Genomic DNA, 1,153,433 nt, shown 5'->3' with positions numbered 1-1,153,433 from the left:
ACCATGATGGCCTGTCACGTTGTGTAGGTGTGGTAGACCAGATTGACTGAGACCATTTTCACAGGCCACTAGTGTTGGGTTCTAATCACAAAGACTGACTTGGTCATCAAAAGCCCTGTCTACACTTCATCCTGTCCTTAGTCACTTACAGGTCAGATTTCATTGAATACCATTTGTTTCCTGCAAAACAAGAAGAACAGATGTCTCCAGAAGTAGTTTCTAGGGCAAATCTTTAAAAGTGCATCACATGCTAGTTGGGGTCAAAATAGGCAGTTCCAGTTGGTAGCACAACCCCAGAACAAGAAGTAACTTTTTGCCAATAGGAGCAGAGACAATGAGCTTAAAAGATGGGAGTTAACTTGGGTATAGCAGATGCTGTCAGTAGCCCATTCATATCCCGTCGGCCCATCCAGAGGTCTTCAGGAAGTAGTTCCCACCCACATCAACAGCTTCCAACCTCAAGCACCTGTGTTTCTCAGCCCAAGGGCGTGCTCAGCCCAAGCTAGCACGGGCCAGAAATGTCGAAGAGTTTGTGTGGCCAGGAGCAAACCTCAACCAATGAGGGATAAATAGTTAACTTCCTCCCCCATCAGTAGGATGGTTCTGGGGCATGTTTTACAGATTTTCTTGGAGCATCCCAGAGCCACTGAGCCCCCGAGCCCACAGTGGTCATCAGTAGAGCCTTTATTGACCTTCTCTGTCTCCCTATCTCATTCATTCATCACATTTCCTAGGATCGTCTCCCAAATAAACCACTTGCACCCAAATCCTTGTCTCAGTTTTGGAGGCTGCTGCTTTGGAGCAACATAAACTAAGACACTGAATCTTCCTTTCCAAATCAGTTCAATCCTACATCTCAGTTTCTAAAGCTGCAATCTTCAAATCAACATGGCGTCATCCTCCCCATAACAGCCATCTAATATATTGTCAACGCTTTGAGTCTGCCATTTGGGGAAGCCACCAATTGTGCATGACAATGCTTTGTAACAGTGTGTAAACGCACAGACACACACAGAGAAGAAGTAAAATAATGTAGGACAACACTTCCCAAATATATTCCAAGGAATCGTAGCTTCCACAGACTTTTAATAAATTTTACTTGAAAAACCAGTTTAATGTCACATACATTTTGGAAATGCTGGGTTGCTTAAAGGGTAGAGGGGTGTATTGTACATACCATGACTCTGTTGTGCAAAGAAAAAAATGTACCTATTTTCTACAACTGACTTATCTTGCTCTTGAACATCTGCTCCCACCAATGGGAAAAATTAAACTTCCCAATTAAAAGTCCCTCAGTCTTATCAATTTTAAAAAGTCTCTTTGAGGTAAATATTTAGTTAACTGGAAGTTCAAACTCCCCATGAGAGTTTCTCTCCTCTCAAAGGGCCTCACATCTCCCAAATCCCAAGGTGGTTTACGGGCACTGGCATGGCTCAGCCTGTTTCCTACCAAGCTTGGAACTTTCCGCTGTGCCGTGAAATAGCAAAGGCTCAAACCTACTGTCTCCCTTTGAGGATATGTACATGATTTTGCATCGTTACCATCTTTCTTCATCACGAGGCACACTGGGGCAGAGGATATAAGGTATCCACGGGGAATCCTGGATCTGGTAGCAAAGACACTGATGCTGCAGTTTAAATCTGGTAATCATAGAATTTCTAAAGCAGAACTGAGGAGACAAAAGAAGGAAAAGATCCTCTGCTACCAATTCTAGTCACATCAATACCATTAAGAAAGAGGAGATTCTAAGAAAAGCCACACAAAAATCCCTGAGGGGAAGAGAAACAGTTTTATAGAGAAAGACAAAAAAGAATTACATATAACTCACTTTTACCAAAATTTACATCTAAAACTCTGAAAATTGCCTCTCTTTTAAACACTGCTGGAAGAAAAAATTAGCTATTATTTTTCTCTAATTGGGTACCTTAAACATTACGTAAAATGTTTGCTGTTTCTCTGATATTTTATATAACAAAAAGTTTATGGGCATCACTTTTGAAGCAATTACACAATGAAGATTGTATTTTAATGAATAAATAGGATTGGTTTCTATCAAACCAAAGTTGATATTCACAAAATCTTCCACGCAGAGTACCTTTACATTTCAAATCCCACAGAGTGACATTTAACCTTTTACAATCTGATGCACAATATCATGTCAGCCTATTTTTTCAAGGAGAACCTTTACCTGATGTAGGCATCAGGACATAGTAGGTTGGACCGCGGTCACCAACAGCTCTGAGACTTGAGCAGCCTGACCCACCAAAGGTACATTTCTTGCCCATATACGTGCTCAACATGAGTGAACTGGGGAGCTGGGCTGACCCCAGTCTGCCAGGGACCAGGCTGACACGGTTCCATCTCAACATGTGCCTCCAAGTTCTCCACAGCAGAGGGAGAGAACCATGACAACGTGTGACACACTTCTGCTCACATTTCACTGGTTCAAGCAAGTCAACTCTTAACTTCAAAGAGGGTGGGAGAATGTCATCTCCTAGGAAGAGAACTGGAGTTGCTTGTCACCAGCTCTATTGACAATCACATCTGTTTTTGTTTTTTTTAATCTCCTTTGGACCTCGGCACATATAACAATCCACACTATCTATCACCCTATTTGGGATCATATTATCCATCCAACAAATTTATATTATCAATTGAACAACAACAAAACATTTCATTCTTTTAGAACCATTGTATTAAAGCAAGATCTCCTTCTTTTTCTTAAAACCAACCTCCTTAATACATCTCATTTTGGCAGAGCTGGGGTATTGTATGTAAGTTTAGAGAAAACAGAAGTGGGTAGCCCTGCTGTGGCAGAGATGACTAGCTGTTCACCACAGACGGGTGACCCTCCCACCACCACCACAGGGTAGAGTTGTTGCTTAGTTGCACCCGCAGCTATATTTCTCAGACTCTGGTAATAGGTGTGGTTACCTGGCTGAGTTCTGGCCAAAGAAATGCAGACGGACGTGCCATTTACCACTTTCCAGGCCAGCCCATAAAAACCTCCTGCACCATCTACTGCCTGGTTTCCAAATGACCACATGACCTAGACCTGCCACCAATACCCTACCCTGCGGAGGATACATACAAACTTTTTTATAAAAAATATTTTTAGTTTTAAAGTTTACAAACATAAACTTTTATTATGATAAATAAACTTTAATAGTGATGGGGTAGTAGAATAAATTAACGAAACCTTCAAAAGCGTGCATTTTAAAAAATGTTTTGGTTGGCCTTGACGATGACAAGGTCACCTAAGGCAGTCTCTTAGTAATCTGCTCGTCTCACTCCATTCTCTTCTGTGTGCTCTCTGGATTACGGCGCTGCCTGATTAGCATAGAATTTTCCAGCAAGTGAGGGAAGGACTGCATTATTGAAGAGGTGGTTTGGAGAAGGCAACAGGGACAACTGCCAGTTTCTGGGTTTGTGAAAGCTTTTATTTACCCCTAACCACTCAACATAGAGACAAGATAGAATGACAATATCAGTGACTGCCTAAGGCTGATGGGCTATATTCTAAGCGTCTCATGAGAGCAATAATTCATAACGCATGAAGTCAGATATGTGATAGTACTTAAATTTAACCATGCTCATCAAAGTCCTATCATTTCTGATATGTTGTGACAAACATAACTCTACGGCTTTGCGAAACCTATTTCTTTTCCCCCTGAGCGCACAGAGAGGCTGTGTTGCCCAGCCACCCTTTGCATCACGTGAGTCACGGGACAGAGTTCTGGCCGATGGAATCTGGGCACAAAGTTGTGAGCCATTCACAGACCCAATGAAGGACTCCAAGCTCTAGCGGAGAGCAGAACCACTAGTTGGAAGGAGCTGGGTGCTGAATGAATGTAGGACATCGCCTCCTCGACCCAGCCAGCTGGGGACTATGATGTGAGAAAGAAAGAAAGCACTGAGATTTTGTTATAGTGATTAGCACAGGAGGCATACCTAACGAATACATGACGGCTGTGGCATTTGCCTCAGAGAACTATGCAAAGGGTTAAAACTGTGTAAAGTATCTCTCAATAAAGCTGTTAGCTTGAAAAAGAGAGTCCAGGGGGCCCTAGAGATGCACTCTAACCCCACCCCTACTCCCACCCCGACCCTGTCCCATTTGGCTCTTCCTGATCGTTGAGCAAGTCCTATAAAATGCTTCTTGCCTTGGTCTCGTCACGAATACCATGACTTGGCCGCAGCCAAGCCTCTCTTGGCCTCTTCTCCCTTTCCTGGCTGCTTAAGAAAATTTCACTCTTCTGAACTTGGACTGCCTATATGATTTCCTCTGCTAGAATGCTCCTTCCCCTCACCTCTGCCTGCCCAGTTCTGCTGATGTCCCTGCTACCCCCTACTAAGGTCTTCCTTCTGGAAGGCTCAGCTGGAAAAGACAGCATCCTGCTCTGAACCCCTGTAACCCTTTCTCAGCAGAGCTCTGAGGTTTTCTCTTATGTCCCCAGGGCATGATGATTATTGGTGGACATCTTCTCTGCCCTGCTAACTTGCAAGCGCCTTGCAGACAGGGACTCTGCGCGCCGGCACACAGAGATATTCAATAATAAACGCTAAAGGAATGCATGGCCAAATGGGAATGGATGTGGACGTCAGTGAATAATTCAATGGAATTCCACAACAGCAGCTTGGATCAGAGACCTCTTCCCTCCAAACGAATCCAAACGTGACCATGTTTCCTTTATGACATTCTGTCCAGCCCGATGGCACTCCAGCTAGATAAAGATGGTGCATCTGGACAGAGGTCACAGCTTCTAAGGGGCAGACACGATGGGCCAGTTCCGACCTCCACCTGAAACATCAGATTCACATGGAGAGAAGGAGTCTGCCAAGAACGTGGGGAAAAAAGAAGAAAAACATCCTCTTAATTAAGATAGTATGGTGGGAGCTGGCCCAGTGGCACAGCGGTTACATTCACACATTCTGCTCCGGTGGCCCAGGGTTCGCCATTTCGGATCCCGGGTGCGGACGTGGCACCGCTTGGCATGCCACGCTGTGGTAGGCGTCCCACACATAAACTAGAGGAAGATGGGCATGGATGTTAGCTCAGGGCCAGTCTGCCTCAGCAAAAAAGAGGAGGATGGGCAGCAGATGTTAGCTCAGGGATAATCTTCCTCAAAAAAAAAAATAAAGTATGGGAGGTAGCTTAAATTTATACATTTTTAAGTAAAAATAACTTTAGGTAAATACTATCTTTTGAATTTTTATGGATGTATAACGCACACACAGAAAAGTGACCATGAGTGTACAGCTTAATGAATGCTTACAAATCGGTCACCCCACCTCCTCGAGAAACGGAACCTTACCAGCAACCCCGAAGCCCCTCCCCGCTCAAGTCGGTAAATACTATTTTAAAAGAAAAGGAAGGAAAGAGAGAGGGGAGGGGTGCCCGGGCAACCATTTTCAAAGAAAATGCTAAATGCTGGGGCCGGCAGGAGCGTTGGGGGGGGGGGGGGGGGCTGTGAGGCACACTCCGGGGGCACTCGCGCCCTCGCTCAGCCACACCCATCAGCGCTTTTCCCGATCTGCAGAAAATTCGCGTGGCATGCAACAGACCCCCGAAACGGGTAATTGCAGAAAATGCGGACCGAGCTTTGGAGGCGAGGGGATTCCTCGTAGGTGCCGAGCGAGGAGGCCCGGCCCCGCCCTCCCGCCGGCGGCCGGCGGGGACCCGGCGCTGGACAGCAGGAGGCGGGCGAGGTCCCCGGCCGTCCATCACTGGAGGCGGCCGCGCAGGGCTGTGGCCTCGCTGCGTCCCGGCCGGGGAAGAGCCAGCGCCCCCGCCCCAGCCCGCACTCCTGCACCCTTTTTCTAAACCTGGAGAGGCAGGGCATCCTCTTGGCTTCCTTCCAGCGGGATGTTCCTCCTGCCAGACTCTCAGCCAAGAAGCTCGGCTTTGGAAGGAGCAATGTCCCCTACAAAGGCCTGAGAAGCAGCTTCGGTTATAAAGTCACCCCCGGGCCTCAGACCAGGCCTTTGAGAGCAGGCTCCGTGCAGGCTGGTCTGCTAAGTCGTCCTCTCTCCTAGGACCCTCTGCTCTGCCCTTAGGAAAAATCCCGTGAATGAAGGCGTCATCTTTGGTGTGGAAACTTGACGCCCTCCTGCAAACAAGCTTTGTGTCTGTCAGATCGTGGTATGTGTGCAAGAGGCATATAGAGACGGGTGGGTGATTAGATAGGTGGGTAGGTAGAAGATAAAAATACTTGACGGTCTGCTGATAATTCTGAAGGCGAGGTCCCAGAGATGGGTCTGGGTATCCATGATGTGGGAGGACTTCTCTTCACAAGGATGTGGGACAGGCAGTTTTTTGTCTTATATTTCAGTTAATATTAATAAGAGAACAACAAAGAGAAGTAATGAATTGGATCAGGCAGGGGGGATATAAAGGGGATATTTCCAAAGCCTTGTGGTTCCTTATAATGTCAGTCAAATGAGGTTCATTCTTAGTCTTAACTGACCATTGACACATCTTACTGTTTCTCATTTTCTAATCGGTTCTATCTTCTTGTTCCCGTAATTGTTGGATGTGAAATAAAAGTCACGCTATTTGATTGTATTTTCTTTTTTCCAACCAAAATGTGACATATGTCTGCTATAGGGAAAACATGGTGCTAGATGCATGGAGATTCACAGAAGGCAAAAAAAGAAGAAGGAAAAACATATTACTAAAACAGGATAATGATGAGGCCTAGGGCTCTTTTAACCTCAAACGTCCGGGGATAAAGAGGCCCAAACTAGTAAAGAATTCCTCTGCATGGAGGAGGTGTCCACATAGAAGAAGGGGACATTGGCCATTACTTCTCCCTTGGAACATTTACTACATTCGGTCACATGTTATTGGCTATATTAGGATTTGGGGAAGAACAGGGTATTTTTAATCTCAGACCACCAATAAAGCCTGAAGTATTTGCAAGTTTAGTCATAGAACAGACAACCTTTGCATAATTGGACTTAGCTGAGTAGTTTCTGCAGAGGCAAGGAGACTCAAGAGCCAGAGTCTAGCATTTGTGAAATAACTAGTGTGTGTGTATGTGGTGTCAGGTTGAGACCTGGCCCCCTGGGTGTGAATGAGCCAGGGCACAGAAGGACTCTGTTGAATGATCTGGGGAACAGAGCTGGCCAAGCTAATGGTCCCTCTGTGGTTGGCCCTAGCAACCTCAAACCCCCAGCCAGCCCACCCAACCCCACGAGCCCTCCCACACACTCTGGGTGAAGCATGGCTTGGCAAGCTCCTACAGTGTGGCTCCTTGGTCCCTCCCTCTGAATCAACCAAGAGGGCCAGCTCTGAGGCTCCTAAAGCTGCCAGCCTCCTAAGGGAGTGTTCCTACATAGGAATATACTTTGGGGAGCTGATAAGCCCCCTCTAAATATTTGGGAGGCAGTCTTCGAATTAAATGGTTTGCCTGCTGATGTCAATTATTATAGTGCTGTTTGTAGGAAACTAAGACCCCAGGGGCTTATGTGAAAGGAGATAGATCAGATGAAACGATCACTTATCTTGATGTCAAAGTAATTCAGAGGAACTCTCAATTATTTACCTCCAAGAAACCTGTGAGGACAGCGCCATCCTACTTGTTGTTCCCGGGGCTCAGCTGGAGTCCACGAGGTCCCAGGTTGGAGGATGAATTCTGATACAGAAGACCCTGGGATGGAGGAGAGGGGGCACACGGTGACGATCTGAGGGTGCCTGGGGGTTCTAGAAGGAATTGAGGTCACCTTGAGGATATAAAATTGCTCTAAAAATAATTTAGGATGGCTTTTTTCTGGATTCTCTACTCCCATGGGAATCAGGAGCCATCTCCCAGTGACTGTCTAATGATGTGACAGTGCTCAGTTCCCCAATTTTCCCATGATACCAAGAAACCTCCTTCTATTTTGTCTCCAGTCGATCATTGCTCACAGTAAGGCTCCATTCTCAACACTCACAGATACACACGCACACACACACACACACACACACACACTGTACTTTCAGTTTGAGCCAGTGATATTTTAGACCCTGAATGCTCTGAAAAGACAGAAATGTCTCACCAAACCAAGGAAGTGTGCTCCCAAACTTTGACTTTGAAAATGTTCTGCTCGACAACTCAGCCACTTAGCTCACTAGGTTCCTCTTCCCTCTCTCTCAGTTACAGTGTCGAAACAAGGGTCCATCTGAATTCCCACGAGGGAAAATTAATCGAATGGGCTTGCGACACTCATGGGTTTAATCTGGCTCTTAAAAAATCTTCCCACCACATTGTTTCTCTAATATGGTGGCCATTTTTTCTTCTACTTAGAACCAGCTAGAAAAATATTTCATGTGTTTATGTCTCTTGAATGCGTACTTTTTGTTTGGATCTATGTAATTTTAATCTGTTCCAGCCTCTCACAATTTTTAAAGAATTAGTTCCAAAAGTAAAAAATATATATGTGGTAAACATTGCTCATTCGTGTGCTTTGCTCTCTGTGCTATGACAGGAAATGCATTTCTGCCACTTTTAAAATGAGCAATCACACGTATAATCAACTTGGTTAAAACTTCCTTCCTGGTAACTGCAAGACTTCCTCTGCATCTGGATCTGAAGGGAGACGCAGAAAAGCGGAAGGGTTTAGAGGCACACTGGGTAGGTCTGAATTTGTTTTGTTTTCAAAAATTAAACAAATGATCCTTCAGCATCATCGCCTGCACTGCTTTATCAGGTATTACATCCTTCTATTTTTTTGCCCTTTGTTCGCTCTGACTCGGAATAGTGACACTTCCTTCTCGGCTAGAATATTTTTATCTGGAGCTGTTTGTCAGTTCTTGAGATGACACCACCGCCAAATGTCTGTTTCATTGTCTGGTCCGACCTGTATGTGTGGATATCCACGAGGTTCCGGCAGCGGCTTTGCAGGTGTATCAGTCCTTTCTTGTTTTGGTTTGGGAGGAAAAGGGAGGGCCTCTTGCCAGCCAGGCTTCATGTTCTTACAAGTGCATCCTTAGCGATTACTGTACGAAAGAGTGCTTCTAACGTCTTCTCGTAAAAGGAGAAAGCTTCGTAGCCTCAACCATGAAGGACAGCAGTGAGTATTCAGTCAGCCTGTCTTCTCCTGCATCTTGTATCTTGCACAATTGCTTAGTTTCATCGAGGCAGAACTTACTGCTATGTATTCGTATGTTGCCTAAATTTGGACCTTTTTATTTCAAGTTAGTGTCAATATTAATGTATCTTACGGTTCTCTTCTTTGTTAGTTATTCTATAACGTAGCAAAAGATGAAATGGTGTCTGTTTTAAGCTGCAAATGACAGTTCTTGGGGACAGTTGGTTTCATGTATTTACTAAGTATAACTACATAATATTTTAAGAGAGGGAAGATTGACTTTAAAAGCAGGTTTGAGCCAAGATTCGAACAGAAGTTTTGAGCTAAGGAAACTTGTCTTTCTTATCTTTTAATCAAACTCTCCTTTTTGGAATATATCAAATGCTCCTTTATTTCTTAAGGAAATAACTAGTTATGGGTTTCACTAGCATTAGTCATTTAAGAGAGTAAATGGTATTTTCTGAAACATTAAATTTTTGGACATTGATTCTTATTTAGAATACATCTTACAATGTAATGATACTAAATATTAAAATCAAAATACCTTATTCATATTTCAATTTTAATATTTTTAGCATTTCAGTCATTATTTGAAGAGTTTTCTACTGCAGAATGTCACATTTATACTTAAATGCTTTGTGCAGGGTAGGTACTTATTAAATATTTGCGGAAAAGAGTGGGCAAGTTTGATGAGAATAAATTTGTGAATTCTGGTTATAGAGGTGAAAATATTAGAGCAAAAAAGAAATTAAATCATCAGTTGAGATCCAAACATCAGGTCACTGGAGTCCACAAATCCTTCTTTCCAACCCGTGGCTTCTCCACTATGTAACACAGAGGCAGGTGGAAGGAATTGCTACAAATTAAAATTACCTAAATGTTCATATTAGGAGAGTATGGCCCCAGGTGACTGACTCTCTTCTGATACTGCCCTAATGTAGCAACGACAGCCAGGATGCTTACACATTTTATGATTCAAAATGTTAAATATCTGCAAACGTTCTTGACTGCAGTTTCACCACTGTGGTATCTTCGAGTTTTATCAATGAAGTGACTACCTCTCCTAACCAGAAAGAAAAAAATGAAAACAAAAACGAAAGACAGGAAATTGACTAGGGAGTAGATACCTGATCCAGACAGTTTGAAAATGGAGAATGTGAGGTGAGGTCGGGTAAGGTGTCTTGGTCCCAAGGAGAAGTGTGAGACTGAATAAAGAGGAAATAAGTCGAAGGCTTGTTTTCAAAGTGGGGTGTTTCAGCATCTCCCAGCGCACCTCGTAAACTAGGACTTGATCCTGTCATTGGATTGTTTCACTTGTATATGCATTTATGCTTAAGAACAACCGTTACCACTTCGAGCTATTATAGGATGTCACACACTGTCCTAGATGAGTGTTACATCTTTTTTTCAATTAAATGTCCAAACAAAACAATAGATTGATTAATGAACCCCCCATATACCCATCACCCATATTGAACAAGTTTATTACCCTATTTAATTCTCACCTCCACCCTCTGAGGTATTACTAACCCCATTTGACAGTTGGGAACCAGGCTCAGAGACTCACTAGGTCAAGTCACCCAGATAGCAGGTAGCGGGGCCAGGATTCGGGGGCCCGGACCCCAAAGCCCCTGTATCCTCGTGTGCACGTTCTTTTACACCTCCTTCCACCACCCCCTGAAAAATGTAAGGGGCAAGTGCCTTCCCTGTGACCAAGGCCTGTGTTTCTCCGCTCCCAGGTCGCGTAGGGCATGGAGATGGAAAACTATGAGCAGCCCGTGGTTCTGAGAGAGGACAACCGCCGCAGGCGCCGGAGGATGAAGCCGCGCAGCGCCGCGGCCAGCCTGTCCTCCATGGAGCTCATCCCCATCGAGTTCGTGCTGCCCACGAGCCAGCGCAACAGCAAGACCCCCGAAACGGCACTGCTGCACGTGGCTGGCCACGGCAACGTGGAGCAGATGAAGGCGCAGGTGTGGCTGCGCGCGCTGGAGACCAGCGGAGCAGCGGACTTCTACCACCGGCTGGGGCCGGACCACTTCCTCCTGCTCTACCAGAAGAAGGGGCAGTGGTACGAGATCTACGACAAGTACCAGGTGGTGCAGACCCTGGACTGCCTGCTCTACTGGAAGGTGCTGCACAGGAGCCCAGGCCAGATCCACGTGGTGCAACGGCGCGCGCCCTCGGAGGACACGGTGGCCTTCCAGCAGCAGCTCACAGCCCTGATTGGCTACGACGTCACCGATGTCAGCAACGTGCACGACGACGAGCTCGAGTTCACACGCCGCCGCCTGGTCACCCCGCGCATGGCCGAGGTGGCCGGCCGTGACCCCAAGCTCTACGCCATGCACCCCTGGGTGACGTCCAAGCCCCTGCCAGAGTACCTGTCGAAGAAGATTACCAACAACTGCATCTTCATTGTCATTCATCGCAGCACCACCAGCCAGACCATCAAGGTCTCGGCAGATGATACCCCAGGCACCATCCTCCAGAGCTTCTTCACCAAGATGGCCAAGAAGAAGTCTCTGATGGATATCCCGGAAAGCCAAAACGAACAGGACTTTGTGCTGCGCGTCTGTGGCCGGGATGAGTACCTGGTGGGTGAAACGCCCATCAAAAACTTTCAGTGGGTGAGGCAGTGCCTCAAGAATGGGGAGGAGATTCACCTGGTGCTTGACACTCCTCCGGACCCAGCCCTGGACCAGGTGAGGAAAGAAGAGTGGCCACTGGTGGATGACTGCACGGGAGTCACCGGCTACCATGAGCAGCTGACCATCCACGGGAAGGACCATGAAAGCGTGTTCACCGTGTCCCTGTGGGACTGTGACCGGAAGTTCAGGGTTAAAGTCAGAGGCATTGATATCCCGGTCCTGCCCCGGAACGCTGACCTCACGGTGTTTGTGGAGGCAAACATCCAGCATGGGCAGCAAGTCCTTTGCCAAAGGAGAACCAGCCCCAAACCCTTCACGGAGGAGGTGCTCTGGAACGTGTGGCTTGAATTCAGCATCAAAATCAAAGACTTACCCAAAGGGGCTCTTCTGAACCTCCAGATCTACTGTGGCAAAGCTCCAGCGCTGTCTGGCAAGGCCTCTGCAGACACTCCCAGTTCTGAGTCCAAAGGCAAAGTTCAGCTTCTCTATTATGTGAACCTGCTGCTGATAGACCACCGGTTCCTCCTGCGCCACGGGGAATACGTGCTCCACATGTGGCAGTTATCCGGGAAGGGCGAAGATCAAGGGAGCTTCAACGCTGACAAGCTCACCTCTGCAACCAACCCGGACAAGGAGAACTCCATGTCCATCTCCATTCTCCTGGACAATTACTGTCACCCAATAGCCTTGCCTAAGCATCGGTCCACCCCTGATCCCGAAGGGGACCGGGTTCGAGCCGAAATGCCCAACCAGCTTCGGAAACAACTGGAGGCAATCATAGCCACTGACCCACTTAACCCTCTCACAGCAGAAGACAAAGAATTGCTCTGGCATTTCAGATATGAAAGCCTTAAGCATCCAAAAGCATATCCTAAGCTATTTAGCTCAGTGAAATGGGGACAGCAAGAAATTGTGGCCAAAACTTATCAGTTGTTAGCCAAAAGGGAGGTATGGGATCAAAGTGCATTGGATGTTGGGCTAACGATGCAACTCCTGGACTGCAGCTTTCCAGATGAAAATGTAAGAGCCATTGCGGTCCAGAAACTGGAGAGCTTGGAGGACGATGACGTTCTGCACTACCTGCTGCAGCTGGTCCAGGTAGGGGATGCTGCTGTTGCCAATGGAGCAGTCTTCTCGAGGAATTTCTTTGCATGTGCACAGGCACCCCATTGGGTTGTAATCAAATACCCCTTGTCCAGAGCCTCATGATTAGTCATAGTAGGTCTGATGAAGCCACCTCAAAAAGTAGCCAACTGTTCCATTTCCTTTTTTATTGTCTTTGAGGGTCTGCCAACATCATTTTGAAGACATTGGTATTTTCACTTTTTAGGAGAACTGGCCCTATGGGAATACTTTGTTCTCATTTACTATATTAATGATAGATTCGACTTGTTGAATGCTCCCCTGTGCCAGGGGTCCAAGTGATTTACATACTCTTCTTGTATTATCACATTTACCTCTCCCAACAACTATGATGGAGCATTTTGTAGATAAGGAAACTGAGGCACAGAGAAGCTAAATAATGTGCCCAAGGTCACGTACTTTGAAAGACCGAAATTCGAACCCAGGAAGTCTGACTCCAAGCCCTGTTCTTTTCACTGCCTCCCAATATCCTGCATGAATCCTGTGTCAGGACAATGTGTCCTAGAGAGAAAAGGTCATACTCTCTGGTCGTGTCTATCACAATTCATAGAATAACGTCTCATATCTGGATGGGACCTTGAAAGCCCCTCTCTTTAGACAGGTCCAGTACTGTGTTTCCACTCCTGTTCTCATGCCTTCCCCTGGGGTCCACAGAACCTACGTCATGTGCCTAAGGGTTTCTTAGGAAGTTAAAGAAAGGAGGAACAGTTCTACTCACTATAGCCATTCTCAAATTATATTGTGCTGCTTGACAAGGAAGAGGAAGTCAAAGAATTGGAATAGAAATGCTATTTTAGAGTGCAGACGTGTTCATTCATTCATCCAACGACCTGGGCTGAGGGCTTCCCCTGTTCTGGAAGCTGGAGATAGAGCAGTGACCAAAACAGAGCCTGTCTCTGCCCTCATACAGCTTGTGGCGCGTGGAAGAGACCGACACTAAATGAGCGCTCATACGAGCAGATATTTAAAACAAATTGTGACAGACGCTTTGGTGCAAAACCACAGGGTATTATGAGAAAATAGTCAGGGGTCCTGGGGACACTTAATTTAGACCAAGGAAGCCAGGGACGGTTCTCAGTTGGTGATGTTTGACCCAAGATTGTTAGGATTCGCCAGGCTAAGTGTTAGACACTAAACTGTCTGCTCACTGTCTAAATATACAGGAAGCCCTTGGAGTTTTCTGCTGAGCCTTTTGGACAGACCCAACTTTAGCTCTGAATCTGCACCTTCCCATTAGGCAGATCCTTGAAACATTACATTTGTCCTTTATCTTCATCTATCACATATATCCAATATTTCTCTCTGCCCGCGAGTTCAGATCCTGGCATAACACTAATGAAGACTTTAGAATAATCAAAGTACATTCAGTTTTCTAGCTGTCCATAACAAAAAGAACATAAAACAAGTTTGGATGACATCTGTTCCAGGTCCCCAAGGCTACCATGAATTATGTTGTATTGTTATTTTCACAAGTAAACTTTGCAGAATTGGAAAATGAGTAGTGTTCTTGGAAATACTTAAATAAAAGAGGTCAATAAGTAATATGAACATTGAATTTGTGGTCATAAATTTGAAGAAGAGTAGTCATTTGTAAAACTCTTTGAGACATTTTCAGATACAGCCAAATGACTCATTCCTGATTAAAATGGTCTGCTAGGTGAGATCCGCATTATCTTTACAGAAGTGAAACATGAAGAAGGTCAGAAAGATTCACGTTCGGGTTAGAAACTCAAAACATTTCTGAAGTGAGTACCAGTGGCTAAATAGCCACATTCTCAGAATTGCAATCTTAGCCGCAGCTACAACGACACCTATTTGACCACGCCCATGGAAAGTATGGGGATAATCGAAATATTATCAAGTCGGGATAGATCATTTCCAAACTGGAAACCCACAGTAACAATTGGAAATCATACCGAAAAGCCCCCAGGCCCTAAAACATAAAGTGGGATGGGAATTTCTCCTGTTTCTTAGGAAAAAGGATGGACCGTATCTATTTACAAAGGAAATACTCTGAGATATTCAATTTTAAGCCTCTCATGATGCTTATACGTGACATCTACCCTATAATTTTATATCTGCATCTATAGTAATCAAACAATATTTGTTAGTCTTGCTGCTTTTAAAATTATGAACTATTGCAGACTTACAGAAAAGTACAGAAAAATGATATAACACATCTTCATGTACCCACTAGGATTTAATTATTTTCTACATTTTATTGGTTCTTTTTCTTCAGTCACAGAGCTGTCACCAAAGTCAATATCTCTATATTAGCCAAGTGAAGTGAGAACTGCTAAACACTGCTAAACCTGAGCAAGCATATAAGAGATTTTCAGACAGAAAGCTCTGCATACCCCACAGGGTGGCAGGGAGTAGTGGTCCCTCTGTGTGGACTGATCCGGGCCTGCTGTTTCTTTGCAGTAAGCAGCTGTGAGGCAGCTCAGTGACTTGCCAGTGAGATGCCACACACACATCTTGAGCAGAAGACAACTTATAGGATTTCAGGATCTTCATATATAACAAATATTTTTCTCCTTACGTGTACTATATCTCTGTGTCTATTTTCTTTCCAACAACCTCTCTTACCTTCCACTTTTATATATTCATTATAGCCATCTCCATCTTTTCCTTCTATCCTTCCAATAAATCAAGTAAGCCCTTAATGGGAGCAAAAGCCTCTCCTTTTTCACCTGTGAAGTTATCAAGTCACGTGACTATGAGTGGCGAGTTCCGGCTTGTAATCCCCGTCCTTAAGCAAGTGGTTCACTCTGGCCCAAAGTGTCCTCGCAAAGAAAGGATTGACCTTAAGTGACTGATAAGATTCTTGTCACCCTAGCCACAAAAACCCAGTAAGGCAGAGCACCCGTTTTTCTCCATTTCCTATTCCTGATTAACCAACCTAGAACGCAGTCCTACAAATGCCTGTGTGTTCTTATTGCAGGCTGTGAAGTTTGAACCATACCATGACAGTGCCCTTGTCAGATTTCTGCTGAAGCGTGGCTTAAGAGTAAGTGCTTCCATTTTGATAATAGCATGACATTTCAAAACTTATCCAGAATTGGCTCATAGATCCAGAGCATTAGTCATCATAAGTTCGACCTTCTTGTTCCCGCCCTCAGAACAAAAGAATTGGTCACTTCTTGTTTTGGTTCTTGCGAAGTGAGATAGCCCAGTCCAGGCACTACCAGCAGAGGTTCGCTGTGATCCTGGAGGCCTACCTGAGAGGCTGTGGTATGGCCATGCTGCACGACTTTACCCAGCAAGTCCAAGTCATCGAGGTGTTACAGAAAGTCACCATTGACATTAAATCGCTCTCAGCTGAAAAGTATGACGTCAGTTCTCAAGGTACAGTGGTGACCTTTTCCCGATCCTCTTTCCAAATGCCTTCATCTCCAAATGCCATCGTCTCTCTCATTCCTCTTTCTTCTGCAAGGCCTGCTGCACCTTCCTAAAGGCAGCCAAGAACAAATTTTTCAATCTTCTGTTTCCATGGAGCAAGCAAATTGAAAGTTCTCCCTTTGCAAGTTAGTATTTCTTAACTGTATATATATTCTAATGATGAATTTATGATACTCCATATTAATTTTTTTTTAATTTAAAGGGCGTTGTGCAGATGTAAGATGTATTTTTTAGGAACAATTGTGCACACACACAAAAAGATTAGTTCTTTCCAAATATTTACCTTTTTCTCCCCATCTTTCAGTATATGCATATAATTTTCAAATTTTCAGTGTTTTAAAGTAATGAATTATTGAGAAACTATTTTAAATTTTTAAGTATATATAGCCATATATACCTTCATATATAGATATATATATTCTATGTATATATACACATATATATCAGAAAAGTTTATATTACAATATATATATCTCATCTCCTCTCTGAAACCATTTCCAATATAGTCTTCCAGGAAATCCTGTCCGTGTCCTAGGAGAATCACACTTTCTCTGTATTCCCTTAGTTTTGGGTTCACACTGCATTAAATTATACTCATTAACACATCTTGCTGGTCTAGTAAACTGTCTGAGACTTGAGTATCTTTCATGTTTGTGTACCTAGACCCAGCACTATGGCTCGTAATGGACACTCACTAAGATACTTGGTCAATTTTTTTTTTTTAAAGATTGGCACCTGAGTTAACATCTGTTGCCAATCTTTTCTTCTTCTTCTTCTTCTTCTTCTTCTTCTCCCCAAAGCCCCCCAGTACATAGTTGTATATTCTAGTTGTAGGTCCCCCTGGTTGTGCTATGTGGGATGCTGCATCAGCAAGGCCTGATGAGTGGTGCCATGTCCGCACCCAGGATCTGAACCAGCTAACCCGGGTCACCAAAGCAGAGCCCATGATCTTAATCACTCGGCCACGGGGTTGGCCCTTCGGTCGATATTTTAAACTTCTGAGTATTTTAAATTTCCCTTTTTTCCCTTTGATTCTTTTCCAATGCACCAATAATGCTCTCTCCTAAAAATAATAATGGTGATAATAATCTTACTTTTATTTTTACTGTAAGAAAGGGAAACATTTGTACTGGCCTCCAGTCTATCTGTTATCCAGGGAGTAAGTTTTAATTTACATATTTTGCCTTTAGAATTTTGAGGCTGTGACATTGTCTCTGCACAACTTAACTTCCACTTTTGAAAAGAATTTACAGAATCCTAACCGAACTCCATTTAATGTGGTCTTCAAATGTCTGTTCCCCAAATCGGATGGCAGTTTAAAGTTTCACATATTGGAAAGAAAACTACAGTATCAATTCCTTAGCGTTATCCTTAAAACATCGCTCTCCACCTGATGGTCTTGGGCTCCCACATACATTCACGTCTCTGTCCCCGCTGAGTACGCGTACATGGTTCTATTGCTCACTGTAAGCCTCACTTCTCCTGCCACCTCGAATGATTAGTTCCTCAAACACAGAACCCCACCCCCTTTTCTCCTCCACACCAGACCTAATGTATAGAACATTTTGAATAGCTGTGGTCTCAGGAAATGTTCTAAATAATATTGATAGTTTCTTGAACTCACAATGACTCTTGTGTGCTTTTGACAATTACAGTTATATCACAACTTAAGCAAAAGCTTGAAAACCTGCAGAATTTGAATCTCCCTCAAAGCTTTAGAGTTCCCTATGATCCTGGGCTGAAAGCAGGAGCGCTGGTGGTGAGTATGAGCTCCATGTCTCCACGTGGTCTCTATGTCTTGAAAATGTCTCTGCATGCTTTACAGGGCTAGGAGATAAATGCTAATGTTTATGTCAAGACAGGGAAGCTGGAAAGTCCCTCGTTGGGCTCTGTCAAGCCCTTCTCTCACCACTAGGTAGTAAAAACCTCAACACTGAGCAGTCTCCCCTCCATTTTATTTTAAATCAGCTTTCTTGAGGAATCATTTACATACAATAAAATTTGTCCATTTTAAATGTACAGTTCAATGAGTTTTGACAAATCTATAGAACCCTATGACCACCACCACAATCAAGATATAGAACATTTCCATAGAAAGGTTATGGACAGAGTTCTTTCGCATCCCCCTCTGTTGCTAGTCCTTTCCTCCATCTGTCCCTGATCCTGGACAACAGCTCTGCTTTCTATCATGTAATTTTACCTTTTCTAGAATTTCATGAAGTAGAATCATACAGTATGGATTTTTTGTATCTGGATTCTTTTACTTAACATAATGCTTTTAAGATTCCTCCATGTTGCTGTGTGTAGCGGTAGTCTGCTCCTTTTTATGACGGAGTAGTATTCCCTTTATGGATACACTTCAATTTGTTTTCCATTTGCCTTTTGAATAGTATTGAACAGTGAGATAGTTGGGTCAGATGGTGTGTGTCTAATTTTGCAAGATAGGGCCAAATGGTTTTTCCCAAGTGACTGTACCATTTTCCATTTCCACCAGCAATGTATGTGAGTTCTAGTTATTCCACATGCTAACCAAACTTATCATCAGCCTTTTTAATTGTAGCCATTCAAATGGGTGTGAGGTGGTATCTCACTGTTGTTTTTATTTGCACGTCCCTAATTATGTTGAGCATCTTTTCAAGCACTTATTTTCAATCTTCTTTTGAGAAATTTCTATTCACATCTTCCATTCATTTTTAATGCGGGTTGTCTTATTTTTATTTATGAGTTATTTATGTATTCTGGACACAAATTCTTTAATGAGTATATATTTTATGAATATTTTCTCCCAGTCTGTGGCTTGCCTTTTCATTTTCTTATTAGTATATTTCAAAGAGCAGAAGGTTTTAATTTTGATTAAGTCCAGTTTATCACTTTTTCTTTTATGATTCATGCATTTTGTGTCTTAAGAAATAGTTGCTTAATCCAGTGATTCTTAACCAGAGGTGCACTCCTCCCCATACCCCATCCACCAAGGGACATTTGGTAATGTATGCAGAAGAGTTTGCTTGTTACAACTGGGAGAATGCTACCAGAATCTAGTGGGTAAGGCCAGGAATGCTGCAAAATATCCTACAATGCACAGGGTTGCCACCCCATAACAAAAAATTATCCAGACCAAAATGTCAGTAGTGCCAAAATTGAGAAATACTGCCTAATTCAATGTGACAAATATTTTTTTCTACAAGTTGTATAGTTTTAACTCTTACATTTTGTCTTTTTCCCATTTTGAGTTAATTTTTGTGTATGGTGTGAGGTAAAGATCAGGTTTCATTTTTTATCTGAATATCCAACTTTTTCAGCAGCATTTGTTGAAAAGACTATCCTTTTCCTGTTGAAATACCTTGGCACTTTTGTCAAATATCAACTGACCGTATATATGTGGGTCTACATCTAGATTCTCTAATCCACGCCATTGATCTAAATATCTATCCTTATATCAGGGGCCGGCCCAGTGGCGCAGCGGTTAAGTTCGCACGTTCCACTTCTTGGAAGCCCAGGGTTCGCCAGTTCGGATCCCGGGTGCAAACATGGCACCGCTTGGCAAGCCATGCTGTGGTAGAGGTCCCATGTATAAAGTAGAGCAAGATGGGCATGGATGTTAGCTCAGGGCCAGTCTTCCTCAGCAAAAAGAGGAGGACTGGCAGCAGATGTTAGCTCAGGGCTAATCTTCCTCAAAAAAATAAATAAATATCCTTATATCAATGCCACACACTCTTGTTTACATTCAAATAATAAACCACTTCACATATGCATCAGAATCTTACAAGAGTATACTTCCATTAACCTCCTCTCCTCTTTTATACTATTTTTGTCATGCTCTTAAATTCTACCTATGTTATAAACCCCATACATGCTTACTATTTTTGCTTTAAAAAGTTAAAAATATAGATTGGATAAAGAAGATATGGTATATATACACAATGGAATACTACTCAGCCATAAAAAAGACAAAATTCGCCCATTCACAGCAACCTCGAGGGTATTATGTTAAGCGAAATAAGCCAGTCAGAGAAAGACGAACTCTATATGACTCCACTCATAGGTGGAAGTTAGTATATTGACAAGGAGATCCGATCGGTGGTTACCAGGGAAAAAGGGGGGTGGGGGGAGGGCACAAAGGGGGAAGTGGTGTACCCACAACATGACTAACAAAAATGTACAACTGAAATCTCACAAGGTTGTAATCTATCATAACATTAATAAAAAAAAAAAGAAAAAAAAAGTTAAAAATATATTTAACAGATTAGACTTTTTTTTCTATTTATCCACACATTTGCCATTTTTGGTGCTCTTCATTGCTTTGCATAGGTCCGTATTTCCATCTGGCATCATTTTCCCTTCAGTCTTTAATATTTTTTATTGTGCAAGTCTTCTGGCAAGAAATTCTTTCAAATTTTGTTTGTCTGAAAAACTCTTTATTCCACTTTCATTTTTGAAAGATATTTCCCCTGGACAGAAGGGGAAGTTCGTCTCTTCGTGTTTAATTTTCTATACAATTAGAAGTAAACTGGCCCGACAGCAAAAGCACACACTATCCACTGGCCTTATCCACTTAGAGATTGGCAGGGATAATGACGAATTAATACAGCTTCAAATTGCGTTTGCTTTTAAAGACCACATCACATTTTTGATCCATGGTGAATTCACTTTTGGCTAAAACTCCTAAGATTTTTTTATTTTGAAGTGAGTGGTTGCTAAGCCACATTTCTTCCACCTTGAATCTATTTAGATGTATGGGGGTTTTTTTTGGAGGGAGACACATTGTACCTGAGTGCTAGATTTCCATTTATTGCCATTAAATTTCATCTTGTTAGATTTGGCCTATTGCATCTGATTCTGCAATAATAGTTTTTAGACACTGTGGTAGCAGTACAACTCTTTTTTTCAAATTAAATCTTAGAGGAAGCCCAAATATATAAAGAAATAACAGCAAGGTTGCTTTGTAATAAAGGGGACATGGGAGCATCAGACCCCTATGGGAGTGGGGCGTGCAGAGAATGGGATCTGCCAAACCTCTCAGGCACCTTCACAGACTCTTAGGGTTCCATGGAACACACTTTGAGAAACACTGGTTTAAGTGCTGTAAATTAATCTTGCTAGTGTTTTTAGACTTGATGAGAAGACTTTTTGTGTTTTCTTTACCCAAACCATTGAAAATAATTTTCCAACTAGAGGACTTTGTCCTGGTTGTTTATGGTGATGCTTTGCAAGAGGATGTGCGTCTCCACCATATGTGTTCATCTGTGGGTAGGAAACACGTGACTGTTTCCTTCCAGATTGAAAAATGCAAAGTGATGGCCTCCAAGAAGAAGCCCCTGTGGCTTGAGTTTAAACGTGCCGACCCTACAGCTCTCTCAAATGAAACCATTGGAATTATCTTTAAACATGGAGACGATCTGCGCCAAGACATGCTTATTTTACAGGTACGCTACTTTTAAGAAATTTGTTTTCAATTATCTGAAAAAAGAATTCTGTATTGGATCTAAAAAATGCCTTCTACTGACTCTATTCCCATTCTTCTATTTTGTATGATGAACAGTGAGTGACCGAAGTTTACATAATAGAGAGTTCTCACTGGGGGAATCTGGCTGTGGACCATTAGATTTGCAGTCTAGTGAGCATCACAGTTCTGTCCATTCCTGAGAAGATGCAAATCCAACATTCCCAAATAGCCAGACATACTTCCCTCACCTAACCTCTTTTTTATACACCCCATCCCTAGTATGGTAATATAGAATATAGACGTATTTACCTCCTAGCATCCATTTGACACTTATTCATAGACATAGCTACATGCCCACAGGTGCTCTCCTTAGATACTTCACCTTCGATACACATCCACATACACAAACTCAAGTGAATGATTTGATAGGAAAGAGAGAAAGATGAATAGGTAGGCGAGTGGAGAAATCATGCAGTTAAATAAAACAGTGAATGAATTCCTAGAGCACAAGGTGAATGGTGAAGGTAGCAATGTTAATCATTTTCATACTTTCTAACATTTCTGGCTTAACTTTAGCTTTGCAAATCCGTAGAGTGATATTCTCCATAATCTAGTCGTTCAACCTTGTAGAGGTAACATAATTTCTAATATTTAGTGTGATTTATTTAAAATAGGCAAACCACATTGATTTAAATGTAGCCTATTTAAAAACTGGTCATGTTTTCAATTCTCTCTCGGTTTCTGTTTTTACTTATTTCTAATATGGAAACAATAATACCCTTTGCTCTCTTTTCAAGAATGGCATATGTGTTGTCCTGGAAGTACTTTAAAAAAAGAAAAAGAAATCTTTCCAAACTTTTGAAAGTTTATTAAATTTTCAATAAATCTGTACAATCTTTTGACTTATTCGAAGATGGGCACTTCAAAAACACAGCACATCACTCTATTCGTCCTCTCATTTTGAGGGACAGTTTGCGCTTGCCCGCTATGTACTTTGTTTTGTCGTTCACATAACCAGAGTGGAACGTTGGGATAGATGAATCCTATCTAAAACCTACCCCGGAAGAAATCCGTTTATCCTCCTCCCCAACATCCCAGGGACCAAAATTAACAGGCTCCTAAGAAAAGGAAACTTTAAAGTACTAAGTTGATAAATGAAAGTACAACCATTACTGATAAATTTTATGTTTACTTGTATACTTTGTGTTACCAGATAAGATTGTTGTTTTTTTTAAAGGAGAAGAAAAACATATATTTATAATGGAAACGTTTTTGTGTTTTGATGCCCAGATTCTAAGGATCATGGAGTCTATCTGGGAGACTGAATCCTTGGATCTGTGCCTCCTGCCATATGGTTGCATTTCGACTGGGGACAAAATTGGTATGTGGTTACCTCGGGAGATGAATATACCACTCGGCTAGTTTTAAAGGGTCATAATCCCTTCAGTGTAGTCATTTAATAACTCAAAAGTTACAATCATCATGCATATGAAAAGGAAGAAGATGTTCCAAGGCTGGTGAATATGACTCTAAATTTAATGTGGATATGTTGAAAATCCGTGAAGGCATGATTCAAATCCTTGTGACTATTCATGGAAACGATTTTAGTAAGCACTTGTTCCCTGCTCTTGACTTCTCCACCTCTAAACTTTAACTCGTTTCGTTGCACAGGAAACTTCTCTCTCACAAATAACATTTAAAAATAGACAGAAAGATCTGTCACTTATTTTAATATCCCCGAATTATCAAAGCTATTACATACTCTACTCTTGGGAACTTTTACAGACATTGAACATTTCAGTTTCAGTCAAACCTTTTTATTTCAAGTTTCTGATTTCAGAGCTGTACAAAACCATTTACATTTGACCCTGTAATTTAAAAAAGGAAAAGCACAGGTTGCCGAGTGAGAAAGGAAGTTCTCAGCACAGAAATGCATTTACTTAGGACCTTTCAAAACCCACCCTTTCCTCTTCATTCAGGGATATTGAAAGGGTGTCCCCCACAACTTCCATATCCTCCTCCTTTTCTTTCTCTTCCTCCTAAGAAAACCAACAGCACGAACCCAGAAAATAGCCCTTTGGTTGAAAAAGCCCTCTGCCCTCCACTCAACAAAGACATAGCCATTCCTCCTCTGGATCAGGCACGAGGCCCCAGTGTACATCAAACTCTGTGCATCCTCCCGTAGGAATGATCGAGATTGTAAAAGATGCCACAACAATTGCCAAAATTCAGCAAAGCACAGTGGGCAACACGGGAGCATTTAAGGATGAAGTCCTGAGTCACTGGCTCAAAGAGAGATGCCCTCTTGAAGAAAAGGTGAGCTCCAGTTTTCCCCTACTCCGAAGGCTCCTGACAAGTTATCATTTATATAGCAATAGCAGTTTCACCTTTTCGAATGATCTACCAACATCATGCCTTCCGACGTGTTGGTGAAGTCCTTTATTCATCAGGTTGTGGGGACTTTGAGTACTTTCTGTGGTGACATAGCACTTCTGTATAAAACAGAGGCGCTCAGTTCCGAACACCATGAGCATTTGCTGCTGCTTTGATTATCAAGCGTGCTTTGCATAAAATTTGCTTCTGTGAAGTAATTCGTTAGCACTTTTTATGACCATCTATTTTTGTCGTTCGGCAGAAAAATTTACTTACCGTGTGTAAAGTCTTTCCTACCTAGGAAACACCACATCCCCTCTAAAGTAATTTAGAATTTGCCACTGCACTCTAACCTAAATGGTAAATTACAGATGCTGAAAATGTCGGTTCCACCGTTCCTCTGAAGAACACATGCTGAATCCTTCACAAGCTGACTGTTTAAAGTTCTGCTGCTCGGGATTAGCACTTCTCATTTGCATGATTAACAGCCTTTTGGGGAGGAAATATAATTAGTAGCGTTTATTAGTCTGTTATACATGTGGATTTGTGAACCCATGCATACTGTAAGTGGTCACAAACAAAACACACGTTCACCAAGGAAGGCAAAATTATTATGGGTTCTGAATGGTTGTTGGCCAAGTGATGCATGGAGAGGAAGTGAGCCCTTTGATTAAGTTACTGTTGCCCTTTGACTCTTGTTTCCTCCCCGTGCTATCGTGATTCATCGAATCCTCACCTAAAATATAGAATATATATAAGTAGTGATGAGAAAGTTGGCACTTAATAGGTCTAACATCAGTGAAATCAGGCGCAACTAACTTGCCCTCTGAAAATGGTTCCCAGAATAGTATCTTCTTGGAAGTCTTTTGCAATAAATTGACACTGCTCTTTGTAATTAGAACACAACTAATGTTCAGATGCGTTTTAATTAGTTTCAGGCAGCAGTGGAGAGATTTGTTTATTCCTGTGCTGGCTACTGTGTGGCAACCTTTGTTCTCGGAATAGGCGACAGGCACAATGACAATATTATGATCACAGAGACGGGTGAGTTTATTATTTGTAGAGTACCTTTTCTTGATTGTGGTAAAATATACATAACATAAAATTTATCATTTTAGCAAGTTTTAAGCGTATAGGTTAGTGGCAGTAAGTATATTCACTTGTTGTGCAACCATCACCACCATCCGCCTCCAGAACTTTTTCATCGTCCCCAGCTGAGACTCTGGACCCATTGGACACTGACTCTCCCTTCCCCTTGCCCCGCCCCCCCAGCACAGAGTAATTTTTAAGTGGAGTTCAACGTTGGAGCACATATCTAGAAGTCATTATCGTGTAGGGACATAGATGCTGTTATCACCCTAGAGTGGACCCAGGAGTAAGTAGCGGAAAAAGATGCAGGAAATGAGACTTAAGAAAGAAAAGTCAGGGGCTGGCCCGGTGGCTCAGCAGTTAAGTTCGCACATTCCACTTGGGCGTCCTGGGCTTCACTGGTTCAGATCCCAGGTGCGGGCCTACGCACTGTTTGTCAAGCCATGCTGTGGCAGGCATCCCACATATAAAGTAGAGGAAGATGGGCACAGATGTTAGCTCAGGGCCAGTCTTCCTCAGCAAAAAGAGGAGGATTGGCAGCAGATGTTAGCTCAGGGCTAATCTTCCTCAAAAAATAGAAAGAAAGAGAGAGAGAGGGAGGGAGGGAGGGAGGAAGGGAGAAAGGAAGGAAGGAAGGAAGGAAGAAAGAAAGACGGAAAAGTCAGAGAGTAGCTAGAAAGCTAGAATAGAATCATATCCCAGAAGTTAGTGAAGGTGGGCAAGATAGTGTCAGATGTGCAGAGAAGCAACAAAAGGAACTCACAGATATCCTTAAATCCAAAATGCTGTGCCTTTATAATCTACCCCTCCTTACTGGTTCAATGGCCACTCTGACAGTGGTCAGTGTTGGCCACCATGCCAGGAAATTGTTCTCTAAGAAGTTTGGACCAATTTAAGAGTAGAGTCTAGAAAAGCACCATATTGGGGTAAATCCCTTACTCTCTGTGAGAATCAAAAGGGATGACACATTTATGGACCATACATGTGATAAAGGGCTATTTGAATGAGAAGAGATGACGGTAACTGGTGGTGATGGTGACGGTAGTAGAAATTGACCCAAAGGAGCCTCAAAATGGTTTATTTCTGTCATGCTACTCAAAAGGACAAGGTGAATGCTTCTCCCTCAGGAAGGGGTGAAATGCAGTCTATCCTGAGTTACATAAAGGGAGAAGAGAGTCTTGAGCATAATGACGACCTATAAGCCAGAGAGTTTTGATTTATATTTCTAAGAATAATTCTGAGATGAGGATTTTTTAATGGCATCCAGCTGTCATTTAAAGAACACCGGAAGAATATCAAAAACACTCTTGGTTCAAAGAGTGCTTTGTGGCTACTACGACACACACCTGCTAAGACGAAAATATCACAGGCTGATAAAACAGTGTAAAAATAGCTCTCTTACCCAAGATAGCACATTTTCAGGCAACTTAAAAAAATATTTCAAGAAATAAACCAGAGTGTGGTTACAAGCGCTTATGCCAGTATAATGATGTCAGTCATTTTCTTCTCTTCAGGAAATCTATTTCATATTGACTTTGGGCACATTCTTGGGAATTACAAAAGTTTCCTGGGCATTAATAAAGAAAGAGTGCCGTTTGTGCTAACCCCAGACTTCCTGTTTGTGATGGGAACTTCTGGAAAGAAGACAAGCCTCCACTTCCAGAAATTTCAGGTAACTGGCCTCCCTCTTGACTGCCTACTGCCAACACCAAGCCGCTGGTGCCTGAAGCAGCCCTCACCTCTTTCTTGCTCCACTTTGAGGCTCCTATCGCCTCTGCCCACTCCCTTCTGGTGTGACCACCCCAACCTCCTCCCCATCTTCTCCGTTCCTTCCCCGAGTGCAATGATGCTTCTCAGTAATCCTCCCACCTGAAACCAAATAGCAAGTACAAGTATTCCGTAATTGGTGGGATGGCTAATATAGAACACCAGAAGGATGCTGGTACTGAAGAGAGGGCTGAGGGGAAGACTGCCTGGCAAGCAGCTCTTAGCTTTTGAATATTTATCTGTTCAAGACATCACCTGGAAGATCCAAGTTTTATGTGTATTTTTCTGGACTCTCAAATGATAGTGAGCTTCTCTTGACTTTTGCTACAAGCGTGGATTTATCAAGTTACCAACACAGGGAATTCTTGCTGCACCACTGTCTGCTTGTCTCATTTTTGTCAGGGATAGTCCCTTCTCTCATTTGGAATCTTGTCAGCTTGACTACAGGCTCCACAGAGAGCTCCAGCTTGTCCTGCTTACCTGTAAGCAAGCTCCGCCGTGGGCCGACCCCCCTCCCTGGGAGTGTTCACGTTCTCCCTTCTTTTTCATTCCTTCCTGGTCCACATCCACTTTGACTATCAAATTTCAAATACCCAAGGAGTAAAATTTACACACTTGCAAATTTAATACCTGGGAAGGAACATAACTCAGAAAAGTTGTAACTACTATCATATACCTATTTTATGGCCTTATGAACACAAAACAGCCCAACGGAGGCCAAGAGAGGTTCCTTTTGCTGTATGTTTGCCCTGGCTTCCCTTCAAGAGCCCCTCCCTCAGGCCTCTTCAACGTGGTTCAATTCATACTCAGCATTTTGGGAAGGAGTCTTTTTTCCTGAGTCTTTCCTAGACTCCCACGTTATCCATGCGAGACGACACGGGCCTTAAAGCTCAGTGGAACAGGAACTCGGGTGTGTGGTTTTGAAAGCTGCTGTTCCTCTTTGTTCTCCTGGCTATGAGATTTGGTGAGATTTGGTGATTACAGGACTTGGCCCCCCCCCCCCCCCCGCGGTTCCAGGAGTGTTGTCAGAGAAACTGAGATCTCTGTGGCCAGATGGTCTGAGGATTTTTTGTGTGTGTTTTTCTGTGTAAACTAACTGGGTTTCAGACTATTTCCAGGGATTTGACATATTTCAGTCCTGTTTTTCTTTAAAGTTAAGAATCTCATATTTTGACAACTTCCTGGAAGAGAAGAATGGTTCCACAAAAAAAAAAAAAAAAAAGAAAACCTGGAAGAATTTTACCATTTAAAGGGGGGGAAACGCTCCATTGTCCTCTCCTGGAGGTGGGGTTCTTGCGAGTAGCTTTGAACAAACACAGCGGCAGCAGTGCTGTTTACAGAGTCAGACAGATGCAGGAATTTGACCTCGCTAACAGTCTCTCTTCATTTCTGTGTGTATCTTCTCTTCCTTTTTGCCAGTGGTTTTCCCCAGAATGTCTGCCCATCTGTCCTGTTGCTGACAACATTCCCATAGACCCTCTAATGCCATGTCACCCTTAAAATCCTAGCCGTACTTCCTCTTTTGTCTTCTTTGTTAAGTTTCAAAATATTCCTTAATTAAAAGAGTTAGGGTATGGGGAGGCCCAGAAGAGGCCGCCTCCCCCTCCAGGCAGCTTCCACCCAAAGCAACAAATTTTCGCAGAGAGCTTTGCACGGTCTATCCTCCCAGTCTGGGAGCATTTCTCCATGTTTTGTGACCAAGGCTTGTTTCTTAAGTCTTTAAAACCTCTTTCACTAAAGCAATGTCTAGGCATTGTGCACCGCTAAGAACACACCTTTGTAAATTTTATTGTACTGGTACGGATATCTATCAGTGTTTTGGAGTATGGGGGTACTATTTAAGGGCCTGTGGATATATGCATTTTGAGCCTTAAATGCAGATGATCCAGCATGGCCTTGGGGCTGAAAGGATGGACTTTGGAGCAGACAAACGTGAGCTTGAATTCTGGCCCTGCACCTTAAGAGCTGTGCACATGATGTAAATCACTTGTCCTGGCAGAATCTCGGTTTCATCATCTGTAAAGTGGAAATACTAAGACCTACCTCATGTGGCTTTTTGAGGGATTATTTAAATGAAATATGTCAAATGCTGAGCCCAGGGCCTGGACCAGAGCAGAAACTCCACAGACGGGAGCCTCTCTTGTACATCCCAGCAGGTCCTCAACCTTTGAAAACTTTTCGTTGAGAAGCCCCCTCTGAAATGAGGTCTTAAGCAGAACTGCAGTGTACAAAACATGACAGGGCAGCAGTGTTCTGGTGAAAGAGCAGGTGGGGTCCCAGCTCTGCCCACCCCAAGGTGTGCCTCCCTCTCCTCACTCACCGCAGGAAAAGAGCGGAACACACACATAGACGCACACAATCATACACATGCAGAATTTCTAAAGTTTCCAGCTTGACAAACATGAGCAGCAAGGTTTTTCATCATTTGACTCATCATGTGACAATTTTTTTTTTTGCATACTCCTAAGCCTTCCAGAAGCTCTTCTGTTTCTTAGTTTTATGTTCCCTTTTTGAGATGAAGTCCTTCAAGCTCAGGGAACATATCTCTAAACTCTCGAAATAGCATCTCAGGATCTTGTATAATAAAGCTGCCATTTTTAGGTAACTGGGAAATGTTGTATATATTTACATTCTGAATTAAAGGTGTCCTCATTTCCAGTGAATCGTTAATTTTGAGTAGATAAGGTTAATTAATGCATGCAGCACATTTGAATAACCTGTTAGGAAGGGCGGAGAAAAGTTAACCCACTTTTTTGAAGGGTGAGGGAAGCCTTCTACGCAAAGACTTAAAAATATACCTAGCTAGTGGCCAGAGGATGGAAGTCAGGGGAACTGAAAGAGGAGGGCTCTGCTTTATGCCATATCTCTCTCCTTCCCATGTAAACAGTGTAGTCTAGGACCATATTCAGACATTATTTCTCAAATAGGGAGAGAGTTCAGGAATAAGCTGTAATCAGCCAAAAAGACAAAAAAACAAGGCCTATTATTTGACCCAGAAATATCTGTTAGCCTCTGGAGCAGCATGCTACACACAGGGCACTAAACAGATATGTTTCAATGATGACGGTTTTGATAAATAAATTCTCCTTAGAAAAATCTCTCCGTTACCGAAGAGATAAAAAAGAAAACGATGTTTTACCCACTGGAAATTTATTCTAGAACCACTTTGTTTCAAATTTCACTGAACAATTATAGAACATATACGACATACAAACACATTTATATCACTGGCAAATGAAATTTGGCTTCCTGTTTATTTTTAAATAAGAACATGGGATTTTTCCCCCTAATTTTAACAGTAGTAAATCCTTTAAAAACACGAAAGCCAGCAAAATATTGAAAATATCAGGAGGATATTAAAAAAAAAACATTATCTCACCTTCTAAAAATAGCACTGTCAACATTTTACTGTTTTTTCTTCATTATATTAAATATCTGGTCTTTTAGAAGGTTGTAAATTGATCAGAATTTGGTTAAAAACTGAAGTTAAGAAATAGAGTCAATGTTACTGCCTTACTCTAAACCATTCAGTGGTTCCTCATCTCACTTTGAAGAAAATCTCAATACCTAAGCTTGCCCTCCCAGGCCCTGGGCCGTGGAGCCCCTGGCCGCCAACCTGGCCCCCCTGGCACTCTCCCTGCATTCCCTCTCTCAGGTCACGGTGACCTTCCTCTGCATCTCCGCTGCCCTTCAGGTCTCGGCTTAAACGTCACTCCTCAGAGCCGTCCTCTAAATGAGGCCTCTCGTGTTATTCTTTGCCACAGCCCCTGCCTGTTGCTTTTACAGCATCTCGTTATTTGTACTAGTCTGCTCTCTGTCTCTCCCTTTCTAGAGTAAGCTCGTGCAGCCGGGCCACGTCTCGCCTGAATCCCTCACGTAGGGGCTGAGACATAGTAAGCACCCAGTTGGGGCTGGCTGAGGGAAGGAGCGAACGATGGAGGGGCAGTTCCTGCGTGCGGCAGGAGTGGGATGAGACGAGATGACCCCTCGGGTTTCTTCCTTCCCCATAATACAGGATGTTCTATCAGTTTATGAAGTAGTAACTCAGGCACAGATTGGCAGTTTCAAGGAGGCCAGTTTTCAAGGAGCACGAACAACTCGGCCTTGTATAAACAGGCATTTTGAAGATGTTCTTTGCACACAGTAGGCACTAAGTAAATGCATGTCAGGTAAAGCTGAAGCAATCAGGGGAGCCAGATGACGTCTTCACAAGCACCTCTGCGCAAGGCAGGCAGTTGCCTGAGCATGCTCAAAAGGCACTGCCCCTAGATGTCACTCTTCAGAAGTGTTTTACAGGAGACAAGTCTGCCCCCCGTCACTGTGTTATTTTAATCTGGGAGGCCAGTTTTCCCCAGCCCTGCCTGCTTTCCACTTCTGGCAGTGTTGTCCCCATGCCAGGGTGTACCCAGGCCCCTCGACCTCGGGCTCAGCCCCACGCCCAGTCTCTGTGCAGAGTCCTGACTCGGGTTTTTAGGAACCTTTATTCAAAGTCCATCTCTGCTGCCATCTAGTTCTCATCTCAACCCCAGGTTATATTAACTGCTTCTGCCTCAGTTCCTCCCCCAGCGCCCTGCTTGGTAACCTGCTTCTGGGACTGGGACCTGCTCCCTCCTGCCATTTGCCTCCTGGAGACTCAAGTACTGTCCCCAAACCGGGCCACAGGGACATGGGGACCACAGAGACCTTGCCATCTAACACTCTCCTGTAGACTGCGGCTGCCTCACTATTCCCGCTTCTCTGACTCCCCTTCCTGCGTGGCAACCCTTGCACCTGTCTACACCTAGAACTGTCTATACCTGTGACCTGCCAGGCTGGGCTTTCTCAGCCTCCCGCTCCATCCTACTGTAGTCCCCAGGCCCTGTTCTTCCATATCCAAGACAGCACTGTGCCTCCACACACCTGTTAAACCCACACTGCATTTCAGGCACTGGGCCCGACACAGAGAAGCCTCAAGTTCTGCTCTTGACAAGGCAAGACGTCTGTACAAATATGATCGTTCTCCAATCCATCCTGATTTTAAAGCAATGAATCTTGCCCAACATTGAACTTGGCTTCTGCACATTGGGCATTCATTTATCACGTATTTGCAGAGTATCCACAGTGTGCCAGACGCTGTGCTGGGCCCGGGTGACACAGTGCAGAGCCCCAGCCCCAGCGCTCAGCAGAAGATAGACACACACAGCTTCCTACCAAGGAGCTCAACCGTGGTTCGCAGAGGGAGCAAGTAATGCCGCCCTGGGGAACAGACAAGGGCTGTGGAGCGAAAGAAGTGCTTTTATCAGGGCCTTAAGGGCTGAGTTCAATTTCATTTCACCAGGCAGATATAGAGAAGGGAAAAAACATCCAGGCAGAAAGAATCACATGTGCAAGGGTATGAAGTTAGGGTTTAGTATCAATATATGGGAAGAAAAAGTGCAGTTGTCCAGTATGGATGGAACATAGGCAGACATGGGAGTGTGTAGCGTAATTTGAGTCCAGAAAGGAAATTTGAAACAGTGCCCAAGCTGGATTTGGGCGGTAGAGAGCAAAGCAAAGAAGTCATTTGGAGCTCAATCGATGAATCGCAAATTGCTGTATTAAAGGCCTATTTTAGGTCAACAGGGAGATGAGTTTACCTGTCAAATTGCCCATAATATGCTGAGATGATAAAAGAGTCCCTCCTGGGATTTACACCCTGGACTGCTAGCGAGGCCAAGCTCAGCCTCCTCCATCCAAGTCTGAAGACTCCCGTCCTTCACTCTCTCTCCATTGGAAGGGTCCAGCCTCTGCCATTTGTGGGAGTTTGATGTGTTGGTGTGATGTCTCCCCCAGATGCGGACTTGTGTGGGGTTATAGAATTGTTAGGACTCAATGGGCTTGCTAAATTTTTTCTCTTTTCTGGAAAAGAGATGAATACAAGGCTGGAAAGATGGTCTTGGGTTGTATTTGTGTGTTAATCCACCGGCATGCTGTGTGACTCAGTGCCTAAGATATCAGACCCCTTTACTTTTAAACAGTTAACAAGAATAACCTTCCGACTGGCATCATTCTCTCATATTTAGTTTCTTTTAGAGAACTGTTTTGTCTACCGTAAGAATATTATCGAGGACATTATTCACCATGTTACAAAGTGTACTCTTTATAAAGGTCTCTTGCGAAATTCCGATCTTAGTCTCTGGAAAAGCTGTGTTTCTCCTAAACAAATAGTTTTCTTAAATCTTCTGAGCACTGGATGAAGTACAGATTTGGTTTTCCTTTTGGCCACAGACACGTTTGAAGACCGCTCAGAGCAAGTCTTTAGGATTTGTGTAGTGTTTTCCCAAACCCATTGTGGATCATTTCCTTTGTTATTCTCTTTCTTTTTTCTACTCACTTCTAATTAACGTTATTTTGACTTTTGTGTGTCCAAATAAGCCACATTCAGTTCTTTTTGGAACAATGCTAGAAGATATATAAACCCATACCCCCACCCCTACAGACAGTCTGTTTAGAATATTTGACTCAAGTAGAACAGTTTAATTGTAACCATTAGGTTTCTAACGACCTTCTAGCTAAATATTTGAGAAGACAGCAGTACAGCCCTTCCGCTGGCAGACAGAACTAGTCTGCGAATCATTTTTAAGCAGTCCTTAAAGATAAGAATCCTAATTCAAACTCAACAAATGCACGGCCAAGTGTTGGACACACGCTTCATTCAGATTTACCAGAAGGTGCTTCTTCCTGAGTTATTAGGTCTGCTAATCAATGACCTTCTCTGTTTTCCAAAAATAACTTCTAAAGACATTGCCTAGCCAAATCCTTGATTTTTATAAAACACAAAATAAACTCCTCTGTCTTTGACTGAAATAATATTTTTCTCCACTGTCTCCTTCCTCTAGCAGACTGAGGCAACATTACTATTTAGGAAAAGTAGGCGGATGAGAAGATTTCTTGCCATTGATGAATATTTGTGAGTTTTTCTTCTTTCTCTCCTCTCAGCCCTCGATTCTTTAACTGGAATTTCTGTTTTATGGTCCTGAGATTACTTCCTCATTCTTGTGGATGTCTACAGTAATATTTCACTTCCACTTTGTTTCTAGATGAGAATGGGGGAGTTTAGTTTTAAGAAAACGTAGGCCTATTTCGTATGACCTTGGACAGTCTAAAGCAGCCACTGCCCATTGGTAGTTAAGAAATTAGTAGATTGTGCGTAGAAAGTAGTTTGTTTTCAGTTTAGTGAACTAATCAGTTGGGCCAGTTAACAAATCAGGTCAAAGTTTTGACCCTGAAATGGTAACAAATTCCTTTGTTCCCAAGAGTTATGGGAGTCAGAGCTTTGTAAAAGCAACCCTTTCCTTTGGTGCCGGGTGCCGTAATGGAGGCATTTGAATCAACTACGAAATTAAGAGCAGATGTCCTGTGTAGACCCAATCTATTTATTAGCTGCTAATGGGGAGTGTTCTAGCGAATGACCTTAACAATATTACAGGGTCCCCCCAAGTCACACTCATTAACGAACGAGTACATTAAACCAGGTCCCTGGACTCAGAGTCTTCCCTGACCCTGTCTTCTCCACTCAATAATACAAAGCCTTCAACAGGCAGTTGAGAAGGACAGAATGAGGATGTTTGCGGTCAATGCCAGGCAGCCCTGGCAGAAGGGAAAATTCTGTTGCTACAGCCAGTAACTTCTGTGTTCTGTGCTTCCCCCTGAGCTCCCCAAGCCACATCCTCATCGTCCCTCCCACAGCAGGCCTCCGGGCCACGACAGCATGGTCAGGTCGCTCTCACAGACCTATGGCTGAGTACAAAGGGCAGAAATGAAACTTCTGGGACTCCAGTGCGGGGAGCACGTGCTCAGCTGCGCCCCTCATAGCGAGAGAACCACCTGCAGATGTAGCCAGGCTGCCAGACGATTCCATCTGCCTGCCTCCCTCGGTGGGACAATGCCAGCACAGCCCTCCCTCAACACTGGTTGGCGTATGGCTTATCTCCTACTCCCACTCACCTCGCCATCTTGGCTATCTGAGAGACATTTTGGACAGGTAGTCTGATGGGAAGGTGACCTCCTCAGCGTTGATAAGTGTGTGTTCAATAATGCAACTTCTCTTCCTATTATTAATAAGAGCCAACCATTTACATAGCACAGAAACCTCACCACAACCACATGAAATGGGTATTGTTATTATTCTTCTTATTCTACAGATGAGGAAACTGAGGTCCGCCTTGTCAGTAATAAAGCCAGGACCTGACTCCAGGCAGCCAGGTGTGACTCTGTGCCATTAACCACTGCTCCACACTACCTTTAAGCAAAAGATAATTAAATCTGCACCAAGTCTCCAGATCCACACAGCCAGTTAGAATTTAGACACTGCATCTAACAAGTATGGGCCATGCAGTTAAATTTGGGGTTGAAATTTCTTTCTGGTAGTAGCAACCCTAGTGTGTGAAAACCAGAACTAACAGAGTCAATTCAAGCCAGCAGAAATCCCTTCTATCAGTGAGATGGCAGCAAGAGAAATAGGTCCGCTCTTCTCCTTTAACGTGTCTCTTTGCATGCCACAGCAGCGGATGAATCGGGGTGTTGCTGCCTAACCAGTGTTTACAGAGCACCTATAGATTGGTGTTATAACTTGGCCCCAGATTAATTTTCCTGCTCAAAAATTTTCTATTAAAGAGTTTGACCACACAGTGGGCTCAGACAGCCCGGGATTTGCCTAGAGCCCCCAGTGTACAGAAGGATAGGAAATAATTAAAAATCAGAATGTACTCTAATTCAAAGTCAACAGGCATCCCCATCTATGCCCTTGTGAAAATTGTGCGAGTTGGCAAATTAATGAGACGGGTGCCTGGGGTGAAGTCGGCCCTTAACCTGTGTAATTACCAAGCAATGAGCGACACTTCGGTGGGTCCTGTGGATAAGCAAAAGAAACTGATTTCCGGACGTAAGAGGAGTCATTAAGAATGCAGGAGCACTAATGCACTGGGACTGCTTCCAGGGGACAAGGGATGCCTGGGCCACAGCAGGAACAGCCCCAACAGTCTTTAGGGTCTGTCGAGTCTCCCACCTCGTGGCGAGTAAGCAGAGAGAGACGCAGAGTCGATTTACCGTCCAGGGAGAAAAAGAGGAGGACGAACATTTACTGAACTCTCGCTACGGGCTGGACTCTGTGCCAGGCATTTTGTATATATCGTCTCGCCTAAAAATTGCAAAGTGGTCCCTGGGGTTTTGCACGTGACCAGGGTGATGGGTGGGTACGCGGTCCAGCCTTGACATATAGAATGACACAGGCATGACGACTGTTATTACTACAGTTACTCTGCACACGCAAATGACACAGACAAGATAATCTAAAAGCAAAACGAAAAATCACTATTAATATTTTGGTCTGTAAACTTATATTCTTTTTTCTATATAAGTATTTTGTTTTCATTTACCAAAATGGGATTATACTACTTGTGTGCTTTTTAACTCACTTTCACATGCTTATTAAATATTCTTCTACAATATCATTCTAGTAGTCACAGAGCAGGCGATTGCAGGTGCTTTCGTAAATGCTTTTTATCCATCCCCAGTGGTTGGACATTTAGGTTGCTTTCAAGTTTCCACAATTTTCAACAATGTTCTAATGAACATTCTTGCAGACAAATCACTGCAAAATTATCCTTTTTTTTTTTTTAAGGTAAATTCCTAGCCTGGAAATTGCTGGGTAAAAGGATGTAGTCATTTTTAAAGTCAAGTTTATTGAGGAATAATTTCCATACAGCAGAATTCAGTCTTTATATGTGGACAGGTCTTTGAATTTTGACAAATGCATCAGTCATGTAACCACCACGATTAAGCTATAGAACACTTATAAGTATTTTAAAGCTTTTGATGCATGTTAGCAAATTGTCTGCCAGTAAAATTATACCTACTTCCATCTACCATCAGCCTATGGAATGTGAACATTCCTTAAAAAGATTTTTTTTAGAAAGGATTTTCCAATTTGGTAGGTGAATGTTTCCATCTCATTTTAAGTGACGTTTATTTGATTACTAATTAGGTTGCATATTTTTTCATGTGTTTCATATCTGTTTTTGTGTCTTATAGTAGGAATTTTCATCCATATCCTTGGCCTGTATTTCTAGCCCACTACTTCTCTCTTCCTCATTGATTTGTAAGAGCTAGAGGGCCGGGGGTTGAAGAAGTGACCTGTCATGCTGTAAATATGTTTTCTCTTGTTATTTGCCTCCTTTAATACTGTTTATGGCTTTTTTTCCCTCAAAAGTTTGAAGTTTCTGAGATCTCTCCATCTTTTCCTTACAGATTCTACCTTGGAAGTCATCTTCATAAAGTCCCTTCCTACTCCATGATATTTAAATATTTGCCCTTTTTATATTTAAATCCTTCATTCATCTGGAATTTATTTTGGTATTCACAAGGAGTAAACTTTATTTTTTGCCCCAAAATGATGAGCCAGTTGTACCAGCCCCATTTATCAAATAATAGATCTTTCTCCCCACTAATTTGAGAAGTTACCTTTACTACATATTATATTTATTATGTGCTTGGATATGTCTCTGAACTTTCCATTCTGTTCCATAAAACTCCTTATCTTTTTCTGGAAAAGAGTACATACTGTTTCACACAGTTGGGGTTTTTTTTTTTTTTTTTTTTTTTTTTCTGAAGATTAGTCCTGAGCTAACATCTGCTGCCAATCCTTCTCTTTTTGCTGAGGAAGGCTGGTCCTGAGCTACCATTCGTGCCCCTCTTCCTCTACTTTATATGTGGGACACCTACCACAGCATGGCTTGCCAAGTGGTGCCATGTCCACACCCGGGATCCGAACCAGTGAACCCCAGGCCGCCAAGAAGCGGAATGTGTGCACTTAACTGCTGCGCCACCAGGCCAGCCCCTCACACAGTTTTAAATGTTGTAGTTTTATAATATGTTTTAATATCTAGTCTGGCAAGTACTGTTTTTCATTACTAGACTTTTTCAAACTGTTCTCTCATGCCTTAATTACTCCAGATGAACTTAAAACCATATCTGAGTTTAAATATCCAGTAGGAAGTTTTATTGAAATTGCATTATATTTATAGATTAATCTGAGGAGAATTTCTATCTTTATCATAAGCAGTCTCATCACTGAGGATGTGCTCTGTTCCTCTGCACCTTCAAGTTTTCTTTACGTGCCTCAGTGAATGTTTAGTTTTTGAAAATGGCATTTGCATAGTTGTGTATATATTTATCCCAGGAATAATGGTTTTTTGGTTGCCATTATTCACAGCATCTGTCTTTCATTACACTTTCTAACTGGTGGCTCCTGTTTATAACATTCTATTTATTAATTTTAGAAAAAGCTAGTTTAATAAAAACTAGTTACAATAGTATTTCAGTTTTGTTCCCCTTCAGTGTTCCAAGAAGACAATTAAGTTATTTGTAAATACTAACAATTTTACCTTCCCTTTTCTGATTTTATACTTCATTTTTATCAGTACTCATTATTCAGAATGATTTTGACTGGTAATTTCAGATAACTCTTCACATCATTACATATTAAGTTACGTTACTTTTATAAAAGCCAACAGTGGATTTTAGTCCTTATTCTTAGTTTGTCATAGTGCCTTATGATGAACTACTCTTGCAATTTTGGAATAAACCCTATTTGGCTATGATGGATTATTCTTTTAACATTTTACTCAATGTTTTATTTGAAATATTTATATCTGCAATCATTAACTTCAGTTTTCTTTAACACGCTGTCTTTGTGAAGTTATGATATTGAGGTTGGGTTATTCTCGTGTTGTGAATTGGGAACCCAGTCTCTTTTTCCATGCTTTGGAACCATGCCTGTTGCTTAATAAGTGGATTAACTCACCTGTGTCACCTGCTCCAAAGATTGTGGAGGAGGGACCAGCCATGGCATTTGTTAAAGGCCTCTCTCTCGCTCAGTATTCAGAATTTGGATTAAAATCCCAAAGTTCATTCAACAATTTTGAAAGTCAGACAATGAAAAGCTAGCTCATCTCTTTTCTTAGACTAGGACAAATTGTAAAATAAAGATGAAAACTAAATCTCAAACGCCACATTCCCATCATTTCTTTGGATTCCATTAGCCCTTGGCAAACATGATTTACACTGACATAAAGTTTATTGATCCCAGTGTGGTGTTCAAAACCTGACTCATTCCTCTTCAGACACTCCAGAAATTTCCACCCTCAATTTCCTACGACTGAGATTGAAGTAAAAAGGTAGAGTAAGAAATAAGATGCGACTTAATGTATCAATGTTTTCCTTGCGCACACCCTGGATATGTGCAATTACACTAAAGTGCTTAAGAGGCTAGGAAAATAGCTTATGTTCTCATCCAGTTTTTCATCTGCAGCAAGATACCCACCTTGCTCATGATGTTTTCCTTTCACAGGTGGAGTAATGCCGTGTAAATTCCAGTACAGCCCAGTGGTCCTTAGCCTACCTCGTTACAGCAACCACAGTAATAGCATTTTCTTCTTTATCCAGGATGTCTGTGTGAAGGCTTATCTAGCCCTTCGGCATCACACAAACCTACTGATCATCCTCTTCTCCATGATGCTGATGACGGGGATGCCCCAGCTAACAAGCAAAGAAGACATTGAATATATTCGGGATGCCCTAACAGTGGGGAAAAATGAGGAGGATGCAAAGAAGTATTTTCTTGATCAGATTGAAGTTTGCAGAGACAAAGGATGGACTGTGCAGTTTAACTGGTTCCTACATCTTGTTCTTGGCATCAAACAAGGAGAGAAACATTCAGCCTAACCCTTTGAGCTAGAATTAAAAACAAGTCGGTGTTCTAAAGCTTTAAGTCAGTGTGGCAATCATTGACCTCGGATTTAAAATGTAAAAGGACCTTATGAGAGCTGGCACTTCCGCAATATAGCTCTTTTCCTAGCTGAACCCTTCACTGGAGAAAACTGTTGGCATGGCTGTTTCAGTGATGTTCAGTTCTAGCATATTTGCAGATGTGTTTTTTCTCGTTTGTCTCAGCGATGTTGGAGAATATTCCAAGTTTATTCCTTATCGTGCCTGATGTTTTGACTATCTTCTTATTGACTACTTCTGGAAATTCTATAGAATAATTGGTGAAGAATTATTGGTATAATAATCAATTTTCATTTGGGTTTGCTCTCAATTTTGGTTATCCTTGTGTTCCTCAAGCTCTTTACAGAAAAAGATGTAATCATTGTAGCTGATGTCTCGTTCCTGAAATGATGCTCCCAAACGCCCCCTCAATGACTGCCAGTGTTAGCGACGTGCTAAGAGCCAGAGAGCAGGTCAGTCTTTCCAGTGTCTTCTGTAATTAGGTTTTTTGCAGTATACAACTGAGACACACAAACACAACATGGAAAGTCTGAACCTGAGGGCCCTGGCCCTTCTCAGCTGGTCTGCTTCCAAGGTTGTAAATAGGAAACACAGAACCAAGACCATTTGTCTCTGCTCTGCTCACAGAGGGAATTATCAAGTACAATTATGATAACCTTCTCCAGCCTAGAAACTTCTGTAACTAAAGGGACTCAGTTTTCCCTCCGTATTTTCTTCTCTCCCTTTCTCCTTGCCTCCCTTCGCCCTCCATTGCCACCCTCTCAGACTCCTTATCCAGAGTTGTGAAATCTTCAAGAACACCTTTACCCTGGAACTCAAAAATTAGCTGAAAAGGAATTTCCCCTCTAGGGTTACTAGAACTTTAGGTACTTACTTGTAAAAATGTTTGGTGCGGTTTTTAAAAAGTATATTATTAAAGGAGACGTTCTAGAAAATATGGATTAGTTTCCAAATGCCTTAATTTTAAATTTTGGTCTGAGCAGCTTTTTCTTTCTTTTTTAATGGAAGAAGACACTTGATATCTAAAAAGTACTCCAAGTTAGGAAGAACACTACTTGCCTTATCCAGCTCTGAATTTAAAGGACTTTTAAACTTCAATGCATTCTTCAGATTTCCTAAAAATAACTGAAATGTCTGCTTCAAAAACTATTTTCATCTCTTAAATATTTTGCTATTTATTGGAAGTGTTGTTTAACCTTAGAGAAAGATGGTTAAATTATTTATAAAATATTTTTAAACTACCTATAGTTAATACTTTACATAGAAATAACTCTGTTAACAGCGTCTATGTTTAAGTATAATCAGATAGAAATATATATTTAATTTTCAAGTTTTCTAAGTAGATAGCTGTTTGACTTTGCTATAGCCCACAACTTTCTTTTTGTGGATGCGAAAGCTCAGACCGTGCCCTGAGCACCAACCTCAGGTTATAATTTACCTAGTTTGGGATGAGGCCCAGACAGCATTATTTTTCTAAGTCCTCTAGGTGATTCTAATATGCAGCCCAGGTTAGAAAGCCCTGCGTGGCCTTTGGAGGTGTAGGTAACACTGTTTTCTTGCCCACTGAGCCTTGCCCTGGCTCATAAGGTATCTAGAAAGAATTCCTCTTCCTTGACAGCTCCTGATTCTAAAATCACACTCTAGCCCCCTGTGCAGAGGTCCGTGCCCTGTAATGAAATGTTTATTCCTCTGTGTTAATGGAGGATAGACATTCTTCTGGCATTTTTGGACCAACTGCTCCCTACCATTCTTTTGAAAAAGAACAGGAAGAACGATGCTTTCTAATTCAGAAAAGGAAGATGTTTTCATTATTCTTATAAAGAATAGCCAAGCTCAGACCTTGCACAGATTTTGCTTTTTGTTGGAATTGCTGGAATAATCATCTTAGTGACAGAATTACAGAGGAATGTATTTATATTTAGCTTATTGGCACATGTGCAAACATATTTGCTCTTTCGATGAGCAAGTTCTTTCGTTATCATGATTATGTGTGTGTGTGTGTATATATATATCTCTCGCATTGGGCTTGATTCTTCCATATTCCAATGAAGGTGTAATTTTAACTCTATCGACTTGCAGTAAACAGAAATCATCCTTGTGTGCTTCCTTCCTGCATTGTTCCCAGTGAATCACATGACCCCCAACTTTTACATCTTTGAAAATGTTCTAGAACTAGGGTCATCTCGCTTGGGAGGAGATGCTGGAAACTACCCACAACTCTATCCTCAATGACAAATGAAAACAGAGATCACAAGTCAGATGATTCAGGTCAAAGCCCTTTGACGTGTCTCTGGGACTGGCGACAGGATTTGCAGAGCCGAGGGCAAAATGAGAACACGGGGCCTGTCGTTCAGAAATTATTAAGAAATTCAAGATGGCAACAAAAGAGCATTAAACCAAGCACCGGGCCCTTCTGGCATGGGTCACTGCACGGTCACCAGCTCGTGAGGCTGGCACTGTGTGCATCTGAATAATGGCTTTGGCGCTCAGTTTTACATTTGGACCATTTCTGTATGAGCGCAAAGTGCCCAGATCAAAATGTTGCCTTTGTTCAAATTGAAATACCTCATCTGAATGGCTGGACATTAGGACTTAAAACACAGGCTCATTGCTTTGGCACTGGAACCATGGCCACTAAAAGTAAAACAAAGCGGGTATTTTAGACCTGGTCCCATAAGACTGCATTTGACTGGCTTTGGTGATACTTTGAAAGTAAGAGGAAGTAGAGACATGGTAGATAAAATATATCAATTCCTAGAGAGAACTCCTGAATTTAAAAAAAATTAACTTTATTAAATCTATCTTTTACAAAAGATTAATTATTTTTTCAAAGTGGTTAGAAGTAGGAATGCACAGCTTAATTTGGAGGCTGTTAGTCCTATATAAATGGAAATTAATTATTTTTTGAAATAAGTCCAAGAAATAATTCAGAAAGTAAGTTTTTGGAGCAAATTCTGGCCTTTATTTGGTAAGCAAGGCTCTATTTGCCATGATTATGAAATAAATTGTCAATTATATTTTACCATATGAAGAAAAGATAAAATAAATTTTGATTGTCAAGGGTTCTGTTGTCTTATTTTCTGTTTAATCCAACCTAATGATTCTGGCAGATAAACTTTTTTCCATTCTGGGTGCTTGTCTGCATATTCTCGAAGACTCATTTTCAGGACATGCACTGGGGCAGCAGACCTCTTCAGAAAGTGGAGACAGTCCAGTTCTCCCACTTGCCTTTGTATTTGAATTATAAATTGTTACACATAAACTTAAATGAAAAGAAAGAATCCGGTATCTTGTGTTCTCTGTACACAACTTTTAAGGTCTAAAGGCTACCTAGTCCTAAAATTCAAATTCTTTCTTTTCAGAAACCTTCATTGAGTGCCCACTCCTACTAGACACTGTGCTAAGTACTGGGGATTAGAATCCGGAACAAGACAGACCCAGTCCCCACCCCTTAAAGAGTTTCTATTGGCTGGTGATAGCAGACACTTCATAATGGGGAATGTTGTGGGTTGAATTGTGTCCCCCCGAAAGACAAGTTGGAGTTCTAACCCCTGGTATCCATGAGTGTAATCTTATTCGGAAATAGGTTCTACAGATGCCATCAAGTTAAGATGAGGTTCTGATGGTGGGTCCCAATCCAATGTGACTGGTATACTTAATGGAAGAGAAGGCGTGTGACGGAGGTAGAGATGATGATGATGCATCTACACACCAAGGAACACCTGGGGCCACCAGAAGTTGGAGTAGGAAAGGAAGAATCTTCCCCTAGAAGCTTCCCCTAGAATCTTCCCCTAGAAGCATGGTGAACACCTTGATTTCAGACTTCTAGCCTCCAGAACTTTGAGAGAATAAATTTCTATTTTTTTAAGCCACTCGGTTTGTGACACTTTGTTCTGGAATCCCTAGGAAACTAAGTCTGTCAATAATCAAAAGTTTTGTGGGTTTTTTGGGAGTGCTGAGTGGACCACCGAGTTTATGTAAGTAAACCTATTTGATATATTCTGTTGTTACCAAAAAGATTTAATTGCGTGCAAACTATGTAACAAAGTGCTAATATTCTTAATATATAAAAAGCTCTAATAATTCAATAAATAAAAGATAAATACCTCATCAAGAAATATTGAATTCACCCAAAAAATACGTGTGGCCAATAAGCACATGACAGCAAACCCCAAATCACTATCGATTAAACAAATGCAAATGAAAATAACTTAAGTTCCTTTTCACCATCAGATTAGCAAAGACTGGTAATGCCCAAAGTTAGTGATAATTTGAGAGAAAGAGCATTCTATCACACTGTTGAAAGCAAAGCAAGTTGGTAAATTCAAGCATGGCATTTTGTCAAGTTTTATCAAAATTTACAAAGCATCTATTCTCTGACCCAGCAAATCTACATCCCAGAATTTATCCTGCAGAAATTATTGGACGAATTTGTAAAGACTTATGGACAAAAACAGTTACCAGCATTCTTTGTAATAACCAAAAATTGGAAACAGCCTAAAAGTCTCTCAATAGGGGACTGGTTAATTAAATCATGTCCACATAATGGACTGCAACCGAAGTCCTGGAAAAGATAAGGGAGATCAAAATGTACTGACAATCGTGCAGCTCCACGAGCTATTGAGGAGAACAAGGTGGTTACGGGACAGCATTACGTTACAGTTATACTCAAGGGAAAACGGAGGTTGGCACACGCATTAAAAAGCTGGGAGGAGATATTCGCATCAGACTGTTAATAGCGATTTTATTTACCTTGCATTTATCTTTTCTCCCTGGGTTTGGGGAACTTGACATTCTGTTATTTTAATTTCGTAACAAGGGGAAAAAAAATAAATCTTTTCATTTTGGAGAAAAAATGCAGTCTGCGTGATAATCGTATCCTTTAGCTTCCCTCAAGCCTCATTAAAAGCTCAGAAAATTTTGTTTGTCAAAGGGAAAATAATCATGTGAAGTCAATAATTATCAAGCACTGGCATCGATGCTGTTGTTGGAACTTCTTGGCATAAAAAGGCCTGTGTCACAGCTTCCCCCTTTACCCGACCCTGCCTGACTGTGATCTGTTACATGCGAAGGCTGGCCTGATCTATCCCCTAAAATGACAATGCTTTGGGAGAAGGGGGTCCCTTCTGGGGATGCAGCCTGTTCCATCAGTAAGGGATGCCTTGCCCGGCCCAGGCCTTCTCAGCTCTGCAAACCTCCGTGCGGCTGTGCTGAGCTCTCTAACTCACGGTGAAGGTCCCCCTTGGAGGTGCAAACTGCCTCCTTTCCACTTCTTATGCCTATCCGATTGTCTTCTAAGCATTCACTCATTAGATTGAATCTCCCTGTCTGCGGCTTTGGTAAGAATCTTCGCTCCTGGAGCTGGGCTCTGAGTCTGGGTTCATAACGCACTTCTCCACCTGCCTTGGAGGCTGGAACGGGGACAGGGACATACCAAGGAATGCAGACTCCATCGGCAGCACCTGGGCAGCACGTCTCTGGATCTCACAGCAGATGGACAGTCGTCTGAGAAGTTTTATACCCAGAGAATCAAACTCAGAATTCTTTTGATTCCACTTATGAGTTAAAATGGGTCCCCACTATCTACAGAGTTGCCCCCATCATTACACCCACCGTTTCCAGCCGTGTGCAAGGTTTGTGGCTGACGCGCACCTCCCATCCCTGGATGTGCCATACTGGTCCCTAGCACCTGCTACCCTGCACCTTTCCTTTGCATCATCACCAAGCACCTGTGCTACAAAACGACCAGCCTGTGACTACAGAGGGTTTCCATGGGGGCAATCCTGTGGACACAAACCACTGCCAACTCCCTGCTCTGTCCTGGGCTCTGCTCTCTCCAACCCGTGGTTCTGGAAACCAGAGATGACAATTCCTCATCTTGGAAGCAACTCCTTGCTTAGGCAATAATTGCACATAATGGTACAGCATATTTGGCAGGCTTGCAAAGGGTAAGTGGTTTGACTCCTTTAATCTACGGAGATTTAAAAGTCTGAGACTTGAGAGATCCTGGAGGAAATGCAGAGTAAGCGTATGTGGTTGTAGGTGCAACGTGGACCAGAAGCCAGTGACTTGGGCATAATTCGTTTTAGAGTCTGAGCTAGATGCTATAGGAGCAGTTTAGAGTAGGTGAGGCAGGAAAGAAAGTAAAGTGGCTTTGGCATTAGATTATCCCAAATTCAAGTATTAATTGTCACTTGAAAATGTTGTCCGATCTCTCTGAGCTCAGCTCTCTCCTCTGTAAACTGGAAAGGCAGTAGGACCTCATTTACAGAATTGCTGTGCAGAGTAAATGAAATAATGGAAGTGAAGCATTAAGGAGAATGTCTGGCCTGGAGTTACTGCTCAATAAATGAAAGCTATCATTCCTGTGTTCCTTTCCAAGGAAAGCTGAAGAAATCTCAAAAAATCAAAACAAAGTTCAATAGCATCATCCACCGAGTGTGACTTTTAGGAGTACTTTAAGTGATGGAGATCTTAATAACTTTCTAAGTATGGTGTCTTCCCAGTAGGACTTCAAAGGAGAAAGAATTTCCTTTCCATGTCAATATCAGACACCAAGGAAATCTTCTAACTAGCATCCTTCTCTGATGAGTTATTCTGATCAGTGCAAATTCATCCTTGGGTTCCAGGCCTCAGGAAAGTTAGAGGAACTAGAATCAATTGACAAAGCTACTCACTCCATTTACTTTTTTCCATCGGCATTATTAAAGATTAGTTTACATAAAGTAAAATTCATGAATTAAATGTATAATTTGATGAGTTTTGACAAATGTGTACACCCATGTATCTACCACCACAGTCAAGATATAGAGCAGTTCCATCACTTGAAAAGTTCTCTCCTGCGTCTTTGCAGTCAACTCCCTCCCACCTCTCCACTGAAATGCTCTCTGTCACTATAGATTTTTGTCTGTTCTAGAATTTCGTATAAATGGAATCAACAATATATGGTCTTTTGTGCCTGGCTCCTTGCACGTAGCATAATGCTTTCGAGCTTCATCTATGTCGTCTAAATAAAATATAATTTAGGAAGCCTCACTTTCTGGAAAGATTTGCTGCAGTTTACTCTAGAGCCAAATGCCCACTTTCACTGTTAATTGTCTGCCATCTATGACGATCAAGCCGATGGCTCCCGCTCCATCTTAGATTCCTGAGAGAGACTCATTATTGCTCTTACTTGTTGCTGTTTGTAGAAGAAAGGAGGTGATAAGCAGCCTTCATTTCAGAGGCTTCATTTCCTGTTTTTGAAACAGTGTAAGGATAGAGCGTAATATTCTCCACTATTGCCCAGGGGCAAACAGCTGGCAGTGCCAGCAGAGAGAAAAGCACAGGAACACCTGACGTCAGCGGAGAGCCCTGGAAAGGGGAGTTTCTGGAACAGCGTTCCTCAGACTTCAACGTGCACACAAATCACTAAGGATGCAGATTCCGATTCCATAGGTCTGGGAGGGGCCAGCGATCCCGGATTTCCGACAAGCTCTCAGGCGAGGCCAATGCGCTGGTCCTCACCCACACTGCGTAGCAAGGCTCCATAGGACATGGAGGTAGATTCTGTGGGTAGGGCAAGGTCACCCCAACAAGAAGGCTGAAAACGTGTCCCAGTCTGTGCTTGAGAAATACTGCTCAGAGACGTGAATTCTCATCAGTACATATACATACATCATCAATCATCTCTCTTTTTTCAAATGGTGTCTCAATTTTCTCATCGGTAAAATGGGAATTATACTGTCTATCTCCATGGCAGGTAGAACTCTAATACGATCCCCAGTGATCTCTGACTCCTGGTGTTCATGTCTTTGGGTGATTCCCTCCTCTTGAGTGTGAACTGAGTCTGGCAACTTGCTTCCAATAAACAAAATACAGCAAAGGTGATGCAATGTCACTTCCAAGACCAGGTTAGAAAAGCCTGTGACTTTCCTCTTACCAGCATTCTCCAGCTCTCTCTCTCTCTCAGCTGCTCCCCTTGAGGAAGCCACCTGCCACGTGGTGAGGTGCTCTGTGGAGAGATCTGTGGGGCAAGGAACCCAAAGAGGACTCCAGCCAACAGAGCGTGAGGAATCGAATTCTGCCAGCAACCGCATAAGTCAGTTGGGAAATGTATCTTTTCAGTCAAGCCTTGTGGGAGACCCAGAGCCAGAGCACCCAGCCAAGCCGTGCCCAGATTCCTGATCCACAGACACCGTGACGTAATAAGTGTGGCAGTTTTAGGCCACAAAGCTTTGAAGTGGCAATTGATAACCAAGACATTTCAGTCATTTTTGAAGATTTCAAAAGACAAAGGAATTAATGTACGTGAGTGAACGTAGCACAGTGCCTGGCACAGAGGAGCAGCTTGAATCTAAAAACAGCAAGAGTCACAAACATCACCAGGTTGTGTAAACAGCAGCTGCAGCCACTAACCTAAGAATAATCCGTGTGTGTAAAGTCTGCTAGTTTCAGCCTTGTCAGAGAAACTTCAGACCAAAAAGGATGACGTGTACATGGAATACAAAGACATAACCAGCGCCCACGGGTGTTTTACAGACATATGTGGACCATCCCAGGTGTCAAATATGTCTGGTTTTCATGGATCTTAGAGCTGTGTTCAAGGACCCCAGCAGACCCTCAAGCACTGATGATGATGACGACGAAGACAAGAGAAGGGGAGCTCCACTGAACCAGGTTTTGTAAATTGGCAATCCTACTTTTTCTCCTGTTTCTCTCCCCTGCTTTCTAGTTTATTCAAAGATGCAAGTTAACCGGCAACCGTCCAACCAAATGGAAACTGTAAGAAACATTTAAGGGAAGATAGTCCCACGCCCGGGGCTGCCGCTCGGAACAGGGATCACAGCCCTTCACTGAAACTAGGAGTTGAAACCGGCTCAGCACCACCGAAATCTATATGAAAACCACCATGAGAAATGTGAAAGCATTTCCAGGTGAGACCAAGCCCACTCTTCCCATAGACTGTGTGCCTGGCCCTCAGCCCTGCTCAGTGATCCCCAGAAACAGAAATAAGTAAAGCTCCACCTGGTGGAGGGAATAGGCACCTTCACACTTGACCATCTTGGAGGAAAACGCGTGATGGAGCGCGATCTACTGATGCCTGCTCCATCCTGGGCTCGGAGTCGGGGCAGCGACATAGAGCTGACCTCTTGACTAGAGAGACGAGACAGGTTGTGATGTGTTATAATAGAGGTATAAATAGTCAAAAAACTACAAAGGTAGCAAGAGTTAGTTCGGACTGAGGGACCGGGAGAGGGTTCCTAATGAAGGTAACATTTGAGTGTGGCCTTGAGGAACAAACAGGATCTCAGCATGTGGGTAGGAGTGTTCCAGGTGGAGTGAGGGTAGGAGTGGCATAGACAAAAGCAATAAGGTGTAAAAATGCAAGGTGAGTCAAGGAATACCAAGCGGAGCACCACAACGGCAGTGTAAGTATCGCAAAAGAGGAAGCAAAGGTTGAAAGGGGCCAGATTATAAAAGGCCTTGAAGCTGAGCAGAGGAGGTTGGACTATTCTGCATTTAACAGAAAGTCATGAATGCCTTTTAAGGACAATAGCGATATGGCCGTGCATTAATCAGTACACTTTAGGTTGCTAGTGACTGAAACCCAATTCAAATTGGCTTAAACAAAAAAGAACGTATTGGTTCAGGTAACTGGGAAGTAAAGAGGTGCATCTGGCTTCAGCCTCAGCTAGTGCCAAGGAGCAAATAATGTCATCTCTCAGCTCCACTTTCCCCTTCTTGACTTCTTTCTCAGGGGGGTTGTCTCCACACCGTAGCTAAGATGGTTATCGATAGCTGGAGACTTAAGCTCTCTGTGAGAAGGGACAGCTTCTTCCCCACTAGTTCCATCAGGAGTCAGCCGGCTGAATCGTATGGGACAACCTGGATCACGCATTGGAGATGTAATTATTGTGGCCAGGGGGATGCAGTGCTGGGCCCCGGAGACAGAGGGTGGGGTCAGCCTACCCAAACCCCATTCACCAGAGGGGGAAGGTCCTCAAAGGAAAATCCAAGCGGTATTTTCAAAAGAAAGAGAATAGGTTCCAAGCTGGCAAAATAATTAATTAACTGATTGATTTAATAACTGTCCATTACAAAATAGAAAAGGAATTCTAAAGGAAGTCTGTTGGAGAAAACAAAGGGAAGTGAGTCTCCCCAGAGGGAAGAAAACCTCTGCAGGAGACCAGGCAGGAGATCAGAAAGAAGCAGGGCAGAGACCCTGGGTGTGACAGGAACGAAGCAGCTGTTTGTGACCTTACACAGAGGATCCAGGGGTCAAGAGAGAAGAGAAGATTGAAGAGGCAAATTTGGGAATCCTCTGTGTAATGAATACGATTTAGTGACCACGTGGTGCAAAGTCAACGCTTAGATTTATCTTATATACCATGTTTCTACCCATGTTAAATAAGTTTAGGTGACCTTGGTATGTCCTGATGGTTTATTAGCTATCAGAACAAGCACAAACTAAGATAACTTAGTTTGAAGTTAGATAAATACCATACATGCAGATCTATTGGGAAAAAAAACCAGTTACTTATTCACATTATCCCTGGACTTGTATTTTTCTTCGCTTTAAAAATAAATGTCTTTAATTTCATCACAAGGGCCATAAAATCCTTAGCTATATATGTAGCATAAGTGCTTTATTATGTATATTCTAAATTTAGTGCAGAAGGGAGAACACAGATGAAGGAGTTCAGGCCATGCCACTCCAACATATGCCACTTTGGTGTATTGATTGTTTTGAGCTGAAAGCACTTGAGAAACAGCAAATACAGGAAGGGCTCTCTGATTTCCCCTTTTCTACCTGAAAACTTGTCTTAAAATTCCCAAGAAAGAGGTGCACTCCCTGGACCAAGAAGAGAACATCCTCATCGCCAGAGACTGGGAATCGCCACTGAAATGGATCTGTACAAACACCCAAACTACTAAATAACCCTCATCTTCCACTGGCTTCCTCCCCTACGTATCTCCTAATCACTTCCCCGCAATTTACTGCCGCTACCCCAAACCCCTTTGTCTTGACATTTCATCACAACTTTACCATTTCCCTGTCTGAAAGGTATACATGCTTTCTGCTTTGGTTGCTTCCTCGGGTACGAAAGCCCCCAGGGGCAGGTAAAAATTTAGTAAAACTTGTATGCTTTTCTCTTATTAATCTGTCCTATGTCAGTTTAATTCCTAGGCCCAGCTAGAGACCCTCATGGGGAAGAGGAGAATTTTTTCTCCGCTACACAGGGATCTAAACTCTCTTTTCATTAAGAAAGTGCTAGCGGCAGAATGGGTTGGGGAAAGAACACTGTGTTGGAGGTAGGAGTCCTGGCTCCACCCCAAAGAAAACCAGTCAGCCTCCCCGGGCTTTGTGATTCTTATCTGGTCAAAGGAGGGGTGGAGCTGGGGTCTGATAAGGTTCCTTCCTTCTCTAACCTTCTATGGTTCTGAACCCCAAAGTCCCCCAAACCTGGGAGGTTCCATCACAGGGAAAATTCTGAATCTCCTCAAATCTATTTCCCTGTCTGGTCAGCCCGCTCCATGTCAGTTCTATAAAAAGCTTCATTGGCGCTTCCACCAGAACCCGTCACATGATTATGGAGCAGCATTTCCATGCGGATCACCCAACCACATCCCATTTGAAGAGCGTGACTGGAGTCACACGCCCACCCCTCAAATGGCCAGTGCAGGAGGTCAGCATCCTTGTGGGACCACAAGGGGAACAACTGCCACAGCACTCATGCAGGTCAGAAATGACGAGACCAACAACCCGCACACCGGGACCGTGGAAAGAAACGTGGAAAAAGCTGATTCTAGCAAAGCTGGGTGTTTTATGAGGGACCTTCTGGTTGGAAATAACAGAAAACCACTCTAACTTAAGAACAAAATGGGATTTATTTGGAGGATATAAATCCGTCTCATAAAACCTTGGATCAAGAAGTACATCCAAGCTGCGCAGACAAGAAACAGAACTAAAAAGCATCAAGAATCCTGCCAATCTCTTTATCTTCTCTCCCCCACCACCTCACCTTTTGCTTGTGTGTGCTTAAGTCTCTCTTCTTCTATCCCTGCATATCAGCATCTTTGAATTCCAATTATACTGCATTGAAGGTTATTGGTGGGTTGGCTCAGCTCAGGTTGGTCCGCCTCAAGGCCAATCGGTTACGATCCAGGAGGCCGGGTCACGTGGTAAACACATCACGGCCAGCATCTACCCCTGCCACATGGGACACATGGGCAGGGTAACAGACCACGTTTCTGAAAGATTTGGGCCATGATGGAGATAGGTAGGTGTAGAAACATTTCAGCCAAGTTTTCTGTGATTTTCTTGCTCAAAGATTTCTTTGCATATTAAAAAATACACACAAAGACATTCTATGGTATTCATATTTTCTACATGGTCTAATGTACATAGGATCTAACTAGTAAGACACAACTTCTCAATCCAAACGTCACTCTCATTCATTAGGAGCCGTCACAAAAATGGGAGAAAAGTAATTCAGCCAACTGGAGTTGATCTTGCCTATCTTTCACCGCACAAATGAACCCAGGTCATTTAGCTCTCCCCAGCTGAGTGTGCAGCTGACAGTCAGTGAAGGAAGCATAAAAATGATTCCTGGCTATGTAGGTGTGTTTCATGCAAACACTCTTCCCCAGCAGCTCCTGACTTCAAATGAGAACTCCCAAGCACTAGCAGGCGTGCTTCGTGTTTAATATGTTTAAGAAAAAAAGAATAGAAGTTATATGGTTTCCCTGGAAACCTCTTCTAAGGAAACTCAGGCACTTTCTCAAGAAGCAGGTGCTGCAACCTGGGGATTCTTCTCTGCCCGGGGCATCCATTACAGGGTCCAGGCCAGGGCCCCTCAGCTGTAGCTCCAGGAGCTATGGTTGGCCTTATTTTGCTGAAGACTATCTAATATCAAGTCTCTCTTTACCAGCTGGTTTTATGAGAAAAATAAGCCCAGGCAGCTTTTGGCATCTTTTGAAGTTTTTGCAAGTTCTGGCTTGTGAAGGGGAAGAGGAGGAAGTCCTAGAGTGTACAGCAGCATGGGTGATGGGGATTCCTCAGGGAACGAGAGAGGGAGAGCTCGCTGGTTATTACGAGTTATTTCAGTCTGAGTTCTCAATGCAGTCATGTTCAGATCAGAATAAAAATGACCTGGAAAAGAGCTGTGCATATTAGTATCAGTTCCAGGACCTTTTTAAACAGCTGTGATCTTATAGAGTTGTTGGGTAAGGTTACCAAAAAAAGAACTGTCAGGTTTGCAGGATTTTAGAAAATTATTGGTACCTTGATTCCCGAAGTACCCTGGGAGCTAGGTTGAGAATGATCCTACCTGGGTTTCAGGGATATATTACAAACCACCAGCCTTATATAAGTAACTCCTTCGTCCACTGCAACATTTCACAGTTCTCTTCGTGTTTCCTCCCCATCTCATCTCCATAACAACTAGGGTTGTTATCCAGAAGAGATCAGCCTGTCTCTTTGACATTTGTCTCTAATTTAGGGATGCTTACATAGAAGATCTTATGTTATTTCTTCCTTGGGAGCTCTTGACATTTTAAGGAATCGGTTCAATATCTTGGTTTCAAGATCTTCCCTGATGTCCAACATCAACACAGCAGATGAAAATCCAGCAGATCACAAAGGGAAAGGAGGTATCATTCTAAGATACAGATGAGACTGCATGACTACAGGACGGGCGGGACAATTATAACAATAACTAGTCTTGTACAGCAAGAGACGGAAATATTAGCCAGAACAGTACTTACTCCAGACTCCCTTAGTAGGCAAGGCCTCCAATGTAAGTGTCCCCTTTTCCACTTGAAGTCATCCTCAACACTTAAGATGCCATGGGGTCAAGGCTGAAAGTACTCAGTCTATTTTCAAGATAATGTGCTTTCTCTTTGAATACAATTATCAAACATTTACGTGCCACATACTATGTGAAGTCTTTGGAATTCACAATTAATAACATGCAATTCCTTCAGAGCCAGAGTAATTAAGTCTCCTGCCTGTATTTTTTCCTGGCTCACTTTTAGGGAAAAATCATGTTCCCTTATTAATCTGGATAAAATATTATTTATAAAAAACTTTCTTGAATCAACATGGCTTCTAAGTTTTCTAAAACACAAAAGCTCAAGTTCTTCAAATGTTTATCACTGATAAGTGATTCTTATCCTTCCTGGCCTTTGCTTTTCTTAGAAGGAAAATGGAGCCAGCAATCCAAATTAACATAGGATTTGTGTAAACAAGAACTACCATCAATTCACCTGCAAAGTTCAATAAAGTCTTGTCACTTTTGTTAGGGGCCCTGCCCTCTAAATTCAATCCTCTGTTTCTGCAAATAACACGTGAAATATGCTGTTGATTGATAACTAAAAGCTGCACTCCCTTTTCCTCGAATTTCCTGGAGCTCTCTTAAAATTTTATATTTGTCTTAGTGCAATATGTAGGGCACATTTTGAATTCTTGGAATATCTTGTCTTCACCCAGTATGTCAAGTGACTTGAGAACATTTTGCAGCTACACAGATCTGGATGCAGAAATTGAGGAATAGAATGAAAGATTTCAGAATGCCTAATTTATTGGAATAAATAATCAACTAACTGATATTGTGACAACAAGGATCTAAATGTACTCAGATTTGAAAAAAAATAATCCACTCATAAACTTTCCTGAGACAGCCACAAAGTAGATACCATGGACACCTGTAGATCGAACACCCAGGAGTTCAACTATTAAAGGGCAACACCAAAGGTCCATGGTATGTATTACCTGATCATTTTTTGCAGGAAACCAACTCTGAACCCAAGCTTTGAGGCTCATGTGAGGAGCAGAGGCATTTGGCTCATGAGTGAGTCTTCTGATCTATCATATTCACATCTCTACAATTCTCTTGGGTGTACATCGAAAGCATACACAAGGGTGATGTCAGTGTCATTCGTTTATTGCTTTGCATGTTTAGTGGTTGTCTACCTTATGCTTTTGTAGTTGGAAAATTCATTTATTCACTAGTACACCAAAAATTAGTGTGTGTTAGTCATTAGAGATTCTGTAGTGAACAAACAAAGAGAAAATCCCTGTTCTCTTGGCGTGTTGGAGGTAGACAGTAAACAAATGAGATAATTACAGATTGTAGTAAGTGTGATTGAGGAAATAAACTAGGTGATATGTTACCAAATAAATGCAGGAGGACAACCATGCATAGATGGGTGTGGAAAGGCCTTCTGGGGAATTGACACCTGAGTCAAGACCTGAATGAAGAGAATTAGGGTGCCAGTAGTTTATTATTAGCTGTTGCTGGAGAAAATTAAGTACATACAAAAACAGATGATGCTATTCACCTATTCCAGGGGCACCTATGCATCAAAAGCCATCTACGGGATGATGGAAACAATATGTTTAAATGCCCTTGGATTATGCATCTGATTTTTCATGAGATATTTCAGTCCTTGGGATGAAACAAAACCACTGCTTGGGCAATAATGTGCTACGGCATTAGCACAATCTATTTAAAACAAACTGTATTTCTTCTAGCTGTTTCCTGTTACCAGCATGAGTGTTACCTTAGAGCAAAAGTAAATCAAATATACAAAATTCAATTGTATTTCTATACACTTGCAATGAACAAACAGAAAATAAAATTAGGGAGAAAATCCCACTTACAATAACATCCAAAAGAATAAAATGCTTATGAATAAAACAATATGAATATTAATATTAACAAAATATTATATAATATAAATATTATATAATATAAATATGAATATTAACAAAAGATGGGCAGGGCCGGCCTGGTGGCGCAGCAGTTAAGTTTGCACATTCTGCTTCTCAGTGGCCCGGGGTTCGCCGGTTCAGATCCCGGGTGCGGAAACGGCACCGCTTGGCAAAAGCCCTGCTGTGGCAGGCATCCCACATATAAAGTAGAGAAAGACGGGCACGGATGTTAGCTCAGGGCCAGGCTTCCTCAGCAAAAAGAGGAGGATTGGCAGCAGTTAGCTCAGGGCTAATCTTCCTCAAAAAAAAAAAGAACAAAAAGATGTGCAGAACTTATACTCTAAAAACTACAAAACATTGTTGAAAGAGATTAAAGAAGATCTAAATAAATGGAGAAGCACCCATGTTCATGGATCAGAAGACAATATTGTTAAAGTGGCAATACTCCCCAAATTGATCTACAGAATCAACACAAACTTCATCAAAATCTCAGTAGAAAAAAAAAAAATCTCAGTAGAAATTGACAAGCTGATCTTAATATGGAAATACAGTGAACCTAGAATAACTAAAACAATTTGAAAAAAGAAGAACAAGGTTGGTAGACTCACATTTCTCGATTTCAAAACTTACTATAAAGGTAGAGTACTCAAGACCATGTGGTACTGGCATAAGGATGGACGTACAGATCAATGGATTAGAATTAAGAGTCAAATTTGAAAATGGGCAAAGGATCTGAATAGACATTTCTCCATAGAAAATATTAAATAGTCAAAAGCACATGAAAAGATGCTCAACATCATAGTCATCGGGGAAATGTAAATCTAACCCACAACAAGATACCACTTCCTACCCACTAGGATGGCTATAATCAAAAGGCGAATGACGAGTGTTGGAGAGGACACAGACACCCATACACTCCTGGTGGGAATGAAAAATGGCACAGCTGCTTTGGAAAACAGTCTGGCAGTTTCTCAAAAGATTAAAGATTGAGTAGCTGTATGAGCCAGCTATTCCTCTCTTAGGTATATACCAAGAGAAATGAAAACATTTCTACATAAAAACTAGTGCAAAATGTTCATAGCAGTATTATTCATAATAGGCAAAAATTGGAAACAACCCAAGATTCACCAGTTGATGAATGGGTTAAAATGTGATATAGAATGAAATGTTATTCAGTAACAAAAAGAATAAAGTACTGATATATACTACAACATGGATGAACCTTGAAAACATTACGCTAAGTTTATGTGAAAGAAGCCAGTCACAAAAGACCACATATTGTATGATTTCATTTACATTAAATGTCCAATTTGACAAATCGATAAAGACAGAAAATAGGTTAGTGGTTACTAGGCCTGGGGTGGGGAGTGGTAGGGAGGAAATGGCGAGTGACTGTTAATGGTTATGGGGTTTCTTTTTCCTGGGGGAGTGGTGGTGAGGAAGATTGGCTCTGAGCTAACATCTGTTGCCAATCTTCCTCTTTTTTTTTGCTTGAGGAAGATTGTTGCTGAGCCAACATCTGTGCCAATCTTCCTCCATTTTGTATGTGGGATGCTGCCACAGCATAGCTTGATGAGCGGTGTGTAGGTCCACACCTGGGATCCTATTCCACGAACCCCAGGCCACCAAAGCAGAGCGCACAAATTTAACCACTGGCCCGGCCCCATGGGGTTTCTTTCTGAGGTGATAAAAAGTACTAAAACTGATTGTGAAGATGCTTACACAGCTCTGTGAATATTCTAAAATTGTACACTTTAAATGGGTGAATTGTATGCTGTGTGAATTATATCTTAATAAAACTTTCATATTAAAAAAAAAGCAAATCAGAGACAATACCAAAAAACATCAATGCTCGTATCCTTGAACCATGAGATCAGAAGAGGCAACAAGAATTTATTAAGTCCACTTATCTATCTTGCTTCCAGGTATGACCTCTGTGTAACACTAGATGAAAATCTCTTCTATTTGTAGGCCCTTAAGGAAAGGAACATCCATCAGGTACTTCAATAAAGCATTCCAGTTCTGACAACAACCCCATGAATTAACAGTCTTCCCTCAAACCAACCCCACGTTAGATTGGAGGCTAAGATTCATCTGCCTTGAGGAGAAAAGATTAATATAGCAACAACTGTGTTTTCTATTTTTCTGGATGTTTCTCTTTCTATTCTGGAACTAAGACTGTGGTACTAATATATTATGCCTCTGCTCTGCTGGTCTCATCACGGGCTTGGTTTTTCTTATTGCAAATACTGAGTAGAAATCTCACATTTAAGACAAGAGTGATGCTATACAAATGAGTTGCTTTCTCCCTGCTCTCATTTTTCCCTGTTGTTCTCTCTAGAACAAGTTTACCTGATCCTATCAATTTTATGGGATATTGTCTGATAAATGAGCTCATAGACAAAAGCAAAAGTATTACCCAATAGCAACAGCATCATTTAAAAAAATTATATGATATTGATTACTATTTTACAGTTTTGCCAAACCCAAAAGATCGTTTCCTTCTTTCCACAGGTGCTTCTAAGTGCCTTAATTTAAAGTTATTAACTTCTCTTTGCCTGATGCCCTAGGCACTTTAGTACCAGCACATTTCAAAACATAACGGTCTTCTGAGAGTCTGAAACTAGTGATGGAAGAATGAGGAAAAGGGCTGCAAAGAGGACTTTAAATGAAATTCCATTTTGGCACAATGATTATTGAATACCATGTGAAGCACTGTGAGGGTCAAGAAGATGACTTAGATACCACTCCCAAGGATCTCAGAGTCTAAGGAGGGAACACAGGGCACAAATAACTGCTACAAGACAGAGCATGACAAGTGTCCATCAGCATTGGTATCTAGTTGATGATTTCCCAAAACTTTCCTTGCATGTTTAATTCCCAATAGCTCCTAAGAATTTGAATAAAATCAAATATTAAGCAACCATCAAAACATGAGGTCTTCACTCACCATTATATATCATTTCCTCCAATTGGCTGTCCTAGGAAAAGCAACATCTAAGCCCCCACTCTCTAGCAATTCAATCTCTTTTCAGTGGGAGATTTGTATCCTCTAAAAGAAAGAACAGTGATAAGCCAGAAAAGCAGAGGAAGCTTCCCAAAGTAAGCCAGAGACTCTGGTGGGAAACGAATTATATTTTATCATCTTAAAAGATTCAGGTGTTTTCAGGTTCCCTCAACAGTTGGATTTTTCTTTAGACAGCTCACAAACACATGGGTAATGCTAACACCTTAAAATCAGCCACTGTTCTGCATAAATATTTGAGACATTCACAGACAAATGCTAAACTCCAGCTCCCTTTCTCCACCACAGAATTAATGGAATGTTCTCCTAGAGCAAACAGTGAGGTTTCTCACTGGCAGAGTTACAGAAAAGCATTTGCTTTTAGAAGATGATTATTCTTCTTATTTGGAAGAAGATGAAAGAGTCTTAATCCTCTGGCTGTGAATGTCGTCTATTTTCAGCATATGTCACATCCGTTATAGTTTCTCATTTTCCTCTAACGCTTCAACTACTTACCTTAAAATCAGACCCACTATTAAATCGGAAAGTTTAGTCTCTGATAGGCCAACCAGATAAAGCTCACTAGTAAGTCTGACTACCCAGCAGATCTAGTGAACCTGTTAAATATTTTTACTTGCACTGACATGGCAAAAATCCCCGATCTCAGATGAATTCACCTGCGTCTCTTACGGCAGTTTCATTCTGCCCCCCATAAGTTTTGCTGAAGTTCATTCGCTCATTCGTATTCAGAATCACAAAGTAGACATGGGGTTCTTTCTCAAGAACAGACATTAAAGGAAACAGAAAAAGCTCTGCCCACATGACATAAGTCAGAGGATGTACCAGATATATCAGCCATGGTGTCTGTCCCTCCACAGTCCGAGCTAGGGAGCTCTGCTTTTTGCAAGAGATTGTGACTATCCAACTAAAGCTAAAGATGAGCCAACCCATAGCTTGGCTAGTGACCTACCACATATCCTGGGGTGCAGAGTTGATGAGTCCTTGTCTTGGCAATTTAAACTAAGAAATGTTGAGAAGATAAGGGAATCTCACTCTCTCCCTTTCTCATGTCCATAATGGGAATGATAATAGAAGCATTTACAACATAGCAGCGGTTAAATTAATCAATAATATTAAAGCTTGTAGAACAAGATCTGGCACTTGATAAGCATGCAATGAATGTATTATCATCACCATCATCATTATTTTGAGTAGTTGTCTTCTATTCAAAAGCCTTCTAAGAAGAAAGAGAGAATCTGAATAGACCAATTGGAAGTAAAGAGACTGAAACAGTAATCAAAATCCTCCCAAAAAACAAAAGTTGAGGACCAGATGGCTTCTCTGGTGGATTCAATCAAACATTCAAAGAAGATTTAATACCTGTTCTTCTCAAACTCTTCCCCAAAACTGAAGAGGACAGGATACTTCCTAATGCATTTTACGAGGTCAACACCACCCTGATATCAAAACCAGACAAGGATAACACAAAAAAAGAAAATTATAGGCCAATATTGCTGATGAACATAGGTGCAAAAACACACAACAAAATATTAGCAAATCAAAGACAATACACCAAAAGGATCACACACCATAATTATTCCAGGGACTCAGGAATGGTTCAGCATCTGCAAATCCATCAGTGTGATACACTACATTAATAAAATGAAGACTAAAAATCACATGATCATCTCAACAGACTCAAGAAAGCATTTGATAGGATTCAACATCCACTTATGACAAAAATTCTCAATAAAAGGGGTCCACAAGGAAAGTACCTCAACATAATAAAGGCCATATATGACAAACCCACAGCCAATATCATACTGAATGGTGAAAAACTTAAAACTATTCCTCTAAAAACAGGAACAAGACAAGGATGCCCATTCTCACCACTCTTATTCAACATAGCATTGGAATTACTAGCCAGAGCAATTAAGAGAGAAAAATGAACGAAAGGGATCCAAATTGGAAAGGAAGAAGTAGGGGCCAGCCTAGTGGTGCAGCGGTTAAGTGCACATGTTCCGCTTCAGCGGCCTGGGGTTCTCCAGTTCAGATCCCGGGTGCAGACATGGCACCGCTTGGCAAGCCATGCTGTGGCATGCGTCCCACATATAAAGGAGAGGCAGATGGGCATGGATGTTAGCTCAGGGCTAATCTTTCTCAAAAAAAAAAAAAAAGAAGGAGGAAGAAATAAAACTGTCACTATTTTCAGATGATATGATTCTATATAAAGAAAACCCTAAAGAATCCACAAAAAACCTATTAGAAATAATTAATGAATACAGTAAAGTTACAGGGTCAAAATCAACAAACAAAAATTGATCTCATTTCTTTCTTTTCTAAAGATTGGCACCTGAACTAACATCTGTTGCCAATCTTCTTTTTTCCTTCCTCTTCTTCTCCCCAAAGCCCCCCAGGACATAGTTGCATATTCTAGTTGTACATCCTTCTGGCTCTGCTGTGTGGGAATGCGCCTCAGCATGGCTTAATGAGTGGTGCTGGGTCCACGACTAGGATCTGAACTGGAGAAACCCTGGGCCACTAAAGTGGAGTGCATGAACTTAACCACTCAGACACAGGGCCACCCCCTCAGTCACATTTCTATACACTAACAATGAACTAGTAGAAAGAGAAATCAAGAATACAATCTCATTTAAAATCACAACAAAAAGAATAAAATACTTGGGAATAAATTTAACCAAGGAGGTAAAAGACCTATACACTGAAAACTACAAGACATTATTGAAAGAAATTGAAGAAGACATAAGGAAATGAGAAGATATTTCGTGCTCATGAACTGGAAGAATAAACATAGTTAGAACATCCATATTACCTAAAGCAATCCACACAGTCATTGCAACCCCAGTCAGAATCCCAATGACATTTTTCACAGAAAGAGAACAAAGAATCCTAAAAGTTGTATGGAACAACAACAGACCTAGAACAGCCAAGGCAATCCTGACAGAAAAGAACAAAACTGGAGGCATCACAATCCCTGATTTCAAAATATACTACAAAGCTATAGTAATCAAAACAGCACGGTACCGGCACAAAAACAGACACACGGATCAACGGAACAGAATTGAGAGCACAAAAATAAACCCACACATCTACGAACAGCTAATTTTCAACAAGGAAGACAAGAACATACAATGGAGAAAGGAAAGTCTCCTCGATAAATCATGTTGGGAAAACTGGACAATCACAGGCAAAAGAATGAAAGTAGACCATTCTCTTACACCATACACAAAAATAGACTCAAAATGGATCAAAGACTTGAAGGTAAGACCTGAAACCATAAAACACCTAGAGGAAAACATAGGCAATATGCTCTTTTGACTTCAGTCTTAGTGGTATCTTTTTGAATATGTCCTCTCAGGCAAGGGAAATAAAAGAAAAAATTTTTAAAAATGAGACTACATCAAATTAAAAAGTTTCCGCACAGCAAAGGAAACCATTAAAAAAATGAAAAGACAACAATTGGAAGAAAGTATTTGCAAATCCTGTATCTGATAAGAGGTTAATATCAAAAATATATAAAGAACTCCTACATCTCAACAACAAAAAAACTAATGACTCAATCAAAGAATGGTCGGAGGATATGAACAGACATTTTTCCAAAGATACACAGATGGCCAACAGGTACTTGAAAAGATATTCAACATCACAATTATTAGGGAACTGCAAATCAAAATCACAATAAGATATCACCTCATGCCCATCAGAATAGCTATTTTTAAAAATTGCCATTCATTTATACACTGCATTCATTTATTTATTCATTCAATATATAGGTACTCTTCCAGGTGCTCAGAATATGGTAGAGAAGCAAACACACAAAATTTCTCCTCACGGGGCTCTTACATTCTAGTAAACACCAGGACATTGATTTGATTATTGTCTTTGAAAATAGCCAGTATTTGAGCCAGCCCTGATGGCCCAGCAGTTAAAGTTCAATGTGCTCTGCTTGGTGGCTCAGGTTCAGTTCTCAGGCATGGAAGCAGACCAATCATCTGTCAGTTGCCATGTTGTGGAGGTGACTCACATAGAAAAAAGCAGAAGAACCTACAACTACACACAACTACATACTGGGGCTTTGAGGGAGAAAAAGAAGGAAAAAAAAGGAGGAAGATTGGCAACAGATGTTAGCCTAGAGCAAATCTTCCCCTGCAAAAAAACAACAACAACAACAACAGTATTTTCACAGTCTAAATGCCCATTAATAAGGCATGGGTTAAGTAAATTTGGTACACTAGAATACTATACAGCTAATAATAAGACAAAAGGTAGATGTGTATATTGCCTCTACTGAAATGGAAAACATGCAAGATGTATTTTTAATGCAAAAAAGAAAACGACAGAAGAGAATGTTTAATAGGAATCCATCTACACATTTTAATAGTGATATAAATATTCATAATATGCCCTCATTTATGTATCATATGTGCATAATATACATATATATTAAAATACACAAATAGGGCATATTATGAATATATAGATAATAAATGAGTCACAGTATGCATAGACCTATAGGTAGTATGTGGTGGTGTGGTGTTTGTATACACTTTGAGAGTGTCTGCATGGTATACCCCAAACTGGTAACCTTTTGGGAGTAGGATGGGAAGGCAGGCAGTCAGGAAGGAAATCGAGGACCTTTATAATTTTAAAAACTCATAGAAATTAATGTTTTTAAAAAAAATTCTGCTATGGATCCCTGTGACCAAGAAATAAAGCCCCAACTCTCTGGGACACCAAAGGCTGCCACGATTTGTTTCTAATCTACCCCTCCCTTTCAGCCTCATCAGTGATCATCGGAGCTGCCTGTCCTTCCTCTGTGCTCCCCTCTCGCTCTTGGCGGTAATTTGCCTGGCAGCTCTCAGATCCGCTCCCTGCCCTTCGCCCTTTGCTCTGTATCACAGGAAAATACATTTCCCAAACTCCCTTACCCTTCCTCTTCTGGGTGGAGTTGGCCAGTGGGAGCCCTAGCAGGATACTGGAAGGCAAGAGTTGAAAAGAAGCCAGGGTATTTCTCCCTCTCTCTCTGCTTCAGGTCACCATCTCTATCACTGCATCCCCTCCTTGTTTCCAGCTCCCACGGATCATGCTCTTCTTTCGTGGACCTGGTTCCCAAAGGGCAGGTCTACTGTGATTCCTGCTTCAACAAGATGGCCCCAGATCTCAGCTCAGCTCCAGGAGCACCACTCATCCTCCCTCCAGCTGGAGGGGCGGTAACAGCTTCCTGTTGTTGTGAAACTCTGAGCTTCCTCACCACCTCTGTTTGACTTCTGAGCTCTTCCATCACCTGAGGAACCAATTCTCTACATTAAACTTCCTCTTTTTGAAAGACCTAAAGTGCAGTGTGTTTTCTGGCCAGACTGAGAATGATGCACTATTCTCTCTTCTCCCAGCAATAAAAAACTCTACTTTATTGCAATAAACACAGTAAGTACTTCGATACCTCTGGACTTTTGTTCAATTAGTCCCCTTAGCCTGGAATGTCATTCTTTCCCTTGTCTTTTAGTCAAAACCTTACTCATCTCCTGAGGCTCAGCTCAAAGCCTCTCTTCTCCAGGATTCCTCCTCTAATTCTCACACACATCCTGCCCCCAGTCAGCATTCCAACTAAATGTAGAAAGCAAACGGATTGCCCCAATGCACCTTGTGTCAAATATTGAATAAAGCACTCCAGGGACAGGTAACTTCTGAGGCCAATCAACTAACACTTTATTGGTCATTGGGTTATCTTTTTTTTTCTTCCTATTTTGAAAAGCTGAGAAGTAGTCACCTCCTCATAGAGCCTTCCTTGACCACGCTATATCAACACTTTCCCTTCTTTTCCCAACTCCCATCCCACCTCTATCTCTTTCCTAAATTCACTTAGTAAACTTTCACATCATACGTTGTAAAAGACAATAATCAAATCAACGTCCTGGTGTTTCCTAGGATGTTAGAGCCATGTGAGCAGGAATTTTCTGTTTAGTCCCCTACCATCTTCTGAGCACCTGGAATAATACAATCTATTGAATGAATCAATAAATGAATGATAGCGTACTTTGCTTTAGGTCATAGAAGGCAGGGAGAATGACAAAAATCATGGGTAGGAGGATACCAATTCTGTCTCTTTCTAGCCTCATCTTACTTTCTCTCCCTCTAGCTTACAAAGCTCTGGACTCACTGGCCTTTCTCAGATTCTTGGACCCACTAAGATCTTTCTGAACTCAAGCTCCTTTTCATCTTTAGATCCCAGATTAAATGTTCCCCATTTTTCCCTACCCTTGTTGGTTTCCTTCAAAATGTTTAGCAAAACTTGTAGTCATTTATTTGATTTCCATATTAGAATATTGGGTCCATAAGGGTTAGGGCCATGTGTCCCTAGCATGCATACCAGGTACATAATAGCTACTCATTTGAAAAAAATGGTTGCAAGAAAGCTGCTGAATGAACCAAGGATAAACTTTGTTTCACAATTTCGATCAAGATCTCTTGGGTTGTCCGCCATTTACTTCCTGGGGTCAAACCAGAAAATAGAAAATTCTGTAGTGGAAACACTGGGATGCTCCCACTTACACAGTTGTACTCAGACTAGAAAATTTCCTACCACCACTCTCTCCACACAAAGGAGACCGTATTCATCGAATGCCACCCCTTAGGAAGAGTTCCAGTGACAGCCAGGATTGCTCTATCCACCAATGCCTGAACACATGAAGATAACAAAGTATTCTCTGAAGATTCTTAGAAGACGCTCTTGGACAAAGACCCTCTTTCACACGGTGCACATTTTGCATCGATAATTGAAGATCTCCAGTCATTTCAAGTAATGAGGATTTTCATTTTATTTTGGGGATGTGGCATCAGCAGCAATTCATTGCCCTTTCTTCCACAAAGCTGAAGATTCACCTTCTGAGGGCATACACTCCACTATCAGGGATTAGGAGAAATGAGAAAAACACTGAATTCTTTCAAGCCTGAGCCCCATATTCTGAATCTTTTTTTCGTTCCCATGCTTAACTTGCCTTTTTAAATAAAACGGCAAGTTAAGAGTTCTACCTTTACTTACTCCGTCTATTATCAATACAAGCATGGGCCATGGAACAATGTATTTGCGTATACAGCAGTCCCCCCTTATCTGTGGGGGACACGTTCCAAGACCCCCAGCGGATGTCTGAAACCATGGATAGTACCAAACCCTGTATATACTATGTTTTTTCCTATACGTATGTATTTGAGGTGCAACAGCAAAGTTAGCACAAATTTCTTTTTCCTTCTTCATCATTTCACAGGTAAAAGATTTGTTCTTACTGTAGATCTTAGCAACTTCAGCATACGATTTTTTTTCTTCCCTTCTTAAGACAAGAACTTCTACCTTTTCACTTGAAGGGAGCAGTTTATGGCTCCTTTTTGGCATATCTGAATTGCCAGCATCACTACTCTTGCACTTTGGGGCAGTTATTAAGTAAAATAAGGGTGACTGGAACACAAGCACTGTGATACTGTGACAGTGGATCTGATAACCGAGGCAGCTACTAAGTGACTAACAGATGGGTAGCACAGATAGCATGGATGCGCTGGACAAAGGGAAGATTCACGTCCCGAGTGGGATGGAGCGGGATGGCACAGGATTTCATCACTCTACTCAGAAAGGTGCACAATTTAGAATTTATGAGTTGCTTATTTCTGGAATTTTCCATTTAATATTTTCAGACCAAGGTTGACTGTGAAACCACAGGAAGCGAAACCGTGGATAAGTGGGCACTACTGTACCTGACATGTATTCAGTGCTTAATAAATCTTTAACGAACAAAGTAACGTTACTTCCCAGTTGTGTTGTCTTTATGAAGAAAATTGACAAACAATGACATTTTCATGATTTCGTAAGTAATGTGTCCTTTTCTGGGTAAGTATAATTGCGGGTAAATTCCAAGTCCTTTGTTTTGTTTTATTTTTTTTAATGAGTTTGCTTTTGCATTTAGGAGCCTTTTAATACCCCTGTTGTCTTCAGTTGGGTGATAAGCGGCTCCACATTTCTGCTCCAGTTCAACGAAGGGTCTTTTTACAGGCAGTGCCAGCTGAAGTGTATAGTCCTGTGTGTCCAGCCCTAGCATGCGGACGCACTTGCAGAAACCAGCCCCCAGGGGTCAGAATCAACAAACCAGACACCGCTGAGGGGTTTCATCACTAACCCTCGGCTCCATTTCTCCGGAGAGTAACCTCCTATCTGTGGTGAGAGAATTCGGGTTTTCCCCAAAGGATTTTGACTTCTTTCCCCCTGATGATACAGGAGTAGGTTTGGATGACAAAGAGAAAAGACGATGTCAAAATCATTGTGACTAGGCTAATAAACCTTTCGTAATATCAAACAAGAATGTTCCTGACTTGACAATTTTGATAACTATTTTAAGTCTTTCTTAATTTTTTAGCAAGGAAGAATGTTCTTTGCTGATATGCCAACTTACAGCAAATAGGCCCTGTTCACACTGACAGAATTCTTCCTCCTTGTTATGAAACTACCATAAGTATCTTTTTAGAAAAAAAAGTTACATTATATATATTTTTATTAAAATTGATAAAAAGTCTTCAGAAAACCGTTTTCACAAAAGCACACTGTATCTGACCTCACTTATAGAGTGTGGCAAAGGGAAGCAGTTCAGAAGGGCTTAATGTTGAAAATGTGGTGTGAAAATTTAATGTTAACACTTGATACCTCTTGGTGGATATTCCTATTAGGAGGAGAGTTGCTTCTTTAGACTAGAGTGGAAAATTACTCCCCGGGGAGGAAACAAAAGTCCCAGAGTTTCCTGCATCCCAGTGGACTTCACTTTTGCCCCAAGGAAGGACCAAGACTAGCAAAGCCCTGAGGCACCAATGTTAACCCAACTTCTGTCTTCATTCCAGCAATCTCACTACCATCCTTGGACATTGTCAACTTGCCAACCCCTCTCATCATCTATACCCTTCCCCATCCTGCTCCTCAAATCCAATTTCCCACTGTTCTCCTTCTTCAGACTTCCCATCGGCTGTTGTTCTCCATTTGATGGTAAACAAACCGCTCTATTATTCTCAACCTATTCAAAGTTGTTCCCTGTCCTCTGAGTGCCCTACCTTCCCTGCGTGGAGGGAAACTCTGCTCTCCCGGAGGCCGCCACTTTCTGCAGCCATCTGGGATAGAAGCTGTTCTGTATTATCCAGCTCTGCTTGTGTGCAGAATTCACCCATTTCCGCTTCCAAATCGTTAATACTCCTTTAGTCCCTCATTGTCATTCTCGCCTCTGACCCCACTTTACGTTCATCTCAAACTCAGGCACCGGTGTCTTCACTTCCTTCCAGAGGACTTTAATTTCCATGTGAAAGACCATCCATAAACCACCTTAGTTTCACGGTAGCTTGACCTCTCAAGACCACACCTGGAGTTTAATTACTCCCTAGAATTTCTCCATCTCTGAAAACTCAGACCCCAATACCCAAGCCCTGATCACACTCTGTTCTTCAGGATCACCACAATGCAGCCACCCTTCAACCACACCGGCACCTCCACTTCGGAATCCCATCCACTCTCTCCAGCCTCTCAATCCCATTTGTGTTCCCTTCACTCTTTTTTCCACCCCAGACTCCATGCTCAATCACTTCACTCCCCTGCCTCTTGACCTATTCCTACTGTCTCCGATGCGTCATCTGTGGACTACTTACTGTGTCCCAGCCCTTCCCCACTCTATTTTCACATTACATGCTCTTCCTGAGTGACCTCATCTACTCCCACAGCTTTAATTGCTACTTATAAGCTGATGCTTCCCGAATCTCTATCTCCAGCCAGATCTTTCTCCTAAATTCAGGAGGAGTCTCATAACTGATTGGCTATTGGACATTTCCATAAGCACTTGCAAAGTCAATTTGCAAAGTCAAAACTGAGCTAACCATCCCTCCCCCACAGTTGGGGCAGGAAATGTGATCCTCCTCTTAATAGCTCTCAACTCGGTCAACGGGGCATTATTTATCCAGTCTTTCAAGTCTAAAAACCAAGTTGTTCTTGATTGCTCTCTCTTCCTTAACCACATGCATTCTTTCAGTCACAAAGTTCATTCAGTGGTACTTGTTCCCAAGTGTCGGTGGAATTCATCCAATTCCGTATGAACTCCATTCATTTCTTACTTGAATTCGGTTTCACTTAGGATTCTTCAGCTGCAAACAGAAAGTAAGCTCTGGCTAATTTGTTATAAGGAATATACACACACTCAAATATGTATCAGAAAGACACTGGGTGGTTTCCAAAAATGGAAGACAAGCTGACTAACTGGAACTTCAGGACGATAGGAACCAATGACTTACAAAGGTGGGAAATCTTCTACGGTGAACCATTAGCTAATGCAGCTCCGATCATCTTATGTCTCTGCGCGCCCCCTAACTAATCTCCCTGTCTTAACCCTCCCGCACCAACTTGACCATTCAGTCTACACACTGTGATCAATAAACTCTTTCTAAAACAGAAACCCAATCAAGTCTCTCTCATTCTTAAAATCCTTCAATGGCCAATCAGAACTTTCAGAACAAAACCCCTAAATCCTTAGCATTCATGAACTGGCTTCTTTTTTTCTTTTTTTTAAAGATTTTATTATTTCCTTTTTCTCCCCAAAGCCCCCCGGTACATAGTTGTATATTCTTCGTTGTGGGTTCTTTTAGTTGTGGCATGTGGGACGCCGCCTCAGCGTGGTCTGATGAGCAGTGCCATGTCCGCGCCCAGGATTCGAACCAATGAAACACTGGGCCGCCTGCAGCGGAGCGCGCGAACTTAACCACTCGGCCACGGGGCCAGCCCCATGAACTGGCTTCTATAGGCCCCATCCCCGGCCATTCCTCTCCCCTCTCTCTCCCTCACACCCTATTCCTGGGTCCTACTTAACTACATTCAGTTCCCTGCTTGTGCCAAACTCCCTCGGCTCTGGTGCCGGTATCAGTAACTGCGGTCCTGGCTGCAACAGAACTCACCTGAGATGGTTCAAAGGCAGAGACTTGAAGGAAAGAACCACTTTCAGAGGCCTGGGAAGGGTTAAGTGAATCGACAAGGGAAGATGGAGCGCCCACAGCCCAGCAATGGTGGGAAGCCATTACTACCCCAGGACCGGAGAGGGAATAGTGGCACCAGAGCCCAGGGAGAGCTGGAGCTACAGGGGAGGGTCATCGTCTGGAAGCGTGGTTGCTGCCAGGGGGCTGGAACGCCCACCTCCACCCCCGAGTGTCCCCATGCCACTTTGTGTAGTGCTAATTTTCACACGGATGCAGCAGCTTGCTCACTTGTCTGCTTCCACACCAGCCCACGTTTTCAGAGGACGAAGGCTTTCCTTGCCTCAGTATATCCAAAGCACACATAGCACAGTACCTGGCACACACAGAGTGCTCACTTAACAAACAAAGAACGGATCCGACTGGTTTCACATTTTTCAAAGTGGAATCTGAAGTCAATGGGTTTACAGGTAATATAAGAACAGTGAAGTGCAAATTTCAGGTAGAGTCTGGGAAAACGTTTATTGAGATAAGAAAGCAACCACTGTATTAGGCTCCTTCTGCCTCCAGGACTAGTCTCCCCCAAAGGTGTTATTGAATTAAAACAAAAATAACAGTTTGCTGAACCTGACTTTTCATGGAAACAATGAACAAAAACCCTACATTAACATACTGCAGAAGGTGAGGCATAGCATCTGTTTTCTCTGCTGCAAGAAACAAAGATCCTGGGGTATCAACAAGACTCTAAAAAATAGCAGAATAATTGGATGAAACAGAAAAAATCAAGCTCAACTGAGAGTGAACAGACCTCTCTTGGTCCATATGAGTGACATGTGGAAGTGACAGTGAGGTGTCCCATAAGAAAGAGAAATGAGTTGGCTCTGTGATAGTAAACATAATCAACACCTGATGGATGCGACTGGAGATCGAGAGAGTAGCTACCTCTCAGGCCTGCAAAATGTGACTGTAATACAATTCATTTGGAGCTCAGGTAAGCTGTGTCAGCAACCAGTGTCTGAGCACCTCTGGAGCACAGGCAAAGCTGAGCTTGTGAGCCCTCAGGTCTGAGGACCTGGAGTCCTTGGACCAAAGTGAATTCACCAGGATGCAAGGTATGTTAGAAGCCGGGCTCATCTCTTCTAGACACACCTGCTTTGGACTGAATTGTGTGCCACCAAAATCCCTATGTTGAAGTCCTAACCCCAGTGTGACTGTATCTGGAGATAGGGTCTTTAGGAGGTAAATAAGGTCATGGGGGGGGGCCCTAATCTGATAGAACTGTGGCCTTATAAGAGGAGGAAAAGAGAGAGAGAGAGCTCTCATGTGAGACACAGTGAGGGGACACAGAAAGAAGGCAGCTGTCTCCAAGCCAGGAAGCGAGCCCTCACCAAGAACCAGATCAGCTGGCACCTTGATCTTGGACTTCCAGCCTCCAGAACTGTGAGAAGTCGATTTCTGTTGTTCAAGCCACCCAATCTGTGGTATTTTGTTACGGTAGCCGAAGCAAACTGAGACGACACCCAATATCGACTTGGGCTCTATATTTGAAAGTTTGTATTCTATTCTGACACAAAGGATTTTCTTGTGCAAAATTCAGAATCGCAGTTTAAGGCCAAAACTTGAACTGAGATGACCCTCTGTTTTGTCCTCTGTAAAGTGGGGATGACAATTCCTGCTCTGCCAGCCTCATATCATTGCTGTCATGATCAAATGCATGAGAACACACTGTGCACCTGGAAGTGGCAGGAGATGTCACTCGATCAGCCCCTCCTACCCTTTTAGCCCAGAAGGGTGCTGCACATCATGAACGTTGGCTCCCAGCTCTCCTTTTTAACCAGAACAAACAGTTCTTACAATTCCTAGTTGGAATAATTAACTGGGGAAGCATTCAGAAACAGCAGGAAAACTTCAGGCAGCCTATGCAGGGGAAGTCTCCAGTCAGTCCAGGAGGGAAACTCAGGAAAACCAAGACAGGGAAAGGAAGAGTAGAACAAATGTGCCGCTTAAAGAAGAAAAAGAGCCAAGAAGCTAAGAGAAGTCTGGCTTCTTTGCCAAGGCAACAGTCTGTCCCACAAGCAAATACTCCTTCCCAGGGGAAGAGAGAGAGTTTTGCAAAGGATAGCACCTTCTCTGGCTGGAGGCTGTGGAGGGGAGGGGAGCTGTGTGTTTGACGTCTGAGAGAAGACAAATCAGTTGTATGGAGCATGGGCAAAAGTGAAAGGAACAATGAGAGGAGGAAGGCTAACAGTCTGAACTCGGATAAAGTAAATTACGTCAAACATGATTAAATATACACAATGCGTGGAGCAAAAGCAGGAGTTCCAGTTCACACAGCAGCCAAAACTCCAGACTCTCATCAGAGGAGCCAAGACACAGAAGGCTCCCATCGTGTGCTGACCCGGAGGGGCCGGATGAAGCGATGGGGCGTTGGGGGTCCCAGCAACACTGCAGACTGAGTCATGCCACCTCCAGAGCACCGGAGAGACAAAACCAAAAAGTGAGCAAGTCTGAAAGTAAAAGTCCACATGCACGTGTTCCACTCCCACTCTACGACTTACAAGTCCAGGCTCTCCCACAATTCACTTCACCTGTGCAGACCCCCAATCTTCTCCTCTATAGAATGGGATTGATCAAACTGGCTCGACGTGCCTCCCAGGGTTGTTGGGAGGATCAAGATTTATGGCAGAAACTATTTCATAAGTGGAAACGAATCACACACATAAGGGGTATTCGATGCAGGTGTTTCCGAGGATCCCAAATGCCCCGTGACTGAGGCACCTGCCTGGGGTTAGATCAGAGACCTTCTGGGGCCTCAGAGCTGGTTACTCTGAGGAGCATGTCTTCCTGTTGAGCCTGAGCTGTGCCACAGCTGTAGCTGTGGTGGTGGCAGGAGTGCCGCCCTGGTGCACTTTTCTCTCCTTCCTCATTTTTAGAGCCCTGCTGAGCAACAGCAAAATGCAAACCCTGCGCTTCCCTCCCACTTCCTGCTGCTCCAGTTCCTCGTCTCCTCACTTCTCCATTAATGGCATTGCTTGTGACAAACAGGCCTGCTGCAGAGTCTGCCACTCGCTCGACCGCCTCTACGTTTGAGTGCAAGAAAATGATGTTCCTTCCTCCTGCCAGCCCGGGGAAATGTGTTCGCCTTAGCCAGGGTGGGGCAGCGGGAGCAGTGGGGATTTTCCTGTGATGCTTTAGAGAAGCACCTTAGGCCCTTAGGAAATTTTGGGAGCCCTCTCGTGGCTCCCTCTGGGACACTGAAGCAGCTGGGTTGTTATGTGAGTCCCAGAGGAGGCATCATCCTGGTTTGCATTTCCTCTCCACTTACTCAAGCTGTGGCCCCTTGGCATCCCCCTGCCACCTGGTCCCACCTGGGGCGGGCTCCCTCCATCCCTGGCCTCCCACGGGCTCCAAGGCACTGACTGTCCCCCACTGGCTTCGCCTTGTCCCAGCCTTCTGCTCCCCCACCTTGAGAACCCAAATAGGAGCCCAGGGATCTGATTAATTCAGTCATGCAGGGTCCACTTTGTCTTCTTTCATTTTTTTCCTTTTTTGGGAAAAAAAGAATTCCCCTCTGTGCTCACCATCCAGTCTGGCAGTACCATATTTACAAGGATCTACTCATCCACAGGTTTGCCCTTGACTTCGTGGTCTTGAGCCCCAACCCCAGGGTCGGAGATGAGCTCCAATCAGCTGGTGAGATGCTTAAGCCCTGGAGAGGACAGGGGGATCGGGGGCCACTCTGTAATAATAGAACGAATCTTTTACTGAGCTTCACAATCTGCAATGCCCTTTCCTGACCACATTATCATATTGGAGCCAAACAACCATCACATGAGAGAGGGTGTTCAGATTACAAATATGGAACTCACAAAGGTCAAGAAACTTGCCTGTCGAACATCCAAGCCGGTTAGAGACGGTCCTGGAGCCTCAGCCCACTTCTTCGGACTACTTCCCCTCACCACAGTGCCTATCGAGAGTTTCTGCTGCCTCCCCACCTCCACCCGACACAAGTGCTAGGACTGAGGATTGCTCTGGGGAAGCAGACCCTGCCTGCCCCAGGAGTGGCTGCCCAAGGCCACAGAGCCAAACGAGCAGGGACAGGGACCGTGAGAGTGAGAACGAAGTCTCATGAATGCCCGTGATGAACGCCCGCTGGGTCAGAGATCCCCTCTGTGCCCGTGCTGGCTTTCCCCCAAATGCACAGAAGACTGCATCTTGCTGGCTGTCATATGCAGCTGACAGGAAGTGCCTTCGGAGGTAGTGAGGGGTGACTCCACTCAGTGCTCCTCCACTCCGTGCACATCAGAAGCACCGGGGGACCTTATCAGAAATACTGGTGGCCCGGATCCCACCCCAGAGCAAGTGAATCAGCAGCTCTGAGAGAGGGCCTAGGCATCTGCCTATTTTTAAATTTCCCCAGGTGATTCTGCTGCATGGGGATGATTTAGAACTATTGCTCCAGATGCTCAAAATGAGGGAGATGCAGACCTGGGTGGGTCACAGAATAGGGGTACCCTGAAATTGAACCAATGTCCCGTCACCCCTCCTTTTTTTCTTCACTTTCTCCCCCAACCATTCCCTTTTTCCTTGAATTTCTGGGTCCTTCTGGGGTCTCTGTAAATGTCATAAGCAAGGAGTGCTGGTTTGTTCAAAACTCTAAATTTCCACCAAATCCCACTGCTCAGCCTGGAGCCTCAGTGCCCAAGAAACATTCCCCGTCTTCAGTTGGGACTAGAGCTACACAGCCAGCAGATTTCCCAAGATGACTCTAAATATGTCCCTCCTATTCCAAAGGGTCACTCACTGATGGTGAGGAGTGGCAAGGAGGGGTGGTGACTGGCCAGCCCAAGAACTGTGGCAATAAGGTGAGGAATGGGCTGTCCTGGGACACCGGCTAAGCCTCAGCACTCTCCCCTGGAGACCGAGGGGACTCAGCGTGAGGTACAGTCATTATCTTAACTCTCAGGCATTTGTCTAACAAACTCTCTGAGCCAAGCTTCTCCCAGACACCCACTGTTTCCTGTCTCCCTAGGGCTAAAGCAAGTAGCCCCTTCATCCAGCACCATAGTCAGAAGCACCCCCAGAACCTAAGGCACAGCTTAATCCTAACTCCTACCACCCAGAGAGCCCCGTGCCCAGACCACATCACAGGAGCAAGGAGACTAGAGACGGTCTTCCTGAGTGGGTGGGAGCAAGGTCTTCAGGGCAGGAACGGAGAGTTCTCTATGTAATATATGCAATACAAAGGGAGAGGGTAGATGTTCTTATAAATGGTTTCAATTATCCTCACAACAATCTGTGAGATAATAATTATTTCTGCTTATTATCTCTGTTTTAATAGTTATTATCTCAGCTCAACAGAGGCCCAAGGAGGACACAGACCCAGGACCTAGGAGGCAACAAAAGCAGTAGCATTTGTATAGAGGCCTCAAGCTTAGGGGCAGGGGGTATTGACTGCTCATCAATGGCAGATCTGTGCAGAGAAATAGGTGCTGCAGAAATCCCCTGAGCCCTGAGTCTAACGAAATCCAATGGGGAATATTATTCAGCTCTAAAAAATAGAGTACTGAGTCATGCTGCAACATGGATGACCCTTGAAAACATTATGCTAAGTGAAGGAAGCTAGTCACAAAAGGGCACACACCGCACGATTCCATTCATATGAAATGTCTGGAATAAGCAAATCCATAGAGACAGAAAGTTGCTTCCTGGTTGCTAGGGCTAGGGCCAGGGGCAAACTCTGAGTGACTGCCATTGGGTGCAGGTTGCCTTTTAAGGTGATAAAAATGCCCTGGGGGGCCAGCCCAGTGGCACAGGAGTTACGTTCAGCACACTCCACTTCAGCGGCCAGGGTTCGTGAGTTCAGATCTGAGGCGTGGACCTACACCATTCATTAAGCCATGCTGTGGCGGTATCCCACATACAAGATAGAGACAATTGGCCAAGATGTTAGGTCAGGGCCACTCTTCCTCAAGGAAAAAGGGAAAGATTGGCAACTGGTATTAGCTCGGGGCCAATCTTCCTCACCAAAAAACACGAAGTTCTGGAATTAGATAGTGATGATGTTTGCACAACATTATGAATATACTAAAAACCACTGAATTGTACTCTTTTCATGCTATGTGAATTGCATCTCAAAAAGAAAAGAAATCCAAGAGTGAAGAGCTTCAAACTCTGAAAGCTGCCCAGGGTTCCCCAAGGCTCTTCAGTCTTAGCAAGCTCTCTCAACGAATAAGTGACAAAGGCAAAATGTAAGCCAAAATTTGTCTGGCCCTGAATATCCTGCTTTTCTTCCAGCCAGTGTCAAGTTCAGTCAGTCCCCTCACTCATCAGCGGTGCTTGTTAGCTCAGGCCCGTTCATCCCTCCTGACCCCTCACTCAGGTCCCCTGCATGGAGGAGTCAGGGTTGGGGTTAGGACAAGATAGCACCAGAAGAGCATACAGGCAACGTGGACCCAAAAGCTCTTCAGGAGGTTGGGGGAGCAGGGGGTGCTGCCATGGAGAGCTTGGGGGGTCCTGGGGCAGGACAAGTCTTTGCCTGGTCCAGTACCTGGCACAGTGTCCCACCATGCCTCCTGAGCCTCTCCCAGAAACGCTATGACACAGGGTCAGGCCTCTGAGGTGGCGACTGCCGGTGAGCACCAGCACAGTGGGCCTCCTCGCCTTGCGTAGCTCAGTCACCAGCAGAGGCCCAGGGGCCCCAACACTTGTCACGCCCGGGGGTCATGCTCCCACTTGGGGCCTCCGTCCTGGCTGTCCAGTCTGCTCGGGCCCCTCTTCCCCGGTCATCAGGATAGCTAGACCCTCACCTCCTTCAATCTCACCTCTGAAGGACGCCTACGCTGACTGTCCTCTTTAAATCACACACACACGCACTGCCCCACCTCCGCCTCCACACACCTCACTCCCCACTTAGCCTGCTCTGCCCACCTTGTCTTACTTTTTTTCCATAGCACTTAACGCCTTCTCGCCTAGGACAGCATTAACTCGGGTATTACTTTTGCTCTTTATTTTCTAATTCCCCCAGCTAGAACATAGCTCCACCAAGTGGAAATCTCTGTTTTGTTTGCTGCTGCAGCCTGAACACCCAGAAACAGTACCTGACATGTTGTGATGCTCCATAAACCCACGTGGAGGGACGGATGAATGAATGAATTTGCCTTTTGTTCTATGTGTCCCTAATCCACCAGACACCCTGGGACCCACCGCTATACACACTTCCCTGAGCCCTCTGGGATGTGTACTCTGAGCTCAGCATGAGGACGGTACTCTCAGCCTTTTTGACCTCCTCCTCTCCAGCCTGGCCCTTGGCAGAGAGCATGCCCTCACTCACAGTGCTCTTAGAAGAGGGAGTATTTTCTCAGCTGAAATGCACCCTCCTCAGCGGCTCCTCCTGCAGCTGAAGCAGCCCCCCACCGCTCTGTTCCGCTCTTCTCTTCTTTCAGCCCCTTCTTTTCTGTGAAGCACTTGTCACAACACGAAATTATTTTTTTGTCCTTTAACTGTTTATGGTGTTTCTCCCCCTAGAATACAAGCCCCATGAGGAGAGGAACCGTGTCTGTCTTCTTCACTACCACGTCACCAGCGCTTAGCACGCACGCCAGGCACTCAAAGAATGGCCGAGAAAGGGAGGAAGAAATGAAGAGGGGAGGGGATAGCAGGCGTCAAGGGGAGCCGAGTTTTACCTTGTTTATTCCAAACTCTTCTGCTTTGTTCAGCTGCACAGGAGAATGATTTCCATGATTCCATTGAGGCATAGAGTCCCCTCATTCTACAGCAGATAGTGAGCAGAGTTAGAGAAGAAGTGGGACTTCCGGACGTTGAAGTGGCAGGCACAAGATCTGCTAAGGAGGATCCGATAATCGAACCTGGCTGTGGAGGAACGGGGGTCCTGGTCGGCAGGAAACAGCAAGAGCTGGAGCCAAATACAAGCCCATTGGCACGCTGTCCCCTACTTGCCTGAGGAAGGCATTCACCGTGGCAGATTCCAGCCTCGATCCCATGGACACAGAAGGCAAGCAGAGAGCTGACGCTTCCAGTGCAAATGGTGATGGCATCATCTCCCTGATCGGCCACATAAATCCAAGCAGAGCCACGGAGTGACATCGGATGCGTTCGTCTTGCCTCCACATTCAGGATAGCGAAGGTGGTGGCCTCCACCAAAGGCTCATCATGGGTCGCCTTGTCTGAGTCTCTCCATCACCACGTGACGTAGCTCTCCTTCTCCCCATTTTGCAGGCAAGGGGCCTGTGGAGTTTGTGGGGAGCTGGATCAGGACTCAGGCAGCCTGGTTCCGCAGCCACGGGCTTAACCACCACATTTGACTGCATCGCTGCACTGCTACCTTCCCAGTAAATCGACTCCCTGAGGTCTGTGGGACAGGATAGCACCCCGCACTCCCGAGCTCCCATCTAAACTGCGACTCGTCTGCAACGCTGGGCTGCAGTTGCTGCTGCCAGGGAGCTTCTGGTTCACAAGCGTTAGTAGAGGGTTTTTCTTTAAAAAAAAAAAAAAACCGTCAGCAACAATTGCCTGTGTGTTACTTTATTTTTAATTTTCATTGCATTTGGAAACCAGTCCTTTGGTTCCCATTTTGTGAAAACAGAGTGTGAGCGACACAGCGGTCCTCTGGTCCTCTCTGTGCCTTGAGCTCCTCCTGAGCCACCTGCAGTGAGGAAAGAAGAGCCTGTGAGGACGAGGCCTTAGGAAAGAGTTCTCACATTGCGAACATCTATCCGGACGTCACTTACTTCTCCTGTCCCAAAATAGGACTTCGACTCGGCCCTACTTTGTTGTCCTTCAGAGAGAAGCTGCGTTTGAAGATGAGCATGAGTCCCGCCGCCCCCCCCCCCCCCCCCCCCCGCCCCGGCGCAGGCGCACGCGCACGCGCACGCGCTGAAGGCTTCTCTGAAACATGGCTGCGCGGCTGGGCCACGGGGCCTTCCTCCTGCGAAGTTTTCCTTAGGATGTTCGGAACTTCAGCTGGAACCACCGTGTGCGATTCCTGTCGACCTTAAATGCCGACTCTGCGGAAAGGTTTCCCGGACAGGCCAGCCTCTTTTCCACGGCCATCCCTGGGGACAGGTGCTTGCCGGGATTCTGTATCCGCTTAACAAACTGAATATGGTGAAAACAAGCACCTAGGGCAACCTAGAAACTGAAAGAAAAGGATGGGGAGAGACTATCTTACGCATCGAAAGCCTGAAGGCTAGAAGACTAGGATGAAGAAAGAGGTTGCTACGTGAAGACTTCTCCAAGGTGTGGGACCTCGCATCAGCGAGAACAGGGACTGCAAAGGACACCTTCTCCCTCCCTAAAGCTTGGAAGCCCACACTGACCATGATGGAAAGGCAGAACGTGATTACAACTTGATCTCTTTGCCTTGAACTTGGAAGTAACAGCTTGCCCTGCCTGTTCTCTGAAGCGGCTGGTGCTGCAGGGGAGGGAGGGGGTCCTCGTCTTCTACCTGCATGAGAACAGCAGGTATCGGGTACCCCGCTGCGGGAGCCCCACAACTGAGTTCCAATGAAGGAGCCCCCAAAGCAAACAGTCTAAAGCTCCGGACCTTCCTAAAACCACTTTGCCACCCGACTAAAGCCAGATGGCCTGAATGTATTCCAAGTCGTCTCCTTGTGCGGAAAATCCCTTAAGATTCAAATTTCAGAGTCCTGGGCCCGGACTCAGACCTACTAAATTAGCTTTTCGGGGGGTGGGCCCTGGACATTTGCATTTTGCAGATTTAGGGGATTCTGAGGCATCCTAGAGTTTAGGAAACGCTGGATTTGAGAACTAAAGACTTAAACTCTTTCTCAGAAAAATTTGGCCCGGTGCGATCATAAACGTCTTTAGACCAGTATTTTTCTCAAGCTCCCTTCTGCTACGATGTTAACTAGGCCCTGGGGAGGTGCAGGTTCATTACAGAACACAAGATCTGTTCACAGAAGGTGGCATCTCGTTCATCTAAATGCCTCTGTCTTGCTAATCCTGCTGTTGGCGGCTTAATAGTTTGCTCTGAACAAAAGGAGCAGAGACAGCAGGTGAATCTGATTTGTGCTTGCAGTTGCCATGGCAACGGCAGGCAGCCGAAATCGCTGGCTAGAAAGGACCCCCTCCCAGGCCATCCCTCCGTTCCATTGTGAAAGCTCCGGCTCTGCTCGCCTCAGACTGGAAATCTGGCCTCCTCGGGGCAGGGTTGATAAATGTGTATTCCCAAAAGAAGTAAATAGGAAATCGTGCTTTCCTACCGCTCTGTTTTCTTCTCTTACGTGTCTTCCAAAAGCATCTCAGCATAACCCAAACAGGATGGAAATTCTTCTCATCTCCTGGCATAAATCTCATCTTGCCTCCTGCTTGCTGGGGAATAGGAGGAGGTGAGTTTGGGGTTGAGATAGTTCATTTGCCTTCCTCTTTTCCCTTCTTCGTTAGTAAGCCTAATAATCAATGCATCTGCACCAGGATTTTAATTAAGTTGGAATTTTACAACATTGTTTATTTTATATTGAGTTTAGGAGAACTTTTAAAAGGATGAATATGAGGGGAACAATGCCACACTTGTGTTCTAGAAACATAGATGTTAATGTTGAGCATGCCATGCGCAGTAAGCACTGAATCTTACATTATGAATTGAGTGTTTTCTCTTTGCCTAAAAATGGTAAAATAGCAGCAGCTAGAAGCATATGTGTTTATCACATAAGAAACAAGTCTCAGTGGGCTGTGTCCTCACTACGGGAACTTTCCACATTCCAGAGTCAGGCCTCCCCGCGTCCAGGCTCAGAAACCCAAGTGCTCCCTCAGAACATTAGTCTCCTCTGGGGCAGACTCACATCCACCAAGCCCCAAAACTGAAGCCCAGATTGTTCATTTACAAGGAAAAGTACCTCTCACAGGAACAGGAACACATGCATTATAGAACCGGCCCTTTCTCCCCCAGTTGGTCAACCTACAGGGAAGCCAAACAGTATAGTGGCCAAAATCCCATTTTGTTCATTTACAATCAGAAAAAAAAAAGCATTATAAAAAATAGAGTACTAAAAGCCCTTGTACCAGATCCATTTCTGTAGGCAGAACTGTAGAGGAAGTCAGACAATAATCAGAGATGGCCCGGAGAGCAAGAAATCAGAACAAAGAGAATTCTGCAGATAAATCCAGGGCTTAATGGAATGAGGCTGGGACAGCCTGATGCTCCCACCAACGCGATGGGATTGGTCCAGCCAATGGGAGGGGATTATTTTCCCTCTCCCCAGGACAGTGCTTTGAAGGGCCTGCCAACTGTTCCTGGTGACTCAGTTTTCTATGCTTCCAAGCCCATCCCCATGCTCCTGATTTTCACTTCGTTACTGTAGCTCTGCCTACCATCAGTCAGGTTACTGTCTTGCGGGCCAGGGAGCCATTGTCTTTTATTTTTTTTATTTTTTATTTTTTTGAGGAAGATTAGCCCTGAGCTAACATCTGCCACCAATCTCCTCTTTTTTGCTGAGAAAGACTGGCCCTGAGCTAACATCTGTGCCCATCTTCCTCTACTTTATATGTGGGACACCTACCACAGCATGGCGTGCCAAGTGGTGCCATGTCCGCACCCGGGATCCAAACCGATGAACCCTGGGCCGCTAAAGCAGAACGTGCACACTTAATGGCTGAGCCACCAAGCCACCGGCCGGCCTGCCGTTGTCTTTTAAATGGCTTTGCATATTCCATCTTCCGTATTCTGTACCATGTTGCATTGATTTCATAGTTTAACTCTGTGCCAACTACCTTATTTCAGTGTCTCCAGAGCAACCTTTCTGAAGTTCCCAATAGGTGGGCAACGTGTCTGAGTACAATGTGACATTTCTTCTGCTTTGCAGTGACACCAGCTTATATTTGAGAAGACAGTAATAAATTCACAATCCGTCTCTTCCTCAGCATGGATTAGGTTCAGACTGTGAGCTGGGCTGAGCCACCTTCAAATGCCATTACAGGGGCATCACTGGGGCCTTTAGAAATGCCGCCCTCCTTACTGCACTGGTCCACCTCCCCTGCTTATCATTTGTCCATCACCTGTTACCTATTAGGTGAATGCTTGCGCCTTAAACTGAAAGGGCTGGGCCAGATGGGAGGGCTGGGCAGGGAAAAGCAGAGGCTGAATAAGGGACTGTAGATGGGGACATGGGTCCCCCGAGGCCAGTCTGTGGAGGCCCAGCAAAGAGGCCAGTTAGAGAATTTTTTATTTCAATTTGTCTTATCAAAATTTTTTATTTGTTGGACTGAACATCTATTGTATGAATGTACCTGATTTTGCATGTAATTTATTCATTTTCAGGTAAATTCTAGTAAGCAGAAGGAGAGGAGCAACAAACACTATATAATGCCTAGGGGCCATTTGCTCTTTTTTTTTTTTTTTTTTAATATATATATTTTTCCCTTTTTCTCCCCAAAGCCCCCTGGTATATAGTTGTATATTTTTAGCTGTGAGTCCTTCTAGTTGTAGCATGTGGGACACCACCTCAGCATGGCCTGATGAGCAGTGTCATGTCCGTACCAAGGAGCCAAACTGGGAAAGCCTGGGCTGCCGAAGCAGAGCACGCAAACTTAACCACTCGGCCACGGGTCCGGGCTCCCCATTTGCTCTTTTTAGGTTACTTGGGGGAAGGAGCTGGGACTCAAGTTCTTCTGAAACCTTTAGCCTGGAATGAAGCTACCACTCAGAAATAAAGGATTGGGGGCTAGCCCAGTGGTGTAGCAGTTTAAGTTTGCATGCTCTGCTTCGGCGGCCCAGGGCTCACAGGTTCAGATCCCAGGCACAGACCTACACATCGCTCATCAAGCCACGCTGGAGCAGTGTCCCCTATACAAAGTAGAGAAAGGCTGGCAATAGATGTTAGCAGGGTATTTGTGGGGCCCTGCAGCAAACTAAAGGCATTGAGAATTCCAACCTGGGCTTCTGCCATCTCCAGAAAATGGGGGATTCAACCTGAACGAGGAGAACAAACAAGTCTTAAGATTCTGCTGGAAGAGTCTAGGGTTGTTGAACATGACTCACTGATTGAGAGCTGTGCTGGTCCAGCCTGATCAGGAAGGACCCAACTCCAGGCACCTCTGTGGAGCTAGTCAGGACTACTCATCAGGTTCCAGGGTAACCCAGAGGAGGAATTAAGTAGAGGCAACTCAGATAAGCAGAAGAACAATTTACCAATTTTAGCCACAAAACACAAAGATCCTGGAGCCTTCAACTTTGCCATCTAGAAATGAGATGATGCTGGATAAGCTTCAGGATTCCTATAATGAATGTTAAAAAGAATTGAAGTGAAGAGATATTTTCTGAGCCACTATTAAACTTCTAGGTAGGAGGGGAGGAGAAAGTAAGGAAAAGTGGAGAGACTGGGAAATGTTTTATCATTTGGATGTACCAGAGTGTTATTTCTTTTTTCAAGCAGAACCATTGGAACTACCCAATTCTACATTGATTAATTGGGAAAAGTATATGTATAGTATATATATAAAATATGTTTTAATTTGAAGACAGAAAAAAGCTAGGCATATCCCATGAAACAACATCTAAGTAAAAGTGGAACGGGGTAAGAACTCCAGAATTTAAGTTGAATTGCTTATAAAATGTCTACTTGAACAGCCGTAAACTCACAACATGCAAGTAAATCCTTCTTTTAAGAAATCAATTATGCCGTTTAATCCATTCCAACATCCATACACTCTAGTTCTATAATATTTCCTATTGCAAGTAAATTCATATTAAAATCTAGAAATTGTTTTCAATCCCATTAGAAGGGTAAAAATAGTTTAAAGCTCACTAATTTAAAACAAAGCATCAACTGGAAAAATTCCAATGATATGTACTATATTTTCAAACTTGAACCATTTGTCCTGCCAGCTCCACATGAATTGGCAAAAGCTAAGATTTCTAAAGATGGTGTTCATGTGAAAAGCCCTTTTCATCAGTCTCTCCTTCTTACTAAGTAGGAAGAAAACCACCAATAAAAGAGACCAAGATAGGGCCGGCCCCATGGCCAAGTCGTTGGGTTTGCATGCTCTGCTCCTGTGGCCCAGGGTTTCGCAAGTTTGAATCCTGGGCGCGGACATGGCACCACTCATCAAGCCATGCTGAGGCAGCATCCCACATGCCACAACTAGAAGACCCACAACTGAAAATGCACAACTACGTACCAGGGGCCTTTAGGGAGAAAAAAGAAAAATAAAATCTTTAAAAAAAAAAAAAAGCGACCAAGATAAATAATCAAAAAAACAGAAATAATTCAGGAAACAAAGCAATTGTACTTAAAATCCTCAAAGAGATCAGCTATCCATAAACCAAGGTTAAGCTACCATCAACGAGGAATGATCAGAAAGCAGAAAGAGCCATTAGAAATTATTAGTTACTGATATAAAAAATGCAGAAGAATGGAAAAGTCAAGAAAATTTCTCAGACTTCAGAACCAAAAGGCAAAGAGAGAAAAATATGGATAAAAGTTGAGACAATTTTATGTTTTGTGTATTTTACCACCACAACAAAAAAAGTTGAGATAAGACTAATTCAGCAAATCTACCATTCAACAAATTAAATTTCAAGAGAGGACAGAGACCACGAAGAAGAAATTAGCAACGAAATAATGAAAATCTTTTAAAGCCAAGAGGTCACAAATCTTCAGTTGAAAGAGTCTATTAAATGACCAGGTCAAGAATTTAAAAACACCTATTCCTAAACACGTTACTGGGAAATGTCAGAACACCAAGCCTAGAGAGAACATCTTAGAATCTTCCAGAAAGTAAAACCAAGTCAGCCACAAACAGCAAGCCAGATGAGCATCTGATTTCTCATTAGTAGTAGTGGGTGCTGGAAGGCAGTGGAGCTACCCTTTCAAAGGTCTAAGGGAAAATAACTTCAACCTGTTGTGATAAGATTATATCCTGAAGTATTAATCTGTACGTTTCCTGAGTGTTTCTCTCCCTCTTGACTTACTCACTTGAACCCCTAAGGTCTTTTTTTCTTCCACTCAGTTCTGTTCAGATATGCATGAGTCATCCACTTTGGAAGCAGCAACAAAGACTATAAAATTAAAAGGAAAAAGCCTTTGGACAAAAGACCAGATGGAAAGATATATCTGCGTGCTTGCAGAGCTAGTTTTTCCACTCCAAAGATCAGATAAAATGTGGACTGGGGAAGGGAAGAGAAAGGCAGAGGGACAACTTCAGAGAAGAAAACTCTAAGTTTAGGAGAGGAATTGGTGGTATGGGGAAAGCTTCTCATCACACATATCAGTTGGTTGCCTGGGAACTAATTTGGTGCTGAGCTGTCCACGCTGGCTGCAGTCTCTAGGGAGGAAATCCAGCCTTCTGGTCTGACGGCTTGTTATCATCCACTGACTGTCCAGTTTGATGGGACGCTCATTAGTATGAGTGGACTATGCCCTGTCTGATGGTGTACACCTAAGACATGTTGTGGGATGTTAGTGGCATGAAGAGAAAGCATTTTCCTCTGGGCAAAACCAGTTGAAAACTGCCCTATTCCAGTTACACTCAAATGCTATACCCAGCCAAACTATCAGATGAATTGACAAAACTGAGATATTTGGAGACATTCGTAGCTTAGTTGTTACGCCACTTTTGGGAAGTTTCTTGCTCTATTTTAGCAAAACGAGGGAGGGAACCAAGAAATAGGAACAGATGGGATTCAGGGGAGAGTAGATGCAACACAAAAGAGCAGCGAAGGAAAGTCCTGGTATTCCCAGAATGACCACCACAGTGCAGGTCTGGAAAATAAGCAATTCTTATAGGAGCAGGAGGATGGAGTTCTCTGGAAGGGAGGGATGTCTTTGGGAGGGTGGTCTCTGTTAAAAAGGTGATCTTGACGGAAAAGATGGTGTATGGACTGAGTGCATCCCCCCAAAATTCATATGTTGAAACCCGATCCCCCAGTGTGTTGGTCTTAGGAGTTGGAGCCTTTGAGATGTAAAGGATTAGATGAGGTCATGAGAGTGGAGCCCTCATGGATGGAATCAGTGCCCTTATGAGTCACGAGAGAGCTTGCTTCCTCTCTCTCTGCTCCCCACCATGTGAGGATACAACAAGAAGTTGTAGTCTGCAACCCAGAAGAGGGCCGTCACAAGAATCCGACCATACTGGCACCCTGACCTTGGACTTCCAGGTGCCAGAAGTGTGAGAAATAGGTTTCTGTTGTTTAAGTTCCCAGTCTATGGTATGCTGTTATGGCAGCCTGAACTAAGACAGATGGTATGGTGCAATAGATGGCATGATAAAAAGGATCTGTCAAAGCCAATGCTTGAAAGAAAAAAGGGAGAAAGAGGCATTTAGAAATTTAAAAATAAAACCCTAAAAGAAAAAGATATCTAAATATATAGCAACCTCAAGTGCATAGTGGTTTTAAGAAATTTCTAAATTGTAGGAAAAGAACCCATTTGATTTTGAGGAGAGGAAATCTTCCCACTGATCCTGAGTTTATATCATTTGACCCAGTAAAGAAATGAAAGTATTTCAAGTGCGTAGCCTGGGCCAGGATTTACACACGCCTAATAACACAAAAGCTGCTTTTTTGGCTTGCAAGGAATACTTGACTATGGTAGCAGAAAAGGATACAAATTGGTAATCTAGATAATGTAAAAGGGTAGCTAACACAAGAAGGGTAATGGCGAAAGGAAAGCTAGAGGAAAGAATGGGGCACCATTATCTTTTTATAAAGCTGGGAATCAGTAGGTAATGCTGAAAGTTGATGACGAAAGAAACAGGTGCAAGTAAGTGATCTCCAGTCACAAAGGTAACCAATAGAAAAAGCTGGAAAAAAAAAATGAGATAGACATCCAGCATTGGAAGGAGTGGAGGAAAGTGTCAAATATGAGAATTAAAACAGAAATATATTTAAGTGTTGACTGTCTCAGTTCAGGCTGCTGTAATGGTATACATACACTGGCGTTCAGAGGTTTACACAGCAGAAATTATTTCTCGAGGTTCTGGAGGTTGGGAAATCCAAGATCAAGGCACAGGAAAGTTGAGTGTCTGGTGAGGGTACTCTTCCTGGTTTATAGAGGGCCATCTTCTTGTTGCATCCTCCTGGTGGAGAGAGGGACAAGGAGAGGGAGGGAGAGGGAGAGAAAGTTCTCTCGTGTTTTTTCTCATAAGGGCACTAATCCTGTCATAAGAGCTCCACCCTCATGACCTAATTACCCCCCAAGGGCCCACCTCCAAATACTGTCACACTGGGGCTTAGGGTTTCAATAGGTGAATTTGAGGGGCTGGGGGGGGGGCCAGATAAACATTCATTCCAGCTATGGAAAGTGGACCTGAGGCTGGAGAGAGGTGGGGAGACTATTGTTTTTTATTATAACCTCTTCTCTGCTCTTTGATTTGTGATTTTGAGCAGATACTTCTTTGATTAAAGAATTTTAGGTGCATTTTAGGAATCACGTCCTCTGTGAAGCCTTCTCTGACATCCCCTGACCAGTAGAGTTGGGCAGTGTCATTTATGCCCTAGTTGTACTTATATATCAGATGTTATGGCCTGAATTGTGTCCCCCACAAATGCCTAGGGGGAGCCCTAACCCCCCAAGTGACTATATTTGGAGCTAAGGCCTTGAAGAAGGTGATTAAGATTAAATGAAGTCTTAAGAGTGGAGCTCTGATTCAATAGAGCTGGTGTCCTTACAAGGAGAGAGAAAGACACCAGTGCTCTCTCTCTGCCGTGTGAGAACACAGCACGAGGTGGCTCTCCGAAAGCCAAGAAGAGAGCTCTCACCAGAACCGGACCGTGCTGGTACCCTGATCTCAACGTCCAGCCTCCAGAATTGTGAGAAAATTAATTTCGGCTGTTTAAGCCGCCCAGTCTATGGTATTTTGTTACGGCAGCCGGAGCTGACTAATCCCCCAGGGTCTACTGCTATGATTTGATACATCTATCTCCCCTTCTAGATTCCAGGCTCCTTGAGAGCAAAGACCCATATTAATATAACTATCGTATATTGAGGGCTTGCTATGTGTCAGTCACCGTACGAGGCACTCACACACTATCTCATTTAAACCTCACTACTTCTTAAGATCGGAACTATTATCCTCATTGTACAAAGAAGAGGAATTACATTGGTTTGTCTGCATTCATTCCAATCCACTTACACCTGGCTCCACCCCACCAGACTGCCTTCCTTGTAGTGTCTCCTGGCCTCCTGGTAGTTTTGAGAAGTTGTTTGCTAATTTCCTGAATAAATGTATTCCAATCTCGGCAAGAGAAAAGAACCCTATTTCTCTCTTTGCAACAATAGAATTCCTGAACTTGATTTTCTTGAACACTCCCACCTCCCACAATATAAAAATAATATAATATAAAATAAGTTTAAAAGCCCCTCCTCCGGACAGATCCATCTATATAATTTGCAGAGCTCAATGCAAAATGAAATTGCAGGGCCTCTTGTTCAAAAATTATCAAGAATTTCAAGGGCCTCCGGGTTGGTGAACACGTGGAGATTCGGGGAGCCTGGTGCCCCCTAGATCATGGAAGCTCCACGCTCCTTCCCACAAACCCTGCCCTATGCATTTCTTCTGTCTGGCTGTTCCTCAGTTAAATACTTTTATAATAAACTGGTAAACATTTGCCTATTTTGGACAGCCACCTTGCTTTATTCATGGAACGACCCAGCCCAGCAATCCCTCTGTAGTAATATGTTGAGATCGTCCTCATTCCTTTTGCAGACTCAGAGTCCTCTATGTGTGGCTTATTCCAACAGTCCCTGCTGACGGACATTTGCCCTGCTTCCAGTCTTCTGCTGTTACAATAGAGTCACAAAGAATTAAAACAGAGAGAGAATTTCAAGACGGCAACAGCAGAGCATTAAATGAAGCGCCAAAGCCCTTCTATGCACAGGGCCTGTGCGATGGTACAGGTCGCGTGCTCGTGAAGCCAGCCGCACTCCCCGTTTTCCCCACCTTTCTTTTGTGATCACTTTTAAGTCCCAGTTTCTAGCCGTCCCACGTGAAATTGTTATTCCCACAATAGCACAGGTTCCGGTGGAGTGAGAGTAATTACGGACAGGAGTGCCTCACATACCCATTTCTCCTTTGTTTTTCTGTTCCCTGGAAATGATTCATTTACCCATGAAGGGCCAGCACTTGAGAAAGAGAATTCTCAACAGACACGCAGAGCTGCATCATTCAACAACAAAAAGTATTCATGGAATGTGATAAACTAGCAAAAGGGGCTGAATGCCTATGATCCAAATTTTACTCCGGAAAGGGAAAATACATAAAACTCCACATAAATATACCACAAAATGAGAAGATATATTAATCATAGGAAATTAAAACACTTCACCCATTGCCTTACTATCTAATTAATCTTTGAATACATTCAAGAGTTAGCATCAACATTGCCAACCCTAGCAGAATTATTCTATGTGGAATGTTCCATTGTCAGTGAGTGCTTCTGGAGTTTTAATTCAAGAGTTGCAAATTCAGTGCCTCTACGAGCAAGACAGGAGGGAGGTCTGCCAGCTGGGGACTCCGGCACCTGGAGAAAATAGCCAGGTCTCTACTGCTGCTGTTTCCTTAGTCCAGCTGGTTCTCTCACCTCCTAGGAATGTGCACTGATATGGTCAGAGCTTCTGAATTTTCAAGCAAAGCCAGAATGAGTATACCCAAAATTGTAAATTTTAGCAAATAAATTTTAATAATTTTTTTAAGAATCTGTTCTGGTCAAATAAGAGTTGTCTGGAGGCTGGAAATGGTCATGGACCTTTAGTTTAAGCCCTCCATGAAAAAAGATTCATTTTTCTCATTCAGAGTTCCAAGAAAGCTAAGTTTGGAACTAGAGTGCCATATTCAAATTCATCACTCACAAGAACGCTTGGGTGGCTGGGATGTTTGAATTAGGCAGAACAAAGTTTCTAAGGCAGTGGTTTGCAAATCTACCACTCCAGGGGACATTTGGCAATGTCTGGAGATATTTTGGGTTGTCACAAGGGAAGGAGGGTGGGGATGCTACTGACATCTAGTGGGTAGAGGCTGGGGATGCTGCTAAACATCCTACAATGCAGGGACCAGCCCCCACAACCAACATTCGCGCAACCACAATGGCAATAGCGCTGAGGTTGAGCAATCTGTTCTAAGGCAATGATTTACCCTCAAAACGTGGTTCTCAGGCCAAAGCTTAAAATGCAAATCCTTGAGCCCCAACCCAGACTACTCAGTCCCATGCTCTGTAACACCCCGATATGTGCATTTTAGAAATCTTCTCATGATTTTAATGCATGCTAAAATTTGAGAGCCATCGAACTGAAATACCAGAATCTAAAGAACTCATTTATATCTAGAGACCTACCATTGTGTGTTTAGCAAGGATGCGTGTTCAATGGTAGCAGAGAAAACTTTGACTTTTAAGCTTCAAAATACCCACAGCCAAAGCAGTAGTGTCAGAATAATCCGCCCACAGTCACAGCCTGTTCCAAAAAGATAGGGGAGTTATAGAGAAGAAAAACTGTCATTACATCTTTACCCTCCAAGTACAGAAGGTAATTTCTCAAACTGCTGGAGGTATTTTTAAAAGTTTATCAACAAGAAAAGCAAAACGGCTATAAAAATTACAATTTTAAAGGCAGTCTATATTCCCCAAGCATTGCAAATTCAAGCATTTGAAATTAGGATACATGAAATTAAAGAGAATATAGTATAGATAGCCTTACTACCGTCTTCAATATGCATCGCAGCAATCAGAAACTAGTTTAAGCTTTATAAAGCAACTATCTTGTAAGTTTGTTTTGTCATTTTCCATTAACAGTAAAAAATACATTTTAAGAGAAACAATGCCTGGAGCCCTCCCTCTCTTCTGGAGTGTATGACAAGCTTCCTTGCTCGAGAAAGGCTAATGGATATTCTTCCCATCTCCACTGTCCAGTTCAGTTCCCACTGGAATGAGCTGCTGTTATTCACAGAAGTGTGTCCCACCCATGGAAGGTCGGGTATGTGTAGAGGCCATCGTCCCCAGTGGACATAAATGGAAAACTCAGCCCAGAAGCATAAGCCCCGATAAGGGGATATTTGTCCCGGGGCTGACGCAATGAGAATTTCAAGGCTGTAAACTCAGACAGAAAGTCTGAGAGATGCAGCTTCCTGGGTAGTCAAGTCATTGCCTCAGATACTAGCGTAAGTTTTGTTCTGACTTGGAGCATAAAAGGCATTGTTGCAGCCAGCAAGATCACAGAATTCTTGAAAGGTCTCTATAAGATAAAGGAGGCAATGGGGAGCCTTTCCATGCTCTGGCAAACTCCTTTTCACTGCTTTTGGAGAAAACCAAAGTAAAATTAGTCAGACCTAAGCCAAGTTGTCATTACTGCCTATCCTCAAACCCAGGTGAACTTCTGTGGTCCGGCCCAACTCAGAGCAGGGAAGGAGGCTGAGAGACACTACTTGACCTGGGAATAGAGGTAAGGGGGCACCCTCTACAAGCAGCACCATTACTTCCGGGCCACAGAGGAAGTAGAGCCATCAACGTCCTTGGGACAGAAAAGGCAACCCTCTGGGCCCTTCTCTCCCCTCCCAGCACCACCCTTCACAACATCTCAGTAACCACAAAGGGCCACCCAGCCCCTTATCCATCCTTAAGATGCATATCCCCTTCCAATGCCTGTCCTTCAAATCACTCAAGGCTCTCTGCGTCCTTCCTCAAAAGGGAAGATATTCAGGGCTCATTCTGCTGAGTTCTTTCAAGTTGAGAAGATTGATATGGTAAAACTCACTAATGTGTAAAAACAGTAAGTGTTACCACTATAGGGCTTCAGAGTATATCACCCCAAAATATACCATTTTGGCATATTGATTATTTCGAATTAAAGGCACTTGAGAAACAGCCAGTGCAAAAAGAACACTGACCCTCTTTTGTCCCTCTGAAAGCAGGAGGACGTGAAGATCCCCTCCCTGTACCGGGAGCTACTTCATCAGAGACAAGGAATTTAGGGCCAAGACAGCTGTATAAACAAACCTTGTTACATCTTCACCATTTTACTACCCCTTTGTCTTGTCAATTCTTCACAAATTTATTGTCTTCTTGTCTGAAAGATATCAAAGCTTCCTGTTTTGGTCACTTCTTTGAGTCTTATATCTTTGTGGGGCTTAAGTACATGCATACATAATTAAATTTGTCTTTCTTCTGGTAATCTGTCTTTTATTACCAGGAGTTCTCAGCCTAGAGCCTAGAAGTGTAGATGGAAAATTATTTTTCCTCCCCGATATCTCCTTCCAGAAAGTATTTACATTTTAGAAGATGTTACAAAGGTAACACTTAATCCAAAATAATTGATCTGTAAAGATGAATTTTCAAGGACCAAATCTCCCAGATGGAAGAGATCTTATACCCCTCAAGTCACCTTGGGTAGTCAGAATGTGAGCCATGGAGAGAGGGAGGGGCAGGAGTCTAGAGAGACCTGTAAAGACAGGTCAGCTAGTCAGTAAACAGTTCTCCATCTTTCAAATCCATCAAGAAATGGAGATGCCCTTTCCCAAACTCATGTCCAAAACCAGAAAAGTTGGATGGCATTCTACCTGGAGCCTGCGGTTCAAATTTCTTTGTCTTCAAAAACAACAAAGGCAAATTCCCAAAGAGGGTGCACCCAAACTCAGCCATTTTCCACTACCTTTGCAGGGAATGGGGAGAAATAAGAAAGACTGGATCTCACTCGGCCTCTTTCTGAATCAGCTTGCTCATCTATAAAGCTGAACTGCTCCTACGCAGACATCACAAATATCAGTGGTCTCATTAACTAATTGTACCTCTACTAATAATGAGGCTGGTTTTAAGGCAGACTGTTACATAAGGAAGAGTTTTTTTGTTATAATAAATATTAAGTTACAGACCTGAGAATGTGACAAAGTCTTTTCAACACCAAAAAGAGAACGGACTTCAATGGAAAAGAGTTGCAGTTCAAAGTGAAAACGTGGTTGAGAATTGAGCCTCTGTCCTGCTCGAAGTGCCATTGCCTGTCCTTCAAGTTGTGTGAGACAGAGAAAGGAACTATCTTAGAAGGAAAGACTGATGTAGCATTTAGGTCCCAGTTCTGTTACTACTTGTCATTCGCTGGAAGGTGAGCTACACGTGGGCAGGGAGTTTTTGTCTGTTCCATTAACTGCTATCTACCCAGCACCTAGAACGATGGGTGGCATATATTAGGCACTTGGTAAATATTTACCAAATGAACAAATAAATTATTGTAGTCTGGAAGGAGTCAAACAGCCCTTAAGGAATATTTCTTCATTGATTCTTCCCTTCCTTGCCTCACAGTCTTGCTCTTCTAGTCACAGAGCATGAGTACATGACAAGAAGCTGATGAAGTGATGCTGACGATGCACAGGAGGAAGGTAGCAAGGCTGGGAGGTGCCAATGGGGAACTCAGGTGGCAGGGAGACCGGTCAGAAGGTGAAGGTAGCGGGAGCTAACTGTGAGTGTAGACATGCAGACATGGAGGAGGAAAGGAGAGTTCCAAGGCCAACAGCAGCAGCAGCTAACCAGGCGGAGTTGGTTTGAGCAGAAATACTGGTTAAGCAGCTCAGTTTCCTTCTAACTTCGCCCAAGGGGCTAATGAGGATGAGCTAGCAGCTGCAAACAGAACCACTGAAGGAGAAGGATAGCAGAGGGAAGTTGAGGAACTAGGACAGACTGGTCAAAAAAGGAATAGAGCTGATAATGGACCAGCCATTTTGCCTTCCATAAAAAAGAAGAGCAGGAAAGAGACAGAGAGCACAAAAAACAGAAGAGCATCTTATCCCCAAATCAGACATCCTGGATTTTCCATGATGGTCTTGGTTTGTGTCATTTTATTGTTTTCACTGAAGGTATCTTAGCCTGGGTTCTCTCAAAAACAGAGCCTTTGGAACTTGTGAGTAAGTGGTTTATTTGGGAATGTGATTCTGGGAGCAATAGGCAGGACAGGGGAGGGAGACAGGGAAGGAGGAAGAAACATAAGGACATGGAACGGAGCCAGCCAGTGCTGAGGGCAATGGATGCTCCATCCTGCCAGGACCTTCTGAAGCGCTGATGAAAAGCACCTCCGAACTGTCTAGTGAGAGGATAACACGGGAACTATTGTTCACTCCCAAACACTTCTGGGCGATGCGTGGACAAGTGCAGGGTGTTTCCCACAGGCATCCTTTGCCTCACCATCAGCGAAGGCCCAGGGCTGGAGGTGCAAGGGTCACCGCACAGGCCCGAGCACACTTCATGAAGCCCACCAAAGCCACAGGAAGCTGGTCAACACAGCGGGGGCTGGAGAGGCAGGTGGAGCTGCAAGATTTGGATGTGGGGCACAGTGTACACCTGGCTCCTCTCCTGTTTGCTGGTGCCCCACCTCTAAGAAGTCCAATCCATCAGAGTCCCGGTCAAGGCGGTGGCTAGTTGCAATCTTTGCAAGAACTTAACACAGACAGACTAGAGGGACAAGCTGCAGCTAGTCCTCAGGCCATTATTAACATTTAAGACTTCCCGCCTTTACCATGTAGATAGGTTGGTGGTTCTCAAATTTTGCATGTTAGAGACATCCAAGCAGCTTTCAAAACTCCTGATGCCTGGGCTGTAACACAGACACTAAATCAGTGTAATCGCCTATTTGGAAAATTAACATCGATAATATCTAATTTGCAGACCTTGCTCAAACTTCACCAACTGCCCCCTACTGTCCTTTTCTTGGCCAGGATCCAACCCATCGTCAAGCGCATTTAGTTGTCCTGTCTCCTTCGTCTCCTCCAATCTGTAACAGTTGCTCAGACTTTCCTTATCATGACCTTGACACTTTTGAAGAGGACTGGTCAGTTATTTTACAGAATGTCCCTCAGTTTGGGTTTGTCTGATGATTTCTCCCGATTAGATTGAGTTTACACATTTTTGGCAAGAACCCCTCAGAAGGACTCTTGTACACTTCTCAGTGCATCATATCATAGTTACATGATGTTGATGTGTGTTACTAGTGGTGATATCAATCTTGATCACTTGGCTAAGGTCGTGTCCTCTAGGTTTCTCTAGTGGGAAGTTGTTTGTAATTTTCCCCTTTGTAATGGATGTATGTCTTGCAGGGAGATTCTTTGAGACTATGCAAATATCCTGTTTCTCCTTATACTTTGCCCCCTAATTTTAGCATCCATCAATGGTTCTTACCTACAACACTTATTACTATGATATTTGCCTAATGTCGATTTTCTATATTCTTCATTCCTTCTACATTTATCAACTGAAGTTGTAATCTAAGTAAGAGCTCTGTGTCTTGCCTTTAAGTAACTATAAAAGTTTAACAGCCATAGATAAAGGGGCTGATTTGAGGCTTGAACTAGAAGAATAAGTGAGAAATAGAACTGCTGGTATAAGGAGAATGAAATTAAATACTGGCCAGTAGTTTTCATTTAGGGGCTGATCATTCCACTTGACGTAGAGAGCAGCCAGAGATGAGGGATCAATGAACCACCAGAGTGAAATGCAGAGTCAGGAAGTGTTTCGGGTATGAAACATAAAGCAGTGTCTTCTACAGTGAAAAAAATGAAAGAAAATAAAAGGAGGTTGGCAGGGTGCAGGAAAGTTGGTATGTGATATCTGTGTCAAAAAGGAACACACTTATGTAAACGTCCCAAGATCAAGGTCAGAAGAGAAGACATAAGGGTAGCAGCTGCAAGGACACAGAAGAAAAGCAAAAGAGGAAAAACTGAGCTTGACGCATCTGCTCAAAGGAAAACAGAGACGTTGTCTGAGATGATTAAAAAAAAAAAGGAGGGGTGGGCAGGGAGAAGAGACTTAGCAAGAAATGAGGAAATGAGGATTTTAGGTCACAGTTGGTGAACCCAGCAAAGGAAACTAGGCAAATGACCTCAAGGTGACAAACTCCAGAACGAAGAAAAGATGAGAGCGGGAGCCACAGTCCATATTCAAACCATGAGCCTCCTCACTCAGGGGTGTGGAAAGAAGAGGTCAAAGGAAGGAGGGACTATGAAAAGGACAAGTTCAGTAAAGCGCGTCTCAGCCATGAGTCTTTTATTTACAACAACAACAACTCAACTCAAAGAACTTAAGCGAAAAAAGAGACTCTTTGGCTTCCATAGCTGGGAAGGTCAGGGTAAGAGCTGGAAGGGGGTTGCCAGCCCCCAAAACTCAAAGTTACAGGCCTTTATCTCTCCTCTCCTTCCCACCCCACCCAACTCTCTCTCCGTTCTTCTTCCTTCGGCGTGTTGGTCTTATTGCTTCCATCTCAGATAGGCTTCCTCTGGCCAGACAAGGAGGATGGCGGCCTGTGTCTCAAAGCTTCCATTTCCTCCGTTTAGCAGCCCTCGCAGAAAGATGGACTATTTTGTAGGAGCGTCTGCCTGTCACTGCCAAAGAATTCTGATTGGCCCTCCCTGGATGCTATGTCCACACTTTAAACCACCTTTTGAATCAGTCACTGCTGCTAGAGGGATGAAGTGCTCTGTGATTGGCCAGGCCTGGGTTAAATGCCCACCCAGTGCCCTGGAATCAGGGAGAGACCAGGATGAACAGAACCCCCTAGAATGAAAGTTTCCCAGAGTCAAGCGATGTATCCTCACCAGGACAAGGGAGGGCAGGCTTGCTGGGACCACCAAGAGATGCTTATTATTGAAGACTCCCACAAAGAACTTCTGGAAATAATAATAGTCATTTTTATTATAATAATATCTAATGTTCTTTGAGCGCTTACTATGTGACACTGTCCTAAGCCGTTTACATGCGTTAAAACATTTAAAGCTCATAACATGCCCAGACACTATTATTATCACCATTACAGAGAGGAAGAAACAGACACAGGTAGGTTAAGTCACTCATCCAGGGGCCCACAGAAAAGAGCAGTAGAGTAACTCTTCCCTCTGGGTGGTGAATGAGAGCCTGTGCTTCACCACCAACGTGGATCTGAGTGAGGTAGGCATGGGAGAAATAAAAATAAAGTCAAATAGGAAAAAGAGGATAGAGTTGGAAGGAAACCACAAAGGAGGATTGGTTAAATCCCCACCGAGAGGGTATAAGCCGTCAGAGCCTGTGATATCACAGCATTTACAGGCGCCTAGATGGCTAAAAGTACTGTTTGGAGATGTCTGAAGGTAAGGACTAGAAAAGAAAGAAGAGCATAGAAGACCAAACCATTGTGTCCATGGGGATCTCAGATGATGCTATTGATTTTTTTCTTTTTTTTTTCTTTTTTTTTTTTTTGGAAACTAACTTTGTGGGGGTTTTTTGCTGGGAAAGATTCCCCCAAGCTAACATCTGTTGCCAATCTTCCTCTCTTTTTTTTCCTCTCCAAAGCCCCAGTCCATAGTTGTATATTCTAGTTATAAGTCCTTCTAGTTCTTCAATGTGACCCACCACTACAGCATGGCGACTGACAGAGTTGTGGTGTGGTTCCGCATCCGGGAATTGAACCCTGGCTGCTGAAGTGGAGCACACCGCACTTTAACGACTAGACCATCAGGGTTGGCTCTCCAATTTTTTTTTATTGTAGTAAAATACACATAACACAAGATTTACCATCTTAACCATTTTTAAGTGTACAGTTCGGTGGTATTAAGTACATTTACATCGTTGTGCAACCATCACCACTGTCTGTCTCCAGAACTCTTTTTATCTTGGAAAACTACAATTCGGACCCATTAAACAATAACTCCTCATTCCTCTTCTCTCCCCAGGCCCTAGCAACCACCATTCTACTTTATCTCTCTATGAATTTAACTACTCTAGATACCACATATAAGTGGAATTAGACAGTCTTTGTCTTTTTATGACTGGCTTATTTCACTTAGCATAATGTTCTCAAGGTTCATCCATGTTGTACCATGTGTCAGAATTTCCTTCCTTTTTAAGACTGAATAATGTTCCATTGTACATATATGCCAATTTTAACTTATCCATTCATTCACCGATGGCCAAGGCTGTTGATTTGTTGTTGTTTTTCAGTTGTAGAATAGGGAAGAATTTAGAACACGTCAATATACTAGGAATAGCAATTAAGGGGCCTTTAGCCACCATTTTCTGAAAAATATACTCCTTGGCCTTCCTCACCTTAAATTAATTGCAGTAGACCAAGAGTAGAAGGAAAGCCCCACGTTCATTGCGGTGTTATTTACAATAGCCAAGACATGGAAACAGCATGTGTCCATTGATGGATGAATGGATAAAGAAAATGTGAGATATATGTTTATATATACATATACATATATACTAAACGAAGTATTATTCAGCTATGAAAATTAATGGAATCTTGCCATTTGCGACAACATGAATGGACCTTGAGGGCATTATGCTAAGTGAAATAAGTCGGACAGAGAAAGACAAATATTGTGTGATCTCACTTATACGTGGAATCTAAAACAAAAGAACAAGCTCAGGCAGTGGGTAGGGAGTGGGCAAAATGGGTGAAGGGAATCGAAAGGTACAAACTTCCTGTTATAAAATGAATAAGTCGTGGGGATGTAATGTACAGTTAATAATACTTGTTGCATATCTGAAAGTTGCTAAGAGGATAAATCTTTAAAGTTCTTATCATAAGAAAAAAATTCTGTAGCCATGTACTGTGATGGCTGTTATCTAGACTTACCATGGTGATCATTTCACAGTGTCTACAAATATCAAATCATTACATTGTACGCCTGAAATTAATATAATGTTGTATGTCAATTATACCTCAATTTTTTAAAAAGTGAAGGCACAAAGTACTAAGTCAATAAATATTGGTTACTATTAATACTACAATTATTATTGGAAAGGTTCCTTCGTTGTTAATATCAGTCCGGGAATGTGTATTTTTTATTAGAGCTTTTCAATAAATTCACATAATGTAAAAAAAAAAAAAAAAAAAAGAATGGAAGGAAACAAAAACATTAATACGAAAGCAGAGCTCCCATGACACACAGTGGTTGCTTGGGTGACGTGTGTATCTCTATAATAAACCTGAAAGCATGAGAAAAGAGAATGCCTATAAAAAGCTTTGGAGACATTTACGGTAGTGCAGACGGGCCCAGCATTATTCTCTCCTAGGAAATCAGAGGCTTGAAGACTGCTTCAGAAAGGGCAGTCCAGAAGAGTCAGCCCAGGAGGCTGTCAGCCAGGCAGCAGAGGCCCTGGGAGGTTCTGACCCAGCTGTCACTCTCTGGACGCTGCCCTCTGCCCTTGCCACCAGTGGCTTAGAACCCCATAACTCTTTGCCCCCAGTAGCATGTTGCAAGATAGTTCAGACATACGCTTGCCCTCCCTAGCTCCACGCTATTTCCACAGCTTTGAACTTGCACCCAGTTTGCCCTTGTATTTGTCATTGGTGAATTTCTCTTGGTATTTTCTCCATCGCCTCTAGCCCCGAGGCCTCTCTGACCTCCACTGCATTTCCTACAAAGACCCAGAGGAGCGTTTGGATAGGCTCACTACATTCTGCAAGCAGACAACTCTAGCTGTACCAATCTGCCCTGGGAAAGACCTAACCTTGGTTCAGTCCTGTCTTTTACCCTCTGCCATTTCTAACTAGAGACAGTAAGGCTGAGACTGAGCCTGAGCTGTGCCTTTTCTCAAGCTATTTTGTTACAAATGAGCAACTGTCCCATTTTAAGACATCTGGAGGCATTTCTCACATTCTAAAGTAACTGCGTTCAGAAACAATCAAAGAAAATTCTCTTCCATTCTCATCTAATCTCATATCTAAAGTTTCAACCTGCTGTTTGTTGAAGCAGAGATGGCTCTTCAGTATCGGTTGTCCTCCAGTATCTTTTCTATTCTTTGCGTGCCCATCGTTCCTCCATTTTCTATCCTGCTGCGTGCACTGTGGATGTGGATGTGATGGTGTCCCATAACTGACCATGTGGGTAAGGGCAATATCCTAAGTATCACAGAACAGTAAGATGGAAGAAACCTGGATCCTTGAATGACCTCGTGGGGAAAAACCTCCGTACCCTCCCTGGAACCATCCACTTCTTGACTGTTACATGAGAGAGAAATACATGTCTACCTCGTTGAAATCACCGTTACTTTGGGTCTCTGATACAAGCAGCAGAACCTTTATGATACTAAATACTCTTGTTTTCCATCCCCGAATCTTTCCTTAAGGCCAAATCACACTCATTCTTTTGACTCTTTGAAAATAAATCTCTATTTTTCCCTGTCCTTGTGACTTTCCTGTAAACCTTCTCCAGGTACCGTCTATTCTTCATTTTGGGTGACCCTAGACCACTGAAAGTTACAAATTACGGTAAAAGGATTAGCTTCCAAACTATGTACTCTATCCCTTTTTTCGTGTCTCCCTCCCTTTCTTCTTTCTTTCCTTCCTTCCTCCCCTTTCCTTTCCTCCCTCCTTTCTTCCCTCCCTCCCTCTTTCTCTCCTTTCTTCTTTCCTTCCTTCTTGCAAATTTGCAACAAATAGTCGCAACCTCCCTGCCTGTGTATCAGGCACTGGGTAGGACACTGTGAGAGGATACTAAGGTGCCAATGTGTATCAGACAGAGTTCTTAGTTGCCAGCAACAGAAACCTACTCTGGTTCATTTAAGAGGAAAAGATTAGTAAAAAATATCGAGTATCACAGTCACCAAGGCATATGACTGGACGACCAGGGTTATGGTTATGCAGCCAGGAAAATAACCCTAAATCACACTGCAAAACTGCTCTGGAGAGGCCACCTGTTGACCAGCACTGAATGTTGGACACCTGTAGTGCCAATGCCACTGGCCCTCACACTTGGAACTGTCACCAGTGTCACCACCGGTACTGCCCCACTGCCAGACGTCTTCCTCACCATCCCTCCTCTGTGTCTTTAGATCCCAATTTAAGGTCTGGGGCAGGCACATCTGGCTGTAGTGCTTACATCACATGATCAAGACATTGCAGCAAGGGAAACTGAAAAGGCAAGTATCTCAAATTTCAACTTGTCCAGAGTTAGCAGGCTGTACGTCATGAGTAAAGCACAAAAGGAAGACTTTCCCCAACAGGGGAAGGAGATTCAGAAGCTGGGCCACTCGAACTAATACAAATGTCTATCCTGGAAAAACCTAGTCTGGTCTCCCCATGTGTATTGGACTGTCAAAGTTGAATGCATCAAGAAGCTTGAGTCTTTCAGTTCTGCACCTTCTGGGGAGGCAAAACTGAAAATGGAGATGTCAATCTCTCCACTTGCAGAAGAATATAAAGAGTACTAGAAAAAATTACTCTTTCTCTTCCTACTTCTGGACTAATAGAGATGATCCTCAGTGTGCCAGATGTGTTGGACACGCATAGGGAATTTGGAGAAGCCCTTTCCTATGTTTGGGGGAATTCTCCATTATGTGGGTCTTAGTAGAAGATCCTGATCCTTGATTTCATCATCCCTGGAAGTGTGGGCTCAAGGGTACGACCCAGTCTTGGCCAATTAGATGCTCCTGTCCAAGATTTTAAATCTAGGAGGAGTGACACAAAGAAGTTGGAATGATCAAGAATTCACCTGTGCCCGATGGAGCCCACAGGTGCACCCAGAGTTTAGCAGGAACAGAAGACGTGTCTCTCTCATGTGTCCTTTGGCATGATTTGGGCTCTGATTCTGACCTGGGGTTTGAGCTTTGCTTTCCTGGAGATGCTGTGACTTACCCCAAGGCCCTTTCAATAAATTGCTTTTTTGCTTAAATCAGTCGGAATTTCTCTTGTTTACAACTGAGAATGCTAACCCACACACCCAGGTGAGAGCTACCACTGTGTTTAACTGTCTATGTTGTTTCCTTTACAACTGTTTCACTTTAGTAACATATTCACATACAAACCACTAAAAACTACTAGATTATTTTCCAGCTTTGACTGTCGTATCCATATGGTTTTTCTTCACCTTCGTACTACTTAAAGACTAAAGCTAGAAGGAACTCTGAGGACGTCTGCTGCACTTCCTTCACTGGGGGAAGCTGAGACTCAAAGAGGTTCTTTCTCACTTCAGTGGATGAGTCTCCTTTCTACGGATGGTCTCTGATAACTTCTCCAACGAAATCAAAACCATTCCAAGTTAAGGGCCTCTCTCTTCCCATGCTGAAAATTTGTTTTAGAAATATAATGAGCTAATTCTCTGTTCTGTTACATAAACCACCGAAGGAAATAAGGGTCCAGAACCAATCCTAGGAAAACATCACCAGTTTTGTTTGCCGTTCAGCCCAAGTTGGGCATCTGTTTATCAAATGTTGTCAAAACCACATTTTCAGAATTTGTTAATGAGCCTGTTGATGGGAAGGATGGAATAAAAAGACTTAAGGAGGCAGCTGGTAAGGGAGAAGGAGGTGGCTCCCACACTTCCTTAAGCTGATGATGAAAATATAAAAAAACAGTCTTATGACCCAGCATTCCTTACAGCCCCTCCCCCACGCTCCGCTGTCACTAACGCACATGAATGGAGAATGCCCCTCTGATTCCACACTCATGCCCAGATGGCGTGTTTACCTTTCATTGCTTCTTTCCCCCTGGCCATTACCTGTGAACAAGATTTCATTTATATGAAAATGACTGCTGGGAGAGATTCCATGCTAGATGGACTGGGGATTTGTGGGGAATTTGGAAGAGCCCTTCCTATGCTTGGGGAATTCCCCATCATGTAGATCTTAGTGGAAGAGCCTGATTCTTGATTTCACCATCCCTGGAGGTGTGGGCCCGGATGTGTGACCCAGTCTTGGCCAATGAAATGTCCTGCTGAGACTTTCAATCAGGAATGAGTGAAGCAGAGAAGCTGGAATGGTGAGGAAGCATGAGAGGGGGACAGTATCAAGTTCCCTCAGGGCAGCCCTATTTATATGTATAAAAAACAAGCGTGGCTTTTGGCTTTGCCTCATCTTGTCTCTAGTTCCTTGGCAAATATGCTAGTCACCCTGAAATATTTTAAAGTAAATGAACACATTGAGTTTTCCGATCTTTCCTGAGCTGCATTCAGATACCTCTTCTCTACAGTGCCATTACAGTTCTTTGGTGATTTCCTGCTTCCTTAAATTCCATATCATAAAAAAGTTGATACTCATACCCCCAAATATATGTATCTCTCCTATGTTATTCAGGATAGGCTCAACTGTAAGAAACAGAAAAACTCTAAATTACAGTGGCTTAGACCAAGATATAAATTAATTTCTCTCTCAATCAAAGGAGACCAGAGGCAGCTGCCTAAGGCCAGTATAGTGACTCCGTGATCATCAAGACTCAGGCTCCTTCTGTATTACTACTCTGCTAGTTTAGCACGTTCCCTCATGTTTCAAAATGTTTACATGAGCACCAACAATCACATCTGCATGGCATCCAGAGAGAGAAAGAACTCTCTCTTCAAGGACATTGTCTGAAAGTTACACACAGTACTCCTTCTTACATTTCTTACATTGGACATCTTCTTACATTGGACAAAACATGGTCAAACCTAACTGCAAGGTAGACTGGGGAGTTTGGTGCTTTAATGGTGTGTGTTGCTATTCCAAATAAATTTTGGAGGAGGGAGAAAATGAATGTTGGGTAGGCAACCAGCAGCTCTTCTGCAACTCACTACTGTTTTATTTTTCTGATAGATTCTATATTACTTTCTAGTAGTAGATTCAAGTCAAGTCCAGTGGAATAAAGAATATATAGTAATTAAGAGCCCAATCATTGGAATCAGACTGGGCTAGTTTCTAACTCACTAGGTTTGTGACTTTGATCAAAATACTTAATTTCTCTGAGGTTTCATCTTCTCATCAGTAAAATGGAGACAGTGACACCTACTTCATAGTGTTACTGAACAGATTAAATGAGGTTTTATATATATGGCAGATTAAAGATGACCACAGTCTCTTTGGTATTGCTCCCATTGAGAGATGAGCTCTATGTCCCTTCCCGCTTGAATCTAGGTGAGCTCTATGACTACTTGAACCAGTAGACTATGGCAGAAGTGATGCTGTGACCCCCACTCAACATTGCCTGATGCTGGAGTTAACCTAGTCACCCTTGGTTGAGTGACCTTCTGAGGGTGAGTGCAACGCTAGCTTGAATTATTTTCCCTTTCTCATAATTTCATAGACTAGATTAAGTTAGAAAACTATCCATAGTTATACTCTCAACTTCCACTTCTATCTCTTGGAACACTTGTTCTTAGAAGCCAGGTCCTGTCTAAGAAGTATGACATGCTGCGAAAAGCCAAAGCCAGTGGAGCTTGGGTCCAAGGAGCACTGAGGCACCAAACGTGTGAACAAGATGCTGTCTTGGAAGTGTATCTCCCAGCCCTGGCTGCCCTATGGATGCCATGTAGAGCCTAGACAAATTGCCCAGCAAAGACCTTCCCAAATTCTTGACCCACAAAATCAGGAGGAAAGTGAAAGCATTGTTTTAAGATACCGAGTTTTGGGGGTACTTTGTTACACAGCAATAGATAACCAGAACAACGGACATAAGCATGAGGTAAGCACTCGGCTGTGGTGCTGACCCTGATTCAGGTTTAGCAGTAAGCACTCAGTGACCCTTTGGTAGTTCTCCAGCGTGATGATGCTCCATGCGAAAAATATTGTACATTAACAAAGAAACACATATCTTACTCTACCATGGTTTTGTATTTTCGTTATTTTGATAACGGTATTTCAATTTAGTTGGTTTCCTTTGTAATACCGTGTATTTTATTTTACACAACTGAAAACCTTGTGCTGAGTTAAAGTCCATAAAACTTTATTAAACTTCCAAAGGAATCCATGACAAAAAGAAATAAGGAAAAAGACAAGAAATTGAGAATCCGTGTTGGGGGATGGCAGAACACCAGATGAAAGATATCTGGGTCCCTGAATAATTGCCTGAAGCAGAGTCCCTTCCCTACCCCCTGCCACAGCCTTACAGTGGACTCTGATAGGAACTTAAAAACCTTTTATTGTGTTCGTCACTGAGATTTCAGAGTTACATTATTTAGCTTTCTCTTCCTGGTATAGTATCTAATTATAGAAGAATACATTTACACCCATCAAAGAAAGCCTACCAGAAGCAAAGACTATGATAAGGACAGAAAAGTTTAGCCGGGCTAATGTGAAAAGACAAGAGGGACTCTGAAGACCGTCTCATGGATGACCTCAGCCTGGGGCTTTGCCGCTTTGGGGTCCCTCCTGGCCCAGGCTCCACCACCTCCCCAGTGCAGACTCTGGGGCTCCTGATTTCTTCCTTGAAGCTGACCTTTTGCCTCCAGATTCTCCGAGGGCCAGCTATTGCTTAGTGTTGATCCCCTGCTGCCTTCCGTCACTGGCCTCTGCCTCTCCTTGGCTCAGGTTGGTCTCCTTGGCTTCACCCTGTGCCCCATTCTTGGCCTCGGCCTTAGGTCTCCTGGCCTGGCTCCCACCCAGCACCCAGAGCGTCCCCTGTCCAACATCGTCTGATGCTAGAGTTAACCCAGTCGCCTTGGTTGAGTGACGTTCTAAGGTTGAGTCCAACACTAGTTTGAATTATTTTTCCTTTCCCATAATTTCTTTGAGCGGATTAAGTTAGAAGAATATCCGTATTTATACTCTTAGCTGTTCGCGTTATCTATCATATAAGAAAAGGAAAAAACCCATTTATCGAGCACCTTACTGTGTGTCAGCCAATGTGTTAAACACTTTTGCATTTCATTTAATCATTGCCAAAACGCCCCTTGGAGGGAAGTATTGTAGCTGCACATTTCCAGACGGAAAAAAAAAAAAAAAGTGAAGTTCTGGTGCACACTTTGAAAAATAAATAAGTTATTGCCTAAGGTCACACAGCTAGGAAGAAGTGGAACTGGGAATCTGAACCAGCTTTATCTTACCCCAAAGGCCATTCCTTTTTCACTCCACAGTGTTGACTCTGACCATCCCATTCTGGGATATGATTATTCAAATAGGCCTATAGAGTTCTAGGTGAGTTGGGGGAAATGGAAAGTGTGAATGTACAGGATCTGTTTTGGGAATCAGAATATTTCTTTCTTTCTTTCTTTCTTTCTTTCTTTTTTGCTGAAGAAGACTGGCCCTGAGCTAATATCCATGCCCATCTTCCTCTACTTTATATGTGGGACCCCTACCACAGCACGGTGTGCAAGTGGTGCCATGTCCGCACCTGGGATCTGAACCAGTGAACCCTGGGCAGCTGAAGCGGAACGTGTACACTTGACTGCTGCACCACTGGGAGGCCCAGAATATTTCATATTTCTCTTGACAACTTAAATCATGGAACAGACACATGCCCATTATTTGCCAATGACATTAAGGTGATTAGTTGAGCAACAGTCAGAAATAATCATGGTAAATTTTAATAAGGGCTAAATTACAAAAGAAAAAGCACAAATGTGCAGTAGAGGGCTAATTCTGCGTAAGCTTACTTAAAAATAGTCTCAGGTTCATAGTGACTCACCAGAACAACCCTAACGATACATTTTGATGTTGGTGATAATGTTGCAACTTGTGTTATTATTTTCTAAAGTATGACTCCAGGAGTTATTAGCAAAAGTATGGCGTGGAGAAATCGTGATGTAATCTTTCTACTCTGTTCAACCTTGGTGAGGACTTCACTGGGTTATATGGCCATTTTGGAGCCAAGCATTGCTAGTGATATATGAAGATTGTGGCCGTGTCCCAGAGGCAAAGCAATAGAAATGATTAGCTTGGAGTCAAGAGCCTTATGAACAAAGCCCAGGGACCAGGTTCATCGAGAAGCAGAAGAGATCAGTGATTAGGAATTTCGGTCACTAGAGCAGTAGTTTTCAAAGTGTGCGCCAGAGCCACAAGCATCAGGTGCAGTGGAGATGCAGGTAAGAGATGCAGATCTTGGGAAAATCCCAAACCTACCAAACCAAATTTCTGTTGGAGGAGGAGGAAGCCCCCCAAGGATTATGAACACTGAAGTTAAGAATCTTTCAGTATTTCTCAACTTTAGCAACACCTTGGAATCACCGGGAGACCCACCCCAGAGATTCTGATCAATGGGTCTGGGATGACCCCAGGTCATCAGACTTTTAAAAGCTCCCCAGGTGATGCTAATGTGCAGCCAAGGCTGAGAACCTTTGCTCTGGGCTAAGATAAAATGATTGCCAGCAAGAAAGTATATGACTTGCATTGAATAGTTGAGAAGTGTGCTTATTAAGTTTGGGAAACACTTTAATAAGCATAACAGATCAGTGATTCCGATGAAATTCCTTGACAGTCATTGTGGATCACCTTTCCAACATAAATGTAGTTTATTTTTTATAACAGTGATTTTTCTGTTCCGGTAATCGGGACCTGAGACTCAAAGTCATTGTGAACAGAAGTTATTATTTTCTCCCGATTCTGGAGACTGCACTCTCCCTTTTTCTGTTTTTTCTCACAAGGTGGCTGTGAAGGATGACAAATAAAAATATGATAGAGTGCTTTCAACCAATGGTGCGTGTCAGAGAATGACTGGACCCCCTCGGTCCTCACTGTGGTCTTCCTCTTCTCTGTGGTCATGCATCGTCTTCGACTCCAGGTACTAAATCCGGTCGTTAGAGCTGACGACGATGAATGCAAGTTTATTTGCAGACACATTTGATTAGGCCCCAGAGAACAGATACCTTCCCAGGTGGGGAAATGTCCTGGTAGTCATCGGGTCCAGCAGGCAACACTTCCAGAGCAGAGTAGGGGCGATTACTGCTGCTGCTATTAGTCATTTGTGCCTGAGATTAAATTTGAGTCCATTACTGGGGATGTTTGCGTTCTGGACCTTATCTGACTGTGTAATGACATCAATTGGCCCTGAAGGTATTTGACTGAATTTCCAGTAAAGGTTCTTCCCTTACGCTCTTGAAATTGTATTTTAGGTAATTGTCTTCTTTCCCTATAGATGCATAATTTTGTTATTTTTTAATTGTGGTAAAATAACAACATAAAATGTAGCTTCTGAACCATTTTTAGGTGTACAGTTCAATAGTGTTAAGTACATTCACATTGTGCAATCTCCAGAATTCTCTTCATCTTGCAGACCTGAAACTCAGCCTATTAAAAAGCAACTTCCCATCTCCACTAACTCCAGCTGCACGTTATCTTTTAAACAGGAGAGTTACCAGTTTAATCTACTCTTTATTCTTTTATTTTTAAAGACTTTTTTATTCGTTTTTCTCCCCAAAGCCCCCCAGTACATAGTTGTATATTTTCAGTTGTGGGTCCTTCTAGTTGTGGCATGTGGGACGCCACCTCAGCATGGCTTCATGAGCAGTGCCGTGTCCACGCCCAGGATCTGAACCAGAGATACCCTGGGCTGCCGCAGCGGAGCATGTGAGCTTAACTACTCGGCCACAGGGCCGACACCTAATCTACTCTTTAAAGTTTCCTAAAGTCCACCGGGCTATGAAGTTTCGCCTGGTGGTAGCCACATTTGCCAGCCCAATCTTATTAAATCAAAATGTCCTTTGTCCTTCATGGGTCCACATATCACGGGACTAAGACACCATATACTCCAAAAGCAAGGACATTCTGGTTCTTCTTTAGGTAAAATATCTATCCATTTAAAAAAAAGAATAAAACTGGACTACTATAAGCTGAATTTCCCTTGAGTGAAAATTTTAAATTTTGATAATACCACAGCTGGAGACATAGTAACCTCAAATGTTGGTGGGAAAGAAAACTGATTCAAGAAATTGGATAATCTCTATCAAAATTAAAAATGTAGACATCTTTTCACCAGCTATTCAACTGCCAAGTCTTTATAGATACATTCACAAGAATTAAAAACAACTTAAATGTTTATCAATGGGGACTGGTTAAATACTTAACCATTATATAGCATATAGTACATATAGCATAGTATGTATATAGTATATATAGCATATATATAGTATACTATATATACTATATGCTGTATATACTATATGCTGTATGTACTATATGCTGTATGTACTATATGCTGTATGTACTATATGCTGTATGTACTATATGCTGTATGTACTATATGCTGTATATACTATATGCTGTATGTACTATATGCTGTATGTACTATATGCTGTATGTACTATATGCTGTATATACTATATGCTGTATATACTATATGCTATATATACTATATGCTGTATATACTATATGCTGTATATACTATATGCTGTATATACTATATGCTATATATACTATATGCTGTATAGTATATAGTATATATATACCAATATATAGTACACTATATAGCAAACTATTATATGACTGTTAAAAATAATGTAAGAGCTCTGTGCTGATATGGGAAGATCTGCAAATATATTTAATATTTAACTAAATATTTTTTATTTTTCAAGGTATAAAAATTCAGGGTATAATGGAATGACATAACCCTTTTGTGAAAAAAAACTTAATTATATACATACACCCATACACACACATATATAGACACACACACATACATATATCTGTTGGTGCCTGGGGATATAGTCCCTTTTCTGGAAGCATAAACAAGCAATTGTTAACAATTGCTTCTTTGGAGAAATAGGTTGGCGTCTAGGGAGGGGTGAGGAAGGGGAAATACACATTTATTTTTCATTTACACTTCTCAGTAATACTTGCATTTTTAAAAACATGCTTTTATTACTTTTAAACTTTTTAAAATATCGACAGAGGGGCCGGCCCCGTGGCCGAGTGGTTAAGTTCGCGCGCTCCGCTGCAGGCGGCCCAGTGTTTCTTTGGTTCGAATCCTGGGCGCGGACATAGCACTGCTCATCAAACCACGCTGAGGCAGCGTCCCACATGCCACAACTAGAAGGACCCACAACGAAGAATATACAACTATGTACCGGGGGGCTTTGGGGAGAAAAAGGAAAAAAATAAAATCTTTAAAAAAAATAATAATAAAAAAATAAATAAATAAAATATCAACAGAGTTATCTAGTCAATGGGATTATGAGCCATTTAAATTTTACTCTTTTTCATTTTCTCTATATAAAGTACATTAAAAATATCTCTGTCCGTTTGGAAGGCAAAACAAAACATGACATTTTATTTCATGCCTTAGATATTTGGGCAAATAATTACTTTCATGAATAGTTTAAGTCATATAATCTTCCACAGTTTACATCTCTACAATTGAAAAACCAAACCAAACCAAATCAACCAAACAACAACAAAAATCTCCACTTTATTTTCTTTTTAGACAAGAGAATAAATGACAGTTACAAAAAATCCCCTCGATTTTCTCCTTGGTGCTCTGAAAACAGTCTTTGCGGAAGCTTTATAATTTTATTATTTTTTTTAAGCTTTAGTGCAGGATTCCTCATCTCTATAGATTCGGCTTAGACAGTTTCACTCATTCTGTTGCGATTCTGCTGTTCTCCTGGATAGAACGTAACGTCTGTGGATCCCTGGCTCTGCATACTTTCAGGTGCTGTCCTGCAATGATTGCCTCTTTTTCTTCTTCCAGTCCTGGGAGGTAAGCTTTGCTGCAAGTGAAAATACTCTGCTTTTCTCCATCAAAGAGACATCATCTTAACATCCAGACTCTGACACTGCGTGCAGTAGGACAAGAGGTCTCCCCACCTCTGGAAACAAGCTCAAGATTTCCGTTTATATCACGCACCAAAAGTTGGGTAAGAAACTGCTTTGTTGATTCTGTTGTGAAAGGACATGTGATATTAATTTTCTGGTTATTATAACTAACATAATGTTTATCTCCGTGCAAGAATAAATACACTGAGCAGCTGTACAAATCAAAGCTGTGACATAAGTCAACAAAAAAACCACACTGTTGTAACATATCCGTTCTTTACGACTTTTTTTGAAGACGTTTCTCTTTAAAATAGATCACTTTGAAAGACGATAGACAGGGGCTGGTCTGGTAGCGCAGTGGTTAAGTTCACACGTTTTGCTTCTCGGCAGCCCAGGGTTCTCCGGTTCGGATCCCAGGTGCAGACATGGCACCACTTGGCAAGCCATGCTGTGTTAGGCGTCCCACATATTCAGGAGAGGAAGATGGGCACAGATGTGAGCTCACGGCCAGTCTTCCTCAGCAAAAAGAAGAGGATTGGCAGCAGATGTTAGCTCAGGGCTAATCTTCCTCAAAAAAGAGACAATAAACAAAACCCAGACTCACTTTTAGTTACCAGAATGTTAGAATTACTAAAAAGCATGGTATTGTATATCTATATATATTATATAATTGCAAATGCTGTTCCTGACTGAACTCTCCCCTACTACGTCCCAGCATAAAAATGCAGAATGTTCTTATTTAGAATTGAGTAATATTCATTGGAAAATAAATTTCTGGAAAATGTACAAACTATGTGTGGTTCCCATAGAATTAAACAAAAATAGTTCTTGGTCAAAATAACAATAAAAATCCCATGGGACCGGCTAATAAAAGATGGCTGGCACAATTTGAATTCCATTACAAGGGCTGAAGTAGAGCTTGAAAAAGTGATAACAGAGTAGAATCATTTATCATTCTTTGTAACTTTGGCAGCCGTCTTGGAACTATCCTGGTGACTGTCACTTCGAATGAGAATTCAGGCCACTGACCAGAAGGGAAAAAACAAAGTTTGCCTCTTCTGTACTTTGGGATTTCAACAAACCAACGGTGGCGGTCCAGACACCACAGATGTTAGGCATTGTGCTGATCACAGAAGAATCATACCTTAGATAGAACTGCTTATTTAATTTGGGCTAATATTTCTAAAATGTCATCCCATTGATCAGAGGTTTTTCTTGCTATCAGACTCTAAAATGAGAATAACGTGAGCAAAATATATTGTTCTTTAAGTTTTTTCACATAAGGATAAAAATTATCATCAGTTTTTTTTCTTTTTCTTTTTTTTTTTTGAGGAAGATTAGCCCTGAGCTAACATCTGCTTCTAATCCTCCTCTTTTTGCTGAGGAAGACTGGCCCTGAGCTAACATCCATGCCCACCTTCCTCTACTTTATATGTGGGATGACTGCCACAGCATGGCGTGCCAAGTGGTGTCATGTCCGCACCCAGGATCCGAACCAGCGAACCCTGGGCCGCCGAAGTAGAACATGCGAACTTCACCGCTGTGCCACCGGGCCGGCCCTCAGATTTTTTCTTCTTTTTTTGCTGAAGAAGATTCGCCCTGAGCTAACATCTGTGCCAGTCTTCCTCTATTTTGGATGTGGGTCGCGGCCACAGCAATGTGGTCAACTAGTCGTGTAGGTCCATGCCCGGGAACCGAACCCAGACTGCCGAAGCAGAGTGTGCTGAACTTAACCACTAGGCCACAGGGCAGGCCACTCAGGTCAGATTTTCAGTTCACTTTGTATACTGTAAATACAGCATAGTCCCAACCTCCTTCCACCATCAGGTAACTTTTACTGTTTTCAATAAAAGCAATTGATTTACAGCCATGTCTAAATGGTTACACAATTTGTATATCTTTGTAAGAATTTCCATATAATAAACACAGTAATTAGGAAAAAAAATCCTATATTCAGAATATGTGTTTTAGAAAATATAGTAAAGATTCCAACTTGCCTATTTGTTCTCTGGGAGGAGTCTCCTAAGAGACATAGAAGGAAATGGTTCCAGTAAGCAAAGCATGAAATGCAAACCATTTGTGTGTCAATAAGTGTTAGTTGGCTGGTTTGCCATTGGAAGTGGCTGGATGCAGTTATTCCCCACTCCTAAATCCTTTCTAAAGGAGAGAAGAAAGCCCTGCTGGCTGCCATTGCTGGGTCAGCTGACTAGGTCCACGCACCATGTTCCAGCAGACTGCAGAGAAGTCCTCCCCATGGGCCTCACACCTGCTGGGGCACAGGGCTCCTGTCTTCCCACCTCAATGGTCTTTGAATGACCAAGGAGGCATCAGAGTCACGACCAGAGCCAGGGACATTGTCTCTCTAAAAGACTCAAAATTGTTAGGGCATCACTATACTATGTTTTTAGAACGGCACTGTTACTAAGATGCCTGGTGGCAGAGTATAGAGAACGTGGATTTTTATATTAGACAGACCCAAACCAATATCTTGGTTCTGCCTTTTTCCAGACATGTCATCTTGCACAAGTCATTTTATCTGTCTAAGCTCAGTTTCTGCACCTATAAAATAAGGAAAATAATTGTTTCATAGCATTTTGGAGGGGAGTAAATGTGAAAACATTTTTTAGTGTGTCTTGAATATAAAAGACTCTTTAACAATTGTAGCTATTATAATCATTGTTGTGTTACTGTTGGTACAACTTCCTTCTCTAATTGTCATACTTAGAATTTAGATTCCCCCCTTGCAAATCCAATACTTTTATTCTTAAGTCTCTCATGGTCCTAAAATTTCAGTTAAATAACTCTGTCTTTCACTAGGTTGGAAAGGCCTTGAAGGCAGAGGTCTGGTCAACTTCATTTTGACTCCCTCCTCCTAGCCTGGCATTCACCATACGAGTTGTTTTCTTTGTGCTGAACACAGCTGAATACATCAGAGCCTAAGAAAGCTTATTTGAACCTTTCCCATCTGAAATTACTAAAAATATGCCAGTATTTCAAAAAGGCTCAATTCACCTCCAAAAATGCTTATGAAATGTATTTCAACACATGTAACCAAAACCAAGGCATAATTGCAATATCCCAACGCAGAGCAACCCCTTTCTGTCGCCTGCTGCTTTTCATCAGGAAACAGCTCATTGCATCTCAGTGTTCTCATTTGAAGTTTTCTTATGAAATATGAGATGCACAGATACCATCGGCCTTATTGTACAGGTGAAAGCAAGACAAATAAGATTAGTAAATACCTTACGGAAAGTCTGTTATTTAATTAACAGTGACATCGGCACCCAGCTGTCATCTATAACTCTCCCCCTTTGAAACAGAGCCTTTATATCTCAAGATTAAGCACTGGTGTACATTTGGGCCATCACTAGAGAAAAGAATAAATAGCTGCCACTATTATCGTTACTGTCAATATAATTTCCTTCCCCAGTTGGAATTGATTATTTCTTTCTTTCCGTTGCAAAATCATTTTGTTTATATGTCTCTCGTGGCACTTACTGTAGGCCATATTCCCCCCAAAATAATGTGACTTTTAATCTTTCAACCTGAAGTACCCAAAGTGTCCTTTACAGTGTAGGCTGATATCGTTAGAAAGATTAGGTGTCTTTGGTTGGTAGATTTTTTCAGAGAAATAGAGAAAGAGTCGTTCAGATTGTTCCATGGTTTTGGGGTGGGGAGGGCTCCCTCTGACATTAGTCCACAAGCTTAACAAGGACGCAGAGGAAGACAAAAGTCCACCACATACGAGGACGGAATAGCACCATGAAGAGAGTCTTGTCCTTTCTGGATAAAGGGAAGGAGGGCAGTTTCCTGATTAATGTTGCTTCAGTATTTCTTACTGTAATCTGTTGAACTGTGTAATAAAAATTTCCCCTGCCGCCCCCAATTCCTTCCTCCTGGGCCAGCCGATGCTCTACATTCTACAAGCAGCGTCTCATCCCTTACTTCCCAGTGAGAGGTACCCCTGAGAAGGAAAGCACGGCAAACCTGGTGTGTTGCTTTCTCTTTCTGCCTCTCCGGAGGAAGGAGTTGATTAATGCTTTCTTGAGAGCGGTGTGTTAGAAACAAGAGCTTCGGGTGAGGAGAAGACAGAGGAGGCGATAATCACTAGCCAGCTTCTCTTGTGCCTTGGGGAGTAGCTAGGTCCCTCCGTCCTGGGAACGTCCTCCCCATTAACAGGACAGTAAAGAATCCTAGAACTAGCCCCTCCAGGAGTCCATGTGTTAACTAGACTTGGAGACGAAGCCGTCTTCCGCACGTCCTCCATGACTGCGTTGTCTTTTGCCCGAGATTCTGGTACAATGACTCTCATCCTAGGGGCTTTGGAATGATATTCCTACAAGATATTCTAAATTCCTAGCATGGTCATTATGTCTAAAATGGGAGTACAAGTCTTTTTTGCTAGAAACACTGGAGGACAGATACCAGTTCATGTTCCATAACACTGTCCGTCTGTTCTTAAGGAACTGTTTGCTGATAAATTCTTCGGGGCTGCTATTTCCTCTCTTGCTGCAAGATCAAGGGTTTCAAGGCTGGCTTACTTCCTCCTGTCTTTATCAGGGCAGCCACAGCAGTGGCTGCAATGGGGGTAGTTCTGATAGCCCTCCCTATCTCTGCTCCTCTTCCCCTAATTCCCAACTTGCATGTGGTCACCTTTTTCCTCTCAGAGACACCTCTCGGAACACGACAGCTCAGGCTGTTACTTTGCTGTAATACAAAACTACACTTTAAGCATTGCAATAATTGCATAGCATTTGAAGTCACCACTCGAATATGTGGGAAAGGTCACAAAAATGAAGGTGATACTTGCTTTAAAAAAAATCCCAGGGCGGGGGGGCGGACCGTTGGCACAGTGGTTAAGTGCACACATTCCACTTTGGCGCCTGGGGTTCACCGGTTCGGATGCTGGGTGTGGACATGGCACCGCTTGGCAAGCCATGCAGTGGCAGGCGTCCCACATATAAAGTAGAAGAAGATGGGCACAGATGTTAGCGCAGGGCCAGTCTTCCTTGGCAAAAAGAGGAGGATTGGTGACAGATGTTAACTCAGGGCTAATCTTCCAAAAAAAAAAAAATCCCAGGGCCAGCCTGGTGATGTAGTGGTTAAGTTCACACACTCCACTTTGGCAGCCCGGGTTCACTGTTCAGATCCTGGGCATGGACCTACACACCACTCCTCAAGTCATACTGGTGGCTTCTCACACACAATATAGCAGAAGATTGGCACAGATGTTAGCTCAAGGACAATATTCCTCAAGCAAAAAGAGAAAGATTAGTAGTGGATGTTAGCTCAAGGCCAATCTTCCTTACCAAAAAAAAAAAAGGGGGGGGAACCCCTGTATGGTGACTATTGTTAACAACATTATATTGTATACTTGAAAGTTGGATGACTATAGTCAGCACTGCTGTATATTTGAAGGTTGCTAAGAGTAGGTCTTAAGAGTTCTCATCACAAGACAAAAAGTTTTTTTTTGTAACTAAATGAGGAAATGGATGTTAACTAAACTTACCTTGGTAACCATTTCACAATATAATCATCCCTTGGTGTCCGCACGGGATGGGTTCCAGGACCTCCACAAATGCTCAAGCCTCTTCTATAAAATGGCGTAGCATTTGCATATAACCTACGCACATCCTCTCGTATACTTTAAATCGTCTCTAGGTTACTTGTAATATCTGATACAATGTAAATACTATGCAGATAGTCGCATTGTATTGTTTAGGGAATAGTGACAAGAAAAAAGTCTCTACTTGTTCAGTACAGATGCAACTAACGTAGGCCTTTGGATCCACCATTGGTTGAATCCGCAGATGCAGAACTGGCAGATACAGAACCGCGGATATAGAGGGCCAACTGTATATGTATGTCAAGTCATGATGCCCTACACCTTAAATTTATATAGTGCTGTCAATTACATCTCATCAAAACTGGAGGGAAAAAAGGGAACTATGTAGGGTGATGGATGCGTCGTTAACTAACCTTATTGTAGTAATCATTTCACAATACCTGCATATATTATGTGGTATACTTTAAACTTATATGATGCTATGTCAATTATATCTTAATAAAGCTGAAAAAATCTCTGGCAATGTATAAATTGTCTGGAGTAAAATAATAATAATCCAGTTTATGCTTGAATAATGGGCTATGTGAGATGCTCTGGATGTAATCTTTGGCTAACATGTTTTTCTCATTTTGCCCAATACTTGTATATAGACTAAGTTGGCATGGTTCACAGGATAGCTGGAGCCTGTTGTCTTGAGCTCAGCCATGAACCTAGAATGGACTTCCATTTCCATGGAACCAAAGAATAATGTGAATGCTATGTAGCCTAATAGCTTCATATTGCCACAGGAATATTCCTGCTGCTCCTTCTGTCAAGTTCCTCCTCCCTGACTCCTGTTGAGCTCTCTCCCTTAGTCATCCAGATCATTCTACCTTGGCTCTCTAGAAATAGTCATTTTAGTTTATGACCTAGCTACCTCTGGAAATTCTAAGTGCTCTATAGACATTTTATTATTCAACCTGCCACACCTTTAATAGACCCACGGGAAACGTAATTCCATTACTGCAGCAAAGAAAATTAGGTGTGTGTAGTCTAAAATATTTGTGCAAAGCAAGCTGCTAAAGCTGCTGAGACACAGAATCAAAGCCTAATCCATAAAATAGCATTGCCTCATTTCTTTAGAACCCAAGTTTTTTTGGTGTGCTGTCGTCGTGAGAGTATGGATTAATGCTACTTAGTAAATGTAAAAAAGTACTTTAACCTTTCCGATAAAATTCAGCAAGCGTGAGATTGTCACAATTAGAATCAGTTGTCTTTTCCAAATTTAGGTGACCTTTTTTAAGTGGAGCAATTGAAGCCTAATTAAACACAATGAAGCTAAGGTTTCAATCAAGAATCAATTTCTAAATTCAAAAATTATTTCAGTGCCACAGCTCTGCTTACTTTTAACTGAAAATAACAAACAGGATTTTTTTAAAAGTTGGATGTGCACACTGAAGTACTTGATATATTCTCATAAAGAGCATATCAGTGATTTTATTAGCTCTTTTAGATGTCAAACAGGTATAAAAGACTTGAAAAATAAAGTCACTGATAATGAAGACTACAAGCAATCTTGCGTGTCAGAACAAGTCAGCAGATTATACAGGGAGATAAAAATGGTCAGTACCAGGCTGTGCCTTTCATATTTGACAAAGGGACGGATGCGGGATCAACAGCTGGCTTTTTTGCCAATATCAACTTAACTTCAGGACTCCACAGGAGGATTAGCACAACAAGATCTGGGAAGGAGTCAGCATATTCTCCTCCCTGACCCAATGGAAGGAAACGCAGACTCTCCTCAGGCCTGGTTCGTCCCTATTCACCGCAAGCCTTCACACTAAGGCCGGTTTAGGCACTTAAAACAATAATAACAACCCCTACACTTAGATGGCACTTAAAGTGTTTCCAAAATACTTTAATGTCCTTTCCCATTTTTTCTCACTCAGCCCATTATCTCCATTTACCAAATGCAGACACAACTCAGGTTCTCTGAAATCCAGGCTGCAAACACTCTTCAACACCATGAGATGCTATGTTGAGAATCTGGGGCGGATCCGAGAAAAACATCTGTGTCCTACGCCATGCCTGGCCCTCAAAGGCTGAGAGCAGAGCCACTACATGACACAAGAGTCACCGGTGTGAGGTTCTTACTGGGGGGTGGACAATTGACGGTCCCTCTGGGTGGGGATTAAGGATAGAACCTTCTGTGCCATCCTGCCCTCCGAGTCCCTCTGCCACAGGCTGAGTCACTGTGTCAGCTTGAGCAGAACGGGCACTGTTATGAAATAGGTCCCGTGCAGCATCCGAACATCCTAGCTTCACAGAGTGCACGCAATCAAGCCCATTGAAGGATATGTATATAACAACATGTTGGATCAGTTGCAGTCCAGAGAACCCATCATGAGGTCTACCATGAAAAACTTGACATTCTGACTCTAAAATGTCCCATAGGAATTACTTTCGCCCCGACCTAAATTGAGTTGAAACGAGACACATTCAACATCTTCCAAGAAACAAAACGTGAGTTCATTCTACACATCAAAGAACAGCAAGATAGCCAGGCAGTGGGTTTCAGAGAAATCAATCTCAATTTTGAAGCTAAGCCAGAATTCCCATCTCACCCTCCTAAAAAAAAATGATTTTTACCAAAACCACATGAGAAACTTTTAAATATTCTAAAGAAGATTTCTAGTTTGGGGTAGCAGTGGTTAAGTCTGAAACCTAAATAGCTATTGGAAAGAACAACTTGCTTTAGTAACCACATCACTTTGAATAGCATCATGTGTCCCAAATGCCCCATAGGAAGTGTTTGCCTATTTTATGTACCAGTGTAGAATTCTGCCTGTCACCATAGCGCTTTTCATGTTATAACTTCAGAACATTTTGAAATACTATTATTACCTCCGTATTTTTACAGAAAAAGGAAACTGAAGCATAAAAAGCCTGTCCAGCAATGAGAGTCAATTTAGGGCAGCAGGTCTCAAAGTGTGAGCAGAGGATCACTGTGAGTCCCGGAGCCCCCTCAGAGGGTCTGCCAGGTCCTTCCTTTCCAGACCACATATCTGTGCGCGATGCTGGATTTTCTTCCCAGGCTTCGGCCAAAACAACACGTGGCAACAGTGCCAATGCAGAAGCAGACTGGAGAATCCAGCGGCCTTTTGTTAGACCAGACGTTAAAGAGACTTGCAAAATGTAAAACAATGCCGTTCTTCTTGCTGAATTCATCTTTGTTTCCCAAAATATAGTTATCTGTCATAAAATACGTTATTTATGTTAATATGTTTAGGTTTCTTATTGTCACTTTAAAATGAAATGCTAAATACTTTTTAAATTCCTCACTTTTAATTTCTAATAGGATAAATAGCAATAGATGTAACTCACAGAAACAAAAGCTTCTTTGGGGTCCTCCATAAGCTTTTAAAGGAATCTTGATACTAAAAAGTTGGAGATCTGCGGGGTGAGGGAATAAAACCCCCATTAAAATAGAAAGTCAGATCACATTATCAAAAGAGAATTATAGGAATGGATTTGAAATTAAAATTAAGAGATCAATGTTGTAGCTAAAAGGAAGAAAGAATTCAGAAGAAAAAAAACATATTTTCAGGAAGATTAAGAAAGAAATAGGGGCTGGCCCCTTGGTGTAGTGGTTAAGTGCGCACATTCCACTTCGGTGGCCTGGGGTTTGCCAGTTCAGATCCTGGGCACAGACATGGCACCGCTTGGCAAGCCATGCTGTGGTAGGTGTCCCACATATAAAGTAGAGGAAGATGGGCATGGATGTTAGCTCAGAGCCAGGCTTCCTCAGCAAAAAGGGGAGGATTGGCAGCAGATGTTAGCTCAGGGCTAATCTTCCTCAAAAAAAAAAGAAAGAAAGAATGTTTTGCATAAAAGATCCATAGGCAAGGACCAAAGAATATGGGAAAACAAAATTCGGGCAAGGGCCCTCTCCTTTGAGACTTTGATGGGAATTTGTTTTTGAAAGGGAATTTGAATGTATTTGTACTAGCAGACTGATAGCAAGATTACTAGAAAGAAGAAAGGAGTGTCATTAGCAGTGGAAGTACTATGAACGGATCGAAATATTTATAGGTCTAAAATCTGTCAGCTAAATTGACGTGAGATCTCAGGTTGGTACACAAATTGATTTTAATTAAAAGACAAATCAGGAGACAACCTAAGTGCTCAATAATTGTGAACGGTTAAAGAGATACATCCTTATGACGGCATTCAGACAATTATGTTCTGGAAGAATATTTAATGACTTGGAAAAATGTTCACAAATCAAAAAGCAGGTTACAAAACAGCATTTGGAGAAATACAAGTGTAGAGAAAAGATAGGAAGTCTATAACTGAAATGTTAATATTGGTTGTCTCCAATTGATGATAATATGGCTGATTATTATTACGTTTTTCATATTTTCTTGTATATTTAAGAATTCTCAAAGTAATAATGACAACAATAATAGTATTACAACAAATTTGCTTAGTAGAGCTGCCTAATATTCTTGTTTTTCTTCAGATGGTCCCAAGATGGAGCCATCTCTACCCCGACAAGACACACCCATTGACTCCTCCCTGGTTTTAATAAATAGCCCCAGGAAGTCAGTCTCTTCCTTCCGCTTACAAGGGCCATGGGAGCGCTCTGGACTGCTTTTGAATTCAGCAGCTTCGGCGAGTGCTAATTGTTTTTATTCTGTGAATTTAGAATTGGGTAGTTTGGAGCAGCATGACGAAGGCAAATTCATGCAAAGGTACATCCGCAGGATTTCCTGTAAGAATCTCTTATTACAGTGGCAGTTAGGAGTTTTTACAAGTACTTATCATAAATAATTTATTGCCTTCAGTGGCACGCTTGATACCTTATGTGACTGTTACTATGGGAACTTCAGTGTCCATCTACTGTTTAATTCTATTCCCAGAAGCTGAAATGAAAGTCGGCATTATCTTAACGTTACAGATGTGAGAATTTAGGCATTCAAAAGCCAGCAGCTGGCCCAGATCCAACAATACATCAGAAGAAGAGCTGCAACTAGTCTGGTGACGCCCAAGCCACGACACTTGTGGCTGGAGCTGGAATCCTCTTCCAATGTGTGCACTGCGAGCTTGGCTTGGCGTGGGCTCCTTTATACCAGGGTGACACAGGACAGCCTGTCACAAGCTCAGGGTGGGTGCTGGTAGTCTTGTGACCCAGAGCAGTTTACAGGAGGCGGAAGAAGATACAACTCCAAGCCTTGGAATTACCCTTAGGGGTGAAAGTCAACAAACCACAGGCACTGAGTAAGTGCGCACTAGCCCGTGACCTTACTTTGCCCAACTAGAAACCCAGGCGAGCAGGAAGGGGAAGAAGCGCACGTGTGCATGACACAGGGAGAGAGAGTGCTAAGCAACATGTGGACAAGTCAACGGAGGGCTGTTTCATTTTAAATAAACGGCCCAGGGAAGAAATGCAGAGCATATTTAGATGGAAAGACTAAGAGATTTTTAAGTGGTACTTGTCAAACGGCAGGCGTGACAGCCTTCTCGCCCTCTGCCTTCCCCATTGTCATAGAGGAACCGTGACACCTGGTCACCTTCTAATCCTCCATTTTTGGTGCAGGGAAAAAACAAAAAAAAATCCTAGAAAAGCTAGATAGAGAAGGTCCACATTTTATGTAGAGGTTATAGTCTAGAAAAACAAAGTTATAGTCAAATGACTTATAAAAGTGAATTATTTTCTTACAAAACGTATATAAAAAGTCTACCCTCCCACTAGCCACCACTTTTTATCCTTTAATACTGTTTAACAATCGTAGTAAATAATACTTAACAATGTTTTACATCAGTAACAAATTATTCATAAAAAGGACCCTAATATTTACACTATGAAACTGTTTACTCTGGTCTTGATGAAAGAATGAAAAGTCTCTCTAGACCAGGGGTCAGCAAATATTTTCTGTAAAGGGCCAGAGGATAAATATTTTAGGCTTTGCAGGCCACACAGGATCGCTTTAAATACAGAAAAATCATTCTTAGCTCAGCTGTACAAAAACCTAACTTATTCTCCCCACCCTAAGCCATTGCAGCAAGCGTAGGGGCCGGAAAGGGCAGGAGGGCAGAGTGGACGAACCATCCACGACCACCTTTGTCCCCTCCACAGACTTGGTCCACCCTCTTTGCATCGTATCTCCAGCCCCCAGAACAGGGCCTAGTGTACATTCTGCCTGAATGGAGACTTGTTGGTTCCGTAAATGATGGGTAGGTGCAGACAGCTGGTGGAAAGCTGCAATTTGTTGAAAGTGTCTTCCTCTCTTCCTCCTTCGTGGACAAAATTTAAAAAGAATGTGGTGTTGATTCTTTGCTACTATGAATCTCAGTGTAGAGAATCCACAGTAACAGGCCTTTGCTCTCTCCTGGCCAACAACAGGCTGATCAACAATGAAATGATTAAACATTACAACTTATGGCACAATACGTTCTACATGTATGAGCATCTGGAAAACAGTATTTATGGGAGTTAACATGTCTCAGAGACCTCTTTTATGTGCCACTTATCTTCGATAGAGGAACACAGATATTTCCTGGTGGAGTAGGAGGAAACGGTTTCTGAGCCAACTTTTCATTAATGTGTTTAACACATTATTTAATTTAATCCACATATATCATTACAAGGTAGAGAATATTACATTTTGGGGGTAGAAAACTGAGGCTCAGGGAGGTTGAATAATTTGCTCAGGTTCCAAAAGTTAGCAAGCAGCAAACCCGGATTTACATCCGAGCCTGTCTATTCCCAAACTTCAGGGTCTTTTTCGACACCTGACGAAGGTAGAGGCTGTGCGTCCAGCTCTCTCAACCATTTGCCTTGCGACCTTTGAGATGATCCCTTCGCCTCATTTATTAAACACAAATATAAACAGCTACTCACCTCTCAGGAAGTTGAAAGAATTCATGAATGTTACAAAATACAGCACGTAGCGCCACCTCGCACTCGATAAATATTTGCTGAACTGGAATTCTGTTGAACATCTGAATTGGCTGACACCCATGAGAAAGGTGAAACGAGCACGTGGAGGAAATGTCTGATTTATCGTCCCTGAGAGGGAGAAGGAAAAAAAGGATGAAATGGAATTAAATGATTGCGTAGTTGGGGGTGTAACTTCAGCCCAAGTAGACTGCAAAGCTGGATCTAGAGAATAGAAGTTGGGTTTCTAGGGGAATTAACACAGATGTTGTGTCAATGATTTTCAAAGGAATTTTGTTTTTGCTTTCGTTAACAACACGGCCCTTCTTCAGAAACCTAATTTTGAAGCCCAGTATAGAAAACAAATACAGAGCTATTCTTAGCCCTGCTTTCTGGTTTCCATGGTGTTCCCTAAGGAACTTTCATGGAACCCCTCAGGCCAGCTCAGCGCATGGTTTAAAACTTCCTGCTCTCGGATGTGCCTCCTTCCTCCACACCCAATCAAACACAGTATTTACACTTAATGAAGAGTAGGTGCTCTCTTTCTCCTATAACAGTATAGAGATCTACTCCCTAGAGCGTTTTGCTGTTGATGGCTGTCATGTTCACAGGTTGAGGTGACTTTGAGCATGGTTTGACTCAGGCTTCAAACTATGGGGTAAGGAATATGTAGCTCTTCATTTTTTGATACTGCATTCTCAAGCAGGCCCTTTCTACTTGTGACAGAGATGGCCACCAGCAGTTTCACCCTTATATCATCCTTACCACCTACAGTCTCAGAACAGAGTGACTCTTGCTTAATAGCACAAGTCCCCTTGAAGGATTTGATTGACTCACCATCAATCGTGTACTCATCCTGCTCTAATTACTATGGCTGGAGTAAGTCAGAATTATGATTGGCCAGGCTTGGTTCATGAGCCCACCCCAGAGCCGGGGGAAGGGTCAGTTACACCAGAACACATGGATGGAGAAGGATGGGTGTGAAGGGTGATGCCCCAAAGTGACACTGAGTCCAGAAAAACATACGTCCACTCTACTGATCAGAGATATGATCATGATGGTAAGCAAGTCCGAGACAGGGAGACCTGGAGACCAGGTTGACTGAAGTGATGCTGTAAGAAAAAGGTAGAAGTGAATTCAGGAGCAAAAAAGGAAAGAGAAAAAAATGAAAGAAGTGTCCGTTTAGTGAGAAGAAAAAGACTTATTCAATCCCTGAAGGAAAGGCGAATAGATTGTGAAGCCGTCCAAAGGACAATCTGTCATCAGGATAAGATGAAAAGTAGTCAACAAGTGCCTGCATGAGGATTTTGTGTGGGAACTCAGATTATAAAGTCACTGGGGAAGACTTCAAGAGACATTTTTGCAGTAATTCAGTTGCCAGGGGTGAAAGAGCAAGACTTAAGCCTTAACAGTAGAGCAATTTCTTATTTATTTTGGACACGATATTTAGAGAGAAAGATTTAGAGCTGTTGGCTGGACACAAATAGCACTAAGCCAACCAAAGATAAAGACCACTTCCATGGCCGTGTAGCATAGCAGTTAGATGCTCAAGATCTAGAATCAGGCAGATCTAGGTTTCAATACTGATTCCTCCACTCATTGGTGATGTGACTGTGACAAGTTACTTCTTCTCCCTGGACCACAGCTTCCTCATCTGGAAAATGGGGATGACAATAGTTTCTAGCTCATGGGCTTCTGTGATTTGGAATTAACAGAGACAATATTTGCTAAGGATTTTGTACAGTGCCCAGCATATAATAAGTATACATAAATGTTAGTGTTTATAGTATTTAGACACAAAATGGTTGACAGCTACAACATAGATAATTGTATAAATGATGGTGTCAAAACATGTAACCTAAATTCACTGAGTGAAAAACTGCATTGCCCCAGAGAAAAGAGTTGGAAATACAGATAAGGGAGAGTAGACCATCACAAGAAGTAACCAGAATCCCTGAATTTTTTACTTGAAATAGAGATAAGTCATTGTAGTCTATTTTTTCATTCATTCATTCAAGAACTTTTCATTAAGAGGCATTAAGTGTCAGGCACTGTGTGCAAGGAGCTAGGGATATGAGGAAGAAGCTAAAACGCCTAGCCGTAACAAACTCACAGCCTAGGCGAGGAGAGAGAAGAGTATGGTGGTATCAGAATGGCGTTCGTTCAGAGTGGGTGACGGGAGTAGAGCGCTGGGCAGCAGCCAACTCTGCGGGGACATTCTGTCGCTCCCGAGGGCACTGGAATATGATGTGCTTCACACCTGTGGGTTGGAGGTACAGAGAATAGGAGTTCGGTAACATGTAATCTTAGAAACAAAACTGGCAAATGGTAATAATTGTGGTAGGGATTCTTTCTATTATTCTCCCCACTTTCAGGTATCTTTGAAAATTTGCGGTATAAAACTTTTTTTAAATGGCACATGAAAGCTAACTTCTCAGAGCCAGAGAAGAGCAGTGAGGCGAGGAAGCACCTGGCAGCGGCCATAACCAGGAAGTCACAGACTCTTGGACAAAAGAGGAGAATCGTGCCTTACCCACTATGGCTGGAGGAGTAAATAGAAGAGAGTGAGAGGTAGGGCTTGAGAAAGACCACTTAAGGCAGTGGTAACGAAGGGAAAAAGAAAAGAAATGCAAAGACAAATGGGAGCGAAAAAGGGAAAACTCATAAAACCCAGAAATTCTGAACCACTCATTTACCAGGAAAAAAAAAAAAAAAAAAGGAGGGAAGGAAAGAGAAAAGAAAATATGATCAAAGCAGGTCTAGATGAAAGCATTATGGTGAACCGAAAGAGGTTAAGGCACAAGTGAAAAATTGTTGTCAGAGATGAAAAGGGATTAGCATTCAGCTCCAAATTAGAAATAGTGAAAGAGGAAACAGAAGGATGCTCCACAAGGAAACCAAGTACAGAGAGGGAGAAGGGGTTCCAATAAGCTATGCAGTAGGGTGTTGATTTAAGGTGCTGCAGTTTAAAGAATATTTTCAGAGTGAGGTTGAGTCACTCTTGGGAAGATCCCCATACACACCTTGACAAGTGCATTTGTTCATTCATTCATTCATTCATTCATTTCAACAAATAGTTATTTAAAAATCTGGCAATAAACCAGAAAACAAGATTGACATGTCCATCACAGAGCTTAGAGCCTAGCAACGGAGACAAACAACTAAACAAGCAATTGTAATAAACTGGGATCGGAGCTAAGACAGGTTGGTGAACATGGTGGGTCCTCACAAGGCTCCCTTCATTTCCACACAGGGTGTTCCCCCCAACCCAGGGGCCGGCTCTTGGGCCTTGTAGGTGCAGAAACCTCATCTGCTCCCATGTCCACGTTCATCTCTTAGGGATGGATGTAACTTTGCCAAGCTCACAAAGACATAACCACCAGAAGGCCAATTTATTGATTTATAGTAAGACAAATCATTATGAAAGATTTGGATATTTGTATTCTCTGACGAGCACATTGTTTCATGATAGACAAATCTAAGTGGGAGTCGGATGACTATCGAAGGATTGCTCAAAGAGAATGGATCACAGCAAAGGAGGGTGAGCCGGAGGATCTTAATGCCCAATGTCACCAACCAGTGATAGCGCAGTGCATTCATCTGGACTCTACCATGATTATCTGCCTCACAGAAGATATCGGTGTTCACGGGTCAGGGCACCATCCCTCTGGCCACTGCTAGAGGAGCTGTCACATTCTATCTTTCTCAATATCACTTTTTGAGATTCCCCTACTTCTATTTACACACTCATTCTCCAGACACAGTACCATATAATTAACTAAACACAATTTTTCTTAGATATAATCGCAATTCAGTCTTGCCCCTCTAAGGTGAAACACAGATTATATCTGGGCACTCACATTCTTTTGAGTCCTGTCTATGTAGGTCTGATTTTATGTATAATGTTTTAATTATTCCCATTATCATGTTCAGGGTGTAATTTTAACCTCACGTTGGGGGTGTGCTACCTATTTTCCATGTATTACATCAACTCTCTAGCCAGCTAACGTTGGGTTTGGCCAATGAATGAGATGTCAGAGTTGAAAGGGAAGGAAGAAAATGAGGTTGGGATGTTTAATCCCCCGGCTCTCTCCTGATGGTGTCACTGCAAATCAGTACAACAAAGATCACAGCTCTTTTTGAGAGGGTCCTCTCTGCTTCTAAGCTATGGCAATAGCTCTCCACCTTTTCCCCTTTGGCCTCAGGGTGGTAACAGTCCCCTGGTGTTGCTAGTCCTAATGTAGTGCACTGTCTCTTGTTGGCGTCCCCAAATCCTGTCCACACCATTGTAACAATCTCTTTATTAAATTCTCCTCAATTATCTACTTTGGACATGCCATCTCTTTCCTGTTGGGACCTTGATACAGGTTGGGTGCTGACTTTGAACTCATATGCCAGTAATGAGAGGTAAAGGCAGATAAGGCTGGAACACAAATATGTAGCCAACTAGTTAGATAGTGATAGAGACCCAAAGAGCTAGAAACTTAATCTTTGAGGCTGTAGAAGAACAAATGTTAGGTATTACTGTCTCAAAAAATAAATAAATGAAGCAAAATAGAATTTTGAACTTCAAAGGAAACTTAAAGAGTGTCAAGTTTCTTTTTTTTTTTATTTAATTTTTATTGAGTTGATGATAGGTTACAATCTTGTGAAATTTCAGTTGTACATTATTGTTTGTCAGTCGTGTTGCAGGTGCACCCCTTTACCCTTTGTGCCCACCCCCACCCCACCTTTCCCCCAGTAGCCACTAATCTGTTCTCTTTGTCTACGTTTTTAAATTCCTCATATGAGTGGAGTCATACAGAGATTGTCCTTCTTTAACTGCTTATTTCACTTAATATAATTCCCTCAAGGTCCATCCATGTTGTTGCAAATGGGACAATTTTTTTCTTTTTTATGGCTGAGTAGTATTCCATTGTATGTATATACCACATCTTCTTTATCCAATCATCAGTTGATGGGCACTTAGGTTGCTTCCACATCTTGGCTATTGTTAATAATGCTGCAATGAACATTGAGGTGCATGGGACTTTTGGAATTGCTGACTTCAAGCTCTTTGGTTAGATACCCAGTACTGGGATTGCTGGATTGTACGGTAGTTCTATTTTTAATTTTTTGAGGAATCTCCATAGGAGTGTCAAGTTTCTTAATGTGTAAAATTGAGGTCAGTAAGGATAAGTGGCTCACCCAAGATCACAAAGCTCCTTAACTACAGAATTGAGAGTAAATTTGGCTTTCTGATCCCTAGTCCTCTGCTACTCTATTTCCCCTGAGAATTTTAGTTTTGTTCCTAGAAGAGAGCAACATGGATGTCTTACAGTTTTCTTTCGTCAAACAAGAACTCCAAAAAAGGGAGGGAGAAGGAGGTAGGTATGGGGATTTTTAAATATTCCCACAGTTTCTTTGATAATTCTCCCTTCAAGAAGTAGAGCTAGATTCCTCTCCTTTTGAGGGTGGGCTGGATTTATTGACTTCTTTTTTTTCCTTTTGCTGGAGAAGACTCACCCTGAGCTAACATCTGTTGCCAATCTTCCTGTTTTTTTGTTTGAGGAAAATTAGGCCTGGGCTTACATCTGTGCCAGTCTTCCTCTATTTTGTATGTGAGTCACCACCACAGCATGACTGACGAGTAGCATAAGTTCGTGCCTGGGATCTGAACCCATGAACCCAGGCTGCCAAAGTGGAGCGCGCGCCAAATTTGACCATGATGCCACAGGGCCAGGCTGTACTGACTTACTTTTAACAAACAGAATATGGGTGGAAGAGATGGTGTATCACTTCCAAGACTAGGTCATAAAAGAAACGTGACTTCCTCGCTCTCGCTTTTGACACTTGCTCTGGAGGAAGTCAGTTGCCATGTTGCATGGACATGCTATGGTGAGGAATTAAGACCCACTGCCAATAGCCTTTTGAGTGCACCATCTTAGAAGCAGATTCACCAGCCCCAGTCCAGCCTCCAGATGCTCGCAGCCCTAGATAACAGCTCCACTTCAATTCGGAGCCAGAACCACCCCTCTAAGCTTCCCCTGAATTCCTAACTGACAGAAACTGTGAGACAATAAACATTTGTTGTTTTAAACTGCTAAGTTTGAGGGTAATTTGTTACATAGCAATACTTAATTAATATAGCAGGGAAAAGGAAGGAAGGCAGAAAAAGAGAAAGAAGGGAGAAAGAGTGGTCAGAAAAAATTGCTGCTCATAAAACATTCTTGAACACCACAGCCAAAAATTCTTGAGAGAATAACTAAACAGCACAGAAGCCTGATGAGTTGGGGGGGGGGTGCCAAATCAACATATTTAGGTAACACAGAATATCATAGTTTCTGTAAGAATACAAGAAAACAACATTTTAGAATTTAAAAACTTGCAAAGTGCCACTCTGGTCAGAGCATGGTTTGTACGGGTCTAATATTCTATTTATGATTGTGAAACAAAATTTTGTGGGAGAATATGATTATTCTTTATAGCACTGATCTGATCTGTGAAACCAAGAGAATATGCCCACCATTCCTAATTATACTCAAACATATATATATAATATAAATACATAAATGTATATAGAGAGAGACTTTTAAAAAAAATAATGGAATTCTCTATCATCTTTTTCTTTTTTTTTCCTAAAACTACCTCCAAGCTCCAAGAGTTGATGCATCCATCTAAAATTCTTGTGACAGTCTTTGCAGGAAGATCTGGGAGCCTAGAGGCTAAAGGAAACTGTGCTAGTTCCGTGTTAACATTTGGGGAGGGGATGGCTATCAGAGACTAGTGAGCCTCCATAAAATAACCAGTTATAGTCCTTACCCATCTCAACAAAAGACTTAATCTCAACGAAGATCAGTTGTTCATCTGTCAATTCATTCTATGGTTTGGGCCTTCATGAAAGACACATGCCCTTCTTGCTAAGTATAAATGCCCCGCTTTGAGTCTCTGTTTTTGTGACTCTATTATATTTAATACAGGATTGGGGGGGAGGACCCTCTGAACTTTCCGTTAAAAGGCCCCTAATTGCCGATTCTGATGTTTGGTGAATGTTGCTCATTCTAAATGTGGATCATTTCTTTGGTAATCTTTGATTGCTTTTCCATTCAGTTTTCACTTTCTCAGACTCAACAGTGGACAAATATCAAAGGAGGAAAGCAAAACTAAAGAAGTATGAGCATCATAAAAAGTAAATTTGAATTTTTTGGAGCAGTGTAGTATGAGAGATTATAATTTGCCCCCAAACGAGCAAGGACGTGCGATAAGAGAGCAGCTGCGCTTCGTCCTTGCAATCAGAAGAGTCGGTGACTCAAACGACTGAGCTAGCGTAGGTGAGACTGGTGAGCAGTGTCAGATCACCAGACGGAGAGGGCAGGGAGAAGGCAGACAGGCCCGGGAAGGGAATCCGGGCGGGACACCCCGGAGGCAGCGCAAAGAGTGGGATCAGTCCAGGAGCAGAAGAAATCACTGAAGGAAAGAAGAAATGAGAAAGTAAGTTTATGAAAGGCGGCAGAGGGCACAGAGTCAAGTGAGTTTTACTGAAAGACCTGCTAACATAGACGAGTCTGATAAAGGAGAAAATGGTCCTTGGTTCCAAAGATCGCTGGACAAAAAGCTAGCTCGCTAAGTAAGAAAGTAAACAAAGTAAGTAAATAAATAAATACCAGTGGGGGAAAAAAAACCATGAAAACAGTAGGAGAGTTTACTTCATGTTGTTCTTTTCCCCAGAGAAAAGAGAAGTCTGCAATCATTTGTGCATGACACCAAGGCTCCTGGAGAGTGATGAATGCCCATGGAGTCCAGCTCTGAAAGGAGAGCGTCTGACGATTACGCAGGTGTTAGCGGATGAAATAGGACTCCTTCTAATGGTCGGGGATTGCACTGTTTATTTTCCTAATGGGAGGCAGGCCTTGAAGTGGCAGAGGCGAATGTCTGCGAGTTAGAAAGCATGATAAAGTTCAGGAGGAAAAAGAGAGTTCCTGGAATAGACGGGCTTACTATTGCATTTGCAAATGATTCTCCTACTGTTAAAATCAACCTTTGACAGATATATTCGGTTTGACACTGGAGAAAAGGGAAATAACAAAATCCATGACACCAGTGCTTTTGACTATCTCATTTAAGGAAGCTAACAAAAGAATGGCAGTAATTGAAGGTGCTTCCACGTTTTTGGATGCAGAGTAAAATTTTTTCATAATTGCATTGCAAAGACAAGTTGTAGCAAGCGACAGAATAATACCTCAGGCCTAAAATTACGCTACAAAGAAAAGATGACAGACTAGACTTGCCACTATCTTAAAATCAGGAACAGAATGACCAAAGAGAGCTTAAATAGTGCCTTTGTCTTAGGAGACAGACTCCAATACAATGAGGCATAAGTCTTTTAAAAATAGAGTCAGCATATGGGTTGCCTTCTAACTGTGTAAAATATATAAAAATGCTAGGAAAATGTGATTAGAATTCCAATACATTATGGATAAAGCTTGAGATAAGGCAGGAGTATTCATGCAACCCTCTGCAATATGCATAATAATAGAAACTCTGAAAATATACTGACTGGTAAAATGCTAATGAAACATTAATAAGCAAAAATTTCTGTGCATAATCAGTGAAAGTAGAGGGTTATTAAAGATTGGAAATCTATTGTTTAGGGGAAAGTGGAGCTATATAAATAAAGTGGACAGAATTAGAAACAGTAGAGGCAGTCTGTTTTGTGTATCAAAGAATCAAGAGCAAATATATAAAGTATGATATCAAATTTGTTTAAAAAACTAACAGCTATTCTCTTTGGATATTGGGAATATGGGAAATTCTAGTTTTTTCTTTATCTTTTCTTGTTTTTCAAATAATCTCATGTATTATTATTTAAAATATTATTTTAAAAAATTGTGTTGCAGATTTTAGACCACTACACTATGTAAATAAGGGAAAGAGTGTACGTAAGTTGTAGCCTACGAAAATAATATTATTATAAGCATGACAAGAACAATGGATTCTGTTTTCATTTTGGTGACAAATGCGTAAGCCTAGATACAGTGTTAGCAACTATAGAGTGATTGAGACAGAAGACATGAAAAAATAGAAAAAGAATGAGAAAGGAAAAATAAATTTTCATTAGAACCTTAAGAATACGATTTTATAAAAGGTGAAAGGATGCAAAATAAAAATTGGAATTTAGTAGAAAAAACTGAGACCCAGAAAGGCAAAGTAACCCAGAGCTAGTTAGAGAGAGTTTGGGATTTGAACCCAGGACTTCGGCATTCAGTGCTCCTTTTGTCTGGTTTTATGTGGTGTATGCTATATGTGAGCATCACAGTCATCCTCTCACGACTTCCAAAAAAGAGAAGGAACGTTCACCAGGGCCAGGCCATGACGTGATGAGGGCATATTGTAAAGGGATGTGATCAACTTTTCTAAAACTGAACAGGATTATATAACAGGGAACTAAAAGAAAGAGGTAAGTGACTTCCAGATTGAATGGAGAAAATGGGGGTCCTGGGGTGGACGCAAAGGGTGTCAATGAACTTGAGCACAACTTAGAAGGCATGAGTAAAAGAGATTAACCGACTGAGACGACCTTGAATCAAGGGAGGAAATGGGTAGAATCTGATCGCTCTCTATAGAAAATCGACAAAATCAGTGAAATTTTAGGTGTTTAGGGTCTAAGTTTGTAGAAAGACGGATAGACTCAGAAATAATTTTTTGTGGAAAGCCTAATAGCAAAGTTTTCTGGAATTCATGAATGAAGAACAGAGGGTTAATAGACTTCTTCTGTTCAGGGAACTATTACTTAAAGTAGGATGTAGAAAAAGGGCAGATCAATCAGGAAATGTGTGATAGAGAATGCTGAATACAAGAACACAGAAATAAGTTGGGGTTTTAAGGAATTATTTGAATAAAATAGTTCATCCATGCTTTAGGAAGAAAATTCTCTCTAATGAGTAGAAATAAAAATGCGCAGGGTCCAGCCCCATGGCCTAGTGGTTAAGTTTGGCCTGCTCTGCTTTGGTGGCCTGGGTTCAGTACCCAGGCACAGACCTACACCCCTCCTTGGTAGCCATGCTGTGGCAGCATCCCACATACAAAACAAAGGAAGATTGGCACAGATGTTAGCTCAGGGCAAATCTTCCTTAGCAAATAAAATAAAATAAAAAAGAATTTTAAAAAATGCACAACAAAAGAAAATGTATAAAGAGTGGGTTGGGGATATTAAATTTGGGTTTCTGTTATATTGACAATTGATAAGTCTGAACTACAGAAATGAATAGAATTTCATTGAAGAAACTCAACAATATATAAATAATGAAAAGAGAAAAGATTGGCTTTTGATAAATATTACAATTGTGAGTGTTTCAAGTTTCCTCTTTTTATATCACCCAGAGAATTTGTTTTTAATTAAAAATGTTTATGAAGTTTTGTGAATAAAGCATTGGCAGCTTAGAAGTTAAAACAAAGAAAAGATTGTCAAGTATATTTTTCGTGACTAATGCTGACCTGTCTGTCTCACTTCCCACTGGAATTAGAGGCTGCTGCAATTATACAATAAAGCCAGCTGGGGAGGACCAGACAGGGGCCATGCACATGGTGGGGAAATGTGTTTTAAGGGAAGTAGTCCTATGGAAAATGGCTACGTTTTGCCAAATGCTGTCTTGGTGGCTTTGGGTCTGAGCCAAGGATCTGCATAATGGTATCAGCTGCTCTTGCTCTGGCAGTCCTGCCACTGTCATTCTCTGGCTCTATTTAATAGCAAACGATGGTGTGTCTATACCCAATACCAGCAGTGAACAAAGAGAATGCATTTCCACTACCTGCAAATTAATTCGGTCTCCAAGTTGATGCTCTCTCAGACCATCCTATATTTCTTCATAATTATGTAATTTGTTTTCTATTTACGTGTTTAATGTCAATCTCCCCAACCAGAATATAAGGACAGGAACATTTACCTCTATCCTAATTTTCCCTTTGTGTAACAGTGACTCCTAGCTTGGTGCCTCGCACAGAAAAGGTACTATCAACAATGTTGACTTCCTGGGTGAATTCTTTCTTAGAGAACCGCTACAGCTATTAAAAGAAAGGCTTCTTCACCCATGTCAAATGGGTAGCTTTCTGTATTTTTCAATCCTGGAAAATGGTTGCATTTCAAATAGTTTTCAAGGCTTATTCTTATTCATTTTGCTTAGTGCAACTCTCAGCATTAATATTTTTGATTCATTGGGATATGCTCCAAAAAGAGGAAATCGAATCTAAATATATAAATTGGCCCAGGAAGTTGCATCCTGGACATATTATTATTCTTATTGATGATAAACTCGGTTCCCAATAGCTTCCCACCCTCCCTGGATCATTTCCTGCCAAAAAAGGCAAGCTTCACAGAGCTCTTAGTTCTTTAAGTGGCAGGTTCTATTTAAACACATAGATAAGCCTTGTCAGCCTGCGCTGCTATGAAGCATGAACTACTACTGTCAAGTAGCACTGCCGTGAACACAACACTTTCACTAGCTTTCCGTGTTCCTTTAATCCTTCCCCATTATCTGGATACTTGTGGGCTTAGGGCCTGGTTTAAAAGAAATTTCAATTAAAAAAAATCAAGAACTAAGCAACAGCTAGAAATGTCATCATAACATTAACGTTATCATACAAGCGAGCATACACAAGCAGTAAATATATTTGATATCCTAATCATTGCATGATCTTTCTTGATATAGAAACTGAGAAGTCACGGGGAATACTTTATGCTCAAATCTTGGCTCAATACTCACATTTTGTAGCGTTTATGTGATTTTTAGCTTGTGTCCAGATTTGTAAGACAACAGGCTTATTCTATTAGGATCCACGGTGAATAACGCATTTCCTGAGAACACAAAATCTTTTATAGTCTTGAAGCACCAAACAGTGCCTGGAAGAAATGATTTAACCTTAAGCACCCTCACTGAGTTATTATGATCCGTTTCAGATGTTGTCTTAATTATCCCATAACAGGGTAATGTCTTAGAAAAAGATGAGGTCGCTAAGCTTCTCTACAAATATATCTTTCCAATTGATGCAGTTTATATATATCTTGCTGATTCTGTTTTTGCTACTAGATAGTTGGAAAACCTTGGGAGTGTAATTTTTGATCTCCATCTGGCCTCGTTTTTCTCATTTACAAAATGGAGTTGAATAAGATCAATGGTTTAAGATATTTGGCAACAAAACTCTTTCTTCAAATAAAATATTTTATCAAAGCCTGAGGTAGAATAGAAAGGAATAGAATATGGCTCCAATTAGCATAGCTTGAACATCACTAATCTAAATACTACCTTATGTTGACTTGACTATGAAATACTATCATTCCTGTTAATAGAGTCTTGGTTTCGTATCAACAAATGTTCACCAAATGCCTGCAGGTGTTAGGCCCTGCAAGGATTCTGCTGTACCCTATACAAGCCAGGCTATGACCTGTTTCTTTCAGCAGATTATTTTCCAAAGGGAGACCACATAATTCCACCAATAAAATGAAAAGTTGTAATACAAGTACAAAAGGATGCACAATATAGGGAGTGATTACTTCCTGCCAGGGGATCAAAGAAGTCTTCATGAGGGGGTGGCATTTGACCAGGAGGTAGGATTTTTGACTTGGGAAGATGTGTGAGGTTTCCAAGTGGGGCAAATACAGTAAGTGAAGGTACGGGGGCAGGAGATTGAAAAACACATTAAGACAAGGGCAAGTGTTCCAATTTGGTTATGGTATAAATGGCATGATGAGGACTTTGAGCTAAAGCTGGGAAATTAGATTGGAACCAGATTATCAAAGTCCTTGAATTTCATGATAATGAGGCTTGCCTTTATTCTACAGGAATCAGAAATTCATGGGAGGTTTTTTAGCAGAAATGTACCTAGAAATGATTTCTCAAAGTAATGTGTAACTAGAAATGGGAAAGCTGGAGACAGGAGGGTTAAGTAGAAGACAATAGTCTGGCAATAAGTCATGAAGACCCAGGCTTGGACAGTGTTATGGACTGAAATCTGTCACCTCAAAATTTATATGTTGAAGCCCTAACACCCAGTGGGACTGTATTTGGAGAAGGAGTTTTTAGGAGGTTAAGGCGAAATGAGGTCACAACGGTGGGGTCCTAATCCAGTAGAATGGTGGTCTTCCACAATGACGGAGAGCAAGATCTCTCTCTTTCTCCAAGTGCACAGACTGAAGAAAGGCCGTCTGAGGACTCAGTGAGAAGGAGGCTGTCTACAAGCCAGGAAGAGAGCTCTCACCAGAACCTGACCTTGCTGGCATCTTGATCTCAGACTTCCAGCCTCCAGAACTGTGAGAGAAGCGACTTTAGTTGTTTAAGCCACCCAGCCCGTGGTATTTTCTTATGGCAGCCCAAGCATGGTAAGACAGGCAGTGACATTAGGAACGGCAGGGAGAAGACAAATGTCAGCAAGACACTGTGGAAATAGAATCAATGGGATTTGATGACTAATCCACTCGGGGACGTGAGGGGCAAAGTCAACGGTGGCTCTGAGACTAAGCCAGTGACTAGAAGGTTTTATGATGCTCTACAAATGTAGAGAACAGAGGGGGAAGAACAATTCTGAGGGGACAGAGCTTGATTTTTGTTTCTGACAAGTTTGGTGATTGAATTTGACATGTTGGCAACATAGTCCTGCAAAGCCTTCCAGTAGGTAAGTGGAATTGTGGGTTTGGTGGTTAAGAGAGGTGACTGAGCTGAAAATCGAATTCATTTTGGAGTCATCCGCAGAGGGATAACACCAAGGACTGCTCATGGATGAAAAAATAAAATTCAAGTACAAAATGATCTAAATGATCCTGAGTCAACCAAAAATGATACCTATCTCTATGTTTGCTATGTAGGCCTGGCTTATGTGTTTTTAAAAATTCTAGAACTTGTGCAGTAAAAGAGAGTTGGAAAACACAGAAGATCTACCCTGAAAATGGCAGATAAAACGTAATTTAAATACCCCGTGTCCCCTTCTGCTTTGGTACACGTGTAATTTGTTTCTGTTGGCAAGAAAAAGGCCAAACAGAATTTACTAGACCATACAGTTCAACAAACAAAAGATACTGTGACCTTGAAGCAGGGTAAAAGGTAAACTGTTCTTCAAATAAAGGACACATTAGCTCTAAGAGGACTGAAAGCAAAAATGGGACATTCTAACCCATAGGGACGCTGATTAGCAAGAGAATTCTACACCTGGGAATCCTGGTTCTTGAACTTCACAAGTGACAATGGAGTAACTAAATTGGAGAGAGAAAATAAGGAGCAAAAAAAGGGAATAACTGAAGTAGAACAAGATATTACGAAGCAAAGGACAGTTTCATAAACATTCAACTAAGTGGGACAATAAATAGGATATTTAGAGAATGAATATCTTGCCTGTAAAAAGTGGCTACCTGTCTTAAGAGGAACTGATTTCTAAAATTCATAGAACTTGAAGATGCAGCCTTGGGATTTCCCACTAGATGTTTAGCCCACTAAATAGGGACTGGAGAAATTTTCAGCTGTATGGTCCCCTGAACCCAGAAATCAAGGAAAGAGTTGTGTGAAATGTGGGGTCCAGGTAACTTATCACCTGCTACAGAAATGCATACTTTTTAGTTTAACAAAGTAATATGTGTATATCATTCCCATATCCCAGAAGAAATTCAATTATTTAAGCTATTTCTTTTGCTATATAATGACATATTTCTAAATAATACATATGTTACTATTTCTTGATTCTCCAATTTAGACATTTCTATTGACTTCCTTTTATGGAATATCAGGATTTAGGGCTCTTATTCCATGCTCCAATAGCACACACACACACACACACACACACACACACACACACCCTTCCCTTGCTCTTTTTCTGCCCATTATAGTCACACCACACTTTTGGGTTGTATCAGCACTCATTGTTTCCACTGTTACGATACATAAGTATTTCTCATGGCTAAGCTGTATAGTGCTCTTTGATTTTATTTCCTTTTTGTTCAGTCTTCTGTTTTCCCTGGAGTGGATCATGCTGTTTTCTTCAATTGTCTAGTTTTCTCTGAAACTATCGTTTATTCATTTCCCAAACTCTCTGCCGGAGGTGTGGTTTTTCTCAATATAATCAAACACGTTAGATAATTTACCAGTGCCTTTCTTTTTCCTTGGGGACTTCCTTCTGTATGTCTTTGATTTCTTGCTCCAATTGGACCTGGGTGATGTCTCGACTTGCTGAGCAGCTGCCCTCCCAGGCCTTCTTCACCACCGTCTGAGAATTCTCTTAGCCTTTCTTCTGCATGCATTTCTTTCCCCGCTGCAACTTCTTTCTTTCTTTTCCCCCTCCTTCCTTTTTTTCATACAATAAATATTGAGTGCCCATTATGTTCGAGGCGTGGTTCTAGGTGCTGTGGATAGAGCAGAACTAGCAATAAAGAGTTCAGTGTTGGATACGGTGAGTTTGAGGTACGTACTGGACGTCTCAAGACAGCTGGATGCAGAAGTATTGACTTCAGACAGAGTTTAGGACTGGAGACATACGTTTGAGAATCACTCACACAGCAATGGTTTTAAAGCCACTGGACTTGATGACATCACCTAGGGAGTGAGTGTGGAGAAAGAAGATATCTGGAGTGCCTCAAGATGAGAGGTCAGGAGGATAAGACATACCCAGTAAAGAAGACTGAGAAGATGTGGCCAGGGAGGGAGGAGGAGAACCAAGGAAAAGTGGAGTCCTGAAAACTGAGTGAAGAAAGCGTTGCATGTGGGCTTCCTCAACGTGGCTGCTCACTTCATCAAGCCAGCGAGGAGGCTCTGTCCCCTCAGGGAGGCTCCAGTCCCTCTTTAAAGGGCTTTCAGTGGATTAAGTCAAGCCATGGACAAACTCCTTTCTGATGAACTCAAAATCAACTGCTTTGGGACCTTAATTCATCTGCAAAATCCCTTCACCTCTGCCATATTTTATCAGCTAGAAGGAAGGAACACAACTCACACTCAGAAGAGGAGATTCTATGGGGCTTGAAAAGCAGGGGGCAAGAGTCAGGGGTTCCCTAGAGTCTGTTTGCTACCAAGTGGTTCAGATAAAAGGGAAACATTGATGACAGGAAGAGGTGGCCATTGCAAAGCAATTTCCTTGAGTAGGTGAGAGGGACCAGGATGGAGAGCAGGTAGACAGAGCATGCACGTCCGGATTAACAGTCAGAAGGTAGAGTATGTGACCACGGGTGCAGGTAGGCTGGGTGATGAGGTGGCGGGAGCATATGTCAGTTCTCTTCTTACTGGATCCTATCTATTCCTATTTCTCCATTTACTTCCTTGTTTTGATAAAACTTACTTGGCTTCTTGAGAAAGGGTAATGGGAGTTTGTACTATCTAAGACATGTCAACATCTTTGAAAACATCGTTATTCTACCTTTATTTTGCAAGATATAGAATCCTGGTTTGGAAATAATTTTCCCTCAGCATTTTGAAGATATCGTTCCATTGTCTTCTAGCTTTCAGTGCCGCTGCTGAGGAGTCTGGTGATGTTCCGAGTTTTTACACTCTTCTGTTTATGTTAGTGTTCTGAAATTTCAGTCTTAGAGGCTTGGTGCAGGCGTTTTTATTCATTGTCCCATGGCCCTGTTCATGGGCCCCTCCAATGTAGAAATTTGTATCCTTCAATTCTGGGAAAAATTCCTGTATGATTTCTTTAACAATTTTCTCCATTTCTCATTGTTTTCTTTCTTGAACTCCTATTATTTGGGTCTTGAGCTTCCTGGATCAATCCTCTAATTTTCTTCTTTTTCTCTGCCATTTTTTAGATTGTTTTTCTTCTATTATTTTTCCTGATAAATTTCCTCAACTTTATCTTGAATGCTTTTATAGAGTCTATTTTTACTATCATAGTTTTAATTTCTAGGAGTTCTTTCTTATTCCTTTAACATATGGAATAGTGGTAGAGCCAGACTGCCTGAGGTCTCATCCCAGTACCTTTGGGAGCTGTGTGATGTTGGATAAGTTACTTAACCTCTCTGTACCTCAGTTTATTTATCTGAGGTAATAATATACAAATCTCTTAGGGTTCTTGTGAACATTAAATGAGTTAAAAGATATAACATGCTTAGAACAGTATCTGATAAATGTAAACAATTATTATTATTGTATATCTGAGTGTTTTTTGAATTTTTCTTCTGTTCACTGCAGTCTTTACTTCTCTGAGTTAAGTTTTTTAGTTCATTGATTTTGGTCCCAGTCTTTCATACTAAAAGCTTTTCTTGGAAATCTGATAATTCCTTCCTGAATTCACATTTATGAGGTGTCTGGGGGTGGCGGTGATTATTGACCAGCGAACATCAAAATGGGGTGAAAAGACAGAGAGCTGGGTTTTTCGCTGGGGGATTTTCTAATGGCAGCATCTGTGGGTCTTTTCTCTTGGGCTGGTCAGTTCCCTAAAGAGAAGATCTGATTTCCTGCCTGGGAGGGTATAAATCTGGTTCTCAGAATTTGGGGAGTCCAGTGGGTGAAGGAGGCCACTGACAAGCAGTTCACCAAATTCGAATCAGTCCCCTTCTTTCCAGGACAGTTCCTTCACCCCACAATCAGCTATGCAAACCTCAACAGAAAGTCAACTCCTTCATCTCTGCTGGGAAGGAAGGAGAGCACTTGCTGGCCTCTGTAGGACAGAGGAGGGGCCAGTATCATCAGCTCCCTATACAAATATTTCATTAATCCTCACTCCTATTCCCATCCAGAGGCTTCCAGTGTCTTCAGATTCTGTGCTTCTGCACTCTGGGACACACGTGATCCCGCTTCTCACTGGCTTCCTCTCACTGACCCCTCACCCAAGCTTAGATTCCAGCATTCTCTAGTTTGCCAAGTTAGTTCCAAAATTCTAGTAGACAACTCTCATCTGCTCTTCTTTTCTCCTGTTCTTTTTTTTTTTTTAACTAACAAATTTTTAAAAATTTTAATTGTGGTAAAATACTCATAACAAAGTTTGCCATCATAACCATTTCTAAGTCTATAGTTCAGAGGTGTTAAGTATATTCACATGGTTGTGCAACCAAAGCCAGAATGTTTTCAGCTTGCAAAACTGAAACTCCTTACGCCCTTAACAACTCCTCATTTCCCCTCCCCTCAGCTCCTGGCAACCACCATTCTACTTTCTGTTTCTATGAATTTTGATTACTCTAGACACCTCATGTAAGTGGAATGATACAGAATTTGTCTGTGACTGGCTTATTTCATGTAGCATAATGTCCTCCAGGTTCACCTGTGAATTTCCTGTGTCAGAATTTCCTTCCTTTTCAAGACTGAAAAATTAAAATTTTCATTATTTAAAAAATTTTTATTATGGTTCTTTTGTTCTTTTGTCCTTATGAGTTTATAGTTGCTGTTTTTTTTTTTAAAGAATTAGTAGACATACTTTAAAGATTTGATTTTATTATTTTTTTCTTTTCCTCCCCAAAGCCCCCTGGTACATAGTTGCATATTTTAGTTGTGAGTCCTTCTAGTTGTGGCATGTGGGATGCCGTCTCAGCATGGCTTGATGAGCGTTGCCACATCCTCACCCAGGATCTGAACCGGCGAAACCCTGGGCCGCTGAAGCGGAGCTAGTGAACTTAACCACTCGGCCACGGGGCCAGCCCCCTGTAGTTTTGTTTTATTTCCCCCATTCCTTTAGCCATTATTTTAACACAGTTTCAGGAAGCAGAAATAAACTTGTGAGTCCAACCTAGTCCTTAATAGGAAACTCATATTCTATTTATGAATTGTAGCATTTAAGGACATATTCTCTGTTGCTTTTGACAATCTCTTTAACTTTGCAAGACCCCTTAAGGAGAACAGAATAATAAAGTTGCGTTTAGTCCTCATTTAGCCAAAGAAAAACTTATGCTTTGAAGTTAAGCAAAAAAGTTCCTTTAAGCACTTGTTTTTTCACTATGAGTAGAAACTCTTCCCGGGAGAAGCCAGTGTAGTGGATCTCAAAATTTGGTCTCCAGACCCGCAGCATCAGCATCACCTGGGAGTGTGACAGAAATGCACATACTCAGGCCCCACCTTATACCTACTGAATCTGAAACTCCGGGTTGGGGCCAGCAACTGTGTTTTCACAAGCCCTGCAAGTGCTTCTGATGCTTGCTAGAGTTTGAGAACCTTTGGTCTTCTAGATGCAACCCTTTGCAAAGCCGCATCTAGAGATCAAACATTTCGTTTGGTCTTTGTCCAAATGTTTACAAGATTTTCAGGCTATGAGGTGACCATCTTTTCGCAGACAACTTGTGAGGTGCCTATGCCACCTACAGTGCCCATGTTTGGGACTTTTCTCTCTCCTAGAGAGGTGGGCCTTGTCATGTACTTATACTACCTGACCATTTCCGTATCCTGCACTCCACTGGACACATTGACTGAACCAGGAGAGAACCTCGCACTCAGGGTCAGCTAATCCATTGGATGGTCAAGACCAACTACCGGATCCTCTCTCCTGAGAATGTGAACTGGAGACACGAAAACCGTAGTCAGTCCAGAACTGCTAAAGGTAGAGAAAACTGAGACTGACGGCCACCATGGCCCTGTGCAAGCACAGACCCTGTGTCTTTTCCAAAAAAGTAGCCCCTGCCTACTTTTTTTTCCTTGAGTGAATGTATATTTCTGGCACCAAACAGACTTGATCAGAATGCATCTTAACTATTGATAAGAAATGCTGTAGGATTGATTGGTCATAGTATTATCCATTGTAAACCTTGCCCAAATTATTGGCTTGTCCATGCTGTTGTCCTGTTTTGGAACTGCATATAAACCAATTGATGTCTCTGTCCAATATCTGTTTAATTTCCCACGTGTGAAAACAAATTCAGTAGCACTCTTATTGCATTCCAATGCTGAACTCTCAGAGTTCTTTTGCAATTATTTCTCGTTCTCTGAGAAACTAGTGCAAATTGCTTTGTAAATCAACAGTGAAAGAATCAATATCAGTGATGTTCTTTTAAAGAATGCAAAGATAAATAGTCCCCATAAGCCACTGTCGTGCCCTCCAAGGTTCAAAAGGAAATATTCTGAAAATGAAAGCAAAGGAAATCATACCATATTACCAAAATGGTTATGTGGTAGTGAATAAAAGCCAGAATGTGATTTGAGAAGTGAACGTTTGTTCTGAGAACAATATTAACATAACAGGACTATCAGGATCAAGCTTTACTTTTTCAGGTCATGATTATGGACTTAAGAATTTATACAAACAAAAATTGCAATAGGACTGTTGTTTGCAAAGATGTTTTCAATCCAATATGTCTTCTTTTAATATTATACTATTGTAGAATAACCCAGCATGGGCGAGACCATAAAGGGCATCTAATCCAATTATGCATTTCATGCCTGACTCACTCCTATACCCCTAAAGAAATGACAGCCACATGACCCTGGCATTGTGGTGGATGACAGAGCCATCTACCCTGCTTCATATAGTGAATCTACAAAAAGGAAGAAATACATGCTGAAACACAAAATGTAGGATGCTACTTTGAAATACGGGTTTTGCGAATGTTTGGAAAAGCGGTGCTTTTTTCTTCTGTTTTTCCTGGGAGGAAGGGTGTTAAGCATTGTGGCAGACATTGATTACTGTCCCCAGGATTGGTTCTCTCTAATCTCCAAATGTTTGGGTGGCACACGACTGCTCAAAATAAAGCTTACGTTCTCAAACTTTCCTTATAGCCATGTGTCTCAGTTATTGCTGCTGTGTAACAAATCACCCCCAAACTTAGAGGCTTAAAACCACCTTTTTATTCTGCTCACAGATTCTGTGGGTCAGGATTTTGAATAGGACATCACAGGACTGGCTGCTTCTGTCATGCTTGTGTGACTTTGATCGAAGCAGTCACAAGCCTGTCCAGATTCAAGAGGAGGGGAATTAAGACTCCAACTCTTGACGGAGGAGTGGCAAGGTCACACAGAGAAGAGGACATGGGACAGGAGATATTTTTGCAGTTACCTCTGGAAAATGCAATCTGCCACACCATATTTGTGGCCATTCTAAGTTCTGGTCAAGCGAATATAAGAGGAATTGGTGTGTTTAACTTTCTGGAAGTATCTTTAGAGAGGGGGTGTGTGTCACGGGGAAGTTCCCTTCTCTTTTCCAGTTTCCTCTGGGCTGAAACATGGATGAGTTGACCAGAGGTGGAGCGGCAATTTTGGACCACAAACTGAGGATTCCAGAGCTCTGAGCTGGAAGGAGCCTGGGAGACTGCTGACCACGGAAGCCCCATGCCAGCCCTGACCTGCTTCCATTTACATTACAGAGACACAAGCTGCTCTCTTGTTGGAGCAACTGTATTCTGCATTTTCTGCCACATGCAAACAATGCTAATCTTAATAAAAACATCATCATAGATGAAGACAGATGACGCAAATTCATCTTAAATTACTGGATCTATACAGACAATAATGCCTATATGATTTATATAATGCTTATATAGTTAAGAGTTTGACTAATACTTGGGCCATACAGCGAGGATCAGAGCATTTTATAAAAGCTTACTTCTTAAAATGCTTGGCACTTACAATTGGAAGTACTTTACTATATATTATCATGAGATTGATAAGAAACGAAAATAAAGAAAACATTTCCTCACGGAGTGAATATAAATTGGATTACAAACAAAGGGTTTATATCGAGATGAATTTTTCTTAAAGAGACTAGTTCGTTATATCTCCATTTCTAGTCTTTGAATTTCCTGACTCCTGTATTTACTCTTTTTTGTGGGTAGAAAGATAAAGCAGAGTAAATGAGCTTGCTCTTGAAATATTTACCATTTGACAGGGTGGTCGTTGTAGAAAATGAAGTATGCATTTTTAAATAGTTTAATTGACAAAAAGACAATTTTCTAATTCAAAATTTTGCAGAATAGGCCTCATTTCAAAGTCAAGGATTTCTACTTCAAAAGCACACATCTCTAATTCTATTTCTCTTTATAGTGAAGTATTCCTATTTTTGGAGTTATAATCAAAATCACTCAGAGTAAGGCAAAGTTTTAAAATAAACAATGAGAGCCTAACCAGGAAAGGTTTTCGTGCTTTAGGACCATCTGTCCTGACTATATTTTATTCAAATTGCTGCACTGCCCTGTTTGAAGGGCATCGACTAACTTGAACAAGCGCCCCACAATAAACGGTGCATTCCTCTCAACAAATAGTAGTAAATGCACAGAGCGGACAACGAAATAGCATCAATAAGGCAATACATCATAAGCAGGTTGGATGGAGAGAGGCGGGAGAAAATGTGGCGAAAGAAACTGAAAGGCATCGCAAAGATGGGGTCTTATTTCTTTGTCCAAAAGAAAATCGGTTCCATGACACGACTTTAAACAGAAGACATCACCAACACTTATTCAGGCAACTGGATGCTCGGAGGAAAAGAACACGCCGCGACCGACGCGGAGGCTCAAGCTGCAGGGCAGACCGCGCGGCCCCAGCTCCGCGTGGGCGTCCCGCGGGCGGCCACAGGTGGCAACCCGGCCAGCGGCCCGCCGGCTCCGCGGCGCGCGGACAGGGGGACGGCGAGGCCCGCCGGAAGCGGGGACCCCACGCTCCGGCCGCAAGCCCGCCGGCGCCTTCAGTGCGAGGGGCGGGAGCGCGGCGGCCGCCGGCGCTGGTTGCCATGGTTTCCGGGGTCACGTGGGCGCGCCGCGGCGGGCGGGGGCGGGGGCGGGGCGGCCGGGCGGGGGAGAGTCGCGGCGGCGGCGGGCGCGGGAGGAGCCGGAGATGCTGCCAGGCCTCCCGGGGCCGCGCTCGCTCAGCCGCCGCCGCCGCTCGGAGCAGCCGCGCGCCGGGCCAGCGGGGCCAGCGGGGCCGCGGGGCCCAGAGCGCCGCGCTCGTAGCCGGTAGCGCCGTCCGCGCTCGCCCGGGGGCCGCGGCGCCCGAGGCCGGTCCGGGGAGGGGGCGAGGCGGCGCCCGCGCGGCCGCCGGCCCGGAGGCAGGATGAGCATCGAGATCCCGGCGGGACTGACGGAGCTGCTGCAGGGCTTCACGGTGGAGGTGCTGAGGCACCAGCCGGCGGACCTGCTGGAGTTCGCGCTGCAGCACTTCACGCGCCTGCAGCAGGAGAGCGAGCGCAAAGGCGCCGCGCGCTGCGGCCAGGAGGCCAGGACCTGGGGGGACGCGGGCGCCGCCGCCGGGGGCGGCACCCCCAGCAAGGGGGTCAACTTCGCCGAGGAGCCCCTGCACGCCGAGTCGGAGAACGGCGAGGAGGAGGAGGAGGAGGAGGCCGCGGACGCAGGGGCGTTCCCCGGTGAGGACCCGAGCCCGCGCACGCCCCCGCTCCCCCTGCAGGTCCCCCCTCTTGGCTCTGGAATCCTGCAGCTCTGCTCTCCCACCTCTCCCCGCCTTCCCCACCTCCCCTACCGTCCCCTCTCGCCTACCGCCTCAGCATCCATTTCTGGCTCTCCCACTCGCCCACCTTCCTCCTCTGCTCTCTTGTCGTGCCCTCCTCCTCGTCCCCTCCCCTGGAGGTGGGGAGCCGAAGGGGTAGGTTCTCGTCCAGGACTCGGTGGCAGAGGACGACCGGTTTGGGTGGGCATCTGAGAGACAACTTTCACTGTGGTTGGAGGTATTTCGCTTGACGGACACCGTTGTGCATAACGGAAACTGGCCCATTTGGCATCTTTTCAGTCCATGTATTTGTTAATGGAGTGTCCAAAGAGAAAAGGCGAGGGGTGTTCAATTAGATTGGCTTTGCTGTTATTAGGACGGCCAGTTCACTAACAGCATGAAATTGGGCTCACTGGGGCAGAGCAAAATTTATGCTAATAGCTTTGACATTCTTGGAAACAGACTAATCTGTTATTTTCCAATTTACCAATACCGCCTTTGTTATTTTTGGACTCACAACAAAGGATCTTAGTTAGCCTGCAACCCTTGGGGTCTTTGGAATGAGGAAACGGGCTAATGGTTTGCCTTTTATTTAAAACAAATATTGAATGATTTGGTGCCTTTTTTGGTTTTTTATAAAGCGTGTGAAAAACACTGTAGGAAGTTCTGAAAGCTTGTTGGTTGTCTTTAGAATGAAAAACCAGTGAGTAATTGTAAGGACTGTGCCAGACACTGAAGCTCGAAAGAATGAATGGGAAAGAAAAAGGAATTTTCTCAAATAGCTGCTCGTGGCAAGTCCCACCCCTTCTGCTTACAACCCTCTTTCCCTAACACACACAGGCACACACACACATTTACAGCCTCCGGTATTTACACAACATGCCCAAATCCCATCTTTATGGCCTCCTAAGCTAAAATACCATGGTGTGCAAATGTGCGAGTGTTTTCTCTTTGTGGTGGAAGGGAAACGTGCATTCAGCATTGCACCAGGCTTTATTTATTTACACTGCTTGTGGCTTGTGTGTCCACAGTGCATTTCATATATTGAAGACGTTTTAAAGTGTCGTTCGCTTGTGTGTGTTGCTGGGAAGGTGTTTCTTTTCTTTGCAAAATTGTTGAAATGTGTTGTAAAATTAATGTATTTTTAGCTTGTCCAAAACAGTCTCAGAAGCCCTGGAAATTTAGTGCTCCATGAAGATAAAAGGGAAGACGGTTACTTTAAAATTTTTAATTTTGTTCTTTTTAGTGTTTCCAGGCATAGGATAGTCATAGTCTTAATTGTTCTTTTTGCACAAGAATTTAATCAAATGTCTTTCTCACTAGAAACAAGAAAAAGCTAAAAATACATATTTTAAATAGAGGGGAAGGGGAAGCCAATAACGGATGACACAGAAAGGGCAAAGGCGGCTAATACTTCTTTTATGTTCCTGACACACGCATGCACACACACAAAGGGAAAAAAGGACTAGTTGCCGTATTGGAGGAAACCAGGAATTTAGGGATGTGGTAAAGAACTTATGGATGTTGGATACAGTACATTGTTAAAACTAAAATATTTTGTTCGTGTGGTGCTTTTGAAGTACTTTGTGTTGATGATTCCATTTTCTCCTTACAACAATGTAAACTGTACACAGATTTTATTTCCATTTTGCAATGAAGAAATCAGCCATTAACTGCTCAACAGCAGGAATCATTTGATAGGGTTTTATAATCTCCAGGGCACCTTTATTGTAAAAATTTCCCAGTGTGAGTTTTGATAAATGCTTATTAACCAATTGCACTCTTTATTCCCCAGCCCTCCCCTCAAGGACTTTAAAACTTTTTTGACTGCAGCCAAATACAATTTGACTGTTATCCGACACACACATACGTATATAGGTATAACAGAAACTTCGACAATGGTACTTTTGTACCAATTGGTGCAGTAGAAGATAGATATCTACTGGAATATTTTCTATTCTAATCAGTTCTCTCTCTCTCTCTCTTTTTTTTTTTTTTGAGTAAACTGTGTTGAGACCTGCAGTTTAAAAACAATTCTAGGCTACAAGGGGTTGGCAGACTTTTTTGTGAAGAGCAGACAGTAAATGTTTTACACTTGGTGAGCAACGTATGGTCTCCGTCACATGTTCGTTTTTTTAACAACGCTTTAAACACATATTCCCTCTGGAGATTGGGGTTGTACAGAACTGGCCACAGACCAAGGCCATAGTTTGCCAACGCCTGGTCAGAGGGGGAAAAAAGTCAAAATAGAGCTATTGGGGGGAAAAATCCAGGAATGAACCTATCTGTTTAATATCTACATCCAAAAAAAGTACCAAAATATCAGAAACACCAGATACTGGATAATTCTCCTGGCATAGTATGGAGTAAGTACTAGAAGACGAGTGTTAATTGTGACACAGTACAAGACCAGCTGGTTCAATAATTCTTAAGTTTTAGTATGCATCTCAAGGAAATTTGATTCAGAAGTGAGTATTACCTGGTACCATTCTTGGAGAGTTTTTTTGAATAGGTTGGGCTGGGACATGGGATCTGTCTTTTTTTTTTTTTGCAGACATTCCAGGTCATTCTGATATCCATAGTTCTCTGAACACAATTTGAGAAACATTGATCAACAGATAGTGATGATAATAAACTCTCTTATTAACGCTTGAAAAAATAGCTGCCGTTTATTGACCTTCTGTGTGTGCTAGATGCTATCTCAATGCTCTGATTCATTGTCCCAGCTTTATGAGAAAGATGAGACTGTCACTTGCCCGATGTTTCACAGCTGGTATGCTGCAAAACCAGCATTGGAACACACTCTGTGCTCCTAACTCCCAGGTTTTATCTCCAGAAGAGAGTGGGGCTAGCATGGCTTGAGCATCCCTTTTATGTCAAGTTCTACTTGAGACCCTTAATGTGTTGAATCTTTAAATTGACTTGAGAAATTAACTTGTCCAAGGTCATATAGGAGAGTCAGTAGCAGAGCCTGGTTTCTTACATCTGTCTGACCCATAACCATCGGGGAGTTCTTTCTAAATGAAATGCATACTACGTGCTGCCTTTCAGGTCAGGTTTTCCTGGTTATTTTCCCAGGAATGGTGGTGAATTTGCGTTGACTGCTTCCTACCTATTCTCATGAATCCCTTTAGGACAAGTGATGGTATTTATGAGAGGTTGGGCAAAAAGGCAAGTTTTTAACCATGAAACTGGTGCCCCTTGATTCACATAGGGATCAGGCATATGATGTTGACCTCATAGTGTGGTTGTTGAGTCATGTAAGCGAGCCAGGGTCTGGTAGGTTGGCCGTCGGTGGCACTAGACCAAATGATCAGATGTGTGATGGCGGTCTTTACTTTCCTACCTTTCCAAAGGATGCCTTCCTCTGCTGATACCTTTCCTATTCCTCTTCTGTTCTTTCCTAATTTTATGACTTCCAATTTTTACTTTCAGTTTGCTATGAATTCTGGGTAAAAGGGCAACCTTTAGGTGTTAGAATGGTAGTGGCATATGGTGATCCCCCCTTCGGGGAAGTCTTGAGGTCCTGAAAGAAGCTATAATGGAGACTGCGCCTCCGTCTTCCTCATCTGTAGAAAGTGAATGAAACTTGACATCTCACTTCGGAGAGGGTAGTGTCCCCAGGTTAGGAATTTGTTAGAAGGGTTTACAGTAGGCCCAAAAGTTGGATCCATGCCAATCTGAAGTGGCGTCTCTGGTAATTAGTGGTTTTATACAGGCATCATTGTGAGATCTCTTGTTGCTCAATAATTTCTTCAGTGAAAATTCTGAAATAATAAAATGAAGTAAATAAAATTCCACATTACCCTGATAAATTGACCGATGGTCAGAAATAAGATAAATTACGTACAGGTACATGAAGAGCAATCAACCTGGAAGAAAAATAAACTGATATAAAATATGGGAGGACTAATTTTCTATATTGTGGGAGAAAAAGATACGAGTTCAGAGTGGATCCACAAGTCAAAAATATAGAACCATTCCTTATAAAGCAAGCATGTTGAAAGTATATAAATAGAAATTTACCATGTAAAAACTATGACTTAATCCTCTTAACTCTGACCTGTGTCAAATCTTTGTTGGAGGACCTTATCCACCTTGGACTTTTTACAATTTAAAGGGAATATGGAGAATTTACCAGAGATCCTTAAAATCATGCAAATTGTCGGAAAGTTGGAACTCGTGGTGGTGGTGGTGGTGGGAGCTTAAGAGAACAAAGTTATTTATCATGAGAAGAAATGGTTGAAGGAGAGTTGAGAAAAATATTCACGTGTCTGGCAAAGTTTTCTTAGAGGATTCTGAGCAAATATTCTCCATCTCTGTGAGATACAGTATTAGAGGAATTACATTTCGTTGTAAATGGAAGAATAAAAGCTGGAAATTCATCCCTCTGAAGTGGTTTATGTGCTCTTCCTAAAATGAGACGGCAGAGCAGTAAGGGCAATAGATGGATTGACTTCCCGAGAATCTGCTATGAAAATGTTCCTAACTGTGCGCATACTGGGAGTAAGAAAACACACTGACCTGTTGAGTTCATGACCTGAGTGATAGCAGGAAATTGTAGAGTAATCATAGCTTTAAAGAATTGCCGGTTTATCAGGCTCGCTTGTGTGTGCCCTTATTTAAGAACTTCTGTCGTGGCTGCTAGCAATTATTATGAGACAGAGCAGCCAGTTGTTACCTCTTGGCTCCCACGGCACGTAGCTGGCAACGTTCGACTAAGGAAATTTATTTTAGTGGTTGTAGTATCTTATGCAACTGACTCAGAGTTAAAATATCTTTTTAATATATCATTAACCTCTTAAATGCATTTAATTGGTTTGGAAAATCTTCATGAAAGTCAGTTTTTTTGGATTAACTTAAATTAGACAACATTTATCTTCTTTTATGTATGAAGCTCTGTGCTAGGCACGTTGATGTGTTATGCTAATAGCACCTGCCTTGTAAGATTGATCTGAGGATAAATGGGTCGATGTTTATAAGGCCCCAGGGCAGTGCACACAGCAAGCAGTGACTGCATGTGAAACAAATGAGCTTATTAACGTGAAATCTTACAGAAGTATAAACTTTTCTTGCAGAATCGCGATTTCATTGTGTTTTGTGGAAATGAAGCTAGTGTTTGCATTTTTTAGAGAGATGAAGTAGGAAATGAGCTTACGTGGCAGTTCTATTTAGGATTTAATGTGAAGTTATGTTGCACAGCAATAAAACCCACATCCTTTCAACTCATAATTTGTAGCTAAGAGCTCCAGGATTTTGTAATTAATGACACTTTATGGTCTTTGGCTATTTGAAATTTACATGGCAGTTTTAAATCCTCCTGAAATGTATTATATTATTCATGACAATGGCTAAAATATTGAAGCCATTGTTTTTGTTAGGAGCATAAAACAATATTAGAGAAGATTTTTAAAATATTTCCTTTATAGATGGTAATTGAGATTTTCAAAGTGGAACAGTTAAGAACATTATTCATTTCAATGGTAATATTAAGTGGATTGCTTTAGGTGTTGAAATTGGGAAATCAAAGGACTTGAAATAGTGTCCTTTCTCATACTCTGACCCATCTGTTACTTTAGGCTTTGTTTGGGAAGAGGGAGGGAGAGGGAGGGACAGAGAGACAGATGGGACAGAGATGGAGGGAAGGGGGGAGAGAGGAGTAAAATCACTTGGGACTGTGAAGGGTTCTTTGAGTAACTTATACTTTGTCTGAAGAGAGGGCATAGAATGAAAACACCTAAACAAAAATCGAAGTGGTGAATGTTTTCATTTTTCTGCCTCTCTTAAAAATCAAACTGTTGAGCCATTATTTAACGTGAGACAGTTATAAGGTTTCCGTTTGAGGTTGCACATAAAGTGAGGTACCCTGTCTGGGTGGGATGGAGTAAATATTTAACGGTTATTTGTTGTTGCAAATCTCATTCCACAGATCCCGCTAAATTTCCAGCTGTCAAGGTTTTGTTCATAGCTGTGTCGAAAAACAAACGTGTTTCTTTTTCCACTGTAAATAGTACGAAGAGACTTTTGAATTTTTCGGAGAGGAGTTTATTTGTGACCCATTAGGAGAGTCGTTTAGTGAGAGTGGTGGCAATGAAGAAAGCCTACGGTACAGGTTGGGCTTGATGAAATATTTTCAGGTGAGGGATTCAGTGAAGGAGATGGAGCGACCGAACACACAGTCTGTCCTCGTAGTGTCTGGAGTTACATCATACTGGAAAGGGGTGACACCGGGGATGGCCTATCAGAAGGAATGTGTGAGGTTGGAAGGTGGGATGCTCTGCTCATTTGCTCACTCATTCACTCGATGCAAAAATATTTATTGAGAGCCAACGCTTACCTTTTGTTTTTTTTTTAAAGAAAAAAGAAATGATTATTCTCTTAAGTTTACTATCTCTAGACTTCTTAAAAACAACCTTTTGTCAGAGACTGCCTCATTGATAGTATGTGTAATCTATTTCATTTAACAGATGGAGCAGCTCAGAGCCAGAGAATTTCCTTACCCATATTTAGTTGATTTTGGTCTTCTTGTTCATAGAACTATCCCTTACATTTTGTGTGCTATTTATATTAACTTACGTATTATGAGTTCTTTCCGTCTTCCATCAAGGTGATGGATAAGGTTTAAAAGGCTAGGCTAAAGAGGAGTACTTTTGCCTTAAGAATTACCAATTTCTTTTGCTCTTTGATTTTTTTCATTGCAATGAAATCTCATGTTAGGCTTTATTTTTGTACTTGAGAATTGCTTAAGAAGAGACAATGGAGAAGAAAAAAGATGGCAGTGATTTTTCTGAGCTGGATGAGTTATCGTCGCGTTCTTGGTCCTTCCCGCCTTATCCATACCATTTAGTTGCATTTTGGATCATCACAAAACCCCATATAAAAACCTCACTATGATGCTGATCATTATCTTTATTTTATGGGAGCGAGTTTTATGTTTCGGAAATTCAAAATGACTCAGACTGTTCCATCATGTAATTATTTTGTGGAAAGAATTTGAGCTAAAATTTTCAGGTCATGGCTTACATGAAAACAAAACAATCTAAAAAAAATCAGAAATATAAACACAGTTGGTGTAACATTTATAAATGTTTCAGCAATAGGCCCTGCCATGTGTAGCTTAATATGTTTGGAAACTAAAAGAAAAAAAATCATCCCAGTTGCTGCTGTTTAAAAATGTTTCTGTGTTTTAAAAAAAGACAAAAGGTCAAAATATAAACACATGTTCCACATAAAAGTGAAGCCAAGAAGCTAGAATGTGTACAGTTATTCCGGTATCCGTTTGGCTGGGGACTGACATGGTTTAATTTACATTAGCTGTTCCAAGACAGACTAGTTCATGGGAGTGATATTGAGGGGATTTTTTTTGCACAAAAAAGAAGGAAAAAAGCCTCCATTTGTTTAAATACATTTCAGTTAGACCCAGAAAGCATCTTTAAAAGTTATGCAAAATTAAAACATGACTCGGCTGTTTCATTTCAGTTACTATAGAAAGCTAGTATTTTTTAAAGGATATTCTTTCTATTTTATAATAATTGTTAGCGTTTTTGGCTGCTGAAGTGCTAGACGCTGAACAAGGCCGTTTATACGTTTGTTATTTAGCTCTTCCCCAAAGTAAGTGGTGCAGCCAGGATTTGATCCTGGCCGGATGAGTTCAGAGCCCATCTCCTTTAACCGTGGTACATACACTTCATTTTCAGTAACTCTTACAGCAGTAACAGAGTTAAAAAGAACCACATAGCAAAAAATAAGCTATCTATTTTTCCCTCTAAAAATATGCAGTCTAGCCCACCATTGATCTGTCCCTTTTATGAATTGTTTTCTCTGTCTATTCCACCCAAATTAGTACTTCATATACTTTAGAAACTCAATGAGATGTTTATTTTTAGAAATGAGCAGCTCATATACTGAGCCGTTTAATTCTCAAAACATTTTTTTTTTTAAAGATTTTATTTTTTCCTTTTTCTCCCCAAAGCCCCCCAGTACATAGTCGTATATTCTTAGTTGTGCGTCCTTCTAGTTGTGGCATGTGGGACGCCGCCTCAGCGTGGTTTGATGAGCAGTGCCATGTCCGCGCCCAGGATTCGAACCAACGAAACACTGGGCCGCCTGCAGCGGAGCGCACGAACCTAACCACTAGGCCACGGGGCCAGCCCCTCTCAAAACATTTTTGATTATGTACCCTTATTAGCAAAATATATTTAAGTATGCACTCAAGAGATATATATTCGTATATCTCTTTATAAATTTTATTCACATACCAGCATATTAATTTTACAATGTAACATAATTTCACAATATAAATTTTGAAAGGAAGACGTAAAAATTGTAAACAGTTCTCTTTTTTTCTTATACCCGCAAAGGATTGCCTTATACTCTGCCTTGGGGTGCGTGAACCCATTTTGGAGGCCACAGTTGTAAACAATACAACCTAACTTGATACTCTATTAATATGTGAGGTAGCTATGATCAACTTTGATTTTCTGCTTTAAACTCCTAGATTATAAAGGACCTGCAGATCCTAGTTTGTGTGTCTTTTTTAATAGACATTCATTAGGTAAGTTAATTGTTTGACTCAGTAGAATTTTGGGAGAATAAAGAAGAAAATTCTATCGCATAAAAACGAAATAAAATCGTATTACCTGAAAGGAAAGATCCAGGCTTTTCTTTGAAACCTGTGTTCTGTCTGCATGTGGACCTGCAACCTAGATGGTAGAGTGGCACTAATGTTCTTGGTGCCAATTTTGGGGATGTGACAGAAAAAATCTTATAAGTGTTTAGTTATGCATCACTGAATCATGGAGATGCCAGTCAGAATTAGAAAAAAATCCTGCGTTTAAACAAAATGCAGTTTCATAGAGTGTCTCAGGAAGAACATCTCTAGAGACGACAGTTGGTTAGGAGGCATACTGCACTGTCTCCTTTAAGTAACTTTTGAAAAAATGCTGATCATATACTCGTCTTACCTATTAAATAAGTTTTAAGTTAAAAAAGATGTGAAAGAAAGGCAATTTCTTTGGTAACATCCATTCAGGAGTAAATAAAACACATCTATAGAGGCATCGAACATGGTTCTAAATTGATGGAACCAAATACTCTTGCACAAATACTCTCTTGGTCCTCTGAGTGCCCAGACCTCTTTCCTTAACATTCTGCCGAATCCCTCTCTTTCTCCAAAGGTTAGCTTCCATTTCACCCCACCAAAAATCTCTGCAAGATTCTCTGGTTGGCCTGAATGGTATCAGTGTGGCAGGATGAGTATGCCCACCATCGGAGAAGCTTTGCAGGTGTCCAGTGTCTCGCCACAGACAGCCAGGAAGATGCTCTCTCCCTCTAAGGCTTTCTGGCATGTGCTGCACGTTGCCCACAGTGGGGCCTCAAATATATTTAAGTTAACCTCAGTTAAATACTAAATGTCTATAAATGTATTTTTCTGAAGTGATTGAAACCTTCTTAGGCATGTAAATATTTAAAATAGTCACCTAATAATCCTTTACATTAACACATTTTAAAATGTTTTCATGAAACATAAAAGCTTCAGCCCATCTTTGGTTTCATAGGTTTAGACTTCATTATATTAAAAATGAGGCTGTATTATATTTTGGCCTGATATTTGATCACCCTGCAAAATGCAAAGAACACAAGCACGCAGGCTTGTCTTGCGGTAAGGATTCCACATTCTAATCCAGGAGACGTCTGCTTGTTTGAACCCCGTGCTAAATCCGAAACTCGCCCTGAACTGTTTCGTCCTTTTTTCTGTCTCTGCCTCTCCTCATCTTTCCTGCCACCTTGAATGTAGGCTGCCTTCCTCCCTTTGTCACCTGATCCTGCCTACCCCTCACCCCCCGAGGCTCGTTTGCCCTTGGGGGCCTCTGGTTTTTCCTCCAGCTCCTGCACAGACCTCCCTTCTCCTTAAGATCCACCCGCTTACCAGCCACCTCTCCCTGTGTGCTTTTCAGGCATCTCCAAATAGTTTTGTCCCCAACTGAATGTGTTCCCTTCTGCTTCAGTTGTCATTCTTTCCTGTACTCTCGTGTCATTCTTTTTTTTCCTCCGCTAATTTGATAAACATGGTGAGTAGAGCCCCTTTCCTCCGACTCATGCTTAAACCTGGTAGTAGATGGAAAACAAACAAACATAGCTTTTAGTTGCCGGAAATTTAAGAGTAGTGACATCAAAAATCAGAAACGGTAGAAACTTTTTAAAAACTATGACTTCACTTTGGCATGGCCTCTAGGTTCGAGTCCTGGCTCTGCCATTTATAACTTTGGGAACCTTGAGCAAGTTGCGTTTCCATCTGTGCCTCAGTTTCCTCGTCTATGAAATGGGAATAATGATAGTACCTACCTCAGAGAGTTGTAACAATTAAATAAGTTAACAGGGTCAGGCATTAGATATGGGTTTGTTAACAAAGAAAATAAAGGAAGGGGAAGTCAGGGAGAAAGAAAAGAGAGCAAGTTTTAGAAGTCAGAACACAACAGTTTTTAAAAATGAAGTTTGATTCAAGATCGAAGAAACCAGAGATGGATTTCAAAGCAGTTTAGGAATAGTACTTTTTAAAAGAAGTTATAAATGGAAAATATAACAGTTAAGTCTTTAGATCTTTGAGCTAAGTCTTTCAAACTTTATGAAACCCATGTTCCTTTATATCTCAAGTCCTCCTTTAATTCCATTTGAAATGCAAGGTAAATAGTTTGACTTCTTTTAAAAAAGTCAAAAAAAGCAATGAGATAAAGCTTTGCTGTGTTTTCACACCATCCCTTCCCTTGAGAATCAGTGTTTAACTGGTAGAACAAATGTGTGTGTGCAGAATCTCCAAGTTTATGGTTTTATTTAAGTTTTAACAAGTCATTTTAACACAACTTAGGAGAGAGTAGGTAGAAGTATTGAAAATACTCACTTCATTTAAATGAGGCAGATGCTTGTAAGTAAAAACACGAATATGTGCCCGAAGTATAAATTAATTGGAAAAAATTAATTACGTTAAATTGACAGCTTGTTGCCGTTTTCTCATGTCATAATATTTATGAAAGTAAGTTCACGGTGGGATGAATTTGTACCTAAGTTTTACATTAGAATGTGGTTTTATTCCAAAAACCCATAATTCTGTACTTGTTCCACTACAAATTTCTATCTTAATATATTTTTAGAAGGAAAAGAAAGACAATCCTTTTGGATCTTTGTGGTTTTACAAGGAGGCGTTCACAGGTCTTTGATTTCTTGACTGTCATTAGCGACAGTTTACCAGCTAACGAGTATTAGGACTTTTCATTCATAATAGTTCTTTAAAATAGTTTCCGTATAATTCCTTAACAAGAATCCCAGAAGTATTTTAGTGTTTGAATATTAACAAAAATTCATTCGTAAAAAGGATATTTTGTGAAAAATATTTTAGGATTTAGCATGAAAAAGGTGCAAAATTTTGGTTAATGCAGGATGAATGAGCTCTAGAGTTCTAATGTACAGGATGGTGACGATAATTCCAAATACTGTGTTGTATGCTTGGGATTTGCTGAGGATGGATCTTAAATCTGGACACACACACACCATGGTAACTGTGTAGAAGTGATGGGTAAGTTATTTAGCTTCCTTATGGTGATCTTTGCACAATGTATACATATATTAAAACATCAAGTTGTACATCTTAAATATATACAATTTGTATATGTCAAAATAAAGTTAAAAAAATACAATGTGACCTAATCTGGTTGGGCTCACAGTGTCAGAGCATATACCGAGAGATTTTTATCTGCCAAAACCAAGTACAGCAGAACATTTTTTCTCTTTTTTATTGTAAGATATTTTTAATATACAGAAAGGAACAGAGACTAAATAAGGAACGCTCACAGAAGCCATCTCCTAGCTTGAACAAATTTTAACATTTTAACACTTGAGATTTTTCCTTTAACAAAATGTCATGTGCAGTAGGAGTCCCCTTGTGTACCCGTCACTTCCTCCTCCATAGACAACCACCACGATGGTGAATTTGGTGTCTATGTTCTCTGTGCATGTTTTTGTACCGTTACTGCGTAGGCATTTATCCATATAGCATATTTTCAAAGTTTGTATAAATTGTGCCACTTAAAAGTTTCGTTTATGTAAATTATCATCTTTCAAGTTGTGTTTGAGAAGTGTTTGAGATGATGTTACCACTGCTTCGTGTAGCTCTAGTTCAGTTATTTTAAACTGCTGTGTAGTATACCCTTGTATAAATAGACACTTTATCCATCCTTTGATAAATATTTTGGTTGTTTACAATTTGTTGTTATTACAGTGCTGTAGCGAACATTGTGTGTGTGTGTGTGTATTATGCAAATGTACTAGAGTTTTTAAGGTGGTTTTCAAAGTGTGGCTTGGACCCCTGGAGGACCATTCCCCTCCCACTCCTAGACCTTTTCAGGGAGTCTGTGGGGTGAAAACTATAATAATGATAATTTCTTTGTCTTTTTCCCCCTCTCATCCTTCATAAGTCTGTAGTGGAGTTAGAGGGTATATGATATGTGATATTTTAACAGATCTGAAAGCAGAAGCAGATGTGAGAACCTAATTGTCTTCTGTTAGACCACATTTGCAAAAATGTGAAACACAGTCATTCTTTTATTAAGTTTTGGAAAATTTAGTTATTTTCCATAAAAGTTTTGTTTATGATAACATGTAATTGTTTTGTTGTGGGTAGTTTTAAGTGAAATAATATTTTTAAAGTGTGTCGATTTTAATTTCTGGTACAGTAAATATCAATAGATATAACCCATATAAACAAATACTTTTTAAGAGTGTGAAGAGGTTTTGAGACCAAAGAGTTTGAGGACTGCTGCTCTAGGGTATGGACCCCAGCGTGGAAAGGCTAGGGTGGGGCATACACAGCTTTGACTGCACCTCATACTGCCGTATTTGCTCTGCACGGTTGTTACGCAACTTCACAGTCTCTGCCACAGGACAAGAGTTCCTGGGTCTCCACGTTCAAGCTAATGTTGGATGTTGTCAGATTTTAACACATTTTGCCAATAGGATGGATGTTAGTTATGGAATCTCATTGTGAATTGAATTTGCTTTTCCCTGATTACTAGTGATGCTGAGCATCATTTTATGTTCATTGACCGTATTTGTAGTGTATCTTCTGTGAAAAATTTTTTTCTTATTCCCTGCCATTTTTCCTATCTGGCTGATTTTTTTTTTTTTTTTGTTACCGGTTTGTAGGAGGTTTTCTTTTCTTTTCTTTCTGTCTTTTTCTCTTTTTTTGTGTTCCAGTTACTAATCTTTGTTGATAATATACAATGCAAAAATCTTTTCCTAGTCCGGGGCTCATCTTTTCATTTTGTTTGTGGTAACTTTGGTTGAACAGAATCTTTTTTTTTTTTTTTTTAAAGATTGGCACCTGGGCTGTTGCCAATCTTTTTCTTTATTTGCTTTTTCTCCTCAAATTCCCCCAGTAAATAGTTGGATTTTTTTTCAGTTGTGGGTCGTTCTAGTTGTGGCATGTGGGACACCGCCTCAGCATGCCTGATGAGCGGTGCCATGTCTGTGCCCAGGATCCGAACCAGCAAAACCCTGGGCTGCCGAAGGGGAGCGCACAATCTTAACCACTCAGCCATGGGGCTGGCCCCAAGAACATCTTAATTTTATTGTAGCCTAACATTAATTCTTTCCTTTACACTTATGCTTTCTGTACCTTTTTAAAAGAATCCCTCTCTACTCCAAATTAAAAGTATAACTTCTTCATTTTCTTGTAAAAATTAAAACAAAGTTTTAATCTATCTATAATTCATTTTTGTGTATGTTATGAGATGAGAATCTCATTTCAGTTTTTAAAAATATGTATTATTTATTGACATTTTTCCCCACTCGTCTTTAGATGTCCATTTTTCCATATATATGTAAATGTACTTAAAGTCTCTCTTCTCTTCTGTTGGTTTGTCCTTTCATCAGTACCTCTTTCTCTTAATTAGTATGACTTTATATGGTCTGGTATATGGTAAGGTAAAGTAACTCTCACCTTGTTTTTCTTTAGAATTGTTTAACTATTCATAGGATTTTATTATTCCATAGAACTTTTAGGATAAGCTTCAGTTTTGTGAAAAACTTTTTTGGGTGTTTTATTGGAATTGTATTGGATTTATAAACAAATTTGGAGAGAACAGACATTTTAATGAGATTGAGTCTGCCTATCCGTGAACATGGTATATCGCCATTTATTCAGCCTTTTTTTCATATTCTTCAATAATGTTTTAAAATTTTCTCCATAAAAGATTGTCCTATCTTTTCTTAGTTTTATTTCTAAGTAACTTATTTTTGATATTATAACTGGGGGTTGTTTTTTCTATTACATATTCTAATTTGTCATTCCTGAGAATATATAAGAGGAACTGTTAAAACTCAATAATAAAAGCCCCTAATCAAACTGTGCAAAGGGCTTGAACAGTTCAATAAAGAAGACATAAGAAGGGCTGATAAGCGCATGGGATGGTGCTCAGTATTTTTAGTTATCACAGAAATGAAAATCGAGACCACAATGAGATGCCATTAAGCACATGCAAGAATGGCTAAAATAAGAAGACATATCTTACGTTGGCAGAGATGTGGAGCACCTGGAACTCTTGTGTATTGACTTTGAGAGTAGAAAATGGTATAAACACTTAGGAAAAGGGGGGTTTTATAAAGTGTTAGACGTTCAGCCACCTATGACCTATGACCCAGTAATCCCACTGTGGGCATTTACTCAAGAGAAATAAATGCTTATGTTCACAAGAAGACTTGTATGCAAATATTTATAGAAGCTTTATTCACAGAAGCTCAAACTGGGACCAACTCAAACGTCCATCAACAAGAGCTTGGATAAACAAATTGTGTATTCATACAATGGACTACTACTCAGCAATAAAAAAGAACAAACTGTTGATCCTCTCAACAGCAAGAATGAATTTTACATTATGTGAAATTCAAAGACAGGCAAACTAAACTGTAGTGGTAGAAATTCTAACACTAGTTTCCTGTGGGATAGTGGGAATTGACTGTATGGGGGCTCATGGAACCTTTCCAGGGTGTTGGGAATGTTTTATATTTTGATTGGAGTGTTTACATAGGTGTATACGTTTGTCAAAACTCGTTGAATTGTGCATTTCATTGTGTGTCAGTTTTACCTTGATTAAAAAAATTGGAAACATAAATGGTCTTGAAATCCCATTTTCCACATTTTAATTGCAAAATGCCATTGCTTTCCGCACTGATTATCTTGTGAAATTTTTCTTTATTTTGGTGGAGACTACCGTCTGGGTTACATTTTTATAATTATGGGGCATAAGTGGGATTGCTTTCTGCTACTTTTACACAAAGCCAAAAGCTAGTCAGGCTCTACCGTTTTTAAGTGTATTTTATGTTTTCAGCCAAAACCGTATTCTAATTTATAGGTTTCACAAATTTAATACTTGTATAAATATCACTTACATTTGCCCAAATAATCTTTAGGTGTGAGGGTGCATGCCATGATAGTAATTTATCATTAGCACTCTTCATCTGGCATTTGTTGCACCTGTTGTATATTATATCCAGCAGTGTTCTAGGCTCTGGGGATACAGTCGTGAAGCAGACAGACAATGAAGGACCCTGTCCTCATGGGGTTTACAGTCTCACGTGGGAAGAAACACAGTAAATATCATACACTAGCACAAAAATAGCTCTGATCACGCTGAGGAAAATGAAGGGAGATGACGTGACTGAGAGGACCGGGAGGGGGCTCTTTGGAGCCGGGTGTTCGGAGAAAGCCTTCCTGAGGAGGGAACGTTTGAGCTGAGACTGGAATAGCAGGAACACCTTCATTCGCTTGGTGAGGATGTGGGGGAGGATTTGAATAGAGGATTTTATAACTGTGCTGTCGTGATTAGGCCGACCTTAATCACATCCCCTGGTGGTTCTCTCAAGTCTGTCTTCGTTTCAAAGCCTTTATGTTTTTCTCAATTACCCTTTTCTGGGTCTGTTTTGTTGTGACTTTATGGCTGTGTGACAGCTTGAACTCTTGCAGCTTTTGGTTTTCCTGGTGTTCTTAGTCGCCTAGTCTGGATTGTTCGCTCTCACAAACAGAACGTTAGTCTCTGTACGTCTGCCCTTTGCTCATATTTGACCACATAGGTTTAGCACATGCAGAAGCAGAGTTTGAATCTCTCTGGTTTTGTCAGTGACCTTTCCTATATCCTGCTGCTTTTCTGAGCACACGTTTTAAAACTGTAACAGTATTTTGGGGCCGTTCTCTCAGCACTGTTCCTCCATCAACTCTGTGTGGTTTTGTAACTTAGCTACCTTAGGACTCTTCTAGCTGAAACTGTATTTTTTTTTTTCTGTTCTTAAGAGGGCATTTTTGGTAAAGTTCTCATGAATTAAAAAGTGGAGAATCAAGTTTATTCATAAGCTAAAGTAGGGTAGAGTGGTTTTTTCTTAGTATAATAGTTATAAATTTTATTACCTGAGTATTTTAAAGTGTCTGTTATATTTCGAGGAGTTTGGTTTATGAATAGAAAGAACGAAAATGTGCATCTTTTTAGTGGTTCTTAAAGCTGGCACTTCGTAAAAGCAGCAATGTCTGTATGTCGTCTCACTCTGTCCCACCGGCAGCTGTGCTCTGTGCATCTGGGTGGGTTGGATCCCGATCTCATGCTGTGTGATCAACAAGGAAGGAGAAAGTTGGTCCCCCAGATGCCTGCCTCTCCGGCAGTTCCTATCACGTCTGGTCAGAGGTTCTCTGAGGTCCGTGGCTCGTAATCTGTGTCTCCTTAGGACCAGGACTGGGAAGCTCTGAGCAGCCCCCTCCGCCTGTGGTTCTGGCCTGGTACCCGAGAGGCCGAATCCCAGCGGATCCTCAGGTGCCGTGTATCCAGAAAGAAACTCAGAGGCTCAGGACAGTGGCAGCTCTCTGAGTTCTTATCAAAGTGGTCAAGCTCACTGTCCTCTAACAAAAATATAGAGTTAATAAGTGATCCTTTCCAGGGTCAGGAATTAAAACATGTATCAAAAAGTTTGAAAATTGTCTTTGTTAGGTTAATGAGCAAAATAGTTCAGGTTTTGTTGTTGTTTACTTTGCTTTTTTGCTGTTGATCTTTTTGAAATGTTAATTCTTCATTGGTTCAAGGGTGAGCCTTACTTCACTTTTAATTTTTGGAGCATGGGGTTAGGGGAAATTGATCTATTCTGAGTTAAGTGTTTATCTGTCAAAAATAATTAGCTAACATGGTTTCCATTTACATAATTTCTGGAATCTTTTATTTAGACACTTAACAGATTCAGGAGTGTTTTTTGCTAGAAAAGGCGATTTTTTTTTTTTTTTGAGGAAGATCAGCCCTGAGCTAACATCTGCTGCCAATCCTCCTCTTTTTGCTAAGGAAGGCTGGCCCTGAGCTAACATCTGTGCCCATCTTCCTCTACTTGGTATGTGGGACGCCTACCACAGCATGGCTCAACAAGCGGTGTCATGTCCGCACACGGGATCCGAACCGGCAAAACCCTGGCCCCTGAAGTGAAACGTGCGCCCTTAACCACTGCGCCACCGGTCCGGCTCCAGAAAAGGCGATTAATAGGAGGTTAGGGATGCTGATCGTTCCATTGACTAGGAGATTATTGTGTACCTCTCACTTCAGGGTATATGAACTCTTTCTGCAAAACGTCAGTTCAACTAGTGTGGCCTCGGATAGGGTGGCTTTTTATGTGCGTGCGTGTGTGTGTTTAATGACCGTACATCACAGCTCAGGAATCTTATTTCTTTAACGTAGAACTTCTCTCCCAGCGTTGTGCTCAGAGATGCGAACTATATGCACCACTGTCAACCTGTCTCTGCTTTTCGAAGACCCGACTCCTTGGTTCATGCTTTCAACTGGCTGCTTTTGTTTTTATAGAATTTCGTAAGTTCTTTAGTCTCGTACGGAATTTCTCTTTTACCTACATTTTTTGGTAGGTAGGTCCTTGTGTGGTGTAAGCCCTTGCAGTCCTTGTAGTTGAACTTACAACCAGACCTGGACAGGCTCTGCAGGGGCAGGGACTCTGTGACATTTCCAGCATCCACATCCGCATTCATTAAAGCAGTAAAGTCAGTGGGACAAGGAGGCTTGCCTGATGCTCCGCCAAGTTTGTTGATCCAAGCACAGGTGTTTGCTCAGTGCCTCTTGTCTGCCAGGTGCTGCTTTGGCTTTGGGCACAAAGAGGTGAGAAGATAAGCAGGTCCTGCTTGCCCCAGAGAGGGACTCCAGTCACAGGTGTGGGAATAGAGGCTCATTCAGTTTACCTCAAGTAATGGAGGACTTTTCTTGTCAGGATGCTCCAGCATTAAGGAAGACTTGAGTTAGTTACACTTCTGGGTCTCTAGCTGCAGAGGAATTAAGACCAGTCTAGTGGAATATGGTTTGAGAACCGAGGAGGTCTCTGGTTGGACAATTGTGAAGGCGTCTGTAGGGACACAGGGCTCTCAGTATTCCACTGGAATGGTGCTTGGGAGAAATATAAATATTTCTGTATTTTTCCTTAAGGATTCACTAAGATCTTTAGGTTATAGCTCTTAAAAATGTTAGGAGTTTAGTATATTCTTAAATCATATTTGTTTGTTTCTCCAGGCAAATAATACATTTCCTATTTTTTTCCTTCTGTATTCTCCTAGTCTCTAGTATTGAGGGGGGTATGTATATAAATACACTGACAACATCCATAGAACAGGAAAAGCTAAGGGTGGAAACCAAGAGTGAGAAAACTTATCACCATGTAAAACATCATCTGTTAACTTTTTTTGTGACTTTGTACTGCTGTTTACTTCATATTTTTAAAAAATAGTAGTATTAAAATTGATAATATTAGCTCATAATAAATAAATATCAATCTCTTACCTTCAGTTAGGAGCTTATAGTTTACAGGTACTTCCAAAGTTGTTTCTTTGTTTTCCTTCCTAAAACCCCCCTGACAGAAGGAGGCCAGGTCTTACTTTTCATATTTCCTAAGTTGAGCATTTAAGTCAGAGTTGGCAACTCAGCCAAGGTTTCGCGGAAGGCGCTGGGGCTAGGGGAGCCCAGGCCTCGTGCCTGCAGCCGGGTGCCCCGGCCGGACCCCGGCCCCTGTCCCAGAGGTAGGGAAGGCAGACAGTGGCCTTCCCCGCCGTCCTGCTCCCCTCCCTGACCGAGGTTCCTGAGACAGAACACCAGGCGTGCGCTGCCCAGATGGACGTCACCTTAGTTCCAGCAGCGCTGCCACCTGAATCTCAACCCTATCTGAGTAGCTAGACTAGGAAATCTAGAAAAATTGTGAAGGGTGCTGTTAGCTTGCCCAAAGTTGGTGCAGGAAACTCTGTATTTCGTCCCTGCACGTGGGTATGGGGGGTTATGGATATAAGGGGCTGGATTTTTGGTAAGAGGTGTCAAAACCCAGTGTTTCCTAGACTACCACGTGCCACTCGCCTGGTGCAGCCGTCTTCTTAACTGCCCCGTCCCCTGCCCCGTTCTCTGTGGGGAAATGGAAATCAGTCATATAGCCTGTCTACCTGCAGTTTAAAAATTGATAGAACGTCTAGCAAAAATATAAAGGAGAAATAAAGGAAAGTAGTTTATAGCAAGTAAACTGTATTTCGGTAGGTCTGTGCTTCGGTGTGTACGCGAGAAGACGTGATGTAGATTCTCCCACTTACGGGTAGAATCACTAAGAATACGAAGGCTGCGAATGTGCTCTGATCGTGTGTGTGGTCCCGGCAATTCAGAGCCCCCAGTGGTGTTGCAGCATGAACAGGACTTTTTTAAATGGACATCTATTAGTAAAATTCCGAACAAACAAAATACAAAAAAATCCCACAAAATTGCTCTGATTTATGTTGCAGGAAATTCGACGCATATTAAAACTGCATAAAATAATTGTGTTTAGATATAGACTGTGTTAGGATCTAGCCTCAGGTGGTTATAAACTGACTTTTTTGCCGACATGTGTGTGCAGCAGAAGTGCGTGGAAGTGGTGCAGGACAAAAGTCATGGGATTCAGGACAGTTCTTTGTCATCCGGGGCTGTCCTGCACGTTGTCTGCCAGATGCCAAGGATGCCCTCTGAATTACTATAGCAATTGAAAACACTGAAGGCCACGGAAACCTAAGGGACCCCAAGAGAACAAGACCCCCCAGCATTCCACCCCAGAAGCTTGGGATGCTGTGACTTCATTGTCGCGAGAGGAGAGGCTGGAGGGGTGGAGGGGGTCGGGGGTGGGGAGGATGTTTGCTCTGTGGCAGCCCCAAGGCTGGATAGTTTCTCCCTTCATCTTGCCTTCGTCGGCTGCCGGCACTGTCTCTTCCTCGTTCCTGTGTTTGGAGTCTCTTGCACCCTCCCCATCCCTGTCCTTGTAGCCTGCTGGGAGGCCTTCCTCAGACTGGGTTCTGAAGCACTTGTGAAAAAGCCATTTGAAATTGTCCAAGGGGCCACCCCGCGGCTGAGTGGCTAGGTTTGTGTTCTCCACTCTGGCGGTATTGGGATCCTAGGTGTGAACCTACACACTGTCATCAAGCCATGCTGTGGTGGCATCCCACATAAGGAACCAGAATGACCTACAACTAGGATATACAATTATGTACTGGGGTGTTGGGGAGAAAAAAAACAAAAAGAGGAAGACTGGCAATGGATGTTAGCTCAGGGCCAATCTTCTTCACCGAAAAGTATACTTAAAAAAAAAAAAGTGTCCAGGACCCGATCCAAGATGGCGCCGTGAGTAGTCCTCTTTGTCTCTCCCCCTTCGAGTCTACAATTATTTGGACACTCATTGTTTAACAAAGGATATCCAGATAGCATCTCAGGACGTCTGAGAGACCCATGCGACTATGCATCTGAAGGCGGACGGACTTCCCTCCGGGAGGAGGTGGAGATAGGTGAAAACTCTCCGACCCCGACCAAACAGCCTAGTACCTGCAAGCGGCTTTCTTCCAACGGATGCCCCCAGAAGATCAACACACACCTAGGGCAGGAGCGAGCACACACCAGAGGAGCGACGGTGGAAACAGGTGACCAGAACCCTACCTAAAACCCCCGCAATTACTCCTAAACGCAGAGGGAAACTCTAGAGTTACACACCTGAGCCCGCGGGGAGAGTCTCGCCCCGCCATTGGCGGGGAGATCCCGCCTGGTGTCCACGGCGCCTGGAGGGTCCCAGAGAGAATCACAGAGGGTACGGCGGCCCCCCGGCTGCCACTGCCTGCACGGTGGGGCAAGGGATTGCCGGAGATCTCGGAGGGGACTGGGGCTGGGGGGAGCTCCAGAGGCCGGCTCCGCAGTCCGGAGGGGAAGCTCCAGAGTTCCGCCCAGGCAGCAGACAAAACTCTCTGTCTGCCATTAGCGGAGGGGCCACTCCCAGAATTCACAACTCCGGGAAAGTCCCAGAGACAATCCCAGAGGACGCGGTGACCCCCAGCTGCCCTTGCCCACCCCATGGGGCAAGGGATTGCCGGAGATCTCGGAGAGGACTGGGGCTGGGTGGAGCTCCAGAGGCCAGCTCCGGGCCCCGGGGGGGAAACTCCAGAGTTCCACCCGGGCAGCAGACAAAACTCTCTGTCTGCCATTAGCAGAGGGGCCACGCCCAGCATCCACAACACCGGGAGGGTCCTGGAGAGGAGAATATCAGGCAGGGCAGCAGCTGACCAGCTACCACTGAAATCAGGATCTCCGGCTATCCCCCAGACAGGGCAGAGGGCTCCCTGAGTTCCTGGGGAACAGGACTGGGGCTGGGTGGAGTTCCAGCGACCCAGCTCCATAGCCTAGGGGGAAACCCTACAGGCTCACAGCAGCCTCAGCGAAAGCCTCTGCACAGCACTAGTAGAGAACACCCATCCGGCAGCCACAAGGCTGCAAGACCCTGGGACAAAAGTAGCATAGCTAGGTGAGCTAGCCACAGACTGTAGAAGATGCCAATAGCTCTGCTGCGACCCATAGTGGACAAGTGAGATTTTGTGGGTGCCGACAGTGACGGAGCGGCAAATATAAGTGATCCTACTCCTGGCCGCTGGAAAAGCCCATAACACCATTGCAGACCCCAAGGAGGGAGCACGTCTAGTGGGCTGCAGCAGTAGGCACCAGCAGCCTGAAGCCGCCCCCCCCCCCCCCCCCCCCGTGACGGCCCCCATGGCAGAAGAGGGAATCCAAAGGACCACTGTGACTACGAGGAGGGGCCCAGGCCCAGTTAGCAACTGCGGATAGGGTTCCTGGTTGGTGCAGTATAAACAGCTGCTCCCCCATCACACCAGCAGAAACAAGTGGAAGGAGCAACTAAACTCTATCTCTATGCGGAGGCACAAATCTACAACATCAAGCAATATGAAAAAATACATTAAATCTCCAGAACAGAAGGAAAATAACATACACAGAAAACAATCCCAAAGAAAATGAAATATATAACCTAAATGACGATGACTTCAAAACCATCATTAAAATACTCAATGAGTTAAGAGAGAATTTAGTTAGACAACTCAACGAGTTCAGGAGCTATGTCACCAAAGAGTTTGATACGATAAAGAAGAACCAAACAGAAATACTGGAAATGAAGAACACAATAGAGGAGATTAAGAAAAATCTAGATGCACTGAACAGTAGGGCTGATAATATGGAGGAAAGAATTAGCAATTTGGAAGATGGGAATATAGAAATGCTGCAGGCAGAGGAGGAGAGAGAAGTAAGACTAAAAAGAAATGAAGAAACTCTCTGAGAATTATCAGACACAATTAGGAGATGCAACGTAAGGATTATAGGTATACCAGAGGGAGAAGAGAAGGCGAAAGGGGCAGAAAGCCTATTAAAAGAAATAATGGCTGAGAACTTCCCTAATCTGGTGAGAGAGATGGATCTTCAGCTGACAGAAGCCAATAGATCTCCAAACTTTATCAATGCAAGAAGACCAACCCCACGGCATATAGTAGTGAAGCTAGCAAAAGTCAATGACAAGGAGAAAATACTAAGGACAGCCAGACAAAAGAAACTAACCTACAAAGGAACCCCCATCAGGCTATCAGCAGATTTCTCACCAGAAACTTTACAGGCTAGAAGAGAGTGGAATGATATATTCAAAAATCTGAAGGACAAAAACCTACAGCCGAGAATTCTCTACCCAGCGAAAATATCCTTCAAATACAATGGAGAAATAAAAACTTTCCCAGATAAACAAAAATTAATGGAGTTCATTGCCACAAAACCTCCTCTTCAGGAAATCCTCAGGAAAACCCTCATTCCTGAAAAATCCAAAAAAGGAAAGGGGCTACAAAACCAAGAGCAGAGGAGATAAGTAGAAGGACAACAACAGAGAGTAGCAGCTCTTCATCAGAACAGATTAAACCATGGGACGAGAAACAAAGGAAATTGAAGAAAACCAGAAAACAAGACATAACATGGTAGTGGCAGACCCCCACATCTCAATAATCACTCTAAATGTAAATGGATTGAACTCCCCAATCAAAAGACACAGAGTGGCAGGATGGATCAAAGAACAAGACCCAACAATATGCTGCCTCCAGGAAACACACCTCAGCCCCAAAGACAAACACAGACTCAGAGTGAAGGGATGGAGAACAATACTCCAAGCTAATAATGAACAAAAGAAAGCAGGTGTCGCTATACTAATATCAGACAAGGTAGACTTCAAAGCAAAACAGATAAAGAAAGACAAAGAGGGACAGTTTATAATGATAAAAGGGACTCTCCACCAAGAAGACATAACACTTCTAAATACATACGCACCCAACACAGGAGCACCAAAATTTGTAAAGCAACTCTTAATAGAACTAAAAGAAGACATCAACAACAATACAATAATAGTAGGGGACCTCAACACACCATTAACACCAATGGACAGAACATCCAGGCAGAAAATCAACAAGGAAATAATAGAATTAAATGAAAAACTAGACCACATGGACTTAATAGATATATATAGGACACTTCATCCAAAAACAGCAGGTTACACATTCTTCTCAAGTGCACATGGAACATTCTCAAGGATTGACCATATTTTGGGAAACAAAGCAAACATCAGTAAATACAAGAGAGTTGAAATAATATCAAGCATCTTTTCTGATCATAATGCTATGAAACTAGAAATCAACTGCAAGAAAAAAGTAGAGAAAGGTGCAAAAATGTGGAGACTAAACAACACGCTTCTGAACAAACAATGGATCATTGAAGAAATTAAAGAAGAAATCAAATATTATCTGGAGACAAATGAAAATGAGAACACGACATACCAAATCATTTGGGATGCAGCAAAAGCAGTCCTAAGAGGGAAATTCATCGCAATACAGGCTCACCTCACTAAACAAGAAAAAGCTCACATAAGCAACCTCAAATGACACCTAACAGAACTGGAAAAAGAAGAACAAACAAAGCCCAGAGTCAGTAGAAGGAGGGAAATAATAAAAATAAGAGCAGAAGTAAACGATATTGAAACAAAAAAGACAGTAGAAAGGATCAATGAAACAAAGAGTTGGTTCTTCGAAAAAATTAAAAAAATCGACAAACCTTTTCCAGACTCACCAAGAAAAGAAGAGAGAAATCTCAAATAAATAAAATTAGGAATGGGAGAGGAGAAATCACAACAGATACCAATGAAATACAAGGGATCATAAGAGAATACTATGAAAAACTATATGCCAACAAATTGAACAACCCGGAAGAAATGGACAACTTCCTAGACTCCTACAACCTCCCCAAAGTGAATCAGGAAGAAATGGAGAATCTGAATAGGCCAATCACAAGTAAGGAAATAGAAACAGTAATCAAAAACCTCCCCAAAAATAAGAGTCCAGGACCAGACGGCTTCTCTGGAGAATTCTACCAAACATTCAAAGAAGACTTAATACCTATCCTTCTCAAACTATTCCAGAAAATTGAGGAAGATGGAGTACTCCCTAACACATTCTATGAAGCCAACATCACTCTGATCCCCAAACCTGACAAGGACAACACAAAGAAGGAGAACTACAGGCCGATATCACTGATGAACATAGATGCAAAATCCTCAACAAAATTCTGGCAAACCGAATACAGCAATACATCAAAAAGATTATACACCATGATCAAGTGGGATTTATACCAGGGACACAGGGATGGTTCAACATCTGCAAGTCAATCAACGTGATACACTACATCAACAAAATGAAAAACAAAAACCACATGATCATCTCAATAGATGCAGAGAAAGCATTCGACAAGATCCAACACCCATTTGTGATAAAAACCCTCAATAAAATGGGTATAGAAGGAAAGTACCTCAACGTAATAAAGGCCATATATGACAGACCCACAGCCAACATCATACTCAATGGACAAAAACTGAAAGCCATCCCTCTGAGGACAGGAACAAGACAAGGGTGCCCACTTTCACCACTCCTATTCAACATAGTACTGGAGGTGTTGGCCAGAGCAATTCGGCAGGAAAAAGAAATAAAAGGAGTCCAAGTAGGTAATGAAGAAGTAAAACTCTCGCTGTTTGCAGACGGCATTATCTTATATATAGAAAACCACAAAGAATCCATAGAAAAACTATTAGAAATAATCAGCAACTACAGCAAAGTAGCAGGGTATAAAATCAACATACATGAATCAGTAGCATTTCTATACACTAACAATGAACTAACAGAAAAAGAACTCAAGAACTCAATCCCATTCACAATCGCAACGAAAAGAATAAAATACCTTGGAATAAACTTAACCAAGGAAGTGAAGGATCTATACAATGAAAACTACAAGACTTTCTTGAAAGAAATTGATGACGACATAAAGAGATGGAAAGACATTCCATGCACATGGATTGGAAGAATAAAGATAGTTAAAATGTCCATACTACCTAAAGCAATCTACAGATTCAATGCTATCCCAATCAGAATCCCAAGAACATTCTTCACAGACATTGAACAAAGAATCCTAAAATTCATATGGGGCAACAAAAGACCGCGAATTGCTAAAGCAATCCTGAGCAAGAAAAACAAAGCCGGCGGAATCACAATCCCCGATTTCAAAACATACTACACAAAGCTACAGTGATCAAAACAGCATGGTACTGGTACAAAAACAGGTGCACAGATCAATGGGACAGAATTGAAAGCCCAGAGATAAAACCACACATCTATGGACAGCTAATCTTCGACAAAGGAGCAGAGGGCCTACAATGGAGAAAAGAAAGTCTCTTCAACAAATGGTGCTGGGAAAACTGAACAGCCACATGCAAAAGATTGAAAATTGACCATTCTTTTTCACCACACACCAAAATAAACTCAAAATGGATCAAAGACCTAAAGATTAGGCCTGAAACAATAAGTCTTCTAGAAGAGAATATAGGCAGTACACTCTTTGACATCAGTTTCAAAAGAATCTTTTCGGACACTATAACTCCTCAGTTGAGGGAAACAGTAGAAAGAATAAACAAATGGGACTTCATCAGACTAAAGAGCTTCTTCAAGGCAAGGGAAAACAGGATTGAAACAAAAAAACAGCCCACTAATTGGGAAAAAATATTTACAAGCCACTTATCTGACAAAGGGTTAATCTCCATAATATACAAAGAACTCACACTGCTTAACAACAAAAAAACAAACAACCCGATCAAAAAATGGGCAGAGGACATGACCAGACATTTCTCAAAAGAAGATATAAATATGTCCAATAGACACATGAAAAGATGTTCATCATCGCTAATCATCAGGGAAATGCAAATCAAAACTACACTAAGATATCACCTTACACCCGTTAGATTGGCAAAAACATCCAAAACCAAGAGCGACAAATGTTGGAGAGGTTGTGGAGAAAAAGGAACCCTCATACACTGTTGGTGGGAATGCAAACTGGTACAGCCACTATGGAAAACAGTATGGAGATTTCTCAAAAAGGTAAAAATAGAAATACCCTATGACCCAGCCAACCCATTACTGGGTATCTGTCCTAAGAACCTGAAATCAGAAATCCCAAGAGTCCCTTGCACCCCTGTGTTCATCGCAGCATTATTTACAATAGCCAAGATGTGGAACCAGCCTACATGCCCGGAAACTGATGATTGGATAAAGAAGATGTGGTATATATACACAATGGAATACTACTCAGCCATAAAAAAAGACAAAATTGGCCCATTCGCAGCAACGTGGATGGACCTCGAGGGTATTATGTTAAGCGAAATAAGCCAGTCAGAGAAAGACGAACTCTATATAACTCCACTCATAGGTGGAAGTTAATATATTGACAAGGAGATCTGATCGGTGGTTACCAGGGAAAAGGGGGGGTGGGGAGAGGGCACAAAGGGGGAAGTGGTGTACCCACAACATGACTAACAATAATGTACAACTGAAATCTCACAAGGTTGTAATCTATCATAACATTAATAAAAAAAAAAAAAAAACGTGTCCAAGAACTCTCATGTAAGTTTTCTTTTCTTTTATGTGGTAAATATACATAACATACAATTTACCCAAGAAAAGGTTTTTATATAAGCAGTTTGTGACTTTGCAAACACATGGCTAAATTATTTTGGTACATAAATAATGAAAATTTTCTCTCTCGATCAATTTGGAGGATATAATTTTGCTATAAACTATAGTATTTGAATAATTGGGTTTGTGAATTATTTCACAATTAATCTTGAATAGTGATGAAAATCAATGTGGAAGGAAATATTTACCTATTATTGTGTAATTTCAGGAGTCTGTTTTTGCTTTCTGTTCTCTATGAAGCAGCATTTTGGTGTTAGATGCACGTAGGTTCAAATTCTCCAGCTCTGCCACAGGGTGGCTGTGTGGTCTAAAGCAGGTTAATCAGTGTCTCTGAGCCTTTCTGTAAAACGTCCTCATCAGTAACGTGGCGACGCTGATATTTAATAAAGCACTGTTCAAGAGTTAAGGTAGAACACCTGACACAGTTTTCTTCTAGTACTTGTTCCTGTGTGTCCATATTTTTCATGCAGTATGACCATGGTGCTGATAAAACTTGTTTTCCTTTTTTACTTGACCTATTTCCATAGTGTAAACAATTTTTATAATTACTATCTTTAAAGTATTGAAGTATTAAAAAGTGTTATAGTAGACCTATGACATTCTGCCACTAAAATATATTGTGTGGTGCATGATGCCCTTTCTGTGGATAATATGAACCATAAACTTAACCTGCTTCTCTTAAGAAATAAAGTTTTTAAAAACCTCACTTCTTGAGGTAACTGTAAGCAAAACCAAGAAGAAACAGCAGAGCCGAGTTGAGAGTGGGGAGTGGGCCCTCAGGCTTCCCAGCTGAGGGATGCACTCCACACGCCAGCCTCAAAATGCAGCCTCACTGTGCAGTGGCCCCCCCTTATCCTCGGGGCACGTGTTCCAAACCCCCAGGGGATGCCTGAAACCATGGATAGTACCGAACCCTATATATACACACTGTGTTTTTTCCTATACATGCATACCTATGGTAAAGTTTAATTTGTGAATTAGGCAGAGTAAGAGATGAGCAGCAATAACTTCTCTCTGGCATATCTGAATTGCCAGCATCACTACTCTTGTGCTTTGGGGCCATTTTTAAGTAAAGTAAGGGTCACTTGAACACAAGCACTGCAGATGCCACGATAGTCGATCTGATAACTAAGACGGCTACTAAGTGACTAACGGGTGGAGAGCCTGTACAGTGTGGATCCGCTAGGTAAAGGGGTGAAGCACGTCTTGGGCGGATGGAGTGGGACCGAGCAAGATTTCATCACACCTTTCAGAGAGATGCACAATTTAAAACTTAAGAATTGTTTTTTTCTGGAATTTTCCATTTAATATTTCACACCACAATTGACTGCAGGTAACTGAAACCATAGGAAATCCTCAGATAAGGGGGGCCTGCTGTATGGCTTTGCATGTCATGGATCTTTGGTTGCACAAAAATTGTCAGAACTACACATATTAAATCTGAGAATATCAAGGATGTACCATCCTTCAGCTAATAATGATTTCAGTGTATGTGAGCATTTTGTTTCCTAATTTTTTCATAAGAGTGATGCTGCTGAATAGATGCAGACGTGTTGTTTTTTTCCTTCTCTAGTAGTATTTCTTTAGGATAAATCTATAAATGTAGAATTACTTTATTAAAGGACACAGACCTTTTATGGCACTTGATGTAATTGCCAAATTGTTTCCACAGATACTGTAGAGATTTACTTTGTCCCTAGTCATGTAGTCTCAGCTGTCTAAAACTCGGGAATTTTATTTAAAATGCTTTGGAAGGCCTAATTTAACAGGTGAAATAATAATTTTAATTTATATTTCTTTGGTTGCTAGTGAATTTAAACATTTAATTTTCATATATTTGTGGTATTTCCTCTTGAATTATTTATTCATTCATATTTTTCTCCTATTTAACTTAAGGGATCACTTAACAATTTAGGTTCTTTTAAGGGCTTTGGATAATTTAGATTTTTTTATCTAATCATATTCTTCTTTTTTCTTTTAGCTCCGGTAATAAACCGATTCACGAGGCGTGCCTCAGGTAAGTCTGACTATATTATGAATTTTGCTTACTAATGGTGACATTTTTTAAATGATAGTCATATTGGACAAGACAGTATGAAGAGAATAATTGCTTTAGAGGAGTAGTTTATTTGTTAGTCATTTTCCCAGAAAATACAGCCATCTGATATGGTCAAGAACTTGGGAGTATCCTCTGGGTGGCTGAACTTAGAGTCACACTGTGTGCACTCAGGCTGGTGTACGTTTTTTAAACGGAGACGCTCACCCCAATTTGTTTATTCCTGCTCCTGATAAAATGTTATCTGCATGGTTATTTGGTGTACAGCCACAATTTAGAAGCCGTGTTTTCAAGATGAGTAAAGGACATCCTAGAAACAGTGATGGATGACGGTTTTTAATAAGGTACAGGAAAACTCTTAAAATACAGTTACAAGAACATATCGTCATGGGGCCATTTAGAATAGCAGCAAATTGGTTTACATTTATTAATGCCCCTGAGGCCATTGCTGTCTTAAAGCTAATGCATATTCACCGTGATAGACCCTAGCCATTAACAAGTGCTTCCATTAGATTCCTTATACTGTGTACCACCTACATTGGCAGGGATGTACAGGCCAGAAGTGAGGGCATTTCTGTCCAAAATGGTTTAAGTAAAATGAGTTTGGGCATTGAAAAGGATACACTGTTATTTGGAAAATTCTCCTCTGTGGAATTCCTTCTTCTCTGAAGACAGAGGGCAAATGGAGTGTTACTATGTTTGGTGTGAAAAAATTACTCTTTCTTTTAAATATAACTAGAATTTTTTTGTTGAAAAGCACAAGAAAAACATTTCAAACAGATCATCTTTGACATTTATATAATAGAAATGAGTGATTTATTTAGTAAAATTACCTTATTTCCATGTGTGCCAGCTTGTTGTTGAGTGTTTGAACTCTGAGTTTTATTTTTGATTTGTCAGCGGTTACTAGTGGAGTGGCCTGTTACTATGTAGTGACCAGGTCAATGAGGAAAAAGACAGGGATTAGGAAAATGTGCTGTATTGGCATGGTATCTGCTTTACTCTCTTGAGCTTTTTGTAATCTCAAGGCATGTTTATTTTAGATGGTGAAAACAGAGAGTAGAGTGTGATGCCTTTTGTGTAATGAGGGATTATGTCCATGTCAGTAAGCCATCAGACTTTGTCCCAAAGTAGAGCGGTCAGGCGTGATCATCTTCTGGTGTCGTCTATAGTCTTTTATTAGCAGCGGTGGAAACAAGAGAGGAGCAATAAGACAGAATCAGTAGTGTGATGTCTCGTCTTCGTGATGCAAAGTTCTTTCCATAAAAACATAGTCAAGAGTCTTAGAATAAATTATCTCCTTTTCTGCCTGAACTGTGTGACATGAGACGTTTATTTCTGGGCGAGTTCCTTTAGTATTGTTGTACAATATACTTATCATCAATTGACGGGTCAGCGGCTACCATATCTAGGTTAGTTTTGAAACACCATTATTTTAGTCCCCCCGCCACCGCTAAGTCTGTGTCCAGTGAATGTCAGCACACTTGGCTGGAAATGTAGACAAGATGGAACTCCATACACATTAAAGTCAAATGTGGCATTTATTCCTAGAACGACAGGCATTAGGAAATGTCAGTGGAAACAAGAGGAAACAGTTTGAAAGAAAAATAAGGGGTTGGCCCTGTGGTCGAGTGGTTAAGCTCTCTTGCTCCGCTGCAGGCAGCCCAGTGTTTCGTTAGTTCGAATCCTGGGCGCGGACATGGCACTGCTCATCAAATCACTCTGAGGCAGCGTCCCACATGCCACAACTAGAAGGACCCACAACGAAGAATATACAACTATGTGCCGGGGGGCTTTGGGGAGAAAAAAGAAAAAAAATAAAATCTTTAAAAAAAAAAAGAAAGAAAGAAAAATGAATAAGGTGATACCAAGTTTAGGAGTTGTATTATATATATAGCAATAAGCCTTAAAAGAGTAAAAATTGTTACCCTAAAAATATAACATGCTGGAAACCATTATGGCTATATAATAAAACATGACATATATATATAATATAACATTCTGAATGTTATACATTTGTTTATAACATTGTTTATAACATTATAAATTTTGACATTGATTAATTATCAGAAGGCAAAGAGAAGTAACTTATGGAGTACCCCTAATCAGGCACTGGGCTAAGCATTTTATTTAAATTTTCGGTTTCTCAGGCAAGGGAAATAAAATTATATTTACTACCTTAGATAAAAAGAATAGTGGTATATGAAAAACAAGGAATGGGACCTGTTTGATCATCTACATGTCAATAACTTATTTTGACTTTATGGTTTTTTATGTAAGTTTGTCTAAAACTTTCCTGGCAAAGAAGAATGTAGAAACAGTCTTAAGATATCTTGAGGAGGAAATTCTACAGTTCTCTTTGTTAATTTAATGTAGTGGCTAAAAATAATTTAATTCAGTAGTGGAGGTACACATCAGTTTCTTTTTTTTTTTTTTTTGAGGAAGATTAGCCCTGAGCTAACATCTACTGCCAATCCTTCTCTTTTTGCTGAGAAAGACTGGCCCTGAGCTAACATCCATGCCCATCTTCCTTTACTTTATATGTGGGACGCCTACCACAGCATGGCTTGCTAAGCAGTGCCATATCTGCACCAGGGATCCGAACCAGTGCACCCCAGCCTCCAAAGTGGAACGTGCGCACTTAACTGCTGCGCCACCGGGCCGATCCCCACATCAGTTTCTTTTAAAGAAGCACTTCCTGAAAATAAAAAATAAATGTCTACTTAAGATATAGAAATTCATATATGATAATTAAAAACATTTCTTAGGATATCTTTTTACGATGGAGTTGTTTTCAGAAATAAACTGTAAAACTTTAACGTAAGACCTGTAATTTAGGGGAAGAAAATTTCAACTGGAAATCTAGATGGTATGAGTTTTTTTCTTATTTATCTTTTTTTAATAGTAGTTACAACACTAAATGCTGTATGTATATATTACAACAATAAATATACTCTATGTTGTGCTAAATATTTAGTCACTGTTGACTGAAAGAAAATAAAAAAATAATATGTTATAATACGTTTCTGATCTTCTGAGTTTCCTAAATCTTTGAGGTTTTGTCTTTTGATTTTCATGCTGCATCTATCAAAAATCAGCATTTCAACCTGAATAATTCAGACCAAACATTTCTCCCTTTTATGCCTTTTTCTTTTGTTATGGTTCCTGAGGATGAGAGGAATGTTTATATTAAGAAAGTGTTTGACAAATACATTATTTAGGATCATTTTTACACTTTCCTCATGTTTTCAGGGCCCGCCTACAAACCTGTCAGTTTTTATTTCTCTAAGTAAAAGAAATGTTTCACTCAGTATTTTCAAACAGAATTCTTAGAATCTTAAGAGTTTATAGAGGTTTCAGGGTTTCATAAGCTGGTTTTCCATGTGGTACAGGAATGAAAGGCGTATAGTAGAGTATGATTAATGGAAATCCACGTAGATGGGTGTTGGAGAATAGGGCCTTGCCTTATGGGTTAGATGGGATAAGTTCTACAAAACATGATTGAAGCTGTCAGATGTCTTCTGAAATCTAGATAAAATGTATCTTGGTATCTTCCTGACAGCACCCTGTAACCTTATTTTTATTATTTATTCATTTAGTTTGTTTTTAATTGAGATATAATTCACATACAACACTGTATATGTTTAAGATACACGATGTGTTGATTTGATACATTTATATATTGCAACATGATTACCCATAACCTTAGTTTTAAACAGCACCCCCATCATCCTATTTTTAAACAAAAGAAAAAGAAATACTGCTTTTGTTCTTTTTTAACCCATTTCTACTCTTAGTAATTACTCCTCATCAGTACGTCTTTTTAAATATGTGGAAGTGATACACATAATCTATTTTAGAATTTTGATGGAATTAGCATTGAAAGTCTGGGGTTTAATTTTTCTTAAGGTTATTATGGGCTTTCTGTTTTGGAAGATTATTCTTTTTGGTGGAATATTGGAAATATACCATTTATTGTTGTAATTATTAAAAATTAGTGGTAGGGGCCGGCCCCGTGGCTGAGTGGTTAAGTTCCCACCCTCCGCTTCTGCGGCCGGGGGTTTCGCTGGTTTGGATCCTGGGCGCGGACATGGCACTGCTCATCAGGCCACGCTGAGGTGGCATCCCACATGCCACAACTAGAAGGACCCACAATTAAAAATATACAACTATGTACTGGGTGGATTTGGGGAGAAAAAGCATGAAAAAAAAAAGAACTAGTGATAGTAGTCGATGTAGTAACTCAGTAAATCTTTGAAGAGTAAAACTTTGAGCAATCGCCGATCCTGTTGGTTCCTTGTTCATCTAGTACATTATATGTGAAAGACCCTAGGGTGTGGAGTGTACAGACTTAAGTTCAGACCGCCTATTTATTGTGTGAATTTGCATGTAAGTTATTTACCTTACTGAGTTTTACTTTCTTATTTTCGTTTTCTTTCAGTGTGGGGTCATAACAGCTAGTCACGCTTGTTGTGATGGTTAAGTGAGAGAGTTTTTATAGAGCAGAGTGTCTGGGCTCTCAAAGATGTTGGTGGTCAGCCCTCTTCTCCTGAACATAGTTTAAAACAGAACAATAAAATCCTCAGCTCTGTACTGTAGCCCGCCATAAAAAACCTTAGAGAGTCATAACTATTTGATATTCATCTTTATATGCGGACATCTCTTTACTTTTTGTAAATTACAGTTTTTGAAAAGATTATAATGGTTTTCCTCTGTGGTTTTGTCTCTGAATTAAAACAAAAACAGGCATGTCCCATGAATCTTGAGACAATGCCTTGCAGCATGAGGTCATCCCTCTGAATTGTTTTTAACCTGAGATTTTATTTTGAAAAAAGTCAAACTAGTAGAAAAGTTTGAAGAATAGTTCAATGAACACCTTTACCTAGATGTCCCAATTGTTAGTATTTGCCACATTTGTATGCTCTTTTCCTTTCTTCCTGGTACACGCACATACATACACTTTTATTTTTTGTCCTGAACGTTTTAGGAATCCTGGACACTTCATCTGTAAGAACAAGGACGTTCTACATAACGTAACGCTCTAGGAATTTAACCTTGATAATGACGCTGTTAGCTAGTTTACATTCTAGAGTCCAGTATGCTCAGTTGTCTCGCTACGCCCCACTCCCTCTCTCTCTTTGTTTTTTTAATTCGAGCTCATTCAAGGATTTTGTATTGCGTTTACTTGTCATCATTCTGTTTTTCTTGCCTTTCATAAATCGACTTCCTGAAATTTTTGAAATCTGCTCTTTTAGAGTTCTGAAGGCTATCCCAGCAATGACGCAGCCCCTGGATCGCCTGTCAGGAGTCCTTAGATTGCAGGGGCATGTCCACTGCCTGGTCACTGTGCCCCAGTGATGTCTGGGAATCTCTGTACTGTTTTCATGGACTGCTGTTGAGCATTGCTTGCCCTAATAGATAGTTATTTTTTATAATAGAAGTGAAAATTGAACTCCAAATTATAAATTTGCGAATTTTCTTTTCTCATGTAGCTCATCAGCCACTCTAATTTTTAGCCATAACATGAGCCTTGAATTTTATAGTATAGTTTTAACAGAGCTAAAATTTTACAATTTTCTAGCATTTGGAATAGCGTAGAGGTGAAATTAAGTCTTTAAATCTCACACACACACTGTCTCAAAGGACATGTTAAAAACTCAGTGAAATCACCCCAAACAGAAAATGATTAGTTCCCAAGAAAGTAGTGAAATAGCAGAAGTTCAGATCTTGTCCTGAATCCGATTCAGGGAACATATGCTTCCTTGATTCAGGGAACATATGCTTCCTTTTGTTTTGTTTTGAAAATATTTTGTAGCCTTGGTGTTCATTGTTTTTTACATTAAACTTATTTGATGAGAACTTTTAACCCCTGAATTATTTTTTTTCCTGAGGTCATTCTCATATTGTCAAATGAATTTGCTGGCGTGAATCTGTTTACGTTTATATTTTGTTTTTGAAATGAGCTTCGTTTTGGAAGCTGGCTTCAGGCTTGGTAATCTCCGACTAGATAATGCACACCAGGGGAATACTGCTTTAATTAATTGTTATAAACTGAGTCATTCAGCAAACATTTCCTGAGTCCCTACTGTGTGCCAGGGATGCAAGAAGAGTGAGATGTGGCCCTTAGCAAGTTCCTAGTCTGGCAGGGAAGCTGGCTGGGACTCGGCGTGGTACATACCGTCGTATCCACAAAGAGGAAGGGATAGAACTTAGGTTCTTTGAGAGTGTGGCTCAGAGAAAGGCTGCCATGTGAGCTGGTCTTTAAGGCTTGTAACATGGCTTTCAACAGGAGAGTAGGGGGAGTATTGTGCTTGATCACTAACAGCTAGCTATTTTTATCATAAAGTCTCTTTTCTTAGTCTGCTGCTCTGCACTTGGCCCCCGCCGTCGAGCAGCTGTGGCATGGAGGAAGCGGATGCCTTGGCCACGGCCAGCAGGGGCTTATGGCCCGGAGTTGTTTCTGCCTGTAACTCACCGTTGCCCCAGAGTGTGCCTGTCTCCTACCAGGGCAGCAGTGTAGGCTCTGCATTCAGAGAGACCTCGGTCGGAGTGCCAGCTCTGCTCCTCACATAGCCACTTATTAAAAGTATGTGTGGATGTGCCTTAGTCACTTTTCTAAAACTCCGTTTCTCCAGGTATAAAATGGGGATAAAACCTATCTCACGAGATTATTGTATTGGTTAATCCATGAAAAACAGTTGAGGGCACAATCTTCCGGTCCGCTGAACTTCCTGCCTGTACGTATGGCCCCATTTAGGGACAACTCTACCACCTTGTACAGCCAGAAGTAGTTACAGAAAACTGACCATCGTCCATATCCCCAAAAGGTTTCGGGGCCAAATGTGTTGGGGTGGGGTGGTGGTGGGGTTTATGATGAGGATCAAGCCTGCCCCTGCCCCAGGGAGAAGCCCAAGCCGTCCAGGAAACATAGGATGTCCTGACTTAATCCGATCTGATTCTTATCTGAAGTTATAGGACCACCCAATAACCAGACCCCGCCTGCACTGAGACCATTTTAACGATTTTTTTTCGGTGATCTTTCCTTTGTCTTTTTGTCTTGTAAAGAAATAACTCCCATACCTATGCCTTATAAATTTAGCTCTAACCCTCAACACATTGCAGCCCTTCACTGCCCATGGGTCCTGTCCCCATGCTATTCTCCGAATAAAGGAGCACTGCTACCAGACCGAAAGTCCGAGAAATCTTTCTTTTGACTCTCGGCTCGCCGAGCCTGCATCACTTCGAGTCTCATCAACTTTGAACTTCAGGGTCCACTACGTGCTGATTGAATGGCCTCGAGCAGGTTGCTTAACCTTCTGAGCCTCGATTTCATCATCTGAAAATGAGGCTAATGCTAGTACTTACCTAATGGAATGGTGGTGAGTATTAAGTAGGTAACATGTGGGCAGTCCCTAATGTGGAACCTCGTACAGAGTAACTGTGGCTCTCAATATTTTAGAGCAGGGTTTCTCAACCTTGGCACTGTTGACACTTTGGGACAGATAAATTCTTTTCTTTAAGAGACCGTTCTGAGCGTTGTAGGATGGTTAGCAGTATCTTCGCCTCTATTCACTCAATGCTAAGAGCACTCCACACCCTCTCCCCCTGAGGCATGACAATCAAAAATGTCTACAGGTATTGCCAGATGTCCCCTGGGGAGCAAAATTGCCCCCGGTTGAGAATCACTGCTTTAGAGTCAAGAGGGCAGGTTTTTGTATGCCTCTCAGGAAAGAGTGGTAGATGATTTTCTGTCAATCTATAGGGCAGAATCCACACACATGATTTTGCTATGAGTAATGACATTTTTCTTATTTAAATAAAAAACCAACCTTCTTTCCAAAAAAAAATGAGAAACACTTGACATAGTATTCTCTCTATTTTGGTTTCACAGTCTCAGCCTGTTGTCCAGGTGTGTCTCCTGGACAGGCAGGGGCTTCCAGGAGCCTGGACTGGATGTAGAGATGGGTCAGAAGTAGCTGGTGGACTGCAAAGCTTGACATGGAGAATTCACTAGAAAGATGACACCCAGGGTGAGGCTGAAACCGAGAGTCAGACAGTCCAACCGAGGCACCAGGGTGAAACGAGAGTGCAAGCACTGGGCAAGGGGAGTGAGAGAGATGGTGGAGGGTGGACCTAGGGAGGTTCTCAGAGATGCCAAAGTACAGGCCCTGGGGCTCTTTGTCCAGGCTTCTCCCAATAGAACCAAGTGAACAGAGCGAGTGCTGCTGCCATCTCATCCCCAGCCTTATCGCTCTCCTCCTTCATATTCCAGCAGTACTAATTTACTGACATTTCTTACGCATTCTGTGTGCTTGCATGCCTTAGCATGCTGTGAGACAGAGAGCCCAGTGGAATCTATGGGAAGTGTTGAGTCTCTGGTTCTTTCTTGTTAGGCCCAAGAATGAGAATTTGATTATCTCTTTAACTTAATTGCATTTTCTCCAGAGCTCTCTATGAGCCCTCCAGGGAAGGGAAAAAGGAAGGCAGTAGTAAAAATGTGACCAACAGTTCAGGGCCGGGCGGGGTGTCTCCTGCTCCTGCAGTGTCCTCAGACTCTTTGCGTCAGCAGATGCTGAGGGACTTGGAAGATGGCCTGGGCAGCCTGTGTGGCCCACTGACCCGCTCCTGTGTCCTGGTTGCTGTACGGACGTGAGCAGATAGGATGGATGTTTGAACTTACCACGACCATTCTCTAGTGATCAGAGTTTAGGTTGCTACTCCACAAACTCTGTGAAGGACCGGCCCCCCACCACCATCCATTGCAGACCTTTGTAAAATATCATAAGATTGTCATGGCAAGATGGAAATTTATCAAATTGCTGTAATGGTTCCTAAACACGCCCACTCTGTACTTAACCTCATTGTGGACCGCTGTGGTTTGAGGGACGTGACATTACTATGGTCTGTATGAGGTATGAAAGTTCTCATAAAAAGCTTTTATGTGAGAAAATTACCCAATTATCTAAAAGAACTGACTGTTAAAAACAAAACCAAAAACCGTATTTGGTTTTGCTACTTTGGCGTCTTGTAAGAACAGACTCTAGGGGAGGACGGTGGTATATGGCAGCCCCAGGTCCGTGATCCTCATATTGTTATTCCATCGCCTGGCGTGTGCCTGTTCCTGTGTGGGGCGCTCCGCAGGCTTCGCTTGTCTGGCCTTGCTGCAGCTCACCCCCCAACCGTGTTCCCTGCCCCTCAGCATCGAGCCTTCCTTTCTGGGTGCCATCTGTGTATAGAGCATGTACTCTTGCTGCTGGTACTCCTGCACATCCTTCGATGCTGTGTGTGGTTGTTCGCGTGTCTTTTTCCTTCTACTAAACTGAGCATCATAATTAACGAACTGAGAGAAAAGGGCGTTTCTGGATGAAGTCGAAGAAAAAATAGAATGTGAAGTATGGAAGTGGGCGTACTAGAAGGATGAGAGGATTTGGCCGGATGTGTATAATGGGGTTTAAGATTCCTGAAGTAAGGCCCGGCTCGTATGTAGTTACGGGCTGAGACTGCTCAAGTGGATGTTGGATGAAGTTTTACTGGAGTCAAGGAAGTGAAAAAAATTTGAGGATGGGCTTGGACATTCATTGAACTCTTCTGTGATGATGGCCAAACTGGAGTGGAAGGAAAACTGAGGAGAGCAGCCTGAATGCCATGAATCTCAGGCGAGCACTGGCGTTTGCGTGGGAGCACCAGGTAGTGGTCCGGATGCCAGTGTGGGGAGCTGTGAGAGCCCCTCACTGTCTTTTGGATCGCACTGTGTGCAGGCAGTGGGACCTTCTGAGAGAAGTGGTGTTCTTGGAGAAGAACCAGGTTTCAGCTAAGGCAGAGAGGTGTCAGAAATGTTTCCTAAAAGCACTTGAGAGTGTGGGGAAAGCGTTGGAAAGGAGTGTAGAAGTGGATGGGAGGAATCCACAGGTCAGCAATTCAAATGAGCGAATATTTATTGAGCGGTTACCATGGCCAGGCTCTGGGCTAGCCACTGGTGCAGCAGCAGTAAACACACCGGCCCTCCGCATACTCACAATGGAATGGGGAGGCTTCAAGGAGTGTGGAGATGACCCTGGGGAAAAGGCGGTTGTCCGGAGGGTTTTGTATCTTGTGGATGACCAAAGATGACGGCACAGTTGGGTCACGGGTCTTTAGGTGCTGGTTTGTTCACTCTGAATGCTTGGTTAAGTAAACTTTCCTTTCCATGAGGTTCCCAATGAGAGCACTTGAACCTTCTGATATTTACCGCAGTTCTGGAAGGCAGTATGGTGTCAAAGTGAAGGGCTTGGATTTGAAGCCATTCTTTCATTTATTTTTCAAATATTCACTGAAGGCCTACAATGTGTTTGGTGCTGGCCTGGGCCTGAGACAGACAGATGTGGTTTAGGATCTTAGTTGCATCGTTCATTAGCTGTATGACCTTGGGTAATCTAAACTATCTTCTGTAAAACCGGGTTATTGTAATTCATGGAGAGAATGCAGGCAAAGCTTTTTTTTTTTTTAATAGCACAGTGCCTGAGACATCTAGTGCTAAATAAACTGTTATATATCACTAGGCTCAATTTGTCGAATTTTAAGCTAATAAAAATGCCATATTAGTATCTCTGTTATTTTCTCTTATAACTTACCCCACTTAATTTTAATTGACCAAATTACATAATGCAGCTCCCCCACCCCACCCTGCCCCGAGCTTAATCAGATTGAACCAGCTGCTGCTTGGAGCTGATTACTGGAGAATGTTCCTGTTGCTGGGTTCTGAGTTTCTGAGAGCCCAGCAGTGTCTTTTAAACTAGCTAATCATTTGATCGTGTTTTCTGGTATTTTAAAAATTAATGGTACAACTAAAAACCAAATTTTGTATCCCAATCTTCTCTTTTTTTTTTTACCACTAACAAGCAGGGCTCGCCTCCACCAGCATTACCGCCTTTTTTTCCTGTGGTCTTGAGTTACTAAAACCAGAGAACATTGATTTTTTTGTTGTTCTTTTACATAAGACAATATAATCACACTGTTAAAAAATTAAAATATAGATTAATGGTGTATTGTTTTCAGAATGGTAGAGAAGAGGCGCCTTTCCTTTGATATTGTTAGACCTATTTCAAGGAATCATGAGTGTTAACATCTTTATCGACCTCCATCAGAAAAGGTGGAACTGACCCTCTCCTTGGATATTTAAAAAAAGAATTGCAAATTATAGCTCCCATGTAAAAACAGATGTAGACAGTTTCATATGCTCATTGCATAACATAGAGTAATAGGGTACCAGATGCAAAGTGTTCCAGAAAATGTGCACGGCTCTTATGCTGTGAGGTCATTTTCAGAGCTGTGTTTCAGCAGGTTGCTGAGTGGTGATCTGCAGTAGAAACTGAAAACTTAAACTTCCCTTATCGACTCTTGTGGCTTTCTAAAAATAAACTGCTACTTTCAAGTTACCTTTTCATATGGTATTTTCACTTTATTCTGGTTCCGTGGCCCTATTAGAATGTTGCTTTGCTTCAGCGCATTTATAGGAAGGAGACGATTTAGTTTAAGTACATTTCTTAGGTTTGAGAGCTGTTCTTGAAATTAGAATAATGAAAAGACTGGTAATCCAGAATCATATTTTATTGATTAAAAAATAAATATTCATGTTGTATCACATAGGCAATTAAATTAGAAGTTAAAAGAAATTCAAATTTTTCTTTAGTTAAATTATCCTTTTAGAAGGAATTCTTGACGCTCAACTCTATAGGTTGATGGGACCGATGAACAGGGTTGGAGAGTTGTAGCTACAGGAGAGTCACATGGTATGTGGTATCCTGGGGAGAGATTCTGAGGCAGAGACCATAATGTATTTCCAAGGCAGCCTGCGTGTCCTGTTAAAAGATAAACTGAGGCATAATAAACATTTTAAGAGTTTAAGCGAAAATATGTTCCAGTCGGGCAGCATCTAATCTAGCAAATAGAAAGGAGCTCCAAGGAGCTGTGCTAAATGAAGGACTTTTATAGGCAGAGGGAGCAGGAACAAGGAAATGATACTAGGCAAAAAGGCAAGTTGGTTATTGCAAGGTTCCTTTCCTCTAGGGAATGGCGGGGGTCCATCACGCAGATTACCTAACTAAGGCTGATCACGCGAATCCCGCTTGACTGGTTTAAGATTCCATTTCTGGGAGAGCCAAAACTGTAAGTCAGACTCGGTTTGGGGCTTAGCAGAAATGACTTCATTTTGGGCCTGTTGGCTTGTTTTTAACAGTCCCAAGTGTTTTTCATGAACTTCTAATTCCCAAAGCTTTTTTTCCCTTGCTTTTATCTAAGAATAAATTCCTCTAACAAGGGACGTAGCTCAAAAGTTTGAATAAGGATCAGTTATTCTGGTTATCAGCCTTAGTGGTCTAATTTGTGAAAGTAGATGATGATGATAATACTAAGATGTACACAGAGCCAGGTACTGTTTATCAACTTTACTTTCCCTGTGATAACCCACGAGAATCACTGCTACCATCTTATCCTCTCCATTTTACAGGTGTGCAAACTGAGGCACAAAGAGTTTAACATGCCTAAGGTCATGTTCTTTATATTTTTTAGTATTATTAAATTTATTCTTGAAAGTGGACCCAAACTAGTTTTTAACTGGTTTATTAAATGGGAGTTATGGGCTAGTAGATATAAAAATCTTGGATACTTCATACCCAAATCATGCAGTTCTTTGTGAGGATTCTGCAGGAAATAAATCAAACAACTTCTAGCTGTTTTTCCAGGTTATAATTTTCATCCTGAATTCTGAAATCATGTTAAATATTTTATACACTAAATTCTAACAAAGTAGAGAAAAAGCAAAGGTTTAGAGTAATTTCTAGTACCAGGATTGTTTTTCTACATGTACTCTTATAGATGAAGCATTTATTGTTTAATAACACCAAGGGTATTCTTTATATTTTAATTAATTCATCGTTTGAATTTTCTATGCCCCAAATTACAAAATAGTTTACATTATTATGCTTTTAGCCATCAGTTTAAGTGATTCAGATTGGGTTTTTTTTTCTTCTTTAAGTATCAGAAAAGGTTTATTAGAAAATTCTCGCCCTGAGCTGATGTAGCATATGATACGGTTCTTCCATTCATTAAACACCGACTGGAGGAAACACGCTTGTTTCCAAAGTAGGTCCTTGTACAAAATGTATAAAAAGCAGTTTCTGATGTGGTTTTTGCTCTCCCTCCTCCTTGACATCTTGATTCAGATTAATTTTGATCTAAATTTAAGTATTATCCCCTTCCTTTTTCAAAAACTAGAAATCTGAAAATACTGGATTGCCACCCAGATTAATGGATAAGTACCTGAAATATTGTAAACCATCCTGTTTGCTTATACATGGAATTAACTACATTTCTAGAAATGATTTGCTTGCAGTTTAGTCAGGTTTATTATTCCTCTTTGTTTCTCTCTGGATAGGGAAAAGAAAACCTCCTTAATATTGGGAAAATCAATTTAATTTCTATTTCAGTGACTGCCCAGTATATCTTTTCCAGCTGTCTGTCAATCAGATGGAAGATTAATGATGCAGGCGTCCCTAAGGAAGATGCTGAGAACTGAAGAAGTCCTGTTTGCTTGTTTGCAGAATTGCACTATTAGACACTCTACTCCTTTGCAGTTATGGATCCTATAAAAAATACAAAGATCTGGTTACGTCTGTTTGTATAAGCTAGAAACCAGTGAGATCATCCCGCTGAGTGACTTAAAAGCTTGTGTGAGATGCTCCACCCTGATTTGGAAGGAGAGGGTGAGATACGAAAGGACCAGGGGAGGAGGCATGGGTGGAGGGAGGGGCGAGAGGTGATAGTCGGCTAGTTTTCTCCATTTCAATTTGAAATCATTTCCAGCTCTCCCATACCTTGAGCAACAATAAGTCAGAATCTTTTTTTCTTTTTTTGACCTTTTTAATGATGTGATGTTTCCTACTGTATATTAAGATCAACTATTAAAATTTTTCTAAAATGGAATCTTTGTGAATCAGTATCCATGTTTTTTATAGTTGTGATCAGTGTGTACATATACCTGTTATGTCATTTAAACATTTTTTATTATAAAATTGATACATGCTGGGGCCAGCCTGGTGGCACAGCGGTTAAGTGTGCACATTCTGCTTTCGGTGGCCTGGGGTTTGCCGGTTCGGATCCTGGGTGTGGACATGGCACCGCTTGGCAAAAGCCATGCTGTGGTAGGCGTCCCACATATAAAAGTAGAGGAAGATGGTCACGGATATTAGCTCAGGGCCGGTCTTCCTCAGCAAAAAGAGGAGGATTGCAGCAGATGTTAGCTCAGGGCTAATCTTCCTCAAAAAAAGAAAATTGATACATGCTCATGGTAAGAAGGTCAAATAGTACAAAAGGGTATAAAATGAAAACTAAAGGCGCTTGTGCCTGCCATTGTTCCCAATCCTAGGCCTGGAGATAACCACAGTTAACGCTTTCTTAAGTTCTTTCCTGGACATTTTAATGCATGTACATATTTAGCTGGAATTAAAATTATATCCAGCTTTGCACATTGCCTTTTCACTCAACAGTTTATCCTGTACTGCTTTTCATGTCCTTACATCTAGAGGAACCTTATTCTTACTTTAATGACTGAATAATATTCCACTATATGGATGTGTTAGTTTATATAACAAGGGTGTTTAAATTTCAGGTACGTGTATCTTTGCATAATTGTGCAAATACATCTATAGGATATATTTCTAGCAGTGGAATTGCTTAGTCAAACGTATGAGTAAAATTTGTATAGGTATCGTCGAATTGCCCTTTAGAATGGTATACTAATTTGTATATTCATCTTATGTTTAACATGGTGTAAAACACTCAGTAAATGTTTAGCAATTTGATAGGTCAACTATGTTTTGCATTTTTTATTTATAAGTCAGGCTAAGCATATTTTCATTATTGTTGACCATTTGTATTTATTTTTTCTTTGAACTACCTTTTCAACTTTTTTCCCCCTTACTGATTTGTTAAGTGAGCTCTGAGGTCAGATGGCTTTGGGTTCAAATTTAGGCTTTGCTACTCATTAGTTGTTTGACCTTGAGAGGGTTATTTAGTCTCTCTGAATTTCAATTCATTATCTGTAAAATGTGGTGGTAAGGGTACCTAACTCGGGGGTACTGTTAATTTATTAATGAGATAATCAATGTAAAGTACTTAACACATTTTGTAAACTATAGCAAGAATATAATATGTTTGCTAGTAGCATTACTAATACTACTGAGATTTTTTAAAAATTAAGAATAGAATTTGTCAAATGCCTTCATAGCATCCATATGATCATTTGGTTTTTCTCTGTTAGCATAATATATGGTAAGTTGTATTAATAGATTTTCTAATATTGAACTACCCTTCTATTCCTAGAATGAACTGTGTTTGGTCATTACATTAATTGTTAATCATGTTCTTAAAATTTCACTAACATATACCAACTCTTTAGTATAAATCAAAACATGTTTTTTGACACAGAATCAAGCTCTGAATTTTAGGTATATTTCAGAGAACATTGTTGAATATGCTTTCCTGTTTTAGGTGAATAATTAGGGATCAGAGCTAGGAATTGTCCATTTAGAAACTGTTGGTTGAAACACCTACTGACCCCAACAAGAGACATTTATCATGATTCAGATGTACTAGTCAGTATATGTAGCAAGCAGCCGTTGTTCCATCCAGCTATGGAGCTAGAAATGGTGTAGGGAAATGGCATTTTGTTTCTGCTTCATACTTTCAAGTCTATTGAGATTATATGTATTTCATGGCTTTTAAAATAATAATCACAGTGTAGTTTTATAAAACTGCAATGAAACTTTTTCATGCATAGGGAAGTGTTATCTGTTCTAATTTGTGCCTTTTAAGGACGTTTGCAGCTCTCAAATAGTATGTTTATATTGTTTCAATGACACAAATCCTATTACTTAAGATTAATTTTACATTTGGACTCTAACAGAGAAATGAAATAAATATATAAGGAGCATTTGTGCAAACCACTTCTCATGGTTTTCCTTCTGAAAACCATTTTCATTCATCAAATAATGATTTCTTTCTTAATTCTTCTTTTCCAACTTCAGAAATATTAAGGGCATTAGAAATGTGATATGCCTGGGGTAAATATATTTTATAATGAAAAAGTAAGAATTTGGGTTCCATGCTATGGGTCCATTCTGTATACAAACTTGTATATAATTAGAACCTGGAATTCCAATGACAAACACTTTGAATAATCATAGTCGCTACCATTTATTGAGGGCTTACCATAAGCTAGCAACTGTTCTGAGTGCTTTACGTGTGTTAATTCGTTTTATTCTTAAAACAGCTCTATCCAACAGGTACCGTTGTTGTTCTAATACCACAGGTAGAGAAACTGATACACAGAGGTTAAGTCCTTGCCCACGGTAACAGTGACAAGTGGCAGAGACAAGATTCAAAGTCAGGCATTCTGTCTGCAAACACTGCACTCTTTTAGATACTTCACTCTGTTGACAAGATGGAACTACCGTCATTCAATAAATGTTTATTGAGTGTCTACAGTGTGCTGGAAATTGTTAGTTGTTGTAGATGTGGGGCAGTGCCATGGGGAGCAAGACACAAGCTCCCTGCTATCATGAAGCGTACATTCTGTGGAACAGAGGAAAGACACGGACTTCTTAGTTTATGAAGGTTCTCACAGGTGTGGCGGGTTGTGTTTTAGAAAGGTTTTTTATGGTAATGATGACTGTTGATCACCTTTTCTCTGTTTGCCTGCTTGGTTCATGAATTCCCTCTCTTGGCTATCGATGGAATGCTTTGCTTTCCTGTAGACCCCGGAGCCTGGGTGGTGGAGGGGGACGTTCCTGTGCTTTAGCATCTGAAGACCTGGGTAGAATCCCAGCGCTCCGCTGTGGACTAGCTGTGTGTGAGCCCTGAGCTTTAGTGTCTTCATTACAAACCAGGCATTGGATGCCCTACCCCCTGGGGTGGTGGTTAGGATTAAGGGAGCGCAGGTCCCTAGCACGGGGCTTGACGTAGAAGGGGCTGATTAACTATTAGTTTCCTCCCTTCTCCACATTTTCCAGTCTTAGTAATTTTCAGTGAAAGCTTTAAATGCAGGTGGAGGGACTAAATTTCGTTCCCTGTAAATGACGTTTAACTTTTTTCTTACCAGAATGCCATATTTGTTCACAGTTTTTTTTAAATCATTTACGCAAATATTGAGGAAAGTTGATGTTTGCAGGATAACTGAGAATTAATATTCATAAAAATGTCGTCTTGAAGGAGTTAAGTACAAAAAATGCGTCATAACACTTTCCTCAAAATTTCTCCATATAACATTGGTATATTACATTACTGTGCTAGAATTTACTTCTGTATTCTGTACCATAAAAATAATATATTTTATTTTCAAATTACTTTAAAAATGATATTGCTTCTTATTTGCTTATACTTAGTAGAACCACGTTCGTTTCATTAGAAACATCTGTTTCTGGCATTCAGTAACTCAGTGTAATGTGATAATCAGATTTTATTGTACTGTAGTGAGCTCCTGATAGAAACCGTATCTGTTGATTAAATTATTGCTGTGTATGCTTCCTAACCTTGGCCTTTGTCTCTGGTCTGTCGCTGGATTAATGCTGACTTTCACTGTTGCTTTTCCTTACTTTCTGTTTCTTTTGCTGCCATACCAATTACTGCACACACACAGTGCTGTGACAAGGCCAGGTGATCTCTCTTGATTTAGTCTTCCTCTTGTTTTCTAACTCATCTGGCACATCTCTGTCAAAATATCCTACATGTCATACACGATAAAGTCTATACATTTTAAATTGACGTTCAACTCAAGGCTCTCAAGAACCTACACTCATTCATTTGTAACCCTATTTTCTGTTACCCCTAACACAGACCTTCTCGTCCACCCATACTGGGTGCCTGCAGTATTCTAAACATTCTTTGATTTAAAACACATCGTGTAATCCTCCCATTAACTTTTTGAGTAAGATACTGTTGTTATTGCCATTTAGGGACAAGGAAACGGAGGCACAGAGAAGTTAAATAAGGAGTCCAGAGTCCCTCGGCTTGTCTGGAGTGCAGTTGGAGTTCGAACCCAGCAAGTTTCCCTCTAGGTGTGCGCTCTTCAGCACAGACTTTCTTAGGGGCTAAAGCCTTACCCAGGTGTCATCCTGAGTGAGAATCTGTGCTGTAACTCAGTTCTTCAGTGGGTGACGCATGACATTTATTTACATGTTGGTGGGGGGGCGAATGCCTCTCCAAGGAGGTGACATTTCAGCGGCGAGATCGAGGGAGAGCACGGTGGCGGAGCTTGGTGGGGGAGGACTCCAGGGGAATTGTGCGTGCAAAGGCCTGGAGCTTCCTCATTCACAGGCAAGTGCGAATGTTTGTCTATTCCACTTCATCCTGCTGTCTTTTGATAGCGTAAGCCAAATACATCAGTTGTTTTCCAAGATGCGCTCCTCATCTGATTCCTGGACAGCTGGCATTTCTTTAGTCACAGCAACTCCATGAGGCAGGTCTTAATAGCCACATTTTACAGATGAGAAAAGTGGAGATTCATAATGCTTTAGTAATGCCCAGAGGTCACACAATTAATAAGTGGTATGAAAGACTGACCGAGCTGGGATTTGCCTCAGTCTGTCTGAATTCTGTGCTCTTTCCCCACACTGTAAATCGGTCACTCTCTATATAATCACAGATGATAATTGATACTCCTGCCTTAACTGATGCATTAATCTTCCTAACCACGTTGTAAGCTAGTAGAGTGCAGGGACCCTATTTAGTACTTGTATTGTCATAAACACGAAGCACAGCTTTACAAATAAATAGTCAATAAATGAGTTGTTTCCATGTGTTCGTTTTGCTGAAGCTAGAGGCCTTTTGCATATGGTAAACAAAATTTTAATAATTAAAAAATGAGTTGTTTGCAGGGTGCGTATATCGTCTTCGTAAAAACAGTAAAGCTGTTTAAAAAAATACCAGCTAGTGGTTCTGAAACCCATGGAACGTAAAAAACTAAATTGAAGACCTAAGGCCAACCTTATTTGTTTTGCAAGGCAGCAAAATTTGGTGGCAGAGAATAATTTCGATTTTGCAGACTATCTTTATCATTTATATTGTCTGACTAATAACACAGATAAATAATCATGGGTGCTCCTGTCAGAACCACACGAGGCCCCCGAGTTATCTGTCACCCACTTTTGTTGTTATAATTCCATCGAATAGTCACTAGAGTTTGAACTTTTTATTTTGCAAATACCACTTCCTTATCAATGACTGCTCAATGGTTTTATTCTTAGTTCTGTTTGGTAATTGATTGGACTTTTATTATCTTGTTATACTTGTCCTGATCTTATTGAACCAGTGTTCCCCTTAATTTCTGATGTCTCCTTGGTTGTGAGAGACTGAAATGCACATGGAATTCAATCAAGTGAAGTGGAAAGTTTATTGGAAGAGTAGTGGGGCCTCACAAAACCACCACTCCACAGGGAGGGCAGGAGTGCAGCTGGGCCTCAGGAACAACTGGAACCTGGGTTTTGAACGCTGTTAGGAATCTCTCCATCTCTTGCCTCTGGTTCTCTCTCTTGCTGTAGACTGCTTCTCCATATGGGGGGGATATGACCGCCAGAGCTCACGCTTTACAGAAGTAGCCACCAGAAAGAGACTGCCCTGACGTTCCCTGTGATTCAAGCCCTCAGAAATCCCAGGAGCAGCCTCTAATTAATTAGCCCAGCCATCCTGGGTTGATTTGGAAGTTGTCTCATTTTCCCATCGGGGTCTGCTGTGACACAAGGCTCAGAAACCATGACCTCACCTGGGACTAATTTTAGCTGATCCCAATTTGGATTATTAGAATCATGTCTGCTAGCTGATTATTAGGTTAGACTGGCTGCCCTGAAGAAGCTCTCCATCTTTCTTTGTCGAAGGCAGCTTCTCTGTTGTCCCTCTGAGCTTTCTTTCCAGCCTAAGGGGACATCTGCTGTGTACCAGCACATTTGCAAATCCAAGACAGTTGACAAGCCGTGAGCTCTGTGTGAGAGGAAGTCACTTGCTTCACCACCTGCCTGCAGGACTGCAGGTGACCCGCTTGCGTGTGTCTTTTTCTGTTAAGAAACATTACCGTTTTATGATAACATAATACTTTACACACAGAATGACAACAGATAACAATGCCAGACAAATGTCGCTTCTCTTCAAAAGAATGGGGCTATTATCTTGCATATCAATTCATCTAGCTTCTAAAGGAAAAAGCCCCAAAGAAGAAATAATGCTTTATATTTATATGACGAATTTTTCAGAGATAAAGTGGGAGCCTAAAGGTCACTGTAATTTTCTTCTTACAAAACTGTTTTTTGATGTTATTTTCTTCAGAACATTAAGAGCAGCCAACAACCTGGTTCCCTCACATTATGCAAAATTATTGCATTTTTAAATCAGATTGGGTATTTTTTTCTCCTAGACTTGGAAAGGTTTTTAATTTGTGAGAGGACAGCTTTTTTTGTGCTAAAATGTTTGTTTTTGGAATGTTTATACTCTGCTAACTCTAGAAGAAATGGATTTATATCTGGTTGGTTGTGCTGTCACTTCGTTTAAATTTAAAAGCTTTTATCATTAACTCACTATTTGCAAGACAGTCTTCAATGCATACTGTGAGATTGCTGAAGATGAGTAAGATGTGGCTTGTACCGAAGTCCCTGGAAGAGCTGACGGGGTACCATGACTGTCCTACCGGATACTGGTAGGACCCGTTCTGTGGAGTCCGTGAGCACAAAGGAACGGGTGGACCTTCCCCTGAGTGAGTGAGTGCCCGCAGTGCGTGAGGGGAGCTGTGAATCTACCTTTCCTGCTGGCTTGCTCGGTTCCTGCATGCCTCTCAGAGTATGAGCATTTCTAGGGGTTTAAAGGTATCCATTTTCCACACAACTATGGCTTCTAAATGTAAGCCTGCAATGACTTCTGGTGCTCAACAGAAGAAGCAGCAATCAGTGTTAATGCTGGAGGGGAAACTCATTGTTAGGGACTTATTATGGGACCATATGACCATCTTCAGCAGTGGCTTCCTATGGGATTTTCAAGGATAATATTGACTATTGGAGATTTTTGCCTCATATATTGTATTTAGAATTTAGCCCCCACATAATGTGATTCCACGGAAATAATGACACAAATAAGGTGCATTCCGTGTTTCTACTTGGAAGGGAACATTTAATCCTAACTTATATGCTTGGGGAAAGTATCAGGGAGGCTGTGGCATTTGTGCAGAGCTTGAGAAAAAGTTGAATTTTGATATGTGGGAATGGGGAGTGGGAGAGAGAAATTTCCAGTTGAGCAAACCATGTAAAATAATACTGTGTTGAGGTAATAGTGAATAGTTTAAGAAGGTTGGAAACTTATGGGCTTTATTACATTATAGTAGGAGGAAAGTCTCAAAAAACAAGTTTGAATCAGATCCTGGGGGACCCTTGGGCATCTTAAGAGTTTGAGCTTTAGTCTGTATATTGTGGGAGGTATTAAAAATTTTGGGTCAGAGATGTATCATGCCCAGGAATGGTCAGGATGGAATCCTGGTGTTCCAAAATTGGTCCATATTATCCTCCCCCTCTCTTTCACCCTGATCATTACCCAGGAGCAAACTGAGAAGAGGTGGTTGCTTTCTGGGGCTAGCCACGTGTAACGATCAGACTGTGTTATTTCTGTATGTGAACTCAGAGCAATTGAGTTAGACTATCAGCCCATTGTGCTGTTATTGACATATGCTATAAACCCTGCAGTTTAGTGTTATAATTATTGCTTTATGCAGTCTTGTCTTTTAAAGTAAAAATTAAGAGGAAAAAAAGCATGTGTTTATACAGTCTTTTATATTTACTCACATATTTACTTTTTCCACTGCTCTTCATTTCTTCCTGCAGATTTGAGTTAGCTTCTGGTGTCATTTCCTTTCAGCCTGAAGAGCTTCCTTTAGTATTTCCCGTAGGACACATCTGCCAGCAGAAAGTATTCTTGGTCTTTGTTTATCTGAGAATGAATTCATTTCACCTTCATTTTTAAGGGATAGTTGTGCTGGATATAGAATTCTTGTAAGACAGTTTTTTTCTTTCAGCAATTTGAATGTGCCATCACTGCCTTCTGATCTCCATTATTTCTCGTGAGAAGTTAATAATTGATTGCTTTATTGTTCCCTTGTATCTGATAAATCTTTTGTTGTTGTTGTTTTGAAGATTTTTGTTTTTGACTTCTAATGGTTTGACTAAAATGTGCCTAGGTATGGATTTCTTTGTGTTTATTCTAGGCTGAGGTTCGTTGAGCTTCCTGCATCTGTAAATTATTGTTTTTCATAAAATTTGGAAATTCTTTGGCCATTATTTCTTCCCATTTTTTTTCTGCCCTTTTCTCTCTTTCTTAACTTTTTGTGGAACTGCCATTATGTGTATGTTAGTATGCTTGATGTTGTCTCCAAGATCTCTGATGCTCTCTTCATTTTTTATTCATTCTTTTTTCTCTCTGGTCTTTAGGTTGAATAATTTCTACGGATCTATCTTCAGGTTCCTTGATTCTTTTTTTCTGGTAGTTCAAACTTGGTGAACCCATTTAGTGAATTTTTCAACACATTTATTGTGCTTTTCTACTCCAGAATTTCATTTGGTTGTTTTTCGTAATTTCTGCCTCTTTATTGAGATTCTCTGTTTGTTGAATCATTGTCTTCATACTTTAATTCTTTAAACATGGCTTTCTCTAGTTCCAAAGCTTCAGGGTTTGCGTTAAAGTCTTTGTCTGCCAAGTCCAACAGCTGGGCCCACTCAGAGACAATATCTATTGACTGCTTTTTTCCTGAGTGTGGCTCACACTCTCCGGTTTCTTTGCATGCCTTACAAGTTTGCTGAGAAGTGGCATTTTAGATTATATTTTGTAGCAATTGCAAATTCTGATTTTCTCCATCTCATGGTTGTTGTTGCTTGGTTTTGTTTAGTAACTTTCCTGGGTTAAATCTATGAACTCTGTCTCCACCATGATGTGTGACTGTTAATGTCAATGCTTTTTAAAATTTTTTAATTAAAAAAAATTTTAACCCTAGTTTCCCAGGGTTAGTCCACGTGTCTGCATGGCTTAGTGGTCAGTCAGTGATTGGTTAGAGGTTATATTCAAATGCCATGAGTTGATGGATGTGTGTGAGTTGGGGAGCATGTTCAAATTTCAGGTAGCCTTTTCCTCCTTCTGCAACCACCAGTCTGTTCCCTGTACCTATCAGCTCATTTTTGCTTTTTTTAAGATTTTTAAGATTTGAGATCATGCTGTATTTCCCTTTCTCTGTCTGACATTTCAATTAGCATAATGGCCTCAAGGTCCATGTATGTTGTTGCAAATGGCAAGATTTCCTTCTTTTTATGACTGAATAATATTTCATTGTATACAAGTACCATATTTTCTTTATTCATTCATCCATTGACGACGCTTAAGTTGCTTCTGTGCATTGGCTGTCATAAATAATGCTGCAGTGATACAGAGGTGCAGGTATCTTTTTAAGACAATGATTTCATTTTCTGCAGGTAAGTACCTAGAAGTGCAGTTGCTGGATTATATGGTAATTCTATTTGGAATCTTTTTGAGGAAGCTTTGTACTGTTTTCCGTAGTGGCTGCACTAATTTACCAACAGTGTGTAAGTGTTCCCTCTTCTTTGCATCCTTGCCGATGCTTGTTATCTCTGATGTTTTTGATAGTAGCTGTTCTATCAGGTGTGAGGTGAGATCTCATTGTGGTTTTGATTTGAATTTCCATGGTGATTGGTGAGGTCGAGCACCTTGTCATGTACCTATTGGCCATCTTTGTCTTCTTTGGAAAAATGTCTGTTCAGCTCTGCTGCCCATTTTTTAATTGAATTGTTTGGGGTTTCTTCTATTGAATTTTTTCAGGTAGTTTTAAAGTGTGTCCCGACTTCTAACTGCTGTCTTTGTCTTCTCTGCATGAGCTACAGCCTCATGGACAGCCAGGGCTATGCGGATGGCTTGGGCCCTGGCCAGTTTCTCTTGCCTGCCTGCACAGCCTCCCAGTGGGCCATGGATGTTTGGAGAGCTTATGAAGCCCTGCTGTGGCTGTCTCATTTTTTAAATTTCTGGTTACTCCATTGGGCTGCTGTTGCCACAGCCAGGACCACAGCCTCAGGCTGAGTGAGCTGCTTTCCTCCCTGTTTGTCTGCCACCATAATCGCCATGACCAGCTATGTTGCTGAGCATGGTTTTTCTTGTGCTCTGCTCTTAATTGAGTTAGCCTCCTCCAGCAGCAAAGCTGTAGAACCACCCTGCTGACTGTACTGGGGCTCGGGGCTTGGGGATAGCAGTCCCAGGCAGGAATGCCATGGACTCCCTGGGAAATAATGGAAAAAATATGTATTGGTCTCTGTCCCCACTTCCTGGCACAGAGCTCCTGAAACCTTTGTAATTTTCTAAGTTGTAAGTGCACTAGGAGCATCTTTTGTTCCAATTTTGGTCTTTGACCTTCGTTCCTGACCCAGAGCTCCTGAACCCTTTGAAGTTTCCTGGGTGATAGGAATGTCTTTTGTTCTAATGAGGAGACTTGGTGGGCTCCAGCGTAGCTTCAGGATGGGGCTGGTCACCAGAAAGACCACGCCATGGCTAGAAGCTTGATCTTTCAGGTCCACCCACCATCCTCTGGAAAGGGGAAAGGGGCTGGAGATTGGGTTAATGATCAATCATGCCTACATGATGAAGCCTCCATAAACATCCCAAAAGTACAGGGTTCAGTGAGCACATCTGTGTGCTGCAGTGGTGGCCTACCCCAACTCCACAGAGACAGAAGCTCCAGCGCTCGGGGCCCTCCCAGCCCTTGTCCTGTGTGTCTCTTCATCTGGGTGTTCATCTGTGTCATATCTTTTATATATAATAAACTGATAAACGTGTTTCCCTGAGTTCTGTGAACTGTTCTAACAAATGGTCAAATCCAAGGCGGGTGTTGTGGGAACCGCCATTGTATGGCTGCGTCAGACAAAAGTTGTGGATAACCTGGGTACCTGCTACTTGCGATGGGCGTCTGAAGTGGAGGGCAGTCTTGTGGGACTGAACCCTTAACTTGTGGGATCTGACAGTAACTCCAGGTGGATAGCGTCAGAACTGAACTGAATTGCAGGATACCCAGCTGTAGAAGAATTGGTCAATGTGGGAATAAACTCACACCGTGGTATCAGTGTTGTGACTGTGGTGATGATGTGAGTAAAGGACAAACACAAGAGTGCCTTTCCGATACACTCTCACTGTTCTAACTTGAGGTTCGGTAGTTTTTCATGAATAAACGCTTCTCAATTTCTTGTATGCCTTTGATTGGTTTTCAGAGTCCTGAAATGTTTTTTGTTTTGTTTTGTGTATGAAAATTTTGTCTTGTTTTATCATTGCTTTTGGAGTGAGGATTTGCCATACTCCTCACTCTGCTGTACCGTATCTCTGAAGGCACTTTTTAAGTATTCAGGGTGTAAAGGGAGCCATGTTATTATAAGATTGAGGTAGACATTAAGTCTAATATCAAATATAATGCTCTGAAATCCTCATTAGACCATTTCAGCAAAGCACAAATGTAATTTCTACTGCAGTACTGTCCTCTCGTACAAGTGGATCCGCTTCCTGTCTGCTACTTAATAGTTGTGGAGAATATCGTTGAGGAATTAGGGATTAGTGGCAAACACATCCATGGGCTTCAAAATATTAGTGGTTATCAAAATAGATTCTTCCCAGAGTTATTCTTCAGGCTCTTTTTACTGTATCTATTTATCTTGCTCTTGGTGATTTGTAAGTTTTTATACTTTCTCTTCAGAGCATTTACTTGGACTGGAGCATTTGGAAAATACCCAGAAACTGAGTTCTTTGATTACATGTACTTGCCCTTTCTGGAATCTTGCACGTTGTTACTGTTCTATTATTGTGCTGAGGAAGGAACATTAGTGGCTCTGGGGAACCGCTGGTCCATGTGAGAGGCGGCGAGGGCTCCTATGGTGTTTCCTCCGTTCTCTGAATCCCACAGGCTGCTCGCAGTGGATGAGCAGTGGTGTTAGGTACGGTGTTTGAGCCTGTCCTATTCTGGATTCATCCTCCCAGAAATTTCCATGTTGACGTAATTCTTTTCATAAACCTACTGGATGCTTTGTCCTCTTAATTGTGCCATACTCCTGATAAGTGAGTGAATTATTAAAAGAGGCGGCGGCTGCTTTACAGACTGAGTGCATGCGTGTAGAGCGTGCGGTGGAAAGAAAATGGATTGGGGATCATCCACATACTTCATAACTAAATTCTTAAATACTTCGGAACCCAAGTCTGGCATAAAAATTTACTTAGCCTATGTCTATGGGTTCTGACATAGTTAGGACTTTGTTTTTCCTTGAGAGGTATTTTTGAAGAAAAATTCACACTTTTTTTGGAAACAGATTACAGAATGTTTTGGTTTCTGTAGCTTTAATAATAGGAAAATAGCAAAAGATGAGCAAATTCTCATTTGCTTGAAGCTCTGTTGCTGCTCATTTATGTAGCTCAGTGGTGCTGGTCCAGTCGCGTCCTGAGCATGATGGTTTCTGTGTGAGGTGTGAATGAGTCTTGATTATACAGTCACTTAAAGAGGAGTGATATACAGGTGCAGGAAAATCGTTTTTAGAAACAAAAACGTGGAAAGGCATTGGTAAATTATGCAGGCTTATTCTAATACCTCTCTTGTTAAAGGCAGCAAAAATAATGGTTTCGTAACGAATCCGGGCAGTTCAGTGAAATGTTTAATATCTCTAAAATGCTTACGAGACAGTAGAATGTTTTATAGTGGAAGGAACAGGAAGAAGTTTATAGACGTTTTTTAGGATTAGTAATTATATGTCTGGGATGATTTGGGAACCTACCTGAATAAAGATTTAAAACAGAGTTTTAAAGAGAACCAGAAGGTGCTTTATGAAGGGCTGATTCTTAAAGCCCCATAGGGGAGGCAAAACAAACTAGATTAAGTGGAAACTGTGTTTCTCGCATTTCACCAAGACAGGCTTGTAAAGTAAAATATCTTGGCTGAAATCTCTATAGTGAAAATCTGCTGACATGAGCACAGCTGATTTAGGATTTAAATATTCACCTAAGTACTATTTTTCTTTTTTAGGAAGATTAGCCCTGAGCTAAATGCTGGCCATCCTCCTCTTCTTGCTGAGGAAGACTGGCCATGAGCTAGCATCTGTGCCCATCTTCCTCTACTTTATATGTGGGACGCCTACCACAGCATGGCTTGCCAAGCGGTGCCATGTCCGCACCCGGGATCCGAACCAGCGAACCCTAGGCCGCCAAAGTGGAACGTGTGCTCTTAACTGCTGCACCACTGGGCTGGCGCCAATCACCTAAGTGCTGTTTAATGAAGCCTGCCAACATTTCTGCAAGATGGGTGCAGGATATATTTATATTGCTCTTTTTGTAACTGAAATATAGTAACATGGTGGATTATAATAACTTTTAATGTTTTGATACAGGAAATATTAAATAACTAGATATTCAATTAATATTTAAAGGCAGTTTTAGGGAAATTGTAGTGATTCTGTTCAGAGTTTATAAGCCTTACTCTGTGGATTTTTAAGTCAAGAACTTTTTTCTCTATTTTTAAGTAAACTGTGAGGTTGGTTTTCACGCTCCCTCTGTTCCCCTCCTCAGCTCCTAACAGAGAGAGGGGAGAGGAGACCTTGGGTTTAGGGCCGCCAGATGGTTCCTTGGTTCTTAGGAGTCTTCACAATATTCTGGTTTTCTCTCCTCTGAGCACATGATGAGATTAGGCTTCCCTGTCTCCTGAAGTTAGGAGCGGCCATGTCACTTGTCCTGAGATATGTGATCTGTCGTCTTGGCAGAAGTGACACACGTTACTTCTAGGCAGAAGCTTTCGGAGTGTAGGGGAGGAAGATTTCTCCTGTACCCTCTTTGGGTCTGTGGCTGGGCCCGAGAATTACACTGACAAGATTAACAGGAGGAAAGCAGACAGATCTTATTGAGTTTTTACATGGACATGGGAGCCTTCACAAGAAAACGAAGAGCCCAAGAAGTGACCAGAGCAGGAAGCTTTTATACCTTCTAGACAAAGGAACAATAAATTTGTGAAGAACTGACAAGACAGAGGGATTTGGGCTCTGGGTAGTAAATGGAGAAGAAGTAACACGGTTTGTTTATGCAGGCTTCTCGGTTCTAAACCCCCTGTCTCTGGGGATGAGGGTGCCCTCTTCCTCCTGGGATAAGGAGGGTGCCTTTCACAGGGGAGACTTACCTCCTGCTTTTAGGGAAGAAGGGTGAGGGTCAGAGTGACCTTCCTGCCTCTGCTATTTTCTCAAACTCCTTCCCCTTATTATAGTCAATATGCCAAGGTGCTGTGTTTTGGGGTGCTGTGTCTTGAACCCCATCAGGAGCCAGTGAGCAGTTAGCTACTGCCTTGGGGACTGGTGACATTCCAAATGGTGGCAGCTCTGTCAGCCTGCAGCCCTCACTGAGACCACATGGAGCAGAGTACCCACTGTCCTGGGGTGGACATGCACTGTGAGCAAGAAGTAAACTTATGTTGTTTGAAGTCACCAAGATTTGGGACTGCTTGTTACTCTAGTATAAACCAGCCAGCACTGACAGGTGCGGTTTCCATAGGTCTAAGGATCAAAAGAAGAGAATACTTTTCTCACCAACTGAAATAACTGCTTATTTCTTCAACCATTTCTGTTAGCATTTACCATGTGCCAGTTACTGCTCCAGCTAGAAATACAGCAGTGAATCAATCTAGATCCTCAGTAATCTTCCTGTTCTTCATTAACTGTTGAGGGAGCCTCTTTTCCTGCCAGGTCTTCCTCCATCTCTCAGCCGCTAGTCACCACGTTCTCTTTTGTGCTCCTGCAGTGCTGTGTGCACACCTTCATCATGGCACTAATACTAGCATGATCCTTCTGTTTCTGTCTTGCTTTCTAGGCTGTGAGCTCCTAGAGAACAAATGGTTTATACACAGTATATAGACAAAACAAGTTATACGCTATTTATAACATATAGTGATAACATATATGCTTTGCATCATTCTTTTGCTCTTTGCATCATCTCCCACATTTCAGAAACTAGTTTTTTTAATGAATGAATAAGACTTGCTGTGGCTCCTTTTGCTTGAATGTGATTTGGGATCAAAATGTGAACTTCCGTATTTTGGACATGATGTCCAAATGCCTTTGCTCTGTGAATTAAAATTTAAGATGAATGTGTCACAGCAGATATATAGCAAATTACCTGGGCAGAAACGTGAAGGAATGGGGGAGGGAAGTCTACTGACTTGTTCTTGTGCCTCTTCCCTTTCCTTAGCCATAACTAGTACATCCATGTACCAGTGTTTCTCAATCTTATTGCCTTTTCCTCACGTCTTTTTTTTTTAAGTTTTTATTTTTGCTTTTTCTCCCCAGAGCCCCCGAGTACATAGTTGTATATTTTAGTTGTGGGTCCTTCTAGTTGTGGCATGTGAGACGCCGCCTCAGCATGGCCTGATGAGCAGTGCCATGTCTGCACCCAGGATCCGAACCGGCGAAACCCTGGGCCCCCAAAGCGGAGCGCACGAACTTAACCACTCGGCCACTGGGCCGGCCCCTCCCTCACGTTTTTTTAGACCTTTTCTCTCTGATTGCCCCCAGTGATTTTTTTATTGCTGTATATCTGTTTATTTACTGTATGTATATCTGTGCTTTATATGAAAAAAAAAGGTAAGTGTTTTTGCCCCCTCCGCCAACTAATTTTCTTGTTTGAGCCTGCATGCCTTAAACTAGTATTTGTAAAAGGTAATTTTTTTTCCCTTTGTAGGAGGGCATTTCCACTTCAATAAGCTAAGTTTAATCATACTGAATCAGAACTCTGTTGTATAGTACACCTGTGCTTTTTATACTAGCTTTATTTTAAGCTGATTATCATTTAAATAAGTATGCTAAAATCTTAGTGTATTGTGAACCTTGGAAAAGTAAATTTTATATGTTTTATAGAAGTCAGTATTTTTCTAGGTTGAAGGCCTCTAAACCATGCAGCCTTTCTGTACAGGCCACATTTGCTTTTTATTCCTTCAGCAAATGCTTATTGAGGGGGTACTGTGTGCAAGGCTCTGTGCCGGCGCGGAGGCCCAGTGGCTCCTGGAGTTCAGTCTGGTTCCTTTATTCTTTGTTAGCTTTGTTAAAGCCAACATGGGTTATGTAAACTTGTCCAGTGTAGGGTTGTTTTGACTGTACTGATTTTTATACATTGTCAACAAAGTCTAGAGGGCCTTTGGTGAAAAACCCTGGGAGTTGATGTAACCCCTTTGTGAACATGATAAGAAAGGTACTTGGTCTTTGTCCAAGGTGTCTGGCACAGAGCTGCTAAAACCTTGGGATTTCATGAGGGATAAGAGTTTCTTTGATGTGCTGATGAGGTGAGTCTTGGCTGAGGGGCTTCAGGATGGGGGCCTGGTGGCAGAAACACCGAACCTTGGTTAGAAGCTTTGGAGCTTTCAGCCCCTACCCCCGACCTTAGGGAAGGGGAAAGGAGCTGGAGATCGAGTTAATCACTAGTGGCCAGTAATTTAATGAGTTGTTGTGCCTAGGTAATGAAACCTACATAGAAGTCCCTAAATGACAGAGTTCAGAGAGCGTCTAGGTTGGTGAACACATCAAGGTGTTGGGAGGGTGGCGCAAACAGAGAGGGAACGGCAGCTATATGCCCCTGCCCCCATATCTTGCCTGTGTATCTCTTCCATTTGGCTGTTTCTGAGTTATATCCTTTATAATAAGCCGGTAATAGTAAGGAAAGCAGTTTCTTGGGTTCTGAGTCATTCTAGTGAATTATTTTACCTGAGGAGGAGGTCACGGGAACCTCCAATTTATAGCTGGTTCATCAGAAATATGGGTAACCTGGGAGTTGCGATTGGCATCTGAGGTGGGGGCAGTCTTGTGGGACGGAGTCCTTTAACTTGTGGGATCTGATGACACCTCCAGTATTAGAAATGAATTGATGGACACCCAGTTGGTGTCAGAGAGTTGGAGAGGTGGTGCTGGAAAAGACAACACGTATTTGGTATTAGGAGGTAAAAAAAAATGCCTCACCCCTTGTCTATCACATTATATATATATATATATATATACACACACACACATAAAAAATATATAATAATGTCTATATATATTGTATATAATATATATGGAGAGAAGATTGAGGCCAAGCCCCAGAAGGTGCAGTCAGTATAGTTGTCACGTTATGGCTTTGTCCCTCACTACTGGGTAATTGCCAAACAAAGAATGGAATATACAGTTTCAAGCTTCGTTTCAGATTGCCCAGAAGGGATAGGGCAAATGCATTTGAAAAGAAATATGAGGTAACTCAAATTATCTGGAGGCTTTGGGTTGAGGGTCCATCCAGGCATAGAGCCTTCCATCCATTCATTCACTTAGAGCCTTCCATCCATTCATTTGTTTAGAGCCTTCCATCCCTTCATTCATTTAGAGCCTTCCATCCCTTCATTCATTTAGAGCCTTCCATCCATTCATTTGTTTAGAGCCTTCCATCCCTTCATTCATTTAGAGCCTTCCATCCCTTCATTCATTTAGAGCCTTCCATCCATTCATTTGTTTAGAGCCTTCCATCCATTCATTGATTTAGAGCCTTTCGTCCATTCATTTTTTAGAACCTTCCTTCCATTCGTTTAGAGCCTTCCATTTATTCATTCATTTAGAGCCTTCTATCCATCCACTCATTGTACAGATATTTAGTGAGCTCCTAATCTCTGTGCCAGGCCCCTTGGTAAACAAGACAAAAGGTCCTCATTTTCACTCATCCTCTCTGTCCTCATTTCTTGGACAAACAGTGTAGGACATTTTAACAAAAAAGAACAGCTTTTTGTTCATTCCTTCATTCTACTCATGTTTGTTTGAGAGTCTATAATAGTCTGTAGACTATTGGGAGATATTTTAAAGAGACTTCTTCTCTGCCCTTGAGGACCTTGCCGGCTTGTTTGTTCATCAGTCATTCATTCATTCAAAAAAATGTGTCTTGAGCCAGGCAGTGTGCCAGGTCAGTGCTAGGAAAATATAGAAATGAACAAGAGTGCACAGTCAGTCCCTGAAGGGCTGCAAGTCCCAGCCTGGAGGGGCGAGCACATAGTAACATCTTTGGTAAAGTGTGGTGAGTGATCCTAATGAGCTCTGTCCCCAGGATTGGGACAGTGCAAAGGGAGCGCTCCAGTGTGGTTTCCTAAATTGGCTCTATGTAGGTGCGAGGTCAACATGTGACTCTTGGTCTGACATTTTAGTTGGGGCTGGAGAGAAAGGATGGCTTGGAAAGGGGGATGTGGAGGGCGTTTCAATCGAGGAAAGAGCATAAGGGAAGAGAAGGAGGTGTAAGGCGCCGTGGCAGTGCACAAAACTGCAGATGCTGCATTTTGATTTAGGTATAGAAGGGGGTAGTAGGTGAATTTTAATAGAGTGAAACAATTGCATGTAAATGCCAAGAGGTAAACCTTGTGATACTGGCACAATCAATGTTTTAATAAAATGGATAGCCCAGAAACAAACGAACAAACGTGATAAAGTAGGTATCGCAAATCAGAAGGGTGTTAACTAATAAATACTGGGATAATTGATGAGATATTTAGAAATATAATCGTTTACTCCTCCAGATGAGTTTTAGTCCAAGTTTAGGGTCTTGAAATTTAGAAATTAGAAGATTAAGATTTCCCTCTGTGAATTAAAATTTAAGATCAACGTTAATGGGTCAGAGGATATATCTAACAAGTTACCTTAAAGAACCAAATATCTTACTTACTGTGTCACCTCCTTGAATGGACTGATCCCAGAGCATGGCTGGCTTCCTGAGCCCACACTCATAAGGACCTCGAGTTTGGTTTACTCTTCTGCTGTTGCCCTCTTGAAATACTTAATTTTTTAATCTGGGGTCTGTGTTTTCATTTTGCACTGAGCCCTGCAAGTGATGTAGCCGTCTTGCCTGTGAGGTTGGTCATCCGCAGAAACAGAAAGTTACAGAGCTGATCTTTAGAAGGTGGTGGACTCATGCCTCTTGGAGAGTTGCAGCCAACACAATTAAGTGTCAGGGCCACATTAGCAGGACCGTCTGTATTGTGTATGCGAATGCCTGGGGCTGTCTCTCGATGCCCTTAAACATTCAGTTTATTTGACAGTCTCTCTTCCTCCCACTTCCTTCTCACCAAGCAACCTTTTAATTGTGCGTTGGCTTCTTCTGTGGTCTTCCTGCAGGGAGAGAGCTGGCTGGTCATGCTGACTCCAGACTTCATTCAGGAAGTTGGTTACTCACTTGGCATTCTGCTGCCATCTGGGAGGAACATCAGCGAGGCTCTTTAAGGGAAGCCTGCCCCTGAGAGACAGGTCCCCTTCTGTTAGATTTCTGAGACAGAAGGCTGAAGGCCAGGTGTTGTGCTGGTGAGTTCACCAAAGCAGTCGAGTGCAGAACAGTGTTAAGAAGGAGGGCTTTGGAGTCAGCCAGACCATCCTGTGTAGCCTTGGCCAAGATCCATAAGCTCTCTATGCCCTCGCCTCTCGTCTCTCAAGTGGTGGTACGTCACCTCTCTAGGGTTGTTGTGAGACTGAATGAGAACATATGCACGAGGTCAGGGATTCTCAGCCTCGGCACTGTTGACCTGTGGGGCCCGGTAGTTCTTTGTTGTGGGGACGGAGAGCTGTCCTGTGTGCTGCAGGAGGGTTAGCAGCATCTCTGGCCTCCCCCAGTAGCTGGTAGCTTCCTCCTAAGCCCCACAGTTGTGACAATCAAAATGTCTCCAGACATGGCCAGATGTGCTCTGTGGGGCAGAATTGGCCCTAGGTAAGAATCACTGGTCTAGGTCTGTGGAGCAATGTCTGGGGAAAGGAAAGCTAATGTCAGGTTTTATAATAATAATGGTAACGCTGGTACCAGTGGTGCTAATATTGATGCCATCCTCAGGCCCCTGGAAAGACATCTGTCAGCCTGTCCTCTGTTCTTTAACTTTCTACATCTGTGTCAGAATAAAGTCCATATTGATGTGGATTAAGGCTGCCCCAGGTAGAGAAGCCCAAGGTGACCTGGCCTACATGCCAAACTATATGACCTGGTGGATTTTTATGGTATGAATTAGGGCTGCCCCAGGGAGCGAAGCCCAGGGCATCCTCACCTACATGCCGATCTATATGGCCAGATTCGTATCTAAATTTATATGACCGCACAATAACCAGACCCCATCTGCACTGAAATCATTTAATGACTTTTTACATCATCTTTTCTTTTTCCAGTAAAAGTAAGTCACGTACCCGTGCCTTATAAATTTACCCCTAACCCTCAACTCAGGGCAGCAGCAGGAGCTCTGACTGCCCGTGGGTCCTGTCCCCACGCTGTTCTGTACTATTCTCTAAATAAAAGAGCACCACTGCCAGACCTTGAGAGTCCAAGAAATCTTTCTTTCAACTCTTCGGCTCGCTGTCCCCGCATCACATATGGGTTAAAGGGTAAATGTAAAAAGATCTACCTTTAAAAAACTAAAAGAAAGAGAAGTAACAGATCTTTAGATTTGGAAATAAAGGAGGGGTTTCCAACCTCAAAAGCAGTGGTACTTTTCTTACGTTTAATGTTGGGATCAAGTCATATTGGGGATCTCACTACATATCATGATTGGGATGATTTCACTACATTAAAAATAAACGAACATGCATAATCTGTAAAAACTTTGTAATTACAGTTAAAAAGCAAACTGGATAAAACAATTGGGAGAAATAGGACAAAGTAGTGTTAAGAAACTGATGTAAGTCAAGAGGAAAACCAAATATATACGTAAATTCCCCTACATAAGGATGAAGGAGGAAATGTAGTGAGCTTATAAACATTTGAAAATTGTTCAAATTCAATAGCAATTAGGAAGTTTTTAATCTTTTTTGTATAAGTTGGCAAAGATTTTAGGCAATAGCATCTCATTCCGTTGTACAGTTTCAAGGAGTCATTTTCCGTGTCCTTTTTAGGACAGTGGGTTGGGTACAGCCGCCCTGCAGAGAAACTTGGTGACAAGTATACCTTAAAAATTGTTATACCATGTAGCCCCAAAATAACATTTGGAAATAATTCCTACAGCATAATTTGAAACGTAGACAAATATTTATGCATGAAGATGTTTATTGCAAGGTTATTTTAATAGAATCCAGCTAAATGTCTAGCATTAGAAGAGTGGTTAATTATAGCTTATGATAAATAATAAGCAGCCCTTAAAACAATATTTACAAAATGTTTCTAATGGCATGCAAAATTCTTACTGCGTTAAATGAAAAAAGCACGTTTTAAAATTGCATATGCAATATAAAATATAAGGTCAACACTGAATAAACACTGGAACGGAATATGCAAAATATTAATAGTATTTGCTCCTGAAAGATTGAATTATGGATAATTTGTAAGTTACTCATAACTGTATGATTAAATTGATCATTTCATGGCAGATCTAGACTTTTTTGTGGTGTCTATCCTTTTTTTAATTGATGTCATAATAGATTATATCATTGTGAAATTTCAGTTATACATTATTATTTGTCAGTCACCATGTATATGTGCCCCTTTACCCCTTATGCCCACTCCTCTGTCCCTTTCCCCTCTGGTAACCACTAATCAGTTCTCTTTGTCCATGTGTTAGTTTATCTTCCACATATCAGTGAAATCATACAGTGCTTGTTCTCTGTCTGGCTGATTTCATTTAACATAATACCCTCAAGGTCCATCCATGTTGTCGCAAATGGGACAATTTGGTCGATTTTATGGCCAAGTAGTATTCCATTGTATATATATACTATATCTTCCTTATCCATTCATTAGTTGATGGGCACTTGGGTTGCTTCCACTTTTGAATAATGCTGCAGTGAACATAGAGGTGCATAAGTCTCTTTGAATAGTTGGTTTCAAGTTCTTTGGACAAATACTCAGTAGTGGGATACCTGGGTCTTATGGTATTTCTACTTTTAATTTTTTGAGAAATCTTGATACTATTTTCCATAGTGGCTGTACCAGTTTGCATTCCAACCAGCAGTGTATGAGAGTTCCCTTTTCTCCACATCTTCTCCAACATTTGTTGTTTTTTGTCTTGATAATTAATAGCCATTCTGACAAGCGTGAGGTTGTATCTCATTGTAGTTTTGATTTTCATTCCCCTGATGATTAGTGATGTTGAACATGTTTTCATGTGCCTATTGCCCATCTGTATATCATTTTTGGAAAAATGTCTGTTCATATCCTCTGCTCATTTTTTGATTGGGTTGTTTGTTTTTATGTTGTTGAGTTGTATGAGTTCTTTGTATATTTTGAAGATTAACCCCTTGTCAGATATATGATTTGCAAATATTTTCTCCCAGTTGGTGGGTTGTCTTTTTGTTTTGTTCATGGTTTCCTTTGCCTTGCAGAAGCTCGTTAGTCTGATGACATCTCATTTGTCTATTTTGTATTTTGTTTCCCTTGCCCAAGTAGGCATGGTATTCGAAAAGATCCTTCTAAGACCAACGTCAAAGAGTGTACTGCCTGTTTTCTTCTAGGAGTTTTATGGTTTCAGGTCTTACGTTCAAGTCTTTGATCCATTTTGGGTTAATTTTTGTGAATGGCGAAAGATAATGATCTACTTTCATTCTTTTGCATGTGGCTGTCCATTTTATCCAACACGATTTATTGAAGAAACGTTCCTTTCTCCATTGTATGTTCTTAGCTTCTTTGTCAAAAATCAGCTGTCCATATATGTGCAGTTTTACTTCTAGGCTTTCAGTTCTGTTCCATTGATCTGTGTGTCTCTTTTTGTACCAGTACTGTGCTGTTTTGATTACTATAGTGTTGTAGTATATTTTGAAGTCAGGGATTGTGATGCCTCCAGCTTTGTTCTTTTTCTCAGGATTGCTTTAGCTATTCAGGGTCTTTTATTGCCCCATATGAGTTTTAGGATTCTTTGTTCTATTTCTGTGAAAGAATGTCCTTGGAATTCTGATTGGGATTGCATTGAATCTGTAGATTGCTTTAGGTAGTATGGACATTTTAACTATATTTTATTCAAATCCATGTACATGGTATATCGTTCCATTTCTTTATGTCATCATCAGTTTCTTTCAATAATCTCTTATAGTTTTCATTGTATAAGTCTTATACCTCCTTGGTTAAATTTATTCCTAGATATTTTATTAATTTTGTTGCAGTTGTAAATGGGATTGTATTCTTGAGTTCTCTTTCTGTTAGTTTGTTACTAGTATAAAGAAAAGCAACTGATTTTTGTAAGTTGATTTTGTACCCTGCAACTTTGCTGTAGCTGTTGATTATTTCTAATAGTTTTCCTATGGATTCTTTGGAGTTTTCTATATGTAAAATCGTGTCGTGTGCAAACAGTGAGTGTTTCACTTCTTCCTTGCCATTTTGGATATCTTTTATTTCTTTTTCTTGCCTAATTGCTCTGGCCAAAACCTCTAATAGTATGTTGATTAAGTGTGGCAAGAGTCGGCACCCTTGTCTTCTTGATCCTGTTTTCAGAGGGATGGCTTTCAGTTTTTCCCTCTTGAGTGTGTTGTTGGCTGGGTTTGTGTATATGGCCTTTATTATGTTGAGATACTTTTCTTCTATACCTATTGTATTGAGAATTTTTATCATAAATGTATGTTGGATTTTGTCACATGCTTTCTCTCTGTCTCTTGAGATAATCATGTGGTTTTTATTCCTCATTTTGTTAATGTGGTGTATCTCATTGATTGATTTGTGGATGTTGAACCACTCCTGCATCCCTGGTATAAATATCCTTTGATCATGGTGTATGGTCCTTTTAATGCATTGCTGTATTCAGTTTGCCAAAATTTTGTTGAGGATTTTTTCATCTATGTTGATCTGCCATATTGGCCTGTGATTTTCCTTCTTTGTGTTGTCCTTGTCTGGCTTTGGGATCAGGGTGATGTTGGCCTCATAAAATGTGTTAGGAAGTGTTCCATTTCCTTCAATTTTTCTGTAATAGTTTGAGAAGGATAGGTATTAAATCTTCTTTGAATGTTTGGTAGAATTCTCTGGAGCAGCCGTCTGGGCCTGGACTTTTATTTTTGGGGAGGTTTTTGATTACTGTTTCTATCTCTTTACTTGTGATTTGTCTGTTCAGATTCTCCATTTCTTCTTGATTCAGTTTTTGGAGTTTGTGTGAATCTAAGAATCTGTCCACTACTAGATTGTCCAATTTGTTGACATATAGTTTTTCACAGTATTCTCTTATAATCCTTTGTATTTTTGTGGTATCTATTGTAATTTCTCCTCTTTCATTCTAGTTTTATTTATTTGAGCCTTCTCTCTTTTTTTCCTAGTCAGTCTGGCTAGTGGTTTGTCAATTTTATTTATCTTTTCAAAGAACCAGCTCTTAGTTTCATTGATCCTTTTTGTTTTTTTGGTTTCAGTTTCATTTCTTTCTGCTCTAATTTTTATTATTTCCCTCCTTCTGCTGACTTTGGGCTTTGTTTGTTCTTTTTCTAGTTCTTTTAGGTGGGGTTTAAGATTGCTTATTTGATATTTTTCAGTTCTGTTCCATTATTAAGTTGGGCCTGTCTTGCTATGAATTTCCCTCTTAGGACTGCTTTTGCTGCATCCCATATGAGTTGGTATGGTGCATTTTCATGTTCATTTGCCTCCCAATATTTTTTTATTTCTCCTTTAACTTCTTCAGTGATTCATTCGTTGTTCAGTAGCATGCTGTTTAGTTTCCACGTATTTGTCACTTTCCCAGCTTTTTTCTTGTAGTTGATTTCTAGTTTCATAGCATTATGGTTGGAAAAGATGCTTGATAGGATTTCTATCTTCTTAAATTTATTGAGGCTTGCCTTGTTTCCCAACATATGATCTATCTTTGAGAATGTTCCGTGTGCACTTGAGAAGAATGTGTATTCTGCTGTTTTTGGATAGAATGTTCTATATATATCTATTAAGTCCATCTGGTATAGTTTTTCATTTAATTCCACTATTTCCTTGTTGACTTTCTGTCTGGATGATCTATCCATTGATGTAAGTGGAGTGTTAAGGTCCCCTGCTATTATTGTGTTGTTGTTAATATCTCCTTTTAGGTCTGATAATAGTTGCTTTATGTACTTTGATGCTCCTGTGTTAGGTGCATATATATTTATGTGTTGTGTCTTCTTGGTGGAGTGCCCCTTTTATCATTATATGCTGCCCCTCTTTGTCTCTAGTTGGCTTTTTTATCTTGAAGTCTACTTTGTCTGATATATGTATGGTAACACCTGCTTTCTCTTGTTTGCCATTAGCTTGGAGTATCGTCTTCTATCCCTTTTCTCTGAACCTATGTTTGTCCTTAGAGCTGAGATGTGTTTCCTGGAGGCAGCATATTGTTAGGTCTTGTTTTTTAATCCATCCAGCCACTCTGTGTCTTTGGTTGGCGAATTCAATCCATTTACATTTAGAGTGATCACTGATATATGAGGGCTTAATGTTGCCATTTTAGCACTTGTTTTCCCATTGTTCTGTATTACCCTTGTTTCTTGTCCCGTGTATTTCTAGGACTGCCAATTCAATTTGGTGGCTCTCTGTGATGGTTTTCTCAGTTTTCTCTTTATTTATCATTTGTGTCTCTCTTCTGATTTTTTGTTTAGTGATTACTGTGAGGTTTGTATAAAAGATCTTGTAGATGAGATAGTCCATTTTCTGATAGCCTCTTATTTCCTTAGTCTAAGCCATTTCCATCCCATTCCTCTTCCCCTTCTAAGTTATTGTTGTGACAACTTATTCCATTTTGTGTTGTAAGTTTGTGGTTAAAATGAAGTAATTTTAGTTATTCTTGATGTTTTCCTTCCCTTTATCTTTAATGTTATAATTGTTTGCAAACCTGTTCTCATAGAAAGCTGCAGTTTTCTGATTTTGTCTTTTTATCTCCTTGTCAAGGCTCTGTAGACTGTTTCTTTTTCTTTTCAGGTATAAGGGCCTTCCTGAACATTTCTTGTAGGGGAGGGTCTTCTGGCAATATACTCCCTCAGCTTTTGTTTATCTGGAAAAATTTTTATTTCTCCATCATAGCTGAAGGATGTTTTCACTGGATAGAGTCTTCTTGGCTGCAAGCTTTTGTCTTTCAGGATTTTGCATATATCATTCCAATCTCTCCTAACCTGCAAGGTTTCTTCTGAGAAATCCGTTAAAAACCTGATAGGGGTTCCTTGGTAGGTTATTTTCTTCTGCCTTGTTGCCCTTAATGTTTTTTTCTTTGTCACTGACTTTCATCAGCTTTACTAAAATATACCTCGGAAGAAGGTCTTTTTACATGGATGTACTTTGGAATTCTTTTTTTTTTATTTTTTAAAGATTTTATTTTTCCTTCCAAAGCCCCCCGGTACATAGTTGTGTATTTTTAGTTGTGGGTCCTTCTAGTTGTGGCATGTGGGACGCTGCCTCAGTGTGGCCTGATGAGCGGTGCCATGTCCGCGCCCAGGATTCAAACTAGTGAAATCCTGGGCCACAGCAGTGGAGCGTGCGAACTTAACCACTCGGCCACGGGGCCAGCCCCTACTCTGGAGTTCTGTTAGCTTCTTTTACTTGTAATTCCAGCTCCTTCCCCAGGTTTGGGAAATTCTCAGCTATTATTTCTTTGAACAAGCTCTCTGCTCCTTTCTCCATCTCTCCTCCCTATGCAATACTTATATTCTTTATGTTGCATTTCCTGAGTTAGATATTTCTCAGAGAATTTCTTCATTTCTCTTTAGTCTTAGTTCTCTCTCCTCCATCTGAAGCATTTCTATATTTCTGTCCTCTAAATTGGTAATTCTGTCATCCATAATATCAGCTCTGTTAGTTAAGGACTTCAGATTTTTCTTTATCTCATTCTTTGTGTTTTTCATCTCCAACATTTCTGATTGGTTTTACTTTATAGTTTCAATCTCTAGGTAAAGAGTTCCCTCTGTTCATTAATTTTATTCCTGCTTTCGTTGAACCGTCTTTCTGAGTTTTCTTGTAACTCGTTGAGTTTTTTTATGATAGCTGTTTTGAATTCTCTGTCATTCAGATTGTAAATTTCTGTGCCTTCAGGATTGATTTCTGGGTATTTGTCTTCTTCCTTCTGGTGTGGAGTATTAATATACCTCTTCATACTGTTTGATGGGGTGGATTTGTGCCTTCATACAGGGGTAGTATCTGATCACAGATTCCACCTACCACCCCTGGGTTGGGGGTAGAAGCTGTGTATTCTGAGTCCACTGCTATCTCTGGCAGGTGTGCCTGTCCGAGCCTAGGCCACTCCTTGGCCACAGCGGCACTATGGGCTCTCCCATTGGATGGGAAAGTGATCACGTGGGGTCTCAGGGCTGCCATCACTTGTTCCTGCAGTCGCACCAAGATGTGCTCCCACCCTTGGGGCCGCAGCAGTGCTATGAGTGCTCCCACCAGGAGAGTAGTCCCACGTGTGCACTGGGCTGCTTGGGAGCAGGAGAGTGCTCACCTATCTCCACCACCTCCCCAGGGGTGATCCATCCACCTTCAGCTGTATTGCGGCACATGTCTCTCAGGCTTCCTGTTGTGCTGTGTGGGTGTCCTCCATTGACTCATGAATGGTAGTTGTAGTTGTAGTTCGAAGGGGGAGAGAGAAAGGGATCAGCTCATTCCACCATGTTGCTGATGTCACTCTGGGTGTCTTTTCTTTTCGGTAACTTTTAGATTTTATGCATTTCGCTAGCTTGGAAATGAGGGTGAAAGAATTCAAGCTCTGTTTCTTTGAATAAGAGAAAGGAAAAAGCAGTTGTCAGCGTCTTGAAATGCAGCTTTATATAGTAATAAATTTCTCATAAGTTGCAGTAGGAGACCAGTTTTTTGGAGGTAGACTGCTTGCTCTGGGTGAGGTGAATTAATGTTTTCTTTTTTACACCATGTTAATCTTTTTGTTGATAATTTTTAAGGGTATTTATTGTAGCATGTTTCTTGATGAAAAAGTCTTTAAAATGTTTTTTAAAACATTTTATATATATATATATTTTTTTATTTTTATAGTGTGTGCAGAAGCTTATAATCCTGATGAGGAAGAAGATGATGCGGACTCCAGGGTATGTAATTAACTGAATAAATTCATTTAAAATTGATACTCCTGTATTGTATAAGGAAAATAATAATAGAAAAGATGTTAACAGGCATCTAAGTTAACAGGAGGCATAATGGAATTATTCTGACTATTTCTTTCCCTGGTCTTATCTCTGATAACCTACTTCTACTTCAAGTCCCATAGAATTACTTTTATCCAAAGGTTCTCTCTCTTTGGATAAAAGGAAAGATGAACATTAAAAGTTCAGTGTGGTTGTGGTTTTATTTCTCTTGCAAAACACAGCCTAGTGATGAAAAATGTTTTTAACTATCTTCCTCACAGTGGTAATGTTGTTTTTCTTAGTTTTCCTAATAAGGAAAAATACTTGGAAAAAAGCCTTTAGCTCCTACGAATTTTTAACAATAGAGGCTTACTGTGAAACAAAAAAAAGTGACAGTAAAATTATAGGTAGAGTGTCAGTCGGGCAGTTATTATTATTTTTTTAATCTATGAGTCTGGTAGTTTTTGCTGAGGAACTGATTTCTTGGGAGTCCTAATATTTTTGTAAGAATTTGTCCATTTTGGTTCGAAGCAGTTGTTAAGCTGTGTGCTTTAGCTCTGTTCTATTATTTATTTAGTAAAAAGTAAACTAAATAAGGGATTACTGTGCCTGGAAACGGAAAGTTATAATTTACCCTTTTCTTTTGAGTACATACTTTGCAAAAGTTCCCCTTTTCTATTTGCCTTAAAAAATATAAACAAAATTCTATTTCTGTAGCTCTGAAAAATAGTTCAATAAGATTGAGTTTTAATATGGAAAAGCAGATACTGTGTCCCTAAGTCCTTACATCATTGAGCTCTTTGAAACATATGTCAAATCCAGTGGCAGAAAGATCAGGAATCCTACATGGTACAGGAGATCTTGAAGGAAATCCCATTTTGCTCTGTCCCCATGGGGATTCTCAGCACCAGGGTTGTTGAGCTCATTTCTCACTACCACAACGTAAATTATTTTGATAAAGTCCACAAACCCCAGCCTGAAAACTAGTTGCCTTAGGATTAAGATATCTTTGCTCAGGTGTAACGTGCTGTTACCACTCGGTGTAGTCTGAAAACTGGACCTCCCCCATTGCATGCTTGACTTAAGTATCTAGCAGAAACAATAATGGGTGACTGAAGATTACTTGCCTTCTTTAGACTTGTTTATAAATATATGTGATAAAACTCAGTAGTTAAGTTTGATGACTGGTTTAAACTAGTAAAAATCTGAATTAAATAACATTTGAAAATACAGTTTGAAAACAATATATAGGATCTCATAGACTCGAAAACCGTTAGCTACCATTTGGTCCAGGAGATAGGTAAAGTCATTTGGCTAGATCACGCCAATTAATTTCTAACAGTTTTGCTGGGGAGGCTAGAACTAGTTAAGATTTCATTTGGCTGCATAGAAGAACCTAATCACATTGAGATAAAAATGAAAAAGAAAATATTGGGGAAAATTATTGGAAATCTTATAGAATTCCAGAAAAAGTTAAAACAACCCGAGCTGTAGGTAAGAACCAGCCCACCTCTGGGGTGCTTCCACAGCAAGGGTGCAGGACTTAGACCATTGTCACTGAAAGGGCTATCTTTCAAATTGACAGATAACAGTTACTCTTAGCGTTCTTCTCTTAGTTCAAAATCCCAGAATTCACACTTCGCCAAGAATAGCAAAAGCAGGAGAGAGAGAGGAGGAAAAAGCTGGGCTTTGGTTTGAGGGGTTCATGCAAAGTTAATGGTCGGGGAGCAAGACTTAAACTGATGGCAAAAGGAAAGCCAGCTTCAAGATGATGTTAAAAATGATTAAAGATGACAATTTAGGTGATACAAACTAACTTGAACATTTCATGAGTCGGGCAGTCTCTGTTCCCAGGAGTGCAGAGAACTGTGAACTGGCATGGAAGGCAGGAAGCTTTCATAGGATAAAGAAAAGGAATGAAGATTGCTGGGAAGACAGCAGCATAGGAGGACTCTGAACTCACCTCCTCCCATGGACACAACAAATTTACAACTACCTGTGGAACAGTTACCTCTGAGAGATCACTAGAAACTGGATGAAAAGAAACCCCACAATATGGGTCAACACTGACTGAGGCGGAAGAGGCAGAAATACCTTTCCTGAAGAAAAAACCACATTCTAGCTGTGGCACTTCATGGCCGGGAGCAATGCTAAGGTGTGAAGCCTTTCCTGGAGGAGTGGGGCATCTGAGCGGGACAGCTCTGCCGCAATAAGCAGCTGTTGAACTCAGCACACCCAAGACAAGTGTTACGATATGTGGCTTTGCTGGCTATTAAAACCAATAGGCAATACCCCTAGAAAAGCTATCGAACATAAGAGAAAAAAAAGCCTGCTCTTAAAGGGCCCATGGGCAAATTCACCTGCTCTAGAAATCAACACAAAATCACCAGAAAGAAAGGTGCATGGTCCTTTGGTAAATGAGACTCTCTTGATAAGCTCTGAGTGCATCTCACAGAGGCAGGAGGCGGCTGAGACCACCACCCCCAGGGACTGAGACACTGGCAGCGGCCATTATTGTGACCTAGTACAGACATGCTGACACAGACGCTGGCAGACGCCATTTGATTTCTTCCCCTGGCCTGTTAGCACAGTGGTTTGCCCCAGCCACTAGAGCACCAATTTAATCCAGCTCAACCAGGGCAGGCAGCCTGCCCTAGGGTCTGGCCCTGCCCACCAGCAAGCCCTCTGGGAACTTGTAGGCAGGGTGTGTGGGACCTTGGCAGTAGGGCAAGTGGGTCCTCCTTGGTGGGGTGTGTGCATGAGATGGGACTGCACTGTCAGGGTGTGCAGGCCTTGGGCACTGCGGCTTGTCAGCTGCAGCTGACTTGTGCTGTGGGCCTTCTCAAACAGCTGCATGAAGGATCTGCCCCACCTTCCAACGCCTGAAACGATTGTGTGCAGCTATGCCTGTGGCCAGCCCCACCCAGCTGTGTTCCTGAGAGAGCTGACAACAGCCTCACAGGCCAGAGGCCTACCGCAGTTGTGAGGCCCTGAGCCTAGCAACCAGCCACATTAGGGGCCTGACTCACTTAACAGACAAACTGCCCAGGTGTGTGCTATTAGACCTTGCCACCAGCTGTGCTGGAGCTTCCCCTGCCCAACAAAGTGACTAAAGTGACTGCAGCAGCTGCAGGCAGCTGAGCCTTACAAATAGCCAGCTAGGGGGACAGCCTGGCCTCTGTGGGCACCTGCAGCAAGAGCAACCCTCCTGCCACAACAGAAGGGCCCAGGTAGCCCACACAGGGGACACTCCTGGAACATTTGGAACTGGTGACGAGAGGGAGGCACATTGCTGGGTCTCATAAGCCATCTCTTACATGAGGCCACATCTCAAAGATAGGGAGACATAGCCGATCTACCTAATACAAAGATAGAAGCACAGAGAAATAGGCAAAAGGAGGAGACAGGAATATGTTCCAAATAAGGGAACAGGACAATCCTCAGAAAAAGAACTAAACAAAACAAAGATAAACAAGCTACCTGATAAAGAGTATAAACTAATAGTCATAAGGATGCTCACTGATATTGGGAGAAGATTAGATGGACACAGTGGAACTTCAACAAAGAATTGGGAAATATAAAAAAGAACCATTCAGAACTGAATAATACAATAATGGAAATGAAAAATTCACTGGAGGGGATCAACAGCAAAATAGATGACACAGAACAGATCAGCAAGCTGGATGAAAGAGTAGAGGAATTACCCAAACTTAACAGAAAAAAGAATTAAAAAGAATAAGGACAGTCTAAGGGACCTCTGGGTTAACATCAAGTACACTAACATCCGTGGTATAGGTGTCCCAGAAGGAGAAGAGAGAGACAAAAGACCAGAGAATCTATTTGAAGAAATAACAGCTGAAAACTTTCCTAACCTATGGAAGGAAACAGATATCCAGGTACAGGAAGCACAGAGAACCACAAATAAGATGAACCCAAAGAGGCACACACCAAGACACATTATAACTAAAATGTCAAGAATTAAAGATTAAGAGAGAATCCTAAAGACTGCAAGAGAAAGGCAACAAGTTACATATAAAGGAAACCCCATAAGGCTATCAGCTGACTTTTCAGGAGAAACCTTGCAGGCTAGAAGGGAGTGGCATGATATATTTAAAGTGCTGAAAGGGAAAAACCTACAGCTAAGACTACTCTACCTGGCAAGGTTATCACTCAGAATGGAAGGAGAGATGAACAGTTTCCCAGACAAGCAAAAACTAAAGGAGTTTATCATCAACAAACTGACCTTACAAGAAGTATAAAAGGACTCATTTAAATGGAAAATAAAAGACCATAAATAGGAATAAGAAAACTATCAAAAAAATAAGAAATAAAGTAAAATGACTGGTAAAGGCAAATATACAATAAAGGTAGCAGATCAACCACCTGTGAAGCTAACATGAAGATCAAAAGACAAAAGTACCAAAACTGTCTATTTCCGTCATCAGAGGTTAAGGGATACAGACACACAAAAAGGAGGTTAAACATGATGTCAAAACATAAAATGTGGGGTCAGGGGAGTAAAAGAGTAGGGCTTTTTAGTAAGAGGTCAAATTTAAGAGACCGTCAACTTAATATATGACTGCTGTTTACACAGTGTTTGTATGAATGTCGTGGTAGTCACAAACCAGATAATAAATACACAAAACGTAAGAAAAAGGAACCCAAACGTAATACTTTAGTAAAGCCATCAAATCACAGGGGAAGAGAGCAGGAGAAGAAAGGAACAGAGAACTACTAAAACACTTAGACAAAAATAACAAAATGGCAGTAAGTACATACTTATCAAAAGCTACTTTAAATGTCAGTGGACTAAATGCTCCAGTCAAAAGATACAGGGCTGCTGAACGGATAAAAAAAACAAGACCCATATATATGCTGCCAAGAGGAGAGACACTTCAGACCTAAAGACACTCACAAAGTGAAAGTGAAGGGATGGAAAAGGATATTCCATGCAAATGACAAAGAAAAGAAAGCAGGATTGGTAATACTTATATCAGACAAAATAGACTTTAAAACAAAAACTGTAACAAGAGAAAAAGAAGGACACTACATAATGATAAAGGGAGCAATCCAACAAGAGGATATAACACTTGTAAATATCTATGCACCGAATATAGGAACACCTAAATATATAAAGCAGTTATTAAGAGACATAAAAGAGAAATAAAAAGTAACACAATAATAGTAGGGGACTTTATGACACCCCACTTACGTCAATGGATAGGTCATCCAAACAGAAGATCAATAAGGAAACATTGGCCTTAAACAGCATAATAGACCAGATGGACTTAATAGATATATTCAGAACATTCCATCCAAAAACCACAGAATACACATTCATTTCGAATGCACATAGAACATTCTCCAGGATAGATCACATATTAGGCCACAAAACAAGTCTCAATAAATTTAAGAAGATTGAAATAATACCAAGCATCTTTTCTGACTATTGGGTCAATGAAGAAATCGAAGGAGAAATCAAAAAATACCTGGAGACAAATGGAAATGAAAATATGACATGCCGAAATTTATGGGATACAGAAAAAGCAGTACTAAGAGGGAAGTTTATAGCAATTCAGGCCTATCTCAAGAAACAAGAGAAATCTGAAATAGTCTAACAGTACACCTAAAGGAACTAGAAAAAGAAGAACAAACAAAGCCCAAAATCAGTAGAAGGAATGAAATGAAAAATCAGAGTGGAAATAAATGAAATAGAAACTGAAAAAAGAAAAAGAAAAAAATCAATGAAACTAAGAGCTGGTTCTTTGAAAAGATAAACAAAATTGACAAACTTTTAGCTAGACTCACCAAGAAAAAGACAAGACTCAAATAAATTAAGTCATAAACAAAAGAGGAGAAATTGCAACGGACACCTCAGAAATACAAGGGATTATAAGAGAGTACTACAAAAAGCTATACACCAAGAAATTGGATAAGCTAGAAGAAACGGATAAATTCTTAGAATCATACAACCTTCTAAAACTGGATCCAAAAGAAATAGAGAATGTGAATAGACCAATTGCCAGTAAGGAGATCAAAACACTAACCAAAAACATCCCAACAAACAAGAGTCCAGAACCAGATGGCTTCCCTGGTGAATTCTACCAAACAGTCAAAGAAGATTTAAAACCTATCCTTCTCAAATGATTTCAAAAATTTGAAGAGGAAGGGAAGCTTCCTAACTCATTCTACAAGGCCAACATTTTATACCCTGATAGCAAAACCAGACAAGGACAACACACACAAAAATTACAGGCCAGTATCACCAATGAACATAGACACAGAAATCCTCAACAAAATACTAGCAAATCGAATACAACAGTACGTTAGAAAGATCATACAGGGGCTGGCCCTGTGGCCTAGTGGTAAAGTTTGGTGCACTCCACTTCGATGGCACAGGTTCATTGGTTTGGATCCTGGGTGCGGACCTATACCACTCATCAGTCATGCCATGGTGGCAACCTACCTACAAAAAATAGAGGAAGATTGGCACAGATGTTAGCTCAGGGCTAATCCTCAAGTGAAAAAAGAGGAAGCTTGGCAATGGATGTTAGCTCAGGGTGAATCTTCCTCAGGAAAAAAAAAAAGATCATCCACCATAATCAAGTGGGGTTTAATCCAAGGATGCAGGGATGGTTCAACATTTGCAAATAAATCAACATGCTACACCACATTAACAAAATGAAGAATAAAAATCACATGATCATCTCAAAAGATGCGGAGAAAGCATTTGACAAGATACAACCTCTGTTTATGATAAAGACTGAATAAAATGGGTAGAAAAGGAACATACCTCAACACAGTAAAGCCCATATGTGACAGACCCACAGCCAGCCAATATCATACTCAACAGAGTAAAACTGAAAGCTCTCCCTTTAAGATCAGGAACCAAACAAGCATGCCCACTTTTGCCACTCTTATTTAAAATAGCATTAGAAGTCCTAGCCAGAGCAATCAGGCAAGAAAAAGAAATAAAACGGATCCAAATTGCAAAGGAAGAAGTGAAACTGTCACTGTTTGCAGATGACAGGATTGTATATATAGAAAACGCTGAAGAATCCACCAAAAAACTATTAGAAATAATAAATAAGCACAATAAAGTTTCAGGATACAAAATCAACATACAAAAACCAGTTGCGTTTCTATACACTAACAACAAAGTAGCAGAAAGAGAAATTAAGAATACAGTCCCATTTACAATTGCAACAAGAAGAATAAAATATCTAGGAATAAATCTAACCAAAGAGGTGAAACTCTGTACACTGAAAACTATAAAACATTGTTGAAAGAAATTGAAGAAGACACTAAGAAATGGAAAGATATTGCATGCTGTTGGATTGGGAGAATTAACATAGTTAAAATGTCCATGCTTCCTAGAGCAATCTACAGATTCAATGCAATCCCTATTAAAGTTCTGATGACATTTTTCACAGAAATAGAACAAAGAATCCTAAAACTTATATGGAACAACAACAGACCCCAAATAGCCAGAGGAATCCTGAGAAAAAAGAACAAAGCAGGAGTTATCACACTCCCCAATTTCAAAATATACTACAAAGCTATAGTAATCAAAACAGCATAGTACTGGCACATAAATAGACACATGGATCAGTGGAACAGAACTGAGAGCCCAGAAATAAACCCACACATCTATGGACAGCTAATTTTCAACATGCAATCATCTAACAAGAACATACAATGGAGGAAAGGAAAGTCTCTTCAATAAATCGTGTTAGGAAAACTGGACAGTTACAGGCAAAAGAATGAAAGTAGACCATTATCTTACACCATACACAAAAATTAACTCAAAGTGGATTAAAGACTTGAATGTAAGACCTGAAACCATAAAACTTCTGGAAGAAAACATAGGCAGTACGCTCTTTGACATTGGTCCTAGCAGCTTCCTTTTGAATACCGTGTCTCACCAGGCAAGGGAAACAAAATAAAAAATAAACAAATGGGACTACATCCAACTAAAAAGCTTCTGCACAGCAAAGGAAACCATCAGCAAAACGAAAAGACAACCTAACAATTGGCAGAAAATATTTGCAAATCATATATCTGATAAGGGGTTAATATCCAAAATATATAAAAAACTCATACATCACAACAACAGAAAAACTAACAACCCAATTAAAAAATGGGCAAAAGATCTGAACAGATATTTTTCCAAAGAAGATATACAGATGGCCAACAGGCACATGAAAAGATGTTTGACATCACTAACTATTAGGGAAATGCAAATCAAAACTACAATGAGATAATAACCTCACGCCTGTCAGAATGGCTACAATTAACAAGACAAGAAATAACAAGTGTTAGAGAGGATGTGGAGAAAAGGGAACTCATACACTGCTGGTGGGAATGTAAACTAGTGCAGCCACTATGGAAAACAGTATGGAGATTCCTCAAAAAATTAAGAATAGAACAACCGTATAATCCAGCTATTCCACTGCTGGCTATTTATCCAAAGATCACAAAAACAAATGCATAAAGAAACATGAACCCCTGTGTTCATTGTAGCATTATTCACAATAGCCAAGACTTGGAAACAACCTAGGTGCCCATCAAGAGATGAATGGATAAAGAAGATGTGGTATATATACACAATGGAATACTACTTAGCTATAAAAAAAAAGATGAAATCTTGCCATTTGCGGGAACATGGATGGACCTTGAAGGTATTATGCTAAGAGAAATAAGTCAGACAGAGAAAGTCAAGTACGGTATGATCTCACTCATAAGTAGAAGATAGAAACAACAACCCTAAACAAACACTTAGATACAGAAATTAGAATGGTGGTTACCAGAGGGGAAGGAGGGAGGGAGGAGGGTGAAAGGGGTGTTTAGGCCCGTGTGTAGAGTGAGGGATGGTAATTAGTCTTTGGATGGTGAACATGATGTAGTCTACACAGAAATCAAAATATAATGATGTACACCTGAAATGTATATAATGTTATAAACCAGTGTTACCTCAATAAATAATTTTTTTAAAAGAATAAGGAACAAGGAAGAGAAATAGAAAATAACTAAGGAACAAGGGAATAAGTGTAGAGCCCAGAGCTGGCTTGGCATTTGGGGACTGGCTGGCTGGATAGACTGCGTTTGTGGTCAGGAGGAGCATTTCTAGGGACACAAAAGTTAACCTAAGTTTCAGTTTGCTGACGTGGCACCCTGGGCTGGACCGGCTCCATCTTGGGCCTAGAAGGTCATTTCAACAATGGTGACATGGTATCCCCAACTTTTTCTCTCTGAGGATAGAGCTTCTCAGTGGACAGACATTCATGATTGCTTCAGTGTGAAGTTCTAGATGGATTTTATTTACTGAGAAATATCTTCTGTTTTATTGTGTTAGCCTTCCTTATTTGAAGTAGTGAAAAGTAAATTTTGGTTGGCATGATTTAGTTAATACCCAAATTTTAGAAGTTTCTTGTATCGCGGTGGGTTAGTAGGTATCAGGCTCCATTTTTTCTGTGTCTATATGTCATCTTAGAATCTAGTTTGAGATGAGTATTGATTAGATAGTAAGCAGAAGTTTGCATATAGCTTACTTGTGTAGGAAAAAATGCAGTGATTTCCTCTCTCACTGGCTATTAGTCTTTTGTGTAGTATGTAAATAATACATACAGGAATAGTACACAGGTACTATAAATTTCCTCTTTTCTTCTTGAGCCTATGATTTTCATCAATTTTTAGCCACCTGAGATGGGTTTGAAATGCTGATTTTAATTTCCCATTATGAGTTTCGGTATATTCATGGCCACAGAACTCACCACTGCCCGATTCCGGTTGCTCTGATGGAGGGGCCAACTGACTGAAGAGGTGAGGCACCTGCTTGTCACCTCCTGGTCACTCTTTGAGTGAACATTATAACAGGAAAGGGTGGCATATAGGTCTCCAGGAGACCGACCGATGCCTCCTGCTTTTAGGACTATGTCTGGCCTCTCGAACTCATTTTATATTACAAACTATCAGTGTTCACAAAAGAAGGGGCCTTTTGGTCCAGGTCAGTTGAGCCTTCTGCTGGTCAAAGGGGACTCTGGGGAGCTCGCAGGCCTCACTTAGAGGGCATTCTATCGGTCTTCACTCTCCTGTAATGAAAATTTAGTTGAGTATATAGTACCCTGGTTTTGTTTGAGCCCATTCTAAAATGAATGCACCAGACCATTGCATTTGTTTTCCTAAAGTGATACTGTCTTGGGTGGCAGTGCGTGGTCGCTTGCTCCCTTTGGAAAATCACCCCTGCGGGGGTCGTTACATACGTGGTACACAAAAATATATTTAACCTCTAGTGCCAGATGCGTGTAAGAATTTACCCGCTTCTAGAGACTTTATCAAGTTTCAGAGGAAACGGCTACATCCTGAAAGAGTATTATTAAACTCAGTGTTAGAGAGTATCCAGCAACATTAGGGAATATTAGAAGAATGTTCAATGGAATAGAGGCAGTCACTAGATTTCCAGTGCAGCTGCTGTGACCTGTTGTCCTTTTATGTGTTCCCACCAGCTGGGAGCTTGACAGTCTTCAGTGATCAGCCGTCACAGACCTTTGCAAAATGAGCTTGCTAATCTGGGGAGAAACACTCGCGAAAACATTGAGGTGCTGTATTGATGAGCAGGCATCACCTCCCTGAGATCAGTTCTATTTCTCTCCTCGACTTGCTGGGCTGGTAGTTAATCTAGGCACCTAAAGTGAAAACCTCAGCAATAACAGTTCTTCCTTCTAACATCCTGCTGGAAATTTTATCCCTTGTGAGTAAGGTGACTACGTTAATTGTCTGTCTGTTTATTTTTTAATTTGTTGTCCTTTTAGATTATACACCCCAAAACCGATGATCAAAGAAATCGATTACAAGAGGCTTGCAAAGACATCCTGCTGTTTAAGAACCTGGATCCGGTAAGATAAATCTCAATAACAGAAATGAGTTTTTTCGGTGTCAGCGTGAGGAAGGTGCAGTCTTGGCTTTTCACCTCATTCCAAGCTAACGTCACTCAGGTGACGTGAAGGCCTCATTGTGGATGGCTGCACATGCGGTAGGTTGTGTCCTAGGAGAGGAATACTGAGTTTGGGAGGTCCGCTGCTGTTAGGCAAGGAGTCACCAGGCCTGCTGTTTGTCTGGGGGAAGGCATCATCTCATCCTTCAAGGCTGCTTCTGCAAACCTAGCCCTGAGAGATGGCGCGGGCCAGGAGAGCTCTGCATCTCGCGTTCTCTGTACATCCAGCAGGAAGATGCAGGGGCGCTCAGGGCCTGTGGTGTCACTGCCTGTCTCGGCAGCCAGTAATAGCAATTATATTTTAATGTATAACTTTTATATATATTTTTTAAAGTAACCTTTTACTTGGCTTTAAAGATGGGGAGATGTTTTTGTTCTTTGTAAGGATTTTGAAATTTCTCTTTGGTTTGGGGTGTATTTCTAGAATGCCCTCTTTCAGGTATGAGTGAGCATGCTGTCCAGATTTTGCCCTGCCTTCTAACCTAAATGTTCTGTTTCCTTCACTGCAAATTATGCTTATTCATTGCAATATAGTCAGTTGGAAAAGAACCCCGACTGCCACGTTCCACGTGTGAAAACCAAACCAACTTTTGTAACTTACCTCAACTTTTTTTTGGTCAAACTCAACCTCTTATAGTTTTCAGATTGATGCCTTAGGGAAGAAAGCGTAAACTAAGACGCACTCTTTTTAAGATGTCTTGTTAAAAAGGCCATTTTTATAAAGAGGAACGCAGTGCATCCATGCTGCGTCTTCTACCCTGGGTCGTATTGCACCCTGACATATTACAAAAAGCTCCTTTGTTTCTAATACCGTTTATGTTTACATCATGTCCTCCAGGAACGTGGATTACATTTTATGAGTTTGGATAACTTGTTTTAGGACCACACATTATAAGTTTATCTCTCCATCTCTGAAGCCAGATTACAGTCTCCGACAGGCCCAAACTGACCATACCAAAGATCCATCACTCGCCTTATATGCCCGTTTTCTGGAGGGCGGGAACTTTGTCTTTGACATCATCATGTCACTCTTCAGTTAGCATTTGCCACTCTAGGCTCTCGAAAAGAAAACATGGGACAAAGACAAGAATGCTTTGAGTTCTTTTTTTTTCTTTAAGATTGGCACCTGAGCTCACATTTGTTGCCAGTCTTTTTTTTTTTCCTTCTCCCTAAAGCCCCTCAGTACGTAGTTGTATTTGCTAGTTATAGGTACTTATTGTTGTGGCATGTGGGATGCCGCCTCAGCATGGCCTGATGAGCGGTGCCATGTCCACACTCAAGATCCAAACCAGCGAAACCCTGAGCTGCTGAAGCTGGAGTACGTAAACTTAACCATTTGGCCACGGGGCCGGCCCCTTGGTATTATCTAGGTGTACATTTTTAATAATAAATTACATTTTGGGATATGTTATTTACTTGTGAGCAAATGATGGTATTTAAGTGATCTCAAACTCAAGCCTTGCTAAAAGTTAGACAGACCCTTCAAACACTCTCATAGCATGAATTAAGCCTGTTCAGAGTGGCCCTTCCAAGTTGATTCACTCAGTTCATTCAACCCCCATTTGCCAGTACCATCACTGTACCAGGAATGGTGGCCGATGTGGCCTGCGTATCACGTGTTCTCTAAGGCAGAGCCTCTGGTCCGCTTTGATCCATGTCCTCCAGAGTTATCACTGAGTTTGCAAAACTAGGAGCTCTAAAGAATGGGGTTGCTGCTTGTTCTCTCTAATAATGGAAGAATAAGAAATGGAGTTAAGATAGAAAATTTGGCCATTTCGTTTAGGAATGGGAAAATTTCCTTGTAGTATTACGTAGTGGAATAAGTGACTGAAGGGATCTGTAAAGTTTTGATGGGCTTCCAGATAATCCCAAGTCTCATTTATCTAGGATGATAATGATTCTGTGAAAATAAAGGACACTAAACTGTGTGATCTCTCATGATCACCCACCTCTGGGAGTCCAAAGTATTATTAGTGTAAAGATAAACTTTACATGCGTGTGTGTATGTAGAAGATGATACTTTTACCTTTGGAATTAAACTAATTTAGTATTTAACTCTTTTGCTGCCAATGCGCACAAAAGACAGCTATAAGCTTAATCCTTAGTATAACCGTTAGGAGTAGGCTTCAAACAAGGAGATTCTCTATTTGCTGGCCGCAAACATACTTTGAGTAGCGAGGACAAGAGCCAAACGTGAAAATGCTGCAGTTGAGTATTTTGGTACCACCATGTGTTATTTTGTTTGCATACCTCCCTATTCAGTGGAACCAGCAGTGACTAACAGTGATAGTCTGGTGTCCACGTACCAAGTGATGAACAGGCATGAATGAGATTAATTGCTACCAGTTATACTTTCCCAAGATGCTGCCTGTTCAGTGGATTTCCTTTGTCATTTCAACATGAGCTCTTTTAAAGCCTTGTGAAAATTTTGCTTGCATTTAAAATTATTTTTAAAAACTTTTGCTGGTATATTCTGGCGAAGAGCATCTTTAAAGTGATTATTTTTATTAACGGGAATTTTTTTTTATTTTTTTACTGCTCTGTTGAAGATCTTCCATGTATCTATGTATGTATGTATATTTTTGGTATCGAGTGTTCTTTATGTTTCTAGCATTTTATTTATTTTATATTGAGGTAACTGGTTTATAACATTATATAAATTTCAGATGTACCTCATTATATTTCGATTTCTGTGTAGGCTACATCATGTTCACCACCCAAAGACTAATTCAATATATATATTTTAAAATGCAGTTCATGAAATTACCAAGTTCACGAATTATCATTATTGAATGTTTTATAGGAAGGAAGCAAACATATTTACATAGTTGTTTCCAGAAGATCTGTTTTTGGATTTGAGCTCACACCATCTTGACATATTTCCCTACTCAAATCCTTCTAGGGATGATGTGGGGTATAGATGAGTAAAGCTTTATTCTTCTCAACAAGTTACCACCTAATATAAAACATTTATGCCCAAACATGGCAGAGTGAAGATTTTAGGTTAAGCTCATATTTTAAGCAGCTTTCTAGTTTTTTATGATATACATTGTTTACGATAACCCAAATGCATTTAAATTGAATTTCATATTCAACTTACATAATCTGCTTATCATACAGCAGCTCCTTTCAGTTCAATTCCTTGACTGTCCACTGTGTTCCAAGGCCTGTGTAAAGTGTTGGAGGTGACAAAATACTCAGACATGGTTCTTGTCCTCTTGGAGCTTAGAATTTTTAATCTTTTTTTTTTGAGGAAGATTAGCCCTGGGCTAACATCCTCTGCCAATCCTCCTCCTTTTCCTGAGGAAGACTGGCCCTGAGCTCACATCTCCCTCTACTTCATATGTGGGACACCTACCACAGCATGGCTTGATAAGCGGTGCGTAGGTCGGCGCCCAGGATCCGAACCGGCAAACCCTGGGCCATTGAGGCGGAGCACGTGAAGTTAACTGCTGTGCCACCAGGCCAGCCCCTCTTGGAACCTATAATTTGATGAGAGAGTCAAATACACGTTCACAGCAATTTGGTAAAACATGATAAATGCTGTAATATGGTCAGGGCACCGTGAGAGGATGAGGGTCTCTGAGGCTCACCTGAGGATTCAGGAAGCTGGAGAGCCCACCTGAGCTGAGCCTCAGAAAATGAGTAGGAAATTGCCAGTTGAAGAAAAGTACAGAGAGTGTTATCACCAAATCCTGAAGCGGAGGACATCCAGATATGCGTGCTGTGTCGTGAAGGCCCATTCTTAAGTGCCACACTGTGATGTTGGACACATGCTGTAGGCCGTGGGCAGGTCTGGTGGAAGCATTTTAAGCAGAGAATGGAACAGTCAGATGTGTTTGAGGTCACTGTGGTGGCAGTGTGGAGGGTAGGGTTAAAGGCGGGAGAGAGACAGGGCAAGGACAATGAGATGGGGCTCAGTGAGGAAGCCGTGTCATGATCCAGGGAAAAGCAATGGGCCTAACTAGGGAAGAGGGGAAAAGGATGGTATCAAATCTTCAGGATGAGAAATTGATACCTGGTAATTAAATGAATTGGGGCCTGACTGAAGGAGTCTAGGATGACTCCCAGTGTCCAGCTGGAATGACTGTGAAGGTGGTACGTTTTCCTGAATGGGAAAACTTGAAGGAGGAAGGGGAGGAACCAGTTACTAACTTGCCACAAGAATGATCTTGGCTTCGTACCTACTGTCTCATTTGAATTTCCTGAAGTCATTATTTAGCTTGGAAATCTTTTACCTCCCAGGCCTCAGAACCTTTTTCCTTGGAGTACTGTATATTCATACGTTGAGCACAGCATTTATAATTATTAATCTCTTTGAAGATATTCTTTTCATGAATATTTTAATGCTCGACTCAGTAGGCCATTTTTCTTCTGAAATATTTCTAATTTGAGGCAAACTGAAATAATTTTCCTATGCTATATGATACGCTCTTTCATTAATGGAGAGTAAATTGTTATTTTTTAAGTGAGTCAGAGTCCTTTTACTGAGCTCAGTCTCGAATTTTCATTCTATAGGAGAATAAGATGTGGATTTCCTACACTCGCCGTCAGTCATCATGATAAGCCTTTGCATGTTAAATATTTCCTAAGTTCTTTTTGCTTTGTGCATAATTATAGGGAAATTACGTTTTGATTGACTAGAACAGACACACGTCACTTACAGAAGTTCTAGAAGAAATACTTGTTCTGCATTTTCTCAGGAATTACTTTTTCATATATCTGTATATGAATGCTTAAGCTTTAAGATGTTTTAAAATGCAGCTAATTCTAAGATAAGGAGAAATTGTACTATAGCAATGTATTTTGTCTTTTTTTCCATGTGACATTTAGAGTCAGAGCTAATCAATAAAGCTGATATTACCCACTCCGTCTGCCCTGAAAGAGTTGAAATATAAATAGTAAGCAAAACAAATATTAGTAAACCATGTAATCAACCTTCAGAATTTTGATGGTGGACCATATGCTGCCTGGGTTGATGAGTTCATTTGGGTAAAATGGTCCCCGTGGGGCCAATTAGCGCCACATCGAGAAAGCACGGTTTTCCTGACACATTGGCATCGTCTTTGGCCCTAGCTGCTGTTCCACAGACAGGTGCCAGAGCTCACACAGGGACCCACGGAGGAGAGGAAAACCACTTCATGCAAACCCATCACCCTCAGTTCTCCAAAGGTTTTTCTTGGCACACGTAAAGATGAGATTTTATGTTCTCTGTTTAAAATGAAAAGTTTGTTTTTTTAATTAAAACTTTTAATTACTCAGTATACATATACAATTGACAAAAATGCACAAAGAACAGATGAGTAGTCAGTGAAAGGAAATCTTCCTTCCACCTCTGTCTCCCAGCAGCTCAGTTTTTCAGGAGCCAGGTTCTTTTCGCATTGCCATGTGTATTTTTCCAGGGTTATGCTATGCATATATAAGTATATTCTTTTTAAAATTTTGGTGGCAGCAAAGTCTACAGTGTTCTGCCCTGCCCTCTTTTTACTTAACAATATATCAGTATTTATAGAGATTTCATATTCTTTTTAAAAATTATTTTCATCAGTATTAATTTATTTATGAAAGTGTAAAATGGTACTATTTATGTATTACAAAGCTAACTCGTGAAAACACATTAACATTTTGTTGTCATCCAATATGTTAAAATTGTATATATAACAGGGAGGGGCCCAAATAGTCAAAATAATATTGAAAAAGAAGACGAAGTTAAAGGACTCACACTTCCAATTTCAAAACTGTTACTACAAAGCTACAGTAATCAAAACAGTGAGTTCCTGGCATAGGGATAGACGTAGAGAACAGTGGAATAGAATTGAGTGTCTAGAAACAGACCTACATGTCTGTGGCCAGCTGGTTTTCGACAAGGTGCCAAGACTGTTCCATGGGGAAAAAATAGTCCCTTTAGCAAATGGTGCTAGGATAGCTGGACATCCACACACAAAAGAACAAAGCTGGACTCCTCCTTCACACTATATACAAAAATTAACCGAGACTGGAACAAAGACCTAAGTGTGAGAGCTAAACTATAAAACTCTTAGAAGAAAACGCCGAGGTAAGTCTTCCTGTCCTCAGATTTAGCAATAGATTCTTAGACAGACGCCAAAAATGGGAGCAAGAAAAAAAAGAGATACATTGGACTTCATAAAAAATTTTGTGCATCAAAGGACATTATCAAGGAAAGTAAAAAGACGGCCTACAGAATGGGGGAAAATATTTGCAAATCATATATATGATAAGGTTCTAGTATCCAGAATATATAAAGAAGCCTTACAACTCAGCAACAGAGAGGCAACCTAATTTAAAAACGAGCAAGTAGACATTTCTCCGAAAAAGATATACAGATGACCAACGAGCACATGAAAAGATTCTCAACATGATTAATCATTAGGGAAATGCAAATCAAACCACAGTGAAATACCACTTAACTCCCACTAGGATGAGTATAATAAAAATAAATAAGTGTTGGTGAGGATGTGGAGAAATCAGAAGCCTAGTACGTTGCTGGTGGGAAAGTAAAATGGTTCAGGCACTGTGGAAAACAGTTTAGCAGTTCCTCAAAAAGTTAGACAGAGAAATACTATATGACCTAGCATTCCATTCCCAGGTATAGACCCAAAAGAATTGAAAAGAGGTTTTCAAACAAATACTTGTGTGTGAATGTTCATAGCCCCACTATTCACAATAGCCACAAGGTGGAAACAACCCAAGTGTCCATCGATGGAAGAATGGATCCACAAACTATGGTATATCCAAACAATGGATTATTATTCATCCATAACGGAAAAGGAGTATGATATATGCCGTCACAGGGATGAGCCTTGAAAACATTATGCTGAGTGACATAAGCCAGACCCAAAAGAGCACATATTGTATGATTCCATTATATGAAATACGCAGAATTTGTAAACCCACAGAGACAGAACACAGATTGGTGGCCGCCAGGAGCTGGCGGGAGGGGAGAATGGCAAGTGACTGCTTAGTGCGCACAGGGTTTCCTTTTGGAAAGTGATGAAAACGTTTTGGAACTCGATGGAGGTGGTGGTTGTGCAACTTGGTGGCCACTGAATTGTTCTAACTTTAAAATGATTAATTTTATGTTATGTGAATTTTCACCTCATAAAAAAAAATTTGTATAATCCACCTGAGCATTTTGATTTCTATTAGTTTTAATATTTAAAGGCTAAAATACACTTTAAGGATGCAGTTAAATCACCTGTGTACAGAATCAGTCACTGAAGCGTCTCCATAAAATCCTGGGCTCCAAAAAACACACCTGAGAAGCACTGAGCTCTTCTGACAGCGTGTGGAAGATGGAAAGCCTGGAACACCTCCCTTGAGTGACAGCTCTCACTCTTAACGTCTTTACGTTCTGCCAAAATCTCCATGAAACTTCCCCCCAGCTGCCCCAGTTCTGGCCTCTAGAATCACTGCATCGTCACCCAAATGCCCCCACTTTCCTGAACTGTTCCCCCTGTGGCTGCTTTTCACCCGTCCTTGCTACCTTCTTTGAGTGTTCTCTTGCTCGTCAGTGACTCCATTGGAAGATAAAAGTCTCGAAGTCCCCACATTCTTTTTTTAGAGCTGCATAGCTTTCTCATGTGTGGGTAGACCGAACTCATTTATGCAGTGCCCTGTGGATAAACATTAGTCTACTTCCAATCTTTTGCTCTTATGATGCTGCAACGAAAAATGCCAGGGCACGTGTCATTTCATAAATATCTGTGGGATAACTTCCTAGAAAAGAAACAGTGGGTGGAGGGTTTGCATGTTTGAAATTTTACTAGATATTGAGAGCTTGCCCTCTGGAGAGTTTGCTCCGTCTCACCTTCCCGTCAGCCGTCTGTGAGAATGCTCTTTGCCACACCATCTCCAACGTGGTGGCTTGGTCTGACATTTTTATCATGTTGATTTGGACAGGTCAAAAATGGTATATCATTTCCATTTTAATTTGCGTTTCTCTTTATTTTGAGAGAAGTTGAACATCCCCACCCCTTTTCTGGAAGCTTTGCAGATTTCTTCTTTATCTTTGGTGTTCTAAAACCACATTGTCATGTTACTGTCGTTTGGTCATTGAATGTGCTGAACTCTTTCAGTCTGAGAACTTATGTACTTTGGTTCTGGAAAATTCATCCCGTATTTCTTTGATTAGTTTTTCCCTTTTGTTTTCTCTCTTACCACTTTCTCTGTAACTCCTATCTTTTCATCTCTTTCTTGGCTTTCTTTGAGGTTTTTGGTTTTAATTTATCTTCCTGCCCCTTTACTTTTTAAGAAACTTTGTAATGGTGGGTGCATGTCATTATACATTTATCAGAACCCATAGAGTGTACAGCACCAAGAGCGAACCCTAATGTGACCTGTGGAATTTGAGTGACTGTGGTGTGTCAGTGTAGGGTCATCAGCTGTAGCAAATGTGCCCTCTGCTGGGGTCGTTGATAGTTGGGGAGAGCTGCCAGGGTGGATGGGAAGGGCAGGGGGCTACATGAGAACTCTCTATACTTTTTGCTCCATTTTGCTGTGAATCTAAAACTGCTCTAAAAGATAAAATATTTAGAAGCAAGAAAAAAAACGGGTAGTCATATTTTTAATTTCCAGCTTACTCATTTTTCTCTGATTTGCTCTTTTCCTAAATGTCCTATTTTTTGTGTCATGCATCTTGAATATCCCTGGGTGTACAAAGTAGAGCCTTCTAAGAGCTCTCTACTGCCCCTGAATTCTGTATCTCGTCTGTGCTATTTTGCGGTGTATCTTAGTCTTGTAGGCTACCGGAGAGGCCACACAAAGCTGACTTAGAGTGGCGGATAAGGAGGGCAGGTCTGTCAACCAATGTACTCTTTAGGTTGAGTGCCAGGGAGCAGCTGTGACGTGGGGGAACCCCTAAATCCAAGCAAGTGAAGGCCCTTGTTCCAGGACACCAGTGTTCACAGTAACTGTTCAAGTTCTCTCTCATTTGTTCAGTTTCTGCCAAGAACCTGACTCTGATCTCTTGTGTGGGAAGAGTTGGGTCAATACTTGCCTGATAGGCGTTCTGTTATCCGGATGGAGTCATTCGGAAGGAGGGTATCAGCTGAAGTATAGGACTCTGAATCAGTCCACTCATTTTCAGCCTCTCCATCCCATCCTGACCCAACCGTGTTTCCCAGTCTGCAGCCTGGTGGTGCTCTGACAGGCGGTTGGCCCCCCACACTGCAGCTCCGTCTGCCCAACTCTGGGCTGTGCTGTCTGTCTGCCTGCCCCCATGTAACTTACTTTTGCTCTAGGAATCTCTCCTCCGTCAATTTCCCTTCCCATACTCTATATGGTTGTGGATTCATACCTTCATATTCCCTATGAAATGTTAATGGGGGCTCACAAAGAAGAGAGTCAGTGTGGCCTGTTCATGCTTTTGATCCAGAATATCTTGTTTCTTCAACCTGTGTTTTCCACTTGCATCTTTTCCCCCCTCTAGTCTATCTTCAGCTCCTTAATTTACTTATGATAATCATTGATTTGGGCCCCAGGCGGTTAGTGTTGTACCCTTTTTACACCCATAGAGAGTGGTTTGATCAAGTGCTCAGAACTAATAAGTGGTCAAGCAAATAACCCTCTTGAGTCCTCTGACTTTTCTGTGACTCTGCGCTGTGCTATTTCTCCATATCCATCTGTTCCATCTGTCCAAGTTCTTTGAATCGTTCCTGTATTTGCTCTGAGAGAAGATTTCTTTCACCGCCTAGTTTATTCTCAGCTGAAGTTTATCCTTCAGCCTTGTCAGCCACACTTTAGCAGAATAAAAATTTTATATAGTTTAAAGTAGTTGTTGAATAATAGGTTGGATATTTCTGGCTTCAGTTCTGATAAATCTGCCCTGGGGAGGTAAATGGTTGCTTGTTGAGGAGAACCTTAGTGACAAACAGTGATGGAATATTTGCCACAGTCGTTCTTGGTTTTGCTTTTGTTGTGTTTCTGTTTTGTTCTGTTTGGGTTTTGGTGCTAAACCAAAAAGGATTGGAGCCAGGATTTGAATTCTCTCAGTATTTAGGTAATCTCTGTAAATTCTAGTGATGACTAATATAGGGAAGTTTTCAAAACAGGTATCTTTAAAAGACATTTGCAATAGTTCTTTACTGACCTGGTCATTTTAGTTGCTAAAATTACATTTCACGAGGTATATGGCAGTTTGGTGGTTAATTTTTCATATTAAAGTGGTGATGGTTGGAAACATTCTGAAATATAGTAAATTATAATTACTTTCATTCAGATACTGAATATGCGAGTAAATATGTAATCACCTTGTTTGTATGGAGTAAGGAAGACTGTCCTGGGGACTTTTTTGACGAGACTTAATGGCAATGATATTTCCATGTCTTTGAGCTTGTTGATAGACATACAGAACTTATTATGGTCACGTAAGGAAACACGTTCTAGACAAGCATAAAGATTCTGTCTTTTCTCTCTTTTTTTTAACAGGAGCAGATGTCTCAAGTCTTAGATGCCATGTTTGAAAAATTGGTCAAAGAAGGGGAACATGTCATTGATCAAGGTGATGATGGTGACAACTTTTACGTAATCGATAGGTACGTTTTGCATAATTTTCACTACTGAAATTTAATGCACCTTTTGTGTAAAATCTCAGTGGTTATTGTGACAACTCACAGATTAATATATGAAAGTTGCTCTTGCCTCTTCCTCTTATTACTGTGTAACAGGCGCGGTAACCCTGCCGCGAATACCTGCAGTGAAGCCGTGCTAGACCATGAAAGCAGGCCTAGTGTGCAGAGGATTGGCAGCAGATGTTAGCTCAGGGCTAATCTTGCCCCCCAAAAAAAAACCAAAAAAAAGACACAGTGCGCTTTACGCAGTAACTAGACAGGAGACCTAAAATGTGGTAGGGGAGCAGTGTACACTGCGTCTTGATTTCTGCCCTTTTGTAAAGCGATGGTGAAGTGTTTATGGGAGAGCCGGTACCCCCAGCCCCTCCCGTTACGTGTGGAACACAGATCATCTTCCAGCCGGATTTATCACATTACGTTTGCCTCTCTGGGTAGAGTTGTGTTCAACTCAGAGGCCCTGCAGAAAATCACTCCTCGTCTGTCTGCCTGGGCCTTTTTTCTTGCCCTGGGCCCTGCGGGTGGTGTATCGCGTACATCAGTAGTGCATGCTCTCCGAATCAGGGGTTTCCACGGATGCCTCACTCCGTCCTCCCTAATGCCTTGGTGCCCCCTGGAGCTGTTGCCGAGGCATGGCCCAGGGCTGGGGTGGACTCTGTGATTTTAGACTAGAACAGAACTAGTTATCCATATGTGAATTGAAATCATGATTTTGTTATGAAACAGCTCAGAAGTTCTCTCAGCTGTTTAACTGTATTTAATTGTAGGGGTGTATGAGAACCCCAAATACAATACAGGATTAATTGTCCGTAGTAGTTATTTTGGCTACAAAAACCGCCTTACGTTTGTATATAGACCATTCCCTTTTCAGTCAGATCCTGATCACCCACTTGACAGATGAAGACTCTCGCTCAGGCACACAGAAGGGACAGGAGTGGGGTACGGTCACCCAGAGGATCAGTGTGGAGCCAACTCAACAGCCAGGTCTCTTGGCCCCCTCTGGGCTCTCCCGTGGCTCTGCGCTTCTGAGGCCTCACGTTATCAGGGGAGACGTCTGTAGGAAAGAGCGGCACATGGGATTTCAGCTGGACTGGTAGCCCATCTGACATCTCATCAGCACGTTTGTTGTATTTTTTGTCCTATTCAAAGTAGAAATGTAGGAAACAGTTTTAGTGCAGCATTGTAGATAGTGTAAATAGAGGAATTAATCTCTACTTGAAAAATAGTCATGCAACAAATCTTAGAAGGTATCCTTGAAACAGCCATTCTATCCATGAGTTATATTAAAAACCAATTATTCTCTTCCTTAGTCATTAATATCTTTGGTCTATTATCTTATTTTTTGTTTCTGTTGTATCTTTGTCATTCATAGTCCTTTTCTAATCTTAAAACAACTCCCTTTTTTGTCTTTGTTAGAATCTAGGCAACAGAATAAAGCCAAATGATTTCTCCTGTCTGCCCTCACAGGTGCTTCAGCAAGCCTTAACCCCATATTCTCTGATGAAATACAATATATGGAAAGACAGTCCTCCACAAGGAGGCTGTGGTCCACGTAAATACAGAATCCGCATGATACGTAGTGCAGTGACGTGAGACTGAGTCTTATTTGCCTAAAAAACAAACCCCCATTGAAAGACAAGCACAGAAAACCTATGAAAAGACCAGGATCAGATATTTAGTCTGAATTCCTACCACTTTTTACTTTAGACTGAGGTTAATCTAAAGTAAAGGGCCAGTTGATGTAAAGGGCCGGAGAGTGTGGTCTTGGTCGCAACTGCTCGACTCTGCTGCTGGGGTGCACACCAGCTGCAGAGGGTGCAGAAAGAAGCCCGTGTGTTTGTGTTCCGATAAAACTTTCTCTACAAAAGCAGGCGGCCAGTCTGTGGGCCGCAGTGTCATGGCCCCTCCTTTAGGTGGTAAGAGACCCTCGTAAGTACTGCAGAGTAGTGGCTGACCAACTTGTTAGAGCTGTGTTCTTTAAAAAAAATGGTTATTTTTTTCTGATCACAAAAGTAATGCGTGCTCATTTTAGAAACAGAAAACTCTTTAATCACACAGTGACTGTCCCTGGAATCCTTCCCTTTCTTACACTCAGAGGTAACCGCAGGTGGCAGTTTGATTGACATTCCTTCAGGTGGTCGTCTGTGCGTTTGCTGTTTGGTTACAATCTTAGTTACGTTTTTATCATTTATTATCTTGAGTTGTTATCGTTTAGTCTCATTTTCCCAGCAGGCACGTGTGTGTCTGTCCCCTAGTTTAGAGATGCTTGTCAGGCACAGATGGGGTCTCCGGCACCTATCGATGCCCTTTTATTACTTATTGTCATCAGAGGGGAAAGGGAGGCTGGAAACGAGATTGTATTGCACAGGCAAAATAATGTTTTACTGTAATGAGATTTTGCGTGAATTTCTTTTGTCTCTTGTTTTTCGTGTGTCCAACAGGGGGACGTTTGATATTTACGTAAAATGCGATGGTGTTGGAAGGTGCGTCGGTAACTACGACAATCGTGGGAGCTTCGGCGAACTGGCCTTAATGTACAACACGCCCAGAGCGGCTACAATCACTGCCACGTCCCCTGGTGCTCTGTGGGGTTTGGTGAGTGAAGTATTTGTTGGACCTGAATGTTATTTGTCAAAAGAGCTGTGACAAAAGCCAGGTAGATAGAGGGTATTTCAGTTCTCACAGGCAGATTGATGTGGGATCCCTGGTCGTCAGGGAAGTTATTAAGTCGCTGCTGGATGCTGAACTGTTGGGCACTGAGACTGCGTTGGGTTCAGCCTTTGTGTTCTTTTCCTCAGTCGAGTCAGGATCCTAGGTCCTACTGGCCCTGGGAAAGACACGCAGATCCAAAGTGCTCCTCTGTTACTCCCTCTTAAAAAAACAGCCAGCCACACAAAACAAACACACCTTCAGTGTTATTTTCTCAGATAGCTTTCTGAGGTGAGAATCATGATCTGTGGTTCCCAAAGTGTTGCCCCTTGACCACCAGCATCTGTATTACCTGAGAACTTGCTAGAAATGCAGATTCTGGAGCCCCACTCACTGATCTGAGCCCGCTCAATCGGAAACTCTGGAGAAGGGGCCTGGCGACGTGTATCGGAGCGAGCCCGGCTCGTGATTGGGATGCACGCAAGGGTGTGAGCGACCACGGTGGACGGCGGACGGGTCCTCTCGTGTGGTGGACAGGGAATGGGAGCAGCTTTGCCGTGGAAGCAGCCACGTGGAGAACAAGCACTCCAGGCCCCTGCTGGTCACCTGGCCGCGCATTGGAATTATGTGGGGTGTTTCAAGAAAAATCCTCCTGCCTAGGACAGATTGAAGCAGAATCTCTCGGGGCGGGACCTGGGCTTTTAAAATAAATTTCTTACTGTGGTCTTTCTACAAGACTGAAAGTCTCGGAGGTGACACCAGGATGCAGCGGCAGGCACTGGCACAGCTGGCCCTCTAAAGAGTGTTGAAGGTGGCACGCTGCTCAGACTCTGCCGTGCTTGCGGGTCACCGTGACGAGGCAGCGGGTCCAGGGTGAGGCCCGTGAGCCAGCATTTCTCATAAGCTCCCGGGAGAGCCCGGCGCTGTGGGTGCTCAGAACACGCCTTCAGCACGGATTTAGTGGAATGTTTACGATATTTGTATTTTCTTGTCAAATTGTGGAAGACAGCCGCCTATGGTTTTGTCATGCATTTTCCAGGTTGTTTCTCTCAAATCCTTTTGTGGAAGCAGGAGAGGTTGAGATCCTTTGAAGCATGTTCAAAGTCTCATTGCCGAGGACTGCAGTGTTACAGAAGTTACACATTCTTCAGTCCTGACTCGGGATCTGATGAAGTGGATTCAGCTGGGAAAATATCTGTTCATCAGAGAAACGAGATATACTGTACATTACCTCTTGTTAGAGCCAGGCAGTGACTGTTTACTTATTAAAAATGGGACGAGTTACTTTTTAACTTGTAGAAGGAAAACTGGAATTGCTTCAGGTGGAAGAGACCTCCTCATCTGAAGTGTTTTAAGGACTAGCAGAGATTTGAACACCCAAAGCCAGCAAAGGAAAAACTCCAAACCAGAGCAGACTTGGGCCGTAGAAGTGTGTGCCTGTCCTCAGAGTGGCAGGGGAACCTGAGGTCTGCTGTGACCTGTTCCATTAAGGAAGCTATCATTTGAAAATTCAAACACCTCCCAGTGGGGTTGCCAGCCAGGGTCAGACTGTCACGTGGAAGGAAGCCACCTCCTTGCACGTCCTCGGTACAAGATCACATATTTTGCAGGCGGGCCCCTTTAGAATACTGATAGTTTTCAGCCCTGGGAGAAACCTTATTGAGGTATCAAGTCCCAGCATTTCCCCGTGTGCTCAATACTTAAGCTCTCAAGGAGGATTAAGCATTTTCAGAGATCTGTACTAATCTATACATGTTATTAAACTTTATAATAAAGTGGGCAGTTTGTGAGGATCACCTTGGGGTATGTGCATAAGTCAATGGCTTTTTAAAAAACTTTTTAAAACACTTAGAATTAACAATCAGTTAATACTTCAAATCTGCTTTTTAAGACCAACTCACCTAACTAGCCCCTTTTCAGAGAAAGTCGACTGGAAAAGATATTTTTCTTTCAAGGCCAACAGATTGGAGCTCTGCCATATATGTGCTGGTGTAAAGATAAGGAAATCCCAAGAGAAGAGTCCATTGTAGTGTAGCCTGACTTTGTAAATGCCGCTCGGCCGCTGGGAGCCTCAGAGGATTAACTCATCTGCACAGCCGTGCTGATGGTTCAGAGAGGCGATTACTGCAAGGACCAGGATGAAGACATTGGAAATGGGGCTTTCTGGACTTTATTTGTATGTCACAGTGGGTGTGAAGAGCTGGGCCATTAATAGGAAATTCTTCCTGAGACGTATAGCTCATTGTAGTTAATTTCTTTTTTCCTTCTCATTTTATTTTATTTTGTCCTGTGCTCCCGGTATCTCTCTCTCTCCCTCCTCCTCTCCCCCCCGTTGTTAATTTCTAAATCACTAAACTATTTCTAGTTTTCTCTGTTTTGCAATAAACTCTGTCCGTAAAATGGTGTTGCAGCTGGTTCTCAAATCTGATTATGTATCAGGATCACTTGGGGAGCTTTTATGAAATAGAGATTATTGAGCCCTGCATACAGAGATTTGGAGTTATTAAAGTCTGGGATCTCAGAAACCTTGGGTTTTGTTTTTTTTTTTTAACACTATAGCTGATTCTGATGCAGAGGCAGGCTTGGAAATTATTTCAATATTTTTATTAATTGTGAAATTTTCTCTTCTAAAAAAAAAATTAAGAATACAAGTCCAAATTACCACCCTTATAAACTGTAGTAAACTAAATTAGAGAACAGGATGTTTAATTTGCTAGAGACTTGCATCCACACTGGCATTTTTCTTAGTTGTAGCAGTTCATTTAAATTCAGCCTTAATATATTGGCACAGTAATTTATTAATTAAATAACATCTTTTATTTTATATTAAAATTATATAATTGTTAATGTTATTAACAATTTTATTTTGTGTTAAATTATTTTTATTTTATATTAAAATTATATAATTGTTTATCAATGTATGCCAAACTAACATAATTCTGAGGGCTTTTAATTTAGAACTAAAAGTTTTTGCAGGAATTTTTTGAAAATAAAATTTATAGGAAAACCATTTTTTGAGCTATCTTTAAAGATTGCCCTGGTTTCTTAATTAAGTTCCTCATCTTTGAGATTAAGTAGTATAAACATAGGAACATTTTAAAACTATGAGCATGATAAACACTGGAATTAAACCCTACTCAAGAAAGTTGTAATTTCTCTGTGCCTTCACATTTTTAAAAAAGAAAACTAACATAATATGGGTGTGGCAAAGAAGCTGGAGTAAATAATTTTTCAAGATCTCTTACATTATAATTGTTTTATGACTAAAAAACATTTTCGAATAGTGTTTTTCATGTACTTTTTACTGCAGTCCACTTTAAGAAACACACAGAGACATCATAACCACTGCATGTGTGTGTGTGTCTTTGTGTGTAACTGAAGTAAATATTGAGCAAGACAACACTTTGCTCCAATGGATACACTCTGAGATTTTCTGTTCTACTTTATTTCTTATAAAAATGCTGTCATGTCCCACCAAGTTGATTGCGTAACACTCTAGGGCTGTCACGCACAGTAGAAGAATTCAGTGCTAGCCCAGACTCATGGAAACAGATTGGCGTGGTGGTTGGCTGGGGGTGGGGAAAGGGCACGATGTCAAAGGGCACAAACTTCCAGTTATAAGATGAATAAATTCTGGGGATCTAAATATATACCAAAAGTTGCTAAGAGGCTAGATCTTAAATGTTCTCACCATAAAAAAGAAATAGTAATTATGTGACAGGATACAACTATTAAATAACCCTACTGGGGTAATCATTTTGCAAATATGTGTGTCAAATCAACATGTTATACACTTTAAACTTAGACACTATTATAGGTCACTTCTCTCTCAAAAAAGCTGGGAAAAAAAAGAACTATACGCCAGTATCCATTTTTTTTAAATGGTTCAAGAGCGCCACCTTGTGGGTATAGCTAAATTATATGTTTGTCAGATTTCCTTCTGAATTAAAGTGAACTGATGCTTCCTTTAAAAAAGTGAAGATAACATTTTATATGATTTTATGTTTTATGCTTGAAGAAACAAAAATCTGAAAGGAGTTGCATTAAAAGTATAATAATATTAATCTTTTATTTCTAAATCTTTCATTATTGTTTGTTCCATTTAGGGAATAAAATGAAACTCTCTCTTCAGACTTTTTTCCCCCATAAAAATCTACCTTTTAACTGTCCTTGTATTTGATATCCTGATTTTAGGACAGAGTAACCTTCAGGAGAATAATTGTGAAAAATAACGCCAAAAAGAGAAAAATGTATGAAAGCTTCATTGAGTCGCTGCCGTTCCTTAAATCTTTGGAGGTCAGTCTCTGTTTATGCTTTCATTTTGCTTTGCTTTAGAAGCGTCTGTTTTGTTAGGAATATTTAGTTGTATGGAAAAGCTTCTTGGTGTAAAAATCTATCCATATTTTCATTTGAAAGGATTAAATTGTGGCGTTTGTATAACTCAGTATTTGTTTTACTACCTGTCATTATACCAGAATCTGTAGCACATTTATATGTGGTCTTTTAAAAGCAGACTTAGAACAATCATGTAGATACAGGTGGTAGCCACACCAGTTAGACCTTTACAGGAGAGGTTATCTAAATAGAAAATGTCCTCACCAGCCTCTCCTTTTCACTCATCTTTGCTCTTTATTCCTCTTCTCCTTTCCTCTTAAAATTGGCCTTCCCTTTTTTTCAGGCTACACATATTCACTTGGGGAACTTGTCAGGTCCCCTAGCCTTAAACACCTACCGTCTCTGTGCTGATGGGTCCGAAAATTGCCATAACCAGGCCAGGCCCCTCCCTTGAATGCCAGACTCATTTATCCGCCTGCGTATTTAACATCGCCTCTCGGATGTCTAACAGACATCTCGAATCTACCCCTCCCCTTCTTCCCCTCCTTAGTGGATGGCAGTGCCTTCCTTCTACCACCATGGCCGGAAACCTGGGGGTCAGTTCTGACTCATCTGCTGAAATCTCTCTTTGTTGGATTGTCAGTTTATGCCTGGTAGAAACTTTGGCCACATTACAGATGCATATTAGGCAGCTCATCTTCTCTAACAGCATATCTCTTTAAATAAAAATAGATCAGGGCTTGTAAATCCAAATGCCTTCTGAGCTAGGCAAGTAACATAAAGAAGGAACCAAGCCAGGAAGGGACTTGAGTAAACTGGAGAACATGTGCTCCATGTAAAAAACCAGCTGCTGTGCCACCATAGTGTGTCGTTGCCGTGTGGAAATAGGGCCTGTGTGTTGCTCAGTTTCCTGATTTTTTTAAGAGAAGCTGGAAATTCGAATTTTTGTGAGAAATTTGTTTATTTTACAATGCTGGTAATTAATATAAGACACACACTGCTCAGTTTATTTGGCCTAGAGGCTACCAATTTTTAACCTCTGAAATACACAAGATTACTCCATTAGTCTGTTTCTGTTTAATATTGTCTTTTTTTCTTTGTAGGTTTCTGAACGCCTGAAAGTGGTGGATGTGATCGGCACCAAAGTCTACAGCGATGGAGAGCAAATCATTGCTCAGGTATAATGCTTTTTACGTAATTCAGTTTCGGGTTATATTCCAAAAAGTTCTTATACATTGTAAATCTTGACCAGGTGTTCTTATGTGTCTGTAATTAGTCTGTAGTGATGGATTAAATGAATATTACATCCATCAAATGACCTATTACAAATGGTTTAATTTACAGCCATTGAGCTATTTGAATATTTTTATTTACATCATTAGCTCCTGATGAATATGTATTAAATCATCAAATGGCTTTCTGCATAATTTTACATTTGGACATGACATGAAATTCACATATATGTAAAGAAGAAGATGTCATTTATAAGAGGAAAAAAGAGCGAGTGTCCATGAGATTCGTGAGGACTCGCAGGGTGCGGTGGAAGATACTGGAGAGTTCTGTGTCATCACTTCATGATGAGGCTCCTCCCTGATAAATTAACCGAGGAGGGAACACACTGCTCACAGACCATCCTGGCCTGCAGGCATCAGTGGGGCTAAGGGGCTGTTCAACCTTTATTCCTTTGCTAAGATCCCAGTTGGAACCAGTAGTGTCACATACCTTGCTTAGAGTAGGGCTGCCAAGAAGTAGGATTTATGAAGATAGTTGAAGTTCACAGGTAAAGCATGCAGATGATAGCACCTGATTTCCTAGGTACAATTTTTGAAGAACAGATTTGCAATAGATTCTGTAATTTTTGTACCATGACATTAAACTGGATTGTGCTCTTTCTCTAAAATATCCTCTCTTCTTTTGATCTCTGTAGAACAAGATTCAAATTGTGTGAGACTGAGGAAAGAGTAATTGTTTTAGAAGGCAAAGAAACAAGTAAATCAGTCTCCACACGCACACACACGCACATGCACAGATTAGAGCAGTCGGGGATTGCGAAGTGGAGTCAAATTAGAGAACAGAGCTGAGGTTCTGCCAAATAAATTGATAAATGACAAAGTATAGAGCACTCTTGGAATGATTTCTTTTAGCCTTTTCTTTTGAAATAATTATAGATTCACAGGAAGTTGCAAAAACAGTACCGAGAGGTCCCAGGCACCCTTCCCCCCCGTTTCTCCCCGTGCATCTGGCACCACTGTAACATCACATCAAGACTAGGACACTGACACCGACACAGTCCACAGACTCCATCCAGGTTTCACATGCGCTTAGAACATGTTTTGAAAACAAACAAAACGACACAGTAGTCGATAGACCTATTATGATTCAAAACATTTGAAAATTTAACATGAAGCTCTTATGAAAACCTCATATAAAGATAAAGGAAAGAAGATATGTATATTATACTTAGGGTTTATCAAAGATATTTTGAGGTATTAGTTGTCTTTTAAGCATTTATAAACATACATGTCAGCACTATATTATATAAACCTAGGCTCCACATTTATTTTTGTCATGTAATCTGATACTGTATTTCTTGAGTTGTCCTAAAGAGTTGTGAAATACCTAGGTTTCTCCAGAACCACTTTGAGAGGCTCAGAAAAGCCAGTATTTGTTTTCTTTCGTATTATACTCTTTAATTCAGAAGGCATCGTTGGAAATGAAGACAGCATTCATTCAAAAACAAAGCCAAGAAAAAAAAACGGGTCTGTAGTTAGAATGGCAGCACTTTTCTTTGGGAAGTCGTTCAGGGCCTTGCGGTGGAGTGTCAGGAAACTGGCATCTTGGAGTTGGGTCCCTAGCTAAGGGCAGTGAAAGCCTCAGGCCCACATCTCCTGTTTCCCAGTAACTCTGGGTGCTTTCTGCTCTTTGGGAGTCAATAGGCTCCCTCAGGTCCCCAGGCCAATGTATTAGGATGACACAGGGTGGACAGGATCGGCAGACGTGTGCCTGCTGACTGCGGAGACGCTGCTGGGAAATGGTGCTGCTATCCAGGCTGAAGTTGGGGTCAAATTCTCACCCCCCTGTTACTTGCCATATTTTCTTGGCTAGTTTTAGCAGAGATGCTATAGTAGAGAGTATTTTATTTCAAATAATTTTACAAGTGAAATCGTTACTATATAATTGTCGATCGTAACCTCTCATTTTAGAAAGGTAGTTTGTTCCTCGAGGCCTCACTTTTCAGGCAAATCGTGTGAACACTGGGGTCGGATTGATTTCAGGGGTTTGATGGGGAACAGGAGTGCCGTCAGCTGCATCTGCATTTTCACCCTCTGTTTTTGTTTTATTCTCACAGGGAGATTTGGCTGATTCTTTTTTCATCGTAGAATCTGGAGAAGTGAAAATCACTATGAAAAGGAAGGTAAGCGTTTGTTAAGTCTAAAAGTCCACATAAAATTAGAAAGGAACATAACAGATTTTCCTTTTGAAGTTTAGACTAAGGTTAGCTTTCATTTTTCATACGCTGGGTAAGAGTTAATGCTTTTATCTACCTTGCCAGGGTAAATCAGAAGCAGAAGAGAACGGCGCAGTCGAAATCGCTCGGTGTTCCCGGGGACAGTACTTCGGAGAGCTGGCCCTGGTGACTAACAAACCTCGAGCCGCTTCCGCTCACGCCATTGGGACCGTCAAATGTTTAGGTAGGACTCATAGCGGTGGGCGTGCTGCTCCTGGTTGAAATTACGTCTGCACTTCATATATTCACGTTGTATGCGTTATTTTATTGGGTTCACACGTCTTATGGTCCCCACAACATATAACAAGGTTAGGATTCATGGCATTATAAAATCAATTTGCGGAAGCCATTTTTTTTCTTTAACAATCTTTGCGTACATACATATCGTGTTCTTTTTTTTTTATAGGCATGAAATAGCATCTTATTTTAGGAGTTAAAATGAGAATTCCAAGTACCAGGTTTATATCTAATCTTTCAAAACAACATGCACTGTGTTCCTCAAAAAAGAAGGCTCAGACGACATTTTTATAAAGTACGCTAAGCTGTGCAGGGAGAGTCGGAATGTCTGTGGGAGTACTCACTCCTCCTGGTCCTCGGAAGCAAAGGTTCAGGTCTGTCAGAGCACAGGGAAATTTTCTTTGTGGTTCCACTGTTTATTACTCTCTTATACTACATAGCAGCCTGACAGAAATGCCATCTTCGGCTGGAAGACCTCTCTCTATATATGAGACTTTATATACGAGAAATAGCTTCCTTAATAATGAGAAACGTAATTCAGGAGGTGTGAATATTGATGACATTTTCTTTAAGAAAATTGATTCAAGGGGCTAGCCTTGTGGTGTGGTGGTTGGGTTTGTGTGCTCCACTTTGGCGGCCTGGGGTTTGCCAGTTTGGATCCCGGGCGCGGACCTAGGACCACTCATCAAGCCATGCTGTGGTGGCATCCCACATACAAAACAGAGGAAGATTGGCATAGATGTTAGCTCAGCTGCAATCTTCCTCACCAAAAAAAAAAAGAAAGAAAGAAAATTGAGGGGCTGGCACAGTGGTTAAGTTTGCACACTCTGCTTCAGCGGCCTGGAGTTAGCCAGTTTGGATCCCAGGCGCGGACCTATGCACTGTTCATCAAGCCATGCTGTGGCAGGCGTCCCACATATAAAGTAGAGGAAGATGGGCACAGAGGTTAGCTCAGGGCCAATCTTCCTCAGCAAAAAAGAGGAGGATTGGTGGCAGATGTTAGCTCAGGGCTAATCTTCCAAAAAAAAAAAAAATTGATTCAACAGTAATTAGCCACTCTGTGCTCCTCATCCACAGTTCAGTAGAATAAACTTAGCTTCAGTGTTCTTAAGATTTGCAAGTATCCTCAGAATCAACTTCTTACAGAAGTCACTTTTTAAAAGGTTTTAAGTAAGTATAATATTAATCAAGTGTTATGCTTGGATGAAAGAGAACACAATTAGAAACTGACAGGTAATTTCCCGAGTGGAGATAGTAGACAGTAAGAGTGAAGGTAGTGTGAGGGAAGTCCTGTTAATTTCTTGCTAGAATAAATTATTCTATTCACATTAAAGGAAATTTGAGAAATACAGAAAAGGCAGGAAAAACCAGGAGTCACCTGTACCACCACCAGCCAGTGACTTCCACATCCTAGTGTAATGTCTTCTTGTCTTTTTTTATTTGCATGAGTTTCCTGTTTTTAATTTTGTAAACTGCTTTTTCCATTCATTATAGCAGAGGCATTTTCATTCATTTTATTACATCAAATTGTAATATTCTGTTAGTTATCTATGCACATTATACATGATTAATCATTCCCACTGGTAAATATTTTGAAGGTTCTGGCTTCATTTTGGGGGTGAGCAGCTTCCTGGTGTGTGTGGGTCTAGACTACTTTTCCATATATAGGATTTTTCCTTAGAAATGGTCTCAGAAGCTGGTTTTCTCTTTCTGGCTTTTGATATATATTGGCAGATCACTTTTATTTGTACCAGTTTGCATGCTACCAGCAGTGCAAGAATGTCCACGCACTCAATTCTTGTAAACATTGCCTTTTTACCTTTGTGAATTTGAAAGCCAAAACCCCCGGTATTTTAATATGTATTTCTTTGGTAGAGAGTGTGAACATATCTTCCATGTGTATATTATAAATTTACTTTAAAAAATGCATGAGACAGGCAAGCAAAGTGACATATGGCACAAACTCATGGAAATGGACAGAACATAATCTGGGTTGCCATTTTGAGTTGACTAGACAATAGTATAAAAGAATAAAAATGTAACAGGTCCCACTGGGTCTTCACAACATGGCCTTGTAAACCCCGACGAGGGAAAACAGGGTAGAAAACACTGTCTTGCCTTAAGGAGTTTCTGTTACTAAGGTGGTGACATCAAAACTGATGTAATTTTTTAAACTCCAAGGCCTTGCCATGACAGTCGCTCCTTCTCTTCCCAGCGCGGATGGGGAACCTCCCGCCAGCCTCGTGGTGCACATCGTGTTGCCGAGGGCGCCCGGCTGCTTCCTTTGTGAAGTGGAACATTTTCCCTTTTATGCCTTTCTCTTGTGTGTTATAATATTGATCTAAAAACACTGTTGTGTTGTGGACATACATGCAGAATGGGTATCAGAGACGACTTAGAAATTCTGCAGATTTACAGAGACGGTGATTGATTTGTCTTTATTCTCCCCTTTGCTCAGCCATGGATGTGCAGGCGTTTGAAAGGCTTTTGGGACCTTGCATGGAAATTATGAAGAGGAACATTGCCACCTATGAAGAACAGTTGGTGGCCCTGTTTGGAACCAACATGGATATCGTGGAACCCACTGCATGAGGCAAAAGTGTGGAGCAAGAAGGCCTGTAGTGACCAAGCAGGCAGTAGTGGTTAGCCCACTGACAATGTGTTTGTGTAGATGCCAAGCATTTTCTGTGACTCCAGGTTTTTCCTTTTTCTACATTGACAATGTATCTGTAAACAGAGTAGTGATTTAATAGTCAATAGGCTTTAACATCACTTTCTAAAGAGTAGATCATAAAAATACCGACAAACTGATAAAAGGACTTTCTACTCCACAGAATTATGATTTGACTGAAAAAGTTTATTCAAATGATTGTAATATATGGAAAGTATCAGTGTTTAAGAAGATAATTCAAGGGTGTTCTCATAGGTGGTGTGTGTTCATTTTGACTTTCTCAGACTGCTGTGTTAGTGATATGCCCACGTAAGAGGGATCCTGGCAGTGAATCATGCTGTACAGCATGGCCTCATATTCTTTTTACAACTCACTATAGCTAGTAAGTACAGTTTTAATCATTTTTGTTTTAAAGTTCTTCTGGCTTGATAAGTTATGTGCTGGCCTTGGCCTATTGGTGAAATGGTATAAAACATCATATGCAATTTAAAGACCTTTTATATTTTTGCAATAAAGTACATTTTGACTTCTTTGGCATATGTCAGTAACCTACATATTCCAGTGGTTTTAAGGACAGGCAATTTAGTCATTATGATAATAGGGAAGGAGAAATCTTTTTTAGATGAGAGATCATTAACACATTTTCCTTGTAAAGAATATTTCTCTGCTTCCTTTTTTCATTTTGCAATTCTCTGTTTTCTGTATCTTTAAAAATTAGTTCGACATGTAATGTCACAAAGTTTTTTTAAAAAGCTATTTAAACTTATCTGTCTTCTAAAAGCCCGAGATCTTACATATACTGAAAAAGAAAAAAAAAAACCCTCCTATGCCAAAACTGTTTTGGGGTCCTTGTCACCATGCCCACAGGATGTTTCTTTGTCCTTCGCTAGGCAGACACAGTACAATCCTTTGCAGACACCTGCTCCCGTGGTTTCCCTGAAGGCCGTAGAGAGAAGTTTTTATCAGCAAAACCATATGTAGAGATAAAAGGGGTTTCCGTCCATTCCAGGTGTCCCCATTAGGCCTTGCCATTTGCTTTCATGTAGATTCATAGGTAAAAGGGCAGAAGGAACTCAGACTGAATAGATTTTCATTGCTAACTGCTCTGCTCATTATTCTGCTCCATAAGGTGAATTTAATTTTATTCAGCCAAAGCAATATACTCTTATGTGATTTCTAGGCCTCCAATGACCCCAGTGTCCAGAGAGATTAATTGTAACCAGTTCATTTTTAAATGCGCAATTTCATTTTGGGAAACATGTTTCAGAGAAATAAATATACATGGGTAAAATTATTCTGTGGCTAGGGTGGTCTTGTTCGAGAATGTTTATGGTCTTACTTGTAGAATGAAAACGTGGTTAAAATATGTTAATCAGATAATGTATATATAAGAAGTTAAAGTATGTAAAGTATAACTTCAGCCACATTTTAGAACACTGTTTAACAATTTTGCAAACTTTCTGGTAGGAAGAGAGCTTACTACGTGAGGATGACTTCTTTTCTATTTCAGATTTTATTTTAAAAGCCGTGTCTGTTAAACAAGAAAAAACACATCGAACCCCAAATTCCTGGTTCGTCATTCTGAATTCTTAACTTGATTCACTTTTTCCAGTTACGTATTTTGTTGCATAAACTGATTGTTAACTCTTCATGGAATAGCAAACGAATTCCTCTCAAATAAAGAACTCTGACCAAGGTTGTACATGCCAGTTACAGTATTTTCAGTATTGTTGGTTATATTTAAATTTTCCTTATAATAAAGCACACTTTTATAATAAAATATGTTGTTTTTAATGAAGTTTTTTTTTTTTTTGGCTTGTTTCTTTACTATGACTTGCGTAGTGCATCCTGCATTATGTGAAAGCATGATAGTGCTGTGGCCTATGTGGCAGCGATCCCCTTGGGCATAATACAGCAAGAAGTATTCTGTATGGCAATAGGTTTTCTAAAATTTTAACTATTAATCATATGTGATATAAATAACTGTGGTATATTGCAGACTAATTTGGCCATTTGGGATAACTAAATAAATCTGGGAATTTAGGGAATTTCTGTGTTAAAGTAACTAATTAAAATATCTCTAGTTTGACTCGTGGATGTCATTATTTAATCACTAACCAAGAATCCTTACCAGGTGGAAATTCTCTGTTGAACTTTCATTCAAGGATGCATTGTAGGTGGTAAGAATTCTTCTTGGAGAACTTTTTTTATATATAATAGTTTATAACATTGTGAAATTTCAGTTGTACATTGTTACTTGTCCATCACCATACATATGTGCCCCTTTACCCCTTATGCCCACCCTCCAACTCCCTTCCCCTCTGGTAACCACTGATCTGTTCTCTTTATCCGTGTGTTTATCATCCACGTATGAGTGAAATCATATGATGTTTGTCTTTGTCTGGCTTATCTCGCTTAACATAATACCCTCAAGGTCCATCCATGTTGTTGCAAATGGGACAATTTGGTCTTTTTTATGCTGAGTAGTATTCCATTGTGTATATATATACCACATCTTCTTTATCCAGTCATCAGTCGATGGGCACTTGGGTTGCGTCCACATCTTGGCTATTGTGAACAATGCTGCAATGAACATAGGGGTGTGTCAGTCTCTTTATATTGTTGATTTCAAGTTCTTTGGATAAATACCCAGTAGGGGATTGCTGGGTCATTGGGTATTTCTATTTTTAATTTTTTGAGAAATCGCCATACTGTTTTCCATAGTGTTTGCACCAGTTTGTATTCCCACCAGCGTGTATTAGGTTCCTTTTCTCCACCTCCTCTCGAACATTTGTTATTTTTTCTCTTGATGATTATAGCCATTCTTTTTTTTTTTTAAGATTTTTTTTTTTCCTTTTTCTCCCAAAGCCCCCCAGTACATAGTTGTGTATTTTTTAGTTGTGGGTCCTTCTAGTTGTGGCATGTGGGATGCCGCCTCAGCATGGCTTGATGAGCAGTGCCATGTCTGCTCCTAGGATTGGAACTGGTGAAACCCTGGGCCACTGAAGTGGAGTACGTGAACTTAACCACTCGTCCACGGGGCTGGCCCCAATTATAGCCATTCTAATGGGTATAAGGTGATATCTCAATGTAGTCTTGATGTTCATTTCCCTGATGATTAGTGATGTTGAACATCTTTTCATGTGCCTATTGGCCATCTGTATATCTTTGGAAAAATGTCTGTTCATATCCTCCGCCCATTTTTTGATTGGATTGTTTTGTTGTTGTTGTATGAGTTCTTTATATATTTTGGAGATCAACCACTTGTTGGATATATGATTTGCAAATATTTTCTCCCCGTTGGTGGGTTGTCTTTTTGTGTTCCTGCTTTCCTTTGTCTTGCAGAAGCTCTTTATTCTGATGAAGTCCCATTTGTTTATTCTTTTTGTGAGGAAGATTGGCCCTGAGCTAATATCTGATGCTAATCTTCCTCTGTTTTATGTGGGATGCCACCACAGCATGACTTGAAGAGGGGTGCTAGGGCTGCACCTCGGGATCCAAACCTGCAAACCCCAGGCTGCCGAAGTGGAGCACGTGAACTTAACCAGTACACCACCGGACCAGCCCCATTTGTTTATTTTTTTCTTTTGTTTCCTTTGCCTGAGTAGACATGGTATTTGAAAAGATCCTTCTAAGACTGATGTCAAGAGTGTACTGCTGGGGCCAGCCTGGTGGCGCAGCAGTTAAGTTCGCATGTTCCACTTCAGCAGTGCAGGGTTCACTGGTTTGGATCTCAGGTGTAGACCTATGCACCACTTATCAAGCCATGCTGTGGCAGGCATCCCACATATAGAGTAGAGGAAGATGGGCACAGATGTTAGCTCAGGGCCAGTCTTCCTCAGCAAAAAAATAGGATTGGTGGCAGATGTTAGCTCAGGGCTAATCTTCCTCAAAAAAAAAAAAAAAGTGTACTGCCTATATTTTCTTCTAGGAGTTTTATGGTTTCATGTCTTACCTTCAAGTAATTTTTGTGTATGGCAAAAGATAATGGTCTCCTTTCATTCTTTTGCACATGGCCATCCAGTTTTCCCAACACCATTTATTGAAGAGACTTTCCTTTCTCCATTGTATTTTCTTGGTGCCTTTGTTGAAGATTAGCTGTCCAGAGATGTGTGGTTTTATTTCTGGGCTTTCAATTCTGTTCTATCGATCTGTGTCTCTTTTTGTACCCAACCATGCTGTTTTGATTACTATGGCTTTGTAGTATATTTTGAAGTCGGGGATTGTGATGCCTCCAGCTTTGTTCTTTTTTCTCAGGATTGCTTTAGCTATTTGGGGTCTTTTGTTGCCCCATATGAATTTTAGAATTCTTTGTTCTATTTCTGTGAAGAATGTCATTGGGATTCTGACTGGGATTGCATTGAATCTGTAGATTGCTTTAGGTAGTATGGACATTTTAACTTTCTTCCAATCCATGTGCATGGAATCTCTTTCCATTTCTTTATGTCATCGATTTCTTTCAGTAATGTCTTACAATTTTGATTGTATAGGTCTTTCACCTCCTTGGTTAAATTTATTCCTAGATTTCTTTTTTAATTTTTGTAGCGATTGTAAATGGGATTGTATTCTTGAGTTCTCAGAGAACATTCTTTTAACACAAAGATGCTTCCCCTTATTTGTTTTAAATAAATATCAAGTGTGTGTCTAGGTGTGTGTGTGTGTTTCCTACATGTCAATATGAACTAGGGCTTGGTGCAAATATTTTAACATATACACTATGTGTGACACAGCTGGGTGACTGTATTTGGCTTACTGTTAATAAACTCTTGCTGGCAGACTATTTAAAATGCTAAGGAAAGCTGCAAGTGAAACAGGGCGTGAAGCAAAGGCCTCTGATTTTATTGAAATATGTAAGATTAAGTGCTAGTCCTTTTCCTTTCTAAAGCATCTTTAAAATACTGATATAATATTCTCTAATTTTCTCAAGAAAATGTCATGTTTATAACAAGGATTAGATGACCTTAGGCATTCTTAAAGAAACTTATACGCTGTAAGCCTAGAGCGGTAAGTAATGCATCTGCATAAGCCAAGGCTTTGTTAAGGAACTGAAGAAGGCATTCTAATATCCAATTATGTTAATACCTAAGGGAGAAGCAGAATTATTAATACATCAGGGAGAAATAGAATTATAAGGAATGTTGAGTGACTGAAACTATATAGTTGTTAGTCTTCACAGGTATTTTTTAAAAACACCTTGAAAGTATTATGGAAATAGAAGCAGTAAAGCACACCAGCTATTTTCCGAGGACTTGTTTGCCCAACAATAACTATGAGAACTTAAGTCAATTCACCTGTATAACCCAGGAGAATCAGGAACTTGAAATTCACCTACTTTGTGAGTCCATGGCAGAACTCATGGGCCACTGAAAGCTCTTGGTTCCTTGGGCAATTCTTGGCCTCATATATTTTCCTAATAATGATGTTATTGAGCCCACTGTATAGAGATATTTGCATAAAGTTTCCAAAGGAGACATTAAGATTTTTTTGAGAGGAGAACTTTATTTGACCAACAGATCTGAGTCATTCTGTCCCTTTTGATGCTCAGTTTGTAAATCTAACATTGCCTAGGAAATCCTGAAGAAGCTGTAACATTGATACGTGGGAAGATGTGATGATGTGTGATGTGGAAGTAAATGTCTATACCAGAAAAATGAAATGCCCCCTTTGAGGTGGCTCTCCCACATTTTGATTTAACCACAGCCTGACCCTTGCCATTTTCCCAAATATAAAAAATACTACTGCAGAATGTGCAGACAGGAAATGTTTTGTTAGTACCAATTATAACGGAGTTGCTATAGTAAGGAAAGGCGTTTTGTACTCTCAACTGGAAAACCAGAAGAAGGCCCTTATTTCCAGGTGCAAGGGGAAGTTGCAGTGCCACCTGGAAATGGACTCTGAGGTGACAAGAGCAGCCTTGGCCCTTGACTGCAACAACCCGGAAGTGAAACCCTAAATGTTTTCTTTTTTTTTTTTTTAAAAGATTGGCACCTGAGCTAACAACTGTGGCCAATCTTTTTTTTTCTTTTTTTTTTTTTAAAGATTGGCACCTGAGCTAAATGTTTTCTATTTAACAGGAAAAAAGTTAACAAAGTGGAACCCTTGAATGAGTTTATGAGCAATAAATATGACCAGTCAAAATGTTGGATAAAGTTCTGATTGCTGATTTTCCATCTTTGTCCTAATTGGAAATGTCCGTGTATCCTGCTGAGGAACAGGAGAATAAATGTGTATTCCTAGCATTCCACTGCCTCTTTTAGACCAAAGACTGACAGTTAATACAAGTGTACTTCCCTTTACAAAATAACTATATTCTTGAAATGTACACAAATGACATTTTTTTTAAGCCAAATCATATTTTATTTTAGGAGAGATGCTTGCTATAAAGACATCTTTAGCAAATCTTTTTCTCCTAATTGTTCCTTAAAGCTGAACTTAAATATCCTCAACATTTTTATTACTATAGCACATTATGACATGCTGTTTAGCTTGAAGAATTGAAGTATATTAATTAGACACATGGTGTTTGCCTTTGTGTGACTGACACTGTGAGGAAGACGCAGAATAGTCCCTATTATATAATGTAGCTAGAAGATGAGACCTGTTCTCAAATGCTAGTGATGAAGATATAGAGCAAGAAAGCACATGGGAGCTATTCGAGAGTCAGTGTTCAAAAGAGCATATGACGTACGGCCTAACACATAATCCACTACATGTTAACATGAAAACTCATGCTGCTTGTTTTCCCCTATGTTTTCACTCATTTTTTCTGCAGGCATCTATTCATTGCCCAGACAAAACGTTGCGTAAGAGATGGTGACTGAGAGAGGAGGAGGAGCTGATGTAAACACTGGGGGAGGCGAATGTAAGCAGAAATATCAAGCGTGGCCCAGTGTGGTAAGACTACGCACATACTGTTCTTATGGTTTTAATTGCATTGTAGCAGACTTAATTGTCTCTAAAATGAGGTGCATTTGACTGGAAACTGAAAGAAAATACACAGAGAAGGGCCTGGGATACCAAACAGACATGAGCAGAAAAAAGTGTGGGAAATTGTGGTCCACGGTTCAGATAACAGGAATTATCCAGTCTAGAAAATTTCCAATGAAAGACATGAGAAGAGTCATTTGAGCAAATGAAAATCCTCATATTGCTGCTGCTTGTTTTTCCAAATTGGAAGTAGGATTAAGTAGAATTATTTGTTGCCCTCTCTAAATACTCACATTTTCATTTATACCAAATGGGACAACTTACAACAGCTTTTTGAGGGCAATTGAAACCACATAGGTAGTCCCCTCTATGTCCTGAGGATAGCCAAGTTTATTTCTCTAGACTTGGATCTTCTAAACTCCAAACACGTTCAGCTGCTAACAGGAACCCTGTACATCAATTTCTTGCCTACACAGCCAGTTCATCATCTAAAGTTGAACCCATCCTTTCCCCTCTCCCCGTCTCCAAATCTGTTCTTGCCAGCATTTCCTATCTCAGTCAATAGCATCAACAAAACACAATCACCCAAGCCAGAAACCTTACCCAAGCTAGAAACCCAACAATCATTCTTGATTTCTCTTTTCTCCCTTGACTCTTCCTCCTGCTGGTGATAATGTTGACCCACATACTGACCACCGAAGAAGGGTCTTGCTTTATGGTCATCAGAACCAAATTTAAACTTTTAGTTGCATCAGTAATTACAAGCACAAGAAACACATAATACATCTTTGGCTCCTAGGCATTTCATTACGATTTGAGTTTACCTGAGTACTTTCAACTAATTATATAACTTTATAATAACTCATTTTAAAATATGGTAAGATATATGGAAGGATATCTGTGAGAGTTTAAATAGTCTACCAAGAAAGATGCTATCTGAAAAGTGTGGGCACTTACTGTTTTAGACCACACATGTGCTCCATTTCCTAATTTTAGTACTTGATTTGAGTGATTTCATTTGCTTACCTTTTGACAATTTGAAAAGCGACATTCTCAGTATTCAAGCAGTGCCGTGTGCTTGAACTTTTTTCTTAGTCCAGCAGTGTAGTCACTGGTAGGCCAAATGTGGTGGAATCAAGGGAAATACACTGTTTAATTTCACCCCTAAATAGGATTTACCTTTTTATTCTTACTATCTTTAAAAAATTAGAACTTGATATTTCATTATGATAACAGAAGTAACTTTACAACTGTTGAAAAGACATCTTGATTTTAGATAACTTCCTGACACATTTTGGCATAGTTTATGTGTATAATTATGTGGGTGTATATATATTGTACCTGTGCTAACCAAGAGTGTTATTTAAAGACACTGATTTTTTAATGTTAATTTTATCGTGGAGACATCTGAAGAACAGATAAAAGTTCTTTAATTATATCTGTTTCAGTGGAAGAGTAGAATTTATATATGTAAAGATTTCCAAGGAGATCTTACTAGTTTGGTGCTTTAATCTTTGTTCTGGCTTATGAGTTGGCTGATTTTGTCAGTCACCTAAATAATAATAAGGATGTTCCTGTTAAATATACATCAGGTACTAATGTCATCAATTTCCCAGGGAAGTCAGAAGACGGAACTAATTGTCTACTGAAAGGGGTAGAGAATTCTAACACAGATACTTAATCAGTTGTGACTGAACTATCAGAATTTTACCTTTATATTCAATGACTTGGGCAAAGATGAAAGTATGTGAAAATATTTTATATCTTTGTATCTTTATCAGTCCAGCACAGTGGGCAACAAATAGTAGGAACTAAATATTTTTGAATGAATGAGTGAACAGAAAAAACTTCACAGTGCTACTAAAAGATAAATTCTTACTTCTAAGAATGCACAATATCTTGATCTGAAGTGGAAATTATTCTTCCCATCACAGTGTCCACGAAGAAAAATATCTGCACTAAGCCTTTAGTAAAAACTTTCAAATAGAAAAACTTTTCAAATAAAGTAAGGTTTAACCGAAAGCAGAACTCCTGGTTTATGCAATGAAGAGGGAAAGGAGGGGTTCATGCTCTTGAGAGCTCATTCTTTTGAAAGGAAAGCTTTTTAGTTTCCTGGAGGGAGTTAGTTATAAATATCTCAGATTTTAATTTTAAATGAGTAAGTAAATTCCACGGATTTTTCTTATGAAGAACTTACACATTGGAGTTTATAGTGTCAATTTTGGGGCACAATGAACCTCCACTGAAAAAATAGAGGAGGAGGAAATGAGGAAATAAGGATCTACAGGATAGCAGGGACACAGTCAAGTTCTTTTTTGGATCACAATCTCTGAAAGATGATCGGTTCAAATCTTGTACTTTTTCCTCAGGGAAAAACGTAGGCATTTTCTTGGCCCTCTGAATTATCTTAAGAAAAAAAACCTGTTTGATTACTATTCGTGAATACAGAAAGTACATCTTTGATCACAGAGAGGACTATCTTACAAATAATTTCACTTCAAGGATTCAAACAGGGAATCACTAAAAGAACTGAAAACTTATTTCAACATAGGGTTATTTGGGATTTCTTCATTTCTTATGTTACTTTTAGGTAGATTTAAAAATTCAAGAAATGTAGGGAGTTTAAGAATAATTAGCTATGATTTCGCGTTCTTTTCAAAAGTTTGACTTTACGGATTTCTTACTAATGTAAGTTCTCCTCTTAAACACTAAGCATACATCTAGTAACCTAAAGATATAAAACCTACAGCATAAATGATTAAACACCAAAGGTTCAAAGGAAAAAAGCTTAATCATGTCTGTGTAACGTGAACGGTAAAACCATCAATTACAAAATAGGTGGACTGTGCTGGGCAGCCATGTTTAAAGTGAAGACAACTATAAAGCCAGAGAAGCCAGCCTCTGGTGAGTCAGAGCATTAGTAAGTTAAGGAGGAACTCCCAGTAGAAACAAATTGGAAAGACATTCTTCTCTTTCATCAGTGGCCAGCTGTCAGGAGGGGGAAAATGGCTAACAAAAACTCACCAGAGAAATTTAGACAATGATTCCCAAATTAAGTCAATTTAAGTCACAAATTATACCCCTCTGGATTACCTTAAGCCCCGAGCAAGCCGGTCAATATAGAGAACACCAGTTTGACTTGCTTCAATTTCAAAGTCAATAGTAATCGCCCACTCCGCTTCCAGCTTTGTAAATTCTCTAGACCCTGAGCTTCTCTCTCGCTGTTCATTCCCAAGCCTCTCAGTGCCTGGCACATAGCCGGCATTCAACAAATCTTGGGTGAACTGAACAGAGCTGGCAAAGAAAACCTCTCAAGTGTCTGTCCCGGGGGGGTGGCGAGGCAAGGCTCAGGAAAAAGGAATTCTAGTTCTTCCCGCTGGAGCCCAGCACCACCTTTATTATCCCCATCATGCCTGCGACCGTGATTTGTGGGTGACTGGGTCCCTCGCGAGGCTGCTGTGCTTCCGCTTGTGCAGTCATCTCCTTCCCCTCGCACTAAAACAATACCTTGGCCTCCAGCCAAACTCGAGCAGCCAGCGATGCTGCCTGTTTATGGCCCGGAATGGGTGCTGCTCTGAGACGTTGGGCCTGTTCTGAGCGCTAGCACAGGCCCAAAGGAAGGGAAGAGGCCAAAGCTTTAAAACACTCCCTTCCTCCGCCCCCTCCCTTTTGTCCTAGACACCAAAACAAACGAGCTGATACACGTGTCCCTATGACTCTTGTTTACTATCAAGACTGCGCTTTCCACGCACCTCTGGGATATGTAGTCCAACCGGTTCCTCCGGCCTGCAGTTTCCCAGAGAAGAGGAGGAAGGTTGAGACTACGAACCCATAATCCATTTCGTGGGCGAAGTTTGGCTTGGGTCCCCGGAGTCTCGGCAGCAATCCAATCCGAAGCGCTCGCTGTAGTGATTGACACGCCGTCTTCTCCAGTAAACACAACACAAAAGTCAATACAAGCCCGCCCCCCGAGACGGACCACGGTATCACCCAATGGGGAAGGGGAAGGCCCGAGTGGCAGTCCCGCAGCCCAATGAGGGAGCGAAAGAGCTGGGAGGAGGCTCAACCCTCGGGGGGTTGAGGGGAGGGGGAAGACGGAGCTTGAAAGACTTGGTAATGGCGACGGGTTTGGTAAGTAGGAAAGTTTCGGTTGAGGAGTGAGAGAGGCGGCGGGAGCAGGAACGCGCGCCAGGGAGGCCGGCGTCAGTCGGAGAGGGGGTCTGCGAGCCGCCGGCGGGGTTGTCGCGGCCAGGGCGGCCCGCGCCGGAGCTGCCCGCACTCGGCGGCGGGTTTGTTGTCCTCCCGTTCGGGAAGGGGTGGGGGTGGGGCGGGAGGGGCAGGATCCCGCGGGGCCCCGGCGGCCGGGCGAGCCCGCGGCCGCGCTCAGCGTCCTCGGCGGGCGGCCCTCACGGCGGGGGCAGCCAGCCGTCCGGGCGGCGAGCCCTCGGGCGCGGCGGTGCCGGGCTGCGGCGGCGGCGCGGCCCGAGGGGGTCCCGGGGGCGGGGGCTGGGAGGAGCCGGCGCGGCGGCGAGCGGGCCGGGCCGCGCGGTGGGTGGCCGGGCCGGGTGCGGAGACGGGGCGGGCCGGGCCGGGCCGGGCGGGGAAGGGGCCGCCGCGGCGCCGGGGCTGCCCAGGAAAGTTTGACTTCAGCTCCCCGCGTGTGGGCTGGGGGCCGGGCGGGCGGCCGGCGGGGCCGGGGGAGCCCGGCGAGGCGCCGCCCCCTGCGGGGCCGTGAGGGGCTCGGGCCGGGCCGGGCGGCTCGCTGAGCCCCTGGGCCCCGGGGCTCATTGTTACGCAGTTCGAATGAATGGGCTCTGACGCGCCTGCGCGCTGGGGCTGAGCCGAGGGGAAAAACAAGCCTGGAGTCCAGGCGGCGGTCACATGATGGGGGGAGGGGAGGGCAGCGCGATGAATGGCGAAAGAGGGTGGGGGATGGCCCTGGCGAGCGCCGGGCGGCGCTGCCGCGGGGTGACCCGCAGTCGGGGCTTGGCAGGCGATCCCAGGCCCCGCCTTCCAGCCTGCGCTCCTGCCCCGGGCCGAGAAGAGCAAAACAAAAAAGAATCCCGGCGAAGTCGATAGCCAGGGCCCGGTGTGGGTAGCTTCTGGAAACGCTGCCTGGGGGATTTCCCTCGCTGGCTGGAGTTCATTCCTCAGTGTGTTCAGCAAGAATCCTTTTTCCGAGGAGCGCCGGCCGCGGGGCTCCGCGCGAGTCCTTAGCTCAGGGGGCCGCTGATGCTGAGACGGGAGGAGGGCACGCGGGAGCTGTGTACACTGGGAGGGGTTGGCGTGCCACCAACTATTCCGACGGGGTGCTTTAGATTCTTTCCCTCGAACCAGCAGTCGCAGATGACGCCTAACAGTGGTTTTGAAATTAAAGTTACCTTTTGAGAGTTGGAATAATTTTAACGTTTGTGAATACTTGTCTGTTGTTTAACTGTTGATCATCTCCGTTTGTAAAGTATTCCGAGTGTCTTCCGTCTTTGTGGGGTTTTTTTTTTTCAATTTTATGCTTTAGCTCTCTGACAAGAGTGTTAGGGTCATCTGTTCAGTTTCTTTGATTAAACTGCTCAGTTCTTGCTGGGTAGGCAATACTCGACAAAGTTTTAAGGAAATTCGAATTCTATTCAAAAGAATTAAATCCACTCCGTAACTTTTTGATCTACTTTTGAGGAAGCCATTTAACCGCTTTACAGCGCAATACTGCTCTTTATTCTAACTTGACTCGTAGATTATTTATAGAATGAAAATTTGATTTCACTTTCTAGTTTCCGTGTTTAGTTTCATAAGCCCAATTACCTTTTCTTTCTGTTTGGACAGCCCTTCCCCTTCGTTCAGTTTGCACACTTCTAGCACGTCCGTTAGTTAAAAAGTTCCATTGTCCCAGGATTTCCCTGCACACCAATCGCCCCCGTTTTCCACGCTTCACACTGCCTCCCTCTCAGACTTCAAACACGGTACTGGTGCTCTAAGAGTTGTCTCCTCCACTGTATTTTAATTTCTTTGAACCCTTTCCTCACTATCCTTATGCTCAAGGGTGAAGGCAAATGGTCTGGGCTTGAGGACGGAATAAACTGCTAGACCCTAAGGTCCTTGACGGAGAATTGGTTTTTCTGTTTGAAATGAAAATGTCAGTACTTTTTTTCTGTCGTAAATGATAAGAAGTAACTACCGTGTTAGTGAGACGATGCTAGGTGTTCTGCATGTATTATCTCTTAAGTGTGAAAGTGACTATTAGAATGGGAAGATCAACAGATTAATCTTTTTTAAGCTGACAGATACCTTGTATGTCACAAAATTTACGAAAAATGATCTTATTGTTCATTAACACATGAGTAATCACATTCCTTCATATTTTGATCTGCCTTTATTTTGATGCTTCATATAATTTATACTATAGTCTTCTCGAGAGAGAATAGAAGAATAGTTTTCTAATGGAGTTGATTGAATTTTTAAAGACTAGCGATAGAAGCCTTTAAAGCCTAGAAAAGCTTTTTTCACAAGTTGTTATAGGTAAGGTGAAATGTTTTGGATTACAGTCAACTTTAAGAAAACAAGTTTCTTTCACATATGAATTTCTAGATGATTTCAAGTTTTTTAGATACAGTGACTTTGTCTTGAATACTATTTGAGTTGTCGATACTCTCTTCAACAGGCTTGTGGACGGCTTGTACTGGTGTATTTGGGTTTTCTGTTGTCTTCATCAGTATCAGCTTTCCATGTCAAGTGAGCACAAAATTGATAAGAACTTGTGTAGCTGTGATTAATAAGAGCTTGTGCGGGCAGCGCTGGCACTGCCAGCAAAGGCGGAGTCTAGTGTGGGCAGCAGTGACTGATGAGATAGAAGAGTGCTCTGGAGCCAGGTAAGGATATGGGATGCAGCATCTTTTACACCTCTCGTAGTTACCATGGGTAGACAGATGCGCGTCCCATTTACGAAAGAGAAACCTTGGGGTAGAGGGTAAGTGTTGAGAGCCGTAGAGGTGGTGAGGGATGGTCCAGAGTTGAGTATTTCACTGAGAGACCACCACCCACCGTTGAGGGTTGCTTTTTGTTTGTTTGTTTTCTTAACACTGTGGCAATCTGGAGTGGCAGAAACATTTCTTTGAAATCTTTTGTTTGAAGTTTCAGTGAAACTGTTCTAGAAGAACTGCCTTAGGGGCCCCCAGCTGCTTTTGGTGTAGAAAGTTGGATTTAATATAGTTTGTTATGGGGGCTCATTTTAGCTTGGAATTATATAATGCGTTTTAAATACCTCAGTTCCTCCTGTTACAGATATAAATTAATTGCAAATTATCTTCTCTTCACCCCCTCCTCCCAAACAGTTTGAGCTTCGTATAGAAGTCGTTCAGGATTCGGGGAGGGTGGATGGGAGATCTTTTCCTTGATGTCTTGAATAGGCTCTTGAAAATAGGAGTCTAACCCATGTTGGTCTATACCTTTTCTCTTTTTTCTCAGTTCTTTTCAAAAAGAAAATGGTCCCATTCAGTCTTTGGAGTCCTCTTGTCCTCATCCATAGTACTACTTTGTTCACAGAGCTGTTTTGAGATTCATGTGGAAGTAGATGAAGTATGTGGAAATGCTCTGCACATGGTAGGTAGGCATTTAGTAAAACCTGATTTCCTTCTTTTTCGTTCACTGAGAATTAGCCATGTCTAGTCCCCTCTTCCTCTCCGTTTGTCTCTCCAAGATTTTGTGGATATTTACTTCTGAAAGTTGCAAAACAAAAGCCATAGGGCCTTCCCATGCCCACCCAATAAAAGTTTGTGATATTGAACGTGACGTTTCAAAGCACAGCTGCTGGAGCGTTTTACTCTTCTCTTTTGAGAATCACTGATCTAGTGAAGAGTTGACATGTGCAGAGTTACTACAACACACGGCAAATTCTGTCGAATCCTCTTCGACCAAAGCAGCGCACAAACGCATGAATGAACAATAGGGTTACCTCTACCAGGAGATGTTTGAAAGAGCAGCTTGTTGTCAAAGCGAATGTCTGACTGGTGTAATGTCGGGGCTGGGGGGGCATTTTTGAGTATGCTCTTCTGGTGTTCCTTTACTCTGTCAGGCCATGCTTCCCCCGGATATTTGGACAGAGAAAAATGAGAGTCAGAAAACTTACATTTGTATATAGATTTGAATTTTGTTTTCCTGTATTTATTTAATTCTCACAATAGCCTTGTGTGATAAGTAGAGGTACGTGAAGTTGAGGTTAATGGCCTGCCCCAGGTTTCATGGCGAGCACGAGTGAAACGCAAGTCTGTGGCCCTGAAGTCTAGGCTGCCGTTCACTGTACAGTAGGTTTACAGAAGCAAAACCTCCATCATCTCAAGACCAAACTTTGGATGGCCTTGAGCAGTGAGAGGGGCCAACACACAGAACTCAAATTTAACAAGTATTTATTTAGTCCCTTTTGTTATTTGTAGGTAGCTCTGTTTTGAAATTGAAATGTTTTTTTCCAACTTCACTTGAGGAGTATTGTGATGGGATGTTGGTAGATAACGAAGACACAGTGCTGAAGAAATGATAGAAGTTGCCAGGAGATGTTAGTGTCCTGTAAATGGTGAATGGTGGACACTGCAGGACGTGCTGATGGGGAGAGAGAATCGAGGTGGGGAGACTGAGAAAACCCCAGAGCTCTGCAGAGGGAGGGGGAAGAGCGGCCCAGCTGCAGCCCTGTCTCTGTGTGTTCCGAGAGCCCCTCGGGTTCATACGCTTGGGGATAGCTCTGAGGAGATAGATCTGCAGAGTGCCGCCTCTGAATTTCCTAAAGATGTAAAAAATGAGAAAACTTTCAAGTTTAAGATTGCCGCTGGGGCTGACTTGCACGGATCACATCTGTATGTGAAGCAGAGTCGAGTAGATGTTCATGTCGCTCCCCAGCAGATTTGCTCTAACTATATACTAAGACTGTGATTAATCGGACTGTAATAGATCATGCTAAACTAGAAAAGTGTTAGTTTCTTTTGGATTTCTCCAGCATCTTTAGCTAGATAAACTGTTACTTGCCTAAAGTAATTGCGTGAGTGATACCTCACTTACTGAGATGTGCTGGATAACTTGTCATCATATTTCCCAGGGAAATACGGGAAATTGCTGAAGCTGAATGGCTGGCTGGTTTCCTATTGTTACTATTTTCGGTAACTGTTCGGTTTAGGACATTAAGTGCCCAGAGTACGTTACACTTTTGCGCTATGTCAGTCTAAGGATAAGAAAGTTTTTTAAGTCATCTTACATTTCGTTCACTCGCTCTGTTTTGGTTCATCCTCACAGCTACTCTGGGCGGAAAGTAGAATGGAACCATTAGCCTCAGTTTACAGATGAAGGGAGTGAGTGAGTGAGAAGCTAGTCACTTAGGTCATATTCAGTGATCAAGCTGGAATCAAAACCCTTGTTTCCTTCCACCTAACCCAGTGCCCTTTTCCCTACTCCGTATTACATCTTACAGTTGGGATTGAGTAAGGCTCTACAGCAATGCCCAGGATATGGGTCATCTTTGAGGGGTGCATGCAGAAGGTATCCAAAATAGAATGTTGGCAAGAAAGTGAGGCAATAGGCAGTTTGGCTCTCTGTGATAAGAATCTTAAGATGTTTAATTGCCATCCACCTACTGATCTGTCTCTAGGATTCTAAAGAAATAATCAGATGTAAACAAATACTTTTAAAAAAATAAAAGCTAACTTCAGTGTTATTTAGAAGAGTGAAAAAACTAGGAACAGTGTGCTCAACAGTAGGAGGGAAGTGTAAATTTTGGTACATCTTTATAATGTATGTTATTTAACTTTAAAATAGATCTTTGAGAAAATTAATGATATAGGAAAATGCTTATGAACTTAGGTTAAGGAGAAAGATAATATATATAATATGAAGTGTGAAGAAAAGTATATGATTGTAGATATCTACATGAAAAAGAGATTGGATTGTAAGGTAATACACCAAAATCTAAATCTGGTTGGTGGGATTAGAAGTAATCATTATATCCCTTTTTTTTAAAAATGCTTTTTTTCACTCTTTTCCACAGTGATTGTGTATTTTATAGCCAGGAAAACATATTTCATAACAAAAAGATCATGAAAAAGCCTTTGTAGAACAAAATTTGTCCCTGTTGCCAGTATTTGCTGGTGATTACATCATGGCTTAGAAAGCTCTGGTATAGATTTTAAGCAAGAAACATCTTTTCACTGCATTTGTGTGTGTGTGTGTGTTTGTGTGTGAGGAAGATTGGCCCTGAGCTAACATCTGTTGCCAATCTTCCTCTTTTTGCTTGAGGAAGATTGTTGCTGAGCTAACATCTGTGCCTTTCTTCCTCTATTTTCTGTGTGGGATGCCGCCACGGCATGGCTTGATGAGCAGTGCATAGGTCCACGCCCAGGATCCGAACCCAAGAACCCCGGGGCACTGAAATGGAGTGTGCTCACTTAACCATTACACCACTGGCTCAGCCCCACGCTGTATTTTGTGATCAGCCTGGGCTGGGGTACTTGACTTTTAACATTAATATGTTGTATTGTTTTATTTTGAGGAAAAACTATCTGTTATGTTAGTGAGAATTTTTTGTGTATTTCATATTAGCTCATTAGAATTTTTTTTTAAAAGAGATTTGGAGTGGAGCCTGAGAAATCAGGAAATCTTCCTGCTGTTGTCACCCATTAAATAACCAATTTGATCATTATCCAAAGGCTGGAGCATAAGGGTATAACCACATTTTACTTTCATAACAGAGTTTGGTTGGTGGACTTTACTGAGAAACTATTTGGGTGTATTAACCTATGTGATTTTCTTCCTTGTGATAACTTTGTAGGCTTGAAATGAAGGTGGAGTTACTATTTGTTTAGCTAAATTTCCCATGATTATTCATTTTTCTAGGAATAATAGCTTATTCAGAAGAATAGGTATCTTTTTATTATAGCTAGGTCCCAAATTCTCATTAAGAAAACATAAAATTTTTATTTTCATGAGAAGTATAATATGTGACTATTCTAAGAAACTCTCTCTTAAATATTCTTTAGAGAATGTAATTTTAGGTGTGTTAATCCTGGTCACTTTCAGAAGATGGGAAAACAAAATACAATCATGTGCCACATGACAAGGTTTCGGTCCTTGTTACGATGGTGTTCTGTAAGATCAGTACCGTGTAGCCTAGGTGTATAGTAGACTATGCTGTCTGGGTTTGTGTAAGTCTGCTCTGTGACGTTCACACAATGATGAAATTGCCTAATGACGCATTTCTCAAAATGTTTCCCTGTCGTTGCGTGACACGTGACTGTAATGAACATACTTTGTAAATAGAGAAATTAAAATAATTCTTCAAAAAATGAAAAGAATAGAGTATTCCTTTAGTCTTCTTAAGTTTAAGGAAAGTTTGTTAATTTACTTTTTCTTTTAATTTACTTTTATGAAACTTGAATGAAGTTGTTTTTTGTTTGTTTTTGTTGGGTTTTTCTTTTGTTGGGAAGGATTCGCCCTGAGCTAACGTCTGTTGCCATTCTTGCTCTCGTTTTTTCCCTCACCAGAGCCCCAGTGCATAGTTGTCTGTTATAGTTGTAGGTCCTTCTGGTTCTGCTGTGTGAGCTGCCCCCGCAGTGTGGCTGCTGACAGGCAGGTGGTGTGGTTCTGCGCCTGGGAGCTGAACCTGGGCCGCCGAAGTGGCGTGTGCCGAGCTTTAACTACTAGGCCTTCAGGCCTGCATCTTGTTAATTTACTTTTAAATTTGAAGATACAAGTTTAAAAGAAAAGTTTCCTTGGCCTCAATATTTGGGTCTGAAAGGAGAGTTAGTAGGTTAAAGAAGGAAAAGTGTATATAACTGTGCTGTTATTCTTTTAAAGAAAAGACGTGTATAACTTCAAGATGATAATCCTTTGGGATTTGGGTTTCATTTACAGCTGACTACGTGGCTGTAGGCCAGACTATCAGGGAGTCATCCTGGTGAGGGTTTGAGGGGGATACAAACAGCAGTGTGTGGTTAAGTTAAAGCTACAACATTGTGATGTCTCTGATTGACTTTATACTTATATAATCTCCAGATCACATGACTTACGTTATTTTTATTTTCAGTCGGAGCACCATAACATGGTGTGGGAAGTGAAGACAAATCAGATGCCTAATGCAGTACAGAAACTCCTGCTGGTAATGGACAAGAGAGCTTCAGGAATGAATGACTCATTGGAGTTGCTGCAGTGTAATGAAAATTTGCCATCTTCACCTGGGTACAACTCCTGTGACGAGCACATGGAGCTTGGTAAACAAGATTAAAAGTATTTTAGGAATCTCACTGAGATTCAGATTAATTTTCATGTTTAGTCAGCTTTTCCACCTACCTTGAACTGCTAAAAAGTATGTGACGTTTTTGTTCACTAGGGGTTTTCAGTGTTCTCTTGTTAGTGCTTGTAAAATATTACTTAAACCCAATCTAACTTTGGGCTATTTATGTTTATCATAGAGACTCATCTATAAATTATCAAGCTAAACTGCCTTGGGGGTAAAGTTTGGGCTATTAAACACCGTAGGAAAACCCTGCTGTGTGGCTTTTCAGAAGAGGTTACTTTGAAACATCCCAGTGAGCTCAGTAAATGATGTTTGGCCGTTCTTCATGGCTGGTTTCTTGGTATGATGGGGAGATTACAGTGGACCCTTGAAACTTGAGGATCTGACGTTTGTGGTTATCAGTACTGCTGAGCTACTCCAAGCCGTGTGACCTGTAGAAACATGTAGGTTGTTGAGGTTCAGTTTTGAATTGTATTACTTTGAGGCCAGTGTTAAAGAATACACACCTAATGAGTGACCTTGGCTTGCTGCCCAGCTTTTCAGCTTGGCTTTGTCCACATTTAATGTGTGGTTTTCCTTAATGTTCACAAGAACCCTGAGAAGATGTCATTATCCTCATTTTACAAATGATGAAATGGAGGAGATTATATGCTGGAGTGCTCTCTGGGAATTCGGAGATCCTGAAGGTCTGGGGACATAACCTGTTTGAATGCCAGGAGGTTACGGGGTCCTGATATTCCTTGAGCAAGGAGCACCATTTTAATCAGGTAGTTGATTCTCCACCATCACATTTTCAGGAGGAAATCGGGAACTTAGGGCCCAGGGGGTCAAAAACTTGCATGACCCCTCATTACTTCAGATTAAAAGCAGTTAATTTCCTGAACTTGAAAAATAGAACTGAACCCTTTACAGTAAAGAAGAATGTTGGCAGTGAGGGAAGGGATATGGCTACAGCAGCATGAGAGTTCCCGGTGAGGTGAGCCTGAGTTGGTGGGATATTTTGGCTGCTCCGTGAAAGGGAGATATCTTGTAGTCGGTTTGATGAATGGGTCTCCTGAATCAGTGCTTGTAAGTAAGACGTTTCGGTTCTGGCAGCTCTTATGGGATCTTTGTCTGAATAGGAGTTGTGTATGTACTTACATACTGAAGGTGTGTTTCATAGAGAGGTTTTTTAAGGCCTGCAAGATGCTTTTGCTCCCCTCCTTTCCTTTTTTAATTCGGTTTTTAGAATGCAGTCTTCCTCATAGTGTTCGTAGCCTTGGTGTGTGGAGCGGTACCTGGGTGCTATTTGTAGTTTTCTCTTTCGGGGAGCTGAGAGTCTGTCAGGAACTACCTTTCAGGAACACACTTTTAGGAAAAAATACCAGTAAATATTACTGAGTTCAGAATTTCTCAGTAAAAAAATAATTTAGCATAGACAAAGTTGAATAAGTAGTACCTAAACATTTATATGATCTATAGTCTCATCTTTGAAAATTGTTGTTTTCATAATTGCAGTACAGGTTAATAAAGTATGTGAACAGTAAATACATATATGCACGCATAAAATGCCTTTTTCCTCATTAACATGTTACTGTAAAAATGTCTGAGTGGTATATGGATTATTCCCAGGTGAGCTATAAAAAACGGGGGGGAAGATCACAGATCTGGTTTTCCAGTCTGAACAGTGGTGGTGATTACATGGTTTGGGTAATGAAGTCATCAGTACATTTATATCTGTTAGGTTTACTTTCCATCAGACTCTGTTGACCCTTAAAGTTATAAGGTGTCATTTTTTTTAAATTGAAGCTTGTTTTATTCAGGAAAACATTTTGACTTTAACCTTTTCCTCTCACGAAATTAATTAGCTAAATTTGAGGACGTCTCTTCCGACTGTAATTATAACACCATTCCCCGCATTAATTTCCTCTTGATGATTTTGAGTGTGCTTGTTTGCAGATGACCTTCCTGAGCTTCAGGCTGTTCAGAGCGATCCTACCCCATCTGCCATCTACCAGCTCAGTTCAGATGTTTCACATCAAGAATATCCAAGGCCATCTTGGAACCAGAATACCTCAGACATATCAGAAAATACCTACCGTGAAAATGAGGTGGATTGGCTAACGGAATTAGCAAATATCGCCACCAGTCCACAGAGCCCACTGATGCAATGCTCGTTTTACAACAGGTAGGAACACTGCTTATATTTTTATTGAAAACTTCTATCATTACAAAAAGCTATGAATTATTTTTTTTCAGTTTAAAAAGTAATGATGCTATTAACCATCTAATGAATGGTTTTCTTACATTAGAATTTAAGTAATTAGAATTAAGCTTCTTGTCTTATAATGATCAAAGAGGTATTTCACCGAATATCATGATTTCATACTTTTAGAATTAGATAAAAGTGTTATGAGAACAGAAGAGTCAGAAAATGTTTGTAATTATTTTAAACTCATTGAAAAATAAGTCAGGGGTTGGCCCTGTGGCTGAGTGGTTAAGTTCGTGCGCTCTGCTTCAGTGGCCCAGGGTTTCGCCAGTTCGGATCCTGGGCGCGGACACGGCACTGCTGGTCAGGCCATGCTGAGGCGGCGTCCCACATGCCACAACCAGAAGGACCTACAACTAGAATATACAACTATGTACTGGGGGCTTTGGGGAGGAGAAGAAGGACGGAAAAAAAAAAGATTGGCAACAGTTGTTCACTCAGGTGCCAGTCTTAAAAAATAAAAAATAAATCAGACCAGGAAATACTTTTATTATATATTTTTGCTTATAGAAATGAAAAGTGTATTTGTCTAAAAAACCGTAATTATAATAAACTTTACGTTTTAAACTTTTATCAACCTTGAGTTTGGTTCCTTTTGGTCTAGGTTTGTTTCCTTCTACTATGTATGTGGCCTTATTTATCTGTTTGCTAATAATAAAATTTCTGATATTAAAATCTTGAACTTATAAAAGTGGACTCCCATTGGTAAAAGCCGCTGTTTTATCTACTCAGACCAGAGTTTAAGAAAATGAGTTTTGTGCTATGAAATTATGAAAGCTTCCAGCTAATATTCCTAGAGACATCTAAGTGGATAATATTTTATTAATTACGCCTGAAATTATAAAATTATCTGTGCAGAAAGACATGGGTGAATGAGAGTTTGTAGGGGAGAGCAGTGCGCATATTTGCGCTCGTGTGGGTGGTAAAGCACACCCCACGCTAGGCGAGGCAGGCATGACTGGGTTTGGGTAGCGCTGCTAAGAGCATACTTCTTTGCTAAAGAATACGCTTCTTAGGTGTGAAGCCCTGGTTTTCTTGCAACTCATTGTTATGTGTTTTCTTCTCTTTAGCAGGATATTGGTCTTGATTTGAGCAAATTCAGTTAACTTTGGTTTAATTCCATGAAAATTTCCACAGGAAAGAAAACTTGTCTGTCAGAATAGTAATTCCTTTATAATCCCAGTTTTCATTATAACCTTACTAGTCAAAAAGCTAAAAATTCTTTTACAATTTAAAAAAACAAACCCTGATTTTACTGTAGGACTTGCTTTTTCCCCCCTTTTCTAGTTTGTAGATAATACTGGTTATTTTTCATAGCATACTCATGAGGACTAATAGTTCATGGGAAGTTGAGTAAACCCCTCAGAAGAAAGTCAATATAAATAAAAACATGAGTAAAGGCGTATCTCCCAAAAGATGTGAATTCGTCCTCTGCTGCCCTTTCTGTGCTTCCCGTCCTCCTAGGGAGCAGAGCAGGAGTCTTGCTCTGCGGTCTTGGCTGCCTTCTCCCGCTGTCAGTGGCTGTGCAGGCCGCTCCTCGTAGCGGTGCCCTCTGTTAGCTGTTGAGCTGTGGATGTCTGAGTCCTAACTGTGTGGTTCCAGGGGGTTGAGGACAGGTAACATTGATTATCCCTGCAGAGATAGAGGGCTGGAGAGACCAATGGTAATAGTGTTTTAGACACATTCAGCATGTTGATTTTTACAGAACATTTCGGTCATATGCATTTTAGAACATTGTATTGTTACTTCTCTTGTAAATGGTTAGAAGAACTGATAAACTCTTTTTCTTTTATTAGTCATGAAAGCAGGGATGAACTAAAGGAGTTTTAACAGTTTGGCCATTCTCTAATATTTCATAAAGATCTAAATGTATAATACAAGGAAGAAATTGGCAAAGATGAAACATTCAGTATTGGTATTTTGAAATCTAAAATTGATTGGAGAGTATACTAAGATGCATGGAAATTTGAGGGGTTTTTATTTAAGTGATATGAACATAAAAGCAAAGTAGATCCTCATTTAGAAGTAATGTCTGCAAAAGTATAATGAAAAATGTTAATGAGGATAAAATAAAAATTGAGGGGCTAATTTCTCAGGGAATAAGGGAAAAATTGGAAAGTATGATGTCCCTCTCCTTTTTTAGAAGAGGGTTAGTACAGACATGCTCAAGTTTTTTTCTGTTAAGGATCAGATCCCTATTTGACATGGCAGAGAATTGACCTGATTGGGTCCTTCAGACAGATTTGCCCCTAGACCCTGCCGTCCTGGCTGCTGCTGTCCGCATCCCGAGTCCGTGCACGTTCCCGGTCGTCCTTTTGGGCTTGCGGCCTCTGCTGCCCCCCCTCTGCATGGCTGATCCGTTTGCGCAGGGAGGCTCTCCGTGCGCTCATGGGAGCGCCGTGTTCTCTGAAGGAGCATGCCTGGGAAAGAGACTTGGGAGAGGAAAGGGGAGAAGGGATGACTTTTTTTAAGGTGATCCTAGGGGGAATCTGGCCTTATGTGTAGATGCTTTTCAACAAGTTTGTATGAGAAAACAAAAAATAGTGTCCGCTTAAAAGAAGTTGCAAATAGGCTGCTTTCTGCTATAATAAGTTGCAGCATTTTAGCTTAAGGTCGTTTGTTGTATCTGCCCAGTGATGGGGTGGTTGGTGGATGGAGTTCAGTCAGTCACGTTAAGCTTAGATGCCCTATTCATATTGAGAGTTTCTGACGACATCAAAGTGGAAGAGAGAACTGGACAAGGAGCCCTGCCCGGGGGTCTCGTCCTTCATGAGTGAAAATATGCGCATTTATATGTACTTAGTGATATGAAAATGAGTGAATAAATAAGTGAAATGGTAATTTGGAATTTAAAATACGTTGTCAAAGCTGGAAAAGATGATGTTTAAAGTGTGTGAAGAGGGCTTGGGTAAAAGTTGAGTTAAGGAATTAGCGTACTATAAATGAAGTCTCGCTGTCTTTATGCTAGTTTCCCATAGGTGTCTTACATGTAATAACACTAGCATTATGAATTTGAAGTTCTTTTCATCAGAAGGAAAGATATACTTTAAGGACCTGTGCTGTATGGTGAAAACTGCTGCTTTATTTCAGATCATCTCCTGTACACATCATAGCTACTAGCAAAAGTTTACATTCCTATGCGCGCCCTCCACCAGTGTCCTCTTCCAAGAGCGAGCCAGCCTTCCCGCATCACCATTGGAAGGAGGAAACACCAGTGAGACATGAAAGGGTGAGTTTATTCATGAGATTAAACTTTTACTGAGTTTGCACAACCGTTGAAATATGTTAACTTTCCCTAAGAAATTCTTTCGAAGCACATACAGATGGGAAATAGTAAGTCTCGCTATTCAGCCGCTGGTCTGGTTTAGATTTCATATCCACATCCATTAACTGTTAGGAAAGTTCGTTACTAGCAGGAACATGCATTTAAATAAAACTTCCCAGAACTTTGGTTTTTGAAGGTCTATTTTTTCCTAAGTTTAGAATTATTAAGTTATCCATGAATAAGAAGAGAGCCTGAAGCATTGAGATAAAGACAGATGTTAATGAAATATGTTAAAAAAATAAAAACAAAAAAGTGGTAATATTTTTCTCCATAGGCAAACAGTGAGTCAGAATCTGGCATTTTCTGCATGTCCTCCCTCTCAGATGATGATGATTTGGGATGGTGCAATTCCTGGCCTTCAACTGCTTGGCACTGTTTTTTGAAAGGTAAGAGAAATACTTGAATTTTCTACAGCCTCCTCATGTGGCGCCCTAGGCACATATCTAATACTTGTTTTTACTTCACCTTTAGGCACACGACTGTGCTTTCATAAGGGAAGCAATAAGGAGTGGCAGGATGTCGAAGATTTTGCTAGAACCGAAGGCTGTGATAATGAGGACGATCTCCAAATGGGCACTCACAAGGTTGATTTAAAATTTTTAAAACTTTTCGAAATCTTTCAAAAGGTATCCTAAGGTTTACTATTGGTCTACAGGAGTGCCCTCCATTTACTTTTGTACTTAAATGGCATCTTACGTTTTAGGTAGAGGTTTTGTGACCACTCGTTCCTTAGCTTCGTGGAGAGGAGCAGTGGCTGAGCTTTTACCTTTATAACTGCTTTCTTAGATGGGGAAAAGAGTGTATTTCTTAGCACTTTTTATATGGTTTATGTTGGGAAAAACTAAACTGGCATTAAAAATAAAATGAATAAATAAGCAAACCAAAGCCTTCTCTTAGGGAATGTACAAAGTGGTTAAGTCCCCTATGGATAATTGAGAGTTGATTATTTTAAGTTACTTTTTAAATGACTCTGTTTCAAAACACTGGCATTTGCTAAGGCGATAAGCAAAGCAGCAGTGGGCAGCAGTAGGATAAATAGCGGTGGCGCCTTATTCTTTGGCATCTTCAATTTCTCCGTTTCCGCTGTGGGCAGAGAACTTGGGCATGTCGAGTGTGCTTGTCTAGAATTCCTCTTTGGGTCCTGCTGTCCCTACTATTGAGTCGCTTGAAAAAAAATAGTCCTGACTTGGCTGCCTTCAGCCCCTCCTGCTGTTGCTCGTCAGTACAGTAAAGTTGGCGGCAGTCTGCCTGTGGCCTCTGCCACTCTTCTAAAATTGTCTTGAAGGTTACCAGCTTTATTCTCATTTCTAGGGAGATTGCTGCTTGTTCTGTTTGACATCTCTGCAGCATGTGACACAGTGGGCTGTCTTCTCTTGATTTGTGCGCGTGGCAGTGCCTTGATTCTTTCTGCTGTCTCTGTCTTTTTGACTGGTGGCTTGTCCTCCCACGATGTTGAAGGTGCGATGAGGCCCCCCACCCCAGCCCCTCTCTGCTGGGAAGGCGGCAGCTCCCTAGTGGCCTGCTGTGAAAGCTCTCAGGTCTTGGAGTCGGAAACCTGGGCTCTCTGTCCAGCTCTTCCAGCACCCTTTTGTGTGACTGACCTCGGGCAGATTGCTAACCCCTCTAGGCGCTGGCTTCCTGATCTGTGAAATGTGGTTACTTTTAAGGTCTTAATAGCTCTAAGAATTAGAAAATTCTGTAATTCAGTTATTTACAAATACATGTCTGTAGCCTTTGCCTGCATGTTTCCAACTGCATGTTAGCTGTCTGTACATGAGTGTGCCAGTTCTTCAAAGTCAGCCTATTAGTATAACAGAACTGGACTCACCTTTTTCTTCCCGTTCCTGGCCTACCTTCTCCCTGTTCTTTTAAAGGTTATTGTCCTCCTTGATTGCCAGATCCACAGCCATGAAGCTGACTATTCCTCTCCTCCCTCCACATTCACTCGGTCACTTGTGTTCCTTCAGGACTTTTCACAGTCATCCTCCTCTCTCATTCATTCTGTGTTCACGCGCTGGTGTAATCGTGATCTGGTACTGTAGCTAGCTGTGGGCGTGTCTCTCTCCTTTGTTTTTCTGTGAATTTAAGAGTAGGGATCATGTGTTGTTAATGCTTGTGTTTTCAGAGCCTAGTACTTGGCATGTACTAAGTGCTCCAAGAAAACATTAGTTGAATTTAAGTTCAGCCTGGTTCTACCGCCACTGCTCTGCTCAAGTCAAGACACTAATGGGTTTCTCTCCTTACATCTTCAAACAAATCGAATACTAGATGTACCTTTTATTCTGCTGTCTTTATCATCTTAAAATTGATGATCATATTAATAAAAATACTTTCATTGACTTCCCAGTACCCTCTCAAAGGAGAGTTTAAGCACTTTGCCTGTCTTTAAGATCCCTTTACTTACGAACTGGCCCCTCCTTTCAGTCTTATTTGCCCCAGCTCTGGAATGCACCTTGCGTTTTTAGCAGATACTCAGCACTCGGCAAAGAAATGGTTCATTACAGCTGTTGCTGGTGTGAGGCATGTCCCTCTGCCTTCCTAAATTTCATTCTTCTTTTAAAGCCCAGCTCAAATGGGAGTGAGAAGCCCTCCCTAATCTGTCTTTCGAAGTTCTAGCTTCCTGTATTAAACTCCACTAGCGTTATTTGTCCTTGAGTTCAAGTGCTTATTCCAGTCTGCTTCGTACTGTAGTGATTTGTTCATGTGTCTTTCTTCACGCTCAGACTGAAAGCTCTTAAAGACAGGGCTCCTGTCTTGTTTATTTTACCTTTTCCACAAATTCTTCCACACAATAGGAGCTTCACAATGTGTTGAACTGAATGTTGCCAATTAATTCACTCTGCATGTATTTTCAGGGCTATGGTTCTGATGGTCTAAAGTTGTTATCACATGAAGAAAGTGTCTCATTTGGCGAGTCTGTACTGAAGTTGACTTTTGATCCTGGTACAGTAGAAGATGGTTTACTTACTGTAGAGTGTAAACTGGACCACCCTTTCTATGTTAAAAATAAAGGTAGGGCTTCAATTTGAATTTGTAGTAACTTTTTAAAGAAAGCTTCTTAAATCTATAATTATGTCTTGTGGCATAATTCTTTGATGATTAAGAAAAAAAAATGAAGGAAAAACTTCTTTCCAACTAAACAAAACTACCGTAGGAAGTGCCTTATCCTAATGCCTAGTGAGGCCTCAGTGTCTTCGCAGGAGTCAGGTGCAGCTCTGCTTGCTGGGCCTGAGCTTTTAGACTCGGGTAGTATCTGTAATAAGCTCTCTGTCAGCTTGATACAGTTTGGGGAGGGGAGTATTCTGGTAATGGCATTTTGATTTAGGGTTACCAAATGTTCCACATACCTGAATCACTTTTCAGAGCCTTACGACGAGAATACCATGTTAAACATTCAGAGACTATTTCATAGTCTCAGTCATCATCATTTATCACTTACGAGCTTATGGATTGATGGAACTGCTGCTTGATAGAATAGAATCTGTATGTTAATAAAATGCTGAATTAAACTAGTTTTGGAGGGCTTTTGCATTCCTTACAGAAAATACTTGGACTTGCTGTGTGGCAAAGATATATGCCTTGTGTTAAAAATCTCTTGGGACTTACTTTAGGCACTGACTTTTTATTCTTCAGAGTCAATTCCCATGCTTGAGGTAACTGTCGTTTGATTTCCCTTTAGGTTGGTCGTCGTTTTATCCCAGCTTGACTGTGGTACAGCATGGCATTCCATGTTGTGAAATTCACGTTGGTGATGTATGTCTACCTCCCGGACACCCCGATGCCATTAATTTTGATGATTCAGGTGTTTTTGATACATTTAAAAGGTAATAGTGGATTGATTGATTCTTTTTTTTCTTTTTTCTCTTAAAGTTTACCCGTAATCTCCCTAAAGATTGCTAAGTCAAATATTTAGGAGGTTAAACCTTTCAAGATTTGAGAATTATAAAAGGACTACTTAGAGGAAGTATATATATGACTAAATGAAAGAACATTAAATAAGTAATAGTTCGAGGGGAGTTTTCCGTGGAGTAGTCATCTAGGAAAAGTGGGTTCCTAAAACGTTTAGGATTCGATTAGGAAAAATGCTGCACGTTGTATGACCGAGAATTAAATAGCTCAGCTCTGAGGGTTGTATTAAAAAATCTGCTGTATCTGGCCAGTTATTTTTAGCCAGTCCATAAGTCTCTTAATAGTGTTTTCTGTATCTTTTTTCCCCTTTAGTTAACTGTATCTTGTTTAATAATCATTTTGACCAAGTACATTAGTTGCATGGATTAACAAATGGTAAAAATGGCAAAAACTTGACATTTTGAAAGATTTCAAAGAGGGAAGTGAGTTTTCCTGAGATCACCTTGCTAGTAAGTCGTAGAATGGGACAACAGCCCTTAGGTGTCCTGACACTCAAGAAGGTTGACCCACTTTCTCAGCTTGTAGGGAACTTCTCTGTTTTAGCACTAAAGAGTCCCCCATCCCTGGAAAGCCCTCAGTCCTGGGCACACGGGACAGTTGATGACCCTCCTCCTGGAAGGCAGCCAGAGAAAGTCTGTGTGTAAATACCTGGGATTTTAAGACTCTTGAAGATAATTTGCAAATCCATAGACATTAAGTAGAGAATTCTCAAGAGTTCCTGCTGGCCTGTAGATTTTATTTAATTTTAACATAATAAAATATAAGGTTAATGTATTTTTATTTCAAAAAGATAAGTGAGACTGTTACTTAAAAAAGCAGCTAGCCCTGGGCCTGGCATGGGCTGCATGCTGCACAGACATCTGCGGGATTGGCGTCTCAGTGCCGGGGGCTTACATCCCTCGTGTAGACTTCTTTTTGAAATATTGTAGAAAAACGAGACAGTTTTAAGGTCTGATACTCTAAGTGTTCTTGGGATGCACATCAGTGACACCTTTCATGTTTTCGTGAGAGTGTAAACTGTTTGAAAAAAAGAATCGGAAGATAATTTGCCTTTATCTTACAATGCTGAGTATCAGCATTCCATCCTTCTGTGTGTCTACCCTAGAGAAGTAAGTTCTTAGAGACGCGCACTAGGAGATGTGTAAATAAGTTCATCGCCATGTTGCTCCTGATAGCAAATGTGGGAACGGTATCAGTCCTCAGTAACTGGAGAGGGAATACAGAAACTGTGATACAGTCATGCAATGGAATTCTTTCTATCAGTGGAAAATGAATGAATCTCAGCCATACATCTTACAACATGGACCAATTTTAGAAATAATCTTAAGTAAAAATTAATTTGAGAAATACACAGTATGATGCCATTGTTTTATGGAATCAGATGTTCTTTGGAAATATATGTAATGAAATTGTAAGTTTTATTACTTACATATGATAGAAGTTATACAGTTATGCCGGGGGTTCCCCAGGCCACCCCCAGCTTTGGTGATTTACTAGGAGGACTACAGCATTCAGCATATAGTCATACTCACGGCTGTGATTTCTTTAGTGAAGGGATACGAAGCAAAATCAGGAAGAGGAGCGCGCGGGGTGAAGTCTGGGGGAAGCGGGCCTTCCAGGAGCCCTCTCCCTGCTCCCTGCTCATTCCCTCAGCAGTGAGCTGTGACAATACAGCCGGGTCACTGCCTCCCAGGGAAGCTTGTGAGACACTCAGCACCAAGGGCTTGTCCCCTGGGCTGCCCTGCCTGGCATGTCCCCACATTCCAGACTTGCAGAAGGAAAGCAGGTGTAAACCGTGTGGTTTGGAGACACAGTTGAGGCACGGTGAGCCACTCTTAGCACTTGTGGGAAGGGTGGAAACCCTCCCCAAGTCCAAGTCCCAGGTGCTAGTCAAGGGCCAGCCTTGTAAGTGAACCCTTGAAAGGACAGCAGTCAGGCCTGCTATGTTAATTCTCTTCTGCACAACAGCACATTGTACATTATGTGTCAATGTAAATGACATACTAACGTAATTAATGCTGCTATAGTATTTATATGTTGTATTTATGAATAATCTATTAGTTTTATATTAAAATTATTGAAAAAGTAAGGGAATGATAAACTATTCAGGAGAATGGTTATCTTGGGGGGTAGCAAATATGGAACTTGAGTGACATCAGAAATATTCGATTTCTTAATTTAGGTTGTGGGTTCATTCATATTTCTTTGACTGCTTTATAAAGTAAGTACATATATTATATATATATATATATATATTTTTTTTTTTTTTTTTTTTGGTGAGGAAGATTGGCCCTGAGCTAACATCCATTGCCACTCTTCCTCTTTTTGCTTGAGGAAAATTGTCACTGAGCTAACATCCGTGCGAGTCGTCTTCTATTTTCTGCGTGGTACACTGCCACAGCATGGCTTGATGAGTGGGTCCACACCCAGGATCCAAACCCGCAAACCCTGGGCCACTGAAGCAGAGTTCACGAACTTAACCACTGGGCCAGCCCCAGATTTTTTACGTATCAAGTTTTGCATAGTGCAAAACTGCTTTTTTAAGCCAAAAGAAACATTTGGTTACCTAATTCCTGTTTTGCCAAGATGGCAAGTTTTCATCACTTGCTGCCACTGAACAGCAGCCAGTCTCAGGATGACCTTGGGCACTGGTCTCATTGCACTGTGGAGGCACAGCAACACGCCTCTGTTCCCCTCCTCATCAAGGAGCGGAAACAGGCGGCCTCGTCCGGGAGGAGCCTTGAAAAAGTTGGGAAGCGTGAAGCTGACGAAGCTTTCTTCGTGGGCTGGCTGGCGGCATGGTGGGCTGCGGGAAGTGCCGCCTGGCTTACAGAGGGCAAGAGGGGAAAGGAGGCAGGAGGGAAGCCCGGGACGAGTGCGCAGGCAGCGCTTCGGGATCGTGCCATCCAGGGAGGACGTCTGAGCAGACTGGAGCCTGGTGAGGACCAGAAGTCCGCGGTCGGTTCCGGGCTCCTCAGCACGGTTTGCGGCTCTGCTGTAGACGGGAAGCTCCCCAGGGAGCGCGTGGTCTGAAGCAGCCCATTCGAGGCCGTGGGAGGGGAGGCCAGTCTTCTAGGCGTCAGGCAGGTTTGAGACGGTCACTTCTGGCTGTGAAATGGACGTTTCTGTTCAAGTCATGTCATCTTATTGAGTGCCTGTCAGGACCTGGGCACCGTCCATGTCACCTTTCATCTTCACTACCCTGTTAGATCACAGCTTCATTCTAGAGGGAGAACTAAAGCTCAGAGAGGCTGAGGAAGGTGCCCAAAGCATGGCTGTAGGGTCAGAACTGGGAGTCAAGGCTCCATCTTACGAAGATGCTCGCTGCAGTGCTCTTGCTGACCATCTAGGCTCCTGCTGCGCTAAGACGAGATTACAGCCTGACTGCGTGTGTCGCCCGTGCAGCCTCTGCCCCGAGCGCTCTGTGTCTTGTTCTTTCAGCCGTGCGGCTTGCACAGCATGTGCTGTCCTCGTCTCAGAGATAGGTAAACCTGAGGCTGCATGGGTCATTTGACCCGCCCAAGGTCATATTACTAGGAGGTGGCAGAGGTAGGATGTGAATCCAATTAAGGTTTTACATTATTATGTTCTCCAGAGTTACTTATGTGACCCTGCCAGTCAGTCAGCCAACATTTGAGAGCCTGGCATATGCTGGGCTGTGGGGATCTAGTCACTCGGGACGTGGGCCTGCCCCTGTGCGTCCAGTCCAGGGTAGGGACCGCGTTAGTCAGCATCACGGTGTGGTACGGCTGATGGGCAGCAGGGGGTAGCCTGGCAGGGGCGGGAGCCCTGGCGTCGCACTGCCTGGCTTCACACCCTGGCTCTGCGCTAGATGGACTGGAGGCAGGAGCAGGTTAACTAACTTTTCTACGGCTCTTAAAAGAAATCTGTGAAACGAGGGTAATATCAAAGGGAGGATTGAGTGAATTAGTCTTTGTGACATTGGGTCAGAGACACTCCACCTTGTGGAGTTTTCTTTAGCAGTCCGAGCCTGCAAGTGGGGGCATTCTGCGCATGCGCTCGAGCCCCTCGAGCCCGCGGAGGGCGGGGAGGCGAGCGCACAGGCCGCGCTTCCGTTTGCCCCGTGGGCGCTTCTGGCGCTGTGCGCATGTCTGAGTCCTGAGTGCTGACTGATGCTTCAAGACACTCTAAGTTGTATCCACAATGGAAACAGATGATGGTTATGTTTGTACCACTAGATGGTGGAGTTTCCAAATTTCAGTAATTAGTTTAACCTCTTTTCACGTGTTTTGGTATTTCAGATTGTAATTAAATATTTTCCTGCAGTAGAGATTAATAATTTTCAGGTTCATTTATAATGCTTAAGTTTGTTGTTTTTCTAAATTATATATGGGATGGGCTTAAGATAGCAAGAATTGTTTCTCTGACATGGTACTGATTGCTAAGCATTCATTAGCTGATTTTGGAGTCATACTTTAAGTACATTTATTTCACGTAAAACCTTTAAAAAAAATAGGCGGCGCGTGGTTGACAGCTGGCCCAGGTGGTTTCTAGCTAGCGTGTGGCCTCACTCCTGGCGCTCTGCGTCTGTCTGCAGAGCAGCCCTCGTCTCCTGCCGCTTTGCTGTCCAGCAGCTTCTGCTCCGATAGCTGACAGCAATCTGTTTGGATGTGTTACTGGCATTGCTGTTTCAGGGAGAGGATTAGGAGCTGGGTTTAGAATAAAAGGTTTTCTGCTAAGATGAAAAGTATAAGCAGTAGGGATTAACACAGTTGGACCTAAAGAGGATTTTTTGACAGGTGTATGTTTAGGCTGTTGTCTGATGGCCTCTAATTTTCAGCTAATCTGATTGTCATTTGTTCCCCTTGAGTTTAGCTGCTGGTGGTGTGGGGCACCACAGGGCTTTGGAGGGGGGCGGGCAAGCTGGACCTGACCTGGTAGCTGTGCGGCGTTGGGTGAACACCACTTCATCTTTCTTAGCCTGTTTCTTCACATACAGACAGGGCGCTGAGACTTTCTAAGCGGGCTTGCTGAGGAAATGCGGTAATGTGGGTAGCGTATATCCGTGCCCCTGCGAACTGCACGCAGCCAAGGGAAGACCCTCCCCATCAGTGCGGGTTTTCCCTTTTCAGTGACCACGGATGGCCTTAGGGGAGACTGATGTGTATACGCCTCTCTGTACTTAGACAAACGACCCAGATTACCATGTATTTTAAGTTCCTTTAGCTGCATTTAGCCACTTTGGACTGCCCTTACCCAACATTTTGTCTTCCGTAGTAGTCCTTAGGCCTGGTATAGGCCTCCCAATCCATTTTAATTTTCTAGTTTTAGGCTTCTATAGGCCATGAAATCAGATTACCAAATTTGTCAAAAAGTGAGTCTAAAGTAGGAATAAGTGGGTTGTGTGGGATCTGGAGGAGGTACTTGCTATGAATAAAGTACATGGATTATAACAAATTTCTTTGTGGGGGGGGGGCTTGAAGTCGTCTTTTTAACTTTTGTATTCTCTGTGGATTTTTTAAACAAATAATTATAGTCAATGCATACGTAAGCTTTCATCTTATAAGCAACTGTCAGTGGTGAAGTTAAAGTAGTCTTGGTAACATTATATTTGGGAAAATACATTGAAATTGCCAATCAGACGTTAAGAGTTTTTAAAAAATTGTTTTTACAGGGGCCAGCCCCATGACATAGTGGTTAAATTCAGCGTGCTCCGCTTTGGCAGACCGGGTTTGTGGGTACAGATTCTGGGTGCAGACCTACACCAGTTGTCAGCCATGCTATGGTGGTGTCCCACATGTAAAGTGGAGGAGGATTTGCACAGATGTTAGCTCAGGGCTAATCTTCCTCAGCAAAAAACAACAAAAAAAAGTTTTTACAAATCAGATAACTGAATTAAAACCACGTTAATAAATGTCTTTCTCTCTTTGTTTTAGCTATGACTTCACGCCTATGGATTCTTCCGCAGTCTATGTGCTAAGTAGTATGGCCCGTCAGCGCCGTGCGTCTTTGACTTGTGGAGGACCTGGAGGTCAAGACTTTGCAAGATCTGGATTCAGTAAAAACTGTGGCTCACCTGGGTCCTCACAGCTCTCTTCCAGTTCTCTGTACGCTAAAGCTGTCAAAAACCACAGCTCAGGGACTGTGAGCGCCACTTCTCCTAACAAATGCAAAAGACCAATGAATGCCTTCATGCTTTTTGCCAAAAAATACAGAGTCGAATACACTCAGATGTATCCAGGGAAAGATAACAGGTAAGGACAGTGATGTTCCTGATGAGAAGCATTAACACCTCGTGCAGTTCCCGGGAACAGGGGTAGTTGAGTAAACTTACTCGGTAGCTGTTATTATTGCATTCTTTCTGTTTTCTTAGGTTGGCTGTAGAGTTTAGGTGGCATTTTTAGGAGCGTATATAACTGTTCTGTAATACCTACGCAGGTAATTAGCGTACCAGTGTGAGGGTCTGCCTTCTAAAATCATGCTCCATGTCACTTGCCTATTAGAGGACACGGTTCTGACAACTGACCGTTGCGTCTTTATAGAACAGACTAGCGCCTCCTTGTGTGGGATGTGAAGAGGTGCTTACTGTACTGCTGAGTGCCCTGTGGAACGGCAGGCGGCGGCGGCGTGTGGGCACTGCCACAGCTGTCCAAAGACTCGACTGCGAGGTGGCCGGGTAGAGCCAGGGGGAAGCGAAGTCTGCTCCTGCCCCCGGTGCTCGGCCCTCGCCGCCCACCCGAGTGCTCTGCCTAGCCAAGTGAGCTTCCACTATTCCTAGTTCCCTGATCAGCAAAACTCCTGTTTCCTTTACCCTCAGAATCATGAGAAAAGTCAAATGATTATACACGTAAAATAATGAGGTTTTGAACTCAGGTTTGAATGTCTCATGAGCTTAATTTATATATATAGTGTGTGTGGATCTATATTTTTGATAGAACTGACATACAACATTAGTTTCAGGTGTACAACATAATGGTTCGATATTTATATATATTGCAAAATGATCACCACAATAAGTTTAGTTAACATCTGTCACCATACCTAGTTACAAATTATTTCTCTCGTCGTAAGAACTTTTAAGATTTATTCTTGTAGTGACTTTCAAGTGTGGTACACAACCTTAGTAAATATAGTCCCCCTGCTGTACATGCATCCCAGGACTGACTGATTTGTAACTGGAGGTTTACCTCTTGACCATTGTCACCCATTTCGCTCAGCCCCGCCTTTGGTAACCACCAGGCTGTTCTCACGAGCTTCATTTTTAAGTATTTGCATTTTAAAAAGGGAAGTTTCTTAGACCAAATGCATCTCTGATTTGGGAACTGATACGTAATGTGAATATTTCTTACTGATTTGTTTAACTGGTAAATGTGTCAACCATTACATGGTACCTTTAACCCAGAGACTATAAAAACGGGTTTTTATTTTAATAAAGGAAGATGCGATACAATGTTTAACTGCATCGACTTAGTGAATAAAAAAATATATTTCCAACATGTTTAATTTCTTTTTAAGCGGTAGAGCTTCTGTGGCTGCTGCTCTCCTGAAGCTCAGGTGCCCGTCTTTCGCCTCCATATCAGTCGTTGTAGATCATTCGTGTGCACTTCCTGCCATCATTCCAGGACCTTCTGTTTTGTATGAGCCATGAAATGAACAGTCAAATCTCTTCATAAAAGGAAAATGGTTTATGTCCCCATGTCCTAGATGACACCATGCAGTAGGTTTGGGAGCAGATTACATAAGAAACATAAACAGAAAATAGCTTCACATTTCTCTCGTGATGTATCTTAGCAGCTTGGCTTCTTTCCCTTTGGGTTCATGCAATTTGCCCATAAGTACAAATATTGCCCAAGGTTTATTTCATGTCATCTAAGGAGATAAACAGTAATGTGCATAGTTAATGCCATCACATTTTCACTTTAGTTGCATGAATGAAAAAATGACTTTTATTCTAACAATTTGATGGGTTATGGGCACAAACAGAAAGTAAGAGTAGCTTTTAATCCACGGTGAGTACTTCATGCTGCTGGCATGGAACACCGTTCGCCTTAATACCTTAAACACCTTTGAGAAACTGACGGACCTGGATAGATAGAAACCATTTCTGTGAAATATTTAACTTTTCTTGTTAAACCTGAGCTTTGTAGAACATCCAGTTTTTAGCCATTTTAGATGTCCTCTGACAATTGGAAACACTGGCACTATTCCGGGAGGGTTAACTGCAATGATGATGATGAAGGGACAGTGTGACCTGGGATTTTGCTGGAAATGACTGTAGCCTTGACCTCGTCCCTTCTCTAGGTTAGACAGGAGTTGTTTTTCCTTTACCTTTATATTTCTTTTTCAAATAGCAGCACATGCCATGAGTTTTAGGAAAAATTCTTGCCTTCAGTAGTGTGTAACTATTTATTTTACAGAGCCATAAGTGTGATCCTTGGTGACAGGTGGAAGAAAATGAAGAATGAAGAGAGAAGGATGTATACGTTAGAAGCAAAGGCTTTGGCTGAAGAACAAAAACGTTTAAATCCTGACTGTTGGAAAAGGAAAAGAACCAATTCAGTATGTTTGAACAAGTAGTTGCTTAAAATGATCTTGACTTGCCCTCGAAATTGTACTGGCATGCTGGAATGACGATTCTAGCCTTTAAAAGGTTGTGTTGATGCTGTTTCTCAGCCTTGTTAGACTTCAAAATCTAATTTTTCCACACCATGCTAGAAGGCAGCCAGCTTTTCTTTTCATTGTTAAGTGCCATCTACTCTTTTAGCACGGAAAGTAGAAGTAGAAATCTCAGGCGTGCTTAATGTTTGTCCGGAAATGTTGAGGTAGAAAAATAATTTTGGAACATAGTATTTCTAGTTGAGCTGAAAGATGATCATCATAGTAGAACATTTTTCTCATTTTGGGGGGTGTGCCTCAGCGGCCTTTCGTTTCTTAATTGGTGAAGGGCCGAGGAGGATGGAGGTGTGGGCGTGTGGTACCCAGCCTTCGTGGGGACTTGTGACATCTGTGCCGAATCTCTAGATTAGAAACCTCAGGAATGAGAAGTGGGCAGGCCCAGGAGGACTGGTAAACAGGTTGGCAGCATCATCATGCTCGCGGACAGAATTGATCCTAGGAACTTTTCTGTCACTAGAGGAGCATCTTTTCAGTTAAGCATTTTTAGATAAATTACAAGCAATCTTGACACGATAGAATGAGCTCAACTTGAAATATAATTTAAAACTGAAAGGAAGATGCCAGTATTTTGCAGGGGGGGCTAGCCGAGGACGTCTGAAATCATTCATTCTGTGCATGTGCGCCGTTTTCTTCAGGGCAGCATGCACTTCACATCCGTTTAAACTTTTCAAGAATTTCTTGTCGAGAAAGTCGGTAGGCAGATTCCAGTATGAGAGGGTGGTTGAACTGGCCGCTTGTTCTTTGCTGCCTTAGAGTTCCACGTGGTAGGACTTTACCTCCGTCCCCTTTCCCCTCTGCTTCTCCTAGCGCATCTCTCTTTTCTCATCATTTTCATAAATTTTCTGGATGCTTGAGCCATCAGATATTAGCAAACTTTTTAAAATCACCACCTTTGGGAAAGCAGTCTTTCTTTAATAGTAAGTTTCTAAGCATTATCCACCTTAGCTTTCAGATGTAGAATTACTGTGGATTGACTTGTAAACATTCACTGAGTTTTATTTTATCTCCACAGGGCTCACAACAACATTAAACCAGGCTGTTCACGTTCTTAAGTCTGTATTTGCGTAAGCGTTGACTGTTGATGGAAGGACTTAAGAAGATCAAGGTCCCCCATTTGACCTGAATTCGTGTGACCATAAGATACTGATAGCAGTGAGTCTTGAAATGATTTCATAATGAGTGAGGATTTGCTTTCTCCATTAGAGCATTAAGCTAAAACTATCAACATTGTAAACCAAATTGCCTTATTTTTCTTCCAAACTTCATATATGTCTATCAGGTAATATAGGCTTGAAAATTGATATCCTGTGGTGCTAAAGTACAGTAGAAAGAGGAGAAGTGTATACATGTTCTATTTTAAATTGTACAAAAGGGGAATTGAAGAATATGTACCTGCTGTTTATACATTGCCTCCTTACTGCTTATTAATCTGTATTGTACACATAATGGGAGGAAGCGGAAGCTGGGAGTTGGCCTTTCCTTGACCGACCACCACATAGCTCAGCATCTGTGCCAAACACGGGAGCTCCTAGTGTGGCCAGTGCCAAGAGGCTGCCAGAACATGTGGCAGGTGGATGGCGTCCGCGTTCCAGCGCAACGGCCACCTGCTGCATTGGCGCCGTTATGCCGCGTGTGTGCACCAGGTGGCAGCACCCACCCACGCTTCCCAGGGGCGACCCAGCCCAGGCCGAGGGACAGTTAGTTAATAGCATTGGGATATAGTCACTGTAATGGTGCTGTTAACAGTTGACACCATTGTATTTTTTAACTTTGTGTTCTGTATATCCTCAGCCACCTATCTTAACTATCTTATGTGTCATCGTATCTTTCTGGTGGGGGCAGACTTTGCACTTGTGACAGTGCAACACTTGCACTTTACTTTCCTCCAGCTGTCTAAAAGTAGAGCAAACACATTGGCAATGCAGCTGCTTTTGCTCTGAGCTACAATCATGGCTTGTCCTGTAATTTACCGAGCGGTGTTTCTGGTTAGGGATCACAGCTGTAAAACTGATTTCAGTTCATTATACTTTTCAGGATGTTGCCCCTCAAGTTTGCACACTATATTCTTGTATATTATTTCAAATAAAATGGACAAAATTGTTTCTCTCTCTGCCTTCCGCTGACTGATCGTGACTGCACTTTGTACGTGAGTGAGTCATCAGAATAACAGGTTCAGGGGATGGGAGATACATTAGGGAGATGCTGACGGGATTTTAAACGTTAAGAACAAAAAATAACAGGGCAAGAAAAAAACAAGGACCTAGATTATCTACTGTTCATAAGACTCTTTGTAGAGTAAAAGCTGCTTTGACTTCGCACCTCTGCTACAAAATCAAACCGCCCTCAACGTCTGCTTTTAATAAAATGACGACGCACAAAGTGTACAGACGGCCTTGCTCTATCTTTATTAAAGAGAGGATGTGACATGTTTAAACAACACGTAACCTTATGTCTCAGCTTCAGGGTGTTCCACTAGTTCCCAAACTTGGCTGCATATTGGAAACACTTGGGGAGGTGTGTAAAAAAATACTAATGCTTGGCTCCTCCCTCAGATACGCTGATACTGGGTGCAACTAGGGCATCAAGATTTTCTGCAGCTTCCACCAGTGGCTCAAACGTGCAGCCAGATTTGGAAACCACTGGCCACCCGCTCATCCAGAGGGGAGGACTGGTTGGGAGAAGGAGGTACTCAGATAACCTGATCATATCCCTTCGGAACCAGTGGGGCTTTGTGTGTGTACCTAGAGGGCAACTCTGATACGTGAAGGGAAAGAAATCTGAGCTAGCCTCGTAGAAAAGCCTGAAAAGAGCTGGAGGTCTTTCTGGAAAAAGCAGGTCCTTGGAGTTTGATGGTGGTGGTGATGAATCTGTTTTGACATTTTATGCTGTTTAGGGCTAAAGAGGGAAAGAGATCGAGATCAAGAGGAAATTGAGAAAAGTCATTTACATTCTTAACCGGGTGGAAAGTAGCTGTCTTAAGTACATGTCAGTGTCACTGCCAACCTTGGATAGCTTAGCACAACGTGGAAGTTAAGAAATACTTCCCATGACTACTGAAGAGCAGACATAGCTTTTTGAAGCAGTTGAACCATTATGGGATAAACTGGTGCAAATTCTTTGCCTTCTCTACTTCTCACTGATTGAACATAAGCTTCCAGGGCTCCCCTGAAAACCAAAAGGAAACAATGTCAAAAAAATTAAAAGCTTAGAGGGTGCCAGTATATAAAAGAAACAAGCCCACTTCTGGAACGGCCACGCCCACTCCCGCAAGCTGAGTGGCCGACAGCCTCCCGGCCTTGGTGGGGAGTGACCGTGGTTAAGGTGCAGAGCCCCAGACGCTCTCAGTCTGCGCTGTGCCTGAGGTGCGATCACAGCGGCAGAGGCTCTCTGGCCTCCCTTTGTGCCACGCCCCGTCAGAGACACTCCTGCACAGCCGCATGCAGCCCGCGTGTGCGCAGGCCACGAGGGGAGCCCTGCACCGCGGACGGCGCGCTCCGGCGGGCCCCGCCTTTGCCACACACCGCAATATGGGAAGGGGCGTTACAGTCCTGTTACCTGACGGAATATGAACCACAAGGAGAATAAATTGCTCTTGGCTCGAAGTTTTGGCAGATTACATGCTAAGGGGGCACACTGAATTTAGTCAAGGGTATGTGGTACCAGCCGGTTATTTATGATTATCATGTTCTTGTGCAACAGATCAGGGCAGGGGGTCAGCAAACTACTCCCATGGCCACATGCACCCTTATACGCTGGTTCCTTTCTCTTCTGTCTGGCGGCTTTCACACTGCAGCGCAGAGCTGAACGGTCAAGGCAGAGGCCACCTGGCCTGCAAAAAAGCCTAAATATTTACTATCTGGCCCTTTATGGAAAAGGCCTTCCAATCCCTCAACCAGATGATCTGTTTAAATGTCAGATCATGTTTAAGTGGAGTTAAAAACAATGGTTAAAAGATTATTTTTCCATTCTTGGTCTATTTAAGTCCCAAGTATAACAGTCAAATTTTTGTCATCATCATATTGTTTAAAGTTTCACACTGAGGTTAGAGCATTTCTGTGAAGATGTAAGTTAACACCGTTACTCAGCTCACACATTCAATCTCAAGTCTCATCTACTATGTAACTCTGAACTGGTTTCTTTGCTCCCAAACGTGAGAATATGAATTCTCGGTCAGGTTGCTTCATTATTTCACTTCGCTGTGGGGAACACGCCCGCCCCGAGTCTGGCCAGCTCCTGGCTCATTCCAGCGTCCTCCCCCCACCATTTGCCTTCCTCGTTTCAGCTACTGTACATGATGGAATCTCCAATCTCTTATTTCCGGCCTGGCCTCCCTCCTGGTCTGTCTCCACCTGTGTTCTGGACGTCTTTATCTGAGTTCTTCCACATATCCCTCAAACTCAGCTGTCAGAAACTTAGGGCAGTCCAGACCCACAGACTGTACACCACCAAGAGGGAACCCTAATGTAAACTACGGATTTCGGGTGATGGCGTGTCGGTGTGGGTTCATCGATTGTAACAAGTGCACCACTCGGTGGGGGGGATGTTGCTAATGGGGGAGGCTGTGCATCTCTGGGGGCAGAGGGTGTACGGGAAATCTCTGTACCTTTTCAAATTTACTGTCAACCTAGCCCTGCTCTGAAAAATAAAGTCTATCAAAAAAGAAACCTGGGGGAAAAGTCTCCCCTAGGGTAGTGATCTCCCTCCCTCCCCGGTTTCAGCAAAGGGTGCCGTCACCTCCCCGAGGTCGCTGTCTGAAGCTCTCCTCCAGGCCCGTGCCGGGTCGGTATCCAGCACTGTTCGATTCCCTTAGGTGTTTCCGCGTCTAGTCCCCTCCCCTTGCTGCAGTCTGAATCCTGCCACTTTGTGCCCTAAGTGCTGCTGCAGCCTGGAGGTGGCAGGCGGCCTTGGGCCTGTTTCAGCCCCGACTACAGCGAGAGACAGCTGCCTGAAGTTCCTCACTTGCCATGCCCCAGTCCCATAGGACAGTGTGCAAACGCGACCCCACCGAACACCAGCTTCACCATCAACCTCCCCCAACCCTGTCTGTGCCGCTGCTGGGCTCCAGACGTCTGCTGTGGCCTAGGAAGACCCTCCAAGCATTAGTTCCCATTGTTTGTGTTACCAACACGCACACGGTGTCTTCACCCCGCTTGTGACTCAGCCTGACCTCAAAGCCCACCCAGGGAGAGGTTGGGGGTTTGTGAGAAGAGCACTCCGAAGTAAAGATGTCTCTGCCTCACAAGGGCTGGCCGCAACAGGGCCTGATTCTCTTCGAGCGCACTGAACATCTCTTCGTTATCAAGGCCCATTCTCTTTGGCCTTTCTCATCATCGTCCCTGTCCCTGGAATGTCCTTCACTCAGGACCAGGCTCCAAGGCCCTCTTGCTGCTAAAGCCTTTCCTGTAAACTCCAGACCGCGTGAAAGACCTACCACCGCCCTGGGTGACACAAATCTGTGGCGAGGCCCCCGGCCTTCGGCATCGATGGCTGTGGCTGAGCAGGAGCCCAGCATCGGGTGGGGGGTGTGGCCTGAAGGCCGGCTCGAAGCTCCCTGCAGGGCTGGGTTACTGGGAAGCAGCGTGCGGAGGGCCGAGCGGGCCCCCGTTTACGAGGCACGCCTACAGGTCAGGCTCTGCCCCTGCCTAGCTGAGCGAGCCAGGCCACATTTTGAGCCTCATCTGCAAGATGGGAAGACAGACTGAGTCATGAGAACTCCAAGAGGGTGAAGCTCCTGGCTCTCCCAGGGGCAGAGAGGCGGTGACACAGCCCGTACACGCTGCTGCCCCCTCCACACCTGTGGGGGCTCAGACTCTCCAGTAGCTGAGCAAGCTGTTCACGCTTCTCCGCGGCACTGTCACACGATAGTGCAAGCAGCTGTTCACTCTAAGTCTCCCTCTTAAGATGTAACTTAACTTTGAGGGTCAAGGCTGTTTTGTTCATTTCTGAAGCCCCAGGACCTACTGCTTGACAAATACATGGTGAATGAATTAAAAAAAATAAATTAGAAATACACGAAGATAGAACTGCAATAAACAATAAAGATACAAGTGCGGAAGAAAGTAAATAAAGGAGAAAGGTGATGGTAGAGATCCTCAAAGGCAGCACAGGCGTGCGAAGTGGAGTTTAATGCTCTGAGAGGATAACGTTCTGTGAGGCGCCTGAGCGCATGTCAGAGCTGGGCCTCAGTGAAGCGCTTCCTCTACGAGGACACTTGCTTCTTTGAGGAATGCTTTCCAAGTTGCCATGGCATCCTGAGCAATCACCCTGCTCCCAAAATGTGCTCCCTGCAGGTTCACACGCAGGACAGAAATCCCCAAGAGCCCAAGTGTCTGCGACAGTCATGTATATCTATATCAGTCTGAGAGATCAGTGCCCTGAAATTCAGAGAAACTGTCATCGTTCTGTAGGGAATGGATTCGATCCATTTTATCTAATAAACGGAGACAAATCAACTTAGCAGCTTCATCTGCATTCCAAAAGGCTGACATCCCACAAACTAGACAACATGTAGAGAAAGTGCAGAAGCGAGCTTGGTTAGGTTTTTGGTCTTCATCAGAAGCACCGTCAGAACGATGAGGAGAAACAGATTAAAGCTGCCCTCCCACGCAAGAGCAGAGCAAACTTCTCAAGCAATTATCAAATTACTTCATTTGCTCGAACAAAACATCAGTGTTCCTGGAAGTAAGGCCACACGTTATGTAAGAGTTAGTCTCAATCCAGTGTAGCCAACATAAGCAGATTATTAAAGTTAGCCTTACTGAAAAAGAAATTAGAACAGGAGCTGTGCAATTAGTAGAGGAATGGGGCTTCTGGCCACACGGCAGCACTGCTCAACGTGACACCAAGTAGCCGAGTAGAGGTTTTAATGGAACACAAGACTGACTTCAGGCAGGCAGTAAAAGTCAAACCTAATGACTTAAAGGTCCAGCACGTGCCTCCACAGGCAGGAAAGGCCCGGCCTGCCCGCGGCTCCACCCTCCCTCTTGGTCCCATCTCGGGCACCCGGTTCTCAGAACTGGTGGTATCTAGTGCCACAGAGACACCAGGAGGAGAGCACAAACGTCACCCTCCGCCAGCGGGGATCCTCTGGTTCTGCAGACATACAGAGGAGTTGAGGGAGCAGTTCCCAGCCTGTGGGCCCTGGACCACGGCGGGAGGGCAAGGAGGCAAGAAGGCACCCAACCTCGAGAAGTGTCTGCTAACTGGAGAGAGAAAAAGTACCGAGAGGCAGATAGAGTCTGTAAACATTTGTGGCATCATAAAGGTGTTCTCCAGTCACAGAGACGAAGGAGAAGCAGCAGGAAGAGCTGGCGCTCCACTGCAAGTCCCAAGAGTGAGTGGGTTTGAGGCCACTCCCACCACTGCCGCAGAGCTTGCGAGAGCTCTGCAGCACAAACTCAGTCTGCATCTTTACTGAGGACAGTCCCACAGGGCTCCCCGCGCTGCCGCCTCCGTCCCTGAGGGCACACGCCTGTCTGAGCGGCTGCCCGTGGGGGCCGAGTAGGTACAACTGCCCCGACTCACACCACTTGGCCCCATGAGTCCGTGATTACTCTGATTTTAAAATTCACTTGACAAGTACCCATTCGAGCTCTAGAGAAACATCTGGTGTCAAGAGGAAACCAAAAGGAGGGCAGAGGAGAGTTCGTTAGCTGCCCTTTCTTCAGCAGCAGGAGTTACACTTTGCCAGATGCGCCCTCCTCTGTGACGACTTCACACGGTGCCAGAGGCACAGAGGAGTACACGACGAGGTTTGCCCCCAGAGCGAAAACACATTTACTGACATTTAAAGAGCAGTCCTCGGCCTGGGTTTATCCGCAGGGGAAAGGAATTCACCCAGTGGTGCTTCCGGACACAGGGACAAAGTTGTTTTGCAATAACAGATCAGAAAGAACACTGTCCAGGAGCAAGCTCTCTCCTCGCCAACAGCCTGGGCCGGGCCAGGAGCACGGGGTCTCAGACTCCCCCAGGGAGGGCACGACCGGCTGCTCAGGGCACGAAGGCTCTGACAGCAGGCATGTGTGGAGTGACGGGTGGGCCTTACTGAAAAGGCACGACCGTCTTTCTGAGCATGATTTTCAGCTGCTAAATCTAGACTCAGCAACAGCACTGCTGATGACACCACTCAGGAGACATTTTTAAAGAGAAGCAAAAGAAACAGATTTGTGATGTGCCCACATCAGGCCAACTGTGTGGATGAACACATTCCAACTCGTTCAGAAGACGAAACTGAACCCCGTTCAATGAACTGAATCCTGAATCCTCGTCTGTTACCCCTGAGAGAGTCTCTGGGACTCAGGAAAAAGTCCACCAAGACTGCACACCCCTGACTCAGCCCCAGGCCCAGCCCCCACCCCACACCCGGAGCCTCGTCTGAGGGCGGTTTTCAGCGGTCACATGGACTGGCAGCCTTTCCCATTTCTTGGTCAGATGCTCAGAGCTGAGAAGAGTGACAGATAAGGAGCAGAGCAGACTCCCGGGCTAATCCACTCTTTACCCACACAGGCCCCCGTGCAGAGGGCCAGTGGCTCACCGAGGCTCTGAAGTGTGCCCGAAGCTGCTGGGCTGATGTTTCTCGGTGCCCTCTTGTCGCTCCCTCCCTGGTGGTCTCTCAGCTATAACTAGGGCAGGCATCTCGGCCTCGGCTGTGCAGGGAACCGCTGGGGCAGCGTGAAGAAATCCTGATGCCAGGCCCCAGCCCCAGCGATGCTGAGGTAGTCGGGGCGGGGGGTGGGGTGGGGCTGGACCCCAGGGTTTTTCCAAGCTCTGTAAATTATTCCCATGTGCAAACACGGCTCAGAATCACCTCACCACATGAGCCCCGCTCTGGCTTTGCAGAACCCAAGTTACCACCTGTACTCAGGCTGGAGCAAAGGCTGGTGTAGTGCCATGGTCCCCTGGCCAACAGCACGAGGATGCCCTGGGAGAGCTGGGATCAGCTTCAAGAGCTATTTAAGAGGGACAACTGACTGGATGTGGGAACGAGGGTGACAGAGGAGCTGAACGATAATGAAAGGTTTTCTAGCTTGGCTGGACAGCTGACAGTGACACACCCACCAAGACAGGGAGTCTAGGAGAAGGAGCAGGTTTGAGAGGAAGGGTGATTTATTTTAAAGATTTTGGGGCTGAGATGTCTGTGGGGCCGTGAGTGGTGACCTATGAGAGCAAGTGTGCTGGCCTGAGGCCCCGGGCAATCAAGCTGAGCCACAGCCCTGGGAGCCATCAGGATAGAGAGGTCACGAGAGTCATGCGTCTGGATGGGCTCACCTGGGGACCAAGGTACAGACAGCGTGAAGGAAAAGGAGCCCAGAACGAGCTGTGGGAAATGATGGCATTTAAGGAATGGCTAGAAGACGACAACGCAGCAAAGGAGGCTGAGGAAAACAAAGGCCAGAGAGGACAAAGCAGAAACTGATGACAGGGTTCACAGGAGCTCCGAGAAGGCAAGGCCGTGTCCTCAGGGCCCAGCACATGGTCAGCCTCAATAACAATGTGTTGAATCAGTCAGTCGACAAGGAGTTTCAAGAAGGAGGTGGTGGTCAACTCTAGCTAAGACTGCAGAGCGACAAGCAGGAACAGAAACATCTGAGTTTGGTGGCTAAGAGGCCTCTGGAGATTTTGGTGAGAGCAATTTCAGAGAAAAACACTGATGGGAGAGAGATGCTTAATAAGCCGTATGTGACAGTCAAAGCTTCCCACCCTGGGCCTGTCTGGGGTGTAAGGGGGTGTGTGCGTGTGCACCTGTGCGTATGTGCATAAACGCACTAGTGGGGCACTGCTGGAGGGCACACGGCATCTGCATGGCTGCAACCATCTACATGGTTGTCCTTGTTTTCTACTAACAGCTGCATCACGTTTGGGGATGTTTAAAAGTTTACTCACATCTGTGCTCCACCAGTTCATTAGCTGCAACTAATGAGAATGAAGCAGAAAACGGGGAGCTACGGCAAGAAGTCCTTTCATAGCAGTGCGCAGTTCCTAGGGCTCGATCAGGCATGGAGAGCACAGAAGGGGAGGGGGAGACTGCGAAGTGAAGGACGTGAAGAGCAAAAAGTGCCGTGCCAAGACTTCCCACTGTCGGCAGCTCCAGCACGCACGCGCGTGCCCGGGCAGTGAGGTGGCCTCCCACGAGGAGTGCCACCACGTGCACACGCCCACCCAGGACTGCTCCTTCCTCCTCCCCTGCATCCCCCACCCTCCCTGGGCTTCCAGAACAGAGAGGTGCCCTGGGAACACATGGCTTTACCTGATGAGGAGGAGCCGGTCCTTTTCAGACGGATGGTCATCCAGCCACTGGGAGAAACGTGCATGGGACCACTCTGCCCTCTGCAGGGTCAGACACAATGAGAGGAGAGAGTACACACAGTCTCCAAGGAATGGCAGCAAGTGCTGGCTCAAAAAGGACTCTCAGGGATTCCCCAGGGGACATCACCCCCAAGACCTGCCTGAGGGAAGGCGAGGTGGCCTTGGTTCACCCTCCTGACCCCCCAGCGACCTTTTGGACTTGCTGATCGAAGGCGGGTCAGCAAAAACCTTCACGAATGTTGATTACTTGTGTCGCTATTATTTAAAGGGCTAATTTGGGACTCATCAGGTGACTTTTACACCGCTGAGAAAGCAGGGGCACTACTTTCCTTCCTTAATCATTAGCAGCCAAGACAGAAACCCACGACTAAAGAAGGCAAGAGAAAGCCATTCCTGGCCCCCAGTCAGCGAGTGGGGCCTCGTCTTCACAGATAACAGGGAGGAGACCCAAGAGGGCTCTGCCTTCACTTTATTACCTGGAAGGGGGACTTCAGCTCAGCGGGCGCTCTCGTGAACAGAAACTGAATGACGGTGCTGAAGGGAATCACGTCCCCCAGGGCTGGACTGCTGGCCACGTGCTCACTGGTCTGGAAGAGCAGTGGTCTACAGGAGGAAAAAGCAGAAGTTACCTCCTGTTGTTCAACACTGCAGGAGGGGATCTGGTAGAAGAATCACAATGGCATCTTGGTAGAGTACGGTTGCGCAGCAGTCTAACAGCACAACGCAGAAGCATGAACGATAGTGTTCTCCCTAGACTGGCTGATTCTTAAGTACTTCTTGCCCCTTCCCCGGGCCGGCCCAGACGCACGCGCGCACACACTCACTCTCTCCCCGCCCGCCCCGCCCCCTCCATCCCTTCAGCTCCTTCCCTGACCCGCAGCTCACTGCCCTCTGGGTCTGACTTGACTTCAAGGTGACTGACTCGCATCCCCTCCCAGAGCCCATCTGCTGAACAGGCTGAAGTGCAAGCACACAGTAAAGCCTTCAAGTAGTTGTAACTAATACATTCTGATCTTGGTCGAAACTCTCAGCTCTCATTTTAAGTAAACTCCTTCTTTGGGCTATAATCTAATGTGGGTAAATTCAAACATTTTCCACACAACTTTTCAGAGGGCAATTATGTTCTTGTAAACAGATACAAAATTATGACTTTGCTGAACATTCCACCAAAGATCTGTGCCGGCTTCCTGCTGACACCACACACCTGGTGTCACTGTCCACCCTTCCACAGGAGCATGCAGGCACACCTACCCGACTAGCAGTCACCCGTCACCCTGTCAAAAGGTGGCAAGAACAACTTGAAACGTTTATTGACCCCTCCTTGGCTTTGGGCTCTGATGGACAAGAGCTGATCGCGGGCCAGGCTGCAGAGGCTGAATCTCAAGAGGTCAGAGGGCAGGCATCTCCTGACAGCACAGCGATGACGGAGGTGTGTCACACAGCCTGTCTCCTGGGCTCTTGCTCCGCCTCATCTTAACTGCTCCCCCAGGGAGGAAGGCCTTCGCAACCAGAGAGACCAGCTGCTTCCTCACACCGCGCATAAGGTGTGATGTCAAGAGTCAGGAGCGCTCCCAACAGACAGCTGGATCTCAGTGAGTCCAGAGTACTGCTAGAAAGAACGTGTTCATATTTAACTATCCTAGAAGTAAAATCTATCTCTGGTAGAGATCTTTCTAATTCCAGTGTTTTATCAAGTAACATCATTCTGCAATTTATATTCTGTAGTTGCTGTGGAAACATTTCAGTTCATTTGTGTTGCCTATCACCAGACATCCGTAAACCTCCAAAGCAGGCACACCGTGACGAAGGCCTTCCCATGGCCGCGCTGGGAAGGTGGTCCATTGGCCTTGAGAACCTTCAAGGCCAGTCACCTGACAGTGTTCCACGCTGCAGAGCTGGAGGCAGAGTCAAGCACCTAGGCAGGAAACAACCCGCTGCTGAGGGAATCTGGGTCTTGTCTGTAGGCCTCCCTGTAAGGCCATCTGTGTGTGGGGACAGCTCTGTCTCCTTCTAGGTGAAAGCTCCTGCTGTAACAACAGCAGCAGCAACTGCTACCACATACGCACTTACTGTGTGTCAGGCATTGTTTAAGAGCTTTGCATATGTGAACTCATTTATTCCTGAAAAACAACCCTATGAGGGAGGTCCTAGTACAGCCCCATTTTACAGATAGGTCAACCGAGGGCTAGAGAGATCAAGTAAAAGCTAGAAAAGGACAGGGCAAGAATTCACACCCAGGCGGCCTGGCTCTTCATTTCGCCATGCAGCCTCTTTTAGGACATCAACTGCAGCAACTTCTCATCCTGTTCTTAGAACAGATGGACTTACTCTCAGTGAGAATCAAAGAGGCCTGGAGAAAGTATGATTCCAACTGTCAACAGCTCCTCTAGAAAGCCCGTCTGAGAAACTGTTCACAGGATACCATTTGAAGGCCACATAATTATTACCTCTTCGGGTATCCCAAATTCTCTGAGTCAAGGTGGACTGCCAGTCACCCACACACTTGAACCATATCTTCACAGTCTCCCTTGGAGCTACTTTCACCTGCATGGCCTTAGGTCCCTGAGGATGGCAAGTGGCGCTGTCTTCAAGGCCTCGCGAAGCTGACTGGGTTGGGATGGGCATGAGGCTGCACCCAGCTCCACTTCCCAGAGACTGGAGACCTCTCGTCCCAGCAGGGGGAGCTGTAACATCTCACAACCCAAGGTCCCTGAGAGCCGAGCACCTGGCATTCCCAGATAGCTCCCTGGAACCGCAAATCCAGCCTGAGGCCGAGCAGTCTGCTTGCTGTGCGCTGATGAGCCTGCTTCCATGTTTAAGCTGCCGCGGGGGAAGGGGCAGTGGGACAGGGACCCTCTACTGGGCCCCAGGCGCCACCGCAGGCCTAGCATGCCAGAAAGGCCACATGAGGGATGTGGGGGGACGGCAGTTCATGCCTTCACGTCTCTCCCTGCTGTCCCCAGTCCTGGGAGGTTTTCCCCTTCCCCAGCAAAGCCCACTCTTTGCCCAGGCCATGTGACACAGTAGGATTCATCCTGAACGTTCACGACACGCGGAGACCTAGGGGGTGAGTCCTGTATGACAGTCCTCGACTTACTGAAGAGCAGCTGGATGGAATCCTTTCTGCCTCTGCTACAGGCAGGTGACCACGGATTTTGGTCCCCTACCTCTCAGTGCTGTCTGCAGGAAGTCCCATGTGCAAGTGCTCCAGAAGGAAGAACTAAGACACACTGCACTTTCTCTTAGGAATTGATGTATTTCCTTCCTTCTGCAAATGAGAATTACACAGCTGATTCAGTTTCTCTTGGTTTTCCTTCCACAGATTCTTAACGCAAACTGCAACCGATCCAGGGCAGAAAGGGAAGGGCAGGGAGGAGGAGGGGCGGGGAGAGAGGAAGGGTCTGTGCCGTGCCGTGGCTAGCAGCCCGGCCCACACTAAGGCTGCTGGCCGAGAGGCCTGCGGAAGCCAGGCCTGCTAAGAACCAGCTCACTTTACAGTGGGGTCTTCTGGTCAATCCCCTGTCTCTTTGGAGCTCTGAGTCACAGCACTTATTTTTCTGCCAAGACCTCATCTTCCCCTCTAGCCACCGAGAGGGCCGCCGAAAGAACCGTGGAGAGCAACAGCGGACTGAGCCCACGTTATGCATCACTGACGGAATCACCCGTCACATGGAATGCAGACATTTATCTCTGGGGCTCGTTTGAAGAGTCTGAAAGAACACAGCAGGAGAACTCCCTTCTCCTTGATTCCAGGGGGAATCTGAAACACCGGCAAGTGAAAAACTAAATCACCACCTGAGGTGACAGAAGGAACAAAAGGAAATTAATTAAGGTGTTATAAAACGCAGTTACCCTAAATATCATTCTTGGAGAAAAATACTTTAAATACGCAGCACTTCCAAGGTAAACTTTACAGCTAGCAGGTGGTCGTAACCAATCAAGTATTAGGTCCCCTTAGAAAACTCTGTATTTCCAGTGGGGGGTCTCCACATCAAGTGACTCGTGGCTGTACCACTGTCGGCCTTCTTTAGGCCGATTACCAAGAGAAGGCAGGCTAAAGTCCTGCTGTCCTTTGTCCATACCCAACAGCAGTGTGGCCCAGGCCATCTGCCACCCCCCCACTCCAAGCCTCCTTCTGCTGAGGGGCCTGGGAAGGCAGCAAGACCACTGAGGACGTACACTGAGATCTGGAGCCAGCAGAGAAATGAGGTGGTGGAACAGGACAGGTGGAGGGCCTTCTAAGGGAAGTGGGGGAGGCCTCTCGGAGAGTCTCAGAGAGGCCTGGATATCGTGGCAGGCGGGGCCATGTGCGTCCCAGGAGAGGACGAAGCAGGAGGTGAGGACTGGGGTGAGTCAGGGCTCAAAGCAGAGAGGTTAGAGGACATCCAGGCTCCTTAGAGTATAGACTGTCAATCCTGCAGATTGGGTCAGGAAAGAGGCAGGGGTTCAGGCAGACGTTCTCTAGAATAAAAGTGCACATTTGCCTGAGCGTTCCCGAGGCGTCTCCTGAAGCCCATATGCAGTAGGACCCAGTGAGAGCATCATCTCACAGCAGGAGGTCGCCTCCAAAGCGGAGAGGTGAGATTCCCTTTAAAACCTGCTGTTTTCACATATGCATTCAGATGCTGTGCTAGGACCAACCAGCGTGCAAACACTCAGGCCTTCTGAAGCAGGAGGTGAGTGCAGCTCACCTGAAACGTGCCTGAAACGCAGCCCTGCAACTCTCACCCAGCCTTGGACGCACAGCCCTGCATCTTGCCCTCTCTCAGCCTCGCCCGCTGCACGCAGGTCACACTGGACTCGCAAGGGTTGTTGTGAGGGCAAAATGAGAAATATCAGTAAAGCCGCTTGTCCACAAGCTTAGCAGAGAGAAGTGACCAGACACTGCCGGAATGAGAACAACAGTAAACTAAACCTTCATCCCTCCCGCTCACCAGGGTGCTCCTGGCCCTGCCAGAGCAGGCAGACGCCCAACCAGACCCGGCCTGGCCTGGCTGCCTCCAGGCTCGAGCGTGCAATCGGACACTGGAATGAAGAATCCAGAAACCTTAGGAAAGGGTTGTTTCAGGGGATGGGTTAAGGGCCCCAGCTTCACAAGCGGAAAGAAAGGACAGGACACATGTGGGGGTCTTTGTGCTAAAAGTGCTCACCATGGCAGCAGCAGAGACGGCAGCCAGAAATACTGAGCAGCAGGTGAGCACCGGCACAAATCCTGGACACAGACCCCCACCCCCCACTCCCACCGAAAACAGCTGACCGAACACCATACCCACATCACTGATGGTTTCCTTCTCCCTTGCCCCTCGTGCTCACTGCTTCATCCTAACAGACCCTGTCTCCTGACAGCTTTCATTAAACCCAGGGAAGCCTCCAGCAGAGCAGGCTGTGGACACGATTCAGGGACAAAGCCGCTCCCTCCAGAGCAAAGGTGTTGGACCTGGAAGGCAGGGTCCATGTCCCCAAGCTGGTGAAGGACATGTGGTCCATTTTCCGTCCTTTGCCTCACAAAGATCTGCATTGAGAATGTCAAAGGTCAGAGCTTTTGGGCCCCTGGCCAGGTGGAGCAAGGTGACCACCCCCAACACCATCTAGGGGACAATGCCATGCTGCAGAGGGATGGACAAGGATGGGGCCTGGCAGCTCTGACACGTGTCTCGTGTAGAAATACAAATCGGCCTGGGGCAAATCCCGAATGTCAGCAGCTTTCTGAGGCTGCATCCTGTCCTGGGTAAGAAAGGATGCCTGCTGCCGGGGAAACTCACGTAGACAGTAAAATGCAAATGCATTAAGAAGCCTACGGCTTCACGAACTAGTCCACTGATATTCCTGTCCACAAGACAGGGCCTGGCAGCAGGAGGCTGCGTGGGGGGAAGGAGCGCCTGCTAAGGCCCGTGTGTCTGTGTGTGTGCAGCGGCGGGGGGCGGGGGGGGGGGGTCGGTGCCGCCCCTGGGTCTGGACTGGGAGCTCTCCGGCTGGCACTGGCACTTGCCCTTGCGAAGGGGCCCTTACACTGGGCCCGCTGCCCTCTCCCGCAGCCACTGCCTCCACTTCAGCCTGAGGCCCGACCTGCTGGGTTTCGGTGGTTTGCCTGCCTGTTTTTCTTGCCCCCTCCCTTACTGTGTAATGTTTCAGTATATTTTCTGTTATTTTTTAGCTCCTTTGTTATTTTTAAATGGGGAAAACACTGCAAGAGGGATTTTAAAGTATTTATTGACCTTTCTAACTACAAAGGTAAAACAACCAAGGCAGAAAATTTGAAAAGTATAGAAAACCTCTAAAGAAAAATCACTAGTGACAATCCTACTATCCAAAGATAACATTTTGATGTTTATCCCTCTTGGCTTTTCCTCTCTCCACACACACATAATATTATTTAAAAAACAGTAGGGATCATATCACATATACTGTTTAGCAGCCTGTTTTTTCATTTCATGGTGTGTTAGGAAGTATTTTTTCACATTCTTGGATATTAACTAACAACATAAATTGCTAATGGCTGCACGTATTTGATCCCGTGACTGTGGCATATTTTACTCAGCCACTCTCCTACTGACCACCATTCATCTGGCTCTGGTGTGATTCAGAACCCTTGGCGACGAGACTCCTGAACGAGAGCCATGCTCAATTATGTACTCGGCCCCTGATGAGGCCTCTTCCTGCCGCAGCCCACAGCACAGAGGGAAGATGAACAAGCATGGGTCCTCCACTGCGACTGCTCAGGACTGATTCTGGAGAAGAGACACATCTCTTCTGAGTTTCGGCAGGGAGAGAAATAGAGGGCCCAGAACTGGACTAGGGAAACAAAGACCACTCTGCACTCATCTCCTGCTCTCGGAGGGGACTCTAGGGTCCTCCACGCAGGCAGCCTTCCTAAGTCACTTCTCTTCATGTGACAACTGCAGGCAAGCTGGCAGGGCGAGGAGCTGTCCCCCAGCAATGTCGATAGGCAGAGATGGTGGCAATGACATCTCTCTTCTCAAAAGATGGGACCTAAAACATTCTTTGCAGACTAGGGCCAGATTTGGACCCCAGAATATACTATGCTTTCATTTTATTTCCTGATCCAGTTAGTCCTAAAATTTCTATCAAATGGTTGTCCAAGTCTCATCAAACAACTGAGAGAGTGTGAGGATCGATTCAACAGATCTCCACAGACGTGATGTAACTGTAGGAATATATCGGTATGTATAAAACCCTGTTCGAATTTCTCACCGCATTCATGCCACAGAGAATGCTCCATAGGCTAGATAGAATTATCCTTATTACACAGGTGCCACGGCCTTGGGAGCTAAGGAGTCATCTGCAGGAGGAAGCTCAGGGGAACCAGAGTCCCAGGAGAAAAGGGCATAAATTTTTATATACGTAGAAAGGAACAAACTCTGCCTGTCACTAGAGCAGCTGAAGTTCAAGAGTGAAGGGCCTGAGAGAAAGGCGAGAGACCGGAGGATGCAAAACACTGGTGGGTCATGGGACCAAGTTAGCGGGTTAGAATAATTGAACGAAGAAGTGTCAGGGAGCATCACATGAAGTGAGTAATCGCCGTTCCTGGGCCCTCACGCAGGTGTGGGTGTGCACGTATATAGGTCTAAGTGTGTCTGCATGCAAGTGTGTGCCGGATTGCAATAGAAAATCTCTCTACTGCGAGTCATGGCCAAAGTTTGAAACCCTAGATTGTGCACTGCAACATGAGAGAAGCTACATATAAAAAATATAGGGTTTTAAGTTATAAATTGATCAATCATTAAGTTTTTACTCCAGAAATAGGCACTAGAAGGTGTCACCACTCAAACTTTAAATACTTCTTTAGGGATTTCTTTCTTATGTGAGAATTGGGAGGGTTGACAGAAAATTCTCATCTTAAATGACTTCAAATAGAATTGGTCTTATGTGAAACCCTCAGAACTTGTATCTCATACAGTGACACAAGTTTAAAAGCACTTGGATAACAGCTATCTTGCTCCACAAACAGGAAGATAAGCACTATCTTAATACCTACACATGCAGTGAACAGCTCAACATGAGAGCCAGGACTACCAAAAAGAAGAGTCTAAGCCTTATACCGCAGACCCCAAGTCACAGCTCTCCATGCCTTTATATGCAATGCAGCTAGCTGGGTGAGGTCTTCCAGCACGCTAATGGTTCTCTCACTCAGGGCAGCATTTTCTCACCCAACTACGATTGCTGTGTTACCATCTTACTCAAAGTAAGTGACTTTAAAGGAGTTTTATCAAGTTATTTTTATGGTACAGAGAGATGACTGGTGGACTGGTAATCTCAGGACCTCTAAATCTTTCAACTTGACCATGTGTGTTAGTGCCAAACACTAAGGCTTCAAAAAAATATTTAAATACTTTTTAAAAGGTTGAGCTTATCCAAAAAACGTATCTGAAAATACTTGTGATCCCACTTTAAGTTTTTTGGAAACTCAACTTTGTATAGATGGGCATTTAAGAAAAATAATTCAGGCTCTGTGTTGACATTTAAAAACATCTTTGCAGGGGCTGGCCTGGTGGTGCAGCAGTTAATTCACAAGTTACCCTTTGGCAGCCCAGGGTTTGCCGCTTCGGATCCCAGGTGCAGACCTACGTACTGCTTGTCAAGCCATGCTGTGGCAGGCGTCCCACATATAAAGTAGAGGGAGATGGGCATGGATGTTAGCTCAGGGCCAACGTTCTTCAGCAAAAAGAGGAGGATTGGTGGTGGATGATAGCTCAGGGCTAATCTTCCTCAAAAAAACGTTAAAAATTAAAAAAAGAAAAATCTTTGCCAAGGACAAATAGGCAAGGTAAAGCATAGGGCTCTCTTTGGAATCAACAACTGGGGTTCTTCTATTTCAAGTGTTATTACACCTAAATTTTCTAATACTGAAAGCTTGGACGACATAAGAAAGCAAAGCGATCATTTAAAGGACATACTGCTTATTGATTACCCTAGGCTCCACTGCTGAGTCGGCTTTTAGAAAGCCACATGCCTGCACTCTCTTACCTCACCTACAAAGAAACTTTCAAAGACCATCATGCTCTTGGCTATTAGGGCTAGTTTATATCACGGCTTCCCGTCGGGTGTCCTGTGGTCACAAAATGGTTATAAGTATTGTGTTGATCCCCTCAGCCCTTGGGGCTGCTTATCTTTTTGAGTGTATACATTTTCTGTGTGCCATTTTGTGGAAAAGTTTGGGAAGTTCTGGTTTATTGAATAAACAGCCATATAAACAATATCGTCTTAGCTTGTAAAATCTGCTATAAAAGACACCAGTCATTAAGCTATTCAGTGGTTCCTTAAAATCTGAATTGGTAAAAGGCCTATCTAAGCATTCAGCACTTAAAAGGATTGTCCCATTAAATGGTGTATTCTCAGATCATGAGTTTGAATTAACTCAGTGTTTTCTTTTTGAACTGGTTTCTAGGAAGCTCAATCCTAAATTCTGTGCTCAACTGCATTAGCCATCTCTAGCCCAAATTATCTACTACATTTACAGTCATTCCCTGCATTTCATCACTAAACTCAGTTCTTTTAATATCTATTCAATAGTTTTGCTAGAAATGTAACCTATGACCTTTTTAGGAGTGGACTGAAAATGACAAATGAACAAATGAAAATTTCAGATAAAGATATCTATATAATTATGAATTTCCTGGTATTACGACCCAATATATTTTTCTAAGAATGGAGAGCAACAAAAATCCCCCTAAAAAGAACATAATAAAGTTTTCCAGCTCCATCTTGTGAAGTGTAACTCAAAAGTTACACACACACACACACACACACACTTACTCGTCCTTACGTATAATTCTATATGGGTTTCTGATTTGAAGAATAATTTTTAAGATAAACCACAAAAAAGTGCCAATGGTTGAATACTGGCAGCTTCACACAGTTCAACACGGACAGGAGGAAAGGATTTATCTGCTAGTAGGATATGGACACAGAACACTGATAACAGAAGTGTGTCTCACCTGAATGACCTCAGCATTCGATAGGACTTTCCTAAATCAGATACTCTTCTGCAGAATGGACCCACAGCCAACTCCATCTGAAATATTAAAAGACACTCCAGAGTTTTTGATGTCAGAATCCTAAGGTAAACTGGGGACATATGTGGATCACACAAAGTTGTAGCTTGTAGTAAACTTAATTTTATCTGGACTGTGAGGCAAGTTTTGAAAGTTAATTAAATTTATTAAAAGGCAACAACTTAGATAACTTTTGCATTTATATACTAAAGGGGCATAAGATGAGAGAATTCCTTCAATAAGATAGAAAAACATTTTTTGTTATTTAAGAGGAGGAAGCTTAGATCTTTTCTTCATTGAAAAATCAGAAAAAGGAAGGTTTTTAAGACTGACTCTGTGCCTATACTTTAAGTAGGTATCACAAGCCTCTTTTTTGTTTTTTGCTGAGGAAGATTAGCCCTGAGCTAACACCTGTACCAATCTTCCTCTATTGTGTATGTGGGTCACCGCCACAGCATGGCTGACGAGTAGTGTAGGTCTGCGTCCAGGATCCAAACCTGTGACCCTGGGCTACCGAAGTGGAGTGTGTCGAACTCAACCACTATGCTATGAGGCTGGCCCCCACAAGCCCTTTTATATTAAATATAAATGATGACAGCTTTTACCCAACTGGCCCAAGTGATTAAAAGCACTGACTCTGCAGGTGGTATATCTGTGTTAGAATCCCAAATCTACAGTGACTAGTTGTGTGGTCCTGGACTTGATCTCCAGGTTCCCAGGTTCCTCATCTGTCAAATGGAGATAATAATACCTACTTCATAGAATGATGCAGATAAAATAGATAATTTCACAAAGCACCATGTGCATGGCATATAATAAGTGCTCATTAAATGTTGGCAACTATTATCAGTATTTTTAAACTTCTCCCCCTTTTAAATAATTAGTAAATTAATTTGCTTCCTGACTCAAGAATTTACCAACTATTGGTTTTACTTCTCTTTATTTTCCTCCTTTGACTGGAATTTTTTTTTTTTTTTTTTTTTTTTTTTTGGAGGAAGTGGCCCTGAGCTAACATCTGCGCCAATCTTCCTCTATTTTATATGGGACACTGCCAAGGCATGGCTTGACGAGCGGTGCCAGGTCCGCCCCTGGGATCTGAACCTGGGAACCCCAGGCCACTGAAATGGAGTGCATGAAATTAACCACTGGGCCGGGCCCAGACTGGAAATTTTTTTTTGTCACTAATCAGAGTTTTAGACTATCTGTTCTTTATCTACCAAGTGCAAATGTAAACTTTTTGAATATGTGGCACTCAGATGATAAACCATTTCTCCAGTCTTGCTATGACCAAGACCCTGGTAAAGAACAGCTTAGAAAATGGCTAAGGCTGCTCCCTGGTAATGCAGCATCTTTCTTCAAGAAAAACACCTGAAAGGAAAGTGGGGCTTCTGTCCTGCTGGCCATTCTTCTGAAAAACTGCTCAGCTCTCTTGTCACTGGAAGACCGTGGAGATCTAAACGATCACTCATCTGAGACAGATTTCTGACCCTATTAGCTGCCACACACCAAGCTGGACATGGGCATGAGAAGATGAACTAGACGGGCTTGCCCTCAAGGAGCCCTCTCGAATTTAGTGAGGAAGGGGTATATAGTTACTTAAGCAATGTAATTATTATTCCACAAAATCAAACAGATATATACACATAATGAGTACAAAGCAGGATGACAAGTGCGTTATCAAAGGCGCAAACTGCATGTCGGGAGAGCTGAGGGCAGCTTCCCGGAGGTGGTCTTGAGGATGGCTAGTGGCCAGGTGACTCTCTCTCTTAACATATAGAAGATGCAGAGCATACCTTGTAGTCCTAAAGGGAAACCTCACATGGTTGGAAAACTCTCTAAAATACAGAAGAATAAGTAAATGAAGAGGAAAATCTAAGGAAAAAAAGGCAGAATCCTTGCCAACAATGCAAAACAGAGCAGCTTTGAGCCTGTGTTCTCAACTCAAGACAGCGGGTGACAGCCTGTTCCTTGGAACCTGTTTACTTTATTCAGTCGATGGGACTTCCTGGTTTCCTTCAGAATGGAATTTACTTTACACTGAGCACAAAGTAAAAATGTGATTATTGGGGCCAGCCTGGTCGCATGGTGGTTGGGTTCATGTGCTCTGCTTTGGCGGCCGGGGGTTTGTGGGTTCAGATCCTGGGCGTGGACCTACACACCACTCATCAAGCCATGCTGTGGCGGCATCCCACATGCAAAGTGGAGAAAGACTGGCACAGATGTTAGCTCAGGGCCAATCTTCCTCCCTCACCAAAAAAAAAAAAAAGTGTTTATCATGTGTCCCTGATTTGGTAATTCCAATCATATAACTAACTGTGTGTGTGTGTGTATGTATATATATGATGGTTTCTTAAACACCAAAATTATGTGAACTATTTTTCATGAAATGTTTTTGTCAATTTTTTTTCAATTACCCTAGTGGGCTTCACCATCTTACAAGATTAAACCAACCGACCTTTGCCTCAGCACTTAAGCAGGATTGAATGTTAAAACAAATCACTGGCTGGGAACAAAATTACACTAGAGAGAATATGATCTCGGATGGCTCTGTAATCTATGAGGATGCAGGAGATGTCTATGCGATAGGACAATTTCAAAACTGTTAAATGTTTAAAATAAATTTCTCATCCGTAAAGGACCTCTAGGCTATTGAAAACTATTTTCTTCTGCCAGAATTCCATTAAACAATAAAGGCCACGTTTCCAAAGGGCAGGAGTGTTCCTTTTAGAGGAGGTGACTCTGCAATTAGCTGTGGACACAAAAATGGCAAGTGCAGCCGCCCCTCCAGCTCTCCTGTGTGGAGGGAAGCAGCGGTCAGCTGCAGGCATGCGAGCTAATTACAGGGCTGCTCCGTCCCCACACAGACATTTGGTCAACCACAGGGCATCTCTGGACACTCCTAGGGCACTCCTGCCCTGACACCATTTGGCAGAAAAGGCACTAGGAATCAGAATCTTGATTATTTTGCTTTCTTTTCTAAATCAAGATTTTCAGACAAAAAGCAAAATAGATTTAAATGTGTATTTAAAGGGCACCAGGAGACATATAAATAGAAACTGGCAGGAGTACCACTGAATAAATAATTTAATGCCAACCTCCAAAGCCATCCTCTCCCTCGGGAGAACTGCAGGGCAGAGGGGACCGTGTGCTCTGAGGGCAGCGTGGACAAGTCCGCAGAGACTGAACCAGCAGAGCCCAGCGGCCTCGGACAAGCTTAGTGCTTTAGAACTGCCGTGTGAGCAGTGTGGACAGAGACATGTGGTCACGGCAGGGAATTAATTACCTGTGGGAAACCACCTCATGCCCATGACCTGATTCCTAAGGGGGCGCCATGTTGGGTACTTCCCTCGCCACGAACCCTCCAGATGGCATCCTGCAACTGCTTTCTCTTTTCCTGGGCAACGGGGCCAGTGCGGAGAAGTTAGGATTCCCACAGAAATCTTTACAATATATCATTATCTGTCTTTGCAACTGGACTTCATGCCAAATAATCAGCATTCTCAAACCGACTCTATTGGTCTCTCCCTGAGCTCTTTCTCTTTCTGTAATTTATGCCAGAAGAGCCAGCACTCTTATCACAAGAACTCTTCAAACCCAGAGAGGATCTGTGTGTTCTTCATTCCGAAGCCTCAAAGGCTTTGTTTAATTTTGAATACAAATTGATAGAACTTTCAATAATGAGGCAGTCAAAAGGCTTTCTAGTCCCCGCTTGACGCCTGTCATGAATACAAATGTCAGGGTAATGTATCTAAGTGTTTTGACTCACCCCAGAAATACACTTCCAGCCAAGTATGACCCTGAAAGCTGAGGTCCAACATCACATAATTGCAGTTGTGGCAAGAAACTACATCAAATGAAACAAAAAACCCAAATTCGCTTTAATTTTTTAAAATACGGGGGGAATGACAGAACAGCTGGATAATATTTGTCAAAGCTACTGTCACAAATATGATTAACTAGAATAGTGCTTCCACCTGTCTTTCCTGTGCTCACAACACACGGGACCCACAGGACCGGGGAACCATCTGCAAGGTGAGTGGCAGGATGTTCTGAAACTGGGACACAGTGTCCGAGAGTGAACAAAGGACTCGGCACCACACAGACTGCAGGAACCGGTGTCAGCGCAGGGCTGGAAAACACACTCCCAACACTGAGTCAACGCTGTATTTAAGAAATGGAAACAGAGGATGCCATGGAGTGTAAGTCAGCAATAGTGACTGAGTTTCATTTCTCTTAAGGGGAGGGACCTAGGTGGGGAAAAGGTTTGGTGTATTGGGCAACAGGACTCAAGCAAGAAGGCACGCTCAGTAAAATGCCGCACAACACAGCTTTAGGCAGGCTCAAGAGCGAGCCTCCCCGGGTGTCCTGCATTTGGGGCAGGCGCTAGCCACGGCCGGCCAGGGCTAAGGACGATGCTTTCCATCTTTCAGGATGCATAAGGGAGCATATCATTACAACAGAAAACAAGACCAGAAAGCCTTTTTCCTGCAGCACTCTCACTTTAGCCATCTCCTGCTCACTGCCACTCTAATTGGACTTGAAGTGCTGCCCCCAGGAAAGTGACTCAAGAACCAGCTGGAGCAGAATGCAAATAAACGGGTGGGGGAGGGAGCCCAGAGAGAGAGAGGCCTGGAGAAGAAGAGCAAAATGGAGGAGGAAAGGGGAGAGAAGAACAGACAGCCATTTGGTATACGTGTAGCTCACAATGTTTTTAACAAGTAAGACCAGGTCTCGGTACATCACTGTTTTCATTTCAATAAGCAGCCTGTAACCTCAGGAAGGGACAAGTAAGACACTGTTTGTCTATAAATCTCTTTACCCTGAAGTTAACCTGTAACAACAAAGCCACAGGTACAGGTGCCTGAGAAGGAAGTTGACAAAAATGGGAAAGCTAAAAGGAGCACATTAATGGTAACAATTAATTTCTATTTTCATGCTGAGGCTACTAAAGGCTTTTTACTATAGTCTGTTGGTCTCAAGCATATAATTTGGGGATGAAAATGACTAATTCTAGACCAATTAATATGCAAAGAGCCTGGCTCTTGAAATATGAGGCTGTGGACCCGTCCTCTTCTGTAACTCTATAGGTACTGCCCCCTGCCACAAGCAGTCGCCACATCTTTTCCCTGGGGTGGGAACACTCCACCCAGACTGGCTGCCAGACACACACAGGAATAAATGGGGATATTAAAATTTGTCTTCATAGGCAGGGAGGATCTGGCACATCACTATGAATAATTCATGTGAATAACTATTTAGACTAGTAAAGCTAACAGATTTGAAAGGCTTAAAAAACGAGTTCCCCTTTGACATGATAGTAAACATGAATTATCTGTTTCTGAATCTTTTAATGAAAGTCTACGTTTAAGTTGTTTCTTCTTTGATACTATTGAAAGGCTTCTTAAAAATCTCTCTAAAGGACAAAGAAAAAAACCTTTCTATAAGAGCAGATTACAGTTCTGCTATTTTAATGTCATTCTACCTCAGCCACATCAGATAAGCTCGGAAATATTTCAAGGCTGGCCACACACAAGGAAAGGACTCTATTTAATAGAGGGAGACAAATAATCAGACTCTGTATCTACCTGGTCCTCTGTGCATCTCAGTGAATCAGAACACAGTCCTGGAATGCTGAGCTGGCCTCTAGAGGATTATGGACGTGTGAGAGTTCTTTCTCTTTATACAACAACACAAAGTCCCTTTATACTGTTTGAAGGATAAATTTACTGCTTACATTATTTTCCAGCAAGGTTAATCAATGGTTCTTATCAACACTGACCTGGTGGGATAGCAAAATAGTGAGAAAGCCTCATATTATATAAATATGGGAAATGCTGCTTTACTGTAGAATGAGCTACTCTACCTTAATCTTGAAATATCAAAGATAAGTGATGATTCTTTTGTTAACACAAAGAAAAAAATATCTGGTATGAAAGTATCTTTAAATTCCTTCCTTTGTTATCAATTAGGTTTAAATGAACTTATTTTTCTTCATGCTTCAACTCTTTAAAGACACTGAAGAATACAGACTTAGTCTTTTATTTCATAGATAATATTGAGGCTGAAACATCTTCCTCTTTGTAGCTATGCATCAATTTACCTGTGCAAAATCAGCAGCAAGTCGCATTTTCCCACTTTCACCAAGAGGTCTTATGAGACTGGCATTGCGGATAAAAAGTTCGATTGCTCTTTGGGCAATAGCTTCAGTATTGTCAAAGACAAAATCCAAGCACTCGAAGTGTTTAAAGTAGTCACTCATAACTCTGGCAATGAAACCTTGCAGCTCCTTCATGTACAGAGAACAAGGAACATCAGGCTTTCCTGAGGTGGTCAATGACCTGCAAAAGAAAGAAACAGCCAATGCACTAAAAGACACTATTTCTCTGCCCTCTGCCTGCTCCTTCAATTCTAAGCAACTTTTTCCCTTAATGGTAGAAAAGGCATCGTTTATTTTTGCTAAGAGTTAAAGGGCATAACAAACAATGTTTCAATTATATTCTAAAGACTGTTATAAGACGCTAGGAAGATTACTGAAGGCATCTTAGAATTCATTTATCAAAAGATTATTAAGAATGAAACAGCCAAAGGATGAGCCGTACAAATGCCCTATGCATTCTGACCTCTCACGGTCTCTCCCAGCCTTACAACTCTCTCCATCCACTCACATGTCCTGCCTGGTTAGTGAATAAGTCAATAATGGACCCTGAAATAGCATTTTACACTTGGTAATGGCAGAAAATGCTGCCTTCTCCAAACAAATTTTTGGCAAAGATGTCTCTGCTCTTGTGCTATTTAATCTGATCCGTGCAAGAGCAGAATTCTGACTGTGGAAATGGTTATGTAACAACACACATGGCGAGCAATTTTTTCCTCCCAGATGATGAGGTTTGGAAAGGCTTTAATTTGGATCAACAGATGATGCCAGCTGATGCTCCATGAAATACTATTTATAATTTTTGAATGTTTATAATTGCTCTTTAAGGAATATATTAAAAGAACGTGAAATATTTATAGGAAAGAAGAGTTATACCAAAATTAGAAATCACCTGATATTAATTAGCTAGCCAATGCGATCATCAGCTACATAATTTCAAAAAATAAGTTAAACGTTTCCATGTTCTGGGAATGACGCAGAGAAATTGGTGATGGTCTGGAGCAGCACAACAGACATGGTTCAAACGCCTAAAGCAAGAGAATGAGGTGAACTTACTTATTTTCAAATACTGCCATAGTTATTGTAAGTAGGATGCTAACCAAAGGTGTTCCATTTCCAGAAGCAGATAGAAATAGAGAAAGTAGGCTCCTGTTCCAGCAGGGAGAGAGTTTGCTGGGTGTGAGAAGGCTGTCCTAACTGGGAAGGCTGTTGAGGGGGCACGGTGGACACCTGCAGTCTGCAGGATCACGGTGTGGTGCGCTGCTTGCTGCAGTCTGCAGGCATAGCCAAAGTGACGCGACCTCCATGAGGGGTTTGGTTTTGCCAGAGTCAGACCATTGCATGATCTATCTTTATTTAGGTTTCATCAATCCAAAAGGCTAGGTTGCAAAAAAAAAAAAGGGACCAATCTCTTTCATATTATGCTTTATCAAAAGCACTGTTACCATCTTGAAACTACTCTGGAGGATTGTTTCAGGAATGTTAATCTGGTCAGCTGAGATGATTTCCTTGAGGATTAGAAAATAACACAGTAAAACAAATTCCATAAGCAAGTGTTGGTATAAGTAAAATAAAATGATTAGACCAAAACTTTGAAATATGTATTATCAATTCTCCGTGTGGATTAGAAGCTTGATTTAAATTTACTAGAATACAAAACTTGCTTGGCAACTGCTAAAGCTCAGTTTTCCAAATTATGCTAAAGCTTTTACTAAGAAGTTCTCAACTGATACAGTGTGGTAGTAAATTGTGCAGAAATTTAAGGGTCTTTGTAATGAGGGCCTGAACACACAAGGTGAAGACAGAAAGACTGAACAAATGCACACTTGAGAAGCGGGAGATGTTCCTCTTGCCGTTGCCAACTTTTTGGTGTGCGTGCCTACTCTCCCCTCGTCAGAGGTGCCCATCTATCACTTCGAGGATCTAGGGTCCTCCTACTTTCACTGTCTTCTCTCTCTCATTCAGAGCTGTAATTGGACATGAGTCATTTTACATTAAATAAAAGAATTTCAATCGATGTACTATGTCAGTCAAACATTTACATTTTAAGCTTCATCTAATTTGGAAAAAAACACACTGGTGCTATTAAATACATTTTAAATACCAGGAATCATGTTGAGGAATATTTTTTCAATAGCGGAGGATTCTGCAACCACACTACATGTAAGCCTGGCCTAGAAGGTAAGCCTGCTTTGCTCTTTTTACCCAGAACAGGTGGAGAGCACTCAGAAAGCAGGGGTTCACTATTATGAGTTCATGTATGACCCTGGGTTTTTTAAATTTTTTTTGTTTGTTTTTTTATTATAAAAGTGATTCCTACTTCCTGCACAGTCTAATCCAACTTCACCTTATATTTCACATAAGCCGTATGTACATGAAATGGCATGACAGAGTTACCAATAACGAGGTTCTAGAACGTGAGAAAAGCACCGTCAGGGGAGCAGTGCAACACTGTTCCACACGCCTGTCCTGCCACGTCAGTCGAATCTCAAATGACTGCTGTATGGAGAGTGCTGAAATGGAGCCATCAAAGGCCACTTGGGGAAAAAAACTAAGGACATTAGACAGCTCAAAAAAATGCTTCATACTCATGGCAGAGAGTATTAAATGACTGATCTGGCTCACCAGTATTTAACCAAACTAGTAATGACATACCTATTTGGGAAACTAACTTTTAATGTCTAACGTGTCATCTGTAGGCACGAGTCCTGGCTCACCAACACAATTACTGAAGTGAGTATCTGACCATTCCTATATAATAAGCCTTCAAAAATTACCTCATTTTTGCTTCTTTTTCAGAGGCATTGATGATTGGTCTAACTGGGACATTTCAGATCACTTTTGAACAAAATTCATTTCCTCCCAAATACTGGTAACCAGCAGTTTTATATTCCTATCGCCAAATATTATAGCATTTTATGTAGAATTCACATTACCCTTATGTGCTTCACACCATTATTAAAAATAGAGATTGACCCTTTTACCCTCCAAAAGATACCTTATAAATGAAAAGATAAATGATTTGAAAAATTGAAGGACAGTATATAAATGACACAATTTTTCTACAAACAGCTAGACTAGTGGCCGAAAATTTAATAAAGTAGATATTCTCTTAAATAACACAAACATAAAGAGAAACAGGGCAGTTCAAAAACAGTAACTAACTATGAACTAGGAATATAAAACATATATCTACATATTAATATTTGAATGTTTAGCTCTAGAGTGTGGTTAAGTTTAAAAAAAATTATACTAAGCATGTGCAAATAACTATTCCAAATTCTTCATAGATAGTTTTCTAATATACTGAGTCAAAACCATTTTACCCTATTTAAAAAGATTTCAGTAACCACTGGGTTAGGAATTATGCTTCTTACTCTCAAGATGCATATGATGTGGATATGCAGTACGCGTGCATATGAAACAGCTATGGAATAAGACTAAAGTGTTTCTGGCTAGGTGTGACATGACCAGATGAGATTGCCACAGAGCTCTGAGAATGGAAAATCATTCTTGGAGGGGCTTGGCTTGAGCAGGAGCTTGCCCTCTGAGCCAGAGCGGGATGTGGACTGGCACAGTGGCACAGGCAGGACACTGTACACAGGAATATCATGCCTACGCCAGAGGCTCGAGTGCAGCGTATTTGGGAGAAGTAAGGAAAAGGCTAAGATTGGAAAGGGAAGATGGTACAAACTACCAAAAGCCCCGCAGTGCCCAGCTGCAGCCCAAAGACATCCGTGATTCTACGTTTCAACGACAGGAGAGAGAGATGAAAACAAGAAGTGCAGCATTTCAATCCGCTGATGGTGCTCACAACGGATAAAGCAGGATCAGGTGGGAGGCCGACCGGTCACAAGAGGAACAAGGAGGCTTAGGGGATAAGGACGGAGGTGGGAATGAAAAACAAATGCATTAAAGGCTAGTGAAAATTCTGACCCAGAGAAATCTTCTTGATGCATGGTGATGATTATGGCCTCTATAGCATCTCCCACCGAAGTCAGCAAGGGCTGCACAGCATTTCCCATAAGAACGTGGATGGTCTGAAAAGAAGAGAAAAGGAAGGAGACACAAAATTAAAGACAACCAACGCAAAGAAAGCTGAGATGTGAGAAGGATTTGACTAAAAGTTTTCATACCATGTCAAATTCAGATTGTACAGTTTAACCATAATAACTCAACACCAAGTCTGCTCCTCTAACTGCCATCAGCAACAATTTTTAAAGCTTAAAATATGTGGAACAAGGCACTTAATGATTTCAACTCCCCCACTCCTCTCAGATTTTCAAAAAGTTTAATGGTTAAATGAGCTCCTGGAGAAAGGAGAAGAGAGTAGTGCCACTTAGGAAGTAAAAATCAAATAATACATTTTTTAAAGTTTCTGAAAGGAGTGAGGCAAGACCAAAAGTAATTCTTCAAAACTGGAATGACATCATATGCTTTTAACCAGAGTGAACTGATAAATATACTGGTGATGGTTCCAGAGCAGAACTGTCAGGCATTTCATGAATTAGGTTTCTATTTTGAGTTCCAGAGCAGTGAGTCTCAACTAGGGGCAATTTTGCTCCCCAGAAGGCATCTGCAATGTTTGGAGACATTTTTGATTGTCACAACTGGGGTGGGCAAGGGGTTTGCTACTAGCATCTAGCGAACAGAGGACAGAGATGCTGCTAAACATCCTGCAATGCACAGGACAGTCCCCACAACAAAGAACTCCCAGCCTAAGATGTCAACAGTGCTAAGGCTGAAAAACTCTTCTACAGCGAGGTGTAATCATCGGTTAGGTTATGTAAGACCCTAGGCCTCAGTCACAGGATTTTAGTGTGAAAATATTGACTGGGCCTCAGTCAACACTCAAAGTCTAAAATTTAAGTATATCATATGTTTCAATGATGATTATTTATAATGAAGATGATGGCTATGGCTCATACAAATGATTGAAATCAAAGAGAAAAGGTTAAGTAGGACCCTTATTGTAACCAGAGGACCAGGAACAGAAATTGCCACCCCAAAATATACCTCTTTGGCATAAGAATTATTTTAGGCTGACTATTTTTTAGAAATAGCAGACACAGGAAAAGCTCTGAAAACCTAGTAGAAGTTACCCATTTATAAGGGAAATTTACAATTATAAGAGAAATCAGCATTTCTAAGGGTGCCTTCCTCTCCGTGCCAGGAGAAGATGACTCAGTGTCTAGAAATTCCTATCAAGAGAGAAGGCAATGACTCAAACCTACATAACAGCCTTACCCTTGTTCACTGTGCTGACCTCATGTTAACAACAGAATGTTAAAGCTACTTTTCAGGAGTGGGAGCCGGCCAGGAGCATGTGCAGAAGAGAAAATTCTGATCCGCCAATCGAAACTCATCCTGCCAGTGCTTCTGCATACCAGCCTGCCTGCCCTGATCCCTTAAACCTCACCCCATGCCCTGGATTGGGAGACAGAGTTGAGGGCCTTCCTTCGGTCTCCTTACCAATTGACTGCATACCAGCGTACCACAGTACAGCTTCTGTGTGCTTTGGGTGGACAGAGGCCCTGCTGGGTAACATTATTCATTAAATTCCTAAATGCCATCTCTAGCCCTTGATCTCAGGTGAAAATAAACACACTGCCTACAGGATTGAGAGCGTGGGCATGTGTCTGCATGTATACACAAAGTCTGCCCTCAGGGAGCTCACAGTCTTGTGACAATAGATAACGAGTTCCCCTGAGATAAGTGCTCTACAGAGTGCTATGGGATCATGGGAAAGGCCTCCAACTTACACTGAGGGGATGCGAAAAACAAAAAGTGTTGCTTGAACATGGAAACAATCCAAGTGCCCATCAACCGATGATTGGATAAAGAAGATGTGGTACATATTTACAATGGAATACTACTCAGCTGAAAAAAGACAAATTCATCCCATTTGCAATAACATGGAAGGACCTGGAGGGAATTATGCTAAGCAAAATAAGCCAGACTGAGAAAGACAAACAGCAGATGGTTTCACTCATATGTGGAATATGAACATACACATGGACAAAGAAAACAGTTCAGTGGTTACCAGGGGAAGAGGTTGGGGGGTGGGCACATGGGGTGAAGGGGAGCACGTATGTGGTCACAGGCAAGAAATCACGTACAACTGAAATCTCACATCGATGTAAACTATTATGAACTCAATTAAAAACAAAAAAGTGTTGCCTGAACTAAATTTCAAAGGACAGGTGAGAAGCAAGTGAGGAGGGTGGGGCTGGGAGAGCCGGTGTTAAAGGCTCAGGGGCCTGGGAAAGCTGACGTATTTGGGGAACTGCAAGGCACTCAATACAGACAGAGCGTGAGGCGCCTGCCTATGCAGACGAGAGAGGCAGCAGATACACTCCGCATATGCTGCTAAGGAGCTGGGGCTCTATCCTGAAGGGACTGTGAAACCAACGATGGGTTTTAAGCAATGAAAAAAACGTGGCTAAAAGATTTGAACTGGGGAAAATCCTGTTAGGTAGTAGACTGGATTAGACTAAAGGCAGGAGGGCACAGCAGCAGCACAGCTGCAAAATGGTGAGTGCCTGACTCAAATCAGAGCAGGGACAGAAATGAGAAGATGAGACACCTTTAAAGGAGAACAGCAGGACTTGGAAATCTGATTTGAGAAACATGGAGTGGAAAGACTGAAGGGACACTTAGATTTGGTGCTATTATTAACTGTGTAAATGCGAAGCAGGGGACAGAGAGAGAAAATGAAGAGGTCAGTTTTGGACATGAGTTTGAAGGGCCTATGAGAAATCCACATGGGCTATTCAGTAGGTACTGAGATCTTCACATTTGTCGTTCCTGGCACATTTTGACCAGATTTGGCAGTCTTGGCTTTTAAGAGGGGCGATGAAGCCGAAAGAGTGAATGAGATCCCAGAGGAAGGTCTGTAGAGTAAGGCCAAGTGCCATTTTAAGGCCGTGAAGAAGAAGAGGAGCCCTTGAAGGACTGAGACAGGTAAGAGCGTTTATCTAGCACACGTCATGTGCTGGGTGCTGTGTTATGTGCTTCATGTAGAATGCCACTTAAAACTCAATTATTCCTTCCTCTAATAATTAGTAAAATCTCTGACTTGTTGATGGGGAATCTAGAGTAATTTATAGATGGGGAAACTAAAGTCGAGTTTGGGAGACTGTCCAAAGTCAAAAGTGAACAAGGGGAAGCGCTGGGATTTTCTAGGTGTATCTGACTTTGAGGAGCTTTGGGTTATACTTTGCCATTGGACAGAGAAGTAGTAAGAGACCTTAGAGCATGGTGGAAATAAACAGATGAGAAAGGTTTTAAGAAGAAAGGGGAGGTTTTCTTATCTGGTACGAAGGAATGAGTGTCTAACTACAGATCCTCCAACAAATAATTATGGGAAAAAATACCAAAAACAAAACAAACAAAAAAAGTACTGGAAGATTCTGGAGATGAAACAAAGCAGGTAGTTTTAGGGGGTGTGAAAATCTAGAGCAAGCAACCAGAAGAGAGTTGTCCATTTTTTTTTTTTTAAAGATTTTATTTTTCCTTTTTCTCCCAAAGTCCCCTGGTACATAGTTGTGTATTTTTAGTTGTGGGTCCTTCCAGTTGTGGCACATGGGATGCCACCCCAGCATGGTCCGATGAGCAGCGCCATGTCCGTGCTCAGGATTCTAACTGGCGAAACCCTGGGCTGCCGAAGCAGAGCACGTGAACTTAACCACTTGGCCACATGGCTGGCCCCAGAGTTGTCCATTTTTGTGACTTTGCTCTAAGAGCAACTACAGTCACGGTAGTGGCAAGGCTGAGAGGCTAAAATTCTGAGAGGAAAACAAAACAAAACCTGCAGCTTTTCAGTCCAAAGGAACAAGGAAAAGGAGCGCTGGTTCAACCAGGGCTATGGGACAGTGAGAGGGGAACCTCAGAAAGGAGAGAGCCAGAGAAGAATGCCTAATTCCATATTTACACCCAGCAGTAGTCTTCAGCTGACTCATCAACCAGCAGGTGCAGAGCAAACTAAAGGTGGCTTGCAGCTAAGGTTTAAAGAGCTGAACTGAGATCTGAGCTAGGGCAAAGTGCAGGTATGACAGTGTACAATTTGAGCCTAATCAAGCTAACTGTCTTCTAAAGAAAAATCACCAACACTCTCAGCAGCAATATAAAGAAGTACTGAGTCTACACAACATAACATTCGCAATGTCCAGGACATATTAAAAACTACTACTGTGGGGGATCAGAACTGGCCACCCCAAAGCGTGTCTCTTTGGCTTGACCATTTTTAAGAACAAAAGACTGTGAGGGAAACTTTGACCTTCCCCGTAACTGCCTAAAAGAATTTGAGATAGAAAGCCTGTTCCAGGAAGGAGCTATTACCATAAGCTAGCTACAGTACAATGTAAAATGGGTATGATAGACAGAAAGGCACCAGCAAGCCCATTTTTATCAAAGTTCTGTCTCTCCAGTCACACTGTCTATAGGTGGCCCAGCAAACACTTGTTTATCAAACATTTGCATTTCCATCTCCATGTAAATTGGCTTCTTCCTGTTTGAGGAACCAAACCACTACCGCCAGGGTCCTCCTTTGATGATATTTAAGGTGGTGGCTTTGGCCAGTTTGCTGAGTTATTCAGTTTTCCTGGGTTTCTCCCATGTATATATGTTATTAAACTTTGTTTTGTTTTCTCCTGTTACTCTGTCTCGTGTCAATTTAATTCTTAGGCCAGCCAGAAGGACCTAAAGGGTAGAGGAATTGTCTTCCTCCCCTACACTACATACACAAAAAGCTGGGAAATGTTATCAGCTCTCAAGGGAAAAGATAATCAACAGCTGCCAACGCTGAGATGATCCAGACCCTACCATTATTAGAAAACCACCACAGTGAGGTAAAATAAAAAAAATGCTCACAATAAAAAAATAATAGGACATCTCAGCAGAGTGATTGAAAATGGGAAAGAAAACTACATGCAAATTTTAAACTAAAACTATTGCATTACATGCATGTAGATATACTTCTACAATGTTCCCATATTTTACATGACATGGCACAATATTAACCCTGAGAAGACGACTGTGGGAAGTTAAGGATGCGCATGGCAATCCACAGATGAACGACGAAAACAACAAAGAAGTACACACAAAAATCTAAGTAAATTAAAATGCAATTCAAAAAAAATTTCAAATAATCCAAAACAAGGTAGAAAAGGAAGAAAAGAGGAAATCAAAATAAATGAATAAAACAGAAAGGACAAACAAAAAAGAAATAATAAAACTATACACCTAAATAAAACCTTATTAATAATAATATTATGTTAATGGATTAAACACTCCAATTAAAATGCAGAGATTATCATAACAGACAAAAAGGCAAGAATAAAACTGGAAAAAACATAAACATGTGAAGGCTAAACAACATGCTACTAAACAACCTATGGGTCAATGAAGAAATTAAAGAGGAAATCAAAAAATATCTTGAAAGAAATAAAAATGGAAATGACATGTACCAAAACCTATGGGATGCAACAAAAGCAGTTCCAAGAGGGAAGTTCACAGCAATAAAGGCCTCCTTCAAGAAACACCTCAAATAAACAACCTGGACTTACACCTCAAGGAACTAGAAAGAGAAGGACACACAAAGCCCAAAGTTAGTAGAAGGAAGGAAATAATAAAGATCAGAGTGAGAATAAATGAAATAAAGACTGAAAAAACAAGAGAAAAGATCAATGAAACTAGGAGCTGGTTCTTTGAAAACATAAACAAAATTGATAAACCTTTAGTCAGACTCACCAAAAAAAAAGATAAATGGCCCAAATAAACAAAATCAGAAATGAAAGAGGAGATGTTGCAACTGACAGAAATACAAAGGATCAGAAGAAATTACTACAAATGATTATATGCCAACAAATTGGACAACTTAGAAGAAATGGATAAATTCGTAGAAACATACAATCTTCTAAGACTGAATCAGGAAAAAATAGAAAATCTGAACAGATGACTTACTAGTAATGAAATTGAATAAGTAATCCAAAAGCTCACAATAAACACAAGTTCAGAACCAGACGGCTTCACAAGTGAACTCTACCAAACATTTAAAGAAGGGTTAATGTCCACCCTTCTCAACTATTCCAAAAAATTGAAGGGAAAGAATGATCGCAAACTTATTCCACGAGGCCAACATCACCCTGATACCAAAACCAGACAAAGACACTATCAAGAAGAAAAAAAAAAAATTCCAGGCCAATATCCCTGATGAACATAGATGCAAAAATCTTCAACAAAATATTAGCAAACTGAATTCAAGAATACATTAAAAGGATCATCCACCATGATCAAGTGGGATTTGTCCCAGGGATGCAAAGATGGTTCAACAGCTGCAAATCAAGCAGCATGATACCCCACATTAACAAAACGCAGGATAAAAATCAAAGGACCATCTCAACAGACGCAGAAAAAGAATTTGACAAAATTCAACATCCATTTATGATAAAAACTCCCAACAAAGTGGGTATAAAGGGAACATATCTCAACATAGTACAGGGCATATATGACAAGCTCACAGCTAACATCATACTCAACAGTGAAAAGCTGAAAGGATTTCCTCTAAGATCAGGAACAAGGATGCCCACTCTCGCCACTTTTATTCCACATAGTACTGAAAGTCCTAGACACAGCATACAAGAAAAAGAAAGAAAAAGCATCCAAATTGGAAAAGAAAAACTGTCATTATTTGCAGATGACATGATACTATACATAGAAAACTCTAAAGACTCCACAAAAAAACTATTAGAAATAATGAATTCAGTAAAGTTGCAGGATATGAAATTAATATACAGAAAATATGTTGTGTTTCTATATACCAATAAAAAAAAATCAGAAAGAGAAATTAAGAAACTGGCCCCATTTAAAATTGCCTCAAAAAAACCCCTAAAACCTAGGAATAAATTTAACCAAGCAGGTGAAAGACCTGTACTATGAAAACTGTAAGACTGATGAAAGAAATGGAAGATGACACAAATAAATGAAAAGATATACTGTGCTTATGGATTGGAGAATTAATATCGTTAAATTAGCCACACTACCCAAAGCAATCTACAGATTCAATGCAATCACTATCAAAATACCAATGGCATTTTTCACAGAACTAGAACAAATAATCCTAAAATTTGTATGGAAATATAAGAGAACACAAATAGCTAAAGCAATCTTGAGAAAGAAAAACAAAGCTGGAGGCATCATGCGCCCTGATTTAAAACTATAGCACAAAGCTATAATAATCAAAACAGAATGATACTGGCACAAAAACAGACACATAAACCAATGGAACTGAACAGAGAGACCAAAAATAAGCCCACACTTACATGGTCAATTAATCCATGACAAAGAAGGCAAGAATATACAATGGGGAAAAGACAGTCTCTTTAATAAATGTTGGGAAAACTGAACAGCTACATGCAAAAGAATGAAACTGGACCACTTTCTTACACGATATACAAAAATAAACTCAAAATGGATTAAAGACTTAAATGTAAGACCTGAAACCACAAAACTCCTAGAAGAAAACACAGGCAGTAAACTCTTTGACATCGATGTTAGCAATATACTTTTGGTTATGTCTCCTCATGCAAGGACAACAAAAGCAAAAATAAACAAATGGGACTACATCAAACTAAAAAGCTTTCACACAGTAAAGGAAACCAACCACAAAATGAAAAGGCAATTTACTGAATGAGAGAAAATATTTGCTAATCATATACCTGATAAGAGGTTAATATCCAAAATATATAAAGAACTCATACCATTCAACAACAAAAAAATAAACAATCCCATTACAAAATGGGCAGGGGACCTGAATAGACATTTTTCCAAAGAAGACATACAGATGGCCAAGAGACACATGAAAAGATGTTAAACATCACTAATCATCAGGGAAATGCAAATCAAAACTACAATGTGATATTGCCTCACACCTGTTAGAATGGCTATTATCAAAAAGATAAGAAATAACAAGTGTTCATGAGGATGTGGAGAAAAGGGAACCCTTGTACACTGTTGGTGGGAGCGTAAACTAGCACAGCCACTATGGAAAACAGTATGAAAGTTCCTCAAAAAATTAAAAACAGAACTACCATATGATCCAGCAATTCCACTTCTGGGTATTTATCCAAAGAAAATAAAACACTAATTTGAAAAGATATATGCACCCCTTTGTTCATTGCAGCATTATTTACAATAGCCAAGATGTGGAAGCAACCAAAGTGCCCATCAACAGATGAAAGGATAAAGAAGATGTGATACACACACACACACACACACACACACACACACACACACACACACACTGGAATATTACTCAGCCCTAAAAAAGGAATGAAATCTTGCCATTTGTGACATGAATGGACATTGAGGGTATTATGTTAAGTGAAATAAGTCAGAGAAAGACAAATACTGTATGATTTCACTTATATGTGGAACCTAAAAAACAAAACAAAACAGAAAGAAACTCATAGATACAAAGAAAGAACTGGTGGTCACCAGAGGGGAGGGGAGGGGGATGGGTGAAATAGGTGAAGGAGATTAGAGGCACAAACTTCCAGTTATAAAGTAAATGAGTCACAGGGATGTAGTGTACAGCATAGGGAATATAGCCAGTAATTCAGAATAACCTTGTATGGTGACAGATAGTCACTAGCCTTGTTGTGGTGATCATTTTGTAACATAAAGAAATAGTGAATCGCTATGTCATATACCTGAAACTAATATAATATTGTATGTCGATTATACTTGAATTAAAAAAAAAGAAGGGGGTGACCTAGTGGCATAGTGGTTAAGTTCGCGCAGTCTGCTTTGGCAGCCCAAAGGGGTTCACCAGTTCAGATCCCGGACGGGGACCTACACACTGCTCGTCAAACCATGCAGTGGCGGTGTCCCACATACAAAATAGAGGAAGATTGGCACAGATCTTAGCTCAGGGACAATTTTCCTCAAGCAAAAAGAGGAAGACTGGCAACACACGTTACCTCAGGGCCAATCTTCCTCACCAAAAAAAAAAAAGAGAGAGAGAGAGATTATTTCATTTTATTAACAAAATAAAGGAATAAAGTCATATGATCATTTCAATAGATGCAAAAAAAGCTATTTCATAAAACACCACCATTTATAATAAAAAAAAGTCACAGTAAAGTAGGAATAGATGGAACTTGTTTAATCTAATACAGGTTATCTAATAAAAACCTATAGCTCACATCATGCTTAAAATAGTAAAATATTGAGTGCTTTACCCCAGGTCAGGAACAAGTCAACAACGTCCATTCTCACCAGTTCTATTCAACGCTATATAAGAGGGCCTAACCAGTGAAACAAGGCATGAAAAAATAGGCATAAAGATGTGAAAGGAAGAAATAAAACTGTCTCTATTTGTATTTGATGTGATGGTTTACACAGAAAACTTTATAGCTGGGTGGGGTTTCCCATTTACAGAAAATAAGAAACAGGAAGAGAAGAGAGCATCTTGGGGAATGCCTACATTTAAAGGATGGGTCGAGGATTAACAACTCCCAGAGGAAACAGAGACAGGAGGCCAGATTAGTTTTCATAAGCTCTTTAAAAGCAGGGAAGTGCATCATACATGTTTTAAAATGTACCTAAAATAGCTAAGATTGCAAAAATACTGAAGCCTCAGCAATCTGGAATATTCCCTTATATAGAACATGAAACCCACACAATAAGAGAGAAATGAATACTTATCGTATATAAATTTAGCAATACAATCACTGTCTACACAAGAAAATCTCAGTAAAAAAAGGATCAGAATTACTGGGCCAAGGTGTTTAAGTGCTACTTATACCTGAAGTAGTTATACGGAAATGACTCTAAATGTACACTAATTAATGTTAACTATGCCATCCACAACATACTAGATGATGCTTATAATATGAGATAAGGAACCTCAACCCTGAAATAACATTTGATTTTGGATAAAATCTCAATGAAGTAGAGAAGAAAAGACTATCATGTGTCTTTACCTATAATTTTTAATAAGAAAAAAGTATGTTTAATATCTTCTCTATCAAATAATAAAAGCACATAAGTGTTTGGTTCTTGGGTTGCAGTCATTCAAGCATCAAAACATTCTATCCCTAATTCAAAGTGATGTAGTAAGTTTCCTACAATTTTATGAAATTCAAGGTTCTCTTTTTTTTATTTAAGTCGGAGGGGTTTTTATAAGATTTAACTAAAAAGCAAGGTCAAAACTGTTTCACTGAATTGTGTTAACATAAGCAATTAAGTCTCGAACTGGCAGGGCCACTGCAGGAGGGCCTTGAGGGAGTCTTCTCTTAGCCGGTTCTCAAAGGCAGCACCGGCGATGCCTCCGCGGGCGGTGGCACCCACTCTCACGAGACCCCGCTGCCGGCCAGCAAACCCCAGCCTCAGGGCAGTTCTCCCCGCGCTGCCTCGAGCCCCAGCCCACACTGACTCATACGCGGAGTAACCTTCGTTGTATGTTATAAATACAGATTCAGAGTCCACCCACTTCTGAATTAGTCTCCAAGGAATTTCTATTTTTAACTTGTCCAGGAGATTTTTTCTTTTTTAAAGATTTTATTTTTTCCTTTTTCTCCCCAAAGCCCCCCAGTACATAGTTGTATATTCTTCGTTGTGGGTCCTTGTAGTTGTGGTATGTGGGACGCTGCCTCAGCATGGTCTGATGACCAGTGCCATGTCTGCGCCCAGGATTCGAACCAACGAAACACTGGGCCTCCTGCAGCGGAGCACGTGAACTTAACCACTCGGCCACGGGGCCAGCCCCTGTCAAGCAGATTTTTATCATGAGGCAAAGGGTAGCCAGTTTGTCTAAACCTACAGAATGGACTTTCTCAAACTATAAGTTGTGATCCTTAGGGGTTAAAAAAATCAATTTAATGGATCACTATGAGACTGTTTCTAAAAAGTAACAGATGAGTATAGAAAATATCAGAGTAGACTAAAAAAAAATTGGAAAAGGGGGCCAGCCCTGTGGCTGAGTGGTTAAAGTTCCTCGCACTCCACTTTGGTGGCCCGGGTTCGCAGGTTCGGATCCTAGATGTGGACCTACTCCGCTCGTCAGACACACTGTGGAGGCGTCCCACCGTCTTCCCACAGAGAGGAAGACTGGCACAGATGTTAGCTCGGGGACACGCTTCCTCAAACAAAAAAAGAGGAGGATTTGCAACGGATGTTAGCTCAGGGCAAATCTTCCTCACCAAAATAAACAAACAAACAAACAAAAATAAGGAAAAACATTATTTTGTGACATCTTTGTTTCAATTATAGAAATGTGTATAGTGTATATCCTATAGATATATATACAATTATATATGTGTGTATATACTTATAAATGCTTTTGTGTATAGGGTCACAAAGTAAAACGTATTTCTTATCTTGGGTAGTGATCAAAAAATGTCTGACAGCTACCGCTAGAAGATAAGGAAAAAACTCAGAACTACAGAAAAGGAGGCTACATGCGTTTCCTGCCTGGAAGCAAGAATGTTAAGACCTTTTGGGTGGTCATATTAGCTGGATTTTGTGGTATTTTTATGATCATCAATAAATTGGACAACTCTTACTAAAAACAATTATTGTATTATGGCAGCTTTAACATTTCATCATCATGAGATGAGCACAGTGGGGAAAAGGATGCAGAGAAAACGCCCAGGTGCCCTCTGACTACACTGGGAAAACAGACCGTCTCCTCTCGCCCTCTTTCATGAATTCAGCGCCCTTAAGTTCTGGGGCCTGTGAACCCCCTCCATGTCACTTATGGACAGCATGTGATCTCAGAAGTTCCCTTCTCCTCTGGGATTTGCGACATCATTCTCTTCCAATTTTCTTTCTCACTCTGTGATTGTTCTGTCTTTGTATCCTCTTTACTCTCTGAATCTAAATATTTCATCTCTCTCTAACTCTACCCAAGTTATCTAAATCTAGTCTAATAGCTGACATTTATTACCTTTGTGTAGGTATATCGTACCATTTTATAGATGCAGAAACTAAGGCAAGAAAACCTTATTAACTTGTCTGAGGTCATACAGCTAGTGAAACAGCTGAGATGGGATTCCTATACAGGCAGTTTGGCTCCAGAGTCTTTCTGTATGGTTTTAGTTACTTGCTTAGTAAGCACTAAATAAATATTTAGTAAATGAATGATGGTGGCAAGGTGTAGCAGACATGACTCTTTTGAGTCAGTGAGGGCTGGGTTTACCAGTTACATGACTTTGAGCAAGCTATTATGTTTAAGTTATATAAAATATAGATAATAATATATAACTTGAACAGTGCTGTCATATTTCAATATACAGCTGTACCGCATAATGACATTTTGGTCAACAATGGACTACATATACGATGGTGGTCCCATAAGATTAGCACCATACAGACTACATGTGCAGTAGGTTGTACCATCTAGGTTTCTGTAAGTACACTCTATGATGTTCACACAACAAAATCACCAAACGACACATTTCTCAGAACGTATACCTGTTGTTAAGCGACGCATGATTGTATTGCACATGACTGGCAAGCAGCAGATGCTAAAGAATCGGTATCTATTACTATTATAAGAATAAATGATTTGCTTGTTTTTTTAAAAGTTACCTATTGTCAACTTACATGGCTTTCAATCTCATACCACATTATTTTTTATTAAACTTCCTGAACATTAGAAAGGAGGTATATTTATGTTAGTATATAAAAAAATGGGAACTTGCTCTGCTTTCAGACCTTACAGATACACATCAGAGTTTCTCAACCTAGGCATTACTGACCTTTTGGGCGCAATAATTCTTTGTTGTGGAGGGCTGTCCTATGCATTGCAGGATGTTTGTCTAAAAGCATTCCTGGCACTGGATGCCAAGAGCACCTCACCCCCAATCATGACAATCAAAAATGTCTCCAGATATTGTTCAATAACCCCTCTAGGACAAAATCACCCTGGTGGAGAACCAGCGCTTTACTGGGATCACACTGGGCCCTACTGCCCTAAGATGAATACTGTGAGACTCTGGCTTCTTTTGCTTATGATACAATTATCATAAGTAGAACACAATCTGTATACACCAAAAGGCTATATTTTTAAACTCTAGAAAATATAAATAGACATGTGTCCTCTCTCTTTAGGATAATTATCAAAATGCTACTTTTGGTATACATAGAGGATTTTGAAATTTTTTTTTTTTAAGATTGGCACTTGAGCTAACATCTGTCGCCAATCTTCTTTTTTCTCTTCCTTCTTCTTCTCCCCAAAGCCCCCCAGTCCACAGCTGTATATACATCCTTCTGGCTGTGCTATGTGGGACGCCGCCTCAGCATGGCCTGATGAGGGGTGCCATGTGCTCACCCAGGATCCGAACCGGCGAAACTCTGGGCCGCCGAAGGGGAGCGCGTGAACTTAACCATTCGGCCACGGGGCCACTCTCTGAATTATTTTCAAAATGTGACATCTTCCCTCATCCAAAAAATTCTAAAATCCACTTTGATCTATAGAGTTAAAGAGTAAATTAAATTCTTTTACCTTTAGGGCTGAAGTTATCGTTTGCTCAGCTGCTGGAGGAAATGCGCTCTGGCTGGAAACCACCTAGAACAAGGTTTTGGTGCAGTTATAGTTTTGCTTAAGTTATTTATTTTTATAAATATGAATTTTGACCATAGCACAATAAAACTGTTTCCACAAGTCACATATAAAATAGTTATTATTACTGAGATATTACTAAGAGTAATATCTCAGAAATATCTCAGATATTACTGAGAATAATATCTCAGAAATGTTTTAAAAATTCATTTGTATTTATTAGTTAAGGCAGGGTGAAAATTCTTCCCTGTATAAAACAAATATATACTTCAAATAATGCAAACATTAAGGATTCTAAGAGCTAGGTTTCCTTTATTCAGTTTGGATAGGTTTTAGTTATAAAGTTTTAACTTGAAAAGGTCAGTCTAAAGCCATATTTACTTATTTCTTTAAGAAAATTCACTTTCTCTAGGCTGACTGCAATTTTCAATGTCTTTAAAATACACGTCAAACACCTCCCTTTTTACAAATCAATACAAACATTATGAAAATTTTGAAAGTATCAATAAAGACATTTAACTCAGCCTAAATACATACAATCTTTCATTGCTTGTGGTGCCTTAGAGTAATAATTATAGGAAATGGAAAATATATCATTTACTCTATTTACTTTTGTTTGTTATTTACTTTTTTGAGATTTGCCCATTAATAACCCTTTAAAATACATTTTGTCTAGGATGTGAAATACACATTTTTGGAAACCCCTAACTATAAAAGGACTATTAAAAATTTTAAGCAAATGAATAATAGTCACCTATAAATATTCTGAAATACAATCTAGCATATTAAAGCTCATATTAGAGGGCAGTTTTCAAGAACATCATCTAACCTGAACTTCCTTCAGGTCTTTTAAACATTTATCTTCCTACTTACTAAACGCTTCGAAAAGAGTTCATAGAGAGTAAACACAAGCTACTCAAAAGTCAAAGATGGGGTTGAAAGCATTGCTTTCCTAGTAATTATGAATATAGTTCATCTTAGGCATAATACATGAAGGCAGTCATTTATTAAAAATGCATTAGAACAAAGCAAAAAGAGTATATATATTTCCTACTTGCAAGTAGTCATCAGTAATTACATCATAAAAATTCACTGTTTTTAACGCAGCTCCTCTCCCTCTTTTTTGTGCTAAAGCAAAAAGGACAGAATCTTTCTGACGCATTGGAGGGCTTAAGAGTTCTTATTCTGTCATTAGCTTTGCTATAGTTTACTACTACCCACAGGATATCAAATTATGCTTTTTAATAGGTATGAAACACATATGATTTATCCTTAAATCATTTCTTCAATAAATTATACCAACCAAACTTGAGGATCTATGGTTCACATGTTTTAAATCAAATGTACAGACAAAACATCACACAAATAATAAAAGCCAGGATCAAAGACTGTTTAAAAAGAGTTTAATTCATCAGCTTATTTTAGTCATCACATTTTCATTGTATACTTTTGCAAAAAGTTAAATAATAATTCATAAGTTGTCCAAATTTGAGGCAAAAAGAAAGAACAACTTGAAATTAAGTCAAAAGAACTTAATCACAATAAAGATAAAGGTTACCTTTGTTACGGATTGGTGCAACTTATACAGTGAATTCACCACCGCCACATTTCTCCTCTGCCCTTCGGTAAGAGGCCCAATCACCTGACTTGCATCTCCTTGCGTGCAGAGCTGTAAGAATTCAACACAAGCAGAAATGACCAGAATGACAGTTCCTATTTAACTGGGGGAAGGTCTGCCCCCCGACAAAGAGAACATGAACTAGAAGCATTCAGGTCCAGCTTTGGACTCCAGCACAGCCGGGAAGCCCTGCAGAGCTAACACCACGGAAGCGAGGCCCACGCGGTCCCGCACAGGAAGCACATCCTCCATCAATACTGCACGGCTGATGGACCTCAGAGCCACGTGTCACCCAAAAGCCCAGTGGGTGCTGTCATTGTGAAACACCAGCAGAGGACTCCCAGGGAACACCTTCTGGCAACTGTCAAGAGTCTTTTTTCTATTCACAAACTCAGGATAAGGCATCAAAAAAAGAGAAAGAAGGAAGGAAGAGAAGGAGAGAGGAAGGAATAAAAATAAACCTATATGCTATGTACATTTGACAGCCACAGCCATCATAATACTCCAATGAAATAAGTGGAGAAAAGAGGATCTACTCTTATTTTTTACAGATTAAAAAAATTTAAAAAGGAAGTTGCCTAGGGGCTGGCCCCGTGGCCGAGTGGTTAAGTTCGCGCGCTCCGCTGCAGGCGGCCCAGTGTTTCGTTGGTTCGCGTCCTGGGCGCGGACGTGGCACTGCTCATCGGACCACGCTGGGGCAGCGTCCCACATGCCACAACTAGAAGAACCCACAACGAAGAATGCACAACTATGTACCGGGGGGCTTTGGGGAGAAAAAGGAAAAAAAAAAAAAAGGAAGTTGCCTAAGATTATAGGGATGACCAATAGGAGTGGCATTAAGAACTTTCTACTCCTGACTTTCAATTTACCTCTAAAAGCATGAGTTTTAGGGAAAACGATATGGAATGTTTTACTGAGTTAATCTAAAACTATCATAGGTCAATTTAAGAAAACAAATCCACGTATAAAGCATTCTCATATTGAGCAGATTTCAATCCAATCCTCTATAGCAATTATTATTTAAAGATAAAATAAACTTGATCAAAACAAACAAACCAAGATCCAAATAACGTGATGGATGTGGTTGTAGATCTGAAACATGAAAAACTAGCCTTTTAGGAGAGGCGAAACTAAGAGCATCATCTCCTTGTTATAGTGAGCCAAATAAAGTATGAGAGAAAGAAATACTATTTTTCCATCTACTTTCCTTTGATAAACACACATACACACACATATATTTTCAAAATTAAACTCAATTCCCACTTTATCAATTCCTACTTGTGGTAATAAAATGCAATTTAAAAAACAGTAAAAATTGCAGTGAAAATAAAGGGAATAATCCTTTGCTAAAGTTACAACCCATGATGATGGCTATTAAGTCAACATAAGGCTTTTTATCAGGGTAAATAATTCCAACTTATCTTGCTTTTCCTCGTGCACACAGTCACCAACTTGCAGTCAAGTTGTGTTCTAAAATCGTCATTTGTAAGTCGGTGGTCTGACAAAAGCCTATTTCTCCTTTGGACGCTATGTTAAGAATTAATGGTTAGACTCTCAGGAGAGCCCACAAAATCCACCTGAGTCGCCAATGTGGTGAAGCAGTAACAGAAGCTCTGAGCTCCTGTGAGAAAGCAGACGACGGGCTCTGTGCTGCGGTGAGGGGGGAAAGTCTCCTGAACAAGCCACTCTGGCGATTAAAGTGGCAATGGTCAGTGGCATCAGTGGTTATGGAAGATCCAGGGTCAGATGCTTAAGACATATCCGTCCATAAGGGGCATTTAAAAGTTATGAGTTCTAGCTGTACAATTTTTTAAAAATCCAATCTATCTTACTTTTCTTGAGATTCTCTCCAAACAATTTTGAAGAATTAACAACGAAATGGGATATCTCATTTCCACTTATTTCATGTATTCCATATTTAATGAAGAGACAGGTCTACTGCTAGAAAAGGGTGGAGATCATTTTGTTACTGAGGACTGATCATATTTTTAGGGTTTAAAAGTATATAAAGGTCCATTCCACAGCCATTAGGATGCTATAACCAAAAACACAGGTAACAAATGTTGGCCAGAATGTGGAGAAACTGGAAACCTCATACACTGCTGGCAGGAATGTAAAATGGAGCAGTCTCTCCAGAAAGCATTCTGGCCATTCCTCAAAGGTAAACACAGAGTGCCATATACCCACAAATTCGACTCTTAGTTGTACACACAAGAGAAACAAAAACATATGTTCACACACAAACTTGTACACAAATGTTCCTGGCAGCATTACTCCATTGCACAATAGCCGAAAAAAGGTAAACAACCCAAATGTCAACCAACGGATAAATGGATAAATAAAATGTAGTATATCCATACAACGGAACATTACTGAGCAAAAAGAAGGCCTGAAGTTCTGATAACGTGCTACGACATGGATGAACCTTGAAAACTTTCTCCGTAAAAGAAGCCAGTCACAAAAAGCCACATATCAAATGACTGCATTTATATGAAATATCCAGAATAAACAAACTCAAAGAGAAAGAAAAGTAGATTAGTGATTTGGGGCAGGTGGAAGAGGAGCAAATGGGGAGTGACTCCTAATGGTTAGGAGGTTTCTTCTTGGGGTGATGGAATGTTCTAAATTTGATTGTGAATATACTAAAAAACATTGAATTGTATACTTTGAGCTTTTAAAAAAAGCTGTTTTTAAAAAGTATAGAAAGAAGAATCCCCAGACTTTAAGAGCTGTCTGGTGAATGCCCTCAGAGCCTCGTGAAAACTAAGGTTAAGATAAGATGGCTAAGTTAAACAGACCTACAAAGCTCTATGAAGAAAATACTAGAGGCAGAGCAGCAAAGCATTGAGAATATTAAAAAACTAAAAATGAAACATCACTTGTGCCAAAAACACAGAACAAAATTTAAATATCAAAATGAAAACATAACACTAGAAGATTGGAAACGGAGGATAATCTGCTCTTTATCCTGCTTTTACAGCACAGAATATAATCGGTTAAGTGCATCCTGTGTCTCTCTCCAGCACCACTCCTGTCACAATAATTTTTTTCTAAATCATACATACACTATGGCCCTTTACCCCTAAATATTTCAGTGTGTACTTCCTAAGAATAGGGACAGTCTCTTAAAAAACCTCAGTTCAGTTATCAACTTCATAAATTTACATTGATACAATACTTTTATCTGGAATCTGCCATATCTCCAAGGAGTTCTGGGTCCTTCTAGTGGGGAGTGGTATTACAGACTAAGATCTGGGTACCAGGTGTACTCATTGCTACTCACTCCTGCAGTAACTCTTGATTAACTCAACAGACGTACAGATAGTCCTTCCAACACCCAGGACTCTCAGTTCCTTGTCCTCTTCTCCTTCAGGTTAGAACTACACAGTGAACACTCACACACTGAGAACGTAGATTTCACAATTAACATTCTGCAATTTGCTTTATATCACATATCTATCCATCCTTCAACTTATTTTACATTTTTGATTCATTTCAAAATAATTTGCAGACATCAGTATACTTCAGTTAAACACGCATATGTACTTCACCTAAACACTTAAGCATGCATATAATTAACTAGAATTCAATATTTACTTAATTTTCTTTTTAATGTAAAATTTAGGTAAGATGAAATGCAGACATTAAGTGTACAATTCAATGAGCTTTGACAAATGGCTTTTCTTGTGCAGCGCTGACCACGTCACTTCACAAGCTTCCCTCATTCCACTTCCCAGTCAACCCCCTCTTCTGGTTCACTTAGCCGTGGCTCTCAGCCGGGCTATACTCAGAGACAGTATGGAAAGATATTTTTAAAGAGTTTCAAAGACAATGTTTCACAGCTCATTCAGTCTTTTGCCAGCCCCTGCTGCCACTGTGTTGTTCTTCCTGAAAAAAAATTTTAATTTTTGCTCATACATACTGTTTTCAAAAACATTAAAAATAGAGCATAATTTATTTTTTCTAACATTTTATTATGAACACTTGAAAGACTTGTACATTGAACACCATATACTGACCACCTAGATTTTACTTATGTTATCCAACCCTCTATCCATTTTCTATTTTTGATGCATCCGAAAATAAAATGCAGACATCAGTATACTTGTTACTATTGACTTCACCCCTTGATTAGTTTTGCCTATATCTTTCTATTAAGTTTTTTGTGTATGTGCATGTAAAACTTCTTTCACTCAGCATAAGGTTTTTGGTTTTCACCCATGTTTGTTCCTTTATATTGCTACGTGGTATTCCATTGTATGAAGTTATCAGAGTTGGTTTTATCCATTCTCCTGTTGTTCCAAGAACATCAGTAATAAAATGAACACTAGAGTTGTCTCTACCACTTGGTAGCTGAGTAACATATGGCTTCAATTTCTTCATCTGTAACATGCAACTAATAATACAGTTCATACTAAAGTATCCTTTGTAGACTGTAAAATGCCTTAGCAATGTAAGGTATTACCATTTTTATCTCTAGATAACTCTATGTCTTGATCTTATTTTCTTCTCACTTATCCCTTTGCTTGGGCTTCTGTCCTACAACCCACTCCTCCAAGCTCTAGCCCAGCTCAGTACTGGCTAGGGATGAAAGCACAGATGAGGACTGAGGAAACAGGACCAAAAGCCAGTGCAGCTGCCTGGAGTTAGAGTGCATTCTGGCTCCTTCTGGGTTGTGGTAACAAAGGGTCTTGCACAAAGTAGGCGCTTTCTAATGACTTGAGAATCTTCCCCACCTTGAGCCACGTTAACTTTCATTGTTTCAAGTTATTCCCTTCATTTGAATTCCTTAAAATTGACTTTTCACTAATTCATGTACATGTTCAGCAAGGCATCTTAAAATAGAAGATGCTCACTGGGTATCTGTTGAAAGACTGAAGGGCCAGAGTAATGGTTTCTCATTGTTGGTTTTTCAAAGTCCACCTTACTTGAGATGAATAAGATTGTATGGAGGTGCAAAAACACAGCCTTGGCTGTAAAGCATTAGGAACTGAGGGACTGGAAAGGTGGGAGCGGTAAGCGACTCAACATCCTAAACTATGAGAAATGTACATCTGGGGAATCATGTTACACTATTTAATACAATCTGGAAATATGTCAGAAACCAAAAGAGCTGTATTTGAGTTTTAAAAATCTCTTGCAAACACGGAAAGAGAGGAAATCCATAGGCTAAAGGAATCCTTAATAATAACTAAATGGGGGCTGGCCCCATGGTCGAGTGGTTAAGTTTGTGTGTTCTGCTTTTGTGGCCCAGGGTTTCGCCAGTTCGGATCCTGGGTGCAGACATGGCACCACTCGTCAGGCCACGATGAGGCAGCGTCCCACAAGCCACAACTAGAAGGACCCACAACTAAAAATACACAACTATGTGCTGGGGGGATTTCGGGAGAAAAGAAAAAAAGAAGAATAACTAAAATGGTTCCTATGTGCAAATGATAAGACATTATTTCTTTTTACATTTAACTATCTGAAGAAAATATTTTTCAGAAATTCTAATTCTGTACATCTGCTCACTAGGAACATTATGTGAACTCAATGTGTGAGAAATAACTGAGACTGAATCCTTGAAACAACGATAAGCTGTAGAGTTAACACGAAGCATGTTTTTATATAATTAACTTGCAAATGAAATGACAAAGATCTCCCTAACATCATAGCTGAGGGCTAGAAGTAAAAGAACTAAAACTGACAATTCAAGAGGAGAGTTGGATGACAGCTTTAAATTTCTACTTAGAAAATCTACTGAAAATTACTTTGGGGGAATTATAAATTTGGTGACTCAGAAGAATGTCTAAAAAGAACAAGAAAATACTTTATGGATTAGTTATGAATTAGAGAATGTCAAGTTACTTTTCAGGTACTACAGAAATACCATTAGTACTCCATTTACCTATAATTTCCATTACTGCTAAGGAAACATCAAGACTATAGGATAACTCCTTTTTATGTAGACTTGTTCATAATAAATCTAAGTATTTCTTCAAGCATACATACCACAAATGAGAAAAAAGCATGCATTAGAATTTCATAGGTTTAGAGCAGAACAATGTGAAATTATACTCATCTACAATGCTTCCCTGAATGAAAACAAATCAAAACATTTTTATACTCAAATCAGATATTTTTAACAAAAACTTTGAAATAAGTTCTGATGAATCTTTAGTTATATCTATAGTTAGTTATTTTTCTGAAAGGGGTGAGCCTGTTTGCATTACACTTACCACATTAATTAAAATTTTTTCTGCTGAGGAAGACTCGCCCTGAGCTAACATCCGTGCCAATCTTCCTCTGTTTGGTATGTGGGTCACTGCCATAGCATGGCCACCAAAGAGTGGTGTAGGTCCATGCCTGGGAACCAAACTGGGCCACTGAAGCAGAGTGCGCCAAACTTGACCACTAGGCCATGGGGCCAGCCCTCCAAATTAATTTTTAATGTGAAATTTATATTAAGACAAAATCTTTTGATCTAATATATGCTTTCTATTCAATTTGGGGTTCACAGTGAAAAGAAAAAAGTACACACAAAATGTAAAGTATTATTTCTAGTGAAAAGTATAAAGGGCAAATATCTGGCTCTCCAATTGTCATTCCTCACTCCCACGCATACAGAAGACAGCAGTAATGCACTGGGGCCCTGTTATGGCCTCGCAACACAGCACTCCAGGCCGTGACTAGAAATCTCTTAGACCTGACCTGAGGGGTGAACTCTTAACAGATCAGCGATCACTGCTCTACATCTTAGCGGTTTTTCTAGACATATGGTCCAAGGCCTCTAAGCGTATTCCATGGTTTAACTAAATGTTTTCTAGGTCAAGAGATGCTAATGAGCAATATATTCCAACAGCTGCAAAAGTGCTTTATCCTTACATATTCCACTTATTAGAAATATAGCCTATGAAGATAATAAATTAAAGTTATATGTACAAAGATAGTGTTATCTATAAAACAGAAAAATTGGAAAACCCTGGTATATTAGCAGTACACACGATGGAACAAATAACAACAGAAGATGCTCATGTTGTAGTGTCAACTGTAAGAAAAAAAGCATATCTGTCTATGCCGCAGTTTGCTCTTACAAAAAGACTGGAAAGAAAGAAAGCAAAAATGTTAAGAGATAGTATGAAGCATTACATAATGAGGAATGTTACCAAAACATTAGTAAAGGGCACTGTGGAATTCCACAAAGTATCTAAAAGGTTCACTTGTAGAATACACTTAGAAATTGTTATAGAAAATAATTTCATCCATTACAAAAACGAGAGATGTGCAATCTCCATCCTTGAAAGATAATATGAGAAAATAAATCGCTTTGGTTACTGTTTACTTGTCCAAAAGAAGGTTTTTGGGAAAGATAATCTCTTTTGATCTACTAATCTGTGACACAGATGAAAATAATGATTTTTATTGACACTTACTTATCAAATGTTTTCACTCTAGATTACTTGGTTCAGGTTAAGGAACACAAAAATAGAATTATGATTAAATATCACTTAGCTTATTATACTATGCTAATTATCCTATAAAACTCATTATATAAATATATACACAAACTCACAGTTAAATTATCAAACATCCGTAACACTAAATACAGTGTGTACTACATTAGAACTTGTATGGTATTTGGAATCCAGATGCAAGGCACGTTTCTGTAACGGACAGCAAAGGACAAACCTGTAGATTTATGCAGGAATCCTTCACTTCCCTGGCTGTAAACTTAACTAAACTTCCCTGACAAATGAAACTAATTTTCTTAGGTGTTAAAACTATCAGAAAGTATTTTCAAGAAGATCTTTCTACAGTACATCACACTTTTCTGTTTTCATAAATAAGGTACACATGTACCTTAAGACGGCAAAGTCTACTTAACCACCATCAGTGTTCACAAGTGTCACAGTGGGTGGTGTTCTTGTGCCACTACACCTTTTTGTTTTACAAACGACTCTGTTACAACTTAGTGGGGTATACGTGCCTGCTTGCCCCTTTCACTCATTAAACAGCCTTAGGTTGCCACAGGTTTTGAAATTTTATATTTCCTTTTTCTTTAAACTTTGATGATTTCATGAACTCTTTTCTTATTCCTAAGGTGTCTCATTCCTAAGTTTCCTCTCTTTGGTCTTCTCTTCTCTCCCCTCATCTTGGTCTAACTTGCTCTAAAGTGGAAAATAAGCAGACTATGCACATGAAAGCTGGGAGGCTTTCCTAGGAATTAAGTGTAGACTCTAGTGCAGGGACATTGTGACATCTACTCTAGCAGTTAGAGGATGTTTTTATTTCCTTCCTGGTTCTTATTTATATTTCAGAATTTGTCAAATATTTGACTACTTAATTAACAACAAAAAAAGAGGTGTTACTACTTATCTCTTTACCTAAAAATAAGGATAGGTACATTCTACAATCATGTAGAAGAGATTCAGTGGTGATATTACATCTTGACATCAGACTAAACCTTCGCACAAATCTCTTATCAAAGAGACAATCGCTTGAGACAGGTTCCCTTTTGGACGGTCAACATAGAACCAAAAAAGCTGGAAACCAAATCAAATCCTGTTGGGGCCGGCCCAGTGTCGCAGCAGTTAAGTGCGCACATTCCGCTTGGGCAGCCCGGGGTTCGCGGGTTTGGATCCCGGGTGCAGACACGGCACCACTTGGAGAGCCACGCTGTGGCAGGCGTCCCACCTGGAAAGTAGAGGGGGATGGGCACGGATGTCAGCTCAGGGCCAGTCTCCCTCAGGAAAAAGAGGAGGATTGGCAACAGATGTTAGCTAAGGGCTAATCTTCCTCACAAAAAAATCTTGTCTATATACGAGAGATGAGTAATCACCATTTTTGTAATTCAAAGCTGTGTTGCTCAGACACCCTGCATTCCTGTTACAAAGCCCTTTATCAAGCCACCCCTCTCTAACCCCCTGCAGATGTTCTCCCATGCTCTGGGCCTTTCAGTCAAAAATCGCCACCTGGCACACGGGATTTGGGAACTACAGGGGCTGGGGAAGGCAAAATTAGCTAAGAATGGTTCCTTTGGAGCTTTTACTTTATTTTTCTTTAAAGGGCCTTATGCTTTTGAACAACAGATGGAATTTCCACCTACCCATGACCAATCACTGACTCCTAAACATTGGCCTTGTTAATTAATTGAATCACACGTTTGTGTATTTTTAATTTTTTGAAGAGAGAACTGTTCACTGTCAGGTATGCTGAGCTTTCCCTATTTTCCAATAATGAATACTATGACTAATTCATCAATTGACAGGAAAATTCTTCATAGATCCACAAAGTATAGAGAATAAGGCCTCTTTGATTTGGGTAATTTGGGTTTGGTACAGACTGAATTTTAAACCACAGAATTTACAAAAGAAATGGGAGTTTGTTATCCACAGGGATACAGAAAAACTAAAATACCGGCTTCCTACTATTAAGGCCTAAGTTAACCAATAAAATTTAAAAGAATAATTAGTCTTCATATATTTATATATAGACTAGTACTTTCACAGTTTTTGAGAGATACAAATTCTGATGTAATTAAACCTATAATCTTGTATGCATTATGAATTTTCATAGCAAAGAAGTTCTTTATATATAACCCAAAGATAAATTTCAATTTAACGAGTCTTAATAATAAAAAAAATTTATATTATTGAACTCCAAGCTAATGAGGCTCTCTCTGTATATTAATCTTAATAGTAGTGTTCATAATGTCAAGACTTGAAAAAAAAAGTTAATTATCTGACTGAGAGCAACAATTATCTAAATAATTAGAAATTTATTTTGGGGCTGGCCTGGTGGCCTAGTGGTTAAGGTCTGTGTGATCTGCTGCAGCAGCCTGGGTTCAGTTCCTGGGCGTGGACCTACACCACTCGTTGGCGGCCATGCTGTGGCGGCAACTCACATACAAAATAAGAGGAAGATTGGCACAGATGTTAGCCCAGGGCAAATCTTCCTCAGGTAAAAAGAGGAAGACTGGCAACAGATGTTAGCTCAGTGTGAATCTTCCTCAGCAAAAAAAAAGAGAGAAATTTATTTTGCAAAATCTGGCCATAATGTCATTCCATGTTTGTCTGCCACAAATGACTATAATTGTCTGAGAAGTCTTACGGAAGTAATTCTAAAGAGGAGCATTCTACTGTGGCCTGATTAGTTCTCCTAACCTTCACAATCTCCCATTTTCATAGTGGGTTTGTCAATTCCTCTCTGAAATTCTATCCATTTTGTTTTATTAGTCTGAGGCTGTGTTGTAAGGTGTATCATAATCCTTACACCTTCCTAATAAATTGTTCCTTTTCTCATTTTGTGACATCCTTCCCCAATCTCTAATAATGATTTTTGCCTTAGAGTCTATTCCATCTGATGTTAATACAGTTACATGAGCTTTCATATCTAATTAGTATTAGCCTGAAATATTTTTCTCCATTCCTTTACTTTCATCCTTTATATGTCCTAATGTTTTAGATATATCACACACAGCTAAATTTAGTTGTTGAGCCCATCCAAACTGAGACATGTCAGTGGCCAGTTTAATCTATTTACATTTATTTTGATTAATGATGTATTTGGGAACCATCTTACTGTGAACTTTTTATGTGATTTTCTTTTTCTTTTTCTTCTGTTTACTTGTCAGCCTTTTGCTGAACCGGTATTTTTCTCTTTTACCCTTTTTTTCCATCAATTCATTCAGAAGTTATACATACTATTTTTATTCTTTCACTGATCATAATTAAAGTGTTAAAATTTATACCCAACTTTAGTCAAAGTACCTATGGCTTTACATTCCTCCTGAACCATACAGGCATTTTAAAATGCTTTAAAATTCATGATCTGTTCCTCATTTTAAACTTTAATGGGGACTTGTATTTTAGTTGCCATTAAATGGCTTCCCCTCATTCAGGAGGCCAAAGCCCTTACCATATCTTGCAAGGGCTGGTGTGACCTAGACTTAAGGTGGTAGAGTTTCAAGGATATTAGACAGGGTCACAGGAATTCTAGGAGCGCGAGAGCATGTGGTCTCTAGTCTCTCAGTGCCAGGAATCCAGGCATACGAGCAAGGTTGAAGAAGCTGAGTCTTCAGAACTAGAGGCTCTGGAGTTGAAGTTGACATTGCATGGTGGTGGAACTGAAGTCCAGACACAATCTGCTTCAACAGCTACGAGACTTCCATGGGCTCTTAAGCCACTTGTACCTGCCTCCACAGGCCCACCTGGTGTGACCAGTCCCTCTGGGTGCTAATTAAATTATTTCTTCTGTTAAAAACTTGCATATGGAAGAAATGGAAACAGAACTAACTGAAAGGTATAAATTGAAAATCAAAAGTTTTCTCTTCAGGGGCCAGCCTTGTGACTGAGTGGTCAAAGTTCCATGTGCTCCGCTTTGGTAGCTCGGGTTTGTGAGTTTGGATCCCGTGTGCAGCCCTACTCCATTCATCAGCCATGCTGTGGAGGCATCCTACATACAAAGTAGAGGAAGAATGGCACAGATGCTGACTCAGGGCTAATCTTCCTCACAAAAAAAAAAAAACAAAACCAAATGTTCTCTCTTCACATCCTGAGTCCCATTCTCCATGGAATCATACACTAACAGTTTCTTGTTGTGACTTTCCAGAGAAAAAAAAGAAAAGCACAAAACAGTATTTATTTATATATCTATTTTACTTACAGATGCGACTACTAAATATACTATTTTCATAGTCTTTTTCTAGCCTAATAATAGATCTCAGAGACTTTTCCAAATCAGCACACAGAAATCTTTACAAGACTATAAAGTATTTCCCTCACTAATTTGTAACAAGCTCCCAAACCATCAATATTTTCCTGAAGCATTTTCTATGGAAGCTTGAGAGAGAAAGGAAAAGGATACGAATTCCCCAGAGCTCAATAATCCTTGTCATTACTGCCAATCTTTGAAGGCTATTATTGTGCCAGATTATATGGTAGTTCTAGTTTTAATTTTTTGAGGAATCTCAAAAAATGCACATTTCTTATTTTCACTTTTGTTAATTTGATCCATGTGTGAGCACTGTCTTTGCTGAGAGCCCTATTTAGTTGGGAAATCAGATTTCTAACTGTAATTCACTTCTAGGTATTTATCTGAAGGAAATGAAAGCACTGTCTTGAAAAGACATCTGCACCCCATGTTCACAGCAGCATTATTCACAACAGCCAGGACATGGGAACAAGCTAAGTGTCCATGGACAAATGAATGGAAAAATGAAATGTGGTATAAATACACAATGGAATATTATTCAGCCATAAAAAAGGAGGAAAAGTTCATGAGCCCTCTTTTTTTGTTATTGTCATGCTCCCAATTAGGCTTTGTGATAGACGGCATAATCGGTCCCAAACCTTCATCCTTTTCTGCATCCACATCCTTTGCTATTTAATATTGCACTGTGGAGGGGTTGTTTTGGTGAGCCAGACTTATGGAGATACTTCCTGTCTTGTGCCTCTGCCTTCACCCTGAGATCAAGCCCAGAATAGCCTGCTGCAGGATTAGAGAGACGCAGAACAGAGTATTAACTATGGAATGCCAGCCTCGATCTGCAGCCAGCCTGCTGTGAGCAAAGCCAGCCAAGATCAGCAATCACCTAGCTGCCCCCCATCTGCCTTGAGAAGCATGAGCAATAAATGCTTATCGTACACCACTCAGGTTGTGGTTGTCTGTTATGCATCAGTCTTGTGGCAACAGATAACTAATATAGACTTTGACAGACTTTAACTGATGACTTTGAATTTTTGACTTTCTCCTGAAATATTTCCTAATGACAAACAATAACCATTGTTTGACATTTCTCTCTATGTTCACTACGGCCTACTGAATCTTAGATACACATCATGATCTCCTACAGACCTGCCACAGGCCCTAGAAAAATCAAGCTCTTACAAGTCTGGGAAGCAAGTCATAAAACTATCTTAAAGGAAAGAAGGAGTGATCCTAAAATAGTCCAACATAAGAATAGAGGTAAGAGAGTGGAAGGCTGTCTAAAGAATTAAGAGGGTGTGTAACCCAGCAGGATCAGTGTATTTGTGCTACGGCTAAAGTGCATTTGGTCCAGGAGAATCTACTGATATGTTCATCTGTTTGCACAAAATATAGAAACTCTTCTAAGTGACTTCATATTTTTATTATCTTTAATTCACGTGAATGTTAATAATATAGGTTACTACCATATGATATTATATGGAGGAGGATCCAGGTAGATGACATTTAAATCTGCATTAAATAATTCTTTTAAAACTAAAAATGTTGCACTGATATGTTTCTATATCACCATTTAAATATCACACGTGTAGGTTTTCTTCTACTAAAGGAATGTCAAGTCTCCAAATTACTCATGAAATTATACAAAGAATAAAGAGCATATTTACAAAGCTTTACAAAAAACCCTGCCATCTAGAACTATTGACCTCATATACAGCGACTGACCTGCACTGAAGTTGAAACCTCCCCTTAAATGTCATTCCTATTATTGTTTCAAATGGTCTGCAACCTAATTAAATGCCAATCTACTTTCTCACAGTTTATAACACTTGACATTTACTTACTAAGATTCTAGATGCCATTCCCTGAAACCATCAGATGATAGTTATTGTTGGAAAGAGCCCTAACAATTTACCTTTTAAAAGAATACTTATTAGTATATTTGCTTATAATTTTGATATGGCAATTTATAAGTCATAAATTATAAAAGTACCACAATAATTCCCTTATATACTAATATTTTAATTTCCTTTTAACATACAGAGGACAAGGAAAACACTGATTCCAACCTGCCAGAGCAAGGTCTAGTGATGTTTTCTTCTAAAGGTCACATTTCAGAAATACAGAAACAAATCACCAATACACCACCATTAAATAATCAATTTGTTCAGTTCAATCGTAAAATATCACGATATCTACATCTATAGGTGTGTGTATTTTGAACATAAAATTTTACTTAGCAAATTAATTACAACTTCACGATTGTTGCCAAGACAAATGAATAAGAATTTTTAAGTGAAGAGAGTCTAAAATACACTGATCTCATTTTCACAAGAGAGCATCCAGAAGGCTGATATTCACATGACACATACTAAATTAAACACTTAGTAGAAGAAGGAAATCCTATTGCTTATAACTCACACGTGAGAACTCAAGGCTAAATCCCTGTTATTTCTAAATTAAACTACTAAACCATCTAAATATCTGCTGTCATCTGAATGTTTGTCCCCCCACCCCCGCATCCCCCCAACCGTACATTGAAACCTAAGCCCAAGGTGAAGGTATCAGGAGGCGGAGCCTCTGGGAGGTGATGAGGTCACGCGGGCAGAGCCCTCATGAATGGGACTCCTGCCTTTATAGAGAAAGTCTCTTTGCCCTTTCCAACCTGTGAGGTTACAGGGAAAAGATAGCCATCTATGAACCAGGAAGGCGGCTCTCACCAGACACCGACTCTGCTGGTGCCTTGATCTAGGCCTTCCCAGCCTCCAGAACTGTGATTAAAACATTGCTACTGTTTATAAGCCACCTAGTTCACGGCATTTTGTTACAGCAGCCCAAATCGACTAGGGCAGTACCCATTAGGAACACACAAGTTAAAGAAACTATGATACATAAATAAAATATATTATGCATGTAGAAAAATAGTAGATGTAGATCTTTATGTCACTGTAAAGTGAATAAGTAAATCACAAATCAATATGTACAGCATAATCCCACTTTTCTTAAATAAAAAAGAAAGATGCATTTGTGTCAAGATACAAGAGTTTCAAAGCTTGGTCTAGAGTTAAATCTGAGTTTGAATGCTAGCCTCAACACTTGCTAGCCAGCATTCTATTTTTAGCAGTCTATACTGGGCATGCTACTAATCTTTCTCAGCCTCAATTTCCACATTTTGTAGTGGTGGATATTGATACTTCCATTTCATATGATTGTTGTAAAATAAATGAGAAAATACACGTAAATGGCTTAGCACAGTCCAAGCCACAATAATGCTTAATAACGGCAGTTATTTTTATGGCCCCATCCTAACCTTAAAAAATGAATTTCCTGGTATCACTTAAGAGGAAGAAAAAAAGATTTAATGATTTGTCCCACAGAGCTTTAGGTTTGTAAGACACATAACTGGTGATTAATAACAGAAAAGGCTTCAATAAAATAATACCTATGTAATGATAAAATAATTTCAGATTATTATAAACACATATAGGTACTATATATAATTTATGTATGTTATAATCTACTATACACTAGAACACTAAAATAATGAGGTTAAAAAGAAATAATATAGTTTTCAAAGGCATGTGGAAGAATATATCCAAATATACATAGTGAGTTTAGATGACCAGAAAGATGGCCCACAGAAAGGATCAACTTGAATTTCAAGTCAACATTTCCATTTAGAAATATTTCCAAAAAGAATAGACATTCTACTAAAAAATCTGTTTCAAGTCTTTCTCCCACTAAAGACTTAATATTTGGCTATTTTCCTCTGAATGTTTTCAGTGAAATAATTCTTTTTTTTTTTTTAGGAAGATTAGCCCTGAGCCAACTACTGCCAATCCTCCTCTTTTTGCTGAGGAAGACTCGCCCTGAGCTAACATCTATGCCCATCTTCTTCTACTTTATATGTGGGACGCCTACCACAGCATGGCGTGCCAAGCGGTGCCATGTCTGCACCCGGGGTCCAAACCAGCAAACCCAGCAGCCGAGAAGCAGAAGGTGCGAACTTAACTGCTGCACCACCAGGCGGGCTCAGTGAAATAATTCTAAAAGAACAGGAATATGGCAACATCAAAGAACAAAACATGTCAAATTTAAAACTACAGAGGAGTGACAGAAATAGCGTTAACAGCCAAAAAATGAGATGAACACTAAAATGTTACTTAAGTCATTAATCAAAAATATATTTTAAAAATAAAGCATATAATGTTCTTTGTAATCTTATTTAATGCTTAGGCTTTCTTTACACACTAAAATGAAAGTTGAAAAGTAAAATTACTTTATTTTTTTTTAAGATTTTATTTTTCCTTTTTCTCTCAAAGCCCCCCGGTGCATAGTTGTGTACTTTTAGTTGTGGGTCCTTCTAGTTGTGGCATGTGGGATGCCACCTCAGCGTGGCTTGACGAGCAGTGCCATGTCTGTGGCCAGGACTCGAACTGGCGAAACTCCAGGCCCCTGAAGCAGAGCACGTGAACCTAACCACTCAGCCACGGGACCAGGCCCCAAGTAAAATTACTTTTGAAAAAAAATTCACTTAAAAAATTTTTAAAGTCAATGACTTTCTGTTAACCTTTAGCATTGTAGGTTTGGTGGGCCTGAGTAATTTAGGGTCGCAGACTATTTGACCAACAGAATCAATTAAATCAAATCTCTGCTGATACATTTTAATCTTGTCAAATTCTTTTGCCATTATTGCCTTAACTGAAGTCACAAGTTACCATCATCACTGCCCCTCCCCCTGCACAAAAGCAAAATACTTTCTAGATATACCCTGGCTCTTCCCTATCATGTTCTCAGGTGGGACCATCTCATAAGGGTTTTTTTCCCTGACATTTTCAGTAATTACACTAAACTCAATTGGATATAATACCGAATTTCATCAATCACAATAAACAATGTTTTTTAAAGCAACAAACATTACAATAAAGCTTCTATAAAAAAATGTTTGAGAGAAAAATTAGTCATTTAATTACCTACAAAGAGATTCCATAGTCTCCATAGGGCTAGTTTTCAATAAAGAAAGTTTAAAAAAGATGCTTCTAAATTATCTGTCAAGGCTACAAGAACAACTGAATGGAAAATAGCACCATATTAATACACAAACAAAATTCAGCCATCCACTGGAACTCGAAGTAAGAAGCCTCACGATATGACTGTTACCACCAAGGATCATTTTTTCAAATATCTTCAATTTTTTACCAATCCTAAAACTTATTCCAGAACCGAGTGGGACTACTAAGATACAGGTAAAACCAGAGTACTTCATTTTACAATGTTTCAAGTGGGAGCAGTGAGAGGCTAAACTGAAAACATGGTTGGCTACCCTATAAAGACGGTAGAGATATCAGATTTTGGCACATTCTCTAAAATTAGTCCATCAATGACAATTAAAAATATACTAAAGCCTTATTCTTCGGATTTCAGTTAGCATACATAAAATACTAGTTAAATACATGTGCTTAACTTTAAAACATTAATGTACAGAATTAAGATGATGATTGAGTTATTTAGCTATTATTTTATTTTTTGCTGGGAAAGATTCTCCATGGGCTAACATCTGTTGCCAATCATCTTCTCATTTTTTTCCCTGCCCAAAGCCCCAGTACACAGCTGTGTATGTTCTAGTCCTGAGTTCTTCTATGTGAGCCACCACCACAGCATGGCTACTGACAGACCAGCAGTGTGGTTCCGTGCCCAGGAACCAAACCCAGGCCACCGAAGTAAAATGTGTCAAACTTTAACCACGAGGCCATCAGGGCTGGCTCCGTAGCTATTATTTTAAATACATGCAAACAGCTGTTTAAATAGAATAATTTTAGGGTTGAATATTCATGCTCCAGGGTTAGAACTTTTAGAAAGTAAATCAACATTTTTCTATTCCAATTTTAAGGACTTCACTTCCTCCAATCATTCTTCTAATGGTTCAAGTCGATTTCACACTAGCTAACAGCGGGTGAATGATATTTGGAACAAGCAGTCACATGAGAGGGGAAATTTGATTAATCTGAAATAATTATATTTAAAAATATATACAATTAGCCCATAAAGTGGCACATGTATTTTATTAAAACCCTTATAAAACCTGCCTGCATTCTGAAAGTATGACAATGGTAGGAGGGCTATTTTTTTTTTTTTTTGAGAAAGATTAGCCCTGAGCTAACATCTGCCGCCAATCCTCCTCCTTTTGCTGAGGAAGACTGGCCATGAGTTAACACCTGTGCCCATCTCCCCCTATTTTATGTGGGATGCCTGCCACAGCATGGCTTGACAAGCGGTGCCATGTCTGCACCTGGGATCTGAACTGGCGAACCCAGGCCACTGAAGTGGAACGTGCACACTTAACTGCTGCGCCACTGGGCTGGCCCCAGCAGGGCTATTTTTAATGTAACGTTTTTCCTGATTTAAAGTCTTCAGAAAATTTCAAAACTTCACTGAAGTAAAAATGCCAGTAAAGTAATATTCAGTCAATTCAATATTTAGAGTTGGTCAAGTATTGCATAACTGGTAACATTTGCAGAAGGGATCACCACTTACCAGCTGCTCGGATTTTACACCATATAACTGGATGGTCTTTGCCACATTCTTTGACACAGCTAATGTGAGGTTGGCATCAACAGCAGCTACATTTAGTTCACTGGAGAAAACAAAAACGCACTTTAATTATTAGCAACACAGTCATCAACAAAGTAAAGAGCAACATACCAACCTAAACCCAATAAGCAATGAGGTGATTCGTTTCATAGATTTCACAGACTTCCAAGAACCAGTTGCATTGTTTCATTTTCCCTCCTAAATTCAGCATTAGAAAAAAGTGCTTTGAGATGACTTGGTTAATGACCAGTTTCTCATGAATAAAAGCACATCATGTGTGGGTTCAGGCTGTGATTAAGAGAGTGAATTGTGTACAGATTTTTAAAGTAGCACTCTTGTTAATACTGATAAGTGCAATTAGAGAGACTGCATTTCACAGACATCTGCAAGGAAATGACAGCTCTTGAATGGAATGATGACCTTGCAAGGACATAGGCTAAAAATACAAATTATACACGGTACAGAAAGATAGTTTCTGTAGAAATTATTCATACATGTTATTTTGTACAGAGTAGCTTTTTAAATATGTCAAAAGCACAATCAGGATTTTTGAAATTTTAAAAATTTGGATTCTTAAAGCAATTCTTTATCATGCTTATTTTTACTTTAACATTGGATTGAGACATTTGAACTGACTGCCCAAAAAAAAAAACGTGTTTATAAAGACCATGGAAAGAATACTAGGAGTTAAAAATTGCATGAAAACCCACTTAAAGGTAGAAAGCAAGAAAAGTAATTATTGTCTCTGAAGTAGCAGAATAAATCTTACCAGATTCTTTATAAAAAAGTGAAGAACTTTGAAACAACACTAGTACATACTATGTGTGACAAAATGCCTTTTCATATAATGAGAGAATTTTATTAATGTTCACTTTTAAATTCTATTAAACACTGGTATAAGTATGCTTCTTCAAGCTCCACATTATATTTGATTTGTCAAGCTGCACAGAGGAACGGGAGAGATGCCTCTTTAACATTTCCACAAACAGGTCAAAGAGAGCCAGTCGAATCCAGGACTACCACACTAAACAGATAATGGAGACATTAGGGCAAAAAAACCTAGAGTCAGGACTTTGGAAAGTCAAGATAATTGTGGAGAGATTTAAGATCAAGACACTGGGTAATTTAGACACTGTATAGGAATGTTTGCAGCTGGAGAGACACTTATGTATATGACACCTGTGGCTTTTTAGTCTTACTCTCACATGGCTCAGAATCACTATCTTCAAATTTTAGTCTAGAAGAATCTAGACAGTTCTATACCTTGGTTCTATATTGCCTAACTACTATTTTTACTCCCCACAATGTTCATCTACAAATGTGCAGACCTACTGTTATGACAACTTGTGAGCTATGACAGGAACAGAGATAGTCTCAACTTCAAATTAATCTGGGTAACTGCAAACGTCTAAAGGCAGCAGTGTAATTACGTTGTCGGCAAGCATTCAGGTAGCACCTCTGCCAGATATCTGCCCTTTTGAGAGTTTTAAAAGCTGTCACATCCACTTAGTTAGAAAGCTTGAAATAGCAAACACAAGTAGGTAAGTCAGGATTATAATCCTGGTAAGCCATGAAGTACTTTCTGGATTTAAGATAAAAAACATTAACCTCTATGCTATAGCTTCTCAATTTGTAAAAGTCTTTTTGTACTTACTTTTCTGTGTAAAACTAGAAATTTACTGTGGTATAAAGAATGAGGTTTACTTTGCATCCTTGACAAGATACAGAGTAATTACAACAGACTAATTTTAGACTCTATTTAAATGGTTTTATTAATTGGAATCTCAAGCACTTACTATATGTGCACTCATTCACTGCAAAACTCTTGATCTAACTGCAAGGCTAATTACTTGAATAATTTGAGATCAATTAAACGTACTGCAATCACACACCACTAACAAATGTGGCTGGCATCTTATGGCACACCATTAATAAATAAAAAATACGGACCTTGCGATGGTTTTAATGATACCTTCAAGTTCATCCGCAGAAGGAGGATTACGACCACCAGGGGGAAAAACCAAGTTGATAGGGTCGAAGAGTCGAGATAAGGATTTTGACAGATAGGCAGCCTCATAGGGTTGCAGTGAGTCTTTCAGAGCCTTTTCTGGACTATGGGAACAAAATTTATGAAAAATGAACTTAAATTATACAAAATAAATGCTATTGTATTAGGCCGTAAATACTTAAAAACAGATCTCGTGTATAAAAGGTAACTCTATGAAGAAAGACAAAGAAACAGATTTGTTTAGAAATGTGTAAATATTTCATAACTAAACATTTATTAAGGACAAAACACTTAAATTTATACATAAGTCCTAGATATAAATGTAATACAATATGCACCAGTACCTACTGTAGTAGGCCTGTCACTTGAAATTAAAAGAGTAACACTGTTAAACATTATTAATTCTAACGGAGCCATGCTTTACTTAGTAAACCCTGTCTTTAGAGAGTACCCAAGCACACATGACACAGGCAGGTCTGCGGAGACCTGCTCCCCTAGCTCAACCTTCCACCTGCAGCTGCCATCGCCCACAGCTCACTAGCTGAGAGTGAAGTGTGCAGGACAAGGGTTTTGTTAGCCATCTCATGCCAAAACTGTTACTAACAAGAATGAGCACAAAATAAGAAGTATTTGTGAAAGTCCTACAATCACAGAAATACTCCTAAGTGGAGTTCTAAGCTAATCTGTTTTACAATATTTTTCATAAACTAAAACTTAGCCTACTAAACACTTCTTTCCCCCTTAGTCTTCCCGTATCTTCACGTATTTGTGTTTTAATTTAGCAGTCCAACTACTGGGTCTGACATTTGTCCTTTGACAATTACTACAAATGTCTATAACCATTATTTTCGTGTGTTTTCTTGCTGCTATAATTAACTCCATATCTTGTTTTTTCAATGCAGCTGAAATTTTTTTTTAAAGATTGGCACCTGAGATAACAACTGTTGCCAATCTTTTTTCTCCGCTCCTCCTTCCTCTCCCCCAAACCCCCCAGTACATAGTTGTATATTCCAGTTGTAGGTCCCTCTGGTTGTGCTGTATGGGATGCTGCCTCAGCATGGCCTGACAAGTGGTGCCACGTCCGGGCCCAGGATCCGAACCAGTGAAACCCCAGGCCACCGAAGCAGAACACGAGAACTTAACCACAGGGCCACAGGGCCGGCCCCATAATTAACTCCCTATCTTCTCACATCACCTGTGTTTAAGATCCTTCTACCAGACCTTCCATTGTGTTTTTTCAAAAAATCTCCCTTTGTCCTAAATGTTAACCTTGAAAACATCTGACCTGCTCCTTTCTGAATACGAAATCTGGCTCTCTCTTTGTCCCATCCCTTCTAGTCAAGCGATAAGACCTAGAGGGCAGAATGCGCTTGGCTCCTACATCACAATTCCACAGTTATCTCTCACCACTTTCTCATTCAGTAAGTATTACACTCACACATATTTCCTGAGAATACTATGTGCCAGGCCCTTGTTACGTGCTGGGAAGATACAGATTAAAAGTGCTGCACAGTCTAGAGAAGCAAGGTGCAGAAAAAGTGCTAACCATAATAACCTCTGTAATAGAGGAAGATAGAAAGACCACAATGAACAGGGAAGAAGTGGCGTCTCAGTCTGTCTGAGGCAGTCTGCTACTGAAGTAAACACCATCCATTTAAACGTCTTCTCCATTTTTGCTCCTGTCATTTACTGACCTTAAGAAGCCTCTTCCCTCTTCCACAGAAATTTCTGCACTGAATTATAAGTACTAACATTCTTCCTGTTCTCCACATCTGCTGTAGGGATCCTTGGTGACTACAATGTCAAAACAGGTGACTTTTCTAACACCTGTCCTGTAGACAAGTCTCCCTTTACTCTAGCTTCACTATGAGCTATGTCAGCCACCATCATTTTGAACTGCTCCACGTCTAAGATCTGCAAGCTTGAAGACAACTTTCCACGCCCCCGCTGTCTTCCATCTCCTTTCCTCCCACAAGTACTATTGAGTCTCTACAGTTTGCCAGGTGCCTCCTAGGTGTGGGGAACGCAGCAGCGAAGTCTGCTAAAAAAATCCCCTGTCCTCTTAAAGTATATACACTAACAAGAGAGATACACACAAAAAGAAACATTTTAACATGAGTTAAATACGAAATACAATGGAGACTGACAGATAAGTTTTAAGAAAAAATTGAAGGAAACCAGAAAGAATATGCTTAGGTCTTTCTCTCTTTCTTTCATCCAATTTTAGACAGGATGAGGCAAGGGAAGCCTTAACGAAGAGACCTGAGGGGAAAGAGGGGGCATGTTACACAGATTTCCAGGGTAAGAGCTTTCTACGGGAGAGAACAGCCAGTGCAAGGCCCAAGAAGGCCCAGACCTGGCTGTGTCTGCCAAAAAGACAGAGAAGCAGAGCACTTCAGTGACAGGAGTGCAGCACAAGATGAAATCAAAGGGAAAACAGATGGAACCAATCATTCCAGGCTTTGTATATCAATAAAGGTGCTGGATTTTACGCAGCAGCAGTTGCTCTTTGACCTCACTCAAGTCAACACCTTTCCTACTCCCACCCTCTGGCAGCCCACCAAGTCTTCTGTCCTTCTTCATCCTCAGCCAACCACTGCAAGGTGGTCCTCATTAGCATCCTGATCTTTCTCACTCACCTTCCTTTCAAAGCTCTTACTAAGAAAATCTTATCTAGATGGTCTCTGTATTTGCTGCCAAGCTTCCCAAGTATTGCAAAGAGAAAGTAAACCGTATCTATTAAACATCTACACAAACCCCTTAATTTCAAGAGAACTGAAGCCCAAGCTATTAACCTGGAATTCTACTTTGGCAGCCCTTCACTTTCTATAGGTGACCATTTGCCTCTGTGTTACACTAAGACCAAAACCACTGGCAATGACCTTCACCAACTTGGCATTTCTCCAGCTTTTTTTTTCTTTGTAACTTCATCTGTTGTCTGTGATTTTCCTGTTATCTCAAAGAAAGAAGTAGCTTTATTTCTCTTTCCATATTAAACTTTTCAGAAGAATTGAATCTACTTCCTCCTTTTCCATTCTCCCTGTAAAAATTGCTTTATGGGGGGCAGCCCAGTGGCATAGTACGTAAGTTTGCGTGCTCCGCTTTGGCCACCCAGAGTTCACAGGTTTGGATCCCCGGTGTGGATCTAGCACCGCCTGTCAAGCCATGCTGTGGAGGCATCCCACGCACGTACAAAATAGAGGAAGACTGGCACAGATATTAGCCCAGCGACAGTCTTCCTCAAGCAAAAAGAGGAAGATTGGCAACAGATGTCAGCTCAGGGTCAATCTTCCTCACATACACACAAATTGCTTTATTTACATAAAGCAATAATTCACATATATAATTCACATGCAATTCAACCATTTAAAGTATGTAATTCAAAGGCTTTTGGTATATTCACAGATATGTGCAACTATCAATATGCTCAATTTTAGGATGTTTTTATCACCTCACAAACACACCTCATACCCTTCAGATATAATCCCTTTACCCCTCACCCCAGGCTTGCACTAAGCAACCACTAATCTACTTTCTAGCTCTATAGATTTTGATACTGTAGCCTTTCATATGAACAGGATTATACAGTGCATGGTTTTGTCACTGGCTTCTCTCACTTAGCATAATGTTTTCAAGGTTCAGTCACGTTGTAGCATGTATCACTACCTCACTTGTTTTGATGCCTGAATAGTATTCCATTGTATGGATATACCACATTCTGTTTAGCCATTTGTCTGCTGACGGACACCTGGGGTGTTTCTATCTTTTGGTTATTATGAATAATGTTGCTATAAACATTTGTGTACAAATTCATGTGTGAAGATATTTTTAAAAATTTGCTTAACATGTTTTTTTCATTGTGATAAAGTATACAGAACAAAGTTTACCATTTTAGCCATTTTTAAGTGTACAGTTCAGTGGCATTGGATACATTTATACTTGGTTTGGCAACCATCACTACCATCCATCTCCAGAACTTTTTCATCATCCAATAATGAAACTATACCCATTAAACAATAACTCCTCATTCCCCCTCCCCGCTAAACATGTTTTGATTTCTCTTAGATATATACCTAGGAGTAGGACATATGCTAACTCTGTGTTTAATTGTTTGAGAGACTACCAAACTGTTTTTCAAAGCCCTGTGCTATTTTAGATTTCCAACAACAATGCATGAGGGTTCTAACTTCTCCACATCCTTGTCAACACTTGTTATTATCTATATTTTTTATTATAGGCATCTTAGTGGGTGTGAAGTGGTAACTCATTGTGGTTTTGATTGATTTGCATTTCCCTAATGTTAAAAATATTTTTGTGTGCTCATGGGCCATCTGCCTATGTTCTTTGGAGATATTTCTATTCAGATCCTTTGCACATTTTTTAATTTGGTAATTTGTCTTTTGTTGTTGAATTGGAAGAGTTTTTCAAAATATATTTTACATACAAGTCCACTGCCTGATATATAAATTGCAAATATTTTCTCCCATTCTTGATTGTGTCCTTTCAAGCACAAAAATTTTTAGTTTTGAGATAGTCCAATATAATATCTTTTTTTGTTGTTGTTGCTCATGCTTTTGGTGTCATAGCTAAGAATTCTTTGCCAAATCCTAAGTCATGACAATTTGCCCCTATATTTTCTTCTAACAGTTTTAGTTTTTAGAACTTAAATTTAGTTTTTTGATTCATTTTCAGTTAAGTTTTAAATATGTTGTAAGGGTCCAACTGCATCCTTTTGCATGTGGTTATCCAGTTGTCTTAGCACCATTTGTCAAAATAACTATTCTGTCCCCATCGAACAATTTGGACAAGCTTTTTGAGTGTCAGCTGACGATGGATCTATGGATTTTTCCCTGAAATCTCAATTCTATTCCACTGATCAATGTCTATCTTGGTACCCGTACCATAACATCTTGATTACCATTGCTTCGTACTAAGTTTTGAAATCGTAAAATGTGACTCCTACTTCATCCTCTTTCAGGATTGATTTGGTTATTCTGGGTACCTTGTAATTCCATATGAATTTTAGAATCAGCTTGTTAATTTCTACAAAGAAGTCAGCTGAGGTTCTGACAATGACTGAGTTGAGTTTGTAGATCAGTTCCGCAAGTATTGCTGCCTTAACCATGTTAAGTCTCGTGATTCACGAACACGGGATGTTTTTCCATGTATTTAAATCTTTAATTTCTTTCAACAATATTTTGTAGTTTTCAGAGTGTAAGTTTTATTCTCCTTTAATTGAATTTGTTCCTAAGTATTTTATCTTTGTGGTATTATTGCTATACGTATTATGTCTATTAACATTACAAATCTAACAATAAATTGTGATAATTATTACTCTACCATCTGTCATCATTTCCTTAGCACATTACAGCTTTGCTCCTGCCTACCTCCTTTATGCTGTTATTGGCAAATGTATGTATATATTTTACATTTCTATATATACTATATATACATTCTATATATATTCTATATATATATTACATTTCTATATGTTATAGGCCCAACAATACATTGTATACATACTTTATACAATTGCAGTTTAAATCAGTTAAGAGAAGAAAGAAAAAAATATGCATTTATAAGGTCTTGTATAACTTCATAATTACCTTTACTGATGCTCTCTGTTTGTGTGGTTTTGAATTACCGAGCTGGAGTGACCTGCTTTCAGCCTGAAGAACTCCCTTTAGTATTTCTTGTAAATTAGGTCTGCTAGCAACAAATTCCCTCAGTTTTTGTTTATCTAGCAAAGTCTGCATTTCTCTCCATTACGAACAAGAGCTTTATTGGATACGGGATTGTTGGTTCACAGTTTCTTCCTCTGAGCCCCTACCCTCTCACCTCCTTTGCTTCTGCTGAGAGGTCATTGTAAGTCTTATGGGGGCTCCCTTGAGTGATGAGCAGTTTTTCCCTTGCTGCTTTCAGCATTTTCTCCTTGTCTTTGATTTTCTGCGTTTTTGCTGTGATGTGTCTGTTTGTGTTCTTTCCCAGTTAATGCTACTTGGAGTTTGTTGAGCTTCCCGGATGTGTAGCTTGTTATTCAATAAATTTGGGGAGTTTTCAGGTATTAACTCTGAATATTTTTTGCTTTCCTTTCTCTCTCTCCTCTTCTTGTAGTACTCCCATTACGTCAATGTTGGTGTGTTTACCCATGTCTCACATTTCTCTGAGGCTCTGTTCATTTTTCTTCATTCTTTTTCCTCTCCATTCTTTGGCCTGCATAGTCCCTATCAATCTAGATTCTGGTTGACTAATTCTTTTTTCTGCGTGTTCAAATCTACTATTGAGCCCCTCTAGCGATTTTTTAAATTTCAGTTATTGTACTGTTCAACTCCAGCATTTCCATTTGATTCTTCTTTATAATTTCCATCTTTTTATTGATATTCTCTATTTGATGTGACATTGCTGTCACACACTCCTATACTTCTTCAATCATGATTTCTTTTAGTTCTGTGAATACATTTATAACAGCTACTTTCAAGTCTTCTCTGTTAAATCCCACATTTGGTCACTCTCACAGACAGTGCTGCTTCCTTTCTTCCCCTGTGGATGAGTCATGCTTTCATGTTTCTCTGTATGCCTCATAATGTTTGTTGGAAACTGACCTTTTCAGATAATACAGATGGCAACACTGGGTACTGGTCCTCCTTACCTCAGGGGCTTACTATTGTTATTTGCTTGTTTATTTTTTTGGTGACTGGCTGGATTATTTTAGTGAAGTCTATTCCAGTGCCACGGCGCTAGGCCTCTGATGTTGCATATCAGAGAGGCACAGCTTTGGGTATGCCCACAGTCACCCAGGGAGGACAGTGGTACTGACAGGGTTCTCTTTCCTTGACCACACCCAGCTGCTGAAGTCTACTCACTGCCAGCAGACTGCTCTATTGTTTTCAAGAATACTTGGGGCATAAATTCCTTTACAAACAAATCCAATCTAACGATAGCTCCTTTGATAGAACAGTTTCTGAAGTCATGTTTGATATTTGTTCTGACCCCCAAGGACTCCTTGCAGTTGTCTTATTCCCCGGATCTATCCTAAGAGCTAGTTGGCCTATAGTCTAGTCTGTATGTTCCTTAGATCCATGAATATCCTCCCCTTTGCCTCTCACCACAGTCTGCACTGCTTTGTTTTGTATTTTCCTGAGGAAGATTGGCTCTGAGCTAACATCTGTTGCCAATCCTCCTCTTTTTGCTGATGAAGATTCACCCTGAGCTAACATTTGTGCCAATCTTCCTCTATTTTTTTTTTTCTTATATGTGGCTCACTACCACAGCATGGCTGACGAGTGGTTGCAGGTCCATGCCCAGGATCCAAAGCAGAGCGTGCTGAACCCAGTGCTGAAGCCAACCACTAGGCCACAGGGCCAGCCCCTCCGCTGTTACTGAGAGTGTCCTCAGCTTTTATCTCCAGGCTCTGTTGCGAATGAAGTCAGTTACTTTGGGAAGAGATTAGGAGTTAATTGTTTTACTGTCTGCTTCTCCCCCAGACAAGATCTTTATGCCAGAGCTCTGGAGCTGGGGTGGAGAAAAGGGCAAGCTTCTCCCTGAGGAAGACCCCACTCTAGGAACATGGTGGAGGCGGGCAGCAGCCTGAAGTCCTCTTTGGTTGCCTTCCTGGTGTGGAACCACCATTTCAAAAGCTGGGGGAAAGGTTTATTGGGGCACCAGTATATTCGTGGAGCCACAATAAGGTAGAAACTCCACCCCCTGAGTGGCAGTTGGGCACCTCAAGGGAGCAACCACCTCTTCATCTCACTGGCCTTAAACTTAGCCTCAGTGACAGGCAGCTGAGGGCAGGATGAGAGATGCTGAGTGTCTGCCCCTCCCTGGAAGAAAGCCCTCCAGCTGGGAGTTGGGCAAGATGGATCCTGGTGTTCTTGGCTGCTGCAGTCTGGAATGGAGTTTAGGCCTTGCCGAGGTGGGAGGAGGGAAGGAGGAAACAGTCTTGGTTGAAGTATCACAGACTGTTATGGAACTCTTTCTTATGGAATTTTCACAGATTTTCTTGAGTAGATGATTTTTCATTTGCTGTTTGCTTTTATGACCATTTCCAGAGGCTTGAAATTGTTGAGTTTTAATAGTTTTCACCAGTTTCACTGGGGAGTGAGTCAGTGGAGTGGGAAGTGCTGTCATTCCAGAAGTCAATCTCCTCCCATTCTGTCTTTAATCAATTCTAACACAGTCATGCATCACTTAACAAGGGGATAAACTGTGAGCAATGTGTCACCAGGTGATTTCATTGTTGTGCGAACATCATAGTGTGTACTTACACAAACCTTCATGGTATAGTTTACTACATACCTAGGCTATATGATACTCATCTTATGGGATGACTGTCATCATATATACGCAGTCCATCAGTGACCGAAACTTTGTTGTGCAACGTATGACTCTTATGCTTTTGTAGCTACCATTCTACATCTATGCCTCCAACAACCTTATTTTGCTATACAAGAGGTCAATTCTCAGTCCTAATCTTCAACTTTTCAGTAGCATGTGACACATTAACTATTCCTATTCCAACTTAATGAACTCATTCTTTGGAGTTCTACACTATTTTGAGTTTTCCTCTTATCTCACCATTTTTTTTCTGTTTTACTCTTCTTTGCAGGCTGCCACTCCTCTACCCAATCTATATATTTTGGAATGCCTATCTCAGGCCAAGAGTCTCTTTTCTCTTCATCTACATCTTCCCTACAGAATCTCCTCCAACTCCCTAATTTTAAAAAATCTATATGCTGATGACTCCCAAACATGTATTTCTAGCCCTGATTCACATTCAACTACCTTTTCAGCAATTCTATTTGCATCTTCAATTCAATAGTTTCAAAAGAAAAACCTTAATTTAACTAGAGTTAGCAGTCTTCCCCCAACTTGTTCAAGCATATCCTTGATTCTTCTTTTCTTCTCAAATTTCACCTACCAGCAATTCTACTGGCTTGCCTTCTAAACTGAATCTTGAATCAATCCGACCGATTCTTACCATCTCCTCTGCTCCTCCTTGTTCAAGTCATTACCATCTCTTGTCTGGATAAACAAAATAGCTTCCATTTCCTATTTCCCCTTCTCTGTGGTGACCCTCCCTTAGTTGTTCACAAAGAAGCCAGAGTGCTAATTTTAACAGGTTATCAGTTCATATCAGTCCTCTGTTTAAAAGCAATGATTTCCACTGTATTTGAATAAACTCCTATAAAGCTCTACATGATTACATTTCCCTTCCTCTCTGACCCAATTTTATACTCCCCCCCTTCCTCATTTGCTGTGTTCCAGCTTTCTATTCCTCAAATCTCATCTTAATTTTCTCAAGGACTCTAAATTTGCTTTTCTCTCTGCCTGCAAAAATCTTACTCCAAATCTTCCATAGTTGATTTCTTCACATTATTTAGACCTCAGGTCAAATGCTACCTTCTCATAGAGGTCTTCCTTGACCACCCTTTATAAGGCACTCTATCCCATTATCTTGCTTTATTTTCTTCATAGCAATTACCACTATTGAAAATTCAGCACAAATAACGAACGATGAAAAATGCTAACCTGGTTACTCGTGCCTTGATTCTTTTCTGGTTCTCCTAGGGCCTTATTCCATTCATTACCTCTTTTCTCTCTTGCATCTCCTATCTCTTTCTCTCTCCACTGGCTACTTCTATCTATAAATACTTTCAACTCCCCTTCTATCACTAAAAACAAACAAAAAAACTTTTCCTTGGCTCAGCTAACATGGCCAAATTTATCTTTTCTTCTCTGCCTTACTTCTCAAAAGAACATTTAAAACACATTGCATTTGTTTCCTTATTACCCTCATGAGTTTCTGGCTTCTTAGAATATGGGTCACCCTCTGAATTGGGAGAATTCCGTCTCCAAAGAGTAACGATGAAGCCATATTGGTTAAAACAGTGATTTTTTTCCACTCTGATTTTTTTCCTTCCATTGAATTTACTCCTTTTCCCCCTCCACAAGTAACATATACTCATTTTAAATAAAAGAAGAAAACACAAAATAAGAATTCTACCTCCTAGAAATAAACCACTATTACCATTTGCTGAGGATATTTCCAGAACTTTTTTTAGCAGATGCATACGAATTTTAAAAAGTAAGCCAGAATGATAGTATATATGCTATTTTACATACTTTTTAAAAAACTTTATATTATTAGATCTTTGTAGATAACAGATATTGGTTCAGTCCTCTTCCATTAGTCCTTATCTAATCTCCATTTTTAGCATAAAAGAGTTATGAAGAGAACAAGATAGTCTCATTCTATTCCAGCCTACTCTCATGCTACTTCTTTTGCTAGTCAAAACTTCTACATTCTATTTTACTAGTCAGAACTTCTTACTACAGTGGATACAATTCAACTATAAGTACTTAGAAAAAAATTTGAAAGAGAAACAAATATTTAAATAGCACTCATGAATCTATCCAACATTTTCCTTACAAGGTAGGTGATAAGAATCTGCTACTACTTGAGTCAGGTGTACAAGCCAATCAATTGATTTTGTGTTCAAACAGAAATTTGAAAATAATACTCTTTTTCAATTCAGGAGGAAAAGCTGTGTGCTTTAAACTTACGGAGATGGTATATTGTTTTCCGATGTGGTTTCTAAATATGGCTGCATATACTATACTTATCTAAGAGATTTTCAGGTTAATTTTGACTATACTTAGTTTTTTCCTACCAGACTGAGAACCCATGCCAGCTTAAGACTTATTTCTGCTATACTTCCTGAACATACCAGTTCCTTTTAAATCACATTTATGCCAGTAGTCCATCAAAAATGATGCTGTCTGATTTTATTATAGGTATATTATAATATCAGTTAAGAGATGATGACCACATATGCTCAACTCCTAGCTTCTACTCACCCTATTTAGTGTTATACTTTAAAATGGCTTTGAGTTGGGAACCAGGCTGCTCAACTAAGGATTAAATTTGACTTCAGTTAAAAGTGTTGCAAAGTCTTTTAAAGAATACAAATAAATAATAATCATTACAAATATTTAGAAAATTAGCATATTCCTAATTTCTAATTTATACTAAAAGACAAAATCCTTAACATGCCAACAAACAGGTTTGATTAAACAAACATACTCATAATCCGGCTTTTTTGTTATGAATATGTCTTGTGTATCATCTTCCATGTGTTGGAGGTCAACATAGAGGTCTGTAGTTCCACTTGCATTAAACTTTCCTTGAATATTCTGGCTGTATTGCTGAAGACGCTTCCATAAGTCATTATAAAGACGCAATAATTTAGGGTATTCTCCTTCAAATGCCTGTTTCAAAAACATGGAAGCTGCCAAGCGAAACAAAAACATGGATTAGGTAAATGATAAAATAATAAAATGCAGCAAATAAAAGTTTCTTTTGTATATGAAGATGATGCTACAAATAGCTTATACTAAAGGACAAACCGAAGATGTGTTCTAATGTCTTTTAAAATAATGCTATTTATAATAATGCAGTAATTTTCCACCCAGACTATTCACTGCTTTTGATATATTAACCATATATTTTGAAACTTAACCTATAAAAAATACACAAATTGACAATTATAGTTGCAGATTTCAAGTCTTCCTCTCAGTAACTAATAAAACAAGTACACAGAAAAATCACTAAGCACAGTGAAAACCTAAACAACATCCAAAATTTACTTAATTGATGTAAAATTTACTTAATTTACACAATACTTCATCCAAAACAGCAAAGTACACATTATTTTCAAGTGCCAAGATTGACAATATTTGATGTCATAAAACACTCTGAATAAATTTAAAAGGTTTCTGGTCATACAAAGTACGTTTTTGAACCAAAATAGTTTTAGAATAAAAATTAGTAACAAAGATATCTTAAAAAATCCCCAAATATCTGGAACTAAAAAACATGCTTCTAACATAACTGATGTTGGTCATAAAACAAACCAAAAGGGAATTTAGAAAGTATTTTGAACTGAATGACAATTAAAAGACAACATACAAAAATTTCTGGGATGCCAGTAAAGGAGTACTATACATAAACACCTATATTTGAAAAGAAGAAAGGTCTCAAATCAGTGACCTCATCTTCCATCTTAAGAACAAAGAAAAAGAAGAGCAAATAAAATCCAACATAAACAGAGGAAAGAAAATGATAAAGATCCGTACAGATATCGATAAAACAGGAAAACAACAAAAACACTGAAACCAAAAAGCTCTTAGAGAAAATGAGTAAAACTGACAAACCTCTAGTCAGATGGATTAGGAAAAAAGAAAGAGAAGAAACAAATTAGCCACATTAGGAATGAGAGAGTTGACCTCACTACATATTCTGCAGATATTAGGAGGATAATAAAGGAATTCTGAACAACCTTATGCCAATAAACTTGAAAACTTCCATAAAATGCACAAATTCCTTGAAAGACACAAAGTACCAAAGCTCACTCAAGAAGAAACAGATACACTGAATAGCCTTATATCTATTGAATTTTTTAGTTAAAAGCTTTCCCACAAAGAAAAACCACAGGCCCAGATAAATTCAGCAGTGGATTCGATCAAACAATTTAAGGAAGAAATAATACCAATTCTCAAATCTTGTTATGAGATCAACATTACCCTGATAACAAAACCAAAAACCTAACAGGAAAACAAACAAACAGAACAATATCCTTCATGAATATAAATGAAAAATTATAAAGAACATTTCAGCAAATCTAGTCCAATGATATGTAAAAAGAATAATATATCAGGACCAAGGGAGTTTATCCCAGGAATTCATGCTTGATTTAACATTTTAAAATCAATGTGATTCATCATATTAACAAACTAAAAAGAAGCATGTGATCATATCAATAGATGCAGAAAAAGCATTTTAAAAAATCTAAAATTCATTCCTAATAAAAACTCCCATCTACTAGGAACAGAAGGCCTGATAAAAGGTATCTACAAAAAACCCACAGCTAATATTCGACAAGGGAGCCAAGAGCCTACAGTGGAGAAAGGAGAGTCTCTTCAATAAATAGTGTTGGGAAACCTGGACAGCCACATGCAAAAGAATGAAAGTAGACCATTATTTTACACCGTGTACAAAAATCAACTCAAAATGGATTAAAGACTTGAATGTAAGACCCGAAACCATGAAACTTCTAGAAGAAAACATAGGCAGTACATTCTTTGACATCAGTCTTAGCAGCATATTTTCAAGTACCATGTCTGACTGGGCAAGGGAAACAAAAGAAAAAATGAAGAAATGGGACTACATCAAACTAAAAAGCTTCTGCACAGCAAAGGAAACCATCAACAAAATGAAAAAACAACCTAACAATTGGGAGAAGATATTTGCAAACCCTGTATCAGATAAGGGGTTAATATCCAAAATATACAAAGAACTTGCACATCTCAACGACAAAAAAAACAACAACCCAATTAAAAAATGGGCAAAAGATTTGAACAGAGATTTCTCCAAAGAAGATATATGGATGGCCAACAGGCACATGAAAAGATGTTCAACATCATTAGCTATCAGGGAAATGCAAATCAAAACGATAATGAGATATCACCTCACTCTGGTCAGAATGGCTATAATTAAGAAGACAGGAAACAAGTGTTGGAGAGGATGTGAACAGAAGGGAATCCTCATACACTGCTGGTGGGAGTGCAAACTGCTACAGCCACTATGGAAAGCAGTATGGAGTATCCTCAGAAAATTAGCAATAGATCTACCATATGATCCAGCTAACCCGCTGCTGGGTATTTATCCAAAGAACTTGAAAACACAAATGCATAAAGATACATGCACCCCTATGTTTATTGCAGTATTATTCACAATAGCCAAGACTTGGAAGCAACCTAGGTGTCCATTAAGGGACGAATGGATAAAGAAGATGTGGTACATATACATAATGGAATACTAGTCAGCAATGAGAAATGATGAAATCCGGCCATTTGTGACAACATGGATGGACCTTGAAGGTATTATGCTAAGTGAAATAAGTCAGGGGAGAAAGTCAAATATCGTATGATCTCAGTTATAAGTAGAAGATTAAAACAACGATAAACACATAGCAACAGAGATTGGATTGGTGGTTACCATAGGGGAAGGGGGAGGGGAGAAGGCAAAAGGGGGTGTTGGGCACACGTGTGTGGTGATGGATTATAATTAGTTTTTGGGTGGTGAACATGACATAATCTACACAGAATTTGAAATATATTACAATGTACATCTGAAAGCTATATAATGTTATAATCCAATGTTACTGCAATAAAAAATAAAAATTAAAAAAATAATAAATTAAAAAAACAAACACCCACAGCTAATGTGAAACTTGACAAGACTTAATGCTTTTGCCTAAAAACCAGAAAGAAGACAATGATGTCTGTTGTCACCACTTCTATTTAACATTATCCTAGAGGAGCCAGTCAGTATAACAAGATGAAATACAAGCAAGAAGACATTTAACTTGCAAAAGCACAAGTGATACCGCTGTTTTATTCAGAGAACATGATCTATGTAGAAAATCTGTTGGAATCTACAAAAAAAGCTACTAGAATTAATAAATGAATTTAACAAGGTTGCAGGATATAAGATCAATGTGTAAAACTCAATCATATACCTATATACTAGCAATGAACAACCAGAAACTGAAATTTAAAAGACAAAGCAATTTGCAATAACATTAAAAATATGAGATAATTAGATATATCTGTGAAAATATGTGAAAGATCTGCACACTGAAAACTGCAACAACAGTGCTGAGATAAATTAAAGAAGACATTAAATAAATGGAGACAATACATTCATACTTCAGAAGACTCAATACAGTTAAGATGCAAATTCTCCCCAAAGTAATCTATATATTAAAATCCTAATTAATATCAATGCACTCTTTTTTTGGTAGAAAATTATTTCAAAATTCTTACGAAAATGCAAAGGACCTAGAAAAACAAAAATAACTTCAAAAAAGAGCAAAGCTGAAGAACTAACGCTACCTGATTTCAAGATTTATAAAACTACAGTATGAAAATATTGGTATTAGTGTAAAGACAGATACACAGAATAGAGAGTCCAAAAACAGACCCACACTTATATAGAAAAACAAATTCTGATCACGGCGCAAAGGCAATTTAGTAGACATAGGGCACATTTCAACAAAGGATACTGCAACAACTGGATATGTATATGCCACAAAAGAAACTTTAATTCATACTTTGCACTTTATACAAAAATTAACTCAAAAAAGACTATAGACCCAAATATAAAACCTGAAACTACAAATCTTCTAGAAGAAAACATGACAGAAAAATCTTTCTGTCCTTGGGTTAGGCATAATATGAATCCAAAAGCATAATTCATAAAAGAATAAATTAATAAATTGGACATTGTCTAAAGTGCTCTTCAAAAGACACTGTTTAAAAGAACGAAAGGACAAGCCCCAGAGTGGTAAAATAAATCACCCATATATCTGATACAGAATTTGTATAAAGAATGTATAAAGAACTGTCAAATCTCAATAATGAGAAAACAACTTACTTTTCAAAATAGGAGCTTCATCAAAGAAGGGATATGAATGGCAAATAAGCACATGAAAAACTACTCAATATCTTTAGTCATTATCAAAATACAAATTTAAACCACAATGATATATGACTATTTACCTGTTAGAATGGCTAAAACCAAAAAATCAAATGTTGGTGAGGATAGGGGAACCAGAACTCTAGTATACAGTTGGTGAAAAGGAAAAATCGTACAATCATTTTGCAAAAGATTCTAGTATTTTAAAATGTTAAACGTATACCTACCACATGATCAAATCATTCCTTTTCTAGATATTTATCCAATAAAAATAAAAGTATACGTCCATATAAAAACTTGCATATGAACATTCAAAGCAACTTTATTTCTAATTGCCAAAAATGGAAACCACCCAAATGTCCATCAACAGGTGACTGCATAAACAAACTGTGGCATACTGCACAATGGAAGACTATCCAGCAATAAGAATATACCACTATACGGATGACTCTAAATATAACCATGTGGCATGAAAGACAAATAATACGTAATACACGCCGTGTCATTCAATTTGTACAAAGTTGTTGGAAATGTGAACTAACACATAGTGACAAAGAGCACATGAGCGCTTGCCTGGGAAGGGAGAGAGGAGACGGTGGGGAGAGGAATACAAAGGTGTACAAGTAAACTTCTGTGAGTCACATGTATGTTCACTCATCTTTACTGCTGTAATGGTTTCATGGGGGTACATATATGTCAAAATTTACCCAGCTATACAATTCAATAAATTCAGTTTATTATATGCCAATTATATCCTAGTAACGCTGTCTAAAAAACAGTTATCTCAGAGAGGACTTCTTTGAAATCCCTCCTCCCCTGAGGAAGAAGCAATCTACCACGACCCTGAGTGTCCTTTATATATTCTTGCAGGGTATGCCAATAATATAAAGCCTGGTTGCTCTTCATCTGGCCATTTATCAGGTTTGTATTTGCAGCAAGCGACCTTGAGAGATGAGGTAACTTCTCCCTGCACGCAAACAGCAGGCTTGCGTATTGCTCACTACGGAAGTGGGACCCCGCTAAGCCTGGGGTTCTTACCTGTGGGGCGGACTCACTGCACACACCACCACACGCGCCATACCGCGTCTCCCACGAGACTCGCAGACAAGGGGTACCAACAGACAAATATGCCGATACACATGCTGTTAGCTGTCCCGTGAGTCACAAGTCCTTTTGCTCTGACCCAGGAGTCTCACGTCTTCCTACAATATTCAGAAAGCTTTGGCAGGCTAGCCTTTTTAAGTAGGGTAAATCCTCAGGTCCTTCACAGTTCTTGAACTCCTCCAATCTGAATCATATTCCCATGGATATTCTCTCCTAACAATCTGTTCTTTGCCTTCTTTGCATTTGCCACAATTTCTAATTATACTTGTTTAAAGTATGTTTCCCCTACTTGGCTGTAAACTCTACAAGGACAAGGACAATGCATTTTCTTCAAATCATATTTGGTACTTAGCACAGCGCCAGGAATACTAGAAATTAAGTAAATATTTCTTAATGATAGAATAATTAAGTTTTGTTTTTTAATGGACATATGCTCACTTTCATAGGAATCTTATCCATATAGAACAAATCATGTTGAGGGTTTCAGATAGCCAAACTTTGACTATATCATCTCAGTAAATGTGATTAATTGTAAGTTACTTAAATCAAATATACTTAAAGTTTACGAATAAGTATGCTTAAATCTTGAAGTTAAATTCTACTTTATATGTAGTTATAAAGTATATAATATACTGGTTTTGTATGTCTTGCAAAATATTTTCTACTTCTTAACAGTATTAGATATCAAATGCTACATAATAAATTGCCACAAATATATAAAGAGTTCATATTAACTACCCATAAACTTGATTACACTCAATTATTTAGTTGATAAATATTTGTAGAACACATACAGACATCTTAATAATTTAATAAATCATTTATAGATTGAAAATGACAGGCTACTAATTCCCAGCTGTTTGGTAATTTATTATTCAGATTATCCCCTTGCGCAAGCTACTGTTCTTTCTTATTAACCACTAGTGATTCCAACATAGACACAAACATGGAGATGAAATTCATATTAACCAATTTAATTACTATTAACATTTTATAATTTAGAAAACAATTTTATGTACATTTTATTACCAAGTAATATCTCTGGGGAAAAAATCTCTGATTAAGAATGTCTGTCCTTGATTTTACTCCCTTATCTCTGTCTTCTTCAATTCATTGTAATAAGAACCTCTGTAGCTTCAAAAATGTGTAGGCTTAGACATATCCCAAACCTTGAGCTAATTCATGTACAGATCAAAGGACAGAAATAGTCTTTGTGCCCCTTTTCTCTCTTTCCATCTTCATTCCAGTACCTTGCTTTACTTTCTTCATAACAATGAACACTATAAGAAATTATTTATTAGTTTGACTGTCCATCTTTCTCCCTTAGAATGCAAGTTTAATGAGAGCAGGGATATGATTGGAATTGTCTCTGTACTTACTTTACCTGGAATAACACCAGGCACTGAATTATTGAATGAACAAATGAACTGAAAAGAGAATGAAGAGGGGTCGTCTAGGTTTGGAATTAAATAACCTCGCCAGATTCTAAAAGCCTAGTCTTAATTGCCTCACTGCTCCCAGATTCCCCTGTCCGAGGCTTCAGAGGACACTCCTAATATTTGCTTCATCCCAGAGCTGCAGCACCCATAGCTCTTGCCTTAGTCTTGAGAAGTTGCTAAATCTCAGCCTGTATGTATGCTTCTGCTCCTGCATCTCTCTGTGGAAAGACTAAACACTTCATCTCCAGGCCTCTCACAGAGGTCCAGGTCAAGAACGGGCAGCGCACCTTAAAACTCCCACCAACCTTCAGACCACCAAATACTGGGAAGTGCAAAATCTACCCGCAAGGATTTAATTATTCATCTATTCAATAAATATTTGCTGACCCTTTACTATATGACAAGTACTGCTGTAAATGTTGCATATGCTCTAGTGAACAAAACTGGGAAAGCTCCCACCCAGAAGGAGCCTATACTCTAGTGAAGAAGGGCAACAAACAAGTTAGTATGTAACATAATATCAGGCAGTGTTAAGAGCTTTGAAGAAAAATAAAGCAAAGTTAGAGAACAGGTGGTGATAGGGAGTGATATTTTATGTACTGCAGACAGGGAGGGCCTGAGTGAAGCACGGATATGACCCACCTGGACATCTGGGGAAAGAGTGATTCACGTGGAAGAGCGAGCAAATGCAAAGGACTTGAGGTAGATTATGCCAGCAGAGGTTGCTGCTCTATTTTAACAGCTTGCCACCCTCTTTAACACTTTGGCCTGAGAAAGTCGGCCTCCATAGGTAGGTTGGGTCCCTCCTTTGAAAGTACACTGCTACCCATTTCTAGTTCATTCCTTTCCTAGCTGACTCAGTTCCCAATACACTGTCAGGCCTCGCACCTAAATCACCTAGCACTATGAAAGGAAAAGAGGCCAGTAATACACTGGTTTTGTACGTCTTGGAAAATATCTTGTTTGATAATTGTATTAGATGTCTACTGCAATATAATAAATTGCCACAAATGTAACTGCTTATTTTAAAAGTACACATGTATTATCTCATAGTTTCTGTGGGTCAGGCATACTGGGTGCTCTGTGTCAGGGTCTCTCACAAGGCTGTAATGAAGATGTCAACCATGACTGGAGTCTCATCTTAAGGCACGCCAGAGGAAAGGTCGGGTTCTAAGCTCATGTGGTTGTGGCCAGGGTGCAGTTCCCTGTGGCTTTGACTGAGGGACTCAGTCCGTAGCTTCCTGTTGGCTGGAGGTCAATCAGTTCCTCAGCAAGGGGACCTCACCAACATGCCTTCTTATTTCATAAAAGCTTGCAAGCCAAGAAGGCATTAGAGAGAGCCTGCTAACAAGATGGAAGTTACACTCTTATGTGACCTAATCACAGAAAGGACATCCCCTTTGCATGTCTTATAGGTTAGAAGCAAGTTTTACCTGTACTGAAGGGGAACAGATTACACAAGGATGTAAATAACAGGAGACGGCTCATTGGGGGCCATCGTACAATCTGCCTGCCACAATAAAATAAATCATACTTCATTTACATCAACACAAATGATATAAAAGTCAAACATTGAAGGCCATACAGCAGTCTTGCAAACACCTACTTTTCAAACACTGATATATCGTGGACTATATAACTCCTTCCTAATACAAAACAAACTCAGTTTTTATAAAAATATATTGTTTAAAGTATTATTATTATTACTATTATTATTTTTGGTGAGGAAGATTGGCCCTCAGCTAAGATCTGCTGTCAATCTTCTTCTTTTTGCTGAGGAAGACTGTCTCCAAGCTAAAATCTGTGCCAATCTTCCTCTATTTTTTGTATGTGGGATGCCACCACAGCATGGCTGGATGAGCGGTGTGTAGGTTTGTGCCCGGGATCTAAACCCATGAACCCTGGGCTGCCACAGTGGAACACATGAACTTAACCACTACACCCCTAGCTGGCCCATTAACATAATATTAAAAGTTATAATATGTATAATTGTTTAAAGTATTATTGGAAAAAAAATAACCCAAATACACTACAGAAATAATTCAGAAGTAAAATAAAGTACCAGAATAGAATACAGGGAAGTCAATTTCCCCAGGCTAATGAGTTTTCTCATAACTCTTTTTACTGTAGCCACTGAAGTGGGCAAGTACTTTTCCTTCTAAGTTCCAGCAACCTATGGCCCCAAACATATATTAAAAGTAAATAAATGTTTATATGAACTAAAATTAATTGTAAATACATTTTCTTGAGGATTGACAAGCCTTTTAATTTTTTAAACTATAATTTAATAAAGTTAAAATCAGAATGGAAAACAGACTTTTTTAAAACTCAGATAAATCCCATTTAAAATGAACAGATATTGGAGTGCCATCAGCATTACGGCAGCATTAGCTCTCCCCTTAGACTCTCTCCCATGAGATACAATGAAAAGGACATTCATAAAACAGCAGAGGACATTCACACAACACAATAGATGTCTGAGAGCCATACATCGAAAGGTGGAGGTGCTGGACTCTCCAGGAGGGGGCGGAAGGAGGTAAGGGGATATCCTCTCCCTGCCCCAACTTCAGCGACCTAGGGCGTGGGACCGCATGCGGCCCTACAGGAGATGGGGGAGGGAGAAGTCCTCTGCAGAAAGAACTTCACTCTCCGAGTCTCCTCAGAGCCCACAGGAAAGCTTCACAGAGAGGAGGCAAACCAATCGCGGGGACGTCTTCAGCAAGCTGAGCAGCCCAAGAGGCAGATAGTGAGGGCAAAGCAGGACTGCCCCCAAGGATCACACATGAAAGAAAGTACTCCTCCCCTACCTGGTGCACTGGCTCTGCTGATGGGCTAGAGCAAGGGACCCCCACCAGAGCACCGGTGCATTCAATGTGTAAAGCAGGAGTGGTGAGCGGGCAAACGGAGACAGGCCCTGTCAGCACAGCTACCAAAGGTCAGGCACAGCTGCCAGGGATCACAGTGGACTGAGAATACACAGCTCCTGCCCCCCGCCCTCACCAGTGGCAGTAATTGGAATCTGTGATCAGATACTTCCACTATACGAAGGGATAAAACCATCCCATCAAATAGTATGAGGAGGTATGTGAACACTCCAAACCAGATGGAAAATTATAAGCATCCACAAATCATTCCTAAAGGCACAGAAATTGACAATCTAAATGACAGAGAATTCAAAATAGTTATCATAAAAAAACTCAACAAGTGGGGCTGGCCCCGTGGCCGAGTGGTGAAGTTCGCGCGCTCCGCTGCAGGCGGCCCAGTGTTTCGTTGGTTCGAATCCTGGGCGCGGACATGGCACTGCTCATCAAGCCACGCTGAGGCAGCGTCCCACATGCCACAACTAGAAGGACCCACAACGAAGAATATACAACTATGTACCGGGGGGCTTTGGGGAGAAAAAGGAAAAATAAAATCTTTAAAAAAAAAAAAAACTCAACAAGTTACAAGAAAACTCAGAAAGTTCAACGAAATCAGGAATAAAATTAATAAACAGAGGGAATTATTCACAAAAGAGATTGAAACTATAAAGAAAAACCAATCAGAAATGTTGGAGATAGGGCCGGCCTGGTGGCACAGCGGTTAAGCTCGCACGTTCCGCTTCTTGGTGGCCCAGGGCTTGATGGTTTGGATCCTGGATGTAGACATGGCACCACTTGGCAAAAGGCGTACTATGGTAGGCATCCCACGTATAAAGTAGAGGAAGAAGGGCATGGATGTTAGCTCAGGGCCAGTCTTCCTCAGCAAAAAAAAAAGAGAGAGAGAGAGAGAGAGGAGGATTGTCAGTAGTTAGCTCAGGGCTAACCTTCCTCAAAAAAAAAAAAAAAACCCAACAAATGTTGGAAATGAAAAATACCATGAATGAGATAAAGAAAAATCTGGGGTCCTTGAATAACAGAGCTTGAATATTCTGGAGGACAGAGTTAACAATTTAGAGGAAATATAGAAATGATTCAGATGGAGGGGGAAAGAGAACTAAGACTAAAAAGAAATGAAGAAATTCTCTGAGAACTATCCAACTCAATTCGGAAATGCAACATAAGGATTATGGGTATTCCAGAGGGAGAAGAGAGGGAGAAAGGAGCAGAGAGCTTCTTCAAAGAAATAATAGCTGAGAACTGCTCAAACCTGTGGAAGAAGCTGGAATAACAAGTAAAAGAAGCTAACACGACTTCTAAGTGCATCAATGTAAAAGGATCTTCTTGAAGGCATATATTAGTAAATCTGGCAAAAGTCAAGGACAAAGAAAAAATATTAAGGGCAGCAAGGTAGAAGAAAATAACCTACAAAGGAACCCCTATCAGGGTTTCAGTGGATTTCTCAGCAGAAACCTTACAGGCTAGGAGAGAGTGGAATGAATATTCAAAATTCTGAAAGACAAAAACTTTCAGCCAAGAATACTCTATCCAGCAAAAATATCCTTCAGATATCATGGAGAAATAAAGTTTGCCAAATACCCCAAAGGTGAGGGAATTTCATCACCACAAGACCCCCCCACAAGAAATGATCAAGAGGGCCCTCATACCAGAAAAAAAAAGGGGGGTTACAAAGCCTTGAGAGAGGAGATAAATAGGCAGACGAAATCAGAAAATTTCAGCTATCAGAACAGGTTGGCAAACAATTATGACATTAAAGATAAAGGGAAGGAAAACATCAAAAATAAATATAATCATTGCATTTTAACCACAAACTCATAACACAAAACAGAATAAGCTGTGATAGCAATAAATCAGATGGGAAAGAGGAAAGGGATGGAACATGCTTAGATTAAGGAAATAAGAGGCTTTCAAAAAATAGACTCTCTCATCTATGAGACCTTTTACACAAACCTCGCAGTAACCAGTGAACAAAAAAGCAGAATAGAGACACAAATGATAAATAAAGAGACAACTGAGAAAACCATCATAGAGAGCCACCAAACTGAATTGGCAGTCCAAAATACATGGAATGAGAAAAAAGGAAACAGAGAACAACCAGAAAACAAGTGATAAACTGGCATCATTAAGCCCTCATATGTCAATCATCACTCTAAATGTAAATGGATTGAATTCTCCAACCAAAAGACACAGAGTGGCTGCATGGATTACAAAACAAGAGCCAACAATATGCTGCCTCCAGGAAATACATCTCAGCTCTAAAGACAAAAACAAGCTCAGAGTCAAGGGATGGAAGACGATATTCCAAGCTAATGGCAAACAAAAGAACACAGGTGTTGCCATACTTATATCAGACAAAGTAGATTTCAAGATATAAAAGACAATGAGACACAAAGAGGGGCAGTACATAGTGATAAAAGGGACACTCCACCAGGAGGACATAACACTGATAAATCTACATGCACCTAACAAAGGAGCACCAAAGTACATAAAGCAACTATTAACAGACCTAAAAGGAGACATTAACAGCAACACAATAATAGTGGAGGACCTTAACACCCCACTTACATCAATGGACAGATGATCCAGACAGAAAGTCAACAAGGAAATAGTGGAATTAATGAAAAACTAGACCAGATAGACTTAATAGTATATTAGAACACTCCATCCAAACACGGCAGAAGACACATTTTTCTCAAGTAGACATGTAACATTCTCAGAGACAGACTATTTGTTGGGAAGCAAGGCGAGCCTCAATACATTTAAGAAGACTAAAATCATACCAAGCATCTTTTCTCACTATAATGCTATGAAATTAGAAATCAACCAGAAGAAAAAAGCTGGGAAAGTGACAAATATGGGGAGATAAATGACATGCTACTGAATAAGCAATGGATCACTGAAGAAATCAAAGGAGAAATCAAGGAATATCTGGAGACAAATGAAAATGAAAATACACCATACCAACTCATATAGGAGGCAGCAAAAGCAGTCCTAAGAAGGAAATTCATAGAAATACAGGTTCATCCTAACAAGCAAGAAAAATCTCAAATAAGCAATCTTAAACTACACCGAAAAGAAATAGAAAAAGAAGAACAAACAAAGCCTAAAGTCAGCAGAAGGAGGGAAATAATGCATTAGAGCAGAAATATATGAAATTGAAACAAAAAAAAAGTAGAAAGGGTCAATGAAACTAAGAGCTGGTTCTTTGAGAAGATAAACAAAATGGACAAACTCTTAGCCAGATTCATTAAGACAAAAAGAGAAGCCACCAATAAATAAAATTAGAGATGAAAGAGGAGAAATTACAATGGCTACCACAGAAATACAAAGGATTATAAGAAAATACTATGAAAAACTATATGCCAACAATTTGGACAACACAGAAGAAACAGATAAATTCTTAGGCTCATACAACCCGCCCAAACGAAAGGAATCAAAAAGAAATAGAGAATCTGAATAGATCAATCACAAGAAAAGAGATTGAAACAGTAATCAAAAACCTCCCAAAAAATAAAAGTCCAGGATCAGATGGCTTCTCTGGAGAATTCTACCAAACAATCACAAAAGATTTAATACTGCTCCTTCTCAAACTATTTCAAACAAATGAAGATGGAACACTTCCTAACATTTTTTAGGAGGCCAACATCACCCTGATCCCAAAGCCAGACAAGGACAACACAAACAAGGAAAATCACAGGTCAACATTGCAGATGAACATAGATGCAGAAATCCTCAACAGAGTATTGGCAAACCAAATACAGCAATACATGAAAAGGAACATATACCATGATCAAGTGGGATTTATACCAGGGACGCAGGGATGCTTCAACATTCGCAAATCAATCAACGTGATACACCACATTAAAAAAATGAGGAATAAAAACCACATGATCAACAGATGCAGAGAAAGCATTTGACAAAATCCAACATCCTTTTATGATAAAAATTCTCAATAAAATAGGTATAGAAGGAAAGTACCTGAGCATAATAAAAGCCATATCCGACAAACCCACAGCCAACATCATACTCAATGGGGAAAACTGAAAGCCATACTGCTGAGAACAGGAACAAGACAAGAGTGCCCACTGTTATTCAATATAATACTGGAGGTTCTGGCCAGACCAACTGGCAAGAAAAAGAAATAAAAGGTATCCAAATTGGCAATGAAGAAGTGAAACTCTCACTGTTTGCAGACAACATGATTTTATATATAGAAAACCCTAAAGAATCCATTGGAAAGCTACAAGAAATAATCAACAACTACAGCAAAGTTGCAGGGTACAAAACCAACTTACAAAAATCAGTTGCATTGCTATATTTTAATAAGGAACGAACAGAAAGAGAACTCAAGAAAACAATCCCATTTATAATCAACAACAAAAAGAATAAAATACGTAGGAATAAATTTAATCAAGGAGGTGAAAGACCTATACAATGAAAACTCTAAGACATTCTTGAAACAAATCAATGATGACATAAAGAAATGGAAAGCTATTCCATGCATATGGATTGGAAGAATAAACACAGTTAAAATGCCTAAAGCAATATTTGGATTCAACGCAATCCCAATCAGAATCCCAAGGACATTCTTCATGGAAACAGAACAAAGAATCCTAAAACTCATACGGGGCAACAAAAGACCTGGAATAGCTAAAGCAATCCCGAGAAAAAGAACACAGCTGGAGGCATCACAATCCCCGACTTCAAAATATACTACAACACTATAGTAATCAAAACAGCTCACTACTGGTACAAAAACAGATACACAGATCAATGGAATAGAATTCAAAGCCCAGAAATAAAACTACCCATTTACGGACAGCTAATCTTTGAGAAAGGAAAATCTCTTCAATACACGGTGTTGGAAAAACTGGACAGTCACATGCAAAAGAATTAAAGTAGACCATTATCTTATGCCATACACAAAAATTAACTCAAAATGGATGAAAGACTTGAAGGTAAGATGTGAAACCATAAAACTCGAAGAAAATATAGGCAGAACACTCTTTGACATAGGTCTTCAAAGAATCTTTTCGAATACCGTGTCTACTTGGGCAAGGGAAACAAAAGAAAAAACAAACAAGTGGGACTTCATGAGACTAAAGAGCTTCTGCGAGGCAAAGGAAACCAGGAACAAAATGAGAAGTCAACCCACCAAGTGGGAGAAAACATTTGCAAGTCATATATCCGACAAGTGGTTAATCTCCAAAATATATAAAGAACTCACATAACTCAACAACAAAAAAACAAACAACCCGATCAAAAAATGGGCAGAGGATATGAACAGACATTTCTCCAAAGAAGATACACAGATGGCCAAGAGACACATGAAAAGATGTTCAACGTCACTAATTATTAGGGAAATGCAAATCAAAACTACATTGAGATATCACCTTACACTCGTTAGAATAGCTATAATCACCAAGATAAAAAATAATAAATGTTGGAGAGGATGTAGAGAAAAGGGAACCCTCATACAGTGCTGGTAGGAATGCAAACTGGTGCAGCCACTATGGAAAACAGTATGGAGAGTTCTCAAAAAATTAGAAATACCATATGACCCAACTATCCCACTACTGAGTATTTATCCAAAAAACTTGAAGTCAACAATTCAAAGACATTTATGCACCCCTATGTTCACTCCAGCATTATTCACAATAGCCATTAAGTGGAAGCAACCCAAGTGCCTATCAACTGATGAATGGATAAAGAAGATGTGGTATATAGATATACAGTAGAATACTACTTAGCCATAAAAAGAAGATAAAATTGTCCCATTTGCAACAACACAGATGGACCTTGTGGGTATTGTGTTAAGTGAAATAAGCCAGACAGAGAAAGACAAATACCATATGATTTCACTATACGTGGAAGATAAACAAACACATGGAGAAAGAGAACAGACTGGTGGTTACTAGAGGGGAAGAGGGTTGTGGGGTGGGCATAAGGGGTAAGGGGGCACATATATATATTGACAGACAAACAATAATGTACAACTGAAATTTCACAATGTTATAAACTATTACGACCTCAATAAAAAACAGAAAAAATAAATAAAATGAACAGATATGAAAATGCAAGTTTTGAATGGGAAATCTGATCAAAGCCTAAAATATTCAGTTTTAAATGGAGAATCTGACTAAAACAAAAATCTTAAGATTATCCTCTTGCACAAACTATATAAATATAATTATGATGGAATAACTTTCTGGAAATATCTGGCTATGATGCCTAGGGAGTTTCTTAGTTGTTTTGTTTTTTTTCACAATAGCAGCAACAGAAAGATGCAGAATCCAATATCAGCTGGGTAAGCATTCTATACCACAATCTTCGCTGTTAGCAGGAATATAAAGCATGCACATGTTCCTCCAGTTCCCTAATTAGCTACCCCTGAATCCACTGATATAAAGATGACCACCTTCCCTATCTCAGAGAAAAAAAGAAAGGTTGCCAGAAAAGAATCCCTTCAACTTCGTACCCTCTATTCCCCTATAAATGTTTCTAGTCTCCAGCTTTCTTCACAGGAACAAGCGTCCATTCTTCAACTTCTGCACTTGATCCCCTCCCATCTCATCTCTTCTCAAGACTATTACTCTCTCTTCTATTTTTAGCTTCTCATCAATAAAACAATGCTTGAACATGCTCTCATAGTATAAAAAACCAACAACAGAAATAACATGACAACATGCTCCCCCTTGACCCTACAACTGCTTACTTGTAGACCCTGCTGTGTCACTCTTCATAATGATGGTCTACACACATTTCCTTGCCTCTTCCAGACTGCAACCAGACTTCCAACTGCTACAACGCCACCAATACTATTCTTGTAAAAGTTATAGTATCATTCTGACCGCCAAGAACAGTGGGTACTTTTCTGATCACCACTCACTTCCTCTCTCTTGATTACTCTCTCCTTTGAGAAACTCTCCATGATCCCATTCTCTCCTGGGTTTTCTACTTTTCTGATCTGTTTTTCTTATTCTTCTTTGCTGACTCCTTTCCCGACTGCTGTCCTCTGCCTTAAATATTTTCCCTGACATTGAAAAAAATGTTACAGATTTCAAACATCTAAAAAGTGCTTTAGCACTTATCAACTCAATCTTGTTTATGTCCCTAGCCAACTCTTCTCCACTATTACCAGTTATTCTAGAGCAAATCACAAACATCATATCATTTCACCCACAAATATGTCAGCATGTATTTCTAATACTAAAGACTGTTAAAAAAAATAACCACAGTTCTCTTATTACATTTTGCAAAATTAACAAGCTGTGAACACATTTTTCTGATTGACTTGTGATTTTTCAATGGTTTCTTTATTTAGGACCCATAAATAATCCATATATTACAATTAGTTGATATATCATCAAGCCTTATCTATAGTTCCTCTCTATCTTTTTATTCCTTTTAATTCCTGTTTAAGTAACTGGGTCATTTATCCTGTAGAGTTTCCCATAGTCTAAATTTTGCTGATTGCACCTCTGGTCCCTGTATTTCCTGTAAATGATCAGTTGGGTCTAAAACAGTACATTTCAACCTTGGCTGCACATTGAAACAACTTGGGGAGCTTTAAAAAATCCTGATGTTTGGGTCTGACCCTCAGAGACTTTAATGTAACTGCAGCCTAGGCTTTGGGATTTTTAAACATTCTCCATGTGATTCTACTGTGTAACCAAGTTGAAAACCACTACAATAGTTAAGAGGTTTGATCACATTCCAGGTTTTATCATTTCTGACAAGACTACTGCATATGTAGTGTCTGAATTCGTGTACTGTTTGCCTTCTTTATGATATTAGCAGTCACTAACAATCATTGCCTAGATCCGCTAAGAGCTTTCAAAATTAAGATATTTTAACATTCTTTGGGCACTTATTACAGGTGATAGTTTTATAACTAGAAACTTCCAGCATCAATTATTTGGTTTCTTTGAGATACCATTTGTATAGGAAAGGCAGGGGAAATATTTGATTTTTCCCTTTATTTACCAGTTTTCAAAGCAAAGAGTAGGTTCTGTAGTATCATCAAGGATAACTGATACGAGTTTCTTTCTTTGTATCATTATGAACTCATAGATTTAGACGTATTTGATGAGTTTCAATTTCTTGTGATTGTTGTCCTTATTGATGCTAAATTTATTCCATGTTTGGTATCTATCTATTCACATTGCTTTTCAAATTCCAAATTCAAAATAACACAATAGTCTGAGAATAACAATACTACTACTACCATCAATAACTTGACTATTGAAAAGAGTTCATGAGTGTTTTGGGAAGTTCTTGTGCTTTAAGTATATCCCAGTATGGCTACAAAAACAAATCACTGTGTTTAAAAGTAAAATAGTTAAATGATGAAGGTAAAAACGCAAATGAAAGGGCTCCTCTCTGTGTGGTTACGTCACCAATTGGACACATATTTGCACTAAGATTTTCCATTTTACTTTTGACTTTTAGTAATTTCTTCTTTCATTTTAAGTTTGTTCTATAACTATATAAAATATTTATATGACTTCAAAGTTAAATCTACACAACAAAGTATATTCAAAGAAGTCTAGTTTTTATCCCTGGTCTCTCCAATGTATTCTTCATAGACTCCACTCCCCCACTATTGGTAACCATTTTTCTGGATTTTATGGTTTATCCAACCGTTTCTTAAAAACGTAAGCAAAAATGTATATTTATTTACACTACTCCCTTTCTTAGGTAAACAATAGCACACAGTACACATATTTCTCCACTTTTTTTTTTTAACCTAATATATCTTGGAGATTGCTTTGTGGTAGTATATAAAGACATTCCTCAATCCTTTTTTTTTCTTTCTCATTCCTTTTTATAGCTGCTTGGCATTCTATTCTATGGATGCACCATAACTTGTTTAACTAATCCCCTAGTGATGAACATTTGGGCCGTTTCCAGTTTTTTCTATTCCAAATAATGATGCAATGAATAGCCTTGTGAATATGTCTTTTCATATTTTTGCTAGTGCATCTATGGAATAGATCCTTAGAAGTGGAAATGCTGAGTAAAAAAAGTAAATGTGTATATAATTGTAATTTTCTTAGACACTCACAACTCCCCTCCATAAGGTTTACATGATAATTAACAATGTGTGAGAGTGACTGTTTCCTCGCAGACTTAGTAACAGCATGTGTTATCAAACTTTTTTGATTTTTTGCTAATTTGATAGATGCGAAATGGTGTCTCTGTGTGCTTTTATTTTGCATTTCTCTACTTATTGGTGACACTGAGCATCTTTTCCAAATACTTAAGGAGATACCTCCATTTTCTTTCTTTAAAGTTGCTGGCCTTTTTCTTCTCATTTTAGTAGCTTTTTATATATTAGGGATACTAAACTCCTTTTCTTTGATGTAAGTTATAAATGCTTTTCTAGTTTGTCATTTGTCTTTTCATTCTCCTTAAGGTTTTTTTTGCCATGTAAAAATTTTAATATAATCAAATTATCAATCTTTTCATCGTTGCTTCTAGACGTTAAATCAGAGTTATCCCTATTTCTAGCTCAGTCACTTGTGTTTTCTTCTAGCATTTGAATGGTCTGATATTTCATACTTAATTCTCTGATCCATTTGGAATTTATCCTGCTATGGGAGGTAAACTGGGGATTTTTTTCTCTGAACTTTTTTCTCTCACTCCACTCTTTCCCTCTGAGCACTTTATCCATTTCCGTAACCACTAGATCACAGTTATCCACTCAACAAGTCTTCATGGAGCATTTAGTTAAATCCCTAGTCTCACGTTGCCTTCTTCTTTACCTCAGTGAAAACTGCTTGCTATTTTATAACTGACAATATACGATGTTCACCACAAAGAATCGAATAAATAAAGGTATAAGGAAACAAGTAAAAATTACTTGATATCCTATTACGGTATGAAAATTGTCCTAACACTTTTGCACTATCCTTTCATGCCTTGTTTATCATATATACATATTGCTGGTTTTTTTCCTAAAAGTACTTCATATTAGAGTCTCATTTACCTTCTAAGTGCTTACTGTTTTTTTAATGAAAAGTATTTTATGGTTTGTTTTCTACTCAGATTTCCTAACTTTTAAAGCCTTTAAATATTAATGTGACACTTTAAGGCTCCATTTCAATAGAATGCCTACTATGTATTGAGCACATGCTATGTGACAGGAACATAATATGGAACAGAGGGAGACAGAGAAGCTTTTTCTAGAGCCTAGTGGAAGATACTATAGACAAGAAAGGAGGTGAGCCATTATAATGCAGTGGGATAAGTACTAAAATTGGGGACATATAAGAGTTTTGTGGGAGCAGATAAAGGATTCATACCACATACACATGTGTATATGGGGAGGCAGGTGTCAAGGCACGAGTGTGAGTTATCCAGAGGGAGGGGAGGATACACACATGTTTCAGGTATTTGTGAATACTGAGAAGAAAGAGGGTGATTCATTCAAGAACTAAAGCTCAAGCACAGAGAGAAAAAATCAGAAAAGAAAAAAAATGAGTCCTGGAGAAACAGGACAGGACTAGAAAAGTCACGTTTGGAAGCTATCCTGAGAGTAGTGGAAGGAGAGTGGAGGCAGACCAGTGTTCACACTGTAACAATTAAAGAAGCCATATATGTTTTAAAAGTTCAAGCTTGGCCTATGTAGAGATCCTCGGCTGGAGAAAAGACAATCTAGCAAAGCTTTTAGTGGTTCATGAGACTGGAGAGAACATTTTGAAAATCCGAAACCAGGTGTCCCCAGAGGATTGACGTAGTTATGGAGTTGCAAGAGAAGCTTGGGAACCAGGTCTAATGTTTCAAAGAACAGAGGTAACCTATCCTTCATATTTGTGGAAATGTATCTCAGGAAACAAAGACTAGCTGGGGGGAGAGAACATGCCACACACATAGGCAAGTCTTCCTTCCCATGAGGACATTCACCAGATTCTGAGGTTTCATGATGCATGAGGCTAAAGTGCTTCTCTGGAAACCTCTGACGGCAGAGCTAGATCAACCTCAATATTTCAGGGCTGAGGAGACAAAGAACCTTCAACTTCTCAGTTGGGAGAAGCATGCCCAAGAAAAGGGGAGAATAGAGACAGACTGATCTTGTTAAAACTGCAACTACCCCAGTCCTAAAGTGCACTGAAATGATCAGCCTACACATGTACAACTGGAGTGCCAAAGGGAGAGAAAAGAATCCAACAAAATACTTCAGAATAAGGGAAAAAAATCCCATGAATCAATACGACAGACAGTTCTATAGAAAATGAACAGACGCTTTGTAAAAGAGTATATCCAAATGGCCAATAAACGTGTGGAAAAATGAATAATAACATTCATCACAAAGGAAATGAAAATTAACAGCACAATGTGATTCAACTAAACATCCACTAGAATAGCTAAAACAAAAAACACTGAAAATACCATGTGTTGACAAAGATGTGGAAAAACTGCAACTCTCACATACTGCCAATGGGAGTTTAAACTAGTACAACATTGGAAAACTCTTTGGCAGTATCTACTAAAGCTGAACATATGCATACTCTATCACCCACTCTATTAGCTTACTCCAGCTGCTGCAACAAATTACCACAAACTTGATAGCTTAAAACAACATGAATGCATTATCTTACAGTTCTGGAGGTCAGAAGTACTAATTTGGTCTCACTAAGCCAAAATCAAGGTGTCAGCAGAGCTGTGTTCCTTCCGAAGGTTCTAGGGGAGTTTTTCCTTGACTTTTCCACCAGCCTAGATTCCTTGGCTTGCGGTCCCCTTCCAGCAATTGTATCACTCTGACCTCTATTTCAATGATCACATCTCCTCCTCTGACTCTCCTGCCTCCCTCTTATCCTTCTAAGCATCTTTGTGACCATACTGGGCCTACCCCAATGATCCAGGATGATTGCTCCACCTCAAGATCCTTAAATCACATCTGCAAAATCTTGTTTGCCACGTAAAGTAACACACGCAAATCTCTGGGAGGGTTATTATTCTGTCTACCACATCTACCTATTTTCCCATTCCCAGGTTTATTCCCAATAAAAAGGACAGAATGGTCATAATAGCATGATTTAAAATAGCTCAAAATTGGAAACCACCCAAACGGCCACCAACAATATGGTGGATAAATATATCATGGTATATTCACAGAATGGAATACTTTATAACATTGAGAATGACCTACAAAAGCAAGCAACAAAATGGAGGACTCTTAGAAACATGTTGAACGAAAGATGTCAGAAAACACAAGAGTACAAACTGGATGATTTTATCTGTATAAAATAATAATAATTTTTAAAAAATCTATGCCATTAGAAATTAGTGGTTCCTCTCATAAGGAGAAGAGCAGGCAGAAACCAGCAGGGGCCTGATAGGAGCCTCCAGGTAATATTCTGCTTCTTAATTCTGATGTTGGTCTTGGTCTTGGTTATTTAGCTGCACTGAGATCTGAAAAATTCATTTAGGTTTTTAATTATGATACTCATACTTTTTCTTTATGAGTATTGTACTTTAATGATTTTTTAAAGAGTAATGGGAAGTCAATGACAGATTTCTTAATCTTATTTTATTTATATTTCTTTTTTCCAGTTTTAATGAGATATAATTGACTTAAAACATGTATTAGTCCAAGGTGTACAACGCAACGGTTTGATACATGTATATTAATGAAAGATTTTTATCTGAGAATTACACGATCAAATTTGTTGTGCCAAAGGAAGTCTCCAAAAACTTACTTGATGGCTGGACTTACTTTCCTCTGGGTTATATAAACCTTTGGTACTTTCTTAAAAGACTCCTCTCAAGATTTTGAAAGCAGTTACTCTTTTTTTCAGCAGGCTACAAGTTTTCTTCTTTATGTGTTATAAGGCACTTAGGATGGTCCCTTATAAGCTAATTAGAACAACGTAGTAAAGAATGCTTCAACTGCAGGAATCAAAATTCTAAAAGGTATTCTAAATGGGGCTGTGAGATCTATCTCCTAAGTATATCTATTTAAGTACATTAACTTTTAAGAAATGTATCACAATAAGATCTCACTTAACTTGCACACCATTCTAACATTTTAAAAAAATCTACATTAAAGAAAGTACTCATAATTTTATAGCTTGTTTATCCCCCTATATCTCAGGAAGATTAGATTCCTGACTTATTGTATATTTTACAGGGTAAAGATAATGAGTTTTAGCATAATTTTAAGTCTTAAAGTTCTAAATCTTAAAACATGTATATCTCCTCAGCGTTCCTCTTATTCACACTTGATTTTTCAAAGCACTACAGATAAATGTAGCTCTCTTAACTACATGAGTATGAACGATCTCCTTCAGTTGTTTAAGAATTTTGAGAGAGCAGTATTGCACAAAGGTTTTTAAACATTTTTAAAAAGATTTACTTGCTAGAATATTTCAAAAAATGTTTTTGTTAAATTGTTAAGCTTTTATAAAAGGGCACTGGCATCTTTTCTTCCCTGATTCCTTCTTCTTTTCCTTCTTTCTTTCCAGTCAACAAGCGCTTATTGAAGCCCTACTGTGTGCCAGGTACTCTTTCAGCCATTGAGGACACTGCCGTGTTCAAATAGTATTCCAGGCCTTATGGGGATTATATTCCAGTGGGTGCGGAGGACGGGGGTCCAGACATGATAAACAAACAGGTAATACAGTATATTAGAAAGTGATAAAAGCTATGGGGAAAAATTAAGCAAAGTAAGGGGGATGAGACATTTCAGGAAAATGATCAGATTACAAAGAATTACGTTTTCACTTCAAAGAGTTCAAAATGTTTATTTTGCTTGTTTCTTTTGAGACTTAAAGAAATTATATGTATCATAACCCAACAAATTGGTGAACAAATATTATCATCTGGAAACTACAATAGAAAAATAACAGACATAAACCTTAGACGTCATCTTGGAAATAACAATCGCCCATAGATAATTAAAGCAGCAGATTTCCTATAGAAGCTATTTTGAATCTTCATGGTGAGAAGTTCAGGCCCCTTTCCATGTGAAAAAAGTAAATTCATTGTTTGTCAAACCCCTGGATTATATCTTGTTATATCTAATAAAACTTCTTTTTACTACGCATGAACATTTATAATCAGAAAGAACATGTTCCTAGCTAGGAAAATTTCCCTTTAGATATTTTCTGCCAAAATATTACTTGACAATCTGTTACACTGTGTATAATATTCCACTCTGCAGATGGCCGCACTTCCTTAACGCTGCCTGTCTATAATTTTAAGAAGTACTACAGTACACTTCAGGGACTGTATGTGCTACATAAATGGAAGGTACTTTACAAACGACTTACTCTGGAGTTCTCCCAAAGGAAGTTATTAAAGTAATAATTCCATCAGAAGTAACAGACTACTCTGAATGTGAAATATTAATGGGATTTTCTGCCTAAAAGTATTGTATTTCCTCTCAGTAGCGTCTATCACTATACAAGCCAGGTAGGCCCCATAAGATAAGAACTGAAAAACATCCACTGGATTTGGTAATTAGGAGGTAGGTCATTGCTTACTTTAACGAGAACAATTGCAATAGAATGGTGGAAGACAGCCAGAATACATCTATTGAGAAATCAACAGCATGAAAATGAAGACCAAAAAAAGCCAATTGCTCCTTGAGAAGTTTGGATAAGAGGAGGAGGAGGGATTAAATAGCAACTAAAGAAGAACACTAGTTTTGTTTTAGTTTTTATTAGATTAGAGCAACTTGAATAGGTTTATATCTGAGGGGAAGAAATCAGAAGAAAAAAAGAAATGCAAAACAGAATAAAGAGAAGTATGCATGCTGTTGCTGAGGGGAAGGGGTAAATGAACCAGGCAGGGAGGCACGCAACGGCTGGCTGTGAGGAGGAACCTATCTGACCCTCTGAGGTGCACAGGGAGAAATTAAGGCTTTTCTTGGGAGGCAAGGTCCAGGATATCAAAAGAATTTCTAATGACATTAATTGTCCTGATGACCCAGGAGATAAAGCTGATTATTGAGAATGAAGAATGGGAAAAAGGAGGGCACGTGGAGAGAGCCTAGGGTTTGTAATGGTTAAGGGAAATAAAGCAGATGACCAAAGACAAGTAAATGACAGGACCATCAGACACACGCACGCCATATAATATTTTGAAATGTACTTTTAATCACTGTTCTTTTAATCTAGATGAGGGACTTTTGTTTCTGGTCAAAACAGAGAAACAGGGACCAGAATTACCCTCCTATTTGAAACAGTAAGACAGACTAACAAACAAAAAACAGACACAATAATGTAATAATGGTTTTTAAAACACTTAACATCATGCAATAAAACACAGTGATCCTTGAGAGACAGGAAACAGATGAGGTGAGCCTTACGATTGCCCCAGCTTATTTCCTAGCAGGGGTTTGAGGCTATGGCATAGGAAAGGGGAAGAGACCCCTCCTCCCTCTACTGCCCTGAGACCAAGAAGAGGGAAGGAACTAGAGTTCACAGGACAGAACACCAGAGAGGAGGGCGCTGCACAAAGAGAGAACTGCAGAGATCTGCAAATGATTCGTCTTGAGTACTCAGTAAAACACTAATCAGCATAAGTGGGTGAGGAAACTTCCAGAGCCTGGGGAAAAAAACACACAAAAGGATTAGAGAGAACATACCTGTTACTCACACAAGACTGGGAAGAGTGCCTCTTCCCAACAGCCAGGCTGGAAAACCTCCTAATTCAGAGAGTATTTGGTAGAGCACTAAGAAGAGTCTAGCCTCAGAAGTGGGAAATAATTTGCCCCAGACACTGCTCAGGTTTTGCCAAAAATCTTAAAAACAAGACTCAAACGGCCAAATTGTTTCTAAGTAATTCGACAGTATCCAAGAATAAGAATATTTACAGGAAGATAAAAGTATCTAGTACCAAATAAAATAAAATTCATGTCTGATATGCAATCAAAAATTATTAGACATGCAGAAAAGTAGGAAAAGTATACCCATGATGAGAAGAAAATTCAATTAGACCCAGAATTGACAGAGCTGATCGAATTAGCAGACAGGACATTTTCACTCCAGTCCCACTCCCTAGAGCTACATACTCTCTTCACATTTGTGTGATTTGTAAGGATGAAGTTTACCTTTTACAATTTCTACTAAAATGTGCTAAATCAACCAAGAATAAACAATACTGGAAGGTGTAATGGTTAAAAGTTTGAAATTTTTCAAGTATGCTAAAGGCTACTTTTGGTACATTTTGGTCATACTGAGAGAAGAGCCAATGAGAAAAGTTAAATATTAAAGAAGACTTCATGCTGAGAATTGTTTTCATGAAAACCCATCACACTCACACATGGAGTAAGAAACTACTGAAATGCTATATTTATGTAACATTACATATGAATCTTTGAAAAACTACCTCCTAAAACAATGTATGAATTTTAAATTTCAAGCAAACACATCAGACTCTAAAAATGCTCATTTAGCTGGAAAGCTGATAATAATTATTGAATCAAAGGCATAGATATACAGATGTTTATTTCACTATTCTTTTAACTTTTCCATATGTTTGGAAGAATAGTAAGGAATGATTATGGCATACAGCTAAAATACTGTTTATAGAGAAATTTGTAGCATAAACATTTAAATGAAAAAAGGAAGGTTTAAATCAATAATCTAAAACGAAACAATAAACAAGAAAATGAGCAAACCAAACCCAAAGCAAAGAGAAGAAAGTAATAAACATAAGAGCAGAAATCAAGGAAATAGAAAATGGAGAAAATCAATCAAACTAAATGTTGGTTTCTGAGAAGATGGAATTAATAAACCTCTAGTTATAATTATTGGAAAAAAGAGAAGAAACAACCTAATGATACCAGGAATGAGATATGAAACATCACATCAGATTCTATATACCACATTTAAAGGTCATAAGGAAGAATTATGAACAACTTTATGCCAACAAATCAGAAAACCTCAATGAACCAGAAAAGTTCTTTGCAAGACAAACTATCAAAGCTCACTCGAGAAGAAATAAATGGAATAATCCTTTATCTATGGAAGAAAGTGAATCTGTAGTTAAAACCTTCCCATAAAGAAAATTCCAGGCCCAGATGATTTCCTTGGTGAATTCTACCAAACATTTAAGGAAGAAATAATACCAATTCTACACAAACTGCTTGAGAAAATTGAAGAGGAGGGAATACTTCCCAACTTATTCTCTGAGGTTAGCATTACCCTGATACCAAAATTGGAAAAAGACACTAGAAGAAAAGAAAACTAAAGATCAATGTCTTGTAAACATAGAATTTAAAAACCTTATATTTATTAGCAATTTCAATCCAACGACGTATAAAGAGGATAATTTATCATGACCACGTGGGATTATCCAAGAATGCAAGGTTAGGTCAACATTTGAAAAATCAATCAATGTAATTCATCATATTAACAAAGTAAAATAACTAAAACCATCTTATTATATAATTGGATGCAGAACAGCATTGGAAAAAAATCAACAAGAGTTCAAAATAAAAACTCTCAAAAAATTAGAAATAGAAGGGAACTTCCTCAATCTGATTAAGGGCATTACTGAAAAACCTGCAGTTAAGATCATATTAAGGGGGCTGGCCCTGTGGCTGAGTGGCTAACAGTTCCTCATCCTCTGCTTCGGTGGCCCAGGGTGCATGGGTTCAGATCCTGGGTGCAGACCTACTCCACTCATCAGCTGTGCTGTGGAGGCAACCCACATACAAAGTAGGGGAAGCTTGGCACAGATGTTAGCTCAGGGCTGATCTTCCTCAAGCAAAAGAAAAAAAAAAAAGGAAGATTGGCAATGGATGTTAGCTCAGGGCGAATCTTCCTCACGTAAGAAAAAAAAATATCCTATTAAGGTTGACTGTATATTTTCTCTCTAAGCTGTAAATAAGGTCAAAACTACTTCAATTCTACACTGTATTGGAGGTGTTAATCAGTATAACAAGGCAAGAAAAAAAGAATGAAAGGAAATCAGATTAGAAAAGAAGTAAAACTATATTTGTAGACCATATGATCATCAACATAGAAAATTAAAAAAAAAAAACAAAATCTGTAAAAACCACCAGAATAACTAAGGTTAGCAAAGTCAAGGATATCAGGTCAGTACATAGAAATCAAGCGTATTTTTATATTCTAACAGTGAACAATAGTAAAGGAAAATTTAAGAAACAATACCATTTACAACAGCATCAAAATATAGGAAATAGTAATAAACTTAAGATCAGATTTGCTAGATCTGCACACTAAAAACCATACAGCGTTGAGAAGAGAAAATGTAAAAAACCTGGATCAACAAGAAGATGTATCACACTCACAGATCAGAACATGCAATATTACGAAGGGAATTCATCGCAGACTGATCCATAGATTCAATGCAATCCTAATCAAAAGACATTTTTACAGAAACAACAACCTAAGGCTGATAATATAAATGGAAATGCAAAGGCTCTAGAATAACCAAATTAATTTGATAAAGAAGAAAAAATAGGAGGATTTACACTTTAGTGATTAAAACTGTATGGTATTTATATAAATATAGACATGCAAAAACAAAGGAACAAAAAGAATCCAGAAATAGTCTTACACACATATAACCACATGATTTTCAACAAAAGCGCCAGGGTAGTCAACAGGTTGAAAATAATATTTTAGATCCTTATGCAAAGAAATGAACCTTGGCCCTTATCTCACACCATAAATAAAAATTAACTCCAAATGAACCTACTCTGGAGTAAAATACAGGAGAAAATACTTCTGGCCTTGGCTTAGACAAAGATTTCTTAGGTCAAAAGACCCCACAAATTAGAAAAGAAAAATTAATAAATTGGACTTGATCAAACTTAAAAAATTTTGTCATATGGAAGATACTGTTAAGAAAACGAAAATGCAAACCACAAACACGGGGAATATATTTTCAAAACCTACAACCGAGAATGAACTTTGAATGCAGAATATATAAACATCTCTTAGACTCATTTATAAGAGGAAATCAATAAACTAAAAAACGCAATCTAAAACTAAAAAGCCAATAATTTAAACACATAACCAAAGAAGACATACAGATGGTAAATAAGCACGTGAAAATATGGTCATCATTAGTTTTTAGACTAGTGGATGTCAAAACCACAATGAAAATCCAATACACATTCACAAGAATGGCTAAAATTAAAACGACTGACCATACCATGGATTGAAAGAATGTAGAGCAACTGAAATTATCATATGTTGTCGATGGGAATGCAAAGTGGTACATCCAGCTTGGAAAACAGCTTAACAGTCATTTACAAAGTTAAACATATCAAATGATCAGGAAATTCCACTCTTACATATTTCCCCGAAAGAACAAAGACACATGTCTACAAAAGACTTGTATGTAAATAACTGTAGTAGCTTACTTATAATAATTCAAAACTGTAACAACCCAGTTGTCCCTCCAACTGGGGAACAGATAAACAAATTGCTGTATATATCTATACCATGGAATACTAATCAGCAATAAAAAAGAAATGGACTACTGATATATGCAACACGGATGAATCTTAATTATGCTGATATAAAAGAACGCATACTGCATGATTCTAGTTTTCTGGAAACCCAGGAAAAGGTAACTCACACTGACAGAAAGCTGATTATTAGCTGCCAGGAGCCAAGAGGTAGGAGTAGAAGTGTAACTAGAAAAGGTACGTGAGGGAAATCTGGAGGGTGATGGAAATGTTCTATGTCTTAATTGTGATGGTGGTTATAAGGATATAAACAATTATCAAGGAGCCGGCCCTGTGGCTGAGTGGTTAAGTCCACGCCCTCCACTTCTGCGGCCAGGGTTCGGATCCTGGGCGTGGACAAGGTACCACTCATTAGGCCATGTTGAGGCGGCATCCCATACGCCACAACTAGAAGGACCCACAACTAAAATGTGCAACTATGTACTAGGGGGATTTGGGGAGAAAAAAGCAGGAAAAAAAAAAGATTGACAGTTGTTAGCTCAGGTGCCAATCTTTAAAAGAAAAAAAAATTATCAAAAGTCATAGATTTTTCTGCTTAAAACTGGTGAATTTTACTGTATATCAATTATATCTCAAAAAAGCTGACCAAAACAGATACCTGATGCAGGGAAATGCACAGTACTCTCTGAGTAGTGTGATTTGTAGAAGTAAACAGAGTGAATCAGTCCTAAATAAGCCCTCTGCTGAAGTTCTGTCTGGGCACCCATGAGTGAACACCTCCTCTGCGGTCACTGCCTTGCTGCATACTCCTTCAGACACAAAAGTGGGGAGGCAGGAAGTATGGTTTATTCAACCCGAGGTTGCCAGTGACTAAATAAGGTTTACATATACTTGGTACTTTCAGTCAACATTTGTGAATAAATGCTTAACTACACACAAACTCTTAAAGCCCTGTAAGAAGCCAGGGTACGTTCAACGGCCTTCCATTCAGTGGTTAGACGATAACACTCATAAGATAGTCACTAGTTTGTATATTTCATTGTTTAGAACTACCCTGTGACATTATTTCACAAGAAAAACAAATTTAAAAAACGTTTTGTGGATCATATTTGGATAAGCAAATTTTAATTCATGATGCAGGTATTTGATCTGTTCGTTCATCAAATCTTCATTTTTCTTTTTCCCCGCTTTCTCTCTCCAAACCCTGCCCCATACCTAGTTGTATATGTTAGCTGCAGGTCCTTCTAGTTGTGGCATGTGGGACGCTGCCTCAACGGGGCTTGACGAGCAGTGCCACATCCGTGCCCAGGATCCGAACCAGCGAAACTCCAGGCCAACAAAGCGGAGCACATGAACTTAACCACTCGGCCAAGGGGCTGGCCCCAAAACTTCACTTTTAACACAACGAAAAAGCTATAAAGCTTCTGCATTTTAGTATCTTTTAGTTAGGATTTAAAATAATTCTAGAAGCATTAACTAAATTCTTCATCAATTGCTTTACACCTTTTACACAGGAAAAAATCAGATAGTTCCTCTATATTTGAATTATGGAGAGTTAACTTATTCTTCTGGAGAATTTTATCCCATATACTAATTATAAAAAAATGCAAAAAAATTAACTTATTGCTTATAAAATTGAATATATAGCTAACATAAAAACGACAATTAGGAGTTTTAAAAAGATGTTTTATAAATCAACACAGCAAAACTTCTTGACATTAAATGTTAAAGTAAGTGAAAAACTTTGAAATGAATTTGCAAAATAAACAGTACACTTACAATCTGTTGCCATACGAAATTGAGAAGAAAGTGCTTGAGTAACTGAATTCCAAAACGTGTATAAAATCTCAGGTTGTCCATCCTGCGACCCAAAAAAAGAGATGCGTTCATTAATTTTTGAAAATTATAATGGATAAGATGTAACGTTGAAAATTTACTAAAAATGTATTTAAATGAAAATTTCCAAGGCCTCTATCAAACAAGGGAATTACTGGAATTATTAAGTAACTAAGTATAAATATACAGACGACTCAAATTATGTCTCATGTTCAAGTAATCAGTCATCTTCCTTCTCTGCTACTTACTAGCTCCGTGAGCTTGGGCAAGCTGCTTAACCACTCTGTGCCTCCTTCCCATCTATAAAATGGAGATAACGGTAGCTACAGTGCAGGATTATTATGAGGATTTTAAAACTTTATAAAGGTAAAATCTTGATGAGATGCAGGGAGACTGGCGCCCAGAGAGAGCATGGAAGCTCTGCGCCCCTTCCCGTATATCTTGCCCTAAATACCTCTTCATCTGGCTATTCCTCTGTATCTTATAATATCCTTTAATAAACTAGCAAAAGTAAAAAAATTAAAAAAAAAAAAGTCTTGAGACAGTTCCTGACATATAATAAACCCTCAGTGAATGTTAGTTACTATTAATACAATAATTGTCATCATCATCATCCTTTGTTATACAGAAGGTAATTTGTGTCACCCTAACAAAATGATGGACAAAGTATGCTTATTAGACCAAGAATGCTCAGCAAAATATAGTTCACGAATTACAAAAAAGAACTGCCTGAAGTACAGTGGACACAGTTCTTAAAAAAAAAGTCACAGAGCTGCCTGCCGGGTGGCGTAGTGGTGAAGTTCGTGCACTCTGCTTTGGCATCCGGGATTTGCAGGTTCCAATCCCAGCCACAGACCTGCACACCGCTCATCAAGCCACGCTGTGGCGGTGTTCCACAGACAAAGCAGAAGAAGACTGGCAACAGATGTTAGCTCAGGGCTTATCCTCCTTACACACATACAAAACAATCACAGGAATTACTTACTACTACTCAGCATGATACTTTCATTCAACTTTGAATACACGTTTTAGAAATTAATTACTAAAAGGAAAAGATAAATACTGGTTCGAGTATCATTTGTTAAAACATGACAAAGAACTTTAATACTGTTGAAAGAGAATCACACTTGTAGAAGTTTTACCAAGTACCTTTAGGGAACTTCTACATGGGTAGTGTACAGTATCAAATTACCAATATTCTATCTTTGAAGTACAAAAATACCTATTTCATATGGTTTACCCTAATAACATAAAATGTCTAATGTTCAAATGATTATTGTCATAAAAAGAAAAATTAAGAAATTCGTTAATTCTGTTTTAGTGTTACACTTGTAACAAATGAAATTCTAATTTCAAATTCTAATTCTTTGTGTGTGTGTGTGTGTGTGTGTGTGTGAGGAGGATTGGCCCTTAGCTAATATCTGTTGCCAATCTTCCGCTTTTTGCTTGAGGAAGATTGTTGCTAAGCTAACATCTGTGCCAATGTTCCACTATTTATGAGGGATGCCACCACAGCATGGCTTGATGAGCGGTGTTAGGTCCATGCCTGGGATCTGAACCCACGAACCTTGGGCCGCCGAACCAGAGTGCACAAACTTAACCACTATGCCACTGGGCTGGCCCCTCATTACTAATTCTAAATTTAAAAAATGGCCAGCAAAAAGATACTGATTTCTCACGTTTACACCTATGCACACTTCTATTTTCATTGTAATTTGTTTCTTTGTTTAATAAGTCTTTGGTTTTGAATTCAACTGGGTATTGCATATAATAAAAATAATGGTGGGGGCCAGCACCATGGTGTAGTGGTTAAGTTTGGCATGCTCCCCTTCAGTGACGCCAGTTCACAGGTTCAGATCCTGGGCATGGACCTACATTACTCATCAGCCATACTGTGGTGATGACCTACATATAAAGTGGAGGAAGACTGGCACAGATGTTAGCTCAGGGCTAATCTTCCTCAAGCAAAAAAAAAGGAGGACTGGCAACAGACACTAGCTCAGGGCTCATCTTCCTCAGGAAAAGTAAAAAAAGTAATAATGATAATTGTTAATTTTTTATGCAATGGTCAGAAAATAGATTCAGACTCCCAAGATGTTATGCAATATGTGTATTGTATATTATGCACCTTAGTTTAAAGTAGATATTTTTCATCATATTAAAGAAGTATTGTAATATACCACCTTAACAGAATGAAGGACAAAAACCACATGATCATCTCAACTGACACACAAAAAGCATCTGACAAAATCTAACACCTTTTTCATGATAAAACCACTCAATAAGCTACGAACAGAAGGAAATCATCTCAACATAATAAAGGCCATATAGGAAAAGCCCACAGCTAATATCAGAACGGTGAAAAACTGAAAGCCTTCCCTCTGAGAAACATTTGATGACTATAAATATACTTTTACATACATAGACTTAAAAAAGAAAACTTGAGTCAATCTTGCTTAAGAATACAAATACAAAATTCTCAGACATGAAAGCAAATTTATTATTTAAAAAATTTCTTTTTAAGATTGGCATGTGAGCTAACATCTGTTGCCAATCTTCTCCTCCTCCTCCTCCTTCCCAAAGCAACCCAGTACACTGTTGTATATTCTAGTTGTAGGTCCTTCGGGTTGTGCTATGTGGGATGCTGCCTCAGCACGGCTTGATGAGCGGTGCTAGCTCTGCGCCCAGGATCTGAACCAGTGAAACCCTGGGCCACCGAAGCAGAGGGCACAAACTTAACCACTCAGCCACGGGGCTGGCCCCAAAAGCAAATTTATTTTAACAGTATATTAAAATAATTATTTGGATAAGGAGTTAATATCCAAAATATACAAAGAACTCAAACATCTCAACAAAAAAAAAACCCAACAACCCAATTAAAAAATGGGCAAAGATCTGATCAGATATTTCTCCAAAGAAGATATACGGATGGCCAACAGGCACATGAAAAGAGGCTCAACATCATTAGCTATTAGGAAAATGCAAATCAAAACTATAATGAGATATCACCCCACACCAGTCACAATGGCTACAATTAACAAGACAGGAAACAACAAGTGCTGGAGAGGATGTAGAGAGAAGGCAACCCTTGTTCATTGCTGGTGGGAGTGCAAACTGGTGCAGCCACTATGGAAAGCAGTATGGAGTTTACTCAGAAAATTAAGAATAGATCTACCATATGATCCAGCTAACCCACTGCTGGGTATTTATCCAAAGAACTTGAAAACACAAGTACATAAAGATACATGCACCCCTATGTTTATTGCAGCATTATTGACAATAGCCAAGACTTGGAAGCAACCAAGGGACGAATGGATAAAGAAGATGTGGTATTTATACACGATGGAATACTGCCTAGCCATAAGAAATGATGAAATCCGGCCATTTGTGACAACATGGATGGACCTTGAAGGTATTATGCTAAGTGAAATAAGTCAGAGGGAGAAAGTCAAATACCGTATGATCTCACTCATAAGTAGAAGATTAAAACAATGACAAACAGAGCAACAGAGACTGGATTGGTGGTTACCATAGGGGAAGGGGGAGCGGGTACAGCAAAATGGGGGATTAGGCTCACATGTGTGGTGCTGGATCGTAATTAGCTTTTGGGTGGTGAACATGATGTAATCTACACAGAAATCAAAATATATTACATCTGAAAGCTATATAGTGTTATAATCCAATGTTACCGCAATAAAAAAATAAAAATTAAAAAAATAACGTGACATTAAAAAAACCCAATGAATATAATAAAAATGTTTGATTTAAAAATAAAACAATTATTTGAATATATGTAAACAAGTAGGATTTATGTCAGCAATGTAAGTATCATTTAATATTAGGAAATCTATTAATATAATAGCTCAATGTTTCCAATAAGAAATTTACAGGATCATTTAATACTCTTTAATATAATAAATACTTAATACCCAGTCCTCAAATTTTTTAAATGCAAAGAAAATGATGCATAAAATGATTCTTTTCTTCTTTTAAATTGTGAGAAAAACCAAAATTTACTATCTTAACCAGTTTTAAGTGTACAGTAGTGTTAACTGTATGCAACTTGTTGCAAAATTGACACTCTATACCTATTGAACAACTCTCCTTTTTCTCCTCTCCCCAGACCCCTGGCAACCACCTATCTACTTTCTGTTTCTAAGAGTGACTACCATAGATACTTCATATAAGTAGAATCACACAATATTTGTCTTTTTGTGTTTGGCTTATTTCATTTAACATAATATCCCCAAGTTTCATCTATGTTGTAGCATATGATAGGATTTCCCTCTTTTGTAAGGCTGAATAATATTCCATTGTGTATATCCTCCATATTTTCTTTATTCATTCATCTGTTAATGGACACTAGAACTGCTTCTACATCTTGGCTACTATTAATAATGCTGCAACGAACACTGGTGGGCAAATATCTCTTCAAGATCTTGTTTTCAATTCTTTTGGTTATATATCTCCAGAAGTAAGATTTCTGGATCATATGGTAATTCTATTTTTAATTTTTTGAGGAACCTCCATACTATTTTTCATAGCAGCTGCCCCATTTTACATTCCCGTTAACAGTGTAGAAGGGTTCCAATTTGCCACATCCTCACCAACACTTGTTGTTTTCTGGGGGTTTTTGATAGTAGTCATCCTAATGAGGGCAGGGTGATATCTCATTATGATTTATTTTTGCTGAGGAAGATTAGCCCTGAGGTAACATCTGCTGCCAATCTTCCATTAGCCCTGAGCTAACATTTCTGCCAATCTTCCTCCACTTTATATGTGAGTTGCTGCTACAGCATGGCTGACTAGCAGTGTAGGCCCACGCCTGGGATCCGAACCCATGGACCAGGGCTGCCAAAGCTAAGTGCACCAAACTCAACCACTACACCACAGGGCCAGTCCCAATATCTCATTATGATTTTAATTTGCATTTACTGATGATTAGTGATGCTGATCATCTTTTCATATGCTTGTTGGCCATTTGTATGTCTTCACTGGAGAAATGTCTATTCAATTCCTTTAGACATCTTTTAATCAAGTTTTTGTTGCTGTTCTTGTTGAGTTGTAGGAGTTCTTTACATATTCTGGACATCAATCCCTTATCTATACATGGCTTGCAAGTATCTTCTCCCATTCTGTAGGTTGCCTTTTCACTTTGTTGACTGTGTACTTTATCAAACGTAAGTTTTGAAGTTTCATGTAGTCCCATTTGTCTATTTTTGCTCTTGCTGTCTGTGATTTTGGTGTCATATCCATGAAATCACTGCCAAATCCAATGTCATTTTCTTCTAGGAATTCTATGATTTTTAGGTCTTACATTCAGGGCTTTAATTCATTTTGAATTAGTTTTTGTATATGGTGTAAAGGTCCAATTTCTCCCTTCTACATATGGATATACAGTTTTCCCAGCACCATTTGTTGAAGAGAAAGTTTGTGTGGCTCTCTTTATTCTTTATATCATTATTTGCATGTTTTATCTGAAATTAACAGTCACTATTGCTTTAACTTGAGAAATGTCTGTCAATCCATGTATTTTCATTCTTTCTATCCGTTTGCTTTTTTAACATGACTCATAACACGTATTTTAATTTTATTTTTAAACACAATTTTTTCTTTTAATAGGAAATTAGAAACCAAATATGTTTACCTGATAGGTTGTTCTTGCTTTTATTACCTCATTTTATGCTTTCTTTGTGTTTCCTTGTTTTCTGTGTTTGGTCTGTGGATTATTTTTGTCTGCTTTTATCTTCTCTACAGGCTTTCTCTTGTATTTCTTTTGGATGTGTCATTATCTATTCCAACAATTAACCATAAATTCCTTTGAGGCAAATCATCTTTGTAACTCCACAGAATTAATGAAATAGATTTCCAGAAATAATAGGAATTCTTTAAGACTTTCTAGAGTTGCCAAAAAAAAACAAGAAAATTCTAAGCTCTAGACATGCCCTTTTGATAGAAAACATGGGGTTTCCAGATAATCTGGCTACTTCTTCCCTCTTAGTGACAAGTCACTCAAAACTTCAAAGTCATCAAGTATGTACTTTTAAGTTAGAGAAGAACCCAGAAAAAGTGTCCATACTCTAGAATATGTGTGAACCTTGGCTGAGAAATTAACACTTCCCAAATGTCCGTTATGTGCCAGGGACTGCCGGGTGTTCCATCATTTCCACCTCACAACCACCACTAGAGTGTAAGCTGCTCGACAGCAGAGGCCCCATTTTGTGTTTTTACCACTGTGATTTCAGCATCAAGAATGTGACCAGGATGTAAAAGCACACAATACACATTTATTAAAAGAATGAATGGAACAACCTTACAAGGGGACCTTCTTGGTCTCTTTCTAGAGAGAAAACAGAAGCTCAAAGAGATAAGGCGACTTGCTCAGAATTATACAGAAAGTAGCAGAACTGGGATTTGATCTAAGGTCTGATTGATTGATAAAGTATTATTCCCCCTTAACCTGACTTACAAAGCCTTTTATGTCCTGATTGCTCAGCCTATTTCTCTTGTCACACAACACTGAGGTCAAAGATCCAACCACATTCAAAATCTTTCTGGTTCTTGCAAGTTGTTTCGTAGTCTCTCTCAGTTACTGGCCTTTCAAACCTAGTCCTTCTTCAAACTTCAGTTTAGGTGTCTCTTCTCTCAATTCCCCAGGTTCAGTGCCCTGTGTTATATAATTCTATAGCACCCCATAGTCCCCATCATAACGATTTATTTTCCTATTTATTTAAATAAAGGAATGGAGTCCTGTTTAAGAAGAGGAACTCTGGAGTCAGAATAATAAGGTTCAAATCTAGACTCTTCCACTTACTACTAGCTGTGTGACTTTAGATAAGTTACTTAACTTCCCTATACCTCAGTATCCTCATCTGTAAAATGGAAACCCATTTCCTACATTTATGACAAAGACCTCATGAGTTAACTCTTTGGAGTGCTTAAAATAGTGCCTGGCATAGCAAGCACTATATAAATACTTGTCAACATCACTAACACCATTTGTAATTTATAATCAAAATTACTAGTATGTCTCACTGTATTTCCAGTGAATGCCACATAGTAGTACCTAATATTGTTATGATAGCTAATTTTATGGGTCAACTTGACTGGCCACCAGGTACTCCAGATATTTGATGAAACATAATTTTAGTATGTCTGTGAGCGTGTTTCTGGATGAGATTAATATTTACATAGGTAGACTGAGTAAAGCAGATTGCCCTTGCTAACGTGTGTGGGCCTCATCCAATCAATTGAAGGCCTGAATAGATCAAAAAGGCTAAGAGAGAATTCCTTCTGCCTGTCTTCAAGCTGGGGTATCAGTTTTCTCCTGCTTTATGACTCAAATTGAAACAGTGGCTTTTCCTGAATCTTGAGCCTGCAGGCCTTTGGACTGGGACCACACCATCCACAATTCCAGGTCTCAGGCCTCTGGATTTAGACTGGGATCACACCATCAGCTCTCCTCAGCCTCCAGCTTGCTGACTGTGGATGTCGGAACTTATCAGCCTCCATAATGGCATGAGCCAATCCTTACAACAAATCTCTTTCTCTCTCTGTATGTCATCTCATTGGTTCTGTTTCTCTGGAGAACCCTGACTAATATAACTGTTGAAAAAATGAAAGAATGAATGAATGCATCAGTCATTCCAAGGACTTGTCACATTAAGAGCTAGAGTTAGTTACCAAAGATGCATAATGAGGACACAGAGTTGTTGGAATGAGAAAAGACGTGAAAATTGCTTAGGAAAGATAAAAGGAGATGAACTAGATTCAGAGAGACGTGAAAAGTGTAGGAAATAATAATAAAAAAGTAGATTTGGGGGTAGGATAGTATATTAAAACAAAAATTTTACATATATATAATATATATGTATATTTTTTCTATATGTATACACACATATATAACACGTATTACATATATTCTATAAAAATATAAAGAGAGAAAATGTTAATTTTAATTGTCAAAGGATTATCAAAAATTTATTGTCAAACCATAAAATATGACATAAAAATAACTTCCTGAATAAAACATGAAATTTGAAGATATATAAAAGAATCATTTCACTTACTCTTTCAAATAAAATTAGCCTGTTACATAAGTGCTCCTAAGTATGGTGAAATAAAATTAATTCAACTAGATTTTAATAATACAACTAGATTTCAACTGGAAGGATATTTGACATGACTCTATTTACAATCTACACTCAATACCGTCCTACTTTCTGTTTTAGTCTGTTTAGGCTGCTATAACAAAATTAACAGAAATGGGGTGGCTTGTAAACAACCAAATTTATTTTTCACAGCTCTAGAGGCTGAGAAGTCCAAGATCAACGCACTGGCAGATTTGGTGTCTGGTGACGACCCACTTCCTCACAGATGGCCATCTTCTCACTGTAGCCTCACATGGTAGAAGGGAGGACCTAGCTCTCTGGGGTCTCTTCTATAAGGACACTAATCCCATTCATGAGGGCTCCACCTTCATGACCTGATCACCTCCCAAAGGCCCCACCTCCTAATACCATCATCTTTCGGGGTTAGGATTTCTATGACTCCTAGGGGGATACAAACAGCCAGACCATAGCGCTTTCATTAAGTTCAATGCAATCACATTATCAGATCAATTCTGGGAAATGATTGCAATTTAAAACAATTTCTTGGCCTTGTTTCTTAGTCATAAATAGAAAAAGCATTGTAATTCTCACTTTAAAAAAGATGAAATTTGGACTTTTGGCTGAGACCAATAAGTGGAAAATAAAACAAAAATCATATATTTTATGCATATAAATAGAATAAAAATAAAATATACAGAAATACTAAAACATTTATGTGTGGATGAATGTTTTATTTAGAATTATAGCTTGGTCTTTGACTGTTTTTGTCATTGAATTTGATGTAATTAAATATATATAGAGAAATGTAGGCAGATAACACTTAGAATAAATTTCAAAGCAGATATTATTTAGTTTCTCTATCTTTATATCATGGAACTGACCATGGATTTGCTTGTTCAAATATATTTGACAGCTTCTTATGGCACACAGTATAAGGCCCAAACCTTCAAGCTAACATTCTTGTGTTAGGCGTGGTAAAAGGGTATGGGTTTTGAAATAAGATAATCCTGACTTAAATCCAAGTCGGCCACATTCTGGGTCTGTAACCTTGGGCAGCTACTTCATCTTTCTGACCTTGATAGCTATATAAACAATAGGGGTAATAACAATTCATAGGATTTACTCTGTTATGAAGAGTGGGGATATCTTGGGCTAGATCTTAAAGGGAGATTGAAATTCATCATACAGATGGGAAGAAGGGATGAGCAGAGAGCATTCCAGACAGAGAGATGGACAGTGCACAAAGGTGTGAAACACCATTTTCTATCCTTTGAATGCACAGTAAGCACTCAGGAAAGAGGGAAGAGGTGAGAGTGAAAATGAAGACATGCATCAGATCAAGTAGTGTCTTAACTCATCATATAGATATCAGTGAAACATTTACAGATTTTAATGAGAGAATACCATGATTAAGCTTGTGTTTAGGTAAATCACTCTGATAATAATGTGAAAGATGAATAGTGCGTGAGGTGGGGGGGAGCCTGTGGGCAACAGGATCAGTTATGAATTTACTAAAATAGTCTAGGTGAAAAGAACTTTACTGTGGCCATAGCAATAGAATAGCAAGAACAGGCTGTAGGAAAATTAATAAGACGATGAGCAAGTAAATAGATTGATGAAGCACTAGGACGAGACATATTTGTGTAGGACTAGGAGGGTGGAGCCTGACCAAGCAAAATGGAATGTTGGGAGTAGCAGGTGGACAGAGAAAGATTAGCTCATTTAGACTTACGCTTCTAGAACCTGTGGGCAACCAAGTGAAGATGATCTAAGCCAGTGAATATAAATCTCTCGCTGAAGAACAAGAGCTAAGCTGCAGAGAGAGATTTAAGTATTATCAGCATTTGGAAGCGGCAGAGACTGTTAGCACGTGTGAGCTTTTCTACGGATTGCATGTGGCATGAGAAGAAAAGAATGTTGAGGACAGGACCCAGGGGGACAACATGGAAATAACTCAGAGTGGAGAGAGAGGAGTGGGTAGAGATAGTCAAAAAAAAAAAAAAAAATGGGTCACAAGTTTGTAGCTGCTAAAGCTGGATAACGGGTACGTAAGGACACACTGTCTATACTTTGGTTTCATACTTTGGTATATGTTTGAAATTTTATAAATAAAATATTTTAAAAGGAGAGGTAGGTAGAGGAGGAGGAATCAGTGGAGGATTCTGAAGAGCTGTAGTGTCTGTGAAGGAGGAAAGCATTAAGAAGAAGTTACTACCTCGGAAAAGTGAAGTAAAGAGGTCTAAGAAGTGAGCAGAAGGATTTGGTAGTTGGGTCCCTAGAATGTCTTTAGCAAGAACTGTTTCAGTAGAGTGGAAACTTGATTTCAGAGGTTTGGGGCAAAACCGAAACAAGGAAGTAGAGACAGAGAGTAGTTTAGTGAAATCTGGGCAAGAAGGGAAGAAATACTTAGAGAAAGATGCAGGACCAAGGGTTTTGTTTTGATTTTGGTTTTAGATGGTAGACCCGTGAGAGGAAGTAGGCGGGAAAGGTTGATATTGGAGAAAGCAGAGAAATCCTAGGAGAGGGTAAGATGTAAAATGAAAAACAAGAGTAGAGGGGTAAGTCTGACAAAGAGGAGATACAACTTACCTCTATCTTTGAGACAAAAGGGGGAGGTGAGGCTCTGTTCAAACAGAGTTTATAAGTCAGTGTGCTTAATGAGAGGAGGTCAGAGGGAAGCAGGGGAGCTAAATCAAGATCCAAAGAGAAGAGGAAACAAAAGATTTAGCAGCAAGTCTGTGCCAGAGATCTCTGCGGAGAAATCCCGGTGTGAAGAAGAAAGCCTGCAGACTTTATCAAAGAAACCAAACAGAAACTAATTTTAAATCAGCTCTTAATCATCTTCTGGAGTCAAAGCAGAAGGATCCTGGCAAAGCAAGAAAAAGGCAAAGAAAAATTCTCTTTACTGGAAGATAGCCTTCAAGGAGAAAATTTTGCTGTGTCTGATTACAAAAGAAGGAAGCTTTCGAAATTCAGCAGAGACTTCAAGATGAATGCCACAGAGAAAATGAGAAAGCCTATACAACCAAAGAATTTCAGTTAAAATCAGAATGTTGGCTTTTACATGTATATTGTTCAAGGAGAAAAGAACAATATTTATGGTACAATCTACTTTTTGTTTTAAAAAATGGGAGCTTAGACTAGGGTGGTATGGAAGGTAGTGAAAAGTAATTAGATTTCAGATACCTTTTGAAGGTAAAATAGATATGACTCATTAAAATGTATGCCGTTAAACAGAAAAACTATAAACAAAATATTAACAGAGGTTACCTCTGAGTCATAGGATTAAATACAATGCTTCCTTTACTCTTTTTAATTTTTTGGAGGAGTAATATAGATAATTTAACAATTCTCAACGGAAGAATAAATTCTTGATGTAAAAAATTCAATACTGAAATACATATGGTAAAAATTTAAAGTTACTCTTCAAACTCAAATGCCTTAACCCACACTCTCCCCTCGAGGATCACTGTTAAACTACAGTGTTACAGTGTTTCAAAACCCTTTCCATATAGTTCACTGTACCATTTCTCAACCCACCTTTTAATTATCACCCCTCCAAAGAGAAAATAAATTAATAACTAATTACATATATATAGTACTTATTATACTCATATAATTATATAATGTAACTGTACTTAAAGTTTAAATTTAAATTTAACTTAGTTTCTCCCTAACAAAAGAAATTAAATACTAAGGAATAAGATTTTGTACAGTAGGGTTGAGCTCTGGAGGCCATGAACCATTGTAATATCTAAAATTTGGGGGGGCCTACCCTCTCCCTTCCAAAAAGCAGAACTATTTCTCCCTCTTGAGGTCAATATTGGCCTTGTTGAGAATGCATGAGGTACTGGTATTTTACATACAATATCAGTCAAATCAGATTTGGTATGAGCCCTACTCTCCTTAAAACCGTTCCTTTGGCTTCCCTCTCCCTATTCTCTGGTTTCATCCTTCTCTTGGGATACTCTTCATTGCCTCCTCTTTTACAGTGTTTCCTAAACTCACTGAAAGTAAAATATTTTTTAATACACACTCTAATATATGTTTACTTATTTGTTTAAATTCTATACACAAATATTATTATATTAATAAAAAATGTATAATATAAAATACCCAAGAACAGTTTAAAGGATAAGACTTTTTAAATGTATAGGTAGAAATTATAACTATCTTTTTCCATGTCAAAATGTATATACCATTTTAAGAAAACAGAGTTCTACATGATTTTTATAAGTTACATTTTCTTGGGACTTTGTCTAGGTACATTTCTTTTCTCTCTATAGCCAATCTCAGCCATTACCATAGCTTCGATTGCCATCTATGAGCTGATGTTGCCCAAATTTATGTCTCTAACCTAAGCATCTCTTCTGAACTCCAGATCCACAAATTAAATTGCCTACCTGACATCTTCACTTGAATGTCACATGAGCACCTGAATACAGAGTTCAGCATCTTTATTCTTAAACATACTTCTCAGTTTATGCTCTCAAATGAAGACATTACTATCTCCCAGAACCCTTGTCAAACCGGAGCCCAGTGTCATCCTTGATACCTTCTTCTAGATCTCACCACTTCTGTCACTAAGATCTGTCAATTGTATCTCCTGAATAATTTTCAAATCAGTTCACTTCTCACCGTTTTCACTGCCATCACTGTAAAGCACTGTTAACGGCTGAGTTGTCCCTGTCACAAAATTCATGTGTTGAAGTCCGAACCCCTCATACCTGAGAATGTGACCACATTTGGACACAGGGTCTTTACAGAAGTAATTAAATTAAAAGGGGGTCATTAGGGTGGACCCTAATCCAATGTGATTGGTATCCTTATAAGAAGAGGTGATCTGAACACAGACACATGCAGAAGGAAGATGATGCAAAGACACAGGGAGAAGACAGCTATGGACATTTGGATACAAGTCTCTGTATAAATATATTCTTGGATTAACACCTAGGGGCATATTGCTAAGTCATACAGTATGTGTAGGTTTTACTTTTTAAGAAAGTGTCCAACTATTTTCCAATGACTGTACAATTTTACATTTCCCATCAGCAGTATATTAGAGTCCAGTTGCTCCATATGCTCATCAACACCAATACTTGATACAGTCAGGTCTTTCAAGCTTTAGAAATGTGCTCATTTGACATCCATCTGTAAAATGTCTATTCAAATCTTTGGTATTTTTCAAACTGGATTTTTTGTTTTCTTATTGAGTTCTGAGAGTTCTTTAGACCTAACTCCTCTATTAGATATGTGATTTGCGCATATTTTCTCCTACTCTATGCCTTGTATTGTATTCTCTTAACGGAGTATTTTGCAGAACAGAAATTCTTAATTGAGAGTAACTCCAAAACATTAATTTTTTTCTTTGATGGATAGAGTTTCTGTTGTTGCATCTACCAAGTTTTTGCCTACCCCAAGGTCACAAAGTTTTATTGTTTTCTTCTGTAAGTTTTAGAATTTTACGTTTTACATTTGGATATACAAATGTTCCAGCACTAGTATTTGTTAAAAAGCCTATTTTGTCACCACTGAATTGCCTTTGAAACTCTTTTTGAAAGGCAGTTTCCCATATATGTAGGCGTGTATTTTTGGGTTCTCCATTCTGCATCAATGATCTATGTCTAACTTTACCCAACTCCACACTTTCTTCAATACTGCAGTTTTATAATAAGTCTTGCAATCAAGTATTGTTAGCCCTCCAATTTTGCTTTTCTTTTTCAAAGTTGTGTTGGGTATCCCAGGTCCTTTGTATTTCTATTTGAATATTAGGATCAGCTTGTCAATTCCTCCAGAACACTCATTGGGATTAGATGAATTTGGGAAGAATGGACATCTTAACAATAGTGCATCTATCATCTCATAAATAAGGTATCTCTCTCCATTTATTTAGATCTTCTTTAATTTTTCTAAGCACTATTTATAGTTTTCAATATACAGATGTTCATTTTTTGATAGATTCATTCTTAAGTACTTCATATTCTTTGATGTTACTGTATATAGGATTATTAAATTTCAATTCTTGATTGTACATTGCTAATATACAGAAGTACAACTGATTTTTGTATATTGAGCTTGTATTCTATAATCTTGCAAAAAAAAATCACTTATCAGTTCTGGTAGCTTTTTTGTAGACTCCATTGAATCTTTTACATAGATTATCACATCATCTGTGCATGAAAACCATTTTACTTTTTCCTTTCCAAACTGGAAGTCTTTTATTTCTTTTTCTTGCTCATTGCACTAGCTAGGAGAATGATAAATAGAAACAGTGAGAGCAGAAAGATTTCCCTGTCTTCTCCCTAATGTGGGGGAAAAAACCATTCAGTCTTCACCATTATATGACTGTCCCTGTTCCTTGTTCCTAAATGCCCTTGACCAGGTTGAGAAAGCTCACTTCTATTCCTAGTTTGCTGAGAGTTCTTATCAGGAATGGATGTTGGATTCTGTCAAATGCTTTTCCTGTAAGTATTGAGATGATCAAATGGTTTTTCATTTTTAGTTTGCTGGCTTTGCTTTTCCAATTAGCCTTATACTAAAACCTCACTCAATTTTTAATTGAATTATTTTAACCTCTCATATTTTCCATACCCTTGTCTTTATGCTGCATTTTCGATAATTTCATCAATTCTATCTACCAGGCTGCTAATTCACTCTTTGGCTTTATGCAATATCTATTTAACCTATCTGATTTTTTTATATCAATGATTTTATTTTTAATTTCCAAATGTTCTATTTGGTTCTGTTTTAGCTCTATCTGGTCATTTTTTAACAGTCATTTGTTTCTCACTTTTTATTCCATCTTTACTTTTAAAATATATCATACATAGGTATTTTAGATTCTTTATCAGATTATTCTAACATCTGAAATCTATACTGTCCTGTAGAAGTTCTTCAGGAATCTAAAATCTGTTTTGCATTGTCTTTATCTTTCATGCTGACTCTCAATCATAGCTTCTAGTTTATTTATAGGATTGGTGACTTTTTACTGTGAGCTCATATTTGGCTGACCTTAATATGTGGAGAATTCTGATGGCTAAAACTAGAAATGCTTTCCTCCACAGAGGATCTGCGTTTGTTTCTTGGGGGAGAGAGGTACTGTTTCCAAAGGAGGACCATGTTAGCCACCATCACAAGTCTCAGCTCAACGCGACTGTCAGGGTTATTCCTCCATTTTGCTAGAGCCCCAGAGCCTGGTGGACTGATCCCATGATGACATGAACATTTGACCCTGGGGCACCTCCAGCTTTTGCAATGTCTTATAGCTCACAAATCTCCACTACAATTTCAACAATTTTATATGCTTATGTACATGCATATGTATATGTGTATATGTATGTGCCCCTGAGAGATTCTCTTACTTTTGGCAGGCCCAGCACTACATTAAAAATTATGCTTTTCTGGGCCTGCCCCAGTGACCTAGTGGTTAAGTTCAGCACACTCCACTTCAGCAGCCTGGGTTTGGTTCCCAGGTATGGACCTACACTGTTGTTAGTGGCCATGCTGTGCTGGCGGCTCACATACTGAAAAACAGAGGAAGACTGGCACACATGTTAGCTCAGGGCAAATCTTCCTCAGCAAACAAACAAACAAAAACTGTGCTTTTCTAAATTTGTCTAGAATCTGTTTGTACTGTAGTGACACGGCCCTTAAGAATTTCTAGTCTCTATACTAGTAAACCAGAAATTTTCTAGCCCTTATAAATAAGAATATTTATTGATATTATCTAACTTGGAAATTTAACTGGTTTATTGCTACTTGATTTTTTTAATCAAATTGAGATGCCACAGAAAAACAAGTTATTTTCCTCATAATATTAAAAATATTTCATATTTGAGTATCGTAAAATTCTTCTGAGTCTTTAATGCTATTATCAAGTCATTTGATACATCTGAAAGTGCAAAAGAAAACATTCTTTGTCACAGTTAAAATTCTCATTGGTGCTATAGCTGCTCAAAATGCTGAACGCATTCCAAATTTAGCCTAATACATCCTACACACATGCTTACAAGATTCTGTTCGATGATGAAAACTGCTGGCTTAGGAGATGAAAGTATCATACCTATACTCCCACATACAGCTAAACTGGCTTCATTCTGCAGATGAGAATCTACAACCTGTTTTCCACTGTGTGGATCCTAAATAATTTGTCAATAATTTGCTATACTCACTTTCAAATAAAGTGTTATATATAGTATTGATGATTATATAGCAATACTAGAACTCTTAACTGGTTTTAAAAGATACCAAAATAGAACTTTCAATGTCTAATAAACAGTCTAAAATTCTAATTTAAAATTAATGACTTTCTTTTTTTTTTGAGGAAGATTAGCCCTGAGCTAACTAACATCTGCCACCAATCCTACTCTTTTTGCTGAGGAAGACTGGCCCTGAGCTAACGTCTGTGCCCATCTTCCTCTACTTTGTATGCAGGATGCCTACAACAGCATGGCGTGCCAAGCAGTGCCATATCCACACCTGGGATCCGAATCGGCGAACTCTGGGCTGCCAAAGTGGAACGTGTGCACTTAACTGCTGCGCCACTGGGCTGGTCCCTAAAATTAATGATTTATTCATTCAAGTAAACTATAGAAAATACAGTATCAAAAGGGAAAACGTATATTCCACGTTTAAATGCCCTAAATAATTAATATGATTGATAGGTGTGATTGTCTCTTTTCAAATTATAGTACGAACTGAAAATAAGAGGCTAATTTTATAAGTTAGCCAAGACATCTATTAAATTAAGCAGAGGCACAGTTAACTTAATTAAGGAAAGCTTTCAAAAGGCTCTACATTTAAACTATATTCCTAAGATTTGTTATACCCGATATAATTGGTCCCATTTTATTTTATACTTAACCCATTTATGCCCTCCTTACACTTTGAGGTATTCTTTATAACATGATGGAAATTTACTGCAAAATCTTCTGAACGAACAAAGCATTAGTGAAACTATCATTCTGTGGGATTTTTTTCTCCTCTTGAACGTCCCTAAGATTAAACTCTGAATACTAATACGTACAGTTCTCCCTAACATTTGGAATCAAATGTTTTAGAAACACCAAGAAAGATTTGGAAAAACTAAAAAAAAAACCTAGAAGTACATAAATCCTTTTTTTTTGCCTAATAAAAGCATATAAATGATTTAACAATTCTCACAAGAGCTCACAGAACAGAACTAAGGAAAATCATTCTCATTGTTTTTATGGCTATAAAATTACCAAATGTGAAACCATAAACCCATGATTCTTCAGTAAAGTGAGACATACAATCATGATTCACAGTAAACCCTTGATACTGTCTTATTCAAGGAAGCATGATTTCTTAAATTATATCAAATTTCTGATATTCTGTATGAATTAATGTACATGCACATCATGTTATTAGAACTGTTAAACAAAACTGATTTTCTCAAATGGCAAGGTTCCTTATTCCTAGCACATGGTAAGTTTATGACCTCTAAATTAAAGTTTCAAGGTTTAAAAAAAAGATTAAAATAATAATTATGATAGACAATTATTGAGCCATTATCTCATTGTCCCTCAGCATACTTCAATTCTACAGGTAGTATTACCATCCCCATTGGCTGTTTGACATTCTGCAAGATTACAGTACCTACGCCAGGCTGCACTATCAAAGGAGGAAAGCTTAGCTCTGTCTGATACCAAGGCCAAAGGCCCCAGCTCTTAATCCCTGTATAATCCTGCCTTCGACACCACTTGAATCGGTGTTCAGAAGGGAGACTGTTAAGATTTGTCTTTTGAAATGCTAAAAAACTGCTTTTAATCTCATAAAAATTATTTTAGACTATTTTAAGCAAATGAGTTGACTATAACAGATAATGAGTGTGGCAAGGAAGTTTATTCTCCTATGGATAAAATCTTAGAACCTTAACTAATGAAGATTTTTTTCCATAAATACAATTTTTAAAAAATCTACAGGGAAATACAAATGAAAACGAGATATCACTACACACCTATTAGAATAGCCAAAATCCAAAACATGGACAATATCAAATGTTGGTGCAATGTTAAGCAACAGGAACTCGTTTCTTTGCTACTAGGAATGCAAAATGATACAGTCACAGGGAAAGACAGTTTGGCAGTTTTTTACAAAGCTAAACATAGTTTAAAGGACTTGAAAATTTATGTCCATACAAAAACCTGCATACAAATATTTATAGCAGCTTTATTCAGAACTGCCAAAAAATGGAAGCAACAAGATGTCCTTCGATAGGTGAATGGATAAACAAACAAGGTATAGCCATACAATGGAATATTACTCAATGATAAAAAGAAATGAGCTACCAAGCCACAAAAACGCATGAAAGAATCCTAAGTGCATATTACTAAGTGAAAGAAACCAGTCTGAAAAGGCTACCTACTGTATGATTCCAATTATATGACATTCTGAAAAAGGCAAAACTTTAAAGACAGCAAAAGGGTCAGTGGTTGCCAGGGGTTTGGGAGAGAATTGGGAAAAGGATGAACAGGTAGAGCATAGGATATTTTTAGGGAAGTGAAACTGCTGAAATTATTTCGTATGATATGACAATGGTGGATACATGACATTATGCATTTGCATAATGCATTGTGCATCTTGCACTGATGTGGTGAATCTGTTACAAGTGATGAACCACTATTGATACATTATTATTAACTAAAGCCTACAGTTTACATTAGGGTTAGCTCATTGTGTTGTACAGTTCCATGGGTTCTGCATAATACAACACAGACGTTATGATAACATAAGCAACAGATGTACTTTCAGCTCATTTTTTTGGTAAATCTAACGCTGCTGTAAAAAATAAAGACCATTAATTTCTTAAAAATCTATAGGTACTGAACTAAACAAGGATAATAACCACAAAAATTATTTAACAAAGGAAAATGGAAAATAAATTTTTTTTTGGTAGGAATGAAACAAGTTGGCAAGAAGAAATCAAATATGTAAATTCCATTACAGTTTATAGTTAAATATAGAAGCATTAGAATCCAACAGTTTAAAAACAAAGAAACCAGGGAAATGGATACTGAATTTTCCCATTGACATGACATTAATAGTATAACTTTTTTTTTTTTAAGTCATTTGAGTTTCTTTATTAGGAGACAGCCTTCAAATCCTTTGCCTATTTTGCTTTTAGGTTTTCTTTGTACTGATTGGTAAGTGTTCTTTATGATGAACATATCAGCATTTTGTTTACTAAAAGAGTTGCAAATTTTTTTCCCAGCTCAACATTAAAATTTTTTTTTTCACTGAAGTCACACTGGTTTATAACATTATGTTAATTTCACACCTACATCATATTTCAACTCCTGTATAGACTACATTGAGTTCACCACCAAAGTCTAGTTGCCATCCGTCACCATACACGTGCCCACTTTACCCCTTTTTCACCTTCCTCCCACCCATGTCCCCTCTGGTAATCACCATCTATTCTCCATATCTATGTGTTTGTTTATCTTCCACATATGAGTGAAGTCACACAGTAATGGTCTTTCTCCACCTGACTTATTTTGCTTAGCATGATCCCCTCAAGGTCCGTATTGTCCCAAATGGCAAGGTTTCATCTTTTTTTATGGCTAAGTAGTATTTCATTGTGTATGTATACCACATCATCTTTATCCATTCATCCATTGATGGGTACCTTAAGGTCCAAGTCTTGGCTATTGTGAATAATGCTGCAATGCACATAGGGGTGCATATATCTTTTCGAATTAGTGTTTTCATGTTCTTTAGATAAATACCCAGAAGTGGAATAGCTGGATCATATGGTAGTTCTATTTTTAATTTTTTGAGGATTCTCCATACTGTTTTCCATATTGGCTGTACTAATTTACATTCCCACCAGTGGTATATAAGGGTTCCTATTTCTCCACATCCTCCCCAACACTTGTCATTTCTTTGTCTTTTTAATAATTCCATTCTGACAGGTATGAGGTGATACCTCATTGTAGTTTTTGCTTTATAGTGCCCTAATAATTAGTGATGGTGAACATCTTTTCATGTGCTTTTGGGCCATCTGTAAATCTTTGGAAAAATGTCTGATCATATGCTCTGCCCATTTTTTGATTGAGTTGTCCATTTTTTTGTTATTGAGTTGTATGAATTCTTTATATATTTTGGATATTAACCCCTTATCAGATATATAATTGGCAAATATCTTCTCCCAATTGGCAGTTTGACGTTTCATTTTGCTCATGGTTTCTTTTGCTGTGCAGAAGCTTTTTAGTTTGATACAGTCCCATTTGTTTATTTTTTCTTTTGTTTCCTTTGCCTGAGGAGACAGGGTATTCAAAAAGAGATTGCTAAGACCAAAGTCAAAGAGTGTACTGCCTATTTTTTCTTCTGGAGGTTTTATGGTTTCAGGTCTTACATTCAAGTCTTTAATCCATTTTGCATTAATTTTTGTGTATGGTATAAGATAATGGTCTACTTTCATTCCTTTGCCTGTTGCTGTCCAGTTTTCCCACCACCATTTATTGAAGAGACTTTTCTTTCTCCATAGTATGTTCTTGGCTCCTCTGTCAAAAATTAGCTGTCCATAGATGTGTGGGTTTAGTTCTGGGCTCTCAGTTCTGTTCCATTGATCTCTGTGTCTGTTTTTCTGCCAGTACCATGCTGTTTTGATTACTGTAGCTTTATAGTAAATTTTGAATTCAGGGAGTATTGATACCTCCAGTTTTGTTCTTTTTTCTCAGGATCTTTTTGGTTATTTGAGGTCTTTTCTTGTTCCATGTAGATTTTAGGAGTCTTTGTTCTACTCCCATGAAAAATGTTCTTGGGATTCTGATTGGGATTGCATTGGATCTGTAGATTGCTTTACGTAATATGGACATTTTACCTATGTTAATTCCTTCAATCCATGAGCACAGAATATCTTTCCATTTCTTTATGGCTTTGGTTTTTTTCAACAATGTCTTATGGTTTTCAGTTTATAGGTCTTTCATCTCCTTGGTTAAATTTATTCCTAGGTATTTTATTCTTTTAGTTGAGACTGTAAATGGGATTGTATTCTTGATTTCTCTTTCTGCTAGTTCATTGTTAGTGTACAAAAACAATTGATTTTTGTATGTTGACCCTGTACCCTGAAACTTTACTGTACCTGTTAACTACCTGTTAACTGCTTCTAATAGTTTTTTGGTGGATTTCCTAGTATTTTCTATACATGGAATCATGTTATCCACAAATAGTGACAGTTTTACTTCTTCCTTTCCAATTTGGATACCTTTTATTTCTTTTTCTTGCTTAATTGCTTTGGCTAGGACTTCCAATACTATGTCATATAAGAGTGGCAAGAGTGGCTGGCCCCGTGGCATAGTGGTTAAGTTCGCAGGCTCCCATTTGGTGGCCTGGGGTTTGCCGGTTCAGCTCGTGGGCGTGGACCTACACACCACTCAGCAAGTCATGCTGCGGTGGTGACCCACAGAGAAGAGTCAGAAGGACCTACAACTAGGATATACAACTGTGCACTGGGGCTTTGGGGAAAAAAAAAAAGAGCGAAATTGGCAACAGATGTTAGCTCAGGGTCAATCTTCCTCAGCAAAAAAAGCCAAAAAAACAGAGTGACTAGAGTGGCCATCCTTGTCTTGTTACTGTTCTCAGTTTTTTCCATTGAGTATGATGTTGGTTGTGGGTTTGTCATATACGGCCTTTATTATGTTGAGGTACTTTCCTTCTATACCCATTTTATTGAGAGTTTTTATCATACATCAATGTTGAATATTGTCAAATGATTTCTCTGCATCTATTGAGATGATCATAATAGTGTACCTTTGTTTATATCCCATATTATAAACCAAAGACAAACTATCTACTAATGTAGCTTTCAGTGAATTTCAAAATATGGACTAGTGCTTATAAAAATTTAATACATGAATTTTTAAAAAATTTTTTCTAGTTAGATTCCTATTTTAAAAAGACATTTACTAGAAATTATCTCCCTAGGGAAAAAAAGCATTAATTTCTAATTATGGAAATTAATTGTAGAAAGATATTTCTAGAGAAACTATAGAAAGAAAATGGCATAATTCTAATATTGTTTCTTCTTGAATTATTTACACTGTTTTAATTTTTAAAAATCATATTCACAAGTTTAAAAGACTAAACCACTAAATTAGAAAGAACTTTCAATATCAGAATATATCCTTCTCAGTAATCTAGAAGCTGCACAACTAGTAGTGTAAGAACATTCCGTTTATAATCTTTTCCTCAAAAAGAGATTACAAAATTATTTAGAGAGCTTGGTCCAGATATTGCTCTTCAATGACCCAAGATACCATATATATATTATCATCTACTTAAGTTTAAAATTTTCTGAACATTTTTAAGGGTCATTATTTAGGGCCTCAAATCATTCTGAAAATCCGACACTTTTTACAAAGATTCTATTAGCATTGATAATTATTTTACCTAGATAATGTTCTTACATAGCAGTTATATAATTCACAAAAATATTTGTTTTTACCTTTACATAAAGACCATTTAAAGAAATTACTGTAAATATAGTAAAATTTAAGTGCTATCTTTGTACTATATGACAGATATATTGAGTATTTTTACTTTTCTCTTTTCCTGGAGTTCCCAAGTATGTAGGGTCAAAAGTTCTTTTGGACTTTTCATAAAAGACTGACCTTTCCTGAATATAGATGAGTATACTGAATTCTAAAAGGGATTAAATTTTTTTCATAAATATTAGCCAAAAAAATCAACTAAACTGGAAATTTACATTAAAATTCATATATAGGTGGCAGGCCCGGTGGTGCAGTCGTTAGGTGTGTGCGTTCCGCTTCAGCGGCCCGGGGTTCACCAGTTCGGATCCCGGGTGCAGACCCGGCACCGCCTGGCAGAACATGCTGTGGTAGGCGTCCCACATATAAAGTAGAGGAAGATGGGCACGGATGTTAGCTCAGGGCCAGTCTTCCTCAGAAAAAAGGGGAGGATTGGGGGGCTGGCCCCGTGGCCGAGTGGTTAAGTTCGCGCGCTCCGCTGCAGGCGGCCCAGTGTTTTGTTGGTTTGAATCCTGGGCGCTGACATGGCACTGCTCATCAAACCACGCTGAGGCAGTGTCCCACATGCCACAACTAGAAGGACTCACAACGAAGAATATACAACTATGTACTGGGGGGCTTTGGGGAGAAAAAGGAAAAAAAAATAAAATCTTTCAAGAAAAAAAAAGAGGAGGATTGGCAGCAGATGTTAGCTCAGGGTTAATCTTTCTCAAAACAAAACAAAAAATTTATATATAAATGTAAATGTGTGCGTGTGCATTGTGTATGACTATATTCTTAAATAGCTTAATAAGAATGTTTAAAAAAGCAATCTTTATTGGTTTTAATTAAATGAGAAACTTTGTAACTAAATGAAGAGTGAATAAAATAAAAGTATATATCCCTATTCCTAATAATTCTTTTTATTTATAATAATTCACAAGCATTTAAAACCTAGCCCACAAAAGTCGCCAGTGTTCTTTTACTGTAATAATTGGTTGTTGCCAAGAATTGATACGTGAGTTTTTCTGTAGAAACTTTGCCCCAATGCAATAATATCATAAACACAAGCCTCTTTAATGATGCTATCCCTTTTTTACTTTTAATCTTTTCTTAGACTCCCTCAAATATAATGATTTCATTATAATTGTTCTTATGTTGTTAGAATATTAATTAAAATATTAAAAAGATAAAAACAGACAAAGGTTTAGAGAGTAAAAGCTTGAAATCAAGTCACTCCATATAAAGACCGAATTAATTAATTTGGATAGAAAGACGACCAAAATCAGAAGTGAATGATAACATAACACCACGTGTACAGTTGCTCACGTGTAAAAATGGCCTTCTGATATTAATGATCCCATCTACTAGTAAATGCAAAAATTAGTGTATGCAAACTGACAAAAGCATCTTATTGTTTCTTTCCCACAGTCAAAGCCAAATGTGAAGCAGGGAAATCTAAGTAGGTGCGTACTAATTAATGCAAGTGTACGTGCAGGTGTGAGACTGCTGCAGCTAGGAAGGCCTGCTTGCAAGGCTGGTCTCGCTGGCAGCTGGGACTTGGATTTTGAGAGAGTCCCTGTGATTCTCTAACTGGTAAGAGTGCTCATTGTATCTAAGCTGTTTGTACAAATATCGTGCTTTATGCTGAACACTTGCTTTTCTTTGGGGAGTCTTGAATTTTGGTACATGCTAGGCAGTAACTGAGCCCTGACTAAAACTGTGGACTCCTGGGCTCAAGCCGAGCTTTCCTGGAAGATGACCTTTCACGCACGCTGTCACAACTCAACGGCGGAGGAATTAAGGGTATTCTGTCTGACTCCAGTGGGAGAGGACTCTTGAAAGCTTGCATCCGGCTTCCTCTGGACTTCACCCTGCGCACCTTTTCCTTTTGCTGATTTTACTTCATACTCTTTCACTCTAATAAATCATAGCCAAGAGCACGACAACATATTGAGTGTGGTGAATCACCAGACCTGGGGGTGGTTTGGAGGTCCCCAATATAACATATAAAATATTTCAAGTTTTGAACTACAAAAGAAACTTTACCATGATGCAGGAAACTTAGAGAATTTTTTTCTTTGGAGCAGTAGGTGTTAAGGTTTAATGATAAATAGAGTTAGTTGTTCTACTAGTCATTATCAAAAACCCACCAAAATGAATGAATAAGATGTAGGGTCAGGGATTTCTATGCATGGAAGGAATTCTTACGGCCCATGAGGCCAGCAGACTGGTGGATGACAAAAGGGAGATTTCAGAATATGGACAATGAATTACAGCAACGTGCTTTACAGGAGAAATTAACAACTGAATGGATCCTACCTTCTTCAGTGAAGACTTTATAAGACATTACAATAACCACTAAGTAAATCTCTTATTTACCAAAAAGTTTCATCTTATTCTTTAGCGGAACTTTGAAAAACATTTACAATAAATCATTTATATGACAGAAAATCAGAAATAACTATACACATTTCAGAAATTAGTCTATAAATAGCATTACTGTTAGCATCTACTCAATAAACAAAAGTGCTTATACACATATTGCAAAGAACATTTGTAGTTGTCAAGAAATACACTCCCTATAGCTATCTGACACTTAGGCTTGCTGTAAGACAGGAGCAAAAACAATGCAGCTCATATCTTGCCGCGTTCTTCAATACAGAGATAAAAATATTTTCATTTAAACATACCTTAACTATTTCTTCAATGAAACAAATGTGAGAAACCGGATCTCTCTTCTTGGCTAATATTTTCTGCAGATGTTGTACCTAATAAAGGGGAGGAGAGAGAGAATGTATATACTTGGGTATTTTGAAAAGAAACAAGTGTAAAGCACAGGCACTGGAAAGTGCAAGGGAAGAGAAAGGGCATTTTGCCAAAAGTTTTACATATATTATAATCAGCTAATGTAGTGATTTGAAATGCTCAGAGATTTTAAGAAAGCTGCCCAAGGTCACGCAACTTGGAATAACCAGGAGTTAATCCATAATAAATGTTCTTTTCACTCTCTAAAATATTTACCTGTCCACAAACAGTACAAATATGATCCACAAGTTTCTCCATATTGGTCCAGAGGGAAGCACGAAAAGCTGCAGTGTTTCCTGGGGTTGGCATGGTAGAGCGTCCAGGTCCCCCTGTTTATGAGTGACAGAGAAATATTAAAAATAAAACTTTCTAAATAGACTGTATGTTATTATGAAAAGCATACATGGGCTAAAAAATGAGAAGTTCCTTCTTTAGGAAATAATTTCTTATGAGTGATATAAAAAAGAATCTTAACTGTTTGTGTTTAAGAAAGGGAAATAAGATCATACACACACACACACACACACACACACAAAGGATAATACAGAAAACAGAAAATAATAAACCTGGTTTCCTGACAGGGGAGTGGGAGGAGACCGCACCAGGTAAGAGGAACACAGAGGGCAGCAGAGTCTGTGAGCCGCACAAACGCTCCACACATTTCAAAATGAACTTATATTTTAAAAGAACGAAAAAAAGCAAACTCTAAATACAAACAAATATAGAAACAAATAAAACTAAACGTACCTCAAATTGATAATACAAACCCACAGGGGAACACAATTAATTCAAGTAATTTTCAATTACAAAACCCCAAGTTCAGTAAGATATATTTTAGGGTCAAAAAGAATTGTAAAGAAATGTTGTATTTTACTTAACAGATCTGTTGTTGGATGTAGTAATCCTGAAACTAGTTTAGGTGTATTTTAGAATAGAACAAATGAACGTTCTCACTGTAAACAGAATAAAGACACAAATATGCAATGAAGATTAGAGGTATTTCCCACCTCTGTCCACTAAAAGGACAAGGAGACAATGACTCCTCAATATAAATGAGCTTACTCAGCACCCAAATTTTTATTTCAATACATCATTCCCCAATAAAAGAAACCAGGGCTTATCGGAGAGAAGGGTGATTCCACATCTGGAGGAGTGAAAATAGAAGGTGAGCCTGGTACGCACCGCACCAGAGAGCAAAGAAGTGTTCAAAGACAAATGGAGACTTGTCAAAGGACACAGGAACTTGACTGGAGCGAGCTTCCACACAACCAATTTGGGAACATTTGGCCATCCAAAATAATACTGATGATAATAGAATGTCAAACATTGATTTGAAAAATGACTCACGAGTTCACGGTGAAAACTCAAATGTTTAAAAAGGATGGGAACTGCTGTTTACAGAAATGTGTCAGTTAATAAATACAGAAGGAACAATAGAATTAGAAAAAAATTACTATTTTGCAACTACTAGTTAATATAATTGAGGGAAAGATTATCATTGCACACTAAAACACTGGGTGAAACGTTATGGGGAACAGGATACTCACATGGTCTCAAAGTGCTACAAATTACTTCCTAATTACAAACGGTACGTTGACAAGGAGCAATCTGGCATACATAATAAAGTGATTTCATCTAACATCAGTGACAATGAGACAGATGACATAATTTTGGTGCTTCCTGATATGATGTAATGGAAAATACACAACATCACCTTACTGGTTTGTTTACCCTGAACATAATCATGAAGAAACAATCAGATAAATCCAGACAATCTCAGACTGTGGGACTCTCCAAACATGTTAATGCCATAAAGGACAAAAAAGGCAGTGGGGTTGCTTTTGATTAAAGGAGAGTAAACAGACAAGACAACCAACAGACAAGCATTATCCCTGACTGGTTCCAGATAGGGAAAACAGCTACAAAGAATATTTTGGGGAACAACTAAAAGATGACATAGATTACATGTTCAATAATATTAATTATCAATGTTAAATTTCTTGAGATTGATGTCTAAGAATGTTATTATATGTAATAGACACACAGCTATTTGTACAGGTTTGAAATGTTTCAATGTAAGAAAAAGGAATTTTAATCTCAAATTGAAAAGTATGCATTTCAATCCAAACAAAGTTAAAAGCTAGGCAGTACAAGAGCCCATCATGGATTAGATAATCTATCCTGCTTTTAAAGCAGGCAAGAATCAAGAAAACCAGAGACTGTGTTTATAAGCTGCTTCACTCTAGTTTTTCAACAATTCAAAGTTTAGAAAAGAATTACATGTACCTTTAGTAAAGAGATGCTATTATTTTTTACTCTTACAATAGTGGAAATCAATATTTCCACTAGGAGAGAGATATTGCCTTTAAAAATATGACTAATACCTGTTTGAAATCTAGGTCTAATTAATTTTTAAAATTATTTGCAATGCTGTGCAAAGAATATTAAGGAAAAGCGTACAGGGAACAGAGATATAATACTCAACAATCTGCAATGTCTCCTATGTCCTATAAAGAATGAACTCAAAACAGTGAGGCAAAGGTATGCAGTGCCTTCACAAAAATTAGAAAATAGTAACCAAATCCCTGGAATACATATAGCTTAGTTTTATTATAACAAATTATGGGATGCATCAACCCATTCATCTCAAAGTAAATACAAGAAGAAATACAAGAAGGTATTATTTTCTGCTATATTTACTTTGGAGAATCTGAAGCACAGAAAAATGAGATCCCATCATTGGTTCAAGTGGTTCTAGAGGCTTCATTTTTCTTACTTATAGCTTAGTACTTAAAGATTTTTATGCTCATAAGCTAAATACATCTTGTTGAAGCATGCAAACACGATAGGAATAATCACAGAACAGCTGTCTAAAGGAAGTGGTGGAGAATAATTAAGACAGAAAAACTGATGCCATTATCAGTCAGCTTTAGGAGATCCAAGAAACAAAATAAATAGTGTCATAAACTAAGTTTTATTAAAGTAATAGAAAAAAACTAAGAGTTCCTCAAAGAAACAACACTTAAGAGTGATTTCCAGTTAGTGGTGATGGACTAAAATCATTTTTCTATTCTCACCCCTTAAAAAGCAATGAAAATAAGAATGAACAAAAAGTAGAGAAAAAATCAACCTTAAAGAAACAAGGAATCAGCCAAAACTTCAAACTTGAGATTATAAAGCATGTATGCTAAATGCTCCAGATAATCAAAATGAACAATGAACCAAAAAGCTGACATCTTAGACCAGTAGGCAGGAACAAATTGCTCTTATAGTCAGTTGTAAGGATTTAGACAGGCTACCCAATGATTCTTTGCTTAGGGCTAAGATGGACAGACAAGAATGGGCCAGGGAAGAAGCTAGAAAAATGTTAAATGTTGCAGGATGGCAAAGAAAGAAAAGTGGAAGGAGAAACCATAATAAAATGATATTTACACTGTATAAGAATTAGCCCTCTGGCATGCAGAGACTCTTAGAGCTGAGGTGAGATGAAAGAGGAAAGAAAAGCAGAGAACGTGAGGTTTCCACACAGAAACTGCTTAAATGGGTCTCGCACTGAGCTCTAGAATGGTCCTAAATTTGAGGAAAGACATGTTCCCAAGGTAGAAGGATATAACAAATTGGTGAACGGTATTCAAGACAACACGCTTAAATCAAAGTTACAGACTGTCCCAGGTCTCCCTCTATGACCATTCCCACACTATTCTTCCACCAACAGCCAGTGCCTTCCAAAGATGAATAATAATCAGAAACAACGCAATGTCGGACCTAACACAGATATGGGGCGGGGGCAGGGGGGACAGGGCGGTGGGAAGGAAAGGATCATAAGCAAAAACCAATGGTAAATAGGGGCTGGCCTAGTGGTGTAGTGGTTAAATTCATGCACTATGCATTGGCGGCCCAGGGTGCGCAGGTTCGAATCATGAGCATGGACCTACATAATGTTCATCCAGCTGTGCTGTGGTGGTGTCCCACATACAAAGTAGAGGAGGACTGGCACAGATGTTAGCTCAGGGACCATGACCATCTTCCTAAAGCAAAAAGAGGAAGACTGGCAACAGATGTTAGCTCAGGGCCAATCTTCCTCACAAAACAATACAAAAAAAAAAAAAGACAATAAACATAGGTTATCAAAGCAATTAATTCCCAAAAGAAACAACAGGAAGGGTTTCTTAGTTTTCACTGTCTCAAACTAATTACAGGAAACATTCTCAGTGTAAACATGTAACAGAAATTAAACCACATCAGAAGTAAAACATTACAGTGATTAAGGGTGAAAATACAATCGGACATGGGAAATAGGCAAGAGGAAATCATACAAAAAGAAATAAAGTACAAAGATATAAAATATAATTATGGAGAAGATACCAGAAATGCAAAACAAAGGCTATGTGATATATGCATAATTAAAATTCCTGAAAAGAACAAATGCAAAAATATTCAAATGTATGACTGAAGTAAATTTTTCTATAAAAGGGAACATATTCTAGCTTAGGGAAAAAAATTGATACACAGCATTCAATCCCAAAATATATCTTAAATTAAAAAAAGAACCATTTGGGCATTGTTAAAAAACAAAATTCAACTGAGTACATTTTAATGATCTTCTTTGGCTTTATTCAAGGACTCACGGATTGGGCAATATCTAATCTATCAGATGGAAAGAAGCCCTAAGGAGCTGTACAAATGAAAGATTTTTACAGGCAGAAGGGAGTAGGAACAAGACAGTTATACTAGACAAACAAGCAGACTGGTTATGGCAAGGTCACTTTCCTTTGGAGGCTGGCAGAAGTCTATCAGCCAGATTACCTAACTAGTACTGATTAGACAATTTCAGATTGACTGGCTTAAGTTTCCATTTCTGGGAGAGCCGAAACTATAATTAAGTCTTGGTTTGGTGACGTGGGGCTTAGCATAAGTGCCTCCATCTTGTACCAGTTATCTTGTTTTTACCATCAAAGAATAAACAAGTGAGTTAATGGGGGGGGTGGGGTGGTAAAAATCTGATCAGCAACTTCCATTTCTGGTTCCCTATCTAACGAGCCTGGAAGCTGCCACTCTGTCCTAGCAACAAATAAAAAGCTGAAGAGACTGAAAGATCAACAACTCTTCTTAGACTCATAAGAGAGAGGAGGACGTATGGCAAACTACTGCCTGGAAGATTAGAAAGCGTGACAGGTGAATGCAGGGAGTGGCCACTTACGAGAGCTGAGCCTCACTAGCAGAAATTATCGCAGGAGCCAGTGTCAGGAAAGGAAAACCTGAACTATAACTGATAAGTTGCCAGAAGCTCAGTGTGGACAACTCTGAGGTTAAAAACTCCAGGGAACCCAGTCATAGGGGAGCCCCACAATATTAGGAGATTTACCTCTAGGAGCCTGATGAGGTACCCCCAGAAAATAGCAAAGACAAATCCCCTCATGCTTCCAGCAGGAGGAGGGGAGGAAAAACCATTTTGAAATATAGCAGAGTACTGTGTTCTTAACAAGGCCTGCCCGCAGGAGAAACTAGTTAACCAGAGCTGGCTGGGCTGTGGTCAGAGTCTAACTAACCTGGGGAAGGGAAATTCTCTACTCTAGCCCACTCTTAGTCACCCTCTCCCACACAAGGGAGGAGAAAAAAATCTAAAACACTTGTGGAGTTCACAGTACAAAGGCAAAGGCTCACCAGAAGCCTGAGACCGAAAAAAAGCACTATAGAACGCTTCCCTCCTTCCCACATATCACCACCACAGCTCCTTATACCGACAAAAACTTGCAATGCATACCAAAAGGCAAAATACACAATTTAAAGGGACAGAGCAAGCACAGAACCAGACACGGCAGGGATGCTGAAATTATCAGACTGGGAATTTAAAACAATTAAGATAAAATGCTAAGACCTCTAACGGATAAAGTAGACAGCACGCAAGAAAAGATGGGCAATGTAAGCAGACAGATGAAAATCATAAGAAAGAACCCACAAGAAATGCTAGAAATAAAAAACAATGTAACAGAAATGAAGAATGCCTTTGATGGGCTTATTAGTAGACTAAACATGGGTGTGGAAAGAATTTCTGAGCTAGAAGATATATCAATACAATTCTCAAAAACTGTACCAAAAAAAGAACAAATGCAGAAAAAAACAGAATAGAATATCCAAGGACTGTGGGACGACTATAAAAGGTGCAACATATGTGTAATGGGAATACCAGAAAGACAAGAGAAAAAATATCTGAAACAATAACAACGGAGAATTTCCCCAAATTAATGTCAGACACCAAACCACAGATCCATGAAGCTCAGAGAACACCAAGCTGGATAAACGCCAAAAGAACTACACTTAGGCATATCATTTTCAAATTACAGAAAATCAAAGATAAAGAAAAAATCCTGAAAGCAGCAAGAGGAAAAAAAATCTTATCTATAGAGGAACAGAAATAAGAATTACATCCAATTTCTTCCAAAACAGATGGGTCCACTGGTGTATTCTACCAAACATCTAAGGAAGAAATTATATCAATACTCTACCATCTCTTTCAGAGGCTAGAAGCAGAGGGAATACTTCCTAACTCATTCTTTGAAGCCAGCTTACCCTAACACCAAAATCAGGGAAAGATATTGCAACAAAAGAAAACTACAGATCAATCTCTCTCATGAACATAGATGCAAAAATCCTCAACAAAATATTAGCAAATACAACAATGTAGAAAAAGAATTTTATACCACCACCAAGTGGGATTTATCCTAGGTATGCAAGACTGATTCAACATTTGAAAATCAGTTAATGTAATCCATCAACAGACTAAAAAGAAAAATCACATGATCATCTTAATAGATGCAGAAAAAGCATCTACAAAATCCAACACACATTCATGATAAAAACCCTCAGGAAACTAAGAATAAATGGAACTTTCTCAACTTGATAAGGACTATCTACAAAAAAACCGCAATTAACCTCATACTTACTGGTGAGACGCATTCCCACTAACATCAAGTACAAGGCAAGAATGTTCCCTCTCACCACTCCTTTTCAACACTGTACTGGAAGTCTCTGCTAACGCAGTAAGGCAAAAAAGAAAAAGGAAAAGATATACCTTGAAAAGGAAGACATAACACTGTCTTTGCAGAGGATATGATTATTGATGTACAAAATCAGAAAAAAATCACAAAAAAACTCGTGGAACTAATAAGCGATTAAAACAAGGTTGCAGAATACAAGGTTGATACACAAAAGCCAACTGCTTTCCTATATACCAACAATGAACAAGTGGAATTTGAAATTGAAAACAATATTGTTTACATTAGCCAAAAAAATGAAATAGGCACAAATCTAGCAAAATATGTATAAGTTCTATAAGAGGAAAACTACAAAACTATGATGAACAAAATCAAAGAAGAATTAAATAAATGGAGATATTCCACGTTCATGGATAGGAATACCCAATATTGTCAACATGTCAGTTCTTTCCAACTTGATCTACAGATTCAATGCAATCTGAATCAAAATCCCAGCAAGTTATTTTCAGGATGTCAACAAGGTAATTCTAAAATTTATCTGGGGAGACAAAAGACCCAGAAGAACCAAGATCAGACTGAAGAATAACAAAGTTGGAAGACTGACTACCCAAATTCAAGACGTACAATTAAGCTGCAGGAATCAAGACAGTGTGCTATTGGCAAATGAATACACAGATCCATGGAATAAAATAAAGAGCCAAGAAATACACCCACATAAATACAGTCAAATGATCTCTGACAAGGTAGCAAAGGCAATAAAATGTGGCAAAGATAGTCTTGTCAACAAATGATGTTAGAACAACTGGACATCTAGACAAAATGAATCTAGATACAGACCTTACACCCTTCACCAAGATTAACTCAAATAGATCATAGACCAAAATGTAAAATGCAAAACTATAAAACTCCTAGAAGACAACAGAGGAGACAACCTAGATGACCCTAAGCATGGCACTGACTTTTTAGATATAATACCAAAATCATGATCCATGAAAGTAGGAACTGATAAGCTGAACTTCGTTAAATTAAAAACTTCTGCTCTGGAAAGGACAGTATAAAGAGAACTGGAAGACAAGCCACTGACTGGGAGAAAATAATTGCAAAAGACACATCTGAAAGGACAGTTATCCAAAATATACAAAAACTCTTAAAACTCAACAATAAGAAAACAGACAACCCAATTAAAAACCAGGCCAGGGGCCAGCCTGGTGGTGCGGTGGTTAAGTTTGCACATTCTGCTTTGGCTGCCCGGGGTTTGCAGGTTTGGATCCAGAGTGTGGATCTACACACTGCTTATCAAGCCACGCTGTGGCAGGCGCCCCACATATAAAATAGAGGAAGATGGGCACAGATGTTAGCTCAAGGCCAACCTTCTTCAGCAAAAAGAGGAGGATTGGCGGCAGACGTTAGCTCAGGGCTAATCTTCCTCAAAAAAAAAAAAGAAAACCAGGCCAAAGACAACAGACACCTCCCTCACCAAAGAAGATATGCAGATGGTAAACAAGCATATGAAAAGATGTTCCACATCCTACATCATCAGGAAAATGTAAATTAAAACAACAGTGAGGTACTACAACATGCCTATTAGCATGGCCAAAGTCTGGAACACTGAGAACACCAAATGCTCGTGAGGATGTGGAGCAACAGGAGCTCTCATACATTGCTAGTGGGAATGCACAATGGCACAGCCACTTTGGGAGACAGTTTGGCAGTTTCTTACAAAACCAAACATACTCTTATACAATACCCCATGCTCCTTGGTATTTACCCAAAGGAGTTGAAAATTTATGTCCACATAAAACCCTCCATGCAGATGTTTATAGTAGCTTTGTTCATAATTGCCTAAACTTGAAAGCAACCAAGATGTCCTTCAGTAGGTGGATGAATAAATAAACTGTGATACACCCATATAATGAAATACTATTCAGCAGTACAAAAAAAAAAAAAAAAAAGGGCTATCAAGCCATGAAAACGAAAACACATGAAGGAAGCTTAAATGCATATTAAAAAGAAGCCAATCTGAAAAGGCTACAAATGGTATGATTCCAACTATATGGCATCTGGAAAAGGCAAAACTATGGAGACGATAAAAAGATCAGAGGTTGCCAGGAGTAGGAAGGGAGGAGATAAACAGGCAGAGAACAGAGGCTTTTTAAAAGGGCAGTGAAAGCATTCCATATGATATTATAATGATAGATATATGTCATTATACTTGTGTCCCAACCCATAGAAGGGACAACATCAAGAGAGAACCCTAGGGTAAACTACAGACTTTGGGTAATTATGACGTGTCAATGTTATTTCATCTTTGCTAACAAATCTATCACTCTGGTGGGGGATGTTGACAATGAGGAGGTTATGCATTTGTGGGGTGGGGGGTGATATGGGAAATCTCTGTATCTTCCCCTTAATTTTGCTGTGATCCTAAAACTGCTCTAAAAAAATAAAATTTAAAAAAGGATTAAAAAAATGAATAAATAAATTGACTGAAGTTCCTTGTATATCCCTCCCTTCCTGGTCTCATTTTCCCTGCTGTCTTCTCAGAGCTAATGCTATTCCAAATTTGATGATTATTATTACAACGCATATTTGATACTTGTATTACATATGTACATATGCAAAACAATATATAACATAATCTGTCATGTTCTTAGGCTTTAAATATGGTATCATACTGTATGTTATCTTTCCACAACTTAATTCTCATGTAATGTTTTTGAGAATTATCTATATTGGTAAATTTATTAATTTAAATACTGTGCAGGAGTCTACTTAATAAATAAATGAGTTTATTGAATTTACCATTGCAGGAAAGGTCATTTTCACTTTTTCATTATAAACAGCAGTGTAATAAAAATTCTTATACCTGTGTGCCTGAGTTTTCTACGGTATATTCTTACGAGAGAAATGCTAAGATCATAAGGTACACACATTTCAACCTTAGAGAGCAATTTGATAAAACTGAGTGAAGTGTTTGAATCATTTTATTCTCCTAAAATCAGTGTACAAGAGTTTCTGCTCTCATCCAACACTTAGGTCTGTCTCAGATTTTGCCAATCTCATGATTGAAAAGTAGAACCTTCTTTAATTTGTATTTCCCTGATAACTAGTTCATCTTCTAAAAAGTGGCTGAACATCTTTTCACATGTTTATTGGATGTGTTCTTCTGTTAACTGACTTCATATTCTTTATCTACTTTTTTCAACTGAGTTGTCTATCTTTCTCTTACTGAATTATAAACTTCTTAATACATCATAGGTAACATTTTTTCCCTTAAAATTGTATTACCATTATATATTTTAAATTTTTTGAAACAACCTTAAATGTATAGAAAATTTGAAAGTATAGCAAAAGAAAATTTCCCTGAGTCATTTGTAAACAAGTTACTGACATGATGCCCCATCATCCGTGAAACTTTAATGTGTATTTCCAACAAGGACATTCTACCACATGATCTCAGCATAACCAACCAAATCAGGAAATCAACATTAATACTGCCAACGTAACATTTTAAAAAGTAAAAATAATAGTGATTATTCTCTTAAACAATAAAGAATTGATGCTTAAGTTTTCCACATTAAATCACAGTATCTACTCCTCAACAGATGATAGTAAAGCTTTAAAACTCTTTATTCTTTCAACAAAAGGGTGTACACTAGGATTGACAGCATGTGAATAACTGCTTTCATTTTTCTCCTATTCTTGACAACATAAGAGGGAATGAGATTAAACTGCTTCTGGAAATTTAAACATTAGATCAAACTTTCTGAGAATAATTGCTGGGAAAAGCTGAGTGTGAAATCTCCTTTGACAATTTCTTTTCAAAGCTCTCCTTCTGGGGGAGTCTTAATACAGACCTAGTCAGAAGCTAGGGCTAACCTTTAAAAATCCCTTTAAGATCTAAGATTCTTTTATCCCTTTTTATCTTGTGCAACTTATTAATGAGTGACACATATTCTGTGTTATTTAAGGTTATGTTTATATAGCAAATATAAAAATAATAATCAGTGCCTGCAAATATTTTTTACTGTTAACCATGTATCATGACTCTGTCATTAAGTCTATGTGCGTTATTTCATTTATTCCTTAGGGCAACTCTACGATGATCAGAATACCTTCTTCAATAGAAAAAAGGGAAGAGAAAAACAGGAGACGGTAAGTTTAGACGGTACTTTGGAGAATTTTTCTGTGGTCTCAAGGAATAAAATGGTGTAGCAGAACTGAAGGAAAAAGTGAGGTCAAGTTAGACTGAACTGTCTTTCTGCAGAAGAAAGATACAATAGCACAATTGTATGTGACGCAAAAGAGACTTGAAGGAAAAACTGACTGTGCGGCAGAGGGGGCATCTGCTAAAGCAACGCCCTGGAGTGACGGCATCTAACACAAAAGGAGGGTAGCTGGTCCTGCTAGGAGCAAGTACAGTTCATCCATAATAACAGGAGAGAAGAAAGAATATAGGATAAAAATGCAGAGATGGGGTTGCTTAGATAAGTGAGACGTACACATAACGTGTAGTCATTCTTGTCCGTGACGTGTCTTTTATATGTGAATGTCGTCATCAGTGCGTCTGGGCCGGAAAAGACTTGAGGACTGCTAATGTAGGGCTCGGCCTCTCTCAGACCTTTCTTTAGTCGTTTTCTTTAGATTTTGCTATAGTCGTAATGTTCCCAAAGGTTTTATCAGTTTCCATCTCCAGAGTTAGCCTTTGTTGCTCCTGAATACCAGAATTATCCTAAGGAAAAGCCCAGAAAACTAAGGTCCAGATTGCATTCTTTAAAAAATATTTTCTGTCTCAGTAAGAAGTACATGTGAGGATAAAGATTTTAGGAAGAAAAATATGTTTCTTTTTTTTCTTGCATCTGTTTCCTCTGAACTAAATGAAGCCACGGTTTACAGATTTTTATCTAGAACTTCTGAATATACCATTTGGCCAGTTCAACTCACTGATTAGACAAAAAAGTTATAAATAAATTCTGAAACATAATTTCTTCTCTCATTTTCTGTCTACTAAAAAAATGAGTCATTAGATTGCTTTGATACTTGAGCATTTCACATACTATTCAAAGGACTTCTCAGTTATAAATAAATAAAGCCGCTAAATATAAATCACATCCATACCTCTCACAGCTGACTGGGAAGGCTGAGTCAAAACTTTGATGTCTAATGCACTGTTGATATTCTCTTCTAAAGCAGCACAGTATCCATCCACAACACTGGTAATGGTATCCTTCAAAGTTCCAAGATTATGGAAAACCTGAAGAGCTGTCCCAACTTGGGTTGGATTCTTTAAAAACGTGAGGGTGGGGTAGGGTGGGAATAGATAGAAAGAGGAAAACAAACAAAATCAATAGAAATCCACAACTTTAAATGGTACTTGAGCAGTTACTACCTATCATATTTTTGAACCATTACAAACAAGAACAAACACGATGCATTCAAAACATATTTTTAGTCATGATTTATTTCATAAAAGGCAAAATTAAATACTACGTATATTACCTCCCCCCTTTCCCTTTTGCTCCTCCTTTAAAGGATAATAACAAGATGAGAAGTCTGTTATATTATTAGAGTTTATTTAAAATTTACCACCAATCCCTATAAAGACAGCCATGCTGGAACTAACAATGATTCTACATTTGTTTAGAGAATAAATGAATTCTGCAGAATTAACTGAGGGCTAAATCATGCAACTATTTCCTATTCATTATATTTCTTCCATTCATCCATCCATTCATTCATTCAAACTACAAATATCTATACATTGCATTACTATGTGTCTGTCTTGGATCTAGGTGCTGGAAATACAGTAGTAAACAAAACCAATTAAGTCCCTGCCCTCATGAAGCTTGTATTTACTGAGAAAGGTACAAAAATATAACAAAACATCAGGTAGTGATAAACGCTAGAAAAAAATGAAGCAAGGAATAAGAATAGAGAATGATGGGGATAATTAGAGAGAAGAGTCAGAGCACGCATCTCTGAGGTAATTTTTAAACAGAGACCTGCATATAATGAGGGATGGAGTCTAAGGAGGATATGGGGAAACAGAGATGTGAGCAGAGGTATCAAGAGAAGTGCCGAGGTAGAATCACGCTCACTAGCTACCAAAACAGCAAGGAGGCCATGATGGTGGCTGGGGCAGAGAGGGGGAGGTGACAGGTAGGTAGTAAAAACACTATCTGTGAGAAGATTAAGTCCATAGTAATATAAATAGGTTGCTGGATTTGTCACTAAGTAAACGACTGAATTATCACACCAGAATCCAGTACACCAACATGTGTCTCCAGGCCAAAATAGCTGAAATTCCTTTCATTTATGATTCAGTGTCTGTTACTAGAGACACATAGCTAAAGAGTTAAACTATTTCATTAAATTAATTTTCTTAAACTGTTAGGTTTATAAACAAGACAAAAGGTCACTTCTGAAATCTACTGGTGTTGGTAATAGCATAACTTGCAGATAGACATACATGCACACAGAGACAAAGTAGAATCAGCTTAAAAGACAGGAAGACAACAACACAAAAAAGAGTTGAAGAACAAATAATAGGAATGACTCAAGGCAGAAAAGAGGCAGCATGTAGAAATTATGATCAAGAATATTCATGGGGCTGGCCCAGTGGCACAGCGGTTAAATTCATGCACTCTGCTTCATCGACCTGGGGTTTGCCAGTTTGGATCCCAGATGACAAGCCATGCTGTGCTAGGCATCCCATATAAAAAGTAGAGGAGGAAGGGCAAGGATGATAGCTCAGGGCCAGTCTTCCTCAACAAAAAGAGGAGGATTGGCAGCAGATGTTAGCTCCATGCTAATCTTCCTCAAAAAAAAAAAAAAGAATATTGTTGAAGATAATTTTTTTGAAATGGAAAGTAAAGATAGTAAATGAGGAACTTGTAGTCCTAATGTAATCGCCAGTAATATTTCTCAGTAAAGATTCCACAACACCTTTAAAAAAAAAAGAAAAGAAAATAGCAAGAAACATGGCTGGTGAGTAACAATACAATTCTAGATTTTTTTTAATTTAAAAAAGAAGTTAATGAAAATTGTTTCAAATTAAAATGTTTTAATGAAAAAAGCTGAATTTAATGTGGTCATAATAGAATTTAATTCTAGTATATACTGTCAATTCTCTATCAGTGTACTAACAAAGACAACGGGAGAAAAACTATTTCATATAAAATTATTAACTGAAAACATAGGGCGTAGCACTTTGCTTTGGTTCTTGTTAGTTCCATTTTTTCCTTTCTCCCCAAAGTGATGATAATTTTTTAATTTTTTTAATAGAGATCAAGAATCAAAATTAGGCAGCTGCAAAGAAATTTCCCCTATCATTATTCAGGTGTCTATATAATCCAACAAAGCATTACCTAAGTAGCCTCAAAGAATATTTTGCCTTATAAAACCAGAATATATCCAGTTATGCATTGCTTAACAACGGGGATACATTCTGAGAAATGCATCGTTAGGTGCTTCTGCCATTGTGCAAACATCTTAGAGTGCATTGACACAAACCTAGATGGTACAGCCTACTACACACCTAGGCTCTATGGTACTAATCTTATGGGACCACCATTGCATACATGGTCTGTCATCGACTGAAACATCATGACAGTACTATAAAATTATATTTATATTTACTGACTTTACCATCCTCAAAGGATCTGAAAAGTATAGCTTCTCAACATACTGTAGGGTTTCAGTGCTATCAGTTGAATGTACATTGTAAGATATGTGTGCGTTAATTGAAAAACATTTAAAGTCACATTTCACCTGAAAGATCTGGCAAAAATGGACCAGTCTTCATAATTTCCCATTCCAAAAATTATTAACTTCCAAAAGCTTTTCAGAACAGAAACATATATAGCTCATTATTAAAGAAACATCTAATATAGCAATATTTATAATAATTATAATTTATAACATAACTCTAGATGTAACTTTAAGCTTGCAAATTAACATGACTTTTTTCAATTAATGCCAGTTATTCACATTCATGGCTTAATATAAACATATTATTTGTGAGTTGGGAAACTACAAAATAATGATTATTTGGAATAAAATTTTTTAATATACATACAGAAGAGTTGCAAATTATGTAAACACACTTTTATGAATTACTGCAAAGTGAACATACCTATATAACTATCACCTAGAACGTAAAACCAAACGTTATCAGCACCTCTGAATCTTGTGTGGCTTCCCTTACTGCATCTCTCCAAAAATTATTACTATGACAACTTCCAATACTATAACTTCTAACACTATTGATTAGTTTTGCCTGTTTTTGAATTTGATATATAATGGGGCCATAAAGTATTATATTGTGTCTGGCTCCTTTTAGTCAAAATCTTATTTGTAAACTTAATCCATGTTGTTGCATGTAGTAGTAGCTGATTGGTTTTCACTGCTGTGAAGTGTTCCAGTGTAGAAATTTACCTCAGTTTATCTATCCATCCTACTGCTGATGCACATTTGAGTTATTTCCGCTTCTCAGGTATTTTAAATAATGCTGCCACCAATATTCTAGTGCACAGCTTTCAGTGAGCATATATGCATATGCATTTCTCCCAGGTAAGAGCAGAAATGCCAGATCATAGGTGTTTGTATGCTTAGTGTTTGTAGATACTGCCAATTTTCCAAAGTCACTGTACCAACTTACACCCCCACCGGTAATATATGAGAGTTGTGGGTGCTCCACAACCTTGCTAAAATTTAGGATGCTCAGTCTCTTTAATTTTATCTATTTTTTTGAGTGAGCACTGTGGTTTTAATTTACAGTTCCGTGATGACTAAGAAGTTATCCCTTCCTACACGGTAATTACCCATTTGGACAGCTTCTTTTGTGAAGTGCATATTCATCTCTTTTGCCCGTTCTTCTCACTGGTTGCTTTCGTCTTTCACATATTTGTAGTTCTTTACATATTTTGGATATAATCACTTTGATGACTATATGTATTGCAAATATGTCCTCACTCAAGTCTCTTACGGAAGAAAAGTTCCTAATTTAAATGTTGTACGTTTTATCACCCTTACTCTCTATGGTTAGCACTTTCAGTATCCTGTTTAAAAAATGTACCCATCCCACAGTCATGAAGATGTCTTTCATTCATGAAGTTACCCTCCAGAAACTCTACTGGTTGACCTTCCACATTCACATATACAATCCACCTGGAATTAGTTTCTGTACATGTGAGATAGGAGCTAAAACTAGTATTTTGCTACATGAATGTCCAATTGACTCAGCACAATTTATTTGAAAAACAAGTAAGTAAATGAAAATCTTTTCCCTCTTGCTCTCAAGGGCTACCTTTGTAATAAATTAAGTTTCCATTTCTGTGTGTTTGTTTCCAGAGCTTGATTCTGTACTATTTATCTATCCTTACACCAATTTACCTGTATAAATTATTAGAGCCTTAGAACTAATTTTGATAGTCCCCCACCTCTGTTCTTCAATTTGGTTTAGGCTATCCTTGGTTCATGATACTTCCGTAGAAATTTTAGAATGGGCTTGACAATTTTCATTAAAACAAAAAAAGCCTCTGGAATTTTGAGACTGCATTAAATCTATAGATAAAATTGGAAAGAATGGGAATCTTTACAATATTGAACTCTCCAATCCATAAATATGGTATTTCTCTTCATTTAATCTAACCAAATCTTTTTTTAATTTCTCTTAATAATGTTATAGTTTCTGTGAGGAAGTCTTACATATCTTTAATTTGAATTAATACTACACATTTTATGTTTTTTGATATTGTAAATGGTAATTCAAATTTTTTGCTGTTTGTTGCTGGTATATTACAAACACAACTGAGGGGTCAGCCTGGTGGTGTAGTGGTTAAGGTCACGCACTTTGCTTTAGCAGCCTGGGGTTCATGGGTTCAGATCCTGGGTACAGACCTACATACTGCTCGTCAAGCCATGCTGTAGCAGGTGTCCCACAGATAAAATAGAGGAAGGTTGGCAGAGATGTTAGCTCAGGGCCAATTTTCCTCACCAAATAAAATAAAATAAATTGATTTTTATATATTGATTTACTAAACTTTCAAAACTCAGTTATTAAGTCTAATAGTTTGTAGATTATTTTGAATTTTCCATATATACAATCATGTTGCCTCTGAATAACTTTTATGTCTTCCTTTCCAATCCTTCTACATTTTACTGCTGCTTCATATTATCCTGGTTAGGATCCTCAGTATGTTGCTGAATGAAAGTGATGAGTGGCATTCTTGTGTCATTCCTAATCTCAGGTAGACAGCCTTAAAATATTTCATCACTGAGCCTTCTGAAGATACCCTTTATCAGATTAAGAAAGTTCTATTCTTGGTCTTCTAAGAGTATTTTTAATCATAGATTGATACTGAATTTTATTAAATGCTTTTTCTGCGCAAATTGAAATGATCATTTTTTTCCCTTACTAAAGAAATTACATTGGGCTTCTAGACTAAAGCCATCTTGGTCACGATGAATTACTTTTTTTTAGATATCCCTGACTCATATTTGCTAACACTTTAAGTATTTTTGCATCTATTTTCAAGAGAGACAGCTAATATCCTTCCTCATAATGTCCTTGTTTTGATATCAAGTTTATACTGGCCTCATAAAATAATCAGGTAAGGGTTCCCTCTTTCTCAATTCTTGGATGCAGTTTACATAACATTGGTTTATTTATTCAATGTTTGGATAAATTCACCAATGAAGCTATCTGTCTTTGGTGTTTTCTTTGAAGGAAGCTATTTAACAAGAAATTCAATTTTTTCAATAGAACTATTCAGATTTTCTAATTTTCCTAGTGTTATTTTTGGCAAATTGTTTTTCTAGAAATTTCTCAATTTCATCTAAATTTTCAAATCTATTGGGATAAATTTATACCTAATGTTACCTTACTAACTTTTTAGTTTCTGTTGGATCTGTAATTAGGTCACCTTTCTCATTTTTAATACTGGTAATGTGTGCTTTTTTAAAAAGTTTTTTTTCCCTACCCTCATCAGTCTTTTTCAGTGTTTTTCAATTTAATGTATTAATCTTGTCAAATAGCCAACTTTTGGCTTTGGTGATTGTAATACAAGCTTTTATTATTACCATTTCACAGACTTTGGAGTCAGGCCTAGATCAGAATCCAGGCACAAGCACTTAACAGGCAAAATCTTAGCAAATTACTTAAGCTCTCTGAGACTAGTTTCCTCACCTGCACAATGGTGAAACACCAGCACCAACCTCACAGGTAAGTGAAGTCATCCTTATGACTGACCTAGCACCTAAGAGAGGAGGAGGCGCTGGATAAACATTAGATGCCTTTGCCTTGACCTGCTGGCATCACGGTTAATGTGGAAATGATGTGGCCTTCTAAAATTAGATAGTTTTGCTATAGATAAGCTGTGTGACTTTGGGCAAACTATTTTACCACTCACCAAATTTTGTTTTATTTATATAACTAATGTTTGTTTCCTCATCAGATTTGAAGATCTCTGAGGGAAAGTTCCAAGTTTGTTTTGTTCACTGCTGTAACTTACAGCTTGTAGCACAGGTGCTAGACAGAGAGATGTTCAAGAACTACCAGGTGAATAACTGAACAAGTAAGTAAATGTTTATGATTTGCTTTTCTAATATATTCTTTGTGTCTCTGTTGAAAAGACTACTGAGATAACACACTTAAAATATACGGTGCTCAGAGCTCCACTGTGGCAGCCCGGGCTTCACTGGTTCAGATCCTGGGTGCGGACCTACACACCGCTTGTCAAGCCATGCTGTGGCAGCATCCCACAAATAAAGTAGAGGAAGATGGGCACAGATGTTAGCTCAGGGCTAATCTTCCTCAAAAAAAAAAAAAAAAAACATGCTCAGCAAATGAGTAACAGAAAATATTGGTTCAGATCATTTATTAATATTCCAAAATTTAAAAGAATGTTAAGAATAGTCTTTGTTCTGGTTCCCAAGGAATTCTTATCATTCCTTCTTTACTTATAACTGAAATAAGTAAAGTTACCCAATAAATACTATTTGAGTAACCCTGAGGAACCCAGCTCTATCCTCTGTACCTCAATATCCATAAACTGTAAAATGATGAGGACAGGTAAAAGAAGGGATTCCTAAAGCTGGTTGAAAATCTTTTTTATAAAAATGTAGCCAACAAGACCCCAATGACAAAAGTTCTGATTCGGTTGGATCAGTCGGACTGAGGACAGGTTTCTGCGTTTTTCAAAGCTCTTCAGATACTTCTGATATAGTTAGCCTGGCAGCCATCTGAGAACCAGCATCTTGGAACCACTGAACTAGAAGACTTTGCCAGACTTTGAAAGATAAGAACCATTTATTCATGTGGAGATAGCAGTTTTTGGTAAAAAAAGAAAACACATACACATAACACACAAAGAAATAACAGGAAAACTAGAGTATGCTTAAGGAATGGTGTACAGACTCTATTGCCTGGAATGTTGTGTACATGAAAAAAAATTAATAAAAGATAATGTTGAGCAGGCAAATAAGGGTCTAGTCACTAACAATCCTGAATGGCATCCTGTGAGATTTTTACTCTATTTGGTTGGTAAAAGAAAAATCATTGATGTTTTCTACATATCATAATCAAAGTTATCTGAGGAAATAAAATAATTAAATCAGCTTTGGCAACAGCTGAAAACCTAGCTTGAACCAGGGAGTTGCAAGGAGAATGTAAAGAACAAGACAGATACGAGAGGTTTGGAAACACTGAAAAGAAACGGGGCGCTGACTGACCGCAATGACAAGAGGGAGGAAGAGTCCACTCCATCTCTGCAGTTTCAAGTTTGGGGGACTGCGAAGATGAGAAGCGAACAAGCAAAATCCAAAGGAGACCATGTGGGGGAGTGGGTGGGAGAGAGGTGGAGACGTGAGGATGCAAGGCTGCTGTGAATGAAGTACTTAGCTGCTAATCATGCTGAGTCCAAGGTGCCAACTCGGCATTCTGGATTGGAAGGGAGAACACTTCTTAAATGAACAATCACAGGAACCTAGCCTGGGTAGCAAGCTAAACTGAAGTAATAAACAATGAAAATAGGGGTGTCAGAAACTACAAACCACAAAGGGGGGAAATAAAGAATGGAACTAGTGAGAGGGACAGAATAGAAATGCGATGATACAATACTCCAGTCAGCTGAAATTGGAACAGAGAAAAACTGGAAATGAAATAATTTTGTCTAGCTATGATTCACGTGAAGAATATCTCCTAAAGATACTGAATACTAGTGTCCTTTCCCCACCATTCTCTCTCACCACAGACAAATACTGGATGTTTTGACCACTAGCTTTTTCTGAGCTCTTATTAATAATAAATTTCAGGCTTTTAGTTCCCTCACCTATAAAATGAGGGTCTCGACTAGAGGAACTCTAGTACCCTTTCCAATACTAAAACATAGTGAGTTTACTATCATTCAATGTATATCTTCCACTACCCAGCCCTGGTGGTCTAGTGGTTAAGATTCAGCACTCTCACCACACCACAGCCTGGATTCATTTCCCGGTCAGGGAACCGCACCACCCATCTGTTGGTTGTCATAATGTGACACTTGTGTGTTGCTGTGATGCTGAAAGCTATGCCACTGTATTTCACATACCAGCAGGGTCATCCATGGTGATCAGGTTTCAGCAAAGCTTCTAGGCTAACACAGAGTAGGAAGAAGTACCTGGCTACCCCTTTCTGAAAAAACTAGCTATGAAAACCCCTGTGGATACAAGGGGAGCATTGTCTGATATAGTGCCGGAAGCTGAGAGAATAGTGTAGGAAGACCAGGGCCGACAGGAGTTAGAATTGACTCAAGGGCACTAACAACAAAAAAAATATTATCCACTATGTACTGACACTGTGCAAAGTACTGGGGATAAAAAAAAAAAAGAAGCAAAGACTGTACTGTCTGACCTTTCAATATTTATGGTCTGATGAGAGATAAAGACAAGTAGAGCAGCAATTAGATATGATAAATGAGAGGAAAAAAGGGAGAATTTAATGAAACACACTGGAAGAGAGATTAACTTAGAACTGGGAAGGGAAAAGGGTTGGAAAAGTCAAGAAATGCTCCCCAAAGAAAGGAGTCTCAGCTAAGACCTGAAATGAAGTTGTCATGGGAAGGTGTGAGGAGTAGAGGTAAGGAGGTGTGGGAGATTTACAGAAGGAGTGGAAAGCAAAAGGAAAACTGCTCCAGGCAGAGGACAGCATATACAAAAGCCTGTGAATGAGAGTCCACGAATATGAAACCTGATGGACAGGAGATCTACGCAAGTACCTGTTAGGAATCCAGGTGCCAGTATGAGTGGCTCTCAAACTGTTAGCATGCGGAAAAGAATTACCTGGGGGAACTTGTTAACTGAAAAGGGGGCATATGGAAGGCTTAGGAGATGCTGGTAAGGTTTTAGTTTTTGTAATCTCAATGCTGGTTATACGTGTTTGTTCAATTTGGGAAAAATTCATTGAGCCGCACTCTTATGATACATATGCACTTTTCTGTTATTAGATTTTAATTAAAAAGTCTAAGGTAAATAGAAAATGAAAGAGATAACAGATTATGACAAAAAATGTAAATCAGAAAAGGTCTCTGCATAAATACTTAAAACACCATTCAAAAATGCTTTATAGTTTATTTGGGTGCAAAGATATTAGATCAAATAAAACAATATACGGGGACCAGCCCTGTGGCCAAGTGGTTAAGTTCACGCGCTCCGCTTTGGCGGCCAGGGGTTTCACCGGTTTGGATCCTGGGCGCAGACATGGCACCCCTCATCAGGCCATGCTGAGGTGGCATCCCACACAGCACAACCAGAGGCACTCATAACTAGATTGTTCAACTATGTACTGGGGGGCTTTGGAGAGAAGAAGAAAGGAAAGCAAAAAGATTGGCAACAGATGGTAGCTCAGGTGTCAATTTCAAAATAAATAAATAAAGCAAAATATGAATCTTTAAATTATTAAATAGACGTGAATCTTATGTAATTTTTTCCCAAAACAACATAAGCAAGTTTTATGTGTGTGTATACATACAATTACAATTACCTATCATTGTTTTTAAAAATAATCGACTCCTAAGATATTGCCTAATGTGAAACATGTATTTTGGTTTTGAATGTTGTTAGGGACTGAATGTCCGTGTTCTCCCAAATTCAGCTGAACCCCCAGCCCCCACTGTGATGGTATTTGAAGACAGGGCTTTCGGAGCTAATTAGGGTAGATGATGTCATAAGGGTGGGACCCTGGTCTGATGGCATCAGTGCCCTTATTAGAACAGACACCAGAGACCTTGCATGCTCTTCTCTCTCTGTCATGTGAGGCCACAGCAAGAAGGTGGCTATCTGCAAGTCAGGAAAAGAGCCCTCGCCAGAAACTGAACACTGCCTGACCTCGATCTTGAACTTCCCAGCCTCCAGAACTGTGAGAAAATAAATTCCTGTTATTTAAGCCACTCAGCCTATGGCATTTTGTTGTGGCAGCCGAGCTACCAAAAGTTTAAAAATGCTTTACAAATGGATTAAATTCTGGAGGGTTCAGTGGGTCAAATATTCATGTCCACCAGAAACCTCAGAATGTGACTTATTCGGAGCCAGGGTCTTTGTAGATGTAATTAGTTGAGATGAGGTCATACTGGATTATGGTGGGCTCTAAATCCAATGACTGATGCCCTTACAAGAGAACACACACAGAGACACACAGTGAAAAAGGCCATGAGGGGCCAGCCCGGTGGCACAGCAGTTAAGTGTGCACATTCTGCTTTGGCGGCACGGGGTTCGCCGGTTCCAATCCCGGGTGCGGACATGGCACTGCTTGGCACACCATGCTGTGGTAGGCATCCCACATATAAAGTAGAGGAAGATGGGCACGATGTTTGCTCAGGGCCAATCTTCCTCAGCAAAAAGAGGAGAATTGGCAGTAGTTAGCTCAGGGCTAATCTTCCTCAAAAGAAAAAAAAAAATGCCATGAGACCACAGAGGCAGAGACTGGAGTGCAAGAGTTACAAACCAGGGGACTTGAAGGACTGACTGGAGGCCCCAGAAGCTAGGAAGACGCAAGGAAGGATTCTTCCCTGGAGCCTTCAGAGTGAGCCTGCACCTTGATTTGGATTTCTAACCACCAGAACTGTGAGAGAATAAATTTCTCTTGTTTTAAGTTTGTAGTAATTTGTGATAGCAGCCCCAGATAATCAACACAGAAGGTTAAGGGCAACAGAAAAAATGCATATGCTTGCAACCCAAACGTCCATCAAATAGATCAAGAAAACATGGTATACATACAACACAATATTGCTCAGCCTTAAAAATGAAGGAAATCCTGTCACATGCTCCAATATGATGAAACTCGAGGATATTATGCTAAGTGAAATAAGCTGGTCACACACAAAAATACTATACGACTCCATTTATATGAAGGCAGTATTATTTATATATTATTTATACGAAGACAGTACCTAGAGTAGTCAAATTCAAAGAGACAGAAAGCAGACGGGCAGTTGCCAGAGGCTGGGGGTGAGGGCAGAGAGGAACAAGAGCTGTTGTTTAAGGGGTACAGAGTCTCAGTTCTGCAAGATGAAAAGAGTTTTGGAGATTGGATGCACGATAACGTGAACGTACAAAACTGCTCAACTGTACTGAAAAACGGCTATGACGGCAAATCTTATGTTGTGTATTTTATCCCAATTTAAAGAATATATTTTTTCGATTTCATCTTCAGATATCCTAATTTGATAGGTTTAGGAATGAGGCCAAGGAATCTGTAATTTTTATTGTGTAAACAGAATTTCTTTGCTGCAGTCAGCTAGTAAGCCCCTATTAGGAACCAGGCATTATTTTAGGGGCTTCACACACCTGAGGTCTAATTCTCACCAACAAAGTGCTCAAGGTAGTTGTTACCATTCCCTACAGAAAGACAAGGAAACTGAGGAATAGGGAAGTTAGCAGACGACTTCCAAGGTCCAAGACAACACAGAATAAATGGCAGAACAGGGATTCAAACTTTAATGCGTCCAATTTTAAAGTTCACGCTCTTTTCAAACAACAATGGTTATTTGCAAATAACCCTTAATACCGATTAAAGTCAAGTCTGGTTTTTGTTAAGCAGTAAAATAAAGCATAAAAGGCAGTAAGGAGAATGATCAATGAATGCTATCTTTTTACTCTGCTAAGTAAGGACATTTTTAAAAACCCAGTATCTACCATAATTATTTCATAAAAGAAAGGTTATTTAAATCCAAGAAAAATACGGGGAAAATCATCAGAATCAGAGACACTCTTTACACAGGATGAAATGTTGTGTATGAAAAGGTCAGTGCTTTGCTCCTATTTTTACTTTTCCTGGGAACTGATAAAACCTCAGCATGAGTGCTACCAACCTGCAGGTCACTGTTGGGACACCGGTACTTATGTTATCTTCTGTACAAATAAACAGGTTGGCCAATCCTGCCAAGAGGCACCTGCACACATTATCCTCAAGTTTCAAGTCTCCCTGAAAAGTGCCCATGAAAAAACTCCCTTTTTTCCAGTCCCTGGGTCACTGTGTCCTCTGAGAAGCTTTATGGTTCTAATTCAGCAGCAAACAGTTAACTTCTCGCCTCACTCATCTGGCTCCCCACTCTCTGAGGCAAATCACAACTTTTGCATAGTTTATACCAGTAAAGTCATAAATTGTCCTTAACAGGATCCTCTTTCTCACCTCACAGGCAGTCCTGACAAATACGATGTGAAAACTTCAATTCACTGCTCCTTTTGGAACTGTCTGCTTAGTGTGCCTATGTTCTTAACGCTCCAGGATCAGCTCTAGGACTTCTGTTTCTTTCCTTACACCACCTACCCAACCCCTCTCTTTACAAAACCAGACCCTACTGGCTCTCTGTGCCCTTGGTTGGTCTGTATTGATTGCAATGTCCCACCCTGATCTGTGGAAACAGTATACTACACAGAGATGCTTTCTCCTCTAGATAGGAATATTTGAAACGGTTCTCACATGCACTAATTTTATTTTGTCATCACAACATAGGTAGAGCAAGCATTACAATGCTCATTCTACAGTTAAGGAAACTAAGGTACCAAGAGGGCAGGCCCACAGCTGCTTAGTGGCAGGCAAGTTTCAGGTGTCGGGACCTTCCCTCCCTCTTCTATACTCTGCAACAGGTCATGCTAACACCACTTGACTTTGGAAGTTCTCCAGATACACCAATTTTGTAGGTGAGAAATATTCTCTGGCAAGTGTGAGAGATCTCAAAGAGACAGACTAAACACATTTGAAAATTACCATGCCAGAAAGAGATGATCTTCTACTGAAAAGGTAGCAATGTCTTCTAGACAATGTCTTCTCTCTAAATGATATTCTCAATTTTCTAAGAATAAGTTTTCTTATTGTCACTGTGACCTTCAACAAATCACTTAACCTTATATGAAATTTCCCAACTGCCTAAATTGTAACACAAAATGAGATGAAAGAACGCACAATAGAATAGAAAGGATAATTTCATAAGTAGATTATGATAGACTTCTACCTCTCTTCAAAAGGATTTCAGAAGATGACACAACCACTTTCTTTATTAAACTAAAATTATTTCTCCTGCTTTGGAAACAAATAAATATGACGTAATTTTTTTTCTTTCTTTTTCGACATCTCGGTAGCATTACATGGAAGGAAAATAAAATCCCACGAGAATACAGTCAGAAAAGAAGCATAGTTGTTTAAGATCCTTAAAAAGCTTGCCAAAACAGGAACACTGTAACCAAAGCAACAGCTGCCACTGAGCTAATGGCACAGAGACATAGAGAGACTGTTGTAAAGATTGCTCCATGAAACAGCAAGCACTATTCTAGCATTGACTAAGCTATAGGCTAACATGGAATGACCTTTGTGAACATAAATACAGTACTAAATCAAAAGTTTGATGGGATTTTAAAAGCTTCATATAATTGGAATTAGAAATGGAAAGAGCGACAGAATCTGATTTAATTGGAAACCAAAAACACAAAAACGACATAAATGTATAAAGACCCGGATTTCAGTGTGCACGACAGCCTTATATACTAGAAGTCTGAAAGGATCAGATATCCCTGTAGCACAACGACGAACAATCACATATTACTTTTTCCCCAAATGAAGTAATTCTTTAGCAGTTAGATCCTTTTTCTCTAGGTTTCATATATCTGAGAAGAGCAATGAGCTGAGGGAAGGAAAAGGACAAACACAGAACATGAATTTTGCTGATGCTATTCTGCACTGTAATCCAGGTACCACTCCACAAAGCCACTCAGGTCACAAAGCTGCAGGTTCTGTGATAAAGTCTTAATTGATTCCAACTAACTTTAACTAGAAAGACAAGCAGGATGAAGAAATTTTACTTCCAAAACAATTTATCAGTGAGGAGGTTTCAGGACTACAATATTTCCTCAAAGTTTGATTAGTAAGTCATTTCATATTCAATTAAAATCAAACAAAAAATAAGGAGCCCCAGAATCACATTAAAAAGGGGGGGAAGGTAGAGAGGGAGAGGGAGAAATGATCAATGTGTCCCCAACTTGGCTTCCCCAAAGACACAGAGGTTACACTGAGATAGACGCAAAGCCAGTTCACACACAGCGTCAAAGAACAGGTCTCTCACCATACAGACAATCCTCACTGCGGGAGAAAACCAAGGCTTGTTGTTTTATTTATGGTGTAGAAAGGATACAGATCTAAGAATCTTTACTGCAAAGCAGATAATTCTTTAAACCGCTCCCTCAGTAGACTATGTATTGAATAAAATTAGGCTGATTTTCAGGTAAATTTAAGATAATAAAAAGCACAGCACCTTAATCAGCACAATAATTGAAGAATTATAAAATCCAAATATTTTATTTATAAAGAGTAGTAGTAACAAACTCATAACACCTCACACATAACAAGTATGTATTAGGCCAAAATATTTAAGGCAATTTACAAATCCTTGTGCATATGACCTAACATGATACACACTTGACACTTTTTCTGGAGCTACAACATGCCTAAAATATTAAAAATTTAATGGAGCTCCATGGGAGATTACATGTACTAAAGGAAGAGAGAATCACATTAAATAACGTAATTTAAAAGCAAGAATTATATTAGCTACCTCGGTTGTGATTCAGAGCTTACCAGTGGCTTCTCTGATTGAGTAACATGCAGCCCATTAATGCTTGATATGTGCTTCTTGGAAAACTTAATAAGATTATTTCAGAACCTGCTAACAATCAACAGTCAACAGTGCATAACCCAAATGAAATTAAGAAGCTAAGAAGGACATTTAATAGCACAATATGATCTTATCAACCAGAAATCAACTTTATTCTAGCCCTTTTCAAAGAGAAGCAGAAAAAAAGAAGAATTATAGAATGACAAAGAAAAAAATGAAAGAAAAAAGAAAAAGGAAGAGAGAAAGAATGAAAGTAAACATGGATTGGAAGAGCAAGGTTCTGTAGAAAAAGAAGTGATAATACAGAGAGAGCCTAAGAAAATGGAGAGTAAAATAAAGGGACAATCTAACTTCCAGATTTCTTTACCAAAAAATCTGAGGACCACAGTCTATATGAATTCACAGTTTGGCATTAAATAAAAGTTTTTAAATGATGTTAACACTTAGAATAAAATTCTCATAATAGTGGATAATAGCAGATAATATTTCAAGGACACTAAAAAATGTATTCAATAACAAAATGAATTTTATAGGACAATGAAAGTAATCATGAGACATTAACGAGGCAAGCCCCCAAATCTTACTGTTCTAATATACACTTTTAAGTTAAATGTAAATATTGTTTAAATAAATAAATATGCTTATTGTTAAATATACTTATTGTTAAATAACATGATACCAAAAATTTTATGCAAGACATTACTAGTTCTTCCCTCAAATTCATTCCCTCCTTCTTGCTTACTAGTAAAAACCTAATTTTCTCTGGAGGCGGCAGTGTGCACCGCCCCAGGCAATGGCTCATAAGTAGTCTAAGCCCATATTGACAATTCTGTTCCTCTTTGCCAGATACTTGCTTTCACAGTCCTCCTGACAGCTGGGGTGACCATACGACCCAGATCTGGCCATTGACACATAGGAACAGGTCTGCAGGGGCAATTTTGGAAAGGATTTTATAACACTGCCTTTTGGCTTCAGCATTTGGCTGCCCCGTTACCACACCTTGAACATGGACACAATGCCTCAGGGTATGACAGTTATGTTGTAACCATGATGTGATAAGCAAGAGGACACTAAGGATAACAGAATGGAAAGACCTGAATCCTCGATGAACAGGTGAAACAGTGTTAGCACCACCCACAAGCAGACAAATTCCTATTTAAGACACTGTTAGTCTACCTTGTTATTATAGCTCTAGCAGTCTCATCCAGCACCAAATTGTTTGAAACACAATACATAAAAATATGCGAGTGCATAACAATATTTAAAAAACACTGAATGAAAAACAAAAGAGAACAAAACAAGCCTCATTTGCTACCATTGGAGGTCACTATTATATCAACTCACTACTCTGTAAATTTTAATCAAAGTACAAAAATCTAATATTTATCCATCATTTTTAAAAGGAACTGCTGTTCAGGGTAACCAAGTATCCTTAGCTGATGAGTGAAAGTTCTTCTTTACAAAAGAATCACAGCTAATAAACACAGGAGTAACAAAAATAGAAAACCACTCTTTTGCAATCTCTGATGAAAAAAATAAAAAAGATTTAGGAAAAATCATCAATAGATGTTAAAACCACAAGATGCCAAAATATCCACAAATTCACAATGAAGTAATTCAATAGAGAAAAATATAATCTTTTTCAACTAAAGGAGCTCAAACAATATCTGAATATCTCTAGGGAAAAAAATGAACCTTACACTGTACATAAAAATTAAAAGATAAAATTATAAACTTCTCATAGAAAACACAGGAACAGATCTTTGCAACTTTAGGGTAGGCAAAAATTTCTTATATAACATGCAAAGAAAAACATAGATAAACAGGCCTTTATCAAAACTAAAAAATTTTGCACTTCAAAAAGATGACATCAAGGAGGATAAAAGAAAGTATTATTCTTTTTTTTTTTTTTTTAAAGATTTTATTTTTTCCTTTTTCTCCCCAAAGCCCCCCGGTACATAGTTGTGTATTCTTCGTTGTGGGTTCCTCTAGTTGTGGCATGTGGGACGCTGCCTCAGCGTGGTCTGACGAGCAGTGCCATGTCCGCGCCCAGGATTCGAACCGACGAAACACTGGGCCGCCTGCAGCGGAGCGCGCAAACTTAACCACTCGGCCACGGGGCCAGCCCCAGAAAGTATTATTCTTAATAGCCAAAAACTGCAACCAATCTAATGTCCATCAAACTATCAATATATCAACAAAGTGAGTATATCCACAGAACGGAATAGTACTCAGCAGTAAAAAGGAATGCCTACACAAGCAACAACATAGATGAACATAAGTAAAACACTGTGCTAAGTGAAAGAAGACAGATATGTAAGATTACCTGCTGTATGGTTCCCTCTATATGAAATTTTTAGAAAAAGGCCAATCTATAGAGACAGAAAGCAGATCAGTGATTGCCTGGGTTTGGAGGTGGAAGTTGGGACTGACTGCAAACAGGCATTTGTGGTGATAATAGTTTTCTAAAAAAACTGGGTTGTGAGATGGCTGTACAACTGTATAAATTTACTAAAACTCAACAAAGTGTACACTTAAATATTTTGGTACATAAATTATAACAATGTTAAAAGAAAAAAGGCTAGTCATAGAATGAGAAGAAATATTTACAAGACATATACCACAAAAGACTTGTATCCAGAATACATTAAGAACTCTTACAAATCAGTAAGAGGAACACAATAGACTCTTTATTTATTTATTTATATTTGAGGAAGATTAGCCCTGAGCTAACATCTGCTGCCAATCCTCCTCTTTTTGCTGAGGAAGACAGGCCCTGAGCTAACATCCGTGCCCATCTTCCTCTACTTTATATGCGGGATGCCTGCCACAGCATGGTGTGCCAAGCGGTGCCATGTCCACACCTGGGGTCCAAACCAGCAAACCCCGGGCCACTGAGAAGCAGAATGTGCGCACCTAACCGCTGTGCCACCAGGCCGGCCCCTAGATTCTTTAAATGTTGGGCAAAGACCCTTCACTCTTAGGCATTTGAAAAGTTGTCACATCAGCAATGAAAAAAAAGGTAAATTAAAACTACAGCGAGAATTTACTACACCTCTTTAAATGGCTAAATTTAATTACACTGCCAACATCAAACTTTGTTGAGGATCTGGAGAAACCATAACTGTAATCTACTGATGTGGGGATATAAAATGATAGAACCACTTTGGAAAACTGGTAGTCATTCTTTGCAACAACTCAACCATTCTTTTGCGTTAGGTATTTACTCAGGAGAAATGAAAAGATATGCTGACACAAAGACTTGTACTTGGCTGCTCGTGGCAGCTTTCCTTACAAGAGCCCGAAAATGGAAATAACCTAAACTCTCATCAGCAAAGTGAATACATAAATGTACTTCAATAAAATGGAACACTAATTAGCAACAAAAAAGGACCAAACTACCAACGCATACAACACTTATCACTCTCAAAATATTGTGTTAAATGAATAGAGCCAGACACAAGAAAGAACACTGTGTATGACTCCAATTATAAAAACTGTGGAAAATGCAAATTAATCTATAGTGACGCAAAGTGGTTGCTTGGGTCTTCATTTATTTCTGAATTAAAAAATAAAAATTTTAGTATTTACTACTATAATAAAAAGCCAGCATAAGATTGTTTAAATTAAGTAAAAACACATAAAGAAGAGTTATCCAAATACAAAAGTTCTGAATTTTTGAGAAACAGAAAATAATTACATATAGATTGAAGAATGATTACCAAGATTTAACCAAAGAGCAGTGATCGAATTCTGTATGAAATACCATGAAAATTTAGTCAGTTATTGAAAAAACTATTCACAGGACCGAATGAAAATGAAATGCCATTCAGTGAACTGGAAAACTATAGACAGCAGTAATGCCAAAAGCCCCTAAGGCTGAAAACAGAAAGTTAATCAGATATGAATCTACACTGCAAGGTACTAATAAAATAACACAGCAACCAATGTTACTGTGTGTTGTTCACGACAAGGGAATGTATCAAAGAATAAGAAAATACCATGACTGGATACTGTAGAAACTAGTCTAACAGCACTACTTTACATTTGGTATAAAACAAAAACAGAGAGAAAAACCATATGATAGTTGAAATATGGCAAAAGAGGAAAGGGTGGTGGGTGGGAGGGTGGGTGGAAGGCAGAGAAATATTGAAGCACCCACCATAAAGAAAATACAATTATTTAAGGCAGGGATCAGCATACTTTTTCTTTAAAGGGCAAGAGAGTAAATATTTTGGGCTTTGCAGGCCACATATGGTCTCTGTTGTATGTTCTTCTTTGGTTTTTTTCCAATCACTTAAAAATGTAAAAACAACACTTAGCACCTGGGCCACAGAAAAACAGTCCAGAGACTGTAGTTTGCCAACCCTTTATTTAGAGTGTTCAATATGAGCTCAAATTAATTTCCATTCAAATTTAAGGATAAAATAGTAAGCACAAGCTAAACAAGTGAGACTAAGCTCTAGAAAAAACATTTAGATGATCAGTTTAAGATATCTTTTTAAATTATAAGACACCATGCCAGTACAAATTAATATTACTATTATTAATAACATACAATAATAATTAAAGAGAAACTGTAGACAAGTAACTTTTAAAATTATTATTTATACATGTCATAAAGCTTATCTAATTGAACGTAAATGTAAACACACCAGGTCTCTACCAAATCTAAGGAAACCTGACAGTCACAGGTGCAAACAGACAAATATTTGGGGGGAAATGCCAAATTATCCATTGAGGCTGGTAAGATAAAGGAATTACATGAAACCTTGAGATCTGTGTAACTTGAAGAGCTCTTACTATAATCATCCTTTCAAATTGATTTTTTATAATTGAGCTATAATTGACATACGTTATATTTGGTTCAGGTGTACAACATAACGGCTCGATGATCACCACTATAAGTCTAGTTAACACCCATCACCACACAGTTACAGAATTTTTTTCTGTGATGAAAACTTTGAAGATCTACTCTCCCAGTGACTTTCAAATACGCAGTATTATTAACTGCAGTCACCAGGCTGTACATTACATTCCCATGACTGGTTTACTTGTAACTGAAAGTTTTGTATCTTTTGACCTCCTTCGCCCATTTCACCAACCCCCTCAGACTGTTCATTGTGTATCAAGAAAAATGCTTTGCACTAGTATTGAAAATTATCGAAACTATATTTAGTAAATGGCGAAAACAACACTGGGAGCAAATTTACAACAGGAGTTTCTGTACAATCGATGAGATCTGTTCTAGAATTCATGAGGCCAGCCAGAGAAATTTCTAGCAGCTAAAGACAGGAAAGTTAGACCTCTTAAGCAGATATTTAGCTTGACAACTCAACCAACAATGAGTCTACTATTGGTGTTTGTTGGGCCCATTAAAGAAAAAGAGATCACAAAAGAACTGTTGCATGCTTAATGATCACATTTAACTACAAAAGTAATCAATGTGCTCAACTTTGCCAGAAAGTTCATTTTCAAGCTGAAGAAAATGCTTAACCTTCCACAGATCTTCAATACAATGCATTTGAATTGGTACCCTCTCTATGCTATAAACAATTAAGAATTTTTTTTTTTTGGAAGATTAGCCCTGAGCTAACTACTGCCAATCCTCCTCTTTTTGCTGAGGAAGACTGGCCCTGAGCTAACATCCGTGCCCATCTTCCTCTACTTTATACGTGGGACGCCTACCACAGCATGGCTTTTGCCAAGCGGTGCCATGTCTGTACCCGCAACCTGAACCGGCGAACCCTGGGCCGCTGAGAAGTGGAATGTGCGAACTTAACCACTGAGCCACTGGGCCGGTCCCACAAGTGAGAATTTTTAACTACAAAATTAAAAAGGGTTCATAGTATCATAATCACTTACTGTACATGCTATGCAGACATTTACCTATTGAACTTCAATTCTACATTGTCATCTTAGAGACTCTGTCGAGGTCATGCTGTCATGTACTTTCGGCTGATTGGTAAGTACCAGGATCCTGGGCTTGACCAAGGGGGTTTTCTGCCTTAGAGAAAGGCAGTTTGTGTATGTTTACTTCCTAGCATGGCAACAATTACAGGGGAGATTAGAGCCGGTTACTGAGCTCTGAAAGAACTGAGTACACAGACCCTCTTCCTGATGACTTTTTTCGTTGGTTTGTTTGTTTTGAGGAAGATTGGCTCTGAGTTAATATCTGTTGCCAATCTTCTTCTCCCCCCCGCCCCAAAGCCCCATCACATAGTTGTCTATCCTAGTTGTAAGTCATTCTAGTTCTTCTGTGTGGGATGCAACCACAGCATGGCTTGAGGAGCAGTGTGTACGTCCAGGCCCAGGATCTGAACTGGAGAACCCTGGGCCACCGAAGCAGAGCACAGGAACCTAACCATTCGGCCAGGAGGCTGGGCCCTTCCTGGTGACTTTTAAAGACAAGTAAGCACATCATCTTCCTCCATCCTGGAACCTCCAGGATGCACTTGTTTACTGGAAAAGCTTCTAATTCACAAGTTAAAGCCATTTTCTAATTAAAATGTCATCATTTCACTGTGGAGGCCTGGTATCTATGGTGATGCAGGAACTCATCCAGATCAAAATCTCTGTCACCTATTTTTGAAAGCTAGTTAGAGCTTGAGGTAATGGAGTCTGTTGCAATCCTGAAAATACCTAAAGTTCTCTCTTTCTTTGTCTGGCTTCTGTTAGTGAAAGATTCTGAGGATCAGTAGAAAAGAGAGAGAGAGAAAGAAATAGGAGTAAAGGAGAAGTGCAGATGGTCGCCATATCTAGCCCCAGTTTGTGACAAAGACTGCCAGATGAACTGAAGAATCTTTTTTCTAATGTGGTGATACGCTATGCTGCACCCGAAGATATACTCTAAAGTCATCAATCCTCCTAAACTTTCTGTAAAGAAAGTAGTACTGACGTCACTATGAAATAATACAGCTTTTGAAAGGTCAGAAGTTTAACATATATATATATTTTTTTTTCTTTAAAGATTGTCACCTGGGCTAACAACTTGTTGCCAATCTTTTTTTTTTCTTTCCCTGCTTTATCTCCCCAACCCCCCCCATACATAGTTGTATATCTTAGTTGTGGGTCCTTCCAGTTGTGGGATGTGGGACGCCGCCTTAACGTGGCCTGACGAGCGGTGCTATGTCCGTGCCCAGGATCCAAACCCTGGGCCGCCGCAGCGGAGCACGCGAACTTAACCACTTGGCCACAGAGCCAGCCCCAACATACATATATTTTTATGTAGGAAGAAACAAGAGTCCCTCAGTGTCTAAGTAGTCATTTAGTAGTCTTTGAAAACAGAAACTCTGTCATACTGTAGTAGAGACTCTGTAATGCCACAAAGCTATTTAAAACTTACAAATGAATACAGCACATTTGAGCAATTAACTAGGAAAAAGAACAGTAATGATGAAAGAGAAGTTACCTGCATTTACTAAAACAATTTTGGTTTTGGGGAAAAAATGCTAAACAAGAAATTGCACTAATTTTCTTTTACTAAAGGTTTACAATTAACTCATATTGAAAATGATGCCCATCAACTACACGCTCAATAAAAGAAGATCACTGACATTTCTGAGAAACCAAATTAGTGTCAGAAGTTGATTATGGTGATGACATGAACTTATTCAAAGGTTCCTTGTTTAATGAACTTCTCTATTCAGGTTATGAGCTCAAAAACTACTTAAGTATGCATATTTCATGAATGCAACAGTACTTCAAGATTAAAATGCTGTAATTCTTTTAGTCTATATTTATAATAAATATTAATAACGTATTAACTATTGCAATGATTTCTGATAAATGGGAGAATATAATCTGACAATAAAATAGATATAAGCTGTAGCATCTGTTTTAATAGGAAGTAAAAAGAGTATTCTGGGCATAAAAAGAACACGAAAGCCCTAAAGAAGGAAGGAAAATGGGCGTGTGAAAAACTAAAGGAAAGCTTGTGAGGCTGAAAAGCAGAGAACACAGGAGAGTGGCATAAAATATGCATGTTTAAATGCTGATTAGAAGGGAAAGAATAAAAGAGAGAGGATGAAGATAGAAATGACAGCTGCAAATACCAACAAGATAAGGTTCCTAATAAAATGGGATCCAGAGCACAGGTGGTGCTAGAGGTGCCTCTGTGAATAAAAATTAAGGGCATGTGCTCAGAGTAAAATGGGCTATGGGGCGAGACAGGGAGGTTGATGGAAAGTGTAGAAAATCTAAAATAGTAAATTCAGAGAACAGAAAAAAGAAGTTGGCTAGAGAAACATAAAAATTCTGAGGAATGAGTTTTAAATTAGTCATCACATGGAGGATTCCCAAAGAAATTTTTATGCCTTAAAAATTCCTTTTTCAAAATAAATTGTTTCACAAATTGTCAAATAATTTAAAATGTAATTATTTAACAAAACCAGAATAAACTGGTCTTATTAAAGAAAGGAGGGAAGCAGGGACTCCAGACCATGACTCTGCCACTGCTGGCTGTGTAATCTTCAGCTAATTTCCTAACCTTTCCAGGCCTTTGTTTCCCTAACTATCAAAAGTGGGTAATTATATCTTCCTCACATATTTGTCATTGCAATTGAGATAACAAATGTAAAGTGACTAACACAAATGCTGGCAAAGAATACACAGTCAACAAAGGTCAATTTCATTCTTAATTCCCAAACTGCCTACTGACACAGCCGGATGACACCTGTCTCGTTGCTTTCTAAGGGGAGAAGGAAGGAGGCTCCAAAACACAAGCTCTTTCCAGGAAGACAGCCTGCTTCCCAACAAGGATTATCTCAGTGCCAGCATTACTGATAAGGGTTTGATCTTCTCAGCTCTGCAAGCAAAGCCAGAATACCTGACTTCACGAAAACAATCCAGAGGACCCAGGTCTAAGGGAGATGGAAATACATGACTAAATTCTGAAATAAATGATATTATAAACACGAATATCAATTTACACGTGAGAAATATTTTAAAAATTGTGAAATGAACCAGAATGTTAATATGGGCAATCCGTACAATTTCTCCCTTCAGGAAAATCATGTAGGAAGCCAAATTATACTCAGAAGGTATAAAACATACAGAATCTAAACAAGACAAATTAATTGGATAATATTAATAGCTAATGTCAACAAACTATGATAATTTAATCCACACAGCCTTACAAAGAGACACTACTCCCATCCACAAAGCAGAATCTACCCTCCTCTGAACTACGCTGAGACATACAACAAAATTATAGCTCTCTGGTTCCTGTTTTTCAAAGATCCATGCAGATCATTCTACATCTAACCACGTAGACACACATTTTTACATTTTTTTCTTCTTATCTTTCTAACTTAATCTCATTGATTAGACACAGGTCATTGGCTAAACAACAATAGTTATCTACTTTAATAATCTTTGATTAACTTTACACAGTCTGAATATATAAGAACTCTATCAATATTTTTGAAATATTTCCTAAAAGTTTATCAGTCCTACTTTAATTTTAATGATTTAAAAACTGAAGCAAAGTCAAATGACAACTATTAAAATGTACACAAACAACATATCTAAAACAAAGTTTACTTAGAAACAACTGCCATAGAAAATACTTTCCCACTTTAAATAAATGAGAATACAATAGAAAATAAGACTTCACAAGTAACCATTCCTTTGTAACATGTTAAAATCACCCATCTCTATTAAAAAATAGTATTTCAGTTCTATAAACTTTGGTACTGTTTCCTTTCTACCACTTTTGGTTTCATTCTCATGACTCCAAAATATAGTAAAACATTAAAAATTGCATAAATTAAAGATATATGCATGCATGTACATACATACATACACAGCAATAAACACTTTACAAGTAAAAATTTTTAAATAGTATATATACACAAAGTTTTAAATCTGATAGAGTGATAATATGGGCATTAGATAAATATAAAAGGCTTGTGATATTGCACTTTCTGACATGTTAATTGCTAACTTTCTTGCAACTAAATGAGCTGGGCTGATATCAACTTTTTATACAAATATTCATCTTAATTCAAAGTTGACTTAAAATTCCTTAAATATTTCTTTGAGAAGAAGATATCTTCTCTTATTTGATAGACAAGTATTTTATTTTTTAACAGTATAAGTGTTTTATCTTCATAGTGAGACCTAGAGTGAAAACAGAATAGGGAGCAAATGAAACTAATCTCCAGTGTTGGAAGTTAGGATAATAGTTGCCTTTGGGAAAGAAGGAGCAAGTAGAGGCTGTGAGAGAGAATGAACAGACTCCAGGAGTGCCGGCAGTGTCCTATTTCTTGACCTGAGTTTTGATCTCACAGATGTGTGTACATTGTGGTATTTCATTCTATATGTATGTCTATGGATTTGCTCAGTTTTCATTACGTATATAATAATCAACTTTAAAAGTTTATTTAAAAGGGTAACTGACATTCCATTATATTTTTTAAATTATAACAAGATTCAGAAGTCAAATAAGTAACTTTCTGATTTAGAGACTACTTAAAAAGCTGAATATTTATAAAATTATTCTTAATACAAATGCACAAAATGAAATTCCTGGCTTAACGGCTACGAGTTAAAAAATGGATATTAATGATTGTATTTGGGTCCAATACAAAGGGAGAAAATATCTGGGTGTAATACAAACGTAGGAGAACTGAGATTGACATCTAATTTGTTGATTCTGCTACATCAATATGTTTCAGTTTCTTCTAATTCAGAAAATTAAGTATCATAAAATGATAACTTAGGAGAAAATCTCAAGTAAAATTTTTTTTTTTAAATTATGGCACAGTGATTACTAAGCGTGCAAGGTTCTGAGGTTAGAGTGGTTAACATTTAGAATCAAATTATACCATTTACTAGCTGTGTGATCTTCCACAAATTATTTAAGCTCTCAGTTTTCCCATCTGTAAAATGGAAATAACAATAATACCAACTTTATCGGGTTGTTGAAAGGCTCAAATGAGTAACAGTGCCTTATACAAAGTAAGCATACTCACCAGGTATTAACTATCTATCTACACATACACATTATATAAAACTGTATTTCATATTACACAAACACATTATACATTAGGAATCTTAGAATCTAGTCTTAGTAGAATTAAATAAATATATATTAAGTAAAATTTCCCTGTATTTACTTTATGTCCTACTCTCCAATTCAAATTGTAGACATAGTTCCTCAGTGATAAAATGAGGACACACATTACTTTTTCAACCTCAAAGTCAAATGTTCATCTGTATTATGACATATTTTTCATATTAAAAAATGACATTATTTTTATTACCTGAGTCTCCACACCCTGCTCCAGTAGGCGCTTAGCTTGATTTTCCACTTCAAGTCGAGCTCTTGCAATAAAAAGTAGATCATTTTCTATTACTTCTATTCCAGAGAGATCTATTCCTTGAGAAAGATAATCTGTTTAAAACAAATACACATTTAAATATTTCAATACTGAATAAATATCAAGGTATCAAATCATCATGTCTAATTTCTTCAAAATACTATAAATTTGCTGTTGAACACTATTACCTTTCAAAATCTGTATTTTAAAAAATACAGCTATCCAAACATTTTCCACTTAGTAGATAACTTTACTCTGGTGCAAAATGTTTCACATAAGAGAGAGTTGGTAAAGCAAGAACAGAAATTATGATTATTGCAAATTCAAAGTAGTGTCAACAGATTACATAAAAAGTAGTATCAAATTTATTTTAATGTAAATAAATATCCTGATAACCTCAGAAATTTCTCAAGTTGCAAGACAGTTTTAAAATTTATTCTGTAATAAAACATTTTAAACAAATGTCCACCATTTGGAAAGATTAATAAATTATGAAAACACCTTAGCATGCTGCCAGTTTACATGATCATACAGACCTAACAGTTACTTACATTGAAGGATTTTCATAATATTACTGAATGAAAAAAGTTACACAGATGAATTAATTTTATTTATATAACTATAAATATATAATTATATATATAGTTTATAATTCTGCAAACTCTATTTATGGAGTTATATATATTCTATTTACAGAATTATATACACAGAGCAAGAAATGTGAAAAGATATCTACCAAGATGTTAATGAAGCTGGGTACCTGAGGGGTACTGTAGATATTAAACCACTGCTATTTCCTGTTTAATTTGAGGGGTGACTCAGGAGTCTCAAGGAGTTGTGAGCTTGTTTTGCAGAAGAAAGAGAATGTCTGGGGAGATGGCGATGACCAATTACCAGATGGCTGGCCCTCAGCAACCACTGAAGCCCAGAAGTCAGACTGCCCAGGGGCTTATCGGGAGTGACCCCTTTCTCTCCCCGGAGCTCCTCCTGCCAAGCCCCTTAGCTCCATAAAACCCCTCTGAGTTCTGTTCTTGGGAAGGTGGATTTGAACAAACCCAGGCTCTCACCTACTCATTTTGGCCAATTTGAATAAAACTTTCTCCATCTCCAAGCACTGATGTCTCAGTGTTTGGCTTACTTGCATCGGGCACAGGAACTTGAGATTAAGAGGTTTGGTATCATTAACAACAGTTGTCTCTGCATATTTAGAATTTGAGAAATCTATTTTTTTTTTAATTCTTTGGCTTAATCTTAGACATATATAAAGTAACCATAATGCTACAAATAAAGGTCAAGTTTTCATTAAGCAGCTTACACACAGTTCTAAATCTCCTATTTTCCATTTTAACAAGACAAATTACTTCTAAAAGACAAAATTGATTTAGATAGACGACTTTGTTTTCCAGTTACTCAACAGAATATGAAATGTGCTTTTCCACTATATGCTCTTAATTAGAACCACTTTTTTAACTGTAAGTCTTATTAAAATATATGCCTAGTACTCACTATTACCATATTTTACATAGGCTGGATCACAGTGTACTACCCAGGTGAAACTGCATTAAAGCATCCAGCACAATGCTAACCAACTACTTAGCAGCACTCAAATATGTGCTGACTGAACACCTTATAGTTAGTTGTACACAAGAGGACAAAAAGGAAATGATGTAAAGAGCAGCTGAATAGTGGTTATTGATAACTGTACTTCAACAATGAGCTATTTCTAAAAATGTGTATATCTAAAGGGACTTTAGCTTACCACAGTGGAAAGAGTATTGAAAATGCCTTTAAATCATTTGGGCTTAGACTCTGCCTCATAATTTACTCACTGGGTGGTCACAGTCAAGTGATATAGCCTCAATTTTTTCATGTGTAAAATGCCAACAATTTCTAATTCACGGCCTACATAACTCAAGACTATCATCAGCATCCAAATAAATTAATGAATACCAAAGTAATCCATACATCAATCTATTATGTAAACGTAGGGTGGATTATAATCTACAGGAAATTTTTTTAAATCTGATTTTTTAATTTTAAATTTTATTGTTTAGAGAATTTTGAGAAAATTATATTTGACCCGAGTTGTGGTAATGATCAAGGAGGAAATGCTATGTGCACCCTAAAAAAACTGACTAGACAATATAGAATCAAACTACAGACAGACAGTAGAAAATAAATATTCTTTTCAAGCTCATTATCAACTTTTCTCTCTTTTTTTCTATTATCTAAGGAAGAAAAATATCACAATTAAATAAAAGAAAGGAAAAGGCATGATAAGCAAGAGATCTTGCTGGGTTCTAACTCGACCTCTGCCATACGTGTTTCTGACTATCAGTCTCGCAACCTTTGGTATCAGTTACTTTATTGGAAAAATGAAGAGCTAGACTTACATAAACCCTGATGTTCCTTCCACTTACAGATTTCTAGAGGTAAGCAAACCTAACAGTTGTTTTATTCTTATGAATGCTGATCTCTGGAGACTATTCAAGTCATTCATTCAATCCATTTACTGAGTATCAATCATTTATAAGTCACAAACACACAGAAATTAATCAGACATAAATTCTGACCGCAAATGGAAAAGTCTAAGACAGGCAGAAAAAGCACAAAGTTGTAACCATTGAGAGATACAGATAAAGTGTATTATGGCAGGTACTGTGGGGACGAAGAGAAAAAGTAAATATAGTTTCTGTCCTTACAGAGTATACAATCTAGTAGGGAAGACAAAAATATAAATGATTAACCCCAATACTTTTTTAAGGTAAACAACAGCTCTCATCACATTATCTAACCACCTCCCCATCCCCCACTTATCCACACCATATTTACAATCACTCACTTTAAGAAATAACCAGATTGGAGGCGGAGCAAAATGGCAGGGTGAGCTGACCCGGGACTGTCTCCCCTCCAAAGTACAACAAAGGACTGAAAAAAACCCCTGAATTTCAGCTAATGAACCTAACGCCAGGACTCAGAGACCTACAATATCAAAAGACAGAGGACAGAGCCCCTGCTGCCCACCTCGGAGGAGCTGGAACCAGGTAGGAGAGAACATCACTCCATCCCCTAGAAACCAGGATCGCCGCGCGGGTACGGGAAGGAGTGGGGGAGGGGCCGCATGACCAGGGGATTGTCTAGGACTCCCACCGCCAGTACAGTGGAAACCCGCTGACAGGGGAAAGCTTCCGTGCACAGGTACCCCATAAACCCAGGGCCCTGGGAGGCCAGAGAACAGAAGTGATCGAATCCAGATTGGTGCGCGAGAGAAACTGCCCCCGCCCCAGCAAAGCGCACTGGGTGCCGCCATCTTGCCAGAAGGCAGAGAGCTCAGAACGCATGGCACTCGACCCCAATCTAGTGGCAAGAGGCTGCAACTGCAACCAAATTCTACCACCATGTGAAAAAACCGCTCCTCTACCATCCAGCAATTTATAAAAGCCACAGACCAGAAGGAAAACAATAAAAACACAGAATTAAGTCCTGAGGACTTGGAAATAGGTAAACTAAGTGATAATGACTTCAGAGCAGCTATAACCAAAAAACTCAATGAGGTAGAGAGAAAGATAGAGAAACAAGCCGAGTTCTGGAGTTACTTCACAAAAGAGATTGAAATTATAAAGAAGAATCAAACAGAATTACTAGAGATGAAAAACACAATGGACCAGATAAAACACAATATGGATTCCCTGAATGCCCAGGTAGACTCCATAGAAGAGCAAATTAGCATAATTGAAGATAGACAGGCTGAATGGCTCCAGACAGAGGAAGAAAGAGAACTAAGGATTAAAAGGAATGAGCAAAGTATTAGAGAGAGAGCAGATTCAATGAGGAGAAAGAATTTTAAGGATCACAGGAATTTCCGAGAACGTGGAAAAGGAAAATGGAGCAGAAAGTGTGCTTAATGAAATTATAGAAAAGAACTTCCCAAATCTAGGGATTGAGGGAGAAATGTGTGTAGAGGAAGCTTTCAGATCTCCTAGATTTGTCAATGTAAGAAGACCTACTGCAAGACATATAGTAGTACAAATGGCAAAAATGAATGACAAAGAAAGAATACTCAGGGCAGCAAGACAAAAGAGAATAACCTACAAAGGAGCTTCTATCAGACTTTCAGCGGATTTCTCTGCAGAAACCTTACAAGCTAGGAGAGAATGGAGTGACATATTCAAAGCTTTAAAAGATAAAAATCTTCAGCCAAGAATACTCTATCCAGCAAGAATATCCTTCAGATATGAGGGAGAAATTAAATCTTTTCCAGACAAACAAAAGTTAAGATAATTTGTAACCAAAAGTCCTCCACTACAAGAAATCCTCAAGAAGGCTCTCATATCTGAAAAAAGAAAAAAGGGAGAAAGGGGTCACAAACCACAGAGAAGGGAGACAGATAGATAGAACCAGAATAGGATAGCAAATATTCAACTACAGCATTAGGATAAAGGTAAGGAAACTACCAAAGCAAAGACGATCTTATCACTCTAACTACAAACTCATAACTCAAGTTGGAACAAGAAGTGAAAATAATAATTTAGGAAGGGAAGAGCAAAGGGACTAAATTAGTCTAGGCCAAGTAAGTAAGAGACCACCAGAGAATAGACTATATTATATACGAGATTCTAAATACAAACTTCAGGGTAGACACTAAACTAAACAACAGAACAGAGCCACAAAACATAAATAAGCAAAAATCTAAGAAACCCAGCATAAGAAATTGCAGTATCAAATGGGTAGGATAAAGCAAACAGGAAGAGAAAAGCAGGGAAGCCAGATAATGAGCAACAGATTGACAGCTTTAAGTCCACATGCATCAATAATCACTCTCAATGTAAACGGATTGAACTCTCCAATAAAAAGACACAGAGTGGCAAAATGGATTAAAGAACAAGATCCAACAATTTGTTGCCTCCAGGAAACACACCTCAGCCCCAAGGACAAACACAGGCTCAGACTGAAGGGGTGGAGGACAATACTTCAAGCTAATAGCAAGGAAAAAAAAGCAGAAATGAAAGAGGAGAAATAACAACAGATGCTGCAGAAATACAACGGATTATAAGGGAATACTCCGAAAAATTCTATGCTAACAGAATGGATAACCTAGAGGAAATGGATAAATTCTTGGACTCCTACAATCTCCCAAAGCTCACTCAAGAAAAAGCAGACAATTTGAACACACCAATCACAAGGAAAGAGATTGAAACAACAATCAAAAACATCCCGGGAATAAAACCCCAGGACCAGATGGCTTTCCTGGGGAATTCTACCAAACTTTCAGAGAGGACTTAATACCTATCCTTTACAAGCTATTCCAAAAAATTAGGGAGGATGGAACACTTCCTAACACATTCTACTAGGCCAACATCACGCTGATACCAAAGCCTGACAAGGACACCAGGAAAAAAGAGAACTACAGGCCAATATCACTGATGAACATAGATGCAAAAATTCTAAACAAAATTTTGGCCACCGGAATTCAGCAATTCATCAAAAGGATCATACATCATGATCAAGTGGGATTCATACCAGGTACACAGGTATGGTTCAACATCCGCAAATCAATCAACGTGATACACCACATCAACAAACTGAGGAATAAAAACCACATGATCATCTCAATAGATGCAGAGAAAGCATTTGACAAGATCCAACAGCCATTTATGATAAAAACTCTGAACAAAATGGGCATAGAAGGGAACTACCTCAACATAATAAAGCCCATATATGACAAACCCACAGCCAACATCATACTCGATGGGCAAAAACTGAGTGCCATCCCCCTGAAAACAGGAATGAGACAAGGATGCCCTCTATCACCACTCTTATTTAACATAGTACTGGAGGTCCTGGCCAGAGCAATCAGGCAAGAAAAAGGAATAAAAGGAATCCAAATAGGGAGGGAAGAAGTGAAACTTTCCCTGTTTGCAGACGACATGATCTTATATATATAAAACCCCAAAGAATCCATTGGAAAACTCTTAGAAGTAATCAACAACTACAGCAAAGTTGCAGGGTATAAAATCAATTTGCATAAATCAGTAGCATTTCTATATTCTAATAACGAACTAACAGAAAAAGAACTCAAGAACACAATACCATTCACAATCGCAACAAAAAGAATAAAATACCTCGGGGTGAATTTAACTAAGGAAGTGAAGGACCCATATAATGAAAATTACAAGGCCTTTCTGAGAGAATTGGATGACAACATAAGGAGATGGAAAGACATTCCATGTACATGGATTGGAAGAATAAACATAGTTAAAATGTCCGTTCTACCTACAGCAATCTACAGATTCAACGCTATCCCAATCAGAATCCCAATGACATTCTTTACAGAATTAGAATAAAGAATCCTAAAATTTATATGGGGCAACAAAAGACCCCAAATTGCTAAAGCAATCCTGAGAAAAAAGAAAAAAACGGGAGGCATCACAATCCCTGACTTCAAAACTTACTACAAAGCTACAGTAATCAAAACAGCATGGCACTGGTACAAAAACAGGTGCACAGATCAATGGAACAGAATTGAAAGCCCAGAAATAAAACCACCCATCTATGGACAGCTTATCTTTGACAAAGGAGCTGAGGGCACACAATGGAGAAAAGAAAGTCTTTTCAACAAATGGTGCAGGGAAAACCGGAAAGCCATATGTAAAAGAATGAAAATTGACCATTATTTTTCACCATTCACCAAAATAAACTCAAAATGGATTAAAGACCTAAAGGTGAGACCTGAAACCATAAGGCTTCTAGAAGAAAATGTAGGCAGTACACTCTTTGACATCAGTATTAAAAGGACCTTTTTGGACACCATGTCTTCTCAGAGAAGGGAAACAATAGAAAGAATAAACAAATGGGACTTCACCAGACTAAAGAGCTTCTCAGAGGCAAATGAAAACAGGATTCAAACAAAAAAACAACCCACTAACTGGGAAAAAATATTTGCAAGTCATATATCTGACAAAGGCTAAATATCCATAATATATAAAGAACTCTCACAACTCAACAACAAAAAATCAAACAACCCGATCAAAAAATGGGCTGGAGACATGAACAGACATTTCTCCAAAGAAGATACAGGCACATGAAAAGATGCTCATCATCACTGATCATTAGGGAAATGCAAATCAAAACTACACTAAGATAGCACCTTACACCCATTAGAATGACAAAAATATCTAAATCTAATGGTAGCAAATGTTGGAGAGGTTGTGAAGAGAATGGAACTCTCATACACTGCTGGTGGGAATGCAAACTAGTGCAGCCACTATGGAAAACAGTATGGAGATTCCTCAAAAAATTAAAAATAGAACTACCATACAATCCAGCCATTCCACTACTAGGTATCTATCCAAAGAGCTTGAAGTCAGCAATTCCAAAAGTCCTATGCACCCCAATGTTCATTGCAGCATTATTTACAATAGCCAAGACATGGAAGCAACCTAAGTACCCATCAACAGATGAATGAATAAAGAAGTTGTGCTATATATACACAATGGAATACTACTCAGCTGCAAAACAGAACAAAACCATCCCATTTGCAACAACATGGATAGACCTTGAGGGAATTATGTTAAGTGAAATAAGCCAGTTAGAGAAGGATAATCTCTGTATGACTCCACTCATATGAGGAATTTAAAAATGTGGACGAAGAGAACAGATTAGTGGCTACCAGGGGAAAGGTGGGGCGGGGGGGTGGGCACTAAGGGTGAAATGGTGCACCTGCAACACGAATGACAAACATTAATGTACAACTGAAATTTCACAAGATTGTAACCTATCATTAACTCAATTAAAAAAAAAAAAGAAATAACCAAAAGACATGCTAGATTTGGAGTACAAAGAGTTCTATCAACTAGGAGGGAGAAAGAGCCATATTATTTCCCTTAGTGATTATTCCACAAATTTGCTTTTCCAGAAGAGAGATAAATGTAGAAACAAGGTGGTGGTGGGAGGGAAACTTAGCAACTCTCCCCCACCACCGAGCACCCCAGGAGAAAAGAAGGATTACACTAAATTCTGCCCTCCTGTTTATCTGTTGTATACAATCCTTATCAGTGTTCCAAGTCTTTCTACATCTGCTCTTTGTGAAACATATCTGGGAACCGGAGCTAAGGACAGAAAGATGACAATGATTACAATAACAACTATAATTTTTGAAGACCTGGCATTAGACACAAAATGTGTATTTATTCTTTTAATGAATGCATCCATTATTTGTAATACATCTTCTAAATAATCTTGCTAGAAATATTATTAACAAATTATGAACAAATTCACCTGGCTAGTAACCAGCAAAACAGAATTTAAATCCAGGTCTTTCTGTCCTCCACCTTTTCACTAGATCATCCCAGGCCCAAAAGCCTCAGAAAGTTTTATATTCAAAGGGAAGATAGCATTCTTCCTGCAGTCTTCCGACTTGCTCAGTGAAGGGTAAAGATGGAAAAATCACACCAGACTAAACCATTCAGGGAATTAAATTCAGCCAGGTTAGAACAATGACAGCATTAAATAACTAGTATTCTGAGTTTAATTAAAAAAAAATAAGTAAAAATTTTAAAAAAATAATAAAATGTGCTAAAATGCCAAATTTTGAAATATACCAGCATTACTCATACTTTAACAATTAAACCTTAATAAATGTAGGATACATAGCCAGAATTATCTTTCTAGCCACTTAATACTAATATCTGTTGAATCCTTTCATGCACCAAAAACATGGATGAGGAAACTAAACTGATCTATTTGGATTTAACATATTTATTATCTTCTTGGATATGAGAAAACAATGACTAGTAATCTTAGTGGAAAAGAAATGATACTGCTCATCTCTTCATTTACTTAAGCTGAGCAAAGTTTAATAGATTAGAGGAAAAGGAATTCAACCAAGAGATCTGACACAGGTATCAAGAGGATGGGTAACAGAACATAAAAAATTTTTTGTCAAATGTACTCAACTCTTTGAAATTTAAGATACTAAAATATGAATTCTGATTCCCCCATTATCATTGTCCTGGTCTCAATTTACTCAAGTTTAGAATAAACTTCATATGCTTTGCCCCCAAGCAGTCAGTCACTTGATCCCAGTGACAGGTTCTTATATTATTTCCTGGGATTGTCCATTTCATTTTTATTTCTTCAGTCTTCAAACTAAACCAATACCTCAACGGCATAAAAGTTACTTACTACTAAAATACATGTCAGGGCCAGGCCGGTGGCGCAGTGGTTAAGTGCGCACATTTCGCTTCGGCAGCTCAGGGTTCACTGGTTTGGATCCCAGGTGCAGACATGGCACCGCCTGGCACGCCATGCTAGGTAGGCGTCCCACATATAAAGTAGAGGAAGATTGGCATGGATGTTAGCTCAGGGCCAGCCTTCCTCAGCAAAAAGAGGCAGATTGGCAGCAGTTAGCTCAGGGCTAATCCTCCTCAAAAAAATAAAAAATAAAAAGTAAAATACTTGTCAGTCATTTTAATAGACTTCCAATGTTCTAACCAATGCTACACAAGGCTACCAGAATAAATGTGCTCACAATGTTCTTCTCCCATTTATGGAATCTATGGTTTCCTGTTGACCAACATTACCACCTTCTATTTTGCAACACAAATCCTCCTTATGATTCCAAAATCCTCACTGCCTCTTCCTTTACTAGCATCCTCCTTTGTTAAAAGAAAACAAGAAGAGTAATTATAGTTTGCTAAATGATTCAGCTATGCATTTACTTTTCATATAATGTTAGCACTAAATTATTTATTTGGGGAAAAAGAGATGAGGGAAGAGTACACGTACAAAGTTAGGATGGTGCTGGAAGTTGGAAGAAATGAAGGAGGCTAAATTTTCATGCTTCATAGTGAGAAGCTAAAGAAGTTAAAAATTGAAAAGTGGAAATACAGGCAGTTTATTTAGAGATATGGAGGTAAATACCAAAACAATCAGAAAAATATTGAAAATGGTTGCCTCTGGGGAAAGTAAATGGCTAGAGAAGTGGACAGGGGATTGCTATTTTTTAAAAACGAACCTTGTACAACTATTTGAGTATGTTTTGCAGCCACAACTTTCATAACAAATAAAACTAAATTAAATAAAAATAAATGGGAAGTCAAGAAAAATAATATAAAAATTAAAATAAGACAACCAGCCAAATAGAAAAAAAAATTCATATCCTCTAAATCAATGATTCCATTTATGGGAATAAGTAATCTTTAAAAAGAAGAGTGAATACATTTGGACAGGAAGATATTTACCAGAATGTTAATTGCAAGAGTAAATACATACATATGGATACGTGTGTGTATATATATGTAACATGTCTATATACGTGTGTGTGTGTGTGTGTGTGTGTGTGTGTGTGTATATAAATAGGAACATTGGCAATTACTAAAAATTACTTTGGAAATCAATTTGGGGTAATATAGAATAAATGAGATTCTACATGATCAAAATATGCCATTCTTTAGGCACATAACCCAGAGAATTTCTTAGACATGTACATCAAAAAACATGTACAGGAATGTTCATAATAGCATTAAGAACAAAACAAAGCTGAAAACAACTGAAATGACCACCAACTGAAGAACACATAAATAAAATGTAATATAGTCTTTCAAAATACTATGATAGAGGAGTAAAAATAAACAATGATAGGTTTACATATCAATATTGATGTCTCTCATTAACATAATATTGAAGAAGAAGAACAAGTTTTCACAGAATACACACAGCAAGAAGAGATTTATATTAAATTTAACACAAGATTAAATGATATATTATTTGGGGACACATACAATATTAACAATATTTTGAAAAGTTAGGAGAGATAGGAGATACAACATGCTAATAATATTCTAATTCTTAAACTTGGTGGGTAGTATTTGTACCTTACATGTTAAAAATGTGTTTTCACATTTTTTTTTTTTAAAGATTTTATTTTTTCCTTTTTGTCCCCAAAGCCCCCCAGTACATAGTTGTATATTCTTTGCTGTGGGTCCTTCTAGTTGTGGCATGTGGGACGCTGCCTCAGCGTGGTTTGATGAGCAGTGTCATGTCTGCGCCCAGGATTCGAACCAACGAAACACTAGGCCGCCTGCAGCGGAGCGCGCGAACTTAACCGCTCGGCCACGGGGCCAGCCCGTTTTCACCTTTTTATATTTTCCATTAAATATTAAATAAGTATGAACCAATGGTACAGATTATAGTGTTCTAAACAAGGACATTACAACAGTTATAACTGTGTTCCATATGTTCAAAAAAAAGACTGAATATGTTAGTAAAGACATGGATAATAAAAAGACAAATTGAACATCTAGAGATAAAAAGTACAGTCTGGGGCCAGCCCTGGCAGCCTAGTGGTTAGGTTCGGCATGCTCTGTTTCAGCAGCCCCGGTTCGGTTCCAGAGCGTAGACCCACACCACTCATCTGTCAGCAGCCACGCTGTGGCTGCGGCTCACATACAAAAAGAGGAAGATTGGCAACAGATGTTAGCTCAGTGTGAATCTTCCTCAGCAAAAAGAGAAAGATGGGCAACAGATGATAGCTCAGGGAGAAGCTTCCTCAGCTTTAAAAAAAAAAAAAAAGGACAAAGTCCGCATGGGATTAGTGGCAGATAAGACAGAGGAAAAACAGAATATATTGTCTCATGAAGAAGACTTTAATGTTAGGATTATTAACTGGTAACTGGATAAAGGATTTCTTTTCAATTTAAAAATATCATGCTCATTAAAGAATTTTTAGAAATCAGAAAAATATTTCAAAAGGGGGGAAATTATACAACAAAATCCACAATATAGAGGCCACAACTGCCACATGGATCATTGGAATAAACATGGGTATGTCTGAGAAATTTATGAATCTTCAAATTCTCAAGGAGCACCAAAATAGCATATATCTTCCTCTTGGATGTTTACGTGAGAAAGAGCAGAAAGAGCAAAAACTGGCATACAGGGACTGGGCAACTAGCTATAAACACACACCAACGAAAGGGACTCCCTCCTACACACCACCTTTGAAAGAGCACAATTCAGATATGTGCCTGAAATTTCAACCTTCAGATGTTCCTAAAATACCTAAAGTCGTGGTGGTGCTTAAAAGTAAAGGCCTACTATATTCCTTTAAAATCTGATCCTCCTTTTTAATCTTGCTTTGTCCTTATTTTCGTCTGTAATTATGCTTATTTACAAGGTCTTCTTTATTAACTTAATGTTATAAGCATTCACCTATTCTATTATACTCCTTTATAAATATCGATTTTTGATATCTGCCCAATATTTCATCAAATAAATAAACCAAAAATTATTTAACCATCTGCCTAAGATAAAGTAATTATTTATCATAAATAACTCCTTTATCTTTACATATAAAGATTTTAAATATCTAGAATTATTTCCTTGGGAAATAATGAAAGACAGAATTACAGGATCAAAGTAAAACTTATAAGTTTATTGGTACAAATTATCAAACTACTTTTAAAAATGGCTATATCACTTCATACATTTTTTTCCAGTAATCTATGAGACTTACTCAACCATTGATAACACTGGATATTATCACTGTTTTGAATATTTTATATGCTGCTAGAAGAAATAAGTTCTTATTGGTAGTCTAATACAAATTTTTAAATGATGAGGCTGAATAACTATTTTTTACTCACTGTATTTCTTCTGAGAATCTCTACATAATTTTTACTCTCTTTTTCTTACATCACTTTGTATTAATTATATAATAATATTCACTGTTTGCCTATCATATTTGCTTTGAATATTTTCCCAGTCTGTTGACTTTCCGATTTTTAGTTCTTTATCTACATATTACTTCTTGAGGCAATTTTCAGAATACAACTGTATAATTATATCATCTAAAAAGCTCCATATTTGATTCTTCTACACACCTTTCATTATTTAGAAACTTCAAACTAAAGCCTGTCTTCTACAAAAGCAAATATCAAAATGTAAGGCTGTGATTTATAAAAGGTTATCTGGCAGACTGATGAATAAAATATGGGGGGAAAAAACCCTGCCCTTTTAGAACTCATTCAACAAAAATTTTATCTTCAAATCAAAATAAATCACAGTGTAAGATCGGCGCTTATCATAACAACTACATTTTAACTTGTTCTGGAACATCAATCTTCTTTGCCACCATGTCATATGTTGTATGAAGAACACAGTTATTAGAGAATACTGAGCTAAATAACGACCTTAAAGTCAGACAAAAAGAAGAAGAACCATAACAACATGGATGCTACTGCGTTATAATACTGATAGAATTAATTTATCCAATCAACAATGAGATCTGCACTCCACTTACTGAAGGTACCAAAAGAATAATAATAATGATATCCCAGAAGCCTTGTTATTTGTAATAAACGGTTAAGTCTAAGATGGTCCACTAAGGTTTTTAAAATTGTTTTTAAAATTTAAAGACATACTTCTCTGTCTCATCTCTCTCTGCTCATTTAAAAAAGAAATTATTTCCCTAAAGAAACTTTAGAAAACAGAGAAAGAGTTAAAGTAAAAAACTCCAACAAAACTCCAACAATGATAAATACATAAACATTTTGATTTTCATTTCCTTATGCTAAGTGTAAAAAGTGTTTTATTTTTATATTTGACATATTTTAATCATATTTAAGTAGATATCTTGAATCTAATGATAAAACATGCCTATAGGGGGCCTGGTCCCATGGCCGAGTGATTCAGTTCATGCACTCTGCATCAGCAGCCCAGGGTTTCACCAGTTGGAATCCTGGGAGCAGACCTACACCGCTCATCAGGCCATGCTGAGGCGGCATCCCATATAGCACAACTGGAAGGACCTACAACTAGAATATACAACTACGTACTGGGGGGCTTCGGGGAGAGGAAAAAGAAGAAAAAAAAAGACTGGCAACTGATGTTAGCACAGGTGCCAATCTTTAAAAGAAAAAAAAAATGCCTACAGGAAGAAATATTTTAAAGAAAAATGTTTATGTACAATTGCAGAGTAATTTCAATAGTTTCTAATATAGATAAACACATAATGAAATTATAAAGCAAAATTTTAAAAAAGTAATGTAGTATTTGCACAAAAGTAGAAAGGATGGCATACGGAATAGAGAATAAAATAGCATGGGTTTAAAATGTATAAGATTTTAATATATGATAACCAAAACATTACTAAACAAACAGAAAAAATTATTAGTAAAAGTTTCCCTCAATATATAAAATCAATCATAGAAAAGAATTTATTAAACAAAATAAAATACCAACTACAGGGAAAATAATTTCTTAACCAAATGAATTGAAAGAGAAATTTCACAACCATTAATATATACAATTCCTAATATTTTTCTAGTGAAAAAATAAAAGAAAAAGAAAAAGAGAATGGAGAAAAAATTTGAAGAAAATGTAACACATAAAAGTACTACCATTAAAAATATATAAAGAATTCACAGTTCTCAATGGTAAATAATCAAAAGATATTAAAAAACAAGTTTATACAGGAGGAAATTCAAGATTAAGTCAATGTTTGAAAATCTATTAAACCTTTCTAATAATGTTTGACATTTATCTTTATGTAAAAGTAAATAATACTTGATCATTGGAACACATAAAATCAATAAAATGTTTTAATTAAAGTCAATTCTACTCCAGTTTTAAACAAAACAGGTACTTTTTTCAAAGGCAGAGTATGGTAAAAAGAATGGTGAACTAGGAATGAGAAAACCTGAACTTCATTTTACTCAATTCTATGACCTGAGAAAAATCACTTAACCTTTCTGAGATTCTAGAAGAAAAGATTTAAAAACCTGTGATACAAATCTCACAGGGTTGTGTGGATGAAATGAGAAAACATGCATGAAAAATGTTTTGCAAACCACCAAGAACTCCACGAAGGAGGCGATTTTTTCATAAATGAGGTATTAGTTGCTCACCTCTTTCTTTTTTATTTTTGATGGAGGGAGGGAAGGAGAAAGACCATGAAAAACAGATAATCTTAAGGAGTTCAGTATTACAAAAGGAACATAAGGTTAAAATTTGTACTTTTCTAACCAATCCTTAACTGGTATTACTGCTTAAACTAGGCACAGAACAGCCTCAGGATTAAGTAAACTCCTCTGGGTGAATCTTTATATTTCAAGTCCAAAGCACTTCCAAGGGCATGTTGATCTTTCTTGTTCTTCAAAGCTTCATGGAAATTTAGCATCAAAAGCCTTACTTTTTTTCCAGGCTCTCACTGTAGGGTGGGGAAAAACCTTACTATTAAAAAAAGGGATTAGTTTTCCTTTCCCAAGTCTTACTCTATGTCTGTTTCAGCTAGCACAAAAAATTGCCCAAGGCCAAAAGAAAAGACAGTGTATTTTCTATCTTTCCTCTGGGCACAGTTTTTTCCCCTCTAACTTTCTAACCATGGTGTTCTTGATATGATATTATAAGCCTAAAAACATGGATTTATACAAAATCTCCTTTTTTGCCCTCCAGGAAAATATTTCAGGTGCTTTATTTAGTGCCTAACAGCCAATCAGTATGCAGCCTGAAGTAAGAGTCAACATCCCTCCCTCAATAAATTGGGATAAGCACTAGATAAAATCAGCGATGAAAAGAAAAAATGAACAGCAGCATAAACCAAGGGGATCTAATTGACATCTGCAAAGCTCTCCACCCAACAAAAAGAGAATAGATATTCTGTTCAACCACACGTGGAACACTAACCAAGCACGCCCTGGGTCACAAAACAAACATTTTAAATTTAAAAGAACTGAAATCATACAAAGCATGATCTTTGCTCTTGATCATAATGGTATCAAACTAAGAATAGATACTAGAAAAATAGCTGTAAATTTTCCAAATATTTGGAAATTAAACAACACATTTCTAAACAATCAATGGATCACAAAGGATCTCAGAGAAATTTTTTTTTTAATATTGAACTGAATGAAAATGAAAATACAACATCAAAATCTTTGGGATTCGGGGCTGGCCCAGTGGCCGAGTGGTTGGGTTCGCGCGCTCCGCTGCAGGCGGCCTGGTGTTTCGTTGGTTCGAGTCCTGGGCACGGACATGGCACTGCTCATCAAGCCACATTGGGGCAGCGTCCCACATACCACAACTAGAAGGACCCACAACGAAGATTATACAACTATGTACAGAGGGGCTTTGGGGAGAAAAAGGAAAAAAATAAAATCTTAAACAAAAAAATCTTTGGGATTCAATCAAGGCAACAGTTAGAGGGAATTTAATAATACTAAATGTGTTTTTAAAAATGTGTAATTAGGAAAAAAGAAAGGTCTCAAACAAATAATGCAAGCTACTGCCCCAAGAAACCAGAAAAAAAGCAAAATAAAACCAAAACAAGCAGAAGAAGGGAATTAACAAAGAAAAAGAAATTTTAAAAATTGAAAACAAAAATAACAGAGAATCAATCAACCAAAAGTTGATTCTTTGGAAGCATCAATAAAATTAATAAAAGCCTAGCAAGATGAACAGCAATAACAACAACAAAAAAAAAGCAGAAAAGCCAAATTGCCAATACAGGAGCAAAAAAGAAGACATCACTCTAGACCAGACTTCCCAGCATCAAAAAGACAGTGAAGTATTATGAATAGCTCTACGGCTTGGAAGTAACTACTAGAACTCATACAAGATGATCTGAATAGATCTATAACTATTAAAAAAACTGAATTTGTAATTCAAAACATTCTGAATTAGAAATCTGAGATTTCTATAATTATATATCTATATATATTATATTTCTATAATTATAAATCTATAAGATGGTTTCACTGTCATTGAAAAAAGAAATAATCCAGGAGTGACATCAGCACCATGGCAGAAAAGTTGTTCCCTTTGTCTCTCTCCACTAAATGACAAGCAGTAGGACATCCACAGACCAACAAAGGACTCTGCAAAGCACACCAGGACATCCGCAAGATCCGTACAACTACACATCTGAAGGTGGGTGGACTGAACCTCCTGGAGGCAGTGGAACAGGGAAACAGCAGGGGTGGCTCCCGAGACCAGAGGTTCCAGAAACTGCGGCAGCTCCCAAGATCAGAGGATCCAGAAACAGTGGGCACACCTGTGACCAGAGGCCCCAGGAATCCAGGCAGCACACACTCCCAGAGGAGCCAAGAAATACTCAGGCCAGTGACCAGAGGCTCTGGGAACCGCAATGATACTTGTGACCCAGCCCTCTCCCTCTTCCCCAACACCACTAATACTGGCCCTTTCAGCAGTGGGGGCTGCATCCAAGACACCAATACCCCTGGCAGAGACAAGGGGCCCGTGATCTGAGGCTCCAAACAGCACACTGGTGCCAGAGACCAAAGGGTACAAAAGCCACAGCAGCACTCATGGGTCAATCTCCACCTCCCCAGCCCCCCAACTCTACCGCCCCTGCCAGTAGTGGCAGGCACCACCCAAGATCTGAGGTTTCAGGAAATGCAGCAGTGCCCACGACCCAGTTCCCTCTCCTTCCCCCAGTGGCAGTGCCTCTGCCTCTGACACTAACCCTTCCAGAAGCAGGGGTTGCATCCAAGACCCTAATACTCCCAGCAGGAGCAGCAGTACCCATGACCTGAGGTTCCAGAAAGCATGCTGGTGCCAGAGACCAGAGGCTGCTAGAGCTGCAGCAACACTTGCAGCTGAGCCCATACCGTTCCCCTAGAGGTAGAAAAGGGAGCCCAGAACCTGAGATTTCAGGAGCCACTGCAGTGCCTGCAACCCGGGTCCTGGCAGTGGCACCCCCAACACCAGCCCTGCCAGTAGTGGGTGCTGTAGACAAGACCCAGCAGTAGCAGTGGTGCCTGTGACCTGAGGTTCCAGAAACTGTGCAGGTGGTGGAGACCAGAGGCTTCAGGAGCCTGGTGGTGCTCATGACCCAGGTGCACCTCCCTTGTGGCAGTGGTGGTGTCACCCATGACCTCAGCACACCTAGCAGCAAAGGCAACACCCATGAACCTAGCATCCCCAGCAGGGGCACTGCCAGCACCCCCAGATAACCCAGGATCAGCAGCACAGGCAGTGCATGCGGCAGTAGCGCCTGAGCCTGCAGAGAGCCAGGTACAGCGACAGCGAAGCCCACAACCCCAGTTTCCCCAAGCAAGAAAGGCACCTGCAGCTTACGCCCACCCCCATAGCAGCAGCACCTACAGGCCCAACAAACTCGGATGTGGTGGAGCTGCCCATGATCCGGGCTCCTGACCCACTTTCACCTTCCCCCCATTGCAGTGGAAGAACACACAACCTAGGCACCCTGGAAGTAATAGAGGGGCTTGCAGCCCAGTGACCCTAATGGCAATACTCATGACTGCAGCAATCTTGCAAGCAGCAAGGCACTAGCAACCTCAGAGTCACAAGCGGCACAAGGAGGGCACTGACAATGTCTCTTGCAGAGGCAGTGGAAGCTGGAAAGCACAGGCTCTCAAATAAAACCAGAAGCAGCTCAGCATCAAAGTAAACAAAGCCTAACCCAATAAGAAAGGTGGTTACTACCACAAATGCACTGACAGAAGAACAACTCATCAAGCACCATGAAGAACCACAGTAACAAAGTATCACAAAAACAAAATGACAACTCTGCAGAAACCAAACTTGAAGTCACAGAAGATTACAATCTAAATAAGAGAGAACTCAAAATAACTGTCAATAAGTTAAAGCAAAACTCAAAAAGACAGTTCAATGAGCTCAGGAATAACTATCACCAAAGATATTGAAACTCTGTTAAAAAACAAACAAAATTCTGGGACTGAAGAATACAATAAATGAGGTGAAGAAAAAGTAGGAAGCATTGGAAATAAAGCAGACTACATGGAAGAGAGAATTAGCAAGCTTGAAAAAAGAAATTGAGAAATTATTCAGGGCTGGAAGAGGAGAGAGAACTAAGAGTTTTTTCCAACGGAGAAATTCTACAAGAAATATGCAGTTCAATTAGGAAAAGCAACATAAGGATAATGGGTATCCCAGGAGGAGGAGATAAGGAGAAAGGAGCAGAGAGCTTATTTAAAGAAATAATAGTTGTGAACTTCCCAAAACTGGGAAAGAAACTGGATATACAAGTACAGTAAGCTAAAAGAACACCTAATTTTCTCAATGCAAAAAGACATTCTCCAAGGCACATATTAAAACTGTCAAATGTCAATGACAAAGAAAGAATATTAAGATCAGCCAGAGAGAAGAAAATAATAACTTACAAAGGAAAGCCATTAGGTTATTGGCAAATTTCTAAGCAGAAACTCAATAGGCCAGGAGAGAGTGGAATGATATAATCAAAATACTGAATCATAAAAACTGTCAGCCAAGAATACTCTATACAGCAAAGTTATCCTTCAGACATGAAGGAGAAATAAATGCCTTCCCAGACAATCAAAAGCTGAGGGAACTCATTGCCACTAAACTGTCTTACAAGAAATGTTCAAAGGAGCCCTTCCACGTGAAACAAAAAGGCAAAGGTATACAAAGGTGATCAATAGAATCAGACAACTGCAACTCTATATCAAAACAGGTTAGTAAACACTTAATGAAAGCATAAAGGCTAAAAGGAAAGACAGCATCAAAAACTACTTCAATTTGGTAACAAACTCACAATACAAAAAGGGATAATTTGTGACAAAATCATAGAAGAGGATGTATTAAGCCCTCGTGCTGATAATCACCCTCCAAACGTAAATGGGTTGAATTCACCTATCAAAAAAAAGAGAGTGGCTGGATAGATTAAAAAACAAGACCCAATAATATGCTGCTTCCAAGAGACCCATTTCAGCTCTAAAGACAAACATAGGCTAAGAGTGAAGAGATGGAAGATGCTACTCCAAGCAAATGGCAACCAAAAGAAAGCTGGTATAGCAGCCATTCTTAAATCACACAAATTAGACTTCAAGCCAAAACGAATAAAATAGAATAGAATAAGAAGAGACAAAGATGGACATTATATAATGATAAAGGGGACTATCCACTAAGACAACATAACATTTATTAATATATATGCACCTAACATAGGAGCACCAAAGTATATAAAGCAGCTAAAGGGAGAAAGTGACAGCAAGACAATAATAGTAGGGGACTTTAATTCCCCACTAACATTTATGGATAGATCATCCAGACAGAGAGTCAATAGGGAAACACTGGCCTTAAGAAACACTAGACCTGATGGACACAATAAATATATATGAAATATTCCATTCAAAAGGAGCAGAAAACACTTTCTTCTCAACTAGACAAGGAATATTATCAAAGATAGACCATACATTGAGGAAAAAAACAAGTCTCAATAAACTTAGGAAGACAAATTGTATCAAGCATCTTTTCCATCCACAATGGTATGAAACTAGAAATCAACCACAAGAAGAAAGCTGAAAAAGTCACAAATACGTGGATACTAAACAAGCTACTGAACAATATTGGGTCAATGAAGAAATGAAAGGACAAATCAAAAAATACCTGGCAATTGGGGCTGGCCCCGTGGCCGAGTGGTTAAGTTCGTGCGCTCCGCTGCAGGCGGCCCAGTGTTTCGTTGGTTCGAATCCTGGGCGCGGACATGGCACTGCTCATCAGACCACACTGAGGCAGCGTCCCACATGCCACAACTAGAAGAACCCACAACGAAGAATATACAGCTGTGTACCAGGGGGCTTTGGGGAGAAAAAGGAAATAATAAAATCTTTAAAAAAATAAAATACCTGGCAATAAATGAAAATGAAAACACAACATACCAAAACCTATGGTATGCAGCAAAAACAGTACTAACAGAGAAATAAATAGCAAATAGACTGACCTCAAGAAACAAGAAAAATCTCAAAGAATCTAACATTACACCAAAAAGAACCAGAAAAATAAGAACAAACAAGACTCAAAGTCAGCAGAAGGAAGGAAGGAAAGAATAAAAATCAGAATGGAAATAAACAAAATAGGGACTAAAAAGACAATAGAAAAGATAATGAGACTAAGAGCTGGTTCTTTGAAAATATAAACAAAATTGACAAGCCCTTAGTTAGACTCACTAGGGAAAAAAAAAAGAGAGAGAAGGCTCAAATAAACAAAATCAGAAATAAAAGGGAGAAACTACAATGGATACCATAGAAATACAAAAGATTATAAGAGAATACTATGAAAAGCTATATGGCAACAAATTAGATAACCTAAAAGAAATGGATAAATTCTTAGAACAATACAACCTCCCAAAACTGAATCAAGAAAAAATACACAATCTGAATAGACCGATCACTAGTAAGGAGATCAAAATAGTAACCCAAAACCTCCCAAAAAACAAGAGTCCAGGACCAGAAGGCTTCTCTGGTGAATTCTATCAAAGATTCTAAGAATATTTAATATCTATCCTTGTCAAACTCTTCCAAAAAATTCAGGAGGATGGAAGACTTCCTAACTCATTTTATGAGGCCAATGTTACTCTGATACCAAAATGAGATGAGGACAACACAAATAATGAAAATAACAGGTCAATATCACTAAAGAACATAAAGGCAAAAGTCCTCAACAAAATATCACCAAATGGAATACAATGATACATTAAAAGGATAATACACCATGATCAAGTGAGATTTATTCCAGGGACGTGAGGATGGTCCAACATCTTCAAATCAATCAATGTGACACGCTACATTAACAAAATGAAGAATAAAAATCACATGATCATCTCAATAAATGCAGAGAAAGCATCTGACAAGATTCAACATCTATTTGTGACACAAACTCTCAACAAAATGGGTATGAAGGAAAGCACCTCAACATAATAAAGGCTATTTATGACAAACCCACAGCCAATATTATCATAATCAATAGTGAAAAACTGAAAGCTATTCCTGTAAGAACAGGAACAAGACAAGGATGCCCGCTCTTGCTGCTCTTACTCAACACAGTATTGGAAGTCCTAGGCAGAGCAATTACGCAAGAAAAAGAAGTAAAAGAGATCTAAATTAGAAAGTAAGAAGTAAAACTGTCACTATTTGTGGATAACATGATTCCATATATAGAAAACCCTAAAGAATCTAGGAAAAAACTATTAGAAATAATATTAACGAGTTTACTGTATTAACAAATACAGTACAGTTGCAGGGTACAAAATCAACATACAAAAGTCAGCTGCATTTCTCCCCACTAATAACAAATAGCAGAAGGAGAAATCAAGAATACAGTCCCATTTACAATCGCAAGTAAAAAAATAAAATACCCAGGAATAGGGGCCAGCCCCATGACCAAGTGGTTAAGTTCACACACTCCACTTTGGCAGCCTGGGGTTCACCAGTTTAGATCCTGGGTACAGACCTACACACCACTCGTCAAGCCAAGCTGTGGCAGCAACCCACATAGAAGAACCAGAATGACTTACAATTAGGATATACAACTATGTACTAGGGCTTTGGGGAGGGAAAAAAAAAGAGGAAGGTTGGCAATAGATGTTAGCTCAGGGCCAATCTTCCTCACCAAAAAGCATTAAAAAAAATACCTAGGAACAAATTTGACCAAGAAGGTGAAAGACCCATAACACTGAAAACTATAAGACATTGTTGAAAAAATTGAAGACATGAAGAAATGGAAAGATATTCTGTGCTCATGCATTAGAAGAATCAACACAGTTAAAATGTCCATATTGCCTAAAACAATCTACAGATTCAATACAATCCCTATCAGAATCCCAATGACATTTTTCAAGAAAATAGAACAAAGAATTCTAAAATTTATAGGGAACAACAAAGATCCTGAATAGTCAAAGCAATCCTGAGAAAAAAGAACAAAGCTGTAGGTATCACACTCCTTGATTTCAAAATATACTACAAAACTATAGTAATTAAAGCAGCTTGGTATTGGCATAAAAACACTCAGATCAATGGAACAGAACTGGGAGCTCAGAAATAAACCCACATATCTGTGGACAGCTAATTTTTGACAGAAGAGCCACGAATATACAATGGAGAAATGAAAGTTTCTTCAAAAAACAGTGTCGGGAAAACTGGACAGCCACAGGCAAAAGAATGAAAGTAGACCATTATCTTACACCCTACGCAAAAATTAACTTAAAATGGATTAAAGACTTGAATGTAAGACCTGAAACTATAAAACTCCTAGAAGAAAATATAGGCAGTATGTTCTTTGACATTGGTCTTAGCAGCATCTTTTTGAACACAATGTCTAATTGGGCAAGGGAAACAAAAGAAAAACTAAACAAATGGGACTGTGTCAGATTAAAGAGCTTCTGCACAGCAAAGAAGACCAGGAACAAAATGAAAAGTCAACCCACCAAGTGGGAGAAAATATTTCCAAATCATAAATCTGACAAGGGGTTAATCTCCAAAATATATAAAGAACTTACACAACTCAACAACAAAAAAACAAACAACCTGATCAAAAAATGGGCAGAGGAACTGAACAGACACTTTTCCAAAGAAGATATACTGATGGCCAATAACCACGTGAAAAGATGTTCAATATCACTAATTATTAGGGAAATGTAAATCAAAACTACAATGATATACCTGTCAGAACGGCTATAATCCACAAGACAAAAAATAACAAATGTTGGAAGGGATGTGGAGAAAACGGAACCCTCATCCACTGCTGGTGGCAATGCAAACTGGTGCAGCCACTATGGAAAACAGTATGGAGATTCCTCAAAAAATTAAAAATAGAAATACCCTATGATCTAGGTATCCTACTACTGGGTATTTATCCAAAGAACATGAAATCAACAATACAAAGAGACTTATAAACCCCTATGTTCAGTGCAGCATTATTCACAATAGCTGAGATGTGGAAGCAACCCAAGTGCCCATCAATGGATGAACAGATAAGGAAGATGTGGTATAGATACACACACACACACACACACACACACACACACACACAATGGAACACTACTTAGCCATGAAAACAACATAATCTTGCCATTTACAACAACATAGACGGACCCTGATGGTATTATGCCAAGGGAAAAAAGTCAGAGACAGACAAACACCATATGATTTCACTAATATGTGGAAGATAAACAAACACACACATAGATAAGAAGAACAGATTGTTGGTTACCAGAGAGGAAGGGCACAGGGGGAGCATGAAATAGGTAAAGGGGTATATGTGTATGGTGACAGATGGCAACTAGACTTTTGGTGGTGAACACGATGCAGTCTATATAGAAGTTGAAATACAATGATACATCTGAAATTTACATAATATTATAGACCAATGTGATCTCAATTAAAAACAAAGTAAAAAGAACTAATCCAATTCTACAAAATGGAAGAAGGAATACCTCCCAAAACCGGACAAAAAAAGAACACTACAAACATTATCCCTCAAGAGGATAAACACCAAAATCCTCACAAAATATTAGCAAAAACCAAAGACATAAAAACAAATAAAACTACAAAACCATCTCCCTGAAAAACATAGACACAAAAATCCTCAACAAAATATTAGCAAATAGAATCTAGCAATATATAATCAGAATAGTACATCATGATTAAGAGAACTTTCTTCTTAGAATACAAGGAAGATAAACTTGATAAGTTAAAGATGTTTACTATAAAACCTAAAGTAACAAATAAAGATAACACAAACAGTTTACAGCAAATAAGCCAACAAATAAGATAAAATATAATCACAAAAAATACTCCAAGGGGTCAGCCCGGTGGCCTAGTGGTTAAGTTCGTGCGCTCTGCTTGGGCGGCCTGGGGTTCACGGGTTTGGATCCTAGGCCTAGAGCTACACACCACATTCATCAAGCCATGCTGTGGCAGGCATCCCACATAAAACAAGAGAGAAAGACTGGCACAGATGTTAGCTCAGGGACAATCTTTCTCTCCCCCAAAAAAGTAAATTTCAAAGCTAACAGTCATAGTAAGGAGCTGAGAGTATCATTTAATGATAATAAAAGGATCAAATCATTAAGAGCACATAATCCTAAACATTTATGTACCTTCAAAGTACATGGTGAAGAAATCGATAGAACTGCAAGGAGAACTGGTCAAATTGGAAAACACAGTGAGAGATTACAACACTTCTCTCTCAAGAGTTGACAGAACAAGAAGATAGATAATTAGTGAAGAACTTGAAGACCTGAACAAGACTATCAGCCAACTTGACCCAACTGATATTTATAGAACACCCCACACAACATCAGAACACACATTCTTTTCAAGTGTACAAGCATTATTTACCAAGTAAGACAATACTCTGGTCCTCAATTAAGTTTCAATAAATTTAAAGGATTCAGTTCATTCAAAGTATGTTTTCTGAATAGAATGGAATAGTTAGAAGTCAATAACAAAGATTCCTAGAAAATCCAAAATACTCAAATAAAAATACCTTCTTTAAAAAAAAAATCATCAAAGAGGAAATCACAAAAGAAATGAGAAAGCATTTTAAACTAAATGAAAATGAAAACACAATATAGCAAAGTTGGCAAAATACAGCCAAAGCAATACTTAAATGGAAATTTATAGCAGTAAAGACCTATATTAGAAAGGAGGAAAATTTCATATAGATAAACTGTTTCCACCTTAATAAACTAAAAAAAAGGAAGAAAAAACAAAACCCAAAACAAGCAGAATAAAGGAAATAATAAAGAACAAAGTAGAAATCTAAAATTCTAGACAATATCAATAAAACCAAAAGCTACTTCTTTTAGAAAATAAGTAAGGTCGAAAACCTCTAGCTAAACTGAAGAAGAGAAAAGAAAAGAACACAGACAAATTACCAATACCAGGACTGGGAGAGATGACATCACCAAAGAAACTGCAGACATTAAAAGGTTAAAAAAGGAGTATTACGAGTAACTTTACACCACAAAGAACACAGATGACTCTCAACTAATCACGCTATGTGAAAGAAGCTAGCCAAAAAAAGAATACATATTGTATGATTCTATTTATAAAATTTCAGAAAACGCATGCCAGAATGGAGGCCAGTGGTTCCCTGGGGATGAGGGGATTGGGGAGAGGGTGGGAGGAAGGCCTTACGTGGACACTTCTGGAAGTGACAGGTATGTTTGTTATCCTGATTGTGTTGATGGTTTCTCAGATATAAATCTGTCAAAATTGATCAAATTGTACACTTTAAACATGTGCAGGTAATTGCGTATGAATTATACCTCAATAAAGCTGTTTAAGGAAATGAAGTAAAACTGCAACAGAGACACATCAAACACAACTACAGGGCTCAGTCAGCAAAAGAAACCATCTTCCCTCTTCATCTTCTTAGGAAAGACATCGAGGGATCTGCACAACTTTGATGTTCTCTTTCAAACAGCCGTTTAAATGCCTCCTAGGTGCTAGGTACCGTCTATACATAGACAACAGACACCAACCCTACCTCCAAAACGTTTACATCACAGCTTTGAGGACAAACTAGAAAATAGAACTATAATCCAGGGAGTCCCTCTAACCAAAAGTCTAACAATGAATTTATACATTAAAAGGTTTTGTTCCCAGAAAGCGAAAGCAATTACAGAATTCCTGATCATGGGTGCTAAGGGGACCGCTTCTCCCAGGTCCTGTTGCTCACAAAGCTTAAATGTCTAGTGGACACCGACTCTGCACTATATTAATAGGTGTTATGATATGATAAACAAATTTAGGAAATGCTGGGTTAAACAGAAAATAAAGCCGGTTTCCTTACTGTAGTGCTCCTCAGAACTACTAATATGCATTAGAAACATTCAAAAAAGGAATATAACATTTAATATCTCCCAAATCTATTTATCCTTTGTTTTTTTTTCCCCCTCAAATTGCAGAAGATCTAGTAAGACCAGCACTCATCGAACACTTAGGAAAACACAGGAATTACATCTAAACTGGTTTAGATGCAAGATTAAAAGAAACAAAATCCATATAAATCCACTGATAGAAGTCCTTTGTTTACCCCTTTAAAAATCTGGTCAATAAAGGACCTCATTTACATAGTTTAAAGCATCAAGGAGCAATAACATAAAAGATGAGAAAGACATATCCATGCATCTTACTCTTGTATGATTTTATAGTTAGTGCTCTCTAGGGGATTCTGACTCCCAGTGACCCTGTCAACAGCAGAGCGGAACTCTGCCCGGTCTTTTTGCGTTATCCTCTCCTCTCACCTTCCAGTGCTATATCAGATGATGCTCCACTGCTGTTCATAGGGTTTTCACGGCCAATTTTTTGGGAAGTGCGTGGCCAGGTCTTTCTTCCTAGTCTGTCTTAGTCATGGAAGCTCCACTGAAACCTGTCCACCATGGGTGACCCTGCTGGCATCTGAAATACCGGTGGCAGAGCTTTCACCACCACAGAACAGAGCCACCACAGAATGACAACCGACAGACGAATGGTGTGGTTCCCTGACCGGGAAACGAACCTAGGCAACGGTGGTGAGAGGGCTGAATTCTAACCATCAGACCATCAGGGCTGGCTCTTGTGTGAATAGTATCTATTAAATAATCGTCTATGACCATAGAATCTCTCCCTCCCTCTCTCTCTATATATATCATATCTATGAGACATAACAACTCCTAGCCATACTAATTTTTATTCCATATCTGAATTTTACTTAAAAAAACATAAGAAACATCATATGGCTGTAGGAAAATCATATACTCACACTAATGAAGAGTCCTTAATGTGAAGAAACAAGATGAAGGTATTAACAGTGATTACCAAGGTTTACAGAATTAAAGTTAACTCTAACAATATTTACTCTCTAATCTATATTAGAGATGGAGCACAGTGGCGCAAAAAGGTTAGAAGAACTACATAGAGTCATAATATAGCCAGTTATCAGAATAACGATAATTAACATGCATATAGTGCTTACTGTGTGTTATAGGTTGAATTGTAAACCTCCCCCCCCCCATTCATATGTTGAAGTCCTAAACCCTAGTACATGTGACCTTATTTGGAAATAGAGTAATTTCGGATGTAATTATTTAAAATGAGACCCCTAATCCAATACAACCGATGCCTCATAAAAAGGGGAAATTTGGACACAGTCACCCACACAGGGAGAACGACACATGACGATGAAGGGAGATGTTGGGATGATGCTTCTGCCAGCCAAGGAATGCCAAGGACTGCCAGCAAACCACCACACACCAGGTAGAAGCACATGACAGCCTCTCCCTCACGGCCCTGAGAAGGAACCAACCCTACTGACACCTTGGTCTTGGACTTCTCGCCTCCAGAACAGTGAGGAAGTAAATTTGTGCTGTGTAAGCCACCTAGTTTGCGGTACTTTGTTACAGCAGCCCCAGCAAACTAATACACTATGTTTCCAGAAACTGTTATAAGAACCTGTATATTACTCATTTAATACAACTACCCTTTAGTTGGGCACTTTCTCCTATTCCACTTTACACAACAAAACTGGGGCACAGAGTAGTTAATTATCTCACCCAAGTTCACAATTATTAAGTTGTAAAGGCAGGGTATGGAAAGTGACACAAATGGTGGTGCTGGCAGAACAGTCCTATAGTGTGGTAGAATATTTCAACTGCCCAGCTGTTCAATGTCAAAGTTTTATTCTCTGGCCCACTAAAGCTTTGTTCTCTTCATACACTCCCTAAAAATCTAATTATTCCTTTCTGCTTAAACTAGCTAGAGTAGACTCAGTTGGCCTTAACTAAAAACCCTGACTGACAGACAAGGAGATTTCCAGGTAGGAACTGGAGTGCTGGGGAAAGCTGACATATTCACAAACCCGACAGTGGTCACAGGCCCAGAAAAATATTCAAGTGATCTCTAACTACTACTTGTTATATAGCTTTTGAGCTTTGCCCTGAGGTAGTGAGGGGCCTACCTGACACACCTGGTCACAAAAATTAATTCCTCTGATCTTAAAGTAGTTTCATCTATTGTGACCATAAACACTTTAAGACCTCTCTCCACAAGCAAGGCTACATATACACAGACCATGCTGGAGTCCAACTGCTGGGTAGAGGCTGGAGAGACAAGGAGAATAATGGAGGAGTCCAAACTACCAGGGACCTCAAGAGGGGAGACTAGAGATCAGTTGAAGCTTGGCTTTTCTCATACATCAAAGTTTACTATGGCCCAAGCTTGATAATCCCTTCTCTTTCTTATCTTTCATTGCTCTTAAATAAATTCACTTTATGTTAACTCCCTGTAAAAACACTGCACTGATAAATTATTTCACTTGATATTTAAATATATTTTAAAACAAAACGTACTCTTTTATTATGGATTTAATTGCATCCTACAAAAAGATATGTTAAAGTCGTTAACCCCTAGTGCCTGTAAATGTGACCTTATTTTGGAAATAGGTTCTTTGCAGATGGAATAAAGTCAAGGTGAGGTCATATTGGATTAGGGTGGCCCAAATGACTGACGACTTACAAAATGAGGGAAATTTGGATACAGACACACAGAAAGCAGAATCCACTTAAAGACATAGAGACCCACAGAGAAGAAGGCCATTTGAAGACAGAGGCAGAGATTGGAATGACACATCTGTAAACAACGGAACATCAAGGATTTCCAGCAGCTGCCAAAAGCTAGAAGCAGCAAGTAAGGGTCTTCCCCTGGAGCCTTCAGAGACAGCACGACCCTGCCCATACGCTGATTTCAGACTTCCAGCCTCCAGAACGGTGAGAGAATAAGTTCCTGTTGTTTGAAAGCACTCAGTTTGTGGTAATTTGTTAGAGTACCCCTAGGAAACTAATGCATCTTCTCTTCAATATATTCACTTTTTCCATCTTCAATCAAGCTCCAATTTAGGCCTGAAGCTACAGACCAAATGAGCTAATTGTGAATTGAAGTCAATGAAGGTTCTCCATGCAGAGCAGCTGCAGAATGAGGCGTTTAATCTTCTATACAACATTCACTGGCCCATTACCAGCAAGTTCCCGCATCCTCTTAGCTTAAGAGCTCTTGAGCTACTGAATACAATTTTCACAATGAATGAATTATGCTTATAAAGAGGACTTAGGAAAGTGGAACAAAAAAAATTTGGGCTTAAAGCACAGGAATCAGATATTTTTCTAAATAAAATGGAGATCATGATGTTAATTCCACCATTAGCATTTCTTGTCTGTCTGCTCTATATTACAAGAAAATATCTAAGAATTATGCATGACAACCCAATTGTACAATGAGGGATACTAAGTACCAGAATATTTGTAAAAGTACTATTCAAAATTTTCCCTAAAATATATTGGCTATATAGAGAGAAATATAAATATAGATTTTATTATACAGAATCTTTATGAAACAACCATATTTTAGAAAAACTTTCAAAGGGATTAAATAAACTGTGATCTTGGTAGAGCTTTGCTAAGTATAATATGAATGTGATAGGTTCTAATGAATGGAATATTTCTAATTGCAAAAGTCCTAAATTAGCCCTTCAATAGTTTCAGGAAATTCTGAAGATTTTAGATGATATATTAAACCCTGATCATACCATATATACTATGTATACATGTTGTTACTCATTACAAAAGGTGAAGAAAATTCAAAAACCAAAATATTCTAATGTTTCCTCTACTTTAAGAATGAGTATAATTATGGTACACTTTTCAGATGATTTTATAAATAATCTTAGTGGGGTTTTTTTAGTTTATTGAGATATATTTCACATATATATTCATAGAGCGATACAACCAATCGTTTCTTTATGGTCTCCAATACATATGTATTAAACTGGGTTTTTCTCCTGTTAATCTGGTCTTGTGTCAATTTTACTATTAGTCCAGCCACAAGAACACAAGAAGGGAAGAAAGGGGATTTTGCCTACCCAACAGATGTCTACATGTTGCTGTGATGCTGAAAGCTGTGCCACCAGTATTTCAAATACCAGTAGGGTCACCCATGGTGGACAGGTTTCAGGGAGCTTCCAGGCTATGACAGACTAGAAAGCAGGCCCTAGTCACCCACTTTAAAAAAAAAAAATTGGCCATAGGGCTGGCCTGGTGGTACAGCGGTTAAGTGCACACATTCTGCTTTGGCAGACCGAGGTTCGCCAGTTCGGATCCCAGGTGCGGACATGGCACCACGTGGCAAAGCCATGCTGTGGTAGGCATCCCACATATAAAGTAGAGGAAGATGGGCACGGATGTTAGCTCAGGGCTAATCTTCCTTAAAAAAAAAAAAAAAAAAAAACTGGCCATGAAAACCCTATGACTAGCAGCAAAGCATTGTCTGATACAGCGCCGGAAAGAGAGAGGATGGTGTAAGAAAGACCAGGCAGAGTTCTGCTCTGCTGTACAGAGGGTCGCTAGGAGTCAGAATCAACTCGATGGTACTAACTACAACAATATTCCATGTATGCATGTTTCTTTATCCACTCATCAGTTGATAGACATTTAGATCGTTTTCAATTTTGAGCTATTATGAATAATGCTGCTATGAATATTCAAGTATAAGTTTTTGTGTGGATTTATGTTTTCATTCCTCTTAGGTACTAAGAGTGGAATTGATGGGGTATATGGTAAGTCTATGTTTAGCATTTTGAGGAACTGGCAAACTATCTCCCAAAGTGGCTGCACTATTTACATTCCCATCACCAGGATATGACACTTCCTATTTCTCTACGTCCTCATCAACACTTATTATTGTGTTTTTTTTATTTTAGCCATTCTAGTGGACATGATGTGGTATTTCATTGTGGTTTTGATTTACAGTTCCCTAATGGCTAATGATGTTGAGTATCTTTTCATGTGCTTATCGGCCCTGTGTATCTTCTTTTGAAAAACGTCTATTCAAGTCCTTTGTCTATTTTTGAGTTGGGTTGTCTTTTTTTATTTTGAGTTGTAAGAGTTCTTTGTACATTCTGCATACAAGTACCTTGTCAAATATCATCTCTCATTCTATGGGTTGTCTTTTCACTTTCTTGATAGTGTCTTATCTTTTTACCTTCTTGATTGTGTCCTCTGATGGGCAGAAGTTTTTAATTTTGATAAAGTACAATTTATCTTTTTTCTTTTGTCATTTATCCTCTTGGCGTCACATCGAAGAAATCAAGGTCATAAAAACTTACTCCTATGTTTTCTTCTAGGAGTTTTTGGTTTTAGCTCTTATATTTAGGTATATGGTACATTTTTAGTTCCTTTTTCGCACAGTGTAAAAAAGAGGTGCAGATTCATTAGTTTGCATGTGGACAGCCACTTGTCCCAGCACCACTTGTTGAAAAGACTATTCATTCCCCATCAAATAGTCTACAGACCTTTGTAAAAAGTCAATTCACTATAAATGTGATTATTTCAAGATTCTAAATTCTACTCCAATGACCTATATGTCTATCTTTATGCCAGTACCACACTATCTCAATTACTGTAACCCTGGAGTACACTTTGAAATCAGAAAATTCATGCCCCCCCCAACTTTGTTCCTTTTGAAGTTTATTTTAACTATTCTTTTTCAAGCTTGTTTTAGCTATTCTGGGTTGCTTGCCTTCAATATGAATTTTAGGATCATCTGTCAATTTCTACAAAAACACCAGTTGGGATTTTGATAGGGATTGCACTGAATCTGTAGATTAATCTGGAAGTTTCGCCATCAATGGTGGCCCAAGGGTATCCATATCCTAATCTCCACAATTTGTAAATATGCCACCTTACAGGGTGATAGAGACTGTGCAAACGTGATAAATTAAGGATCCTGAGATGGGGATATTATCCGGGATTATCTGAATGGGCCCAATGTAATCAAAGTGTCCTTATAAGAGAGAGGCAGAGGGAGATCTGGCTACCCAGAAGGCGGCAATGTGGGCATGGAAGGAAGGGGAGGAAAGGGTGATGGGATGCATGGCCATGAGCCAAGGAAAGGAGAGCTTCCAGCAACTGGAAAAGGCAAGGAAATGGATCCCCTGTTAGCCTGCAGTAGGAACCAGCCTTGCTAACACTTTGATTTTAGTTCCATAACACTCATTTTAGACTTCTAACCTCCAGAATTTTAAGAGAATAAATTTTCATTAAGCCACTAAATTTGTGGTAATCTGTTACAGCAGCCATAGTAAACCACACACCTACTACATCCTAATCGTTTTTGCACATAATAATAGAGTTCGGTATACACGTAGCGAAAACTAACAAAAATGAAAGAAATAGAAAAATCCATAGCTAGAGTTAGATATTTCTATATCCTTTTCCCAATAATTGATAGACCAGGCAGATAGATTATCAGTAAGGATATCTATGGAGAGAAAATATACAAACATGGCCATATTTTTACAACTTTTAAATCTAGGTCATGTGTAAAAGGGTATTCACTTTACTAATTTTTCTCTAGCTTGAAAATTTCAAAATAGTAAGATGGAAAAAATTCACTGAGGTACAGAGAATAAATGAAAGATAGTCTATTTCTACTTTGGGCATCATCAAATTTAATGATCTTACCATCAAAGTATTGTGATTTACTAGAAAAGTCCCACCATTTGCCACACTGATTTTTAAACAAGTTAGCCTCCAAACATAGAACCTAAAGATCTATTATTTTGGACAGCAGTTTTGTGGGTTTTCTTTAACATTTTATTATAAAAACGTCATAGAAGAAAGAATGGTATAATGAGCCTCCTGTAACCTATTACTGAGTTTCAACAACTCTCATCATTATACCAATCTTATTTTGTCTATACTCCCCTACTCCAATGTTTGTTTGATTTGCTCAAGCATTTTTTTTCCCCCCACTGAGGAAGATCTGCCCTGAGCTAACATCTGTGCTAATCTTCCTCTATTTTTTTGTATGTGGGTCACCACCATAGCATGGTCGACAAGTGGTATAGGTCCTGGGATCTGAACCCACAAACCCAGGGGGCCGAAGCAGAGTGCACCAAACTTAACCACTAGGCCACGGGGCTGGCTCCGGCTCAAGCATTTTAAAGCAAGTTTCAGAAAGCAAGTTACTTCCCCCATATATACTTCAGCATAAGCATTAAATCTTATGTACAAAAAGAATCATTAAGGAGAATTATCAAGTGAAAAGACCAAACATGCTGTAAAAATAGCCCCTTTTTAGTTAACTGAAGTTGAGAAATTGAGCACAAGATCAGACAAAGCACTGCTAGGATAAAATAAAGCTCAAGACGATAAAACATGCCAGGCTAGAAAACATTTTGGCAACTCAAAAGTTACTGATATGATTCACACGCACACACACACACACACAAGGAGTTAACAAGATGGAACCATCTATTCTGCTGAAAGTATAATCTTAGGATACAGATGAGAATATAACATGAGTACAGCCCAGATGATCCAAAGATGATATACAAATGGCCAACAAGCATATGAAAAGATGTTCATTATTAATCATTAGAAAAAATGCAAACCACAACTACAATGCGATATCACCTCACACCCATTAGGACGGCCACTATCAAAAAGAGGAAAAGAAAAAGTGTTGGCGAGGATGTGGAGGAATTGGAACCCTTGTGCGCTGTTGGTGGGAATATAAAATAGTGCTGCTGCAATGGAAAACAGTATGGGGGCTCCACAAAAAAATTAAAAATAGAATTACCATATGATCCAGCAATCCTATTTCTGGATATATATCCAAAAGAATTGAAAAGATGATCTTGAAAGGATATTTGCAAACCCATGTTCACTGCAGCACTATTCACAATAGCCAAGAGATAGAATGTACTCAAATTTCCATTAAGGGACGAATGCATAAAGAAACTGTGGTATATACATAGGATATTATTCAGTCTTAAAAAAAGAAGGAAATCCTGTCACATGCTACAATACAGATGTAGCTTGAGACTTATGATAAGTGAAATAAGCCAGTCACAAAAAGACAAATATTGTACGATTCCACTTAGGAGGTAGTTAAAGTAGTCAGATTCACAGAAACAGAAAGCAGAATGGCGGTTGCAAGGAGCTGGGGGGCAGAGGGAAATGAGGAGTGGGTGTAGAATTTTAGTTTTACACAACACTTTAAACATAGTTAACACTATTAAACTATACACTTAAAAATGGATAGATGGTAAATTTTATGTGGTTTTTAGCACAACTTTAAAAAAATAGAAAGTAAGTGTTGAAATAAGACATGGAAAAACTGGAACCCTTGTGCACTGCCGGTGGGAATATAAAATGGGCAGCCTCTGTGGAAACAGTATGGCAGTTCCTCAAAAGATTCAACATAGAATTACCATACGATTCACCAATTCTACTTCCGGTATATAGCCAAAAGATTCGAGAGCAGGAACTTGAACAGATATTTGTGCACTCATGTTCCTAGCAGCATTGTTCACAATATTTGAAATGGTGGAAGCCACCCAGTGTCCATCGAGAGATGAATGGATAAAGAAAATGTGGTATATACATACAATGGAATATTATTCAGCGTTAAAAAGGAAATTCTGACACATGCTACAATGTGGATGAACCTTGAAGACATCATACTAAGTGAAATAAGCCAGTCCGCCGTACCTGGCGTAGTCAAATTCACAGAGACAGAAAGTAGAACAGTGGTTGCTAGCGACCAGGGGACAGGGAAAATGGATGGTTAGTGTTGAATAAGTACAGAGTTTCAGGTTGGGAGACGAAAAAGTTCTGGGGACAGATGGTGGTGATGGTTGCAGAACCTTGTGAATTCACTTAATGCCACAGAACTACACTCTCAAACATAGTTAAAACGGCAAATTTTGTTATGTATATCTTACCACAAAAAAAATTTCTATTTTAAACATAGTATTAAACTTTTACTGATCAAGTTTTTAAAATATTGCATATTTTTGCTTGCAACTGGCAGAAAGAAAACTAAATCTGACTTAAGCAAAGGGGAAAAAGGAATTCATTGGCTCACATAATGAAAAACTCAAAGCAACAGAAAATTAAAGCAGAGTTGAATCACGGGGGCTCAGCAAATATCATCAAGCCTCAGTAAGTTTACTATTTAATAATTAAAGCAAATAATAGGATGTGTTTATAATGCAAATATTACCCAAAACTATCTTTTAAAAAAATTGAATGTTTGTTTATAGTAATACCTGAATTAATTAAGAGAAGACATGCCAATGACACAATTTACGGTCAAACAGCACGTATCGCCCAAAAACTAGACTGCAAGTCAGGAATCAGAAATTTAATCTCAACTTTACCATTTATAGGCCATGAAACTTTGGACAAGGAACTTTCTGAGTCTCAGTTTGCTCATTTATTAAATTGGGATCACCTCTCTGGATTAGTATGCGTTTCAAACAAGATATTTGTGAAATCTTGAAAACACAAATGTTTTATAGAAATGCAAGGTACTGTAATCAGAAATTTTATTAGATAGAGATACGAAGCGAAAGGATATATTGCCCCATGAGTTCCTTTCTACTGTGCTTCACGAAGTCCCTTCTCCTCCGCCCACTCTGCTCCCAGAAGGGGAACATGCAGCCTCAGCACACTCTGCTCGCTATGGATCTACTGTGTTAGGACACTGCGTACAGTCCCTGGGCTCACTTATTTGAAAACAGTTAGCTGAAACCTGAGGTTTGGGCATCTTAAATAAAGGACTATTATAACTTTTACTCTTGCTCACATGATATTTTCTGCCTAGAGATCGAAAATGATGGTGCCTGGAACAGAAGTAAATATATCTTTCCTTTCACTGGACAGTTATTACTGAATAGCCACCATGTGACAGGCGCTCCTCTAGACACTCAGTTTAAGGTTCCACTGTTGAGACAGAACTATAAGATTTTAATATGATTTTTATATGCACATTTTATTTACTTTTATTATTTATTATGTATTAATATATTATTACATTAAGAGCCACATTTTAGCATGCATCCCAATACGCTTTTTTTAACCTATAACGGAACTAGACATTCCTTAAAGAAACTGCAATTCCTGCTTTCCCGTAACAGTAATACACTCAGTATTTGTTCATTGCAGTCACCGCAAGTCGGCAAACCAGTATCTACTTTCCCTTCTTCATTACTAACCGAACGTCAATTTTGTTCAAGGCAGTAAGTTACCCAGCTAAATAATTTATCTCCTTTGTCAGCTAAATGTGGTCATAGGACACATTCACATGCCAGAGGTGGCCAATTAGATAGATGTGCCAGTCTGTCAAGGATTTCTGGGAAAATTTTACTTTCTCAGATAGACAACACTTCTTCCTTCGTGGACTTCTTTTTCCTCCCTGGAACCTGGATGTGATACTTGGAGGTGCAGTAATCTTATTGAGGCCTTAAGGATGTAAATAAGAATAATGGAATAGAAAAAGAGAAGCAACTTAGTTTCTTGACATCATCCTTATTTCCCTGACACCACTTCTGAACTATTATATAAGGGAGATGCATCAGTTACTTTTAAGCTACAGTACGGCACAGTTTATGTTATTCACAGCCAAAGTGTTGATACATGGTACTTATAAATAAGTAATTACAAACTACGATTTAAGTGCTTTAAAAGAAAAGACCACGAGAGGGAATGTAATTTAGATTAGACAGTCACAAACAGACTGTACTGAAGAAAATAAATTCATACCTTTTTGTTCCAACTAAAACCTGGCTCTCCTCCTGTTTGTTTTATAGATGTTCATAATCAGATTCAGGACGTCCTCTACTATTTCTTGTTACTCTAAGCTTTTATTCTAAAAAGAGGCTGATGTATTGAATACCATTTTTCCATTTGCTGAGATGTTTTTGTCATTTAAACTGTTAATGTAATTTAACTGATTAATGCTAAATTAAATTCACAGTCCTCAAATAAACTCACTTTCTTGTGAGATGCTGTGTCCTTTTTGAACATTGCTAGATGCCTCACTATTCCCCCTCTCACTTCAAAAGCCATGGTTTCCAAGATTTCTACCCAAAAATAGAGTTTTCTGGGTTCTCAAGTTGAAATATCCCTAAGTAGGTCATCCAATACAGGCAGAAAGTTGTTCCTTCCTTTATCCAACAAGGTTTCCAGAAAGTGGAGGCTTCTAGAGAAATGCCATTCTGAACTCAAGCATTAGTAAAATCACCATGGTGGGCACAGAGTGGAAATTATCAGGCATGGGAGCTGGGATGAGGGTATAGTGAGAATGGGTTGTACTTTACCAGGATCTGAAAAACTGGGCAAAAGAGGAAGTTCTGCCCCAAAATGATATTTAAAAATGAGATAGGCTGGAAATAAAGGAGGAGAGGGAAAGAGGAGGGTGAAGAGGAGCAGAAAAAAAGGAGGGGGAGGAAGAGAGCAGGAGGCTAAATCTGCTAAGGTAAACTGCAAAGGGGAGAGGCTATGGACAAGGGGACAAGAGAAGAAGGAAAGAGGCCTAAGCTTTTGCTGGGAAAAAACTCAGTTTCTAGGGTCATTACCATCCACACACTGTTGACCCCAAATTTATATTCTCAGCCTCAACCTCCTGCAGAATTCCCTGACTCCTATATCATCTCCTCTTGGGTGGCTACAGGCAGCTCAAATTTAGTATGTCCAAAATGAATTGTTATTTCCCCCATAAACCTGCTCGTCCCTCAGTACTCTATCAGTAAATAGTACCATATACATGTATTTACTTCTTGAACTGCCCCAGAAAACATTCTCGTAATCTCCCTGAGAGCAGAAATTTGTATCCCTAGTGCTTGGGGCAATATCTAGGACATAGGAGAACTTCACTAATACTTGCTTGAATGAATTAGTTACCAGAAGATTCTGGTTAAGTCTTAATTCTGAACTCTTCCACAGAAGTCAGTGAAAGAATTAAAACTTCTAGCAACTACAAGATAGTCTAGTTTTAGTTTTTCCCCTCGGTAAAAGAAGCAAAGAGGAATATGTATATGCATATGCTCAGTACAGAGCAGAGAGGAAAACAGGGTAGAAAAGAAGGAAAAAAACAGTAGTTTCCCTGGTTAATTAGACACATAATCACCCACACAAAAAATCAGCAAAATATATTTGTGGCCATTATCATGATAGATGAACCTAGAACTACTTTACCAAGATTACAGTCTTATAACACACAATTAGAGAGGAGAATCACCACGCAAACACTTCACTCAAAGCACACTCTGATGAGCAAAAGAGAAAACCCAGGGCTAAAACTCACAGGGCTTTACCATCAAGGGAGAAAAAAGATTTACCCACAGGGAACTGAACAGTGCCAAAATGCTACCTCATTTTCTTCTATCTTCCCAAGATTTAGAGCAACCATATATTTCACGAGTTTTCCTGGTCTGTCCTATTAACCTTCAACTGACCAACTGAATGGATCTTAGGGAGTGTTTAGCGGCTAACAAAGAGAATATTACCAGTCAATGCACTTATTTTCCAACACCAAACTGCTTTCCTCCAAGTTCTAAGTGATGGCTTATAAGAAATTCAACATGTCCCCTTCTTTTTAGTCCCATCCCTCACCCTATTTTCAAGAGCCTATAATGCTTCTAATGCCAAGCCTTTGCAGAATTCCATGGGGTGACATGCTTCTTCTTGGCTTCTCCCTTTGCAGATATTCCTGTTTCCACTTCCTACACTTTAATAAATCAATTACCCCTCATCTCTCTGCTTTCCATGTTCCAAAATTCTATTAATTACTCTCATCTACTGTATCTCTTCTTGCATTCTCTGTCCTTATGGGTTTATACCTTTTTTAGTCCTTTACCATCATTTTAGTGAATTTTAAAGAGGAAGTAGAAATAAAAGCGTGCATTCAATCCACTATATTTAATCAGTAATCCAGAGCTTACATTTTGGTCAAACTAGAATACTAACTATTCCCCTCAATCGTAAATGCTCGCACCCTCCCAATTTTCAAACATCCCAATAAAATCCTCTCTTTAGTGCTAACTGCACATAACATCTTTTCTACTCTCCCAAACTGTAAATAATTTATTTTCTGAATTTTCACAGCATATTACTTGCATTTCTTCTGGCATTTACTTAGACCATATGTGCTAAATTTTAATGACTAATGCTAAAAAATCTCCCCCACTGCCCAAAGTTATTCACTTCACTAAACACTTTAAATTCCATCAATCAGGGATTTATTTAGTAAAATAAGTGAACTTTTAAAATACAAAATACTCCTCAAAATGAAAAGCCTACTGTTATGTGTTAGTTTAATAAGACTCTTTCCTTCTTTACCAAACTATGACCCATGACCTGAGTAAATGTGATATCTGATAGGTAAGAAAGGAAATCTTGCACATTTCAAGGACTAGGCATCTGGCCTCTGAAAAAGGAGCAAGCAGGATATGGATAGAAGTGCTATGAATAATCTGCAGGTGTTCAAAAAACAAAACTTCTAATACTGTATACACATGCACTCGAGGTGAACATCAGGCTAAAAGCATGTCAACAATGTTCTCTCCCTATTCTCACACAGACGCTTCAGGCTGCATGTTACCTTCTAGAATTATAGTCTTGCCTGTCATTTAACCCAATTTCACCTAAAAAAACCAAAAGGCAATAAGGAAAGAGAAAGTTACGGCATGCAATCTGTCACTGAGAGAGAGAATGAAGAGTTACAGCCCACTTGGGTAGAGGCAGACACGATAATATTCTGTAGCAGAGGCGCCTCAGGGAATGCGAGCACAGCGAGATTTCCAACGCTGGAAGAGCACCAGGAGGAGGGAACAGGATCCAAGCAGAGGGTTTGGAGGCTACTACAATAAAGGAGCTCACCTTGCACCATACCTCTCCACTTCCTTAATTCACGCTTCCTCGTCTCTTTCCAAGTTTGAGAGGCGTCTACAATATCCTTAAAAGACGCAGTATCAAGAGTTTGCTTTTGCTGCAGATCCATGAAATGGAATAACTTAGATTTCTCAAATTGTACTACGTTTAACTTAAAAAAAAAAATCTCAGAAAAGACAACCCACAGAGTAGGAGAAAATACTTGTAGAAATAACAAATGTCCTTCAGATGATGAATAGATAAATAAAATTTGGTACATTCATCATCTCTGCTGCAGCCACACTGACATTATATATTTCACAGATTCTTTACCATCTTCTAGCTGTGAAATATAAACATGATCTCTAATAAAGGAGCAGGAAGCAGGGGGAACACTGAATTGATACATCTACAGGAGTCTGCAGATTCTGTACAAATTAAATATTTCAGTTTGGTTACCTTAACAAAAATGAATTAGAGGTCTGCTTCAAATAGTTCTAACGAGGGCTGGCCCCAGGGCCTAGTGGTTGGGTTTGATGCACTCCACTTCGGTGGCCCAGTTTCAGTGCCCAGGTGCAGACCTACACCACTTGGCAGCAGCCATACTGTGGTGACAACCTACACACAAAATAAAGGAATACTGGCACAGATGTTAGCTCAGGGCCAATCTTCCTCAGAAAAAAAAAAAGAAAAGAAAAGAAAGAGAGAGAGAGAGAGAGTCCTAACAGACTGACTGCTTTAAGACATGGATCTACACAGGACCAACTCCATCTCTGTAAATATTTATAGAAAAGTAGGCAACTCATTTATCTCTCCTGGTTCTTAATCTTCGAAATGAGGATGATGAATTAACTGATCTCTCTTGTCCCTTCCAGTTCTGAAGTCTGTAAATTCTACACCATCCTCTAGTCTAGCCAACGCTACCACAATCCTCCAATTCTCAGTAAACTGGATGGCCACATGCAAGAGCAGTAAATTAATCATAAAATTTATATTTAAAACAGAGTCTAAATTATTCAGATTTATTTTTAATAGAGTTTAAATTATTCAAGTCCATCTTATCACCACTTTTAGCAATAATAATTAAAAGTAAAAAGACAGCCATGTAAAGTAGAACAGGTCAATCAGTTCAGAATTTTAAAGCTATAATTGCAAAGATTAAATCACTTAGATACCCACATTTTTACCACACTGTTTTCTCCACTCACTCTAACTCTACTTTTCAAAATTATACCTATTCTTACACTTCTACCATATTTCATGAAACTTGCTCAGATTCTTCAAACCAGATGGTCTCTGTTGAACCTTCATAGCACATTATTAATACCTCTTTTAGAATACTAACCATATTAAAGTTATTTTTATACTCCTCTTAGATTCACTCACCCAAATATTCAAATACCATATTGTAAATTCTCACAGAACAAGGACTATGCTTCCCCGTAATACCGGAAGAGCAACTTTCACATAGGAAACGCAAAACTGAACCAAATTGAATAAAACAACTCTTCTGGGCAACCGAAAATATAGCTTAGAAAAGTAACAATCACAAAAAGTACTTCTTTTCAGCTTGTGACATTCATACCCTAAAAATTACTTATAAGTCTTACACTAATAAGTAGAAATATAGCTAATAAATATTTATGGATTAAAAAAAATACCTGGTAGCTCTGTAATTATTAAATTTTGTGTTTGAAACCATATATAGTATATTTCCAAAAACTGAAACAATAGCATGATTCCTCAAGATTCAGTTTTACATACTAACCATAAAATACTTAAGATTATTAACTTTTACACTTATGGTGAGTTCACACAAACTGAATGCCACTCTCCAGTACACAGCAACTGCTGTTTACAAATGGGTCATGGCTAATTCTGTGCTGCACTTAGATGTTCAAAGATGAACTGAATTGCCTTAATAAATCAGAGATTGGCCAGCAAGTAATTATACCTTCACTTATTCCATTATTTTACAAATTGTTTTAGTTCATTCTTTAGTGCAAATAGAAGCTTCTAGGTATCACAATATAAGAAGTAAATCAACAATATTACTTATGAGGAATAAAAAGAATGGCATACAGCTGAAAAGCATTAAATATTTGAATAGTGGTCATGTTACCACATCAACCATTGACTCATTCATCCATTTCACAAATATTTACTGAGTGATTACAAGCTGGGCATCATGCTACACGACATATCAACGAACAAGAGACATACCTGTGGGAAGAAGTCCTCAAGTTGTCAAGAACACATAAACCTAGAGCCACTGTGTACAGCTGTACAGACTGCCCACTGTGCAACTTTATAAGTGACATTCATATAAACTACAATGAGAACTGTGCCCCTCGAAGTTGTGGCACCACTCAGCAACACTTCCAGGAACATTTCCCACAATCCATGTAATTGTAGAAGGAGAAGTCATTTGATCATATGACCAAAGTTGATTGGTTCAAGAATTGTCATCTAAGCCAAGATAAACCAGTCATAGTCTTCTATCTTCAACCATTCCTTGAATTTCCTAAAAAATATCTCAGGATCCTAGGGGCCAGCCCAGTGGCATAGTGGTTAAGTTCACATGCTCCACTTCAGCAGCCCAGGGTTCATGGGTTCAGATCACGGGCACAGACCTACAAACTCCTCATCAAGCCATGCTGTGGTGGCGTCTCATTACAAAACAGAGGAAGATTTGCACAGATGTTAGCTCAGCAACAGTCTTTCTCAAGCAAAAAGAGGAGGACTGGCAACAGAGGTTAGCTTGGGGCAAATCTTCCTCACCACCCCCCCCAAAAAAAAGAACAAAAAAACAAACAACTCAGGATCCTTAATCTTAAAAGAACACATTCCAAAACAGTAAAAGCCAATAAGACCTTTAAGAAATACCTTGTTTGATTAAACTAGCGTAAGTGGATTTCCAGTACAGACATAAAATTAATCTCAACTAACTTCAATTTTGAATGAATAACCTCAGTTTTAGAAAGGCTAAATAACTTGAATAAAATTACACTGCAGACCTGGGACTATATATGCCCAATGAGGTAATCTAGAACTGGTAGTCTGCCATCTCAGGCACATACATACTGGCCTAATACTGGAGGTAGCCACTGCCTCCTGATAATCATGCTCTTTTGCAGTGTAATTTACTATCACACCAAGGCTGGTCTGTGGGAAAATGGAATATGGCAGACATGATAATATGTCACATCTGAGATTTGATTTTCAAAGACCTGTGGCTTCTATCCTGTATACTCAGCTGCTGTCATATTCTCTCTCTCTCACTCAATACTCACTTCTCTCTCTTCTCTTTCACCACTTACTCTGGGAGAAGCCAGCTGCCATGTCATAAGCACCCTGTGAAGAGGCCCTCATGAGTCTACCAACAACCACATGAGCGAGCCTGAAAGAATCCTCCAGGCCCAGTCCAGCCTCCAGATGACCACCGCTCCTGGAGAGCTTCTCTGCAATCTCGTGAGAGACCCTAAGCCAGAATCACCCCAGCTGAGCTGCTTCTATACTCCTGACTCTTTGCATTACTTTGCTATTGCTGCCACAAAACTACAAAATTAATGGCTTTCAACAATACAATTTCTATCTCACCGTTTTGTAGCTCAGAAGTCCAGTGCGCTCAGCTGGTGCTCTCTGCTCTGGGAGTCACGAGCCTGAAATCGAGGCATCTGCTACCTGTATTACTCGACTGGAGGCTCAGGGGAAGAATCTGCTTGCAGAGTCATTCAGGTTTTTTGGCAGAATTTAGTTCCAAGCAGTTGTGGGACTGAGCTCTCTGTTTCTTGCTGGCTGTCAGCTTCTAGAGGCTGCCCACATTCCTTGGCTCATAGCCCCAACCTCCATCTCACACTTTGAATCTCTCTGAACCCCCTTCTGCCTCGTCTCTCTGACTCATCTATTCTGACTTGAGCTGGGAAAAGGTTCTCCACTGTTAAGGGCTCATGTATTAGACGGAGCCTACCCAGATAATCTAGGATAATCTCCCACCTCAAAATCATAATCTTAATCATATACAAAGTCTCTTTTGCTATGGAATGTAACATGTTTACAGGTTTTGGGAAATACAACATGAACATCTTAATGTGGCTATTATTCTGTCTACCAGACCCTCATAAGTAGTGCCCTTTAATAAATGTTTGTTGCTTTAACCTTGTAACTTTTGGGCATAATTTATTATACAACAGCCTATAACCAATACACATACCAAGAGAACAAGTGCCCTGAAATTATTAGCCAGTATATATGGTTATATAGAAGGTGTTCAATATATCACATATTCATACACAAACATGCACACCTGTCAGGCATTACACTAAACATTTTTTCATATATTATGTCATTAAATTCTGTCAATAACTATATATTATTATCTATAAAATGAAACTCCTAATAACTGGTAGTTTAGATCAAATCTCAGTTACTTCAAATCCAAGCTATATTTATGACACCAATTTCTCTTTTATAATCTAAAGTTTCAAGTTATAGAATTTCAAAATTAAATTTTTATTCTAATTATAAAGTCTTCAAAAATAATTTTCCACAAGTTTATTTTATTCTTACTGACACTCCTCCTCCCCAAAACATGAAACGCTCTATAACTGCACTTGACAACTGAAATTACTTCTCCATTTAAAGAGCCATATGGAAACTGTGCTTACACCAATGTTCAGTTGATCTCAGTGCCTGTGCCTGCTGAGGTCACCAACATTTTTTTTTTTTTTTTTTGGCTAAATCCTAAGGCCATTTTTCAATCTTATCTTATTTGAAGACTCCACAACATCTAATAATATTGAGTCTCTAGCCTTAAACCATTATCTTTTCTTACCTTCCATTCTAGCACACCCTGCCACCTCTCTAGTTATTGCCTCTCAGTTGTCTCTGTGGTCTTTCCCTCCTATGTCCATCCCTCACATTAATTATACTTTCTCAGGGCTCAGTTCTATCTCCACTCCCTTCGGGGGATCCAACTCCATACCTCTTCATATACAATTACCTTCATAGGTGGCAACTCTCACATCTGTACCTTCTGCCCCTTTTCTCCTCCTGGACTTCAAATCTACAGATAGAGTTCCCTACTAGATACCTACACTTGGGTGTCCAACAAGCCCCTCAAATTCAACATGTGCCAACATACACTTACAGTCATCCCTCACAAAAGCATTCCTCCTAACAGCCGTATCTCAGGGAGCAGCCTACTGCTCTCGCCAAATCTCACTGTTTCTGTAGCTCCTTAAAATGGATCCTACTACTTTGTTCCATCCTCAATACTCCAACAATTCTTACCACCATCAACTCTTGCCTAACATACTAGGTTTCCCTTCTCTAATTATGCTCCCAACTTTCCAATCCATTTGACTTTGCCAACTGAGTGATCTTTCTAAAATGCAAGTCTGATCACATTACTCTCTTACTTAAAGGCCTTTGCTGGTGTTATCATTGCCCTCCTATAAAAGTTCAAATTCTCTAACATGGCTTGCAGGACCATTTACTACCTGGCCCTATCTCTCAACACTTCCCTGTCCTCTTCCCTTGTCTTCTCTACTTCTAACTTCTTCTGGGAAAGGCTGTCTCTTTTGTCTGGTACATGTTCACCAATCTGGACCAGCACCGATCCCCCTGATTGTTCATATCTCAGCTTATCTACTTCCTCTGCAAAGCTATTCCTGATCATCTCCCTCCAGATTAGTATACCTCTTATGATTTCACTGCATCTCATACTTGACCCTTAGTACTGCACCTACTCTATACCATAGTGGTGTATTTATTTGTCTGTCTCTCTCACTAAACTACAAACTCATTATTTATCAATGTTACCCTATCACCTTACATACTATTGGACACAGAATGTACTGAATAAATATTTGTTAAATGACTAACCGAGTGATCATACTTTCCTGTGGTGATTTTGATATTATTTAAAATAACCTCCTGAACAATAGTCACATCTCCAAAACATAAAAGCGAGTAAGAATTATACCTCAAAGTGTAAGAGTCAAATCTCCCATATTAATATATTACATTCAAAAGATATAAATGATAGGAACTTCAAGAATTCCACAGTTTTTAAATATGACCCTTAAGAGAGCTACTGTATCTGGTATCATTAATGAAAAATCTGAAAAATATAGAGAACTACACAGGATGAGACTGGGAATGGGCAGGGCTAGGCTCATATATTAGCTAAATGACTCTCTGAACATCAGCAACAGCAATATGTGTTTCATAATCTTGTCTCAGCAAAGAAACAAATCACTAGGAATCAAGGAATCTTCCAAGGTAAGTGAAAAGCCAATGTTAAATCATCTAATGTTTTCAGAGAGCAATCTTCCCAGGTAACATAAGTCATTGTGATAACACTTTTACTGGTCTCCATTCTAAAGCTAGTGAAAGAACTGTATTTTTAACTTATCTGAAATATCTTCATTACATCACATGTTCAAAAAAAGCATAATAGAATGGCACAAATTTTGATTCTACTTGTAAGAGTTCATCCGTGATTCAACAGATTTAAATATTTGACACAGCTGTGATGATACCAATAAAGTTTCTTTATTCTAGGCTCAAATACTCTCAAATTCAAGTGTAGAGTTAAGTATGCATTTAAAAATACTAAATTACTATATTATGAATCTTTCCAGGTCATTCAGAATACTTTCTTCAATTTTAAATAATTTTGAGTTATATTTACATATCGAAAACATCCAATTCAAAACTAATTTTAGAAATTTACCCAAATAGATAAAACACTTATTAAAGATGCCATTGCGCAGCCGTCAAAGGAGGGAGGGACAGGAAAATTCAAGAGTAAAAAGCCATTAAAAACTACACAAAAAAGAGAAAAGCAAACAATTAAAATTCAAGACACAAAGCATTACCAAGTTGTAGTATATATGACTACAAGAGCATAATTAAAGAATAATTGCACCTAACAAAATAGATAGTCTTAACACAGAGTGTAAATAACTGCTCTATGATGCAGCCACTTAAGAGAACAACCTAAGATAAATACAGTCCTTGAAAGCTTAAAGTGATTTCAAATGTGAATTTAACGCAGAAAATGACACGAAATCTGAAAAGCAAAATCTACAGCTGGAAGTCTAGTACTGTGTGTTTTACCTCTGGGAGTTGCCGGCTGCACCATGATTCTATTCTTACATTACAAATCTGTTGTGTGGGGAGCGGGGGAGGAATAACTGTGTTACAGAAAAAAAAGAATAGAACAAATTGTTGTAAGAACATGTAGTTTTTTTAATGTGCCTTTATTCTTTACAAGTAACTTTATTCTTTAAAGTTTATTTTTTATATAAATGGACCCATCTATATTTAAAACACCGAATGCCCTTCGTGTTTCTTAGTATGAGAATGATCCAGAAGAAATCACTGCTACTTGACTCACATTATTGTTTTTTCAAAACCCATAATATAAGAAAATTGAGGATGGGATTCTTTTGTTTTTTTCCTTCCCCATCACAAACCAAAACCCCAACGCCATCAAGGAGAGGGGAGACGAGAGACCGCCTGGCACAGCAGCTGTGTTGAAGCTCAGAAAGGACACGTGCTGGCAGAGTTGTGAGGTGATGCCTGCAGCACAATGTGCCTAGATCTAGTCTGATTCCCCAAATTTTTTTAAATAATTCTGTACTTGATGTTTTGCCTTTTAGAGAACTGTATCCCTTCCCACCATAGAACATTTTTGCTTGAGATGTTCTAATTCATTAGTCTCATTATGTTGTCACCAGGGGGGAAAAAGCTGTTAATTTATGAAATGAAGACAAACACGGTCAAGATTAACTCAGAAATGAGGATGTATCATAAAAACACCTTATATCTACTTTATTACAGTTTAAAAACAATTTTTCCATTTGCAATTTAAACTCAACTAAAAGTACTTAAGATAAATTGTTCTGGTGGTATGGGTTTTTCCCTTAAAATCAACATTTTGAGATGTCATGAATACAAAATTTAAGAGTGGGACAGATAATAAATATGTACATGTTGATAGAGTACAGTTGGAAGAGTGAGGGAAGATAATACGTATGACAGAAATATGGAACAAGGTGTAAATGAACTTGGAAGAGGACAAAAGCAGGAATCCGCATAGCATGGGAGGTTAGGCTTAAATGAAAGGATACGTATACATCTTCACTTGGCACAGAATGAAAGTTGGATAAATGACTGAAGATCTGGACAGGCTGTTAGAAGGGATACATAAAAAGCAAGAAGTTGTCAATGTTCAAGAATCTATTTTTTCTATGAAGTAAGAAATAAGGTCTTCTGGTAAAAATGAGAGAAAGGGGAAGGTTCCTTGAACCAAGTTTGGTGGTTTAGGTCAAGGATGATCAAACTAAGTCCCTTGGGCCAAAATTCATGAGCAGACTGGTCTCCTCATTTTTAAAGAGTCAGAAAAGAAAACAAAGAATATGCACTACAGACAGTGTGTGGCCCACGAAGCCTAAAATATTTACTATCTGGCCCTTTCAGAAAAAGTTTGCCCATCTCTGGTCTATATAATAACACCTGTAAAAGGGGAAAATGACTAGATTAGATGACATAAATTTGCAAAGGCATCAATCTATATAGCTGTATGATCTTTTCTCCAGTAGTATCTTTTTCTCAAACAGGGAAAAATAATAGAAGCACTTTTGAAAGAAAATTGTCCAGGGCAGATAGTTTAAATGCAAAGACTGAATTACATGATACAAAATACTATCAGAACTTATTAGACTCTAAGATAAGAAATAAGTCATAAAAAAGTAAAACAGTCCCAGATTTTAATAACATTAAGACAGCAGTAAAAGGACTGCCACAAGATAGTTCATAATTAATTGGTGGAAAAATTTCACGATAACTAGTTTTTAAAACAAATTTGAAAATTCCACTTCTATCCTAACAAAGTGATTGGTACTGGACCTACCCTAGGAACTAGAAAACTGGACAAAATTTATGAAACTACTATTTTCAGATACTGGACAACAGGAAGTACAAGACTGGTCCCTGGTAAACAAATGAAGGGAGCTTTATGATTATCCAAGCTTTGTGCCTAGATACACTTTCCCCTACAAAGTCAGGGAGAATCCCAGCAGAGCGCAATGGTCTAGATGAGTAGAAGGACATATTTGAGTTATTAAGGAAGGCTGAGGCAGCTGGAAGCTGAAGCAAGTCAAAATAACAGAAAAAAGTGGGCTGAGAAAGTTTCAGAAATTTCTAGATAGACCTTCTTGAGTCTTCAAAGGAATATTAAGTTGTAAATGCACATCAAAGAGGCCAGGCAAAAAACTACCAGAAAGCCTGCAAACTGATCAACTCATAGGGCTCACAGGGAGAATACTGCATGATATTCCAGCTTGAAAAGGCAAAATGAAGAGATATCATCAAACACAGGAGCATTCTGTATAGATTTGTGAAGAATTACACCTTAATGGTAGGGATAAACCAGTCTTCCAGTAAAGGTTCCTTTAAAGCTGCCTGAATATAGCTGAAAAAACAAACCTCAAAAGGATCAAGTTGATCCACAAGTAACCTGACTGCCTGACAAAGCGCAACATTCATTAAAGGAATACAACAAAATCCTTTAACAGCGTTCAAACACAATGGCCCGTATCCAAGCAAAAATTACTAGAAATACAAATGTGCAAAATGATGATGGAATTAAGAGACAAAGATCTTAAAATACCTCTTATAACTATATCCATAGATTTAAAGAAAAACATGAGTACAATGAAGAGAAACTGAAACCATAAAAATTGATCAATTGATCAAAGTGGTTAAGTCTGGCATGCTCCACTTCGGCGGCCTGAGTTTGTGGGTTCAGATGTCAGGTGCAGATGTACAGCACTGGTCAAGCCATGCTATGGAGGTGACCCACACAAAATAGAGGAAGATTAGCACAGATGCTAGCTCAGGGCTAATCTTTCTCAAGCAAAAAGAAAGTGGAAGATTGGCAACAGACGTGAGCTCAGAGCGAATCTTCCTCACACACACACAAAAACAATTGATGAAATAAAACTTCTAGAGCTGAAAAACACGGTATTTTAACCGAAAAATTCACTGGAAGGGCTCAACACATCAGACACTACAAAAGAAAAGATCGATGAACCTGAAACCAGAGCAAACTATTCAAACCAAAGTTACAAAAAACAAACGAAGAGAGTCTCAATGATATGAACGACAATGCCAAGAGTATAAAATACATGCTATCATAGTCTCAGAAGAGGAGGAAAGATGTGAGACAGAAAAAATATTTAAGTGAATCCCAAGCAAGAAAGAAAGGTAAACACAAAGAAACCACACCAAAACACATCATAATGAAACTACGGAAACAATGAAAGAAAACCTTAAAAGAGGCCAGAGGAAAAAAAGACACATTACATAGAAAGGAATAAAGATAAGAATGATCAAAGATGTCTTGTCAGACACTATGCATGCCAGAAAAAGAACAAAATATTTTTTAAATGATAAAAGAAAAAAAAATCAATACAGTTCTCTATAGCAAGTGAAAATAAGTGAAAAATAGAGAGACAAGGAACATATTTTTGACAAAAGCAGAAAGAATTTGTTGCCAGCAAGCTTGTACTACAAAAAAAGTCACAGTAAGTTCTTCAGATTGAAGGAAAATAGTGCCAGAATGTCTGATGTCCAAAAAGAAATGAAGTGTCAGAAATTATAAATATATGCATAAATATAAAACATTTTTATCTTTAAAACTTATTTAAAAGACCAGTGGCTGTTTAAAACTAAAACAGTAATGCTGCATTATAAAGTTTATAACATAAGGAGAAGTAAACTTTTTGGGGAAAAAACAGCATAAAAGATGAATGAAGGCCAAAGGAAGTGATATTACAGTAAAGTCTTAACATTATATATGATGTGATCTACTACTTGTAAGTAGACCATGATAAGTTAAACACATATATCATATACCTAAAACAACGACTAAAATAAGAAAATTAAAAGATACACCTAGTAAGTCAATAGATTATTAAATTTTATTTATTCATTACTAAAAATAGTTTGAAATAGCAAAAATGGGACAATAAAAATTTACCCAAAAGAAGGCAAAAAAGGAAGAAAAAATGAACAAAGAACAGATGGAACAAACAAAACAAATGCCAAGTGGAAGACTTAAGCCTAACCATATAAAAAAATATACTAAATGTAAATGCGCTGCACTCCAATTAAAAGACAAAAATCACAATGGAAAAAAAGGAAAAACAAACTATTACTATTTACAGAAAACAGACCTTAAAAATAAAGACACAGAAGAGTTAAAAGTACAAGATTGAGAAAATATATATGATATAAACCATATTAAAACAAACCCGGAGTAGCTATATTGATATCAGACAAAGCACACATCAGAGCAAGGAGTATTATTAGGGATAAAGACATATTTCATGACACTCTTAAATGTACATGCACCCAATAAAAACACATGATGCAAAAACTGGAAGAAGTGAAAAGGGAAATAGACAAATCCAGAATTACAACTGAGAACTTCACAACTTCTCTTTCAGAAAAAAGTTACCTTCAGCAAAAAACTAATGGAACAACTAAACAGAGGAACAGTAAGGTGAGAGAAAATTTGAACAATACTATCAACTAGCTTGACCTACGTGACATTTATAGAACAGTATACCTAACAATAGGAGAGAAACACATTATTTTCAAGAGTACACGGAACATTCACCAAGATAGACCATATTCCGGCCTATTAAACAAGCCTAAACAAATGTTTAAAAACTGAAATTGTACAAAGTATATTCTCTGACTATAATGAAACTAAATTTGAAATCAATAACAGAAAAATTTGAAAAAAATTGCCAAATATTTGGAAATTGAAAAACATACTTATAAATAACCCATGTGTTGGCAAATAAATATAAGGGAAATTAAAGAACATACTGAACTGAGTGATATAAAATAAAGCAATCAAATTTATGGGATGTAGGTAAAGCCATACTAAGCACATATCGGGGGAAAAAAGATTAAAATCTATTAAAGAAACTTTCACCCAAGTAGTAGAAGAAAGGAATACTAATGGTAAGAGCATAAATCAACATAACAGAAAAAGACAAATAAGAACACTGCTCATGAAGAACGATGAAACCAAAAGCTGGTTATTTGAAAAGATTAGTAAATCTGATAAACTTCTAGGCAAACTGACCAAGAAAAAAAGAAGACACAAATTTCCAAAATCAGTAATGAAAGAGAAGATACCAATACCTACCTTACCGATAATAAAATATAACAAGGAAATGTTAAAAACGAATTGATGCCAATAAATTTGGTAATTTCAGTCATATAACCAAATTATTTGAGAGATATGTATCACCAAAACAGATGCAGGAAAAATAGAAAATCTGAATCTACTGTCTATTAAATTATTTGAATTTATAATTAAAACCTTTAAACAACCTAACACCTCCTGGCTCAAATGTCTCCTCTATTGAATTCTATCAAACATTTAAGGAAGGACTAGTATGGATTTTACACAAACTTTTTTAAACTAAAGGAAGATAAAACATTTTCAACTTACTTTATGAATCTAACATTATCCTGATCCCAAATCCCGACAAAAACATAATAAAAGAAAATGACAGACCAATATCCCTCACAAACATATAAGCAAAAGACTTTACCAAAATAATTGCAAATAAAATCAGGCAATATCTAAAAGGGCAATCCACCATGAACAAGTGGGGTCATGAAATTAATCTATTATCATGGTAAATAGCTGCCAGGAGAGCTGAGGTTACAGGGCCACCAACCAACCCAAACTCTAAGGAAAGACCAGTGTCTTGAAGGACATGGAGGACTTGAGTACCATGGGAAGACAGTACTCAGCAAGAACAATTCCGCTAAACTGTTAATGAATCGCTAAAGGCTGAGTGTGTGCTAGCAAGAAAACACACAACCCATGGAGGCCACACACACAAAGGGAAGGCACACCCATTCACAGGCTCTTCTTCACAGACCTCATCAGGCGCGCACAAAAAATGACACGGTGCACACGCACAGAGACTGGGTGCACACTGAGGGGCCTCAGAAAGTATCGCTCACGGTGCAGGCTTCGGAGAGGAGAAGAGCAGCCACTGACAGAAAGGCGTGAAGTCCAGCCTGAACCCCTTCTATCTCTAATGGGGGGAGGGGGAGCTCAAACCACTGAGGGAAGTGCAAGGACCCTATCACTCCAGAGCTCGGGGAAGGAAACAGCAAAAAGCTCTGTACCCTGAGGGAGGAAAAGGAATTCGTCCTCCCGCGGGAGTAGGGGAGGGACATGGGGAAGTCCTCTTTCCTGAAAGCCCGGACACAGCGGCTGCCCAGTCTATTATGGTGGTTAGGTTGCTGTAGCCAATACAATAATGGATCCAGGCAGAAAAGGCAGCAATATGGGAAGTACAGGCTTGACCACCCAAACTCTCTGACTGGCAGCTACAATGTTTCCATAGTTTGCAGCCCCAAAGAGAGATGTTTTTAATCTATCTTCCAAGTGGCACACCTGAAGGCTAGTCTATTGGCAATGGCCCAAGGGTCAGTAAAAATATAACAACATTAACCAAGGGGAGTACTGGTCAGAGCTATGGGAATGGAGTGGAGTGGTCACATGCACTGTTTCCTACAGCTGGCACTGATGTTCAACAGCTTTTTCTTTGGCTGCACCATCAGTGAACCAGGTCCAGGGATTTACAGGAACTTCTGTGACTCGAGGGCCCCACTAAGCCAATGGCTTGCTTAGGTGGTGTAGTGAGAGGCAAGGTCTTCCCCAAAAGGGGTTGCTTCTACCTCTTCATGCAAAACCAAGATGACACAAAGGCCAGGCTGGCTGCACCCCTGGACAAACCATTTTCATTTGATCAATGAAGCCTTTCCTTGTTAGCCATCGAGTCTGACTTTAACCTACCCCAAAATGGTGATATTGGGCCAGAGAGTCCCAAGGCATCTATGGGTCAGGTGTTTCATTTTAACAAGACCTTAGCAGCAGGCCTTTTCAAAAGAGGTGCACTTGGTAGCTAGGTCAGGCAGGTGGCACTGCTGTACTAAGAAATGGCCTGAGCACTTTAAGAGCCACGAAGCCTTTAACTACAGCTTTGGTTTTCTGTTCTTTCCTTCTGGGATGATACATCATGCTAGATCAGCCAGGGAGGGGACATGCGGCAGCCCATGAATGGAAGAATCTCCTGTGAACTTAGAAGCATTCACAGTATAAGCACGTAAAAAACGTCAATACCAATTATACATTTGCCAGAGGAAGTCAGAAAAGTACACTGAATAGCCCAGAGGCTCCACCCACACTTTAGCTTTTCTTGAATCTGAGTATTTTCCTCCCTGCAGGAACACAGACCAAGAAATTGAACACACACACTAAAGGGACTATAGCCAGAGCTGCCAGGAGACTACAGGATTCTCTGACCAGGGGCACGGGGCATACAGGGCAGTTGTGGAGGCCAGCCTGCTCAGGAGGGCTGCGGTGGTGGGAGGCTTTTCTGCTGCTTGGCTCCTTAGCCCAGGGTCTTGGGGGGGTGGGGGGGGGGCCGCTTCCTCCTCCGTACCTCTGAGCTCCTGCAAGTGCCTGGGCCGATGACGGGCTCTTAATTTGCCTTTGTGCACGCTGCTAGAGCTCCACCCTGCCGTCCTCAGTGCCTTCAGCCTCCCTTGCTGCACTGAGCTGTATATCTAACAGAACTGTAAAGTCTGAATTCCTCCCCCTCCTTGTGGTTCCCATCCACACTTGGCTTTTATCTTAAGCAGCTGAGGTTAGAGCAGAGGGGAAGAGAGGAGTTAGAGGGCACAGAGGGAAAGAGTAGCTCTGCACCGATAAGCAAGACTTTGCATTTATATTCAATTTCAAGTGTCTGCCTACTTGGACTCAACAAATGAACTTAGAATGTATTCAGTCTACCCAAAGCTCTGCATCCTACACAAAGCTTCTGTGAAGTCCATCCAGGAGTCGAAATATAATGATGTATACCTGAAATTTATATAATGTTATAAACCAATGTTACCTCAATAAAAACAAAACAAAACAAAAAGCTCTGTATCCTCGTTGCCGACACCTTTTATTTCAGCTCTGGAGAGCCTTTGATTCAGCAGCTACAGCCATACTGCCTTTTGCCTCGGGCCCAGATGCTTGCTGCCTCATTGATGTAATAACATTCTTTCCTCCTCCAGCCTAGAGAGTGAGCAACAAGCAAAGCACCATTCGCACAGCTTCATTTAATTCTACCTCTCACTGCTCAGCCTCTAAAAACTAATTAACAGGTAAGTCATTCGGGGATCTTCTAACCCATCACTTAAACAAGAGCATTTGCTACTGGAGCTCATATCCCCTAAACTGGCCCATAAGGGCCATTTTCTTCTCTCTTGCATGAAGCCATGTTTCTGTCAACACCACGTCCTTTGCCAAAATTGTCAAAAACTGTGCAAGGTCTAGGATTTTACCCTACTTGTAAGCTACGAAGCTAGGCTGTTTCTGTTACGGATGCTGGCAGAAGTCACAGGATGCCTGAGTCAGAGGCAAAGGACTTTATTACTCTTGACAGAGCAAGCAGTATGAGGATCGTGTCAGTGACAGTTCGCCCTCCCCTCCGAGTCGCCCTGGCAGAGGGGCCTGGGGGACACTCTGTATATAGTGGTTTGCGTCAAGGCCAAGGAACACTGAGCTCGGAAAATTTACTATTTTCATAGCAAGCAGAAGCAAGTCTGCTCTTTGTCTGGGGAGTTATTATTGCATCCCTCAAGGTTGCTACCTTCAAACATCACCCAGAGAAAGGGACTGGGTAAAGAGCAGTCCGGTGTTTACCTCCCTGGCATACCCAGCAATACCCAGCATGCCCAAGGACATTCAGGATGCTCAGGTCCTGTGGCAGCTTGCTTCTCACAACGCACTCCTGACAATCTAATACCAGAGGTCCTAGGCAGGACAAGAAGGCAAGAGAAGAAGTAAAAATCACACATACTTCAAGAAGTAACCTGTCTCCATTTGCAGACAACACTAATCGTCTATATAGAAAATACCATGGAATTCACAAAAAAATTCACAGGACTAATATATGAGTTTAGTAAAGCTGTAGGACTTGAGGTCAATACACAAAAAACAATTGTATTTCTATACGTGAAAAATAAACAATTGGAATTCTGTTTTAAAAAATTACATGCTACATCAATAGCACTAAAACAATGACATAATGAAATAATGAGGCACAAATCTAACAAAACACGTGCAAGATCTACAAGTCAAATATTACAAAACACTGATAAGTCAAAGACCTAAAAATAAGAGAGACACCATGTCCATAAATTGGAAGACTCAATATTGTTAAGATGTCAAATTCTCCCCAAATTGATCCATAAATCCTCTGCAAGATCGATAAAAGCACAGCGGGACTTTGTGTGGACAGTACTATCCCTAAATGGGGACCAGAAGGTAGCAGTGACTGGAGATAGACTGCTTTATTTTACTAGCACAAAGTCATCAGTGAGTACAGCCTTTAACTATTATTAACAAACTCTTAAAATGCATCCATTTTCCCAAATGGATGCTCCAAGTAGTACCATGGAAATTACTGAGTCTATAGTGGAACTCTCCCATTCTCTGGCTCTACACACAAAGAATGGCAGCCTTCTTACAAAACCATCATGTGTCTAACTAGTTTCAGTAATACACTACTAGTTCATAGACAGCCATTCAGCTACATCTCCCACCAGAAGACACAATTCATGACAGCACAGAAGAGAGGATTTACCACAGCTTTGTTAAATATACAACCTAGTTCTTCAATTGACTTGATTTGAGGACACAGAAATCAATTTTATTCTGTGTAATAACCTACAATAGGAGAATTATGAAAAGAAAATGAAGCAACAGGAAAAAAGAGAAACGATTGTGAAAAAAAGTACAAATACGACATAATTCTTTGATAGAAATATTAGAGGAAAATATTAACCAAATCCATAATCTTTAAGGATACAAAGAGGGAAATAAAGCAGTCAAAACAGCCAAAACATTGGGCGGCAGGGATGGTAATAATTTGGACAAGGCCCCAAAGACAACATGCCAACAGTAGGACAACAAACATTAAAAGTAGTAATAGTCACAGGGTCCAAAATCTGGGTTTGGATGAGAAAACGGAAAGAAATATTATATATATTATATATACATATATATATATAATGTAATATATATGACGCTGCCAAATGACTTCCAAATACATAGTGTGAAAAATAAAAGTAAAAAATTTTAAACGCCCAACTTAGGTGAGGCAGAGGATGAGGAAGAATGCTTTGAGGAGTTTTTCTGCTAATAGTATATAATTCTGATGTATGTACTTTATCCAATTATAACCAAGTTCCAATTATTTGCTTATACAGATAATGAATCACCAATGTTGTTGACTCTGTACTACCTTAGCTACTCCCCCAAGTGATGGAAGTTTCAGCAGATGGTCCATCTCTATTTTTCTGGTAAAACATTTGTTGTGAAAGAAATATAAAGTTGAGAAGCCAAATGAAATTTCTGAATTGGCTTTAAAACGAAATATCCTTTCTTCCTCTGGCTCCAGTATCAGAAAGAGTTGAGAGGTAGCTATGTTAAGTATTCATTAAAGAAGCACCCTTGAAGCAACACAATTTAAAAGGTGATTTTTCAGCAATTAGAAACTGCTTTTGCAGATCTACTTTGCAAACAGTTTCAAAGCACTTTCAGTCGTGGTTAACTCCAATATTTAACAAAGTTGAATTTTTTTTACCTACAAACTCACAATCATCAGAAATGTAGCATCAGAACTAGACATAAACAGGAGAAGAAGATCTGATATGAGCAGCACAATGTAAATGTGAACAGTACTCTCTCACTTAAGAAAGCAGATGCACAAAATTAAAAATCAAAGCTCCCATATCAGAAATTTTAGGAATTAAAATTCCTATGCAATCAAAACATTTGTAACTAAAAAGAAAAACCCACAACTTGTGAAAAAAGATTTTGATAAAGATATTTGCGGGTTAGATCCATATCTGTTGCTTAGTTATCATTAGAAAAGTTAAACTGCTTTCCTAGGTTATTGACTAATTAATCTACAAAATTACTTTATAACATACAAAATTTGGTTTTAAATCACCAATTGTAGCATTTTTCAAAATTAGTATCCTATGTGAATACAAAATGTACTAAATGCTCAAGTGTGAAAATCTGTTACTATGGAAATAAGAATCTTGGTGAATTCTGGAATATGTAATTTGATATTTTTTTTGCATGAAAATAATATAATCTGTTTCTCAATCCAGTGGTTTAGATATTTTCACCTTTGTGAAAAACAAAGGAAGTTAGGATTATTCTGCTAAGAAATCAGAGAACCTTGTAATCACTAAACCAATCTGTGGTTTTTAAAAAGAAAACTATATTAAGCATTGTATGCAATAAAAAATAATTGTTGTTTGCAATATTTTACGTATCCTTAACCACAAGTCATTTGCACAGGGAATAAAGAGGAAGGTCCAGACCTGAGCGTTTTGCTGTCATTATTTCTTACAGACATCCCAGCATTGGTTTTTTCAAAATAATCTGAAAATAACTTGGAAATACTGTTTCACAGAGAGTTAAACAAAGCACAGAAACATACTTCACAAAAAGAATTAAAGCTATAATGTGACCCAGAGTATGCTTGACTTGCCAAAAGTCCTATAACTAATAAATACTAACTGAACCCAAATCATTCAATTCTAAGTCCCAAGTACCTTTAGAATTTTCCAAAGAGAGAGGGGCCAACCACAGGTAGAGGCGGGTTGCAGAGCTCTAACCCTGGCTCTGCTACTAACTTTCCTGGACTTTTTCAAGTCATTAAACTTCTCTGTGCCTTCGTTTCCTCTACTTCATGGGGATATTTTGAAGAGAAATATAAGCAAACAGTTGAACTCTGGCAGAAAAGCACTGTATGTACTTCACTATGTCAATAATTTCTTGTTCCCACCACAAGTTTCAATTGACACTAATATCTTTTCTCTGGTTTTAGTTTTAAGCTTAAAATAACACTCTGTGTGTGTGTGTATGTGTGTGTGCGCCAGTGCTATCTTTCAACATGGCTGGCATTCTAACAAGATCCTCTGCTCAAACTTTTAAAATGCATGAAAAGTATCATAACATTATAATTCTTAGCATCACCAAAGCCTCGCAACCCAAAGCTGTGCAGAACATTTTAGAAATTCACAACAAAATTTTCCACCACATTACTCTCAACTTGAAAAAACTCAATTCAAAACTCATATACTACTCAGCTGGCCCCCCATGAAGTTTAACACTACCAGCAGAAAATTATAAAAATTATAAAAGAATAGTTCCAATTACAAATTATAAACTTAGCATACATTTTAAAAAATGAAGATCACCAATATTCCTAAAATAATGGAAATATGTAATGATCAATATGCTAGTAATTCAGGCATTTGCAATGTCTTCTATTTTGTCAACAGATATAGAATCCAGCCACTTTATATACTGAAGTCTAAAAAATTCTCAATATTGAGAATACAAAAGTATTTATAGGTAAGTTAACAGAAATTTCATTTTAAAGTAATACTTTAAGTTAAATACTTATACCATTGTTTTCATTCTTTCAACAGCATATCTAAACATTATTTAGCTTTATAACTTATGAAGACATGTAACTAACTTCCTTTTTCCTTTACCAATATATTTACCCAATAACATGAGCACATAGCTACATATAATACCTAGGGAAGGCACTTCATTAAAAATGCCCAAGTTAAAAACAGAAATAGCCAGTTTAAATAAAATATTATGGCAAATGGTCAGTATATACCTACTGAATACAAAGGTTACCAAAGGTGAAGACTGAGTAGTAATCTTGTAATGCATATGATTAAATCTTTACACACTGAGACTATGCTAATAGCAATGGAATTTTAAAAAAAATATTTTAGGGTATAACCACCTTACATCAATCTGATTAATATTTTGAATGAATGAATACTGCACTTTTAACAGTGTTTAACACCTTGAGTTGTTCACGACAATTTGGAATACACAGAGAAGATGACTTGAATACAAACAAACTAGTTGAAATTCAATGTGGTTCACAGTAAAGATGCAGTGGCTTTCTATTTGTAGAACAAAGACTCTCAATCAAAAACATATATACAACTAAAATATTCTCAAGTGCAATTATCCAGGCTTTAAAAAGAATATATACTTTTTACTATGTAATTTTTTCTTGCTCCCCCTCCACCTCCCTGCATTTTTTAATGTTTGGCATAAGTGAACAACAAACCAGAATAGAAAACACATTTTTAAAAGACTAATGTACTCCTATTCTATTTAAGAGCAACATACAACCGCTTATAAATATAGCCTTTTTAAAAAGCACCCTTATATAAAACAGTGAGGGGAAAAATCCCTGCTATACATATGAAGCACAGTTTAAGCCCAATACAACTGACCAATCAAAATTAGTGAATGCACTGCATCTCTCTGCAGTGGAGAGAAGCCACAAGGTAGGCTGTCATTCTGCAAAAGCTGCCCAGAACAGACTTTCCTCTGAAAAGCAGTGCCGTTCCTTTTTCGAAAGACTGAATCTAAACGTTGTCTCTGGAGACAAGAAGCCTTCAGTATGTTAAATTACTTTCATTACGTATTTTCAAATTCTTATTGATTGCCCAGTAGGAAGAGTGAGAGACTGCAGCAGGCTCTAAGCAGCACTCCAGGTTCCATACATTAGCAGGACTGCTGAAACAATGGCACAGTACAGACACATATTTTCATTAAGGTCTTTTCCGAAGAGATGTTTATGACCCTCTTCCCCCGGTCCTCTACTAACAAGTGAACAAAATGAATCAATCAAAACTGGAAACGCTTCAACTACATCAAGAATTTATCAAATCTTTAGCGGAGGTAAGATGTGTTCCTTATTATAGTATACAGATGCTTTTGAACCTGTATAGTGGGGTAAAATTACTTTGAAAAATTTCAGCCTAAATTTTAAGAGTTTATTTGCTTAATTCTACCTATTGCTAAACATGTGTTTTTTTTTAGATCTATTTCTTTTAAGTCATGATATACTTTAAATGTAATTTTTTAGGCTGTGATGTTAAATACAAAGAATATTCTTTGTGGCTTCACTATGAAGACATCAGCTTTTAAGTCACTTTGGACATACTAAATATTCTTAATGTCATCAGCACAGTTTTTCTCAAATGTTGAAAAAATGCTTATATTTCTTAAAAGAACCAGGTTTATAATTTAGCTATTATTTATTACTCAATTTTAGGTTAAGTTTATTACCGTGCATGTTCATTGAAAATTACTTAATTTGCAGTTACATTTTGCATTACCCTCTACATTTCAAGTACATGAACATCTATGGAAATTCACATCTTATCATGGAATCTGTTTTAATCAGCTGAAATTCAAACCATGTGCTAACAAGCAAGCTACAATATTTTACAGCAGGAAATATTGCTAAATTTATTTAAAGAGGGCATGACAGTATGTTTAGTGTATGCTAATTGCTCATAATCTCTGAAAATACAGGCTAGCTTCTAAAATGAGAGCAGAAATTAGTTTTAAAAAACGCAGCTTTTCTTTCAGGATTCTATTTGTAATGTTAACTCTTATTAAATAACATAATATTTATAATTTTTGTTGGGAAAGAGAATATTTTATTTAAAGAAACCCTTAAATTTATACATAAGCTGTGGTTCTAATAGTACAGTTTGCTTGCTGTGCATGGTGTTAAAATAAACAAAAGTAACTTTCGATTAATTGGAAATTATTAGGAACCCTATTCTTAACCATTTTTTTCTTTTTCACAAGGGCCCACAGCAGCTAATTCAGTATTTACAACTGACAATGTGAAGAATGCATCTGAGCAAGCATCTCCCCAGCCGTCTGAACCACAAACTGCAGGATATTCTTGTAACACATGATTTTAAGACACTAAGGAGTTAAAACCAGAGAATACAGTCTACATTACCACTGGGATATAACACATCAACAGTAATCATCCTAAGAGATGCTATATAAAATAGCCACAAAAAGAAGAACAATATAACTGTAAAAGCCTGAATACAAAATGGTGAGCATTTCTAACGGGGGAGTTGATACTTTAACACACCAGAATCGTGGAGCTACTGATTCTTGAAGAAACAATGAAACAAGGACTGCCAAAAGGGGAATGCCAAACATATCAGCAAGCTAAATGAAGCTTTAGCAAGTATTTTGTGCACTAAATAATCAGATATTCATACCAATTGATATTACTAAAGGATTTTTCCATCTGAGTATTATGACCAATTATGTATCCTGTTCTAATGAAAACAAACCAGATTAAACAGCAGATGGTTTTTATCAAAAGAACGTGAACCGGACTTACAATATAAAGCAAGTTATGTGATCAAGAAATCATTTCAAAATAATGAGGACTGCTATAGAAACAGACTTACATTTGTAACAAAAGGATGTCTAAACACATTTTAGAAGCTAGAAACCTTATGTTGCCTTTTTGCTTTCACATGTTCTGGAAAATAAAGAGACACCATCATATATTCCCTCAAAGGGAAACGATTCCTATCATTTGCGGAAGTTTCTCTCGGTTGTGACTTTTTAAGGCAAAACAAACACAAATACTTTGTACTGGTCTTTAGAAATCCATCAGCCAACTAAATCTCACAATTCATGCAGTTGAAGTATTGGAGAGAAATTGAAAGAATTCCTACAGGACATGAAATAAAACACAGCTACTTCACTGTTGTCAGGTAAAAATTCATGTCAAAATTTGTCAATGACATCATGTATCAGTTTGTGAAAAACTAGAGTAAGCCAAAAGGCCCATAAGGCACAGCAAACAGGTAGGTCAGAAGATGCATGCCCCCCCCCCCCCACACTGCTTAACACTTATGAAAGAAAAGGATCCAGCTCTAGAGGAGAGGCATTTTTCTTAATTATCGTCTCACTTGACATTTCTGCTTTATTTAATTATAAACCTAACCGATGTGATAAAGACCTGAGGTTTTATCTGTCAGTTCAGCAAATCTGGCACATTTAAAATTTTGCATTTTTATAGGATTTCAATCTTAGATAAGACCTTCACTTACTCGAGTATATGCCTGTAGTAATATTTTATGCCAAGTTCAAAAGACATTAATGTTATCATTTGTGTTTCTGAACTATTACCCTTAAAATAATATGCATAAATAAAATTGTATTCTAAAACTTGTCAAAGATTACATCAAGTGATAGGTTAACATGAACTCTGAAAATTACTAGCTTTTATAATTTATGTTTGATTATGACTTTGCAGTCAAAATGCTGTACTTGAAATGTGAAATATAGTTGGTTGTATGATTTTTTTATTTTAACTGAATATACTGATTACTGACATTTTAGCCCAGAAAATCAGACATTATTTTTATAAATTACTCTAAGCCTCTCTATATTAAAATATAGATTTGCATGAATTAGTAAGAGTTTTTTTTTTAAATTTTCCTCAGATTTATATACACTGGGTGATTTATACAAAAGGTTTCACAAGGAATGTGTAACTTTAAGATTCCTCAGAAAATGGGCTTCAGATACTCCTTTTCCCTAAAATTTCATTTTTTACAAAAAATTGTTTAATCAAATAAAACAAACTGATATATTATTTCAAATCACTTCAAAAATGGCTATTTCTTAATGACACTAAATTTCAATTTTCTCCTTCCATAAGCTATGAGAGGGTGTGGGCACAAAATAAATCATTCATAGGAGTGATCAGTGCTCTTTTACCAAGCCATTACTTTAACATAATGCCTTTTTCTTCTAGTTTTTATAACATAAGTTTGCTCATTTTAAAGTTCACTGAGCATTTTCACTGCAAAATATGAAATATTTATCATTTGTCTACTTCTGTGGGAAATAACTCCAAATATCCCCAAGCACACTGTTGACTTCTAAATATGAATTTGATCAAGAACATGGACAAAATGATTTAAAACAAACTAATGCTCTCTGCTATTTATCATTTTAAATGATCCCCTGTCCTGTTCATTTGAAATCTCAGGGGAATAATTACACCTACACTAACTATGCTAGAACAAATTAAAATAGCATTTATTTCCCACCTACTCACAACAATTTAAAATGAAATCTTAAAACATTGGCCTAAAATTAGTTTTGCATGGTAGTTTTACTATACAAAAAATATACTGTATCTCAAAAAATAAGCTTGAAAAAGCCAGATGAAGAAAGCCTTTTTAGTATATTAAATAATTCTGAACTATATAGGAGTAATCCCTGTATAGTTATGTCTTCAATGGGAGAACCTAATTTCCTCTGGCATCAAAACAATGCAAGCTTGATGTTTTCTAATTCTACATTTTCCATTAATAGTTCACAAACTTAAAAATTAACTAAGTACACAACTAAAAGATTTTTGCAAAGAACACATGTTTTATACGTCATTTAAATTGCCAAATATCAAATAGTTTATTCTATTTCACTTTCTAGGGAAAAAACCAACTGCTCCAAAAGAATGTGTTTTTCTCCCATTCTGGAAATCAACATGCAGTCTGAATCTAACATTACAGTGCGAGATGACATTGATGACATCAACACCAATATGTACCAACCACTATCATATCCATTAAGCTTTCAAGTGTCTCTCACCGGATTTCTCATGTTAGAAATTGTGTTGGGACTTGGCAGCAACCTCACCGTATTGGTACTTTACTGCATGAAATCCAACTTAATCAACTCCGTCAGTAACATTATTACAATGAATCTTCACGTCCTTGATGTAATAATTTGTGTGGGATGCATTCCTCTAACTATAGTTATCCTTCTGCTTTCACTGGAGAGTAACACTGCTCTCATCTGCTGTTTCCATGAGGCCTGTGTATCTTTTGCAAGTGTCTCAACAGCAATCAACGTCTTTGCTATCACTTTGGACAGATATGACATCTCTGTAAAACCTGCAAACCGAATTCTGACAATGGGCAGAGCTGTAATGTTAATGATATCCATTTGGATTTTTTCATTTTTCTCTTTCCTCATTCCCTTTATTGAGGTAAATTTCTTCAGTCTTCAAAGTGGTAATACATGGGAGAACAAGACACTTTTGTGTGTCAGTACAAATGAATACTACACTGAACTGGGAATGTATTATCATCTGCTAGTACAGATCCCAATATTCTTTTTCACTGTCATAGTAATGTTAATCACATACTCCAAAATACTTCAGGCTCTTAATATTCGAATAGGCACAAGATTTTCAACAGGGCAGAAGAAGAAAGCAAGAAAGAAAAAGACAATTTCTCTAACCACGCAACATGAGACTACAGACATGTCACAAAGCAGTGGTGGGAGAAACGTAGTCTTTGGCGTAAGAACTTCAGTCTCTGTAATAATTGCCCTCCGGCGAGCTGTGAAACGACACCGTGAACGACGAGAAAGGCAAAAAAGAGTCTTCAGAATGTCTTTATTGATTATTTCTACATTTCTTCTCTGCTGGACACCAATTTCTGTTTTAAATACCACCATTTTATGTTTAGGCCCAAGTGACCTCTTAGTAAAATTAAGGTTGTGTTTTCTAGTCATGGGTTATGGGACAACTATATTTCACCCTCTATTATATGCATTCACTAGACAAAAATTTCAAAAGGTCTTGAAAAGTAAAATGAAAAAACGAGTTGTTTCCATAGTGGAAGCTGATCCAATGCCTAATAATGCTGTAATACACAACTCTTGGATAGATCCTAAAAGAAACAGAAAAATTACCTTTGAAGATAGTGAAATAAGAGAAAAATGTTTAGTACCTCAGGTTGTCACAGACTAGGAAAAGGTCTAAGTTTCACCCAAACCCACCTTCAAAAGTTTTAAATTTAAATTGTAAAAAATAAAATTACTGCCAAATATGAGAAAAAACATTTTAAGTATTGGTTATGTTGTAAATCTTCAATGTAAATGTCAAGATTAGATTAGGTCATATATATTCAATTTCTTCATTACTTAATGTATTTGTTGCATGGCAGTTTGTTAAAGTTAATATCATATGCATATTTTGTCAATATTATGTCCATCAGAAGATATTCATGTAAGTCATATTTTCTAAAGAATAAATACATAGCCTTAAAACAGTGCATAACTTTAAAATGTAACTGACACAGTTATTCTTGCTTTTGATTTTTTTATAAAGTGTATTGTTTCTAAGCCACAAACTATGGATATATTTATATGACGACAACTGGAATAGCATTTTGACAGGAACCAAAATTATGGGCTCCAAACAATCAAAACAGTCTAGGACTTTCTGTACCACTATATTACGTTTTCTAGCATAGTCTAATTGCTATAATATTTGATGCATCAGAAATAATGAACTATGTATGAATCTTTATCCTTTTTGAATGTAGAAAATTGTAGGATTTATCAGGATTTTAAAATTCAGGAACCAGAAGAACAAACAACTCTGTATATGCACACCAAGATAAGGCAACTTTGAAATTCTAGTTTATTATGAAAAAGAGATTGATTTTCTAAGATCAAGAGCACTTTGCCTATAATATGCAAATGAACTGACAATAAAAGGAGGGAAGAGAACTAAAGCACCAGCCTCTTTCTTCCCTCCTCACTTTGCTTGAGTCTAAACCAAATGCTCTGGGTTAACACTGTAAACTGGTACAAACCAGTGCATTAAAATAAACTGACTTGCTAACTTTATTTAAGCTGGACTTTTTGTATAACAGAAGTTAACTATTAAAATCTGAATACAAGGAAGAAAATAAAGACTTTACATCACTGTAGAAAAGCTTAACAAAGCCAACTATTTCTAGCCAAACACGTATCTAAAATGCACAGCAACTTTAGGGAAATACAGTTTGCACAATGCTCCTGCACTATCATAATAGCTTCCAAATGTTTCAAAACATAGTTCTACTTCCACTCTGAAAATCATTAAAATGGCAATAAATCTTATCAATTACTTTACACCACTTAATTTAACTTTAAGCATTTTGTATCCAATCCTCAATTCATGTTGAAAAACTATGAAATTACTAATCCTAACTATAGATATCACGTTTGAGAATCTCATACCAAGTATTTTCCTATTGTTACAATCTAGTAATCTATCAATGAGTGCTAATTATCACTGATTCAGAAAAATAGCAATAAGTTATTTAAAGTAGGCAAATACTATCTTATAATTGGTTAGCTGGACAATTTTTTTCTTTTTTTTAAGACTATATTCACTAAATCAAGTAGCAACTCCTTTTTAAGTAAAAAAAATTTTTATAAATATAACACTTTTACATAAATAAATGAGATTCATCCAATCTAGTTTATCGAATACACTAATCCTTGGGGAAAGGAGCACCACGCAATAGCTTGAATTCACTGAGGTTACATGGCAAATTTAATACTGGTTTATTTCTGATAACAATATTAACATAAGATCAAATCTTGGCAAAGGCACAGTTTCCTTCTGCCTTACTTTCCACTCTTTTATGGAATTAAAGGAATGCTTCAATCTGACAAAATGTGCCATAAGCAAGTAAGACATTCTTCAAAATCCTGAAGAGAAATTAAGACTTCATAAAGATAATAAAAAATTTTTCATTCAATAAATATATTTGGCACAAAATATCTCCTAACATATTCATTAAATTTTTTTTAAAAACTAATTTTTACTTGAACTCCTGAGCATGAATTAAAATTTTAATATTTAGTTTTATAACCTAATAAAAATTAGACTATTTTTAGTTTTCATATTAAGAGAAAACCTTTTGTGTTTTAAATATTTTTAATCTTCAAGTTTATAAAGCATGCCAAAGAACTCAGTTAAAAAAGTTTTCTAATATATTTGCCTAAACTGTTTTCATGTCCTCTTCTTCTCTGTAATAAGAAATCTAGCAAAATAAGAAATAAAAGGCAAGTATTATAATGTTGCCCTCTAAACTGTTATTATTTCTACAGTTGACACTGGAACAGACAATTAAACATTTTTGCCTACCTGTAATGATCTTTCATACAAAAATGCACCCACTGATTTGCAACAAAGAAAATTCCTAGAGAACTTCTAACAGCTTTTTAACAAGTTAAATAGTATATAATATGTAAACCAGAATAATATTTATGTTAAAAGTTCAGCTTTTAAAAACAAGTCACAAATGTTTGCAATTACTGACTTCAGCTTAAACGAGAGAATGAGAAGCTCAGACAAGTTTTCTTTATTAAGTGCTTGTTCTACGAAAAGGTAAAATATTTTTTTTCCTCATGATGACCCCCACCATAACATGTAAATTTTTCACTTTATTTCAAATAATTTTACAAAAAAAGGATTAATGCCAATTTTTCACATTAGAATGAAAATTTTATATGCAAAGGTACTAGAGACAGTAAACTCAATATGAAATCCTTCTTAAAATTTTATTTTTCTACCCATATGCCACAAATCACAGATGTAGCTATCAATTTCTACAGAGTTAACTGGGTTAAATCTTCAAAACTATAGAAATAAAAACTATTATTTTAAAAACTAACCAAAGATGAACTCAGCAAGTTACGGAACTGTTATTTTACCTTTTGTTTTGTTTGCTAATTTAAGGAAGTTATGATTCTACCAACTAGTACGCAACAGATGACATGTTCAACCTACCATGAAAATTACATTATTTACAATTACCCTTTCAAAAAAATTCACTCATAATTCTGTACTTCTCACTTATAGCAAGTCAATTTTCAAGTATGTGTCTATTTTTTATCCCCCAAATAAAATTATAGCAGAATCTCAGTTCTCTGGACATTAAAAATCCAACTCCTCATTTAACTGAGATTAGACTTAAAGGTGAAAACCTAAAAGTATAAGGAAACGGGTGCTTAGTAGGGCTTCATTCAACATAGTACTTTCAAGACTACTTTCCAAATTTAAAGAAACTTTTGACTTTACATTAATTAAGCTTTGGCATTCAATTAACATTTGAATTCTTACAATGTAGAAAGCATTATGGCAGATACTCATATGGCAGATACTCATGGGGAACAGTCATTACCCTCAGAGCTTGAAATCTGGAATCAAGGTATTAAAAAGTATGGCAATATCTATTAAGAAAAAGGCAGAATGTGGTAAACGCTATAAAAAAAGTAAAAAGTTCTTAATAGACTTAAGAAGAAAGGAATTATGTTGTATTTAAGAACAATATAAACAAAAGCATTGCTGAGGAAAGCTACTGAAGCATATTCTGGAAAGTAAATTGTAGTCTTTAGAAGAAAAGGAATACAGTAGTGAGAAGCTGATCCGGTAAGTAAAAAACTGGGGCCAAAAGACAGAAGGCCATAAATGCCAGCAGAGAAATCTGAGCAGGGATAATACAAGGAGAAACGAGCTACAAAAAAAAAATAATAATAATAAAACAGCAATATGTAGAAAGAGTTGACTGGGTAAGGCACAGAAAACGGGAAGCTGAGAAACCAAACTGTTGATTGGGTAAGACACAGAATATGGGAAGCTGTTGCCATCACTTTGATAGGTAATAAAAGGCTTGGCAAAAAATGTTGGCAGTAGGTCTGCAAAGGAGCATAGAGACATAACAGGCAATGTGAAGGCAGAATCAATAGGGTGAGTCCACTGACCAGAAAGACAACCGGGGTAAGAGACTGAAGAACTAAAAATGAGGATTACCCTCAAGGATGGAAGAACTTTTTAATTATGCTTTGTATAAAGCACGTGGATACCAATTGCAAAAACAAAAAGAATTCCTGGCAAAGCAGAAAATTCAATTAAGTAAAATACATAACATGATTCAAGAATGTTCTAGTTATTAAAAATAATTCAAAATGAAACTTTCAAATTGATGTTTTAAATTATCTACTTTATATTTTGCATACAGGTTTATTCAGTTGTCCACTGAACATATATTTTCTTCTTCAGTAAATTTTTTACTTACAAAAAATTATAAACACTTAATGGAAAAATGCCAAGGTATATAAAGTAAAAAATATAAATATCATCCTTTGCTTTTTTTTTCCTAATAAGTCATTATGAATATCCATCCAAATCATTATATACATATCTCCTTCATTCTTTAATGGCTGCATAAAAATAGTTTTTAAAAATTAAAAAACATACAGAAGTATTTCTAAAAAATAATATCGATAAAATAACAAATACTTAAACCTTTTTCTATTATAAGTAAATAGCTTCAGGCTACATTTCAAGATCACTGAAAAAGGTAAGAAAGGTAACGGCAAATTTTGAAAAAGTTACTTTTCTAAATGGAGGGAAGCAGCAAGGGGAAAACCACAAGATAATGTATTTCTTTCCTTCTTTTCCACTAAATAATACGAGAAATAAAAAAACTAAAGGAAACTTTAGGCACCTATTTTCTTCACAGTTCAGATGGACATTTGTATGTACTCCTGAATATAAGCCTCCCATGGGACAGCAGTGAACTCGAAGAAGTGAAACATGAGATGACTAATAATAAATGTTAGGGAAAAAAGATTTCAGATCATATTATAAAAGAGAAAAATAAGGAGGTAATTAAACGTAGGGAGGGCAGGAAAAAGATCTAAAATAATCAGAGATGCTCAGCTCTTAGAGGAATACAAAGAGAACACAGAATTGTGGGTTAGAGTTCACAGAAGGAAACTAAAGACTTTTTCTAAAAAAGCATTCAAAACAATGAAAGGAATTTTTCTGAAAAGGAACCCAAGTTTGGTAGACTGGACAGATTAATAATATAATAACATATATTGCATCATAAGAAATAGAATAAATATTAGAATATTACAATTCACCAAAGTTTGGAACAGAATGGTATAGAGATGTAAAAATAAATGAGAAATTCGGCTTATTACTAATACGAAAGCTATTACTCTTTTAAAGAATATTCATTTTTGCAGGAGAAGAAGAGATCAGCAAACCTCTTCTTGCTCATGATAAAATAGCATGTGAAATAACCCTAAGTATCTCTCCCCTCCATTCACACATTGTTTATAGACCTCAATAAACTGTATCCATGGCTTTCAAGCATGACAGCTTTGTACTTCCACCAGCAAGTGGTAAAAACTGCTGTCATTCCTGTCACTGCCACCAATATCAACTCTCTACCACTATCAAACCCTGAAGCATCAAGTAAGATAAAGGAGGAGAGCTGAGCCTGTTTGGAAATGAGGTCACTTTCCTCACTCTGCTTCCATGAAAGCGATATGTCATATATTTCTGAGAGGCATTAAGCAAGGCAGCCTACCAAAGCACATCCAAAAATTTTTCAGATTGAAGAGAAAAAGGAGCAAGAAAGGAGAGTAAGGTTATGGGAAATCACTTTGCAATCAGACAGCTATAGATATGCAATACTAATAACAGATGCAAAATGAACAAATTTTAATTTAACATAAAATTTTGTAACTGTTAATGCTAACAAATGAGAGTTCTGGCCATATTACATGTAGACTGTAGGAATGAAAAATATATGGGTTTGGCATATATATCATATATATCACACATGTACATGATGATCATATATGCACATGTGTATACACATACATATATCAGCCATTCACATTACTCATAATCACATATGTCACATAATGGATACTGGATACACTGTATGTTGATTGGATAGAGAAGACAGATATACATTTCACTGTAATATTGTTAATGCCTTAGGACAGGATGAAATGTAAAACATCAAATTTATAGTCTACACTTTAACAGTTTTCTTCCCAATTCTTAAAAAACTGCAGCCTTTCTTTTGCTACTGAATTTTTTCCAACTACCGCTTCTACCACTTGCTAGCAACCTGTAGCTACCTAACTTTATAAAACTGTCTTTAATCCACACAACACAATAATAGCCTGTAATACTAATGTAAGCTTTGATAAAGCTTCCCCAAAAAAGTGTCTGATACATACAAACTGATAAGTAAACATGAAATTGAAAATGAACAATTTTTAAACTTCTGACTCTACTGTATCTTGTCTAGGAGAGTGTTTCTCAAAATGAACCCCATCTAAATCAGAATCCTCTAGGGTGCTTGCTTGAAATGCCAATTTCTGGGCCCCACTTTAGACTTAATGAATCGGAATCTCTGTGGTTGAAGCTCTGAATAATATGTTTTAATAAGTACTCTCAGATGATTTGCGTCCTAAAGCTTAAGAACCATTCCTGTCTATACTGGAAGACATAAGACACTTTGATACCTAGGTAACAGACATTTAAGTAACTAATAAATGAACACATAGAAGCGCCTCTGAATTCAATTCAGGCCATACTGCCTTCTTAAAAAAAATATTTTTAACCATTCTTCATTTTAGCTAATAAAATTTTAGATAGACTGGATTATATACAATACAATCCAGCAGGACATCTGATTCATAAGGACTAAAATTTTTTTTTTTTTAAAGATTTTATTTTTTTCTTTTTTCTCCCCAAAGCCCCCCGGTACATAGTTGTATATTCTTCGCTGAGGGTCCTTCTAGTTGTGGCATGTGGGGCACTGCCTCAGCGTGGTTTGATGAGCAGTGCCATGTCCGCGCCCAGGATTCGAACCAACGAAACACTGGGCCGCCTGCAGTGGAGCACGCGAACTTAACCACTCGGCCACGGGGCCAGCCCCGAGGACTAAAATTTTATTTTTTTAAAAGAAATCATATGGGCAAGAGTTTCCTCTAAAAATCATACACACTTAGAAGATAAAATAATCCCAAATATGAAACACGACACCATAAAGTGTTTACTTTTACTTCACTCGACCAAAATACTGAGTTAATTCTAAAATCGCACTACTGTTTCTCATAATGTTATCTTAATCTGACCAGAAAGCAAGTACTACACTAGCACATTTTTGCTCATTTCAATACAAAATTTCTATTAAAACATAATACTGTACATAAAAGATAAGAATTAGTTCTAAAATAAATTTGCAATACTAAAAATTTATATTTTGTGTATCTTTTGAACAGATATCACTCACGTCAGGTGGATGGTTTGAGTCAAACATTTTTCCTCTGTTACCGTAATTTCCTTTGCTTGTGCCATCACCACAATTTAGGAAATATTCAGGTATTCCTCAATACATTATGACAATTCTTTTTTTTTTCCCCTAAAGATTGACACCTGAGCTAACAACTGTTGCCAATCCTTTTTTTTTTTTCCGCTGCTTTTTCTCCCCAAATACTCCAGTACATAGTTGTATATTTGCAGTGTGGGTCCTTCTAGTTGTGGCACCTGGGATGCTGCCTCAGCATGGCCTAATGAGCGGTGTCATGTCCATACTCAGGATCTGAACCGGTGAAACCCTGGGCCACCAAAGCAGAGTGCACAAACTTAACCACTCAGCCACAGGGCCGGCCCCCATTATGACAATTCTAATTTCCCATTTTGTTTTATAAGAGTATAAGTAACACTCAATAAGTACTTCAAAGGGTATTGTGGAAACACTACCCTGGGAACATATCTTAATGCTTTTACTAAGAATTCTTTCCAACAACACTGATATTATCTTCCGTTATAACTCTTGGTTTTTTAGCATTTTCACTGATTGAGTCATACAACCAACCCATAACAGGCTAGTATTATTGAAAATGGGCTGATAATGAATACAACTTAAATATATAAAGACAACAGTTGAGGTGATTGGATATGGCCACCTTACAGAAAAACATGTGCCAAATAACATATTCCAATAAACAATCACTTTGGTATAGGATTTCCTGGAGTCCCGTAAGCTCCCTGAAATTGAGTGCAAAATTTTAAGGGTAAAATTTCATAGCCAAGATCAGCTCTCTGCCTCCAACTCCAATTAAAATTCTTTGTAATACAACCTTCCTTCTTTGCCTTTAAAAGACCCTTCTACTCCTTAACAGGACACTATTTGGATTTCTACCTGAATCTGTGCTCCCTGAATTATAATTCTCTGATCTCAAACATTTTCCCTCTCAAATTGGTTTCTGGTTTTGTAGGTTAACATATCAGGTGTCAGAAGTGGGATCTGAAGCACTCTCACTTTTGAGGACTGGCCTCCCCTGGAAATGGGTTCAGTACCGCTAATGAGCCCCCTTATGTGCTCACCTTTTCCACGGCCCACCAGATCCTCCAACCGTTAGTCCTCTCAGGTTCTGACCTCCTTCCCTTTTGGTTGGGGTCATTGCCTTTCTCTGAGATTTTTGGGGCAACAGCCCAATCTGGAGCCAATCAACCAAGTGAAAATTGTTTCCAAGTCAACTCATAGCTATTGCCATCTGGAAAAGCTCCCCTGTCTGGGCACCTTAGGCAGGTCACAGCTATTGCCTCTGGAAGGCTCTCTCCGTTTGAATCAGCCCACAGCAGCTCATGGCTGTTGCCATACATGAGGGTTTATTCCCTATCTAGTGAGTACTCAAATTCTGTCTTTTGTGTTGTTTCTCCAAATAGTTGTAGCCAGTGGGTCAGAAGGACAAGTAACAACCTGAGGCTTGCAACCAGTGTCTCTTTGTCTCTTTGACTCTTAGTCTGGTTGTTACTTAAGATATGAATCTCATCTACTAAAAGTCCCCAAGAAGTTCCTTCCTTGGGAACTCCAGCTGGGTTTACATTTAAGAACTACAGTCCTTTCTCTTGTAAACGTTTATCCCCATGGACCAATAATACAAAATATGATTTAAAATTACAATGGCCACTTTGGGGCTCCTTTGAGCTTACAAAATCTACCTTACTGTGCACTAGACTTGAGAACCGCAAGCCAGACAAAGTGAATGTAATATTTAATTTCTAAAGAATCAAGTGTGCTACCTTCTGGCACACGTGCTTAAAAATTATGATCCTGGAAGGTGTAAATATTTACAAAGAACTTCAGAATGTTAAATAAGCTTGTTTCATGTCCTGTAAGCTTGGCTTGGTAACCATCAGTTTCAAGGACCCAAAATACAGTCAAACAGAAATGTGGATTGACACCTATTTGCAATCAGACATTGCTAGGCAGAAATAAGGGTTGAACCCCATTTGCTGCTAGGGTCCTACCAAACTGCTGCCAGCCCTCAGGGAAACTACATTGACCATTAGAAGGAATGTTCCAATTAGATAAAAATCATTTAAAAGTGCACTTAAAAGCAAAAGGATTCAAAATTCCAAAATAGCCTTATTGAAAAGGCTTATTAAACTTATTGAAAGTGTTGCTGCAAAAAGCTAAGAAAAAATTAAAATGTAAGAGGTACCTAAAAGAAAAGACTATACAAAAGTTTGTTAAGTTAATGGCTTTACAAACACTTCCATATCTACCTTCAGGAGGGCCCTGTATGGACCCCTCCCAGAGATAACAAGGTTCTGAGAGATTTTGTGGTAAATTGCTACATTATTCTCTTAAACAGTCAAGGGGAAACTAAAATTAAAAACTAATGGAGTTGTTTAAACCAATGGATCACTGAAGAAATTAAAGGAGAGATCAAAAAATACCAGGAGACAAATGAAAATGAAAATACACCATACCAACTCATATGGGATGAAGCAAAAGTGGTGCTAAGAGGGAAATTCATGGCAATACAGGCCCATCTTAAAAAACAAGAAAAATCTCAAATAAGCAATCTTAAACTAGAACAGAACTAAAAACAGAAGAACAAACAAAGCCCAAAGTCAGCAGAAGGAGGGAAATAAAAATTAGAGCAGAAATAAATGAAATTGAAATCAAAACACAGTAAGACCTGGTTCTTTAGGAAGATAAACAAAATTGACAAACCTTTAGCCAGACTCACTAAGAAAAGAAGACAGAAGACACAAATAAATAAAATTAGAAATGAAAGAGGAGAAATTACAATGGATACCACAGAAATACAAACAATTATAAGAGAATATTATGAAAAACTATATGGCAACAAACTGGACAATCTAGAAGAAATGGATAAATTCTTAGACTCATACAATCTCCAAAAACTGAAGACTAAAAAGGAAAATTGATATTTCACTGACAAACACAGATGCAAAAATGCTCAAAAAAATATTGACAAACTGAATATAGCAACACATTAAAAGGACCATACACCATGATCAAGAGGGATTTATACCAGGGATGCAGGGATGGTTTAACATCCGCAAATCAATCAATGTGATACACCACATGAATAAAATGAGGAATAAAAATGACATGATCATTTAAATAGATGCAGAGAAAGCATTTGACAAGATCCAACATACATTTATGATAAAAACTCTCAATAAAATGGATATAGAAGGAAAGCACCTCAACATAATAAAGGCCATATATGACAAATCCACAGCCAACATCACGCTCAAGAGAGAAAACTGAAAGCCATCCCTCTGAAAACAGGAACAAGACAAGGGTGCTCACTATCACCACTCTTGTTAAACACAGTACTAGAGGTCTTGGCCAGAGTAATAAGCAAGAAAAACAAACAAAAGGAATCCAAGTTGGCAATGAAGAAGTGGAACTCCCATTGTTTGCAGACAACATAATTTTATATATAGAAAACCCTAAAGAATCCATCAGAAAACTATTAGAAATAATCAATAACTACAGCAAAGTTGCAGCATACAAAACCAACTTACAAGACTCAGCTGCATTTCTATACTCTAATAAGGACCAACAGAAAGAGAACTCAAGAATACAATCCCATTTACAATCACAACAAAATGAATAAAATACCTAGGAATAAATTTGACCAAGAGGTGAAAGACCTATATAATGAAGACTGTAAGATATTATTGAAAGAAATTGATGATGACATAAGGAAATGGAAAAATATTCCATGTGCATGGATTGGAAGAATAAATAAAGTTAAAATGTCCATACTACCTAAAGCAATCTACAGAGTCAATGCAATCCCAATCAGAATTCCAATGACCTTCTTCATGGAAATAGAACAAAGAATCCTAAAATTCATATGGGGCAACAAAAAACCCTGAATAGCTAGAACAATCCTGAGAAAAAAGAACAAAGCTAGAGGCATCACAATCCCTGACTTCAAAAATATACTACAACACTATGGTAATCAAAACAGCAAGGGGGCAGGACCCATGGCCAAGTGCTTAAGCTTGCACACTCCACTTCGAGGCCCAGGGTTTCAACAGTTTGGATCCTGGACACAGACACAGCAGCATTCATCAGGTCATGCTGAGGCGGCGTCCACATAGCACAACCAGAAGGACCTACAACTAGAATCTACAACTATGTACTGTGGGGATTTGGCAAGAAGAAAAAGAACAAAAAGGAAGATTGGCAACAGATGTTAGCTCAGTGCCAATCTTTAAAAAAAAAAAAACTGCATGGTACTGGTACAAGAACAGACACACAGATCAGTGGAACAGAAGTGAAAGCCCAGAAATAAAACTACACATCTACGGACAGTTAATCTTTGACAGAAGAGCTAAGAACATACAACAGAGAAAGGAAAGTCTCTTTGATAAATGGTGTTGGGAATACTGGACAGCCACATGAAAAAGAATGAAAGGAGACCATTATCTTAGGTCATACACAAAAATTAAGACAAAATGGATTAAAGACTTGAAGGTAAGATATGAAACCATAAAATTCCTAGAAGAAAATATAGGCAGTATACTCTTTGACATCAGTCTTAGAAGGATCTTTTCAAATACCATGTCTACTCAGGTAAAGGAAACAAAATGAAAAGTTAACAAACGAGACTACATCAGACTAAAAAGCTTCTGAAAAGCAAAGGAAACCATATACAAAACCAAAAGAGAATCCACCAACTAGGAGAAAATATTTGCAAATTATTTATCTGACAAGGGGTTGATCTCCAAAATATATAAAGAACTCACACAATTCAACAACAAAAAACAACCCAATCAAAAAATGGGCAGAGAATATGAACAGACATTTCTCCAAAGAAGATATACAGATGGCCAACAGGCACATGAAACGATGTTCAACATCACTATTCAACAGGGAAATGCAGATCAAAACTACAGTGAGATATCACCTTACACAGGTCAGAATGGCTATAATTACCACGACAAAAAGCAACAAATGTTGGACAGGATGTGGAGAAAAGGGAACCCTGATACACAGCTCGTGGGAATGCAAACTGGTGCATAGGTGCTTAAGGAAAACAGTATGGAGATTTCTTAAAAAATTAAAAATAGAAATACCATACAATCCAGCTATCCCACTACTGAGTATTTATCCAAAGAACTTGAAGCCAACAAGTCAAAGAAACTTATGCACCCCTATGTTCATTGCAGCATTATTCACTATAGCCAAGACATAGGGAGCAACCCAAGTGTCCATCAACTGATGAATGGATAAAGAAGATGTGATATATAGAGATATACAGTGGAATACTACTCAGCCATAATAAAAGGACAAAATCGTCCTATTTGCAACAACATGGATGGACCTTGAGGGTGTTATGTTAAGCAAAATAAGCCAGACAGAGAAACACAAACACTATGTGATTTCACTTATATGTGGAAGATAAACACATGGACAAAGAGAACAGATAAATGGTTACCAGAAGTGAAAGGGGTTGGGAGGTGAGCAAAGGGGTAAAGGAGCACATATATATATATGGTGACTGACAAATAATAATGTACAACTGAAATTTCACAATGTTATAAACCATTATGACTGCAATAAAAAATAAATAAATAAAAATTAATGAGTTGTTTAACACTGCCAGAAATCATTAAAATATTCATCCCAGTTGAAACCTGACAGGATATTTGAAAGGATTTAGTAAGTTGTGATCAGAAATTTAGCCAAATTGGAAGCTGATATTCGAAGCCTAGTAGGAATTTATTTTAAGCTTTTCCACTAAGCTAAAATAAAACTATGTACTCAGAGGGAAAGAAACAAATTAGGGATAAAGTAATTGAATGGGTATATCAGTCCTTGATAAGCAACTAACTTCACCTGTTAATCTCAAAAAGCTTGTAACCTCTCCAGGAACTGTTATGTAGACCATCACTGATTCCTAAGACTGAATGGAAAAAAAGAGGAAAAGATGCTTTTGAAGATGCAGACTGCTAGGGAAGAACTCTTGCCCAAAAAACTGTACAGAAAATTTTAAAAAGGATCTCCATTTGCATCTGTCTGTGTGTTCAAGTGTGTGTCTAAAAATGTTTGTTATACATATGTGATATTTTTCTACCTCCGAATGGTATTATCAGCATTAGTTTATGAGAGCTCTATTTAACTGCCTTAAAAACAAATAAGCACTATATAAATTGAGTATACTTTTAAAAATAGAAACTAATCCAAATGAATTTCAGGATCACATGATCTAGGAGAATATTCAATATTAAAGCTAATTTAAGTTTGTTGTCTTTAGAGTTATCAGCATTAAAAATAAATCTTTTGTTACACCTACATTTACTAAAACTCAAAAAATTCATTTTATCTCTGTTACAAAAGTTGGCAGCAAAAATTCTGACGGCTGACTTTGTATAATGTCTCATGCAGTTTTTGTAGGTAATTTAAACATAACTATTGGGAACAAGTAAACTAAACAGATGTAAGTAAGATAAAAAGCTTTTAGGTGGAGGCCAGTCCCGTGGCCTAGTGGGTTAAGTTCGGTGCACTCTGCTTTGGGGGCCTGAGTTTGCAGGTTCAGACCCTGGGCGTGTACCTACAGCACTCATCAGCCATGCTGTGGCAGCAACCCACATGTAAAATAGAGGAAGACTGGCACAGATGTAAGCTCAGGGCTAATTTCCTTAAGCAAAAAAAAGAGGAAGATTGACAACAGATGTTAGCTCAGGGCTAATCTTCCTCAGCAAAAAAATAAAAAGTTTTTAGGTGAACTCTTTAACAATAATTATCTGTTATCGTGTATGTATTTAAAAAATAAGTTCAAAATCTTCTGTAACTTGAACCCTTATAGTTTTGCTAAATTAAGTACAATGATAGAAATTTATTGAATATCTAGATCATTTCCAAATAATATAAAATATTAGATGTTAATTACTAGACATAGATTTATCTACTTTTAGCTTCTTATTACAGAAGAACTAAGAGATGTTTGGGTCTACTAGTAAACATGCCTTGTGCCACATTAAAAAATGTATGCTAGAAAAAAAGAAAGAAAAAAAAAAACGGGGGCCGGCTCCGTGGCCAAGTGGTTAAGTTTGCGTGCTCCGCTGCGGCGGCTCAGGGTTCGGATCCTGAGCGCGGACATGGCACCGCTCATCAGGCCACGTTGAGGCAGCGTCCCACATCCCACAACTAGAAGGACATGCAACTGAGATACACAACTGTGTACGGGGCGGGGGGGGGGGGGGGCGGGGGAGGGGGGGTTGGGGAGATAAAGCAAAAAAAAAAAAAAAAGATTGGCAACAGTTGTTAGCCCAGGTGCCAATCTTTAAAAAAGAAAAAAGTATGTTATGAGAAAATGTATATTTTCAGTAAAAGAACGTATAAAAAATGGATATATTTTTGTTAAGAAACTAAATTTGTCCTAAAGTAAAACTGGTGATGGGAAAGAAGAAAGGACAAATTCTCAAAGTAAAAAACAAGATTATAGAAGGTTTGGGGAAGAAGAATCCGGAGAAGAGTTTTGTGCATGGTCAAGTTGGCTACGATTGAAATGAATTTAACTAAGTAAATGAGTTTTAATATCAAAAGTAAGCTGTTGCAAAATTAGAATTTGGTTCTCTCTCTCATAAAAGGACATTTTTCTTGGATTGTTGGTCTGCTGTTGATAAGAGATTGTAAAAGGATTTTTTTTCAGAGTGATCTGCCTAGAAAATAGGGATTCTATGTTTTGTCAAAATAATTTCCTATGTTCAAAAAGCTGAGGCTATTAAGATAGCCAAGGATCCCCCTGCCAACTATTTAGCTTTCTGTGTTTGCCTGAAAGTCACAGTGACCTACAACTCTCATGATCCTATTTGACCAAGTGTTTTAAAACCTTTTGAGATTTTTGACAAACTTCTTAAAATTCAAATCCTAAAGAAAGCCCTTTTTGGTCCTAAAGTATATTTGATCATTTCCAGAGGGCCCTTTGGACTTCTCAAAGCATTTGTTTTCTCCTCCTATAAAAAGGGGAATACTAACCTAATTAGCTGTATTTGGTTTGTTAAATTGCATGGGAAACATGGTCAAATAAATGGTAAACCTTCTTAGGTTATATTGTGTGGGAAAATGTTATTAATACGTGTCCTAAAAATTACATAAAATTCTTAAAATTCTGTTATGTCTTGATATAATGTTATCAATCATAATTCTGGTCACTATCTTAAAATATGTCACAGAAATAACCAAATTACTTTGTTAATTGCATCGTAATCAAATCTTTAAACATGCTATTTTAAGTCTTTTGTCACTTAGAGTTACTGTTTTACTATGATGCTTTTGCAAATATACTTCATCTTCAGAGAGACTCATGAAAAGAACTCTGACACTCTAGAATACAGTTTCTGATAAACCTTCAGATCATAAAACTGAACTGGCTGAGAAATTTCCAGAAGTCTAACGGAGAAACTGATGGCTTCATAAAGCACCTCTGTGAATTGTCTTTGAGGTTTTGTTATATACCCGTAGAGTGGACTCCTCTGCTCTAAGGTACCGCCTTTGGTCTCACCAACTGTTCACAGAACCCTCTTTGGAAAACAAACTCACTCTGTATGAGACAGTCACCACCAGATCAATGTCTATTGGTATACAACCTTCTGCTGATCCCTTGATGTCTTATGCTAGTATGACCGCCTACTTTAAGTCTCTAATGACTTATACTCAAGCCTATCAGCAACAGGTTAAAGAAGCTTTCGAAGATCCCAATTTAAAGGATCCTGCTGGTCACAGTCTAGAGCCTGGTGACTGAGTATTCTGGAAGCAACATCAGAGGAAGACAGACCTCAAGCCCCATTGGGAAGGACCTTACCAAATGCTCCCAACTACTGACACAGCTGCAGACCTAGAAGGCATTTAACCTTGAAGATACATCTCACAGCTAAGGAAGGCTCCACCTAACATCTGGTCCTGTACAAACACTGGAGGCCTCCAAAGCAAATTAACTAGGAAGAATAGTAACCAACATCTGAGGCAGCCAGCTTTTCCCAGATGGCTAGACAAGGCCTAAATACCTTTTACTAGCTACTGCTTCTTACCTTATTTTTTCCCTCTCTTTCTTGGAAAGACAATACTTGTATCTGCAACTCCCAATCTATTACAAACGGGGAAAATCTTTCTGACTGGGGGGTTTGTCATCAGAAGCCTTATTCTGTACATAAATCTAGAGATCCTTTAGTAGCTTTAATTGCCAATCTCTCTGCCATTCCTCCCTAATTCCTTGTGCTATGTGTCTAGAACTCCTTGCCTAACCAATGAAATCCCTGGTTTAGTCAATTTTATTACAACAACTCCATGATTTGTGCTGCCTTAGAGTATATTTTCACTTGTACTTAGCAGAAAGACCTATGGGGAAAACACTGTTTAAATCTCTATGGAACTAGAGGTCACTATGCAATTGGATTATTGGTTGTATCTATTTTGTAACGTGATCAGTCAGAAACTCAGCATTGGGCATCACTTTTCAACCTACTTCACAGACTAAAATATGAAACTAATTGCAATCATAGTCAAGAGTGTTCAATGCCTGCTGGCATCAATACTGGAGAAGCTACCAGATTTGGAAAAATATTTTTCCCTTGGGTAGGCACTGCCATGAATGAATACATGGCAAGAAATTTATCTAAAACCCTAGGGAATATTGCTGAATCTGCCACTAAAGCAATAGCTGCCCAAGAAAAGTCTTCAGATTCAATCACGAGTTGTATTAGATAATAGAATTGCTCTTGATTACCTCTAGCTGAACAAGGTGGGGTTTGTTCTGTGATAAACATCTCTTGTTGTACTTGGGTAAACACCTCTTGCACAGTAAAAACTGAACTAGACAAAATCTGAGCACAGGCCCAATGGTGAACTGCTGTGCACACTGACAGCCCATGATTCTTTGATCTTTTTAGCTGGCTACCCTCAGGAATGGCCTCCCAGTTCAGATCTATTCCCCAATATTGGACTTAACATTTTGTTTACTATAGGAATTCTTGATGCTGTAAAACTTTGTCTCCTCTGCATGGCTTGATGTTATAAAAACGCCACTCAGATAATGGTTGCTCTATGAGCCTTCACCTGAGAAATTTTCAGGAACTACAGACAATGTTTGCCCTTAAAGGAACTTGACAGTCAGGTTTTCTCTGCTCTGGCACTCTTCTTGCTCAGTTGCGGCCTAAGGCTCCTAAGGAAACCACTTTCCCTCCTACATGGGACATGATATACCAGGAATGAGCCTTCCTGGAGATCAGGGAGCAATGTTGCTTTGATGGCTGCTCGGCAATGCTTTCCAATAGCTGATCAGTAATGCTTTCAATGGTTGATCAATGATGCTTTCAAAGACAGAGCTCAATCACAAGGGGAAAATGTAAAAATTGACTCTAGTGGAGCCATTTTTAAATTGAGTTGGAGCTGCCTTTCCAGAGAAACTGCTTTGCTTTCTTGAACCTTGAACTGGGCCAAACTTCGGACTGAGATAAAACGGCAATTGTTTTACCAGCAATTGTTTGAGAAGTCAGCAGGAGAATGGACATCCTGATCACAAAGAACAAGGATTGTGGACTTTCTGAAGAAGAATCAATAGTCAATTGATGTTTAGCCAAGACCAGCTCTCTGCCTCCAACTCTAATTAAAATTTTTTGTAATAAAACCTCCTTTCTCTGCCTTTAAAAGCCCGACTTTTACTTTCCAGCGGGACACTTTGGATTTCTACCTGAATCTGCGCTCTCTCAATTGCAATTCTTTCATCTCAAATAAACATTTTGCCTCTTAAACTAGTTTCTGTTTTTGTAGGCTGACACTTGCCTTATTCTAAGGAGAATATAAGACTTTAAAAAGTCTTTTAAAATCATACGCTGTTAGATACAATTAAAGTAAATGATGAAATAAGTAGGAAAACCAGAGAAAAAAGGATAAAAAGAATGAAAAAAACTTAAAATTAACCCTGGTATGAAATGAAAATGAAAAATGCTTATTAAGTCCTGCATTCTTGCGAGAAGTGAGTCAAAAATTGTTTCCTACGTTTTCTATTAGTTCAGAGAACAAGAGAAAAGGGGTTGATTACATGACTCAGCATTGATTAAAAAAAGAAAATCCTCTAGTTCTTCAGAAGAAGTATAAACTATACTTTTTTTTTTTTGAGGAAGATTAGCCCTGAGCTAGCATCTGCTGCCAATCCTCTTTTTGCTAAGGAAGGCTGGTCCTGAGCTAACACCCGTGCCCATCTTCCTCCACTTTATATGTGGGACGCTTACCACAGCATAGCTTGCTAAGCAGTGCCATGTCCACACCCAGGATCCGAACCAGCGAACCCTGGGCCGTCGAAGCAGAATGTGTGAATTTAACAGCTGCACCACCGGGCTGGCCCCCAAACTATTCTTAATACTGAGACCAGAGAGCATTGTCTTTCACAGATCTTCTCAGAAAGTATACAGTGTGTGAATGATATTTTCTACAACTTAAAAGACAACCAGTCTCATATGGTTGTTTCTTATGTCCCTCAACATACAAAAATAACCACAAAAACTTTACAGAAAAGGCCACAAGAAGTCTAATAAAGCTGATGATTATAATTTTCTTCAACATACAATAATGGCATCAAACAAAAGTGAAATTCAGTAAAAAGAACTATATGGGAATGAATAATATAATGTTGTCCAGGTATAAAATCCTCCATAATTCTGGTTTAACCTAAGGATGGATTCTAGAATATTAAAGCAGTGGATCTCAACCATCTCATATACATCTAAGGGGTCAATCAGACTGGGCGGTACTTCCAAATGAAAAGAAGACAAGTGTTCTTAAAAAGTTTTTTTAAAAGGCCCTGGGTAATTCTGATGTTCTTATTCCTCTTCTCCTCCCAACCCTCAATATTCAAGATCAACTAATCAAGAGAAACAGATGGACTGACTAGCCTTCAGAAAAATCTTCCCTAAGTATTCTCTCACAACAAACTTCTGGAAAAAATAATCAGCAGAGAAATAGTTAAGTGCAAAACCATAAACTGGAACAGCCACCTCAGCTGAGGGAAAGACGAACACCCAGAGAACTCCACCCCTGCAGAGAGGTGGCTGGTAGCAAATTCTGAAATGACAAGTTAAAGCACTGAATTTTCATCAACTAATTTCAAGATAAACCTACTTTGCTTGAAATTTCTGATCCTCTCTAAAACATGTTTTGCCTACCAATGATTCAAAGATCTAATTAGAACAGATACAATAAGAGCTAAAAGAAAAGAACTGTGCTTTCAATTCCATGATAACAGACACTATATACATATTTTATCACTGTTTTTAAATACAAGAAATAAGATATGAGAAGCTTTTACTTTTAAATATAGTTTTCTTCTATCACTACCAATAATAATATAAATAACAAATATGCTTACTGGTTTTACAACCCAACTAACTTCTCAAAACTACATAAATGTTTCTAAAAACTTAATGAATAACACGAGTGACAGCATCTACTAGGCAGATTCACAAAACGCCTAGACTTAAATTGTCAGGCAGCAATAACCATAAAATCCTAGTTACTACCCATAAACAAGCTTGTTGTCTTGTAAGCATTTTTAAAAAAATCGTAAAAGCTCTTTTAAAGGGCCCATTACAATAGCCCTTGGCCCTCACTTGCCCAAATATGAACATTTCATAAAAGGCTTGGGTTGTATGAACTTACAAAAGCAGTGGCAATAAGACAAATATGTCTACATGAATGTCACAAGGCAAAACATAACTTCAATAAAAGTACAAACAGAGAGCAATGAGGCTCAAAGGGAAAGGAGCGTGTCTACCTGGAAAAGTTGCAGAAAGGAAATGGCAATTGAAACGCACTCTGACTGAGGGATGAGACTGGCTGAGGGCATCTGGGCAATAACAGCACATCAGGCAGACACACAAGCACGAGCAATTGCACAGAAGCAAGAAAACGACGTCTCCAGATCAAGGAACAATTAAATTTGTCTGGTGCACAGACTAAGATATGGAAGCAGAGAGACATAAAGCTGGAAAATAGGTTATACTCACATTTGGTCAGGTAATAAAACTTTTTAATTTAAACCCAAAACCCAGGGAAAGTCTAGACTTGACAGTATGTGAGGCATCTAAAATATACACACTTACACTTTCTTTTTCTATCATTATAGGTTAGGCCTCAATACCTACACCACTGTGTTAGTCCCTGACCTGGTCTCTCTACCTCAAACTCTTACAATTTTCATTTTCCACTTCCTAAAGTATGATTACGCTCATTTTTATCTCCTGATCACAGATCTCCCATTAGATACCCTTCATTGAGACTTAAAATACAACATAATATTTAGTAGAAAGTAACTCAAATCCAAATAGTAGTAGTAGTAACATCTCAATATTTTTCAGATGCAGAATTAGAGATATCCCACAACTTACACAAAGACATAGTCTTGAAAAAAAGGTCAGTGGAAAATGCATATGTCCAATTCTATTTTCCTATTAAAAACTATTTAAAAAGGGAAACGTGAAAAACTGCTGTAAACAGTAAGTAAAAATTAACTAAAAATGTAACAAAAAAACCCTTAACCCCAAGAACAAAAAAAGGAAAATAAGAATAAACAACTGATAATAGATAGCCCACAAAAGACTCAAGCAAATAAAATAATCTATTATGAAATACTGGGCTATTTCAAACATGTGGTGAAATGATGGATTATTCATTAAATGGTATAGGGGAAATAACAAAATATTGGAAAAATAAAGTTAAATGCTTATCTATTCCCAAGGTCCAGGAGGCACAGTTCACATAATATTTGATGTGACAGTGAATGGTGTACTGCCAGGAGTTGTGAGATGTGGTGGTTATGTGCGTAAGTTATACCAAAATAGACTGCAGGTGGACAAAAATAAAAACATAAAAATATTAGAGCAGTATGGAGTGAATATTTTTGTCATATTCTAGTGAGGAAACAAAATAATTCATTAAGTAAAAGATTAACAAGTGTAACTACAAACCTTTAGAAATTATACATAAAAAGTCAAAGAATAAGATAAAACGAACTGGGAAACCCACTTACAGCCTACATAGTAAAGCAAATGTGCCTCTATTATGTAAAGAATACTGACAAACCAACACAGCAATAGGAAAATGCACCAAGAACAAAAACAGCTAACTCACCAACGAAAACAAACGACAAACACAAAACTGCTCAGCCACAATCAGCAGAAACAAGTGCAAATTAGAATAAGTTTGAAAAACAAATTAATATACCATTTTTCACATATGTGATTGGGAAATAATTTTTTAAATGCTAAAGTCTACTAATTACAACAAAGTTGTAGGTATGCTCTTTCACATTAGTACTGGAAGTAAATTTCATTTTGAAATGTTAAGCAAAATTTTAAACATAACCTTTAATCAAGAAATTCCATTGTTCCTAAGGAAACAATTGAATAAATGTGCAAAAATATATGTTTAAGAACGGTCATCAAAGAATAATTACACTAGTAAAAAAATGTAAATGAGGGGCTGGCCCGGTGGCATAGGGGTTAAGTTCACATGATCCACTTTGGCAGCCCAGGGTTCACAGGTTTAGATCCGGGGCACAGACCTACACACTGCTCATCAAGCCATGCTGTGGCAGTGTCCCACATGCAAAATAGAGGAAGACTGGCACAGACGGTAGCTCAGCAACAATGTTCCTCACCAACAAAATAAATAAATAAATAAATGATCAACATTATTGGAAAGTTTTCATCTGAATATTATCCAGCCATTATAGCAATAAAGATTTATGCTTACTAACCTGGAAGGATGTCTATAATGTAAAGTTAAGTACAGAATAATACAAATAATAGATATAGTAACAGGCAAACAGTTAGGAGGTTAGTTTCCCAAAATAAATCCCTAGGTGATACCTACCAACATTTTTTAGTTTTCAGCAATTAATATATCCCTGAATTTTCTAGTTTTCATAATGAACATATATTATTAGTACAATTTTACAAATTAAAAAACATCATTTTATTAAACCATTGATGGTACTATGACAGTACTATTTGATTTTTAAAATAACACAGAATTGAGCTGATTATTCTGAAAAAATAAAAATAAAAAGATAGGGCATATGGTAGGCCTTATCAAAATTCCTTCCTCAGCTAGATTTAGGACTTTAATAATAGTCACCAACCATAAGTGTAACAACACATTATTAAAGGAAACTTATACAAGTAAAACTGAGCCTTTGAAAGTCAAATTAATTGGTCACTTGGATATAACATTTAAAATAGACATTTTCCTCACAAATGTACTATCTAGATTGAGACTAATTTGTCAATATCCAGGCCTTGTTGTTTCTCTTTAGTTTTATCTTTTATTTACGAGCATACTTTATAAAATACTCATTCATCTGCCATATTTTACAGAGATTAAAAAAGATGAAAACATATCATAAATACCTAATTTTTTGGTTTATTTTAAACAAGAGTAATATATATCATTTTTCTAATTTCTGTCCCCTGCATTCAAACCCATATATTTCCCCAAAGTTAAAATGTTAAATATATGAAACATACCATTTTTCATTTAAAAAATCCCAGGCAACTCCATAACACAGTATATTAATTATGATTTCTCCAGCCTTTAGTATGTTCCTTGAATAAGTTTTCCTCTATTATCTTGTATTTTTACTATCAAAAGGCTATCAAAACTATGGGGTGAAAATTCATTAACCTGTACACTTACAGTTTGTGCACATTATTTTATACTTCAATAAAATGTTAAAAATAGAACTACAAAGACTATTTAAATGATAGCTGGCTAACGTCCTTAAATGTTTTCTAGAATATATTTAAATAACCAGAAGCAAAATACAAACCCTTGACTAAGACGTATTTTTATTTTCTTGGACTACTCAAAAGGAACACATTTAAATCCCAAATCAATCCCAACACAAAAATGCAGGCAACATCAGCAGAGGAGAAGAGGCACCATTACATTGATTGTTTTTAAGTTGTGTAGTACAGGTCACTCAAGTTCCAATGACAAATAATATTGTTATAGTCCCTACTCGAAATTTACAAAAGTCCCAATTCACAATACTTTTGTCCAATAGTAATTTGGTTCTCATTGGCACCTCCACCAGAGGACAAGTGGAGACAATCAATAATAAGCACAAGTAGAGGTCCTCTTGTTTTTAGCTGTGTGATCCTGAGAATGTTACTTAATGTCATCCAGATTGTTTCCCCAACTGTAAAATGGGAATATCTACCTCAAGGGCTGGTGTGAAGCTTCAATGAGATAAAATATATACAAAGGTTAGTATAGTACTTGCCACAAGCAACCAAGGGCAGCTTTTATCATTTTTCTGATATTTTATTGTTAAAAAAAGAACATATTTTCAATTCAATTCTTTGATGTAGTTACAAAAACGGAATCACTATGGATTACTCTAGTTCCTCAAAAAGGCACAACTCTTTGTCTCACTAGGGATTTGAGACTTGATTTTCACTAAATGTTTTATATTCTACTCCAGTGTCCATCTTTAACTTGAAACTCTTTATAGTAATACTCCAATATTTTGTTGCCAGAAATAATGCATGAGAAATGCACATCTCATGGCATTTTTGCACATACAAAAGTAGAACACACAACCACAATGATGATGTATATACCCAACATGACCTTCAAAATAACATACAAATTCACTCTTTAGTTCTATTTCTAAAGAAAAAAGGATTGGAGGAAAGCAATATTTGGGGGACCTACCATATGCCAAGCAAGGTTGAAGGCAATCTGTAAACTTCACTTCATTAAACCTACCCAGCAGTCTTTTGAAACATGAGAGAGAAGTTTGATTGTTGTTAGTGTCCTGGAGTTGATCCCAGCTCCTGTTGACCCTGTATATAGCACAGTAGAGCCCTGCCCAGTCTTTTCTCTTCATTCTCTCACCTTCCAGTGCTGTATCAGACAATACTCTGCTGCTATTCAGAGGGTTTTCATGGCCAATTTCTTCAGAAGTGGGTGGCCAGGTCCTTCTTCCTAGTCTGTCTAGTCTGGAAGCCCCACTGAAACCTGTCCAGCATGGGTGACCCTGCTGGTATTTGAAATACCAGTGCCACAGCTTTCAGCATCACAGTAGCATACAGCTGCCACAGTACGACAACTGACAGACAGGTGGTGTGGTCCCCTGACCAGGAAACGAACCCCAGCCACAGTGGTGAGAGCACCGCATCTTAACCACTAGATGACCAGAGAGAGAAGTTACCTTGTGGAAATTCACACAGTTATTAGCAAGAGGGAAGAAAATGGGATTTAAATCAAGGTCTAGATGGTTTCAAAGCATATGTCTCAATTACAAATTACAGAGCAGGAATAATTATGTTATTTTCTGATATAATTTCATGATTTTTGAAGTCCCTAAAGTGTTAGTAAAGTGAATATTACTTGGATGAAAGAAAAGACGCTGTGGCGGCAACCCACATATAAAGTGGAGGAAGACTGGCAAAGACGTTGGCTCAAGGCTAATCTTCCTCAGGAAGCAAAGAAACAAACAAACAACCAGCCTCCATGTTCCCATTCAACAAGATCTATTTAGAAGTCATTTACCCTAAGGTAGAAGTCTTTCCAACTACTCTTTTTCAGTTTTTATTGTCATTGCTACAGTCTAAGTCACTCTAAAATAGCAATTTTATTACTTAGTTTCAGTTGGAAAGTCTCTACACCAGTTAGGTGGCTATTCTTAGGTATCCCCAAACCTTATAAGAAAAAACAACAAACAAAATACTTTCTCTCTATCTTCCACCCGTCCGTCCAGTAATCACCACAGCTCAGTATTTATGGAGAAGACCGAGCAGAGGTTACTTCTCTTCTTTACCTTCCAAAGAGGAGATGGTCATCTTGGGTAGTCTTCTATCCCCAAAGAGTAAATGATCAGTCTGGAAGATCTAGGTGACCACACAGCACATCCCAATAAAACAGCATTTTATCTCACTAACACTATTTTAGACTGTTGATACATATTTTAACCATTGCTGCTCTCCACTCTGTCCCAAAATGTAATTCTTCCTCAAGTCTCTTCCCAAGTGAAGGTGTGGATCCTGGAGCTGCCTTATCAGTGAGCCACTACATCTCCCAAGAAATCATTGATTTCCATTTTCAAACTTCTTTTAGCAACATAACTTTTTCTTTTTCAAACAAATTATTTTATAAAACCCAAACTTATAAATAAGATAAAAGCAGATTACTCTAAATGAAGTAAAATTCAGGGACCAGAGTTAAGTAACTCAACATTCCCTTCATCCAAATAACTAGTTCTCAGAACACAGTTTGAAACAAACATGATTTTAAACTACTAACCTTAATAAGAAATTCTATGGGAAATATCCTGTTCCCTGTACTGATTCTAATTAAATATTATTTCTGTTAGAAATTAAGTAACTACGACTCACAACCAGACTCCACCACGTTTCTAACCAGATCTGGAACAATATCCTACAAGTGTCCCAAAGGCCAAGGACTTCATTAATCTGCATAACTCTAAAACAGTCTTAGAGACAAGGACATAGCAGGATTTTAAAACATATCTATCAGCGTAGAATTGAACATGTAAATCCTGTTAGAATAAAAAGCAGTTTTAACTCCCAAATTATTTACCTGTAGAAATCTTTAACATAGCCTGAGGATATTATGTTTCTTAAGAGCAACAGGTAAAAAAAAACGTATCATTAGCCACCATATCAGAAGAGTATGCAGGATATTTTATAAGCAGTATCCCATTACAGTTGTTTACTTTAAAAACATCAGTTAACATTTCACATCTGTGTATAAACAAGGTATCTGTTTCCCATCAATAAAAAGCCATATAACTCTGGCACTTTCTTCACCCATGAGGAGAGGCAGGACACATTAAAACACTGAGGCTTGTGTGTGTATATATTTTACTTTGTTTTGACTCCGATGTCTTCTTAGGGCAGAACTTTAAAGATTAGTCATTCTCTTCCTTCCAAAATGAATATTCCTCCTTCTAGGTAGCTGATATGGTTAGAAGCCATATGTATTACTTCCTCATCTGCTACCATAAAAAATTAGCACATAACTGGGGAGAGGTGCCCAGTTCCTGCCAGGCACTTCAGACCCACAATCACCTAGAGTGCAGTGCAGTTCGGGGGAGATGGGGGCCAGGTAAGGGAGGCGCACAGCTGGGGAGAGGCACCCCCTCCCACTCAGTGCTCTAGTCCCACACTCTAGCCCCACATTCGCTGAGAAAGCAGGACAGTGAGAGAGGGGTCGGCTGGAGGAGGTGCACAGCTGGGGAGAGGTGTCCCGTTTCCAGCCAGCACTCCAGCCTCACACTCCAGCCCCATGATCACTGGGACAATGGCACAGAGAGAGAAGTGGTGGCTGGTGGAGCCCCATGAGCACCCAGAGCACCACACAGAGAGAGAGAGGCAGTGGTTGGGGGAGGCACACAGGTGTAAGAAAGTGCCCCTTTCCCTGCCCAGCACTCCAGTCCTGCAATCGCCCAGAGCTGCACACAGAGAGAGAAGCAGAGACTGGGGGAAGCACAGGTGGAGTAGAGCACCCTTCCCCATGCCCAGTGCTCTAGCTCTGCCATCAGTCAGAGCACTGCACAGAGACAAAAGCAGTCAGTGGCCAGAGTTGGGAAACCCCAGACTATGCTGGGCCCAGAATACACAGAAACCGAACCTCACACAGTGGAGGCATGTGGCAGTGGTGACCAGATAATACCATGTGGAGGCAAAAATCCACACCATCAAGCAGTATGAGAAAGTATATTAAATCTCCAGACCAGAAGGAAAATGACAAGTTCCAAGAAACCAACCCTAAAGACATAGAAATACATAACCTAAATGACAAAGAATTCAAAATAGCTATCATAAAAAAAACTCAACCAGTTACAAGAAAAGATAGAAAGATAAATTAATGAGTTCAGGAGCTTCTTCACAAAAGAGATTGAAACTTTAATGAAGAACCAAATGAAATTCTTGGAGAAGAAAAACACAATGGATGGATGAAATTTTAAAAAGTCTGGACACCCTAAACAACAAAATTGACAATATGGAAGACTGAATTAGCAATTTAGGAGACAATACTATAGAAATGCTTCAGAGGGAGGAGAAGAGAGAACTAAGACTAAAAAGAAATGAAGAGGCTCTCAGAGAAATATCTGACTCAATTAGGAAATGCATCATAAGCATTATAGGTATTCAAGAGGAGGAAGAGAAAGAGAATGGAGCAGAAAGTTTGTTCAAAGAAATAATAATGGAAAATTTCCCAAACCTTGGGAAGGAGATGGAAATCCACATGAAAGAGGCTACCAGAACTCCAAACTACGTTAATGTAAAAAGACCTACTGCAAGGCATATAGTAGTAAAGCTGGTAAAAGTCAATGACAAAGAAAAAATATTATGGACAGCAAGGCAGAAGACAACAACTTACAATGGAACTCCTATCAGGCTTTCAGCAGATTTCTCAGCAGAAACCTTACAGGCTAGGAGAGAGGGGAATGATATATGCAAAATCCTGAAAGACAAAAACTTTCAGCCAAGAATACTCTATCCAGCAAAAATCTCCTTCAGATATGATGGAGACATAAAACCTTTCCCAGATAAACAAAAGCTAAGGGAGTTTATTGCCACAAGAACCCCCACAAGAAATCCTCAAGAAGGCCCTCAGACCTAAAAGGGGGGAAAAAAAAGAACAAGAAAAGGGCTAAAAAGCCCTGAGCAAAGAAATGAATAGATAGGCAATAATCAGAAAATGGCAGCTCTCTATCATATCACATTGGTAAACACTTAACTCTGACATCATGGATAAAGAAAAGGAAAACAACAAAATAAAAATTATTTCATCACCTTAACCACAAACTCACAAAACAAGATGGAACAAGATGTGACAAAAACAACTTAGAAGGGGAAGAGGAAAGGGATGGAATCAGTATAGTCTAAGGAAATAAGAGGCAATCACAAAATGGACTATCTCATCTATGAGGCTTCTTATACAAACCTAACAGTAACCAATAAACAAATAATTAGGACAGAGACATAGATGATAAACGAGGAGAAACTGAAGAAAACCAACAGAGAAAAGTACCTCATCAAATCGGTAGTCTGAAATACATGGGACAAGAAACAAAGGATATGCAGAAGAACCAGAAAACGTGCAATAAGATGGCAGTACTAAGCCCTCAAATATCAATAATAACTCTAAATGTAAATGGACTGAATTCTCAAATCAAAAGACAGAGAGTGGCAGGATGGATTAAAAAACAAGAGCCAATAATATGCTGCCTCCAGGAAACACATCTCATCTTTAAAGACAAAGATAGGCTCAGAGTGAAGGGATGGAAGACAATACCCCAAGCTAATGGCAAATAAAAGAAAGCAGGCATTGCCATACTTACATCAGACAAAGCAGACTTCAAGATAAAACAGGTAAAGAGCAGGATAGAGGGGCAGTACATAACGATAAATGGGACTCTCCACCAAAAAGACATAACACTTATAAACATATATGTACCCAACAGAGGAGCATCAAAGTACATAAAGAAACTATTAACAAACCTAAAGGAGATATTGCCAACAACACAATAATAGTAGAGGACCTCAACACTCCACTTACTTCAATGGACAGATCATCCAGACAAAAAGTCAACAAAGAGATAGTGGAATTAAATGAAAAACTAGAGAAGATGAACTTAACAGATACATATAGAGTACTCATTCCAAAAACAGCAGAGTATACATTCTTCTCAAGCACGCATGGAACATTCTTAAGGATAGACCATACATCAGGAAACAAGGCAAACTTCAATAAATTTAAGAATATTGAAATCATATCTACTATCTTCTCTGAGCATAATGCTAGGAAACTAGAAATCAACTACAATAAAAAAGCAAGGGAAGGGATAAAAACTTGGAGACCAAACAACATGCTGAACAACCAATGGGTCATCAGAGAAACAAAAGGAGAAATCAAAAAGTACGTGGAGACAAATGAGAATGAAAACACACCATACCAACTCATATGGGATGCAGCAAAAGCAGTCCTAAGAGGGCAATTTATAGCAATACAGGCCCATGTTAACAAACAAGAAAAAGCTCAAGTAAACAATCTTAAACTACACCTACAGAATTAGAAAAGTAAGAATAAATAAAGCCTAAACTCAGCAGGAGGAGGAAAATAATAAAAATTAGCACAGAAATAAATGAAATTGAACCAAAAAAGACCGTAGAAAGGATCAATGAAGGAGCTGGTTCTTTGAGAAGATAAACAAAATTGACAAACCCTTAGCTAGACTCACTAAGAAAAAAAGAGAGAAGGCTCAAATAAATAAAATCAGTAGCGTTTCTATACTCTAATAATGAACTAACAGACCACGAACTCAAGAATACAATCACAACAAAAAGGATAAATTTAATTAAGGAGGGGAAAGACCTATATAAAGAAAACTATAAGACATTACTGAAAGAAATCGATAACGACATAAAGAAATGGAAAGAGATTCCATGCACATGGATTGGAAGAACAAACATAGTTAAAATGTCCATGATACCTAAAGCAATTTACAGATTCAACACAATCCCAATCAGAATCCCAATGACATTCTTCACAGAAATAGAACAAAGAACCTTAAAATTTATATGGGTCAACAAAAGACCCCGAATTGCCAAAGCAATTCTGAGAAACAAGAACAATGCTGGTGGCATCAAAATTCCTGACTTCAAAATATATTACAAAGCTATAGTAATCAAAACAGCATGGTACTGGTAGAAGAACAGACATACTCAATAATGGAACAGAATTCAAAGCCCAGAAATAAAACCACATATCTATGGAGAGCTGATCTTCGACAAAGGAGCCAAGAACATGCAATGTAGAAAGGAAAGCCTCTTCAATGAATGTTGTTGGGAAAACTGGACAGCCACATGCAAAAGAATGAAAGTAGACCATTATCTTTCCCCATGCACAAAAATAGACTCAAAATGGACCAAAGACTTGAAGGTAAGAACTGAAACCATAAAACTTCTGGAAGAGAATATAGGCAGTACACTCTGACATCAGACTTACAAGGATCTTTTTGAATACCATATCTACTCAGACAAGGGAAACAAAAGGAAAAATAAACAAGTGGGACTTCATGAGACTAAAGAGCTTCTGCAAAGCAAAGGAAACCAAGATCAAAATGAAAAAACAACCCACCAACTGGGAGAAAATATTTGCAAATCATATATTCAAAAATCATATATTAATCTCCACAATATATAAAGAACTCACAAAAATGAACTACAAAAAAACAAACATCCCAATCAAAAAGTGGGGAGAAGATAGGAAGAGACATTTTTCCAAAGAAGATATACAGATGGCCAATAGGCACATGAAAAGATGCTCAACATCACTAATCATCAGGGAAATGCAAATCAAAACTGCACTTAGAAATCATCTTATGCCCGTTAGACTGGCTATAATCACCAAGACAAAAAACAACAAATTTTGGAGAGGGTGTGGAGAAAAGGGAACCCTCATCCACTGTTGGTGGAAATGCAAACTGGTGCAGCCACTGTGGAAAACAGTGGAGATTTCTCAAAAAAGTTAAAAATAGAAACACCATATGACCCAGCTATCTCACTACTGGATATTTACCCAAAGAACTTGAAATCAACAATTCAAAGAGACTTATGCACCCCTATGTTCATTGCAGCATTATTCACAATAGCTAAGACGTGGAAGCAATGCAAGTGCGAACTGATTGATGATTAGATAAAGAAGATGTAGTATATATATATACATACATATATATATATATATACACACACACAATGGAATACTACTCAGCCATAAAAAACGACGAAATTGTCCCATTCACACCCACATGGATGGACCTTGAGAGCATCACATTAAACGAAATAAGCCAGACAGAGAAAGACAAACACCATATGATTTCATTCATATGTTGACTATAAACAAACTTACAGACAAAGAGAACAAATTAATGGTTACCAGGGGAAGGCAGGTGGAGGGTGGGCACAAGTAGTGAAGGGGCATACTTATATGGTATATGACAAATAATAATGTACAACTGAAATTTCACTATGTTATAAGGTATTATGACCACAATTTTAAAAAACTTAGCACAAACTTAAGAGGCTTGAAAACTACAAATTTATTATCTTAGAATTCTGGAGATTAGAAATCCAAAATGAGTCCCAATGAGCTAAAATCAAGGTTTTGGTATGGCTGCATTTCCTTCTAGTTCTGGGGGAGACTCCATTTCCTTGCTCATTCAACTCGCTGGCAGAATTTAGTTCCTTGAGGTTATAGGATTGAAGCTCCCGTTTCCTTGCCGGCTGTCAGCTAAGAAGAGTTCCCAGCTTCTAGAGGCCATCTGCATGCTTGGTTCATGGCCCTTTCCTTCACCTGCAAAGCCATCAATGGCAGGTTAAGTGCTTTCACGCTTCAAATCTCTCCTGCTCCTTCTTCAGCATCGTTGCATCTCTGTGACTCACTCTTCTGCCTTCCTCTTCCACTTTTAAGAACTCATGTATTTAGAATGGACTCATCTGGATAATCCAGAATACTCTCCCATCTCAAGATTCATAATCTTAACCACATTTGTAAAGTCCCTTTTGCCATGGACAGTAACATATTCATAGGTTCCAGGGACTAGGATGAGAACATCTTGGGGTAAAGGGGGCATTATTGTGCCTATGACACCATACTGTTGAGCTATACTGACTTGAAGTCAGGAACAAAACAGCACGTCACTATTCTTTGGCTAAACTAGAAACGTGGTTAGGATCAAACATAGAGTTCAAAATGCTGTGCAATCTTCATTAAATACTATCACTATTAGAGAATCTATCAATTTAAATAGACATCACTAAATCCTTACTTCTTTTTAAATGGAAGAACATTTAAATATCTGCACAAAATTTACTCAAGGCTGAGTAAACTAAATTTCTCACTGTAAAACAGTACTGGTTTATACCATTCGGCTCTTGTCTCTCTCTTCACTTCTTTGACATCCCACAAATCTTTATCTGAAATAAATCTTCCCACAAAGTTAAAGACACACTGGAAGACACAGAGACTTAGAGGAGATCTTCTGGAAAGCACAACACTTTTATATCACAGAAACAAAACCAAAGTTGTTAAAATGGTAATAAGACCCATGAGTGTAAGACACAACATCCAGAATCTTAGACTCCCCATAATAAATATATCTGAAGACTAAAGAAAGGATGTTGCTGCTTTAAACTAGCTGCGACAAAGAAAAAGAATAACTTTTATGGATAGAGTTCTTCTGTTGCTCTTCTAAGTAAAGATTTGCCTTAGAAAAACAGATTGTTCAATGGCTAGAAAAAAGACCCCCTGATACTGACCTCAGACTTTAAGTAAAAATTTCCACAAAACATGTCATCTTTTCAAAACAAAGTAATAACATTTAATAAAAGGAGACTCCAAAAGGCAAAGTAACGATAAAATGACTTGGCAATTTTATTCTTCTAAGTTTGTATGTTACTTAGACTCTATGAAACATTCTTGCATCCATTCATTGTTCAGGAATACAGAGATTCTATATACATAAAATTTAAGGCTGCATTTGACATTACCTCTAAGTGTATTTAAAAACTAAAACTGATGCATGAACTCTCAGCCTACACAGACTTTTATTAAAGTGACTTATATTTACAACGCTCATTCAATTTTACTGACTTGGAGTACATGTGAGCAACAGACAAATACAAATTAAATTAGTCTACCTTCCACTAATGGCAGAGTAAATTGCTCAGGCGTGGTTTCCTGCAGACCATTTCCAAATCTAGATAAGTCATTTTTAAAAACACTATTTGAAGGCACTGGAAAGTGACTAAAGACAGAAACATACCAAAGGAAGGGTTACCTTTGAAATATAGAAACAGCCATCGGCAAGAATTGCAAGTTTGGGCTTCTTTTGCCTGAGGGGACTCACCACCATCACTCCCCCCAATACCCCCATTCCAACGCCCACAGCTCTTACTGCAGAAAAATGGAGGATTCCAGGCTGGAGATGCGAGAGAACAGGAATCAGGGCAGATAGAGTAGCTGTAAATTTAGGGGAAGAAATCCTAAAAGCAGCAGAGCTGCAGTAGGAGCAAGACCCAAATCCCTGGCTTAGCATTTCACCACCTCTACTAACATAGCACTGGAAGTTCTAGCCTGGGAAACTAAGTAAGAAAAAGAAATAAAGGCATTCAAATCGGAAAGAAAGAAGTGAAAATGTCTTTGTTCACAGATGACAAGATCTTACATGTAGAAAACCCTAAAGAAGATATCCACATGCCAAAGCATAAGCTAGATCCTACCTTACACCACATATAAAAGTTAACTCAAAATGGATCAAAGATCTAAACTGAAGAACTAAAACCACAAAACTCTTACAAACACAGGGGGAAATCTTCATGTCCTACATTGGGCAATGGTTTCTTAAATATTACACCAAAAGCACAGGGAACAAAAGAAAAAATAGATAAGTTGAACTTCATAAAAATAAAAACTCTGCATCAAGAGGCCAGCCCCAGGGCCAAGTAGTTAAGTTCATGCACTCTGCTTCCGAAGCCCCGGCTTTTACTGGTTCGGATCCTGGGCACGGACATGGCATGGCTCATCTAGCCATGTTGAGGCAGCATCCCACATGCAGAAGCAGAAGGACCTACAACTAGAAGATACAACTATGTACTGGGGGGCTTTGGGGAGAAGAAGAGAAAAGGAAAGAAAGAAGATTGGCAACAGATGTTAGCTCAGGGTAAATCTTTAAAACAAAACAAAACTATGCTAAAAAAAAATTCTGCATCAAAGTAAACTACTAAGAGAGCGGAAAGACAATCCACAGAATGGGAGAAAATATTTGTTAATCATATACCTCAAAAAAGACTAGCATCCAGAATATATCTAGAACTCAACAACCACAGAAAACAAACAACCCAACTTTAAAAATGGGGCAAAGGACTTGAAAGACATTTCTCCAAATAAGATATCCAAATGGCCAATAAGTATAAGAAAACATGTTCAGCATCATTAGTCTTTAGGGAAATGCAAATCGAAACCTAATTCACACTCAGTAGGGTGACTATTATGAAAAGAAAAAAAATAGGAAAATAACAGGTTTTGATGAGGATGTGGAGAAACTGGAACCCTAGTGCATTGTTGGTGGGATTTAAAATGGGTAGCTACTGTGGAATGTAGTTGGCAGATTCTCAAAATGTTAAACACAGAATTGGCATATGATCCAGAAATTCAGCCATAAAAGTGGAATGAAATTCGGATCCATGCTACAACACAGACCTTGAAAACATTATGGTAAGTGAAATAAGCCAAACACAAAAGGACAAATACTGTGGAATAAAATAGTATTATATGAAGTATCTTCTATGAAGTATAAGTATCTTATATGAAGTATCTAGAAGAGGCAAACTTATAGAGCCAGAAAATAGAACAGAGGTTACCAGGCAGTGGGGAAAGGCAAAGTGGGGAGTTACTGCTTGATGTGTACAGAGGTTCTGTTTGGGATATGATGAAAAAGTTCTGGAAATAGTGTTGAAGGCGACACAACATTGTGAATGTACTTAACGACACTGAATTGTACACTTAAAAATGGTTTTAAAAACGGACCAAAAGAAAGGCAGGAAAAAAAAGACAGGAACAATAAAAACAAGATGATAAAAATAGAATACAATAGCAAAATGGCAAACTTAATTCAACCATATCAATAATTAGTAAATATAAATGAACTAAACACTCTAAACAAAAGGAGACTGAAATTATATGAGCAAAAAAGCAAGACAACAATATTCTGTCTACAGAGAAATAGACTTTAAATGCAAATTCAAAAATAGTTACAGGAATCTAAATACAAAGATATGTGACATAAATGGAATAGAATACAGTCCAAAAATACACCTATACATATACGGTCAATTGATTTTCTACAGAAGTCACAAGATAATTCAGTGGAGACAAGAAGGTCTTTTCAACAAATGGTACTGGGTCAGCGGATATTTTTATGGAAAAAAATAAGCTTTAATCTTTCCCTCACATTATTAAATTATCTTGACATGGATCATAGACCTTAACATAAAAATTAAAACTTCATAAAACTGCCAGAAGAAAATATGAGAGAAACTCTCTGCAGCCATAAGATAGGAAAAGATTGTCTTGGATAGGGCTCCAAAAGCACAAACTATAAAACAAACCCCCACCCAAAAAAGGGATACATTTGGCTTTATCAAAATTAAAAATTTTACTCAAATAACACCATTAGGGATATTAAAAGGCAAATCATATACTAGAAGAATACATTCACAAAATATATATATCTGACAAGAGACTTGTATCCAGAACATACAAAGACCGCTTACAACTCTATAAGACAGAAAGATATCCAATTTCAAACAAGGGCAAAAGATCTGGACAGACATTTCACAAAATAAGATAAATGAAATGGGAAATAGACACATTAAAAACAGGCTCAACACCATTAGTAATCCTGTTTATGCAAATTAAAATCACAAAGCGATACCACTATACATCTATTAGACTAAATCAAAATGACTCACAATGCCAAGCACTGAAGAATATAAAGTAAATGAGACTCTCACGCATTGCTGGTGGGAATGTAAAATGGTACAACCACTTCGCGAAATAGAGTAACAAATCTTAAAAAGTAATCATAACACTTACCAGATGACTCAGAAATTTCACTCCTAGGTATTTCCCTAAGAGCACTGAAAATAAATGTACATAGCAACTTTATTCACAACAGTTAAAAGATGAAAACAACCCTAACAAGCATCAAACATAAACATGCTGTAGCATATGCCTCCAGTGGAATACTATTCACCAAATGAGTGTACAGTCGTCCCTCAGTATCCTGTGCAGGATTGGTTCCAGGGTTCCCTGCAGATACCAAAATCCATGGATGCTCAAGTCCCTTATATAAAATGGCATCACATCTGCATATAACTAACGCACATGGTCTTTAAATCATCTCTAGATTACTTATAACACCTAATACAATGTAAATGCTGTGTGAAATAGTTGCTATACTGTATTGTTTAGGGAATAATGACAGAAAAAAAGTCTGTACGTGTTCAGTACAGACACAAGCATCATAGGCATTCTGATTTGTGATTGACTGAATCTGTATGCAGAGCCACGGATACAGAGGCCTGACTGTATACTGTATGATTCCATGTATATGAAATTGAAGACAGGCAAAATGAAATCTGTGGTACCCAAAAGTTTGTGTTGGACATGGGAGGAATGACTCAAATAGGCACAAGAGACCTTTTGGGGGTGATGGAAATGTTCTATATCTTGACTGTGGTGGTGATTATACCAGTGTATACACAAGTCAAATCCCATCATAGTGTATACTTAAAATGGGTGCATTTTATTGTATCTAAATTATACCTGAATAAAGCTGATGTTTTATAAATAAATTTAAATCACTCTGTTTCTTTATGTTTCCCAAATAAGGAATACCTACTCCACTCTCAATCTAAGTCTAGTGCCCAAGTTCTTGTTTCAGTTCCTCCATTCAAATCCATCATTAGTCCAGCTCCATTTAGGAAGTAAGGGACAACACTTAAAGTACAATAGAAACGTACTTCTAAAAAAAGAAGAAGAGGAAGGAAAGGGTAGAGAAGATCAAAGAGAAGTCAAGGAAAGATGGAAAGAAGAAGGTGGGGGTATGAAGACAGAGATGAGAGAAGAAGAAAAGAAAGATGAAAGAAGGGCGATAACTTGATAAGATTGTATTTGTGGACATACTTTATAAATTATAAAGACTATATCAACATAAAGTATTACCATTAACATATCTAGAAAAGTAAGGGGGAAAAAATGTGTGAAATAAAAAAAGTGAGAGAACTGAATGAAATGGTAAAGAGACCTCTAGTCTGTATATTTGGTGCAAATAGTTAAGTAGTATACCCCAACTTCGAAGTTTAGAAATAGGGACAGCATCTAGCCTCTATCACTAGTTCCTCCTTTTCATCTACACTTATTTGCAAAGAAAACCTTTCCAAAAAGTCTGGAACTTCCTCAAGTCTCCTTAGCCCAGATGAGGTCATGTCCATATCCAAACAATTACAGAAAACAATGGAACTATCACAACCAATCATGATTTAAGTCCTGGAGCAGCGGCCCCTTCCCTGAGGCCAAGGTTACTAGGAAGAGGAAAACTCAACAAATCTTGGATTCTGCCAGAAAGGAATTATGAGGAGAAAGGAACTTGGAAGTCAATAATAATGTATGTTACACTGACCGAGTGTAAATCCAGACGCTCTGGAAACCAAATTAAAATAAGAGTGGGCATCCTTTTTTGAAAAATAAAGCTCCTATCCAATCGTTCTTTCCTGGAACATATGAAGGAAGTCCGCAGGAATAGTTGCTGACAAATTCAGCACTTTTCTCAAGAAGTAGCTATGGATAAACTTGAAAAGTGAACAATTGGATCTCTAGAGACACAGACATTAGTGTAGACATGGAGATTTTTCAAAGCAGATATTACCAATCCCTGTAACTGCTATAGAGAAATCTTTGTACATCTCTGTACTATCTCATTCTGAGTATCATGCTTTTTTGATGGACCCGCCAGAATAAATTAGTCATAGTATATAGCCCTAGGTAACTAACTTGGCGATTTTGAGTTATACAGTATAAACTGACTGGATTTTAGAGAATGGTTGCCAGATATAACAATTTCAGAACTTTTTTTCCGAAGCGGAATTATTTTCGTTTTAATATAATTAATATGAAATAATATAGATCATCACCAAGGCCACTGAATATATTCCTAGTTGTGATAATAAAGCTATCATCAGCATTATCTTCCATTTGGATATGGTAGAAAAAACATTTCTGATCCATTGAAACAGATTTCGAGTCTCCAATAAAGAAATTAAACCAAATGAATAAAACTGCATCCTATTTTACCAACGATGTCTCTCAGAAGATCATGCCTGCCTACCTGCCCTGTTGTTTACATGGTATTAAAATGTACAATTCTATAAGTACATCTATAATTATAAGCTTACATTGAACCCTTTTAACTTAGCCTATAGCTAATTTCAATTTACCAAACCAAAGACTGATAAAAACTGTTTCATATACTCCTTGGTGTTTTTCATACATAAAGTAAGGAAGTACAATGGCAATGAAAAGTAGAACAGCCTACCGAATCTTCCCATACAATATCAGACCTAGAGACCCGAAGCTGCAACTCACTAAGAAGTAGGCTGACACCATTTTTAAGGAACAGTCAATAAAATAACCAATAAAAAAGAATCGTCAATAAACTAGATAAGCCTGGATTTCTGAGGCATTGTTTGTATCCATTTAAGATACATTTTAATTTTTAAAACTTAACCTTATTAATGATATATATACTGGAATGGAAAAGAGGTTGCGAACTATTGGCTTAAGAGTCCAAGTGGAAAAGAAAATCCCATAGAACCAAGAAATCAAACAATTTGATACCCTACTAGTTGAAGAACCTTACATTAAATAAATTGCTCTCAAACACTGATAAATGTTCCAGCAGGGGGTGACAAATAATAAGGTAAAATACAGAGCTTCCATAAACATTAACTGACCATAGAATAAATCACATACCTAGAAATGCTACTGTAACTTTGAAACATATGCAAAACAATATACTAAAGTTTATAAAAAGTAAGCTGCTTGTTTTTGTCTGGAAGTTATGCTGGTTTTTTGACACTGTGTGATTAAAGATAAAATCAATAAAATGGGATCATATATACTGTATGGTTATCATGTGTTAAATATAAATTTTAGTAACATTAAATTCAACTAATTTAAAAAATGAGTGAAAAGGGTCAAAAGGTAAAAAGAAAAATAATTTTTTAAAAACAGAATAAAACGGGGAGAAAAAAGGTTGTTTGCATGTAATTTTAATATGCTTATCTCTACAAGAGGCAAACCCACGCCTAAGCATAAGCCCATGGTTCTGAACATTTGGATTTGAGAACAGCATCACCCCCACCTGGTGACAGCTGAATGCAGTCATGTATCTAAGTAATTTAGAGACCATCTGAATCAAACATACTTATTGAGAATACTTATCATTGTATGTGATACACTATAGGTTTAAAAATGCACACTGAATTTCCCATTTTGAAGTTCTCACAAAAAACCTATGCATATCTTAAGTGCATTTCAGAAGTCACCTCAGACCTAATTTAACACTGGAAACAGTTGGCATACGAATATGGCATATTTACAAATTTTCCTATCAATAAACAATTTAATAAGCTTGACACAATAAAACTTCCTAAAATTTTCACCAACTACATCATCTTGTAGACATCTCAAAAAACTTTCATTAGTTCAGTAATTATTGGTCACCTATTAAGTGGCAAAGATTATATAAATCATACTTTCTCTCACCTGTGCATAAAAAGGAATGTTTGCCTATTAAGTACTGTTTTATCAGATTTATCATATCAGAGAAAATATAGTTACAATAAAAACATTAGTGGATGAAACAAACTTATACTATCCCTTCCTTCTACAATAAATATTTCATAAACTTCTATGATAAATTTGATATTAAGAATATTTTCTCATGATACATGGTATTAATATCTTGTAGCTTAGCAACAACATTACAAAACTCAGAAAACAGATCACAAGCAATAAAAAATAATGGAGGAAATATTTTCTATCATATCCAACTTCTTAATTATAATTTACTGCTTGATTATACTTTTTTAAAAAACAATCTTTAAAATAACTCAATAAAGCTTCGAAACAGAATGGTAAGTCACTAACAAAAGTCAATCCACAATCACAACATAAAATACATTCGCCTTATAAACACAGTATATCTTAAATGTGATTTTTTTCTCCTTTTTTTAAAAAAAGGACACTGGGAGACCTACCCATGGTAGCAATGCCTTTTGTGAAGCAATTAAATGCTGTTGCGGAGTTAAAGGACAGGAGCAGAGCATTAGTGGTTAAGAGCTCAGGCACTGCAATCACATTTTCACAGATACATCACGTATGTGACATCAGGACCCACTAGAATATAAGCTCTATAAAGCGCAGGGGAGTTTCTTTTGTTCAGTGATATATCTTCAATAACTAGAATGGTACATGGCACACACAGCAGTCATTCAATAAATACTGGTTGAATGAATGAATGCATTTACCTAAGTCTTATGGTAAGAGAATGACCGAAACTTTCTCATTATTACTTCATGGAAAACGCAAATGAGCCAAAATAAGAAAACTGAGAGGAGAATAGACTGGTTTCTCCCATGGATGATATTTTTATTTACTATTGTTATTATTATTATCATCATCACCGTCAGTTTTATGCTTAGTTTTAGATAAGAACATACATTATACTTCTCGAACACAAAAACTGCATCTTATTCACTCATTTATACCAGGTTCTTAACAAGCTACAGGGCTTATGTATATTGAAACCTAACTGTTTAATAAATAAATTGAATGAATTATAAATTATGATTTTCATAAACAGACTAGAGAGCATCCATGAATGTATGGTCTCCTTACTTTTTTATGGAAAATTTCTCTTCCTTCAATACCTATTTGTAGAATAAGTTAAAAATAGCCAAAATGTTTTAAACTACCTAGAAATAAAGTTATCATGAGATACAATATATAGGATGTACATGTATTATTTTTAAAAACTAAAAAACTCTGAAAATATAAAAGTAGACGAAATAATGAAGAGATACATTTCTGTTTAGAAAGCATCAATACTATAAAAATATACAGTTAATCATATCAACCTATAAATCTGAAGTATCTAAATACTAACAAGTTTTAGCAAGTGGGATTAGTAGAAAATCATTCTCCAGTTCAAGAAACTAAGTGCATGACAGAAATATAGGGAACACTCAAAATTCCAGTCCACATCTGGAATGCAACTGGACTTGGCGCTGAGATATTTTAATTGGTAGCAGAAACCTAATCAATTTTATTGTGTCCTAATTGGAGAAAATTGTGTAAACTAAATAGAGATAGTCAATTATATGAAGCATAAAAGAAAAAATAAAACTTTAACAATCAAGAGATTGGCAGCAACCAAACAGAGGGTTCCCCATGACCCAAAACTTTTATTGAGCACTCCAGATAAAACAGGCATATTATTATTATTATTATTATTTTTGCTGAGCAAGATTCGCCCTGAGCTAACATGCACTGCCAATCCTCCTCTTTTTGCATGTGAGCCACTGCAACAGCATGGCCCCTGACAGACAAGTGGTATAGGTCCAGGCCTAGGAACTGAACCCAGGCCAGAGAAGTGGAGCACGTCTAACTTAAGCACTAGGCCACCAGGGCTTGCCCAAAACAGCACATTATTAATGTGAAGATGTGATAAGCACTGGGCTAATCACAGTTCGTGCCAAACATCTGAATCATATAACCAGCTTCCATTGATCTAATTAAATTTTGTCAAACAGGTTTCTGATTACAAATCTGTTTTTCCATTTAATCTGTCCACACAGAAAATTATATGCTTTCAGTCCAAAGAACAGCACATACATCATTGCAAATTAATGAATTAGTGCTCTGGATTAAGAAACTAGTATCTTGTGAATTTGGTAAATGTGAAGCGAAAGATGAAACAGTAATGTGGATTTGCCAAATCGAGAAAATTTCAGGAAGATGAGCTGTAATAGTTTGTGAGAGATCCCATCACCCCTACCCACGTATGAATCCTACAGTCCGTTTCTCCCCAAAACAGCGGCAAGAATCCCTATCAAAGGGAGGAGAAGGAGGAATCATAAACCCTCACTGCCTCAAGTGAAGACTAACAAAAAGCCGGGCTGCTACAGGAACCCCCGACAGATCATCCCATTTTCACGCTTGTTGCTCGTTTCTGGTTTATTGTTAATTCTTATTACGTTCTTATTCTTGTAAGTCAAATTAATGCCTTCTTTAGAACAAGTCAGGCAATAAAAATATCCATAAACAACTTTTAATTCACTTCTCCCTGTTGGAAAAATAAAGTTTCTAGGCCAGAAAAGGTGAGAAACAGAGCCTGGATTATGATAAATTCACCAAGGTAAATATTGCCTCTTGACAGTCATGATTCTCCAAAACATCTGATATATTTTAAGATAATTAAGAGATTCGTGATTTTTAAAAAAATTCTTTCAAAGGCAAGAGTCATTCCTAATATAAATAAGGAGAAATAAAATGGAAGGAACTGAAATGAAATCACAGGCAGAGAGGAACTTGATTCAAACTGAGCTTCTCAAAAAGTCCAAGGAAACTAGTATACAAGAAAAGAACCATCTAGCTAAATTCTAAATAGTACAGATTTACACCTTCCATGTTGCCTCTCCACATTTGAATATTCTAATCCAATAGTATCCAGCAGAATTTTACCATTTGATGACACTGAAGCAAGGAGTACACTGGAGTCCTCACCAATGACTGTTGATGGGTGGGTCAAATTGTCTATAGTATGAGTAGAATACCTGATAATGTTCCAAAGAAATCAGAACGTGTGAATGTCGGCTGTGGAAATATAGCACTTTCCAGTTTCACCACCACAGTTTCAGTTCAACATGGAAAAAGCACGAATGCATTCCATGGAATAAGCAAATCTGTTATTCAACCTGATCCAGACATAGTGATATTATGAGAACCTTCTCAATGTTTCTAATCTTGTTAAGTGCTTTTAGACATTAATTTAATTTTAAAACAGCTGCCTTCCTCATGTTCCCAATGACAGTTTACTGAGCTTCTCAAAAAAAGCTGAAAAATATCAGACATGAATTATGTAAGGATCCTGCTTAGAGGGGCTAACAATTTTAAAAGGTAGTCGGCAAGAGTATCAAAAAAATATTTTTGAGTATATTATCTTACTAATACTCAAAAAATGTTATCAATGTGTAGTCAGGCCCATCTAAATTTTCATGTAATCCCAAGACTCTTCTTGAAGAAAAGCCATAAATCAATGTGATACAATTTAATCCTGAAATCTATACTATGTACTTTTATGTTTTAATTATTACACAATAATAATCTACATGACAGATTATAATAAATCTGCACTTTCATAAAATAACTCCGTTATTCTCTGTCAATAAGACACTAGTATGATTTTAATTTTTATTTCCCTAATATCTAATCACGTTGAGCATCTTATATGGATATTTGCCATCCATGTATCTTCTTTAGTGAAGTGTCTGTTCAAATCTTCTGCCTGTTGTTTAATTTGGCTGTTTGTGTTCTTACCAAGGATTGGGGAGTTTTTAATATATTCTGGACACAAATCCTTCATCAAATATATATTTTGCAAATATTTTCTCCCTGTCTATGGCTTGTCTTTTCATTCTTCTAACAGTATCACTCAAAGAACAGAAGCTTTAAATTTTGATGAAGTCCAATTTATCAATTTTCTTTTTTTGTGAATTGTACTTTGTGTGATATATCTAAGAAATCATTTTCTAATTCAAAGTCACAAAAATGTTCTCTGATGTTTCCTTCTAGAGGTTCTACAGTTTTAAGTTTTCCATTTAGGACTACGATCCATTTCCAGTTAATTTTTTTATATGAAGTGAGGTATGGATACAAGTCCACTGTTTTGCATATGGATATCCAATTGTTCCAGCACCATCTGTTGAAAAGACTATCTTTTCCCCACTAAATGTGTCAAAAATCAGCTGTTCGTATGTGTGGTTCTCTTTCTGGGCTCTCTGTTATGTTCCATTGATCTATTTAGCTATCGTTTTGTCTTGATTACTGTCAATCTTTGTAATAAGCCTTCAAATCAGGTAAGGTTAAGCCTCCAACTTTGTTTTCTTTTCCAAGTTTCAGCTGTTCTAGATCCTTTGCATTTCCATATGAATTTTAAAATGCTTGTCAATTCCTAAATAAAAAGCCTGCTGGGTTTCAGATTATAATTGTGTTGAATCTAAATAGACCAATTTAGGGAGAATGAGCATATTAATCAACAACATTAAATCTTCCAATTCACAGACAAGGTTTATTTATTTAATTAGGTCTTCTTTTCTTTTTAGGATTTTATTTTTCCTTTTTTCTCCCCAAAGCCCCCTGGTATATAGTTATGTATTTTTAGTTGTGTGCCCCTCTAGTTGCGGCATGTGGGACGCTGCCTCGGCATGGCCTGATGAGCAGTGCCATGTTCACGCCCAGGATCCGAACCAGTGAAACCCCTGGGACGCCAAAGTGGAGTGCATGAACTTAACCAATTGGCCAGGGGGCCGGCCCCAAATTAGGTCTTCTTTAATTGTTCTCAACAACATCTTCTAGTTTTCAGAGTTCAGGTTTTGTGTGTTCTTTGTCAAATTCAACCCTAAGTGTTTCATATTTTTGATGCTATTTATAAGCGGTATTTTTGAATTTCAATTTCCAATTGCTTGTTAATAGTACAGTATATGTAAACAAAACCAATTTTTGTATATTGATCTGGTATTCTGAAATCTTGCTAAACTCTTTTATTAGTTGTAGTAACTTTTTTGTAAACTCAAAACAAGATACCACTATACACCTATTAGAATGGCTAAAATTAAGAAGACTGACTATAACAAGTGCTGACAAGGATGTGGAGGAAGTGGAATTTCCATACACTATTGGTAGGAAGGTAAAATGCTACAACTACTTTAAAAACACCTTGGAAATGTCTTTAAAAGTTAAATACACATCTACCACATGATCTAGCCATTCCACTCCTATGTATTTATCCAAGAGAAATGATAGCAAATGTCCATACAAAGACTTGTACATGAATGCTCGCTGCAGCTTGATTTGTAATAGCCAAAAAGTAGGCACACTCAAATATTTATAACACGTGAACGGATAAAGCAACTGCAGGATATCCATACAATGGAGTACTACTCAGAAATAGAAAGGAATGAGTTACTGATACACACAATAACATGGATGAATCTCAAAATAATTAAGCCGATTGAAAAAACCCAAATAAAAACACATAAACCGTTTGATTCCATTTATATAAAAATTTTTACAGTGCCAACTAATTTACAGTTACAGAAAGCAGACACATAAATGCCTGAAGTTGGATTACCAAGGTGCACGAGGAAACTTTTGGAGGTGACAGTTGTGTTCACTATCTGAATATTGGTGATGATTTCAAGTCAAAACTTACCAAATTATACATTTTAAACATGTGCAGTTTATTGTATGTCACTTAAACCTCAATTTAAAAAAAAAAAGGTACCAGTATTAGATAACTGTCACTAGGTACCAGAATACACTTTTTAAACTGATGTATAATTAACATACCATAAAATTCAACCTTTTAAAGTGCACAATTCAGTGGCTTTTTTGTATATTGACAAGGCTGTGAAACAATCACCACTATTTAATTCCAGAACATTTTAATCACCCCAAATAGAAATCTGTACCCATCAGCAGTCACTCCACACTCCCCCAAGCCCCTCAGAATATTATTAATTTTTAGATGACATGTATTACATCCAGTCACTGCAATGCAAGCCTCCAGACTTTTCCATCCTGAGAGACTGGTTTTTTGTTTGTTTGTTTGTTGTTTTGGGGGTTTTTTCCTCCCCAAACCCTGTCCCGTCCCCCACCCTACCCCCACCACCCCCTGCCGCCACATACATAGTTGTATATTTTAGTTGTGGCTAGAGAGATTGGTTTTAAAGTTAATTTCACACTGCTGCTCTTCATCATTGTATTTTTTCTAATGAGAACCAGAACCATACTGATACAGACACTGATCATTTCAGAGATGTTCCAATCATACAAATATCATTTAGTGTACACGTGTAATTGTAACAGTGATTACCAAATTATAACTTTTATTGAAATATTAATTCCAAATGTAGACACTTTATCTTCCTCTTGACTTCTTATTATGAATGCCAGGACTGGCCAAGACTGAACCACAGTGGTGAATGATGAAGATGATACCTTTGCAAATTTTGAATAGCCCATAATCTGCAAAGCTTTAAATACTGAAATTAAAACAATCCATTTTGAGATAATTCCACTATGAACTGTACTTTCTCAACAAGCTCTAATCATTTAATATTTATAAAACTTTGGGTAAAGTCAATGCCTCATTGGAAGGATAATGGGTTTATACTCTGCATTGTACCAACTCAGAACATTATGATTGATATTGTGCCTGTTTTTCAAAAAAAGTCATCATCATTAGCATTACAGCATCTGTTGCTTCTAGGAGAGATGATAATCATACTCAAAATCTAGCAATTTTTTATTATGGAAGAATGGTCAGTGATGACAAATATATGTAATAAACCTTGGAATAATTTGTGTCTGTTTTTAATGATTCTATTATCCTATGAATTATGTTTGAAGCACAGAAACTAAATGTGACAAAGCAAAAAATAACACCTGATACTAGGATTTTTACACTCCTACATTTAGCACGTACTGTGGAAAAAAACACTCAAGTATTACTTACTGTTTAAACATTAACTTTTTATAGAATATATTTCAAGTATGCTAAATTTCAAGTTAGATATATTCCCAATGCTGTGCCTAAGCAATGTATTTCAGCATTATAAACTGAAATGTTGGTGAAGCGTGATTTGTGAAAGATATTTCATTTCCTTAGTAAAAAATATGGAAAAAGCATTACAGCATGACTATGTAGTTGAAATATCAAAGACAGGAAGATTCAAAGAGAACATATAATGCACATCTTTCTGATATTATTTTGGCATAACTACTTTCAAAGCACACCACCAAGAGTAAGTGGACTCTTGATATTTGAGACGGATATAATCAAAGACCTTCTGAACCTACAAAGGTACAAATACCACTAAACACATCCACGTCAGAAAAATTACTGGGTACCAAATGAAAAGAAGAAAACCACAAAGCCTCATTAAAATGCAGGTGTTGGGTAGTTCTATGCACACTCAGTAGCTATTCAAAATTTTGCCTGAAAAATTATGAACTGCTTCATTGTGACCTGCCAGCTTGTTATACTGAAACCTCAAATGTTAAACCCTTGAATGTTAAGAGCCTGCTCTAAATGTTTGAGAAAAGAATGAACGAATGAAGAAGTTATTCAATAAATGTCCTAGGCACAATGGCAACGTGGGATTTGTCACCTAAAAACAGCATTTCTCCTGGATATTTCTCTGAGAAATGAAAACTTAAGTTCACATAAAAGCCTAGACACAAATGTTTATAGTAGCTCTATTCATAATCACCAAAAGCCAGAAACATTACAAATTTCATTCAACCAGTGAATCAACAAACAAACTGTGGTACAACCATACAATGGTACTCCAACAAATACAAAGTAACAAACTACGGTATTAACAAAAACTTGGATAAATCTCAAATGTTTTATGTTGATTACAAGAAGCAGCCTCAAGGTTACATATTTCATGAGCCCATTTATGCAACATCCTCCAAAAGACAAAACTACAGTGATGGAGAACCCATCAGAGGTTGCCAGCAGTAGGGGTAGGGGAGTGGGGGTGTCTATAAACGGATAGCATGAGGGAATTTGGGGGATAACAGAACTATTCTGTATCATGATTGTGCTGGCAGTTACATGACTATACATGCGTTAAAATTCACAGGCCTGTATAGGAAAAAAAGGCCACCTTTCCTATATGGTAATTTTAAAATAAACAGCATTTCTAAGAAATCAACTAATTTTACTCACCCATTTTGAAAAATTTGACAATGTTGTGTACAACCAACTATTACATAAATTTGCTCAATAACATTTACTAACGGTGATAACAAAAGTCAACAAATCAAGTGACTCAAAAATCATTAAAATTCTACTAAATTTTTAATCAAAAAAGAACTTACCAAGTTCATTCAGACTCTGAGCAGCTTTTGTTATCTCTCTACTCCCCCCTTGCAGTTGTCCTTGGAGTCTCTTACTGAGATATAAGATGCGAATTATTCTCCGAAGCAAATCACAGGCAACCTGTGCAAATATCCCAAGGTTAAATAAGTATAATCAATCCATTAAGTCTTATTACTATTAGTACATGAATCTGTACATTCTTTCCAGATGCTAAAGATTCATTCATGTTGTTTTTGTTTTCCACCAATCAGAAACCTAAATAATCACAAGTACTAAAAAGCATTGTTTTACACTAAACTCCAGTTTATGCCATGTGGAGAGAATCTGGGATCGAGCTGCTATGAAACCCAGGGACTCTTCTCAGTTCTAGACCAGGTTTCTTCTCTAAGCCAGTGCTTTTCAGTCTTGACTGCATATTAAATTCAAGTGGGTAGGTTCAAAAAGTTCCAATGCCCAGGCCATAGTCCTGACCAATTAAATAAGAGACTCTAGGAGTGGGAACTAAGCATCTGTAGTTTCGTAATATCCTCAGGTGATGCCAATGTGCAGCCAAGGTTGACGACCACTGTGCTAGGGCTGCTTAACTTCCTCCTACTGCCTCCTGTTTCCAATCCTGGTTTCTCTTTTCTAGGGCCCTAGGGGAATTGACTTAAGCCTTCTCCCAATTTCACCAGACTTTAAAGAATAAGCATGCTCTACTTGAATTTTCCTAACGGTTTTTTTTATCACTAATAAAAATTATAAAAGAGAAAGTTATTAAAACAAAAAAGCTATCATACATATGTCTCCTCCTATTTCATTCCTTTTTCATTACCAGATCTAATACTGGGTCTTTATCTATCCAAAAGACTCAGACACGAAATAAAGACTTATGTATTTCAGACACTTTATTACAGAAGCTGGGTCCAGGGCAATTGCTTGGGGGAGAATGAGGAGGAGGGAGATCGATGGAATGACAGGCATGTAGTGACCTTCAGTTTCAGTGGTGATATTAAAGAAAGACAGTTATGCAGCTGCATTACCACCATCTTTGAATGGCCCTGAAGCTGGCTGAGAAGGAAGAACATCTCCTGTCTAAGGAGGAAAAATACCAACTGGTGGCAATAAGAATTAAAGTATTGGAAAGACAGGTAAGTCCCTAAGGCTCCAGCTATACGCATTTTTTTCTGAGTGAAACACACACCAGAGCCACACTCATGCACCCACAAGCCACAAAATACACACACACAATATACACACTCACACCAACGTAAATGTACAAACATAACAATGTTTTTACAAACGTATGTAAGTCAAAGGGAACCAAGTATTAAACACGTTTATCTGACTGCTCTTCTAAGTAACTTATAGTCTAAAATACTTAAAACAATAGGCACCGGCTCTGTGGCCTAGTGGTTAAGTTCGCACGCTCCGCTGCGGCGGCCCAGGGTTCGGATCCTGGGTGCGGACATGGCACCGCTCGTCAGGCCACATTGAGGCGGCGTCCCACATCCCACAACTAGAAGGACCTGCAACTAAGATGTACAACTGTGTACAGGGGGGGTTTGGGGAGATAAAGCAGGAAAAAAAAAAAAAGATTGGCAACAGTTGTTAGCCCAGGTGCCAATCTTTAAAAGAAAAAAAAATACTTAAAACAATAAAAGAATGCCAAATAAGAATTTCCCCTTGAAATTGGAAGATTTGGGCACTTTTACCTTTCAATTTAATTTTATTTATTTTCTGATTAGTTAATATAAGCACATGATTTAAAATTCAAAAGACAAAACAGATAAAAGTCATCTTCATATCTCTATGTCCCAACTATGCACTTAAGCAAAAACAAGCACTATTACCAGTTTCTTGCTTGTCAGATATTGCATTTTTAGATGAACCATTTGGAATGTAGAATCTCTAGCAATCATTGGATTCTAAATACATCATGAGGAGAAAAACCAGATTTTACTTCAGTCTAGAATTGTCCTTCGAGAATTCCCCACTGAATCCAAGGAAGGGTATGCCCTCAAACAAAATCTTTGAGCTTATTTCTAATGCTTTTATTTTAACCATACTTAATCTGTCACCATGTCTTATTGACTATTCTTCTGGTGCATAACACAACGGTTATTCTATCTCTATTCCTCCAAACATCACCCTAATCCAAATCTCTATCACCTTCACCTTAACATTCTGCTCTCCTGGCTAGCTTTCCAGTCTCTTACTGAAAGCCATCCTGCCAGATTTATCTTCTTAGAAACATAGTTTTCAGCATTCTAGGCCCCTTTTTAATAAACTTCAGATTATGTAGAATCTTCTCAGAATGGCATTTAATGAAATCCTCAGTTAACAAGTCTTAGATAATCTCTAAGGCATCAACTCTCACCATTTCCTAATATAGTTGCTTGCAATCAATTTCCTTTCCTTCCTTATTTTCTAGACTTTTACTATCAAATATAATACAAACATTATTCAGCGCTACAAAAAAAGCTATCAAGCCATGAAAAGACATAGAGAAACCTTAAGTGCAGATCACTTAGTGAAAGAAGCCAATGTGAAAAGGCTACATACTCTATGATTCCAACTATTTAACATTCTGGAAAAGGCAAACCTGTGGAGGCAGTAAAACGATCAATGGTTGCCAGGAGTTGGGGGATGAATAGGCGGAGCACAGAGGATTTTTAGGGCACTGAAAATACTCTGTATGCTACCAAAACGATGGATATGTTATTATACATTTGTCCAAATCTACAGCATGTACACCAAGAGCGAATCCTAATGTCAACTATGGCCTCTGAGTGATAATGATGTGTCTTTGTGGGTTCATCAGCTGTAACAAACATCCCACTCTGCTGGGCATGTTGATTAGGAGGAGGCTATGTATGTGTGGGAGCAGGGGATATATGAGAAACCTATGTATCTTCCTCTCAATTTTGCTGTGAATCTAAAACTGCTCTAAAAAAATCAAGTCTTTAAAAATAGATAGATGGCATTACAAACACGGAAAACCACATACAGAAATCATAGCTAAATGAACTCAGAACCACCACACAGCCCAGGAGACAGAGCCACGTCAGTCACTGCAGATGCACTCTACGTACTCCCTCCCAGGCACAACAGCCTGCATGCGTCCCCTGCCACCCTCCCACCCAACCAAGGGAAACCACTATGCCGGCTTTTGTGGTAATCACTTCCTTACTTTTATTTATGGTTTTATTACTGAATTGTATATATCTAAATGCTATAGTTTAATTTTGCCCTTTTTAAATCTATATAGGTTCCATCACCATCTCTTCTCTTCTTTGCAATCTGTTGAATATATTAGATCATCTGTACTACACGGTTTCCCACAGACTGGGCTTTGTTGACTGCATTCCCACAGTGTAGTTTAACATGTTCTTCTGTCTTCCATATTTCCTGTACATTAGCAGTTGGATGTAGGCAGCTTCATCAGATTCAGGTTTAATATTTTTGGCAAGATTATTCTCTACATGGTGGTATATTTGTAACACACGTATGATTTTCTCTTTTTGTCTTGTTAGCAGCCACTGACACTCAATGTCAAAATCCATTAAAACATCGTGATTACAAAATGGTGATACTTCAATTCTATCATTTTGCCTTTATTTGCTAGCACATAAAATTTCTCTATAAAAAGAAACTTTACCTCATCTACTATTTATTTACCCAGTGGTACTGCTCATTCAGAAGAATGAGAATAAATACTTGATTCTTTCCCTTGGTTTATCAGTTTTCAAAATGAAGGCCTGCTTTCCTAATAGCCACCAAAGATGAACAATTAGTGAGTTTTGTTCTGGTTTTGCTATTGTTATGAACACACATTTAAACATAATTAAGGATGCCAATCCGTTGTAGCTCTTATCCTTGCAGATGCTCACACTGTCCCATTTTCGGCCAGTGGGAGCTTCTGAGGGTGATCAACTCTACTGATTTGCCTGAGATTGAGGGTTCCTGAGACAGAGGGGTCTTTCAGTGCTAAAACTGGGATAGTTGGTCATCCCAGAGCCTCTTCAAGTTGGCTCCTGAATCTTTTATCATGACTCTAGTTAGCAGTTGTTGATAGCTTCCTTGGTATATGGTATAAAAATATTCCAAGATTATTTTACATATTTCATGCTCCAGACCTGGAATCAAAGATTTATCAAAGGCACCCTGGTTTCTTTTAGAAGCCAACAGCATTTCAACACCACATTCTGGGAACTGGGTTTGCTCATTTCTGGGACTTTTCAGTAGACATAGCTAGGAAATGTCAGAATTAAAATATCACATAAATATTCATTTGCTTTATTCCACAATACACATAAAACATTCTCAGATTAACATTATACATATACATATGTACAAAAATATATACATATATAATATACACACCATTTTAAGATAAAATTAAAATATCTCATGAGTTCATACTGATGCTTCCAATTAAAAATCAGGAGCACACGGTGTTTACTTAATTTCTAACTTACATCTGTATACTATTTCTTCCACACAGAGACTCCTGGCTCTCAGACATAAGAGATAACAGAATTAGAATAATTTAAAATAATTTATTTGCTTTGCTGCTCAATACACAGAAGACATCTGAATACAAAACCAACACCACAAAAATACGATTGCTGTAGATAGTTTAAAAGACTTGTTTTGCATACGCTCTCCCCACATTTTTTACGGTTGAATTTTATTTCTTTGTCAAAACATACAGCCATTACATACTATATTCTCATTTAGATCCCTCATCTAATCCTAAGTTTATGGCTCATCTCTAGTCTTTACTTTGATGTTTCTCTAGTCATTTGGTTGTCTCAAGTACACGGCCGATCAGACTGCCACATATGGTACTCTCTTTACTTGAAAATCAGTTTGGCTGGTGTATCAATTATCTATTGCTGTACAAGAACCCAGCCCAAAACTTAGTGGTTTAAAATGATTTGCTATTTCTCACAATTCTGTGGGTCAGGAATTTTGGCAAGGTTCAACTGCTCCACGTGGTATCACCTGGGATTACTGACTCTGCTGGGCTTACGTAACAATGGGGCTGGTCTGGACAGCACAAGAAGGCTTCGCTCACGTGTCTGCTGCCTCAGCGCTTCTCTCCCTGTCACGTCCACGTGGCTAGCCTGGGCCTCCTCACAGCACGGTAGTCTCAGGGTGACTGGACTTCTTACACAGACAGAGGCTTTCCCTTGAAGGCTGGCCCCACAACTAGCCCGGCATCACGTCCACCAGCAGGGCTTCTGTGGTTTTGCTACCCAATTGCTCTGTAGTTTTTACAGTGTTCGAGGACACTGGCATTTTAAGCTGCTGTTATCCCTCCTCTTCCTTCCTTCCTGGTACATGCACTTCTTAGATGGAGAATTATAAAGCCAATAAAAATACATCACCATTCCATACAACAATGTAGATAAAATTATTTCATATCCTAGCAACTGAAAACTAAAAAGGAACTTACAAAAGTATACAATGAAAACTCTATACATAAAAAACAGAGACGTATTAAAAAAGAGAAAAGGCTTTATGGATGATTTCCTCCTTCTTTATTCCATTATTTTCTCAAACCTTCTGACTTCTATAACTACAAAGTTAAAAAAAATTTTAAAACCTTGCTTTGAGAAACTAATATATATGCATGTCTTTAAAAATTAAAATGTAAAACAATTAAAAAGTTTAAAAAATAAGTCAAAAAGATAAAAAATTTGTATGTTAGGTATGTGAATTATATCTCAATAAAGCTGTTATATTTTTTAAAACCTCTCTGATTAAAAGTATTAAAAACTTGTAAGATTTGAAAGTTAAAAAACTCACTTTCTTATATAATTTTGAAGTTAAAAAATTTTAAGTATTCTATGTAAGAGATAATAAGCTCTTCAAAATTTCTTTCTGAAAAACTCTGAGGCAGTTCATAAGCAAACAATGTTACTAAAATGAGCTAAGATAGAGATGATTCTTGCGGTGATAATTAAATTCAACTCATGCTTTCATGTATACAGATGAAGTCAGAAGATTCTACTTGGAGAAAGAAAAGGCTTTCTGAAAAGGGAGTGAAACGGGGATAAAAAGCAAAAAGAATTAAGCGTAAAAGTACTTTCTTCTAAGTGAGGGTACAATCAAAGGGATTTTCGTTCAACGCAAAAACAACTTTGTAGCTCTTTCTTTCTTGCTTTCTTATACCACATGCATTTAAATGAATTAGGGGCTCAAAGAATGAAGAGATTAAACAGGAACATTAAAACTTCCTCAATGTTTAAAATGGAAATGGCTAGACAAAGTGAACAGGATAAAAATGGTTAAAATATAAATAAGCTGCCAAAGAGCACTTAGACTTCAAAACGGTTTGAAAGGCAACGAAGCTCTAAGGTGAACTTCCTTCCTAAGATAAGACTACATAGGAATCGATCCAGGAAAAATTAACCACTGGAAATACAGATACCAAAATGTACCCGGGCATATTTCTTTTACTTTCCTCTCCCTTCCCCTCTTTCTTCCTTTTACTTGGCCAAAGTTACTCAACTTAGCTGTCCCTATACCGTAATATTTTTTACAATAAGAGTGTAGAAAATTAGGGCTAATATTTAATAACAATAATAAAAATAAAAGGTGTTTTATCTTAAACACAAACAATCCCAACTTCCCATGTTTGTGTGAGCATAAAAAATAAAAATATTCATAAAAGACACTATCACAGCTTCACAGAATCATAGCATTCTAGAGCTGGAAGAGAAAAGATCCAGCCTAAACTTTCATATAAAAAAATGTTACACCACAACAAAAATGGTAACTATGTGAGGTGAAGGATGTGTTAACTAACCTTACTGTGGTAACCATTTCACAATATATACACGTATCAAATCATCACGTTATACTCCTTAAACTTACACAATGTTATATGCCAATTATATCTCAATAAAGCTGGAAAAAAAAGATACTAAAGCCTGTCCATTATCATGCAGTTAGAGGGACGAAGAACAGCAGTCAGGCCTCACAGCCCAGACCAGTGCTCTTCATCCACACTTTATGAACTTGGATTGTTTTTTTAATTTTTTTACCCACATCAAGTTTCTGAAAAACAGGAACTATATTTTCTCTTTTACATGTTACACAGAATCAAAACCAAAAAATACTAAATTTAGAGAAAGCAATCCTGTTTCACAGACTTAATGCTGCTGCATACTGGCCACCTGAACTTCAGCAACTAGCTTTCAGATCCTCAGTTTCTCACTCATAAAATGATGAGATACATAATTTCTAAAAACAGTTATTATAAAAACTGAATGATTTAGAATAGTTGAAATTTTTCATGTATTATACAGTCCTGCATAAATATGAATTTGTTTTTATCACTAATACCTAGGGAGGTGGCAAATATAAATAAGATTCTTAAAACTCACTGTCAAAAGATCATATTGAAGAAAGGGGAAAAAAGGAAATGCATGATTCTGACATATTTAAGAGCTGGAGTTGAAAGCAAAAAAGTGAACTAAAATTAAATTTTTATTTTAACAAATTAAATTTTAATTCATTGCCTAAAATTAAACAATAACCTATAATAAAAACAACTTTGTATAATGCACATGAAGACTAACAGTCCTGGATAGTCCCACTAATAAAAACATTCCTATGTCTCCATATATAAAAATATTTTAAAGTTTACTAAACTCAAAGATAACTTCCATCTATGTCCAAAATACCAGAATATTTTATAAAATTTCATTTTTTTAGGGGCAAGTTTGTAAACACGTAAGCATAATCACCTTCCTTAGTTAACAATACCATCCTTGCATTAGTGTATTCTTTCACAAGAAAAAGAATTCCAGTAAACTTAATGTCATGATTTTGAGTAAGCAAAATGTGAGTTATCCTAAAAAGCAATATTTAAATCCCAACTTAACTAAGGGGAATACTGCTTTACTGTATATTTTAACATAAAAGTAAAGCATTAGTTCCCTGGAGAGCACTTTCACGATGCTCTGAGCACTTTAAGCACCTCCACTCCTTCCTTGGGAAAGGCGCTGGGGCAGGTCTTTCCAGGTTCACCATATTTCAGGTCATATGACCTTGTGACCCTGTGACCTTAGCCATAACTGATTAGATCAAGGAAACAAAGCTAGCTCCAAGGAAGACATAAAAAGCATGTCACCACCAGCGGCCTACAACAGTGGCCTACAACATCATCTTGCACAAGAATCACCCAAAATTGTTACTGACAGTCCCTGGTCTCTTTGGAGAAGTGGGTGTGCAGGAAAGGGCAGAAGTTGAGGTGGCAATAAGCAGAAGCCTTGAGACAAAAGAAGCAAGAGCAAGAAGAAACAATGAGCAAGTGAAAAGAATGAGGGTTAAGCCACAGTGGCAACAAGAAAAAGTAGCAGAGAGAGATGCAAAGATTAGGACTAAGTTATAGGAAAGGATGATTGTTAAGGTGCTGTTGCAGGCAGAGCAATGTTCCACTGTTCCACGATACTTCTTTGGCTGTTAAGAAAGGTCTCTGTTCATCCTCACCACCCCACATAGTCTTAAGTGGCTATCCTTGAAAAAACCTGAAAGTACCTCTTCTCCATCTGAAAAAAACTAAGACATCCAAACTCTTCTCACATGCTATATTTCTCAAATTGTTATGGCATACATGTACAAGTACAGTAAAAAAAATTTTTAGTACCATGTATGTTTTGTTTAGTCACCATATGCTACAAATTTAGAAAAAAATATTACAACTGGGGCACAGATCAGGGAACTAATCATTTTATTCATTTCCTAAACATTCAATAAGTTTAAGTGATGGGTACAGAACACTATGCAAAGGCTACAGACTCAAATATTACTTTATTATTATCATAGCCCACAAGGAGCTCAGTCTCATAGGAGAGTATGAAGAAGGGAAAAGCTATGTAGAAAGTACTATAATGGAAGAATGTATGGGATATTAAAGGAACCAAAAAATGAAAAAGAAATACTCTGCTTTGCCAGAAGGAAGGGCAGGAGAGGACTTCACAAAAGAGTTGACACATCAGCTAGAATCCTCTGAGTGACAAGAATATTCTGAGTTAGAGAAGAAAGAAAATATGCATGGGAATGAATGTGAGAATTTCTAGTACATGCAGAAATAGTAAATAGTTCAATGTGATTAATGCCCAGAATAAATTCTTTTAGAATGATAGACATAAAGTTGATAATGGTGAGCAGAGGTCACATCATGAAGGGGCTTATATGCCATATTAAGGACTTGAGACTTCATTCTATCTCTTGTTAAGGAACTACTGAGTAACTTTATCAGAGTATAAATAATCTGATGTTTGTTCCCTAAATAAGATTAGACATGTGAATTTCCTAGTTTAAATAATGGTAGACTAGGTTGTTAGCTTACCATTGAAAACAACTAAAAAGCTGTATAAAATGTAAAAATATCTCAAAAGCATCACAGAAATGATAGTACAAACAGGACTACCAAGCCAAAGTGCAACAAAAGAGAACCCAGAGAGAAAGGCAGCAAATCCACTTGTAATTCAAGAACACTTGCTAACCCTGGAAAACAAGAACCTACACTTTGATAGATTCTGAAGCAAAGTGGAGGAGAAGAGTTAAAAGGTGAGTAAATTTAATTTAATGTTCTTGGACTGGTAGTGATTTCTGATGTCACAGAGAAGCAAAACAAATCCTCTCTGAAGGACTCAAATATCCTAAAAAAGAATTTTTTGAATAAAATGTCCAGCACACAGCACAAGATAACCAGGCACCTAAGGAAATAGGACTCCAGTAATAGAACCAGCAAACACCACAAAGAGAAACATGCCCATGAAGATTACACCTATGTACCTACCAGAGTCAGGCAATACAACACCTCAGAGAATATATTCAAAGAAATAAAAATCAGGGAACAAGAAATAGGACAGGTTATATAGCATTTTAGGAAGTAGAACTTCTAAAAATAAAACACACAATAACCAAAATTTAGCAAGATAATAATAAACAGACTAGTTTAACCTTAGGCTATAAGCAACTGAAGAAAGAATTAAGGAAATGGAAAACCAATCAGAAAAAAACTCCAAAGAACAGCATGGAAAGACAAAAACATGTAAAATAAGGAAAAGAGGATAAATGCCTTAGATGGTAAGGAGACACAGTTGAGTATACACTTCATCAGAATCTAAAGACAAAGAAGAGAGAGAATGATGCATATTTGAAGAAATAATGGCTTAGAAATGATGAAAGAGATAAACTCACAGATGGAAGAAAAAAAACAAATTGCACGTGAGATGAATAAAAAGAAACCACATTCTGAAACTGAAGGGAATCAAAAAGAAGAGACAATCCTAAAAGAAGGCAGAGGAAAACTACTGATTACCTTCAAAAGACCAGATCAAAATGACACCTTCTCAACAACTAAATTGGAACCCAGAACACAATGGAGTAACATCTTCCAAGTACAGAAAGTAATAAAGAGTAAAAGAAGGAAGGAAGGAAGGAAGGAAGGCATGTGTCTAGAACATTCCACTGTATTCAGAAAACAAAGATACTTTCAAGAATGGAGAGGCTCATTGAAAAAACAAAGGAGCCAGTTTGAAAGGAATCCAACTGATCAAATTCTGATAGTTTGAGCATCAATAGCAGTATAGTAATTAAAGTTAATTGGAAGAAGCTGAATCTGTGAAACACCATGAGCTCAACTAATACTCAAAAGAAAAAAGATTAATCTGAAGTACACAAAAGATAGTTATAAGAAGATAAGCAGGATAATTTTTCACTGATTTAGTAAGTGTTAATACAGATATAATATTTCTGAGAGGAATAAGAAATATTTCATTTCTTCTTCTGAGTTCATATTGGTTTATCAAACATAAAGAAAAAAGCTTAAGCATAGAAAAATGAACAAAAATTATGTTGAACCAAATAATTACAGAAAAAGTAGTAGCACCTCAAAACAGAAAGGCCTGATTGATTCACTGGTTATACATAACAATTGGAAAAACTGGGAGTCCAGTGCCAATCAGCACTACTCTCTAATGGTCTCATATAATAACCAAGAGAGAGAGGAGTCCACTGGTAGTCATACACAATATACAACTAAAGAGAGTCCAATCAGGGCAGGCCCGGTGGCATGGTGGTTAGTTCATGAGCTCCACTTTGGTGGCCCAGGGTTCATGGGTTTGGATCCCAGGTGCAGACCTACACACGACTCATTAACCATGCTGTGGTGGCATCCCACATACAAAATAGAGGAAGACTGGCAAAGATGTTGGCTCAGTGACTATCTTCCTCAAGCAAAAGGAGGGAGATTGGCAATAGGTGTTAGCTCAGGACCAATCTTCCTCACCAAAAAAAAGAGAGATTCCAACACTGCATTCAAAACTGATTAGTTAGATGAATGTTCCAAAGAAAACAGATCTTCTTCAGTGTACAGGAGTTAGCAACTAGCAGGCCAAAACCAACCTACCATCTACTTTTGTAAACAAAAATGTATTGAGACAAGGCCAAATACTACAACATAGTTGAATAGCTGCAACAGAGATATATAGCCCACAAAGCCTAAAATATTTACTGTACACAGCCCCTTACAAAAAAAGTTTGCCAGTACTGGCAGTAAGTCATACTATGTCTACTCACAATAGGAAGAGAACATTTAATTTTTAAAAGCCCTTATAATTTCCTCTATAGAGTCAATTTTCAAAACTCAATTGTATTTCTTTAAAATAGCAATAAACAGAAAAACAGAATTTAAAAATGAAAACATTTAGTGTAGTAACAAAACAAAATATTTAAAGACAAATTTAACAAAACTGAAAACAAAATATTGCTGAAATTAAAGACCTTCTAAATAAATGTAGATCTACCACAATCATGAACTGGAAGATTCAATATTGTTAAGATGTCAATTCTCCCCAAACTGACCTACAGATGCAATACATTTCCAGTCAAAATCCTAACTAGCCTTTTAGTAGAAATTGGCAAGCTGATTCTAAAATTTATATGGAACTGCAAAGTAAAATAGTATCCTTTTTCAAGACCATTTGGCTAAAAGAAGACTTACTACAAACCTGCGGTAATCAAGACAGGGTACTACTAATATAACAGCAGGAAACTAGATCAATTGAAGAGAGTGGAGTCCAGAAACAGACCAACACATAAACAGTCAATTAAATTTTCTGAAGGCAAAAAAATTCAATGGGGAAAGAAAAGTTTTTTCAAGAAATGATGCTAGCAATCCATAAAAGAAACTCTGATAATTTGGACTGCATCAAAAATTTTAAAATTTGTGTGTTGCAAAAGAAACCGTTTAAAAATGAAAAGTCAGAGGTGAGGATCCAAGACAGCAGCATAGGAAGACCCTGAACTCACCTCCTCACACCAACATACCAAATATACCCCTATGTATAGAGCAATTCCTTCTGAAGAAGAACTGAGGGCTGATTTAATAGCTTCTGCACAAGAAATGACATACAGACCACAAAGAGACAAGTAGAAGAAATGGAGACACAGTACCCACAGGAACCCCACTGATAATGCAGGGACCGACAGCAGGGAGGAACATCACTGAGGAGCTGCATGCAGGCCTGCCTGCCCTGGAACCCAGCAAAATACAGCAGTTTAAAGGGCAACTAGACCATACAGAAAGGAAACCCCTTTACTAACCCTAGAGCATCTGCCAAACAGGCAGGGAACTGCTGGAACTCTCTCCAAGGTGGGAGGCACCAGCAAGAACCATTTTTTGTGTTTCCCCTCCACTCTGATAGTGTGGGTGGGAGCACAGTCCAGACTGTCTAGCCAACCTGCTAAGTCCACCCCAGCACACCCCAGACCCGTCCAACACCACTCCAGCCATCCCCCTAAGGCAGCCCTGATACGGGGTGCTCCAGAATCCCCTATCTGTGCCCACTCCAGCCATCCCACCAAGGAGGCCTGGTGCAGCGCACCCCAGGATCCCCCAAGCTGTGCACACTCCAGCTCCAGCTGTCCTGCCAGATTGGCCCCTGCATGGAACACCCCAGAATCCTCCCACCTGTGTGCATTCCAGCTGTAGTCATCCCACCAACGCAGCCGGGAAGCAGCATGTCCTGGGACTTCCTGGGACTACAGATGCTCCAGTTCCAGCAGGCCTGGTAAAGTCACCCAGCACACAGTCTACACAGGGGATGTTCCTAGACAAGCCCACTCCTTGAAGACAAGGAGAGGTAACTGTTTCACCAAATTCATAGAAACAAACACAGAAAGTCTAACAAAATGAAGAGACAAAGGAATATGCTCCAAACGAAAAAACATGATAAAACCCCAGAAAAAAATCCTAATAAAATGGAGATAAGTAAATGAACTGATAAAGAGTTCAAAGTAATGGTCATAAAGATGCTCACCAAACTCAGGAGAAGAACAGAGGAACCCAGTGAGAACATCAACAAAGAGTTAGAAAATATAAGAAAGAATCAACCAGAGCTGAAGAATACAATAACTGAAATTAAAAATACACTAGAGGGAATCACAGTAGATTAGATGACAGAGAAGAACAGATCAGTGATCTGGAAGATTGGATTATTCTAGTGACACTAAACAAAAATTAGTGGAAATCACCCAACTAGAATAGAAAAAAGAACTTTAAAAAATGAGCATGGTTTAAGGGACCTCTGGGACAACAAACATACTAACATTCACATTATAGGTATCCAAGAAAAAGAAAGAGAAGAAAGGGCCAGAAAAGCTACTTGAAGAAATAACAGCTAAAAACTTCCCTAATTTGGGGAAGAAAACAGACAACCAGGTGCAGGAAGCACAGAGAGTCCCAAACAAGACGAATCCAAAGAGATCCACACCAAGACATATTATAATTAAAGTGGCAAAAGTTAAAGATAAAGAGGCAATCTTAAACACAGCAAGAGAAGAACAAGTCACAGGCAAGGAAACCCCCATAAGACTATTAGCTTATTTTTCAGCACAAACTTTGCAGTCCAGAAGGGAGTGGCATGATATATTCAGAATGCTGAAAGGAAAAAACTTACAACCTGGAATACTCTACCCAGCAAAGATATAATTCAGAATTGAAGGAGAGATAAAGAGTTTCCCAGACAAACAAAACCTAAAGGAGTTGACCACAACTAAAATGGTCTTACAAGACATATTAAAGGGGCTTCAATAAGCAGAAAAGGCCATAACTAGAAATTAAAAAACATAGTCATGGCACCCCATAACAATGTTTCAGTCAATGACAGACCACATATGCAATGGCAGTCCCATAAATTCAGTACCATATAGCCTAGATGTATAGTAGACTACATCATCTAGGTTTGTGTAAGTACATTCTATGACATTCACACAATGAAGAAATTGCCTCATGACACATTTCTAAGAACGTATTCCTGTTGATATGCGACACAAAACTGTATATGAAAGACAAAATCTCATTTGTAAAGGCAAATATTTAGTAAGGGCAATGGATCAGCCTATTACACAGCTAGTATGAAGATTAAAAGACAAAAGTAGTAAAATCAACTATGACTACAATTAGTACTTAAGGGACACACGAAAGAAAACATGTAAAATATGATGTAAAAAACATAAAACATGGGGGGGAGTAAAAATGTAGTGCTTTTAGAATGAGTTTAAACTTAAGTGACTATCACCTTAATATAGACTGCTAGACATACACAGTTCAATAAATATGAACCTCATGATAACCACAATCCAAATACCTACACTAGATATGGTATTGAACCCGAAGTGAGTTTGCTCACCTGTCACACAGGAAGTCAATCTCTGAAACGAGGTGTAGTGAAAGAACGTAGGAACTTTTTTGCAAAGCACTGAGCAAGGGGAACAGGCAGCTAACACTGTAATCCTGAATACCCTGAAAAGCCACAAGCAAGGATTTTTATTTGGGGTTTTAGGTAAGGGGGGGGCCACGTGGCCTTGGGGGCTGAAGTTCTAAGAGTCCTCTGCACATGTGTGACTGTCTGTTCTATGTGCTGCACATGGTAGATTTTCAGTCTTTGATGTCTAAAGATTATAATCAGTCACTTTAGCTTCTCAATGTTCCTACAACATGTTTGGTCAAGCAGGGGCTGGTCAACAAGTTCCTCTCTTATCAGAGGCTCTCCTGCTGTTATGCAAAGCAAGCTCAAAAACTTTGGTTATTTTGTTTCCCACATTAACCTTCTGGGTACAAGGCACAGTTTCACTCTAATCCAGGGAAATTTTAACTCCTTCATCCTCAGTTTCAGATACAGAAAAAATAAAAAGAAAGTAACACAAACATAACACTAAAGAAAACCATCAAACCACATGGAAAGAGATCAAGAGAAGAAGAAAGGAAGAGAAGAACTAAAAAAAAAACAGAAAACAACAAAATGGCAATAAGTACATACCTATCAATAATTACTTTAAATGTAAATGGACTAAATGCTCCAATCAAAAGATATAAGGTGGCTGAATGGATAAAAAAATACGACCCATATATATGCTGCCTACAAAAGACTCACTTCAGAACTAAAGACGCATACAGAATCAAAGTAAAGAGATGGAAAAAGACATTCCATGCAAATGGAAATGAAAAGAAAGCTGTGGTAACAATACTCATTATCAGACCAAACAGACTTTAAAACAAAGACTCTAACAAAAGACAAAGAATGACATTGCATGATAATAAAGGAGTCAATCCAAAAAGAGAATAAAACATTTGTAAATATTTACGTACCCAAATATATAAAGCAACTATTTACTGACCTAAAGGGAGAAACAGGGAGCAATAAAATAATATTAGGGGACTTTAATACCCCACATACATCAATGGGTCAATCATCTAAACAGAAAATCACTAAGAACATATCAACCTTAAGTGACACCTTATACAAGACAGACTTAACAGATACATATAGAGCATTGCATCCAAAAACTGAAGAATGCTTTTTGAGTGCACACAGAACATTCTGCAGGATAGATCACGTTAAGCCATGAAACAAGTCTCAAAAAATTTATGAAGATGGAAATCGTATCAAGCATCTTTTCCAACCACAATGATATGAAACTAGAAATCAATTACAAAAAGAACATTGGAAAAAGCACAAACATGTGGAGTCTATACAACATGCCACTAAACAACCAATGGGTCAATGAAGAAATCAAAGAGAAAATCAAAAAATACCTTGAGACAAATGAAAATGGAAATACAACTTTCCAAAACCCATGGGATATAGCAAAAGCTCTAAGAGGGAAGTTCATAGCAATAAATGCCTACCTCAAGAAGTAAGAATAATCTTAAATAAAAAATCTAACTTTACACCTAAAGGACTCAGAAAAAGAAGAAAACAGCTCAGAGTTAGCAGAAAAACGGAAATCATTTTTTTTCCTTCTTCTTCTCCCAAAAACCGCCAGTACACAGTTGTATATTCTAGTTGTAGGTTCTTCTAGTTCTATTATGTCAGACGCTGCCTCACCATGGCCTGATGAGTGGTGCTAGGTCCACACCCAGGATCCAAACTAGTGAATCCCTGGGCCCCTGAAGTGGAGCATGCAAACTTAACCACTTGACCACAGGACCAGCCCCAAAGCTGATTCTTTAAAAAGATAAACAAAATCGGGGCTTGCCTCATGGCATAGCGGTTAAGTTCATGTGCTCTGCTTCAGCAGCCTGGGGTTCACAGGTTCAGGTCCTGGGTGTGGACCTGCACACCACTCACTGGGCCATGATGTGGTGGCATCCCACATACGAGATGGAGGAGGACTGGCACAGATGTTGGCTCAGTGACAATCTTCCTCAAGAAAAAGAGGAACACTGGCAACAGATGTTGACTCAGGGCCAATCTTCCTCACTCACCCCAGAAAAAAGAAAAAGATAAACAAAATCGGTAAACCTTTAGCCAGACTAATCAAGAAAAAAAGAGAAAGGACCCAAATAAATAAAATGAGAACTGAAACTGGAAATGTTACAACTGACACCACAGAAATACAAAGGATCGTAAGAGACTACTACAAACAATTATATACCAATAAACAGGACAAACTAGAAGAAATGGATAAATTCCTAGAAATACATATCCTTCCAAGACTGAATCATGAAGAAATAGAAAATCTTAATAGATCGATTACAAGTAATGAAATTGAATCAGTAATTTAAAAATTTCCAAAAAACTAAAGTCCAGGACCAGAGAGCTTCCCAGGTGAATTAAATGAAACATTTAAAGAAAAGTTAATACTTTTCCCTTTCAATTTATTCCAAAAAGTTGAAAAGGAAGGAACACTTCCAAACTCTGTTTATGAGGCCATCATTATCCTGATACCAAAACCAGACAAAGACACCACAAGAACAGAAAATTACAGTCTAATATCTCTGATGAACACTGATGCAAAAATCCTCAAAAAAACACCAGGAAACCAAATTCAACAATACATTAAAAAGATCACACACAATGATCAAGTGGGATTTATTCCAGGGACACAGGGATGGTTCGACAACCACAAAATCGATCAATGTGATGGAACACTAACAGAATGAAGAATAAAAATCACATGATCACCTAAATAGATGCAGAAAAAACACTTGACAAAATTCAACATCGATTTATGATAAAAATTCTTGTCAAAGTGGGTACGGAAGAAACGTACTTCAACAAAATAAAAGCCATATATGACAAACACACAGCTAACAGATTCAACAATGAAATGCTGAAAGCTTTTCCTCTAAGATCAAGAACAAGACAAGGATACCCACTCTCACCACTGTTATTCAACATAGTACTGTAAATCCAGGCCACAGCAACTAGGCAAGAAAAAGAAATAAAGGGCATCCAAATCGGAAAGGAAAAAGTAAAACTGCCACTACTTGCAGATGACAAGACAGTATATATAGAAAACCCTAAAGACTCATCTAGAAACTGGTAGAATAAATGAATTCAGTAAAGTTGCAGGATACAAAATTAATATACAAAAATCAGTTGCGTTTCTATAAACTAATAAGCCGTCAGAAAGAGGAAATTTTAAAACAATCCCATTTGCAATGGCATCAAAAGAATAAACTACTTAGGAATAAATTTAACCAGGGAGCTGAAAGACCTGTACTCTGAAAAATATGAAACTGATAAAAGAAATTGAAGTGACACAAATAAATAGATACACCATCTCACGCACTGGAAGAATATTGCTAAATTGTCCATACTACCCAAAGCAATCCACAAATTCAAAGCAATCTGCATCAAAATACCAATGGCACTTTTACAACAAAGAATCCTAAAATCTGTATGGAATCACAAAACACCCCAAATAGCCACAGCAACCTTGAGGAGGAACAAAGCTGGAGGCATCACATTCCCTGATTGCAGACTATACTACAAAGCTAGGTAATCAAAACAGCATGGGACTGGCAGAAAGCAGACACAGAGGTCAAAGAATAGAGCCCAGAAATGAACTCACACTTATGTGGTCAATTAATCTGTGACAATGGAGGCAAAAATATATAATGGGAAAAAGACAGTATCTTCAATAAATGGTGTTAGGAAAACTGGACAGCTACATGCAAAAGAATAAAACTGGACCACTATCTTACACCACACACAAAAATACACAAAATGGATTAAAACTTGAAGGTAAGATCTGAAACCATAAAACTCCCACAAGAAAATACAGGCAGTCAGATCTTTGACATCAGTTTTAGCAATATTTTGGGAGCCAGTCTCCTCTGGCAAGGGCAAAAGAAGCAAAAATAAACAAATAGGATTACATCAAACTAAAAAGCTAATAACAAAAATATATAAAGAACTTACACAACTTAATGTCAAAAAAATAAAACAACTAGATTAAAAACTGGGCAGAGGACTTGAATAGGCATTTTTCCAAAGAAAACATATGATGGCCAACAAACGCATGAAAAGATGCTCAACATCACTAATCTTAGGGAAATACAAATCAAAACCACAATGAGGGGCCGGCCCAGTGGCCCAGTGGTTAAGTTTGCATGCTCTGCTTTTTGGCTGCCCGGTTTGCCAGTTTGGATCCTGGGTGCGGACACAGCACCGCTTGGCAAAAGCCATGCTGTGGTAGGCATCCCACATATAAAGCAGAAGATGGGCATGGATGTTAGCTCAGGAAAAAGCAAAAGAGGAGGATTGGGAGTAGTTAGCTCAGGGCTAATCTTCCTCAAAAAAAAGAAAAACCACAATGAAACAGCACCTCACACCTGTTAAAATGGTTATTATTAAAAAGACCAAAAGCAAGAGTTGGTGAGGATGTGGAGAAAAGGGAACCCTCACACACTGTTGGTGGGAATGTAAATTGATGAGCCACTATGGAAAACAGTACAGAGGTCCCTCAAAAAAATCTTAAGAGTTGTCCACCAGCCACTCACTCCCAAGCGGCACTTTCAGTCGTGACCAAGTGAGCCAGGCACTCAGGTCGCAATGGGGTCTCAATGCCCTTGGCTGAGTTGGCCAGAACCCCACACAACCTGGCCCCAAGGAGGTGGAGCAATTCCTGGTGCCCAGGCAAAAAGCACAGAGCTCTCCTCTACCAAGTGCTGTCACCCCTTCCCTATCTCACCCGGTGCCCCCACCCACAGTCCTCACTGATTCCTGGGAGACCCGCCACATCAAGTCGCCTCTCTCAAACTTCTCCTGGTGCCACACAGCAGCCAAGGGGACTGAAAGCTGACACAGACCTAAAGACTGGCCCACACGCTTAGGATGTACTGGGGGTTCATTTTGAACCTAGGGGTTGGATTGAAGTTGCTTCAGAGGCGATAAATACCCTAAGGATTTATTTTGCTTCTTTGTAACTTGCTGCAGGGAAAGTGTTCCTCTCCTGCCTTCCATGCTCACTCTGGCACCTGAAATGACTATGAATTTAGGGAAATGGAAACGTGGCAGTTTCAAGCCTAGACCCAAGACCACCTCAGACATGCAAACATGCCAGATTTAAAGGTGATCAGTCGTGTGAGTGACGTCATCATCATGGCAGAGTGAGCTATTTCCTTAGTCTCTTCCCCCTAAGCTACAACCAAATGGACATTCACTAACCAACAGAAGGTTCCCTACAAAGAACAACAGAACATCTGAGAGATCCACACAGCCATACATGTGAAGGTGGGGGTACTGGACCCCTGAGAAGCAGTGGAAGGTGAGCTGATCCCCTCCCTCCCCAGCAGCAGGACACCAGGTCGTGGGTCCTCATGCAGCAGTTGGTGCATGACTGTAAGAGGAGGCAGGGGAGCAGGCAGGCCTGCACATGGACACTTTCTCTTTCAGAGTTGCAGCCCAGCCCACAGGAACACTCCACACGAAGTGGTGAGTTTCAGCCACTATGTGGGTGCCCTCTCCAAGTGCAGCAATGAGGTGAACCACCCGTGAGCACAGAGCAGACCATGTGCACAAAAGAAAGTGCCCCTGCGCTACCCTCCTGCCTAGTGCACCAGCTTGTCCAGTTTCCAGCCAAGGCAGCAGTTCCACACCAGAGTGCCTATGTGTGTGTGCATACCTGCCAAGCAGCTGTAGCCAATGGGCAAATGCAGACAACCCTACTGACACAACTTCCAGCAGACAGGGCAGGATCAGAAAACACAGCTCCTGCCCCAAAACCAGAGGTGGCAGATGGAATCTGCAACCTGATACTACCACTATGCACTGGCAAAGGACCACTTCATCAAACACTTAAAGAAGTACATTAACACTGCAGAGCATAAGGAAAATGACAAGTCTCCAGAAATCAATCCTGAAGTCACAGAAATTTACAATATAAATGACAGAGAATTCAAACTAGTTGTCATAAAGAAACTCAACAACTTAGAAGAAAACTCAGAAAGACAGGTCAATGGACTCAGGAATAAAATTAATGAGCAGAATGAATTCTTCACAAAAGAGATTGAAACTCCAACAAAAAAAAAAAAAACCCAAACAGAAATTCCAGAGATGAAGAACACAATGAATGAAATTTAAAAAAAAAAAATCTAAAAATCTTTAAAAACAGAGCTGGTATTATGGAGGACAGAATTAGTAATTTAGAGGACAGAAATATAAAAATGCTTCAGGTGGAGGAGAGCTAAGACTAAAATGAAATGAAGAAAGTCTTTGAGAAATATGCAACTCAATAAGGAAATGCAACATAAGGATTACAGGTATTCCAGAGGGAACAGAGAGGGAGAAAGGAGCAGAGAACTTGTTCAATGAAATATTAGCTCCCCAAACCTGGGGAAGGGATTGGACTTACAAACTAATTACTACCTCCTAATTACATCAATGCAAAAAGACCTTCTCCCAGGAACACAGTAGTAAAACTGGCAAAAGTCAACAACAAAGAAAAAAACATTAAGGGCAGCAAGGAAGAAGAGAATATCTATAAAGGAATCCCTATCAGGCTTTCAGCAGATTTCTCAGCAGAAACCTTACAGGCTAGGAGAGATTGGAATGATATATTCAAAATACTGAAAGACAAAAACCTCCAGCCAAGAATACTCTATCCAGTGAAACTATCTGTCAGATACGATGGAAAAATAAAAACTTTCCCAGATAAACAAAAGCTGAGGGAGTTCATCACCACCAGACCTCCCTTACGAGAAAGGATCAAGGATGCCCTGATACCTGAAACAAAAAGGCAAAGGTTTACAATGCTTTGAGGAAGGAGATAAATAGAAAAAAATCAGATAAGTGCAGCTCTCTGTCAGAATAGGTTACTAAACACTTAATTATAACGAAAGATACAGGGAAGGAAAGCATCAAAAACAACAATAAACACTTCATTTTAATCAGAAACTCACAACACAAAAGAGAATAATTTGTGACAACAATAACTTAGGGAAGAGAAAAAGGATGGAAGCTGCCTAGGCTACTGGAGATGATAGGCTATCAGACAAAGGACTATCTCAGCTACGAGATCTTTTATACAAATCTCATGGTAAGCACTAAACAAAAAATCAGAGCAGAGACACTAACCATAAATAAAGAGAAAAGCATCACAGAAAACCACCAAACTGAAATGGCAGTCAGAAATACAAGGGAAGAGAAACAAGGGAAATATTGAACAACTGGAAAAGAAGAGATAAAATCCTTCATATATCAATAATCGTTCTAAATGATAATGGATTGAATTCTCCAATCAAAAGACACAGAGTGGCTGCATGGATTAAAAAACAAGACCAAGCAATGCGCTGCCTCCAGGAAACACATCCCAGCTCTAAAGACAAACACAGGCACAGAGTGAAGGGATGGAAGACAATATTCCAAGCAAATGGAAAGTAAAAGAAAGCAAGTGTTGCTAAACTCACATCACACAAAGCAGACTTCAAGATAAAAAAGACAATGAGAGGCAAAGAGGGCCAGTAGATAATGATAAAAGGGACATTCCACCAAGAGGACATAACACTTATGAATATACGCACACCTAACACAGGAGCAACAAAGTATATAACGCAACTATTAACAGACCTAAAGGGACAAACTGACAGTAACACAATAATAGTAGGAGACCTCAACACCCCACTTACATCAATGAATAGATCATCCAGACAGAAAGTCAACAAGAAAATAGTGGACTTAAAGGAAAACCTAGATCAGATGGACTTGATACATATAGAACATTCCACCCAAAACCAGCAGAGTACACAGTCTTCTCAGGTGCACACAGAACATTCTCAAATATGACCATATATTGGGAAACAAGGCAAGCCTCAATGAATTTAAGAAGACTGAAATCATATCAAGCAGCTTTCCAACCATAATGCTATGAAACTAAAAGCAGCTACAAGAAAAAGACTGGGGAAGTCACAAATGTATGGAGACTAAACAACATGCTACTGAAAAACCACTGGATCAATGAAGAAATCATAGGAGAAAGCAAAAAGTACCTGTAGACAAATTAAAATGAAAATACATCATACCAACTCTTATGGGATGCAGCAAAAGTGTTCTGAGAGGGAAATTCATAACAATATAGCCCACCTCAACAAACAAGAAAAATCTCAAATAAGGAATCTTAAACTATACCTAACGGAACTAGAAAAAAACAACCAACAAAGGCCAATGTCAGGAGAAGGAGGGAAATAATTATGAAAACTAGAGCAGAAATAAATGAAATAGAGACTAAAAAAACTGCACAAAAGGATCAATGAAAGTAAGCCCTGGTTCTTTCAGATAGTAAACAAAATTGACAAACTCTTAGCCAGACTCACTAAGAAAAAGAGAGAAGGCTGAAATAAATAAAATTTAAAATGAAAGAGGAGAAATTACAACGGATACCACAGAAGTACAGAGGATTATAAGAGAATACTATGAAAAACTTTATGTCAAGAATTTGGATAATGTAGAAGAAATGGATAAATTCTTAGAATAATACAACCTCTCAAAACTAAATCAAGAAGAAATAGAGATTCTGAATAGACCAATCACAAGTAAAGAGATTGAAACAGTAATCAAAAACATCCTAAAAAACAAAAGGCCAGGATCAGATGGCTTCTCTGGAGAATTATACCAAACATTCAAAGAAGATTTAGTACCTATCCTTCTCAAACTCTTCCAAAAAATTGAAGAAGACAGAACACTTCCTAACTCATTCTATGAGGTCAACATTAGCATGATACCATAACCAGATAAAGACAACAGAAAGAAGGAAAATTACAGGCCAATATCACTGATGAACACAGATGCAAAAATCCTCAACAAAATATTGGCAAATTGAATACAGCAATACATTACAAATATCATAGACCCATGATCAAGTGGGATTTACACCAGGGACACAGGGATGGTTCAACATTGCAAATCAATCATGTGATACACCACATTAACAAAATGAGGAACAAAAATCATATGATTACCTCAATAGATGCAGAGAAAGCATTTGACAAGATCCAAAATCCATTGATGATAAAAACTCTCAATAAAATGGATAGAGAAGGAAAGTACCTCAACATAATAAAGGCCATATAAGACAAACCCACAGCCAACATCATACTCAACAGTGAGAAACTGAAAGCCATCCCTCTGAGAGCAGGAACAAGACAAGGGTGCCCACTCTCACCACTCCTATTTAACACAATCCTGGAGGTTTGACCAGAGGAATTAAGCAAGAAAAAGAAAGAAAAGATACCCAAATTGGAAAGGAAGAAGTGAAACTCTCATTGATTATAGACAACATGATCTTATATACAGAAAACCCTAAAGAATGCACCAGAAAACTATTAGAAATAATCAACAACTTCAGCAAAGTTGCAGGTACAAAATCAACTTAAAAAATCAGTTGTATTTCTGTACACTAATATTGAACTAATAGAAAGAGAACTCAAAAATACAATCTCATTTATAATTACAACAAAAACAATAAAATATCTAGGAATAAATTTAACCCAGGAGGTGAAACACCTATACACTGAAAACTATAAGACACTATTAAAAGAAATTGAAGATTACATAAAGAAATGGAAGGATATTCCATGCACATGGATTGGAAGAATAAACATACTTAAAATGTCCATAATACCTAAAGCAATCTACAGATTCAATGCAACCCCAATCAGAATTCCAATGACATTTTTCACAGAAATAGAACAAAGAATCCTAAAATTCACACGGGGCAACAAAAGACCCCAAATAGGTAAAGCAATCCTGAGAAAAAAGGACAAAGCTGGAGGCATCACAATCCCTGATTCCAAAGTATACTACAAAGCCATAGTAATCAAAACAGCATGGCACCAGCAGAAAAACAGACACACAGATCAGCAGAAAAGAACTGAAAGCCCAGAAATAAAATCACACATTTATGGACAGCAATTCTTCGACAAAGGAGCCAAGAACACACAATGAAGAAAGGAAAGTCTCTTCAATAAATGGTGTTGGGAAAACTGGATGGCCATGTGTAAAAGAATGAAAGTAGACCATTATCTTCTGCCATACACAAAAATTAACTCAAAATGGTTTAAAGACTTGAATGTAAGACCTGAAACCATAAAATACCTAGAAGTAAACACAGGCAGTACACTCTTTGACATTGGTCTTAGTAGAATCTTTTTGAATACCATGTCTACTCAGGCACAGGAAACAAAAGAAAAAATAAATAAATGGGACTACATGAGACTAAAGAGCTTCTGCAAGGCAAAGGAAATGATGAACAAAACAAAAAGACAACCCACCAAGTGGGAGAAAATATTTGCAAATCATGTATCAGATAAAGTACCTGTATCACAATATACAAAAAAACTCCTACAACTCAACAGTAAGATAACCCAGTTTTAAAACAGCTATAAGATAGGAACAGACTGAATAGATTAAAGGTGTACTAATGACTAATAAGCACATGAAAAGATGCTCAATATCATTTGTCATTTAAGAAATGTAAACTAAAGCCATAACAAGATATACCACTGCACAACTACTAGAATGGCCATACTCAAAAAAAGAATAACAAGTGTTGACGAGGATGTGTAGACACTGGAACCCTCAAACATTGTTCGTGGGAATGTAAAATGGTATAGACACTTTGGAAAAAAATATGCTAGTTCCTTAAAAAACTAAAACTTACTATAGCACTCAGCAAATCCATTTTTAGAAATCCACCTAAGAGAAACGAAACCATGGGTCCACACAAACACATGTAAGCAAATTTTCATAGCATCATTATTTATAAAAGCCAATATCTGGAAACTATCCAAATGTCCATCAATTGGTGAATGGATGAACAAAATGTGGTACATCCATAAAACAGAACACTATTCAACAATAAAAAAAAGAACAAATTACTGATGACATTCTACAACATGGACGAACCTCAAAGGCATTATGCAAAATGAAAGAAGTCAGACACAAAAGACTCTATCTTGTATGATTCCACTTATATGAAATCACCAGAAAAGGCAAGTCCAGAGAGACAGAAAGCAAATTAGCATTTGCCTAGAGGGGGAACAGGGATTGACGGCTAGAATGGACTGAATGTTAAAATTCCTATGTTGAAATCCTAACCCCCAATGTGATGGTATTAGGAGGTGAGGCCTTTGGGAGGTAATGAGGCCATGAGAGCGAAGCCCTCATGAATGGGATCAGTGCCCTTATAAAAGGGACCCCAGAGAGCTCTCTCTCCCTGTTCGCCATGTGAGGAAACAAGAAAATGACTATCTGCAACACAGAAGAGGGCCCTCACCAGAACGCAACCATGCTGGCACCCTGATTCAGACTTCCAGTGTCCAGAAATGTCAGAAATCAATTTTTGCAGTTCATAAGCCACCCAGTCTATGGTATTGTTACAGCAGCCCAAACGGAACAAGACACTGGCAAACAGACATAAAGGATCTTTTTGCAGTGATAGAAATATTCTAAAACTGGCACACTATAAATTAGCAAAGACTTTAAAACATTTATTTCAGTAGTGCTCCATATGTTCAAAAAGGCAGATAAATAGAAAGTACAAAAAAGACCCAAATCAAACTTCTAAAAATGAAAACAAAAATGTCTGAAATGAAAAATACACTGAATGAGATCTGGGGCAGATTAGACGAAGAAATGACTACTGAACTTGAAGACAAAGCAATAGAAAGTATCCAAAATAAAATACATGGGGAAAGAAGACTGTGGGGTAAAAAGCGAACAGAGCATCCAGTGATCTGTGGGATACAGTGAAGACGCCTAGTCTATTTGTAATTACAGTCCCCAAAGGAGAGGTAACTGTAGTCCTCAAAGGATTGGAAAAGGGAGGGACATAAAAAAATATTTGGAGCAATAGTGGCCACAAATTTTCCATTTATGATGAAAATTTTAAACCCACAGATCCAAGCAGCTCAGTGAACCACAGGCAAAAATAAACACACAGACACACACAGAAACTATGCCAAGGTACATCATAATCTAACTGCTCAAAACTCAGTGATAAAGTGAAAACCTTAAAAACAGAGTGAGGGAAAAAAGCCATCATGTGCAGAGAAACAAAGATAACGGTAACAGATATCTCACAGGACACAATGCAAAGAAGACAGTCAAGCAGTATATTTAAGGTACTAAAAGACAAATGATTCAATCTAGAATTCTACGTCCAGTAAAAGTATCTTTCAAAATCAAGGATGAAACAAAGACATTTTTAGACACATAAAAGCTGCAAGAATTCATCAATAGCAGATCCACACTACAAGAAAAATGGATCTAATCAAAGGAAAGAAGAGCATGGTAACTGCATAGATAAATATCTAAGATTTTCTTTTTAAATCTCTTTAAAAATGACTGTTTAAACAAAGACAATAACAATATATTGTGAGCTTTCGAACATACATAAAAGTAAAATGTATGATAGTACAAAAGCTAGGAGGGAAGAAATGAAAGTCTACTACTGTAAGGTTCTTATACTATGTGTGAAGTGGTATAGTACCCCTGGAAGGTACACTGAGAAGTTAAAACGTATCCTACACCTCCTACAGCAACCAGTAAAATAAAAAAAACAAGAGTTATAGCTAATAAGCCAAAAAAGGAAGTAAAAAGAATCATAAATATACTCAATTAACTCAAAAGGAAGGCAGAAAAAGGGGAAAAAAGGAACAAAGAACAAATAGGACAAATAGAAAACAGATAAGATGATAGACTGAAACCTATATCAATAATATCACATTAAGTATCAATAATCACATTAAATGTAAATAGTCCAAGCATCCCAATCAAAAGCAGATTTTGATTAAAAAAGCGAGACCCAACTATATGCTGCCTGCAAGAAATGCACTTTAAATATAAGACAGAAATAGGTTAAAAGTAAAATGATGGAAAACTTTCAATGTCTCTGTCTATAAACAATCTCTTAGGATCACTATCAGGAATAAATAAGATAATACAGGTAAAGCACTGAGCATACAGTAAACATTCTGTAGAGTTTACCACTATTACTGCCTTTATTACAACACATTATAATCCTCTTTCTGTCTCCCCTACTCTCCTATCAGCTCCTTGAGAGAAAACTCCAGTCATAAGGTAGCCTCCAGCACCAGAGCCTCAGGCCAGTGTCCACAGTAGGGTAAGGTTGGTGATGTGAAATGAACTGGAGGAAGGCACCATGATTATCTGTGATTCCCAAAGGTCTGGCACACAGCAGACATTAGATATTATAAACCTGGTTATTCAAGGTGAGGACAGGGGGCATGGATAAAACAGTATGACTGCAGAAAAACCAGTAAGAAATAAGGAAACCAAGGGGGAAAGGAGAGAGTGTTGACAGAAAAATGGTAAATGAGATCACCAAGGGAGAAGGGAAATGTGTTGCTAATAAAAGACACAAGGAAACAAAATGACAGGGCAGTATCAGGCCCTCAGATTACATTAATAAAACATAAAAACGAAAGGAGCGGAATCCGAGAGAATTTACCTTGTCTTTGTAAAATGGAGTGCCAAGTTACTAGATTTCCCAAGAAAATCCAACGGGAGGAAAAAGCTGTATGTCTAAAATTATTTACAGCAGTAGTACCTACAATTGCAAAAAGTCTGAAACAATCTACATATTTAACTATAGGTAAATAGTTCTTGAATAATCATGGAAACTATGTGGAAAATAAAACAAAAAGTATTCTATGTATCTTGCTCATAAAAGTAGAAAATCACTAAATTTTAGTCAAATACTGAATTTCATCAATAATGCACATGTCCTTGCTATTCGAACAAGTTATAGGTTTGGCTTTTTACATTTGATCATAGCATAACCGTAAGAATTCAATAAATGTCAGGTTTCTTTCTATTATTAAAAGAAATAATTTTGAATTGTAAGAAGTTAGTAAATGATCATACACTGCAATAATAAGTGAAAATAACTCACTTCAATAGTAGTTTATATTTGTATTTTTTTAACTAGATATCTTATTTTAGAGCTCTTTAGTATTTTCCCCTTTTCTCTCAAATTCTTTTACTTCCTCAGAATTTATGTCTTGAAATTTGTCCACTTTTAAAAATAAAATGAATAACAAAAGTATAAAAAAATGAAAAGTGAGATCCTACCTGAAGTCTTGCCAGCTGTGCGGTACGGGCTACTATTTTATTGTACGGCTCAACAATTTTTGCTTTCATCCTAAGAGGAAAAATAAAGAGAGGAGTGATAATAAAATCATCTCCAAAATCTCAACGGATAAAAATCTCTCCATTCCACTGATTTACAAAATGAACAACAGTACCTATCAAGAGCCCCCTGTAAAGCCCCGATTCTCGTCTGCATCAGCTGAAGAACACCTAGGGAAACACAACAGCTTACGTTACTTTACAAATTTATAAGAACTTAAATCGGGTAAAAAATTAAAAGAAAAAATATATATGCACATATATAGAGGAAAATTTCCATTTTTTCTGCCACCATCATAATCTAAGCAACCAATATCTTTTACCTGCACAATTGTAAAAGCCTCTAGTCTCCCCCTCCAACCCTTTCTCCACTAAAGAAGTCTGACGAGGAACGAGGAGGGACTGCTTAATGGGTACAGGGCTCCTGTTTGGGGCGAAGGAAAAGTTCTGGAACCAGATAGTGATGCTCGCACAACACTGTAAATGTAATTAATGCCACTGGATGACAGAGATTTCATATCAATGTGTATTCTATTACAATTATTTAAAAAAAAGAAGCCTGAGTGCAAACTGCAAAGTGCAAATTGTGTCATAACATTCCTGTACCCAAACCCTTCCAGTCTCCTTCACTCCTATGTTAAAACTACATTAAAGTCCACAGCTTGGTCTACAAGGCCCTGCCCGACCTGGAAATGGTGTACTCCCTGCCTGGCATACTCTTTCCAACCCCAACCCCACCCCAGGCTCCTACTGAATTAACTCCCACTATTTGCTCAAGCCTTGGCTTAACAGAAACAGTCACTAACAGATTCCCCCAACTAATTTAGATTCTTGTTATTTTCTTCTACAGCATACATTTCCTTCTTGGTACTAATTACAGTAGGAAATTATATATCCATTTGTATATCTGTTTAATGTTTTACTCTCTCACTACACTATAAATTCCTAGAGGTTAGTGATAATCTTTTTTTTTTTAAAGACTGGCACCTGAGCTAACATCTGTTGTTGATACTTTTTTTTTTCTTCTTCTCCTCAAAGGTCCCCAGTAGATAGTTGTATATTCTTGCCGTAGGTCCTTCTAGTTGTGCTATGTGAGATGCCACCTCAGCATGGTTTGACAAGCAGTGCCGTGTCTGGGCCCATGAGTGGAACCGGTAAACCCCGGGCCGCCAAAGCAAGTGCACAAACTTAATCACCTGGCCACAGGGACAGGATCTTTTTCATTCACTACTGTATGACCAGAGCCTAACTCAGACTACTTCCTATGGCAAGTAGTCAACAAAAATTTATTCAATTAATTAATCATATGCTAGATAAGTAATAAACGTGGACAGCAAGTATATTATTGCCTTCACTCTCTGTTTAAACAACATGATAAAGAACTTTTCAAAAAAATGTAAAAATGTTTTCAGGAAAACAGATCTTCAATTTTACTACTTTATGCCTAAAAATAGGCTTCCCAATATTACAGATTTAATTATTTAAAATTCCACTCTTCAAAACTCAGTTTCTATATTCAATTGGCATAGTTACAGTTTTGAAACATAGTATTCTAAATAAATTGAACTACAGAATGTTGTCATATATGAGTATTGGAACTTCTACACGTTCCTGTCAGCATACAAATATGCTTTCCTATGGCTCATTCCAACAGAATCCTCCCTGGACCCGAGGACGCCCATTTTTCTGCTGCTTTTACAGTTCATTGACCGTGAGCCCACAAGAATAAACTGCCCTGACTTGTTATCATCACTTCCTCACATTTTATTGTCTCCACAACCCGATCTCAACAGGCTTTCAAACATACTCCACCCAAACAGATCTTATCAAGGTCACCAGAAATCTCCAACATGCCAAATTCTATTACCAGTTTTGTCTCTATCTTGTTCGAAATCTCAGAAATTCATAACATAGTTAAACCACTCCCTCCCTAAAACATTTTTTCTCTAGGCTTGCAGTCATCACACGCCTGGGTTTCCTCCCCTCTCATTAGTTGCTCCTACTCCTCCTTCGTTAGATCTCTCCATGCTGGAGTACGCCGAGACTGATGCTCAGCCATGTTCTCTGCTCCATCTACAATTCCTCTTAATACTTAAAATATTGGATCTGAATGAAATCCCTATCTGTTCATTAAAACACTGATTTTATACACACACATATATCCACTTACACACACATATGTGCATACATCCATATAGATTTTCTTTACATCTGCCTATCCATGTACACACATACACACACACACAGATCTCCAGCCCTGACCCTTCTTATAGCAAATGTAAGATACTTTCTGCCCCATCAAAATCATAATCCTCTCCAGTCTAACGCATGTCAGTTACTCATACCATCATCTATCCAATTGTTCAGACTAAAATCTTAGGAATCACTCTTGGTGACTTTTTTCCCTCAGTCCTTTCATTTCCCATCAACAAATGCTATCAGCTCTGCCCCCACTTTATCCCACCCACTTCTCTCTCCCTTTACATCCACCACTCTGCTCCAAGGCACCATAACTTCTACTATTCTAATAGCTTCCAAATTGGTACCCGATTCTATTCTTGCCTTCTTATAGAGACAGCCAACGGAAACCTTTTTAGAGCATTAATCTTATGACATAATGCCCCTAATTAAAAAACCCTCCAATGGTTGACCACTCGATTTAGAATGAAAACCAAAATTCCTTTCCAAGAACCTCATCTATAACTCTCGCCCTCATTCACTAAACTCTAGTCATACTAGCCTTCTTTCCGCCCTTCAAACATGCCAAGCCAATTCCTGCCTTCCCATTTATTGGTCCCTCGGCTTACAACACTCTTCTCCGCAGTTCTTCATGTGGGGGCTCTTCCTCATCATTCAGCTCTCAAGTCAAATGTCAGCTTCCTAAAGCCCTCCTCTGACCATCCTAGCTTGTAAGGGACCCCCCGCTCCTCTCCCCATTTTCTCTGTAGGACTTACAAATATATGAAGTTTCCTATTTGTGCTCTTTTTTTTTGTCTACTTCCCCATCTAGAATGAAAGTTCCATAAGAACAGTAACTTTGTCTATTGTTCACAGGTGCCTAACAAGTTCTCAATTACCATTTGACTGAATGAAGAAATGAATGAATAAATAAAATAGGCTTAATTAAACATACCTCCAAATCCCATAAGGACAAAGACGGTGTGTATTGTTACAGCTGCCTGGAACCCAGCAAATTCTCAATATTTAAATGAATAAATGAACCAGAAATGAATAGGGGACAACTTTTAATAAAACAGACTTAATAAATATACCTCCAAACTACTCATATGGCAAAAATTTTAAATATATAGGGGAAAAAAGCAGATGAACTAGAAGTTGGGATATTTATTCTCAAATATATACCACACTTACTTTTCAGCATCTCAAAATAACATTCTAATAGTGCTTCGAAATACATCTCATGCTCAAATGAATATCAACCAATTCATACTTTGACTTTTTATGTTAAAATAATCTGGAGAAGATTCTTAGATTATCATAGGAATTCAGAGAAGCCAGCCTTTGTACTCTATGCAGCTATCCAATGGATAACTATTCTAATAATCAGTCTAATAGTATATTTTAAATGTTGTAATCATTGAAAAGCATTCTGGGGAAAACAAACACATTACAGAACTAAATGCATATAAGAAAACCACAATGAGAAGTATTTGTGTTGTGATGATTCTTGTACACCTATATATACTGAGAATCAATGTACTGCCACGCCACCCTTAGGGATTTTTACAAAAGAAAACAACATTTATCATTTGTTTAAAAAAATTACCACTAAAACAGAATATTATTTACATTCTTCCAGAACACATAAAAATACTATGAGATGAAAAAACTTAATTACCAAGAGTAAGTTAGAGAGTACTTAAAGTCTCTTAATTTTCCCAAGAACATAGTCTGAAATCTATCCTAAATATTCAAATACCAAAATATTATTTCTGAAAATACTAAGTCCTTCCTCAGGATGTCTTATAAACTGTGTACATGCTGAGAATAACACCTTTGAGCACATAAGAAATACCGGGGGAAGCATTAAAGAATATTGCATCAAAGAAGGCAAAATCTTGGCTCCTTAAGAATTTGATCAACATAGGGGAAAATCACATAGCTTTCTTTTGATATGCACTGATTAATAATAATAGTAATCACAACACAAGTGATAATGTAAAATACGATATAAACATTCCATATTTATGCGATGCAGTTCATTTTAATCAAGGGAGAAAAAAATTCATAGAAGATTTAGCCAAACAAAAATTAAGAGGATTCATTAAAAATAAAAACCCAGTGTATTTTTATTCTACTGTACTTTCATTGAAAAGAATTCCAAAGAAAGTCAAACACAGGAAAAGAATTCCAGCCTACTCCCAGGACCACCCACTTGGGCATTGCTGATGTTTTGTTTGAATTAACAGTTACAGAAGCACAAAATAGACGCCAGGAATTGTTCTAAGTATTTTGCTAACTCATTTAACCCTTGGAACAACACCATGTTAGTACATATTAATACTCCTCGTTTATAGATAGAAAGGAGGCACAAAAAGGTTAAGTAACTTGTCCAAAGTCACATATGTAGTGAGTGGCAAAACAAAATTTGAACCCAGATAGTTTAGCTCAGCAAAGTTTCATTAAGGCTTTGTCGTAACATAGTCACACATTTATTTACATATTATCCGGCTGCTTTCATTCTGCAACAGACAAGTTTAGTAAATTGCAACGGAGACGGTATGGCCTGCAAAGTCTAAAATATTTACTATCTGCCCTTAACATAGAAAGTTTGCCACTCCCTGGTCTAGCTCTCCATAACCTGTAGTAGCTAATGATATACCTTCCAAAGACTCAATCCCAGTTGCTTGCGCCAGTAAATCCTCATGTCTTGCAACGACCTGAAAATCAAGAAGGAATAATCAGCATTTGCTCTAAGCATTAGGTATTGTTCTCTATAACCACAATGTAGAATTGAAGGTCTCTCTCCATATAGAAAGGAGGCAAATACTAACACAAAAGAAAGAAATACAAGTTACAAAGGTGTGTTTGAGATGAGTTATTAACAGGAACACAAACATGCTTATAGTTCGACCTCAAGCCGAAGAAGACACAGCCCTCTCACCAGCCTCCTGCTTTCCTAATGGGACGTGCAGGTGGAATTGTGCCAAAACTGAAAAACAAAAAACAGCTAACTCTTCCCATGCTATTAGATGTTTTCTCTTGAAAGAATGTTTTCAAACATCAGGTTTTCTTAGTTCTTGAACTTAATTCAGCAATTTTAGTTTTATTAAAAATAAGTAAATAGGGGCCGGCCCCATGGCCGACTGGTTAAGCTCACACGCTCCACTTCAGTGGCCCAGGGTTTCGCTGGTTCACATCCTGGCCGTGGACATGGCACCGCTCATCAAGCCATGCTGAGGCAGTGTCCCACATGCCACAACTATAAGGACCCACAACTAAAAGTATACAACTATGTACCGGGGAGCTTTGGGGAGAAAAAGGAAAAAAATAAAAATAAAAAATAAGTAAATAAGGGGCTGGCCCAGTGGCATAGTGGTTAAGGTTGTACGCTCCGCTTCAGTGGCCAGGAGTTTGCAGGTTCAGATCCCAGGTGCAGACCTACACACCACTCACCAAGCTATGTTGTGGCAGCATCGCACATACAAAATGGAGGAAGACTGGCACAGATGTTAGTCTAGCAACAATCTTCCTCAAGCAAAAAGAGGAAGATTGGCCATAGGTGTTAGCTCACAGCCGATCTCCTTCACACACACACAAAAAAAATTACAGAATTGTAGAAAAGGAAGGAACCTTCGAAATTTTCTACCACAATCTCCTCTTCCCCTTTATTCACTCCAACTCATTTGATTGATTTTTTTTTTAAAGCAAGACTCAAAGACATTAAGGGATATGAAAGGTAACAAGACAGCTGAGATTAGGACGCATCTCCCAATTCCCCATATTGCATTCTATCGCCACAAATTTGTCAACTTTCTGAAATTTCAGCAAATGTTAAACTTTGTGCTCATAAAGTGTTAACTGCCAATGTGAACATCCCAGTTTTTCTTATTCACACTGTTGTACTTCCAAAATTCCATTTTCTATTATCTTTATCAAAGACATCCTATTTCTTGCCCACCTATATTCATTACACATCAGTAAGATGGTGAAAACAACATATGAATAAAAGGTTTTGGAGAGATAGGTATATTAGTTTTTCCACTAACAAAAAGTAATTTATAGAAAACTTTTCAAAAATGTACTTTGAGCCAGTCATGTGGCCACGTGGTCAAAGTTCCACACAGTCTGCTTCAGCAGCCTGGGGTTCACAGGTTTGGATCCTGGGTGCAGACCTACTCCACTCATCAGCCACACTGTGGAGGCATCCCACATACGGTAGGGGAAGACTGGCACAGATGTTAGCTCAGGGCTAATCTTCCTCAAGTAAAAAAAAAAAAGAGGATTGGTAACAGACATTAGCATAGGGTGAACCTTCCTCACTAAAAAAAAAAGTACTTTGAAAAATAAGCCACACGGGTAAGTTATACATCTGTTCATGTAAATATGCATTTAGGTTAAATAGTAAAAGGATTATAAAAGTGATAAATTATCACTTTAGGCTGAATAATGTGTACGATCCAGAAGATTGGAATTACCTGTAGGTGTAGTTCTTTATCCAACTGACTGATTCCTTGGGCAAGTTTTGCTAGTTGTTCAGCAATTACAGCTTGATGAATAGACTGGGAAGTATAAGTCTTTACATCAAAGTCTTCGTTTAAAAAAGCACTATAACACTCTGGGGAAAAAATTGAGAGAACTCTTTAAGTGTTAATTACATTGCAGTAAACCACAGATACTAAACAACAGAACAATTACAATCATAGCTAACATATCTGAGGTCTTTCTACACACCAGGACCTCTCATGCATGCTCTCTGCTACAAAGGAGAAGGCAGAGAAGGAGGCAGCAGCAGAAGAGGGTGGTGACGTTCACTGAGTGCCTACTATGTGCCAGGCACTGATCTAAGCACTTAACACTGATTAACGCATTCAATCCTCACATGACCCTGCTGGAACTATCACATTTCCCATTTCAAAGACAAAGAGACAGGCAGAGACACAGCACGCAACTTCTCCCTACCTCACTGTCTGCGATTTAAACCCAGGCCGTCTAGCTGCAGAGCCCACACACCGAACCAGCATGCTACAGTGCTAGAAGCTAACGTTTATCATGAGGCAAAAGGAAATCACCCAGTAAAAGACTAAAAAGGAACTACTAACCATAGCCTTTAATGCAAGAAAACAAGGTCACTGACAATGACAACAGGAAAATTGACTATCTTTGATATTTATGGTCTCCGATATCTCTAGATCAATGCACAAACACTGTTATAACCAAGTGAATATGTTTTTGTTTTTTTTTTTATTTTTTCCTTTTTCTCCCCAAAGCCCCCCAGTACATAGTTGTGCATTCTTCGTTGTGGGTTCTTCTAGTTGTGGTATGTGGGACGCTGCCTCAGCGTGGTCTGACGAGCAGTGCCATGTCCGCGCCCAGGATTCGAACCAACGAAACACTGGGCCGCCTGCAGTGGAGCGCGCGAACTTAACCACTCGGCCACGGGGCCAGCCCCGTGAATATGTTTTTTTTAAATAGAAATAGGCAAATACAAACATATAAGTAGTATTAAAATTTAGGATTTATGGGTGAAATAAGAAAATGGAAAGAGAAACTGTGTTCAAAATAGTCCCTCAATAGACAGGAAAAAGAAGTGATGCTGAATGTTAAGAATCTTTCTCTAAAGAAATTCACAAATTAGTGAGTGAAAGAAAAATGGAGAGAATTACAAGTTAAAAATAGATACGTAGAAGTGAACTAAACATAGCTGTAAACCGCCATCTCCTAGCCATATGGTAGACACAGGTAAGACTGCCCCGACAGACATTACGAAACTAACAAGCAGGGTTGAGCACTTACGAGAAAACTTCAATTGTCCATAAACACTATAATGTATGCTCCATGAGGGCAAGGTCTTTTTTTTACTTTATTTACTACCACATTCCTAGAGCCTGAACAATGCCTGCCACATGTCAGATGCTCAATACTGGTTGAATGAATTAATTAATCTATATATCAGCTGGAAATATCATTCTGTTAAAAGCAAAGACTCATTCTTGACTCCTCTCAAAGCAGAGTGGAGTGAAAGAAGGAAACTGCTCCTTTGGCCTTAATTCTGAGAACCACATTTCCTTCCAGTTTGCCAAGAAGTTCTCAGAATTAAGGATCCTGCCAGGCAGACAAGTGGAGAAGGCCACTCCAAGAATGGGAAGGTTTAGAGGCAGCAAATGTCATGGCATATTTTGAAAAATAAGAGGAATACAGACCTCAGGATGTCTAGATCACAGAGTCTGTGTGTTGAGCAGAAAGGGGAAAGAATGACAGGAGTTGAGGTTCGAAAGGAAGGTTGCGGGGCAGTCTGAAAAGAGGCTGGTAAGACATCCAAAATGTTCAGACTATACCTCACTTAAGGTTTTAAAGCCGAGAAAGAGCACTGTCCACTTTAGGTTTGGAACAGTTTCTGGCAACCGTATGGAGGATGACTGAAAAGGGATTAGTCACACAGTGGTGTGCTGGAGCTGCCTCGTACTGGCTCCTGAGAGCCAACTGTAAAGTACTCAGGAATCGTGTGAGCCAGTCGACATCACATGTAGGTATCTTAAAATTGACCATGGTGAGAGTATTTATACCATGGAAATTGGCGTACACTACAAAATCAGGGCTTGTCCTATTTTCCTAGAAAGCTGGTTTACTAGCACACCCATGGAACTGAGCTGCAGAGGCCAGTAAGGTGCTATGTTAAAGCCCAAGTGACACCATAAAGGCCTAAGACACTAAGAATGTCAAGGAAGTGACAAATTTGACAACTATCTAGACATTATAATGTGCAGGACTTAGAGACAAGCTGAAAATGGGTGATTAGATGGAACAAGAAGTAGAGGATGATTCTCAAGTTTCTTGATTGAGTAACTGACATAGGGCATTCAGCTTTGCATTAAGCTAGACCACTAGCCATCTTTGTATGAAGATGAACATGAACAAATCCCGCCTCCATGGAACTCATAATCAACATGGGGAACAAACACACATCTAACTACACACATACAATAACAGTAAAAGAGACTACCAGAGGAAAATGTTGGGGTAGAGGGGTCAAAAAAAAAAGAAAAATTCCTTCCATTTTTTTCCTATGTAGAACTGGTGCTATTTGTTCATATGCAGGCTTTTAAATGTAGAACCAGTAGTGCTTGTTCACTATCAAGATAGAAATGCCCAGTAGGCAGCAGTTCTATAGCTAAGAAGAGAGGTGAGGACCACATATGTATGTACTTGCGGGTATAGATAGTAATTTAATTTTGAAACCATGAAAAAAAGACCAGATGATTTAGGAAGAAATTTTAGAAGGCAAAAAAGGAGGGAAATGGGGAAGATAGAGTTCAGAAGCCAGGAAAACACCAAAAGTTTGGGGAGTAGACAGAAAAAGTGAAAGCAATCAAAGAGACTAAGGAGTGCTCGGAGAGAAAGAAAAACAAGAGAGAATGGCAAAAACCAAAAGAAGGGAGTTCAAAGAAAGTCAGCGGTCAGTAGTGTCAAAGAGCTTACAAAGATCAAACACAATAAAGGGTGAACACCGGCCACAGGATTTGGCATCTGAGGACTGACTGTCCTTAAAGAGAAAAGTCATAGGATGCTTCCCTTTCATAGTTTTTGCATTCCTATAGGAAGCACATCAGAAACTCCTCACAAATTTTCAAACAATGCATCTGCTCACCAACCCTATCAATCTTATCCTCTATCACTAGCAGATGCCTGACAGTGAATCGCTGTTCCTGATGGAAATGTTTAATTGCTTAGGAATGTTGTGAACCACTGACTTAGGAAAAAACTGAAGAAGACAAGCATCTAAAGGAAACTGGAGAAGGACACTTAAGGAATTCTTCAAAAAGGCAGGGAACTCACAAGCCACATGAGGAAAGTATTTCAAGAAAGAAGCCAACCCCTTTTACAAGTAAGATAAGAACCAAAAAAGTGTCCTTTTGATTTATCCACAAGGAAGTCATTGGACACCCTGGGAAAGCAATTTCAGTGGCACAGAATGAGGGTGACTGAGTCCTTGATGAGACAAGAAGAAAATTCAGAGCACAAGAGGAGGGACCGTCCTTAGGAAGCAGCAGAGACTCCACTTGCATCGTAAATGAAAATGCAAGGGGGAAAAAAAGGGATGATTGTAGGTTTAGGTTTATAGTTAGGTTTAGGTTAGGTTTATAGGTTTGATGGCAAGAAATGGAGCATCTGATGGATTCTCTTTTTTTTAGGGAAGTAGAAAGTCATTTGTTGAGCTTGAAAGGAGAGGCTTAAAAGAATAAAGAAGATTTAAATAATCACTGTGGAAGATGGGAAAGAGAGCTAACTAGGAAAATCCAAATGGCAGAATTGAGGACTATTTACTCTCCAAAAACTGATTACAATTCCTGGAAAGCATCCTACTGCAATATATACCTATGTCTGGCACGTGTTGTTTCTTCCACTTCTTCACCTGGGGAAGTTCTATTTACACTTCAAAACCAACTTCATCTAGAAAGCCTTTCCTGACACTCCCTTAACCACTCCCAGTTATCATCCTCCTCTGTATTAATGTTTTACTTTGTATACTATTCTACTGCTACCCTTACAACACCATATTACAGTGCCTACTTTATTGCTCTACAAGACTATTTCCCCTACTGAACCGGTGAGCTACTCCAGGGTGTGAATTGCACATACATCAGGAGCTCAAAACTTGGTTAAATTGAGATACAAAGATGCATTAGCAGAGATCCTAACCTGGAGAATCTAATACCATCTAGTTCAGAAAACAACATAATAACTAAGTTCTGACAAAAGTATATAAACTACCAGGAGAAGGCAAGTAACTGAGGGTAATAATAAAACATACAATAGTTAGAGAAAACAATAATCTCGAACTTTATTTCATTCATTTACAACCAACTTTGGTCTTCAAATTATGTGCACAAGCTTCTCACTGTGATGTTCAATTTTAAAAACACTTATTCTGCACCTACTGTACGCAAAGGTAATATTATTAACACTGTGGGATCTAAAAAATGGTTTTACAATGCAGTAGAAAAGATTAAGTATACAAATTATTTTAATACAACTTAGAACGTGATGACCATTAGAGAATAAAATTAAGAACAGACAAGAAGGGTCTTAGGAATTTGAACTTTATTCTGAAGGATACGGTATCTGGGGCATGTTAACTGGATTAATAATACAATTTAATGTGCTTCTCAAATGCTCTCTGTTTAACCCATCTTCTTACTTCTAGCAATTTCTCTCCAAAACTATCAATAAACCTGACAATACACACGGTTTATCCCAGCTGCAACGAATGCTCTGAACCCTCCCCCATGTATGGTTGTGGGCAAAAACAAACAAATGAACCTGCAAGTGGGGCCACCTGTGTAGTTCAAGAATCTGTTAACAGAGGGGATATTTCCAACTCTACCTAAAAATGAGGCCCTCTCTCAGTAAGCGTCTGCGCTCTCACACTTTTCATGGTATCGACTGCTTCACCCTTTCGTCAGGAACCACGGCAGCAGACAGAGGCTGCCAACGTGGGGCACCGGGTGCGGGGCCCAGGACAGCAGGGAAGCCGCAGGCGCGCGGAGGGTAGAGTGGAAATGCGCAGCAACCAGAAAACAGGTGTCCCCAGGACACCCGGACGGGAAGGGGGCAACAAGTCCCTGGAACCAGGTTGGCGAAGCCAGCACCCAGACGCCGGGGGGCCGGGCGGAGGGGAGTGGTCACGTCGAGACTGGAAAACTTTCTGCAAAGCGACGGGTTGAGTCCCCCACCCGGGCCGACGTGCGGAGCAGGACAGCCCCCCAGGCCCCCGACCCGGCCAGACCCTGACTCCTTACCGTCCTGCAGGAGCTCCCGGACGGTCGCTGCAGCCGCTCCAGAGCCCAGAGCCCCACGGCCAGCCACAGCAACGCCGCCGTCGCCACCTTCCATGTTGGCAGGTGCCGGGGTGATGGCGTCAGCAGCGGGCCCGCCCCGCCCGGCTGATGACGCAGAATTTGGGCGCCGCCCGCTCCGCCCAGGTCGCGGCTCCCGGCCGGCCTGGTGCATCGGCTCGGCTGCGGCGGCTGCGCTGACTCTGGCCGCGAGTTGAGTGGGTCCCGGGGCGGGCGGGCGCCGAGGGCCCAGCGCAGCGGGGAAGCCTTGGCCGCGGGGCCGGCGCTTCCCTCCGTCTCCCGCCGCCCCCTTGGGACTGGTGCCCTTACCCGGGCGGAAGAGAAGGTGGGCTCCGGAACGTGGCCGCCGCGCTTCTCTCTAAAGCAAGTATTTAACCCAAGAATTGGGACTTCTCGGTGGACGCAGGAGAGGAGAGCCGAGGTTACCGGGCTCTTGGCTTGTCCTCCACAAGCACAGCGGGTGGGAGTTAGTAGCTAGCCAGCTTTATCTGTCACACGTCTTGGTTCGCAGTCCTGGGGTAAAGCAAGCGGGAAAAGGGTGGGGAGGCCAGTTTGCCAGGGATGAGTAATAGGGAGAGCCGAGAGTCGATGAAGAAGACTGAACCAGGAAAAGACAAGTGGGACTCCGTTTCTGCCCTCTTTCCCTTGAGACCGCGACCTCATGCCTCTTCTACCTCTTCTCAGTTTCAGCCACGTGCTATGAGCGACGCCAGGCCTTGTATTACAAACTGATGGATGTTCCATATCACAAATTAACAGTATTGAAGCTGTAAAGTCGTCGAGTTAGTTCGCGTTATTTCTCCGCTGATCCATCTGCATTATTCACCTCAATTTCTCCCAAGATAAATACTGATAAATGAACAGGTCAGCCACACGTGTGCAAGAAGGCTAAGCATTTCTTCGGAAAAAAAAGAAAGAAACTGTAATATATCTTTTCCTTTGTGTACAACAGGTATGTACACAGGGAACCAATTTTCGCAATTCTAGATCTACATGGGTCTCTTGATTTCTGCTAACAGTATTTCAAGACGGTACTATAGTAGTACTTACCCTGTGCCAGATGCTCTTCTAAGTACTTTATAGATCTAAACGCATTAAAAACTCATAACAACTGAAGTGAGCAAGTCTCATGGTACACTGCATTGTGCTTTCTCCTTCATATAATTTGTTTGATCTCAGTCATGGTGTGAATAGGATTGATTGTTCTGAATGGAGGTCACACAAATTGCCAAGTGCAGTGTGCTCAGCCTCACATTAGGTTTCGTGATCCATAATACACAAAATTTGTTCTTAATTTTTTAATGTTAATGATGAATAAGCATTATCTTTGGATTATGGGTTGTTTTTCTTTGCTTGGCTTTTACACTGGAAGGTTTTAGAAGAGTTGCTCATTCAATGCAGAGCTTTGAGCCTGTACTGTACATACCAGCGTGAGTTTACAAACGTTAAGACTCGATCCCTCTCTTTTCCCAAAGGAGCTAATAGGTAAGGCAGAAACCCATTTAAACAAACAATTGTACCAGGTGCTTTGGAGTGAGTGGATTTATTCCCAAGCTTGGTTGCAAGTTGAAATCACCTGGAAAGCTTTCAAAACCACTGATGGCCTGCATCCCAAGCCCGGAGATTCACATTTAATTGATCTGGGATATGGTTTGGGCATCTTGATTCTTTAAAACTCCCCAGATCATTGTAATGTCCAACCAAGGTTGAGAACTACTGATTTATTCATTTAGCAAATATGCATTGAGGGAGGCCTCCTTTGTGCCATGTACTGAGACTACAAGAATGAATAAGAATGAAATTATTCTTGCTAACGTCACTAATGAGCTAGTTGCCATTGGACACTTTTTAGTCTTGACTTTTCTGTGATGTTTAAGATGCGTGTCCCCTCCCTCCTCTGTGACAACACTTTCCCCTTTCTTGGTTTTTGACTATGACTTTTCAGGTTTATTCCTCCCAGCTCTGGAGTTCCTCTCTCTGTCTCCTTTGCATTCTTTTTTTTTTCTCTTTTCATTTAAATGTTGGTACTTCTAAGGATTTCTTGTGAGATATGGCATCCTTAAGTACTTTGTGTTTTTAGTTTCAACTTATTACCTAAAAGTTCAAGACTCAATCTACATCTCTAGTTTTTTTCTTGAGTACTGTATCTATATAACCAGTTATGAGGCCTCACCACCTGGAAATCCCATGAGCACCTCAGGTTTGGTGTGCCCAAATGTAAACTCATGTTTCCCTGCCAAAACCTATTCCTCCTTCTGGTTCTGTATCCTTGGTTGGAATGCCATCCAGTCTCTAAAGCCAAAAGTGTACACATCATCTTGGAATTCTCTCTTATTATATAACATGCACTGTCATCAAGTGTTTTATACCTCCTAAATATCTTGCCAGCTTATTTGTATTTCTAAGAAGCTCTTAAGTGTGTTCTCTTTCCTCTGTCCTCATTCCTAGAGTCCCAGATTAGGTACTCAGTATGCATGGCCTGGACTACTACAATGGCTTCCTTACTCGTATTTTGCTAACAGCCCAACCCCCCCCCCCAGTGAAATCTTTCTAAATCGGAAATCTGATCATGTCATTTCCCTGCTCAAATATTTCAATTACAACTAATATACAAGGAGAGACAGCCTGTACAAAAATATCTGGTACACCCATGGAAGTATGTCATATGCACATGTTGAGCGCATACGTAAAAATCACCCATAGAGGAGGAAAAATGGCTGAGGACCAAGGCCCTATAGTATAAAATCTAAAGAATTTTAACCTAACGTGTAAGGCTCATAACTGTCGAGGCCCTCTCCCTCTCTAGTCTAGTTACAGTTCAAGCACTGAATGGTTCACTGAAAACAGCAAGCATTTTTATGTTGCTAAGGCTTTATATGTGTTGTGCTCTGTAACCAGGCACTCCTCCATCTCCCATGTAGTGTCTGCTCAAGCTTTTCCTCCACTGTTGATGACTTCCCTCACTTCTCTAGACAGTTATTTTCACAATGCTTAAATTGTGTGTGTGTGTGTATGAGAGCTATTATTATATAAATGTATGTAACTCCCTAATACATTTTTGAGGACACAGGAAGTGTACTTTCTTCTGTATTCCCACCTGCAGCAAGAACTTAATATTTGTTATATGAATAAAAACACATCCTTGCCCTCAAAAACTCAAGAAGAGACAGACGTGTTATACTCTATAAAAGTAATTGCAAATGCATATGATAACAGAGGAGTGTCTAGGGTGTAGTGGGTAAATAAGGTCAGCTGGGATTCAGAGAAGATTGTCAGAGTCATCAAGATGGGGGATTATGAGTACAGAAACTGGGGCAATGAAGATGTGCCCAAGACTTAAAGGTACCACTGGGTTGACACAGTTGAGGGAGATGGAGAAGTGGAGGACAAGCCCCAGGTGTCTGACTTGAGTTAGTAGGGATGGATGGTGATGGCATAACCAGGATATAAAATGCAAGAGAAAATAAACAAATTTGATTCATGAAAAGAAAGCTACTTTTCTGTTGCTTTATACTTTACCTGTGTCCTTCTAATCATGAATTTTCACTAAAAAAGATAAGCTTGTAACTTTGTCTAGATTTTATTAAGTCAGACTGATTGAACAGTGATCAGTAAAACTAGTTTCTCTTATTCTAGCTGTGTAGTCTACCTAAGGAAGTTGAAATTAGTGGTTTCTATTTAGGTTATATCAGTACTTTCAGGATTAGCCAGGTAAATTGCATGTTGAGCAATTAGGCCTTTCAAAAGTTGGCCCATATCTGTTTTTAAGTTACTAAGGCCAAAAACTGGAATATGGAAAGCAGCCAATGCTATTAAATTATAGGATGTTAAGTAGAGCAACTGTAAAATACTTATAAACTACCTAATTTAATCACTTGTACCTCTGGGTATAAAAGTGATTTACTATGCAATTGTGTAATTACAGCTGATTTTCGCTACATAATACTGTATTTAAATTTCTAAAAATAATTAAAGATAAAACATATCTTCTGATTCAAATACAAAGAAGAGGATTTGAGAATAAGAATGAACATTAAACATACCAGTATATGGTTTGAAACGCTAACTACTTAAAGTGGTTCTATGAATGCCATTTAACATTCCTGGATAAAAGAAGATATTTCAAACTACCAGACATACACAGTATTATATATGAAGTGATTCAAATCAAATTTCTTGGCTTGTCAATGCCAAACAAAGTAACATGGAAAAATTAAAAAGTAACACGAAAAATCGTAACATGGTATTCTAGAAGAAAAACTTGTCATTTTCCACGTTTCCACATGAGCAGTTATTAATTTGAGCAGAAAATGTTACTATAGTGAGTTAATACAGAACTTGAAACTGGTAGCGTTTGACTTGAACAAGCATATTTTGTACAGTGTGCTAAAAACTATCAGTTGACTTATAAATAGAGGCAGAATTCTGTAGTTTCCTATTCGATACTGTGAAAAGAAGCTGAAAAGACTCCTGAGCCCGTAAGTCTGATGAAAAAAATCTGTTCTTGGCAATTGAAATTGTTACAACGATGGGAATTCATCTAACGAAAGTAACTTTTCTCCATGCAAACTGATTGTCTTTTTCAGATTTGAAACAAATCTGTATTCATGAAGAGTGATTGCATACAAACCACAACATGTCAAGAAAGAAAAAAAGATCCCATAGAAATGTTTCATTCTGGGCAGCTGGTAAAAGTCTGTGCCCCCATGGTTCGATATTCAAAGTAAGTATTGTCAGTTGGTTAATGAGCTAGGATATGATTTCCTTTTCATGCGCCGACTTTTTTAAAGACAGACCACCCCCCCCACACACACACACATGGGATCTTTAGACCCCTACCTTTGGGATCGTGATCTAGGCTTGAGTCCTGGTGCTACCACTTGCCTGGTATGTGGGGCCCTGGTAAACAATTAACTTTTTCCAAACTTCACTCTGTATCTATAAAAATGGTAGCATTTATAACTCCCACCTATAAAGATAATAGTGGATATTAAGTACATATATTATATAAATATACATGTAAATATATATGAACATTTATGCACACGTTTTTCTGTGGACGTAAGTCTTCGTTTGTCTGGGGCAGATCCCCAGGACTGCACTTGCTGAGTCATGGAGTTGTGTGTTTCGTTTTTTAAGAAACTGCCAAGTTTTCCAGAGTGACTACCATTTTATGCTCCCGCCAACAGCTTAGGAGGAATCTAGTTTTTCCTCATCCTCACCAACTTTTGATAATACCACTGCCTTTTATTTTAGCCATTCTGGTAGGCGTGCAGTGATATCTCATTGTGATTTTACTTTCTGTTTCCTTTATGGCTAGTGATGTTGAACACCTTTTCATGTTTCATTTGTCATCTGTATATTGTTGAAGAAATGTTTCTTCATGTCTTTTTGCCCATATTCTAATTGGATTGTTTGCTCTTTTACTATTGAGGGTTTTTTTTAAATTTTTAATTGTGGTAAAATACATGCAACATAAAATTTACCATTTGAAACATTTTTAAGTGTACAGTTCAATAGTATAAGTACATTCACATTGTTGTACCTACAGTCCCTAAAACTCTTTCCATCTTACAAAACTGAAACTCTATACCCGTTGAACAATAACTTTGCCTTCCTCAGCCCCTGGCAACCATCATTCTATGGTTTTTTGCTCTATGAATTTGACAACTCTAGTTACCTGATTATAAGTGGAATCATACAGTATTTGTCTTTTTTTTTTTTAAAGATTGGCATCTGAGCTAACATCTGTTGCCAATCTTTTTGTTTCTTCTTCTTCTCCCCAAAGCCCCCCAGTACATAGTTGTATAATCTAGCTGTAGGTCCTTCTGGTTGTGCTATGAGGGATGCCGCCCCAGCATGGCTTGATGAACGGTGCTAGATCCACGCCTAGGATCTGAACCGGCAAAACCCTGGGCTGCCAAAGTGGAGCATGCAAACTTAACCACTCGGCCATGGGGCCGGCTCCCAGTATTTGTCTTTTTGAGACTGACTTATTTCACTGTGCATATCCTCAAGGTTCATCCATGTTGTGGCAGTTCTATTTTTAAATTTTTGAGGAATCACCGTGCTGTTTTCCACAGCAGCTGCACCATTTTATGTTCCCACCAGCAGTGCACAAGGGTTCCAGGTTCCCCCATTCTCATCAGCACTTGTTATTTTCTGGGGAGTGTGGGGCAGATGTTTTTTATAGCCCTCCTAATAGGTGTGAAGTGGTATCTCATTGTGGGTTGGATTTGTATTTGCCTAGTGATGTTGAGCACTTCTTCATGTGCTTGTTGGCCATTTGTGTATCTTCTTTGGCAAAATGTCTATTCAAGTCTTTTGCCCATTTTTGAATGAGGTTGTTGTTTTTTGTTGTTGAGTTTCTGTTCACTATTGAATTTTGAAAGTTCTCCGTATATTCGAGATACGACTCTTTTGTTAGATATGTGGTTTGCAGACATTTTCTCCCAGTGTGTAGCTTGTCTTTTCATCCTCTTAAAAAGGTCTTTTGCAGAGCAAAATTTTTTATGTAATGATGAAGTCCATTTTATCAATTTTTCCTCTTATAAATTGTGCTTTTGTTGTAGAGTAGAAGAAGTCTTTATGTAGCTCTAGATCCTAAAGATTTTCTCCTATGTTTTTTTCTAAGTCTTATAGTTTTATGTTTTACGTTTAAGTCCATGATCAGTTTTGAGTTAATTTTTGTGTAAGTGTGAGAATTAGGTTGAGGTTCAATTTTTGGCTATGGATGTCTACTCCAGCACCATTTGCTGAAGAGGCTGTCTTTCTACTATTGAATTGCTTTTGTATCTTTATCAAAAATCAGTTGGACATGTTTGTGTGGTTCTTTTTTGGATTTTCTCTTCTGTTCCATTGATCTATGTGTCTATCCCTCCACCAGTACCACAGTCTTGATTACTATGGCTATATAATAAGTCTTGAAATTAGGTAGATGGGTTTTTCTTTTTCAGAATTGTTTTAGCTATTCTAATTCCTTTGCCTTTCCAAATAAACTTTAGAATGATCTTTTCTATATCTACAAAAAATCCTGCTGGAATTTCCATAAGAATTAAAATATGTGTATCAATTTGGGGAGAATTGAATTTCTCCCAATTCATGAACACAGTACATCTCTCTGTTTATTTAGATCTTTGATTTCTTTCATCAATGTTGTATAGTTTTCAGCATACAAATTCTGTGCATGTTTTCTAAGATTTAACACCCCATTATTTTTATACTTTGAATTTCAGTGTCCATGTGTTCATTGCTGGTATACAGAAATAAAATTGGTTTTTGTATGTTGATCTTGTATCTTGAGAGCATGCTAAATTCACTTATTGGTTCTAGGAGGTTCTTTTTGTAAATTCCTTGGGATTGTCTATGTAGACAACCAAGTCATCTGCAAACAGGGACAACTTTACTCCTTCCTTTCCTTTATATGCCTTTTATTTCTTTTTCATGCCTTGTTGCACTGCCTCGAGGTTCCAGCACTATGTTGAATAAGAGTGATGAAAGCAGATATCTTTGCCTGGTTCTGATCTTGTTCTTTCTTTCACCTTTAAGTATAAGTTAGCTGTAGAATTTTTTGTGGCTGCTGTGCCAGCCCCAAGAGGTTTTTTGTTTTGTTTTGTTTTGTTTTTTTATCATGAATGAGTATTGTTTTGTCAAAAGCTTTTTCTGCTTCAATTGATATAATCATGTGATTTTTCTTCTTTAGCCTGTTAATATGGTAGATTACATTGATTCTGAATATTGAACCTTCAGTTTTAACTAGCTTTTTCTGACACCACCACAGCAGGGGAAAGATGAGAAGGCACCCCTTCATTATCATCAGGTGGAGGTAGAAGTCCAGGTTCCCCACTTGGTCTCCTTTGACACTCTGGGGACAGGGGGCTCCTCATTACTTCTGAGCAGGAGTGAGAGTTCCAGCTCCCCTGGAGGGGGTGGTCTGGTGACTGCTGGGTGATGATGAAAGTCTTGGCTCTTCTCTTAACATCCTCTGACGTTACTCCACCTGGGAGGGAGAAGGGCACCTCACTACTGCTGGGTAGGTGTGGAAGTCCAGGCTCCCTGTGTCGTCTCCACTGACAGCACTGAGTGAGACCTTGTTACTGGCCAGCAGGAATTAAAGTCCCAGCTTCCTACCTGGCCTCTTCTGACCTCGCCATGGAGGGGTGCTGGAGAACCTTGTTACAGTCTTGGGAAGGTAGACGACGAGGCTCCCCTCTTAACCTTTGTTTGTGGAGAGGGGGCCACAGTGTTTTCTCTGGTGTTTGGCTGTAGCAGAGCCACTATTACCTAAAGTTTTCTCTCTTGCTGGGCTGCCCCTTTCCTGGTCCTTTGGTTAGAGAGTGCAGACTTTTGGGGGGCTGTTTTTGTCTGCACCCATTAGTATTTCCAGGTTGCCAGCTTCTTCAACTGCAAGTCTGGAATATTTGAGGTAAAAAAAAACCCAGGATACTCAACATTGTCATTCCTCAGGTCCTGAGGTCACTAGCCTGTCTGCTGTCTTCTCTCCACCTTTCAGAGTTTTCTTATGTTTGTTTTCTATGTAATATCCAGGGTTTTTAGTTGTGCTAAGCAGGGCGAACAGGGAAAAGTACATCTACTCCATCTTCCCGGAGGTAAAACTTTGCTCTAATAAATGTTTCATGATTAACTAAATTAAACTTGAAAGTACGCATGATTATGGTGTTTTCTAGATGCCTAATTAAAGTTTTATATGTCCACAGGCTGGCTTTTAGAACACTGGTAAGAAAATACAGTTGTGATCTGTGCTATACACCAATGATAGTTGCTGCTGATTTTGTCAGATCCATAAAAGCCAGAGACAGTGAATTTACCACAAACCAAGGTATGTGAAACCCAGAGTTTACTTTGTAAAACTTTAAAAAAAAGAGAAAACACTCAGCTATCTTGTCTAATCAGAGTCAACACAATTCAGAGATTTTATTTTAAAATCTTTTAGGTTTTATAAGTTTTTTTTTAATTTGTTTTTACTCAGGGCCTTATAAACCATGGATGATAGATCCAGGTGTAAGGTCAGCCTTCCTTAGGGCCCTTTCCTCTCACCTGGACTCTAGATTAGACTCCTGTCTCACTGCCTCCAGTCTTGTCCCATTCCAAACTATCTTCCAGTCAGCCCAAAGTGACCTTCCTAAAATGTAAGTTTGATCACATCTGTTCCCCCAAAAATCCTTCTTGCACCTCTCATTACCTAAAGCAATGGTTCTCGAAGTGTAATTCCCCAAACCAGGATCATCATCCGGAAATGTGTTAGAAATGGAAATTCTCAGACTCCACCCCTGACCCACTGCATCAGGAGCTCTGGGTATCTGGTCCAGCAATCTATTTTAAAAAGCCCTCCAGGTGATTCTGAGCTTGCTAAAGGTTGAGAACCACCAGCCCAAAGAGTAAAATTCCGGCACCTATGGATAATATACAAGGTTCTTCATGATCTAGACTCTGAATACCTCATCTGCAGCTTTATCTTCCATCAGTTTCTCTCCACAGCCCACTGATTTTATTCTTCAAAAGTAGTAAGTTATTTTGAGTCCCTGAAGATGCCCTGTCCTCTCATACTTCTCTGCCTAGAATATCCTTCTCAGCCATTCCTGTCTCCCAGATCTCTCTCTCTGGCACATGACAGGTCGTGCTTCTTAATCCAGCTCTCAGAGTTTGTGGCCAGGGAACTCTGCTGATCACCCTCCACCCACGTCTTCCTCAGCACAGCTTTTTGTTGTACTTCATGCTTGTCGCTATTGCCATCAAGTTGATTCCAACTCCCAGTGACCCTGTGTACAGCACAACAGAACCCTGCCTGGTGTTTTTGCTCCATCCTCTCACCTTCCAGCGCTATATCAGACATACTCTGCTGCTATTCTTAGGGTTTTCAAGGCCAGTTTTTTTGGAAGTGGGTGGCCAGGTCCTTCTTCCTTGTCTGTCTTAGTCTGGAAGCTCTACTGAAGCTTACATCTTCAAGAAAAAGCAAATTCTCCTATCCCATGATAATCCTGGAAAACAGTGGATTGTCGTAGAAATTCTGAATCACTGGAACTTGGGTGATACCCAGAAATCTGCATTTTGGTACCCAGTGACTCTCATAGAGGTAGCACTCAAAAAAAACTTTAGAAAAATGAAACTGCATCTATCCAGAGTTCATAACACTAATCCAAAGATGAGAAAAACATGTCCTCTGAACCTAGGAAAGCTCTGATACATTTGGCTATAAACTTTTATATGTAAGAAAAGAGCACAAATGTACTGAAAGACAAACCAAAAAGCAGGAAAAATATTTACAGTGTTTTTTATATTTATGATCGATGACTGAGCTAATTTGTTTTATTAAAAAAATAATAAAGGAACAACTAAAAGAAAAATTGCACATAGAAAAATGTGCGAAGAATATAGAGAGAGAGCCCACAAATAAAAATGTACGGGGCTGGCCCCGTGGCCGAGTGGTTAAGTTTGCGCGCTCAGCTGCAGGCAGCCCAGTGTTTCGTTGGTTCGAATCCTGGGCGCGGACATGGCACTGCTCATCAGACCACGCTGAGGCAGCGTCCCACATGCCACAACTAGAAGGACCCACAACGAAATATACAACTATGTACCGGGGGGCTTTGGGGAGAAAAATAAAATCTTAAAAAAAAACAAATGTACACTGTTGGATATACAATGTGAGATAAATCATGAGGAAACAAGAATTTTCATCCATATTGGTGTGTATCTATATTGGTAACATCTTCTGAAAGAAAATTTTACAATATCGATCAAAATGTTAAACGCCTATCCAACAGTTATGCTCCTAGGAATGTACTCTATGGATATACTCACAAAAGCGTGTATATAATAGTATCGTCGTCATAGCATTATTTCCAAGAGCCACAAATGAAAACCAATCTAGAAGGACACTGTATGTTCCATTCATACAGTGAAATATGCCACTAAAAAGAAGAAAATGGATCCGAGTACAGTTCCCAGATACATCATGGGGGAAAAGAGTGGTAGGCATAGCAATGTATATAGAATGTTCACATTTGTTTAAATTTTACAGGTATACATAAAATTGTTCTAGAATAAACTAATTCTCACTTTTGGGAAAGAGGTCTGTCAAGAGTGTTGTACTCTTCATTTTATTAAATTTTACACTGTTTGGATTTGTACTAAATGTAAATTGCTTTTAGTCTAAAATATTTAAAATTATTTTAATGCTATCTTGTTGGAACAGATGCTTCTTGGGCTAAAAATAGTTATTGTTATTTTATCCTATACACATGTTAGAGTTTGCTATCTGGTGTGTATGCGTGTGCATGTTTCTGTGAATTTTAATGTGGAGCTATTCGTTTCATCAGGTGATTGCCCATTGATTGTTCAGTTTGCTGCTAATGATGCAAGACTTTTATCTGATGCTGCTCGTATAGTCTGTCCTTATGCGAATGGAATAGACATTAACTGTGGTTGTCCTCAGAGGTAAAGCTCAAAGAAGTTGGAAGAATTTTCAAAAAGATTAGGAAAAACCTATGTGAACATGGTAAACTATCTTTCTAGTTTTCCAAGAATTAAAAAGTAAGGAAAATAGAGTTAAAGCACTTGGGCTTTGAATAAAAAGCATGAAAAAATAAGGAAAGATTATTTAGGAAGATACCTGCAGAGGTATTTTCAGATGGCTAAAACAGCGTAGATGCTCTGGACAAGTGTCTGTCTCACCTCACCGCTGGAATTTTTTTTATGCATGGATCTGCCTTGAACCTTATCCAGAAGTAGTTTGTAGCAGTCCCTAAAATGTATTTTTACTGCCGTATCAGACATACTTGCTCTGGAAACTGTGATTCTGTGATTTGGGAGATCACCACTTGTTTTCTCCTAATTAATTTTCTGTATAAGAATACCTTTTTATAATTACCTTTTCTTTTCATACCACAGTTGTTTGGCTGAGTCTAAGTAACTGGCAGTTGATAGGATGTCCTCAATTTGACAATACCCCTCCTTCCTGGCACTATACTGGATTATCTGTCAATAATTCAAAATGTGTCCAAAGAATAAAATCAAGGTTTTAAGTACAGCATAAGCCAAATCAGATTAGACATATTTGATACTCATTAGGAGACTTAAATAAGCTGTTTAGTGGTGTTGGAATGCTGTAAGCCAAAAATATCTTTCTACTATTAAGACTAATAAAACCTCTTGTTATGGACAATAAACATCAAATTTGGAATTTAAAAAATCTGAAGTAATTGCAATTAATTACAAATACTTAAATCTGTTTTGGTTGAATGAATTTTAATTTAATTTTCTCACTTGCCAATGAAAACTATTTCCCATAAGTGTTTTTTGATCTGGGAACATGTTTTCCTAATCTCATATTGATCCACTTAGAAATGCTGGATCTATGAATTGTAAAAATCTGATTTCACTCCCCATTGCTAGATAGAGAAATGGATAGATGCACTTCCAGTGCTTTTAGAATTGTATCTTGTCTCCCATCTATTTGCAATTTACTTGTTGTTGTATTTGCTTTATAAAGGTGGGCAATGGCAGAAGGTTATGGAGCTTGCTTAATAAACAAGCCAGAGCTTGTTCGAGATATGGTGAAACAAGTAAGAAATCAAGTGGAAAATCCCAGATTTTCCGTCTCTATTAAGATAAGGTAAAGACAATATTTTAATGTATTGATAATATAGTCCATTACTTAGGAAATAAAAGAATATTCCTTTTGTCTGGGAGTGTGGGGGGTGGGGTCTGTCCTTAATAAATTGGTAGCTGGTCTATGGAAATGTTGAAACAAGACATGTAGTAAATGAATATATACCATAATTTTTATTTATAATTCAGAACAACTTCCTCTTTAAATTTTTTAATGGAAATTAAAACATGCCTTTATTATTAAAAACTTTCCCCCGAAAGAAACCCTCAACTTTTCCATGTACTATTTAATTAATGCTAAGAAACATTCCTGGTACCAAGAGTAGAAAATAAGAATGATATTTGCACTAAAATTTCACAATGAAAAGAAAATAAACCAGGAATTGGTTTTTTGGTGACAGGTTAAAAACATATTTCAAGATAAAGTATTATATTCTCCCACTTGTGGATTGGGGCATGCACAGCAAATATTAGAATAGCATCTTTCAATCCATCTGTTTCAGTATTTGCTGACCTTTTCAGTTATCAAAGCCAAAAAAAGAGGAGCACTAGGTAAGATAAAACTATTATTGCCAATAGTGAAATAACTAAATGTGAAGGCTTACCTGGGAACTGATCCCCGAACAGAACCTCATTGATAGTCACATGTAATGGTAATATGGTACAGCAAAGCTAAGTAATATATTAGATAAATATTATTTTATTTAGTTTTTTAATTTTAGCATGAAGATTTATGTGCTGTGAAAAGATAGATATAATTTTGAAATTGTAGGATCCATGATGACCTTACAAGAACTGTAGATTTTTGTCGAAAGGCCGAAGCAACCGGAGTTTCCTGGATCACAGTCCATGGAAGAACTGTTGAAGAAAGACATCAGCCAGTTCACTATGAGGCCATTAAAATAATTAAGGACAATGTGTCTATACCTGTAATTGCTAATGGAGACATCAGAAGCTTAAAAGAAGCAGAAAATGTGTGGCATATTACTGGGACAGATGGTAAGAAATAAGTAGTTGAGGTTTTTGTCTTTTAATTAGCAAAAAAAAAAAAAGTGGGAGTGGGAGAGTAATGTTAATGTGATTTTCATTATTCTTTAAAACAGAGCCATATTTTCCTATTATACTGACTTAAGCTAAGCAATTTATTTAAATGATGTTAAGTCTTCTACTTAAAACAATATATTATTTTAATTGGGGTAAGCTAATTTAGTTACTTTTCTGCCACCATAATATCCAGTGAGTGACCAGTTAAGAACCTTCCAGGGACCGGCCCCGGGTGCCTACTGGTTAACTTTGGCCTGCTCTGCTTCAGCGGCCCCAGTTCAGTTCCCTGGCATGGACCTACACCACTGTCTGTTAGCAGCCCTGCTGTGGTGGCAGCTCATGTGCAAAAAGAGGAAGATTGGCAGTGGATGTTAGCCCAGAGCGAATCTTCCTCAGCAAAAAAAAAAAAAGAATCTTCCAGATAGCCTATTAGTAAAATAAAATACCTAGAACAGAAATGAGAGTTAGTGAACACAAGACTGGTCACAGGAACCAAAAGAACCCCAGACGGCTATGCAGTTTCATTCACCCCTTAAATTATTGGCATACCAAGCCCTGTGATACCTATTGCTAGACGGGAGAATGCAGATAAAGTTAAGTGTAAGCAAACCCAATTTATGACAATCTGGAATTACCCTAAAAAAACTCTAGGGGCCGGCCGGGTGGCACAGCAGTTAAGTGCGCACGTTCCGCTTCTCGGCGGCCCAGGGTTCACCGGTTTGGATCCCGGGTGCGGACATGGCACCACTTGGCAAGCCGTGCTGTGGTAGGCATCCCACATAGAAAGTAGAGGAAGATGGGCACAGATGTTGGCTCAGGGCCAGTCTTCCTCAGCAAAAAGAGGAGGATTGGCAGTAGTTAGCTGAGAGCTAATATTCCTCAAAAAAAATAAAAAAAACTCTAAAGACTAATTGTTTAATGTAGAAGTCTTAAAAAAGTAAATTAAGGAAGAATTCCTCTAAGTACATTGAAACTTTCTTGGTTTCCAAAAGTATCAAAATAGTTCTATACTTGAATTAAGTACACTAATATAAGGGTCTTGTGAAACCTTTTAATACTACTTTATTTTTAATATTCTCAGTTTGTTTCATTGAGTTTGACCTCATAACCATGAGTTCTTAATGTGTGGACGGGTGTGATGTGCTTTCATTTGTAGGTGTGATGGTTGCAAGAGGACTCTTAGCAAACCCAGCCATGTTTGCAGGATATGAGGAGACCCCGCTGAAATGCGTCTCGGACTGGGTTGACATTGCTCTTGAACTTGGAACTCCTTATATATGTTTCCATCAGCATTTAATGTACATGATGGAAAAGATAACTTCAAGGCAGGAAAAGAGAGTATTTAACGCTTTGTCAAGCACATCAGCAGTCTTAGATTACCTTAGAGACCATTATGGGATTTGACGGGACTTCCTAAATTATTTTAATAGATACTTCATTTTATATCTACAATGAAACCACCCAAGGTCACATCTTGGTTTTTACTTTAAATCAGTGGCTCTCAAACATTAGTATAAAAACAGTGCTCTGAGAGCATTTTTACAAGTCACTCCTAGACCCCATCCTCAGAGATTCTGATTCAGTAAATCTCTAGGATGGACCCAAAATTTATAGTTTTAAAGAAGACCCCAGGTGGTTCAAACATCCTGGGCATCCTAGGTCCAAACATTGACAAACATTGTTCTGAATCCTATTATGAATTTTTAAAAAGTGAGAAATTTTTTCCTAAAGGAATCATGTTTTTAACATTTTTAAATAAATAAAACTTTTTAATACTAAACATAAGACTCATGGTATCTATAATATGAAGTACGTTTTTAATGAAAAAATAAGTGCAGAGAAGTGACAGAACAAATGCCAACATCTATATAAAATGAAAAGGAACAAGAAATTCTGTATAGAATTGCATTCAGGCTTAGATTAAAAGTTCAAGTTAGAGGGGCCAGCCTTGTGGTGTAGTGGTTAAGTTCATGCACTCCACTTCAGCAGCAGAGTTCCAGGGTTCAGATCCCAGGGGCGGACCTACAGCACTCATAAGCCATGCTGTGGTGGCAGCTCACAAAGTAGAGGAGGATTGGCACAGATAATTAGCTCAGGGCTAATCTTCCTCAGGCACAAAAAAAGGAAGATTGTCAGCAGATGTTAGCTTAGGGTGAATCTTCCTCAGCAAAAAAAAAATTCCAATTAGAAAATCAAACTGATACTTCCTAACTCATGAATTACACACCTCAAGGTATTTATTTCAAATTGTATGTAACTGAATTTAATTAGGTGTGATGTTTTGCTATAATTTAAAACAGATTCCATGAAACTCTTTAAATGACATTAAATTTGTTACCTTTCAAGCCTTCTAGACCTTAGAAGATTGAGACCTTGATGTATATACCTGTACCTAAAATGATAAAATTAACTTCATCCCCCTACATCTTAAATATAAAAAATTTGGTAGCTAATTTGGAGATGATTATATATTTGAAATACTATTCCCTGGACAGTAGTAACCAGGTTTTCTTTTTAATTTAAAAACCTAATTTTCATGCCCTGTTTTTAATGATGTTATTTTTATGCCTCCCAGCAGTTGACAATAATTTTAACTTTAAAGTTCCATGGTTTGGGAATGTTACTAATAGAATTTTGTTATTTGTGAATGTGCCACTGTAAGAATTATCTTAGGTTAAAATAAAACAGTTCTTAATTAAGATATTGGTATATTACCAACATGAAAACTGCTATCAGGTGACTATCTAAAACTGCTTAATTCAAGAGTTTGGGAATATTAAATGAATCAGTTTTAACATAAGCACTGTGTTGCTGTATTTTTTTCTCAGGCACATTCTGTGCTTTCATTTTTCAAGTAAGGTATTTTTCACGATAACTGGCTTTCTCATTTGATATGAGTAGTATGTAGGAAATAGGGAGCTATAGTCAGAACTTACTCATTTTTGTGTTTGTAAGTTAAATTTACAAGTTATGTTTATAAATTAGGAAGTGAATTATAGTGGCTTTGTCAGCACAGCAGCATAATTAGAGTAAGGTGCACAGCCTTTCAAAGGAACCAGCGTGAAGGGCAAGCAGTCCTAAACGTGTTTCATTTTTTAAAAAAAAACCCTTCCTTATGGTTAATTTATGTTGTCTTTTTTCTTTCTCTCTTTTACATGGGATCAAGTGTGATAAGAAAAAAGCACTGACTTAAATGTGTTTTTATATTCTATAATTACATTTTTATTTTAATCATTTGTTTAATGTTCCCAAAATAATTGTCTCCAGCAGGATACTTTTATTTCCATTCCTGATATCTTGTCAATATTGAAAAAAACTTCAATAACTTGAGTGTATTCACGCAATTTGAAACAGTGGAAAATAGTAATCGAAAGAATATACTCACACCCACATTGTTTTCCTTTCCTATCAGTCCCCAGGCATCACCCTAAAGTTTACTGCCTCCTCCTGACACCGGCCCTAATGTCACTTCCACCCTAAATTAAACCCAGAAAATACGGAGTTAAAACCAAAGCGCTCAGTCCCTGCTCACTCCCTGGGTTCGTGGCTCCACAATCCACTATCCACTGTGGAGACAGCTGGCCAGGGACATCCACCTGGATTCCTTACCACCTCGTCCCCGCAAGCAGCGTCCCAAGGCCCAACGCAGGCTGGGGGGAAAGCTGCGACCAGCAAGGCCACTGACCCCACCACCACCACCATCTGCAAGCAGCCACATTCCTCCCAAACGTTTAAAGTCCCTGGCCTCCCATCTTTGGGGGAGACCAGAGGAAAGGAGACAAATTTGAGGGCTGTCTCCGGACTGATGTCATCCGAAATAAAAACCCTTCCTTGCCAGGAGCCTGGCGCTCCAGCTTTCGGTGGCCCCTCCCGTGTGGCGGGTAGGGAACCGAGGCTTGCAGGCGCTAACACTCCCGGCCCAGGGACAGCAGCAGAAAATCACGCAGAAAGGGGATGTTTTGACGCTACACATTCTCCTGCGTTCTCAGAAGGACAAAATGCTGCCCGGCCGTCCAACCCTGGCCCTGCTGTCTAACTAGCACTCAATTCCGGCCGGTGAAACCGTTTGTGCCAAAACCGAGAGACGCAGCGGGAAGAGCGCGTAGAGCGCGTTGCAGCACCGCCCGCCCATCCTGCATCCCGGGTCTGGCCCCCACCGGCGCCCTCCCTTCTCCCCGGCCACGCCCCCGCCCCGGCCTCAGGCTGTTAGGCATGCGCAGTCGCCCGGCCCCGTGGGGCCCCGCCCACCGCCGTCCCCCTGCGGTTCCGCGCCTCTCGCGCCCGCGCAGCCCTGCTCCGGGGGTGTGGGCGGGGCCGCAGCCGCCGGAGGGCGCTGCCCGCTCCGCCTACTCCCGTCTCCGCGAGTTGTGACGCGGGGGCGCCGGGCCGGAGCAGCGCGTGGAGCCGCGAGCCGCGGCCGGGTAAGGCCCCTGGGGTCGCGGCCGGGGGCGCGCGGCCCTCCGCCGTTGGGGCTCGGGGCTCCGGAGCGGCGTTCGCGGGGCGGGGCCCTGAGGCGCGGGCGTTGGGGAGGGCGACGTTAGGCGGCGGTCGCCGGAGCTGGCCGGCCCGCTCGCCCTGGGTGCCGCAGGCCGCCGCGGAGGAGGCTCCGGGCGCCGGCCCCGGCCCTGCCCGCACTGCCGGCCGCCGCGGGTTGAGGTGGGGCGCCCCGGCCCGCGCCGCCCGGGGTGTGCGACAGGCGACGGCGGACTCAAGCAGGCTTTCTCTGTTTAGGTGCGAAGAGCGACATGACGCTCCAGTGGGTGGCAGTTGCAACCTTTCTGTACGCTGAAATAGGACTCATTCTCATCTTCTGTCTGCCTTTCATTCCTCCCCAGAGGTAGGAAACCTCCAGCGCGTTACCGTGGTAAATAGAGGCCTGGCTCCTGTCCGCTGCTTGGTGTGATAAGGAAAAAGTTCCTTAAGATTCAGAAGTTCTGAGTGCTGATGCGTAAACGGGGCTCTTTAAAAATAAACTCACCATTGCACAAATTAGGTGGTATATAATGACGGTATTAAAAGGTATAAGACTTTTTATGATATGTACAAATGAGTTAACTCTTTTCCCCTCTCTTCTAAAAGCAGAAGGGCCTGGTCCCTTCCGTTCTGTTGATTACAGATATAATAAAGCGATGGTTATACTTTTAACACCTGTCTTGTCCATCAGGTTGTACTCTTGTTTTATTGCCCTGGGCTGGAACAGTGAACTAAATAGAGATGAATGACAGATTATGTTTCCAGCACAGCATGGGCGCTGAAATGTTTCACTGCGGCAGGGGAATGACAGTTGTGAAACTTAAGCCAATAAGTGATTCTTAGTTTTGGCCTTATGTAACCAAGAAGTAGTTTCCTTAATGCTTCATAGCAATTTTACTACTCCCCCCTCCCCTATATATTAGAGGTGCTGAATATGAAAAGCGTCAGAACCATACATCAGCATTAGTTCCTTGGTAAATCACCTTCGGAGGTCTTTAAGTACTGAGAATTTTAATTGAAGCACTGGGTCACTTTACCTTTGTAATAATGCCCTTATTAGGAATGCAGTTTTAGATCCAAAAACTTGATAGTATGAATGGTGAAATACACGTGTAATGAAAATGTTGTAAGACGTTTGCTCAGGCTCATGGCGAAAGCTTTCGTTAAGTGAGATGGCAGAGATAACCCACTGAAGTTTAGGAACGTCCCAGGACTGGAAGAGACGTAGGAAAGTTTTTCCCTTGGCTCAGGATCCAGCTAGTCTTGCACAACCCTTCACTTGCTTCTTATTTACCTAGATTTCTTCCCGCTTCTGTCCTTTTCTATCAGCTGTACCATCACTTTTTTCTTCCTTACTAAAGAAAAACATTGAATCATACTGTAGGAAGGAGCCTTAGAGATGATTTCATCCAGACTGCTCATTCTGTAGATCTTATACTGAGACCCAAAGAGGAAAAGTGGCCTGACTAGCTGGTCTATGGCAGATTCCAGACAAGATTCTGGCTTTTAGTGTAGCCCTCTTTCTGCTCTCTCACCTTCCTCCTCATCCTGTTAATTTTGTTTCAAATCCTCAGTAACACCTGATTTGCTTTTTTGGTAATACTTGCAACAATAACATCCTATATTCAAGAGAAAGATATTATTTATAAACATTGGATTTATAAATAAGGCTTCAGAATTTGCAAAAAAAAGTTTTTTCCTCTGTTGATCTTTGCTGCATCAAAATGATCCATTATGGATTTTTTTCTTCCGGCCAAATGTAATTTTTTTCCTTTCCTGATCGAGTAGCTGTTTGATAGATGTGTGTATATGTACACACATTGTATAAATGTACCCTCATGTACAAATATGCATAAGAAAATATATATATACACGCAAATTACAGTATGTCATTACTCTGTGGATCCATGTCCTTTTATCGTTTATATGCATATCCCCATAATCTTCAAAAAGAAGGTTTCAGTCTTCATTTAATTTGTCTCTCTATTCTTTTCTCACATAACCCACTTGTTGAAGACACATGCTCTGGGTCAGCATGCCTGGGTTTATATTCTACCTCTACATGTTACTGTGTGACCTTGGGCAAGTTATTTACCATCTCTGGCCAGTTTCCCCACCAGTAAAATGGAAGTTAATACTAATATCTACCTCATATGGAGGTTGTGGTGATTAAATGAGCTAAAACATGTTAAAGTGCTTAGAACTGTGGTTTAGTCAGGACTCAATATATATTAGCTGTTATTAGCTCTTGCTTGAATTGCATCTTCTTATAAACTGCTAGTTGCTAGGGGTCTCTTTTGTGTTCCCTTTCATACTGGCCCTTGATGATATGTGAATTCACATTTGGGCCTAGATCAAGGTATTGCCGCTCTGTTCTCTTTCTACAAATATAAAAGTTTTGTAATGTAAAATTTGAAGACCGTCCTTGGGATTGGAAGCACAGAGGCAGGAGGAACTGCTTCATCTATGTCAATCTCCCGCTCCCCGCCAACTTCAAGTTGTGACTTGAAGTTATTTTCAAAACTTATTAGTCAATACTCAGTCATAATCGTAAAATAAAACTTAAGTTGTAAGCGCTTGATGTGTGTTTAAATGTTTATTACCTTTGTATGTCTCCTTTAGACTCAGTTAATGTGTTATTCAGTTAAAATGTCTGTGTTCAAAGTTTGTTACCTTTCCAATTGTGTGATGGATTACTTTGTCACTCTTTACCGTTTATAATTCCTGCTTTCTTACCTCTGTGTCTTTGCTTATACTACTCAATCCATCTAGACTATTTATTTCCTCTTTTCATTTCCTCAGTGTCCAAATCTTGATATGGGTGGTAATTACATGTGTATATATATATGTAAAAATTCCTCAAGTTATTTCTTTAAGATTTTTGTACTTTACTGTATACATGTAATACCTCAATGCTTTTTTTAATTCCCTCCTGGTGAAGGTAGAGAAACTCTTTTACTTGGAGTAGATGTTAAAAGTGTACTGTATGAAAATAAATAGTGCAGAATTTGGACCCCCTACTCTTGAAATTTTGCTGATGGTTAGACCAATAGGTCTTTGGTTCTGAGTTATTACTCCGATTAGAGAAAAGATATAAAGTGATAGCTTCTTTCAGCAGTATGACATTTTACTGTAAGATTTCCTTTTTAAGGTTTTGATCATGTATATTTAAAAGTTATTTTCACTTCAGAATATTTAAGCCACCAGTCAGAAGATAAACAAGTGTCAGTTTATTATTAAATTTGAAAAGGTTGTTCTTTATTTCATGAGACATTCTTATGTGACATAAAAAATTAAATTTCTGTAATTCTTTTCATTTACTACAGTTACCAAAATGTTACTTCAGTATTTATAAAGTATTTCAAAACCTTCTTTTGATTTTTTTTACCTAATTTAATTGTATCACTTTACAGATGGCAGAAGATTTTTTCATTTAATGTGTGGGGTAAAATTGCAACTTTCTGGAACAAGGCTTTCCTTACTATTATAGTCCTATTAATTGTTCTGTTTCTAGGTAAGTACTAGATTCCTCCTTTGAATAAATGTAACTCTAGTTTTCTTTTTAATTAACAAATTCATTAGTTTTTGATTAACTTGATGTTGCTATTGGTTCCACAGTTGACTTTATATAGTATATTGTCAGTATATAGAGTAGATAGTGATATATTGATACACGGTTGATGCATATTACTATTCTGTATGCACAAGCATAAAATTCAGCTGAGTGCAGTGAGTGTTAACCTCTTTTAAGTTGCTTTAAGATTTAAATGCAGCAATGCATAGCCCGCTTTTCAGAGGTACCAGTTGTACGATCCTTTGTTACTGGGGTGTCCTTGGCACCCAGAGATCTTAGCTGTTAGGGGGACAAATAGAGGAATAGAATCGTTAGGCCCTCAAAGGAAGTCCCATATAGAGAGTGTGAATCTTGTTTGGATCCTGGCTAAAAAATTACAACACAGACATTGGGGCAAAAATTTGAATATGGAGTGGTTGTTAGGTAATACTAGGGAATTTTTGTTAACTTTAGTGATGATAACAGCATTGTTATTATAGAGCAGAGGCCAGCAGCCTACAGCCTGATGGCCAAATGCTTATTTTTGTAAATAAAGTTTTATCGGAACATAACTACACCCATTTGTTTACATATTGTCTATGTCTGTTTCCATGGACAACTATAGAGTAGAGTAGTTAGGACAGAGACCATATGGCCTGAAACATTTACTGTTTGCCCCTTTCAGAAAAAGTTTACCAACACCTGTTATATAGTAATATGTCTTAGGAGATGCATGCTGAAATATTTAGTAATAAAATGTCATGATGTTTTCAACTTACTTTCTAATGGTTAAGAAAAAAAGACAGATAAAGCAAATATGGCAAACTGTTAACAATTGTTAAATTTAGGTGGTGGAAATATAGGTGTTCATTGTACTAGTTTTTTAGCATGTTTGAACTTTTCACGATAGCAGGTATCTTTGAAATTAGAAGAAGAATTTCCTGTCAAACCAGAAATTCCGTGAGTCTTAATAATTACATTTTTTTTAGAAGAAATCACTGAGCTCAGAGTGATTAAGTGATTTGTTTAAGATCATCCAGCTATTTCTTGGCATTTCAGGTTTTGATAGACATTACAGAGGATGTCTTCCCTCAGAGCTGTGTTGTGGGTTAAGTAGGTTTTACAGGGGCCATCTTGGAACCATCACCACCATGTACACCACTGTTTTGTGAGAAAATGTTTCCAACTTTCCACACCACAAGCCTCTGATGTGGAATCCTCTTTGTAAAACTGGGAACAGCTGGTGTGAGAGGGTATAAGTGGGTAAATGTATCATGAGGTGAATAGGTTTGTGCCTCATCTAAAAATGTATTTGCCTCATGGTATGTTATTGTTAGTGTTATCAATTGAATCTCCAGCCGTATAAGAAATAACACTAAACAAGTAAAGAACAATAAGGAAAACAGGTCCCAACTCTGCCAGCAGCTAATTAAGTGACCTCTGGAATGGCACTTCCTCTCTCTGAGTTTGGTTTATCCTTTTGCAAAATAGAGAAGGAAGTAATTTTTGCTGCTCCTACTAACTCTAGAAGAGTGTTGTAATCTTCTAACTCTAAAATTATCACAAGAATTTTTACTGAAACTGCCACATACCCACAGAAGGAAAGAGAACTGTAGTCAAGCTTTTTTTGGTGACCAAGAAAGGGGAATTTATAATAGAATATGTTGTTTCAGAGCAACCTAAGGAAACCCATTTCGAGGGAGGGACTAGTCCTAGGAACAGAAGGGTCCTTTTCATGTCCCTTTCTTATCTTGCATTTCTCCCCGGGTGTACTTCATTCTTCCATACCTCTTTGAACTCTGGTGCTCTATTCCCAAGGCAGAAAATGGACACCACACAGCTGCCAAGTGTTATCACTCCAGCCATATGCAAGGATTAATTAGCCATTTCTGAATTCCAATTCCAATTCTAAGGAAAAAAATCAGACCAGCCAACACCAGGTGTGGTAAGCTGCGACCAGGGATTGGGGTCACAAAGCGGAATGATGACTGCTGGCAGGAGCCTACATCTGTGGGCGAAGTGGGTAATAAATTACCAGAGAAGAGGGACACGAGGGATGGTTACTGCAGGAGCTTTAACCATGGATGCTAAAGGCAGGGAGATGGGAACTTACCCTCTAAGCCTCAGTGTTTCCGTCTCAGTCTCAGGAGAGAGTACTAACACCTACTTCCCTGAGGTGTTTGAAGACTTAAATGCAGTCATGTATGTAAAGCACATGGGCTAGTGTTCTTGTCCACTAGGATGACAGTGGTATAGGTAATGCAAAACTGTGCATGTTTTGTGGGTGGAAATAGGCAGAAAGGATGTAGGAAAGCTAGAAATGCATTTAGTACCAGCAGAAATGCATCCCAGGAATTTGAAAGTTTCCGCAAGTGATCTAAAAAAAGACGCTCTCCCCATGGTTTATAGAAAACCAACTATACGTCACACCCTCTCCTTGTTGTTGCCCCAATTCCTCTTTCAGACATGGTCTGCTTGGTATTATACAGACAATTCGTCCCACAGGTGGGTTTGTGTAATCATTTATGTTTATAAACCTCTTTGATGTTATTGGTTAATCTTCAGTGTTTCTACATAATGGACTCAGGAGTAATTGCCAAGGAAGCTGAATCACAAGCGTAACCCTTCATAGTACTATTTAGTTTCTCTGGCTTGCTCAAAATAACTCATAAATACTATTTTGTTTCTTTTTTTCAGTTGTTTTTAGTGGTTGGCATACTCTTACTATATTATTAAGAATCTGAGAAATGACAAAGGAGAAATAGCTATTAAAACCAAGGAAATTTTTCTGTGTGTGAGGAAGATTGGCCCTGAGCTAACATCTGTTGCCAATCAATCTTCCTCTTTTTGCTCGAGGAAGATTGTCCCTGAGCTAACGTCTGTGCGAATCGTCCTCTGTTTTATGTGGGACACCACCACAGAATGGTAGGTCTGCGCCCAGGATCCGAACCTAGGAACCCCGGGCCACTGAAGCAGAGCACGCAACTTAGCCACTATGCCACCAGGCCAGGCCCAAAACCAAGGAAATTTTTTAAAAATAATTTAAGAGACTACTTTATATACCTCTATGCAAATAAATTTGAAAACCTAGATAAAATGAGTAATTTTGTAGAGAAATGTAATTTACCCAAATAAACCCCAAGAGATATAAAAACCTTAAACAGTTTCCATAGAAGAAATATAGAAAGTTATCAACAATCTTCCCCTCCTTCAGAAAAGCATAAAACCAGAAAATTTTGCAAGAAATTCTCCCACTTTCAAAGAAACAGGTATTACCAATGTTACCTAAACTGTTTCAAAATTTAAAGAAAGAAAACTTCAAATTTTATGAAACTAGAAAGAAGCGAACTCTAGAATTGGAAATAAACCAGAACAAATAAATCAATTATTATATGAGATTGGTAACATGCAACGCAGAGGAAGGAATTGCTGCAAGTAAGTCTTAAACGTAGGACTCCAACTCAACCTCCTTGGTGAGATATTTTCTATGAACAATGGGGATTGCGAAGAAATCTGAAACTTCACTTAGTTGCATTGTTAATCATTTTAAAACTATTTTCTGTATATTACTACAGCAAATGAATAAGTATGTTAATGGTATTAGAAACTAAGATTTTCAGTAATAGAAATGGCATACAAATATAAAGTCAAAAAATTAAGCAGCTTTTTTTTGGAATGATGGAGATGTCTTGGGACTAGATAGAGGTGATGGTTGTACAACATTGTGAATATACTAAATGCTACTGAATTGTTCGCTTTAAAATGGTTAATTTTATGTTATGTGAATTTTACTTGAATAAATTTTTTACAATAATAATTTTTTGAAAGACACAGGAGTTCTGGTCTTGGTAATGGCAAAATAGCTTGTATTAGATTAGCCCTCCTGTGATAACAGTTACGAACTCTGGACAAAATATGAAAAAGTATTTGAAGGCCTGGGATTTGAAGGATGGTGATAAAATGGAACCATCGTACACTGTTTGTGGGAATGGAAAGTGGTACAGGTGCTTTGGAAAAGTTTGGCAGTTCCTCAGAAAGTTAAACATAGTTGCCATAAGACCTGCAATTCCACACTTAGGTATATACAAAGAGAAATGAAAACATATGTCAGGGCAAAGAGTTGCACATGGGTGTTCATAGCAGCATTATTCATAATAGCCAAAGAGTACAAACAATCCAGATATCCATCAACTGATGAATGGATAAACCTAATGTGCTATTTCTGTACAATGAAGTATTTGGCCATAAAAAATAGTGAAGTACTGATAGATGCTACACGATAAATGAGCATTGAAAACCCTATGCTAAGTGAAGGAAGCCAGACGCAAAAGACCACATAGTATGTGATTCCACTTGTATAAAATGTCCAGAACAGGCAAATCCATGGAGACAGAAAGTAGATTGGTAGTTGCCAGGAGGTGGGGAAGGGAGGGATGGGTGTGGGGTTTCTTTTCGAGTAATGAAAATATTCCAGTATTAGGCCAGTGGAGGTAGAAGCAAGTTAGACTGCTGCTTTAGTGTAGCCATCAGCATTCTCAGGAAAGAGTTATTGCCATACAGGAAAGAGATTCCAGTTAGAAAATGAGCTCATTTTAACTACTATTTGACTTGATTTTGTTTTTTTAATGACTGCTTTATTGAGATATAATTTACATACCATAAAATTTATTCCTTTGAAGTTTATAATTCAGCGGCTTTCAGTATATTCACAAAGCGACTTTGGCAATACAATGATGATAAGTCCTAGATGAACAGTAGAAAACAAAAATGCTGTTACACTCAGTTTGCCACTAGCATCCATTTACAGAGCATCTGTTTTGAGCCTGGTACCCTCCCAGGTATTGGAGAGGAAAAGACAGAGACAGCCCCTGCCTAAAGGTCATTATTGAAAAGTTGGGTCAGTTATTCTAAAACTGCTTCCCATTTCAATAATAATTTTACATTCTTAAAAGCCAAAAGTAATGTTTTCTCATTTTCTCTAATAGATGCTGTGAGAGAAGTAAGGAAATATGCCTCTACTCCTGCCATTGAAAAAAACTCAGCCAGCAGACCTAGTGCCTATGAACACATACACATGAAACTTTTTAGGTCTCAAAGAAATCTTTACATTTCTGGCTTTTCATTATTTTTTTGGCTGTAAGTAAAAAAAAAATACAATTTAAAAACATGATTTATGTTTCTCTTTCTCATTTTTACTACTCATACTGTAGGGCTTTTTTCTGTACTGTACAGTATACTAACATCTTCATAAAAGAACTCATATACCCAAATAACAAACAATGGTTATGGCTTGTAGGTTTGATAGGTCCTTAAGGTCCTGCGTGATCTGGCACCTGTTCTCTCTGGAGCCTTGTCTCATGCTGTTCTCTGACATGTAAACCACATTCCACCACACTGACCTTCACTGTTCCTTCATTCGTTCTTGCAACAAATACTTACTAGTTCCTGTTGCATACCTAGTTTCCTCCAGGATCTTCACACCTGCTTTTCTTTCTGCCAGAACACTCTTCCCCTGACTAACTTCTACTCATCCTTCAGCCCTTTCCTCAGGGCAGCCTTCTGTGACCATCTCTCCCCCAAAGTAGGTAGGTCTCCTGTCATACCCTGCCATAGAATGTGTACATACTTTTCTTTCAAGCATCTCTCATGGTTGTAATTAAATACCGTTTGCTCTTGGCTCCCCAACTAGAACCTGATCTCCTTAAGAGCAGGGACTTGTCTCATTTCCTGCTGTGTCCCCAGCGCCCAGCACAGTGTTTAACGCTTAGCAGTTCCTGAGGAAATGTCTGGCAGATGAATAGTTGAAAACAATGGCAGTTACCCATAAACACATGTGAATGGCCAACCTCACACAGTGCTCTTTAAATAGCACACTTTGAACTGGACCAAAAAAAGACTGCTCTTACTGGCCCTGCCACACTGTCTGAAATTCTGTTTCTGCTCCTCCTGGCTGAGGACTTCTACAAAGAAAATAATTAAATTAGGAAGTACCACTGAACCTGTATTCCAAATGCTAGTCTTCCACCGGAGATTCCCAAGGAATGAGGCACAGGCTTGTTTTGTCTGAAAGACTTGGATTTTTTAACAAAAGCACATGTCCTCCTTAAACATCACCTCCCTCCACCACACCCACACCTAAAGCAGAGTCATTTGACGATAGCTGTTGTAAAGTCACAGTTCCTGATGATTGGTCTACTTATGCATTGCTCTGAAATTTTTTTTTTTTTCTTAGAGTGTTGAGACGTCTGGTTACCCTTATTACTCAGCTGGCAAAAGAATTGTCAAACAAAGGAGTGCTTAAAAGTCAAGCAGAAAATACTAACGAGGCTGCCAGAAAATTCATGCAAGAGAATGAAAAACTAAAACGGGTATTTCAATTTTCTTTTTAAAAATTTGTGTAAATGTTGTTGGTGTTCCCAAGGGTTGGTATAGCAGTATTGTTCTAGAGAATGATTGTTTCAAATGTATTTTGTTTTTTAGATTTGTTTTCTCTCACAGTTTCCCTCCATAGTAGATTAGTGCCATTGGACCTATTTCCTGTGATTCAAGGAGAAAACAGTATTCTGGGAATATGAATTTTAACTCCTTCATTACTGTTAATTTTACTTGATAAGCTAAAGCAAGTCTTTATGAATCTCTCTGTTTCCATTTCCTTTTCTGTTAGATTATTTTTTTATGCCTGGATTTTGGCTTTTCTTTTAAATGATGGCTCTGTGAGAAGCAAAGGAAAGTAGTTGATGCTGGATTTATGACTGCATGTAATATTTAGAGTCTTTCATGTGGTGAGGCTGCTGCTAGTCCTCCGTGGGGAACACTATGCTGTGCTTAGCTGCCGGTCACGGAGAACGTGACTCCGGTGCTGATGTATTCCCCGCTAAAGAAAAAGAAGAACAAATGAAAGTGAAAGATACAGAATTACTTTGGGTATTTTGTTTTCCTTAAGTTTGAAATTCAGGAGTCAGATCTCATAGCTTGCGTGTTTTCAGCGCATATTAAACCCTATAAGTTTTGCGAATTCTGCTTCTTGGAAAAAAGAATCACTGGAACCATTCAGAAGTAAGACAAATTTTCTTGAAGAAAGCATTCCTAAAATAATGGAGTAAGATTATTTTCCTATTATAAATTAAAGAAATACAGTCAATTATATATTACGTAAGTTATATTTATATAAAAAGTATTGTGAGGCTGAGTAAGAATTAAAATCCTTATCCAAGTCTTAAAGCCCCGCCTGTTCTAGAAAGAACTATAAGCACCACTTTTCATCAATTCTAAATGAGTTAGCTATTACAGAGTACAATATAAAATTTTGTAAAACCTATTTAGTAAGGCAAAACTAACTGTAAAAAATTGTTTGATGCTGCAGTATCATGGTCACCTATTCAAAACCCATGTTACACTTCTTATGATGGCTCCCTTATTTGTACTACAACAAAAAGGTAAAGAAGGACCTTTTTTCGTAGAAACAGAATTCAGAAGTATTTCTTTGGGTAGATTTTAACCAGCATCTTTTGAGGAAACTTTTAGTGAATAGGCACCAGTTTATTTTTTTTTACTTAGTTTTGTTCTGTTTTGAGAAGGCGTTGATCCATAGACATTTTGTAGATTTTTCTTTGTAGTAAATATAAGGCTTGAAAATCAAGCTGTTGGTATTTCTATATTCAAAAGCAAGAAATAAATCATTTTTGCTTTTTCGGGATATTTCAGCAGCACAATCAGCCTCATTTTGTACCCTGATATTATTTGCTTCATTTTCCATCCTTTGATCTCATTTCACAATGGTAAAAACAAAAGCAAAACCCTCAAAGCATTGATTAATGAATGAGAGCTTTACACTTTACACTTTTCACTTTAAACTTTTCACTTTTGGGCTACACCCAAAAGTATGTAGCCTTATATTTGTAGACTTATCGTGTACCTATCTTGATTTAAAATTATGCTCGTTATCACAGCTAACGTCATGCCCAATGGTGAAAAACTGAAAGCTATCCTTGTAATAACTAGGACAAGAGAAGGATGCCCACTCTTGCCACTCTTATTCAACATAGTGTTGGAAGGCCTCCCAGAGCAGTTAGGCAAGAAAAAGAAATTAAAAGGATCCAAATTGGAAAGAAAGAAGTAAAACTGTCACTGTTTGCAGATGACATAATTTTATATTTCGAAAATCCTAAAGAATCCACCAAACAACTATTAGAAATAATTGACAAATACAGTAGAGTTGCAGGGTACAAAATCATCATACAACAATCTTTTGCATTTCTGTATACTATCAAAGAACCAGCAGAAAGAGAAATCAAGAATACAATTCCATTTACAATCACAACAAAAAAGAATAAAATACCTAAGAATAAATTTAACCAAGGAGGTAAAAGACCCATACACTGAAAACTAAAAACCATTCTTGAAAGAAATTGAAGAGGACATAAAGAAATGGAAAGATTTTCTGTGCTCCTGGATTAGAAGAATTAACATAGTTAAAATGTCCATCTTACCCAAAGAATTTACAGATTCAGTGCAATCTCAATCAGAATCCCAGTGATGTTTTTCACAGAAATAGAACAAAGAATTCTAAAATTTATATGGAACAATAAAAGACCCTAAATGGCCAAAGCAATCCTGAGAAAAAAGAACAAAGCTGGAGATATCATACTCCCTGATTTCAAAATATACTACAAAGTTACGGTAATCAAAGTAGCATGGTGCTGGCACAAAAACAGATACACAGATCAATGGAACAGAATAGAGAGCCCAGAAATAAACCCACACATCTATGGACAGCTAATTTTGGACAAAGGAGCCAAGAACATACAATGGAGAAAGGAAAATTCCTTCAATAAATGGTGTTGAGAAAACTGGACAGTCACAGGCAAAAGAATGAAAGTAGACCATTATCTTAGACCATACACAAAAATTAACTCAAAATAGATTAAAGACTTGAATGTAAGACCTGAAACCATAAAACTCCTAGAGGAAAACATAGGCAGTACACTCTTTGACATCGGTCTCAGCAGTATCTTTTTGAATATGTCTTCTCGGCCAAGGGAAACAAAATAAAAAAAATAAACAAGTGGGACTACATCAAACTAAAAAGCTTCTGCATAGCAAAGGAAAGCATCAACAAAAGGAAGAAACAACCTACCAATTGGGAGAAGATAGTTGCAAATCATATATCTGATAGGTGTTAATATCCAAAATATATAAAGAACTCGTACAACTCAACAACAACAAAAAAAACAACCTTATCAAAAAATGGGCAGATGATCTGAACAGACATTTTTCCAAAGAAGGTATACAGGTGGCCAACAGGCACATGAAAAGATGTTCAGCATCACTAATTATTAGGGAAATGCAAATCAGAACTACAATAAGGTATCACCCCATCCATACTGGTCAGAATGGCTATTACTAAAAAGACAAGAAATATAATAAGTGTTGGAGAGGATGTTGAGGAAAAGTAATTCTCGTACACTGCTGGTAGAATGTAAATTGGTGCAGTCACTATGGAAATGAGTGTGAAGATTCTTCAGAAAATTAAAAATAGAAATACCATATGATCCAACTATTCCACTTGTGGTTATTTGTCCAAAGAACACAAAAACACTAATTTGAAAAGATGTATGTACTCCTATGTTCATTGTAGCATTATTCACAACGGCCAAGACTTGGAAACAACCTAAGTGCCCATCAATGGATAAATGGATAAAGAAGATGTGGTATACATATGTATAAGTATATATACATATGCAAAAATGTATACATACATATACATATGTGTGTATAATATATTACATGTACATATATACATGTATATAATATATGTATATACATATGTTTACACATTGGAATACTACTCAGCCATAAAAAAAGACAAAATGTTGCCTTTTGTGACAACATGGATGGAACTTGAGGGTATTATGCTAAGTGAAATAAGTCAAACAGAGAAAGACAATTACCATATGACTTCACTCATATGTCGAAGATAAACAAACAAACAAAAAGAGATGGAGAACATATTGGTGGTTACCAGAGAGGAAGGAGGTGGGAGGAGGGCGAAAGGGGAAATGGAACACACATGTATGGTGACGGATGGCAACTAGACCTTGGTGGGAACACAATGTAGTCTATACAGGAGTTGAAATATAGTGATGTGCGCCTGATGTTTACATAATGTTATAAACCAATGTGAACCTTAAATAAATAAATGAAAGTATGCCCACCATGTTAGAGTAATGAGTTATAGCTATTAATAGAATATTGCTCTTTTCCTCTTATTCTTTAGTTGTTTTCCTCTTACTTTTCAGCTCTACGAAAATGGAAAGCATTTTCATTAAGTTTTGGTACTATTTTTCGGACATACACCATAATTAATGTACTTAAATTAGTCCTGTCCTTCAAAATAACACCTTCCTCAAAACATTTTTGGAACTTTGCTTTTGGAATTGTTTTCAGAACCAGTTACCCTTGCAAGGAAACATTTCATGAATACTGGTTCTTCAATCCCCCACAATTTCTCCATTTTTTGTTTTCCTCCCCTTTTCTTCCATGCTGTCCTGATTCCCTGCTTCCTGCGTATCTGTGACCCATTCGGTGGCCTTAGATCCTCAGAGGGTACCCAGAGATGCTGGGCTAAAGCCACTACAAAGTGGGCAGAAGTCTGTGAGCTGGACTTGAGTATTGTCAGTGCCCAGAGTGTACTAGTTGACCAATACAGGCCATCGGTCAGAGTGTCAGATGACTTCTGTTTCAAGATACTTCAGGTAGGTTTTGAAGTACTAACTAAGGAAGAATAAAACTGCTAAAATGCCTCTTCATTCTCTATCAGAGACACATTATTTAATGGAAAGTGCATTACCCTGAGATCTGAGAGACTTGGGTGCTAGTCCCAGCTCTGCCAATAGTTAGCACTGTGACCTGGGGCAAGTCACCTCCTATGCTCTGAGCCTCAAGGTTATAAATAATAGCTAACCCTGTGCCAGGTGTTGCTGCATACGCTTCACAGTAAAGTATTAACTCTTAATTCTCACAATAAACCCATGAGGTTGGTACTGTTATTATCTGCGTTTTATGGACGAGGAAATGGAAGCACAGAAATGTTAAGCGACTTGTACAAAATTATTAAGCTAAGAAGTGACAGCACTAAGATTGAAATTCAAGCAGTCTGACTCTAGAATCCAGTCTTAACCACGTTGTTTTGTGCCCTTCGCTCCTAAGCTAGTCTGTAAAATGGCTTGCAGGTGGTACCTAAGCCCCCTTTCTGTTCTGATATTCAGTTAATGAAATGAAATAATTATGACAGACCAATTAACTTTTAATTTGACTACTTTAAAATAACAACAGTGGTGGAGCTTTACTTCTGACTAGTTTTTTTTAAGCCACTTACCCGGGTGGGGTAAGGTGGGTGGGACAGTGAACATGTGCATCATTGTAGCAGGGGGCTGTTGAACTTCAGATTCCAGGGCTCTTGGTCTTTCTCCAGCGTCAAGTTACATACAATAAGTTTGGACGAGTTTACAGGTGCAGTAATGAAAGCTTATTTACAAGACCGACGCAAATCCACCTTTTCCAAGTCAATGGCATCATAATTCAAGCAGTCAGTGTAAACATTCCTGCAACTCAGTGGTTCTCTTCCGATTTGGGTAATCACTGGAAACTGTGAATTCAGTGAAGTAACAGCTGGGGTTGTTTTGAACTTGGAGTGGACAACAAATTGATAGAGATTCGAAGAAATTGTTTTCTTGTTTCTGCTCTTTAAAAAACTTTGTTTTTTAATTTTGAAGCTCTGAGACTCCTTTAGTTTTAGTATGTACTTCAGTCCTCTATCTCCTAAAACAATTTCTTAGGATTATATAATATATTCATTAGTACTTTAATTCCTCCTCCTGAGCTGCCTAAGCTCTGTTGTAACACAATGGTACTGTATTTGATTTTGTGCTACGGTTTTTATGCTCCTGTCTCATGCTTTCCACTAGATCGAAGTTACCTAAGAGCAGAGACCATGTTTCTCTTGCATTTTTACCCCCTTTAGCACCCAGCATTATAAAATATTTGCATGTAGTCAATGCTCAGTAAAACTCTGACTTTTGTTTGTTGAATATACCAAATTACATTAGAAAAGGAGTCACCCTGCAGTAGAAATTCATTTCTATGTCAGTCTGTTTCAAATTGTCCTGAGTTCCCTTTTTACCTGACTTTGGAAGCTGTCATTATCAACTTGCTTCTACTTGACTTAGTCAAATACCAGTGTGTACATATTTTACTTTTCAAACATTAATCCAACTTGCTTTTCTTGGTAACTTAAATTCCTTAAAATTTCTTCAAGAAAAGTTAGCTTCTTAATCTATGAACAGTGATAGTTTCTATCCAGACATACAGATTGTGAAATTTTTACTCTATGCTATTTTTGCTTTAGTCAAGTATTTTACTATTCAGGTTTTAATTTTTCTTGCCTAGAAAAGATAAGCTACAAACATAAACATTTTAAAATCCGGAATAGATTTTAAAATATGAAGAGCACTGTAAAAGATTAACTGAATAAAAGTAATTTGGAGACTATTCAATGAAAATTAGGTAGAATTTTGCAAGCATAGAGATGACCCTGTCGTTTTCCCTTCCCCGTCTTCACCCTGACAGTGTTATCTTCTTCTCTTACAAATTCATCTGTATAAAAAGAGTCTAAGTACACAGCTCTGCAACTGGAACATAATGGTTTTCAGTTGATACCATCCTTAGAACTGTTTCTTTCCTTAGGTTTATATCACACACTTAATCAAGGAAAAGACCTTCGCTTATTTACCTAAATACTTTTGAAAATATAATGTTAATCATAGTAGCAGAAACTCTTATTTTCATTTCAGAGATTTCAACCGTAAAATAAAAAATCTTTGTTGTGTGGTTTGCCAATTATCAAGTTTTTGTTAGCAAAAGTACATTGTAGAAAATTATAAAATACTGAAAAAGGCAAAGAATAAAATAAAGATGAATAATTTTAAGTATATTATCCAGCCCATTTCCGAAGAATCTCTGGCTAATGCAATCTAAGCTTGCTTCTTTCTGTAACTCTCTTTTCCGATAGGTCTTGAAAAGGTATGGCAAGGAAGAGGAACACATTTTGGAAGCAGAAAATAAAAAACTACTAGAAGACCAGGAAAAACTGAAAACTGAACTGAAGAAGACTTCAGATGGTAACTGTGTGCGCGTGCAGAAGAGACAGAGCGTGATAGTTTATGCCATGACGCTTCACTGGTGTTCCTAAAACAAAGCTAATGGCTGAATGTGCTTGTGGCTAAAATACCAAGAGTGACCTATTTATAAATTCCTGCTCAAATATGAAGATAAAACATTGTTTCAGCAAAAGGAAACATGCTCTGTTATACAGAAAAACATGTAGGTGTTTCAGATCTGTGTTGTAAATACAGATGTTCCTGCCTTAGCAAAAGAGCTGTGTTCCTGAAAAGTTGCTGGTAAACATGTTTTTGGAAAATGAATCATATTTTTCCATCATAGTACATTGCTTTTTTGAAAGAAGTAATCGCAGGAGGACAGTTTTGGTTACAAGCAAATATGTTGCATATGTCAAGCCCTAATATTTCCCACTTGTCAGATATAAGGAAACCTTTGTTCCTTGAAAGAGATGGCTGGGAATGCAGTAAGCGGCAATCCGGGATGTCAGCTGAGAGTGTAAATGGCTCACTCCAAAACACACTGTAATGAGGACTGTGGTAGGGCATCCTAACTCTGTTTCCCTGAAGGCAGCTATTTCTTCTACATTTTTTGTTTTTTGAAAAATAGTTCTGATAGTATTTTCTTCTTAAGCAAAGAACAAATTATTATTGCCTGTAGCCACGTAGCACAGAAGAGTAGATACTCCAAGTCCAGTGTCATCCCAGGAAACTGAGTCCAAGTCAGATACTCATTGATGTTGTCCAGCCCTGGAGAACCTCTCAGCCAGTCAGACTTAAGAAAATGAGCAGTGCTTACAACTCCAGTTTCAAATCTCTTCCACTACTCTATGTTAGAGGTAAATAGGAGAATGTTCCATAACTGAATCAAGGACCTACTATGCCATTTGTAAGTTTAGGTTTTTTTAAATAGACCTTGGTATACTGAAGTTCTCTGTGCTGTAATTTGCTAGTATTGATTATCTATTTACATTGTTTGGATAGAGTTTACTTCATCAAGACGTATTTGAATTTGAGATGGAAAGCCTGAAGATGAAAGCTAATTCTGTAAAAGTAAAAAGGCAAAAATCCATAGGATATTTCATGTGATATAAAGTTTTTTAGTCACTTTCCTGCTTCTTATTTAAAGTGAAAAAAAGAAAATCATCTAGAGGCAGTAAGTTAAAGCATGTTACTGCTGTAGATAAGATGGTATTTTATGTGGTTGGTATCATATAGCCCAAAATTCAAAATCTTGTCATAGTTGGTCCTGTTGGCTCTTCAGCAATTCCAGAAGACTTGGAACGTGATCAAGTTATAACATTTGTATGAAAATAAATTTAGTAACCACCTACCCTCTACATTAGACATTTTAGGAGAGAAACTGTTCTTTTTTTACCCAAAACAAAATATTGCTGCTAATCCTTCTGAAGAATGCAAGGGACTATTTTCAAAATATCTTTAATTAGCAAAAAAAAGTTGTTTGAAAATCTTGTTTTGTTTTTTCCTATCTGCCAAGGATCCGTTTTCTTATCTTGAAAGCAGGGTGGTACAAAAATAACAGAAAAACAAGAATAGGTTGTATGGTACGCCCCATCTCTCTTTGCCCTGAGCGGCTTAGTTTCTTCTTTGTTTGCCTTTCAAAAATTCCAACTCAACGATGTTTTGAACTTTAACTTCAGAAACATCTGAAATGTAACTCTAACTCAATATTATTTTAGAGTAATAATAAAGAAACAATCTTTCTTCAACAGACAATTCAGATATTTGGAGAACATGAACTCTGATAATATGGGCATTGTGTTTATAATCTGATAACAAGAGATGCTAGCTTCTGTGTTTGAAGTGTAGACTGCAGAGCTGCTTTCAAAGTGAATCGGTGTTGCCCTAAAAGCAGATTTTACCTGTTTGAGTTGGTTCTGTTTGGTTCCTGCAAGGCGTGTAGTATTTTATGAACACATTTTATTTACCCAAAGTTACTGTTTTAGATAACATTATCAATGACCTTGAGAAGATTGACATTCCATTTCTAAAGGAGATATATCCTTGGCTATTTCTCTTGCCCTATCTCAGTCAAATTCATTAAGGCAAGAACTAAGAAATTCCGTAAGTTAATAGTACAAGATTTGGATGAATTCAGCAGGACAATCCTTTGTACATAGTACCATTCAAAAATATCCACTGATTTCTAAAAATGGACAGTGTTAAGGCTGACAGTGCTTAATAATTGTTTCAGAAAGTTCTTTTATATTTGAAAATTGAGTAGAAAAACAATGTGGTTTATTTTTTAATAGAGGTGAAATAGAGTCTTTTCCATGTGAATTATCTTACCCTGGGTGTTTCTTTAATCTAACTGAAACATTTTCTCCAAAGTATATTAGTGGAAATAGAGCATAAATACAAATGTTTATTTAAGCTAGTTAGCCCCAAATTGGAAAAGTGACATTCTGAAGGCAGGTTTTAAGAACATTCTATCCGGAGTGCCAGGCTCTCCATCCATTTTTAACTACCAGCTTGGATTTTACCAGAGTTAGTAAATTTCCTGTGCTTCAGTGCAGTAAGGTGACCCTGGTGATCCAAAGGATTGTGCATGTCCCAGAGCACCTAATGTACGCCCAGCACTAGCTTAGTCAGGTGTGAGGACCTGATCTGTCATTTGAATGACCTGTTTAACAATACTAACTCTGATATCCCAGTGTGTGGAATAATTGGGAAAGGGCCCTGCCGTGAAAAATGAGAACTTAAGCTCTGAAGAATTTACAAAGCTCACAAGCTCTCATAATAAAAATAGACCTTGTATGTGGTAGAAAACCTTCTGATGTCCAAGGAGATTGGCTTCCAAGGACTCTTCCAGGATAGCTACTTGTATTTATTCTTAGAAATAAATACCTTCTCAATGTTTATTCTTATAGCAAGAAGAAGTATGTACCATTCAGTCATTGCATGCATCCAGACAGTGGTAAAAGTAGATATGATTTTAAAAGTGATTGAGTTGCATGTAGAAATGTCTCCTCTTCATTCATGTAGGAGCAGGGATATTCCGTAACATGCCACATTAAAAGAGTTTTCAGGGCTCCCAATCTTGTAGTAAAGGTTGAGTAGTAGTATATTTCTCTTGCATAAAGGGAAAGGAAAAAGAAGAAAGGACAAGAAAGTGATTGAGGCAAATTCCTTGACCCTCCCTTTATTCTTTCTTCCTTCCTTCCTTTTTCTCTCTTTCATCAACAGTTTTTTAAAGAACTTTTCAAATAATTTATTCATTGCCAGATCATTTAACATGGAGCATAATTAAAACTGTCCTTAACAAGCATACCTATCAAGGATAAAGCAAATTTTACATGTTACCTAAACAAAGTGTGTACATACAGAACAGAAACTGAGTGTAAAGACCCATTCTGTGGGCCTCTGTTATGGGCTCCATATAACAGAGACCGTAGATTTGGACCTGGAAATAGAACTTTCTAGTACTATTTAACCTTCTAGTTGATAATTCAACTCTCTTCTTGGGTAAATGCTGCCGTATCACTGTGACTTACCTTGAAAAGAACTAACATTTCCTTTTACAGACCATCTTCACTGCCCTTGAAGATGTTAGAGTAAAAAAAAATGTCATCATCCTCTGATGCCAGTAATAAGCAAGTCAACTAACATAGGGACCAGGGAGTGAAAATGTTTGAAGTGCTTTTCAAGAGAAATTGAAGGTCAAAACAGGAGAAAAAATAACATGGGAATTACTATTTTATATACCAGTAACCCTAAACTCCTGCCTCTTGAGTTTTAAATAAGAATAAAATATACACTTTTTGTACAAATTTAAAACCGTGGGGTTTCCAGTTCTTTACAGAGGAACTATTTGAGCCATCTCCCTGTCTAAAAATCAGTTCTCAAAGTCCAACCTAAGCATGTTTTACAGCTGTAAGTTCTTGTGGGCATGAACTCAACTATCTTTAACTTGCAGTTATAGCAAAGCCAACATCTTATTTTAAAATTGTTAATGCTTTTAAAAATTTAGTAGTTCTGGTCATATTGTATTTTTTGCTTTATTTCTTCTTAGTGAGTTTTTATGATTTGAAAAAGAAAAAACATGTTTTTCCCTCCTCTGTTTACATATCTGGAAGTTTTCACTTCTTTGACAGCTCCTTCTCTTCTTTCCTTAACTGAAGGAAAGTCCATATTAAAAAAGAATAGTATAGTTTATTTGATGGATGTGGCAATAGACTTTATGTAATTAATAGTATTTTAATTATTTAAAGCAAATAAAATATGTGACCCATCCTTTTAGTAAGGTTTTAGCTCTTAGGTCTTTTTTCTAAATAAAGAATGTATTACCATTTATTAGTTTATGTAATCTTCACAGGCTATTGTTGATTGTTATTGTCAAACCAGAAAAAGGGGCTTCCTTGCTGTGGGGCTGCTTTCCTGGTCCTAATCTGTAATGGTGGTGTTTTATCCTGTTTGGTTCCCTCTTTTGTTCCCAGTTAGTTGTGATGTTTCCTTTCCTGTGAGCTTCTTATCTCTTCCCATGACCTGTATGTGTAAAATAAACTGTGTCATTCAGTGACCACGAGGAATAGCTATAGGGAAGATAGTAACTTACGACAGAAATTCAAGAACACCTTATGATATCATTGACAATACCAGCAAGCATGACTGATGCTACCCTGAGGAAAGCTTTTATAATCTCTACAGAGGGGCATTAAAGCAAGAGAAAACAGCCTCTTTCCCGAAGAGCTTCTAGTCCAGATGGGTGAATCCAACATATATGTGTAGAGTGACTGCAATTCATTTCCTCCTCTTCTGAGACCTGAGTTAGTCTACCAACAAACAGGGAGTGCAGGGTGCAAAATGGATACTGAATAAAGGAATACACCAGATGATAAACATGTAATCAAGCACAGTTCTCTAAATATGGTGATGGACATACAGAGTGGCAGAAAATGAGTGAAATGACGTTACTGGTGTGGGAAGAGCAAGGCATATAGCAGACTGCTCTATCAGAAGTTGATGAGGATGTGACACCCTAGGGTGCAATCAGAGATAATGCTGTAAAGTTGAGAGGTCAGTTGATGGAGCTCTTAAGTGATTAAGGGGATGATTAATTAGATGCTTTGGTGTTCTTCACTGCTGTCTTATTTCCTACCTAGATACAGTGATCACCAAAGGCCTTCCTAGTAAGTACTTTTATAGCGAGTTTTTCAGCTTGTGTCAGGTTTGTGTTTACTGCCAAGTCAGGTACAGGAGCTAAGCTGAACAACTCTAAAACTCTAAAACTTTGCAGGGGAGGAGAAATGATTTGGGGAGGGAAATCAGCATGTTCTTTTCGTTGTAAATATTATATCAGGAAAATAAAAAATGAGACTAGATCTCTAGAGCTCTTTCCAGCTCTGAGAGCATTTGCTTATGGGATTTTAACACAAGGAAGTCACTATAATGCTTAAAGAGTACCGAATTTTTTGTTTCTTTTTTATTTTGGTCAAAGTGTTAAATATGCATGATTTTAAAAGTCAAATAGTACTACAAGGCTTGTAATGAAAAACAGCAGTGCCCTGAGGCCTATTCTCAGAAGCAGCTACATTCAACTAATTTAGCTATGTCTTCTGATATTCCCCTCCAGTTTGTAAATACAATGTTTAGATAGCTATTTCTTGATCTTTCAGTGTGTGGGATATTATCTTTGACTTTCTCATATGGAAGAGAAGGACTTAGGACTGGCAGCTGTGCATGTATCTCACCCAACTCTTCATACACACTTCCCACACCCCATCCTTCCAATATAAGTATATCATAATATTTATTATATCACACTATTGTGACTATATGTCTTTATTCATCATCATTATGGGGACGCATTTGCCTCTTTCCTGTGTTGATACCCTCTTTCCTGGATTCCATGTTTTCCACTTTTTGCTTACTCTCTCCTTTTGATGGAGCATATCATCCAACAGCTTCTTGAGAAAGAGTACATGAAAAGTAAATAATTTGAAGCCATGAATTTCTGAAAATCATTATTTTCTGAAAATGATTATTTCTGAAAATCATTATCATAATTTTAGCCTCACCATTGGTTGAAAAATGTTTAACCTCAGAAATTTGAATGCAATATTCCATTATCTTCTGGCTTCTCTTGTTTCTTTTGACCTGGCCAGAGTCATTCCAGTCCCAGATCCTTTTTGTATGTGACCCTGTTTTGTTTTGCCTTCTGAAAACTTGTGGAATATTCTGTCTGTCCCCAGGGTTATGAAATTTCATCTTGAGAGAGATTTTAGGAGGCAGGCAGAATCAGTAAGATTGGGGGAATGAGGGAGAGTAGATGTTTAAGGTGACTCCAGGTTTCTAATTTGGTTGACTAGGTAGGTAGCACTTTTTACTAAGATTGGGACCAAAGGAGGAGTCGGGTGCTTTCTTTAATTTAGGGAAAGAGGAAGCAGAAATAATAAATTTTGTTATAAATATGCTGAGTTTGAGGGGCATCAAGATATCCTAGTGAAAATGCCCAAAGAATAGTTGGAAATACGAGTTTGAAGCTTGGAAGAAAGTTAGTCTCAAGACAGAGTCTAAACCATCATAGGTATGGATCTGATAGTTAAATCAAGGAGCTGACGGAAATGTCAAGGAAGAGTGTATTGGGTAAGACGGAAGAAGCCTGGACGTAGAGCTCTGGCACATACCAACATTTGAGAATTAGGCTAAGAGCAATCATCAGAGGTTTTACGTGGTAACTTTTCGTCTCTGGTCCTTTAATTCTCAGTCATTTAATTAGTAAAGATTCCTTGGATTCCGGATGATACATCTACTTTTCAATGTGTATTAATAATGTTGAACCTACTGATGATCTAGAAAGTATTTATAGTACAAAATGCTATGTGTAATTATAAAATTTTGTTCTAAAATTTTACTCTTTGAAAGATGTTTCAAAATTGCAAAAAGGAACAGAGTGTATGAGAGTACATGGCTAATGTGAGTTGGAGGAAGTTAGGATTTAGGAGGAGACTGAAACTTGGGAAGCAAATGCTCTTGCCCAGCGTGCCCCCACCTCTCTCTCTGGACGACCTCACTGATTTCCACAACTTGATCTCTTCTCCGGAAGAAACCTGGCAGTATATTCTTTCACTTCCTCCCTCCCCATCTTATTTCACCTTCTTAATTGTTGGCAAGAGGTTACTGTCAGAGGTAAACTTTATTTACTCAACACTTCTGAAAGTTTGTATTTCATTTCAGTATGTCTTCATACAACGTCACTTTTCTGGAAAACGTTCACCCCTTTCACCTCTACGCTGGATCAGTAGCGTATTTTTCTGCTTCGTAGAATGTCCCTACAGCTTTCAGAAACCAAGTACTCCTCAGCAGTTTTTATGGGATCAGTTCTGGGATTTTGGATCCTGCAGATGGCCGCATGTTCCTGTAGGGTTGCATCTTAAAGGGATCTTAGCAACCTGGAGTCTTTGCTCAGTTCCATTTAGGAACTTTTAGTTGTGCCTGCCGTATACAAAGTATTGTGCTGCATGCTGTGAGGGATACCAAGACGAATACATTGTCATACCAGTCTTCAAGGATGTCTGGTGAGAAAGGTAGACAAATTCACTGAAAGCCAAAAGGTAAGGCGAGAGTTGATAAAAGCCAAAATAAAGGTATAATACGAAGGGTTATGGTAGCACAAGGAGAGTGATTGATTCTTAGTGGCAGAGTTGGGGAAAAATTCATAGAGGAGCTATCATTTGAGCTGAGTCTCGGGGATGAGAGGAATTTCAGAAGCGGAAATGGGCAGTAAGTGTCTTCCTTCAGCTTCAGGAACGCACAGAAACCGAGGATGGAAGGCCATTGTGCCTAAGCTTATGATACAGGGCGGGGTAGAGTGGGAGTGACGAGGCCAGCAAGAAAGCTGAGACGGGACTGGGGGCTGTGAGTCCCGTGCTTGGAAGTCCAAAATTTATTCTAAAGTAAGTACAAAGGCAGCAGCAGATTTTTAGCAAGAAAATGTAGAGCCGGAAAGAGTCTTTTGCCAAATAGTTTGTGGACCGAGATTAGATTAGAAAGAGACCATAAAATAACTCTCAAATGTTTAAATCTCTTTTTTTAAGAATTTTCTTGCACAGTTTGTTTCAGGATGCTGAAAGCATCTAACTGGTCTTTGGGAATATGGAGTGTGAAGTTACTCAGATTTGGTTTGAGACTGGCTTTTACTTATTAGCCTCTGTGTGACCTTGGGGAAGTTACTTACACTAAGCTGTGGTTCTTCATGGAGTTGTTGCCTGCATAAAGCACGTGGCCCAGTGCTTGGTCTGTGTGAAAACTTAATAAGGGTGTGGCCATGTGGTGTAGTGGTTAAGTTCGTGGGCTCTGCCTCAGTGGCCTGGGGTTCACAGCTTCAGATCCCAGGCACGGACCTACACATCACTCACCAAGCCATGCTGTGGCAGCATCCCACATTTAAAATAAAGGAAGATTGGCATGCATCTTAACTCAGCAACAGTTTTCCTCAAGTAAAAAGAGGAGGATTGGCAACAGATGTTAGCTCAGGGCCAATACTCACACACACACACAAAAAAACCTTCATAAATTGCTAGGCATTATTATGATGATGATGATTTCTATCAGAAAACTTTGTAAGTTAACTAGGAAATGACTAAAGCAAAAAAGAAAAGTTGGAACTTTAACTTTCAACCTAAAAAAAGTCAAAACTAATTTAAAACATTTTCCTTAAATGTAGGGATAATTTTTCTAACACTACAGTAGTACCCCTCATCCTCAGTTTCACTTTTCACAGTTCAGTTAGCCCGCAGTCAGCCACAGTCTGAAAATATTAAACGGAGAATTCCAGAAATAAGCAATTCATACATTTTAAATTACAGACCATTCTGTGTAGTGTGATGAAGGCTCGTTCGATCCCGCTGCATCTCACCCAGGAGTTGAGTCCTTCCTTTGTCCGACCCCCACCCCATTAGTCACTTAGTAGCCTTCCTGGTTATCAGATCACTGTCGTGGTATCACAGTGTTTGTGTTCATGTAACCCTTATTTTACGTAATAATGGCCCCAGAGCACAAGAGTAGTGATGCTGGCGATTCGGACATGCCAAAGAGAAGCTGTAAAGTGCTTCCTTTAAGTGAAAAGGTGAAAGTCCTAGACTTAGTAAGGAAAGAAAAAAAATCATACGCTGAAGTTGCTCAGATCTATGCCAGCTTTTATTACAGTATATTGTTATAATTGTTCTATCTTTTTTTTTTAAGATTTTATTTTTTTCCTTTTTCTCCCCAAAGCCCCCCAGTACATAGTTGTATATTCTTTGTTGTGGGTCCTTCTAGTTGTGGCATGTGGGACGCTGCCTCAGCGTGGCTTGATGAGCAGTGCCATGTCCGCACCCAGGGTTGGGACCAACAAAACACTGGGCCGCCTGCAGCAGAACGCGCGAACTTAACCAGTCGGCCACAGGGCCAGCCCCTAATTGTTCTATCTTATTATTAGTTATTGTTAATCTCTTACTGTGCCTAATCTATAAATTAAACTTTATCATAGGTATGAAGGTACAGAAAAAAATATAGTATATAGAGGGTTCAGTACTATCTGCAGTTTCAGGTATCCACTGGGGGTCTTAAAACATATCCCCCTCGGATAAGGGGGGACCACTATATCTTACTTTCCAAATTCATATAATATTGCCTTTTTTGGGGCTGGCCCCATGGCTGAGTGGTTAAGTTTGCGCCCTCCGCTGCAGCGGCCCAGGGTTTCGACGGTTCGGATCCTGGGCTCGGACATGGCACCGTTCCTCAGGCCACGTTAAGGTGGTGTCCCACATGTCACAACTAGAAGGACCTGCAACTAACATATACAACTCTGTACTGGGGGGGATTTGGGGAGATAAAGGAGAAAAAACAAAAAAAGATTGGCAACAGTTGTTAGCTCAGGTGCCAATCTTTAAAAAAAAAAAATGCCTTTTTTATATATTATAATAAAAAGGTAGCCAAATTTAAAGTAAAATCTGGGGCCAGCCCAATGGCGCAGCAGTTAAGTTCACATGTTACGCTTCAGCAGCCCAGGGTTCACTGGTTTGGATCCGGATGTGGACCAACGCACCGCTTGTCAAGCCATGCTGTGACGGGTGTCCCACATATAAAGTAGAGGAAGATGGGCATGCATGTTAGCTCAGGGCCAGTCTTCCTCAGCAAGAAGAGGAGGATTGACAGCAGGTGTTGACTCAGGGCTAATCTTCCTCAAAAAAGAAAAAAGTTTTAAGTAAAATCTTTTACAAGCTTCTAAATTGAAAAAGATAACATAAAAAACCTCTCAAAGCCTGAGCTATGGTAAAACATACAGCGTTACATGTTTGAGTTGTTCATTTGCTAATTAAATCTGGGGTTGTTTATAAAACCAAAGTATAATAATAGCACTGTTCTTTTCTGTGGGTGTTTTGGAAATGTATTGATTAGGCCCAGGGTATTTTAATTGCCCAGTGTTTAAAAGTAATAGACACCAATGAGATGACTTAGTTTTTGCTTTAGAAGCTGAGTTTTTACTTTAGAGGTTGCCTGTTGGAGATGTTTCCATGCTAAAATGCAACTGGAGTCTCAAATTAGCTTATCCAGTATTGAACGTATCAGTTCTCGTCCAAACTGTCCACTCTCGATTCCTGACACAGTCACTTTTGAAATGGATGGAGAGCAGTCAGCTGGGAAAGTGAGCTGGAGAGTTAAAGGATGAAAAACCTTTTCTTCCTAAAACTAAATCTCATCACAACATCCTCTATCTATATAGCCTTTGTTCTTTCTGTGAGGGAAATTGATAGAGATAAAATGGGAAACTTTTTAGGAGGTTTCTTAAAGTTTCCAGTGTAATTTGGATCCTCCTCTCGTGTTCTTACACTTTATTTTATAATTCTTTTGAATAACTTTGTAATCTAAGAGAAACTGATAAAACTTACAAGGGTTGTTTTAGGACAGAGATCAGCAAACTGTGTCCCATGGGCCAAATCCAGCCTGCTGCCTTGCTTGTAGAAGTTAAATTTTGTTGGAACAAAGCCGCCCTTATTCTTTCACATATTTCCTATGGCTACAGAGTTAAGTAGACTGGACAGAGTCTGCATGGCACAGAAGGCTAAAAATATTTACTATTTGGCCATTTACAGAAATAGTTTTTGTGGGTTTTTTTGAGGAAGATTAGCCCTGAGCTAACATCTGCTGCCAATCCTCCTCTTTTTGCTGAGGAAGACTGGCCCTGAGCTAGCATCTGTGCGCATCTTCCTCTACTTTATATGCAGGACTCCTGCCACAGCATGGCTTGACAAGTGGTGCATAGGTCTGCACCCAGGATCGAACCGGCAATAGGCCTAAAATGTACATCCTGATTTTTAAGTTGTCCCAGCTTTGGCCATCGGGAGCTCTTTCAGTTGGCTCCTGTGTTCCTTTGACCTATCCCCATCATTGTGGATTCTTTTTCTTTTATCTTCTTTTTTGAGTACTTTATTTTCTGATACTACACAGTGCTCCAGTCTTATCTTGCATATGTCCTGCCCCATTCCTAGAATCAGTGTTTTACTTTTTTTTTAACTGAAGTGGATTCTGTGATACTTATTGTTTGTTTTTTGTTTTTAATTCTGAGTTAGCATGAGATATTTGTAACATGATTATATTTTTATCAAAATATGTCAAGAATGGTCTGTTTGCTTAGTGACTCTCCAGGTCTCCTGAATATTTTGCCTTTTGATTAAAGATATTATTGGTTTTTGTTGCAACCAAGATTCCCATCAGGTGACTAAAAGTGACACCTCATTGTTTGCCTGACATTTATCATATCTTCAGGAAATGAACTTGTTCCTCACAAGTGAATTTTTCAGATGCTTAAAACTTAGACTTTTCATTTATCTGTTCTGTCCTTCCTTCAGGGAACATGTTTTAAGCACCAGCCATGTGCTAGACACAGTGCTGGGTGCTCAGAACAGAGAGACAAGACATAGCTTTGTTTCTTGAGCCATCCACAGTCTAGTGGGGACATAGTTACACTTCAGCAAGATACGTGCTATCATACAGGTAAGCTCGAGATGAAGTAGAAGCCAAAAACAGGAATCAAGGACAATTCATTGACATTTTGAAGGATGAGTATTAATGAGCCAGATGAAATGGGGGAGAATGAATGAGGCAGAGAGGCTAAGGGAGATGGGCAAGAATGTTTTAACAAACTGAGAGGCATGTAACTGAAGGAGCATGACACTTTTGAAGTCCTGTAAGGAGCTCAGTGTGACTGGAGCATAAAATGAGATGGAGGTAGTGATGAGCCTTGAGCAATAGGCCTAGGATCCATCACAAAGGGCCTCATATGCCATGTTTATGTATCAACATTTTGGGGGCACTGTTGGAGGACTTTTAGGCAGAGAAGCAATCACTTCGACAGTACTGTGGACAATGAATTAGAGTAGCCAGGAAACTGAGGAATCCATTTCAGTAATACTCTAAACTAGAGATGAGGCCAGCGGTGACAGAGAGGGCCTGGAGTGGATAGATTGGTGATGTATAAAGGAAGTAGAAGCAACAACCCTTATCAGCAGATGGACGTGAGCTTAACAGAGAGTGGGTGACGATTAAAGTGAAGAATAAAACAGAACTTCCCTACATGTACCTGACAATGTAGGCAGGTACAAAAATAACTATAATATAATTAAAACTGCAAGTTATGTTCCTTACTGAACGGAAGTATCTTGGAAGCATTACTGTAGATTAATGGTCCAGTAAGTGATCACTGGTAAAGGAATAGTCCATGTGAGGATTGCATACCGAATAGCGCCAAAATATCATGCTCTTGAGCTCTCAAAAATAGAACTAAATAAACCGGAAAGAAACCAATACTAGATGTACAGAAATTTTTCAGGTTAAAAATGTTTTCCTCTGGTGCAATCCTTATAGCTATTGCTCAACAGCCAACTTTAGCTGTCATGCCAATGCCTCTAAAAATTTTCTCTTCCATTTCCTGGCAGAGCTTAGCTGGTAGTGTCTGTTATCTTGGGGAGAAATCATAGTGGTACAATACATTTACACAGTGCCTTAGTCTCACCAGCTCTCCTACTTTGCAGATACCTCCGTAAATGTAAGTTTGGCACCTGGAAAACAACACATATTTTTGGCCTGCTTATATGTCATTTTACAGAAACATTTTGGCTTACTACATGTCACTGTAACATTAATTGGGGTTAATTCTCTGTATTAATAAGTGATGCACGTGCTGCAAAAAGTCCCAGTGACTGGGACGTAACCTAGTTTCTCACTGAATCTGGCCAGTGTTCTCATGAAATATCTCACCATTTCCATAAAGCCACTGGCAAGTGATAGCAACTCATTTTTGCAGATGAGAAAATTGAAATAGTGACTTCAATGTATCACCTCAAGCCCCCTTGTCTAATAATGTCTTCCCTGTAGAGGCTGTTTCCAAAATAATATGGTTCAAAAGAAAGCAAGCATATTCAAATGTCAGATAAGTTTATGTAATCCCTTAGTCACAAAGGCACTTCCAGAAGGAGGTTAGAAGGCATCCAAAACAGAATATTGTAATTTTTATAAAGTAAGAGATAGAGGAAGGACTGGGAAGCAGTCCAAAAGCCTCTTAGACAATAACAGTCTCTCCTAATTGGAGTGAATTCAATAAGACAGTAATGATTAGGTTTATTAATATCCACTGAAATACAAAACAAAATTAGAAGCACAGTTCACTTGGCTCGGTAAGTGCCAGAAAAACAGGATTTGCCTGCAGTGATTTTGTTATAGCTTCATACCGGTGGTGATCAAAGGAAACTTCTGGCTAGGCTGAAGAAGTGGTTCTCTAGCTTCTTGTTAGAATCATAGGACCACCTGACTCATTCTTGCCGTTAACAATTCATGAGAAAAATGCTATCTTTTAATAAGGAACTGATGAGTTGATGTCTAAGATTTATTGAATTTCCTAAGTAATCTGTGCATGTCAGAAATTTAAGTATAAATCATTTTTAACATTAGACCAACTCCTATTCAATACAAGCTCCTGACCAACATTCTTAAAACCACCATTGTAGTGAGACATTATATAATGTCCAGCCAGATGTTATTAGGTTGTGGAATCCTCTTTGCTTTTTATGTACCAGAAATCCAGCCTCTTAAACATTTTTAGTAAGGTCCTGAAGATAGTACCATGTTTCATATTTTCAAGTAGCCTTTAGGAAATGCCTGTAGAACCCAAACTGAAAACTAATAGATAAATCTTTATGTTGTGGCAGTGGTCCCAGTGAACTCTAACGACTACCAGAAATCTCTCATCCATACCTAACGCGTTCCTTTAAGTGACATCACATTAAATTGTCCAGGTTCAGTCTTGAATCCCTAATTTAGAATTACGGATCTATAGAAGTACCATGGAGGAAATTATAGAGCTGTGCTGTTCCCATATGACTAGTCACTAACTGCATATTACTATTTAAATTGAAATTTAAATTAATTAAATAAAATTTAAAATTCAGTTCCTCAGTTTCTGCTAGCCACATTTGAAGTGCTCAGTAGCCAAATGTAGCTAGTGGCTGTCATATTGGACAACACAGACATACGAGAATGCAGAAAGTTTAATTTGACAGCATTGTCTAGAAACTACTGACAGAAAAAGCACTGTAGTTGATATAGACTTACATACTTATATATAAAAATGCCCGTATGATGGCTTCTCAAGAGGAAAGACAATCAGATTGTTCTAAGTAGAACCTGTAATTTCATTTCATTGTGCCAAAAAAGTGACTTTTAAATTTATAAATCCCATTTTCTTTCCAAAAACTCCAACCTTAAAAGATTTACAAATGCAGAACTTCTAAAGACTACATGTACAGAATTGTATGTACAGCTAGTTCAGGATTCCCAGAATTTCTCCGATCCATCTCACACTGCTCTTCCCTTCTACATATTTGCTCATTAGCTTCTCCACAATGTGTTGACTTGTGTTTATCATATGTAAATATTTTTAGACTTCTGTCTAATCTGCTGACTTAGACTGTAGCTCCTTGGTGGACAAAGGCTAATATATAGCTATTTTTGTCTATGATTTTGAGGTAAAGCTTTTAAGTGCTACTTATACACCCCATGTTTTTCAACTTTGTGTAAGAAAGTGATTTTCTTTGTTCTTAAGGAAATATGTTCACCTGTTCCTTAGTAAGAATGATAAAATATGTTTTCCTTCCTCAGTTTTTTTGAAAGCAGACCCTTCTGATAAATTTGGTTCTATAATGCCTGCGTCCAGGCTGAGCCAGCGAATGTTTAGGATGAGCCTGGAACTTCTTATGTCAGAAAGTAAAGTACTCAAAAAAATGATGAGGCCAGAGTCAAAGGACAAGCAGGCTGAAGGGGTTCCCACTGGCCAAATCTGGGGGAAATGCAAGTATCAAAATAAGTATAGTAATGAATTATAAATCATCAAAAAAATAGGAACGAATTAGCTGAAGATAGGCAGATAGTTAGATGGGTAGAGAGGAAGAAAGGCTCTTCTTCATAGTGGAGTGCTGACTGATAAATGCGAGTGGAACGGTGAAGTTGGGAAATCACCATTTCGCAATCGTTGTCATAAAGATTGGTTTGGGCAAGAATTATCCGTGGATACTAAATATATGGGGGAAGTTTTGACAGGGAGCAGGATGTTTTCATAGTCTCACTTGTCTTCCCACATATTGCTTCTTAGTTACAAGCAGGAAAATAACTGTAAAATGGAAATCCCAGTGAAAGGCAGGCAGGCCTTTGGATGTGATAGCTTGAGAGACGTTCATCACTTTTGTCGTACTTATGTCTAAGTAGGGTGCATAACCTGAATTTAATCATGAGGAAACATCAAACAAAACCAAAATGAAAAACATTCTATTAAAAAAAGTGGCCTGTATTCTTAAAAATGTCTATGTTGGGGCTGGCCCCGTGGCATAGTGGTTAAGTCTCCACACTTTCCTTCGGCGGCCCCAGGTTCACCAGTTCAGATCCTGGACGCGATGGCATTCAACACAAAATAAAGGAAGATTGGCACAGATGTTAGCTCAGCAACAGACTTCCTTAAGAAAAAAGAGGAAGATTGGCAACAGATGTTAGCTCAGGGCCAGTCTTGCTCACACATGCACACAAAATGTCAATGTTATGAAAGTTGGGGGAGAAGAGCACAAGGGGAATGCTTAAGGAACTATTCCAGATTAAAGGAAACTAAAGAGACTTGATGACTAAATGCTAATATGTGATCTGGAACTGGATCTTGGACTAGAAGTGAATAAAATGATAAAAAGGACATAATTGGAACAATTGCCAAGATTGGAATATGGATGGTAGATTACATAAAAAGTATTGATGTCAAATTCCTATATTTGATAACTATACTATGGTTATGTTAGAGAATACCTTTGTTCTTAGGAAATAGTCAATGAAATATTAAAGAGTAAAGGGGCATGATATCTGTAACTTATTGTCAAAAGGTTCAAGAAAATAATTGTGTGTGTGTGGAGAGAGAGAGAATGCAATAACAAATGTACCACAACATTAACAGTTGGTAAATTTGAGTAAAAGCTACGTAGAAGTTCTCTACTGAAGTCTTGCAGCTTTTCTGTAAATTTGAAATTACTTCAAAAAAAAATTTTAAAAATTCTATTCCATGTTTTCTAGCCCTTTCTAAGGCACAAAATGACGTGATGACATTGAAGATGCAATCAGAGAGACTTTCGAAAGAATACGACCGACTCCTGAAAGAACACTCAAAGCTTCAGGTGGGTGACATCCACTTTATGGGCCTACATTTTTTGAAATAGTGATTACCTAAGTCAACTATTTGGGTTATTTGCCCTCCCTAGGTCAAGAGAATGTACTTAATCCTAGCTTTGTTAAATGATTAAGGAAGCTAGATTTTTACCTAAAGGGTGAAAATTAGAACATTGCATGAAAATAAAAGATAATCATAATGTTGAGAATTACTGACATGCTAACTTATAGCCTTCTAGTTTTGGTGAAATTTTAAGGAAAACAATTGAGCCACAAAAATGACAGCATTGAAAAACAGACTGGTTCTGGAAAAATTTAGTTTTGCCATTTGGAATATTTCCTATCTTCATGCCAAAATAAGGCCAAAAATTGAAGTTCCACCTCACACTATTCCTTTTATCCCACTGTTTTAAACATCTTAGGAAAAAGCCTATGGCATTCAAATACATGACTTACCTCCAAAGTTGATGTGAAAGATGGAAATGGAAAAAACCTTTCTGTTATCAAAGCCACAAAGTCAGGGGCCACAGGTTCTCTTCCTCTTCCCCTCCAGTCCAGCAAGAGTCGAGTCCCAGCATTTGTCCACGGGGGACTTGTCTTTCCCTTCCCTGTTGGGCTGCCAGCTCCTAACCTGAATTGACTTCCCAGACACACTCTGACCATGGATGGGGAGAATTCGGGGAAGAGAACACTCCCGAGGCAGCCTGGGACCTCCCAGTTCCTCTAGGATGGGGGACCTATGCTCTTCAGCTTTCAGATTGGGCTTGTGTTCAGAATTTGGCAGACTTTGTGGCTCTCAGTCAGGACTTTTTAGCAATTATGGCTCTGTAATTATTTCACTATTCTAGAAGCCCCATTGCAGGATTCATTTACCTGCATCTTAATGGTCTTTGTATCTCCAGAGTCTAGCACTGTGCCTGGCATGAGGCAAGCCAGGCACTAGACTCTTAGGCCCTGGAGTCAGACAGACCTGGAGTAACTAGAACTCTCATTCTAGCTTCGTGATCCCAGACAGGTTGAGTCACCCCTCTGGAGCTCACTTTTCTTCATCTGTGAAATGGGAATAGCAGTAACACCTGGCTCACTGAGTTGTGGGGAGAATTAAATAGAATGTGTAGGGTGCTGAGCACTGTTCCTGGCTGACAGTAAAAACTCAAGAAATGAGAGTTATTATGATAATTATCATCATCATCAGTATTAATTCCTCTGTAGAAGTTTTACCAAAAGAATGGCTTATTCCCAACCAGCCACCTTAGCCTTGATTTAGAGCCATTCAAGAATCCAAAGCATGTTTTTAATCTGGAATTCCCAGTTGAGTTGCATGTTTGATTTAACTAACGTACTTTGACAATAGCAAGAAAAAGACAGGGCAACCCAGAGAGGGGTAGGTACCCTGTATCCTCCAATGCCAGGACGCCAAGACCTCAGTTCACGTGGTCTGGAAAAGGTAGTTCGATTTTCGGTAAGCCACACTTTCCCCGTCTCTAAAAGAGAGATCCTGAAATTGCTGACTTCACCATGGCGTGATGAGAATTACTCCATGGCATCCTTCAAGATTCACCATGGAAAGTAAAGAAACACTTTAGAAGTCTCCTGCCTAGAAATGGAACTTTTTTCCGTCCCATTTGTGGTGCCAGGATGTACTCAACAAGGATGAGGATCCACACAGTGGCCTTTGCCAGGGTGTCAGAAACGTTTGGGTCCCTGAATGGAGAAAGGAGAAGCAGGAATATTTCTTGAATTTCTTCTGGCCATTGCTGAATGTCCTCATTGTGGTAACAGCTAATGATTCCGTAATCCCTGAAGAGTGTATGGGACAACGAGATTAGAGTCCCTCAACCCATTTCCTTTCCCCCAAATAAAGCTACTTTCAGCTTGGAGCTTACGCGTTCTTGACGAAGGAAGTAAAAAGCTTTTATGAGTAATTCCTTCACAAGAAAGCAGTTGTTATACCTGTTTCTTTGAAAAATGACCCCATCCCAGATATGCCAAGTGCCGTGCTGAGAGTGGGGCGTGTTCACTAGCACATTTAGACCTTGATCTAATTACTGCTTGTATCCAGGTTTTTGAAATATTTGAAACATCATGCATCTTGACTTCGTCATTACTTAAATGAGGATTATAATACCTAATGAGCATTAAACCAGATCCTGTAAAAGAAAGCACTTGAAATATTTTTAAACTATAAAACTCTATACAGCCATAAGATGCTACTAGTTATTTCTTGATTGGACACATTTTTTCCCATCCACCTACTCAGCCCCCGTTGTCCAGTATGAGACCCTGTATAAAATTCTGAGATTTAGATGTCGTTAAATAAGAACCATTTTCTTAAAAGTGACTCTCACACTTTGATATTCACCTTCTGAACTCTGCCTGAGAAGCGAAAGATTACTGTAGACCGTCTGCAGGAAAAAGCGGTATCAGATGTCCTTTGTGAATGTTACTTCTATTGCCAAACCAACCTTAGTAATTGAATTATATCCTAAGGTTCTTTGAGAAACTTAGCTTTCTCATTTACATAGTTGACTTACTTTAAATAATCATTAAATAAAGGGCTGTTAAAATATTAAGGAAACAAAGATGGAAGAGGGGAAAGTTGGTTTCTTTACTGTAAACGGATCCCACTTTGCATCTTTTAAATCCGTTTGGGTTTCCCCATCTGGTCCCCTCTCTGGTATGGGCACTAAATAAACATCAGAGAACAGTCTCTTCAAACCCTGTGGTCTTTGCCTTTCCGTGTTTGGTCTGGCTCCCTTCTAGAAAAGAAAAAACAATTAACCGGGGGTTATTGGCAGCATAAACTCGTCAGCACCTGTAGTTTTTAACTTTCATTTTGGAAAATCACTCTTCACTTAAGAGACTTGTCCAGAAGAATAGCTCCATTAAAGCTTTGATTTTTATCTAAAGTGGTAAGATATGTGTAAACATGTGAAAGTGGTACCTTAGCATTCAAATTGCCTCCTCTAATCTGTCTTCTGATTGGGTTGCTTAATGTTGTTCAAGCTGCTCTGAAGGCATTAATGCTCAGCCCAAACAAGAGCGCGATGAACTTCCCACGTACCAGCACTGACCCCACAGCTCCATTTGAGGACAGTTTTCTTCTCAGTATAGACTTTTGCTTTCTTAGTTCAAATGAACTCTTAAGGGTAGTTTCTATCCCATTTTCCTCCAGTTTTAAATGATGTATTATAATCATCTTACTGTGATCAGCAAAGAGTATAATTTGAGGAGCCAGTTCTATTGGCAAATATCTGAAGGACCAAAAAAAAGCCACCCATCTGGGTTGTTTGGTTCCCTTTATTCTTTCCTTGCCAGAAATCTTAATTGGGCTTGCAAGAGGGGAATTTTAGAAATTTTGTTTTCCTAGTATAACTTGTGAAACAAAAGCAAAGTAGATTAAGGCAGGAAAAAAATGAGCTTATCAAGAGTGTTGTTTTTCCCCTCTAGACATTTTTTTCAAGTAAAACCCACAAAGTTTTTATGTAGTTTTTTAAATTTGAAGCTTTCTCAATCTATATTTTCACATTTGATTATTCTCAGAATTAATAACTAGACATAGAAAGGAGAATGTTTTTTAAAATTCCTTGTCATCTCTATGAATCTCTTTCTCACTCTTTGCTATAACTACCTGTCATATTTTTTTCATACAGGATCGTTCAGGAAAAGACAAGAAAGGCCTGTGAACTTTATCAAAGAAGATTGTGATACGCCGTGTCAAGATGATAAATTTGTTATCATGTTAGCCTCTAGAAAACTTAAATTTAAAATTCAGTTCAGAAAAATGTACTGTCTATGACTGACCAATAATTTTTTAATGTCACATATGGCTGTATCATAACGGCATTATCACAATATTTGCTGGTGTTTCAGATATACTGTAAAGTCTGTATTCCAGCTCTTAAGAAAAATATAAGCATGGTAAAAACCTTTAGTAACAGCAAATTTATTACCAATAAAAGGAAAATTTCGTTAGCCAGTTACTTCCAAAATTAGATTTTTAAGTTGCATGAAACCATTAATATCCTTAAAATCTTTGATGAGTTTCCAGTAATAATTATATTCTATTTAATCAGATGATGATGATGATGTATTTGAACATAGTATTCAATGTGAGCAAATTTGTTCATAGGGAAATTAAATAAGTATAAACATTCAGAATTAGCCACTATATTTATAAGGAAGAGACAGAAAGAGCAAGCAAAACAATGACCTTAGTTGTTTTTTTTAAGCCTCATGATGCTGTGGTTTACTCTCTTAAGACAGCTATGTTGATAATTATATTTTTGTTACTGTGCTTCTGCACCTGTTGTATGGATTTTGTTGACATTTGTGTTAATGATGCATAATTAGTAAGTTTTCTACCTTGTCCAGTTCATCTAGTAGCGGAGTTTACATCTATTTGCATAGCTGCCATAGCACTGAACTGAAGCTATGTTACAGCAACGTGGAATTCTTGACTTAGAGAGTTCGTGTGTTACATATCCAAACAGCGGTGTTTCCCCTCGCTGGGAACGCACACTTAGACAGATAGTACCTCAAATACGCATACACTGGTGTCACAGTTTCTCTCAGATGTTTCTGTATTCTAAAAGCTAAAGTATTAAATACTATTTTTCCACTCAAATATTCATTTAGACTTTCCTTTAGAAGATGATAATGATTGTAATATCAATGTGATTCAGGTTGTTCCAGTGTCTAGATGAAAATCATCTTCCTTGTCTCGTAAAAACCTAAATATAAAAGAGAATAGAAAATAATTACTGGAGTTTTTCCTTTCCTGATACTTGTTTCATCCTTTGTTTATTATCATTTCAGCACCAACCTCATGCATATTTGATTTCTTTCATTGTAAAGTGGATGAAATGAGCAAGTACATAGGAATTTTATTTCAGATGAAAATCGGGAGTTACTGCTAGAAAACAGACATGTAGGAGACATTTAAGAGGAGTGAGAACTGGGAGTGATACCATATGGGCTGACGAGGCCGTAAATAACAAGGAAGGGAGTGCTGAACGAGGAGAGAACTATACAAACGACCGCACAGAGTCTCAGAAAACCCAGAGCGAGCACCGTGTGGGCCTGGAGATCCTGAGCATCTGTGACCCCCGCCTGCTGTACAGAAATCAGGCCTAACGACAGAATCACACGCAGAAGAGCGGAAAAGACACAGCTCTACAACTCACAAAACTGAAATCGAATCCCTGCTTCACTGTTAATTTAGCCAGGTGATTTTAACAAACTGTTCAAACTGCTAGACTTCCATTTCCTCATCTCCAAAATGGGCATAATAACATTTAAGTCAGGATTCCTACATAAACTAAGATAACGTGGTGATCCTCAGAGGTGTGCAGAGGGCTTGGCAGGGGAAGGGCTGGGTGCTCTTTGAGGGGCATGAGGGTTTGGAAGACTCCCAGAAAGCACTTTAAAGTGTACATTTAAGTAGTCTTAGAGCACAGCCTCTCCATTTTACAGATCTGCAAGCTGAGACCTCAAAAGTTTGTGCAGTTTTCCCAAGATAGCATGGAGAGTTAGATGCAAGGCCAGGATTTGGGTCTAGAATCCAGGGATCCTGGTTGCCCAGCATATTACACTAGTATATACACACAGTAGCTATAATTTGCTAAACAGGTTATTGCCGTGTGCTAGGCAGGCTTGGAACCAAGGAGTTGAGCACCGTCCCAAACTGCCTCTCCAGGCGGGCTTGTTAGTTCTTATTACTCTCTTGCTGATGATGGTGTTGAGCAAATCCTCTTATAAATAAACATGTATTCCATGGATTTAGCTATACTGCTTATTAAGTTATGTTCCTTCCTGTTGGCAATAATGACTTCTAGGCTGTATTAGAGATTGGAACACAGCAGTGTTACTCCTGCCCTTTTCTTTTGGAGTCTGTAGTTTTGTCAGACTCTCCCTACTTTGCACACCTGCCTTGAGTTCCTGGACTCCAGGAAGTAGCGCTGAAGAAGGTCTGGCTAAGCTCTCTGGAATTTGGTGTGAGTCATCCTCATTCCTCGTCTAGCTCTATCTTGGGCCCCAGTACTGGTAACTAGATTACCCTGAACTCCAGCTAGATCCTGGAGTCTTGACTACTTTCTGTGATACCCTCCCGATGTCCCCAGCCTGCCTGGATCTCCACACACCTGTGCTTGTGGTTCCGGTGCTGGTCTCAGCTTGCCTGCAGTGGCACTCCAGCTTCCTCCTGGGACCTCCCAGTGGTTCCACGGCCACTGGGTGTGCCTGCTCGTGTGGTCTGGCTCTACCTTTGTGAGTTGGTCTGGTTCTGCATTCCTCTTCCTTTGTGCGCTGCCTTCTCACTGTCCCATCCGTGTCCCACCCCAGTTGGGCGGCCCATTCCCAGCCCTACTGACATGGGATACACTTTGCATTTGAGTGCACACCACACAAAGTGTGAATATAGCAATCCTTTTAAGCCTTGCCTTTAATATCTAGAATGATTTGTCTATAAAGTCCATGAAGCGCTTCTGAACGTTTTTACCCTTGGGCCTACCTTTCTTAGAATTGTTGAAACTCCATCTATGAAAATTCAACCTTTTTTTTATCATTTCTTTCTCTAATCAATTTACTAAATGGCATTTTATTATTTCAGTGTTGTTTTCCACCTCTATCTCTACACAAACATATGACTTTATTAATCTTTCCTTCTGTGGCCGGAAGTGATTTCCAACACTACTGAAGTGAAAACGCGCCTCCCCCCAAGAGATAGCCACATCCTAATCTCTGGAACCTGGGAATATTCTCTTCTGTGGCAAAAGAGTGAATATTACATTATATGACAAATGCTGTGATTAAGGATCTTGAGGTGGAGGGGTTATCCTGAGTCGTCTCGCTGGGTCCTAAATGCAATCACAAGTGTCCTTATAAGAAAGAGGTTTATAAACTTGTGTGACCTCAGTAAAATAATAAGAAATACATGATGACATTAAAACAAAAACCGAAAAAGGAAGATCTTGTCACACACAAGAGGAGAAGGCAATGTGACCACAGACTAGAGTGCTGGAGCCCCCAGAACTGGAAGAGGCCGGGAACAGAGTCTCCCCCGGCGCCTCCTGAAGGAGCATGGCCCTGCAGTGAAACTGGTTTTGGACTTCTGACTTCCAAAACTATGGGACAATCAACCTGTTATTTTAAGCCACCAAGTTTGTGGTAATTTGTGACAGCACTCACAGGAAACTCCTCATACAAGTCACATCTGTAATGCGCTGGACTGAATCTCACAATGTGTAGAAAATAGATACCCTTTCACACCCCTTGGTCTTCCATTAGCCATTTGGGTGAATCAAAGAATCAAAGATAGCCTTAGCCATGCCTTAGTTCCTTTTCCTCCTTCAACCATATTTCTCTCCATTCCCACTGCCACTGCCAAACCGAGCCATCATCGTTTCTTCCCTGGACTACTGTGACAACTTCCTGCTGGTCTCCCTCTAAGCATTCTCTCTTATTCTTCTCCTAGGTACATGCTCTCATAAATCGTGTCATCCCCTGCTTAAAGGCTTCCAATTATCTCCCATTGCACTTCAGATCAAACCCCCAAGACCTCACCAAGCTCCCACCTACTCTCAGCCTCATCTCAGTCCACGTGCCCTGCCTACCACACCTGCATTCTGATTCTTATGACAAGCCAAGTTCTTTCCCATCTCAGCGCCTTTACATCCTCAGTATATCCTGCATCCCAACCCTGTCCGTCTTTACCCCATTTTATTTTCATCACAGCTCTTGTCACTATCTGAAATTACCACATTTATGGTTTGGTTTTGTCCCCTGCCCAGTGACTAACAGTTCCTACACACAAGTAGAAAAGTTCCCAACAGGGAGTGGGGAGGATGTCCCCAAGGGACATTTGGCAATGTCTAGACATGTTTTTGGTTGTTACAACTAGGGCGATGCTAGTGGTGGGTAGAGGCCAGGGATACTGCTAAACTCTGGATAGCTAAGCACTGGATAGCCCCCCGCAAAGAATTACCTGAACTACAATGTCGGTTCTGCCACAGCTGAGATTCCCTGCAATAGATGCTTGTGGCAGAGGGCACTCAGTTGTCCCCTAATACCAATTCTTTCATTCATCTGTGGTATTAGATACTCTGCTATTTTTACACACAGCTGCCAAGCATAAAGACAATATTTTCCAGTCTCCTTGTAGGTAGAAATGGGAAAGAATGTCACGTGGTAGGAATTATTTTTCTTCTTCCTCCATCCTGCTGCCTGAAAAACAGCAGTGCCATCTTAGATCATGAGGTTGAAGCCATGCAAGCTAGAGCCACAAGATAGAAGCACATTGTGTCCATGACACCGTGGAGCGCTGTACCTCTCCTGAACTTCTGTTCAATAAATAATTGAATAAGTAAACGACACCAGATATTTTTAATGCATTGTCTCTCTTAATGGCCTAAACCTGGATAAAAAGCCAAAAATATGTGCAAAACCATCAGCCTTTTTTCTTTCTCTTTCCTAACTTGTGGGGTCTCATCTCATCTTCCCTACCTTTTATGTTAGGATTGTGATTTAAAATTATATCCTCTACTTTCTCTGCAAATTCAGCTTTTTATATTTAACTTCACCATTATTAGTCCATCAGCAACATGTAATGAGCCCTACAATGTCTGTGCATTTCACACTGTAAGGGTTTATAAGAGAAGTAGACCCCTGGTCTCTTCTTCATTCTCTTTACCGTGACCTTCACCACAAAGAAGTTCACCAAGAAACACCACACAAACAGAGGAGCATTCAGCTATCCTATGTATACACACAGTGCAGAAGAGCTGGAGCTGTAATTGTGACGAGATTAGGAAAAACTTAAGTTTTCTCGAGGGTTTTGTTCTTGATAATCACCCCTTTTCCTGAATTTGAGCAAGAATGTACTTGAAGATTTGGCTCTGCCTCCCTAAACCAGATGCCTTCCCAGGTAGTCAAGATTCTCCAGACTGTACTGCTCCTTTAGAAATCTTTGTTCTCCCCGAAGCACCACCCATGGTAAAGAATTTCATCCTCATTCTTCCAAGGGCTGCCCGTTTCCTGGAACGCAAATGATTTCGAGACTGCCGCTTCTCAGCCAACGGCTTCCTGAAATAACCCTCCACGGAGGTTTACCTCCTGAAAAGGTTTCTTTTAAGTCTTTTTTTTTTTTCTGTCTTGAAACAAACTTTTGTCTCACCAAACATGGCAAATGTGGACAATATAGAATTTACAACAGAAAATTACAGTTAGCAGTTTGCTTAATGTTCTCATACACATAGAATTATTTACAAAAATGAGACCATACCATACATACTATTTTGTGACCTGCTTTTATTCCCTCCACATCAATAAATATTGTTCTGGAAAAGGATTCTCCATAGGAAAACCTACCTCCAATTGTTCATATGAACATCACCTGAGGGGTCGGAGTTTTTTCAAATTACATAAACTCATATGCCCAGTCCATTACTACCACCATTGAGAATGACCGACCCAGGCAACCAGTGTTAGTTGTGGGACCGTGCTATGACCATGCGGTGTGTGAGGGCAGCAGAGGGAGATGAGACCCAATGTCCTCTGACACAGAGTATTTTATTTAACCCTGTTGTTGGACATTTCATGAGAACCCATTGACAGAAAGTGCTCTAGAAGCAATAGAATGTGGTGATTACATGCATGGCCTACCTGGGGTCAAATCCCATCTCCTCTATTGATTACCCACTTGGAGTCTCAGCTTCTTCATCTTTAAAGTGATTCTAAGCTTCTACCTCATGGACTTGCTGAGAGGGTTAAGTGAGGTAATACGCATAAGGAACTTTTTCTGGCGGTAAGCTACTTTGAACACTAGACAAAAACTGGTATCCAATGGTAAATTGGCCCCATTAAAAAACAAAAAAAGATAATCTGAAAGGAGAGTTTGTAAATATTTTTTTAAAGTGGAACCCCCAGTTCTATGTAATGCAAATGTCCTATGGGCCAGTCTAGGATGAATTTTCCTGATAACTATGAGCAGCATTCCCTGTCGCCCTCTTCCTACACCCAGGACAAGCAGTGCCCGGCCGCTGAGGAATACAATAAACATTTGCTTGTTTGGATTGAATTCAAGTCTACTGTGTCAGATTCTCTCCAGATGACTCTTCCCATTCCTAGTCTTTCGAGTGTGTCCTGCTGTCTTAAGACTATGACAGGATCAGCTACAATTTGGGCCAACTTTCTTAAAGTATTAGTAAGTTCCTATTCCTGGGCACTAATGTATTTCCCTTCGAATCCTGATTTGATGGTGTGGGAGGGCCTGGCTCAGGGATGCTTTAGTAACCACTTGAGGCTTAACTGCAGTTCCTTTCTCCTTTCCCGATGATTAAAATATGTATACCCGTGGGGCCGCCCCGTGGCCGAGTGGTTAAGTTCACGCACTCCGCTGCAGCGGCCCAGGGTTCGGATCCTGGGCACGGACATGGCGCTGCTCGTCAGATCACGTTGAGGCGGTGTCCCACATGCTACAACTGGAAGGACCCACAACTAAGATATACAACTATGTACTGGGGGGTTTGGGGAGATAAAGCAGAAAAAAAAAAGATTGGCAACAGTTGTTAGCTCAGGAGCCAATCTTAAAAAAAAAAATATGTATATGTGTGTGTGTGAGAGAGAGAGAGCGAGCGAGAGTGCTTTTTAACTCCTTTTAAAAAAGAAAAAGGTAAAGGCAGGGGTGGATCTGTGGGTTTGGGGGCCCTAGAACGGCTACAGTTTGGGAAGTCCTCTGTAAGAAAAAGAATATAAAATTACCAAAGCAAAATTAGGTTTGAACATGAGAATTTATTCAGAATGAGGACAGGAATCACAACAAATTGCTAGGACCTTAGAGACCCAGATCCCTGTCTTCTAAGGTCTTTGGTCTTTTTGGGCCGTTTATCAGGAACGCTTCCTGGTTGTACCCTGAAAGGTTGTACTCCTTTCTACCTAAAACACTCTACAACCCCAGTTTTCTGAGGGTACCCCAGTATTCTCGAGAGGCCCGAAGCTTAAACCTCAGTAACTCCATGTGAATCTGCCTCTAGGTAAGACACGGGAGGGAAAGTTAGTGTAATCGACTTACTGAAAACGTCAAAATTTAAAGGAGTATGAATCACAGCTACTTTTTTACTTTATACTAAGTATACTAGTTTCCTGTGGCTGCTGTAACACATTACCACAAATTCAGCAGCTTACAATAATGCAAATTTATTCTCTTAAACTTCTGGAGGTTAGAAGACTAAAACAAGAGCTATGGAACTAAAATCAAAGTGTTAGCAGGGCTGGTGCCTTGCAGGTGCTCTGGCAGAGGATCTGTTTCCTTGCCTCTTCCAGCTTTGCCTTCCTTTGCTGGCTGCATCCCTTTGCTCCTGGCCCCACTGCATCCTTAAAGTCAGCCATGGCCGGTGGAGTCTTTCTCATACATGTCACTCTGACCTTGAACTTTGGCTTCCTTTTTTCACACTGAAGGACCCTTGTCCACTCTTGTGTCCACCCAGATAATTCAGAAAAATCCCTTCATTTTTAAACCAGTTGATTTGCTTCCTTAATTCCATCTGCTACCTTAATTCCTCTTTGCCATGTAGCTTAACATACTTAGAGTTTCCGGGGATGAGAATAGGGTCATCTTTGGGAGGTCGTTATTTTGTCCACCACGGTGAGTAAATTATTTGAGTGCTGAGTACTTTTGAAAATGCTTTCTGCAATCAGCTTTTCCATAACTTTTCATTGGTTCTCAATAGGGGGAATTTTCGTTTTCAATTAGCCTACCTGTGAGGGAAGCCAAAGCACAACTGTGCATTTCAGCGTTGAAAGGGAGCGGGTCCTCCGAGCTCCCATGCCCAGGGCCTGCTGCTGCCTTTGGATTTTCCAAACGAAGGCGGCACATAACTCTCCCAACACTAGGAAGTGTCAGATGTAGGATTTTCACCTAAAGAAAACAGAATTGCCAAAAGATAGCTGATTGAACACACACTTTTACTCTTTCCCAACCTCCACTAAAAGTACAGTAAAGGGAGTTTTTAAAGGCAAAAACCTCCAAGGATAAAAGCGAGCATGAGAAGAAACAGCATGAACTTTTTGGAAGCTACAAAGCAGAGGAAAGAGGGGTACTGGCTTAGCAGAACTGAGGAAGAACGAATTCTATTTCCTCTGCAGGAAAGCCAAGCACAAAGTTGATTTAAAACACCAAACAATCTGGTGCAGGAATTGGTGGCACCAACTACTCTGGCAAAGGGTATCCTTCTGCCAAAAATAAGGAGGGGGGTTGAGAGCTGTTTGAGAAGCAGTTAGATCCCTGGATGCCCCTCTCTTCCTCCAGACTGCTGGGTGATTACCCTCCCCACCCCAGCAGAAGACAATTTTCCTCTTTGAAGAGGGTAAAGCAAAAGGTCCTTTTTTTTTTTTTTTTTGAGGAAGATTAGCCCTGAGCTAACATCTGCTGCCAATCCTCTTTTTTGCTGAGGAAGACTGGCCCTGAGCTAACATCTGGGCCCATCTTCCTCTAGTTTATATGTGGGATGCCTGCCACAGCATGGCTTGCCAAGAGATGCCGTGTCCGCACCCGGGATCTGAACAGGCGGACCCTGGGCCGCTGAAGCAGAACATGCGCACTTAACCCCTGCACCACAGGGCTGGGGCCAGAAGCTCTTTTTAATAAACAGAACACAGAGGAGTTAAGCAAGTGATGTATGCATACTAATTGCACAACTTCTTCCTCAACCCAGAATGACAGCAGCTAGTTCCTCACTTCTAGGCGGAAGACCAAAGTCTTTTTCCAGGCAGGAATCCATCAGACTCAAGAGGGAAAACCTAATGACATTGACATGAGCGTTGACATCATGGCTTCCCCAACAAACGGCCTGGCCAGCTCACCATAAGGATCTCTCACCCACTCAGAGCTTCCAGGCAACTCTTGAGGCCTCACTTCTAGTTATGAGCAGGCAATCAAGCATGAAGTGATCTGAGAAAAGACCCTCATATGGAAAAACGGTAGTGGTTAAGTTCACATGCTCCCCTTCGGTGGCCTGGGGTTCGCAGGTTCAGATCCTGGGCGTGGGCCTACACATCACTCATCAAGCCATGCTGTGGAGGCATCCCACATACAAAATAGAGAGAGATTGGCACAGATGTTAGCCCAGCGACAATCTTCCTCACCAAAAAAAGAAAAAAATAGAAACCAAAAAACAAACAGAAAAAAATTGCGGTAAAAATAGCAAGTGTGCAGGAAGGAGAAAAGTACTACATTAGCAGATAACAACAACCAAACTCTTAATGTCTTCAGAGAAGTCATGGATTCTTATTTCAATACACCCGTGAAATTCGAATTGGAAGCTATAAAAAATTTTTTTCAGAAAATGAAAAAGAGCCCTTAGCAAAAAACAGGAGGAAGGCCCACCGAACCCCCAGCACAATGCCTGAAAATACACCCACACACTGAACTGGATTCAAGGAGGAGATTCTACAAGTTTCCAGGGAGAAAACATGCAAAGGTTAAGGGATCCAAACGAGTTCAGATTTCTCCAAAGGAACCCCAGAAGATGAAGACAAGAGAACTGTGCTTTCAAACTTCTGAGGGAAAATGATTTCCAACCCAGAATTCTATACTCATTAATCAAGTTATAAGTCAAGTATGAGTAATGAATAAAGACATTTTCAGGCTTGCCAGTTCTCAAAAATTTTACCTCCCACACGCCCTTTCTCAGAGAGCTGGAGGATGGAGGATGTGCTCCACCTAAAGGATGAGTAAACCGAGAAAGAGGAAGCTGGGGACCAAGGAAAGGAGATCAGTGCAGGGGAGAGGCAGAGGGAACCCATGGGGGAATGCAAACGGAGATTTTTAGGTACAACGCAGCTCAGGCAGATCTGGGAGATGCCTTTTCAAGAAGATGAAGTTAATCCAATACCTGATGTGAGTGAACATATTGAACAAAATGAACGTGCCAAAAGAAGACGTCAATTATGCTGGAAGAGGGTCTGAGTTAGATGGTGATGAGTATGACTGGTCATAGAAAACTAAGCAAATAATACAAGATAAAGAAATAAACAGGGGGCCAGCCCCGTGGCCGAGTGGTTAAGTTCGCGTGCTCCGCCGGGGCAGCCCAGGGTTTGGATCCTGGGGGCGGACATGGCACCGCTCATCAGGCCACGTTGAGGTGGCGTCCCATATGCCACAACTAGAAGGACCTGCAACTAAGATATACAACTATGTACCAGGCAGGATTTGGAGAGATAAAGTAGATGAAAAAAAAAAAAAAGATTGGCCACAGTTGTTAGCTCAGGTGCCAATCTTTAAAAAAAAAAAAAAGAAAGAAAAAAAGAAATAAACAGCCAAAAAGGAAAAACAAGACCATTGAAACTCAAGGGCACACCAAAAAAAGCCTAGGAAATAAAAAGTAATGGTGGCTTACCACATAGCTCCATTCTGAATAGAAAACCCAATTATACTAATGTGACTCACTCACCGTGAATGTCCCGAAAACTGTGACCCCGTATTGGGAGATGGAGCAATGGGGAGTGTGCAGAGGTTTGGCACAGTGGGAACACAGGGAAGAACGCTAAATCCTCATCTCACGTAGTAAGAAAAGTGAAAAGATAAACAGACGTGCGTGAATATTCTTTAGAGATAGGGACATATATATCAAAGAATCAGCCAAAGCATTTGCACGTGGCTGCCTTTGGGAGAGGGAGAATGGGGCAAGGGCTGAGGACTGCTATTTATCGTATTCACCCTGGAATTTAAGGCAATGCCTTAAATTATAACACTGATGAAAGTAAGGTTAAAGTTTTTTAAAAAAGGAATCAATATTGCTGAGTTAAGAATCTTGTTTTACTTTTCTGGAAATACTGTTCACATTAATGAGATGCTTAGGATACATTATGAGCTCTTTGGAAGGCAAAAAGCCTTATTTCGATTTCTTTCTATTGGTCCTCAGCTGGTATTAGGATTTCCATTCGTTCCTAAGGTAATTATATTAACATTATATTAGCATATGACTTTGCCTTTTCCAGAACTCTAATTAAGATTTTAAATAAGATGTATACCAGTGGGAATCTCTTCTTCAGCCTCCTTAAACACCTTTCCTATTTGATTATAATTCCACTTACTAATTCCTTCTGGCTTTTGTCTTCCAAACAATTTTTGATTTTTATTACTTGAATGCGGTTTGAACTGGTCCAGCAAATGGTTTACAAGGTCCAGGTGTAAGATAAATTGGCAAACTAAATAGAAAAGAAAACAACCATTGGGTAGGACACAGTGACCAATGTTCCCTCAGCTGATCTGTTTATTAAAAGGATCGTGCTATGAATTTTCTTCCAATTCGTTTTGCGTATTTTTTAGGCACCTTCTCTATACAGAGCATTATGATAATCATAACAGCCAATGTTTCTTGAGTCCTCACCATGTACTAGTTTCCAAGTGCTTTATCTATGCCCCATCATTTAATTATTACAGGAAACTATGAAGTAAATATTATTATCCCCAATTTGCAGAGAAGGTAAGTGAGGCATAAAGAGATTAAGTATGTTTCCTGAATTCCTTAAGAATGGCTGTGGGGAACTCAAACCCAGAGCCCATGATCTGAATCAGTGCTGTATGTCACTTCCCATTGGACAGTGATGGACACCATGGAAGAGACCCCAAAAAAAGAAAGAGAAAGGAATTAACTATTGAGCACTTTACTGTGATCCACAAAATTCTATCATTGTATTTAATGATCACAATATGATGAGTGATATGATTATTACCTCCTTATACTTGTGAGAGAGGTTAAGAAACTTGCCCAAAGTCACAGAGATAAGCTTCAGCTCTCAAGAAACTTCTTTCTACTGGGGGTTACCACCAACACAGAGGGAACTGGCGCAACTACAGGATGATGTCAAATGTTTGGTAGCAATAAAATAAAAGTATAGTAATCTCCAAGGAAGGAGGATTCAATCCAAGGCAGAGGCTCGTGAGACTGCCTCGAGGAAGTTTGTGAGCGAAGACGCGATGCGTCAACTTTTGAGAGACACAGGGGAGGAGTGAACAGCATTGTTCCAGATTGCTGTTGTTTGCTGTGCTTCCAATTTTCCTCTTTTTCATAAATGTTTATTATTTCACAAGATATTGCTTTTGTGTTGACAAAATGTCATGTCCCAATTCCCCTCTTTTTTTTTTTTAAGATTTTATTTTTTTTCCTTTTTCTCCCCAAAGCCCCCCGGTACATAGTTGTATATTCTTCGTTGTGGGTCCTTCTAGTTATGGAATGTGGGATGCTGCCTCAACGTGGTTTGATGAGCGGTGCCATGTCCGCACCCAGGATTCGAACCAACGAAACACTGGGCTGCCTGCAGCGGAGCGCGCCAACTTAACCACTCGCCCACGGGGCAAGCTCCCCCTCTTTTTATAAGAATTCCAAAGCAGGGACAAATGCCTCAACTTAGAAAATGATGAGAAGTGTGGATGAAAGAGCAGACTGTGGAAACTCAGGAGGAGGAAGGTTGTGCTCTTAAGGTTAGAATAAAGGGCGGGAGGGAGTAGATAATGGGAAACTAAGAGATGGAAGGAAAGAAAATTCAAAGTTTAGGAAGAAAGTGAAATTCCCTGGGGGAAGTCTATTTTGAGATAGGACTTGGAGTCAGAACATTTGTGGCTAGACCACCGACCTCCATGGTCTTGGGGAGGTTTCCATAAATAAGATGCTGCCACTTTTTTTTTTTTTAAGAATTTCAAAGGTTTAGGTTAGAAGAAAGCTTTCTCTCAGCCAAACTTTTACCAGTCCAGATCAGTGACACGTCCTCTCAATTTAAGGAAGAATTGCTACTGCTTAGCACTTGGGACCAAGCCAATGGCGGCGTTCAGCAAGGATGGCTTCCATCTACTTGAAAATAATTCCCTTTACATCTTGTGACATCTTCCATGGATTCTGCAATGAAAATCAATTATAATCCTTTTTGGTGGGAGAAACTAAATTAGAAAGAAAAATGATTAGAAACAGAAGGCAGCTTGACGCTTGTGATGCCAGATTTGTTCAACATGTGATTCAAAAGCCGTGGATGAGTTTTTCTGGCCTTTCTCCCAATTAACAACCTTTAGCTTACTTAAAAGCCAACATCCGTGACTCAAAAGAGCGTGTTAGGAAGAAATTTTTGTCAGATAAAATTAGCTATTCCTGGCAACATCAAATAACATATATACATACACTCATGTACCTTTTTTTGAAATGAAGCTCAAAATATACCAAGATCTAACTCAAACTGCTCCCAAGGGCTCCAAAACTCCATTATAATAGCCAGCATTTATCAAGTGCTTACTATGTGCCAGGCATTGCATTTAATTCTCACACCAAAATTTTGAGTTAGATACTATTCTCACATAATCTTATTTTAAAGATGATGAAATTGAATCAGGGAAGGTAAACTACTGCCCAAGGTCATACAGGGAGAAAAGGACAGAGCCAGGACTGAAACCCAGATGGTGTAACTCCACTACACTCTTGATATAGCCCTTACCTTCAAGGAGTTTATAGCCTAATAGTGGGTTCAGACAAGTACCCTGCAGTGTGGTAAGTGTATACAAATTAAGAGTGCTAAGGACCTGTAGGAAGAACATCTCGCCTGGCCTTTGGCTATTAGGGAAGGCTCCAGGAAAGGGACAGCTAAACCAAGACAGCAGCTAGAAATGGAAAAAGAAGGAAAGAGTTCCAAGCAGAGGAAGAAGCCGGTCTCCAAGCCCAGAGATAAAGAAGTCAGTACCATGGATGCACAGAAGAGGGCTAATGGCAATGGAGAGCCATTTTGAAAGATTTTAAGCTAAGGATGGACCTGACCAGATTTGCATTTCTAGAACTGTTTTTGGCTGGTTTGAAGGATGACTTCTGAGTAGAGCAAGAGAGAAGCAGGAAGACCTGTTCGGAGGCTATTGGCTTGAGGGTAATCCTGGCCTAAACCTAGGCGGTAGCAGTGTAAATGGAGAGAAGCAGAGAAACTGGAGAGTTATTCAAAAAGTAGGCTTGACAGTAGATGACATCAAAGGCAACAAAGAAGACTGAATCAAGGATGGCTCCTAAGATTCTGCCTTGGGCGGAATGGATGGATGGGACGCCATTCACCAAGATGGGAAATCCAGGAAGAGGAGCAGCTTCAAGAATGGAGTTGAAAGAAGATAATTAACTCCATTTTGACCATGTTGAGGTACTCATGCAACATACAGATACACAGGGGAATCATTCTTTACTTTCTAAAAGACTCAGTCACAGGAGTTTTTAATCATCTAATTCTCCTATTTTTAAAAGTTTGATTCACAAAATTTTAATATATATACACATCTTTTTAATAGAACTTTTTTTTTCATCTAGTAATCCGTGTCTACCAAAACATGGATATACACAATTTATCTTATCACTAGGGCATTTCAAACTTCAGATTATTTCTTTTTAATGATTGACAGGCTAACGTGGACCTAGTAAAAAAATTAAACTCAAACAGTACAAAATACTGTACAATAAAAATAAGTCTCTTCATTAGTATGGACTCATGTTTAGCTTAGTAGAGATACTGATGGCTGCATATAGAAATATTGTAAATATGTTTATATACATAACTCAATGTATTATATAATAAAATGTCACATAATATTATTTCATAATAGACACACATATATTTCTTTGCTCTGTCTGCTGAGAGGACCCAGAAGCAATGACATACCAGTAGCAACGAGCACACCTAATGCCCACATCTTGGTTTCTAATGCCATTCCCCAATAAAAGGAGCCAGGGCTCCTTGGAGAACTGGCTGATTAAAGGACTGCCAGAGGAAATATGCAAGGTAAGCCTGGAGCATCTTGTAAAACCAGACTGTAAGGAAGTGCTCCAAAAACAAGCAAACCATTCTACATTGAGGCGGACATGTCAAAGGGCCACAGGAGCCAACTGAAAGAGTTCCTAATGGCCAAAGTTAGAACACCCTGATCAACAAAATCAAGTAGTTTATTGGGTTATAATGCAAAATATAAAACATATATTCATGATTCTATACTGGCATAAATAAATGATTGAATAAATGAAGGGGACAAGGGACAAATCTCCCTTGCAGAAGAATTCTGATTTATGTAGATACTCTGCCCTCAAGGAGTTGGAGTTGAACTCCCCACTCCTCAAGTGTGGGCGGCATATAGTGACTTCCTTCGAAAGAGTACAGTATAGAAAGCGAGGGAGAGTCGGGCAGAGTCACCGGACAGTGGAGAAACCTAACAAATTCTACCTCAGCCGGGTGATCAAGGTCAGTACCAACAATGATAAGGCATGTTGATACCATGTATCCCTCGTATGATGTGATGAAAACGACTCTTTGCCTGTGTGATTCCCCGCCCCCCCCCCCAAACCATCACACCAATCTAAGCCCGAGAAAAATCAAATTCCAATAGAGGAGCATCCTACAAAATACTTGGCCAGGTACTTCTCATGACTTCTCATCAGAATCAAGGGAAGTCAGAGAAACTCTCACTGTCAAGAAACCCCACGGAAACAGGACAACCAAATGTAATGTGATATCCTGAAAGAGAAAAACGACACTAGGTAAAAACTAAAGAAATCTGAGCAAACTATTGACTGTAGTTAATAATAATGTATCAATATTGTTTTTTTATTTGTGGTAATTATACCATATAAATTTAAGATGCTAATAGTAGGGGAAACCGGGTGTGGGGGTGTATGGAAACTGTATCCTCTCTTCTCAATTTTTCTGTAAATCTAAAACTGTTCTAAGAATAAAGTGATTTTTTTAAAAGCCTCTTGCTTCCATCAGAACTCAGTTTCTTATGAATCTTTCCAGAAATACTCTGTGTTTATATGTGGGGACATTCTCCATGCGCCACTCGCTGTCTTCTCTCCACCTTTCCCTATCCTGCTCTGTGCCCTGAAGACTGACCTTATGGGCAATGTCACAGCTCCTCAGCCGTCTGAGTTTTTCCCGAAGAATTTGAGCAATGGAGGAACAGCAGGGTGGAGAAGTACTTACCAGCAGAAGATCAGAGGTAGGAAGGGGAGAAGGAGGTGGATTTTTATTCCTCCAGCTGCTTCCTCATTGGGCCTGGAAATAACAGCGCTTCCATTCCTCTACTAAAGCCACAGTTCCTGTTGGGCAGCCCTCTCCAACAGCACTCTGGGTTTTGGTCACAGCTCCCTCCCCTCCCCACTTGGGCTGGGATTGCTGGCAGCTGTCTCCTATGACAATAGCTGACAGCTCCCTGCAGCGAGCCCTGAGGTGCTACACCAGGCCTTCTTGGTTTCCTTGACCCTGCCCACACTTGTGTTAACCAGCCCTTCATTAACTCTATCTCAGTGTTTTATCTTTTTCTTGCTAGGTCTCTGATTAAAACCATATACAAATGCATATTCCTGTCATTTATACAAATAGGAGTGTCCTACACACACTCTGCACCTTGCCTTTTTTTCATCTATAGTACACTTTGGGTTTCTTTCCACATCTGTATATGTTGATCCGCTTTGTTAGTATCCCACGGTCTGTGTATATCATACTTTAAAATAATATATCAAAAGAAGGGAATGAAACTGAAGCTGAATTTAGTGGAAGGACCATGAAGCCTGTGGTGGGGTATTAACATAGGACTAGCAACTCTATGATACAGTGGTGAAGTGAACTGATGTTGCTAAAGCCCTGGATAGTCGCACAGAAGTTAAGAGAGCGAGTGGGCTTTGGAATCAACCACTTGGGTTCATATTCCAGCTCAGCCAAACTGTGTGACCTTGGGCAAATTACTTAACCTGTCTGTGTATTTCCCCATCTATAAAATGAGAAAAACAATATCCACCTCAAGGTAATACTTATGCTCAAAAGCAGTTTAGTTTTCAAGTCAACTTTCAAGTCACATCATACTGGGTAACAAGGCACCTCCGGTGGAAATGATGCCATGAGCTGCCATCCTGGTCTCTCTCCCCAGTCTCTGTCCTTTGATTCTCTCTCTGCAGCGTCCTTCAGCTTCTTTCTTCCCTCTTTCTTCTCTGCTCAGCACACCAGTCTGTCCCTTTAATGCATGAAAGTCTTTGATATTTAAGATTCGTTTTTAAATGAAGAATTAGACAGTAGATTCTAAGACTAAGTGTGTTGTTACTAATTTATACTTCAATAGAGGAGGTATAAATGAATTGAAAAAGCATTCTTTGTAAAGCAAAGTAGCTATCAGCAGCCAGAAGAAGAAAGATGAACTGCCTCAGATGATATGCTCTTGTTTTCCACCAAAAGTAGTTAGTGCAATTGCTTGGATCCATTTCCGCTCAGAGCTACACGAGTTACCTTGACTTCCGAGGAGAACTTGCTGAGTGTAAGGTACCACCGGTACCAAAAAAGTAAACTTATTAATCACACATGCAATAGTTAGAAACCATTGAATAAATTCTAAATATTAAGATGTTTTTTCCTTTACTTTACGTGTGTCATTAAAAAACATGGCTACCAAAAAAATATATTCAGGAAATAGTTCTCCAAAGAGCTCAAAGTATTGTAGGTATTTTTTCTCTCCACCTGCGTTCAAAGACTCTGCATTTCATAGAAGGAAAGAGGCCCCTCATCCTCCTCCTGTGACCTCTCAAGGCCTTGGTGCTCACCTTTTTTTATCTGTCCACGCTTTCTCCCTAAATGACTGGTTTTTATTGTCAGGTACGTACTAAGGACTCCCGGTTTGCTATCTCCTGATCTGACTTCTCTGGATTTCAACCCCACTGCCTTCCTTTTTGTTTCTCGGGCACATCAAGCTCTTCCCTGACTCGGGAGTTTTTGCATTTGCTGGTCCCTTTTCCAGAAAGGCTGTCTCCCGCTTCAGATCTCTCTTCAAACGTCACCTCCTCGGAAAGAGAGGCCTTCCCTGACCACCCCCTGGAGAGCAGTCCCCCCTCTCCCCACACAGGGCATTGCCCCCATCACTGATTCTACATGACATCACACTGGTCATTTCTCTCACAGATTTTATCATAGCAGAATATGATCTGATTAATCTATTTGCTTCAAGTCATTGTCCCTCACTAGACCGTAAGTGCTCTGAGGGCCGGAACGTTGTGAATCCTCAGCACTTAAAATGGTGTCTGACACAAGTACGGGGCTCCATAAATACTCACCAGGAGAACAAATGGATGGATGGATGAATGAGTGGAATACTTAAACATCCAGCTCATGACAACATAGCACATCAGCATTTACTTGAAACAGTCCTCAAGTTTCCCTTCCCTCCCTTCATTGACAAACCACAGAGTTCACGGGATAAGGGGCGCAAGGATAACTTTAAAAGTTATATCCATTTAAATAATAAGAAACTTAGGCAGGCCTTCAAGTTACTCTTTGCTTAGAAAACTATGCTGTTATTTTATGCTAATGAGAGACAAATGGGCCAAACCGCATATCAAATTTTGATTCATATTAAACAATGTGATGTTTCCTCTACTATCTGAGACATTTATTGAATTATATTATATAACAATGAATTTTTATTGACACTGAAAGTTGTTTTAAATTGGAATGGACAGCCATATAGGTTTAGAAAGAACTCTTTTTTTTTATGTTTTTTCTTTTTTAAAAATAAGGATTCTCATCTTTTTAAATTAGTTTCATTCCAACCCAACAATTTCTCAAGCTCCCATCCTTAAAGGATCAATAATTTAACAAGAATTTTTCCAGTACCTATTACAGGTCAGAGTTTGCCAAGGTATCATGGAGATACAAAGGAAGACAAGCATTATAATCTTATTTACTTGAAATGTAAACATAGGGGGAAATAAAAAAAAGATAAGCAAGAAATAAGCAAAAAGCTTAACAGTGATTTTCTGGATAATGAGATAAGAAGTGATGGCTATTTTCTATTTTAGTATATTTTCCTTCTTGTCCCCCATAGGCATGTCTTCTTTTTCAATACCATAAAAGACATGTAAGGTATTACTTCTGTCATTAAGGAGCATATCCAATATCTGAAGAGGGAAAAAAGTAATGTACAGGAAGCGAATAGAGACCATTGCACGCAAAACTGGACAGTCACCGAAAGGGAGCCCGACCAGTTATTCAGAGGAGAGATCAGAAAGACTGAGAGAAAGTTTAAGTCCTCTTTTTGTCTAAATATGACAGAAATGTAGCATCTATTGTTCTGAGAAAATTAACAATCATAGTGAAAATAAAAGCTCAGAATTAGAGTTGATTTTTCTGGGGAAAATGACCACTTTCCAGGCAACTGATTTTTTCAGAGTTTCTGTTGATCACAATGCCAACCTGAAATGTGAACAACGTTTCTGTTTGAAATGTGGATAACCGTGGGTTCCAAACGCTGCCTCCAAACAGAAGTGATTTCAATTCTGCATAAAAAATAGCAAACAAGCTACGAACATTACAATTCAAAGGTAGAAAATGATAAAAATCAGAATCTAGGTTGCTTTTGAAAATAGAATTTTCTTGGCATTATTTGCATGTTTCCATTATTTTGCAATTGTGATTAGAGAACTTGATTAGAGGACTTTTTAAACCATAAAGGAAAAAAGAAAGTAAAAATGTCCACTGCAATATTTGCCCTCTAGACCAGAAATAGGTAGCAAGATGGACTGCTCTCAATTTAAATTAACACAAGACTCAATTAAATCATTCTTGTAATGCACAGTCGCTCAAAAGCACAGATACACTTACGATTTTATGTATATATCCATATTTCATCAATTCTAGTATGCCGTGAATTGTAAAACTCACACTTATTTTATGAACCACTAAGAAAGAAAAAAATGCTGTCAACTGAACTATAGCACATCATCAGTTGTGAGATGAGTCCCGACAAAATATGAAAAACGTCCACTTTAGAATCAGTGACATAGAGTATATGGTTTGTGAACATTTGATGAATGTCTGCTGCACCCACAGCTATGAGACCACACTCCATGCTTGTCTTGTTCATCATTGCATCAATGGCCAGCACTAATAAATTCTTAATAAATCCTTGAATGAATGAATGACTGAATGAGTGAGTGAATTGTAGATCTAACAGTGGAATGTGTCTTATATTCCTAATGCCTAAATGATAAATAAGAAAATGCATTTCATTTTATGTTTATTTTGTGTGTGTATGAGGAAGATTGTCCCTGAGCTAACATCTATTGCCAATCTTCCTTTTTGCTTGAGGCGTATTGTCCCTGAGCTAACATCTGTGCCAGTGTTCCTCTATTTTGTATGTGGCACACCTCCACAGCATGGCCTGATGAGCAGTGTGTAGGTCCATGCCCGGGATCCCAACCCATGAACCCTGGGCTGCTGAAGTGGAGTTGTAAACTTAACCCCTATGCCACTGGACCTGCCCCAGGAAAACGCATTTTAAATCAGCATTAACTGCTAAATAAGTGCTGGAAAGTAACAATAATATTGTCTGACATTTATTTGGAAATGACACATCTATCTCTTTGGAAAGAAGTCCTGGAAATGAATCAATTCCGATAAAGAAGAACCACCCACTTCTATGTGAAACAGGTGAAGCCTGACTGGTAAAGCCTAAGTGAGTAATTTGAGGTGTTTAATATAACGAGTAAATTGGGTAGGGAGAGCAAGCTGTTATCACCTCCCACTCTTCTGTTTTTAAAAGACAGCCAAATTCAGACCTATGAGAGAAGAAGTTCTACGTTTTTATAGAAACCTGTAAGGGACATGTCATTCTGTCCAGGTACCATTTATTTGTTCTGTAGAAACGACATTTAACAGAAGAAAGCAATCTCTTCATCACGGTACTTGCATGAGCTTATCATGATGTGATGATTATTAAACCCACCTCTTACATAGAAAGACGCAGTTCAAAGAAGAATTCTGTCTCTTCTCCACGAGAAGTACACCCTTGCCTCCTGGTGTTATTTGCTGGTCTATTTTCTCCTCTATTCTTCTGACACCTCTACCCTGCTCACTATTCCTTTGAATCGCTACCACCACCACCAAACCATCACCAAGTTCTGATACAAAGTGGTCCATAGAGCCGACTGGACCAGACTAAAAGTGTTCAAAATAGCAAGTAACAGGGAGCAGACATCCCATTCAGAATGAGTTATGGGTTATACTCATATTAGCAGAGATTGCCTCCAAATTAACTCAGTAAAGAATTGTGAGTCATCTAGGTGAGTTATCATGGAACCAAGTATATGAGTTGACAGTATGAAATCCTAGGCAGCCATTGATAAAGTTAAGAAAAAACCATATGTGCTCACCTGGAAAGAAATCTGTGACACAGCCTTGATTGAAAAAAAAAGTTGTAGACCATATGTAATGTAATTTTTAGTTTTTTAAAAAAACTATGTTTGGGCTGTGGGTATATCTGTTTAGAAAACATGATAGAAGGTAATGATGGTTGGAGGGAGGCATAGTGCTTGCCCTCTGGAGGTTTTTGTTTAGTGAGGGAGATAAGACTTGTATGTAAATAAAATTATGATACTAAGGTAGATAGCGAGAGGCATCTTAAGGGAGGATCGGATAAGGTGCCCAGAGAATCCAGAAAAGGGACTGGATTAATTCCGACTGAGAGGATCAAGGAATGGCCACAGAGGAGAGAGTGCTTTAACTGGATCTCGAAGGTGTGCATGAGGGTGTACAGAGTACGTACATTCAGAATCTACTTTAAACCTAATACTTGCCTCTAGTTCAGGGGAGTTGAGTTATGCACCCAACAATAATGTGCTACTCATAGAAAATGCATGTATACTGTATCTATATACAGATACATAGATATAAGGTGAGAGAGATGGGTATGTTTAATACACATAGTGATTTATTAATAAATGCACATTTTGAATAAGATACAGAACCTTAGAGGGACTTCAAACTCAGCAGCAGGAGATTAGTAGCATCTCCAGCCTCTCTCCACTGGATCTCAGGAGCATCTCCCCAGGCGCGACAACCAAAAATGTCTCTAGACATTGCCAAATGTCCCCTGGGGGGCAAAAGAGCCATTAGTTCAGAACCCCTGGTATATGTAAAAGAAATCACTTCTGCAGGTGGATAAGAATTCTAAAGTTCACAACTGAAGTTTTCTTTTTGTATTCCTTCTTCAATGGTTCTTAACCTTACTTGGGTCAAGCAAACTTTGGCAGATCTGTTGAAAGCTGTTGACTCCCTCAATCCTCAGAAAAATGCACGTGCTTACACTGTGTCAAACATCACTTCAGGCAATTCACGCTAGGGTTCTCCTGTGAGGAGTTCTGTGTCCTGGAGCTTACAGAATTGTCGTGGTCTGTATTTTCCAGCTGGGTGGGAGACCGAAGGCTGGTGTCCAGAAAGTCTGTATTTTGGAGTCTCTTCTGCTTTTACTTCAGAACACTGACAATCAGGCAAGAATCTTCCCGTTTACCAAACTCTCACTCCTTTCGTCTTAACCTGCATTAGTAGTCAGTTTTAGCAAGATTCATCCTAGCAGAAGCCAAAACCCTGATGAGGTAGGATAGATCCAACTCCCCCTCACTCCCTTCTAGCCCTGATTGCTGCCTAGGCCAGCTTATTCCCTCCTTGACTGTCCAGATGAGTGAGAAGAATGATGGAAAGAACCAGAGTGTCGGTCAGGTAAGAAAGGGGGCCACCTGGACGCTTGATTTTGATTGTGAAATACAACACACACACACACACACACAGAAAAGTGCATAGACTATGTACCTAAAACTTAGGAATAAATTATAAACTCTCTGTAACCACCACCCACTGGGTACGTCTAAAGAAAGAATTTCTAGAAATCCAAAGCCATATTAAACACAAAACTGGCCTCTGCTCCTTTCCTGCTCTCCACCTGGTGTGAGAGCTGTGTGCCAGACCTTGGCGCTTCCTAACTCACACAGCCTACGAGTCAAGGTCAGCGCTCCCAGCAATCGCTGACCTCTTCTTCCAGCCGGGCTCTGCTCTCTGTAGCAAACTCCCCAGGGGCTGTCTCGCCCCGGACCTCGCAGCCCGCCTCGGTAATTAGGGGGTGAGGGAGGATCCGGGTGGCCCCTGAGCGACAGCAGGTAAGCTTCTCAGCCTGTCTGGTTCGAGAACAGGAAAGAATGCGGGAGGGGTAGGATTTCTTTCCTGGTAGGATATGTGGGGAAAGACTGGGGCCTGTGTGTCCCTCTTTTCGACCAGGGTGTCTCTGTTGCTCCATAAATAAAACGTCTCCCTGCCTTCTGCGAGCGCTATAAAGGCAGCGGGACGGCCATCCCGGGGGCATTCCGGGCGGGGCACGAGCCGAAACAGGTGAGATCGCCGCTGAAGATGCAGCCCACCCCACCCCTCTCCGGCTTAACTACCCCGGAGGCATTCCTAGTTGGGGATGGGACTAGCGTGGGGCCATGGAGCGGGCGGGCAGAGGGCAGCACAGCCTTTCTGAGCAGCTGAGAGCGAGAAGGAGGCTAGGAAGTGAGGCCCGGGGAAGAGATCTGCTCCACCTGCCCAAGGTTCTGTCCCCAGGAGAGCCGCGACCCGCTGCTGGAATTTGCCTGCGGGGCGCGCAGCTTCGGGACCCCGGGAGAGTGGCCTCAGGGCCCCACGCCCGGCCCCGGGGGTCCGTGCTTGTCTCCCGGTCCGCGCCGGGGGCTGCGCCCTGGGTCGGGTGCAGCGGGAGAGGGGCGCGCACGGGGTCCCCTGCCCTCCCCGCGCGCGCCCCGGGTCCCAGCCCGGGTTTGGGGAGATTTCAGGACGCGGACAGCGCCCTGGCGGCCACCGGAGGGGACTGAGTGGAGCTCGGGGAACCCCCAGGGCTGTGGGCCCCTCCCTTCAGAGTCCGGGAGCCCCGGGCAGCAGGTGCAGACCAGGGAGCCGAAGGTCCCCAGGTGCCCCCCTGCAGGTTGGCGGTGTGCCCCGAGCGCGGAGGGATCGGCTGCAGCAGGTGGGGCCGGGAGGCAGCGCCCAGACAGTCCTCTCTTCCTGTCCCTTCCTCCTCACCTCCTCTTCTCCTCTCTCCTCATCGTCCTGCGGCTCGAAGGTCATGGCAGCGCCGGGCGCCAGGTCGGAGCCGCCGCCGCTCCCCGAGTACAGCTGCAGCTACGTGGTGTCGCGGCCGGTCTACAGCGAGCTCGCCTTTCAGCAGCAGCACGAGCGGCGCCCGCAGGAGCGCGCGACGCTGCGGGAGAGCCTGGCCAGGGGCTGCAGGTAGCGGCCGCGGCGGGGCCGGCGCGGGGAGCCGCGGAGCCGGGCGGGCTGTCCTGCGGCGAAACGTGGATGCCCCGCCACCCGGCGGGGACTCGGGGCCTCTACCGGAGGACAGACTCCGGCTCTCACATCCGCAAAGCTGTCCTTCCTGGTCGGACGGTGGCTCCATCATTCTCGGCTCGAATTGACTCTAGTCTCCCAAACGTATCTTTGGGGAGAGCGTGTTCCGGGGGACCCCTCTCTCTTTTTCCTCTCTGGAGGACCCGTGGAGGGCGCCTTGGGGGATAGTGCGTCTCTGTGGCCTTCTTGTGATGGTCAGGCTGAGGAGAGCGGGGAAGAAAGGGGCTCGACTGAAAAGAGATGATGGGTAAACCCACCACCTGACGAGGAGTCCTTGAAAGCCCCAAGCTCATCTAGGGAGATGCCACTCAGAGACGTGGAATGAAAGCCAGAAGGCAGGAGAGCGCTGTGCGCGCCAAGCTCTTCACAGTCAGGCAGTGGGACCCCCGGGGAGACCGCATCTCCAACGGTCCAGTCGTAACTAGATAGCCCACACCAAGAGAACTAGAGAGCCATCAACTGCTGCCAGATTTTCTTTCTTTTTAAAAACCTTTCATGATAGAACATTTCACATATAAACAAAAGTCGACATAACAGTATAATGAACCCCTCTCTGTTTTTACCCATCACTCAGCTTCAACGATGATCAGCTGAAGAGTTAATCGTGTTTCACCAATCGCCACCCACTTGCCCGCCCCCCCACGATGTTTTTTGAAGCAAATCTCATATAGTGTACCTTTTTGTCTGTATATAATTCTAGGAACTCTTTTAAAAACATTTAACCACAATTCCATTATCACACTTTAGAGGAGAAACTAATTCCTTAATATAAAACATGGAGTCAACATTAAAATTTCCAATTGTCCTATAAATATTATTAAAAAAATAATTTGTGAGAATCAGGAGTCAAATAATCTCCACCTACTGGTAATATGTTTTTTTCCTTTTATCTATAGGGTGTTGAATTTTAAAAATACTAAGTAGCAAGTTACAACAAGGTATATCATCACGTTAAGGTCTTTGTAAAAACTGCCTCCGAGCTTGTATTGCCAAAATATACAGAACATGTTTATTTTTCTTTAAAGAAAAAGAAAAGGAGTAGAAGAAGGCGCCTGGGATAGAAGTATAAAAAATTAATCTCCATTTAGAGACTCCACATTGGTCAATCTGTGGCTGGACCAGAAAATGGGTTCTTGTGTAGGGCTATTTTCTCAGAGGATTAAGAAGGTGAGAGCGGGTAGGGAGCACTTAATCCTGTGTTTTCTAGTACAGTGCATTTAAAAGGGTAGACAGAGTTCTTGGCAACAGCATGGTAAGCACTTCACTATTAGTATTTTCCACGCAATTCTCCTTCTTTTTCTAAACGGTTTTAAACATCAGCAGAATTCAGTTCAAAACTTTGTGATTTGCAATTGGTTGTGACCGAGGCTGGATTGGAAACCCAGTTTTCTTGCCTTCTGACAGTTGTTCAAGAAAGAGAACCCTTGGGGTGCTGAAGACGCTCCTGCCCATCTTGGACTGGCTCCCCAAATACCGGATCAAGGAATGGCTGCTTAGTGACATCATCTCAGGAGTCAGTACTGGGCTGGTGGGCACGCTGCAAGGTAAGCGGTTGGCGGACTGGCTCCAAGTGGCTGACAGTCCCGGTGTCCAGCAGCGGTTCCTAACTTCCCCTGGCTCCCTGGGGTCTGCACCAAATGCTGGCTCACCCTTCAAGGCCTTCATCTTTCCTCCAGGGCCCCTTAGAGGAGAGATATGCCTCTTTTCTCCTCTTCCTTAGGATTCTCTTCCTGAGAAACCCTGCTGCTTCTCTACCTGTGTGGCCCCACTAGAACCCCATTACCTAAGCAGTGGCCTCCCAACTTTTATGGACCACAATTCACATTAAGAAAGATGTGTTACACCATGATCTGGACACACATCCTTCAAGCGTTGTGAAACAATACTGACCCTCGCTGCAAGGGATACGCGCTAACATTTTCTGTTCTGCCCTATTCTATTCTGCTTATATTTTTAAAATGATAACTAGAGCCCATTAAATTATTTTATATCCCACAAGGGGTCTTGACCTGCAGTTTGAAACTGACTTCATAAGGGAAAGTGAAAGAAGAATTTTAGCCTGAGCTACACTTGAGTGCTTTTTCTGCACCCCCCCACCTATTTTTTTTATCCCCTTATTTAATCTTGTAGAAAAATGTCCCTATATAGGTTTTTTTTTTAAACTGGCTTTATGCCAGTTTTCAATGAGCATCTTGGAAAGCTGTTGCATACTTGGTGAATAGCAGCACTGGCCTCCTTTGTTCTCCATCCCCATCATCTTGCTTCTGGCTTCGCCCTAACTCTACAAAGTCCCTGGACCATGAAAACAGAAATCTCATTTATTTATTATAATTTTATGGAGCACTTGGTATGTGCCAGGCACTAGGTATGTGGACATGAATAAGATGCACCACCCGCTCTCAAGGAGTTCAGTCCAATGAGGAAATAGATAACAATTCAACATAAGGACTGTAGCAGGGGTACCATTGCCTGCTAAGGAAGTGCACCCAGGGGTGCTCAACCCAGCTTCAGGCGATCGGGAATGGTTTCCTGGAGGTTGAGTTGTCAGAGCTGTTTCCCCGAAGGTTAAGTCTGAGTTTGCCAAGTGATGGCAAGTAGGGTGGGGTAGGGGTGTGTGTAGAAAGACGGCTTGACTATTTCAGAAGTTAGTAATAATTGTTGAGCAACCACAAGAGCCAAAATTTGCCTGTGGAGCTCTCAGGATTACTCAGAGCAGGCCAGGAAGATTCCCACAGAGAGGGATGTGCTGTGGCCCCGGTGTGGAGCAACAGCCGGAGCGACCATGTTTTCAGTCACAAAGGTGGTTGGGAGAGAGAGGCGACGGGGCTCGCTTATGCACTTCGTGAGTTAAACGATCCAGGTGCCTGAGTGCACTCTGACAGCAGTGACGTGGCAACACCCTGTGACTGCTGGGGGACAGGAACCATCTAATTCATGTTTGCTTAGCTAGTGCCTTGCTCAGAGACTGGCACAAAATAGATGGCCCCATAAACATTTAGTGAAGAGGGCCGAATTGCTTTCCTGATAATGAATCATCTTTATATATGAAAAAATGGTATTTCAAGTTCCGTGTCTCCCACGTTTTCATGGACGAGTATCTTATGAGAATTAATTTAAATTTCAGTTTTGTTTATTAAATCCGACGCCAAGCTAAGGGCTTAGCCAGATATCTCAATTAATTCTCACAACAACTATTATTATCTCCTTTTCAATAGATGAGAAATCTACTAAATCTGGTCCAAGGTCATGGAACTGGTAGGTGGTAGAGCCGAGATTTGAACCCAGAGTGTATTCCTAGGATCTTAATTTATCTATTGTGCAGTTCCTTACTTTATGAATAATATGTTTTCTGGAAACAGTATCTCTATAAAGTTATCTTTGTAAGGTGAATTTCTGGGAGGTTCATTTGTACATTCATTCATCAATCATTCACTTAATAATACCAATAGACCAATTCTGTAAGCCAGGAGTCCAGCTATGGTGATTCAGTGGCTTATTGACAGGCACAGGTACCAACTTCGTGAGGCTCATGTTAAGTGGCAGACAGAGGAATTCAATAAATAAATAGATAAATAGAAAAATAATTACAGATTGTGATCTCCATTGTGGTGGATTAAATATGCTGTAATAGGGATTAATTTGGGGTTGGAGGGTTTATTTTAGATAGAATGGTCAAGAAAGGCCTTGCTGAAGGGGTGAAATTTAATCGGACATTGGAGGATGAGAAGGAGACAGGCATGTAATGAGCAGAAAGAAAGTGTACCAGGCGAAGGTGCAAGGGCCCTGAGGTCAATAAGAGTTCAGTATTTTCAAGGGAGGAAAGGGAAGAATTCTAGTGGGGGTGGAGTACAGTGAGGGGAGGGGAGGTGGACAGAATGAGATAAGGTTAGTTAGGGCTGGGATGGGGATGAGGAAGTGAGGCACTCACTCTCAAGGGGCTCCTTAAATATTGCGCTCCGGGCACCTCACTGGCCTCACCCGAGTCCCGGCCCCAAGGATAGGTGTGTCAGCTTGAACCAGATCAAGCGGGAGATGACAAGAGCTACACAGATCTGAAATGTATTTTGGAGCACGGATCACTGATCTATACCGATGGATAAAGACTGGCTGAGGAGCAGGTTGGGGATGGAAAATCAAGTTTTCCTTTCGAACGTGCTAAGTTTGAGATGCACATGAGACATCTAAGTGGAGATGCCAAGTACAGAATTGGAGTTACTAGAAGCCTGAAGGTCAGAGAAGAGGTCTTGGCTAGACATAAAAATCCAGAAAGCATCATCGAGGGGTGCTCTTTGAAGGAGTGGGCATGTCTGAGACTCCCCAGGGAGAAAGGGCAGATGGGGAAGAGAAGCAGGCTGGAGGAGTCAAAGGTCAGGGAGATGAGGACGGGGCCCCCAAGAAATGTGAGGAGGTTGGGCTCAGAAAGTGAGAGAAAAAGAACAACTGGAGGAATGTGGGATCAGAAGCCAAGAGATGAGGTTTTTGTTACAAAAGGATAGAAGGGCCAATAGTGTCAAATACTCTTGAGGGGAAGAGGACCGATGATGGAACACAGACAATGCTTTTAAGTTTTGTTGTGAAGCAGAGTAGAGAAATGGCTGTAACTGGAGGGAGACAAAGGATGAATGTAGAGTGAAAGGAAGACTATTTTTCTTTTAATATAGGAGATACTAGAACATATTTGTGACTAGTAGGAATGACCCAGTAGAAAGAAAGAGACCTGTGTTCAAGCGGTAGAGGAGAAACAACTAAGTTATGAGAAGGGGAAGTGTGGATGGGTTCAAGGGTGGAAGCGGGAGAGTTTCTCCTTAAAGACAGGAGGGATATTTCCTCCATTTTCAGAGGAAGAAAGACAGACAGAACAGTGCAGATGCAGAGGTGCTCGAAATTGTGGTAAAAAGCAAATTAGGGGCATCTAATGGGTTCTACGTTTTGGATGAAGTCTAAGATTCATCTCTGAACTGCATCTGCGTGGAGAAGGGGGATGGGCAGTTTGAGGAAAATAGGGGATGTCTGAGCAGGTATCTCAGAGAGAGGAAATCCACACTTTCTGGGAAATGAAATTAGATCGCCAAGGAGTGTTGACTCCCATCTGGGGCTAGTGACCATGAATTTTTGTATGACACTGGTCAGCCCAAATGTAGATGTCTCCAGTCCAGTTTATCTAGCTGCTTCAGTGCTGTCATGGGAAAGGTGACTGTTTGGGTTCAGCCAGATTGGGGTTTTGCCAGACAAGGGGAGGGATGGAGAGAGAGAGTGAAGCCTGGGAGTTCAGAGGATTGGTGAAATTCTATGGACAAGGAGGCAAGTAAAGACAGGAGGGCGCCAAGAATAGAGAGAACGTGGATCAGTTAACGGAGTGTTGCAGTAAGAATTCTGGAGGAGGTGAGCAGAAAGGTAAGTGGCTGTAATCAAAGAGAGGGAGGCTCAAAATTGAGATTTCAGAGGTGGTACTGCAGTTTCTAGTGATGGCAAGGTCCTCCATATGACCACTGGCTGGCAGCTGAGGCGTGAAGGAAGAACTCAGAGAGGACAGGCTCAGGTTACTGAGAAGCCAGAAATGCTAAGGATAATGGGATCTTTTGGACTTTTGTTATTAAAAAAAAAAATTCCCACCAGGCAGCAAAAAAATCAATGAAGCCCTCTTTGTGCTGTCTTTATTCACAGCTCTGGGGAGCCTACTCTCCACTTTCTACTTTTGCCTTCTAGATGCTTCCAAATGTTTGTTGGCACCACCTTCATCAGTATATGCCACCATCCTACACATGAAGGGGACCAACACAGAGATTCCATAGTTTAAATCCATGGCTGAGATTTCTTTACAAATTGTGTAATTTCAAAATTGTTGTACCAGTTTCCATTATAATAAAGATGATTACGGTATATTTGAGGAGCCGTTGTCCCTAAGTAGGACACTATATGAAAACTGAACAAGTCCCCGTTTTCCAGGTCTATAAGAACCTCAGAGCCCAGCTTAGGGAAGTGGGAGTTTGAGAAGGACTTGAAAAATTACATAGGAGGTAGACAGAGTCCCGTTCACGGCTCCTTCTTTTCTTGTCTTCCCTTTGTGGAGTCACGTTTCTACTCCTTGTTCTTGGGATGACTGATTATTGCAATTCCTTATAATTTTTATACTAAAACAATTGCATCAGTAGTACAGGTTTTCCAGAATGCAAGCTCTGTAAGGGCAGAGACTTTGTTTATCCACTCTCATATTCCCTCAAACCTAGAACAGTGCCTGGCACACAGTAGGGACATAATCAATAGTTGTTCAATGAATGAATGCTCGTTATAGAAAACACACATAAAAGGAACATGAAAAAATACCTCCTCCACAAACTGGAAGTCTCCCTCTGATCCTACCATAGAGATAACGAGTAATGTTTTCATAATTATCCTACTAGACACATACATGAGCATCTATACAAAAGTGTAAAGACATGTTTGAGGATGGTAAGCACTAACTTCAGGATAGCTTCCTTCTGAGGGTGGAGGGAGGAAAGAGGATGTGATTGAGGACAAGTATACAGAGAGTGTCAACTGCACTGGCAGTAATTTATTTCTTAAGCTGAATGTTGCATACAGGGGTGTTTATTATATTATGGTCTTTTGTATATCTGAATTACTTCATATTACATTAAAAACCTTTCCAGATTTTTTATGCATATAACACGTGTGTTTACTTTTACAAAAGTGGAAACATGCATCCTTTTCACAATTTTGAATCCTGCTTTTTCTCACTTTTTCCTTTTTCCTTTACATCTCTCCATGTTAGTACGTGTATTTCTGTACATCATGTCAAGTTCATTTCATGGAATTGCAATGCATGAAGTGTAATTTAGTTATCCACTTCCTGGTTTGGAGACATTCATTCAGTGAATAATTTTGGGTGCCTCTGGGCCAGGATATTTGGTTGTTACCACTGTACTTTAGTGTTATAAATGTAATCCTCTAATAAGGACCCAAGGGTCAGAGGGCCTGATTTTTTCTCACTGAGAGGCAGTGAAATGTGGGGAGGTACTACGGAGTAAGATGGGCTGACTTCACAGCGAGAACACCTCGTTATCATCTTCCACCTCCCACGTCCACGGGGATGTTGAGATCCTTCCACACAGCGTGGCATTCATGGACCCAGAGCTGGTGGGAAAGCCTCGTGGAGGAGTTGCTCTCCCAGTGGAGCTGTCTTGCCTGCTGCTGTGTACAATTGTCACTACTTTTCTTTGTTTGGATCTAACTTCTGTTCCCCAACAAGAAAGGAGAAAGGGCAGTGTGACAATGACCGCGTCCCTCACAACACAGAGAAACACTGAATTCAGACAAAACCGTCTACGTACAAAACTGGTCTGAACCTTTGGGCTGAAGTGACAAAGTTTTTAATCAACAACTGACTTGACTTCTTTTTTCCACTCAGTGGCTCAGTGGATGATTGAATCATTGATCCATTGGGGCAGTTCGTTTGAGCAGGTGATGCGTGTGGATGCAGTCATTTTCCCAGCGGACTCGGATCATGTTCTGCACCCTAGGATGGCCGGAGACTGTGTGCAAAATAAGGAGGACACTCAGGACAAGCTGGTCGTTGGGGAGATCCATGACAAGGCCTTTCTTTGTGCAGTGGAAATATACCGTAACTTTTGTTTGCGAATGTAATCGTTTGGATGTACTTCCAGGCATGGCGTACGCTCTGCTTGCTGCGGTTCCTGTTGGATACGGTCTCTACTCCGCCTTTTTTCCAATCCTGACATACTTTATCTTTGGAACATCAAGACACATCTCAGTTGGTAATTATAAGCATGTATTACATTGCATTTATCCACGTTTAACGTATTTTGGCTATATTATGGGTATTATGCTTCCATATCTTTGTTAACATTTTCCAGGGAAACAAGGCTTTAGTGCTTGACCTGCTTTTCCTATTTGATGACTCAATAGCTCTTCTTATGGAAGAATGATTCTTTCAAAATACTGTGCCTTTAGTTAGCTCTATACTTAACTTTTGAGGAAGATGAGCCCTGAGCTAACATCCGTCACCAATCCTCCTCTTTTTGCTGAGGAAGATTGGCCCTGAGCTAACATCTGTGCCCACCTTCCTGTATTTTTTGTATGTGGGATGCTGCCACAGCATGGCTCGATAAGGGGTGCATAGGTCCGCGCCCAGGATTTGAACTGGTGAACCCCGGGCTGCCGAAGCACAGTGTGTGTACTTAACCGCTATGCCACTGGGCCAGCCCCTACACTTAACTCTTTTTTTAATGAAGAAGAGAAGATTGAAAGATCATTAAAATTATAGGTTATCTTCAAACTTTAGCATGTTTTGATTTTTAAAAATGGAATAAATTTGACTCCATATTTAGAAAGTGTTCTCTTCCAAAATTAAAAACGAGGGGAAAAAAAATCTTCAAGAAGTCTTTGAACCTACTGTTTTACTAGATTAACTTAGCATTTACTAAATTATGTTCATCAGATACATATTCATTATTTCATTAAAGAGCATATTTATTTTAAGTCACTAAAATTGGAAGACTGGCAAAATCGTGCCAAAAACATTTAGAAACTAAGCTTGGCTTTCCTTCTTGGTATAGCTCAAAATAAGTTTATTTCCTGCCGTTCCTAAAATTTGAATTCTCTTTTGCTAGGATGTTCTAGTAAATGAGTGTTTAATGCTATTTTATTACTTTGACATTTATGCTTGAGATAATTTTGCGCCTACATCCATCTGCTGGCTAGACATGTCTACCTGGACGATCCTCTTGAAACAAACAGAACCCTCTACTAGATCTCCGACCCATATCCTTGTCCTTAGTTGTATTTTCCCCAGTATCTGGCATATTGCCTTGTCTGTGGAAGGAGATCAGCAAGAGGTTATTGACTGAAAGAATTTCCTCACCTGGGAGAATTGATCGGTATCAAGTGCTTGACGAAGTGATTTTTTCCCCTTTGGCAATTGGTACATTTAGACACTCCAGGTTACTGGATTTTGGTACTGAGCCCTCCCAAATGTTAAAGCCTTCCATGATCGAATGATAGGATCATCATTATCATGGATAAAAATATCAGTAGTGAATGGAGCAGTTGCTGGAAGCAAAGGACTGCTTTTTAAATGTAGAATCTTACAGAGTGGCATTTGATAAGAAAAAATAATTTGTCTCGGAATGAGAAAAAAAACTATACACTCCCTTTGCTGTTTCTTTATCTCAATTTGGACCCTGTGATATTGATCAAGGTACTCAGCTCCACAGAGATCAGGGCACTGGATGCTGTAGGAAATAAGCTTGTATGGAATAAAAATAAGATGGAATGAGTAAAGACTCAGCTTGTATGCCACATCTGCTAGGAAACATTTCCTGACAACTCTCCCCCTCTCTGATACCCCCATCCTTGCTCATACACGTGAAGATTACAGAAAGATAGGTTAGACACCCCTCCTGTGTACTCACAAAGCATCCTGAATGCTGGATTATAATTCCCTACCTCCACGTCCCTCTTGCTCATTTCTGAGTCAGGAATGCCTTGAAACATCTGCATTTTAGCCTCTTTTGTGAACAAACAATATTTTCTCAATCACAGCTAATTATTTCACACATCTTTCTAATCCAATGTAGACACGTTGATCCTAAACATTGATGATTAATAATTATTAATTGATAGAGACTTTTTTCCCCAGGACCTTTCCCAGTGGTCAGTTTAATGGTGGGATCTGTTGTTCTGAGCATGGCCCCCGACGAACACTTTCTCGTATCCAGCAGTAACGGAACTGCATTAAATACAACCGTGATAGACTCTGCGGCTAGAGATGCAGCAAGAGTATTGATTGCGAGCTCCCTTACTCTTTTGGTTGGAATCATACAGGTAATGGACTTACACGTAAAATATAGATGGGCATGATTTTTGTTCGAAATAACTAAGTGTAAAGCATGTGGACTTAATGATTATTTAAAAGCGAAACAAAGCAATTTACTGGACCTCCAAAGTTATTTTCTAAATTATATTGTTTTAGGTCAGATGCTAAAATAGTCAGCAAGACCCCACTTATTAAGGCTCATTTATCATCAAAGTCAGAGACAGAAAAAAAAAAAGCAGAAGAACATGTGTGATTCGAATGAGGATGAGGGAAGGGAAGTGTGCAAGAACCCATAAAGGAGAAAAAACTGTCTGGTGAGCGGAGCCACGGGACCTGAAAGTCCCGGAAATAAGCTACATGGTTTTTGCTTTTCTTATTACATATCTGGAAATACTTCGAGGTTCATATTACACATGGTTTTCAAATTTAAGAGTGGTGGATGGGAGAGAAAGGGCATTAAGAAGTGCAGAGTTGTTTCCTACAAGTATTTTTGTAGTGTCGGCAGGCCACCAGAGTTTTGATTGGTGTTAAGTTGAATTTGTTAATAGTTCAAGAGAGTTGGTTCTTCTCCCAGACAAACAGTTAATTTTCCCTTCCTTCCTCTTGTTCTAGTTGATATTTGGAGGTTTACAGATTGGCTTCATCGTGAGGTACTTGGCAGATCCTTTGGTTGGCGGATTTACAACAGCTGCGGCCTTCCAAGTGTTGGTCTCACAGCTAAAGATCGTCCTCAATGTTTCAACCAAAAACTATAATGGAGTCCTCTCCATTATCTATGTAAGTGCTGCTTCTTACTCTGGGGATGGTTCAGCGAGACAAATGCACTCTTTTCCTCTTTAAGCTGAGTCAGCAGAGCGTATGGGCCTCCAGGCCACACCTTGGGAGCCACTGAAAACATTCGTCTCTGAAAGAACCATAGAATCAGGAGTAACACTGAAGAAGGCAGATTTTGCAAATCACTGTTCTCAGTTGGTGAAAATGGTTTCAAAGGTGTCACCACACTTAAAAATGTTAATGGAAACCAGGTGGAACGGTAAAGTGAAGGCTGGCCTGGGATGCAACAGACTTGAGTTCCAGTCTCAACTTTGCCTCTGACAAGCTAGGTGACCTTAGACACATCATGTAGGACAGTGGCTGAAAGCTCAGGTTTGGAGCTGGAGGACCTGGATTCACATCCTGATTCTATTTACTAGTCATTCGAGCAAATCACCATGCCTCAGTTTCCTTCTCTGCAAAATGCAGTTGGTATTAATATCCACCAATTAAGTTAAATAAGGATATATGAGAAGCATTTGACCCAGAGGCTGGCACGTAACATGTACTCAAAAAAGTAGTTATTTAAAAGTTATTATTTCACATCTCAAAGCTTCCTTTCTTTTTTATTTATAAAATAAAATGATTGGAGGTGTATCTCTAGAGCCCTCACTCTGAGAGTCCACAAAATGCATAATGTAAATGTCTCAGCAATTATAGATGAAAAGGAACATGAGATTCAGAGATGATTCAACATGCAAAAGAGATGCAAGAGAAGGGTGTAGATCACACTAATTAGATTTGAAAAAGTTCTTGGATCTGAATATATGTTCTATATAAAACATGTTATTGATGCTTGGAAAATGGTGATAATGGTAACATGATGTCACCCTAGCTTGGGGGGAATGATACTATGCAAAAATAACGTGCAAGCATTAAGAATGGAATTTGAGTCCTTTAATGACCCATGTATTAGCTTGTCAAACAATGTAAGGCCATGCGTACATATCTAAAATATCTAGTACATATCTAGTGAGGTAGTCAGGAATTTCTTCAGTTTCACAACAGTGCCATAATCCCACATTACTCCATCCATTCAAAAAATATTACCATGTCTATTACAGGCCAGGTACTATGCTAAGCAGTGGGAACAGGTAGGGGAGGTAGTGTAACACAGTGATTAAGATCATGGACTTTGACTTCCATAGACTTGAGTTGGAGTCTTGGTCCCACCACCTACTACCCGTGAGGTTTTGGGAATGTGATATTTAACTTCTCTAAGCCTCAGTGTCCTCAGTTGTAAAATGGGGGTAATAATAGTCGCTGCCTCTTAGAATTGTGAGGATTAAAAGAGGCAATTTGTATAAAGCACTTAGCACGATATCTGGCTCACTCAGTTTTTTTATTATTATTTTCATTATCACGATGCAGAGGCCTCATAGAGTTTACTGTTCACTTCCCAAGGACGCAGCCTATTAGAAAAACATCAGCACAGGCTGTTTCTTGATTTAGCATTATTTTTGCCATTGTTGCTTTTTTTCCTTCCAAGTCCTTGGTTTGCTAGAAACTTTCTGACTGCCTTTTTCTGACGGGCCCTGTCACTTTTGCAGCCCCTGACACATCTTGCTTTTTCTTGCTTTCACACTTTCCCCTCAACTATTCATTCATTTATCCCTTCATTGTCATTCATTCAATTCATCTATTCAGTAAGTATTTATTGACTCCCTACTATGTGCTGGGCACTCTTCACTCCCTATACAAGCCCACCGACCTGTGAACCCACCAAGACATCCCTCACCAAGTGTACTCACCTCCTTGTGTGAACATTGCTAGGCCTGCATTCACACAGATCACAGAAGGCCAGAACAATGGTTACCCTGTGCCCCTGGCCATTGCTGGACCTCTGCAGACAGGAGACTGAAACAGTTCTTCTGGGCTTCCAGGACTATGTGTAAGATGAGGCTTGCTGCAAATGACCCCACTGTCAACCGGGACAAAAGTAACCAGGAAACACTAGAACAAGGTCAAAAATAGTTTTTAAGCCAGACACAATCATTATGTGACTTATGTCCTGTTGAACATTATTCTTGACATCTCAGATTACAATATGTCATAGAATTTTGCAAGAATTTTCTCTCAGGCCAGCCAAGTTGGGTGGAGATATTTCAATCATCCCTGTGTGATAGTAAATATAAGCTTCCTCTTCTGAAAAGAAAGAGTCAGCAGGTCTTGAAATGATGGCAGAAGGGTTGAATGAGCCACTCAGTACCTGAACAGAGAATTTTGCGTATGACATTATCAGTTGTAATCATTCATGAAAGAATCCTTCAACAAAGACAGACTAGCAGTGGATTCCTCCAGGAAGGACTGTTGTAAGATGCTTTCCCTGGAATGTAGTTAACTTAACACCCCTTTTGTTGTAAGGCTGTACTTTGGATTGTCTCTCTCTCCCTGCCCCCCAAAAGGAAGTAATGAATACAAAGAACTGGAGGAGGAAACATTGGGAAAGAATGAAAAATAAAAACTTCATTCACAAATACAGAGATGCTGCGTATAGGATGCGGAAGGTAGAATGACACAGTGTTGGCAGAATTCGGAATTAGTAATACTCTTCATGCTACCATCAATTATATGTGTAAATCACACAGTCCATTTCAGAGTGATTATGTTTTCCTGCCATTTGCTTTGAACGGTTTGTCTCAATAGACAAGGAAGCCTTTCTGCTTGCTCACTAAATTGATGCTACCTCCCCATTTCTTCTCCTCATAAGGAGGAAGACCACATTGAAATGTTCTGCTCAGATGGTGACACTTTTGAAAGCCACCACTAAGCTTGATCAGGTTCATTACTTTGAATCTATTTAAGTATGTAAAAATTAAGCCATTATAATGAGGAAAGTAACACTTCAAGGACTGATCTATATATGCACAAAAGTTCTGTTAGGAGGAAATACTTACAGCAAGGAGTGGCTACGAAAGGTTTGTTATATTCAAAGAGATAAGATGAATTAAGATAAATTTGGCTCCAAAAGTTAACTGATAAATTTCCTCATACAGAATAATAATATCGGGTATAATTTTTTCTTCGTGGCTTCATATACCCAGGTAATGCGGGGCAAAAATGAAGAAGTCATCTAAAGGAAAGAGTCCTAAAATTCTCCAAGCAGAATTGGAAATATAGTAAAATATTATCCTTTACTGTAAAGCTCGTTATTGTGATTTGAACTATTCAGAACATGAGGCTGGATATGGAATCATACACTTATCTATATTTTAAGCATATTTTACTAGTAAACTAAGTGAGAATTACTTTTCAGTGCTTTCTTAGAGTCTCATTCCTCTATCTTTGAGTACAGCCTGACTACTTCCATTTATATGGGCGAGTGTTCTTTCTACACAGGTTCAGCTTTCTATTGTAGAACTTTCCAGAAGAGATCCTGGATGATTACTCAATATATGGGCAACTAATAGATTCATCTGCCTTGATTGATGCAATCATGTAATATAAACTCATTTTGTTTTTTGGAACTCATATTACATCTTTAATACACCAGTGGTGATTTTTATTAAAAGGTCTAAGTGACTCTCATAGATTAAACAGGAGTCTAGTGGTGATCCCTTTTGGAGAGTAAAAATGTTTTTATGATTGGGGTAATTATTCTGATTGTTTTAAAGTAAACCTTTATTGTATAGACAATCAAAATATTATATGTAGTTCATAAGTTAGTGAGAGTCATCATCAAAAAATTGATTATGTAAAAGTCCAGACAGCAATACCTTCAGGACTCTGAGCTATGCAGGGCTGTTTATTTCTCTGGTAGATCCCTAAGTTCTTGAGTTATTGTGCCTGCTTGTGGTAGTTTCTCCATTTTTTCTTTTTCATTACTTGCTATTACTTGCTCCATCTTGTGACTCTTAGTGTATCTGCCTCTAGCACTTATTCCTGACTCTTGAAAGCAGACAAAGTAAACTCAGTATTGGATTTAAAGCAAGAGCAAAAATACTCTCTAGTGAAAGTCCAAGAGGCTTCCTATCGTCAAATGCTTGAACTCTGGCTCAAGCGCTTGGTGGAATGTATTCTGCTTGCACAATAACTTCCCCTCTCATTCTCTTACTCTTGAATGTTTTCTAGAGAGTTGAGGTTGCCGGCAAAATCACTCCAAGATTACTTAATGTTCATTACACATAATTGTTACTGAATTGCCATAATTGCCAATAATTATTTTAAGTATAGTTGATCTATAAAAATAAGTAAGCTACATGTTATAAACTACAAGATGCTCCATTCTTTTATCTTCATATAAAAATATTTCTATAAAAGGACTCATTCAAAGAAAAGTGACCTCACTGGGAGATTACTTGCCTCAAAGAATTGAGGAATACCTTTTTAGGTAATGCCTTCTACAGGCTTGAAGTCGCTATAGCAAAGATACTAGTGCTGTTTCCTGGGATTCCCCCTTGTTAATCTACAGTGATTCCAGGAAACCTATTTACAACACAAAACTAGTTTTTCCTGAGCTGACGTGTCTGTCCACCTGGAAAGAGTTCCTTTCATTTAAGTCATCTTAGTTCAAGTATGAACTAAGTCCCAAATTAATTTCCTAAAATGTATACTTGACATATACATCAATTCAATAGCTTTTCTTTGCTATAAAGAATGGATCAGTCCATATGTATCTACATATGAAGTATTTTAGGTATCTTTATTATAACCTGTATCATTCAGGTTTAGAGAAGAGCTTTACCTAAAATACTGGCTAACTGGGACTTTTTGGTTTACTAGCCTTTCGTCTCAATAATATCATAATCAACATGGTGAAAATTAGGCCACTTAGCAGCACCTGTAAAACCACTTTAAGTTTAAAAGAACTTTTAAAGCTTTTCTGCAAGTAAAGGACAGTATATAGTGATATTTTTTCTTTTAAAAGATTTCATTTTTTATTGTAAAAAATACAGATAAGCAAAAATAAGAAAGCAGAAATCACCCATAGTTTTACCACTCCAAATTAACCCTCATTAATAACTTGATATATTATTTATGTGCTGTTTGCTGATGATATCATAATTTTTCATAAGAGAAGTATATAAAATTTTCTTTTTACAGACTCTGATTGAGATTTTTCAAAATATTGGTAGCACCAATCTTGCTGATTTCATTGCTGGATTACTCACCATTATCATCTGTATGGCAGTTAAGGAAGTAAATGATCGATTTAAACACAAAATCCCAGTCCCTATTCCTATAGAAGTAATCGTGGTAAGTAGAATATGTAATTATAAAATTCAGCATTAATTAGTTTGACAAGGAAGGAATTGTTACAACAAATGGATCTTTTTTTACATCTTTTGTTTTATTTCAGACAATAATTGCTACTGGCATTTCATATGGAGTCAACCTGGAAAAACATTACAATGCTGGCATTGTTAAATCCATCCCTAGGGGGTGAGTATGGCATTACTCTCAGGCAATACTAATATATTAAGTTAGTATTTATTTTAATGAAACTGTTTATTACAAGCTTCATTTCACTGGTACTCCTTCAATAGTCTTATTTGTGTGTGATCTTAATGAAACACACATTTGTGCAAACTATTGGATAAACAGTATATGTGTAGATAAAGCTCCAGTGATTTGTTCAAAAGCAGCCCCTATATGCTCTCTCTTTTTTCTTCATTTTCTTAAACCATGGCAGGACCTGTACAGCAGACTCTTGATTTAAATTCATAGTATGATTACAATATACTATAAATAGAATCCTGGGTTGTAACATTTATTACACTGAGAACAATCCAATTAAGGAATAAGGAACATCTGGCCTAACTTCTCCACCATTTAATCAATATTAGGTAATAATTATATCATTTGTTCCTATAAATAAAATGAATTATCAGGGCTGGCCTGGTGGCGCAGCAGTTGAGTTGGCACGTTCCACTTTGGCAGCCCAGGGTTTGCCGGTTTGGATCCCAGGTGTGGCCCTACACACCGCTTGTCAAGCCATGCTGCGGCAGGTGTCCCACATATAAAGTAGAGGAAGATGGGCACGGATGTTAGCTCAGGGCCCGTCTTCTTCAGCAAAAAGAGGAGGATTGGCTGCAGATGTTAGCTCAGGGAGAATCTTCCTCAAAAATAAATAAATAAAATAAATTATCTTCAAGGGAGGTTTTATATATGTTTGGTAGTTTGGTGAATTAGAAGAGTAAAGATCTAAGGTCCTTTGTCCATCTCGGTCACCATCCACTTCTGTGGCCATGGGGGGTGTTCTCCTGTAAAATAAATGTAATGACAAAAGTCAAAATCTCAACTCTATCTTGTTGTGAAAGGCCAATGAGATGGCTCATAAAATGCACAGAGGGGACCAAGTGCCCTACAGTATGATTTTATCATGTGGCGTTCAAAAGAAGCCCAGATGTTCACTAGCTTTGTAACATTAACTTATGGCATTTATGACTAGATTTGCTGTTAGATAACCAATAAGTACTAGTTTCCCGTCCCTTCATGCTAGCTGAGGGACTTTCTACCCATCTTTGTTTCTCCATGCTTTTAGTAGAAACTCCTCAGGCTAGCTAAGTCCTGGTGCTGATTCCACAGGGAACCACTGCCTTTCTACTTGATTAATCTTAGGATTTCTTCCAGGATATGTTCAAAAAATATTTGAAAAACTACAGCTGGCTACCGGGGACTTAATTTACATATTATCCATTCTAGTGTTTCTCAAACTTATCTTTTTGTGAGAATCACCTGAGATCCTTGTTAACACAGATTCCTGGTTCCCACCCAAACCTGTTGAATCAGGCTTTCCAGAGGAGGGGCCTGGAGTTAATATTTTCCAAAGGTGCTTCAAGTGATTCTTCTGATCATGTAGATCTGGGAAACTCTACATTAGAGGATTCACATTTTGATAGTGAATCCTAATGCTGGAAGAAATTTAAGGATAAAAGATGCAGTGTGGCTACTTGAGTTATGGCGTTTTCACCATAATAAGTAGATTATTTGAGTAGTTATAAACAACTGCATAAAACATGCATTTTATAGATCCCTTTTCACAGGGTCTCTAAGGTGTAACACTTAGAGGTGGTCCACAGCAAATGCTCTGACCCATAATCCATGTTCCATTCATAGATTTAGGGAACTCATTTTTGCAGCCCTAAGTTATCCTTTCTGGCCCTTCCAGAGCTTTCCTGGCTGCTCTCCTCCTGAGAATGGATCTCTAGCCTCTTGCTCTGGGGTTTGGTCAAGTTGAGTCCTCTGACAGACCACCTGGTGTGATCGGTCAGCTAGCCTAACCTGTCTGGCCCTGATCTATACTCTCCTCCACGAGGGCAGGAAGCCTGTTTGTCTTGTTCAGCTCTGTCTTCCTAACACAGGACCTCTCCCATAGTAGAATCTCAGAAAATATTTGTTGAAGGGACAGAATACCCAAGCCTACGCCATTATAAACAAGGCAAAGAATGGCCTTTACTGTCCGATCTCACGTGGTAGCACGGAAGCAAGTCTAATGACATTAACAAACCTGAAAAAGAGGGTGGTGTGGAGAGATTGGAAAAGAGCAAGGGAAGTAGAGTGTTAAAGGTGAGCACGAGGAAAGGCAGAGGAACAAGGAGAAAGACTGTGCTCACCCACCTCTTCACCCCCTCCGCACTTCAGTCCTTCAAGGAGGGAGTAGAAGCAAGGCTAGGTGTTGCCAACTTCCTTTTACCCTCTTGAGGCTCAATGCCATATGTTAGGATCCTTCTGTCCCCAGTAACATTGTCCCATTGGACAGCCAAAACGGTCACTCCATGCTCTTCTCTCCCATTACTTTTCCTAGCCAAATATACAATTTCCGCATGTCCAGATAGCATCTGAGTCCCACCAGGATTCACCCAAACCAGCGGCCCTCATTCTCTCACTAGGGCTTTTTCTTAACCAGCAGACTTTAAAAGGGCTGTCCCCACATGCCTTTCTTCTCACGCAACTGATCTTTATCCTGCAGCTCTTAATATGTTATCACAACCTAGGCTTCCCTTTTACCTCTTCTGTCATCATTTTTTTAACCCATATGAACAAGATGGACTGCTTTCTCCTCTAAGTTTTAATCCCTACTCTCTCTCCTGCCTCATCTCTGAGCACACCAGTGACCAGTCCCCTCCTTGCCAGTGCCGGAGGTCCCCTTTGTCATCAAGCTTGTTACCACTGTGTTTAAAGTGATGTGCTTTACACTTGTCCTTGGAAGCATGACTCAGGGGGAACAGTGGGGCAAGGCCAACAAAATCACAGAGGTTCTCTCCTGGCTGATTTTCCCTGTTGCTAGAGTGGTGGTGCATTTGCCAAATGTTCAGAGCCAACCTGAAGTAGAAATGTGCAGTTGGCATCGTGTTTCTCAGGCCTGGCTCTCCTTGATGGGTCCCTTGGCCCTTCAGGGATTCACGGCTTCCTACCCTCATCTTTTCAGAAAAGTGTGCCTTTGCACTCTCACACGCTTTGGTAGGGTTATCTCATGATCAGGCCAGACAGGGAAGTGTTGCAGCCAAACAGGGCCACTGAGTGAGCATAAAATTTGCAAAGAGTTGTGTCCACTGGAGGAGGGCAGGAGCTGGGGAAAAGGCTTACTCGGAGGTCATTAGAAAAATGGTCATTAGAAGAATTGGCTTCATTAAGATGCAGCAAGATAATACAAATGGGTGTAGGAGCGTGGCAGACTTAGGCTCTCCCAACATTTGCTGAGTACCTACTATGTGTGTAGGCACTAATTACTTGCACATATCATACCTCATTTAATCCTTCCAACAACCCTATGAGAAGAGTGTATAGTCCCCATTTGAAAGCTGAAGAAACTGGGTCTTGGTCGGTTTAAGTAAAATGCCCGAAGTCGTAAAGTTACTTACAGAGGGATGGAGCCAGCGCTCAGATCCTCTGATTGCAGGACTGGAAAGTTCTCCTAACAGACCCCATTACCTGAAGTAGGGTTGACTGGGTCTCAGGAACAAGTAAGAAGCCTGAGTTTAAGCAGTGAGGTCCAAGGTCCCATCCAGACCAGCAGAGACGTGATGCTGAGTCCGCAGCCTACGGCAGACAGGATGCAGTCCCAAGCCTACGTGTGGGTTAAGATGAGATGTGGGAGCAAAGGAGGCTGAAAATTCATCTCACCTGTGGGGAGAAAAAGGCTACAAGGGCAGAGAACCAGACAGATCTTGTTACCTAGGAAATCATCGAATATCTAACATTCATACCTGGACCCACTACATGACCTTGAGCAAGCCACTTCACTTCTCTGGGCCTCAGTTCCCTTATCAACAAAATGAGAGCGGGAGATTCAACCATTTCTAGGATATTAGATTAGGATATTAATTTGAATAATATTAGGATATCAGCTAGCTCTAAATTTCTATAGTTTTCTATAAGAATCTTATTTCTGGGGCTGGCCCCATGGCCGAGTGGTTAAGTTCGCGTGCTCCGCTGCAGGCGGCCCAGTGTTTCGTCGGTTCGAATCCTGGGCGCGGACATGGCACTGCTCGTCAGACCACGCTGAGGCAGCGTCCCACATGCCACAACTAGAGGAACCCACAACGAAGAATACACAACTATGTACCGGGGGGCTTTGGGGAGAAAAAGGAAAAAATAAAATCTTTAAAAAATAAAAAAAAAAAAAAAAAGAATCTTATTTCTACTTTACCATTTCCTTCAAATTATAGGGGAAATCACGTAGTTTCCTATTAAAGGAACTTCAGGCGTAAGTGAAGCAGGTGGGAGATATTGGTGTTTTGTTTTTTTTTCTTGGTTAGAGACCTCTGGAATTACATCATATGCATAGTCTTCAAGATTAGGTACATGAAAGTCATTCCTCAAATTTTCATATTTGGGGACAACCACATGCTTATAAACTTGTAGGTTTTTTTCTTTACGTGGTTTGTAGAGTAGCTCTGGTTTTGTCAAACAGTAGTCATCTGGCCTCACAATCACTGGGATGTCTTAGTCATTGTGACTACGGAGCATTCTGATAAGTACATAAATTTAATCTTTTTTAGATTCAAGAAGATTTTAAATATCAGCATTCTTAAGATAGAGATTTTCCACTTAGCTCTTTTAACATCTTATATTGTCTCTTTAACAGACCTGCCATCTCTTCAGACAGGGTAAATCTCCTTTTATAGCTAGGATAGCTTCAATTCAAAGACCTTTAAGGTGAAATTGTGTAAGGAGAAATGCTAATGTGTGAAATGGCATGGCACGGGGGTTGTCTGATGTTAAAGAATCAGAAATGGCAGATTTATTCACGTCGGAGGGAGAGAGGAAGCAGCATTTGTAGGCCCTCAAATAGAGGATAAAGAAATCAGCCGGTGAGATAGCACCAACTTCTGAATAAAAATGGTAAAAGCGGATGCCACCACTTACCCATCTCCTGTGCTTGTTTTCCTCTTGGATGAAGTCCTTCATGTCTGACATGTGGCTGGGTTGATATAGAATTTAGGGAGGTGGGAAAACAGAATTGTGGTCAAATCTTCACAGCATTTTTCCTTTAAAAATTCACTAGGTTTTTGCCTCCTGTCCTTCCACCTGTGAGCTTGTTTTCTCAGATGCTGGCTGCATCATTTTCCATTGCGGTGGTGGCTTATGCTATTGCGGTGTCTGTAGGAAAAGTCTATGCCGTCAAGTATGATTACACCATCGACGGGAACCAGGTATGGTACCCCCTTCACTGAACTGGTTTTGTAGGGCTGAAGATAAAAAAAAAATCATAAATGGGAAAGATTTTGTTGTCTGCTAAAGAAGGGATGGGTTTCTCCACCAGTCCTTACTGAGTTGGTGTCCCTCTTGTGCGTACTAATTTGAAATTATTTTGAAATATACATGCTGCATCACTTTACTTTTCAAGAAATAAGTTGAAATCATCCTAATTTTAAAAGAGTTCGTTCAGTCAGGTCATAAATGACATTCAAAGTTAACAGGTCAGAATAAGAATTCTTCACGTAATCCAGTATCTCCTGATAATTTTTTTTAATAGTAGCTGTAATATGGCAAATCTGTGCAACAAACACCATCAATAATAGTTGTGGCCATTTTAAATTGAGGTGGTTCACTGTGCAATTAATATCTGGAAGACAGTCTTTGTAGGTGTATGATGCATTGTCAGGCGAGCTGATTTTACTCTGTTCGCAAATCTCCAAGTGTGGTATGTTTCTGAAAACACAGCCTAGCAATTATGGCAGTTAAGTGGTTAGTAATCAAGCAGAATAATAGCTCTCCCAGTCATGATATGCTTCACAGCAAATGTCCAACCAAAGAAAAATGCTTAATGCGAGAGCTACAGATAACGCCACTCACCAGGAAGCGAAGGAAGCGTTTTAGCAAAAGACCAGTTACTACTTCTTGTCAACCTTGAAAATGATTGAGAGCAGTTAGGCCTCTCTTAGGGCCTATGGAACCCAAACTTCTGACATCTTTCAAGGTCCCCAAGCACCTTCAATGGTGAAAATTAAATTGGGATTACCAGGCAGGATGAGTTTGTGAGATTGCTTTCCTAATGATCTTCCTTAAACACTTGGTGAGAGTCTTGCAAAGACTGTATTTGTAGCATCACTGCCATCCAGTCTCTGCCTTAGGAATTCGTTGCCTTTGGGATCAGCAACATCTTCTCAGGATTCTTCTCTTGTTTTGTGGCCACCACTGCCCTGTCCCGCACTGCTGTCCAGGAGAGCACTGGGGGAAAGACACAGGTATGCAGCAACAGCGTGGTAAGACCTATCTTTGCAAAGAATGAGGCGGGGAGAGGAGGCTCCGAAAGGCTTGCACAAGAATGGAGCAGGACAATTAGCCTTTGAGAAGCAAGAGACTTGTGCTTCCTGGTCTGATTCCACCCGGGGCCTAATCATCTTGATCCACTCCCTCACTGAAAACCCCTTAAACAACAACCTTTACGGGTTTCTGACGCGGCAATTCTCAAATCTCTTTGTGTCAGTGCTCAGCTGGCAGATAGCTACACTTACCTGCTTTTCCAGGGACAATAACAACTGACAAGGGATCAGTAAGGAAGAATGCTGATTTTTATCATCTGTTATCTGGGGATAGAGAAGGCCTAGTGAAAGCACCTCATGGCTTAGTGAGTCATTATAATTTCGGGAAAATGAAAAGCGCCTATTTACACTTCCTTTACAAGGATCAGGAACTTCCTTTTGGTCCCACAGAACAACAGTTTGCTAGCCAAGAATATTTTTGTTGTAACATTTTGGCATTTCTTCCTGAGTAAGATTTTTGTTTCTGAGGTTCTGAATGTGGGTTTGATCTTGCCTTTTCAACGTGGTTTTAAGTTGTTGCCTTCACAAGGTGACCCCAAAGCCAGGATCCCAGTTAATCTCTGGATAACCCCTCCTTCAGTCAGCCAGAAGGCTCAGAAGCCATTCTCAAAGGGCATCGTTTCCAGCCAGACGTGGAGACAGACACGCCAGATGAACTGGATGCGGCAAGGGCAGTGTCAGCTATGCCTGGAGGGTTTCCTCCTCCCAACGCAGACAGAGCTGTTAAGTAAGAGGAAAAAGTGCATTGAGACTATAAGAACAACAAACTCAAAGTAAATAGTTTAACACAGACACACAGAGTCTTCAAATAGGGGTTTATTAAGGCAGAGACACTTATATAAGTAAGTATAAGAGAATAACTGAGAAAACTGACAACTCCAGCAGTGGCTTACCCAGGGAGAGCTTGAATTGTCCCCAAGGTGCACCTGATTCTCCTTTCTCTCTCTCTCTCTCTTTTTTTTTTTTGTGGAAGATTAGCCCTGAGCTAACTACTGCCAATCCTCCTCTTTTTGCTGAGGAAGACTGGCCCTGAGCTAAAACATCCATGCCCATCTTCCTCTACTTTATACGTGGGACACCTACCACATCATGGCTTTTGCCAAGTGATGCCATGTCTGCACCCGGGATCCGAACTGGTGAACCCTGGGCCACCGAGAAGCGGAACATGTGAACTTAACCGCTGCCCCACTGGGCTGGCCCTCCTTTCTCATTTTTAATGGATCTCTGTGACAGGGTTGGAAGAATTGGCCTCTTCCAATTCCTTGGTTCCTGTTGAACAAAAATTTCATTTTGATTTTCAGAATTTTTCTTTTTAAAATTGAGTTTATATTTTGTTTTTTGTTTTGCAAACCTTTCCAGCCCTGAGGGAGCAAGAGAAACAATACAGTCCGTACCAGGAAGCATAACTAGAGATCTGTGGTCAAGAGGAAAGGTCAGAGGTCATTTCCAAAGTTGCCCTGTCAGCAATTGTCAGCAGCAAGTTCATGGGGCATCTGTCAGCAGCAGGAGTTTCAGCTGCTTTCATTTGAGACGGGCATTGACAAGCTCTACAGGGCACATGGCCGTAAATGGGTGCAGACAGATCCCCCACGGCTGATGTCCGCTTTCCTGCTATTACCTCCAGGCTCAAATGAGGCACGGGCTGGCCCCAATAAAAATGCCCATGTAAAGTGATTCCTTGGCAGAAGTTTTGGGGATAATGGTGTTCTGGTAAGCTAATACCCCCTGCCACACACTGGCATGTATTATATTTAGGAATGAAGGATGCCAGGATTTCAGTATTGAAGAATGAAACGAGCACAGAAATGGCTTGATATTTAATTCCTGAAAAGTATACTGAGTTCTGGAGTTAAAAGTCTAAGTGCCTGGACTGAAATCCAGGGACCCACGACCACATAAACCAGCAGGTCATCTCTCGTCGTGTAGCTTCTCCTGCTTTCTTTGATGTTGGAGCCACAGTTTCAGCATCTACACAATGGGGATAATAATTGTGTCTACCTCACAGGGATGTTGTGGGGATTCAATAAGCAAGTCCTGGCACATACTTGTAAATGCTCTTGTTCTGGTCATTAGCTCCTCAGGACAGGAACAGCAACTTAGTCCCTGTGATGCATGTATCGTGCCTGACACATTAGAAGCGCCCAGCACATATTTGCAGAAGGAATCGACAGAAGAGTGGTCAGCACATCTACAGATTGTGGAAGAGCTCATCATTACAACCTCTTCTCCTCACCCCCATCTGACTCCTACTGATTCATGAAAAAGTCATTCCGAACACAAACTATTCTCTAGCTCTGACTGCTCTCTCACTTAACAGAATAATTAATTTTCTAGTAATTTAAATCTGCTCACAGATATAAAATCTACAGCATTTTGCACAAACCAGCCTTCTAAAGTAAGTACAAGTAGTGGGTTGCTCACCGATATTAATATAGTAACCGAAATTGGTCTTGGTCCTCACAATCGGAGACTTGTCATCACATATACTCGGCGAGTAGGTGGCCACCCTCCTGGCATGAGTTGGGCAGCCGGCTGTGGTCCCTGGCCCCAAATCTCCATATCTCTCATCAATTCACAGAGCCCTACATCCATAGTGAGATGCAAGTGGTTCATGAGAGACAATAAATATTGGTTAAGTAATTGCATGGAAGGAAGGAAGGGAGGGAGGAGGGGAGGTGGGGAGGGGAGGGAGGATATTAGCTTCTCTGCTTAGAGAGGAGAGGGGAAAGCTCACCAAGGTACTGGCAACCTGGAGGCGTGGTGCTAGGAGGTAACAAATTGCCTAGAAAAAAGGATCTGGATGTACAAAGCAAACTTTTTAGTACATCATATATATAATGTTGCCTCAGGTTGACCTAGCTATACTCTGAATCTGAGTGACCAATTTACCAGGTGGAGCGCATGAGTGTGACCATGAAATCGCCTTACGTTTTCAGACTTTCTATTCATATTGGCTTTATCTGACTCCTTCAACTCCAACACCTTGCACCAGGTGGTACTTGTGCCCTGTACCATCCTCCCTGTGGCTTCCTCTCTGATCACTTTGCTTCTGGTTCCTTGTCTCTTTTTCTCCTTTGTTTCAGAGCTTCTAGTCTTCGCCTCGGCCATGCCCCCGCTGTCTCAGCAGAGAATTCATTGGTCATCTAATCAAACCAGAGAGTAGTCCCCACCCCCTCAGCCTCTCTCCTAATGATTTACGGATCTTAGGAGAGCTTTTTTGTCAGCGATGGTAAAGTTTCTGAAGCTTCCTTTACCCCTGCTATTGTCCGTGGGCAGAGCTCTGAGCCGGCATCTGTGGAACTGTTGGAGGAGGGAGGAGGTACGGTCCCACCTGTCAACAGGCTCATGTGGCAGTTTGATTTGCAATTTATTTCCTCTGAGACTTCCGTGGCAACCACGCGCTACAACTACAAAGTGTTATAAGAATTGCTACTGTGGCTGCTGATTCAATCCTGTGGAAGAATCAGATGTGGGCTGTGAGAATTTACTTTCCGAGAACATCACAACATCTGTTGTTGGGGAAGGGGGCGGGTCCACATTTCCTGGCATGGCAAATAATTAGAAGTTTATTTGAATTGACACCAAAACTGTTAGGTCTGTAATATATCCAAATGAAATCCAGATCAAACTGGCTTTACGTTAGTGGGCTCAGTCTCCACATTCTCTTTAATTTCTCTGCTATAGCTGCTATATAGATGGTTTCCATTTTTCTTCAGTTGTGTAGCATTTTAGCAAATAATTCTCGTTTCTCTCAATAGTATTGAGCAGAAGGGGAAAGGTCAGGAAACGTGAAGTGCCCCCATGAACAGGCTTTCTCACATAGACGTCCAGCCAGCCGGAAGACACAAGGGAGAAGGACGAAGCCCGTTCATGGGAGATGTGTCTCTTTCAGATTGCTGGCATCATCTCAGCTGGGATAGTGATGGTTGCCATTGTTGCCCTGGGGAAGCTGCTGGAACCCTTGCAGAAGGTATACCCCTGCTTCTCGGCACACTGATTGCCTAATTTCCCTTCCTTGCTCAACCACCGGAGAAATACAGATTTAAAAACCATCACACAGAAAGCCATTCCCCTGAATAACACAGCCTTCCCCATCTTTCTTGGCAGTCGGTCTTGGCAGCTGTTGTAATTGCCAACCTGAAAGGGATGTTTATGCAGGTGTGTGACGTTCCTCGTCTGTGGAGGCAGAATAAGACTGACGCTGTAAGTCACCTACCACTCATTTTTCCCTGAAATAAGATTTGATCCTTATTTGCTTCCTGCCGTATCATTGTGTCCCCTTATCTCCTGAGTCTTAAGCACTTTTTGGGAAGTCCAGAGCAGAAATTAGAATTGTGTGGACAAGCCAAAGCTGTGAAGTCTGCCACCTGAACTGCATTTTGTGGAGGTCCCGTATCTCTGGGAAGAGGCATTTCCAGCAAGAATTCCATAGGAGCTCACTCATATACCCCTGGCCTTCTAAAGCAAACAAACAGCCCTCTAAATTTAGGATAAACAAAACAAAACACAAAACAAAGCAAAAACAAAAAACCAAACTACAAAAACCCATGCTGGTTGTAATTCTGACCAAAGTAACCGTCACAACTGTTCTGAGGAACCGCAAAAACTAGAAGCTAAATTCTCTAGAGTTCTGCTCTAATTTAAAGCAGAATAGATAAAAAGAACGAGAAAACTTCCTATATGTTGATATGGGGAGATCTACAAGACAAATTAAGTAAAAAAGAGACCAGTTCAGACTAGAATAGTGCGTATACACACTAAGAGATGGAAAAGTAAAATAAGCTTTGTGGTAATATTTGCTTGTATTTGCAAAAAGAAATGCTGGTGAGAAGTGCACACTGTGTACACACACAGAAATAAAAGAGGGCACTGAGTTGGGATAAAGGATGGGAATGAGTAGAAAGGGGAGAGGGTTGCAAGCAAGATTTTTCCCTGCACACCTTTTTGTATTAATTCCATTTTGAGCCATGTTAATATATTACCCAATCAAAACTTAAATTAAGAAATATTTAAATGAGACAGTTGGTCCTTATTGGGAAGGCCAATTTCCACTTCCACTTATGTGAAATGAAGTCAGAATATTTTAAAAAGCAGTAATTTGTTTGTGGACAACTGATCTTATTATTTTTACAGGTGATTGCTCACCTGATGGTACCTGATGAAATAGTATAACTCTTTTCATTTCCATTTTTCCCTAGGTTATCTGGGTGTTTACATGCGTAGCATCCATCATTCTGGGGCTGGACCTTGGTTTACTAGCTGGCCTTGTATTTGGATTACTGACCGTGGTCCTGAGAATTCAGTTGTGAGTAAAATAAGACCTATAAACAGGCCAACACACCCTGAGATTTCTTATAACATTTTGATGAATATAGTAAAAGCACCCTCTTTCATAATAGTTACTATAAGTTGAGTGTGTCTGTGAATTAAGCACATGGTGCTTTACACACGTATTTTAATCTTCAAAATGAATCCTGTGAATAGCTTTCATTATTCTCATTCTACAGGTAAGAAAATTGAAGCTCAGAAAGGTTAAGAACCGTCCCCAAGATCACACAGCTAATTAAGTGTCAGAGCCAGGATTTGAACCCAGGTGTATTGCACCCCAAATCTGTGTGCCTAGTCACATGCTCAACTGCTGTGCTCTCCTTTGTGTCATGATACAACCAAAAGACACATGATTCCGTGAAAGGCTGAGCTGGCTTTGCAGATTCTTCTGTGAATGAGATGAGATCTATGAGGCACTGGGCCCAAGGTTTGGGACGAGATAGCTGCAAACATATTATAGCTTATTTTCTTTTGAAGCTAGTGATGCAGAAGTTGTGTAACGCAGTACATGAGACTTTCAAACAGCTGACTGGAGCCAAAATTCATTCAAAACTGCCAAATAAGGCATGGATCCAGTAAGCCACACAATCACGTGAAGTAGACGCAGTTAGATGGTATGCAGATTGAAAGCAGCAAAGACACCATTTAAAGCCACAGAAATGGTCAGTGAGGGAACCTGGAGGGGTGTGTTTTTTGCTGGTTTTGTTCTGACTCTTGAGAGGATTCTGGTATGTGCCCTTCTGGGTCTAGGAAACTGTCTGAACAGCGAGGGAAACAGAACTTCTCTTCCTCCTCAAACTTCTGTTAGCTTTCCAGATTCTGGCCCCTCCTCTGTCTGTGCTTTGGGCCATGAAGGAATCAGAACCCCAGAACAGCATCAGCATGGACATCTTCAGCTTAGAATAAGCTTTTCCCGTTCCACCAACCAGTCCTCCGCTCCCTCCTTCCCGACCCTGGCGTGTTGGAGCCCACCCCACATGCTTGTGTTTACTGCCTCAGCACCCTTAAATGGATGCCCCAGGGCCCAGAGGAGTTCACAGGCTCCCAAGTGGCCAATTTGCTGCTGGGTAGTAACTCCGAGAGTGTTGATGGAAGATGCCGCCTCTCGTGCTCTGTCTGGCTCAGTGTTTAGTTTTCTTGTGCGGGTGTGGTTGGGACAGAAGCGTTTTGTAGAGAGAGACTACATAGCTTATGAGCTTTAGGTTAAAGCCCGGTGCGGCACAGTCAGCTGAGGAGAAACCGGCGGCACATTTTAGCTGCTGATTTGGTAACTGGGGTCTTAGCCAACAAAAAGCAGAATCCTCCACAGCAGTTAATTTCCAGTAATTATAAGGCTGATCCAGAGAGCACCCGGCTGAGAGTACCCCAAACAGACGCTCTTTCCTCAGGAACTGTTGTTAGCATATGTCCCTTGTCACACTTGAAGAATCATGGAATTTATTTGATGGCATCAGGAACAGGAAATCAATAGTCTGGTTGATGGGAAGGACTTATTTCTGGTCCCTCCCAGGCTCCTATTTCTATGAAATGAGTCTAACTGGATCACTGCAGACTCTCCAGACTTCGTCAGAAATTTGCCAGAACCTGCAAGTAGGTTCCAGGCGCTGTGCTAGGCACTGAAGACCCATGGGGTAAAAACAGAGGCTGGTCTGGCCCTGACCTCCAGGGCCTTTCGGTCTTCTCTGAAGCTCAGTTTACCCATCAATAAAAATGAGGCTAATACTGCTGCCCTTTCAGGGTTATGATAGGGCTTAAATAAGAGTTAACATGTGTCTGCTCTTTGTTTATCCTATAAAGTGTTCCGGTTGTGAGAGTACGACGCTCATTATTTCTCTCAGCCATCAGAAAAAAGCCACAGTTCCTCTTTCTCCCCCAGTTCCACACAAACACCAGCTGTTCATTTCAGAGTTAGCTACAGGGAAATGTCAGCTGCAATCAAGAGAGAGTCCAAAAACGCCAGAATGAGGGGCTCTTTAGTCTCTGTTATTTCTTCTAACTTTTTATTCCAAAATATGCCTGTTCCAAAAAATCTTGACCTTAATTTTTCTTCTTTTAGTCCTTCATGGAGTAGCCTTGGAATCATCCCCACCACAGACATCTACAAAAGTACCAAGAATTACAAAAATGTGAGTGACTTTCAGAGGCATTTGCTGGACTCGGGTTTGCTAGCCTGGATTTTCAGGTGTCACATATTTCTCTCTTAGCATGTTAGGGACAAGTCAGCCAAAGGGGGAGCCTTCTGTCTCTTGGGAATGTCCAGAAGTCCACTGGGGGTGTCCTGAAAACTTTTGACCCAATGTGCCCTCTGATAGCCATGGCTTACATGAATTTTGTCCATGCTAGTTGAATGTTATTTTAATATCTAACCATGGTAAGAGAAATTCTTAAAAATAGACAATCATTATTTCCAGAAGTTGAATCAAAATTCTATTTCTCTGGGTGAAGGGAGTCAAAAGGTACAAACTTCTAGTTATAAAATAAATAAGTCACGGGAATGCAAAGTACAGCATGGTGACTGTAGTTAACAATACTGTGTTGCATGTTTAAAAGTTGCTAAGAGAGTAGATTTTAAACATTCTCATCACAAGAAAAACATTTTCTAACTATGTATGGTGACGGATGTTAACTAGACTTATTGTGGTGACCATTTTGCAATATGTATTTACAAATATTGAATCGTGTTGTACACCTGAAACTAATAAGTTATGTCAATTATACCTCAATAAAAAAATGGCAAAAGCCTCTGGGACCTCTAGAACAAAATAAAACATATCAACATATGTGTATTGAGACTCCCAAGAGGAGAAAAGAGAAAAAAAATAACAGACACAATATTTGAGTAAATATCAAAATTTTCCCAAATTTGATGAAAAACATGACATACAAATCCAAAAGGCCCACTTAGCCCAATTAGAGTTGACACAAAGATCCACACCTAGACATGTTATAGTAACACTGGTGAAAGCCAAGACATTAAAGAAATTTTTTTTTTAAGATTTTATTTTTCCTTTTTCTCCCAAAGCCCCCCAGTACATAGTTGTGTATTTTAAGCTGTTGGTCCTTCTAGTTGTGGCATGTGGGATGCTGTGTCAGCATGGCTTGATGAGTGGTGCCATGTCCGTGCCCTGGATCCAAACCAGCGAAACCCTGGGCCACCGAAGCAGAGCGTGCAAACTTAACCACTCGGCCATGGGGCCGGCCCCTAAGGAAATTTTTTAAAGCAGCAAGAAGAAAAAAAAATTCTATTTCTCTGCTATGTAATCCTTATCCTCTATGCAACTGTCTGAAATTCCTGCTAAGATTTTCTTCATTTAGTTCTAACAAGAGACTTTCATGTTCTCTGTCATCAAGAACTTTATTTGACATTTTGCTCTATCCTTGAAATTGGAAGAAATAATATATAATACAGGAAGTAAAAAACAAAGAAAATAAACATCCCACTGACAGGCTTGTGTTCCTTGCAAATAACATTGCTTCGTGATCACCAGGGGAAACAAAGATGAAAAAGCAGAGAAAGAAAGTTAGGAAAATACCAATTTAGGAAAAAAATAGTTTTTTTAAAAATGTGAACGCTAGGAGGTTGTAGTCTAATTTTACCTTAACATTAAAACAATGTTGGGGGTCCGGCCCAGTGGTGCAGTGGTTAAGTTTGCACGTTCTGCTTCGGTGGCCTGGGGTTTGCCAGTTCGGATCCCAGGTGCGGACATGGCACTGCATGGCAAGCCACGCTGTGGTAGGCATCCCACATATAAAGTAGAGGAGGATAGGCACAGATGTTAGCTCAGGGCCAGTCTTCCTCAGCAAAAAGAGGAGGATTGGCAGTGGATGTTAGCTCAGGGCTACTCTTCCTCAAACAACAACAACAACAACAACACAATGTTAGACACAGCATCTGGAATTCTAGTAGCTGCTACTTGATTTATTTCCATAGTCTTTCTCAGTTACGTTGAGCCAAGTGCCATCAAGAGCTGAACATGATTCTAGAGAATCTTCTGGCTCTGGGGCAGGCAACTCTAGGCTGAGTTTGGGAGTTCTGAGTTCGAGGCTCCGGCTTGTGGAGACCTGACCCAAGCCATTGGGCCTCCAAGGGTCTCAATTTTCTCATCTGAAGGGGCTGGACTAAAATTGCTAGGATTCCCAAAGACCAGAAAAGCCTATGATTCTGTGGGTTCCACTTTTGGTCTGGCCACTGAGTGTCAGGGTAAGACTAAATAAATGATACCATAGACCTTAGTTTCTGCAAATCCTCTTGATTTTGCTACCTTTTTTTCTATTTTAAAAGAATTTTGGAAAAATAAAAGAGCCAGTGGTATGAACTTCAGGCAAATCATGTCACCGTTCTGAGCTTCAGTTTCTTCATCTGGAAATCAGAGGGTTGAGTCATTGCTTTCTAAGGCCCTTTCTAACTTGACCTTCCACGGGACCGTGGAGGTCCAGGAGTTCGGGTGACCCATTGCCTCCCAATGGGATGAAGCCCCTGTCTAGTGGAAGTTGAGTGCTGCTGCCCAGCTCCCGTGAGCAATTCTAACTCAGCTCCTAGCTGAACAGCCAGAAATTGAATTGAGTATTTGAAGCCTGAAATTATTTAACTTCCAATTTTTTTTTAATGCTAGGTTGAAGAACCTGAAGGAGTGAAGATTCTTAGATTCTCTAGTCCTATTTTTTATGGCAACGTTGATGGTTTTAAAAAATGTATCAAGTCCACAGTAAGTATTTTATCCCTCAAAGTTTGGTTTCTAACCTCCCTTGAGACTTCATTCATTCTACAGGTAATTATTGGGCTCAAACTGGGCATAAGGCCTTACACCCTGTTCCCTTTGTACAGGGCATTAAGAAGTGTAACGTAACATCCTTGCCCTCAACTTATAACCTATTTAGTGAGAGGAAAGAAACAACAATAGCACATACGGTAAAATCCAGGTAGCAATAACTATGCTGTACAAGAAACTCTAACGTTGTCTCCAGGCAAAATTTGAGCAAGTTCCCAATAAGTAGTATAGACAGTGTGAAGGGTTTCCAGAAGGGAGCCATCCATGTTGGGTGGACTGATCAGGCTTTGAGTGACAGTTGGGCAGAAGGAAGGAGGTTGTCAGGGTTTGGGGAACGAGGTGAGCTGAGAGGAAAAGGAGGGGCCATGTATTAGAAGAAAGGGTTGTCCAGTTGGAGGAAAGGGTGAAAAGTACTAAGTGGAATATGCAAGCAGGAAATTCTGGTCCTGAATTCCATGCTGTGGTTCAAGGTTGGGGTTTGCCTCTAGCTAAGTGTTTTCCTACGTGAGTTCCAGGGCAAACTGGTTCAGAGGAATGTTCACAGATTTTGCAATAACAAAAAGGCTCTACGATGTCAAGGAAATTCAAAAACCACAGACTTAAAGCTAAAGTGGTTGTTTTTTGCTGTTTGGTTTTTTACTGTCTCGGAGTCTTTAATATGCTACTGTCTTCCCTGAGTCTCTGAGTGGGAGGGGCCTGGTGGCCTGGTGGAGATTCCATCCTATCTCAGAATTTGGTTTTTAGGAGGGTGTCTCAAGGAATAATACCATTTGAGAAATAACCTTTACAGATAATAATTGCCATTAATAAGCATTAGGAACCAGACGTTTTAAGTAACTTGACATTTGTTTCCAAAGGTTGGATTTGATGCCATTAGAGTGTATAACAAGAGGCTGAAAGCATTGAGGAAAATACAGAAACTCATCCAAAAAGGGCAATTAAGAGCAACAAAGGTGAGGCAACATCTTTCTCTCCCTTCTTAAATTCTTTTCTCTCTCAGACCAAAACAAAAGCATTTTTCTTCCTAGAGCACCTCAAAGTTTGGGCTGAGTTCATCCCCTCAATGTTTTCCTTACCAAGGAACAGGGTGTGGGGACTTCTATGTAATTTGAAATAAATCGTTGAAAGACATTCCAAATCATTGGCAAGTAAGTTGGTAGTGTTTTCTTTGTTTAGAATGGCATTATAAGCAATGCTGGTTCAGCAAATAGTGCTTTCGAGCCTGATGAAGATATTGAAGATCCGGAGGAACTTGATGTCCCAACCAAAGAAATTGAGATTCGAGTGGATTGGAACTCTGAGCTTCCTGTCAAAGTGAATGTTCCCAAAGTGCCAATCCATAGCCTCGTGCTTGATTGTGGAGCCATCTCTTTCTTGGATGTTGTTGGCGTGAGATCGTTGAGAGTGGTAAGCTTTCAGAAGTTTGATTTATAGATGCGCAATTTGGCAATAGTAAAATTATATGGGTTGCCCAGTCTTGCAAAAGGGCAACTGATTGCATGGGCTCTGTAACTTTTCTAGGGGAATGCTTTTGTAATACAGTGTAATATTTTAAAGCATAGGCTATGGAGCCAGACTACCTGGGGTTGAATCCTGGCTTTACCACTTACCAGCAGCATGACTAGCGGCAAGTTGCCTAATCTGTCTGTACCTCAATTTCTTCATCTATAATATGACGATAATGATGGTACCAACTTCATGGGGTTGCATGAGGATTAAATATATATATCGTTTAGAAGAGTGTCTCATATACAGTCACCCCTCAGTGAATATTAACATTTATTACGTTTTATTTTTCCGAGAAGACATAGGAAATGGAACACAAAAAGAAGAAAAATGGGCAAAAGTTTATGTTAAGTATTATGTTTTAATATGTTTATGTTTATATATCAGAATGAGGAGCATCAGGTACACGGCAGGACTGTAAAAATCAGGCATCGCTAGAGTTTAGAGCAGGAAGCGGGAGAGGCATCAGGGAAGTCAACGAGCTGAAGAGCATGCAGAACAGAAACATTTCATGATATCAGAAACCAGTTGTGCAAGCTCAAGCTCATCGATTCTTTCAACAAACAGATGAGAAATGCCTAATAGGTGCCAAGCACTTGGCCAGGTGCAAGAGGCATAGTCCCTACCCTCATGGGACCAAGCAGATTAGGAGGGAAGGCAAACATCACTGTAATCTTTTAAACTACAACTGTACTAAGTGCACCAAAGCAGACTAACTAGGGCGTCAACTTGACCGGGAGTGTGAAGTTTAGGTGAAGCTTCAGGTAGGTATCAAGAGGGTCAGGCAGAGAAGCAATCAGGTTGCAGGCACCAGCAATCAGATAATATGAAACGGACCCCAGCTGAGGTTCACCTTAGCTGGGGCTTCTTGGCTACCTCCGCAAGGGCAGGAAATGATTCCAGGGTGTGGGTACTAGGCAGGTAAGGTGGAAAAGTGATTATACTTGACAAAAGAGTGTGAGAATATGCTTGACACGTTCTGTTCCAGTTCTCTTAGCCAACCTGTTACCAGCTTGTTCCAGAACATACTCTTGTTCTTCATCGTGCATTTCACGCCAGGCGTTGGCTCAGATCCACTGTAGATTGTGTTGGCCAAAGTGTTTAATGAATTACTTTTGGGGATAGTCTTAACATATTTAATGCCAGAATATTTTCCACACCTACCAAATAGTTGCTTTCAAATGCTATAATGATGATCATGAAAACTCTAAACTTTATAATTGCATATAGGTCTTGATCGCACCCCAGAAATTTCAAGATCTGTTTTATTATTGCCCATAGGTCTTGTATCTTGGTTTTGTTTAATTAAACTTTTTATTTATTTATTTTTGTGAGGAAGATTTGCCCTGAGCTAACATCTGTGCCAGTCTTCCTCTATTTTTGGTACGTGGGACACCTCCACAGTGTGCTTGGTGAGTGGCGTAGGTCTGTGCCCAGGATCCGAACCCATGAATCTGGGCCGCTGAAGCGGAGCACATGGATTTTTAACCACTCTGTTATGGGGTTGGGCCCTAATTAAACTTCCTTTTGCGATAATTGTAGATTCCCATGAAGTTGTAAGACATAAAACAGAGAGATCCTCTGTAACCCTTAACCCAGTTTCTCCCAATGACAAGATCTTACAGAACTATAGCACAAAATCACAATCAGGATATCGACACTGATACAGTCAAAATCCAGAGGCCTTGGTTTTTAGGTCAGTTTTTACATTTGGAACCCAGTGGCCACATATCCACACCCATGTGTTTTCCACTCAAAGATGGAAAGTGGCACTCTTGTTCCAATCAGCAGGGGCTACATTAGGAAGCCTCCTCTACTCCCTTCTTTCCTTCCTTCCGCAGATATTTACTGAGCACCTCTGTGCTGTTGAGTGCTCCGCTATTCAGCACTGGATGTTGCCACCTCTTGAGTCTTTTCATCCCTAATCACACCATCACTGGAGGTGGAAAACTTCGATGGTTTTCCCATAATGAACTTTTCCTAAAGTCCTGATTAACCACGAAAGTGTTGAAATTTCTCCTGAGCAAGTAATTGATTGCTACTGAATTATGGGCAGATAAAGTTGATCATTGTTACAAATTCTCCTTTCTAAAATTTTAGGTTGTCAAAGAATTCCAAAGAATTGATGTAAATGTGTACTTTGCGTCACTTCAAGGTAAATGCATATACCTATCTATCTATCTATAGGAATTTCCTCTAAGCCCTTTTTCCTACCTTGGAATGTGGGTACACGATACCCAAAGGCCTTTTTTCTTTTTTTACAAGATTTTATTTTTCCTTTTTCTCCCCAAAGCCCTCTGGTACATAGTTGTATATTTTTAGTTGTTGGTCTTTCTAGTTGTGGCATGTGGGATGCCGCCTCAGCATGGCCTGATGAGCAGTGCCATGTCCGTGCCCAGGATCCGAACCAGCAAAACCCTGGGCCACTGCAGTGGAGCGCATGAACTTCACCACTCGGCCACAGGGCCAGCCCCAAAGGCCTTTTTTCAATTTATTGTGGTAAAGATGTATAACATAAGATTTGCCATTTTAGTAACATTCAAGTGTACAATAAATTCAGTGGCATTAGCACCTTCACTTCTTGTGCCACTGTCACAACTATCTATGTATTTTCAAAATTTTTCATCACCCCAAACAGAAACTCTATCCATTAAGCAATCACTCTGAGGGCCCTTTTGGACCTAGAAAGATATTACTTCCAATTTGCGCCATAGAGATGGTAATGCATGGAAACCTAAGTCCTGACAGTGGTGCAGGATCAATGGGGGAAAAATGACCATGGAGAGAGCAGAGCTAAGATGATCTAGATCCCTTAGAACTAGAGGATGCTGCAAGGCATGAGTCTGTGTCTACGGATGAGTGTATGTATGTATGTAGGAAAATATTAGTGCTTAAGCTGAGTTCTCTAGAAGCAGAGCCTGAGAGAAAGATTCTTGCCCAAGTGGTTTATTGAGAGGCTACACTCTGAGAAAATTCCTGAAGGAGCGAGGGGAGCAGGATAGGGCAAGGCAAGAAGCTGGACAAAGACATGGTTTCAGAAGTCTACTTTAGCCTGATTCCACAGGGCGCACACACAGAGGCTTACCTCTCCTAGAGGCAAGGGGGCTGGCCTTTCTACCCCCATATCAGTTGGTCAGTGGCTGCAGGCCACCCAAGGGTGGGGGTGGAACCTCCTAGGCCTTTCAGGTGAGGCAGCTCCTATTGGCCAAGGAAAGTTCTCCAGAGAAGGGCACAGCTGTGAACCATCAGCAGCCAGGCTCAGAGCAGCTGGAGTGTGGGTACAATGGCAAAAGGGACCTGGTCAGGAACCAAGGCCATGTGCTGGACCAGTTACAATATAACCATTCTATGTGCTCCTGGAAAAGAAACTCAGTCAGCTTAGAGCAGAGTCACATTTTGGAAATGAGAAAAAAGAATTAAAAGGAGGAACTACAAAACGTAGAATTGGTTGATGTTACAAAAATGTCTTTTCCCAGAGACTAACTAAACATTATCTCTTTCTTTTGAAGATCATGTGATAGAAAAGCTGGAGAAATGTGGTTTCTTTAGTGATAACATTAGAAAGGACATATTCTTTTTGACTGTCCATGATGCTGTCCTCCATCTACAGAACCAGGTGAAATCGCGAGAGGTTCAAGATTCCATTTTAGAAACGGTAAACATTTAACCTTTCTACATATGTATCGTTCCTAAACGGTCATGATTTCTGTAAATGGCAAAAATTCCACAAATCTAGGTTTGGATCCCAGCCTGGTGGGGTTTTAAGCCATCTGCTTAACTTCTCAGAGCCTCAGTTTTCTCATCAGTAAAATGGGAATAAAAACATTTACCTTGCTGGGCAGACATGAAGACTAAATATGATAGATTCCAGGAAAGTGCCGGGTTCTAGTACCTGGAACATATCAGTCCTACAATGTGTGCATTTACTAATAAGAATAGGCATTAGCTGTAGTGCTTTTCTAGAATATAGGCACTGAATCTCAGATCTTCTGTGATTTGTATATACAAATGCAACTTAAATTCTCAACCATCTGGAAACTTTTGATTATAAATGCCTTTAAATGGGGTCCATTAGGTTGTAAGTGATCTTTGAAAAAGAAAAAAAAAATGAAAAGCCATGAATCAGCCCAGAGTTAATTATTCCCCACAAAATAGAATAGACACTGATTTCCCATGGGCCTCCTTATTTTGTCAATTCTCCTGTCGAATACTCAGGAGAGTTGTGCACTCTGGTCTGGGCCATTGGGCCGGGCCTACTGGTGGACCTGGTACAAGAACCGTATCTCTCATGGACCCTCTTGCAGGGAATTTGGGAAACTAAAACAAATACCCATAAAAATAACAATAATAATTATTCCAGGGACACAGTCTACTATATTTTAAATTGCTTCCCATTTTGTCTAAAATTAGGTTAAGTAGATTCTTACTCTAGATTGCAAGTTAATGTTGGAAGTAAAACTAATTTAGAAAACAATAGCATATTATTCTTTTCAGCTGTTGTTAGTGGAGAAATTGTTTTGCTTAATGCTGCTGGAGAAAATACTTGTCCCAAATACCAAGATGTGGATCTTAAATACAAATAAGGAAAAAAAGGAAAGTAGTAAAATCACAAATCTAAAAAAAAGCTACAACAAGATGCTCATCTTTGAAAACTCATAAACTTTTTCTATCTAATCTAAAATTCTCTAACCCATAGTTAACAACAACAAAGTGGGGTCATATAAAGAATGTGAAAAAGATTCCGTATTAAAAGCAAAATAGAACCAAGGTGTCAAGTTCTCTCTCAACATGAAAACAGTTATTTGTTATCCCATTCAACTTGGGACTGTTTATTGTCATCGTTCACAAGCCCCTCACTGGGCATTCACTGCACACTCAATGCTGTATGAGTGCTCTTGGCTGAGCCATTGAAATAAAAACACTATCGACTGTTGAATCAGTTAGGCAGACGGGCTGACTCGTCAAGAGGCATACACTTCAGAGACTGGGGAAGAGAGCTGAAAAGGAGGTTAGACAATGCAGAACTAGACCAGTTCACACTTGAATGTGAATAAATGGTAAAGAGAAAAATTCTAAGTGGGAAATATAAAAGGATAAGAAAGCTGAAAAGGATTTTGAAGCATGGAAAGTCTGGTAAAGCCTCAGTTCATTTTCAGTGGGGTATCAGGTGGGTTGATGTTATTATATTTCCAATAAATATTCTCTTTTTTCTCTTTGCCAAGATCACGCTTATCCAAGACTGTAAGGATCCTCTTGAATTAATGGAAGCAGAGCTGATTGAAGAAGAACTTGATGTCCAGAATGAGGTATGATCATTATTTTCCTTCAAAGAAAATAATTTGGATTAAATCTTGAATAGATAGAATAATACAGATGGTGACTATGTCTGATAAAAACTATTCAGGGAAAATAATTTCTAAGAAATACCAAAAAGATGGCTTCATAGACAGAAGAAAATGGAAAACAAGAATTCTCCCTTGAAGACATTAAGTACTTGGGGACCTTTTGCCCCAGGCATATCGGCATGATCAGCAACTGGAAGCAGCCAACATGCTGGTCCTGATTTTATACCCAAGCCTCCACATACTTTCTCTTCCAGAGACACAAGGCCAGTGGGATGGGTGAAAGGTGCATAGATGGAATTTCTAAGCCAGGAGTTTCGTAAGATTCGGGCATAGTATGTGAACGACAGCAACCTCATGACCTTTCTTCCTCTGACTAATAATGGCTTAAAAAAGACACTCCCTTTATTTGAGACGGATTCTAGGTATTTCTGATGCTCTTGGGGGCCTCAGACCATTCCTAAGAAACTTGACTGAAACTTGTAGTATCTGAGTGAACTCTGTGGCTCCACCTTTGAGTAAAATGGGACTAACAAAAGAAGATCGTAGAGTTTTAAAGTGGAAAGACATCTTAGAAATCAAGCGGTCCCACATCCCAGCACATGCAGAAATCTCTCCTCCACCATCCCTAAGGACATTCACTCAGCTTTTGTGTAAATATTTCCAGACAATCACAACTAGTAGCTTTTCAAAGGAGTTTGTTGCATGGTTGAAAGTCTCTGAGGGTTAGCTGTGCTTAAAAAACTAGATTCAGCCTTTGTCTAACACCACCCAGCGGATGGAGATCTGCCTTCACCGGCACGACGACCCCTCTCACTGAACAGCCCTTAAATATCTGCCTCCGCCAGCGTCTACTCCGGGCTAGACTCTTTCAGTTCCCTTTATTGCTCCTCATAGATACAAAATCTGTCAATGCTTCTCTGGCTAGGCAGAGGTCACGAAACTCCAGAAGGGGTCAGGCCAGCGTGGAGATGACGCAACCATGACCTACCTTGATCTCATCAAGTTACTTCTATTACTGCAACTTAAAAATGTGCTTATTTTCATAATAGCTACGACAAAATCTTTGCTCCTATTGAGCGGGAGTCAACTAAAGTCTTCGGCATTTTCGTACAAACTATCGTTCAGCGGGTCTCCCCATTTATACTGATGTAACTGGGTTTGACCCTAATGCAGGACTACACAGATTTCTGCTGGGTTTGATCTTGTTGGTTCTGGTTTGTTGACGTAGTTTTGAATTCTGAATCTATCATCCAGCATATTAACCACCCACCCCCTCTGGTGTCATATGCAAATCTGATAAGCACGCCTTCTCTGCCTTATTCCGGGTCCTGATAAAAATGTGGAAATGAATAACATTCAGACCCCTCTGGTAAAAGCAGGCAGTGAGGATGACAAGCAGAGAAGATTTTTGTGGAGAAAACACATTATTAGAGCGAAAATCAGAAGTCCTGCATCTTAGCCCACCAGCTTAGTGAGCCCAGGAACGTCATTATTGAGCCGTAAAGTCTTTCCAGTTTAATCGTTTATGATTACGGTTTTAGGGCTGACTTAGTTGCATAAAAACATATTTCAAAATTGGAACTTAAGAAGTTGCCATCTTATGGAAGTATTTGTGACTGCCACCTGACAGGCCCCTTCAGGCAGGGTTTCTGTAGATAGGGAAGCAGTACCGCGAAGTGGGTCTAGTGTAAGGGCTGAAGAACCAGGCAGACTTGAGTGCTAGCCCTGATTCTGCTTCTTCTGCCTGTGTAGCCCAGCGCAGGTTACTCATCCTGTCTTCATTTTAGTTTCTTCACATAAAATAGAAATAATACTTCACAGAATCGTGAAACTTAAAGGGTACATGTAAAGTAATAAGAATAGAGTGTTGTAGATAGTAAATGCTCAATAAATAGCAATTATTGCTTTAATTTTTTTTGGTGAGGAAGATTGGCCCTGAGCTAACATCTGTTGACTATCTTCCTCTTTTTTTTTTTCTCCCCAAAGCCCCAGTACACAGTTGTATATCCTAGTTGTAGGTCATTCCAGTTCTTCTGTGTGGGATACCACCACAGCATGGCTTGATGAGTGGTGATAGGTCCGCAGCCAGGATCCAAACTGGCAAACCCTGGGCCACCAAAGCAGAGTGTGCAAACTTAAGCACCGGGTCTTGGGGCCAGCCCCCATAATTATTTCTTTTAAATAAATCCAACTGAAGTATGATGAGGTACAAAACTGAGTTTCCCCCCTCCTTTTATTGTGATGACATACACCTAAGATGAGTAAAGATAAGCAACCAACACTATCCAGACATATTTGTAAGAAAGCTAATGTAGACGAGGAGAATTCAGTGGTATCAACACTGTTTCCGCTTTGCTTCCACAGGCTATGCGTAGACTTGCTTCCTGAAACTGGGCTCAGAAGGTCGCCGTGAGCAAGGACTGCAAGGAAAATCTAGCCACCAGTGGAATTCTGTGCAAACATTTTCTGCCTTGATTATTTCTTCGGACTTGAAACACTCACTCTTTTTCTATTGGATTTTTAAAAATCTTTACTTTTTTAACCTCTTAGCCATTGAAAGAGAAGCACTAAGATTGTTTCTAGGCTTTATTTATAAAATAAATAGCTTACCTCTGAGATGTGCAAAATGAGAATTATCCAGGCGACTGAGCCATGTCCAGCATCTGCTAATGTGATGCTCTGTTCCTCCAAGACAGATGTGTTAACAGTGCTCACATGGGTACTGCTGCCTCCGTTCAGCTGCGGTAAGTGTGACCCAACAGCCTCCGTGGGCAGGAATGATTATCATAAAGAAAAATCCATTTCGGACTGGCCTTGATACCCACCAGCTGCACTGAGCACAGTGTAAGGTCACATTGAGTTAATGCTGAAATACGATTGTTAATGCATTTACCAATAAATGCCTTCAAAAATCACTTTTGGTAAATACATCAAAAAAGCTTTTAAAATGCAAATTTAGTTAGTACTTAATAAGGAATGTTATTATATGTAACCGGAGTGCAGAATCAAAAAAACGGTTCACTTAAAAGCTACAGAACTGGGCTGATATGTTTTAGAAACACTGATTCAGGGAAGTGAAGCAATAATAAGATTATCGTGGCTTATAGAAATAATTTTTCAATAAGATAATCATGGATCACAATTAAGATCAAATAAAATATATGACAGACTATCTCTAGCTTAAAAATTCAGTTTTAATTTATCTTAGTTTATAGAAATGATCATTGTGTAGAGATATATTTAAGTACGGTCTATTTAAAATCTAACATGAAAATTGTGTTATTTTGAACAAAAAACAACTCTGATATGTTTATGAAACTGTGGTGATTAAAACGAGTTTATATTTTTCTCTAAAATTTTAGCAGTATATAAAGTGATCCTTAACTGAATTCTGACCACCTTTCAAAAAAGTGTACAGCCTGCATATAAATCTGCTTAAAATGAGTTTTTAAAGACAAAACTTTCTAAATGAACTCAATATTAAAAGCAAAAACTTAGTTTGGAATATAGACATTGAAAATATATGTTTTTAAAAAAATCCATATTTTAAGCTAGAAAATATATCTTTTATTTTTGCTTAATCTTTTCTGAGTGCCAACAATATTCCAGGTGTTATATATAATATATAGGCTTTGGTCCTGTGGACTATTCCCATATATTTCACGCCGGAGTGAATGAAGTTATACTTCATTTCTAGAGAAAAATAAATTTTCAGGTCCCCAATTTACCCAATGTCTTGCTTGGCTGAGAATTATATTATCCCTTTGATATGGATGAGTGAAATTCCCAAATGTGTTTGGCTACCTAGGCAACATGTCTTACTCTGTTTTTCTTCTTAGATACAATCAGAAACAAGGTATCTATTTTTTTTCTTTTTTTTTGTGAGGAAGATTGGCCCAACATCTGTTGCCAATCTTCCTCTTTGTTCACTTGAGGACAATTGTCACTAAGCTAACATCTGTGCCAATCTTCCTCCACTTTATGTGGGATGCCGACACAGCATGGCCTAATGAGCAGTGCTAGGTCTGTGCCAAGGATCCGAATCTGCGAACCCTGGGCCACCGAAGCGGGGTTCTCCAGGCGGCCCTCCAAGGTTTCTGTTTCTGAAGGAATATCATCAGTGATCATATCACATTGGTGAACTTAAAGCATCATCATCATCTCCCCCTCCCCCATTCTGCATATTCAAATTTGAGCGAGTTGTAATGGATGTGACGTCACATTCCTTCATGCTCATGGGTTATGCTGTCTTTAATTGACTTAGATTTCTCCTCATGTTGAGTCCAGCATAACCAGGATTATAACGTTATCTCATTTTTACAGAAATATCTGCCTATAATGACAAGAAATCATATCCCTAAAGAGGGAATATAATCGTCTTGCAGAAAATGGATGAATACCTCTGTTCAATAGAGGAAATGTGCACTGCTCATTTTCTTATTAGTTGAAGGAAATGCCAAAGTTACATTTTATAATAAGGCTAGAGTTTTGTAAATCTTGGCTCCATTTGTGACTATATAAGATCCCAGTCTATTTGACTTGTTTCTCACACACACTCTCGGAATACTGTCTCTTATATGCATTTTGTGTATAGTAAGCATACTTTTAATTCTGTAGTGTCAATGGAAATTTTACTTGAAATTAAAGTTGTCTTTTGTTATGTTTTTAACCTATAAGATTCCAGTGTTGTATATGAATTTCAATAACAAGTGAAGAAAATCAAATCGTGTACATTTGGAAATATTTGCATATTTTTTTATTAAATGTAAATTTGTCTTTGAAATTATTCTGATGTGTTCTTTCTGAACACGACTATTAAATACAATAAAAATGCTACATTTATCAGTTTGCCATTACTCTTATCAGTCATCATTTTGACGTATTCTTTATGGTTCTGCTTCCATTTTATTTGTGTGCAAAGACTTATAAATGCAATAAACAATGTTACCCACAAATATCTCAGTTAAACCTTGTAATTCTTATCCAAATAGCCCCAGCTTATTTTGTACAATGATTTTTATTATTTTAAGCAGACTTTTCATGCTGGCACAACATACATATCAAAAGGATACAAAACATCATGTACTGCTTGCATAATTTTCACAAAACAAGCACACCAGTGTCGCCAGCACCCAGATCGATAAGCAGAACATAACCACTGCCCCAGAAGCCCTCTCATGCTCCCACCTAGTAATTGCCCCAAGGGGTAATTACTGTCTTGACTTCTAACACTTGTTTTTTGAACTTCATATAAATGGAATCAAACCAGAGTATTTCTTTTCCCCCTTCCTCTTTTCTGTCTTTTTTCACTGCTGTATAGTATTCTGCTGTCTGAATTTGCCACCACTTATTGATACATCCTAATCTTTGCGGACCTTTGTGTCGTTTCCAGTTTCTGGCTTTCATGAATAGTGCTGCTATGAATTCTTGTTCATTGTTTTTGGTGAATATATGCACACAATTCTGTAAAGTATATACCTGGGAGAGGAGTTGCTTGGTCGTCTACAAATGTTCTGCTTCAGTAGATACTGCAGTAGCTACCTAGTATCTACAGCAGACTGTTTGCCAAAGCCATTGCACCAATTTATACTATCAGATGTGAACTATAGTTCCAGTTGCTACACATTTTTGCCAACATGTAGTTTGCGCGTCTTTTTCATTTGAGCCATTCTTGTGGGTGTGTAGATAACACTGTGGTTTTAATTTGCATTTTGCTGATGACTAAAGTTGAGCACCTTCTCAGATGTTTATTATCATTTAAATATCCTCTTTTGTGAATCATCTGCCCAAGTCATTTGCCTATTTTTCTTTTCAGTCACCTGCCTTTTTCTAATTGTCTTTAAGAGTTTATGTAGTAAGGATACAAATCAATTGTTGGAAAGATGTATTGTAAATATCTTACTCTAGTCTGTGGATTGCCTTTTCCCTCTTTTAATCATGTCTTTTGATGAAGAGAAGTTCTTAATTTTAATGTAGTCCAATTTATCATTTTTTCCCTTAATGGTTAGCCTTTTTTTTTTTTTTTGGTCTCTAGTTTAAGAAATCTTTGCCTCCCTAAGCTAATGAAGATATTTTCCTACGTTTTCTTCTAAAAACTTTGTTTTACCTCTCACATTTAGATGGACAGTATAACTGGAGTCAATTTTTGTGTAATGTGTGTGGCAAGGAATGGAGATACATTTTCTTTTGTTCTTGGATGGATATCCCATTGACCTGCATCTTTCAAGAAAAACGCCATCCTTTCCCTTCTTCAGTGCACTGTCACCCTCATCATAAATCAGTTGACTGTTTATGTTTCTGTCTGTTTTAGGCCTCTACTCTGTTCCATTGGTCTATTTTTCTGTCCTTGCACCAATACTTTACTTAATTACTATTGTCTTAATTACTCCAGGTTTTTAGTAGCTCCAGATATTTGGAAGTCTGTTCTTTCCTGATCATATATTTTTCTTACTATATATTTATTCCTACTATATACATTTATGATTAGCCCTCTGCATTCCCATACACATTTTAGAGTAGCCTGTCAATTTCTAACAATTATTATTCTTAATACATTTTCTAGAGTTAGCAAAAATTTTCATGAGAGGCCACTGACCCTCAAAAAATTAAATAATGCTTTACATTAAATGAAATAATATATGTTGAAACTCACAAAAATTAATCATGGTTATGTTTTATTAGGTGATACAAAATATAAAAGCAATTTGAGCTTTGTGTTTAAGTTAGAAATATCAATTTCAACTCATCTGTTTCATAAACTTACATGGTGGGATTCCCGGGTTAAGGTCAAGTTGTGACTCTTTGGCACTGAGATGTTTCCAGGCACTGCCAGTGATGACCCAGGCTAAAGAGAAGACTCCTTAATGACTGAGGAGCCTCCTGGGAGAGAGACAATTGATTGTAAAGCACGAAGGAGCAGACTTACAGAGTAGAGCCACCAACAAGGCTTAGTTGTTGGCGGATAGTGGTGACTGGGGGTAACATAGTGCCCGTCACTCTGGGGGATGTTCCAGAGCCAGACTCACAGACTCATGATGGGTCCTACGAAGAAAAGAAGCTGCAAAAATAGAATCCAAAAGAGCTGCTTTACTGAGATCTCTATAAAAGGATGGGGCAGGTGCAGGGGCTGGCCCCGTGGCCGAGTGGTTAAGTTCGCGCGCTCCGCTGCAGGCGGCCCAGTGTTTCGTTGGTTCGAATCCTGGGCGCGGACATGGCACTGCTCATCAAACCACGCTGAGGCAGCGTCCCACATGCCACAACTAGAAGGACCCACAACGAAGAATACACAACTATGTACCGGGGGGCTTTGGGGAGAAAAAGGAAAAAATAAAATCTTTAAAAAAAAAAAAAAGGATGGGGCAGGTGCAAAGCTCTTGGTGGCCACTGTAACAACGTAACTCCAAAGGCAAAGGAAGGCAGTCTGCCCTGGTCTCAGGCGCATCTAGAGCTACGGAGACGCCTGGGGTCTTAACGATGGTGGCCTCCAAGAGTGCACGGAGGGGAGCAGTCCTCGGGAGAATGGACTTTTAAGAAATGCATGTGAGGCACTCTTTGGAACTTCTAGAAATATTTGAGGGGTCCTCTATCTGGGGCTTAGAGCTATGTGAACAGATGAGACGAGAGTCAACAAATTAGGGCTATTCTCCCTTCGCGTCAGGCTGGGTTGCTCAAGAAAGTTTGGTTTTGTGTAGAATAGAAAACATTTATCATGCAAACAATATAACAAGGGAACAAAAGCCACATGAACTTTAATCAAATGAACTTCAGTTCCATGAAAAAGCCACAAAATGACAAATAGCTAGAAAGAAGAAGAGAGAGAGAAAGATGAAAACAATGAGGGGGGGAGGAGAGGAGGGTCAAGGGGGAAGAAGAGAAAGAGAAAAAGGTAAAAGACCACTGAAGAGGGAAGAGAGGGAGGCGGGACAGGGGAAATCAACTGAAGACAGATAACAAGGGAGGCGGAGAGAAGAAGAGAGGAGAAACCAGGGAGAAGTCAAAAGGAACGACAAGGGAGAGAATTTAGTAGTGGGACAAGAAAAGTCAAATAGAGGCTGATTTCAATATGCTCATATCATTTAAGAACTCAGAGAAGACAGCCGCACCCCCTCTCCCACATGCCACACTCTCCTGAATTCTTGGTCCCCCTTACCCGGCTCTGTATTTCCCCCCTTCATAGTTATCACCGTCTAGTATGCTCTATAATTAATTTCTTACTGTTTTCATTTTCTCTCCCTGCCTCCGACCCTATGCTGGACCATAAGCTCCACCAGGGCATGGTTCTTTTTTTTTAATTCCTGGACATATCTCAAGTACTAGAAGAGTGAAGAGTGCCAGGCACACCATAGGTGCTGACTCAATTTTGCTGAAAGACTGAGTTAAGCTGCAGCGATGCCGACAAAGGCCAACACGGTTGAGAATGGCAGTCATCTGAGTACGTCAGACACTCAGAGTTTCCTGGGCTCTCCGGCCTGCTCCGACAGTCCGCCACAGCTCACCTGTCTGCCTGTTTTCCCCACAGTCTCCAGGAAAGGGGCCGGGCATTCACCTGGACGCTCACAGAGCTTCAGGGAGCTGAAAGCCCCCCTGGGCTCTATACTCATTTCGAATCTGCTGACAAAGGTGGCTCACTCTGTCCTTTTCTTCAAGAACTTCTTCGGGCCCGGACACAGAAGAACTGTTTTTGCAAAGGATCCTCTAGCTCAAAGGCCATCCCCGACGCACTGTTTTAGATCAAGTGCTCCAGGATTCTGAACCCCCACCCCCACTAAAAAGCCTTTTAATTTTGAAATAGTAATAGATTCACAGGAATTTGCAAAGAAGTGTATGGCAAGGTTCCCATGCACTCTTCACCCGCCTCCCCCAGCGTTAACATCTGGCATGACTAGAGTACAATAAGAAACCCAGGAAACTGGCACAGGTGCACATCATAGACCAATTCACATTGCACCGGTTATACACACACTCACTTGTGTGTGCATGTGTGGCTCTATGCAATCTTATCCCAAGTATAGCTTCTCGCAAACGCCACCACAATCAAGATGCTTAACTGTACCCTCAGCACAAGACTCCTTCTGAGGCCCTTTTTAAAAAGCAGCTTTCCCCCCTTTCTTCTTTCCTTTTTACTGTGTCTATATGAGAAAATGGATGTTAGCTGAGCCTATTGTGGTAATCATCTTCTTGCTGTGTCCTCACATATCTAGCTCTCTGGCCTCTTCTGATAAGAGCACTAATCCCATTGTCGGGGCCCACTTTCCTTGCCTAATTACCTCCCAAAGGTCCCATCTCCAAATACCATCACTTTGAATTTGAGGGGGACACATTCATTTCATTGCAGCTCTCTTCAAAGCACGTGTGAACTAGGTGGCACTGCCACACACTTGAGGACAGGTTCTAGTGTCGATCAAACTAGTCAACCCTACCCCTCCCAGGTGACTTCCCTTCCTAGCTCCTCAATTTGTGGTGAATCCAGCACATCAGGATCCTTTAACCTCGAGCCTATGCCATATACAAAAGGAGACCTGGGCATCCTCCATCCCCTGGCACGGGAGTGTTCAGGTGAACAGGAGAGGTCTGGTCCATTAGAATGCTCTTGGGCACCCAGCACCTTTCTCCAGCAAGCTCCTAATTAGGGAGGTGAGGGAAGGAAGTGGTGAGCAATGAGGCTGGCAGGTGGACTGGGGCCAGATTTTGAGGGGCTTTGTGTACCACATTAAGGAGCTTGGCTTTGATCCTCTACTCTGGTTAAGGGATAAAGGCAAAATGGCTGGGTTTCATTACCTAGCTAATCCAGTCAGCTGACCTGAATACCTAGAAATAATTTCAGACGGTGAAATTAAAGCAGAGATGAATGAAGCTTTTGTTGTTTTGTTTCCAAGGAGAGAATAACAGATGAAAGCAAACATCTTAGCTTTAGTGATACAGAAATAAAATGCTTCTTCCGTGGATGTGATTTTTATTTCCCTAGTTTATCCTTTTAGACAATTTTAGGATTCTATTATCTATAAGGACAAGAGGCATTACTTTCATGATTAGGAAAATACGTGCTATATTAAAATATTTAAGGCGGAAGGAGATACTGACTTGAGATTGTGGAGTTAATGTTTCCTTATAAACATGTTGCTGTTTCTAGGTGGGGGGTCACTGTCTTTTCTGGTTTTACTTGCTTGTCGAAGAAAAAAAAAGACCTTTTGGTCCCTAAAACAAAGGAAGAAGTGATTGCTTAATATTTCTGTTTAAACCAGTTATTAAATGTCTAACAAAATACAAGTTCTCGCAAAGGAGCGCTCTGTGCTTGCTGCCACCTCTTCCCAAGGAATTTAAGACCTTTCAACCCTTGGGAGTGACGCTGCTCTCCTCTTTTCTCACCTCCTCTTGCCTGGATTGGGTGGTTGGCCTAAGCAGAGACATAGCGTGAGACAGCTTAGGATAAAAATCTATACTTACAAGGGCTGGCCCAGTGGCGCAACAGTTAAGTTCGTATGATCCAGTTTGGTGGCCCGGGGTTCGCCAGTTCGGATCCCGGGTGTGGACCCACGCACTGCTTGTCAAGCCATGCTGTGGCAGGGTCCCACATATAAGAGGTAGAGGAAGATGGGCAGAGACATTAGCTCAGGGCCAGTCTTCCTTGGCAAAAAAGAGGAGGACTGGCAGCAGATGTTAGCTCAGTGCTAATCTTCCTCAAAAAAAAACAAAATCAATACTCAGTGGGAGAAACAATATGGAGGCCGAATTTGCCTGCTTCAATAGTTGAGGCGAGTTTCCCTTTTCAGTTTCATCTGCCTTTTTGTTTTTCTTTCTCTCAGGACACTAGGTTTTCCACCAGTTCCTCATTCATTGATTCATCAAGTGTTTACTGTGCACCTATTCTGTGATGGGCACAGAGCTAGAGGCTGGGCATACAGTGAGCAAAATGGACGCAATCTCTATTGTCATGGAGCTTACAGTCTAATGTGAGAGATGGTCAATAAATGAGTCAGCATTCCAATAAATACACGATGACTACCTGTGGTAGAGTCTTGAAGGCGACAACGTGAGGCCTTCTGTCACAGAGAACAACAGGGGTGGCAAAACTGCGCACCCTCTGAGGAGGGCACATTTAAGGAAGGATTTAGCATGCACAGACCTGGAGGGAATCATCCAAGCAGAGGGAACAGCATAGCGGAAAGCCCTGAGGTCAGAAAGACCTCAACTGAGAAGGGGGTGTCTGGAACTGAAACAAGGTCAGCAGGCCTGAGGAGGTCGACAACACAGGCACCTAAACATTTGAGAGTTTGTAACTGGAAGGCACTGATGGGTTTCAAACTGGGAAAAATACGGCTAGTTTTGTGTTTTTGGAAGATGACTCTGAGAGATATATACACTTGTTTGTTTCTACGCGCAGAGTGTCTTTCGGGGGGATGAGGGATCCTGCCATTTTGGTCGCCCCCAGGAAGAGGAACTGGGTGGCGAGGGGACAGGGGCCGGGGGCAGAAGTTTTCCTGTAGATCTGGTATGAACTTCTGATTTTGAAGGTCTTATACATATTCGAAGACTGGAAGCAGGAACAGGAAGAGGGCTACTGCAGATGTCCAAGACAAATTTGAGATATTCTTAGGAAAACCAGTGATCAGACTGTGGGAGTGAGGAATTAAGATGATGCCTATTTTTGATTCAGGATTGAGCAATGAAGTGGACGGTGATGATAAGCGAAGCTGGGGAGAGTTGAAGAGGGACAGTTTGGGGCACTGGTGGCTCCAGAATTTCTATTCAGGAGAGGCTTAGGAGTGGCCAGGGGGTTAGAAGTGGGGGCTGGAAGAGATTTGCCTTGAATATGCATTTGCACAGCACTTACGTCCACAGGATAGGTTTGTTTATATCGTAGTAACCTAAAATACACACACACGTTCACACACCTCAGAACTAAAAAAAAGCAAAAGCCTCAGGGACCTATACAACAAAAGTTTTTTCTTTTTTGTGTTTCTTCTTGCTCAAAGTTTGCTATGGGTCCAAAAGACTCTCTGGGCAATTTTCCTCCATGGGATGATTCAGCATTCCAGGCTGCTTTGATCTTAGGCATCTACATCTTGACAGATGATAACCTTGGAACAGAGAAAGGGAAAAAAAGACAGCAGAGAATTGGGCACCTGCTGTTAAATATTTCCACCCAGAAGCCAAACGTGTAATTTTCACACATTTCAATGGCCAAAGTAAGTGCCACAGTCAAATCTAACCTCAAGAATGGGGACAGATAGCACCCTCCCAAACGTCTAGGAAAGGAAGGAGAGCTAGAAGTGTTGGTGAGCTCTAGTAACGTTTATTACGATACTTTACGTAAAAATGAAAAAACTTCCAAAGTCTGTATCAAAGAATGGGGAGGCGGTTATGAAGAGAGGAAGAACTTCGGCCATCAATGAGCAAGGCCCTCTTCTGGTTAGTGTTGGGTTTTGTGCATGTGTGGGAGGGGACTAAAGAATCCTGATTTTGGACCTGTTGAATTCAAGATGGCTCTATCTAAATGCAGGTGGCAAATGAGCAGCTAGATCAGAAGGTCAGAGGACAGGTCTGGGCTGGAGACATAATTTGGGAGATTAAAAAAGATGTATCTACAGTTGATGGGAGAATGTGAAGTCCAAGAGAGTGGTCTCGGCTGGTGCGGCGAGGGATGACACTGTGTAAGGAGAATGTAGAGAGGATCATTAGAAGACAGTTGTGGACAGAAGCCTGCTGACACCCAAAATTAAAGAGGGTCTGAGAAAAAGCCCGAGAAGGGACAATCAGGGAGGAAGGGGCAGAATTGAGTGATATTTTGTTAGATGTCACTAACATCTAACTAACTTTGTAAAAACAAAGTTGTAATGTTAGATGTAACTAACACTGTTAGAACAAAGGGAAAAGAACCTTAAAAGGTATGTGGGTTTCTGCTCTTATCAAAGCAAACCCCTCCACTTGGGCGACGGAGCCCCGCCCCTTCCACACCTCACTTCCCCTCTCTCTACTGAATCCTATCTATCGGTACCTAAACATGCTCTAGTGACATCTCCCATCTCATAAAACAAGGCCACCTCTTCCATCCTCCTTTCTAACCACTGTCGGATCACCAAGCTCTAGGCACACAGTGCTCCCTTCAGCTCCTCTGGCACTGCAAGTTCCTCAGTGCCTTTGCACTTACTCTTCCCTACACCTGGCAGGCTTTTCCCCAAGCTTTTCTTAAAGATGAGCTCTCCCCTTTTCAGTCTCTTCCCAAAGAGGCCTTCTTTGGCCGTATGATGTGAAGAAGCTCTCCGTCCCTTTCCCAGTGCCATGGGAGCTGGTCTGAGTCCATTCAGGCTGCTGTAACAAAAATACTATAAACTCGGTGGTGTCTGGTAAGAACCCAGTTCCTGGTTCATAGCCCAATTCCTTTTCTCTGTGTCTTCACACAGTGGTAGGGGCAAGGGAGCTCTGTGGGGCCTCTTTCATAAGGGCACTAATCCTATTCCTGAGGGCTCCGGCCACAGACCTAATCACCTCCCAAAGGGTCAGGATTTCAACATGAATTTTGGGGCGACACAAACGTTCAGACCATAGCAGTGCTTTATATTACATTGCCCTGCTCTAGTTCCTTCTCAGCACATACACTTCTTTGAAATTACTGTTTAATTGTTTACATGTATACTGTGAGTTTTACCCCCACTAGAAAGCAAGCTATAGGAGGAGATAAGGAAAGCTTAGTTGGGGGAGAGGCTGGGAGTTGAGGAGCATAAGGAGATGTCATTTCCCCCCAAAGTATCACATTTTCGGCAATTTTAAGATAGTATGTTGATAGGAGAGCTGTTAATAATATGCAAATAACACTTGAGCAAGCAGTCTGAAATTCAGATTTCAACGCAAGCTGACAAGTTAGTCAGAGGTTGGCATCTTTATAAGTGCTTGCTCTCCCATTAACCAAAGTTGTGGGGCTAGCCAGCTCCCTTGCCCTGGTCCTAGGCCCGGGAACCTGATGTTATAACCTGGCTACACCCGGGAGGCAGGACATCATCTATCTATACACCATAGCACCTTAACAGCGTCAGGCACAGAACAGTCGTTTGGTCATTACTGAATAAATGTAACAGTTGCAAATGTCGCAGACGGCTTAGTGAGACTGCAGCTGAAAACCACCCAAGGATTTTGACAGGAAGAAGTTCACTGGTAACCCCTGGGGGGGCATTTGCACTTGGGTATTGGCAAAATGGCCAGATTGCAGTGAGGGAATAGAACGAGAAGAGAGGAAGTGGAGCCAGGGAGACTGCTCATTCTAGAAGCTTGGCTGCAAAAGGAAGAAAGAACAGGACAGTAACTACAAGACGCAAAATGAAGAGAGTTTTGTTTTCTTTTAAAAGGTAGAAATGTTAGATTTAAAAATACATCAATATTCAAACATACACACACAAAAATGGTAGAGACTTCGTTGTTTTATATGCCTAGAGAAGACAGCCAGTAATGAAAGAACTGAGGATGTATGAAAAGGAATCGATAACTTATGGTGTGTGCACAAGAGGACATTTAGCATATATAGGACAAAGAATTCCCGTTCCTCTGGGATAGAAAGGAGGTAAGGATGGATTGGAGGTGGGGGTGAGGAAGTTGAAGGAGTGGGCCTGCCTCTGGCCTCTATTTTCTTTCCAAACAGAAAGCTCAGAAGTTGACTTCCTAAACTGCCCTTTTCAATTTCTCCTCTTAACCGATTTAATTCTGTTCCTCATTTATTGACATCTTCTCTTCCCTTTGCCCTGTTACACTTTGTCTGCCAACTCCTCCCCGTTCCGGGTCCACCTGCAGCCCCTAGATCTTCAGCTGGTTTAGTCACATACCATGGCCAGTCTCCTGGGCTCGCCCTGCTCTGTGATACTCAAATGACAACACCTTCCATCCTAGGAAACTGGGGGGTTTCCAGGCTTTTATCTGATTGCTCTAAGTGTCAATGAGCATTCCCACGGAGGCCTTCCACATTTCACAAACTTTTCACCTGAATTGTGCACCCAGTTCCAACTGCTGGAATAACTCAGCCCCAGATGGACACAAACCTCTCCCTTAATTCCCTAAGATATAACAGGATATTTTTAACAGGATTTTATTTGAAGCCTTAGGGATAATAGAAAGGAATGACGAGAAAGAAAAGTAAAAAGTGCTGTAACTCAAATGTCACCCATTCTGTGCCTGCTCTACCTTAGATCGTTTTCTCAGCTGTCAGAAAAGCATATCTAATTGCAAAAGCACTGTTGATGCTTCTTATCATGGAGACGAACTTGCTAAAAACCCTATTAGCACTCTCCTGCACTTCTGTCCCTATGTCAGCTGTCCGTCCCTTGTCCTTCCCCGAAAAAGTTCCCTCCCACAGCACCAAAAAATCCCTGGCCTTCAGCTGGGTCCTTTGCCAAATCACAGCCTGCTCAGCAACACAAAAGCTGGAGGAATAGATTTCTGCAAAACAAAAGCCCAGTTGCTAGCCGAAGCTGAACAAGCACCCCCCAGCAGGCCATGTACAGAATAGGAGGTTTTCTCAGTTTCTCTGCTGACCCCCTGCATCAGCACCTCCCATGGTCTGGGAAGCAAACCAGAACATGTTTGACTTGTAATTGTTTTAGACGTGCTTTAGGTAATTATTATGGCTCGAATGCTTGGTTTGGGGGCCCCAATATATTTATATCTATATATGCATATTGCTTTATTACCATTGCAGTTTTATTTCTGTCTCTTTGTATGACTTCTAAACTTTTGATGAAATACATATATATACATATATATATATATATATATATATATATAGGGGAAATTTTATTTAGCTGTGGCTGGTGCCATCTAGTGGACATTATCTCCTAAACAGCTTTGAATCTAGGATTTTTATCCACCTGCAAAGGTGGTGAGGAAGATGAAGCTGGCTAACCTTTGTTAGGTGCTTGTTATTTATTAGGCATTGTGTTAGATGTGATGCTAATCCATTTAAATTCATTGGCCAATTTAATCTCCAAAACAACACTAAGAGGTGGAAACAACTATCCCTATTTTGCAGAATATGTGAACTGAGACGAGGAAAGCTTAAGTGAGTTGCCTAAGGCCACTGAGGAAGTAAATGTCGGAGAAAAATTCCAGAGTCCAAGCCCTTAACTACTATGCCAAAACACTGAGTCAATTCTCTTAATGAAAGAATTCAGTACAATGTGTTCATATACTGGGAGGTGAGTGGATGCTGACGGTGTGGTTTAGCACCTGGGAGGTGGCTGAAGAAGACTTACGTACTAACAGGTTCCAAGGAGGCAGCTGGGCTGTCCCCCGGGGCATTAAGGGGCTAAAGAAATGTCCTCCACTGGACGCTGGGCAGACAAGATTCATTCTGAATTCCTCTGGTTCTCTAGGCAAGGATGCAGGTGGACCAGGCCATCATTTTTATTGTCTTTTGTTGCAAGAGATAAGCAAACATTCCCAATAAATGGGGTAGCTAAAGGGGTGAAGGCTGACACTCTCTCTGTCCCCACATCAAATTAGAAAGCTCTCTCCTAACAATCTGGAGTCTTTATTCCTGACACAGGAAGAACGGGTCATTCTCTAGGAGCTCAATGAGAAGCTTAATGCACTCAAGTGCCCATCTTTGCTCTGTTGAGTGGACCTTTCAGTTATCTTCATGGTGCTGTCAAGGATTTTGTGTGTAACTCAGGAAAATTAGGTCATGCCCAGATGCATCAGTCAGCTCGGACTGCCATGATAAAACACCACAGACTGGGCAGTGTAAATAACAGCAATTCATTTCCTCAAGGCTCTGGAAGCTACAAGTTCGAGATCTGGGTGCCAGGGCAGCTGGGTTCCGGTGGGAGCTCTCTTTTTGGCTCACACTGGCGCACGCGCAGGAAGAGAAGAGAGCAAGCTCTCTGCTGTCTCTTCTTACAAGGGTACCAACCCCATCCCAAGGGCCATACCCTCACGACCTCACCTAATCCTGATCACCTTCCCAAGGCCTCACCTCCAAAGGCCACCACACTGGGGGTTAGGACTTCAATATATGAATTTTGGGAGGACACAAATATTTTCAGTCCATAAGATGCTGCCACTGGCCCACCAATATTCATGTCCTTACCACATGCAAAATACTTTCATTCCATCCCAACCATTCCAAAAGTCTTAACTCACTCCAGCATCAACTCTGAAGTCTAAAGTCCAAAGTCTCATCTAAATATCACCTAAATCACACGTGGGTGAGACTCTAGATAGGATTCATCCTGAGGCAAATTCCTCTCCAGTTGTGAGCCTGTGAAACCAAGTAAGTTACAGGCTTCCAAAGTACAACTGTGAGACAGGCATAGGATAACATTCCCATTCCAAAAGGAAGAAAAAAGAAAAAAGGAAGGGGTGACGGGTCCCAAGCTAGTCCGAAACCTAGCTAGGCAAATTCCATTAGATCTTAAGGCTTGAGAATAATTCCCTTTGGTTCGATGCTCTGCCCTCCAAGCTCACTGAGGTGGCAGTGTGACCTCCACAGCTCGTGGGGCAGCCTGCCCAAGTGGCTCTCTATGAGGGCCCTGTCCACGCAGCTCTGCTGAGCGGTGGTCCCACCCTTTGAAACGAAGGTGGAGGCAGCCTTGCCCCCTTGCCCAGTCTTGCCTGTGTACCTTGGGCCCGTGGTGGAGTGGCAGCCTCGATGATCTCTGGATTACCCTTGGCATCCTTCTTCCCTTTCCTTGAAGGACAGCACACACAGTCACAGCCAAATGGCTCTACGGTCCCATTCTATAAAATTCAAGGAGTCTAATAGCCTTCCTTCATTGCACTCCATCTTCTCTATCCCTTTTAGTTCAAACTGGCAGCGTCTCTGCTTGTACAATCTCATCTCAGCGCCTGGCTTCTGTCGAGAGGGCTGGTTAAGTCCATGATCATACTCATGATCTCTTTACCAAACAGCTGTTCAGCCGCACCCGTAGTGTTCTCTTCAGAACAAGCTTTCTCAGTTTTTGCAATACAGAGAAGCTGAGCATTTCCCAAATCTTCAAGTTCTGGTCCCTTTTTGCTTAACAATTCATTCTTCAATTCATCTCTCCTTTCGCATTTTACTATAAGCAGCCAGGAGGCACGAGCTTCTCCTTCCACAGTTTGCTTGGAAATCTCCTAAGCTAAATATCCGATTTTATCACTTGCAATTCTACCTTCCACAAAATACTAAAACACAGTCCAGCCAAGATCTTTGCCACTTGATAATAAGGATTGCCTTTCCTCCAGTTAACACATTGCTCCAATACAACACGTTCCTCATTTCTGTCTGCAACCTTAGCAGAACTGCTCTTCATGTCCATACGTCTACCATGCACTTCAAAACTCTTCTAGTTTCCACCTGTTTCCCGGTTTCAAAGCCGCTTCCACATATTTACTTATTTGTTACAGCAGCATTCTACTTCTCAGTAGCAAAATCTCTATTAGCCAGCTTGGGCTGCCAGAGTAAAATACCATAGACTGGGCAGCTTAAACAACAGAAAGTTATTTCCTCACAGTTCTGGAAGCTGGAAGTCCGAGATCTGGGTGCCAGGGTGGCTGGGCTCTGGAGCAAGCTCTCTTCCTGGCTGCCTTCTTGCTGTGCACTGACACGGCCTTTCCTAGGGGTGCGTATGTGTGGAGAGAACAAGCTCTCTGCTGTGTCTTCTGATTCTAATCCCATCCTGAGGGCCCCACCCTCTTGACCTCATCTAATCCTGATCAACCTTCCAAAGGCCCAGCTCCAAATACCATCACTTTGGGGTTAGGGCTGCAACACATGGATCTCGGGGGGATGCAAACATTCAGTCCATAACATCAGATATTATTTATTTTCTTTTGTTTACAGTTATTTTTATTGCAAAAGTGTCTACAGTTTTTTTCCAACTTTTTATTATATTGTATTTTAAACACCAGAGAAGTTGAAAGAAGGGGACAAAAGTACGCCACCACCTAGATTTGTGAATTGCTCTATCTGCCTTATCTATATGTCTATACGCCTACCTAGCCACAAATTTTTTGTTCAAAGTATCTTGCTGACATCATGAAATTCTACTCCTATGTCGGCATGCATCTCCTAACCAAAATACCACTACACATAAGAAAGTAATTCCCTCATATCATCTTCTAGCCAATCCACATTAAAATTCTCCCAATATCTTTTATGGCTGTTTCACCCTGAATTTGGATCCAATGAAGCTTCAAGCATTGCATTTGGTTGTTACAGCTCTTTAGTCTTATTAATGGAGAAAAGTTCTCCTACCTTTTTTTCCCCCATGACACTGACTTTTTAGAGACTAAGGTGTGATAATGGCATTGTGACTTTATCTCATAGAGATTTATACAAGAATATTTACCAATGGAAGGGGAGAAATGCTGTTACAAAAATACAGTGCCTAATTAATTGGCTTCAGATTTAATTTAAACTTACCTGAACAGAATCAGAAAGCTTGTCAACGGCAGAAGTCAAAATATTGTAACATGGTGATAATACTGAAAAATATTATATGTCCATAATTCTAGAACTCTGCCTAAATTTACCATAACTTTAAACTTATGTTCATTAATGGTGTAGCTCATCAAAATACGTGGATGAATGGGGCTGGCATAGTGGCACAGTGGTTAAGTTCGTGCTCCACTTCAGGGACCTGGGGATCACCAGTTCGGATCCCAATGAGGACCTACACACCACTTACCAAGCCATGCTGTGATGGTGTCCCCCATATAAAATACAGGAAGATGGGCACAGATGTTAGCTCAAGGCCAATCTTCCTCAAAAAAAAAAAAAAAGTGGATGAAAAATTTAAAAATCCAACTAAAAAAATTCTCAAACAATGCAGAAAACTACAAGTATAAAATTGCAAGAATCACTTGAAATCAGCCTATCCAAAAACAGCTATTATTAACACCAGGTGAACAGCGTGTCCAGCTCTCTCTATATACATCTATATGGGTAGACAGATAGCAACACTTTTATAAAAATAATACGATACTGTATGTTCCATGTGAGGCCTGTGTGCCCACTCCTTGCCCTGAATGTGTTCTTCAGGATGGTGGGGGGTCAACCCCTGCAGGCTGCATTTCCCTGGCTCCTGTGTCGGCTGACATCTGGCTGGGGTCAATCAACGGGAAACTGATGGGAGACTGAAGGGCACGAGAAGCCAGGCGTCTATTCTTCACAGCAGCTGTGTTTTTTCTGGTCCCCTGTGTTTCAGGTAACACTGCTTTCTCCCTTTGTCCCTTCAGCCTAAGGGCTCACTGGCTTCTGGCTCTTACACTAGTCACTGGGTTACCTCCTTGTCATATTTGGCTTCTCGGCTCTTACATTACCTGTATAACCAATTACCTGCATTAAATCCCCTCACTGAAAATACTCAAAGCAGTTTGTTAGACCCTGACTACAATAGATGCTATTTTTAATGAAAATATTCTAATTTTAATTAATTTTCCCTTGAATTTGGTACAACAAAAGAACGTGAAGTAGAAAATTTTTTTCTTTAACACGAGAGGCGTTACTTTCTAAAAGCTTTTTCTAGGTTAAGAAATTACAAAAACCTTCGAGAATTTGGAGTTTTCTTAATATCTTTAACTACTTTTCAATTTTAGACAGGAATGGTAGATGATTCACAAAAAATTAGTACACACAAGATTTCTGTCCTCATTTCACAATTTTTCAGTTACATATTTATTTTGTTTAGGGTTATCACATTCACATTGCAGGCTGTAATCATAATTTCCATCATTGCTTAGTATCAGTAAAGTTACAGATTTAAACCAGCTACATTTCACTAGCCAGTCCTTGTGGTCTCGGGGTTAAAATTCGGTGCGCTCAACACCACTGCCCAATTTTGTTTCCCGGTCAGGGACCCGCGCTACCTGTCTGTCAGTTGTCACACTGTGACGGCTGTGTGTCGCTGTGATGCTGAAAGCTCTGCCACCAGTGTTTCAAATGCCAGCAGGGTCACCCACGGTGCACAGGGTTCAGCAGAGCTTCCAGACTAAGACACGTTAGGAAGAAGGACCTGGTCACCCACTTCCGAGAAAACTGGCCATGAAAACCCTGTGAATAGCAGGGGAGCATCGTCTGATGTAGAGCTGGAAGGGGAGAGGATGGCGCAAAAAGTTGGGGCAGGATTCCGCTCTGCTGTCCACAGGGTCACTAGGAGTCACAATCAACTCGACGGCACTGACAGCAGCAGTACTGCACTAGAATCTAAGTTTCACATGGGCGAGGTGCGCACTTGCTTTGCTCACAGGTATATTCAAAGAGACTGGAAGAGTGGCACTAGTCACTACTTGTTGAATAAATTACTTACCAGTTGTTCACTTTCTTAAATTTTAATTTCTCTCCTAATTGGCTGGATTTCCTTGTTGAATCCACATATATGTATAAACAAGCACTCACAAGTAGAGTTTTTTTTCCTCACTCAAGAAAAGCTCAGCCATGCTGTGCTGCTAGAGTTCCTTCATGTTTGAAGACACGGACCATTGTCTTCTGGTATTAGACATTCTTTGCTGATTTTATCGAATGAACTCTAAATATATGTGTAATAAACTGTCACTAATTCTTTACACTCCTAGTGGTCAGTGCCCTCCTATAATTAGTTTTTACTATAAGCTTTTATCCAGTTGTTTGCCACGTTCATCTGTGCACAGAAGTTTTAAATGTTTATTTCGATAGGGCCATATTATCTTTGATGACATTCTTCAGCAAATCTACAAGCATCTTGTGAGCACCTCCTGCTGAACACTGCGTGTTATACAAATATGGTTGACCCATGGACCCCATCCTCAAGGAGCTTGCTTTGTAGGGTGGATAAAAAAAGGAAGTCGCCACAATATGAAGTAGAGAGTGATGTCTTAAAAGGAACGCAGTGCCTGGATTTTCTGAAGGGGCAGTAATGACCAAGAGGAATGAAGGAAATGAACATTTATGGGAAGCCTGTTATCTGGCAAGCAATCAAGAGCCTTCCCAGATGTGATCTCCTTTGATCTTCAGGACTACCCTGCAAGGAAAGAGATCGTTATCCCCTTTTTACTGATACAGGACTTGAGCTTAAGTAATCGCCTGCCATCACACAGGGAGAGTTGAGATTTGAACCCAGTTCTGCCTGATTACAAAGCTCAGGCTCTTTCTGTACCGCACACGTTATTACCTGTTGCAAGAATGGGTCAGAGAAGGCTTGGTGGGGAAAGCAGCCTAAGAGCACGTGCCTTGATGGGAAGGTAGTTTTTAAGGTGGGAGTAAGAACTGCAAATCCACGCCTAGGATTTTCCTTAACTGGGGGACAGCGGGGGTTAAATCTACTGTCAAGAAATTGTTTTGCTCATTCAGAGACCCAGTTCTGAGGAGGGAGTTATTACCAATTCTGGGAAAGAAACTCCAGGTAGCCTCCTTCTTGAGCTTCCCGGCATTCTTTGGTCTTGGCTATCTATCTTCTTCCTCACCACCCCTTTGCACAGCCACACAAGGATGAAGTCCTCCCAGTGCTGAGATTTATCCTTCGGCTCAGACATTTGTAAAATAGTACAAGCTTTTCAAAACACCATGGGAGATACAAAGTAGAGATTTTCAAACTTAAATTCCAAGCCAGGGGCTGGCCCAGAGACTGAGTGGTAAGTTCACGTGCTCCGCTTTGGCGGCCCAGGGTTTCGCCGGTTCGAGTCCTGGGCATGGACATGGCACCGCTCGCCAAGCCATGCTGAGGCGGCGCCCCACATGCCACAACTAGAAGGACCCACAACTAAAATATACAACTATGTACCAGGGGGCTTTGGGGAGAAAAAGGAAAAATAAAATCTTTAAAATACCATGTTCTTTAAAAAAAAAAAATCCAAGCCATTAGCGCACTTTGACATTTTACTGAGCCATAACCAGCATTTTTTTAAAGGGACAGAATAGAACAGAAATAGCAGAGCACTGTATGTAGAAGGCAGCGCTTAAGTATAAGTACTTAATACTAAGTTAAGTATAGTTTCCTGGCACTTAAATGGATGTATATGTGTGTGAGTTTGTGTTGATGTCCTTGGCTATGATGTCAAATATATTTCTGACAGTGAGAGACATTTATTTAAACAGGAACAGGGCCTATTTACAAACCAAGCACCCCAGGGAAATCCAAAAGCCCCTTATACCTGTCACAGAGTGGCAGCTGGGGATAGGGTCAGGGAGCCCTTGGACAAACGCTTTCTCTAGACCAGGAAACAGTGTCATAGACTGCTTGCTTACAGCAGGGCAATACCTTAAGCATTCTTTCAGGAGTGAGCTGAAGACAAGAGTAAAGCGAAGAAACCGGGCAGTTGTCTCTTGGCAGAGGAGCTGTAGGGAGAAAAGCAGGCCTCTCAAGCTCAAAGGAGACCCACTGCAAAATGTCCTCCTCAGAGGAGAAGGCAGGCCGCATGCCCTCTCTAAAGCAAAGGACTCCTGTCTGGATGAGAGTGTATACTGACAGGCCGCAAGAATAAGAGTGGGGAAATGTCTTCAGTCTGCGATGTTCAGTCCTTGTGGTCTTTACTTCCTTCTTGTTCCCTGAATCCGTCTCTGGCCCAGTTTCTGGTGGTGTTTGGAGAGGTGGCTGCCATACTTGACAAGGCTGGGCTATGGTAACAGGTTAGGGATGTTTCCAGAGCTGGGAGGGAGAGGAGGAAGCTGGGACTGTGCGGGGCTAGTCACCCCAGGCTAACTCAGATTGAGGGCAGATCACCCAATTGACTCCAACATACAGAAGTCAAAGAGCCTTGCTTTGAGTGTGCATCAATATGGCAACAGACCAAAGCGGCCCTAGGGACCCCACCTTCAGAACCTACCTCCAATCCGTTTCCATAGGGAATAATAATGAAACTGTCGCTCACATTTAATACTCATTTAATAATGTGCCAGCTGCTACAATGTTATCTCAGTTAATTTTCACTATCACCTCAAGAAGCAATGAATACAGGAACCCCCATTTAATGCAGGCCTATTGTGTGCGAGAGGGTGCAGGTGCCTTAGACAGATGATAACATTTATTTCTCACACCAGCCTGAAGGTAGAGACCATTCTCCCCATTTTACAAACAATGTCAGCCACAGAGGGTAGGTAATCTCCCTGAAGTCTGGTAAATGGCAGTGCTGGGCTTGGAACCCACAGTCTTTAACTCCCAAGTCCGTGTATCTAATCACTGTATTCCACCGCCCTTCCCATCCATTTCTACTCCTCGAACTGTTAATGAATAGTGGACACATTCCTGATCAGTTCTTCTCTGAGTAACAGTTCATTCATACTTGCTGGTGTTTTGGCCATCACAGGGTCTCTGGCTTCTTGGTCAATTGCTCTTCTCTTAGGTTAACAGTATTGAGCCACTTTATTCCGCTGATTTAAGTTTTGCTCACTGGTTTTGAATATATCTTGCTGAATTATGTTGTTTATACGAATATATGGTGCTAGGTTTTGTTTATATGCTCTTTCTTAACTGTTACTCTGAAATCTTACTTTTCAGGGTTCTCTATAATCGTGCCTTATTTTATTTTTTAATACTCCCAAACATGGATCAACAGGACAGTCAAGCTGATCACTGTCCTTGACGGAAGCGCTACCCGTTCCCCACCCGTGCCCTTGCTGTTTCCTGTGTGACAGGCCTCTTCCCCTGCTCTCCACCTCTCCAAATCCTATCCATTCACCAAGGCTCAGCTTAAATCCCTCCGGAAAGCCCACCTAACTACTCTTAGTCCTATGGCTCTTTACTTTCTCTGAATGCAGGTAGCCCCGCATTCCCTTGGAACACTTACAACTTAATTCTATGTGTTTTTAATTATTTCTACAAATGCTAGCCCGTATGATCGTTCAGGTAGGGACCATTACTTTCCTCATAGTGTGAAGAGTGCTACGTAAATAGAAAGCTAGTAAGACATCTCGAAGACCATGAGCTTATCATTCATAGGCTAGCAGACGGTCTATGAGCAAGATGAAACTATGCACCTCAGGGCTTCAGATGACCCATTACAATGACCTTACATTTTTAGAAACCTTAAGACAGTACCATGCTATAAAATAAATACAAAAGTCGACTTTCAGTAAAGAAATTGTGACTGAGTACAGCATACAGGTCACCGACAATGGATTATCAGAGTGCAGTAACAAAACACAAGTCTATGTCCAGTTTCATTTATCAACTAGGCAAAGGGATTAGCTTGTCACACTGCTACTGCACTGGCAAAGTGGGGCAGCTACAGCTAAGGGGAAGTGAATACAGAGCACAGACGCTAAAGCAACGCTGAAAGCAACAGGTGTCCAATCAAATAACTCAACAAATGTTTAGCTATCATTTCATCAACAGGAAATCTAAAATAAGGGTGTTTTCCCTCAGTACATTCTCAGAACTTGCACCATAAAACGCTGACAAGGGCCAGCCCTGGTGGCCTAGTGGTTAAGTGTGGAGGGCTCCTCTTCAGCAGCTCGATTCGGTTCCTGGGAGGGGACTGACACCAATCTGTTAGCAGCCTCTAAAAAACAGGAAGATTGGTATGGATGTTAGCTCAGGGCGAATCTTCCTCAAGCCAAAAAAAAAAAAAAAAAAAGCTGACAAAACTTGTGATTTACAGATTAAATTATGTAGAACACAGTTTGAAGAGATTTAAAATTCGAATTCTTTAAATATTAGCATCAGCAGACACCAATAATATTATTCTGAACCTGAATTTGCATTAATCGCAAGTATGGCTGATAGACTAAATATGAGGATAGAAAGAATAAAAAGAGTACTTTCTTCCTTCTTTTACACCGCAAATTGGTGAACAAATTCCCAATGGTGTCAACACTGCCTTTAGAGAAATAGGGAGGTATGGGAGAAAGGTTAAGCTTCCCGCAACCTCCAAAACAAAAATTAAGCCCAGCAATTGAAAAGATCTTGAAAACCACTTAGTAATCCAGAAATTTACATTTTGACAAGAGCAGGGATAACTCTGGTTCACAGTTGGCCTTAGTTACGAATCTACCTAAAAACTTGTTAATAAAGCTGCAGATAGAGTGGGAAAATCTTCTAAAGGATTCCAGTAAAACATTCACCAAACAACACAGAACACTAATAGCGCTGATCACATTATTCATAGCTGTCACTCTACAACTACACAGACACAGCGCTTCGCTGCACATACTTTATTCGGAATTCAGTACCATGAAAACGCTTCTCTAAGAGGTCAATGCAATAATCTCTTATGGATCTAGGAACACTGGCACTCAAAGTGTGGATAACCCAAGGTAATGATGTCGTCACCAAGGGACGACAAGAATAGAACCCAAATCCCTTGACTCCCAAGCTCGTGTTTTCCACTAATTGTGCTCCTTTCTACTCATCCGAGAGCACCAAGTGGAAAGGGCTGGAGAAGGCAGCGGACGCAAATGAGCCCAGTCTGCGAGCTGGAGGCTGCACGGAGGGGCCCCAGGATTCACTCTCGGCACTTTCCTTTTGTTTGGGCTGAGGACGATGACAGCAGCAGCCACCACAAACCCCTGGGACCAAGAACTGGAACTAGGTACTGCGCGCTGCGGTAACTCTCCCTTCCTGGTTTCGGGCCTCTCCCTCCCGGTAGCCCCGCGCTCCGCACCCTCCCCGCGGCCGCCCGCCCCTGCCCCTCCGTCCGGCCCCGGCACGGGGCTTCTGGGGGTCCCTAGCGCCCCACGCGTTTCCTCTAGAAGCGTTATAAACACGTTTCAACGGTGAGAAACTTCTGCGTTGGGAGCGGGGGCAGATACCAAGGCTGCGCTGCGTGGGTCTGTGCAGCTCGTCACGACAAAGCAAAGCTGAGCCTTTCTCTCGAGCGGGGAGCTCCATGCAGCTCCGCCATCCCCCGGGTGACCTCCCCCGGGTGACCTCCCCCGGGAGGCCGCCCTCCGCAGCGCGCGTGTTTACACTCTTTCCACCGGCGGGGAGGAGACAGCCGCCTGCGGTCCCGGGGGATTCCAAACGGTTACTCCGCCCGCCGGGGTGGGGCCAGCCCAACGGCCGAGCCTGCGCAGTGGGCCTGGCCGGCTCCAGGGCGCCAGCGTACTACAAGTCCCAGAAGGCAACGCGCCGTGGGGGCGGGCGGCCGCCTTACCTTCCGCGAGCTTATTTCTCCGGCTACTACCGCTCTCCCCCTCCCCCGTTCCCGTCGGTCTCTCTCCATAGTTAAAGGCTGCTTTGTCTCGAAGCACGTGAAGAGAAGCCTTAGCGACCTCCGCGTCAAAGCTCTTCGCGTACTCGCTCTCTCTCCTTCTGCCCGAACTATGCGTGACTCCCTCACCGGAGTTGGGTAGCGGACGCGAAAGAAGGAAGCCCCGGGAAGCCAAAGCCCGGGCAAGCTGGTCATACTTCCGCCTCCCGGGCTCCAGAAGGTAGCGCGCACGCGCTCCCTGCGACTCCGGCGCAGTTGACTTCCGCTCCCACTGTGCCCTGCGAGCCGAATCATGGATCACACTGGTAAGGAGGCGGAGGCAGTGGGGGTCTCGGTTCCATGCCCCCTTGGCCAGCCTGGGACGGGTCGCCCAGCAGGCGTGGAGGGGTTGCGCTCGCCCTACAGCACTGGGGGGGTGGCGGTGAGAAAGAAACCTCACGGAGCCCTCCCCGTGCCCGGCAAGGGCCTGCTGCTTCCCGGCCTACCCTCCGGCGTGATACCGACAGCCTCGGTGCCGGCAACAGCCTCCTCTTCTCTGGTTCTGCTGAGCTCCGAGCCGGGACGGCGGGCGGCGCGGGCCCGTGGGGAGGAGAGAGCTGGCTCTTTTCGTCCCCATTCCGGGTCTCTGCCCTGCGTTGTGGGGACTGGCGGGTAGATTCCACTCTCGGAATCGGGGAAGCCTCCTCAGGCTGGGAGTCGATGCGTGAGAGTGGGTTGGAGACTTCCTGCTGTCTCAGTCAGCTTTGGGCGGGTGCAGCGCTGGTCGCCGCCGGTCTTTATTGTCTCTCCGGTCCTCTGTGGACTAGAGATGGGAGCGTGGAGTCGAATATGGTTTTCGGAATTTTTCTGCCTAAGCACAAAGCGTGCCCCGCGCTTCGGCTATGGTTCTTGCTCATTATTGGGGACATTTACAAAGGAGAGCCTAAAATCAAGATATTCTCATTCCTTTCTGCAAGTAAGAATGGCTCCGCTCTTCGTTTTGTGCTTTTTAGCTTTTGCTTTCTTGTGGTTTTTGGATATTGAGTGCGCTTGGAGTTAGAAAGTGCTCCGTACGGTTATATCAGCCATATCACAAGTAGAGAAAAAAGGCTTTTTCCTGTCTTAAGTATTTGTTAAGATGTCCTCAATCATAAAATAGCTACTAGTTGTATAATTATATCCATGTAATGAGTGCTAGTCAACATATAACATTAAAAAAATAAACGGGTGCTGTGGTAAAGACTAATAGGAGGAAGCTTAAGCGAGAGTAGTCAGGGGAGGTTTTTCTGCAAAGGTAACACTTATGACATCTGATGGATGAGAAGAATCTAGTCATGGAATAAATCAGGAGGAAAGCATTTCCAGCAAGTATAGTCATTCCTCGTTTTATCCTCGGGGGATTGGTTCCAGGACCCCCCGCAGATACCAAAATCCGCGGACACTCAAGACCCTTCGTCAGCCCTATGTTTCCTGAAATTCTGCGTCTGCCGATTCAACCAACATAAGCATGTACAGGATCCACAGTTGGTTGAATCTGCGGGTGCGGAATTCGCAGATAGGAAGGGCCGGCTGTACAAAGACTCTGAGGTAGGAAAACGTAGAAAAGACCAGTCGGCTACAGCTTTAATTAGCAAGAGGGAAAGAACCTTAAGATGAGATTGGAAAGGAAGGCAGGAATCAGGTTGTGCAAGACTTTGAAGGCCATGGTAAAGTTTCGAATGTTAAGTGCTATATGAAGCCATTGAACAGAAGTAGAGGAGGAACATAATCTCTTCAAAAAATATAATAGGTTGTTCTATGGAGAATGGTGTAAGAGAGGGAGGAAAGAATAATAGAAAATACACAGTTTTGGAGGTGATTGTGGTAGACCAGAGGGGAGGCTTGGCTTAGTGAAGGTGACTTGGTTTAGTGAAAAGGGGACTGGGCAGATTCAATAAATATTTTGGTGGTAGAACTCAAAACACATGCTGATGGGTTGGTTCAGAAGTATGTGAAAGACAGGAGAGATGCCTGAGTTTCTGGTTTGAGCAGCTAGGTTAGTGCTCTTTTCTGAGTTGGAGAAAACTTGGGGAGAAAAAGAGACTTTTTTTTAAGGTGTAGAGGTGAGACATGGGAATTTAGGAACAAGATTTTGAACTGCCAAGTAAGAGAGGTGTATTGAGACATACAAGGGGAGATGTCAAGTGGCGATCAAAGGAAAGGTCTGGCTGAAAAATACATGTTTGGGATATAGTACCACATAGCCGATATTTAAAGGCATGAGGATGGATGATGAGATCACTTAAGGAAAGGGAATACGGAAGAGAAGAGGGCCTGCAACCAGGCTCTAAGAACTCTGGTGTTTGGAAATTTTATAGATGAAACTGTGCAGTCCTGATGTTAGAGTAGCAAAGATTCAACGTTAGCGGAATATTTCTCATTTGAGCCTATTACGGAGGTGGGAGTCAGGCCCCTTCCACAGTTTAGAGGATGTTACATTAGGAAATTATAATATGGGTGGGTATGTATCTGAGTCTTTAGCATCCTACTTCTCTAAGTTAAAAGGTTGCCTAAAAGTAAAAGTCATCCTAACGTGAAAATATTCACTAATGAGCTGATCGCTTAAAAAATTAGTTCCTGCTCAGAGATCCCTGCTGCTTAACGCTAGCGTCTTTTCTATTCATAGTTAATTTCGTATGTCAGTGTCTTTCGTGTTTCATATCAGGAAATGGTATCAAATGCTGTACATTGATTGTGATTACAAACCTTACAAAAGATTCAAGATTTCATGAAATTCATAAACGTGAATTTGATAACTATTTAAATCACAAAATCATTGGCAAGTAAGGAAATTCCATTTAGCCAGTTAGTGGAAGGTATTATGACAGGATAGGCATCTTGAAAAAGTGATTTTAATACCAAAGGATTAAGAGAGACCCTTAGGGAAATTGACAGAACCCTTGAATCTTCTGCAAAAATGACTGATTTTATGATCATGCTGAAAAAGTCAAACATGAAATGAGGGCTATCCTGTGATGTTCTAATAGAATTTTGCCAGGAAAATTACTCCAAGCAACTCCCAGTTAACACTTGATTCATTCTTTGGTGATTCTGAGAATTAGCGCTTAGTTGTAACTGTAACCTAAATTTTGTAAAATATTTCTTGGTTCCTTTAATTCAAGATAAAATTCTAAATAAGTCTTTTAAAAAACTCTCATAAAGTGTTCCTTTTTAAAGTGGATTCACCTTAAATGGCCACTTATATCCTTAGTTCTTACTTTCTGTGTAATATCCAAGGACTTTTGTTACAGGCTTTATGTTTTTAGTTGGCATATCCAAAAGGAAATTGTGCCGTATGTTCTGATTTTTAATTAAAAAAAAAAAAATCCAAGACAAACCAAGAATGGTGTCACTATTCAGTGCTGTACTTTGTTTATGAACTTGCAACCCGAGGCAGGTGGCAAGGTGCTAAGGGACAGCAGGCTCTTGAAAATACTGCTGGGCTACACGAGCAACAGTAGTGAGCTCAAGTGTTCAGGGTGGTGAGAAAAGGACTTGTAGTAATGAAGTGTTGGTACTGTGATCATTCACCAAGGTAAAACTGTGGAGTCCTTTTAATATCTGAAGGACAACACTGAACGGTTAACGAACCTGTCTGCAACAACTTGCTTTTTTAAGTTCATTGGAAAATCAGGAATACCTTTTGAGCAAAAAAAAAGTTTGTCGTGTCATATCTGTCTTTTGGCCTCTATGTTGCTTGTAGGTACTTTTATGTAAATAAGCAACTAGAGTGAAAGCAGATGAAATACATCATTCCGTTGGTTAATACGTTTGGTAAAGTGTTGAAAGTTGATCAGGTTGGGTTTATCCTAACTCAGGATTTTGGCTGTCCATGTAATCCTTTTTCCATGAATTTTTTAAAGGATTAGCTATTAGAAGAGTAATAGTAGAAATTAGATTGAAAGATATTTAAATTAATTATTAAGGACCCATTTGAATTTTGTTCTATGTAGTGATCAGAAAGAGTGCAAATCATTGTGAGTTTAACATATGTCTGTAATCCTGGTAGCCTTGGAGGTCGTTAGTACCAGGTTATTACTTTCAAATTTGGCTTTACTGATTTCATGTGGACGGTTTGGCTGTCGCTCTTGATTGTACTATCTCCTGCAGGGGTGGTTACACAGCCTTGTTCAATAACGTGACATGTTTAAAACATTACTGTTTAAAAAAATTATTTGCATTTCCTATTTTAGGGCATTTCCTTTTGTCTTTAGTTGGTAAGTGAATATTTTCTATATTGTAATATCTTGTCATAGACTTGAAAAGAGGTGACTTTTAAGCTTCAAATGGAGTCACTTCTCTGAAATAATGCTCCTGTTACTCATGGAGTCAATTAATTTATTTCATAACTAATAACAAGCATGGACTTAGAAAGTGTCAGTTCTTTAGACCTACTTGAAGTACAGAAACCTTGCATCCTCCTAAACTATAATTTTCCATTACAATGCTAAGAATCGCACACTTACGTGTGTATATCTAGAAATGTTATAGCGCTAGTGCAAGATGGCATGTTTTTACTACTAAGTAATGTAATAATTTTTGCTATATTCCTGAATGCTTTTTAGAAGAACTGTTTGCACTTAAGGGAATAATTACCTTCCTTAAAACTAAAATTATTTAGTTCTGCCATTGTTGGTGTTAGTTTTGTGTTTCCAGTGTTATTGATTGTCCTGCTATAGATTCCATTTACTAAATTTGTGAGTGCCTACTTTGCCTGCTTGATGGAGATTGGGGTAGTTTTCTTTCTTTTCTCTGCATCCTCCCTCTTACTCTTCTTTTTCTTCTTTTTCAAAAGCTCTTATAGTTACTTCAAGATATGGGTTCCTATCTCATGAAGGATTTTGTGTTTCTGTAAACCCCTCTGGAATCATATGGAAGATTTTATTGTCCCCTCTTTAAGGACAGGTTCTATAACTTCTCTCACCTTTTTAAAGGGTTCCATGTCTCTAAAAGCATTGCTTTAATGGTTTATCCACAATAGAGAAAATTAGCAAACAAACTTAAGTAACACAATATTTAAAATCAGAACCCAGATAGTCAACCTTTGATGATATTGGGTGTGTTGTTTTAATACTTGTGGCAGAATAATCCTCAAAGCGAAAAACTAAAAGAAATTACAACTTTTTTCCTAACATAGACAATGAGTTACAAGGCACTAATAGTTCCGGATCGTTGGGTGGTCTTGATGTGCGAAGACGAATTCCTATAAAACTCATCTCCAAACAAGGGGGCAAAGCCAAAGCTGCACCGCGGACTCCGAGAACTATAAACAGGATGCCTGCAAAGGCTCCACCTGGGGACGAAGGTAATTTGTTTGAACTAACAGATCCAAAAGTCTTTCTGTTGTAGCTGCTTCCACCAAATAACCCATGTGATCTTCTTTACTTATACCTACCTTTTTTTAAAAAAAATCTTACTTACGTGCTCTCTTTGTTCTTCAGTCTTTTTGTTTGACTTCTCAGTTTGGAGTGTTGTACTTTTCTCTCTCATTATAAATGGTTTTGGTTTAGTTTCTTTTGTTGTTGAAAGTAACACTGCCTGTTGTTAAAAAAAGAAAGAGTAAACAATATAGCAGAAAGCATAATATTAAAAGTAAAATTTGTCTGTCTCCCTCCACAATCCTTCTCCCCCAAAATAATCTGTTATCACTTTTTTATACTTTTTTGTGTATAACTACACTGTTGTCATGTAAGATGCATTTGAAGTTTTGCCTTATCAGTATGTACAGATGTACCTCATTTAAGAAGATAGGTTTAGGTATTTCATTTATGAATACGCCATAATTTATTTAACAGTTTTTCTGATTTTTTGCTGTTAAAAACAATGTTGCTTAGATACAGAGAACAGATTGGTGGTTACCAGAGGGGAAGGAGGTGGGAGAAGGGTGAAAGGGGTAAAGGGACACAGGTGTACGGTGACGGATGGCAACTAGACCTTGGTGGTAGTAAACATGATGTAGTCTATACAGGAGTCAAAATATAATGATATACACCTGTAATTTATATAATATTATAAACCAGTGTCACCAATAAAAAACAAACTCCCCCCCAAACCCAATATTGCAGTAAATATCCTTGTACATATAGCTTAGTATGTATACTTCATAGGATTTAAACTTTGCATGAATTTGGGCATTTAAAAACTTGATGAATACACTGCATTTAGAATTTAACATACTGTCAAATGGCTCTTCAAAAAAAGTAAGTCAGTGTATACTCCCACACACCAATATTGGTACTATTAGCTGTTAAAAATTTTTCCTTTGATATACATTTCTTTAATTATAAGTAGGATTGCATATCTTTTCATAGTATTAATCATTTCTTATGCCTAAGGTCTACCTGTTCATATCCTTTTCCCTTTTTTCCTGTTTGGTTATCTTTCTCTTGATTTTTATGAGTTTTTTGTAAATTAATAAAATTAGCCCTTTGTCATATATCGTGTGTATTCCCCATTTGTCTTTTGAATTTTATATAGAAAATTTTTCTTGTAGAGAAGCTTGAAGATTCTGTGTAGTCAAATATCCAGTCTTTTATGACTTCTGGGTTTTATGACATTCTTAGAAAGGCCTTTCCCCTATTCCCTGAGTATGAAAGTTTTCCCATCTTCCCGTTTAGTACAGGGTCAGCAAATCTGGCCCTGTTTTGTAAATAAAGTTTTATTGGAACACAGCCATGCCCATTCATGAAAGTATCGTTTATGTCTGCTTTCACACTGTGATGGCATATTTGAGTAATTGAGAGAAGCCATATGGCCTGCACAGCCTAAAATATTTACTTATCTGGCCTTTTACAGAAGAAGTTTCCTGAGCCCTATTTTGGAACATTTATGGCTTTGTATTTGGTTATTAAATAAAAAAACAGTGGAGTCTGGCTCTTATTTATTTTTTTCTCTAAGACACCTTGCTGTTTGTCCCAGCCATTGAGTAATCTGTCTTTCCCTTGTTTTCCTTGTTAAATAGGAATCCCACCATTATCTTTTTTTTTGAGGAAGATTAGCCCTGAGCTAACTACTGCCAATCCTCCTCTTTTTGCTGAGGAAGACTGGCCCTGAGCTAACATCCGTGCCCATCTTCCTCTACTTTATATGTGGGACACCTACCACAGCATGGCTTGACAAGCAGTGCATAGGTCTGCACCCGGGATCCGAACCAGTGAACCCTGGGCCCCCACAGTGGAACATGATGACTTAACCACTGCGCCACCAGGCTGGCCCCCGACCATTACCTATTTTAAAGTTCTAAAAGTATTTGTGTTTATTTCTAGATTTTCTTTCTATTCCAGCAATTTGTTTATATTTCTTTTTCAGAATCAAACTGTTTTAATTATACCGTATGTTATGGTTCCTTTTATTGTTGGGTATCTCTCTCTACCTAAACAAGTACATTTGAAGTTAAATGTTATAAATTGTGGTAGCGGCAACTTAGGGCTGCTGCGGCACTATCTGTAACCTAGGTTCCCCCTCTTTGGCCTTTTTGTTTTTTAAATAATTTTTAAACACTATACAGTCACATACAAATAAATTCTTGTTGTAAGAATCCAAACAGTGCAAAAAAGCTAAAACCCTCCTTCCATCGTTTTCCTCTGCAGTGTTCCCTCGTCTCCTCCCCAGCCCAGGCCCTTTCCTAGAGGAACTGCTGCTGCCAGCCTCTCTCTAATAGAGCAAACTAAGGCGGAGGATAATTTTCGGATACTTTACATTCACCTCTTTGGTGTAAAGAAAAAATGTTTTCTTTCCCCTTAACATTTGAGTTTTGGGTGCAGTTTGAATGAGTCTGAAAAATAGTGATCCTGATTTCCTTGGCTGCTGTTCTGATCAATAATTTTCTGAGTTTTAGATAAATAAGAAAAATTGCTTTTCATTATTTTGAGTTTTAAATGACACCAGCCTTTATAAGGTATAAATGGACCGTATAAGAGCCTAGGGTCACTCATTTGTAACTTATAAGAGCATTCTATGAACTCGGCGTTTGTATTGGAGGTGATTAGATAGCAGTACACTGGAGTATCTGTATCAGCTTCGAAAACTTCCTGCATCACCGTGTGTGTGTGTCCATGTCCATGTGTCCATCCGTACACAGGTGCTGTAATTTAGTTATGGGGGTAGAGTTAAAACTTGTGTGCTTTGGTCCTTTGTTTACCAATTCTAGGGCCAGAAATGTCTTGAGAAGCCTGGCACTGTGGAGGGGTAGATTGTCTTCTCAGCTTTACTTTAGGTAATTGGACTCTCCCTAGGCTCCCCATCAGACTTTCACAAGTTTACTTCTTTTGCGTGAGATGAGGGGATTATCATCAACTTTTTAATTAGGTCAGAGAAATTGAGCCCATTTGATCTTCGTATTGTCTTAAGTTTTTTGGGATTGATGTATGCAATGTAGGGGGAACCCTTGTAAGTAGATTTGCTGTGGCTTCTGCTGTTTGGGTGATTAACCAGGGAGAGGTTGTAATTGAAAGGATGAACTGTGAATGTGTTGTTTCTAAACTCAGGCTCTGTTTAAGGCTGAAGGAGAGGTTACCTGATTTACTAAGTCGTAAGAAAATCTGCAGAATTCTTTATGTTTCCATTATATTCTTTCAGTAGTAAAATCAACCTCTTGCAGCATGATACCACTTTTCTAGATAGATTAGAATTAATGGTTATCAGCGTCTTAAAGATTTGTGCGAGAAGCACGTAATTAAAGTTTTATACTAGAGATTGTCTGGTGAATTAAGAGTAATTGAATGGGAGTGAAGAGGTCTGAGGTCTGTTTGTGGCTCTGCCACTGATCTGTGTGTTAGGTGATGGGTCTGCAGACTGCAGTATTCTCGGTTAGGGAGTAAGGGTTGGACTAGATGATTGCTGAGAGCACTTCTGGTGATGTTTTAAATGAGTCTTGATTGTCTTGTTGGAAGAGCTCTGAAAGGCATCGGGGGGCTTTTCAGTGAACAGGCCTGTTTGCCATGTATGTGTGCTCCTGAAACGAAATTGAAGATTTGAAAAGGTAATAGGTAACACTTTCTTTCCTCAGAAGGATTTGATTATAATGAAGAAGAGCGGTATGACTGTAAAGGGGGCGAGCTGTTTGGAAATCAGCGAAGATTTCCTGGACACCTTTTTTGGGACTTTCAGGTATAACTAAAAATAAAACATTTTATTAGAACAATTCAGAATACATAAAGAATGGTATGAACTTCTATTATAGCTGTGCCTTACAGCACACACGAATCATTTGTTTATTAATGCTCTATTTTCACTATTTCCAGAAATAATTTGAAGTAATTTTCAGTAAAGTCAAGTAAAATCAGTGACTCAAACAAACTAATGGTGGTACACCTGATGGGGTGGAATATGTGGAGATTATACCAAGAAAGCTTCATTTCTAATTGTTTAAACAACTTTTATAAAATACTGACCAACTCATTATGTAAAGTATAGATATAATTTTTAGAAATGCCTAAAAGTGAAATTTTAATTATATCATTTCAACAGATAAACATCATAGGTGAAAAGGATGATACACCAGTTCATTTCTGTGACAAATGTGGATTGCCTATTAAAATCTATGGGCGAATGGTAAGTATAACTAAATTAAATTCTATTTTGTAAATATAAACCTTTGCGTAGAAGTAGGATTCTGAAATTTAAGTAGATAGGTTTATTATTGTGTAATGACTAAGTTTGTGACATTTTAAATAAGTCTGAAATAGCTAAGCGAAATTTTGGGATAATATGCATTTAATATAATTATCTTGACAAATTCTTGAATTGCTTCTAAAATATGTATTAAGGAAACGAACTTCTGAAAACTAATTCTTTGGACTGTTTGCTGTTTACCTTTATTCTAGTTTATTAAGGAAAAATGTTTTTTTCTTGTTTAAGAGAATAAAATAAGTTATTTATTTCTGAAGGCTGTAATTTTTAATATAAAACTGAATTAAAAATATAATTTCTGAGAATTGAATTATAATTATTAAAAAATTACAACTCTAACTATAATTTTATAGTAATTTTGACGCATCCTCCTTTAAAAAAAGATAGTTTTGCATTTGGAAAAAATTGAATTAAATAATATATCTGCAATGGTAGAAAGCATAGATTGTGCACTATTGCTTTGCTGTGCAACATAGCTAAATAACAGTAACAGGCTATGAATTTTAAAATGGTCTAACATCATTTTACTATGTACTTCTGATTTATTTTTAGATTTTTATAAGTTTATTAACTTAAGAGTACCAGGGAAAATGCTACTTATATTGACTGTAGGAGATAGTCGTTATGTTATTGCTTTGGAGTTGTGTCAGGAGGAACAGGGTAATGAAACCTGGCTTCAGTGTTCTTTGGGAGCCTTTAACCTGTAGAGACCTTGGAGGAAATTCCTAGGTTTATCCCTCCAGAATGTGCAAGCCAAGGTGCATGTATACATTTATGGGGGAAAGGGCCAGAGCTTTCCTCCCATTCTCAAAGGGCTTTGTGACAGAAAAAGGTCAACTGTTGCTTTTTTATGATTAGTACTTAATAAATGTTCATCTTAACAGTTCTCAAGTACCTTCTACATCTGGGTTTCTGTGCTTACTGTTATTTTTATGGAAATGTTTTCAATTGTTCTGTGCTTACCTGTAATATGCTTTTGTTCACAGATTCCATGCAAGCATGTTTTTTGCTATGACTGTGCTATTTTACATGAAAAAAAGGGAGATAAGATGTGTCCAGGGTAAGATCGTCATTACATTTTTAAATGAGAAGTTTGTGATGTAGTGATTTATAGTCTAGGTTAAAGGTCAGGGTGTGGTGTAAGCAGCAGGTTACCAAAAGTGTCGACACGGCTAGTCTTTCTCTGTGAGCCCAGAGTTGGCCTGAGCCTTCTCCTTGGGATAGGGCTATGTAGTGATTATCAGTCAGTTCCAATTGGCCAAAATGACAAAATATATTTGCCATCACAAAATTAGTGTTATAAACCAAAACCAGTCATTTTCTTTTTTTGATGGGACACTGGAGAGGTAGTATCATGTAGTGGTTGAGGCAGACTCTAGAATGAGAATTCCTGTGTTCAAATTCCTGTTCTGCCATTTCTTAGCTATGTGATACAGGCTGTTTCTTCATCTGTAAAATAGAGCTAATACTAGTCCCCACCTCCCTGGGTTATTATCAGAATTAAATGAGTTACTGTATACAGCTAGCATGGAGTGAGTGCTCTGTAAGTATAGGCTCTTATTTATTGCCTTCAGATCTGATTATGATGTCTTGAGTATATTTTAGAACACCATCATGGCATCAACACACAAGTTATGAAGATCTAGAGATATTGGTTGATACTGATTCATTTTGGAAGAGCCTTGAAGGATCCAGAATAAATCATTTTAGAACCCCTGAAAGTAGGCTTGAGAAAAGCTTTGAGAGAAACTTCCCTGGAACAGCTGTAGGCTTCCCGGATTCCTTATAACCCGTGTCAGCAGCTCTCCCAAGATTTGGGAGATTGGTGATAGTAAAGCTATGGATGATTGTAAGGGATGATTTCCTTTTATGGTGTAGAAGCTTGGCTCGTTGAGAGGGAAAGGATGATTCATAACAACTAATTCTCTTGGCATATTTTTATTAGCCCTTTATTTATTTATTTATTTATTTATTTATTTATTTATTTAAAGATTGGCACCTGAGCTAACATCTGTTGCCCGTGTTTTTTTTTCCCTTCTTCTTCTCCCCAACACCCCCAGTACATAGTTGTATATTCTAGTTGTGGGTCCTTCTAGTTGTGCTGTGTGGGATGCTGCCTCAGCATGGCCTGACGAGCAGTGCCATGTCCGCGCCCAGGATCTGAACCGGCGAAACCCTGGGCCACCAAAGTGGAGCACGTGAACTTAACCACTCGGCCATGGGGCCAGCCCCTATTAGCCCTTTAGAGTAACAGATTATAAAATCTGTAGTGTGTGTTTAAACAATATTTTTTCCCTAGAATTATAATTCAGAGAGTTAGGAAGTTAAAAGTGCATATTCATTTGTTTGCCTAATTTTCCCATACAGTGTACATTCACTTTAAATTATATAGTAAATTTGATTGCTTCATGGAAAAAAGGATTTTAGATGTTATAAAACACTATGTAGAGGACATTAAAAGGTTTTCTTTTTCTTTTATGTAAGTGTTCTAATGATAGTATTTAAGAGGGAATTTAGTTTTGAGGTATTAAATGTAACTCCGGTAGGCACCTTACTGGTTGACCCTTAGCTGTTTTAGAATATAAGCCTATCTGGATTAGCAGACCCAGATCAGGAATGGAGAAATGGCAACCCAAGTTAATGTAAATATTATACATTACTGCCTTTAATCACCCAAAAGAAAGTGCCTCGCATCCTGTTACTGTGGAGATATTTCTGAGCTTGCAGCGAATTAGCAGAAAATGTTAGAAGTGTGCCAAATGGCCACTAAAGGGAAGCCTACTAGTATCAAGAAGGATTGCCAGCCTTACAGCAAAGATGGAAATATAGACACAACTTAAAATCAAGAATATAGAGCCGTTTAAATAGTCTCAAATGATTTGACACACATATTCAATGATAATAGCTTGTATCTGTGCATAGATAGTGCTTAACTAGTGATTAAACACTGTCACTGTCAATGTTCCGTTTATCTTAAGGATACTCTTAAGTAGGGTGAAGTCCATATAAAAACATTGTGAGTTAGGTAAAGCAGGTGTTTAACCCCATTTTACAGATGAGGAAAGAATCAAAAAGAGTGAATGACTTCTTCAGGATTACAGAGCCATTACTAGATCTCAGTTCTTCTGATTCCTAGTTCAGTCCTCTTTCCACTTTTTCAAGAAGACTCTAAAGATTCTAAAGGCAAGAGTGGATTAAATATAGTGAATGAAGACTGGTTATCATTTTGACCCTGACTCATTAAGAAAATGTTGAGTTAAATTTAATGCTTACCATTTAGAAGGGCAGGAGTGTGTAATATTGTTGAGTAGTAAATTTGTCTGACAATTCACAGAGATGCCTTTCTTCAGGGATTCAAGTCAGGGATTCAGTAAGGGTTCGAATTTAAATTGATTATGTTGTTTAATGTTAGGAATCCTGACGATTAGGATGATCTTAGTCATTTTTGTAGTCCTTGCAGCATCTTCCACCTAATGTCTTCCTCTTAGTATTAAGTATTTGTTCCGCAGATACTTATTGCTGAATAAACACTGTGTAAATTTGAATTCCAGGATTGTGACAGATCCTTTTTTTTTTGCCCTTCTTGGTATTTTTTGCAAATGGATGCAAAGCATAGAGGAGTTGTTTGAGAAAGATAAATTCTATGTCTTGGGAAGAAGAAGATCTTTTCCTAAAATATGTTCTGTTTCATAAACACTTAATTTTTCTTGTATTAAGAATTCTGAGGTTGGTAGAAATGCTGATGCTTAATAGCAAACAGACTACAAAGTGGGAAAGATGAAAGGTTCACTTACAGTAACTGTAACTTTTAATTGTAAACTTTGCAATATTTTCCATAACAAATTTTAAAAATAGGCATATCTTTGAAATTAAGTGTGTTATTTTTATAGTCTGTTTTTAGTAAATGAATTTTTTTCCCCTTCTGATTTAGCTGTAGTGATCCTGTGCAGCGAATTGAGCAGTGTACACGAGGTTCTCTCTTCATGTGTAGCATTGTTCAAGGGTGCAAGAGAACATACTTGTCTCAGAGAGACTTACAGGCTCACATCAACCACCGCCACATGAGAGCTGGAAAACCTGTCACCCGTGCTTCCATCGAGAATGTTCATCCTCCTATTGCCCCACCACCAGCTGAAATCCCTGAGCGTTTTATAATGCCGCCAGACAAGCACCATATGAGCCATATTCCGCCAAAGCAGCACATCATGATGCCGCCACCTCCTTTGCAACACGTGCCACATGAGCACTATAATCAGCCTCATGAGGATATTCGTGCTCCTCCAGCAGAATTGTCCATGGCTCCACCTCCACCTCGTTCGGTCAGTCAGGAAACCTTTCGTATTTCAACAAGAAAACACAGCAATTTAATAACTGTCCCTATTCAGGATGACTCAAATTCAGGTGCTAGAGAACCACCACCTCCTGCCCCAGCACCTGCTCACCATCATCCTGAATATCAGGGTCAACCAGTGGTATCGCACCCTCATCATATTATGCCTCCACAGCAACATTATGCACCACCCCCACCTCCTCCACCACCAATAAGCCATCCAATGCCACATCCTCCCCAGGCCGCAGGTACTCCTCACTTGGTTTATAGCCAAGCTCCACCTCCACCAATGACCTCTGCTCCACCACCAATAACCCCTCCCCCTGGACATATTATTGCCCAGATGCCACCTTATATGAATCATCCTCCTCCAGGACCTCCCCCACCTCAACATGGTGGTCCACCTGTAACTGCACCCCCTCCTCACCATTATAATCCTAACTCTTTACCCCAGTTCACTGAAGATCAAGGAACTCTGAGCCCTCCATTTACACAACCAGGGGGAATGAGTCCTGGTATATGGCCTGCACCAAGAGGGCCACCTCCTCCTCCACGAATGCAGGGTCCGCCTTCTCAAACCCCACTTCCTGGACCACATCATCCAGATCAGACAAGATATAGACCGTATTACCAATGATAATAGTATTTTGAACTGAAGTATGATGAGGAGAAAAACTCATGTATAGTCAATCTTTTAATTAAGCTTTGACTGTTTGGGGAAGGGAAAGCACCTCTTACTGAGGTGGCTGTAAAACACTTAGGGTCTTGGCTCTTAAAATGGTTTTAAATCCTGACCTTAGGATCGATCGCAAGTACTATACTGTAGTGCAGATAAGCGGCTCAGTTGAGCACAGCTATATTTTAACAACTTTGTTCCCTTAGTGTGGTAAATTGACCCAGAGGTGACCATTTGTAAAAAATTTGAAAAAAATTTTTCATTGTTCCACTTTCAGAAGAATTGCTTTTGTTAAACCCAATGTTTAGTTTTTCTTGTGATACATTTTGTTAACCTGTGTAAAAGGATTAAATTTCAATATGGTTGTAAAAATGCTATTTTTATGTGAATTTAAGTGCAGCCACATACTGTTTTTTAAAACCATATGTTTTACCACTAATTCCCGAAAGTTACAATAAAATCCTGAAAGTAAAAATCTACTAGAAGTTACTGTAAGGCAGACTGTTAAATGGTAGAGAATTATTTCACATTTTAGGCACTGAAATTTTGAGGTATATTAAGTAAACAATGCACTTCACTTGGATGCCTTTTCATTTTTAGGCGGCCTCAGGAGCACCAAAATACATTGGAGTTCTAGTCCTAAGATATATTTATGTTTGTGATATTAAAAGGCATTACTGAGTATTTGGAAAGATATGGCCAAGTAATCGACTCTACAGGCTCCATGCTGTTGCGGATGCTGTTACTCATTAATGCTTTTTACTGAATGGTTGGAATCACATGATGCACCACATTTATTAATCTTAAGTAGCGTTATTTTATAGAACTGTTTCAATGGTGTTATTTAGATGAAGTGTGTTCTACTCTGCTCATTGTCTTAAACTAAATATTTAGGGCTGAATAGGCTTTATATAATTCCTCATTTCATGGTAGAGCTTGATCCTGTACTTAAGTGGGTTCTTGTTTATTGGGTTTTGAACTACAATTTGAATGCCGTGGAGGAATTTGAATACTGTATTAATGAAGGACATTCTTGTAATCACAAATTTGCATTGCTCAGGTTTCATTGCTGTGTGGTAAGGGTTTTTTCTCTGACTTGAAATTTAAAGGCTATTAATCATCTCCTATTCCTTTTATTGGTTAAACAGTCTAGAACTTGCAACATTTTAGCATGGTGTCAACAGTGAAGACTACCAGATGACTTTGTATTGGAGAAGAGAAAAGTAATGACTAAATTGTGAATTTCAGTGCTTTATAAGGTGCCTTTAGAGTCAGCTTTTGCATTATAGGGGGCTTGTTACAGTCCAGCTAAGATGACCACTTACAGTTTATACAGAACTCATATGTATAAATCAGCATTCTTAGGATATTATTATATGTCCTTTGAATAAACCCCTGTGAATTATTTCCTCTCCCCTAAAATGGTGCATAATATAAACATGAAATGTGTAGAATGCAGATATCATTTATTAAATAGTTTGTAGTGTATAAATTTAGGACATATTTCTTTTTGACAAAGGGTGAACTGATTGCTAATTTACCATTTAATTCTGTCAGGTACAGGAAAGACAACTTCTCATCTTGCATAATCGGATGCAAAGTCATCTATGAACTTAGAGCTGAAGTTAGAAATATTATAAACGGCCGTTTCAACCTTGACCAGCCGAAAATAACGAATACACTTTTTTTTTAAGTTAAGTGATTTTTCACAGCTAGCAGTTTGAGAGTCAGTGTTACTGCAATATTTCTAGTGAGCAGTTCTTGTTATTAGAAGCATGGGAGTGAAATAGTGTGAGATGGTGGTGGTAAGTGCTTCTGTCATATTACTGTAGGTACTCAGACTGGCGCGAACTTGATTCCCTTTCACGCCCTCGTTTAGGAACTGTTAAAATATGACTGTTGAAAATCCAATACCGTTCTTTGTTTCATGTAATAAGAAAATAGCCAAATTCACTTTAGAGCTTCTCAACTATTTATGAAGAGCTCTCCTGTTTTTATTGAAATTCACTAGAGTTCACTGTGGTATGAAACCACTTAGTCTATGTATCAGACGAAAAAATTAGTATCATAAAATTCCACATGTTAAGAGAATTCTCGTAGGCTTTTAAAAAAATGATTTATTTTCAGTTAGGTTTAAGAAATACATGTTATGCAGGGAGGCACATCAGATGAATGTGTTGTAGCAGACAAAATTTTTAAATGGTGTTAGACTTGAATTCATCCAGTTTGAATGAGGGTGGGTGGGTAGAAAGACGGCAAAGTTCCTGTTAGTGTTTCTTTCCTTAAGGAAAAAGATGTGAATCCCAGCCTTATTTCAGGGAAGCCTTTGAAGCTATGATGGACATAAGTCTAAATTAAATGTATGTATGTTTCATTATATTGCTCTTAAGACTACTGAGGTGGCAGTTTAATTCTTAAAAACAATAAAATGGAAGCATAAATACTATTTTGCCTAGGTGAATTTTTACCTAATGGTGATACCTTTGGGAGAATACAGAATTTTCCGTGTTTATGTTGATAAAACGTTTACAGTACAATTAGATTCACTTTTTTAGACATTAAAACCAGCACGTTGAATGTTAATATTTCTTCAGTGGCATGCTTGTTCAGAGTATAATAGGGGAAATATGGTTGCAAAGACCATAAAAAACTACTTTATTCTGTTTTGCTCTGTAAAAGCCACTTACTCAAAATCGTGTAAATACTGATACCACTGAAATATAAATGGAAAGATACTTGAACATATTTTTAATCTCACAGTAAGTGACTTTCCTATGAGAGGCATGCAGAGCAGCTTCAGGCTTTGTTCTGCCTCATGTACTGGGCGAGTATCATACATCTTTTTGGAAAAGCCTTCTAGTCCTATCTTTATGAAAAAGCCTTATAAGTACATGGAAAAAAACTCACAAGTACCTAAAACAAAAATATACTTTTCTAATTAGTAGATTAGCGTCAAATGAATACATTGATGTTAATTGAGGTTTGACATAGTCATACGTGAAGATACTATATTCTGAGTGGATTCATTTTTCTTTATTGGTTTGTAACTAATCTGTTAAGTTGTGGCCTAGAAACCAAGTAGAACTTACTTCCTACAATATGTGCACAATCTAATACAGCAGTATTGGATATACTAGGGCTTAAAGGGGTGAGAGAAGCCAGTTAAAGTAGTTGGTAGCGATACTAAGAAAAACAGTTGGATTGTAAAACAGTTTTTGTTTTGATTCATGCCCCTTCAATTTTCCATTATTGAGGGAAAAAGAGTTAAGGCAGAATTCTTAAAGCAACATTTTAGTGTTAAAGTTTAATTTTCCCATCTCCCTATCTTTAAGAATTATGAATTTTTAAGCATTACAGAATCACAGGATTGAAATGAACAATTATAATAAGGTCATGAGTGTAGCTCTTACACTTGAGCAGGACCATGTCTTTTTAAAAATCTAGCATTTTGAAATGTTAATCTATGAATTCAGAAAATCCCATTTCTATTTTAAGTAGTTGTAAGCACCAATTTTCATATTGCATTTAAGCCCATTTCCTATTAATCTACCTTTAAAATTGTTCTCCCTTTGCCTTCCTTCATATTGAAAAGTCCTGCTCCCTTTTAGTTTTTTTCTGTGTTACTTTCAAAACCTTTAATTTTTTTGTTTTAAAATTTGTACTCAATTACATAAGCAATAAATCTTGGGGGAAAAAATATGATTTTACAAGTAAAGCTGAAGATCCCCTTGACCACTACCGCAATGAACATTTCCCTTCCAGAGGATAAGTACTGTATGACTTTGGTGTGTATCATTTTCATTACAGCACTCACAACTAAGTAGGCTCCGTGCTCTGGCTAAGCATCCTAACCGGTGATAAATGTAGTATTTCATGACCTATACTCGATATATACATACGGAGCACCTACCATGTGGGATAGAAAGATTCATTCTCGTATTAAGTGCTAGATACCATTCTAAGCACTTGGGATGCACAAGTCTTTAGAGATGGTCGATCAGTAAATTTAATCAAATATATAAATGTTAGAAGTGGGATAAAATCCTGTGGAATAAAGAAAAAGGATAATCAGGTGGTAGTAGGGTGGCAATCTGAAATAGAGTGGTCTGGGTAGAACTCATTGAAAAGATGACATTTGAGCAAAGATTTGAAGTAGGTGAGTGTTGGCCATGTAGATAACCCGGGGCAGAGCTTTCCAAGCAGAGGACACAGTATGTAAAGGCCTTAAAGGGGGTTGCACCTGGCATATTTGAGGACCAGCAAGGAGACTGGAGTGGAATGAGAGAGACGAGTAGTAAGAGGAGGTCAGAGAGGTACTAACAGGGAATGGGGAGGTCACAGGCCACCTAGGTCATCCGAAAGACTCTGACCTCACTCCGACGTGGGAAGTCATTAGGGGGTTCTGAGCAATGGAGTGGAATGATTGGGCTCTTTTTAGAATGATTATTCTGGCTGTGTGTTGAGAAGAGAGGAGGGGGGCAAAGAGAGAAAGAGACCAGGTGGAAGGTGATTTTAATAATTTATACAAGAGATGATGGTGGTAGCATTATTTGTATCAAGAAGTGGGTGACTTGTAGGAGGATATATACAAAATAATATAAATATACATATATATAAAGTATAATAAATTTATATATATATAAATTAAGCACTTATTCTATGCTAGACATGAGTAAATAAAGATGAGCAAAAGAGATATGGTCCCTGCCCTATAGGAGCTTACATTCTAACTGATCTAGGAATTGTTCTTGATAGTCATTCCAAATTTTCCTCAAAAAAATTTCTCATATTGTTTTTCAAAGTGCAGTGGCCAGTTAAAAAACATTACATTTAAAGATGTATTACTAAAACACACACACACAAACCCATAATGAGAGAGAAATATTATTTAATTCTGGATGTTAACAAATATTTCCTATTAGCTTTTCTGGGTACATTTAATTGAGCAATGCTAAGTTAGCAACTTTGGAACAAATGTGTAGAATGTACCCATACTGTTGCTGAGTTTAGTCCTGCCTTGTGCTAGATGAGTTTTCAGACAGGTTTCAATTTCTTGGGGGAGGTAATATTTCCCAATGATTAAGAGCCTGGGCTCTAGTTGAACTGTCTAGACGGAATTCTGGCTCTACTACCTGCAACTATATAAATTAGACTAATTATTTATCCTCTTTGAGCCTTGATTTATTTTGTTTTTCTAAAAGATAGGGATAAACATGGTACCTTATGGGGGCTATTTTGAGAATTAAATGAATTGCTTCTAGATATATTTTGTAGAGTCCACAGAATTTCCTGACAGATTTCTCAGCCCGAGCAGCTGGAAGGATGGAGTTGGTATTAACCAAGGTGGAGAAGATGCTGGTAGAGCAGACTAGGGGGAGATCAGTAGACCAGTTTTGACACGTAGATGTCCAGATGAAGATGGCAGAAAAATGAATTAAATATTCCTCTTCTCTGTTCTTGTTTATGCACTGTAAGGTCAAGTTTGCATTTGAAACATTTCATTTACATTTCTAAGTTACTGTGTTTAAACAAGAATATGTACTAAATGCTTAAATAATTATTAGAAAATGGCTTTTAAGACAAACTGCTCAATGTGGACTAGCTTCAACCTTTCTTCGGTAATGTGTCTGTCTCTTAGCTGTTCTGTCTCCCAGGGGCATCACTGGGTGTCCTCTGCCCTTCAGTCTTGCTCTTGTTTACACAAGTTTTGTTTTTATCTTCCAACGCAATCTCTCGGTCTCTTCCTAAATCAGGGATCAGATTTTTGTACCAGTCAACTTCCAATGTTTGCTCTGAGGCAGGCGAGTAGAGGCCCAGCCCCACGTATCCCCATTACCCAAAGCGTGTCCACCGGAGAGGCCTCGGAGAAAAACCATTCAAGGGTGAGGATAACTGAACCTCTGAGATATGAAGGTTGAGCAGATTGTGATGGGGGCACAATGACTGGAGTGCTTGTTCCCACTGTATGTTATTTTGGTTGGCAAGAAGAATGTAGAGGGCATCTTTACTTTGGAAGATGCAGATATCAGCGGCAAAATCCTGTATAAGGGTTTTGCCCCACCCCCAAACCAAATGATCAATTCAATAGGTCCATGTTTTCAATTTCTATTCCCTGTCCTCTATAAAGAAGGAGCTCTTAACCTAAGATTTGTAGGGCATCATATGTAAATGTATATGTGTTTGTATATTTTTGTTTCCTAAAGTCCGTTGGGTACGTGGGGCTCCATAAAGTGTCCATGACTAAAAACTTTAAGAAACATTGCTATGAAGAGTGCTGATATTCCACCCTTTAATTAAGAGTAGCTATATAAATAAACTTTTACCTTTCTGTAATTGGTTTTAGTCCAATAGACAAGCCCTCTCGGTAAAGACCCTAATAAAGGATGGAAGGCTACTTTGACAATAAATTTAGAGGTGAGACCTAAGATGACCGGGACAACTTTTCCCATCGACAAAGTGGTTCAATATTGAAGAGAAGGCGCTGAATCTTTTTCGGTTGGTGCTGATGCTTAATGTCTAAGTATTACATGAAATAAATACAAATTTACGTCAAGAACAGTGCCAGTGAAAAAGAGAAGCACGTGTACTGAATCTCAGTCTTCAGCTACACTGAGCTCTAGAGCTGTTCTTCTGCTCTGTGAGTTATAATGACCAGCAGTGAAGAAAGAGTCGTACTTTCTTCTACTATCTTTTTTTCCCTCCCAGTAGGACTGGGGAGAACTGGCTTCCCATCATGTTTTCTCTTTACCTTTTGCCTTGTTGCTTTTTCATTTTACGTTTTCCATTAGCGTAGAAAATTTTCATACTAGGAGGTGGAAAAATTAAGGATTTGCTTCAAAATCTAGTTATAGATATGGCGCTAGAAGGATTGTGTCTAAATCTAGATTGGACGTTGGATGCTTTAAAAAGCTATAGTGATATTCATAAAATCTGGGCAAAGAAGACTCATTGCGGGCGGTTTAGAAGCTCCTCGTGTAGGTTTTCAGCCAGACCACTATAAAGGGGACCCACGGCATGCACGTTTCAGAAAGCCAACAAAACATTTAATAAAATAAGACACATCTATGTACAATCGAATTTTTAAAAATGGAGATATATTAGTATGAACAGCATAAATTACACGATTCAAAGCAGTGGTGTAAATATACTGCAAAGCGTATGCACAAAGGTGAGTGACTTTGGTGGAAATCTGTGCTATAAAAATATATATAAACAAAATAATTTTCTTCCTTTGGTAAATCTACAAGGTACAAAATTAAGAGTATTTACACAATTTTATATTAAATATGTGAAAAATACCAAGCTAGAACGATCTTGTTCCAAAGTTTGAAACATAATTCTGTCAAACAAAAATATTCTTCATACAATGTATGAATTTATCAATAACTTTCTGGGTATAATGTTGTTCTTTATGTGACAGTCAGATGAGGATCCCTCTGAATTTTATGTATATATATATATATTTAATTTTTTAAAGTTCATAATAGTTTACATCATTGTGAAGTTTCAGTTGTACATTATTTCCTGTCTGTCCCCATATAAGTGCTCCCCTTCAGCCCCTGTGCCCACCCCCCACCCCCTTCCCCTGGTAACCACTGAGCTGTTCTCTTTGTCCATGTGTTTATCTTCCACATATGAGTGAAATTATATGGTGTTTGTCTTTCTCTGAGTGGCTTATTTCGCTTAGCATAATACCCTCAAGGTCCATCCATGTTGTTGCAAATGGGATGATTTTTTCTTTTTTATGGCTGAGTAGTATTCCATTGTATATATATATACCACATCTTTTTTATCCAATCATCAGTCGATGGGCACTTGGGTTGCTTCCATGTCTTGGCTATTGTGAATAGTGCTGCAGTGAACATAGGGGTACGCAGGTCACTTTGGATTGTTGATTTCAAGTTGTTTGGATAGATACCCAGTAGTGGGATAGCTAGGTCATATGGTATTTCTATTTTTAGTTTTTTGAGGAATCTCCATACTGTTTTCCATAGCGGCTGCACCAGTTTGCATTCCCACCAGTGGTGTATGAGGGTTCCCTTTTCTTCGCACCCTCTCCAACATTTGTTATTTTTAGTATTAGTGATTATAACCATTTTAACAGGCATAAGGTGGTATCTGAGTGTAGTTTTGATTTGCATTTCCCTGATGATTAGTGATGTTGAACATCTTTTCATGTGCTTATTAGCCATCTGTATATCTTCTTTGGCAAAATGTCTGTTCATAGCCTCCACCCATTTTTTGATCTGGCTGTTTGTTTTTTTTGTTGTTCAGTTGTGTGCGTTCTTTATATATTATGGAGAATAACCTCTTGTTGGATATATGATTTGCAAATATTTTCTCCCAATTGGTGGGGTGTCTTTTTGTTTTGATCATAGTTTCTTTTGCCATGTAGAAGCTCTTTAGTCTGATGAAGTCCCACTTGTTTATTTTTTCTTCTGTTTCCCTTGTCTGAGAAGACATGGTATTTCAAAAGATTCTTTTAAGTTTGATGTCACAGAGCGTACCACCTATATTTTCTTCCAGAAGTTTTATGGTTTCAGGACTTATCTTTAAGTCTTTGATCCACTTTGAGTTTATTTTTGTGTATGGCATGAGATAATGGTCTACTTTCCTTCTTTTGCAAGTGGTTGTCCAGATTTCCCAACACCATTTGTTGAAGAGACTATCTTTTCTCCCTTGTATGTTCTTGGTGCCTTTGTCGAAGATTAGCTGTCCGTAGATGTGTGGTTTTATTTCTGGGCTTTCAGTTTTGCTCCATTGGTCTGTGTGCCTGTTTTTGTACCAGTATGATGCTGTTTTGATTACTATGGCTTTGTAGTACATTTTGAAGTCAGGAATTGTGATGCCTCCAAACTCTGAATTATATTTTGATTAGAATTTTGTTTCAAGTGGTACCTGGAAGAAGACAGAAAGTTCTTGTTTTAAGGCTTGTTAAGTTCTATCCCTTTCAGTAATCATATCTTGTATTTAAAAAGAGTATATGTGATCAGTCCAATTAACATTAGGAGCTAGAATTTACCAGAGTTGTCAACGCATTTTTTGTCTTGAAGTTTAATGATCAAATACCTTCCACTGCTACTTGGTAAACATAGACCCATGTGATACCATGTTGTAATATAAGTGTACCTTTTGAAGGCCTTATTTAACTTAAGATAACAATACAATGTGTTGTAGCAATATATTTCCTTATATTTGTTTCAGAGGCCACATAAGCTCCAAAGGACTAAGTGTGCTGGTCAGGCACATTCAGCTTTTACATGGTCACCCCTGGTGGCCTATCCACAACTGCAGATTTATCTTCCTCTAAGTAATGCAAGGAGCTGATGTTAAATGTTTCTTTTCTCTTCTTTTCTTTTTAATATGCAGAAACAGGTACAGGATGGTGCTGACTATGTTCTGTTAGACAATTGGTTCTAAGCTTTGATCAGACATGAGGTTTAAATTCTGTTCCTATACTTTATCCTCTAAAACTTGGTGACAATTCTGAATCCAACTGCTGGGCAGTGGGTTTCTGGTAATTCTCTCCCTGTGGAGGACTCAGGCAAGGTGCCAGATTTGGTTTCTCTGGAATCCAGCCCTGGGAAACAGAATCACGGTGTTCTGCTAGGCTCTTGTCTCACCTCAGATCTATCTAACTTTCTGGAATGGCATTTTCATCTAACCTTTTCCTATTTGATATAACTCTTAAAAATGGCCCAGGGTTATCTTATGCTATACATTTCTTCTTCATTTCTAATCTAAACTCCTTTTTTCTCTTCTTCTTGGACCTTTCTTCCAATCAGAGAAATCCCACTAGCCACCTCCCATACTTGAAGATGATCACTAGGTTCTTTCTCAAGACCCTCAATTCCATTAATCTTTCACCAAAGGATAGAGCTGGTACAGTACAGGGAACAGAGCACAGGTCTTGGCATCAGACAGATCTTGGTTCACATCCTCCTGTTGTCACTTTGGCTTGTGACCTTAAGCAAAGTTAGTTAAGCTCTCTGCGCCCTTCCTAATTTCCTCATTTGTGAAATGAGGATATCTTCTTTGCATATCGTTGTAAGGATTGAGATAATGAACATAACGTACTTATCATCCACTTGACCTACAGCAGTTACCCATGTTGATTTGTGGTTCTGCTTTTCCCAATCTAGAAACATTCCCTTAAAGGACTGAATGTTCTAGAAATGAATGTTCCAGAATGCAATGAAACTATCTATTTAAATGATGATTTGGCAACTCTTTCTAGTAAGGAAAGAAATGAACTTAAGTTTCATTGCTGGGCTAGGCACTGTGTTAGGGACTTCCCACGCACCGAGGAGTCAGGAGGCGTGTTTCAGCTTCTCAGCTCCATCACTAATTCACCCATAAATGGAAATAATAATACTTGCCCTGACTCATGGATTGTTACAAGGCCAGAATAAGATCTTGGTTGTAAGTACTTTGGAAACATAAAACGTTCTCTCTCTCTCTGCTCAATACAGTATCATTATTTTCCATCCCTTTTTGTGCTGGTCTGAGTTTATTTTCCCCCAAAGTCCCTATGAGATTGGCGTTGCTTCAGTTTTCTAGGGATGAGGCACAGAGGCTCAAACAAGTGCTGAGCTTTTTGCAGCAAGCTGGGAGAGGCCTCACCACTGTGAAGTTTTTTGTTGTCATGTCTAGATAAAGACAAGCCTGTGTAAAGAATCTTACCTGGCATTCCCGATTACGTAATCCTCCATTTGTATTTACGATAAAATCAGTTTTTGCTTCTTTTTCCTGAGAAAACCAGAATGGAATTATGGATTAGGAACAATTTTTTTTTTTTAACGTGGAAAAATAAAGAGGAGCTTAAGCAGCACAGGTGGTTGGTTAGACAAATGTGAAAGTCACCAAAGAAGTGGTACCTGACTGGTACTAACCTTTGAAGTAATATAATCCTTCTTCATCAAAATATGCAAAACAGCATCATGGATTGTTAAGAAAAATATTGAGTCCTTGACTTCATCGTCAAAAAATTCACACCGTGTAAGCTTCTCAATGAAATCATCTGAGGAGAAAAAAGACAGAATAACAGTTAGGAAGAAGTACTTGTTTCACCCCAGTTTCTCCTTGAGGCTGGGAATTTGAACTTCCGTTGGCAAACGTGCATCTCACTGATGTTGGGTTAAGTGTTTGGGGGCAGCAGCGGTACTTAATGCAGTGTACCATTAGTACAGTGTCTTCTAGAACTAAAGGAAACCTTTCCAATAAAATATCCATATAATGCCCTCACGTAAAAAGGAAGAAAGAAAAGGTGTAAATGAGAAGAACTTTTAGTAGTTCCTGGAAGAAAATCAGTCCACTTTACTTTAGGCAGGAGCCTTGTGAGTTAATCTCCTTAGTTAATGATTGGAGCATCAAGTGTGGCTTATTATTAAAAATTGGGATTCCTCTAAAATAGAACCTTTGCTCATGGACCAGTGATATGCTGTGGTTCTGGACTGCCAGACCTGTTATTTACCAGTTACTTACCATGGTCCATTTTCCCAAAGCTGGTGGGTTCCATCAGAAAACATCTTCCTTAGCACCCCACATTTTCTCTCTGGTCATCTCTGAGGAATCCCATTCTTGTAGGTGCTAACCAATACTTGTCTGCACAGAATACTCAACCAAATATTACCTCATGTCTAGTATGTGCGAAGCCCTGGCTGGGTAATATAATGGATCAAAAGATAAATTAGACCTGACTCTTGCCCTCAAGGAAGGTAGAACATTTATATATACCTGTAGTAATGAAGGGAAAAGTGTTGTAGAAGAACAAAGGCAGGAAACAATCTGATTTTTTTCTTTAATGTTTTCTTAGTTCTTAAGAGAATTCCCAGCTTATTTTAGGTCCTCACCTTTTTGTTGAATGAATGAGAGAGGCACATATCATGTGCTAGGAAAATTCAGAGAAAGTGGGGTAAAGATTGTTTCCTCTTGGTGGGTGTCTGGGAAAACTTGACCAAAACTTGACCATTTGAAAGGATGCCGAGAACTTGGAGAAAGATGGAGGAAGAGAAGTCACGGAGGTAGGAAAGTCTGTTCACAGGCAAGCTTTCAACATGAACAAGACCTAGCAGTGATGGAGGGAGAGAGAGAGGTCACCAGAACCCAGGATGGAGGCAGGTGGCGCGCCATGGGAAGGAAGGTGATCTTAGTCAAGGACTGAGAGGGATGACAGGCAGCAGGCACAGCAGGAAGAGACAGTTTCAAAAAGATCTGGGATGATGGAGAAGGAGTAAAAGTGTTCAGGAAATTAAAGGGTTACCGAGCTCAAGAGAATTTTATTTTCTTCTTCTTCTTCTTGCTAAAGCCCCCTGGCACGTAGTTGTATATTCTATTTGTGAGTGCCTCTGGTTGTGCTATATGGGATGCTGCCTCAACATGGCCTGATGAGTGGTGCCATGTCCATGCCCAGGATCTGAACCAGTGAAACCCTGGGCCGCTGAAGTGGAGTGCTTGAGCTTAACCACTCTGCCACAGGGCCGGCCCCAAGAGAATATTTTTAATTATAAGGAACCCTTGAAATGAAACTATATCTGTAGGTTTTAGGGATAGGACCCAGTAGAGATGACAAATTAAAGATGCCAATTTCATGCCTCCCTCGGGACCTGTGCACTTCTCATCCCCTCTCCCCAAAATGCTTTCCCCCAAGATCCTGTGAGGGTTGACTCCCTCACTTCATTCCAGTGTCTGCTCAAATGGCACATTATCGGACATCCTTGATTGCCCATCTAAAATAGTGCCCTCCCTGTTGCTCTGTCTGTTAACCCTGCTTTTTTCTTTGCAGCACTTATCATTACCTGAAATGCGTGGGGTTTTTTTTCCTGAGGAAGATTCATCCTGACCTAAGATCTGTTCTGATTCCTTTTTTTTTTTTTTTTGGCTTGAGGAAGATTCGCCCTGAGCTGACATCTGTGTTATTCTTCCTCTAATTTGTATGTGGGTTGCCACCACAGCATGGCTGAGGAGCGGTATAGGTCCACTCCCGGGATCTGAACCCATGAACTCAGGCCACCGAAGTGGAGAATGCCAAACTCAACCACTACACCATGGGGCTGGCCCCTGAAATGTGTTTTTATTTGCTTGTTATCTGGCTTTCCCACTAGACTATAAGCTTCACGAGGGCAAGGGCTTGTCTTATTCACGGCTGTATCCCAGCACCCAGAACAGAGCCTGACAAATAGGAGGTGATCAGTTAGTCTTTACTGAATGTCTGTCATGTCCTGGGAATTAGGTAAGAGACAAGGAATAAGAAGGTAGACAAGACCAATACCTCCCTGGAAGAGGGTATTGCCTACGGGGACACAAGCACAGAAGTGTAGAATAAAGTTATCTGTGTGTACTCTACAGATGCAAACAGTCTGAAGACCACAGTGCTTTCTCTGGGGACGCGAGGAAGTTCTTATAGTTACTGAAGAATAAATTCTTGAAGGAGCTTTCTAGTCAGAAATTGGGATGGGAGAGCATTCTAGCAATGGACAAGGACACTAGTTAGAAAGTTCTTCTCGGGGGCCTAGATGAGAAATGATAAGGGTCTAGATTAAGGCTGTGGAAGTGGAGAGGAAGAGACTGACTCAAGAGGAGACTCACTGAATGTAGAGGAAGGGCAAGAAGGAGAAATTAAAGGTGGCTCCGGAGTTTCTGCTCTGGGTAACTGGTGAGTGGTGATGTAGCGACTGAGGAAAGAAGAACGAGTAGTTTTGGGAGGGAGGGGAATGTGTTTAGTTTTGAACAACGTGTATCTGAGGTGCCTGGGGGACATTCAGAGAGTTGAATACATGGGTCTGCAGCTCAGAAGAAAGGTCTGGACTGAAGGTGTAGTTTGGGGATTCATTAACATGTAGACATACTTGAAGCCATCAGCACGTAGGAGATTGACTAGAAAGAGTATGTGGAATTAAAACTATAGGGTTTAGTGTTAAAGCTTGAGGAAGATACACTGTCAAGGCATCTTGACAAGAGGAGCCAATGTCAGACATTGAGGACCTGCTAAGGTGGTGGGAGGTGAATCAGAATAGTCTTGCAGAAGTCAAGGAGGAGGAGAGCTTCAAAGACAAATGATAAAGAAAGGGCCAAATGCTAAAGTGAGTGCCATGAGAATGAGGCTGGGATGGAGGCGGGTGATCCTGACAATCTGGACTTCACTAACGACCTTGGCAAAGGCAGCCTTCTCAGTGAGGTGGAGCAGAAACCAGCTTGTTATGGGCTGAAGAATCCAGGGAGGCAAGGAGGAGAGAAAACAAGCCTACTTTTTCAAGAAGATTAGAGTAAAATATGGTTATATATCCACTCTTTTGCTGCCTGTTAAACTTGTTTTCAAATTGTAAAGTTAATTAAATTACATATTGACACAACTAAAATATAAAGATGCTATTTCTATAGAAATTTCTATCGGCTTGGCTACAAATTAGATTTTCTTCTTGGTGATCACACCAAATACCTGTTCTTTGGAGAGGCTGTCTAGATTGAGAGTTGGCAAAGAGCCTGAAGTGACTGGCAGAACAAAAAAACAAAACCACTTACCATCAGTTCCAACAATATACACATCTACCTCGATCCTGATAAATTCTTGGAAAATCTGTTAAAAAGAAAGTACAGCCTCCTTAGACGACAGTTTCACTTGTCAGAAATGGAAAGAAAGCTATCATAATTTATGCCTTATGGGTGATATATTGCCTTCAGAACATTTTACATTTTGAAAAGAGATAATAGTGTAAAGAGACACTAAAGTTAAAAACAAGGCTTTGTGACAGAAAGAAATAAATGCAAAGGAAAGAAACTCTTTTCTTCAGTAAGAAGTTAAAAATGAGCACTCTTCAGGGAAGTATAATGGGAACATGTTCTGCCTCAACTCACAAGATGGACTGTGACAATTTTCAAACAGTTTCTTCAGTGGGACAATCTTGACTACAGCTTGCTAGCTACATAAAAGTGAAAGAACCCTATAACCCAGAAGTTGTTCATTATTCCTGTCCACAGTGACTGAATGTATGTAACACCAACAAATCTTTATCCATTTTCCTGGGCTCTAATAAGAACACACACCAGTAGTGACATGAGTAAGGTCACAAAAGGGAAGAAAAGTAGCTTGTACTGTTGATCAATTTAGATGATCATTAATATCATTATTATCATCAATAAACACTTGTAAAACCTCTACTAGGCACTGAACTAAGAATTAGGCCTTTAAAGAAATGGAATGCAGAGTCCCTGTCCCTTGTGCTCTACTCCTAAGATCAACAAGTAAATTTTATGTATGTCTGATTATTTTTTTCTCCAAAACTAAAACCAACCAACCAACACATGCAAAAACAGAGAAAAGAAAAAGCAAGCAGTCTTGAGAGTTATGTGATGTTAAGATTTTTTTTTAAAGATAAGTTTGAAGGAAATGAAATTGATGCTATTTTCTAAGTTCGTATCCAGTTCACCCACACTTAATGGATCTTATCTTAGCTCAGCGCTTGGTAAGCAGATTTCTGTGAAAAACCAAGCAAAAGAGGGGGAGATGTGGAATTTCTTCAATTTTCTATACATCTCTTTCTGCAATTATTTTAGAAACTAATTTATTCTAGAAAAAATACAACAAAACTAGAAAGAAAATAGACTGCCACCCGACTGTTTCAGTCTAGTTTTTAAATCGCATGCGATATTTCTCCTTTTGTGTGTCCACTTTATTTTTTTTTTGAAACAGATTGTTGCATAACCAAGAGAAGTTTCATCAGGTTATAATTGATGAAGATAGAAACAAAAAGACCCACTCTTCCACTTTCTCCCAAGACCTTTCCAAATTGTCTTGATTTTAGGACAATTTAGATACAACGCCCACAAGGATTTGAAGGTATCATAGAACTGGAGTTGATAGGAGGGTGAACATTTGTCTACTTACAGGGTCAGCACACATTAGAAAGGTAGGTTTGGTTGCCTTCAAAATTAATGTGCAGTCTCAAAGGAAACAAACTTTTAAAGAGTTCACTGAATACGCCCCACACACACTCTCACTCCCTCCATAGAATATTCTAAGATTATAATTTACTTAAGTGTGTATTGTCTAAAGGAACAGCCTCCCACAAATAGTTTCTTGCCTTCAGTCACGGATTGGTTGTTTCCATTAAGAAAAAAGAAATTACCTTCTTGAGACCCCTCATTGAAGAAACGTCAAGAAATGACACTGCTGAAAAGTCGAGAATAAGGCTATGCAGGCTGATCTTAGGAACCACGATGTTGAGAGGAAGATCAGCATTCCAGTCTATCTGGAAGGGCAGGTCCGTGGTATTGATTGGCTGATCCAGCTCTTCTATCTCATGGTTGTCCAGCTCTTCGTCGGAATCTTTGAAGTTATCAACGGTACATATACATCCTTTCTGCAAGAGAGGATAATAACGTGCATGATAACTCTGACCAAGAAAACATCGTGTATGTCAAGGCTAACTGGTGAGTTTCTGAAGCACAGATTCAAAGTTGGGTCAAGCAATGGGATTGTTAACTCTTTTCTTTGGAGAACAAAGATTTTCCCAGGACAATAAAAATTTTAAGGAGACCATCAAAGATGCCACTTAAAAATATGACATTAATTGACACATGAAATACCTTATTTATCTGGCATTTCATTTAAAGGAATGGAATCGACAACTTGAACTAGATTTTACAAAGCTTTTAGCTATAATACACAGAAACGTGGTCAAGAAACTTACTGGTTGCATTCCAAAGAAAATGATCTGAGTCTCACAGGATTAAAGAGGTCCTTAGGAAAATCAAGGAGGCCTAGAAGACTTTTGCCAAATGCTCTAAATTGGTCAGACAAATTGTCAGACATACACCGAGTCAACATGGGTTAAAATTTTGTTCGTTCTAGGAATCAACGCAATATTGAAATTATAGTCCAACTTTTGTTACATTCTTATATTTTTATATATACTTTTCCCCTCATGAAAAAACCCAACTTACTGGTGTCACTTGTATCAGGCCTTTCTTCTGCATTTTTCGGATTTTCTTCAAAGCTTTCTTGCGCTTGCGTAGAATTCGTAGTGGACTGAAACCAACCTGAAAAAGCCATTGCTCTGTTAAAAGGGCACTGAGTGTTCTGCTAGTTACATGGCAGAATTCTGATGACTTTAAGTAGGATGGGTTGAGGACTTGGGGCAAACAATAAAGATATCTGTAATAAAATTTAAAGGTGGTTCAAGCAACATTACTGTGTCAGACCCGTGGTCTGCTCAGCCTGTGTGCAGTCATCGACATTCAAAACCATCCGGGACTTATCCATGAATCATCCACGAATCAGTCTAAACTCTATTTGAATCTGTTGGGGCTTTTGGCCTACATGACTCTCGGGGGATTTTATTTATTTTCTATTAGTTGAATACGGTAGCATTTAGTTAGTATTCTGATTCCATATAATTTTTTTCTATTTAACTTTATATAATTATATTTTATAATATCTATTATTATATGATTTTATTTTGTAATTTTAGTATTAGATATGAGGGGAAGCATCATTTTCCCCTTTCCAAAACAAATGTATTCTTATTGTGGCAATATTTAGCTCCAGAGTAATAAGTAAGGAGCATCAAATTAGGTAATTAAAAACCTTTGACAAAAAAATGTCGTTAGATGGAAAGACACTAGAAGTGAAAAGGACAGTATACAAAGCCATATGTACAATAAGATCCAATTTTTGTAAAAAAAATAATTGGGTAGAAAAATATTTGATGCGTACCAAACTAATAATCATAGTTAGGGCTTAAGGCAGAAGCCCTATGCAAGGTACAGAGTAGACCAAAAGGTGTGTTCATGAGTAAGGCCTGAGCTTTTGTTTCTTTGTTTCTTTTCTTTTCTTTTTTTTGGTGAGGAAGATTTGCCTTGAGCTAACTAACATCTGTTGTCAATCTTTCTCTTTTTGCTTGAGGAAGATTTTCCCTGAGCTAACATCTGTGCCAGTTTTCCTCTATTTTGTATGTGGGATGCCACCACAGCATGGCTTGATGAGTGATGCGCAGGTCCACACCTGAGATCTGAACCCACAAATCCTAGGCCATTGAAGTGGAGGGCTCCAACCCAGATGCTATGCCACAATGCCGGCCCTGGAGCTTTTGTTTCTTAACCTTAAAGATTGCTTCTTTGTCATCTCTCTAGTCTACCAGGGATGCTCAGTTGTTATTTAGTGTTAAATATTCATTTGTATTATATTTATTCATTATCATTTATATCATAAACAGGCTTTGCTATCTTGTGCTTCTTTAGAGATGCAGTCAAATATTAAATACCCTCTTGTTTCTGAAGTTGATGCCCAAAGAAAATCTGTGGGACTCTATCTATTAAAAATCAGCCCAAAATCTTGCAGTAAATCTTTTTACTCTGCAGCAGAATTTGATAAAAGGCGACTCTATATTGGACCTCATCCAAAGAGACTTATTTCCCAATACATTAATGGACCCCTTATAAAGTAGTTTCATCTGCTCTGGGACACGGGCCACAAAAACACTCACATAATCCAGCCTCAACATATGTGAAATCAATGACCCTCTTTAAACCCTTGTTACCGAACAAACATTTCATTCCCAGACGATCAGTGCAATTACCAAAAAATAAAAAAATATAAAGAAGAATAACCCCAAAACCTTACAGCATCGAAAAGTTTCTGCCTAAAGAAACCAATGTTGGCAAAGTAGATAGGAGATGGGCATCTGAAAATTTTTATTCCTTCCGGTTCGTACATCTGTAAGGCAGAGAAGTGATATTAGACGGTGCCCATCAGACTCGTATTAGTATAATTTGGCAAGTCAAAGTAAAAAAGGAATCTCCTTACGTCAGAGTAATCTTTTCTGTTCTTGTAGATGTTGCTCCTTCCGACATTAGCCAGCGTGCTGCATTTTGGACTGGAAGGAAAGCAACACCAGGTGAATCCTTCATGCATATTAGTTAGGCCTGTAAGGCTGACACTGATTTTTTCCTAGGACACCAAGGCAGGCTCACTTTTCAAAATTTATAAGGTTGGGGAATCATCATGCCCTCACAGACCCTGGAGGGCAAACACCTTGTTTTGCTCACCCTCCCTCAGCTCCCAGAACAATAGTGCCTCCCATCTACCGCATTCCGGTTCATAAAGCGCTTCCATACGCCTTAGCTGTTTTCAGTCTGAGCATCACAGTTATTTGGTGAAAAAAGGCAGATATGAGTGCCCAGTTGTATAGACGAGGACATGGAGAAGTATAGTGATTTACCTATGGCCACTCAGTTTGTCTCTATGGTTGATGGGTCCCCAAGAAATTAATGAAAATATAAATGAATAAAAGAGTGCGGGAACATTTCAATACAAACATATCCTGTCAGTCAAGGATTAACTTTTAACTATGACAACAACTTCTGTTCTAAAACTTTCTAGCTCTCAAGAAGCCTTATTTCTCTGGCACACCGTGTAATCGAACATAGGCTGAGTGATCACATGGGATGACATATGGCAGAGGTTTAAGAGTCAAAAGATGTTTGGAATGGATGACTGTTAAGAATCCAGAATTCTAAGCAAGTTTCCTGGAATTTTAGGATGGGAGGGGTCTGTGAGAAATTCTCTAATCCAGCTCCATGTTTTTCAGGTGGGAATACAATCTAACAACCTCTAAAAAGGAACAACTCCCCCAGACACGCGGACTCTCACAGTCTTCGCAATAACACATCCTCAGGTTTAACGAGTTTAGGGCAAAGACATGAAACCCGCTTAAAATATAATGACTTCCAGTTTACAACTGGGCAAACAGATGCAGAGATTTTTATGATTTCTTTGAATGGCTGTCAAAGGAGGAAGCAGACTAAGAACTGGTGGGAGCTGGGCTGATGCTGTTAGGTCTGGCCGTTCTCTTGCCCTTTAGGCCTTGGGGTGAGCACTCTGAGGAAGAACAGACTGGCCAGTCTTAATAGACATGCATGCCCATGCCTATCCCCCAAACTACTTTCCCTTAAAAGTAGACTTTCTCTTCCGACATGGGCAGGTGAAAGGCTGCAAAGACGAAAGCATGAGGAGCACTCACAATTGGGTTCTGAACACGATGGTTAAGAGCTGGAATGCTACGCTGGCTGCCAGGCCTAAGCCGAGGCCCAGGACAATGGCAAAGATGAAGGTCATGATCCAAATTAGCTGTAAAAAGAAGGCAACACATACACTACAATTTACTCTGATCGAAGTACAGGGTCTTAGTTCCAGAGCTATGAGACAGCATGAACTTCTAGGGCCAACAGAAGAGGTTGCAAGCTTATGGGAGAAGGGACCAGCTTGAGGTTCTGAGGCACGAAAACACAAGCAAATACAAAAAAAAAAAACCCATAGAGAGTGTATCCATTTCTAATCCCATCCCTGAACCAGTTAAGGAAATGATTGAGTATTCATCACTGCTAAAATTCCAGAGCCAGTTGCTCTTTGTTAAAATCAACGAACGAAGTAACTGGTAGAACCTACACTAATCTCTTACTTTTGGTCTGCTGATTTAATTAATGGCTTCTATCTTGACAAGATTTTTAGCATACCAAAAGGGTGTTAAAATCCCCAATGATTATCTACCAGGAATAAAAGTCAACCAAGTGTAGCTTATTACTTCATGCTCGTTAAGTACCAAGGGCTGTGGTAACAAGCATTTTTATGCCACAGACTTTGACCCTGATATAATCAGGGCTGTTGCTTCTCACAGCAAGGCATGTTGAGAGCGAGGCGAGCCTTGATAGAGTATTTCCGAAAGGAACGTTCAGAAGTTAAGTTCTTCACTGATTCTCTGGAAACTAACATATGATGTCATGAAGAACAGAAGCAACACAGACCCTAAAATTCAGAGTTTCTGTGGCATTCGGGATGACTGTGAGAACTTTTTGCACAGACCTCAGGAAGTTCCCTGCTAGTGTTTCACGGAGCATTTCCTACCTGCAAGTGGTTCATCCTTTTAAGTTAAAATCCCAGAGAATGATCATTAGAGTACGCAGTTTAAAGACAGCAAATAAAACAAACTAAGGTTATCTGAACAGATATATAAAAACAAAATTTCACTTAGTCTACAATATAAATAGGCACTTTTTTTTTTGAGGAAGATTAGCCCTGAGCTAACATCTGCTGCCCATCCTCTTCTTTTTGCTGAGGAAGACTGGCCCTGATGACATCCGTGCCCATCTTCCTCTACTTTACATGTGGGAACGCCTGCCACAGCATGGCTTGACAAGCAGTGCCTTGTCCACACCCAGGATCCGAACTGACGAACCCCAGGCCACCAAGAAGTGGAACATATGCACTTAACCGCTGCGCCAACAGGCCAGCCCCTAAATAGACACTTTTTATGATGGCATTAAAATGCCATCCTGATTTCTCTCTCTCTCAAATTCCGTTGCCTCTACTTACACAATCATACTTGTCCTTTCGCCACAGTCTTCCTATTTCGGCAAACTGCATCAGCATTCCCTTTAGGTTTCCAAGGGCTAAGGCAGCCAGGACAGACTGTGAAAAACATAAACAGCAGATGCACTTGAAGATAATCAAATAACCCATCTAGAAGCAAAGGTGAAGGTTTAGATAAGCGAGTCCTTAAAGGCCTCAAAGTATATCAAAGGATACGTGCTTTTCCTGTGTGCAACGCCATGCAACACACTCCAGATCTGGGACTCTGACCTGACCCCAGGTACGACTTTGTCTCCACTACAGTGACAGTGACCGGCCATAGATGGTCTGATAGCACTTACCATGCCGTGCCTTGAGACAGAGAAAGGCAGATCTTAAGATCTATGACTAATAAATTCTTCCTGATTAGAGACAGTCTACGGTGTGTTTATTTATTGGAAGTGGGTAGAGGGCAGTTGCTCTTTGTAAAAAAAACAAATGAAAGAAAAAAGCCCGGGGAACTTGGGGTCCTGAAATCAGAATTCAGACCTTTGATGATGATCAGCCATCATGCCATTTTGTAAGAGGGAGCTGAAGAGGTTGCCACAGACTTGAGGCAGACTCTCTGGGACCACGTGAGCCATATCTGTCCTGTTGCCTGCAATATCCCGGAAGCCACCACGGTAAATGTATACAGGATGGGCTTAATTATTCAATGCATGTGTGGAGGAGCTAATGAATTACTATCTCCGAAGCCAGTACTAAGCACCCAGTAGGGTAGCCTCTTTGAAGAAGCCCTGATGTTGATACCCCTGAACAGCAGATTCACCAAGAGTGGCCTGGGAGGTAAACCAGCTCTGCCACAGCAATATGTCAGCCTCTGTGTCTTCACGTGCCAAAGTGAGATAACTTGTCTTCTAGGAATTGTGATAGTTACAGTGAAAAACGCTGAATAGCCAGGTATGCTCTCTTCCCTCTTTGAATTTTAACACAACGGTAGGAACGTGTCCCCAACCCCCGCCCCCAATTCAAGCTGTTCCATTCTGAATGGACTATGGAATTTGTATACTGATTACTTTCCTACCATAAAAGCATAGCATACAAAGAAAAACCAAACATAGTTTTATATTCTTATGTTAAAGATAATTTAACTGATCTGGGCATTTTTGATTTTCACAAGTAAGATTTATGATTTAATACCTAACCAGTTCATTTTACCCACTACTGTACATTGTGTAGAAGACTGAATATGGTCTTAAGTGACTTTAAAAGGGAAATTGCACACAAATGAATGTCAGTTAAAAACTATGAAAACTGAATGACGTCTGTAACCTAGTTAACAGCATTGTATCACCGTCAGTGTATTGGTTTTGATAATGGACTATTGCTATATAAGATGTCACCACTGTGGTAGCCGGGCCAGGGCTCCACAGGACTCTGTACAAGAAGCCTCCCGCTTTGGGGGACTCTAGTATCAAACATGTCACCTGCAGAGGAGACATCATTTTTCTTTTTAATAGGCATTATTTCTCACCTGGATGGTATTCCACAGAAAAACAATTTTTAAATATTTACATCGAAATATATACACAATAAAGCCCTTTAGAAAATAAACATTACAGGGCACGGGGAAGCTACAGAAAGGAAATGGGGGATAATTTTACCGGGAACCAGGATCCATTCTGCAACTGACGTCAAGGATTAAATACATATGAAATGCTTAGAACTTGGCTGATGCTTAGTCAGCACTCAAGAAACATCCATTATTAGCTATTATTATGGGCTATTTTGCTCTCATATGGTAAAAGAAGCGAACCAGCTCTTCTGGTCAAACAGACATTCCAGACCCAATGGTCTGCAAAGAACTGGTCACGTGGATCCTTCATAGCAGGAGCTTTGATTAACATCCGAGACAACGTCACTGGATGTGGGTTACTCACGAGAAAGATAGGACTTTAAGTGACAACTGTTTCTTTAGTTGACATGGGTGAGGTAGCACCCAAGTGTACAACTGGGCAGAAGCACACTAGAGCAGAATCTTCTTTCTAGGGGGGGTCTTGTGTGCATTTATTTTTATTGAGACATACATTCTTCCATTTCTTTGGTGGTGACTTCTTGACTCCTTTTATGCCATTCCTTTGCGAATCAGTAGGTTAGCGCACGGAGACTGCGTATTTTTGGCAAACAGCGCTGTGCACTGCTTGAAGACAGATATGGCCAGTGAGGCCCTTTGGGATGACCGCACTGAGAGTCCGGAAACCTGGGACCAAATTCACATTCCAGCCACTAACCCACAAGGAAGAAGGCCTGGATATTGACCAATAGACATTGGCAGGCCGTGTCATATCTCTATGTCCTTTTCAGTCAGAAGTGTAATAGAATGTTTGTAGAATAATAAAAATAATAATAATATTAACAATAATGACTCGTTTACTGCGTGTATCTTATGCCATGCCCTAGGCTAAGTCCTTCACGTGCCTTATTTCATTTGACTTTCACAGCAACCCTGTGAGGTGGAGACTATTTCTCTCCCTATTTTACGAATGGGGAACTTGAGGTTCAGAGAGGTTAAATGATTTGCCCAAAAGCAAACAGATAAGAAGTTTCAGAGCCAGGATTAGAAGTAGGTCTGTAGGACTCTAGAGCCAGCGCTCCATGGACTACCTCAAAATCATATTAACACCACAGAGAACCGCGTATTTGCTATCATCTGGTTTCGTAGAAATCTTGTTTTCCAGGGTCTGCGGCTCTGTTTTCAAATCTGGGCGCTGTAGCCGTTTACAAAGCATTAACCTAACCCCATAAAGGACGGTTCAGGAGAGATGGACAGAGGAGTAGGAGCTGGAGGTGTGAGGGCTGCGTCCAGCTGCTTGCTCCCATCCTGCCATCTGACAGCTGAGGTCTTGGAGTCAAACCAAACTCTGGGCGCTGCAGGGCGTGTTCCTGAGCACAGGCTGTGTGACTGGTAGCACCATTCTCTGAATTAGATAGAGGCCCTGATTACCTCATCCTCAAAGAAAATCTTCGCTTCAGCCAATCTGTACTGAAGCCACAGCGCCAGGTGCCTTGCTGTCTAAACATTAATTATATGCAAGGCTACAAACAGGAGAAGAGTAGCAGATAAGGTAGTTTGGGCATCTGCATTCTTCACATTCATAAAATGCTGCCAGGGGAAAAATGAATATTTTTGGCCCATAGAGTTTTGGTTGAGAAGAACACGTTCGTTTGTAGCTGCCTCATTTTTCCCTAGTTTAGTTTGTGCTTCTAGAGTTTAAGAACCAGAGCTCTTCATTCCCCACCCGAAGGAGAGAGAGAGTAGCCGAAGAGAGAGGAGTCTCACCTTTTGTAGTGGCTCCAGGAGAAATCCAATGGCCACAATCACAATCAGGACAATGACAGCAGAGAGAATGCCAGCGATCTGTGAAGAAGAAAACATTCTCATCACAAAGTCAACCTGCCCCCTGGCTCGGATCGTCCAGCGACGAATGCCAGGATGGCCTTGGCAGCAAAGATCCTGAAATACCTGCGTTTTGCCTCCGGTGCTCTCCTGAACCCCGGATCTGGAGAGGGCGGTACTCGAGGCAAATCCTCTGAATGATCCGCCGAAGATGTTCCCCAATCCCAAGGCTATTAACTCCTGACAAGAGAACAAGGAAGAATCTTTTTCAGAAGTGGCACCATTGATATTATGTACACAAAATATTAAAGTTGCCTAATTAAACCCGGCGTAGGTTGTAAACTTACCTGATTGCCATTAATTGGATAATCATATTTGAGGGAATAGACACGGGCGACCGAAAAGGCCACCGCAAAGCCAACGATTGCAATGCCAAAGCTGTCGCCGATAGTGTCTTGGAAAATCTTCGGGTCTGGTTGGATCGGGGGCTGAAATCTGAAATTGAAATTAAGCAAGTCTGAATATCACCAGTCTGCTTTTGAACCTTCTATGGCATCCATCCGCTCTCGGGAAAAGTCCAAATTCCTTAGCAAGGCCCCCATCTACCCCCCTCCCCTTCTTCTGCTTAATTACTACTATTTCCCAGAATGCTCCAGCCACACCAAGATTTTTTTGTTTGTTTCTCAGAGGCGTCACCTTTTCTCTCACCTTGGAAGCTTCTACTTTGCTGTTCCCTCCGCCTGAACCATTCATTTCCCTCATCCTCATCCTTCCTTGCAGAAAGTCTTCCCTCACCACAAAACTCAAAGTTAGGTGAGATTCTCGTGTTTCCCCAGCTCTTGACACCTCTCTTCCCCAGCTCCCCACCTCCACTCCCCCAACTCTCCTCCCAGACACAGAGCAGGGACTGTGACTTTTTCGCTATCCTGTGACCAGGACCGAACACTCTTCATGGTGTGTATCAGGTGGTCAATAATTGTTGGGCAAATCAATGAATGAATGCTATCTAGGCTGAGTTGTGTTTCACTTCAGAGTTTAATTAGCAAGAATTTGGCTACCAGTGAATACTTTGGAAGCTATTATCTTATTATTGAAAAGCAATGTTGCCTGAATTTGATACGAGAATGTATATCCAGCCCAATGATAGTGGTACATCTGATACGATTTTGCTAGTATAACCACATTATAATGTACACTTATATCCCCATAAGCTTCACGCAAAAGGTCTTAGATCCCACTTGTATTGTTAGGTTGGGCTGCAAAGCATCAACCACAATGCCTCCAATAGTTATCCATGGATGAAGGCTCTCGGAGCAAACAACTCTGAGCCAAGGAAAGCAGGAAAGTCTTCCCTCCACTGATAACAATAACCTTTCATGGAAAACCCTTCGCAAACAGACAGGCCTTGGACTCTGCCCTGCGCTCGACAGAACGCAGGGCCACCTGTGGCCCTGATGGGGAGCGGGTTTGCATTTAAAGAGATACCTTGTCAGGGAAACGTTCAAACCGCAGAGGACCCTTCTGTGCTTACACCTCATGAACTTAAATATCCTTTAGAGCAGTTAAGTGATATTTACTAACAGTATTATAAAAGACACAAGTATCTCAAACTCAACATCAATTTACTAAAACACTCAGCTCCTATAAACGTCTATCTCTGACAAAATTTATTGGAAGTGGGTTAATCGGATCCACTCAACTCGTAATTGCTGTTCATGTTTTGTGAATATCTATGTTAATAAATTTTCAGCTATAATTTTGAAGAAGTACTGTTATCTCGTATTCTGCAGCTACCATGAATCAGAAAGTTAGCTTGGAATATTGTTTTTTTTAAAAAAAAACTAAAATAGGTGATACAATTAAAATTCTCATTTTATACCAAAATAACCAGAAGCCGGCTATTATTCTTTTCTCCTAGACTCTAAACACCATGGATGATGCGATGGATGCTTACAGTCTGAAAACTGGGTTTCACGCCCTAGCTCTGCTCCTTACCCTCCCTGAGCCAGTTTCCTCGTTTGTAAAGTGAGGATGGTAACACTTGTTCTCTTTTCGTCATAGTTTTTGTGGGAGGGTCAAATAAAATAATGAATGTGAATACTAGTTACACACTGTAAAGTACAAAGAACCTGTTAGCTATTTTTATGGGCTCCCTCTGGAAACTGAATATATCCTTTGTGTTTCCTTTACTGTTTCAATGATCACTTTCCTTCAGCCAAATTACTCGCATCCAACGTTTGACTTCACTGAATCGCTTCTAAGGTGTCATCCGCATTAATAGCATATTAACAAGAATTAATAATCATTATCTTCCAGTTATATTCTATTTGCAATTATCGGAAATTTAAAATGTCCACTCAATCAACACCCAGAAAAAATCGGAGGGTAAAAAGCTTGTAAAGCACCTAGTCCGTAATTAAGGTGCTAAATTACTAATAGTAGTCATGCAGAATGAACGCTGGCTGCAGGCCAGGCACTTAGGCACGTCACATGTGCTAACTCAATCCTTACAAGAGTCCTGTGTGATAGCCACTGTTCTTGGCCCCGTTTTTATAGCCAAGGCCATTGAGGCACAGAGTTTAGTTATTTGCCCAGGTCAAGAAATGAGTCAGAAGTAAATCCCAGGCACTCTGCTTCTAGAACACGTGAGCTTGCCTACTAGGCCACACTGTCTCTCTGTAGAGTGTAATGATTAATAAATGTGAGTTAACTCCTTCCCCCACCCCATACACACTGTGGAGAGAGGTCCATCGACATTTAAAATATATTTACTAAGTAAAGTCTCTAAGATTATAACTCAGTGACCTAAAGCTTATCTTTTGTCTCCAGAATGCTTTCTGACAGATCTGCTTGAAGTTTGTTTGCATCTATCTCTATCAATCTATCTCTTTATCTGGTTTATGTCTCCCAAGACGTTTAAATAAAATGTAATCACTTCAAAGTTGCAGAGTGGAGAGAAACCCTAGAAATAACCCTTCAGCTTCAGCCTAATTCCTACCTAAAAACCTTTTCAATTAAGAGCGATGTTTGAGATTCAATAAGTGTAGCACATACCTAGCGACAAAAATATTGGTTTTGCCTTAAAAATATATATACATTTGATTGTAAAAGAATTTTGCTATTTTTAAGTCAACAATACATATAAATGCTAATTCCTGGAATTCTCAAATACTCCTTAAGCATGAGGAGGGAGGGAGCGAGGTCTTTTTTCTTTTCTTTTCTTTTTTTTTTTAATAGGAACACAACCTTTCCTTATTAGTAAGCAAGTTGGAAGAAATTCATGCTACGGTCAGAGGGCAGGGGCAGAGAGAGGAAAGAGCACAAAACGTCTCCCGTGTCAATCCAATAAATGCAACAGAGCACATTTTCAAATTCCTCCTACTGAAGGGACCTCCATTCTTTTGTGGCTGTGGGAGCTGTCCTGGCCTTGTGAATCTGATCATGAGGAAGGACAGAGTGTGCCTGTCTGGCTGGCTCCGGCCATGTGCCACAGGTATCCTTCAGCGTCTCCTTTGAACGGTCAGAACCTGGCTCCAGCAACCTCAAACAAAACACGGCATACTGTTTATAGTAATTTATGGACAAGGAAATCTGGTTTCGCTTGGTTCCTTCTTATAAGGAGAAGCAGGTTTCATTTGCCTATTTTTCCATTTTCACGATTTCACTTCTACTTGCGGCTCGTTAGTCCCTGCTTGTCTGGTTTGTGAATTCTTCCGCCAAGAGAAACTTTCTGATATTGAGAAGGGCAAACTCACGTCTTGGTGGCTCCTTCCTAGAAGGAGGGTGGCGAGCCTTCCTCAGGGATGCTAGACCCAGGAACGGGTCTGACCTGGATTAATGCACTTCAGCTGTGGTCTTCCGTAACTACGGCTTAGTCCCTAATGGGTGCTTGGAGATGCCATCAGAAAAGACGCACTTACCCACTGTTCATCTTCCCAACCACGGCCACGTTAAACCTGGTTTTGAAGTCAAAGCCATAGGATACACCTGCCGCGATCACAGTCTGCAAAGTTTCAAATTGCCCAAGTTAGAAATGTAATACCACTGCCAAAAAACACCACTCGACCTATTAGATTAAAAAAAAAAAATGTCCTGAGGCATTTCTAATGTGCCACCGTTGAGAACCACAGCTCTAATCTATTGACTTCTCAGAAGTCTTGTTCTCGGCACCATCCTTGTCTTAAATGGAAGAAAATCAACCCAAAATCAGAAAAAAAAAGTTATTAAATTCTGAATGAGGAGAAAAACCATACACATATTATACCCAGAAACTGCAGAGATGGCACCTGCCCTGAAAAAGCCTCCTGATCTACAGATGGTAAAGGGCTTTTGACATAGAAACATGAGACGCATGAATTACGAAAGGAAGTCTTCAAACAATCTGTTACCATGATGAGTTCGATTGGGATGGGCACTGGAAGTTTGGCTTTGAAGCGTTGGTTAACTTCCTTAACTGCAGATACAACCACGAGGATAATTAAGGCCGTCACAAGGTCTGCAATATTAGTCTTCTGTATTTGTGTGAACACGGATTCAAGTACCTAAAATTACAAGCACAAAAAAACACCCAAGTGCTATATTAATGTATAATTTAGATATCACACTTCGTTATTTCCAAATAGATAAAAATGAATGTTGAAGCAGAAGAACTGACATAGATCAATAGAGATTCTCTGTTCTGCTCATGCGAATCATGAATAACTGTAGAAACTAGCGTGGAGATATGAGAAGGGTAAGTTCAACATAGAGTTGGCACCACCCTGGGTTAGGGATGCTCCTAGAATTTTTTCTGGAAATCTCTTTGGCTAGTGTCAAATATTCTTGGATACTTTTCACAGTTTTATAACCAGTCTCTTCTGCTCTTAGGTGTCTTCTGCCATGGTTTTGTATTTCGCAATCATCACTATTGCTCTGTCCAGGAAATAACTGCTGATTCCTGATAGCTTTTCTTAGCGTGTGTCCCCTTAATTCTTGGCCTTTTTAAGGTTAAGAACCTTCACATGTCTTAGTTTACTCTCTGTGTCACTTTTGGAAATTAGTTCCCTGGCTAACTGTGAACTGTGCATAATCTTAATTCTCAAAGCCAGCGGGATCCTGTATCCGTGGGATCCAGACAGCTCAAGCAGGCCCAAACGAGATCCCAAACTTCTCCTAGAACTCTCTACTTCTGGAATAGCTCTGGATGAGAGTGAGAGAGTGTTAATTTCTGTTTGGAGCAAGTTCTGTCTCAGGCTCCCAGATGCGTCGTGATAGAAGCACTAATAATCCCAAAGTCAGTAAAAGGAAGGAAATAACAAAAATCAGAGTGGAAACAAATTAGAGACTAAAAAGACAATAGAAAAGATCAGTGAAACTAAGAGCTGTTTTTTTTTTGAAAAGACAAAGTAGACAAAGCTTTAGTTAGACTCACCAAGAAAAAAAGAGAGAGGACTCAAATAAATAAAATCAGAGGCACTAAGAACACTGTTCTAGAGTACATGCTCTGGAGGAGGAAAGAACCATTGTCCTGTTTACATATTGGCCAATTTCCTCTTGCTTTATAAACAGGGATATGTAAAAGAGTCGGAAGAACTTCAATTCTAAAAGAACAAGATCTGCTTTTTAGAAATAAGGAAGCATTATCACTCAATGAGCACATTTCTTCCAAAATAAGATTTTGAGGGGCTGGCCTGGTGGCGTAGGAGTTAAGTTTGTGCATTCTGTTTCAGTGGCCTGGGGTTCACCGGTTCGGATACCGGGCATGGACCTACGCACAGTTATCAAGCCATGTTCTGGCAGTGTCCCACATATAAAGTAGAGGAAGATGGGCACAGATGTTAGCTCAGGGCCAATCTTCCTCAGCAAAAAGAAGAGGATTGGTGGTGGATGTTAGCTCAGGGTTAATCTTCCTCAAAAAGAAAAAAGAAAGATTTTGAGAAAATTTTAAAAACTTGGGACAAAATATTAAAGCTTTTAATAAAGTACTAAGTTTTTTTTTTTCTTTTAAGTAATACTTGAGTCCAATCTAAGAGAAGTGGTACTTAATTTCTGCTGTGTACATTAGCTATATGGTAGATGTGGTTGATTTTCAGTGTTGTTCTCTCGGCCACTAACTTTTTCTTAATGTGAATTCATTTCATAACCCATCGATTTCCTGGAAGTTGTAGGTAAGCCCCACAGCAAAGACATGGAAGGAGAGTTCTCCCAGAAACATCATCATGAATTTTGTGTATTTTGATATTTTTTAAGCACAAGAGATACTTACTTTGAAAATTGAAAATGGATCTGTGTGTGCCGGGACAGTCAGCTGAAGAATAAATTTGAGTTGGGAAACCAACACGTGAATAGCAGCAGCTGTGGTGAAGCCACTGATTAGGGACTCAGACAGATATATCACCACGAATCCGATTTGCAGAACCCCCAGGAGCAACTGGAAAGAGAAGGGCATAGGCCTCTGTCAGCGTATGTAGACTAGGAATGCAGCTCAGCAGCCTACAGGACCAGCTATTGAAAGGATTCAAAATGTGCAGGCTCAGCCTGTGCGTGTATGTCTTGAAGAAGCAGGTGTCCCTGCTTCCTGGAACACATCCTCTTCAGGATTCCTCCTTCTCTTTCCGTCCTCCATCCCACCCCGCAAGGTGAAATGTTCCATGGTGTTCAAATAGCGTCTAAGGCTAGTAGACCCCCAAGAAGTCACAGGCTCTCCCTGCCTTTTCTAAGGTGCTGCATCTTTAGAAGACTTACCCATAAGCCTTTCATAGCAGAATCTTATTGAGCATAAGCCCTCAAATTTTCCCATGTCTCTTTAGGTTATGCTGTCCAGCCGCTATAGCATACATGGGTGAGCATCCATTCGTATCCCCTCAAACAAGTTGCTCGACTTTTGTAAGAAATACATAACTATGTAGTGGACATAGAAGTGTTCGGTTTTAACTGGGGGCAAAAGTGGATAATTCCCCTACAGCATCAGTATTTTTCAATAAAGTGAATAGACAGATTCTCCTTCCCCTTGGGTACCTCGGCTGCCTTTCCACTCCCATCTCTGGATGCAGCCAGAGCTGTAGACAGGCAAAGGCACTAGGTTCAGAAATGTATTCGAAAGACCTGACCATGCTGTTTGTCAACAGGACACACTACTAATGTCCTTGTATATATTGATTTTTTCTTTCTTTAAGGAATGGTCCTAACCAATAATATCACTAACTGTAAACTTAGACAACACCTTGAGGAGTCTGTGACATTTTCACTACTCAGCAATGGTGTCAGAGGTGTGGCCTCAGTGTGAGGCTTTAGGTCCCTCCATAATCATCCTCTGCTTTCCCCAAATCTTTGATATGCCCAAATCCCTTCCAACTAGATTACAGTCCCTGAAGAATTAGAAAGAAAAAGTTCCAAAGCTGCCAGTGTCACTATTATTTGCGTATAGTTGTGTCTAGTGACTATATCATTTCCAGGTGTTTTATTGAATTGAGCATTTCACTCCTCACCACGTGTGCCTCCCTGTTCCCATTTCTCCTTCTCTCTAGACCCACATTCACTTGTCTTTGCAAGGTGGATCTGCCCCTCCACTTCTGGTTGTGATGAGTGATGCTTCGTCAGTTATTTCCTATGGGCCACTAAAGGAGGGATACAAACCAAAGGGAAGAGTGGGGAGGGTTGGCAGAAGGAGGAGAAACAGAAAGATTGTACCCATCAGGACAAGCAGTTCAGGGAGGGCAGATTACATGAGAAAGTGCTCACCTGGATGATTCCAGAAAGGATTGTGACCATTGCAGCCACCATCACTTTCTGTTCATCTGAGGATGAATCCAAATCATTACTTATTGAGGTGTTATTCCCACCAGTTGGACTGGTTGTTGAAGTGACTCTCACAACTACTGCTCCCACCATCATACTCAGAACTGGAAATGGACCTAATTAACAAGATGGATTGTAGTCAATATACGGCTCCCTGGGCACAATTGTCTTTCAACCATAACATAGCATATAAAAAGACTACCGTCTGTAGCTCTGGTCTCCTTTCCCAAGTCCCAGTCCTAATTCTTACAAGAAACTATGACTCCTCTCCGGGATTCTGCACAATTTGGAATTGATACATCGTGTGACGAATAGAATTAATAAAGAAAAAGCAATGTGAGTATTAATTAGCCCAATAATTCACTTACCCACAGATATGTGTCTAGAAGTGCCCAAGAAAAAGTAGATTATGACTGGGAAAAAGGCTGCATACAACCCATAGCTTGGGGGCACGTTGACGAGCAGAGCAAATGCTAAACCTGTAAATACACAAGAATCAGGGTCCTTATTTCGTGCAAGGGGAAGCAGAAATTCTCATTAGTTTCAAGTAATTAAGATGGCACCTTAAAAATAAATTACTTTATTAACTGAAATGTATCAAAGATGTAAATATAAGAGCTGAAACTACAAAACTCTTAAGAGAAAACATGGGTGTAAATCTTCATGACCTTGGATTAGGCAGTGGTTTCTTAGAAATGACACCTACAGCAGAAGCAACCAAATTAAAAGCAGGCAAATTGGGCTCCATCAAAATGAAAAAATATGTTCTTCAAAGGATATTGTCAAAAAAGTGAAATGACAAGCCACAGAATGGGAGAAATAATTTACAAATCGTATCTTGGATAAGGGTCTAGTATTTAGAATACAGAAAAGACGCTTGTAACTCAACAATAAAAAGACAAATAACCTAATTTTAAAATGTGCAAAAGATTTAAATAGATATTTCTCCAAAGATATACAAATGGCCAGTAAGCACATGAAAAGACGCTCAACATCATTAGTCATTAGGGAAATATAAATGGAAATCATAATGAGATACCATTTCATACTCACTAGGATAGCTAATCTAAAAAAGGCAGACAATACCACATCTCCAGGAGGATGTGAAGAAATCTGCACCTTCATACATTGCTAGTGTGTTACCATGTGAGGCAGCAATTACTCTCCTAGGTATGTACCCAAGAGAATTCAAACACGTTTTCACAAAAACTTGTACACAAGTGTTCATAATAGAATTATCCATAATAGCCACAGAGTGGAAACAATCCACATGTCCATCAACTGACGCAAGGATAGACAAATGTGGTATATCCACACAATAGAATATTATTCATCCGTGAAAAGGAATAAGGTACCCAGACATGCTACAACATGGATGAACCTTGAAAACATTATGTTAAGTGAAAGAAACCATACACAAAGGCCACAGATTCTGTAATTCTCTTTATATGAAATGTTCAGAATAAGCAAATCCATAGAGATAGAAAGTTGTTGCCAGGGGGATGGATGGAGGGGAGAATGGAAAGCGACTGCCAGTGGGCAGGAAATTTTGGGGGTAGTGGTGGTGAAAACGTTTTGGAATTAGATAGTGATGATGGTTGCACAACCTTGTGAACATACCAAAAAACTCTGAATTGTACACATTAAAATGACGAATTTTATGAGATATGAACTGCATCTTGAAAAAAAAGTTACCTTGCAGTACGGCCACCAGCCCAGTGCTGATTCCAGAAACAATGTCACTGAGTAGCCATTCCTTTATCTGATATGCTGGCAACCAAGATGCTATGGGGAACAAAGAGAGGGCAATTCTCTTGGCCTTTTTAGTGGAACAGCTGAAAACATTAAAAGCCGCAGGTCAGTTAATTAATATAACAATTTAAGCTTAGTACCTAACTGTGGGTGAAAAATTGACATAGATGATAATCTATTAAAGAATAAACTAGTACTTTCACTAACTTTCCCACCAACACTCACCTCCTTACCCATATCAACTGCCCCCTGCCACCATCAAAGGATTTTTTTAAACGAAAAATGCTGCTTTTCTTTAGCCTTAATAGATCTTATTTATCATCCTCAGCTTGAATTGTACAACATTTCAACTGCGAATTTTCCTCCCTCCTCATCTGTTAGTCCTCTGTGATAGAAAGATTTGTAGAGGCTACCTTTCCAGCTTTGGCAGGGAGTAGGAGGTTTGGAAACCAAAGATAAAGAGACACGAAAGGCTATGGGCTAGAGCCAGAAAGGAGAGCTTGAAAGCTTGACAGTTTAGGAGAAAGGAATAAAAATAAATTTGCTTCATTTATTCCTAATGGCAGTACCTTAAAAAATATCTTACCTACAACACTGTTTGAGATGATCCAGAGGTGTCTTATGACGTCTTTCTTTCTTCTTATGTTCTTCCCCAAAAGCATTTGCAGAATACACTCGCCTGGCCACAACATACTGATTCCCAAAGGGCTCGATCATTTTGCTTCCTCTGACGGCTGTGGCAAGTGGAAGACCTTTGGAACTATGTGGCAAACCCTTCTTCTTGTCTTTAGCAGGTTAAAATGCCTGAAACCAAACAGAGCTGGCTTCTTAAATAACTCAGAGATAATGTGATGCAATTTACAGATGAGTGAGCTCCGAACTGAATGTTACCACCTTTTGAGATCAAAAGAGGCAGGATTAAGGGACCTAGATTGCGTTTTGCGACAGCGATATCACTTTTTATTCCAATGAGCTGGACACGACTCCTTTGGGTAAGCAAACAAGGGCTTTTATCTATTTCTAAAAGATGGCCAGAAAGCAAGAGAAACGGACTCAGTTTATTAATCGGTGAGTGCATTTTTTACTTGTAAGGTGAGGTCTCATCAAGAACAGGAATTTACTTTAAAATTTTTTCCTAGAAACATTTCCAAAGTTAAGGTGTTGAAGTACTGGGCAGGTCAGATTTAAAGTCTGTTCATTGCCCCTAACTCCAGTCAAGGCTGTTGCATTTTACTCATCAGAATTTTTGTGATACCTTGTAAAATGCTTTTAACTCGTGAAATTCAAAGACATTGCTCATTTAAGTAATTTCCCCTTGTTTCTGGGAGTTAAATAGAGTTTTACAATTTCTAGTTGAGGAAACTATGGCAAAAAAGTAACTATTACTTGGTTACTTAGTTCACTAGTGATGAGACCTTTTTAAGGAAAGATCTTGGGCAATTTATTTAATCTCTCTGAATCTCATCCGTATAATGAGGATCATAGCGCTCAAGTTTCAAGGTGATTGTGAAGATTAAATCAGAGTGTTTTCAAAGCACCTAGCAGCGTGCGTAGCACACTATAGGCATCCACTAAATGGTATTTATTATTCTAACTATTTGCATTTTCTGCACAAGATGTTTACATTTTTTGTTTTTCTCTCAATCCTGTTTCTACTAAAAAGATAAATTTTGCAAAACCTTATTATGCACGTTACCTATTCAGCCCTCACAATTCTTTAAGAAACAGCTGGTAGCGTGTCAAAAATGCGACTTCTGTTTTCAGACTTCTTTGCTCTCTCTTCTACAACATGCAGCTTCTCTATTGTCCAGTGTGAACAGAATTGAAGAACGTTCCAGCTCACTGTTAGCATTTTTCCCTCTAATCACGGTTCTGTATTATTACCCATACCACCCAGAGTTTTGATCTCTACTTCAATCACAATTATTGACGGAATCATCTCGGGCTACACTGTACCTTGCATGGTGCTCTCTCATACTCGAGGGATTTCCAGCAAGTTTGCAGAGCTCAAGTTATAACGAGGAATAAGATGCTGGCATCCGCTTCTGGTCCCATCTGACCTCTCTTTGACCACTCCCTTCTCTCTCCCACCCCATTCCCCAGCCTCCTCTGAAGTCCTCTCTACTGACCTTCTCTGACACGACATAGTGCTTCTGTCCACTGCTGTGGCTTGACCTGCAGATTCGGAGTCCCTTCAAGCTTTGTTATGCCTATTAAAGCCCCTTTGCTATTCTTTCTGAGGCTCCTCCCACCCCAAGCTGCTTGCCCTCTGTGCTTCTCATCTTTATTTCCCTCTCCTATCCTTCTACCCCCAGTTCCAGGTGTCATATGTCACTAATAGTGTCATATCTCATACAGTACTCCCCATTGTCAGAAGAACTTGTATACAAAGTGGAGTTGGCTTACTCATCGCTGTACATACCTCAGATTTTTGTCCTTATTTGCCAACTACCAGCAATATGGTTGGGGCATTAACACTTAAGATCTAATCCACGTCAATGACTCTCGACACCTTAGATCTCTTGCAAAGGCTGTCTGGAGTATCTTTCAAGAACAGCTTTAATCCAGTAAGTAGCTAACCTTAGGAGGAAGAAGACTCAACTAATGTGCATTTTATTTCTATCAGATGCTACTGCAGACAGAAAAAAAGATTCCACTATTTTGTTGCTTTACTCCTATTTTCACCAAGTTGTTCACGTAATCTCATCAGTCCTCTTCCTTAAGAAAGATCCTGAAAGTACTTCTCTTCTTCCTTTTGCTGCTGTGTGTTTTCTCCTGTGAAGTCGTGGTCTCATTTATTTGCCAGTGCCAATGATGGCAGAAATAACTTCACTTCTATTAAGCTTCCTTCCCTGAGGGTGACCATGACTGGCTCTTTAGAGGGCTCCATCATACCTCCAGCTGGATCAAAGGCCTGAGCTCTGGCCCTCCTGCCACAGCCTGGAAAATGCTTCCTCCTCAAACCCAAGCACAAGGGCAGGAGTTAGGGAAGCTTCAGAAATCTTTCCAGAATTTAGAGCAAGAGATCTCGGGGCCACATTTCCGTTGTGGGGGGTTTTCCCCCTTGCTGCCACTCCTGATCCCAAAATGCTGCCTCATATTCCATGTGTAACCAATAATCTGAGCCACCGAATCAACCACCCAGTGGTGCCCCTGCTGAGAAAACCTCCAGATAGTCGTAAATTCGTGTCATTCTCCATCTTATCATTTCTGGGATTCTTGAGAATGACTTAGTTTAGTTAGGAATTCAAAAGTGATTTTTCTTAACTTTTAAAAAAAACCTGAACAAGTTACCTTTTCCCCAGAAATTCTTGGAAAAATTTTTCTGGGTTCCTAGAATCGCAATTCCAGTTTCAAATATTACACCCATATTAACATATGCCTTTTCCTGTTCTATCTTCATGCCTTAAATTTCTCTCTGGGTTCCTTGGGGTATCAGTGGCTTTTGGGCGACTGAAATTCATTCTCAGGGACCTTTCCTCCTAATAATTTTAGAACTCTAAGACTTGTTTATATGCATTTCCACTTTTATTTCCTTTATAGGATGTGTCTTTTGAATTTTTTGGACTTATGAGATTTGTATTTATTACATACATAGACATACGTAAATACATATACATACATATGCCTACACATCTTGGCCCTGGGGCTTAGTCATACACATTTGTCTTTCTCTGCTTTTTTTTTTTTTTTCTGAGCAGAAATTTAATCCTGGGATTATTTTCTGAAGTTCAGTTTTTTCAATTTAACTATCTTGGCTTATTAATAAATTTTTGATATTTCTAGTGATTAAGGTTGGTCATTGCATACCCCTCCCCCTACTCCCCCACTAGTTTTATCCATCTTCAACCTGCAGCCAAGCCCTGGGTGTCAGTGCCTGGCTTCCGGTTGCCTGAGTACCTCCACTCTGCCTGCCCCATTCCACCGAGAAGTGTCTTATGGATCCGATTCAGCATTTATCTATTCAGTGTTCTAGTATTTCAGCCGTCTGCCCTTTCTGCTGGGAAACAACTAATATGAACCAAGATGCTCAGAAGCAACGCTAGTATTTTTCTTTAATTAGTGGTAATTTGAAACAGGAGGCAAGTAGGTGTGCCGAGCGTGTCTCGGCCCCTCCCCAGTCACAGTCGATAGCTCCACCACTCTTGCACAAGGTGGGCTCTCGATGACCCCACCCCTCAGTAGGACCTCAAAATACCCCTGTGGCATTCTGGAAAACTGGAGGTAAGCCAGCCCTATTTCATGAATTGGTCCTTGGACAATAGGAAATAGAGCCGTGTCTTGATAGCTATACTTGGGCGAGAGATGGGGGAACCAGCAGAATAATTGCTCCAGTGAGCACCTTGAGAGAAACCTCACCCAGTAGCCCAAGAGGGACCAGAAGTCAGGGGCATGTAAATCCCACATTCTGGTTGGTGTCAAGCTCACTGGAAGCAGGGAGATGATGGCCTCTGAATCGCGGAGGGCCAGAGTGGTGATCAGGGACAACTGGGCGGGGGTGGCACAGGGAAGTGGGAAGGAGACCAGCACAGATATTGATGAAGAGAGGTCAGAAGGAGTCAGAGGCTGGGGCAGGCAACACTTTCTAGTTAAATGCCGTGATTCCTGTGTGCTTCCGTCACTTCCGAAACACAGCAGGGTAATTAATTAATTAAACTACATTGTTGAGGTGCCCCTGAACCTAATAGCTCTTTCTTTGAGAGAAATAAATGGGTTCATTATCATTTAGAATGGGAAAAACACTCCTGTTTTTCCCTATCCTTTAGTGATGATCCTTTAAGGCTATCAGCCTCTCACAAACCCACACTGTTTTTGAAGCGAGCATCTTTCCCCGGAAAGAGGGGAGAAGCTGACGTAGAAGGTGATTCAAGGTGATGAGAGTGGGGCGAGGGTCTGAGGGTGTGGGGGCAGTTCCTCCAGGCAGTCCCAACGAAGGCTGGCTAAAGGAAAAGGTTTTGGATTTTTTTCTTTTTGCCAAAATAATTTAGTTAATTCACACAGCTCTAGTTTAGTGTCCATAGAGGCAAGAACATCACATATGTCTTACACTGCTTGTTCAAGAAGTCTATGTGACTTATTTAATTTAGAGTGGTCTTACGACATCTTCCAGGAACTTAGCTCAGTTCTATCTTAATCTTAGTTCAGACACTAAATTTATTATGATTATTGACAACTCTTTCTTGGCAATTATTATAAGCCATACGGCTGAAAAGCTAAGTCAAACTTAATTTAGTTAGAACGTGCAGCAGAAAAGAGGGAGAATTTGGCAGCTAAATAGACTTGGCTTCACACCCTTGCTTTGACATTGTATTGCTCTGGGCAAGTGCTTCAAGCCCTACTTTATCTAATGGTAAAAGGGGATGCTGTTACCTTCCTTGTAGGGCTCTTATTACGTCAGCTGGAACCTGTCTGAAAATCTTAGCGCTGCCATCTTTTCTGTGACTTCATGTTTAGTCTGAGCTTAGCAGAATTAGCGATTTTCCATTCTTACCCCTTTATTTTAACATAATTTTAAAGCATCTACCTATCTCAGCTTCTTTGCATGGCATACAAGGTCCTTCATATTTGGGCTCCAGCTTATGTCGGAAGCTTCTCCACTCCTCCTTCACAATTATAGCAGCTGCCTAACACATCATGGTATTTACCATCTCTATGTCTTTGCACACATTGTTTTCATTATCTGGCTTCTTCTCCTCCAACACCTGGTAGATTCCAATTCATCCTTAAAAATACTCAGCTGTCCCTGATCGTTGATTTGTTCCTTCACCAAGCATTAATCGGCCTATTGTTTGTCAGGAACTCTGCTCCTCACATAATTGTGTAAGATAAGAAGATGCTAGAAAGCTGTCCTGGAATCCCCCAGAAAAAGTTAATAATTTCCTTCTTGTAAAAACCTTGTATATGTTCTTATCGCGTACAGATTATATCGTCGTTATTTGTTTACAAGTTCTTCTCCCCAGTAAGACTCAGTCCCCCAAGGGCAAGGCCCAAATCGTAATCGTTTTTTTCCCCATTTGAGTAGTACCTCTAAAATGGTAATTGCTCAGAAAGGTTTGTTGAAATAAACTGAACTACAAACAAATGATATATAAATGATAAATGATATGGTCCTAAAACCCAAAGTTTACATATGTGGGAGTGACGTCCAAAATGATTGGTACAGACAATAAATTGGAAGAAGGGACATGAATGTGGGTTGGTGTTGAGGAAGCTTTCGTGAAGGAACTGTGGGTCTCGAGTTAGACCCTAAAGAACAGATAAATTTGGGAGAGGTGATGAGAAAGCAGTGGGGAATGAGCAAATCATGTTCAAGGGATAGTGATCCAAAAAGTGGAACAGAAGACTTTGTTGGTCAAAAGGTTAAACCTTTAGAGAAACATTAAGATACACCATAGCAAGGAGTTTCAGATCCAGTAGGCTCACGCAAGAAAAAAGAGAAGCCCTGGACTTTCTATAAGGCTTTGAGGTTTTCTAAGCACTTCCATTTTTTCCCCTTCAGCGTTATCCTGTGAAGTAGAGAGAAGGTAGGCATTATTATCATCAACTTACAGGTGAAGAAATTGAGATCAGAGAAGATAAATGACTTTCCCAACTCTCACAACTAGCAAGTGACAGACCGGGTCTTATGAGTGATCCTCTCTAATATACACTCTTCTCTGCCATGTTGATGTTGGGGGGCCCATTAGCCCTGATCCCCAAGAGAGACAAAGCAAGAGAACAGGGCTTCAGGTGAGGCACCATCAGTGCTCCCTTGCCCTTGAGCATAAGAGTCCCTCCCTTCATGCCCTTACTGTCAACATCACCTACACAAAACGTGAGTCTGGGTAGATTGGAGCTCAATTTCCTTGAAATGAACTGGTTTATTCTCCCCCTTTGTTTCCCAACACAGTGAAACGGAGGCTAGAGGAGGCTCTTCTGTTCTCTTTGTTTCGAGAAGCAAAGACCTTCGTTATGAAGAGAAGCAGGCCTAAGTTATTACTTAGTTATTCTAGCAATTAAAAAAAAATCATTCTCATTTTGCAAGGTGTTTTGTTTCTAAGTTGAATATGAGCTATTTAGTAGATATTGACACATTTGTTCATTTATTTATATATTTACTTATTAGTTTATCCACATGGAGGAGGCAAGATATGCATTAACCCACTGTAAACTACTTGTTTCTGAAATCAAGTAGTTTCCTCCTAATTTCTGGGTAGGAATGATCTTTATGTGGCCAACTTTCATTACACTGTTTCTCTGAATGACAAATTTACTTTGGAAAAGAGAATTATTTAGTCCAACGATTTAAAAAGTTGTTTCTTACTCACACGTTTAAAGAATGTTACATGATCTTTTCTTGACATTTAAAGAATGAAACAAATTCTATCTTGTTAGGTTTGGTAATCTATGAGATAAATACCCCGCATGGTTTAATATTACTCGTGGCACATGGCCCCCTGTGACTTCCCGATGACAATTTTTCTCTAACTCTCTTCCTTTTTCAGTGTCTATCCTACTTGCTTTTATTCCCCTTTCTCTTCCTCTCTTTTCCTTTCTTGGACTTTCTGGGTCCAAGATAACTCCCTTACTTCTGGACCAAAAGGCCTTTCTCAACACCTTCCAACAGATGATTCTATCTCCTGGAAGAATCTTTCCTAAAATCTTGCCTTGTTTGCCAAACTTCAGAACAGATGGTCTACTTATAAAGTCAGATTTAGGTGCAGAATTAAAGGAATTATGTGGATAATTAAGGTAAAAACCTCTGCTAGCTTTAAAAAGGCTATTTAAGCCTTAATACATATAACCATTTACTAGGTCAAATCAAAGTCTACTTAAATATTTACTTCATGTCGCTGGAGCTCCAGACATACATTTTTAGCCTATTGTTAGTGGAATCATTCAAAATATTCCTGCACATGGAATGGACTCAAGAACACAACACTAACTTCTAAATAGGTTTTGGTCAGAAAATATACCATTTTTAAGAAACAGAAAGCCAGTTTGAGTAAAATGATCATAAATTTGGTTCCTACCTGATACACACTCAGTGAGACATCTCAGCAACAGTGAAACATTTCTGAAATAAAGGAGTCCAGTTCTAAGAGACAGTCTCCATCCACTTAGGTCTATAGGCTCTGAATGCATCCATATGTATAGAGATGTATATATATATAGGTTACGTAAGTCAGTGAAGAAATTACCGCTCTTTCAACTTTAATAATTAACTTTCATTAACTTTTACAACAATGGAAAGACTCCAATGTGGTCTTGACCTTTGAGACTCCGACCGGCAGAAGGGATGATGAAAACAGCTTCCTCAAGTTCCTTGTGAGATTATACCAGTCATTGTACTTGTGTATGTACGTGGATTTCATTGGTTTGAAGAGATTTGTACAGCAGATGTGTACATGGAAGCAAAAGAAAAAATATCTCAGCAAGGGTTATCTCCCTGACATTTTGTGTACCAGCTTACATGGAGGTTGGGAGGTGTTGCTTCTTGGCTGAGTGACACATGGAACTCTCCGGAACTGCAGGAGAGTGGTGTCTACGTTATCTCATGGTATGATAAAGGCCCTGGTTAGGAAGCTCTCCCAACTCCAGGCCACAGGCCTCTGTTTGCACTCTAATTTCTGCCCCCACCGTGATTCCTGCTAAGAGCGGTAAACCCTATGTTGCTAAAGCCAATGAATACTTTAAATCCTCATCTTACTTAACCTCTTAGCATTTGACCCGCTGACCACCCTTCCTGGAAATCCCCTCTTTTTAAAATAGTTAAATTTTTTTTTTTTTACCACACTTCTCTTTATGTTTCATCTCATACTTCTTCACCAACCCCTCCTCTATTCAACTCTTTCTTTGGCATTCCCCATGGTTCTGTCCTGGACTCCCTTCTCTTTTCTCTCTCTACCCTCCTGCCCTAAATAAGAGTCCCATGGCTCACAGTGACTTTTAGGTTTCTATTTCCAGCCCTCTACATCCATGTATTTAACCGCCTACCCCATATCTCTGCTTGGATGCCCCACAGGCATCTCAAACGTGACACATTCAAATCTGAACTCTTGATCTTTCCTCCCAAATCTGCTTCATCTCCAGTCTTCCTTATTCCAGTAAAGAAACATCCGCCTCTACTCATGTCAGAAACCTGAGAATCATCCGTGCCACTTCCTCTGGCAAACACTCTCCCCAACCTCAGCCAACCCATCCATCACCAAGGGACTTGGTGACTTAAATCATCACCATGTCTTGTTGAATCTTCCTCCAAAATATATCACCAAGCCATTGTTTCTCATCTGCACTCTTGTCTCCCTCGGCTAAGCCACCACCATCTCACACAAGAGTCTTTTGTTGCACTGCTCGCTTCCTCTCTTAGCCCTCCTGGTCTCTTCACCACCCTGTAGTCAGAACGATCTTTTCATGCTAGTCCTCTTCATGGAGATAAGGATTATATTTAGGATAAAAGGCCTCCAAAGTCTTGCATGAAACCCCCCTGCCAAGCTCTTGGACCTCATCTGGCCCCTCTCTCACCATTGTTTTCTCCACTCCAGCCACAGTGACATATTTTAGTCCTCTGAATTTGCCAGCTCCTGTCAGGCGTTGTTTCCTTTGCTTCAGTGCTCTCGTCCTCCCTCTTGTTGCTTAGCTTCAACATCGCTTCCTTAGAGAGAATCCCTTTGATTCTCCAGTCTAAATTAGCTCCTCTTGTGGTATTCTCTCATAGCATCCTGTACTTTTCTAACATAACATCTTAATTTTAAAGTAAACAATGATTTTTGCGACTACTTGTTTAACAGTTGGCTCCCTCATTAGAATGAAAGCTGCAGAAACACGGGAACCTTGACTGTCTTATTCACTTACGTAGTCCCAGGACCTAGAATGAATCTATCACAGAACTGGTTGAATGACAGTTAAATGAATGAATTTTATTTGACACAACACAATGCCAAAAGAATTTATACAAGTCATTAGAGTTTGTTCTAAACTAACGTTCTAAATTAAATTAGTGTTCTAACTTGTATTTTTAATTTGGCTTAAACACGTACTAACCGTGTAACTGAATTAGCTGTAGCATCATTTAAAGCATATAATACTGCTTTTTATTGTTTTAATAAATGTATGGCATCTATTCAGAACTCCTGTGTATTGATGAAATTGTGTTTTTAGGTTTGGTCGCTGAAAGAACTGGAGAATAATGTATGTAAAGATAGAATCTCAGAACCATGGATCACATTAACAATGATTAATTTTAGGCTAAATATGAGAATTTTGCCATGTTGATAGGATACAAGCTGAACAAAGACAAATAAAAAACATTTCTATATACTACCAATAACCAAATGGAAAATTTAATGGGAAGAAAGATACAACTGATAATAGCGACAAAATCTTCAAAGATAAGTTGGGACAAATCTTATCCAAAGATATGTAAGAACTTTATGGAGGAAAGTGCAAAACATCATTAAGGGATGAAAAAGAACCCTGAGAAACATATACAGTCATACACCTTCATAGACGTGAAGGCTCATTATCATAAAGAAGTTTTCCCCAAATTAATCTATTACATTAAATGCTATTGCTATAAAAATCTAAACTTTTTTTCATAGATCTGGATAAACTTGTCCTAGAGCTCGAACAGAAGCAGAAAGGACCAAGAAAGTCAAGACAATTTTGAAGAAGAAAGAGTAAGGAGACTCCCAGATATAAAGACATATTACAAAGCTTTAGTAATTATGTGCCTATTTGTGCTATGGGAGACAAATATACCAATGGACAGAACAGAAGGCCTGGAAACATATATTGAAACTTGACATATGATTTGATTGTGCCATAGTAGAGAAAGAATGGGCTACTCGATAAACGGTGCTAAGACAACTGGCTATCCACATGGAACAAATAAAATTTAGAACCCAATTTCACACTATACATACAAAAAAGTTTTCAAGTTGACTAAAGATCTAAACGTAAAAAGCAAAATTTTTGAACTTTTAGAAGAAAGAAGAATACCATTATAACCCTGGGATAACAGTATTTCTTAAACAAGTCACAAAAATATGCACATCGTAAAAGAAAATATTGATAAATCCTAGCTTATTAAAATTAAAACATGAAAGACACTATAGCAAAAGTGAAGACAAACTCCAGACTTGACGAGATATTTGCCCCAATTAAGTCTTAAAAAGGATTGATGTCCAGAATATATAAAGAACTCCTACAAATCAATAAGACGAAAGGGGAAAACTCAATACGAACTGTCAATTTACAGAAAACTTGAAGCGCCAATTAACATATGAAAAAACGTTCAATTTCACTGGTAATTAGGGAAAAGTAAATTAAAACCACGAGATACATTTCACGCTATCATCAAGAGGAGTGGAACTAGATTTGGTGAAGCCTGAAGCCTAGGCAATTTATGGTGCTCATTTTAAGAAAAAGAATCCAAAATTACACATACAAAATTAGCTATGGGGCTTTTGAAGGGGACCGAGCAAATGAAGGGTCCTGAAACCTAAGCTTCATTTCTTTCAAGGTAAATCTCTTTTGCCCTGAAATGCCTGAAAATGCCAACAGTCACAGAGGATGTGGAGAAATAGGAACTCTTACACTACCATTGTGAGTATAAATTGGGGCAATCACTTCAGAGGGAAGCTTGGCACTGTCTGTCAAGTTGTCACATCTTCTTGTCACATATTCTAAGCCTCAGCAATTCTAATCTTAATTATATATCCTTAAGAAACGTTGACGGGATTTTAAAAATGTTCATAGCAGCAATGTTTGTATGTAATAGTGGGGAAAGAAAAGAGAATATCCTAAATGACCATTTATAAGACAATGGGTAAAGAAGTTACGCTTTGTTCCTAAAGTGGAATTCCATACAATGATAAAAATTAACTTCTTAGAGTTGCACATAACAACATGAACTCATCTGATAAGCACAAATCAAGAGAAAAAAAACTGTGAAAGAATAAATACAATATGATTCTGTTTATATAAAGTTTAAAAGTATGTAAAAATGATTATGATTCACAGATATATAGCAAATGTATAAAAACAAGCAACGGAATGATAAACAAGAAATTAAGGAGAGTAGTTAACCTCTGCGGGAGAGGAAGGAAATTTACTGGGGAGGACTATGAAAAGGACTTCAGCTGTATCTGTAATATTTGATTTCTTCTTCTTCCTGCAGATTTTTTTTCTTTCTTTTTTTATTTGGGGTATGCATTAGTTTCCAAGGGCTGTCTTAATAAAGTGACACAATCTAGGTGGCTTCAAGCAACAGAAATTTATTCTCCCACAGTTCTGGAGGCCGAAAGTCCAAAATCAAGGTGTCCCAGGCCTGTGCTCCCTTTGAGACATTGGGGAGAATCCTTCCTTGCCTCTTCCAGCTTCTGGTGGTGGCTGTCAATCCTTGACATTCTTTGTCTTGCAGCTCTGTCGCTCCAACCCCTGCCTCTGTTACCATATGGTGCTGTCACTGTGTGTCTGACATCCCCTCTTTTCATAAGGATGCTAGTCATTTTGGATTAAGGGCCCATCCTCCTTCAGTTGACCTCATCTTAACTAATGAAATCTTCAATGACCCTATTTCCAAATAAGGTCATTCTGAAGTACTGGGAATTAGGACTTTAATGTATCGTTTGGCGGGGGGGGGGGGGGGGGGGACACAACTCAATCCACAACATGGAGTAATTTACATGCAGTGAAAATATACAGATCTTAAATGTATATTTTGATGAGTTTTGTCAAATGCATATACCCATTTGTATTAGTTTTCTTTTGATCCTGGAACAAATTACTGCAAACTTAGTGGCTTAAAACGACATGAATTTATTATCTTATCCTTCTATAGGTCAGAAGTCTGAGACGGGTTTCACTGGACTAAAATGAAGGTGTTAATTGGGCTGTGTTCCTTTCTGGGAGCTTTAGAGGAGAAGCTATTTCCTTAGCTTTTCTAACTTCTGAAGACCACCACATTCCTTGGCTCATAACCCCTTCCTTCATCTTCAAAGCCAGCGATGTTACATCTCTCTGCCCTTTCTTCTCTTGTCAGTCTCACTCTCTGACCACAGCCGGGGAGAGTTCCCTGCTTTTAAGGGCCCGTATGATTAGATTGGGCCCACCCAGATACTCTCCCCATCTCAAGGCCCTTATTCTTAATCGGATCTGCAACGTCCTTTTTGCCATATAAAATAACATAGTCACAGGTTTGGAGCATTAGAACACAGATGTCTTTGGGGGACATTAGTCTACCCACCACCCCATGTAGCACCCATCCCATCAAAGTATAGAATACTTCTAGTCCTCTAGAAAATTCCTTCGTGCCCTCTTCTCGGTCAATCCCAGCCAACCCCCAGAGGCAACCTCTGTTCTGATTTTATCATCTTCAATTAGTTTGGCCTGTTCTAGAACTTCATATAAATGGGACATACGGTGTGCTCTCTTTTGTGTGTAGCTTCTGTCCCACTACATAATATTTTGGAGTTTCATCTGTGTTAATGTGTGTTAGTTGCTGTTCTTTTTTATTGTTGAATAGTATTCCATTGTATGAATATACCAAAATTTGTACATTTTCTTTTGGATGAACATTTGCATTGTTTCCAGTCTGGAGTGATTATAAACTTTTTTGTCCAAGTCTTTTTTGGACACATGTTTTAATTTCTATTGGGTAAAATCCTAGGAGAATGGCTGTGTCATGGGATAGAAATATGTTTAACTTTATATGAAACCACCAAATTGTTTGCCAGAATTGGTTTTACCAATTTAAATTCCCACTATCGATGTATGAGAATTCCACTTACTCCTCGTCTTTACCCGCATTTGGTGTTACTGATCTTTTCAGTGTTAGCCATCAGGTGAATATTTGTTTTATTAAAAAAAAAAAAGCAAAAAGTTTTTCCTCAAATAACAAGATAAGGAAGATTCTTCAAAAGGTTAGCTCAAGTCTCATGGAGTAAAGCTTTGCTGGTACACATTAGCAAACTATTTTTTTCCTTCTTTGTCTTTTTTTTGTGAGTAAGTTTGGCCCTGAGCTAACATCTGTCGCCAATCTTTCTCTTTTTGCTTGAGGAAGATTGTCACTGAGCTAACATCTGTGCCAACCTTCTTCTATTTTAATGTGGGATGCTGCCACAGCATGGCTTGGTGAGCAGTGCTAGGTCCGTGCCCTGGACCGGGCCTGTGAACCCCAGGCCGCCAAAGCAGAGCACGCGAACTTAACCACTACACCACCAGGTTGGCCCTAGCACTCTTAGAAATATCAATAACAGTTGAGCCTTAATATAACAAATTTATTGATTGACACACAAATGCTAGAAAATCAATCTTTTTCTCTCCTGTCAATTTTTTTTTTAGTGATAAAGATTGTCCCTGAGCTAACATCTGTACTAATCTTCCTCTATTTTGTTTGTGGGATGCCACCACAGTGTGGCTTGATGAGGAGTATGTAGGTCCATGCCCAGGATTTGAACCAGGGAATCCTGGGCCACGGAAGCGGAGGATGCGAAGGATGCGAACTTAACTGCTAGGCCACGGGGTGGCCCCCTCACCTGTCAAATTGTATCCTTATAATTGACATGATGGCTTGAATTAAATACTTCTCTTGGTTTTTCAATGTTCTCCCACTTCCTGAAGATAGCCGTGTTTATTCACAGTTACAGACTGCTAAACAACAGGGACACGTTCTGAGAAATACGTCGTTAGGCAGTTTCATCGTTGTTCGAACATCATAGCGTGTACTTACACAAACCTAGATGGTATAGCCTACTACATACCTAGGCTGTATGGTACTAATCGTATGGGCCCACCATTGGATACGGGATCTGTTGTTGACCAATTGTCATTATGTGATGCATGATTTGTATCTCTCTTTCTCCCATCGTGCCTACCACAGTGCTGGGAATGTAGCCAGTGCTCAAGAAGGCTGTGGGGTAAATAAACACATTGATTTAAGGCATGAATATGAAAGACTAGAATTACCTCTCTCTCTTTTAATAGAAAATCACAGTTTTGGGGCTGGCCTGGTGGTGCAGTGGTTAAGTTTGCACACTTTTTGTTTTGACAGCCTGAGGTTCACTGGTTTGGACCCCGGATGCGGACCTACGCACCGCTTGTCAAGCCATGCTGTGGCAGGTGTCCCACATATAAAGTAGAGGAAGATGGGCACGACATTAGCTCAGGGCCTGTCTTCCTCAGCAAAAAAAGAGGAGGATTGGCAGCAGATATTAGCTCAGGGCTAATCTTCCTAAAAAAAAGAAAATCACAGTTTCAAATTTGTGCTGAAATCTTAACCTGACCCCAGTTACAAATTTGGCTTGAGATAAAATCCTTTTTTGTTCTATTCTTCATTTATGGTGGAAGAAATTTGCTTAATTTAAGAAGAAAGTTAGCATTTGTAAAAAAAGAAAAGTCAGGGATTTTTGATGTCCATGTTCTTCTAAACAACCAAGTTTTCCATCCACAAGCTTGTTTCAGAGGCGAGGTCATAACTCAAGTGTGTTGTGACTCATAACACTTTTGAGATGGGTGTTTTTAGTTTTAGTAGCCTGGGATCGCCCTATTCTACAACACTAAAAGGCATGGCCTCCCAACTGTACTGAATTCTACTGTAAATAAGAGCCTCTGGATAAAATTGTTGTGAGTCAAACTCAATTTAAAAATAACAGAAGTGTGTATCTGGGTATCCCCAGGGATCTGTGCTTAGTATTCAGGGCCTCTGTTAAAGCTCTGCGAAAATGGAGGTGTGTGAGCCTGCAAGTGTGAATTTTTCAGAGTATATGGTCCGTTGTTTTCATCAAATTCTCAAAAGCCAGGAAATATGAAAAATTATAAAGCAGATTTGGCAGGCTTTATATTGTAGCTACATTGACTTGTTAGTTATGTCAATCTGTGTATAACAATTAGTGGACTCATTTAAATAATTAATTTGATTTTTCTTCTTCTGAGTTGACCATTCGAGTGTTTGGCTGAATTGATCAAAACAAATTTCCTGGTATAATGCATCTCTAGACATCATTGACAAAACGGGCAGAAATTACATCAGGAGGCAAATTTCTCGGTCGTGGAGAGAACAACAAAACTTTGCCTACCCTAGATTTACTGTTATGTCTAGATTTCAGACTATACCGATTTCTCTAGTAGACCCCAGGCTGCGTTTTCAAAAGTCCGATTTTCCCATACAGAGCATTTTTTCTGTCTTCTTGAGGAGTTAGGAAATGAGACAATTATTCTTTTGCGCTTCATAAAGACTGACCCAAAAAAGATTCCAATCCATCAAAGAAAATAATTCCCAGTTTAATATGAATTTCTCTTAATCCGCCTTAGTGTCACGATGAGACCAGACACCAGACAGACACTCAAATTTCAGAATGGAGAGAAAAGAGTAAAGCAAATCAGTAATCACCAAGCAGAAGCAAATTAAACTTTCTAGTGTCTTTTATTTTGGTCAAAGTTGAGTCTTGATTTAGAAAAGAGTGCAAAGGGAAAAGAAGAAACAATTCTGTAGACTACAATCCAGTAGCAACTCTTTCTGGAATAGTTTGGATTAGAGCCACTTAGGGGAGTCGAGTCATCCTCAGATGGATATGGGGGTGTCGGGGATGGTTGAAGAAGGGAGTGGGAGGTGATAATGAAACACTGCAGGAAGTACACTTTGTACAAATGTGAAAATAGTGACCTGGGGTTCATGACTCTCTTTCCAAACATAGGCCACATTTCCTTTATTGCGTATCGTTATTTCAACTCGTTTTATTATGTAGCAGGATAAGGCTTCTTCCTCAATATAACCTTTTGTCCTCATCATTCCAGGCCTCCCTCCCATTGCAAGTTTCATCTTAGAGGTGGGACTCCCAGTAAAATAATGGGTGTGCAGAGTACACTGGGATAGGATGGCCAGCCTGGTCATTTTGACACTACCTTTCACTTTATTGCCAATGTTACTTAACGTTTTGGAAGTGAGCCAACTTCATCTTTGGGGGAGTTGAAAGAGCTGGCAGGGTTTTGCACCAGCCTCATCATGGTAGAATTTTCCAGTAAACAGTAAAGGTTTCTAACATGGATGTTGTCCACAAGAGTCCCAACATCCGAATTGTAAGATTGAATTAATCTGTTTTCATTTATCTGCCAAATCAAAGGGCTCCTTTTTGGCCATTTTTCCAAGTTCTTGATGCAACATATTACACTTTTCACTTCCTTTCTGGAACTCTCCTCTGCTGTGTGTATAATGTTAAGTTCTCTTGATCCTCTCGTCTCTTAGCAGTCTCCTTACGGCTGATTCTTCTTCTATTGGCCATCACCTCTGGTCCCCAGGGCTTAGTTTTCTTCCCCTGCTTTTCTAACTCTACTTTCAGTCCTCCAGAGAACTTTTTTCTCAGCATCTGTACTCCTCCCTACTTATTCAAATGTGAATCCTGCCCTAGCTGCCTACATGAATGCTCCCTTTGAGCGCCCTTGGACCTCCTCAAACTCAGAAAGTCTAAAATTTCGCGCAGGAACTTAAAACTATAATGCAGTCACATTTTCAGGTGTCATTCTGGCAAGACAGAAAAGTTCGAAAATTTTCATTCTAAGGAGAACGTGGAGAACCAGGGCCTCTTGTGTTCTGTGAGTACACGTGTTTATTAGTACACGCTATTTACTTGACAATATTTATCAACATTTGAAAGACATTTATTAAAATGTAAAATTACATATTATTTGACCCAACTCTTCCACTTCTAAGAATTTATCTTAGAGCTATATGTTCAGAAATATGTAAAAAAAATGGCGCACAAGAATTTGCGTTACAGCAATGTTTTGTAATTGCAAACAGCAATAAGAGCAACAACACACTACAAAAACAACCCCATTCAACTCAGCCACAATACTTATCAGGACAGACTGGTTAAATTCAGTGCATCCATACAATGAAACACTAAATAGTTTTAAAAGAGTAAGGCATATCTGGAAAGCTCTATCTTAAAAATATACTATTAAAGGCAATGTAAATAAGAGTTGGTAGAGGATGAACATATTTGTGCAGAAGAAGCTTTCGAGAAAGAATACACAAGAAGCAGTTAACAGTGACTAGGTTTTGAGAGTGGGATTGGGAAAAGGAGGAGGAGGATGTGTACCACACTGTATTGCTTGATATGTGAAAATCCTTACAGTTGTATTGATAACATTAAAAAGAAAATGGACTTTCTTACAAATTCATCTCCTGGTTTCCCCAACTTTGTCCACATCACTCTCCTATCAAACCTGCCTTGAGGGTTTGGAACGAGCCTTGATTCCTCTTTCATTTTTGACTTTCTTATAGAGTCACCAAATCCCCTTTCTCCTCTTCAGTGTCTCCTGGCTTCATCCTTCCCTCTCCTGTTAGGCTACCTCAGCCCTGGTTCTGATTCTTCATCGCTTATTTCCTGTGAGAATCACTTAATCCTTCTTTATTTCCTTCTATGTAAAACAGGAATAATAACTCCTATCCTGGAGGGGAGGGGATGTTTTAGGATTAAATTAAGTAAGAAATTTAAGTTTTTGGCACATAGTATGTGCTCAATAAATGCTATTTTCCACCTTTTCTCCTGAGATTTTCCCTATTACTACTGTAGCCTCTAATTCATATTATATGCAGCTACCAAGTTAACTTTCTGAAAATACTGTTTTCATCATTGAATCCCTGTGTTAACTTCCTTTTGTGCTATGACCTTACCCTGGAACCACAGATTGGAACCACAAGTGGTCAGCATCATTACAGCTGATGAGCTGTTGAGGCTCTTGGAGAATTTCTTCCAGAAGGAAGAGTGTTGCTATTACTGTCACTGTGGGTCCATATGAGCAGAGTTGGGGCTCCTCCTAGAGCAAAATTTTTCCAAACCCCTTTCCTTCCCACCCTTGAGACTTTTCTGTAAATTCTCATGGATCTAATTTGAGTGGAAACCAATGGGAAAGTAGATAAAGCCCTCAATTCTCTACTCAATACTCAAGATCTTGAACTATCATATCTATTTCATTTTCTTTTCTACCTTCCCTTAATTTGACCCAAGTCAATCCATTTCTATACTGTCCTTACCATGTTCATTTTCTATGTTTACTTCTTTTGGCACAAAAGTTACATACGCTCATTGTAAGAAAAAAAAGTTTTACATTTTATGGAAATATATAGAATAAAAATGAAAATCCCCCTCTACTACCCCAAAATTTACTTGTCAACCCAACAAAGCTAATCAAGAGATCTTTAAGATAGAATTTTTGGTTTGTCAATAGATTTAGCTAAGAAGAGAAACTATGATAATCTTTTACCTTTTCTGTCTGTTCAAATAACACTGACCTTTGAAGATTTTTAAAGGATTTGGTGGGAGCAAGGCAAAAATTCCATTTCTCCTCTGGATGTGCTCATAGGACAGGCAGTCATTGCTATTCCTGTTGCCCAACAGAGGAACCAGACGCAAACAGTAGCTAAAATGAACCAAGTAGATAAACCCTGTATAAGCAGGTTCCCAGAACCAACCAAAGCTTGGGTAAAAGGAGATACCATCTGGTACAACTAAATATTTAAGATCTCAGAGTCTCTCTCCTTTCCTCGTGGCCCACCCTCAGGCCCTCCCCATTCTAGTGTGTGAGGCTGAATGAAGGGCTTTGACATAGATCATGTCCCAGGAACCGCTCTGTCACCTGAGCCCAAGACACAATCATTTCTGGGTGTGCTCCACTGCTCCCTCAGAACCTCACTGCTCATCTTGCCAAAACTCTCCAAAGGCCCTCTTAAATATGTACAATTCTTGTACTTTGGTTATTGGACTGCATTGGCAATTAACTTATGTACACATTAAAAAGTGTATTATTGTATAGTGCATAGGTATATAATTTAGAATTGATTAGATGTGATGCTGTGGTCACTTTAAAAAAAAAAAAAGTATAGCATCAGGCATCTGATTCCAAACTCACTGAGCTATTGCAGCATTGTTCCTACGAGAAAATCAGATTTGACTCACAATCTTTTGATTCATTATACCTTTCTAAGTAATGCAACCCATTGTAAGTTTAAGAACGACTTGTCCTAGTGTTATTACTATTTATCATCGTTGGGTGTTTGTTGAATTCATTATGGAGAGATTGAATAGGCAAGTACTGCCAACTTTAATGTATTCTTTACTGTGTAATCAAAATTTTAGAAAGAGCGAGGGCAAGAACACATAAATCATGGGCAGTTGGATACAAAAGTGAAGGAAAAATGACTCCCTTTATTGAAAAGGGAGGAGATATTTTCCAACAAAATTCACTAATGCTAATCAATAATTGACTTCTAGGTATTTGCAGTTAGTGCTGCATTATTCTATCTTAAAAAGTAAGAAATATGATTCCCACAGGGCTTTTCTCTTTTGTTCCAGCAACATTGAAAAATATTTACTTTGACACCTTTCTGATCCAAGCTCAGCCAGCAAAGAAAGGCAGCCAGGATCAGAGGCTATTGTGAATTCTACATACCTCAGAGACACAATTGTTAGCTAGAATATCCTTACATTTAATTTAAATGAGCTTTCAATCCCAAATGTCATCTTCTTCTTTGAACATTTATAGAGCCTGGAAAAATCTCCCAATTGTCTTTGGTCCCATTGGCTTGTCTTTTTGCTCTCCAAAACAATGTCAGAAATAAAGTTTCGTCCTCTTCCAGAGCATGCCATTGAGATGTTAGGTGAGACCAGGCTTAGCAATGAAGGCTAAGACCCCCTTTGTTAACCCTTTCCTGCCTGCAAATATTCATTTTTGTCCTTATCCTTTCTTTCCTGTTAATTTGAGAAAACTCATTTCCTCATATTCAAGTTCTTAGACATTTTTTTCTCTGTGTCTATAAAGGGAAAAGTTTGACATCCAAGAATGTAAATTGGACATTCCCAAATCTATTGTGAATGTCAGGAGTACCAATTGCAAGATACCTGGTTCATACAACAAAAATCAACATCTCACTCTTTTTTTTTTAAAGATTGGCACCTGAGCTAACAACTGTTGCCAGTCTTTTTTTTTCTGCTTTTTTCCCCCAAATCCCCCAGTACATAGTTGTATATTTTTAGTTGTGGGTCCTTCTAGTTGTGGCATGTGGGACGCCACCTCAGTGTGGCCTGACGAGTGGTGCCATGTCCGCACCCAGCATCTGAACCAGCAAAACCCTGGGCTGCCGAAGCTGAGCATGCGAACTTAACCACTTGGCCATGGGGCCAGCCCCAGCATCTCACTCTTTTGATGCAATTTTCTAACAAGTTTGCTGTGATTTGTCTCTTATCATCCATCCATCCAATGCTGATTGACTGTCTAAAATGTGCCTTCACCTCGACATTTCCCAAAATCCTATGATAATTCAATGCTTTGGGTTTTTTTTCACCTTTGAGAATAAAACATAGTTTTAAAGTGGAAAATTAATTATGTAAACGATTACCCTTATTTATGTTATTTTCTTTTTGGAAAATCTAAAAGATTAGTGATAGATGATTTTCCTCAACAAAAATTCATGCCCCTTAGAGGGCTGGAGAATGATTTTCCTTTCCTTTTTCCTGCCGAGGAGAGTTCAGATGTGGTGGTGAGTTATTTTGGATCATGTGGACACAGGAGACCACTCTAGGGAAGAAGACTATGATAGAAGGAGCCAATGTTCCTGATACCATGAAGACCCTGTACCAGCCCCAGTAAGACATCCTTAGTTTTGTGTTGAATGATACCATCTTCTGTTATAGTCTTACAGCCTTCCAGGTGAAGAAGTTATACTCATTAATCCATAGTGCTCAAGGTCTCTCAGAAAAAATGTTATGGTTGGATTTTTAGCGAATAAGGAGCCTGTGTTACAACTAGAATTACTATTAAAACTAGTGACCATTTTCCCCTCAATTTTTTGCCATGGCTCTAATTTTATTTTTTCTTCTTCTCCCCAAAGCCCCCCAGTACATAGTTGTCTATTCAAGTTGTAGGTCCTTCTAGTTCTGCCACGTGGGACGCCACCTCAGCTTGGACTGATGAGTGGTTTTAGGTCCACGCCCAGGATCTGAACCGGTGAAACCCTGGGCCGCTGAAACGGAGCATGCAAACTTAATTACCAGGCCACAGTGCTGGCCCAATGGTTCCAATTTTAAATCATCTCTCTCATTGTCCTTATAGTCCATGTGAACTTGTAACACCCTGTATTCCCAGTTTTCGGTTGGAAAAATACTATATAGTTACTGAAGTAGATAGCTTTTGGCTGCAAGTAACTGAAACCCCAAAAGAAATAGGTTTTAACGTAAAGAAAAAGTAACAGCGCATGCAATTGAAAAGTTTAGAGGTAGGCTTCAGGTAAGATTTGGTCTGACTTCATTTCTTTGAGAATTTCTCGGCTCTGCTGGCCTCAGTAATCTCCATCATCAGGTTAGATTTTCCTCGTGAGAACTGAGTAGAGACTGCTCAATTCCAGTAGGATTTTTAGCTAGATCCATGATGGTCCAGCTAAAGGCCACCTTCCCAAGTCCTCCTGCAGCTGACTGTGGCCACACGATCAGAACCGGCCGCGATCTGGATGGGACGGGAGATATGCAGAAGGGAGGTGAGCAACTTCTGAGTCTTCCTCTTAGAGAGGGGAGGAGTGCCTCCTTTCATCCTTTTCTTCTCCTCTTTGGATAGATTTTGGACATGGAAATGAGTCACTTTGAATCACACAGATGAAGGCAACACTTTTGAAGACAAAACCATCTTGAATTATACGGATAAGACACAAGGAGAGGAAAGGATTCTGAGTCCCTCACACTGTGGACCTTGAGAGCCTTAAACTGCTTGTGCCCTAAATGTAATACGGGAAAGAAATACTCCCACTTTGTTTAAACCACTATTATTTTGCATCTCTATCGAGTTGTTAACTAGGACCCCCTAAGGTCCCTAAGACTCTTTCAGTGGATCCCTGAGGTCAAGTCCAATTTCATAATACAGTTGTATGCTGAATAATGGTTCCCTAAAGATGTCCACGTTCTAATTCTTGGAATCAGTGAATATGTTACCGTATTTGGCAAAAGGAACTTTGCAAATGTGATTAAGCTAAGGATCTTGAGATGAGAAGATTACTTTGGATTTCTGGCTGGGCCCATTGTAATACAGGTTCCTTATAAGAGGAAAACAGGAGAGCAGAGTCAGAGAAGTGGTTGATGACACTATATTGCTTTGAAAATGGAGGAGGAGGCCACAAGCCAAGGAACGTGGGCTGTCTCTACAAGCCGGCAAAGGTGAGGAAATGGATTCTCCATTAGAGTGTCGAGAAGAAAGCATCCTTGCGGACGCCTTGATTTTAGCCATTGAGACTGATTTTGAACTTCTGACCTGAGAAGTGTAAGAAAAAATTTGTGTTGTGTTAAGCCACTAAGTTTGTGTCAATTTGTTACCACAACAATGGGAAACTAATACAAATACTTAGATATTATTTGCCTTTTTCACGCTCGCTGTCTCCCAAGCACACAGTGGAGTTTTCCACAGGTTGGAGGGTACATTATCACAACAGATTGATTGTGTCAGATGTGAGAATCCAGCTGTCTTTTATTAAACTAGATATTAAAGAGGTTTGCAAAAATATAGAACCAATGCCACTCTTCTATTTTTTTGTTGTTGTTTTGGAAAATTTAGGTTTTTTTCTCATTTGAAACTATGTTATTTATATTAACCTGTAAGAGGTCTTTTTATTGTTATTTCAAATGAATTAATAGTTTTAAAATTCTTAGTTTTAATTTCTAATACGGTAAGTATTGATAGATATAACCCACATAAATAAGAGCTCTCATTGTGATCATCCATAATTTTTTTTTTTTTTTAAGATTTTTTTTTTTATTTTTTCCTTTTTCTCCCCAAAGCCCCCCGGTACATAGTTGTATATTCTTCGTTGTGGGTCCTTCTAGTTGTGGCATGTGGGACGCTGCCTCAGCGTGGTTTGATGAGCAGTGCCATGTCCGCGCCCAGGATTCGAACCAACGAAACACTGGGCCGCCTGCAGCGGAGCGCGCGAACTTAACCACTCGGCCACGGGGCCAGCCCCGATCATCCATAATTTTTAAGGGTGCAAAATGATCCTCAGACCAGAAATTCTGAGAACCACTAATACATCCGAGCTAATATAGTGCCAAAATTGGCTGCTGTGATTTCAGATCACAAATTCGCTCACTGATGCCATATAAAGGAAAGAGAGAGCTTCCGCCCCAACATCAAATAGAAGCGCCAGCCTTCACGCTGGTTGAACTGATTTAGGATTTCTGCCCACCCTCGGGCCGATCACGGACAAGAGCCTGGATTTCTCTGATGGATTCAGTGATCAGGGCCCACGCCTGGAGCTGGGAGTGGGCTCAGTCCCACCTACTATGTGGCTGCTACCCAGTGGACGAAAGTGACATACGGATGCCAGGGAGTCAGCCAACAGTATCCACTCTGGTTACCATAGAAAAGAGTAATACAGACGACACAGCACTTCTTGTCAGGCTCTGTTCTAAGTACTCAATTCTTGTAACCACTTAATGAGAAAGGTATTATTATTATTTACTATAACATGTGATATACCCTCTTACCCCCCCCTGCAGCTCAGAAATATGCTGGAAGAATGTGAAAATGTTTGACTTTCCTAAGATTTTGCCCATAGCTTTTCCATTTACATACACTAGCAGTAGAATGCAAGGCTTAGAGCACCATGCTCAGATTTTGACTGAGAAAAATGGTGTGGTTTTTGTTTTGTTTCTATAACCCATATGACATCCTTTATAATCCCCCATGGTATTTCTTAGTGGGGGAAAATTATACTTTAGTTTAATTAAATAGTTTAATTCAACTCAACAATTTAAATAGTCTCTTTAGATTTAAATATTCTGTTTCTTTGGAAAAAATGCTCAGTCTGTGGGATTTCGGGCCCCCCTCTTCCAGACGGTGCTAAGTGTTTTAAGGGACTGGTTGGGGAGGAGTGTGATGTGAGGGCCTGTGCTGGAGGACTGTGCGATCCTCAGAGCCACATCCTGGACTGATGACCACCTGTGGCTAGACCATGGCCAGGGTCTTCTGCATGTGTCTGCAGCTGAAGGGCGAGAGTGGTCTCCTCTCTTGGCTTGGTTGGGTCACCCCTCTGTTAGCTAACACCTCGACCCTGCCTTGGTCTTCCCTGGGCCTTGAGGATACTTTGGACATGAACACTTTCGGCAAATTCCTCAGCCAGACTCTAAACTCATGTCCATAGCACACACCCCTTCCCCTCAACCCCAAATATCCCATGTGGGAACTGATCTCCTTAGGGGAACTGAAGTGAGGCCGTCCCCCTGCCTAGCCATGCTGCATTCTGAATTTACTTCAACATGGCCGCCTCCATGCTGGCGCAGGGCAGTTCATCAGGTGGTTCCTTCCCAGAGTCCTCCACAGAAACCTCTCAAATTTAGGCTTTCCCTTCACCTATCTACTACTACTCTTCTCTCGAGATTATTGGCACAGGGAAGGGAGATTGGGACACATCTCTCTCCCTGATTCTAACACTGCTCTTCTCTCCACAGGCCATTGAGAGCAGCAAGAGGAGGCTTTTCAGGATACGTAGGCCTCGCCTCTGTGAAAGTCTGTGACCAAGTCTTCCAGACATGGTTCTTGATACAGTAAAGGAGGAGACAAGAGAATCCGGACAAATCCTTTTCTCTATTGACAAAGCCTGACCTTTAAGCCTATTGTCTTGCTAAGGAATTGAAATCTGGTTTTGGATGTTAGAAGCTAAATATTAACTCTCTCTCTTTTTCATTCCTGTTAGACCAACCCCAAACTCACACTCCCAAATGCTCCCTACCTCATTCAAGTCCCTGGTATGCCTTAGGCGCTCTAGGAAGAAGGTTGTACACATCTGAGAGAAAAGTATACAACGTGAAAAGACATATGTGGGGAAAAAAGGGCACATTCATATGCTTAACAAGGTTACCCCATGACATGGACAATCCTGGCTTAGAATCCTGGCTCTGTGGCCCATTAGTTGCGTGCCTGTGGGCAGGTTAATATCTCTAAGTTTTGGCTTGTTCATCTGCTACACAGAGAAAACAATAAAATCCGCCTTATAGCTTTGTTGTGAGGGTACAATGAGGTAATGACATACAGCACTTAGCAGAGTTCCTGCCACATAGTAAGTGTTCCATAAATGTTAATTATTATATTGTTAACATATGTTTATTATGTGCCTGCCAATGCCATTTCCATACTCACCTGTGTAACACTTGCCCTGTGAACATGTGTGCTGGTGACGCTACATGTATTGTTCTTGAATTGGCCATTTAGTCCGTGCTCAGGATTAAGTTGAACTAGGTCGATACTGCAAGAAAATATTATCCCGTGACTTGTTAAACCAATTCATCAGCATTTTGCTCCCTATCAGTTCTTTCCAATTCTTAGAGACTGTGCAAAGCAAGACCTTTGAAACTCCAGGGGCATCTTTATCAGGCAGGGGTGGTCATTCCCCTCTTTGAGCTGTGGAGAAGCTAGATTGGAAAGAAAGGAGGAAGGGAGAAAAGGAAGGAGTGAAGAAAGGAGACAAGGACAGAGAGAAGGAGGAAGGAAAGGAAGGAGACCCAGGCAGCATCATCTATGCGTTATAACCTTTGATACTAGCTTGTCTGACAAATAGAAAGGCCGCTGTCATTCTAATGTAGAAACCTCTTTCTACACATAAAGTGAAGGCAGTCTGGTTATTGCAGGAGTTTTTAATGGACAATTCATATTTTTACATAATTTATTCAATTAACAGATTTTCTAAACTCCTACAAAACAGGCATGAAATTATGATTCTGTGACTAACACAGACCTGTTTTGTAGCTCTGAGAAAAGTGTTTTTGATGCACAAATGTATATGTCAAGGAGGTGATGTGGGCACGGGGTTCAGCACACTTTTTCAGTAAAGGGACGGATAGCAAATATTTTACATTTTGTGAGCCGTATAGTCTCTATTGCAAAGGCTGAACTCTGCTGTTGTAGCTGAAAGCAGCCGTAGATAATATGCAAACGAGCGAGCATGGCTGTGTTCCAATAAAACTATTTATGAATGCTAACATTTGAATTTCATATAATTTTCACTTGTCATGAAATGTTATACTTCTCTGATTTTTTCTTTTGCAATGATTTAAAAATGTCAGCTGAACAAAAAGGCAGTGGGCCAGATTTAGGCCTTGGGGCTGTAGTTTGCTGACCCCTGATCTATGCAATGTAATTTCAGAAACACTGAGGGGTCTTTCTACTTACTTCTGCCAAAAAACTCTAATTGTGCAGTGAATATTTGAGTCCTAAACTTAGGATTTTGTGTGTTTTCTTTTCTTCTTTTTTTTTTTTGAGGAAGATTAGCCCTGAGCTAACATCTGCTGCCAATCCTCCTCTTTTTGCTGAGGAAGACTGTCGCTGAGCTAACATCCATGCCCATCTTCCTCTACTTTATATGTGGGACGCCTGCCACAGCATGGCGTGCCAAGCGGTGCCATGTCTGCACCCGGGATCCGAACCGGTGAACCCCAGGCCGCCGAAGCAGCATTTAACCGCTGCACCACAGGGCTGTCCCTGTGTGTTTTTTTAAAGAAGATACAAATTTTCTTTGGGCAGGCAACACTTCCAGTTGTTATCAGCCTTCATAGTTGCATTTTAATAATCTTCTGGTTCTTAGTGGATTTTGACGAGGAGAAAATAGGAGCACTCTAAGTCTTCTCAGGAGGAAAGAGAAGCTATAGGACTGTGGATTAGTGGACCTTTTGATGGTGTGAACGACAAGCTCCTCTTGTTTAAAATTTGACCTAGCAAACGCTTCCGTACTTGATCCAAAGGCAACGTTAGTAATACCATTTGAAGAGAAAATCTAGGCTACAAGTATCAACTTCCATCAGGAAGCCAGTCTAAAGACACGTTAGCTGGGAACTTCCAACTCTCACTTCCCAACTGACCTTCACCCCCATGGACATTGTATTTTGATAAAAGAAGAAAACTCCTTTTAAGAAAACTGCTCAGATGGAGGGCTTGCCCTCAGACCTGAGTCTCTAACGCGCTCACTCAGGTGTTATTTAACCAGCCTCGCGCTGCAGCCACTAATCAGCCAGTAGCCACGTGAGGCTCTTGAGCTTGAAATGTGGCTCGTCTGAATCAATAAATGCTATTAAGTATAAAATACACACCGGATTTTAAAGACAATATAAAAAAATGTAAACTATCTCACTAATAATTTTTTTATCTCACTAATAATTTTAAAATATAGATTTTATGTTAAAATGATACAATTTTAGGTACATTGGATCAAAGAAAATACATTATTAAAAGCAATTTAACCTGCTTCTTTTTACTTTTTAAAATATGGCTTTTAGAAAATTAAAAATTGCACGTGTGGTTTGCATTGTATTTCTGTTGCATTGTTGCATTGTTTTACAGCACTGGACTAGACTTTGAGCTGACAGGTAGCAGAGTGTTATGAAAAAGTGCTGGACAAGATGTTAGAGGCCTGTGTTTTACTCTTACTTCTGTCTCTTATTTGTGATGTTGGGTAAGTCACCTTTTTTTCTTTTTTTTGCTTGAGGAAGATTTGCCCTGAACTAAGATCTGTGCCAATCTTCCTCTATTTCGTTCACGGGTCGCCGCCACAACATGGCTGTCAACAAGTGGTGTAGATCTGCACTCAGGATCCAAACCTGGGTCGCTGAAGCAGAGTGCACCGAACTTGACCACAAGGCCACGGGGCTGGCCCCTATATCATCTATTTTAATCTTCAAAATCTGAGCATGGAACTAGGTGATCACAAGGCCTCATCTAGATACAAAAAATTATTATTCCAGGCTAATGGTATTAACATTTCTCTTTTGTAACTATTATTATCATTATATAAGATAATGGAGAGCTAACATTCTTTCTATACTTATTTCCAAAAGCTTTAAAGATAAAACTATGAACTAGTTATAAAATTTATCATTTACCATTACAAAGAAAAGGTAAGAAAATGCCGTATGATAGTTAAAGTGTCAGTGTCACTAATAAGTTTGCCTGTGGCTCTCTGAAGTTTGACCTGCCCATACTCTGTAATTTCACCCTTTCTTCTGGCTCCTGGAAGGGGCAGAGACCTGACTTACAGGTCAGTTCCAGCTTTGCTGTTCAGAGCTTTATCCAGAAATAGCTTCCAGTGAGTTCCTGATCTCACCACTACCACTGGCTTGCAATCTTCTCTGCCTTTCTGTCACCTGGTCCAAAATTACAAGATTCTTCGGACGCATTTGATCACCCACCCTGTCAAGCAAAAGCCAGAATTATGAGTCTTTAAAGAAATAGACACAAAGAGGCAATGTCCTTCTCTAGGGACAGAATGCAGACACACCTAATGAAGTGATTCTTTGGGTCCCAAATCCCAAAATGATTTTTCTTGTCACTTTGAGTCAGTGGTCTCCTAAATAGGTCTAAATATTACCATAACCCAAGATTTCCATTTATTATATTAATGTTTATCCATATATTATACATTTTAATATCTATTCATTTTTGGTGAATACATACAGCTGTAGTCCCATGGAAGGTATGTCTGAATTCAAACTTTGTTTTGGTTCCTTGGGAAGGGTAGATTTCACATATATTTTTCAAAATAAATTTTTTATTTTTGAATAGTTTGAGATTACAGAAAAATTGCAAAGATAGCACAGAGAGTTCCCATAAACCTGACACGCAGTTTCCCCTTACTATTAACATAGTAAATTAGGATGGTACGTTTGTTTCAATTAATAAATAGTATTGATACATTGTTGTTAATTAAAGTCCACACTCTCTTCAGATTTCTTTAGTTTTTGTCTAATGTCCTTTTTCTGTTCTAGGGTCCCATCCAGGACGCCACATTACATTTAGTGGTCATGTCTCGTCAGGCTCCCGTGGGTGTGATGGCTTCTCAGACTTTCCTTGTTTTTGATGACTGTATGAGTCAGAGTTCTCTAGAGAAACAGAACCAATAGCACATATATACCATATATGTATACAATGTATATGTGTGTATGTGTACACACACACACACAGAAAGGAATTGGCTGATGTGGTGGTGGAACGGGCAAGTCTTAAATCTGTAGGGCACGCGGGCAGGTGAAAACTCAGGTAGGAGTTGGTGTTGCAGTCTTGAGCCAGAATTTCTTCTTTTCTGGAAAATCTCAGTTTTTGCTCCTAAGGTCTTCAATTGATTGGATGAGGCCCACCCACATTATAATCTCCTTTATTATAAAGGTAATGTTCTTTATTTAAGAAGAGTCAACTGATGGTGGATGTTAACCACATCTACAAAGCACCTTCGCAGCAATGCCTATAGTAGTGCTTGACTAAATAACTGGGTAAATTGACACATAGAACTAAGCATCACAATGACCTTAACAGTTCTCAGGAGTGTTGGTCAGAATTTCGTAGAATGTTCCTCAATTGGGATTTGACTGACTTTTTTCACGATGAGAGTGGGGTTATGTATTTTTGATGGACTATGTTTTACTGGTCAATGGACTAAGGGGTGACTGTGGCTGGGTTGTTTGGAAATAGATTCCTTAGAAATACTATCTTGGCCCGGGCTCTGTATTAGACAATATAGTCTTGCTATGGCTCATGATTTGTATTTGCTGGAATGTTCAATTTGACCTCCTGAGTATTATTATTATTTTTTAAAAGATAATATTAGCATTATAAAGAGTTGCAAAAATAGCACAGGCGGGGCAGGCGCCGGGGCCGAGTGGTTAAGTTTGTGCACTCCGCTTCAGTGGCCCAGGGTCTTGCTGGTTCGGATCCTGGGCGTGAACATGGCACCGCTCATCAAGCCATGCTGAGGCGGCATCCCACATAGCACAACCAGAGGCACTCACCACTAGAAGCTACAAGTTTGTACTGGGGGGCTTTGGGGAGAAGAAGGAGAAGAAAAAAAGCTTGGCAGCAGATGTTAGCGCAGGTACCAATCTTTAAAAAAAAGCACACGCATTCCTACGGACCCATCGCCCAGCGTCCTCTAAAGTTAGCATCTTACGTGACAGCAGAACAAACCCCCAAACTAAGAAATTGACATAAGTGTAATACTATTAACTAAACCACACACTTTATTTGGATTTCATCAGTTTTTCTACTACTGTTCTTTTACTGTTCCAGGATCCAATCAGGAGGGCACACATTTAATGGCCATGTCGCCTTCATTTCGGTCTGGGACAGTTGCTCAGTCTTTCCCTGTCTTTCAGGACCTTGAGAATTTTGAAGAGTTCTGGTCAGTTATTCTGTAGAACATCCCTCAGTTTGGTTTGTCTGATATTTTCTGATATTTGTGTGACGTTAGACTTAGATTGAGGTCACGCATTATTGGGAAGAATACCACCGAAGTGATGTGTCTTCCTAGGGTATCATATCAGGGTACATGATGTGGACATACCTTATTACTGATGATGTTAACCTTGGTCGCTTGGTTAAGGTGGTATCTGCCAGGTTTCTCCGCTGTATAGTTACATTTTTCCCTTTGTGGTTAATAGCTTTTGTTTGTTTCTTTGTTTTGCTGGGAAGGAGACAATTTAAGACTATGCAAATATCTTGTTTCTTCTTAAACTTTCACACACTCGTTTTTGCATCCCTTCATGGACCTTGCCTACAGCATTTATTACTCTGGTGTTCTGATGGTGATTTTCTATTTCCCTCATTCCTTCTACAATTATTAGTTGGAATCTTCTGTAGGGGAGAGCGGCTCCTTCTCCTCCATTTATTCATTTATTTATCTATCCAAGTGTTTTTTTATATCAGTATGGACTCAATGCTTTTATTTTATTCTTTGAGTTATATACTAATTATTTAAAAAGATTTTCTATTACAGTTTTGAAATGGAGGATTTGAATGAATCTTTGAGAAAGAAGATGCTTTGATATTTCTCATTTATTATTACGTATCTTAATTTTCTTTAAAGGAGCCAAGGTAAAATTTAAATCTCTGAAAAGCAAGGAGTAGACAGTCTAAGGAAGTGGTTTTAAGAGCAAGGCTCTGGAATCACACGGCCCAGCTTCCAATCCAGCTGTGCTCTGTGACCTTGGGCAAGGTATTTACCTCTCTGCACTACTTTCCTCGCCTGTGAAATGAGCTTGTAAGCAATATCTACCTAAAAGGACATCTGAGAAGGTAAAACAAGAAATGGTATGTAGAAAGTTTAGGGTAGTGCCTGAGAATTTACTAAGTGCTCAGTCATCGTTAGTTTTCACTACTAAGAATAAATAGCTGAAGGCTTGATTAATCCCGTTGGTCGTAACTGACCCAGAAATGGTGAATTAGGGGATTACTGGAAGTCACATCTTAGATTGGTCTCACATCCTCCTTGTGCTCTGCTGCCTTCCTTTACGTACTCAGTAAATCCCAAACTGAGCATTTGTCCTAAGTATTATTCTTAAAATTTTGCTGAAGTGGACCTGACTCTGAGAAAATTATAGAATTAGAAACAAGCAAGCATGTATCTTCAGTGCCCAAGCCTCCTCGATAGCAATCGCCCTTCCCTGTGTCCCCTCAACCCCTGCAGCAATAAAACTTTGGCATATTTGGTAACAGAACCAGACGTACTGCTCGTCTCCCTCTACACACCCTCTGTCAACTGGGAATATCACAGTCTCATTCCTTTGTCTTGTCAACAAATATTTATCTGTACCAGCCTGTATATTCAACCCTTTTATTCTCTTCTAAGCTCACTCACGTGTCATTTTATGATGTCATTTTTTTCTCAGCACAACTAGAAATCTGAGGTCCCAAAACAGAATCTTTCACAAAAGTCCTTTGCTAACTGTCAAATACAGCTTTTCCTTGTGCTCCATCCCACATCTTAAATGCCCAGAGGATATAGCTTATATTTTCTTTATGAAATGTAAAGGAAGAAGCTGGCAGGACTGTCTCTTTGATCTCACTCTACCCAAAAGTCTACTCAATTGACTTCTGTTTATTAAGGTGAAATTCACATAACATAAAATTATGTTATTTTAAAATTTTTATTTGTTTATTTTTTTGAGGAAGATTAGCCCTGAGCTAACATCCACTGCCAATCCTCCTCTTTTTGCTGAGGAAGATTGGCCCTGAGCTAACATCTGTGCCCATCTTCCTCCACTTGATGTGTGGGACACTTGCCACAGCATGGCTCGCTAAGCGGTACAGAGGTCCGTGCCCGGGATCCGAACTGGTGAACCCTGGGCTGCCGAAGTGGAACGTGCGAACCCAACTGCTGTCCCACCAGGTCTGCCCTATAAAATCATTTTAAAGTGTACTAATTCAATAACACTTAGTGCTTTCACAATGTTGTGCAACCATCACTGCTATCTGGTTCCAAAACATTTTCATCAATCCCAAAGGAGACCCCATACCCATTAAGCAGACACTTCCCATTCCTCAAGCCCCTGACAGCCACTAATCTCCTTTATGTCTCTATGGATTTGCCTATTCTGGATATTTCACATGACTGGAATCATATAATATATGACCTTTTATGTTTGTCCTCTTTCACTCAGCATAATATTTTTAAGGCTCATCCATTTTGTAGCATGTTTCAGTACTTCGTTCCTTTTTATGGCTGAAATACATTCCATTGTGTGGATACACCACAATTTGTTTATCCGTTCATCTGTTGATGGACATTTGAGTTGTTTCTACCTTTTGGTCGTTGTGAATAGTGCTGCTATGAGCATTCATGTGCATGCATTTGTTTGAATACCTGTTTTTAATTCTTCTGGATATTTCCTAGATGTGGAATGGCTGGGTTATTTGGCGAGTCTATGTTTAAATTTTTGAGGAACTGTCAAACTATTTTATGCAGCAGATGCACCATTTTACATTTCCATCAGCAATGTCAAAGTTTCCGATTTCTCCACGTTCTCATCAACACTTGTTATTTTCTGGTTTTGTTTGTTTGTTTGTTTTTATAGCCATCCTAGTGTGTGTGAAGTGCTGTCTCATTGTGATTTTGGTTTGTATTTCCCTAATGACTAATGATGTTGAGCATCTTTTCTTTTCGTGTGCTTTTTGGCCATTTGTATATCTTCTTTGGAGAGAGATCTATTCAAGTCCTTTGCCCATTTTTAATTGAGTTGTTTGTCATTTTGTTGTTGAGTTGTAACAGTTCTGTATACATCCTGGATAATAGGCCCTTAGCGGATATGTGTTTTTCCCCATTTTTCAGGTTACCTTTTAATTTTCTTGATGGTATTTTCTTTGATGCACAAAAGTTTTTCTTTTTTTGTTTTTGTCTTTTTTTTTATTGCAGTAACATTGGTTTATAACATTATATACATTTCAGGTGTACGTCATAATATATTTTGAATTCTGTGTAGATTACACCGTGTTCACCACCCAAAGACTAATTACCATCCATCACCAGGCACATGAGCCTAGTCACCCCTTTCGCCCTCCTCCCTCCCCTTCCCCTCTGGTAACCACCAATCTAATCTCTGTTGCTATGAATTTCTTTGTCGTTGTTTTTATCTTCTACTTATAAGTGAGATCATACGGTATTTGACTTTCTCCCTCTGACTTACTTCACTTAGCATAATTCCCTCAAGGTCCATCCATGTTGTCACAAATGGCCAGATTTCATCATTTCTTATTGCTGAGTAGTATTCCATTATGTATATATACCACATCTTTATCCATTCATCCCTTGATGGGCACCTAGGTTGTTTCCAAGTCTTGGCTATTGTGAATAATGCTGTGATGAATATAAGGGTGCATGTATCTCTATGCATTTCTGTTTTTAAGTTCTTTGGATAAATACCCAGCAGTGGAGTAGCTGGATCATATGGTAGATCTATTCTTATTTTTTTGAGGAATCTCCATATTGTTTTCCATAGTGGCTGCACCAGTTTGCACTCCCACCAGCAGTGTATGAGGGTTCCCTTCTCTCCACATCCTTTCTAACACTTATCGTTTCCTGTCTTGTTAATTATAGCCATTCTGATGGGACTGAGGTACTATCTCGTTGTAGTTTTGATTTGCATTTCCCTGATAGTTAATGATGTTGAACATCTTTTCATGTGCCTGTTGGCCATCTGTATATCTTCTTTGGAGAAATCTCTGTTCAGATCTTTTGCCCATTTTTTAATTGGGTTGTTGGTTTTTTTGTTGTTGAGACATATGAGTTCTTTGTATATTTTGGATATTAACCCCTTATCTGATATATGGTTTGAAAATATCTTTGTTCATGGTTTCCTTTGCTGTGCAGAAGATTTTAGTTTGATGTAGTCCCATTTATTTATTATTTCCCTTGCCTGATCAGACATGGTATTTGAAAATATGCTGCTAAGACTAATGTCAAAGAGCTTATTGCCTATGTTTTCTTCTGGAAGTTTAATGGTTTCAGATCTTATATTCTAGTCTTTAATCCATTTTGAGTTAGTTTTTGTGTATGGTGTAAGATAATGGTCTACTTTCATTCTTTTGCGTGTGGCTGTCCAGTTTCCCCAACACCATTTATTGAAGACTTTCCGTTCTCCATTGTATCTTCTCGGCTCCCTTGTCGCAAATTAGCTGTTCATAGATGTGTGGGTTTATTTCTGGCTCTTGATTCTGTTCCATTAATGTGTGTGCCTGGGTTTTTTTTTGCCAGTACCATGCCATTTTAGTTACTACAGCTTTGTAGTATGTTTTGAAATCAGGGATTGTGATAGCTCCAGCTTTGTTGTTTTTTCTCAGGATTGCTTTGGATATTCAGGGTCTTTTGTTGTTCCATATAAATTTTAGGATTTTTTTGTTCTATTTCTGTGAAAAATGTTGTTGGAATGTTGATAGGGATTTCATTGAATCTGTAAATTGCTTTAGGAAGTATGGACATTTTAACTATGTTAATTCTTCCAATCTAAGAGCACAGGATATCTTTCCGTTTCCTTGTGTCTTCTTTGGTTTCTTTCAACGTTTTATAGTTTTCAGTGTACAGGTTTTCACCTTTTTGGATAAGTTTATTCCTAGGCATTTTATTCTTTTTGTTGCAACTGTAAATGGGATTGTATTCTTAATTTATCTTTCTGTTACTTCATTGTTAGTGTACAGAAACACAAACTATTTTTGTATGTTGATTTTGTATCCTGCAACTTGACTGTATTCATTTGTTACATTTTTTTAGTGGGTACTTGAGGGTTTTCTATATATAAAATCATGTCATCTGCAAATAGTGACAGCTTCACTTCTTCCTTTCCAATTTAGATCCCTTTTATTTCTTTTTCTTGCCTGATTGCTCTGGCTAACGCTTCCAATACTATGTTAAATAAGAGTGGTGAAAGTGGGCATTGTTGTCTGGTTCCTGTTCTTAGAGGGATACCTTTCAGTTTTTCTCCATTGAGTGTGCTATTAGCTGTGGGTTTGTCATATACGACCTCTATGATGTTGAGGTATTTTCCTTCTATACCCATCTTATTTAGAGTTTTTAATCATAAATGGATGCTGTATCTTGTCAAATGCTTTCTCTGCATTTATTGAGATGATCATGTGATTTTTATTCTTAATTTTGTTGATATGGTGTATCACATTGATTGATTTGCACAAAAGCTTTTAATTTTGATAAAGTCCAACTTATCTACTTTTTTCTTTTAATGTTTATGCCTTTGATGTCATATCTAAGAGTCCATTGCCAAATCCATGGTTTTAAAGATCTACTCCTAAGTTTTATTCTAAGAGTTCTATAGTTTGAGCTCTTACCTTTAGATCTTTGATCCATTTTGTGTAAATTTTTTATACGGTGTAAGGTAGAGGTCCAACTTCATTCTCTTGCCTATAGATATCCTGTTGTCCCAGCACTATTTGTTGAAGAGACTGTTCTTTCCCATTGGAAGGCCTTGAAACCCTTCGCAAAAATCAACTGACCTTAGATGTACACTCCATTGAGTCTTAGACTTTTTCCACCCAGATGAGACCAGATGGACATGTGAACTTAACCTTCAAAAAACAGCATTTCTGATTTAGCATGTGAAGCCTATTATTCTACTCCTGAAATAGATCTCAAGTCTGTGCACTCCTCTCCATATTGCCTGCTACCACTTTAGCCCAAGCTGCACGGACTCTAGGCTGGAGTCCTGCAGAGGCCTCCCAAAAAGTCTTCCCTTTTCTCTCTCGACCAAGCCAATCAGTCTTCAGATCAGCAGCCGGAGACATTTTCTAACATTAAGATCTGGTCATGTCATCGCTGGCCTTACATTCCTATTGTTTCAAGGATAAAATTCAAACTCTTTAGCAGGGTCCCAAAGTCTATGTGATTTGCTCTGCCAATACCTTCCCCTACTCCTGTCTGGATCATTACACTCCAGCCTCTCTGGACTTCTTTCTGTTTCTTGAACTCATCGAGCTCTTTACTGCCTTAAGGCTTGTGCATATGTTTTTCCCTCTGCCTTGAATTATCGTCCCCCAATGCTTCACTTACCAGTTATTCGTCCTTCAGATCTCAGCTTACAATGTCACTTCCACAAAGAGGTCTTTGCTGATCTTCACCCTTTTACTCTTTCTTGTTGATCCTGGCTCTTTTCTTTCCTAACCCTGATCATACTGCGTAATTATGCGTTTATTTATATTTGCATTTTTTTAAAGCCTGATTTCCTCACTAGAATGAATGTAAACTCCATGAAGTCAGAGTCGCCTTTGTTCTGTGTTGTTACTGTGTTGTGTTTTGTGCTTCCTGTGCCTGGTGCGGTATTTGGTACACAATAATGGTCAATAAAAAGCTTTGTTGAATGATAAAACAGCCAATATCTGCAACGTGAGAGCGTTTAATTCAATTTATTTCCTAACCATCCATTAAACGTTTGTTGAATACCTACTAGTGCTAAGTTCTGAGAATTAAAAAAAAAATGAATAAAACACATGCCCTGCCCTTTCGGAGGTCCTGGTCTATGGGGCCAGTGTGGCAGGCTGAATGTTGGCCCCCCAAATATCAGATCCAAATCCCCGGAACCTGTCAATGTTACCTTATTTGGAAAAAAGGCCTTTGCAGATATGATTAAGGATCTTGAGATGGGGAGATTATCTTGAATTTTCCGGGTGGGCCCCAAATGCCATTACATGTATCCTTATAAGAGGGAGACAGAGGGAGACTGCAAAACACACACAGAGGAGAAGGTGATGTGAAGATGGAGGCAGAGAATGGAGTGATGTGGCTGCAAGCCAAGGAATGCCAGCAGCCACCAGAAACTGGGAGAGGCAAGAAACAAATTCTCGCAGAGAACCTCTGGAGGGAATGTGGCCCTGCTGACACCTTGATTTTAGCCCACTGATACTGACTTCACTTTCTGACTTTGGACGCGGCCCCCAGAACTGTGAGAGGACAAATTTCTGCTGTTTTCAGCCACTCAGTCTGTGACAATTTGTTATAGCAGCCACAGGAAACGAATACAGTGATACAAGTAAATAAATCCTTGTAAAGCAAAATCATACATGGAGATAAGAATCAAAGTGGTGTGTGTTTGCAGAGGAAAGAGCTGTTAGGAGGTATCTGGGAAGGTGTCCCAGAGGAGGAGACACTGAGTTGGATTTTAAAAGACAAGCAATCATTTTCCTGGCAGTTCTGGGGCCGTTGCATGGGGAGGCCATGCTTGGCAGAAGCAGCAGTGTATACAAAGGGGCACACAGAGCATGGCATGTCAGGGACACAGAACATCTGTGTTCAGTTGGAGTGTCAGGTAGATGGAGAGGAATGGTGGGGAATAAGGAGCTAGAAGATTAAATTGTGACCAGAAGGGCCTGGCATGTACTTAAGATTTATTCTGTAAGTGATAGGAAACAATGGAAATATAGGGATGACTGATTTGTGGAAAATGAAGTTCTGCAACAACACGAATAATGGACTAAAGAGAGATGAGACCAGCTCAGTTCTGCTACGAACTGTATCTAAAGATGAATAAGACATAGTTCTTGCTCTTAAGTAGCTTAGAGGCTATCAAGGGAAACAATCAGGGAAGCGAATACATACTCTGTCCCAGACACTTGTTAAAAGCTGTGGCAATAATCCTGGGAGAGATGATAGACTGAGGCCATAGCAGGGGAGGTAGAGAGATGGAGGTATTTGGAAGACATCCCCTTGGTGTATAGACTAACAGAACTTGGAGACCTACTGAATATGGAGTGTAGGAGAGGGGGAGTCCAGGATAAATCAAGGATTTTAGCTTGTGCGGTAGAGAACCATCATTAACAGAAATGTATGGGGAAAGGTTCAGGAATTTAGTTTTGGTTTGAATTTAAGATGCCTAAGGGATAGCCAAGTAGAACTTCGGGAGACGGTTAGAAATAGCAGGTGAGAGTATAGAGACACAGATGTGGGGAATCAGCAGCTAGAAATGGGACTTGAAGGCCTGAAAGGAAATCTGCAGGCAGAGAGATAAGAGAAGAGGATCAAGGTCAGAGGGCTGAACAGTTCTAATCCTTGAAGAGGAGAAGAATACAAACTGTCTGATGTATCGCAAGGGTTGTAGACATGAATGAGTATTCTGGAGTCTTTGAGATGTTGACAACTTCTGTAAATGCCTTTATTTGAAAGACTTTTGGGTGTCTTAGAAACTGAAGTTGTCCCCAGGCCAACAAACTGGGAACTTGGTTGGCAGCCTATACTTCTGAGCCTGCTGGCTTCCTAGGATCTGGCCTAAAGATAAGCCTGCGTAATTTGGTGAACCTGAACACACACATCAGTAACTAAACCCTTGATCAAATCATGAAACAATTAAACCAGTGAGCACTTAATGATCTGGTCTAATTGGTCAATAGACCCACCATAATGAAAATCAAAACGACCCTTTGTCACAACAGTTGAAACAATTCATCATGTAGCATTTAATTATTCAGTTATTATCAGGCTTCTGGTCAGACTGGCAATGACTCTTAAGCTGTGTGAGTCGTGCTTAAATTAATGAGGTTGGGGCTGGGTAAACTTTTGTGCCCTCACTGCCCTTTCTGAGGGCTCCTGGCAGATTTGAGTCATGAACAAGGTTGGCAGGGGGAGAGGAGAAGGAGGGAAAACATGGAAAGGAAGGAAGACAGGAGAGGAAGAGAAAGGGGGAGAGGAAAGAACGGAGAGAGGACTTGAAGGAGAGAGAAGAGCAGAGAAACAGAAAAGGAAGCGGTTTGCCCGAATTTGTTCCTAAAGGGTAGGAGGAAGTGTTCCCAGCCATCACAAGATCAAGGTAGCAGTGAGGTATTGCAGGAAGCAGACACTCTGATGCCGGAAAGACCTGGCTCTGAGCCCTGGCACTGCCATTCTAGTTGTGCGACCTTGAGCTTCATTTCCCTCATCCTCGGAGGTACTATGGTGCAGACATGAAGAATTATGTTTCTGAAATGGGTTTGCATCCTGATTCTGACACATACCATGCGTCATTCGTAAACTGTGAATCACCTTGTCTTGTCTCAACTCCTCAGATGTCCCAGATGGAGCTGGTGATAGGGGGATGACTGTTCCTTAACTCCTCGTTCTCCATCAGGGCACATCCAAGCCCACTTGGAGCAGGCTCTTCTCACCCTTCATCCATAGCCTGGTCTCATTGGCTCTGGGCCAAACAGATGGAGCCCCGCATGGGGGGAGGGTTTTAAAAGGTTGCTTTTTGTCCAAAGCAATCTTAGCGGTAGTTACAAACGGTCTAATAATTCCATAGTTAACTTTGCAACAGCTTCCAACCCTCAGCACTTTTGGAACAGTGGACTTGGCATTTGTGCGGCATGTCGATTAAAACAATAACCCAGAAGAGACATCTAAGACGACAGAAATTAAAATCAATACTGGTGACTGGTGACGCTCAATAACTGGAAAGTCACTACGGCATTCATCCTTTTGTGTGTGATTTGAGTGTATACAATGGAGTAAAAGAGCAAGGCAAGTATTTTTGCACTTTCCTAACAAATGGAGGTCTATGCAACACACACCCATAAACTTCCTTTTCACAAATTCTTTAGCTGCATGAAAGCAAACCTTATAGTTAAAACAAAGAAAGCCATCCTTTCCATATTTAGCACAATTCTCATGACCCACAAGTAAAAAATCAGGCAGCATAAATCCCGGATGGAGAAACATCCATGAACAGATGTGGAGAGCTCTGCATGGAGATTTCCCTTCTGCGATGAGGGGAGCACAGGAGGCCCCTCCCTCCACTTCTCCCAGCCTCCAATACTCCTCCTCTGATTTCCCATTTACTCTCTACTGCCCTGCTCAGGGGACCTTAGGAAACCAGGATGGATCCTCTCTGGTGCCAGCAAATGGAGATGACACTAAATAGTTTAAAGGGGGATGAATACATGGATCTGGCATCAAACGACCTGAATTTAATTCCTACGTTCACCACTTATTAGGGGTATAAACTGCACAAATTTCGTACCTTCTTCTTGCCTCATTTTTCTCAACACTAAAATAAAGGTGGGGATAGAACCTACCGCCTAGGGTTGCTGCGGGGATGACACAAGATAATTAAATGAGACAAAATGGTTAACCCAGGCTCTGGCTCATTCTTAGCGGTCAGCACATAGTTGCTCTTGTTTTCAACAGCTCAAGGTTAAGGTCAAACACCAGGCCAACTGTTGAGAACATCTTTTGCCCACCATGGAACAGATGAACACTTTCCCAGTGTGCAGGGGAAATCGAGTTTGTCATAAAGACAGCAGTGTAGGAACCACGTTGACTTTATCAGGATATGGCTATCTTTTTCAAGTGTTTGCTGTCTGCTGGGTTATCCTTCATTGCTGTCATAACCTTGAATGACTGTCAAGGTCATCACATGTCAGTTGGCTTGGAATTACTGATTAAACATTATCGCTAAATATCAGCCTCTTCCACCTTATATGTGGAAGCCTGAGACGCCCAAAGGGGTGTGAGGGATCCTGAGGAACATCCTCTGGAGATAATCTCTGGGGAGGAGACTTGCTAACACTTGCCAAGTCCAAGGGAGAGCATGGGGGATGGCGGGGTGTTACGCATTCTCTTACATTTCTGCCACCCGGCTCATCTAGTGAAGTCTTCAGCCAGGGGAGCGTCTCCTTTCTGTTATGGCTTCTGCTTCTCTCCTGGTGGTTTCCCAAGGTCACCTGGGGGAGTGGGGAACAAGGATTGTCATGTATTTAGAAGTTTGACCTTAGCAAGGCACACCAACTTCTTCATGTACTCCCAACACCACATTTACAAATAAGATATAGTCAGAGGGGAAATAAAAGAAAAAGATATTTGTTGCAGGTGTGGAAAGAGCCTGGGGGAGCAGAAAAGGAGAAATTTAGGTGATAGGGAGTGGCACCAGAAGCAGATCACTGCTTCGCTGGAGCCAGCCGTGTGGTTTTGGTGTAAACGGGGTTAGGTTGGAATTGAACTGATGATTCGGCCTAATACCTCAAAAATGGGTCTTGCACGTCTCCCATATTTCTGTGCCCTGTCCTTCTTTGTCCTCACCAAAGAAATGAGTCAGCGTGGGAACTTGAATTGCAAGGAAGAGATCAATGTTGTCGTTAACAGAGTGGGGCTGGGGACACCTCTGTGTCCCACCACACTTGCCATTGCCTAAAGGCCCTGGAAGGAAGTCAGTTGTGACGGTAGCTTGCGGGTGGGGGGTGGGTAATTTGGAGAGCCTGCCTACAGGCCTCGCCTGACTCTGCTCTGCCCTCTCCGGCACGGCTCTCCCCACCTGCCCCAGCTCCCTGGGCTTCATTCTGTTTATTCGCTCTTATCTGCAGGTGCATAGGAAGACCGAAATTTTTAATTTTTGTTGAATGAATGAAAGAGCTTGGGGTTTGAGGCTCTGTATATTAAGATTACATTTTTTGAATGTGTGCCAGCCAGAAAGTCGGCACAGAGAGTGAGGTTTAGCAGCAAGAAATTTTTTTTTTCTCCCGTAAGCAAAGTCTTAGAAGCCCAGGGAAGAGAGAATGCATTTTACCCTCCTCAGGAGAAGTCTCGGAAGATTTGGCTGTAACTATTCTGTGGAGGATTAATAAAGGGCAAAGATACATATCGCAGACCTACATCAGGTACATTCCTTATGAAGCACAAACTGAACCGGCCAAGAATTCGAGAAGCCCAACCCTGAACCCTACGCCACACCAAGATTCTGTGAGATTTTAACAGACGCACAGGGAGGCAATGTATAATGACTTTACATGCCCCCTCTACCGCCATGCCCACCCCACCCCTCCCAGCATGAATCAACCACCAACCTAGATTCCCAACACAGGTGAAGGAGGAAAACAGCCAGAAGGAAGGGGGCATGGTGACAGGACACAAAGGGCAGGAATGTAGAAGCTAGTGAGTAAATTTTAACCAGCATATCTGCAGGTAGGTGAGGACAGGAGCGATATTCCTCAGGGAGTCCCGGGGCCCAGAACAATGGTCTTTCCACCATGTTGCATCCACCTGAGACTTGCTTGGTTTGTGCTCAGAATTTCAGAGATGTCCGGTAGGTACCACAGCTCAGGGGCTGCAAGTACTCAGGAAACGTGAGCTCCCTGTTGTTCTCTCCAGCTCCTGAGCTACCACCAACTCCCATGTGCCAATAGCTGCCAACTGAGACAACACACGTAGCCTGTCTAGAGAGGAAATGGGAAGTGGCGGATGTCATAAATTACATCAATCTATCTAATAGTCATCCAACACATATTTACTGACCACCTACTATGTGCCAGGCACTGTTCTAGGCCCTGGGGGTAGAATAGTAAATGAAAGAGTAAAAAAATCTCTGCTCTCATTGAGCTTATATTCTAGTGAGGAGAATTAGAATTATTAGAATTACAATAAACAAAACAAATGTGAACATTTACAGTATGGAAGGTGGAGATAGGAGCTATGGAGAAAAGGGGAGTGCAGCGCCGGGGTAGGGAGGATGATGGGTGCAATTTTAAATTTGGGAGTCCAGGACGAGGCTACTGACATGGTGAACTTTCAGCCAAGTCTCCAGGGAGGTGAAGAAGGAAGCCATGAGAAGTTACGGGAGGGGTGACCCAGGCAGAGGGAACAGCGGGTACAAAGACTCTGCTACAACAAATTCATGGCATATGGTGAAGAAAATCCTGAGTAAGAAACGTGACTTAGTGGTTCCTGCAGACACAGTTTTTGATTAAGGGGGATAAACACTAAGTTAATAGATAAGCCTCCAATTTAAATATTTGGCCTATAATTACCAGAGAAGAAATCAATATTTGAATCTTGGACTATGGTTTACGTAGGAAATTATCTTTTTAAATCACTTTTTCATTAGGAAAAGCTTTAATTTATTAATTAATAATTTACTGGCTGTGAGAAGGTCTTGCATAATATATCAACCAAACCCGATTCTTTCATATTTTACAGGTGTTTGAGTTCACTCTGTGGAATTGCACAGAGCAAAGTTATGATGAGCACACGTGGATCACCATTATGTTCCAGTGCACAACAGACACAATTCGATTCCACCCAAACTCCATGGAACTCACCCCAGGCATCTTTCAACACAGAGAAGAAATAAGTGTACTTGTGAATACTGTTTCGCACAGCTTGGGCTTCAGCGCAGTTCCACGTGGTACAGACACCATCATGTCTCTGAGACGAGGAGATAACAACAGCTGTTGGCTTTAAAGAGAATCACGATACTAGGTCAACTTCAGTGACTGCTGATTTGGTCTGCTCGCTCTAGACGGGGCCTCCGGTCTCCTCGGTTCCACAAACATTTATTAAACACCACTGACTTAGTCCGTTCCGACAGCTATAACAAACTAGGAGAGACAGGATGGCTCATACACAACAGAGATTTATTTCTCACAGTTCTGAAGGTCGAGATGTCCGAGATCAAGGCTCCTGCAGATTGGGGGTCTGAGGACCCACTTCCTGGTTCATAGACCACCGTTTTCTCCCTGTGTCCTCACATAGCTGAGGAGATGAGGGAGCTCTCTGAGGTCCCTTTTAGAGGGCCAGCGTTCTCATTCATGAGAGCTCCACGCTCATGACGTAATCACTTCCCAAAGGCCCCACCTCCAAATACCATCACACTGGGGGTTAGTTTTCAACACATGAATTGAGAGGGTCATAGCATTCGGTCTGTAGAGCCTACTTTGTGCTAGGAACTGTGCGAAGTGTGGGGGATATAAGTCAAAAATGGTGCCTGCTTTCACAGGGCTTCCATCTCCAGGGAAATATAGGCGATAAACAAGACTATCAACAAACAACTACAAAAAGTGGAAGATCGTGACTAGTGAAGCAAACCAATGTGTATGATGACAGAGAATAACAGAGGGCACTTAGTCTAGCTCAAGAGAATCAAGGCGGGCCTTTCTGAGGAGGTGACGTTTAACATGGGACCTGCAGCATCAGAATGAGCAGCTCATGGGAGCAGCTGGGGGAGAGTCCCCCCAGTGGAGGGGAGCGCGTGCGCAGAGGGATTGCAAGAGGCCAGTGTGACCCCAGTGCAGTGCGCCTGCGTGGATGACGTGACTCGCTGCCAATCAACTGTTTCATAAAAACCCAAAGCAGCAGTGTTCCTTCGGTGATGTGGATCACACAGATCCAAAATTATCTCAGTAGGAGCTGAGAATGGGGTTTGTCGTTATCTTGTGAAGAGGTGACATCGCTTATTTTTTTAAGTCAAGTTAATTGGGATGTAACTTATATACAATAAAATTCATGTTTCTCAGTGTACATTTTTATGAGTGTTGACAAACACAGTTATCTAGCTACCAGCACAATCACGATGCAGAATGGCTCCATCATCCAGAAAATTCCCTTTGTAGTTATTCCCTCCTCCACCCCAGCTCCTGGCAACCACTGATTGGTTTTTTATCTCTGTAGTGTTTGCCTAAATGAAATCATACATCACATAACGCTTTTGAAGTCTGGCTGCTTCACTTAGCATAATGCGTTTGGGATTCACCCATGCTATTGTATCAGTGGATAGCTCCTTTTTACTGTTGAGTAACCTTCCTTAGTGTGGATGTACCACAGTTTGTACCATTCCCCAACTGAAGGCCGCTGGGTTGTTTCTGGTTTTTGTCAATGATGAGTAAAGCCACTATCAATACGGTCATCCAGTTTTTCTTGTGTGTGTGTGAAGATATGTTTTTATTTTTCTGGGCAAATACTTAGGAGTGGAATTGCTGGGTCATATAGTAGTATTCGTTTAACTTTTTAAGACTGTTTTCTATAGTGGCTGTATCATTTTGCGTTCCCACCATCAATGTATGAAAGTTCCAGTTAGCCCTGGAACAAATCCAGTTAGCACAAATCATTTTTGTTTTAAAGGTCATTTAGATTCCCTTCCTTCCCATCTCTCTTGCTAAATTTTGCGGTGGTCACTTCTAGATTGCATTCTATGTTGTTTGGATATGGATGGAGAATGTCACGTGGTTTGTGAATAACAGTAGAAGAAATTATAACTGGATCACAAACTGACAGCAAATGATAGGAGCTGACGGTCCCCTGCTTCTGCCGTGGGTCATTCTCCGGTCCTGGCCTGGTTTATATAGGTCTGGGTGGCAGGCTGGCAGATGACACCTTTGACTCCTCCAGCTGCAGGGCTCAGGGTCAGACCAACTCAGATGAGTGGCACAGCCCCTGGAGGCTGGAATTTGACGGCATGAACCCTGCATAGTCCCCGGGATTGCGGAGCAGATCTTGGCAGCTTCAGAACTCAGCCATGCTGCTCGGGAGTCTGCAGAATGACAATCATGTGGTTTTGGACACACATCTTGGATGTCTGCGCCTTGGAATGTCCTTCTCTACCTCCTAAATTGTGTATCTGGAGTTGCCATCCAGTTTGAGGTGCCCTACTGATGAAATGATCAGTATTATGGCCCAACCTCCCCTTCACTTAGTGCTGCATAAACCAGCTTACTCGGGCAGGGTGGAACTGAACCGATCCGATAAACATCAAATCGCCATAACTTGTTTAAGGCACTAAGTGACCCAGGGATACCTGGGCCATATTTTTTGAATCACAAATAAGAAAATACGATTCAACAGATGATTTTGGGGGACTTCTGTGCATTTTATTACAATATTGATTCACTATTTGAAGGAATATTGGAATTTCTGAGCCATTTTGGTGACTTTTGAGGACAAGGAGACGGAGTATGTAAAACTAGCAGGATGGTCCTAGGAAATCCAAACGTATGCTTGCCCTCCAGGCCGGGTCTCGAGCCGCTTGTCCTGCTCCCTTCATAACAGTGATGGGGCCAGAGGACATGGACAAATTTCCAGAGTTACAGTCACGTGTTCACTCTGCAGGCCTTGGAGGCAGAGGTACTTGGGTCCCAGTCTTGGTTCTGCCCACTCTACTAGTGTGATATTAGTTAAATTCCCCAAGCTTCTAAAGCCTCAGTGTCTTCATGGGAGTTAATGTGAGCATTAAATGAGATAATATCTGCAGTGCTCGGTACAGCGCAGGATACATGTAAGATCTCAGTTAATGATAGTGATTATTATGATTATTTTCTTTCTTCTGTAGCTATAGGGAGAAGGGAATATAAACTTTCAAACTGGCTGATTCAGAAGATTTTTTTTGTACTATTTGGCAATGCAGAGGATTTCACTTGTATCATTAAAACTTCCATATTTTCTACTTGTTCTTTCAATTTGACAGCTGAAGATGTCTGGAATGCCATTACTGAAATGGCCAGCTATATTAGTTTTCAATTTATGCTGTGCAAGTGACCACAAACTTAGTAGCTTAAAATGACACAAATTCGTTATCTTACAGTTTTGTAGGTCAAAATGGGTATCTATGGGTCTCACTGGGCAAAAATCAAGGTGTTGACAGGACTTTGTTCCTTTCTAGAGGTTCTAAAGGAGAATCCATTTTCTCGCCTTTTCCACCTTCTCAGGGCTGCCTACATCCCTTGACTCATGGCCCCTTCCTCCATCTTCAAAGCCAGCAGTGGCGGGTTGGGTCCTTCTCATATCACATCTCTCTGACCCACTTTTCTGCCTTCTTCTTCCACTATTAAGAACTCATCCAATTAAATTGGGCCCACTTGGATAATCCAGCATCATCTCCTCTCAAGCTCCTCAACGTTAATCACGAGTCTGCAAAATCCTTCTACCGTGTAAGGTAACATATTCACCAGTTCTGGGGAGCAAGATGTGGACATCTTTAGGCGGGCCATTCTTCTCCCTGCCACACCAGGGAACTCAGAATATGTTCAAATGAAAACTAAATATGAGAAGAGAGGAGATACATCCATAAAGATTTATATCTATAGACTATATATGTTAATCGCCAAATGAGAATAGTACCCAAGTATCCATAACTAACTGATCTCTTTAACTCAGCAACTTTTATTAGAGAAATTTCAAATGAGAGTAATTTGATTATACTTCCCATTTAAATAACTCCATCATTGAAATACTTAAAATTAATCTCCATCTGTAAAGGTGTCTCCCTCTCTGTACCAGGAAGAAGGAGGGATGACCTTATCTTGAGAAATTCTTATCAATGTAGAAGGCAAGGACTTAAATCTGAGTAATAACCTTACTCTTGTGCAATGTACTTTTCTGGTAATCTCCCATAATTGAGTCCCCTCACCCACAACATCCTCCTCTGTCTTTAGCTGAAGATGATATTTAAGGTGAGAGCTTCCGCCATTTTGGTGAGTTTCTCAGTTTGCCTGAGTCTCTCCCATGTATATAGGTTATAAAGCTTTGTTTAATTTTCTCCTGTTAAAAAAAGAAACAAGGAAATACTTAAAATTTATCCACTTGAATTAGATGTGGATAAATTTGATCCACTTGAAATAATATTTGAAAGGCAAACTCATTGGCCACTCAAGTCAAATTATATGAAACTCAAAGATGTGTTGTCTTGTTTTCTGCCTGTCTCCCCAGAGGAAGGTGGAAACACTCACCGTGTGATATCCCATCATGATATACGTGCAGACGTAAGTACTCACTTGTATAATTTCTGCACACACGCTCCCCTTGAAAAATAGTTTGTGCTATTTTTTTTAAACAGAGAAGGGAGTAGTGAGCTGTTCCCCTTGGGGTCGCACTTGAGGGGTCTTGGTAGACCACAGTCGGGAAACATAATCCCCCTGCTGACAGGAGTGGAGAAGAGTCAGTTGGAGTAGTGGAGGGGGTATGAGCTTGCTTTTATTTTCAGCATATTAGATTGCTTTTCCCTTTCTTCAATTGCTTTAGCAAAACCACAGGAGTTCCTACTTCTTTTGATAGTCACAGCAATCTGTTTCACAGAGAAAACAAAAAGGCAGGGAGGTGACGAGGTGGTTATGGGAAGAGGAACATGTGAGTAAATTCATTAAGTAATTCCACACCTTATGGGAAAATCATCCAAAAACATGTATTTTCCTCATATACCATTCTTTTACTATTCTGATAAAAATATATGGATGTTACGGTCCACTCCTTCCTCCAATCTGTACCTTAAATAGTTTTTTTGACAGTGAGGTATTTGAGTTCATATTTTCCCCAATACTCTATGTGACAAAGAATTGTATTTGCATCCCGGCTGCCTCGAGATGATTTGTCGTCTGTGGTTAAAGAACTAAGTGATGATCACGGGTAAATTAAACGAGATCAAGTAAAACTCCTAGGTCACAGAAAGGTCTACTGTCAGAAATAAATGTTATTTCTCATGCACTACCACTTATCACTGACGGCAGCTCAGATCTGTGTCTTTGACCTTACACAGGAACCTGGGCATTGGGATCGCTAGAATTAATAGCTGCAGTAGATAAATGCAACTCTGCCAGTAAAACTTGAAGGGTTAAGCTCACTTGACAAAAATATTTCCAATAACACAGAATTCTTTGAATCCTCTATGCTGTAAGCATGTCAGTGTAGCATGACATCATCATGTGAGAACAGAGGATAGAATAGAGACCACTTTAGCTGGTTTCTGGGTTTTCCTACCTCATAGCTTCCTCGGCCTATCACAGCTGGAAGTGAGCCTTGCACCTGCTAATGACTGTAATAAAATGTGATGATGGGAGGAAGGCTTTCTGTTTCTTCATTTAACTCCAGGTCATCCTACAAGGCCCCATGTACTGTGATGCTTGACTTTGCCACCTTTCAAATCACTTCTCCCCTCCAAAGCCCCAGCCTCTCCAGTATGGGCAGGGCAGAATGGCGGGTGTGGACCAATGGACTTTAACATGGGTGAGGTTGGTGTCCAGAGGCTCAGTATTACTCACTTAAGTGATACTAAACTGGAATTAGGGCTTGGAAAATTGGGAGGAGAGGATGGGAAGGAAAAGAGAGTATAAAGCTGCATATTCCAGAAGATAGAAGCAGAGCCCTGAGTCTCTGCACTTGACTTCGAATAAGCTCAGTTTGTAGAGAACATACACTGATGCTTTAAATGCCAGAGTCGTTGATTCAGTCTTTCAGTCAAACAAGTATTTATGGAGCACTGATTTAGGGGCAGACTCTGTTCTCAGTACTAGGGAACAAAACAAAGGGAATTTTCCCAGAGGCTTAATTTCTAGTGAGGGGAGACAGACAGATAATAAGTAAGTAAACAAATAGGATAAAGTGATACAGATTGGAGAAAGAGAAATCTAAGTGACATCTGATATCAAGAAGGAAGTAGTTATGTGAAGTGCTAGTAAAGAACATTCCAGCAAGAGTGGAGAGTGAGTACAAAGACACCGGACTAAGAAAAAACCAGGTGGTCTTGAGCAACAGAAAAAGGGCCAGTGGGCTGGGAATCTTTTCTCCTGAGACTCAGTTTTCTTTTGTTTAATTGTTGTAAAATATACATAACAAGATTTACCATTTTAACCATTTTTTACGTATACAATTCCATGGCATTAAGTACATTCTCATCATTGTGTGGCCATCACTACCCATCTCTAGAACTCTTTTTTTTTTTTGGAGAAAGATTAGCCCTGAGCTAACATCTGCTGCCAATCCTCCTCTTTTTGCTGAGGCAGACTGGCCCTGAGCTAACATCTGTGCCCATCTTCTTCTATTTTTTTTCATATGTGGGACGCCTACCACAGCATGGCTTGCCAAGCGGTGCCATGTCTGCACCCGGGATCCGAACCGGCGAACCCTGGGCCGCTGAAGCGGAACGTGCGCACTTAACCTCTGTGCCACCGGGCCGGGCCCTCTAGAACTCTTTTATCATCCCAGACAGAAACTACCCATTTAACAATAACTCCCCATTCCCTTAACTCCCCAGCCAGTGGCAATCACCATTCTACTTTCTGTCTCTATGCATTTGACTTCTCTAAGTACCTCATACAAGTGGAATCATTCAAATTTTTCCTTTAGTGTCTGGCTTATTTCACTTAGCATAACATTTTCTAGGTTCATCCATGTTGTAGCATGTGTCCGAATTTTCTTTTTCAGGCTGAATAATATTTCTTTGAGTGGATACACTACATTTTGTTTGCCCGTTCATCTGTTGGCGGATGTTTGGGTTGTTTCTATCTTTTGGCTATTGTGAATAATGCTGCTGTGGACATTGGTGTGGAGACTCAGTTTTAAGTTGTTGGCATCAGTGGTCTAATTTAACCCTTGCAATGGATGTACGTGTGATTGAAACACATGTGAATCATCTTTTAAAAAAACCCACCATGGTGGCAAAGTGCCTTAACTGACTGTCCCCCATCCCTAAGATTTATAGTTGACATAGTTTTTTATTTATTTTTATTCATTAATTGACAGTGTTTATACACAGTTCTAGAATCAATTGAGTATAATTATAGAGGATATCTATCGAGTCCAGGGATTGCATTTGGAAGTCACTGTAATTATTTCTTTTACTTGAAGTGCTCAATGTAAAGCATATAATAAACAATAACATATTTTCAAAAAATTGTAGAATGTGAAAAAGCACCCAGAGATGACTTGGTCTCTACAGTGCCCCGAGGCTCAGACGGAGCGCTCTGGAGGAAAGGATGCCTCTTACTCTAATGGAACAAAAACGGCAACAGCTCTGTTCATCTGGCTGTGCCTGTGTCCACCAAGCTGTGACTGAGTGAACATGCCATTAGCCATGTTTCCCTCGAGGTCGTTATAATGTGTTTTGACAGTGGGACTGAAATTTCCCTAAGCCCCGCTCTACTCACAATGGTGAGGAGTGATCAATATGACGCCCATTTTCACTATACATGGGTGGTGGTTTTCTTGGTGCTCCTCAAAAAACAAATTTAAGCGCACATCTGACATTTCTCTAGTGAATTTGGCTTAATAAGGAGCCGAGTGACTCACCCCCTACTTCCCCCAAAATACACTTGAAATCTTACTGGATTTGTTAGTTAACCGGATAATTCAGTCAGAGCTGAAGACATTCATCCAGGGAAGACTCTCCTCACTATTTTAAAATCCTGGATTAAGTTTAAAAAATTCCTTTAAAATTCATAAACTCTAAGTCGTACAGAAAGATGGAGCCACGTAGCTATCCAAAGTGTTTCCACTGCAAGCTTTGGTGAGACCTCACAATTGTATCACAGGGTTTTCTAGATTTAAAATCACTATACCCATGGCATCCTTTACTATCAAGCACTGTGTAGGAGTCACTTATTGTGATCCTATTGTTTACACTACCGAGGAATTCCAGATATTAACAAATGTGGCTGCCCTCAGCAGGGAAGGACCTGCTAGTTGAAGGTGAGGGCTCACTGAAAAGGTGTCATTGGGTTCAACAACCACATACCCCAGGACAGCACTTCGTCCTGAGCCAGGGGCCGGTGATGATCTGGCAGAGATTGCTGCCTTGGTTTGTTCTGTTTGCAACTGTGGGAAGGAATACAGGAGAGAGGGGGTCAACTGGAAGGGCAAGTTGAACTAAATCTCAATTACTATTTCTTTGGTTTTCCCCCCATAAGGACAGAATGGGTGTCCCCTTTGCCTTTTCCCAATATCTGTGGCTGCGGAAACTCCTAGCGCCTCAGCTGGAGCATCGATCCCCTGGACATTATTCGTTCTCATGGTTTCTCCTGGCTGGAGAACCAGAGTCGCGACACTCCAGGCACCTAGAAATTCCTTTCTTACTCCTAAATCTCAGCCTAGCCTACACATTCCATCAGAGCATCAGCCCCAAACTAACCAGATTGTCACCACACCTCCATTTTTGCTCCAATTTACTCTGCGGAATCTGCAGACAACATCTCCTACGGGTCAGGAGACCAAAAGGATGTCCGTTTTTAGCGATTTATCTCTGTGGTCCAGCACAGGGTTTATACCATTGGGAAAATTAGCTGTAGTTGAGAGTTTGTGCTGCATCAAAACAAAAACAATTCTTGCAATTCTGCCCAGTTTCTACCTGCCTGTGTCCACATTTCCCTCAAATGTAAGAAGAACTTACAGGCTAGGAATGACCTCTCTGATAGTTGCAATCCGGGAAAGGTGGATCTAACTTATGACACAGAAAGGCAGAGTGGAAAGCTGTGCTTGGCAAGATGACCACAAAAGCCAGATAAACATCCCTGATCTAATGCTATAAAGAAGATATTCTCCGATAAGATTCTTGAGTACACAGTTCAAACTTCGAAGATCTGATCTTCCCTGGCAGTCTCTGTCCTACCTCTATTATCCTACCCTCCCACCCCCAAACATAAAACCTTATCATACCTTCATTCTCAAAATAAAGAACAAACTCCTTAGCAGGTGTAAAACATAACAGGCTTTCCCTTGGTCTAGGCTCTGTCTACCTTTCCAGCTGCGTCTTTAGATATCTCCCTCTCCCACCCCATGCTCCAGGCAAACTGCAGTACCGCAGTCCTCCACATGCTCCGTGCTGTCTCTCAGCCCCAGGGCAGGCCTTTGCCTATGCTGGCCCCTCTGCCCCAGTGCCCTTTCCTCCCTCCTTCACTTGGTGCGGAAAACATTTAGCACATTTTCACTCACAGCCTCTGAACCCTCTGCTTATGTGAGAGGATATTCCCCACCTTATGAATCCTCTTGGGAAATAGCACCTGTCTTCCTTTACAGAAGTTGAAAAGACCCACTATTCAATTTGCCAGCTACCCTGGCACCTAAGATGTCATGGGCAGGCAGCCCAGTCTTGGCTCGTCAGCTGCACCTGTCTGGAATGTGGAATCTGGAAGTAATGCTACCAAGAAGCAGAACGGGGAAGACTCCCTCCCCGCCATGGCAGTGGCAGCGGCTTGCAGTTTCCCAGGACCATCTGTGATGCCACACTACCACCAGCATCCACATCACATTGGCACCACTTTTCCAGATTGTTCTGGAGCCTTCCCAGAAACTGTGTGGCCAGCTCATGTCCTCTCCGTAGATTCTGGCCAGAGTCTGTTTCTGTTACTTGCAAGGAAGACTCTGTTCTACCTGATCAGCTTCAATTCGTCTTTCAAGACCCCTCTCAGATACTTTTTCCAGAAGAAGCACCTACCCCTGCCCCACCCCTAGCCAGTGCTTACTCCCATAGAAGTCTGGTCCACCCCAGCTCAGCACTGGTGACACTGTGTCGTGACCCGCCACTCCCCCGCCTGCCCCTCTTCTAGACTGCAAGTTCCTGAGGACAGAGACTGGGTTTTGATCCTCTTTGTCCCTAGAGCCCAACACAGTGTCTCACATGACCTGCAATAATAGTGGCGGCGGTACTGATACTAGTAATAGGAATAATAACAACACTTATAACTGACATTTATTGAGCGCCTACTATGTGCCAAGGGCTACATTATCTTGTCAGGTGCAAAAGAGATGGTTATGTGTAGTGAATGAATGAATGAAAAGAATTGCTCACAAGACATTTTTGAGCAGTGTGGCTCAGGCAACCCTGAGCAAACATTGATACCGTCCCACTTCATCCACTGACGCCCCTCTTCTCTCTCTTTTTTCTTCCACTGGATCTATCTTTTGTGTGCCACTCTTGTCCTCAACTAGATGTTATTTAACACCTGGAAAGATGATTAGCAGTGATTACAATGTTAGCTGCAAGTACCCTTGCCTTTCAAAAGAAGCTTCTTAAAGTGTGAAACGGTTTCAGAAGGAATGAAGTCTTCACTGTGGAGTGGCTTACTGCAGACCAGGCTTGTTCCTGCGGCGTGGGGACAGGAGCTGGGGAGATGCAGAGAACACCTGTGTACAGGCGTGTCAAGGAGCGGGGGAAGCTGGTCCCAGTCTCCCTCCATTTACTCTCTTCTTCTCAGAGAAGTCCTCTTCTTGGGTCTTTCTAAGCCTCACAGAGAATTTTCCAGGGCCTTAGCCAAGCCACCTCCCCTGGAGCAGGCTCCTGGTGAAAGGAGGAAAGGAACTGGTAGAGATCCTGTCTACTTTTCTATTCCCGTCCGCCACTTTCCTGCCTCCTGGCTGAGTGAAGACGGAATTGACACACATCTCTGAAGGACTGCAGACGCTGTTCTGGATGGCTTCTCTGTCCAACACTTGCAGTATATTTGACCCTAATGGAAAGTCTGAGGGTGAATGGAGGGCACTCCTGTCAGGTATAAACTTGTCTTAAAAACAAAACCAAACAAGCAAAAAGAAAGTTGGGCAAGGATGGAGCAGAACAACAACTGAGAGTCACCATGGTCTCCCACCCTTCTCCAGCTTTGACCTCCTGCAGGCTGCCCTGAGAGGTTGGGAACATGTGGTTGGAAGAGGCTGGTTACTTGTTTCAAAACAAACAAGGTCCTCAAATCCTTTGAACAGCTAAAGGAACAGAACACTCCATTAAGTCATATTCCTTCATTTCCTCTGAAGATCTTTGTTTATAAGGGAGGCTGGTCTTGGCTGGAAAAATGGTGGTCAGATGAAGATCAAAATAACCCCAAAATGCTAATCTCAGATAACGCGGCGCCAAGTGTCTTTTGCATGGGCCTTAACGTCCTGATAGAATGGAGGGTAGAGGGGAGAAAAAACGGAAGGCTGTATGGAAACATGACGTTTTAAAATAGTTTACTGTGGTTCGAAGCTCATCGTGTTTCTGACTCAGCTTTATAATGTTTCCCATCTCTAAGCTGAAAGGTTCAGAAGTGTGGCTGTGGGGGGACTTTGACCAGGTGCAGCCTCAGTGAAGAGTGTCTTCCTACTCTTTTCCCTTTGGAATCCAACTCACATATACAGCTCTTCGAATGTGCGGGTCATGTGGCTACACATAGACTACGGTACTTGTGAGCTCATTGCTCGCTCCTCTTGCAACACAAAACAGAGTGCAGGTGACCTACGGCTCGATTTGGTCAGTGATATAAAGGAATTCCCTCAATTTAGGATATATTGACTTACCGACAATTTAGGATATATTATCAAGATTGGTTTACCTGCATTGCACAGATTAATCACTAACCTATTTTATGTTACGTAGAGTGTTTTACAGATTTTTTTATGAGGTATAATTGGCATGCAACATTATATTAGTTTCAAATGTATAACATAGTGATTTGCTATTTGTAAATATTATGAAATGATCACCACAACAAGTCCAGTTAGCATCTGTCACCAGACATAGCCACAGAATTGTTTTTCTTGTGATAACTTTAAGATTTACTCTCTTAGCAACTTTCAAATACGCACTAAGTATTACTAACTATAGTCACCATGCAGTACATCACGTATCAACAATTTATATATTTTATAACTGAAAGTTTGTACATTTTGATTCCTTTTACCCATTTTGCTCACCCTCCAACCCCGCACCCCCGCCTCTGGCAACCACCAACCTATTTTCTGTATCTATGAGCTCTGTGGTCATATTTTTTGTGTTTTTTTGTGGTCTTTTTAGATTCCACATATAAGCGAGATCATATGGTATTTGTCTTTCTCTGCTTGACTTATTTCACTTAGTGTAATTCCCTCAAGTCCATCCATGCTGTTGCAAATGGCAAGATTTCATTCTTTTTATGGCTGCATAATATTCCATTGTGTATTTATACTACATTTTCTTTATCCATTCATCCATTGATGAACACTTAAGTTGTTTCCATATCTTGGCTGTTGTAAATGATGCTGCAATGAACATGGTGCATATACCTTTTCAAGTTAGTTTTTTCATTTTCTGTGGATAAATATTCAGAAGTATAATTGCTGGATTGTATGGTAGTTCTATTTTCAGTTTTTTGGGAAACCTCCATACATTTTCCATAGCGGCTGCGCCAATTTACATTCCCACCAACAGTATACAAGGGTTCCCTATTCTCTACATCCTTGCTAACACTTATTTCTTTTTTTATTATTTTTTAAAGCTTTTTTTGTTTTGAAGAAGAAGATTAACCCTGAGCTAACATCTGCTGCCAATCCTCCTCTTTTTGCTGAGGAAGACTGGCCCTGAGTTAACAGTTGTGCCCATCTTCCTCTACTTTATATGTGGGATGCCTGCCATAGCATGGCTTGACAAGTGGTGTGTAAGTCCAGACCCGGGATCCAAACCAGCAAACCCAGGGCCGCCGAAGCGGAGCTTGTGAACTTAACTGTTGTGCAACCAGGCCGGCCCCATACTTGTTATTTCTTATCTTTTTGATAACAGCCATTCTAAGAGGTGTGAGGTGATATCTCATTGTGGTTTTGATTTGCGTTTCCCTGATGATTAGTGATATTGAGCATCTTTTTCACATATCTGTTGGCCATCTGTATGTCTTCCTTGGAAAAATGTCTCTTCATATGTCTGCCAATTTTTTAATTGGATTGCTTATTTTTCTGCTTTTGAATTGTCTGAGTTCTTTATATATTTTGATATTAACCTCTTATCCGATATACGATTTGCAAATATTTTCTCCCATTCCGTGGGTTGATTTTTCATTTTGCTGATGGTTTCCTCTGCTGTGCAGAAGCTTTTTAGTCTGGTATAGACCCATTTGTTTATTTTTGCTTCACTTGCCTTTGCTTTTGGTGTCAAATCCAAAAAATCATCACCAAGACCAATGTGAAAGAGCTTACCGCCTCTGTTTTCTTCTAGGAGTTTTATGGTTTCGGGTCTTATATTCAAGTCTTTCATCCATTTTGTGTTAATTTTTGTGTGTGGTTACTTTTTTTGTGTAAGTTAGTGGTCCAGTTTCATTCTTTTGCATGTGGCTGTCCAGTTTTCTCAGCACCATTTATGAAAGGGTCTGTCCTTTCCTCATTGTATATTCTGGTCTCCTTTGTCATAAAATAATTGACCATATATGTGTGGGTTTATTTCTGGGCTCTCTATTCTGTTCCATTGGTCTATGCGTCCATTTTTATGCCAATACCATACTGTTTTGATTACTATAGCTTTGTAATATAGTTTTAAATCAGGGAGCATGATGCCTCCAGCTTTATTCTTCTTTCTCAAGATTGCTTTGGCTTTTCAGGATCTTTCGTGGTTCCATACAAATTTTAGAATTGTTTGTTCTATTCTGTGAAAAATGCCATTGGAATTGTGATAGGAATTGCATTGAATCTGTAGATTGCTTTGGATAGTATGGCTATTTTAACAATATTAATTCTTCCAATCCATGAGCGTGGAATATCTTTCCATTTATTTGCGTCGTCTTCAATTTCTATCATCAGTGTATTATAGTTTTCAGTGTGAAGATCTTTCGCTTTCTTGGTTCAATTTGTTCCTAGGTATTTTGTTCTTTTTTATGCAGTTGTAAATGGGATTGTTTTCTTCATTTCTCTTTCTGATAGTTTGTCATTAGTGTGTAAATATGCAATAAATTTCTGTGTATTGATTTTTGTATCCTGCAACTTTACTGAATTAATTTATTATTTCTAAGCGTTTTTTGGTGGCGTCTTTAGGGTTTTCTGTATATAGTATCATGTCTTCTGCATATAGTGACAGTTTTACCTCTTTTCCTATTTGGACGCCTTTTATTTTTTTTCTTGCCTACTTGCCCTGGCTGGGACTTCCAATACCATGTTGAATAAAAGTGGTGAGAGTGGGCGTCCTTGTCCTATTCCTGATGATAGAGGAAGTGTTTTCAGCTTTTCACCACTGAGTATGTTGTTAGTTGTGGATTTGTCATTTATGGCCTTTGTTATGTTGAGGTACGTTCCCTCTATACCCACTTTGTTGGGAGGTTTTTTTTAAAAATTTTTTTTTGAGGAAGATTAGCCCTGAGCTAACTACTGCCAGTCTTCCTCTTTTTGCTGAGGAAGACTAGCCCTGAGCTAACATCTGTGCCCATCTTCCTCTACCTTATATGTGGGACGCCTACCACAGCATGGCTTTTGCCAAGCGATGCCATGTCTGCACGCCGGATTCAAACTGGCGAACCCCGGGCCGCGGAGAAGCAGAACGCGCGCACTTAACCCCTGTGCCACGGGGCTGGTCCCGAGGGTTTCTATCATAAATGGACGTTGAATTTTGTTGAGCGTTTTTTCTGCGTCTATTTATATAGAGTGTATATTTCTCCAGATTTGCACTAATGAGATTTTTAAGGCCAAAGCTTTAAAAATAAATATTAAAATTTAACAGCTTTGGGGACTATTTTTCTTTCTTTTTTCCTGCCATGCCACAAACGTAGAAAATTCCAGTACTTCTCACCATCTGCACTGCTCCAATCCCGGTTCAAGTTGCTGCCAGCTGTCTTTCAAACATTGAGAAATTTCCAGACACATCTCCCCACCTCTCCTCTTCCCTGTACCCTCTCCGGCACAGCCCATCCACGGCACAGCAGTGAGAGGTATCTTTAAAAGGCGTAAATCAAGTTACATCGCTCTCTGGTTTAAAACTCTCCCAAAGCTCCCCTTCACAACTAGAACACAACCCATACGCCCGCCTTGGCCTTCCAAACCTACCTGATCGGGCTCCCACCTGGCTTTCCCAGCTAAGCCACAGTCCACAATCCACACTCCCTCCCTGGTCCTCAGCGCTCCAGTTCCTTCAGCCTTCTTTCTGCCCTTGAACCAACCAAGCTTGGTCCCTCTTTGGGCCTTTGTACTAGCTGTTGTCTCTCCTATTTGGTCTTTCCCCAGATCCTTGCATGGCTACCCTCATCGTCATGTGGGTCTCAACTCACATCTCTTAGAGAGATCTACTTCATTGATTGGTTAGCAATTCGATCATCAGCAAAGTCCAATATCATCCGTCCTTACAAACAGGATATTTGTATCCTTACTGAGTTCTTGGAATGTTGGTGGTTTGATTTTGGTGGTTTGGAAGATAAAGAAAACCAGAGGTGCAGGGCAATTCCTCTGAAATGGCTGCTCTGGTTCTATTTAATACGGCTCCACCCATGTCATCTTTCACACTACTCTGATCCTGGCAGGGCTATGACAAAGGCTCATAAGAAGTAGCAATTATCTGGGGTCAACATTAGGAACATGCACTATAGCCCTTAGTGTCTGCCTTTGCAATAAAATGTTCATAATAGATGGATACGTAATAGACGGGGGAGAAGTCTTCAATTACTCCTATATTTTCTCCCATAAGTCAGAGAATAATATCAATCAACAATAAAATAATTCTTATTCAGGCTGTTTGATGGATAACGAGAAACCTGAAATTTATTAATAGAGTTTTAAAGAGATAGCCAACACCTCTGAAGTTAAGGTAGAAAACTGTCATTTTGGAAATGACTTGGTGAACAGAGGAGGAATTGGGTTTAAAGGACAGAAACAGCATTGGATGTTCAAAGATCTCACTCAAGCCCTGAATCAGAAGTGTGGCTGTGGGGGGACTTTGACCAGGTGCAGCCTCAGCGAAGAGTGTCTTCCTACTCTTTTCCCTTTGGAATCCAACTCACATATACAGCCCTTCGAATGTGCGGGTCATGTGGCTACACATAGACTAGGGCACTTGTGAGCTCACTGCTTGCTCTTCTTGCAACACAAAACAGAGTGCAGGTGACCTACGGCTCGATTCGGCCAGTGAATATAAATGAATTCCCCCAATTTAGGATATATTGACTTACCGACAATTTAGGATTTATTATCAAGATTGGTTTACCTGCATTGCACAGATTAATCACTAACCTATTTTATGTTACGTAGAGTGTTTTACAGATTTTTTTATGAGGTATAATTGGCATGCAACATTATATTAGTTTCAAATGTATAACATAGTGATTTGCTATTTGTAAATATTATGAAATGATCACCACAACAAGTCCAGTTAGCATCTGTCACCAGACATAGCCACAGAATTGTTTTTCTTGTGATAACTTTAAGATTTACTCTCTTAGCAACTTTCAAATACGCACTAAGTATTACTAACTATAGTCACCATGCAGTACATCACGTATCAACAATTTATATATTTTATAACTGAAAGTTTGTACATTTTGATTCCTTTTACCCATTTTGCTCACCCTCCATCCCCGCTCCCCACCCCCCCCCCCCCCCCCGCCACACCTCTGGCAACCACCAACCTATTCTCTGTATCTGTGAGCCCTGTGGTCATATTTTTTGTGTTTTTTTGTTTTTTTAGATTCCACATATAAGCGAGATCATATGGTATTTGTCTTTCTCTGCTTGACTTATTTCACTTAGTGTAATTCCCTCAAGTCCATCCATGCTGTTGCAAATGGCAAGATTTCATTCTTTTTATGGCTGCATAATATTCCATTGAGTATTCATACTACATTTTCTTTATCCATTCATCCATTGATGAACACTTAAGTTGTTTCCATATCTTGGCTGTTGTAAATGATACTGCAATGAACATATATAAATAAGCACTCCCTCCCACCTCTGCCACTCTATCCCCTACCCTACTGTAGCACTTAGAAGTACTTGAAATTGAATTATTTAAAAAGTTCTGTTCATGTGTTTACTGCTTGTCTGCCTCCCTACCCAATAGTAGTCGCTCATTAAAGGCAGGGACGCAGATCCTTTGAGTCACTGCTGTTCCCCGCATCTGGAACAGTGCCTAGCTGAACAGATATTTATTAACTGTCTGATAACAAATTTAACATTCAGTAAAAATGATCTGATAAGCATAATCACTGAACAGCGTGGATGACTCTCAAAAGCACTATGCTGAGTGAAAGACGCCAGACTCAAAAGGCTACGTATGTAAAAACTTACATAGCATTCTGGAAAAAGGAAAACCATAGGGATCAAAAAAGAAAAATATATCGGTGGTTACCAGGGGTTGGGGTGGAGCGTAAAGAGGAGTTGACAATAAAGAGGCACAAAATAACTCTATCTCTTGATTTTGATGGTGGTTACATGACTATATGTATTTGTTAAAATCATAGACCTGTTTCCTAAACAGGATGAATTTTTTGTATGCAAATTACACCTCAATAAACTTGATTTTGATTTAAGTGCCTGACAAAATTCTTCACTTACCCTGGAACAGGCATCTAATGGTTTGTAGAAAGGCTCTTATATTGAACCTTTGGTGAACAATCACATGTATCTGTATCCTGCTTTCAGGGGCTTTGGGAACAGAAGGGCATAGTGGAAAAGTGTGTACTCAGCATTAGATGAGCCAGGGTTTGAGTTTTGGCTTTGCCACTTACTGTGTGTTTCTGTTGGAATTTCTTAGTTGCAAGCAACCAAAACCAGCTCTGGCCAGCCTTTCTGCCCGACTACACCAACAGCCAGGAAAAGGAATGCTACAGCTTCTCAACTCTTGTTGGGAGGCAGGTCCTGGAAATTATGCTCCCACCAAGACTACACGCAATGGGAGGGACGTGATTCTCCCAGAGAAAACCAGGGTGATCTTAGGGTTCCAGGCAGCCCAAAGCAACAAATGTCCAACAGATTGTGTGACCTTACTTAACCCCTCTGAATCTCAGTTTCCTTGTACTCAATACCTACCTCTTAGAGTTATAAGAATTAAACTTGATAACTAGCCCGATGAATATTTAGAGTGCCTAGAACATAAATGTTGTTTTATAAATGTTATTTCCCTTTTCCTCTTCCTTTTGGCCTATACATCTGAAACTTGGACCTCTAGCATTCCTAAACTCACTTAAAAGCTTAGTAATTTACCTAGTTTCCCAAGCTAGAAACCAGGCCATGAGCTTCAGTCTATTTTTCTGCTGTTTTCAACTCCTAAATCCAAGCTATCCATTTCCCCTAGACTATGACATCAGCTTTATAACCAGTCCGCCTGTCTCCCTGGCCCTCTCTGTCTCTCCCTGAGGCTGGGTAGCATAATGGTAAAATGCCTGGACTCTGGAGCCAAACCATCTGGGTCTAAAATTTGGCTTTGTTCCTTAATAACCATACAGCCTCAATCAAATTGCATAATCTCTGTATGTCTGTTTCCTCATGTTCAAATTGGGGATGGTAAGAGTTCTTTCTTCAAAGAATTGCTATGGGACTAAATGAGTTACTCTGTGTAAGCTAAATGAGGTATTCTATGTAAGCACTTCAAACAGTGCTTGAGTCATGGTGAGTGCTATACAAATGTCTTGTTAAATCAGTCTACTTCCTTGCTGCTTCCAGAATTAGCTTTTTTTTTTTTTTTTTTGCTGAGGAAGATTTGCTCTGAGCTAACATCCATTGTCAATCTTCCTCTTTTTTGCTTGAGGAAGATTAGCCCTGAGCTAACATCTGTTCCAATCTTCCTCTATTTTGTATGTGGGATGTCACCAAAGCATGGCTGATGAGTGGTGTAGGTCCATGCCTGCAATCTGAACCTGGCAACCCACATCACCAAAGTAGAGGAGCATGGCAAACTTAACCACTACGCCACAAGGCTGGCCCCCCAGAATTATCTTTCTAAAATTTAAACACAACAAGAATCTTCTGCTTAGAGAAACTGTGTCCAACTGCTTGACCCCTTTCACTTCTTCAGGCCTCCTTCTCAGACTGCCCAGCCCAAGCTGGAACTGGGTCCCCTCTGTACATCTTGTACACCCCTTTCATTGCACCTGGCTCATTGTGCTGTAATTACTTGTTATGTTTTCTACACTAGTCTGTGAATTCTTGAAAATGTAGACACTTATCTGATTTATCTACGTGTGGCCAGTCCCTATCTATCCAAAAGAGGTGCTTAATAAATGTTTTCTCATTGATTAAAATGAACAAAAGAGTTGATATTTTGTCCAATGAGCAAAATAGAGGCTATTGTCTTCAAATGTAGTTTTACTTAAAATCAGAGGACTGGTATTCCCAAGGCTATTCCTTTTATTAACTCACCATGAAAATCCCAGGCCATAATATTAAATATTACCATTGTAGTGATATTTGTATAGAAATCTAAAGTAATGGAGAGCAGGTGTGGCACTATCTGGTTAGCTGCATGCAGGGATGGGAAGTATAGAATCTGGATGAGAGGGTGATGTGCACGGACCTTGAACTTTGATTAAGATCTCAGTCTGACTTTTACTCGGGCACTGGAGAGCGGACAGTTCCAGGACGTATTCCTTAGCAGGTCCTGAAGTGCAGAAATTCTGCTATTGATTGAAAATAGCCCCATCTGGCTTAAACTCCAGGCAGGCTGGGGGTAAAGTTTATACCTTGTTGTGAAAAATAAAAAGACTTGAATTCTTGCCTGGATCTGGAGCCTTCTCTCATCGTACAGAGGCACAATAGGGAGACATAGGCAGCGCTAGGGTTTCATGAAGAGGCCACCTGGAATCTGCTCAAACACCTGAGCAAGTTCTCAGCTGGAGGCCCAGAGTTCAGCATCACTGAGCGTGGGAGAGATGGTGCTGGCCAAGACCACTGGGGGACATTGAAGGACCTTGATAAGGCTGGGGGGAATGTGTGCTTCAGGGAAAAACTGCATCTCGATAGAGACCCAGGAGGACTCAGTTGCTAAATGCAGCCCCAGACAATTTGAACTTACTAACATTGCATCACCTGCAGAGACTGAAAAAAATGTCTGACCGGGTGCTGGCTCAGACTGATTGACGCATAAATGTCTGGGTACTGGACCCAGGCGCCAGGATGTTTTTAAAGCTCTCTAGATGATTCCAGTGTGCAAACAGGACCGGGAATCCTTGATGGAGACAGAAAGGAGAGGCTCCTTTCCTATTTATTGTTGCAGAGGGCCGTCTAGTTGGTTCATCAAAAAGCTCTAAGTTACTTAGATTAACATGGAAGAGGGGGATCCTGGGCACCTTCTCTCCTATTTTATATCATTAGGATTGGAATTCTATCTAAGTGTCCATCCTCACTACTGTCAACCTGCAAAAACAGAAACCCGTTTAAGAAGCATAGCCTTTATTTGGGATCAAAGAATTGCCATTCAGGGAGCATAGATTTACGTAGAAACCCAAATAGTGTCCTGTTTACAGGAGAGGGGCTCCAGTTTTTACGGGAAAAGGGAGGAAGAAGAGGTGATTGCATTAAAGAAGAGTTCATTGGTGCTGGATGAAGCTAGGCTAGGACCGTTCTTCATAGATTGGCTGAGATTCCGTCATCAGGGAAAAGGCTAGACTTCTACTTCATTGATTGGTTAGCAATTCGATCATCAGCAAAGTCCAATAGCATCCGTCCTTACAAACAGGATATTTGTATCCTTACTGACTTCTTGGAATGTTGGTGGTTTGATTTTGGTGGTTTGGAAGATAAAGAAAACCAGAGGTGCAGGGCAATTCCTCCGAAATGGCTGCTCTGGCTCTATTTAAAAATACGGCTCCGCGCATGTCATCTTTCACACTACTCTGATCCTGGCAGGGCTATGACAAAGGCTCATAAGAAGTAGCAGTTGTCTGGGGTCAACATCAGGAACATGCACTATAGCCCTTAGTGTCTGCCTTTGCAATAAAATGTTCATAATAGATGGATACGTAATAGACGGGGGAGAAGTCTTCAATTACTCCTATATTTTCTCCCATAAGTCAGAGAATAATATCAATCAACAATAAAATAATTCTTATTCAGGCTGTTTGATGGATAACGAGAAACCTGAAATTTATTAATAGAGTTTTAAAGAGATAGCCAACACCTCTGAAGTTAAGGTAGAAAACTGTCCTTTTGGAAACGATTTGGTGAACAGAGGAGGAATTGGGTTTAAACGAAAGAAACAGCATTGGATGTTCAAACATCTCACTCAAGCCCTGAATCCACAACTTATTGCTTACCTTGAATGTGATTTTCATTTGTGAAATGTGGTTAACACAACTACTGCTAATGTATCCTTCAGTGTGTTGTTAGGAGATAATGTCCGTGAAAGCGTTTTGGAAATTGAAAAGTACTACACTAACATTGTTATTGTTTTAATTATCATGAGAGAATAATACCTGATGAGTTAATTACTCTAGCTTTACAATTCATAAGAGAACATCTATCAGTTTAAAAAATTGACTAGCATTTTTTGCTGAAATAAAGAAATACATGGCAGATGGCAGGCAACACCTTAAATAATATAAAAATGTCTATTAAAATGTAGGTCTCCCTTCCACCTCCAGTCCCTGGGTTCTTCCCTAGAGGCAATCATTAACAATGATTGAAACTGAGTATCTTGAAATTTTCTATACATATACACATATGGACATATATGTTAAATTATAGAAATAGGAATAAACTATTTCTATAGAAATAAGAACAAACCCTGTTCTTTGCCTTGCTGTTTTCACTTACTAGGCATATCTTGGCAGCCTTCAAAACAGCAGATGTCTTCAACAAAGATTTACCACGTTGGTTTAGCATCGCCTGGTATAGATGCATCAGCCCCCGCTGTGGATGTTCAGAAGGTTGCTGTTATATGCAAGGCTGCAGAGAATATCTTCAAACATGTATCTTTGTGCACTTGTGCAAATATATTGAATTGCATATTTAAAGAGTTAAAATGGCTGAAGATAACCAGGGACCTTTCCCAACCTAAAGTGATTACTTGCATGGGAGGGGGGATGTGAGGAGAGTGGGAGGCTGTGGGAGTGGGAGGTCGTAACTGGTCCTGCCTAGGCCGAGTTCCCAGGTCTACAAAATACAAAGCTCACATCAAAGGGCATTAAAGTGGAAAGAAATAAGTGTCACAGGTACCAAGAGAAATTGGTGCTTCCACAATTTTTATATTTGATGTGGTGCTGTAGGCGTCTGTGTTCTAGAATCAGCACTAGTTTTAGCTCTACAGGATAATCCTTTCACTGAGACCTGTTGTAAAAAAATTCTTCTAAAATAAACTTCCTGCAATAAATGTCCATGTAGCCCCGCCCCTGAGTTCAGTCACTCTGCTAATTTTGTGTGGATCTGGGGGTACTTATAACGTAGTACCTAACAGTGCCCAGGAAAGGCAAAACCAATACAAGGGGAGTGCTCCCAGGAATAATTGATGGCCTACGCCCTCCACTTTCCACTCCCCCTTCCACCTTTCTAATTCATTCTCCACGGCCTCCAGCACGGATTCTTCCCATAGTCTCCTAACAGGTCTCTTATGTTTTATTTTAATTCAGCAAAAATCTATTGGATATTCACAGTGTCCCAGACCCTGTACTAGGCTCTGGGGATAGGAGTGTTGATAACAACATAGAGTTGCCACTCTCATAGAATTTACAATCTTCCTGGGCAGGGAGGGGATGCAGAGAAGTAAACAGGCTTTCATTTTTTCATCCATTCAATACGCACTTAACGAGTGTTTGCTATGGGCCAGGCCCTGCGCTAGGAGATAGAGATAAGAAGATGAGCAAGATGGTCAAGGTCTCAGACTTCTTGGCATTTACAGTTTAGTGAGTAAGATGGAGAGAAAACAAGGAAATCCACAAATAGAATTGTTACAAATTGTCACAGATTCTACAAAGAAAACAGGGTGCTGAGATAGAGTGCAATAGTGGATCGTACTTTAAAAAGTGTGGTCAGGGAAGGGTCCTCTGGGAAAGTGTCATTCAAGCCAAGACTTGAAGATGAGAAGGAGTCAGCCAAGGGAATAGTGGAGGGAAAGAGAGTTCCAGGCAAAGGTCACAGCCTGTGCAAAGGTCCTGAGCCAGAATGAGCTTGGCATGTTGAGGAATGAAGGGAGACCAAAGAGCTGGGGAGTGGTGAGTGAATGGAAGAGAGGCATGAATTAAGTTTGGGGAGTCAGTAGTAACATCATTCCAGGCCATAGAAAATAGTTTGACACGGACTTTTTTCTAAGTACAATGGGAAATCAGGGAAAGATTTTCATATAGGGGAATAACCTGATCTAATTTGTGTTTGAAGAAAGTCTCTCTTGGTGCTAGTTTGTGACTGAATTGGAGAGGGCTCAAAAATGGAAGCAGAGAGAACATTTAGGAGTCTTTTATTGTGGTAGTCCAGGTAAAGGGTAAGGTGGAATGGCGTAGGCTGGCTGGTGGGTCGATTTGAGTTATAGTTGGAGCTAGATTTATCAAGGCTTTCTGAAGGACTGAAGGTGGAGGCGAAATACCAGATCCAGACTATCTCCTAGGTTTGGGGCTCAAGCAAGTGGAGGGTTAGTATTGCCATTCACTGAGACCGATGAGATTTACAGGAGGAACTGCAGGGCCAAGATGGAGGTGCGGGTCGGCAGGGGTAGGAGTGTGAGTTCTGTAGGACGTGTTTTGGGGGTGGTAGATGTGGTTTGAGAACTGCCAAGAACTTTGGTTTTTTCATGTGATTGTGCAAGTAGAAATGTCCAGCAGGTGATAAAGGATCTGAGTCTGGAGCTTGAAGGAGAGGACAGAGCAAGAATTCTAGATAACAGATGAAGCCAGACACATGAAGAATTCAGGAGAGGGGAACAAGGAGTTTCCTTTGTCAGCTGCCCCTCTGCATAGTTCATACTGACCACAGCCAACCACCAGTCCCCTATTTTCGTCCTCATATCACACTATGCGTGTCACATTGTACATATGTCAAAATTTCTTCTAAATCTCCCCCAAAACTCAACTCTCAACATTAAAACTGAGCACGGTATGAATGAGAATCGTATGACAAAAAAAGTGTCTTCAAGTTACTTAGTAGGACAGTGACTAATGGACTATGGAATCTTAGAGTGAGATATGGAGCTTTTCTGAAACACAGAATATTTACCATTATAAAATTTCCTTACATTGATTCCACAATTCGAGATAACAATGCTGCCAGTATACTTATCATAAATGATAGAGATAAGTTCTTAACATGCTGCTGAACAACCATTGGATAAAAGAAGAAATCAAAGGAGAAATTAAAAAATACCTGAAGACAAATGAAAATGAAAACACAATATACCAACTCTTATGGGATACAGAAAAGTCGTTCTAAGAGGGAAATTTATAGCAATACAGGCCCACCTCAACAAACAAGAAAAATCTCAGATAAGTAATCTTAAACTATACCTAACGGAACTAGAAAAAAAAGACAAACAAAGCCGAAAGTCAGCAGAAGGAGGGAAATAATGAAAATTAGAGCAGAAATAAATGAAATAGAGGCTAAAAAACCAGTAGAAAGGATCAATGAAACCAAGAGCTGGTTCTTTGAGAAGATGAACAAAATTGACAAACCCTTAGCCAGACTCGCTTAAGCAAAAAAGAGAGAAGGCTCAAATAAATAAAATTAGAAATGAAAGAGGAGAAATCACAATGGATACCACAGAAATACAAAAATTTATGAGACTATTATGAAAAACTATATGCCAACAAACTGGACAATCTAGAAGAAATGGATAAATTCTTAGACTCTTACAACCTCCCAAAATGGAATCAAGAAGAAATAGAGAATCTGAGTAGACCAATTTCAAATAAAGAGATTGAGACAGTAATCAAAAACCTCCCCCAAAACAAAAGTCCAGGATCAGATGGCTTCTCTGGAGAATTCTACCAAACAGTCAAAGAAAATGTAATACCTATCCTTCTCAAACTATTCCAAAAAATTGAAGAAGACAGAATGCTTCCTAACTCATTCTATGAGGCCAATATTATCCTGATACCAAAACTAGGCATGGACAATGCAAAGAAGGAAAATTACAGGCCAATATTGCCTGACGAACATAGATGCAAAAATCCTCAGCAAAATATTGGCAAACCAAATGCAGCAATAAATTAAAAGGATCATACACCGTGATCAAGTGGGATTCATACCAGGGGCACAGGGATAGTTCGACATCCACAAATCAATCAATGTGATACACCACATTAACAAAATGAAGAATAAAAATCACATGATTATCTCAATAGATGCAGAGAAAGCATTTGACAAGATCCAACATCCATTGATGATAAAAACTCTCAATAAAATGGGTATAGAAGGAAATTACTTCAACATAATAAAGGCCATAGACAAATCCACAGCCAACACCATAATCAAAGGCAAAAAACTGAAAGCCGTCCCTCTGAGAACAGGAACAAGACAAGGGTGCCCACTCTCACCACTCCTATTCAACATAGTACTGGAGGTTTTGGCCAGAGGAATTAGGCAAGAAAGAGACATAAAAGGTATCTAAATTGGAAAGGAAGAAGTGACACTCTTGCTGTTTGCAGACGACATGATCCTATACATAGAAAACCCTAAAGAATTGACCAGAAAACTGTTAGAAATAATTAACAACTACAACAAAGTTGCAGTGTACAAAAACCAACTTACAAAAATCGGTTGCATTTCTATACACTAATGACAAACTAACAGAAAGAGAACTCAAGAATACAATCCCATTTACAATCGTAACAAAAAGAATAAAATATCTAGGAATAAATTTAACCAAGGAGGTGAAAGACTTATATAACAAAAACTATAAGACATTATTGAAAGAAATCTAAGAAGACATAAAGAAATGGAAAGATATTCCATGCACATGGCTTGGAAGAATAAACATAGTTAAAATGTCCATACTACCTAAAGCAATCTACAGATCCAATGCAATCCCAATCAGAATCCCATCGACATTCTTCATGGAAATAGAACAAAGGGCCCTAAAATTTATACGGAACAACAAAAGACCCCCAACAGCCAAAGCAATCCTGAGAAAAAATAACAAAGCTGGAGGCATCACAATCCCTGACTTCAAAATATACTACAAAGCTACAGTAAACAAAACAGCATGGTACTGGCACAAAAACAGACACACAGATTAATAGAACAGAACTGAAAGCCCAGAAATAAAACCACACATCTATGGACAGCTAATCTTTGACAAAGGTACCAAGAACATACAATGAAGAAAGGAAAGTCTCTTCAATAAATGGTGTTGGAAAAACTGGACAGTCACTTGCAAAAGAATGAAAGTAGACCATTATCTTATACCATACACAAAATTTAACTCAAAATGGATTAAAACTTGAATGTAAGACCTGAAGCCATAAAACTCCTAGAAGAAAATATAGGCAGTCCACTCTTTGATATCGGTCTTAGCAGCATCTTTTCGAATGCCATATCCACTCAGGCAAGGGAAAGAAAAGAAATAATAAACAAATGGCACTACATCAGACTAAAAAGCTTCTGCAAAGCAAAGGAAACCATGAACAAAATGAAAAGACAACCCACCTATTGGGAGAAAATATTTGTAAATCATATATCCAACAAGGAGTTGATCTCCAAAATATATAAAGAACTCATACAACTCAACAACAAAAAAACAAAGAACCCAATCAAAACATGGGCAGAGGATATAAACAGACATTTTTCCAAAGAAGATATACAGATGGCCAACAGGCAAATGAAAAGATATTCAACATCATTAATTATCAGGGAAATGCAAATCAAAACTACAATGAGATATCACCTTACACCTGTCACAATGGCTGTAATTACCAAGACAAAAAATAACAAGTGTTGGAGAGGATGTGAAGAAAAGGAAACCCTTATACACTACTGGTGGGAATGCAAACTGGTGCAGCCACTATGGAAAACAGTATGCAGACTCCTCAAAAGCTTTAAAATAGAAATACCATACGATCCAGCTATCCCACAACTGGGTATTTATCCAAAGAACTTGAAATCAACAATTCAAAGAGATCTATGCACCCCTATGTTCATTGCAGCATTGTTCACAATAGCCAAGATGTGGGAGCAACCCAAGTGCCCATTGACTGATGATTGGATAAAGAAGATGTGTGTTGCTGTGAATATTTTGAGATTATGAAGTTTAATTTTAAGATTGGATTATCAGTTACACTCTAAATGGTAATGTTTTTTACTATCTTGATAAGTGTGAACAGGATTAATCTAGAGAATTATGTAAGTATATTATTGGATTTTTTTCCATTTAATAAATGTTTTTACTCATCCACAGTTTGATTTTTTTTAGGCCAAATCTAACAGTGCTTAAACTCTTTGCCTAGAAGTCTAATTCCTTTGCCTCTATTATATAATAAAGTTTTATTTATAAATTTTATTATATATAAATTACGTATGATTTCATTTACTTGAATATCCATAATAACAACACAAACAACTCTCAACTTAAAAATGTTTTTTCCCAGAAGAATTATGGGCAAGAATTATGTTCAAAATATTTAACAACTGGCACAGTATGCACACTGACCAATAAGAGTGATCATTGGGTATAAGCAATAGATACAACCACATCACTGTGTCCTGGCTGGATAGATACTGGCCTGACTTTAGTATGGTATTAAACTACAACGTTTTGATTCTATTTTAAGATAGAGATTTCAAACTTGAAAATTTACAAGAACCAAGCAAATGATGTAAATAAGGGAAGGCTGAGGGCAAGACAAACACCAGCTACTGAGATCTGGTCAGATTCTAAAGCTCAACCATCACCCACCGAGGACAGTAACTACTTAGTGCTAGCTGATTGTTGCCACTGGAAATGTACATTGAAAAGAATCTCCAAAGATGGATTTTTGGAAAAACAACTGTACAGGCTGAGTGTGGCCACGGGCAGCCAGTTTGCTCATCTGTATTCTAAGCCCGTTCATGAGCTTTCACTGGAGAAATGACAGCAATTTCTCACTTGCTTCGAATACTCTTTGGCCAAGATTGACTCAGAAAAGCAAGCTCAGGACTTCTGCTCCTTTTAAAAACATCATTGTGTTTTCTGTAATAAGCGTTGTGCATGTGGACATACAGTAGGAGAGTTACACATTTGGATGAATGTGTATCGATCCTATTTTAAGAAATTATGAACTCTACAGTAAACATAAAATACATTGGGCTGCACCTTAGATAGCTTCTAATTGTTGATCTTTTCCTGACTCTTGACTTTTGTTCTCTTCCTGCAGAACTGGAAAAATCATTTTCCAATTAAGGTCAAGCACAGATGTAAAGGGTACAATGAGCCTGGACATCACTTCCGTTTCCTCCTGCCTCCCGTTGCAACCACTCCAAAGTAACCTGATTTAAACTTTTTTGTTGAAAACAAAAGAGGAAGGAATAGGAGATAGGAGGAAAGTGAGAGGAAGTGGTGAGGATTCAGGGGAGTCTACAACCTAAAAAAAGCTAAGAAGGTATTTCTGAAAAGCTAAAGATGCAAGATATTTAGCTCTTATCTCTTGCGGTTTACTTATTCAATAAATATTGATTGAGTGTCTATTATATGCCAGGCACTGTTCTAGGCTCTGGGGATAGAGCAGACAAGGTCCTGTTCTTCCATGCCTGATAACGAGTTGATAACGAGAAAGTAAAAACAAATCAGCAAGATAATTATGGAGAGTGATAAGTGACTTGAAAAACAGGAGTGAGGTGACAAAGAGAAAGCGGGGAGTCCCTCGTCTTAGTCATCTCGGGCTGCCACAGCAAACTACCACAGGCTGGGTAGCTTACACAACAGAAATTTGTTTCTTCACAGTTCTGGAAGCTGGAAGTCCAAGATCAGAGTGCTGGCCAGCAGGGTCGGGTTCCAGTGACAGCGCTCTTCCTGGCCACCTTCTCACTGGGCCCTCAGATGGTGGGGGGACAGACAGAGAGAGAGAGTGAGCTCTAGTGACTTTTCTTATAGGAGTACTAATCCCAGGATGAAGGTCCCACCCTCATGACCTCATCTAAACCTAATTGTCTCCCAAAGGCCCCATCTTTGAACACCATCACACTGAGGTTTAAGCTTTAACATACGATTTTAGGGGGACACAATTCAATACATAGTATTCTGCCCCTGGCCTCCTCAAATTCATGTCCTTCGAACATGTAAAATACATTCTCACGCCATCCAAACAGCCCCCAAAGTCTTAACTTGTTCACCAGCACTAACTCTCAAGTCCAAAGTCTTATCTTAATATCATCTAAATCAGATATGTGAGACTCCAGCTACAATTCATTCTGAGGCGAAATTCCTCTCCAGCTGTGAACCTATGAAACCAGACAGGTTATGTGCTTCCAAAATACAATGGTGGGACAGATATAGGATAAACATTCCCATTCCAAAAGGAAGAAACAGGAAAGAAGGAAGAGGTGATGGGTCCCTAGCAAGTCCAAAACCCAGCTAGACAAATTCCATTAGATCTTAAGACTGGAGAACAAGACTCTGGTTCAATACTCTGCCCTCCAGGCCCACTGGGGTGGCACCGTCACTGCTCTGCAGAGCAGCCCGTCCCTTCAGCCCAGCAGGGCCCTTCCCACCTTCCTTACTGGGCCCTCTGCCAGGGCCTCACCTTCTGGAAGGAGGAAGCACACTTGCTCCCTAGACCTGTGGTGGGAGTGGCTGCTCAGATGATCTCTGAATCATTTTTGGTTTCAGTCTTCCCCATTCTTGGAGGATAACACAGTTTTGCAGCCCTCCTTCACTCCAACCATTTCCTCTGTTTCCTTTAGTCTCAGGGGGCAGAGTTTCTGCTTGGTCCAGTCCCATCTCCATTCCTAGCTTCTGCCGAGATGGAGGATTGCATCCGTGGTTCACATTTATGCAGATCTTCTTATCAAATGGTTGTTCAGCCACACCCTTAGCATTTTCTTAAAAACAAGCTTTCTCATTTTTCTCAAAATGGATAGGCTGAGAATATTCCAAATCTTCAAGTTCTGGTTCCTTTTTGCTTAACAATTTCATTGTTCAGAGTTTGGCTAAACTACTCCATAATATTTCTGGCTCAGCATCCACTTTGTGTGGCCAGGTGGCCTGCAGGTGAACTGCTAGTGAACTGACACTAACCAGCCTCTCACTTGAGCACATACCCTAGATAACAGCCTGCAGAGTCACAGTAAATGTAAGGTCTTGATATGACTCCTGAAGCTTCCTCCTCAGAGCTTACCAAAACCCCACTCTTGGTCTGAATTGACCAACCTGGCCTTAGCCCGGGAACCTCACGGCACTCCACGCGAGGACCTTCATAGAGGCATGTGCCCCAGGTCCTGCCTCAATGTCTCTACCTGCACCCTGCCTTGACCTCCCGTGTGGCCCCTTGAGGCATGCCATGTACCCCCTCCAGGACCTGTGGGTAATAAACTTCTCTATTTCACTTTCCCTATGGTCTTTTGTTTGACCATCTGACACACTGGGCTCTACTTCACAAATGTTAATTTAACAAAGTCACATCCTTCTTCAGTTTCTCTCCTCCTTTGGCCTTCTATTATAAGCAGGAGGAAACAAGCTGCTCCTTGCACACTTTGCTAGAAATTTCCTCAGCTAAATATCTGGTTTCATGACTCACAAATTCCGCCTTCCGCAAAACACTGGAACACATTTCAGCCAAGTTATTTGCCACTTTATAACAAGGATCACCTTTACTCCAGTTTCCAATAGCGTGTTCCTCATTTTTGTCTGAGACCTCACCAAGAATCGCCCTCAATGTCCATATTTCTATCATGCATCTGAAAATCCTTCCAGCCTCTGCTTGCTGCCCAATTCTAAAGGGACTTTCATATATTTAGGTATTTGTTACAGTAGCATCCCATTCTTGGTACCAAAATCTGTCTTAATAGGCTCTGGCTACCATAATAAAATACCATAGACTGGGTGGCTTAAACCACAGGAATTTATTTCCTCATGATTCTAAAAGCTAGAAGTCCAAGATCAAGGTTCCAGCATGGTTGGGTTCTGGTGAGAGCTCTCTTACTGACTTATAAATGATCACCTTCTCTCTGTGTCCCCACATGGTGCCGAGAGAGAAGGAGAGAGAGAGAGAGAGAGACAGCAAGCTCTCTGGTGTCTCTTCTTGTAAGGGCACTAATCCCATCGTGAAGGCCCCATTTAATGGCCTCATCCATAGCACCTCTTTAGAGTGGCAATCAAGGAAGGTTCTCTAAAAGATAACATTTGGACTAAGACCTAAAGGATGAGACAGGACCAAGATTTTCTTCTGGTTTGTTTACTGTTGTATCCCCAACCCCTAGAACAGTGCCAAGTACAAAGTTTAAACATATTATGAATGAATGCAAGAGTGAATGAATGAATGAGCAAGCAACCTCAGGCAGAAGGACCAACAATGCAAAGATCCCTCCCACAATAGGAAAGGTCTTAGCATGTTTGTGGATCAGAAAGGAGGCCAGTGTGGCCAGAGAACATGAAACTGGGGGATAGTGAAGTGAGATGAGCATGGAGATGTAGGCAGTGTTACTAAATGCTGCTTGGTGATTTGGACTGAAATATACTGTGATGGTCAGAGATGAACTCTGGAACCAGACTGTCTGTATTCAAATCCTTGCTCCACCACTTACTACTCGTGTACCTCTGGCAAGTTAGTCAGCCTCTCTATGCCTCAACCTCCTTGTCTGTAAAATGGGGAAGATAACAATTAATACAAATAATCATAAATATAATAAATATAAATAGTTATAAATAATAACAGGAAACAATAGGCTTGTTTTGAGGATTAAATGAGTTAATTTTAAAATGGGCTTGAAAAGTCCCAATCAATAACTCGAGTCAGTGGTGGGTTTCATAGGGTTTATAGTTTGGTGGGAGGTGCTTGTGTTTTCTGACCGTTTGTATTCTGTGCTTTGTGAATTGCCTTTTTTGTCATTGTTATTCAATTTCTCTATTGGAATGTCTGGTTTTTTAATTGTTTTCTGAATGCCCTTTGAATATTATGAATATTAAACCTTTATCATGTGTATTGCAAACACTTTTCCTAGCCTTTCATTTGCTTTTCACTGGTTGATGGCATTTATCCCATACGGAAATTTCAAAAGTTTGTGTATTCAACCTATTCTTTTATGATTTTAATCTTTTTATCATACAAGACATAAGAATACTTTCATATATTGCCCCTGTATTTTCTCTAATACTTTTTACATTACTCTATCTAAATCTTTGTTCTAATGGAATTTTTTAGGGTATTATCACTGTTAGCATTTTGGCACATAACCTTTCAGGTATCTCTCAATGCATAAACATATACTTAGAGATATATGTATGTAATTTTATGTAAGTGTGATCAGAGGCAGTCTAAACAGCCCTATTGCCATTGACCACCACCCCTACACTACCTACCCTCTAAATAAGGAAAGGCCTGGGGAAGGGGAGGTGATTTGTAGGGCAGCAGGAGTTAAAAGTTCTTAGCCTCATGGCAGTGAGTTTATCTTTCTATCTATTAGGAAGGTTCTTCCGCACCTCACTGCCAAGCAATGTGGCTGTGGGTTTCCAAGAGAATCACTCACGGAGACTGGAGGGCCCATGAGAAGGGGAGACCTGCGTCTTGATCCCTGGCTGGACGCTGGCGGGGTGGCCAAACATGCCGTCCACTCTGGGGCTGCTGCGGGCAGAGTTAGCTGAGCATTCTTAGGAGAGCTTTAGGAGTGTCCCCTAAGGTGAGGGATTTCCTGCGTCGTGGAGACTGGTGTCTAATACGTGTCTGGAGCTCTCCAGAGGCAGGGGGCTTTTCGGAGTAGCCCTTTGGGGGGGGGGGTGGGCAAAAAGGGACTGGGGTGTAGTGCGGCTGGGAGAAAAAGGCTAGCGGGATCTTCACCCCAGCTTCCTGTGCTTCTTGGAGAGCACAGAAATGAACCAGCACGCCTAAACCTCTCCTCTCACTCGTCACCGTCTGCTCCCACGCCTATGCTTCCTTGTAGGTAAAAGGCGTCACCATAAACCACCAAGTGTTCCAAATGAGGAAATGAGGGGCATTGCCGTCTTTTTCCTTGTTATCCCTTTCCTCTAGTCAACCACTTAGTGCTTTAGTTGTGTATTCTTACTATTTCCTTCATCTCTTCTCTTCTCTCCACCTCAAGCACTCATCACTTGTTGCTTGGGTGACTTCAAGAGATCTCTCTTCCCGGGCGGGGGGAAGCCCAGACTCTAAGGCTACTCTCCTGAGAGAGTGAGGGGAGAGGCCTCTTTGTTCTTCTTGACCCCAAAAGCCAGGGAAATGAGGCAGTGAGGGTATTCCAGTTCCCCCCAAACCAGAACTCCAATGAACAGAAAACCCATTCCTCTTCACCCATTCCTCCTTTGAGTAGACTCTGATCTTTCTTTTTACCACAAAATGTCACATTTACATTTTCTGCCTACATTTCCTTACCACGCAGTTTTTATAATCCTTAAATCATGGCTTTCATCACTTTATGACTGAAATTTTCTCTTAAAGATCATTAATGTCAAACACAAAGGCGTCATGGTTAGGAATCCTTCTGCTGAAAGTGATAGAAATTCTAAACCAAACTAGCTTAAGCAAAGAAGAGAATGTATTAGCTCCCATAAGTGAGGAGTCCAGGGACAGAACTAAGTCAGGCATGGCTTCATCCAGGACTCAAAAAATACCACCAAGAGGTCATTTCTCTCCTTTTACTGGGTCTAAGTCCTTGGTGTTCACTCCATCTTAGGTACGTGAATGGAAGCAAGACAGTTGCAATGTCTCCAGTTCCTACATCCACTTAGATGGACATTTAGAAGGAACAAGATTCTGTTTCCCTTTCTAATTGTGCCCTAAGTCCCTGAACCAATCACTGTGGCCATCAGTATGTGTCACTCTGATAAGGCAGACTAGAGTCACATGTTCTATTTTTAACCTTAGGGGCAGAGATGTCCAATAAAAATATAATGGGAGTCACAAATGTGAGATACAGATGTGAGCCATATATGTAATTTTAAATGTTCTAGTAGCCACATTATAAAAAGTAAAAAGAAACAGGAGAAATTAAATTTAATGATATATTTTATTTAATCCAGTATATCCAAACTATTATCATTTCAACATTAATCAATATAAACTATTACTAATGAAGTATTTTACACACTTGTACTAAGTTTTCAAAATCAGAGTTTTAGCAAGGCTTCCAAGTGACGATAATGTAAGCGAGGGGAGCATCCTTTGAGAAACACTGTCCTATAGTCTCTTTTCTTTTATTTTGTCTGTTTTCCCCAAATCACATTTATAGTGGTGGGAGTACTGAGAGATCTGCTGAAATATGTTTGAGCAAGCGAGACTGAAGGTAGGATTGTTGCTGGTTAGATCAAGGATAGAATTAGCGACATTTAATATTGCTTGCATGTTGCTGCCACCTGTTGGTTGTAACACACATTGCAGCCACAGAAACAACTGAACCCATTTTGGTCATTTGTGAGCCTTTGACATTTCTGTCAACACACCTCAACTGTGTCTTGAGATGACTTTCCTTTGCAATTCCCATTCATACCGGAGCACAGAAACTCTTAATAGTTTGTTTTATGGGTTCTCAGACCTACGTTTACCAGGATGACTTTTTTTTCTGCTTGCTGCAGCACACATGGATCTCTCCCTCCTTTTAACCCTTATCACCTATATAAGTCAGCAATCCATTGTAACTGTTCCTGCTTTCTGTTTCTACAGGTCATTTCCCTTGCTATTACTGTACACCCTCTGAAGGCAGGGGCCAGAGGAAATTTCTTAACATCTCTAAGCCCTCAGCTGTAAAATGTAGCACAATCATGTCAGCTTCTTCTCAGGATCACTGTGAAAATTAAATTGCCTACTGTTTGTAAAATGTTTGGCACAGTGACTGACGTATACGAAGAACTCTGTAAATATTATTGTTCATAATGACAGATCTTAAATGGAAATTTGAACAGCAACTGCACATCTGATGATATTAAGGAATTAATTTTTATGTTCTATTTTTTAAGACTTTATGTTTTAAAAATCCTTATCTTTTAGAGATACATACTGAGATAGTTATGGATAAAATGATATGACTACTGAGGTTTTGCTTTAAAATAAAACAGGAGGAGGGAAGTGGTGGTGATATAGGTGAGCAAATATTGGCCACAAGTTGATGATTGTTGAAGCTGGGTGATGGATATATGGGATTCATTACACGGTTTCATCTATCTTGCGTGTGTTTGAAAATTTCCATAAAAATTAAATTAAAAAAGAATCATAAGTTTTTCTATTTCTCACAGCATTGTGTGCTAAACATACTGTGGGTACTACCTGATTTGTTGATTAATTGCTACCATAGGATAGAATTCTGGCATTTTTAGGAGAGAGTTGTTATTGTCTTTTCTGAAGATGAACTTCAAAAAATTGGCTGCATATGCTTCCAGAAAAAATGTTAGATGGGAGCATGTTCTAGCCACCAACTAAGGCTCATTTTGTCAGAAAAATAATGATAAGGTGTAACACCATTGGTGCAGGAAAAATTTGCAATTCTTTAAGAGGTGCCAAAAGAATGAATTGCAGAGATTACCTCTTTGAGCATCTTTCTTCTCGGTTCTAGTAAATGAATGAAGAAAATACTTACTTGGCTTGTGGACGGTGATCAAAGAAGTGCCCAGTTGGTGCAGACGATGATTATGGTCTCCAGTACAGTATATCAGAGACCCCGCTTAATCACAGGGATGGCTGTATTTCCACAGAAGTTGCATCTCTCTCATACACTCTTCTAATCCCATGGCATCAAGTTCCTTCATAAACCTGCCCCTAGGTCCTTCACACCCTGTCACGTCAAGAACAAGGTCACTTTCCTCCCTGCTTAATGGGTTTTCTAGTAGCCTACCACAATTTCTCCAGTGTTATTTCTTGCTCCGTTAATCCTTAGATGTAGCAACAACCCTCTCACCTCATGTATTCACGTATCCTAAGTGTTTTGGTTATTTCACTTCTTTTTCTTTCCATTTCTTAATGACTACCATGAATTCCTTCTTAACGGAAACATTAAATGAAATATGTTGAATGAGATAAAGTAAAGGGTATTTCCAACTCACTTCCCCTCAAGGACCATTTCCACCTTAAGGGGTTTAAATTCTGTGAGAACAAAAACCACCAAGAGGAAATCTTTCATAAGCTGGCAGCAAGTGGCCTTGAGAGACACATTCCAATTCTCCAGTTGCTCTCATCTCAGTCTCAACATGAGAGAGAGAGAGAGAAAAAGAGAGAGAGAGAGGCCAATTGAAGTCTAGGCAGCTACGGATTTGAGAAGCATCAGGAATTTTCCCATTGATTGAACAGGTCAACAATATAATTATGCGGTTCAAATCCACACAATTTCTTTTTGGTGTTAAATACATTTATTGTAAACTTTAGACACAAAAAGAGATTCTCTACGCCATTCACATGCACATTAAAACCAAAAAGCCACAAACAACAACAACAAGGCATATAATTATACAAACGATGCCACTCTCTGGTGTTCACAGAATTGCTGTCCATGCAAGTGATGACCTAGAAGCAGAAATCCTGGATAGGAGTCCTGCCTTTATCACTTAATAGATCTGTAAGCGTAGATAAGCCCTTCATCCCACTGAAGCAGGAATTTCTTCTTTACGGTCAGAAATGGTGCTGCTAATACTATTGATATTAGGGGCACCACGTAGACCTGGGCTAATGTATGAATTTTATAAACTGTAAAATGCCAGTCGCCTACTCATTCTGAGAGATCCTTAAAGATTCACACTTCCTGACCACCACCTTAATGCATTTTATGAAAGTCTCACTAGAACACCCACAGAGACTCAAGTCAAGTGACTTGTATTTTTTTATATATAATTTTTTTTTTGAGGAAGATTAGCCCTGAGCTAACATCTGCCGCCAATCCTCCTCTTTTTGCTGGGGAAGACTGGCCCTGAGCTAACATCCATTCCCATCTTCTTCCACTTTATATGTGGGACGCCTGCCACAGCATAGCTTGACAAGCAGGGTGTAGGTCCACACCCGGGATCCTAATTGGCGAACCCCGGGTCACCTAAGTGGAACGTGTGAACTTAACCATTGTGCCACCGGGTCAGCCCTTTAAATGTGTTTTGAATGTGAATTCAAGTCACCTGCTTGATAAGTGTCAGAGCGTGTTACAGTGGTGTAATAATAATTTCCCTTTTTAAGGACCTACTACGTGCCAGGTGCATTATTTAAGTTTTTAAAAATCTTTCGAACAATCTTCAACGTAAGTATTATTCTCTCCACTTTACAGATGAGGAAACAATTTAGAGACAGTAGTAAATTTGTCCAAGAGCATGAGCAAATGAACTGAAAAAGGAGAATTCATGACCAGAATGCCCATGCCCTTTTCCTCTACCACACTGTAAATTATTGTGCTTTTTTGCCCTTCATTCCTATTTGCCCACATGTCTCCATGCCTCAGAAATCACATTCTCCTTGGTCTTTCCTCTCCTCCCAACAAAATCCTAGCCACTTTTCAAAGACCAGTTTAAGTGATTATATCTTGCATGAAGGCTTCCCTCAGGTCCCCAGCTGTTATAATCTCCCTACCTCTAAATTCCTGCAGTACTTATCATCTTTTTCACTTACTTTCATGCATCCAACGATATTTTTTAATGTTTATCCTGTGCAAGGCACTGTTCTAGGCTTTGGGGAGGTAGCAATGAACAAAACAGACAGGAACTTAGCTCTCGTGGAGATTAGATCCTTGTGGCAGCAGAAGACTTTATAAAATAAACACAACAAAGTAATTATACAGTATGTTAGAAGATGATGAGTGCTGTAGAAAAAATAAAGTCTGGTCAGGGAGAATGAGCGTGAAGGGCAGAGATGGTGTTTATTAGGTGGTCAGGACAGGCCTCATTGAGAAAGTAACTTTAGAGCAAGAAGGAAGGGAGCAAGCCATTGGCTAACGGTAGTTGGGGGTGGAAAGGTGTGAATAGAAGGTCAGCTTGAGCTGGCTTCTGTCTCATATTTCTTGACTGCTTGGATCTATGCCTGATCTCTTCAACTAAATTATGAGCTCTCTCAGATCTGGGAGATTTGCTGAAAGTATTTTTGCATTCCTCTCATTGTCCCACACAATATTTTGTACCTAGTAGATATTCAACAAACAACACTTGGTAATTGTTGATTTATTGATTCTGCGCATTAGTGACCTAATATCTCTGTATTTAGAATCATTTTGAAGCATTACTGGTAAATCCCTCCATCCTTACCCCAATATACACATTTCATTTGGGGAGTTTCCTGCTTGTTCAGAAGTTACGGCAGAGTGACTATCGCAATGAGAGAACACTGCCCCCTTTGGGGCAGGTAGTACTAGCCACTTTTGACTAAATTATTCTCTACCTTCATACTGTTAACTACACTGTAACTCATTATTACCTAGTCAGTCAACCACAAATGCTTAGATTAGCATTTTGATACAATTTTGTTGTTGTTGTTTAAGCATCATTGAAGAAAACGAAATTTCTCGGGAACAAAGGAGATGATTAAGAAATGGAGTATAGCTATTCCCTCAATAAACCACAAACTATCCAAGAGAGAGGGCTGTATGGCAGTAGCTCTGAAACCATTTGGGCTGGTTTGTCTCGTAATAGATGGGGAAGTTCAACCCCCGTAAACCTGGGTTAAACAATCAAGGCAGGCCAATGCCAGCGAGGAAGACTTCCACCGCAAGAGTGTGAGGGAGTAGAAGAAAGAGCCGAGGAACTCTATCGCCTACCACTTAGCACTGTGTCCAGCATGAACGGATGTAGCATGGAATTGTAGAAAGAGCGGGGGCAAGCTGGTGTTTGCCCCTTACTGACTGCATGATGTTAGGTTTGTTATTTAAACTCTCTGAGCTTCTGTCACCATGCCTGAAAAATGAGGTTAATAATACCTGTCTTGCAGTGTTAAGAGATTTTTAAAAATAGTTCATTTAGAGAGTTTGGTATGCAGTAGCTTTTCAATAAATAGTAGTGGACCCGTTCTGATTCTGGATTGTAAGTAATCGCTGAGAAATAATCTCTAGTCTACCTTTGGAAAAAGGAATTTGTTGGCAGGCTATCTGATAGCCACAGATCCAATGTGAAGTTTTGAGAAGCAGCAGGAAGCTAGATGACCCAGCTGAGATTTTCCACAGGAAGGGTCTGAATAGGACACTGACATTGCTACCATTGGCCATTGACACTGGAGTCAATGCAGCTGGCAGTGGGGTGAATTCTAAATTGTCAGTTTCTTTGTGCCACCTCTTTTGACTTAGGTCCTGGTGGGAGCATCTGATTGGCTTAGATCCTGTGCCTGCTCTACATGCCAGCAGCCAGGAGAGCCAGGGGAAGCCACTTGGGCTTCCTAGTGGAGTCTGGTCTCTCGTTGTAGTGGATCCCTCAAACATGGAAAGGGGGTTCCAATAGACAGCAGCCCCCAAAGTAACAAACATCTACTACAGATAGCTACTGTGACTATAATGTGGTTTTCTAGAAGCCAACTCTTTGCAACTCAGTGGAACAGCTCTATAGCTAGAAGGGAGCCCCTCATTTTAAAGTTTGGGAACCCAAGGTCCAAAGAGATGACTTCTCCTGAATTACACAGAAAGGGAAGAGCAGTCAGGTCTAGAACTCAGGTCCCCTAACTGTCAGTTCAGTTTCCCTCACAATCTTCTTTCCCATCTGTAAAATAAGCACGATGATAATGCTCCTGCCTGGAACACTCCTCATTGTTTGAGTCTTAGCTGAAGCATCACCTTCTTAGGGGAGACTTCTGTCCCCACCTTGTCCAACTGGTCCAAATCCCCCCTTAGAGCACCATAGCTTCATCATAATTATACTTTCTATTTCATTAAGGAAGTGTTTGGTTGGTGTTGTGTTCCCATTAGGGTAGGGACTGCTTCTGCTTTGGCTCCCTGTTGCTTCCCCAGCTTTTAAGACAGTGCCCAGCACACAGTGGACCCTTGGTGATGACTGGACCAGCGAATAAGTGAATGGATAAAGACAGCTTACAGACTATAAAGAAAATTCAGGTTAGTATTAGAGTTGTTACTATTATTGCAGAGGTTACTACTCAAAGTGAGGGTCAGGCAGAAGTCTTTGACTTCGCATCTATTTTGGCTCCTCTTTTCTTTCTGCCTATGCCCTTCACCCTGTGTCCACTTGTCATCCATTCTGTTTCATTACCCCCATCCCAGGTCTTGGGACTATTCTTACCCTCCAGGAGAATCCCTCCAGCCATCTGAGGATCTTATTTTTTTTGCCAACCACCCAGAAGAAGATCCACTGATAAACCATTTCACAGGGCTGGGGTGAGCATTAAATGGAAGAATGACGTAATTAAATGCTAGAGGGATCCCTCTAGCACAGGCATTAGAACTTCTGCTCAACAGATGTTAATACCCTTACCCTCTTTTCCCTCAGGGGAGAATTGTAACCAGCAACTGATAGCTTATTTCAACAGAGAATTTTTGAGAAAAGGACAATAGGAATGAATGTCTAATGGGAAACTTTCAGGCTGGGAGTTAGAGCAGTGGTTGGGTGGAGTAGAAATATCTTGGGGCAGAGGGCCATTTAAGGATCCCTTAAACCCCACTGTGTGGGTATTACCAATTCTGCCCTTGTTGAGGCAGTCTGGAGGACAGTGGCAGTATATGGGGCATTCTACTGGTGCAGCAGTCTCTTCCAGGGGGCCACATACCTCAATTAAGAAGTAATTTAACGAAGAGTAATTGGGACTTGCTCTGTGCCAGACACTGTGTTAAGTGCACAATCTCTCTGATAGCTCCTTCTCACTCCCCCTCATAAGCTCCTTTTACAGTGTTATCCTTAGTGAATTCATCTCTTCCTACAAGTGTTAACCACTACCCACATGCCAGCAAACTTTCAAATCCGTGTCTAGAGTTTCTAAGCTCTAGACATGTGTTTCCAGTAACTACTCAGATCTCAACTGGGTTGTCTAGCTGGCATCTCAGATTCAAAGAACTTAACTCTTCTCCCCAAAGCTGTTCTTTCTCCTACATTGCCTATTTCTGTATTGGTTTCACTACCCACCCAGCCATTTAAGCTAGAATCTTTGGAGCTATCGTCTATGTTTCCTTCACTCTCATTCTCACATTGAGATTTGACAGAACTTGGTGATTGCAGCAGATCTTATTGGTGTCTCACCTGTATCCTTTTAGCACTCACTCTTCCTCTGTGTGCTCACCCAAAGCCTTCTTACCGCAAGCACCAGGGACTCTTTGCCTGAGAGATTTCTCTGGCTGCTGGTGCTCGCTCAGCCCACTTATGGGGCAGGCCAGAAGTGCCGGGGAGTTAAAATCCCTGGGAGCAGTTCTCGCCCAATCACTGATGGAAGTTGATGGATATATTTTGGGTAGGATAACTCTGAAGCATGCTCTGTGCTGTCTCCCAGAGGTCTCCAGTGAGTCCGAGCCTCCACTGCCCACAGTAGTAATCTATTCACTAATGTGTGTGAAATAGTTTCCATCCCTTTTCCATCCTCTACTGATGCGTCCTTGGATTGCCTCTCAAACAAACTTGTTGCACTCAAATCCTTGTCTCTGGGTCTGCTTCTAAGAGTAGTCAGCTAAAACAGTGACCGCTTAGACATTGAGGTAAAGGGAGGCATTGCGAATGGCTACAACATTTTTTACTATGGATGATCGGCCATTTGGAGGTCTCAATAATCCTAAATATAAGGGAGGAAATATGTATTTTATGTTTTAGACATTAGATAATTGAAACCGAGGTGGCAGCAGGACCACCCACTTGGATGTGTTCAGCAGACAGCTGAAAACACAGAACTGGAGGTCAAAAGAGAAGTAGAGGCCAGAGATAAGGATCTAGGAGTTATCAGTGTATGTAGTCTGGTACTAAAGCCATAAAAATGGTTGAGATTGCCAAAATGCTTATGTACAGAGGGAAGAACAGGAAGAATGGATAGTAGATGACAACTAGCAACCTCTATAACCAACACTAGATATCAGTCATATCTTCTCCCCTAAAACTGAGCATATTTAGGTAAGAAGTAATTTCTAACTAGTGTTTAAATCCACAGAGCCCAACAAAGTGCATGGGCAGTAAACTTTCAAGAAATGTAGAATTAAGTTTCATCCATATAGAGTTCTTACAAAGCAAGAATCAGAACCTAGACCTCTGTGCTCAGTCTTGAAGACAATGTTTTTCACGGTCTCCTATGAAACCCTAAAATCTCATCTGCCCATTCTTATTTGCCCTGCCCGGGAGGTGTGTTTCCCACCTAAGGAAGTAGAAGATAGCGTGTTTTCTACATATTGCCAGTTAGTTACTTAGAGCAGGATGATGGTGATGCCCAAGTCTGTGGCCCCATCCCTTATGATTTGAGGGAAGAGATTATAAACTGGTAGTTAAGACCAAAGGCTTTGATCTCAGCGCTGCAGTAATCTTTCTCTTGTGACTCCGCGTGGTATTGTTCAACCTCTCGGGGGACCTCACTCAAGAACTGGAAATAGTCCTCGTAATCCTTCGCATGCACATTGTAAAGAGGAAGCGAGATAATGCCTGCAAAGTACTGACAATCAAGAATTTATGAAGCTCTACTTTCTGTAGCGTGCATTAAGCAAACGACAGTTCTGTTTACTTGTCTTCCGAGTACAGTATCACGTTACAATTCCGGACATTTCTCTATTACTGCTAAAATGGTCCCTCCACCCACTGCTGCCACAAAGCACCACGCTTCTTACGGCAGTGTACGACGCCGAGCCTGACAGGACCGCTTCGCCCGGAGGGCCCGGGCCGCGCGAGCCAATCGCGCCGCTCCCAGCCGATGACGTCACTGCGTCCGTGCATGCGCAGGGCGGGGAGACCTTGGCGGGGCGGTGGAGGCTCTTGGCGGAGGTGAAGGCGGTGGCGGAGAGGAACATACACCGGCGACATGCAGGGCTGGAGTCGTGTGTACTGCTCTTTGGCCAAGGTGAGGGCCGGCGCGGGTGGTGCCGAGCCCGAGGCGCTGGGAGGCCCGCCCACGGCGTCTGGGGCGCGGCCTGACTGGTAGTGTGGGAGAAGCCGGCTCCGCCTTGGAACCAGGTCTGCCCGGCCGCGGCTCGGGGGCAAGGCCCGCGCTGGAGAGGCCCTGCGGGTGTATGATGGCCCTCGGCCACACGCACCACTCCCGAGCCTGGGCCGTGGGCCCTGCGGGTCACACACAGGCCTCTCTCTCCACATTTGCGGAGGAAGTGCAGGTCGCCCTTGCTCCACATGGCCCGGCTCTGCACACCTTCTACTTTTTCCTAATGCCGGCCCTTGAGCAGCCTCACTTGTTGCAGTGGGCAGGTCACCTTGGGGCCAATGCTTGAAGATCCAGGCCCAGTCAGCCCCAGCAGGTAGCCTTAGGAATTTCTCAAAGGTCCCGTCAGTGTGGGCGGCTCTAAGCTGGTGTCCATTGCCTTCCCTTCTGGAGGTTTGTAGTTTGAGTTCCGGCAGGTTGTCGTTCGGCTCTCCCTTTGCATCTTCGTGGCAAATACGGCCAGGTCGTATAGAGGGGAGGATCGTGGCTGAGTATTATATCGATGGAGACCTTAAAGGTCATACTATGGCGGTCAGACTCCTTTGTTTCAGAGATGAGTAGCCTGTGTTCCCGAAAGTTAAGGTAACATCCTGGAAGTTGGACTTTTAGTGAGAGGCAGGGCTGGGACTGAAACTCAGGACTAACATCTAGTCTGCAGCTCTTTGGTCGGCTGTCCCGACCTCGGGTGCAAGAATTGCCTTGGCATAGAGAACATTCAGTGTAGGATTTGCCTGCTCTGATAGGAGCTTTTTGCCTTGTTTCTTTGTGCCTCAAGGTTGTTAGGAAATAGTAGCCATCCCTATTTAGAGATTGTTGTGGAGATTCTGATGCACTTTGTAAAACTGTAGCAGCTGTTGAATATGAGTCCATAGTGCGTTTTCCTGAGTTACCTTGTCTAACTTTCTGTTCCCAGTTGATGGTTCAGGAGCATCTTCATAGATTATACGTTTGAGTGGATTTGAGTTAGGAAACAATAATTACAAATGAAATGATTGTCCTACCGTAGACTATTCAAGTACTTAAGTTAGAACTTTAAGAGCTTTAATTACGACATGAAGACACTTGGTGGCACAAAAAATTAGCCATGCTTTCTGCAAATCTAGTAAAATTTAACACCATTCAAAAACACTTTTTCATTAGGTTCAATATGAGACAGTTTGTTGAATAGTCATGATAAAGGGATAATGTAGCAAGCTGAGTTCGATAAGTTTAAATAATTTTTGTTACTGAAGAGGAGAAATGGATATGTAACCTGTGTGGCAGTGGAAGATACATTAATAATCAGCACTCGATACATTTGCCCAAAATCAGTGTTTTCGTCAACCTTCAGTAGTTCTGTGTTTTGAATGCATATTACATAATAGGAACATTTTCTTTTCCAGAGAGGCCATTTCAATCGAATATCTCATGGCCTACAGGGAGTTTCCGCAGTGCCTCTGAGGACTTATGCAGACCAACCAAGTAAGTACTTGGTAAAACAGGTTTTCCTCAAATTAGCTCATAGTTCCTTTGTGTTTAAGTGTAAAAGCTAGTGAGTATTAGAGTAACTAACAATAAAGTGATCTGTTGTAGAATTCGTTTGTTCATGTGTTTAGTCACTTAAAAGTTTATCGTGCACCTAATGTGTTCCTGGTGGTGAACAAGGCAAAGCTCTGCTCTTATGGAGCTTACAGTCTGATGATAAAAGACAAGCAGTACAGGGGCTGGCCCCGGGCATGGTGGTGAGGTTCGTGCACTCCTCTTCAGCAGGCCCGGTTTGCAAGTTCGGATCCTGGGTGTGGACCTACACCACTCATCAGCTATACAGTGGTGGCGACCCACATACAAAATAGAGGAAGACTGGCACAGATGTTAGCTCAGGGCAAATCTTCCTCAGGCAAAAAAAAGAAAAGAAGACAAACAGTACATAAGTGATGGTAAATATTTGGGGAAGTGATTGAAAATTAAAGCAGGTAGTTGGGAGGAAAAGAGTCTATTTTAGATAGCGTATCGGGCTTTTCTGAGGAGATGATGCCCAAGGTGGGGCCTGAGTGCAGTGAGGGAGTGAGGAGGTTATTTCAGGCAGAGGGAAACAGTAAGAAGGGTCTGAGGTGAGAATTAACTTGTGAGGTGTAAGAATTTGCAAGGAGGCTGGTGTGGCTGGCGCAGAGTCCCATGGAACGTAAAATCAGAGAGGCAGACAGGGGTCAGATCTTGGAGTGTTTTAGAAGCTGGGCCGAGGAGTTTGGATTTTACTCCAGCTGTGATGGGAAACCACCGAACGGTTTGGAGCAGGGGAGCGGTTTTATGTGCTGACATTTGAAAAGCTAATTCTGTCCACTGGGTAAGATTGAGTGTGTGGTTGCTTAACACTATTTAGAATGGTGAGACGACTTTTTTAGTATCCTGAATGGAAGTCTTGAGGAGCTCATCAAAAGCACATTTTAAAGACTAGAAGGATATAGACTGAAAGGAAGCTATGGGTTATGGATATTTTCTTTATACTTTTCTGTATTTTTGAAGTTTCCATAAAGGATATATATTTTATTTTTTAAGTATTTAAAACGGAAAGTTAATGGACTTGTAGTAAAGTATTTTGGCCTCCCAGTACCAAGGATATTGATTATTTGAAATTATCTATTTTGACATTTACTGGAATCACCCATATGATTGTAATTTGCACGTGATGTCCTAAAGCTTTATTGTGGAAACCTTTAGCTGGGGGGAACTGTGACCCTCAGTCTCCCTGCATTCTGTGAAATAATTTTATCCTGGATCCTTAACTGCTGGCAGACTATTATCACTTTGGATATTTTATTTGGAGAAGAAAGAGTAGGGGGAGGTTTCTGGTCACCAATGACCAACAGTGCGTGATTTATCCTAGCTTTGAGCAGGTCAAGAAATCCTTTAAAAATACTAATTTGATGGTAGGGAGAAAAGTTGAACCCATCGTATCCTTTGTCCTTTTTTTCCTTTTGGTTTTATTGAGATGTAATTAGCATATACCCTTTGTTTCCTTTGTTAAATGGGAATATTACGTGTTCTTCTCATCTCACACAACAGGAGAAATGTTAGATTTTCATTTCGAAAGCATGCAGCTAAAGACTTTTCATGGCTAATTCTCCACCTTTGGAATCATTCAGCAAAGATTCATTCAGTGCCTTCTATTTGACAGGCAGTCCCTGAGCAGGAACTTAGATTTCCATGGAACGAGGGTAGCTGAGCACTCGTGAATCAATTTAGTGATCCCTTGATGCCCACGTAGATACAGTGTGTAAAGCCTTTCGTTGGAGTAACAAGCATTTTGTGTACATAGTTATATTCATCTGAGGTGTTTATTTAATGGCTATCTTTTCCTCAAGAATGCACACTTCATTAGGGCAAGGACTGTGACTGTTTAGCACCTGAAATGGTGCACTGGGTGCTCAGTACATATGTATTTGAATAAATGAACCCTGACACCATGTCTGTCTTAGTTACTGCTCTATCGCAAGCATCCATTATGGTGCTGCTACAAAGTAAGTACCCAGCAACAACAACAATATTAACTGATGCGTTGATGGCTTACTCTCTCTCAAGCACTGTTTTTAATCATCATGGCAATCCTACAAAATATATGCTGCTTTGGGGCTGGCCCGGTGGTGTAGTAGTTAAGTTCATGTGCTCTGCCTCGGCAGCCCACGGTTCACAGGTTTGGATCCCAGGTGAGACCTACACACTGCTCATCAGCCATGCTATGTTGGCATCCCACATACAAAGTAGAGGAAGATTGGCACAGATATTAGCTCAGGACCAATCTTCCTCACCAAAAAAAAAAAGAAAGAAGAGTACTATTTTCCCCATTTTATAAATGGAAGAGCTGAGTCAAGAGAGGTTCCTAGCTAGGAAAGGACAGAGCTCGGAAAATTCTTCTGATTCTAGACCCTACACTCTTAATCACTATTCTATTTGGTCTGCTGCTTTAGATGAGTATTGGTTGACCAGCGTGAGGAATTCAAAGCTTATTATGATATAGTCTCTGTTATAACAGCTGGGGGACGTTTGTATGAACCAAGTTCATCAAGATTTGAAAAGTATTGTGTGTTATGGTTGCTATGACCTTCCATTTCATGGCAGGAACAGACTTAAAGCACTTACATTTGCTGTATTCATTCATTCATTCATTCTTTTATTTATTCATTATCTCAACAAACATGAACTATCTACTATGTGCCATTCTTGGGCTAGTTGCTGGGATACAGCAGTGAACAAGATAGACAAGACGTGACTTTTATACGTCCATTTTGCAGTCCATTTGGGGAAGACAAACACCGAACAAATAATTATAATTGGGCTAAAAACTCCACAGGCTAAGCACAGGGAGCTATGAAATTTGTAAATAGATTGGGAATGGTCACAGAATTCTTGCTTAAGAAAATCATGTTGACATCTGAAACGGGTTGGGGTGGGGGTGGGCATGGGAGGAGGTGTTCCAGGTAGAAGGAACAGCATGTGGAATATTTTGATGTGAGAATGGGCCTAATACACTTGAGGAGCTTGAAAAGGGCCAGTGTGGCTGAAATATGTTGGAGATTGAGATTTGACTTCTCCAGATATGAAGACCCTTTATTTTAAAGGCAGCTGGAAGTCATTGAAGTGTTTTAAGCAGGGGCTTGTTACGATCAGATTTGTTTTGAAAGATATTCTGGTTTCAGGTTGGAGTTTTCATTGTAATGTTTTTTCCTTCTCTCTTTTTAGACTATAAGAACCAGGGCTGTGTCGCATTACTTCTAGGTAGATGGAACAGAATGTACATGGGTAGATAAGCATAATTCTGTGAGTGAAAGCTAAGAGTAGTTCACTATTGCTGAAGCCTCAACTGCATGGTATTGGTAGATAAGCAGAATATGGTGGGAGATGGATGAATCTGGAGAGATAGTTATTGATGAGATTTGGATGCTGTATTTAGGAACTTGGACTTTATCCAGTGAGATGCGGAAACCAATGAAGAGCAAGAGAATAAGGTCTCAGTTGGATTTTTAGCAGGCGGTAACACTTGGGTAGCAGTGTGCAGGGGGTTATGGAGGGTGGGAATGAGACTGGAGGCTGCAAGACTAAAGGCGGGAAGTGGATCTTAGATGGGGAGAAACATTTATTGAGCGCCTGGTATGCCACTGGCATCCTCCCAGGGTCTTGACGTACATTTTCTCTGACCTCACAGCCCAGGGACGTAGATATTACTGTCACTATTATCTCTACGCTATATCACAGCCCAGAGAGGTTAAATAATTTGCCCAAGAATTTAGAGGTGGTGGAGCTCATATTTGAACTCAGTTTTGTTTTACTTTAAATCCTTTCTTCTTTTACTATATTCTCCTTTCTTATGGACTATGAGGTTGTAGGGTTAATGTGAGAAACTGAAGTAATAGAATTCAAGATTTTAGAGGCTGAGCAGTTTTGGGTGATGACCAGTATTGGGTGTGACTATGGAGGAAGGTCACTGAAATATACTGGAGATTAAGGCCATTGATAATTTAAAAACAGCCCCCCTCCCCAAGAAAACAACAATAGATAACCTTACCAAGTAGCTCTTCTACTCATTTACTGAATTCAGTCATGAATGATTACTGCCTTATGATACCTCTTTTCCTGTTCCTTTTTTTCTTTTTAAAAATAATATTGATTTATCTACATTTTGTTAATGTGCCTGTTTTCCCTAACTATAACGTAACGCTGTTGACGGTGGCGATCATTTCCTCATAGGATAGGCATTCATAAATATTTGTTGATTTCATTCTAATAGTGAAGGAGCTTCTTGTCATTTTAGTTGGAGTTCCTGATTGCCCTGGAGATTATGGGATCATCTGAATGTTTTGGAAGGCATTAATGATATAGGAGCATAGGTTTCAGAATCTAAACCTGGTTTGAACCTGGCTAGATCGCTTATTAGTTGTGCAACCTTATGCAAGTAGTTGAATTATTCAGCCTTATTTTCCCCCTGTTAAATGGAGGTAATCGTAATAACAATGTCATAGAGATGTAATGAGGCTTAAATAATACAACATGAAGCGTTTAGCTCACTGCCTGGCACATAGTAAATTATCTAAATGGTAGATATTATCGCAGTCTGACTTCTTTTTTTTTCTTCTCCTTTTTTTGCGAGGAAGATTCGCCCTGAGCTAACATACATTGCCAATCCTCCTCTTTTTTTGCTTGAGAAAGATTAGCCCTGAACATCTGCACCAGTCTTTCTCTACTTTGTATGTGGGATGCCGCCATGGCATGACTGATGAATGGAGTAGGTCAGCACCTGGGATCTGAACCCGTGAATTGGACTTATATTTACATTTGTATAAGATTATATTTTTATATTTGTATTATGATTATTATTTTCCTAAGCCTGCTGATCAAAGTTAATTTTCAGTTTTTTATCTTTGATAAATGTCCAGAATAGTTCATTGAATATTCTGGTTAGCCTAGTCTATTATCTTAAACTATACAAGTTTTATCAGTATTCAAATAAATTTCAAAACATAGTTGCCATGTATTATAGGATGCTGATTTTTTCCCCCTGGTATCTCAGAAGTTAAGTACCCAAAAAGGGTATAATCAGTCTTAAATTTATTGACAGTACTAAGGTATTATACAAAATTATCTTATTTAATCCTAACGTCAATCATTTAAGGCAGTGTTATTATTCTTATATGATGGAAAAGTAAGTCACTTGGTCACACACTAATAAGTGGAGAGCTGAGATTTGAAGGCAAGTATGTCAGATGCCAAGCTCAGGCTCTTTCATACAGGTGTCTCTTCCAGTGTCGCTAAATGCACATCTGTTATCATTAAATACAACTGTATGGAATGTAGCGAAGTCGGTGGATGCAGAACTCCGTTGTATTTTCATGTGCCATAATGAACAAGTAGAAAATGAAATTTAAAAATCTCTGCCATTTTCAGTTACATCAAAGAATGTCAAGTACCTACGAATAAAATAATGCTGTGTAGAAAACGCTGGTTATTTGCACTTTCTTTGAGGTTTAAAATATCAGGTTTTTTGTTTGTTTTTTAATGTACTGTTTAGTACATTAAGCAGCTTACTGTTTTATATCAATTTGCTTTTATTGTAGTTGATGCTGATGTAACAGTGATAGGTTCTGGTCCTGGAGGCTATGTCGCTGCTATTAAAGCTGCCCAGTTGGGCTTCAAGGTAAGGTTTAGACTCAGACTAGGTGTTGATTCATTTTTATTTGGGATGAATTGATGTATTCACAAAATACTTGGCAGGTAAATAATAATGGTAAATAATTTCTTATTTCAATACAGTATATTTAAGCCTGAGACTAACGAAGAGAGGGTTTATTATAATGGTTGTATTATTCTCATGAAATGGAGAGTGAAGTCCATTATTCTTCCCTTCCACCCAGTAGTTTTCATTTTGGTTTCTAATCACACTTTGGAAGGTAGAGTAATAGAACTGAAAGCATGTATTCAGTAATGTTAAACAAAATATCTTTTAAATAATTCACTTTTGAGTTAGAGTTCAGTAGTAGTCATATGATAAATTATAGGAGACTCTATATTTCATTCTCACAAATACAGCTTGGGTAGCTTGTTTTGTAGAATAATTAAGATAGATAGATTTGGAATTTTAGTGAGCTGAAACATTGCAGGTTATGTGCAGTGAAATAATGTTTTCTTTGGTTGTAGACAGTCTGCGTTGAGAAAAATGAAACACTTGGTGGAACATGCTTGAATGTTGGTTGTATTCCTTCTAAGGTGAGCATATGTTTTGTACAGTGCAGAGATCTTTTCATTAGCCACCAAACCAGAAGAATGTTATCGAGACTAGAATACTAGACTATTATAGTTATTAAAACATAACCCATTGATGATAAAAACACCTTTTTCTTGGTTAAACTTAGAGTGCTGTCACCGGTCTGCCATGCAGGCTAGCCTTTCCATTCAGACAGACTCTGATGTTCCATTTTTTTCTTTAGCTTTCTTTTACCAATAGATAATAGGTAGTAAATTCTTCTTTTATCTCCTTTATGTATGTAAACATGACTGCCTTTTTCACCTGCCACCCTGAAGTGTGTACTTATTCTTTTGCTTTTAAAGAAAGTTAAGGTGCTTTGTTTTTCATTCTTGTTTGTTGAATGATTTTTATGTCATTATTGTTTGTCTTAGATTAATTACATAAGAACAGAAACTGAGTTGATATAGTCTTATGTAGAGTTATATAGTTTTCCATGTAGAGAATGTTATTTCATAAGTGTTTTTGATTGTGTATAGTCTGTTTATGAACATTTGATAATTTCATCTTTCTATTTCCTTTAGGCTTTATTAAATAACTCTCATTATTACCATCTGGCCCATGGAAAAGATTTTGCATCTAGGGGAATTGAAAGTAAGTCTACCTTTCATATTTAGCGATATTACCAGCCATACTTGACTTGACACTTCTGGATAAAGACTTAGGTGTGTTTAATGAGTGTGTAATATATGTTTTGTGAGGGAAGAGTGAGAAAAAGATCTTAAAAATGTAGAGAGATTTACTTAAGAAAGAAGGTTTAAATCCTGATTTTTACTCTGACATCTTCTGTTCCTCTGCCAACTTTTGCATGAAGACTACTTTTTCTGTGTAGAGTCAGTTTTTGTTTCTCTGAAACCTGGAGATCCTGGGATAGGGGCTGGATTCCTGAGTGCTAGGGACAGGTAATGACAAAGGAAGGAAGAAAGGTCTACCTAAGTTGTTGGTAGTGGAAAGAACAGAGGGGAGAGGGAGGGATGTGGCATAGTGGAAAAGAAGGACGTCTCATAACATTCTCATTTGGTATTAAAATTCTCATTAAAATCAGGTTGGTGGGCCCGGCCCCGTGGCCAAATGGTTAAGTTCACGCGCTCTGCTTCAGCAGCCCAGGGTTTCGCCGCTTCATATCCTGGGTGTGGACCTAGCACTGCTCATCAAGCCGTGCTGAGGCAGCATCCCACGTGGTAGAATTAGAAGGACCTACAACTAGAATATACAACTATGTACTGTGGGGCTTTGGGGAGAAGGAAAAAAAAAAGATTGGCAACAGATGTTAGCTCAGGGCCAGTCTTTTAAAAAAAATCAGGTTGATTAAACTCTTTTATATTAAACTTCTGTATTGGAAGTCTTCAGATGTGTATTTTTATTAGTTGCTGTTTCATGAAATTTAGCATTTCCTTTTACTTAAAATTTCAGGTGATGTTGTACTTTGTCATGTCTACTTAAATCTCTTCCAGTCTTGAATAATCATTGTAAGGTGTTTGGAGAATATGTTGTCACAGTGGGATGTAATGTTTTACTTTGGACTACGTTTTTCCCAAAGGGGACAGTGTTTGACAGGTTCTCTTGTTGTGATATGAGGCTCTCGGCCTTTTGCCAGCTATGATTATTGTATCATTTATTAAGATTAAAAATTTTAGTACTACCTTTTATACAATTCTGTAAGCATTAGGCTAAAATTTTCTGGACTTTGATTAGTGAAAAATATCTAACATCGCTTCAAGAATTTAGCTAAGGACTAAAGATTTATTTAACCAATTACAGTGTCTGAAGTTCGCTTGAATTTAGAGAAGATGATGGAGCAGAAGAGTACTGCAGTGAAAGCTCTAACCGGGGGGATCGCCCACCTGTTCAAACAGAACAAGGTCAGTGTGCTTAATGTTCAGACGTGCTTGTTTTATATACACATCCAGCATTGCTTTATGCTGACAGAGTGGTGCTATTAGAATGTGGCTGTTGGGGGGTATTTATTTAATTTAAAACAGTGTGCTAACCTGAAATAGATTTCCCTGACGTTGTTAACAAACTTTTTACTGCCCCATGTGTAGCATTAGTAAGTAAAGAAGCATTTTGTATTGGATACATTATTTAATAGAGTATTTTGTTCCTATTAATCATGTTTGTTTATCAGAAAATCATTTTAAACCTTTTGAATTTATAAACATTGTTTTATAAAGGTTGTTCACGTAAATGGATATGGAAAGATAACTGGCAAAAATCAGGTCACTGCTGCGAAAGCTGATGGCAGCACTCAAGTTATTGACACAAAGAACATTCTTATAGCTACAGGTTCAGAAGTTACTCCTTTTCCTGGAATCACGGTATTTACGTTTTTTACAACTGTCACAACCTTCCTTCAGAAATACATTTTATAAACTACTTTATTCATGTTATTTATGAACTTTGAATGACAGACATCTGACTGAAATACTGTATGTTTATAGTCATTCAGCTTTGGGAAATTGCCTGTCTTTATTCTGCAGTGATTTTGACCAGAAATATAACACTTTATATTTAGATATATTTGAATTCAATATGAAGTTAAAATTGACCATTTCGTTTCGAAATGCTGAATGATAAAATTTAAGTGAGCGTTTTTAACGGGATTTACTAAAATTGACTGTATGGATGGAAATCATAAATACTTCACAACAAATAAATGACTTAGTATTTTTAGTGATTATACTTAGATCACAGTTTAGAAATCAGTAGGTTTTCCAAATAATTTTGATTGTCTGTCTTGGTTTTTTAATTATAGATTGATGAAGATACAATAGTGTCATCTACAGGTGCTTTATCTTTAAAAAAAGTTCCAGAAAAGATGGTTGTCATTGGTGCAGGAGTAATAGGTGTAGAATTGGTAAGTGCTGTCTTTTCTGTCTCTTATTGCCCCTGTGGAGTTGGAAGTGACTTAACTATTTGATTCTTTGTACAACATTGCAGACAGGTCAGCATTGAGTTTTGCTTAAACACTTGTAGTAATAAAGAGTTTTCAAGACAACTTATTTCTGTAATCATTAGTTGTTAGAACTTTCTCTTCAATTTGAAACCTGCTTCCCTGTATCTTCCGCCCTTTCTGTTCCCTAAAACTGGACTAATTTTTTAAAAAATCTAACAGCCCTTCACTTATTTAAATTTGATGGCCCTTCACAAGATAACTCTGAGCAAATTGCATTTCAGATAAAGGCCATGACTTACGTGATCTGGCTCTTCCCTTCCTATTTATCCTTGTCTTGATCCTTCTTAAGTTTTAGAAATGTCAAAGTACTTGCAATTCTCTGGATTTCTGAAGTATAAGCTATTGCATACCTTCTCCTTGCCATGTTCTTCCTTTTTGTCCATCTGGCAAATTTCCTGTGTTTCCAGTGACCTATTCCCTCCATTTTAGGTATCCTTTCCCAGGGGTGTTGTATTTTTGTAATTGCCAGGAATTGCTCTACTTCTGAAATCACAAATTGAGACATTTTATTCTCTAACCATAAGCCCCTTTCCTCTCTTTACTCAGTTATTCCTAGTAGCAGGCTTTTTAACTTTATTAGGTTTTCTGGTCCATAGATCCCTCTACGTTTTTGCTGTCTGCCCTTTCCTGTCTCGATTGCTTTCCTGATCAGCTTAGATTCCATAGTCCATCACTTAACCACTCTCTTTGCCTTGCTTTTCTGTCATACCTACTTGGCAAAACTCTGGTCCTGGTTGAATCGAGCTGTTTGCCTTTTTTATGCTATACTCAGGCTATTGACTATACCAGGAGAAAAACACACTCTCTACGGATTAGCCTGTGTAAATTCTTGGTCACAAATCTCAACGGAAACTTCAACCTTGTTGACAGTGCCGTTATTTCCCTAGCTGGTGTCTGCAGTGGCTGTTTCATTTCCCACTTGTCTCAAACCTCTGTGGTACACTGTCTTTCCCTGCCTGCTGATGACCTTGTCTCCTAAATATCCCGTGAAGGAGAAACCATCAGATGAGAACTCCCTCAACTTGATGCCCCAGATTTGAAGATGTTCTTACCTGGTGTACACCTGTCCTCTTCATCTTCTCTCCCGTAACTGTGGAACTGCTGTTTTCCCTGACACTGAGCCCCTCACCTGTGCTTGGTAGTGCTTCATCTCCTGCCTTCTCAGAGACTTGGTTTTGTGATTTTTATTTTTGTATTTTTTTAGTCTTCGAACTCCCCTACTTTTGCTTTCTTCTCATTTATATTTAAACGTGCCTCTATGTGGGCATCTATGTGCCATACACACATGCTCACATGCATTTGCACTCATAGATACGGGCTGTGTCCACATAAATAAGCCTTTTCTTGATCCCATGTCCTCCTTCAATTAACTAATTTGCCCCTCACTGTGGCCCGGGGTTCGCAGGTTCAGATCCTGGGCACAGACCTACACACCACTCATCAAGCCACGCTGCAGCAGAATCTCACATACAAATTAGAGGAAGATTGTCACAGATGTTAGCTCAGGGCCAATCTTCCTCACACACACACACACACACACACAAATTCTTGAAAGGGTTGTCCATGCTCTGTTTCATCAACTCCCACTCCTCGCTCCATGGCTTCTTTGCCATCCAGTTGCTCTTGCCAGCACACCAATGGATCTATTGCTCAGTCCAGTCACTGTTTTCTTCAGTGCTTTAATGGTAGCAGTCAGCGTTACTGAGTTTCTTGCCTTTGAAACTCTTTCCCTAGCTTCTCTGATTCCATATTCTGTTGGTTTTCCATCTACCCTTTGGGCTCACTTCTCTATCCTCTCTGCAGGTTCCTCTTCCTCAGCTTTCCCTTTAATTGTTAGTGTTATGCTAGCTTCTGTCTCAGGGTTCTATCCCAGACCCTTTTTGTCTTTCCACAGAATATTCTCTTCACTTCCATTCCAGTTACTGAAGGACTCATAAATACTTGCAGCCTAATCCTCTCTCCTTGCCTCTGGACTCTTATCTGAATGCCTGCCAGCGTCTCTCCGTATAGGTCTCCCAGACGCCCAATTCACCGAATGTATAACTTAGCCTTTCCCTTCCCCCGCCCCCTTCCACCCCCAAACAAACAAAACCAAACCTGTTCCTTTTCTAACATCTCCCATCTCAGTGAATGGTTTTGCCATCCATCTAGAGGCCTAAGCAAGAGTTTGGGAATTGCGCATGCCTTCTCTCATGCTTCATGCCCTATATTGTGTCAGTCACTGGGTCCTAATGTGATACTACCTGATAGATGGCTCATGCATATATCCTCCTCTTTTCATGCAACTACTTAGATCCCCGTTCAGGCCAGCATCACGTTTTGCCCTAGGTGTCTCTAGCTTCTTTCATCTTTTTCTAGTCTCTTCTCCCCAGAGTGGCTGCAGTGATCTTTCTGTAACCCGGATGTAATCATGTCCTTTCCCTGTTAAAAACACTTCAGTGACGTACTATAGCCGTTAAAATAAATCCAAACTCTTCAACTTTGTTTAGAGGCCAGCATGAGGTGGTGCTGGCTCAAATCTCCAGCCTCATTTCCAGCCCCTCTCCCTCTCAAACTATGTTCCAGGTATACTGAAGTATCAGTTCTTGAACAAACCGTGCTCTTTCTTTTATCTGTAGGCCTGCGTTCTGTTTGGAACATTTCTTCCTTCTCCCAGTCTTTGACTCGTATGAGCCCTTCCCTGACTACCCTAGATGTCTTTAGGTACATTGCACCCTGAACTTGTTACAGTATTTATCTCACTTTCCTGATATTACCTGTTCACTTATGTCTCTTTCATTAAATTGTAAACTCCATGAGCGCAGAGATCATGGCTTTTTCATTTACTGTGTGTCTTTAGCACCTAGCATAGTGTCTGGTATGTGATACGTACTCACGTAATAGCTTTTATTATTGCTCAATGAACATTGTTGATATAATCAATATCTTTCAAAAGTTAGTTTAGAAGTTACTTTTTTAGTGAAGATTTCTTTCTTCTATGAAAGCTCGTCTTTCCTTGAGTCCTTAGTATAGGGTATCTATATCTTTCTACCATATACTAATAACAGTAGCTTGGATTTATTTGTTTATGTCTGTCTTTTCTACAGGACCATAAGCTCCTTGAAAGCAGAGACTGAGTTTTATTCATATTTGATCTCCATTGCTTTTTTTTTTTAATTGAGTTAATGATATGTTACGATCTTGTGAAATTTCAGTTGTACATTATTGTTTGTCAGTCGTGTTGTAGGTGCACCACTTCACCGTTTGTGCCCACCCCTCACCCCATCTTTCCCCTGGTAGCCACTAATCTGTTCTCTTTGTCTACATTTCTAAATTCCTCATATGAGTGGAGTCATACAGAGATTGTCCTTCTCTAACTTGCTTATTTCACTTAACATAATTCCCTCAAGGTCCATCCATGTTATTGTAAATGGAATGATTTTGTTCTGTTTTACAGCTGAGTAGTATTCCATTGTATAGATATACCACATCTTCTTTATCCATTCATCTGTTGATGGGCACTTAGGTTGCTTCCATGTCTTAGCTATTGTAAATAATGCTGCAGTAAACATTGGGGTGCATAGGACTTTTGGAATTGCTGACTTCAAGCTCTTTGGATAGATACCCAGTAATGGAATAGCTGGGTCGTATGGTAGTTCTATTTTTAATTTTTTGAGGAATCTCCGTACTGTTTTCCATAGTGGCTGCACCAGTTTGCATTCCCACCAGTAGTGTATGAGGGTTCCTTTTTCTCCACAACCTCTCCAACATTTGTTACTATTAGTTTTAGATATTTTTGTCATTCCACTGGGTGTAAGGTGATATCTTAGTGTAGTTTTGATTTGCATTTCCCTGATGATCAGCGATGATGAACATCTTTTCATGTGCCTATTGGCCATCCGTATATCTTCTTTGGAGAAATGTCTGTTCATGTCTCCAGCCCACTTTTTGATTGGGTTGTTTGATGTTTTGTTGTTGAGTTGCAAGAGTTCTTTATATATTATGGATATTAAGCCTTTGTCAGATATATGACTTGCAAATATTTTTTCCCAGTTAGTGGGTTGTTTTTTTGTTTCAATCCCGTTTTCATTTGCCTTGAAGAAGCTCTTTAGTCTGATGAAGGCCCATTTGTTTATTCTTCTATTGTTTCCCTTGTCTGAGAAGACATGGTGTCCGAAAAGATCCTTTTAATACTGATGTCAAAGAGTGTACTGCCTACGTTTTCTTCTAGAAGCCTTATAGTTTCAGGTCTCACCTTTAGGTCTTTGATCCATTTTGAGTTTATTTTGGTGAATGGTGAGAAAGAATGGTCAATTTTCATTCTTTTACATATGGCTTTCCAGTTTTCCCAGCACCATTTGTTGAAAAGACTTTCTTTTCTCCATTGTATGCCCTCAGCTCCTTTGTCGAAGATAAGCTGTCCATAGATGTGTGGTTTTATTTCTGGGCTTTCAATTCTGTTCCATTCATCTGTGCACCTGTTTTTGTACCAGTACCATGGTGTTTTGATTACTGTAGCTTTGTAGTATGTTTTGAAGTCAGGGATTGTGATACCTCCCATTTTGTTCTTTTTTCTCAGGATTGCTTTAGCAATTCGGGGTCTTTTGTTGCCCCATATGAATTTTAGGATTCTATGTTCTAATTCTGTAAAGAATGTCATTGGGATTCTGATTGGGATGGCGTTGACTCTGTAGATTGCTGTAGGTAGAACGGACATTTTAACTATGTTTATTCTTCCAATCCATGTACATGGAATGTCTTTCCATCTCCTTATCCAATTCTCATCCAGTTCTCTCAGAAAGGCCTTGTAATTTTCATGGTATAGGTCCTTCACTTCCTTAGTTAAATTCACCCTGAGGTATTTTATTCTTTTTGTTCCGATTGTGAATGGTATTGTGTTCTTGAGTTCTTTTTCTGTTGGTTTGTTATTAGAATATAGAAATGCTACTGATTTATGCAAATTGATTTTATACCCTGCAGCTTTGCTGTAGTTGTTGATTACTTCTAAGAGTTTTCCAATGGATTCTTTGGGGTTTTCTATGTATAAGATCATGTCATCTGCAAACAGCGAGAGTTTCACTGCTTCCCTCCCTATTTGGATTCCTTTTATTCCTTTTTCTTGCCTGATTGCTCTGGCCAGGACCTCCAGTACTATGTTAAATAAGAGTGGTGATAGAGGGCATCCTTGTCTCATTCCTGTTTTCAGGGGCATGGCGCTCAGTTTTTGCCCATTGAGTACGACTTTGGCTGTGGGTTTGTCATATATGGCCTTTATTATGTTGAGGTAGTTCCCTTCTATGCCCATTTTGTTCAGAGTTTTTATCATAAATGGCTGTTGGATCTTGTCAAATGCTTTCTCTGCATCTATTGAGATGATCATGTGGTTTTTATTCCTCAGTTTGTGGTGTGGTGTATCACGTTGATTGATTCGCGGATGTTCAACCATCCCTCTGTCTCTGGTATGAATCCCACTTGATCATGATGTATGATCCTTTTGATGAATTGCTGAATTCTGGTGTAGATTTGCTGAATTCTGGTGAAAATTTTGTTTAGAATTTTGCATCTGTGTTCATCAGTGATACTGTGGTTCTCTTTTTTCGTGGTGTCTTTGTCAGGCTTTGGTATCAGCGTGATGGTGGCCTCGTAGAATGTATTAGGAAGTGTTCCATTCTCCCTAATTTTTTGGAATAGCTTGAAAAGGATAGGTATTAAATCCTCTCTGAAAGTTTGGTAGAATTCCCCAGGAAAGCCATCTGGTCCTGGGGTTTTATTCTTTGGGATGTTTTTGATTGCTGTTTCAATCTCTTTCCTTGTGATTGGTGTGTTCAAATTGTCTGCTTTTTCTTGAGTGAGCTGTGGGAGATTGTAGGAGTCCAAGAATTTATCCATTTCCTCTAGGTTATCCATTTTGTTGGCATATAATTTTTCGTAGTATTCTCTTATAATCCATTGTATTTCTGCAGAGTCTGTTGTTATTTCTCGTCTTTCATTTCTGATTTTGTTTATTTGAGCTTTCTCCCTTTTTTTTCTTTGTAAGTCTGGCTAGGGGTTTGTCAATTTTATTTATCTTATCAAAGAACCAGCTCTTTGTTTCATTGATCCTGTCTACCGCCTTTTTCGTTTCAATAGTATTTATTTCTGCTCTGATTTTTATTATTTCTCTCCTTCTGCTGACTTTGGGCTTTATTGGTTCTTCTTTCTCTAGTTCAGTTAGGTGTAGTTTAAGATTGCTTATTTGGGATTTTTCTTGTTTATTAAGATGTGCCCGTATTGCAGTAAATTTTCCTCTAAATACAGCTTTTGGTGTATCCCATATGAGTTGGTATGGCATGTTATCATTTTCATTTGTTTCCAGGTATTTTTTGATTTCTTCTTTAATTTCTTCAGTGATCCATTGCTTGTTCAGTAGCGTATTGTTTAGTCTCCACATCTTTGTGACTTTCTCTGCTTTTTTCTTGTAATTAATTTCTAGCCTTATAGCATTATGATTGGAGAAGATGCTTGTTATTATTTCATTTTTTTTAAATTTGTAGAGGCTTGCCTTATTTCCCAACATATGGTCTATCCTTGAGACTGTTCCATGTGCACTTGAGAAGAATGTGTATTCTGCTGTTTTAGGATGAAGTGATCTATATATGTCTATTAAGTCCAATTGTTTTAGTTTTTCATTCAGCTCCACTATTTCCTTGTTGATTTTCTGTCTGGATGATCTGTCCATTGATGTGATTGGGGTGTTGAGGTCCCCTACTATTATTGTGTTGTTTTTAACATCTTCCTTTAGGTCTGTTAATAGTTGCTTTATGAACCTTGGTGCTCCTGTGTTGGGTGCATAGATATTTATAAGCATTATCTCTTCTTGATGAAGTGTCCCTTTGATCATTATATATTGTCCCTCTGTGTCTCTCTTTACCTGTCTTATTTTGAAATCCACTTGGTCTGATATGAGAATTGCAACACCTGCCTTTTTGTCCTTGCTATTTGCTTGAAGTATTGTCCTCCACCCCTTCACCCTGAGTCTGTGTTTGTCCTTGGGGCTGAGGTGTGTTTCCTGGAGGCAACAAATTGTTGGATCTTCTTCTTCAATCCATTTTGCCACTCTGTGTCTTTTTATTGGAGAGTTCGATCTGTTTACATTGAGGGTGATTATTGATGCATGTGGACTTAATGCTGACAGTCTGTCTCTTGTTGTCTGGATTTCCTGCATTACCTTTGTTTCTCGTCCTGTGTGCTTTAGCCTACCCATTGAATACTGCAATTTCTTATGCTGGGTTTCATAGATTTTTCCTTATTTATGTTTTGTGGCTCTGTTCTGTTTTTTAGTTTAGTGGCTACCCTGAAGTTTGTGTTTAGAATCTCATGAATAATATAGTCTATTCTCTGGTGGTCTCTTACTTACTTGGCCTAGACTGATTTAGTCCCTTTGCTCTTCCCCTCCTAAATTATTATTTTCATTTCTTATTCCAACTCGTGTTATGAGTTTGTAGTTAGAGTGATAAGATCATCTTTGCTTTGGTAGTTTCCTTACCTTTATCCTAATGGTGTAGTCGAATATTTGCTATCCTATTCTGGTTCTATCTGTCTGTCTCCCTACTGTGTGGTTTGTGACCCTTTCTCCCTTTTTTCTTTTTTCAGGTATGAGAGCCTTCTTGAGGATTTCTTGTAGTGGAGGACTTTTGGTTACAAATTCCCTTAACTTTTGTTTGTCTGGAAAAGATTTAATTTCTCACTCATATCTGAAGGATAGTCTTGCTGGATAGAGTATTCTTGGCTGAAGATTTTTATCTTTTAAAGTTTTGAATATGTCACTCCATTCTCTCCTAGCTTGTAAGGTTTCTGTAGAGAAATCCCCTGACAGTCTGATAGGAGTTCCTTTGTAGGTTATTTTCTTCCGTCTTGCTGCCCTAAGTATTCTTTCGTTGTTTTTCCTTTTTGCCATTTTTACTACTATATGCCTTGCAGTAGGTCTTTTTACATTTACAAATCTAGGAGATCTGAAATCTTCCTCCACACGCATTTCTCCCTTAATCCCTAGATTTGGGAAGTTCTCTTCTGTAATTTCATTAAGCACACTTTCTGCTCCATTTTCCTTTTCCACGTTCTCAGGAATTCCAGTGATTCTTAAATTCTTTCTCCTCCTTGAATCTGATATTTCTCTGATATTTCCCTCATTCTTTTTAATCCTTAGTTCTCTTTCTTCCTCTGGAGCCATTCAGCCTGTCTATCTTCGATTATGCTAATTTGCTCCTCTATGGTGTCTACATGGTTATTCAGGGAATCCGTATTCTGTTTTATCTGGTCCATTGTATTTTTCATCTCTAGTATTTCTGTTTGATTCTTCTTTATAGTTTCAATTTCTTTTGTGATGTAACTCCAGAACTCATTGACTTGTTTCTCTATCTTTCCCTCTACCTCATTGAGTTTTTTGATGATAGCTACTCTGATCTCATTTTCACTTAGTTCACCTATTTCCAAGTCCTCAGGACTTCATTCTGTGTTTTTATTGTTTTCCTTCTGGTCTGGAGCTTTTATAAATTGCTGAATGGTAGAGGAGTGGTTTTTTCGCATGGTGGTAGAATTCGGTTGCAGTTACAGCCTGTCGCCACTAGATGGGGGTCGAGAGCTGTGCATTCTGAACCCTCTGCGTTCAGCCAACATGGCAGCACCCAGCGCGGGTAGGGGTGGGAGGGGCAGTTTCTCTCGCCCACCGATCTGGATTCGGCTCAGCTCTCGTTCTCTGGTCTCCCGGGGGCGTGGCTTGATGGGGTCCCTGCACACGGAAGCTTTCCCTCATCAGCGGGTTTCCACTGCACCGGCGGCAGGAGTCCTGGACGATCCCCCGGTTGCACGGCCCCTCCCCTGCTCCTTCCCTCACCCGCGGCAGCCATCCCAGTCTCTAGCGGAGGGAATGAAGTTCTCTCCTACCCTGTTCCAGTTCCTCTGAGGCCGGCTACAGCCTCTCCGTCCTCTGTCTTCTTGCTCTGTAGGTCTCTGATGGTCTTGACATTAGGGGTCATTGGTTGAAATTCAGTTTTTCTATTTCTTTGATTGTATTTTGGAGGGGAGAGAATCCTGGGTCAGCTCACCCTGCCATTTTGCTCTGCCTCCTCTCTTCCATTGCTTTTCTTAATGCTTCTTCCTTAGGTTTCATAGATCTACATCACTTATTTTGTCATCATCCTTTTGATCCAGTCTAGTCTGCAGGATCACTTGTAAATGGTGTTCGAAATTAAACATAATATTCTGGATTTTGGAGAGAACTTTTTTTGATAGGTGTACTTCTTTTAATGTAATCCTTTAAGATCAGTTTAGTGGTTTGTTTTTTTAAAGGTATCGTCGAGCTTGTTGTCAGGTGACAACCTCACATCTTTTGCTTGAGGAATTTCTGATTTTTTAAACCTAAATGAAGGACTTTGAACTTTTATCTTTGCTTTAATTTCATCTTGTTCACTTGTACCCGTTATTCCAGTCTGTTTCTCTGTCTTGATTCTGTCATTCTTACACTTAACTCCTTTTTTCTTGCTTTGTGTAATTCATAAATTTGGGAAGGATGTTAACTAAGGCATGTGGTCCATCATCTGATGTTATCTAACTTGGTCAATCAAACCTTCCCTGATGTCATTCAGGTTGTCAGTACAAAGTATTGAAAGCTATCTGACACTGTAATGTTTAACCAGTTACAAACATATTTGATTCCCCATTGATCCATCACATCTACGAGGCTATCATGAAATTTTCTTTTTTTGAACACCTTGCTAATAGCAAAATATGCTACGTTAACCAGTCCAGAAAAACCTTCAGAAAATAAGTCATTTACACGACTTGTTTTTTGTGGTAGCATCTGCTAACTATCAAACCAGCTGTTGACTCATCTCTTCTAGTATTTAGTAGTGGTTGACCTCTGCTCCACATTTTAGAATCTATTCTTTTCTAGAATCTATTTTTTTAAATTTAGGCAATATTTGCCTGTCTGCCACCTTTTGACAGTTCTCTTATGCTAATTAAGTTCTCAGAGTTCACTGACAATGTTTCTGTTATCAAAGTTAATGATCTAATTTGTTTGATTGGGAAGTTAACACATCAAAAATGACTGGTTGCTCTTATTTTGGGCTTCGCTTCTTGCTTAATGATATTTCTTCTATTTAGTCCACTTTGAAAATTATTCTCATAGGTGGATAAAACAAGAAAAAAGGAATAACAGGTTTACTTTGTTTTGTTGGTCAGTATAATAATATCCCCAGGCAATAATTCTCTCTCTTCCATCTCAGCACTTTTGTGTGTGTGTGTGAGGAAGATTGGCCCTGAGCTAATGTCTGTGGCAATCTTCCTCTATTTTGTGTGTGAGATTCTGCTACAGCGTGGCTTGTTGAGTGGTGTGTAGGTCAGTGCCCAGGATCTGAACCTGCAAACCCTGGGCCACCAACATGGACCACACAAACTTTACCACTCCGCCACTGGGCTGGCCTTTTAGATTTTTTCTAAGGCTTGGGTCATTTCAAACTTCTTGACACAATGTTTTAGGTGTCTGTTACTATATTGAGTTAGTTTTCATGTCTTTTTAAAAGTTGAAACTTAGAGAATTTATTGTGTAGTTATACATATCTCTTTACTTTCTCATAAAGATTATTCATGTGACTACTTTTTAGTTTACCTTCCTTCTTCATTTAAAGAACATAGGTTTTGGAATCAGATAGATTAAATTTGAATTTCAGCTCTGCCTCTTAATGACTTTATGCCCTTGTTACATTAATGAGCCTCTGTGAACTAGTTGATTCATGATAAAATGGGGATAAGAATAATTGCCTTACAGGGTTATTATTGCGATTTAATAAGGTAATACATTTAAAACACTTAGCACAGTGCTTGGCCTCCAATAAGCTCTAGGTAAATAGTAGATATTATTGGAGTTTTCCTATCTTTAAGGGTTTTGTGATAGTATTCCTAAAAGTAGGGCACTTGTCTACCTATGCTCGTCGTTCTCCACTTCGAATTATAGACATCAAGATGATTTTTCATTTCCACACTCTTACTATTTCTTACTATTCTGATTTAGGTTCAGAGGAGTGTTTGGGGTTTTTTTATTACCTTTATTAAGATATAATTCACATATCATATGGTTCACCCATTTAAAGTATACATTTCAATGATTTTTAGTATATTCACAGAATTGTGCAGCTGTCACCAATATCCAGAACATTTTTGTCACCTCAAAAGGGAACTCCGTGCCCATTAGCAGTCACTCTGCATTCCTCCCTTCTCCCAGCCTCTGGACTCCACTAATCTACTTTCTGTGTCTGTGGATTTTCTAGTCTGGACATTTCATATAAACGGAGTCATACAATATGTGGCATTTTGTGTTTGGCTTCTTCACTTAGCATGATGTTCTCAAGGTTCACGTACACTTCATTTCTCTTTATGGCCAAGTAGTAGTCCCTTCTGTGGCTGTAACACATTCTGTTTATCCATTCAACAGTTGGTGGATACTTGGGTTGTTTCGATTTGAGACTATTATGGATAATGCTTCTATGAACATTTGTGTACAAGTTTTTGTGTGGACATCTGTTATCATTTCTCTTGAGTATATAGCTAGGAGTGCAGTTGTTGGGTCAAATGGTAATTCTGTGTTTAACCTTTCGAGAAACTTTGTTTTCCAAAGTGGCCACACCATTTTACAGTCCCACTAGCAATGTAGATTTCAGTTGCTCCACTTCCTCACCATTACTTTAATACTGGATGTTTTGATTTGAGCCATTCTAATGGGTGTGTGGTAGTATCTGCTTGTGGTTTTAATTTGCATTTCTCTGGTGGCTTGTAATCTTGAGTATCTTTTTATGTGTTTATTTGCCATCTTTATATCTTCTTTGGTGAAGTGCCTGTTTAAATATTTTGTGTTTTTTATTGGGTTTGTTTGTTTTGTTAATGAGTTTTGAGAGTTCTTTATGTAATTTGGATATAAATCTTTATCATATAGATGTTTTGCAAATAACTTTTCCTTGTCTGTGGCTTATCTTTTTGTGCTCTGAGTATATTTTGAAGAGGAGAAGTTTTTAATTTTGATGAAGTCTAATTTATCTTTTTCTTTCTTTTATGGATTGTGCTTTTGGTGTTGTAGCTAAGAAATCTTTGCCTAACTCACGGCCACAAAGATCCTCTCCTGTGTCGTCTTCCAGAAGTTTTATAGTCTTGGTTTTTACGTTTAGCTCCATGATCCCTTTTGAGTTAATTTTATGTATGCTTGTTACTGGATTTTTAGTGTCATTGTATTGCCTCTAGTTAATTCAGCTCTCACCAGAAAAACTCATGAAATTTTGTAAATGAATGTACAAACCTAATTTAATTGGAAAAGTAAAGTCTTATGGTGAGTTATAAGTTACTAGATGATTCTAATATAAATTCTCACAAAGGATATCCATTCATAGGTTTTCATATTTTATGTAATGCTGTAAAATTATGTTCATCTTGCCTGTTTCACATGTAAGTATTCAGAAGTTATAATTGTTAAAATAAAAAATGAGCATTGAGTTTAAATTGTAATTTGAATGAAAAAGCAACATTTCTCTATTGAGAAAATAAAAATATGAAGCCAGTTTAATATTTTGCAAACATCAGTAATTAGTAGTAATAAGAGGCTACTTCTTCTCCCTCAGGACCTTCCTTCCCACTTGGTGTCTCTTCTTCCTGAATCAGTTACCTGTATAGTTCATTCCCTCTCTTTGTTCAAGTCTCTGCAAACGTCACTCCTAGTGAGGACTCCCCCCAAACACACTATTTAAATTGCGCTTCTTTTCCTTTCCGGAGTCCGGGTTCTACTTCCTGCTTTTTTTTCCTCATAGCATTTTACTCTCCTCTGCATGAATTTTACTTATTTGTCTGTCTCCCTACCAGAATATAAGGTCCTCGAGGGCAGTTCACTGATGTCTGCCTAACACCTGAAATGGTGCCTAGCATATAGTATAGTGTAGCTGCTCAGTAACTGTTGGAGCAATGAATGGGTCAATAAAAGCGTAAAGGTATACGTAGTTGCCACTGTGTTAGTTTTAAACCTCAGAGCTTCTAATCGGGACATATTAAGAAAATAAAATCTTACAATAAACTGTTTAAGATGATTCAGTAAACATTTGCTATAGAAACTTTTATTTTTATGATTTTTATTTGCAGGGTTCAGTTTGGCAAAGACTTGGTGCAGATGTGACAGCAGTTGAGTTTTTGGGTCATGTTGGTGGAGTTGGAATTGATATGGAGATATCTAAAAACTTTCAACGCATCCTTCAAAAACAAGGATTTAAATTTAAATTGAATACAAAAGTTACTGGTGCTACCAAGAAGTCAGATGGAAAAATTGATGTTTCGTAAGTGTACTGCTTGTTTTCGATATGAAATCCTTGTCTGTGTGTTCAAGAAAAACACTCAGTTTTCAGAATCAGATTTTTTATAATTTAAGACCATTTCATTGCTTAGTATATCTCCATATTGCTTATTAAATCAGTCCTTTGAAATTCATGATTAAGTTGATGCTAGAAATATTAATCCATTGTTCTCATTGTAAGTTACTTTTTTATAGTATACATCCAGAAAAACTTAAACTCCCAGCATTCAGTAAAATTAATTCAATATTTTTAGACATATATGGGGAAATCATAATAATAATACTAATTAGATTGCTTCCTATGTGCCTGGCTCTCTATTTATTAAATATTTATGTGACTTGGTGAAATAACTTGCCTGAGGTCACACACTTAGTGAGTGGCAGAGCCACTGCTTGAACTTGGATCTTTCTGACTGTAAGACTTGTGTTCTTAACCCGTGTTATACTGCCTGTCTTTGTGAGGTTTTAATGATAGACCTCTGGAGGATATGTGCATTTCTTCATTGCCTGACCCTTAAGTTTGTTATATTTATAATAAAGTGAACGTACACTGTTAGAAGTGTCATCAACACCTGAGAAATGTCTGGTCTTAAATTTCCAAGTCTACCAGCTATTTATGTAGATGTATGTAACAGTTATACTATTCATTTTCTAGTATTGAAGCTGCTTCTGGTGGTAAAGCTGAAGTTATCACTTGTGATGTACTCTTGGTTTGCATTGGCCGACGACCCTTTACTCAGAATTTGGGACTAGAAGAGCTTGGAATTGAACTAGATCCTCGAGGTAGAATTCCAATCAATACCAGATTCCAAACTAAAATTCCAAAGTAAGTTGGCTCATTATCTGCATTTTCAATATTTAAAAATTTCAAACACTATTTTCAAAATAAGACTTTTGTCATGCTTAAAAAATGCATTGGCTTTGGAAAAGAAGGGTAAACATATAATATGTAAAAGCGAAAATAATTTTTTCATTACATAAAGGCTAGAAACCAAATTCCTAGATACTTGAAGAACTGTATTTGATACATTTTTTGGTGACTTAATAACTAGAAACTTACCTTTTTGTTACCATGGCATAACTGAAAATGAGTATCTGATTTCAGAAGTTCACTGTTTCTTTTGGTCTCTCTGGTAGTATCTATGCTATTGGTGATGTGGTTGCTGGTCCAATGCTGGCTCACAAAGCAGAGGATGAAGGCATTATCTGTGTTGAAGGAATGGCTGGTGGTGCTGTGCACATTGACTACAATTGTGTACCGTCGGTGATTTACACACACCCTGAAGTTGCTTGGGTTGGCAAATCCGAAGAGCAGTTGAAAGAAGAGGTAATCCTGAATGGGGGTAGTTTTATTCCAGTGTGTGAATTGAATTAATGATACTGGTAGCTGAGAATCATTATATTACTGTATTAATGCATTCTAATAACTATGTGGAATATTATAGTTTATTTTTTCTTCCTTTTTTAGTATCATAAAGGAGATATTCACTTGTCTATATTCAAAAACTAGTAATTCCACAGCTTTTATATTGGGCTTTTAAATATACCCACATGAACCAATACTTGCATTTGCTTGTGTTTGTACCCAAAATATATTTCATTAACAAGCCTTTTGGTCTTTCCTTCAATATGCTCTGTGAAGAACTACCTTCTTGGGATTTATTTTCTGAACAAATGTAGATGATTTCACCAATGGGAGCGAACTTTTTCAGAGTTTATGTAGCTTCTCGTTTTCTGTCTCTCACAGGGTATTGAGTACAAGGTTGGGAAATTCCCTTTTGCTGCTAACAGCAGAGCTAAGACAAATGCTGACACAGATGGCATGGTGAAGATTCTTGGGCAGAAATCGACGGACAGAGTATTGGGAGCACATATTCTGGGACCAGTGAGTATTGAAAACCAGAAATCCCATTAGGATTTCTGGAAAGCATTGCTATTTAGTAGATTAATTTAAAACCACCTGGTATTTACGTTCTGAGGTTATTTTTTACCAGCTAAAGTTTCAGTATGACCTTTTTGTGTGCCATTTCTAGCAAGATACTGACAGCACTTGGAAAATCTTCCCTACCATATCGTCTACCTTCCACGTGCAACTAAGGTTATCCTTTTAAAACATGCACAGGCCATGGGCCTGCTTACAGCTCTCCAGTGGTCCTTTTCAACTTCAGACTGTTAACATACAAGGCCCCACTAAATCTGCTCCTGCCTACCTTTTACCTCATCTTTTCCACTCTTCCCTTTTGCTCATTAATTCCCTGCCTCCTGGGCCTTCTCTCAATTTCATAACAGGCCAAACTTGTTCCTATTTTAGAGCCTTCATGCTGGTGGTGGCCTTTACCTAGAATGCTCTGGCTCCAGATCTTTGCATGACTGGCTCCTTATTATTCAGGTCTCAGCTCAAAATGTTACCTTCTAAGAGAAGCCTTTCCTACCACTGAATCTGACGGATGCCCACTCCCTAGGTATCTTACGTAGATGGTATAACAATGATCATAGAACATCTGAATGCTTACTTTGTAATTTTTCCTAAATACATGCGTTAACTTTAATTTTTACAACTCTGTGAGGTAGGTGTTGCTATTCCCATTTTTGAGGTGATAAATGGAACGAAGCACACAGAGTAAGTGGTTGAGGTAAGTGGTGGTAGGATTTGAATCCAGGCCATCTGGCTCTGGATCCTGAGCTCTTCTGTGCCACCTTTTCTGTTAAACTTTTCTTGACTGGAGGCAGTTATTTAACTGCTCTAACAACTGATCTATCCTGTTAGCAGGTAGTTCTTTTTGCTGTGGAAACAAAATTACTTTTTGGCTTATTATTTTAAAGGGTGCTGGTGAAATGGTAAATGAAGCTGCTCTTGCATTGGAATATGGAGCATCCTGTGAAGATATAGCTAGAGTCTGTCACGCGCATCCGGTAATTGTTAACAACGTACAGAATTAATGACTACCTAAATTTTCTTCTGACCCGTGAATTCTTGCTTTTTAATTTTAAAAATTTCTTCCCTGCAGACCTTATCAGAAGCTTTTAGAGAAGCAAACCTGGCTGCATCATTTGGCAAATCAATCAACTTTTAAATTAGAAGATGATATTTTTTTTTCTGAAATTTCCTGGGAGCTTTTGTAGAGGTCACATTTCTGGACAGGAAATGCTGACGGCTCCAAGAATTTCTAGGACTGAATTATGAAACTTTTGGAAGGTATTTAATAGGTTTGGACAGAATGGAATAATCTCATATCTGTATTTTAAATAAAGTTAATATTTTCTTTCAGTGCATTAATATTGCAGAAAAAAGCTACTTATAGTAGCATCTCGGAAAATTTTCTTCAACTCTTATTTTCATGTTCTTTATGAAGGATCACCTTCACTGAATTTATGTTACATAGCTTTTACTTCTGATATGGTAAAGTTGGATATTTACACGGAAGGAACTGAGTATGGTATGTGAACAACTGTGTTTGAAGCAAGATGATCAAGTTATTTTAAACTTGGTTTTCATGTTGGAAACAGAGTCAGTCATTAGAATGAGATTAAAATGTGTATAGACTGATGTAAATAAAAAGTGATGGTCTCTCACACGTTTTATTTAATCCCCAAATTCTTGCAGTTGAGAGGTAGAATTTACGTGTTTAGGTTATTAAGGTTCCATTGAGGTGTACAGTCTGAAGTATAGTTACAGTTAGCTAAATTAAGGAAGTATATCTCTAAAGTTCAAATATTAAATGGAGACTCAAATGTATTACAGTGGGGAATGAAGATACAGAAATAAATGTCTTAAATGTTCATTTAGTGGTTATTCTGAGTGGGTGTCAAGATGGTCCTAGTTCTTTTATGACTACCTCTAGTGTATACTCTTAGTCCTTACTATTATTGCTCTGAGTGTCCTGGATGTCTGTTTTTTCCACTTTGTAGGACAGCATTAAGGCATGTAAAGGGCCGTTACCCTTTGATCTGTTTTAGTGATACTGACTGAGTGTTTAGCAGTTACTTTTGGAGAAACAGTGTAAAGGAATCTTTAATCTGCTTTCTTTTCTTACAGGGATTTCCAGTGTATCCATGGCTGGGTAAATGACTGTTTCTTTAAAGAGTGCTGTAAAATTGTGTTTATTGATAAGTATTTAAAAGGGCCATTTCTTGAAACAAATAACCAAGTATTAAATGCTAAATAGGCTTTTGCATATTGTAACTGAGTTTAAGAATCCTTTCAGATTCATTTAGTAGTTCTCAAGTTTGGGATAGCATAAATTTCTACAGAGGAAAGTAAACTATCTTAAAGTACTAGAAACATGCAAACTAGATATTCACTTGATTGCAATTTAAAGGTTATAGTCATAAGAAAAGTGTGGAGAATATAATTTATCAGCAGAAAGCTGTATGGAGTAAGATACCATCACTTGATCATAGCTAAAAGGAAAATGTTCAGTAGTCTTCAGGTTTTAATTGCATTGTATTGGGTCACATTTTCCTTTTTCTTCATATGTCCAGTGGTCTTGGATTGTATTATGGTCATTATGAATGATACGTTGTAAAGACTCTGGATTCTGCTACATACCTCTGAAAAATACTGAATTTATTTTAGTAGGCAGTTAACTTGGCTGAACTCCAACCTCTTACCGTCTTTGTGGGGAGCAGCAGCTGAATCTCTGCTCAGTTGTTTTAGCTTTACCTGGGCTGCCTGAAGTCTGCCCCATGCGTGCGTAGTTCATGGGTCTACCAGAGTTTTGGCAAAGTATTTACAGAATTTGGGGGCCCTCTCCTCTGTGGCTCTCTCTTTTCAGGGGTTCCCCCCCAACATTTCAGTTGCTGTGGTTGACCCAAACTGTCCTCCAATTCCTTAACCAGTAAAACTTGGCTTCTGCCTAGGTTGCCACTTACCGGGACCTCCCCTCAAGTGAAAAGCTGTTAAAAGTGGGAGTTTCACCAAGTGCCGTTCTTTCTTGTCAGCTCCCCTCTACCTCCTGCCTGCTTGTCTCCAGTGCCTTTACTTTTAAAATAGATTTTGTTCAGAGTTTGTCGTCGTTACAGCAGGGGGCTTGGTCTGGTATGTTCTACTTTGCCATTGTTGGACACAAACTCTGCATCTTTTTAAAATCTGAAATCCCAATATTATGTGAAGTGCCGGTTTATTTAAACCTTAAACATGTCTCCTACTCTAGGCAAAAAGTTTCTAACTAGGGAATAGTGAGGAATAATTTAATATCAAATCCTAGCTATCGAGAGACACAAAATAATAGTTAAATCCAACTTTAAGGGTTCCCATTCAGTAAGAGGATGCAAATATATCTGGGTGAGAATGAAGTCCTGGGTATAAAAAATGTTCACTTACTGTTATTTACTAAGTTCTCAATATTTTCTTGGCTTGGGAAGGATGGGGCTTCGTTGTCCAGTTCATTGAGCTAATTAAAATTAAAACTAGTAATTTCAAAGTGAGCTCTTTGGTTGTTCAGCTGAAAAGGACTAGGGAGAAGCGAAGCTTTTCTACTATTTTAAGTAAAATATTTATAATTAAGGAAAAAAATAAGACTTAGTTGCTCTAGTAGTTGATGAGGTCTGACCACTTTGCTAGTTATTAGGATTCCAACCTAAATACAAGTGACAAATAATTGCCTTGAACCAGAGGGAAATTGCCCTATTGTTTAAATTACAGCTGTTTACATAACTTTTGTGCAGGCTCAGCTTCAAGTGCAGCTGTGTTGGGTGTGTGGGTGGTTGTTAACTGGTAGACAGAATGGCCGCTCTGAGAACAATGTGTGAAGAGACCACTTAGGGCCTGGCCTGTTACGAGCTAGCTTGGCTAGAAAGTTGACACAGGTTTCAATTGTATTCCAGCTATTTTCTTTATCCTGTGGAATAAGTGATTGTTATATGATTGTTTTGGCCTTACCTAGACATCCTAGCAGAGAATCTTTACTTTGTGAAATCAAATAAAATATAATATAAAAGCTGAGAAATTACAGCATCATTCTGTATGTTGAGAAGCACCGCTCAATTGGCAGAAGCATTGTCTGTAAACCCTGGCCCTATTCTAGGTGGTAACACTTAAAAGCTACAACTCACCCTCCTGATTTTCTAAAAATTACTGCTTTTTGTTCTCTTTCCTCTAGAGCAAGGAATACTTATGGGAGTTTTGGAGGTTGGAGCAACTAAGCAGCCACTGAAATGGTGAAGGTAGCTCAGGCTGTCGTTCCCCATAACCTCCACCTGGGAATCCCGCTGCGCCGTGATGCTGGGGGTGGATTTGTGGAAGATACTGACCTAGCAAACAGATAAGTAATAGCTTGTTTATAGACATAACAGAAATGAGGGTCTCCATGGAGGCAGTCAACTTGTTTATAAAACCATCTTTACAGTGAAAGTCACATTCTTTGTTAAAGGGATTCACGAACACTCAATCAGTAAAAGTAACAGTGAATTAAGAATTATACTAAATATATATTTATACAAAAGCACTGTACTTTATTGAACTCCATACAAAATGTGGCGCTTAAAAACATTAAATAGGTAATGAGTTTTATTTTGAAGATCATTATGTCAGTTTTTAAAATGTAGCTATTTGACTTTGGTCACTTCAGCCGTCTGACACTTCCAGCCCGTCCTCCTTTGTTACAGGCAGGTGCTATACACAGCGACTTTCTGGCTTATATCCTTTAGGAGTGAGCGGACCTCTCCTTCCAATCTTACTAATTCTTGAGCTTTATCTTCTAAATATTTTTGATTCTCCTCATATTTTCTTTCTAAATCTGTGGGAGATAAAAGGAAAAAGTCTGAGCAGTTTATACTATGATCATTGCAAAACCTAATACTGATCCTCTTTGCCTATAAGGCTTCAAGTGCCTAAGATAAAGTGAATAGATTTCCACCTTTTAAATAAACTCTATGGATGTCTTCATTTTCAAATACTTTACTAAAGCCCGAGCCTAAGTGAAAAGACGTACCTTTCAGGAGTTGCAGCTTGCTGTTTGCTTGAGCCAAAAGTGTTTTTGCTTCATTTTGTAGCATTTCAGCTTTCCTTCTGGCATCAGCTGACTCTTCGGTTTTTTTGGCAATTAAATTTTCTACTTTTTTATACTTTTCATCAAGTTCGCCATCCAGAGTCTGCAGTTCCATATTTAGACACAAAGAGGTGATACTGTTAGTGTCAGTAATTACATTCAAGAGCAGATGTGTAATCAGGGCGAGCTGGGATCACAGACATTAACTGGCGCGGCACGCATTCTGGATTAAGGCCCACCACGAAGTGCACTTAGGCTTCAAGCTATTCAGTGGTAAATAACACCATATCGACATGACATTTCAAAGACATTTTGGAACTGTAGCAGGGCTCTAGGGCTGCGCCCTCTTTCTCTTCTACTCATTAGCACTTTTCTATGGACACGCTGAAAGGAAAATTACATGGAGAGTTGGGGTAGGAGATTTTCTCAAAAGTAGATGTGCTGAGATCCAAACATTTACACATCACAAAAGGCTCATTTTTGAAGAAATAGAAGGAGGACCATCTGGATCTTGACTAATTTAAGGTTTGTAGAGACTTGCTATCAGGAAATCAGAGGGAAAAGGCAGATTTAACCAAAGGAAGGCGAGATTGTAGCGTATGTGGGATGGGTGAGGAGAAACTGGTGTGGGTTTGGAAAGATGGTTGCAAGTAATCTTTTGAGAAACACTGTTCAAACAATAGCCATTGCTGCAGGAATTTCATGTCAAGGGGTTCTGTCCCTCTTCTTTGTAATCAGATGTCATATTTATGCAAAATGCTCTGTAAGAAGGCTACTTGGGAGATACATGCTCTCAGAATTGCAGGAACTACAACCCACAATGGAAAAGACAGATGTGGCAGTGAACTTTTCTTTTTGTTTGGTTCTCTTCCCTAAGACAGAGGCGTAGGGAAGTCACCCTTCCGTAATGCCTAAAAGCCAGAGTAACTTCCAGGAAAAATCTGGAGTTAATTTCAGTGTGGAACTCCTTACTGTTCATTGGACAGTTTCAACACTCGCCTCCAAAGTTCAAAAAGGTTTCTTTAGAGATAGACGTTTTCCCACAAAGTTAGAAATTGAACATGTGTTTCAGTGATTACTTGGCTTCTGATGAAAAATTTGGGTTGTGTGAGATTTTCTCTGCAAAATACAGTGCCCTCCAATGAGAAAAACACGAGGTGGTTGATTCAAAATGAGTGTGGAAGAGGTGAGATTTGTTCCCTCCTAGCTGTTCTCTGTTAGGAACTCTCTAAGCTTTTTCTACCCTGTTTTTAAAGATTTCCCAAATGGCCAGGTAATTAATGTATTTCCTAAAGATCTTCCTAACTGAAATACAGAAATACAAACTCACTATGCTTGCTTTTAAAGACTTCCACCCCTGAGTTAAATTAATTTCATTTTCCCAAACCCTTATCCAAGTTTGGATTTGAGGGCCTAGGTTATGCTTATTGGATACTTTCATATCCACTCCCATTCTCTTCCAGCTGTCTCTCTAAAGACTGCTATTTCAAAACAGGTCACTTGGGATGTTTCTGATGAAGAAACATTTTAGGTTGTTGTCTCTTATTCCAAGGAAGGCAATGAGGAGACTAGCTGCTCCTTCATCAACATAGCTATGAAGTTACAAAGATTTACTTACCTTCTTAACATCATCTGCACTTTGTTTTACGGTATATACAACTTTTTCAATATATTCTGCCTCCCCAGAGTTCTGGGCAGCCTTCCGTTTAAGTTCTTCCACATTCCTCTCCAGCTCGCTGATGCGCTGGGAGGCGTTGAACAAGGTTTCCTCAGAAGCTGCTGTTTCAGACTCGATCTAAAAGTACAATGTCGGTCAATTAGAAGTGGTATGAAGTTCTAGAGGGAGATTTAAAAGGCTGCTGTGCCATTCTGCTCTAGAACAGAAGTAGTAAACTAAAAAGAAAATATAATTTCAAGAAAACCTACGTAAAGTGCCCAACTTTAAATAGTCTTTGCTACATCTCATATATTAACTTTTATTCATTTGGTACTTCTGATGATCTAGGCTGAAATTCATGTAAAATTTTTCCTTACCGAACCACCCCCAGACAGCCTCATTTGTTGAGAAAGCATTTTAAGAACACCTGCAAACTTTGGCTGAACAATGTTCACAAATAAGCAGATGTGAGAAGAGGCATTTCCAAATTAATGTGGGTGGGAAAATTATAACTCCCAGCCCCCTTTAGTTTTTTCTATCAACTCTAAATGTTAAACTCTAGTAGTGGGGGTTATGGCATTTCAGAAACTACCTAGAAAGTTGATTTGAGTGCTTTTAGCTAATTACTGAAGACATGGAGCTCAGGAATGTTCTTTAAAACTCTGAAAAGTTACTGTAGGATTGTGAGATGGCATATGGTCTGAGAGAGTTATAGCTGGAAGCTATAAATACTCATGTATTTACGGGAAAAATATCTCATCTGGGCAACTGGTGAGGATCCACATTTGACCTCTTTTCAAAGTATAATCAATAAACACTGATTTTGAAAGGCTAGCCAAAGTAAGCAGTCTGACCCAAGGACAGAAGAACCAGTTTCCTGAGCACCTAATTTTTCTTAAAAATGATCTTCAAGGATGGGTCTGTTCCCTAGAATTCACTCTGAATAACAGTGGTTGAACTACGAGGCCAGTATAGGTGTGCTCAAACCTGTAAGTATTTCAAACCAAATGATTCTTGACCTAAAGTTTCACCCATTAATTAACTTAGAAAAAAAATTCTTAGAGAACAGTTTTACTTCTTAGAAAATAAGCTTTGTAGTTTGATTTTTAAATGGGTGGACTGTTTCTGACAAGCCTTCATTAGTGTCGTGTAGCTAGAGGTTCTCTTTGTTTCTTATCTGCTAACCTAAAACACTTCCTCCCCAAGGCTCCCTGCAAAACAAAACCGCCATTCACTTGCATCCTCAAGCCAAATAGCTCACCTATATTTGATTAATGTTTTCCATTTTGCTTTTCAAAACAGTACTTTTTAAAAAGTCACCTAAATGAAGTTCATCTTCTATCTGCTCAAAATTTAAGGTGGAAAAGTAGCTGAGGAACTGTCAGGTTCGTTTTACTGAGAACAGGAGAATAGGGGAAGACAGGTTTCCATCAACTAATGGTAGGAAAAGCAGGTTGAAAAAACCATCTCCTAGGTTTTAAACATTAGGGATTGTTGGCCTGAGAACGCTGACAGTGCCAAGTAACGGGAGCATCCAATTTCAAAGTATACTCTGAGAAGATGGGTAGGGACTGCATGAGCCATCAATTTTCTTCACCCACTGTTTAAAACAAATGAACTTTCCTAAATTGGAAGAAAAAATCTGCCTACAGAACTGATTTTTGAAAAAATGAACAACTAAAAAATAGAATTATGTTTGCATTACTTTTAAGAGCGAAGAAGATTTTTAGAATAAAGCACTAAATCCATGTGAAAAATTCTTTTCTTCGAGACTACCAGATATTAAAGGCATCCATTAAGAGGATTTTGCCTAGAAAAACATTGTTTTCCATGCATTCTGAACAAAACAGATTGTGTAGCTATAAGATCTCTACTAGGTTCCTCTGGAATTGGGCATTGGAAGCAGATATTTTGACCTTCGTTGGTAAAATTTTTGTGAAAGATCACCTCATAAATCTTGAGACACTGGTCTTAACCATGCGTCTAGGTTGCTTTGAAACAGCATGAGTTTTCTCAAACTGGGTTTTGAAATTAACATTATACTTCATACTCCTGAGTAGAGTCTATGCAGTTCCTTGAAAGAACAGGAGACAGCAACACACACTGTCTTTCTTAGGCTGTTTGCGGGGGTTAAAATGAAAGGGGGCTTCATATTTTAGGGTCTTCAGAGTCCTTTTTTTCCCCTTGAAAACACTTCAGCATCTGTGCTAAGGAGTAGTTCAGATTTATTTAAATTAGAGGAATCCTTTCATGTTCAGTTGTAGGAATTTTTATAAATAACTGTCAAATGCACTTAAACCTTCCTGGTAAAAGAGTGTATGTGAGTGTTTTCTCCCACATATATAATGATTGTCATAAATCTTACGGAAGTCAGCAGGTTCTGGGTTCCTTGGATGTCTTCATCCGCCTGCTTGATTGCCTTCTCTGCCGCAATCTGGGCCTTCTCCGCTTCTTCCAGAGCTTCCTTCACCATGTCTGCGGTGACTTTAACGTCTGTTGCACTTTTGCTGAGTAAAAGAATGAGACGATATATGTGAACATGAGAAAAGCACTTCCCTTTGAAAGAACAGCCTTCTTGGAGTGACCCAGAGAGACACACAGAGCTCACTTTCAGAAGTTTCACTGGTTCAAGAAATATTTTACTCCATGCTAGATACACAAAATAAGCTCCCAAGCGCCACAATGTCTTCAGATACCTGGCTCTTTTAGCTTCTTCTAACAACATCTCAGCTCTGGCGATGTCGGCAGCACTTTGCTGTAAAATAACCTCTACTTGAGAAAGGCTTTCAACTCGTTCACGAATATCTTCTGTCAGGTTCTGTAACTGCTGTGGGGTGCTAGGCATTTCCATTTTCAATACTTCGTTAGCAACTGCTTCAATGCTGTCCAAGTCAGCACTATCCTCTGTTAAAAGCAAAGATGTCCCCATAAAGTGGTGAAAATCATAGGTGGTTCACTCATTCAACCAGTTACTGGTCACCCAGTAAGTGACTAACATGGTGGGGTTACACCAAGATACACACACTTCCTGTTTAAGAGTCTGTAGTCTATCTGAGTGGGGAGATGAGACCTACACACAGAAAGAGTGGCCCCAGACAATGAATACAACAGGAATGTGCTGTAGGCTGGGATGGTCGGGGAAGACCTCATGGCGGATGAGGAACTGATGAGGTTTTGAAGGATAGCAGGATTTGAAAGGAGGAGGACATCTCTGGATGGAGAGATAGTGTGGGCAGAGCATGTTACCTGAAAGTGGAGTGGATGAAAGGTTCAGATTGTAGAAAACAGTAGAGGCTAGAGTATAAAGATGGCACTTGATTCCAAAAGGCACTGAAAACTTTTGAGGTTGAAAGAATAGCTAGGAAACTACTGTAAATGCAGATGTAAAGAGCTGATATTCCTTATAAATTATCTGGATTCAGGAAATTACAGAGGGAGAAAATCCAGTCAGAGAAGCAAGAGAATCAGGATGGTGTTTTTTCAAAGAAGCCAAGGAATTTCAAATGTCAAATGTGCAAGGTGGTCAAAAAAATGCCAAAGATGTTAAGCTTCAAATATGTCATCAATTCTTTTTTTTCCAACTGTCAAACAAAATAAAAATGGACCCCTAAGGATGTAAGCACAGGAAAATGTGATTGAATGATGGCTTTCTTACTTATTAGCCATTCCTCCTTTGTCTTTGCTAACAGAATACTGATTTGTTCAGGACCTACCTCTAAGGTAAAGTAAACTTATCAACTCAGGTTAAATCCTGACTAGTCTGCCAATTATGGTAATCCCATTCCATGCATGGGGTGCATTTCTGACCAATGAGATTTATGGAGATGACTGCTCAAAGGCTTCTGGGGAAGATTTCCTCACTTTCAAAAGGTACAAAGGGGGTCAGCCTGGTGGTGCAGCGGTTAAGTTCACACATTCCATTTTGGCGGCCCAGGGTTTGCTGGTTTGGATCCCAGGTGCAGACCTATGCACCGCTTGTCAAGCCATGCTGTGGCAGGTGTCCCACATATAAAGTAGAGGAAGATGGGCACGGATGTTAGCTCAGGGCCAGTCTTCCTCAGCAAAAAGAGGAGGATTGGCGGCAGATGTTAGTTCAGGGCTAATCTTCCTCAAAAAAATTTTTTAAAAAAGATACAAAGGAACAGATGGTCTCTTCTTCCAAGAGGTAGTATTGAATCTCTGTGTGAAGTCTAGAACTTTGGCAACCAAAGTTACAAAACCAGGAGGAGCTAGCCTGAGAACAAAGCTGATATGCTTAAAATAGCAGAGCAGAAAGATGAAAAGTACTTGGGTCCTAGAACCACGGAGCTATTCTACTACTGAACTTCTTTTTATATGATGTAACACACTTTTTGTTTCTATTAAGTTCATTTCAGGTGACGGTCTTCTGTAACTTGAAACCAAAACCATCCTTACTGATAACACTCAGACCGTGACCAGCAACACTTAGGAGCTGGACCACAAATTCTAGAGATTTTCTTTTTCTCTACAGAACACTAAGGTACAGAGCTGTCTAACCATAGGTATAATATCCCATGAACAATAGGATTACAAACCTTTGCGGGCAACGTCAAAGTAAATTCTACTTTGAGTTGAGGTTCTAATGATATTATATGTAGTCTCCAACATAAATTCTAAATTCAGTTCTCACAGTATATATTTGACTTCTTGATGTCCTACTTGCGTATCCCGTACAGAGCCGTCTAACCATAGGTATAATATCCTGTAAACAATAGGATTACAGACCTTTGCGGGCAATGTCAAAGTAAATTCTACTTTGAGTTGCGGTTCTAATGATATTATATGTAATCTCTCACATAAATTCTAAATTCAGTTCTCACAGTATATGTTTGACTTCTTGATATCCTACTTGGGTATCCCATCAGATGCGTCTGTATCTGCCTAACATCAGAAGGTTACTTACATACACATATATAAGCTTCTTAAGAAATGGAAACAGACTCTTAGAAAACAGTTTTCTATTCCAAGATAAGAAGAAATGTCTAAAAGTAAAATGAGAAAACTCCTTACGGGTCAGAAAGTTCCTGATCTGCTTGATGAGATTTCTCAGGTCCTCATTGCTCTTGTCCACTTTTTCTTTGGTAGCGTTGGTTTTCAACAGAACATCTTGAGCGTTTTGTTTTGCTTCATCTGCCCTCAGTTTTGCTTCAGAGACCTATAGATGAGGAATAAATTACCCATGGAACAGCTGCACTGTTTCTAAAGCAGACCAGAACATTATAAATGGCCCAGAAAATGATGTTGAAACACTAAGCGTTTGGAATCACAGCTTTTAGAAACAAATGTCTCCCATTCAACAATCTAGTGTTATATTCCTACACAGACGGAAAGTCTGCAGTATACAGATTCCTATACAGCATTCTTACATAGACAGGGCTGGCATATAAAATTTTTTATAGTTGTTTTTAACTCCTCCAAAACATTTGTGGCCTATAAAATGTTCCTTAGTCTTTTTCTCAGGTGCCAACATAAATACTTTAGTTAACCTGAAGTTAATACTTCCTGTGTCACTTTAGATGACATGCTCAGTTGCTTAGTACAAAACTTGTGTAATACAGCTGGATGCATTCATAACCCTGCACCCATGGTAAATAACGGTTATCTCAAATTATCGTCGTGAGAAGAAAGCAAATTCTTAAACTGTCTATGAATAAAACCTCATCTCTTTCCATGACCTCACAAAAACTCAAACTTTCGTACTTGATTGTAAAACGCCCTTTCATTTTAGTCAGCGTGTAGAATTGATTTCTCCCTTTCAGATCCTCCAACCCATAATTGAAAGCAAACAACAATAAAAACCGAGGCCGTCCACTGAATTACCATCTTGGAGAGCTGTTCCACCTCAGCCAGGGCACTCAGGACATCTCGGTCAAAGTCCATGGCTTTCTGCCAGGCACTGTGTGCAACAGTGACCAGACCGCCACAGCCAGGCCCCCCACACTTCTTCTGTCCGTCGTCAGTTCTGCAGTTTGGGCCGCCACACTCGGTCTCGGAACAGGAGGCCCCCGGAGGCGTGCCGCAGGTCTGCAAGAAGCCAAGGAGCAGGCACAGGAGTTCAGAGAGTGAGCCTGCTGCAGCCTAACAGCTGTGCAGGGCCTGGGTGGCCCCAGAGAGCGTGTAGGTGGTCCTCAGCAAGGCTACTTGAAAACAGTGTTCAAGATGGACAGAGGAGCAAAGAGCTTAGGAATAAGCCTACCTGCTTATTTTCAAGCAAACAGAATTCACAACGCTTCATCAATACCTTCTGCCCTAGTGAACTAGAATACCACGTGGGCTCTGCGCAGGGTGCAAACATATCTGCTGTATCAAGTTGAAGCTGGCCAATAAAGCCAACGAATGCTTCCCTTTATTCTAACCAGTTGGATTAAAAAAAAAAAAGGTATTGAGAACCTTCTTTAGACCTAGCACCTTGTTAACTGTTCTGGTGAATAGGGTGAAATAAAAGGCCCATTATCTGGCTGTTTAGTAACTTCCCATCCAGTTAGGAAGACGGGATCACCCTACGTAACAGCCAAGAATAGGTCAGATGCAGTACCTATAAAGGACAGCAGACAAAGCGAGACTACTGAGGATTGGAGTAGTTGTAGTTGGGGAAGAATGTGTTGGCTGGTGGGATTGGAGCAGGGGAAGTGGGGGAACATTCCAGATGCAAGAGGAAGAGAGAAAACAGTATAAACAAAGGTTTATATTTCCAAATAAGCAATCCCCCCCCATCTACCAGAAACTCCCAAAGATCAGGGCTTGGTTCTGGCATACTCATGCAAATTGATAAATTACAAGTTTGCTATAAGATGGAGAAGGCTCTTAGGAAGAAAATTGTATGTAGAGCTATCCTTCTGTGGGAAATGCTCATATTGAAAAGAAGGAAAAGATTTACTGTACTGAAAAGCAGTTAACAGAACACTCCCAAACAAGGGAAGTATTCTTTTTAAGAAGCAAAAAAAGTAGTTTTTGAATAAATACAATCAACTCTTTAGCCTAATAAGTTTATGATAACTATAATCCCATTATCTCTCTAATAAATAAGTCTTTCATGTATCTGGTTTACAGTACATAAAAAGACTCAGAAAATAAAGTTTATTCTACGTGGTGTAGAAGAAGATGAGCCTTCAGCAGAGAAGCATAAGACCTCAGGGATGCTTTCTAAAAACAATCTGACAACACTAGAAGATCTGTTTTATTTCAAGACAGGCAGGCATGAAAAAAACAGCGTGGGTCTAGCGAAATATACACAAAGAACTGAAGGTACTTGAAGAACGCAAAGGGACAAAAATCTGTTTCTACACGAGAAGTGTCAGTATGGAACCTATGAAGGGAATTCTTGTAGGATAATTAACAAGGACACACACATACCATGAGAACAGCGAAGAAGCCGGCTAACCCCAGGAGCTCACCAGATGGAAAAGCAAGCCCAGGGAAGGGCCCCCACTCACTTGGCCAGAGGATCCTGCCCACCGCCACCCACTCCCGAGATGTCTTCTGTTGCAAGGCAAACATCCTTTACCATGCTTAGCTGCTTTCATTTTAGTTTGCAGACGCATTATTTGTGATTACCGGTTTTTATTAGATGTAAGGAAGGAATCGGTACTGAAAGGAAAGAAGATTGAGAGAACTGGCATTTCACGCCTACGTATAATGACTTTGTCTCCTAGTAGGTGCAGTCTACACATTGCTCTGAGCCTCCCCACTTTTCTTTCTATTAAATGGTGACAGATCTACTTATTCCCTATTTCCACTAGATGCTATTCAAGTTTCCTAAGCTAATGAATATATAGCCTTGTAGGCATCAGTTAAATTTGTCACAATACATACAGACAGTATGTTTCGTCTATTTCATAGAGAGAACGGGGAAGGGAAGGAGACAGGGAGGGAGGGGGGAGATACCACTAAGACAAAATTGTGTGATGAAGTCCGAACTCTTCTGTGCACCCACCTTCCCCCTTCTTTTACTGTCTCTCTGTTTCTAAGCTAAGAGAGCACAAGCCTTAGAAAAGTATAAAAAATACTCTCCAGATTCTCTAGATAGGTATTCTTCCATGAAAAACAATAAGGAAGCAAGAGGAAATAGGCTGAGTGTGGCTTTTTTTGGCCTTCTGCCTGATTTTCATTAAACTCACTACTCAATTTCATTTGGCCTCAGAGTTACTTTTTAAAAGCTTCTGGGAAATGAATCTACTTTCTAGGCTGGTCTCAGGGTTAATCTTCACCAGGTAAAGTTACCGGAACAAAGGAACATTTTAACTAACACCATGGAAAAAATTCTTTAGCTCCCTTTAATTTTTTAGGAAGTCCCTCCCAGAATGATTGTGAATTGCTCCACTGAGATGGAGTTTGCACTGCAAGTCGGAACAAAGTAAAAAAGCAATGTCCACAGCATAAAAAGGAGCAAGTCTAAATAAGTCACTGAGTCAATACAGCAGGATAGGAAGGTAGTCATGTGTCTTCGCTTGTGCCACACACAAGCCACCAGAGGAGAGGGAAGGTTGGAGACACACATGTTTTTAATCTGTCTTGGTCATTGGTACCCCGAGGTCCAGAGACGGGAGCCTTGGGGTTTTGCTCCTGCTGATTCATTTGCAAAGTAAACAATATTAAAGACAAAGCAGGGTGTTTTCCCTCTATAGGACAACAGCCTTGAGGCCAAACTCTCACACCTTACCATTTCGGCGGCAGCTGAAAGGTCTAGGCTTTGTAGTTTCCCGGCCAGCTCATCCAGAAGGCCGGCCTGTTCCTCTTGTTTTTCCCTGAACTGGGACTCCCCCTCGACTATCAAGGCTTCCACTTTGTCTCGAGTGAAAGCCGACTGCTCCACGGTGCTGCTGGAATCCGTGGTGGAGGCATTCACCCTCTCCTCTGCCTCCAGAGACATCTGGAAATACTTGGTGATGCTATCCAGGGCGCCTGCGGCACAAAACGAAACTGCCCATGGTTAATCCCCTGTCCCCCATCTCTGCATCAAGCACTGTCTGTATTTGCTATGTTCCAGCCCTCAATTTACTACATGGTTTTGTTTTAAAATTCAGGGAATAAAATCTTTATGTAAAAATGTAACTTTCCTCTTATGACTAATGAATATACTTTGTCCCATTGGCACCGACTGGCTCTGGAGGATGCCAAACATCTGGATGAAAAATTAAGTCAATCATGCAGATCTTGTTTCTATACACAGGCAAACATCCATTTCTTTCTAAATAGCTAGTGTCAGGCAGCCCATAGATGGCCTGTCCAGGTGATTTTCCCTTTTCTCAGTCATTTAACTATTCAAATCCACTCCAGTGGCTGGTATTAAATACATAAAATAGTATGAGATGTTTTGGCTTTAAGGACCCAGCCAAAAAAATAAGTTGATCATGCATAAAAGAGGATGGATATAGTGTGATATTTCTACTTTCTTTTGCTTTTTGGGGGGAGGGTCCTATATATGGCCTATTATATCAATAAATGAAGGATCTGCAAAATTAGTTCCTGACCAAGCAACATTCTTGAATATAAAAGGATTTTCAGAAATATCAACTTAATTTCTTAACTATTCAAAAGAGCCCCTTTCCAAGGAAAGCCAAGGAGGTTAAACCACTAACAGGAAGAATCAGGAAACATGCCATTCTAATGCAATGACTGCTGCTGGCTCCAGGGGACCTCTGCTGTGTCTCCTAGTCTCTCTGCGCCCCAGCAACCACATTTGTCAAACGGGGACTTTAATCCTCATTTGTGCCAGAGACTCAATGAGAAAAAGCTTTAAAATAATCAGAAAACACTTCATTTTTTTCTGCAAGTGCTGCACTAACAGGCTAGACAGATGGTTAAATCCACTATCCAGGATTGAGTATTTGCACAAAACATGCTCACCCCGAATATCTGAGTTTTTGATAAATTCCAGTTGTTCAGCAAGCTCCTTCACTGTGTTGTCTAGACTCTCTGCTTCTGTCTGTAGAGCGTCTAGTTCTTTGGCTGTGCTGTTGCTTTGTGAAGCTGTGTCAGCTAATGTCACTTCTGCTTGAGCCATCTTTTCCGTAACATCTTTGGTTAGTTTCCTGTAAAGAGAAGGGTAGGTTTCCCTAAGTAAAATAAAACAAAGGGGAATTTTGAAGTTTCATTTTTATCTTTTCTACTAATACTGGATCCATTTCTCTGTAATTTCAAACCAATTCAGTAATTGCTAACAATTTATCTCCAGGTACTGGTTTTATTCTCCTTATCATTAAGAGACTATTAAATCTAACAATTTTTCTTTCTTCAAAGAGTTTGAAGAAAAACACAGAAGCACCACTCAGCTGTGGTGTGGCAGATGGACCATTTGAGGGATTCCGAATCCACAGTAATGAGAGCGCAGGTCCAGACCGCGGGGTTCCAACTCCATACTAAGCAGTTTCAAGCCCGTACAGTGCCACTCACTCAAAAGACAGAAGTGACTCCAGTGTAGAATTATGCCTCCCAGCCATCCACCCAAAATGCTCTTATCTGAACAGCAGGGATCTCCTTCAAGATAGGACATGCAGAAAGGAAGCCCCACGGCCACCAGGTAGACAAGAGGGCTTTCCACACACTCCCCCTTTAAGCAAGGTCCCATCAAAGGAGCTCCTCCTTCCACCAACAAGCAACCCGTTTATTTTTCATCAGAAAGAAGGTAGCATCTCCTGGGAATGGAATCTGATAAACCTTTAGCTTTCACATATTTCATTTGGAATCTAAACACAACTGCATTTTGTTCTGTATTTTTCCTGTCTCCAAAGCTGTACGTGAGGCATCAATTTGTATATTACTTGTACAGATAGCGTGCATGTGTGTTTATCACAAAAAAAGTAATATTTGAGGAGACCTTAGCTCTTGGTATATTACTGGGTCACCTAATGGAATATAATTTTCTTCTCAAGGATATAACAGTGAGTATAAAAACTGGGACAATGTAGAGATGTTGAAAGGTTGGGGGCCACCAGAAAAATAATATTTGAGGCTGAGATAATACCACGACCCAACTCAAAGAAAAAGTACGTAAAAGGATTTGTAGGTTAAATTACATTTCATAAACCCAGTGACTTTTTTCCTGAGGCCATTAGAACATAGTTACTTTCTTTTAATGCTTTGCTTGTATTAATCTGTTGATCCACAGAAGGCTTTCATTTCTTCTCAGGTCTCATAGAATTTTTTAAAAAACAATCAAATCCGACATTGTATATTTTTAAATAATGACTCTCTGGATCCTAAAACATGCATCCTTGGATACTCTGTTGAAAAAATATTAAACTGGTTTTCCTGCGATGATTACAATCTATCTAGTTAAATGAACAGTGAGTAGAAACAGCTGTTTCAGGAATGTAATCTCCTTTCTGGCGGGCTCTCAAAGGACACCGGGTTTTTTGTTTACCCTTAGGTGCATGAGACCAAGGCCAAGGGCTTGCGCTCAGACTGCAGCCTTCCAAAACTCGTTACTGCTGCGTAGTAGGAGGCTAAGCTGCACCAGTCTTTTTAATGAGGTAAAATTCCTCATTAAATGCATTATGGCCCCACATCAGACATTTTTTAACACCCTAGTCAACCACATGGTCTTGGGCACAAAACCTGAGGCTAGAAATCAAAGGACCAGTTCCTTTAAATCTAGAAGGTCTAGGAAGAACCTTCCACAAAGTACTCGAGCTGACGTAGCTGTTCCCTTCCAGCTTCTCAGACATCGCGTTGAGATGAAAAGTCCATATGGCTTCTTAGAGATGCTGATTAGAGTCCTGTCATACGAAACATGTTGCTGTAGTTCGGTCATAAGGTCAAGTCACCTCACTGTGCAGGGATCAGCTGTTGAACAGGCCCCCGCTCACGCCACATGGCGTGTCTGCAATCAAAAGGCCACAGCATTTGGGGAAACAAATGCTTCATACCCGTTCCTGTTTTGCCCTCCAGCCAAGATCTTATTGTGCTGCTTTCTGGGGTCCTTTTTGGCAAAGGTATTTGGAATGTTTGAGAGCAGGACAGAGAAGGCTAGGAGAAACGGTAGAAAAATAATCCCTGAGAAGCTGGGCATCACCCAGGTCAAGTCTGTCCGCTTTCACTGGCAAATAACACTATGCAAGCAGAGAGATGATTACTTGGAGGAGAAGGGCTAAGAGGAGGGTTCTTCATCATGGAGTTTGTTAGAATTAAATGAACGAAGCACCGCTCCACTGGACCAACTGCGGGGCAGCGGAAACAACGTGGAAAGAGGAATCTTATTCGTGGTAATGGAATTTCCCTGGTAGCAGCAAAACAGATAATGACAATGTACATTTCCAATGGTTTTTGCAATTACATCAGCATTTCAGAGATCAATCCTTTTATTATTCTGTAAGGTAAAGGCAAATATTACCTTCCCCTCTCCCAGAGGGGAGAAAAGACAGGCTCAGGAAGAAGGGAGTCATTCAAGTTTGCAAGCCTAGCAAGTAACCCAGCTGTGACTCATTATGGATCCTTGTCTCCGAATGCAGTGTCCTTGCCATTCTACTGCTGGAGCCCTACTGCAAAGTGCTGAACATAACATGCACACACCCTATGCGGCAGCCTTCACAGTTCTGGTCCCCAGCGACGTGCCCACGTTCACTCACCCACTGCCCAGAGGAGACTGCCGGGAAATGAACGGCCCAGCATCTGTTCACTCACAGGACTAACCGTACCTTCCGAGGGAAGCACCAGGTCAGGATGTCTCTGCTGTTTATTCATAAAGTTGAAGCAATATTGTGAGTTGTTACTCTGGCTCAGTAAGTACTTACTCTGCCTCCTCAAAGAGATTCCCAATGTTCTTCAGCGGCTCTGCGGCTGGGCTCTGGGCCAGGATGTCTCTGATCTCACTGACTTTCTTCTCCACCGAATCCACCGTCTCCCGGTAGGGCCCGATCACACCACTGATCTTCAAGGCCTTGGCTCTCTCCAGGAACTTCTGAGTCCTGTTGGTCAACTCAGCGATGATCACGTCCCAAAGAGCGAAGCACTGGTGGCAGGGAGCGCAGTCGGGGAAGACCCCCGAGTACCCTCGAGTGCACTTGTCACAGCGTGGGCCCTCAACACCCTCGACGCAGATACACTGGCCAGTGGACTGGTCACACTGCGGTGTCTCAATGCCCCTGGGGTCACAGTCACAGGCTAGAAAGGAAACAGCAATGCCAGCTGATCTAAGTCACAAACGTCAGTGACAAGATTTGGCATTTAGAATCCTCAGTCATTGTTACAATGGGCAGGTGTCAGCCATCAGTGACAGTTTACCATCGGCTCTTGAAGAGGCTGCAGCAGCTTCCTCCAGCACGTGCATTACCTCAACCCTTGCTAACCACTTCTTAATAATAGTAATAATATTTTTTTTTTAAAAGTTAACACTTACTGTGCCTGGCATTGTAGAAATGGTTTACATGCACCATCTCATTTAACCCCACAATAGCCCAATGGGATAGGTGACCTGCCCCAGAATTACAACAAGGAAACGGCCAGGCCAGGATTCAGACTCAGCACTCTGCAATTCCAGAGTCTGTGCTCTTCAGCTCTGTCCTGCCTCTGCCTCCCTCTTACTGCGACTTCCCCATAGATCCTATGGGTACAGACAACTCGGGTGACATCCTGATGACATGAGGCATCTGGCCTAAGATACAACACTAATAAGCAGCAACTAACATACCTCACCCTACCTGGTCACAAAACAGAAGGGTGAATGCTTCGTGAAATACAATAAACATGATAAAAAGAGAACCAAATCAGAAGTCACAGGAATTCTAAGATTCTAGTTGAAAGGCTTTCAACTAAGTATATTCTAATCTGTGGGTGTCTGCCATTGTGATAACCACCCCCAGCACTAGGAGCAAGGCTCATAAAATGTCAGAAGTGATAGAAGGGACCTTGGGAGCCATTCAGTCCCAACGTCTCACTGGCCCAAGAGGGTTGGCATCTTAGGCAGAAGCAACGGTATAGGGTAAAATCGGTGTTCTTGGCCAATGGACCGTGGCTGAGGTTACTTATCACAATACCTGTGCCATTGAACTCTGGCTTAGAGTCCCTGATCTCATTTTTATATCAACACGACATTTCATCACAGTATTTGTATAGTATTCAAATTTTTAAAAGTCTGTACACACATCTCATCTCTGGCCTTAAATCCCTTCTGGGGAAAGGTAGGGATAAAAAAATTTTAAATAAAAACAAAACCAAATATGTTCTCTTATTTCCCTAACTGGACTGAGGACTCCAGGGGCAGGGTTACATCTTAAACCATCTTTCAATTCTCAGCACCGAGCACAGGGTTAATTTTCAAAGTGGAGTTCAACCATCTTTGCCAAATGAAGTTCTAACCTCATTTTCAGTACGGGCATGCAAGGGATGTTTACACACCTCTATAAAACAAAATAATCCCCCTAAAAATGCAGTTTCAACTGTGGCAAAGCACAGCAGATTCATACTCTCTCAGATATCATCATAAAATCCTGGGTCAATCAATAGTTGCGAGTTGTCTCTGAAAGACTTTCTAATGGACCACCTTCCAGAAGCAGTTTCACGGATGGTCCTGCAAGCTGTTCACAACAGCTCTATCCTCCAAACCCAGAGAGATGTGTTTGCAGCTTATTCCATTCCCCTGACCCTCCCACATCCTGCCTTGGATTGCGTCTATCTTTGCATTGCTTCATTGGCCCACTGCACTCCAAGTCCTCGAGGAGCAAGTGTGAGGAGTGTGGTGTTGTGGTTAGTGCACAAGCCCTGGGCTCAGGGGGTGTGGTTGTGCATCCTGCCTTCCCCAGCCCCCCGCTATGCGACCCTGGACAGTGAGGAAACTGAGTCATGGTTTCCACATCTGTAAAAAGGGGTCATGATTATACCCATCTCATTGACTTTCAGGATGAAATAACTTAATTCTAAACTGCCCAGAGGAGTGGCTAGCCCATAGTAAGCACTCAACAAATGTTTTTATCATTATCACTTTCTGTGTCCACGCAATGTATCCCAAACTCATCTGACCATGGAATCTTTTTCTAGAGGTATACCTAGTGACACCCCAGAGAATTAATGGGAAAGGCTTAGGAAAACCACTGCCTTCATCAGTTTCTGAGATCAGGAGAATGAGAACTGAGATGATGCTGTATCTGAAGGTTTGTGTCATTCAGACTCTAGGAATGGATTTCCATTTCATCATTTTCCAGAAAGCTAAGTTCCCTGGGTCATCAGGTCCCAGCCTCTCAGACTTAGGCATGCATCGGAATCACCTGGAGGGTTCATGGCACACACATTCCTTCCCCACTCCCCCACCCCCAGATTCAGAATCAGGAGGTCTGGGGCGGGGCCTGAGAATTTGTATTTGTTATCTAACAATTGCCAGGGCATGCCGACGTGGAGGGTCACTAGACCCCATTTTGAGGAGTACCAATTTGTTACCTTCCCAGCGGTTCCAGCCTGCCTTGTGGATGTTGTATGTGTGTAGGGGTGAGACAGCGTGCGGAGCTGGAGCAGAGTCACGACTCTGGAAGTTCACCAAGGTAGGCTGGTGCACACACCTAAGCACCTACGTCAGCCGAGGTCCTTAATGATGCCATCTGTATACATGAGACCCTCAGTCTGCTCCTGCCCGCAGGCCCCTGAGGGAAGCCCTACGTGGGGCCCAAGTGGCCCAGCAGACCTGTGCCTACTTTCTGTCTCCCTTAGGCTTGGGAGTACTGAGGCAGATGCTGCATATGCGTACAATTTGTTTAGAAAATTCTTTCTTTCTCATAGATAATGGAAGACTTTAGTTCAGTCCTAAAGAGGTTTCTCCTGGATTCACGCTTGGGGCAAGGGATGTGTGCATATGTTCAATTTGTTTTTAGTCTAATAATTTTTCATTTATTTCATTGGTAAAGGCATGTCTTGCTCTCATTCTGTCATGGCCATCTCTGAGGAGGAAAATACTGGCCCCAAACTGGAGGATTTCAAAAGGCCAGTGCACTCCATCAAGGCTTTTCTCATTTGTCTTTTACAGAGCTACTCTTTTCCCCATAAGGAGAATACTCAGCTATGACCTAAGTCTTTCTATAGGCATTTTGTTAACGAGGCGGCACCAGAAAGTCTGAATCTGTGTCCTCCAACAGACCATTTCAACTGACAGATTTGCAATTGAAACATATTTGGCAATTAATTATGTAATTTGAGAAAAAGCAGCCCTATTCTTTTCCCACAGTTCCATCTAGTTTGGATGACACCTATTCTTGTCCTGGCTGATCTCTGGATCCTGTCCCTTCCAGACCAGCATTCCAAAGGGCCGGCAGAGGTTCGGCTCTCAAGACAACAAGGACCAGTTCAGGTGAGCTGACCAACATTCCTTTCCTCCAAGTGAAAAGCAAAGAGTCACATTTCACAGATGCCTGGATTGCAGTCTGATCATCGGAAAAAAGTGGATCCTGAACTTTCTCTGGAAGGATGCCAAATGACTCCTCTAAAATGCGTCAGGTTTTAATTTCAAACTGAAGCTGGGAAACTGCTAAAATGCCTGTGGACATGAGCTTCCTTCCCTGCCTACTGAGTTTCCAGAATTGCTTCTCTAATGGGGTCCCTGGGAGGCAAGCACCAGAAGGCCAACATTTGTGACCTTCTAAAAAGACCCTCAAGAGAATTTTCAGGGGCCAGCCCAGTGGTGCAGTGGTTAAATTCACACGTTCTGCTTCGGCAGCCCAGGGTTCATCGGTTCGCATCCTGGGTGCGGACCTACGTACTGCTTGGCAAGCCATGCTGTGGTAGGCATCCCACATTATATGTATTATAGTAGAGGAAGATGGGCACGGATGTTAGCTCAGGGCCAGTATTCCTCAGCAAAAAAAAAAAAAAAAGTATTTTCAGCTGAAGCAGAAAGGTTGGTTCTCACCTGACAATTTAAAACTTCATGGACACTAAAATTATGGAGACTCTCCTATCGTCTCTCACATTCACTGGGACCTAAAACATTATAAACTAACTGTGCAGGCTCTCTCTGATGAGGTCCAATGGGTTTACTCTTCTTTTAAGGAAAAGGATAGGAGTCCAGAGGGATGTGCAGCTCGGCATTGCTTTAAGAAATGGCATTATTCGGCAGAGCATCAGAAACTTGACCTTAGAAAGAAGAGGAGTGTATATAGCAAAAGTTGTTGCCAGATCTTTAAGATGAATACATCATGAAGATGAAGAATAGCATTTTTAAAAGGAGACAGTAAGCATTTTAATGAACCACAAGAATTCCACCTGCATCTGTAAATACACCCTTGGTTATGTGGTCAGGAGGCTTCCTCTATTTTTACTAAGGTTTCTCGTCATTTAAAACACCATCTCTAAGAGGTAGATAAATGAAGAACAGTACACCCATTTCACAGACAGTGAGGCCTAGAGGAAAACGCAAGCGAGTCAATGCCCGAACGGGAAACATTAGCCTAGGTACCTCTTTATCAGCAGGGGCAGCTTTTCTGCTTGCTTTCTATCCTTCTCTCTGCTCCTTCAGACCTCCTCTGCCCACTGCAGAAAGCCCACCCTCAACGGCTTGGCATTCAAGGCTCTTCATAATCTGGTGAAACAGAATCTCACCCCCCACCGCCCCATAGCCTTGCTGCTACTTGTCCGTTAGCCAGGACAATAATTCCCTCTCTCTAAATATCAGCTGTCATTGAGGACTCACCAGGCCTTGCAGGAAGAGCAGGGACACTGGGCCGTACAGCCTGGCTTCAGTTCCCAGCTCTGCCCTCCCTTGCGATTTGTCTTCGGGTAAGTCACTCACCCTCTCTGAGCCTAAGATTTCTCAACTGTGAAGTGGAGATTAAACGTACCCTCAGAGGCTGGCTGTTGTAAGGACAAAATCAAGAATATGCATGCAATATCCCTAAAAGTGTGCAGCACACAGCAGATTCTCTGTCAACAACCACGAGAGCGAACCTGTTCCATGAAACCTTGTCTAACGACTCCCATTCCTAGCGGTCTTGCCTCTTCTGACAGTTGGCAGGTCTGCAGCCCTTGCGTCCTGCCTCCCGCTGCCATGTTACCCTACGCACCCCATCTGCCCACGGAGCCTGCCAGGGCCTCCCGCTCAGCTAGCAGCTCTTCCCTGCTGTGTCCACCCCCACCAGGTACCCCTGGGCATCACTCCACGTTGTGTTGCTTATCCACCTTTCCTTATACAACTTACATCTGCTTGGGGACAGAGGAAGAGCTGTATCCTAAAACCAGGTGACAGGGTTTATTTTCTTCTGCCAGGGACCTTGCCTCAAAGTACCATGGGACTCCAGGAGTTGCTATAAAGCCAAAAGGTAGACTGATACTTTACCTAGACATTTCTATTTTACCACAAGCAAGCGAAATGTAAATTCTTTTTAATCTCTTAAATGTGATTTTCTGTTTCTTTAAATCCTCCGCCTCCCCCAGCCCCACCTGTATTTTGGTCTCAGTCACATAACTTCGGTTTGAGAATGAAAGGTGGAGAATGAATATGATTTCGCCCGCAGAAGTGAGCTGGCTGTCTGGTCCAGGGGTCAGCAAACTTTTCACAGAAAGGCCCAGATGATAAATACTTAGGCTTTGCAGGCCATATGGCTCTGTCACGACACTCAGCCCTGGCACCGTGGCATGGTGGCAGTCCCAGATGACACACAGACAAACCGGCACGCTGTGCTCCAGAGAAACTTCACTCACCGACAGGGGCAGGAAGCTGGTTTGGCACATGGGCTGTCGTTTGCCTACCTCTAGCCTAGCCCACTGCTTCGGGGACGCACAGAATCCGTGATAAGATTCTACAAGACTGCCTTCCCTCTACGAACAAGACTACTGTGGGTCTCTAAAGAATCAAATTAAATCTGATTTCCCAAGTCGTACTGGAAATAAAGAGTAAGGTGGGTAACTGTCAATGAATCCTAGTCTGAAAAAAGAATATAAGCATTCTAAAACTTCATGTCTGAGCAAAGGAATGTAGTTAATTTTTCTACTAAAAACAATTTGAAATGAGAAACAAGCATGATGGGAAAATGGCCACTACCCAGAGCCTCTCACCTATGCCCCACATTCCTAATTTGCCTGGGTCTAAGAGACACTGGCCTTTTCCAAGAGCCAGAGGCCCTCCCTTCGCTATCTATGAATCAACAGAGAGATTCCTCATGTGACCTTTGACTCCCGAGGGGCACAACGCAGCGCTGCAAGCTGAGGTTTCCTCCGGCACGTTCAGTGGTGGGTGGATGAAATTCTCCCGCCATCCCAGCACAGAGATGGGCTTGTTCAGACTTGGCACGATCGGCCACGGGCCCCAACCCGCCTGGACAATAGGAACATTCAACAATTTACAATTTTGAGGCTCCACTCATTTGTCTTTTACATAACTACATTTTTTTCCATAAGCAGAATACTTAGCTATGACCTAAGTCTTTCTATAAGCGTATAGTTAACTAGGTGGCATGAGAAAGTCTAAATCTGTGCCCTCCAACGAACCGTGTGCAGTGAAAGATCTGCAGTTGAAGACTTCTGGCACTTCATTATGTAATCTGAGAAAAGCGGTCACATTCTTTTCGCACAGTTCCCTCTAATTTCAGATGACACCTGCTCTTGTCCCTGCTGGTCTCCGGACCTTGTCCCTTCAAGTTTTTGTCCTCCCATTTCCATTTGTGACTACATTCCAGTACAACTAGAGCCCTGAACTCGGCCTGCATCTGCCTTTTTGTCCCTGCCCTCATCAGATCAGGCTGGTCCCACTCTTACTGCCATCCCGTATGCACAAGGCCCTGTGGCTGGCAACGACTTCCCCAACATCAAGTCAGTCCTCACTCTCTCTGGGTGCTTCGGAGATTATGAGCTTCCTCCACAGGGTGTCAAAAGCATCTGAGATCCAACACACTCTCTGTGTGAGAGCCTGTCTTAACTGCAAGACATTTAGCGTCCTTGGCTCCCGACACCAAGTGCCTATAGTGGCCACCCATCATGGCGATGACCCAAAAATGCACCCCCACCTCCCCCTTCCACCCAAATTTCCAAATGGCCCCACTCCAGCTCAGGCAGTGTGGTCACAAAGGAGAGACACTATGGACCTTAACATCCCCAAAGACGCAACAACATTTTATCACTTTGAATTGCCAAAGGTAGCAACTAAGTGAGCAACTCCACCTGACATTAACACTTCTGGGAAAGGGGCTTTCTGGTCCCCATTAAAAATAAAAGCCTACAGATGAGGTTGGAGAGATGACATAATTTAGTAGGAAAGCAAGGAGAGGATGGAACCCCTGGATCTGGAACCTGACAAAATCTCCTGGGGTCCATTCTCTTGAGCCCACATCCTCCATGGAGAAGATTATAATACCTCCAAAGGGCTTGGACCAACTCTGCCTGCTGGGTGTGAGCTGAAGGGATGTCAAGACTCAGATCATAATATTAGGGTCACAAATATGGAAAGATCTGAAAGAGATTAAGATTTGAAAAACAAATTCCTCATGTAAATATTTTTTAAAACTATGTATGTATACGTATGATGTATGTATGTCAGTGCACAGAAAGAGGACGGAAAACATTGGTACCAAACTGAGAAAGGGGGCGTATGCTAGGGTGGGGGAGACAAGCAGGGACTTAGTTTCATCCTAATATGTACATTTGCTTGGTGTGAAGCCAGACAGCCTGGCTCCGGAACCCATGCTCTCTACTATGGGATCTCTTCACCTGCCTGCATCCCTGCGGCCCTCGAGCCGCTGGGATCCACTGAGCACACGTGAAAACCATAAAGGAGATGGTCTCTACAGTTCCTTCATTAACTCAAGTTCTCAGGTGATCTTAAAGACAGTAACGAAATACTGAAGGGAGGAGCGGAAAGGAAGAGGTATTGGGCATGTCTGGTTTCTTGTGCATTCTCCTCATACAGACCACGTTTCCTTGCAGAATACTCAGCTTTTGTTGTGCATTGCCTGTTTGTTTTCCCGATTGTCAGTTTCTTGTGTAATAAGCTGACCTTTCTTCTCAATAAAACGAACAAAGAAGTTGGTGAACATCGACACCGTGGATTTCACTCTTTGCAAGGTTTCTAAAACAGGATCTAACTTTTGACCTAAACAAGTTGACACTGTTTCTATAAGCCACAATTGGGGCAGATTTAAAGCTGAAAGTGTAAAGAAAAGAGAAAAGGGTGAGGGGTAAAGTTCTGAGTCCTAAATGAACAATCCTCTGACTGACTCTGACTCCGGGGAACAGGCTTTTCATGCTAACGAAGCTTAGACGGAGCAAAGGTCAGAAAGCTTTGGCAGCCAGAGCCATTCTGCCAATGACACATGCTGATAGAATCCGGCTATAGGCAATGATAGACCCATTATCTGGAGAAAATCAAGCTTTTGGGGCCTCACAAAAGATTGAGGAATTTAACAGAACAGTGGTTAGAGCCTGGAGAAACCAGACTGCAAGCAGGGTTTTACTTGCAGGAGACAACTTGGAGCAAGTGGTCCAATGAATGTCGCGGACCTTGTAATAGAAAACCAGATCCCACTAAGAACCAACGCCTGCCCGAAGAATGATGAATAAAAAAGCACTTGTTTATCGACAGGGCCCACACCACCTCTTCTGTGGAACAAACCTTCCTCTCATCTAAGATGTTGGTCCAAACCCTTCTGGCTCAGCCTCAGCCGAAAAAACAAAGCACACGCCATTTGTTCTGGTCTTGTCACTGCTCGAAGCTTTCCTGCTGTTCAAGAACAGACGGCTTAACTGAAGGAACACACAGTACCTAGGTTTCTGACCGTTCACAGGAGATACTGAAGGCACTGCTAACTTGAAGATCTGTATTATTTCTCGCTACGGTTGCTTCCAAAAAAGAAAAAGGTCATTTTTTTAATTTAAAGTCCAACAGGGACCTAGAATGTCAGATGTGCAACAAAGAAAATAAATCAAAGAGGAAATAAGAAACTACAGAAGATATTTATCCATAGTGACCAACTTGAAACATAGGGAAGAAAACCCAAGCAGGCAAGAAACAGTAGGAGGACAGAACAGAAACAGTCTACTAAAAATTTTTCCACAAATGCTTTCACTTTAAGAGCTGGAAAATAATCTGGCAGGTCAAAAAAAAAAAATTGCAACAGCGCAAAAATTAAGCAATCCTTATGATTCACATGATTTTAAGAAGTTTTTCTTCTTAAGAAAATGTCAAGCTCTCCCTCACAGTCCTATTTTACCATAAGCCTAAGTGGGAATCTGGGTTCTACTCACATTCAACAGACTTGGGGCTCTTGTCACCTGTTCCTTTGTGGTGCACTAGGCTCTCCGACATCGCCCTGCAGCCCCCACTGGTGGGGACATCACTCACATGCACAGACCCCAAGGGGTTTAACTGTCAGCACAGAATACTTGATACACTGGACTCAAACGATCCTGCCAGAACAACTCTGCATGAGCTGACAAGGAGGCTGGCCACAAAATACTGTTCAGAGGAGGGAAAAATAAACTGCAGAAATATATGGTTAATATAAGCATTTTGGTTAAAAGCATTTGCAAAGACAATCGTGTGTGTGTTTGTGGTACGTATGTGCATTTGTCTGTGCAGACACATTTCCCTTGGGGAAAGGACCTGGAGAAGTGAGTGGGTCCACTTTTTGCTACCTACACTTCTACAGGGCCAGATTGGTTAGAGTTTTTTTTAAACAATGAGCATGAATTTCTTTTGTAACTAAACATAGAGGTTTCAGAGACAAATACATTTATGCTGCGCTTTAGGGTTTATAAAAAGCTCTTGCAGACATCTGCTCCCTCCACTCGATCAACACCCCCCGAGAACACCTCACCTCGGCACTCCACGTTGGGGTCTCCCCAGAAGAGCTCCTGGCACTCGCTGCAGGTGCGACCTCCGAACCCAGGCATGCACTGGCACTGCCCCGTGAACTGCAGCCAGAAAACAGACCTCAGTCAGGCGGCTGCGCGGCAGAAGCCAGTCCGCATTTTCTCTTCCACCTGCTCTTCGGGAAAGTGGGACTGACTGGCTGCCTGAGAAGTCCTCTCCATCCCGACCAGGACAAGGGATCTTCCTTCCATCGTGGGTGCTGAGGGCCCCAGGCCACCTCTCCTAACTGCTCCTCTGCACCAGGGGTTGGAAAGGCCCGGAGCACGTGACACTTTATTTACATGTTTCTCCCTCTCATCCTCACAAATCACCAACAAGCCTGGGCCACCTGTGACTCACCTGCCGCAGGGAGCACTTCATTCTTAGTGTGTGTCAGGAAACAGCACTGTTTACAATGCTGCCTGGCTATCTGGTTCCTTTCAGACTGTGTGACTAAGAAAGAAGTTTGATTCGGCAGCCAGGTATTAAAGAGAAATTAAAGAGAACAGCACAGCCTTGTCCATGCCAGGGTAAGTCTGCACCTGCAGCTGGGGCACTGCCCTGAAAGGCTGTGGGGGCAGCATATGGGGTCTCTGCCACGGTTGTACACAGAGGGCAGTCCCAGCCAAGGGGGACGAGTGAGGGCTTACATCCAGTCTGTGCTGTGTTTGCAAAGCTGTGTGCTCTGGTGCAAGGCTGCGACCATGGGGTGCCTTTCTCTAATTGGGGCAAAGCAACCAAATGGGCTAGCTGTCACCTGGACTCCTAAAGGCATCTTTCCTTACGCCACCACGGCCTCACCCCGGCCATGCACCTCACCTCATTACAAGATGGCCCGAAGGAATGAGCAGCGTCGCAGTGGCACGGGTCACACCCGGTCCCGCTGGCCAGCTGCCAGGTGTTGGGCGCACAGTGGTCACAGTTCTGCCCGATCACATTAGGAAGACACAAGCACTGCCCAGTGGTCTTGTCACACTGGCACTCAGAGCTGTTACAGTGCTCCTGCACAGTGCCCAGGGAATTGCAGACACACTCTGAAAAACAACGGTGCGACCAGATTTACTTAGTCACATTCACAAGTATACGGACAACGCAAAGGTTAGCTACATCCAACAGTGACATTTTCCCTCTCCAGATTTCGACCTGGAAATGCCAACAAGCGAGGAAAGAAATGGAGGTGATGAAAAAAGAATCTCAAACTCGTTCTTCAGAAATTCTTACGATGTTCTACACAGTTGTGACATTTTCCAGGCAGACACACGTGACCCATTTTGCCTAGCATTATTCTCAAAATACTCAGTTTTAATAAGCCGCTGGTGAATCATTTGAAAATTGAGGATTTCATTGGAAATAAAAAATACGCCATGAGGGGGGCCAGCCCCGTGGCTGAGTGGTTAAGTTCGCGCGCTCCGCTGCAGGCAGCCCAGTGTTTTGTTGGTTCGAATCCTGGGTGCGGACATGGCACTGCTCATCAAACCACGCTGAGGCGGCGTCCCACGTGCCACAACTAGAAGGACCCACAACGAAGAATGTACAACTATGTACCGGGGGGCTTTGGGAGGAAAAAAAAAATAAAATCTTTTAAAAAAAAAAAAATACGCCATGAGGGTTGAGAGACCTAAGGATTTCCAACTGTGGGCAGGGAAGAGCAGTAATGAACACTGGGACATAGCAGGTAGAAGCTGTTTAAGCTGGTAAGGCTTTGAGGAATCCAGTCCTGCTGGTCCTCAACATTCCGCTAGTGTTTGTATAAACAAAGACAGGGACCTGGGGGCTGCAGCAGGAAGTGTGGCCGATCCCTTGATAAAAGATAAATACTGAGTTCTGAAAGAGAGACTTCAAAGATGTTACTTCCTTCTTTTCCTTAATCTGGAAGGCTCTATCACCAATGACATGCAGGAAGTCCAGAGTGGGCATTTAGGATCTATGAGGCCCAGCCAATCAGCTAGTGCATGAGCAGAATGTAAAATCAATATGCTTTATCGGATGGCATTTATCATGGTGACAGCTACATAGTTTTTCCTTGTTTCTCTCTCTCTCAGGCACTGAGCCACATCTTGGGACTTCAGTCCTGCCAGAGGATGAGGACGTAAAGAAAAAAAAAAGGATCGGTCTCATCTTTCTTTTGTTGAAAGTGAAACTTTACCTATCTGAACAAGGGTTTTGCCAAATGAGACAGTGGAAGAATAAAATCGCCCGATGATGAGGAAAGTGGAAATCATTGTAATGAGTGGCAAAATGATTCTGCGGCTTACTTCGACATTCCTGCCGGAGGGCGTCTCCATAATACCCGAATCGGCAGAGCTGGCAGTGCTCCCCTTCCGTGTGATACAGGCACTTGAGGCATCTCCCGGTCTCCTTGTCACAGGCTTCTGGGTCTGTCGTGTCAATGTTGTGGTGACACTGACAAGGCTGACACGTCCCCCCAACATCCGAGGGATTGCCAAAGAAGCCTGCAGCACAGTCGTCGCATCTGGAGCCTATTGTCCAATAAAACCAAGCACAAAGCCTTCAGCTTGCTGACCGAAAGGTCTCGTCCCCCGACACGCCTGCCCAGAGAGCCAACCCAGGTGGCACCCCGCTCCTCACTGCTCTCGTTACCCCCCAGGATGACCACACCTTTGGGGAAAAAAATGGGCTTTTAGTTGCGAGGGGAAAGAAGCATTTTGTCATGTGTAACACAGCTGCAGCCTGGCTCAGAGGCCCCAGCAGGGCACGGACAGTTGGACGCGTTCTAGCACATGAGACTTCAGCTTCTCATTATCCAGGGATGCAGCAGATTAGGAACTAAATAATGATCCAACAGCGTCAAGCTCGGCTTGATGTTAAGTCCTAATCCAAGGATTATTCGAACTGAAAAATCAGGGCTCCTGCGTGAGCAACCCAAAGTGGGGTCCATAATGATAACCAATTTCCTTTTCTAAAGAATCCTGAAACTGCGTGCAAATATTTACTGAGCTATGGATAAGCATACCTAGTATGTGAAACAGTGGCATCAAGGATGAAAGAAAAGGGAGTTTACTTTCACAGCTAGCTACACTCCTTGAGCGTTGACAGATAATGTATGATAAACACTAAGGAACAAATCGAGCTTTGACCCATTCAGTCATGTGGGGAGGGGACCCTAGCTTCCTAGGTGATACTCTCTTCTTCCTTTTGCCCACCATTTGGCCACTTCACTGCCCTGAGACTCTTCTGCTAGGAGTTGGATAAGGGAAGGGAGAAGTAAAATGCAAATTCACCTTTCTACTGCTTAGTAACAGAAGTGTTCATCAGATTCATATATGGATTTCAATGAGCTTGCTATCCTGCTCTGTATTACAACATGATGATCACAGAGACTCAAGAATTGACTCTATCCCACATGCCAAACAGGAAAAGAGCATCCTTAGATTTCAGATTCCCTTCACTTTTAATTAAGGATTGTAAAAATGAAACCAAATTGGCTCACTCTTCAGCTTTATTCTTCATGAACAACTCAACTCATAAAGATCCATCTTTTCCTTTGAAAGTCTGCACACTACTTACCAATGTATCCAGGATTACAGACGCACTCAAGCTGTAAAGTACCAGGATCTTGATAACAACTACTGGCAAACTGGCGTCCGCTGTCGGGACCGTCTGGGCAGGGACAAGGGCGGCAGTGATCTCCCGACCCAATGATGGGATCACCATAGTAACCAGCCAAGCACCTACATCAGTCGCAGAACAGAGAGGGTCATGCACCACAGTTGTGAGAAACCTGTCACAAGAAAACGTCCTAGAAACTGTGATTTCTGTTTAGGAACATTCACTCCCCATTCCTCAGGGAATGGCTTTCCACGAGAGCAGTGGTTTGCAAACTGCAGCTCCAATCAGAACTCTCCGGAGCCATTGCTGGGCTCTCCCGCCATTCTGATTTAGCAGGTCCCAGGTGACACTGATGCTGCTGGTGTGGAGATCACAATTGCAGGGCCACTGCATTAGGGGGACACCCCTGGCCTCACTCGGACCCTCACTCACTCCTTTCCAGAGGAAGAGGTACATCTCCCCAAGTGCACCCTATTGTCCCCTCAGCTGCCGGCCTGCCCTGAGCGTTCTGGTCAGCTCCCTCCTTGCTTAAGGAGTCTGGGGGTGGGGGTTGGGGGGTGGGGGAGAGAGCTTGTGGTTGTCTGTCTCTGGGACGGGTGAGGTGTCAGCAAGCCCACGGTGGCATGTTCTACAACCCAGCCTTTACCAGTAACAAAGCTGATGAGGACGCTCTCCAGCTGCATGACTCTTGTGTCTGTCTCTCAAACGAGGGCCGAGGGATGTATTTATCAACTCGCGAACCCAGCAGGTCCCATCTCCTCTCCTTACAGATAAGGAATCCTTGGAGGTTACATGATTTGCAAGGCTTACACAACTCGTTAGTAACGAGCCAGGATTTGATTTCAGCTTCCTGACTTTTAGCAAAGAATTCTTTCACTATGACAAGCTGCTTGTCAGCAGGAATGGTGATTGGGTTACTTTTTTACTTCCTACAACAGAAAAGCTTGAAGGAACTGGAGATCATCTGAACCAACCTAGTTGCTTTACTAACAGAAGTCAGATACTCAGAGAGGTGAGTTAACCCACCCAAGTTTACAAAGCGAGTCAGAAGCAGAACTGGGCCTGAAACTCGGTCTAAGGATTTCTAATTCAGTTTGTTTTTCATGGTTTGTGGGTTTTTTTTGAGGCAGAGGTAATATTTTTTTTTAATGGGGGGCAGGAAGTAGGATGAAGAAATGGGAGGGGAAGGTTGTTCTGAGGAAATTAACCTTCTACTTAATTAGACACAAACATAATGCAAGAACATGTTGCCCAGTTATGTTCCGGGGAAACTGGTAGTGATGAAGTAATTTTGTATAAAGGTTTCTGAGCAAGTTTTCTACGAGGCTTTTCTAGGTGAAATAAATCCAAACACATCAGGATAGTAACTGAGCGTTCATTTCCTGCCTCCCCTCCACTTCCACCCTTGGGAATAATCTGAGCCTAGAGCTTCTTTTTAAATTTATGGGATTGAAACTCTGATCATCTTGGAATGAGGCAAAACGATGAGAAACTGGCTCAAACTAGACAGCAGATTCTCAAATCTTTAATCAAGTTTTGTCATCCAAACTAAGGCTGAAAGTCCTTCCTCCTCCCACGCCATTTCTCACTCTCCTGCAAGAAATCAAAATGCTTTACAAATAAAATCCCAAACCAGTCTCAAATATCAACCAAGCCATTCTCACAGGATGTTCTTGCAAACACATTGCACATTGTGCCTGATTTCAAATCGGCATTGCGGACAACCACGTGTTCGCCTGTGTCCCCACGCAACTCTCTTCTCCCTTTTTCACCTGATTTTCTCATCTGTCTCTTTCTCTCTTATTCTCCATCTCCCATTGAAAGAACAATAATGAAAAGCTTAATGCAGAAAACAAAAGATGACACCAAGATATTAATTTCTTCCTTTCAATCTTGTATCACTGTTTCCTTGTTACTTTTTACAACACAATTTTGTGGTTGGAAGGAATAACTTTTCCTCAAAGGAGAGTCGAGGAGCCACATATTTGCTCCCATATACATCTTCATGCCAGAAGTTAATCACACATACAGTTTTCACTAACAATTTCTCTTTCATTTGATGAGGAACTTTTGCACTGGCTGAAGCACGTGCTGAAATTTTTAAAACAAAACTCCCATATAGAGTGGAGGGATATTAGAAGAGAAAAAATTTATTGACACGAAAGGTAGAGCCTAGTACTTCAAACAAAGCAGGTTCTAATAGCATGTCTGTCTTTCTTAATTAGTAAGGAACACTAAGTCAGCAAGCAGGTTTCTCATTTGCACTACTTATCTAACTGAGCGAGGCTGTAATGTTGTCAGAGGCAGATTCCATTCTTACTATTATCAAGCACAGAGCTTTGCATCTGTCGTAATTATTCAATTAATGTTTGCTAACAGGACAACAGATCTACTTTTCCACATTTCATGTGGTCTCCTGGAAACTGGAGCTACATAAAATGTTTAGGAAAACAAAGCTGTTTAAAATGACTAATCCCATTTGGATTTGCTTTCTACTTTGACCCAAATTAGGAATTAACATTTCACAACTCTGATCCTAGGCCAGAATCTGCGGCGACAGAGAGATGATTTCCGTCCAGATCTACGGCAACCTCTAGGATGATTCTCCAAGAGAGCAGACTCATGTCAGCTTTGTTCTCTGCCGTCTCCCCAGCACCAGAACAATGCCTGGTGCACACAAAAGGTGTGAACTAAATATGGACCGGATAAATGGATGATTTCCTAGAAAATACCCAGGTGGTCAGAAATGAATGAGCCATCTGGAGCCTGGTAGAGATTCATTCAGTGGTCTGTCTAAGATGCTGTTTGCTCAGCTAAAAACGATCTTGTTGTTATTTTCAAGAGGCAGCGTCCACGTACCTTTCACAGTTATGCCCCGTGGTGTAGTCCTGGCAGCTCACGCATTCCCCCGTCACTGTGTCACAGTCATCGGCATGGCCGTTGCACTGGCAAGGCTGGCAACTCGGAAAGCCCCAGTACCCTGGTAAGCACCGGTCACACTGCCGAGTGTACACCCCCTGGAAACAGTGGCACTGGCCAGTGACGGGATGGCAGAAAGCGTTGACAGATCCTTGCAGATGGCACTCACAAGCTGAAGAAACAGGCAACCAAGGACCCACCCTTGAGAAACTCATGAAACCGACAGAAGGGGTGCAAACACACCCCTTCTATCAACAACCCCCATGCCCAGTTCAGAATGCGCAGGGGCTCCCGGTATGGATTTCCGGAGTCAAGCATGGCCTTCTGCAGCTGTGGACCCCACAGCAGTATTTCTCAGACAATCGGAATGAATACATTACAGTTTTTCTGAATAACCTACGTTTGCATCCACTGGGCCCAAAGCCAAAGGTGCCAGGAGCACATCTGTCGCAGGTCCTTCCAACCACGTTCGGCCGGCACTGGCACTGGCCTCCGTTGGGGTCGCAGACGGAACTTAAGGAGCCCTGAGGGTCGCACTCACAAGCTGCAGGGAAAAGAGGGGCCAGAAGCTGTGACACAGAGCAGCTGCTGTCCCCGTAGAAACGGGCACAGCATGTCACACCAGCTCTGAACTGGTCCGTCCCTTTCCTTGGGCTCCCCCGATCCTTCCTCTTTACTACTTCGGCTGATTCAGAATTCCCAGTTCAAACAGTAGCATCCATATGACAAGTGGGAGGGAGGCAACAGGAGGCAGGGTTGGCAGATAAAAGCAGTTTTTCTAGGAAGAAGCTCATTAAGGTTGTCCCCCCTTGCCTTCACAGCTCAAATATCACAAGACCTCAGACAAAAACCTAGTGACCTCTGGGGGTTGGTCTGACCTTTCGGAGAGAAAAACAAATTTCAGTAATGGGGCGCTCCTCTGATTCCATGCCAACTCTCCCCCCCCACCCCCCGCCCGTGGAAATGCTGTATCCTCATGACCTTTCCCCTAGTCACCTGCGGTCTATGTCTTGAATATTGACTGCAATTTCAGTGGGGCTCTATCACTAACATATTCTTAAAGATAAACTGTAGTTTGAGACACCATTTCCTTTTGCTGACTGCCTGACACAGAGCTGTGGGGTGTGCCTTCCAAGGCGCCCCAAGATGCCAGGTGTGCTAACACCTACCCAGGCCTGTCTGGTGTAACAGGGCAGAAATGCTGAAGATGATGTTCCTGCAAACGTCAGTCATCGGCGTCTTCACAACGCTTCTGCTGTTCTCCAGACACCGGTATCTCTGAAAGGTTTCCCAGGCACTGTTGGTGACCAGCCCATCTCCCGAACCTCCCACAGTGAAGATGTCCAGAGACTTGCAGAATGGCATGAGAACAAGCTATAAAGAACAAGAAGCGCAAACTGTCCTTACGGTGGCGTCCGTGGCATCCATTACAGCAAGTAAACACAGAAAAACCCCAAATGCTTCTTTGACTCTTGAAAAGATCGGAATCATTCAATAGAATGAAAACCTCCCCATTCTTAAAATATTCTTGCCAGAAAAAGTTTAGCTATACCTTACACAGTTGGTTTTTGAAATGTCATTTTTTAAGGCACTTGCTACTTTCAGAGAATCAGCTGCAGTAAAATCCTTTCCAGAGGGGGGGAGTTTTATTAAAATAAATAAGCAGAGTGGCCTTGGAGGCAAGAAAGAATGATTCTGCCTGACCTCTCCACGTTATCCCTCCACAAGCCCTCCGGGAAGCAGATGGAGACTTCCCCCCAGCCTCCCCCCCCCCGTGCCAGAAACGACCTTCCACTCACCGAGTCGATGAGCGTGTAGGGACTGTCCACGTCGCTATCAGAGGAGGTGTACTGGGGCAGCTCTAACCTCACGGTGTAGTTCACACCCTTCTCGAAGCAGACGGGGCGGGGAAGGACGACATACCTGACCCACAACAACAACAACAAGGCAACCTTTAAGTATCCAGTCAGTCAGTCAAAGCTCCATGTAGGTCCTTCCAAAGGCAGGCAGGCAACAGTCCACGCGTGGCCCTGGCTCTGAAATGCTAACTGTACGACTCACAAGGCAAGATCCCAGAAACAAATTTCATTTGCATATTCGTTCTGTTGAGCCGCAAACCACTGTCACTGACCTCGAGCCTGGTGACAAGGACACCACCTGGTTGTCATCATCGGGAATAGTGTTCCCACATCGGCTGCTGGGTGGAATCTTTCCAGGCCGCTGCACCGTGATGACAGCTTTTTCCCAGTGGTCAGGTAGCTAGAAGAGGAAACAAACAATCCCAGGGACCATGCACACTGGCCCGCGGCCACCTGTCTGCTCATGAAGACCCCTCCCCATCGATCGTCATCTGCCAGGTTTAAATGGAAACACTCGCTTGCTTTCTCTTCCCTCTTTACCATTTCCCCTGCTACTACCCCAGCCCCAGCCCTAATCCCTTCTCACCTGGATGCTGAAACAGCTACCCAGCTGCTCTCCCAACGTCCCCTTCAATCCATCTTAAAACACAGCTCAGGTAATGACTACCCCCTGCTCAAAACCCTGCGGTAGCTGCCTGTCAATACAGAGTCCAAGTCCCTTTCCTGATCCCAGCATTTTTCCTAATAGCATCTCCAGCTACATCCCTTACCTAGCTCTGCGGAATGACTCTCAGGACACTCCCCTCCTCTCTGCTCACACTCTGCCTTAACTTCCCTTTGTGTCAAAATTCCATCTCCATATTAAGGCCCAGATCTGATTCCTCAGGAACCATTTTGGCAGCCCCTGGCCCAGCCTGGCTGGTACGGAACTTTCCATCGTCCAGCACTGTTTCTAGCTCTGCTCTCACACTTCCCACCTCTGGCCTTTCACTACAGTTATGGACATGTGTCTGTCCCCAGGCAGTGCAGGCCGGCAAGGCAAGGAGAGGATCTGATACGTTCTCATCCCACCTCCATTCTCAGAAGGCTGAGTGCCAAACAAGAGATTACTCCATGTTTACAAGATAATTCAAGAAAAATGTGCATTTTCACTTCCATAGTGCATAGGAAATCAGAGGGGTTCCTCTATCCCAACACAACCTCTAAATTTCACAAGAACCTAGTGCCCATTAGAAGAAAGATTTTTCTACCAATATCTCCCCGACCGCCAGTAGTCTACCGAGCGTTTACCTGTGGCTCATAGCGGATTAGGATGTCATACTCCATGGAATACGGTATGTTGTCAATGAAAAACTCCAAATAAGCCCCTTCGGGCACTCGGACGAAGCCCGCTCCAGTCCAGGAAGGAATCCGGTCCTGGACGTACTGCCGCTCCACGATGCTGACCCCCTGAGGACAAGGGCGACAGTACTTATGCTTCACTTGAAATGGAATTCAATGAAATCTAACAGTCACTCAAAGCTCCAGAACTGTGGACACCTTACACCTCTTTTTCACAGTCACATTTTCCCAGTAGACTGTAAAAAGTTTTTGATATATAAACAGGAAATTGGTTTCTTCTTAATTTTGTGATTGAAGTGGCCTTGGGACCTTGGAGATGGGACTCAAAGCCTTAGGATATACCTTCCATGATATAACTAGGGGAATGAGCACAAAGGAAGGAAAAAACATCCCAAATGCTGAGATAAGCACCTAGGAGGGACAAGGTATTTCCCAGATTTTCGACAAGGCTAGTCCAACATCTAGTGGATGTACTTCTGTCTGTCTTTCTCACTGGCATTCATCTCAAGGTCCAAGTACAAGGAAGAAGCTGCCACAATCATGAATGTTCACTACTGATGAGTTAATTCTGACTGTCACTAAGACAGGAGAAGTGATCCATTTGAGCTGCTGAACTCAAACACGCATTTGAGTTTGTTCACAGGACTGAGGAGTCAGCCCCAAGGATGAAGTCCGTCACTCCCTGTATACAGGTGTGTGTGGCTTTACCCATCAAGAGGTGGAAACTATGTCACTCTGCCCTCGAATCTGGTCTAAGGCGGCCTTGCGACTTTGACCAACAAAATGAGCGAGAATGATGTTCTGGGACTTCTGAGCTCAGGCTTTGAGAGACCTGGACCTGGCGGTTTCTGTTTCCTCCTTCTTGGAGGCCAAATGCCACGTAAGTCTTACTACCCTGACTCCACCATGCTGTGAGGAAGCTCAAGACAGCTGCTTGGAGGAGGCACGTGGAGAAGGATGCCCAGCCAGCCTCCAGCTGTTTCAGCCATCCCAGCTGAAGTGCCCGACATACATTTTAAGCCACTAAATATTGGGATGGCTCATTACACAGCAATAGAAAACTGGAACAGTATCCTCTCTGAGTATTAATTATACTAGAGCAATGATAAGTTTGGTGCACAAGTAGAGGGAAGAACGGAAGAAGAAAAAACCAAAACACCAAAAGGCTTCATAGTGAATGATCCAAAGTCCCTTTGTGAGTTATAGACTGACTTAGCTTGAAATATGACGGTTCTCAACAAGGCCAGGTCCTGATCTTACTTTGTGTTCACTGACAAAATGCCTCTTAAACCGTCTCTTTACAATGTGTCTATATGCCATTACTGCCCCCCAAACACTGCTTTACCAACCTGCCTGGCACCCCCTACTCACAGGCCCGAAGTTGGCTTCTTCTGCTTCATAGATGTAGTGGTCCAAGGTGGTAAAGTAGTAACCGGATTCCACTTCGTTGCACTGACGTCCGATCATGTGGGGTCGACACGCGCACTGGCCGGACTCCGCGGAGCAGCTGGAAGGGGAGTGGAGCGAGTCAGCTGCGCTCGTCACATTTATAAATGCACCCACTGGATGCAGTCCTACGTTCGCCATTAAACATTAAATGGGGTGAAATATTCAGGTAGGGTTTTCTTATTTCCTTCAGAAAATAAGTACATGGAAACAATACCGCCTATGAATTAATCCCAAACTCGGAAGCTGAAAGCTCTCCAGGGCCTGGTCTTTCAGTTTATTTCCCTTGCCCTCTCTTCACTGCACTCCATCCACACCCTCTTGAGATTTTCTGTAGATATCACAAATGGTCTTGTTTTGATATCTTCTATCTTTTGCCTTACGTCCAACTGCAACCCTGTTCCTGGGCCTCAGACCCAAATGCCCAACTCCCAGAAGGCCAGCCCCGAGTTACCTCCCAGATCCAAAAGGGCAGCAGTCCATCGTTCCCTGTTCTCTCTTGGGGAGAAGACACTGCCACCCACTGAGTCAACCAGGTCAGAAACCTAGAAGCTGTTTTCTAGATTCCTTCTTCATATCCAATCAGGAACCAAATTCTTCTTGCCAGTCTTCCAACTTCCCACCCTAACCTGCCACCCTCTACACAGCAGCCCGAATGACCTTTCCAAGATGCATTAATGGTACCACTTCCTGGCTCGATGACCTTGGGGAGGTGCACCAGGCCTTCCACGATCTGGCCCTTCCCTACCGTTCCAGCCTCATCTCTCCCCTCGACTCCCCAGCCATACTAACTACTTACAGTTTCTCCAATGAGCTGGGGGACTCATGACCCCTTCCCTTTGCTTATGTTGTTCCTGCAGCCAGGAACACCTTTCTCCTTATATCATGGTTTTGTGTACAAGGTAAAACGGAATCACACGCATCCAGTTTCACTTCAGTACGTCAAGATGTGGTTTGGAATTGCTACTTTAAACCCATTCCCAGACTTCTTTTTTTTTTTCATCCAAAAGTTTATTTTAAACCAAGTACCTAAGGCAAGTTACAACTCACAGAAAGACTGAACACTCAGACGTTTATTAAGAACGTCCCAAATGGCCCCATCATGGCCCAGCTGAAGTCTTCTCCCTGTATATCATGGAAATAGTTTTTATCCTAAAGGAGGACGAATTCTTAACATCTCAGGGCCAATTCCCAGAGAAGAAAAGCTTGTTCCAATTAGGACCTAGCCCTCTTTTGGCACAGTCCACCAACAAAAGCCATTTTCAGAAATTCAGGCGTCAGACATTACATCATACAGACAAAAGAAAATCCTTCTTTCCTCCCCAGATGTTTACTGAGGGAACAAAATGCCCCAAACACGGACCACCGAAGAAGAGAACAACTAGATTCTTCTCATGCCATCATTAGAGAAGAAGCAAGAGAAGGTGAGGATAAAGAGAGAGAGCAGACTCCCCACGCTGCCTGTTACCTGCAGCGCAATTCCAGAGAAGAAACGACTCATGGGAACCTGATCACGTGAAAGGAACTCACGGACCAAGAGCCCCGGAAATCACACGCCCCATTGTGTCCACAGACTTGAACTGTTGTCATTGATAGGCACGGCTCCAACTCAACATTCACGCCTTTAGCAAACTCCTTCTTGTGGCTTTGCCTGCCTGTGTAGACGGCCCTCACACCTACAGCTCTCAGCACTTACTCAGCTGTACTCAGGGTGTCCATTCCCAGCCATGAACAGGACATTCCCACGGGGTGCCCAGTTGTCATCTCTAATTCACCTTGTCCCAAACTGCTTGTTACCTCTCACTGACTTCTTATATTCAGCTCTGCTATTTCTGTCAGCAGATGGAAAATTCTTCTCACGTTGTAAGCGAAACATGACCTTCCCTTTTGTTTATTCTCGATATCCAAGTCTTATTTCAAGATGTTCCTCAACTGAGCAGTTTCCTCTCAGTGTCACTGCCACTGTCCTAGTCCAGCATGGCATCACTTCACACCTGTGCCTTTAGCAACCTTGCAAACTGGCCTCTTGAGCTCTTCTCTCCCCTGCCCAGTCCATCCTGTCTACCGCCGCCAGACGAATCTTCCCGCAGCACTGCTTCCATCATTTCACAAAAGCCCACTACTGTTTCTTTTTACTTATATCAAGTCACGATGCCTCTGCCTGATTTCCAGCAGCCTCTATAACCCATCCTCGGAAAACAACTCCTCTCTCTCTGGTGCCTGCCCTTTGCTTTCAGATGCGCCACACTCCTCACACTCTTCCACAAATATTTACTGAGCAAATATTGGCCCTGGGAGCTGTCCTTCCTGGTGTCAGTACTGTCACATGTTAGTCCATTGTCAGCTTTCTTCTGAATCTATCCTTACTTCTTGGTAAGTCCATTATTTCTAGCTAAATGATATGGAGACAGAAAAATGGGGGGAAAAACACTTCCTGTCCTAAAAAATGTGCAATCTGATTGGGGAGATAAACCATAAAGCAATTGGCCAAGATAACAAATCAAAACGCAGTAAGTGCCTAGATAGAGCTCAAAGCCAAGTACGATGGGTGCAGAGGAAGACACTGTTCACCTCAGGGAGGTGTCAAGAAGGAGATGGCTCTGGAGGCTGCAGAGGATTTGACAAGCAAAGGGAGAACAGGAATGACAGAGCAAAGAGGGGTAATGGAGAAATGTGAGCAGCGATGGTCAAGGCCAGTCCAGATCTTGACCTTGCCACCTGCATTCGCATCACTGTGCCTTCACTCGTCTTCTTCCTCTCAGCTAGAAGGCTCTCCTGCCCACCTATAGCACTTCTCAGATCTCATCCAGCTTTCAAAAGGTCGGCTCAAAACCAACCTCCTCCATAGTGAGTCGAAAGATTTATTACAAGGAACTTCTTTCCTGTGTTCAAGTAAAAGTCACATCAGATAGAAATCGTGTGCTTTACAAGTTTATATGTTTCCTCCATAAATTTCCCTGTAACTAGATACAGATTCAACCCATTGGATCAGTAAGGTAGAATAATGATATAAGACAAAATTGTCCAGCCCTGTGGCAGGCAGAATAATGGCCCCCAAAGATGGCCATGTCCTCATCCCCAGAATGTGTGGATATGTTACCTCACACAGTACAAGGGACTTTGCTGGTGGGATTAAGGTTAAGGACCTTGAGATTATCCAGGTTGTGTTCAGTCTAATCACAAGAGTTCTTAAAAGTGGAGGAGGAAGGCAGAAAACTGGCTCACAGAGACGTGACTTAAGAAGGATTTGACTCACCATGGTTGGCTTTGCCGATGAGGTAGGAGGGCATGAGTCAAGGGATGTGGGCAGCCTCCAAAAGCTGGGAACGGCCCTTAGCTGGCAGCCAGCACGAAAATGGGAACCTGATCCTACAACTGAAAAGAACTAAATTCTGCCAACAACTCAAATGAGCAGGAAACAGATCCTCCGCTAGACCCTTCAGACAGAAACGCAACCCTACCGACATCTTGATTTTAGTCCAGTGAGACTGTGTCTGACACACAGAACTGTAAGATAGTAAATTTATGTGGTTTTAGGCCACTAAGTTATGGTAATTTACTATGGCAACAAAACAAAACGAATATGAGCCCATTTTTTTCTCAATAGGTAAAGGGCAAGATTCTTCCTTCAAAAAACAGATTTCTCACAAACATAGAAATTAGCAACTTGTTTAAAAATTCTATTGGAAGGGAAATTCTATTTCATTTAAATAGCGATGAGTAAATACTGTATAGTTTCAACTTTATTACTAAGAAATTAGACAAAAAAAGTAAAGGATAAAAAGCATCATTTGTAAGAACCAGCACTCTGTTCAACACTGACATCGCCTCCATAATTCTGAGTTGGTTCCACGCTGATCAGCAGTCAGCACCATCCATTTTATCCAAAGTAGAACCCTCTGGCCCCCCAGCTAGGATACTTTCTTAAGGGGCAGGAGCTGTGTTCTGGAACCTCTTTATGTCCAGCTACCATAGTAATTAACACAGGGTTAGATACCACGATTGTTCAATACACTGATGAAAACACCTGTTTACTTCTGCTCCAGTTTCAAAGTATAATACATTTCAGTTCCTCATTTATCAAGCACCTATAACGCCCACCGGGCTGGGTACAAAGATGCAAAAACAGATAAGACACCATCCCTCTCCAAAGACAACTTTTAAATACAAACAGCCATAAACCAAGGCAGAATATAAGAAGTTCTAAAAGAGATACAGAAGTCATGTGTTGTTGACACATCACGAGAGGTTGGGGACTTCAGCCTAGCAAGCAGACGTCTTCAAAAGAGCAGTGGGCTTCGAGCCAGATACCAAAGTCCTGAATTTAACTGATGAAATGATTTTGCAGGATGCCGTAAAGACATTTCTATTTCTCAATGTTTTTAAACATTTACAAGTAGCATTTACCTAGCAACCATTCTTCTTCACTCATTAAAGCAGGTTATCCACCGGGCAAAACTTCATTAACCTGGCTTGAGTTACATTTTTTAAATTAATTCGGTCTTCTTTAAAAGATTCAAAGATTCAGATTAGCTGTCAACATAATAGATAAGGATTACTAAGCTTTTATTGTTCTACAAAAATCCATTTGGCTCATTATATAAAATATTTTAAAACTTTTTCCCTCTCACATGATTTTTACACTTAATTCTTTCCTGGTCAAAGTAACTCAGGAATGTTTGGGATCACATACAGAGATTGCCCCTCCTTAGGAGCGTGTATTAAGTTTTCATATCTTTTTTTTTTTTGAGGAAGATTAGCCCTGAGTTAACTACTGCCAATCCTCCTCTTTTTGCTGAGGAAGACTGGCCCTGAGCTAACATCCGTGCCCATCTTCCTCTACTTTATATGTGGGACACCTATCACAGCATGGCTTTTGCCAAGCGGTGCCATATCTGCTCCCGGGATCCGAACCGGCGAACCCCGGGCCACCGAGAAGCAGAACGTGCAAACTTAACCTCTGCGCCACCAGGCCGGCCCATAAGTTTTTACATCTTAATAATCGTTGTTTCTCAAATCCTTTTACTCAATCAACATTTACTTAATACCTACTATGTGTTCAAGGCAAAGCAAAGGAGTATTATCAGGTAGCAGATATTTATGAGTGGACGCAATGATCAATCCTTCCGCAAGTACTTCTTGACTGTCTGCTATGCGCCAAGCATTCTAGCAGCATCGGTGCTTCACAAGACTGGGCCTCTCTCACCCCTACGGGACTCCTGCAGAAAGCCTTTGTTGGGGGAAAACAACTTTGAAAGGGATCACTACAAAACACTGTACAGTCCCAGGGCCAGAGGCATCTTTAAAAGTAATTTTCTTCCCCATCAATAACGCCAAAAGACAGGGCGTCTAATCGATCGTGCTGGAGATATCAAGTTACCTGCTTTAAAATCTTTACTAAAGATTTTTGCTTCACCAACTCTCTAGCTGAGCACATTCTGGTTTTTATAAATTTCTGCAGGGGACACTGGGGGCAGGCTAGGGGTTGTGCGTGAGTGGATTTAGAGACAGGAAGCGTGCGTGGAATAGAGAAAAAGAGCAAGGGAGTGTAAGAAACAAACGATTTAGGGTAAAAAAAACATCGGACGTTCCTGAGTTTATGACATAATTTGGAGAGTGCCACTTTCATGTAATCAAGATGGATTTTAGGAATGGGGACAGTTTCGAATGGAGGGATCAATTGCTAACGGAATCCTCCGCGTGTGTTCTGGGAGTCACAAAGCAAAGTCAGAGAAGGGATTCCACGAGCAGACTAGCAGTCTGTCCGTCTTCCCTACTTCTATGGAATCATCCTCGCTTCCTCCCCTCTGGAGGTTTTCTAAGAACAGGAGGTCACACTGGCGTCTCACGGGCTACACGCTGTACCGAGTTTGCCGCGTGACCTGAAATAGAACAAACCCAAATACAGGGGCCAAAGAGAACATGTTCTTGCTGCCTGAAGTCTCATTCCTTCTGCAGATTACCACGGCGTTGGGCAATAACCTTGCAAGAGAGTCAATTTGTGAGCACATGAAGCTGCCTGATGAATTCAGCATGTTCTCTCAGGGAAGATTCGGGGCCACAAGGAAACATCTGGCTATTCTCTCGGCCACCACTTATGCTATCTTTACCAGATGTTCTGAATCGGATCCAGGAACACAGACCAACATTCTCTTTGACTCAAAAGTCATTAATTAAACTCCCACAAATTCAACATCTTGCCAAACGTGTATTATGATCATTTTTGGTAGAGCTTCAGGTCTCATCATTTCAAGGAATGCCAACATATTTAAGTAACTAAAAATTATTATATGTAATTGCCATTAATAGACTTGGAAGTTGCAAAAATAAAAGCAAGAAGAAAAAGTTTCTTTACACAAATCAAAATGGGAGTTCACTTTCTATCCTTTAGGTTGGTGAAAAAGAAAATGATGACACCAACTGCTAGTGGGGATGGGGAAAGAGGTATTTTTGTAACTGATCGGTAGGAAAATAAACTAGCACATTCTGTCTGGAGAACAATCTGACATTCTCTATGAAAACAAAAAACGCACATGTCCCTTGACTTAGCAGTTCCACCACTGGGAACCTTATCTATAGCTATATCTACAAACATTCATCAAGATATGTCTACAAGGATATGCACAGCAACATTCTCAAAAAGCAAAGAAGACTGGAAATAATTTATGATGCTTTCACACGCTACAATACCAAAAGCTATTAAAAAGAAAGAGGTAGATGAATGCATGCTGATGTGAAAAAAAGACCTTTAACATAAAAGCAAGTTGGAGAATAGTGTACATACATACATTACTGTGATTTTCAAAAAACATCAGTAAAGCTAAGTGGGAAATCATGGGCTATTTTTTTTTCTTTGTACTTGCCTGTTTAAAAAAATAAAACCTAACAGGTTATTTAAAAAGAAATGAGAGGAAAGAAAGTGTAATTTTTAACAGGTATTCTGAGTACTATTATTAATTTCTAGAGAGATACAAGAAACTGTGGGGGCCACCCAGTGGCGTAGTGGTTATTTGTGCGCTCCACTTCAGTGGCCCAGGGTTTGTGGGTTTGGACCCCAGGTGCTCATCTAGCAGCCCTCATCAAAGCACGCTGTGGCGGCATCCCACATAAAACAGAGGAAGATGGGCACAGGTGTTAGCTCAGCAACAATCTTCCTCAAGCAAAAAGAGGAAGACTGCCAACAGCTGTTAGCTCAGGGCCAGTCTTCCTCACCAAAAACAAAACCAAAAAACCCGTCAACAGTGGCACTTCTAGGCAGTGGAACTCACTGGGACAAAGGGCAGGCGATCTGAACTGTTTGAATTTTTTTAAAACTATGGTATACATTGTTTCTATGATTAAAAAAATACTGAAAAGTAATAGTACAAAAACAAGGCACAACAGTACTATGAAAAACCAAGAAACAGAAACATATGAGAAGGCTTCAAAGGTAACTCTTGGAATGAATCCCTCTTTGTAAACATTGAGACCACAGGTAAAAGTGATTATCAGGCATTCAAAGCAAAGGTGAATGTACTTTGCATTATCTTCTTAAGAGACACTGAATGTCATACTTCTAGCGGCCACAGGGGCTTTCCCAGGCACTGAGTACAAGAGTGAAGTGCCGCTCCACTCACCTATTGTTTAAGGCTCCCCCAAGGTCACAGTCACAAGGTCGACATCCATCCAGATCATTGCTTAAGCCCCAGTGCTCTGGCTGCGGAACAAAAGTTTAAACATCTAAAGGTGGGTTCCTGTAATTACACAACAGACTCAGCAAGAAACAAGTCACGGCGTGTTTCGGTTGTTCCACCAAAACTTCGTCTGCACCGTGAAAGCAGAAAACCAACCAAAGGAAGAAGTATGAGTTTTCTGAAATAAAGGAGCCCAAGCTGCAGGTCACTGGGGTCAGAGAGGGTCACACGTAATCTCCTGATAACGCCACTACACACAGTAGTTTCTTTGCCCTGCCAACAGCCTTCATCCAAGAATGAACACGAGCAAGGAGTAAAGATGCCCGTCTTCCTCGTTAGACTTCCTCTGGCAGTAAGGGAGTTGGGGCAAATATCTGGCAGGCCTTTACATTTTCCCTAAGTTCAGTCTGTCATAAACTCAGTAAGCAAAGCTCTTCAAGGATTTATCTATGTGGAAACACAGCATAAAGGAAGCACTATTTTCACAACTGAAAGGTGAGATGACCTCGTCTTGAGAACACTGGAGACGGAAATAAAAAGAAATGGGACAGAATCGCGATAGGGGATCTCTTTGCACCTCGGCAAACACACATTTCCTAGTGAGCAGATAAAACCAGCTTCAACAATTTAAATCAGACTTCCAGAAATTTAAGAATCTATCAGGATACAGGCAAATATGCAGATTTAGTGGTCATAAACATCATTTGGGGTCAGTGGACCCCCTCTCCCAAATTATAAAAGCAATCACAAGAATGTTATAAAAGATACAGAATAATTTTTTTAAATTACTCTCATGATGATTCTCCCCAGAATCATTACAGTGAACTTTTTGGGTGTATTTCCTTCCCGATTTTGTTTCTCTTGAGGAATTTTTTTCCTACATAATTAAGATACTAGTCACATCCTGTATTTTTTTTATACCAACATAAGCATTTCCTCATGTTATTGTCATTTTCAATGGCAACCAAATACCATGCTGTAAAGAGGCCCCCAAATTTACTTAACTATTTTCCCCACTTTTGCTTCCAAGTTTTGTGCTATGATTAATAAAAGACACAATGAGTCTTCTGGTGAATAGATCTTTGTCCAATTTCCTGATTATTTCATTAGGATAGAGTCCCAGAAGTGGGATTACTGGGTCAAAGGGCATGCACATTTCTACAGGCTGCTGATGACAGATCTCTAAGTGCTTTGCACAAAGCAGGAACCAATCTGCATTTCCATGGGCAGTATCTGAGTCCCAGCCCTCATTACGTCCTCACTAAGTCAGCATTCCCATTTTTGAAAAGTTTTGTTAATTTTGCCTGTAAAAACGGTATTTCACTGTGGTTTTATTTTATAGTTCTAACAGCGATGGTGAATATCTTGTTAAAACCATTCATTAGTAATTCTTCTTTGGCACACTGTCAACTCGTGTCTTTTAACATTTACATATAAGGGAGATGGTAGAATCCACAATGGCGAAAGCATTCTCTATTAAAACCTGTCATATTCACAAACTACCCATCCCACGTAATTAGGATTTACCTACCAGACACTGGTCACAATGCTGTCCTGTCACCAGACGCTTACAGTAGCAGTAACCAGTCCCAGAATCACAAGGGCTCCCGCCAGGAATCGTTCCCAGAGGATTGCAAGCACAAGCTTTATTAAAGATAAAATGGAGTAAAGAAACACAAGCCGAGTGAGTCCGACGTAGTAGTCTGGGTTTAGAATTGCACAGTAAAATGAAATTACGTATAGAGAAGAACTCCCCAACTTTCTAACAAACGTACTCACATTTACAGCCAAAGGGCTCTTCGGCACTTAAACCATAGAAGCCTTCCTTGCAAATATCACAATTTTCTCCTTCCACGTATAACTTACACCGACACTGACCAGCAATGAGACCAGCCGAAAAATCAGTGTAACTGTCACAGATTCCCCCATTCTGAGAGCCAGCTGGGTTGCAGGCACATTCTAAGAAGAAGGAAAAGCACCAGGTAATCCAGTGTGCGTGTCTGTATAAATACATATGTTCACTTCATCCCTCCAAACGTCACCGAAATAAACTAATGAAGCCCCACTACCAAGTACATTCCACTCCCAGCATCCCGTATGACAATTCAAGTGACAACGCGGAGCCCTGAGAGGGTGGCAAGTGCCAGACGATCCAACTGGAAAGGTGACCCGGAAGAGGCCCCACGTCGTGGCCCTGTCCCCACGTACGTTCACAGAGGTTCGGGTCTCGGATGTCCCTCTCCGGGTGCTGGAAGTAAAACGGTTTGCACTGCTCACAGTTGCGTCCCATCGTGTTGTGCCGACAGTCATCGCACACGCCTCCGCTCACGTTTCCAGTGGCCAGGTACACCGCCATGTCAAAGTGGCACGAGCTGGAATGCTCGTTGCAGTTACACTCTGTGAGACAAGAGCAGCGGCAAGAAAAGCCTTTTAAATCTACTTAGCAATGCAGGATGGGGTTGGCAGAAACAAAACTAATTTTGGAAACTAGGGACAAAGTGCAGGCAAAGTGGCATTTAACAAGAAGGCGCTCATGGTGAAAACGGACACGTCCACACAGACAGTTTAAATCCTAAATCAGGCTGAAACCTTCCAAGTGTGAACTTTACGAAATAGATGCAATCTGCTGCCCTCTTTGTTAGAGAATGGGCTATAAAAAGTTGAAAACCCTCGGGGAAAGTGCCGTTGGAAGATTATCAACAGAAGGACAGCTGCCATCCATGGAGGATGCCCCTGGGTCCCGCTCCGGGGGGGACCGGATGGAAGGACATCGCTCACCAGGCAGGCTCCTGAGTGAAATGACCTCTGATTTAGTAAGGTCTGTTGAACAGCCAGCTAAGCCAGCCCTCTCGAGCACGGTCTGCCCTTCCTCTGGCACCTGCGACAGAGTTATCTCAGTCCCAGCCCGCTTTCATCATCTTGCTCTCATGCTCAACAATCCACATCGATTCCTCTGGTCTTCTCACAATGCAGCTTCACTCAGCCTGGCCCTCAGGGGGCTCTATGCTCCAGGCTTCTCTGTGCAGCCCCCTGCAACAGAACATCCTGCAGAGAGGGCCTGTGTCTCATCCACTGAATCCTTGGTGCCTAGCCGAGTACTGCCCTTGATAAACTGGTTGAATTAAACCTCGGAATCTTTCCCAGCATAGTCTCTGAGGTGGTCACAAGAATGTCCTTGGGGCTTTGTGCTTTGTGCTGTTCTCCTTATCTAAACTCCCCTTGCCCCCCCCCCGCCCCCCCCTTCTTGTCTTTACCTAAAAATCTTAACTATTCAAGCAAGGGCCAGCTGGTTGTACTTATTAGCAAAACCTTGACCACTCTAGCCCTCAGTGGTTTCTGAACTTCTCGAACAGTCCTTCTCAGTGGGGGCTGAGGCAGCAACACTCCTTGAGAGGAGGATAGGATATCACTGTGTGTGGGGTGGGGAGGAGTGGTGGTGTTTCAAACGACACCTCTGCCCAGAGAACACCACTGGGATGGATGGATGGAAATACGCCAGAGGCTGCAGCTGGGCTGGCACAGAAACAAGGCTGAAAACTCGACTCCCTATCTCCCAGCCCTTAATGATCTACCATGCCATGTTTTCCTTTCAGTTTTCTCTCAGGGTCATTTTGCCTTAAAAGCAATGTCAGGGACAACACCTCAGTCTTCTACTAAATCTGCCAACCACACAGTGCTGCTCAGTAAATATGAATTTATTAATTTAATTGAATGGATATTGTAAGTTTCATAGGAATATCAGGGGAAGCTGGGGAAAGGGCAGTAACCTTTCTTCTTTCTGCAAAACAGTGTACTATCAAGGCACCTCTAATCAGAAAATGGAGACTAGAGGCCAAGTTGATTCAAACTGTCCCTCTGACAGAGACTTACTTTTACAGGCATTGCTGTTTCGACCTTCAGCCGGTCTCCAAGGTAAGTCGTGGTAGAAATCCATGCACAGCTCACAGTTTAAGCCCTTCGTATTATGCCTGCACATGCAGTGTCCATGAACCTTGGAAGTTATCAAAACAGGAAAGAGCAAAGTCAGAGACAGACTAATGGCCAGATTTTCGCCACCATCAATGGCAAACATAAGCCCCCTTCCATACTGATCTCTAGCTCACCACGAGAGTTTCTTTGTTTTGATTTTGTCCCTCCCTGCAGTGAGTTCTAGCTCCTTGTTGATGGTGACAACTCCCATCTCTAGTAGTTCCTATTACATAATGGATGCTCACTAAATATTTTATTGAAGTATCTATGAAAAGAACCTAGGTGCACAAAATCAGTCACTTAAGAATTTTTTAAACAGCAAACTAGTTAAGAGTTAAAAAAAAATCTGTTATCATAGAAATCAACAAACATCATAATATAGAACTAAACATATACACACCACCCAGGAACTAACTTATATTACGGCAAGTTTTACCACTAGGCCACGTAAAAGAAAGGTTTTTCTTCGCTCATTTGTTTTATTTTGTTTTTGACTGCAGGCATAGCACTTAAGTTTTCAACCAAGATGAGATTTTAAAAATTAACCATTTACCACATTTACATTTATTTTTTTCTTTAAGTAAGGAAATATGAAATCTCAGAAAAAGGTACAAATTAATTTGCTTTATGAAGGGCCTCCGGTGAGCTATGTTGCGTTGTCTGGCTGCAAGGCATGCTTAAGACCTCCGAGGCATAAAGATGACAAATTCTTTTGGTCCACCAAATACACATGGACCCAGGCACCTCACACTTAACACTCAACACCAGTTTCTATAGAATGGAATTCAGGAACACAACAGACAGGTCCACCCTGGACCCACTTTGACAGGCGTGCAGTCAGCAGAAGACAAAAATCCTCTCATTAACGACATGGTTTTGCAGAGACTGGAAAACAGTTCCAAAGCACATGGCACAGGACTCTACAGTGTCCGACTAAACAATACAGTGTACTGTGGGACACCTGCGAGTGACGTGACTACACAACATTAGCCACACACCAGATTTGTTACACTGAGAAGGAAATACAATCTACCGAGCCTTCTCTGAAAGATGTAGCAGGAGGATTAGAAAGACACATCCAGCCTTTAGGCTCCGTTAAAAACTCAACTTTATCTATGCAATAAATCTTCGAACTGGAGCAAAGGGAAGGTAGACGTTTTAGAGAGTTGAATACACTCAATCCTGCACCTTCTTAGCTGAGGACTTACAGTCTTTGAAAAGGCAAGTGGCAAGTAAGCAAGACACATCCTTCATCAAGAAGGGAGGCCCAGTCTAGTGGAAGGAACCCGGGGGCCAGGTGGGGAGTGCCAGGTTTGAATTTCCATCTGCCACTCACTTACTTAGGACCCTTTGGTAAATGACTTAACCCCTGGTCTCTTCTAAGGACAGTTGATTTAGTAAGTCCTGTCTGGCTTTAAAATTCTATGGATCTCGGGGCTGGCCCCGTGGCCGAGTGGTTAAGTTCGCGCGCTCCGCTGCAGGCGGCCCGGTGTTTCGTTGGTTCGAATCCTGAGCACGGACATGGCACTGCTCATCAGACCACGCTGAGGCAGCGTCCCACATGCCACAACTAGAAGGACCCACAACGAAGAATATACAACTATGTACTGGGGGGTTTTGGGGAGAAAAAGGAAAAAATAAAAAAAAATCTTAAAAAAAAAAAAATCCTATGGGTCTCTAAGAATTACCAGGTCACTTAGAAACTGGGAAAATACCCTAACTTTATCCATTTGGCAAATCACCCAAATTCCAAATTTTTAAAAGTACGTAATTCAAAAACACAGCATAAAAGTGAGAAAAAGAATGACATTAGAAGACAAAGAAACAAAGTCCATTTGATTCCTAAATGATGTCCTGCGGTTCTAGGTTCAAATTTCCAGTTTCTTGGGGCTGGGATCAGTTTATGCCTTCTAGCATAAAGACTGGAATGCTTGTGGTTTTTAATCTTCCCTAGAGTAAAGGAAGATGTGCTTATTATTTAGACAACTTTTTAATCCTTGTTGACTAAAATATCTACTGAGTAGTAGCCTGCAGCAACAATTTCCAAAAATTAATTCAGTGTTTATGAAATCAGTAATCCGTACGTTCTCATAGTGCAAGAAAGTCAGCAAAGGGAAAATCAAAGTCTGGAAAAATAAAACCCCTAGAAAACGTCAAAGGCCTGAGGGAGCCTAGCTTCAATTTGCCATTTAGAATCCCCTGTATAGAGGAGAAAGCCACACCGAGCACTCGCTTACCATTCCTTCTACTTCTTCATCGAATCCATCCACCGGGGCACATTCACTGGCATGGCCATAGCAGAAGCAATTTCCTCGAACCACCATGTCATAAACTGCATAGTAATACTTTTCTCTGATTTCCATTCTGGAATCCAAAAGGTTATCTCCCAAAGTATGTAGTTTCACAAACTTGATTCTCAGGTTGGTGATTTTTAAGAGATCTACAAAGGTCACCGAGAAGATGAAAAGTCTGATAAAACAAGCAAGACTTCTTTCGCAATTACACAACATCATTTCTCTTTACAGAAAGGCATGACAAAGAAAACGGCTTAAGTAGGGGCCAGCCCAGTGGCACAGTGGTTAAGTGTGCGCACTCCGCTTTGGTGGCCCCAGGGTTTGCTGGTTCAGATCCCGGGCATGGACATATGCATCATGTATCAAGCCATGTTGTGGCAGGCATCCCTCATATAAAGTAGATGCATATGGACGCAGATGTTAGCTCAGGGCCAATCTTCCTCAGCAAAAAGAGGAGGATTGGCAGCAGACATTAACTCAGGGCTAATCTTCCTCAAAAAAAAAAAAAAAAAAAAAGAAAAGAAAAAGGCTTAAGTAAAGTTTACCCCCTTTGTATGATCTTCATGACCATAATAGTAAAGTTTAACAAAATGTGACAGTCTCTTGAAGAAAGAAAAGTTCCTACCTTCTCTTCAGTTTAAGAAGAACGTCTATTCTGTGATGGATTTGTTTGCGGACTGATGTTTCAGGAAGAAGTGTGACAGTGGAGAAATTTAAGAATGCAGTTGTGTCATTGCCAGAACCCACTGGCACATAGTAATCCAAACTATTGCAAGACCATCTGGTTCCCACGGCAATTAGTGCCAGTCTCAAAATCAGAAAATTCCATTCAGGGGGAAAACGAGTTTATCAAAGCACTCCAATTTCATTATTATTATAAGATAGTTTGAGAGAAATAGTTTTGTGTTTATTTTTCGAGAGGAAAATACTATCTGAAGTTTCCCACCATTTAGATGAAACCCAAGTTACTAAAATAGATGTAAAACTACAGAATAACCACAATCCAGGGACAGAATTCTTAACCAAGTTTTTAAGTGACATTACAATCTATGACTTTTGCCTTAGTTTTACAATATAATTTATCAATACAATTACCAATATACTATCATGGCAAATTATTTTTTCCTAAATATCAGTTACTTATAAATCAATTTCTCATATTTTATCTTTTCTCCTTTTTCCTGGGTCTATAGACCTATGCTTATTGCAGAAGCTGGGCTATCAATTACATTCTATGGTAACTTGATAAACCAAGAGCCATTCAACCATCTCGACCAGTGTTTTCATTAATTACTAAGTTGCTCTGGCTGAGTGGGCCCCAAAAGGTTGATTAATCCATTTGCCCTCCCATTTAGCCCTGTAACTTGAAACTGCTCCTAAGCTTTACTTCCTTTTCTGCGGGTGCATTCTCATAATGTACAACACAGGACAACAGGGTATTGGCCCAGCACATCAGATACTTTCAAAGCCCAAATCCAATTTTAAATACTTATAATATATGCATAGCTTACAATGGAGACTATAGACCTAGCTGTGGGTTGAAAGAGAAAGTCCATGAGTCTATGCATTCAACTTAGGCCCTTTGTAAAATCAACAACTAAACAGAGAAACCGTGGTACTCCTTAGCTGAATGGAATTTATGAATGCCAACATTTCCTCCTGCACAAATGCTCCTGCACAGAATGAGCACAAGCGCCTATTGACGAAAGACCAAACAACAAACTTGAAGAGCAGCTGGAGTATTTAGAAACCCTTGAACTGATCTTTGTGGAAGCCCTCGGAAGAGCAAATACACCCCCTCCACTCTCTCCTGCCATATTTAACAACCGCTAAGCCTGTATTGACTGCAGCTCCAAGAGGCAAAATCTCTTCTGACGTGAGTCTTAAAGGTCTCGACAATAGGGGCAAAGAGATATTGTCCCCTGACTAGAAAGTAAATCGAAAGCATGATCACTTAAAATGGATGCTTCTTTAACACAGAAATCGATTTGCTGATGCCATTTAACAAGAAAACACAAGACAATAATAATGGCAATAACATTCGCGGAGTTCCACGAATTTCACCTAAAAAGGAGCAGACCGGGAGTCCTTTTAGGGACTAGGGGGTGTTCGCCAGGGAGCTCAGGACATTTCTCCCAGCTGCACTTGGAGAGGACGGAGGGCAGGCCTCACAGAGCTCACTCAGAAATGGCACAGGGCTGGACACGCCATTAAATATTTGTTTTACAATAGAATGAATGAGTCAATTACAGACCAGAGACAGTCCGGGCCACATGTAAAATTGACTCAAGTCGGGAAACAGCACTCTTCTGGCAATATTCCCTGGACTTCTTCCATTCTGCTCTTCCATGCCTCAAGTGGGGAAATTCTGTGGGGCCTTGATTAAAAATAGGGCCATGCTCGTGCTACACTTTGGCAGCCCGGGTTTGGTTCCCTGGGTGCGGAACCATGCCACATCTCTGTCAGTAGCCATGCTGTGGTGGCAGCTCACACAGAAGAACTGGAAGGACTTACAACTAGAATATGCAACTACGGGGGCCAGCCCCGAGGCCGAGTGGTTAAGTTCATGCGCTCTGCTTCAGCGGCACAGGGTTTTGCCAGTTTGGATCCTGGGCGCAGACCTGGCATCACTCATCAAGCCATGCTGACGGTGGTGTCCCACAAAGCAGAACTAGAAGGTCCTACAACTAGAATATACAACTATGTACTGGGGGGCTTTGGGGAGAACAAAAAAAGATTGGCAACAGATGTTAGCTCAGGGCCAATCTTAAAAAAAGAATATACAACTATGTACTGAGGCTTTGGGAAGGAAAAAAAAAAAAAAAAAAAGGAAGATTCACAACAGATGTTAGCTCAGGGCAAATCTTTCCCAGAAAAAAAAAAAACAGGGCCATGCTCAGCTGGGAAAGATGAGCAGGAATCAGCCCCACCTCTGCTCACTGAGTGCCCCTCAGCAGCAGGGGAGGGCATCTCCTCCTTTCACTCTGACACATGGGACCAAGTCTACAAAGGTCCTGAGTGACAGCTGATGGCAACATCAACATCACCAACAGCAGCAGCTTCAATTTATTGGACACTTTCCATGTGTCACTTTGGTGGGTCATTTATATACATTAACTCATTGTCCTTCCCTAACAACCCTAAGGTCAATATTACTATCTCCGTTTACAGATGAAAAAACAGAGGCTAAAAAAAAGCTTCAAGTCAATGACTTGCCCAAGGTCACACGGCCATAATACACCAGAACTGGGATGGAACCCAGGTCTGACTCAAAGCCCATCCTTTCAATTAGTGCACATTCTGCCTCCCAAGATCAAAATGTAATTCTGTGAAAACAGAGGCGTAGTTGCTGAAGGTTAGAAAGAGCTCTGAACTGAGAATCCTAAAATATGGGTTCAGGAGCTGACTGACACTCAATAGCCATGTCACCTTACACAAGGTTATGCCAACTCTCTGAGCCTCAGTTTACTCTTCCGTTAAATGGAAATACAGCCCTCACCTTATTGAGGATACTGAGCATGGCTTCTGATTTTTCCCCAATATTCTTTCTTGTCTTCTTCCTTTGACAATAAGAGCCCTCGCTGAGTTTTAGAGAGGACATGGCCACCTGGCTAGAGATGTTTCCCACCGTCTCCCATGGTGTAGCCACATGACTAATTTTGGCCAGTGGGATGTGAACAGAAGTGATGTACAACTTGCACATCACCTGCCGCTCACTTCTTCTCCTCCCACAGGTTGGGATAAGGACACGGAGGTGTTGGGCCAGCTCTAACTATGTGCATCAAGACTATAAGACAGAAGGAACCTGAGAACCTGGGTGACCTAATTTAGCCAGATTTAGCAATAAAAATACAAAATGCTCAGTTAAATTTGAATTTCAGACAAACAGTTAATCATTTTTCACTATAAGTTGGTCACAAGTACCACACGGAACACAGTTAGACCAACTACAAATATTGCAGGGGATATATTTGGACTAGTCACAAATAGTACATGAGATATAGTTATACTACAAAAGTAGTTTGTTGTTGAACTGCAATTCAAATTTAACAGGGTGTCATCCTGTATTTTATTTGATAAGCCTACTTACGGCAACTGAACTACATTTCTTCGCTGGAAACCCCTCTGGGTAACTTCTTAAGAGAGAAATAAACTTCTATTTTATTTGAGCCACTGTGTCTTGGGGGACACTTTGTTACAACAGCTTAATCTATACCATAATTTATATATATATTCTATGTATAAGATATATGTTATATATATGTTATCCTGAGCAATAAATTAGGTATTATGACCAGCATAAGTGTCTGAGTACTTAAGACATAAATCTTTTACTCTTATCAAAACATGTTCCCCATCAGTGAGGACTTTGATTATGCCAAGTTCAGGAGCTTCCAGTAGGGCATTGCAGAGAAGGAAGGAAATGAAGAGGGTGGAGTTAGCACTCAATATTTAGTGCTCTGGGTAAGAGTTCGCCCATGATTGCTGTTTTCCGTCAAGCCCTCTATGCAAAAACAAGCTTACTCTGTATCCTTGGACTATAAGGATCTTCTATTCTGAAAGCAGGATCTAAAGCACGAAATATCACCTAAAAATAGATAGAAGAGTAATTGGTATTCTTGCAATGATCAGAAACTAGATTTTCAAGTAGAATGCAAAACAAACATAAAAAGCAAACAAACCTCTCCTTCTGTTGAGGGTTCAATGTCAGAATATCGGGAGTCACAAATTATGTCATCGACTTTTTTCATGGGGCCGGTGGAAATGCCTGGAAACGAGCTCTCGCAGTCGTAGGCAAAGTATCTGTATACGCCCCACGTCTTCCCAAAGTCAGACGAGCGCTCTATCAGCATGGCGGCCGGGCGGAACGTCTAAGGGTGGGACAGAAAGGCTCATTGGCTACTTTTTATTGGTCATCTGTAGTTTTTGTAAACCTCAGAGGAAAATATCACTCAACTGTGTGCCACAAACCCTCACTGCATGAGGTTCGTATTTCAGACTGTGGCTGGATTTCAAATAGTTCCAGCTGTTCCACGAGCCTCTTCTTACAAGGAAAGTGTCTACCCTCTACATTTTGCACTTTCTCCCACTCTACCAAAGATTAGGATGCTGCTTCTCTTTAGAAGCTGATTATAAGCAGGTCTTAATAGCAGATAACTTTTGGTATAGTCACCATGCCCATAGTACAACTGGTTAGTTTCAGTGCTCATCCTTTCATTTGTTCATTGAATCATTCAATAGACATGTAATGACTGTTACTCAGTACCAGACAGGGGTCTATGTGCTGCAGTTAGTCCAATGAAGTGCAGACAAGGGCGTAAATCATTCACAATACAATACAGCCAACACCACAGTGGAGTCATATGAGGTGTGCTTTGGGAAAACAAGAGGAAGGAATTACTAACTCAAGAAACTGGGGAATCCTGCAATTCTGCTCCCAACTATACACCCCAAAGAACTGAAAACAGCGACTCCCATGGATACTTGCACGTGAACAGTCATAGCAGCATTATTCACAACAGCCAAAAAGCAGAAACTCCTCAAGTGTCCATCAACAGGTGAATGGATAAATAAAAGGTGGTAGATACATGCAGTGGAGTATTATTTGGCCATAAAAACTAATGAAATTCTGATACTTCCTACACCATGGATGAACTGTGAAAACATTATACTAAGTGAAATACGCCAGATACAAAAGGACACATATTATATGATTTCACTTAAGTGAAATGTCTTGAATAGGCAAGTACATTGAGATATAAAGTAGATTAGAGGTTATGAGGGGCTGGAGGGAAGGGGTAATGAGGAGTTATTGCTAAATGGTACAGAGTGTCTATTTGGGATGATGAAAAAGTTCTGGAACTAGACAGCGATGATGGCACAACATTGTGAATATACCTAATGCCACTGAACTGCACACTTAAAGATGGTTAAAAAAGCAAATTTTGTGTTACGTCTATTTTACTGCACACACAAAGCTAGGGAATGCTTCAGAGAGAAGATGGCATCGAATGGATCTGAAAAGGGTAAGTAAGTGTCTTCCAGGCCGGGCTGCGGGGGAGGCTGGCAGAAGTTTACACAAGGAAAGGGGAACTCTGAAAGATTTAAGTGAACAGAATGAAATGATCAGATTGCATTTTAGAAAAATAACCCTGTAGCAGACTAATTGGATCCGGAAAAAACAAGAGACAAGAAACCAAGTGATAGAAAAAAGATGAAAGTTTCAACTCAAGCCTTACAGTATGGATGGAGAGAAAGGGATGGAATTGAGGTCTCTGAAAATTGAGTGAAAGTAAAATATATTAAATTGCACTTGGTGATTAATTAGATTTCAGTGGCAAGGGAGGGAGAGGAAAGAAACACGAGCATCTGAGCTTAGGCAGCTGGGGGCACTGTGCTGTGAATACAACAAAGACACAGAAGAGAAGTGAAGGCATTTGGGTTTGGACTAGTTACACGTGAGGTATCCACACGGAGACGCCCACTGGACAACTGGAAACAGCGCTCTTGCACAGAGCTGCAAGAATGGACCTTGCAACTTAGATTTAGGAGTCATTGTACACATACAATATTTGAAACCTCCAAATATATAATTCCTCCCCCCCGCCGCTCCCAAAAGCAAAGGGCAAGATAAAAGAAAGCGAAAGTCGGTGCTCCAGGAAAATGCATCAGCAAAGGACCAGACAAAAAAGAGAGTTGTGCCAGGAACTTTCATTACATTTAATCTTCTCCTATAGGCTGAATTGTGTCCTCCCAAAATTCTTATGTTGAAGACCTAATCCACAGGACCTCAGAAGGTGACTGTATTTGGAGACAGGGCCTTTAAAGAGGTAATTAAGGTAGAATGAAGTCCTCCAGGTGGGCCCTAATCGACTGACTGGTGTCCTATGAGAAGAAGAAATCAGGATACAGAGTACGGAGGGAAGACCGTGTGAAGACACAGGGAGAAGACAGCCAGCCACGGGCCAAGGAAAGAAAGAGGCCACAGAAGAAACCAACTCTGCTGACACTCTGATCTCAGACTTCCAGACTCCAGAACTGGGAGAAAATCAATTTCTGTGGTGGGAGCCGCCCAGTCCGTGGTACTTCGTGATGGCAGCCCTGGGAAGCCACACACCCTCACCACACATTTGTCTTACAGATGAGGAAAATGAGGCTCACAGACATTATCCGACTTGCTAGCTATCAGCAGAGCTCAGATCAAAATCCTAGCAGAATTAAGACCAAACCTATCTTCCTGCCTCACTGGCTAATGACATCATACAAGACTGAAACATGGATGTCAGAGAGGAAGGAGTAAGAAGACAAGAAGCTTCGGGGCCAGCCCGGTGGCATGCTGGTTAAGTTCGCGCTCTCTGCTTCAGTGGCCCGGGGTTCACTGGTTCAGATCCCAGGTGCGGACCTATGTACCACTCATCAAGCCATGCTGTGGCAGGCGTCCCACATATAAAACAGAAGAAGATGGGCATGGATGTGAGCTCAGGGCCAGTCTTCCTCAGCAAAAAGAGGATTGGTGTCACATGTTAGCTCAGGGCTAATCTTCCTCAAAAAAAAAAACAAAGACAAGAATCCTGGAAACTGAGGCAGGATGGAGACTTAGGAGGGTGTGGTGAATGGGGTCAACTGGAAATAACAGAATGAGTGCTAAAAAGAGGCAAATGCTTCAACACCGAACAGGGTCAGTGCCTTTCAGGAAGTGGAAGTCAGATGACAATGGAAGATCAAGCAAGAGAAGCCAACCCAGCAAATGGACCCTGAACTCGCTTCTGAATTAAAACCATGGCTTGATAGAAATTTGGGTGACAACTAATGGTGAAAACGAGTAACTCCCCAGACTTCTGTGTACCTCCCTTAATAATCCTGATGGTCTTTCTCACTGATAAAGGAGACAAGAGTAAAAAGATGGAAGGTCACATTTTGACACATTCTTTGACTTATTCACTTACCAGTTGCTCAGGTTTTTATTGTTTTCCTTGTTCCGAAATACAAGAAAATGACACTTTATTAAACTCGAGAGTATTAGACTAAGAGTTTTAAAGCAAGGGCTAAAAAGCCCAATAACTGACTGAATCAGGGCAAACTCCCCAGGAGACTGGTCTCCTGGATGGCAACACTTGGGGAGACACTAGGCTGATGTCTGTGTCACAAGGGAGCAGACAGGAAAAGCCTTACAGCCAGATCTGACTGTGCTTCCTTCTCTCTTCCTTCTGGTAAATTCTGAGTCCCCAAGGGCCATTGGTGAGTTATCCAATTTCCTGTAGAGTTAAGACGCAGCTGGAAACTGGAACAACACCTTTTAGCAACCTAAAGGAAGCCTTTCCATGCTCTTTGCTCAGTCATCAACCTTCCCAGCCTCACAGTGCTGCACTGTTGCCTCTGAATTTATACCACGTAAAAGAGCTATGAGTGTGGGAACATCTGTCTACACAAAAAACCATGCTGTGTATATGCTAAATGAGTTTTGCTAGCCTAAGAAAACCTAACCCACTTAGCAGTCAGCCATCTCCATGGCAAACACGGGGAAGAATAAACACACAGGCTCACCCCCATCCCCTTCCTGTGCTGTTAACAGTATCGCCGCCCTCCTAGTCACTCAGCTTGGATGCACAAGTCAACTTTCATTCATCCTTCTCCTTACTCTTCCCCTTCCACCATTCTGGTTCTACTCTTTCTCCAGCGCACGGCTGAACTTTTCATCCTAAAGGGTCCAACTGTCTCCCTCAGAAAACAGGCTCGTCCTCTCAGCAATGATTCTCGAAGGCTGCAGTAGAAGAGTAACAAGGTATGGCAGCAAGGGGATGTGTGTGATTGGAAAAGGCTTCCCCAGTAAACCTTCCAGGACTCCTGGGTTGCAGGAGGAGCTCCCTTCCACTCGAGAATCACACCAGCCTTTGCATGAACACCCGCACTCTCCGAAGTCAGCCCTCCATCCATGCTGACTCAACAAGAGGCCCCCACGGTGCCCTCTCTTCTTGCTGACCCTCCTCTGCATTTCCTCTGGGCTCCCTTCCTCAACCACAGGTCTCATGTCCTTGTCAATGGCTCTCTTTTTCCTATAAACTTCATGCTCCTCAGCAAGGAGTCAAGGTCCTTCTGGGAACCCTCATACCCTGCTGGTGGGAATGCAAACTGGTACAACCACTATGGAAAACAGTATGGAGATTCCTCAAAGAACTAAAAATAGAACTACCATGTGACCCAGCTATCCCACTACTGGGTATTTACCCAAACAATTTGAAATCACAAATCCAAAGTAACATATGCACCCCTAGGTTCGTTGCAGCACTATTCACAATAGCCAAGACATGGAAGCAACCCAAGTGCCCAGTGACCGATGATTGGATAAAGAAGATGTGGTATATATACACAATGGAATACTACTCAGCCAGAAAAAAGACAAAATCGTCCCATTTGCAACAACATGGATGGACCTGGAGGGTATTATGTTAAGTGAAATAAGCCAGACAGAGAAAGACAAACACCACATGACTTCACTCATATGTGGAAGATAAACAAACACACGGACAAAGAGAACAGCTCAGTGGTTACCAGGGGAAGTGGGGTAGGAGGTGGGCACAGGGGGTGAAGGGGAGCACTTATATGGGGGCAGACAAGAAATAACGTACAAGTGAAACTTCACAATGATGTAAACTATTATGAACTCAATAAAAAAAAAAATTAGAAAAAAACGAAACAGGAGTCAAGGTCCTTCTCACCGTAATCTTACTTCCTTTTCCTCCCCTCACTACCCCAAGCTGGGGGCAAATCTCCAGAGAACATGCCAATCAAACCCTGCCCGAAATGTGCTACCACCGCAGATTTGCAATCAGTGTCCTCCGCCAAGAAGGGCTTTTCTTTTGCCTCCTCCCATCAAACCCTGCTCACTCTTCCCGGCCCGGTCAAGTGCCATCCCAGCCCTCTCCTTTATTCCAGGCTTTCTTTACTCCAGGCTAACATTAATCTCACCCTCCTCCGCGCTAACGCACATTGTCTGAACTTCTGCTGAACAGTTAGCACATGCTGTCGTGTCATGTAAGTTGCTTGTATGTCTTTCTCCTCTAGAAGAATCGAAGAAGCTCCTGGAGAGCAGTAACTGTGCTATCTTTTAAATCTCCCATAGGGCCTGGGGCAGTTTCTTACAAACAGAAGATGGTTGAATGCCTTTATCCACTTACTCATTCATTCAGTAAATATCTCTAGAGCAATTACTCCTGCCAAGCCTTAGCATATGTAAAAAAACGACCATGTTCCCACCATTGCCATGGGAGCAAGATTACTGCTATCCCGAGAGCAGAGGGCCATGCCACACAACCCCACAACATACATGCTATTATTCTTCCCATTTTACCAACAAGGAAGCCAACGCTCTGGCCACACATGCCAGTAAGGGGCAGAGTGGGGATTCACACCCAAGTCTGTCCAACCTCACAGATGTGGCCTCTCACACACGAGAAGAATGAGTTTCTGCTGACAAACTCCAGTCTGACAACTCGTACCCACTCCTCACATCTCAGTCCCCACCTCCTCTGCTGGACCTTGTGCACTTCTGTGCAGAATTTCATCTTCGGCCCATTGTCCTCACTCGAAGGAGTATTCCAGTACCGAATATGTGCCCAAAGGACTTCTGAATATAGACGAACTCAGAGCCAGCCATGTATGCAAATGGATGCCCTTTCCAGAGTAAAGGATAGCACCATAAACGTTAACAAAGATGATTTTGACTATTTTTAGGTACCACGTCACACGAAGGCAACGTCCTCACGCCAGGCCGAGTTTCAAGTCTAACCGCCAGGCTGAGTACACGCTCAATGAAGGGACAAGGAGTCAGCGACGAGTCGTTCAGTGAATGCCCTCCCCATGTCCCTCTCGGTCTCAGGTGGCGCAGTGTGAACCTTCCTCCCCAGCGGTAACAGTAGGTGCCTGGGCAGGGGCAAGGGCATGAAGAGCTCAGGCCTGACATCCCTCCTGGTTGCATTCCAACTGCCACGCCCACCATGCTCCCTGGCCTCCCGGGCTTCGGGAGACGACACAAGTAAGACTTTCACGGCCACCTGCCCACAGGTAAACCTACCCTGGCACCTTTTCCTCACCTGAGAGGGTACAGATAAGGCCCCCAACTCCAGCTGAAAACTATTCACAAGTGATTTTAATCTGAGAAGCAATAAGTAAATTATGGGTTTTATGTGCACCAACATGTACTTTAAGCCGTGTGAAGTCTGTCATTTCCAGGCAGCTGCTTAAGAAGGAACAAAGGGACTTTGTACAGAGACATTCCCTAGTCCTGGAGTCATTTTACATCTCTAAAAGAAAAAGGATGAGAAAATGCACATTTAAGAAGGCATACACACTTCCTCAGGAACTACAAAACTGCTCCCGCAAATTCTGCAAAACCTTGAAATCTGAAGAGAACACATTTCCTTTTCAGTTACTCAACTCAGCATTCAAACATCAACACGAGGGATCAGGGGTTCGCTCTCCAGATGTTTTATTGTGGTTTGGGAGAGAGTCAAAGCTGCCTCTCTCTGGGGGGAAATAAAAGGATAGCTAATTAAAAGTTTACAGTTGAATTACCCTAGAATAGTGGCTCCCTCTACTTACTGCCATCAAGACAGGGTATTTAAACGTAGTTATTCATGCCCATGTTTAGAAAGCTGCTCAATTATCCCAATTTACGGCAATAATGATGTTTAAGTTCCCATCTAGGCCAACTCACAACAGACATCCATTTTGGAAGGGGGAACCACACAGTGCTCTCACGTGTCCTTTGTGACAAAGTTACGGATTCCTTACCTTGAAAGTCATTATGAGATGAGTGAAATGGAATTCTGCTTCCAAATCCAGTTGGATAGTTACATTTTCCACGCCTACAAGATTTTTAAAAAATAGAAAAGGAAACAGTAAGGTAAACAGGAACATCTGTGGACAGTTAGGACTATTTTCTTAAATGATCTTCCTGCTCCTCATAGAAATCCTCTTTGTAGTCTATCTTCCGCTGAAGCCGAAGATAAGAGATGAACAATAAACCTCTGTCTTGATTTAGGTGAGAAGGCACAGATCAGGATGATTCTTCAGTTCTCCACAAATCGTTCTGGAGTTCAACATATTGAATCTGCTCATTGAAACAAGACATCTGGCAGAATGCCTCTAGCTGCTCTCAAGAAAGACATCTTTTGCTTAGGAAAAAGTGAACCATCTTACTCGTCCTCTAAGCCAAGAGACTCTCACAGGGGAGGGAGGAAGGGGGGGGCGCTTCCTGCGCACAGTAGGGGATCAGCTTGCAGTCTGAAGCACAGAGACACAATCCTCCTCCAGCAGAAATACAAATGTTCCTTTTTTTCTCTGCAGCAGCAAAGAAAACAAATAAGAGTCTACCACGTCTATTAGTTATACTCCAATTTAGGAAAATCTATCCCTGATGGGGAAGCCTTTGGATGCATTTCCACAATGGAAAAACAATGCCAAAGAGACAAAGAATTGGTCAAATAAATAAACTGGCCCAGAACAAATAGTAACATCTTCTCTTTCAGGGGAAAGCCTGAACAAACAAACCAGCCTTTGCACCGTGCCCTGAGGGGCGATCAGGCCCACATTAACAGGCTAAAGAGGCCACTGGAATTCCAACATGGAAGCACCGCCTCCCCCATCCATTGGGCCCTGGAGCCTGCCTGTTTGGTAAAGGAGACCATTCCACATTTCCCGTGCTTGGAGCTTTTGGGGTCCATCTTCCACAGCAAGACAAGTTAAACGCAGAAAGACATGAATGTGTCAGAATGAATCATGTCACTAGCCGGTGTATTTTCAGGAAATCAGTAGGACTTTTGAAATAAACTCTCCCACTGGAAAACGGCCAAGTCAATTGTGGGGGGAAAGTGGTCACTGGAACGGATATGAGTTAGTTGGAATGTTCAAGAAAAACATTATAATCATACTAACTAACTTTATCTAACTTATTAAAAAGAACCATATAATAAACCTCCTCTGGACATTTCTTTCTGAGTGAAATGTGAGCTAAGCAGCTAGATGCTTCTCCTCTCCCAGGCTTTTAAAAACCTGCAATATTTGTTCAAAATGAATAGATAAAATAACGTAAAGTGTGAACAAAACTAGTACCATTTCTGTAACATAAGAACAGATGCTGCAACGTGTGCCCTAAAACCACATTCCATTTTAGATTTAGAACCTGATAAAGCACGACAGGGCTTTTAATAAGGGAAGAAAAATCCACAGAGGAAAAAAAAAAAGCAACGAGATCATTCTTCTACAGTGCGTTTGCTTTCTGTCAGACCTAGGAAGAGATCCAGGTGATGCACGCTCCAAGTCCCTTTTGTGCCTGAGCACTGATAACTTAATGCCGCCATGTCAAGCTCAACTTGGACAAAACACACTGAAAATAGATAAAAATCACACTCATCGAGAAGGTCTTTAATTGTGAACTATCAGACACCAGAGAGATCACAGGAGATAGTAACAGTCGGTCTGACTTTCTAAAGGCTAAGTTCCATCAGTCTAATCTCATCTAATCCCTTATGACAGAGTGACAGAGAACTCAAGCCCCGCTATCTGAAAATCCCTTCTTTCTGGCATTTGGCCTCTCTTGCCCCACAAACTCAAAGCTGCAGAAACTGATTAACTCCTGATGGAACCAAGAAACACCCTCGTCTAGAACTGCAGCACATGATGCACTATTTTACTGCGTGTCCACTGGATACTAACGTGGAGGCATCCTACTAATCGTCTTTCTGTCTCACTGGGAGACCGCGGGCAGTCAGGAAGTGCTGGTTTGTAATAAGCTCCAGCTATTTCAGAAGGCCCTCTGTGACTCAAGGGCAGATCTACAGAAACGGCTCTTTCACACGACTATCAACCAAGACTCCTCTAAGAATTAACAAGGCGCTAATGGATACACGCTTTCTGACAATCCGTCTATCTCAATCAAGTTGGTAACCAATGGAGTCCCAAGGCCAAAGGGTAATCAACCCTCCCCAGGAACCAAGAGTCTTCTCGAGAGCATATGTCATTTCATAATCAATGACAACGAAGTCTATGAAGGGAGTTCCTCTTTATAGAATGACAAACGACTAGAAGCATCCAGAAGCTTCCCAGGTGTAGGGCATATAATCAAGAGATCTAGTAGTGTCGGTGCACTTCTTTGAGAGAACTTTCTCATAAAATTTTTTTTCAAAAAAATCTAATGGTATATTGTTCGTTAATAAAGACAATAATTCTACCTTTACTCTGCAAATTTCAGCATTCAAGTTTGAAACAAATGCAAAACTGATTAGGGCTTAGTTCCACAGCAAGAGTGACATCGTATTTAACGAATTTATTAAACCAAAACCCAAAGAAAGTCACCGGGGAAACTGACTTGGGGTCATATCCATGTAGACAAATGCTTTGAAAAATTACATCTACTGCTCATTCATAGTACTATTACTAAATTTTCTCTAGATGGAAGGTGGTAATGGTGGGGCTGATTCTGCCCTTTCCTTGGGGTTGATCAAAATGAAAGATGCTATGTTTTGTGGACGAATAAGGGCCTTCCCATGCCCTCCCCAGACTGCCCCCAGCACATACACCGCCCCCCGCAAAGGGCCCCTCAGGATGGGGACTACGAAATAATTCCTTGGTCTGGCATGAAAGACTGCTTTCTTATAGGAAGCGCATGCTTCAGGCAGAAGGATCAGGTTTGACCCAGAGAAGTTAGTGCCCCAGGGAATAAATCTGTCAAAGGCCATAATTATAGGACAGAGAAAGCAATCCTAATTACAGACGCCCAGGAGCGGGTAAACCCCTTCCAGGTGACCGGTCACACCCCATGGAACTTGTTCCCACATCAGCCACATACCATTTTCAGATTGCCACCAAATCTTCAGGCGGTTTGGAGCAAATGTAGTGACCACATTTTCAATGAGATGACTGTCAGGATTGAGGGTGTCATGATAAGGATCTTGTGAATCACATATGAAGCATTTTTTGTCCTCCTGAAAGCAAAGTTAGTTGCATGAGTCTAGGTAGCAATCTCTCCCACACACACAAACAAAACAAAACAAAACAAAAATCAAGCTCACCGTACAAAAATCAAACCTGAGTTAAGAAAAACGAATGTGCCAAATTACTTAAATGACGTATCACATGCCCTTTACTTTTTAACTTACTGCGTGTGAAATACTCCTGAAAATTTCCTCCTCTTTTGCAACTTCAAGGTCAAAAGCAAAAGGCAGCATTGTTTCCACAAGCTATTAATTTAATCAAAACGAAATTTCGAGGCTTAAGCCTTAAGCTCAATAAACAGCTAGAGAAGCTTACTTTTAAAGTAAAATGCAGAAGAGGTATTAGAGAATTTTCGCTGACGTAAAGCAAACTGAAAATAAAAGAAAAAAAGAACAATTCATTTGGGCTGACTTCCTAAAACCTACAGAAGGCAGAAACCGAGTATTAGGCAGAAGTATTTAAGAAGCTTTGGGAACTACAGAATAAAATCTCTCAGTTTCTACTCTGCCCAAGCAGTGAATCCGTGGTGGTAGCATACAGGCTAACACCTATGAACTGCTCAGAATATCTGGGAAGGGGGTACCAGGCCGTCCTGCTGTGTCGGGAACATTCTAAACTGGGACCAACTCAAAGAGCACCCAAATGGACCTGAACTGGAATTAAGGTATACTTTAGGTTTTAGAGCAGCTTTGAACTTTTCTCATTTTCCTTCTCTCTAAATTGTGGCCCACAGCCACTTTGGCATTTGGGTCCGGGGAGTTCAAAGAACCCTTTTTGCCCTCCACCATGGCAAGTCATAAACAGCCTAACTTAATAGCTCCCTTTGCCACATGGAGCTTCACTCTCTGCATATTTTCTGAAATGCAGATTATTCTTAAGTCTGAAAATGATGCTGAGAGTGAAATCTGTAGAGACCCACATACATCTTACAAAGAACATTTCCGCAAGGGTGATTTTCTTATAAGGACAGTATCAATTGACTGTATTTTTACATTCATATTTATTTAGTTACCTATCAGCTATCACCTTCCTCCTGAAAGGATTTAGACACTGGCATGAGGTACTAACTAAAACATAGAGACAAGAAGTCAGGGATGCAATGGGACCCTGGACAAAATACTTAAGCCTCCTGACTCAATTTTTACCGCCACTAAACGTCTAAGAAAATTGCACACCCAGCCCCTTTCTTTAGGCTCTGACATCTGCGAAGAGCACCCCACAATTTCATGGCTATCATGTAAACTAGAGTTTGGCTCCACTTGCTTTTAAGGCAAATAGTCCAGTTTTCATTCTAGTCAAAGCAGGTTTCAGAATCTGGTGATTCATTTACAGCATGTCCTGGCCTCTGAGGTAAATGTTAGCACGGTATTTTAGGTAAAATTTACATGCTAATATTAGAAAAAGGTAACATCAACTGCCTTCATTAACTTGTAGTCAAGGAAACTAATACTGGAGAACAATTACCAGAACTTAAAAAAAAAAACGTTTAATTATAGCCTCCCTTCTAATCAGGAGGAAGCAGTCTAGACATCTCTGTATAAACCTGGAAGCAAATGAGCGAAATCCACTTTACCACATTCCTTTGGTTTAATTTATCAAGTCTCAGGAATGGTCTCTCTCTGCTTTGTAAAAGTGACTCCATTTTAAGGCATCTGCTGTGCAAACCACACAACACTCTGTCCTACTCCTAAAGGGCAGGTACATAGATGGGTGAAGTGACCAAAACTAGAGCAAGGGGCTTGGAACTTGCCCTACCTCTAAGACCAACATCTTCAGCTTGCCTTAGAGGCCAGAGATGTCAGTCTCCTCTTCAAAAACCAAGGAAAGACATGCTGATTCTGGATAGTTTATACTTTGTGTCTTCTATTAAAATTAGTTTTGACTTTGTAAAAACGTGACTTGTGAAATCTAAAATCTGCTTCTACTTTTAGAAACAGATAACACCCTGAAATTTCATTTTGGTCCTCCTCTATCAGGGTACCATGGCAACCACGCATTTTCAAAAAGAAAGCATCTGATCCTGATATCTAATGGAGGTAGATGGGAACAGCACCAAATGAGGAGAAAAAAACAGGTTCCGAGATTGGAGCGACCTTGCAAGGCGTCGGTCAGCGCTGGAATACCCTTTATCTAAGCAAAAGATTCAGGAAACACCCAAGATCACTACTCAGTACAAAAAAAGGGGCATAAAGCACCTTTATACACGTTTCCAAAGAGGAAAGATTTAAAGACACACAACCCAACACAGGACTTCTGTAGCCCCCGGGTTGCGGCACGGGCCAGGGGCCAGGGGCCAGGTCTGCCTGCAGCCCTGCCTTTCCATACTGACTGTGCCGGCGGCGCCGCGGCAGGAAACATTTGGCGGATGCAACTGTGCAAACCGGCATGGGGCAGAAGGGTGAGCTGCTAGCCTACTCCCGGGACTCCCTGGCTGGCCGCGCTTCCTATCTGGATAGCTGGCAGGATGCTGAGTCCCCGGGACCTGCCCTTTAGGTCTGGACTGGAGGAGGCGCGCGCAGCCTCGGCTCTCCGCCCTCACCTGGAGGTGGCTAACGATACAATACGGCTCGGGCTTGTGCAGCCCGCACGTCGAGGTCACCGAGAGCCTCCGTGCTCGGCCGATGAGAAGGTCGCCCGTGGCCGGGTAGCAGCTGCCCTCGGCGCAGCCGTAGCTGAACTCTGGTTCTTGAGCGCCCACTTGGGCTCCGCACAGGGCTGCAGATGGGGCAGGCGACAGGGTAGAAGAGCATAAGTAGGGAGCGAGACCGAGCAAAAGAAACAAGCAGGGGCGGCGACAGAGTAGATTCAGGAGAAAGCAGAATGCACGGAAAAGAAACACAATGCAGAGACAGGCAAGGGAGAGGCCGGGACGTGGAGAGAAGGATTCGGGGGGGAAAAACAGACACGACATCAGGTTTGTCCAGCAGCCCAAGAGCATCACTCGCGGTAAAGCCACTGACACTCGCCCCACCCTGATCTGCCCGGGGGAAGCAGCTCTGGCCACAAAAGGTAGATGTGCAGACAAGCCACTTCCATGTGCCTGAACCTGGGCGCAGGGAGGCAGGCGGCCACACACCGCACGCGTGCGCGCGTGTTTATGTGAACCCGCGTGCACGCGGCAGCCTATGCGTGTTCAGTGTGAGAGTGCTAATGTGTAAGCGTGGAAATTTGAAGCGTAGGGGGCGCGCCAGTGTGTGTGCGTGCATGCTCGGAGGTCGTGGGCGCTCCCCAAGCGGGGCGAGGTGGCAGGGCTCGCGGCGGACACCGATTTCCCGAGCAAGGGGCGAGTGGGCAGTCCCTGCGGCTTTGGAGTGGCTTCAACGCTTCGTCATCCCGGGGAAGCACCCGGTCCAGCTGTTTCTGGCGCCATCCGGGGGCAAACGGCGATGCTTAATTAAAGCCACATGGCCCCAATCTGTTCCCAAGACTTAGCCTGAGCTCAGCTCGGGCACTTTCCTGGGAAATGGGCCCCAGGGGAGCCCTCCGCGGAGAGCGCCTCCACTGTAGGGAGCCTGCCTGCCACCCCTCGCGGGGGAGAGACCCACCGTGATCAGGCTGAAGGCGCAGAGCCCCGAGCGGCGGCCGCGGGAGGCCCCAGGATGCGGGTCCACAGCGATCCTCGCGCGCCGTCTTCAGCGGCCACCAAGGGCGCTGGCGTTTAATCCCAGGGCATAATTTCCACCCCAGTCCCTCTCCCGATCCTCGAAGCTGGATCAAATGGCTTTGGGGTCTCCTTCCCCCAGGTCCAAGCCCACCCCCTTCCCCCACTGTTTCCTCGGAATTACCTACGACGCTGAAAGCGAACACCTGGAGCAGCCTCATGTCCAGACCCTGCCGCCGAGGGGACACGGCACAGGAGGTGGAACACGCCCGCCGAGCCGCCTGCTCTTTTTTCCCCCGTCTTTCTTTCTGGAGAGGTGGAAGAAAAAAAAAAGGCAAATGTTCAGAGAGTGGAGAGGGGCCTTTCCATTTCCTGCCGCTCCCACGGAAGCAGGGGTAGAGGGTGGGGAGGGGAAAAATCGCGCAGCCACTTTGTTCTGCTCACCCGGCGGTGCAAGCGCTCTCCCAGCGCCGGCGGCCCCGCAGCCCAAAGAAGGGAATTAGAAAGTTTAGCGTTGGGAGGAACCGAGGGAGGCGTCTCTGCTCATGCGCACACGGGGAGTAGGGGCGAGGGGGCGGGCGGCCGCAACTTGGCGAGGAGGGGGTGAGGTCCGGGTCCCACCCTCCGGGGAACCTCTTTTGTTTTAACGCGGCGTCTGCCGGCGCTGCGGGGTTTGTCTTTTGCGTCGCCAGGGGGGGATGCGGGGCCGCCGCTGGGGGCTCGTCCCGAGCAGGGCGCTGGGGACGCGGGGGCGGCAGGGCTGGGCTCGGAGGTGGGTGCTCGATCGCCGGCGAGAGGGGCTGGCCGGGACCTCCCGCGCGCTGGTGCATTTACATTTGCAAGGAGTGAGTCACGAAAACGTGCCCAAGGCTCCAGCTTGGCACCGTGCGCTCAATCCTTAAGGAAGAGGGGTCGACCTGTCAGGTTTGTTCCTGAGAGGGAACCGAGCCTCCCGGGGTCCCTGAGCTTGCTCTTGTGCGCGACCCCTGCAATGTCTTCGTCTGGAGGAAGGAACTGCTCTTTTCTACGCTTCTTTTGCGCCCACGTTTATTCAGGGCCTGTCTCGAGTCCCTGCCACGCAGGCGGCCACAGCACTGAACTACCCCTCTAATTCTGTTTTTAAAAATCTCCTTCTTACCTAAATCCAGAAGATGGCCCTAATTCAGGTAATTTCTCGAACGACACTATTGTTAGTGACGCCTTTTCCCATCTCTGTGACAAAGGTGACTCAGTCCCGAAGCCGGAGGTCTCCCATGAGGCTCACTTCTGCACAATCTCCACAAAGTACAACCCGGGCAATTTTAGGGAGGAACTTCCAGGTGTACAACTGGTGAGGTGGGCGAGAGGGCCGCTCCAGAAGGGTCTCAAACAGCGCTGTGTGGACCTGTCTGGTTAGATAAGGGGTAAATATGAGCTCACCCATCTCCTGGGGGTTGGAGAGGGAAGAGAGGCAGGTGGTGGGACTCTGCCACTCTTTCTGTGAATTAGCCCAATTCTGCTGCCTTTGCACTGGGTGGGGTCAAAGCTGGGGCTTCCTTTAGTCCTGCTCCGGGCAGAAGTGCTCCAAACAAGGGGACTGGAGTTAGTTGTTAGTCTGGTCAGGTTTTGCTTGATTTCTAATTAATCACCCCCAGGGAGAAGGGTTTAAGTGGCCAGTTGGTCAGTTTTTAACTTAGCTGCGATGAAGTCGGGCCCAGGGAAGTTTAATCATTAGAGCAGAGTAAGCTGCTTTATGAGTTTATAAACATCCTTCCCGCTGAGGGAGGCAGGAGCCTCAGGTCTTGCTGGTGCATTAATTATTCACCAGATCAGCACTTGCTCTGCTGCAGCCCGGGGATGCGCAGTGCTGCCTGGGCGGCCCTGAGAAAGCAGGTGCTGGTGTGAGGGTCTCATATTCCAATGAAAGGTCTTCAGAGCTTAACTAAAAGAAAAATTTTTAGAGGCAAATGTCTTTTCCCCCAGTGGAGCTTTCAATATCTGGAGCCAAAGTTGCTTCTTGGAGTTGTTTGTCCATACAGATTGCAAGCATCCCTGGATTCTGCCTCTTTCCTGAGTCCGGCCTCTGCTCTCCCAGGAGCTGAACCCTCCCTCCCACCTGGCAGTTATCGCTGTCCCTGGTCAGCGTCCTCCTGGGAGCAATGCTGTCGACACACAAACCTGCGCCATTCCCCTACTTTAAGGGAAAAAACCAAAACCTGCCTTTATTCTACACACCCTCTGCTCTCCTCTTTTCCTTCTTTTGACTCCGTAGCCCAGGTTCTTGAAAGGATAGTCTGCACTTACTTTGTTTCCTCCTAGTTTTTCCTTCATCTCGTTATAATATGACTTCCATCTCCGCCATTGTTCTCAGTTGTTACCACCTGACCCTCTAACTGCCAAATGCAATGGAGGTTTTCCCTATTTGATCTTTGTGGCATATGTTTCACATGCTCACTCCCCTCTTCTTGGGACCCCTTTTTCCTTGGCTTCCAGGACACAGTTCCCTCCAAAATTTTCCCACAGAATGCTGAGTCCCCCTCTTGCATGTCTCTTCCCCTTCTCTGATCCCTTAAACATTGATGCTCCAGAAGGCTCTGTCTCCAGCTTCTTTTCCCTCTACACTCGTTCATCTGCAACCAGGGTCTCCACCACCTTGGCGTTGGTACTCCCCACATCTGTAACTCTAGCCTGTACCTTGCTTGGGATGTACATCCATTTCTACAGCCTCTTGAATCTCTTGACTTTGATGACCTATGAGTTGCAAAACTGAACTCATCTCTCCACTCACCCCTCGTAGAACAAAATGTGTTCTTCTGTTTCTAATTTCTGTTATTGGCACCATGATCTACCCCTCAGCTCAAGATGGAAACCTGGGAACAGGGCTGGCTATATGATTAGCATGTGGGGCCCCTTGTTCAAAAAGTCACAATTTCAAGATGGTGGCCATAGAGCATGAAACTAAGCCTGGGACCCTTCTAAGCGGAGAGGCCTTGTGAGTACACAGATCACATGCCCATGAATCCAGCCTAGCTGGGAGTCAGGCTGGACACTTCTCACCCCATCACTAGTGCCTGTCACTTCTACTTTACTAGCAACTACTCATCACGTCCCCATTGCTCCAGCCTCATTGCCCTTTCTTAGTTCAGTCTCTCATGTCTGGTCTGAATGCCCACAGGAGCCCCCTGGCTGGTGCTCCTCCCTCCAAACTCTTCCTTTCTCCAGTCCAATTCTCTGTAACACTGCCAGAAGGATTTTTCAGAGGCACAACTTTGATCATGTCCCTCCCTTGTTCAGAAGGCTTCAGTGGCTTCCTTCTGCCCATGTGAACTTCCTGAAATGACATGCTTTGTATACCTTCATTTCTTTCTCTCTGCTACATGGGCCCTCCTTGACTTCATCAGCTTAGTGAACTACCAGGCATCTTTGAAGCCTCCTCTTCCACATGAAGGCTCTCCACAGCACCTTGTAAAAACCTGTTACCGCGTAAATGACAGAATGCTGTGACTGTTTGTGCCCTCACCTCCCCCAATAGACAGTGGGACAAGGACAAGTGCTGTGTAACGTTCATTTGTGCATAAACATTGCCTAATGTGACATGGGGTACGCTGTGGTGCTCAAACGTTTCTTGAATGAAACTCAATAAAGACTGGTCTCCGTGTTTGAGAAACTTTCTTAAATCTTAAATGTCTACTTTCTACCTCACTAATTTCCAAAGAGAAAAAGAAATCTCACCAGACTTGAGTTCATTTTGGGAATACTTCCAAATTCACTCACAAACAAATTCTTCCTCTCTGTTATATTTCACATAACTTCCTGATTTCTAAAGATGTTGCAAGTTTGGAAGGAATGAACCACTTTTGTTAGAAAAGGCCATCGAGGCTTCGCCCCTGCTGATGCGACCCTCTCGTCCCCCACCTGTACTTACCATGTACTTCAGCATCAGGCAGTCTTTACCGGAGAGTTCTGCAGTGTTTTGAATGGCAGATGGAATTGCAAATGGTTGGCTGTTCCATCTCAGACTGTGTGACAGCGATCTCCCTGAGGCATTTATTATTTTTGTTTGAGAAAACCAAGAGCTGCTTTCAAGGTCACCTTCACACAGTCTTACAATGCCACTTATGTGTCTCATTTTAAATCCTGGATTGACAGTGGAACAACAAGGACGTTACATTCTAGACTTTGATCTTTAGGTCCTAAAACCTGGCTGTTTACATAACATTGTTCTCAGGCACAATACTAGATTTTTGCTGTTTTGAAAAGATTTTAGTGTACTTTGCGAGACTCAGGATTGATCTAGAAAAGTAACTTCAATGGTCAGTAAAGTTCAGGACAAATGTCACACAGCACTTTCCACATACCTCTTTTATAATAGGTAGTACTATTTGGGGTTAAATGTCCTTGCCCCCCAGGAGCGCTTTGAAGGCAGAGACTATTTTATTGGAATTCGTATTCCCATCAGGTGGTAGAGTTTCTGGTGTATTGTACACATTCAATATCTACTTCTTGGACGAATAACTAAAATTGAATAACCTTTCCTTATAACCAATAAGGGAGCACCGAGGGGTCGTTACTGTCACCCTCTATAATCAGGAAACCATCATGGCCTGAATGAGGCGGGGAGTCACGGCACTGTCAGTCTCGGACCACACAATAGAAACTGCTGTGTGGGCTTGCATTAACCTCCCTTCGTCTGGTCACGGCACCTCGAGTTTCTTTGAGGGGACGAGTCCTTTTGCATTTTCAGCCCACATAATTTGGATGGGGCTAATCCCCCCACGGGCTCCAGGCGCGTCTGTGTGTTTCCGTCCCCTTCTTCCCAGTAATGGATTGAGGGATAGGTATGCAACTGGCATTTGCCAGTTAGAATGACTTCTGAGATTTTTGTGGGAGTTGTTGGGATTTATCATGGGCGAGCTAGAAAACCTCTCTTCCCCATGAACTTGGAGTTCCATGGATGTCAGCCTGAAAGTGGTAGAGGCTGCTTGAGACAGGAGCCAACACAGTGGAAAAGGGAACTGAGGGAGGCAAGAGGGCAGATCCTTAAGGACCTCCTTGGAGTATCTTGATCCAGCTATGCCTGAAGTCAGAACACATTACGTTAGCCAATAAATTTTTCTGGATATGCAGCATGAGAGTTATAAACCTTTGTTGTTTTTAGCCTGAGATTTGGGACTTTTTTTTTTTTTTTTTAAACTGCAACATAACCTAGTTTATCCCTTCAGGCAGATCTTTATCAACATGTAATGTCTTAAAAATGGCCATCTCTCTATTCTTAAATATCTTAAAAAAAGTGTCACAAATGAGTACCCAAGTCTATACTTGAATGTTTTAAAATAGTCACTAAAATAGGTGTAAGAAGGCCTCATTCGAGCTCTTTACAGGCTTTCTGCGAGGTTGAAAAGCCATTGCATTCCACCTCCCAGAAAGGTGGTGGGATGACTCTTTAGATCCAGAGGGAGATGGGGGCACTTTCTCTTTACCCATCTACACCCTTGAATTCCGAACCTTTTTAAGTTCTAACCTATATTTAACAGGAGTGTCATAGAAACACTCTAAATGGGGCAAATTCACTATTTATTCTTTGTTTATGGATTTTAGCATCTGGTTGTTAACCTGGCCTTTTAAATATGAGTAGGAGAGAGATTAATGTCTGAGGTAAGGCTAGAGAGCCTTAGGAAAGCTCTTCAAAATTTTTTTATCAGATTCATAGCAGGATTAACTTAAATGTAGTCAGTTAAACACCTTAAGACTTGAATGGTATTCATGAGCCCAAGTTTCATTTTGCTGGCATGTTCTATCTCCACCTTCATGTGTAAGTGATTCATCATATTTATTGCAAATCACTAACATCAAACTCAGCAGGCAGCTAACGCTCAGTGGTTGATACTTAAGTTTTAGAAAAAATTGTCTTAATTAAACTGAGTTCATCTCTTAGAGCAATCCACCTAAAATTATACTTTAAAGGTTATTTTGAAAATTTCATTTCGGCCAATGGTGTTACTTCCCCCTGCTGTATGAGGATGCTGAAATTCAGTAATAGCCAGAAAAGAAAAAAGGACTTCCTTTATTCCAATAATGTTTTATATCTTCCTTTACTCTGCTTTTTGATCCAGATTGTATCTTTCTCCATTTGAAAGGTCAAGTTCAGCTCCCAGTGAGCCCCTGAAGTCCTTTCCACATCTCCCCATGAGTTCCTAGTCTCATGCCTGGCACACAGTAGGTCCTTAGGAAATGCTGAGTGAATGAAAAAGTGCTTATTTAACCCATGTTTTGAACCTAGTAAGATTCAGGCAATCTCTTTGTACCAGAGGCTTGAAGTGACAATCTATTCTCTTGCTACAAACCTATCTCATAGTTCTGGGTTGTTAATTATTACCTAGGGTGATCCAGGAAACTGGATTTAATTAGCAAGGTAAACGCTCCCCTGCTATTCGTGGCGTGAACTGGGAGTGGATCCTAATTCTCAATCCTGTATTTTGACCCTGGGAAGATGAGATCTTTGATAATGAGCACATTTCAGAAGGGATAGAAATGCGAGTAAAAACCGTCCCCTCTCTCAAATAGTAGCAGTCTTGCCTCATCTCCTCCGACCGTAATGCCCTTGGCCTTCTAGCAGCATTAACTCTACAACTGCAGTTCCTCTAAAAGCACAAGCCTGCTCTTCTGGAAAGAGCATTTATTTCATCACGGCTGCCCCGCTTGCTGCTGCCAAGGCTGCTAATCAGATTTACGAAGGCCAGCCCACCCGGAGCCGAGTGGCTGCGCGTTTTTATCGCATCAGAAACAAGTCAGCACTAGGTCTCACTCCAGGATTAGGTGCCGTTTCACCTATTGGGCTGTTTGCCAGACAAAGAAGTTGTGGGATGTGTCTGCTCTTTTCAAGACGGCTGATGAAATGTTGCTATTAACCTCTAGGACTAAATGGTTTCTGTGGAAGTCATGGAATATGGAGCTGACAGTTCAGCCATGTACCCAGAGGACATTCTAATCCAGTGGGCAATAATCACCACTATTTGGCTGACCTTTGGCAACTCCTCCTGTCTACCCAATTTAGTACCTTAAGCCTTCGCAGCAACATACGTCTTACTCTTTAACATTTCTTGAGCATTTACCATGCACCAAGCTCTGCTATATACCAACAGGATATATTCTACATTTTGGGAGGACTAAATGTGTACGCTATTGGCAAAGGTCAATAAGGGCTAAAGTCTAAGACAAAGGAAGAATGTTACAGTTGTCTATTTCTATAAATATACACACACACGTAAATAGACAATGATAAAGTTCTAGAAGGCGGCATGGCAAATGGGTAGGGGTGGGTAATTTGAGGGAAAGTACAAAGATCGTGTTTGGAATGGGGTTAAAGGGGACTCTTGCCTTATATATAATTTTAACTTCCTCTTAACAAGGAGAATGTATTTGTCTACCACTGGTATAATTAAAGACAAAAAAAATCTAACCAAAATCTTTTTTGAAATATAAATGTTTGTGATGCTTTGAATAAAGCGTACTATAAATGTTGACTAAGTCTGAGTTCTTACTATGAAATGTAGATTCAAAGACTTATGGAATTAAGTCATCATGTCTCGTCACTAATGGATTTACTGAATGACATGACAAGGCTCTCACACTGGGACCATGTAAGTCACATTTCTGTGTGCTTCAGTTTCCTTATCTGAGAAACAAGTACAAAGTTCAGGCTCTTTGAAATCTGGCACCTGTATAATCTCTCTCATCTCTGCGTCCTCAGTCTATCAGCGTCCCACCCCACCAAGCTCTAGCTTGATAGCCTCACCATTCTCAAAACTCAAACCCTGTTTTTTTGGCTCATCCAGTTCCTTCTGCCTGGAATGCCTTCTTCCTCTCCTCCACCAAGCCAGCTTTTACTTATGTTCAAAGTCCACCTCTGATGATACTTCGTGTGTGTAACCTTCTCAATTCCACTGCCCAGGTACAATACTCGGACATACACCTATTGGAGGTCTTCTAGATTGTTCTAGAACAGATGCACCATGCATGAGGCCAGGCGCCCTGCCTCTTGCACTCACTGCTGTATCCCCAATACTAGCATGGCGCAGAGCACATTGTAAGTATGCAATGAATATTCACCAAATAGATGGTTAGTGTATGAATATATTTTTTGTGGGTGCTAAATTGAGATGCCTTGACAGCGTCTTAATTTCCCCAGCACTGAGCACAGAGCTCATCAGGTAATTGTTGAATGCATTCGTTCAATAAATGCCTGGAACTATGCCCATTGTTCTTTCTGGGGAGAGATCATTCACAGGTAATTCTTTAGCCAGAATGAGTCATACCCGACACACACTGATACTTTTAACAAAAGTCATATACCACGTTTTATTTTATTCTGTGGGAAAAATAAAAATGTGAGCAGTCTGCTATGATTTAGATACAAGTAGTATGAGCAAATACATCCAGCATTAACATAAACTTGCTCAGCGACTGCTCTGTACTGTAAGGAGGAGGGTATAATCTACTCGAGGATTACAAGAGGCACCTGCACTTTCACAATCGTGTGAGAAGCTGCAAGGGGGCATTGATATAGTGGTAAGTCAAGTCCCCATGTCTCATCACCTCATCTCTAATGAAGTTCATGAGCACACTAGCATAAAAGTGATGACTGGAAAGGTAAAATTGTGCCTTTCTGGAGGGCAATCCGAAATATATTCAAAATCAAAATGTACATAATTTTGACTCTGGGAACATGTGCCAAATTATGCCTATAAAGATGTTGACACTATTGTGCATAACAAGATTTATAATCTAAATCACCAATAGGGGATTTAGGTAAGTAATTATGTTAGACTCCTGTAATGGAATACTAAGCAGTTGCCTAAAAATATGAGGCCTATTTCTATTTTATAATTGGGGGAACAGTAGGCTCCAATTATGAAAAACATGTACGCTATATGTATATTATATTCCTTGAGGAATTAGCAACAGGGGCTGCCCAGGAATTGTCTGTATATACAGCCCAAAATATTAAATGATAGCTTTTTTCCCTTTATGATTTTTTCCATAATAACACGTATAGACCTTGTCCTAAAAATTATTTCAAAGTTAAAACATTTTCCTATGGTTGCAATCTCACAAGTGACCTATATTTAGAAGTGAAGTTCACTTTAATATAGTCTGCAACCTAGATGGAGAGGTGGGGCAACGTTCACATCCCCAAGAAAAGGGTCTGTCTTCTGGTCAGCCAAAACTGGGGAAAACCAAATCAAGCTTGCTACTATCCCTTAAAAGATGCTGGTACTTGATGGAACTTGAGTTTGGGTTGAGTAGAAGTGTTACTATCTATTTGGGTTTGAATGCAGTGTTATAGGAGTCACGATTCGTTTTTGTTAACCACTTCTTCTCCTATGTTCTCATCAAAATATGATAAGCTGAGGGGCTGGCCCCGTGGCCGAGTGGTTAAGTTCGCGCGCTCCGCTGCAGGCGGCCCAGTGTTTCGTTGGTTCGAGTCCTTGGCGCGGACATGGCACTGCTCATCAGACCACGCTGAGGCGGCGTCCCACATGCCGCGACTGGAGGGACCCACAACGAAGAATATACAACTATGTACCGGGGGGCTTTGGGGAGAAAAAGGAAAAAAAAATAAAATCTTTAAAAAAAAAAAAAAAAAATATGGTAAGCTGTGTTCACAGCTGAAGGTTGATTTTCTTTTCTTACAAAGAAATGTGTTTATGTAAATGTTTAAGTCTTTCAAATTGCATGTATATTAGAGTTGCCCCCCCCCCCCGACAAACTGGGTTGAAAGAAAATTGAGTTTGTTAAGGAGAAAATTTAGTATATGCATTTCTATATATCTGCTGTATGATGGTGGGCTGAAGAGTTGAAGAACAGAACAGGGATTTTAAAGAGGAAAAATTATAACAAAAAACATTATCAATCATGTCTAAATAGATTGACTTTTTTTACATTGTAAGAAATGTTAGACTTCCTCTTTTGAAATGAAAACAGTTGTTCTCTTAATCCTGAATATTTAATCTTTTCCATTCATATTTTGCCTTTTCTAGATGAGTCATAAGGCAGTATGGCCAACACAAAGCTAAACCTGAATGCCATAAAGATCCCCAAGTGTTTATCTTTAGATATGGGATGTTTATACAGCTTTTCCAAGCTTTGAGCTTCTTCCCATGATACGAATCTCTGGAATCCTCAAACACTCATTGGGTTGTTAGATTTTCAGGCTCCATTTAATGCCCATTTCTGCTCCTTTCTAGAAAGTTCACAGTATGGTGATACCTTTAATAGACTCAATTAACTGAAAACCAAGAAAAAAAACTTGGATTAGTTCGATATTCACTTTAACAGTGGTAATAATCTGGATAGCTGTTTGGTTATTAGAGAGTCCTAGAAACTGGTTCTATATTATATAGAAGTAATGTTCCCAATGAAGGAGCTCCTTTAGTAGTAAGGTTCATTTTCTTTTCTTACATAATCAAATGAATTTTGTTGAATATATATTGTAATAAATTTGAGATATAATAGGGCTTAGTATCTAAAATTTCACCTACCTTATTTATAGGTAATACTGTTAGTCCTATTTTTAAAAGCTACATGGGAAGTTTTGAGGACTGAAAACAATTCTCTTGAATGTGTTTAATAAGGACAACTATGTGCTCACTTAGTTGGCTAGTCTCAAAACTAACCCCCCCAAATTATACATTTTTGTTCACTAACATTAAGGATAAAACGTTTCTATTTGTTTAGCTACTTTGGACATTGTTTTAAGTAGAATTACTTTCTGTGAAATATTAACACGTTAAAAGTATTTAACTCCTAAGACATGCCATTTATGTAAAGAAATAGGTTAGTCAATTTTAAGAAAATGTTCTGCTATATTTGATGGTCCATTTAATAGAGCCTTAGTTCAAAGAGCGAGTTGTCTTGAAAGAGAGGGTGCAATGAGCATCATCACAGGATATATTTCCCATTACACCGGCATTGGCATATCTGCCAACCAGCTGTGTGATCCCGGCTAAGTTAACGTTAATATTCTTCAGAAAACCAGGGGATGGGACTAAGAAATTCTTTAAATCTCCTGCATTATGGGTTTCTTAAACCTCTTATCTGAAAGAGAGGCAGTATGAGGGAGCGTATAATGTAAGAGTTCCTGATGTGCCTGCAGCTAGTGTCTCTAAGCATTTATCCAGCTGTATCTAGAACTTTCCTGACACAGTTATTTTAAATCTTTCCCCATCAGAGGCAAAATCTCCAACTAGTAGATTTAAGTGTTTTTCCTGTGAATGTTTTGTGGGGCTAAATATTTCAAAGTCTTCCCTGTGAGGAAGTCCCAGTACTGAAGATTAGATTTGAATCGTGGTGTCCTGTTGGGATGACTAGAGAGAGCTCTGAAATGCAGTATACTTAGTCTATTAGCCCCTAGTGAGTATAAGATAAAATGCAGCCAGCCACTGGTCCCCACTCTTTGGGTGTTTGTCATCAAAGAGAACTATGGTTGTGTGTGGAACTATGTTGGCTATCGCTATGAATCAAACACTTGACTGTTAAAAATCAATTTATATGAACATGAAGAAGACACATCTCGGTTCAAAAACCCTGTGTTCTGACTAATGTGTTTGATATAGATTGTGGTAAGCTTGCTTTGTGTAGCAAAGTTCGTTCGGTTGGCGGGCTGAATCAGAGGCAGGTCAGGAAGAGCGTTCTAGAATGACCACTCACAGCATTTAATGAGTAAAGCTAAGATTACATGTAGGTTCAAGTTATCCCCAGAAGAGAAAAGCGAGGTGCTGATGGATGAGCAGGTGTTAAGAAAAGTTCTGCTTCAGCTGCTTTATGTTGGAAGGAGAGAAAAAAATGCTCCTTTTTTTGGTCTCTCAAGAGGAGAGAAGCAGCTGAGGGCAGGAAAGGTGAAAGAACAGACAGGGAGACTGACTTCTGGCAAATTCTAAGCAGGAGGCTCTGTTGCTAAAAGCCTCAAACTTCATAATGGAAAAAGCCTGTGGAAACTTTGGTCACCAAATTCCTTCACTTTTCTAAGGCACCAGAATCAGAAGCGGGAAAGAACTTTTAGTTAGAAGCATAAAGTGAATGCAAAAAAGTTCTCTTCAAGCCTGTTGTGGGGTGGGGTTGAGCCAGGGAGGAGGAAGACGGGGGATGTATGTGCTGGGGCTTGAATACTGCAAGGTTTGATTAAACTAATTTGTTCAATGGCTAAGGATTATTGAGAAATCGACAAATTATAGTTGCATTTATATAGACCTTGCATAAATCTTATATATAAATACATAAACCTTTATATTTGTATATAAAAATGTGTTTTCAAACGTGTCCTTTAATGTTTTATGCAATCGCTTTTTGTAGACAGAGTCTAATTGAAGGAAAAGGAAAGTCTCTCCCACTTTGGCTCAGTGAGCTCTGTCTGCCTGGGAAGTGTAGATGTTGCACGTCTGTGAGGCCATGACCTTCACTTGGGAGTGGCTCACCCTGACTTATGGTCGCATGACCAGGAAAATATCTACAGTCTTGTAAACAAACATCCATGGCAGAGGAAAAGCGAGAGTGAGCAAGTGCAGAGGGCAGAGATTAGATTTGAGAGGAGAGAGCCCAAGAAAATGAAGAGTCGTGTGAGCTTGGTGTGGGGAAGTTTCTAGCAGGGGAGGAGTTTCCAGAGAGAGCAGAGGATTTCCATTAGCCGCTTTAGAGTGTGTTAGTTATTGAGAGTGGGTGTGATGGGGAAAAGGATTTCTTTTGCCTTATGCGTGTATTCTATTCCCACTGGACAATTTTTCCTCTAAATATTGAGGTAAAGATTTGAATTGTTCCCAATTACATTTTTAGAGGGGCTGAACCATATAGTGAGCTGGTTTCGTATTACAGTTGAAAAATTTTAATTCAGGGATGGTCGGAGGACTGCCTGACTTGCAACAATTTGGAGTCAATTTATGGAACTAATATGTAAGTGAACGAATAGAGCATTCCATGCTGTGCTAAGTTCTATGAAGGACTTAGAAGTGGCTGAACACATGCTCTATGTCCTCATGGAATTTACTATCTGGTTAGACAGATAAGGGATATCAATCAACTGGCAACATAAGCAAACTTCAGAGAAATGGCTTTGAGCTAGGCTAGAGAGAGACGCCTCCCAATGAGGGTTTCCTTTTAAGGAAAGGTTAGGTTTGGTGGATAGATAGCAATCGGGATTTCAAGGAGGCCAACGCTATGGAACTGATGGAGCAGGGGGAAATGCAGATGTAACACACATGATGTGATAACAAGGCTGTCTTGAAGGATTTCAGCTGTATCTCACTCTTCTCAAAGCCCTTCCTCATGAATTGGCTTGGTAATCCTGGGAGGTGCACCAGGTACATTAATTAGCATTTTACAGCAGAAGGAAACGAGAACATGAGATTCAGAGGCTGTGAATTGCCTAAGGTCATGTAGGGGACAAACCAGGATTTGCGCTTATCATCTGACCCTTGGTCCCTTGTCCTCATGATGCGGGGCAGAGAGGGGACTGTTGTAGCAGTCTGGAGGGGGTTTGGAGTCCCCTTAGCGCCCTAGAGATATTGATGAGGATGTTGGTTCAGCTGCTTTAACAGAGACCAAAATCATAGTGACATAAATGGGAGAGCTTTGCTTTTCCATCTTGTGCAAGTTCAAGCTGGCATGTAGTCCAGGGGAGTCGAGCACAGGCAGCTTTAATCCATGAGGTCATTGTGCCTCTCCTGATCCAACTTGCCCCTCCTCTATGCCCCAGGAGACTGATCTACATGGGAACATCAACCTGGTCCCTTGATTTAGCTAATGGGGAGCACTAACAAGAGATTGGACAGGACGAGGAGTGACATCAGGGTGTCAATGCCCCAAGATCCTCTCCAAGTTTGTCACAGCGGGCTGCATCCCTTGACCAAGATCAGAGCTCCTGTTAAGTGATCCTCCCACACAGTCTGTCTTCAATTTGCAGTTGTCACTCTCTCTCCTCACCCCAGGCCAAGGGAGATAAAGACCCCTTGTCTAGTGCTGGCTCCGGGATGCTGCACTTTCCTTTGTGGCTTTCCTCTGCCCTGTGTGCATCTTTGTAAATAGGTCCCTTATTAAACTGTCCCAGCTCATGTCCTCATATCCTGGGACCCTTACTGGTACAGTCAACCAGGGATCCAGGTTTTTCTATCTTGTTTCACTAGTATTATCTGCATCTACATGGTCATAGTTACTTCACCATATTCTGTCCCAGTTAAAGGGGGAAAAACAAATGGATGGTGTGTTTCCTATTCCTACTGTAACCAAATACCACAAACATAGTTAATTAAAACAACACAACTTTGTCTTACAGTTCTGTAGGTTAGAAGTCCAACACAGCTCTCACTGGGCCAAAAGCACCGTGTTGCACGGCTATGTTCTTTTCTGGAAGCAGTGGGAGAGAACTCCTTCTCTTGTTTTTCCAGCTTCTAGGACCACTTACATTCGTTGCTCCATGATCCTCTCCCTCCATCTTCAAACCCAGCAACGTCAGGCCAAGTCCTTCCCGTGCTGATGTCTCTTTGACTCTCCCTTCTGCCGCCTTCTTCCACTTTTAAGGACTGTTATGATGACATTGGGCCCACCTGGGCAATCTAGGCTGATTGCCCCAGCTCAAGGTCAGCTGATTAGTACCTTATTTCCATCTGTAACCTTGCTTTCTCTTTGCCGTAAAACATATGCACCGGCTACGGAGATTAAGACATGGACTTCTTTTGGGGGCCATTATTCTGCCTACCACAGAGGGCAAACAGCTTCCTTTTAAGGTTGTGCCCATAAAGATGCACACAACATGCTCACTAATTTCCTCTTGGCCAGAATTTAGTCACATGGTCACAGTGACTTGCAAGGAAGGTTGAGAAATAGTCTCTCTAAGTAGGCAGCCATGTGCCAGATTAAAACGTGGAGGAATCTATGACCAAGAGAAAGAAGGGGGGAGAATGGATACTAGACAGTGACTTCTAGCCTGTGCCCCATCAGACTCATTTGTTCTTGCCAGGCTCTACCTTCAGTTTGCTTTCTTTTTGACCCCTTGGTGATTTGGCTAATTGCACTCAACTACTGGCCCTCAGCTGCCCTTCACATGGGATCGGTTCTAATGTAGGAGAAGATACAGAATCATTTCCTTAATGGACCATACCAGCTATCTCATAGTCACTTGTTTCCTGATCATCACAGTGATTTTCTGATGTGACCAGCTGGGTTGCAAATGTCTCTGCCTGGCCTCTGGTAACAGAGTTTCCTCACGCTCACTGGCGGACACACATTGTGTGTGACTACTGTCCACTGTCTTGCTCTCTCTTCCATATTCAGTGTCTCAAATCCTGTCTACCTGCCCCCGTCATTGAATCTTGCCCATCTCAGTCTCCACAGGCCTGGTCACGACTCTCAGTCTGAACCTTAGCTCTCTAACTCCTGCCTTCACCCAACCGCCGCCCTGAGATGCTCAGAATTCAGTCCAGACTTCTCTGTGTTGGTCCCTCACATGCCTCAACAGATCTCCCAGTGTTAAGTAGATGTAGTGTTCCCTCAATTCAAATTTAGGAAACCATTAGAATAATTGTAACAGAGACAAAGGAAATACGTGCATGTGGATGCGTGTAAGTTTTTTATATGGAGAATTAAAATGTATCTTCTAACCATAATTTCAGTTGACTATCATGTATACATGCTTTATGTACTTTAATTTATTTTAATTAATTAATTTTTTTGGCTACTCACATCAAATTATCTTTCTTAGATGGGAGGCAGAGGCATGCCTTCTACCATGAAAGCTGACGGAGCATCCTATGGGCAGAATACGTGGATCTAAAACCAGGAGGGGAAATAGATGTGGCCCTGCTCACAGTTGTATCCAATTGATTCACAGGCAAAACTTTGCTTCCATGCCTATGACTTTGCGCTCTGGTCTCTAAGGAAGTATGTTTTTACTGGATGACACAAGAGTCGTTCCACTGAATTGGTATACATACCAATACCCAGCTGTGTCAGGCTCCTCATGATAAAGGATAAACAGGCCAAAAAAGGGGCAGGGAATTATAATTTTTTTCTGGGGTGATTGCTCTTGATTCTTAAAGGGTGATAAAGCTGCTGGTACACAGCGGCAGCAGGGAGGGGTGAGACCGGAATCTGGACAATCCAGTCCTGCCACGTCCCAGGGAAAGATGTAATGTAGGAGCTCTCTGCCCCTGCACGTGCAGGACCTCCAAAGGCTCAGAACCATCAGGAAAGAAGGTTTGGGTCATTCTACCCGGGAAAGAGATGCTTACTGAAGAAAGAGGGAGCATGGGATGAGTAAAGAAAGAAGATCGTACCTCCACTATAACCTCTTGAGTAGTTAGGGAGATGAAGTCTGCAACCTCCATCTGTGTTTCTCAACATGCAACGTTTTGTATGTACTTATATTTTTTATTATAAGATGTACTTAATTTCCTTTTTATCTCCCTTCTTTCCTCCACTATCCTATCCTTGGTGTATGTTGGTGGCAGACTTTATCATTTTGATTACAAGTTGCAGTACATCAGGGCAGAATTGTAACAGAGGTGGAAAAGGAAGAGAGCACAGCTGGAGACCAGAGCCTTAGAGCTGGATGCACTCCGGGAGTGATGGGACTGTGGGCTGGTTCCCTTGAAGACGAGGCGGATGTACTTTCAGATGGCTGAGTGAATGGACCATTATCTTGGTGGGAACATTTGTTTGTCTTTAGAAGAAAAAAATGGGATAAAAATGTATTTTGATATTAAGAGTCTAAGAGGTGAACTATAATGGAAATTTGTAATTTTTTGATGCCTGGCCTCAAAATCCTTCCTCCTTTGGTAGATTCAAAAGATACATGAAGCCAAAACCCCCTCCCACTACCAAGACCAGAGCGGGCAGGCATCCTCTCCTCTCACTCCCTGGCAGCCAGGGCACATGAAGAGGCTCAGCCAATTGGATGTTTCTACAGGGATGTTGAGTCATGAGAGAGTGACACAAGATGGAGAGACAGTTGGAAGTTAACAGGATGATGGAGAGCGTGAGCAGGCCAGCACCCTAACCTGAGTTTACTGAAGTGTGAGCTTGGATATATCGCCAGATGCTTAGCTGTCCTTGGTTACATTTTCTCCACCCATTTCTTCCATTTTATGTGCTATCAGATATTCTTTCAGTAAATTCCTTTCCTGCTTAATAAACTATAGTTGGTTTTCAGTGTTTGCAGCCAAGAAATCAGAATGGTAAAATATTTAATTGGCTTTTTATTGTTGGTTATTTGGATTCTTTGTAATTTTAACATTAGTGTTGCAATGAATTATTCACAAAGCTTTTCCCCCTGAATTTAAGATTTTCTTAATATACAGGTTCAGCTGGTCTTAAGATAGATCTTGTTACACACTGTCAAATTACTTTGCAATGTGTAAGAGAGACGATTTCACTGAATCTTTGCCTTTACATCTTGAACAACTGATGGAGCAAATAATAGAAGTTAGGATGACTTATTTGACATTACTGAGGAATGAGATTTTCACACATGTACATTTTTAAAAAGATAACCAAAGTTTATTATTCTCAACAACAAAGTTTAGAAAGCAAAACCAGTTTTAATTGCAATGTTTCCAAAGTCCATCAAATACTTCCTAACCTCATCCAACTGCAGCCCCTGGAGCCCCACAGACATGATGGGTTTATCTTGTTCTCGATTCCCCAGATTACTGTGCTTTCCTCATGGCTTGGGAATTTTCTCTTTCTCCAGAACTCCACAGCCTCCCAGTCAGAGGACAGAAACTCTTTCCTCTTTGACCCTGTCCACACTCTCTGGCCTGTTACTTGTATAGTCTCTGGGCACTGAAAAGGTGGAACAATCGACTGCTGCTATTGCAAACAGATAACCATGCTTGTAAAATTAAGCCTATCATTTGTACAGAGTTGAAAGTCAGCATCCTGGTGGAAAAGCTGAAGGGCGTTCCACGCTCTACGATGCAGTAAACAACTTAGATTTCGTGACAGCTATATTTTTCGTCTCTCTGGTTCTTTCTGTGTGCCATTTGTTGGTGGAGGTTTCCAAAAGTCTTAAGTGCTGGATATGTGCAGCATTACAATCATATTTCAAGAGAGATTTCTGGGTGGTTCTTCCCGTGGAAAAGTTTCATTCTGTTCTTCAGGATCTCCAGGGAAACTGCAATTTTCCTTATTAACCTACATTTTAAGAAATTTCATATTTATGTGTAACCCCAAAGCCTCTTTGTTGAATTTTTAAATCCATTTTTAATGAGTCAGTCCTTAAGAGACATGGCTCCAGCTGCTTTTCCTCCTCCATACATCAATGTTGATGTATATTATTTCTTATTTGAAAACGTGGGGCCAAATTCCCTTAAAACCCATCTGATGGATAGCTGTCACCAACAGAAGCAATGTGCTCTATTACATATCATACATGCAACAAAAATTACTGTGAAATCATAGACCACCTTGAAATAAGACAATTTCAAGATGAAATAAGACATCTTGAAATCAACAACAACAACACAACTGCTAGTCTTTTAAAAATAAGTAGCAGATTTTACAGCAAAACAGCCCGCAGACAAATTATGAAAAGTAGTGCCATTTGGGGAAAACAGAATCCTTTGGTTGGGAGCATCAACACACAGGAAAGTGGGTGTAAAAACAAGTTACATTCTGAATTGTATGCATTCCATTCCAAATAGAATAGTTTTACAGATAAAGTGAATCCAAATAAAAATAAAATATAGAACAATCTAGTGCATTCCATCCATACTTATTCCATCCTAGTATGAGATATTTATTTACTTTAGTTTAATTCGTTTAAATTTATATATTTATTTTACTGCGGTAAGAACATTTAATATGAGATCTACCCTCTTAACACAATTTTCAGGACACAGTATAGTACTGTTGGCAGTAGGAACAATGTTGGATAGATCTCTAGAACTTATTCATCTTGCTTAACTGGAACTTTATGCCCATCGATTAGTAACTTCCCATTTCTCCCCTCCCCAGCTGCTCGCAACTTATTTACTGTTTAGGTTTATTTGACTGAAATGAGTATTAGTATATAGAATACTAACTTAGATTTGTACTTGTCATATGTAACTAATTATTTTTAGGTGATGAAAGGAAAGGAAGGCAAGAGGAAAGGTTTCTGAAACCAGAGACAACCTCTTTACTCCCCGTTCTCTTCCAAATGAAGCGGCCTTTCCTTGGCCCAGTTCCACTCCCAGCCACACTGGGCAGATCTACAGCAAGGAGAGACCTCGGGGAAGGAGGCAGAAGAGGCTGACCATTAGTGCTTCCCAAGTCCCGCACAGCTCCCCAGGTCCGCTCATCAGAAGCCAGAAAAGAAGGAAGAGGTGATTTTGCACTCTATCTCTGCCTAACTATAGCAGGTAGCATATTTATTTTCTTGCACAACAATTTCATTTTTAATGGCAATGACTTGATCTTCCAACTGTTTCAGTTGATCAGCTTTTTCTTGTCTACTTAGATTCAAATCTTGGATCTTCTTTTCTAAATCTGAAAGAAGAAAATGAAGTAAATGATATATTTCCGTTGGATAGATTCCTCCTGGATACCCATGTTATACCAAACACAGGGATTTATGTGTCTCTTAAAGGTGTAGTTAGTTTTGTGTTTTGATTCAATAGATAAAACATTTATTTTCACCTGACTTCTCAAGGGTTTCACATAAATCAGAGTAGACAAACTGATATTTTTGTCTAAAATATATTTTATATCTAAAGGCATTTACCAATGTGAGTTTAAATCTAGTCAGAACTCATTAGACATGAAAGACGGATGACAAGCCTTGATTGGATTTGGGGAATTGCTTAAAAGGACTGACATTTTCATTTCTTCATTCTCTCTTGTCGATACTGAAGTCCCTGAACAGTAAAAGCACAGTGATGCCTTTTACTCTTGTCCATCCATCCGTCCATCCATCCATCCATCTATGTATCCATTCATTTATCCATTCTTCATTCAACAAATATCTGAGAATTTTATTAAACCCTAGCAAGGAGCGCATAGAGTAGTGGACAGAAGAGGTACAGAGAGCTACAGTTAACGTGTGATGTAGACTTTAGAAACGAAACCGACCTTAGGTAGAAGTGGAACTTCTAAAAGAAGGAAGGTAAATGTTCTACTTCACTTGGTCAGATCACACCTGGATACTCAGTCGGTTTTTGTCAAACTAGCATGTAGTAAGTCTTTAGAAGAAGGAAACAGATCGCTGAGGAAATTTGAAACTATCCTATGAACAAAAGTTGAATTAGGGCCAGCCTGGTGGTGTAGCGGTTAAGTTTACGCACTGCGCTTTCCCAGCCTGGGGTTCGCTGATTCGAATCTTGGGTGCAGACCTACATACTGCTTATTAAGCCATACTGTGGCAGGTGTCTCACATGTAAAATAGAGGAAGATGGCACAGACGTTAGCTCAGGGCTCGTCTTCCTCAGCAAAAAGAGGAGGTTTGGCGGTGGATGTTAGCTCAGGGCTAATCTTCCTCAAAACAACAAAAAAAAGAAAAGTTAAATTAACTGGTGATGTTTGATATAGAGAAAAAAGATTCAGGGCAGGGGCTGGCCCCATGGCCGAGTGGTTAAGTCTGTGCGCTCCGCTGCAGGTGGCCCAGTGTTTCGTTGGTTCGAATCCTGGGCACGGACATGGCACTGCTCATCAAACCACGCTGAGGTAGCGTCCCACATGCTACAACTAGAAGGACCCACAACGAAGAATATACAACTATGTACTTGGGGGCTTTGGGGAGAAAAAGGAAAAAAAAAAAAAAGATTCAGGGCATGTGCTATAGCTATTTTCAAGTATTTGAGGGCCAGAAAAGCAGAGTAAATGTGTTTTTTTGTCATCCTGAGAAAATAGAATGAAACTAGCAGGTGAAATCTCCACAAAGGAAGATTTTGTCTGAATGTAAAGAACTTTCTAGAGGTCACAGCTGTTCAAAGACTAAAGAGGCTGCTCTGGAAGGTGGTGATCATTCTGTCACCAGAAACTTTCCATTTTAGCTCCTTTGGGATTGAAAAGGGGCTTCAGTATTGGAAGTGTATTTGCACAAAAAGAAAAAAAGACCCCTGTGTTTCTACCACGTAAGTTCACAAGATTGCACTGGCTACTTTTCACTTGCTCCACCAGACCCATTCTCCATCTTGCTCTGTGTCCTGGAAAGCTAGGCTTTATGGATGACATCACCTGGCTCCCTTGACCTCTGGCTTTCATTCACACGTGGCCACTGGACAGTTCCGCGAAGCGATCAGAGGTCGGGAAGAGCAAACAGACTCCCGCCCCGCTGAGCAGCAGGCTTCTGGCAGTTCTTACGTCCCTCAACTCCAGCTCCTGCAAGGTGGCCTCTTCCCTTCCGCACCGGCATTCCCAGAGCTACTCCACAGCATCCCCGCTCTTGCTTCCCCCTGCTCCTGCGGGCCCAGGGAGGCTAACGCCTTCTCACTGCTGCGGGTCACCCAGTACCTCCGCACCCTTAGTCGATTCCCTTAATTCCTATGCATTTTTTGCAGTTCCTCCCATCAAGAAGTCAAGTCTATTTACCTCTCCCTGTAAACCAGGTCTGGCTTTGCAAGTTGTTGTTGGGTTTTTTTCCTCTCTTTTTCTCTGCTTCTCCCCAAAGCCTCCCAGTACATAGTTGTATATTCTAATTGTAGGTCATTCTGGTTGTGCTATGTGGGACGCCACCTCAGTGTGGCTTGATGAGCAGTGCCATGCCTGCACCCAGGATCTGAACCAGCAAAACCCTGAGCCTCCAAAGCGGAGAGCGCGAACTTAATCACTTGGTCACGTGCCAGCCCCTGCAAGTTGTTTTAACCAACAGAAAGCAGAAGAAATGATGTTGCAGGACCTCAAGAGTCTCGCAGCTTCTGTGCTCATTCTCATGGAACCCTGAAACAAGCATGCTGTAAAGCAGCCTGGGGTGAAAGACCCCGTAGAGAGAGGTCCAGCATCTTAGCAAAGCCTGGCCCCTGGCAGACCTGCCAGCCACCTCATCAGCCAAATGCGGCTGCTTGAATAGATAACAGAGACAACTCCGCTGATAAAAACAGGATCCAGAATTACATCCAAGCGTGCTTCCCGTTTCCTGCTGGGACCTTGACTGACACAAAGCTCTACGGAGGGACCCTGGCTGTAGCCTGGGGCCCATTCTCCACTCCCTGCATTTTGACCCAGCATAGGTAAGTAAGGACTCCATTCTGGGATCCCATGGGCATCTCTTCCTAACAGAGGGAACAGAGCACAACCCTTGTGGTTCAGCCCCTTCTCAAGTGGCAGACTTGGGAAGATGGCCAAATCCATGTCTTATTTTCCTGCCTTATTGAGTTGCAAAAACAGTTTTAAGATGGAAAGAGAAAAAGTGGAATGCGTTATTTTAGATTTCTCCTCAGAGAAGTCTAACTTCAACTTCTCTTCCAACCTAATTTCAAGAACTGTGAAAGTTTTAGTCTACAGGGATGAGTAGAAAGAATTTGGACCCTGACAGAAAATATAAGACAGAAAATATTCTTGCCATGTTTTTGCTCCTATAGTAATGATGAGGTCTGGGAATAGCCGAAACTGATTTTCATGATATTGCCCATGGAGGGTAAGGTAAAAAAACATTCTGTCATTTTTAATCTTTCCTAGTATTTCTTTTTTTAAATTATTAGGACAATACCGAAAATTAAAAATATTACTACCCACAAGCTCACTACTTTTTAAAAAGTTTTTAAATGTAAAAAGTGTGTTCCTCTTGGGGCTGGCCACGTGGCCGAGTGGTTAAGTTCGCGCGCTCCGCTGCAGGCGGCCCAGTGTTTCGTCGGTTCGAATCCTGGGCGCGGACATGGCACTGCTCGTCAGACCACGCGGAGGCAGCGTCCCACGTGCCACAACTAGAGGAACCCACAACGAAGAATACACAACTATGTACCGGGGGGCTTTGGGGAGAAAAAGGAAAACATAAAATCTTAAAAAAAAAAAATACTTTAAAAAAAAAAAAAAAAAGTGTGTTCCTCTTCACTCTCCTTCTCCCCAGAGATAACTCATGTTAACAGTTTGGTATGTATTTTTCCTGACTTTGGCCCACACTAACGTTGCATTTTCATTTTTTCATATCATAGTGATGATATAAGTGGCTGTAAAGCCAAAGACCCATTTTATAACACAGAAGCATTTATAAGTGAGGAGTTTTGGTTATTTTAATGCTTTGAGAGTTATTGATATTCCAGATGAATATGATTAATTTTAAAGTTTTGGGAGACAATAAATACAACCATCATTTGGTATTTCTTGATGATTTAGAGGCAGTTAAGGACGTGAGGACTGCCCAGAAAAATCATGAGTATCCATAGTGAAAAAGATTCTGATGAACTTTCTGATTGTACATATTCTATGTTTACTACACTTTGTGTGCCTCGAAATTTCCATTTTTATCAAAATCCTTGTCCAGAATATGATTCCTTCCAGATGGCTACCTACAGATCTATGCTAGATGACCCAGTGCCCTAGACTCTAGATTTTCCCGTCTCCACAAGAGTTACCTGCGTGAGAGGACAGAGGAAGCGGCACAGGTTAGGAGAGGGGTTTCCATCGCAGCAGTATGGATACCTTGGCTGGAATAATTGTGTGTCGTGGGGGGATGCTGTGTGCATTGTAGGATGTTTAGCAACATCCCTGGCCTCCATCTACTAGCTGTTAGTTGTACTCCCTAGTTGTCACAAGCAGAAATGTCCTCAGACATTTTTGTCCCCAGGGGAGGGGATAAAATCACCCTTGGTTGAGAATCACTGGGTTAGGAAAAGGGCATTTCAAGGTGACCAAAGGCAAGCTCGGTCTGTTCTGATTCACGCCGAGTGGATGGCCTTTAGTGCCTCAGAAGTAACACCATGCAAGAGGCCTGGGTATGTGGCGGTCCCCAAAGCACAAACCCAATTCCTGTTTCTCTCTCCTAGTGACCTCATATGTGGTTAAACTGCGTCAACGCTAAATAGAAATTGGTATAAATTATACCAGGAAGGTGGAGAATTATGTCATTATTGTCAAATTGAAGGAGTGGAGAAAAGAATAGGTAGAACTACCATACGATCCAGCAATCCCACTTCTGGGTATATATCTGAAGGAAATGAAATCTGTATCTCAAAGAGATATCTGTACCCCCATGTTCATTGAAGCATTATTCACAATAGACAAGACATGGAAACAAACTGAGGATCTGGGTGTGTCAACAGATGAGTGGATGAAAAATGTGATCTCTCTCTCTCTCCCCATCATCAGAAAACATTTGTAAAGCATGTACACATGCATGATGTTTGTCTGATACTGTTCTCTATCTATCTATCTATCTATCTATCTATCTATCTATCTATCTATTATCTATCTATCTCTGGGGCTTGGGGGTGGGGGAAATGGGAAGATCTTGGTCAAAGGGTACAAACTTTCAGATATAAGATGAATGAGTTTGGGGATCTAATGTATAGCATGGTGCTAAGTATAGTCAATAATATTGTATTGCATATGTGAGTAGGTCTTAAGCATATTCACCACAAAAAGAAAAAAGATAACTATGTGGAAGAGATGGATGTGTTTAACTTCATTGTGGTGATCATGTCACAATGTATACATCTATCAAATCGTCACTTTGTACGCTTTCCATAGGTAAAATTTTATTTGTCAATTATATCTCAACAAAGCTGGAAAAAAAGAATAGATACCTGTTATTCTTCTTATCTTGTCCTCTGCATCTCCAGCCAATTTTTCTGCAGCATCTTTTAGCTGTTTCACTTTCCCTACTGTTTCCTTTGTCAGTCCTGTAGCGCTTGTCTTACGTTGAAGAACAGCATATTGATTTTTTAGCTCAACAAACTCCTGTAACAGAGCACACTCCCGTCATCAGAAAGTATTTATTTATTTATTTCCACAGAAATGCAAATATGCACTTTTTCTGGTATAGCCATATAAGAAAGTATTTATAAAGCATGTACACATGCATGATGTTTGTCTGATACGGTTCATAAAGAGAATAAGAGGAAACCATAATCCAGTCAATATCTGGAGTCACTCTGATATATCCAACAGGACTTTTATTTGCATAGTTTGTTTATTTTCAGGTTGAAAAAAATCTCAGCTTTAGTTAATTAAAAATAAAATTTCTTTGTTATAAAACATCAATCATTATTCCATGTAAAGGCAACTCTTTAAGAGGCACTAATTGTCTTGAACTGTGTTAAGGTGAGGACAGAGCTGATCCAATACCATCCTTGACAAATCTTTGGTTCAGTTGCATCAAACAGCTGCACGTGCAAGATGAAGGACAGAGGGAGTGGCAAAGATTTAGATGCAGCAAGGATCCATCATTTGGTTGGCACAAAGGTAAGAGACAAATGAGGTATAGGAAGAGAGGCAGGAAAGGAAGTAGGAGAGTTAGTATGAAGATCTCCCTTGGAATTAGAATGGAAATCTTTAGGGTCAGCATGTAGTTGACAACCTAGAATGTTCAATAGGTGAATAAAGGCAGACCCAGGAATGGAATACAGAAGTGGGCAGAGGTGGGCAGGGAGTACCTATCTCAACCTCTGATCCATAGGAAATGTTCCCAATGCCCAAGTCAGTGGGAAATTTACTCAGCACATTAGGAAGAAAAAGCAAGAGAATAGACCAATTGTAAAAAACACTCGAACATTTTTCCTTTTGTTTAAGCTACTATATTAATGTGACCAACCAAAGATATCCTGCTAAGAAAAAGTGTTGATAGGTTCTTTCAGCAACCTAAATTAATGGGCCATTTTCCATAACTGTTTAATTAACTCTGATTTTTGTAACTTGATCTATTCTCTTTGGCAGGTGACTTTTGCTTCTTGTTTTCATCATATGTTATGCGACTTAATTAGAGTAAAGGGGAAATACATACAATATAGACTAGTGACATAAATTGTGAAAGTTTGGAAGGTCAGGAAAATTTGACCAGGACACCACTAGCAATCCCAGGGTGAGCAGATGGGGGAGTAAACCCTCCAAGATGATTTGGCCAAAGGACTTCTGTCTTCTCCAAAGACAGCTCTACACTCAGGAAGAGGCTTCATGCCCATTGGGACCCTACATACACCACCGAGCACAGGCCAGCACTACGGGAAATGTTGATAAATGGTACGAAAATCTGAGGATTATCCAGGTTTTGTAGATTTGAAGGATTATCCTTCAAAGAAGCTCTGTTTGTCCGCTCTTGGTAGCAGTCGTGGGTGTACCTCCTCAAGGCCCCCAGCCTGGCGTTGGGCTGACTCCGCCTGAGCTTTCACATGGCTGGCTTGGTCTTGATTCCTTTGTAACTTGGTCCACAGCTGGGAAAGTCCATCCTCTAAGGCTGACTGTTGCTTCGCTAAGTGCAGCTCATTCTTAGTCTCCTTGGCTTGATTTTCAGCCTGTTGTTGGTTCAAAGACCAGAACAAAGAAAGTCTCTTTATGTAACAAGAAACAAACAAGAAAATAAATAATATAACTACCCCTCAAAAAATAAGTTAGGTGTAAAGGGAAAGAAAATCATTCCTTCGCTTTTTCTGTTCCATTCATAAAAAGAAGTTAAAATATTTCAGGCATACAACAGGATCTAAAAGAAAATATGACACATATCCATGTGCCTACCAGCCAGTGTAAGAAAAAAACATTGTCCGTGAGCCAGGGTCCTCATAATGTTCCACTCCGCATCATATCTTCTCTCTCCCCTTAAAGGTACCCACTATCCTGAATCTAATATTTGTCATTCCATGTACTTTGATATGCTTTTTTATGATATCGTGTGCAGTATTTCTAACAATATATTGTTTTCCATTTTTTAACTTTATTCAAATATATCACACTGTATATTTCTGCAACTTGAATTTTTTAATTCAAAATATGCTCGTACAGGTCATCTAGGTTAATTTGCATAGCTCTTGTTTATTCATTTTTACCAATTTAAAGCATTCCATTATTGGAATATACTACAATTTATTTTTCTATTCTCTGGCTGATGCAGGTGACTTCTAATTTTTTTTCCCTAACAAACAATAATGAGCATCTTATACTTGGATCTTGTTTCAATGACTATACTTGTCTTATCTAGAAGTCCTGTTCAAATATTTTTCACATCTGACGAGCCTTTTGTTATCTCATGTCTCTTGTTCTTTGGTCAAACTTTCATACTTTCTTTGATTTCCTTAAACATAATAACTATTCTTATTTTGTATTCTATATCCAATAACGGTAATATCCACAGTATCTCGCATTCTGATTCTGTTGTTTACTGTTTCTGCTGACTCTTGCTTAGGGCAATTTGTTTCTGTATGTGTTTTGCGGGAATTCTTTGAGGCTTGGTTTTAAGCTGCATTCCTTCAGAGGGGATTTCTGCTTGCCTCGGTCAGGCATCTGAGAGCACTACAAACCTAGGACCACTTTAAATGACATTTTAACCTTGGGTTGTTGGTGCTACCCGGGTAGTGCGAATTCTAGCCCCAAACTCACGTGAGAGTCAGCTTGTGGTCAGCAATTCTTAGCAAAGACTCTCCTCCTCCACCCAGAAGCAACTGTCTATACTGGCTTTGGCTCTCTCTGTCTCTCTGTCTCCCTCCGTGTGTGTGTGTGTGTGTGTGTGTGTGTGTGTGTGTGTGTGTGTGTGTGTGTGTGATAGTTTAACATTTCACTGGGGGTTTTGCCTTTTGGGGTCCCAGCTCCATGCAGGGGTCTTATTCCTTCCTTGCGTGGGCTCTGTATTCTGTCTGTAATGCGTGGTGGCCATTAAAACCAGGGGTTGGCAGATGCCCTCTGCCTGCTGTCAGCTTCATGCTTGATTACCTCTCTAGGTTATGCCCTCCTGTCATTTTCGGCCTCTGAGGATCTCCTCCACTTCTTACTAATTCAGCTATGCATTTTTTAAAAATTCAAATATCTTATCTAACATTTTTAGCTTTTTCCTACTAGGAGGGTTTCTTAGGGTACTGGTCCGCTGTATTGTGAGCAATGGAAGTCCCTTCCTGTGCTCTTGGGTGTAGGAGTTTTTCTAGAGCAGGAATCTGCAAACTTTTTCTGTAAAGGGTCAGATAGTAGATATTTTCCACTTGTGGCCCATACAGTCTCTATTACAACTATTTGCCTCCCTGCCATTGCAGCACAAAAGCAGCCATAGACATTATGTGGCTATATTTCTAATCAAACTTTGTGACTTTGGCTGCAGAAAGAGTCGGTGGGCCCATTTGCCAACCCCAGTTCTAGAGAACATGCCTAGAAGGGAAACACCTGGAGGCCGTCTTTATTTTTCTGCTACCCTATACATGCAACCTCTTCATAGCTGACCTCTTTATTTCCTGATGTGCTGCTTCCTGTTCTGTAGCTTTCTGCTTCTCTGCTCGAGATTCGGGTATTTAGATATTCAAAACCCGGCTGAAGAAGGAGACTGAGCCCCTCGCCATCTGCTGGGAAGGGGATGTGCCATAGGATGGAGCCCTGGAGGAAGAGACTCACACACACCCCCTGGGGCTGGGTCCTGTCCTGTCCTCCAACTGCCAGGCTTCCTCCCCCAGATCCATCTCATGGATTAGATCATGGCCTTGCTCACGCCGAACTCTGGATGGAACCTTTTCTTTTGAATAAGATATTCTTTCAGTCTCAGGATACTCTGATGAGATTTTTATGCAAATTTAGTTACAAAAACCTGGCAACAATTAACTTTATTTCTTTGATTTGTGAGCTTTAAAAAAGTCTATTACTTTCCCTGGTATCAGAAAGGATAAACTCTGGCCTCTAATCTACCACTAATTAGCTGTGTGACCTTAGGCAAGTCACTTAACCTCCCTGAGTCTTAGTTTCCTCATTTACAAGCTGGCAGCAGCACCTGCTTCGTCCTCCCCTCCGCCCCCCCCAGGCTTGGTCAACAATGAAATGAAACGATGCTGGGAGAGCTCTGTAGAACATTAATTAAATGCATAATATTACCATAATCTTATTTTATCCTCGCAATAATCTCATCAGACAGGTAAGGCAAGCGTGATATTGGCATCCATAAAAACTGTACTGCTTCCACACTCAAAATCTATTTCAGGTTAGTTTCAAAGAAGACAGAGAAATACCTGCAGCACATTCTTTTTTAATTTTGTTATCTCGGCCGTCAGCTGTGTGATGGTGGAATTTGCCCGTCCTTGAGTGATTCGAACTTGTTGCAACGTATGCGACATTTTGTCGAGATTTAACAGAACATGGGCTGCTTTTCTGCGGTAAGATATTAACATATCAGATTAGATAAATATACAATTATTCATTTATTTCACCTTGAGAGTTCGCTCGATTCAGCCAAAAACTTTCCTGAATTATTTATAATGTAAATTTAAATTACTCTTAAGCCAGGCAAAGTGCTGAAGTCTTCATTTTGAGAAATAGGTATATTTAAATGCCAATAAAAACACAGATAAATGCATATCCAGTAGATGCAGATTTTGCCAGATATGGAAATCAAGGATACAGTCTTGTTTCTTCTTAATTTGTCATAAGCAGAGAGGTTTGGTGGAAATAACCGCCAAGCTTTGAACAAAACAACTATCCTCGGCCCGTTCCAGTTCCCTAATTTCTCACACTTAAGCAAGACTCTCTAAATCCTTATCAGAGTGGGGGTGGGAGAGTCAAGAGGCTCCACTGAGGGCAAAGGGAACTAAAAGGCCCTGTGAGTTCAGGTCGTGTTTATTCAGGTTTATTTAAGCTTCGCTGACATTCCAGCCGCCCAGGGGCCCAGTCAGAGGTTAAAATCACAAGCATTCCAAGTGATAGTCTATTTTACAGAAATGAGCTCACCTCAAGTCAACATTCGCCAGAGGCTTAGAACTGTGGGCTCCAAACCACCTTCGGGAGAATGTACCAAGTGCGGGAAATGTCAGGCAGACCTCCGCAGAGGCATAATTTCAAACGCTTGTGCCCAGAGCAAAAATAGCTAAATTGCAAAACAGAGTCCCTTCCCCATCCAACCCATCCTCTCCTCCCAGTGGTAACCTCTCTCTCTTTTTTCAAAAAGACTATTTTTTCAGAGCAGTTATAGCATCACAGCAAAATTGAGAGGAAGGTAGAGAGAGTTCCCATATACCTCCTGCCCCTATACATGCATACTCTCCCCCACTATCAACAACCCCCACCAGAAGGTACAATTGTTAAATTGATGAACCTACATCGACACACCATAATTGCCCAAAGTCCGGAGTTTACATTAGGGTTCACTCTTGGTGTTGTACCTTCTACGGGTTCAGACAAATGTATAATGACATGCATCCATCATTAGAGTATCTGATACAGTATTTTCACTGTCCTAAAATTTCTCTTTGCCTCACCTATTCGTCCCTCCCTTAACCCCTGGCAACCACTGATCTTTTTACTGTCTCCATAGTTTTGCCTTTTCCAGAAGGTCCTCTGGTTGGAATCATTCAGTATGTAGTTCTCTGTGTCTGTGCGTCTTTCCCTCCAGTTACAGCGGGGATTCTGGAGTCTTCCCTTCTCCTAACACCCCCCCCCATATCTTTTTACTGTATTCTTTATTTTTCCTTTAGATTTTCAATGTACATTATAGTAAATTTAGAAAGTACTAAAAGAAAAAAAGGAGAAAATACCAGGAAGGGAAAAATTTATCAGTAATATTACCACCCTTTGAGATATTGGCATATTCCAGCATTTTTGTCCTAAGAAATTTTTTCTTTCCATGATTGAGATCCTTTCCATGTATAATCTGATAATCTGTTACCTTCTTTTTAAAAGCATTAATATTACACTGTAAGAATCTCTGCATGTTATTAAAAATCCTTCATTGGGCCAGCCCTGGTTAAGTTCAGTGCACTCCGCTTCAGCAACCTGGGTTGGGTTCCCAGGCATGGACCTATACCACTTGTCTGTCAGTGGCCATGCTGTGGTGGTGGCTCACATGCAAAAAGAGGAAGATTGGCAGCAGATGTGAGCTCAGGGCAAATCTTCCCCAAAAGAAAAAAAAAAACCTTCATCAATATCACTTCTACTGCAGTCACTTAATCTTCCTAGCTTTAAATATTAAAACTGGAATGAGCAGGACTTTCAGTTGAGTCTGGTACACTTCATTCATATAAGTGGATGATGGAGACAGTGAGGGCAATTCAGGTCTGAATTCTGCGAGGCATCCCAAAATGGTGGTGGATGTTGATGATGTTACCATCATCCAACCGACCCTATGACCTTGCCCCCCAGCAGCCCATGCTCGTAAAAACATCAAGATGGCTTTTCCTCTTTGCTTGGCTAAGTCAACAAGGGCAAAAGGAAGCAAGAGTTAGTGCACTCTGTGTACCGTATGTATCATTTACTCCTGTATTCTTTCTTTTTTTTTTTAAGATTTTATTTTTTTTCCTTTTTCTCCCCAAACCCCCCGGTACATAGTTGTATATTCTTAGTTGTGGGTCCTTCTAGTTGTGGCATGGGGGATGCCGCCTCAGCATGGCTTGATGAGCAGTGCCATGTCCGCAGCCAGGATTCGAACCGATGAAACACTGGGCTGCCTGCAGTGGAGCGAGAGAACTTAACCACTCGGCCACGGGGCTGGCCCCTACTCCTGTATTATTTCTGCGGCACTAGTGCGTTTCTTCTATCTCTCACCACCACATCTTTTTAGCATAGTCTTTTTTTTAAATATTGATTTCCAAAATACTGCTTCCTATAGTAAATTTAGAAAGCACTGAAAATAGGTAAACAAGAAGGGAAGAATGCACAGATATTCCCACCACCTGTTACGATATTGGCGTCTAATTAGTACATGGCGTTTATTGGTATAAAAAGGTAACAGATCACTGGGAAGGAATTCAGGAAAACAGGAAACAAGCATCTCTGAATGCTGCCTCCCAATTTCCCAGCTTCCTGCGGCAGCTCCACACACAGCTTAGCCCTCAATTTGGACAACGAACTATTGGAGGATAATTTCATTTGAACGTTAGAGCTTCTCAGGCAAACATATTTCAGTGACCTTTTAGCAGATGGCCTGTTAGAGCGAGATGAGAACATGAATACTGTACTTACTTGGCTCCTTTTGCCTTCACCAAAACCTTTCGGGCTCCCTCTGCTGCTTTATTTAGCCTGTTCTCGTCTGCCCTGTAGTCCTCACAGAGTTGTGTAAGTTTCTGTATTTTGTCAAGTTCATGGGTTAGATTTTGTGATGTTACTGGTAGGCGGATGTCGAGTACACGATTTGCAACCTTCTCTATGTCCTCTGGAGGCACGTTTTCCTCTTAAAAAAGAAGGTGGGTCTTAGGTAATTGTGTCTCCTTGTCAAACACTCTATCTTGTAAATATAACCACAGTGAGTTCTAAGCCAAATGCACTTGCATTGGACTATGAGTCCCCAGAATACAGGGGTTAGAGTGTATACGTCCCATAGAGAATTCTTCATCCTCCATTTTCCCTTCTCTCTGAAAGAAACACTGCTCATGTCATGCTGAATATATGCAGTATAAATGCTTGTTGGAAAAATAAAATCTACAGTCTTGGGGGGCTGGCCCGGTGGTGTAGTGGTTAAGTTCACATGTTCTGCTTCAGCACCCAGGGTTCGTGGGTTTGGATCCTGGGTGCAGACCTACATACTGCTCATCAAGCCATGCTGTGGCAGCGTCCCACATAAAGTAGAAGACTGGCACAGATGTTAGCTCAGTGACGATCTTCCTCAAGCAAAAAGAGGAAGGTTGGCAACAGATGTTAGCTCAGGGCTAATCTTCCTCACCAAAAAAAACCCACCTCCAGTCGTGGGATATTGTGTATGTTCTACAAAATGTCCTTGCAAGACTTTGTTTACTTAAGTACAGATTCAAAAGCAATTAAAATGTTTAGATGCCTGTCATTAAGATTTAAACACAACAAATGTGACAACGGGGAAGCACTGGGTTTGGACTCTGCAAAACTCGACTCTAAGCCTCCATGACATTAAAGAAACTCACAATGTTCGCTCATCTGTGTAATTGGGTAACTATACCCGATGCTCCTTCTTGGAGGCCTGTCCTGAGAAGGGAATGCAACAATCCAGAGTAAAGGGCCATGTGACTAACACATCATAAGGAAACTTTTAAATACATCTCTGCCCTGCTTTTCAGAAAAATACAATTGGCCCCCTTTGAGAACTAAAGTGGAAGATGGCTTGGCAGCGTTTGGGGTGATAACTCTTTGTCACTCTCCGGCTCCTTATTGAGGCACAGATGCTAAGTCCCATGGGGGAAGTTAGAGGTTAATGAGACACAGATCTGATCCTCAAGGGGTTTACCCCTCACCTGGGGAAATCTAAGTCATTCTATAGAATGCTGATCACATAAGAACAGGAGGGATAACTTTAAGACAAAATGACGTGGGGTCTGGAGGGAGGAGAAAATATTTCAGGAAGCACTTCAAAAAGGCATTTCAACTGGGCTTCAGAGGAGAGCAGAGATTAAACTTGCGGAGACGCGGGGTGAAGTGAGGGGTCAAGGTATTCGAAGCCGAGGGAACCGCTCAAAGGGAAAGCTCAGGGTGGAACAAGAAACGGTGCCCGCGTCACTCTTGGCGGGAGAGTGGGGTGTCTAAATGGGAAGAGCAGAAGTTCAGAAAGGCTGGGAGCAGATCACACAAGCCCCTAAACGTGAGGATGAGGAAACTGGACTTTGTTAGGAGGCAGTGGGAGCCATCGATGGTTTTTAGCATTTGCGTGACATGACATGAATAAATATCCTTTTTGCAATCATTTTTGCTTTAGCTATTTTGTTTAATAAAAATAAAAGGAATATTTTACTTCCTGTAATGTTTTTGAAAAAAACTGACAAGAATTGTTTTGTGAATAAACTAAAACCATATCTTAAACAGAATCAGGGGGTTGGCTCTTTAAAGAAATAGTAACTCTTTTTATATACAAAAAAAGTTCTAATAAAAAGTGAATTTAGTTTAACTACATACTCAGTCATCAAGCATTCATTGGCATTTATTATGAGATTATAAATGCAACTTTTTTATATGGGACTTTCAGGGGAAGTGACACATAACTTGGTTAATAAGGAATTCAGACCACAAGGAAAATATCAAGATGGTCAAAGAAAAGATGAATGGTGTGGCCACCATACAATGTAATGATAATTTTACTTGTACTTTATAGCAAAGAGAAGAGAGGAAGAAATGGGTGGGTGAAGGGCACTGCTTCCTGCAGACCAAGGGTCTTGGGACCCTGACCAGAGAAGTTTCTTTTATGGAACAGGATTGTTCTCTACACCGAGTCTAATTTTTGTTGTAATAATCGGGACACAGTTGTTTTTTTTTTTTTTTTCCAATTCCTTGAATTGAAATAATAAATAAAAATAAATTTCTAATAAAAAGTGAAATTTTTATTAGAAATGTATTCAATAGCAATGAGAAATAGGACTAATAAGGAACAGACTCCATGACCCAGTAAACTAGGTGGAAAGCAGGCAGAACCTGCTGTCTGAACCACGGCTGGGACTCATGGACCGCATTCTACCATTTTCACACAATGGGTCCAGCAGCTTTGATTTTGTTTCTGTTTTGGTGCCTGAATTGCCTTCTATCTGCAGAAATAGCTAACGTGTTCCTCAACCCAGCCAGTTCCAGGATCCACGTCAGGTGAATACCAATCCATCTAGTTAACATTGAAAATTTGCTTTTGAACAAACAAACAAACAAAATGTGCAGTAGACTGATTCCACCCCCATTCATTTTCACTGACTATTTTGGTCATTTTTATTGATGATTTTTACTGCCTCATTTTTTTGTTATCTTAAAAATCAGGACTAGAAGCTTGCTCATACAATTTCTAGAAACATTGAGATGGAAAAAATACTTGACCATAGGGGTCTCTTATAAATATTAAACAGATTAATGAAGTGATTGCAAAGATTGCAATAGATATCCCAACTGTCAAGCAATTCCTGTGGAGAGAGTTAAATTATCGAATTTGGAAGATGGCTATGAAAAGGAAGCCTCTTAAGATTAATTCCATACAGGTTTGTACCCAAACTGCAGTGTGCACAGAAAGTGAGGTTTCAGGTCAATTTCTAGCTGTACTATTTTATTTTTATCTTTAACTAATAATTCTCTGGAGTTTAAAACAAACCTCTCCCAACTCAAGGCACAATCAAGGCTTGTAAGTTCCTAATTCTAACAGCAATTCACAATAATAATAAATCAAGCAGTTCCCCTTGGTGAGTCACGGAGAGCCCATAGGAGACTTGGAAACTAGTCAATAATACTCAGTAACCAATATTTTGGATGCCACTGTACTCCAGTATTTGATAGACTAACCCCAAATTAGCGTCCTTTGATCTCATATACTCTGTCAGCAGAGAAAATTATGGAATCCTAACATTATGGAATTTGATACAGCCCATCATGCTGGAAGTTTTCTTTAAAAAAAAAATAGACTAACTTTAAACACCAAGTTTATTTGTTGGGAATTTTAACTAAATTCTAGAATTTATTACTAAATAAATCTTATATAGAGAGCCATCATTTTTTTGGTACAGAGTTAATATTTCGGGATTATTTTCATTAAGAAATTTTAAATGAAAGGGTACATCAGGATTCTGATTTAGGCATGTGATTTGCAATTAATGTAATTTGGAATTCCTTGTGATGTTTGAGTATCTATTGAGTCATTTATTTGAGTATCTATTTTTTTAAAAAAGAAGAAGAAACAAAAACTAGTCCTAATATTTTTTAAAAATTACCTAACAAAAACTTTTTCAGTTTTTTGATTAAAAGATTCAGTTTTTCTTCTTCAGATTCACTTTGGTTTTTCATATTCCTCAGTTTCTCACTTAGCTGTAAGGCATTGTTCTTGGAGACTTCTGCCAGTTTACTTATATTTTTGATCTGGAATAAGAAAAAACGACAATGAGTAAAAACACACAATTAGGCATGTTTTGTGATGTTTAATTACTTAGCTGGACCAAATAAAACTCTCAGTAAAAATGAAATAGAAGTCTAGATAATTAAACACCATATTCATTTTAAAGAGCTCTTTTAAAAGGTGATATTGTTTTCATTACATTTTCTTAATAACGTGAATTTATCTTTAAAACATTATTAGTGATCAAAATTATTGTTCGAAAACAATATTGATCTAGTACTAATGACCTGTCCTGATACAAATCTAAAACACAAATTTTGTTTTAATGAGACTTTAGCACCCTATAGTATCAACATATTTCATAGAAATTACTTGGGACTACTTACTTACTGTGGGCATTATGTTTAATAAGTTGAGAGCATTTTCTTTTATATAAGTTAAAAGAGTTAATGTTCCAAACATTCTTCAAATTCTAATAATGTACTTTATTTGAAAGCTAAAAAGAAAGCATTCTTCCTATTGATAAATGAGCTTGAACTCAGAGCAGGCTACAAAGATAAATTCCAAACATGCTATACACCTGGTGGGGGAATGAACAGACTAAAAGGCTTGCAGCCTAGAAGTGCAAATTCTCAACTGTGTGATTTGAGAAAGGTTATGGACTTTTTCTTGGAATTCCAACAAATTAGAGAAAGAGAAAAAACAGAAAGCAAGAGGACAATATCACCAACAAGCTGAGCTGTATTGAATAAATTAATTGTGACAGAAGTAGGGCTAATTAGGATCAAACATAATTAGGGAAAAAAAACCCTCCCTTTATTTCCACACAAAAAGAGCCTGCTTAATCTGAGTCATACAGATTTTGTGGAAAAGGATTTAACCGTAGACATTGGCAAATGATGAAACAAAAAAGAAGCATTTACATGATTAAAAATATGTATCATAATTTTTTGGAATTATTCCTTAATTCTCTAGAACTTTTTAAACTTTAAAATGGATAGCAGTTGCTGAGAGAGCAGATTCTAAAAGTTCTCATCACACACAAAGAATGTATCTATGTGTGGTGGTGGATGTTAACTAAACTTACTGTGCTGATCATTTTGCAATATGTACATATATCAAATCATTATGTTGTACACCTAAAACTAATACAATGTTATATGTCAATTATATCTCAACAAAAAATATAAAATGGATAGCAGGAAGGAAGAACGCACAGCTGTAAAATGAGAATTCCAGAAATAAATACTCAGGACAGGAAAGCACCAAATTATACAGAGGAAATCTCAGTGTAGATTAGTCGATGCCATATTCAGAAAGAAAGAGATTGCTAAATTATGTCACTCTGAAAACATCTTTCTGCAATCCATCCTGTCACAACTGACTTCTGGGAATTCTCTCACAATCTCTTCTGGCGCCCTTCCCCCTCTATCGAGAGGAAAATAGCACACCATTCCATCAGCATGCCAACCCCCGCCCCCACGCTTTTCCAGTTCTCCAGTTATGTGCTGATGAAGCCAGATTCTGCTAATATGTACTTCAGGGGTTATCTTTTAAAAGTCATAGCTACACACAGGGTTTATTTAAATGGTGTGAGATTTGTTGTGTTCACTGCCGTTTTCCCAACGTCTAGATAAACGCCTGGCACGGAGTAGGGACTCAATGAATATTTGTTAAAGTGATGAAGAATCACATAGAAGTGAAAAACTACGTAGCAATACAGAATTATGACTATGTCAAGAGAACTTTTCAACATTTAGTGTGTGTAGGGATGTTTTCCTGCTTGGCTTATCAGAGACTTGCTCCAGAACTCGGATTCCAGAGCATGTAGAGTAAGGATGTAGGCGCAGCTGGGGTTCAGGCCCACAGAGGTGAGGCTCACGGAGCAAGCTGTCGGTCCGTGTGCACGTGTGTGTTTTCACGTTTGTGTGTGTGCGTGTGCATGTCACGTATCTTAGCTGTGGTTCTCACCCCATCCCCAAGCTTGGCCCTCTCTCCTGCTCTCGATTCTGAGAACCAGACGTCTTCATATGCATTTCTTTTTTGTTCAGGAGTCGGTTTCCGTTGCTTGCAAACGAGAATGCTAACTGATAGAATATTTAACTTATATTGGTAAAAAAAAAAAAAAAGTCAGCTCTTTAAGAACTTTTTCTTCTTCATTAAAGGCTCTATGTATATTCTCAAAACATCATCATCTTGTTTTCAAGGTGAATACAGTGTATTCACAGAATACCTAAAATTATATTCATCCTTTCAAGATGAATACAGTGTATTCACAAAAAAAGCTAAAGAAAACTAGGTAATTGAAAATTAAACTCACTTATCAATATGACTAGAAAAGTAAAGGAAGTCATTTAAAATTGTTAGAGATTCAATTATCAGTTAATAAAATATTAAAACAACCTTATCATGTCCATCAGCATAGGAAGGAGTTCAAGGCATAGGGTATATTCCTATTAAAATATTTTCTAACATTGAAGTTTGTGCATTTAGAATTTCAAATACACCTTTAAATTTATGACAAATTATTCTTTACTTTGAGAGATCTATAATTTTCAAAACTTCAAGGCTAGGAGTCTTCAGATTTCTATGTAATATTCGCTGTAAAAGAAACGTCCTTACAAGTCAATGTCCTAGAAACGTATACTTTGAGTTCTTTCTCTTCTCTCTATACCTCCATACAAACACACACACACACACACACACGTGTGTATATATATTATATGTAATACATACAATAGAAAATGTGTCAATATTCACATCTACTTCTAAATCTACATTTATATCCATATCTATATTTATCCTATATTTCCAGGCATAAGAACCCCGAATATCTAGATTCTATCCTTTCACTTTAGCAGCTAAATGGCAGTTTTTAAAATTTCAAACAGTTTGCCTTTTTTTTATTGCTACGGCCTTACAAATAAAGAAGAGAAGACCTTGTTTACCTGATTCTTCAACCCTTGAAACTGATTGCTCAAATTATGAGTCGTGGACTCTGCTTCCTGAGCTTTCTGGAGAGCGTCCCTGGAGAAGGTCAGGGAGCCGTGACAGCGGGGGTCACCACAAGCTGAGACCACACACGGTGCACCCCCTCGTCCTCCACACACCTTACAGGAGAAATGACTTATGTTAAAAAGTAACTTGTTGGCAGAGTTTTTCTAATGCCGTGCAGGCTCAGGGAGGCGAGGTATCACTCTATTCATAGGAGTTTTTCCAATAGCTGTTCATGCTGAGTACATGGATGTGACCCATTTAAATGTTTCCTAGCTAATGGAATAAATAGCACAATTATTTGTTATAAACATTTGTGGCAATCAATGTCATCTTTACACTTAGGGTTTTCAGGGAAAATAGTCAGATGTCTAGCATTTCCATGTTAATTTTAGTTTTTAAAAAATAAAAATTACCATTTACTTATAATAAGGCAGCAGGAGTAAACATCCATAATCTGTTCCATTTTGGAAACAGTAAATAATATAAAATAGTAAAGTCTTTACTCTTTGACTTTTCTCAAACTTTGACTTAAGAAAGAAGAAATAAAATATAAATTCATATATTTGTATTATTCATATATAACAGAATTTATATAGTACATACATTTATATATTTATAAAATATAAATAAAAAAAGAAATCAAATATAAGACAGGGAAATACAGTTGAAGAGGTCTGTATACCAAGTAGAAACCACAAACACTTTCACTACACCATAGTGAATATTTACCTTTTCATTCAATATTTGGATATCTGGTATCTTAATCTGCTTTAATTTTTCCCGTGACAAGTTTCCTTTTGAGGTTAGTGTATCTAAGTTGGTAAGTAAGTCATTCCTGGTTTTTTCAGAGTTATTTATGATGAGAGTAGTTTCATTAGTTTCCTTTTCAGCATATGATGAACTCTGATAATATTTCTTGATGCTCTCTAAGGAATCTACATGAACACAAATTAAGGTAAGATAAATTCTCTGAAGACAAATGAAATTATGCATTGGCTATCAAGATAATCATTCCACAGTTTGGCTACTGTCTTGGTCTCAATGATCAATTTAAAAATTCAAAATCCTCTTCCTTGAATTTGCACTTAATGGGGGAAGATTGGACGTCATGCCATAGATATATATATCACAGATAAGGAGCATTGAGATTGAAGGCTGCAGACGTGGGTTTGACCGCTGGCTTCCCTCTTTACTGCCTGGGTATGTCCTTGAGCAAATCAATTAATCTCTCAGATTGTGTTTCGTTATCTGTAAATTGGTGATAATAATTTGTGAGGATTAAGTGAGATAATAGAAAAATACTCTGAAAAGTGTTCCACAAATGTAAGGTATTAATTATGACTACCTACGTGAACCCTGATATGATAGGCCAGCTAAGTTTACCTAACTATACAGAGCAGGACTTGACAAACTTATTCTAGAATCGGCCAGAGAAGTAATGTTTTAGGCCTGCCGGCCATCATATTTCTGTCATAACTCCTCAACTCTGCCATTGTGGAGTGAAGCAGCCACAGACGAGACGTAGGTGAGTAACTAGGTGAGGTTGTCTTCTAATGAAACTTTATTTACAGAAACGAGCTGTGGGTAGGATTTGCTGGTAGACTGTAGTTCGCTGACTTCCAATGTTGAGGCTGATGACAACAGCTCACATTTGTTGAGCACCTCCTGTATGCCTCTATTTCCCATCAATTCTCTTCCTTAATCTTCACCAAACACTGTGAGGTGTGCATTAGTGTGAGTGCCCTCATTTCATAAGTGAGAAACGAGGCTCTGATGAGGTAAGATATTTGCCTGAGGTCTCACGGATAGTAAGAGATGAAGCCAGGATTTGAAGCTACTTAGTTGGACTCTCGAGCCTGTGTTCTTAAGTATTTCTCTATATTTTCCATATTTTTATTAAAATGCAAACTCATAAAATAATACGGTATGGTTTAATGTAAATGATAGTATATTAGGACTTTAAACGATAACTCCATATTTTAGGAACCAGAAGCCCAGGTTCCTGATCCAGGCCTGAGACAACCACATCTTATCTTTAAAATTTCCTGGTTCTTACACCAACATACTCTTAATACAGCATAATTTTCATTTATCACGAAACAACAACAAAAAAACTATGTTCCTATCTCTTGGAATGATTTTCTGCCTTTATTTATCTGACAAATCTATCTTCATTCCGTGAAGCCCAATTCAATTGTCACCTTCTCCCAAAAGCCTTTCCTAATAAACCCAGGAAGGATTCCATTCTTGCTACTCTGTTCCCAAAGCAGCTTGAAGATGCTCTAACATAGTCCTTTCATTGTTTGGGGTTGTTTATGGAACGGTCTTCCCCACTGGACTGGAATGACTTGCAATATTCCTTTCCCCATCTTGACTGCCCAACACAGGGTGAGGCATCAAGAAGACGCTCAGTAGCTGCTATTGGACTGCAAGTTTGAAAGGATTAGCATGGGGACAGTTTCTCTTTCTTCTACCTTGCTTGGGTGACCTCTGATAGATTTTCAGTACTTTCCTTGGGCATCTTCTTCCAGATTACAAACCAGAGCAAATTCCTTACTCTTTTCATTGCATTTATTGATCATCATCAATGGTTATTTCACTAAATTTGGGCCTTCCTTCAGGGTAATAATTGTCATCTATTTTTTCTCTTTAGGTCAAGATCAGATGAAAAACAGGAGCGAACACATGGATAAGGAAAAAACAGATAACGTTTTTGCCTTGAGATGGGTTTCATGTATATTTTCCCTTTACCTGTCGATTAGATTGGTTGGGTGTGAATAAGTTCAGTGCTGCCTCTCCTGGTAGTAGCAGGTTGTTCATTTCCAAGTATAACAGGGATCTTATCAGAGATCAGAGGATGAGCTAAGCAAAGTTTTGCTTTACAGTTCCATTTCTCCTCTAAGTTGATCTTGGCTTTGGCATGGCTCCCATTCATTAAAAAAAAATTTTTTTTTATTGAGGCAACATTGGTTTATAACATTATATAAATTTCAGGTGTACACCATTATATTTTGACTTCTGTGTAGACTACATTGTGTTCACCACCAAAAGTCTAGTTTCCATCCATCACGGTATATATGTGCCCCTTTACCCCTTTTGCCCTCCCCCCACCCCCTTCCCCTCTGGTAACCACCAATCTGTTCTCCATCTCTATGTGGTTGTTTGCTTATTTTATCTTCCACATATCAGTGAAATCACTTGGTATTTGACTTTCTCTGTCTGACTTATTTTGCTTAGTGTAATACCCTCAAGGTCCATCCATGTTGTCAAAAATGGCAAGATTTCATCTTCTTTATGGCTGAGTAGTATTCCATTGTGTGTGTCTATATGTATATACCACCTCTTCTTTATCCATTCATCCATTGATGGGCACTTGGGTTGCTTCCAAGTCTTGGCTATTGTGAATAATGCTGCAATGAACATAGGGGTGCATATATCTTTTCCAGTTAGTATTTTCGTGTTCTTGGGATAATCACCCAGAAGTGGAATAGTTGGATCATAGGGTAGTTCTGTTCGCAATTTTTTGAGGAATCTACATACCATTTTCCATAGTGGCTGCACCATTTACATTTCCCACCAGCAGTAGCCAAGCGTTCTCTTTTCTCCACATCCTCTCCAACACTTATTTCTTGTCTTTTTAATAATAACCATTCTGATGGGCGTGAGGTGATATTTCAGTGTGGTTTTGATTTGCATTTCCCTAATAATTAGTGATGTTGAACATCTTTTCACGTGCCTGTTGGCCATCTGTAAATCTTCTTTGGAAAAATGTCTGTTCAGATCCTCTCCCCATTTTTAAATTGGGTTGTTTGTCTTTTTGTTGTTGAGTTGTATGAGTTCTTTATATATTTTTAATATTAGCCCCTTATCAGATATGATTTGCAAATATCTTCTTCCAATTGGTAGCTTGTCTTTTTGTTTGCTGATGATTTCCTTTGCTGTGCAGAAGCTTTCTAGTTTGATGTAGTCCCATTTGTTTATTTTTTCTTTTGTTTCCCTTGCCTGAGGAGACATATTCAGAAAGATGCTGCTAAGACCAACGTCAAAGAGCGTACTGCCTATGTTTTCTTCTAGAAGTTTTATGGTGCCAGGTCTTACATTCAAGTCTTTAATCCATTTTGAGTTAATTTTTGTGTGTGGTGTAAGATGGTGGTCTGCTTTCATTCTTTTGCATGTGGCTGTTCAGTTTTCCCAACACCATTTATTGAAGAGACTTTCCTTTCTCCACTGTATGTTCTTGGCTCCTTTATCAAAAATTAGCTATTCATAGATATGTGGGTTAATTTCTGGGCTCTCAATTCTGTTCCATTGATCCGTGTGTCTATTTTTGTGCCAGTACTATGCTGTTTTGATTACTATAGCTTTGTAGTATATTTTGAAATCAGGGAGTGTGATGCCTCCAGCTTTGTTATTTTTTCTCAGGATTGCTTTAGCTAATCAGGGTCTTTTGTTGTTCCATATAAATTTTAGGATTCCTTGTTCTATTTCCATGAAAAATGTCATTGTGCCTTTGATAGGGATTGCATTGAATCTGTAGATTGCTTTAGGTAATACGGACCTTGTAATTATGCTAATTCTTCCAATTCATGAGCATGGAATATCATTCCATTTCTTTGTGTCTTCTTTGATTTCATTCAATAATGTTTTATAGTTTTCAGTGTATAAGTCTTTCACCTCCTTGGTTAAATTTATGCCTAGATGTTTTATTCTTTTTGTTGCAATTATAAATGAGATTGTATCCTTGATTTTTCTTTCTGCTATTTCATTGTTAGTGTGTAGAAATGCAACTAATTTTTGTATGTTGATTTTGTACCCTGCAACTTTACTGTATTTGTTTATTATTCTAATTGTGTTTTTGGTGGATTCTTTAGGGTTTACATACATAAAATCATGTCATCTGCAAGTGACAGTTTTACTTCTTCCTTTCCAATTTGGATCCCTTTTATTTCTTTTCTTGCCTAATTGCTCTGGCTACGACTTCCAATACTGTGTTGAATAAGGCTTGTAAAAGTGGGCATCCTTGTCTTCTTCCTGTTCTTAGAGTGATAGCTTTCAGTTTTTCACCATTGAGTACGATGTCAGCTGTGGGTTTGTCATATATGGCCTTTATTCTGTTGAGGTGCTTTCCTTCTATACACATTTTATTCAGTTTTTATCATAAGTGGATGCTGAATCTTGTTGAATGTTTTTTCTGCATCTATTGAGATGATCATGTGATTTTTATTCTTCATTTTGTTAATGTGCTGTATCACATTGATTGATTTGCAGATGTTAAATCATCCTTGCATTCCTGGTATAAATCCCACTTGATCATGGTGTATTATCCTTTTAATGTATTGTTGTATTTGATTTACTAGTATTTTGTTGAAGAATTTTGCATCTATGTCCATCAGCAATATTGGCCTGTAATTTTCTTTTTTTGTGTTGTCTTTGGTTTTTGTATCAGGGTAATGTTGGCCTCATAAAATGAGTTAGGAAGCATCCCCTCCTCTTCAATTTTTTGGAAGAGTTTGAGAAGGATAGGTATTAGATCTTCTTTGAATGTTTAGTAGAATTCACCAGGGAATCCATTTGGTCCTGGACTTTTATTTCTGGAGAGGTTTTTGATTACTCTTTCAATATCCTTACTAGTCATTGGTCTATTTGGATTCTCTATTTCTTCTTGATTCACGTTTTATATTTTTGATATCATACTTAACCTCTTTTTTGGTGTATGTATCCCTTAACCTCTTATTACGGGGATAGATATTTTTAGTACTTTTTCTTTTGACCTTCATATTAGCTTCATAGGTGGTTGATCTGCTACCTTTACTGTATATTTGCCTTTACCAGTGATTTTTTTTCTTTGATAATTTTCTCATTCTTATCTGTGGTCTTCTCTTTCCCACTTCAATAGGTCGCTTTAACACTTCTTGAAAGGCTGGTTTAGTGGTGAGAAATTCCTGTAGTTTTTGCTTGTCTGGAAAACTCTTCTCTCTCTTTCCATCCTGTATGCACTAACAGGCTGGAGGGAGGACTCCAATGGTGCCTGCCAGCATCTGTGTCAGCACAGCTGAACTAGATCATAAAAATGGCGGCCACCAATGTCTCAGTCCCAGGAGGTGGGGGGCAAGCCATCTCCTTCCTCTCTGGGATATTGAGAGCACTCCTGAGCATGAAGTGCCACAGCTAGGTGTGGTTTTTTCCTCATTGGGGCTGTCTCTCTACCTCTTCCACCCTTCTCTGTGTTGTCCCTTGTTGTGGAGGTTCTTTTCATCCAGTTTCTAGATCTTTCTCAGAGGATATCGTTCCACAGGTGGTTGTAGGTTTGTTGTGTCCACAGCAGAAGGCAAGTTCAGGATCCTCCTATGCCACCGTCTTCCAAAACTTGAATTCCCCTTCATTTTTAAGAACTATGCAACATGAATTAAGGGCTTCTAGTAGGTTACTCCAAATCCTTACAAAGTTCTCGTGAGAAATGTGTAAGTCTTTTTGCCTATATTCCTGTGCATTTATGTTTGTTGGAAATGGATTGACTTATTCTCAGGGAGGCATAGAAACATCTCTCTCATTTCCTTATGGTGATATTAGAATTTCTAAGTTACTGATTACACAAGACCTTGCATGGTTTGGCATTAGAAGGTTACTTTGGGTTTTAGTATTTGTTTAATATCCGACATTGTTAGCTGTATTCATTATTTTGAGCAAATGCTAGCCAGACTCTGCAATGTTTAAAAAGTTGAAATATTCACATACAAATAATACCTCTAACGGGCGTGTTTTCACGTTGTAAAGCGCTCGGATGCTATGGCAGTAAGCACAGGGTGACTCTAATGGAATGCACTATGGATTTCATCTACCTTTGCCCAGAAATAGACACTTGAAGTGCATTTTCTCTCTTACCCACGATGCTTGCATTACGGGCACCAGAGCGCAAATCAATTTCTTCCTGCAGATCTGCAAGTAAGAGGTCTGCTTCGTTCCTCATTCTTTCTGTTGTTTCTTTCAGATCTTGAAACTCATACACTGTTTTCAGCTGCCCACTTAGCTGCTCGATTTGTTTCCTACAGGGGAAAACGAGAGTCAATGCAGTGAAGCTTGTACTACATTTGATAGATTGGTGGAAAAAAACACATGTAAAACATTGTCCGCGCTATTAGGTATCCTCATAATTAGAATGGATTTCCCCCTGCTGCCAATTTTTCATTTGACAGTTCATAATTCTCTTTATGGCTTATCTCACTTTTGTTAATTCAGCTTCCTGGAATATTTCAGCATTCACCTCAAATATGATCAGCATACAAGGTCGAAGAGAATAAAGGGTTTTGAATCTTTCAATTTCAGCTGTTTATACTCTCTCTGTCTCCCTTTGCTTTGGGTCTTCAAAAACATGTATTCAGATACGGTTCATTTAAATCAGCCTAAGAGAGCCAGTCTATATTCAATTTCAACACAGAAGCCCTCGCCCAGCCTCGGGTAAAATCAGTTCTTCATTTAGAATAAATCTGCTTCCAGTAAGCGTCCTTTTAGCGCTCCTTCTGTACAGGGTCTTAACTTTTAAATCCTACAAGCAAGGAGGTTTCCTGTTGTGACTGTACCCCTGGTGTGTTCATTCTCCATCACCTTCTTCTCTGATGTGCACACCTTTGTCCCGCTTCAATTTGCTGGGTTCAGCAGACAGAGTTGGGTCAAGTGAATGATTAATATGTCCCTCATGAGGGGAAAATTGGGTGCAAATCTTGAAAAGTACAGTTGAGGGAAATTACAATACAAATTTACAGGATTAATTTATCTTGCCACAAGTGCAAGGCATTAACTAATGCTTCCTAGAATTTTCTGCTCTAACTCTCCCTTCTAATCTACAGACTTTTCCTTTAGGCTCCAATGGTCAGGACTATAGTTCTTTAGGCTATTATTAATAATAAGAATAGTAATTATTATCATTATAATTGGTACTCTCTAAGCACTTACTTTGTGCCAGATACCATCTAAGTGGCTTGTCTTGAGTAATTCTCACAAGAATCCTATGAAATAGAGACTTTGTCCTCCATTTTTATGAAGAAACTGAAGCTTGGAGAAGTTAACTTGCCTAAGGCCACACAGCAGTAAGTGGATTTGAACCGTGCTGATTTGACTTCTGAATCTATGCTTGTGATGGCCCTGGTTCCCTTCCTCCCTTCCCCTTTGATTTGTAATTTACCAGCAAGCATTTATCATATAACTAAACCAGGCCTGGAGAATAGAAGCACAGAGAAGGCCCCTGACACTCTGCCTTCTGGAGTCCCTCAGTGAGGCAATGATGGGTGAGCCACAAGGAGGGGGGAAGGCGGAGAAAGAAACTCATGCCTTTCTCTGAGGAGGTCAGGGAAGGCTTCAGAGAGGAGGTGGTCTTTGGGTGGCTGTTAAAGAGGACTAGGAGTTCAGTAGGTGCATTGGAGTGTGGGGCATTTGGCTCTGGCTGAAGAGGCCCAGTTGGCACTCCTTTCCTCACCACTTCAGGCCTGGCCCCGGGGTCCCTGCTGCCTTGCTCTCTTGCTCTCTTCTCTCTGGCTCTGCTCTGGCTCCTGCCGTCTCTTTATCTAGGATGTCCATTGTGGATTCGTTCATTCTGCTTTCTCAGTTCCACTGTGTCTGCTATTTTCTAGAACCACAAACCAGTGGACCATGGGCCAAAGCTCATCCACAGAATGTTTCTTTGGCCTATACCGTGCTTTTCAAAAGCATATGGGATTAGCTGTCTGCATTTTAAAGTGGGGGCATTTCCATAAAAATCTGGATGACATTTGTTGAAAAGTGGGGAGATCTACGAACACGAGGCCCAAACCCTGCAGGGCAACAATCTTTACAAAGGTATTGATGTCCCTCTTCTCACCTGCTGGCTTGACTTGGCCATGTGACCTCCCTGAGCCCTGTAGCTGCATTTATGACACAGCTGGCCCATTCTCTGAACTGTCCAGGTGGGTTGTGTCTTCTTCCTTGTGTGACTTTTAAGCAATTACCACGCACTTCTGAGATTTTTGCCTATTGATAATGAATGGTATATTTACACTTGTGTTTTGTGTGACATAAAACTCTGCAGCTTCCACTATTCCTTAATCCAGGACTTTTTATGGGGGATCAATATTACTATCTGTAAAGGGCCAGAGAGTAAATATTTTAGGCCTGGAGGGCCACGGTGTGTCTGCCACGACGACTCAACTTGGCATTGTAGAGAGAAAGCAGCCACAGAGGATGTGTAAATAAACGGGCATGGTTGTGCTCCAATGAAACTTTACTTACAAAAACAGGTGGCGTGTCATATTCCGCCTGTGGGCTGTGGTTTGCTGACCCCTGACCCAGAACAACCAACATAATCTCTAGCAATGTTTGATGAATGAAAAAAAAGATTCAATAATACATAATAAAAATTATATTGCCTTGTTGAAAGAATCATCGTACTTGTTATGAGACTTCACATTAATGTATGGGTTATTCTAAGCAGCTGAAGAATTTGGGAAGATTTAGCAAATTTCCCTGAGTGCACAGTTGAAAGAAAAATATTTGTGTTGGAAACTACCCTACTTCCAATTTTATATCTCTCGGCCTCACTGGGTTTGGGCTTTCCAATTAACCTCTTAATGATTGCCTTTTTGTTATAATCAATGGCATTTGGAAAAATCAAATGTAGTCCTAATTAGTAAGAAAGAGACAGATAAACCTGACCACCAGCCTAGTTATTAACTGGCTGGTGATTATCCTATTAATTACCCTTCCCCTAACGTCCACATGGGTAGGTTTCTAAATCAAAGGCTGGTAAAACTCAGCAGGAGTTAAGGTGAATCAGGAACTTGGTTATCTATCGCTTGAGCACAGATCTTACCGAACGGAGTCATGATAATCCTTGACTTTTAAGAATTCCCCAGATGAGAAAACAGGATGTTTCAAAATCCTTTCTATTTCGGACATGTTCTCTGTGAGGTCTTTGAAGTCGGCCTCACAGGCAGGCAGGGTCTCTCTTTTATCATCCATGGTAGCAGCCAGCCTAATTAACCCTTGCACCGCTTTGGAGAGGGAAGAAATGGTGTGGTCCCATTGATGAAAGCACGAGTGACACGGAAGACAAGCAGGGAATTCCTGGTTGTGACCCCGGGCACAGCGATCACATCGTGGGCCGCTAACACCCTCCCGGCAGCGGCACATGCCCATGGCCTGGTCACAGACGGGCTTCTGGGTACCTTCCTGGTTGCAGTCACATGCTAAAAAGGAAGAGAGAAGGAGCAGAGAAAGTCGGTCACCTGGTCTTTTGCTTAAGACTAGCTCGAGAATAAAGTCCTTTCCTTTCTCCTGAGAATCTCCCCAACTCCCATTTCTAAGGTGAACATTTAAAACCCGGTATGATTTCAGAGATCTGTGCAATGGCCATTAAAATACAGCATTCCTCCTTTCATTCTACTAACAAATCAGTTCATGGTTTCTTTATGGGAAACATTAGGTGTGGTTTTTACTGGATGAGTGTGAGGTTCCTGTGTGGGTTCTTCACTTATTCGAGTGAGGAACATGGATCCAGTGGTGGACAACACATTAGTCACTGTTGCTACTGCTCCCAAGGGGGATTCAAGCATGTCACAGGCTCTCTAAGAATTCCTATGACCACACTTTTTCTTAGTAAAACCCAGCCTGGGTGTGCTGACCCACGCTGTCTTCCATTAGACAAGAAGAACTTTTCTAGTGTCAAAAAGGGTAGGGGGGGGCCTCACTCCTTGGTATTTACCCAAAGTACAACTCACATCCACACAAAAACCTGCACGTGGATGTTTACAGCAATTCATAATTGCCAAAATTTGGAAAGCAACGAAGATGTCCTTCAGTAGGTGAATGGATAAATAAACCATGGTACAATTAGGCAATGGAATATTATTCAGCACTAAAAAGAAATGAGCTTCAAGCCATGAAAAGATATAGAGGAATCTTAAATGTACATTACCAAGTAAAAGAAGCCAATATGAAAAGGCTACATACTGTATGATTCCAACTATCGGGCACTCTGGAAAAGGCAAAATATGGAATCAGTAAAAAGATCAATGGCTTAGGTTGCCAGGGGTTAGGAGGAGAGAGGGATGAATAGGCAAGGCACAGAGGGTTTTTAGGGCAGTGGAAATACTGTGTATGATGCTATAATGATAGATAGACGTCCTTATACATTTGTCCAAACCCATAAAATGGACAATAAAAAGAGTGAACCCTAATATAAACTATGGACTTTGGTGACTATGATGTGTCAATGGAGGTCACCACTTGCAACAACTGTACCACTCTGGTGGGGATGTTGATAGTGCGGCAGGCCACGCATGTGTGAGGGCAGGAGGTATATGCGAAATCTCTTTACCTTCCTCTCAATTTTGTTGTGAATCTAAAACTGCTCTAAAAAAAAGAAACTCTTATAAAAAAGGAAGAAAATTAAATTCATTTTGTCTTAATTGGAAAAAAACCCTGATGTCACATGCACTTTAGCTGAGTAGGTTTTTGATGGAGCCTAAAGATGGAGGATGGGAAAACTGCTAAAGTTCCTGCCTTTCCAGCAGGTGAGGGAATCACCAGCCTGTCTTTGGACTAACCGGAAGGAGCAAACGATTTAAAAATGCGTTTGACAGCTTGAGTAAAAATAATGTCAGTTACAAATAAAAACTGATTAACATAGTAGGCTCCTGACTAGATACCCTCCGTCTGGCATATTCGCTTTGGTCCAGAGGCCTCCCCCATGGGCTGGCATACCTCACCTCACCAACTGGAGGCCAAGGCTCCCCCTTATGACCCACTCTTCCCCAGGAGCTTTAGTGGGGTCTGTGGCCTGAGTTGACCATTTGCAAAGTTTTCTCTATAAAAGATGAATGTGTTTTTATAAAATAGGATTATTGAAATATTAGAGGGACACAGGGAAAAAGGCTCTCTAAGAAAGGTTTTCCAAGAGCCAAAATTCCTCTCTGGTTTTTAAAGTAGCAATTCTACTTAGAAAACTGAGGAAGTGGGACCCAGGGTACTATTGAGAATACGTATTTGAATGGGGCAAGGATGTGAAGACAATTTATTTTAGCCACAAGAGTACATTTATAAAGGAATGGAGAGGAGGAAAGAGTTACCATGTGTGGAGTGACCACAACGATAAGCCCATCACATCTCATATTTCTTTGGATTGACTTTTTTTTTTTTTTTTTAGCAATTTTTGGTGAGGAAGATTGGCCCTGAGCTAACATCTGTTGCCAATCTTCCTTTTTTGCCTCCCCAAAGCCACAGTACATAGTTGTATATCCTAGTTGTAGGTCATTCTAGTTCCTCTATGTGGGGTGCCACCACAGCACGGCTTGATGATCAGTGTGTAGGTTCACACCCAGCATCCAAACCAGTGAACCCCAGGCTGCTGAAGTGGATCACATGAACTTAGCCATTTGGCCATGGGGCCAGCCCCAACTCCTTTTTTTAAAAATGTTTTTTCGTGAGGAAGATTGGCCCTGAGCTAACATCTGTGCTAATCTTCCTCCATTTTGTATGTGGGACACCACCACAGCACGGCTTGACAAGCAGTGTGTAGGTCTGCATCAGGGATCTGAACTTGTGAACCCTGGGCCACCAAAGCAAAAGGCACAAACTTAACCACTATGCCACCAGGCTGGCCCTGGATTGACTTTGTTTGGAAGCTGACAGTAAATAGACATTCACAGTCCTTCCTCCTAGAACAAACTCATTCTAAATCTGCGCTAATATGGTAGCCACTAACCACATGTGGCTGTTCAAATTTAAATGAATGAAATGAATTAAACAAGTCTTTTCCTCACTTGCACTAGCCACATTGCAAGTGCTCAACAGCTACATGTGGCTAGTGGCTCCTGCACTGGACAGAGCAGACACAGAACATTTCCATCTGTCAGAAAGTTCTACTGGACTGTGCTGCTCTAAAACCTATAACTAGTGCTAAGACATGGGATGAAAGACACTAGAACACAAACTCCATGAGGTTAGCTGCCTTGCCTCATTTGTTGACTATCTAGAGTACCCAGTAGGCACTCTATGAATAGTTTTACATAAATGAATACGTGAATATACGACAGACCCAGATCTATGAGAGCTATGCTGAGGAAACATCCCCTCTGCTGGCTTCCTATGATCCATCTCCCAGCCTGTACCTAAATCCAGAGTAGCTGTTTTTGTCAACATGCTTCCAAATAGCAGAAAATGGGCTATAAGTCATGACCTCAGAGGTCTGTTCCATCAATGAATTTGAGGAGTTTTAATATAGGCTAACATTAAAATACAGCCTAAAATTTTAATATAGGAGAAGAAAAGCTTCTTTATAGGGCTACAAAACATATTATCTTCAGGGGCTGGCCTGGTGGCATAGTGGTTAATTTCATGTGCTCTGCTTCAGTGGCCCAGGATTTGTGGGTTCGGATCCTGGGCGCGGACCTACACACTGCTTGTCAAGCCATGCTGTAGTGGTGTCCCACATACAAAATAGAGGGAGATTGGCACAGGTGTTAGCCCAGGGCTACTCTTCTTCACACACACACACACACAAATTATTTTCAAAACTAGGATTAAAGTTTGTGCATTTTCTACCAAATAGAGGAACTTAAAATTCAGGTGGCTCATAGCCTGCCCATGGTAGGACCAGGTTGACTGGACTCATGTTTTCAGAATTACCAATACTTACGAATGCATCGCCCCTGTGGGTCACCGTAATAATTTTCCTTGCACTCACTGCAGCGTTTCCCATCATAGCCTAATTTACACAGACACTGGCCCGTAACCTGTGAGAACAGTCACGGGTGAGGAATTGACAAGCTTTATGATCTAAAAAAAATAATGCATTTTAATATGAAACAGTTTTCCCTCCAGCGATTTAGAGCATACAGCTGTGCAAAGGCAGGAGAAGGATGATTCCCACGGCCGGCAACCACCCCTGACACGACCAAGGATTAGGAGTTAATGTGTTTTGGCTCAGGGCTCTTGAATATACCGCCTGCTTCCAGCTGTTTGGGGACAGGTGGCCCCAAACTGGGAAACATACACAGATGTAAATGAAAACAAAACACACAATGGGAAATGGGCCACATTCTTTTCCTCCACGGTTATGAGAGTTCTCCCATTACAGAGCGATGGACTAACATTCATCAACTAATTTGGCAAATAATGTTTCCATTAGGGAATGTACAATGGAGTTTCTCCCAGTTGGGCTAGTGTTTTGCTCAACAAAACAACATTTTTGCACTGGAGGCTTCATCACATAATGACAGTTATTTAACTGTGTTTTTGGGAGAGGGCTGAATTTTCCTGCACCCTCCCAACTGGATTCTTGACCAGCTTTTCTGAAAACCAAGAAGGTTGGAAAATTAATGGGAGAGAAATAAAGATGTAAATCACTATTGTCATGGTCCTAGGTTATAATTGACCAAATCTGCTTAAACAACAACTCCATAAGTAGCTGAATTTGTAAAGTGACTGGATATACCAAATTTCTACCCATCTTTGGAGTTCCCACTAGCTTCTACTCAAATATAGGGAGTTATGAAGAGCTTGTGGCCCTGAGACCTGTCCTATTGCTGGTTGTCCTTGATTGTTGGGCAATGCTTTCTTACATTGACGCAGAATCTGCTCCTTATAACTTGTGCCCATTGTTTTAAGTCTTGTCTTAATAGAATTGCACAAAATAGGTAACCTCCTTCTTCTCTCTTACAATCTTTCTCCCAAGTAGAGATGTCCATTCTCATCTTGCATTTGCTTCTCTTCTTCAGGTTGACCACCTCTAACTCCTTCAAACCCTCGTCACAGAATAGCATCATTCTACTAACTATCCTGTTTGTCTTTCTTTGGACACACACTAGTTTTCAATATAATGTTTAAAATGTAGCACTCAGAAATGACAACAGTGCTGCTGCAGCCATCTGGCTAGTACAGAGTGCAATGGGACAACGACTGCCCTGAACCTGGGCAGGGCACTCCCATTGCTCCAGTGTGAATGGGCATCGCCTCCTTGGCAGCCCAGCCACACTGCTGGCTCACTTGAAGCATGCAATGAAAATCCTCAGATGTTTTTCACATGAGCTGGTGCCAAGTTATTAATCCCATCCTATATTTATGCAATGGACTTTTAGAGCCCAATTGCAAAACTTTGCTTTTATCCTGTTAACATTTCATCTTCTTGTTTCCAGCCAACAAGACAACCTGTTAGGATATCTTGTCTCCTGTTCTGTCTTTATCTTATTAGTTTACAACTTTGAATATGTGCAGATTTGACAAACATGTTTCTCCAACTTCATCTAAACTGTTGATGAAAATACTGGCGGCACGTTTGGATCTCTCTGTAAGAACGCACTAGGGACCACCTACTGGCTGACACAGAGACATTTATCAGTAGTTGTTTAAACAGCTGGGAGTCTAAATGTCCACATGTCTCCTCTACAATCCAAAGAAAGTGTTTTCTGATTGTAAAGAGCAGCCTTCTCCAAGGAATTCCCTATGGAACAGACAATCCCAAATACCCTTGTCATAAGGGGCTCTTTGGTTAAAAAGATGCCATTTGATTTTCAGCTTCATAGGCTTCCCTTAGCTTCCATGACTGAATTGTGGTCTTTGTTGAGTGCTGCTACAAATTTGTTTCCCAAAAGGTCTAAGAAGCATGTCAGACAGTGATGTCATGAACGTTAGGAGTTCCTCATGAATTAGGAAGCCAAGCAGTCATGTGGAGATCTACCAGTTTGTTCCATGGTTGGTGGCTGCAGGAGTGAGGAGTGGAGGGGGAACATTTGAAACACACGTGGTCATCTCATGGCCAGATCTTGGTTTCTAATACCACTCTCTAATAAAAGGAACCAGTGCTCCTTGAAGAAATGGCTGATTCTAGCACAGGGGCAGGAAATGTCCAAGATGAGCTTAGAGTCTCTCGTAGTACAGAAAGTAAGGAAGTACTTAAGAAAAAGACCAAACCCAACAATCTTGGGTTCTGTCAAAGGGATACAGAAGCCAACTGAAAGAGATCCCAATGACTGAAGCTGGAATAATTTGAACAACAAAATAAAGTAGTATTGGATTATAACTCAAAGTATAATATAAATATCCATGAGTCCGTACCGATATTTAAAAATGATTGAATAAATGAATAAATGGGGACAATAGACAAATCTCCAGTGCAGAACAATTCCAAATTTATGCAGATACTCTGCCCTCAAGGAGGGAGAGCATAATCCCCCACTCCGTAAGTGTGCATTGTGCATAGTGACTTCCTTCCAAAGAGTACAGTATGTAAAGGTGGAGAAAGAGTAACTTTATACATAGAAACCTGACAAACGCTACTTCAGTCAGGTGATCAGATTCACATCGGCAGCGATAAGTCATGTAAATAGTGTGTCCCCCTGATATGACATGAAGAGAACAGCACTTTACCTCCATGGCCTTCTCAAAACCCATAATCCACGTGTAATCATGAGAAAAACATCAGATAAATTTGAATTGAGGGACACTTTACAAAACACTCCTTAAAACTGTTAAGGTCATTAAACATAAGGAAAGTCTGAGAAACTGTCAGAACCAAGAGAAGCCTAAGGAGACAGGAGGACTGAATGTAATGTGATGTTCTAGATGGGGCCTTGGAACAGAAAAGGACATTAGGTACACAATGAAGGAAATCTGAATAAAATTATGGACATCAGTTAACGATGATGTGTCAATATTGGTTCATTAATTGTGACAAATGTACATACTAATGTAAGATGTTAATAACAGAGGAAACTGGCTGTGGGGTACATCTTCTCTGTACTATCTTCACAGTTTTCCTGTAAATCTAAGTCTATTCTAATATAAAACTTTATTAAGAAAAGAAAGGTCATGGTGTGTTTGTGTGGGTGTGAGTTGCAGGGGAGATGAATAGAGAGAAAGTAAAAGAGAAGGGAAAACACAGTCTGTTATATAAGAACTACCTTCAAAAGTTTACTTGCATAAGATTTGACCTTTGAAAAAGTTGAACAGTGGAAGTGAAATTGGAGGTGAGCCATGCTTATCCACTGGAAAGACTCCAGCTTCTTAAACTAGCGTTTTGATTCCAATTTAACCCTGATGCTTATACAGTGGATTTGACTCTAAAATTTCTTGTTATTGTTTTACCCTTTTCCCCTCATCTCTATTAATGTGAAGAGTATTTCAAAGAATATATTAAGCCAAAAAATCTAATCATGACATTAACAAATAATTTTTTCTATAAGTAGATAATGTTATATTCTTTTTAAAAATTCTATTCCTTGTTTTATTGACCGAAAATCACATGTGCAGTTAAGTATCACTAATCGTATATTAAACAATGGAGATTTGCTCCTAGTACACTAGCCTGCGTTCTTTAGAAACTATTGGTGCTGGTCTCGTAGTGAAGAAGACTTCTTATTTTACTCATACGGGAAGCAACTGATGAGCCATAGGGAATGACAACTCACTTTCCAAAAGTGGAATTGTGGGTTCTGAAGGCACCCGTTAATTTTCATTCTGATTAATAATCAATTCTAGTTAATGATTGATTTCTTGGGTCTTCCTGATGATTGATCATATGTTTGAAATAGCAAAATAAAAGGTTGTCTGTGTTTTTTTTGTGTGAATTCTGATGTCTCCAGTCACAGAGAGGCCTAGGGGAAACTGAGGTAGGCAAAGCTTAACTCTGAGACCCCCATTCTCTTTTTGTGTTGCTTGTCATTCCTTGATAAATGCAGACTCTCTCCCCATATAAGGTCAATCCTGTCTAAAAACACTAATTAACAACAGTACACGAAGAAAACATTGTTTACGTATTTGGAAACCAGGTCTCCCCATGACTTCTCACCCTGAACACACCAGTAAGTTTTAAATATCTTGCCTGGTCACAGTGCCTGCTGTGAGAGGTCTGGGGGTCACAATCACATGGCTGACATCCTCTGCCGGGGATCAGATTCCAGTATCCATCAGCACAATGGTCACAGGCCTGGCCTGTGACGTTGGGCAGACAAGGGCATGTGCCAGTGTCAGGGTCACAGAGGCAAGCTCCCTGGTCAGGGGGACACTCAGCAGGATTCACGCCGGAAGGATGGCAGGAGCATCCTGGGATAACAGAGCCGTTGTTGGAGGTAAACTCATTGACAACGCTAGCCTTCAACAAACCTTACAAACAGCTTTTAAGACCTGATGTACCATTTCTCTAAAGGGCTCAAGGAAGAAACATCTTACAACAGTACAGAATTTACTAAAGAGTCTAAGTAGGTTGAGCCCATTCAACGGTTTTTGATCTCCCCAAACAGCAATTTCATACGGCTCCGCCCACTACGTTCCAAGAGCTCACAATTAGGATGACTGAAAATCTCACTTTTCCCTCATACTATTCACCAAAGTTTCATTGATTTAAATGATCTGAAAAAAAATGGTTTACTAAATTGACTTGGATGAACTGAAATGGTTAAATATCTCCTAAAAATAAGCAGTTTATTCCTCCTTTTTCTTTATCATAGAATCAAACCCTTGTCTTCTTCTACATCAGTGACTCCATATTTATACACTCAAGTCACTTGATGAGCTGGTTACCATGCAGATTCCTGGGCCTCACTCCCAGAGGGTCACTTCAGTGGCCCTGTTAACAGTCCACTCCGTCCCCAGGTGATTCTGGCACAGAGCACTGTGGACCACACTTTGAGAAACAAGACTCCTAATCTACTAGGGCAGGCGTTGAAGGCAACAGTCACAAAAGGCAAACTAACACCAGTGACTACAGTGTAGATGCATCTGGAATACCGATGGTGCCACTGCACCCATTTCTGCTGATGAGTTCAGTGCACTACTGGCCTAACTGAAATGAGCATGGGAGTGCCACCACCACATTTATGAGCCACCACTCTGCTGCCACATTCCCCCCCGGGAGCCTGGCACACTTACTTCTGCAGGTCTGATTGATGGCCGATCCAAAGTGACCCGGTTTGCAGAGCTGGCAGTTGGGTCCATGAGTGTTGTGCAGACATCTGAGGCACTCCCCTGTCACTCGGCTACAGGAATCTGGATCACTTAGATCAATGTTGTTGTTGCAGGCACACGGCCGGCAAGGTGCTCCGGAAATTCTTGGATTTCCGTAGAAACCAGCAGAGCATTCTTCACACTGCTTACCTGAAAGAAGGAGAGAGGAAAAAGGAAGGAAATGAGTGGAGTATATGCGTGTATGTGTGTGTGTGTGTGTGTGTGTTGGGAGAGGGGGCGGAGATTGATATAAACGGAAAATACCTGAGCTCCTCTGGGGATAATGAGAGGTCACACATTGGGATGACTAAGGAAAGATGTTCTAAATTAAAGCAGAACATTCATTTAATTTATTATCCATTCAGAGAACAAAATGATTATGCAGAGCTAAAAAGTCCTTGGTGAAGAAAGGATTCTAGTTTTTCTTTAAAAACTATGGAATTGTAGGCACAGGATTCCTGGATCCTTATAAAACCAGGGTCATCCTCATGTGCCTGAGGACCCAAAGCTAATCTCAGCCCCTGTTCTCCCTGAAAATATGGTAATTATCGCTGAAGAAAATAATAGCACCATATTTTCTAAGTATGATTAAATAAAGTAGACATCATAAGTTTTTTCCTTGTTTGTATTATATATTTACACTCATGCTTAAATTCTTCAAAATAAATCATTTGAGCAACAGACACAAATACTGAATTGACTTCATTCATTGTGCGTACAATGTTCAAGTTAGGGCACCAGTTTATGTGTGAAACATCAGTCAAATCAATTGCTTGGAGTTATGTAAAGAAAGCGTTTGACTGACTGATTAAAATTTTTACTTTTTAATTGCTTATGTTATATGTAATGCATATATAACATATATATGTTACTTAATCACATATATATCTTACTTAACCATATGTTGATTTCATTTTAAATAAATTAATTTGATTTGAACTCATTTCGTCAGTTAGTTTTCCAGAACAATATTTGAAAACAATTATAGCTCAGTGGAATGAGTTTTTAATTGTCATTGGTTTTTGAATCATTCAAATTCTTTGTTTGATAAAGCAGCAATTTATCAAATTGTGTCCTCTTACGATTAACTTATATTCTGCACCACTGTTTAGCCCAAGGCTGATAAATTATGGACATGTGATCATTTTTCAGATAGCAGTGTGGAATAGATGAAAAAACCCAACATCAACTATACTGCATACCTGTATAACCTTGAAGACAATCGCAGATTACATCTGAGCCCCAAGGATTCTGATAACAGGAATGGGCAAAATACTGATTGCTAGAGGGAACATCGGGACACGGGCAAGGACGGCAGGACTGTCCTGAAGAAGGATTTCCATAGTACCCATCGATGCACCTGTCAAGACAATTTCTTTTTACCAAAATGTTCCCAGGAAATGCTCATGTTAGCCAATATGGATTTGCTATGCTTCAGGACAGTGCAACTAGCAAAACTCAGTATTTTAGAAGATGCTCATTTGCTCTATAAAAGGATTTCTTGTTTTATACTGAAAGTTCCATGGTATAGTCATTAAACTCAATATAATGGGACCTAATTTACATCTCCTATTTCAGGAACCACAAAAACCAAGATGCCAGGCAAATGCTAGCTACTGATTTAATCACACGTTGTCTGGTTCATAAGATTTTGAAGGACAACGGAACGACACTCTATCTTCCTCACCCATAATGATGGTTCTACACTAACATACCATTGACTCTACACAATGCTCCTTCAGAGAGTGTTCTGAGATCAGAACAACAGAAAACATTAAAAATAACAGTGCATATGAATTCCATACCTTTCACAGTTTCTTCCAGTTGTAAAACCTCCGCAGTTGAAGCACGACCCTGTCTCTGGATCACAAAGTTCAGCGAACCCATTGCAAAGGCAAGGACGGCAGTTGGGGAATCCAAAATAGCCCGCCAGGCATCGATCGCAGCGGCGGCCAGCCACCTCTCCCTGGCAGGGGCACTGTCCTGTTATTTGGTCACACACAATGCTCTTTGAGCCTTCAGGGTGGCAGTGACATGCTAGATAAAGCAAAGAGAACGTGCTGGGGTCGGGGCAAGCGGTGTGCTGGAGAAAGAGGTACAGTTCTGATTTGCAGTCCTTAACTTTCCATATCGTCCTGATCAGGGTGAACAAAGTGAGTCTGTATAGTGCTTAGAATAGAGCCTGGCATGTACTGAGCGCCAGGTAAGTATTTGCTAGATAACAATTCACGGATTCATCCAATACACAGTATGCCGTGAACAACTGAGTCTTATAAATGTTTTTTACACAGAGGAACTGAACAAGAAACATGTTTTGAATGACTTGAACTTCCATATGTCTTGGGAGTCAAACTTTAAGATTATAAAAAATATGAGAACCCTTTTCAAGAGAGTCAGATTTTTCTTTTTCCTAGATGAGATACTAGGAGAGGCTCAATCCTTTTCTGGTAAATTGCTGAATCTTTTGAGCCAGGCTTGCCTATACAAAAATGTGATGCCTATTTACAGAGTGCTACACGGAAGAAACGGTCACTCCTTTGTGTATAGCCCTTGTGTATCTCAAGCACTTCATAATTTTTTTTAAAGAAAAGGGGAAAAGAGCAATAATGGACCCTAACACTGTTTGCTGGGGAAGCAATGACCAGGAAGGTGTGCCAGCTCTCTGAATCACGACTGAAAAGATGTGTTCCCCCACCTGAAAGGAGAATTAATCTCCCTGGAGGTTTTCATGGTTTCTGAGGCGGGTTTCTGCGGGGAATAGTACTTTCACTAACGGTTTACATCATGAACGGAGAGCTATACACCCTGAATGTGACGGCCCTGAGAACTGAATTACCAGCTAAGATGAAGCCCCATGCAAGCCCTTATTAATAGGTGGCTTATGAAATAAGTTCCAAGGCCATTTGCGACCCCAGCAGCAGAAAGGGTAGGATCCTGGTGACAGTGTCGTCCCCTTTCTTGACTTCCAAGTCTTATTGTTGTTTTAGCCTTTCCAGCCACCAGGCTTCCGTGCCAGATCAGAAAGCTGGGTTTGCACAGCCAACTCCCTTCACGGTGTTCCGTACTCCACCTGGGCTATCATCTATTTGATACAGCCTGTAAGCTCTCAGAAGCATGGACCATGTTTTTATCATCACTCATGGTTCCTAATAGAGCTCTGCACACAATCGGTGCCCTTTGAAGAGATGAATGAAGTACGGTAAAAAAATTTTCACTACACTTTACCTACATAGACAGACAGTCTGAATAACATGGTCGAATTCCCAGTCCCTTCCCCTTTTGAACTCCCCGCATTGGTTTTCCTGCTGTCAAAGCTCCAAGGTTGTGCCCAGCCTGTTTCCCCATCTGCTTTTTGCTACGTACAGTGACAGCCATGATGCCCCAAACCGTAGCTTCCTGCTGAGCACCTGTCACAGCAGCGCCCGGCCACATGAGGCTTACACTGGCACTGGCCTCCAAGTCGGCTGCAGCTGGGCCCCACTGAGCCCTGGGGGTGACACTTGCAGGCTGCAGGGAACAAGAGAAGGAAGTTAGAGGTGATGGAAGTGACAGAGAAGCACCTCGTCCTGTTAGTAGCTTTCGTTCACTTCTTTTCCATTTGGTACCTCTCTAATCCTCAACCCCCTCGTCTGTTACCAGGGGTTAACACAGGGTCTATCTCATGGAATTAGAAGGATTAGAGACGATAATGTCTGTGAAGTACTTAGAACAGCGTTCAGCACAGAGTAAGTGCTCAATAAACATTACTTAATAAACCTAATTACTACTTCATTGCTGATGATTTATGTTGGTGCTGGACCACTCCTTTGACTTCCCGTGTCCCCTATCTTCCAGGAGATTGTGGGCCCTGCAGCATAACAGAGACAGCATTTGCTGGAACCCAGGAAGCCCAGGCTTTCAGTGTAGCTGTCACTCTGCAGCAGTGGTTCCCAGCTTGGGGGACATTTTGCCCCCAGGGGACATATGACAAAGTTTGGAGACACTTTAGGATGTCACAACTGGGGGGAGGGGGCTCCTGGTGTCAGGAGGGCAGATGGTAGGGATGCTGTTAACCATCCTATAATGCACAGGACAGCACCACCTCCCCCCCCCAAACTAAAGTATTATCAGCCCCAAATTCAAAAGTACTGACGTAAGAACCCTGCTCTCTCGCTTAGTGAAGTGGACGCGTTATCTAACGTTTCGGGACCCTGATAGCCTCATTTATCAAATGAAGGTGTGGGGATGAAAGATGGTGTGCAGAGTTCATTCCAGCCCTAAAATTCCAGGATTCCAAAGAAATATTTTAGGACCATTGATCCAGCAATCTAGCATCCCAATGCTACCGCACGTCTCCTCTTTTATACACTTTCTCTACTGCATTATGATTCCCACACATTAGCAGACCGCTCTGTGTACCTAATCATTGGGCAATTGGTATTTGCATTGGTCGTTCGGAGTAGATGCTAAAATAAATTAAATCGATCCACTCACATTCCAAAAAGCATTCATGCAGACAGCAGCGCTCCAGTAGCGCTCATTCAATAGGTACTCACCCACTGCCCCCTCGTGCAGCCTGGCAGACACGCTGACTATGAGCCTTTCACACGCAGAAGGGAGCACCCGAGGTCTTGCTTCTGAGGCAATTTCAACACAGTTGTGCAGCTGATATTCATCTAAATCCTGCTCGCTGCAGAAATTCTCCAGTGAATTGATTTGGGGAATAAGACCAAGCTTTTGAAATAATGAGAAAAGAAGACTTATGTTCAGAACTGTCTCCTCTTCGAGATTCCAGTTATAAAAATGAATAGATTTATGAGAATAATGGCTGCAAAGAGACTCTATGCAATCCTTTAAATTGCTTATGACTCAAGATTTTAAGATTTTCTATTTAGTTAAGAAATCTTTAACTAAATATTCATGCTTAGTGACTTTCAGCAAAGAAAGTAAAATAAGCCTTTATCTTTTTACTGTCCTTATTATTATATTTTTACTTGCTAATACATTGTCAGATTTGAAAGATTTTTAACTGGGCTACTTGTGATAAATTAAGAAATCATGGCTTAGTGCATTCCATACTGTTACGGTAGAACTCTTAATACCACAAAATTCTCCTTTAAAAAGTTTTGTCTTTTTCAACTACATATGAACAGCAGTGTTCTACATCAAACTATATCTGCTTCTTGGAGATTCACAGAATGGATTAACATATCAAAGGCTCTGAGAAGTCCTGCAAGGAAGATACTTTTTATACTCAGTGTTGCCAGATTTATTTCACCACTTGGTCCTATATTCAAATAATACTTACCAACATCCCATAAACTCAGTATTTCACAGATGCATTTTGGAAATTGCTGGCTTAGACTATACAGCTTTATGGGGACAAATGCATCATTGTATTTATTCTCAAAGAGGACTCATCCATAGTTTAATATCTATGTGAAGAAAAGCTATACAGTTGTGTTTCTTGAGCAGATATTTTCTGTTATAACCTAATACTATTTAAAATGTTTATTAACGCCTTGGATGACATAGTAGAGAACATGTTAGTACAGCAGATTATTCACACCAAGTCGGTCCACAACTGGTGGAAAAAATAGCCTTAAAAAAGTTTTAAATAATTTGGAATAAACGATTAAAATGTTTTAATTCAGCCGGTCAAGTTAGGAGAGCGAACTGATGGCACAGATAACTCTCCCCTGGTCTTTTGGCTTTGTCCATTCTGAAACCAGCTTCCGTGGTCCCTTACTTCAGCCCTCTCCAGTTTTTCTGTATGTCCTTGGACCCACCACTGGGTGGAATCTCAACCCTGAATGACTACCTCCAAGCGTCTCTGCTTCTCAAACCCCCAAACTTGTTCTTCCTGCTCTGTGGGCGCATGCCATTGCCACTTCCTTCTCTTACTTCCCAGAGAACACAGACATCAGCAGTGGGACAGAGCTCCCCTCCCACTTCTCGCCTCCCTAACTCCTGTCCCACAGGCACTGGCCCCTTCTGTGACTCTGGCGCTCGCTCAGGAAGAAGAGGCATGCCATGGACCAGATGTCCCGCTCCTGTCGTCTCTGCCCTCAGGACACTTCTCCATGGATAGTGCTTTCTTCCTTTAATCTCTTCTTTTCAACTGGTATATCAATGTGCTTAAATCTCTCCCATCTGTAAAATCACCTCCTTGATCTCATATATTCCTCCTGCCACTGCCCTGTCTCTGCCCCTTGACTCCTTGACAGCCAAGTTTCTTGAAAAATTGTTTCCTTGCCATTCTCACTGCCTCCTCTCCCAGTCACTCTCCACGCCAATGCAATACCTTTCCCCTACCCATCCCTAAATGTTGGGGTTCCTCAGCGTTCTCTTATGGGCCCCCTTCTTACTCCACACCCACTTCCCAGGTGACCTTGACGGTGCTGTGTCTTTGGTTACCATCTATAGATTCGTGACATCTGAACTTATGTCTCCTGCCCACGTCTCAGTTGTGGCCCCCAGATATGCACAGAGAAGCCTATTGGTTGTCCCCCACACACTGCAAACCAAACCACCTGAAGCCTGCTTTCCTTTTGGCCTGTGGTCAGGAAATCATGTCACCATCTGCCGAGCTTCTCAGAGTAGAAACCGAAGGCCATCTCTGATGCCCGCCTCTTCATCATCACACTCCCCACCCACCCAACGTCCCACACATAAAGTCCTTCACAAGCCTGGTCAATCTGACCTCTTAATATGTCTAGGATGCATTTATTACTCCTCATCTCCCTGTCACTTCCCTAATTTAGGTCACCTAGATTACCATAGTGGCAGCCTAACAGACTTCCCCTCTTTCACTCTTGGAAGCCATCGATCTCCCTCATCAATTTTCTACCCTATAAAAATAGTGATTCTTTAAAAGGCAGTTTGTTCAGATAATCTCCTCCTTAAAAACATTCAGTGGCTTCCCATTGCCTTAGGATAAAACCTAAATTCAATCTCTTTTCATTCTGCTACCCTGCAACCTCTCAGCCCAATGGTTTTCAATCTGGGAGGTACCGCCCCCTAGGGGGCATTTTGGAAATTCCAAGGGGTGGTTTTGGTTGTCCTGCGCTTGGGGTAGGTGTGTCACCGGCATTTCGTGGGTGGGGATCCGAAATACTAGCCATTCCCACAAAAAGGAAAATCATCCCATGTCCCTTACAGTTTTTGAATGTTCCATTGAACAGCCAGGAAGGAGAAATTCTTGTTTATAATTATGAGTTGAAAGCCCTAGTCTATGTTTGTGGGACATGTTAAACATGTATACAACACACGGCTTTCATGGCTGTCACATATAATGATCCTACATGTATAAGCATCTCCCTACTTCATTACGCCTTCTGGTGTATCCCTGCCAGTGCATGCACATATCAAAGTACGTATTATTTCTTTATAAATTACTTTCCTTTTAGTTCTCCTCCATATTTGCACATTCCATTGGTATTATTTGAAAGTTATGTGTGCACACAGGATATAATGCCTATGAATTTCACTTCAGGAGAGTGTAGAGAGCTACGAAACATTGTAATAAAAAGGGGAGGTTGGGTCAGCTGAGGTTGAGAACCACTGCTCAAGCCACATTGACATTTCCAGTTCAGTGACCTGTCACAGCTCCCAGTACCTCTCACACTGTATTGTCATTTCCCGTGTAACTGTCTGCCTCCCCCCTTAGAGAATAAGCCCCCCATGTCAGGGAAGGTGCTTGTCTGGTTTACACCTGTGCCTACTACAGTGTCTAATTCATAACAAGTGCTTCATAAAACTTTGTTCCATAAAGAAGTCTATATATGTGTCTAGTCTTGTATCTTTAAGTTGATACTAAAATGCCTCTGCATTCTCCAATCACAAACCAAGTGGGGAGAGACACAGAGGGAAGCCAGATGGGCTAGTTGGGATGTAGGCAGCCAGCCAGGGATTAATCACTCACAGTTATTGGTCTGAGCCGGTTCAGAGTTGGCCATGTTGCACCAAGAAGATAGAACAGAAGACGAGAGTCCCTGTCAACTAGAGGATTTTGTAATGCCATGACTCACTTCTCCTAGAAACTTCTAAGGACTTTATGTTTACCAAGTGTAGTCCACTCTTTAAAAGAAGAACGGCAGTTTTACATTCTGGAATGCCTAATATACTTTTGACTCTAAACCCATTTTTTGGAAGCATGTGTCATGTAATCAGGGTGACTGAAAATTTTTTTTAACTATCTCACTCTGCTTGCCAAACAAAGAAACAGTATTTGTGCAGAAGACACATCCAGGGTTGAGCAAAGCTTTCCTCTGGTCTTCCTGGTAATGCATCCTAGTCTTAGACACAAATATTAATCTGGCTGCAGAGAAGAATGAACTTTGAAAGAGCCAAATCCCAAGCAGTCAAGGGGCTTCCCAGAGCAGCAAAACTGGTGGTATGGAAATAACTGCATTTGTCTGTGATTATAAAATATGCAATGACTTTCTCCTACTGGGCATCCTGGGTCAGGGATTCCAGGGGACACTATAGGTGCCCTGCTTGGATCTTCCCATCTGCGCGCTGCTCTGGCATTGGCTGCTATGGGCTCACCACTGTCCCCTCCTCCAGAAAATTGGACTCTGCCACCTTGTCCAGGAGTTAATGCACTCACTGGGGATGGGATGGCGGTGAGGCTGTGGCCAATGACTCGGGCACACTTAGATGCCACTTTACCTCCAGGTGAAACCAACTCTGGGGTGCAATTCCTGCTCCAGAGCTCCCAGTGGGGTTAGGCTGGAGCTACAGCTCGGTGGACACACGCCCTCACTTGGTTCCTTCTCCTGTCCTCTCTTAACCCCCTCCCGCCTCTTCTCCTGCCAGCAGGCCCTCAGTAAAGCAGGTGCACCTGAGCCCCTGTAGCACCTTCTGCTTTTAGGGAATCTGACCAAGATAGGAAGCCGGGGCCTCCTCTGAGGTTTTGGACAGTTTGCCAAGATCGGGTTGCTCTCAATTTTTATTCAGGTTTCAGGGTTTTCACCTCCATATACAAGAGAATGATTGTGTGAAAACTGATCAAATGGATACACTTTTAAGTTAATTTCAAATATCCATTTACATCATGCATCTATAAAAAGCATGTTTTACACCCCAGGCCCCAGCACATATACACTCAGTGAGTGGGTGATGAGTGGATAATTTGGATGGACGCATTTGACACAGCATCAAGTGATAATCTTCGGAATTGACAAAGTTTAGAAATATTTAGAATATCTATTTAAAATGAGGAGTACCTTGGCTCTTACACATTTGAGTGTCATGACTGTTACTATTATTATAGTAACATCTCTTCGTTATTTAAGATCTCATTATTTTCTTCCTGTCCCTTTCTTTACTCTGCCTGGGCTCACGACTTTTAGCTTTTTTCCCTGAATTAAACCCGTTGGATTTGATGTGCTTTCTTTGTAACTCCCATGTTCGTTCATGAGCACAGCTCTACTGAAAGCTCCTCAGCAGAGAATGTGAATTATGTGGATAGAAAAATCACGATAGTTTAAATTTCCCATTCAAGAGTATGTTTCTACTTTCCACTTCATTTCCACCATAATATGGCAGAAACTCACCACAATATTACACAGCTCTCTGGGTGCAGGACTTGGACCATCTTTGGTTAAGGTTGCCAGATAAAATACAAATCACCCAATTAAAACTGAATTTCAGAGAAACAATGAATGATTTTTAGTATGTCTCACGCAATATTTGAGGGCACTATTTGGGAAATATTTATACGATATTCAAATATAACTTAGTGCCCTGTTTCTTTCTTCCCTCTCTCTCTCCTGTCTTTCTTCCTTTTCAATTTTGCCAAATCTTGCAATCCTACCTTTGGTAAAATAATCTTAAAACAATGGCTTTTTTTGATGTTATAAGAGGTGAACTTGTTGAATAAAATCCGAGATATACTGGCCTCATATGGAATTCTATAGTAGATGATGAAATAACAAAGTCCCAGGGTATAAATTCAAAATGTTCAATGGTTAAAATTGAACTTTGAAGACACAATTCACAAAATATGGATATACAACTAATTAAAACAGGGGCCAGGAAACTTCCTGTAAAAGGCCAGATAGTAAGTATTTTTGGCTTTGAGGCCATAAGGTCTGAGTTGCAACTATTCAACTCTGCTTTTGTAGCTTGAAAGCAGCCATAGAGGCATGTCAACAAACGGGCATGGCTGTGTCCCAGTGAAACAATGTAGGCTGTAGTTTGCCAGTCAAGTCATGATATTAGAAGATTTTTGCAAATACTTAAAAATGCAATTTTAACAAAGCAATTTGATTTTTACCCACCAAATTATTTTTAAAAATTCCACACAATTGTATACAATTCTGCCAAAGCAGGATGAAACTGGTGCTTTCATACATTACCGATGATTCTGAAAATTAATTGGAGAACACCTTCCAGAAAATAATTTGATGAATTATTTCAAGAGCCATAAAACCTTGGGTAAAGCAGGACTATATTTTAAAACATTTAAAAAATATATGGACCAATGATACAGAGTAGTGAAAAATAGAAGCAACTTAAAATGACCACGAGTAGGGCAATAGATAAGTAAATTAAGTCTTAAGTTTATTCAGTGCCCCAACTCTGTCCACCAACAAGCCAGGGCCAGAAGTTGTGAACAGAGTGAGACCTTTAGAAGAAACGTCTATGGAGGAAGGACGCTGGAAGAAGTCACTCAAGGAAATATTATATGATAAAACTGCTTAAGCATCGTAAGAAAATGCTTATAGTATAACGTGAAGTGAAAAAAATTTATTTACATACTTGTATGAGCACTCTGATTACAATATAAAAGCGTAGTATGTATAAAATGGGAACTTATAAGATGATAATAATTAAAGTGATAGAATTTCTCCCCAAACTTTCTGTAATGCCAGTGTGCTATAGGGGCTCAGAGCCGGGACTCTGGAATCAGGCAGTCTGGCTCTGATTCCTGACTCCTCACTCACTAGCTCTGTGGTCCTCTGCCTCAGTTCTGTTGTCTGTACAGTGGGGACAATGACAGTACCTACCTCACAGAGTTCTTGTAAACACTAAACAAAAGAATATGTAAAACACTTCAAATCGTTACTGGCACATACTATTTTGTAAGATTTACCATTTTTATTAGGTGACTTTTTATAGAGAATAGGTGATTTTTCTAGTGAAATAAACACACATACTTCTCAAGAAACGTTTCACCACAGTCTAAAAGCAGAATTATAACGGAGCCCAGTTTAGAAGGGGGCCCCCACAAAGCTCTATGATACTTACAGAGTCAACTAGGATGTGTGAATGAGCGTGGGACCTTCCTTCCAAAGGCTGGGAAAAGTAGACATCTATGGAATATTGTACATCTGGTTCTAAACAGATGGGTGTGGGAAGCAGCACGATTCTGTATTAAGAGAAATCAAGCAAAAGTTCAGTGAGAAAAGTCCAGTTATATAACCGAAGTGGCCATAGCATTTGGTAGTATTCCACCTGCGCTGTGAAATGGGTTCCATTGTGAGGCAGAGGCCAGGTCGACGTCTAGATCAGCTCAGGTGGGCTGGGTAGACAATAAATTTGCACTCAGATTCTCCGTGGCTCTTGCATAGGATTGTGCCAAATAGCAAAGACTTAGAAACTATTGGCCATGGGTCGCCACGACTACTCTGGGAAAAGGATGGAACGAATGTTCTTCATCCTACCTACCATGCTAAAATTAGTGGCCTCAAAATTAGTAGCTTTTCACTTCATAGATTCTCAGCTGTTGAGATAACTCGAGCTGAATATTTTAGTCTTTGTCTTGTAGCATTTCACTTTCTCACATCTCCAGGCCATCTGGGGAATGGGAAGGGAACATTCAAGATTTAGAGTCAGGAGATCTGGCCTGGAATCCTGGTTCTGCCACACATTAGTGGTGAGACTTGGGCATCATCTAAGTATTCTCATTCTCAACTTCCTCCTCGTCTGGTGAAGACAAGATCTATCTCATTGAGTCGTTAGGAAGATTAAATGTGATATTAAGTGTAAAGCACGGCATAGCACACAGTGACCCCTTAGGAAATGTTATAGTCTCCTTTAATACATCTCTTCTCCCACTTAGTTCCTGGATACAAATTGTTGATAGATGAAGGAGGTTCCAAGAAAGCTTCAGTGTTTGGGGACAGGTCCCAAGCATACCTGGAAGCTGCTGGTAAGGCAAAAGACTGAGGCTTCGGCCATGGGGTCTTGCGTGTACAGTGCTTGCTCCCTCCGGGGGGGTTGACCATGATCTGGACAGCCCAGTCATCTGCGGACTAAACAGACATGACATAAAAGCATGCGCCCGTGAGGATGCACGCACAAACATACCGAATGGATAGTGCATGGAATCAAATTTGCAACCCACAGCCTGCTTGGAAAATAGAATTTTGGAGTTGAAAGAAATCTTAGAGGTTTCCTGTCAGACTCAACTCTCTGGCGCCTGAGTTGTGATCCAGGTAGAAAGAATATTATTTCTGGCCATTGCTACAGCTCATGGGCCCAGAAAAAACACTGGCACTCCTGCCAGGTCTAATTTTTAACCTTTGTCTCCCAAAGAGTTGATTAATTCATCACATCCTTGGATCATAGAACAAAAGTAAAAATTTGAAATTCTCCACAAAAGGATATAGACTTTTTCATATTATTACATAAATATATTATTATATAAATTACATTTAATAATTATTATATTAGTAGATATATTTACATGTGTATAAATAAACATATTTATAGCATATGCTAATTAGCTATACTCTGGAAGCCTTCTAATTTGGAGAAGCTTTTTGAAGCTGTCAGGGACCGGCCCTGTGGCCGAGTAGCTAAGTTTGCGCACTCTGCTTTGGAGTTCCAGGGTTTCGGTGGTTCCGATCCTGGGTGTGGACCTAGCCGTGCTCATCAGGCCACGCTGAGGTGGCGTCCCACGTAGCAGAACTAGAAGGACCTACAACTAGAATATACAACTATGTACTGGGGCACTTTAGAGAGAAGAAGGAAAAAAAATGATTGGCAACAGATGTTAGCTCAGAGCCGATCTTTTTAAAAAAAAAAAAAGCTGTCAGAGGTACATCCTCTCCATGGAAAAATTAATATACATATGTATATATTTTTAATGACTTTCTTGCCATACTCACCAGGTCAAAGTTCACTGAAGGCCCTTGGCTTTCATTTTTAAGTGAGAAATAGAGAATTATGTCACATCAAGAGTTTGAAAGTGGGTCAGCAGCTCTGGTCATACAGTACATAGTAAGCGCTTCCAGAATGAGGTCCCTAGAGGGACTGCTGGGACTCTGAGACCACCCCACAGTCACATAAAACACTTTTCAGGGTAGAGGGTCTGTGGGGTTTCAGATTATCAAAGAAAAGTTCCTGCAAAGAAAAGGTTAAGATCTGCTGCTCTTGATCAAATACTTTTCTAATTTGGTTTCTATGCTGTTTCAGATATTTCTCAAAGGCAGGCGGAAGGGGTGGCAAGGTGGTGGGGGCAAGAGGAGCAGCCTGCTTTTAGTTTTTCTCTTGTTTCAGGGTAAAATTCAAGTGCAAACGATCTCTTCTGCATCCTTCTGAGGCAGAATCTGTGCACATATGTTAGTTTATAAAATTTTCAGAAAAAAAAGTCCCAGGAGAGCGAGATTTGCGTTATTTTCATTATTTATTATTCTTACACAAACATTCCATCACCACGTCCTCACAGTTAAATATATAACTCCGACTTTAGCTCTCTCCGTGGAATAGAGCATGTGTGCCTACGGCTCTCTGGGTTGCTTTAATGTCTTTAGGAAACGCTTTGGTTTATAATGCAGTCCAGATGTTCTACTTTTGGCAAATCATTTTACGAGGAACTTATCTAGCAAGACAGGAATGGAAATACTCAGCTCGAGAACATATTTCATTCAGTTTTTTACCACGAAGAAGTTGAAGTTAAAGGGTACCTGAGTTTCATAGCGAATGGCAACAGCGAAGTCCATGGCAGAGGGAATGTTGTTGACGGTAAATCTCAAGCCAGCCCCAGGGAGAACCCTGGCAAATCCAGGCCCAGTCCAGGTAACAGGGCTCCCAGGAACCGGCTCTGGGAAAACACCATGATCAGCAGGCACCTGGCCGAAAGTCGCCGAGCCCTAAAATTGGAGAGGAATGCACATAACTTTGCCTACAGTCGAGGCCTGGAAGAGCTCAGAAAAGAAGAAAAACATCTATTTCCTGATGGGTATATGATCCATCTGAGTCATGGATAAATTATTCCAACCAGGATACAGTCCAGAATACAGCCGAGAAAAAGGTGTGGAATCTGCAGTTTTGGAACATACGTTACTGTATAGAATGATTGATTTGAAAGCACTTTAATTTTAAGCAGCCCATGTGCTAATGAACTGAGCAAATTCCACACGGATGACCTTGGCTTTTCTCAGATAAGACTTGCAGTTCTGGCCAAAATATGAAGAGAAGCAAAATATTCCCATCCCTACTCACAGATTTCGCCTAATTATGCATGACAATGAGGAAACCCACATGGACGTATTAGATATTGCTTCCATGCAAACATGAGAAATGCTCTTCTTCTATCTGCCAGGGAGCATGTAGGTACAAAACTCCCAACACGCTCAGTTGATTAGCATCCCTGCTAGTCTCTAGTCTGGATGGCAGCCTGGGGTCATCTGGATCCTGCAGATAGCACTTCTTTAATGACTTCTACATCTGCCCCTCCACGCTCACAGCCTCCATCGGAATGCCACCGCTTGCTACTTTCTGCCTGTATTGCTGCAACAGTTTCTTGGCTGCTCTCTCCATCGCTCCCTAGTCCAACACACATTACGCACTGCTGCCAACAAGCATCTCAAATACTTTCTAACTGCCAACGGAATCACGCCCAAATTGCTTAGCTAGGAGTTCAAGTTGCTCTGTGACCTACCCCAAAGTACTCTTCGTTTAATAAACGTTGATTTAGTCACAATTCAATGCCAGCCTCTGAATTAGGAATGCAAAGATGAATGGGACAGAGTCCCTGCCACAGAGGAGTGTAGAATCTTGCACGGGAGACTGAAATGTAAATAAGAAACTATACCGCCAGATTGGGTTTCAACAGACAGAGGTATATGTAAACTCAGCTATATGCAACGTTTTCAAACATTTCAAAAATACTCTCACAATGGCAATAGACACTGTAGGTGACCCCCCAGATCCCCTTTACCTGAGTGGTGCACCCATCCCCCAGTTGTGGCATGTGTGGCTTGTAAAAGTTCACAGCTGCCCCGCTTCTCCATAGAATTGCCCTCCCACAGCCCACCCCACCTCACTCCCACCCCTGGGGGGCCTTGCAGCCAAGGATTTCCTGACTGGTATCAGGGTATATGTTTCCTGATTGGTACCAGGGTATATAAGGCTGGTCTGTCGTCTTAGGGGGCTGGGCAGCTTTGGCTGCAATTTCTTTCTGAGCTCCTCTGTGGATCAATCCAAGGTTTTTTCCCCGGGACCACATCTTACTCTATGTTGTTTCCTTCACTCTCTTAATACTTCCTTGATAAATCACACGCACCTGAATTTGATCTCAGGCTTTGTTTCTAGGGCATCTGGCCTGAGACAGTGGGTACCAGACAGTTTACCTAGAAGACGACTCTGAGATGCAATTCTGGAGGTGGATCATTTTCTGTTCAGCTGGCTGTGAGGACCCAGTGTGAAAGGTACTGAGGATCCCTGGCGTGCAGTAGCACAGCAGTTGCTAAAACTGTCACCTGTGGAGAACTGGGGCAGGATAAAGCGGGAAGGGGAGGCACTGACAGGAGCCATATTTCTGGCATCGAGAGATATGGGGGAAATAGGGCTTACAGGAACTGAGGAAATAGGTGGCTGCTGTTGAATGCCATTGATGCTTTGCCGAGAGCAAATGACAGGCTCAGGGCAAACAATCACCAATTTAAAGCAAATTGTGAGAACCAGAGGGCCTCCTTGGAGGCATTTAAAGAGACTCTCATCTCCTTTAGCTGGAGGCAGGAAGAGCTGAAGACCAGGCACAAGACTCAAATGTGAGGGTTGCAGAACTTCAGAAAAGGCTGAGTTCTCAGCCAAGGTAAGTCACCTCCGCCAACGTCAGGCCCTTCACAGGGAAGCAGTGGGACCTTGAGACATGAGTCCTGAACCCTGAGGTTCACCTGAGCACTCCTAGACTACAGAAGTAATCTACTCACCTCCACTCCACCCCTGCCACATCTGAAGACAATGCAGAAATCTCAAGTGATGCAGGTGCCTTAAAGGAACATGTGTACCTTCTTCAAGATCTGCCTGTACCACCCCTCCTGACCACTTGCCTGATAATTCGCGTGAAGTTTCAGCGTGATCTGACGGGGAAAGTGCTGGATATCTGAGAGGGACCTGGCTAACACGTACCAGCAGCAACTGGGAGAGAATGGCTGGCTGTGGATCCTGAGGGTGCTAGACCAAGGGAGCAGAATATGAAACTGAATAAGGAGAGCTTGTTGATTTGGGGTCACTGGTGATATAGGATGTAACAGCCTGGCAAGGGCCCTGGAGCCTTGGGAGAGGGACCTAATGCGTTGCTGGAGTAGCTCTTGGAAGCTTAGCAAAAGTTGCACCCAGAGTAAATGAAGCAGGAGTGGCAGAACTGCCGTAGCAGGCTGTGGAGGAAAGGATATACGGCTCAAAGAAGCAGGCATGCTAGGATAGATCTAGGATACAAGACAGAAAGCCCACCACCTGAGTTTTCCTTAGGGGGTCTGGAGGATACTCCATTTATCAAGACAGTAAAGAATGAACGGGCAGGGGGCGGCATCAGCATCATTGAGAAGCTGAGTATTGGGTATCCTCTATATGCTGGTAGGATAAACCGCTACAAAGCTGAGCTCCTTGTATCAATGTGGAGGATAGGATCTGAGACTATCAAAGTCTGGGTAGCACTCAACTCTTAAAAGCAAGAAGGAGATAATTATTATAATGGGCAGCAAGGTTGGAATAGGAGCCAAGGGGGACTGACCCAGAGGAATCTTCTACGAAGATGGTTAATAGAATATGGCGTTCCTAAGAACGAGATCGATGAGCAGTCAACAAAAGTATTGCTTAATCTATATAATCAAAAGTGATCAAATATAAATTAGCGAAGGCTGAGGTCAGCTGTCCCAATGGAAAGACATGATCCTTTGCCAAGTTTCTAGATCTGAGCCACTTCTCAGATCCAGAACCCAGTGACTGAATGAAAAGCCAGATTCCCATGAGGAAAGACACTCCAATACCACGGCAAGTGTGATTCTCTCAGTTACTTCCCAAACAGATCTATGGTTATTTACTTGAGTCTGTTGGGGAAGGAGAAATACCTAGATCTTTCAAGGGCCAGTGGATACAGGATTTGAGCTGATGCTGAAGCCAGGTACCCAAAGTGCCATCATGGTCTCCCCAGTAGAATAGGGGTGCATGAGGATCAGGTAATACATGAAGTCCTGGCCCAGATCCTTTTCACAGTGGGTTCCCTGGGTTTACTGAGCTGCCTGTTGGTCATTTCCTTCAATTCCTGAATATGTAATTGGAATGGATCTGTTTAGCAGTGTCCATTGATCTTTGACCTGTAAGGTAAGAGCTCTTATGGTAGGATATGCCAAATAAGAGCTTGCCCTCCTTCCCACCAAGCCAAGATAGGAAATTAAAAAATACTGAAATCAGAGAAATCTTCAGGCTGCCACTCTCAAGACTTGGTGGTGGTTCCCACCATATTCCCATGACAAATTTAATACAAACTTAACCAAGTCGTAGTCTCACTTGCAGCTGTTGGGCAGGATGGATTAGCTTTACCAGAGCCGATTAAAACACCATGTGGTGCATGATATGCAGCTATGAAATGCAAAATGTACTCCTTTCCATGCCCATGAAGGAGAAGGAACAGAAGCAATCTGGGGTCACTTGGGATGAGCAGTAGTGTATATTCAGTCTTGCTCCAAGCCTGTTAAATCTCCTGCTCCCTGTAAGAATATAGCCCAAAAGGATCTGGACCATGCAGATAGTCCACAAAATATCACACCGATCCCCTATATTGAAGGATAGTGAAGTGGGTGCCTTGGTCCAAGGCAATGCTGTGTGGTCTCCCATAGTGAGAATCAGATACTCTAAGGCCTTGGTCAACATGACTCTCTGAGGGCTCATAAAGTATCTGATTCACCACATGGAAAAACATAACAACTCCTCAACCCAAGGGACCCACTTTACAGCCAAAGAAGTGTAGCAGTGGTCATATGACTTTGGGATCCACCACTCCTACACAAACCATGCCATCTAGAAGATGGTGACCCGAGATGGCAGTGGAATGGGGCCCCTTTAAGACACATCAGATTCACCAGCTTAGAAATGACACCCTGGGAGATGGTACCGTATTTTTCAGGACATTATTTATTCCTTAAACCATATGTGATGCTGTGTCCCCAGTAGGAAGAAAACGCGGGGTTGAGAACAAAGTAGGAGTAGCCAAGCTCACTGTCACTCCCAGTGACCATAGGAATTTGGGTTTCTTGTCCTTGCAAATTTAGGCTCTGTGGGTCTAGCTGTCTTAATTCTTGGGCAAGGACAAAGGATCCCACTAACCTTAAAGCTATGGCTGCTGCATGGCCACTTGGGCCCCTCATGCCAGTAGACCAGCAGACACGGGAAGGAATTACCCTAACTGGGAGGGCGGTTGCCATATAATTGGGACATTGTACATTGGGAGGATATACAGCACTGAGGTGATCCACTGAGGCACCTCTGGTTCTCCCATACATGTGGCCTGATAAGGACGTGGTACCCATGGTCTCAGACCCCAGAGGGATGAGGGTCTGGATCACCCCACCTAGCAGAAGTGCCAGTTGGGGATGAGGGGAATCTAGAATGGGTGGCAAGGAGGGAGGGAGATAGTGGGTATCAGTTAAAACCTTGGGACCAACTAACCTCAAAACGGTTGGAGGCTGCAGTTTGTCCCACTAAACCTCTTTTGTAAATTTCCCCAGGAATTGTGGCCAGTGAGAATCCTGGAGAAGCTGTGCCTGCATGGAGTGAACTTCATACAAGAAGCACACGTGCAGAGTCAGCCTCATGGGCATGCAACCTGTGTAGTTGCCCAGCGCCCCCTGCTCAGAAGGGCCTCATGCTTGGTTTAGCGCTCTCCTGTCACCATTTTGAAATAATTAATAATTTTATCTTTGAAGTTGTTTTGTAAGCGAAGTCTCTTGGGACAATGGAACATGCACATGAGCAGAAGAGATACACACAATACGTGTCTGCTTCTTTGCTGCCCCCTTCACATATAGTGCACATGATGCCCATGAGCATAGGATTCAAGTGGACCTGCTATGGATAGGTGTTCAGTGAGACTCAAAGTGAGTGCAGAGTAAGCATGTCCCATCTATGACTGAGTAAGCAGGGTTCCTGATAGCTCCAAGAAGCCAAGCTTTCAGTTCCAACCAAAACTTGCTTTGAAAGCAGAAAGAAGGCAAAGGCATTCTAAGAAACACATTATCCATGTTACTTCCCTGTATTGGCCAATACTTACGCTGCAAATGATGACTAGAAGGAAAGAGAAAGAGAGGACAACTCACTGTTTCCCTCCCTTTCAGTCCTTCCTTACTCATTAGTAAACTGAAGGTAGAGAGGGTTCGTAGAACACGTTTCAAAAAGTGAAATAAGGGGCCCGCCCGTTGGCGCAGTGGTTAAGTTTGAACATTCTGCTTCAGCGGCCCAGGGTTCAGCAGGTTGGATCCTGGGTGTGGACCTATGCACCGCTTGGCAAGCCATGCTGTGGCAGGCGCCCCACATATAAAGTAGAGGAAGACGGGCAGATGCTAGCTCAGGGCCAGTCTTCCTCAGCAAAAAGAGGAGGATTGGCGGCAGATGTTAGCTCAGGGCTAATCTTCCCCCCCCCAAAAAAAAAGTGAAAGGAAAGCTGAGTTAGGGAGCCAGCCCGGTGGTGTAGTGGTTACTTTCACACGCTCCGCTTCGGCAGCCTGAAGTTCACAGGTTAGGATTCTGGGCACGGACCTAACACCACTTGTCAAGCCATGCTGTGGCAGTGTCCCACATAAAAAATAGAGGAAGATTGGTGCACATGTTAGCTCGATGACAATCTTCCTCATACACACAAAAAAAATCCCAAGAAAACAGTTGAGTTAGTTTTGTGCAGCATTCTCCCTGTTCTGGAAAGATTGAAATACACATGCATATATGACTACAAAGTATGAACTGTGTAATTTCAGTGATTCTGCACATGAGTTAAATGTTATGTTTAATTAAGAAATGTTCTGTTTCTTATGTTTGCAACTAAAATTGATATTGCACGATTTAAAGATGAATAGTATAATTCACATTATTTAAATTTTTAACATGTCTTTGCTTAGAATGACATTAAATAGCAGATAGAAAACACCTGACAAGTCGAGAGAGAGACTATGGAAGAAAGTAAAAAGCTTTATATTTTACTACCTTCAATGGCCCTTTTCCCTAACTTTTTATTTATTTATTTATTTTTATTTTTTATAGATTTTATTTTTTCCTTTTTCTCCCCAAAGCCCCCCGTACATAGTTGTATATTCTTCGTTGTGGGTCCTTCTAGTTGTGGCATGTGAGACGCTGCCTCAGCGTGGTCTGATGAGCAGTGCCATGTCCGCGCCCAGGATTCGAACCAACAAAACACTGGGCCGCCTGCAGCGGAGCGTGCGAACTTAACCACTCGGCCACAGGGCCAGCCCCCTTTTTCCCTAACTTTTGAACAAGGAGCCCTGCGTTTTTATTTCACCCTGGGCCCTGCACATGGGTCTGAGCACGCAAGGAGTAGACTTTAGTCGATGCTGTTAGTACACTGCTGGGTCCCTTTTACTGGGCCACTCTATCCAGCCACCAGTTCTGTGACTGTTGGCTGCTATGGTTCTCCACTGCTTCCTTCTCTTGAGAATTGCCCTTGGCTTGTGGGAGCCGCCTCATCCGGGAGGCTCTCTGTATCAGCCCTGGCAGTCTACAGCCATGACTGACTGACGTGGGATTATGACAGGCTGGCCCTTTGGCCTCCGTGGGGGAAACTGTGGTGAGGTTCATCTTTCAGAGTTTCCCCGGGAAATCAGGCCAAGGCGAGACTCTACCCCAGGCCCCATCTGTGCATCACTTTCCCCCTCCCCAGCCTTCTGTCCTCGCTTTCTTACAGGTTTCTCCTGATGAGCGCTTCCTCAATAAAGCACATGCACCGGAATCTCCATTGTAATCTATGCTTCTAGGGGACTCAACGTAAGACAGTGATTCAGCATGCAGGCACGTGCACATGTTTTTACAAAAGTTTCACATGAAAATATGCCTTCATTTCATATTCTTTTGTTGCACTACACTGACCTAGTCAATTGATTTCATGACCTACTTACTAATAGGCATGACCTGAAGTTAAACATTACTGATCTATGGGCCCCTAGAGATGGAAGCAATTAATTACGTCCAGATGTCAGAGTAGGGAATGTCCGAGAAAGATAAATTGAGTCTTAATGGATGAGTGGAAGTTTGCAAATCAGTAATACAGAGGTGGTCATTTCAGGCAAAAGTCAGGAGAGCAGGTCGTGGATGCTTACAACACTGTTTCTCAAAGTCATGGAGTGCCGTATCAGAATCCCCTTGGGGTACTTGGCAAATATGCAGATTTCCTGGCCAGCCTCAGATTCCCTGAGGGTATGGTCCTGTGAGTCCGCATTCTAAATGAATTCCCTGAGCAATACTTATGTCCAGTAAAATCTTAGGCTCACTGACCCGTGCCACATGGAGTGAGGGGAGGGGAGTACTGACTCACCGCTCCTTCCTCTCTTTCAGGTGGACTGCAGATGAAGGAGCCTGGACAGTCAGAGAAGGCTTCAAGGGCGCATGATGTGGGAATACAAGCAAGTAGGAGAGAGCGAAGCCACCGTGACTGGTGCACATGAACCGAGAGGGAGGAAGAACCCCCTCCTGCATTCCCTGCCCTTCTCTGCTGGAGGTAATTCTCCTGAGTCTGAAGTCCAGATCATGTTATGTGCATCTCTTTTATGCTTACCCCCCACCCTCCCTGCCACACATTCGTTGTTTAATATATGGCTCATTTCCTCAACAACAATCTTAAGTGTAGGCTCTGCATCCAAGTGTTTCTGTTGTCATTCATTCAACCATTTCAAGACTCAAGAAGGTCTCTTATGTGTAAAGAACTGTTTCAAGAGCTGGGTTTGTAAACAAGGCAGCCAGCATCTGCTTTCGTTTGCTTTTCCAACATGCGCGTTCACGTATGTGCGCACAGGAACACTCAACGAAGACCTTGGTGTAATGGATGAACGAACAAACAGATTGAAAGTGGCCCTGACTATGCGTGAATAATAGTTGGATGGCTGCACAGTCTTCAGGCCCCCTCCTGCCCCTTGGCCTTACGAAGCCATTGGAGGCAGGGCCCTAAGGAGGCAGCATCGTCCTGGCACGCACACTGGCGCTGACCAACTGCATCTGCCTTAGAATCTAGGGCATCGCCATGCACTGTCCCTAGATGAGCCGGGCACTGTCCCCAGGGATATCAGCATGTCCTTTTTCCTCCAGCTAGGAGGAGTGCCATTCCTCAGGGCCATACCTTCCCTTACCAAAATGACAGGAAACTATGAATTCATACTACATGACTCTCCAACTCTCCAGAAGCCAGCTTTCCAGAAATTTTCGTTTTGAAAAGAAAGAAACCTATTGAAGTTTTCCCCAGAGGCTCTAACTACTTTGAGCTTGCTTCTTCCTTTCCTCCATTCTATTCCTGAGGATAATGAGGGCTATACTGACTGAGCTCTTACGCGGTCAGGCGTGGTGTTAAGCTCATGACCTGGGTTATTCGTTTATGGACGACAGACAAAGGCCATGGAGAAACGGGTTACCTCACTCGGCTTGTCTGCACGTAGGCTTTGTTTCTGATTTCTCTTCAGTATTATGTTTCCTTTGTCAATTATGAAATCATTTCCTTGTTGCCGGAAATACACATCACATGTAGGCAAAGCTGTTGCTAATATCTTAAAAAGAAAAGAAGTGACAATGTAAGTAACCAGCAAAAGTTCCAATTATACCATAGTTCAAGGGTTCAGATTATACCATCATTTAAAAGGTAATCTTATTTAATAGCTTCAGGAAGCCTTCATGGAGGCAGTTTATAATTTTTTAATTTCTCTGTGAAAATGGGAAATTTTTGGTGGTCTTAAGACCACGTGTTGGGTTTTCTTTTTAAAGGATGCTATACTAGTGAAATTTTAAACTTGGAAAACATTTATTCTTATATGCTGCTTTTATGGTGTTTAAGAAAAGTACAGGGGCTGGCCCAGTGGTGTAGTGGTTAAGGCTGTGTGCTCTGCTTCAGCAGCCTGAGATTCACAGGTTTGGATCCTGGGCACGGACCTACACACTGCTCATCAAGCCATGCTGTGGCAGGTGTCCCACACATACAGTAGAGGAAGATGGGCACAGATGTTAGCTCAGGGCCAATCTTCCTCAGCAAAAAGGGGAGGGTTGGTGGTGGATATTAGCTCAGGGCTAATCTTCCTCCAAAGAAGTACAAAAGCTAGGTTTTAATGTGAAATCTCAGGGAGAAATAGAAAATCAACAATAGACGTGGTATGGATATTCAAAGATTTCTTATATTGCAACTTTTGACACTCTCCAGACCAATTCCTCTTAGTTCTCACAGTTTATAGGATTTGGCCTTTTAAATTCCCAGGAGAGGTTATACCAGGACAGCCAAATTCCACCAGCCAAACTAAAGCAGAGGAATTGCATTCACGCCACTCCAGTTTCCTTCAAATCCTGGTTTTTGAGGGCTTCTCTTTTATATCATCTCCTGGGTCATTCAGCTGATGACCCAGTTAGAATCTCCAATTGCTTGTCTCCAAATTTTCACTATACCCTGCACACTTGTGTTGGCTTGGTTGGTGTTTCACTGTTGGTTTTACCAACAGCATTTTTAATTTCACTGATACCCTGGTTGTTCATCATGAGCCTTCCGCCCCCAAGTCAGCTGTGGTCTGCTTCAGAAACCACCTTATTCTAGGGTTTACTATTCAGATTCTCAGCCACGCTCTCTGACCAGCTGCTTGACTTCTCCGCGATGCTGACCCTTTGGACAGACCACACTGGATTATGTTTATTTGTCCTCTTCTTTCTTTTTTCTCACCAATTGTAGTCATCTTGTAACATAGAATTATAAACTATTCTACTAATTTTATACAGAAAACGTATTATGGAATTAACTTTATACGATTCTATACTATATCATTAACTATACTATGTTAAATTACATATTATATATAATGTAATATGTATATATAACATTCTGTGTTACTATATATATTATTAACTATACCATATACTAACTATACTATGTTCAACTCTATACTAAGCTAAATTTGATCAACATTAACTTTTGTGACCACAGGTAGTTTCCATAAGAAAATAAACTGGTGCTCCCCAAACTGCATACCAACCCTCTGGGGATCTTGTCAACATGCAGACTTGATTCAATAGGTCTGGGCTGGGACCTGAGATGCTCTGAGTCTAATGAACTCCCAGGTGATGCCAATATTGTTGGTCTATAGACCACATTTTGAGTAGCGAGGATATTGCCATAAACTGAAGGTTTGTGTCCCTTCAAAATTCATATCTTGAACCTAATCCCCAATGCGATGGTATTTGGAGGTGGGGTTTTTGGGAGGTGATTAGGTCACGAGGCCAGAGCCCTCATGAATAGGATTAGCACGCGACAAAAGAGAGCTCCTTTGCCCCTTCTGCCACGTGAGGACTTGGCGGAAGGACAGCTGTCTATGAACCAGGAAACAAGTTCTCATCAGATACCAAACCTGCCGGCGCCTTGCTCTTAATTTCCCAGGTTCCAGAACTGTGAGAAATAAATTTACGTTGTTTATAAGCCACTCGGTCTATGGTATTTTTGTTATAGCAGCCCAGACAGACTAAGATAGTCCCACCAAGACAGTTAATTGTCATTCTTTTAGTTCTCCAGTTGGAGAAGTACAACAAATACTCATAAGATGCGGTCTTGGATTCACATCCTTCATATCTGCATCTCCATCCTTTCTCTTCTCTCTGCGACCTCTTAACTTAGGCTCTTCTTCATTCCTGTCTGGACTATTGCAGACTGCTCTCCCCCCATCCCGGGCTTCACTTCTGCTGGACCGCGTTTAGAAGAACACTGAGGACAGTCTTTACCACGTCATTCCCTTGCTCAGAGAGCTCCAATGAGTCCTCATGGCCCAGAGAATAAAATTTAGCCTCTTTACTAGAATCTGATGTTCTTTCCCCGTACTTCTTCCCTGTGTAAACTCCCTCTTCTACCTGTGACTATACCCGCATTGATTCTCCCCTGAGCCATTACTTATAACTTTCCTTGGCTGGACTGTCTTCTCACCTAGTCCACCAATAGAAACTCTTATTGTTTTCAAGTCTCGGGCCAGATTTTTCTACCTGTGTGTTAAGCCTATTCATAACGGATCACTCATGGCTCCAAAATCCTATCACATCTACCATATGGTCATATGACACAGCCCCCACCCTGAGCTATCTATGTAAATGTATCAGTTATGGTTAAAAACTCCTGGAGGGCAAGGACCCTAACTAAACCCTTTCTATGTCACCCTTAGCCTGGAGCTCAGTGGTATACATGTGGGTGGACAACACATTGATGGGTTAAGAGCATAAGTTTTGAAACCAGATGGACCTGGGTTTCAACCCAGGGCCCACTGCCTCCAGCTGTGTGAGTTTGGGCAAGTCACTTAACCTCTCTAATGTTTTCCCTCATCTGGAAATGAAGGATGAAAACACTTAGGTTGTTTGGAAAGTTAAATGAGATAACATATACATAAAGTGCAAAGCACAGAGCATTAAATAAATGGAAGTTTTATTAATATCATCAGCAGCAACAGCACAGTAAGCACACCATAAATATTTGTTAAATGAATGCACAAATAATTAAATGGTGTCTAACTTAAATCTTTTCTACTATAATTAAAGATCATGTTGTTAGTGGAGATGAAAATTATTCATGTTACTACCCTTTGAACACTTAACATCAATCCCACCTTGAGTTTCCTTTCCTTCATTTATAGGTATTACTTTCCAATCTTTTCAGCAATTTTCCTTGCCATTTAAACCCACTCTGTATCCTTGATTTTTTCCTTTAAGCCATGGAGAGAGGAATAAGGATTCACGTCACACACTCTAGTCACAACCCCGGTTTGGAGATGGATCAGCATATGTGATATTATCCTATTTAATAGCGGTCAGCTCCCTCCACACAGTGTGTCCTGAATAAATGGTAAGTAACAGTCCATCTATTTTAGAGAATCATGTTTGTTTTATGCCTTCTTTTCTGAAAAATGGAAACACATATATTTTTAGTTGTATAGGCAACTCACTCGTGTTTCTCCTCTACTCTCACACTATTACCACACTCACAACACTTCTGACACTGGGGGTGTGGCTTTATTCCCACACCAAACAAGTCTCTGACATCAGTAGGTGTCCTTAACTTAATTCAGTTCTGACGCTATCTGTCTGGAGTTAGTGTCAGATCCCATAGGTTAAGAGCTCAGTCCTACAAGACTGCCTCCCCTTTCAGATGCCAGTAGCATATCTAGATTATTACTTGTACTTCTGACCAACCGGCTATAAGTTGGGGCTCCCATGATCCCTTCCCTGAGTTTGATAATTTGGTATAATGGCTCACAGAACCCAGGGAAATGTTTATTTATGTTTACTGGTTTATTATATAATAAGAGTATAGCAAAGGATAAACAGTCAGATGAAGAGATACATCGAGTGAGGACTGGAAGGATCCCAGACATAGGAGCTTCTGGACCCATGGAGTTGGGGAGCACCACCCTCCCACACATGGATGTGTTCACCAACTTGGAAGCCCTCTGAACCCAGTACTTCGGGGATTTTTATGGAGGCTTCATCACAAAGGCATGATCAATCATTAACTCAATCTCCAGCCTTCTCACCTTCCTGGAAGATGGGAGATGGAGCTGAAAATTTCAAGCTTCTAGCCATGACGTGGTCTTTCTGGTGACCAGCCCCATCTTGAAGCTACGCCAGAGTCCAAGTCTCCTCATTAGAACAAAAGACATTCCTATCATCCAGGAAATTTCAAAGGGTTTAGGAGCTCTGGGTCAAGAACTGGGGTCAAAGGCCAAATATTACAACAAAAGACACTCTCGTGCTCTTATCGTTTAGGAAATTACACAGGTTTTACGAGCTGTGCCAGGAACCGGGGACAGAGAGCAACACACATATTTCCTATTCTTTCACAATAGTTACAGCCTAAATATAAATACCAACACTCCTTTTCAAACGTTTTTTCAGTCACCACCATAAAGATGCAATCTTAAAGACCATGAAGCAGAATCCAGACACAGGAGTGCTTCATTTTGATTCCGTGAACCACAGTGGGAACCACAGGGGGAACAGTGAATGCTGCCCGCTCCTGTGTCAGCAGAGGAGCAAATTCCAAGCCTCCTGAGGAGCACTGTCACCCCTCCCCACCAAGAGTGTCCAGATAAGGAAGAGACCTCAGGAACGACTGAGTCACTGGCACCTGGAGCGAGCTCCCCGCTTTCTATCCTAGTCCCGTCTTGAGTGTCAGCTTGCACATGCTTTCTCTCCTTGAAGACTTTCACCTCACATGACCTTTCCTTTGTTATATCCTTGTCTTTGGCCAGAGTCATATGCTTGAGAGGGTTACGGGAGTCTAAGTTGCATTTTCTCTAATCATTTCACGTGTGTGTGCTCCTCTAACAAGACTTCTAGAAAAATAGTTTTAGGGAAAATATCCTGCAGGGCTGTGACTTGTAGGAACTGAAGTAGAACACCAAGTGACATTTGCAACCACACACTCCCGTGAACACCACTGAGTTCCACGAGAACTGCTAATCTGAGATCAGCATCAGGACAGAGAGCACATCTTACACTTCTCTTGTGTCTTGTATCCATTCATTCATTCATTCATTAGAGATCTATGAAGTTCCTACTATGTGTCAGGCACTATGCCAGGTACTAGAGCAACAATGGTGAATGGGATGCACATCCTCCCTTCATCTCATCGCTTATAGGACTGTGGGGGAGGCAGACAAGCAGGTGATCAATAAGCATGTTCTATCCACCAGGTGCATTGAAAGAGCAAAAAGTAAAGTCTGTTTCATCATAACTTAATCCAATTCCCACTTATGTACCAGGCTGTGTGCTAGAACTGGGATGCAAAGACACATAAAATGCAGACTCTAGAGCCTCAAGAACTTATTTAATCTGCACTTCCATGATATAATAAATTCTCCTCTCATCTGTGTTTGTGGGCAAAACCACTCTTTCCCAGGTACTTTACCCACGATCTCAAGGGTTTGCCGTATGTATTTACTGACACTCCACCAAATTAAGTCTGCAAGAAGAAGAAATGAAATACGAACCAAGGGCGCAAGTCCTTGCAGTGGCGTGGCTTCCTCTGCCTCATAGAGATAGAAGTTCAAAGGAGCAAAGAAGTAGCCGGGGGCTGGTTCAGTGCAGCTGCGGCCAGTGATGTGCGGGCGGCATTCACACTGCCCGTCCTTGGGTGAGCACCTAAGGAAAAACAAATCTTTCGTGAGAAAACGTGGAGGAGGTGAGTGTTGAATGAAGGCTTGGGGGTGCCGGGGTAAATTCCCTGAGTTTGGACCCATTCTTTGAATCGATCCATCAGTCGTCCTGGGGAGGATGTCGAGAGGCCATGGGCTCTACATGTCTGGTCTTGAAAAGCAAATCCAGATCCAGGAAACCCAGGGAGCCATTCTTTCCTCAGAGGCTCTCTGGTTCTGCTTGAAAAACTGGGAAAAGGAGAGTGTAGGACCCCTCTTTCCAGGGCAGCAAAAAGTTGCTGTTGTAGGTAGGTCAAGCCATAGGTTCCAGGCATCTATTCCACCACCCCAGGGGCTCCCCGGGGGCTCCCAAGGGCCAGAGTTGTTTATCTCACCCTTGGAAACATTTGAAGTAAAATATATCAATGGGGCTGCATTGACTGTCTCCAGACGGTTGCTTTTCAATGCCCTTTGCTTGTCATGGAATAAAATCCTTCACCTGTGACTATGATCCTATCGGAATAAAATGTGCTTTTGTGTGGAAACGTGAGAGAAGAATATTGCCACAGAACTTTGTCGCGCATCTTACTGACTTACACGTTCGAATAGGCCCCTCCAATATCACAGTCGCAGGGAGAACATCCGTGGAGGAGATTTTCCAGCCCCCAGTATCCAACCTACCAAGAGAAAATGCTCAGTTGATTCCAAGGATGAAGATATTTGCTGCTCTGAAGCACAAGATTAAAATCGCTACAATTCAATTGATGCATACCAAGTAGGCACACAGCCTGAACGATCACACTGTACACTTGGTAATGATCCTGGAGGACACACACATCCCCCATTCCTAGGACTCGAAATGAAGGGGACAGGAGAGTTGTGCATGCATTGCTTTGAGTGGAAATGCAATGGAAACGCACAGTTCCTCTGGCAGTGCCAATTCACAACCCTCCAGATGGGCTGTTTGAGGCCAGTACGAGTAAAAGGTCTTCAACTAGCCTATTTGCAACCACTTTTGTAAAACTGATAGATTCCTGTACCACAAAACCCCTAGGGATTTTTACTTACACAACACTGAAATGTTTTGGGGTAAAAAAAATCAACCAAGCTGATTTTTCAATCTTATGTGAATATCACAGTTTAGTAGAATTGTTTGTTTGGAAATAAGTTGTTTTGGCATGATAAACTGTCTGCACGGGAGAGTCAACTGTGTTCAAGACTTTTTCATCATTGCAACATCTTGATTTTTATTTAGCACAAACAGCTGGGGAGACACAAACAAATATTTCTGAAATCTGATAACATTTACTGTAAAATGTTCAGAAAAATACTTTCCCCTCCAATCTCTATTGAACACGCTCAGATAAAATTAAGCTCTCCATAGGCATGGAACTCTTATTTGAAACAAGTTTGCTAAGCATCCGTATTTTTGTTGTTATTTTCTAAAATTTTACACTTGACTTTACTCAAAAAGATTTATTTTAAACAAAAATGGACATAGTTTGTTACAAAATGCAGCAAAAGATTTGATTTTTTTTTCCAAAACCAAACTTCAGTTTAGGCAAAAACAATGTGAAATGAACCGCTTCCCTCAGGATGTGGTTGTGAAAACTCCCTCTAGGCAGAGTGGCTGTCATATCGGCCACCTCAATGCAGGTCCAGGGCACCATCAGATGGACGTGGATGCAGGGCACCTGGCGGATGCATGGGCTCAGCCACGGTGGACCAGTCCCCCATGAGGCGGCCATTGCTCAGTTATTTTCCTCCTGCAAACACAATCTAGTGAGCTGCACAGTGGCAGTTAATCTGCCAACAAAAAAAATCAGTCTGAGGTTTGTCTAGAATTATCTGATGTGGTGTCTTCTCTGATCCTCTTAACCAGCTCTGCATCCTTCTTCGTGTTGCTCATACATGGTATCGAACTTGGCGTGGCTCACCTTCCTACGTAAAACTTCTGGATTACCTGCCCTGGCTCACACGGAGTTCCTTCTTCATATTTACTCCCTTGCTTTCTTTCCCCACCTCCTCTGCCCATCCTCATATGTTTTCAGTAAAATGGCTTAAAATATTAGCACAAAACTATGTCCTAATAGGCATATGTTTCTTATTTATCAGCGACATTTCTTCAGACACATCAAGGTCACTGTTCTTTTATTAGGTTAAGCTTTTGTTTTTTTCTTTCTAAAATGTCATGCTGGGTTGCCAAGATTGGAGAACAAAGAAAAGAGTTGGGTTTTTAACTCCCTAATTGCATGACACATTTCTTATGGAGCAAAAAATGTTTTATTTTACTAATTTTAGACATACATGCTCATATGTTTAGTGGAGTCTGTGAAAAATCCAAGAGTTTATTTCCCACAGAAATCTACAATACCTTTAAACCTAAGTGTGCGTCTGTTTCTTTTTTAATGAGCTCGTTCAAAATATTTTTAGGCAAGGAGTGGTAGGGTGGTAACAGGACTGTGTGCAAGAGACAGAAGAAAAGGCCCCATGTTCTGGTGGGCAAAAGAAGGGGGCAGATAAATACTGTCATATTCTGCTGCTTGGCACTTTCAGGAGAACAGATAAAACTATTGATGTTGCTGCCTGGGTCAAGTCAGTCCACTCCGGTGGGGTGCTGGTAAATGTTTAACCACCAGTTCTCTGCAGGAGGGTTGGGGGCTGGTTTACAGTGTTTGCTGATTTCTGTAGTGTAAATACTTTTACCACAGGAGTACTGAAATACAAAAGGACGCGGCAAGCAATTTACAAGACCAAGTCTCTTCTCGTCAATGGCAGTAGAAATCTACATCGCTATGTACAAGAGAAATCACAGGCAAATACGTACAGCGCATTCATCACAGCGTGGTCTGGTGGCAGACGGCTGGCACAAGCATTGGCCTGTATCCACATCGCAGGGCGAGAGTGGCAGACTCCCGTGTGGGTGACAGTCGCAGGCTGAAACACAGCATGCACAACCATTCTTGTCTTTATTTCTACACTCTTGTAAATGTCCGTAAGAGCTCACACTGAGCAAAACACGTGGCTACAAGGACACAGAGCAGCCCGCCCTGCCAAGTTTATTGTCTCTTCGGCTGCAGGATTATTGTACTGCATACAACCCTGCACAGGAAATCCAACACCAGACACTTCCAGAGCCCTCATGTAGTTCAAAGGCAATTAGGAGAGACAAGGAAGTGGAGGAAGTCATGAACACTGGAGTGCCTGGCAAAGCGATTCTGAGGGATGCTGGCCGCGTCGGGTGACTAGGGGCAAGGCTATTACTGACGCTCCTATCTGGCAGTTGCATCTATCATTTCTCTTCTTTCTCTTTCTTAACGCTTGTTACTATTTCTTTTTATTCTCTCCCTCTTCTTTCTCTTCCACCCATAGACATATCTGCTTATGTTGCGAAGGCTAAGAAATTATGCAACCAGAGCAAGAAATGCATTTCCTCTGCAGGAAAAACCAGCGTTCATGGAAACAACCCAAACGTCCATCAACTGATGAATGGATCAATAAAATGTGGTATATCCATACAATGGAATATTATTCAGCCATAAAAAGAAAGGAAGTACTGATACATGGTACAAAATGGATGAACCTTGAAAACACTATGCTAAGTGAAAGAAGCCATCACAAAAGACCACATATTATATGACTGCATTTGTATGAAACATCCACAATAGGCAAATCTATAGAAACAGAAAGCAGATTAGCGCTTGCCTAGGGCTGGTGGAATGCAAGGATAGGCAAGTGGTAGCTGAAGGGTATGGGGTTTGTTTTTCTTTTTTATGGTAAAATACATACAACAAAATTTACCATCTTAACCATTTTTAAGTATGCAATTCAATAGTAGTAAGTACACACACATTGTCATGCAACTCCAGGATTCTTCCATCTCCAGAACTCTTTTCATCTTGCAAAATTGAAACTCTATACCCATTAAATAATTTCTCTCCCCACTCCTTCCCCCAGCCCTTGGCAACCACCATTCTACTTTGTTTTTATGGATTTGACTATTCTGGGTACTTTACATAAGTGGGATCAGAAATATTTGGCCTTTCGTGTCTGGCTGATTTCACTTAGAATAATGTTTTCAGAGTTCACTCATGTTGTAGCATGTGTCAGAACTTTCTTTTTTAAGGTTGAATAATATTCCATTGTATGTACATACCACATTTTGTTTATTCATTCACCCACGGATGGGCACTTGAGTTGCTTCCACCTTTTGACAGTTGTGAATAATGCTGCAATGAATACGGGTGTACAAATATCTACTCAAGACCCTACTTTCAATCTTTTGGGTATATAGCCAGAAGTAGGGTATGGGGTTTCTTTTTGGGGTGATGAAAGTGTTCTAAAATTGATTGTAGTGATGGTCACACAGCTCTGACTATGCTAAAAATCATCAAATTGTACACTTTAAAGGGTGAACTGTATGATATGTGAAAGATATCTCACTAAAGCTGCTACAAAAGGAAATAAAAACAAAAGTAAAATCAGTATTTGGCCCATTCCCAGAGGGCATCAGGTTAGTCAGTGAACCAGGAGAAATGCCTGAAGGGCTGAAGGTATGATGGGAAACTGGCTTGACTGTTGAATTCATTATCCTGAAATTTAATTTTGCCATCAAACTCAAGAAGAGCATTTTATTGCAGAAGGATTCAGCATGCTGCTCTCTAAACATGCAAATAATCCATAGTTCCTTATATGGGCAAAAATATACTGCATGACGCTGTGACCAAAGGGCAATTATTTACCCGGATTCCCTGAGGAATCTGCCACTCTCTGAGACCCCAGGCAGCTCTAAATTTCTATGATCCTAGAGCCAACAGTCTCCCCATTTGGCCCCAGAAAGCTCTGAGGTTCTTTTTCTTTCCCCACAACCCTCCTCCCTTGGTTCTTTAATGTTTTTCTTCTCTTTGTCAGAGAACATAGGGCTACTACTAAGAGGAATGAGAGAAAAGGGGAAAAAGAATTAAAACAAGGAAAGGAAAAGAAATCACTACTTGGAAATCGCCTAAGAAGTCATCACACTACGAAAAAATGCGTAATGTAATTTAAAGAATTTGTATGGGAGAATCCTAGCAGAGGCCATTTTTCTAAAAGTTTCGCAACTTGGCGTTAATTTTTGGGGCGTTTTTCCCTGTGTTTGCTCCTGCGGCAAAAATGTGAGCGCCCCCTGCTGGTACTTTATGATAAATTTGGCAAACCACGGAGAAATGTTCTCTACTAAAATTTGCCTGAGGTTTGTATCTCTTTGAAAAACTCAGAAGCTGGCAGGACTCGGGTATTTCCAGTGACTGAATTGTAGGGCTGACAGAGGGAGGCCCCAGGTTGGCGACCCAGCCGCTGCTGACTTACGCTGACAGCCCAGGGGGTCGGCGGCGCTCAGTCCGTAGTGGTTGGGCTGGCACTGGTCGCACTTGGCTCCTTGCACGTTGTCCTTACACAAGCACTGGCCGGCCACAGACCCCACGGCAGGGTCAGAGTGGCTCACGCAAATGCCACCCGATATGGTCCCGTCAGGATCACATTCACAAGCTGGGGACACAGACATGCGTTATCTTAGTCAATTGCAAATTGCGGGAAACCTGAAATAAAAGCACAGCATTTTACCCACACTGTAACTATTTTACTTTGTTTAAATCATTAAATATGTTTAAATAATTATATCAATGGGCAAGGGCTGCTCAGAAATGTTCCCAGATCTCTGGCCTTGGAAAATGTTGAATAATTCCATACATTTTTTTTTTTTTAAGACTTTTAAATGATTCTAAAGTAAGGGGACCAGAGGAAGGCTGCTATTATAATGAAAACTGGATGTTGAGAATAGATTGATTATTTTGGGGGTGATGAAAATGTTTTGGAGCTAGAGCCAGATGGTGGTTACACAACATTGTGCCAGTGAATTGTTCATTTTTAAATGGTCAATTTTATGTTATGTGAATTTCATTTCGCCAAAAAAAAAGATTTTTAAAACAGGATTCTAAAAGTGAAAATAAGGTCAAGACAGATTAGAGAGGGATGCTGTAATGAAATGTATGTGTAAATACAAATACATATATATAGAAAAGGCATCAAGGGATACGAGAAAGAAAGAAAAAAAAATCACACAAAATGTCTGCTGAATCTCTGAAACATGCTTAAGAAAGTAAGTCTGTTCTGCCCCAACACAGAAAAATATGTGCACGAACAAGTGCTATCACTCTTTTTGATTCTTCCTAGAAGGAGCACCGACAAGAAAGAAAGAGAGGGAACAGCAAGAAATGTTGATATCTTTGTTTTCTCTTTGGACATCGGCTGGTGGGACAAAAACTTGGATGAAGAGATGCTGGAAAAGGAGATAAACAGTTACCCTCAGCAAAGGAGCAACAAAAGTAGCAACTCCCTTGTTTTTTCAGTAGAAACTTAAAAAACTCAAGGTGGGAGTGTCATACGAAAAAGGATGCTGCTAGTGTGAATAATTCCAGAGGGTGGGAGTTATAAATGGTTAGGGCTGCCCCATAGAGCAGTGGCCCTGTGGTCATCAAAGGTGTCCAGGCAGAGGGTGGAACAGCACTTATTGTGGCTTTAATAGAGAGAAGTGCGTTTGTAGACATTAGATGACCACCAAGTTCTCTCGCACCTTTATGGTCCTGTGTTTCCAAGGGGTTCCACTTTTAAGGAACGTGATAAAGATGAAAAATGAATATCCTGATTCTAAGGAACAATTACGTTCATATTTATACGAGTTTGCTTTGAACTAATAAAAACAAAATCCTAAAGTCTAAAGCTATGTTTACGTGACAACCATTTAGGTTAGTGAGTTTAGCGGAAAAAACCCATCCGGACCAGTTGCTTGGTGTCGTTGAAGCAAATACTTGGTTGTCTGACAGAATCTTTCGATTTTCAATTGTTTGTTATTGGATTGCGACTGGTGGTGAAACAGCACTGGGTTCTGTTTAGTTTGGAAAAACCACAATTTTCTTCTAATTGAAGCCAGTTCCTTCTAGTAAGGAAGGAACAAACTGGATTCAATTTAGAAGTAGCCAAAAGGAAAAAGCTCAGCTTTATTTGGGAGACACTCCCAATAAAGGGTCAGCACTGAGTTCCAGAGTATAATTTAATTATGCACAGAAGTATCTTTTGGGAAAGAGATGTGGAGGAGTGAGTGGTAACTTTATTTTGAAATAACTCTATGTCATGGCCTTTAGGCTCAAAGTCCAATAAAATCGCTTGGTGTCACACAATTTAATTCTAGCAAACTTTTATTATCAGTGGTTGAGTCTACCAAATCTTTGTTTTTTCTGTATCCCATCTGACTGTGTTTTAATCACAGAAGACTGAAAATTAGTCAACGCTTATGCTTGGAATCTGATTATGTAAATATTTAGGGTCAAACAAAGACCACTTAGAGAAAATTTATATGAGACTACTAGTCAGTCGTAATACACATCATTTGTATACACATGCTTACGCACACATAAACATGGGTTTAGGTAAACTGGGGAGTCTGAGGATGGTACTTTTTACCAGCTCCTCGTCTGTCTTTGCTCAAAAACCCCCTTGTTTATAAAGAATGACTTCTTAATTTTATATTGGGGTACTAATTTTCTTTCCTTCGTTTCCTTCAAAAGCACCATCAACTTAATACTAAGTGGTTCTTAAGGAACGAGACTCTGGTTGATGTATTTGAAACATTTGGTTTCATTATTTCCAATCTCTTTCCAGATTCCTAGATTATCTGTTTCCAAACATTGCATTTTCCTGATTCCACCTAAGAGAGCAATTTCATCTTCTTTTATGAATATATAGTTTTTAAAACATTAATAAAAGATGTGTGTCATTACAGATTCTGGTAAAAAAAATGTAGGATACTTGAGACATTAATTTAAGAAATATGTTTTCTGAGAATCCAGTTCTTTCTATTAATTTTAAACAGGTCATTTGTAAGGTAAAATTTTATGCTATCAGGTACCTACTGAGTCTTCTGAGCAAAAAAAACCTCATTTATGCTTTTTCTACATTGTGATGATTTAAAGTTTGAAATCTAGGACATTGCATGCATTCAGGCGGCTGCTGAGTTACTTTTGCATAAGACTTCATTTTATATATTATGATTATATCAAGTTCGAAGTTGTAGTTTCATAGCAAGTCCCTCCCTCTCTCCCCATATAATATAACATTATATGGATGATATAGCCTAAGAAGCAGGATTTCTGGGTATTGGGCGAGGCACTCTTCCATGGGTCCTAGGTATCTGAGTGTGCCAACAATGCAAGGCCCTGATTGCTCTTTACCCAGGCTATTTCTCAAGGTCGTGTTTGCAGCAAGCTACCTTGAGGGATGAGGTAACATCTTCCCCTGGACAAAGAACACGCTTGCTTCCACTTGCTGTAAAAGCAATGACTCCTCCCAGCTCAGTGTTCCTTGGCTGTGACATAAGCTCAGTAGGTGTGCAGGATCCCCCTGGTATCCTTTGAGTTGCCCGATGGGACTTGGGGTTTGGGGACAAGAGAACTCACACCAATACAAACATCCTGTTGCTTGGTGTGCCATGAGTAATAAAGTCCTTTGTCTTTGACCCAGGACTTTCATGTCTTCCGCCAGCATCCATGGAACAATAACAAGCTAACTTGTTAGTTTGCAAGTAGAATAAGATCTCAGATCCAGTAACTGGCACTGGGTATTTGAAGTCAGGTTGCAGTCATTATTATGCAATAATCTACAGCAGTGCTGGGACTAGAGCAAGGTGCCTTGGGTGCAAAACTTAAGGAGGCCCTCACTGTCAGGTTAGTGTAAGTGTCACGTGTCAAACCTGTACTTCCATGACTCCGAGAGTGAGTGCTTCCTTGAATTTTGGGACATGAATGCTTTGCTTGCCTCGCTCTAGTCTCATTCCTGCAGAGACATTCAAATTAAATTAATGACGAGATACTATTTCACTAGCAAAAGTTAAAATGGGACAAAACCAAATGTTGGCCAGGATATAGAGCAATAGGAATTCTTACACGCTGTTGGTGTGAGTGTTAACGGTCCACCCACTTAGGGGACAATTTAGTATCATCTAATCACTTTGAAGAAGTTCATACTCTATGGCCCAGTAATTCCACTCCTAGGGAGGACTCTTAGTGACAGCCTTTGTGCAGGTATACAAGGCCACAAATACAAGAATGTTTACTGAAGCATCAGAAGAAAAATGGACAGATTTTGTCATATTTATAGGAAGGGAGAATTCTATAGAGAAATTAAAATCAGAGAACTAGAGCTACCTGATTTGGGCAAATCTCAAAAATAGAATATTGAACAAAATGCTCAAGGACATACACAGCATAATATCATTTATCTAAAGTTTGAAAACATGCCAACATATACTGTTTGTACATAAGAAAGTACCAAAGTGTAAAAACAAGCATGTAACGATAATTGTCAAATATACGAGAGTTTATCTCTAGGAAGGAGGGTGGACAAATGGGACGGAGGTGCACCTGGGCCATCAGTAGCACCTGTAGTGTTTTAGAAAGTCCTGAAGGTGATGGGGTGAGATGTTAACATTTTGACAAAGCTGGTAGTGGGTATAAGGGTATTTATTATATTATTCTCTATTATTTTGTAAATGTGTGAAATATCCCATCTAAAAAAGTTGAGATTAAAGATAAAATGAAAGACTTTTAAAGGTTAAAGAACGAAAAAGAAACAAGATAATAGCCAGCTCATGGTCTCCTCAGCAAAATTGAATTGTCTACAGCCAGTCTAATGCTGTAGAGTTTCGCTGTTAGCCACTTCCCTGGGCTCGCCTCGAGGATGCTCAAGGCGTCTGTGGCATCTTCGGAAACCCTCCACCTGGTCCTGGGAGAATCCAGAGCAGTTTCCTGATTCTCCAGTATCAGCCACCCCCACAAGCCTACCAGGATGGACCTGGATTATCTGGCTCAACTTGTTCGGAGAAAGAAAAGCTCTTAGGGCCGAAGTGCTTTTGCAATCGCCCACTCCCCAAGATAGGCAGTCTCGAGCTGCTGCTAAGCCAGCGGGGCCTGGCAGCCCAGGTGAGGCCTGCTCCATCAGCATTTGCTCAAACAAGTGGCAAGGATCGGGTCACAGGCTGGGGACTCACGGATGCACGCGTAGGGATCCGAGATGGCCTTGAGGGGGTCCCTGTAGAAAAGGGGTCTGCAGCGATGGCAATGTTGCCCCTCGGTGTTGTGCTGGCAGTCTTCGCACACGCCCCCGCTGAGGCCGCCGCTCGCCAGGTACACGGTGCTGTTGAAGTGACAGCGGTCCGAGTGGCCGTTACAGCTGCAAGCTGAGAAAGAAGAAGAGTTACTGAGACATTTGCCATGGTGTCCGGAACGACCGCCTGGCGCTCCATGGCTGATGGCTGCGTCCCCATCCTGCCCCCCTTCTGCCCCTCAGCCTTCTTTTTACACATACGCCAGATACCCAAAGGGTTAAAGCAGGTGTTTATCCAAGGATCTTTCTAGTACCCTGATTCTGCTCATACACTCTCTGTAAAATGTGCTCCTCCGGAAACGTTTACTATTTAGGTTTTTTAAAAAATCGAGTAAACAAAAATAAATCATTTGGGTGATCTAGAAGCCTCAGAGTGTAGTATTTTTCCCATTGTTCACTGAAGAGTACTTTCACTGATTTACGCTTTGTAATTTTGAAGCTTTTACGTTGCACGTTCTGTAGGTACTGGGATTCTCAGAGAAGATGCTAGAGCTGGGCCCCACCAGCCTCCCTTCTCCATGGGCAGAGGAGCTGGCCGGAGGCTGCAGGGCATCTTCATCCCGGCTGGGGCTCAGCCAGAGCAAGGGACGGAAGGGCAGTCTGTCTGGAGGAGTTTGTCTGTCTTGGCGGTAATGTCTCTGCTGTTTGTCTTGTGGGTTTTCCCCTGTAAACATCACGAGCTCTGGTTGCGTTTTGCCGGGTCTTGCGCCCTCGGTCTCTCATGGAGGGGGCTTCTTCCTAAGAGCTCTTCCAGCGACCACTCACTCTCTTAGCTCCTATTTTCCCGAGTCTGGGAAAAGAAGCTGAATTACAAGTATGTTTGGAAGTTCATCAAATTTCGGAGGCAGCAAACGCATTACAAAATCACCCCACCTTATTAGCCTAATTATTTTATAAAAAATACAACATCCTGTCAGACTCTGTCCTAGACCTCATTTCTCTTATTATCTGATATATGGGTTTAAGGTCACGTTCATGGGATGTATGATTATTCAGGGAAATAGTAGGGATCTGAGTACTAAATCGAGTGTTCATCAAATTCCCAGAGTGATATTACCATCACATGGCCCTGCCGCTCCTCTGGAAAGGGGCCACACAACGTGCATATTGTTTCATTTTTTAAATGAATGTTAATTTTTGGTGTGAGGGTTTGAGAAGTTGGTGATTGTATGTGAGAGAACGGGGACAGGCTATCACACACCTGGAGCTGGGAGCCACAAGGTCAGCACCCTTGTTGCCTGCAGCTTCACAGAAGCAAGCTAAACGTTCTTCAAAATAAGGAAACACAGAGCATGCTCAGTCTGTGCTGAGGACGCATGTCCACCCACCTCTGCAAGTGCTGTCCTGGAGGCCTGCGGCTGGCCTCCACGGAGCGTCCTGGAAGAAGTCCTTGCACCTCTCACAGTTGGGGCCGTCGGTATTGTGCTGACAGACACAATGCCCGTGAACCTGCATTGTGTGATAAATGAGCAGCATTACAAGAGGTCTTATCTTTGAGGACGTTGGGGTTCTTTAAATGGAAAATGAAATACCAGGCTATGGGGCCTCTCTGGGTCCTAGTTACAACACCAACCTTGACTCTTATTATTTGCTTAACTAGCTTTTAAAGTTTTTAAAATTTAAGATGTCCAGTGAACATTTGCAATAATTTTTTTGACATTTCTGAATTGTGGTTTTAGGGCGACGCACTGCAGCCCTCAGCAAAATGAGGGACAGAATGGGGAGTGTGTGTGTGTGTGTGTGTGTGTGTGTGTGTGTGTGTGTGTGTCTGTGTCTGTGTGTATGTGTATGGGGTGGTTTAGGCTCATTAGGGGAAAGAGGGAATTGGAAAACAGGAAGAAACTGGAAAAAGGTCTGGGATTCTCTTGGTTTTTCACAAAATGCCTTAAATGCCCAAGTTCAAAGGGAGAAACTCTCTTTCCAGGGAAACATAGATGGAGCTGAGTGGGAACCTACAAGAGCCTCTATCTGAAGCCTTGTCTGATTATGTCTGATGATTTAAAATTATTTAGTAGACACAACCCCAGAACTCTGCTTAAAAAAACAATTCTTCTAGCAGATCACTCTTTTAAGACTAGTCCCAAGAGGGGAAGAGATCTGCACTATGAAGACATGGCCATTCACAGTGTAAGGATGTTCCTTGGAGTGACCGTTTACAATATCAGATGTGACTCCAGCACCTTGGCCCTGAGTACAGGCTCTTTCACACAACAGACCTTCAATAAATTTTTGTGAGAGAATGCACGTGAAATTACGGTTCTTTCCCACTAAGTCCACATTCCCTAAAAAACAAAAAAGAAAGCAAGAAGGGCTATCTTGAAATCATAAATTATGACTTCTGCTCATTAGTTCAGTGATGCCCATATGTGGCAGACTTCACAAGAACCTTTGGCCAGGGAACCAAGGGCCCCCCAGGTGGCCTGTCGGGCCAGGTTGAATGACACCTGCCCCAACGCAAACCTGGCACTTCGATTGTTGATCTCATGTAGAGAATCTGGTTGACATTCAGCTCCAGGACAGTGAAGGAAAGGAAGGAGAGCCAACTGCTCTTCTGGATTAATAACTCACCATTCCCGGAGGGCTGAAAACATCTCCCCTCACCGTCTGCATCGGGCCACATTCACTAGCGTGGCCATTGCAAAAACAGCTTCCCCGAACCACCATCTCATACAAAGCATAGTAGTATTTATCGAGGGAATCATTTTCCCTCCTTCCAAGCAAGGTGTCCCCAAGGGTATGGAGTTTGGTAAAGTTTATCCTCAGATTTGTTAATGTCACAAGGTCTAGAGAAAGGAAAATAATGAAAATAACAAATCAAAGTGCATCTAGGTTGCATGGGTACAAGGCACCCTCCTTGACTGACATCCCCTGAATGTTCTGTAGAAATGCAATGACAGGGGCACTGCTAACATGAAATTTTAGAAAAGGAATTAGGGTAAAAAATATCAAGCAGTTCATACCCTGGATGTGGGGGCTGTAAGGGTCTTCTATTTCAAAGCTGGGATCCAAAACTTTTAAAACAACCTGTAAAACAAATGTAGGTAAATTTATAATATTTTACCCAAAAATATCATTGATAAATATATTCTTAAAGGGGCCGGCCCCGTGGCCGAGTGGTTAAGTTCACGTACTCTGCTTTGGTGGCCCGGGGTTTCGCTGGTTTGGATCCTGGGCACTGGCATGGCACCGGTCATCAGGCCATGCTGAGGCAGCGTCCCACGTGCCACAACTAGAAAGACCCACAACTAAAATATACCACTATACTGGGGGGATTTGGGGAAAAACAGCAGAAAAAAAAACAACACACACAAAAAAAGAAGATTGGCAACAGTTGTTAGCTCAGGTGCCAATCTATAGTATATATATATATATATATTCTTAAAGAAGAGATCCTGGGCCAGCCTGATGGCTTAGTGATTACGTTTGTGCACTCAGCTTCAGCAGCCCAGAGTTCGCAGGTTCGGATCCTTGCCACGGACCTACACACCGCTCATTAAGCCATGCTATGGTGGCATCCCACATACAAAATAGAGGAAGACTGGCATGGATGCTAGCTCAGGGACAATCCTTCTCACTAAAAGAAAAAAAAGCAAGAGATCCTGACCTTACAAGATGGCTGAGCCATTGCCTCCCAACTAGCACAGGATACAGATTATCACTTCGTTTCTCATATGAATAAAAGTACCAAGAATGAAAATGAGTGAAAGCTATTCACCAGTCATTCTGGCTCTTTATGCACAATGGTCCCTATGGGCAGAAGGGGTGAAGCCATTGGTGAAGAGGGCTCCTGCTCTGGGTTGGGGTAGAGTGATGGGGTCACAGTACGGCAAGTCATCATCAATTGGGACCTGGCAGGGAATTCTGGAGGTACCTTCTGCCACCAATTCTTTCTACTCTACCTGATAATACCTCCGCACCTCACTCCTCCTGCGACTCTCTGCCAGTCCCCAGCTCTGCTCAGAGGGATGCTCCTGGCAGATTCCACCCGGATGGTGGTTTACAGAGCACGGAGATGAGATGACAGATCCAGGGCTGCTGCTAGCCTACGTGGCTCCTTTGCGGGGATTAGAAACAGGTATTCCTTCTTCTGGTGCCCATGCCCTGGGGCCCAACCTGGATGCTAGCCCTTGCTCACCTTCAGCTGGGCACTCTTGTGCAGGATTATTTCTTCTAAGTTATTTATTATTTGTCTGAATTTGAGATGAATTCAGGACTCATTTCAACTTAGATACTTTCACGCTTAAAAAACCAACAGCTCAAGTTATATTTCAGTTAACACAACCTAAATGGTTTTCATCTAAATTAACTGCGTTAACAAAAAAGGTTTGATTCGTAGCAATGAAAAGCAAGAAAGGAAATGCTACCTCACCACCAGTTGAGGGTTCAATATCTGAATATTTGGAGTCACAAACAAGGTCTCCCACTCCCCGGGCCTGGCCAGATGTGACGTTGGGAAAGGAAGCAGCACAGTCCTTTGAAAAATATTTTAACACTTTCCAGGTGTGTCCGTAGTCTGTGGAGCGTTCAACTAACATTGCAGCAGGTCGAAAAGTCTGGGAAAAAAGGAGTTAAACTAGTGGTGCTGCCCAAAGACAGATTTTATTACCCACTTCAGATCGAATATTTATATTTTCTAATTGCACGTTTTCAAACTTTATTTGTAGCTTTTGAAATCTATTATGCAATGACCACACTGAAATCGCTTTCCACTAAGTGGGCAAGTATTTATGAGCATATGCTTTGCCCTAGAACCGAATTCCATTTTAAAAATGTCCTGGTGGTGTGAATTATTAATTGAAGAAAGATGGCATACAAATTTTTTTTTTTTTTTTTTTTTTTTTTTTTATTAATGTTATGATGGATTACAGGCTTGTGAAATTTCAGTTGTACATTTTTGTTAGTCATGTTGTGGGTACACCACTACCCCCTCCGTGCCCTCCCCCCACCCCCCCTTTTCCCTGGTAACCACCGATCAGATCTCCTTCTCAATATACTAATTTCCACCTATGAGTGGAGTCATATAGAGTTCGTCTTTCTCTGACTGACTTATTTCGCTTAACATAATGCCCTCGAGGTCCATCCACATTGTTGTGAATGGGCCAATTTCGTCTTTTTTTATGGCTGAGTAGTATTCCATTGTGTATATATACCACATCTTCTTTATCCAATCATCAGTTTCTGGGCATGTAGGCTGGTTCCACGTCTTGGCTATTGTAAATAATGCTGCGATGAACATAGGGGTGCAACGGACTCTTGAGATATCTGATATCAGGTTCTTAGGATAGATACCCAGTAATGGGATGGCTGGGTCATAGGGTATTTCTATTTTTAACTTTTTGAGAAATCTCCATACTGTTTTCCATAGTGGCTGTACCAGTTTGCATTCCCACCAACAGTGTATGAGGGTTCCTCTTTCTCCACAACCTCTCCAACATTTGTCGTTCTTGGTTTTGGATGTTTTTGCCAATCTAACGGGGGTAAGGTGATATCTTAGTGTAGTTTTGATTTGCATTTCCCTGATGATTAGCGATGATGAACATCTTTTCATGTGTCTATTGGCCATATTCATATCTTCTTTTGGGAAATGTCTGTTCATGTCCTCTGCCCATTTTTTGATCGGGTTGTTTGTTTTTTTGTTGTTAAGCAGTGTGAGTTCTTTGTATATTATGGAGATTAACCCTTTGTCGGATAAGTGGCTTGTAAATATTTTTTCCCAATTAGTGAGCTGTTTTTTTGTTTCAATTCTGTTTTCCCTTGCCTTGAAGAAGCTCTTTAGTCTGATGAAGTCCCATTTGTTTATTCTTTCTATTGTTTCCCTCAACTGAGGAGTTACAGTGTCCGAAAAGATTCTTTTGAAACTGATGTCAAAGAGTGTACTACCTATATTCTCTTCCAAAAGACTTATTGTCTCAGGCCTAATCTTTAGGTCTTTGATCCATTTTGAGTTTATTTTGGTGTGTGGTGAAAAAGAATGGTCGATTTTCAATCTTTTGCATGTGGCTGTCCAGTTTTCCCAGCACCATTTGTTGAAGAGACTTTCTTTTCTCCATTGTAGGCCCTCTGCTCCTTTGTCGAAGATTAGCTGTCCATAGATGTGTGGTTTTATCTCTGGGCTTTCAATTCTGTTCCATTGATCTGTGCACCTGTTTTTGTACCAGTACCATGCTGTTTTGATCACTGTAGCTTTGTAGTATGTTTTGAAATCAGGGATTGTGATTCCGCCGGCTTTGTTTTTCTTGCTCAAGATTGCTTTAGCAATTCGTGGTCTTTTGTTCCCCCATATGAATTTTAGGATTGTTTGTTGAATTTCTGTGAAGAATGTTCTTGGGATTCTGATTGGGATAGCATTGAATCTGTATATTGCTTTGGGTAGTATGGACATTTTAACTATGTTTATTCTTCCAATCCATGTGCAAGGAATGTCTTTCCATCTCTTTATGTCATCGTCAATTTCTTTCAAGAAAGTCTTGTAGTTTTCATTGTATAGATCCTTCACTTCCTTGGTTAAGTTTATCCCAAGGTATTTTATTCTTTTCGTTGCGATTGTGAATGGGATAGAGTTCTTGAGTTCTTTTTCTGTTAGTTTATTGTTAGTGTATAGAAATGCTACTGATTTATGCACGTTAATTTTATACCCTGCTACTTTGCTGTAGTTGTTGATTATTTCTAATAGTTTTTCTGTGGATTCTTTGGGGTTTTCTATGTATAAGATCATGTCGTCTGCAAACAACGCGAGTTTTACTTCTTCGTTACCTATTTGGATTCCTTTTATTTTTTTTTCCTGCCGAATTGCTCTGGCCAGCACCTCCAGTACTATGTTGAATAGGAGTGGTGAAAGTGGGCACCCTTGTCTTGTTCCTGTCCTCAGAGGGATGGCTTTCAGCTTTTGTCCATTGAGTATGATGTTGGCTGTGGGTCTATCATATATGGCCTTTATTATGTTGAGGTACTTTCCTTCTATACCCATTTTACTGAGGGTTTTTATCATAAATGGGTGTTGGATCTTGTCGAATGCTTTCTCTGCGTCTATTGAGATGATCATGTGGTTTTTGTTTTTCATTTTGTTGATGTAGTGTATCACGTTGATTGACTTGCGGATGTTGAACCATCCCTGTGTCCCTGGTATAAATCCCACTTGATCATGGTGTATAATCTTTTTGATGTATTGCTGTAATCGGTTTGCCAAAATTTTGTTGAGGATTTTTGCATCTATGTTCATCAGTGATATCGGCCTGTAGTTCTCCTTCTTTGTGTTGTCCTTGTCAGGTTTGGGGATCAGAGTGATGTTGGCTTCATAGAATGTGTTAGGGAGTTCTCCATCTTTCTCAATTTTCTGGAACAGTTTGAGGAGAATAGGTATTAAGTCTTCTTTGAATGTTTGGTAGAATTCTCCAGAGAAGCCGTCTGGTCCTGGACTCTTGTTTTTGGGAAGGTTTTTGATTACCGTTTCTATTTCCTTTCTTGTGATTGGTCTATTCAGATTCTCCATTTCTTCCTGATTCAGTTTGGGGAGATTGTAGGAGTCTAGGAATTTGTCCATTTCTTCCAGGTTGTTCAATTTGTTGGCATATAGTTTTTCATAGTATTCTCTTATGATCTCTTGTATTTCATTGGTATCTGTTGTGATTTCTCCTCTCTCATTCCTGATTTTATTAATTTGCGCTTTCTCTCTTCTTTTCTTGGTGAGTCTGGCTAGGGGTTTGTCAATTTTGTTAATTCTTTCGAAGAACCAACTCTTTGTTTCATTGATCCTTTCTATTGTCTTTTTTGTTTCAATATCGTTTATTTCTGCTCTTATTTTTATTATTTCCCTCCTTCTACTGACTCTGGGCTTTGTTTGTTCTTCTTTTTCTAGTTCTGTTAGGTGTCGTTTGAGGTTGCTTACGTGAGCTTTTTCTTGTTTAGTGAGGTGAGCCTGTATTGCGATGAATTTCCCTCTTAGGACTGCTTTTGCTGCATCCCAAATGATTTGGTATGTCGTGTTCTCATTTTCATTTGTCTCCAGATAATATTTGATTTCTTCTTTAATTTCTTCAATGATCCATTGTTTGTTGAGAAGCGTGTTGTTTAGTCTCCACATTTTTGCACCTTTCTCTGCTTTTTTCTTGTAGTTGATTTCTAGTTTAATAGCGTTATGATCAGAAAAGATGCTTGATATTATTTCAACTCTCTTGTATTTATTGATGTTTGCTTTGGTTCCCAAAATATGGTCAATCCTTGAGAATGTTCCATGTGCACTTGAGAAGAATGTGTAACCTGCTGTTTTTGGATGAAGTGTTCTATATATATCTATTAAGTCCATCTGGTCTAATTTTTCATTTAATTCTATTATTTCCTTGTTGATTTTCTGTCTGGATGTTCTGTCCATTGGTGTTAATGGTGTGTTGAGGTCCCCTACTATTATTGTATTGTTGTTGATGTCTTCTTTTAGTTCTATTAAGAGTTGCTTTACAAATTTTGGTGCTCCTGTGTTGGGTGCATATATATTTATAAGTGTTATGTCTTCTTGGTGGAGAGTCCCTTTTATCATTATATACTGTCCCTCTTTATCTTTCTTTATCTGTTTTGCTTTGAAATCTACCTTGTCTGATATTAGTATAGCGACACCTGCTTTCTTTTGTTCATTATTAGCTTGGAGTATTGTTCTCCATCCCTTCACTCTGAGTCTGTGTTTGTCTTTGGGGCTGAGGTGTGTTTCCTGGAGGCAGCATATTGTTGGATCTTGTTCTTTGATCCATCCTGCCACTCTGTGTCTTTTGATTGGGGAGTTCAATCCATTTACATTTAGAGTGATTATTGAGACGTGGGGGCCTACCACTCCCATTTTGTGTCTTGTTTTCCGGTTTTCTTCAGTTTCCTTTGTTTCTCGTCCCATGGTTTAATCTGTTCTGATGTAGAGCTACTACTCTCTGTTGTTGTCCTTCTACTTATCTCCTCTGCTCTTGGTTTTGTAGCCCCTTTCCTTTTTTGGATTTTTCAGGAAAGAGGGTTTTCCTGAGGATTTCCTGAAGAGGAGGTTTTGTGGCAATGAACTCCCTTAATTTTTGTTTGTCTGGGAAAGTTTTTATTTCTCCATCGTATTTGAAGGATATTTTCGCTGGGTAGAGAATTCTCGGCTGTAGATTTTTGTCCTTCAGATTTTTGAATATATCATTCCACTCTCTTCTAGCCTGTAAAGTTTCTGCTGAGAAATCTGCTGATAGCCTGATGGGGGTTCCTTTGTAGGTTAGTTTCTTTTGCCTGGCTGTCCTTAATATTTTCTCCTTGTCGTTGACTCTTGCTAGCTTCACTACTATATGCCGTGGAGTTGGTCTTCTTGCATTGATAAAGTTTGGAGATCTATTGGCTTCTGTCACCTGAAGATCCGTAATTGATAATTTACCGCAATTTGCACACAGTTTTCTTTGCCTAGAATGCTTTTCCTCTGGCAAACTCTTACACAACCTTCAAAATCTACCATAAAGTTTACCCTGAGTCCCCATGGCAGGTCTAGTCTCATCAACAAACTCCCAAGCATTCTAATCATACGCCTATTTCTACGCTTATCTCTTTGTATTATAATTTTAAATTTAGATCTATGTTAGTATCCATGACTCGACTGAGCTCTTTGAGGGCAACGACTAGTGGTTTTTTAATTTCATCTTTATAATTTTTTATTTTATGTTCATTTTTATTACCAAAACTTAGCCCCAGGCCTGACATCAAAATCAGAATTCTGATGAATGATTAAAGAATGACAATGGCACAGAGTTTTCTCTGGCATCTAACTAACCTTAGTAAAGACTTTTTAATTTTCCTTCCTCTTTTGCTCACAACTTTCCAGATTTTTCAAAATAATTTCCAGTTCCTGCTCTTTTCTTCTGACTAGTTCTTGTGGTCCCTATTACCCCAGCGCTTAGAGTTTTTCTTTTTGCTGTGCCTTTGTTGGTTAACCATATAAGTTAGTAATTAATGAGAGGTGGTATTTTTTTTTTTCATTCAAGAATGAAAATCCAGATGGCAAAACTCAAGTCTGGATTTACACAGCTTTTTGTTCCCTGCAAGGAAGTGAAATTCCACATAAGCCCAGCATATGTTAAGTCAATAAAGCAGGCAGCAAGCCTACGCATCTGTACCTTAAAGGTCAGAATCAGGTGGCTGAACTGAAATAATGCCTCTAGGTCCAATCTGATGCTGACATGATCAAGACCTAAAGAAAAAGCCAGAAAGAAGGAAATCAGTGATATTGAGAGACAGCTGTTTATCATTTCATCCCACACTGTGGCTTGTCTATAATAAAACCCTTTGAAATCACATGGCTGGTGATCAACACTCTTTCCTCATCTGTTGGAGTGGTTTCCCACGCCATTCCATGCCCAGGAGAAGGTCTATGTGACAGCAATCTAAGTTTCACCCTGACTGTGCCCACATCCACGTTTTGGTGGCAGTGCACATGGCCACTGTGTGGCAGTATTACATACCGCCAGGGGAGTTCCGGGACATTTCCCACAGGTGGCAAGAGAAGTCTTGTTTCCTTGAACTCAAATCCTGACTGCACATCAACATAAGCTAGCAAGCCAGACTGTGATACAGATCGACAGGCTCTTTTCTTCACACAGCTGCTAACAATCATTTGAACGAGCGTTTTATTGGCACTTAGCATAAAACACAGCTTGAAAGATTCCCTTTGGAGTGAGGATCTGTGGGTTCCTCTAGGACTGAAGAGAAGACAGAAAGTAGCCTGGCCAGGACTTTGCACTGAGAGAGTTAGCTGCCATCCATCTCTAGCATGGACGTGGAGGGTCAGCCCCAATCTGGACACAGTGGAAGCCCTGCTCTCTCTGGAGTGGCACTGCCCAATAGAACATACAGCAGTCCCCTCAATCCACAGGGGGTGTGTTCCAAGACACCCAGCGGATGCCTGAGAGCATGGATAGTACCAAACCCTCTATATACTACGTGTTTTCTTATACGTACATACCTATGGTAAAGTTTAACTTATAAATTAGGCACAGTAAAGATTGACAACAATAACTAATAATAAAATAGAACAATTATAATAATACACTGTAATAAAGTTACTGTAGATCTTAGCAACCTCAGCATATGATTTTTTTCTTTCCTTAGTAAGTTGAGAACTTTCACCTTTTCACTTAAAGGAAGCACTTTACGACTTCTCTTTGGCATGTCTGAATTGCCAGCATCACTACTCTTGCACTTCGGGGCCAATATTAAGTAAAATAAGGGTGACTTGAGCACAAGCACCACCATACCACGACAGTCATCTGATAACCGAGATGGCTACTAAGTGACTAATGGGCAGGTAACGTATATCACATGGATACGTTGGACAAAGGATGATTCACGTCCCAGGCAGGAGAGAGAGGGACAGTGTGAGATTTCATCATGCTACTCAGAAAGGTGTGCAATTTAAAACTTACAAATCGTTTTTATTGGAATTTTCCATTTAATATTTTTGCGCCACAGTTAACCACGGGTGACTGAAGCCGTGGAAAGTGAAACCGCAGAGAAGGGGGGACTGTTACAATATGATTCACGTGTAATTTAAATTTTTCTAGCAGCCATGGTTTAAAAAGTAAAAAGAATCGGGTGAAATTATTTTTAATATATTTAACCCAAAAATATTATTTCAACAATTAATATTTTAAAAATTAGTAATGCTTTATTATACATTTTTCCCCCAAACTAAGCCTTAGAAATATGAAATATTTTTACACTTAAAGTACATCTCAATTTGGATTAGCTATGTTTTAAGTTCTCGGTAGCCCCGTGTGGCTGGGGCTGCAATATTGGACAGCACAGCTCTAGCCAACAGTGGCTGGACCGGAGTCAACTGGGGTTCAGCTTAGAGTTCTAGGGTGAATGGCTTGGGGCAGGGTTTGCTGCTGAGAGGGCAGCCCCATTCCAGGCGGTGTTAAGGGCTGCCAACCTTTTCTAGAAAGGAGATCTCCTCTCCCCTCTCTAAAGTTCTGGGTTGAGAACCCTTGTTCTATGTAATCATCATTGACAGAGGGGCATTCCTCCTGCGAGGAGATGTGGACCAAATGCTGGACATGTGGGTCAAAACAACTGTTAAGCAAAAATGGCACCATTCATCAATGAAGACAGGTGACTGTGGTTTAAAACCACCTCACGTTCATTAGGAAAAGTCCAACTAGAGATCAATAATTAGGATCCATAACAAACAGGCATTTAGTAGACACCAAACATAGACCTGCCCAATGGATGTCATAGAAAAACAGCCTCACGTTAAGCTTGCCCTAAATGATCTTATATGTTATGATTATGCCCACACTCCCCTTTAACGGTCTATGGTCCCCAAAAGGAAACACGTTTAGGTGTCTGAAGAGAATAGAGGGATTGTAGGCCAAAGTGCAACAGAGAGAGATGTGGCAACTGGAATCATTTGGTGGGGGTTAAGGATTCCAGACCAGTCGTGAAGAGGGGGCATCGTGAGGGAGCCAGCCCACACTGATCTAAGCACATAAGGCCCATTGCTGGGGTGGGACATGAAGAATCACCCATCAGGTCCAAACTTACAGTGGGCCTCTAGGAAATGTGGATGGTCAGGGCCAGTGTGAGGTTCAGTATCACAACTGTTCATGAAGAGAGAAGGGCATAAATCCAGGAGGAAAGAACTCCAGTCAGTAGCCAAGTATCCTTTCAATTCAATTTTTATGTTAAAATCTTTGGCTTCCAGCAAGAAACGAAATGTCCTTCTCTCTCCCTTCATGTGTTGAAGAAGGAAAAAGTACAGTGTTAACTCTCAGACTTCCCTGGCATTATTGATTCTGTTGACATCAGTGTGTTTTATATTAGGCTATTTTTACCAACACCTCACAAACTTCCTTTTTTTTTTTCTTTTACAAAGAACAAAAGGATGCAGAGATATTTTCTTTCTCCACATGGAAAGAGTGAAACATTCTGAGTTATGGGCTTGAAATACACTTTGATTTCTCTAGAGGAAAATAATCTCTCTGAAAATGAAAATAAATTTTGTTCCTAGACATGGCTCTCCCTTCTTAGCGGATGCTGTTCCGTTCCAATATAATTTCTTGCTGTGACATTGTTAAAATCATACAAAGAGAAAGACGTCTTATTAAAAATATGAAGATAAAAAATTGGCAAGGGATTTAATCATACCGTTTTCAGATTGCCACCATTTCTTTTCTCTATCTGGTTCAAAACTTGTAATTACGTTCTCAATGGTGTGGCTGTTGGGTTGGGCGTATGGATCATATGGAAATCTGGAGTCACAGATGAAGCATTTTTGTTCCCCCTGGAAAACACCATCATTAAAATTAAAAATAAAGAATTGTAATGACTTATTGTTGATCTGAATTTAAAAACAAGCTGTCCTTACTATACTTGCCTTTCAATCTGGCTAAAAATAAAAAGCAGAGGAAATAACAAGACATCAATTTTTCCATCAATAGGTGTTTAAATACAATAACAAATGAAATTCAAATATGACCTAGAAATTTTATAAGTTTACCCATTTGGGGCAAAAATGCAAATTTATGTGGAAGTATTTTACTTTTCAGACAAGAAGCAGATGATCTAGAGATTATTTTAAACTATAGAGAAATAATTAGGATATGCTATTTGAGTTCTAATTACTTCCTTAAGTCAAAAAAAGAATATTTGGCAAGAAATTAATGAAACAATTGGCCACTAGGTTATCTGTAAACATCGTCCTTTCTCTCTCAGACATAGTTTTGGCAGAAAAGCTGCCATGACCAAAACCTTTACATCATACGTGGATTTTCTAAAAGATTTTTGTTAAATTCACAACAGGGAGGCCTCCCCTCTGGTCTTGCAGACTAGAAGGTCTTATCATTGAATTGGCACTGGTTTTGCTTGGGATGGGTTTTCAAAGGTTACAACAGCCAAGGTCACTTTTTGAGTTTGCTTAATTTAATGCATCCGCTTGCAGCTGTACTTACTTAAAACTCCTAAGGAACTCTCCAAAGATTTCCAAAGGCCTGCCAATGGCCTGCACAGTTGTTCCTGGCTAATACCTGTGGGACTCTGGAAAAGCTGCTTTTGCAAACTTTCCAGGAAGCAGGGGCTGTTGACTACAATCCTCCGTGCCGGAAATTCCCTATAACAGCAAATGCGCTGGTAGATATTCAGCGAACGTTGTTTGGTTTTATGTCCGGACCGTGGCTTACAAGGGCCTATGCCACCTGACCAGGGCCACCTCTTTGCCTTTTCCTCTACCTGTCTTTGCTTGGTTCACTCTTTCCTACCTATATTTACCTCTTGCTCTTTTTTGGGCTCACCAAGAACTCTCCTGCCTCAGTCTCTACACAAGTACTTCTCTGCTCCGCCCACGCACCACCAAATATTTTTCTCTCTTGCTCCTTCTTTCAGGTCTCTGTTTAAATGCCATCACCTCAGAGAGACTTTCCTTGACTCCTATCTAAAATACCACCACCTCCCCACCCTTACGGCTTCTGCCATGCTCTATCCGTACCCTGCTTTATATATAACATTTTCTAAGCCCTTATCATAACTTGAGACTGTATTACATAGTTTTTGGATTATTGTCTGTCTCCATCATTAGACTTTAAGCTCAGTGAGGATGAGAACTTTATTTTGTTCATTACTGTATTCTCCTTACCTAGAATAGTGTCTGGCATATGGTAGATACTCAATAAAATTTGTTGAACGAATGCGTGATGATTTTAATGATTATTTCAGCTAGAGTTTGTCAAAGTAAACCAGCTTTTCAAGAGATCCATGTAATCTTTTTAGAATCACTGGCCACCATCAGCCTTATACTTCAAGAAAACAAAATGCCCTCTGGGAATTAAGGAACAATGGAAACTAGATCAATTCTGCATATGGGGAGGTTTGCCCCAGATGTGTGCTAAAATTAGCAGCAGAAGCCCTATTATTCTACCAAAAGATGTCAAAACTTCCAAGTATTTCCAGTAATACTATGCAAATTATTGGGGAAAATGTTTAATTTCAGGGCTTGTGGACTATTTTTTCTGTAAACATTTTAGAAGCCAAGTCTTTGACAGAACTGGCTACAGAGGATGCTTAATGGTGGCAACTAGATGTAGGAGTCCCAGCCTGGGTAACACTATGGGTCAATGTTGACTTGAAGCTTCTGAAGATAATGTTTATCTTGGTAGCAATTTCTTAGATAATGAATGGGAAAAAATCATCCTCCACAATGCATGGATGTTTGTGAGGACTATTACTTGTAGCCCCACCTGTAATACTTTGTCAGCCTGAACATACTTTGAGCTTTTTTTTCCAGCTCTCAGATCTTTAAGATTTCTGTGATTCTCTAGACAAAAAAAATCCTCTGAAGTTCGAGTTACTTCTATTTTTATTGGTGTGACTTTTCTAATTTCTAATTATTGTCAGAGTATGTTGCCTCCTGGAAACAGTAAGCAAACGCCTGTGGCTGAAGAACAAGATGGGTGATGCTCGTGTTGGAAAGTTTCTAATATTAGAATCGAGAACCACTTCTTTGTCTGGAGGACTTGGACTTAGGAAAGTCACTTGAAGGGCCATCCATCCCACTTGACCTAGAGTTGAGCAAAAACTCTTATGGTGCCCTTACCTTGCACATGCAGAGAATTTGCCTTCTTACACAAGCACTTCCCAAACTTAGAATACAGCTAAGCACTCAGGTATTGTCTCCACTTATTTATAATCATCCTCATTTTATCCTATTTTAGAAACCAATTAGAATACAAAGCATTTCCCAGAGACCCCCGGGAGTTGCCTTAAATGAACAATACATGGAAAAACCTGGGCCGCTAACATTAGGCTTATGTCCAACTTCCTTCCTGCACATCCTCTCATTTGAGGGGTTGACGTGATGGCTTCAGGCTTTTCAGCAGGTATGATACTCGGATGACCTTGGATGCTTGTTCTGCTCCCAGAGCACAGGGAAGAAAAAAACTGCAAAGCAACTGGTCCTTTTATAAAACCGGTCTTTAAGGAAAAGAAGGCACAAAAATATGTTCACATTGGGATTTCATGGGGTTTAGACAAGACAATTTCCACGTGGCATTGTGAGGCTGGCATGCAATCAATTCATAGATCTCCAGCCCCTCTGTCTCTATGTAAGGCAGGACAACGAGAACTCATGTTCGCACAATTGCCTTGAGGCTCTGGGGATCTTCGATCTTCACTGAACCAGTCAATTAAGTTCATTCTGTGAGCATCACCATGGCCGCCGAGTAGAACAGTGCATTTTATAGTAATTCTCTTCAAAGACTGAACCCAAAAGGCTTTCTGTCTAATTCTAAGGTACCAGGAAATAGACGAAGCAGATCGTCCCTATTTTCTGATCAGCCAAGGTTTCCTGGACTTTGAGTTGTATCACTTGTGTCTCTGATGTTCTGGGAGGAGTGTTGTCTCCTCCTTTAGAGTTGTCTGGATGGCCCCAGAGGTACTTGGAAAAATCTACATCACTGATTGAATAATGTCCCAACAAGTAAACAAAGAACCAACCCACCTCGAGGTAGCTGAGGATGCAATATTTCTGGGCTCCATCCAGCCCACAGGTAGAAGAAGCCGTGAGCTGTGCACCGCGGCCCACTAAGAGATTGCCGGTGGTGGGATGACAGGCACCCCTATGGCATTCATCTTGAGCCTTCGCGTAACTGAGCAACCCTGGAACACAACAGAAACAGCTACATAGAAGGCAGTCGAAGAGTAGCAGAAGGCTTCAAGAAGCAACTGGTTAAACTGGAAGGCTAACAGTCTGTTTATTTTTAATACCAGTTCTATTGATCATTAAGACCCTGGCCATGGATGCTGTTGGCAGCCTCAAGCTGATGGAAATCTCTGAGCTTGGGGGGTTACACCGTCTTTGTTCATGTCCTTACCTGGGCCAGTCTGGAGCCAATGAGTGATGGATACATGGTTCAAAAGGCTGGCGCCATTGCCTCAGGCTGGGATCAACTCTGCAGTGCAATTTGTGCTCAGAACCTCTCCACAGGAGGAGGCTGAAGCCTGACTCCAGCTGGGACCACATCCTGGTTCCTCTTCCTTCTCTACCCCTCAGAGCACTCCCTCAATAAATCACTTACACGTGAATTCCTGTCGCAGGCTCTGCTTCTAGGAAACCTGATCTGAGACAGCCTCTATTTACTGGGAATTCCCTGTGTGGCACTGTAGGGCAAATAAGGAAGACGAATGCACAGACACGAGGAAGGAGAATCCGAATCCTGCCTCTTATACCTGTAGTTCCAACTTGTACAAAATCAATTGGAGAATTTAAGAAATCTTTGGGAAATAACTTTCTCCCAAAATAAGCAAATTCCATGGACCTCCTTTATAAACTGGATTGTTGAGTTCAGATATGCCATGGAACAAGTCATGCCCCTTCGGGATAAAGGGAGAGATCGAGTTCCAGTCTATACAGCACACTTAGCCCTTGAGACCTGCCATCCAACAGATCTGTCATGAAGGGATCCAGTCACAAGTGAGACCATTGCAAAGGCATCTCTATCTCAATTGTCACCCTCAATTCTCCATTTTACTTTTCCAAGATAGTATCCTTAACTCTCAGTTTAAAAACTACTTTTAAAATTCTATTTGTTTTAAAATGTTAAATTCTGAGTTAAGATAACTGTTCAATCTCAATATGGGAATGTGGGTGAGTAGGGTAATCTGAACTATTTCGTGTCTGCAGGATTTGCTCCATTATATTAAAGTTATGCTTTTGTAACCCCTAACATATTAATGGATTGTTTATCATTGGGAAGATTGAATAAAACAAAGTAGAATCTTACTGAGTCTTAATCTAAAGTTAACACACAGGGGCTGGCCCCGTGGCCGAGTGGTTAAATTCGCACGCTCCGCTGCAGGCAGCCCAGTGTTTCGTTGGTTCGAATCCTGGGCGCGGACACGGCACTGCTCATCAGACCACGCTGAAGCAGCGTCCCACATGCCACAACTAGAAGAACCCACAACGAAGAATATACAACTATGTACCGGGGGGCTTTGGGGAGAAAAAGGAAATAATAAAATCTAAAAAAAAAAAAAAATAAAGTTAACACACATATAAAGTTAAAGGCACATATAATGTGTGTCCACTGTAATATTTTATTGATAGCTATTTACAGAAATCGTTATATTTCTTCTTTTAAAAAGTATATTTGAGGGCCAGCCCTGGTGGCCTAATGGTTAAGTTTGGCAGGCTACACTTTGGTGGCCCGGATTGGTTTCCCAGGCGCAGACCTACACCACTCATCTGTCAATGACCATGCTGCGGTGGTGGCTCACATACAAAAAGAGGAAGATTGGCAACAGACGTTAGCTCAAGGCGAATCTTCCTCAGCAAAAAAAAAAAAAAAAAAGTATATTTGAACAGCACAGTACAGTATCTTTTAAAATTCATTTAAAGGGTTAGAATTCTGTTTGATTCTCAAGGCCAAAATCTAGGCGCTAGTTTTCTTTAGATCACAATTCAAATTACAGACATGACAGTTTTGCAGAAATAAAATAGCCTCTGGATGGAAAGGCACAGGACCTAGGATAGCTAAAATAATTTTGAAAATCACTCTACTTGATATTAAGGCTTACTATATAGTTATAGTAAACAAGAGAGTGTAACATTGGCAGAAGGATAGACCCATAGATCAAAGGAACAGAATAGAGAATCCACAAATAGACCCACACAGATATGCCCAACTGATCTTTGAGCTGCAAAGGCAATCCAGTGGGAGAGGGATAGCCTTTTCAACAAATGGTGCTGGAGCCATTGGACATCCATAGGCAAAAAAAAAAAAAAAACAAACTGTAACCAAAACCTCACATCTTGCACAAATATTAACACAAAATGGATCATGGACTTACATGTAAAATATAAAACTAGAAAGCTATAAAACTCCTATAACACATAGGAGAAAATCTTTGGGACTTGGGCTAGCTGAGGAATTTTTAGAATTGGTGACAAGAGCATGATCCATAAAAAAAAAAAATTGGTAAATTGGACCTCATCAAAATTAAAAACTTGTTCCGAGGAAACCTTGTAAAGAGGTGAAAAGGCAAGCTACAGACTGGGGAAATATAATTCAAATCTCATATCTGATGAAACTATTGATCTACAATATATAAAGAGCTCTCAAAAGTCAACATTAAAAAACCAATCCAATTAGAAAATGGCAAGCAGCACGAAAGACATTTCATTGAAGAAGAAGATATACAGATGTCAAATAAGCACCTGAGAAGATGTCCAACAACATTAGCCCTTAGGGAAATGTAAATCAAAACCACAATGAGATATCACTACATACCTATCAGAATGGCTAACATGAAAAATAGTGATAACGCAAGATGCTGGAGGGGATGTGGAGAAACTGGATCACTCATACTCTGCTGGTGGGAACATAAAATGGTACAGCCATTCTTGGGAAAAGTATGGTGGTTTCTTATAAATCTAAGCATGTGCTTATCATTCAATCCAGCAATTGCTCTCTTAGGTATTTATCCCAGAGAAATTACATTTTATGTTCACACAAAAACCTGTATACAAATGTCCATAGCATCTTTATCTATAATAGCCAAAAACTAGAAACAACTCAGATGTCCTACAGTGGGTGAATGATAGTTAAGCAAAGTGTGGTACTCTATACCATGGAATAGTACTTAGTAAAAAAAGAAAGGAATTATTGATACACACGGCAACCTGGATGAATCTGAAAGGAATTACACTGAGTGAAAAAAGCCAGTCTCAAAAGGTTATACACTGCATAATTCCATTTCCTGAATGACAAAATCATAGAGATGGACAACAGATTTGTGGTTGTCAGGGGTTAGGGAGGTAGGGAGGGTTGGGGTGGGTGCGGATATGAAAGGGTAGCAATAGGAATCTTTGAGGGGATGGAACTGTTATGTCTCTTGGCCGTGGTGATGGCCATGCAAATCTGTACATGTGATAAAAGTGCACAGAATTAACTACATACACACACAAATGAGTTCATGAAAACTGGTGAAATCGGAACAAGGTCAGCGGACTATTTCAACGACAATTTCCTGATTGTAATTGGGTGAAAAGCATATGGAATTCTCTCTGTATTATTTCTTACGACTGCATGAGAACCTGCAATTACCACAAAATAAAAAATGAAAAAAACCCAAACAATCCTCTCTTCCCTTAAAATCACCCCATCAACCTCTCAATGGTGAATCAAGAAAATCTCACGCTCTAAAACAATGCGCACAGGCCCTCTTCCAGCTGCTCTTAAATACTTTTCCCTTGAGACATGAAAATTTATGCCAAGCCCTGATTTCAGCAGACAGGAGTGTGAGGGACGAGCCTAAAATGAAAAATAATTACCATACTGTGGAATAAGCTTGGTTTCTCCTCAGTTTTCTCCATTGTAAAAACATAAAGAAATAATTTTTGTTATGGACTTGTTTTGCATTTAATGGATTTCTTTCCTTCAGCTCGCCCTCTAAAAATAAATGCTATTGAAAAATAATGTTCTTTCCCTTATGTACACATTCCCCCCATAAACTAGTCTATGAATGTGGTCATTCTGTGATTACTGTCAGGCATTAAACACACATAGATCTTAGTTCTACAGCCAAGAATGTATTCATAATGTCTCCTCCCCACAGGTTTCCAAGGGGCGGTTTGAACAGAGAATTTTCTATCCTCAATCTGGTGGCAAAGATTATTCTTCTAAAGCAAAGCCACAACATTTCTTTCTATTTCTTTGAGGTAGATACGTGAAGAAAGTTAGCTCCGTTATCCCCTTTTTATTTCATTGTATAAGTGATCCTAGATTAGTTAACATGGATTTTTCCTTTTATTTACCCAACAAACCCAGATTTCCTTTCATTTCCTGGAATTGGCATCTAGGATAAATAACCAATCAGAAGTTTAGACATCAATAGACAGAGGCTTTTTAAAACAAGGTCAGGTATAAAATCTCTGTCAGTGCTACATGTCAGGTAACTAAGTCTTCCCTTCCATGGATTTATTCCTTTAGACAAGTTCCATCCTGAATCCTTTTATTGGAATTGTTGCCTAGAGATTAAACATGTTTTTATAACCTGACTTGGCCAAACTTGTTTTGATCAGATTGTACTTTTCAGAAATAAAATTATTCCAGGACTTAGGGAAATTGAACCATTATTCGTGTAATATTATAATTGTAAATAGGAGCTTCTGGTGGAAAATATTTGGCAAAAAGTGGCTAGAAACATAAGTAGTTAAAGCTTCATGCCCGAACATAGACTCAGCAACATCTTTCCTGGGTTGAAGCCTTCAACTGCCAGATTATCACATTAGCAAGAATTTGGAATTGATTCAGAAAATAAAGATGTTTATGTCTTTAGAAAATCAGTGTATTCCTCAGAAATGACATACAACTTGAAGTAGAATCTTATTAAAATGAATTTAGGAGATATCATCATTTAAGGAAAATGCACAGCAAATTTTCTATAAACTGAAGGATTATTTTGTAGAAATAACTATTATGTAATCGCTCTACCTAGTAATTTTGTATGTTGTTATAATTTTCTTAAACAAGTGAGATATTTTCATACCCTTTAGAATTCACTTCAGAGTTTTAGAGGCTGTAAACACACACACATGTTTATGTACTCACACACATTATTATTACGGGTAAGAAAATGTACAAATAATGCACGATAGATAAGTTTGCATTTTGCATCCAGTTCCCAAAACCTGGGGCCAACGCATGCTTTCTGACTTTTTTCTCCTTATCTTCCTTAGTCAGAATGCAAGGCAAAATGTTTGAATGGCTCCAGGGTTTATAGAAATGCCTATGGTCAAACTACAAGTCAGGAAATGCCCAAGCTGATGACATGGGATTAACTGGTTGGTAGCCAACCACAAGCAACCCTAGCGATTTGGGTTAGATCAGGCTTTAGAAATCCCAGATCTATTGCAGTGAGGTCTTTTCTGCCCAAGCTGATTTAGTTTTGAAGATCTTCCGTGCTGAGAGAGAGGTCTCCTGATTGAGAAGGACTCTCTGCCAACTGTGGAGTGGGTTAGAATGTCGGCAAGGTGTGAGGAAGATATCTCGTACAGAGGCTGGGAGAGAGCTCAGTGATTCTCGGTGGTTGCTTCTGATTCTGAATACTGGTTTGGTCCCAAAGAGAACATCCAAGACAGATGTAGATTAAAAGCACCCTTGTCTGCCTGTCTGAGGCCAGATCTAAGCTTCGTAGTCCTGGGGGCAGCATAACGAGTCTCCGAGCCCACTGGCTTGTGGCTCACCTCTCTGAGGCGGAGAATTTTCAACAGACAGCAAATGAGCATTTACATCTAGAGCTGTTCCTTCCTCCATTACCAGCAAGTCTAACTGGGAAACTGCCTCGGGGTTTGGGAATGGCAGAATTACAAGATGAGATTCTTAACGTTTGCTGCCTTGAAGAAATTGAGCATGAATCTTGGAAGAGAAAATTCGAAGCAATTTCGTTAGTACTCAGCAACTGAAGTCAGGGCTGTTATAGATATAGCAAAGTCAGGATCAAAGAGAGTAATTGTTGGAAACATTGTCTCTATGACTAATTCAAATTATTCTCAGCTTATTGAAGACAGCAGAGGCATGGAGAACTCAGTCTTTTAGCTCAGAGCTGCTGCTCACTATGAAGAGGGAATTTGGCCTATAATGCTACACGAGCCCTCATCACCGGGACGAGTGCTATATCCAAAGCAGAACTCTTTTTAAAAGTTAAAATAGGAGCTGGCCCTGTGGCCAAGTGATTAAGTTTACACGCTCCGCTTTGGCGGCCCAGGGTCCACCAGTTCAGATCCTGGGTGTGGACCTACACACCGCTCATCAAGCCATGCTGTGGCGGCATCCCACACAGAAGAACTAGAATGACTTACAGCTAGGCTATACAACTATGTACTGGGGCTTTGGGGAGAAAAAAAAAAGAGGAAGATTGGCAACAGATGTTAGCTCCTGGCCAATCTTCAAAAATAAATAAAATATATTATAGTTGTAAACTAAGAATCTGAAAGTATTTTACTTTCTTCAGCATATTTCTTTACTGGCTTATCTGCTGGTGCTAATATTCCTTTAAAGAGTGATAGAAATAGCTATATGTGGATATTATACATGTTTGAGTGGAATTTTTGAGTTGCTTGACACAATTTTAAAACAGATGAGTCTTACAAGTATGTAATAGCATAGAAAAAAAGGAGTGGCTATATTTAAAAGCTATTTCTACTAAATACTTTAGAACAATTCATTTTAAGCAGAAAATGGATTTTGATGACAAATACTCACCAAGGTGCAGAAAAAAGGTCAGTTGAAATTGCATTCTTTTGTCTGCTAGGTTAAAAAAAAAGGAGATTAAAATCAGTCACTGATGGAATCAATAATTGCCATCAATTTTCAATGATTTGAAAATTTGTCAAATGGCTCTTCCCTTTAGGGACACAAAATACCTACAGTGCCCAATTGCTTAAAAAATAAGTGCATTCAATTTTTACAAATATTTGTTTTCTATTTTTTCAAATCACAGAATGCATTTGTGGTGAATAATATGAAACAAGTATAATTTCCTTTCCATATTTTTATTTTAACCTATTTTTGCCCATTCTCATTTAGAAAAATTTTTAAATTATATAATTATTTATGTACTCATTATTGAAAAAATAGAAAAATCAGACAGGCAAAATGAAAGAATTATTATCCATAGTACCACCATCCAGAGAAAAGTGGTTAATATTTTGCTATATGTTCTTTCATACTTTTTTCCTTGCATATAAATATTCTCCAAAAATGATATCGTATTGTATGCTTGTTCAATCAATAGATCCCGAACATCTTTCTGTACGAGCAAATACAGTGATTTTCAACCTAGCAAGGGACACCTGGATCACCTGGGGCTTCCACAAAGCACGCCTGTGTTCCCCTGTGTAGATTCCGCAGTGCGTCTCTAGATAGGGGGCCCCCAAGCCATGCTGTGGGGAAGCCTGATAGAGATGGGATTGGCACACACCTCGGTGGGCTGGGAGAAGAGGAGGAGAATGTTCTCCGGCAGCAGTACTTTAAATTACTGGGCAGTATTCCTCTGAATGCAGGAACCAGAACCTGTTTAATGAACCCCCCATCAGTTAATGTGCACTTTGTTTCTAATATTTTCCTGTTATAAATATTTTTGTTAAACCTTTGTTCATATCCTTAACTATTCCCCAGGATATATTAAATGGAGCAAAAATAATGGATCAAAGAGCATATGTATGTGTGTGTGTGTGTATACAGACATATAAGCATATAAAGAGTACACATATGCACAGATATTCATACACATTACACACATGCATGTAAGACATATACAAAGAGCACACACATGCACACACATGCACAGTACATGTATGCAATGTGCAGACATAGATGTGTATAAATAGTGCATGCATGTATATATACCGCATGTATGCGTGTATACAGACACACATGTATATAAGGAGCACATATACGTATATATAGGTATACAGTTATATACATGCACATAAAGAGCACATGTATGCATGCATAATACTACATGTGTATGCAAAGAGCACACATATTTATACATACCATAAGCATGCATGTGTGTATACAGACATATGTATATAAGGAGCACATATATGCATACATGCTACATGTGTGTGCGTGTGTGTACAAAGTTTTTGATGTTACTGTCAAACTACCATGAGGGAAGTTTGTCCCAATTTACACTCTCACCAACAGCCTGTGGAACAACCATTGACCTGAGCCCTTGCCAACAGTGAATATTATGAATTTTTAAAGTTTCATCAATTGAAAAACAAAAACTATACCTCATCATCATTCTTTCAACATTTTTATTTGAACAGCAGTGATATAAAAATTTGCTCATGTATTCACAGGTGAGAATTATTTCTGACATTCTATCCTTCAAGGCTTTTCCTAGAGAATTCTTTATGGATTCGACTGAGCCCACCTTCTTAATCCCTCTACTCTTGCATGCCTGTACTCCAGCCTTAGTCCGCCACATCCAGCTTCCGAAGCCTCTGCTCACGCTGTTTGCTTTGCCTTGAATGCCACCCTCCTAAACTCAAATTCCAGCCTCCTTTTGAAGTCTTTTTAGAGTGTTTTGAAATGCCTGGTTTTAGGCAAATTTCTCATTCTGTGATCCAAGCTCTTTACACAGCCTGGGGTTCATTTCGGACACCCACTGTCAAAAGAAAATGACTCCCTGAGCAGCAGTCCCCTCGTAGCATCTCCATCTGAAAATGAGCTCTCTCTGTATTAAAGTCTGCAATTTTGGACTAATGACCTTATACAAAACCTTGTGAAGACCTATAGAAGAATCCAGAATGGAACCTTAGGAAGGTCCATTCTGTCTGGGCACCTGAACCTGAGCACTTTTTCTCAATCGGGTTCTTGTTGCCTTTTCCTCAGTCAGGCATGAAGTTTTGGTCCATGACCCAGCTACACTTTTGAGAACATGAAATCCTCAGTCCTGATGCTGTCCTGGACTCAGAACTCTTGCCTGCATGCTTCATTCTGTCCAGAAATGTAGAAAGATTAACAACGTGGTTATCCTTCTAACAAGGCTGGGCAATATAAGCAAAGTTTGAAAATATTATTCTTTATAATTAAAGAAACTGACTTCAGTGAGGTTATGATCTGTGTGAATAGCCTATAATCTGTGTGAATTCGGGGCTTAAATGCTCTAAGCTCTGGGTTGCTGAAAGTAATCAAAAAGCTATATAGGAAATATCTGTTTCTCCCAAAGGGGAATTCATTCACAGGGCAGATTCCAAACTGAAAGACTGCAGCTACAGCTACGGGCTAAAATCTCCTTCCTTCGGAAAAGTGGGACGGACGCAGACCGCAGACGGCAGAATTCTAAGGACTCAGATTTACAGAGAAAGCAGGAAGAACAGCAACGCTGATTGGGGAGTAAGAGATCACGTGGAACGCCTTTTCAGAGCATTTTGGGGGAACAAAGAGCCCTTAGTGTCACAGTTCATCACGTTTATGAGGGGAAAATGAACTTCTGGGAATTTTCTCAGTCCATCTCAGCATTATCTTCAAGCAATAATAAAGGTCATGATACAGAGAAGTGAACTTTCCAGCATCAATCAAGCAACCGGGGTCAAGAACGACCTGCCCCAAAGGAGAGGAGGAGAAGATCCCAAACCAGACTAGAATAGAGCCACTCTCTTACTAATAATTGCTAAAGGACTAGCACCAGTTTCTCAGTGAGGAAGTGAATGACAGAACCACGTGGCTTCTCGAGAATTCCACTGCCTATGGAGCGCCTCCACCTAGCCCTGGCTGCACCTTAGAAACACCTGGGAAGATGATTTTTTATGACTTCTCTTAAAAGTATTTATTTTATGATAAAATACATGTAACAAAATTGATGATCTTAACCATTTTTAAGTGTATGGTTCAGTGGTGTGAAGTACATTCAGATTGTTGTGTAACCAATCTCCAGAACTCTTTTTATCTTCTAAAACTGAAACCCTGTACCCATTAAACACTAACTCTCCATTCCCCGTCCCCCAGCCCCTGGCAACCCCCATTCTACTTTCTGTCTCTATGAACCAGGCGCCTGTAGGTAATTCATATAAGTAGAATCATATGCTATTTGTCCTTTGGTGACTGGCTTATTTCGTTTAGCATGCTGTCTAGGTTCATCCATGTTGCAGCATGTCAGAATTTCCTTCATTTTTAAGCCTGAATACTATTTTACTGCATGTACCTGGGGAGACTTTTTTAAACTACCCAGGCTCAGACCCAACCCAGACCAATTCAATCAGAGTCACCGCAGGTGGGACCCAGGCGTCGAGGTGTTTATGATGCTGCCCAGAGGATTCTAATTTGTAGCCAGGACTGAGAACCACGGATGGCTCGTGAACACCTAAAACTCATTAATTTGCCCTGTATACCTGTTTTCCTCCTGGATTCCATTCTAAGAGAAAGGCATTACACAATGGTTTGCTGCACATTAGGATCACCTGGGGAGCTCTGATAACCCTGCTGCCCAGGTAACATTCCACACCAATTAAATCAGAATATCTAGGGTGGGGTTTCAGCATCAGTATTTTTTTTAAATATTCCAGTTTGGGACCCACTGATATTACTGTGGACCACGTTGCTTAGGCCAGAAACTGGAAGGTCATCCTTGATCCCTCCGTCTCTCACCCTTCAGATCTAAATTTGATCCTATCTCCTTAAATAGTGGCGCTCAGAGTGTGGTCCATGAACTTAATAAGGTGACCAGTTCATCCTGGTTTGCCTGGGAATTTTCTGGTATTAGCACTGAAAGTCCCTAGGTCCTGGGAATGCCCCTGAGTCCTGCGCAAACCCAGATGTCGGTCACCCTCCTGGATCAGCTGCATCAGTGTCGCCTGGGAACTTGTTAGAAATGCAAATTATCAGGCCCCTGCCCAGGGCCTACCGATTCAGAACCTCTAGGGACGGGGCCCAGCACTCTGTGCTTTTCAAGCCCTCCAAGTGAGTCTGGTGTACGCTCAAGTTGGAGGACCACTGTCCTCAGTGACTTGCAAGTCCACCCTGTGAAGATCAGAGCTGCTGCTGCTCCCAGTGATGGCAGCTAGCGCTATGACAGCCTGCTCTGTGGCGGGACATTCTGAGCTGTCTGCATCGTTCCGCAGTGGGACGCTGCAGGGCCAGGCTGTGGTGTACGGGTGAGCAGGGCGGGTGGGTGGGGGCGCCCGTCACTAAGCTCTGTCTTAACTAGATCCACTCCTGTCTGAATCTGCACACTCTTCTTAGAGATCGCTCAGTGAAGGGCATCATTTTCTAGCCCCTTAATATCCAAAAGTGATTTTCTCATTATAATAAAGGCTTTTTATATTGTCAATAAGCTTCTAGGGAAAAAACAGAAAAAAGAGTTTTCTTTCATCTCTGAGGTCTCTCCTGTGAAACTTCTCGTCTCTCTGCATGGGGGTGTTCAACATCTCATTACCCCCATAAGAAACCCCATCCCCTTTAATGGACATCCCTTATCTGCCTCTTCCTGAAACTCCAGGGAACTACAATCTAGTTCCTCTCTCTGTGGCTTGCCTATTCTGGATACTTCATATAAATAAAATCATACAATATGTGGTCTTTGTGGCTGGCTTCATTCAGTTAGCATATTTTCAAGGTTCATCCATGTTATAGCAGATGTGGGTACTGCATTCCTTTGTACTGCTAAATAATATTCCATTATATGGATAGACCACACTCTGTTTATCCATTCATCAGTTCATGGAACTTTGGATTTTTTCCTACTTTTTGGCTATTATGAATAATGCTGCTCTAAACATTTATTTTCAAATTTTTGTACGCATGTATATGCTCATTTCTCTTGGGTAGGAAACCTTCCGCTTTTTTAAAAAAAATTATGACCCATCTAAACCTTCCTAATAGAGTGTAAGCATTTGAAAGCAAACATTCATCTTTTTGTCCCTGAAAATGCTTAGAAAAATATTGAAAACATTTGTTGACTTGAGTGCATTCTAGTTTGCGTTTCTTGTGTTAAAATACGCCTGTGTCTAAGATTGGCACCAAGCCAGAGCAGAGCACAGCCTTCTGGATGTTTACTCACCTGTGGTTCCACTAACTTCGTCTCATCTGCCCTCACCCGAAGGCCTCGGCAGGGCTCTGGAGGTGCCCGAGGCTGCCTTTGCCTCCGTTTTATGATCCCCGTATCAATTGCCAATCAGTTGCTGACCTTTTTCCTGCCTCTTCCCCACAGCCTTATTCTGTGGCTTCTAGTCCCTGACTTTCTCCCTATTTCCATATTCTTTTGCTTTCCAGAGCCCCAGTGTGAAACGAGTTGTTTTTAAATCCAAAGATTTAAACATAATATGAAGCACATAGGGAGGTAGAGAGGGATGTGAATGTAATCACTCATCAATAGTCCTAAGCGGTTTTATACCGTAGCTGAAACAAACTCGAAAGGAGGTCGTTAATTGGAAGGTCAGTATACAGCAGGTCAGTCTTGTCTGCATTTAGAACTGATCCTAGACCTGTGCTTTGTGAAACAATCCCGAACCCCATCCTGTGAGGGATTTCAAGCTTTCAGGTCAGAAGAACTGGCCTGTGGTTGGAAGCATTCACACTGTGGGCTTCTGCAGGACCCAGTGGAATGACGGGTGGAAAACGGACTGGGGACCCTGGCTTCCTTTCCGCCACCCAAGTAATGGGAGTGGTCCCATAGGAATGCCAACACTGAGGTTTCAAATCCTTTAACCCAGCTATCCGGGCAATCCCTGAAGCACAGGGAACAAAAAGGTGAGTCAATCCTGGTTAGTTTGGGGTACTAAAAATATTCTCCCTGAAATAATCCTGTAAAATGTGGAAAAGGGACTCAAATCATCCCTGATTTTCTTCTCTATGTCATCTTGCAGGTGGACTCTTGACTTCCTGTTACCAATTAATTCCTTATATCTGCCCTGACACATTTCTGCCTCCTGGAATATAATCTCCTTCCTTCTCGGTGAAGATGGATTATGGCTGATCCCTGTAACTATGGTGGAAAGGCTCAGGCCATGTCAGCTTTCCTGCTTCTCACTCGTGTGGTGGTTCTCAATGGGATGGATTTGCTCCACAACACATGGCAATGTCTACAGACATTTCCAGCTGTCACCATAGCGGAGGGGGATGCCACTGACATCTAGAGGCCAGGGATACTGCTAAACGAATCTCTTTCAATGCACAGGACAACCCCCATCGCCATAACAAAGAATTACCTGGCCCCAAATATCAACAGTGCTGAGCTTGAGAAACCCTGCAGGGGACTTCAATACCCAGAGCCAGGGCCTGGTCACCCACCCTTCGTTTCCATAAGTTGCTCTGCTCTAGTCTTACTCCCAGTATTCTGTTTCCCATTTCAGGTCACCTAAGCCCCACACTAGATGAGTGTTATAGTATAAGTCTGGCAACTTGGAGCAGCTCTGTTGTCTGAAATCGCCTGCCCAGGCTGTCAGCGCCACAGCTGCACATACGGCACAATCTCAGGCCTTGTGGGCATCTCCTCCACACCTTCCTTCATCAAGTTACACAGTTAATCGGTGCCGCTTTTCTGGTTGGTTTAGCAGAACTGACACGTGGGAAGCTTCATAGGGGCTGCGTGAAATGTTTGTCTCATGGAATTCATTGGCCAGTTGAAGTGATATACGTAAATCTAATTGGAATGAATAAACATAATATCACCCCTTTGGATGAAAAGCCTGTAAACGTATTAACAAAGGAACTGGATGCATTTTGGCAATTGTTTGATGTATGCTGCTAGATGACACTGGTCTTAAATATATGAAGTGTTGCCCTAAACAGTAAAATACGTGAAACTGACAGCAACTCACATCCTGGCGTTGCTGGTTGATTTGAACTTACCGACCGTTCACAGACATTGCCTCGTCTGCCCTCACTTGAAGACTGTGCTCAGGGGCCCACTTCTTGTCAAAGAATTTCCTCTTTTTTGTTAAAATTATTTGGATGAAACAAATGAAGACATGAGGGGCATGCAATGTCAACTGCCCAGCAACTAGCCCCACAGGAGCAAATAGCATTTGCTAGACAGCCCCTCCCCAGGACAGCGTGCCTTCCGCTCCTGCTTCCACTACTGTTCCTATCTTCAAATTGAACAGTTATACCTAACACAGGAGATAATTATAGTAAATACATATTAGTCCTCAAGTCCTTTCCTGGCACACTTCAAATAGGTTACCTCATACATCTAGGAACGACAGTTCTCACGGAAATCTTCTGTTTAACTTTGCCTTATTTATGTAACGCTTTTTTTCACGTTCCATCAGGAATCATTAGTTCAGTTGTTGCCTAAATTGCACCACAGTGAGGAATGCAGAAGGCAAAGCTATAAAGTTAACTTTTCTCTCAATTACAGCAGCCACCATGCTTTCCTGAACACAATATTTACACATACTTAGATATTAACAAAACTATTGTGAAGATATGGACAGTTCTATAGAATTTGAACTTTTTGTAAATTGTCACAAGTTATATCACAATGATAAAATAAATATTCACCTAATACACAATTTAAAATGGGCGATTCAACACTGCATCATCTGAAGCTTCCTCCAAGGAACAGAAAAGCTCAAGTCATTGGCTGCACCCCACTCTGCTCTAAGCATCCATTTTTCCCGTCGGATACTGTATTATCTCTACATCTCTTGTGTACAAGTGTTATCTGATGATTTATCGTCCTGTAAAAGTAATGCTTATACTCCATGCTCTAATATATTACACTCTACGTTGGTTCCCCAAGTAACCCCCAAATTTTAAACTTGCTGATACTTTCACTTAATCCAAAAAATGCAAACGAGACAGAAGGTGAGACTTACCAGGATTCGAGAGTCTGTGTTGAGAGGCGCAGACAGTGAACAAGGCGTGTAAAAACACACCTGAGAGTGAGAGTCAAGTTAAGTAGAAAACATTTTCCCCGAGGCTCCTGAGGGCAGGAAAAAAAACATGAGAGGTGTTCCAAAACTCGCCAAAAAAGGTGACTTGTGAAGTTACTTGCCTTAGGTTTTGACTTACACACACACACACACACACTGTTTCCAGAGGGAAAGAGAGCTCCAGTTTACAGCAAATGTTCTTGATTTATGTGCCAAACTTCTGAAAGCAGTGACTGCGAGGAGCTGAGATCAGGGCTACTGCAGCAAACTGCAACATTCCCGGCAAATTTGTAACTAGCGTCTAGGTTACTTGTAGCTGTTCCAATGGTGTGAAGCGAAGGAGGAAGAGCCACAAAGCATCACAGGCTTGCGTTGTGCTCACAAAAGCAATTTAGGCACACCACCCTCTCGAGGAACGAATTGTTTGGGGAGATGCTCTAAGTTCACGTGGATGAAAGGAATGCGCAGGTTCAAATACATTTTACTTGCAATAATCGTTACAAAGTACACTCTCAACCTGGAAAAGAGTGGTTGATAAACCCAGACGTTTTCATTATTTACTAACTTGATAATTTTTGCTTGACTATCCAACTTTGCCTTCACAAACCAAGATTCTGGTGGTACGGAGAAAAGAATCTGTGTCTGGTGAAAGTCACAGAGAAAGAGCGAGACAGTCCATGGTATATTTCGGCTCCTAGAATTTGAGTAGTAAACTTATCCTCTACAAACACAACCTTAAGACAACATTAACTCACCCATTTCACTGATTCACACTGGCATCTGTCAAAGAGAAGACATGGCTCGTTCTGAACAGGAAAAATAAAGAAATTAAAAATTCAGGAGGCTAGATCATAGTTGGGTCATGGGCTCTGCAGTCCTTGCTTATAACGGCTGCCAACAACACCACGTGTGTTCATCCTCATGGTGGAAAGGTTTCGCTCACTCTTGAAAAACTTCTCTCCATTTTTACTCTTATCCAGTAACTTCAGTAGTGCACGCTCTAATACAGCAACTGGAGATGACACTAAGCACTTTCTAGATTGGGGTGATAGGCTTATCGCTCCATTATTTAACTGGATTTGAATAAGTCACCAAGCAGTGTTGTTTACATTTTCATATACCAAAGAGGTGAAACAGAAAATAGCCTCTTCTTCTCCTTCCCCTTAAATGGTGTTGTTTCCTTGGCTCTGTCAACTGAGCAACTCCTTTTTCTTCCCATGTGTATTCCTCAGGCAAACACCTTAGGATGGTTTAATGGCTTAAACCACTTCCTTCTCTATCTCTAACCCATCTACTTCGGCGCTGTTTCCAATGGCCTATCTCTATCTGGATGACTCACCAGCACCTCCAACATCGGGCGTTCATCGCTGACCTCTTATTTTGTTGGAATCTGTCCATCTTCCACATTTCCATGCCATCTCAGTTAACCGCATCTTTATCCGCTCATTTGTTCAAGCCAGGAGCTCAGTGATGCTTAATTTCTTCCTCTCCCTTCCATTCCCTTGAAACGCACAATCAAAATCTCTGAGGTGGGCCTCCCTAAATGATTGACGGGGTCCAGTGACCAAGCAGGAAGTGGTCTCAGCTATGCCTTCTGCTGCGTCCCCCAAGGTTCCTGTGTTTTTTCCCTCCACACAGACGTGGCTAGTGATCATGCAGTTTTAGGGACTTCCCTTGGGCCTGGGCTGCTGGCACTGGGACGCTGCTCATGTCCTTTCAGAGGGAAGTTGCAGGGCTCAGACTGGGTCTCAGAATGTCGTCCAAAGGGGCTTAAAGGCTCAGGCTCAGAGTGTTGCCTTCTTTATCCATGTCCATTTGAAAAAGCACCTGCTTCTCACTATTTCTGCTCCCCCAAGATTGTTAGTCAGAAGGTCTTACCTTGCCCTGCCTCATTTACTCCTGAGATCCTTTCAAGAACAGTAGGGGGAGGGGTGGTTTGGGAGAAGAAGGCTAAATATTATTCATCGAACTGTTTTATTTTGCCTAGGAAGACTAAATTTAGTATTTTGTGTCCAGGTCTTGATGACCAAAACAAAGTTATGTCTACCTCAATTACTCAAAGTAGAACATTATGAAACATTACATTTTCAGTATGACTCTCTTTAGCTTTCCCCAAGATGAGATCATCAAATAATTGAAGGAAACCCCCCAGTTCCCAAATGCCAAGTCAGCTTTTTAATTCTATTTACTCTTCCTTCCAGAGCGTTACATCAATATATAAGTTGGGGCTGTCATCATTTTTAACATAGCCTCTAGTTACCTCCTTAGTCTTCTCCTTGCTTCTTCTGAGCCATTGTCCTCACTGTCACCAGAGAACTCAGGTTCACACAGGTCACTTCTTTTCTTATGAACCTTCAGTGGCTCCCTTTCACTTACAGGATTTCTCAGTGTGGCATAACAAAACATGTTCATGGTCTGGCCCCAATATCTCTCCCCACGGTCCCTGCGTGAAAGCTATGCTCATTCTGTCCCTGGATACGTTGTGCATTTTTTATGACTTAGGCCCTTACACAGGCCATTCCCTCTTGTGGGACACCATTCTCCAGTCTCCATTTGTCCTTTAGCTTTCACCTTTTGTAAAGGTTTTCCTGTCTCCTCCAGCAGAGTCGGCTATTCCTTCTTCTTTAGAAGCACTGCGATAAAGTGACGGGCTTTCTGCTGCAGTGAAGTGTTGGTGTCAGCCTCCCCCTAATTACTCTGAGCAACATGATGATAAGGACCAGAGAGAAGACCCATCCTTATTGCTCTTCCTCTGACTCCAGTAACTGGGCCGCTCATGTTTGCTGTGCCCAGAAGCCAACAGCCTAGCTTCGGCAGGTAAACTCCTAGGTACCCTCTGATCTTCGTTATCACCAGACTGAGGGGCGAAGGCTCAAGGGCATAGCTCTGGGCGTCCTGGTGCCCACCAGGGGGCAACACTCCTCACCCACCATGCAGACTTTCTCACCTGTGTTGGTCCATCCTTCAGGACTGGGTTTCTGTCTGGCGTTCCTTTCTTTCTAGGAGGAAGCCTGGCCCAGTATCAGGAGGCTGCCTTTACTGTATCCACCTGTGTCCTCTCCTTTGCCTGGGAACCTGGCACTTCATATTCTCCTTTAGGGTAGGTCCCCCTTTATGTCAGCCTCTTCCCATGGCTCTGCCACAGTGCCAGATCCTCCATAGTGGACATCTCATGGATTCTCCACCGCTGGGTCTTGCCTAAACTCCACAGAGCTGACCATTACCAGAATCTACATGAATCTGGCCTATTCTTCTGTCCCCTACTCTAGTCTTGGAATAAGGACAGATCTTCTTAAGAAGCTGCTCCCTTGGCCAGGTTTGTAGCTAAGACAGCTTGTCATCTGCCCTCCTGTGATGAATTCACTGGGCATGGTCTTCTATCCTGCCAGGTTTCTGGCCAAGGATTTAACATATATCACACTGTATTCCAAAATACCGAGCTTAGGGCAGTGCACACAGTAGGCACTTTCTCTTTGAGTGAACTGACGTTAAATTGCAGAAACTGTAATAAAATTATATGAGAAATCTTTCTATCAGAAAAATCTAAATCCCTGAATGGAGATTTAGAATTTATATTCTAAAATTTGGGGCATGTGACATCGGTCGGCTGTCATCGGTCATGATAAGTTACTAAACAGAGTGGATGGCACAGGAAAGTAATCCAAGGGAATTCCCAGGGAGAAAAATGTTCAAGACAAGAGAGTGACAATTTTCTTTAGTGTCTAATAACTTAGAACAGCTAGAAATTTCTCCTTCATGCCCTAATAAGGCCCTATGGTAATTTAAGTCAACTGTTACTCCTGTTATCAACCACCGTCTGCCATTCTTCACAAAATGTAATTTTCCTTTGTTTCATTTTGTTCCCCCGTCTCTTAGACCTTCTCATTTTCTCCTCTCATTTTCTCTAAAGCCAATTTTAATTGCCAGGAATAAGGCAGGGATATTTCGTCCCCGATTTATTTATTCATTTTCTCTGGTTCATGCTTCAGTAGTCATTTTCAGGCAGTTTGATATTTACCAGCTATAAAATGTGCTGAACTAGAGGGACTTGTTTCTTAGAAATAAGAGACAGCAATTCCATGCCAATCCACCTGGAGGGGATCAGGTGGCATGCTTTCTTTTTGGTTCTCGATTCTCTGTCAAGTCCCAGCTGACTTGGGATCACCTGAAAAGTCTCACACATCTTCTGTTGGCCCTGCGATTTGGCAGGTATAACCACTGCAGGAATTGCAGATTTATGTGGGCCAGGAATCCATATGGTTTGGAATTCCATTCTCCTACAAACGCTGATAGGATAGGAATAGGAACCAAGGCAGAGTCTTAAATTTCAGTCACCTGTGAGCATATTAACGCATCCATTTCAAATCTCCTATGCAGTTTCAGTGAGTAAGTTGGTTTGTTGCTTGAAAAGATTTATTTGGGATTCCTACAAGCTCTAGGGGAATACGCTCGTGGAAGAATAATGGTTGTGAACTGAGCCAAAATGAGGTCCTCATTTTCACACAACATGGACAAACTAGGGAACAGATTCAACAAACATCCCCCCAATACTAATTTTATAGACCTTTAAGCTCTTTCAGAAAAGTCTTTTTCAAAGGTTCTTACTTGTTATTTAATGGCATGTTTTTATTTATTGCTATATTTTAAATTGATACCACTGTGGTTTTTAATTTTGTTTCCTACAGGTCAGATTACTCTTTTCACGTCTGATGTCCTGGAATGCAAACTCCTGGAAGACTGGAATCACATCTCTTCCCTTTCAGGACTAAGCACATGGAACTTTGCTTAGTCTTGGAACTAAGTTGTTTCATTTCTTCCTTTAAACCAACAGCTCCCGCAAAGCACCAGGTGGCGGGAGAGCAAAGAGTAGCATTAGGTTTTCTGGTTGAAACTTCAGCCAGCGGTTTCAGGGAAGTGGAGGGACGTCTCATTTTGTTCATTTGATTGGTTTGTGATCTGTTTTATCTAATATTTAATCTAATACTATTGTTCCCTGTTGTCTTTCAAATTAATGTGCAAAACACAAAACCCTAGACAATAAAAATTCGTGTATATTTTAAACTTACTTCAAACATTGGAATTCCATCAGTGATTTTTTCTTTCCCTTTGAAATGTCAATTTAAAAGGCTTGCTGCATTCCTGGGTGATTTTATTATATCTTGAGGGGTTTTCCCCTTGTGTATCTCCAGTTTTATAATGAAAATTGAAGTGACAATGTGGTTCAAATTTCAGAAATTTGCCTTCAAATAACCATGTGTAGGTGACCGTGGGCTATTTTCTTGTAAATAGATGCCATGTTCTTAAGACATCTGCCTTCATCTTGGAATGGCTTAACTTTTTTTTTTTTTTTAAGATTTTATTTTTTCCTTTTTCTCCCCAAAGTCCCCCGGTACATAGTTGTATATTCTTAGTTGTGGGTCCTTCTAGTTGTGGCATGTTGGGATGCTGCCTCAGCGTGGTCTGATGAGCAGTGCCACGTCCGCGCCCAGGATTCGAACCAACGAAACACTGGGCCGCCTGCAGCGGAGCGTGCGAACTTAACCACTCGGCCACAAGGCCAACCCCCCCCCCGTTTTTTTTTTTTTTTTTAAAGATTTTATTTTTTGGAATGGCTTAACTATTTACCTCTTACTGTTAAGGTTAGGGTTAGAGTGTTGTCAGACGAGGTATTTTCAAGAAGAATGATTTGCTCATCAAACAAAAAGTTCAGTCTGTTGGTTCATCAGAAGAAGTCTCTCGATATAGCTCTTCTTAAACAAAGGTCTTGGCTTCTCTTGTTTTCCTTTCCAAAAACAAAATAGCTTTATTGTTTTTCCTAAAAAATAGTATATGCTCATTTCCCCAAAATCTGACATTATAAAGAAGTATGAAGAAGAAAATACAAATCACCTGGACGCCCACAGCCTTTCAGTGAACATCCTTCCGGACTGCTCCTCTTTCCCACTGTCTCATTCTTGCTTGCTCCTTCATCTCTCAGAAATAGAGGTAGTGCTGGCTGAAGAGCAGAAGCAAGTACCCAAACTCAACGGGGTGGAATCCAAGCTCTGTTTCTTTAGTTGCAAAACCTTCAAAGCTGGGAAATTCCATTAGGTATAATTTACATACCATAAAATCCACTCGATTTAAGCATACAATTCAATGCATTCAGCTGAACTCAAGTTAAATGTGGGAGAAGTGGACATCTCATACCCCTAGGACAGGGTGTTTCCTTGGAAGGCAGCCTGGGAAGAAATCCCTTGGTGCAGGCTCATCTCAACCAGAATTGCATGATGAGCCTTGTCCTGCTGTGGCCCCACCTCACGGCAGGGCTCAGGAGGCAGTCCCCACCGAGACTTGCCCCAAGTCAAGGAGATTTCATGAGGGCTAAGGAGTCTTCACTGGGCACAAGGAGGCTTGCAAGTCCTGACAGGATATAGGGAGGGTTACTAAGTCTCAGGAGACACTGAGACAGCTAATCAGCCTTTAATAGATTTGGTGAACCTGAATGAACTAAGGTCACAATGAGTAATGGAGCTGACACATGCTGATGGGCGTGGGCCTGCCTACCAAGTCCTCAGGCAGTGAGGAAGCCCCAGAACCCTCCTTGACAGGACTGATGTCAACTGCCCTGTGTTACCTTAGAATGACCCCAGGCAGAGAGCCCATTGGCACCTGGAGAGAACCCCGGTAGATTTACCCTCTGGTTTCTTTTATAACCAACTTTCCTAGTTCCCCTCCTTACGGAGGAAGATGGGAAGATCACACAGCTTACAGTGACCTGGGCCTGAGGTAATCCTGGCATCTCCCATCTCAGCATCTGCCTCAGAGTGCCCTAGTTACCAGACCGAGGTCGCCGGAGCTCACAGGGCATTTACGAAAGAGCCAGGGGACTCAAGTTCATCGATGAGTTTTTACAATTCTCATCAAAATTTGTAAATGCATGGGAAAACTTCCAGGAAAGTGTTAAAAAGCACCAAATTTTAAGCTGTTGACAAATGTGTAAAAGCTGTGTCATTTCTGTGTAAAAACTGTTAACGCGGAGTCACGGATAATCATAGTTCTAAGTCTGCCCTCAAGATGAGGAAACTAAAGTCTAGAGCGTTAAACAGCTCAGCTAAAGCCACACACTGGTCCACGGCCATCCTCCATCTTTCCCACTCTAACAGACCCTGTGGATGGCCATGTTTCTTTTGTTGCATTGTTTGGTGTGGTGGCTTTGTGGCACAGGGTCACCCTGGCACACTGTAAGTTCAGTGAGACCAGAAAAATGGGAGTGTTTTGTAGGAGAATGAGGCATACTGTATCACTTAATTCCCACATCAGTCTGGGAGGTAGGTACTAAATTATTCTCATTTTGCAGATGAGGAAACTGAGGCACAGAGAAGGTAAGTAACTCGCCCTTGGTTACACAGATATCCACATTTCCTTTAATTCCCCTAAAATAAACTGCTATAACAAGGAAGCAGAAGTAATAAACACCAGGTGGTTGGGGGGCGGGGCTGTCTTGGGTAATGAGTGACAGAACCAATCTTCCCAGAGCCTCTCCCTCCGATCACCCAGAACTGTGCCAGGAAAAAATGTGAAAATCTTTGAAATGGGGGAAAAAATTCCTGGTGTCCCATATAGTGCATCCTTTTTGGTTAGCTCTATCTTTCCTAGTCTTGGAGCTGTTTCACAACCCTGTAAGTTTCAGAATACTGATAGTAATGCAAAAGACCCTTGTCCGTAGAGACGCAAAGTGTGTCCTGTGGAGATGCAATTGATCACTGCCTTATAGATATTGACCAATTGATTTTAGCATTTCTGATGGCTTATACATGTGTGTTTTTAAAAATTTTCCTTCGGCTGCTATAACATTTTACTGGTTCCCTCATTAATTAATAAGTAAAATCTCTGGTGCATGTTATTTTATATTTGTATGGCAGACATCACTTTACCTTCTTAAAAAATTAATCTTTAACTTCTTGTAGCTCCTGAACGTGCCTGTGTGCCTTCTCACGAGCTGTTTCCTCTTCATGTAATGCTTTGCTCATTTCTTCGTCTAATTCAGGGGTCAGCAATCTCCAAGCCACAGGCCCTGTCTGTTCCACTGCCTGCTTTTGCAATGGCCTACAAGTTCAGATTAGCTTTTACATTTTCAAGGCTAAAAAAAAATCAAAAGAATATTTTTGACACATGACAATGATGTGAAATACATTCTAGTGTTCATAAATAAAGTTTAATTAAAACAGCCATATTTGTTTACATATTGTCTACAGCCGCAAGGTCTATGCGACAGTGACAGAGTTGGGGAGTCGTGAAAGAGAACTGTTAAAAAAACAAAATTCAGCTGAGTAAATTTGAAGATGAAATTGGCTTTATTCAATGATCCATGAGTCGAGCAGCAACCCCCCTAGCAAGGAGAAAGGGGGTCCACAGAGCTACAGAAAAGGAAAGATTTTTAAAGGCAGGGAAGGGGTGGGACAAGGAAGTCATAAACAAAAAGAAGGATTATTTCCAGCAAGGTCATCTTCCTGTGGGGGACAAAAGGCATCTATTAGGCAGATTATCACACTAGTGCTGACCAGGAAATCCCAGACTGACCAGTTAAGGTTACACTCCTGGGGAAGGTTGAAACTACAATTCGACTAGGTATTAAGTCTAAGTTTGGTTACGTGAGCTTGGCACGAGTGACTCCATTTGGTGCCTGACGTTACTTTTTAACCATTCCCTCCCTTTTGATCAGACTCTCGGCTTAATTGAGAGATGTGATAAAAATATACGGCATTAACACCAGTGTCGGCTACTGCTCTCAAGTTCTCACAGTTTTTGCTGATCCTCTGTGCGGCATTCACAGGTCACGGCCTCAGGCTCACATTCTTCAAGTTGGTCATTCTCTGTGTTCCTTTCTGACGTTCCAGTCTTAGGGAGATCATTTGCTTGGTGGTTAACGTCTAAAAATGTGTGTTTAAAGTTTTTTGAGAGAATACAATGCACCAGGGAGGTTATTATGATTATTATAAGTAGGATAATTCCCAATATTTGGAGTGCATTTTGGAGTCATGGTCCCCAAGACCCAAGCCACTCAAAATCAAACAAATCACAGAAACACCCTTTTGAAGGAGTCACCTTTTTAAGCGGAGTGGCTTAAATGATTTTATGTAACTGACTTTCGACTTCCCCAGAGTGTTAATCCAGGTGCCGCTGGTGGTGCGGGCCACAGCACAGACACCTCCTTGCTCAGCTAAAAGATAATCAAGGGCTATCCTGTTATCAAGAACAACTTTGGCCAGAGAGTCTAAGAATTTTTGTTAGGCAGCGTATTGCTTTAGCAACAGATTCTGCAATACTTTCAAGAGTTAAGGAGAGGTTTCTCCTCATAGCCTCACTTACATTTACTTCTAACCAGGGCAGTAGGGTTCTGCTAGTGGAAGCGAATCCTGAATCCTGAATGCCTCCTGGTAACTCCTGTTTGAATCTGTGGCTCAGGCCTTGGAGGCAGTAATGTAAGGGTCTGTAGACCACACAGGCAGTTTTATTCTGGTTACCCTTGCCTTGTGTCCCTTTCTTTGCATAGAGCCTGGATACAAAGTTCCCCAAGTTTGAAGCTCTTAACCAGAGACAGGGAAACAGACCAGGGGGTCTCTCGCATATAGATTAGAGTTTTTGATTACAGGTCTAGCAGTCTGAAGTGTTACCCTCCCTTAGCAATGGCCTGGGAGATATGGATGATGGTGTTCTTTCCAGGCCAATGTCAGAGTAAAGGAAAGAAAGGAAGAGGTAAGGTTTTCAGGTTTAAAGCATGAAGTCTTGATCCAGTGTCTTGGGAGGAAGCGGTCAACCTCGATGTCAGCTGCATCTCATCCTAGTCGTTTGATAAGAGGTCTTCAGCATTTGTACAGGTGGAGTCTTTCTCAGCTGCAAAATGTAGGCTCAAGGCTCAAGTGCCTGGAGTCTGACTGCCATTTGAGTAGTGAGGAGGAACTGGTATAGTCTCTTCCAAGGAGATTCAAGGGCAGTCTTTGCTGTTAGTAATTCTGAATTAGAAGGGTGGGAGAAAATTGGAAATGTTAACTAGGAGAATCCAGATATTTGAGGAAATGAGAGGAATTCAGGATCCAGTCCAGTTCAGAGGCACGTAGCAAAATCTCAAAGTCAACTAACAGGATTAGAATCTAATATCTATGTCAACAAAAATAATCCACAACCAGTCTATAAATGAAAATTTGGGTGAGTATATTCTGAGCCAAAATGTGAGGACCATGGCCTTGGGCCTTCCTTCCTGAAGGAAGGAAGGGCACCAAAGAAGTGGGGTGTACAGAGTGGTTATATATCCTCAAAGAAGATGTTATGATAGAAATGTCCCTTTTACAATAGTTACGAGGCTGCTCTGTTGGCACAGAGATTGATGGACACAGCAGGTAGTAGGTCTGCTGTCTCAGTGGACACAGCAGGGTGGCACTTCTGTCATCTCCAGCTGGGTGGTCACAGGTGAGCACAGCAGTCAGTTCCTAGCCTAAGGAAACGTGCTTATCCTTAAGAAAATGCCAATGGGGGGGGGGGGGGAAGCTGCACCTTTATCTTAAGCACCTTTGTTCTTGCCATAGTAAATGTTTAAAGCAGATATACAATGCATGCTCAATGGCCATGTCAGGCTCTTTTGGAAAGACAAAGCTTGGCCTAATTAGGTTTACACCAAATGGTTTCCTCATATACTCCAATATATCCTCTTGCTTGCTATTTCTATTTGTCATCTACAAAGGTCAAAATATAATTTTTCTCTCTACAATTAACCCCTCTTTTTTAAATCAAAGATAATCACAGTAAAACTAATTTATTTGCATTAGACTTTGGCCTGATTATTTACATAAATGCAGCAAGGATAGTGATTTACCATATAAGCTCTTTTAAAGACTGCTTTGCTGGAACCTTATAAGCAAGGTACCGGGCCGATTTTTCCAATGGTCTTTACTGGCTCCATAAAGTCAACATTAGTTACTGTCTGCTCATATCTGAGTCTACGCACATCTCTCTCAAATATAATTTTCTAGCCAAAGCTTTGGTAATATAACCAATGTTTCCAATTGTGGCCTGTTACAAGGAGAACAGATTCTTATTGGACTTACATAAGTAACTATTTTTCCATGAAAAGAATACTCAAGAGTTTCTGGATCCTGGAGGGATCAGGTAGGGAGGAAAAGAAAATGTTTCATCTTCGTTTACAAAGCTATACTTTACCAAATTGCTGTAAGTCATAGACAGCTTAAAAGAATAAGTTTCCTCAAATCTGGAAAAATAAAACATTAAAGAACCAGCAATGTTTCAAACAAGAAGTCGTAAAAAATTATAATTGTCCTTCTCAGTTCATTGAATCCCAGGTTATTAATTTTTCTTCTGTTTGAATCGAGCTTTCCATTAGTTCTGGAAATTCTTACCCAGTTTTGTCTTATGACCTTAAAGTTGTCAAAAACCTGTACCTGTCAAAAGTCCTTTCCAGAAATCTCCTTGAAGATGAAATACTTTTGCAAAGTATCAGAGCAAAACAATATCTATAGGAAGACAAAGATACTCATTGTTAAAGATCTAATAAGAGTTCATTATAATGGCATTGACAAGAAACTTTGGTTATTTCTGCAACATGCAACATTTTAAGATAATAATGAGAATTATGACTGATAACATTATACTAGGGCATATCAGACTTTAGGAATTTCATATAATTTTTGGAACACTTTTAACATGTATCTACACAAATACACCCAAAAGAAGGCTTAGTATTACTTTGTATTTGACAATGCTTCCCATATGACTTACATATCAGACAAGCCTGGTCTAACATCTCCCTTTTTATAACGATAGAGAACAAATCTTTTGAGACGTTCCAGGGGCCCTCTGGAAAATCTCAAAGTTAGTCTGAGGCCAGAAAGTCTTCATTTAGAATTTGACTTGGGGAAGTTTGTCAAAAATATCAAAAGGTTTTTAAACACTTGGTCAAATAGAATCGTAGGTCACTGTGAAACAATATTTAGCTATCCATTTAACTGTGGTGACAATTAGACTCTGCAGGCAAATGCAGAAAGTTAAATAGTCATTTAAAAAACCTTAGCTTTTTTAATAGAGAAGATTCAGCTTTCTTAAGTAATCAAAGACCTGATAAAGGCAACACAAGAAATTATTTTGACAAAACACAGAATCTTTGTTTTCTGGCAGATTACTTTAAAAGGTAAAGAGAAACCTTTTATAATCTCTTATCAAGAGCAAAACAATTGTCCAAGAAAACTTTGTCCTTTTAACAGAGAGAAAACCAAATTCTAATTTTGCACCAGCTAGTTTTTGTGAGCTAACATCTGTGCCAATCTTCCTCTGTTTTGTGTGTGGGATACCACCACAGCATGGCTTGATGAGCTGTGTGTAGGTCCATGTCCAGGATCCAAACCCATGAACTCTGGGCCGCTGAAGCGGAGTATGCAAACTTAACAACTACACCAGCAGACTGGCCCCTGCACCAGCCACTTTTTTTTTTTTTTTGAGGACTGTTAGCCCTCAGCTAACATCCACCACCAATCCTCCTCTTTTTGCTGAGGAAGACTGGCCTGGAGTTAACATCTGTGCCTGTCTTCCTCTATTTTGTATGTGGTATGCCTGCCACAGCATGGCTTGATAAGCGGTGCATAGGTCTGCAGCTGGGATCTGAACTGGCGAACCCCGGGCCACTGAAGCAGAGCATGTGAACTTAACCACTATGCCACTGGCATTCATTCACTTAATTAAATTCATTTCAATCTTAGCCACTCATAAAATTCCTTTCCCACAAACTTTAATGGCTTTAATTACATATGTTACAATTTTTAAGCCTAAAGAAAGTTTAATTTTTAGTGAAAATAAAGAGGCAAACAATTGTGAACTGTATTTTACATTAGCCTTCTGCAGCTTGGCAGATTTATAAATATTTTTTATAATTTCTAGAAATATATGCTTTCTTGTAGCAAATTTTTCAGTGTGGCACAAAATATATTTACTAATAGACCCAAATATCTTTAATTCTTCCATAAAAGAGAGCAAAAAGTGGATAAACCTATGTTCAGTAATTAACGCTTTAGTATTTTATCTTATTTGGAAATAATCTGAATATTCAGTGAATTTAACTTAACTCACCATTTAACTTAGCAAAACTTGATGTTTAGACTACCCACAAAAATGTTATGAGACATTAGACAAAATCAGCCATCATCTCAAGCTATTTTTCTTGCTGACAAATTTTATAAGAGATAACATAAACTCATCTGACCTTTAGTAAGCCTAGGTAGAATGAAAGTATTATATTTAAAGCTTAACTCTAAAAATATGCCTGTTTTAATTATACAAACAAACTTAAATTAGTTTAATATTGAATATTTTCCCAGATCACGTGAACCTGAAATTCATTTGGGTTAGTTTCTATTACATTTCTGAGAATTTAACTTATATAAGCACTTAATTTCTTTAAGCCAGTTAAATAGAGCTCTTTTACAAATTAATTTTGGCAATACCATCTGGAGGTAGAAAATACAACGTATACATAGATACACATAAACATACAGACAGATGTAAACAGAGACCTTCTAGCTTCCATTTTAAAATTACTGCTATGAATTAGGTGCATCTCAAAGGCATAGGGAAAGAATGCAAGTTACAAGCCTTTTAAGATAAACAGAGCAGGTTTTGGAATTGGTAAAAAGGAGTAGATGAACTTTGAACTGCCTCTAGAGTTGCATTTCTAGTTTTGCAAAGAATTGTAAGATAAGGACAGTTGCTCTCAATTCCTCAAAGAATTGGGTTGCAACTTACATGACATCATAGGTTGATCTATCCATAAATTCTTTTACAAGGGCTTTAGAAGGTTTCTCTTTCCCTCTGGATACATAGTTTTATTTTGTCTTAGGGAAAAAGGCCTAAAAAGATTTCCTTTTCTATCAGGCTCTGCAGGTTGCCCAATTTATGACCAGAGAGCTACTTTATAATTTTTAGCTAGGACAAACAGTAAATAGCCCTGGCAGTATTGAACAACCCCTTAGATGGAAAAGGTGTCACCAAGGAGGGTGCAAAAAGTATTTTATTCTCCTCTTTCTACCAAGTGTTTCAGACAGAGATCTGGGCAAGGTGACTCTGGTAAGTATTGTCACCCTCAGACGGCTTCTGCCGGTTTTCCCAGGATCCCATCAGCAGCTCTGGTATCTGCCAGAATTTGTCAGGTTTTTAAATAAATTTTAATTTTAGTTTTCCCTTGGCTGTTTAAGGTAATAACATAGAAGTTTACCATAAAAATCTCTCAGAGTCCTGTCAACTTTGGAAGGGGACCACACAGAGGTCCTTCTTTGGGGTAGACATGAGGGCATTCAAGTTGATGTTGAACAACTTGCATAGACCCTTTGAGGAAAATCTCTTTTCAAGTGTCCCAGTTGATTATAAGTGAGACATTGATGCCTGGGCCAGCGTTTTAATGATGGGTCCCAAGGAGAGTGTGATGTGGGGGAGCCCAGGTGTTATTTGAGGTGCCTGGCCTCGGAGCTGTTGTAGCTGTGAAGCCAATGGTTTGTTGGACTTCTGTTTATGATCTTGTATCTTTAAATTTTCCGTAGCCTTTTGCAATGAATTTTTTAATGAAGCTATTTTAGAATCTTAAGTCTCTTTGGAAGCTTCTACATGCCAATTAAAATAGGTATCCCATTCTGTTTTTTGATATGGGAACGCTTACTTTCAAATGTACTTATTAAATGAATGATCTTGTCTAATTGGATCATTCCCCACAATGACCATTATAATTCCAGGTTGTCTTTAGTAAGATTTTGTCATTTTTGTAGACATCTATAGGTTCTGGGACCACAGTTCTTAGATGTAAAATAAGCAGGTGTCCTGGGAGGTGCTGTGCTTAACTCTTTGAATTTTAAGGATGCCATCTTTATTATTTTTATTTATTTATTTCATTTTATTTTTTAGCTAAGCTTTTGGGTCTCTTGGAGTCAAACTAATACCGAAAAGGGATGTGCCACTGGGTTGGAGATTGTGTGATATTTTGCAGGGTACCTCGTTGCATGGAAATTTTCTTGAGGTTGGTGGGTAACCTAGTGTCAATCTAACCTGTTCTGTGACCAACTTATCCTAACACAGGAGTCTTTGGGTTAGGTGATGAATGCCCTAACAGCTTTTAAATGCTCGTCCCATGCCCACTAATTTTTGCAGCTTTTTAGCTTCCGAGATCCCCACTAGCAATAACCTTTACCTCATTTGCACAATAACATACCAGCAGTAACCAACACCCTAGGGACTTGGGAAAAGATTGAACCAGCAGACCTCAACAAATAGGGACCATGGACTGGGAGCTCCGTGTGAATGGGGAACTGCAAATTGCCACTAGAGGTTCCCATGTGGATCTTGGGATAGAATCAAGGGCTAGGGGTTTAGATGTTGCTGCAGACTGGCTAAGAGAAAGCCCTACATGCGCCACCAGCAATTCCCACCCTGGAACCTAGAACTAAGGAAAGGATTGAGCCAGCAGACCTCCACAAATGGGGACTGCTGACTGGTTCCACATAAATGGAGAACCGCAGGTGCCACCAGCTGTTCCCCATGTGGAATCTGGTGAAGGATTCAAAACAAATGGGGAACTGCGGACCACCAGCTGTTCCCAACTTGGAATCTGGGGACAGAACCAAGGGCTCGGGTTTTCCACTTAAAAACCTAGGAATTGTGGACTGAAAAGCCTATTAGATCAGGATCTTGACACAAAAAGAGTGGAACTCAGAATTGAGAGGAACTTACCCACGGCACTTGGAAATGGCAAGAAAGACAGAGAACTCAAAGGGTTTGCAAGGTAGCGCACCTTTGTTTCTCGTTGTCCCCAAATGCCATCAGAAGTTCCCTTCAGATCCTGTCGCTGGCACCAAATTTGTTAAAAAAACAAAATTCAGCTGAGTAAATTTGAAGATCAAATTGGCTTTGTTCAATGATTCATGAGTTGAGCAGCATCCCGTTTAACAAGTAGAAAGGAGCTCCGAAGAGTACAGAAAACAAAAAGCTTTTAAAGGCAGAGAGAGGGTAGGACGAGGAAGTCACAAATGAAAAAAAAGGACTTTTTTGGGCAAGATCACCCTCCTTTGGAGGACAAAAGGGGTCTATTAGGTGGATTATCTCACCAGTGCTGACCAGGAAATTCCAGACTGACCAGCGAAGATTACATTTCTGGGGAAGTTTGAAACCGCAATTAGGTTAGATATTAAGGCTCTGTTTGGTAACGTAGGCTTAATGCAAGTGACTTAATTTTGGGCCTGTTGTTTCTTTTTAACAGAACATACCACCTGCAAAGCCCAAATTATTTACTATCTGGCCCTTTCCTGAAAAGGCTAACTAACCCATTGCTATGGTCTGAATGTTTGGGTTCCACCAAAATTCATATGTTGAAATCCTAACCCCAAAGATGATGCTGTTAGGAGGTGGGGCCTTTGGGAGGTGCTTAGGTCATGAAGATGGAACCTTCTTGAATGGAATTAGTGCCCTTACAAAAGAGACCCCACAGAGATCCCCTGCCCTTTCCATGACATGAGGACACAGGAAGAAGTTGGCAATTTACAACTGGAAAGACGGTGTTCACTAGAACCCAATCATGCTGACAACCTGGTCTTGGACTTCCAGTCTCCAGAATTGTGAAAAATAAATTTCTGCTGTTTATAAGCCACCCAGTCTTTGGTACTTTGTTAGAGCAGCCCGAGTGGACTAAGACACCCATGGTCTACTTAATGCCACTAATGCCTCAGTAAATCCTCCGGGATACTCCCCGACTCTCCAGTCTGGGCTGGGTTGCCCTACTACGTGCATATAACAGCCTGCATGTGTGTCTACCATAGCCTTTGCCGTCTGCGTTATGATTGTTGACTCTCCTTATGTCTTCATACCTAGTTGTAAATCCTTTGAGGACACAGGCTATGTCTTGTTCACTCTTGTATTCCCAGTGCCTAAGATAGCGCCTGGCACATAATGGGCACTCAGTATTTTTTGAACGAATGCTTCTCTTATCCTGTACTGATAACAAGCTCATTTGAATATCACAGCATTCTGAATAAGTATTTCACATTTGGCTATCAACCTATTTTTATTTTGGGGGTTAAAGCAACAAGAACCAACCTATTTTTTTTTTCTGCTTTATCTCCCCAAACCCCCTCCGTACATAGTTGTATATCTTAGTTGTGAGTCCTTCTAGTTGTGTGTCCTTCTAGTTGACGCCACCTCAACGTGACCTGACGAGCAGTGCCATGTCCACGCCCAGGATCTGAACCCTGGGCTGCCGCAGTGGAGCGCGTAAACTTAAGCACTCGGCCACGGGGCCGGCCCCAGAACCAACCTATTTTTAAAATAAAATAGACATCATTATTTCTTTAAATTCCCATGAAATGAAATGATGTGGCAAGGAAGCAGTGAAGTAGGAGGACGGAAGACCAGCTTGTCGTGGCCTAACGCGATGGAGCTCTGTGACAATGAAATGTGCCTGGACGAGAGCACAGGTTTAAAAAGTCTTTGGAGAACTGGCCAGATTCAACTGACATCCCAATTTGGGCAGGGCTAGCAGGTGGTACAACTTCTGGGTTGCCTTTCTCATTGTTTTCCATTTATCTACTTATCCATTGGTTTCAAAGCCTCTCCTGCTTGTCTTTCCATCTCCATCAATTCTTCATTTTCTCTGCTTTGTCCTTGCCGTGTCAAGGAACTTGTCCCTCACTCCTGTGGCATCCTGTATCACTCAGTGTATTTGAGCTAAACACTCCCCAGGGTCCAATTATGTTTTTTCAGAAGAAACTGCAATAGAAAGAACTGCTCTGAATTTTCACTTTCAGGAGGCACTATTGTGATAAGAGCCAAGGGGTCATGTTCCATAATTAATAAACACTTTTAAGGAGTTAAGCATTGCACTATTGCAAGTGCCCCCAATACTGGCATAGACTCTTTCCTGAATCTGTCGATTCTCTCTCAGTCTTCTGGCAGGGGTTTCTCATCTTGTCTTGTTACAGGATTCGTCAACCCTCGAATGACCTAGGAATGCTGAGACCATGTGGAGTTTGATGCCTCCTCAGCCTACTACAAGCCAAGGCACAAATGTCAGTTCTTTGAAGGCAGTGACTTTCTTTCTGTTCCCTTTGCAATTCTCATACAGCTAGTGTACTGTGGAAACTATAGGAGGTGTTGGCATTGATAGGACTAAATTCCTATTTACCCATGTGTTGTGGGTTAAATTGTGTCCTCTCCTCTGCTGTAAATTCATTTGTTGAAGTCCTAGTCCCCTGTACTTCAGAATGTGGCCTTATTTGGGAATGGGGTCATTTTGGATATAATTAGTTAAGATGAGGTCATACTGGAGTAGAGTGGATCCCTACTCCAACATGACTGGCGTCCTCACAGAGAGGGGAAATTTGAATACACAGAGGCATGCACAAGGGAGAACACCCCGTGAAAACTGGAATTAAGCTGCCACAAGACAAGGAACTACCAGAACTAGGAGAGAGGCCTGGGACAGACACTTCTCCTGTGCCTTTGGAGGAAGCACAGCCCTGCCAGCACCTTGACCTTGGACTTGTAGCTCCCAGAACTGTGAGACAATACATTTCTGTTGTTTAAGCTGCTCAGCTTGTGACACTTTGTTACGGCAGCCCTAGCAAAGTAACACATCTCAGCATCACACTTTTCCTCCTTCTCCCTAACCCCAGCATTAGGATTGGGGGTTTATTGACACTTAGATGTCACTGTCATTGGGGTTTTTTGATCCTGCTGCTTTTCCAAATTGAATGCTACCCTATATTAGTTTCCTGTTGCCACTGTAACAAATCACCATAAGCTTAGTAGCTTAAAACAACACAAATTGCTCTTACAATGATGGATGTCAGAAGTTCAAAATCATTCTCATTAGGCTAAAGTCAAGATGTTAGCAGGTCTGGTTCCTTCTTGAGGCTCTGGGGGGAGAATCCATTTCCTTGCCTTTTTCAGCTTCTAGAGGCTGCCTGCATTTGGCGGCCCCTTCCTTTCTTCACTCAAAACCCCTGTGTCTGTTGTCACATCTCCTACTCCTTACTCTGACCCTCCTGCCTCCTTCTTATAAGGACCTTGTGATTATATTGGGCCCACCTGGATAATCCAGGACTATCTCCCCATCTCAAGGTCCTCAACTTAATCGCCTTTGCAAAGCCATTTTTGCCATGTCACATAACATATTCACAAGTTCCAAGGATTAGCATTAGGATGTGGGCGTCTTTGGGGGCCATTATTCTGACTACCACACCTCTTTTCATCCTCATCCTTTCCAAATTCCATTCTTCTTTCAAGGTCCTCTCCTGGGACTCCTCCACCTCAGCCCACAGTGGCATCTGTCTTTGTGAGTATAGTCTACACACTTCCACAGCACCTGGTCTGAGATCCACGATTGCTGGGTATGAGGTCATGGAGCTTCTCTAATGGTCCTGGAGGTGCCTTGAGTACAGAGACTATTGTTTACATTCCTCTGGCTCTCCTGAAACACTGGACATTGGCCAGGTAGCCAAAGATGTAAAAATTGCTTTATAGAAGGATATACTCTTATAGGAAGTAACTGGATGCAGAGCACCAAATCCAGACCTCCAAATTTGCCCTTCTCTTCCTCTCCTTGTTCACTTAAGAGAGAAGTAAGACTGAGCTTGGCTGAGCAGAGCAGAGAGCTGAGATCCCAAAGTCATCGTCTGCCCATGAGCTTGCTCCCCAGAGTACAGGTGGTAAGCAGTTAGGCATGACTTTCCTATTCCCATTGTGCCTTTAACATCTCTATGGAAGATAATCATCATGACGCATCCTTGACAACCTCGAACAAGTCCCAACGATGTTCAAGGAGCTTTACGCAGCACTTGCAAGTGTGGGTGAGTGAGGCAGCATTGGTTCTGCCTCCAAGGCATCTGGAAGCCTCCCAACCAGCAGAGCTGGATGGTTCCTGAAAACTGGCTGTCCTGGAGTCGGGCTCTATCTGCTAAAATCTGAAAAGAGTAAGATGTGGGTCTCTGTTCTTACGTAAATGTGGGTCCAAGCCTGGGTGGACAACTTTTCTTTTCATTTTTACATTAAAATTTAAAATGGCCACCCCATCCATGAAGTCCCCTTTTGAGAGAGCTCTGGGTGACCTAGATAACTGACCATTTGACCACTGCTTTTTCCTTCCCAAGCTTTGATTCCCGCTCTTATGTTTTAAATTCACCAAGAAAGAGTGAATCCTTGAAACCCTAGGCACCCCACCCTCGACCCCTGTAAAAGCAGAACCCCAGGTCCACGCTCTCTCTCTCTCTCCCCTCAACCTCACTGTGTGGCCCCAGGTGCACTGTGTACCCTCCAGGACCTGTGAGTAGCAAACCTCATCTTTTCAAACTCCCTTATGGTTGTTACTGAGGTGCAGGTGTGTCTTGAAATTACAATAAGAACCACCAGGACCAGTCCAGTCACAACTTAGCTCCATTCGGGGAAATGTCTGTGGGGTCTCGCACAAGTAGTGCAGGCCCAGGTGATTTCCCCAGGCATTCCTGGCCCACAGCATCGCCATCCATAGGCTGAGACTGACCCAAGACAATTGGCAGGATTGCGTGATTGCCCTTGCAAATAACAGAGGGGAATGAACTTCAGCTGCAACTGGCTTAGTAACTAGCTGATACAGGTGGGTAACACCGTTGGGGAGGGGCACACCACTTGCTGGAGGTCTTTCGTGCTGCTACGTGCTTTTGTATATTGCCTCTGTTGTGGGTTGCCTGCAGTATCCACCCCAAAATGTCACTGCTGCCATAATAATTCAGTGATCTCCCCAGAGCAGCATGATCAAGGCCACATGGTCTAACAAGATGATGAGAGCACTTGATGGTCTAACAAGATGATTAGAGCACAATTAGAAAGGTCTTAATTGACTACTAATATGTGTGAGGATCTTGTACGCCTTGAGGCCAAGGAGAGCAAGGAGGGGGAACTGGATAGCAAGGTTATTGTCACTGCACAAGGAGAGGCTCTGGGCTAAAGGCACGAGGGAAGGATATCCCATAAGTAAGGGGATGGGAGACCTCTGCCCGTGACTGCTGGGTCCGTGGATCATGCCTGACTACGTGTCCCAACCTGGACCGGTGACATAGCCCTGTAACCGGAAGCCAATGGCACCACTGAAGGGGAGATGCAGCAGAGCCTATGGTCTCTGTGTCACCACTTCACTTCCCGTCCCTCTTCATCCCCTGACCCAATAGGATATTGTGGGTCGGATCCCTGATGCGATGTTGCTAAAATTTAATGGACAAATATAAATGTCCTGAACATCTGGTGCCAGTGCCTCCTAAAAACCCTGAGGAGGTACACCTGCTCCCCAATAAATGCAAAACCCCACGGAAGCTTCCTGGGCGTTGCGTGGTGCCGTGGCATGCCAACATGCTAAGGCCCTGGTCCTGCTCTTCCCAAAGACCCCGTGAGTACCGCACTAGTGGAGGCAGACCCCAGTCCTGGGTTGGTCGATTGGGACACCCAGGAAAGGAAAGCCGCTGCTTATGAAGAGGGCTCCCAGGGACGTCACCCACAGGTTCTTCCAGTAACAACATGTAAGGTTAGGGTAACGGGAAAAAATCAGGAAGTGGTAGCTGAGATCAGAAACTATACCTCACCTGTAATTCACACCTTCCTTAGAGATTTTGTGCAGCAGGAAAGAGACAAGGGAGCTGATGGTCTGTTGCGGGTTTTTGGATGGGGCTTAGAATTGTTACTGACGGCTGAAGAAATGCATCAGTTGGTCAGAGTCTCTAAAAACCCTAATCCATAACCTTCTCAAAGACCCATCTGGGCTATGCGTATGCTTCCTCAGAGATACCACAGATCCTGAGCCCCCCTGGCTTTCTCTTGAATGGAGCAGAACCAAGAAACACGCCTCAGGAAGTGTCCTTGTCACCAAGCTGACAGGGTTATCAACGCCTCTAGTGAGGATGAGGAGGAAGAGGGGAAGGCACAGGCCCCTAGAGCCACCCATATTGTGCCAGAGCCCTCCCTCCCCTCACGTGGACATTACTGCCTGGCGCCACCCATCCTTCCATCACCGTGATCACACCTGAGGCTCACAGCGAGTGGAAGACATTAGATGAGGCCATCTTCTGCTGCACAAAACTGGCCTGGTCCAGTGGGTTATCATTTCCATGACCACAGGGACCCAAATGACCCCTCTTCAATTCCAGCGCTGCAGAGGCCCCATTTGACCCTGAGTCCAGAGAATCTCTTCACAGGGTATTCCCTTAAATTACAGGGCAGTGCTACCACATTTTATTGGGACTGCCGAAACCATCCAAAAGGCACTGGAGGGCGTTGACATGGTTGCTAGACAAGAAGGAGATTCCCACCCAGATGCCCAGATACTACGGACCTGTGCCTCTCCACTTTTGCTGCCCCGGAAGTGTCTCCCTTGAACAAATTTTCCTCAACGGAAAGGGTTCTCCACTCCCTCCTCAGTAAAGCCCTGGCCTACCTTTGCCCCTTATGAGAATGCACTGGAAAACATCTACAGGGAGTTAGGAAAACTCAGGGTTCCTGGCCACTTAACCTCTGGACAGCCAGTCTCTAAACTTCAGGCCCTGAAACTAGCACTCTCCCAGTGTCATCCCCTTCTGTCATCCATCTTCTTGCCACACAGCTGCCCTCTATTCTGTCTGGTCTGAGCCAGTCTCTGCTACTGCCTTGGTCTCCTTCTCTAACCTCCAGAACTGGCAGCCACCTACGGCCCTACCCTAGGAAACTGGCAGCTTCCCAGGGCTTGTCCTACTTCCCAGAGACAATCACCCCTATACCACTCTGGTGGTCCCCTGGGACAGTAAAAATGCACAATCCTTTTTGGCCCTGGTAGAGACTAGGGCCCAAGTCACTGTCATTCCAGGCAATCCCTCTACCTACGGGGCATGGCCAGTGAAACAATCCAAGGTGGGCAAACTCACTCAGATCCAACTACTGGGACCATTCACCTCCAACGGCTCCCCCTGGTGGTGGCCCCCCGGCTCTTTCTTTCCTTGTTACAGGCATGGAGCCACTGACATGATGCCCCAGAGAACAAGCCCAAGTTCTTGGCCTTCCCGGTGGGATTTGCCAAACAGACGCCAGTGACTCTTCCTCCTCCGGTCAGGACGGAGGTACTGACTTAGGGCACTGAAGCCTTACGTCCTGTCGTTGATGATATGCTTGAGACAGGGGTCATTAAACCCACAACCTCCCTTTCAATTGCCTGGTACTTAAGCCAGCCCCTAATGAATGGCGCCCCACCATTGACTATGGAAAGCTCAATACTCAGGTTCCCTCCATTAAGGCTCCAATTCCTAACATCATAGAATTGACTGAGGACATACAAGGGGCCCAAGGAGGGTCCTTCAAGGTCACTGACATCACTAATATGTTCCACATATTCCACTCTCATCACAAAGAAATCCCAGGCTCAATTTGCTTTCAATTTGGAGGGGCTCAGCACACATTTATGAGGCTTGTAATGGGATATTTAAACAGCCCTGAAATTGCGCATAACTTCTGTCGTGAGGATTTGAATATCTTACAATTGGAAAGTGCCATTTTGGGCATTGTATTGATGACATTATGCTCAAGGGTCCCTGTGAGGAAGTGGTTTGGGTAGTTTGCACATCCTTACAGACCACCTACACCAACATAGCTGGGCAATCACCCCTCACAAGATCCAAGGCACAGCCTCTTCTGTCAGATTTCTGGGCATCATCTGGTCCTCTAGGGACCGAGAAATTCCCCCAACAGTCAGACCTCCGCTACTCACCATTCCATCACCCACTACACTCAGACAGGCACAGCACATGCTAGGACTCTTCATGTTCTGGAAGCAACACTGCTATGTCTCATCTCTTACAAATTCTTCACCCTATATATGCAATCACATGCAAGCCTGCCACCTTCCATTGGGATGAAGCCCAACAGTGGGTTCTGGAAGATGCTCAGTGGGCAGCCCCACAAGCCTTACCTGTAGTCCCTCCCTGGCTCCACACTCCAAGTCGAGTCCTTGGCCACACCCGACTATGCCTCCTGGAGTCTCTGGATCAAACATGAGTTTGGGTGGCTTCCTATGGGGTTTTGGACTAAGTGCCTACCCCCAGCAGCAGCCTGAAATGCTCCCTTTAAGTGCTAGCTTTTGGCGTCCTATAGAAACTGATGCCCTAACCAGCCCCACCTGGCAATACTCTGTGCGCAGGTTCCTCTAATGCCCTGGGTTAGAGATGCCTCCCAGCAGAAGCTTGGCACGCCACTGATGCCTCCTTGGTAAAATGGAGGTGGTACCTTCAGGAGAGGACTAACCCTGATGTCAAAGGCCTTTCCAAATTACAGGAGGATGTGGCTTCCCCCACGCTCAGCCCCTTGCCCGAGAGCCTTGAGGAAGTAAGAGCAGCACCCCTGCTTCCTCCTCCCATGGTTATTTGGGGAGCCCCTTGGGACCACTTGTCCGAGATGGACAGGGAGTCTGTGTTCTTCACCGATGGCAGCACCACCATGGTAGGCCATGCAGCTCGCCGGAGGGCTGGCATTCCACCCCGCCTCAGGGAACTCTGGTTAAGAGGGCACTCCAAGCTCACCCCGACTGATGAACTTGTAGCTGCTCACTCAGCCCTCAAGGAGGCCATAAAAAGGGGCCTTTCGCAGATCCACATGTCCACAGACTCCTCGGCCGTTGCTAATGGTCTTGCAGTTTGGTCTGGCCAGTGGCTAGGGGACAATTTTCTCATACAAGGCTAGTGCATCCGGGTGCCAAGATATGGAAGGATTTAGCAGAGGTCCTCAATTCCTGTCATTGCCACTCCTGTTTCTGCTCACAGCACTCCACACCAGAAGCCTTTTTCAATCACAATGCAGACTCCCTCACCATGCCCAGTGCAGGCGCCTCAAAGACCCAACCCTGCCCACCAACTCATAAATGGGCCCACACGACCTCCATCATTGGGGAATTCAAGCCTCAACAACCTGTGCTCAAGGGAGAGGCTCCTCTGTGGCAGCCAAGGCAGGGAAAGACCAGTGCATTCTCTGCTCCCAGACCCAACACCAGAGGCTGTCCAGATGGGGATAGAGTTCCCAGGGAGACCGACCACACTCCTGCTGGCAGATTGCTTCCCTTGGCCCACTGTGCCCTTCTGTGGGAGCTTCCAGGTATGCTGTCAGTCACAATCATCAATATGGGGACTCCTCTTGGCGACCCCCCTGGAATTCCTCTTCAAAAGAGGTACTCTCTCTCCTTACTTTATGAATTTATTCTTGTTCCCTTTGGATTGACAGAGCAGGGTACTGATGGACCAGGGTACTCATTTACTTCTCAAGACTCACCAGTGGGCTCCCCAACAGAATATTTTCTGGAACTTCCATCTGGCTTACGGCCCCCAGGTGGCTGGCCCCATTGAGCACCATCATGGCCTTCTTGAAGAGAGACTCCTTAAACTACTTTCAGGCAAGTGGTCCCCTAAATGGATCGATCTCTCGCCCCAGGCATTTCTAGCCAATAGCATCACTATCGATAGGCTGAGACGAGCACAAAACATACCTATTACTGTAAATAAAGTTTTATTGAAACACAGCCACACCTATTTGCTTAAGCATCTTACCCATCTTAAATCTTAAGTCTGTGGCTGCTTTCGGTCTACAGCAGCAGACCTGAGTAGTTGCAACAGAGACCACGTGGCCTGCAAAGCCTCAAGTATTTGCTATCTGATCCTTTAAAGAAAACATTTGCCAACCCTGCTCTATGGTGTGGAGTTTGGCTTTCAGGGGGGCAAGAGGAGCAGGTAATATAGTTGGGAGACTAAAGATAAAGAGATGTGGATGTACTCAACATACATTTTGGAAAAAACCTAGAGAATTGGCTGTGGGTTTGTTGGGGTGGAGGAAGAAAACGACTCCTACAGGTTTTGCCTTGAACCAAGGCGGGACCATTTACTGAGATTGGATGTACCGGGGAAGGGAAGAGTTATAGAGTATAAAACAACTCAAGATTTAAATTTTGAACAGGTTAATTCTGAGGTGTCAATTAGACTCATTTAGATGGAGAATTGAAAGCTAGGAACCAGGATGCTGTTTAGGCCCCGGAGAGCAAAAATGAGGCAGACACCAGGAAGGATGGCAGGGAAAAGCCTGAGAGAGAAAAATAAGAGAGAGAGAATAGAGACAGCATGAAGCACTAAACTGGAGACACCAACAAACTAGGGTTTCAGGAAAGCCCCCCAGGTAACCTTGCCACACAGAGAGGCACCTGAGGAAGGGACTGTCTCCCTGACCTTGGGGAACCCACCCAGGGAAGTCTGGGTGTGCAGTGGAGCAGACATACATGCTCAAATGCCTGACAGACAGCCATCAACCCCACGACTGGGTGGGGCAGCAGAGAGATGGCTCCTTGCAGACCTTTCTCTAGAAGGGTCCTGACCCCTTGATTTACCACATGGACACAGGAGCAGAGCCAAATGCCCCTTGCACCCCCAGCCCCTCTTTGGGCAGGCAGACCAGACAGAAAGAACAAGGAAGAGAAGAGTCACTTAGGCCAATTCCTTTTTTTTCCTTTTCAAGCCAACTGTATTGAGATATAACCACATACAATAAAACAGATCCATTTTAAGTAGATAGTTTTGAGTCCTGACAAATGATCACACCCCTGTAAACACCACCCTAATCAAAATATCCACCATTTCCACCATCCCTCAAAGTTCCCTCAGCCCCTTTGAAGTAAATCCCTTCTTCTCCCCAGCCCCGGGCAACAGCTGACATGTTTTCGGTCATTATAGATGCGTTTTGCCTGTTCCAGTGTGTCATATACTCAATGAAATGGTTTTGTTTGACTTCTTTCACTCAGCAGAATGAGTTACCTGTATCAGTAGTATACTGCTTTTTATTGTGGATTAGTATTTCATTAGGATGAATATTTTGGTATGAATACCAAAATTTGCCTATCCATTTACTTGTTGATGGACTTTTGGGTTATTTCAAGTTTTCTGCTATTATGAAAAGAGCCTAGTTTCTTCTT

General features: G+C 40.4%; 13 protein-coding genes, 1 long non-coding RNA gene and 1 other non-coding gene across 36 annotated transcripts; 10 read left to right on the top strand and 5 right to left on the bottom strand.

Moving 5' to 3' along the window:
* The first annotated feature begins 8,492 nt into the window (after positions 1 to 8,492).
* Positions 8,493 to 42,596, top strand: PIK3CG (phosphatidylinositol-4,5-bisphosphate 3-kinase catalytic subunit gamma). 6 transcript variants are annotated; one of them, XM_014831915.3, is made up of 11 exons: positions 8,493 to 8,615; positions 10,812 to 12,818; positions 15,808 to 15,873; positions 15,986 to 16,211; positions 17,921 to 18,024; positions 21,542 to 21,688; positions 22,999 to 23,089; positions 23,894 to 24,024; positions 25,014 to 25,125; positions 26,685 to 26,842; positions 39,400 to 42,596. In XM_014831915.3, the coding sequence occupies exons 2-11, from the start codon at positions 10,824 to 10,826 to the stop codon at positions 39,676 to 39,678; spliced, it is 3,309 nt and encodes a 1,102-aa protein (XP_014687401.1). In that variant the 5' UTR covers positions 8,493 to 8,615; positions 10,812 to 10,823; the 3' UTR covers positions 39,679 to 42,596. The 6 variants fall into 6 exon arrangements, 5 of the variants coding, with proteins under 5 accessions (XP_014687401.1, XP_070361189.1, XP_014687400.1 ...); XM_070505088.1 differs by having other exon boundaries at positions 8,547 to 8,691; positions 39,305 to 39,717; XM_014831914.3 differs by having other exon boundaries at positions 8,551 to 8,691.
* Positions 42,597 to 144,964: 102,368 nt separating this feature from the next.
* On the top strand, positions 144,965 to 253,922 carry PRKAR2B (protein kinase cAMP-dependent type II regulatory subunit beta). Its single transcript, XM_014831842.3, has 11 exons — positions 144,965 to 145,493; positions 175,000 to 175,035; positions 217,057 to 217,109; positions 227,957 to 228,040; positions 238,585 to 238,691; positions 241,166 to 241,319; positions 245,568 to 245,669; positions 246,812 to 246,886; positions 249,058 to 249,123; positions 249,262 to 249,400; positions 251,912 to 253,922. Exons 1-11 carry the CDS (start codon positions 145,184 to 145,186, stop codon positions 252,043 to 252,045), a joined length of 1,260 nt encoding a protein of 419 aa, XP_014687328.1. The 5' UTR covers positions 144,965 to 145,183; the 3' UTR covers positions 252,046 to 253,922.
* Positions 253,923 to 262,994: 9,072 nt separating this feature from the next.
* Positions 262,995 to 291,535, top strand: HBP1 (HMG-box transcription factor 1). 4 transcript variants are annotated; one of them, XM_070504995.1, is made up of 12 exons: positions 263,141 to 263,182; positions 266,507 to 266,641; positions 271,101 to 271,284; positions 273,249 to 273,477; positions 276,649 to 276,787; positions 277,158 to 277,269; positions 277,355 to 277,467; positions 279,739 to 279,895; positions 280,563 to 280,707; positions 286,690 to 287,007; positions 289,171 to 289,312; positions 290,442 to 291,535. In XM_070504995.1, exons 1-12 carry the CDS (start codon positions 263,168 to 263,170, stop codon positions 290,457 to 290,459), a joined length of 1,707 nt encoding a protein of 568 aa, XP_070361096.1. In that variant the 5' UTR covers positions 263,141 to 263,167; the 3' UTR covers positions 290,460 to 291,535. The 4 variants fall into 4 exon arrangements, with proteins under 4 accessions (XP_014687326.3, XP_070361096.1, XP_044625966.2 ...); XM_044770022.2 differs by lacking the exon at positions 263,141 to 263,182 and adding an exon at positions 265,709 to 265,911; XM_014831840.3 differs by lacking the exon at positions 266,507 to 266,641 and having other exon boundaries at positions 262,995 to 263,182.
* A 276-nt stretch (positions 291,536 to 291,811) lies between these two features.
* On the bottom strand, positions 291,812 to 616,860 carry COG5 (component of oligomeric golgi complex 5). The gene is made up of 22 exons (XM_014831838.3): positions 616,704 to 616,860; positions 611,382 to 611,521; positions 609,566 to 609,623; positions 604,839 to 604,893; positions 604,666 to 604,735; positions 575,776 to 575,896; positions 461,382 to 461,512; positions 435,092 to 435,257; positions 423,195 to 423,307; positions 422,864 to 422,941; positions 397,511 to 397,592; positions 366,459 to 366,663; positions 355,315 to 355,476; positions 353,308 to 353,407; positions 335,026 to 335,136; positions 333,411 to 333,473; positions 319,838 to 319,941; positions 315,848 to 316,085; positions 309,691 to 309,767; positions 300,211 to 300,337; positions 299,676 to 299,755; positions 291,812 to 292,594 (listed from the first exon to the last, which is right to left on the bottom strand). The coding sequence occupies exons 1-22, from the start codon at positions 616,795 to 616,797 to the stop codon at positions 292,480 to 292,482; spliced, it is 2,490 nt and encodes an 829-aa protein (XP_014687324.3). The 5' UTR covers positions 616,798 to 616,860; the 3' UTR covers positions 291,812 to 292,479.
* On the top strand, positions 522,305 to 541,921 carry GPR22 (G protein-coupled receptor 22). The gene is made up of 3 exons (XM_014831841.3): positions 522,305 to 522,841; positions 523,763 to 524,703; positions 526,436 to 541,921. Exons 2-3 carry the CDS (start codon positions 524,624 to 524,626, stop codon positions 527,760 to 527,762), a joined length of 1,407 nt encoding a protein of 468 aa, XP_014687327.1. The 5' UTR covers positions 522,305 to 522,841; positions 523,763 to 524,623; the 3' UTR covers positions 527,763 to 541,921.
* Positions 616,850 to 633,224, top strand: DUS4L (dihydrouridine synthase 4 like). The gene is made up of 8 exons (XM_014831843.3): positions 616,850 to 617,123; positions 617,445 to 617,712; positions 621,347 to 621,483; positions 625,478 to 625,599; positions 628,097 to 628,214; positions 629,269 to 629,391; positions 630,160 to 630,386; positions 631,588 to 633,224. Exons 3-8 carry the CDS (start codon positions 621,368 to 621,370, stop codon positions 631,833 to 631,835), a joined length of 954 nt encoding a protein of 317 aa, XP_014687329.1. The 5' UTR covers positions 616,850 to 617,123; positions 617,445 to 617,712; positions 621,347 to 621,367; the 3' UTR covers positions 631,836 to 633,224.
* A 1,438-nt stretch (positions 633,225 to 634,662) lies between these two features.
* LOC106825217 (B cell receptor associated protein 29) lies at positions 634,663 to 673,087 on the top strand. The gene is made up of 8 exons (XM_044770060.2): positions 634,663 to 634,852; positions 635,163 to 635,268; positions 638,318 to 638,418; positions 643,443 to 643,593; positions 644,690 to 644,825; positions 651,527 to 651,635; positions 668,235 to 668,335; positions 671,981 to 673,087. The coding sequence occupies exons 2-8, from the start codon at positions 635,177 to 635,179 to the stop codon at positions 672,011 to 672,013; spliced, it is 723 nt and encodes a 240-aa protein (XP_044625995.1). The 5' UTR covers positions 634,663 to 634,852; positions 635,163 to 635,176; the 3' UTR covers positions 672,014 to 673,087.
* On the top strand, positions 654,604 to 654,734 carry LOC123288410 (small nucleolar RNA U109). The gene has a single exon (XR_006532095.1). It is a non-coding gene; the product is annotated as a small nucleolar RNA U109 (small nucleolar RNA).
* LOC139044801 (uncharacterized) lies at positions 672,955 to 688,439 on the bottom strand. The gene is made up of 3 exons (XR_011502018.1): positions 688,311 to 688,439; positions 680,082 to 680,241; positions 672,955 to 673,060 (listed from the first exon to the last, which is right to left on the bottom strand). It is a non-coding gene; the product is annotated as an uncharacterized lncRNA (long non-coding RNA).
* A 6,249-nt stretch (positions 688,440 to 694,688) lies between these two features.
* Positions 694,689 to 747,926, top strand: SLC26A4 (solute carrier family 26 member 4). 3 transcript variants are annotated; one of them, XM_070504950.1, is made up of 21 exons: positions 694,689 to 695,299; positions 696,256 to 696,422; positions 697,947 to 698,086; positions 704,207 to 704,317; positions 706,201 to 706,385; positions 706,990 to 707,154; positions 712,234 to 712,386; positions 712,490 to 712,572; positions 717,641 to 717,788; positions 718,710 to 718,823; positions 722,794 to 722,871; positions 723,009 to 723,104; positions 724,100 to 724,206; positions 726,286 to 726,355; positions 728,843 to 728,935; positions 729,856 to 729,951; positions 730,175 to 730,405; positions 732,605 to 732,659; positions 734,014 to 734,159; positions 735,727 to 735,810; positions 738,214 to 747,926. In XM_070504950.1, the coding sequence occupies exons 2-21, from the start codon at positions 696,259 to 696,261 to the stop codon at positions 738,235 to 738,237; spliced, it is 2,343 nt and encodes a 780-aa protein (XP_070361051.1). In that variant the 5' UTR covers positions 694,689 to 695,299; positions 696,256 to 696,258; the 3' UTR covers positions 738,238 to 747,926. The 3 variants fall into 3 exon arrangements, with proteins under 3 accessions (XP_070361051.1, XP_014687411.1, XP_070361047.1); XM_014831925.3 differs by lacking the exon at positions 694,689 to 695,299 and adding an exon at positions 695,321 to 695,528; XM_070504946.1 differs by lacking the exon at positions 694,689 to 695,299 and having other exon boundaries at positions 695,541 to 696,422.
* A 13,379-nt stretch (positions 747,927 to 761,305) lies between these two features.
* Positions 761,306 to 780,033, top strand: CBLL1 (Cbl proto-oncogene like 1). Of its 6 annotated transcripts, none has more exons than XM_044770130.2 (6): positions 761,306 to 762,312; positions 768,089 to 768,256; positions 771,959 to 772,059; positions 772,420 to 772,503; positions 773,568 to 773,641; positions 776,513 to 780,033. In XM_044770130.2, exons 1-6 carry the CDS (start codon positions 762,264 to 762,266, stop codon positions 777,546 to 777,548), a joined length of 1,512 nt encoding a protein of 503 aa, XP_044626065.1. In that variant the 5' UTR covers positions 761,306 to 762,263; the 3' UTR covers positions 777,549 to 780,033. The 6 variants fall into 6 exon arrangements, with proteins under 6 accessions (XP_044626065.1, XP_014687384.1, XP_014687383.1 ...); XM_014831898.3 differs by lacking the exon at positions 761,306 to 762,312 and adding an exon at positions 763,099 to 763,238 and having other exon boundaries at positions 771,962 to 772,059; XM_014831897.3 differs by lacking the exon at positions 761,306 to 762,312 and adding an exon at positions 763,099 to 763,238.
* A 4,575-nt stretch (positions 780,034 to 784,608) lies between these two features.
* On the bottom strand, positions 784,609 to 820,000 carry SLC26A3 (solute carrier family 26 member 3). The gene is made up of 21 exons (XM_014831938.3): positions 819,868 to 820,000; positions 812,442 to 812,659; positions 811,799 to 811,938; positions 810,472 to 810,582; positions 810,047 to 810,219; positions 808,572 to 808,736; positions 806,716 to 806,868; positions 806,248 to 806,330; positions 802,675 to 802,822; positions 802,454 to 802,567; positions 802,271 to 802,348; positions 798,955 to 799,050; positions 797,606 to 797,712; positions 796,390 to 796,459; positions 796,207 to 796,299; positions 794,529 to 794,624; positions 793,712 to 793,945; positions 792,108 to 792,162; positions 788,480 to 788,607; positions 788,271 to 788,336; positions 784,609 to 786,485 (listed from the first exon to the last, which is right to left on the bottom strand). Exons 2-21 carry the CDS (start codon positions 812,570 to 812,572, stop codon positions 786,462 to 786,464), a joined length of 2,265 nt encoding a protein of 754 aa, XP_014687424.3. The 5' UTR covers positions 812,573 to 812,659; positions 819,868 to 820,000; the 3' UTR covers positions 784,609 to 786,461.
* A 79,099-nt stretch (positions 820,001 to 899,099) lies between these two features.
* On the top strand, positions 899,100 to 929,385 carry DLD (dihydrolipoamide dehydrogenase). The gene is made up of 14 exons (XM_014831848.3): positions 899,100 to 899,275; positions 900,751 to 900,829; positions 906,454 to 906,533; positions 907,034 to 907,102; positions 907,664 to 907,733; positions 908,901 to 909,001; positions 909,314 to 909,457; positions 909,895 to 909,996; positions 923,230 to 923,420; positions 924,093 to 924,263; positions 924,575 to 924,764; positions 925,185 to 925,322; positions 926,261 to 926,350; positions 926,446 to 929,385. Exons 1-14 carry the CDS (start codon positions 899,237 to 899,239, stop codon positions 926,509 to 926,511), a joined length of 1,530 nt encoding a protein of 509 aa, XP_014687334.1. The 5' UTR covers positions 899,100 to 899,236; the 3' UTR covers positions 926,512 to 929,385.
* A 480-nt stretch (positions 929,386 to 929,865) lies between these two features.
* On the bottom strand, positions 929,866 to 999,106 carry LAMB1 (laminin subunit beta 1). Its single transcript, XM_014831846.3, has 34 exons — positions 998,968 to 999,106; positions 998,708 to 998,831; positions 997,462 to 997,637; positions 994,777 to 994,912; positions 991,722 to 991,795; positions 984,614 to 984,802; positions 984,456 to 984,519; positions 979,875 to 980,077; positions 977,539 to 977,659; positions 975,877 to 976,065; positions 975,448 to 975,627; positions 975,200 to 975,312; positions 973,612 to 973,691; positions 965,921 to 966,056; positions 964,499 to 964,657; positions 963,481 to 963,608; positions 963,149 to 963,272; positions 962,519 to 962,723; positions 961,750 to 961,893; positions 961,290 to 961,521; positions 958,389 to 958,552; positions 957,116 to 957,340; positions 955,680 to 955,894; positions 954,826 to 954,922; positions 944,836 to 945,205; positions 941,951 to 942,135; positions 940,764 to 941,005; positions 937,925 to 938,128; positions 937,115 to 937,259; positions 934,780 to 934,987; positions 934,449 to 934,590; positions 932,045 to 932,221; positions 930,370 to 930,529; positions 929,866 to 930,174 (listed from the first exon to the last, which is right to left on the bottom strand). Exons 2-34 carry the CDS (start codon positions 998,742 to 998,744, stop codon positions 930,038 to 930,040), a joined length of 5,361 nt encoding a protein of 1,786 aa, XP_014687332.1. The 5' UTR covers positions 998,745 to 998,831; positions 998,968 to 999,106; the 3' UTR covers positions 929,866 to 930,037.
* A 16,681-nt stretch (positions 999,107 to 1,015,787) lies between these two features.
* LAMB4 (laminin subunit beta 4) lies at positions 1,015,788 to 1,126,476 on the bottom strand. 7 transcript variants are annotated; one of them, XM_044770193.2, is made up of 35 exons: positions 1,126,370 to 1,126,476; positions 1,118,301 to 1,118,345; positions 1,111,538 to 1,111,695; positions 1,108,195 to 1,108,330; positions 1,105,167 to 1,105,240; positions 1,099,416 to 1,099,604; positions 1,098,012 to 1,098,075; positions 1,097,620 to 1,097,834; positions 1,096,380 to 1,096,500; positions 1,094,936 to 1,095,124; positions 1,090,204 to 1,090,383; positions 1,087,685 to 1,087,794; positions 1,085,455 to 1,085,534; positions 1,084,714 to 1,084,864; positions 1,079,131 to 1,079,262; positions 1,070,188 to 1,070,373; positions 1,068,416 to 1,068,531; positions 1,067,525 to 1,067,645; positions 1,060,825 to 1,061,002; positions 1,059,653 to 1,059,796; positions 1,058,095 to 1,058,326; positions 1,057,492 to 1,057,649; positions 1,056,215 to 1,056,439; positions 1,055,169 to 1,055,389; positions 1,050,987 to 1,051,083; positions 1,047,162 to 1,047,537; positions 1,044,206 to 1,044,366; positions 1,038,053 to 1,038,258; positions 1,037,275 to 1,037,436; positions 1,034,205 to 1,034,349; positions 1,030,531 to 1,030,738; positions 1,027,590 to 1,027,728; positions 1,024,737 to 1,024,910; positions 1,023,207 to 1,023,360; positions 1,015,790 to 1,018,017 (listed from the first exon to the last, which is right to left on the bottom strand). In XM_044770193.2, the coding sequence occupies exons 2-35, from the start codon at positions 1,118,332 to 1,118,334 to the stop codon at positions 1,017,878 to 1,017,880; spliced, it is 5,376 nt and encodes a 1,791-aa protein (XP_044626128.1). In that variant the 5' UTR covers positions 1,118,335 to 1,118,345; positions 1,126,370 to 1,126,476; the 3' UTR covers positions 1,015,790 to 1,017,877. The 7 variants fall into 7 exon arrangements, 5 of the variants coding, with proteins under 5 accessions (XP_070361012.1, XP_070361009.1, XP_044626128.1 ...); XM_070504902.1 differs by having other exon boundaries at positions 1,118,301 to 1,118,342; positions 1,126,370 to 1,126,445; XR_011501964.1 differs by lacking the exon at positions 1,030,531 to 1,030,738 and having other exon boundaries at positions 1,015,788 to 1,018,017.
* Positions 1,126,477 to 1,153,433: the final 26,957 nt, after the last annotated feature.

Source organism: Equus asinus, chromosome 1 (assembly GCF_041296235.1).
Source record: "Equus asinus isolate D_3611 breed Donkey chromosome 1, EquAss-T2T_v2, whole genome shotgun sequence".
Taxonomy (NCBI): domain Eukaryota; kingdom Metazoa; phylum Chordata; class Mammalia; order Perissodactyla; family Equidae; genus Equus; species Equus asinus.
This window is presented reverse-complemented; position numbering and strand designations above follow the sequence as displayed.

Coding starts and splice junctions, on each gene's coding strand:
- PIK3CG (XM_014831915.3), top strand. CDS start 10,824: ATGGAGATGGAAAACTATGAGCAGCCCGTGGTTCTGAGAGAGGACAAC. Junction 12,819..15,807: donor ACCTGCTGCAGCTGGTCCAG/GTAGGGGATGCT, acceptor TTCTTATTGCAG/GCTGTGAAGTTTGAACCATA. Junction 21,689..22,998: donor AAGACATGCTTATTTTACAG/GTACGCTACTTT, acceptor TTTGATGCCCAG/ATTCTAAGGATCATGGAGTC.
- PRKAR2B (XM_014831842.3), top strand. CDS start 145,184: ATGAGCATCGAGATCCCGGCGGGACTGACGGAGCTGCTGCAGGGCTTC. Junction 217,110..227,956: donor AAGATGATGCGGACTCCAGG/GTATGTAATTAA, acceptor TTGTCCTTTTAG/ATTATACACCCCAAAACCGA. Junction 228,041..238,584: donor TGTTTAAGAACCTGGATCCG/GTAAGATAAATC, acceptor TTTTTTTAACAG/GAGCAGATGTCTCAAGTCTT.
- HBP1 (XM_070504995.1), top strand. Junction 277,270..277,354: donor TTGGCACTGTTTTTTGAAAG/GTAAGAGAAATA, acceptor CTTCACCTTTAG/GCACACGACTGTGCTTTCAT. Junction 279,896..280,562: donor TTTCTATGTTAAAAATAAAG/GTAGGGCTTCAA, acceptor ATTTCCCTTTAG/GTTGGTCGTCGTTTTATCCC.
- GPR22 (XM_014831841.3), top strand. CDS start 524,624: ATGCAGTTGAAGTATTGGAGAGAAATTGAAAGAATTCCTACAGGACAT. Junction 524,704..526,435: donor AGCTACTTCACTGTTGTCAG/GTAAAAATTCAT, acceptor TTCACTTTCTAG/GGAAAAAACCAACTGCTCCA.
- COG5 (XM_014831838.3), bottom strand. CDS start 616,797: ATGGAAGGTGGCGACGGCGGCGTTGCTGTGGCTGGCCGTGGGGCTCTG. Junction 435,258..461,381: donor AGCAGGGTGTGGAGACTCAG/GTAATAAAAATA, acceptor ACGTTTTTAAAG/AATCCAACCCAAGTTGGGAC. Junction 397,593..422,863: donor TCATTGAAGAAATAGTTAAG/GTATGTTTAAAT, acceptor TTTGGGTCGCAG/GATGGACAACCTGAGATTTT.
- DUS4L (XM_014831843.3), top strand. CDS start 621,368: ATGAAGAGTGATTGCATACAAACCACAACATGTCAAGAAAGAAAAAAA. Junction 621,484..625,477: donor CCCATGGTTCGATATTCAAA/GTAAGTATTGTC, acceptor ATATGTCCACAG/GCTGGCTTTTAGAACACTGG. Junction 625,600..628,096: donor TGAATTTACCACAAACCAAG/GTATGTGAAACC, acceptor TCGTTTCATCAG/GTGATTGCCCATTGATTGTT.
- LOC106825217 (XM_044770060.2), top strand. CDS start 635,177: ATGACGCTCCAGTGGGTGGCAGTTGCAACCTTTCTGTACGCTGAAATA. Junction 644,826..651,526: donor AGAATGAAAAACTAAAACGG/GTATTTCAATTT, acceptor CTTTTCCGATAG/GTCTTGAAAAGGTATGGCAA. Junction 651,636..668,234: donor ACTGAAGAAGACTTCAGATG/GTAACTGTGTGC, acceptor CATGTTTTCTAG/CCCTTTCTAAGGCACAAAAT.
- SLC26A4 (XM_070504950.1), top strand. CDS start 696,259: ATGGCAGCGCCGGGCGCCAGGTCGGAGCCGCCGCCGCTCCCCGAGTAC. Junction 704,318..706,200: donor ATCAAGACACATCTCAGTTG/GTAATTATAAGC, acceptor TTTTTTCCCCAG/GACCTTTCCCAGTGGTCAGT. Junction 735,811..738,213: donor AACTTGATGTCCAGAATGAG/GTATGATCATTA, acceptor TTGCTTCCACAG/GCTATGCGTAGACTTGCTTC.
- CBLL1 (XM_044770117.2), top strand. CDS start 763,273: ATGCCCCCTTGGCCAGCCTGGGACGGGTCGCCCAGCAGGCGTGGAGGG. Junction 772,060..772,419: donor ACCTTTTTTGGGACTTTCAG/GTATAACTAAAA, acceptor TCATTTCAACAG/ATAAACATCATAGGTGAAAA. Junction 773,642..776,512: donor GGAGATAAGATGTGTCCAGG/GTAAGATCGTCA, acceptor CTTCTGATTTAG/CTGTAGTGATCCTGTGCAGC.
- SLC26A3 (XM_014831938.3), bottom strand. CDS start 812,572: ATGATCGAGCCCTTTGGGAATCAGTATGTTGTGGCCAGGCGAGTGTAT. Junction 788,337..788,479: donor AGGATTATATTACTTCAAAG/GTTAGTACCAGT, acceptor TGGTTTTCTCAG/GAAAAAGAAGCAAAAACTGA. Junction 786,486..788,270: donor TACGTAATCGGGAATGCCAG/GTAAGATTCTTT, acceptor GTCTTCTTCCAG/GTACCACTTGAAACAAAATT.
- DLD (XM_014831848.3), top strand. CDS start 899,237: ATGCAGGGCTGGAGTCGTGTGTACTGCTCTTTGGCCAAG. Junction 906,534..907,033: donor CTGCCCAGTTGGGCTTCAAG/GTAAGGTTTAGA, acceptor CTTTGGTTGTAG/ACAGTCTGCGTTGAGAAAAA. Junction 924,765..925,184: donor AAGAGCAGTTGAAAGAAGAG/GTAATCCTGAAT, acceptor TGTCTCTCACAG/GGTATTGAGTACAAGGTTGG.
- LAMB1 (XM_014831846.3), bottom strand. CDS start 998,744: ATGAGGCTGCTCCAGGTGTTCGCTTTCAGCGTCGTAG. Junction 997,638..998,707: donor GTTCGCTTTCAGCGTCGTAG/GTAATTCCGAGG, acceptor CCCCATCTGCAG/CCCTGTGCGGAGCCCAAGTG. Junction 976,066..977,538: donor AAACAGCAATGCCTGTAAAA/GTAAGTCTCTGT, acceptor CTTGTCTCACAG/AGTGTAACTGCAACGAGCAT.
- LAMB4 (XM_044770193.2), bottom strand. CDS start 1,118,334: ATGCAATTTCAACTGACCTTTTTTCTGCACCTTG. Junction 1,085,535..1,087,684: donor CACGCTGTGATGAATGCGCT/GTACGTATTTGC, acceptor TTCTCTTGGTAG/GTTGGATACTGGGGGCTGGA. Junction 1,057,650..1,058,094: donor ACTGGAAGAAACTGTGAAAG/GTATGGAATTCA, acceptor TTGTCTTGACAG/GTGCATCGATGGGTACTATG.